This window comes from Pongo pygmaeus, chromosome 14, assembly GCF_028885625.2.
Source record: "Pongo pygmaeus isolate AG05252 chromosome 14, NHGRI_mPonPyg2-v2.0_pri, whole genome shotgun sequence".
In the NCBI taxonomy this organism is placed as follows: Eukaryota; Metazoa; Chordata; class Mammalia; order Primates; family Hominidae; genus Pongo; species Pongo pygmaeus.
In genome coordinates this window covers 116,856,712-118,010,144 of record NC_072387.2, presented here as the reverse complement: position 1 = coordinate 118,010,144, position 1,153,433 = coordinate 116,856,712, and the positions used below count along the sequence as shown (strand labels likewise).

Genomic DNA, 1,153,433 nt, shown 5'->3' with positions numbered 1-1,153,433 from the left:
TCCTTTGTCAGATGGATAATTTGCAAATATTTTCTCCCATTCTGTGTGTGGTCACTTCACTTTGTTGATTGTTTTGCTTGTTGTGCAGAAGCTTTTTAACTTGATATGATCCCATTTGTCAATTTTTGCCTTGGTTGCTTGTGCTTGTGGGGTATTACTCAAAAACTTTTTGCCCAGTCCAGTGTCCTGGAGGGTTTCTCCAACGTCTTCACAGTTTCAGATCTTAGATTTAATTATATGTTCCACTTGGATTTGATTTTTGTATGTGGTGAGAGTCAGGGGTCTAGTTTCATTCTTCTACATATGGATATTTAGCTTTCCCAACACTATTTATTGAAAAGACTTTCCTTTCCCCAGCATATGTTCTTGGCATCTTTGTCAAAAATGAGTTCACTGTAAATGTATGGATATGTGTTTGGGTTCTCTTTGCTGTTACATTGGTCTATGTGTGTTTCTTGTAGGCAACAGGTCATTAGCTTTTGTTTTGATTTGTTATCCATTTGGGCACTTTATGTGTTTTGATAGGACAGTTTAGTCCAGTTAGTCAATGTTATTATTGTTAAGTAAGTGCTTCCTCCCACCGTTCTGTTATTTGGTTACTGGTTGTTTTGTGGTCTTTTCTTCCTTCATTCTTTCTTTCCTGTCTTCCTTTTTGTGAAGGTACTTTTCTCTGGTCCTGAGACAGCCAGGTGGGAGGGGCTTCCCGGAAAAAAACCCCAACTGGCCTGTGCACTGAGGTGGAGCCACAGAGGTTCCTGCCCTTTGCAGCAGGGAGGAACCTTGCCGCTCCTCTTCCTGTGTGGTATCTGGGATTTGAATGGCAGGTGGGAAACATTCTAGCAGGGACTCTGGCCTAGCAAGAGTCCCTGTTTCCCCCTTTTCTTCCTTTTCACCCAATAAAACTCTGTCTCACTCACCATTCAAACTGTCCGAAAGCCTGAATTTTCATGGCAATGGAACAAAGAACTCTGTTTTTAGCTGAACTAGGGAAAAGTCCTGCAACGGTACTATGTTTTAACTCTTTTGCATTTCATTTTTTGTGTATCTGTTGTATGTTTTTTTATTTTAAGTTACCATGAGGGTTGCAAATAACATATTATAACCCATATTTTAAACTGATGACAACTCAACACTGATTGCAAGAAGAAACACAAACTATCAAACAAGCAAAGAGAAAACTAATACAAATTCTACACTTTAATTTCATCTCTCCTGCTTTTTAACTTTTTGTGGTTCTATTTATATCTTATTATGTTGTCTATATCTTGAAAAGTTTTTGTAATTATTTTTGATAGATTTATCTTTTAGTCTTTCTACTCAAGATGTGCATAGTTTGCACACCACAATTACAGTGTTTTAATATTCAGTGCTTGTCTGTGTACTTAGTATTTACCAGTGAGTTTTATACCTTCACATGATTTCCTATTGTTCCTTAATGTCATTTTCTTTTAGATTGATGAATTCCCTTTAGTCCTGACCTTTTGGAGTTTTATTATAAATGTCCTGAAGTAGCCTTACTTCAGGTAAATTTTCTTGGTGTTTTACTAATATAACTTCTTTGTCCTGGAATATCGATATCGTTCTCCACATTTGGAAAGTTCTCCATTATTATCCATTTGAATAAACCTTCTACCACTCTCTCTCTCTACATCCTCTTTATGACCAATAATTCTTAGATTTGTCCTTTTGAGGCTATTTTCTAGATCCTTAGGTATGCTTCATTTTTTAAAATTCTTTTTTCTTTTGTGTCCTCTGGCTGTGTATTTTCAAGCAGCCTATCTTCAAGCCCACTAATTCTTTCTTAGGCTTGATCAGTTCTGCTGTTGAGAGACTGTGATGCATTCTTCAGCATGTCAATTAAGGTTTTCAGCTCCAAAATTTCTGCTTGGTTTTTAAGAATTATTTCAATCTATTTGTTAAATTTATCTGATAGGATTCTGAATTCCTTCTCTGTGTTATCTTGGATTTCACTGAGCTTCCTCAAAACAGGTATTTTGAATTCTCTGTCTGAACTGTCACATACCTTTGTCACTTCAGGATTGGTCATGGGTGCCTTATTTAGTTTGTTTGGTGAGGTCATGTTTTCTTCTATGGTCTTGATGCTTGCAAATGCTCATTGTTGTTTGGGCATTGAAGAGTTAGGTATTTATTGCAGTCTTTGCAGTCTAGGCTTGTTTGTACCTATCCTATTTAGGAAGGCTTTCCAAGTATTCAAAGTAAGTTGAGTGTTGTGATCTAATTATTTGGTCACTGTGGCCTTATCTGCTCCAAGTCCGGTAGCACTGTGACTCTTGCAGACTTGTGAAGGTACTGCCTTGGTAGTTTTGGGTAAGACCTTAGAGAATTACCAGGATTTCCAGGCAGAGACTCTTGTTATCTCCCCTTACTTTACCCCCAAACAAACAGAGTTTCTTTCTTTCTCTCTCTCTGTGCTGAGCTCCCCGAACCTGGGGAATGAGTGACATAAGCAGCTCTGTGGTCACCACCACTGGGACTGTACTGGGTTAAACCAGAAGCCAGCACAGCACTGAGTCCCACCCAAAGCCTAAAACCTGCAGCAACCCACTGCCTGGCCACCATTGAACATCAATCAAGGCACAAGTGCTCTTCAGTCAGCAGGCGGTGAGTCCAGCAGGCTTATGTCCTTCCCTTCAGAGTGATGAGCTCCTACTACAACCCAGGTTAGGTTCAGAAATGCCATCTGGGAGCCAGGACCTGGAGTTAGAGCCTTAGGAATCTATCTGGTACTCTATTCTACTGCAGCTAAGCTGGCACTGACTCACAAAATAAAGTCCTTTCCACTATTTCCTCTTTTCTTAAAGCAGAAAGAGTCTCTCCACATGGCCACTGCCACCCCAGGCACACAGTGAATGCTGCCTTTCTACCAACAATGTTCACTCAAGGCCCAAGGGCTGTTCGATCAGCTTGTGGTAAATGCTACCAGGCCTGAATTTCTTCCTTCAGGGCAGGGACTCTCCTCTGGCCCAGGCTGGGTCCAAAAATGCATTCAAGGAGCCGAAGCCTGGAATTAAAGACCTGAGGAGCCTGGTTGCTGCTCTCCACTACTGTGCCCGAGCACAGACCTAAGCTGCAAAACAAAGTCCCTTTTACTCTTTCCTATCCTTTTCCCAAGTAGAAGGAGTCTCTTCTAGCCACCATAGCTGGGAAGGTGCTGGATTACACCTGAAGCCGGCACAGCACCAGCTCTCACCCAAGGTCGATGTTGTGTACTGTCTGGCTGCTATTGATGTTTATTCAAGGTCCAAGCACTCTCTAGTCAGCAGGTGATAAATCCTGCCACAGCTGGGCCATTCCATTCAAGGTAATAGGTTTCCTTCTGTCCAGGGTGTTTCCAGAAGTATTGTCTGGGAGCTAAGGCCTGGAGGGAAAATGCCCCATTTTCTGAGGCAAGGCTGGTATCCGAGTTGCAAGAAAATCTTTATTCTCCTCTCTCCCTGAGCAGAAGGAAGGAGTCTCTGCAGGAGCTGCAAGCTCTGTTGCCTGGTGTTGGAGGAGGGGTGATGTGAACCCTTGCTTGGCTGCACCAGCTGATATCTCACTGGGTCTCGTGCACCTCAAGTCCACTGGCTCCAAGTCCAGCACAGCACCAGGACATGCCTGGGAATCACAATCCTTGTGGCCTATCCTAGACTGCCTTTTAAGTTTATTTAGGACTCCAGAACACTTTAGCTCACATCGGTGAGCCTTCCCAGAACTCAGGTTCCCACTACTGGAATGGATGAATTCCCTGTGGCTAGGGCTGGTCTAAATGCTTTTCTTGTGGTGAGGGCTGGTCTAAATGCTTTTCATGTGCCGGGGGCTGGTCTAAATGCTCCCTCTGTGGGCGCCGGCTGAATTCTGCCCTGTGTTGCTTCCATTGTGATAGGCAGCACTGAGTTCCAGTGTAAAGTCCTACAATCACTGCACTCTCGGTATCTAAATTTTTTAAGTGTTTCCTAGTGAATTGGTAGGAATGTAATCTGCATTTCTATTATCAAACTTCTATTTAATATGCTTTCAGTTTTATTTTTTTAATTTAAAAATGGTAACACTTTTATTTTGACTGATAAAAAATGTTTTAAATATGAATTCAAAAAAGTAAATATTTTAAATTAATTTAAGAATGTTTAGTCATTTTGTCTAAGTCATCGTTATATTTTCTTTACCTAAAGGTACAACAGCAGTCTTTAATTAAAATCCATGAACATTTCAACAGATATATTTTAATTCTATTAGGGAATATTTTCAGGCTTTGACATGAGTAATTGAAAATTGAAACAAAAATATTTTAAGAAAAAAAGGTGCTGTATTAATATGTACATAACTTATTAAAGATTATGTATTTCTTAATGTAAGTCCAATCATTCATTGGATTAATTCACTCTTTCTCACTGCAATATAGATTTTATGCAGCACATATTTCCTTAATTTGATAGATTCTTTACTCAGATTTTGTTATTTTAGATTATGGAATATTAAAGTGAAAGTAAACAAAAAGAGAGAAACTTAGAAAAATTCTATATCATGAGATCAGCCTTCCGAATATCAATTCAAATGACAGAAGAACGGGGAGGTATATAATGATATGCCCTAGTGATTGGAGATCTTTCTCAGGAAATATGGTGTAGTGAGTGTTATTAAAAATATTTTGACTTGAGAATGATGAAGGGTAAAAAATATAAAGCCAGTAGAATCTCTATTCAAGTATAGTCAAATTTAAATATAAAAAACACAAATTAATTTTTGAAATGTGTTTTTGTTAAAATATTTAACCCAATTCGCTCCTAGAACTTCAATTTCACATTAGGAATAGAGGTTAGTAAACTGAAGAATATTAGTGAGATTTATATATTTTATATTTTATGCATATATAATTTACATACAATAAAAGACAAAGCTTTTAACTGTATAGTTTGGTGAGTTTTGACCAAAATATACACCTATATCATTGTCATTCCAGTTAAGTTCCTTCATGCCCAGTCTTCAATTTGGTTATTTGTCTTTTTATTATTGAGTTGTAAGACTTTAAAAAATACAATCTGGACACCTTGCTTTGTTAGACACATATATTATAAATATTTTCTCTTTGTTTTGGCTTGCCTTTTTATTTCATTAATTGTCTTTCCTGAAGAATTTTCTATTTTGATGAAGTCCAATTTACTTATTAATTTTTTTCCTTTGCTTTATAGTGCTACTTGAATCCTGAGAAATCTTTGCCTATCACGAGGCCACAAAGATGTTCTCTCAGGACTGTTTTTAGATCTGTTTGTATGGATTATCTTTTATTTTTTATTTTCTAGTTTGAGCCCTGATTGACTTCATTCCTTCTTTGTTTCCTTCCTTCTTTCCTCCTTGCCTCCCTTTCTTTCTCCCTTTCTTCCATTTTCTTTTCTTCTCAACTTTTCTTAGAGCACCATTTGTTGAAAAGACTATCCTTTCCTGCATTGAATTTAGAACTTTTGTCAAAAAAAAAAAAAGCAATATATTTTTAGGTATATTTCTAGACTTTCGACTCTTTTCCACTGGCGTCTGTCCTTAGGCTAACACTAAATATCTTACTGTTAAATCCAAGTTCTGGCATCAATAGTTGCACCATTTTTATTTTATTTATTTTATTTTATTTTATTTTATTTTATTTTATTTTATTTTATTTGAGACGTAGTCTTGCTCTGTTGTCCAGGCTGGAGAGCAATGGCGTGATCTCAGCTCAATGCAACCTCCACCTTCCAGGTTCAAGCAATTCTCCTGCCTCATCCTCCCAAGTAGCTGGGATTACAGGCGCCCTCCATCATGCAGGGCTAATTTTTGTATTTTTAGTAGAGACAGAGTTTCACCATGTTGATCAGGCTGGTCTTGAACTCCTGACCTCAGGTGATCCACCCACCTCGGCCTCCCAAAGTGCTGGGATTCCAGGCATCAGCCACCGTGCCTGGCCGGTTGCACCATTATATTGGTTTTCATTACTACATTTCTAGCTATGTCTCTGAAGATATTCGTTTTACATCATTTTAAATATAATAGCTTAATGTAATGGCCCAGTTTAACACCCAGATATAAACTATTCCAAGAAATGTGCTTTTCTATTGCATTATGGCTGAGAGCATTTTGAAAACTGGGAAGCGCTGCAAATATAAAATCTTTCAATGTAACACTTATTTTGGTATAGTAAGGCCAGAATTTATGATTGTATATTTCCATTTCAAAAGAAGTAAGTACAAAAGATGAACTCAAGCTCTGGAAAGAGGGTTCATGTTTAGTTGCCTTGAGGCACTATATAAAATCAATATGCTTTTCACCTAGCACCAGCCCCTAATCCTCCTCAGTTTTTAGAAAATGGAAAAATAAAGTAGAAAAAACTGGCCTGTTATTTTACTCAGCTAAAAACATAGGTTTTTCCCTAAACCCAATTTGGGAAAGACCCAGGAAGATCCACTTTTTTGACTACAATGCAGATAATCTCCTTCATCCTCCTAATCATTAGAAATATGGCAGGTACAGTCACTTCATATGAAGGATCTACAGATTTTCAGGATGACCTACTATTTGTTGTATGTAAAGGAGAGGAAAATAGCCCTTTTTGTTGCTACTCATATTTTATTAGCATGTTTTCATAAGGCAAGCCATTGAAACTGTAAACCCTAACATGCATTCACAAAGCTGGTCATTGATAACACTACATGGGTATAGACAAACATACAGCTGCACAAAAACATTACCCTACTCATAACTAGCAAATTATTAACTCTATTATATTTCTCCCTCTCAAATTGTGATACTCTGGTGAGACAAAAGATGGGCCAAGAAAGCACCAAGAGATCTTAAAAAGCTCATTTCTGGTGAGAAAGTTCAAGGCACTATCATCTCATGTTTTCATTGGACACATTTGCTTTTAGTTATAGACAAGACACTGGGTCTCAGAGTGGAGAACCATTCAGAGTAAAATTCCAGTAGATGAGGTTAAACTCGTCATCTCTTTACATCTCTTTACTCTAAACTACATTATTGGAGAACCAGAAAGCCTAGGGAAAATATAGCATTGCTCTGTGCCTGTATCTCCAAACACATACATATTTGTAAAGACATTGATGTTTGGTTGAGTGCTTCCTAGGTCCTGGGCACTATTTTTCAAACATTGTCTTCTCACAAAAGGTTTTTGGAGTAGATACTGTTATCATGCCTCATGGTAAACAATAAGGCAACTGAGGCAACAGAAGGGTTAATTGTCCAAGGATTTGAACTCACCCTGCGTATCCCAAAGCACACACTTCTAACCACCGTGCTATGCTGCTTTCCTATGTCACAGATGATTAGAATTTATGACATTATGACAGAGAAAAGCAAACTCCTCAAGTTTTTCTATCTTAGGATTGAAAATGTTAAATATTTTCACCAGGCTAGGGGAAAAGGGGGATGTAGAAAAAAGCCAGAATTACTTTTTCTGAAACAGACAATGGTTGGACAGTTATTTGTTAGCTAAAATCCTATTGAAATTATTGTTTAATCAAACTTGTCCTGAACACATAAAATTGCCTGCATAAATTCAAGCCAAAGAACCATCTGTTTTCTTCCTTTTTAATGACATTGCCAGCATGCATTTTTCCAACATTTGTGCAGAATTCCCAAGAGTCTTGTAGAGACATGCTAAACACCCCCAGGGGTTGCATTTGGAGCACAAGGTAATATTTCATGTTCTGATTACTGTGAAGAAAGCAGGATGCTTTTAATTGTGTTAGAAAGAAGAAAGATGAATATAAAAAACAGCACACAGTTTTGGAATCTCATGTAAAATGGAGTCTACTTGACATTACAGTGCTCTAAAATTGGGTGCAAACATGACATCTTGCAATCTTTGGTTTCAACAGAAAAACACAAGGCAAAAAAGACGTGGTATTTCTACAAAGTTTTTTGGGGAAAAAATGTAATATTCTGCCAGGTGAGCTGGTTTCTGTGTTTCCATCTATTTTTGAGCTACTTCTTACAGCATTCACCAAACACTTCTTATTCTTAGAAATGTGCAGGGCTTTGAAAGGTTAACTATTATAAGGAAAAAGGTCTTTGCTATTTGGATTAAATCAATTGAATATTCATAGAACTTTATACCCAGATAGATTTTTAAAAATTATACTTGCAGTCTTGTCTTTACTACCTTCGTATTTCTGTTTTTCCAGATCTACACAGTACTTTGAATCAAATAAATGTGAGAAGAGTCTGGCTTGTTATAAGAAAACACAGAACAACATAATGGGCAGTCGGCAACCTGGGTCTTACTGCCAGAGGAGCATGTCCAGGCCCCCAGCTAGGGCCATGTGCCTTTTTGTTGACCCTATCATTACTTGAGCAAGCCCAACCTTTTCACTGTGTTTGCAGGGATACGTAAGTTTTGGCGCACATAAACACACCTATAGATGTAAACCCAGCCATTTCTATATACAAATGGGTGTGGCTATACTGTGGACATGGTTGGTTTGACTTCTTCAAATCTCCTGTTGAAATTGGATCCCCAGTGTTGGAGGTGGGTTATAATGGGAGGTGTCTGGGTCACGAGGAAGGATCCCTCATGAATAAATTAATCCTCCCTCTGGGAAGCACAAGTGAGCAAGTTCTCGCTATGTTAATTCCCTCCAGAGCTGGTTATTGAGTTGAGTGTGGCAGCTTCCCCATCTCTTTAGCTTCCTCTCTCATCATGTGATCGCTGTGCATGCCAGCCCCTCTTCTCCTTGCACCATAAACAGAAGCAGCCTGGGGCTTCACCACAGGCCTAATCTTCCAAACAGCAGAGTTGTGAGCCAAATAAATGTTTTGCTTTATAATTTACCCAGTCTCAGACATTCCTTCACAACAACACAGGTGGACGTGTGCAATCATTTATATGGTACTCTCTACAATACAATTGGCTAATATGGTTATGAGTAAATATATTTTACTGACACTGAAGAATAGTCTGTTAAGTGACTAAAATAATCTCTAAGTCATTTAATATTTTAGGATGTAAATATGGTGCCACAGCATCAAACAAATGGATTTTTAAAAGTCAGTTTGTATAGACTCAGGTGTAAAAACCATATTATAGAGTTCCCTATGAAACTACTCACGACCATGGTCGTAGCTTATAGGTTGTCATTACCAATAATATTCTCCCTTTTTAATTTGATAAAAGCTACTCTTGAAAGAAAGTGGTGATTGGGTTTATATCACACTTTGTCCTCTTGTTCTTGGGGAGCTGAAAGCTAAGAGTGCAGGTGCTGGAGCTGAGCTACTTACTGGAATCCAATCTAGGCTCTACTTCTTTTAGGGCAAGTTACTAATGCCTCTGTGCTTCAATCACTCCTTGTGCAAGCTGGGGTTAATAAGAGTCACCTACAGACTTCTGTTTTACTCCTTCTTACATGAAGATTCTAACACTTGACTCTTGGGTATTCTATCCTGTATTATTTTTGGTGTTTTCTATACCCATGTATATTATCCCAGTAAAATCCCAGCCTCTTATTCTCTTGACTTCCTCTCAATTTAAATTACTCACTATCATAGTCATAGCTTACATACATACTGTCATTATCAATACTATTTGTCCCTTTTTAATTTCAGTTTTAAGCATCTTACTCTCAAGTCAGCACTGCCAGCTAATTCTAATATCTCAAACACAACAAAGTTTTGTCTCTGTGAGATCTATGATCCATTGTTCACTATTCCTTGTTCCAGCCCCTCATCTTCTTTATGATCTTACTTCCCTCTTTATTGAGCTTGGATGTTCTATGCTTTTGCATGAGCATTTTTCATCACTTTGCCTATGAAAATCTAAAGCCTACTTAAATTTTGCATCTTTATCTACTTCAAATGAGTATTCTCATACCTGAATGTGGAGAGCAAAACACATACTTACATTTAAATTCTTTCAATTTGTGACAATCTTGGGTGGATTCTTAGAACCATCTAGCAATCATATCTCATTTCCCAGGTCTATTTATTCTCCTACTCTACTAGATGACTTTTTGGTGACAGATCATTTTATTCAATGATGGCAGCAACAATATATCCCATCATATTTTCTTCTTGAAATGTGTACTTTATACCCTTCCAATAGAATTGGGGGTGGAATTGAACCTTCCTTTGAACCTAGGTGAAACTTTATGACTGCCTTAATCAATAGATGGTGGACAAATTGATGTCATGCGACATCCCAGACTAAGCCATTAAAGGTGATGTGGGTTTTGCCTGCTCTTCTTGGGATGCTTGCTCTTAGCATCTAGCTGTTATGACTCAGAGAATCCCAAGCAGCTATGGAGAGGCTCATGTGCATCAGAGCTAAGGCCTGGGGCACACATCTTGGCTGGGCACCTGACTCATTGACAGCTCCGATACCCACTTATGCACCATGTGAGCAAGCCACCACGACAGTGGGTCCTCCAGTTTCTAATCTAGCATCCCCAGATGATAGCATATGAAACAGAGACAATGAGCTTGTTAACTAAAGTGGATTTCATCATCTTTTTAAAGCCATTGGATTTTAAGGTGGTTTTTTAGGTGACAACAGATGACTGATGCACTACACACTATTTCATACTTATTCTAATTTTATTCAAATCTCTCATATATCCTTCCCAATCTTCATTCTCAGCTGCTGCAGAAAATAGAAAATATCAGAATAAATTCTCCACTCATTCTCACCACGATGTATACCAATATCTCTGCATGTAGGCAAATACACTACACATTCCAAGGACTGACTTTCAGTGCCTCTCTAAGGACAACCTTTCATTTGTACACCTTAATAACTATAATTAACTCCTCGGTCCATCTACAGCTATAACTTTGTCTTTATGTTCCATCTCGTTAATGATGTTTGTCAAAAGACTTGTCAATATTACATGTCTCCAGTTCCCTCCCAAGTATGCTTTCACTTCCATAGCTTCACCCAAAGAGTTGTTACAGATGTTATGAATAATCTCATTGTGCCAAAGCCAATGATCAATTCTTGGTCTGGTTTTTTGTTTTGTTTTGTATTTGTTTTTGTTTTGTTTTGTTTTTGTTTTTGTTTTTAATTTAAGCCATCATCAGCATATGACCATTAACCACTTCTTGCAAACCTCCCCTCATTGGACTTCCAGATGATCAGTCTCCCTTGGATTTCTTTCACGTTATCTAACATCTTAAAGTTGTAGAGTCTAAGGGCTCAATTTTCAGACTTCTTTTCCCTCGCTAGACTCATATCCTGGCTCATCTCATCCAGTCTTCGAACTTCGAATTCCATCTATATATTAATGATACCTAAATGTATATCTCTGGTCCAGAGCTTTCCTCTAAATTCCAAACATCGTATCCAACTGACTACTCAACATTTCCCCTTGATATTAAATGGACATCTTGAACCTAAACAACTCAAAACTAAAATCCTGGTTTTTCTTCCCAACCTGTCCTTCACATGGCTTTCCTTATCTCAGTAAATGATAACTATGTTCTTTCTGTTGCTCAAGAAAAGTTATTGGACTCATCTCCGACAAATCTCTTTCCCTCACCTCTTCCATATAATGCTATCAGTAAACCACCTTCAATGTACATACAAAATCTGTCTATTTAATTCTACATTCACTGTTACCATCCTAGTCAAGCCATAATCATCTCTCAGTTCTATTATTGCAACAGCCTCTGAACTTTTCAGCAGCAAATTCCATTGCCTGTCTTCAGAGCAGACCTGTTCACACCACACCTCTCCTCAAAACCCTCCTGTGGTTTCAGTTATTAGAGTGAAACCAAAAGACCTTATGGAAAGAGCATAAAGAGGTTCAGAGCTAGAAACTGGGGATTTTTAGGTGCCTTACCATAGATGCTTACATTTTCCTTGATGAGAAAAGTTATCAAATGCTTGTGAGTTGATTTCTAGGGTCACTTTGTTTTTTAATCTATAGCCAGCCATATTCAATGTAGGTTAAGGAAAACAGTAAAATGTTTGTCTTGAATAACATTTGTATATATAAATTATTGGAGAAAACCTTTTCTCAAAATCCCATTTGTCTTCAGGTCAGCATAACTTCTCAGTAGGCAAGAAAACCATAACCACAGCTATATCCACATCCAAACGTTACACTTATTATGATGTAGGCACACAATACATGTTCTATTTTAATTTAAGAAATTAATATTTCTTGTTTTCAGGTCTCCTAATTTATTTCTGAAATTAAAACCTAATTTATTTTTATCTTTCAAACATTTTGCCTATCTTTCAAACTAATAAATTCATTTCAGTTATCTCAAAGAGATTTGCTCTATTCAAGGTTTTTTCAACTTTTCCAGTGCCTACAGTAATCCAGGCATCCTAACCATCCCAAGGACAAAACCGCTGCTGAGTCATCCTGGTCACATTAGAAATCTTATCATAATATCAGGTAAAAAAAAATTGTTATGTCAAGCCATATAGATGTGAGAGGCACACCATTTGGTCTTGCATATTTGGGGATATAAGTGCATACTATATTTTGTTTGTAAAAATAGAATACCTGAGTCATTAGATATGGTGGAAAAGACTCACTCAACAAGATACTTTTAAATGTGAAAATGATGCAGTGATTGAAAGGAATGAATTTGTGATTTTGCAACCACAAGAGAAGAAAGAATTGAGGCACATTTCTGGAGGATTCATGTAGAGAAAAATGCCTGAACTAATGAGGAAATGGTCTGCAAGACAGATAAACAGAAATGTATTGAACTTGGAGATTTCTTAAGATTCTCTTGGGCACGGCTTTTGCTGGTCATTTTTATTTTTCTTGCTGCATGGTCCCAGCAAAGAGATCATTGTAAAAAATAAAAAAACTTATGCATCATCTTGGCTCTGCTGTTCTCTCTACAGCATGCTGCTGTTGTCTGGAAAGATGCTGTGGGAGAAGGACAAGAGAGTCAACCATCAAAATACGTGTCTTTTTGTATTGTTGAGTAAACAGAGAAAAATCTAATTGGCCACAAAAAAAAACAAGAGCATATGCCAAGAACAAAGGAGAAATGCACATTTCTGAAATTGACTTTAATGTAGTTTCTTCATGTTCTCAGTAAGGAAAATTATCTGTGATAAAAGTGTAGGTCATTATAAAGACTGTGAAAGCAAAAAGCAAACTTGAGAACAGCTGGCATGAAAAATGTTTGCAATGGTAAAAAACAAAGCCAAAAAAAAAAAAAAAAGAAAACAAGTGGAAAGCTTTAAAGAACAGGTCTGACATATCAAAAATTGAATTAGTTATCTAAAGAACATATTTGTGAACCAATCACAAAGAGGAGAGAAAAGAATAAGTAGATGAAAATTGTAAGATAGGAGAAAAGATCTTGGATGTATAATTTATCCTTCTATGATATATAAGGAAAAAATGAAACAACTGAAGGAAAAGATGTCATCAATCAAGTATATGGAGGAACCAAAGGATTTTATGATGAGAAAAACATTACCTTCTGAATTTTTAGAAGTAGGGGGCTTATCAAGGTTGAAGACAAAATAAAGAAATTATTTGCACCTGGTTGTAATTGGGTGATCATTTTACTGACATTCATATTTAAAAAAATAGAACCAACAGAGTAGGACAAATTTAAAGTGGCTATAGATTTCTTCATAGTTGTGTAACATACCAGAAAGATAATGTGATATCCACAATTGCGGAGTGGAAAATATTTGACCCCAAATGTCCATGCCCATCACAGATATTTAGGATTCATAAAACTTAGCTTCTAGGGGTAGTTCCTGAAAATAGTACTTGAAGTCTGAGCCATTTGAAAGGTGTCAAAATTACTAATATAATACAAGAAAACAGATCAGTCATGGCTGTGGAAATCATAAATATCAAAGTTTTTCTCGTCAATTATAATGACAAAATAGAATGGCGAAAGGCAACAATCTTAACAAAATCATTCATGTTGTTATCACAATTGTGTAGTTTACAATTCTAGATAAAATCGACAATGTCATTTTAGATATAGGTTTAAAAATGAAGGTAGAGTAAGATAAGCCATTCATTTTCTATGAAAGGAAAATATCCAGATTGACAGCATAAAATTTTTGATTCAATAATTCTTCAGAATGCTGTAATGAAGACATTCAATTAGCAGACTAAATACATTATCTTCAAGAAGAAAATCAATGAACTAAAGAGCAAAAAATATTAAACAGATGGATAAAACCAGAAAATATAAGTTCTTCTTTGTCTTTTTATTGTATTAAAAATATGTCATGATTTTTACTATTCTGTCTGTAATTCATTGGGCTTTTTGAACCTGTGGATTTGTTTATTTCAAGATCTGGAAAACTCTCAATTTTATATATGTATAAAGTTATATAATTAATTATGTATGATTATATATTTATATGTTAATTATATTTATATAATTAAAATATAATTGAGAGTGAGACAGAAACAGAGCGAGAGATAGAAAGAGAGAGCTGAGAGGATGACTTTATTATGGGAATTAGCTCATGCAATTATGGAGGCCAAATCTCATAATATGCTGTCTGCAAGCTGGAGACCTTGGAAAGCTGGTAGCATAATTTAGTTCGAGTTTAAAAGCCTGAGGACCAGAGGAGACAATATCCCAGGGCAGGAGAAGATGATGTCTCAGCTCAAGAAGAGAGAGAAAATTCACCTTTCTTCTCCCTTTTTGTTCTATCTGGGCCCTCAATGGACTGGACAGTCCCACCCACATTCGTGACGGTGTGTAAATCTCTTCCAGAAACACTCTCACAGACACACCCGGAAATCATGTTTTACCAGCAGTCGGACAGCCTTAGCCTAGTCAAGTTGAAACACAAGATTAAACCTCACAGTTGGAATGCGACTTTATTTATGTATTTTTTTTTTGGTAATTTTTGCTTTTTGCAGGGATTCCCTCAATCCCTGTACACAATGAAGTCAGATAGGACAAAAGAATATTTTGTAAGTTTTGTCTTCTGAGAGCAGTTAAAAATTATTGACCATCCAATAATAAATAAAATAATTTAAAATGTAATTGAAAAAGATATAAGATTTTCCATTTAAAAACAGAAATCTTTTTTTAAGATAAAAAGTATCCAAAAATGATGTATTGAATTTCTGACCCTCAGTATCTCACAGTGCAACCTTATTTGGAAATAGGGTCTTTCCAGAGGCCAACACATTAAAATAAGGTCATTAGGTTGGGCCCTAATCCACTATGACTGGCGTCCTATCAAAGACGGAAAATTTAGACACAGAGAGAGACACACACAGGGAAGGCAAAGTAGGACACAGAGGGAAGAGATGGCCATGTGACTAGAGAGCTGCTTCTACAAGCCAAGGTTGATGGCCACCACTGGGAGTTAGGGGAGGTGAGGAAGGATTCTCTTTTAGAGGCTTCAGAGAGAGCATGGCCCTGTTGACACTTTGAATTCAGACACCTGGTCTCCAGAACTATGAGAAAATATAGTTACTGTTTTAAGCCACCTGGTGTTTGATACTCTGCTACAGCAGCCCTGAGGAACTAATGCATTTAGAGATTTAGATTCCCTCACCCCCAGCCCTGTTTGGACATTCTCTATGCAGTGTTCCATTGGGTTGGTTTTATGTGTTATATTACCTTCAGTGAGGCGGGCAGAATTTTCTGTTCAAAGATGACCATGTTTAGATTACTGGAAAGGAAACCCAGAGTGACAGTATTTTATTTTGCTTATATCTTTTTAAATTTTTTTAAATTTTTAACTTTTGTGGATAAAAATCTACCAACGAACAAACCAGACACAAAGACTGCTAAATGCTCTTTGAGGTTAATACAATCACCAGTGGAGAATGACTGGAGTAAAATGTATTACAATTACCTTACACTGGGCAGCATCATTACCCAGTGTAAAGGTTGGCTGTCATGTGTGTGTACCAGTCTGGGAGCTGAGGAACGGGTGATCTATTTTGGGGGAAAGGAAGTGCGTCAGGGAAGGAATACATGTTTGTGTGACACATGGTCAAAAGCAAACTATTTGTATTATAGAAAACATACATATACAATATAAAGCATTCTCATATCCCTTCCTCATTTCAAGCTTAGAGATTCAAATTCCGAATGGCATTTTGGATCTGGAACTATAGGTTGATGTGAAGGAACTAGGCAGGAGTCTACAGATAGAATCCAAGGAAGATAGACAGGCTAAAGGGAGGCTTAGAGAGTGATTATAAAATGTAGCAAAGCGTAGTGAGGTTTGAGATGAGGGTGGCAGTAAGAGCACCTGAAGCAGCTGTCGCCTGTGGGAAGATGGTGAGCTGGGCTGCAAAAGAAGAGAAGATTTAAACGCTTCCAGCAACAGGCACATACCCCTCCCTCCTTGGTAGTCTTATATAGAGAAATTGAATAAAAGACCGAAATGCTTCTAACATCATTGTGATTGATGTGTGTGATTTGTTGTGTGTCAGGGAAAAGCTATACCAAGACTCAGTTTCAAGGATACTTGTTAAGTAAATGATTGCTATTAAGAACATGAATGCCATTTTCATCAAGATCACTTATATTTTTGAAGACGCATCTCTGTACTAGAAAACCTTGTATTAGGGACGTGACATTTTTATATTTTCAGCTTTACTGGCTGTCCATTCAAATGAAAACACATAAGGAAAAATTTTATTTGAGCATTTTCCATACAAACAACACAATATATCTTGTAGGCAGGATAATTATTATTAAGTATTTGAAACCTATGAAAATTACTTTGAAACTGACTTGACCATTTCAGAAAAATGATTATGTTAGATCCAAAATGAAAGCAGATACTAGCACTTTTATTGTATGCTTTATTTCTGTATATCACAAATAAATATTTTACTTATCTGATATAAAATTAAGCATTTAAAATTATGTCATACTTAGTAAGTTAGAAGCAGGCATTCCATTAACATAAAATATTCAGAAATATTGGTTGGCACATGCCCTCATATTTTTATGAATATTAAAATATTTATTTTCTGTTATTGTGTATATTAAGGTTCTGGGCTGTTGTCTCTCACTGTGTGTACTGCTGTGATTGATTTAGTAATGTGCCTGGAAATAGCACTAATAATTCCCTTAGCATAGTATAAGGTGGTTATAGAATGAAGATCAAAATATATTGTATTTACATGGCATTTAGAATGGAAATTTTTTAGCTCAGATCATATTGAAAATTAACCTTTAACTTGCAAACTGGTTGGTATTAAGAAGCCCTATCTCAATTTTGGTTATATTATTAAAACTTAGTTCAAATTGTGTACACTCTAAAATTAAACTTTATTATCCTTCACCTAAATGCACTGACACTTGTTTTTTAGTAAAGCATGGATCATTTCCCAAACACTGGGGCTTAGATGTTATGTTAAAAAGTAAAATGACTTTTGTGTTTGCATATAAATGTATAGTCATCACTCTGTAAGGTTCTAAAGGAGAAGGTGTTTGTCTTTTAATTTGTATAGGACTACTGAGATCTCTCTAGAAGAAAATCACCAGCTTTTCAGAAAGCAACAGCTTCCCCTTGTTAGGCTTGCACTGTGTCAAAGCAGGTCTGTGAAATCACTGGGTAGGAGCGCTCCCACGGAAGAAGGTGCAGCAGGGTGCTTGTGGTCTCGCAACATTGAAATTCCATCTTTTCTCTAAATCTTTATGACAGGTTCTGGCAGGGGTGATGTAGAATGGAGAAAGGTATTTGCTTACAACGGGCGAAAAATGTTTAAGAGAAAAAAAGGAAAACTTTAAACAGTGTCAAGTCCAATAAAAGAGAGAGACGTCGGGGGCCATCCAGCTGCCCACAATCTGCTCACAGGTAGGCAACCAGGGGCAACCTGCGTGCAACGGGAGACACATGTTAGGCCACACAGTCCACGCAGCCAGGATCCAGGTAGCATGCAAGGAAGATGTGAACACAAACAAGCTGCCCTTGTGTCATCCCTAGTCGCCTACTAAAGCAGCCAACACACTTAGGATGACCCAGAGCTTTAGCCGAGACGAACTTATATTGTTATGGTAAGAGGGAAATGCCAAAAAAATTTGCCCTGGAAGAAGTAAAATAAATTAAATGGTCTGGGAATGTGAGAGCAGTTTCAAATCTTGTAAATGTATATATTTTCAACTTGCTTTGATTTTCCCCTTACATAGGTAAATGGCTCCTAATTTTCTACCTTATTGATGTAACCTATCCTATATAATAAAAAGTACCTATCATATATCAAGACACTAATTCAAAACTATTCAAAATTGTACTTTGGGAAATAAAGTTTATTATGTTTTCCGAGGCCTAAACTGCATATGAATTAGCAGGCAAGAGAACATGGCTAGGACAACTCAAGCTTTAGAACTTTTTGTATAGTAAACATATAAGAATATTTTCCCAAGGATTATTTTCACAAAGTCTAAATCTGGTGTCCGATTCTTAAAGTAAATCACTCTAGGATACTAGGATATCTTAGAAAACCAAATTCCTATTGAATGATTTCTGTTATTGACAAGGTCATAAAATCCATTAGTATTTAATCCAACTACCACTATTTTTCAGGTAGAGCATGGAAATTTGTCATTAACAGAAGATAAAAAGAGAGGATGGAAGGAGGAAATTAAAGCACATTCTTAGACAAGAATAAAATCACTAAAATGTTAATAAAAGGTAAGAGAAAACATTGATTAATAGATTATATTGGAACAGCTGATCCAAGAAACCCTCTGATACAAGATTTAGGAACGAAATACCACAAAAACTCAGTATCAGAACCTAACCAGAGTTCTGATACACTTGTATGTATTTATGCTAAAAATAATTAGATTGGCAGAGTCTGGAAATGGGATTAGAGATGTTTCAGCCAGGGAGGAAAATAACTTCATCCAGTGTGAAAGGCAGGTAGTTTATTCCTCTAAGTGGAGTATTTTGTCACCAAAACCTATTTGTACCAATTATTCCAGTTCACATGAGCCAGTCTCTGCTGAGGATGCTACTTCACCACCAATTTACCGCACCTTGCAGTGGGTGTGAGAGGTGTCCCAGCTGCCGCCAGGCCCCTCCCTGGGCTGACAGCTGTTAACAGCTCAGAGCTGCAGTGATAAACAAAACATGAGGGAGCACTGTGGCCTGCTGTTCTGTGTTCCCTTCTCCATATCCACAAGATGCAGTGCGGCTTCAGACAACTGCAAAATCCAAGCAGAAAGTGACATAAATGTTGAGAATGGATTCATTAAGTTGTTGGTTTTAGTTTCACACTGGCTGCAACCCTGTATGACTACATAAGTCTCAGAGAATGTAGAAAGTCTCACCTTAACGCTTGTTGTTGGTGATGGATGTATTGCAATCTTGTAAAATTCTTGTGGATTTCTCATAATTATTTTTGTAATTATAAATTGTTATATGAGTCATGGTTTTAAAACCAAGCCCCTAAAGATGTGATAGAAATCAGTTTTGGGGTTTTCAAGAAGACCAATTGTCTGTTACTATAAACATTATAAAACTTGTTTCAGTTGGCAGAGAGTGGAGATTACTTGGTTAAAATATTATGCATTGTTAGGTAAGACATCTTAAACTCCTCATTTTCTAATCATTTAAATATTAGAAACAAAATTTATTTTTCTTTATAAACTCACTTTATGAAATTTTCTCTGTCATAAATGCTTCAAAATTAAGCAACATTAACTAACAAACTCATGTGTATTAAAACTAAAAAAAGCAATAGTGGCAAATATGATTAATAAAAACAAATGCAAACTCAGACTTTGAAGTCTCATGTGGTTCTCAGAAACACATTTGAAATCCAGATTAACATTTTTAGCGCTCACTCAAGTAATAATTAAAAAAAAAAATCCTAAACCACTGATGTTGAATCACTCCATTTAGAGAAACACTTACCTCAAAGGTGTCACAAGGTTCTCACATCAGAGATTTATTTTTCAATGTTTATATTAGTATAATACATACAATTGAAGAACGTGATGAATGATGGGATTCAACTTTACTGGCTCTTATAACTCTGATAATCTAGAATAGAGAGAACTGATACATTTTTGAGGACTCTTCATACAAAAAATAAAACTTTAAAGACTGCACACACACAATGTAAAGATGTTCTCTGAGGCTAGGGAGGAGACATGAGCGGTATCTCTGTGTGTCGTGTCCTGACAGAGCCATGGAGAGCCAGCCCTGAGAGAAGTGCCCCAGTGGTAGGCCCATGGCACTCTCCGGCTGCCTCATTAGAGACTTTTGTGGCCCAAGAGCACTGCAGGGAGCTTGAGTGGGCCACACCACCAGGCACTACAGACCTCTTCGGTAATCTGTGGACCAACAATTGAGCACATTTTCTAACTGTCATGTTTTGGTGCTAGAGTTTGGATGTTTGTCCCCTGCAAACCTCATGCTGAAATTTGATCCTCATTGTTGAAGGTGGTGCCTTATGGGAGGTGTTTGGGTCCTGGGGTAGATCTCTCATGAATAGATTAATGCCCTCCCAGGGGTGAGGTGAGTTAGTTCTCACTCTATGAGTTCTCAAGAGAGAGCTTCTTGTTATAAAAAGCCTGGTATCTCTGTTGTTCCTCCCCCACTTTTTCTCGCTTGCTCTTTCTCTCTTTCTCTACACACACTAACTCCTTTTTGCTTTTCACCATGAGTGGAAGCAGCCTCAGGCCCTCATGAGATGGCCAGTCTTGAACCTCTCCAGACATCAGAATTGTGAGCCAAATAAACATTTTCTTTATAAGTTGCCCAGCTTCAGGTTGTCTCCTATAGCAACACAAAATGGACTAAGATGCTTGGCATTAACATAAGATATTTGGAATGTGTCACAATCCTATGGGGTAAGAATCAGGAACAACTGAAGGTGGAGTCAGAAATTAAGTTGAATGATAGAAAATAAAGCTCTGTGTGCTGTAGACATAATATTTACCGGGGGAACCCACCCCCAATATTTCAACGTAGGTTCTTTCTATTTTCCATAAGTGTCGGCCAGCTGAGAAATAAAGAGAAAGAGTACAAAGAGAGGAATTTTACAGCTGGGCTGCCGGGGGTGACATCACATATCGGTAGGACCGTGAAGCCTACCTGAGCCTCAAACCAGCAAGTTTTTTATTAAGGGTTTCAAAAGGGGAGCAGGTGTAATAACAGAGAGTGGATACAAAGATCACATGATTCAAAGGGTAAAAAGGAGAACAAAGATCACATGCTTCTGAGGGAACAGGACAAACGGCAAAAGCAGAACTACTGATAAGGGTCCAACAAAGATCATAAGGCAAAGGGCAAAAGCAGAACTACTGATAAGGGTCTATGTTCAGTGGTGCACATAGACCTCCCCCCAGGAATGCATTCCTTTCCTAGGGTATTAATATTAATATTACTTGCTAGGAAAAGAATTTAGCGATATCTTCCCTACTTGCATGTACGTTTATAGGCTCTGTGCAAGAAGAAAAATATGGCTCTTTTTGCCCGACCCTGCAGGCAGTCAGACCTTATGGTTGTCTTCCTTTGTTCCCTAAAAATTGCTGTTATTCTGTTCTTTTTCAAGGTGCACTGATTTCATATTGTTCAAACACACATGTTTTACAATTAATTTGTACAGTTAATTATGACAGTGGTCCTCAGGTAATGTAAATCCTCATCTTACGAAGATAATAGGATTAAGAGATTAAAGTAACAGGCATAAGAAATTATAAAAGCATTATTTGGGAACTGATAAATGTCCATATTAAAATAAAATCTTCACAATTTATGCTCCTCTGCCACAGCTCAAGCCAGTCCCTCTGTTCGGGGTCCCTGACTTCCCACAACAAATATTATCAATACAAAGCTGTCTAAATATTCTCCTCAGAATATAAAGGAACTTGGAGGGATGGGACAACCAGTACAGTAATGTCAATGGAGAAAAATGATAAGACAAGTCTCAATCATTTTAGGAGATTTATTTGACAAAGTTAAGGATGCACCTGGGAGACAGGTCTATACCTTTCTCCAAAGATGATTTTGAGGGCTCCAAATTTAAAGAGGAAAGGATGGGATATTGAAAAGTATACAAGTTTTATGTGGGATGGAGGTAGAGAAAATAGTCACTCATGCCTTTGTCTGGCTCAGTGAATCGGCATTTTTACATAAGATAACATAGACAAAATGGGGCAGGGGAATAATCAGATATGCATTTGTGTCTGGTGGGCCAGGGGTGACTGCACCTGTAAAGATGAGCTACCAGCTTGCATTGCCATGGTGAAATTTTAACAGATCAATAGGCATTTCCTGTGGGCAAAATATGGGGGAGGCATGTAGCTTTTCATCTTGTAGCCATCTTATTTAGGAACTAAAAGTAGGAGGCAGGTTTGCATGACCCAGTTTCCAGCTTGACTTTTCCCTTTGGCTAAATGAGTTTGGGGCCCCCAAATTTAATTTCCTTTCACAGTAACATAGATTCATTTCAACGAGTCACTAACTTAGAGCCTGCTCATTCATTTCCAGGAAACTCAACTTGGTCATCTCATGACCTATTCCTTTAGATCCCTGAGTTCAGCACTCCTAGCTTTCATTATTCTTTAAAGTAATGGTCTAATGAACAGACACTTCTCAAAAGAAGACATTCATGCAGCCAACAAACATGAAAAAAGGCTCAACATCACTGATCATTAGAATAATGCAAATCAAAACCACAATGTTATAACATTTCATGCTAGCCAAAATGGTGGTTATTTAAAAGTCAAGAAATAACAGATCCTGGCAAGGTTGTGGAGAAAAAGAAACACTTTTACACTATTGGTGGGAAAGTAAATTAGTTAAACCATTGTGGAAGACAGTGTGACAATTCCTCAAAGATTTAGAAGCAGAAATACCATTTGACCCAAAAATCCCATTACTGAGTATATATCCCCAAAAATATAAATCTTTCTGTTATAAAGATACATGCACACATGTTCATTGCAGCTCTATCCATAATAGCAAAGACATGGAATCAACTCAAATAACCATCAATGATAGATGGAATAAAGAAAATGTGGTACATATACAACATGGAATACTATGCAGCCATAAAAAGGAATGAGATTCATATCTTTTGCAGGGACATGGATGATGCTGGAAGCCATTATCCTCAGCAAACTAACGCAGGAAAAGAAAACCAAACACCACGTTCTCACTTATAAGTGGGAGCTGAATGATAAGAACACATGGACACATTGGGAGTAGGGGGAACAACACACTGGGGCCTGTCAGGGGTATATGGGGAGGGAAAGCCTCAGGAATAATAGCTAATGGATGGTGGGCTTAACACCTAGGTGATGGGTTGATCTGTGCAGCAAATCACCATGGCACACATTTACTTATGTAACACATCTGCACATCCTGCACATATACCCTGGAACTTAAAATAAAAGTTGATGAAAAAAAAAAGTAAATTCAGATGGTACAGAATTTAGGTAGCATCTCACTGTTTTTTCTTTTTAAAAACTCATATAACATCAAGCTTACATTACTGTTAGAAATCTATTTGGTTCTAAGAAAAAAAGTTAATCACCTATCTGATGTCCACAACCCAAGAAAAAGTTCATCTGCTGACCCATAATTTCTACTAACATAATTGCCCAAGGAATAGGGAATATCATAGGACTCAGTTTAATTTCCAAAGAGAATACTGGAAAAAATTATGATGCATTTTAGTGTCAGGAAGGACAATTCAGTATAACTGAGCTATGTTTCTGATTGAATATTGCTTTCACGAATGAGCTTTCAAACTGGGAGCTTGGAGTCAAAATCAAGTTTCTGTTTCCCACAGCAAGCAAAATAGGGTTTTGTTTGTTTGTTTGTTTGTTTAACCAGAGAGAATTTAATACAGGATATTGGTTAAACAGGTATGAGGGGACCAGAAGACTTAAAGGAACTGGTCAGGCACCACAGAGACATTACTCCAAGAGCTGGAAAAAGAGGGATGAGGTTGGGATTAGAACCTACAGCATTGGCTGAGGAGTCCTATGAACTGAGTCTGAGATGTCCTAGGTGAGATATTGCCTGGCTGGGACTGGAACATTTTGAGCTTGGAGAAGGCTTTGCTGAGCTGGGACCTAGATCTCTGAGGAGAAGTTCTTCTGAACAGCTTTTGGAGCCTCAGCCTCTCAGACAAGGGATCGCAGAATTGGGACCCAGAATTCTGAGGAAAGAGAGGTACCTCTAGGCTGGTGCTGGTATTTCTGAAAATCATGTAGAAGCTAATTAAGATATTAAGGAAGATATCTGGAAATAGAAACAGCTGCTGTTAAAACCCAAAAATCCTTCCAAAGGGAAGGGTCCTTACTGGGGCAAACCTGGTAGGACAAATAAGATCTAGGAAGCAACAAGCCCTCCTATGGCTCCTGCCTTCCACTGTCTCCCTAGCACCCCCTGTCAGCATAAATTGACAGAAAGCTTGCTGGCAACCAAGTATAGTTTGCAGTTTACCCCCAGCATCACAGAGCGGAGAACAGAGAGGTAGTTTGAGGAGGAGGATGTAATTACCCGTCAGGTCCTTCCTGCCTGCTGCACAAAATCAATTCACTGAGACTATGGCATTGTAGTAAAGGAAGAGTTTAACTGATGCATGGCCTGCCACATTACCTGGAATGTGGAGTTAACACTCAAGGCAATCCCACTGAAAATTCAGAGGCTAAGGTTTTTCAGGGATAGTTTGATGGGCAGGAGACTAGGGAAGGAAGAATGCTGATTGGTTGGGGGTGCAATCGTAGGGATGTGAAAAGCAGTCCTTGTGTGCTGAGTGAGCTCCTAAGTAGGAACCACCAGAGGAGTTGCTGGTCCCAGTGGGGCCATCTGGTAGGCAGAAATGCAAAGGCCTGAAAAGACATCTCAAATGGCCAATCTTGGGTTCTACAATAGTGATGTTTTAGACAGGCGTAATTGGGGAAGTTGCAAATCTTGTGACCTCTGGAACAATGGCAGCAGTAGCTTCCCTCTCATCCTCCTATCGTGGTGGCCTGTCATTAGTTTTAAAAGGATGGTTTAGTTTTGGGGAAGGGCTGTTATTATTTAAACTATGGACTAAATTTCTTTCAAAGTTTACTTGGCCCACGCCTAGGAATGACCAAGGAAAGTGTGGAGGTTAGAAGCAAGATGAAGTCAACTATGTCAGGTTTCTCTTGTGATTTTGCAAAGGTGGTTTCAAGGATAATAGCATAATATCCAAATACTCAGTACAATCCACCATTTTGCACACTCAGCATCCATATTTAACTTTCCACATATATTTTCAATTCCACGCAACAATTAAAACAATTGCATTCTTTTGCCTAATAAGATGAAAGTATCTTTTGTACAAATGACCATTTTCTTCCCTCTCAAAAAAAAAAGTTTGGGGAGGAGGTAGAAAAAAAAAAAAAAACAGATTGCTGCTACACAACGTGGGCAAGAAGGACGAATGTGTCTAAGATTCAGGGACTCTCTGGAACACCTCTCAAACTACCATGTCATGCAGGAAAAGTTCATGGAAAGCTACGGCAGGCAAAGCAAGGCAGAGCCTCTGAGGATCCAGACTCTCCAGTCATTGCACTGGTTATAGAAACCCATGATCTGAGGTGCCAGGAGGGGGCAGAGGACACATGGAATGGGTAGAGGAAGAAGGAAGTTATAAGTACTCAGTTACAGAGGCTAGGACTGAAGCACCTACTGTGAATCATTTCTTGCTTGATACAGGCATATTTGTGTGTGTACCAATTTCTTACTTGTTTTCTCTTTATGTATGTGCCTGAGTATATGGGTGCATATCTATCGTTTATCTCTATATCAATCTATCTACCTATTATCTATCTATCTAATCTATCATCTATCTACTTGTCATCTATACACCAAGTTTTTCTACTTCTTTCCCCTTATCAATTTACATAAGGGTTACGGGTAACTTATTATTAGGTAACTTTATAATTTAGTTGTTAAGTTAAAGAGTAACTAAAATTAGCAAATGCTTCAACAGCTAGGGTTTGCAATAGGCTCTAGAGGTAGTTTCTAAGAAACATGATTCATCTAATGAATTTCAGGTGATTTTTTAAAATAATAAAGTGAGTTAAATGGAAGTTGAAATAAATACTATTTTGTCCTTTGAAGCATCCCTAACATGTAACAAGTCTCTGATGCCTGGTGGCCCCCCAATCAGTAGACGGTGAGTAAAGAAATGAACGTGGCACTACTTTAACTAAACACATTTTAGGCTGTATTTACCTGATGCTACATTTTCTCAAATGACAGGCAACTGAATTTTTCTGTTTTTATCAAGGCTCTTAAATTGATGTAAATACTGTTTAAGTGTGTTTCCCTGAAATTTTTGAATTCTGATAATACCAATCTTCATAATCTATTTCTGTATGTAAATGTCTAAAATAAAATGAATTATAAATCTTATACTTTACTAACTGTGTAAATTGACATATAACCACACCACAAGTATGGATAAGGGGTTTGCATTTTTCCAAACCAGAAATCAACAATTAAAATGTTTGATCCCACATTTGAATGTTTTATGGAGGAAAGCAAACAAAATGTTTGAAATAAAGGCTTCTTCTGAAAACCAGGATTCTTATATGTCATCTTTTTTTTTTTTTTTTTTTTAATTGAGACAGGATCTCACTCTGTTACTCAAGCTGGAATGCAGTGGTGCCATCACAGCTCATTACAGCCTCAACCTCCTGGGCCCAAACCATCCTCCCACCTCAGCCAGCTGAGTAGCTGGGACCACAAGTGTGCACTGCCAAGCCTGGCTAATAATTTTATTTTTTGTAGAGATGAGGTCTCCCCGTGTTGCCCAGGCTGGTCCTGAACATCTAGGCTCAAGTCATCCTTCTGTCTTGGCCTTCCAAAGTGCTAGTATTACAGGCATGAACCACTGTGCCCAGCCTATTTGTCATACTCTGAAGTGACTTCTTTTTTGTGTCTGTGTTAATTATCCCTAATGTAAATTTAGTATTTTAGCTGAACTGCTAACACATTCAAGTTAAATAACACTGTATATAACCTTCAGCTTAGACATCCTCAGCTGGCTGAGACAATTTAATACTTAGCAGCTGCAAAATGAGAATGACAAAACAAAGTCCAAAGAATTCATTTAAGTTATTTTGGGACTAAACATTTTTTAAAAGGCAGTCAGGCAAAGGAACTGAAAAAGAGAGAGAGAAAGAAAGAAACAAAGAGATAGAGAGGGGAAATCATAAATATGGACAAGTTAAGTGTTTTGGAAGACTCATTCACCAAATTCCCAGGAACCAAGAGTGCCCCCTCCTTCCCCAACTGTGGAGCTTGACTTCAGATTTTTTTAAAGTTTCTACTCAATAAGTGAATGTGATCTTACACTCTATATATTCAACTGTGTATATCAGATGACCTAATTGCTGTTTTTTTTTCTACCTCAATTATTTAACTCTGAACTTTACAAATTAACTATTCATTTGATAGCCTGATGTTTAAACCATTGTGCTCTCCTGTTCTTCTTAGTTGCTGCCCCTTTTCAAAATGCACACTGTACAGTGTGCTATCCACTAACCACATGTGGTACTGAAGTAAATTAAAATGCAGTAACATTTAAAAATCAGTTTGGTGGCTACACTATTAGGCAGCACAGATATAGAACGTTTTTGTCATTTCAGCAAATTCTACAGGACAAGACTTATTTAATTTCACCAAGAAGTGACTTGGCTAAAGACAGAGTAATGAGAGGTCAGCAATGCAAAAACTGGGGAAAAGTTTCCCTGCAGAAAGAACAGCAGATGTGAATTTTATTTATCCTAACAATCTCTATATGATAGGGATTATCATGTTTATATTGGAAAGAAGTTCATTGAAATTTAGAGAATTAAATAATTTGCCAAGGATTATGAGGTTATTTGGTAGTGAATCTAGGACTTGAGCTTATCTAATTCAGTGCTATCACTGTACTAGGACATGTTTTCCTGGAAGAGAGGGAACACTGATGCTGATAGGAAGATCTAGACTTTTGTGTGTGGGTGTGGAATGGGGAAAGGTATCGGAAGGAGCTGTGGTGATTCGCGGGTTCAGGCATCTTTTGATTGTGCTATTTACATATTTAGAAATTCCATTAGGGTTCCAAAGAAAGTAAATTTTCAACAGCTGCTGAGGTGGTGGTATGAATATGCATAAGTGTTGTCCAAAATGTGGAAATACAGCAAAAAAAAAAAAAAAAAAGTGTGTGGTACATTCGTTTAATGTCACATGAAGCTGAAGGCCAGGGGAATGTGCACAGTTCAATTCACTGTTTTTTATCGATTAAAGGTCTTGCACTAAGTTACATCTCATCTTGCAGAGTTTTGTCTGGTAGAGATAAAATGATTTCTCTCTGGAGATAACCTTGAAGGTCATATATATCGCCTTTCGGGGGCATTAATCAGTTCTGTATCTGACCCAATAATTTTATCCTATCATTGCCTATTTATACCTAGTTTCTCAACTACTTTTTGAACTGGTCATAATATCTTACTAGTGCCCTTAATTAATGAGTTTAATACATTTTTGACATATATTTATCTTTTTTTTTTTTTTGCTCACATGATATTCTATTGGATCATCTTATTTTTGTAAATGTCATTTTTAAAGCATATTTTAAAATTACACATTAATAGTTTTAGAATTTCAACCAAGAAGCCCATGGAACTCATCTGATGGAACTAAGCAAACCACATTTCTTAGGAAGTACTTCTCATGGGCTGTTTAAGTTCATGCACATTTTTTCTTACACTCACTAAAAAGTGACTTTATCTTTGGGTCATATTACTAAACATGGTGTAAACCTGATATCCGTAGGTGTAGAGGGTTGCATAATCAGTGTCAGAAGTTTTGCTAGTCTGTAAAATGATAGCCTTGTTGCCCGATGTCATGCCTATGTGACATAGTTGAATTTCTACCCTGCCTGTCTTTAAGAAACAGGACACCTGTGATAAAAAGTTCCCTTTGTAACCAAACTAGCTGAGACACACTAGAATCAAGATAGCCAACCAAACAACTTCAAGAAGACCTCAGGATTCATGATAATCTCATTTCCTTGCTTAATAGCACCCCCACCGGTGTCATCACAGTTGACAATCACCATGACAATGACTGGAAGAAGCCATAAAAGGGCAAAAAGGAAGGCAGCACTCCAGTTCCCAGAAGTTCTCCACCCATTTCCAGAAAAGACATGAATATGCTTTCTCTTACTTTTAATGTCCAACTCCTTCATTAAAGAAACTCTACATTGTAACCCCCTTACCTCTCACTAGTCGAGACGCTGATTTGTGAGCCATGGCTCCCTTCTCATTTCCATGGCCATCAAATAAAGCCTACACTTCTTGACACTCACTTCTGGTTTTGTGTATTGGCTTTGTGACACCAAACAGGTGTCCCCCAACTTTTTGGGGACCAGCTTTGTTGGTAACAGTATATTACAGAAAGTACTCAATTATCCAAGTACCAATTTTATATTGTAAACTATAAGTGACTTATTTTGGGTAAAAGTTATAATTATTATTGATGGTTGAGACTATATTAGAAGCTGTAGTGACAGAGACATGTAGTTGTGTATGCAATCTATTAAGATGGGTTTTGTTCTTCAAAAGAGAAAAGTGTACTTTTGTCATAAGATTTGGTGTTCCCAGAATAAAGCAGGGTGGTGACAAAGACTGAATGGATAAAGAAGTTGCAGAAGGTACACAGACAGGAAATGTTTATTTGCTTTCATTTATAATAACTTTAAGTAATGAAACTGAAAAGAAGAAATGACATGTGTTAAATGTTGCCAAAGTTGACTCAGTTATTCATAAGAAATAAAATGTTTGTGAAACTTTGTTACCATATTCATAAGAAATAAAATGTTTGTGAAACTTTGTTACCATATTCATAAGAAATAAAATGTTTGTGAAACTTTGTTACCAAATATGTTACTAATGCAAAACTAGAATTTAGGTTTTTTGTTTTGCATTGTTAAAACTGTAAGCTGAGCTCGGAGTTCTTAACAATGAGTAATAAAGGTTATTAATTACCTTTTATGTAATCTTCCTAGGTAGCAGAGATTTCATATCTCACCAGAATATTTCATCTGTTTAGCATTAACTGTATTGTGTCACCAATTATTAAAAGGAAAAAAAAACTAATTCACTTTCTCTCTTTTAAATGAACTAAGGTATCTTACAATCATACCCTCTGTTTCTTTGCTGCTTTCCATTGCTGAATGGTATTCTGTTGTTTGGCTATACCCCAGTTGTTACCCATTCACCAGCTCAAGGACATTTGTTTCCAGTTGTTGGCAATTATGAATGAAGCCACTGTAGACATGCATGTATAGGCTATTTGTGAAAATCATGTTTCATCTTTCTTGGATAAATAAATGTACTTCTGTATATTTGCTGACTCATATGGTGTATTAGTTTTCTGCTGTTGCCATAACACATGAACACAAACTTGGTAGTTTATGTAACACCTATCTATTATCTTACAGTTCTCTAAGTTAGAAGTCCAACATGGATTTCACTGAGCTAAATCAAGGAGTCAGCAGGACTGTGTTTCTTTTTGTAGAATGCAGGGGAGAATATGTTTCCTTGTTTATTGAATTTTGGGCAGAACTCAATTCCTTGCAATTATGTGACTGAGATCCCCAAGTCCTTTCTGGCTGCCAGTTGAGGGTCATTCTCAGCTTCTAGAAGCATTTCTTGGCTTGTGAGGGAAATATTATGCCAGCCACAGTACTATAGCTTTAGATTTTATGTTTGGATCTACGATGAATTTTAGTTAATTTTGTTCCTGGTCTGAAGTATTGATTGAAATTATTGTTTATGTGGATATTGAATTGTTCTAACACCATTCATTGAAAAGACATCAAATAGATGTGCAACACCAAGTGTTGATGGGGGTGTGGAGAAATTGAAATTCTTGTACATATATGGTGGGAATGTAAAATGGTGTAGCCTCTATAGAAAACAATTTGGCAACTCCTAAAAAATTTAAACATAGAATTACCACACAATCCAGCAATTTCACTGTGGGGCATATACCCCCAAAAAATGGAAAGCAGGGACTCAAACAAATATTTGTACACTCATGTTCATAGCAACGTTGTGCACAACAACCAAAAGGTAGAAACAACCCAGGTGTCTACGAACAGATGAATAGATAACCCAAACGTGCTATGTACAAACACTGGAATGATATTCAATCTTAAAAAATGAATGACATTCTGATGCAAGTTACAGTATGTGTGAACCTTGAAGACACTATGCCAAGTAAAATAAGCCAGACACAAAAGGATAAATATTATATGATTACACTTATCTGAGATGCCTATAATAGTCAAATTCACAGAGATAGAAAGTAGAATAGTGATTAACGGGGTAGGGAGATAAGAAGAATGAAGTATTCCTGTTTAACAGATACAGAGTTTCAGTCAGGGAGGCTGAAAAAGTTATGGAGATAAACAGAGGTCACAGTTGCCCAACAATATGTAAATAATGTCACCCCACTGTATACTTAAAAATGATTAAAATGGGATGATGATAAAAATGATGATAAAAATCATTGTCTCTTGTCTCTGTGTTTCATTTTAGTTAATTTCTGTCACTAGCTATTAAGTTCTCTAATCTTTTTGTTTATAGTGTTTAATCTGTCCTTAGTATAATGCAATGCATTTTGTATCCTAGACATTGCAGTTTGTAGAAATATTGCTTTGGCTTTTTTCATATCTTTTCTGTCTGTACTTAACTTCCATAACACATAGAATTCAGTTACAATAACTGTTTTAATGTCTGTTAATTTTCACATCTGTCAAGATTGAGAGATTTCCCTCCATTATGAGCCATATTTTTCTGCTTCTTTACATGTTTAGTGATTTTTTACCGGATCCCAGAAGTTGTGAGTTTTACCTTACTCAGTGCTGGAGGATTTTAAACTATTATTAACCTGTGTTCTGGGACATAAGTTGCTTATTCACAGTTTGATCCTTTCAGATATTGGTTTTAATACCTGTTAGGCAGGAAAAGGACAGTGCTGAGTCTAAAGCCAACTTTTTTCCATTAGTAAGGCAAGACCCTTCTGCAAACTCAATGCAGTGTCCCATGAACCATGGGATTTCCATTCTGACTGGCGTGAACAGGCTCTATTACCCTTCCTAATTCTCTTCCTAGTGGCTTATTTCTCTGGCCACAAGTCCTTTTCCCATATGCATTTATTGATCAGATGAACACCCAATGGAATCCTCTGCAGCTCTCTGGAATTCTCCCCCTCTGGCTCTTTCTTCCTCTGCATTGTTTTCTGTAACACCTGAACACTGTGGTCTCCTTCGTCTCTCAGTTCTCTCTCCTCAACTCAGTGTGTCCGCTGGGCTTCCGCTTCCTACACCACTGCCTGGAAGCTTTCTCAAAACGCAAATCTAAAGGACTCATAAGATTTCTTTAGTTTGTTTCTTTTCTCTCAGAGTTAATGTCCTTTTCACCTGCTGTCCAATGTGTTGAAAACAGTTACTGTATTCTGACCTGAAATGCAGGTCTCCATAAATTCTTTTAAAATTCTTGAATATGTAGCAGAAGAACTACCAAATCTCCACCCACTGTTTCTTAAAGTGTATTAGCTTGTTTCTTTATTTATTCATACTCCTTCTCTTCTCCCCACCTTTCTTCCTTCTTTTCTTTCTTTAGTTAGTATCAGTCAATGTTGGCCAAACCAACTATTTCTAAACAAGTCAAGATCCTGCTGTTACAAAAGTTTCCCTGAAAATAACTGTCTGGAAAACACAAATGCTGTGAAACTACTAATAGAAAATTGCAATGTAAAGCTTTCTGTTTGCCACATCAATTCACCACTGGAGTAAGGTAGATTTTAACATTTCTGGTTAAAACAAAGTGAAATTTCTTAATTATTTTATTCATCAAAAATTATTGGATAAGCAAACAACAATTTTCAGAACAGAAAAAACTACCAGAAACCAGAAAATCTAGTAAAACTAGAGGTTGTGGACAACTATTTTATTTTCAGTTTCTCCTAAAGGACAAAACTCTGAAAAATACATTTTAAAATGTGTAGTTTTCTATTCATTTATTTAATTAGGGAAGGAAGAAAACTCCACAATCAAATGAAGTAAATTAGAGACTTCAAAACAAACGGCATTTTACCAAATTTATAATTCATTTCCCTCCCCAGAACTTGATCCTGTTAAAGTCCCAGAGATAAAGCATGGCAGAATTATTTAGCACAGTTTTTATCTTTTCTGAAAAGAAAAATCAGTCATGTTTAATTCACAGATTTAAAACTCTAGTGATTCTAGCTGACAGGAGAAATAAATGGATGCTTTCTGGGACGATATCACAGAAAAACCAGAAGAGACTTCAAGGGAAGAGTCCCCTGAGTCCAGGGTTGACAGCCGGCATCTGATACTTGACACGTCATTTGGGAGGCTCAGGGTTCACCTGAGGACTATTTCTCTCAACTACTGCTCATATTTAAAAGCCCATATATTATAATGCATGGGAAAAAGAAAAAGGATCGTATAGACTAATATAAACAAAATAGGACAATGGAATTTTTTCCTTTTATATGACAGAAAAGAAATAGAAAAAGATGCCTACTGATATGGTTTGGCTCTGTCCCCACCCAAATCTCATCTTGAATTCCTATGTGTTGTGGGAGGGACTGGGTGGGAAATAATTGAATCATGGGGGTAGGTCTTTCCCGTGCTGTTCTTGTGATAGTGAATAAGTCTCATGAGATCTGACGGTTTTAAAAAGAGGAGTTGCTCTACACAAAGTCTTTTCTCTCTTTGCCTGCTACCATCCATTTAAGACATGACTTGGTCCTCCTTGCTTTCCCCCGTGATTGTGAGGCCTCCCCAGCCCTGTGAACCTGTAAGTCCATTAAACCTCTTTCTTTTGTAAATTTCACTGTCTCGAGTATGTCTTTATCAGCAGTGTGAAAATGGACTAACACACCTACAAACTCTTCAGATGGACCCCTTTTGACCATGTCAACAACTTTAATTGTGACTTGAAATCCAAACTGAAATCTGCATGAAAGCATAACTCCTCTCTGGTGGTGGACTTATTTCTTATCATTGATTCAATTATGGAAAAGTGTTCATTTGGGTACTGTCTGGTACACAATATGTAAACTTTGAATAATGATTCTCAGTTTATGCAAATTCACTTTTTCCTTGAAAATAAAATTTGAAAAAACAAGGATTTTAAAAAAATTTTGGAATAATTTTAGATTTGCAGGAAAGCTGCAAAGATAGTACCATGAGTTTCCATATATTGCACACCCAGTTTCACCTGTTATTGACATCTTTCATTAGCCTGATGCATTTGCCACAAGTAACAAACCAATATTGATACATTATTATAATTAATGATTGGTTATTAGTGATTAGTATTACTACTTTGAGTATTGAGATAGTTACTTTGAAATATATTTTAAATAATACATTAAATATTTATTTAACTCTTTTTAAAATATGGGGTCCTATTTTTCTTGTTTAACAAACTAAACTCCAGAAATATTAGTCATCGCTCTGTGTGACATTCTGAGGGCTAGGATTGCATTAGGTAACATGCTGAAGTCTGGGGGGTCATGCCAAATCTCTCTGTCACAATTCTCCTTGGTATTTCTTTCCACTCCTGTTTCTTTCTACTTCAGGCCAAGGAGTAGAAAGGCCTGAAGTAGAAACGACTGAAAGTAGAAAGGCCTGAAGTACAAATAAGTAGAAAGGCCAACGAGTAGAAAGGACTGAATGGCCTTTTCACCATTTAGTCAGCTGAAGTACTATATTCTTTTTCTGGAGAAAAGTTCGAAATAGGAGAAAAGAAGAAAAGGGAGTCTTTTCATAGGTTTGAGATAATATGTGCACATTTTTTCACCACCCCATCCGCAACCCATTTAATGATTCTCTGGGCTGATGGAAGGGAGAGAATCAGCGGCCAATGGGAATTGTGTAGGACTGGTGGAGTCCTGAAAAACAGCGCCCTGAAGTGGAGGTGGGGAGTAAGGACAGCTGGAATGGACAAAAAGGTTTGTGGGATCTGAGAATGGAGGGTGTTTATGTGTGTAACGCCTTAGATGGAGATCTGGGGAGGTGAACAGTTTAAAGAGGAATGTCACGGGCTTATATTCAGAAAGATGGACCAAAAGCAGGCCTGAAATAGTCTACCTTAACCCAGTAGTGTACAAGAGCAACAAAATAGTTTTCATAGCTTAGAGTTCAATTAAGTAAGAATCAGAAATATGGACAGAATTTCCTGGTTGCAGTGTGGCACGGAATTATGAAATAACACTCTCTCCTCAGAGGCATAAGGAGTCACAGATCCTCAAGAGATCATAAGTCCACTCCGAATGATAAATGGCCAAATCCTAAAAGAAGCCAATGGCTGTCTCAGTAGATGCCAGCTGGGCCCTGTGACATCAAGGACAAGAAACCCTCCCACTTCTACCTCTGCATTGTCCTAGCGTTGGGTTTGGCCCCGCTACCAGCCAAGATTCAGTCCTCGAGGGGAAAAATGGTATTCCCCATAGGACTAAGATTGCATTTAGAAGCTCAGTTGTAGAATTGAAGACTGAGTTTTATTTAACTTCATATGCCTAAGTTAGAACTGTACTGAATATTTTATTTACAAATAAAAATTGAGGATTTTTTTTTGGTGTAGCTGTAATTATCTATATTCAGACCCAAAGTTCTTTTAATTGTTCATTTGTTTAAGTTATCTTTTATCACTTTCAAAAGCATGGGGTATTTAAGGAAGTGTTTAAATTTATCGTGGAACCATTTTTAGATGTTAAAATGTTCTGATTGCTAATGTGATTTCTTTCTGTGTTTAAACAACAGCTGTGCATGACTGTCCCATATTTTCCCTTTGTACTTTAATGATTTGAGCTACATCTTAAGAAAACGTTGGTACTATTCTTGCTGGCATGTGTTATTGATATAAACAATTTTAACATGAAGGTCTGAAATTAAGTTAACTTGCTTTCAATATCTCTATACCTGTAAATATTGAAACTGGCGATTAAATGACCCATGTCATAGTCCCACAGAGAAGCACCCAGGTTTGTGAAAATAAGTGGATAAAAATGACTCTCCAGATCAATGATAGACTCATAGCCATTTTTCTATGAGTCCTCTGAATGCATTCTGAAATGATATAAAGAATGTGGACAACTTTTAGTAATCCTGTCCTTGTTTTCAATTTTCTATCAGTTGTACTGTGACGTAGCACCTGGAAGATGGCTTTTCACTCACAGGAGCTTAAAAGAAGTCAGTTGTAAGAGTAGAAAACCATAATTGAGCACTTAGTGTGTACCACTGTGATAACATCGTCATGTATCAGAATATTTAATCATCACAACCAACTGTTAGGTTTTTAATATTCATCTTTATTGATTCTGTCCTAAATGCACCCACAAAGTTTTTGGACCAGAAATAGATTTTTTTATGACTTACAGCAAAAAACAAGTGTGTGATTCCCCCGTGCTTTCGTTCTTATCCCAGGGCCATGGTGATGAAAGACAGGTCAAGTATCTTAAACACACCAAGTCTATATGGTAATCAAGGAATGGAAAAAAATGAATTGTATCTGCTTATAGTGGGGAGTAAGGCAACTGCCTCTCTTCTCCCTTCTGAGAAAGTCTGTTTTGGAAACATGGTAAGTCCTATGTCTTCAGTTTCACAATTAAGAGATGCCTCCATGGTCCTGGGCCTCAGCACTCCACCCCCTGCCACCTCCCTCAAAATGTCCATGCGTAACTCAGGAGGTAGGTGAGCCTCTCTGGAGTTCTCATTATCTTTAGAGTTGTAGATTAACTTCTAACGCTGGTTTTTAATTCAGATCTCAAGTTTCAGTAAAATCTGCATAGAAAGGCATAGTTGTACCAAAACATAGAAGTATTTTCTCTACAACTTACACACACACACACACACATAAAACACTACGTCATTTTACTGATGTGGCAACTTAATTTAAAGGACTTATCCAGGGTCAAATTTTTAGTTATCAATAAAGCCAGGATTTTGCCCCCCATGTAACTTGAAAGCTCACATTCCTAAAGATTACAATGCCTTAGTTATTTATTGGTTAATAAATGACTGCATGAGTAAAGCAGCCATTCTAGTTGCCACAAATCAACTTTTACTTCACATTATTTTTCAGATTTCTCTCATGATTATGTAAAGCGGTAGTTGTAAACTATGGAGGAGTTTAATATAATTTTTTCATTCCAGAGAATGAACTCAGGGTTAGGAAGGAAATTTTAAAAGACTGAGTGAGGACATGTAATAATCACTAAAAAAAATGAAAACTCAAGTAGACAGTTCAAGGAATCCACATAGGAGCAATAGAGCTAGAAAAATAGTATTTTCTGATCCCTCAAGTGGGGGATGTGATTTAATAGGTCAACTGACAAGCACAGTGTCTAGCATTTGTTTCACATAGCATAGATGTCCACAATTAACACGTGAATGAGAAAATGAATACAAAAGTGAGGCTTGCATATTAAATGCAAATGCTTTACCTGTTTAATTTTTAAATGTCCTCTTCTCAAGGACAATTTTAAGCAAAAAGGAAAAAAGTAGATAAAAAACAAATAATATGTTGAAATGAATTATTGGTTTTATATAATAGAAGATCTCCTATAAAATTTATTTACCCAATTTATGATGCTTTATGCAGCTTGTATCAGAGAAGACTAATATTTTCATGTTTGCAGGATACTTTTGATTGACAGCATTGTTTTCTAAGGCTAAAAAGTAGGGAAAAAACAGATATTTAACTGATACCAGAGGTAGATCCTGGTTTTATGGGGCTGGCAGCTTAATTAATTTATACAACCAACTTTGAGAAAAAAAAATTAACAATAAAAACACAGGTAAAGGGACTTGAAAGGAACCTGAATAAATGTGTGGCCCAGAAGCTTGCACACATTAACCTTTGACTCAGTTTAAAGATTATGTTTTATTCTAACAAAATCTTTTATTTCCAGGCAAATAGCACTTTAACCTACCTTTGTCTGCAATCCATATTGCTCTGAGACACCTAACACTCAGGTTTGAAGAACTGCAATCTCCAATCTGCTGACATGGGTAGAATCTCGTTTGTCACCTGTATACGACAGCACCAATGAAATGGTGATTTGGCATTCTTGGCTTGTCAGTGTATGAAATACCATGTAGCAAAACAAAACTATGTTTCCGAAGGTATGAGTTACAAGACAATTTCTTAAACATTTTTAAATAGTTTATGCTATGTAATTTCTATAAATAAAAAAAGTATCTATTTATTTGATGATAACAGTTGAGGCTTATTTCATTATGTTTTTTTCCACATTTTTTACTCTCTAGCTTTTAATTTTTACTTTTTTTTAACATTTTCTAAATTTTCTACCATAAGCAAGCATTAATTTTATAAGTAGGAAGTTTATTTTGTTATTGAAACAACAGTGAAATGTGAGATAAATGTTAAAATCCATTAACTCAAAATAAATGAAGAACAATTATTTTGGTGAAATGATATAACTAGACTATATGGTCAAATCAACAGTGAATTACAACCTTGAAAGAATGTGATATCATGTCTTCTGCACAAATAAAATCTTGATAGCATATGTGAAAGAATTTATGTATGTGAACCCATTTTCCATTCTTGATATGAAAAAAATTACAACTGCCCTATTTTTATTGCTTCTTCTTTGTAATAAACATGACTTCTTTGCAACTGACTAAATCATGTAAATTCATTGCATGTTAGAAGAGATTAAATCAGAATCTGTTCTGCCTTCATTGCATAAACTTCCAGTTACGTGATGACACAGAAAAGATTTCCAATCAGTTGTATAAATTTGAAAATATATTTTTTACGCCATATAACCTCAACTTAGTACTAGCAATCTGTTACATGAGTTTCTAGTTTATATGGTGGTTTGATTTGTCAAGAAATACAATCACAGGTTTTTGTTTTTCGTTTTTTGTTTTTTGTTTTGAGACAGAGTTTTGTTCTTGTCGCCCAGGCTGGAGTGCAATGGCGCGATCTCGGCTCACTGCAACCTCCTCCTTGTGCATTGAAGCGATTCTCCTGCCTCCTCCTCCAGAGTAGCTGGGATTACAGATGCCTGCCACTACGCCCAGCTAATGTTTGTATTTTTAGTAGAGACGGGGTTTCACCATGTTGGCCAGGCTGATCTCAAACTCCTGACCTCAGATGATCCACCTGCCTGGGCCTCCCAAAGTGCCGGGATTATAGGTGTGAGCGACTGCGCCGGGCCACAAGTTGTTTCTTATATCCTATATATCCTAATAAAGAATATAACTGCCAAGAAGGCATTTGAGGGAGAAAATAAACATTGACTCTTTATATCATAGTTATATTGCTTCATCTAAAATCCTAACAAGTTATTAATGTTTGTATTTTTAGTAAACATAACTAGATGAAAACTACTAAAGTGGGCAAATGAGAAATGTTAGTTTTTAAAGAAAAATAATAAAAATAGAACAGAAGAAGATGTTTGAAAACTATAGCATTTATTAAATAGTAAATATTAAAATACAAAGTTTGAAAATATAGTCTATATGATTAAAGAAAAATCATAAAGCACTATCAAGATATTATCTCTTTTTTCACTCTATTTGTTAAATGTATTATAAAAATGTGAAGTCATATCAAAGTTTATTAATAAAATTTAAAAATGGAATGATATAAAATTTGACAATATCACTTTAACCCCTTTCACAAGTTAAAATACAATAAATATTTTAAAACAAAATGTTTAAAAATGTAGTGATAATATGCCAGTTAGAATGGTGATCATTAAAAAGCCTAGAAACAACAGATGCTGGCAAGGGTGTGGAGAAATAGGAACGCTTTTACACTGCTCGTGGGAGTATAAATTAGTTCAACCATTGTGAAAGACAGTGTGGTGATTCCTTAAGGATCTGAAACCAGAAATATCATTTGACTCAGTAATCCCATTTCTGGGTATATACCCAAAGGATTATAAATCATGCTACTATAAAGACACATGCACACATATGTTTATTGCAGCACTATTCACAATAGGAAAGACTTGGAACCAACCCAAATGCTCATCAGTGATAGACCGGGTAAAGAAAATGTGGCACATATACACCATGGAATACTATGCAGCCATAAAAAAGAATAAGTTCACATCCTTTGCAGGGACATGGATGAAGCTGGAAACCATCATTCTCAGCAAACTAACACAGGAACAGAAAACCAAACACCGCATGTTCTCACTCATAAGTAGGAGTTGAACAATGAGATCACATGGACACAGGGAGGGGAACATCACACTCCAGGGCCTGTCGGTGGAGTGGGAGTAAGGGGAAGGGGAGCATTAGGACAAATGCCTAATGCATGTGGGGCTTAAAACCTAGATGATGGATTGATAGGTGCAGCAAAGCACCATGGCACATGTTTACCTGTGTAACAAACCTGCACGTCTGCACTTGTGTCCCAGAACTTAAAGTAAAATTTTAAAAAGTAGTGATAATAAACTGTTAATTTCTGTAATATCGAAAGTATTCTTTGAGAATGAAAGGAAAAAATTAAAAACAGATTGAAAATCTAAATCTGCACAGTCCACTATGACAAGTGGTGGACGATGTGTAGCCAATTAAAACATTTAAAAAAATTTCTACTTACTTTGAAAATTCTATGAAATATTTCTGCTCTATATTTCCAGTTTACAGAAGAGCAAATACAAATGCTTAATAAGTAAACAAAAAAAAGTCCAATTTCACTAGTAGTTTGAGAAACAGTGATTACAGTAACAGAGTATTACTTTATAATCACTGAATTGGCAAAACTTGAAAACAGTATTATTTTCTTTTCACACACATTTATTCACATACATAGATCAGATTACCGTATCCTCAGCCTTACCACAGAACTACAAATCATCATACTATTTTTAACTACAAAACCACGATCTTTATTTAAAACCATTTTATAATGTGTGTGCATGTATGCATTAGATATAAATCTGTTGACAGTGATATCATTCCTGGAAACATCTCCCATAGGAATAAAAGTCCAATTACAAAATAACATGGATATGGGAGTATTTATGAATGTCTTGGTTGTAACAGCAAAAAATAAAATAAAGATGAAAGAAAAGAAAAAAAGGACACCCCAAAAAACCTCCAGAAACAATGTAATTGCTTATCAATAGAGGAACACTTAAATATATCACCGTTATGTTGTACTCACACCTAGGAATACTCGGCAACCATTAAAAACAATAAATTCAAGTATTTCAAGTTGACTTGGAATGATGTCAACAAGAAAGTACGAGTGGAAAGTGAAAGATTAAGAAAAGTATGCATGATAAAAACCATTTATTGCAAAGCAAAATGGCAAGTGTATATGCACATATATAAACAAATATATGCATACATTATATGAAAATATATGCATATACATATATATAATTAGTTGAGCATGAAAAGATATGATGACTACATATTAGCTTGTCCATTTTGCTAACATGCTGTGAAGATGAAGATAAAGATAGGCTGATGAAGATAAGAACAATGAAGCATAAAAGCACTTAAAAGATAAATAATTTGATTATTCATGCAATTATGTACAATTATATATACATATTTAAAGACAAATATGTATAATGACATTAAAATAATTTAAAAGAAAATTAAATTTAAATTGTTCAGATTTAATTTTCTCTAATCAAAAATTTATTATTTATTTATTTTTAAAACAACAATTTTATTTAGTTCATGGTTCTGTGTGTTGGTTGAGGAGATCTTTTGTATGAACCAGGTTGACTGAGAGCTGCTGTATTTGCTCAGGTGTCTATGGTCAACTGGAAGATTAGCTGGAGTGAAGCCAAGATGTCTTCACTTACAGTGATGGCAGCTAGCAGCCTGTTGGCTGGGGCTAAACTGACTGACTTTAGGTTGGGGTACCTGGGTTCTCTTCCCCATGGCCTCTCACCCTCCAACAGGCTAAGTCGGGTGCAATTAGGGGGTGATGGAAGGTAAGATGAGAAAGAGAGGAAAAGTCCCAGTGCACAAATAACCTTTCAAATCTCATCATTCTGCAAATTGCTGTTGTTTGTTGATTAAAACCAATCACATGGCACTGAGCACCAGCACTGTTGGCATCATCAACCACTTGTCAGAAATAAAGAATCTCAGGCCCCACTCAAGACATACTGTGTTAAATAAGAGTCTACATTTTTACAAGACCCCCAAGTGATTCATAAGCCCAATAAGGTTATAGAAGCACTGTACCTTTCTGTTATTTTTATCAAAAGATTTTTCCGCATCTATTGAGATGACCGCATGCACATGGTTTTTGTTTTTCATTCTGTTTGTGTGGTGAATCATATTTATTGATTTACGTATGTTGAAACAAGCTTGAATCCCAGGAATTTAGCCTACTTCATTGTGGCGAATTAGCTTTTTGATGTGCTGTTGAATTCAGTTTGCTAGTATTTTGTTAAGGATTTTTGTATCTTTGTTCATTACAAATATTGGCCTATAGTTTTCTGTTTTCATTGGGTCTTACCTAGGTTTTGGTATCAAGATGCTGTTGGCTTCATAGAATGAATTAGGGAGGAGTTACTCCTCCTCATTTTTTTTGATACAGTCTCAGTAGCAATGGTACCAGTTCCTCTTTGTACATCTGGTAGCATTTGGCTATAAATCCATCTGGTCCAAGGCTTGTTTTGATTGGTAGACTTTAATTAACGATTCAGTTTTGAACTCAGCATTAGTTGGCTCAGAGTTTCAATTTCTTCCTGACTGAATCTTGGGAAATTGTGTATTAATTTATCCATTTCCTCTAGATTTTCTAATTTGTGTGTGTAGAGATATCATAACAGTCTCTGAAAATCTTTAGTATTTCTGTGGGATCTAATGTAATGTTATTTTTGTCATTTCTGATTGTGTTTATTTGGATTTTATCTTTTTTCTTTACTAATTTAGCTAGTGGTCTATCAATCTTATTTAAGCTTTCAAAGAACAAGCTTTTGGTCTTATTTATTTTTGTGTAAATTTTGGGGTCTAGATTTCATTCAGTTGTTCTCTAATTTTGTTACTTCTTTTTTTCTGGTAGCTTTGGGGTTAGCTTGTTCTTATTTTTCCAGTTCTTCCATATGTGATGTTAGATTGTTAATTTGAGAACTTTCTAACTTTTTGAGGTAGGTGTTTAGCACTATAACCTTTCCTCTTAACATTGCTTTTGCTGAATCCCAGAGATTATGGAATGTTGTATCCCTGTTTTCGTTTCAAATAACTTTTTGATTTCTGCCTTAATTTTATATTTTCCCAAAAGTCATTCAGGAGGAAGTTGTTTAATTTCCATGTAATTGTGTGGTTTTGAGAGATCATGATATTGATTTCTATTTTTATTCCATCATGGTCCAAGAGTATGGTTGATATGATTTTGATTTTTAAAAAAGCTACTGATACTTGCTTTATGTGCAATCAGGTGGTCAATCTTGGAGTGTGTTCTATGTGCAGATGAGAAGAATGTATATTCTGTGGTTGATGGGTGGACTATTTGTACACATATATTAGGTCCAGTCGGTCAAGTGTCAAGTTTAAGTCCAGAATTTGTTAGTTTTATGCCTCAATGATCTGTCTAATGCTGACAGTGGGATATTAACATTTTCCACTATAATTTTGTGGTTATCTAAGTCTTCTGTAGTTCTAGAAGCACTTGTTCTATGAATCTGGGCTCTCCAATGTTGAGTGCGTATGTATTTAAAATAGTTATGTCTTCTTACTGAATTGAACTGTTTGTCATTATGTAGTGCCCTTCTTTGTCCTTTTTTTTTTTCTGTCGTTGGTTTGAAGTCTGTTTTATCTGATACAAGAATAGTGACCCCTGCTCTTTTCTGTTTTCTGTTCGTGTGATAGACCTTTCTACAACTCTTTACTTTGAGCCTATGGGTGCCATTATGTGTGAGACGGGTTTCTTGAAAACAATAGCTGGATGAGTCTTGGAGCAGAAAGGGCCCCCCTGCACCAAGATCCCTGCAATAGAGGTATGGGGAAACTCAGGCTGCTGAACCAGCCAAGCAAGTACTCTGACTCCCTGGAGATCAGCCTGAGTGTGGAGCAGAGCAGGTCTCGTTGCACCATGATTTATGTCCAGGAAGGGTGGGATTGCTCAGGCTGCTGAACCAGGTGAATGGGTCCTCCAAATCCTTTGAGAGCTGCCCGGATGTGGAGCAGAGATAGCCCTGCTGCACAATGATCTATGTGGAGGCTCAGTGATCTAGGGTGGCTCAGGCTGCTGGTCCAGGAAATCAGGTTCACATACGTGGATTTCTGCTTCTATCAGCCAGGCACCATCATGGGGGCTGTTTACCAGTGTTCTCCTCCATAGCATCTGGGTGTACTTCATGATTCCTCTTTATTCCCATTTTTCTTCTTGAATTGAACCTCACAGAGTTGATCTTTATGCATTATCTTGCTATTTCCAAGTGGATAAAGCATGCTAAAAGCCTCTAATCTGCCATCTTGGGGAAAAAATCTAATCAAAGTTTAATTCCATTTCTCTTTTAAAACACCCAACTAAGATTATTCTTTCAGTATTTTGCTTAATTGCTTTATTTAAGTGTCAGTTATGCTTTGTCTTGTTTGCATAAAGGATTATCCAACACATCCCAGCAAAGGCATGATTTTATTTAGGTAACATGGTTAGAAGAATTAATATATTAGAACAGAACTATCTAGTAGAATAATAATGCAAGTTGTAAAGGAGTGCCACAGGTGTAATTTGAAATTTTTTGATAGCTATATTTAAGATAGTAAAGGAAAAACATAAAAGTAATTTTAGTACCATACTTTATTTAGCCCCAAATATCTAAAACATTATTATGCCAAAAAATAGATACTATAAATATTATTGAAATATTCTACATGACGTTTTTATACTAAGCCTTTGAAAACCAGTGTATATTTCACATCTTCAGCACTTCTCAGTTTTACTGGCCACATAATAGTGTTCAATTGCTACTGTATTGGACAGAGTAGCACTAGAAAATTGAAACAAAGTTCAGCTGATTTTAAAAAGTTGCTGTAGTAAAGTGAATTGTTCGTGAAATACAGAGTAATAGAGAACTGTTAAGTCTTGTTTTCTATTCAATGACACACTGCATATATGTGTTAAACCTAAATAATTAACATAAAGGCTCTTGAAAAGAAAATAATGTTTATTCAGTATTGAACATTACAATGAAATATGCTGAATGTATTCAGGGAGGTAAAGCAAGAGGAAGGTTTTTAAGTGAAAGAATTATCCTTGGCTACAAAGATCAATAATAAGGGAGATGTCAGTCAAAGGTTGGATAGACAGTTGCTGGGCAGATGTTTTTACAGAAGTTTTAGAGCTCTTGCTTCCATTTTTTGGTCTGAGAGCATAACAATGCCTAAGTTATACAGAAATTTCTGCTGCATTTTAGTGTTTATCTTATTCTACATTTTTTATTCCATTCTTATTTTCTGTTGTTGAGTATAAACTTTCTTACCAAAAACTGCTCCACAATAGATTTGCAACACATGTTATTCAACAAAGAAAAAAAATTGAGAAGTATTAATGTGTCTTTGTGAAATGTCTTTACTAATGCATCACTTTAAGCCTAGTTGCCCCAGGCAGTTCATTTGCCTGCAGAGAAGATTAGTAATGTTATAGAAGGAATACAAATAAAAAGTTTCTTCTGTGCAAAATGGAATTTGCAGCAAAACAATTAGCTATGCAAGCTCATGTATTGTGTGGATAAAGACTGCCATTTTTCTTTGCCTATTCATCAACTTTGTGAATCAACAACCATGCTGAATGATATATGCCCTTAGAATTCTCCCACAGTGTAGAGAGACAGCATAGAAGTAGCGGGTATAACATGGATAGAATTTTTTAAAAAACTGAGAGGCCATGAAAGTGAATAAGGAAGGGAGGAGATGGAGGAAGTTCAATTTCCTGATGCCCAGAGAGAGGGAAATATGTTGTGCAATTGAGGTTTACATTTTAGACCTTGGGTTAGTGGTTTCTCCAATGGCAATCATATACCAACCTGGGGAACAATCTCTGCAAAGTACATGAGGCCCCGTAACATGGACAAGGAGAGGGAGATTTGGGATATGTCTTTCCATATTGCCCCTAGTTCCTATGTGGAATGTACGGGAGTTACACTTTACTGACTGCAGTAAGGTGACTGTAGTTAGGGATGGGAACTGTGCTGCTTGGACAGGGACAGAATGGGAGTCACAGCCAGAATCCAGAGGAAGGCACAACACCTGTGTGAAGTCAGGTGTGAGCCAGGGTATTGGGGGAACCCACCCCCAATATTTCAACATAGGTTCTTTCTATTTTCCATAAGTGTCGGCCAGCTGAGAAATAAGGAGAGACAGTAAAAAGAGAGGAATTTTACAGCTGGGCCACCAAGGGTGACATCGCATATCAGTAGGACCATGATGCCTGCCTGAGCCTCAAAACCAGCAAGTTTTTATTAAGGGTTTCAAAAGGGGAGGGGGGTGTAAGAAAAGGGAGTAGGTACAAAGATCACATGCTTCAAAGGGCAAAAAGCAGAACTACTTACAAGGGTCCAACAAAGATCACAAGGCAAAGGGCAAAAGCAGAACTATTGATAAGGGTCTATGTTCAGCAGTGCACATATTGTCTTGATAAACATCTTAAATAACAGAAAACAGGTTTCAAGAGCAGAGAACCGGTCTGACCACAAATTTACCAGGGTGGAGTTTTTCCCCATCCTAGTAAGCCTGAGGGAACTGCAGGAGACCAGGGTGTATCTCAGTCCTTATCTCAACCGCATAAGACAGACATTCCGAGAGCTGCCATTTATAGACCTCCCCCCAGGAATGCATTCCTTTCCCAGGGTATTAATATTAATATTCCATGCTAGGAAAAGACTTTAGTGATATCTTCCCTACTTGCACGTCCATTTATAGGCTCTCTGCAAGAAGAAAAATATGGCTGTTTTTGCCGGACCCCACAGGCAGTCAGACCTTATGGTTGTCTTCCCTTGTTCCCTAAAAATCACTGTTATTCTGTTCTTTTTCAAGGTGCACTGATTTCATATTGCTCAAACACACATATTTTACAATCAATCTGTACAGTTAACACAATTATCACAGTGGTCCTGAGGTGAAGTACATCCTCAGCTTACAAAGATAACAGGATTAAGAGATTAAAGTAAAGACAGGCAAAAGAAATTATAAAAGTATTATTTGTGAACTGATAAATGTCCATGAAATCTTCATAATTTATGTTCCTCTGCCGCAGCTCCACCCAGTCCCTCCATTCGGGGTCCCTGACTTCCTGCAACACCAGGGAAGCCAAGGAGCACACCTGGAGCATTCTCCAAATTGAAAGGAGGCAGCTCACGAGTGGCGCCAAACATAGATAACTGTCAAGAATGACTCCTGCACAAGCCACACCCAGGAGGCAGGAGGAGGATTATACTTAGTTAACAACATGTAGGAAAAGAATGCTACCTGGAAATGAGGACGTGTCATAAAATCTGAACCCACCAGTCATATCAGCCACCCACCTCCTTTCTTGCAACCAGCTACCACCTACAGGAAACAATCAGAGTGCAAGAATGTTCATCCACTGGAGACAAACTGCCTAACGATCAGATTAGAACATACTTTAAACCAGGTTTGACCTTTAATTATGTTTTGCCTGCTTAAAAGGAAAGCCAGGTTACTGAAATAAAAATTCAAGGTGGTTCTTCTGCCTATTCCTTTTGTAATGAGAGTTAATTTTGCACTCAAACAAATAGTAAAAGATACGAATGATTTGATGAAACAATAATCACGTAATGTGAAATGTGCTGAAGGAAAGGTATGAGCTGCAAAACAAATGTTTGGCTATTTTTTAAGTGTAAAATGCCCTATTCTGCAAGTTTTAACAAACATACGGAAAAGCACTTATGAAGTATAATTAAATAGCAAGATATAAAGTAAAATATAATTATGGGAAATAAAGTGTGTTAATTCCTATAGGACACTGTTACTAGTCAATGTGCACCAAGGAAATAATGTAATACAGAACCAATTACTGAGGCTTCACTGAGATACACTTCATTCCCGAGCAGCTCAATCTATGTCCAGTAATACAGAGTACCTACTTAGACCAGAACATAATCTACTCAACATTCAGTATATTTGGTAATCTACTCATTTTCAGTATATTTTGTAATCTACTCATTTTCTACTAAGTTTAAGGATAATTATTGCCATAGAAAAATTGATGTCTAGTCATTTTTATAAGTTGCATAAGTGATATTTTCACTAAAATCATATATCTATTTGGTAATGACTTCATCTTGTAGTTCTTCAATAAAGTCTAAGATCAAAAGATTAAAAAGTTAAGGAACAGCCTGGCTCTACTTTTCAGGGCTTAATATTGGATAATTACAATTTTTAATATGTTTTATATTCAAGCTCTTTTCATATTTGTATGTAAAAGTTCATATTTATCAAATGTTTTTAGCTGTTTAGAATGTTTATTTTCATCAATAATCACTAAGCACTCTGCCAGATACTATATTAGATGATGAATAGACTGAAGATGATTCATTCTATTTACTAAATTGAAAAGAAATTCCATTCTGTATATTCCAAAGCGTGGACTCATAGTAGGATTTCAGAAGTGTCATTTATTTGTAACCATTTATTATGGAAATTTTGAATTTATTTCATGAAGGAGAAAGAAAAATGCAACGAATCCCCACGTACCCATCACCCACCTTCGACCATGACCCATTCACTCTGTCCACTCTGGTTTCATCCACATTTCATCCACTTTCTCCACACTCAAAAAATTTTGAGACAAATTTCAGAGGTTATATAATTTCATCCAATAAAAATTTTTGATGTGGGGGAAAGAACTAAATGCAGAGGACTCAGCATCCACAATCACAACTGTTAAATTTTATGATTAGAAGAGAAAGGCTTCAGAAACTACTTCAGAATGTTTCTCATTCTACTTTGGCTTGAAACACATAAACTTGGAGCTATTTCTAGCATCTCAGTAGACTACATTCCATAAAATCTTCTTGTTTAGAATAATAAAACATCAGGGCAAAATATTGAAGAATGTCCTTTTGTAAGCATAGATGTGTCAAGAAAATAAAGAAATATTCTGGGGTCATAAACAACATGAAAGTGAGAATTTAGTAAGAAAAACAGACACTAAAACAGTTGTTTGCTTGTGGTGGCATCTCCCAACCTAATGACCCAGAACTTTTGTCTTCATAGGATTCCATGAAACACGTGTGGTGTAGAACCTAGGGCCAGCATAAAGTGGGCAGCTTGATCAGACATATTCACAGAAAGCTGAGACACATGAGGAAAGACACAGCCAACACTGTTAACAAGAGCAACATGAAAACAACAAAACTACCACAACAAAAACATCCTCTTTGTAGATGGTGGAGACAGCTACCTTTCTCAATCATAGTTCTGAAGGAAAATGTCTTTATCAAAGTTTCTAACTACAGTCCAAGCCCACTTTCGTGAAGGTTTGAAATGTCAATCAAAAAAATCTTTGTGGATTCCCCTCTAGAAAAACCCAAACTAAAATATAAGCTAATGCTAGGTTGATTTGTACTCATAAATATTGAAAAGAAGCAAATATAATTCCTGTGAGGCATAACTAAATTTAAGCCTAGGTTTCAAAACATTGACACAGATAAGGTTCCAAAAATCAGAGGCTTCAAGAAAATAACAAAATAGCAAAATGCTAGAATAAATGCAGAAGCATAAGTGGGACTGTTTTGAAACACAAACTGGATAACCAGATTTTCAGACTACAATGTTAGAATTAACACTGAATTAAATGAAAATTCATTTACTTAGTATGTTTGAAGAACTAAAAAATAAAATTATCAGTAGCACTTCAAAAAGAGAGACAGCGAGGAAGAGACTATGAAAATGACCACGTAGGCCAGCTGTGGTGGCTCATGCCTGTAATCCTAGCACTTTGGGAGGCCAAGGCAGCAGAATTGCTTATGTCTAGGGGTTTGAGACTACCCTAGGCAACATAGCGAAACCACTGTCTCTACAAAAAATACAGAAATTATCCAGGTATGGTGGCTCGTGCCTGTAGTCCCAGCTACTCAGGAAACTGAGGTGGGAGGCTTGCTTAAACCCAGAAGGTCAGGGCTGCAATGAGCTATGCTCCAGTCTGGACAACAGAGTAATTCATTCTCTCTCTCTCTCTCTCTCCACATCTATCTGTCTGTCTGTCTATCTACCTATCTATCTATCTATATGTATTTACCTATTTATCTATATGTATTTACCTATGTAGATATGTATATCTAATCTATCTAGGTATCTATCTATCCACATACACACATATCGTGGATTCTATAGAGAAAAAAAAGATTAGAACTCTAGAAAATGTAAACATACAAAAAATTGAATGAATATTTTAAAGAGCACATTAGATATCTATAAAGAGAACATTAGTAAAAACATATCTGAATAAACTATACAGAACTCAGAACAAAGATACAAAAACATTAAATAACAGATTTTAGCAAATTATAGGACAAAGCTGAAGACATAACATTTATTAAACCAATTTCAAGAATAAAGCATGGAGAGAATCAGGCAGAAAAACTTTGCAGAGAAAATAGTGGAGATTTTCCAGAACTGATGAAGGATACTGTATTAACTTTCTTTGTTTCTGAATGACTATTTCCATTTCCAAATTACCACAAACTTAGAAACTTAACAGGCATTTATTATCTTAGAGTTCTGGAGGTTAGAAGCCAAAAAGGAGCTTCACGGGGTTTCGCGGGGCTTCACGGAGTTTCACGAGGCTTCACGGGGCTTCACGGGATTTCATGGGCTTCACGGGCCTTCAGGGGGGCTTCACGGGGCTTCAGGGGGGTTTCACGGGGGTTTCACGGGGCTTTCACCGGGCTTCACGGGGCTTCACTGGGTTTCACGGGATTTCACAGGATTTCAAGGGACTTCACGGGATTTCACGGGGCTTCACGGGGCTTCACGGGATTTCACGGGGCTTCACGAGGCTTCACGGGGCTTCATGGGGCTGGAACTGAGCTGTCCGCAGGCTGCGTTCTTTCTGAAGGCTCTAGGAAAGAATGTGTCTTTCCTTCTCCCAACTTTCAGAAATTGCCCACGTTCCTTGACTCACTGTTTCCTTTTCCATCTTCAACACCAGCAGCATAGCTCTTTTCAACCCTGACATTGACTCTCTTGCCTTCATCTTTCAAAGATCCTGGCCTTTACCTTGGGCCCACGCAATTAACGCAGGATAACCTTCACATCTCAAGGATTAGCAACCTTAATTCCATCTGCAACTTTAGTTTTCTTTTGTCATGTCATATAACATATTTACAGTTTCTGGAAATTAAGACAGGGGCATCTTTTGGGGACCATTATTCTGCCTACTTAAGATACCAAACTTGTCATTCAGATAGCCTAACAAATCATAAGGAGACTAACAGGCTACAAGTAGACACAGGATTTTCAAAGCAATAACGGAAGCCAGTTCAAAACCAGTAAAATTACAAATCCAATATAAAACAACTGTCATCCTAGAATTTCATACCAAGGAAATTCTATTTCCAGAATATGGAGAACACAGGGAAATAATAAAAAAAAACCTTAATTGCCATAAGTCTGTCGTTAAAGGAATACCAAAAAAATAGTTTCAAAAGGAGGAAAAAGGGCAAGAAGCAAGGTCTGACAGGCAAGAAAGCATAACACAAACCTAGAAAGAAGCAAGCTGTAATTAAGTCTAATAAAATTGGCTGTATAAAACAAAATAGAGGAATGATCAAATCCATCGTTATATTGGTATATTTTAAATTCATTTCTCACAGTAATTGAGACTATAGACAATATAAATCAGTTCACAAAAAATGAGTAAACTTTCTCTTCAGAACACTTATAAAATGAGAATTACAAAAAGTAACAAGTATAAAAAATGACCACATGCTATGGCATAAATTATGTCTTAAACATTTCAAATGATCCACATATCATGTTGTATTAGTGCATTTTCATGCTGCTGAGAAATACATACCTGAGACTGGGTAATTTGTAAAGGAAAAAGGTTTAATGGAGTCATAGTTCCACTTGGCTGGGGAGGCCTCACAATCATGGTGGAAGGCGAAAGGCACATCTTACGTGAGGGCAGGCAAAAAGAGAATGAGAACCAAGTAAAAGGGATTTCCCCTTATAAAATCATCAGATCTCATGAGACTTAATCACTACCACCAGAATAGTATGGAGGAAACCACCCCCATGATTTAATTCTCTCCCACTGGCTCTCTCCCACAACACGTGGGAATTATGGAAGCTACAATTCAAGATGAGATTTGGGTGGGGATACAGCCAAACCATATCACATACATAATTTATTCACCCACCAAAATGAAACGAAGACAGAATTACTACTAAAAATAAAACTGTATAATTCTCATTTAATTGAAAAATTTTTTAAATTCTAACAGTGAAAAAGAGGCCTACATAGATATGTAAAAATACATTGTATAAAACAATCATAAAATCATAAAAATTTATGAAATATAAATACGTCTTAATCTTAAGATAGTGTTTTTTAAGAAAAGAAGAAAATTAATGAAGTATAACCAACATAAAATGTTAGAAAAAGAATCACAAAATAAAGGCAAAGAAAAGAAAGATAGATAAAGAATAGGCCTGCAATCCCAGCACTTTGGGAGCTCCAGGTGGGTGGATCACCTGAGGTCAGGAGTTCAAGACCAGCCTGGCCAACGTGGCGAAACCTTGTCTCTACTAAAAATACAAAAAAATTAGCCAGGCATGGCGGTGGGTGCCTTTAATCCCAGCTACTTGAGAGGCTGAGGCAGGAGAATCTCTTGAACCCAGGAGGCGGAAGTTGCAGTGAGCCAAGATCTTGCCACTGCACTCCAGCCTGGGTGACAAGAGTGAAACGTCATCTCAAGTAATAATAATAATAATAATAAAGATTAATAAAATGGAAACCAAAACAAACAAACAAAAACCAGAGAAACAATAAAACATAAACCAGTGTCTTTGAAAAGACTATTAAAATGAAATATGTTTTATGATTAATCAAGAAAAATGTGAAAGTGGCCGGATGAGGTGGTTCATATAAAATGTTAGAAAAGGAATCACAAAATAAAGACAAAGAAAAGAAAGGTAGATAAACAATAGGCCGGGCATGGTGGCTCATGCCTGTAATCCCAGGACTTTGGGAGGCTGAGGCGGGAGGATCACTTGAGGTCAGGAGTTTGAGACCAGCCAGATCAACATGGTGAAACCCCATCTCTACTAAAAATACAAAAAAATTATCTGGGTATAATTTTTTTACCTGGGCTCATGCCTGTAATCCCAGCTATTTGGGAGGTTTAGACAGGAGAATCACTTGAACCCAGGAGGCAGGAGGTTGCAGTGAGCCAAGATTGCATCACTGCACTCCAGCCTGAGCAACAGAGTGAGACTCTGTCAAAAACAACAACAACAACAAACTCATCACCAACAAAGAAAAAAAAAAATAAAAAGTGAAAGAAAAAGTAAAATAATTAATATTAGTAATATAAAAAGGAACAAAATTATAGATCCTGAGAAATTTAAACAGATAATAAGAAAATATTAGAAGAAATACCTTTATGCCAATATATTTAGAAACAAGAAAAAAATGGAAAAAATTCTAGAAAAATATGTTTCAAAACATTCAAGAATAAATAAAAATGGTACCTTTAACCTTTAGGAAAATTGCATCAGTAGTTTAAAATATTTCTATAAATCAAGAAGCAGTAATACAAAGGTTTTATAGCCAAGTTCTTTCCAAAATGTAAAACAAAAAAGGTAGTTCTTATAGAAAGACTTTCAAAATATATAAAAAGACCACTGAAACTCATTAGCTTAGTATAATATTAACATGAAAGTCTGACAAAAATTATACAAAAAGATAAAATATAGACTAATTGCAAACATGCATATATAAATACTAAACAAAATAACAGCAGGCTGAATTCAGTTGTGGGTACAAATTATATCAGAATTGGATTAATTCCTGAGGTGAAAAATTAGTTCATCATTAAAATACATATAAATGTATTAACTGATGCATGATTATTTCAACAATTATAGTAACAGCATTTGATAAAGCAACGTATCAATTTATAATAATTATTCAGAGCTAAAATAATACTTCGGCTACTTTTTACCTTGAAAAAGATATCTACAAAAATGCCGATAGTTCATAATACACTAAATGGTAAAATTTAAAAATATTTCCTTTAATATTAATAATGAGTCAAGACAACCAGCTCTCACCCTTTCTATTTAACACTGTGCTGTAAATCCTAGCTAGCGAAATAAGACAAGAAACAGAGATGAATATGAGAAGAATTATAAGATAAAAGGGAATTCATCATTATTCAAAGTTGCTATACTTGGTACATATGGAAATAAATACAAAGAAAGATGATAGGACTTCGGGTTTCAGCTTCAACATATAGAGTTTAAAGTCATCACTCTCATTCTAGCAGTGAGAAAAAGCTAAGAAGACTGAAATTCAATGACTTTTCTTCAGTCTTTCAGAATTCAGGTAACCACAAAGTCTAGAGAGACAGATCAGTAAGGGAATTACAGCTAAGATCAGCTTACCGAAAGCGGAAGCGGCTACAGCCACAAACTAGTCAGAATATGTGTATGGTGCCTCTGAGGAATTCTTAGAGAAGAAGTGGGCTAGCCTGAAAGTGAGATACTCTTGGGGACTAAAGTTTTATGGAGGCCCCCACGCTTCATGGGTTTTAGCTCCAGAATGTTCTCCCTCATCTCCCAACCAGGTACTCATTAAAATAAACCAAAAGAAGTTTGCACTAGGAACTATCACAGTTAAACTTCTAAAAACTAAAGACCAAAAGTTTTGAGAGCAGCCTGAGATAAATACCATATTACCTACAGGTAACATTGATTTTAAAAACAGTGGATTTCTCATGTGAATCTGTGGAGAGCAGAAGGAAGTGGCACAACATTTTTCAAACACTGAAAGCAGAGAACTACCAACCATGGATTGTATATCAGCTACAACTATCCAGCAAGAATGAAGTAGAAATAAAGACATTTTCAGACAAAAAGAATGTAAAATAATTTGTCAGTTGCAGATCTATCCTTAAAGAATGGTTACAGAAAATTCTTCAAAAGGAAAGGAAATGGTGAAAGAAGAAGTCTGGAAACATCAGGAAGAAAAAAAAAAAAACAGCAACAGAAGGAGCAGAACTGTGGGTAAATAAATAGATTATCCTCATCATAGGTTTTCTAAATCATATGCAGTGATTAAAACAAAAATTATACCATGATCTAAAATGTATGTGATGATTGAAATAAAAATTTTAACGCAGTCTAAGAAATTATAATTTTCAAGACAAAGCAGGAAGGTAAAATATCCTCAATAGAAACAAGTCCTAAATACTTCACTCAAAGTCATAAAACTTGAATGTGTAGGCTGTGATAAATTATATATTTGTATTGTAATAATATTGTAATACTCAGAATAACTACCAAGAAACCTACACAAAGGGATAAACATTATTTATAAAGTAAAGATGAAATTTTAAAAATATGTTCCAGTAGCACAAAAGGATGAAAGAAAAGAAAACAGAGGAACAAGAAAAAGAGAAAGCAAGCAGAAAACAATTTTTAAAATCTTCAAACTTTTTCTGGAAGAAAATATTGCATTTACATATCCAATAAGGGATTGGTATCTAGAATACGTAAAGAACTCTCAAAATTCTACATTAAAAAATTCAATAGCCCATCCAGAAAACAGGCCAAAGTCCTGGATAGACATTTCAATTAAGAGGATATACACATGTCAAAGGAGCACATGAAATGATGTTCAACATCATGAATGACAGAGAAATACAAATTAAAGCCAAGATGAAGGCCAGGAGCAGTGGTTCACGCCTGTAATCCCAGCACTTCGGGAGGCTGAGGTGGGTGGATCACCTGAGGTCAGAAGTTCAAGACCAGCCTGACCAACATGGTGAAACCCTAAAAACACAAAAATTAGCAAGGCCTGGTGGTGCGTGCCTGTAGTCCCAGCTTCTTGGGAGGCTAAGGCAGGAGAATTTCTTGAATCTAGGAGGCAGAGGTTGCAGTGAGCCGAGATCATGCCATTGCACTCCAGCCTGGGCAACATAGCAAGACTCCTTCTCAAAAAAAAAAAAAAAAAAAAAGATGAACTATCACTGCATAACTGTCAGAATGTTTAAAATCTGAAAAAAAAAAGAAGAAGAAAACACAAAAATCTGAGAAGAAAGTAGAGAAACTAGATAAATAATATATTGCTAGTAGGAATGTAAAATATTATGGCCACAATGAAAACAGTTTGTCACTTTCTTAATAAAAATTAAATAGACCGGGTGCAGTGGCTCATGCCTGTTATCCCAGCACTTTGGGAGGCCGAGTCAGGTGGATCACCTGAGGTCAGGAGTTCAAGACCAGCCTGGCCAACATGGTGAAACCCCGTCTCTACTAAAAATACAAAAATTAGCCGGGTGTGGTGGTGCATGTCTGTAGTCCCAGCTACTCTGGAGGCTAAGGTACAGAATCACTTGAACCCACGAGGTAGAGGTTGCAGTGAGCTGAGGTCGTGCCACTGCACTCCAGCCTGAGGGATGAGCAAAACTCCGTCTCAAAAAAAAAAAAAATTAAATATGCTGCTATCATAAAACCGAGTTATCACATTCTTGGACATTTTTCTTTTATCCCAGAGCAGTAAAAACACAGGTTTTCAGGTTCACACAAAAACCTGTACTCAAATGTTAACAGTAGCTTTATTTATATTAATCAAAAACTAGAAAAAAAAAACCCAGAGGACCTTCAATGGATGAATGGTTAAACAAATAAGATAGATCCATTCGACAGAACACTACTCAATAATAAAACAGAAGGAGCGCCTAATACACACAAAAACTTAATGAGCCTACAGGTAATTATGCTGAGTGACAAAAGCCAATTCAGAAGGCTACATGCAGCACTATCCTCTTCATATAACATTCTTGAAACGACAAAATTATAGGAATTGAGAAAAGACCACTATTTGCCAGGGCTTAAAAAGGGGATGGGGCAAGTGGGAATTGGATGTGGTTACAAAAGAACACGAAGAATCCATGCGTTGATGGAAATGTTCTGTATCTTGACTGTATCAATGTCAATACCTTGGTTATGATATTGTAATATATTTTTGCAAGATGTTACCATAAAGGAGAATTAGGGAAATGGTATGCAAGATCTCTCTGTATTATTTCCCTCAAGTGAAGGTCAATCCACACTGAGTTCAAATTAAAATTTAATTAAGAAAACGAGACAAAACACTACTCATGCCCGAGTAGAAGAGCCTGCTGCATATGGGACTGCAGAAAGTTTAATATCTATGATATAAAGAATTATAATAATCGGCCAGGTGCAGTGGCTCACGCCTCTAAGCCCAGCACTTTGGGAGGCCGAGGCCAGGATCACGAGGTCAGAAGATTGAGATCATCCTAGCTAACACAGTGAAACCCTGTCTCTACTAAAAATACAAAAATTAGCCGATGAGGTGGCACACGCCTGTAGTCCCAGCTACGCGGGAGGAGAATTGCTTGAACCTGGGAGGCGGAGCTTGCAGTGAGCCGAGATCACGCCATTGCACCCCAGCCTGGGCGATAGAGCAAGGCTCCATCTCAAAAAAAAAAAAAAAAAAAAGAATTATGATAATCATTGAGGAAAAAATTAACAACTCAATAGAAAAAATGGGTAAAAATGTAAATAAGCATTTGACTATCTTCAAATGTAAAAGAAAAAAAGAAAGAAAATTATATGAAAAGATTTTTTAAAATATTTAATTCCAATAATATAAAAATGAAAAACAGTGACACATTTTTTTCACACCTACCAAATTAGTCAATTATAAAAAGTCTTTTAAAGCCAAGTGTTTGTGAGGATATGAAATAAATAAAACTATTTTGCTGTTTCTGAGATTGTATACTGCTTCGTCCAAATTTTCAGTTTTGCATTAATGTGTGGCTAAAGTTGTACATATTCTACGACCTTGCAATTCCAATGATATGTATATTCACCAAAGCACCGTTACAGATGTGTACAAGGCGACATCTACTAGAATGTTCTCAGCAGCATGGTTTACAGTAAAAATGGAAAGAAAAAAGTAAACAATCCAAGTGTTCAAGAATGCATAAATTATAGCTTCAGAAAATGGGGTACAATATGACAATGAAAATAGATAAAGCACTTATATCACTTAAAAACAGATCTAGGTGTAGAATATGCAGTTTAAGGATTAAACATTTGATGAAATATAAAATAGGAAAAAATGACTAAAACAAAACTGAAGCTATTTGTCACATTGAGTGAAGAAAGAGTGAATGCAATTTCAACATTCAGGAGTCTTCAAAAACACTGATAATTTTTAATTTCTTAAACCGAGTGGTAGGTACAAATATATCAATTAATATTATTCTTTAAGTATGTGTATATACATGTTATGGATATGTCATACAAATATAACACATGTATGACATTTTGTAAATACATATATACTTTATAACATCAAAAAATATTAACATAAAGATTACAGAATTTGAATTATTACAAACCTGAATTTGAATTGCAACTCTGTTACATTTCAGGTATGTGATCTTGGGGCCTTATTAACCGTTGTGAGTTCCCTTTTCCAAATTTCTTAAGGAAAATTATATTTAATTCAAAACATAAAGAATTACTGAAAAAAAATCTATAGTCCCTAGAGAAATGTTAATTTTTTCCACTTTCATTCATTCTGCCAATAATTCCTGGGAGGAGGTTCAGTGAGTAGGAAATAGCCAACTAAAACACTTTTCTTTTCTAATAATCCTATTTTGTTAAAAATTTTAACATAAAGAAATCAGGCTTGGCAGTACACTGATAAAAAATCCTGAAGGGTTAACTTCCTTCCTAGCGCCTGGGTTTTATGAACAGTACTGAACAGCTGAGGCGGAGGTGGGTGCTGCATGGCAGATATTGGCTCTAGACACCACTTCCAAAATAGTACTCCCAAAGACTTTGTAATCAAACTATTGTTCCCTTTGCAGTAATTTAAGCTTTGTTGTTCTTGTTATTTTGAAAGGAATTTAATTTAGATGGAAATTTAGTCTTTTGAGCAATTTGCCTTACACTGGCCCCTAAATTAAGACCTTAGAAGAAGTCTTTTAACGTCCAAACCACATTTCTTAATATTTCTACCACATATCTACAGCAATTTGTTCTTTAAATGCTTGAAATAAAATTAAATAGATGCACAGGCTTTGCCAAAGCAAAATATAAAAATTAGATTCTGTTCACTTACAGAATGTAAAGATAATATTTCTTAATACATTGTCATATAAGGGGGCAAACACTTTAAACTTTCTGATTTGCTAGATATTAAATAGTTATTCTTATACAATAAAATAATTTTTTTTCCTAATTTCTGTGACTTTTCATTTTTTCTTTTTGTCTTCTACAGTACCTGACTTCAACTATTTCATGATGCAAATATTTGAACTTCTCAAAGCTCTATGTTTTTTGTAAACTAACAGCAGGTGATATTACTTTTCCTTGCCCTTCAGACTAAAAAGCCTACACTAGTGTTTAAATGTGTTCCTGCCCGTTGTGAATAATTACCCAATTTACAAATTTCAGTGCACTTAATAGGCTGTGTCCTCCTTATTTACCTTCAAAATTACAAGTTCTTCTATAATATTGTCCTTTTTACTCAAATGATATAGTAACATGTATTTTGTATGTGTGCTGAGGCGCAGAAACCAGTGAGCAATGATCCTGCCCTTCCATGATATGTAAGCACACTGTAGATTATAGACACAGTTTTATTTATAAAATTCTATTTTGCAGCGACTCCGCTCTATGAAAGCCAACAATTGAGGAAAAAAACCTCTAAGAAAGCAGGAAAAAACTATTTAGCTTAACACCAAAAATATAGTGGCAACTATATGAGATAATTTGAGTATACAGTCAATAACCTACGTTCATATGGTTGCTGATAAATCCTGAATTGGGAATTCCTAGCAGAGAGGGTAGAGCAAGATGGCTGACTAGAAGGCTCCACTGATCGTCCCGCCTGCAGGAACACCAGATTTAAAAACAATCTACACACAAAGAAGCACCTTCGTAAGAACCAAAAGTGAAGTGGGCACTCACTGTACCTTGTTTTAACTTCATGTCACAGAAAGAGGCACTGAAGGGGCAGGAAAGATAGTCTTTGGTTACGGATGCCACTCCTCCCTCAATCCACAGCAGCAGCTGCATGACACACAGAGAAAATCTGTACACTTGGGAGAGGAAGAATGCAGTGATTGTGAGACTTTACATTGAACTCAGGGCTACCCTGTCACAGCGAAAAGCAAAACTAGGCTGAACTCCGCAGACACCTGTCCACAGAGGGAGCATGTAGAGCAGCCCTAACTAAAAGGAAATTGCACATCCCGGCAGTGGGAACTTGAGTTCTGGCAAGCCTTGCCACTGTGTGCTAAAGTGCCCTGGGGCCATAAATAAACCTGAAAGGCAATCTAGGACACAAGGACTGCAACTCCCAGACAAATCCTTGTGCTGAGCTGGGCTCAGAGCCAGTGAACTTGGAGGGCACATGACCTACTGAGACATTAGCCTGCGGGCTAGGGGAGTGCTTGCACACCTTCTTCCACAGCTCCAGGCAGCACAGCTCATGACTCCAAAAGAGACCCCTTGCTTCCACTTGAGGAGAAGAAAGGAAAGATTAAAGAAGACTTTGTCTTACATCTTGGATACTAGCTCATCCACAGTGAAATAAGACACCAGTCAAAGTTGTGAGGCCCCCCTTCCAGGCTCCAGCTCCCAGATAAAATTTCTAGACATACCCTGGGCCAGAAGGGAACCTGCTGCCTTGAAGAGAAGGGTGAAACTCTGACATGCTGGCCTCAGGTGAGACCCAGACCATCGTGAGCTGTGTTGGCTACGGTGAGAGACTTCTGCTTGAGAAAAGTGAAGGGAAAAGTAAAGTTGACTTTGTCTTGCACTTCAGGCACCAGTTTGGCCACGTGGTTTAGAGCACCGAGTGGGTTTCTGGTGTCCCCAGTTCTAGGCTTTGGTTCTTAGATAGGATTTCTGAATCTTCCCTGGGCCAAAAGGGAGCCCCATTGCATTGAAGTGAGTCCCAGACCAGGCAATAGTCTCCACAAGCTAACTGAAGAAAGCTTGGACCCTAATGGAACATCAGTGGTGGCCTTGTAGTACCCCCTGTGAGTCTGTGGTGGCAGTGGCCGTAGGGTGAGGATCCTCTGGCTGTGGAAAGGGGAGGAAAAAGTGGGAAGGACTTTGTCTCATGGTGTGAGTGCCAGCTCAGCCTCAGTACAATGGAACAACAGGCAGATTTCTAAGGCTTATGACTAGTATTTAGCTCCTGGCTGGTATCTCTGAACCAACCCTGCCTGGACCAACTTGTTACCTGAAGGGAAGGACACATGTATGGCTGGCTTTGCCATCTGCAGATTGTAGAGCCCTTTGAGCTTTCAGTGAACATAGGCAGTAGTCAGCCAATAGTCACTGCAGGCTGAGGATGAGAACCAGGACTCTTCTGGTTTTGGTTCTGACCCAGTAAAGTACCACTGGTGGTGGCCACAGGGGTGCTTATGTCACTCTACCCCTAGCTCCAAGTAGTTTAGCACTGACAGATAGACTCTGGGAGAAAGTGGAGGAAGAGAATAAAAGTCTTTGCCTGGTAATCTAGAAAATTCTTTTGTTTCTTAACCAAGACCACTGTATTAGTTCATTTTCACACTGCTGATAAAGAACATACCTGAGACTGGGCAATTTACAAAAGAAAGAGGGTTAATGGACTCACAATTCCACCTGCCTGGGGAGGACTCAAAATTATGGCCAAAGGTGAAAGGCACATGTCACATGGCAGCAGACAAGAGAAGACAACACTTGCAGGGAAACTCCCTTTATAAAACCATCAGATCTTGTGGAACTTATTCACTATCACAAGAATAGCACAGGAAACACCCACCCCCAAGATTCAATTACTTCTTACTAGGTCACTCCCACAACACATGGGAACTGTGGGAGCTACAATTCAAGATGATATTTGGGTGGGGACACAGCCAAACCATATCATTCCACCCCGGCCCCTCCCAAATCTCATGTTCTCATATTTTAAAACCAACCATGCCTTCCCAACAGACCTCCAAAGTCTTAAGTCATTTCAGCATTAACTCAAAAGTCCACAATCCAAAGTCTCATCTGAGACAAGGCAAGTGCCTTCCGCCTATGAGCCTGTAAAATCAAAAGCAGGTTAGTTACTTCCTAGATACAACAAGGGTGCAGGCATTAGATAAATACACCCATTCTAAATGGAAAAAATTGGCCACAATGAAGGGCCTAAAGGCCCCATGCAAGTCTGAAATCCAGTGGGGCAGTCAACTATGAAAGCTCCAAAATGATTTCCTTTGACTCCATGTCTCACCATCCAGGTCACACTGACTCAAGAGGTGGGTTCCCATGGTCTTGGGCAGCTTCACCCTTGTGGCTTTACAGGGTATAGCCTCCCCCCTGGCTGCTTTCACAAACTGGCCTTGAGTGTTTGCGGCTTTTCCGGGCACATGGTACAAGCTGTCGATGGATCTACCATTCTGGGGTCTGGAGGATGGTGGTCCTTTTCTCACAGCTCCACTAGGCAGCAGCCCAGTGGGGACTGTATGTGGAGGTGCCCATCCCACATTTCCCTTCCTCACTTTCCTAGCAGAGGTTCCCCATGAGTGTCCCATCCCTGCAGCAAACTTCTGACTGGATATCCAGGCATTTCCATTCATCCTCTGAAATCTAGGCAGAGGTTCACAAACCTCAATTTTTTTTTTTTTTAAACGAAGTCTCATTCTGTTGTCCAGGCTGGAGTGCAATGGTGCGATCTCAGTTCACTGCAACCTCTACCTCCCATGTTCAAGTGATTCTCCTGCCCTGGCCTCCTGAGTAGCTGGGATTACAGGGTACTGCAACCATGCCCAGTTGATTTTTGCATTTTTAGTAGAGATGGGGTTTCACCATGTTGGCCAGGCTGGTCTGGAAATCCTGACCTCAGTGATCTGCCTGCCACAACCTCCCAAACTATTGGGATTACAGGTGTGAGCCACCATGCCGGGCCCCAAACCTCAATTCTTGACTTCTGTGCACCCGCAGGCTCAACACCACATAGAAGCTACCAAGCCTTGGGGCTTGTACCCTCTGAAGCCATGGCCAGAGCTGTACCTTGGCATCTTTTAGTAATGGCTAGCATGGCTGGGACACAGGGCACCAAGTCTCTAGACTGCATGCAACAGAGGGACCCTGGGCCTGGCCCATGAAACCATTTTTTTTTTTCCTGTAATGGAAAGGGCTGCCACAAAGATCTCTGACATGCCGTGGAGACATTTGCCCTATTTTCTTGGTGATTAACATTTGGCTCCTTGTTTACGTATGCAAGTTTCTGTAGCTGGCTTGAATTTCTCCTCAGAAAATGGTATTTTCTTTTCTATCGCATTGCCAGACTGCAAATTTTCCAAACTTCTATGCTGTTTCTCTTTTAAAACAGAATGCCTTTAACAGCACCCAAATCACCTCTTGAATGCTTTGCTGCTTAGAAATTTCTTCTGCCAGATACCCTAAATCATCTCTCTCAAGTTTAAAGTTCCACAAATCTCTAGGGCAGGGGCAAAATGCTGCCAGTCCCTTTGTTAAAACATAACAAGAGTCATCTTTGCTCAAGTTTCCAACAAGTTCTTCATCTCAATCTGAGACCACCTCAGCCTGGACCTTATTGTTCATGTCACTATCAGCATTTTGATCAATGCCAATCAACATGTCCCTAGGGAGTTCCAAACCTTCCCACATTATCTTGTCTTCTTCTGAGCCCTCCAAACTGTTCCAATTTCTGCATGTTACCCAGTTCCAAAGTTGCTTCCACATTTTTGGATATCTTTTTTTTTTTTTTTTTTGAGACGGAGTCTTGCTCTGTCACCCAGGCTGGAGCGCAGTGGCACGATCTCGGCTCACTGCAAGCTCCACCTCCTGGGTTCACACCATTCTCCTGCCTCAGCCTCCCGAGTAGCTGGAACTACAGGCGCCTGCCTCCACGCCCAGCTAATTTTTTTTTGCATTTTTAGTGAGACAGGGTTTCACCGTGTTAGCCAGGATGGTCTCGAAGTCCTGACCTTGTGATCCACCCGCCTCAGCCTCCCAAAGTGCTGGGATTACAGGCGTGAGCCACTGCGCCTGGCCATTTTTTGATATCTTTATAGCAGCACCCCATTCTACCAGTACCAATTTACTTTATTAGTCCATTTTCACCTTGCTGATAAAGACAAACCCAAGATTGGGGAATTTACAAAAGAAAGAGGTTTAATGGACTCACAGTTCCACATGGCTGGGGAGGCTTCACAATCATGGTGGAAGAGCAAAGAAAGTCTTACAGGGTAACAGACAAGAGAAGAGAAGTTGTGCAGTGAAACTCCCCTTTATAAAATCATCAGATTTTCTGATACTTATTCACTATCACAAGAATAGCACAGGAAAGTCCAGTTCCCATGATTCAATTACCTCCCACCAGGTCCCTCCCACAACATGTGAGAATTGTGGGTGCTACAATTCAAGATGAGGTTTGGGTGGGGATACAGCCAAACCATATCAACCACCAAGGTGGTATCTCTATGGATCTGCAAGAACCACAGTGTTACTGGGCTTGGGATGTCCCCTGATGCAGATATTGCTTAGATCACAACACACAAGTTCTTTGAAATACCTTAGAAGCCATCTGAAGAACGTTAGGTACAAATAAGTCCAGAATACAAAGACTAAAATAAGGTGTGGTGACTCATGCCTGTAATCCCAGCAGTTTGGGAGGCTGAAGTGGGCAGATGGCTTGAGCTCAAGAATTTGAGACCAGGCTGGACAAGATGGCAAACCCTGTCTTTACAAAAAATACAAAAGTTAGCTGGTCATGTTGGTGTATGACTGCAGTGCCAGCTACTCAGGAGGCTGAGGTGAGAGGATTGCTAAAGCCCAGGAGGTCGAGGCTAGAGTGAGCCGTCATCACACCATTGCATTCCAGCCTGGGTGACAAAGCAGAACTTGTCAAAAAATAAAATAAAATAGGATAAAACCCTAACTTCCAATGCCCAGGCACCAACAACATTCACAAGCATCAAGACCATCCAGAAAAGCATGACCTCAAGAAGCAAACTAAATATATCACCAGGGGTCAATCCTTCAGAAACAGAAATGTGTAACCTTTCAGACAGTAAATTCAAAATAACTGTTTTGAGGAAACTCAAAGAATTTCAAGATATCACAGAGAAGAAATTCAGAATTCTATCAGATAAATTGAAGAAAGGAATTGTTAAAAAGCATCAAGCAAAAATTCTGGAGTTGAAACATACAATTGACATACTAAAGAAGGAATCCATCTCTTAATTGCAGAATCGATCAAGCAGAAGAAAGAATTCGTGAGCTTGAAGATAGCTATTTGAAAGTACACAGTCAGAGGAGACAAAAGAAAAAAGAATAAAAAATAATGAAACGCATCTACAAGATCTAGAAAATCGCCTCAAAAGGGCAAATCTGTTATTGGTCTTATAGAGGAGGTAGAGAAGTGTGGGGTAGGAAATTTATTCAAAAAGATAATAACAGAGAACTTTCCATATTAGAGAAATATATCAAATTTCAAGTACAAGAAAGCTATGGAACCCCAAGCAGATTTAACCCAAATAAGACTATCTTAAGACATTTAATAATCCAACCCCAGAAGGTCAAAGACAAAAGATTCTAAAAGCAGCAAGAGAAGATAAACAAATAACAAACAAAGAAACTCCAATATGTCTGGCAGCACACTTCCTAGTGGAAACCTTATAAGCCAGGAGAGAATGGCATGACATATTTAACATGTGGAAGGAAAGTAACTTTTACCTAGAATAGTATAATTAATAAAAATATATTTCAAACATGAGGAAATACTTTCCCAGACAAACAAAAGCTGAGTGATTTTGTCAACACCATACCTGTCCTATAAGAAGTGCTAAAGGGAGTATTTTAATAAGAAAGAAAAGAATGTTAATGAGCAATGAGAAATCATCTGAAGGTACAAAACTCACTGATAATAGTAAGTATGCAGAAAATCACAGGTTGTTATAACTTACCTTACATAGAAAAATTAAAAGACGATCCAATCAAAAATAACAACTACAACAACTGTTCAAGACATATACAGTAAGATATAAATAGAAACAACAAAAGGTTAACAAGAAGGAGAAGAAGTCAAGGTGCATAGTTTTTTATTTCTTTTCTTTTTGCTTGTTTGTATCTTTATACAAACAGTGTTAAGTTGTTATCAGCTTAAGATAATGGGTTATGAGACAGTATTTGCAAGTTTCATGGTAAGGTCAAATCCAGAAACACTTACACACAAAAAATACAGTTAGAAATTAAATCATACCACCAGAGAGCAGCAGCTTCACTTACAGGAAGACAGGAAGGAAGAAAAATGTAAGAGAAGACCACAAAACAACCAGAAAACAAATAACAAAATGACAGAAGTAAGTCCTTACTTAAAAATAACTGAAAGTAAATGAGCTAAATTCCTCAATCAAAAGATGCAGAGTAGCTGAATGATAAAGAGCAAGATCCAATAATCTATTGCCTATAAGAAATACACTTCACCTATAAAGACAAACAGGCTGAAAACAAAGGGATGAAAAAAGATATTCTATTCCAATGAAACCCAAACAGGCCAGGAGTGGGTATACGTATAGCAGACAGAATAGATTTCAAGACAAAATACCATAAGAGATGAATTAGGTCACTATATATTAATGGAATCAATTCAGCAAAATGATATAACAATTATAAATATATATGCACCCAACACTAAAGCTAAAGAGAGAGATAGACCTCAATACAATAATATCTCGTGACTTTAACACCACACTTTTAGCATTGGATAGATCATCCAGATAGAAAATCAACAAAGAAACATCAGACTTAATCTGCACTATAGACCAAATGGATCTAGCAGATGTTTACAGAATATTTCATCCAACTACTGCAGAATACACATTATTTTCCTCAGAACATAGTCATTCTCAAGGATAGACCATATTTTAGGTTGCAAAACAAGTTTTAAAACATTTGAAATATTATCAAGCATTTTCTCTGACCACATGGGATAAAACTTGAAATCAATAAGAAGAGGAAATCTGGCAACTATACAAACAAATGGAAATTAAACAATATGCTCTTGAATGACCAGTGGATCAATGAAAAAATTAAGAAGAAAACTGAAAAATTTCTTGAAACAAATGAAAATGGAAACACAACATAACAAAACCTAAGGCAGGGAAACGGCAAAAGAAGTACTAAAAGGGAAATTTATTATGGTAAGAACCTACATCAAAAAAGAAGAAAAACTTCATATAAACAACCTAATGATGCATCTTAAAGAACTAGAAAAACAAGAACAAACCAAATCTAAAGTTAGTAGAAGAAAAGAAATAATAAAGATCAGGGCAAAAATAAATAAAAGTGAAACAAATAAGTAATACTAAGGATCAACAAAATGAAAAGTTTGTGTTTTGAAAAGTTAAACAATATTGACGGCTTCTAGCTAGAGAAACTATGAAGAAAAGAGATAAGGCCCAAATAAACAAAATCAGAGATGAAAAAGGAGACATCAAAACTGATACCACAGAAATTCAAGGGATTGTTAGTGGCTAATATGAGTAACTATATGCCAATAAGTTAGAAAATCTAGAAGAAATGGATAAATTGCTAGATGCATACAACCTACCACAATGGAACCATGAAGAAATTTAAAACCTAAACAGACCAGTAACAACTAACATGATCAAAGCTGTAATAAAAAGGCTCCCAGTAAAGAAAATCCAAGAACCTGATGGTTTTACTGCTGAATTCTAGCACACATTTGAAGAAGTGCTAATACCAATCCTACTGCAACTATTCTGAAAAATATGAGGAGGGAGTGTTTCCAAACTCATTCTATGAGGCCAGTATTACCCTGATAACAACACCAGACAAAGGCACATCAAAAACAAAAGAAAACTACATGCCAATATCTATAATAAACATTGATGCAAAAATTCTCAACAAAATAATAGCAAACTGAATTCAACAATACATTAGAAAGATCCTTCATCATGACCAAGTGGGATTTATCTCACTTATGCAAGTATGGTGCAAATCAATCGATGTGATACATTATGTCAACAGAATGAAGGGCAAAAACTGAATGATCATTTCAATTGATGCTGAAAAAGCATTTGATAAAATTCAACATCCCTTCATGATAAAATATCCTAAAACAACTGGATATAGAAGAAACACACCTCAACATAATAAAAGCTGTATATGACAGACCCACAGTGAGTATCATACCGAATAGTTAAAATCTGAAAGCCTTTCTAGGATCTAAAACACGACAATGATGCCTGCAGTCACCACTGTTAGTCTACATAGTACTGAAAGTCCCTAGTAGAGCAATAAGACAAGATGCTAGAGCAATAAGACAAGATGCTAGAGCAATAAGACAAGATGCTGGAGCAGTCAGACAAAGGGCATCCAAATTAGATAGGAAGAAGTCAAATTATCCTTGCTTCCAAAGGATATGATTTTATATTTGCATAAATCTAAGGACTCAATGAAAAAACTATAGGAACTGAGAAAAAAATCAGTAAAGTTGCAGGATACCAAATTGACATACAGAAATTAGTAAATTTGTATATGCCAACAGTGAACAATTTGAAAAAGAAATAAAAATAATATTCATTTACAACTGCTATAAATAAAATAAAATATCTATTAATAATCTTAACCTAAGAAGTGAAAGATCTCTACAATGAAAAGAAGTGAAAGATCTCTACTATAAAACCTTGATGCAACAAACTGAAGAGGATACAAAAAAATGGAAAGATATTCTATGTTCATTAATTAGAAGAATTAATATTGTTAAAATGTCCATACTACCCAAAGAAATGTACAGATTTAATGCAATCCCTATAAAAATACCATTGACTTTCTTCAAAGAAATAGAAAAAAAAATCCTAAAATTTATATGGAACCACAAAAGATACAGAATAGCCAAAGCCATCCTGAGCAAAAGGAACAAAATTGAAGAAATTGTATTACTTGACTTCAAATTATACTACAAAGCTATAGTAACCAAAATAGCATGGTGCTACATAAAATCAGACAGACCAGTGGAATAGCACAGAGAACCCAGAAACAAATCTGTACATCTAGAGCGACAAAAGATGTATAGACAGTCTTGGCATTTTAGACAAAAGTGCCAAGAACATGCATTGGGAGGAGGACAGTCTCTTCAATAAATGGTACTAGAAAACCTGGATTTCCATAGGCAGAAGAATGAAACTAGACCCCTATCTCTCACCATATACAAAAGTCAAATTAAAATGGATTAAAGACTAAAATCTAAGACCTGACACTATGAAACTTATAAAAGAAAATGTTGAGAAAACTCTAGCACAATGGAGTGGGCAAAGAGTTCTTGAGTAATATCCCACGAGCACAGGCAACAAAGTAAAAAATGACGAATGAAATCACATCAAGTTAAAAGGCTTCTGCACAGCAGGCTGGGTGTGGTGGCTTACACCTATAATCCCAGCACTTTGGGAGGCCAATGTGGGCAGATCACCTGAGGTCAAGAGTTCGAGACCAGCCTGGCCAACATGTTGAAACCCAGTCTCTACTAAAAACACAAAAATTAGCCCAGGTGGTGGCCGGCACCTGTAATTCCAGCTACTTGGGAGGCTAATGCAGGAGCGTTGCTTGAACCTGAGAGGCAAAGGTTTCAGGGAGCCAAGATTGCGCCATTGCACTCCAGCCTGGGCAAAAAGAGTGAGACCTTGTCTCAAAAACAAAACAAAACAAAACAAACAACAACAACAAAAAAAACTGCACAGCAAAGAAAACAATCAACAAAGTGAAGCGACAACTCACAGAATGGGAGAAAATATTTTCTGACAAGAGATTAGAAATCGAAATATATATGAAGCACAAACACTTCTATAGGAATAAATGTAATAATTCTATTTAAAAATGGGCAAGGGATCTGAATAGACATTTATCAAAAGAAGATATACAAATGACGAACAGGTATATAAAAATTGGTCAACATTATTGATTATGAGAAATGCAAATCAAAATTACATGGGGAAATATTGTCTTAGAGTATAGTCAGAAAAGCATAAAAAGCATAGATATTTCAACAATGGAATGGAATGCACAGTTATTTAGTGAATGGAAATGTAATAGAGGGAAATAATTACATAGATTTTTGGCGATTAAACAAAAAGGAGAGCATGGCACCATATATTAATCTCTTATTAAATCATGTATCACATTTTGTAAGACAGTAATTCAAACTTTTCGGATGTGATTTCTCAACTGGTGGTAAAACAGAGTTCTCAGTGGCCAATCAGGATAGCTCCTCCTAATAATGGGATACAAGGTATGACTGGATAATTTTAGGGTCTTAACTTATTGCCATACTTCTTTGCTATGAAATGTATTCCTTCATCAGAAGCAACAGTTGATGCTATACCAGGGCAATTAATAAGGCCTTTTGTATGTCCACTAGATGTTGGTCTTGGCATAAGCATTAAATATAGGGAAAGTTAACCCATCTCCACAATACAAGTTTATTCCAATGAGGACAAAGTGCTACCTTCTAATTGCTGGAAAGTCCAAAATAATCAACCTGCTAAAAAATGAGTGGCTAGCCCTTCTAGGCATGAGGTTATATTGGGGACCAAGAAAATTTGTCTCTGCTGTTGGCCCATTAACTATTGAACAGAACAGTGGTGAGGGTGAGTCAATGTATGGAGTCTATAAATAGTACCCATTTCTGCCATCATAGACATTGTGTACTTTGGCCCATTGGTTACATACTGGGTGGCTGGGGACAGAAGCTGGGTGAGAGCTCCTGGGTATTTTTTTTTTTTTTTTTACACCTGAGTAGACAAATGCCCTTTGATGAACAGTCTTCCCACTCTGTACTTCATCTGGCAGGTCCATTGACATACACCTTTCCCATATTTCCTCATGACAGTCATGAAATTTCATTCTTCCTAAATTCCTAACTATTCAGCCAATAGCCATTGACCACGAATCAATATGGAGTCATAACTCTTGCTACTTTTCAATCCATAGAAAATGAACAATTAACTATGCAGCTAGAAATTCTGCCCACTGGGAAGATTTGTCCTCACTATTACTTTTCAGGTACATTATTGAGAGGGCTATAATGTGCAGCAGTCTACATCACATTGAAAGTTCACTATTCTGCAGAGGCGCATATTTTTATTCCTCAGTCAGATGCTCATATGGAAATCCACAGAAGGCCACATGTCTAGATTGAAAGCGAGGAGAAATACATTCAAGCCAGAAGTTCATGCACACTTATTTGGACCTCGTAGATCTGCTCAAGCCTGGTCTCCTTAATACTATTTCCACATGATGATGGATTGCTGTTGAATATACCCAGTCTCATGGTATCATCCTCTCATGATAGGCAACAGTTACTTAAAGTCCTATGGGACATGCCTTGAATCTCTAGTAGAACTCAGGAACATGGGTATATGCAAAAAAGGAGATGACTGTTTTGCCAAACATCTAGGGGTCTGTACTGGTATGATCCTATCCTATTGGAGTTCGCTGGAGGCTCTGAAGAGAATCCCATTTGCCATAAGTGCTTCAGTTACCATGGGATATTGTGGGTTTCAAGGCCCAGATATAAAAGAAGCTTTACCAACCTGGGCCTAATGCAGAGCCTTTTCTTGTTCTATGTCTCACTCAAAATTGCAGCCTGAGGAGATAAATGGCAAATTGATTGGATGGGCTTCCAGAACATGTTATATGTTGCCTACAATTTTTTTTTTAAATCTACCTATAATGTGCCACATTATAGGAGATGCAACATGCAGTACCTTATCTTCCACTTTGGAGGGTGCTATGATCTGAATGTTTGTGTCCTCCACCCCCGAAATGCATATGTTGAAATCTTAACCCCCAGTGTGATGTACTGGAAGATAAGTCTTTGGGAATTGATTCGGTCATGAGGGCATAACCTTCATAAATGGAATTAGTGTCCTTATAAAAGAGGCCCAAGGGAGCATGCTGTTGTCTTTTTGCTACATAAAAACACAGCAAGACAATGCCACCTATGAATCAGAAACCAAGCCCTAATCAGGTGCTGATGCTGCCAGTGTCTTTATCTTGGACTTCCCAGCCTCCAGAACTTGGAGAAATAAATTTTTATTGTTCGTAAGCTTCTCAGTTTACAGTATTTTGTTATAGCACCCCAAATGGACTAAGACAGAGGGTTAGATTAAATATACCTCAGATGCCTGGATACTCACATTTCTACAAGCTGCTAGGCTTTTGAATTTTCACAGAGTTTATCCCCACCTCCACACTGGCATTTATATTTTCTACTAAGGCATTTTAAGCCTTCTTTACTTCCTGTTCATCAGGTTGAATTAATGTGACATCACTAATGAAGTAGAGCAGTGAAATGCTCTGTAGTGAAAACTTTTACAGCCTAGCCTAGGGCTGTTTCTGTGGATTCTTATAAATTAGTCAGGGGGAAAATGAATATTTTCCAGATTAAATGCAAGATTAAGGACATATGCTGATTTTCTCCATTAAGATACCACATCTGAAACAACAACTAATATTGGAATAATCTCTGGTTACTTTAATTATATGTGCAGTTAGAATCTCTAAGATCATTATTTACTGCAAAGGAAAGCAGGAAAGTTAAATAGAATTCTGAGATGAATCACCATTCTTGCATTTTTAACCCTCGATTGTGGTCACAATTTCTGTGGTTTGTCCAGAGACACAGTACTGCTCTCTGTGTACAATACTCAGAGCAGAGTCATTTCATGGCGTTGACTTTTCTCTCCCTACTGTGACAGGCTTCACTCCTCGGTTCAGAGAGTCAGGACGGGGGTTCTGTCAGTTACCAAGTACAGCTACTCAAATTATATTTAGGAACTGAGGAAATCACCACTGTGATCCAAACCTCTGCCAAAACTCCACTCAACACCTGACCACCTGGTATGGTTAGGCTTGTGTCCCCACCCAAATCTTATCTTGAACTGTGATCCCCGTAATTCCCAGGGGTCAAGGAAGAGACCAGGTGGAGGCCATTGAATCATGGGAGTGGTTCCCCCATGCTGTTCTCATGATAGTGAGTGAGTGCTCATGAGATCTGATGGTTTATTAGAGGCTCTTCCCCCTTCGCTCGGCACTTCTCCCTGCCACCTTGTGAGCAAGGTGCCTTGCTTCCCCTTCATCTTCTGCTATGATAGTAAGTTTCCTGAGGCCTCCCCAGCAATGCTGAACTGTGAGGCAATGAAGCCTTTTTCCTTTATGAATTACCCAGTCTCAGATAGTTTTTACAGCAGTATGAAAATGGACTAATACACCACCTTTGTGCTCCACTGTGACTGTCATACCACAGGGGTGCCTTTGTTTACCTGGAGCCAGTACACCTACAGCCAGTGTCTCATGTCCCTGGGATGCCCAGATAGTTCCCTTCCCCACAGCACAGTAAGCTAACTAAGTGAATCCACACCTCTTTTGAGCAATGCTTAAAAGAATATTTATAAAGTGTACTTTGGCTGTGTCACATGATTCTTTCACAAGGGATGTGGCCTAGGTTTCAATCAGGAGCTCTGTTTTGAGAATCAATCTGGTAACAATTAGAAGCTATGACTCTACAAAATTGTAACTTACATCAAGATCCAGGTTTTTGGTCTCCAGATTTAAACATTTTGCTGTTATATTTATCAACTTTATTTTAGTAGCATGTTGATTTATTTTTTTTCTTGCTGGAGATACTGTAATCAATTAGCTAATTCTCTTAAATTGAAGTATTCTGATGAGGCTTCCACTTCTGGCAAAAATGGAGTAATGAAAACAAGATTTATCCTCCTAATTGACACAGCTAAAAAGTGGACAAAATATTTGCAATATATTATTTTCACAGCTTAAATCTAGACTGTTCTTGTGATTTTCTTTGGCCAAAATAACATTCACCATAAACTTAACTAAAAGAAAATCACAAACTCTTGTAAAATAGAAGTAGTACTGACATTATTCTTTAGTGTGAAAAAGTAATAATAAAATCAGAAAATAATTCTGTGAGAAAATTTTAAAAAGAAAAAATATTGTGGTATGAGAGTTGTTTAACTTAATAATAAAATTACCATTTTATATGGAGACCTTTGTGAAATAGCACAAGTATTCTTTGAAAAGTTTGTATGAAAATGCCTATATATATTATATATGCACACACAATTATACATATATTTTACATAACATTTTATGTAACACAAATATATGTATCATTAACAAATTATATATTTGACTCAAAATTTTGGAGAATGAGCAATAAAATAAAGGAAAGCAGATCAGAATGCAAGAATAGATATTGATAAAATTTAATGAGTTATCTAGTGAATTATCTCTATTTTCTAATGCAGAATAAATGGGAAGAATAAATAAATCTAAAAGCTGAATTTTTGAAAAATTCATTCACAAAACATAGCATTTCTACCTAATTTAATTTTAAAAAATCAGGTTTAAACTATTAAGTACTGAAGAAAGAAAAAAATAGGATAGCAGGAAATCCCTAGAATAAGTTTAAAAAATCATAGTAGAATAATTTTCTTAATATGTTACTAATATATGTTTATACTGCATGAAATAAATATATAATACATTATTGGAAAAATTTGAGTTTCTAAAATGATCCTAGTAATGATAGAAAATCTAACCAGCTTCATTTTATATGAGAAAATGTCAATGTTTTACCTTAATACAAAGCACCTGGCCAAAACAAGATTTCTATCAACATCTCTTTCAAAGCAAGAAGATTTCAATACAGGATATTAAAAAATAGAAAGAAATCAAATATACAAGCATTTGACCAATTTTCCAACAATTTTTGTTTGAAGAAAAACTCAATGAAATAAGAATCAATGACTACTTTCTTTCAATATGACAAGATACATTAAATTAAATGTTTTGAAATCCATACAATGATTTATTATATAGCAGTAAAACAAACAAGAAAGTTCTTTAGACTCTAGTGGGCAAGTTCCTGGGTTTTTGTTACTAAAAACAATATAGTTTCCGTGAATATCATTTATACAGAGTATTTCCAAATTTTGGGAAAAATACATCAAACTTCTAAAGCTTACTAATTTGAACATCAAAAAAAAACCCGGTATCTCACTATGGTTTCATTTTACATTTCTTATGTAACAAGGAAATTGAAGTTTTCCTATGTTAAAGAATAATGTGTCTCCCTTTTTTAAAAACTCTCTCTAGAGTTTCAGCCCTTATCCATGTTTCTATGGGGATGTTGGTATTTTTATTGATTTATCAGCACTTTTTACATGTTAGGAACATTTACCCTGTTGTATCTGTTCAAAACATTAACATTTTTCTGGTTGGGCGCGGTGGCTCACGTCTGTAATCCCAGCACTTTGGGAGGCCCAGGCGGGTGGATCACGAGGTCAGGAGATCAAGACCATCCTGGCTAACACAGTGAAACCCCGTCTCTACTAAAAATACAAAAAATTAGCCAGATGTGATGACGAGTGCCTGTAGTCCCAGCTACTCCAGAGGCTGAGGCAGGAGAATGGCGTGAACCTGGGAGGCAGAGCTTGCAGTGAGCCGAGATCACACCACTGCACTCCAGCCTGGGCTTCAAAGCAAGACTCCGTCTCAAAAAAATAAAATAAAATAAAATAATAAAAAAAACTTTCTTTATATTTTTAAGTTTTCTTCACTATTTTTAAATTCATTCCTTGGTTTTGTTGTTGTTTGCTATTTTAAGTAGGACCTTAACTTGACTTTTGTCTTCAAAAAGTTTTTTTGGGTTAATGAAGGCTATTAATTTCTGAATATTATTGTTTTCACTCAGCCTATTTACTGATTTCTACTTATCATAATTTGTTTTTCTGCTTTTCAGTAATGCAATTATGTTGTCTTAGAATAATAATAATTCTTTCTACCTCTTTTTTATGACTGTATGCTTCCAAATTTTCCCCTCATCAGACTGCAGTGATAGTGACCAGAACAGTGTTGAATAGTACTCTATACAAGGTTAAATAGTCCATTTAGCCTTTTCCCGATGTATTTAATGTTTAATTTAAATTTGCAACTGTTGCTTTTAATCTTATTGCATATTGTATTAAAAACATATCTACTTCTATTTTATCATCACACATTTTTACAAAGAATATTTTGAACTTTAGAATACTACTTCAGTATGAATGAAGATCATTTAATTTTTACTATAAGGCTATGAATATGATGAATTATATTACTAGATTCCCTGATGTGGTTTGTCTCTGTGTCCCCACCCAAATATCTCCTTGGATTTTAATAATCCCCATGTGTCAAGGGTGGGACCAGGTCAAGATAATTGCATCATGGGTCAGTTTCCTCCATGCTGTTCTTGTGATAGTGAGTTCTCTTAATATCTGATGATTTTATAAAAGGCTTCTTCCTTCGCTCAGCAATCATTCTCTCTCTTGCCACCTTGTGAAAAGATGCCTTTTGCCATGATTATAAGTTTCCTGAGACCTTCTCAGTCATGCAGAATTGTGAGTCTTTTGTTTATGAATTACCCAGTCTCGGGTATTTCCTCATAGTAGTGTGACAATGGACTAATATATTCCCTAATTCCAAAAAATTCTTGCATTATTCAATTCACCTCAATTTTGTCGTGTTTTATTAATGTTTAAAAGTATTGCTGGATTCTATCTGCTAATAGAATTTTGTTTACTATTTATAAAAAATTGGTCTGAAAGGTATTTTTGGATTAATTTTTTATTTTTGTTTTCTTTTATTTTTCTTCATATAAGTTAGATTTCATTCTCTTATATAAACTAGAATAGTGTAACTGCCATTAAAATATTATTGTTTTTATAAGCAAATAATGAGGGAGTTCATTATCACCATACCTGCCTTACAAGAGATCTTGAAAGGAGCACTAAATAGAGAAAGACCACTAGCAGCTAATACAAAAACTTAAATACATAGACCAGTGACACTAAAGCAACCAAACGAATAAGCCATCATAAAAACCAGCTAACAACACAATGGTGTAATCAAATCCACACATGTCAATACTAACCTTGGATGCAAATGGGCTAAATGTTCCACTTAAAAGGTACAGCATGGCAAGCAGGATAAAGAAGCAAGATGCAATGTTGTGCTGTCTTCAAGAGACCCAACTCACATGTAATGACACCCATAGGCTCAAAATAAAGGGATAGAGGAAAATCTACCAAGCAAATGGAAATAATAAAAAAGCAGGAGTTCCAATCTTAATTTCAGACAAAACAGACTTTGTATCAACAAAGATCAAAAGAGACAAAGAAAGGCATTACACAATGGTGAAGGGCTCAATTCAACAAGAAGATCTAACTATCCTAAATATATATACACCCAACACAGGAGCACCAAGATTCATAAAGCAAGTTCTTAGAGACATACAAAGAGATGTAGACTCCCACACAATAATGTTGGGAGACTTCAACACTTCACTGACAGTATGAGACAGATCATCAAGGCAGAAAATTTACAAAGATATTTAGGACCTGAACTCAACATTGAACCAAATGAATCTGATAGACCTCTACAGAACTCCCCACCCCAAACCAATAGAATATACATTCTTCTCATTGCCACATGGCACATACTCTAAAATCAACCAACTGAAATCATAGCAAACACACACTTGGACCATAACACAATAAAAATAGGAGTCAAGATTAAGAAAATCACTCAAACCATGCAATTACATAGAAATTAAGCAAATATTCTGAATGACATTTGAGTAAATAATGAAATTATGGCAGAAATCAAGACGTTCTTTGAAACTAATGAGAACAAAGATACAACATACCAGAATCTCTAGGACATAAGTAAGGCATTGTTAAGAGGAAAATGTATAGCACTAAATGCTGACATCAAAAAGTTAGAAAGATCTCTAATTAGCAACTTAACATCACAACTGAAAGAATTAGAGAAGTAAGAACAAATCAATCCCAAAGCTAGCAGAAGACAAGAAATAAGCAAACTCAGAGCTGAACTGAAGGAAATTGAGACACAAAAAAATCACTTAAAAGATCAATGAATCCAGGAGTTGTTTGTTTGAAAAAGTTAATAAGATAGATAGGTCACTAGCTAGACTAATAAAGAAGAAGAGAGAAAGGAGCCAAATAAACACAATTAGAAATTATGAAGGGGATGCTACCACTGATCCCATAGAAATAAAAATAACCATCAGAAACTACTACGAACACCTCTATGCACACAGACTAGAAAACCTAGAAGAGATGGATAAATTCCTGGACACAAACATTCTTCCAAAACTGAACAAAGAAAACTATTGATTTCCTGAACAGACCAATAATGAACACTGAAATTGAATAAGTAATAAATAGTCTACGAACCAAAAAAAATCCCAGGACCAGAAGGATTCACAACTGAATTCTACCAGATGTACAAAGAAGAGCTGGTACCATTCCTACTAAAATTATGCCAAACAATTGAGGAGGAGGGGAGGACGCTTCCCTAGCTCATCCTATGAGGCCACTATCATTCTGATATCAAAACCTGCCAGAGACACAACAAAACAGAAAACTTCAGGCCAATATTCTTGGTGAACATTCATGGAAAAATCTTCAACAAAATACTGGCAAACTGAATCCAGCAGCATATCAAAAAGCTAATCCACCAAAATCCAGTGGGCTTCAGCCTCAGGATGCAAGGTTGTCTCAACATACACCAATCAATAAATGTGATTCCTCATATAAACAGAACTAGAGACAAAAACCACATGATTATTTCAATAGATGCAGAAAAGGCTTTCAATAAAATTCAACATCCATTCATGTTTAAAACACGCAATAAACTAGATACTGAAGGAAAAATACCTCAAAATAGTAACAGCCATATAAGACAAACCCATAGCCAACATCATACTGAATAGGAAAAAGCTAGAAGCATCCCCTTGAAAACTGGCACAGGACAAGGATGCCCTCTCTTGCCACTCCTATTCAAAATAGTATTGGAAGTTCTTGCCAGGGCAACTAGGCAAGAGAAAGAAATAAAGTGCATTCAAATAGGAAAAGAGGAAGTCAAACTATCCCTCTTTTCAGATGACACGATCCTATATATCTAGAAAACCCCATAGTCTCAGCCCAAAAGTTTCTGAAGCTGATAAACAACTTCAGCAAAGTCTCAGGATAAAAAAATCAATGTGCAAAAATCACTGGCATTCCTATACATTAACAAGAGTCAAGCCAAGAGTCAAATCACAAATGAACTTCCATGTACAATTGTCACAAAAAGAATAAAATACCTAGGAATACAGCTAACCAGAGAGAGTAAAGATCCCTACAATGAGAATTACAAAACACTGCTCAGAGAAATCAGAGAAGACACAAACAAATGGAAAAATATCCTGTGCTCATGGATAGAAAGAATCAACATCATTAAAATTGCCATACTGCCCAAAACAATTTATAGATTAAATGCTATTCCTACCAAACTACCAACAACATTTTTCACAGAACTAGAAAATACTATTTTAAAATTCTTATGGAACCAAAAAAGAGTCTGAGTAACTAAGGCAATCTTAAGCAAAAGGAACAAAGTTTGAGGCATCATACTATCTGACTTCAAACTATACTACAGGGCTTCAGTAACCAAAACAGCATGATACTGGTACAAAAAAAGACACATAGACCAATAGAAAAGAATAGAAAGCCCAAAAATAAGGCCACACACCTACAATCATCCAATCTTTGACAAAGCTGACAAAAACAGGCGATGTGGAAAAGACTCACTATTCAATAAATGGTGCTGGGCTAACTAGCTAGCCATATGCAGAAGACCGAAACTGGATCCTTTCCTTATACCATGTCTATAAATCAACTCAAGATGAATTAAAGACTTAAATATAAAACCCAAGTCTATAAAATCCCTGGAAGACAATGTAGGCAATACCACCCCGGACATAGGAACAGACAAAGATCTCATGACAAAGATGCCAAAAGCAATCACAACAAAAGCAAAAATTGACAAACGGGATCTATTAAACTAAAGAGTTACTTGCACAGTGAAAGAAACTATCACAGAGTTAACAGACAATCTACAGAATGGAGGAAAAGTTTTGCAAACTATGCATGTGACAAAGTTCTAATATCTAGCATCTATAAGAAACTTAAATTTACAAGAGAAAAACAACCTCTTTAAAAAGTGGGGAAAGAACATGAACAGATACTTTTCAAAAGAAGACATACATGCGGCCACCAAGCATAAGAAAAAAAGCTTAATATAACTGATTATTAGAGAAATGCAAATCAAAACCACAATGAGATATCATCTCTCACCAGTCAGAATGGCTATTATTAAAAAGTCAAAAAATAACAGATGTTGGCGAGGTTGTGGAGAAAAGGGAATGCTTATACACTGTTGGTGGGAATGTAAATCTGTTCATCCATTGTGGAAAGCATTATGGAGATTCCTCAAAGAGCTAAAAGCAGAATTACCATTCAATCCAGCAATTCCATTACTGGGTATATACCCAAAGGAATATAAAGCATTCTGCCATAAAGACACATGCATATATATATTCATCACAGCACTATTCACAATGGCAAAGACATGGAATCAACCTAAACGCCCATCAATGACAGATTGGATAAAGAAAATGTGGTACATATACATCATGGAGTACTAGATAGCCATAAAAAAGAATGAGGAACATGGTTGGAGCTGGAGAGTATTACCCTTAGCTAACTAGCACAGGAACAGAAAACCAAATACCATATGTTCTCATTTATAAGTGGGAACTAAATGATAAGAATTCATAATGCAAAGAAGGGAACAACATACACTGAGGACAATTGGAGGGTGGAGGCTGGGAGAAGGGATAGGAGCAGAAAAAATAACTACTGGGTACTAGGCTTAGTACCTGGGTGCTGAAATAATCTGTACAACGAATTCCCATGACACAAGTTTACCTATATAACAAACCTGCACATGTACCTCTGAACCTAAAATAAAAGTTTTAAAAATCAAAATAATAAATAAAATATTTTTAAACAAATTTTATAGACATTACCTTAAAATAATCTAGATCTGATACTCTTGGTAAAGATGCCATTAACAACTCTTCCTATGAAAATTGACCTATTTAAATTTCTAATTAGTCTAGAGTCAATTTTGTTAAATTATATTATCCTAGAAACATTTTATGATTTTTAAATACATTGTTTTTAAGTATGTTACATATTCTCAGGCAATGTAGGCTCTTATGAACCTCTTAGTAACACCTGTCTAGGACTTTAATATGGTGTGAATAAAATGGTGATGGTGGACTTTGCCTTGTTCCTGACTATGCACAGAGGGTGTTAAATATTTCACCATAAACAAGTGTTAATTATAGGATTTTTACAGATAACTTACATTGAAGGCAAGGACCAAACCAAAGTCTATATAGCTTCAAAGTATACTCCTTTTTTTCACACAAGTTCATTCTTCCACTGTCTGAAACATACATGGGAATGTTCTAAAAAATAAGTCTATTTGGATACAACTATTTCTAGAAATTTGCTGTTCTGCTGTAAGACACAGAATGTCTCATTGAAATCAATTAAAAACAGACCATGATTTTCACATTACAAATGTTAAAGGAAGTTCAATATTAAACATCAAGTTTCATGAAGACCCTTTGATTATAACTGGTTCAACCTCATCTAATCTTATATGCAAGAAAAGTTAGTTACTTCTCCAAGTACACAGTCACAGAATTTGTTCTAAAACTTGCAACAAAAATACTATACCCAGGATTGGCTATAAAATTTGTAAGATCCAGTGCAAAATGAAAATATGTGTGTGGGGAGGAGAGTTGTTTGAAAATTATCAGAAATTTTGAAACGACAACACCAGAGTGTTATACTAAGCATGGTGCTCTTCTAAGTGCAGGGCCTTATGTGGTTTCTCAGGTTACACACCTGTGAAGCCATCACTGACCACCCTACACATCTCTTTTATAAAACCACAAGCTGTTACAGCCCAAAGGGGCCTCAGAGATTAATCTTGACTTCATCGCAGTTTGAAATAAATATCTTAGGTTATACTCTCAAAATGTCTTGTTTTGGTACATTAGGTGGGGTGGGAGATGGGGGGTGGGTGACAAGGGCAATTGACAACAGTCCTAAACGTTCTAGACTCACATTATAATCTGGGGTCTGCTGTGTCTAATTTTGTTTTTGCTTCACTCTCAGTTTGCCACACATCCCTGATTGGCTTGCTTGTACATTTGGGGAAGACTGTTCAGCAGTCGCTCTGTTCTTCATGCTGCATGAACTCCGAAGATGCTTATGTTCTCTTCCCCACTTGAGTTGTTTCTACAATCTCTACAATTAAGCTGTTTTCATACCAACGGATCTCAGTTTTGGCACCAGCTATTATTCAAAAAATTACCACATAGATGTTCTTACAAAGTAAGAACAAAGATTTCCAGGCACATAATAGCTTAAATCTAGTAAGTAGAAAAGGGCAGGTGGGTTTTAGGGGCAAGCTTAGTAACGGCACTTAACCCATGAGCTACAGAATGGAAGCTACTACAAAAATGGTAAAATTATATTGTTTGTTTCAGCAAAAATGGCTGGCCTTAATAGGTATTTTACAAGGAGGGTAGTGGTTTACTACTAGTTAGCAAATTTTTGTCAACTAGATTCTTATTTATTATGCAGAACCGTTGCGTAAATATCCACCATGCAGTATCTAAAGACTGCACATCAAGCTTGGTGTCACTGAAAAACACTGACTTTAAATACTTTCATTTAGCCCTCTGAGCCGATTAAGCCTCATTTTTACTTTGAGCGGTGTTAGGACACGTTGTCCTTGATAAATAATTGTCATTTGGATTCTAAAATCATTTAAAATCACTAAACATATGAAACTGCTTATGGAAATAACCAGCAATTACTCTTCTATTGAAAAAGATAGAGAAATCATGGTATAAACCCATTAAATCCTTTCTCTACATTCAAAATCAAGTACCAGTGTTCTGACGTGCCACGTAGGCCTCCTTTCTATCTGCAATAGAAATTATCTACGATATTTTAAAAATTTGCAACAGTTTAGTTTTGAGTTTGCTTTTATAATTACGTTGTCTAAACTTTTTGCATATATTAGGATCATACAATGATAAATACTATGATATAAATATCATACAATGATAAAATACTATGATAAAATTATCTTTATCCATGGTTCCACATTTCAACTCAGACTGAATAATGGAAATGCAGCTATTCTTTTTCAAAACGAAGACACCATTTTCAGCTTAGGTTTGAATGAAATTAGTACAAGCACACATATTTCATATATCTGTCAATTGTTAAACTGGCAGCTTGAAGACATGAAGTCTAACTAGAACTACCTCCTCTTTTTATGATTAGAGAAAGTGAAGCCCCCAAATTGAAGTAACCTACTCAAGGGCATGCAATTGGTACCTGGCAAAGTATTAGGATTTCTGACTTTAAGTAATTGCTGTAATATAGTGCCATCTTGATACCATGCAAAATAATAATAATACATCAAAGTAACTTGTTCAATTTATTCACTGATTTGTTGACAGTTACAATAATGTGATTTAATCATCTGATTGCTTTAGCCAAAACATAGGTAGAGCCCCAACTATCTTAAAACACTAGGTTATAACTGAAAAGTTCAAAAACTATATAAAAGGAAAAGCATGTACAATATTTTAAAAATGGTGTTGAATTCTGGATAATAAAAATGCAGGTGCTTTTCTTTTCTTTTTGGTTCTTTTCTGGACTTTTACATACCTTGCTATCATCTTTCAGAAAATCATAAGGGCTTGGGAAGGCCAGTGTGTTTGGCAGAGCTTCTCCCCACAAGAGGGGTGCTGGGGGAGATGGGCTGCCTCTGTGCGTTGCTCACATTGGGAAGTGTGGGCTCCCCAAGGTGAGGAGACAGCAAAACTGCAGATGTTTTTGTGATCTGTGAGTCAAGCTTTCCCTGAATCTTCCTGAATCTTCATGGAAGTTATTAAATTCATGAAAACATGAGTGTGATTGGGTTTTTAACATAGTAAAATAGTATCAGAGCCCAGATCTGCATATCAATCAGCACGAAGCTAAATTAAATCATTGTACACAGATGCAGAAATGGAGACCCAGACCAAGCACTCAGAGAAAACATTGGGGGAAGATGCTGAAGTCACAAAAGCTGGGAAATTGAGCATTCACCTTTCACTCCAAGGAGTTAGGGCGCCCCAAATTGCATCTGGGTTATATCTGGAGGTCAGAGGAGAGGAAAACTGGAAGGCATATTGAGAAGACTAGAGATGGACTCAGAGGAGGTGGTATTGATCCTTGGAATACTTTTTCTAAATCAGAGGTAAGATGTGAAATATGAGGTTGGCGTCCCAGTTTTTGAGAGGATGTACTGTTCAAGAGCAGTTATTTTAGACAGAAGGCCTGATGTGAACTCACTAGAGTGATGAAACTGAGTTGGAAAGGGAGTAAAGAAAAAGAAGAAAGGATGGAGTTAAGGAAAGAAAAAAGGAACGTGGAAAGAAATGTAACATCACGCCCTTTACAAGTGAAGAAATGAGAATAATTAGAGAGTAAGCAACCTACTCATGCTCTCACAAATAGTGTGTGGTGAACTAGGATTGGAATCTAGAATTTGTGTGCTTAGCCACTAAGCTCTTTAGCCTGCCCAGAAAATATTTGTAGAAAAGATGGCAAAAAATAAAACTGTGGAATTGTTGAGCATCACAGCCTTGGCTGACCTGCATATGTATAGCAAGATGGAACCAGAGAACTACAGTGGATGCAGATATGACTCAACTGCCTGATATGGTAGCTTCCAGTGACTCTTGTATTATAATTGTGTTTCCCACAGTGAATATTTGTTGCTCAAAAATGTACAAAAGAGAAATACAGGGTTTAAAAGAAATTTCTGTTGAAATACAGTCATGTATTGCTTCTTGATGGGGATACATTCTGAGAAATGCATCATTAGTTGATATCGTCATTGTGCGAGTATCACAGAATGTACCTACACAAGCCTAGATGGTATTGCCTACTACACACATAGGCTACACGCCTGGTATAGCCTAGTGCTCGTAGGACACAAACCTGTGCAGCATGCTACTGTATCAAATACTGTAGGCAATTGCAACACAGTGATAAGTATTTGTGTATGTAAACCTATCTGCACGTTGAAAACGCACAATAAAAATACAGTATAAAAGATTTAAAAATGATACACCTGTATCAGGCACTTGCCACAAATGGAGCTTGCAAGACTGGAAATTGCTCTAGTTGAGTCGGTGAGTGACTGATGAGTAAATGTGAAGGTGTGTGACATCACAGTACATTCTTATATGACTGGCAGTGCAGTAGGTTTGTTTACACCAGCATGACCACAAACACAAGAGTAATGCATTGCACTAGGATGTTAGGATGGCCAAGACATCACTAGGAGATAGGAATTTTTCTGCTACATTATAAACTTATGGGACCACTGTTGTATACGCAGTCTATCATTGATCAAAAAGTTATGCAGTGCAAAACTGTACATTAAAAAAGTGATATATGCATACAAGCAATGAACAATCCAAAGAAGAAATTTAGAATAAAATTCCATTCATAATAGTATCAAAACAAATGCTAATAATTAAGTCTGACAGAAAGAAGTGAAGACTTCTACATTAAAAATCACAAAATTCTGCTGAGAGAAATCAAAGAAGATATAAATAAGTGAATACACATTCCATGCTCATGAATTGAAAGATTCAATATTGTTAAGTGGCACTTCTTCCCAAATTAATCTGAAGTTTCAATTCAATCCCTTTCAAAATTCCAACAGGCTTCCCCCACCAGCTATACACAAACAAATCTAAAAATTTATGTGGAGATGAAAAACATATAGAATAGCCAAAGTAATTTGGAAAATGAAAAAGTTGGAGAGCTTTATGTAATAATTTCACAACTTAATATAAATCTCCAATTATCAAGATGGTAAGGATAGACATATCAAAAATGGAAAAGAATTGAGAATCCAGAAATACATATTTATATTTATAGTCAATTTACTTTTGACCAAGTTGCCAAAAATATTTCCTGGAGAAAGCACAGTCTGTTCAACAGATGGTGCAGGGACAATTGGATATCCATATCTAAAACGATGAACTTAGACCTACACCTCACAACACCCACAAATTAACTCCAAATGAATCATGAACCTAAAGGAAGTAGCTAAAACAGTGAAACTTGTAGAAAAAAATAGGAAAAAAACGTTGAGAGCTTGGGTTAGGCAACAATTTCTTAGATATGACACTAAAAACATAGTTCATAAAAGAAAAAAATAACCTCACCAAACTTCAAAGTTCAAATTTTACCTTTTAAAAATGGCCATGAAGAAAATAAGAAGACGAGTAACAGATTGGGGGAAAATGTTTGCAAAACATTTATCCAATAAAGGATCTGCAGTGCGAATTTGCAAAGAACACTTTCAAATCAAGAAGAAACATAAAGAAAAATAAAATGGGAAGAAAATGTGAACTGACATACAGAAGAAGGTATATGAATGTCTAATAAGTATATGAAATGAAGTTCAATATTATTACCCATTAGGAAAATGCAAATCAAAACCACAATGAGATACAATTTCATACCTACAAGAATGGATATTCTGACTTGATCAGTATGCATTCTGTATACATAAATACCTTCTCATGTACCCCATAAATTTGCACAAATAAAAAAATAGAAATCAAAGAAAGAGCGGTTATAATAAGTGAGACAGACTAAAATAAATATTGGCAAGAATGTGGAGAAACAAATGTCCTCATATATATTTTTCTGGGAATGTAAAATGGTGTAGCCACTTTAGAAAACAGTTTAGCAATTTCTCAACAAGTTAAACATAAAGCTACCATATGGCCCAGCAATTCCACTGCTAGGTGTCTACACAAGAGAAATGAAAATGTGTGTCCACATTAAGAACTTGCATGTGAATATTCCTATCACCATTATTTTTAATACCCACAAACTGAAAATAACCGAAATGCTCATCATCTGGGAGTAGATAGACAGATGTGACATATACACATAGTAGAATACTGTTCAACAGTAAAAGAACAACAATTTACTCACATATGCTGCATCATAGATGAACCTCAAAAATGTTGTGCCAAGTTAAAAAAATAGACACAAGAGAACACAAAGTATATGACTCCATTTACATGAAATGTCCAGAATAGATAACTCTATAGAAACAGGAAATAGATGAGAGGTTTTCTGGGCTGAAGGCGGGAATGGAGAATTATTATAAATAGGAATGAGGGGTGTTATTAGGTAAACATTCTAAAACTGACTTTTTTAAAATTAAAGTTCATTTAATTGTACATACTTAAAATGTTTTGATATATAAAACCATATCTCAGTGAAATTATTAAGGAAAATGATATATGCATGGTAGATTAATTAATTTTGATATTAACTGCTGTCTTTTTCTCAATAAAGAAATAGAATCAGAATTTTTTTATGCCACAAATGATCAGTGTTATTAGATCTGCAGAAGCCCAAATCTGCATATTAATGAACACAAAGCTGATATATTTAAACACATTTGGTTTGGAAAATTTTACTTCCTGTGCTCTTAAGATTTTTAATATTTTAATAACTGGGGAGATTATTTCTCTACTTAGCAACGCTGAGCTCAGAATTGTAAATCAATGAAAAAATGGTGTTTAATACAAAGTAACTTTGGAATTATTGTCTAATATACTATTACTAAAGAGTTATCTAACAATAGATATTAATTTTCAAGTAATTTTAAATAAAATTAAATTATTTATTTAATTTTTGGAGACAAGGTCTTGTGATGTCACCCAGGCTAAGTACACTGGCATGTTCTCAGCTCACTGCAACCTGGACCTCCTGGGCTCAAGCGATCCTCTGCCCTTAGCCTCTTTAGTAGCTGGAACTACAGGAGTCAGGAGTGTGCCACCACACCCAGATAATCAAGTAATTTATGATTTTTTTCTAACTCACAGAGTTCTGAATTTTATGCCTAGAAAGAATTTGATGATCTGTCAATTGTAGATAAAATCAAAACTGTATAACATTTATTTTGTCACTTTCAAGTAAGACTGAAAAAATAGAAGGAAAGTTCGTCCATCATAAGATAAAAAAGAGAATAGATAACTGGTAAAGGAAAATGCTACATCTAATTATGATGAAATAAACACGTAACATGGCAGAATCAAACCGTGAAGGCAGTGCTGGCTTTGTGGGCACAGGACTTGTGCAGTCACAGAAGGCCCATACTCAAAAGGGCTCCTACTTGGTTTAATGCTCTGCTCTTGCCATCTTGATATTCTTAATAGCTTTTGAGCAGGAACCCCACATTTTCATGTTTGCACTGGGCCCTGCAAATTAGGTGGCCAGTACCACATGAAGAACATAGGTACCTGAAGTAAGGTGGCCCTTTACCAGGTTAGCTCTGCTTTAATTGTTCTGTATTGAAATGTTTGTCTCTCTGCTTAGAGTTAGATAACTATAGATAAAAATGTGTGCGTTTCTATGGCTGTACTTAAATGGCTGAAAGAATCTGTGCAGCCCTCTAGCTCAGAATTGCCATTATGTTCATTTTACTGAATATTTTGTGGATATTAGAGGATACTAATCAATTTCTTATTAAAACATTCATTATCATGGCAAATGTTTGACCATGGCATTCACCCAGCACTGCATCCTCTTTGCTGAGAGCAGCCAGGAGCAACACAACAGCAGGTGGCTTTGCTGAGTAGGAAAGGGAAGAACAGCCGTCCATAGTTCTCCTGGCTGGAGGCTACTCAGCTCACAGTCAACACTTTGTGACAGAGAAGAAGGAGGAAGAGGTGCCAGACAGGATAAGTGGTACTTATTTTGAAACTAAAATCCATAAATTATACTATATTAAACACACTTGTGAAAGCAAGCTGGCATCATCGGCTAATGATGGTTTAGCTGCTGTAGAATTGCATGAAGGCTATCAAAAGCTCCTTGTACATGAATAAACGGTATTTTGGAGAGTATTTTCTAAAAGGTAAAACATTTATTTTCTCTCAGCTTCATTTGAAACAATGCCCCTTTTCTTTCTCCATCTTTTCACATTCTTGAAATCTTTACCCAGTCCTTCTCTTTTTCCCTTCTGAAGGAATCTACAGTTGCAAGACATGCACATCCCCTTTTTACTGACATAAACATAACACACACACACATACACACACACACACAAATGCAGGCCACCCCTGATTAACTGCATCGGTACTGAGATGAGAACTTTTATTCACTTCTTAGCAGGAAAGCAAGTTGTGATTCATTAGTGATGTCTTCCCATAGATGGAGCATGTTGAGATTGGTGGGATCTAGGGATATACGGAGGCAGTTCAGGGGAGGTATTTCATGCATTTGCTGATCTTAAAGGAGGATCTGTTTCAATGCTTCCAACCAGCCAAACGCCCTCATGTCCACAATTCTTTTTATTTCTTGCAGAAGCTTTCATTTGAGAAAACACTCATTCAAACAACATGTTGATATTTTGTAGCCATTAACAAACGCTTTTGATGTTCCAAAGGTGAAACCTGGAAATAAAACTATAAACCACACTGAAACCCTGGGCAGTGCAGAGCATGATGAGCCAAAAGCCAATTGGAGGAATATTTAGGCCTCCGTATGTTTTTCACATGTTTTCTTCCTCTAGAATACTCTTGTTCATGGAATGATTTCATTCATTCTTAAAGTTTATCTCAGAAATGATCTTAAGTAAGCTATCACTGCCTTTTCCAAATCAGGTCGTTGTACTCTTACCTTTGCTAAATTCACCTCCCATATGCTTTTATTTTTGCTCTTTTTACTGTCAATAAGGATGTGCTTGTTTACTATGGGGAAAATGTGCGATCTGCAATTTAAGATGAGAGGAACCAACTCTAACAATGGAAGCAGGTGTGATAGCTGATAACTTCCTTTACCTGGGTGCATCCTTTGTGCTAGCACATTCATTTCTAAGGAAACAAAATGAAGGACTGACTTCCATTCTCAATGTGAGACTCACTGAGTAAGACCTATAACAGGGTTCAGGAAAATGCATTTATCAAAAAAAAAACTGTTAGAGAAGGGTCTAATTTGACCTCTCAACATGAATTTCAAAGACCTTTGATACTAAGTTATCAATATAACTTTGTTATAGATAACAGGGCATTAATAAGAAATATTAAAACATTTAGTAGTATGTTGGTGAGATTCAGAAAGATACTTCGATTTTCCTGATATTCTCTAGATTAATCTTCTCGAATATATCACACAATGTTTCAATTTGGTAGATGTTTACTAATTATTTATGAATGACTTTGTATTAATTTCCTAGTATTATTATAACAAAGTACCACAAACTGTGTGGCTTAGAATAACAAAAATGTATTATCTCACAGTTCTGTAGGTGGTAAGTGTGAAATTCAGGTATTGTCAAGGGCATGCTCCCTCTGAAACCTACAAGGGAATATACTTTCTTGTCTTTTCCACCTTCTGGTGGTTTGCTGGCACTCTTTAGTATTCCAAGGACGCATCCCTCCAATTGTCCCTCTTCACATAGTGATCTCCCCGTCTCCAAATTGGCACTGTTTTATAAGGACACGGTCATATTAAGTTAGGGACACATCCCACTCTAATAAGACCTCATCTCAAGGTGATTCATATCTGCAAGACCCTATTTCTGAATAAGGTTACAATCTGAAATAGCAGGGTTTAGGACTTCAATATATCTTTTTTGAGAAGATTATTTAATTCATAATTATTTTTTAGTAATTTTATTTATATTCATCTTTATTAATATTTCTAAAATAATTCCTACTTTCAGCAAAGAACATGCCTTAAATTCTAAATGGAGGACTTGTTAATATTAATCAAAACCTCTAACTTGATCATATGAGTTTATTAGAGAAAATTACCTTATTTGATTTTTTTCTGACTTTAAAAACATAGCTGGACTTTACTAAAATTCAACAAATCTATCATGCATGCTTTTAAGTCAGAATAATTTAGTATACATTGTCAATGATTACATATTTTTATAAATTGTTTCTGAATAAAGTCCCTTTAAAAAATAAATCCAGGTTTGCTGATGTTACTACTAGTAACATTAAACATTTGGGCAACATTCATGCATCACATTATTAAGAAAACCGTAAAATATGCCACAGGATATCAATAAAATAAAAATGAATATTTTGAATAGTTTAAAATATACTCATGAATATTATTTTCGATATTGGATATTGCATTGCTTTGCCTTTATTATTTAAGTAATTACCTTGGTTTCTATTTTATATTTTGCATATTTATTACATTTTCTTTAACAAAATTCTAGTAGAGAGCATTACTTTTTTTATTTTTGAAAGACTCTTGAGTATAAGAAATGCTAAAATTCAAAGAACAGTCATCAGCAAAATAGCTGTATCATATTACTTGAATGATTCTGTAGCTAATAGCCATGCTGGCAATCACTGAAGCCTGGATACTCAGACGAAAATCAACAGGAAGGCTGATGATAATGTGCCATTCATTCTGCTACCAAGACAAGAATAAAAAACATAACAGTCACTCTGCCCCATATGGTATAGCCGCTATACCACTATGCTAGCTTAATATGGGGAAAATGTGTGATCTGCAATTTAAGATGAGAGGAACAATCTCTAACAATGGAAGCAGGTGTAACAGCTGATAACTTCCTTTACCTGGGTGCATCCTTTGTGCTAGCACATTCATTTCTAAGGAAAAAAAATGAAAAGAGTAAACAAAACTCCAAATTTAAGCATGGATTTGGAGGACCAAGCTCCAAATTGAAGTGTGAATCTATTTCATAAACAGTGAAAAAAGTTTGCAAAAAGGATGTTTTAATTATTAGTATGTTAGCATGTCTTAGAGTTCTTAGAGATTTAAATTGAAAAAGCCTGTATATAGCAACGTCATCATCACATTGATCATTATGGTGACTAGATGACAGCTAATATTTTGCAGGTGTCAGTGTTAGTAACTTAACACCAGTGTCTGAAAGTTTCATCACTTCCCTTTCAAATGCCCTAGAACATGAGTAAACCTTCTTCCAAAATATTATTATGCTTTGTTTCCTGTGAGTCTGCCATCCTAGTCACAGGGTGTTGGACGAAATGTAATCACCTACCCAATTGCAACAATTACAAGCTAATCAAGGCTCTGTAAGTTGCCCTAGAAAATGTGTGCACAACAAGGCACCCTACACTTGATGAAGACTGGCTGAAACAATCAAAGCCATCCCCAAAAGACAGTTTTAATTGGGAGGAAGTGGAAACATTTGGTAGTGGTCAGAAGAACAGAACCAATAAAAACAAACACAGAGAGTAACAGACCCAACATTATGACAGGACACTAATGTGGGAAGCAGGAGACACCCTCTGTAGAGGCAAAGGACATCGTTCACCCACCATGGCCAGACATCCATTACATTTGGACAAATCCCATTTTTATTGAAGCTTGTCTGGGTCACTATTGAGGTTTCCTGTCCTTTATTTATTCTTCGCGTGGCTTTAAAATAGACCACATCAACTGAAGTCACTTTAGGTCATCTCTGATCTTTAAAATTGATACGTAATTATGTGATTTAGAGTTTCACCATCTCACATAGCTGCTAACATTAGAATGGTATAGCATATTCCTTTTGAGAACAGAGGAAGTGAATTTCAAGAAACCTGCATAAAAATATTTTCCTGATTTTCACGTATCTTTGCAACTACAATATTTGTCTTTCAAAGTTCTGATAGATGTGGCAGTAATAAGTCAAAGTTACTGAAAAACAAGTTAAATTCTGGAAAAAGCACAACCATTTCTAAATAAATATATTTAACTACAAATGTATAATTGAGTAATTATGAGTAAATTAACTTTAGATCTATTTAACAAAGTTTCACTTCCTTTTAAAAACTATACTTTATCAAAATTATATTCGTTTTTCAAAAGCATACATTGTCTTTATATATTAAGAGTCTCTGGTGATATATTTCTTTACAGAATTATCTCAAGTATGCCATCACTAGCATAGAGATTATTTTCTCATAAAGTTTATATTGTAAAAATGACACTTTGATTTACCCAGTTTTTGAGCCCACAGAATTAATGGGTCACTCAATGTTTAGGGCACTTTCTATAGTGGTTGAACATCTATTGAATAGCTCATAAGATCTGGATTTCAATCTTTCTTCTACCAAAATTAGTTGTAGGCTTTTAACTAAATTACTAAACTAAAAAGAACTTGAAGTTACAGAGATGTTAAAAGATTTTGATTGGATTATTTCTCTAATCCCTAATAGTATTTAAAGCCTCTGATTCTATTATGTAAACTGTTCTACTAAATATATAAAAAATAAAGTACTTTCACTTTTATTATTATATTGTTTGATTAGGATTGTCTGCTTCGTTGTGCAAACAAAGCATTATTAATCAATCTATAAAAATGCAAGGCAATGGACTTTAAAATGTAACCACAGCATAAAAGATGGGAGCTCACTGTCATCCTTTGATCCCAGTATGAATTTTTTTGAACCTTGTAAGATTTTAGAGTCTTCTGCTATGATGTATGACATTGATACCAAAGATATATTATGGTAGCCTTTTTCATGTCTACCCATTTAAAATACAATTATATATACAATTCAGTCTCAGCAGAATGTAAGGGCCTGATAGCAGGCATTGTTAAGGAATGTAGAAGCCCAGAACTTCTTGATGTTATCCTAGCATTTAATCTATTTGAAGTGAAAATGGTGACTTGCCCAAATGCAACTCACATCTAGGACGAATCAGTTACACTAACACCACAAGTAACAATGTTCATCTTCTTTATGTATAACTCACCATTATGGTAGATAATTGCTCTCCTCCCAATGCTTGTACTCTTTCTCAAATGAAACATTTTACAAATGATTAATGTAATTACTGCTTATAAGTGATTTGGTGAGGTTACAAAGAAGTAAAAATTGTTTTATTTTTAAATAAATACAGTATTCTTTTTAAATAAACTCACTGAGAATTATAGCCCTTAGCATTCAAATTGAGCAATACTATTTTGTTTTATAGTAATGGTTAATTGAAACTTCATCTTTGCCAACTATAATATCAAGTAAAATTCACTATTATTGTGTTAAAATACTGAAATCCCATTTATCTAATATGATACAATCATCTATTGCCTTGTTTTCTGAACTCATTAACTGTTATTTAATCTCAAGCAAAGCCAACAACATATGGGTCTTACTCAATTTGAGGATTCACATTGGAGTTAGTTCTTTTCAGCAACCTCACTAAATCACTTACAAGCAGTAATTACATTAATTACACATTGTAGTTACAACATGAGAATTATCTATCTATATTTAGGCTGGATCATGCAGAACCTCTTATCTCACATAACAACAGTAAATAAATACACCTACAGAATGCCTTTTGCATCTTTAACATTATTATTAAATCATTTTTAAAACAAGTATTGTGAATAACTTCCTCAGGATTTAAGGATGTGGGAATAATTAGTACTTCCAAGAAAATGTGTTTCCTTATCCTAGAAGTTAGAGATACTCTGCAGTTTCCTGAGGAGGCTTGGGACATCAGAAGATGCTCTGGAGATAGAATGGTAAAGAGGAAAACATTTCTCATGGAACCAGGGGACACAGGATGGAATCCTTTGATGTGCTGGGAGCTTTATAAGACTCCTTCTTTCTTTCCTATAAAAGAAGAACAATGACATCTACTTTGACAATTTCCTACAGCTACTGCTAAAATCTAATGAAATATTAGTTGTCAAATCAGTTTTGAAAATTTGGAAATGAAATGCATGTTTGAAGATCAAAGAAAGACATACCAAAGAAAGAGCCAATCCCAGTATTTCAGAGGTACTTTCAGAATAAAAATTACTTCATTAAGGATGAAATTAAATATTCCAAATTAAAGTGAAATGAATAATTAGAACATTGATTTATATTAATGTATTTGTATTATTAATATTGCTGGTTATTTTTGCCTATGGAGAGCTCATAAGTAAATCAATGATTTTTCAGGAGCTTGTATGAATCAAGACTTTATGGAGTTCTTGTCATGAGGCCACATTGTGACATCATCATCCTCTCAATGACTTACACAGGAGTAGATTCGATGTTGTTGGTGTTTCTGCTTCTTTATGTATCAGTTTTCAACTGTAACAACCCATGTGCATAAAGATTAAATATTAGGTTAGGACCAAGAAGGGAAATTTATTTAATCTTTTACTGTTGAATATTTATAATTTTCCCAATGATGGTAAGGAAATTATCTACACTAAGCCTAACTTTTGGAGAAAAAAAAGGAGTATTGCTGTCAGATCTTCAGTATGACACTGCCTAGCATATATTTTGCATAGAGCGTGAGGCCCACCTGAGATTAGCTCATAAATGCTGATCTCATCAGTGTAGATAAAAAGCATCAGTGTAGATAAAAAGCCTAATTGCATCAGTGTAGATAAAAAGCCTAATTGCAAAGAGCAGTGTATTAGTTCATTTTCACACTGCTGATAAAGACATACCCGAAACTGGGAACAAAAAAGGTTTAAGTGGACTTACAGTTCCACATGGCTGAAGAGGCCTCGGAATCATGGCAGGAGGCAAAAGGCACTTGTTACATGATGGTGGCAAAAGAAAAAGCAGAACCCCTGATAAACCCATCAGATCTCATGACACTTATTCACTATCACGAGAATAGCATGGGAAAGACCTGCCCCCATGATTCAATTACCTCCCACTGGGTCCCTCCCACAACATGTGAGAATTCTGGGAGATACAATTCAAGTTGAGATTTGGTGGAGACACAGCCAAAGCATATCATTCTGTTCCTGGCCCCTCCCTCCAAATCTCATGTCCTCACATTTCAAAACCAGTCATAAGATTTGGTCGGGAAACAGCCAAACCATATCAAGCAGCAAGGGGAATAGTCTGGATTCAGAACCATCAGTAACATTCCAAGTGTCATGGCAGTGCTACAGTTATAGATTATGTAAATTCATCCAGATTGGGGCGGGAAAGTGAAAACAGCATCAACTCTTGGCAACCCTTGGAACCAGCCAAAGAGATTTTTTGGTTGGGATCTTACTAATATTTGGTCCACCTGTATTATGCCTAGACATCTTGACATTTTGTTGTCTTCTGACTTCAATTTTAATATAACTTATGCTTTATAACTGGGCCTTTTCAGAACTGTTTCCTAATAGACTGTACAAAATTCCAAAAAGTGCACACCTCAGAGCTGTTAATTAAAAGAGCCTGCTGGTATAAATAAACACATATGCTGCTGATTAGCCACCCTTTAGGGGTCAACAGTGGGGAACTCCTGCTGGGCTTCTGTTAATTGTTGTCCAAAATTTTAACAGGAACTGTCTAATGATCTCATATGGCTTTGGCCATCTGGCCCTTTGAGTTAACTTGCCAGTAAACAGACAACCTTTAGAGAAAGAGAGAAATATCTCTTATAAGACGAATATCTTTTAAGATGTAACCTGGCTATCTGTGAGTTCTAAGAATTGATTTACCTTGATTTACAGTGCAAACTCTATATACCTAACTTGAATTATCCTTTAGATTTATTCTGTCAACTGCTTTAATATTAGCTACAAAATAGGTATTTTTTCTTCTCTTACATAAATAGTGTTAGATGCAATTAGAACTTGTTAGTAACACATATTACATTGGGGGTCATAAACCATGAAGAATGCTTCTAATAATTAATATCTATGAACCATATCTGAGAATGTTAAGTAGTAGTATGTCTTGTTCTTTCAGTGAGGTACTGTGGATCTGATGACCAGATGCAAAGCCTAGTTTTCACATATTTCAAAGTAGACAGGACTTTTGTTGTCATTAGTCCTCTAAATATTACAATGCTGCACTCACCTTGCTTTTCACTACAACATCAACCCTCCCATTTTTAGCTGAATGTTACACAACGGAAATAACATATTTAAAGGAGCTAAAATAGGAGGGGTTGTCATTCAAAGTAGGATATTATTTTAGAAAAATCTTTGTTTTATTTGCCTCATTTTCTAATGAAGGTGAATGTTTGTATGTAGGGGAAGAGCTCCTTCATCTCAAGGTGCATATGTGAAGTTTATTTCATAGCTAATCATGTGTTGAAGAGAAGACTATACCAGCCACATTTACTTTAATGTTTACCTGCCAATATACTCACTATGAGAAGAGCTCAAACAGCACCCTGAACACTTTACTTGCACAATAAAATGGAAGTTAAAAGGGTAGTGCTATTTCATCTTATTGCCTTCTATTGAATAGATACTTTTCTTTCTAAGTCTTCAAACTATTTATTTTCTTGGATGACGTGTTTTTCCCATAGGGCTTTAACTAATAACTGAACAGTATTTTAAAGAATGTTAAGTACAGACAGAATGCTGTGCTTCTCATTGTTCATGTTGGCACTTGCCTGATTGTGGAATAATCACAAGTGGTTAAATACAGCCATACCTGGACTGTCAGCTGTGTAAGATGAAAATGCTTTTTAGTTAAATGACCTTGATGCTGGAAAAATAAAAGCTACATTCTTTCAGAGGTTTTAGAGTCTTTTGTGCTGCTTTTATTCCACTTCTCTTTCTCCCATGGCACCTGCTACCAGATCTGAGGATTGAATGGGTATAAGAAATCCATGAAATGAACCACCACATGCTTCTAGAACACTTTTCACTCCAAAAATCTCCATCAGGACACCTTAAAATCACAAAATAAATCAAACAGTTGTTTTTAGATACGTTTAAAACTCAAACAAAGAGGAAAATAAAAGAACTCCTGCGTGATTGGAAGCCTCTGAATCCCTCTGAAACCCAGAAACTGCCCTGCCTACTGTGCTAGTTGTTAGGTGCTCCTGACATATTCTGGTTACATTATTGTCAACTCTGTTGGAAAATCAATGAATCTTCTCATGTCGTTTTCCTTCCACACGTTTCTGTGACCCATAGTGATTTTCCAGGGTCTCTCTTTAGCATCCCCTAAATATTCAAAATTCATCGATTAATCTAGATAATATGGAAAGAAAAAATGCAGTTTTTAGGGAGTAAAATTCTTGCCACATATTCTTTGAAAAATATGTCTGCTTAGTAGGTTTCTGTAATAAAAGGTCAACTAAACTCATTTTCAAAAAATATTTACTGTAGATGTTACAGCTTAACAAATGTATTTGCAAAGCCTGAAAACTGAAGTAATTTGTCAATATTAAATTGATACTTCAAGTAGGTGAAAAAGGACAAAGTAATTACACAGTTTAGTACTAATTTATGCTACATTTATGTAAATGTACAAAGGTAAGTTATTGTGGTAAGTGGATAGAAAAAAAGATGTAGATAATATAGGAAGTGACCTCAAATCAGTATTTAATTCAGTAAATAAGAAATCGTTAACATAATTTGTCAGCACTTCTGCCCTGCACTCCCATTGTCTTTTGAACTGTTTCTTTTTAATTGAGGTAAAACTTACATAACATAAAATTCACCACCGAAAACACTTTAAAGTGTACAGCTCCGTGGCTTTTAGTACATGCACAATATTGTGCAACCACCACCACTGCCTAATTTCATACCATTTTTGCCATTTCAAAGAGAAATCTTGTACTCATTGAACAGCGGATCTCCATTCTTTGCCCCACCCTTAATCCCTGGCTACCATTAATCTGCTTTCTCATTTTATGGATTTTCCTATTCTGGGAGTTTCATATAAATGGAATAATAGTCTATATGTCTAACCTTTTTGCTAGGCATATTGTCTTAAAGGTTTATTCATGTTGTAGTGTGTACCAGTACTTCATGTGTTTTATGGCCAAATAATTTCCATTATGTTTATGTACCACTTTTTGTATATCAGTTCATCACATGATAAATATTTCAGTTGATTCCACTTTTTAGCTATTATGAATAATTCTGCTAAGAACATTTGTGTACAAGTTTTTATACTTGCTTTCAATTCTGTTGGGTACGTATCTAAGAGTAAAATTGCTTATCCTGTGGTTATTCTGTTTAACAATTTCAGAAACCACAAAACGGTTTTCCAAAGTGAACTCGCTGTTTTGCATTCCTACCAGCAATGTATGGCAGGGCAGGAGGTGGTTCCAATGTCTTCACATCTTTGCCAACACCAATTTGCCTTTTATTTTTGTTTTAACCATCACCATCCTAGTGAATGTGAAGAGTATCTCACTGTGGTTTTGATTTGTTTTTCCATGGTAAGACTATTAAATGTGCATATTTGACAGGTGTACATCTTTGTTAGAAAAATCTCTGTGTTCAAATATATAAGCATTTTTAAATTGCTTTTTTTGTCTTTTTGTTGTTGAGTTGCACAATTATTTATATAATCTGGGTACTTGGTACTTATCAGATATATTATTTGCAAATATGTTCTCTCATTCTGTGGATGGCTTTTTGACTTTTTAAATAGTGACCTTTGGAGCACAAACATTTTAGTTCTGATGAAGCCCAATGTATCTATTTTTCTTTTGTTGCTTGTGCATTTGGTGTCATATTTAAGAAAGTGTTGCTTAAAAAAAGGTCACAAAGATTTATACCTATATTTTCTTCTAAGTGTTTGATATTTTAGCTCTTACATTTAGATCTTTGATCCATTTTAAGGCAATTTTTGTCTATGGTGTGAGGTAGGGGTCCAAATTTATTCTTTTTCAGTTGGCTATTAAGTTGTCCTAGCACTGTTTGTTCAAATGATTATTCTTTTCCCATTAAGTGGTCTTGGCATTTTAATTTTCATTTATTTTTATTTTTGTATAGTTTATTAAAATGCCCAGCTTCATTTTGATTTTAATAATCGAGTCTTTTCTCTTCCTTCCCAGGTTAGTCTACTTGAAGGTTTGTCAATTTTGTTGATCTTTTAAAGAACCAGCTTTTGATAATGTTGATTTCTGATTATTGATTTTTTATTCTCTATTTTACTTATATCCAGTCTAATTCTTATATTTTCATCCTACTGCTTGCTATGGGTTTAGTTTGCTTTACTTATCTCATTCCTTATGGTAGAAGTTTAGGTAATTGATTTGTGATTTTTTTTTCCCATCTGAATGTAGGTGTTTACAGCTCTAAATTCTTTTCTGAGCACTGCTTTTGATGCATCCCCAAAATTTTACTGTATTTTCATTCTCATTTGTTTCACAACCTTTTCTAATTCCTTTATGATTTCTTATTTGACTCATTGGTGTTTTAAGGACAGATTGTTTAATCTCCAACTATTCTTAAATTTTCTGTTTTCTTATGTTATTAATTTCTAATTTGATTCCATTGTGTTTGGTGAAGATACTTTTGGGGATTTCAATGTTTTTAAATAATTGAAACTTGTTTTGTGGCCAAAGATATGATCTATCCTGGAGAACATTTCATGTGCACTTAAGAAAAATGTGTATTCTGCTGGGTTGAGTGTTCTGTGTATCTCTTTTAAATTTAATTGATTTATAGTGTGATCAAGTCCTCTTGTCCATTGTTGATCTTTTGTCCAGTTGGTTATCCATTAATAAAAATGGGACATTGATGTATCCAACTGTTATTGTTGAACTATTTGTCCCTTTAATTCTATCAATATTTGCTTCATATATTTTAGGACCCTCTCATTTGGTGCACATTTGTTTACAACTGTTATAACTCCCTGTGAAATTGACACTTGTATCAATATGTAATATCTTTCTTTGTCTCTTGTAACAATTTTTGACTTTTTTTTAAAATATTAATATAGCCACATCCCTTATTTTTTGGCTACAATTTGATTTGAATATCTTTTTTTATTATTTTATTTTTAACTGACTTGTGTTTTGAAATGTGAAGTGAGTCTCTTCAGACAGCACATATTTGGATAAATTTATACATCCATTCTGCCTATTTCCACCTTTTAATTGAAAAGATAAATTCATTTATAGTGACTTATTTCCCATTTGTTTTTTATATTTCTCATTTTTTTCTCATTTCCTCCATTACTTTCTTCTTTTGTGCTTAATTGATTGTTTTCGACATACCATTATGATTTCTTTCTCATTTTCTTTATTTTTTTTTGTAATTTTCTCCGCATTTATCCTGAGGATTACAATTAACATTTTAACATCTTAAATTTATAACGAACTAGTTTGAATTAATACCAACTTAGCTATGATAATATACAAAACTCCTGCCCATTTACAGCTCCATCTTTCTCTTTATTGTCGTTATTGCCATAAATTAAATCTTCATACATTACATACTTGTTAATGTAATTTATAATTATTATTGCATGCATTTAAAAAATTCTCTCAGATGAGTTGTGTCTCCACCAAAGATATGTCGAAGTCTTAATCTCAAGTAGTTGTGAACATAGCTTTATTTGAAAATAGATTTTTTTGCAGATATAATCAAGTTACAACAAGGTCATTAAGGTTGGCCCTCATCCAATTTGACTGGCATTCCTATAAGAGGGGGAAAATAGCTACGTAAAGACACGGACACACAGGGAAACTATCATGTGATGTCAGAGACAGAGATTGAAGTGCTGGCAGCTGCAAGCCAAGGAACATCAGGGATTGCTGGCAAACTACCAGAGGCTGGGAAGAGGCAACAAATGATTCCCTTCTATGGGTTTCAGAGGAAAGAGCTCTGCTGACACTTTATTTCAGATTTTAAGCCTCCAGAACTGTGAGGCAATAAATTTATTTATTCAGTTTATATATGTATCTTTACAGGCACTGTAAAGATTTGCATGACATTTCACAGTTCCTGCTCTCAACCTATGTAGCAATTACTATAGCAAAAGGACATTTTTTCCTGGACCCAGATTATGCCTTGTGTGTAGGAGGAGATTAGTAGAAGGATAAACTAAGTTTCTAATGGAGTCGGGGAAATTTTGTCTGTGGATAAACCATTTTAGTTGCGAGTAAAATGTTGAAAAGTGGTGAATTAGACTGAGAAACAATGGAAAAGAGTTGTAGATGAGGGTTCTTGTGCCAAGTCATGAAAGTCCAAAACAACAGAAGTTGTTTTGGAAAATATAAGAATTTTCATATTACAGGATATTATTATTTGAGATGAGAATGAAAGGATGTACTAATAATGACTCTATCAGTTACAGTTGTGAAAACTTGCTTCAACTAGATTTAAGAAGAAACAGAGGAAGACTTGTACACATATAACTTAAAATATTATGGTTTCTGGCATAGCAATATCCAGGGATTCAAATCACACCATCTGGACTCTCTTTTTGTCTCCACCCCTTGCCTCTTCTTTCTTGTGTGTTGGCGTCATTCTCAGTAGAGTTGACAAAGATGGTAGCCAAAGCTGGTGACTCACATCCATCAACTTAGTTACCCTAGAGGATGAGAATTTTTGTTGCTATTGTTATTGTCATTGTTTTTTCCTAACACCGTATGAAAAGTTCTGGATAGGTGATTGATTGGCTCATATTTGGTCATTTTATATTTCCTGGGGCGCTCTGACTTGCTGAGTTTGATTTTACGTGCTTACCTCTAGGCATGGCAGGGGCAGTGCCAAACTCCTTCTCAGCAAATAAAATGAATTATTCAAATTCGGATTATTTTAAAATTACTTAAGAATAACCTTCAAAATGGATTATGAGCAGTAAAAAGGACAGAAACAAAAGAAAATCAGAACCCAAACAATTATTTACACCTGAGGAAATAAAAACATGAGTATGATAAGTGGACAGAACCAGATCCTGATATATAAAAAATGAAATCTGTTTTTTCCTGTAGAAAAGAGACATTGAGCACATTTGGTAAAAACAAACAATGACATAACTATGTTTGCATATTAGAAAGAGGACTCTGAGGATTGTGTGGAAGATATATCGGAGATGGGTGAATCTAAGGCCACTGACAAAAAATGTATCTCAAGTACAAAGCTTTTTCCTTATCTGGATGCATTTTTCTAATATTTTTCATATTCTTCAGAGACCTTGGGACATGACACAAAAATAATGTGCTTTGTTTAAGCCAGTTATGCAAATATGATTCCATTGTAAAATATAAATTTTATATATGTAATATTATATAATACTGGCTTGTACTTTTCAAATACTACATTTTAGAAAAATGCTAACAACTTTCTTCTGAATTAAATATGTCTTTCTCTAGAATATTTTTATTTCCTGTACACATTCATGTGTTTATGCATACATAATGACAACTGTACTATTCTGGTATACATACTCTTTATATAAGTATTATAAATTCTAAAGAAGATATTTTGAATAGTCAAATAATGAAATAATATCATTTAGAAAAGTGTAAAATCGACCAGAATGACAATATTCATTACAATTCAACATATGCTAATATCACGGATCACTTATTAAATTTAAATTCTTGACGATTTCTCCTTCCTTTAGTGTGTATTAAACATTAGCCTGCAGGGCTGGCTAATGCTCTTTTCATAATAAAGGTTACCCATATTCATGTAGGCTTTCATGAATATTTATATTTATTTTAGATAAGTAATCTCATGTGTGCTTTGTGTAAAAACACACTGGAAAAAAAAATACTTCCAAACCAGACATCTTGCAGCAGGGTGTAAACATGAAGATCAGAACTTTGAAATTCCTTTGTAAACAGAAGACTAGTATCACTGAAGCACAAAATATGTCAAGAGATTGTGCTTGCTTATTTACTTTCTGTTACATTGTATTGGCCCTTGTCCTAAGTTTGTATTTGCATAGTGTTAGGCATGCAGAGAAAAGAGTGTGTCTGTTTGCATTTTTAACATTCAATGTCTTTGGCATAAACGAAGGTAGGCAGTTTGCTCTCATATTCCCTCAATACATTTCTTATCATCAAAATATCTCCCTACTGATTTATTAACATGGTGTGCAGAATGAGTCAGAATATTATGGAGGCAAACTTCAAGTATCAGTGAAAAGTTTAGACTCTTGGTTAAATCTGCATCTCAAATGTGATTTTTAAAAATACTGTTACGAGATTTAGTCATGCACTCTTTCCTCAGACATCCCATCAACCACCCCCAACCATTTTATGCATTTGTTGATACAGACTTTGCACTGACTCAAATATCTATTTCTAACATTCAGAAGTGACATCACTTGGAATCTTAGAGTAGGCTAATAATAGGTTGATTCATTTCAACTAATCTTCTAATGTGTAGGACAGTCTTAATGCAAACAGAAGAAACAAACAAACAAATAGCAATGGCACGTTCTGAAAACAGCAGTCAGGTCTAGGGATTCAGATACAATTCATTTGAAGAAAGCACATATCTAAAAGCTTCAGAGAACAGAGGGCTCAAATCCCAGCTTTAATACTTATTCATTGGAGGAATATTGGTCAATTTCTAATGTATTCTTTTATTTTTCAATCACAAATCATTTTTTAAAATTAATACTTAATACAACCTATAGTGTATCAGGAATCTCATCTATCTCAATTTCATGTGATTATACCTATCCCATAGCTTTGTTTTCAACCTTGTAGTTAAAATGACACATGAAGGGCTTAGCATAATACCTCACACATTGTAGAGGAAGCATACTTAATACACATTAGTGGAATGAATACATGGATTGAATAACATCCACCAAACCTCATGCAGATCATCCTAAAATAAAAGAACATCTTTCTAAGTATTCAAGATGGTCTCTTTAGCTATGAACACATTAGATTGCACAGGTCTGCTTCAAAGTTCAAAGAAGAACCAAACAAGTAATAGTATTGTTTCTTTACCACTTACAATATTTTAATTAAGTCTACTTTGGTTTCCAAAGTATTCATATGACTCGCCTTGCAAGTACTGTGGTATTATCACAGTTTGGCAATCTTATACAATAATTTTTTTGTTCATATATACAAAACATCAAAAAAGCATTGCACAAACTGGTCAAACCCATTATAAGTTACAAATGTACACAACGTCTCAGAATAAAATAACAAGGCACCTCCATGAATGACATTTGCTGTTATTAGCAATAATGAAAGTGTTTCTTTAGCATGGAATTTCTTATTTGTGAAAATTTATACTTGCTGACATGCATTAAGCAGAGAAAGTTTATTAATTATATTTAGCATTAAAAGGGCAAAATGCATTAAAATGTGTTTGTAATATGCATATAAAGTTAAAGAATAATAAAATGAACCTCATGAATCAACACCTTGCTAAAGAAAGAAGAAATTAGTACTTTGCAGAGCCTCACGGGACACTCCCTGATCTCATTTCCAACGTTCCCTCACAACAAGTAACACTTTTCTTAATTTGGTGATAACCATTTTTTCCTATTTCTTTGTAGATTTATCACAGTAATAGATGTCCTTAAACATTATGTACATATTTTAGTTTTGCTTTTTTTGTGAGCTTTATAATAATAGGCTGACATTGGGTTGATTCTTCCTTGACCTTCTCTTTATCCCTCAGCATTGATTTCAGATTTAACAGTGAGGATTTGTGTAGTCCTATATCAATCATTTTCATTGCTCACAAGTGGTGACGCTCAAACCTTTTGATTTCAGCATCTTTTTATTGTTTTCTTAATGCATACTAAAATTATTTTTCCTTCAATCTGAGTTTATCATGCCCATGCCATCCCTCCATCCCCCAGCCCCCTGCAAAAATGAGTATGCTTGCCAGTTCTCACATTCAGGTTTCTTCCTCCACCCCCACACATTTCATCCCTCCTTAGCCAATGCAGGGTAACAACATCTAGAACTGCAGATCTAATTTCTTACAGATATGCGTCTGCTGCTTGCTTTGTTTGTTTTGTTATGCTCTCGTTTGTGTGAGAACATTAAATTTACTAAGTTATATGAAACCCTTATTTCCCTTGACTCCTATGATGTGCTCTCTTCTTACTAAACCACTATCCCCAGGAGTGCTTATAAATTGGGTCTTGGTATGGCAAACCATCTCATGCCTTGACAGGCTGAAAAGTTCTTTAACTACTTGATTCACAAATAATGGTGCTCCTTCTCTATATCTAGCCCTCTTTCATTTTGGTCTGTGCTTTCCCCACATTATAAACCCAATCATTTCATATATGTGTGTGTATATATATATTCATTCATATATGTGAAGTATTTATATATATTAGGAGACAGAAGCATATATATGTATATGCATGTATATATACAGAAGCACAGATATATATGCACATGTGTGTGTGTGTGTGTGTGTGTATATATATATTATATATATGCTTCTGTCTCCTAATATATATATTAATAATTCTTACAGGCCTTTTGTTAGTTGCCAAACACATCCATCTCACTCCAACTGTTTGGCATGGGGGTGGGCCTCCTTTTTGTCTCAACAATCTGAGAAATGCTAAGCCCATTGCTTGATAAGTTTGAGATAAGTGGACTTTTTATCTTTTTACATTCTGTTTCTCGATGATCGATGGATGAAGAGGGGAGTTACATTGGCAATACTTGCATGCTCTCTTTTTCAGTACCTATTTTTTATCTTATGACAATAGTAATAAGATACCTACATGCCATTCACTCAGTGCATTACACACTCAAACATTTGAGGTAGATGATCCCATCTCAAGTGGCAAAACAGCACTAGATAAAACCCTCCAGACACAGAGAAATCATTTGGGAACATTCCACAACATTGTGCCATCCAACTGGAGGTTTAAGAGAATGTGGTCAGAAATCCCAGCCACGGGCAAATCATAGGATTACATTTGCTAAAGTAAGGTTTTTATTTCCATAGATAATGAATAAATAATTCCAATGGGAGAGTTAAAGGAAACTTTTGAAGAAGGGGAAGATAACATTAGCTCTCAAATAAATAGTTCAAAATTTGTTTTTTAGCGATTGTAAATGAGGTGTAAAGATAAAATGTAATTAAGAGTGAGAATGGGAACTGATCAAAGAAGTCCTAGGAACTGAGGTAAAACTCTCAGGTGACTCAAAAAATATTGAGTTCGGCTCAAAGTTTGGCTCAGTGGATGTTGCATTTGTTGTGAAACTGTCCCCCCCAAGTAGATTTGCATGTTTTGTTCAGAAGCCCAGCAATAAGGTCAGCACAGTGACGGGAAACTGGGGACTTCCAGGCTTGGACTGATATAAACTCTGAGGTGTCTTTGATGAAAGGTCATGATTGGCATCCATGAAAACTACACTTCTCTCCAGTACTGAGGAGAAGGCTTGCAAGGTAGAAATGTTGATGACATAAATTAAAAGGTAGCATTACTCATTCTTGAAGTATGATAGATAAATTCAGACCAGGCATACACCTGCACACACACACATATGCACATGTACCTACACACAAAACACCATAAGAAAAACATACCAAAAGTAAGAAAATGTGAAAAAATTCTCTAAGTGGGAGTGAATGAAATGATCATTTTCTTCATATTTTCCTATATTTTCTACAATTAGGAGTTGTTATATTTGTTATTGGAAAAATATTTGTAACAGGAAGAATATAAATTGGTCCATAATAGTTCTTTCTATTTTCCTAGAAGCTGCCAGAGAAAGCCGGCCATAACTTCTTCTGAAGTTAATATTCTTTCTCTTATTAAGGCTAATGTTCAAAATAACTTATAGTGATAACGTGGATGTTAATTTACAATAAAGAAGGGCAGAGGAGGGATATACTACAATGAAATGGTCACACAGTAGGAAGAACACGACATCAGACAATCTCTGGTACATGTTCAGCACAGCCCGATTTTGGTCTATTCTTTTGCCAGTGCTCTAATGTGAAGAAACTGGATTTTGACATTCTCTGCATCCAATTTGTTTTCTTCGCTGCAGACATGATTCTACATTTTAAGCACTCACCATTCCGGAAATAATCATCTAACAAAAGTGTCTTGGGGCAATGTACTGTCTGATTTTTTAAAACTGTAAGGAGACAACCACAAAAAAAGAACCCCAGATAATAAAGACTGGGTATACAGGCATATCAATTATTCACACAATCATATAAAAATATTAATTTGGTAATTTATTCAACAGTTGTTAATAATTATTGATAATTTTAGGTGACAAACTTTTCTGGTTAATGGACTGTCAGACAGTGTCCTTGATTTTCACAACCATCACCCTAGTGGTAGAGGAAGATAATAAACAAGTGTGCAAATAGCGATGCAATCATAATTGCATGAATGATGCCTTGAGACATGACTTCTATCACCTAAGAGCATCATGAGAAACACAAGGAAGATAATAAACAAGTGTGCAAATAGCGATGCAATCATAATTGCATGAATGATGCCTTGAGACATGACTTCTATCACCTAAGAGCATCATGAGAAACACAAGGAAGATAATAAACAAGTGTGCAAATAGCGATGCAATCATAATTGCATGAATGATGCCTTGAGACATGACTTCTATCACCTAAGAGCATCATGAGAAACACAAGGAAGATAATAAACAAGTGTGCAAATAGCGATGCAATCATAATTGCATGAATGATGCCTTGAGACATGACTTCTATCATCTAAGAGCATCATGAGAAACACAAGATAATCTCAATAGTCAGCAACCCCAGAATATTATGGAGACCTGGAAATATTATCACTTTAATATAATCAAGCCTCATTTTTTTGTTTTATACTTTTTATTTATTTTAGATTATTTTTTATTTTGTGGGTACATAGTAGGTGTATATTTTGATACAGGCATGCGATATGAAATAAGTACATCATGAGGAATGGGGTATTCATCCCTTCAAGCATGAGGCTTGAAAATCGCTTAGAGTGTAATCAACCTTCATTTTGATTTTATCTTTTTTTCTGCCACGATGGAGCAGAAACCACTTAATCACCAGCCACACATACACACACACATACAGGAGCACACACTAGGGGACTGACATTCTTTTGATTCTGTTCTTCTCCTCCTTTCCACAGAGTTTGGTCCCAAGGGCATATCTTTTTTTTCCCGGCTTTTTTGAGGTATAATAGACAAATAGCATTGTATATATTTAAGGTGGATAAAGTGATGATTACATATATGTATATATTATGAAATGATCACAATCAAGTGAGTTAACACATCCATCATCTCACACAGTTTCCATTTGTGTGTGTGTGTGTGTGTGTGTGTGTGTGTGGTGAGCACATCTGAAATCTATTCTGTTAGCAAATTTCAAGTATATAATACAATACTGTTAGATGTAGTCACCATACCGTACATTAGATTTCCAGAAATTATTGGTCTCATGGGCACATTCTTCCTGCTAAAAAACCTAAGCTGCAACACACAGGGAATTAGGTCATGGATACAGATTATCCCTTTGTAATTATTTGACATTGAATCAAGATGACCAGGCCTTTGCAATCTTGTATCAATTTGTCTTTGCATCTGGGCACCCAAGAAGGGGCGTGGCTTCTGGCAAGATGAATGGCAGCTGTAGCCAATGGGGTGCTCCTTTCTGGGTCCAGCTCACAATCTCAGCCAATCTTGACCAGTGGCTCTTGCTTCTTTCCTCCTCTTTCTTCCTGGGAACTGGTGGGTGTAAGATTGAAACCTGGTGTGTGGGGTTGCTGCAGGAGGGAAATAGGCAAAATGAGTCAAAGGTTTGGTTAAAGAAGAGTCCTGAGTGTCTCTGGAACCATGAAGAAAGCCTCTGGGTTATGTACATGGAGGAGAGGAAGGAAGTACAAGGAAAGTGCCACCCAGCCTCATAATGCCAGCCTGACCCAATCACAGAATGACTTGCAAACATGTTTATTCGTTGACTTTAGGGATGAAGAGACTTGTCTTCATAACAGAATGATTATGTCCACCTCCATGTAGTGAACATTTTCTTCTCTCATTATAAAATTAAAGATTGAAGTAAAATAATTAAAAATGGAATTTCACATATAAGTAAAAATAATTTAAGCACATTTTGTAAATTTAAGTATCAAATTCTCCCCTATTTTGAAATGGGCAGGTCTTCTGAGGATAGCGTTAATCACTAGAAGAAAAAATAGAATTAAAAAAGCACAAAATATTTAAAACATAATTAATTGTGTTTTCATCCTATCTTCATTTTTATGGCAGTGCTTTTTTTTAAGTTGAAATGAGGTTAACAGGCATTGCCTGAATCCACACGTCTAATAAGATACTGTTTAAAAACACAAGGAGAAGAAGATAGGAAGGAGAGAGAATACTTCATGGCTTCAGAGCTGGATGTCTGTAGAATACATTATTATTTAATCTTTAATAGTGTTATTTAAGGGTATCATTGAAGAAAACCATGCATTTTAAATTTTTAATACAAGGTGGGGTATAAATTAACAACACAAAGAGTGCACAAATATATATCATGTAATGTGGAATTAAAGGTTCCATGAGTTTAGTGGGACATGAGAGGTGATCGGATAAGCTACACTGTTGGGACATGTGTGACAACATTTAATGACTGAAATTATCTCAAGAACTGTGGAGAGCAGAATGGCTTACTTGTAAGCGCCAACACATTCAAAAAATATAAGGCACCAGAGCACATGCAGCCTCATTCTATTAAAATATATGTGTATGTTCTTAAAGATTGATAAGTGAGTCTGCAAGTCTAGTTTGAAAGCAAAGCTATTCATGATGGCTTTGAGCCAGGGACTAGTATCTCAGAACTATGCTTTAGAAACATTAATCTAGAATCAAGATTTGGGGTGAATTTAAGTGATTCAAGAGACTCATTGAACTGTGAGGAAAGATAGAATTGATGCAGTGCAGACGAGCCCCAAAGTGGGCTTAGCATGTGAGGGTTCTTGGCTTTGCCCAGCAAGGAATTCAAGGGTGAGCCAGTGGTAGGATAGAAGGAAACAGCTTTATTGAAGGGGCAGTGTTACAACTCCAGGGTGTCACAGCTCCATGACTGCTCCTGTAAGGCAGGGCTACCCCATAGACAGTGTGCTGAGAGTAGCAGCTCAGGGCAGTTTGCAGTCATATTTACACCTACATTTAATTACATATAGATTAGAGGATAGTTTATGCAGAAATTTCTAGGGAATATGTAGTATCTTCTGAGTCATTGGGTCATTGCCATGGTAAGGGGTGGTAATTCCCAAGTGTTGCCATGGCTTAGTGGTGGGCGTGTCTTATGGAAAGCTGCTTCCACCTCACCCCTATTTTAGTTAGTCCTCAATTTGGTCCAGTGTCTGAGCCCTACCTTTGGAGTCAGTTCCCACTTCCCAACCCAGAATGAGCATTGGAATGAGCGTGAAACTGCAAGATGACTCCTAACTTGTAAATTATGTGACCCCAGTCGAATTTCTCAGCTAGTGCAAATCTTAGTTTTCTTATGTCTATAAAAGGGAGTGGAATATCTACTACACAGAGTGTAGTAGATATTAAAGTTTGGAAAATATCTGAATGTACATTCCCAATAGTTCTATTTCTTCCTGTCTATGTATATGTCTATCGGCATCTAGGGTTCTATCAATTATTGTAGTCTAGGAGTAGAACATTAGTTGTGAGGATAAAAAGGAGAATAATAGAACACTTAAGTAGCCTATATCCGTGAGTTTACTCCCAATAGGAAATGATGAGTTAAAACAAATGGTCAATTATGACAAAACATTCTGAAACTTTTATTTTTCACTGAAAATGATTACTAAAATGGAGAAACCATGATAATTTTATAATTGATGGATTAAAATCTTTGATGTGTTATGTATTTTAACTTATTTCCTAATCATGGAAAATTTGTGGTTAAACATTGCAGTATATGGAGTTGGATGATCTGAAGTGATGCCAAACTCAAGCCTCAAAATGAATTTTGAGAAGTATTGGGAAATTTGGTGACTCTGGCAACAAGAAATATTTTGAAGACATTTTGGCCCTGCATCAAATGGATCATTGCCATGGTAAGGGGTGGTAATTCACCCGTTACCCTGGTAATTCATCACCAGGGGAATTTTGTTCTTTCTTTGAAAACAAAATTGGTCTTTGTTTATGAAATATATCAAGTATAAAGAATTGCAAAAGAGGAGACCATTTCTAAGTTGTCTTATTTCATTTGTCAGTGTTTCTCACATAATAAAAAACAAATTATCTCCTCTACTTCTTCCTTGAGCTGTTCCCAAAGGCTTACAAAAAGAGAGAGAAAAGAGCACTAGAAAGAGCAATGCCACTTAGAAACCACATGGCAGGATTATGAAAGAGAATAAAAATAATGTAAATATATATATACATACATATATACACATACACAAACATATAAGAGTGTGTATATGTACATCAAAAATGCTGTTTGAATCTGTACTTAAAACTGAGAATACATCAAAAAGATTCATAGAATTAATGGAGCCAAAAGCACAGAATAATAATAAATAACAACTTCCTAGAATTGGTAGTACTTGGCCCACACAACTTTTTTTCTTAATTTAAAATTAATATTTTAATTAAATAAATTAAAATAAATATTTATTTATTTATTGAGTCAGAATCTTTCTCTGTCGCCTAGGCTGGAATGCAGTGGTGTTATCTTGGCTCACTGGAACTGCCGTCTCCTGGATTCAAGTGATTTTCCTACCTCAGTCACCCAAGTAGCTGGGTCCACAGGCACACGCCACCACACCTGGCTAATTTTTGTATTTTTTGTAGAGACAGAGATTCACCATGTTGGCCAGGCTAGTCTCAAACTCCTGACCTCAAGTGATCTGCTTGCCTCAGCCTCCCAAAGTGCTTGGATTACAGGTGTAAGCCACAGTGCGCAGCCAAATATGTGTTTATTTTTTAACTTTGAAAAAATAAATTGAACTAATAAAATCCCCAATGAACTATTACCCAAAGATGTTCACCGTGCAATATTGTGGTGCATATCTATTTTCCTTGAGTACATATAAAGATTCATATGAAAATAGCATATGATATGTATATGCATATATACACATGCATATACATACACATATATTATACATAATTCTACCTTTATGATTTAACATTGAATCACCAGCATAACCGTATATTCATATCTAGTTTATAAAAAATGTTTCCTAGTAGCTTCAGGACATTCTGTTGATTGACTACATTAGGGATTTTCTAGTACTTAGATGTTAGGATTGCTTTCAAATTTTAACTGTTATAAATAATAACATATAATTACACCGATACAAAAAAAAAACAAACCTTTAATGAATGTGTTAAACTACCAAAAATTCCCTTTTAAAATAATAGAAAAGGAGAAAGATTGTGTTCCTTTGTGCTAGGACTTAGTTTGGAAAGGGAAACAGAGTGTTTGGTTGCTGCTTATTCTCTGAGCAGTCACCACATAAAGGAAACCTATTCATACAGAAGAATGTATTGGTTTAGATTACTGCAAAGTGACTTCTGCAATGACTTCTTAGATAACATTATTACTTTTTTAATTTTTAATTTAGTGGATACATAGTAGGTATATATGTGTATGGGGTACATATTTGGATACAAGCATGCAATATGAAATAAGCAACTTGAAGAATGGGGTATCCATCCCCTCAAGCATTGTTCCATTGAGTTACACACAATCCAACTGCACTCTTTAAGTTATTTTAAAATGTACAGTTAAGTTATTGACTATAGTCACCTGGTTGTGTTATCAAATAATAAGTCTTATTCATTTTTTCTATTTTTTTGTACCCATTAACCGTTCTCACTTCACTCCCCACCCTCCACTACCCTTCCCAGACTCTGGTTACCATCTTCCTATTCTCTATGTCCATATTTTTAGAACTCACAAATAAATGAGAACAAGTATGTTTGTCTTCCTGTGCCTGGCTTATTTCAGCTAACATAATGATCTCCAGTTCCATTAATGTTGGTGCAAATGACTGGAACTCATTCTGTTTATGGCTGAATAGTACTCCATTGTGTGTACGTACCACATTTTCTTTATCCATTTGTCTGTTGACTAACACTTAGGTTGCTTCCAAATCTTAGCTATTGTAAACAGTACTACAACACACATAGTAGTGCAGATAGCTCTTCAATATACTGATTTCCTTTCTTTTAGGTATATATCCAGCAGTGGGATGGCTGGATGATATGGTAGCTCAATTTTTAGTTTTTTGAGGAACCTCCAAACTGTTTTCCATAGTGCTTGCACAAATTTACGTTCCCACCAACAATGTACAAGGATTCCCTTTTCTCCACATCTTTGCCAGGATTTGTTATTGCCCGTCTTTTGGATATAAGCTATTTTCACTTCTGTGAAATGATAACTCATTGTAACTTTGATTTGCATTTCTCTGATCAGTGATGTGGAGCACTTTTTCATATGTCTGTTTGCGATTTGTATGTCTTTTTTTTTTGAGAAATGTCTGTTTAGACTTTTGCCCATTTTTTGATCAGATTATTAGAGTTTTTCCTATAGAGTTGTTTGAGCTCCTTGTATAGTGTGGTTATTAATCCCTTGTCAGATGGGTAGTTTGCCAATGTTTTCTTCCATTACATGGGTTGTCTCTTCTCTTTGTTGATTGTTTTCTTTGGTGTTCAGAAGCTTTTAAACTTGACGTGATCCCGTTTGTCCATTTTTGCTTTGGTTGCCTGTGCTTGTGTGGTGTTACTGAAAAAAATCTTTGCCCAGTCCAATGTCCTGGATATTTTCCCCAATGTTTTCTTGTAGTAGTCTCATAGTTTGAGGTCTTAGATTTAAGTCTTTAATCCATTTTCATATGATATTTGTGAATGGTGAGAGATAGGGGTCTAGTTGTATTCTTCTGCATGTGGATATTCAGTATTCCCAGCACCACTTATTGAAGAGACTTTCCTTCCCCACTGCATGTCCTTGGTGCCTTTGTCAAAGATGAGTTCACTGTAAATATATTTTTGGATTCCCTTTGCTGTTCTGTTGGTCTATGTGTCTTTCTTGAACCACATTTTCTTTATCCATTCATCTGTTGATGGACACTATTGAGAGGTGAAGCCGGCTGGGCTTCTGGGTTGAGTGGGGACTTGGCGAACTTTTCTGTCTAGCCAAAGGATTGTAAACACACCAATCAGCACTCTGTGTCTAGCTAAAGGTTTGTAAATGTGCCAATCAGCCCTCTGTAAAAATGCACCAATCAGTGCTTGTGTCTAGCTAAAGGTTTGTAAGTGCACCAGTCAGCACTCTGTAAAAACGCACCAATCAGCACTCTGTAAAATGGACCAATCAGTGCTCTGTAAAATGGACCAATCAGCAGGACATGGCCGGGGCCAAATAAGGGGTATAAAAGCTGGCCACCCGAGCCAGCAGTGGCAACCCCATTGGGTCCCCTTTCATAGTGTGGAAGCTTTGTTTGTTTGCTCCTCGTAATAAATCCTGTTGCTGCTCACTCTTTGGGTCTGAACTATCTTTATGAGCAGTAACACTCACTGCAAAGGTCTGTGGCTTCACTCCTGAAGTCAGCAAGACCAGGAACCCACTGGAAGGAAGAAACTCCAGACACATCCGAACATCTGAAGGAACAAACTCCAGACACACCATCTTTAAGAACTGTAACACTCACCGCGATGGTCCGTGGCTTCATTCTTGAAGTCCGCGAAACCAAGAACACACCAGAAGGAACCAATTCTGGACACACTACAGTTGCTTCAAAATCTTGGCTCTTGTGAATAGTGTTGCAATAAACATAGGAATGCAGATATCTCTTCGATATACTGATTTCCTTCTAGGTAAATACCTAGCTGTTGGGTAGCTAGATCATAAGGCAGTTTTATTTTTAGTTTTTATGAGGAACCTCCAAACTGTTCACCATAGGGGTTGTGCTAATGTACATTCCCACCAACAGTGTATGAGTGTTCCCTTTTCCCCCCATCCTTGCCAGCATTTGTCATTGCCTGTCTTTTGGATAAAAGCCATTTTAACTGGGTGAAATGATATCTCACTGTACTTTTGATTTCCATTTCTCTGATAATCAGTGATGTGGAGCACTTTTTCCTATGCCTGTTTACCATTTGTATGTCTTCTTTTGAGAAATATCTATTCAGACTTTTTGCCCATTTTAAAATTAGATTATTAGCTTTTTATCCTATTCAGCTGTTTGAGCTCAATATATATTTTGATTTCGACTCTCTTGTCAGATGGGTAGTTTAAAAATATCTTCTCCCATTCTGTGGGCTGTCTCTTCACTTTGTTCATTGTTTCTATAGAAGCTTTTAAACTTGACATGATCCCATTTGTCCATTTTTTCTTTGGTTGCTTGTGCTTTAGGGGTATTATTCAAGAAATCTTTGCCTAGTCCAATGTCCTAGAGAGTTTCTTCAGTGTCTTCTTTTAGTAGTTTTATAGTTTGGGGTCTTAGATTTAAGTCTTTAATCTATTTTGATTAGGTTTTTGTATATGGTGAGAGACAGGGGTCTGGTTTCATTCTTCTGCATACGAATATCCAGTTTTCTCAGCACCATTTATTGAAGAGACTATCATCTCCCCAATGCATGATCTTGTCCACTTTTCCAAAAATAAGTTCATTGTAAATGTATGAATTTGTTTATGGGTTCTTGATTCTGTTCCATTGGTCTATATGTCTGTTTTCATGCCAGTACCATGCAGTCTTAGTTACTATAGCTGTGTAGTATAATCTGAAGTCAGGTAATGCAATTCATCCAGTTTTGTTCTTTTTGCTCAGGGTAGCTTTGGCTATTCTGTGTCTTTTGTGGTTCCATATACATTTTAGGATTGTTTTTTCTACTTCTGTGAAGAATGCTATTGGTATTTTGATAGGGATTGCATGAAATCCATAGATTGCTTTGGATAGTGTACACATTTTAACAATATTGATTCTTCTAATCCATGAACATCGAATATCTTTCCTTTTTTTTGTGTTCTCTTCAACTTGTAGCATCAAATTTTATAGTTTTTATTTTAGAGATCTTTTACTTCTTGGTCAAGTTTATTTTTAGGTATTTTATTTTATTTGTACCTATTGTAAATAGAGATTATTTTCCTGATATCTTCTTTCAGATTGTTCACTGTTGGTGTGTAGAAATGCTACTGATTTTTGTATATTGATTTTATGTCCTGTGACTTTACTGAACCTGTTTATTAATTCTAATGGTTTTTAGGTGGAGTCTTTAGTTTCTCCAAATATAAGATTATATCCTCTGCAAACAAAGATAATTTGATTTCTTCCTTTCCAATTGCATTCTCTTTATTTATTTATTTTTTCTGTTGTCTGATTACTGTAGCTCAGACTTCCAGGACTATATTGAATAACAGTGGTGAATGTGGGCATTTTTGTCATGTTCCAGGTCTTAGAGGAAAGGCTTTCAGTTTTATCCCATTTTATCACAGATACTAGCTGTGAGTATGTCATATATGGTTTTTATTGTGTTGAGGTGTGTTCCTCCTATACCCAGTTGTTCGATGGTTTTTAAATCACAAAGGGATTTTGAACATTACCAATTAATTTTTCAGCATCAATTGAAATGATAATATGGTTTTTGTCCTTCATTCTGTTCATAAGGTATATCACAATGATTATTTTTGTGTGTGTTGAAACTTCCTAAGTAAAATCCCACTTGGTCATAATCAATGATCATTGTAATGTGTTTTCGAATTTGATTTGCTAGTGTTTTGTTGAGAATTTATGCATCAATATTCATTAAAAATATTGGCCTGTAGTTTTTTTTTCTTTTTTCTTTCCTCTTTTTTAATGTCTTTGTCTGGTTTTGGTTTCAGGGTAATACCAGCCTCATAGAAAGAGTTTTCAATTATTCTCTCCTCTGTTTTTTAGAGTAGTTCAAGTAGGATGGTATTTGTTCCTCTTTAAATGCTTGGTAAAATTCAGCAGTGAATCCATCAAGTCCCAGGCTTTTCATTGCTGGAAGACCTTATTATGGCTTTAATCTCATTACTTGTTATTGGTCTGCTCAGGTTTTGGATTTCATCACAGTTCAGTCTTGGTAGGTTGTATATGTCTAGGAATTTATTCATTTCTTTCTAGGTTTTCCATTTTATTGGCATATAGTTTCTCAAAGTAGCTTAAAATTATCATTTTAATTTCTGTGGTATCAGTTGTAATGTATTCTTTTTCATCAATGATTTTATTTATTTGGGTCTTTTATTTTTTGTACTCTAGCTAAAAGTTTGTCATTTGCTTTATCTTTTCAAAAAACTAATTTTTTCTTTCATTGATGTTTTGTACTTTTTGTTTGTTTCAATCTCATTTATTTCTTATCTTTATTTCTTTTATTCTACTAATTTTGGGTTTGGTTTGCTCTTGCTTTCATAGTTATTTAAGATGCATGATTAGGTTATTTGAAGCTTTTCTACTTTTTTGATGTAGGCACTTACAGCTTAAACTTTCCTCTTAGTACTGCTTTTGCTGTATCCCACAGGTTATGGTTTATTGTGTTTCCATATTTTCATGTTTTTTTGTGGTTTTAAGAAATTGTTTAATTTCCTACATAATTTCTTCATTGACCCACTGATCATTCAGGAGCATATTGTTTAATTTCCATGTGTTTATGTAGTTTCCAAAGCTTTTCTTGTTATTTATTTCTGGAGGTATAGCATTGAGGTCAGAGAATATACTTGATATAATTTCAACTTTTTTGAATGTTTTAAGACTTGTTTTTTGGTGTAATAGATATTGCCTATCCTTGAGAATGATCCATGTGCTGAGGAGAAGAATGTGCATTCTGCAGCTGTTGGATGAAATGTTCCATAAATAGCTAATAAATCCATTTGTGAGGATTAAGTCTGATGTTTCCTTATTGACTTTCTCTCTGTGTTATCTGTCCAGTGGAAAAATGGGGTCTTGAAGTCTCCAGCTCATATCATATTGGGGTCTATCTCTCTCTTTGGCTCCAGTAATATTTGATCTGTATATCTAGGTGCTCCAGTGTTGGGTGCATATGTATTTACAATTGTCGTATTCTCTTCCTGAATTGACCCCATTATCTTTATATAATAAACTTCTTTATCTCTTTTTACAGTGCTTGCCTTGAAATTTATTTTATCTGATATAAGTATAGCTACTCCTGTTCTTTTTTGCTTTCCATTTGCATGGACTATCTTTTCCCATTCTTTTATTTTCAGTTTCTATGTATCTTTATAGGTGAAGTGAATTTCAAGATCACTGGGTCTTGTTTTTTAATCCATTCAGCCACTCTATGTCTTTTGAATAGTTTAGTCCATTTACTTTCAATGTTATTACTGATAAGTAAGTACTTACTCCCTCCATATTATTATTCATTTTCTGGTTGATTTGTTGTCGGGTCTTGTCTTCTTTCCTTCTTGCTTTCTTATTAGTGAAAGTGATTTGCTCTGGTGGCATGTTTTAATTCTTGCTTTTATTTTTGTGTATCTGTTGTGCTTTTTATTTGCAGTAACCATGAGGCTTGCAAATAATATCTTATAATCCATTATTTTAAACTGATTATAACTTAACAGTGATTGTGAAACCACACTAACAAACAAGCAAAGAGAAAACTAATAAAAACTACACTTTAACTTCATTCCCCCAATTTTTAACTTTTGGTTGTTTCTATTTATATATTATTACACTCTCTCTGTCTTGAAAAGCTGTTGTAGTTATTACTTTTGGTAGGTTCATTTTTTAGTCTTTCTACTCAAAATATGAATACTTTACACACCACAATTACAGTGTTTTAATAGTCCGTGTTTATCTATGAACTTACTATTCCCAGTGAGTTTTGTACCTTCAAATAATTTCTTATTGCTTAATAAAGTCCTTTCTTTTTAGATTAAAGAATTCCCTTTAGCATTTCTTGTAGGACATGTCTGGTGTTGATGAACTCTCTCAACTTTTGTTTGTCCAGGAAATTATTTAATTCTCCTTCATGTTTGACAGATATTTTCACTGAGTATACTATTTCAGGAAAAAAATATGCTTCCTTCAGCACTTTAAATATGTCATGCCACTCTCTCCTGGCCTGTAAGGTTTCCACTGAGAAGTCTGCCGCCAGACATATTGAAGCTCCTTTGTATGTTACTTGTTTCTTTTCTCTTGCTGCTTTTAGAATCCAGCCATTATTCTTGACCTTTGGGATTTTGATTATTTAATGTGTTAATATTAAATAGGCTTATTTGGGTTGACTTTTTCTAACTTTTTGAAGAATTACACTGATATTTGATAGGGATTGCTTTGAATCTATAAATTGCTTTGGGGCGGTGGCTCACGCCTGTAATCCCAGCACTTTGGGAGGCCAAGGTGGGCAGATCACAGGGTCAGGAGTCTGAGACCAGCCTGCCCAACATGGTGAAACCCCTTCTCTACTAAAAAAAAAAAAAACAAAAATTAGCTGGGCCTGGTGGTGCACGCCTGTAATCCCAGCTACTCAGGAGGCTGAGGCAGAATTGCTTGAACCCGGGAGGCGGAGGTTTCATTGAGCCGAGATCATGCCACTGCACTCCAGCCTGGGCAACAGAGCAAGACTCCGTCTCAAAATAAATAAATAAATAAAATGAATATATATATACATATATATATATATATACATATATATATATATATTGCTTTGGGCAGGGTAATCATTTTAATGATTTTGATTCTTCACATCAATATTATGAAATGAGCTTGGGATGTTTTTCTGTTTGTGTCACTGTTGAGTCATCTATGATTTCTTTTACCAGTGTTTTGTAGTTCTTGTAAAGATATTTCATCCCCTTAGTTAAATGTATTCCTAGTTATTTCATTTCAGCGTTTGTGGCTATTTTAAATGGAATTGAATTCTTGATTTGGTTCTCAGCTTGAATGTTATCAGTGTATAAAAATGCTACTGATGTCCGTACATTGGTTTTGTACTCTGAAGCATTACTGGAGTTGTTTATTGAGTCTAGGAGTCTTTTGGAGATGTCTTTAGGGTTTTCTAGGCATAAGACTGTCTCATCAAGAGAGACAATTTGACTTCCCCTCTTCCAGTTTATACGCTTCTTATTTATTTGTCTTGCCTGATTTCTCTGGCTAGCATTTCCAGTACTTTGTTGAATAGGAATGGTGAGAGAGGACATCCTTGTTTTATTCTTTCTTAGAGGAATGCTTTCAACTTTTTTCCAGTCAGTATGATGTTGACTGTAGCTTTGTCAATATGACTCTTACACTGAGGTATGTTCCTTCAACACCTAGTTTGTTGTAGGTTTTTATCATAAAGGGTTGTTGTGTTTTATCAAATGCTTTTTCTACATCTATTGAAATGATCACATTGTTTTTGTTCTTAATTCTGTTTATTTGGTGAATCACATTTACTGATTTGTGCATGTTGAATCCTCTTTGCATCCCTAGAATAAAACTCACTTGATTGAGATGAATTATCATTTTGATATGCTGTTGGATTTGGTTTTCTAGTATTTCATTGAGGATTTTTGCTTTTATATTCATCAGGGATATTGGACTGTAGTTTTTTGTTTTTATTGTATCCTCACCTGATTTTGGTGTCAAGCTGATGCTAATTTTATAGAATGAGTTAGGAAGAAATACTTTCTCCTTAATTTTTTGAAATAGTTTCAGTAAGATTGGCACCAGCTCTTCTTTGTAAACTTGGTAAGATTCAGCTGTGAATCCATCTGATTTGGGGCTTCTTTGTTTTAATATTTTTATTATTGATTCAAGTTCATTACTCGTTATTGGTCTGTTTTGAATTTCTCTTTTTTCCTATTTCAATCTTGGGATGTTGTATGTTTCTAGAAATTTATCCATTTCCTCTAAGTTTTCTAGTTTGTGCACATAGAGATGAATCTCAAATAATCTTTTGCCTTTTTGTGGTATCAGTTATAATGTCACATTTATTATTTCTGATTGTGCTTATTTGAATGTTCTCTCCCTTTTTCTTGGTTAACCTAGCTAATGGTTTATTGATTTTGTTTATCCTTTCAAAGAAAACATTTTTCATTTTGTTGATTTGTATTTTTTAGTCTCAATCTTAATTTATTCAATCGTCTTTACATTGTTGTTATTTCTTTTATTCCCTAGCTTTCAATTTGGTTTGTTCTTGCATTCCTAGTTCTTTCCGCTGCAACATTGATTGGTTAATTTGAAAGTTTCATCTTTTTGATGTGGACCTTTAATGCTATAAATTTCCTCTTACCATTGCTTTTGCTATATCCCACAGGTTTTAATATGTTTTGTGTCTATTTTCATTTATTTCAAACACTTTTTTGATTTTTGCTGTCATGTTGTTGTTTTCCCAAAAGCCATGCAATAGAAAGTTGTTTAGTTTATATGTCCTTGCATAGTTTTGAGAGTTTCTCTTAGTATTGATTTCTAGTTTTATTTCACTGTGGTCCAGAAAGATACTTGATGTGATTTCAGTTTAGGTTTTAAATTCATTAAGACTTGCTTTATGACCAAGCACATGGTCAGTTTTGGAGAATGTTCCAGGTGTGGGTGAGAAAAATGTATATTCTGCAACTGTCAGGTGGAATGTTCTGTAAATATCTATTGGTCCATTTGGTCTAGAGTCCAGTTTAAGTCCAGAGTTTCTTTGTTGACTTTCTACCTTGACGACCTGTCTAATGTTGTCAGTGTGATTTTGAAGTTCTGCACTCTTATTGTATTGCTTGCAATCTATTTCTTATGTCTAGTAGTATTAATTTTTTAAATCTGGGTGCTCCAGTGTTGAGTACATGTATAATCAGGATAGTTAAATCTTCTTGTTGTATTGAAAACTTTATCATTATATAATGCTTTTTCTGTATCTTTTTTTACTGTTGTGGTTTAAAGTCTGTTTTAGCTGATATAAGAGTAGCTACTTCTGCTCACTATTATCTTCCATTTGCATAATATGTCTTTTTCCACCTCTTTACTTTGAGTGTGTGGATATCTTTAACCACTGGATGAGTCTCTTGTAGGCAGCAAAATAATAGTGTCTTAAAATCCAATTTGCCCTCTATATCTTTAATGTAGAGAATTTAGGCCTTTAAATTTCAAGGTTAGTATTGATATGTGAGGTTTTATTCATGTCATAATTTTATTAGCTAGTTGCCTTGGGGTCTCAATTGTGGAATTACAGGATCTGTGAATTATAGGAATTTATAGGATCTGTGAACTTTCTCCTTATGTGTGTTTTAATTATGGCAAGTATTGTCCTTTTGTTTCCATGTTTAGAACTCCTTTGCACATTTCTTGCAGGGCCAGTCTAGTGTTGACAAATTACTTTAGTATCTGTTTATCTGGCAAAGAATCTATTTCTGCATTTATGAAGCTTAGCTTGGCAGGGTATGCGTTTCTTGGATGGCATTTATTTTTTCTTTAAGAGGGCTAAAAATAGGTCCCCATTCTCTTCTGGCTTGGAAGATTTCTTTTGAGATGTCTGCTGTTACTTTGAAGTTATTTCCTGTATAGGTAATTTTATGCTTCACTCTAGCTGATTTTAAGATTTGTTCTTTCACGTTGAACTTGGATAGTCTGCTGGCTGTATGCTTTACATACTTTACTGGTGTTAGTCTTCTATAATATCTTACATGTATTCTCTGAATTTATTTTATTGTATTAGTTGTCTACATCTCTAGTAAGTCTGAAAAAATTTCCCCTAATTATTCCCTCAAATATATTTCTAAACTTTTTACTTTTTCTTTTTCTCCCTCAGGAATGCCGAAAAGTCTTAAGTTTGGTTGGCTTTACATAATCCTGTATTCCTTGAAGGCTTTGTTCATTTTTTTAAAATCTTTTTTTGTTTTTTTGTTTTTTTTTTTTTGGTCTGGGATAGTTCAAAAGGCTAGTCTTTTAGCTCTGAAATTCCTTCTTCTGCTTGGTCTAGTCTATTCTTGAAGCTTTCAACTCTGTTTCGAAGTTCATTCAGTGAATTCTTTCATTTCTCAAAATTCTGTTTTATATTCGTATAATTGTCTTTCACCTTCTGGATTGTTTTCCTGGTTTCTTTTCGTTGGTTTTCAATTTTCTGTTGGCTCTCATTGAGCTTACTTACAATTCACATTTTGATTTTTTTTATCTGTCCTTTCAAAGTTTTTATTTTGGTTAAGACCCATTGTTAGAGAACAAGTGTGGTCCTTTGGGGTTGTCACAACATTCTATTTCTTCTTGGTGCTGGAGTTCTTGTGCTGGTTCCTTCTCATCTGTAGAAGATGTCACTTCCAATTTTTGGATTTACTTTCATTTGTTTGGGGTTTTTGTCTTCCTCCCTTAAGGGTGCAACTGTTGTGTATGTTGGGTGGGACCCTTTAGGCTTTGTGTCTTTGTGCCTTTAGGAGACCAAGGCTCTGTATGATTTTCCTGGACATAGCCTCCTTGTAGCAGTTTTCTCAATTGCTAGTTGTTTGCAGGTTGTAACACTGCTGTGCTGTGCATGTGTTCAGGCTCACTGTCTCCTATAGAGATAAGGAGGTGGAAGTCTCAGGGGGCTTATCTCATTACCCAGCATTGTGCACTTCTGTCAGCAGGAATTACACTGGGTTGTGCTCAGCCCATCACAACTGCTGACATCATTTTACAGTGCTCAACTGGTTCAGTGGGTGATACTTGTGAGCAAGAAGCTGAGCACTGTAGAAAGATGTCAGCAGCTGTGATGGGCTGGAAAGTTTGACCTCCTGGCCAGTACATGGTCCTTGCAAGTGAGAGACAGTTGCAGTGCTAAGAGTGGAATTCTTACTTGGCCATTCTTGGTGGGAGAAGTACCTAGGTGTCCCCGGCAATGAGCAAGGTATCGGGTTCTCAGGGGTTCTACCCCAGGCTGTGCTGTCAAGGTGGCTGGAGGGGATAAAGCTGGGCATGGCTGGGCCTGGTGAGCAGCAACACTAGGCTCTCTGAGGCAGGTGCAAGCACTGAACTTGTCAGGGTCTAGGAGTAGCTCTCAGCATACTGGGCCACCCTGCAAGGAGGTGCCTCTTCTGTGCCATGGAGCCTGCTCAGGGGAAGAGGGGCAGCCCAGGTTTCCAGGCAAAAAGATGGCTGTGGGTCCCCCCAGCTTTCATACTCCAGACCCTGGGGGGAGAGGGTTTCCCCTGGTATCCTCATGGCAACAAGCCTGACTGGTTAGGTTAGTTCCAAGCCTCCCACACCCAGATTGCTGTGCCATTCTAGACATTCCAGACCTGCTGCAGAAAACAGCCACACTCTTCTGTGATTTAACAGTGGGGGCTCCTCCCCTGCTGGAGATCAGGCCACACATCTCTTCCCCATATTCGTGGGTGGTATGCTGAAGTCCCGGGGAACTGAGACCAGGCCAGCAGATTTGTCCTCTGCCTCCTTGGGGTCAAGTACCAGCAGTGATGGGGTGTTGAACTACTCTCAGGCAGTGAACAAACCACTGAGTCGGGCAATGGAAGCCATGCTTTCTACCCACTCCCTCCATGGTGGGAAAGGCCAAGCAGGCAGTCTTGGGAAGGACCAGTGGACATGGGGGCATGTGATCAGATGCCCCTCAGTCCCATGACAATGTCAGTGAGGCCTGTCTTGGGCATGTGGGCATGCCCTGGCCACACTCTCTCCCAACCTGACAGACAGTAAGAGCTGCAGCTGTTCAGGGCAGGAGACAGAGATTTGGGAGATGGGGCCCAGATTCACGTTTTGCTCCATCTGCCCAGCACACTGATTGATGCCTTTTAGGCTCCATGTAGGTTCAAGCAGTGCTCTGTGTGTTCCCCAGGAAGCTTCCCATGCTAAATGTCTGGAGCAATCATGGGAACTCCTGTAGCTAGGATCTCAGAGGTCCACGATGGGAATGAGGTACACCAGGGCCCTTCACTCACCCCCTTTTTGGGTCTAGTCTGGGCTAGGGGCTGGTCCTGGAGCGGGGTGATGTGAGCAGGAAGCCTTGCTCCCTGCTTCAATTATGGTGTCTTTCATTGCTTCTCTATTAAATTTCAGTGTTTTTTTCTCAAAAGGTAAGTTCAATGTGTGAAGGCTACTTGACATTTGGGTTCCTCCCCACGGAAAAGGTACATTCCAGCTACATCTAGCCAGCCATCCTTGGGAGTGTGTATTAAGTTGCATCCTTCAAATTTTATGTTCTTACTTAAATTTGAATGCACAGAATTTTGCTCCCAGCCATGATGGAGTGACAGGACTGAACTTAACCCACTGTCATTAAAAATTAAAAGAATAGAGAAAATACATGAAACAACTGTTTCAGGTAAAAGATGACAAGCAGCCTGGGACTGTGATTGTGGGGACTGTGGGGAAACACACAAGTGAAGTGAGTCCTGTGATCATAATTCAGATGTTTGCCTGAGAGAGTTTTTGGATCATGAGCATAAGGAGGGAGAGCACAGACTGAGCCCAGCATTCTCACTGGATTGACAAGATGGGGAGAGGAAATTAAAGGGGTTGAGAGGGCTGGACGTTGTGGGACAGAGTTCTGGGGAAGGAGTCTCATGGTGAAAGAGCACTACAGATGAGTACAGAAATACCCTTGAGGTATTGCTGAATACTATCCCATCCTACATAGAGTAGGTAGATTTTTAAAAGGCTGGGCAAGGGATGGTAAGTGGAACACTGCTCAGAGCTCACACAAGGTAAAAGGATGTCCAAACCACCACCAGACCCACTGGAGAATCCTTAATTCTCATTCACTGAGGCTTTAGCAGAACCCCAGAATAGTCACACCTTGTAGAAGAGCACAAGTTTCTCTGGAGTGAAAGCTGCTTCATGCCCACACTATGAAATGTGCAATTAGTCTGCAAAGGGGACACAGAAGATTTTCAATAAAAATTTTTCACTGTAAGATTTTTTTAAAATTTCTCATCCAGTTCTTTATACAATTTTGAGGAAAATAATTAAAATTACTTTCATGAATTAAACACAAGTGCACAAATTTTTGTATAATTTATATATACATATTTATATGCTAAATTTATGCTGAAACATCTTACAGGAAGGAGAGCTGAAAAAGTTTGTAAACCAATTGTTCATAATGCAGTGGAGTAGGATACAGTGTATAGGTCCAAAGATAGTGGGTCATTTAAGGAAATTAGATGTTTCTATTTAATAGATTAGTATTAAGCACTAAATTAGCGATTTAATGACATGGAAAATTATTGTATTTCATAGTAAGGGGGAAAAGCCTATAAAATATATAAATGTGATGTAAATGCTTAATATAGGTTTATTTTTCACCTGAGTAAAAAATGGAGAGCTATATAGTACAATAAACACAACATTAATTCTGTCTGCCTATCTAACCATCTGTCTATCCACTATGCTGTATTTTTTTGCTTTCCTCTTCTATGTCATTTTTCTACATTTTCTGTAAGCACATGGATTCCTTTTGTTATTATAAATTATATGTGTTCAAAAGACTATGTCATATTTATATTGATGACATGTCCCTTAGAATATTGTTGGCATTCAATTTATACTTAAAGAATGAGTAAATGAATAACAATTTAGTGTTCTGAAAAATTATTTCTCAGATAAATACATTCTATTTCTTCTAATTAAGCAACATTATACTAAGTATTCTAAAGTAACAATTTTAAGAGCTTGGTAGTCATCTTTTGTTCTTTGCTTAGATATTTTAAAAATATATATAATTTGTGCTTGCACTCAGCTCTTTCTCCTTGCATTTATATGCACAAAATTTTAAAAGCTTGTGAAACTCTTCTGGTGCTTCATAAGATTAAATGTCTCAGCAGTAATAGTTGTTTGCTTACGAATCAGATTTTGATCCAGAGCATTTTCTGAGTATTTATAATGCTCTGCTTCCTCTTCAGTTACTACAGTTTTCACTACATTCTCTTTATAAAATTGAGTTGGGGTGTGATGAATAACATGACTTAATAAATTAACAGAAAGTCAAGGCGTGGGGAGAGGCAAGAATGAAGGGGAAAACAAGCTACACAAACTCTAGAGTTGTCTTAGAGAATGTGAGGGAGATGAGAGTGGTGAGCTAGGAATGGAGGGGAAATGGTTGTAGGAGAAGGCTTCAGTCAGCAAAAGAAGCAAAGTCAAATTATGCCAACCATACTGTGACTTATTTTCATTCAGACCTACCATGTTTCTTGGCATCAAAATTCAATGAAGCCCCACTCATGACTTCCAGTTCCCTCAGTCTCCTGAGAATTGACTGAAGAAACATACACATGACCACACATTTATGTGGAATACCAGCAAAATTTGTAATGTGAAAGAATTATCTTGTAGGAAGAAGTCTTTATAACTAAAATAACTTAATATCGCTACATAACTACTATTTAGTATCATCATTTATTAATTCTGCATTCATTTTACAAGATATTTCTTGCATTTGTTTTTAACTTTATATAATTAATTGATTTGTTAGAGAAAAGTAAAATTAGAGGACATGTGTAACATAAAAGTTTAGTTATAAATTTGGCCAGGAGAACAAAATTTCAAATCTTCCAAACAATCAGAAGAAACACACACTAACACATGCAAACAATATTGGGAGATATACCTAATGCTAGATGACAAGTTGGTGGGTGCAGCGCACCAGCATGGCACATGTATACATATGTAACTTACCTGCACGTTGCGCACATGTACCATAGAGCCTAAAGTATAATAATAATGATAGTAATAATAATAAAAAATAAAAAATAAAATTAAAAAAAAAAAAGGACAGCAGAAAGATGGGCAATAGTTGGAGAGAGAAAAAATAATAATAATAATTTTAAACAACAATGAAACAGTAATATAATAGCAAAATATGAATTCAAAACCAAGAGCCACCACATTTATTATATCAAGAACCACCGTATTTATTATACCAACACTCCCAGTTGGAATTACAGAATAAAATGCAACTGTATATTATTGTATGTAAGTCAGGAAAGCAAAGTGACTCATAATAGTCAGATGGTAGCATGCCAGGCACAAATTGAGATCAAGAGTCACGATATCAGTCAGCATTAAATTTAGAGTTACTAAACACTACAGGACACAAAGAAGGGCAATTCATATTGATTAAGTATACAATCTGCAACTAAAATCTAATAGTTGTGAATATCCATGCATGTAATAAAATATCATAAACATTTGTAAAACAAAACCACAGACAATATAAAGAGAAATTGAAGCAATGTAGTAGGCAATTTGATTCATATCTTTCTTGCAGCACAGCATGTGAACAAAATAATGATAAATAAGACCTAGGTAATGTGATGAATAAAAATATCTACTCAATACAGTGAATTCTGTGTCCTGAAAACAGAGGATGTGCCTTTTTGTTAAGTAACCATATGCCCAACCACGAGTCCAAGGAGTACTGCAACTGGTCTAAGACATTTTAACCACGACTCTTAAAAGCTGTTTGAAAATTGCCCCCTGTCCTGGTTCTCAGACAATAAAATTAGGAATTGTCTCAGGCCAGATTGTCTAACCCAAGTCTATGAGTGACAGATGAGGACTTCTTCATGTCTGAGGGTGCTATTTTCCTGCAGTGATAAATTGCACAGGATATCTCAGAGATTGATGAACCACACCTGGCCAAGATGAGCTATTCTCTGGCATGGATTCAGATGTGACTACTAGCAGGATTTCTAAGCATCATCTATACCAAACTGGAATCAGAGAGAAATTGTTATACTTTAAGGAGTTCTAGGGCAACCTTTGTTCATTTACATATTGTCATCTGTAGCTTTGCTTTCTGTAGTGAGGAATTTTAGTGCCAAATGTTCACTATGTTTGTGAAAATATTACTGATCATTTTGCTACCTGCCAGTATTGAGTTGCTATATTTGTATCTTTTAGATAATTAAATGATGTTTGAATTATCCTTGTAGAATCTCTGTTATTTTCAATAGTTTTTACTTACTGTTGACTCTTGTCAATGAAATGACCATTCATCCTAAAATAGCTACAAGAATTAACAAAGAAAACTCCAAACCATTTATACAAGAAGAAAATACATTATGACAAAGACATTTTCTTATCAAAATACAATAACAATAAATGAAGAAAAACTAGAAACTAAAATATCCTACTATTTAAACTTTGAACATTCTCTTTAAATGACTTTTGGCTAAGGCTGAGGAGGGAGAGTTAGTGGAAGAAAGGATTGTTGCTCAATATCTCCAAAGTAATTATAATAAAATATTACATTACATTAGATAGAGCCAAACCCACACTCCAGAAATAAATACAGCAATAAATAATTGCATTATCAATTGAGAAGACATAATTACCCAAAAATCCAACTCAAGGAGTTAGAAAAAGAACAAAAAAAACCCTAAAAGACAAAAAATTGAGAGTAAAAGGTAAATTTTAGTAAAGATAAAGTCAAACATTAATAAAATTGTCAAAAGAAATATATCTAAGAGCTTGATTTTTGAAGTAAAAAGATACAATAAAGTACAGAAATTATGAGCTAACTTTTTCAAAGAAAACAAGTGGTGGGAAGCAAAACACAACTACTCAAAACAAGACACGATCAGGACAATCTAACCACAGACATAGAGGGGTTTTGATTCATAAGACTTCTGATTCAACACTAAGCAAATAATTTTGAAAACATGGGTGACATGCATAATTTTTTAGAAATCTAGCAATGCACCAAAACTAATCAAAGAAGATACAGGAATTCTAAACATACATTACTTTAGAAGAATTACTTTTGAAGATTACTTTAGAAGAATTGGGAAAGTTGTCAGTCAGTAGTCACCTGAAATATGTTTTAGTTCCATATGCTTTCACCAGCAGGAAGCTACCAAATCAGCTTAGGTGAAATATCTAAGTTATTAATATTTTCCTTTGTAGGAATGAAAGGAACTTTGATGAACACCTCTTTTTTCCCCTCTAACATCTGATTCTGGTCCTTCTAAATCTTGCATTTAAAGTATTATAAAAAGCACCAATTAAATCAATGAAGAGCTGGAGAGGCAGAGAGCCTCCTGTGAATTTTGGCTGAAAATTCTCTAAAAGAACTGGGTTCCTAGGCTTTGAACAAATGGGTAGCAGCCCAGTAGCTGTTTTTAGTAAATGAGAGTAACACACTTAAATGGAAATGACATTACAGTAGGCATTGGGAAACTTGAGCTATGTACTAGTTTCATTACCCAGTGACCATTTTTGTCCTTGAGCAATGATTTACTCTGTGTGTGTGTGTGTGTGTGTGTATGTGTGTGTGTGTGAATTTCATCTTCTTCAATTGTACGATTGGAAGATAACTGGGGGAGGAAGATTTTCATATATTAATTGGTTTCCACCACTATTTGAATAATGCTTAAATAACTATAAGTTGAAATAATGATAGGGAAAATGTAGTGTCTTGCACACCACAATGGGTGGAATAATATTGGTACGACCCACATGTGAAAATTTGCCATGGATTGCTAAGAATATTTTATAGAAAGTCATGGATTTATCAATACCATACTCAAATGTGCAAAGGATATTTCGCTTCTTTCTCTTTCTTTCCTTCTTTCTGTCTGTCTGTCTTTCTTTCTTTTTCTTTTTCTTTTTATAAGTGATGCTTTTACTTTGTAGCTTCCCTTTCCACTGGGAATTGGAAAAATGTAATTTAAACCTAATGTATTCAACTCAGTCTCAGGGATAATTTAAACAGTCCTTTGAGGAATTGTTCAATGCTGTTAGGGGAAATTGTTCACTGTAATATTACCCTCATCCTCATTTCTCTATCCAAGATGGTGCCTTGTGTCTATGAGGGGCTTGCTCTATCACTTGGCAGTACAAGAGTAGGGGTCTTCCACTCATCACCCTGTTCTGTGCTTTCCAACTGATCTCTGTAGAGTACTTGGTTAAAGTTGCTTTCTGGTCATTCTGCTGGAAATTCTGCTAAAGATTCTGGTTGGTAAGGCAGGTAGCCCATTTCCTTTTAGCTTGATGAAAGCCTGATCATCTTCCAAAGCTGACATTACACACCTGGGTTCATGCTGGTTTCCCTAACCCTCTCTGAGTTGCCTCTAGTCCCTCTTTTCATCTTCTGGTCAGGCCATCAGTGGCACAGCTTTGACTGTGAAGTCACCCTTTCCTTAGACCATTCAGAATTCACAAGAAGACCTGAACCTTACTATTTACCTCATAAGGATATCCAAGAACTTTTGGGCTCTGGCTACACCATACAGAAAAATTGGATGACTTGGGAAAACTAAAATCTAGTGAGAGAAAAAAACAACTACATTGTGGAACCACATTTACTTTATTTTGACAACCTTCTAAGTTGGTGTGGGGTGAAGAAAAGCACATCCTGAATGCTCTAAATCCTCATCTCCTCCTCCTTTTCTGGTGAGAATCTAGCTCAGCATGTTCCAGTTGATTCAATGGAAGAACATCTCCAGAAACTCTTATTTTTAAATAAAGTTATATCTATAGCAGGAAGCACCCATTGTTACCCAATAGACTGCATGGTTTCTGCCCTCCTTTCTCTGTAATATGCAGAGTAATGTGAAGGGTTGGGTCTCTCTAATGGTGTACTTCTTTGGTGTGGTAAGCTCCTGCCAACACAAGCTGCCTCCCTGCAGAATGGCAAAAAAAACAAAACAAAACATGGGAACATCGTGCTTTGCTAGTTCTCTGCCTCCATTTCCCCACTCACCCTTGTTTTACAGTTACAATGCCCAGCACAACTGTGTGTTGCTGTGTGTCTGTGCTAACATTGTACAATAAGGCAAAGACTGCATACCTCCTTACTCAGGCCAGGAGGTGCCATGTTAAATAACATCACATCATACCTCCGACTCACTGTAATCTAAGGCAGAACTACAGAGACAGCATCCTGTGGTGTGCTGGAGCTGTCTCCTCTCCACAGGGGAGAGATGACTGTTAAAGTTTTTAAATGCAACCTTTATTAAAAACTACATTATATAAACTTACAATTGAATTATATTAAAACAAAAAAATACTCAAGACTCATGACTTCCTAATTATTTTGCTACTATCTGTGCTTTTGAGAGTATTTACATCTACTGCCTCTGTATGATGGACCTGCGACATCGTATTGCACTACTGCACATTTCTTCCCAACTCTGCATTCAATGGCATTGTGTTGATATCCTGAATTTGGTCACGGTAGGAGTATTTACACCATGGAAACTGGCAAATACTAAAAGCATGGGCTTTGTTTTTTTTGTCTTGGAAAGTTGATTATTAAGCATTTGATAATACATCACTGATATATCGCCCCCAAAATGGAGACTATTATTTATTGATGACTAGCAGCCAAGAACAGAGTAATATCAACATGGTCATTAGACTCTGAAAATGAAGTTCCTGGGAAAAACTTTCTCTTTCAAAGAAAACATGGCAATCTGCCACTTATCCATTATTTAAGATATGTAATCAGATCTCAGTTATATACAAACAAGGACTTCTCATGATAAAAATGAACAGTCATTTAATATGACTTTGTAATTTTTTATCTATTTGGCAATGCATTTACCTTTCTAAACGTGCTTACTTTAATTCAATTAATCAGGTATTTATTAACTTCCTCCACAAATACCCTTTTACAGAAGGACTCTGCAACCAATCCTGGGAGAAAAAGGAAAATAAACTGGTTAATACATTTTGCCAGAAATAATAAATTCAAGAAAAATCCTACTCTGACCATTCCTTTCATGCCAAAAATTTTAATGTTGTTCCAAGTTAACTGTTTTTTAGTTTCTATATTTTTTGATTATTTGATAAAAATCTTAATTTAGTTGTTTATCCAGCACACACTTAAAAAAAAATAGGAGTTCGAAGATGTATAAAGCATGGTCTTTGCTCTCAAGGAAATAACAATCCAATTGCAGGAAACAGACAGATAAACAACAAAGTGAAGATATCCAACAACAAAGCGCGTGCAATGGTATGGATGAGGAATGATTTTGGGGAGCACGTGTGTGGATAAATGTGCCTTCAAGGATATGAACGTGCTGCGGTCTGCCTCACTTTCCTTCCTTCCTTCCTTCCTCCCTCCCTCCTTTCCTTCCTTCCTTCCTTCCTTCCTTCCTTCCTCCCTCCCTCCTTCCCTCCCTCCTCCCTTCCCTTCCCTTCCCTCCCTCCTTCCTTCCTTCTTTCTTTTTGTACTTCCTCCCTTCCTTTTGTGCCTTCATTCTTTTCCTCTCTTTCTGCTATACCCTCAATGCTCCTTCTGGGTGAATCCATCTTTTGAAATACACGGTGATATCCCTTGTCCCTCAGTTGCTTCATGTGTTACTGTGAAAACAAAACCAATTTTAGCATCAAAGGATATTTTCAAGTATTTTTCTTCACTAGGCAAGCTGTAAGAATCTTCAGCTGTTTTGTTGCCATGGTGAGTGGAGTTCAAGCGATATTTCTAGTCAGAGAGGAAAATCTATAAAATGAATGCTAATATGAAATAAACTTACAGCCGTCATCCTCTCATGCAGTAGTTTAAATGTTGGTGTCGTTGCCTACTTCCACAATGCAGAGACGTATGTGATGGTGCCTAAAGGCTGGGGACAAGGATTGCCCATTTTCTCCTCTTTGCAAATTCAGTTTTGAAAACATCTGAAGTTATAAACTGTACTTTATTTCAAGAATGGGCTTAAATGTGATTACAGTGGAAAGATAATTTTTTTTCTGGGGACAGAGGAACTAGGTTTGAGTCAGGCCTTCAGAAATTATTACCTCCTATGTGATCCAGCATATTTCATGAATTTGCAGGAACTCATTTTTTGTTTTCACCTACTAAAAGGTAAAAAGAAAAGAAAAAAGAGAAAAGAAATAATCTTTGTCCATTTCAGAAAGCCCAAACTGTGCCTTTTTTTACACAGTTTGTGCGATGGAGTGGTTCTTTCATGGGTCTTTATAGCTATAGTTAAAATATTTGTCTACTAGTAAATGAATTGGGATGGAGTGGTACTTCAGATAATGTTGCTGTTGTTCTAGTATGAGATCTAGGAAAAAAAAAGTAATGAGCAAAGAGATATGATAAATAGAATGATGTTTAATCCAGAAAAGTGATGTAATAGGAGGACCATCATCTAGGACCCTCTAGTGAGGAAGGAGCTAGAAGGGGCAGCTATCCAGGACAGAGTTGGATGTAACTATGGGATAAGGTGCAGACTTTTCAAGAGGATGCTCTCGGTAGGCTGGTAGGTAGAGAAAACTCACGTTGCTACCAGCTTCATGTCAGTAAGTAGAAGGATCCCAAAGAAGCAGGGGACAGAACATAGTGCGCAGTGAATTATATAACATCCTTTATCAAAGTCCTGTTATTTCATGTTGTTAGGTAGTTCACATATTATACCCCTCAAACAACATTTACCATCTTCTTCTAACTCAAGCCCACTGATGCCCTGTTTTCAACTGTTGGCTTTTCTTCTCATTTAACAGAGAAAATTGAGTCAAATAAAAGAGAAACTTCTATTCTCTCATTACTAGATCCCCACGTTCACGCCACTATGCACATGTGTTCTACCTTCCCTGCTGTGATCATAAATAGACCTACTAAGCTGAAAGCTAATTATAACCTCTCCATTTGTGCAATAAATCTCATCTATTCTTGCCCACAATGTTTTTGTTTTTCCAGTTGAATCGTATCCCTAATTTCCAGGCTATATATATGTCTTCTGAGGCTGAGTCATAAGAAGCCATTTAGTTTCCTTCTTTGTCTTCTTGAATGCTAGCTCAGGGAAATGCAGCTGGGATGCAAAAAGTCCAATTGTCCTGAGCCTGCCATGCTGCGAGGAAGCCCAATCTGGGTGTATAGAGAGCAGGAGCAGTGACAGCCAGTGTAGACACGTTGGAAAACCCAACTCCAGCAGATGCCATGAGATTGAACCCAGACACAGAGCCAGCCAACCTCCCTAGCCATTGCCCACCATTTGAGCCATGCCAACTAGGCGGGACACACAGAGAGGTGTCAAATGGTCTCTGCTGCGTCCAAACCAAATTTCTGACTCACAGGATCGTAAGCATTAAAAAAGTTGTTTTCTGCCACTAATTTGGAGTGGTTTGTTAGGCAGCAATAGATAGCTGGAATATTAATTTAAATGTATCTCAACAAATCCACTAAACCTACTGTTGCCAAGATTACCAGCAACCTCCATGTGACAAAAATCTGTTTTTCTTGAATTTCCCTTCTTTGGCCATTTCCTGAAACTCCTTGTTTAATTTCTAAGACACTCTTCCAGTTTTCCTCATCACGTATTGGGTTTTCCCAGATCACTGTGCAGGCTATATTCCCTGTCCCTCTCCTGTGCTCTCTGTTGGTGGGTGTGGCTATGTGTTAAATGCCTCAAGACTCAATATTTGTATTTCTTCTTAGCTCTACCCTCACTTATTTGTAAGTGCTCTTATCTGGATTTAGGGTGCTAAACACAGTCCATTCCCATTATTCATAGATTCTACATTTGAAAGTTCAACTAAAATTTATTTGTGACCACAGAATCAATATTCAAGCAGTGTCTTCATGGTCATTGGCAGACATGCACAGAGCAACTAAGAATCTGAGTTGCCACACCACTCCCAGCTGAGACTGAACAAGGTGAGACAACATTCTCCTCTCAGTTGTCATATGGAGACATCCAGCGGATGGAGCAGGCAGAGGCAGTGCAGCGCAGCCTAGCCCAAGAAGCTCTGGCTGTGGGGTTAGATGTATCCAATGTGAATCCCAGCTCTAGCACCTGTGAGTGAGGAGGCTTCAGGCAAGTCACGTAACACTTTTGAGCCTCATTTTCTCTTTTTATGAAATAAAGAAAATAGAGTCTACTAGGATGAGTTGTTTTTAGGATTGAATATTATTATCCATCATGATAGATATATGAACTACTGTCTATATTGAAAATACAGAGGATCCTACCAAAAACTACTAGAATTAAAGTTAGATTAGCAAAATTAAATGATACAAAGTCAATATACAAAAATCGGTCATTTATGTATGCTAACAATAGAACTTTGGAAAATTACATTTTAAATTATTTTATTTCCGACAGCATAGTGCATTTAAAAACTTATGAATAAATCAAACAAATAATGTGCAAAACATTGTTGAGAGAAGTTAAATAAGACCTAAATAATAGAGAAATATAATACGTCCATGGACTAGGAGGCATAATAGTTGTAAGAGTCCACTATTCTCCAGTTAATCTTTAGATCATCAAAATCCCAATCAAAATTCCAATTATTATTTTTCTGGTAGGAATTGACATGTTGGTTCTAAAAAAAATACCAAAAGGCAAAAGAGTAGAATAGTCAAAAATACTTTGAAAAGAAGACTAAATCTGGACAATCTACCCTACCTGACTTCAAACTTATTATAAAGCTATAGTACACAAGACTGTGTGGTAACAGTATAAATGTATACACATAGATAGTTGGTACAAAACAAAGGGTCCACAATTAGACTTAATAGTCAACTGATAGTCAACAATAGTATCAACATAATTCAATGAGAAAAAAACAGTCATTCAAACAAATAGCCTTGCAATGACTAGATATTTGTGTGAGGGGATAATTACCTGTGACTTTTACCTTATATCATACACAAAATTAATTAGATACATATCTCAGATGTAAAGTTTCTAGAAAAAGTAGCAGGAAATATACGCACCCTTGAAGTTGTCAAAGGTATCTTACAAACAAAATTCTACTAATATTGAATAGGGAAAACAATATGAATTGAACTTCATCAAAATTAAAAACTTTTGCTCTTCAAAAGAACTAGTAAGAAAATGAGGCTGGGTGCGTTTGCTCATGCCTGTAGTTCCAGCAGTTCAGGAGGCCAAGGTGGGAGGTTTGCTTGAGTCCAGGAGTTCAAAGCTGTAGTAAGCTAAGGAGGTGCCCCAGAACACCCACATGGGCAACAGAGTGAGACCTCGTCTCTAAAAAATGAAAAGGATTCTAGTCACAGACATCAGAAAAATATTTGTAATATATTCATTTGTTAAAGGACATATCCAGAATATATAGCCATCTCTTGCAACTCTGCAAAAAGACACAGGAATAGCCAATAAGCCAAGAGCAACTGTTGAAATTCATTAGGGATTAGCAAATTGCAAAATGGGGCCATAATGACATAGTGCTATTTCATAACCACTAGAGTGAGTATAATCAAAAGAGTATTGGCCAGAATGTGAAACAACTAAACTCAAATTTTGTTAACAGTAGTGTAAAATGGTACCACAACTTTGATGATTTTATTGTGGTTTATTTAAAGTTAAGCATACATTTACCATAGGACCCGGAAACTTTTTCCAGAAGTTTTTTTCAAAGGAAATAAAAATATACTTCCACAAAAGATTTAAACACACTTGTACTGCTTTTTAAAAATTTATAATAAACTCAAATAAAAATAAGCCAAATATCCTTCCAGAAGTGAATGTATAAATAAATTATATTTGTAAAATAAAATATTCTTCCACAAAAAGTAACGAAATGCTGATTTATGAAACATCACTGAATCTCAAAAACATCACGCTACATGAAAGAAGCTAGACACAAAAGAATACATACCTTATAATTCCATTTATGTGAATTTCCACAACAGGGAAAATAATATATAGTGACGTAAATCAAATAAATTATTTAGGTGAGAGGTACTCTGGGACTGGATTCAAAGAGGTACAAATAACTTTCTGGAGTGATAAAAACATGCTGTATATTGAATGATGTGGTTTTATAGTTGTAAACATCTGACAACATTTATCTGATTATATACTAATTTATCCATTTTATGTAAAACATAATCCATAAATTAACTTTAGCTAATGAAGTGAAATAAAAATATTTTCAGATAAATGAATACTAAGAAAATTTGCTGACAGCTGACTTCATTATAAGAAATGCTAAGGAAATTCTGCAGGCTAAAAAGAAATTAGTTTAAAATACTCTAACAGTACATTGTGGGGTTTATAAGGAATGTAAAGATTTCATATATGTATATATACATGTATATTATATATGATTCATATATATATGGATGACAAAAGTAGCACAAAGAAATGAGGTAAATGAAACTGTACCATTATAGGATTCCTATATTTGTATATAAAGTAGTACAGTATTAATATTAAAACTCAGTTAAAAATATAATCTTTAGCAGAACCACTAAAACATTTGGAAAAGTATTAGCTAAAAGGATAAATGAGAAATTAAAAAGAAATGCTATAATATATATTTATTAACTCAAAATAAATAAGAACAAGCACAAAAGGGAAAAAACAGATGAGACAAATAAAAAGTAAATAGCACAGTAATGTGTTAACGTCCAGCCATATTAATTATTTTAAATATAAATGTTTTTAACATTTTATTTAAAAGGCACAGATTGCCAGTCTAGATAAAAAGTGAGAATTACATCTCTTACTGTCTATAATATATGATATTTTGATTGTAAAAGGTTAAGAAAGCTATAACATGCAAGAAGTAAACTTAAGGATAGAGTAGATGTATTATGTTATTTTTCAATTAATTAGCATTAATTTTAAGTATTTTCTCCAGACTATGGTTTGCCTTTCCATCTTCTTAATGATGTTATTGACAAAGTTTTTAATTTCTTCCCCTACTTCTTTCTCTTAACATTTTATTTTCTTATTTATTAGTGAGATTAAACACAAATTCCCCTTTAAAGGCCACTGATATTTGCCCAAACACTTTGCCATTGCCCCATTTTTAGATTTCCTATTGATGTGGAAGAACTCTTTGAACAATGTAGATATGTAAAAGTATATGCTATCAGCTATTTCTGTGTCTGTATTTCCTAACAGGAAGGAAGCTTCTTGACATAAAGCACAAAAGTATTAATCTTTTCATATCCAGGAAAGTCACAGTGCCTGGCCTAAGGTAGATATTCACATGTTGACTAAATGCATAAAACAGACACAGTAATATGTTCCATAATTAATCCTCTAATAAACTGTGTGTACTCCACATCCTCTGTTGTTTAAATACTCAACTTGGTAAAATAGGTTACAATCTATTCTGCCTTCTATTTCAGGACTTGTGGTCATAAGAATGCTTTTTAATGAACCCACCACCCTTATTACCCTTCTTCGAGTCCTGCCTACCCAGTTATCTGGATCACCTGCAATGGCTATAAAAGCATGACCTATCATTTGATAATGATTCATCTTTTTTTCCATCAATTGTTCTTTCCGACTTAGTAATTGATCTTACTTGTAATATGGATATGACATAAGTAGCCCTTTCAAAACTAAGTTTAACCTAGATGATGGGTTGATAGGTTCAGCAAACCACCATGGCACATGCATACCTATGTAACAAACCGGCACGTTCTGCACATTTATCCCAGAACTTAAAGTAAAGTAAAATAAAATAAAATAAAATAAAAACACCTAAGTTTGATCAAGCAACCTATTTAGTGCCCTGACAAAAAAAAAAAAAAAGTTCAGTTTTATGGAATAAGAAAAACCCTCTTATTACCTATTTGTTATTTACCTATATAACAAACCTGCACATGTACCCCTGAAGCTAAAATAAAAGTTAAAAAAATTGTCCATCAAATAGATTTAGGAAAGGCTAGTTTAAATAAAGTTAAGCACATTTTTCCACAATAGGATATTTCAAAGTTTTGGCACACAAATGGACAATCTGCATTTCTAAGAATGTGGTTTCTTGGACCACAGGGCTTTTCCTCCACTCTCCTATTATTTCTTGAAGGAGGATTGCTTACAAAATACCAAATAGAAATTCTACACTAAGAAGTGAAAACATTTGGTCTATGTGACAATCAGAAACATAAGCACTTCAAATGTTAAATTTTTTAAAACTTATTTGAAAAAAAGAACTTTTAGGCTGGGCACAGCGGCTCATGCCTGTAATCCCAGCACTGTGGGAGGCCAAGGCTGGCAGGTCACCTGAGGTCAAGAGTTTGCAACCAACCTGGCCAACATGGTGAAACCCCATCTCTACTAAAAATACAAAAATAGCCAGGTGTGTTGGTAGGCACCTGTAATCCCAGCTACTGGGAGGTTGAGGCACAAGAATCGCTCAAATCCTGGAGGCAGAGGTTGCAGTGAGCCAAGATCGTGCCACTGCACTCCAGCCTGGGTGACAGAGTGAGACTCTGTCTCAAAATAAATAAATAAATAAATACATAAATAAATAAATAAATAAAAATAAACTTTTAATTATTTTTATCTGTTTCTCTTTTGGTTAAAAGAAGAAAAAGCATCCTTAATAAGAAAGGGCAGATGTACTTTTTAAAAGAGCATGATCTGTCAGACAGGTTTTTTTGTTTGTTTTTTTTTTTAAAGATTATAAGTGATAGTGAATTTAGAGGAGGAAGACAGGAAATATGGCCAGTGAGCACTCAATATTTCAGAGATGTGCTCACAAGACACTCTTAGCAGGATTACTGCCCATGATAGGGTACCAGGGTCCGCTAACGAAATCCTTTTCTCCTCTTTCTTTGCTGAAGCAAAGTAACAGGGAAAGTGGTGGAGCTACTAAAAACCAAAAAACCAAGCAAACAAACAAACAAACCTATGTCATAACCTATGTCATAATAAATCATCATAACCTATGTCATAATAAATCATCGCAACCAGATGGGGTCGGTTGTGTTTGAATTTGCTTTCATTTTGGGAAGAAGTTACTAGATCCTGGGAAAAGTTAATATAGAAGTAGATCAACTTAAAATATGCACTTGATTATTAAAAACCAGTTATTATTCAACAGTTTTGTGAGGTCTGCAGGATGGAGATCATCTTTTGAAAACTGGTAAGGATCATCTGGGTAAGCACCAAACCTACTAGAGCACAAAGAAAATTTTTGTCTAAAGCCTGATGACAGAAGAATATGGGGAGGACCCAGGGATATCTGTCAAGCTCATGTCTAACGGAATACTTATTTTTTACAAGAAGCCATTATGAGATTGTGAGCCCAGAATGAGATTCAGAAGAAGCTAAGTTCATAAACTGCAGCCCATGAAAACTACACAGATTTGGCTGTGACCAGATAATCTAGTTAGTCTCCTTCTGGATTAACAGAAAGTATTGCAAGTTCTTCAGACATAATAACCTTATTTAGATGTTTTTTCCTTCTGTAAAATCCAATTTAGCCATCCCTGCTGGCATATGACTTATCCAGACAAATGTCTACAAATTCAGGTGAAAAAAGAGGAGTAAAATATTTCTTTTAGAAAACCTATTTCTTCACCTTAGGATTAAACCAATTATCTCAGCGAATGTGAAAGGAAAAAAAAAAGTTTCAGCAGGTGTAAAGGAATACCCAATCTCCAGGTACCAGCCATGACACTCCTCTCCATCTACTTCCATTTGAAAAGAAAGAAATGGGAAGGTGAATAGGTACTGTAGCTTCTGACTCTATTTACTTCTAATAGGAGAACGATTGCTCCTCCCACCTCAACTCATACTTCCAAAGTGAGTAGCAACCTCTGGGGTTCTGATTTTCTGCCACAGCCTGATCCAAATATCCAGATTGCTGGAGCCCTGGACTTTATCTCAGATCAAATTTCACAGCCCACTCAAATCAAAGCTCTAAATAACCAGGGGTGAGACGTTAACCCTAAATAACAGCCACACAGGATTGGTCACTGGATTAGTGCTTTCTTGTTGATGTTGTTACTACTATTATTATTATTTTGTCCCTGAGGTTTCATATTACTGCATTGCTAACTGAGTTATGCATTCATAAATATTATTTTCTGCAATGATTGAGGTGATCAAATGTTTTTCTCTTTTATTCTGTTAATGCAAAGATTTGTGTTCATTTCAAATATTGTATCAGCCTTGCATTCCTAAAATAATGCAGGAATTCCTGAAGTCCTGCTAGGTCATGATTATATTTTTTATGTGTTTCATTAATTGTATTTTAAAAATATATATTTAGAAAGTTTTATATCTTCATATATGAGACATATAAACAAGTATTTTTTTCTTGTAGTATTCTTTTTAGGTATTTGTATTAAGATCATGCCAGCTCCATAAAATGAGTTGGAATCCTTTCACTGTTCTTTGGAAATTTTTATGCAAAATGTGGTGGTGTTTACTCCTAAATGCTTGAAAGAACTCACAAATAAAGGCACCTGGATCTGGAATTTTCTTAATGGGAAGGATTTTAATTATAAATTCAACTTTAGTAAATGTTGACTTATGTAGACATTTTTATATCTGTTTGTTTGTTTGTTTTGAGATGGAGTTTTGCTCTTGTTGCCCAGGTTGGAGTACAATGGCATGCTCTCAGCTCACTGCAACCTCTGCCTCCTGGGTTTAAGTGATTCTCCTGCCTCAGCCTCCCAAGTAGCTGGGATAACAGGCGCCCGCCACGACGCTCAGCTAATTTTTGTATTTTTAGTAGAGACAGCGTTTCACCATATTGGGCAGGCTAGTCTCAAACTCCTGACCTCAGTTGATCCGCCCACCTGGGCCTTCCAAAGTGCTGGAATTACAGGCATGATCCACCACACCTGGCCTTTTATTTCTTCTTCTACCAGGTTTGGTAGGTTTTACTTTTTTTTTTTTTTTTGAGACGGAGTCTCGCTCTTTGACCCAGGCCGGAGTGCAGTGGTGCTATCTCAGCTCATTGCAAGCTCTGCCTCCTGGGTTCACGCCATTCTCCTGCCTCAGCCTGCCGAGTAGCTGGGACTACAGGCGCCCGCCATCGCGCCCGGCTAATTTTTTGTATTTTTAGTAGAGATGGGGTTTCACCGTGTTAGCCAGGATGGTCTCAATCTCCTGACCTCGTGATCCGCGCGCCTCGGCCTCCCAAAGTGCTGGGATTACAGGCCTGAGCCACCGCGCCTGGCTGGTAGGTTTTACTTTTAAGGAATTTATCCATTTTCCCAAATTTTCAAATTTACCTACATGAAGCTTTGTATAATATCTTATTTACTTGCTAACATCTGTTGTATTTATGATAATGTCTACTTTTTAATTTCTGTATAGACAATTTCTTTTTCAGTACTAGTATTAATAATTTTTCAAAGTACCAAATTTAGTTTTATTAATTTATTATATTTTTGTATTTCATTGATTTATAAATTTATTTTTAATTAATTCATTTTTTTCTATTTTTCATTCAACTTTTAAAAAATCTAACTACATTGGAAGTTTAAATGATTGATTACTACAAAACTTTCCTTTTTTCAAATATATGCTTTAAGGCTAAAAATTTCCCTTAAGGAAAATTCCATGAGTTGATATGATATTAGTCCATTCTCACACTGCTAATAAAGACATACCCAAGACTGGGTAATTTATAAAGGAAAAACGTTTTATTGACTCACAGTTCTGCATGGCTAGGGAGACCTCAGGAAACTTACAATCATGGTGGGAGACACCTCTTCACAGGGAAGCAGGAGAGAGAATGAGAGTCAGCAGGGGAAATGTGAGATGTATATACAACCATCAGATCTCCTGAGAACTCACTCACTATCACGAAAACAGCTTGGTGGAAACCACCCCCATGATTCAATTACCTCCACCTGGTCCCACCTTTGACACCTTGGGATTATTACAATTCAAGGTGAGATTTGGGTGAGGGCACACAACCAAATCACAACAGATTTTATATATATTTAATCACTCAGCTCAAAATATTTTCAAGTTTTTATTGTTTCCTTTTAAGCTATGGATTTTGTAGAAGTGTGCTATTGAATTTTCAAACTTTAGTAATTTTTTATCAGATTTGAAAAATTCCCCATGCCTCATTCTCTCTCTGCTCTCCTTCTGAGACTCCAGGTTCACATTTTGACCTTTGGGCCATGTTCTACATATTTTTATGCTTTGTTATATTTTTTTTCTCTTCCTCTTTTCCTTAGTTTAGACTTTTTATATTACTTGGCCTTCAGGGTCACTCATCTTTTATTCTGCTGTTTTCAATATGCTGTTAAAACCATCCATGAGCTCTTAATTTTCATTTATTTCACTTTCCCATCCTATGATATCCATCTTTTAATACATCCCATTCTCAGTTGAAATTATCCATCTTTTCATCTATTTTGGCTGTATGTTTTTATCTTTTTTTATATTTTTATCATTATTGTCAAATTTCTGCGTGCTAACTCCCATATCTTAATCATCACTGCATCTGCTTCTATTCATTATCTTCTCTATCAATTAATAATCTTTCTCTTTGCTTTTTTGTACAATTAATAATTTCTAATGGTATGTAACACTATGACACTCCAAATGACATTCTAGATGTAGAATCTATCAATTGTGGTCTCTTCTCAAAAAGGTTTCCATTCATTTGATTATTTATCGGAATTTAATAGCAGCAGTTTACCCTAATAATCTTGGGTCTTGGTTTTTAGCTTTATCGGGGGTGGGAGGGTCTATTTCAGTTTCATCTTATTCATAGTGTATGTATTACTCCTAGACTGTGATTTTTCTGAGCTCGCACTTTCTAGGATTTCTGTGGTTTCCCCTGTCATTGTTTACCTGGATTTTAGACTGGATCGTGTCAAGGCACAAGCCTTTTTAATAAAAGATTTTTGTTACCCTGACATCCCCGCCACGAGAAAACCTATATTGAGTTTGAGTGAAGGGCACCTGCAATCTCCACACCTTTCATGTACGCCCTGTGCCTCTTGCCTTTCACCCAAGCTGAACTGGCATTCAAAAACTTGATTCTTTTGTAATCTGCATTCTGTTGTGTCATCCCCAGGTGTGATGCCTCATGCCTGTAATCCCAGCACAGTGGGAGGTGTAGGTGGGTAGATGGCCTGAGCTCAGGAGTTTGAGACCAGCCTGGGCAACATGGTGAAACCCCATCTCTATAAAAAGCAAAACAAACAAACAAAACAAAACATGATACCTGCTATGGTGCCATCCATTTCCTAAGGCCAACAGCATAGAACAGCCTAATTACTGCTTTAACTGGAAAGGGTCGTAAGACATTTCAGGCACAATTTTTGCTCTCAAGAGACTACAAAATTAGGCAAGAGTAAGGGCAATAAGAAGAGTGAAGGTCACAGACTCTGCAGCCAGAGTTCTTGTTCTTAATCTTTGTATCCCTGAGCAAGTCATACAACCTTTCTGAGATTGTTTTCTTACCTGCAAAATGGGATTGTAGCAGGACGAGCCGCAGACAAAACTCCTCAGACACCGAGTTAAAGAAGGAAGAGATTTATTTGGCTGGGTGCATTGGCAAGACTCCTGTCTCAAGAGCCGAGCTCCATGAGTGAGCAATTCCTGTTCCTTTTAAGGGCTCACAACTCTAAGGGGGTGCGTGTGAGAGGGTCGTGATCGATTGAGCAAGCAGGGGGTACGTGACTGGGGGCTGCATGCACTGGTAATTAGATCGGAACAAAACAGGATAGGGATTTTCACAGTGCTTTTCTATACAATGTCTGTAATCTGTAGGTAACATAACTGATTAGGTCAGGGGTCGATCTTTACCAGGCCCAGGGTGTGGCACCGGGCTGTCTGCTTGTGGATTTCATTTGTGCCCGTTAGTTTTTACTTTTTCTTTCTTTGGAGGCAGAAATTGGACATAAGACAATGTGAGGGGTGGTCTCCTCCCTTAGGATAATAATTGAACTTACTTATGGGGTTTTGTACAGAGTAAATAGGTTTATACATATCAAATACCTGGAAGAGTTTCCAACCTTTGGTAAGGATTGTTTTCCTTGTTTTCTTGGAAATTAACTGCCCAGGCCTGGGAATCAAGGACTCTGTGAACATCAGGCAGCTGTAACTACAGTGAGGTGCAGGAAACAGTCAGATTCTGCACTAAATCATAATGAAATTGCTTTCCAAGCCATCCATTGTTAGTAGCTCAGTTTCAAAATCCCTTGAGAGAGCGCCCAACTGGTTAGGACTAAGTCTTATCCTATATACCTCTTGATTATGCCATGTGTAGAAATGAGGACTAAGCATCTTTGGTTTCTGTAGAGGAAGGCAGTCACTATCTCCCCAAAGTTACCAACATAATAACAAACAGAAATAAGACTGGATGCTGCTCATCCAAATTATGAAAAATGTCTATTACACAAGGCCACAAGAAATGTAACACTTGACATCAATAAATTGATCAAAATTAATTCTACCACAGATGAATAAATTGCAATTTACTCAGCCATGCCTTTTTTTTTTTTTTTTTTTTTTGCTATTTAGACCATGCTTTTTCTTTACTTAGTTACTGTTATTTTAAAATTTTTTCTTCTAGGATTATTTCCTTTACAGTATTTCATGGAAATCACCACTGTTGAATCATGTGTTGCGCTCACTTTACATTTTGACATATATGATCAAACTGGGCTCCAGGAAGCTTCTTTCAATTTATGCTACTGGCTATTGTGTTTGAGAGAGATTGTGCTCACCACTGAGGACACTGCAGTAAGAGAGGGTAATATTCGAAGGTAGTCTAAGAGCATTGAAAATTCCAGAGGAGAAGGTGATTTGTGGCTATGATTATTACTGCTTATTTTTGGGTTCTATGTAGAGTGCTATGTAGGTTCCTCTGCTAAAAAGGATTAGAAGAATAAATACAAAAATTTAATATATAGATCAGGTGCTGTGAGCATTGTGATTGGGAATAAACAGAGTGAATAAAATGGTTAAAATAGTAGAAAAGGCAAAATCAAATTTAATAAGCATAGATCTGTAATAGAACAAACAAATTTGATTGTATGTCTTCCTCTGTGAACTGCAGACAACAACATAAAAATGAATTGCAGGCGGAGGAAGAGGGTGAGATCCCCATTTGATCACTGTGTCCTGAGCTTCTTGACTGAGCTGGGTGGGGAGTGGTGGAGAGAATTTAGAAATCTAGGATAATGGAGAAGGTGCCATTAAAATAACAGGTAAGAGCACTTAAGATTGTCAACAGTGCCATCAGCAATGTAAAATTGGATTGGAGAAATTAGGGGAACATGAAGAAATGAGCACATTTTCCTTACTAGAATAAAAAAATTCCGAAGTGGGGCCAGGCATGGTGGTTCACGCCTGTAATCCCCGGAGTTTGTGAGGCCAAGGAGGGCAAATCACAAGGTCAGGAGTTCGAGACCAGCCTGGCCAACATGGTGAAACCCCATCTCTACTAAAAATACAAAAAGAATTAGCCGGGCATGGTGGCATGCACCTGTAATCCCAGCTACTCGGGAGGCTGAGGCAGGAGAATTGCTTGAACCTGGGAGGCGGAGGTTGTAGTGAGCCGAGATTGCACCACTGCACTCCAGCGTGGGCAACAGAGAGAGATTCTGTCTCAAAAAAATAAATAAATAACAACTACAACAACAAAATTCCTAAGTGCTCACCATGCAAAACTTGTTACAATTTGGTGCTCAACAACTGTCAGGGAACAATAGTTTCTTCAACAAAATTGTAGAAGGATGACCAACAAGGAGAGGCAGCCACTCGAAAGGGAGCAGGGAAACAAGAGATTAGATCACACTCCCATCCTGGGGTTTTGAACACAGAAAGAAGGCAGCTGGAGGCTTTGGAGATGGCTGTGCAGCAGGAGAGGGCCAGGGAGATTTTGGAAGGCTATGCACTGCTCTATTGGACCTTCCTGCAAACTTTCACCTCCTCAGGGATGTACAATAAATATCCAAAGTATGGCTGGGGAAAGGCACAATGATTGAGACCTCCTTAGGCAGAGCAGAAATGCAACCTGGGCATACACATAGAAGCAGAATGCATACAAAAATAAGATTAAAGGGTTCAGAGAAACTGTGGGGGTAGCTTAATTTTCAAAGCTGTGGAAGAGGTGCTTAATGCTAAATGTTTCCAAATCTTGAAGTAGCTGGGAATCTTAAGTGTTGTGTATTTTTTTCACATAGAATTTTCATACTAAAATGCAATACCTAAATATGTGTTAGATTAAACCATGCTTTATAATTGAATTTAAGAATGGCCTCTCACCACACGTTAAATCTTGGGATGTGCCAGGTGCGGTGGCTCACACCTGTAATCCCAGCACTTTGGAAGGCCAAGGAGGGCAAATCACCTGAGGTCAGGAGTTCCAGACCAGCCTGGCCAACATGGTGAAACCACATCTCTACTAAAAATACAATAATTAGCCAGACATGGTGGCACGTACCTGTAATCCCAGGTATTTGGGAGGCTGAGGCAGGAGGATCGCTTGAACCCAGGAGGTGGAAGTTGCAGTGAGCTGATATCACACCACTGCACTCCAGCCTGGGCAACAAGAGCAAGATTCTGTCTCAGATAATAATAATAATAATAATAATATTTGGATGTGAGGTGACTAGAAGTTGAGACAGATCAGGCAGGATCTGTGAAAGTTCTCCACACCCTACCTCCAAGTCAGGGACATGTTGAAAACTTCTCTGAGATCTTAGTTGGAACTTTTGTGAACTGCACGTTTTAAGATGGGTGTGAGAAGTACAGACCCAGGCCCTAAATCACTGTGTGAATTTACTAGGAAAAGGCTAAGAAACCATGGTATATTAAGCCTTTCTTGAATTGCTATAAAGAAATATCCGAGAGTGGGTAATTGATAAAGAAAAGAGGTTTAATTGGCTCATGGTTCTGCAGACTTTACAGAAAGAATGATGCTAGCATCTGCTCTGCTTCTGGGGAGGCCTCAGGGGCTTACACCCGTGGCAGAAGGCGAAGAGGTAGCAGGTGTGTCATATGGCCAGGGCAGGAGCAAGTGAGACTGGGGAGGGAGGTGCCCACACTTTTAAATGACCAGATCTCATGTGAACTCAGAGCAAGAACTCACTTATCAGCAAGGGAATGATCTGCCCCACGATCAAAATACCTCCCACCAGGCCCTTCCTCCGGCATTGGGGATTACATTTCAACATGAGATTTGGGCAGGGAAAATATCTAAATTCTATCACATTGGGTAACTGGGAAAAGTGGAAAATGGGGTACAATCCATCTTTGTGAGTGAAAATTGTACCACGAAATTGGAGCTGTGCAGCCACGGGAAAGGATGTCTGTGGCCGCTGTGAGTGGCACGCTGCAGCCCTTTTCTCTGACTCAGAGAACCTCTCGGCTGGGGAGCTGCAGGTGGGTCGTCTGTCACGCACAGTTCTGAACTCCTGGTGTAACCAGAGCCTAGAAACATATGCAGGAACTATGCTGCCAGAAACAGAAGTGGAGAATTTTGAGTTGGCGTTACAATATGCCTCTGAACTTTCAGAGAAATGACAGGCCTCAGACAGAAATGACAGATATAAATGGAAAGTTTTCAGGGCCTGGCATTAGAAATTATATCTGGTCACATACCCTCAAATTCCCTTCGTTTCTGAACTGCTGCACAGTGTACTTGAACTAGTATAATGTGATAGGAAGAGCTGACAGAAATTTGATGTCAATTTTCTTCCACACAGCAAAGAAAGCAAAAAAATGCTTCAGCCCTCACACAAACTGCTGTAGCGAGGTGTTTGGAAAATCATCCCTGGCTAGAGAAAGCTGCTGTGAACGCAAACTCCATATATTGAATAAAGTCTTACTCAAAAAAAAAAAAAAAAAACAGTCTTCCATGAAAGACTCAAGAATATCCCTAAATTTTTGAAATTATTGAAACTAATTCAGAAGGAATAAGAGTGCAAGGTAGCATCGAATGGAAAAAAAGCAAGAGTTCACAGCATGTCGGCATCAGAAGAAACAACCTGGATCTGGAAGCTGAGGCTGACACAAGCTTGACTCAGCCGCAAGTAGAAATCCTGGAGATAATGGCACTCCCCGATTGCTTGTTCTCCTGCTCAGGACTCTGGCCTTAAACCAATGATTTTTTTCTGATATGGGGAGCTGGTCAAAAAAAGGCAGGATTGACCTCATTGAAATTTACCATCCGATATGGTTTGGCTGATATGGGAGGTAATAGAATCATGGGGGCGGGTCTTTTCTGTGTTATTCTCGTGATTGTGAATAAGTCTCATGAGAGCTGACGGTTTTATAAGTGCTCCCACTGCACAAGCCCTCTTCTCTGCCACCATGTAAGACATTCCTTTTCTTCTCTTTTGCCCTCTGCCGTGATCGTGGGGTCGCTGCAGACATGTGGAACTGTGAGTCCATTAAACCTCTTTCCTTCACAAATTACCCAGTCTCAGGTACGTCTTTATTAGCAGCATGAGAACAGACTAATACACCATCTATCTTTTCAGGCTGCTATAACAAAAATCTCATGGACTGGGTGACTGATAAACAACAGGAATTTATTTCTCACAGTTCTGGAGACTGGAGATCTAAGATCAGAGTGCCAGCCTGGTCAGGTTCTGGTGAGGAACCTTCTCCTGGAGGCAGACTGGTGAATTCTCTCTGTACTCTCACACAGTGGAAAGATAGCGAGAGAGCTCTCCCTTGTCTATAAGCCTAATCCCATTGGTGAGGGCTGCACCCTCATGACAGATCTCCTCCTAAAGGCCCTGCCTCCTAATAGTATCACATCCAATTAGGATTTCAACATTTGAATTTGAGTGGGACACAAACATGCAGGCCATAACACCACCTGGTTCCTACAAGACTTCAGTAACTGTAGGGTAAGTCCTAGAAATAAAAAAAGAACTCTGCAGATGGTCTTATGAAGCATATATTTGTCAAACACCGTGTCTAATTTTTATCTCTTAAATCCTGTGCAACTGCCTAAAGCTCTGCTCAACTGCTTAGCCTCTTAGGTGTTTGTGTACTTGTGACAAAACGAAGTCTCTTAGCTGCAGGTTCTAAATTATCTATATTCTGAAAGAAAAAATCATGCCAAATATCAATCTCACTTTCCTGGATTTTCCTTTGTAAAAATATTTTGAGATATATTTAATGTGAGGACTTTTCTAAAACAATCCACCAAATTTTGCAAGAAGCCAACTGCTGTGTCCCATTATTTTGAGGGTCTATTTCCCTCTTACTATCCTTGAGTATTTGTCTTACTAAATATTTTTTCCCATCTCACTCTTTTTATGTGGATTTTTAAGTATTGTAAAATTTGATGTTTGACATATAGTACATCTATCTTTATTCAAAATATAAAAATCATTTCCGCCATCCTAGGAAGTTTTATTTTCTCCTTTTTAGTAAACTTTACCCATCATAGGAAACCACTGTTCTTATTTCTATCACCATAGACTAGGCTTTTTTCATTGTTTTCCTGAACTTCAATGAAGTGGGATCATTCAGTATGTACTCTCTTGTGTATGGCTCAGTATGTTTCTCAGGTTTATCTGTGTTCATGTATATATCAATAGTTTCATCTTATTGCCAAGAAGTATTGTTCTGTGTGAATATACCACAATTTGCTTATTCATTCATTTCTTTAGCCATTCTCCATTCTGTTGTTTCAGTGCTACTTGTTGAAAGCATTTTCTTTTACGCTTTGAATCCTCTGTTCCATTCCATTCAATGGCTTTATCTTTTCCCTCATGCCATGTCATCCTTGATTATTCTAGCTTTACATGAAGTCTTAACATCCCTCACATTTCTTTTATCATCTAGCTTTGGCTGCTTTAGATCCTTTTTACTTCGTTTTTTATTTTAGAATTAGTCAATTTCTTTTGTAAAGCCTATGGGAATTTTGATTAGGATTGCTTTGAATCTATTGGTACATTTGAAGGTATTTTACATATTAACAGTGTTGAGTTTTCCAATCTATGAACATGTTACATACATCAATTTGTTTAGTTCTTCTTTAATCTCTGTAAATTTTGTATTTTTTTCAGTGTAAAAAAATTGCATGTCTTTTGTTAAATTTATTTTTGCATATATTTGTATGTTATTGTAAATAAAAATTTTAAATTTTATTTTAAAGTTATTTGTTTCTGTTACATGTAAATACAGAATTTCTATATAATATAAATACAGAATATTTCTATATAATATAAATACAGAATATTTCTATATAATATAAATACAGAATATTTCTATATAAGTATTGCTAATATTTATAAATATTGAAACTTACCATCTGATATGGTTTTGCTGATATGGGAGGTAATTGAATCATGGGGGCAGGTCTTCCACCCACACAAATATATATCTGTACTTATATATAACAGTAACAATAATTATCATATTGTTTCTGTTATATATTAACACAAAAATATTCAGTATTTATATATAACAGATAACAATAATTATCATAAAGAAAATATTCTGCATTTATATATAACAGAAATAATATGATAATTCTATATTTCTCTGTATTCTGCAAAACTTGCTAAAGTTCTTTTTTGGTTCTAGAAATGTTTGTATGTATTATGGAGTCTCTGCATAGATAATCATATTTTATGCAAATAAAAATAATTTAATTATTCCTTTCTCCGCCTTTATTTTTGTGCATTATTGCACTAGCTACAACCTTCAGCTAAAATGATGAGTAGCAGTGGGGATTTCAGATAACTTTGCATTATCCAATAATTCTTCATTAAGTATGATGTTAGCTATAGAATTTTCGTAAATGATCAATATTAGTTTTCTATGGCTGCATTAATATATTAACACAAACTGAGTGGCTTAAACAACAGAAATTTGTGATCTCACAATTGGGCTTCCAGAACTCTGACATGAAGGTACGGGCAGGGCCATGGTCCCTCTGGAGACTCCAGGAGGAACCTGGTTTTTGCCTCTTCCCTTTTCTGGTGGTTCCAGACTTGCAGCTGTATCATTCCAATTCATGTCTGCATGATGACAATGCCTCCTCCTCTTCTGGGTGTCGTGTTTCTTTTGTGTGTATCTTAAGATGACACTTCTCATTAGATTTTTGGGCCCAACCAGATATTCTAGAATTATCTCATATTAACTGAATTATATCTGCAAAAAACAATTTTCCAAATAAGATGATAATCACAGGTTTTCAGGATTAACAATTGGAAATATCTTTTATGGGTCTGCCATTCAATCTACCACATACCCTTAGTCAGGTTGATGAAATTTCCTTATGTCCTAATTTGCTGAGAGTCTTTATTACGAATGAGTATTGAATTTTGTCAAATACTTTTTTTCTGAATGTATTGATAGATATCTGTGATTTTTAAATTTTTTTCTATATTGAACTTCATTTATTAATTTTCAGTTGTTAAATGAACTTTGTATTTCAAGGATAAATCTATTTGTTCATCATGGATTATACAGTTAAATTGTTTGATTTGATTTCTTCAGTGTTTTGTTACATTCACGAGAGCTCTTGATCTGCAGCTTTCTTTTATTTTTGTTTGCAATGTCATTGGCAGGTTTTAATAATAGTTATAAAACCCTCAAAAAATGAGTGTAGGCTGGGCTCGGTGGCTCCCACCTGTTATCCCAGCACTTTGGGAGGCTGAGGTGGGCGGATTACTTGAGGTCAGGAGATCGAGACCAGCCTGGCCAGAATGGTGAAACCCTGTCTCTACTAAAAATACAAAAATTAGCCAGGCATGGTGGTGGGCACTTGTAATCCCAGCTACTCAAGAGATTGAGGTAGGAGAATCACTTGAACCCAGGAGGCTGGAGTTGCAGTGAGCCCAGATCACACCACTGTGCTCCAGCCTGGGTGACAGAGCGAGACTCCGTCCCAAAACAAAAACAAAAACAGTGAATCCATATGAGACCAGAATTTTCTTTGGGGAAAAGTTTCTAATTATGAGTTAAAAGTCATTGATAGATACTTTCTATTTCTTATTGTGTTAGTTTGGGTAAGTTGTGTTTTCCAAGGGATTTGTCATTTTTATTTAAGTTGTCAGGCTTATTGTCATAACATTATTTGTAAATTATTGTGTTATTCTTTAATGACTGTAGAACCAGTAGTGATATCTAATCTTTTATTCTTGATACTAATAATAGTATTTAATGTTAATAGTTAGCTTTTTTAATGTGCCAGGCCCTTTCCAAAACATTATTCTTTAATAACAGCAAATAATGACTATGCAATCACTAAGTGTTAAGCACTGTTCTAAGTACTCTTATTATCTCACAGCAATACTGGGAGTTTGCTACCGTTATCATCCAATTTTACAGATCAGAACCCTGAAGCACTAGCCTGCTCAAGGTCTCACTGGTAGTAGTGAAACAGCTACTGTCTGAACACACACTGACTGGCTTCAGAATAGGTACCATTAACCAGTTCAGTATGAACTTCTGCAAGTGTTTTATACAGTCCTTACAATAACTTTATGAACAAATACTACATTAACACCAGGTTCACTGATGAGGACACTGTGTATCAATCACCTTGAGTTCATGAACTTTGATTATTGAACTCGCAGTGAGTCACAAATGTAGTGATCTGTGAAGACAGACTTTAGCTATAACATAGCAAACTTTACTAAGTATGTGAGGCTTGTGTTAATAATGCTTCAAATTAGTAATGTAAGGGAAGGTAATTGTAGTGTGTGATGAGACTAGCATCTGTGGTGAATGTAACCAGTAATGATTGTCAAAGAGGTAGGTGAGACTTACAGGAAAACTTGAGTTCAAGACTCACTTTGCTTCCCTGTATTTCAAGCAGAAATGATTTGGGTCTTATTTGATTCAGTAATTTTGTACCACATACAAGTGTGAGAGGCAGTATCCTGGAGCTGTATATACTAGAAAATGAAATTGTGGGCTGTGACATTTTGATGACTTATGGAATATTAGATCTCTTAGCCTAAGAGACAATCAAAGTTGTGATAAGAAGGTCAACTTACTGACTTAGAAAACATTCAGCGCCTGGGACAGGTTTTATTTTGTCTTTTATGGATTCAAAACTTGAGAAGCTCACATGAGGATACAGTTCCATCTCCTCCATGTCCAAGCTTGCCTTACTTTTCAGGGGTCTGTTGTCAGACTGTCTCTCTTCTTATGACAACACGGCTAGCTCAGGGCTTACATACCGTTCTCTCATCCTAGAAGTTCTAAACATTCTAAGATGGAGCCTCACTAGTTCTTTTTGAACTACACAATCACTCCCAGTAATCAGATGTGCTATTGACTGAGCAAGCCTGGGTCCTGTGTTCACCTCTGGATGATGTGGAAGTTCATGTTGGACTGTGAAGGAGTGATGAGGTCCATTCCCTTTCTTCCCACTGCCAACAACTGCTCTCTAGATTTTTATATTTCCTTATAGTGTTACTGCTTCTATGAATCCTTAAACACTGTGGCATTGGCTGTTTGGGGATTTTATATAAATGGAATTCAATAACACACATTATGTTCTGACTGGCTTCTTCAGCTCGATATTATATTTGTGAGATTTATGCAAAGTATTGATTGTATTTGTGGCTTATTCATTGTTATTGATGATGTATTAAATTCTGTCTTCTGAATAGACCATACTTATCCACTATAGTAAGGATAGACCGTTTTTTTGTTTTGTTTTCACTCTGAAGTTAGTGCAAAAAAAAATGTGGCAATCACATATGTATATCTTCCATGAAAAGCACACATTTCTCTAGGATGTATGCCTAGAACTGAGTTGCTGAGTCACAGGATGTGCATGTTTTTAAATTGGGAAGCTAAGGCCAAACCGTTATTCAAAGTATTTGTAATGAGGTACATTCCTACCAGAAATGTGTGAGAAGTCCTGTTGCTTTACATCTTTACTCCATATACTGTCAGATTTTAAAAATTATTTTGTCAACATGTTTACATATAATTGTTAAAAATGTCTTTTTTCTTGGTATTTCTTGTATTTCTCTGATTTGTAATGAAGTTAAATAGTTTATCTCATGTTTATTGACCATGTGAATATTCTCTTTTCTAAAATACTTCTTTTCTTTTTGCACATTTTCATTGGTTTGCATGTTTATTTTTATCGATTTTTATGTCTTTCTCATGTACATGCTTTCTCTTTTTTCACAGATTTAATAAGTTTTTATGTATTGTAACACTAATCCATTGCTGCCTAAATAACGTAAATTAGGGATGGTATTTTCACTGTGTCTTGCTTAACAATTACTGCCTATTTTGAAGTGAGGAAATTATTTTCCTATGTTCTTGGTTTTATAATTTTCACTTTTACAGTTGCTTTTAATTAACTTGAAATTGGTTTTTGGTAAGGTTAGACTCAAACATCAATTTTATCATATATTATTATAATTACCCCAAAACATTCACTTATTGAAATCAATTGTCAAAACATTTATTGAAGATTTTCTACTGCTCTGCATGGCTGTGTCTTTCATAAGCCAAGTACCCATATAAGAGGGATCTCTTCCTGTTTCCAGACCTTTCATCTTGTACTTGGGTCTTTATGAATCTCACTTATTGAATTCTACATTGTAATAATTATCATCAATTAATAATCAAGGTGACTATATAATTTATTTTCTGAACTAGGATTATTTTGAGAAGGTGCCCAATAAATCAAACTATCTGAGTTTTAGAAATATTCATTTATTCATGAGTAATTTGATTTTATGCTATTGGTGAACCTGAAGAGAATTCTCCTCAAAACTGTTTTTAAAAATGAAACTATGTCCCAAAAAATGAAGTAACATAATACAATGTATACATTGTGTATAGCAAAGCAAATTTTTAATTTTTAAAAATTGACTCTCAGCCTCAAAGATGAAAAATCAGAATAATTCATCTTTGTAACATTCACAAAATTATTTTTTACCTACATCTATTTGATGAGTTTGTCACTGGAATTTCTCAGAAATAAGGTTTTTTTTTCAATTGAATATGATCATGTATAATTTGTTATAAACTTCACTGTAATCTTCAAATTTTTAATTTATAATTAATAACTTCTTTATGTTTGTTGAAAACTTGATTCCATGTTCCCTGAATACACAAGTATTTTTGAGAAGATACTCTTTTCAGGGTTTGAGTTACCCAATAAGCTCAGAGAAAATTCTGCTTCAGGGAGGATTTCCTTGTCATTTTAAACAACGTGAAATGTATAAATATTTTGTCAAAATATTTTTTAGGTACTGCTTTTCAGCCTCTATTCAGATCATCTTTCTTTGAAAAGAATTTTTACATGGAAAATCGGTTGATTCTATTTATGATTCTTTTGGATGTTTTACATTTACATGCTGGAAAATCATAGACCTTCGTTTCATTCTGTTCCACTCAGAACACAAATTTACCCAATTAAAATAGGAAGTTCATCAGAAATTCTTCTCACAATCCAAGATATTCCAAATCACACTCATAGAACTTGAGAATTAAATTCTGTGCACCATCTGAGCTCTCATTCTGCAATTTGTTCAGTTCCTCCCTTGCTTTTGTCAGGGTAATTTTCAATGTCTTTTTGCTTGCAAGGTCTATTTCCAACAATTGCAGTTCACGCAGTTATTCAAAATCTGAAGTTTCTTAGCACTCTATTCACCAAATACTTGGATTAAAGATTTCCAACCAATTTTAAACAAAATGGAGTCAATTTTTAGAGAACATGTTTATAAAATAACTCAGTAAGATTATTATCTGTATGATTTAGCCACATCATCTCTGAACTTTGCGATTTTTGATTGGTTATTTCAGAGCTCTGATTGTTTTCTTAATTTTTCCAGATCATTATAAAATACTGGATTAGAGTTCATTCACTTTGTGACCCTGTATTTCTGGTGTTTTTTCATTATCTGTTAACATGTGAGTAGGGTTACTTTAATTTTTCTCCTCAGAGTAGCTTTTTATGGATTAGAGTATATTTCTTTTTTGTCATCCCATTGCATGAGGTGACAGGAAACAGAAGGGCTAGAGCAGCTTTCTTGGTTTTCTAGTTCATGGGTTCCCTCACCTGTTGTTTTCCTAAAGGATTCACAATATAACCTCACCCTCTCTGAGAGGCCACTCTGGTCTCTCTAAAGGAAGCTTCGACCAGTGTGGCAGTTAATTTTATACATCATATTGGCTGAACTAAGGGATGTTCAGATAGCTGGTGAAAAACACGATTTCTGGGTGTGTCTGCAAGGGTGTTTCCAGAAGAGATTGGTGGTTAAATCAGTGACTGGGTAAAGCAGATCACCTCACCCTCCCCAGTGTGGGTGAGCACCATACAATCCTTTGAAGGCTCCAGTAGAACAAAAAGATGAAGGAAGGGTACATTCTCATTCTCTCCCTCTCTCCTTGAACTGGAAATCCTGCTTCTCCTGCCCTCTGACATAGAGCTCCTTGTTCTAGGGGCTTTCTGACCCTGGGAGTCACCCAATTTCTGCCCCGATTCTCAGGTCTTGGACTCAGACTGAGTTCCATCACCAACTTTCCTGATTTGTCTGCTTGCAGATGACATACTGTGGGACTTCCAGGTCTCCAAGATTGTGTGAGCAAATTTTCATAAGAAATCTCCTCTTACTGATCTCTATGCAGCCTGGTGGTTCTGTTTCTGTGGAGAACCCCAACTGATACGCTCCAGATCATTATTTTCCTTCTGCCCCAGCCCAAGCCCCAGGCCCATGGGCATTGCAGTGTCTGCGGCCTCCCAGGCTGAAGCACCCTATTGCTTCCTTGGACTTCTTGGATCTGCTTCTCCTGATCTGCAGGTTCCCAGCCTCAGGCACCTCATTTCTTCCCCACACTTCTTGGAGCTGCTCCTCCTTTTTGGGCCCCTTGAGCCTTCTCTCACTCTTGCTCTCAGTGCTTTTTGTCTGCTGACTTTGAACTCTGAGTCTCTAGTCTTCCCTTGGGATGAGGCTCTCTTCTGGAGGAGAGGGCCTGCTGGTATTTTTGAGACTCTCAGGGGCTTATTCCAGTCAGGTGTTATTGGAGGGCACCCCCTCCCAGATTTTTGTGCTTGCCAGCAACCTGTAGACTATGAGAATTTTCCGCTTTTGCCTGTGGTTCTTAGTCCTCCTGAGAGGTGAAGCCAGCTAGACTTCCTGGGTCAGGTAGGGACTTGGAGAACTTTTCTGTCTAGCTAAAGATTGTAAATGCACCAATCAGCACTCTGTGTCTAGTTAAAAGTTTGTAAATGCACCAATCAGCACTCTGTAAAAACACTCCAATCAGCACTCTGTGTCTAGCTAAAGGTTTGCAAATGCACCAATCAGCACACTCTGTGTCTAGCTAAAGGTTTGTAAATGCACCAATCAGCACTCTGTAAAATGGACCAATCAGCACTCTGTAAAATGGACCAATCAGCGGACATGGGCAGGGCCAAATAAGGGAAGAAAAGCTGGCCACCTGAGCCAGCAACGGCAACCCACTTGGGTCCCCTTCCATGCTGTGGAAGCTTTGTTCCTTCATTCTTCACAACAAATCTTGCTGCTGCTCACTCTTTGGGTCCACATTACCTTTAAGAGCTGTAACACTCACTGTGAAGGTCTGCAGCTTCACTGCTGAAGTCAGCGAGATCACGAACCTACCAGGAGGAACAAACAACTCTGGACATGCCATCTTTAAGAGCTGTAACACTCACTGTGAAAATCTGCAGCTTCACTCCTGATGTCAAGCAAGACCACAAACCCACCGGAAGGAAGAAACTCTGGACACATCTGAACATCTGAAGAAACAAATTCTGGAGACACCATCTTTAAGAACTGTAACACTCACCACAAGGGTCCATGGCTTCATTTTTGAAGTCAGTGAGACCAAGAAGCCACTGGAAGGAAGGAACCAATTCTGGACACATTTTGGCAACCATGAAGGTACAATCACCAAGTGGTGAGTACCATCGGACCTTTTTCACTTGCTACTCTGTCCTATTTTTCCTTAGAATTTGGGGGCTAAATACCGGGCACTTGTCGGCCAGTTAAAAGCTACTAGCACGGAAGCCGGACTAAAGACACGGGTGTCAGGTTTTCTGGGAAAGGGCTTTCTAACAACCCCCGACTCTTGGAGTTGGGAGCATTGGTTTGCCTAGAACCAGCTTCCGCTTTTCCTGTACTTCTGTGTTGAGCCAAGGATTGACAGAGAGGAAAGCCATTCAGCTCCGGGGTCCTGACAGCAAGTTGGTTGACCCTGCGGCCATGAGCGGAACTCTTAAAGTCATGTCGCCCATCTATCCTATCTATCCTGGAGGCTTGCCCATCTATCCTATCTATCCTGACCCTTGCCTCCTGGGTCCTAATTCCTGTTAGACAAACTTCCTTTTGCCTCTCTTCTCCGAGGCTAGTCCTGCTTCTAAAAACCACTCCCTGTCTCTGATGCTTTTCTAGTTTCTCCTATAAGAATGATTTCTAGTATAAACTCCAGGACTCTGTTACCTTCTTTAGGCATCTGGGCTTACCAAACAGAAAGACATAATTTTTGCCCAAAGCCCCATCGTAGGGGGGACTATCTGGAATTCTAGGATCCCTCTTCAGACAAGCAGGCCTAACAAAAGCTATTCCTGAAGCTAGGATATGGGGAGCCTCAGAAATTGTATCCTTCCTATTTATATAAGTGAGGACAAAAGGCATCACCTTTCTAACTCTAGAGATCCCTTGCCTCCCTCAGGGTATGGCCCTCCAACTTCATTTTCGGGGCATAACATCTTTGTAGGACATGGGTAAAGGCCCAATACTAACAGGAGAATGCTTAGGACTCTAACAGGTTTTCAAGAATGCGTCACTAAGGGCCACTAAATCTGATTTTTCTTGGTCCTCTTTGTGGTCTAGGAAGACAGGCAAGGGTGCAGGTTTTTGAGAATGCATTGGCAAGGGCCACTAAATCCAACATTCCTTGGTCCTCCTTGTGATCTAGGAGGAAAACTAGTGTTTCTGCTGCTGCATTAGTGAGCACAACTATTCCGATCAGAGGGTCCAGGGTTCTTGGGCAAGAGGTGTTTCTTCTGCTGCATCAGTGAGTGCAACTATTCTGATCAGAGGGTCCAGGGACTGTTGTGGGTTTTGGGGCAGGGGGAGAAACAAACAAACCAAAACCATGGGCGGTTTTGTCTTTTAGATGGGAAACACTCAGTCATCAACAGGCTTACCCTTGAAATGCATCCTAAGCCTTTGAGAGCAATTTGACCTGCAAACCCTGAAAAAGAGGTGGCTCATTTTTTTTCTGCACTACATCCTGTCCCCAATATTCTCTCTCTGATGGAGAAAAATGGCCACCTGAGGGAAGTACAAATTACAATACTATCCTGCAGCTTGACCTTTTCTGTAAGAGGGAAGGCAAATGGAGTGAAATACCTTATGTCCAAGCTTTCTTTTCATTGAAGGAGAATACACAACTATGCAAAGCTTGCAATTTACATCCCACAGGAGGACCTTTCAGCTTACCCCCATATCCTAGCTTCCCTATAGCTCCCCTTCCTATTAACGATAAGCCTCCTCTAATCTCCCCTGCCAAGGAGGAAACAAGCAAAGAAATCTCCAAAGGACCACAACAAACCCCAGGCTATCTCTTATGTCCCCTTCAAGCTGTAGGGGGAGGTGAATTTGGCCCAACCCGGGTACATCCCCTTCTTCCTCTCTGATTTAAAGCAGATCAATGAAGACCTGGGAAAGTTTTCAGACAATCCTGATAGGTACATAGATGTCCTACAGGGTCTAGGGCAAACCTTCGACCTCGCTTGGAGAGATGTCATGCTACTGTTAGATCAAACCCTGGCCTTTAATGAAAAGAATGCGGCTTTAGCTGCAGCCCGAGAGTTTGGAGATACCTGGTATCTTAGCCAAGTAAATGACAGAATGACAGCTGAAGAAAGGGACAAATTCCCTATCAGTCAGCAAGCAATCCCCAGTATGGATCCCCACTGGGACCTCGACTCAGATCATGGGGACTGGAGTCATAAACATCTGTTGACCTGTGTTCCAGAAGGACTAAGGAGAATTAGAAAAAAGCCCATGAATTATTCAGTGATGTCCACCATAACTCAGGGAAAGGAAGAAAATCCTTCTGCCTTCCTCAAGCAGCTACAGGAGGCCTTAAGAAAATATACTCCCATCACCCAACTCACTTGAGGGTCAATTGATCCTAAAAGATAAGTTTATTATCCAATCAGCTGTAGATATCAGAAGAAAGCTCCAAAAGCGAGCCCTAGGCCCTGAACAAAATCTGGAGGCATTATTAAACCTGGCAACCTCGGTGTTCTATAACAGGGACCAAGAGGAACAGGCCTGAAAGGAAAAGCGAGATCAGAGAAAAGCTGTAGCCTTAGTCACAGCCCTCAGACAAACAAACCTTGCTGGTTCAGAGAGGACAGAAAATGGAGCAGGCCAGTCACCCCATAGGGCTTGTTATCAGTGTGGTTTATAAGGACACTTTAAAAAAGATTGTCCAACGAGAAACAAGCTGCCCCCTCATCCATGTCTGCTATGCGGAGGCAGTCACTGGAAGGCACACTGCCCCAGAGGACAAAGGTTCTCTGGGCCAGAAGCCTCCAACCAGATGATCCAACAACAGGACTGAGGGTGCCTGGGGCAAGCACCAGCTCATGTCATCACCCTCACTGAGCCCCAGGTATGTTTAACCATTGAGGGCCAGGAAATTGACTTCCTCCTGGATACTGGCGTGGCCTTCTCATTGTTAATCTCCTGTCCCAGACGACTGTCTTCAAGGTCCATTACCATCCAAGGAATCCTGGGACAGCCTGTAACCAGGTATTTCTCCCACCTCCTCAGTTGTAATTGGGAGACTTTGCTCTTTTCACGTGCCTTTCTTGTTATGCCTGAAAGTCCCACACTCTCTATTAGGGAGGGATATATTAGCCAAAGCTGGAGCTATTATCTACATGAATATGGGGAACAAGTTACCCATTTGTTGTCCCCTACTTCAGGATGGAATCAACCCTGAAGTCTGGGCATTGGAAGGACAATTTGGAAAGGCAAAAAATGCCTGCCCAGTCCAAATCAGACTAAAAGATCCCACCACTTTTCCTTATCAAAAGCAATATCCCTTAAGGACTGAAGCTCATAAATGATTACACAATATTTTTAAACATTTAAAAGCTCAAGGCTTAGTAAGGAGACGCAGCAGTCCCCGCAACACCCCAATTCTAGGAGTACAGAAACTGAATGGTCAGTGGAGACTAGTGCAAGATCCTAGACTCATCAATGAGGCAGTAATTCCCCTATATCCAGTTGTACCCAACCACTATACCCTGCTCTCTCAAATACCAGAGGAAGCAGGATGGTTCATTGTTCTTGGACCTCAAGGATGCCTTCTTCTGTATTCTCCTACACTCTGATTCCCAGTTTCTCTTTGCCTTTCAGGATCCCACAGACCACATGTCCCAACTTGTGTGGATGGTCTTGCCCCAAGGGTTTAGGGATAGCCCTCACCTGTTTGATCAGGCACTGGCCCAAGATCTAGGCCACTTCTCAAGTCCAGGCACTCTGGTCCTTCAGTATGTGGATGATTTACTTTGGCTACCAGTTTGGAAACCTCATGGCAGCAGGCTACTCTAGATCTCTTGAACTTTCTAGCTAATCAAGGGTAGAAGGCATCTAGGTTAAAGGCCCAGCTTTGCCTACTGCAGTCAAATATCTTGGCCTAATCTTAGCCAGAGGGACCAGAGCCCTCAGCAAGGAATGAATACAGCCTCTACTGGCTTATCCTCACCCTAAGACATTAAAATAGTTGTGAGGGTTCCTTGGAATCACTGGCTTTTGCCGACTATGGATCCCCAGATACAGCAAAATAGCCAGGCCCCTCTATACTCTAATCAAGGAGACCTAGAGGGCAACTGCTCATCTAGTAGAATGGGAACCAGGGGCAGAAATAGCCTTCAAAACCTTAAAGCAGGCCCTAGTACAAGCTCCAGGTTTTTTTTTTTTTTTTTTTTTTTTTTTTTTTTTTTTTTTTTTGAGACAGAGTCTCGCTCTTTCCCCCAGGCCAGACTGCAGTGGCGCTATCTTGGCTCACTGCAAGCTCTGCCTCCCGGGTTCAGGCCATTCTCCTGCCTCAGCCTCTGGAGTAGCTGAGACTACAGGCGCCCGCTGCCATGCCCGGCTTATTTTTTGTATTTTTAGTAGAGACGGGGTTTCGCCGTGTTAGCCAGGATGGTCTCGATCTCCTGAACTCGTGATCCACCCACCTCAGCCTCCCAAAGTGCTGGGATTACAGGCGTGAGCCACCGCACCTGGCCCAAGCTCCAGTTTTAAGCCTTCCCACAGGATAAAACTTCTCTTTATACATTAGAGAGATAGCAGGGATAGCTCTTGGAGTCCTTACTCAGACTTGTGGGACAACCCCACAACCAATGGCATACCTAAGTAAGGAAATTGATGTAGTAGCAAAAGGCTGGCCTCATTGTTTAAGGGTAGTTGTGGTGGTGGCTGTTTTAGTGTCAGAGGCTATCAAAATAATACAAGGAAAAGATCTCACTGTCTGGACTACTAATGATGTAAATGGCATACTATGTGCCAAAGGAAGTTTATGGCTATCAGACAACTGCCTACTTAGATACCAGGTGCTACTTCTTGAGGGGCCAGTGCTTCAAATGTGTATGTGCATGGCCCTCAACCCTGCCACTTTTCTCCCAGAGGATAGGGAACCAATCAAACATGACTGCCAACAAATTATAGTCCAGACTTATGCAGCCCAAGATGATCTCTTAGAAGTCCCCTTAGCTAATCCTGACATTAACCTATATGCCGATGGAAATTCATTTGTGGAGAATGGGATACAAAGGGCAGGTTATGCCATAGTTAGTGAGGTAACCGTACTTGAAAATAAGCCTCTTCCTCCAGAGACCAGCACCCAGTTAGCAGAACTAGTGGCACTTACCTGAGCCTTAGAATTGGGAAAGGGAAAAAGAATAAATGTGTATACAGATAGCAAGTATGCTTATGTAATCCTACATGCCCATGCTGCAATTTGGAAAGAAAGGGAATTCCTAACCTTTGGGAGAACCCCCATTAAATACCACAAGGAAATAATGGAGTTATTGCATGCAGTGAAAAACCCACTTACACTACCAAAGCCATCAGAAAGGTGAAGGAGAAAAGGCAGAAGGAAACCATCAGGCAGATGCTGAGGCCAAAATTGCTGCCAGGAGGAACCTCCCGTTAGAAATACCTACAGCAACCCCCTTCCAAGAGATTAAGCCGTAGTATTCCTCGACTGAAACAGAATGGGGACTTTCACCAGGGCATAGTTTTCTCCCCTTGGGGTGGTTAATGACAGAAGAAGGAAAGGTACTTATATCTGAAGCCAGCCAGTGGAAAATACTTAAAACCCTCCACCAAACTTTTCATATCGGTATTGAAAACACTCATCAAATGGCCAAATCCCTATTTACGGGGCCACATCTCCTCTGGACCATCTGACAGGCAGTCAAAGCCTGTGAGGTGTTCCAAAGGAATAATCCCTTGGTCTATCATAAGGCCCCATTGGGTAGACAAAGAATAGGTCACTATCCTGGAGAGGACTAGCAGTTAGACTTCACCCTTATGCCTAAGTCAAAGGGATTTCAATACTTGTTGGTCTGTGTTGATACCTTTACAAATTGGATAGAAGCTTTCCCCTGCAAGACAGAGAAGACTTAGGAAGTGATTAAAGTCCTAATTCATGAAATAATTCCTAGATTTGGGCTTCCCCAAAGCTTACAGAGCAACAATGGTCCAGCTTTTAAAACCACAATAACTCAGGGAATTTCCAGGGCTCTAAAGGTTTGTAAACACACCAATCAGCACTATGTAAAAACACACCAATCAGCACTCTGTGTCTAGCTAAAGGTTTGTAAATGCACCAATCAGCACTCTGTAAAAATGCACCAATCAGCGCTCTGTGTCTAGCTAAAGGTTTGTAAACACACCAATCAGCGTGCTCTGTATCTAGCTAAAGGTTTGTAAATGCACCAATCAGCACTCTGTAAAATGGACCAATCAGTACTCTGTAAAATGGACCAATCAGCAGGATGTGGGTGGGGCCAAATAAGGGAATAAAAGCTGCCTACCTGAGCCAGCGGCAGCAACCCACTCGGGTCCCCTTCCATGCTGTGGAAGCTTTGTTCTTTCACTCTTCACAATAAATCTTGCTGCTGCCCACTCTTTGGGTCCACACTACCTTTAAGAGCTAATACTCACTGTGAAGGTCTGCGGCTTCACTCCTGAAGTTACTGAGACCATGAACCCACTGGGAGGAGCAAACACTCTGGACATGCCACCTTTAAGAGCTGTAACACTCACTGTGAAGGTCTGTGGCTTCACTCCTGAAATCAAGCAAGACCACGAACCCACTGGAAGAAAGAAACTCCGGACACATCTGAACATCTGAAGGAACAAACTCTGGACACACCATCTTTAAGAACTCTAACACTCACCACGAGGGTCCGTGACTTCATTCTTGAAGTCAGGGAGACCAAGAACCCACCAGAAGGAACCAATTCCAGACACACTCCCTGGCTTGTTTGCTTAATGTTTGCTCCTCTCTTTTGGAAATGGATATAGGTTAGCAGTATCTTGATTGCTGCAGAGTTGTGAAATTTTGGAATGTCCCTGTTTGTGTCTTGCCATTTTCATCCCAGAGATATAAATTATACTAAGGATTTGGTTTCACCTGAACATTTCCTAGGGTCTTTGGAGATTCTCTGTCACCTCATTTTGTGGAGTTAGCCTCATTGTTTTTCCTTTCAATATGCTGAGTAATTTCTTTTTCTCCCCAAAAAATTATGCTGTCTAAATGATTATATCACTAGGATTATTCATGAATTTTGATTAAATAATAATAAGTAGAAGTTACCACTCTGCCTTTTGATCTCACCTTCCATAGATAACCATTATTAGGATTTTATTGGATTTTTAAATACTTTTTATAAATTTACACAGATATATACTGGTTGCTAGAGACTGAGTTATGTCACCCCCAAATCTGTATGTTGAAGCCCTACCCCCAGGGAGAGGGTATTTGGAGATGGAGCCTGTGGGAGGTAATTAGGTTTAGGTTGGATCAGGAGGGTGGGGCCCTCATGATGGGATTAGTGTCCTTATAAGAAGAGACACCAGAGAACTTGCTTCCTTTTCCTCTCTGCCACATGAGGGCACAGCATAAAAGCAGCCATCTGCAAACCAGGAATAGAGCCTTCATCAGGAAACTGAATCAGTGGGTACCTGCTACCTTAATCTTGGCTAGCCTCCAGAACTATGAGAAATAGCTTCCTGCTGTTCAAGGCACCCAAACTATGGTATTTTGATATGGCAGCCCAAGCTAACTAATACACTAGTGTATTTATGTTATTTGTTTGTGTTCAATCACATCCATGCCCTTTTTTACACACACAAAAAAAACACACATACTTTTAAAATACAGATTTTCAGAGATTAAAATATAGAAGAAATTTTAATTTTAACCACTAATATTAAATTCTTTGATGAACAGTTTTATCACTTGACATTCTCAGTAACAAAGAATTTACTAAAAATCACTTCATTTATTACCTCTAGTATTGAATTTCATTAATCAGAGATTAAAGATGCCAAAGATTTCTGTATTTAGATGCATCCTGAAAGTATTATTTGAACTAGAATGGTAAAGTTGTGTGAAAATACCACTCTCTGTTTTAAACTTTTCTTCAATTTGTGTCAACTGATCAGTTATTATGTTTCTGACTCTCAGCAACTATTTTTAGACCATTGGAATTCTGAGATTTTTTTCTTTGCCCATGCTTTTCCAGAAGCTGCTTTAAAAAATTATTATAACATCATTTTGAACCTACTACTTTTCTAAGGTTTTCTCTATTGATGTCCTCTTATGTTTTAGTCTCAAGGATATCTGATTTTGTGTTCATAGCTTGAGGAGAATCATCAGTGTATTCATCTGTTTTCATGCTGTTGATAAAGGCATACCCGAGACTGGGCAATTAACAAAACAAAAAGAGATTTATTGGACTTACAGTTCCACGTGGCTGGTAAGGCCTCACAATCATGGTGGAAGACTAGGAGGAGCAAGTCACATTTTATGTGAATGGCAGCAGGCAAAGAGAGAGCTTGTGCAAAGAAACTCCCATTTTTAAAACCATCATCTTGCGAAACCCATTCACTATCATGAGAACAGCATGGGAAAGACCTGCCCCCATGATTCAATCATCTCCCACTCATTGGGCCCCTCCCACCACATCTGGGAATTATGGGAGCTACAAGATGAGATTTGGGTGGGGACAGAGAGCCAAACCATAACAATTGGCATCATCTGTGTATCGGAGTCACACCACATGATACAAAATATGACTACTGATGAAGTCCTGGGTATTAACTGGCTCACCATCATCGGACTGATGCTACTTTCATACCCTCAACTTCCATAGAAGGTGGGACAATTAGTTGCAGAAAAAACGGACAAGAAACACTCTAGCAATCTTAACCTGAAGAAATACCAAGCAGTGTAGCTAAACATTATCCTTAAACTGCCTCAAAAATAAAAAATTAAGCCAACATCTGAGGAATACATTTTACTTAGCTTGTGAGGTAAAAAAGTTGGCAGCAAGTGGCAACATATCTTATACCTGTGGGTTATGGATTTAAATGGCCTGGATCTTCTCAGTCCCAACCCTCTTCTGTGTACTTTTCTAGCTTCTGTCATTGTCTCTTAGCCACGACAGTGGGGAGCATGAAGTTGTTAGCGTGTTCTGCTTGTCTACACTTTAGACAGGGGAGATTGAGTGTGGACAGGCTTGATTTTCCACACTTAGTCTTTCTTCAGGTTTACTGCTGAAACTATTCAAGACCTTTTATATTCTTCATTTCATGTTATTAAAATAGTGAAAACTTAGACCAGTGCAAAAGGAAAATTGGTAAAGTGAATTACAAATATGAAATTTAAACTTTCAAATAAAGATGTCTTATTGTTTTAAACGTGTTTTCTCATTATTCATTCACAGACAGCATAAGTTACTGTTACATATAACTTTTTTAAAGCAATTACAAAAAGCCATACATGACACACCCTAAGTGATTAAAAACTCAGGAAAAAAGATAAACAGATAAAGAACAGAAAAGAGGCTGGATGCAGTGGCTCACTTCCATAATCCCAGCACTTTGGGAGGCCGAGGCAGAAGGATCACTTGAACCCAGGAGTTTGAGACCAGCCTGGGCAACATGGCAAAACCTCATCTCTACAAAAAATAATAATTAAAATATTGCCAGGCATAGCATAGTCCCACTTACTCAGAAGGCTGAGGTGGGAGGATTGCTTGAGCCCAGGAGGTGAAGGTTGCAGTAAGCCAAGATTGTGCTATCACACTCCAGCCTGTGTGACAGAGATCCTGTCTCAAAAAAAAAAAGCAGAAGAAATGTAACCCCTATGATTCCTTATATGACATCTCTGGAGTTCTAGGGATGGATGATTATGATGGTTGCATGGCAATGGCAGTATTTTAATACCACTGAAGTGTAACTTTAAAGATAGTTAGGATGGTAAATTTTGTGTTATGTGTATTTTAGCACAATGAAAAACAGGTATTTACTTCATCACATTATTTTTCCTCTCTACTGCCTCATCTCCGTAATCCTACATCTCCGTAATCCTGAGTAGGATTCCCTGTACAGAGCCATGTCCTGGGAATAGTTTGGTGAGTTTCCTCTCTAAACTTTCCAATATACATAGAAGAGATGGACATATAGGGTTTTAAAATTTTAATTTGGATCAATTTATGTTGACAGTTATTGGTTTTTACCCCTTTAAGAATATGTGTTCACAATCTTTCTATGTCAATTTCCATGGCTCTCATTAACTTAATAGCCACACTTCATAGAAAATATCATTAACTATTATTTAATTGTTTTCTCTTAATGGAAAATTAGAGTTTTCCCACTTTTTATATCAATTAAATACGCTGTTATCTTACACATCTTTATACATATCTTTTGGCTCACATGTAAAAGTCTTGCTAAAAGGTATAGTTCTAGAATATGCTGAGATTTACTCCAAACTATGGAGATGGTGGAATTGGAATTTTTGGAGTTGCAAAAATTAGTGCCAAATTAAAATACCACCACATATAGGACAGCCCCTACTACTCCCTTTCTTAACCATTCTGACCTTTCTCTGACCTCCAGATTTTTCTGCCTGTTTCATGTTTTCACCTGTGTGTGCTATGCAGCTTCTATCACTTTGAGATTCTGTTCTTCCTTTTGCTACTTGTGAACTGCATTCCATCACAGCCTTCCCCACGGAGGACTGCCATACTGAGTGTCTTGATAATGCTGCCCACCACACACAGCACACTCTTTATTTGGTAAATAGAGCATCCTATGGGATGTCCCATGGGTTATGCTCAGCTGGAGTTCTGGCCTCAAGTGTCATATTCACTAGCATGCCCACTCCTCAGGGCCTATAAGCTTTCCTCCATCATCTCCCATGGGGGTCTGCATTTTTCTTTCATTGAGACCCAACCACCATTTCTTCCAAGCTTCTAAGAGCCACACTAGTAGCAGCTTAGCACCTTTTCCAGGAGATCATGCCAAGGTGTTACCCTTGTACCCCAAGAAAGTTTTCCCATCTTAACAAATTATCCCTTACACAGCTTTATTTTCTGCCCCTCTTGATTCAGCTCCTGGATCCTGAGGGTTTCACAGAGGTAATACAGCTTTTCTAGTTTTTCTCCCCTTGGAGGCCAGGTGATTTCTCAATTAGAATATGCTTAGATTTGCTCCAAATTCTGGGGCTGGTGGTCAGCAAAAGAGGCAGGTATATATAGATAGACTCTAAGGAAACACTTATAGTCTGCAAAGCAGAGGCTTCTGTGCCATTGTAAAGCAAGGGGAGCACTAGCCTTTAAAGGAGAGACAGGGACACATTCTTCAGTGCAGAGGGTTTGGAAGAATCTACGGAGTCCAGAATTTCTGCATTGACCCAGATGTTCTTATCCAAAGTGTCAGAGTCCATCAGACCTCTAACCTGTGTAGCAGATCTGCTGGAGTTGAAATTTTAATCTTCTCTGGAGAATCTCTAACTTTGTAATTAACACTTGGGCATTGATATGGTTTGAATTTGTGTCTCCATCCAAATTTCATATCAAATTGTAATCCTCAGTGTTGATGTAGATGCCTGGTGGGAGGTGATTGGATCATGGAGGTGGATTTCTCCCTTACTGTTCCCATGATAGTGAGTGAGTTCTTATGAGATTTGGTTGTTTACAAGTGTGCAGCACCTCCCTCTTCTCTCTCTTCCTCCTTTTCCGGCCATGTAAGATGTATCTGCTTTCCCCTTCACCATCTGACATAATTGTAAGTTTCCTGAGGCCTCCCAGAGATGCTTCCTGCACAGCCTGCAGAACTGTGAGTAGATTAAACCTCTTTTTAGAAATTATCCAGTCTCAGGTAGTTCTTTATAGCAATTCGAGAATAGACTAATACACAAAATTGGTATCAGGAATGGGGTACTGCTGTAAAGATACCTGAAAATGAGGAAGTGATTTTGGAACTTGGTAATGGGCAGAAGTTGGAACAGTTTGAAAGGCTCAGAGGAAGACAGGAAGATGAGGGAGCTTGGAACTTCATAGAGACTTGTTCAATTGTTGTGACCAAAATGCTGATAGTGATATGAACAATAAAGTCCAGGAGAAATGAGGAACTTATTGGGAAGTGGAGAAATGTCACTTTTGTTATGCATTAGAAAGAGGGTGGAGGCATTGTGCCCCTGCCCTAGAGATCTGTGGAACTTTAAACTTGAGAGTAATGATTTAGGGTATCTGGTAGAAGAAATTTCTAAGCAGCAAAACATTCAAGATGTGGCCTGGCTGCTTCTAGCACCCTATACTTATATTCATCAGCAAAGAAATGACCTGAAACTGGAACTTATATTCAAAAAGGGAAGCAGACTGTAAAGGTCTGAAAAATGGGTCCGAGTAACGCATTTTCCAGGGAGAAATTCAAGCTGGCTGCAAAAATTTGCATAGCAAAGAGGAGCTGAATGCTAATAGCCAAGACAAAGGGGAAAAATGACTTGAAGGCATTTCAGAGAACTTTGTGGCAGTTCTGGAAGCCCAGGAGAAAAGAATGGTTTCATGGGCTGGGCCCATGGCCCCACTGCCCTGTGCAATCTCAGGACACTGCTTTTTGTGTCCCAGCCACTCCGTCTCCAGCTGTGGCAAAAGGGCCCCAGATACTTCTCAGGTCACTGCTCCAGAAGGTGCAAGCCATAAACCTGGTGGCTTCCATGCGGTGTTAAGCCTGTGAGTGTGCAGAGAGCAAGAGTTAGGCTTGGGAGCCTCTGCCTAGATTTCAGAGGATGTATGGAAACACCTGGATGTCTAGGCAGAAGTCTTCTGCAGGGGCATAGCCCTCATTCAGAACTTCTACTAGGGCAGTGCAGAGGGGAAATGTGGGGTTGGAGCCTCCACACAAAGTCCCCTCTGGGGCACAGCTAGTGGAGCTGTGAGAAGCTCCAGCCCCAACAGTGGTAGATCCTCCAGACCTCACAATAGTAGATCCACTGAGAGCTTGCACCGTGTATTTCGAAAAGCCACAGGAACTCAATGCCAGCCCATGAAAGCAGCTGTACCCTGTGGAGCCATAGGGACAGAGATGCCTAAGGCCTTGGGAGTCCACTCCTTGCATCAGTGTGGATGTGAGACATGGAGTCAAAGGAGATTATTTTGGAGCTTTCAGATTTCATGACTGCCCTGCTATGTTTCAGATTTGCATAGGCCTGTAGCCCCTTTGTTTTGCCTGATTTTTCCCTCTTCAAATAGGTGTATTTACCCAGTTCCTGTACCTCCATTGTATCTTGGAAGTAACTAAATTGCTTTTGATTTTACAGGTTTATAGGTGGAAGGGACTTGCCTTGTTTCAGATGAGACTTTGGACTATGGACTTTTGAAATACTGAAATAAGACTTGGTGGACTGTTGAGAAGGACGCATTATATTTTGTAATGTGAGAAGGACATGAGATTTGGGAGGGGCAGAATGATATGTTTGGATTTGTGTCCCAAATCTCATGTTGAATTGTAAACCCCAGTGTTGGAGGAGGGGCCTGGTGAGAGGTGATTGGATCATGGGAGCAGATTTCCCCCTTGCTGTTCTCATAATAGTGAGTTCCCATGAGATCTGGTTGTTTAAAAGTGTGCAGCACCTCCCCCTTCTCTGTCTTCTTCTTTCTCCAGCCATGTAAGATAGGCCTGCTTAATCTTCACCTTCCACCATGATTGTAAGTTTCCTAAGGCCTCCCGAGTCATGCTTCCTGTACAGCCTATGGAACTGTGAGTCAATTAAGCCTTTTTCTTTATAAATTACCCAGTCAGCAGGGCACAGTGGCTCACACCTGTAATCCCAGCACTTTGGGAGGCCAAGGCAGGCAGATCATGAGGTCAGGAGATCGAGACCATCCTGGCTAACACAGTGAAAACCCATCTCTACTAAAAGTAAAAAAAATCAGCCAGGTGTGGTGGCAGGTGCCTGTAGTCCCAGCTACTCAGGAGGCTGAGGCAAGAGAATGGTGCAAACCCAGGAGGCGGAGCTTGCAGTGAGCTGAGATTGTGCCACTGCACTCCAGCCTGGGCAACAGTGGAAGACTCTGTCTCAAAAAAAAAAAAAAAAAAAAACCCAATCTCAGGTAGTTCTTTATAACAATGCAAGAATGGACTAATAGAGGTGTCATCAGCAGGTCTTTTCACCTTTTGGTTGCAGGGGATAAAGTTTCTCTATGGCTGCCTTGGAGAGCCTCTGACTTCCACACTGTTTCAGAATACCCTTGGTTTTGGCTCCATTGGCCATCCGATTTCATGGTCTTTATAGCTACTGCTTCATTCATACTTCTCAAATGCCTTGGCTATTACATCAGTTAGTGAATTTATTTCCACAGCTTCAGACTTTGCATCAGTAAATGTTTTAAAATTGTACTGCCACAGAGTTTAACACTTACCACCAGTGATGGGGTCCTCATTGCCAGCCATCTTGTTGGAAATCCTAATCCCATTTTGTGTTCTTTTCCTTGGACTACTTTTGGTGCCACTTATCTTACATAGAGTCCCTGGAGATAGACTCAAAGGGAGAAGTTTGTGTGAAGAAGTTTTATTGAAGAATGCACCCTGAAACAAAACCTCCAGGAAATGAGAGAAGCAGGGTTGGGCAGAGGAAGGAGCTGGATTGTGCTGTAGTTAGAAGCCTCGGACAATCCAATGAGGAGCTCTTGACTTTGGCAAGTCCATCAGAATTGCCCTAATTGAGGAAATGGGGCTGATCCTTCATTCCTTTACACTGACTGGTTATTTAATGGGGTATAACCTTGGGCAAGGAAGTTCGCCTTGAGTTATGGCAATTCCTAAGTAGGAATTCAGCTAAATACTGAAAGTATCCAATGCTCCCTGCAGCCTGAAGAATTACTGCCTCAGTCATGAAGAGAGTATATTTTAATAACACACTGAAAGCTAAATTCTGAAATGACATTTCTGTGTGCATAATTCTGAGAGTTTGTGGAGTAGATTTCTAGAATGTCCTCCTACAAATACCCCTGACTGTGATATTATCAAACTAGCCTCTCTCACACTGCTACTAAGATCAAATGTCTAAAATGCAAAATCTGATTGTTATTTCAGAATTTTTCCAATTACTTTAGTGACATTCTCTTGTGTGTAGAGTAAAGTCTAAATATGGTGAAACAGGCATATGCTTGTTTATACAATCTAGGCTTCATTCTCCATTTCTTTGTAGAGAACCACACAACTTTAATTTGTCAGAGCCATGCTCGTTCATTTCTTATGCTTTAGCTATAGCACAATGATTATCACTTGTTGACAGTCCTGGTAAATGAGAAAATTTTACTCTTTCTCCAAATTTTACCCCATTAGAGAAATGGTTTAGAAATGGGCACTTCATCATACCAGAGTCAAGGAAATACAGTGGAACTTTGGCTGAGGCTGAAGTTGAGAGAGTATGAGGCTCAAGCCCCTGTGATCAGGATTCAGTCTGAGAACAGAGCAGTGGAATAGAATGCAGAGCCAAGTGATAAGAGTAAAAAGTGGCCTGAATCCCACAAATCTGAAGCCAGTAATTTTAGTTACATGAGTGAAAGAATCCCAATTGATACTGAATTTTAAATTGAGAATAGGGTGTTGAAGTAAGAGTAGTGATGATGTAAAATATGAGAGTGACTGCCTAAATCGTGAAATTAGTTGGGCTATCTCTCGATGTAGGCAATATCCGAAGACGGAAAGTTGGGAATTCTTGTGATTTGGAGGTACAGTAGACACTCGAGCACAACCTTGTGAATATTGAGTCCCAGGAATATACACCTGGGTGGGTATACACCTGGGAGGGTAAGCATTAAAAACATATTAGAAAAAAGTCTGGATCTTACAGTCAACAGGAAGAAACACGTGCCAAGCTGATGTTGAAACTAGCCATCTGACAACAGTGATGCCTCTGCTTTCAGCCTGTGATGGAAAAGAATCAGATATCTAATAGTTGGGACATTTGCATGGTTAGAAAAAGCAAATCCCCAGTCCTAAGCTAAATGTAGAGAAAATACAGGCTGGAAGGAAAGGCAGAAGAAAAAGGCTAGAAGAATTCTATTTTCTTGAACACACCAATTAAAAAGTATCTGAAATCTTATGCCCAATTTCTGGATCTTCTACAGATTTGTTTTTATTGTTTGATTTTTCTCCAAAAATTCTGTTATGCTATCTTTTGATAGACTTGATCATTTGCTTATTACATTCCAAATGATGATGTGAAACACTATAGAGATAATTTTAAAATTTCTCATGGGAGGTTTTCGTTTGTACCAGGTAGCCAGTTAGGGTAGACACAGAGCACCACAATCTAATCAGGGATCAATCTTCTTCAAATTTAGGCTTCAGACCTTATAAGGGCCAGCCGTTTTCTTGTTCTCTTTCCTTCTACTCTGTAAATGTTTGAGGCTCCGGACTACACGCCTGAGATATTTACTGTGGTCTCCCCTTTTTGGTGGACCTGAGTCACTTCCCTTCCCCTCACTCCCACAGTTTCTTCTTTCAGTTTAGCTAGAAAGCCTCTTCACTGTTGCTCTGAATTGACAAGCTCCTGAAGAGCAGTGTGGAATATGGGACTTACCGTGGTGTGTCACAGCTGCCACAGAGATATATTTTATATTTTATTTGGCTTTCCAAGCTGGAAGAAGCCTGTCTTCCAACAATGGAAGTGGAAGTTTCTCCGCTTTTGATAAATGGCCGTTCGTGTTCCACAATGCTGTGCTGGGTATGTTTGGGAGTAGTCAGTCTTGTTATTTATCTACAGTTGCCAGAGTGTGAGAAGTCGCATCTGTACCCAATGTTATGGCATATCATTCAGAGATCCTGGACATGGAGGCAGACATTGGGACTCCAAGATGAAAAAGTAGGTTATATTATTTTAATAAATACTCTTTTTTTCTTCTCACTATCCCCCTTCTCCTCGTGATTATAGTACCCCATCTTTTTATTCGGGGTCTCCTCAACCCATGTAGTTTCTGCAAAGCTAACTTCACTGCTGGATTTCTGAATAAAACACATTCTCCAGACTAACCTCTTCAACATGTTCCATCCTCTTGGTCATGCTGATTGGTTCAAGGACGGACTCTAGAACCAAGCCAGATTCAGTAGGAGTAAGACACCTCAATTACAGAGACTTATGTTCAACTTTGTATCTCCAGAAGCCAAAACATGGACCTTAAAAACGAAGCCAGCACAGTGCTGAGGGAATTAGAGAGGCTGAGTTGAATATAAATACACACAAAGCCAGCTCGGCTCTGTTCCTGAACATTTTGGTAATAGAACACAAAATAATCATTTTTCTTTTCTGAAATTAGTTTTAAGCAACTTTTCTGTTATTTGCCAATAAATAGACCTACTTTACAGAGGTTGTCTGTATTTGTAGAGGGGAGAGGGCAGCTTATGTAAACCTGTGTCTTTTGAAGGGGTTTAGATGACAAGGAGGATACATGGATGCTTGCCAGTCATTGAGAGCTCTGCATCCATTCCCCCAATGCTGGTGATGGCCTCAGATTTTCACATGCAGGTCAACCACTCTTGCATTCTGCACACTCAGCCAGGGTGTGGATCAATCTCAGCTCCAGGTGTGGATCACATGAGGCAGCCTAAGCCACAGTGATTTGTTCAAGAGTAAGCACTTGGCTTAAGCCTTTCCAACCACAGTGAAACTCGGGACTTCTGTGGGAGCTCCTGGAAGAGAATCTATTTCTAATGGTCTTAAATTGTGAAGCATGTGGGATGGTGGCGGCTGACACAACCCTGCCATGTGAATGAAGCACCCACGTGTAAGCACAGCCAACACATCAGGAGTCAGAACAGAGAGCTGGAAAATAACACTGGCAAAAAAAAAAAAAAAAAGAAAGACATTGTTTAATCCTGCATATCCAGCTATGTCTGAAAGAAAGCTTACCATGGGACTCTTCAGTTACATGAGTCAATACATTGATATTTACTTAAGTCTATTTAGGACTTTTTTTCTATTGCTTTCAACAGAAGAATCCTAACTGATGCTCTATGTGGTTAGTTGTTTCTGGGGGAGATTGAATTATGTAGGCATAAGCAACTTTCATGCAGCAGGTTTTAGAATAAAAGCCATGTGAGATCCTATTGAATTCTGTCTTTCCACATATCCACTTTCATTCAATAAATATTGATATGTGCTGTCACTCTGTTAGCTGCTGTAAATACAAAAAGACACACTGCCCAAGAGGAGCCTATAAGAGGAGAAAAACGAAGAAAAAGGGAAGATGTATAAACAAACACAGGCAATAATTATGGGCACCTGCCAAGATGGAAGGTTCTATTGCATGTATGGTTGACCTGATGTAAATGATCCATGATGGAATTTCAGGAAGTCCATGAACCCTGTAAAATTATGTGCAAAATACTGAGTGTATGAGCCTGTAAACCGATTTCAGAGAGAGTGTGCAGAGCTGTCATGAAAAAAGCAAAGAGATACTTTAAGAAATGGTTAAGAATTACTGAATATATTATTGTAGAAACACCAAATTTTAAAAAGTCAATAGTAAAATTGTAACTACATTGAGAACATGTTAAGGAAATGGTCATATTTCTGTTCCTAGAAAGATACATAGTTGCTATTCAATATACACTGGTGAAATGAATTAATGAAAGACTAACTAGCTGGATCTGGAATAGTCAAGGAAGACATCAGGGAAAAATCAATGTGTAAGTTGAAATTCAATGAATGAATCAGAATTTACAAGGCAAACTGGATTGGTAACGTATTTGTTCTTTCGTGAAGATAAGTTTACATAATATCAAATTTAATTTTTAAGCCTTTAAAAGTATAGAAATATCTGCCCATATTTCTGGACTGTCAGTACCATGTGGTTAAAGTACATATTTACATTGTTCACCCTTGAGTCAAGGAGAACAAGACATCTACTTCATACTTAGTGGTTGTAGAATAAGTAATGTTTCATAATGAACTGATGAATGAATACACATTACACAATATTTTGGAATTCTAATCCTTTATATTTGTAAGTTTGGGGAGGATATGTGTATCAATGTCAGGAAATTAATCTGCCATACTCATAAAATACTTGAACAGGTAAGAGTTTATTTTCCTTTCAGTTTAGCTATATATATATTTTTCTTTTTCAACTTTTATTTTAGGTTCATGGGGTACATGTGCAAAGTTGTTATACGGGTAAATTGTGTGTCACTGGAGTTTGATGCACGAATGATTTCATCACCCAGTTAGTGAGCATAGTACCTGATAGGTAGTTGTTTTTTATCTTTCCTCTCCCCCTACTCTACCCTCATGTAGGCTCTGGTGTCTATTGTTCCTCTCTTTGTGTCCACATGTACTGAATGTTTGGCTCCAACTTGTAAGTGAAAACATGCACTTTTTGATTTTCTGATCCTGTGTTGATTTGCTTAGGATAATGGCCTCCAGCTGCATCCATGTTGTTGCAAGGGACATGATTTTTTTCTTTTTAAATGGCTATGTAGTATTCCATGGTATATATGTACCACATTGTCTTTATCTGGTCCACTATTAATGAGCATCTAGGTTGATTCCATGTCTTTGCTGTTGTGAACAGTGCTGTGATGTGCATACGAGTGCATATGTCTTTTTGGTAAAATGGTTTATATTCTTTTGGGTGTATACTCAGTAATGAGATTACTGTGTGGAATGGTGGTTCTAAGTTCTTTTGGAAATCTCCAAACTTCACTCTTCAGTAGCTGAACTAATTTACTTCCCCACCAGCAGTGTATAAGCATTCCTTTTTCTCCACGACCTCATCGACATCTGTTTCTTTCTGACTTTTTAATAACAGTCACTCTGACTGGTGTGAGATGGTATCTCATTGTAGTTTTGACTTGCATTTCTCTAATGATTCGTGATGTTGAGCATTTTGTATATGCTTGTAGGCTGCATGCATGTATTCTTTTCAGAAGTGTTTGTTTATGTCCTTTGCCCATTTTTCATGTTGTCTGCTTTTTGATTGTTGATTTAAGTTTTTTTAATAGATTATTTGTCAGATGCATAGCTGTCTGCTTTCTCTGTTGATAGTTTCTTTGCTGTGCAGAAGCTCTTTAGTTTAATTAGACTCACTTGTCTATTTTTGCAATTGCTTTTGGAGACTTTATCATGAAACCTTTGCCAGGGCCTATGTCCAGAATGGTACGTACCCGGTTTTCTTCTAAGGTTTTTTTTTTTTTCAGTTTTAGGTGTTACATTTAAGTCTTTAATCCATCCTGAGTTGATTTTCATATATGGTAAAAGGAAGGGGCCCAGTTTCAATCTTCTGCATATGACTAGCCAGTTATCCATGTACCATTTATTGAATAGGGAACCCTTTTCTTATTGTTTGTTATTGTCAACTTTGTTGAAGATCAGATGGCTGTAGGTGTGAGGCTTTATTTCTGGGTTCTCTAATCAGTTCCTTTCATCTAGGTGTCTATTTTTGTACCAGTACCATGCTGTTTTGGTTACTGTAGCCTTGCATACGGTTTGAAGTTGAGTAGTGTGATGCCTCAGGCTGTAATCTTTTTGTTTAGGATTGCTTTGGCTATTTGGGCTTTTTTGGTTCCACATAAATTTTACAATAGTTTTCTCTAATTCTGTGAAAAAAAATGACATTGGTAATTGGATAGGAATAACACTGAATCTGTACATTGCTAATTGCCATTGTAAACAAGCAGTATGACCATTTTAACAACATTGATTCGGTCGGGCACGGTGGCTCACGCCTGTAATCCCAGCACTTTGGGAGGCCGAGGTGGGCGGATCACAAGGTCAGGAGATCGAGACCATCCTGGCTAACATGGTGAAACCCCGTCTCTACTAAAAAATACAAAAAAAAAATTAGCCAGGGGTGGTGGCGGGTGCCTGTAGTCCCAGCTACTCAGGAGGCTGAAGCAGGAAAATGGCTTGAACCCAGGAGGCGGAGCTTGCAGTGAGCCGAGATCCTGCCACTTCACTCCAGCCTGGGCAACACAGCGAGAGAGTGAGAATCTGTCTCAAAAAAAAAACAAAAAAAACATTGATTCTTCCTCTCTATGAGTATGGAATGATTTTTCTTTTGTTTGTTTCCCCTCTGATTTCTTTCAGCAGTGTTTTGGAACTCTTGTTGTACAGATCTTTCACTTCCCTGGTTAGCTGTATTCCTAGGAATTTTATTATTTTGTGGCTATTGTGAATGAGATTGTGTTCTTGATTTGGCTGTCAGCTTGGATGTTTTTTGGTGTATGGAAATGCTACTGATTTTTGTACATTGATTTTGTATCCTGAAACTTTACTGAAGTTGATTATCAGTTCTAAGAGCCCTTGGGCAGAAATTGTGGGGTTTTCTAAGTCTAGAATCATATTGCCTGCAAACAGAGATAGTTTGACTTTCTCTCTTCCTATTTGGAAGCCTTTTTTTTTCTCTCTCTTGCCTGATTGCTCTAGCTAGGACTTCTAGTACTATGTTAAATACATGTGTTGAGAGTGGGAATCCTTGTCTTGTTCTGGTTCTCAGGAGGAGTGCTTCCAACTTTTGCCCATTCAGTATGATGTTGGCTATGCATTTGTCATAGACTGCTTTTATTATTTTGAGGTATGTTCCTTCAACACCTAGTTTGTTGAGGGTTTTTAACATGAAGAGATGTAGAATTTTATTGAAAGCATTGTCTGTGTCTATTGAGATGAGCATGTGGTTTTTGTTTTTAGTCTTGTTAATGTCATGAATCATATTTACTGATTTGCATATATTGAACCAACCTTGCATCCCAGGAATAAAGCTTACTTGATTGTGGTAAATGAGCTTCATGATGTGCTGCTGGATTTCATTTGCTAGTATTTCGTTGAGTACTGTTGCATCTATGTTCATCAGGGATGTTAGCCTGAAGGTTGCTTTTTTATTGTCTCTCTATCAGCTTTTGGTATCTGAATGATGGTAGCCTCATAGAATGAGTTGGGGAGGAGTTCCCCCCTCCTTCAGTTTTAGGAATATTTTCAGTAGGGCTGGTACTAGCTCTTCTTTACATATCTGGTAGAATTTAACTGTAAATTTTTCTGGTCCAGGGCCTTTTCTGGTTGGTAGTTTCTTTCTTTTCTTTTCTTTTTTCATAACTGTTCAATTTTGGAACTGTTATTGATCTGTTCACAATTTCACCTTTTTCATGGTTCAATCTCAGGTTGTATGTTTCAGGAATTTATCCATCTCTTTTAGGTGTTCTAGTTAGTGTGCAGAGGTGTTTGAATGGTCTCTGACTATTTTTGTCTTTCTGTGGGGTCAGTGGTAATGTCACCTTTGCATTTCTGATTGTGTTTATTTGGATCTCTCTCTTTTTAAAAATCTATCTAGCTAGCTATCAAATCTTATTTATTCTTTCAAATAACAAACTTTTGGTTTTGCATTCTTTGATAGGCATGCTTACATCTTAATTTCCTTCAGTTCAGCTCTGATTTTGCTTAATTTATTTTCTGCTAGCTTTAGAGTTGGTTTGCTCTTATTTTTCTAGTTCCTCTAGGTGTGATGTTAGGTTGTTAATTTGAGATCTTTCTAACTTCTTGATTTAGGCATTTAGTGCTATAAACTTTCTTCTTAATGCTGTATCATCTAGTATGTTGTATCTTTATTTTCATTAGTTTCAAATAAGTTTTTGATTTCTGCCCCAATTTTATTCTTTACCCAAAGTCATTCAGGAGCATGTTGTTTAATTTTCATGTAGTTGTATGGTTTTGAGAGATCTTCTTGGTATTGATTTCAATTTTTATAGTGTTGTGGTCTGAGAGTGGGGTTGATATGATTTTGAGTTTTTTAAATTTGTTGAGAATTGCTTTATGGCCAAGCATGTGGTCGTTCTTAGAGTATGTGCCATGTGCAGATGAGAAGAATGCATATTCTGTTGTTGATGAGTGGAATATTCTGTAGATGTCTGGTAGGCCTATTTGTTCAAATGTCAAGTTTATGTCCTGAATATCTGTTACTTTTCTGTCTCTGTGATCTGTCTGACACTCTCAGTGGAGTGTTGAAGTCTCCCACTATTATTCTGTGGTTATTCAAGATTCTTCATATGTTTCTAAGAGCTTGTTTTATGACTCTGGGTGCTCCAGTGTTGGCTGCATGTACATTTAGAAGAGTTAAGTCTTTTGGTTAAATTAAACATTTTATCACTATGTAATGCCTTTGTCCTTTTTTTAAAAAAAAAATCATGGTTAGTTTAAAGCCCGTTTTGTCTGAAATGAGAATAGCAACTCCTGTTCTTTTTTGTTTTCCATTTGCTTGATATATCTTTCTCCCTCCCTTTGCTTTGAGCCTATGGCTGTCATTGCATGTGAGATGATTCTCTTGATGGCAACATATCGTCCAGTCTTGCTTCTTTGTCCAACTTGCCACTCTGTGTCTTTTTTTTTTTCTTTTGAGATGAGGTCTCTGCCATCCAGGCTGGAGTGCAGTGGCACAATCTTGGCTCACTGCAGCCTTGACCTCCCAAGCTCAAATGATCCTCCCCCCTCAGCCTCCCAAATAGCTAGGACTACAAGCATGTGCCACCATGCCCAGCTAATTTTAATTTTTTTTTTTTTTTTTTGTAGAGATGGGGTATTGCTATGTTGCCTAGGCTAGGCTCAGCAATCTTCCTGCCTTGCCCTCCCAAATTGCTGAGATTACAGGTGTAAACCACCATGCACAGCCACCATCTGTGTCTTTTAAATGAGGCATTTCACCCATTTACATTCAAGGTTAATATAGATATGAGAGGATTTGATCCTGTCATCGTATTGTCAGCTAGTTGTTATGTAGTCTTGATTGTACAGTTGCTTTATAGTATCAGTAGGCTATGTACTTAAATGTGTTTTTGTGGGGAAGGTACTGATATTTCCCTTCCATGTTTAGCACTCCCTTGAGGACCTCTTGTAAGGTAGATATGATGGTTATGAATTCCCTCAGCATTTGCTTGTCTGAAGAGGATTTTATTTTTCCTTTGCTTATGAGGCTTAATTTGACTGGATATAAAATTCTTGGGTGGAATTTCTTTTATGTAAGGATGCTGAATATAGGGCTCTGATCTCTTCTGGCTTGTGAAGTTTCTGCTGAAAGGTCTGCTGTTAGCCTAGTGGAGTTCCCTTTGTATATGACCAGCACCTTCTCTCTAGCTGCCTTTAATATTTTTTCTTTCATATTGACTTTGGATAATCTGATGACTATGTGTCTGGGGGATGGTCATCTTGTGTAGTATCTTACATGGGTTCTGTGAGTTTCCTGAATTTGCATGTCAACCTCTCTAGCAAGGTTGGGGAAATTTTTGTGGACAATATCCTCAAATATGTTTTCCAAGTTGCCTGCTCTCTCTCCATCTCTTTCAGGAATGCCAATGAACGGTAGGTTTGTTCTCTTTACATAATCTCATATTTCTTGGAGGTCGCATTCATTTAAAACATTATTTTATCTTTATTTTTATCTGCCTCTATTGATTGAAAGGAGTGGTTTTAGGCTCTGAGATTCTTTCCTCAGCTTGGCCTTTTCTGTTATTAATGATTCCAATTGCATTCTGAAATTCCTGTAGTGAATTTTTTATTTCCAGAAATTCAGTTTGGGTCTTTCTTAAAATGTCTATGACATCTTTCAATTTTTGGATCATTTTATTCTATTCCTTGGATTGGGTTTCAACCTTCTGTATGTAGATGAGCTTCCTTATCATCCAGATTCTGAATTGTCTGTCATTTCAGCCATTTCGGTTTGTTTAAAAACCACTGCTGGCACCTAGTGTGGTCATTTGGAGGTAAGAAGACACTCTGACCTTTAGAGCTGCCAGCGTTCTTGCACGGGTTCTTTCTCATCTATGTGGGCTGATGTTCCTTTAGTCTTTGAAGTTGTTATCTTTTGGATGGGGCTTTTTGCATTCACACTATTTGATGCCCTCGAGGATATGACCATCGTATAAGTTGGATTTAGTGGATTGGCTTCATTTCTGGATGATTTCAGAGGGTCAAACCTCAGCTCAGCACTCGTAGGCTACATGTTCCAACTCTGGGGGGCTGGGACTAGGCCTGTGGCTTTGTTCTCTGGCCCCTCAAGGTTAACCACTTGCTGTGCTAGACTGGCTGAGGTGTGCCCTATCTGCTGGCAACAACACTCTGACAGGGGCTGCTGGCAAAAGCACTCCAGTAAGGCGGCTGTGGGTACCCACACACATGCATACTAGTAGAACAGTGGGGGTCCTTGCACGTGTGTGCTGGCCAGCGGTCCGCACCCACATGTGTGCCGGTGGGGCAGCAGGGGGAGACCATGGGTGTGTGCATGTCCCCTGAGGGGAACGCTGTGGGTGGATGCACACTGTTGGCAGTCTGTCTGCAAAAGTGCTCTGACAGTTAGGTGGGGTCTGCCTGCAAAAGATCTATGGCAGTGGCTACTGGCAAGCTGAGGCTGTGCTGCAAGCAGGTGTGGTGGCCAGGCAGGGACCCTGGGAGAGGCCAGCAGAGAGGGGGTCACTCAGATCAGACTGGCCCTGTCCCATGGGCAAGACAGTTCTACTCTGTCCAAGTCTGGCAGCCAACAACGGGTAGAAACACCTACAGGACTATGGCAAGCCTTGGGGGATGGGTGCCTATGGCATTGCTCCACTGCAGCTGTTCCCATGCCACTCTGGGCTCCACACAGGCTGGAGTTCTGTCTCTATCAACTCTCTGGACAGTTCTCCCTGCCAGCTCAGATGTCGCTGGGGGTTGTGGGGTCTCCCACAGCTGGGATCCCGGAGGTCCACAGCAAGAGTAGGCCACTCCATGCCTAGGTCACTCACCCACCCCTAGGAGCTGCTCAAGGCCAGGAACGAGTCCAGCTACTTAGCAACCCTGTGAAGAGTTCCCAGTTTCCTTCTGTTTCAGCCCAGGGTCTGCATCCTCCCTCTGTCCACTCTCAATGCCTTATTTCTGAAGATCTGTTTGGAGTGTGCCAGTCTACGTGATGGTCTGGTCTCTCTCTATGGGAGAAGCTCTTCCTGGCTGCATCTAGTCAGCCATATTGGCTGTCCCCCAGAGTATAAATTTTTTAACAAACAAAAGATGTATGGATTTATAAATTTTAATTTTATAATTTATTATGTGCTTTTTCCATTTAAAAAAGTCTTATCTATTTTTTCAGTTGATTATTTTAATATTTAATTATTTAACATGCCTAGAAACTATTCAGAAAGTAAATATCTAAGTGAACGTATATCCTAGTATGTAAACTATTGTCCCAGAACCATATATTATGTAATACTTTTCTTTATCCTTTATCATATACTAAATTCTTACATGAACTAGGCCTTTTTTCTGTCATTTCTAGTTTTTACTGCTATTTACCTACTTAAACATTTATTTAATTATTATATTATTAACATATGTTTTAGCACCTGGTAGGGTTATCACCTCATTACTTTTATTTATATACTTTAAAATCCACCTGCATTGAAATGCTCCCCAAATGGGTGGCCTGTCCTCTTGGATGTAGATATCTTAGGTGTGTTTTCCCTCCTCTCTGTTGGCAATTAATTTTCTTCTGACCTCTGCTCTTACCATCCCTGTGGGTTTTGAAGTCTGAGAAGTAGGGAGAGAAATATATCAGAGTCCACTCTTTCATGGATGCATCCGATCTCAAATTATGATCAAATTAGTAGCTAGTGTCACAAAGCTATTCTCTGTGCTGTATTGTGGGAACCAGCGCCAACTATATAGTAATGTCCAGGAAAGGTCTCTGAGATCTGCCTGCTGGCCTCATCCATGCTCTGGCTGGAGATTCTCTTAGAGCTGGAGGGCAGAGGCTGGATCCTGCATCAAATATTAATGGAATGAGGGAGTCACCATTTATCTACCCTGTCTACTCTGCTTTCCCTGTGAGCATACTGAAGTTAGTGCCAGAGCACCAGGAAGGCTGTCTGAAGATGGAGCCAGATGTTTCCCATGACAGCTGCAAGCTGCTGTAGGACCATGGTTACAGAGGCTCCATTCTAGTTTCTATTTATAATTTCAGATAAAATTTATAATTTGTCAGGTTCTATAAAAAATCTTTTAATTGAAATTGTACTGAACAAATCATATTTATGCACACATATAAGGCAAGCCCAAATATAATAGGTCTAAAGCCCATCATACTTTTTGATGAATCAGAAGCTAACTCCAAAAAGGTTTCTATGAGTTTTTTTTTTTTCCTTTCAGAAAGCGTCTCGCTCTGTCACCCAGGCTGGAGTGCAGTGATGCCATCTCTGCTCACTTCAACCTCCGCCTCCCGGGTTCAAGTGATTTTCCTGCTTCAGCCTCCTGAGTAGCTTGGATTACAGGTGCGTACCACCATACCCGGCTAATTTTTGTATTTTTAGTAGAGACAGAGTTTCACTATGTTGGCGAGGCTAGTCTTGAACTCCTTGCCTCATGTGATCCACCCACCTGCCTTGGCTTTCCAAAGTGCTGAGATGACAGGCTTGAGCCACCATGCCCTGTCGGTTTGTACTTCCCAAATTTAAAGATGAAATGAAATTAAATAGCCTAATGTTTACTCATAACATTTTATGTATTTATTTAGATACACACTTATTTAAAATAGTACAGAAAGTAATGTATTAATTTAAAAATGCATTTTTTACACTCTCAAACATTATGAAACTATATCCAAACTTTTCACTTGTGTGTTTGCCACTGGAACCTTTACTATCACTAGAGTCCCTTGTGAGGCCATCTAACCATCATCATCAACTTCACTCCTATCTCTGCTGACAGGCAACACTTGGATCATTCCACAATGACATCAGTGACATCACTGGAAAATTTTGTACCAAATCAGAGAAACTATGCATATAATAATGAGACTGTTCTTTCCCCTTTTTGTATTAAAAAACCCTGAAGATGTGTATTCTTAACAACTGCCACATGAACACTTTTTATATTGTTTTCTACCATGATTTAAAAAAATCCACATTTAAAGAAATGTCTAGTGATAATACTTGCTATTGTAAAATCTTTACCCCAGAAATAGTTACCAAATTTTCCTTTGTTAAAAAATTTATTTTGCTATGTTAACAGCTCCATGAGGTAACCTTTATAAGCATCTAAAAACAAACATTGGTGGCTCTCATTTCAGGAGCCTTTGTGTCTTCCCAAAATGAAGTTTGAAATAAAATAGAGAGAGGCCCCCACATTATGAGAGATTTTGTAAGAACTCAAATATAAAATGGCTCCCTCTTTTCTGGAGGATAGTTTCTTTCAGGAAAAATAATCACATCTTGTTTTCAGGAATATGTAACTTGATTTAGGGAGAATTTTCATCTTTATAATAGCCATCTTTCTATGTAGACACGGGCAGATTTTTCATACTGTTCAAATCTTTTATTTTATTTGTCAGTAACTTCTGTTCATTTCTCCATATGGGCCTCGTTCTGTGTATCTTGAGTGAAGTGTTTTCCCTCTGTCACTTTTGTTGCTTGCAAAACGGTGTGTATGTACACACATTCTTAAAAGAGTTTGTCAAATAGTAATTTCGATGATGACAATGATGACGGAGATTTTTAATGTCATGTGGGGTATACTTTGTTTGCATTCTATGAAAAGTGTTCATGACTTAATTCTATACATGCTAATGCTTAATTACAAATAACATTATTTAACACTATATTCTCCACAGATGAATCTTGATACTTGCTTAGAATTTAGAGCATGCACCCTCATTTGACTCACACCCGCCACTCTATCCAGCAGCGCCAATACTGTAGATAGAAGCATTCTTAGGTTATAAAAAGTTACTAAGGGGATCTTGTTAAAAATAGTTTCCTTGGACCCCAGCCTAGTTCTACTGAGGCAGGTCTCTGGAGAGGGGCCCAAGTTGACTAAGTCTCTACTTGATTCTCTGCCCACCAACATTAGAAAATCACTGAGCTGGAGCATGGTAGAAGTACACAGATAGAGAGAAAATGCTAGTTTGCCAAATCAACCCTATCAAATCAAGGTGGAAATGCAATTACAGAAATCCCCAGGCACATTTCCCATCCTGGTAACTAACTAGAGCCCTCAGGTTGCTAGAATCTGCTTTTATCTCATGATGCTAGAATCTGCTTTTATCTTAAAGAGAGGCTTACATTCACAAATGATAGCGGAATTAAAAGCTTATAGATCAGTCTTATATTTTTCCACAAATAAACTTTGACTATTCTTTATGAGCTCTTTATGTTTAATTTGTTTTTAAAAATGTAGACATTTGCCAGTGTGGTGACTCGTGCCTGTAATCCCAGCACTTTGAGAGACTGAGTCAGGAGGATCAGTTGAGGCCAGGAGTTCTAGGCCAGACTGGGCAATACAGGGAGACCACATCTCTACAAAAAATAAAAATAAAAATAAAAATTAGCTGGACATGGTGACATGCACCTGTGGTTCTAGCTACTCGGTAGGCTGAGGTGGGACAATCTCTTGAGCCCAGGATTTTGAGCTGAAGTGAGCTATGATCGCACCATTGCACTCCAGCCCAGGGGACAGAGCTAGACTCCATCTCAAAACAACAACCACAAAAATAAGTAGAAAATGTAGACATGCTCATCAAGAATTTGCACATTACCTGTGAATTCTAAAAGCACAAAAGTCTTTTGAGATTAATGTGTATATAAGAGCATAATCCATTTTCACTTATATGTGTCACATAAACAGTATATGAGAACAACAAAGGGTGTACCTAATTTTGTGTTTTCAGGATACATTCAGTGTGAAAAAAGAAAATATCTTGGGGTTGTTATTTACTTGATTTATGGAGTAGACATATTTAAGCAATGGCCTTCACTAGATAAGAAGATATTCTGGATTTTCCTGTTTTTCTTTGGTAAAATTATTTGGCAGATGTTAATTTTAAGGGATAAGGATAAATACTTGAGAAGACAACAAATATATCATTTTGTTGTTTTTATAATATAAAGGCAGAATAAGAAACCCGTCTCCCAATGCATAACAACTTTAGCCATTTAAATAGGAATAAAAGCACTAATTCCCATGAAGATAAGCATGATCAAATAACATTAAGAGCTTTGAATTTCTGAAGGTTATAAACATAAATGACCCCCTGAACAGTAACCCGGGAGCTATGATATATATGTAGATTGTTTCTGCAATGTTCTCTTGTTCAGAGTACATCCTGTCAGGAGATCCCTCAATATAATGTATTTGCAACTGTCTACTATTCAGCAGCGTTCTGAAATGTGCTGGTGCTATTAAACTTCTCTATTCCATTAGTCACATTCCTAGGTAAAACCTACGTAGGAGTTTCTAGACTCCACAGCCTGATTTTCCTGATATAAATGCAACCTACATTCCAGCCAAGCTATTTGTTCTTCCTTGCCACTATGCAATATATTAGCTGATAAGCTAACAAGAATCAACATTTACTAATCTAGTTAACACCTTCTCCAAACATATTTGTCGTTTTGATTTTAGTGAAGAGTGATGTTCATGAAAACGAACATTAAAGTCACAATCTAAATTTTCTTAATGAATCCATCTCTTTCAGGAGAAAAGCCAGTTTCCTCTGAGTATTTATACAGTGTCATTCATAACAGAGCCCCAGCCTTTCTCTCCAGCCTCTTCCTTTGCCCCCTTCCAATGTACAGGTCACACACAACACAGCCCCACTTATCTGTCAGTCGTCCAACCAGTGCCCTGGGCTCCTTCAAGCTCCTGAGTCCTTGAACTTTGCTGTTCTTCTGAATTGTCCTTTTCTACTCCCTAGAAGACTTCTTTCTGCTCCCATTAAATGTCCCCAATTCCTATCTATCCCTAGTCCCTCATAAAATCCAACTGGAGTTTACTGCTCTAATCTGAAGTCTCAAAACATGCTAATCTTCACGGATTACCTTGTATTGTAATTGTTGGCCTAGTTAGTATTATCTGCTCCTTGACTAAGCTTCAAGAGGCCATACATGGTCTTTTATCTGTCTTCCAACAGTTCATTCTAGAACCAACGCACAACAAACAAAAATCAAATTGGTTCTCAACAGTTTACTTTCAGTGGGCTTGCGTCCTTAAAATTGTCTTTTATAAAAATATCCTAATTCATGAGAAACATTAGAGGAAGGCAAGGCCCAGCTTACTTAAAAATAAAGAATTAACTATATAGTCTGTTACATAAAGTAAAAATAGATTAAACACTATTATTTTAATGCAGTATATAAGACTTTTACTAAGTATCACTGAACTACCTTCTGAGACATGATTTTTACTAGATCTGAATAGTAATAAGATAAGTCACAGAGCCCTCCTTTGCTTCGGTTCCTTGTTTGATAATTACGAAACTTTAAATTTATATTGTTTACTTATTTTATTTTCCCTAGTTTTCGTTCTCTTTCTGATTTAATCAGACATGCAGAGTAAGACATTGGATGCTAATAATCTGAGCCACCATTAAAATGTTTGTGTCTGATTAAAATTAATGCATTATTGAAGGGAAATATATTATTATCTAATAAGTGTGGACGTGTATTCTATCATACTTCAATCCTTCAAAAATGCTGGACTAGTGAATATCACAAAACAGGAAATTAGTAATACAAAATAAAAATGTTAGGAAGATGCTGTAAAATGAAAATACTGATTATATCTGGGTGTTGATATCATCATGACTTTTTAAATTGCTCTTTTGATTTTTATACTTTTACAATGCACAAACTGTACTTGTATAATAACAGTTATGTCAGCGCGAATGTATGCACTCATATTTCGTTAAGAAATATTGTGGCATGTACCGTACAGTCCTGATTAATAAACAATCTGGTTAATAAACAGTAATTTTGTCTGTATTATGAGGAAAAACTGACATTACTCAGAAATTCAACACATTGAAATCGAAAGTACTAGAATGATCTACTTACACAAATCGTCTTTTAAAACACTACATGACACTTGAGTAAACCAGCCATCAAACTGGACGCAGCTTTTTGATGATCATTACCTATAGCTGGTAAGAACTGAAAATGTTTAGGGGTAAAATTTAGTGTATACAGTACCTTATTACGCAGCAGAAGAGGCTAGTAGGTCGAATCCTGCCCAAGAGGTTTTGCAATTTTCTCTTTAAAAAACACCTACTTCTCCCGCATCCCCAACACCCACAGCGCTCGTTAAAGGAAAATGGATACGGATGCCCCATTCCTTTGGTTTCTCAATGCATTTTACTTAGAACGAGGTCACCTAGTAAGACCCGTGTGGTGAATGTGCACCTGGGCGGGGCATGAGGGTCCTTGGAAAGCACCGTAGGGAGGGCGACACCGCAAACCGCTGTCCCACGCGACCCCCGGGGCGAGCCGGGGCAGCGCTGCACTCGGTGCGCACCGGCAGCGTCTGGCACCCACGCCACCTCCTGCTCCCGCGGGTCTGGCAGGGGCAAGGGGCGGAGTGGGCAGGATCTTCAGATCAAAGGAGACCCGATGCTTGCCCACGGCATCCAGCGTAGGAGCCGGAATCGAGGTGACCCCAGATTTTCCCAGAGTGTCTGTCGCCTTCCCTTCTCAGAACTCCGAGAGCCAACGCTAAGGGGCACCAGAGGCTCAGACTGCGGCGGCGATTCGCAGGCACCCAGCTCGCCCGCGGCTGCGGAGGTCCTCGGAGAAGCCCACTCGGGAGGGGGCTGGACGCAGGCAGCGGGGGCAGAGGGAGGGTCGGAACCGGTCCAGAGGGTCCAGATCCGAGGAAGAGCCCTCGGAGACGCGGATGGTGCACGCGGAGGGCAGGGCTAGGCAGTGACCCCGGGTGGCGCAGGGCTTACTGTTTCTTCCTAAGACTTTATGAGGCCACTTCTAATCGTTTACTTTAGAATAGGAAAGAAAACATAGACGGGTGGCTGTCACCCAGGCAGCTACACGGTCGATGCAGGTGCACAGGCGTGCGCGCCATTCTCCCGTGTCACACAGCAGGACGGAATAACTGCACGCCCTGGGAGCGATGGATCTCGGGGTCCGGGATCCGAGACGCATTCAGAGACCAAATGTCACCTCATCCCTCCTCTAGCCAATTCGAGCTTCCTCCGCGGACCCCCACCTTCCATCCGAAGTGGCTCGGTCCTTAGTTGAGAGGACTCTGCCCAGACCCTCGCCCCAGTAGAGACCTCTGCCCGGGCGCCTGCAACTCGGACGCTTCCCAGAGCCAGAGCGTGCGGGCGGCGCGGCCGCGAGGAGCCTCACCGGCCATGCCGTCCGCAGTCTGACTTTTATTTTTCTCTTCAGTGATTAAAACAAAATATCGTGGACAGGGGGACGGAAAGGAAAGTGCAGGCGCCTGAGCCCGGGGAGCCGGGCGGGGGCCCCTGGGCACCGCGGCCCCGCCGCCGCCCGCCCCCGCGCGCCTTCGCCTCCTCCCGGGCCGAGCCGGCGCCACTGCGCCAGGATGGAGCGAGCTCGGCGCGGGAGGAGATGACGCAAAAGCCAGCGCTCCCCCCAAAAAAGTGTTTCTCCAGGACGAAGATGGCGGCAACTTAGCCCGGGGACTGAAGATGACTGTGGCTCTCGGGAGGCCCAGCCCAGGCGATTCGGCCCGGAGCTCCGCGGGAGGCGGCGTCAGCAGTCGGAGCCCGGGCGGCGGCGCCCGCGGGCGGCCCTGCGGCAGCGGCGGCGGCGGCGGCAGCACTTAGAGCGCGGGGTGGGGGGTGGGGGGGAGGGAGCGCCCCGCCGGAGGCAGCCCAGGCTCCGGACTCTGGGAGAGCCAGCGCGGAGCAGGAGCGGGAGGCGGAGGAGAAGAAGAAGGAGAAGGAAAGGAAGGAGGAGGAAGAGGAGGAGGAGAAGAGGAGGAGGAGGAGGAGGAGGGGAGGCGCTCCGGGCGCCGTCAGTGGGCAGCGGAGGCGCGGCATGCCCCTGGCAGGGGAGAGCGGGCTGGGCTCCGCGGGGCCATGGGGACCCGCGCGCTGACAATGCCTGGGTGACCGGAGCCGCGCCAGCCACCCTGTCACCTCCACCATCGCCCCCTGCACCCAGCCTCGCCACCGGCCACCAGCACCAGCCTCCTCCGTCTCTCTCTCTCTCTCTCTCTCTCTCTCCCCCTCTCTCTCTCTCTCCATTATTGTTTCCCACTCTACAGAGGATGGGGTCGGCTGATGATTAGGTCGGGAGCAAGTCAGACCTTCCTTCAAAGCCTGGTAATATTTATGTAGGCAAGAGACAGAGAGAGATAAGAGAGAGGGAGAGAGAGAGAGAGGAGAGAGGGAGAGGGGGAGAGAGAGAAAGAGAGAGAGAGGAGAGAGAAGAAACGGGAGGAGGGGATAAGGAAATTAAACCCTTTAAGTCAATGCATATTGTGGTGACACCGGCACAGGCGCCCTCACGGTGGAGTCGGCCAGGGCTGTGCGTTCCCAAAATATGACCAGGGGTGCTTGGATGTGTCGGCAGTATGACGACGGCTTAAAAATCTGGTTGGCAGCACCCCGAGAGAACGAGAAACCGTTCATCGATTCCGAGAGGGCTCAGAAATGGCGACTGTCTCTGGCATCTCTCTTGTTTTTCACAGTCCTGCTCTCTGATCACTTGTGGTTCTGCGCCGAGGCCAAGCTGACCCGGGCCCGGGACAAGGAGCACCAGCAGCAGCAGCGGCAGCAGCAGCAGCAGCAGCAGCAGCAGAGGCAGCGGCAGCAGCAGCAGCAGCAGCGGCGGCAGCAGGAGCCCTCCTGGCCCGCGCTCCTGGCGAGCATGGGGGAGTCCTCGCCCGCCGCCCAGGCACACAGACTCCTCTCCGCCTCCTCGTCCCCCACCCTGCCCCCCTCCCCGGGAGACGGCGGCGGCGGCGGCGGCGGCAAGGGCAACCGAGGCAAAGACGACCGGGGCAAGGCTCTTTTTCTAGGAAACTCTGCCAAGCCCGTGTGGCGCCTGGAGACTTGTTACCCCCAGGGCGCGTCCTCGGGCCAGTGCTTCACGGTGGAGAATGCGGACGCGGTGTGCGCCAGGAACTGGAGTCGGGGGGCGGCCGGGGGGGACGGGCAGGAGGTGAGGAGCAAGCATCCCACTCCGCTCTGGAACTTGTCGGATTTTTACCTTTCGTTTTGTAATTCCTACACACTTTGGGAGTTGTTCTCGGGGTTGTCCAGTCCCAACACTTTGAACTGCAGTCTGGATGTGGTGCTCAAGGAAGGCGGCGAGATGACCACTTGCAGGCAGTGCGTCGAGGCTTACCAGGACTATGACCACCATGCTCAGGAGAAATACGAAGAGTTTGAAAGCGTGCTCCACAAATATTTACAGTCGGAGGAGTACTCGGTGAAATCCTGTCCTGAGGACTGTAAGGTAGGAACCCTCGGGGGTTTCCCCCTTTCCTGCACTTTCCTATCTCTGCTTGCTTGGTTGGGGGGTCTTCTCAAGTTTATTATTATTATTTTTTGGCTCTGGTTTTGTTACTTTGTGTTTTCTGAGGATATTAAGAGCTTGGCTTGCTGTTTGAGATGAGAATACCCGGTGGATTGCTGGTGGACTGACTGATGCCTTCTTCTGGGAGTCCTTGGAAGATCAGGGAAGTCCCCGGTTATCTGAGATAATCAAGCTGGCACTTTAACTGTTTCTTACATTCATGCAGTTGGCCCAAACTCTGTTACACCTTTTAAGAAAAGGAAGTTGAAAAAGTCATGTCAGGAAGCTAGCAATGAGACTGCACACTGATGCTCACAGGTGAAGTCAGAAGAGTTCGAGACATGCATGTGTGGTTTGCAATATAGATCTACACACAGGAACGCTTTCATAGTGATATCATTAAGTTGGTTGAGCAAGAGAAAGTGGTTGTAGTTGTTTCGGTAGTTAAAAAAAAATTACCTGTTTTTTCAGGGGTAGTTCTGGTTGTTCAGAAAGTCTGGGGGCCTACCCGAGGATATTTACTTTTTTTAAGTTTCCTGTTTCCTCTTGGACATTTGTATAATTATTGATCTGGGACTTACTATGAATGAACAGTTGTAATTAGGTGTCTAGTGATTGATTAGCAATAGGCTATTTATCAGACACACTGTGTAATTAGCTTGATTTTCAGTATGCTTTCCCGAAGTATTAAATAGCAAAACGTTGATGCTGTAGTTAAAATTTACTGAAATATTTAATAGTCTGTATTATATTTAAGCTCTCCCTGTTCAGTGTAATAAAGAATATAACCCTTGCTGATGGGCAAATGGGAAGCCTGCGCAAGTTTCTTAAGAATTGGTCGATGCAAATGCAACAATAGGCGCAGGTTTTAATAGAAGCGTCTCTGTCCGTGGTGCTGAAATGAGATTTACCCAAGAGCTGTATTGAAGATGAAGATACTGCAGTGACCTTTAGTAGGGAAGATGTAATGACAGTATCTCTATAAGCCTTAATATTTCGTTCCAAGGGTAATTTCTTACACAACACAATAAACTGGTACTGCTTTTCAAGGGAAATAATACACCACATTCTCTCTCTTTCTCTCTTCTACTTTCCCAGTCCCATATACAAACAGAACAACTGTCCCTCTGTCTCACTTGCGTTCTGCTGGGAAAATGAAGTCAAGGGTGGTATAGATCAAATAATTCTGTGATTTTTTTGATAAAAGAACTGGACTAAGGGATGCCTATTTTAAATGAACACAGCTGAAGGGCCGTATTTTACTTTGGGTGGATTAGTTGTGCTTTTGACAATTACATTAAACTCAAACTGACCTTGCCTTATTCTCATTCTTTAAGACCAGAAACACAGCTCTCAGAAAATAGTAAGTCTGAATTTAAAACATTAATTTAGAGTGATACTTCACTAGACAAGTGTACCTTAAACTTTTTTATCTAGTTTTTTAACCATATCACTTTAACTTATGCCTTGGAATAAAACTTTAATGGTAGAAATTAATAATGAATAACTACTGCAATTATTGCTTAGTTATTTATTTTGACAAGATATGTTGCATTGAAATTGTAAAGAAAAGGAAACTCTATGTCTGCTAATTCTACTAATAATAAAAGGGTTGCAGAGGTTTCAGTTTAGTTGTGTTTAAGAGTGGTACCCTGTAATAATTATATTTGCCTCCTTCCCTGCATGTAAACCCTAATTTCTGATAATTTTCATTTGTATAACTCAGTATTTAAGAGACAGTCTGTATTGACAATAGACTGCAGCATATTTTCAAATAAGCATGCCAAATATATCTTAGTTTAAATGTTCAAGTAAATATATTAAAAAGTTTTCTTTCCCCTTAACCTAAATTACCTCTCAAGTGTATATTTACATCATTTACATAATCATAGCGATAAACTATTGTGTAAGTTAACTCATTTATAACGTTATTGCCTACTTCTGGATTATGTTTTTGTGTAAAGTAGAAGTTAACTGTAGGCACAAAAAAGCACATTATAAAAACCTTAATTTCTTTAAAAACTTAGTCTTCACATTGATAAGTAAATGCAGATACTTGATTTCTCATCACTGCAATGGAGAATTAATTGCATGATATGTCTTGCAGACATTTATTGGTTGTGGGGTGTTTTTTTGTTGTGGTTTCTTGTAAACTTGAAATATTTATTCCATAATAGCTGTTGTCAAAAATTACAGTTGCAAATTTAAAGTGTGGTGTTCTTGGTTTAAGACTCACAAATCAATTGATTATATGTAGAAAGGTAGTAGAAGCATAGTTTCTTAGTTTAACATATAATTTCTCTTTGATTCTGAAAAAGCCACAAACACATTCACATATAAACTATGCCGCATTACTTAAAATGTTTTTTGTCCTTGAAAGATGTGCCTGAGTTTCTTTCTGAACACTTTTACTTATTTCAGATGGACTTATGCCTATGAAGTGACTATCATTAGGAGCCTTGTTCAAGATAGAAGTTCTATGCGAAATTTTTCCTTTCTGAAGGCATCTGCAAAGTCATAGGCTACATTAAAAGTAAATGTATTATATTTCTGTAATTGGTAACATTTTCATTAAAAATTAATTATAATTTATAATTTATAAATATATTTATTAAGATTGTAGAGAAAAGAATACATAAAATCATGTTAGCACCACAAATTTTGGGGATACGTATTTTAGAAAAACTATATTAACTTTATTATACTCATTTATAATTAAATGAGTAATGCAGTGATTTCTAAATTTTAGAGTTAGGATGAATGATTACTTTCCAGTTATATATTCTGCCCTCATTCAAAATTGCTACATTTCATATAAAATAAGAATAAATTAAATTTCATTTTGATTTTAATTGTTTAAAAGGCTTTTTGACCAATTATTCAAAAGAAACCGCTTAGAATAGATCTAATAAAATTACAGTGTCTCAAACTTATAGTAATTGCTGGTCAAATATAGATTGGATGTACTTCTGTATTGCAACATATCATACAAAAAATGTGCACTCAATTTAAAAATATTGTGATAAATGTAAATATATGCATTTATCTGGGAAATTATTTATGGATAAATAAAGAACACGAGATGTTGACTATATCATTAATACTATAGCATTTTGCTACATTACATAAATTGAGTAGTAAATACTACAGCAGTAATTTTCCCCTGTAGTTTACAGTATTATTTAAAACAGTGTTTTTGATGCATAATAAAATACTGACAAAGCTACCAAAACTTTTAAGTTGTTTGACAATATTAAAAAATAAAATATTCTAAGTTACAAAAGTACAAATATTTATTATAAACATGTTTGATTTTTCTTAAATACATATTTTCTCTTATACATGCCATTCTTTAGTTCCTGAGAATTCTTGCAAATAAATATAAACGTGAGGAATTTATGGGATATAAACTTTTATTTTACAGACGAACTTCTATAGTTATTGATAGCTTTATTTAGTTACTCTTCCCTCAAACAGTTGGTCAGCGTAAGTGGGTTTGAGATTAGATTGCAAAATAAACCATTGTACCATCTGTACTTTAGTTCTCTCAGTATAAATTGTAATTTTTGTTCTCTCAAGAATGTATGAATGCTCACATTTTTATTTTTACAATCTTATATTAAAGCAGATTATATTGCTTATTTTTATTTAACAGACACTGACCAAAAGGATACCTTGCAAGTATTAGATATGTATAGCAGGGCTCTCTCATTTGCATCACCCACAAACATTACCCATCTAGTTTGAGAACATAGAGTTTGGTTTACATAATGTACAATTTGAAAAGAAAAAAATGCATTTCTTAAATTCTTATGTATTTTAGTGTTACACACTGAAGATTCATAAAGAAATAGTTCTCACTCTGTCGCCCAGGCTGGAGTGCAGTGGCGCAATCTCGGCTCATGCAACTTCCACCTCCCGGGTTCAAGCGATTCTCCTGCTTCAGCCTCCCGTGTAGCTGGGACTACAGGTGCACGCCGCCACGCCTGGCTAATTTTTTGTATTTTTCATAGAGATGGTGTTTCATCGTGTTAGCCAGGATGGTCTCGATCTCCTGACCTGGTGTCCGCCCACCTTGGCCTCCCAAAGTGCTGGGATTACAGGCGTGAGCCACAGCCCCTGGCCAAGAAATAGTTTTTTAAGAAAAAAACAAGTATCTTACAATTTTTTTTTCACTTAAATTTTGAACCAAAAATATTTTGCTCTTGACTAAGTGCTATTGTAATATCATGTCACTGTTCAGAAGTGGGAGTACACATCTATAAATAGAACCTTTTAATATTCTACCGCTTTATTTACAAATAATTTTTGTAGTGGAATTGCTTCTCTACAAGATCAGTCTGACCATGCAGATGACTACTTAAAAATTTTTTTATTGATACATGATAGTTATACGTATTTTTATTTCTTTAACCATTAGTAAAGCTATTTATGAGGTTGAAGAGAATATCATAATCATTTTAGTTTATGGTTTATGTTTTTTATCTTCTTGCTCCATGTACAACTATTGATTTATGATTTGTGTTTTATTTTTATAGAAAGATATCCAACATTATATCTTATCATTAGATATTTGTTTTCTCTCAGACCATGGAATACATATTTTTAGTTTGAACTTGTAACTGGGTCAAACTAGTGGCTACATAGGTATGATCACAAAGTTTAAATAAATGCTGTTATATATTGTTTTTAACCTCTTTTATTAGGTGAAGTTAGTGTCCACATATACACGATGAATTAAAGTATTAACAAAGGAAATCAAGCAATGCTCTCATGCTCCTCCACGTGTAAATCATAATTCATTAACATATATTTTTACCAGATTTAATGTGCGAGAACAAATTTATGGATAACTGTTTCAAACAAAAGACTATTTTGATTTGAATGATGTGAACTATTGCTTTAATTTTTTTTCTCAACTTCTTTTAAAATCTTTATCCACTGTGTTGATCTCACAATGACTAAGCACCAAATATTTTGTTGTTTATATTGATCTACATTGCAAATATATTTTTTTCAGTTAACATATACTCTAGATTAGTGGTCTTTGGGGTCACAGTGGAACATCCTAGAAATCTTTGAGGGCACTAAGGCCAGGGCATCCCAACCCTAAGAGATTCTGATTTTATCGTCCTGCTGGTGTCATGGGTCTGGGCTCTGTCAAAATCTCCCTGGTGATTCTGATGTGCAACCAAGGTTGGGAACCACCATTCTGGTTCACAGTGACAGTTGGTATAGAATGACCTTTCAGCTCCTGTATCTCAGTAGTACATAATCATCCCATTTGCTCAACTGATGAAAGTATAACTCAGATTTTTTAAAAAGTGGTAATGGCAGTAAGACATATCCCAAGGGCAGGGAATGAATTTCTATTGGTGAGACTGAGGAAGTGCATGAGAAGTGAATTAACTGGGTCTCAGTTAGGGAATGTGCTGGAAGGGATCATGGAGAGAAGGAGATGGATGTGTGGAGGGCCAGAGTTTTGACTGTTTAAGGTTGTGTCAGGCAACTATGGATTTTCTGTATTTTAGCCAAGGTTGTAATATCAGTCATCTTTTTTATTTTTTAAGTTTAATTTATGAGATACTATATAAAGTTAAATTTAAATTTTATCTAATAAGAAATCAAGCATCATTGTAATCTACATAGTGGAATTTCTTCAATGTAATGTTCTAATTTACTCTGATTCTTTTTTTTTTTTTTTTTTTTTTTTGAGTTGGAGTTTTGCTCTGTTGTCCAGGCTGGAGTGCAGTGGCACGATCTCAGCTCACTGCAACGTCCTCCTCCTGAGTTCAAGCGATTCTCCTGCCTCAGCCTCCCGAGTAGGTGGGATTACAGTAGCTGCGATTATAGCCTGCCACCATGCCCAGCTAATTTTTGTATTTTTAGTAGAGATGGTGTTTCACCATGTTGGCCAGGCTGGTCTCGAACTCCTGACTTCAAATGATCCACCCGCCTTGGCCTTCTAAATTGCTCGGATTACAGGTGTGAGCCACCACACCCGGCCTACTCTGATTCTTTAATACTGGAAATGAGAGATGGTTAACATGACTTCTTTCTTGTCAACAAATTGTTAATGACTTACAGATGTATTGTACTGGAATGCATGAAAATATTTAATTCTTGGGTAGTTTTTAAAAATTCTTGGGCTTTTAAGGTGTTAAAATATGGTAGTTGATTGTCCCCACTTGAAGTTTTCTTTCTACATTGAGTCATTTACAAACAAAATTTATAGAAGCTATCTCAGATGGTTAAAGATCCTGCAAAAGATAGATGTTTAATACCTGTTTAAATACCGTTATTGATCTTAGCAGTAGAACATGTGTGGTGGGTGAATGCAATAATCATTTCTTTGGAAATACATGGGGATTTTGTATGTCAGCTGCTTCATTTTGCACAAGAAGGAAAATGAGTTCTATCAACATTAAGAAATTGCTGACTTAGCCTCTTCACCTCTCAGTTTTCCTTTCCTCCTTGTCAATGTGCCTTCTTTCCATCGCTGGGTCCTCTCCTGCCATTTGTTAGCTGCATTTCCAGAGCCTGTGTACCATGGGAAACTCGAAGTTCAGAATTCTTTCTTTTCTTCTCTGTACCTTCACCTCCATCAAAAAAGATTGATCTCTTTCTTATGGAGCTGTCACTGACTTTGTTTATTTGAATAGAAAACTGAACTAAGATGTTAAATAGACGATCATTACTAAGTATTAACTCTTACAGAAAATGACTTAAATCACCCAGAAATTTAAGCCCTAGAGCAATCTTTAATAGCAGGCAACAATTTATTAGATGTCAGAAACTATTCTAATTTGTTTAATCATCACATCAACTTTATGAGGGAAGTATTATTACACATTTTACAGATGGGGAATGTGAGGACATAAAGTTAACTATCCCAAGGTCAAACAGATGGGTTATTTATTTATTTATGTATTTTGAGACAGTGTCTCACTCTGTTGCCCAGGCTGGAGTGCATTGGCGCAATCTCAGCTCACTGCAACCTCTGTCTCCCAGTTCAAGTGATTTTTATGCCTCAGCCCACTGGGTAGCTGGGATTACAGGTGTGCCCCACCACAAATGGCTAATTTTTTGTATTTGTAATAGAGATGGGATTTCCAAATGTTGGCCAGGTCTTGAACTCTCCACCTCAGGTGATGCTCCCACCTCGGCTTTCCAAAGTGCTGGGATTACAGGCCTGAGCCACTGCACCCAGCCAAGATGGGTAATTTAAATATTAGGGTCACTTCATCACTGTAAATGTTTTCTTTTTCCTTTTGATTAGAAATATTTACAAACATCCCAAAGAATTAAGACATTATTATAATAAACCCACATATAACTGTCTCATACATTTTACAATTATTACGAATTTTGCCATATTTACTGCTTCTATTTAGTTTTAACTTATCATTAAAAACATTTTTCAGATGATATAGCAAGCAAAGAAGACAGAAATGTGAGAGTCCTGGGCAACTAGGATGGATGGCCAGGTTTATCATGTCAAAGGCTTAGGTAACCTGAATATAAATGAATAATGTGAAGATCAGAAGAACACTTAGGTTTCTGATTTCACATTTAGAGCTAAGTAGAGAAAGGATGTGTGTAAGGTTTTGGTGGGAGGGAAATAAACTTTGGAGATTGGCGATAATTTCTATGAATTCATAATTTCAATATGGCAGAGTCTTTTAGTCTGGTTGGGCTGATGTGACAAAATACCACATACTGGATTGTTTAAACCAACGATATATATTTTCTCACACATCTGGAGGCTTCAGGTTCATGATCAAAGTGCAGACAAATTTGGTGTCTGGGGAGGGCTCTCTCCCTGGCTTTCAGATGGCCACCTCATTACCAAGTCCTCATGCGGCGTTTCCTCTGTGCACGTGTAGTGAGAGAGCAATAGGTTGGGATACGATGAAGTGATGGCACAGACATCAATTCAAAAGTTGCTGCCTTTCTTAGGAGCAATAGGATGGTCTTCTAAATCAGCGCTCTTCAGAAGAGCTTCATGTGATGATGGAAATGCTTTATTTTCTGCCCTGTCCAATATGGTAGCCACTGGCCACATGTGGTTATTGAGCACTTGAGATGTGGCTGGGGTAAATGAGGAGCTAAAATTTTAATTCTATTTAATTGTAATCAGTCCAAGTTTAAATAACTCCATGTGGCTAGTGGCTATGACGTTGGACAGAAAATTCTAAATGACTACAGTGGCCGTGGAAGTGGAGAAGAAAGGCCAGATTCAGGAAGCTTTTCTGAGTTCACATTTACAGTATTTAGTAACCAATTTTATTTAGAGGGAAAATATGAATCAAGCTTTGTAAAGTGTGAACTAGAGATATGTTGGTGCCATTTTTTAAATTAAATTAAATTAAATTAAACTTTAAGTTCTGGGGTGCATGTGCAGGACATACAGGTTTGTTACATTGGTAGACATGTGCCATGCTGGTTTGCTGCGTCCATCAACCCATCACCTAGGTATTAAGCCCCATTTAATGAGATAGGAAATAAAGGAGGAAGAACAAGTTGAGATTGGTGAAAAAATGGATAATAATAGCAGGAGCTGTCCAATAGATGGTATGCCACTTGGGCAGGGAGCTTGAGTGTGAAGTCCATTCTCCACTTGTCGATTTGATCTGGAAGCTGTGGGCAGAGATTAGATGACTTAACCAAAACAGGTGATGTGAAGAGAATGCCAAAGATAAATCCTGAGGAAAAGCAACAGTTAAGAGAAGGGTTTGGCAGAAAAGGGACCAGGGAAAGAGACGGAGAAGGAAAAAGGAATGACAGTGAGAATGAGAACAGGAGATGGGAGTGGGGAGGGTGGGATTGAGAGAGAGAAAAAGAGAGCAGGGAGAAGGAGAAGGATGGAATCATGAGACTGTGATGATCTGAAAGCCTAGGTAAGGATTTCAGGCAAGATACAGAATCAATGTCCAACATTGCAGAGAGGATATGTGGGATGAAGCCTAGAAATAGGTCGCTGAATTTGACAAGTAAGTGTTGGTCACCTTACAAGAGTAGTTTTAATAGAATGGTAGGAAGAGATGTCAAAATGTGATGGATTAAGGAATGAGCTGGAGATAGGAAATAAAGACTAGTCCAAACCACTCTTCACTAAGTTTGGCAGTGAAACGGAAAGAGAACAGAAAAAGTGGGAAGATGGATGTGAGTTTACAGAAATAAATGATTTATGATGGAATAAACTTTAGAATATGTGTAGCCTTTGATCTAAGATCCAGATGGGGGTATGTTATTGGAAGAATATTAAGGAAAAATTAATGGTAGCAACAGATGGAAAATAAGAGGTGATGGGTTCTTTTTTTGCTTTTTTTGCTCTGCCTTGGTGAGGAGGAGAGTTTGTGTCTTGTACGTGCTGCCTTGGTGAGGAGGAGAGTTTATGTCTTGTATGTGCTGCTGTACATCTAAGAACCTTTATTTTCTTGTTTGTATTTTAAACAGGAACAATGATTAATTTTCTGAATTTCTGAAAATAAACACATCATGAACTTGAATATGCTTAAATGAAGTAGAAAGCTCATTTTCAAATGATACAAAATAATTATTGGCTTTAAATATGGAATCAGCAACAATTACATAGTATGTATTACTATAAATTATTTTCTATCAGAATGTGTTGACCTGAGATATAATGGCAAATTTCTGTAACCAACTGAAGTAAATATGGCTAGCTCTTTCTTGGTTTCCTGAGAAATATTAATATGTGTAATAGAAAATTATAAAGATAGAAATTAATTTTAACCCAAATAGGAAAGCATAGTAAAATAGTTTAAAGAATGATTGAGAATAGACTGGTTCAACTCCCAGTTTCACCATTTATTAGTCATATGACATTGCTGAAGTTACTTAAAATAAGGATGTGAATACCTCTCTCATGCCAATGGTTAGGGGGAAGAAATTAAGAGACTCCTGAGCATATGAAAAGACCTTGCCTAGGGCTTGATGATGCCCAGTAAATAGGAGCAATTCATTAAAACCCATGGGAAACATCAATAAAATTAATATATTCCTCACTTGAGATCGCATATAAATTTTCTGTATAGAAGACTGATTTACAAGACTTTTATAAACAGACTTTGCATATTGTATGGGAAAATCCTCTGATTTATTGCACCTACATTTATTGTGCTTCTCTAGAAAGGTGACTAAATTATTGAACAACTCTAGAGTAAAATGGAAACCATAAGTTCAGTTGGAGTAAAATGTTTCATTCCTAAGGCTGGAATTTTTTTCTCTATTTTAATTTAGAGATTAACATGTGCTACATTTTAGATTGACTGGATCCTGATAGGTGCCTAACCAAAGGCCTTGAGCACTTTGGTTCACAGCCATTTTGAGAGGACAAGGGGAGAAACCATTGTAGTGATCCTCCATCTCCTGTAAACCTGTGGGTAGAAATGGTCTTGGGAAACGTTTTGTGTTATGTCGTCTGTCAGGCATTGGAAAGCCATGTGCTTCCAGATTCCACTGTAGAAGGTGTGAACTTTGTCCTGCACCCTAGATTTTCAGCTTTGTATTCTGTTATGGTTGGTTGTCTCTGTTGTTCTCTACTTCACTCGGCATTTATCCAGTCAGCCATAGTTAGTATTTTTATTGACTGAGGAGTGAGATGAAGTGGGTAGCAGATATCCTTGATGTCGAACTAGAGCTACCAGACAAGGCAAACCTGGTAGCCATGACAGAGAAGATGGAGCAGGTTGAAGAAAAGGCTGGAAGCTGTGCTGCATGAATGGAAACAGGATTACCCTGAGATAGAGAAGACACAGGGAGACACAACAAGGTTCTTTAAGTTGATGAAAATCATCCTGTGGAAGGAAGTCTTACTATCCAATGCTTTGTGTTGCTTTAGGAGTGAGAGTGAGGCTCTGTGTGCAGGTCTTTTGGCAAGAAGATCTCTGCTCTACATAAGGAAGAGTGTTCTATTAAAGGACTTGCTCTCCTACAAAAGCAAGGGCTGTCTGAGGAACTCAAGAGCACATTTCCACAGAAAATGTACAAATGGGATGGGAGCTGTCGGCCACCACCCTAGAGAGCATCTTTCCTATGGGTTGCAGGTTGGGCTACATAATTTTAAACATTCCATCCAACATCCTTTGGCATAAGATGAGGCACCTGGAAGTGACTTTGCATGGTGAGATGGTACTTATTGCCAATAAAATTCCATCACATAAAAAAATAACTATTTTTTTTAGCCTAACACCTTGCTCACAGTAGTAGTACTTTGATTTTAAAAAGGAAAGCTTGCCAATTTCAACTTTAAATTATTTCTCTGATTCCTATTCATGTTATCAGTGAGAATAATTTAAAAAATAATGAATAAAGTATGTATACTTACCCTAGAGTTAGACAGCAAGTGAAACTAATTTATAAGTAATTGTTTGCTCTTGCTAATATCAAGAATATATACTGTCTCATCTCTTCTGGTCACAAACACATCAAGCATTATAAACTCTCAAAGAACCCTCTAGAGCAAAGCAGGACTCAACATTATGGTGGTGCTGGGAAGGAGAAGTTTTCATATGACTTTTCTCCATGGGTTTCACAGCACTTCTTTGCACATAGTTATTCATGTCCACATCCAATTCTTTGGGGACATTAGCAAAAGAACTGAAGTCATTGTATACAAATTCTTTCTCTTGCCCAGGTGCAGTGGCTCATGCCTGTAATCCCAGCACTTTGGGAGGGTAAGGCAGGAGGATTGCTTGAGTTCAGGAGTTTGAGATCAGCTTGGGCAAGATAGTGAGACTCTGTCTCTACAATAAATTTTTTAAAAATTAGCCAGGCATGGTGGTGCATACCTGTGGTCCCAGCTACACAGGAGGCTGAGGTGGGAAGTCATTTGAATCCATGAGGTTGAGGCTCCAATGAGCAGTATTCGTGCCACTGTACTCCAGCCTGGATAATAGAGCAACAACCTGTCTGGAAAAAAAAAAAATTCTCGCTCTTAGGGAATTCCACTTATTCAATAAACAAGATCTGTCATGATAATGTTATCATCCGTATGTTATTCATTCCCCACAAAAATTCAACATCATGGGCAAACTCAGTTTTCTTTAACAAAGCGATAATTAAGACTTAGGTTAAGAGTGTGCGAACGTTCTCATAGGTAAGTATGGCACATCCAGAATTCAAACCCGGGAACACCTGGCTCTTAATCTCTTGGGTTTACCTACACTATTACCTTATACTGCTCACTGTGCCACAAGTCTTTGCCCATGTCTGATTGTCCTGTTGTTTCTTTTGTTTTTGTTTTAGAGGGAAGGAGGTGGAGGAGAACAGCAGGAGTGGATAAAGTATACAATTCTTTGGTACATAAAAGATAATGTAACTTGCTTCATCCAGAATGTGTGTTGTTGTGGCAGCTTGGTGTGAAGCAGGGGTGTCCAATCTTTTGGCTTCTGGGGGCCACATTGGAAGAAGAATTGTCCTGGGCCACACACAAAATACACTAACACTAACGATAGCTGATGAGCTAAAAAAAAAAATCGCAAAAGTGTTTTAAGAAAGTTTATGAATTTGTGTTGGGCCGCATTCAAAGCTATCCTGGGCCGCCAGAAGCCCACGGGCCGGGGGTTGGACAATCTTGGTGTAAGGAATGAGCATAAGCGTAAGAGTCAGAGAGGCCTTGATTCCCAGGGTGCTTTCACCAGTTCCTGTAAAATGGGGATTGGTGCATCCAGTTTAAGGCAGCACCCAGAGATGCAATGGAGCCAGTGTGTGGTGAGATGTGACTAGAGCTTCCTTTCTGTCAGCGAAATGCCTCTGCAAAGAGGTGACCACTCCCTGCTACGCCTCACCAGCACTCCACTGTGCCTGCTCTCTAGATGCTGAGGGGGTAGAAAAGATCCACGAGGTTATCTGCCTAGTCTCAGTAATTGGTTTCTTACCAAAAGTTGGCCTTTTCCTAGTCCAAATGAACTGCCTCACGGACGTTTTTAAGTAGGTTTCCATATAGGTCTCTTTTTTTTTTTTTTTTTTTTTTGAGACAGAGTCTTGCTCTGTTGCCAGGCTGAAGTGCAGTGGCGCGATCTTGGCTCACTGCAACCTCCGTCTCCCAGGTTCAAGCAATTCTCCTGCATCAGCCTGCCGAGTAGCTGGGATTACAGGCGCACACCACCGTGCGTGGCTAATTTTTTTTTTGTGCTTTTAGTAGAGACAGTGTTTTGCCATGTTGGCCAGGATAGTATCAATCTCTTGACCTCGTGATCTGCCCGCCTCGGCCTCCCAAAGTGTTGAGATTACAGGCATGAGCTACCGCCCCCGACCCCAAATAGGTCTTTTTAAAAAGGCGTGGGTAATAAATTCAACCTCAGGAATCACAGTGACCCTAGATAGCTGCAGGGTTTGGAGAGAAGCAAATGTTTTTAAAAAGGTCAATGTGAATCTTAAATCACTTAAAATCGGGTATCTCCAGCCGTAGTGAACAGCAGACTGGTGGTTATGGACCACTAGCCAACAAGTTGTCAGGCAGGTATGCCTTCTCAGGCAATGGCCTCATGCCACAGTCCGGATGAAATAGTGAAATAGTGAGAAAAAAGAGAGGCCACAAGCATGAAAATGCAAGTGACCTGCTTTCTGGAGGTTTGGCCAAGTATGGCAGGTTTCAGATATATTTTATGGGTCCTGGAAAGTTTCTAAATATATATATTGAATATTAAAAGTCACTTATGAAAAGATGAATCTTTTTATATCATTTCAGCTTTGGCTTTTTTTACACTGAATGTTCATTTTTATTCAGTGTGCCTGCGAATTCTAGTAAAGAGGAGAGAATTCAGCTCTGAGTGAATAAAATCCTATCTGCATAGTTTTGCTTCATTGACAAGAAAATGGAGTATTTGCTGTCAACTAAACTGGATTTCTCCATTAAATGAATTAGCTCTTTAAGATGATTAAAATAATTGATCCAGTCTTTAAGTATTTTTTAGCATTTTGTTGTCCTTACCACTTAGTGGGTGAAACAATCCAACTATTTCTATGCTATTTCACCTGCGGTGAGTCAAAGGAGCTGTTTTTTGACAAAATCAAACTTTTTAAAGTTTTAAAGTCTTTTTTAAAAGAGTACCCAATCTATTTTTGTGTGTTTTATTTAGTCTTTCGTAAATACATTTCTCACTTCTAAATAACTGCAAAATCTGTGGAACATTAGGAAAGTCTATTGATATTTATGTCTTAAATCCTTAATTGTACATTTAGTATTAAATTTATTAGTTTAAAATTTAATTTCTGGTATTGCAGTATTGTGATACTAAGAACTCAAATTTTTTCATAGTGAAAATTTCAAAGCGTTCTTAAAGCTGTGGGGATAATCTTTGGTGTTCTCAATTGTTTCATAAAAGTAGCAACTTTACAAAAGGCCATAATTGCAGGAGTGGTTACAATGCTTATCAGTTTTTCCTAGTTCCCTTTTTGACTGTGTCCACAAGAAAAGAAAACTAAGACCCATAAATAACTACAACTGAGACAAATACAAATATGCAAAGGTTTAAAACATTGTTTTGTCAACTAATTTTCTGGGGCTAATAATCTTTCTCAGAAATATGGTAAATCACTGATTAGGAAATGAAGCTCAGGTTTTCAATATTACACCCTACTTAGATGGATGTTAAATTTTCTCACAATATCAACTTTAGTCAGATTAAATGCAAAATCTGAGCCGTGCAAATTTGCATTTCTTTTACAACTGGAGAACATTAATAATATTAAAACAATATAGCTGAAGACACTATACAGCACTCAACAATTTCCTTTTTTTCCATGTGATGACTAGAGTAGAAGAATTTTAGGAAAATTAATTTATGATAGAGCTGGTTTTGGGAAAAAATCATATTCACTCAAATATGACTTTTAATTAATTCATCTTAATAGCCTGACATTTGAGATGCATGGGACAAGATGAAGTGGCTGAATGGATGCTGCAAATAAGCCAGGGAAACCACAAAATGATGTTTGAGAGTTCCCGTTTCCTACCTCTGACCGATTATAATAATTTTCTCTTATCAGTGGAATGCTATCTCCATTGTGGGTTATTTTGTATGGCCCTGAACCTATGCTTTTTCTATTGTGTTTTTTGATGCCATGACAACAGATAATGTACTTAATGTGGAAACTTAAGAAAAATAATTTTCCAAGGGGCTTTTCAAACTGATTCTTCTGATTTCTTCAAGTAATGGTGAAGGACCATTTTCTCGGTTGCCCATACATGTGGAATGAGCACATGAATCAGACAGACCAAGATCTGTCAGTTCTGAAGAGACCACATGCATTTCCTCGAAATGATCACAGTGACTTTGTGCAAAGGATATGATCATTGTCCAGCGTCATTAAAGGATGCTGCATAAAGAAACATTTTAATGTCTTAATTTGTGATCATTTTCTCTGGGAATGCATTTTGTCACACAAGTATTGTGTACTACATGGAAAAAGAAACACAGTAGAGCAACAAATGAATATTGCTTCTTAAAAATAGAATTTTAGTGGAAACGGTTCTTAATTTGAGTGCTGTTATTATATGGCAATGGTAATTTAGGCACTGAGATAAAAGGTGTCCCACAGTGCACCTAGTTTAAAAAGGAATAAGTCATCAAGTATTTCATCATGTGTGACTCATATATGGACATGGAAAAATGTAAGCCATTTATATATAAACACGATGCTTATTAAAGGAAAGGAAGAAAAGAATATAATGGAAAACCTAGAAGAATATTTGCTTTTCCTTTTCTAGGTGCACATTAATTAGAACAGGATTAAAGGGCATGGGTCAGGTGAGGTGGCTCACACCTGTAATCCCAGCACTTTGGGAGGCTGAGGCAGGAGGATGGTTTGAGGCCAGGAGTTCAAGTCCATCTTGGGCAACATAGTGACACCCCCCAAATTAAAAAAAAAAAATAGCCGGGCATGATGGCATGCACTGAAGTCCAAGCTGCTTGGGGGGCTGAGGTAGGAGGGTTGCTTGGGCTTAGGAGGTAGAGGCTGCAGTGAGCTATGATTGTCCCGCTGCACTCAAGCCTGCATGACAGAACAAGAATTTGTCTCAAAAAAAAAAAAGAAATAAATAAAATGAAAAGGCCCGTAAAGTCCTTAATCCAAAAGCATCGTGCTCTTAATCTGTTACTTAAAAATGCTAGTTAACACATTTCCCTTTTCAAACCGTCCCACTTCCAACCTGTAACTGAAAATTGGATTTTACTCAGATCTTTGAAATTAAGACAGTGCAGCAATTTCAACCTGACAGTTGCTCCTTCTCTTTGCTTATGAAAGCGTCGTTGTTTCTCTTCTAAAATGTAGTAAGCTCTAAGTCAGATAATTACAAAATACTAATTTTATAAAATATAGTGTTTGATATCTTTGTGACTGAACAACAGAGTCTTTTATATGGGAAATATAAATACAGTATTTTATTTGTACATGCTTCTTTATGGCTAATTATGGGTTTGAAAAGTAATAAACAGTGATGTGATCACTCCATAGCATGCAGTGGGGATGTGTCTCCTTAATCTGGCCACTTAAAGAAAAAAAAAAACAAAACTGTTCATCTGTGGACTTTTCCAGATAGGCAATTTTTAAAGCTAATGTCACTTGTTTTCCAAATTAGAAGCTATTAGCAAAATATGTCACTATTTTGTTCTGCTGCCTAGTTTATGAATTGGAAGACACTGAAAAGGTACTATAAAGTTACCATGTCCGGTAAAAAATTCAGATGACATTGAAAGAGAGAAGATTCCACTTAACAGAAAAAGTGACTATTTGACAACATAATTGAAGGATTAATTCAACTGTGGGAGTAAACTGTCAATATTTTTCTTTACTACACGATCTTATTCAGATAACTTCCCTAGGATGTGCAGAGAAGCAAGATTGTTATAACCTCTGACAAACCACCTAGGCAGGTCATATAGTTCCAGAAATTCAAATCACTCACAGCAATTTTTTTTTTCATTTTCTTTTACTTTTTTTTCGGAGATGGAGTCTCGCTCTGTCATCCAGGCTGGAGTGCAGGAGTGCGATCTCGGCTCACTGCAACCTCTGCCTCCTGGGTTCAAGTGATTCTCTTGCCTCAGCCTCCCAAGTAGCTGGGATTACAGGCACATGCCACCACGTTCGGCTAATTTTTGTACTTTTAGTACAGCCGGAGTTTCACCATGTTGGCCAGGCTGGTATTGAACTCCTGACCTCAGGTAATTCACCCGCGTCGGCCTCCCAAAGTACTGGGATTATAGGTGTGAGCCACCGTGCCTGGCCGGCCAATGTTTTAAATATCGCTTTCCAAACATTGTTCTGCATTATTTCACATTATGACATGAGTTAGAGTATCTCCAGTAAAACCAGGAAGAAGCTGTTACTGGAAGAAACTGAATCCCTAATGGCCATCATTCAGCTTTTCGTGTGTATGTGTGTGTGTAAAGTCTATTACTTATAATAGAAACCAATATTAACAAGTATAATACTATGACTGCTTTTGTCATCTGATTTGAAAACAGTTTAATATCAGTCAACAACTGAAGTACAGGGAAGATATGTGATGTAAAACATTCTTCTGTCTTTTTAAATATAAACGATTTAATCAAATTTTATCTTTTTACTTTAATTTGATAAGTGGAGAGACAGCAAAATTATGCCTAAGCTGGAGGGAAGATTTCTTCCTCTGGTAGGTAGTGGTAGTGAACAATTAGCACTTTGTGATAATGCCAGGTCAATTTATTTCATTCTGTGAAGTAGGCCTGATAATTATTACATTTTGCAGATAAGAAAACTAAGGCCTAGGGCACAGCATTCTTAACTAAGGCTTTTTAACATAATTTTACATTTATTTTTTGTCATATTACTTGGTATAGAAACAATCTTAATTTTCAAAGGTTGCATACAAATTGTTGAAAAGGAAGAAAATAATAAATTACTAAAAGTATTAGCCTGAAGACAATTTCTAGCAACACATGAATAATTTACATGATAAAGCTATAAAATGAATTATATACCAGTGCCTTTGTTTCTCCTATTAGATTTTGAGAGGACTATTAAAGATAGGCGTTGTTTCTTAATTATTTTTGTCTAATCACTTGTGAAGAAGAAACGAAAGAAAAAAGGAAAAGAAGAGAGCTTGCGGGTGGGTGGTTATGAAACACAGTGGCAGGTTCTTTGACACTCCTCCAATTTAGAGTGAGTAGGGCGGAAATAGCGTTCTGGGACTTCCAAGGTAGATGATAAAAGGCCATGCAGTTTTCATGCTGTTTACTGGGACAAGTATTCTTGAAGCTTTGAGCTGTCCTGTAAGATGTTCAATTAGCCCAAGGCCACCACACTGCTAGGAAGTCCAAGCTTCATAGAGAGGCCTTGGGCAGGCTTCCTCATACAGTCTCGGTTGAGTCCAGCTTTCGTGTCTTCCCAGGCCATGCACCAGACATGTGGGTGAAGCTTGCAGATTAACTTACCACCCAGCCATTTAAATCACACTGACCCCTTCAAGTCTTCCCAAAGTCTTACAAACCTTAGAGGAGAGAACTGTCAATATTTTTCTTTACTACACGATCTTATTCAGATAACTTCCCTAGGATGTGCAGAGAAGCAAGGTTGTTATAACCTCTGACAAATCACCTAGGCAGGTCATATAGTTCCAAAAATTCAAATCACTCACAGCAAATGTTTTAAATATCACTTTCCAAACATTGTTCTGTATTTATTTCACATTATGAAATGAGATAGAATATTACCAGTAAAATGAGGAAGAAGCTAAATCCCTAATGGTCATCATTATGCTCTAATTACACAATATCTTAATTCCTGAGCCACCAAAATTGTAGAATGCAATAAAATGGGTGTTGTTGTAAACTACATTTTGGGGTGTTTGTTATGCAGTAATAGATAAGTGAACAGTGTTCCATAATATTTTGATGAATGATTCTCCATTATGTGAGAGGTTCCACTGAGTAAAATTAATGAAAATTGAAATAAAAGAAACCTATGTGGCCTCATGTATTTGACTGAATTCTTTTCCTGTCAGGTCGGTAATGCTGGTAAGTAGATTCTGGAAGCAATTTCAGAAATTTCCCCTGCCTGTTCATTTAAATCATTTAGTATCAAATATGACAGGATAGACATTTTGCACAATTTTTCATTTAAAGAGTTATGAGAAATATTATGTTTCCAAAAGGTAATTGCCTATGGACAGGTTGTAGATACAGTTTGAGGCTGAAAATGAAGTGCCACGGAGAGACACAGAGGATGCTTAGGGAATTTAGGATAGATCGCTTTTTTCGTTTTTCATTGAATTATACTCATATGTGTTACTGTGTGTCCACATGTAGCAAGTAACAAGGAAATTAGCTGTCCAAATAATTAAAGCATCAAAATATAGCTGCTTGCATTTTGAAGGGAAAAGTAATTTTAAGGCTGCATTATTTGGGAAATTTACTTGAAATCGTGTTTGGTTGCTGTTTTCAAATTAATAAACCATAGTAAACTATTCCTCTTGAAATTGAATCATTTACTCTGCATTTATAACATCAAACATTCCATCTTAGAGTTTCTATTGTTCTTTAGGAGAAAGAAGTTACATTTTCATGCATATGTTAAAATCATCCCCTCTTTGATTATGTACCTACCAACCATACTTTTGAACATTGTAAAGAGTATTAGTGCAAATTTGCTCATTTGATTTGTTTGAAATATTTTGGGAACAGCTAAAGGTTAACAATTATAGAAACCACCAAAGAAAACTTCGTTATGTTGTAATCAGCAACAAAAGGCATTATCTAACAGCTGAAAGTGGCAAACAATGAATTGTCCTGAAGGAAAGCATGAATTAGTTTTCTGACTGATTTAGTACACTTTTGATTCAATAGACTGGTTGCCATTTTTCACAGATAATTTCAAAAGTGGAATAATATTATATTTGATTTCTTCTTAAAGTTTAGATCAAAGTGAAGCAGGTTCAGTTTATTTTTCTTGCTTTGCAAAAAAAGTAGAGAATTTCATTTTATTAGTTATCTATTGCTGTGTAACAAATTTTCACACATTTAGAGATTTAAAACAAGTCGTATTTATTATCTCACACTTTCTGTGGGTCAGAAATGTGGACACAGCTTAGCTGTGTCCTCAGCAAGGCTACAGTCAAGGTGTCAGCCAGGGCTGGGGTCTTATCTGAGGCTCTGCTAGGGAAAGATCAGCTTCCAAGCTCACGTGGTTGTTGAATCCTGCTCCCTGCGGGCTGTTGAGCTGAGGATGTCAGCTGTTCGCTGTCTGTGTGCTGTCTCTGACTTCTTTGCCTGTGACCCTCTCCAAAGTAGCTTACAATCTGGCAGCTGGCTTCTTTAAAGCCAGCAAGGGGGAATGTTTCTCAGTAAGACAGATGTTTCAATCTTATGTAATGTCATCACGAGACTGACATTCTTCACCTTTGCTGTATTCTGTTTGTTAGAAGCAACTCACTGGTTCTGACCACGTCCAAGGAGAGGTGATGACACAAGGCCATGAGTTTCAAGAGGAAACATCAGAGGCCCACCTTAAAGACTGTTTGCACATCCATTACATTATTTTTTAGATAATCAGAGATAATTTCACATAATGTAAAATCAGCTCAGGAAAGATACATGTTTATTTTTGTTTGATGTTGTCAATAAATCAAAGAGAAATGTTTGATGAATATTTGTAAACATAGGAGATCATCACCCATTATTAAATGCAAATAGGTAAATTAAATTTTATTAGGCATTATTCTGCATAAGGAAAATTTAGTTTTAATTAATGAAATAAAAAAAGGTCATGTTCAAGTTTTCTTTTTATTCCCCAAAACAATGTGTGAAATCAATTCTAAACTTTGCCTTTAATTTTTTTTAATTTAAGAAATTTGCTGTCATTATGGAATAATAAATATCATATAATTGCTTTAGAAGTCTGTTTCCTAAAAATGTATTTTGGAGCAAATTAATAAATCTTTGGAACCTGTAGTTTCTAAGTGGTGACTTAGAACTCTCATAATTAGGTTGACTTACTTAGGCCATTGCAGTAATCATATATGCCTATTTAGTCATCTGTCTAAATCTCATTTGTCTGGAATGCTGCCCATAAGGCTAAATCCAGATTAAAGGTTTCAGCAATGGGATTTGAAATAAACACAAAGGCACTTTAGGACAACTGCCTTTTATGAATAGAGGTCTGGAAACTCCTCCTCAGCTATTCTGACCCTACTGGCAGATTTATTTCTTTTCACCAACTCTGGAATGCTAGATATTCTTCTAATTCTTCTAGGAGATGCATCTTTTGTCTTTAGTCCTTGATCCTCATTAAAGCACAGATTCTACATGCCTATCCTCATTACACGTTTACTTTAAAGTAAGATTTTCCCACATTTTGTTTGCTGTATGGTTTTGCTAGGGAGAGTGGGGTAGAAATGGCAGTACTGAGGCAGGCTGGAAAGGCAGATAGGTGTATCAATCAGGATAGACGAAGTTTCCCTGACTAATGAACATTCCCCAAGTATTCCGGTTTACAACAATTTCTGCTAAAGGTTTCTTTCTTGCTAACATTCGATGCCTTTTGTGGTTCAGCAGTGCCTCTGTATACATTTTCATTCCAGACTCCTGTCTGACAGGACAATCTCTATCTAGAACATGGTGGGTTTCATGGCCGAAGAAAAGAGAGACAGGGCCATACTCTGGCTTTGAAAAATCTAGCTCAAAAGAGATACAGAACGCTTGCAGCTACCTTTCACTGACTAAAGCAAGTCATGTCACCACTCCTGTGTTCAATGGAGCAGGGAGGGACCTGGAATGCGTGACAAGTAGTGATACATTCTACCAGGGGATACGGGCAAAATGCAGAGAACCTGGGCTCAAAGAAGATAGATTTGTACATTTCAGGGCTTTGCTTATGACTGGTACTATTTTTTTGCTGTGTACTCTAATATATATATTCATATGTATTTGAATTATATTTATGTACACGAATTTGAATTATATTCAACTCTACCATCGTCTTCCAGGTTTCAAGCTGTCCTTTCTCAGGAAAGTGTTACAAATAATTCTTTAGTAGTGGCATTCTTTTGGGTAGTATTATGGTGCTAAAATTGATAGAGCTGATGGATGAGACTTTGTTCACTTGTAATTTTAAAATGTCAGTAGTTTAAAAGAGAGTGGGGAAGTTAGCATGGAGGTATGTGTTTAGCAATATTTTGGAGTCTTCCCCCAAAAAGCATAGGGATTAAAGGATCCCGAGATCTGAGAGATTATTCTCAATTGCATTATCTCCATATGACCATGGTTTCATGAGTTAAAGTTATCCAAATAAGTGGAGAAAAATAGAATGCTTTGTATTGAAAATGGAAGGCACAGTGTGGGGATAATGTTTCAGATTCTGGATTCATACTCATTGAGTGACTGGTATGGATTTTGTGGAGAAGGAGTGAATCGTGTTAGGGCATTGGGCAAGCTGACTAAGGCTAAGGTTCACCATTACCCCACCCACCTCAACATACACCTATTCCTTATCATCAGGTAGCTCCATTCCACAGCACACGCTGGACATTCTGATTGTTTCAGGAAGTGTAAATGGATCACTGCAAATACATCATCACCACCTGGAAAAGGATTTCAAGCTTATGCCGCCTCACAGCATTACATTGATGTTTGATGGAGACAATGGAATTAGCAGTCTTTCATCTGGACTTGGGTCATGCCAAAATGACAAAATAAATGAATGCAGTCAACCAAAATTAAGAATTTAAAAAATCTTTCTGGAATTTTCTTTGCCATAAATGAAATCACCATATTCCCAGATATTTTGAACTATTAAGCTATGTGTATAGTGTTCCTTTTTCCTATGCATAATTGCTGACTCAGAATTAATGTGCTGTTGTAGATTTCCAAAACTCTAAATCTTATTTATTCTTGCATTGTATCTGATACCTAAGTATTCATTAAAGGTTTGTTAAATTGATATATTTGACTTGGAAAAATTTAGTTTTAGTATCATAAACATGAAAAAGGAAAGAACCAACTCTTGGGTATCCAGGCCTGTTTTGACTCTCAGAAACGCCTATCCCTAAGGTCATGCTCTTGAGGAAATTAGGCACAGTTTAGCTATGGTCTTTTTCTGTGTGGTTCTTAAAGTTATGCTGGATCACAGTGTCAAAATCTTGTTTTAACTAGGGAAAAAATAATTTAAACAAATCCATCTCTTAATTTAAAAATGTATTCATTCCATTGTCAAACTATCAGTTGTTGGATTTCTTCAAATCGAAGGATGATTCATATAATTACTATATTATGATTAGCTTTTTTAAGGGACTGAAGTTATTTTAATGGTTTGTGATGAATAAAAAGATTAACTGTGAAGAGCTAGTCTGTAGCAAGAACTACTGAATATTGAATTCAGTTATATTTATTGTGGAATATTCTTTTAATAAAACTGAATCCAAAGGTAAAGCATTTTGTTCCTTAAAACTTCATTGAAGTATATCTGAAGAATAACCTACATAATAATGAATTTTCAAATTCTTATTAGTATCTTGCAAAAATATAAAAGAACCGTGACATAATGACAGCTTTTCAGTTTAAATTTGTGTTTTTTATTATTAGTTTTCTTCTGGTTGTTTCATAAGATTCTCTTGTATAGTTTCTGATTTTTTTAGATTTTCTTAAAGTCTATATTTTATTTGTGGCTACAAACAACTTGCTACTCAACAGACTGTCTTTATTTCTAGTAATAAACATTAGGAAAGGGAATGTTAAGTTATTCTAATTACCCTAATCAACTATTTTTAGAACCCTTCAAAAAAGAGGTTTCTTTAGAGATTGGGTAAGAGAAGAGTGAGTATTAATGCCCATTATTAACTAATTAATAACAGATTTAATTATGCAGAAAGTAAAGACTAAGCATTTTTTGATGCTTCAGTACTGAGTGGAAATAACTCAATGAAACCTACTTTTGCAACACTGTATCTTTTTAGAAGCAATAGCATTTGCTATTGGGGCAACGTCTATTTTACAAAATATTATTTTTTATCATTAGTTAACATTTAGTTTCTCTCCAAACGTCTTTAAAATGCTGTAAAGTTTATCTCAATTTATTTTTTGGACTGATTCCATTCGCAGATGGCTTATGTTTCTACTGGCTCTTCTTTCTTTCACTGATTTTTGGTCAGTCTGGCCTCCATCCCAGGGAAGGCAGTAAAGAGGTCATCCATGTGCATGTCAGAAGTTTTAGGATGTATCTGCTGGAAAACAAAGCTGAAATAAGAAATTGGAGTGATTAGGTTCATCTCCCAGTAAATTTCATTTACTTTTACCAGGGGAACCACTTGGGGATCTTGCGAAAATGCTAAGCCTGATTCTTCAGGTCTGGGGTGGGGCTGCGCATCTGCATTTCAGATGAGTTTCCAGGTCATGATGTGTTACAGGTGATAGCAGGAAGACTTGACCATTGACAAAGGGAGATTTAGGAGGTCCTTTTAGCATTTCTTTTCTAGAGCAGCAGAGAATGTGGATGATTCTCTAAGTGGAGCATGAACTATATGCAGTCAGATTGTCTAGCCTCAAACTTCATCCCTGCGATTTAAAAGCTGTGTGACTTCAAGCTATTTCCTTAACTTTTCTGATACTCAGTTGCTTCATTCTGTTATGAGAATAATAGCATCTACCTCTTGGCATTGTTGTATAGATTAAATAAATTCAGATAAATAAAACACTTAGAATACTATCTGGAGCATTTTAAGTATCATAGAAGTATTTGTTAGATAAATAAAATATGCTTTGCAGGTAAAACACAGCAGCCCACCATGAGTCTTCATTAATGGTCTGCTGGCCATTGTTATCTAAATGTTAAATGTATTTCTACTACCTAGGTAGGTATCAGTGGCCTGGATAATATGCACATGACCCATGGAGCCTGAGTGCTTCTATGGCTTGGGGAACATCTGGATGATCCTCTTACTGAGGAGAACACATCAGTTTCTTGGGGAAGGGGGCCATATCCTAGTGTTACCTAAATAAGAAGCCAGACAGAAATATCACACCGGCAGATGTCTTCTTCCCAGAGATTTGCCAAGATAGATTAAATCACTCTCAAGTTTTTCCAAAGAGTGTGCTGAGGAATGACTAATAACCTAGGAAGTTGAGAGCTGAAAGATAAAGGAATTTTTGCTCGTTTGTCAGAGAATTATTAGCTTTTAAAAAAAGTTAATTACTTTCTTTATGGCAGGTCTACTTTTGTAGACCTGCCATAAAGGCCATTCTTTTGTATATCATGTGCTTTTGAATCTCCAAATTTATTTAAATATGAAACTCTTTTATAAGGCATTGTGAGGGACTTATGTCCACTACAATTTGAGACACTAAAATAAAAAAACTCTAAAGATACTTGACCACAAAAACTGTTACTTGTTGGTTAATGTACAAATTTATACCCTTAAACTTTTTAGGTAATTTACTTTTAATCTTTACATTTGATTTTGAAAGCAATTGTAGTTTTGTATTATAATCATAGCCATTACTGAAGGAGTTCTTAAAGACAATATACTAAATTTCTGTAATAAACACACTATTTCTTTGTTATCTTGCACAAATAATTTGATTTCTCTCAGTTTTGATTGTTTCATCTATAAAATAGATATACTTCATTTTCATACAAATAAATGAAACATTAAAAAAATTTTTTTTCAACTCTGATATCTATGAGTATATGGATTTTCGGCCATGTTTATATCAATGATATATTAGGTATTTTAAAGAAATAAAATAATCAATTGCTTGTTTTACCTTATACACATCGAGGTTAAATTGGCTAAAATATTCTAAATGGAATCACATTTTAAAAATTTATTATGTATAAATGAATATGATATTTCAAGTAGTAAATTTAAAAGAGTTCATAAATAGCAGATATGAGCATATTTTTATTTTTAATATGTGGCTACTCATTAATATTTTATCTACATATTGTCTGTTTCTCAAATAATAGTAATTATGTATAGATGCATATTTCTCCATATGATTTTTAGAAAGCATTCTTTTGCAAGAATATTTGGGATTTCAGTGATACTTCAAGTATGCAGGAAATATTATAAAAAAAGCATACAGTTTGACTTCTTTTTCATAACTTATTTAAACAATATGCTTTCCCTACGGCAGTGTAAAAACAGTCTTTGTGAAATGTGATGTGTTAAAACAAAATAAAACAAAACAAAGTCAAACAAACAATTGAAAACTTTTTATTTTTATTTATTTTTTTAAGGAGATTCCAGCATTTCTTTTGCATTTCTCTTTTGTATGGGCAATAAATGCCCAGAGTAACTATCACCGGGAAGAACCAAGTCCTACTAAACAGGAGTAAACATCCATGACTTATAATATTTATTTACATTATTCCAGTGGTGGGGATTTCCCCTTTTTTCCCCTCAAACATTTTAATATGAATTTTTTCTACTTAAAGGAAAACACCCTTGAAGAGCACTTCTTCATGTCATCAAATGTGCCAAATAATCATCTTTGTCTTTGACTAGCTCTGTCCCTTTTAGGATGGCACCTTGAAGGCACACATAGCGAGGGCTGTCTCTTCATGCAAGCTCTTTAGCCAGTAGTTTGGGCAGTGACAGATGGAAGCCCAGGTGATCCCTGATTGCCTTGACTCCTTACCGGACTGTAAAACCTAGAATGCTGTTAAAATTTTATTTCAAATCTGCTTAAGTGTAACTGCATGATTTAACAAATTTTAAAAAATATCTTGTATATACAAAACATGGGATGGAGGTGGCCATAATAGTTGCTCAGTTCACGTTTGTTGAGTAAATGAGTGAATACACGGATGATGACCCCTGCCCCTCAAGAGCATATAATATAATTAGAGAAATAGAGTTGTTTAAAATGATTTATTTTCCAAGCCAGGATGCTAGGGATCACTAGGAAAGGTCAAGTTCAGCAAGGAAGGATTAGGAAAGATTTCAGTTAGGAAGTAGCTTTTAAATCAAATAATAAAGATGAGTCGGATCTTAACATATGAAGGAAAAAAGGGCAGTCTGCGTAGACAGAATACCGAGAACAAAAACCCAGAGACTAGAAAGACCAGGGTGTGTTGTGGAAGGAGCTTACTGTGTCTGATGGGTTTGATGTACTGAAAACCTTTTCAAGTTGGTTTTGGTCCAGTTCTTTTGTCTCCATGTATGAGAGACTGACAATTGCTTCCCAATAGACATTCTCTCTTCGCTGTCGAGGAATAGAACCCGAGTATCCCAAACTAATTTGCAGCTGCATGTGTCAGTGAGACCAAGTACACTGAATGTCTGTGTGCATTTGGTGTAATCCTTTAGGGGGATCATCTTAAATGGAAGGCACATTCCTTTTCCTTTTATCACTCCATTTTGCCACCTGAAATGCAAGTGTAATGTTCAGGAGCTCCAGCAGACACCTTGAACCTTGACCAGGAAGGTCATGTTCTAAGATTGGTACAATTTCCAGGGGACGTGATGAATATCTGGGTCTCCTAAACCAATATGGACCACCTACTGCCACTTTTAAAATGTAAGAAATAAACTATTTGCTTGCAGCCACCATTTTTGGGATTTTGTCGTTATATGTAGCTAACAATAACCCTGACCTACATACTTTTCAAATAGATCACAATCCTTCTGCAGTTTCCAGTCCCAAAGACTCAATCCTGTTTCTTTCCTATTCGTATAGTTGCATGTATAGAGTTAGGTACACAGCCAACTGCATTTAACTGACTAAAGAATGAGTGATTGAATGCATGAAGAAATGACTGGAACTATATATCGCAGTGGCATTGCTAAAGGGTTTTATCAACTGCATTGACTTCTTTTGGTTTCTTTTATATTTAGATCTTAGGGTATGTATAGGATCAACTTGTAGATCTCCCTTTGTCTACATAAGAGCATTGCAAGTCCATGTTATACATGCATTTGTAGAATATTTGTGTATGTGACTTGTTTTTGTATATTAAAGGGAAGGAGATACAAGTTTAAGTGCAAACTGAATATAGTATACCATGCTATTTCACCAGTTTAAATTACTCACAGAGTACTCTAAGTTCCATACAAGACATAAAAAGTGGTATTTCACTATTTTAATTTACTTTTTCCACTTTATTCCTTGTCTCCCAAATGTTTTATGGGTCATAGATATCTCTTTATTTAAAAATTAAATAATACTTAAAAGTTTTTTTTTCTTATGCAGGACCACATTTTCCCCACTCTAAACCCAGGATTGGGATCATACTCTGCTGCTTTCTAACTGTGTGTCATCGGGCAAGTTTCTTGAACTTTCTCTCTTTTAATTTCCTCACAGGTGGGGAATAATTGAACTTACATCAGACAGTGGATTGCATTAATGTATGGAATGTGTTTGTACAATGCCTGGCAACAGCAAACAATATGAAATAACTAGCATTTCTTATAAAGGAGATCCTCTCATGATAAGCTACAGAGCTTAGACTTTTCTGTATATAAAATAATAAGTGATTTAAATTGGAAGCAGAAGCATACTAGATGACGAAATTGGGATTTTAGGTCGGTGATAAAAGATTGGAGTCTGAAAGATGGACTGGAAGAAGGATAAAGTGAAGATGTTAGGACACTGCTTAAATAACACCTACGATTTTACATGTGTGACCAGAATAAGAGCAGGAAGATGGCTTTGTCTGCATGGCATTAATTAGAATTAAACTAAGCAGTAAACTCAGTAGGCCAACTAAATATCAGCCCCTTACCCCTAGTCTTGTTACATAGCAAATATATTTTTTTCTAGGAAGATAGAAATTGTTAGTTTAATTCAGAGTGGAGGAGGTCACCACGTATCCTCAGTGTCTGAGAGGGCAAGACGCTGACTCAAACATAGGCAGAATTTTGCAACCAAAGAGAGGTCCCTGCAGGTGAGGGGGAAGCACCTGCTGTGCTCTCTCTTACTGCGAGGAAGAACTGTTAATCCTCCACTTGCCAGAACACAATAATTACTCACAAGTGAAATGTGATAGAAGAGGATTTGTTGTCGTATAATGACTTTCATACTCAAAACATCCCCGAACTCTGCAGATGAGTGATTGAAGAGCTCTGCGCCATCCTCCCACCTGCTCAAGGAGTAACTGGAACCTCTAACAGCATGTATTTTTTTTAAACCAAGTGAGATCACTGGAGGGAAAGACTAGGGTGGAGGTGTGTTTGGCATGAATTTAAATGATGGCTTGAATAAAACAGATCTCTAAAGCACTTTTCAACTGTTGCTATCGCCATTGTTTCTGCTAAGATCTCTTTAATCTCTGTATAGCCTGGATGCGTGTTCATACACGCATGCCTCCCACCAGTTACCTGTTATGTACAACACAATTTGAAATGCCTTAAAATGTGATCTCCAGTCTCCTTTAAGTAAGTAAAGCAAACTGCTTTCCAAATGCATGGTGCTTTATATAGTGTAAGCGATTACAGGAAAAAGAATACTGCAACTGAAAAGGAAAAATCAAAACATTCAATTTGATTTTAATTTATTATTAAGGAAAAGGAATGCATAGCGGTGCATCTCAGATGTTATTGTTTTTGAGCATCCCCTTGGGACCCTGCTGAACTATAGATTCTGATTCATAGGATGGAGTTGGGTCTGAGAGTGCTTTTCTGACAATCCCCCAGGTGCCGATGATGCTGGCTTTTTGTTTATTTGTTTGTTTCTGGCTACACTCAGAGGGCCTATGGTAGGTATATTGCCAAAACTTCTTGGTAGATGTGGAAAGGATCCATGGCAGGCTCTTTAGAAGCCCATTCCTTCACAAGTACTTCTTGTGCCGAGTTTACCGTGCTTCCAGCATTTGGAAGTTCAGTCTGAACAGAAGTCATAGTCGCTTTTACTCACATTTCGAGCACCTAATTAAGAAAAATATAAAACCATAGCACATTTCTGAAGCCTTATGGTTCTATGATGAGTTTTTTTAATCGTGTGTTTTTTTTTTTTTAAATCTGTATACTGTATTGATGGAGGCTCCCTTTTTAAGTCAGTTATGATTGCTTTCTCACAGGGAAACCTCCATCAAATGATCTTAGAGTATTTCAGGCTTTTTTGCAGAAAGAACTGGTAAAGTATCATTTTCATTCATCATCCTCGTCAAATGTCTTTTCTCACACCCGGGTGGCTCTGTGAAGTCTGCAGGGGAGGAGAGAAAGCAGATGTCACGCTGACTCCCGGGAGTCTGCGCAGCTGGTGGGGCATCCGGGGTCCCAAAACCCTCCCCAGATGATTTCAGGTTATTTGTGCCACTCAAGCTTTGATATTTCCCTGTGTTCTCAGCATCTCCCCACTCTTTTCAGGACCATTGTGCATTATGTCCTCTGTACTTACAGAACTCACCCCGAATCCATCTAACAGGTAGATGCCTAAGGAAAATTCTAGAAGTTCATCTGATAGTGGGAGGTGGTATGAATGAAAAGGACCACTGATGTCAAGAAATGGAATTGTCTTTTTCACTTTGAGACCCAACGCCATCCCATGAATCAGAATCTACGGTTCAATAGGCTCTGGAGGGGATGCCCAAACATAATAACATCTGAGATGCACCGCTATGCATTCCTTTTCCTTAACAATACATTAAAATGAAATGGAATGTTTTTATTTTTCCTTTTCAACTACAATATTTTCTTTTTCCTGTAATTGGTTACACTGTATAGAGCATCCTGCATTTGGAAATCAGTTTGCTCTTCCTGTTTAAAGGGGGCTAGGGGACACATTTCTAAGACATTTCAAATTGTGTTACATGTAACAGGTAGCTGGTGGAAAGCATGCCCGTATGAACATGCATCCAGACTCTATCATGGATTAAAGAGATCATATCAGAAAAGGACTACATTCTTTTCATTCTAAAGCAAGAAAAGGCCCTTTACTGTGATTAAGAGTTGTCCTTGCCCCGATGTATTTTTCATTCAGTAAATCAGAACTTGAACTGGGGAGAGTTCTTCCCCTTAGTGTCATCCTCTCTGCCTCCCCTTGTTCGTCACGCTACATGCTAAGTTGAGATTGATGAGCTTATAAGACCTGTGTGAATAACATCACCTAATGTTAGTAACATTCATAAGGAGCTTTGCCATTTCCAAATATTTTCACATAATTTATCTCAGCAACAATTTAGAGACACTCACCTGAGGTCACTTGGCTAGTGAATATTTTAAAGGATATTTTGAAATCAGGTGAGGACTTTCATTGCTAGAAAAATACTGTTAAGTACCCTTCAAATACAGAGTAATACTTAGCTCAGAATATTATCGGATTCTGCTTTTCTTCCTTGTGTTATAAAATATTTGTACTATTTTCCTAATTAAATTTTATTTTTTTATAAAATTTAAAAAATCCCATCTCATGAGCAGATGGGCTAATCCATTTTTTTCAGTGAGAAATTCCTCATCTTTAATGATATTGACATATTTAGCAAAATAATACTACAAAATGTTAATGTTCAACGATCTTAATTTCAAGGCTTACTGTTCTCTTCTAAGCCCCTTTTGTATCAAACACAAAAATTATTTAAGACAGCTTTGAAAGCAAAGTGCTCCCTAAAACTTACATAAAATCACCTATGTATTATGTTTAAAGTCAGACTAGGCTAGCCATGGTGGCTTATACCTGTAATCCCAGAACTTTGGGATGCCAAGGGGGGCAGATTGCTTGGGTCCAGGAGTTTGAGATCAGCCTGGGAAACATGATGAAACCCCATCTCTACAAAAATTACAAAAATTAGTCAAGCATGGTGATGTGCACCTGTAGTCTCAGCTACTCAGGAGGCTGAGGTGGGAGGATCTCTTGAGTTAGGAGGCAGAGGTTGCATTGAGGTATGATCGCATCATTGCACTCCAATGTGGGCAACAGAGCAAGACCCTGTCTCAAAAAAAACAAAAACAAAAAAACAAAAAGGCAGACCAGCTCTGTGCTGCTTCTGCTTCCTGGGCTTAAATCCTTGCCCAAGATTTGTTAGTTCTCCTGATGATCTAGACTGTGGGCAATGTGTTAATCTTCTCTCACCCCGATCCTCATCTGTAAGATGGTAACCACAGAGCGCATGTTCTCAGAGGGTTTCTGTGATGAGTAAAATAAGAATGTGAAACCCCCAGCCTGGCACAGAGTAAGCCTCAGCGATGCTAGCTCTTTGAGTTAATATTGTCACTTCACACATTTCCTGTCACTATTGCTTGAATATTATTATTAATATACTTCAGAAATGTTGTTATTAACTAGCTAAGCCCTGAGTCACCGGTGTGTGTGTGGGTCTTGTGCCTGCCCCTAAGCTCACTTGAATACCTAACTGTATAGTTTTGTATTTTCTATTGCCTCATAATAGGTGACAAAAAAGCCTCAAGTGACAAAAGCCCTGACTCCCTCATTCTCAGGACAGGACCAGCTGAGGAAAGGGGCAGTCCCTAAAAGGAGGTTTATTCCTCCTACTTTCAGAGGAGTGGCTGGTAGACTGATGGCTCTTTTATTAGTGAAGGTAAGACATGCTCTCTTGTAAGAGCCTTGGCTGTGAGAGTTAGGAGCCAAGAGGGAGGCAAGTCAATCCTTCCACCATTTGGGGAAGGGGAGATACTGAGGACAGTACATGCATTATAAGGCTTTTTAATCTTCTGGTATCTAAGAAAAGAAGGGAAAAATCTGTTGTTCCATTTTGTGTGTGAACCCATGCTCTTCTAGGCTTCTGGTACCTCTGTTTTTAACCCTTAAGACACTACATCCTTACAACCATCTTGTAAATAAATATTGTGCTACATCAAAAGAAAAATATAACTAACCCTGTATTAGAACATCATAGACAATACGTGATCACATATTTTCTCGAAAGGATGAAACAAGAGAAAGGCAAGTAATAATGCTAGTGTATATGTGACAGCTGCCTTATTCCACAGTCAGTCTTTAGAGGCTATCATTTATGACATGTCTCCCATGAGTGAGCTTTCCCTTCCCTCCTCTGTGCCGTTTGCTGTCATGTTAAACGTGGAATTAGTTTGGTGTTCTTGCCTCGTTTCCTTAGGAACCTTTCTGAGGAATTTGTTACACAGGAAATTATCGTCCCACAGTTAGGAAAGCAATGCTACAGATGAACAATGTTTTGACAGAATATTCAAAATTAAATTGCATACCATACCTTAGCAGAGTTGAAATAGCTTAATGTATATTTTCCGGAGAACGTTCTTTATCATCTAAACAGGGTATATGAAAATGAAAATTGAGTCTATTTTTTCTTATGAAAAAATCAGAGAGTAAACTTTTCTCCAGGCAAATGATCCAGCTGTCTGGGGTAACATTTAGACATGAGATTCAGAATCTTTTTAATTACACTAGTTAATTGTTTACCCTTTATTGCATCATTAATTGCCAACCTTGTTGGACCAGTACTCTGATGACTACTCTCTCACAGCTTGGCTGATAAATAAAGGCATGATTCATTCATTTTTTTCCCCATACTCTTGACATTGATGGTAAGAGCTGTGCGGTTATTAAAAATGTTAAAAATTCAGTCTCTTGCTCTCTGGCTCAAATGTAATGCAGAAGTGGTCTAATTGACCATAGTTGTCCCTTGGTATTTGAGAGGGATTGGGTTCCAGGATCCCCATGGACACCAAAATCTACTGATGCTGACATCCCATATTTAACATGGCATAGTATTTGCATCTAACCTATGCATATTCTCCCATGTACATTAAATCATCTCTAGATTACTCATAATACTGAATACAAAGCAAATGCTGTATAACTAGTAATTAGGCTGTATTTTTAAAATTTGTGTTTCATTTTTATTGTCATATTGTTATTTATTATTATGATTACTATCATTATTATTTTTATATTTTCGATCCTCAGTTGAATCCATGGGTACAGAACCTGTAGACATGGAGGGCCAACCATAAGTTTGAAATTTCTTTCTCAAAGTTTCCATAGTTTTACAAATTTATATATTAGTGAATGGCATTATTAAAAATTAAAAAAACAGCTTTAAGATACATTAATATAATTAAGATAATATGCAAAATACTGGAAATTTAAATACTATTATTATAAAAAAAGTAAAAGGGTGTTATGGAATAATCCCTTTACATGGGAAGCATTATCAGGGCCTTAGGTAACAGGTGGTCAGAAGGCTTGTCCTTTCTTTCAACATTTTAACTAACTGGTTGAGAAGTTTTTGACTCATGACTTAATCTGTTTCCCCATTGCTTTTGTACATCAAGTATCTTGTTTTTAACACCTTTGTAATGGAAAGGATTGAGAAGGGGGATGATGATCATTGAACATGAGTAAAAAATACATTTAAACATGGCACCCAAGAAAGTAAATATATTTGGTACTTCATGATAGGGAGATTTGAATGTAGAAGATCTGTTTTAAGAGACAGAAGCAACAGTGTAAGTCAGCTAGCAGGAATAGTTTTCCAAAAATAATCCTATAGATGGAAAAAGAAAAGAGGAGGTGACTTGCATCCCAAGAATGCACGTTGGACAACAGAGAGCTTATTTTGAACCGAGTATAAAATTATACCAGTAGTATTCATATGTGTATTCAATACATATCAATTAAAGAAAGGTGTAGTATGGGTAAGACACTGTGCAAGTCACCAAGTCTACCCTGGTGAGCAAGTGTAGACCTTGTTCTTGTTCTGGAAGCAGTTCAAATTATTCATCAGACGTGTCTTCATATGTTCAAAGTGGTATGTTAAAGGAGGCGCAGGGACCATCTGAGAGGGCTTCACCTAGCAGGGGCCCTCTGCACAGAAAACTGCAGGGCGGGTACCATTAGCTAGGAGATGGGGCATGTGTGTGGAGCACCAGAGAGGCCAGGGGCCACATGAAGAATGGAAAAAGTGCTGACTAGCTCCGTGTTAGAGTGTGAGGGAGGGGAGACTACAGATGCCAGCAGGCGCTGTGCTGCTGAAGAAGAAGAGATTGGAGTGTATCCAAGGGCAATGGGAAACTACCGAATGCTCTTAAGAAGATGCAGCCTATGATTTGTTGTTTTTAAAAGATCACTCTTCTGCGGCTTGAACTGGGGGTCGGGAGACAGCAGCACAGTAGGAAGGAAGGTCACTTAGGAGATTCTTGTAATTAGTGAGACAGAGCAGAGCAGAAGCCACGCCAGATGGGGCCTGTAAGGGTTGAAGGAAGAGGACAAAGGCTTCTGGCTGCCACAATGGACAGGACTCTATGGATGTTAATGAAAGGAAGAACTAGGAGCTGCGAAGGACCCTGACCCTTCCAATGTAGGCAAGTGAGCAGCAGGTGGTATCATTCCATAAGATGGGAGAGGCAGACAAACAGGTTTTTGAAGGGTGATGGTGTGGAGTTCAGTTTTGTACATATTAGATTTGAGATGCTTGTGGGATCCAAGTGGGGTTAGCAATTCTTCATTATATACCCCAAATATGAATATTTTATTTTTATATTATCTATATATAAATACATTAGAACTAATGTGCATGTATATGTATTTATGCACATTCAGTATATATGCAAAATATTTACATAAGATGAGATAAAGCTGAAGTAAGCAATATTTTAAAATATTTTTGCCTATGAATGATATATAATATCTTTGTTTTTACTTAAATAGAATGGATTAAATATAATAAATATTATATTAATGATAACATGTTAATTATCAGCTTGAAGTTAGAATAATAGGATTGAATATCCATCATTATTTCTAAAATCTTAGTTTAATATTTAGGATAAAGTGCTTGGAAAATTTACTTCTAGGTTCAGTTCATGTCACAGTTTTGGTTTCAGTACCGGATATGATAGTTTAAAAGATAATCACAGAATGTGTAGTTCTAGATGGAAGGACAATATGGACTTTATGAAGTCATTAGACTTTATTTTAATGATGTCCACAAATTATGAAAAATTTTTGTCCTCAAACAATCGAAATGCGATTTTTGAATTCCCATCTTCCTTAAAATTAACTGTCTTTACAAACTAAAAGAATGTTGAATTTTTGCATTATTATCAAATGAATTTAAACCAAAGCTAAACTCTGGAATATTTTGAAATGTGTTAGAAAGTTCTCTGTCTGGGCAGAGATGAGAGGTGGCATACATTGTTTTCAACAACAAAATCCCAGGGGCTGCAAATATGCACAAACATCTTGTTACAAAATGCTCTTTCCAAAGCTTAAATGTTTTCCTTGAAATCAGTTATTGTCATTTCTACCTCATCATTATATAATCACCTTTCTCAGAAGTGCCGTTGAGTATGTTTACATTTCAGGCTTGGTCCCAGATTTTCTACTCTTTTTTCTATTGAATCACAGCACTACTCAGTAACTTTAGAACATGCCTTTTTTTTTTTTTTTTTTTTTAAGAAAAATAATTTATTTGTACTTTGACCTAAGCCAAACCAGCGCAACTCTGCAGGGCCCAAGATGTTGCCATGACTACATTCTATCTCTGCAAATTATTATACAAGGCTGCTATATTTTAATATATTATTTCTTTAAGTTATGAATAATTGCTAATCTTATTAAGTTCCGAGGCTTACTTTTTAGCTGTTTTAATCTTATTGGTTTCTTTAGTTTCTGAAGGCGTAGTATACATGTACGGTAAAGTTTATGGTTAGCAATAGTCAATGTAATCCAGAGGTCAAATCGTCTTCTTGATCATTTGAATTTTTAAACTGTCTGTTGTTCAGGTCTGGATGAACTATCTTGGTTTTTACCTTGAAATGTGGATAATGAAAATTTCTTATTCAGAGTAGGAAAAGTGTCAGCATTGCGATTTCTTCTTGATTTGTGTGTTTCTATTTTGAGGACACTCTTCAGTCCCAGTTTCTTTGCAGGAATCTTTTACAACTCTGGTTATAAGGAGCTCCTTTAATCCACACAGCCAGAGTGAGGTCAGCACTGTCAGCCATGCTCTTTGTGGAACATCCTATTTCCCCCAGGACTCTCATTTTTCATGTAGGACATGGGATTATCTGAGATAAGGATGAGGTGAAGGTACCATTTTAATCCACATATTAAATATGAGTAAGTCTTAATTCCATTCATAGTTTAATACAAAAGACAAAGGAAAACATCTCTGCACACACACATGCGTCAGTGGCACATCGCATTCTTTGACCTCCGTTTGGAGGCCTGTGGTGCAGAAGGAGCTTAAATATATGGGAAGGGGTGAGATCACATGGAAAGAGTGTTTGGAGGGAAAAAGAGGAGGGATGGAAACACTCAACAAGAATCCTCCACCCCGCCACCCCCCGAAATTGATTAAAACATGGCCAAAGGTCTTGAATAGATATTTCTCCAGTGAAGATACACAAATGGCCAAAAGACATGAAAAGATGTGAAACGTTTTTAATCATCAGGGAAATCCAAATCCAAACCACAGTGAGATACCATTTCCCAGCCATTAGGTTCGCTCTCCCAGACTCAAAAAATAGCAAGTGTTGGCAGGGATATGGAGTGATTGGAACCCTTGTGCATTGTTGGGGGAATGTAAAATGTACAGCCACTGTGGAAAACAGTATGATGGTACCTAAAAAAAAAAGCATAAATTTTATACGTAGATAATTACCTTGATATTATTCTTAATATATTCAAATAAACATGACATTTAAAGGAACAAAGGATACAGTGGTGATTGGCCTTTGGAAGACAGATCTTTGGGTCTGCACGGTGTGAAGTCCCCATCTTTCCTACTGGAAGATCATTCATCGAGTTAGATTGCTTGAATGCACCAGAGGTGGCAGAAAGGGAAATGGACCAGAGACAGCTGGGCCTAATTGTTCTCAGTGTAGTTTTCCTACTTATTTGGTGAGGGTTCCGAGGGTAATAATTGCACTCTTGGGTTATAAAAAGGTAATCTTCTGTGAGTTAGGGTTGGCATCTGTTGCCAGACTTTCTTGTTGTTACTTCCTGCTAAGCCCAAATGTGACATCAATAGCCTTTCAACATAGTGATACTACGAATGAATTGGAAGTGATATACATCTTTGGTACAGATGATAGTGCATAAAGAGAAATTTAAAAAATCATATGTACCCTCCTATTACAATACAAAACTTACAGACTGCTGTGAATAAGTAATTGTAAAAAGTATAGAAATGCCAACTTCACTGATGAGGAAAACCATGTAAACCTGTCATCCGTGTTTATGGAGGAGCAGAATTTTCAGACATGAGTAAACTCATGATCTTTTTTTCATAAATTGTTCTGAAGCAACAATAATACTTAGATTTACAGTTAATACAGTTGTCTTAAATTTAGTTATTATTATAATAATATTAAAATGCAAGAAGGAGGTTCTCTTCATAACATGGCCCTTAAATATCAGTGCTTTTGTCTGAAAGAATTTGAAGATCTGATTTTATTTCACCACTGGAAAAAAAATCATGAGATCCAAAAGTTATTTCATTTCTATTGTGAGAATATATTATGTCAACATTTAAATGTCAGGTTCTCCACAGTATTTTCGGTCTAGAAAATTTCTGAAGCATGCACATAGTTATTATGGTGTCTATGGTGTATGCGATCAGAGTTACAGGCTTTGACTGACCAATGCAATTAGAAACTTTATTGGTTACTGCTCAATATTGGTGTTTCCTAGGTATAGTGTAGAACAAATATGGAAGCTGGATGTAGGGGTATACTTATTTCACATCCATGTCATTCTCATATCCTCCAAAGTGCTTTCTTCACATTGCTTTGTGAAAATAATGGGTGATCTCTCTGGTATTTCATTCTGACCTTTGCTTGTCTACTTTTGCTCATTTGGCTAGATATAATATGAAGCGCAGAGAAGAGGGGGCATGTTCATGATCAGGCTATTTTTGGGGCTCTTCTAAGATAGACAACGGATACAGATTTTATTGAACTTTGGGTCAGGAAAAAAAAAAACAGTGCACATAATCTAATAGCTTAAAGAAATGTCCTTGTCCAGGTAATGATTCATGTATAACCAAAATGGTGAAATTGGTACTGTCCCCCCAAGCTGATCTGAAACCAAATTTTTATTTGTATAGATTGAGGTATTAGTTATCAAGTGAAAATACAAATCCACATCTGTTTTTTGTAGGTTTTGAGAAGGTGAACAAATTGTTAAGCCATTATTGTTTTATTTGCTTCTCCAAGCAGAAATATATCTTCTCTGAAAAGAGATATTGGATTGGAATATAGTTAAAATAAAAATCATGTTTGTTGCTGTGGGAGATTTGTGTGTGTGTATATATATAGAGATAGATAGATAGATAGATAGATAGATAGATAGATAGAATTTAATATGACTCTCTACCTATTCTGAATTTCCTCACAGTGTTCTCTTCTTTGAAAGAAAAAAAAAAAGAACAAGTCAGTGGCTCAACTACAAAAAGCACTCTATTTTCTGAGTGATTTGATTTAATCAAATTAAATGAGATGAGTTATAGAAGCACACACTGATGTATGAATGCAGTTGCAGCTGCTGTGCAGGGCCTGACCTGAAGCCTTTTCTGTGCTTCTGTGACGTGGTTTATGCACTTTACCATAGTCACTGCAGATTAGAACCACACACAGTGACGTGGATATGGGCCAGATAACAATAACAACAATTTGGAATGTCAGTGCCACTAAAAGGGGCCTTCACTCAAATTACTCATAAAATTTTTTTTCAAAAAGAAAGATAAGATTGCGTGGCTTAATAAAAGTGTTACCAGCACTTTAAGCTGAAGACTGCCCAAATGAGAAATAATGTGAAATCGAACTCAGAAGTCCCTTTGGTTTACTCTAACTGTGGGATCCCTGTCACCTGTGAGTATACATTGGCACAGCCAGCTTCAGGGTAGAAGTAGGTTCTGACTGAGGGACAAAACGCTTCCTACCGCCGATGGCTGCAGTTTTGTACAAATAAAAATACAAGAGTATAATATTCCCAGAAGAGTTTTTCTTCTCATTTTTGTGCTAGAAGACATGTTTTTAATTGCCCTTTCCAAAATTTACCCAACTTAAATTTTCTTAAAATTGTAACCAGTAATTATAATACTGTTGTTTTTCAATTCAGTACTACATTGACAAACATTTGATGTATCTCATTTTTAGGTGGAAAATAAAGCAGAGTGTTTTAAATAAAATGTTCGTGGAATAAAACTAGATTATTGATTTGTGGGGCAAAAATTATATCTATAGTAACAAACAAATATAAAAACAAACAAAAATGAAAAGTGATTATTTAAAAGCAGACGGAATGAACTGATCTAGAGGTGGCTGGTGCCTGCTGACCTGGGAAGGTGGGTTTGGTTGGCTGGATTCTAACGCTGCCCAATGGCCAGACCCATGTTGGGATGTTTGTGGGAAGCACTGGATTTAGCTCCTAGGAGAGGGTCTGTTTGCAGCAGTCCTGCAACAAGCCCTCTGACTCTGACAGATGCTTTTCCTGCGTACCTGGTTGGAATGACCTGAAGGAAAGACATAATGAATTAACAAGGAATCCTTCAGATCTTTCAGGTCAGATGAACCATAATCTAGTTGAAAAGAAAAAGAGAAAAGAAACACACTAAGTAAATCTGCAAGTTTAGTTGAGAAGGCTACAAGGAGTATCAGCTTAAGAAAAAGCCTTAATGTTTAACAGACACTCCACAAATGTTTATTTTTGCATTTCTAAGATGACTCAAATAATATTGATTTGATTGGTTAAAACAAGTATATTACAATATTTGTAGTTTTAGGAGCCTGTAGTCATAAATCCTAATGCAAGAGATTTTGTTCAGCATACAGCTTGGAAACCTAAACATAGTAGGTGCTACATCTTGTAAGTAAATGAATGTACATGGACCAGTAGTCGAAGGCACGCTGATTTAACTCAACGTGCTAACTTGCTTTCTCTCCTCTCATAATTTTCTACCACTTGTATAAGGACTTGCTTTTCTCATAAACTAAGAGGATGGAGCACCTACCCTGTGTCAGGCAGGGTGCATAATTCACTCCATATCTTTCCCCAGCAGTCCTTTGAGGCCAATGATGCCTCCTGTTCCAATGAGAAAACTGAGGCTAAGAGAGTTCGATTAGTTTCCCCAAGGTCATGTAAACAAGGAAGTGAAGCAGAATATTTAATTGAAATGTTTCTGAATCCAAATCCTGCCTCCTCTTCAGAAGGAAAAGTTCTCTTTGTGAGTTGACTGTGGTCTTCTCCACTGGTCTTGTATATGTTTTAGGCAGACACATTTCACTCTGACATCACCCATTGTAATGCTAAAAGAGTCTGCTAAACTTACTGAAAAGTGTTTATAAGCTGCATCCTCTTTTTCTAAAAAATAACTTTTTATTCTGCTTCCTCATTCAGCCGGGAGCCCCGTTGGTGTCTTCCTGTTCATACTGGACTGTTATACATGATGCCTTTTTCCCGCTCTTTCATGCCCCTCTCTTCTGTTTTAAGCATGCACATGCTATTGGGTGGGCTTGGCAGCTCTTGAACTGTGGGCATTCCTGAGGAACACCCTGTCAGCTTGTGGTGTTGGTTGAGTGACTTTAAACTCTGGTAGGAACTACACACACACACACACACACGTGCACATGCACACACACACACACATACATGCACCTATGTTCTGGCACCTACACAAAAATGGACTAACTCGGAAAGACCGCTTTTCAGGGATCTCAAATGAATGTTCCCTCTCTTTCTCTGCTTTTCCTCAATCTAAGATATTCTTCTCCAGGCTTCAGTAATGTGGCTCCCTTTAAAAGACCATCGGCTGGATAGTTTTACTCTTTAAGAAATAGTACTCATTATAAGGCTGGGAATGGTGGCTCGCGCCTGTAATCCCAGCACTTTGGGAGGCAGAGGTGGGCAGATCACGAGGTCAAGAGATTGAGGCCAGCCTGACCAACATGGTGAAACCCCATCTCTACTAAAAATACAGAAATTAGCTGGGCACAGTGGCGGGAGCCTGTAATCCCAGCTACTTGGGAGGCTGAGGCAGGAGAATCACTTGAACCCGGGAGGTGGAGGTTGCAGTGAGCCAAGATGTTGCCATTGCACTCCAGCCTGGGTGAAAGAGCAAGACTGCGTCACAAAAACAAACAAACAAGAAATAGTACTAGTTATAGTCAAAATATGGATACATTATTGGCCTTTGTGATAACTGCTTATTAAAAGGTTTATGAAGTTTCTCTTCTTTTCACAGATTTTGATAGGTGAAGAACTTTATATTAGTGATATGCGGAGTTGATTATGTTCTACAAGTACAGGAATTTATTTATTTTCCATATCTTCCCCACTTTTATTATGAAATAATATTTCCAGCGGTTATTGAACGAATGCTGTCTGTGAAGTGCTTTTTCTATCATGATGCACAAGGATTGAGGCCTAATTATGGATTGAGACAAGAGATCAGATTAAGGACAAAAGATTCTGATGACAGATTATGCATCCATTCTTTAAAAATGAATGAGCATCAACTTTTTTTCTGATGTCATATGACATTTGATATGAAAAATGTCATTTCACCAATCAAATAGCATTATTCATTTAGGTTAGGCTAGAGAAGAAAATTATATAGAGACACAAGATATTTTAGTTAAAATACCCTTTACTCAGGCATCCAAAGCAGACCAACATTCTCACTTTACAGCTGAGGGAATTTTGGAAGGTAGATTTTAGATCATCTATCACATAAAAAAAAAAAAGCCAAAGCTAGTTAGTAACTATAACCCATTCCAAATTTTGTTTACTTTATGTTGTTTTAAGAACTGATAACTGTGTTTTATTTTTATGAAGCTGGTTTATTATTAGTAGTATTGCCTTTCCTTTCTAAATATCCAAAATACTATTGGAATATAAACTAACAAGTAACTAAACAACAACAGAAGCATTGTAGCTACTAGATTTGTGGTTTGGGATCATGTCCTAGTATTCAGGAAATGTGGAAAGCATTTTAGTACTTTATCTTCTACTTTCACACATCTGACAGTGGCCACTGAAGTGGCAAACTGAAACTCGTAAGAGCAGTGGTGCAAAGCAAATATGATTTATGACTACACAGCGACAGAAGAGCCCAGTCCATACTCACTGAACACCACGTGCACCCACATGCTCATCAGGATTCTCATCAAAAACGAGCTGCACTTGCAGTTCTGGCTTCTTTACCTGGAATTTTGTGATTACCTGTATTCGTATAGACAGAATGGGGGAATCTTCTACCCATGCATAGTGGAGCTGAGAGAAAAATGATTTTCTGTCTGAATCAGTTATTCTAATTCCTCAATCTGGATTAGTACAGGCCAGAATTTCCTGTCTAGAATATCAGACTCATGACTTCTGTTCTTCCCTTGATTTTGTGTTCTCCAATCTGAGGACCATTTCCCCAGGCTTTGTACTGATGAAGAAAGAATTCCATTACAGCCTTAACAATCCAACCACGCATCATCCAAAATGCAGGTAGTTAAGAAAATTAAGAGAGAAAATAGCTTTAGGGAAATTCATCTATTCATACTTTTTTTTTCTCATTAATTTCCTCCTTCCACAAATACTTTTTGCAGGTGCAGTGTTAGGCACTAGAGTCGAAACAAATATATTTAGGGGCCACTTTGATATGGTTCCTATAGTAACAATCAGACAATTTAGTGGAAAGCAGATGGATGGAATTATGTGCTTACCACAGTTATTTTAATATGTGGTCAATATAATATGGAAATATTTATTTGTTTATTCAACAAACATTTATTGAAAGCCATCCATATACCATGAGCTGGTACACAGGATAAAAAAACAGGAACAGCCTTTGCCTTTAAGGAATGATGGGGACCAATAATAATAATAATAATAATAATAATAACAGCAATGGTAATATTGAACATTTTCTAGATGCCAGCACTACAAGAAACACTTTACATATATTAAATCATTGATTTCTCCCAACAGCCTTATGAAGTAAGCATTACTATTATCCCCATTGTGTAGATGAGAGCACTGAAAGCAAGCAGGTTAAATCACTCGCCCAGTATCACACAGCTAGTAAGCAGCATAACCAATACTCAAACTCAGGCTGTCAGGCTCCAAAATCTGTATATACTTGTCACACAAACATATATAAAATTGTGTCAAGAGAGGAGCATGAAAGCTCTCTGGAAGGTCACAGAGGGCCTGTTTGAAGAATTAACCTTTGAAGGATTTGTAGGGCATAAGTTGGAGAAGGGAGAGAGAGTAGAGGCCTTGGGGGATACTGACCAAAGCCAGTGAGAGCAGAGCACAGAGAACCTTGGCAGAGGTGAGCCTGGAGGGGTACGCAGAGGCAAATCCAGGCGTGAGTTCTTGGCCATGGTGAAGAGATGTGCCTTCAACCTAAGAACATTGGGAAATTGTGGAGTTGGCATGATTTTGCATGGAGAACAAATGTCAGCCAGGGGCAGAGGAGCTCCTGGCAGGTAAAATGGGGGATTATTGGACTCACCCAGGTGAGAGTGGATGGTAGTGTGAGCAAGGGTAAGGATGGTGAAGTCAACAGTTCAGTGACCACAATAAGATGGAGCTTTTAATTGAATTAGAATTCTCTGTTGAAGAAGAACTCAGCAGAGAAGTAGCAGCCACACTAGGCCTGAAAGGCAGGGGTTTGCCAGACAAACGAGGAAGGTAACTGACCATTCTAAATAGTGGAAGGAGGTAGATACTGATGAGGAAATTAGGGTAAATTGAACTGTTACAGTAAAACTAAGCAAATGCTCTTGACAACAGCATTTCCCATGGTCAGCCGTGTCCAAGCACATTTACAGAGATTCTCATTCTCAGCAGACCTCAGCAGTACCCGATTATTTGTTATGGCCACTGGCAAACACATTATTAAAACCCAACTGAAGGAAGAGCAGACTTTCTCAGAAAAATGAATTAATATTCACACCCCATAAATTTTCGATTTAACTATAGCAGCTTAACTGACCATTTCAGTCTTTGGGTTCATCTTTTAAGCTAAATTTTTCATTGTTCTTTTTAAATTTAACGATTTTCCTAAATCTTCATATCTTTCCAGAATGCTAATTCAACTTATCCCTTTAACTCTAGTGCCAAAATTTGGAAGATTTTCAATCACATTAGTGCTAGAATAAAAAGAAACATGTGAAGCAGGTTATAAAAAGAAGGATCTCAGCACTTTTACAGTATTCACGATTTATCAACTGCAATGCTGAGATTTTACATGGCTGACTACTTCTATGCTGTACACATTAAACTGCTTATATAATAAAGCAGTAGTTCTCATTTTGGGGTGTGTAATGGAATCCTCTGTAGGCTCATTAGGCCATAGATTCCTGTACCTCACTCTCCAGGATTTCTGATTCAGTAAGTCTTACATTTCCATTTCTAAAAAGTTCTCAGGTGCTGCTGCTGCTGATAGTGTAGAGGCCAGGCTTTGAGAAGCAGTAGTGGAAAAGGTGGTCTTCTCAAGCCTGGGAGACAGGGCCAGACTCTGTCTCAGAAAAAAAAAAATACTTTTGCATGACATCAGGTAACAGCTTGGGTTGGAGGGGTGGTGGAGCTCCACCACACAAGTGCATTTTCTTAAAAAGGAATGGAAGTCAAACTGGGCTTTGTTGTTTTTGCTGCAGAAGGTCAGTATGATGACCTTATTTCCTATCTACTCTGCCACTTTTATAACAAGAGGCTTTTTATTAAGTAAAAGGTGAGCTAGCTTTCTAAGGATGCATGCTTCTCAATGATACACATATACATTTTCTAAGAGAGAGACATAGTTGTGATTAATTTTATGTTCACGGGAGAGCATAGAAGGTATGACAAAACGAAATACATTTATATATCACCATTGTCCACACCTGTTGCAATTTTAAAGTTATTTTGGGGATTATATTGTGCCATGGCCAATTAATTCACTAGTCCTTCTAAAATATGTTTGAATGTAAATATTAATTATTATATAATACAGATAAGTTGTTTAAAGGTTTAAGGAAGAAAAACAATGACAGTATTTTACAAACACGTTCAGTGATTAGCTTAAAATCTTACTTTGTTGTTAACATAATTAATGCTATGACATCATTTGGATTACACTAGTCACCCTATTATGTACTCTTTCTGTCGCTGGATCTCATCCAGAGTACCACATTGCATTTAGTTGTCATATCTCCCCAGTCTCCTCTGGTCTGTGACAGTTTCTCAGTATTTCTTTACTTTTCATGACTTGACGGTTTGAAGAGTGCTCCCTAGCCATCCTGTAAAATGTCTCTGACTCTAGCTTTGTCTGTATTTTTCTCCGTATTAGACTAGGGTCATGGGTTTTTGGAAAGAATTCTGCAGAGAAGAAATGTCCTCCTCATGCATCATCTCAAAGTGTGCATAATCTCGACATGGTGTTACAGCCCTCACGCGTCATCTCAAAGGGTGCGTCATCTCAAAGGGTGCATAATCTCAACATGACATTACAGTAGCATGACTTTCAGATTTCTGCCTGAAAGACGTATAACTGCAGGAATCATTACTGATGCTAAGTCGCTGTACGTGCATAACTGTAAACATTTGAGCAGATTGGTATTTCAGTAGTTGAAAGGTATTGGGGTATATGTCCTCAGCAAATCAGGTAGACAGTTCTCTTTCTTGTAAACATCACTGTAGTAAAGCAAAATATGGTAAACTATGTCAACAAAACTTCAAATAAACAAGTAAAAAATAATACTTTAGCACTGAAATACTTTCAGTCCTTAAGGAAACATTTGTTTTCAGCTCTAGAGACCAATTTTTCCTGAAGGGCATAGGCAGTGATGGATGCACATGCGCATATTATGACTGGAATTCATGCTTGTGTTTCTAGTTGGATAAAATTCTAAGGGAGGGAGTATGCAGAATTAATTGCTATGCATTTTGTCCACATATATGAGAATGCAGGTAGCGCCGGATGATGTTTGCCAATACCTGGAATAAATACATGGCAGGGGCATTTTGCTGCCGGGTTTCTAATATGGATTATGGACTAGATCATGAAATAACATCATATTTTGCCAAATCAGTGTCTCCTGTGGTTATTAAGCCACAGACTAGAACTGGAAAATCGCTGTAAGCAGCAGGCATTGTGACAGAAATATCAATATAGTGAGGACTGGGAAACATGTATTTTTCATTAAAATGTGAAGCATTTAAGCAAAAAGGAAAGATTTATATAGCAGATAGGAGAAAATAGATTAACTCTCCCATTATTCATTTGGAAATTGTCATTTAGGCTTTTGGACTCCCTAAACACCATAAGCTTCTGCCTGGAAGGTTTTGAAAAAATAAGTTTGCATGTCAGTACCTTGACAAGGTAGATTAGGAGCTGTAGGTAGCAAGGCTGAGGCAATTTCAGTCTGCTTGTGTGATGTACAAAAAGAGTTTAGGATAAACCATCCTAAGAAAATGTCAGATCTGTGTATGCATTCAATTTTAAAAATATGAGTGCAATTCAGGCAATTGGAGATAGTCATGCTCATGAAAATATATGGTTAGCAATGAGTCCAGCTGACTATAAAATTTCTTTGGAAGAACAGGAAATTCTTGCATTCACAAAAAACCACAGAATGCATCATCCATAAAACATCTATTTATTGATCTCTTACCTTATGCAGAATACTATCTGTGGCACTGTAGACAAATGATACAGACAATAAGCAGTCAACCGCCAAGGAGCTTATGAATAAGAGCATAGGAGTAGAACTTCTTCCTGCAGAAAGAAGGGTGCTTGGGGTTCTACCTCCTGGGTCACAAGAAATGGGGCTGGGTAATGAAAAAGAAAAGCAGTGTCTGAAGCAAGAAGTCTGTAATCTGTGTCTTCAGGATTTGGCTTCCAGATTCCTTATGGATGAATCCATTGTTGGGGAAGAAACTGATAATATGCCAGACCCAATTTAGACAACTCTATGAGCAAATAACTGCACATCAGAAAGCCTAAAAAATAGATAGTGGCAAGTGCTACTAGAAGGTACAGATTATAAAATTTGAGAGAAGAAAGAGGAGAAAAAGAGGAAGAGAAAGAAGTGTGTGTGCTCTGTGTGTGTGTGAAAGAGAGAGAGAGTTTCTAGAGAGAGAGAGAGAATTTCCAGAGAGAGAGAGAATTTCCAGAGAGAGAGAGAGAATTTCCAGAGAGAGAGAGAGAGAGAGAGAATTTCCAGAGAGAGAGAGAGAGAGAGAGAATTTCCAGAGAGAGAGAGAGAGAGTGAGAGAATTTCCAGCTGGAGACAGCAGATTCGTTTTATGGGAATGTAGTGGCAGAGCACAATTAATATATTCTTTAAGTCATTTAAATCTAGACCTTGCTCAGTGGCCAATGAGAAGCGATTAATATTTGTGAGTAGTAAAGGAACATAAATGGAATTGTACTTGTGGAAGATTCATTTGGCCAAAGTTTATAAAATAGCTTTCAGGTGTGTAGAGCATGGGTAGTCCCACCTAAGAAGTATAAGCAAAAGATGATGATGCCCTAAGTTTGGAAGAAAGATGACACAGTTGCCAGAAATGTTGCTGAGGCAGAATCTGACGAATTAGAACTAGTCGTGTAATCATTAATTTGCTTAAAGGTGTTTATTGAGTGCCTGTTGTTTATGTGGCAGCCATTGTGTTAACATTGGGAATCCAGGGTAAATATTATACCCTGCTTCATATTACTTATGCTCTAATGAAAAAGAGAGGCTTATTCAATGAAGTGATTACAAATCATTTATTTATTCATTTGGTAGATATTTATTCAGAGCCTACTATCTTCAAGACATCAGGTTAATCTGAGGAATTAGAGCTATAAACTATTTACTCATGGTCAACATTACAAAAGTTACAGGTTGTCATGAGAGTATTCATCTGTAAGATCTTGTGCACTTTGTGGGAAACAGAAAGAAAATAATCCAGCATGACTTTCAGTACTCAGGCTCTCATATTTTATAAGCCCTCAGCATTCTCACACCGCGAGAACATAGTTGGATCGTTTCACCCTCACACTGGAAGTTTCATATTTGCTCAACTGGATTTCTAAGACCAATTCTGATTTCATGTGTAAGACACAGGCAACTCCAACTCTACAATCTGCCACTCAACACCAAGTAGTCCATGCTCCCTGGTTAGGAGGTCTTTGGGACTGGGACTCAACCTCCACAAACCCCCTTCCAATAGGAGCAGCTATGTGCAGACCCTACTTCCTCCAATGTCTCCAATCCTGGCCAGGTGCTGTCCCCAGAAACTCCTGTAAACATGTGGCCTTGAGCAAAAGTTTTTTGGCACTCAGAGAGAACTTTGCTCTCTTTTCCCACTTTGATGTTCCCCAATCCCTTAAAAAGGAAGAGCAGCAGGTGGGCAGAGTTATTCTGGATCACAGCCCCTCCATGTGTCTAACTGAACGGGAGCAAGCTTACCTCTCCTCAAGATGTTCCCCTAAGATTAATGCACTTGACCTGGTCAGAAAATGCTTGTTGATGTCCCTCCGATGCCATCATATACCAGAGCAGACAGCATAGAAGAAAATCAGCATTGGTTACTATATGACCTGAAGGGAGAATTCAAGGATAGGGATATATCTTTTATTTCATGTCTGTTTCTACCAACAAATATCCCCTTGAAAGCAAAGAGCTTGCCTTATTCCTTTGCATATTCATAAATCTTAACAGGCACCTGACAATAAATCTTTTTCAGATGGATGGATGGATGGATATAAAAACAAAAGCCTGTGCTACTATGATGCAAATAAAGCAAATGGAAGCCAGATTGCAAGGGATGGTGTGCTGAGGAGGTTTAGGACTCACAAAGAGAGGGCCCTTTGGAGGAGCTTGCAGTGATGTGGGGAAGTGCAGTGTACCATGGAAGCACCCTGGAGTGAAAAGGGTGAAATAAACCATTTAGAATTGAGCATATTTGAGCAGGAGTCCTTTAGCAGATAGATTTGGTGTCCTTTATATTTGGTGATAAATTGAAAACAAATTTTAAAAAGAGGTGAAAAGGCACAGATGGATGGTTTATCCTAAAAAGGAAAACAAGGATTTCTTTAAGAGGAGGGAATTGGGAGAGAAAACAGAAGATATTTACAGGGATTAAAATCTCGGCACTCCCTAGACTGAATGATTTAAAGATAAGAACATTCTGAAGATATCACAGTATGTTTCTTTATATAGCTCTGGCTGTGTGTCCTCACTTGCTTACACTTCTTACATCACATATCTCTGCTTAAGTCTACCAAAAGTTACAGAATCATCATTCTAAGTAGCACAAGGACACCACACCTATATGCATTGTTGTTTTCATACTCAAAATGTGTGATTTTGTGCAAACCACAATTTCAAATATACTGCATTTCACATTTTTATTAATGTGAATGCTTTTTGTCTTTAGCAGTGACATATATTTTAGATAACCTTGTAATGAGGATCACATTATTTACTTATTTGTGTCCTCACCTACTTCTATTGTCATCACATATTTGCCTCTTCATTTATTGATATGGGTATTTATAGTTCATGTAAATCACTCTTGCTCTTTCCCTCACACTCACTTTTGCTCAGTCTCTTTCTCCCAAGTATGGTTAAGTTTTGAAGAGATTAAAAATACAAAAAACCCTACATTTATATTAAATTCTCCAAAATCCATATGTATAAAAAGGAAAAGGTGAAATGATAAAATGAAGTTGGAAGTGCTACTCGTGAATGTATTTGCTTGATTGGCAGACCCACGTTTTGTTTTAAATATCCCTGTGTACTCCTGGACTGGGAAGAGAGAGGGAGGTCTACGAATCAGGTGGACACACTCCGCATGAAAAGAAAATTCAACATAACTCTGTTGTACATTGAATTTAAGGTTTTTTTTTAATGCAATACTCAATAGTTCAGCAAACTTTGTCATATGCTTGTCAATAATCTATGCTTTGTTGTCAATAAAAACTTTTGTATACCATCTTTACTGTTATATAATTCACCTATTGATATGGTTTGGCTCTGTGTCCTCACCCAATTCTTATCTTGAATTATACTTCCATAATTCCCATGTGTTGTGTGAGAGACCCAGTGGGAGATAATTGAATCGTGGGGCTGGTTTCTTCCTTACTGTTCTTGTGGTAGTGAATAAGTCTCACGAGATCTTATGGTTTTATAAGGAGTTTCTGCTTTTGCTTTTTCCTCATTCTCTCTCATTCCTCATACTCCATGTAAGAAGTGGCTTTTGCCTTCCACCATGACTGTGAGGCCTCCCCTGTGAGTCCATTAAACCTATTTTTCTTTGCAGCCTCGTATATGTCTTTATCAGCAGCGTGAAAATGGACTAATGCATCTATCATTCAATTCACTGTTTTAAAAAGTAAGTTCTAAGTTTCCATGGAGAATGGAGAATGTCTCCTGCACTTGAGAAGAATTTTCATTCTGCTGTGTTGGGTGAAGTGTTCTGTAGATCTCTGCTAAGTTTAGTTAGTTTACAGGTTTGTTCAAGTCTCCTGTTTCCCTGTTAATGTTTTGTTCAGTTCTATTCACAGAGTTAGTCAACCATCACCATAAACACTTTTGCAACATTTTTCTCTGTTCATAAGAAAGCCTGATACCTATTAGCAGCCAGCCACTCCCCATTTCCTTTTAATACCCCCAATCCTAGGCACCTACTAATCTACTTTCTGTTTCTAGAGTCTTGCCTATCTTGAACAATTTACATAAATTGGATGATACAGTATGTGTGGTCCTTTGTGACTGACTCCTTTCACTTGGCATAATGTTTTCAAGGTCCATCAATGTTATAGTATATATCAGTGTTACAGTCATTTTTATTGCCAGATAATATTGCATGGTATGACTATGCCACATATTTTTTATCCATTCACCAGTTGATGGACACTGGGGTTGTTCACCTTTTTGGGCTACTATGGATAATGCTTCTGTGAATATCCAAGAATAGGTTTTTGTGTGAATATATGTTTTAATTTCTCTTAGGTGTTTAACTAGGAGTGGAATTGCTGAGTCAAATGGAAACTGTTTGACTATTTCAGGAACTGCAGAACTGTATTGTACACTTCTACTAGCAATGTGCAAGGGTCCCCATCTCTTCACATTCTCCTTGATACTTGTTATTGTCTGTCTTTTTGGTTATAGGCATCCTAATTGGTGTGAAGTGGTATCTTATTTAGGTTTCGATTTTTATCTCAGTGATTGCTGGTGATGTTGAATTGCTCTTCATGAGTTTATTGGCCATTTGTATATCTTCTTTGAAAAAAGTTTCTATTCAGATCATTTGATTAATTTTTGTTGGGTTATTTACCTTGTATTACTGAGTTGTAAGAGTTCTTTTTGGATCCTAGATAAAAATTTTAAAAAAGTCAGTTACATGATTTGCAAATGTTTTCTTCCATTCTTTGGGTTGTCTTTTAGATTTATTGATAGTGCCCTTTGAAGTACAAAAGTTTTTAATTTTGATGAAATCAAATGTATCTTTTTTAAATTTTATAACTTGGACTTTTGGAGTCATAACTGAGAAACCATTGCTTCATCCAAGATTGCAAAAATTTACATCTATGTTTTCTTCTAAGAGCTTTAAATTGTTAGCTTTTATTTTTCAGGTCTGTGATCCATTTGGAGTTAATTTTTGTGTATGATCAGAGAACATACATGTATGACTTCAAACATTTTATATTTATTGGATTCTGTTTTATGCCAGAAGACGTGATGTATCCTGGAGAATTTCCATGTGCACTTGAGAAGAATTTTCATTCTGCTTTGTTGGGTGAAGTGTTCAGTAGATGTCTGCTAAGTCTAGTTGGTCTATAGGTTTGTTCAGGTCCCCCATTTCCCTGTTCATCTTCTGCTTAGTTCTATCAATTATTAAAAATAGAGTATTTCCATGTCTAATTATTGTTTTTGAATTACCTTTTCCGTTTTTCAATTCTTTCCATTTTTGATTCATGTATTTTAATGCTCTGTTAGGCGAGTATGTTTTCCACCTGTTATAGCCTCCTGATCAGATGACCCTTTTATCACTATAAAATAAAATATCCCTCTTTATCTCTGGTAACTTATTCTGTTGTTGTTTTCATGTCTATTTTTTCTGAAATCAGTATAGCAACTCCAGCTTTCTGGTAGTTGCTGTTTGCATAATACACCTTTCTCCAGCCTTTTACTTTTAAACTATTTGTATTTTTCCATCTGAAGTGTCTCCTGCAGATACTGCATTAAAAGTTTGGAAAATCTAAAATGCGTATTAGTACTCCTTCTCTTCCAGGACCTGGATGGCCAGTAAAAGGAAGGGCCTACAGCCTCCATGTGCGACTGGTTTTGCTGGTGGTGTAGACAGATTGAGGATGATGGATAGGGGTATGGTCCAAAAATACCTCTCCTCACCTTTGACTGAGAGTTGGCAATATCATGGCAAGGTGAATTCTATCAGAAAGTCCTGTCTTCTAGTGGCTTTTAATATAAACATCAGAAAATCCATCCCTGTTCCTTAGGTACAACTCTTGTCCAGCCACAAGATATTCCCCTGAAATAGGAATCAGTGGTCTGCTGTGTGAGTTTCCCTTATATGTTTCTTTTCCACAGTTTGCAGAATATAAGATCATACTCCTCTAGTTTCCTTCTTTGTACTCCCCCTATTATCTTCTCATGCCATAAGCTCAAAAACCTATGTATTTTGGATACCTACATTGATTATATCTTTATATCTGAAATCCAACTAGGATAGTTAGACAATGATAGCAACAACAACAACAATAAGAACAGCAATTAATTAAATTAATTAATTAATTAAACTCATGCTCTTGAATCTCAGCAACACATCTCCAATGTCCATTCAGTGTCTATCTTATTCACATATATGGAAGGTCTGATGGATTTATATTGATTTAATACTTTCTTCTTCTTGTTTGAACCCACAAGCCCCATCCCGATGTCAGAATAGAAATTTTTATTTTTTCTGCTGGTCTTCTTTATGCACTTTGCTAGAATTTTCAACAGAAAGTTTCTATTATTAACAGCCAGTTGAATTCAGTAAGTATCTACCCTGCATGAAATATATAACACCTAGTACATATGTAATATAATAATAATTTGTAATAAATAGTACCTGTTATATAGCCAACCTTATGAGAAAATGGGAAAACACACAAATAAACAAAACAAGTTTGAGCTTTCCAAAACTTATTTTTGAGCTTTACAACATGAAATTAATGTTACAGGAGGAATTAAATACTTTGACTTTCCTCAGGCTGGTTCATATGTTCCATGTGTTGTTTCTTTATGTTTTAAGCTTGTGTTTATAAACCAGTCACCTTCAAGACCTATAATGCTATTGTGGAATATAATAGTCATTTTCTATCAACTTAATTATAGCTTTGGTTTCATTGTTCACTGTGATAATTTGCTATGGGGAAATGACACATATAAATAAGCATATTTATTCAAAGCTCAGTAACTCACTATTTATGAAAATTTTACCAAGCCTATTTCATAGTGTATATCTAATAAGAAACTTGCTAATCTTCTTGCAATAAGGGCAAAAGAGAATAAGCTTTACAAAACAGATCATAATAACCTGTTGTCCAGGCGTGGTGCTCACACCTGTAATCCCAGCACTTTGGGAGGCTGAGGCAGGTGGATCTCTCGAATCCAAGAGCTCAAGACTGGCCTGGACAACATGGCAAAACCCTCTCTCTACAAAAAATACAAAAATTAGCCAGGCGTGGTGACGCATGCCTGTAGGAAGGCAAAAGTTGCAGTGAACCAAGATGACACCACTGCACGCCAACCTAGGTGACAGAGCAAGACCCTGTCTCAAACAAACGAACCAACCAACAAACAAAAAAAACGAAAAACAACAACAAAAACCCTCTCATAATAACATGGATAGAAATTGTAGCGTTATTTAGAAATTTTCAGGAAGTAATACTGTTTGAAAACAGACTCCATGGCTTGATAAAAATACAAATAAATACTAACTACTTACAATCATAAGAAGTTTTACATGCTAAATATGAAATTAATTGTATAAAGTTCTGTATATATCTATGGGTTAAAATATACATCAATACAGAGAAGTTTGAAGATTAATATTATGATACAAACTTTGTATCTATTTTTAGAAATATTTTTTCATTGACATGGCTAAAAATCACATTGCTAAGTAGACCTAAGATGAAATATGTCAGTGTTGTATATTCTTTGCACATAAATCAAAAGAACCCATTTCAAGTGGTCTTTTTCACTAGTCTAAGATCAAACTGTTTTAGAATATTATAGTGGTATTATTTTGATTAGTTAACAAATACTATTATAATAAAAACATTTAATTCATTTGAGGCCAGTAGTATTTATAATGGCAACATTTACTTGGTAGTTATAGTTCCTTAATGAAAATGAAACTAATATTTGGATATGACAGCATTTATGCTACCTGTAGACTTTTCATTCATTTAACATACATCTAGTTGAAATGAATGAAGCTTTAGTTTTTCATGGAACTTTACTAAGATTTGATCAGTTTTAAAATGCTGCTATTAATAATTCTGTTTAAGTATTAAACACTGAATACTAACCACCATTAAAATATTTTCTGTTTCTTAGATTCCATTAGTTCTTAGGTCTTATGAAAATACCAAATGAGGAAACATTTTAACTGTTATGATAAATTTCCCTGCACATCAATAAAGACAATGAAAGGTGTTGCTATGGCTTGAATGTGTCCCCTAAAGTTAATGTGCTGGAAACTTAATTCCCATTGTATTAGGAGATGAGGCCTTCAGGAACTTATTAGGCCATGAGGGCTCGGCCCTTATAAAGGGATTAATGTCATTATCATAGGAGTAGGTTAGTTATCGCCTTTCCACCATGAGATGAGGCCCTCCCCAGATGTCTGGGCCATGTTCTTGGACTTAACAGCTTTCAGAACCATGAGCCAAATAAACTTCTCTTTATAAATTACCCAGGCTGTAGCATTCTGCTATAGCAGCAGAAAATGAACTAAAACAGGTATAAATATACAAAAACACAAAAGCATTTAAAGTATCTGTTTGCCAAAGTCAAACACATACTTTAGGGGGCCATAAAGATTAATAATATGCATGTCCTGTCCTCTGTGAGCTCATAATTTAATAAAGAGGATACATATGCCACATACACATAAAATGTCAATCAACGTAAGATATAGAAATGTAACATAGAGATTAAAAGGCACATTAGAGATTAAAAGGCACATAATCAGAGTCAAAGAAACAGTTATTTATTTCAGGAATCAGGGACATTTATAGACAGTGGCATTTAATTTGAGGTTTGATGGTTTGGTAGAATTTCTTAAGTGGACAAAAGAGAAATAACATCTCCCCTGAGGAAACAGCACAAGTGAAAACAAGTATGAAATTGTACACTATGTTTCAGTAGCAATTAATTATCCAGTGTGCCCGCAGCTTAGATAGTGTTCTGTAGGGAGATGGATGCTGCTTAAAGAATAATGCAAAGCTTAAAAGGGACTCTTAACAGAAGCTCTTGAGTTTCATAAGGAGGATTTCGGACTCTATAGATAAATATTTCCGAGTAAAGGTGTAGTGTGTCATGGTACATCACAGGATATAATTGTGCATTATTTATATATTAGATACATAATATACATAATTTATGAATAATATATACATAATTTATGAATAATGTATGTTTGCACATATAAGTGGAGAATTGTACAGAAGTTAATCTGGTTCTAGAGAAGAGGATAGAATAGAGAGGCAGGAGATTAATGGGAAGATTGACCAATATGCGAAAGCAACATCTCTATGGAGAGACTTTGAAGATCTAGTTCACAGAATGATTTTTTTTGCATGCAAAAAAGAAGAACAGGATGGGACAGTCTTTGAACTGCATATTGACAGGAGTTTGTGACTGATGGAATGAAGTAAATGTGAGAGAGAAAGCAATCTTAGAGAAGCATGATGGCTTAGCTTGGGTTATAAAAATAATGATCTGCCAATAACCAAGACAAGAATGGAAGAAGATTTTTTGAAAAATAATGTTTGCTTTATATCTACCCAGTTTAAGATGTTTTCAGGACATTTGTGTATAAATATAAAAGAAGCTATTGGAAACATGGATATCAAATTAATTAAGGAGATCAACAGAAATGTGTAGACTTAGGGCTTATCTGTATAGAGGTGATGACAGGTAGTTATGGGAAAGAACCTAGAGAGCAAGAAGAAAAGAGGAATGGTGCCCGAATCTGGGAGAGATAGACTTCAGGATGGCCAGTCATTGAATGAGGGATGAAGAGACTCTGAGATGAACTGTTAGTGACAGAGAAGGAAAAGTGCTAAGGAATCCTTATAAAAGGGCAGGAAAAAGGCAATTCCATGACTGTTTAAAAGTGTCAAATTTGAGGAGATATTGAGTTGTATGTAGAGTACGGGTTTTCCACTGAGAAGAGGTTGTTGGCCTTGGAGAAAATAATTGCTACAGAGATGGAGAAATGAAAAAGAAACCAATCTGATCATATTTAGGAAAGAGGATTGGTAAGGAAGACGAAGTAGAAAATGTAAATTTCTTTCTAGGAAAAATTTGAGAGAAGAAAGCTAGATGAAATAGTAGTATGATGCGGTCCTAGTATATGCATAAATCAAGGGGGAAAAGTGGTAAAATAAGAGAGAAGAAGAAAGGAGAGAGAGAAAATGGAAATGAAAGACATGATAAGATTAAAACTATGATGGAGTGATTTGCCTTAAAAGGGGTAGAACTATTTCTTCCTTGAGACAGAATGAAGTTGATAAATGAGGACAAAAGAAAAAGGTGAGGTGTGATTGAGAAATCTGGAGGACGTTTCCATGAGTATGGATTCTGTTTTCTTAGACACATGTATGGGTGGACTATAGTGAACGTTCTATCTGGGAAAGACATAATGAGGATATAAAGTAGGCGTGATATTAAGATCTCATACAAGACAGTTAATTATAGCAAAAATAAGTATTCCAAAAATTGAGGGCACGTTTCATGATTCTCCAAGGTGATAAAGGCCATCAGCCAAAAACTACCAAGGGCAATGTTTGCATTTTAAATTTGCTGTGCAGAAAAGGAAGCACACCGTATGTGAACAGTGGGTGCGTCAGTTAGGGGGAGGAGAAAAGGGCTTTTCTAGAGTTTGAAATTTTGCTGAATTATGGTACCTATAGTGTAAGTGAAGTGGCAAATGCCTTCACATTGGATATTGTCATGAGACAGAGTCTTTTCAGTAACTGCTTGTCTCAGTAATTGTTCAAGAGTTGGGAGGCACTAAGAGGGGTAGGAACATCATTGGAAAGAAAGCAACGATTGCACAAGAGGAGGGATGATGTGGCTTGAGAAGACAGTGGTTAAAGCAGCCTTGTCCACGTCTAGGTAAAAACATATTTAGGTCATGGCCTGATTAACCGCATTATGAGGAGTGAACATAGGATTGGGGTTCTGTTTCTTTGCAGACTAGATAATGAAGAGAAATGTGAAATGCTGAATCCCAAAACTCCGTATCTGAAGCTCTGCACCTTATTTTAAAATTGAATCTGCTTCCCTGAGTCAAAGTGACTCAGGTGGCTCAGATTTCTAGAGTGAGTTGTTTCTTCTTTAGTCATGGGTTTTCACTGAAAATTTTGTATAGTTTATGATTTCAGAAAACAAGTTTTGTTAGCCCTATTCTTGAAGTTCATATAAGCAGGTTTGCATATTAGTAACTTATTTCCAGGAGTGACAGTGGGTCCTATATAGGACCATCTAGTGCAAAGGCATTTCGATTTGGATGTGTATTGCAAGGTTTCTTGCTCTCCCTCCCAGTTGTGTGTAATATTATGATCGGAGGCAGGGAGATACATTTTGTGAGATATCGGGAAGTAAACTTCCAAATTGCCTTTTCTTTTACTGCATAGCTTTCCACTTTGTTCTCCTAATCTATCTAAGCAGTCTTTTTTTTTTTTAAATCTGTATAGTGGAAATTTGATCACAACTAAAAGTTGTGCAGATAGGAAAATACAGATAAGAAAGATCACTCCCTCTTTCAGCTACACTTTCTTTTCTCAAGTCATCTGTGTTTCTGTAAAAGCCTCTGTTCATAGTTGATGTTCATAGCAAGAAGAGCTACTGAAGTTAAGATTACCCTGTTGTGAGGGAAGTCAGGAGAAGGAAAGACAGATTTTAATAAGCCAAAAGTAGGACAAATCTTGGAAAAAATGTGCAAAAAAGTAAGTGAAATTTATATTCTCTAGGGGAAAAAGATAGCTATCCCTTTCATATGGAAGAATCTTTTAAAAGTTGTCAGAATTACAATGGAGTCACTTGTGTTTCAAGCCTGACAAATGGAGCTGAGAAAGGTTATGAAGAGAGGATTCTCACTCATGTATGCCTGATAACAAGGCTGCCACAAAAAACTCTGCAAAACCTATAACCCACAAAGGCTACTGCAACCTTACAAAAACATATATATTTCTGTGAGTGCATCAGCCCGGCAACTGCCTGTCCAACCTTGGACTGAAGCCACCCTTGTTATCGATTCTTCTAGCCAAGTATAATTGTCTCACAACAACTTATGTAACCCTCCTCAATTTTCTCTTAAAGATTCTTGCCTCTCTTTACCTCCTGGAACACACTCACATATATTCCCATTGCAATGCCTATTTCCAAATAAATATAATTTTCTTTTATAGTCTTCGTCTTTGTTACTTAGGCTTGGCAATCTAAATAAATATCATAAAGATTTTGTTGTAAACATTGTTTGGTACAGTCATTTATATGGTAGTCCGTGTGAGCTGTTCCCCGTGGGGTATATATCTAGACTGCAAAAACATTTGCGTTCTACAATACCCCTGCAAATTAACAATCATTATGGTCCCCTTTGATAAATAAACTAAATGAAGCCTGAAGAGAAAAAAGTAATTTTCCTAAATCAGACAGCCTGTTAATGAGAGAGACCTAGAACTCACCAGATAACATTTGCTTCTGGCATAAATTATTATTTGTAGAAGGAACCACATTGAAATATTTTGAGTTCATTTATCATTGGTACATTTTCCATTTTATCACAATAGTTAGGTAATGCAGTGTGGAAAGAATAGTATAAAATCTACAAGTGCTTCTTGGCTGGCAGCCATCTACTGGCTCAATGACTTTTCCTGTTGGTGAAAACTAATGCTCATCAGTATTGAAAATTTTCATATATTAGTGTGTCATTTTAGACATTTGCAAGTAGTTCCCCTATTTGAAGTGTTTTTACTGCTTTGATTTTATCAGTTCTTGCAGAATCATCCAGGTGTAGTAATATTATACAAAAATGCATCACAGTATATTTTTATGCATGGTAATAGTTTATATTTAGTTGTGCATATTATATCTTAGATATTGAAAATAATATTTTGCAACAATACAAACTGCTTTATGAAGCTGAATAAACACATTTTCATATCAATATAATCATATTTACATACTGAATATTTTATAGTTGAATTTAAAAAGGGTAAATCATGAAGGAATTAATAATGAAAGAATGTGAATATACTATTATGTTCTTTTAGAAGTCCATGTCAGTATTTGGTATTTTAATAAGTGTCTACTGGGGTGATATTTAGAGTTTCAGACACATCAGAATTCACCAAAATAGAAAATAAGATGAACCAGCCAAAAATTGTTTTAACTTTGAAGAAGAATTATAGAATGTCTACCAGCAAATGTAATTCAATTTATAAGAATGATTTAGAAAGAAAAGAAATGAAGCATGATGCCCATGAATCAGGGGTTTTAAAGTATATGTTATTGATTTATTGAATTGAAACTCTTGGGGTTTAAACAAAAGAGCTATTAAAAAGTCTGTTTTCCATTTCTTGTAGTTGGTTGGAGAAACATTTGGTAAATAAAATGCAGAGATTTCAGTTTCATTGGAAATTATTATAATCCTAGGTCAAGGATTACGGAGTGACTTTTTTAAGAATTATTCTGAAAGTACATTTCAACTTTTCTCATCAACTTAGTGTATTGAATCAACCTTATATGTATAGACATTTTTTGCTTTTCTGACCGGATGTCACATTATGACACCATATTTAAAGATAAATTAACAGTCCCTTGGTGTTCAAAGCTCATCATATTTTCTTATCATTTCTAAGTTATGTGAGATATTAAGAAACGGACAAAATACGTAATCGGCTTTTTTAAAAAAATGGGTATGTCTGAATGTTCATTTTTTTCCTGTGGTTCTTTTCTGATGTAATTTCTTTAATTTGATCTAGAATGTTTTAACATTTCCGTCTTTTAATGTTTTCATAAATACTGCAAGTATTTCATCTTCCTCACAATTGAAAAGGTCAATATTTAAGCCACATCAGCAGTGACTACATTAAATTACCTGAAGGCACAGAGTATTTTAAAACTGTAGGCAACAGAACCCAGGAGCCAGCAGAGTCTTTGGTATTGGAATGTAGGTCAGCCCTCTAAAACGCATGTGCCTTCCCAACCATTGCTTTTTCTCTCTAGGTCACTTTGAGGTTTATATGCTTTGTTCAAATGCTTGCAATCTGAAACTGTTACAAAAGGGATGAGGTTTCTGAATCTTTCTTCGTTTCTTTCTATATAATTCTACAAAATCTTATTTAGAACTATGAATAACAGTAAGAAAATATTTAAGGCGACAATGTTTTCACTTTGTTTTAACCTACAGATGTTGGGATTGACCTTTTAATTTGGTGCATGATGTTTTTTCGGTGATTTTATGATTAGCAGCCCACAGGCTTTAGGGATCTGGGCGGAAGAAGCCACAGGTGAAGGCCAGCACCAATACTAGTGAGAATTGTTACCAGTTCATTAAGAAGACACTTGCAAAATGTATATTCAAGACTTCCAAGATTGTAGAAAATACTTTATTTCTGTGTACATTTGCTCCTGAGATCACTAATTGAAGGTAACTGCACATAGGATTAAATAAAGCATCCCATTTCTCAATTTAATATTTATTTACTCATGTAAGTTAGACATTTTGAAACCATGCTTTTTTTCTGATGGAATAAAGCAAGGGTCCTAAGAAGGCAGATAAACTCTGCAGTGTATTATATTCCCTCCATTTCTATCCCTCTGTAAGAACAAAAGAGCTCCTGGGAGAGTGGGGAATGCATGTGTTTATTTTACAATTATTAAGGAGTAAAATTATCTTGGACATCCTAAAATATCATCTATGCTTCTTCCGTAGGCATAGAAGTGACACAATGCATAGACAAACATGTTTGAAATAACAAGTACTGATAGCATTGATAGGTTTTTGGCTCACTTGAGGGGCAATTATTGATGATATATATGCAAATTTAAGGAGACTGCATATCATCTGTAAGAGTAAGCGCTGAGAAATCTTTAAAAAATAGTGAAGTGACCTATGAAATTTACTTACAGTATAATGTACTTAATGTCATTTTTAATGTTACATAATTAGACTCATAAAACATAAACCTAGGATAATTACACTTCTGTAAACATATTTCAATTACTGTTTTTAGTTGCTTGACTTGAGAGTAATTATTTTATGTCAGGTGTCTAGGTCACCCTCCAAGTCAGTGATATATATTCAATGACCTAAATTGTGCTATATTTATGGTATGTAAATTATGATGCATGTTATTGTCTTCAATTACTTAAGTCCCAGTAAATGTAATTTGAAGCAGAATAATTATGATTAAATATATAAGGCACAATTTATCCGCTTACATTAACAAAGAAGTATTTTGTTTTCTATTTCTTGTTCAAAGCAAAAATTCCTGTATATATATATATATATATATATATACACACACTTTTATAGACAAATGAACAAATTTGAGTTACTCTGGTATTGTTCATTACACCACAATCTTTTAGTGCATATTGAATTCTAAAGATTATAATATCCGCATATTATCTTTCAAAATGGCTGGTATGTCCAGACATTCCGAGTGCCCTCATACTGAGAAGAGTGTGACAGTGCGCCGATGTTCTCCCATGGGGAAAAAGAACACATTCAGTGCAAGTACCTGCTGAGTGCCACCCACTGCATGCTGGGTCTTGGCGAGGTGAGGAGTGCCACAGGATGGAGGGATGCTGTCCCTGTCTTCAGGGAGCTTGGGGACTAGTGCAGGACTTTCCACTGCAGGGAGCTAGAATGAGGGTATGAGGAGGATAGAACACATGTTTATAGTGGCAGAGACCAGAGAAAGTTCTCAGAGAAAAAAAAAATGGCCTCTGAGCTCCAGCCTCAAGGAAAGGGAAGTGGGAAGGAATGAGAACTGGACCGTGTCTGTCTTTTTCTCTCTGTCTCCCCAGCGCTAGGGAAGCACTGGAGTATAACTGATGCTAAAGGTATTTTTAAATGAATGACTAAAGAGCATACCAGACAGAAGATGGGCGTGAACAAGGTCTTGAAGACAAATTGCACCTTTCAGGAAGGGTACCTGCTTGGATCAAGGTGGACACGCGAGAGAAAAGTCCACGGTGTGGGTTAGGCACTTGTAGGTGGGATTTTGGAAAGGACGCTTATGTTCCTGTTTAGGAAAGATAATTCCGGGAAAGTAGAAAAGAGGACACAATTGTGACACTGGGGTGGGGGAGTGGGCCGGATGTGGCAGTTGACTGTGATGCTGGGTATAGGGAAGGAGAAGTCAATGGAACTACATTTTCTGTCTTAGGCAATTCACTGAGATTGGGCCGAAATAATAGAAGCAGCTCCGTGGTGCATGGACTGACTCTGGGGGCCACTATTTAAATCAGGCACTGTCATTTTACCTGTGTGTCCTTGGGCAAGGCACTGCCCCCTCTGAAACCATCGCGTTATTAGAGTTAAATTAATTAATTCAGATGCAATTGCCTGGTTTATAATGGTGCTCATTAACGTTTATTAAATTTGTTGTTTAGGGACTCATTTTATTTGTACTTAGTTTTACAAATCAAAACCATAAATGAAGCAACTCCCCATACTTCTGGGGTAACTTTTCTAAGGGAACTTTCTAGCTCAAAGAGTTCAGCATTTGCCTAGGGAAGGTAATCACTCTGCACTGGAAAACATGATACAATTCTGTACAAAAGGAGAACAGCAAAATAAAAATGTGATATTTTAAAGATGAAAAGTTTTCATCAAATATTTCTTAATGATTTTTACCCTGAATATTATGATGCCATTTTTTTTAAAGGTTCTTAATCCATGTTAGGTCACAAAATAGTAATTGGACCTTATAAAGTTATTACTTTTGAGCAAGATGCCAGTTGGCTCTCACTACTATTTTCTAGAAACCAACTAGAATCCTAAGAGAAAAATTGACCACGTTGTATTTAATATAGAAATATAATGTCATTAATTTTTTGTAATTGCCCTTAGAATTCATATCAATATTACTTACCTATTGGATCCAGTCTCCTCAGGTTTTCTAGGCCATTTGTTCGCCAGTTTCAAATAATAGGCACAGCTCAGCTACCTTCCTTCAGAGAGGGCAGGGCCGTTTCCTTTATGTCTGCGATGGTCATTCCCTAGTAGCACAATGCTAGAATGTAGAAAGTGCTTAGGAAGTATTTTTGGACAACTGAATATATAAATGAATGACACCAAAGTTGAGATTTTTCCGGCAGTTGTGTGTAAGAGATTTTTCCATTTCTACCCAAAGGGTGCCGACCAAGGCTTGACCATCCAGCACCATTGAGTTTACTGGTCATTGAATAACCATTCATGTGAACCCAACTTTCCATTGAGATTTTTTTCTTTAGGGCTATTAAGTAAATGATCATCCTCAATCTTAAAGGCAAGCATTCAAACTAATGAAATTTAGTAATGGGAATGGTATAAAAATGGCTTTTTCTTTTTTATTCTGTCTAGCACATTCAGCAATTTTTATTTATTCGTTCAGTTATCCTTCTACACCCTAACATTTATTTTATATATACTCTCTACTAAGCATTATGCTGGGTATTACACACTGATATCTAAAAAAACATGGCTTTTTTCATCAAGGAACTTGTTCTGTTCATCTGTTTTCCATTCTGGGAACTGTGTGTCTCTGGCAGTTTTGTGCTTCAGTAAATTTTAAATGATTGATAGAAAAATGAAAATTTAAAAAGGGTTACAGAAAAAATAAGCGTAAAATAATTTTTCTAAGATTTATAAAATTGCAAATTACAAGAAGAAATATACATGCACAATGTTTAGAAGGATATAATTTATAAATAATATGATTTTGGTATTTTTAGTGATATTTTTAACAATCTGAAATATACACAAGTAAATTAAAGGCTGTAAGTGGAAAAATAAAACTATTCCAAAGTCATGTTTGGGAAAGACTAGTTTTGTCATTTCTACTTTTGGTAATAAAATATTTTTCTAGGGGTATCTACACAGCAAACTAACTTATAATGTGATAATTGGTGAAAAATATAGGGAGAGTCTTACAAATTGAAATAAAGCAATTACAAAAATTATTACATAAACAAATGATGGTTTACATTTATATTTGACACAAATGTCTTCTCTTTATCAGAGAGGAGACATTTAGCAACTTTTTATTAATAGGATTTTTATAGCAAAGAGACTTTCATCTTGAGGTGTTTGCAAAGAACAGGTTTCACACGTTTCGTTCTTTTTAAAAAATTTCCAAAATGTATTCTTACCTAAAATCATAGGCAAAAAAGATGGTTCCTCAAACTGCTGATACACAGACAGTCATAGAATTTAGACCGTGAAATGTGTGAAAGGCAGAGGGTAATTCGGAATCATTTCATTCAACCGGTGCAGCGCTGGCTGTGCGAAGAGGAAAAGGGAAGGAAGAAGGCGACTCGGAAGGCTGTTTATGCAAATGTTCATGGCCAATTTTAGAGAGCGACTGAGTAGACTTAGTTCATCCTTGTGAAACATTTTTGAAATTGCTCTCTATCAATGTTAATTAGGATATGAAATTAAAATCTGCTCATATCCAACTGAATATTATGTCAGCAATATAGGGCACATATTTAGTTGGCCCCGACAGGATTTTAATTTTCTGCAGTCAGTTTCTAGGAAAACCTTGTAAGGAATGGATGCACTGATTTATATTTTCCATTGACAGCTGCCAAGGCTCTACCAAAACCATCTGTCTTATTATTATTGCCTTTTACTGAATTTCTTTGAAATTTCTCATATATAAGAACACTGCCCGAGCATTGCCTCTGACTGTATTACAATTATGCCAGCTTCCTTTAGTAATTGCTCAACTATTCAAAACCTTTCTTATAAATATTTTAAAACAAATTGACATCATCCTAGTACACCATTTAATCTACTGTCCTAAAATATCTGGGTGATGTCTTATTGCTATGCTTTCTATGCATGGGTACCTCAGAAGGAAAATTAGCTATGAGACAGTGTTCTAATGATATAATTATATTCAATCATCTAGAATGTCTAGAATTCTGTGACAGCAAATGGCACTCTTATAGTTCTCAATACTTCCCTAACAAACATCTTAATGCTACGCTATGTGATGTACCTTTGTGTTTTGTATTGATCTGTAGAAAAATCTGCTGAACTAAGTAAAGCAAATGAAAGCAGGTGTTGTTTAAGGACATTTAAATAGTTTAACTGACAGATTGTGTAGGACTTGTAGTGAGATAAATTATACACACTGATTTCCTTGAAATGCGATTGAGGAAATTGAATTAGTATAAGATAGTTCATTGATAGAAGAAGTTCTGAATGTCATCTGTCAAATAAAAGGCTTTGTCTCAATTATCTATAGCTTATTATTTGAGCAAGAGACATCATACTATAACTTAAACCAAGTAATGCTTGGTTTAGGGGATGTTATTTCATTAACAACTTAGAAATTACCTGTACTGTATTTAAATACAGTGAACTATATTATAAACTGTATTATATATTATATCATATATAATTATAATATCTTATATGTATTATATGATACATAATATAATGTATTTTATTACTAATAAAATACAATATGATGTATTATATATTATATAATATCTTATATGTATTATATAATTATATAGTATGTATATTATATTACATAATTTTATATATATTATATTAAATACAGTAAACTATACTTGTTACTATGAGACTTAAATTAGTTAATTCAGATGCAAATGACTGGTTTATAATGGTACACATTGAAGTTTATTAAATTTATTGTTTAGGGACTCATTTTTATTTCTATTTAAACTTAGTGTAGTTTACTATATTTAAACTCATTTTACTTAATTCCATGAGTGTAAATCATGACAGAGCTCCTGAAAAAGTGATATGATAATAATAACAGTAAAAATACGATCAAATCATTCAGGTTGGTTTTCTACACAGTGTCAAATTTGAAAGTAAATTATCCTCAACAATCTGCTTTGCTCAATCTTTAATTTTCATGTTCATGAAAGCCAGGCAAAGTGCAATTGTAAATGATACCTGAGACAAAACTTCAGACCGCACTCTGCTTCCCTTTTCTTTGTATCTTTCTCTTTTTTCTCTTCTTTAGTTCTATATTTCGACCCACCAACAATTATCACCTGTATGCTCCTTAAGTGCGGAGATTGCAAAAGAAGAATTAGGCATAGTTTTGTTCTTCAGAATAAACATTAGCACCTCCCTCTCCGCCCTTTCTTCCTTTTCTTTCTTTATCCTTGTTTTCTTCCTTTCTCAATATTTTTTCTTTTTCCAGCTTTCTTCAATCCATTTTGCTTCCTTATACATTCCTATTTCTGTACAGTAATTAGTTACAAAATATGTAACTGAAATTCTAGAGATTTTTCACCTGATTTTTTTTCATTGTTATTGCTGTTGTGTTTACCTTCCTCTACAAAGTAAAGGGAATCTGAAAAATATCTGGAACCCCAAGGGTGCTCTTTTGCTTTCATCCACTGACCTAATCTTAATACACTTTTCAAATTATCGGTATTCTTTTTATTGCTCTTTGGCTTTAAACATTTTAACATCTGCAGTTTCTATTCTTAAAGCATCTAATAATCAGCCCATAGATCCTTCTACCCTAAGATTTATTATAAACAAAACACGCCTTTTAAAATGTAAGAATTATTTGTAAAAGTGAATTGTGAGTGCAAACTTCTAGCTTCTAAGTGATGATGGTGGTGTTTGGGGGGATGGGATGTAGAAAAGCTGACTTCATCATTCCCATGTTCAAATATATGAGGAAAAGAAAGATTCAAGAAAACTGGTGTTTACTGAGTGTATACCATGTACGTGGTATTGAGCTCAGTGAGCACTTTCCCACATATCACCTCATTTACAGGCATGTCACATTCATATCCATACCTACAAGGGATCTTCTGCTGAGCCAGCCTCATAAAAGAAGCTGTAAATAGGGCACAATGAGAGGAGTCTGTGGCTAAACCAACATAATATTTTAAGATTTTGTAATGCATGCTTTCATATCCCTACAGAGGTGTTAAAATCACTACAGGAAATGTCTGACGCCACAGTCATTTTTGCAAGGCTTCCCTTGATCTGCTGTGTGTGGATTAGGTACTAAGTAGAAGACAGTGGATATACAGTGTTTAAGGGCAGAGGCTTTGGGGAATGAGCAAGCCGATGTGGACTACTAAGTCTGCAATTTCCAGGTCACAGGACTTGTATTATATAGGGCTCTCTAAGGCTCGGTATTTCTCTAAAATGAGACTAATTATAAGGCACTTGTGAGCCTAAAAGAGAAAACATAATATTCCTGACATATATAGGTGCTCAAAAGTCTACGATGTATGTGTTTACTGTTATTTCTATTTTGAAAAAGTTGCGTTTTGTTCTACAATATTTGGGGGCAGTTTGTTTTTCCCTATTGCCAGGATTTCATGGACTACAGACTGTATTCAAAGTAGGACTTAGCCAGAAAGACTTAGCCTGCAAATGAAGTATTGTCTTATCTCATAGTGGCAAACTGTATTTAGAAATGCTTAAGACAAAACTGTAAATACATTCCAAACTGATAGAATTTTTGGTCTGAATTCCCTGGGGTTTTTTTCTAATAAATTAAATTGTAATATCACCTGTTAATCTGCTTCTTAAATATATTTCAAACTTCAGAAGAAAAGGTGAGGAACACAAACACGAGAACTGAAGTAAAGGAAGGATATATAAGATGATAGGGAAAGAAAGAAGAGATTAATAAAGGAAGGAAAGAAGAGATTGATAATAATTGTGCTACCTCAAAATAATATTATAACATTTTGCAATTCTAGTTTTAGAAAATGCTGTTAATATATTAGAGAATTTTTGTTATTAATTTTATAAATAGTATCTCAATTCTGAGTGGAAAATATATTAACCTCTAGAGAGAAGAAGTTAGCATACTAAACTGGCAACATATATTTAGTGTACATTTTACTAATTGTGCCCTCTGAAAAGTAATTTTGCATGCAAAGGACAAGAAAATACACAAAACTAAAATTGGCTGCAATCAACCATTGATAATCTCTACTTATTGTTGTTGAATGGACAGATGCCATAGCGCCCCATATTCCAAAGAATGAAACCAGAAAGCCTAAATCATGGGGAAAATTATGAATCCTTTATTATACATCATCATGTCTCTGTGGCCAAAAATATTGGTTTTCATAGCATAGCAATATACCTGAATACAATCTGCTTGGTTTTCATAGCAATATACCTCAATACAATCGGCTTGGTTTTCCTAGCAATATACCTGAATACAATCTGCTGATCCCAAGTTGAGGAAAGTGGGATATGCTATTTAAATTGGTGCAAATTGCTTTCAAATTTTAAATGTAGAAAAGAAAAGCCATCTTGGACCATTTATATTAAAATGCATTTCATTAGTTCCATTGAAAGTATTCTTAGGTCAAGAATAGAAAAATAACAAAAAGTATGGTTCACATTTGTCATTCAAATGTAAGATTGATTCTTTGGATTGATAAAGTTTTTTTACTTTTATTGTTTTTATCTTCCCTGAAATTAGATATTTGAAAAGAAATTAAATGAAATTTATCTTCGAATATAAAATCTGAAAATCAACAATATTTTAGCTTGTGAGTTTCATTCATTCTTCAACCAGACTGGAACGTCCATGAAGATGTGTTCTGTTCATTGATAAAGCCCCAGTGCCCAGAACACTGACTCATGTATCGTACATACTTAGTAAGTATTTGTGGATTATTTACTAAGCAAATGTTTATACAGACGGGGGTTGAAAAATGGGAGGTGGGCCGGGCGCGGTGGCTTACGCCTATAATCCCAGCACTTTGGGAGGCCAAAGCAGGCAGATCATGAGGTCAGGAGATCGAGACCATCCTGGCCAACACGGTGAAACCCCCTCTCTACTAAAAATACGAAAAAAAATTAGCCGGGCGTGGTGGCAGGTGCCTGTAGTCCCAGCTACTGGGGAGGCTGAGGCAGGAGAATGGTGTGAACCTGGGAAGCAGAGCTTGCAGTGAGCCAAGATGCGCCACTGCACTCCAGCCTCGGTGATGGAGCGAGACTCCGTCTCAAAAAAAGAAAAGAAAAGGAAAATGGGAGGTGATGAGGAATAGAAATGTAAAAATAAAAAAACAAGACACCATGCTCGCCTGTCAGAGTCAAGGGAGCAGGGGGATCTGGTGGCAGGAAACACGATCACCTCCTGGCTCAGAAAGCTTTTTGGTGGCCATGATCTTTGAAACAAACATGGGGTTCATGAGCAGCTGGAGTACATTTCAGGTTGTGAAGGGCATGCATTTGTGGAAATGGCTGAGGAAGTTTGGTGTTTTGTGGAGAATAAGGGTATGAGTATGACAGAAGTATTGGGCACGTGTAAAATATGGTAAGATAAGGTGATGGAAAAGTATGAGTGTGCCAGAGGTTAGTATTCTCTGTTAAGGAGTTTTTCTTCATTCTGTAATTAGAAGGGTGTCATTTATGTTTTTATTCAGGTAAGCCTGATAATTCAGAATGATATTTTAGAAAAGTACTCTGATAACATCGTGGAGAATAAGTTGGAATGGGGACTGTCAGGAAGATAGCAGGGAGGTATTTTATGATTGGTGAAGGAGGAATGACTGCACTAACAGCATAGAGAAGTAACACCGGCGTGCAGGGAAGGAGAATGACACAAAGGATCAATAAAGCAGCGAGAGTAGTACTTTCAGACTTATTAATAGCTGTTGGAAGAAATACAAATTTCACAGGAATTTTAGATGGAGTTGAAATCACAAAATATAATTAAATCTTGACCAGTGAAAAGTGATATTAAATACATCTCGATCATTTGTTCACATCGAATGAGAGAAAATAAAAATGCTTAGAAAATAATGAAGGCAAAAAGATTATCTTAAAACAAAACATTATAGAGAAGTATTACATCAAGGCCTCCAAAATTCAATTAATGAATGTAGCTGAGCAATCCCAGAAAAATAAAAGATAAATGTTGACAAATTGGATGTTATTTGATGTGAACAAAAACTATTGCGAATTTATTACAGGGCTCAAGAAGTTAGAAGACCCAAACTACATGAAACACATGAAATGAAATTCTATAATTATGGCTTTAAATTTGAAGAGGGAAATGTATTTAAGGGGGATTATTAATCTATACATCACCACACACAAAGATTACCTTATATTAGCATTAAACCTGTTGGATTGTTAAAAAATGCCTTAACCATCAATATTTGATTTCTTACAAAAATCGTGGCTTTAGACTGCAATAAGACACTCACCAATATCAACACTGATATCCCTTAAGCCTAGTAGTATTCAATCTGCTGTTATAGGTGATTTTTCTCCATATTCAAACAGAGAATAAGAAAAGAAAGAGAAAATGTATGTTTAACAAGGCAAGAGATTGGTGTTTGGGGATTATTCCTCACTGCTATTGACATAACACAATGCTACTGAGATGAAACTAGAGAAGAATAATTTCTTTTATGTTCAAGGGACATTATAGTTAGCGAAATAATGGAAATGTATGTTAAACTTCCATTCATAGCTAACTTGTGATAACTTTGCTTGCAAATTGTAAAATTTAAATGCTATATAAACTATAGTATTATTAAGGATAATAACAACAATAATTATTGTCTACAGCATTGTGCTAAGATAAATGGAATACCTGGAGATCCTGCAAGAACAAAGCCTTCTACCTTCTGAATTTTGAGCTGATTTGAAGAGTAGCTTTTTACAGAAAAGCGTAAAGGACTTTTCTTCCAGCAATTTGGACCTAACTTGTTAAAATGGTAGGACTGTGAGGTTCTAGGAGAAAGGACAACTTTAAACTAGAGAGGGATGGACTGATTTGTTTAATGACACTTTCCATTCTCTGTGTTCAGGTGAAAAAAAAATAGCACCTAACTCAGTAAGTTACATGTGAATGATGAGCCTTTGTAAAGTTTTTCCCTTCCCCAGATCAGTGGCTTTCCCCCTCTTTCTTTGCAAGATGTGTATTGATGTTTTTTGTTTGTTTGTTTTTGGTGGTTGTTGCCTGAGAATGAGAAAATGAGATTGACCTAAATTTAGCTTGGCTATATTTTATTTTATCCAGAAACACAGGCATGGTTTGTAGTTACGCTTGCATTCTGAATAGAAACTGCAAATGCATGTGTCTAACATTATCTTAGCTAATTTTTACCCATTTTACTTAATGTGTATTCTTTTTTACAATTACTTGTGTATGCAAAGAAACATCTTATGAAATTAATGTGTATACACATTAATGTGCCTCTTAAATATTTTTTTCTTTTTGTCCTCATTATTATACTCTCAGTAAATAAGGTAATCAGTACATCAAAAGATTTTCTTATCTCTTCAATGTTAGAAGAACTTGTTCAGAAAAATATTTGCCTTTTATTAACATAAACCAATTATTTTGTGTAATTTAAACATAGCTTTAGACATGACTACATTGTACAAACATTCACATTAGAACTCAAAAAGCACAGATAAAAATAATTATTCAGCGCTTCCTATGTGGTAGAAGTTTGCTTTACAGTATCTGAAATTCTTACAATGATCCTGTAATAGAGTTGCCATTGTTCCTAATGTCCTATAGGTAGGGAATGGGGATGGTAGGTTTTTTTTTTTTTTTAACTCAATTATGTGGACTTTAAGAATACTTATAGAAACTGGCATTGCATATCAGGTTTTAATAGGATTCTTTTTTTTTCTTTTTTTGGTGGGTGAAAATGTTTTTTGTTTTTCAATAATATAATATTTCGACATATTGTTAAGCATTATAACTCCTGCAATAAAAAAAAAAAAACACTGCATGCTAGTTAGAGAACAATAGATTTACCCTATCACCGTTAACATTACCATACCTTGTCTCCCTCTTTCCAGTTCAAGGGCTGAGCAATTCTAATAGTACCGGGAAAAAAGGACTCAACAATTGTTCAAGAGGGACAAGTCAAAAGCCTACAGGAAAATAACCCTGGTTTAGATTGGAAAGGACAAGTCAAGTTAGAGACATAACCAGGGGCTTTCATGTTGAATGTAAAAGTGGCAGGCAGCTGTTCTTTTTCTTCATTTCCAAGGGCATAGAACAGGAAATGAGGTGTAAGTTGCAGTCCTGTGGATCCAGGTTAAGTATGAATTGGCTGTAGATTACGTATAAATTGGCTGTGGGAATCATTTACATAAATAAGACATTTAACTCTTTTCCTGAACATATTTTAAAACAGTGAAATTCTCTCTCCTGTTTGGAATGGTTTACGTTTTACCTTGCTGTGAAATAAGAATGAATAGGTCTACAGACTAACTGCCCTGAGGGTGCTTGATCTCATCTGAAATAAGAGTGAATAAGATGAGTTAGTGAAATTCATAGTCACACTCATTTTATTCTTCAGACAATTTCATGCAACTTTCAAAGACTAAAATAAAAAAAAAACTTTTAGTGATTCATTGTCAATTTACAGACTAAAGAAAGTAGTTAAGTTGAAGTGGGTTTATTTGTGTCTGGATACCAGAATTTATAATAGGCTATGTGGGTGGAAGAGACTTTATAACCCAAAATCAGAGTAGAAATTGATTCAGAATAACTAGGTCTGACTCAAACTTATGACATGTTAATGACAGAAAGTTTGAAGCTGAGGTTTAAAAAGAAATACTAATATTAAAAATTTGACATAAACCTATTTCTTAATTGAAGTAGCATTGCTTCTTAATAGAAGCAGGAGATACTTGACGTGTACCTGGCATCAACTGGTGTCTTTGGGAAAATTATAAAAATAGATTAAGTAAAATGTTCACAATAACATTTTGCATGGTATTGGGTGGGTGGAATCGTTATATTTGATAAATACATTAAGATGGCATTGACTAACCCTAAATGCATAGCCTAGCTGTATGTTAGGACAAGTCTTGCATCATAATCAGTTCTAGTGTTGACAATGTGAATTTTTCACTGTTGTTGTAGAGAGTGCTTATCAACACGTAAGATATGCACAGGTAAGTATTTCTTCTAATGGCATTGCGGCATAATATGGAGCGTATGAAAAAATCAACAGCCCTGCTATCCTGTTGAAATAAACTGGATCACCTTGAGTTAAAAGGGCACAGAACAAACTTTCTCATTATTTTTTGTATTCCTTCAACTGTCTCTTGTTAATGTCAAACTATATAAGTTATCACCAAAAACATGATACTTTTGATCTTACCGAATAAAAGAGAGGTTTTATTTGTGGTTGTGTTTACAAGTCTCACTGATGTCCATAAATATTATTTACAAATTAAGGATATTGGAGCTACAGAATTAAAAAGAGGCCAGGCTCAGTGGTTCACGACTGTAATCCTAGTGCTTTGGGAGGCCAAGGCGGGGGATTCCTTGAGGCCAGTATACATGGCTGTAGTGAGCTATGATTTTTGTCACTGCACTCCTGCCTGGGTGACAGAGTGAGACCCTGTGTCTAAACAAACAAACAAACAAAATGATTAAAAAGAATTAAGCTTAAAAACTGTAATTTTGGGTACATTATAAAACATGAAATGATACACCAAAGCCTTTCGTTCGTGTGATTGTTACATAAGTGTTTCACTCTTTATGAACGTTAACTAACATACGTCTGGAAACCTATAAACACATTTTTATTTCATTAAGTCAAACTTGTGTCTAGAAAGATTGTCATGGTGATAGCAGTTTGGCAATTTAATGTCAGAGTATGTGGACACTGCACTTAACAATGTCCCATTTTGGTCCTGAGGAAGTTTGGGTTGAGCCACAGGAAAGCAGATCTCACTAGGCTCAGATACCAAGATGTAAATTTTATAAATTTGTACAAATTTATGTTTTATAAAGATCTGTTTGTGGGGGAGAAGTGGATCTTGTGAGTATTGCTGAGTGACACTTCGACACTTTCACATTTTGTCTTTAGTTCTTCTGAAAAGTGGCATGGACTTGAGGAAAAATCTATTATAATTTTACTAAATGTCATACGTGTGGTATTAAACTAATCCATGTCTAGCATTACGTTTGTAAAGATTTTAAAAATATGCGTCATGATAGGGTACAAAGTTTTAGTATGGATCAAATAGGATTAGTAGTGTACTTGATAAGAAAGACAAAATTCTGAGATAGCTTCTTGGTCTTTGAGCATGGCTCAACCCAAGCCTCCAAAGTGGGACAGCATTGTAAGTGCAGTGTCCACATACTCTGGCATTAAATTGGTAAGCTAGTATCTCAATGACAAACTTTCTAAACACAAGTTTGACTTAATGAAATAAAAATGTGTTTATAGGTTTTCAGATGTACTGCACATTTTAAAATTCCACTTACGTGCCTCGTTTGCATATTGATAAAAAATTAATTTGAAATCGACTTCAGCTCTTTTTGTAACTTAAAACATAGCAAATTTGTAGTCTGTTTGTTGTTGTTGTTGTTGTTGTTGTTGTTTTTTGAGATGGAGTTTAGCTCTTGTTGACCAGGCTGGAGTGCAATGGCGTGATCTCAGCTCACTGCAACCTTTGCCTCCTGGGTTCAAGCAATTCTTCTGCCTCAGCCTCCTGAGTAGCTGGGATTTTAGGCACCCGCCACCACACCTGGCTAATTTTTGTATTTTTAGTAGAGACGGAGGGGGCAGGGTTCACCATGTTGGCCAGGCTGGTCTGGAACTCCTGACCTCAAGTGATCCATCCACCTCACCCTCCCAAAGTGTGAGTCTGTGTTTCATGCACTTCAAATGTAAGGATTCTTGGTAAACTCATTATTATTTTTTCACAACATTATATTTTTGTCAATTCTGAGTACAATGTACTTCTTTTTATGACTTACTGCAAAAGGAATTTTAAAAATAAAATATCCATTAGAAGAACCAAAGGATCATCATATACCCTAAACTAGTATTTTTTGGGGTTCTGCATTAAAAATATATCTAATTATAAAAGTATTACATGCCCTTATGGAAAACTTGACAAAAGTATAAAGTCTAAAACGATAATCACCCATGCCCCAGGAGTAATCGCTATAGAGTGAAGACATAGATGATTGATAGCTAGCTAGCTAGATAGATATGATAGACAGGTACATAGTTTTTGTCTTTTTTAAAAATCAGGATTGTACTGTAGATGATACTTTAAATTTTGCTGTTTCCATTAACAGCATAGCCATTTTAAACTATTACAAATTTTAGGGAATATTTGATAAATATTGCCAAACTTTTGGCAAAAACATTTTTACCATTCTATATTCTCACCAATCTTTCTGTAGTTGCAACAAACCTGAATATTAGTAACTTTACATTTTTTTCTATATTAAATAAGTAAAATAAATAGGAAAAGGTGGATTTTATTTTTCCATTTGCCACCTTTACAACCTTTTTAAAAAGTATATGAGACTAATAACATTTTTAGGTTTGTGGGTAGTTTTCACCATCTCCTTCCAGTATTATCTTAGGATCAGATGCCGTTTTTGCTATACTGTCTTATGATTTTTCCTAATGGTGCTGTGAGCTCTTTAGAGAATAAGAATCCTATATTTTTAATATGATGTAACATTGTTATAAATCTATGTTTATAGATTTTTATTTAGCCCTGTATATTATATAACTAAAAGACCTCTAAAATAAGGCCCTAACCTGCACCCATTTTCTATGCATTTTTTTCCCAAATCCATTTAATACTGTACCCATATATGGCTAAAAATTAACACTCCTTGGTTAACTATGAACATGGTGAAACAGCTGCTTCTTTTATTCACATAAATGTATGCAGAATTGCTATGCTATTTTAATAACTATGCAATAGACACATCTTGCCATGACTCATTTCATGTTGCTGTTAGTGAATTATGTGTATGTGATCTGACATAAAGATTTCAGCCCTGTTTTATTCAATTTATCTTCATCATCATCAGTAAAACTTCATCATATAGGAGATGATCGGTAAATGCTTACTTACAGAACAGATTTAAATTAATTAGATGACGTATAGTTTATTCTATAAATGCTTTCATCTAAGCTTCCAAAATAAAATTAGTCTTTTTAATATTTTAATATCCACTCTTTATGCTTTCTTCAATTTGTTGCCTATTTAAGAGTTAATTTTGGCATATTCTATGTACTGTACTATTCTACTTTTTTCTGTAAATTTTTTTGGTCATAAGTTATGTTTAATACTTTGTATTTTATTTTAGCCAAGTAGTATATGTAAATACACATGAAAGACTTTGAGCAGTGCTTGGTATAAAGTACTTAGTAAACATTGATGGTTGCCATTGCTGTAAATGCTTCAGGAAAATTCTTAAATATTATGTCTGAACCACTCTAGTTTCCTAAATTAGCCTATGGTTTATGAGTCTTGATGGTTTTGCATTGTAAGATAGCAGTAATTTTATGGAGGCAGCACAGTAAACCTGCGCTTTTGAACATTTTCAAATATTGTGTACAGTGTACAAGGGAGTGAATGAGTCCTGAACAGCACAATTTGCCATTTTAATTTTCCTAAACAAAAGTTTAGTTTCTTTTATCCTTCTTTGCCTATATACGTAACTCAAGACATAATAGTTGGTTGACGAGTTTCTGTCCAGATTATTACAATTGACCAGGAATTTAGGTGAATATAACCAACTCCCTGGCCGCATATTGCGGTGCAGAGAGCATGGGCGTTCGGCTGGGATACCTGGGTGCCAGTTCTGATTTTGCCACTTTGTAGCTGTATCACCCTGAAAAAGAATCTGTCTGAGTCTCAGTTTTATTGTCTGTAAAATGGAAAAAGAATGTTTGCTTCTATTTTAGGATGATTTTGATGCTTAAAAAGGAAAAAAACGTGATGGTGTTTGGGGTGTAGCCACTGCTCACTATGTCTCTGTTCTTTTTCACTCTTGCTTTTTCTAGCCTGTACATCTCATGGTCCAGACTGACAAAGAAATGATGAGATAAAGATGAAGTAAGCATAGTTTCCAAACAATAAACGATCTGTGTATAAAGATTTTATCCTGTAAGGTGGAACTTTGTATGATTTTAAGACAGGAATTGCCTGACGACATTCTGAATTAATGAAGTACTTTTTAAAGCAAAAGAGATTTTCAAAAATTGTGAAATCCCTCTGTACTTATTGTTGTAATTAAACTGTGGAGTAGAAATTACAGTCTAATCAAAATTTAATTTTCGTAAATTCAAGCCAAGCCACTAAAATTTTAATTTTAGTGTCATGATCTCCCTTGTCCTTTACTTGTACACACACAATTTCCTTCTGTTATTTCACTGTGTTTCCTAATTCTTATTTCTTCTCTTGGTCCAGTTCAGATAAGCCTGTGAGCTCTGCGTCACCCCCTGACAGTTTCCTCACCACAGTCAGAATGGCACTTGTGACAGACACTGGAGTTTCTCTTCAATCTAATTAAGGTTCCATTAACTTAACTAGTTTAACCATATTTGCTTTCTATTATGGCCAACCTCCAGGCCAGAATTTCAATAATTATCATATGTTGTTGATTTTTTTTCCACGAACACTTTCCGGTTGCCACTGTCCTTCAGCAATTGGGCAAGCCTTCTGTCTATGTGACAAAAATAAAAAAAAAGGATACAATCAAACTGCATTCATTGATTGGCAGATGCATTCTAGCTGTTAAATGAGCTGCTGGGGTCTTCCAGATAAGCCCCTGCATTCTGGAGCTTGCCCTGCAGTGGGTGACGTGGACATGTTCAGCAGAGCTGTGTAATGACTATGGCCATGTGCCGGTAGACGCCAAGTGCTGTGTTATCACACATGAGGAAAAACTGGGCATTCATAGAACCATTACTGGAAGAGGAAAGGGCTAGAGTGAATCCAAAATTTCAACTAGAGATTGGCCATGGGAAGAGAGAGGAAGAAGATATTGCAGGAAGAAAGGTAGTGACTTGAACACATTTGGAAAAGTTCATTTATTCAACAAGATCCACCAGTGCAGGAAGAAGAGAGAGAGAGAGATGATGTCAGACCATGAATGTCCCAAATAGAAAAATTAAAAAGGGAAACTTTGTTATCAGATAGATTGACTTTAAAAAACATAACATTTAGGCCCAATTATGGAGGATAGATCAGTGAGGGCAAGATGAGACACCCAGATAATAACTGGGAGGCTGTTACAATGATCCAGTTGAAAAACAAGGAGGATAAGCTAATTTTGGGATGATGGGATGAAGAAAATAGAAAAAAAAAGGAGTTACAATAGACAGGATTCAATCAAGGAGGATGAAGAAGATTTAAATGCTAAGGATGACATCCAAAGTACAGACTGACCCAAATGTCTGGATGGTGGCTCCGCTGGGCAAGCTAAAGAAATGGTGAAGTCAACTCAGGACACGCTGACTTTGAGAGATTCAAGGGACAATTCATGCAAACCGTGGGTTGGCAGATGCACATCTAACCTGGGGATAAGGATGTAAAATACGATAAAGCTTTCAATTCCTAACAATGAATGAAATTATCAAGGTCTAAAAAAAGAATTATATTACTTAGGAAGATTGGATTTGTAGATGCACTTATTATTTATCAGTAGATGCACTTATTATTCAGGCACATATACTGCAGTGTTCAGGAAAGAGTGGCTTTAAGTATTTTCTATGAGACAGATGTATTAGTTTGCAAGAGGTTTTAGACTGGTAGTAATTTTTTCTAAAAACATAACTTCAGAAATACTTAATTGTACTTATTCATTTACTAGAATAAATGATATACTAGTTTCGGGAATGTAGCAAGAGTCAGGTAGCTCTCAATTCAATTCTCTGAAAGTCAGAAAAAGACATGGAAATATTGGTGTTAGCTAATTATTTGCTTTACCGTGACCCACATAACAATAGGTTTGGTGTCATTGGTTGTAAAACTATAGACACATAAACTGTGAATCATAAAGAGAACAGAAGGCATATTTGGGACTCAACCCATGTGTCTGACTTTGCATTACCTTTGAGCGTCTAATAAAGTTTGTATCTTTAAATAAACCAATTACACAGACATTCTTATCATATAATTGTGATGATAATATTTACAGCTGTACACATATATTATTGGAAAAATTTAAGGCCAGAGTTTTAGATTATTGAAAAAAGTTAGTGATTTCTGATCAACATAAGAATATATTCTGTTATGGGTGTACAAAGAACTGGTTAAAAGTATTTTCTTAAATCTTCAGTAATGAATAGTGATGACAGTTTAATATTATCTTAAAAGAGTAATACTAGATGTACATAAGAGATCTAATATTTTCTTTGTACGTCAGGAGTAGGCGTAGGAGACTAAATGAAATAATAGTGTGAAATTATTATATAAACATTCTCAGGTATATCTACCACTCAGGGTATGACTCTCTCTGAACTTCAGCGCTCTTAGCTCAGAAATGAAGCTATCTCAGGCGTCCATTGTCCCCACTAGATCTACTTTTCAACATTCTTTGCTCTGCTCTCAGCTCCTGGAAGTGGATCTGTAGCATCAGTGAGTTAGATTTCAGTGAGTATCGTAGTCATTTTGGTGAGAAAAGTGATTGCCTTGGAAGGAGATGAGAGGGAGAGAAGAACCTGAGCTCAGGCATATATTCTCTCTCTCTCTCTTTTTTTTTTTTCTGAGATGGAGTTTCTGTCTTGTCGCTCAGGCTGGAGTGCAGTGGCTCGGTCTTGGCTCACTGCAACCTCTGCCTCCCAGGTTCAAGTGATTCTGCTGCCTCAGCCTCCCGAGTAGCTGGGATTACAGGCGCCCGCCACCACGCCCAGCTAATTTTTTGTATTTTTAGTAGAGACGGGGTTTCGCCATGTTGGGCAGGCTGGTTTCAAACTCCTGACTTCAGGTGATCTGCCCACCTCAACCTCCCAAAGTATTGGGATTACGGGAGTGAGCCACCGCACCCGGCTTTTTATTTATTTATTTTTTTTGAGAAAGAGTTTCGCTCTTATTGCCCAGGCTGGAGTGCAATGATGCGATTCCAGCTTACTGCAACCTCTGCCTCCTGGGTTCAAACGATTCTCCTGTCTCAGCCTCCTAAGTAGCTGGGATTACAGGCATGCACTACCACGCTCAGCTAATTTTGTATTTTTAGTAGAGATGGGGTTTCACCATGTTGGTAAGACTGGTCTCAAACTCTTGACCTCAGATGATCCGCCCACATTAGCCTCCCAAAGTGCTGGGATTACAGGTGTGAGCACCGCACCCTGCCCATTTATTCTCTTGAGTTCCTTCCTGTGAGGGTTCTTTGTCCTGGCTAAGTCCTCAACAAAACCTTTGCTCTTCCAAAAGAAACTATCTCTGGGACTCTGTGACTTTCTTTCTGAGCCCTCTCCATGGTCTTGTCTTTTGAGTCTTGGCTGTGGGAACACTCTGCCTGGCTTTTACACCAAACCTCATCATACCCCTACCTCTTGCCCACAATTCTTTCTCTGTAAATAAAACCTCCTCACATTGTCCCAATTTGAGTGTCCTCTGTGGCCTGTCAGATCCTGATTGATAACACGTTCACCAGGATTACAGAAAATTATTCTTTGTTTCTGTAGGTTTGAGAACCACTGTCATCAAAGTACAGCCTTCAAAATGTCTGTAAGGGGGAACAATTATTATAGGTATTTCTTTGCATCTCACTGGAGGAATCTCTTTTTTATCCCACAGGTTATTGGGGTACAAGTGGTATTTAGTTACATGAATAAGTTATTTACTGGTGATTTGTGAAGTTTTGGTACACCCATCCACCCAGGTAGTATACACTGAATGCTATTTGTAATCTTTTATCTGTTACCCCTCTCTCACCCTTCCCTGCAAGTCCCCAAAGTCCATTGTATCATTCTTATGCCTTTGCATCCTCATAGCTTAGCTCCAACCTAGTGAAAACATACGATGTTTGGTTTTCCATACCTGAGTTACTTCACTTAGAATAATAGTCTCCAATCTCATCCAGGTCAAGGCAAATGCTGTTAATTCATTCCTTTTTACGGCTGAATAGTATTCCATCATGTAGACCATCTCTTTATAGCTCTTGGAAGGAGACGTCTTCTCTCAGTCACTCACTGAGGGGAGCGGTTGTGTGGAATCAGCACATAGTAATCCTACTGCCTCCCGGGAGCTCAGCTCTGAGAGTGTACTGGGTAGAAGAGGAAGTGAGTGCATCTCTCACAGTAAATGATTTTTATAAGATTTTCTTATAAAACCATATATATATATATATTATATATATATGTATATACAGACACACACACATACACACACACCACAATTTATCCACTCGTTGATTGATGGGGCATTTGGGCATTTGGGTTGGTTCCAGGATTTTGCAATTGTGAATTGTGCTGCTATAAACATACGTGTGCAAATATCTTTTTCATATAATGATATCTTTTCCTCTGGGTAGATACCCAGTAGTGGGATTGCTGCATCAAATGGTAGTTCTACTTTTAGTTCTTTAAGGAATCTCCATACAGTTTTCAATAGTGGCTGTACTACTTTACATTCCCACCAGCAGTGTAGAAGCATTCCCTGATTACCGCATCCACGCCAACATCTACTTTTTTTTTTATTTTTTGATTATGGCCATTCTTGCAGGAGAAAGGTGGTATCGCATTGTGGTTTTATTTTGCATTTCCCTGATCATTAGTGATGTTGAGCATTTTTTCATATGTTTTTTGGCTATTTGTGTATCTTCTTTTCAGAATCGTCTATTCATGTCCTTAGCCCGCTTTTTGAGGGAATTGTTTGTTTGTTTGTTTGTTTCTTTTTTTTTTTTTTTTTTTGAGACAGAGTCTCACTCTGTCGCCCAGGCTGGAGTGCAGTGGCGGGATCTCTGCTCACTGCAAACTCTGCCTCCCGGGTTGACGCCATTCTCCTGCCTCAGCCTACCCAGTAGCTGGGACTACAGGTGCCTGCCACCATGCCCGGCTAATTTTTTGTATTTTTAGTAGAGACGGGGTTTCACCGTGTTAGCCAGGATGGTCTCGATCTCCTGACCTCGTGATCCGCCTGCCTCGGCCTCCCAAAGTGCTGGGATTACAGGCGTGACCCACCTCGCCCGGCCTATTTGTTTTTTCCTTACTGGAGCAACCTGTTTTTAATTTGACTTTAACTATTGATCAGAGCAGACCTTAAAATGTTTCATCTGTGACACTTTAAGATAATCCGAGGAGCTTTCTATAACATATAAAGAAGAAAATTAGTGAATAATTTACTAGGAAAAATTTTTATGAACTGACAACTAGGAACAGCTATGCTGGTATTTGTGGATGCCTTTGTATGATAGCACAATTGCTTGTTTTAGTAGTTACCTGCAGCATGCGGTTTCCATGCTTTCACCTCCTGTTCAGGTTGTTTAAAAACACAATTTCTACTTGAGACCCATCACTCAAAGTCAGCAGGGCAGTAGTTATTTCGCTACTCTTTGCATGTCTTTGTGGAAATCTACTTTTCTAAAATAAACAAGTATATGTAGATCCTATTGTGTACAAGTTTTCCTGAAATCCCATGCAGCTTGGCATCTAAAATACTATCTACAGCTGGCACCTCTTCATGGCTCTTGGAAGGAGACGTCTTCTCTCAGTCTCTCACTGAGTGGAGCGGTTGTGTGGAATCAGCACATAGTAATCCTGCTGTCTTCCGGGAGCTCAGCTCTGAAAGTGTACTGGGTAGAAGAGGAATTGAGTGCATCTCTCACAGTAAATGGTTTTTATAAGATTTTCTTATAAAATCATTGCACAGAATGTAACTTAGCCTTTCCTTACAATTTTTGTCACCAACTAAGCAATAATGCAAAAAATAAAACAAAACAGTGTTTGGTTCATTGAGTCATTCAACAAACTTTACTGAGCTAGGCAGTGTGGGTTTGATAATAAAACTTGTATTAGTTGTCCACATAATTATTACAGTCAATGCAGGCAACAGCAACATGCAATTAAATAAACAATTAAAATCAAAGAATAGAGTTTTTAGAGGCATATAGCAGTGACATCTAACTCAAAATGAGATTGTGCACCAAATAAAGTGGTGCAAAGAAGAGATCCTGAAGATGGGGTGTACTTCTAATATGATCTAGTAAGCTGGCACATCTTTGATTCTGTCATTTAGTGAGAGTTGCTGATACATTTTTAAGTGATTTGACCAAACATCAAGCTCTCAAAACACAATTCAAATTTGTAATGTTATTAGTAAGGGAAGAATTGATGTGGATAGATTTAAATAGCCCCTGGAGTTAGAAAGGAGACAGAGTACTTATATGTAGGGGTGGGAGCAAACTGAAGTAACATTTTGTATAGATCCAAAATGTGGATCAGATTAAAAAAATCTATAAATTATACTCAGGCTGTTTCTTCAATGGAATGTTGATTTTTAAATCTCTTAAGGTTTATGTAATACAGCCTCTGCTACAAGTAGATACTCTGTCATATAGCACCCTGTTTTGCCTTTAAATGATTAGTATGTTAAAGATTTATTAAATTAAAAATGAACATTCTTTTTTTGCAGAGGCATCTCTGGTTTCAAAAAACATAGAAACAAAATGAAATTTTTCATATAATAATCATATAATAATATTAGCATAGACAATACTAATTAGTTTTCTCCTGGCACAAGAATAAATTTTTAGTGTTATCACCAGTAAAAAGTGATGCAAATCCACTATAAATTTGATAAGTATTTGACATTTCTCCTATGTTCTAGTTTGTGCAACTGATAAAACACTTAGCATATATTGATTATGCTTATTCAATAAATAAGCCTCTAAAATGTCATCAGCAATATACTAAATGCTAAGAATATAAAGATGAATAAAAACTTGGTCTCCATTTTTCAAAGGCTCAGATTTTTATCAGTAAAGGCACTACTAAAAGATTATGAAGTCAGTTGGGGGCCCATGTAAAATGGTTACAGAGTAATAATCATCATTTCCTAGCACTTTACAGAAATTAAAACTCTTGTATTTTTAGTAGAGACAGGGTTTCACCATGTTAGTCAGACTGGTCTCGAACTCCTGACCTCAGATGATCCACCTGCCTCGGCATTCCAAAGTGCTGGGATTACGGGTGTGAGCCACCGCCACTGTTGGTGGGCGCCTTTAATCCCAGCTACTCAGGAGGCTGAGGCAGGAGAACTGCTTGAACCCGGGAGGAGGAGGTTGCAGTGAGCCGAGATCACACCATTGCACTCCAGCCTGGGTGACAGTGAGACTGCGTCTTTTAAAAAAAAAAAAAAGTTAAAACTCTTTTCAAATACGTTAGCTCATTGGATACTTTCAACACCTGTGAGAAATAACCACAATTTTAATCATTCCTGTATTAAACATCAGAAAGTTAAAATTGAGCAAAGACAGGACTTTTTTTCGAAGGCACAGAAAAATTGTGCTCAACGTCAGTGTTGAACGCAAGCAAAAACTGTGAAAAAGTGGAGAACCTGAGTAAAAGGTAAAGTGTTTAGTTGGGTGGGAGCTGAAATACGGAAATTAAGAAGGGAAGGCAAACTACAAATAGTGAAAGGATCACACATGTAAGTGTAAGGGAAGATTGAGATTGGCTAACTGCAAGGAGTTTTTAAATTTAAGGACAGTAAATTGTGTAGAAGATTGCCACGGGCCACAAACAAATGTTTCTGCAATAACAACCACAACAACAAAACCGCAATAGCAATTGTAAAGTACATTCAGAAAAAAAAAAAAAGTATGTCTTGGAGATAGAGAACAAAGTAATAAGAGTACATTTGTATGAAGATAAACTTTCCATACTAACTTTTAAAAATGCAATTTTGTTTTCTAAATGGCTTAAGACCAGGAAGCGTACTTTAACATTTACAGCAGAGACTGTCCAAGTTCAGGGTTCCAAGCATGAAATGAAAAGAGGATATTGAGTTGTTTGTATCTGGTTCAATAAGTAAAAATATGTTTTCTGAGGTTTTAGAAGAAGGTGGAGATAAGAGGGGTAAAAGAAGGGATTCAGTGGGAAACTTCAGAGTATTAATTAACTCATCCAACTGTGTAGAGATCTCAGCTTAATGTATGAAAATTCAATGTCAAACTTAGTTTAAAAGGCAGAGTACTGAACGAGTGCTTGGCAAGCTAGGAATCAACGCACTTTTGTCAGCTAGAATGGTTTGGCTCCAAGAGAGTGAGCAGTGAAGAGCAATAGGAGGTGAATCTCCTTCACCCTACTCATTGTAAGCATTGTAAGGCACATGGAAATACAGGAATGTTTGAAAACCACTGGATCCGATTTGGAAGCAATATCATCATAAGTGTGACTCAGAGATGATAATGTATAGGATCTGAACTGGATACTCCTTAAAGGAAATATGGAAAGAAAATAACTTAAAGATGTGATAATGCCTTTCCACATGTAGTCATGAAGGTGATATCAGAGGTAGCCTTTTCCGGTTCTGAGCAAACTTTGGCAGGATTAAAATGGCCTGAGAGGAAACCACAAACTAGGATATTAGAATCAATTTTATAAGAATGCAGGTGTAAACACATCCATCCCTTATTTAGATCAACATAATGCATAGCAGAACAATGAAGTGTCAGTGAAATTTATGCATGAGAAAAGCATAAAGCTGCAAAAATATTTCATCTCTCTACAGTAATTCAGCCAAAATATTCCAAATATGAAATAATTAGCTTTTTATAAATCTCGACCTATAAAAGAAAGAAGCAGCAGAACTTGACTATTGACTGTAAAGAAGATAAGGTTAAGAAGAGTTAAATAGTAATACTTTTTAAATAAAAATAATTGATCCTGGGAAAAATCTGAGAGTTTATGGTTAATACATATAGGTTTTGGAGGTGATAGTTGGTTAGTGAGAACTGATGTTGAGAGCCACAGGCTGTTTTCAGGGAATCATCAAGTAACAACAGGTGATTGAGGGAGCCCTTACTGACCTGAAGAATGAGTGGGGAGAGAAGAAAGAGGGTTCAGCATGAAAACTGAGTCATGGGGCCTTTGAATAGGGAGAGACCCTAAGGTTTATGGCCTCCATCTCCTGTCCACACTGAAAACTTGTGCTTAGGCCCTTCTAAACATAGGCAGTTTACTCAAACAAAACAAATACAAAAACAAACAAAAAAAACAGAAAAAAAAACCACTCCTTTTTTTAATTTTTTTATTTTTTTATTTTTTTATTATTATTATACTTTAAGTTTTAGGGTACATGTGCACAATGTGCAGGTTAGTTACATATGTATACATGTGCCATGCTGGTGTGCTGCACCCATTAACTCATCATTTAGCATTAGGTATATCTCCTAATGCTATCCCTCCCCGCTCCCCCCACCCCACAACAGTCCCCAGAGTGTGATGTTCCCCTTCCTGTGTCCTTGTGTTCTCATTGTTCAATTCCCACCTATGAGTGAGAACATGCGGTGTTTGGTTTTTTGTCTTTGCGATAGTTTACTGAGAATGATGATTTCCAATTTCATCCATGTCCCCACAAAGGACATGAACTCATCATTTTTTATGGCTGCAACACTCCTGTTTTAATCCTAGCCTGAAATCTGCCTTCAACAAACTGCCAGCCATTGACTTTAGTTCTGCCATCAAGAGTCATATCTTTTCCAATTCCAGTTCAACATACAGGTCTTTAAAATTTGAATTCAGTGATCATACCCCCTTTAAGAATTCAATTCAAGTTCAATATTCCCAGTTGCTTTAACCACTCCTCACACAGTATCACATTAGATGTTCCACTCTTCTGGATTTCCTCCTCTGGGCACATTCTAATTAAGTTCCTTCTTAAAACATGGTGACCAGATTTAAGCATGATGCTCCAAATACATTCCTTTACACCAAGGGATGGAGGAAGACAGATGTTTCCTTTGTTCTGAATCCTGTCATTCCATTCATGCAGCCTCAGTTTGCAGGGGAGTTTTGGCAGCCCAGTCTCTCTGTTCACTCCTGTTAAACAGTCACCCCAGAAGTCCTGGGTGTTTTCACATGTTATTTCATTTACCCAGGTCTCCCTCATCTCAGGATTTGGAGTCAATTATTTAAAAAGTAAAATGTGCAATTTGAATCTATCTTATTAAATTATATTTTTAATTCATCAGCAAATGAATCAGCAGAGAATTTGAACAAGACAGAAAGTAAGAACAATGTCACAAAGGCAAAGGAAGAACATTTCTGGGAATATGTTGTAAAAATATGTTTCCCTTTTGTTAAACATATATAGTCCATAAACATACATAAGGGGGCCTTTTAAAGTTTTTTTTCGCCCTCAAGTTTCAATAACTGCCACTTTCTTCCTTTCCTATAATTTACATAAAATTAAATTTCTGTTCTTAAAGGCATTGATGGATGTATTAGGCCGTTCTTGCATTGCTACAAAGAAATACCTGAGGCTGGGTAAAGAAAAAGGGTTTAATTGGCTTACTGTTCTGCAGGCTGTAGAGGAAGCATAGCTCCGGCATTAGCTTGTGGGGAGGCCTCAGGAAGCTTACAATTATGGCAGAAGCTGGAGCAGGCACTTTACATGACAAATGTAGGAGCAAGATAAAGAGTTGCAGGGAAGGTGCCACACACTTTTAAACAAGCAGATCTTGTGAGAACTCACTCACTATAATAAAGAGAGCAGCAAGCCATGAGAGATCTGCCCCCATGATTCAAACACCTTCCACCAGGCTGGCCCTCCAGCATTGCAGATTACAATTCAACATGAGATTTGGGTGGGGACAAATATCCAAACTATGTCAATGGTGTATCTCCCTTTCTTTATACTTCTTAGCTATCGGCTGATAAAGCTCAAGAGGCAGACTTCTGGCTGTACCACCTCCTAGTTTTCTGTCTGGGGCAAATCTTAAACTTTTTCTAAATATAATTTTCTTACCTATAAAATAGGTACAATAATAAAATCTTCCTCATCAGGATGCTGTGACAGCCTTGCAAGATACTTTATGTGAAGTTTCGGGAAAATTACCAGATATAGAAATATCAGTCAATGTTAGCAGTGTTTTGTTCGTTTGTTTGTTTGAGAGAGGTTCTTGCTCCATCACCCAGGCTGGAGTGCAGTCACAGGATCACAGCTAACTGAAGCTTCAACCTCCTGGGCACAAGCGATCTTCCCACCTCAGTCTCCCAAGCAGCTGGGACTGCAGGCATGAGCCACCATGCCTGGCTAAGTTTTTAGATTTTTTGTACAGATAGGGTCCTCCTACATTGCCCAGGCTGGTCTTAAATTCCTGGCCTCAAGCGATCCTCCTGCCTGGGCCTCCCAAAGTTTTGGGATTGCAGGCATGAGCCAACATGTCCAGCCAATTTTCAGTATTTTTATTAAGCCACCACTAAAACTGGTATTAATTTATATTGCAGCATTTACATCAAAGCACATTTTGTGTGTATTTTAAGTATGCATTTACATTTTTGTACATCCTAAAATCTGTCATGTTCTTAAGGCAATTGTTTCCTACTCAAGTTTGTATTCATAAGATCTATCAAGATTCCTAGCACACAGTAGATATTCAATACATCCTTGTGAGATTAATATAATAGATGAATTAATAAGTGTGGATATGGTGCAGTTTGAGAGTTCACCTGTCAGGCTACACTCTTGTTTAGTGATAGTGTTCATCGCGTTGTCATGCTGGTATAAATTTGTGACCTGTTCTTTATGTGTTAAGAATGATATTATTACTGAAAGCTTCCCATATGCCAGAAACAGTTTGTGTACAATTTTTCCTTGACTTCTCACTGCCACCCTTTGAGATAGGTTCAACGACTAATCCCTTTTCATAGATGAGGAAACCAAGGTACCTAGACATTAAAAAAATTTACCCAAGAAAACTTACCCAGCTGATGAGAGATGGAGCAGGACTAGAACCTAGCTTGTCTGACTCCATAGCTGAGACAATTCATCACCGCCCTCTATTGCCTCTGCCTCTGCCAAATCAATGTGTCTAATGATAGTAATGATTTTAAAAATGCTCCAGATTTAGCTCAGTTTGTACATTTGTTTTGTTCTCTCCCGACTGCTTTCAAAAGCTACAGCTGATGGCCATGCCACATCCTCTTTCCCTCTTGCTGCTGAAGCCAGCAAGTTGTACAGTTGACTTGAGAGAAAAACAAGGTCGACTTTCACTTTAGGGTGATTTTAGGACACTTTAGGACTATGATATCACCATTTGGCTCTTAGGCCAGGTGCATAAAAGTAAACCTGCTCTGACAGCCTAGCTTGGTCATTTCCTAACTAACCTCAGAGATACTATTCAGCTTATCCAAACCTCAGTTGCCTTATCTTCGAGTGGGGAACATAATACTTTTCCATATTGTTGTAAAGAATAAATGAAATAAAATGTGAAAGCATCTAAAATGTTGTTTAGCTTAGAGTATAGCTTTGTGTTTCTGATCTCAGTGAAATTCACAGTTCATTGGGGGACATAGGCATTTATATCTATAACTGTAGTATGATGTGGTCTCTAAGACACATGTGCATAATATAGAGATATCAGGGAAGAAAGAGCCCTCCTGACTCGGAAGAGAGGAAGGAAGAACCATAAGAGCTGAGATTTAGGGCTGTTTTTTAAAGAAGGGTTTCAGCTCCTTCACAGCATGGCTAATTTAATAGTGATCCATTCCCAGAGACTCCATAAGAACAAAAAAGAGCTATTTTCTCCACTTCTCCATCCCCACTACCTAGCACTGAAGCTTTGCATATAATAGGAATTGCATATAATAGGAAGCCTTGCACATAATAGAAATGGCTGCTGGATAAATTATGGAACTATAGGGAATGTAGTAACCAAAGTTATATGCTGGTGTTAGGTAAGAAATGTATTTACCTCTATTTCACTAATAAACAATTTAGTCTCAGAGAGGTTTTAATTTGGCGAACATAGTTAATGTAGCCAGGAAAAGATAAAGGAACATATACTATCTGACTGTAAAATTGCTGAATGTAGTTTCTTAGGATTTTGTCCTAAATTGGAAAGAAATGCCATAACAAAATCATATTCAAATTGATTTTGGAATCCAGTGGTGTTGCCTGTGGACTTCATTTCCCTAGCTGATTTATAAATTCCTTGAATCTGTTTAGAGCTGACACTAATATTTGTAAACCATTGAGAAAAACGTATAGCATGACATGCAGAATTGGAGCTCTGTAACACACCTATGCACATAAATAGAAATACACATATTTAAATTGACACCGGATTACTGCTGCCGTATATCAGTCTTCTTAAATCCATTGGAAATATCGAGAGAAATGATTGAAGTAACTGACTGTTCTTCTCACCTTCATGAAAAAGTAAAATTTCTAGCTCAGTTTCTGGAGCATAGAGACAATGTTTGATGAATAGAAGCATAACAGGTTGACTTAACTAACTAATAGTTTAAAATACTTGAAGTTGACAATTTAAGGGCGAAATCTATCTGCAGCAGGATCAAAAACACAAAATGATTTTTACAATATAGTTGATTGTACACTTAAACAAAATAGTGACACTCATTATTTTATTTTTTTTATTATTATTATACTTTAAGTTTTAGGGTACATGTGCACAATGTGCAGGTTTGTTACATATGTATACATGTGCCATGTTGGTGTGCTGCACCCATTAACTCATCATTTAGCATTAGGTATATCTCCTAATGCTATCCCTCCCCCTACCCCCACCCTACAACAGTCCCCAGAGTGTGATGTTCCTCTTCCTGTGTCCATGTGTTCTCATTGTTCAATTCCGACCTATGAGTGAGAACATGCGGACACTCATTATTTTTAAATGATAAGGAAATCAAAGCCTAAAAACGCATACTGTTGTTAAAAATAAGAGATCTTTGTAGAATAATACTTGGTTTTAGAAAAATTATTCAAAATACAGGAATAGAATTAGGACAAGAATAAGAAATCAATCCTTGAAATTATTTTATCAGAATTTTAGCTTATTTAACCCACGGAAAAGTAATTACAAGATTATCCCATAATAACTTGAGGTCTAGCCATATATTAGCTTTAAACAAAGACATTAGTCTTTTCTGCACTATTTTTGAGCTTGTTTATTCTGAGTATGATTTATAACTCTGAAGTATGATTTATCATGTGTATCAAGATAGTTTCACATTTGCTAATGCTATCTTTGCTTCAGTTCATATTTCTGATGAGAAAATTGAAAGTAATCCATCAAACTGGAATATGATCAAGGTAAAATATGTCAAACTCTGAATGAAAAACACAATACAGTCAACTAGCTTCTAAAAACACATGGCCAATATACTGCTTACCTTAGTAGTACTTTGTTTCATCTTCTTAATGACATTGAGCTTCTTAAAGGACTGTAAATTATTCATGTTACCTTGCTTGTGCATAGCAAGGTACACTGTACTCATTTAATCTTCTTTAAATAAAACAAATATGAAATGTAAAAAAAACCCTCTTTTCAAATGTGATAGATAATAAAGATCTATCCTGAAATTTTATATTGCAAACAATTTAAACATTATTTTTTAATGGGAAATAATGACATATGGTAGAGATTTTATACGGAATTTTAAAATGTAGCATTAAAAAAACTTGTTCCATGGAAAACTGCTTTCAGAGATTTTTAATAACTGTTTCTCTCGCATAGGAACCTAAGCTTCTCAGAGCTTTTAATAGGCTTCTAACAGGCTAATAGTCAAGGCCGTGACCCAAAAAGGGATATAGTTCACAGTGTTTTCCACAAATATTTCACCCCAGAATTTCTTTTCTCGTTGAACAAGTTTTAGAAAAGCCTGCTGTAAATGAAGCTGCAAATCTCATAATGGCTAATTTAGCTTTTACTGATATATTACCTACATTGCTAATTAGGGACTTTTTTTCACGTAGCATTTATATAACTCCTGAAAGAACTCCCTGAATTTATGTTTTACATTGAACTTATCTCAAAAAAATAGAGACATATTGTATTGTTTGTGCCAGGACAGGATTTTGTTTTTTTCACATTAAATATGGAAACTCTCTAATAATGCATAACAGATCAGACAAATGGTCCACTTACCTCAATATTTTAAAAAATTTTCACTACTAATGATATAGGAAAGGGGTCCCTATCCAGACCCCAAGAGAATGTTCTTGGATCTCAGGCAAGAACGAATTCAGGGCAAGTCCGCGGTGCAAAGTAAAAACAAGTTTATTAAGAAAGTAAAGTAGCCAAAATGTAGCTACTCCATAGACAGAGTAGGAGTTCCTGAAAGTAAGAGGAGGAACGGGTCCACCCTAGATACAATACTTGTATATATGGGGAGATGTGCTCTGCTTCAAGGGTTTGTGATAGAAGATTAATTTTCTTAATTACTATATTTTGCAAGAATCAGTATTATTATTTTTAAAGCAAAATTAGAAATGCCTTTGTTCTCATGTCTGTAATCCCAGCAGTTTGGGAGGCCGAGGTGGGCGGATCACGAGGTCAGGAGATCGATACCATCCTGGCCAATATGGTGAAACCCCGTCTCTACTAAAAATACAAAAGTTAGCTGGGCGTGGCGGCATGTGCCTGTAGTCCCAACTACTCCAGAGGCTGAGGCAGGAGAATCACTTGAACCCGGGAGGTGGAGGCTGCAGTGAGCCGAGATCGGGCCACTGCATTCCAGCCTGGCGACAGAGCGAGACACTGTCAAAAAAAAAAAAAAAAAAAAAAGGAATGCTTTTGTTCTCCAGATATCTGGATATCTGGACACTCTCAAGTCTGAGTCTATTTAGTAAACATTATTAATTTGTTCCCTTAACAGTAAACATCTACAGGCTAGGAATGCCTTTCTGGAAATGCAGTCCAGCAACTCCTAGCCTTATTTTCCCAGCCCTGACCCAAAATGGAGTCGCTCTGGTTCGAACGCCTCTGACACTAATATATATTATATATTATACTATATTACATATTATAGATTTTATATATTATATTGTATCATATATGTTTATAATATGCACATATATATACATTTATGCTGTTAAGGAAAACAGAACAAATATTTTATATATGTGTATGCATAAAATGACATGCAATCCCGTTAATAGCCATTAAGTATGTTATGTATTATGATGATAATTATAGGCCTTCTACAATTTATATTTTCAATTGTAAAACATTTTTTTAAATCAGATTTCAAGTAATTATCATATACTGACACACACACACACAACATGTTAAAATAACATCTCAAACCAACATATAAATTTAGGATTTGGAAACATCCAGAAAGTAAAATTTAATAGTTCTGTTAATTTTACATTTTGGTAAGTTTTTTTTTTAAATTTAGTCCTTAACATAATGCAAATTTAATCTGCAAGATGGAATACATAGATAGATAGATCGATATTTGACGTACAATTTCAAATGAAATTGTTTTATGCCCCTTTGAGGAAAGATGTCAGGTGATTTTATTTAAGGAGCTACACCCACGCTCCCTCATTCCTAGGAAGGAAAAAGACAAGAAACTCACAAGGTCTGCTAAAGGCCAAAGACTATTTAGGCCAAAAGGAATAATGCAACCAAAAGATTGCCAGAAGCAAAGAAAACACAGAGAAAAAGGAAATCAGCAAGTTATTTCAAAAGGGAAGAGAAAAATGTAAGTCAGGTCATTAAAGATTTAATTGACTAGTACAAAGTCTTTGAGAACAAAGCCATCAAATGAACATTTACAAGGAGCCCGTTGAGATTTCACCCAGGCTATTCACATGTCTTCCTAATTACAATAGGCAACTCTCAAAAGGCTGTTAGTAAACCCTGTATTTTGGAGAAACATATTTGGACAATGGCTTGAGAGTGATTAAAAGGATCACTGGATAAGAAAGTTCATATTACTTACTTGTGAAACCATGGTACTTGAAGTCTGTTTCAGAAGTGAAAGCCCAGTTGTAGATACTTATGAACTGTATCTTTCCTTAAAACATAGAGCTCTTATTTAATAATAAACTAGTTACATTTCTATATTCTATGAATAATTTGTTATGCATAAATAATATTAAATAATTTTTGACATTTAAAAGTTTTAGGCATGCAAAAGAGTTGACAATTTAGAGTTGACCTTTTACCCCTCATCTACACTTTCAAGGAGAACTAAACAACTACCTCTGAATTTTAGGTAGCTCCAAACCGCATAAGTAATCAAAAGAACGTCTTAGATAACTTTGGCTAATGTTGGAGAATATCGTTATTATAAAAAACAAAAGTGGGCCCGGCGCCGTGGCTCATGCCTGTAATCCCAGCACTTTGGGAGGCCGAGGAGGGTGGATCATAAGGTCAGGAGATCGAGACAATCCTGGGTAACACGGTGAAACCCCGTCTCTACTAAAAAATACAAAAAATTAGCCGAGTGTGGTGGCGGGTGCCTGTAGTCCCAGCTACTTGGGAGGCTGAGGCAGGAGAATGGTGTGAACCTGGGAGGCGGAGCTTGCAGTGAGCCGAGACCACACCACTGCACTCCAGCCTGGGCGAGAGCTAGACTCCGTCTCAAAAAAAACAAAACAAAACAAAAGTGAATTTTGAGGTTTGAGATATTTGGAGGATGTATATTGATGGAATTCTCTAAGTGGTGATGGTAATCCATTATACTTTAGGCTCAGACAGCAAAACTTTTCACAGCTGGTGATTTAATCAGGGACTGGCAGATTATATAAGGGTTAATGGAACCGTTTTTTTAGGATTAAAACCTGTGTTTATTTCTAAACGCCGAAGTAGTTGTTATATCTGCCAGTCAATTGCTGCTGTTCATTAATGTTATTGGTAGTATTACTTCGTATGCCCTTACTTGCAAAAAAGGTTTTAGTCCATTTTCTTCAATTTGCTTATCAGATGTTAAAGATGAAGGGAAAGTTATTCCGAGAATGATTCCAGTTGTTCATCCTGTTCTTTATAAATGCTTTTTGGAAATCTCAATTAGTAGAAAAAAATAAGTCTCAAGATTTAGTTCACATTCCAAATTTTTATAAAAGCTATTGTGGATTATTAACCAATTTATTGTGTCCCATCATATTAGAACATTTTCAAATATTATTTCTAATCCTTAAAATGAGCCTCGCTTCTAGGAAATATGTTTATTTTTATTTTGTGAAAGAAAATTGAAGGATTACAGAATTGAAATAACTTGTCACAATTATACAGTATTTAGCATGTCAGAGCCATAATTTTAGAAACAAATTACTGTCCATTTATTGGGTGCTTATTATGTGCCAGATACTGCTCAAAGCCTTGTGCATGTATTGTCTCATTTCATTCTCAAAATAATCCTATGAGGCATTGGATCAATGGAGTATCATGGATTCCATTTTTAATTAAGGAAGCCGAGGCTCAGATGATTGAAGTAACAGGCCAAAGAACACAAGACTCTTAAGTGAGGGCGCTGAGATTTGCATTCACATCACTCTAACCCCAGCTCTGTTCTCCCGCTTCATCATAAACGGGTTCTGAGGAGGACTCTGTGGATTGACTGCCCGGGGATCGTTCCGGGTAGTCCTTACTTTCTCAACGTGTGTCTACTTTATACATCTCTCCCCACTCTTGTGTCTCTTCTCATATAAAACATGAAAATGAGAAAAACGCTCTTTAAAGTTTTAGCAATGGCCTGAAGTATATACTAGAGCAGGGTATGCTATCATAGATAAATAGAGAAAAATTCTATTATAAAAAGGTCAAGATTAAAAAATAATGGACCGTAAAGTCAAACTGGAGTGTCCTAATAATTTTCCCGGAGTTTCCTAATTGTGATATTTTAATGAAATATATTGGGGAAAAATGACCTTTAGCAGCATACCTGTAACTTTTATACTATCCCATGAAAACACATGATACATTTGGAACCTTTCCCCTAACTTTAAGATACACTTGCAGTTCTAAGATTCTTCTCATAAGGTATACAGTCGTCTTCTAATTTACATGTAGACCTGTGACCTAGAATATTCTGATGTGAGCCAACAGCTGAAATCCTTGTAAGACATTCTAGAGCATTTTAGGACAGTGGGATTGCGTTGAATAACCAGTTACTGCAACAGAACACCAAGGCAGGGGACAGTCGGTCTTTGCTGCCAATTACACTTGGACATACAGCAGCAGGAGGGAATCCTGAGTCCTTGACTTAATTTCATCTGGCCCTGGAGGCAAGTGACAGGAAGTGACAAGCCAATTATACATCCAGTCACAAAGCACAATGTGACTTTAACTTTAGAAAAACTCCTAGAAGGTCACATGTTGTGGATTTCAATGTTGTTAACGATTTACCAGTTTCTACCCATATGAAACATTTATTTTGTTTCTTTGTGAGGGAAACACACCATGAGGTGTGTCCTTGTCTTTTTCTGCATGTAAATCTATCTTTCCTTTTCTATATTTTTTTCCTCTTTTGTTAGGTTTTTCTCTCTGACTCTGTCTTACCCCTGTTTGGTTGTTTTTCCTCCACATGTCTAAGTCTTTCTGTTGTCAGTTGCCTGCCTCCTTTAGCCATAATATAAAATAAAATTATAAACAAATCACTCTGAACAGTTTTTAGGCTTTGTTTTTAACATGAAAATATGAATAAAATTGGTTTTACTTCTGTAGCTTTCTTTTTGTGGGTCAGATGGCATTAAAACAAAGACTGAAGCAGGAGTCCACAGTGTCTGCCTTTCTGTGAACTACTTTAAATCAACTGTGATGATCTAAAAGTTAGAAATTTTCTTGCTTTGAATTTGTTTTAATAAAATTTGTCTTGTATTTTCAATTGAATTTGCTGTCTGAATGTTGCTTTAAGGATTTTTAAAAATGTTTTACATACACAGATATAACTTCTCTCATAGGTTGAAACCCGTTCTAAAATATCCTGTTTGACACTTAGCTCATCTGCTTAAATATGTATTGATCATTAACCCAGCAGACATTTGAGACAATAAATTCACTACAGACTTCAATTAAGTTCTCCCCCATCACCATTATTACGAAGAGTTCTGCATTTCAGTCAATCTTGTAGTAAAATTTCCCTTGAAAGGAAATTAATTTCTAGTGACCTAATCCTGTGTTTTCTTTTTGTCTGATATTCATTTGATTAAAAAAAATGTTTCTCTGAGCACATTGTTATCAGTTATTTATTCTTTTGCAAAGCAGCATTTCTCACGCAGTGCTAAGTCCCTGTTGGCTTTAGATTGCTGTCTAAAATGAATTATATCTATTGTATTTACTTGATCACTAGGGATGGTACAGATTTATCTTACAAGAACTGTCCTCAGAGAGACTTGCTAAGCTTCTCAGCCTAATGGGGCTGTAGCAAGGCCTCATTATTGCTGCACATATATCAGTAATTACATTCACCTCCTAACTCAGTATGAAAGGCAATCATCAAATGTAAACAGTGGTTGCCTTCGATGGAGCTATTATAGATGATTTTCTGTTCTTTATGCTTATTATTTTTACAGTGAACAAAGGAACAGAAACAGCTAAAACATAGCTATTTTTTTTAAAAAAGAGAGCAATGTGACCTAGATAAAGGGGAATTTAAAACAGCTAGTTGATTACACCCTAAAAGATGTGATTTGTCATAGACATATTTCTCAAATATTTATAAAACTTTAATAGTAGGCGTTTTCTAAATACTTTATTCCCTTCAGAATCTTCAAAATCTAGGTAACCTTTATTACTTTAAATATTTATTTACTTAGTAGCTTAAATAAACTAAGGCAATATTTCAGAACTATTCAGTGAGACCAGGTTTCATAAATGATACAAGCAAGTTATCTATTTCCATTTATTATAAATATAAAGGATGGGTGGGCAGGGATCCTATTTACTAAATGGTTTCATTAAAGATGAAAACAATTTCACTTTTAAATCTATCATTAAATAGATAAATGTATACATATACAATTATGTACATCCACACATAAACAGAACGAAATAAGCAAATACTATGTAAGTAGGCTTGCAAGATTATGTGCTGAGCTATATAATATCATGATAATCAAGATAAAATGGCACTTCCATATGCTGTTACTTATATAATGCTATAATATTGTCCCATGCACATTAACCTCTTACTGAGGCTTAGAGTTTTCTTGTTGGATAAATATTTTAAAGAGAAAATTAGAAACCCTGTTGGACTGGATTCATTCAGAACAGATTCTGATGAGACCCAGCTCTTTGAATTGGGTATTTATGGCTTGTTGAACATTTGTGGTGCAATGAAAAATCTGTAAATTGCAATTAACACAACAAAGCTGAAAAATGAAGAAAGTGGTGAGATTTCAGTATCTCTGTGGCTGAGCTGCTGTGTGTGTGGTGGGGGGATTCCTGGGATATTCTAATCCTAGCAACATATTTTCTTTCCATTCAGTTGTAACGATCATTCAGAGAAGTGACAAATATATCTACTAGACGTCTCTTTCCGTGGGTGAGGAGCAGCTCTTGTTTTAGAGAGGACTTAGCAAGGATGCTGTAATTTGCAGTGACTTGAAAAGCAGGGACTGGATGTCCTCCATGCATAAAGTAACCCACGTAGTAAGATAAATTACTTTAAAATCTGAGTTGATTCTTTCAGTTCAATGTCTGGAAACTTATTAATTGAATGCAGCCATCTGCAGAGCTTGACTTGAGATCATATAGTTGACTTAAGCACAAAGAGTATCTTGCTGAAAAAATTGTAAACTCCAGTAAAGTGAATCCCAATCCATCACTGGACATTTGGCACTGTTTGCACCAGTCATACAGATCATGGTCATCTGACGAATAGTTTTATGATAGGAGAGACTTCTCAATATTAACCATGATGCTTTCCACGCTTGACAACGCAGAATGGTCATCTTGATGTAGTCCCAGGAATTTGTATGTGCTGGTTTCACAAAGTCACATATATTCAGTATTCCCTTCATTGATTTGTCTTACCTTAGTGTCACCTGGATAAGACAAAGTCCCTTCGTTAGAATACTTTACCAGATATTGATGTATTCATGCCAAAGTCTTCCTTTCTCTCTCTCTGTCTATGTACATACACACAAACACACACACACAAATGTATACATGTTATATATACACACACATTATATATACACACATATATAATATATACACATAGAACATATGTATTATGTTATAATATTATGCAACATCATGTATACAAACCTATCACCTACTTAATTTTGAAATAAGTAATAAACTTTGGCCTAAACGTGTTACAGTATCTAATGTTATAACATTATGCAACATCATATATACAAACATCACCTACTTAATTTTGAAATAAGTAATAAACTTTGACCTAAATATGTTGCAGTATCTAAATATGTTGCCTTTCTATTTCCTCTTCAAACATGCCCAGTTTCCATAATGTTTTCACCCTAGTTGTAAGAAGTAGAAGAAAATAAAAGAGTGACCAGTGATAAATTTTCTTGGTACTTTGATACCTCTATGCCTGGTCGACTTTCCCAGAGGCCAGCCATTGAGTAGAAAGGCTCTCAGACCAAGCTAAGTAGATCAAATTCTCAAGACTATTAAATCGATTTAGATATATAATGCAAAGTAACAGGAAGAAAACAAGAGGTGATGCACTTAGGATAGGGTGACACAGCATAGGACAGCTTGTAATTAGGTACGGTAGACCCCTAGGCCAATGGTTGGAAATCTCATCCAGATCATTGTATACCTGGTAGTCCTGTCTGTATAACTTTGTATAATATTGATGTATTAATTCAGTGATACAAAACAGTAAACATTTTACTAGTAGATATATCATATGTTTGTATTGTGTATCCCTGTAACCATTGGTACGCAAGTCAATGACAGAAGTCATCAGCTATTTTCAGGTTTACTAGTAATATCTATATGCTGCTTTTTCATTAATGTTGTTTGTATAAGACAAGCAAAAGCAGGCCCCAAAGCTTCAAGAAAAATTTTTGAAGGGCATTTAATGTGGAAATAGTCTTATCTACTATTTTTATCTCCAGTGAACTGGAAAGGCTTGCCTTTTTTTTTTGAATTTTAATATGAAACACAGCAGTATAGATCCCAGATGTTCTGAAAGTACATCATTTGAGAACTAGTGATTTAGTCTGAAGAAAATAATAACAGGACAACTAAATAACTATTTTAAGGCTATAAGTGGACATTATATGGAGAATAGCATCTAGTGATATTTAATTTACTGGAGTCGCTATTTTTACCCATTAAGGTTTGATTGGTGACTAATTCTTGGGGAGGAGGAGGTTGAAGAGCAGTTTAACCGGATATCCTTTACTTGCGGGGATATTGATTTTCTCATTTTTGTGATTTCTAGTGTATTATGTTTACTTTAAAAGATTTTACAAACTATATAAAATGGTTTCAAAAAGTTTGTTTAATGCCAGAAAAATGATGAATTTATTTTTCTTTCTTTCAGCTTAAATTTATGGCCCACTAGAAAAAAAAAAAGGTATCAAACAGATGTGTACATTGCTATTCCTTGCAGCGTCCACAAAAGCTGGTGTCCAGAGGGTGGAAATTCTGTATCTATTTTGGTTGTGTCAGTTCCTTCTCTAAAAAGCTTCTAATTATTTCTCATCACTTGCCAGATAAAATTAACACAATTTATAAGACTCTCTTTCTTTTTTAATATATTAAAAAAAAATTGTAAGGAAGACATAACATAAAAGTGACCATCTAACCATTGTTAAATGTACTGTTCTTAGTGTTCAGTGTATTCACGTTGTTGTGCAACAGATCTCTATAACTTTTTCATCTTGCAAAACTGAGATACTGTACCCATTGAACAACGACTCTCTATTTCCTCCCTCCAGCCCATGCAACCCCCATTCCATTTCCTAAACTTCCTTGATCTGACTCCTCCTCTCCTGTTTGATTTTCTCTAACTCATTTCAAAACCTGCCTTCTGCCTTATCTCCATACACAATGTCTTTCTAGTTCCCATCATAGATTCCAGTTCAGATCTTCACTCACATCCTTCTCATTGCCTGGTATGCTCTCCCATGACCCCTTGTGTGCTTATTTTCTTTCTTTTTTTTAATTTAATTTTTTAAAATTATACTTTAAGTTCTAGGGTACATGTGCACAATGTGCAGGTTTGTTACATATGTATAACTCACCTTTCAGATATAGACTTAAAAGGCGTTCCTGGAGTGGGAGATTTACACCCAATGTGTGCTCTCACATGGCACCTTGTTATTTCCAACCATCACAAAAATTAACTTTTACTTTTTTTTTTCTGATAGAATGTGAGCCTTTGAAACCAAAACCAATAGCTACATATAAAGGACTCCCAGTCTTGCTCATCATTTCATTCCTGGCACCATAGCACACACCAAATAAGTACTAATTGCCTGAATAACTGGGTCAGTGCTCAAAATACCTAGATTTGAATCTTATTTTGTCAGTTACAAGTTGTGTGCCCTTGGGTACACAAAGATCTTAATAATGATGATGGCAATAAAAATATTTCTTACAGCAATAATAGCAGTGCTAGTAGCCGCCATCACTGATATTTACATAGCACTTGTTATGTAGTGGGCATATTTAAATCCTTATATTAATTCATTTAATCCTCATAATAACTCTTTGCAGTAGATACTAAGATTATGTCCATTGTCAGATGTGTTAGGAGGACAGGGATATTAAGTGATTTGTCCAAGATGACACAGTTCATAAGTAACAGAACCATTGTTGGAATCAGGCACTTTGAATACGAAGTCCTGTTATGAAATATTGTTTGATGTGTTGGAACCCCACTTCCTTATTTATAATGAGTGATTTCATTTCAAAGATGGCTGATAAGCATTAAATATTTCAATCTATGGCAAGCTGCTTAGCACAATGCCTAATTGGAATTACCCTAATTCCTAATTGTAATTAAGGCTAGAATTAGCACCTAATCTGACAGGCACTAACAAAACTAGTCAGTCCTCTTGGACTATGTGGAATATCGGTCCGGACCCAGAAAACCAGACTCATGTGCAAGAAATCAGAGACACAAGTGGACCCATTTCTTCTAAGATACAGGAATATCCTTAAAAGACAGGTGCATGTATTTTTCCCAATCCTGCTGTTTGCCACTTTTTTCTTTTTTCTTTTCTTTCTTTCTTTTTTTTTTTTTGAGACAGAGTCCTCCTGCTCTGTCACTCAGGCTGGAGTGCAGTGGCGCGATCTCAGCTCACTGCAAGCTCTGCCTCCCACTTTCATGCCATTCTTCTGCCTCAGCCTCCCAAGTAGCTGGGACTACAGGCGCCTGCCACCATGCCCAGCTAATTTTTTGTATTATTAGTAGAAATGGGGTTTCACCGTGTTAGCCAGAATGGTCTCAATCTCTTGACCTCGTGATCTGCCCGCCTTGGCCTCCCAAAGTACTGGGATTACAAGCGTGATTTCAGCCACCACGCCTGGCCAGTGTTTGCCATTTTTTCTTAACCCATTAACTCTTGGCTAGAAGAGGACAGAAGTCTGTTAGTGAAAACTCTACAAATGACAGCCGTTACTGTCATCATCTGTGCCTACTGTGGTACTTCATGCTTTGAATGAAGTAGATCTTCAGTAACTATTAGCTCCTTTCTTCTCTTTCGGCTCCCTTAATTACAGCAAGTCAGACTCAACTACTACTGCAAAAAATTAGGTCACAGACATGTTGTAATGGCTGCCAAGGAAATGGGGTATAATTGATAGGAGCTATAGAAGAAGGAAGAGCACAAATTTCAGAGGAAAACACATCCTGTTACCAAATGCTAACACCTTGCTAGAATTATGACAACATGTGTGGTATTCAAGTAACACTTAAAACTTTAAAGGCGTGGTCATATCATTGATATAATTTTTGTTTCATAACCGATCTTGAGAGATACCATAGGATATTACAATTCCCATTTTACAAAGAGCCTCAGTGACTTGCTGAAGGGAAGAATGGTTAGGGTCCACTTAAGAACTAGCAATTAGATTTCCAGATTACTTGTTCTGTGAAAATATAATTCATCATCTAACAAAGACCTTTTTGAGAGTGGAAGGGGGAAGTTCAGTTGAGTTAGAATAGCAGACATCCATCGAGACTTTCCAGGGCTCATCAGGAGGGGTAGTGCTTTGCTTCTACTGATGTTCCTCCTTGTGTTGTCTGTCCTTTCTCTTCTCTTTCACAATAAGCCTCATGTTGATTTTAAAATCTTCTCCTTTTTTGATCCATGGAGGATGAATTATTTCTCCTCCTTTGAAAAAAAGGAGAAATCTACCTTGATGCAATAACTCTGTACCTATTTTACAAAATGTTCTGAGCTTGGACAGCAAAGGCTGGCATAACTTGCTAAGGTTTGCTTGAATTTTATGTTGATTGCATTCACTTTATATTCCTACCTTAGCCATGAATGACTGTATATTGGAATGAAAACTAATTTGGTATTTTGGTAGAATTACAGATTATTACTAGATAGATATTTCACACTGTTGAAGGTTGAATGTGGCAAAAAAGTTATCATAACTTGCTCTGGTTTCACGTACCCTGAAGAACATGGTGCTGTCTTGATGGGCTCTTCATTCCCAGCATGACACAGCTGGAGGATGGGGGGAGAATCATTTGGTAAGAATAACAGATTCTCTGGGAAGAGATCAGCAATTTCAATTAACTAAGTCCCAGAAAAAAAAAAAAAAGCAAAGTAAATGCCATTTGAAGATAGCTAATTGAGGCTCCAAACAGAGAGGATGGACAGAGACACTGAACAGGTAAGGGCAGAACACAGAGTGATGGCTGATGGGTTCTGTAAATGTTGAAGACTGGAATTAGCACCAAACCTGACAGGCACTAACAAAACCAGTCTGCCTCTTGGACTAGGTGGAATATGGGTCTGGGCCTGAGAGAACCAGATGCATGTGCAAGAAATCAGAGAAACAAGGCAGGGTGCGGTGGCTCACGCCTGTAATCCCAGCACTGTGGGAAGCCGAGGTGGGTGGATCATGAGATCAGGAGATGGAGACCATCCTGGCTAACATGGTGAAACCCCGCCTCTACTAAAAATACTAAAAATTATCCCAGGGTGGTGGCATGCACCTGTAGTCCTAGCTACTCGGGAGGCTGAGGCAGGAGAATCGCTTGAACTTGGGAGGCGGAGGTTGCAGTGAGCTGAGATTGCGCCGCTGCACTCCAGCCTGGGTGACAGAGCAAGACTATCTCAAAAAACAAAAACAAAAACAAAAGAAATCAGAGACACAAATGAACCCATTTCTACTAAGATACAGGAATATCCTTAAAAGACAGTGGGTGGTATTTCTCCTGACCCTGCTGTTTGCCATTTCTTCTTAACCCATTGACTCTTGGATACATGAGGACAGAAGTCTATTACAAAATCTACAAGCACCTTATACACCACTAACCTGAGATCTTGGTGGTTCCTGGCCAGGCAACTAGAATTCATTGTAGAGTTATCCTCACGCTCTTTCAGCTTAGATCATCTAGCTTGGCTTCAGAGAGTCTTATCATTTGGAGGTAGGGTTTCAGTGGTCTTGTTCTTTAGGTTGGTGCTTTCTCATAAAACCTGCATTGAGATTCTGAATCAAACAATTCTATACCTAAACATTTTATCCATTGTGCATGAGAACTTATTTCAAACTTGTATTTTGTGGAAAAGCCAAAAGTTTGGCAATTATACGTGCTTTTTTTTTTTCTTTTTCTTTTTCTTTTTTTCTTTTTGAGATGGAGTCTCGCTCTGTCACCAGCCTGGAGTGCAGTGGCGCTATCTCGGCTCACTGCCAGCTCCACCTCCCGGGTTCACGCCATTCTCCTGCCTCAGCCTCCCGAGTAGCTGGGACTACAGGTGCCCGCCACCATGCCCAGCTAATTTTTTGTATTTTTAGTAGAGACGGGGTTTCACCGTGTTAGCCAGGATGGTCTTTATCTCCTGACCTCATGATCTGCCCGCCTTGGCCTCCCAAAGTGTTGGGATTACAGGCATAAGCCACTGCACCCAGCCTATACATGCTTTTTATGGACTCAGCAAGTGATCTGTAATACAATAATGCATGTGGTTTTATTAATATATAAAAATTAAAAATGAATTGTTTTATGGCTTTGCTGATTTGAGATTTATGGTAAGCAGGAATACATACATGGATAAACATTTATGCCAGAAATTTTCAGTTTAGTTAGTGTAACACCCACACTTATGTAGAAATAGTCGTGTATGGAGGAATAATAGAGATAAGCAGGTACACTTGAAGTCAAAATGCAATCACAGTTCTTTTGTTTTTTTAATCATTTTCTCCATTGGACATTTTCCTTGCATTGCCTCAGTAACAGAATAGAGGAGATATATTTTGATGTTACTTTTCTCTTGTCATTTTTGAAGGGTGGTGTTGGAGAGATGCCACCATCAGTTGGATATATAAAAGAAATAGCCAAATAAAGAGAGATAATCTGTCTCTCCCATCAGCCCCTGAACAATTGATAGTGGAAAATAATGTAATACAATTTATAATGTTCAAAATAAAAGCTTATTGATAATTTTTTTATCAATAACCATCAAGGATGATGTAATTACAAAACTCAAGATGATTTGACAGAATTTTTCAAATTATTTAAATCTAAATATTCAGACTGAATAAACTTCAAATTAGTTAAGTGGATTCATTTGATAGATGCTTTATTTTACTCATTAGCCAATAAAACTCTAAGAGTTTTCTTAAGGTCTTAGGACAGACAGATTTATGCTTCAGTGACAAAAATCAAGAATTTAATCAGTTACACAAGGAGAAAGTATGTGTGTATGTGTGTGTATACGCATAACCAGATATTCTCCTAAGTTTTTCAAAATAATAGAAATAGATATTTTGGGATTCATGATCTGTACCACTGTTTATATTAACCATGGCTCCTTACTGTCTATCAAACTGTTTACTTTTTCATAGTTGGGGCCTGCATTTGTATAGATTTCTAGCCCCTTATCATTCACATAGACTTTTGATAGTACCTGTTGACTGAAAAAAAAAAAAACATGAGGGCCGGTGTTGTTAACTGGAATGTGAAGCTCTCCATAATGTTACTCTTCATTTCTCCAAAATTGCTGTTTCTCCAAAATCATGTCCATTCTTTCCACAAATCTCCCCCTCTCCATCCCATGCCAGTAACATTTATGTGATGTCTTCCGTCTTCCTTATGTTAATATAGAGTTGCCCTCACTTTGCCAGATATATCATACACTTTTCACACCTCCCTGTGTTTATTTGCTGCACATCAGTACATACTACCTCAATCACTGCCTTGTTCCTTGTTTAAAGGCATGGGCCATTTCTTGCATCTCATCCGAAGCTTGTATGAGGAAGGTTTGTATGTGTTAACACAAGTCTTTAGTCCAGAGTCACATCTGCATATAATTTTTTTTCTTTTTCAAAGTATCCTTGAGCTAATATTTACAATGAGGAAAACTGGGAGTCAGCACACATGTTAATTTGTAGCCTTTAATATGAACTTATAACAATAATGCACCCATGAATCCATGGGTGTATCTAATGTCATTACAACAAAATCATATCCTTAAACTTTTCTATGTGAGCAAACAATTAATTTTTCAATGTAATATGTCTTTTGTCCTTGTTTATTGTGTGAAAGGGAAAGCGTAGGTCCTGGTTCTGAGGGTTAATTGTTGCCTTCACTGAGCACACACCCTCTTTTTTGCGCCTCCGTAGGAGGATGGCCTCCGACCTGTGACGTGCCTAGGAAAGTTGATATTCATGGTTTGGGGGCCATAAGGGATCATTTAAGTGGTGACAAATCCGTGGAGGTATTTAGCATGCATGTTTAATAAAGGATAAAAATTTTAAAATGACAGTTGTAACAATACAAAAGCTGTGTCAGTTCTACCCAGACTAATGTTTATTTTATGTTAAAATGTAAAGTCTCTGCCAAGATACATGTATTTATGTTTTACATGCATTTGTGTATTTATGCTTTATATATATATATATATATAGCCATTAAACTTATTTAATATTTAGTTGTGATTGATTTAAATACTAGTCTCTACCCTACATCCTTGCTCTTCAAGGTGGTGTTTGGGCACCAGCCACATTGGCATCACCAGGGGAGCTTGTTAAAAATCTAGAATTCAGGTGTCAGTCTGAACTACTGAGTCAAGGTCTGAATTTTAAAAAGACACCTTCCCCTGTAGACGTGAATTAGCATTTGGTTTTGAAACATCGCCATTATCTTTGGGATGTAAGAGCCCCGTAGAAATAATAATTTAGTATTTTTCTTAAAAGATTCTCTCTTCTAGCTTCTCTTCCCTGCCAGATGGAGATTGCATGTAGGAGTCACACAAACAAAATATAACAAAGAAACATTAGACACAACGTCTTTAGCAACCTAGGAAGCAAGACCTCATTAGATACTGTGAATATACCAAGCTTAGATATCAGTTGAAGTTGGTTCTTTCTCTTTGGTGACCTCTGTGTTATTAGTTATCACATCTGTATTTCCTGTAGAAATCTAAAGGACTGCCATAAGATTGTATGTAAATAAAATATGAGGGCAAATAAGCTTGCTGAATCTGCTTTTCTTTACTCCTGAAGTAACAGGGCTCCTGGTTCTGGTGTTCAGGATTTTCTGTTATGAGACAAATGATGCCATTTGAAATTCTGGGTCGCCTCCAAGTCTGCGGTAGATTGTAGCTTTTCCTCTGCATGTATGTACATATGTGTGTGAAGCATGTGCAATCAAACATATGTAGAATTAATTCTGAACAGCTCTGATTGTTTTGTCTATCAACATATGTTCATTATAGGAGTTGTGGCAGTTGAGAAGATAAATATATAACAGTTCCTGCCTTCTGGGCCTTTAGAATCTAGTATGTAAAATAAATTGAAGAGAAATAATTTTGGCATGAAAATGGAACCAAAAAGCTTCTGATTACTTAGATGAACTCATGAAAAAGACATTTTGGATAAACTCGTATGTAACTGAACCTTGAAGATACATGGCGCTCCGCCAAGTAGAGACAAGCAAAAGCATTTGAAATGGAAGAAGCTGTGTGAGCAAAGGTAAGAACACCAAAAATTACGAGGCGTGAAGAAGAAATAGAAGAGAAGTGCAGCTAGAGTGAAGTGGTGGGCGAATGGAGATAATTTGAAGATGTGCCTTCTACATGTCAAATGCTAAACTAAAACTTTAAATTTCATTTACAAGATAAAAGGGAGCCGTAGGCAGGGCTGTGTGTGGAGCAACAGGGAATCTAAACTGAGCCCATAGCAAAGTAATCTGGCAACAAGCAAAAAAAAAAAAAACAATTGTTTTTGTACTTTTAAAGGTTTTAATTCCTTATGCCTTCGCAGTTTTTCTCAATGTATCAACAATTTTAGAGCTGAGGTTTGAAATTTTATTACACAGTTACTGAAGGAGACACAGGATTACTACCACATACAATTTACCAGGAGACCTTAACTATAACAACTGAAATTCTTAATAAAATAAATTCGAGGAAAACATGAAAAAAAGTTTTAAACATTGAAGAGTAAAACTGTACTTACCCCATCCACAGGATTTACAGTTTCTTCTCTGCTTTCTAATAGTGTGGGTATGTGAAGGCATTGTTCTTGTCAGTGTTAGTGGATGAAAGTATTTAAGTGAATTTAGAAGACAAATGTGGAAAGACACTTTTTAAACTTGTTAAGCTACAAAATTATGTGATCTTACGGTGAAAACATGGAGAATCATCTTCTCCAACTTTCATATGAAGGACAGAAATGCTCTCTACTTCCTTTTGGGTTTTCATTCAGGTTTTCTTTAAACTCATGTACTGACAGTTTTATTCAACTCTTCAAGACAGATTTTGGAAAGTTATTTTTAAAGAAAAAAAAACCATTTAGTGATCTACATGTTTGCTCAACTTGCCCCACAGCAAAAACACTTTCATTCCTTACATTGAGATTGATTCCCAGATAATTATCATGCTTCTCTTTGGAATTTTTCTAAGCTAAATGTGCTCAGATTGTTCAGAGGTTCCATATATGGTGTGTGTGTGTGTGTGTCTGTGTCTGTGTGTGTGTGTTTACAATGTACAAAAATACAATTCCTAGGTAACCTAGTATTCCCTCTTTGGGTTTTGAATTTAATGGACCACTAAAATCAAATCAAATGAAAGTTTGTCGAGTTGCATTAAAGACATCACTACCATCTAACTAATCTCACCTTTACTGAATAAGTACAAAAATAAATTTTACTTAAAAGTAGGAAGAAAGTAATATCAGAATGAAAGAGTTCCTATCTGACAACTTATTTGTATCACACCTAGCAAACCTAAGCAGAATATAGTCCTTGTTGTTCTCTTTTATTCCCCATGGATTAGAGAAGATCTCTTTATTTTCAGCTGCCCAACATTTGGAAGCATTCTTCTATGTGACCTCTGTTTTGTCAGTACCTCTTTTTAGCACGTGGATAGGAATTGAGCACAGCACCCTCCAATGCAGTCTCTGCCGTTTGTCTGTGTTATCACTCTTTTCTCATCTGCAAGCAAATGGAAGCTCCCAGTCCTGCTGCATCACAGATTTATTTGTACCATTATCTTTTTGAACCTAAAAGCTACAATTTATGTGGATCCTTGTTCAACTTCATCTTTTCAGTTTTGGCCCACTATTGCATTATGTTGAGAACTTTAAAAATAATCACGTATACCTATAAAGTTTACTTTCAATGTCTTCAGCCTTTCAAAAAAAATGAAGAGGAAAATGGCAAAAAATCCTGTGCAGAAAGTATTCTGTGTATCCATTATATTTCATTTCTTTTTGCCTTGACGTGAATAAAAACCAAATGAGTTTTTTGTGCTTTAAGAAAGTTCTCCCAGGTTGAGGTTTTGCAACCATCACTTTGTATTTTGTCATCATCCCTTGAAGATAAAAAAAAAAAAAAAAAAAAAAAAAGACTGCCTTGGTTTTGTTATGACCAAACACACTATTTACATTAGTACAACAACAACAATAACAAAGAAGATTTACTGCCAAGAAATTTCGCAAGTGATTTAGAGTCAGAAAGACCCAGGGAAAAAATTTATTGTAATCTCAGAAAACCTGTGTGGATTGAAGCCTTACTGCAAAATTAATGGAAGAACCTCTCATCATAAACCAGTTAAAAGTGAGAAAATTGGCTATAAAAGCTTAGAAAAGTAATCATTTGAAGAAGTTTGGAATCTTTTAAGATAGTAGGAAAGGCCTGTGGTTGAGTGGACAGATATTTAAAGCAAAGGGCAGATGGCCAAACCCAGGGCTGCAAGGAGCATTACAGAGGAAAGCAGGGATGTGCCTTTAATTGCTCTTTAACCATTCTCCTTTCCTCTGTGTAAGACACTCACAACCCTGGTTTTCAAAGACACAGTGCATACATTTATGTTACTAAACATCCTTGTTGAGAACAAAATAATTCATAACAACAAAGTTCGTAACACAAGTCTAATTGGAATTTTCGCATGGTACTAATGTGGGGGAGAGTGATCAAAAGCATGGTTCCTTTTCTATTCCTTTCTGTTTTTTATATGTATAATTATAGATTCACTATTTGAAAAGCACAAACAGGTTTACGTATGTCCTGGCCTTTGCCAATTATCTGATGTCCAATTATACAATAACTTACTTGAGTTTCCTTCTTGTGCTGAGCATTTATTTAAAAGGTGATGAGTTTACTGTGAACAAATTATTAAGAGTCTGTAGTCTCTTTGGAAGGGATTAGAAATAAACTAGGTTGACCTTCAGAAGAAACTTTTTAAGATTTCATATATAAGTGAAATAATGTAGTATTTGTCTTTCTGTGCCCAACTTATTTCACTTATAATGCCCCGCAGATTCATCTTAAATGACAGCATTTCCTCCCTTTTTAAATTGCTGAATAGTATTCCATTATTCCATTACACACACACCCACACCATATTTTGTTCTATCCATTTATCTGTCAATGAACATCATGGGTGGTGATGAATGTGTTAATTAATTTGATTATGATATTTATTATACAATATATGTGTATCAAATTTTCTTGTTGTATACCTTGTATATATACAATGTTTATTTGTTAATTAAATATTTTAAAATTTTAAAAAGGAATTCTGAGTCTCAATAAAGAATGTTTTTATCTTATTAAACCGTAATACTCATGTGATAGCCAAAATCTAAATGTTGGCTAATACAATGGTGAAAGACAGAAAACTCAATGAATTGGCAATCTATTGTAGAAGAAAGGAAGATACTATTATGTAGTTTTTGTAATGGGTATATCATTCAACAGGTAGGCAAGGCATCTGACATGCCAGTATTTTACTACTTTTAAATTATTTAATATTTTCTGCTTCATGTGTACCAAATAAAAATGATGCAATCATTCCCATGTATATTAATGTTTTTCTAAAATATTAATTTGAATATTAATATGTTTGAAATTTGATAGAATACTAAAAATGAATATGCTTTGCAATGTGTAAAATTTAAATTTTATTAATATAAGCAGAGGTAAAATTCTAAGCACCTTGATGACATGAATTTGTTTTGATATTATTTTAAATTTTGAATATCTATAATATATGTGTGTGTGCACATGTATGTTGCTAGTAGTCAATAGTAAAACATTGGCTAGGCTTGGGTTTCTTGTAAGTCTATTTTAGGGTAAGCAGTCAGTTACGGAATGTAAGCTGTATAAATTTCTGTGTTACATTCCTCATCAGGATTTAGCATTTCAGACATTATTTTACAGGCATTATTTTACAGTAGTATCTTAATAGGGCTTCAATTTGTACATGTTCAGTGTCATTCAGCAGGTAATATAGATTTATATATATGCAGCAGAAAAGTCCATTAACATTAATTAGGTTTTTAGGAATAACTAATTTCTTTAGTTCAGTAAATTGTGCATGTATGCAGTGAGTGGACCTAACTTTTTAATTGATAAAAGTTTTTGAAGAAAAATAGTCAAGCCAGTTAGTTATTTGTGTTTGGTCCGAACACCAGCTGTTTGACATCATGTAGCTATAACTATTTTACCTAAATGATATTCTCTAACACTTTACAAGGCACAAATATTCTTCAAGGTCAGTTTCCCATTATTTTTAACACAGAAAGTTTTCCATAAGTGCAGAAATGCGACTTCTGTTTACTTCTACCGTGGGCAAAGCTATGTGAAATATCATTGGAACACATTTGGATGTTTTGTTGTGAGTGTTACAATAATTTACCCACTCCAAAAAGGGTAAGGCAGGTCACTCAACTGAAATCTCCTATGCCTACAAAATAGATAATTTTCTGGAAAATCAGCTTTTCCTCCTTAGTTTGCACTGGAGGAAATGAAATTGTTGCTTTAATATGCTTAATAGCACATTGCACTCCGTTTTGTAGTTGAAAGAGATTAATCAATTTCTGGCCTGTTTTATCACTCAGTCAAGAGGCTTCCAGATTAAGGTTTCCACCTGTCCAACTTTCATTGTGTACACCAGAATGGAGTCTTTAAGTGAAGCTTTCTATGTTGTGTTTTATTTTGGCCGGGGGCTGTGGGGGCAGGGTTGGAGATGGCAGTTGGAGGTTAGTGTGCTTTACAGAGCACATGAAAAATTCAGTTATTTCAACTTTAACATCTATTAGTTTTATAGTTAAAACATTTCTTTCAAGAAGTTTATTTTCTAATTTTTGGTATTTTATTTTAGAGATTTTAGTGTAAAGACATTTTATAGCATCTGCTACTCTTCACTAGAATTTTGGATTAAGTGACTGTAGTGTACTGTTACCTGTTACTATCACATCGTGACTTGTGGGTTTGTTTCATTTGTTGCTCTTCTTTGTTTTCCTTTATTTTTTTTGTGTTTGTAAAATCCAACATCAATTATAATTTTTCTATTTTTTCTTTTTCTTTCTCACTCTTTTAAAAAACTAAATGCATGCTTTTATATGATTCACTTCTTTGATTCCAAAACACATCCAGATATAAAATTTCAGGAAAATTGTAATATATGTGGATTTAAAAATGGTTATGCAGCTCAGTTGAATATGAGTTAAACATTGATTACATATCTTCCTGTATTTTCTGAGAACTCATTTCCCATGGTTACTGTAGGCAACACCAAGATAGACACTCGCTTTGACAGCTTGAAGACCGTATTCCGTGTTCCAGAGTCAGGGACGATGCCCTGTGTGGAGCTGGCTCTCCAGCGGTGCAGGGGACACACTGAGTCTCTAGGTCTGCATGTCCCAGTGTGGCAGCCACTGGGCAAGTGGCGACCGCGCACTGGGTGTGAGGTTAGTGAGGCCGAGGCAATGCTTTAAATCATTGCATCTAATTTTAATCGATGAAAATTTAAAAACACTATGGGAGGCTGAGGCAGGTGGATCATGAGGTCGGGAGATCAAGACCAGCCTGGCCAAGATGGTGAAACCCTGTCTCTACTAAAAATACAAAAATTAGCCAGGCACTATCGCGTACACCTGTAGTCCCAGCTACTTGGGAGGTTGAGGCAGGAGAATCGCTTGAACCTGGGAGGTGGAGGTTGCAGTGAGCCAAGATCTCACCACTGCATTCCAGCCTGGGAGACAGAGCAAGACTCTGTCTCAAAAAAAAAAAAACAAAACCAAAAAAACCCACCACAACAAAAAAACCAAACTGACACAGTAAAAAATAATTTCATATCAAGTTTACTTTATTGATTTGCTACGACTATATTTACCTTAGACCTTGAAACTTTAGCGTCTGATTAAGAACGTCTGTAAATGTAAAGAACAAGATTTTGAAGATATACTATGAAAAACTACAGTATACTGTAGTATATAAAATAGTATATAGCATATTATATCTACTACATAGTATATTATAGTATGTAAAATATCTCAAGGATAGTTTTTATATTGGTTATGTGCTAGAATGATAGATTTTGGATAGGCTGGTTTAAATAAAATACAGTATTAAAATTAAGTTCACCTTTTCTGTTTTTTGTTTTTTACTTTTCTAACACGGTGCCTGGAATATTTAAACTTGCCTATATGGTTTGCACTGCATTTGCTAGGCGGGGCTGCTGTGGTGATTCACATGGAAGGAGACAGTGACGGTTCTCTTCATAAAAGTGAACTTGGCAGCGGATTTTCACAAAATTTAAATTTTTCTCTAGCTCCTTTGCATTTTACTAAGAGAAAACTGCCTTAAAATGCAGAAATTTCAAAAATATGTGTTTCACAAAGTTAAAGTTAGAAAGGTTTCTCAGCGTTTTAATATGTGACACACAGACACATAGACACACACACACACACACACACACAATTATAGACATTATAGTCTGAGTCATTTCCTAAATTGATTTTAGCTCATCACCCATTTCCCAAGGAACATCTTTCAGGAATAGCATTCTATGGATCATAACTGGGGAAGCATAATGATAGTTATGTGACTCATTATTTTGATCATCTTTTATTCCAACATTACCAGCGTCAGGACCTCTCAGCATTCCTCATGTGTATTGTGTGTGTTCTCAGGCTATCTGGTGCCCATTCCCCACAGCTAAATGGCCTTTTCCAGCTTTAGCTTCCTCCAATTCCTTCTCTCATTCTTTCTCCCGTTTTCAGACTCATCCTTGGTGGGTAAAACCCAAATAATATAATTAATCAAATAATGTGTGTGAAATCCCTATCCCAGTGTAGTACATGCATTTCCATATGCTAAACATATTTAATTTTTATCACTAGCTTCAATTAAATATTCAAGACATTACATTAAATACCAGAGGATGCTCACTGCTACTGATTCAAAATTTATTGTTGACTAATGGGTACTAATTAATTGTCAGGTAAGTTAATAAATATTTATTGAGAGTTTACATTGTTCAAGCAATTGTGCTTTGGACACTGGAGATTCGTCAGTAATAGGCACATATGGAATTTAATAATCTGACCTCATGGAGAATAATCGTGTTCATTAACAAATACCATACATGTAGCAAAACTAGTCAATGCCAGTGTGGTATAAAGACTAGTTCATTTATTATTATTTTGAGACTTTTTTCTCCATATAGTAAACAAGGTGAGTTATGTGGAACCGCAAAGCAACAATTTGCTCATAAGAAACATTAAAGAACAGTGAATTTTCTGTCTTATAAGCTGTAAACTGCAATTGAGTTATTTTTATACAACTCAAATTAATAAAGAATATAAAATTGCCTACTGAGAAAGCAGATTGACTATTACTTGGTAAGAGTTCCTGCTTTTCATTTTCTTATCCTTTTTACTCCTGTTGGAGTGATTTAGCATATACCATCCCATTTGATTCCTGATGAGAAAGAGGGAAACTGAGGATGCTTTTCACTGTGCTGAGGAAGGGCAGCTAGATTATTGTAGTTGTGATTGAATTTTGTCGTTACATTAGAATGAAAAACCTTAGTTACAGAAATAACATGGGCTTTTTCAGTTATAAATAGTTTACTTACGATGTTCCTCATTAGTAATCACAATGGGGAAAATATTTGGTGACACATAAGATTATCCTATATACTCTTGATTACATACAGGAGACAAATCAGAAATAATTAAATTTAGTATGAAATATTTTACCTTAAGTTGTGCGTGTGTGTATGTGCATGTGTGTGTGTGTGTTTACAATTATAGGGAGTCTTATACATTTTAATTGTGAGTCCTTTGATTTAAAAAAAACAAAAAACAAAAAACAAAGCCCAGATCCTTTCTTGAGTAAATACAATTCTGCATCGAAGACTTATTTTCTAGAAAAGAGGATTATTACATGACAGAATTTAGTTATCTATATCTAACAAAAGCGAAAGATGTAACACACATAGACTATTGAGTGTGGCCATATGATTCTCCACTAGTTCCCAAGACTCCCTGTCAAACATTAGATTTACACCAGAGTTTGGCCATTATGCAAAAGTATGACTCGATTCTAAAAATCTTTACTGAGGTAGGTGTTTGAGACAATGGGAGACAGAGGGAGGTAAGACCAACATGCATAGAATTAAGAAAAACTAAAGGATGGATGTACATTTCTTGACTACTGGATGAGAACCCTAGCGGAAGTAAGATCCCATCTGGTGGAAAGGTTGAGCATCCCAAAAGAAGCACCATTTGAAGTTAGTAGTACAAGATGGCAGGCTTTTAAATATAGAGATGGAGAAGAAAACTTGCAAACACGTAGGGATAAGGGAGAAAATGTAAATCACCATCAGGAATAGCAAATAATGTTGTGAAGAAATGCAAGGAAACAGGGCTCAAGATGGAAATTATAGTCATGTTGTAAATTGGCAGTGAAATTAAAATTGCTCAAGAATGCACAATGCCAGGCTGTGTTCAATAACGTACATGCACATGGGCTCTGGCACTGGTATTCTATTCCGTGTCTCATTGTTCGATGCAATCCCATTGTCTATTTATGTTCTCTGAATCTCATGACACTTATTTGGTAAACAATAACATTTAATAATTTGACTTAGGAATATTAATCTGTTAGTAGAATAAAATTTTGAGATATATTGATTTGGTTAGATGCAAGTTTTGCCAGCCTGAATTCAATTTTCAAACCAAAAAGCGTCTGCACAGCAAGGGAAACAATCAACAGGGTGAAGAAACAATCTAGGCAACGGGAGAAAATATTTCAGTTTAGACGGAATGAGTAAGTTCTGGTGATCTATTGTACAGCATGGTGATTGATAATGGTTAATGATAATATAACATATACTTCAAAATTTCTAAGGGAATAGATCATAAATATCCTTACCACAAAAAATTATATGTACTTTAGGTGACATATAAGTTAATTAACTTGTTTTAATCATTTCATAATGTATATATGTCAAAATACCACATTGTACACTGTAAATATGTACAATTTTTATTAGTCCATTATACCTTAATGAAGCTGGAGAGAGAAATGCAGCTTTTTCTGCAAGCATTCTTATATTTTATAATAATCAGCTTGAATGGAGAATTAAATTTTCATTCTTCATGGCTATCCTTGATTTGGGTATACTTCTGAGATAGAAAAAAAATCTATTCTAATAAATGTAGCTAAAGGGCTACTGTGGCTACTACATTTTATCCAAAAGTCTGTGGACATATACCAAGATCCTATCTTAAAGCCACCATGTTTGGCCTTCTCAGAAAATTGGCAGTGAAATTAAAATTGCCCAAGAATGTACAATGCCAGGCTGTGTTCAATAACGTACATGCATGTGGGCTCCATCACTGGTATTCTATTCCAGTATCTCATTGTTTGATGCAATCTCATTTGTCTACTTTTGCTTTTGTTGCCAGTGCTTTTGGGGTTATGTCTAAAAAATCACTGGCCACACCAGTGCCAGGAAGCTTTCTCCCTGTGTCTTTTTCTAAGAGTTTTACAGCTTCAGGTCTTACATTTACGTCTCTATTCCATTTCGAGTGCATTTTTGTATATGAAGTGAGATACAGACCCAATTTCATTCTTCTGCATGTGGATATTCAGTTTTCCCAACACCATCTATTGAAAAGGCTGTCCTTTCTCTGTTATATGTTCTTGGAATAGAAAAGAGGGGCCAGAAATACGTGCACTGATTTATAGTCAGCTGAAGGCCCTTTTAAAAGTGTTATCAAACCAAGTGTTCCCTTCCTGTTAACACCGAAAAGAAGCTTCTACATTTAGTGCATCTCCAGCAAAGATGCAGAAAATAACTGCTTAAGAATACAGATGTTTCTTGATAGTAAAATTCCTATTTAATATGAATGTTACAGATTATATGCTAATATAAAGTTGTGAATGAATTAAAGGACAATTGATCTCAAAAATGCCTATGCTAAAACAGAGTACTAAACAGTGAAAAATCATGTTTGGCAATGGAATGTTTTCCACAATATATTGAAAAGAAACCTGATTCTATTTTTCTCCAACAGAATATGTATATAGGTTCAGTTATCGATATTTATTAAGCACCTTTGGTTAAACCCTGTGTATTAATTTATTCTCATGCTGCTATGAAGAAATACCTGAGACTAGGTAATTTATAAAGAGGTTTAATTGACACACAGTTCTACATGGCTGGGGAGGCCTCAGGAAACTTACAATCGTGGTGGAAGAGGAAGCCAACGTGTCCTTCTTCACAAGGTGACAGAAGATATTTTTATATCTTCACTTTATCCACAAAACAATATATAAATTAACAATAAATTGATTGTTTCATTGATCATTGTTTGCTTTGGCAAATATTTCTCCCAGGGGAAGCTGAATTAGGGTAGAAAATACTTTTTGCTATTTGGAGAAACAACACTCAGAGAAAGTCTCTATAGTTAGTGGAATTCCAGAATCTAATAGGCATCAGAATGAAATGTAAATAATAGGTCTCAGAATTTTATGTCAAATGTGCTCTTGATGAGCCCAGACATATTGTCATAAATGAATTGCCTTAATCCTGATTTTATTTTGTTGTATTATAATTGTTGAGCAAAGGGGAAAAGCCCCTTATAAGACCATCAGATCTCATGAGAACTCACTCACTATTGTGAGAACAGCATGATGAGGTCCCAGAAGGTCCCTTCCACAACATGCAGGGATTATGGGAGCTACAGTTCAAGATGACATTTGGGTGGGGGCACAGCCAAACCATATCACCCTGGATCTATGGTATTGCTCTGCCTTGCTGGCAGCAATAAACAATAAATAAATATTGGTACCATATGCAAGAAGAACTCCTTGATTTGAGTGTTTACAACAGAAAAATAAACATAGGTCACTGTAAATATTTTATTTTTTAGTATTTATCTGTGTAAACCCCATTATGAAATAAAAAGCGTGAGTGATGGGGATCAAATTTGTGTTGGCTAAGGAATAACAGCAGTTTCAGGCAGCATACTAGAACTGCTAAAGACATTTGTAATCATTTAATCCAACAATCTTAAGAACATTTTTTGAAACTCAGCTAGGGGGTGTCTATAATTTGACTAATATCACAAGGCTAGTGCAGGAAACACAAGAGACCAGTCCCCCTTCTTGGTTCTTAACTCTTGATCCGGTGCTTTTCTTCTGTAATAGGGTCAACCTTCATTCTTCTTCTGTGTCACTTTCTACAGGTGCTTCAAAAGTTATTTAAAACAATAAAACTATCTGCTTTATTTTGTTTCTATTTTGTTTAAGTTTTAGTTGCAGTTAAAAATTTGTTTATGTCCCCTCTAGGTATTAGTGCTACAGACCTTCCTCACCGTGGACTGGAATATCTATTCTATCATGTTTGCTAAGGACCTTTTATTCAGGTTGATAATAGTTCTAACTTTTGTGTTGATACTGATGGTGAATATCAGTGGAGTAGAATGAAAAACCTGTGTGGTAGAGTCATACATTCAGGACTGTCAAAGTCCACTGTGTGACAGTCACGGTGAGATGAATGAAATATATAAATAAACAGATATTTCTGGTTAATTCTTTTTAACCTAGAGTTTCTTGTTAAGATTTTCACTCTTAGACACTTGAATTTATCTTACTATTGAGAGTTTAATTATGTTATACCATGTCAAAAAAACCTGTATAAATTTAAAATAAGAATTTTTTATGTTTCAATAAAAATATCGCTTCTATAGAAAGCACATTTCTTAAGCTGGCGTGGCCAGGATCTTGTGTCCTGGTAGACAGACCTTCATGGGAAATCAAATTATATAATTCAAGGTTGTTTTGAGGTCATGTCAAAGAAGAGGAAGGAGCATAAATCACATGATTTCCATAGACTCAGGTGCTGGACTCCAATATAGGGCTGTACCTATCTATCTTTTGTCCTCTTTCTATAATGGTTAATTTCAGGCTGAGAAACCGTATACATCTTCCAATTGGTCAATTCTTTATTTTAATATGTTAATACCTTTGGCTAAGTTTCGGCCTTGGGGATATCATTTTTTTTTAAAACACTTCGCTTACTTATTTGTCCTTTAACAGCAATGACAGTAACGATCATCGATTATTTGTACACTTACAATTCTCGAGGCACTCTGCTGGACTTTAAATGCATTATCTGTTTGAAGCATCACAAGCCTGTGGGCTATGTCTTCTTCCCTTTCTTGCAAATGAAAATTCTTGCATCTCAGAGGGCTTAAACAGCTTGCAAGATCTCACACTGGATTAAGCCCAAGTCTGTCTGACTCAAAGGTCTCTCTGTCTGCTGTACTTTCTGTGCTGGATTTTTATAGTCTCTTTCTTTCCTCACAGTCAGCCAGGCTGAATCTAATATATACCTCTGTCTTTTCTTTTTCATCCAGACTGCTGTACTCTTAAGTCTGTCTGGGTGTCATTATTTGTTACCTGGACTACTGGACTAGTCTTCTACAAGGATTTCACAACCCCCTTTCCCAATTCTAATCTATTTTGCATAATTAAAGGATCATTTTTTTCTAAAGCACTTTCTGATGATGCTGTTTACCTTTAAAGAAATCACTAAGACTCCTGATTGCCTGTGCAAAATAATCACAATTCCTGGTTGGACATACAGCTTACACTGTGTCTAGCTTCACAGTTCCTGTATAACCTATCCTCTTACTAATCCTTTTTGCAAGGCATACGGCATAGGCAAACAGAAGCACTCACTGTGTTCTGTATACAAATCTGCTATACTGTGTACTCTGTGAGGAATATCCTCCTGTTAGGAATTGCTTCATGGCTATCTTCAAATCTTCTCTCTCAACTTAATCCAAGTGAGGTGTAAACTGTAGCAACTGACTTGGGAAGGTGTTGTGTATATAATGCATGTTTCTGTTTTTCTTTAAATATCATCTCTAACGGATTCTTGTAGGTACAGTTCTTCTCTTGAGTTTCCACAGCCCTTGCTTTGTGCTTTCATTCTTATTCCCTTTATTACCTTTAACATTATGCTCTGCTATGGCCCTTATTACCTTTAACATTATGCTGGAGCGATATAAGCATGCTGTTTCTTACTAGAAAGTAAGTTTCTTGTCACAGGCTGATTCATCTGAAAGTTGAGACTGAAACACGGTTTCTGTTTGGGAACTGATCTTACGGATCACTTATACACTTATACAAAACTGCAGGAAAGGAAGGAGACAGGGAAGGAAAGGATGTGTGTTAAGGGGCAAGTTAATGCTCTGAAAACTTGAGACTCAATCTCTTTGGGAATCTCTGTAAGACCTCCTAGCCTCCCAGCTAGGGAAGAAGTTGGGATATCAACATGCTAAATTCCCTCTGGTACTATTTGAAGGGCACTCGCTGTCAAAGTACTCCCAGGCCTCCCAGCCTAGCCAGCACAGACTGAGCATGTCCAGCAGTCACCAAACATGCTCAGGCAGAGAGCCACTTGGTGTGCTTGAGAAATCTGTGTGCTGAGGAAATTGGTGTGGGATATGACTGCCATACTCCTCCAGGCCAAAGACTTGAGGATTTATCTCTACATTCTCCGTAGCATCCACAATTCTTAGCATGGTGTCATTTATTCATTTATTTGTTCATTTGACACTGGTGGCTGTTGGGTGCCAGACCCTCTGCTGGGGGTTGTGAGTATAACCCATGAACAAAATGGACTTGGCATCTGCTCTCATTGAGCTTACCACACTCTAGTGAGAAAAGGTCTGCAATCATTGAAGGAAATAACCAGGGGAATAACCTTATGTTAGTCCATTCTCACACTGCTAATAAAGACATATCTGAGACTGGATAATGTATAAAGTAAAGAGGTTTAATTGACTCACATTTCTGTAGGGATGGGTAAGCCTCAGGAAACTTAAAATCATGGTGGAAGGGGAAGTAAACCCATGCTTCTCATGGCGGCAGGAAGGTAAAGTGCTGAGTAAAGGGGGGAAAGCCCCTTATAAAGCAATCAGATCTCCTGAGAACTCACTCAGGATTACTAGAACCACATTGGAGTAACCACCTCCATGATTCAATTATCCCCTCCTGGGTCCTTCCCAGGACACATGGGGATTATGGGAACTACAATTCAAGATGACATTTGAGTGGGGACACAGCCAAACCACAACAAACTTGAACAGAGAGATGTTCACTGTAGGTAGGTTGGTTGGTCTACAGGAAATGATGTTTTAGGTGAGACCTCTAGAATAAGAAAGAGGCAGCACATGAACAGCCAGGGTGGTAGTGATCCATCAAAGGAAAAGGCGATTGCAGGAGCTGGCCATGTGACCCACACATTTTCTAAAGGCGAAGGCACTGGATCCCGCTGAATGAGGGGAGACTGACTTCCCATTCACTTCTCGTGCTGTTTCCTGAGAACATGGTGCACCATTACTTAAAGAAATCACATTGTAAACATATGTAATGGATATCTATGGTATCAACTTAATTTTTAATGTATGATTGTTATTGTTATTATTAGCCACATAAGACCAAAGTTCTGTAGGGATGAGGTTGAGAACTGTTCCTTACCTCAAGCTGGTGGTCACAGCTATCCACGTCCATGTCTTTCTGGAAACTTGCTCTGTTTTTCCTTGTTCATTGATAAACTAGAGAATAACCCATTTTCAGGTCTTGGGTTACCTTTGGCTTTAACTTCTCTCCTTCAGAGGTACATGAGCCAAATTGTCTCAGCCAGTTTCTCATTCGGTCACTCTTAGTTGTACCATCTGGGTCCTGGAGCTGACTCCTGGACCTGGCTCCTGAGTTGTGTGTTGGTCTTACACCTGTCAATTCCAACTGGACAGTATGCCAGTTCCTAAATGCAGTGTTTCAGAAATGAGCTTAGAAGTGCTAAAAGTTCCCTTGTATTATTGCAAGATATTTCTATTCCTGTTTATAGTACCATCATTTTCTCAGTGATCCGTGCTTAAATACCTGTCATCATTCAAGCTTTCTCACCTGATTGCTCCTACATAAGATAGTAAATGGGTTAAGGTAAGTACTCAGTAGACATTTCTTATTGATAATGAAAGCATTTATCCTTTATATATATCTTCACTTTATCCACAAGATAATATGTAAATTAACAATAAATTGTTGTTTCATTGATCATTGTTTTCTTTGGCAAATATTTATCCTAGGGGAAGCTGAATTAGGGTAGAAAATACTTTTTGCTACATTGCTATTTGTGGAAACAACACTGAGAGAAGGTCTCCATAGTTAGTGGAATTCCAGAATCCAATTAGCACCAGAATGAAATGTAAATAATAGGTCTCAGAATTTTATGTCAAATGTGCTCTTGATGAGCCCAGACTTATTGTCACAAATTAGTTGTCTTAATGCTGATTTTATTTTGTTGTATTATAATTCACAAAATGCTTCTGATACCAAACAAGAGAATCAAAGTGATGCCTAGTATGTAGTAGGATCACAGTGACGTGTATTGAATAAATGAATACATGAATGAATAAACATCATGATCACTGCCCCCTAGCTGTTGAATTTAATGATATTTAAAGTTGTTCTTCACTGCCTTCATTTCTCTCCTTTAACCAACAGAAATAGCTTATCCTTCTCTTGTACATATTCCAAAGCATATATTTTATTCCCGCCAATGGAAATTCCAGCAGGGTTTTCATTTTCTGATCTCTAAAAAAGCTAGCAAGGATTGGCAAAGTAGTCCACCAATTTGGCAAACCGTTCTTGAGCCAGTGAAACATGCAAAATGATGCCCATTTATAAAATGATCATAGAAACAAAGTGAGCACATTCAGTAATATCTAGACGTGTCCTAGCTTACTAATAATTTGATTTATGGAAAAATGGCTGAAATTAATAGGTAAACACTTTTAGTTTTCTATTACATGTGTTTATTTTATTATCCTTTGCCTGTGAGTCTGAAAGATTGTGATGAATAATCTAATAATAGATGCTATGTAATTTCAAGAAATTCAGTGCAAATTATATTCAGTTGATTTTTAAGTATTTCCATACTAAATCCCCCAAAGCAAAAATAATAATTTGCAGTTTTTATCTTCTAATCTCCAAAGATAAAGAGGACAGATATAATATTATCAACAGATGCCTCACAGACTGTATCTCTTCTGATTCTATTACATTTTCTATGGTTTTGTTTCTGTTTGTAATAAGGTGGCCCCATTGTGCATTTGTCATTTCCAATGGGAAAATGCCTAGTTTTCTATATATTCATATAAATATAATTTTACCTGAGATTAATAAAAATATTTCTCAAATATAAATTGTGCAATGTATATATTGAGTTATACTGATTTCAGTGCAGCAATTTCCAACCTTTTGGCACCCGGGACCAGTTTTGTGGACAATTTTTCCACAGACTGGGGGAGGGGGATGGTTTCAGGATGATTCAAGTGCATTACACTTATTGGGCACTTTATTTCTATTATCATTACACCATAATATAGATCTCACCATAATGTAGAATCAGTGCAAGCCCTGAGCTTGTTTTCCTGTAACTAGATGGTCCCATCTTGGGGGCATGGAAGACAGTGATAGATCATCAGGCATTAGATTCTCATAAGTAGCATGCAACCTAGATCCCTCACATGTGCAGTTTACAATAGGGTTTCCGCTTCTATGTGCATCTAATGCCGCCACTGATGCGACAGGATGCAGAGCTCAGGCAGTAATGTGAGCACTGGGAAGCAGCTGGAAATACAGATGAAGTTTCGCTCGCTCACTCACTGCTCACCTCGTGCTGTGTGGCCCTGTTCCTAATGGACCTGGGTGTTGGGGACTCCTCCACTATAGAGTTCAGTTTCTTGAGGTCTTAAGAAATAGCACATTATACTTTGTATGTTCGGGATGGCATTAGTCCGTGTATTTGTCCATGGCATTAGTCATTGTCTATGTATTTGTTACTATATGTTCCTGATGAATCAGTGAGGGTCAATATCAGTAGGTGAGACAATTTGTTCAATGTATAGATCAAAAACTCCGCAGCCAGATTTTATACATACATTATATAATATATAATATTATATATTTTATATGTTATATATGAATTTTATATTTTATATGTTATATTTTATTTTATTTTGTTTTTATTTTATTTTAAATGTTTATATTTTATTTTATATGTTATATTTTATATGTTATATATGAATTATATATTTTATGTTATATATGAATTTATACATATATAATATGTAATATTTTATCTTATTTATTATATATTTATATATTATATATGAATATATGAAAAAATATATATTTTTATTTTGCTTTAAGTTGTGGGATACATGTGCAGGACGTGCAGGTTTGTTACATAGGTATACATGTGCCATGGTGGTTTGCTGCACCTATGGATGTTGTCCATGTGTTTTCATTGTTCAACTCCCACTTATGAGTGGAACATGCGGTGTTTGGTTTTCTGTCCCTGTATTAGTTTGCTGAGAATGATGGCTTCCAGCAAACATGCTCTTTGATTATAAAACTGAATTTCAGTTTTCTCTTTGAAAATTATACTGAACTCGGCTGGGCGCGGTGGCTCATGCCTGTAATCCCAGCACTTTGGGAGGCAGAAGCGGGCTGATCACGAGGTCAGGAGTTCGAGATTAGCCTGGCCAGCATGGTGAAACCCCATCTCTACTAAAAATACAAAAATGAGCTGGTCATGGTGGCAGGCACCTGTAGTCCCACCTACTCGGGAGGCTGAGGCAGAATCACTTGACCCCAGGAGGCAGAGGTTGCAGTGAGCCAAGATCACACCACTGCATTCCAGCCTGGGTGACAGAGCTAGACTCCATTTCAAAAATAAAATAAAGAAAATTTTACTGAACTCTTTTGAGAATGTATTGATTTCATTTCTAACTGTCCTTTTATTGACCGATTCTAAGAATGTAGGGGGAAAGTTTTTAATAATCTACTTGTATTACACAAAGTGATATTGTAGTTATTTCTTTGTTTATTCTCAGGTTATTAATTATTTGATCCAAATAGACTGTTAGAAGAATGAGAAAGTGTCTGGGGACAAGGGAACGGGGAGAAAATGGGTTATTTTGTGAAGTCCAGGCTTAAGATTGGAATCTTATGAGACTAACATAGTTGTTGTTCAGTTGGACCAATGGATTTAAGATCATGAGTCCACAGAATGCATAAATGCCACTTAGAACAGGAAGTGGTGACCTCTCGTCCAGAAGAAACTTCTCATAGGCATGAATCAATATCAGTTGGGGAACATTCTAGAAAGTGTTTTCGGTCACCTCCTTTTCTGGCAAGACATAAATGAACTGGATATCCTATTAATAATTTTAATGGGCATTCCCAAAAATGTCACAGTTATTCTTAGAAATAAACACTTAAATGAGACAGATGGTAAGTGACCAATGGTGACTTATGTTTCATTTCACTGTCCTTCTGCAGTAAAATAGTGCTGACTGCAAAGAGCCATGTTTTTAAATATTTTAGTTTTGTGTCTTAGTATCAAACTGACTGAATTAGACCATCTTTGCTGTTTTTTTATGCTTGTGTTTATGACTCTGAAAAAATATGTATTTTCCAAGTGATTTCAAACCCTTCTGCCTGAATTGTACGTGGATGCATTTTCTATTATTTGGAAAGATGATTCTGACTCTATATTATAAATGGAAGAAGGAAATTGTTTTTATTAGGCATACAGAACCCCAGACAGCAGGGTACTCTGCAATACAATGGGTCATTTTTCAACAGTTTATAGCTAACTGATGTGCTCATACAAAATGCAGAAGTAAATGTACAAATAATTAGGAAATTTGTTTCTATTCTCATCCCTTGAGCTTCTCAGAAAGTTAGTTATGCAAAAGTATGCAATGAAACTACATAAAATTTACATTCTACTTTGACTCCTTTTTCCAGGAACCCCAGCAATTTTTTTTGGATTAAGAAAAAATGATTGTAAAGTAAAAAATATAAATGGCTAATAAACATGGGAAATAATCACCTATGATTTCCAGAGTAACGCAAATTCTACTAATGAGTGATCTTCCAATCTTCCCATCAATTTGTTTTAAAAATCAATTAGTTTTCAAGTGAGAATATCCGATGCCATTTAGGATTCAGTGAATAGGAATTTCACATCTCATTGGAATGTTAATAAAACTATTTAAAATAATTTGGCTTAGTAAGCTTATAAATATTCATCACTTTTGACCTGGGAATTTTGTTTATTGTTAGCTAGACTGTAGAAAGAACCACCACCAACTGCTGTGAAATGGTCTCATGAATTCATTAATAATAATCATAAAAAACTGGAAATTATATAATGGCTACTAAGAAGACACTGGTGTTTCTGTATCCTATACTCATGCAGCTATTAATAATGCCATTTACAAAGACTTAATAATGTTGTTTTAATATTCAGAATCAAAGAAGAACATGGAAAAGTTGATGTGGTTCTCAGCTGTCTTCCAAATTGGTTGAAGAGATAAAACACCCAGTTATAATTCATGGAAATATGTGTAATTAGAAAGGCAGCACTGCTCCAATGGTTGGCAGGCCATTAAGGTTTCCTCGCTGTGTGGGAATCCCCTGCCAAGTTAGTCTAGGAAAAACAATGTCAATATGGTGGAGCTGCATTCATTTTGTTTTAGCTTCAAATGTTGGAGAAGGAGGCTGCTGCTGTCTACTTCAGCACTTCTGTTGTAGCCTTTCTTTTTCTCATCTATCAGTGCCTCTATACACCCCAAATTAGCTATGAGTCTTTGATTCACTCTGGCTTTTTCCGTAACTTGTTAACTAAAAGCACTAGCTTAAATGACTAGAATTTGTTGGCAGCAGGATTGAGCTGAAAAGAAGAGACCATTTAAACCCCCAAACATTTGAATGCTAATATAACACCCAAATTGAACAGTGGGAGTGTAAAATATAATTTGGTGCTGTGCTCTATAGTTTGGAGTTCTTTCGAGAACTAACAGTATGTAGGTTTCATAGAGATTCATAACTAAGTATTTTAAGCACAAAGGAGTGAGTACGTGTGCTGCTTATTTGTGCTGATTTATTCCCACCTACTGAGTTGCAGCATCTTATTTTCAGGGAAACCTACTGACAGCAGCAGCAACAGGGGTGTAATCAACCTGCATGAACAATTCAACAAGCAAACTCCAACAAGAAAGCATTATGCAACCTAAGAAATGCCGCCGCCGCCACTGCACTCTGTTACAGAAGTGCCCACATTTCTAACAAACACAGTGCAGCTGTTTAGATACAGCTTATTAGGCATGTGTGTGTGTGTGTGTGTGTGTGTGTGTGTGTATGCATGCGTATGCATCTTGGTGCAATTGTCAGAGAAGCCTTGAAAATATCATCTTTGTTTTGTTACATTTTATTGGGCTGTAAGTCACATCATGATAACTTTGATCCAGTCAGCACATGTCTATTGTTTCAGCCCTCAAAGTCTTTATCGTCTAGCAAGGAATATAAAATCAACATAAAATAATGTCAGACAAGATAAAATGAGGCAAATGCTATAAGAGAAGCATGTAACTCAGAGCAGAGAAAAGTTACTAAAAAAAGAGTTAGAAGCTCAAGAATGCACAATTCTCATTCTTTGGTAAGACTGCCTGAAGTATCTTATTAGCTGTGATGATGTGATTTGCAGGCCAAGGCTTGCGGCATTTCCCCATTACCCCTACACCAAGAAGAGTTGGTGGGTAAAGGGATGCCAAAATAGAGGCAGCTACCTTTATCTGTTAATAGTGTAAATTCAAATCTGTAAGACTGCAGCTATTTGTACAATATTTACTGTTTTTACTAAAGCGATTGGTTATTTCAGTCCAAAAGCTTCTTTTCTGATCATGGCTCTTTAAGGGGTCTGTTTTGAATTAGTATAGATATCACATTTCTGTTTACTTCTTGCCACTTACACCTCTTCCAACTTAATCTCAGAGAAAAGAGAAATTAAACGTGTGTGCGCAGATGGGGGAATTTACAGGTGAGTTTTTTCTGATGTTATAGTACCTTCCTGGATAAAGAGAGCTAGTCAGCATTCTAATAAAGCCAGCCGAAACAGGCAAGCTGCCAAAACTCAAATCCTGGCTGAAAACGTTTGGCCATTCTCTGCAAATTAATTATTTTACTCATCCAACCATGTTATATTCCTGATCACCTGGAATTTGGAAATACTCGTCATTTAGTCTGTCACAGAGGCTATTGGCTTCAGGATGCCTTTACTACCCAAGTTTAGTTGTCATATATGGAGTACAACTTAACAAAACAGAAATTTATTATCACAGTCCTCTTTCCTAGGACTCTGAAGTGACCGTGTGGTCTGGGTTACTATTTTGCACCACAGGCCCATGCAATTGGATTTAGATCAAGTCTTTAGTGTTTCTGGGCTCTCAGCCCACGAGGCTTCCTGGTGGAATATTGTATTCTTGGTGGGAAGGCAGGCTCTCCAATCTGCAGCTCTATTTTTTCCTCCCAAGAGCAGTAGTCTTTGATCCCATACATTCCTAAGTGGAGTTTATTTCACTGGTTAGCCACCAATTTACTTCCACTTGTAGAAGGGGATTCATAGCAAAGTCTAAACATTGGGCTGGAGTACAGTGGAGAAAGGAGAGCAAAAGAGAACTCATTTGGGGGATCTAATATGATATTACTCATACAAATTCTTAGTATATGGTGCATATATACTGTCAGTGGTAGTTATCATCATCATCCTTATTAATGGGAGCCCATTATGTGTGCTATCTTATTTCAACTTCACAATATTCACATGAAATAAGCATTATCTGTAATTTATGAATAAGAAAACTGAGGCTCAAAGACATAAATGTCTTATTCAAGTCACCCATCTATTATCAGAAAGAACGGGGATTTGAAAATGCATCTTCCTAGAGACAAAACTTGTTTCCATTATGCCACAGATTTTACTATGTACCACGGCTTTAAAAATAATAACTCTTAGGAGGACTTATTTATAAAAGACTCCTGGTGTTGCAGGAGGAAAGTAAATATATTTTCATGACTCTGCATTTAACTCTGGGTTCTTTCCTTAATTCCACTGTGTTTTTTTTTTAAAGGAAAAATACCCATAGATTTTCTCTTGCCTCAGTGCAACATTGCAGATGGTCCCTAGTGATGACCTTTCCCAAAGTTACATTGTAGAATTCATTGGTTAATACCGGCTGATACCACCGCATGAGGTGCGTAATTAAGTGATGTGGTGGCAAGACCAGATTCATTATCATAGACGGTCATGTGCCCCGCCATGACATTTTGGTCAGGGACAGACTGCATATACAATGCTGTGCCCATAAAATTATAATGGAGCTGAGCTAAAAATTCCTATTCTTGGTGACATCATAGCCATCATAACACCATAGTGCAACACATTACTTTTTCTTTGTTTGGATAAGTTTCTATACACAAATACTTACCACTGTTTTACCGTTGCCTACCATATTCAGTACAGTAGCATACTGTACAGGTTTGCAACAGGCTATACCACACCGCCTAGGTATGTAGTAGGCTGTACCATCTAGGTTCGTGTAAATAAATTGTATGATGTTTACACAATGACAAAATATTCCATTTCCCAGTTCATATCCTCCTTCTTAAGCAATGCATGAATATCTCTTCTGTTCTTATGCTTTCCTCTTCCAGGAAATAGAAATAAGTTGTGTCCTAGCAACAATTTTTGCTATCACATAATATCTAAAGATATCTAAATAAATTAAGGTTCACTAATGACCGTCGTGGCTTTTAATGTCATGAGATATTCCTACTAGTTATTTCTGTCATTGGTTTATTTTCATTATGTAGATTAGAAATGAATAAAAATTACTTCCTTATTTTACACTAATACTAATAAATGCCTCTGATTTTTAGAGAACTGTAATAGATATATGATGTATTACTCTCTTTGACCATTTGTATAATTTTGTTTTTTAAAGATACATCTAGATTAAAAACTACTGTTGTAAGCTGTTGAAATCTTCCATATGGCCAAAATTCTGTCACTGCCTGTAGAAATTCAAAAAGAAGAAAAATAACTAAGAGTTAAGCCATTCCGAATACACAGGGGCCCTCACAATTGTTACAGTGTAAACTTACTCTCTTGATAGTGGTGATCCTGGAGTGTCCAGAGAAGACATAGGTGGGGTCTGTTTAGGACAAGAAAAAGAAAGTGCTTTTGCAATGTGCTGCTGTCACTGCTGGAGCCTCTGACTTCTCCCTAGGTTGCTAGGCTCAGACTAGACAGTTTAAGTTGGCATAAGGCATAAACGCTAAAATGCTAATAATGGATTAGTGCTACTGGCACTTTTTTTTATCCTACTAGAATAACTTACTAACCTAAAGAAATGTCCAATATATTTACAGGATTTGAGTGAAGATTCTTTCAATCCAAGTGTCCCTTCTTTTCCATTCCATTAATATAAAGAATGTACATTCTTTATATTAATCCATGAAATTAGCACAATATGTTTACACACAATGGCGCCCTCACCCCAAACCCTTTACCTTTTTCTGAACTTTCTTATAATCATTAACTTAAAAAAGTGAAGTTTCTTTTTACCAGATGGGTGAGCTATAAACAAGTTTGTCTATATGTGTCTTTATGGACGAAGAGTGAAAAATGAAGCGTAGATTCAATGATTAGGACCTGTTGCATATATTATATGTCTGTGTGTACTTTGCAATAGGTTTATGTTACTCTGCGTGCTTATTTATCATAGCAATGAAAGTAGGTAAAATATAAGAGAAACCTACACATCTCACTATGAGATTCACAGATTCACCTGTCTTCTCTAGTCCTGTATAATACCTAAGAGAAGCTGCTTGTACTTTCATGACACATATGCCCTAGATATGTGGGTGAATAACGATGTGGTTATTCCCATACAACTTCTGAGGAAATGAGAAATATTCAACAGCCATTGGAAGACTGCCCTAGGACTTGCATAGAGAGGACACAGATACTGCCACCTCTAAGCCCAGGACAGCATGGCTGTTCTTAGACTAGACAGTGTGGCTTTAAGTAGCTAATGCATTTTTTCATGTTCTCATGTTGCACTTCCAGCAAATGAAAACCCACTGTGTACACCTGCACACCATGTAGACATCAAGTCAAATGGAACTGAAATGAGTGCAAACCATATATGTGTATGTATAGGTAATAGATACCATGGATATATTGTTTTATATATATGTATTTTTATTATAGACTATAGCATATATATGGTATATAGTATACAGAGGATGCATGTAGTATACAGTATATATTATATATAGTATATATAGTAAGTATTAAGATTCAAGTGAATGCAATGTAGAGAAACTTCATGAAAAATAATAAGCAAAGCTGCTGCCCAGGGGGCTGATAGAGAGTCAAAGTTTCCTAGAAATGAGAGTGATAATATGTGAGAAGTTAATAACCTACATGGACTAAGTCAGTTTGGAACAGCAGGGCCCCAACAATTCTTAATTCCACTATTTTTTTGCTTGTTCTTCATCATACAAATTCCTACAGTCCTAAATCTAGGATAGCTCTATGGAGAATTCTGTAGGACAAAGGAAGCAGCAGAGAAAGATTTTTAAGAATTTATAAAATTTACTGTAGCATAAATTAATGCGTGGATTATCCAATAGCAAAGACATGGGATCAACCTAAATGACCATCAATGGCAGGCTGGATAAAGAAAATGTGGTACATATACACCATGGAATACTACAGTCATAAAAAAGAATGAGATCATGTCCTTTGCAGGAACATGGATGAAGCTGGAGGCCATCATCCTTAGCAAACTAATGCAGGAACAGAAAAACAAATACTGCCTGTTCTCACTTATAAGTGGGAGATAAGTGATGAAAACACATGGACACATAGAGGGCAATAACACCCAGTGGGACCTACTTGAGGGTCGGGGGTGCATGGGAGGGAGAGGAACGGAAAATAATAACTATTGGGTACTAGACTTAATACTGGGTGACAAAATAGTCTGTACAACAAACCCCTCTGATACAAGTTTACCTATATAACAAAGCTGCACATGTACTTCTGAAATAAGTTAAAAAATAATTTATTGTGGATTCTCAAGTACATTTTCCTCAGTTATTACCCCAAAGTGTAATGTTTTATTGTAAATGAACATATATATAAAGGCTACTGTTGAGAGTAGAAAATGATATTTTTGCCATGTTAACTTGAAGTGAAATTTCCTTTTAGTACAAAAAGATACCATTTCAATCATCTCTTTGTGAAGATACGAGATGCTTTCCACACTTTTGTGCAAAGATTCCTTCCACATCTTGCTTTCTGGAAAGCTAATCAGCATACTAGCTGCCTAAGAAAGACCACAGCAAAACAACATTGCATAATGCTCTAATGCTCTAACAATCCTCATTCCTGTAATTTATACTGTCTGAACAGCTTTCATGCTCACTCAACATCTTCTGCAGGCAAATCTCTCTCGGAGATCGACATTCCCGTAGCACCCAGATGGAGTGTAATGCTGAGCACTTTATCCCTTGTCTGAGCTGAAAACCTAGGGGTAATTTTCAGCACTTATATGCTATGTTGTCTTTAATGGGATACAGACTCAAGCCAGGGATTTCGGCATATGCTGTCAGACAGAAGTATGTTGCATCGTTCCTGAAGTATCACTAGCACTTATTTGAGACTGTGTTACCCATTTATTCAATTATAATAAAAGGTAATTGGTGGTGATTCATTTGGAGATGGTTGCCTAAGTTCATGCAGTCATAACAGGTACCCCCAAGATGTTAAAGAAGTGTGACTTTTTTATTGAAAAGTACATAGAAAATGACTTCCATGTGATGTAAAAATTGTTTCTGAGCTATCATAGCGGAATACAACGCAATACTGAATGTCTTCTTAGAAAAGCAAGTATTAGGTTGGAACATTAGGAATTATTAGAGACTCATTTCAATTCCAGCCAATAAATTAAATCGATGAACACAGAAGTACGGGAAAGCATTATATTAAATTAAAGTCTCAAGTTTAATTTACATTGTGCTTAGATATTGTTTTTAATTAAGCCACTCATGTCAGTCACCAGAAAAATGGAAACCAATTTGGGAAGCAGAGTCCTGTATAATTTTTGTATTACAGAGGATAAGACTAGGTTGTTAGACAGGAGAGTACTCATTGAGCCTGAATCCCACTGTGATATGCAAAGTGTGGGAAATGCATTCATGTATCTGCAATATTTTCAATAATTCTGGGAAAAGAAATCACTTTATTTAGAGCAAAGTAGCAATAATACAAATAATATAATGATTCTTGACAGTAGTTCTGTATTTAGAAGCCTATTTTGTAGATATGCCCTTTCATTTTTCTTGGTACAGACAGATCTTTGATCTTCCCTGTAGCAAATTTCATAGCAGACTTAGAAAAGAGATATTGTAGAGATAGATTATGTTATTGATAATCAGCAGAAGTGACTTTTAATATATTGGCCAAGAGTTCTATAGATCTAGAATATATAATATTTTTTACTACATTGCATAGAGGAGACACTCAATAAATATTTTTGGTAGACCAAGTCATTTCTTCTAGGCATATATCTATCAAGGTCCATCTAGTAAATGACTAACTGTATGTGGCCACGGTAGCTACACCCTCCGAGTTAAATTCATTCAAGACTATTTTTTAAATTAAAAATGCATCAAAGGGTCGGGCGCAGTGGCTCATGCCTGTAATCCCAACACTTTGGGAGGCTGAGGCAGGTGGATTACCTGAGGTCAGGAGTTCGAGATCAGCCTGACCAACATGGTGAAACCCTGTTTCTACTAAAAATACAAAAAAATTAGGTGGGTGTAGTGGCGGGTGCCTGTAATCTCAGCTACTCAGGAGGCTGAGGCAGGAGAATCACCTGAACCTGGGAGGTAGAGGTTGCAGTGAGCTGAGGTTGTGCCACTGCACTCCAGCCTGGGTGACAGAGCAAGACTCTGTCTCAAAAAAAAAAAAAAAAAAAAAAAAGCATCAATACCTAACATTTTAATAGCAACTTTATACATTACATTTCCACATTTATTATTTTTTTTCAGTGGCACTCTACAGTGTTACAACAAAGAACAGCATCCTATTACAGATTTTAGAGCTAAAGGAGGAAGCAGAAAAGGAGACTTTTAATAGGCCAAATTTTGTATTAGGTCAGTGATTGACACTTTTTCTGTAAATTGTCAGATGGTAAATGTTTTAGATTTTGCAGACGTTGTTTTGCTTGTTTCACATATTCTTCTTTATGTTTGTTTATAAGTATATTTTTATACATTTTTTAAATAAAAAATATTCCTAGATTATTGCTGTACAAAAACAGATGCATTCAGACATGGTGCTGTAGTTTGCCAGCTTGATCAAATTCGGTGTGTGGTTGGTGGTCCATAGAGTGAATGCTTTCTCCTCAAAGGCTATTTGCTGCATCCCCTAAAAAGTTATTTAAATTGCCATTCTCTGCTGTGATGAACAGATACATCAAATATGGGCAACTTCTTAGTCTCAAGAACGTCAAAATGTCTTCCAAGAATTGCACGGCTTTATCTTTCTCTCTCATTGTAGCTTGTTCGGCAGATGTCTTTTTGACCCATTGGCCATGAGCCTTTATCTTGCCCTCGAACTTGACATCTCAGCTCTGCCAGCCTCTGATGAAGACAGCATTTTATCCATTTCAAACCAGGTTGTACAGTTCAAAGAGGAAAGTCTCCTCTGCCATCTCCTCAAGGCTGGATTCTTTTTCTTTTTTATTTATTTATTTATTTTACTTTAAGTTCTGGGATACATGTACAGAACGTGCAGGTTTGTTACATAGGTATACATGTGCCATGGTGGTTTGCTGCACCCATCAACCTGTCATCCAGGTTTTAAGCCCCACATGCATTAGGTATTTTTCCTAATGCTGTCTCTCTCCTTTCCCCCAACCCCCTGACAGACCCCGGTGTGTGGTGTTCCCCTCCCTGTGTCCACATGTTCTCATTGTTCAACTCCCACATATGAGTGAGAAAATGTGGTGTTTGGTTTTCCGTTCCTGTGTTAGTTTGCTGAGAATGATGGTTTCCAGCTTCATCCATGTCCCTGCAAAGGACATAAACTCATTCTTTTTTATGGCTGCATAATATTCCATGGTGTATATGTGCCACATTTTCTTTATCCAGTCTATCATTGATGGGAATTTGGGTTGGTTCCAAGTATTTGCTATTGTAAATCATGCTGCAAAAAGCATACATGGGCATGTGTCTTTATAGAATGATTTATAATCCTTTGGGTATATACCCAGTAATGGGATGGCTGGGTCAAATGGTATTTCTGGTTTCAGATCCTTGAGGAATCGCCACACTGTATTCCACAATGGTTGAACTAATTTACACTCCCACCAACAGTGTAAAAGCGTTTCTGTTTCTCCACATCCTCTCCAGCATCTGTTGTTTCCTGACTTTTTAAGGATCACCATTCTAACTGGCATGAGATGATATCTCATTGTGGTTTTGATTCTTATTTCTCTAATGACCAGTGATAATGAACTTTTTGTCTTTTCATATGTTTGTTGGCCACATAAATGTCTTCTTTTTAGAAGTGTCTGTTCATATCCTTTGCCCATTTTTGGATACAGTTGTTTGTTTTTTTCTTGTAAATTTGTTTAAGTTCCTCATAGATTCTGGATATTAGCCCTTTGTCAGATGGGTAGATTGCAAAAATTTTCTCCTATTCTATAGGTTGCCTGTTCACTCTGATGATAGTTTCTTTTGCTGTGCAGAAGCTCTTTAGTTTTATTAGATTTCATTTGTCAATTTTGGCTTTTGTTGCAATTGCTTTTGGCGTTTTAGTCATGAAGTCTTTGCCCATGCCTATGTCCTGAATGGCGTTGCGTAGGTTTTCTTCAGGTTTAGAAGCTGATGAAATTACAGGAACTGGTGCCAAAAGCAAGGACTGTAGTAGAGACCCACTGCTGGACTCAAGGAAGCCTTTTATCTTTCCCTATTGCCCACAGAGTATGGGGTATGATGCGAGGCAGGTCTTAGAGGGGTGTACAGCAGCTCCCAAGTTCTGAAAATCCTCATCCTGTGGAACTCTCATGAGAAGTGCCACCACACTCAGAATTTCTTCCTGGAGACTTTTTGGGAATAACTCAAATAATGTCACATAGATATAGGGAAATAATGCATCTTACTCATTTTAATGTTTTCAGATGACATTCTTACAAGATTATTTTAGTTTGTTTCTTTATGTGTATTATCACATTTTTTTTCATGGCAAGCTGTGCCTTGGGCTTCTCTTTTAGCAAAAGACACGCTGGTCTCAAGTCTGTGACTTAAATATGCGATATCCTTTACTACCACGGGCAGTCTCTTGTATCATTGAAGGATCACGCCTATAATCCCAGCACTTTGGGAGGCCGAGGAGGGAGGATCATGAGGTCAGGAGTTCGAGACCAGCCTGACCAACATGGGGAAACCCCGTCTCTACTAAAAATACAAAAGAATGAGACTTCATTTCACACACACACACACACACACACACACACACACACACACACACAAAGAATTTGCCGGCCGGGCGTGGTGTCTCAACGCCTATAATCCCAGTACTTTGGGAGGCCAAGGAGGGTGGATCACCAAGAGATCGAGACCATCTTGGCCAACATAGTGAAACCTCGTCTCTACTAAAAATACAAAAATTAGCCGCATGTGGTGGCCTGTGCCCTGTAGTCCTAGCTACTCAATGGGCTGAGGTAGGAGAATCACTTGAACCTGGGAGGTGGAGGTTGCAGTGAACAGAGATAGCGCCACTGCACTCTAGTCTGGGCAACAGAGTGAGACAACGTCTGAAAAAAAAAAAAAAAGAATTTGCCTTTACATAGCATATTCACAAAACTTTAAAATTGTCTGAATATACATGAGGGCAAGAGCCTTTCTTTACATCACATAGCTTCATGTTGAATTTGAACACCTTAGTATCACGTATCTAGTGTGAACTCGGTTTATTCAAATAAAAGGAATTTTTTATTTGGTTTTGTGAGACAGCATGATATAATTTACTTGGCTTCAAGGACATAAATATTCCATCACAGATTAAGAAGAAAAATGAGAAGAGCTGCTGAAATATAAGTCCCGCTTCATCTTGTTTCTGGCTAACTTATTTGGTAAATATGAAAGGACTCATTTCTCTTGTCACTATTGGTAAAATAAAAAACATAAGAGAGTTGCATTTTTGCACATCAAAAAGATAAAGATAAAGAAAAACTAATAGAATGAAATGAAAATTGTCCATTTTTGTGTCTTTGTATTAATTATCACTAAGACTGAATAACTGGCAGTAAGCCCTAGATGACAGAGAAGTAGGTCATAGGGAGAGAGAGAGACAGAGATGCCACCACATGCAAGCACACCCATCCACCCCACTTAGTAGGTGCATGGGTCCACCAGGTGGTCACAGAAAGCGAAAAACGTCTACTCGATTGTCACTGCTCTTTCTTCAACACCAAAGTCTTTATGATCAAAGAAACACCCAGCTGAATGGGTTTTTCCTGGGATACTCAGCAATATGAAAAAAAATTACAAAACCAAAACGGTTGAATTTCCTTGTAATCTGGAACTTTATGGCCACTCATATCAGGTTAAACAAAAAATGTATCCACTGCTTTATTTTTTGTCTACCGAATAAATCATGTTCTAGGGTTGTAATATGTCAGTGAGTTGAATTAAGGCAGTTCAGTTCACTTTTTTTTTTTTTGTTTTTGAGAGAAAGAGTCTTGCTCTGTCACCTAAGCTAGAGTGCAGTGGCATGATCTTGACTCACTGCAACCTCCACTTCCCTGGTTCAAGTGATTCTCCTGCCTCAGCTTCCCAAGTAGCTGGGACTACAGGCGTGCGCCTCTGCACCCAGGTAATTTTTGTGTTTTTTAGTAGAAACGGGGTTTCACTATATGTTGGCCAGGCTGGTCTCGAACTCCTGACTTCAGGTGATCTGCCTGCCTCGGTCTCCCAAAGTGTTGGGATTACAGGCATGAGCCACTGCGCCCAGCCCTACTTCACTTTTTCTACTCTTAGCAATTGTCCATCTTGGCAAGAATAAAAATTACATTTTTTCCCTCATAATTCACAGCACATCATAGATATTCTTATAATTACTGAGCAATTAGAAATTTTAAAAAAAGTTTAATAGGTTAAAATGTAGTCCACAAAACTAATGTGTTTATAAAATTGATCCCAAACAGAAAAATTTCTCTAAAGAGAGAAATACAGAGGAAGCAATTTGAAGGATTTGTCTTAAGTTATGAGTTTTATTTTATACAAAAATAAATCTGATTATCATGAAGCTGAGGAAATGTTTATTTAAAAAATTTTAAAATGTGAAACAACAGTCAATTGTATTTATTCGTATTTTCATCCAGAAGTAAGATGAACACAAAATATTTATCAATAAATTATCTATTAACTTCTATCTCTGGTTAACTTCTTAAGAGTGAGTTCTTGGAAGCTAGAATGAGAGGTATCAGTGAAAAGAACCTCTGAGTTATATTCATTGTTTATAGAGCTAGAAATGGACTTCCTAGAAAATACAGGTTTGGGCAAGGCATGGTGGTTCATGCCTGTAATCCCAGAGCTTTGGGATGCTAAGATGGGTGGATCATTTGGGCTCAGGAGTTTGAGACCAGCCTGGGCAACATGGTGACACTCCGTCTCTACAAAAAAAAAAAAAAAAAAAAAAACCCACAAAAATTTGATGGGCATGGTGGTGCATGTCTGTAGTCCCAGCTATTCAGGAGGCTGAGGTGGGAGGATCACTTGAGCCTGGGAGGTCAAGGCTGTAGTGACCCGAGATCATGCCACTGTACTCAAGCCTGGATTATAGAGTGAGACCCTGTCTCGAAAATGAGCAAAGTAAAAGGAAGGGAGGGAGGGAGGGATGGAATATGAGTGTTGTGTACATTGTTTTTCGTTTCAATCAAAATCTTGAAGCAGACAAACTGAGGAGAAAAATCATTTCATAAATGAATGATTATATTCTGGGTTTTATCAAGATATTTTACAACATTAAAAAGAAATAAGATAAAAATCAGGATTATGTATTTTTCTTCTAGAAGGTGATTTCTTTTTTAATCATTTTTTTGTATTAGGTAAAACTTTAGCAATATATAGTTAACATTGTGAAGCAGGCATGAATTTCAAACTAGGAACAATAAAAGTGAAGAATTAAAAAAGAGCAAAATTTGAAACCTTGACAAAAAAGATCTTAAAAGGGAAAAGCAACTGATGCAGAAGTGTTTGGAAATTGGGGGTAAAAAAATAGTCTTCAGTTTATTCATTAAAAAAATGGAACAAGCTTCCTATTTTCATCTTTAATTTTCTGTGAGTGTGTTCTTTGTAAGCAGTATTATGTCTTTGAAAATTAATTTGCAACCATCTTTCTCCTATGAAAAGATGAATCCCTTATTTTAACTTAAATTATTTAGCTTAAAATTTAACTTGGAACATATCTTTATCAATGTAAAAATCAAATATTTGCATGAAAAAATTAAAGAATATTGTTAAATATAACAATATATAAGAATATTTGGGCTCTTTGTACAGTTTCTCATGTTAAAATTAGATAAACACGATGAAATAATTTATCTAACTGGAAAAAATTAGATAAAAGTTGTAAGCTAGACAACAATTTCACTCCGTGATTTATCCAACCTTCTTAAACCTGAGTTGGACCTTTTATTTTTTTCCTTCTCCACAAGTCTACTTCGTTTGCATGTGAGCTGTAAGAGGTCATTAAAAAAGTTTATCGGGCCCTATTGCCCTCAGTCGTGTGTTGACTCAAACACTTCTTGTTTCAGTATAGAGTATGCACTGGCCTGCAATATTCTCCCCTGATGACTTTTTCTTATTTTTATTGTTTTCCTTTTAGCCGCCAAGTTCAGTATGGTAATCTTTTGTACTTGGTTTAAAACCCTCTTTAAATGTCACATGCTCTCATTCATTCAGCAAATAATTATTGAATAAAAATGTGTGTGTGTATACTGTGTGTGTGTGTATGAATTGGGTGATAAGACTATTAAGTTACATAAAAAAATTATAGGAACACAATTTAGACTGGGTAGTCAATCTTTGAGCTTGCCAGGTCTTAAGTACATAATGCAAGCCAGGTCAAACTTCTAAAAATAGAACTCAGAGTTTTTAGAGTGTAGACCACCCCAACACATTTAGAAATTGGAATCTCAGGGCAAAAGATATCTAGAAAAGTCAGGAACCACAAAAGCAGCAAGGAATTCTGGTACTGGGTGATCATAAACATGTATCCCAGGAATCGCATGCTCAGTTTATCATCTTCTTGGGGCCCAACCCACTGACTGAATGTGATGAATGAAGGCAATAATTAATCAGGATATATCCCAAGGAATTTAAGATTTGGATGTGAATTCTAACTAGATAGCTTTTAAGATATTTTTTCAGTTTTGAAAAATTCTGATAAATACATGGAAAATTCTACATTTTCTAATTTTAAATTGTGTAATAGTCATGATACCTTCTGTTTAGGGCCTGCACCAGGCGTCGTGCTCAGAGCCGCCACGTAGAGCAATGCCTTACACATGGGACCCAGGTGAGAGGGAAGGTGCGCGCTGAAACCCACCCATGTGGTGACAGTCTGACCTGACTGGGCTGAGTGCTTCCTCTGCAGCATCTGTGATTCTTACGGCAACTCTGAAGTCACATTTGATTACTTCCATTTTACAGATGGAAATGAGGGGCGGAGAGGTGCCCTGACCCACCCGAGTGGAGATAGGCCCAGGTTTGATTTAAGGTCTCTCTGGATCCAAAGCCTTTCTCCCACACTGTCCTAGGAGAGATGTAGGCAACCGTTTTCAGAAGGAGCATGGTAGTGTTGCTAGGGGCCTGCTAGGGAGGCACTGGCAGGAGAGGCTGCACTCCTGTGCCACTCCCAGTCAGGGTGGCACTGCTTCCGTTCCTGTGCCCAGAACACCCAAGACAAGGTGGCCAGAGCAGTGAAGGAAGTACCTGAGGCTCCTCATTTTCAGTGACATGAACCATCAGATCATCCAATTTTCTTGGTGATAAAATAATTACAACTTTCATTTCTGGAATAGATATCAAGGATTGCGACTGCTCTGTGTATCACACACCAAATTCTATGAAATGAAGTTAACACACGTGAAAAGGATCTAGGTTCTCAGAGTTTCTCCCTTGAAGAAGGGAGAAACTTAGGTTTCTCCTTGTTTTCTTTAATTTGGATTCTGAATACAGAAAGGATATGAGCGACGCATACTACTTTTTGCTTTATGATAAGACCATGTGTTCTAAGGTAGATTTACTGAACTTTTAACCTGCTCCCCTTTCTCTCCCTCCCTCCTCCTCTCTGGATTTAGGTCATTTTCTGCATAGAATTCTACCAGGATATCTCTATTTCCTAATTTGCTGAATGCTTTGTCTTAAGTTTATAATCGTCTTAAACTCAAAGGCAAGAGCGGGGGAACCCTCAGTGATGTTTCTTATTTATCACTAGCCAGCGTGTGTGAATAAAGAGAGCACGCCAAAAGCCTCGTTCAAAAAAGTTTTAAAATATTCATGAATCTGCGGTAGGGGTGTGTTGTGATGATCAGACATCAGAAACCAGATCTCCTCACCGCGCTGCAGTTCCCTCTCCTCCAGGAGAGAACAGAGAGGATTTTATATATTCTGCTTGACACCGCTAGGCAGTACGATCAATATAATGAGAAGCAGAAATGCAAATGGGGGATCTCCCCAGCGTCCATCCCTCCCTGGGAATTAGGTGTTTGGATTCTGCCAGAAAAACAGCCAGTGTACATTCTGGGCAGGTCCCAGAAGAGGGAAATCCCATCAAAGGGGATTGATGAGGCTGCCTGCAATTTCCTGCAGCGTGGGGCCACGCGGAGAGAGAGAAAGCCAGATTTGCACTACACCGTGGAGAGAGCTGTAGTCTGCATATTGTTTCAGAAACATATAGAACTTGAAATAATTTTACCTGCTCCATTAAAAAATGTAGCTTAGCATTGAAAGTCCATCTGTAGGTATTGACTCTGCCTCCCTGCATAGCTTACATATCAAAATGAGCAACAGTTGTGTTTTGGAAGGACTGTCACAGTGGAGGGGCTGGACTGTGAGGACTGGATATTCCTTGTTGCTGGGTGCTGGCAGAAGATGATGCAGGACCAGCTCACTGTTGTTTTTGTCCCCTAGGAACTGGTATCATTTTTACATGTATTAACTTCATTTCATACAATTTGGTGCATGATACACAGAGCACTCACAGTCCTGTCCTTCATGTCTAGTCCATCAATGAGAGTTATGATTATTTCATTATGTGTGTGTGTGTGTGTGTGTGTGCCTGTATTGAGATCTGATGACAACCAGTTTTAAACTACTGTCTGTTTTGGAGTGAATAACTCAGTTCTTAGGTTCCAATGTACCATTCAAGTGATATCCACGATGCCCACAGAGAGCCTTGACATCCATATGGATACAAATGGATTTAGCAATAATGTTTTTGTTAGCTCAGTCTTCAGATCAGATGCGGCTGTACACAAATAGAATGTGCTGGATCATCCTGCCAGCATGGATAAAAATGCATATATGCAACCTTTGGCATAAACAGATGTGTTTCAACCTGTGTTTATCCAGAAGGAAGGAGTAATCACTACCTTCAGCTCAGCTTGATTGTGCTCTAAAGTCATCGGTCATTAAAAGGACGTGGATTAGAACTACAATGCAGGCAGTTGGGTAATGCTGTGAAAATAACAAATTCTATCTGGTTCCCTAGCTAAGTTCCTTTTATTTATTTGATTTGGCTATTTGGCTGCTCCAATATTTTAGGTGGTCAAATGCAGAACTTAAAAACTTAATTCTGCACATGTTACTGGACTACATACAATACTCATTCTGGGAAATATGCTTTTTTTTTTTTTTTTTTTTGAGATGCAGTCTCACTCTGTTGCCCAGGCTGGAGTGCAGTGGCACAGTCTTGGTTCACTGCAGCCTCTGCCTCTTGGGTTCAAGTGATTCTCTTGCCTCAGCCTCCCAAGTAGCTGGGACTACAGGTGTGCACCACCACGCCTGGCTGATTTTTGTATTTTTTTAGTAGAGACAGTGTTTCACCATATTGGTCAGGCTGGTCTTGAACACCTGACCTCGTGGTCTGCCTGCCTTGGCCTCCCACAGTGCTGGGCTTACAGGCATGAGCCACCGTGCCCGGCCAACTATGCCTATTGTAAAATTGAATAGAGCACTTTATTGTCTTTAAGGAGATTAAGGCAGATAAGTCATGTACACGTTTAATGAGCGGCAAGTTCGTAGGGTGGAGGCCACCAAAACGCTATGGAATAAAGTATTGTCTAGTTGCACATGGGCAGGAGAGGCTCCATGGAGGTGGTGACAAATAAGAGAAGCCAGAAAGATGGGAGTATATTGGGGTGGCGACAAAGTGAGTGGAGATGGGGAGGGCATTCCAAGCAAAGAGAGAAACATGAGCAGAGGGAACGGTGATTATTGAGGAAGAAGAGAGAAATATGATTGACATTGTCTTCAGGAAAATCAGCCATGCAGTCATATTTGCAATGAAGTTCGGCAAGGGGAGCCCAGGGGCCTCCATTAGACTATTGGTATTATTTGGGTTAGAGGCAATGAAGGGTTGAATGAGACAGAAGCATGGGAATCAATGTTGGGGGAAAAAGGAAAAGAGTAGAATATGACTTTGAGAGTAGAATACGGACTCTCAAGCCTGGATCCCAAGGTAGCACACCATTATGAGCAATGGGATATTCAGAGGACAGGCACAGTGATTAATAGTTGGAAGTGAGAGAAGAGCCGTGGTTTCATTGTAGTCGTTTGCTTTGAGTTCTACTTGGACATCTACTATAGATATCCAAGTAGAAGTATGGATTTGGAGCTGAGGATGAAGTCAGGAAAGGATAAATAAATTTTGGGAATTTCTTTACAAAGTGACTATTGAAAGGGGAAGCACGATTGTGTCAGTGGGAAAAAAAAGGACAACTGTAGAAGGAAGAATGGTGAACATTTATGATAGATTAGTAGAAACAGGAGACTTTAGAGAGATTACATGGGGGCAATGATGGAAGCACTGGGCAAACAGGAAAGGCCTTGAGACAGCTAAGAGAATATTTCAAAGAACTGCCAGTGGTCAACAAGATTAAATACTAGAAAATTCAAGAAACCTCGCTAACTAGAAAACAACAAGGTAATTGATAATCTCTGTGATATTCAGCAGATTTTCATTAGTTACAGAGAGAACATCACATGGAAATAAAATGGTTATTGAAGAATCTTTTTGGTGAACAGAATATAAGTAATTATGATAATGATCATTTACTGAGTATCTACTAGGGACCCAGGCACTCTATGTAAATTATCTCATTTAATTCAAATACAAGCAGTTGAAACCATGCTTCTATTTAGATGAAGAATTTAAGATCGAATGCTTACGCAAAACCACCAAAGGTTTAGCACCTAGCATTGTGCAAAAGAATATTCTGAGATGAAGGGAATGTTCTATATCTGCCTGGTCCAGTGCAGTAGCCACTGGACACATGTGGCTATTAAGTGCTTGAAATGTGGCTAAGGTGACCGAGGAAATGAATTTTTAATGTTATTTAATTTCAACTTGTTCAAGCTTGAATAGCTACAAGTAGCTATTGACTACCATATTAGAAAGTGCAGGGCCTGGTTCAGAGTAGGGGTGAAATAAGTATTTGTTGAGTAAGTCCATTGAAACCCAGAGCTGGATCTACATCACACTGGCTTCAAAGACTGTGTTCTTTCAACTACATGGGGCAGCTATTCACCAGTTTCACATAACTCTTTGGTGCTCATTTAAAGCTCTAAATACTCCTCTCAAGAACTGTCTTTTCCTCATCTAGTCCACAAAATCTACCTATTATTTTTTCTTCTTGCTCAAGCCAAGCTGAGCAGATTTTCTCCCCAGGAAAAATATCTGAGGACAGAGTTCGCTAGGATAATCATAGGTGTGGTAGCCACTAGGTAGGTGGGGAGGAAGTGGGATGAGAGTCTTCTTCCTTTAATGAGGCAGGTTCTGTGGGAACTGATTTGGTGCAGTTGCTGACTGTGATGATTTGACGAGGATTCTGACTTTTAGGGACTACTGCCCGTAAGTCCACAACAGTCTTATTCGGAATTGCATAAAGCATTGCAACTGAGCTTCTGAGACAGAGCAATAGGGTCATAACAGAGAGAAAGAACATCGAGGTCAGAAATCTAGAGTGGGAAAGACTCTAGAAGGGGTCAGGCAGGGAGACAGTGCCATCCAGGACACATGTTCACAGCAGCAGAGCTCTCGCCTCAGGATGAGGGATACGCATTCGCTGAAGAGACACCTGGTTTCCAATCTGGTTCCTTGCCAGAATGTAGGAACCAAAAACCAAAGCCAGTTTTATCAGCTGGAACAACAGCAGGTGGAGGGCTGGGTCTAATTGAGAGTGAGTAAGCTTAGCAGCGCTGTGGACCAGCGAGTTGGGGATCTGAAAAAAGAAAGAGCTAAAAATTACTTGGCGAAGAAAAAAGAAAGGTTGAAGCAGATCTAGATACATTATATCCCAATCATCTCTGTGCCCTGATTGTGGCTGCTTCAGTAACTAAGATCAGGAAAGGATAAACGAGGCTAAGATTGGGGATTTGGGATGGGGAGAAAGAGAAGGAAGGCACGGAGGGTGCTGCCTTACTTTCTCTGCTCCTGGCTTTCAGAAGGTAAAAACCTTTTTTTTTTTTCTTTTCTTTTTGAAAATTAGTCTTTTTCTGTGTAGATTAAGACTGATGCATCTTTTTTTTTTTTTTTTTCATCTCTTGATTATAGAACTGCAGTTCCCTGAGCACTGGACATAGCTTTTTACCTAACATCTCCGAGATACCTTAATGAACACATTCTGATTCCGCATCCCGTGGGTTTCTCGACTTCTCCTCTTTTGCTTTTAATGATTTTCCAGCTCACTGGCCTTCAGTGTGCATCAGGATCGTCTGGAAGACGGGTTAAACCAGAGCTTGCTGGGTTCCACCCCCAGAGTTTCTGATTCCGTGGGTATGTGCTGGGACTTGAGAATCTGCAATGCTGATACGTCTATACGTGATACTCATGCTGCCGATTGGGGCACTACACTTGGGGAACTCGTAGATTAAAAACCTATTGGATTGATGCTAGACAGACTGCTTCAAATATTGAAATGTTTGTCAGCTAGAAGAGAGATTTTACTCATGTTTCTTCTCACTGGATAGAAATAGAATTAATGAGGGAAGGGTAAAGGAAAATCTTACTGGCACAACGTAAAGAACCTAGGTCAAAGAGAGGAAGCATTGACATGGGATATGCGGGTGATGTGGGTGAGCTTTGAGGACAGTTGAAATATCTACCTGCTAAGCACACTGTAGCAGGTGTTAGCATGGTATGCAGTTGGAAGAGATGATCTTTAAGTTTACTCCCAACTCTGAGAGTCAGTGATTTTGGTTTTTCCAAGTTCAGCATTTTTATTCAAAGTATCCTGGGCTGTCTTCTCTTTACAGAAACTCCACCATCAAAATAACAACCGAAAAAGGTGTAAAGATGTGTTTCTTTTCATAATTCCACTCCTCTACCACTGCCGTCAGTAACAAGAGTTGGTGTCTGAGCTCTCTTCCTACCAAATTCAATATTTATGACACTCTCCAGGGAGGCATGCAACAGCTGTGTGATAACCTTATCAGGCATTAAAGACACTTCATGTAATGAAAAATCCTGTATTTAAATACAGTCACATCTCCTGTCTCCAGCTAAGCTGGATCCAGCTAAGCATATCCACTTTGGGGAAGGAATGTGTCACCTGCCTACATGGACAGTGAGAGGAAGCAGTGGCCCACCAAATTTGTCTGTAAATATAAGTGCAGAGATTCTCTCCCACATCAAGCTGTGACCCTGGATGAACTGAAAATGAGATTGGGAGGGAAAGCTAATCAGGCGGTCCTCTCTCTTGTATTTGGCATTAAGCACTGATGAAGCCTTTGCAGGGCGGGTTAAAGAGGAATATATGGCACTGGGAAACAAAACATGCTCAGACGTTTTTCCCTGGGTGAATTTTACACCTGTCTGAAATCAGGGAGCACTGCTCTCGAGTGGTTGAAAGTTCTCTTTTCCAAATGCAAAGACTCTGAATTTTGAACCTTTCAGCACTCTCTTATCTTTGGTAATAACTCCAGCTAGAAAGTGCAAATGAGTCTGACGCCTTTGAGAACATCTGAATGGCCTTGATGGAAGCATTGATGGGGGATCTAAGGTATCAATGTTGCCTCGCAAGGTGACATAAATGGGTTTGAATTACTGCCTGAGATGGACACCCTAAGTTTAACACCCTAAGTTCCCTTTTTAGCTTCCCAAAGTTGTTCCATGCATCGAACTCAGCAAACTCAGAAAAAACAGCAAGCATACCATCCTCTTTAACTGCTCCATTTTCTTCCCTCTCTCTGGAGCGATACATGTAACTATAAGGAAAGAATTCTATCCCCCTTTATGAAACCCTGCATCCCAATCTTTTGAACTTTTGTTTTCATTTTAAAAACATTTCAAAAAAGGTCACTTATTGCTAATCCAGCGTAATTATTTATGCTCATATGGGGCTGAACACATTGGCAAGCGTAAAGACGCAAGAGGCCTCTGTGCCAGAGGGGCACACTGTGGTGTTGTGCTTCGCAGCCATCTCTGCTGAAGGGCTCACTTTTCCCCTTGCATTGCAACCTGTCAAGGCCCTACTGTACGTGACTGTACAAAGCTCACACCACAGGCGGCTCATCACATGAATCTGAAACCACTCCAACTCTGCCATAGCCTCTTCACCAAAATCACTCCCTCATCAGGCACAGGAACTCCATAGCCTTACACGCCTATAATCCCAGCACTTTCCCAGCACTTTGGGAGACCGAGGTGGGCAGATCACCTGAGGTCGGGAGTTCGAGACCAGCCTGATCAACATGGAGAAACCCCGTCTCTACTAAAAATACAAAATTAGCCGGGTGTGGTGGTACATGCCTGTAATCCCAGCTACTCAGGAGGCTGAGGCAGGAGAATCTCTTGAACCTGGGAGGCGGAGGTTGCTGTGAGCTGAGATAGTGCCACTGTACTCCAGCCTGGGCAACAAGAGCGAAACTCTGTCTCAAAACAAAACCAGAAAAAAACAAAAAAAAAAAAAAAAGAGAGAGAAAGAAAGAAATTATTATAAAAATATTTTACAATACCTGAAAGAGTAGAACTGGAATGTTTCAAACACAAAGAAATGATAAATGCCAAATGCCGATTATCCTGATGTGATTACTAGACATGATTTGGCTGTATCAAAACATCACATTCATCTCATAAATATATACACCTACTATATAAGCACAAAAATAAAAAAAATTCAAAAATGAGAGAAAATGCAAAAAAAAAAAACCTTCTAAACACTTTCAATTTCGTTTCTTCCCTTGCTACGAATAGTAACTAATTGTTAATATCCACATTTGGAATAGCACTACTGTTTATGGTATAACCAGGTTAATTTTTGAAATAATTAAAAATATGAAACTCTGGCACAGAAAACATAGGTGGAACATGATGTTATGGATACGGCACCTAATTTTTTAGGATTTCTGTGTAGGAAAAACAATGACACAAACACGTCTATATCAAACTCATAGGAAATCAACTCTTAAGTGTCAAAACAGAGCACAAACAAAAGAGGAAATGCTCTGTTCGGATTAAAAAGTTCCCCAATTTTATCTTTCTTTCCTTTGTTTTTTTTTTTTTTTTTTGAGACAGAGCCTCACTCTGTCACCCAGGCTAGAGTGCGGTGGTGCAATCTTGGCTCACTGCAACCTCCCAAGTAGCCGAGACTACAGGCATGCACTACCATACCTGGCTAGTGTTTATATTTTTGTAGAGATAGGGTTTTACCATGTTGCCCAGGCTGGTCTCGAACTTCTGAGCTCAAAGCCATCTGCCCACCTCATCCTCCCAAAATGCTGGGATTATAGGCATGAGCCACTGTGCCTGGCCTGGTTTCCTAAGGTTTTGAGAAAGGGGTGCCTTAGGGGGGATTTCATAGTGTCAAGTCTCACGGCGTGAAGCCAGGAAGCAGAGGCCAACAAGTGATCTGAAGGACAGCAGCGCTGCAGCTTGTGAATTCTAAGCTTTATACAAATGCACTTATGTCTCATATTCAACCATAAATGGAATCTTTGTCATGAAAAAGATTCTTTATATCAACATATGTCATCACAAAAGAGCTTCTTTCTTTGATAACATACAAGTGAAAGTTTTTGAATTTTGATTTTCTATTCATTATATGGTGAAGTCAACTGAAATCAGAGAGTTGAAGTAGCTTGTGGCAGGCCTCACTGGTGGTGAAAGCTAAAAGCAGGACTCACATCCGAGGCTTCTCATGAGCCCCTTTCTTCTACTCTGTTCTTTCTTTTCCTTCATCTGTTTTCATTCTTTTTATTTAATCGTTTAATAACACTTCTCTCCTTCAGTCTATAAAGCATACTGCCTATAATGCATTTTTTAAAATTCAAGGTTTTGTTTCTAATCATGCAGAGCTGTACTTGCACATTAGGAAGGATTAGGATATTGGGTGATGCTGTGAATTGCCCCCTTTTGAAATAAAACAGATACAGAAAAATTACTGATAAATGTATAGCACATATGTATGTGCTGGTTACTTTCAGCTCCATTTTATCATTCTTTTGCCTTCATACTACATGGTTTACTAAGTAAAACAGAGACTGAGTTGCCAAATTGAGGTAAGAGTAGAATAGCACAATGTTAAGGACACCAGTTTGTAAAATCCACTCTTAAATCTATTGATGTGACCTCAGATGATGATGTAATCTCTTTATCCCTCTGTTACCTCATCTATGGAATGTAGATAATGACAGTGTCCACCATACAATGCTATTGTGAGGATTGTAGGAAATCATTCATGTAAGGCACTTGGCACAGCGCCTAGCATGTAGTACACAAGCCATAAATATGAGCCATATCATTACATGTTGATATCATTATATTCAGTAAAAAATATCAGAGCCCTTAAAACAGGATAGAGGGAAAGTGTAATGAATTCAGAATGGAACAATGCCTAAGTATATGATTGTGTTCTGAAAGACTAAAAACCATTTGTCTGTGTTCATTTCCTGCAGAGGATAATCCGTATGTGAAATGTTCTACTTACTGAAGGAAGAGGGGGCTTAGAAGAACATAATTAAACTAAAAGATCCATTTAAGAGAGCTACTTCCAAAGAAAATTTGCTGCTGCTTTGCCGTAGCCCCTGATGTGTGGACGTGGTTCTGACCTGTGGATGTGGGTCAGGAAGGCGTTCTCTGGAGCTGCAGGCAGGGACACCTCAGCTCTGAATGTCCTGTTCTGGAGCCAAGGAGAAGGGCTCGCTCCCCAGTGTCAGGTTAACATGCTGGACACAGTCCACCTCCAGATGGGTGGAAAGGAAACCTGGTGGACCCTCAGACTCAGTGTCTATTTTCCTTGTGGGTTAGCGAAGTCAGCTTCTGTCTTTGATAACACACAAGAGAAAGTCTTTTGAATTTAGGGAATCAAACCACTGCAGCTGTTATGAGGCAACAATTTGAAAAGCTTTTGTAGACTGTCTGCTGAAAGACAGCTCTGTACCTTTCCATACACGCCTTTCACACTGCGTGACATTTCACTGCTTTCTTTTATTTTATCCTTCCAGCACATGCTACAGTAAAATTATGAGTATAGCAGTCCACTGTCTGGCGAGACTGTCATTCTCCCCGAAACGAAGCTGGGGCTGGGCTTTGTGGTTCATGGGTCTGCTTTTCTGCATCTGCGTGACCCCATGCTGTCTCTTCGACTTTTTAATCAAATCTTGAAAGGAGAAGCTTCTATATTAATTTCTGTGGCTTGTAAATCTTCCATGCGCCATCCTGGGCTTTAGTTTAATTCAGTCTCTCAAAATTCAGTTTGTGTTTATTGTTCACTTCTAATGTGTTTTTTCAGGCTGGGGGTTGCCTTGTCCTCTGTTTTATTGCGGTGATTACTGCCTGTTTGTTTTGCATTCATTCCTTCCAGTTTTTTAATCCTTTCTGGGAATGCCTTTGTTTATTAATACCTCTTTTAGGAGAGAGCAGAAAAAGGAAGAATATAGGCATTGAGGTCTCTCCAAATTCAAATGTAAACCTCTGAGTTTAATGGAGTCACTGGTCAATTAGGACAATGTTTTTAGATCCTAATTGCCAAATTGAGGCAACATTTATAATGTGTGTGTGTGTTGTAGGATTAAAATGTAACTACTTAATTAAGGTTAACAATTCAAAGGTTTTTTTTTTTTTTCGGTGTGGAAGGATTTGATATAATCATGGTTTTATTTGTATATTCTTGCTTGGACTTTGTGTGATTTTAGGTAATCCATATAAAAACCTGTTTCTCAGGCTGAGAAAACAATCTAAACTTGCCTGATGTTTATGTAGTTATATTGCGGCAGCAGCCTTCAAGTACAGCATTCATTAGAAATAGTCTGTTGTTATCAATCATGTTTCCTATTAATTGAAGATAAAAAACAAGATCAATAGCTACAGTAAAAACATACATTTTTAGCCTGTCTCCCTTTCTGTTTCTAGAAGTAGTAGTTTTTAGAAGTAGTCTTGAGAATGCTGTTTGAAATTTATGCTGAATACCCTATTGTTGTCATAGATTAATAAGATATTTCCTCTTAGAAAAGCTACCACACAAACCTTATGGAACACGGATATCCCCAATGTGCTAAGGCAGGCAGGTGCTTTTCTTGGGTGCTTTATATAACTGACTGGTTCTTTCTTTGCAAATGCATCTACTTTATACTAGGTTAAAGAGCCTAGTTAAAGAGCCTGGCCAACATGGCGAAACGCTGTCTCTACTGAAAATACAAAAATTAGCCGGGCATGGTGGTGCATGCTTGTAGCCCCAGCTACTCCAGAGGCTGAGACAGGAGAATCGTTTGAGCCTGGGAGGTGGAGGTTGCTGTGAGCTGAGATTGCATCACTGCACTCCCGCCTGGGCAACAGGGCGAGACTTCGTCTCAAAAATAAATAAATAAATAAACAAACAAACAAGGACCATGAATTTGGTTTAGTATCACAATATGATGCATAATTCAATCTCATAAGCATTTCTGGAATCTCTACTGGAAAAAGGGCACTCTTTTGGTGCGTGTGGGTAACACTGTGACATGAAAGATGCACGCTTTTCCCTCAGGTTGCCAACAAGGTAGTGAGGAGACGAGGTAAATAAAGAGTAATTCTAAAATAGATCTGTGAGTGGTCAGTTACTGAGCATTTCAGAAGGAGAAATCGCATTAGTTGGAGAGATAAGGAAACTGTAGGATAAATCGATGTTATTTGAAGTAGTCTTTCATAAAATGATTACTAACACCTAGATTCAGTCATTCCCAAGCAAATAAGACTCATTGATACATAAATACTCGGAATGTATGTGTATATATATATGTTTGTGTGTGTATATATATTAATATATATGTGTGTCTGTGTGTATATATGTGTATATATACATATACACATATCTGTGTATATTTATACGTGTCTGTGTATATATACACATGTGTATATATATAATATGTATGTATATGAAAATTGTAATCCCCACATGTTGAGGGAGGGACCTGGTGGGAGGCGATTGGATTCTGCAGGTGGTTTCCCCTATGCTTTTCTTGTGATAGTGAGTTCTCACGAGATCTGAGGGTTTAAAAGTGTAGCACTTCCTCTCGCTCTCTCTCCTGATGCCACCTGAAGAAGGTGCCTTGCATCCCTTTGCCTTCTGCCATGATTTTCTGAGTTTTCTGAGGCCCCCCCAGCCATGCGTAATTGTGAGTCAATTAAACCTCTTTTCTTCGTAAATTACCCAGTCTCAGGTAGTTCTTTATAGCATTGTGAAAACGAACTAACACAAGCCCTAATCCAGAACATCTGGTCTCCTGGGGATTTTTTAAGGGCTTGTGGAGATGATAATGGAATATGAATTTCTTAGCAAGAATGAGCCAGCCTGGTTTTGGTTTCTTGTTATCTAATGGGCAATTGTTGCCAACTCTTTAAATCAGGGAGTAGATACTGAGAGGTTTGGTATGTCTGCAATATAGATACTGGTGCTTCTTTTTTCTTTTCCTTTTTTCTTTTCTTTCTTTTTTTTCTTGTTTCTTTTTTCTCCTTTCTCTTCTTCTTTTTTTTTTTCCTCTTTGCTTTTCTTGTATTTTCTCTTAAGAAACTGGGTCTCACTCTTTTGCCCAGGCTGGATGCAGTGGCACCATCATAGCTAACTGCAACCTTGAACTTCCAGGCTCAAGCAATTCTCCTACCTCATCCTCCCCAGTAGCTGGGACTAGAGTTGCACACTGCTACTCCTGGCTCGAGTGCATAAACTTATATTGAGCTCTTTCCAATTAAATCTGAGGTTTGGCTAAAACTTTTAGAAATATTCTATATTTGAGACTGAGCTATGGAATAGACCAAAAATGTGGGAAAATGTGCCATGGTATATTGCCAACAACTGTTTGAGATTGTCGTCTTAGCATTGTAGTTATTTGTTGTAATTATATCAAATTGTGTGGGAAAAGGTTTGTTGAATATTTAGTCTGGGCTTCCTAAAAGGTGAGATAAATTGCTTAGAAAAGTTTCTAAAATCCATATGCATGTTTAGACTATTGATGCAACTCTGTTGCTGACTGATGGAAATCAATTACACAAGATACTGATTGATAAACCAGAATTTTAAAAAGTATTTTACTCTAAAGGTGGCATCTTGTCAGCAGCTACATTGATACGGTTGCAATCTAGACTATCTCCTTTCCAGAACTAGTTTCCTTGTGAAGCACATTTGTGGTCAGATAGATGGTGGGTTAGCATGCAATGAGTTGAAAGCTTTTAGATGAGTTTGATCTGGAGGCCTGACAGAGGGTGTCATGAATTATCCATGTTCTCACTGCAGAGCACACCTTGCCTGGTAACCAGAAAGTCAGCTCAGCTCCTCAGAACGTGCTGACACACATGAACAAATGCCCATGCCCCATCTCCTCTTCTGCCATAGAAATTGAACTATACCAACCTAGTTTTTTGTTATAATACACACAAGTATATTTTTTCATGAAATTGAGTTGACCTGTGAATCTAGATATAAGTGACACTGAGCCCTTGGAAGTGACATTTATGGACTCTACACTACTTTATTTTTAACATTTTATAATGCAAATGAGTTCTCTTTCAACACAACTGAAACAAATACTCTAAAGTATGACATCACTTTTTGAATTTTTGTTTTTTTTTTTTTACTTTAGAATACCATTGCTGTGGTTATCATTGTGGTTATTTGGTGTTAGTATGACACTTATTTTGTGTTGTTCCCAAAGCTCTGCTGATTATGTATTTCTGGTAAACATAAATGGAAAAATGAGCTAGTTATTGATAAACACATTTTACTTAGAAATAGAAAACTTTTCTAAAATGAAAAACAAGGGAGAGCATCAGGAAGAATAGCTAATGGATGCTGAGCTTAATACCTAGGTGATGGGTTGATTTGTGCAGCAAACCACCATGGCACACGTTTACGTATGTAACAAACTTGCACATCCTGCACATGTACCCTGGAACTTAAAAGTTGAAGGACAAAAAAAAAAGAAAACAAGAGAAAAGGTATAAAGTAGTTGGTTGGTGTTAAATTGGTTACATCAAATTGGTGGTTGAAATTCTTTCAACAATAGCATATTTGTAAACTCTGTCCAGAGTGATATCCATGATTCCTTCTGTGATTTTCAAAAATGGTGAGAACTTTCTTTAAACCATAGTGAGACTTAACCTATATCTCTCTTAAAATAATTACAACTTGTCTTTTATCAATATTATTTATATACTAGTCCTACCCTAGATATTTAAGATCCTTGAAGGCAAAGACTGTGACCTAGTTGTCTCCTTCCTTTTAGCACCTTATGTGGCACCTGCTATACCTAATGTTTGTGACTGCATTTGTTAGGAATGGAGATCATTCCAGGACATCCAGTAGAGGTAAGACATTGGTAACTGAAGGAGCATCCATAAGTATAATTATGGCTGAGAAAAAGTTGGTGACTTAAAGAGACAGTTGTAGTTTCTAAATAAGGATCATTCTTCTTGCCTTGTAAGAGTTTCCTGATTTCAGACATAATGGAGAAAAAATGTGAGCAATAGAGCAAGGGTTGACTCTTCCCTAGAAGCAAATTTTATCATGATTTTCAAAGGTCCCTGCTTTTACCTTGATATAAAAAATTATATGAGCACTTTGTATATAGAAAATTGACTGTATTTATTATTTCTTTGGTGCTATCCAGAAAACACATACACCTATTCATGCAAACAATTGGGGTGGGGTGGAGGGTAGGGTGGATTATAATTATTTATATGAGAACAGCATGCATTTAAAAAACCAGAGATCACTGTGTGTCTTTTTGGTCTGGAAGTCCCAAAGATGAAAAATTAGAGTAAACAGAAAATATAGAGTATCAGTAAGAGTTATTATTTGCAAGCAAAAGACATTGGCTAATTGTGTGGCTAATTTAAGCAGAAAAGTGAAATGCACTTAAGGCTCTTGGGTAGCTAATAGAAACTCTCAGAAAGCTAGCTAACCCAGCGTGAAGGGTATATAGCTATGAGCAATGAAGTCTACCCCCAAATATCTAGCCAGATAGGATACTACCATCTCCACTTCAGGGACAATGGATATCCTGACATTGCACACAGTGACCACTGGTCTGTTCATTCCTGCCTGTTTGGCTCAATAATTGCTTATTTAAAGTAGGGAGTCGGTGCTTGTGGTTGGCAGAGACTAAGTCACATGCCTGTGCCCTAGCTGTGGGATGGGATGGAAAAGGAAGTATCTAGAATTTCCACTTCAGTTCCGAGGGTTGGAGTCTGCTAGAGGTAGGAGACATCATCAACATGAAAAGGGATTCCAAAGTGGGGCGGCCAAAACAATTTTAAAAGTCCTATTACACCATGGAATACTATGCAGCCATAAAAAATGATGAGTTCGTGTCCTTTGTAGGGACATGGATGAAATTGGAAATCATCATTCTCAGTAAACTATCGCAAGAACAAAAAACCAAACACTGCATATTCTCACTCATAGGTGGGAACTGAACAATGAAAACACATGGACACAGGAAGGGGAACATCAGACTTCAGGGACTGTTGTGGGGTGGGGGGAGGGGGGAGGGATAGCGTTGGGAGATATACCTAATGCTAGATGACGAGTTGGTGGGTGCAGCGCACCAGCATGGCACATGTATACATATGTAACTTACCTGCACGTTGCGCACATGTACCATAGAGCCTAAAGTATAATAATAATAATAGTAATAATAATTTAAAAAAAAAGTGCTATTACAGATAAAATCTACTTAAATCCCTTTACCACTTATATTGGATGCATCATTTTTATGACTCAAGAAAGAAATTAAAGTCTTCCAGATTATTGGATTTATTTCAGCCTACCTGAAGGGTCTAGTGACATAATATCATAAGAATGCCCTTGATCTAAAGACTGGTGGGCATAACCCTCTCCCCATGTGTTTTCAAAAATTAAGCAGTTGTATTCAACTATGAATGAAGTTAGAATTATTAACAGAAAATATTTTCTTACTGGTATTTTAAGTTACAAAGCAGGATGTTTACAGTTGAAGAATTGAATCAGTGTAGCCAATCATTGAGCCAGTCTGTGTATATCCATTCATTCTAGTACAGCCTACTTTGTGTGAGTGGGGATTTGGCTTACATTCTATTTAAAAAATCCAATCTTTTATTTCTCTGAGTGGCAATGCTTTGTTCAAGACTGATCCTGCTTTTAAGTTACCAAATGAAATAGACTGCATTTAATGCCAAATTTAAATTTGCATTGAGAACAGTTCTAGGTGGTGAAGAACAGGCAGATTAGACATGAAGAAATAAATATGATAAGAAAATCTATTTTAGAATAAAACTCATCTTCTTAAAAAGAATGCATGTGAGAAATCTTAATATACTATGATGTCTTATTAGGCTTAGTGAAGTAACTGCTGATAGACTCTGTCTTCCAGAACTGCGTGTCCACATATTCTAAATAATATGTCTTCCTAAGAAACAGAAATAGAAGATAAAAGATGAAATTTATAGTGTCCAGAAGGGAGCAGAGTTCTGCCTGCATTTTTGACTAATAATTGACTTTCCCCTTTATGTGGGGAGTTGCGGAAAAGCATTTTTGACATTTTATTGCCACCAAAGATTGACTCCTATTGTTTCAGAATACTGCAGCCATCCAGCTTTGCCTTTCCCTGCAGTTTAGCAGGCTATAGAACATGTGTACTTAAGCTGAATAATGTGCCTTTTATCCGGATGTCTAAGTTATAGTCATTGGCGATACTAGAGATAAAACTGATTCTTTATTGAGTTAAGCTTTTGACAGGTCCTTCAGTGTTTTAAAGCACTGCACCACTAAGCAGAGAGTCTCCCTCTTTCTCTCTCTCTCTTAAATATCTGCAGTATGTATTAGCTGGAAAAATACTAGTTAACTCCTCTCTTATGCCTATAAATATATGACAAAATATAAGCTGTCAATGAGAAAAAATAATAAAAGCAAAGCCTCCCAAATTTGCACACTTTGTTCACTAAAGCATCTGTTGTTGTTTTTTTTTTTTTCTATGTTGAAAGGCATACTTGTTTTTGTTTTGTCCTCAGCAGAGATTGGTAGCTAATTCACCCTGTTTTTTATGTTATAATCCTGGATTTGGAACAAATCATAGGGATAATTTTATTACTTTCTCACTGTGCTTCTTCCTAAGCCAGTATTTTGTTTGTGTCTAATAATAATCTTGTGATCAATGACAAATCTGTATTGTTTTCTATTTATGCATCACTGTGTAAGCATGGTACAACTTGGACTATTATATAAATATATATATATATATAAAATCTTTAGGTTTAGCATATGAACTTTCTGCAGCTCATTGCATTAGACTATGTAATTTGCCAATATTTCAAAAGCAAGTGCATACATCTGTGTGCACGCTGTCTCACAAGTACTTTGCTGGTACTAACTGCAGTAAATGATTTTAATTTATTTCAATTCAAGTTTCTTTTTAAAACTCTCAGTAATGACTGCATCCTGCACTGGGAGTTCATTGTGGCAAAGCACATCTGTACTACACATTTGTGAGGGAGGCAGGACATGTAGAAGTTAATAGTATCAACTTCTTAGTTGGACAAAGCTGCATTTGGGTTTTGTCCCCACCAGTGTCTTGAGATTACATCTGTGTGTCTTGGGAAGTACCTCTGTACTTAAGAGTACCTCTATTTTCTTGTATATCAAAGGGAGTAATATGTGTACTTTTTAATATGCCTGATATAAAGTTGAAATGAGAGAATGTATTTAAAGTCTGGCACATCGTGTGGACAAGGAGGCCTAGAATTTGGAAGAACATATTTCCATAAGTTATATAGGCCAGGCATGAGACTAATAATAGAAAGACTGATTGAAATTCTGTTTGCATAATAGTTAGACAAACAGGTAATGAAGTAAACAGACAGGGAGCATTCTTTCCCCTTTCCCACAGTCTCTCCCAATGTAACCTGTGAAATAGTGAGCTAGAGAAATTGAGACTCAGGGTATCTCAATTCTAAGGTAAAGTTTAGAAATGAAAACATGATGAATATATCATATTCTACACACTGAAAAGGTGGGGTTCGCTGTCCTCTTATTTTGCCTGAGAATGACTGTAGCCATGCAGATAGTTCCAAAAGCTGGAGATTATGGGATTCTTTTTAGGATAAACCCAATAGTCCCAAACAAAAGATACTGAGACTGGAGTGTTAGAATCCACAATGTATAAAACTGGCTGAAAATAAACACTATTGCATTGTGAGGTACCAATATCAACTGCCAGGGAACTAAAAAATAACTTTGGGAGGTTAAGTACACAATAGCTGAAAAAAATTAGCAGAAAAATGTTAGTCTAAATTTGAGGAAATTTTTCAAAAATATAATGAATTCAAAGAGATAGACATTGGTATAGAAAAGACTGGTGAATGAGAGAAAATAATCAGGAAGTCTTAGATCTAACGATTCAGAATTCAAAAAGAAAGAACAAAAGAAAACAGATGGAATATTATAAAAGAAATAAACAATTCAATAATACATTTCAGTATTAGAACACAAATCTTTGCATGAAAAGGACCATGAAGCAACCAGAACAATGAATAGAGGGTAGTGGGGAATTCGCACAAACGTACACTAAAATAAAATTTTACATGGCAAAACGTAAGATCAAGGACCAAAAATTTCTTTAAAAAGCTGTATGCAAGTTAATCAGATTGGTTTACATGCATTGGGAACAGCACTGGACTCTAGAAGACAGAGAGGAATGCTTTTTTAATTTCCAAAGGTAGGAAAATGGATATGTTTCCTGGCATTCTATAGACAGCCAAACTATTAATGAGTAAGAGGAAAAAAAGAACCAAAACATTTTGGCCATGTAAAATATCAAATAAATGTTTACCTCTATTTCAATATTTGTTATGAAGCTACAGATGCTATGTGATACCAAAACTATGGAGTAAACCATGAAAGAAAATGCAAGAAATGTAGGGAACAGGGGGTTTCACGGACAAGGCAGGAAAGAGAGTTTCCCTATGCTGCAGGTTTAGTAAAGTTCCAGACTGAAGGACTCCGGGGGAAAAAAAAGAAAAGTAAGTTTCCAGATGCCTTTGAAAATAAATGGATTAGACTTGATAGGGCTTTTACTGATTTGGGGTAACTTCACTGTGGAGCTGTTAAAAAATTAAGCAAATGCACTTTGGGATGCCGAGGTGGGCGGATCACAAGTTCAGGAGTTCGAGACCAGTCTGGCCAACATAGTGAAACCCCATATCTACTAAAAATACAATAAATTAGCCAAGTATGGTGATGTGCACCTGTAATCTTGTAACCCCAGCTACTCGGGAGGCTGAGGCACGAGAATCACATGAACCTGGGAGGCGGAAGTCGTGCCATTGCACTCCAGCTGGGTGACAGTACAAGACTCCGTCCAAAAAAAAAAAAAACTAAGCAAATGAAGACATGCAAGACATTTGTCAAATCTAAGGAAAACAAAATTTGTTCAAAGAAGAAACATATTATTTGGATACAGCAGGAAAAAGTATTTAAACAGTTAGAAAATGTATAAGCTAATTATTAATTTAACTAAGATATTGGTATAAAGTATTTATTTGGAGAAAGATAATAAATGGGTAAGTAGGTGAATAAGAAGAGTGACAGGGCTGAATATCTACCCATACACCATAACAGAAAACTAGTAGAACATTTCAGAGGCGGAAATACCATTTGACCCAGCAATCCTATTACTGGGTATATACCCAAAGGAATATAAATCATTCTATTATAAAGATGCATGCACGCATATGTTCATTGCAGCACTATTCACAATAGCAAAGACATGAAACCAACCTAAATGCCCACGAATGGCAGACTGGATAAAGAAAAGGTGGTACATATACACCATGGGCTACTATACAGCCATAAAAAGGAAGGAGATCATGTCCTTTGCAGGGACATGGATGGAGCTGGATGATGTTATCCTCAGCAAACTAACACAGGCACAGAAAATCAAAAACTGCGTGTTCTCACTTATAAGTGGGAGCCGAATGATGAGAACACAGGGACACATGGGGGGAAAAACGCACACGGGGGCCTGTTGGACTGTGAGGATGGGAGGAGGGAGAGCATCAGGAAGAACAGCTAATGGATGCTGGGCTTAATACCTAGGTGATGGGATGGTCTGTGTGGCAAACACCATGGCACAAGTTTACCTATGTAACCTGCACATCCTGACATGTACCCCTGAACTTAAAATAAAAGTTGGAGACCAAAAAACAAAACACTGTAAAACGATAAAACTTCTTAAACAATAAACTAGTAGAAAATTTCTAAAATATATAATTCAAGAATTATATAAGAGCTCTTTTTATATGTAAATATAAATTTAAATACAAGAGAAACATCTAAAACAGGTTGCTTCTGAGAAATGTGACTGGTTATTAAGAAGAGGTATATAGGGGACATTTTCATAAAAAGGTTTGTAATAGAAATTGCTATTTTAAATTTTCCACTGCTTATATTAATTAGAGTAATTGCTACTCATAACTTTTTTTTTTTACAGAGTGAAACCAGAAGTCCTGAAAGTTTAATAAATTTGCTAATGTCACTCAAATAATAAGTGAAAGGACCATAATTTACATCAGATCTGACACCAAAGTTCCATACTCTCAATATTACACAGGGTTGTCAACAATTCCACATATGTATAGCTACATTTACTCTTTCTCTGTTTTAGTATATAGTGTAGCATTATTTGCTTTCAAAGATACATTTGACCATTTAAGTTTGTCAATGCATTTATTATACTTTGTAGCCAGTTGTGATTTTTTAATTTATTTTCTCCAGATGGCTGTGTAATTTCAGAAGCCCTCCTCTTTCCAACCAATATGATAAGCGCATTAAAGTGAGCTCATTTTAAAGCCTGTTTTATTTTTTATTTTCTTAAAGTAAATTTTATTATGTATATTTGAGGCTTACAAAATGATGTTATGTGATAATTATATATAGTTAAATGTTTACTATAGTGAAGAAAATCGATACATCTATCATCTCACATAGTTACTTTTTTGTGAGAAGACAGCTAAAATCTACTTACTTAACAGAAACACCAAATGCAATACAGTTGTATTAACTATAGTCCTCATGTTGTACCTAGATCTCTAGATTTGTTTATTGTACATATCTGCTAGTTTGTGTCTTTTGACCCACACCTATCTCATTTCCTCCTCCCGCCCTCATACCTGGTAACCACAGTTTATTCTCTATTTCTGTATATTTAAACTTTCTTTTAATGATACCAAATTGAAGTGAGATTATGCAATATTTTCTTTGGATATCTGGCTTATTTCACTTAATATCTTCTAGGTCCAGTCATGTGTGGCAAATATCTTCTAGGTCCAGTCATGTGTGGCAAATGACAGGATCTCCTTTTTAAAAGCTGAATAGTATTTCATTGTGTTATATATACCACATTTGCTTTATCTATTTGTCTTTCAGTGGATCCTGAGGTTGTTTCCATATTTTGGCTCTTGAGAATAATGCTGCAATGCACATGAGAGTGAAGGATGTCTTTATGAGGTGGTGATTTCATCTCCTTTGGGTATGCACCCCAAAGAGGGATTGCTGAGTTATATGGTAGTTTTATTTTTCTTTTATTTAGGAAGCTCTATACTGCTTTTCACAATGGCTGTATCAACCTACCTTCCCATTAACAGTGTCCTAGGGTTCTCTTTTCTCTATACACTCACCAACTTTTATTATGACTTGTCTTTTTGATAACAGCCATACAAATGGGCTTGAGGTGATATAGGAGTTTTAATTTGTATTTCCCTTGATTAGTGATGTTGATCACCTTTTCATATATCTGTTGGACATTGTTATGTTTTCTTTGGAGAAATATCTGTTCAGGTCCTTTGCCCATGTTTAAATCGGTTTTTTTGTTTTGTTTTGCTTTTCTGCTGTTGAGTTTTAAGAGTTCTTTATAAATTTTGGATATTAACCCCTTATCAGATATGGGGTTTGCAAACATTTTTCCCAGTTTGTAGGTTGATTTTTCATTTTGTAGATTATTTTGTTTGCTTCACAGGAGCTTTTTAGTTTGCTGTAGTCCTATTCAGGTATTTTTGCTTTCATGGACTGAACTTTTGGTGTAATATCTTAGAAATCATTGCCAAGGCCAATGTCAAGAAGCTTTTTCCCTTATCTGTTCTTGGAATTTTATAGTCATACATTTAGAGCCTTTATTCATTTAGAGTAAATTTTTATGTATGGCAGTCCAATTTCAATTTTTTTTGCATGTGAAAATTCTGTTTTCTCAGCATCATTTACTGAATAAACTATTTTTCCCATATTATGTTCACTTGATGTCCTTCTCAAAATTATATATATGTTTGGGTTTATTTCTGGACTCTCTATTCTGTTCCATTGGTCTTTGTTTCTGTTTTTATGCCAGTACCATACTGTTCTGAGTACTATAACTTTGTAATATAATTTTTAACCAGGAATTGTGATGCCTCCAACTTTGTTTCTCTTCCTCGGTATTTCTTTGGCTATTCAGGTTTTTTTGTAGTTCTGAATAAATTTTGAGGCTTTTTTTTCTATTTCTGTGAAAAATGCCATTGGAATGCTGATAAGGACTGCATTAAATCTATATATTACTTTGTGTAGTATGGACATTTTAACAATATTAATTCTTTTGATCCATGAACATGGGATAGCTTCCTATTTCTTTGTGTCTTTAATTTTTTCAGCAATATTTTATAGTTTTCAGTATGCAAATCTTTTACCTACTTGAGTAAATTTATTCATAATTAATATTTTTGCTTTGATTCTATTATAAATGGAATTGTTTCTTTTTTAGGTAGGTTGTTGTGTGTAGAAATGCTACTGATTTTTTTATGTTGATTTTGTATTCTGAACCTTCACTGAATTCATGTATTAGTTCTAACAGTTTTTTGTGTGTGGAGTATTTGGAGTTTTCTACATATGGAATTATCTCATCTGTAAATACAGATAATTTTACTTGTTCCTTTCTGATTTGGATGCCTTTTATTGCTTTTTCTTGTCTGATTGCTTTTGCTAGTACTTCCAGTACTATGTTGAATAGTAATGAGTGCCAGTTTCAACTGGACATAAAAACAAATGAAGATTTTCCGAATATTTCTTCCCCTTGTTTTTCTGTCCCTCATACCCCTCTTACTGGGACAGCATATTTGCACTGTCTGTGGGGGTTCTTTCTTGACATAAATGTTGCTGGACGGAGAAAGTCCTTTCAGTTGCCTGTTTTAGAACGGATGTCTGAATACATTTTTCAAAGTAATTCAGAATAATTGAGTTTTATATCATGGAACACCCGTTTTCTATTTAAGACTTGGTCCTCTGGAATATTTTTTTCTTTTCTCTACTTCTCTCTATCAAAACAGAGTCCAGTTCTCAGTAATGTATCTTTCCAAGTAGTGTCTCTCTTTTTTATATTGCGTGTAATGACATATTTATTTGAGAAAGATTCAATAAATATTGGGTTAGGAGGACAAAAATTAGTGTTACTCCCAACCAAAAAGTTCACATTAACATTACTTCCATGAAATATTAACCATAATTCTTGACTTTGTAATTTGTAACAATGTATTTTCTCTGCAAATGCTAAGGAAATGATATTTGTTGTGATATAAGCTCAGCTATGAACGGCAAAGACCTACAATGACAGGCTCCTTGAGTAAGATAGGATCATTTATTTTTTCCTCCCACTTGTAAAAATACAAGTGGTTAAGGCAACTGCACTTCATGAAGTCATCAGAATCCCAGACTTCTTGAATCTTATTGCTCTGATATTCCCAATGCTCATGACCCTAGATGTCTGTCACCACTCTATCAGCATTATGTCTGACAGAAAGAAAAAGGAGAGGTGCACTCCCCCTTTGAAGGCAAGACCCAGAAGTGGGTACAGTTTGTCTCATATCTCATTAGTCAGGGCCACACTTAGCTATAAAGTCGTCAGGGAAATGTAGTTCTTATTCTGCATGCTGTTGTGTCCGTCTGAAAATCCCAATCACTGTGAACAAATTGGGAGTCAGTTTGTAGTCTTGATCTCAGAGAATGATATTTTATATTCAAAATGTTTTGGGGAACATTTTAGTCATGAAACAAATAAGTAATCAGTAAAGAGCATATACTGGCAATATATATTCTATATACATGTAAATCTATATATAATGCAATGGATTATATGGGGTATAGGAGTAGGTGGGAGACAGCTATAGTTAAAGGACAAAGCTTCTGTAAACAGAAAAGTGACACTAGTTAGTACTATGGTGAACAGTCTGAAGATTTTCCCTGGCTGAACCAGAAGCACCAGAATAAAGCTTAGATTAGAATTGCTCTTGGATGTGTATATTGGCACAATTACTTTGAGAATAATTAGCAGTACCTCCTGAATTTAGATAGCATATATCCTTTTGACCAACAATTTGGACATACTAGCACATTTGGGAACTACATATGCCCAAAGATATTGACTATATTACTTTTATTTGGTAACAAAAAATGGGAAACAACTTAAATTTCTATCACCAGGTTAAACAAATTAAGATAAATTTATAGAAAGGAGTAGCAAGTAATTGCTATCAGTAAAAAGAATGAGGATGGTCTTTATCAATAGTCATGAAGAGATTTCCAAAAGAAATTTAAAAAAGCAAGAACAAAATGCAGAGCAGTGTGTATGGTGTTGCTACCATTGGTATAAAAATGGGAATGTATGTAATTCAGTTGCATGTGTATTACACATTGGAAACTACAAAAGTAGGTGCAAGGGGATTAGAGGTGAGGACAACTTTCCCCCATATGTAATTTAGTTTGAGATTTTAAATTTTCCGCTACGTTAAAGATAGTTTAGAAAGAAGTTGGCTGTTTGCTAAACGAAGGTTGAGATGGTTTAAGTACAAAGTGTTAGTCAGAGTCAAGAATAAAATGCAAAGGAAAACAGGTTTTTAATTTATGTGCAACTTCAATGTTAATAATTTTGATTCTTTTTACTTTCATATTTGTGTATAGATATTGTGGGAAAAAATGAATTTTTTTCCTTCTTTCTTGATAAACGTTTTGGTAGAGAGCTTACTTGATAAATAAAAGGTATTTCAAACCAATAAAATTTTCAGGACCAAACAAAAGACACAACTTTTAATTAGAAAATTTTATGTAAGACTAAAAAATAAAAATGCTTAATGTAGGAAACTAATTATAGGTGAAAAACACTATTGAATATTGTACAATACAAATCAAGTTTTAGAACATTAAGGTATAAAGTTCAAAATAAAATTATTGTGATAAGATTACAAATTAATGTTTTGGGCTAATTCTAACACTTGGAATTGATTTTTTTTTTTCACTTAAATTAGATACTTGGCAAATTAGAATCTTCATGTGAGGTATTCACAATCCAATGCTATTAAGGAATCTTTTAGCAGAGTCATATAAAACATACAGAACTCTTTTATACATATGTGTCCTGTGGAATAGCCATTCTTTTGAAGTGTTAGATACTTAGAAATGAGGCATTAGGTTGTTTTATTTCCTATTTCAGTTTCCATAGCCTTGATATGTGACCTTAGGCAGTAACTTAACTTCTGTGTAATCATTATTTAGACTTTCTCTAAAACTCCCCAAAATTATCTTAACATACCAAATTCTTTGTTTTTTTTTTATTCCTTGTAATTGATCATTGAACACAATAGCTACTTGACCATATGAATAAAAGAAAATAAAAAAGCAGGTTATAGGGGAGGAACATTCTAAGCAATTATACATATTCTAATTCTAATAATATAACATTCTAATAATTTTAAGGAATGATACATGTAAGAATGTATATGAATGTAAAAGTATGCATGTAGGGTAGGGTACAGGCAAGGACGCAATCTACAAAATAGAAAACCCAGGCCAATTAGAAAAGCAAAAATCATGCAAGATATGCAAATGTTTCCAAATTGAAACACCATCTAAATTAGGAAACTCAAATAATAGCTGCTATTTATTGAGCGTTTTGTATACCAAACGCTACTGGTTCTTTTACATATGCACTACCTAATTTAAGTCCCCAACATTTTTGTAAAACATTATTAATTCTGATATTTTGTGTATATACACACAAATGTATATAAGAGAAATACACACACACACGCTCACTCAACTTGGAGATGTGAAGTACTTCGCTCACATACTCCTAACTAGTAGGCAGTAGAGTTGGTTTTTAAGACTGAGTGTGTCTGACTCCCAAGTCCTCAAAGCTACCCTTGTCTGCCTGTGTTTATAGTTTCTCATTTGTGTAACGTTGTCAGTTATGAAATAGAAATCAGATTTGAATCACCCTTTATCAAATGGATGTCCACTATGATTAACAGTTGCAAGGTGTTGGAAATTTTGAAATGTAAATTACAATAGTATATCTTTTACCAGAGGCAATCTTTAGCTTCTTATTGTTTTAAGTCTCGCAATCTCAAAGATGACTAGCAAATAAAGGCTTTATATTGAGAAGAATTTATAGGCCAGGCGCAATGGCTCATGCCTGTAATCCTAGCACTTTGGGAGGCCAAGAAGGACAGATTAGCTGAGATCAGAGTTCAAGACCAGCCTGGCCAACATTGTGCAAACCCCGTCTCTACTAAAAATACAAAAATTAGCTGGGCGTGGTGGTGCATGCCTGTAATCCCAGCTATTCAGGAGGCTGAGGCAGGAGAATTGCTTGAACCCAGGAGGTAGAGGTTGCAGTGAGCTGAGGTTGTGCAGTTGCACCCCAGCCTGGGCGACAGAGACTGCATCTCAGAAAAAAAAAAAAAAGAATTTAGATGAGCAAACATAACTCATATTCTCCATTATTGAGTTGTACTAATTCATTGGACAAAATTGATTGAACCAGGCAGTGTGCCGAAAACTGCATCTTATTTATGCTTTTGATAAAGGTGTGCTTAATTGTGTAAGCCTTGTTACAAGAATATGTTAGAGGAGCACAGATATCATAAGGAAGGATACATGCTATAATAGAAAGAGTTCTCATCTAGAACCAAGGAGAATGGTATTATCTGCTCATTCTCTCTACCTGTGTTATTTTATTCTCCAAAAGCCCCAAATAAAATTTCTGTGTTTAAGAGCTCATTTTGGGCTTTGAACAAGCACAAAAATTAAATTAGGCAGGTGTCTAAGTAGGAAGGAATAAGCAAAATCATTTGGGTATGAAACCATGAATCTGCCTTTAAAGTGATGTATTAACCTGTTGAGAAAAATACATGACAGGGGAGTCGCTGAATGTTTTCTTGTGTCACAGTGACTATAACCTTACGGTCGACTTATGCTTGTTTGTTTTAATGCATATTGGTTTCTACAAAGCTAAATTTATGTTATAAAAATTATCCTACTTTACACATCTAAAGTAATGATCACTGTCTGTCACCTGTCTGGAGCACTAGTTTTTCTCTGACTTTGAGACATAGGATAGGTGCTTTTCCGATTTTAATTCCTTCTATTTTAAATGTAGTTATAGCTTCTATATCATAGGTGAGAAAACTGAGGCTTAGAGGGTAAGGAACTTCCTCAACGTTCAAGTTAGTTGAGGAGTAGAACCTATAATCAGAACTGACATCAGGCCAGGTGTGGTGGTTCACGCCTGTCATCCCAGCGTGTTGGGAGGCCAAGGTGGATGGATCATTTGAAGCCAGGAGTTTGAGACCAGCCTGGCCAACATGGTGAAACCCCATCTCTGCTAAAAATACTAAAATTAACCAGGCATGTTGGAGCATGCCTGTAGTCTCAGCTACTCAGGAGGCTGAGGCAGGAGAATTGCTTGAACCTGGGAGGCAGAGGTTACAGTGAACCGAGATTGTGCTACTGCATTCTAGCCTGGGCAACACAGCAAGACTCTGTCTCAAAGAAAAAAAAAAAAAAAGAACTGACTTCAAAATAATATCATAGATACAGAGAAGTTGCAAAGGAGGGAAAATAAATCTATTTTCTAAGTGAAGTTTGATATATGCAGTATTAGTATTTTTTGCTTAAGAAATCAGGACTATTTTGATATAATTAAAATTTGACCTGAGGCTTGAGCAACACAATTTCAAAAACTGACAAAATGACTATCTCAAATGTCAATAAGTTATCAGTGATTTAACAGTACCTAAATACTTTGTTGTTGGGTCCCAGTCTCTGTTATATGCAGATCTCCACCTCCCACCCCAAGTAAAACAAAATATATCAGATTTTTCATGAATTCATTCCTATGCAAACCAGTCATTGGCTTGACAATTGATTTTGACTTCAACAATGTAATATATATAAAGAGAGAGAGAGAGCAGAAGCAAATGCAGTCTGCCTTTCCTTAGCTTACTAAATTGTCAAATCAAAACAATGGAGAGAGGCAGAAAAAATATATATAAAGCAGATAGAATAGTATTGAGCTTATGGAGGAGTAGAAAGTGAAAGATAACTTACCAATTGATTTGAAAAGATGAATCGAGGCCGAGAAACTCCAGTAGGATTTGAAACGGCGTCTCCTAATCTTTTCTAGCTTTGACAGCTGTTTGTAAAACCCCTCATCCATGTTTCTAACAAGTACTGCTCCCTGCTACAGGTCGCTACATACAGTCATTCTCCTACCTGCAGCCAACAGTCTTTTTCTGGAGAGTTCTGTCTTTCTGATAGTAAAGTACACAGTCAGGTGTTATGATCAAGGGGTGGCTGGAACCATCCCCAATACTGTGACGTTACATGTACGATTTAATGGTTCCCTCCCTTCAGTTTCCTCCTCTGCAAAATGAAGGTGATAATTTTTACCTAATAAGATCTTGCAAGCAAACCACGAAGTCAGTGTGTGAAACAAGTAGCCCAGCACTTAGAAAGGACCATGGCCTCTGAATCTGAGTCATGTCTTAGCATTTCTGAGACTGTCTTGTGTTCAGTGTGTACATTTATGACATCTTTTTGAGAGGGAAACATATTCCATTTGTATGGTCAATGTTCTGTGGCAATTAGAATGGCGATATAGTAGAAAGTACTAAGTAAGCAACAATAATGAACTAGATGCAATGAATACTTCCCTTACCACCATTATAAAGGTAAAAAAAAAAAAAAAAAAAGAAAAATGACTTTCTAAAATAACCTTGCCTCACCTAATAAGCATGGCAGGGATTCCATGCACCTGTGACTGAAAAGTGTTTCCTACCTCTTGTTTATTCCAGAAGTATACTGTTTTTTTATTTTCATTTTTTATTATACTTTAAGTTCTAGGGTACATATGCACAACATGCAGGTTTGTTACATAGGTATACATGTGCCATGTTGGTTTGCTGCACCCATCAACTCGTCATTTGCATTAGGTATTTCTCCTAATGCTATCCCCCCCACCCCCCGACCCTACGACAGGCCCCGATGTGTGATATTCCCCGCCCTGTGTCCATGTGTTCTCATTGTTCAGTTCCTACCTATGAGTGAGAACATGCGGTGTTTGATTTTCTGTCCTTGTGATAGTTTGCTCAGAATGATGGTTTCCAACTCCATGCATGTCCCTGCAGGAAACAACAGATGCTGGAGAGGATGTGGAGAAACAGAAACGCTTTTACACTGTTGGTGGGAGTGTAAACTAGTTCAACCACTGTGGAAGACAGTGTGGCGATTCCTCAAGGACCTAGAACTAGAAATACCATTTGACCCAGCAATCCCATTACTGAGTATGTACCCAAAGGATTATAAATCATGCTACTATAAAGACACATGCACACGTATGTTTATTGCGACACTATTCACAATAGCAAAGACTTGGAACCAACCCAAGTATACTGTTATGTTTTATCTAAATTCTGAAATTTAATTAAAGTTCATTTAATAACTGCTCCTGCTTTTCTAGTTGTTCAGGCAGACAGTGAATGGGGAGATTTCTAGCCATACAACCATAGTGAGTAGACATTGTTAGTTTGGCATAGCCATAAATATATACCAAATTAAGAAGATTATTTTTAAATATGTCAGCTGCACCATTCTTTTTCAAGGTTTGTGAGAAAATTTTTACTTATAATGCATAGTTTTGGCTTCAGATTCACATTTTTATTTGATTATGATTGAGACCCCAGAAGAAACAATTAAGAATCACATAGTCTGGGTTTCTTTAGCAGCAAGTATAAGACTTTAATCCATAAATAGCCAGAATTAAAGTAATTTCTAGATTGCTTCAAGCTGGGCCAGATTGGCATAATATAAAGTCAATTTAGATTTGATTTCTCAAGAAAATTGAGGTTTTAAATGAAAGAAAAAGTTTGTGTTTGGCTACATTGTGTATCTGTATCAAAATATAATTCCCCATAGATTGCTTTAACAAATTCACTTTTTTCACATAGAACTAATATTTCAAAAACTTACCATTCTATTTTAGATGTACTAAATTCAGATATTCAATGTTGATCAAAGGAAGGTAGGAAAATTGGCATTAATTGCAACCCATTCTCACTAGAGTCTAATTTGAAAAGAGTTGAATTAGGCTTTTAATTTATTTTTGAACTTTTCATATTCAAAATCAACAATTAATGATTTTAAGTAATAAGAATGTTCCGTAAATCTTAATATGCCTCATCTGTTCATCTCTTCTTAATGTAAGTAATTATGGTTGATGTGGTGAGTCGTATGCTCATTTGTCCATAAGATTTTATTTGCTTCATTTGTTCATTCATTCAGAGATTTAAGAAACATTTATTGAACAAGAACAATATACTAATGTCTGTTCTCAGAGATTCAGATAAAAAGAATAGATATATGTCATGTCTTCAGTTGTTCCACAAAATAATGGAGAGTTTAGTGTTGTGGCTTAAACAGTTTTTAAGAAAACATACATCTTCTCCAAATCTTGTTTAAACCCACCTTGCATTTATTTGTTTTACTCACATACCCTTTTTGTTGTTTTTGTGCATTATTCTTTGTCTTTACAGAATGTTTAGACTCTTCTTGACTATTATTTTTATTCATATAACCTTATTATTTTCATATTAGTGTAATATATCACAAAAACCATCAAAGCAAACATTCATATATAATATATGAGATTAAATTGCACAGTATAAATGGATTTTAGATACTTGCTCCTGTCAATATTCAGTTGTTAATTTGTTGCTGTCCTCTTTGACTTTGAACATATGGTGTTAAGAAAAACTGGATTCTGTGCATGTGAGAAGGAAGATGACCTGTTTTTACTTTGATTCTGATCCTCAAAGATTGTAAGGATATGTGGGCCATATCCTTACAATCTGATTCAGTCCGTATCGATCATCAGAAGGAAAGTATGTCCTGGGATACTTTATCAGTTTCCTAGGGCTGCTGTAGTGAAGTGTCACAAACTGAGTAGCTTGAATAACAGAAATGTATTGTCTCATGGCTCTGGAGACTGGGAAGTCCAAAGTCAAGTTGTTGGCAGGGTTGGCTCCTTCAGAGGCGGTGAGGAGAATCTGTGCTACTCCCCTCTCCAGGCTTCTGGCCATTTGCTGGCCATGTTTGGTATTCCTTGGCTTACAGAAGCATCACCTCAATCTCTGCCTTCATCTTCATTTGATATTCTCACTGTGTATGCATCTGAGTCCAAATTTCCCCTTTTATAAGTGATATTGGTTTTATAAGTGATATTGGATAAAGGATTAGAAGACCACCCTGTTCCAGTGTGACCTTATCATACCTTGACTAACTGAATTTACAAAATAAGTTAAAGTTCTGCGATTCTTCAACGTATTAATTTTAGGGGAGGGACAGAATTCAACTCATAACAGATCATGAATTATATTGGCTCAGATTTATGTAAAGCTAAATAGATTTTCCATATCACTGTAAGAATGCGTGGGTGAACTCTATTATTGCCATCATATTTTGAATGCACCTTCTCCATGACTGTTAGAAACTGCACAAGTGTTTATAGCATGAATAATGACATTTCTCTCATTCTTTCTTCATCCTCCCCAATGCACCGTTCGATCCTTTGGTTAAGACATCATTCAGAAACTCATCAATCATTCCTCTCCCATCTCCTTCAAAGTGTTTGTTCTGACCATATTTAGTAAACTAGTCTAAAAGATATTTTTATTTCCATTAACACTCTATCCTACCTTGAGATAGTATCATTACTCTCTAGCTTTCATTTCCTAAATTTTAAGATGAGCATTCTCAGTGTATAGAGTTGATCTGTTCCACTTAAACAAAGTAGCTTTAAATCTGAATGCATTCTGTAGTTCAAATCACTCACTAATTCCCCAGGAGACAGTGCAAAAACCACTTTAACTCTCTGAACAAACGTAAAATCTATCATTCCAGATGTCCTACATTGAATTCTCCCTGGGGAAGTCAAGTCCTGGAAACTTTTAAATGTTACTGAACTTGTTAATTGCACACTAAGAATGTGAGGTTCCCTAATTTGCATCCTTTCTCTGACAACAAAACACTGTAAGTCTTTTTCTTTTCTTTTTGAATTGTAAACATTCTCATTTGAAGCTTCGAGTGCATTAACCCTTAAAGCATAATGTCATGGCCAAGTATGGAGTTAGGAACACAGCAGAACTGGATAAGAGTCTCAATGCAGTTTCTTCTTTATTCTAACTCTCAAACAGTTCTCTAATCTTCTCTTTTTTCATATTCTTCATGTGTAAAAAATATAGGGACAATGAGACTTACTTGCAAGGATTGCTTTAAGTATTAAATCAGCTAAATTTAACAGTGAAAGGCAATTAATATACATTTAGCTCCTTTCTTAAACTTTCTTGCATAATTTGTTCACTTTCACTTACTTAAATGCTAAAGTTAAATGGTAATTACATAAAAAAGGTGCAAGTTAAGCTCTAGTTTTATCTGCAGGGAGCTATATTGTTTGTAACTTAAAGTCTTTATGAGATGTTACTTTTGATTATGTCTTCAATTTGCCAAAGGGAATGAAGACAAATAAATAAAACTAAGTTAAGAAGCAGAGCCTGGAATGTTTTCAAAGTTGCCATAACTCATTCACTTACACATACCAAGAATCTTAAGACTTTTTCTAGAAGAAAAACATATTTTTATTGGCATTACTGTCCCATTCCCAGATTCACATGGAGAATTTGAAAATCTCCCAATTATATTTTTTCCAAAAATATCTGCCATGACTCTGATGTCTGGTTTTTAAAAATTAAGTATTTCAATATTATTATTTTTAGAGTTCAAATTTAGGCTCACACAGCAGTCTCTTGAAACTCCATTTGGCCAAAGTCCATATAACCAAGGTATAATTCTTTACAGTGTCAATTTATTACCAAAACTGTTTTAATTTCATTTCTCAGAAAGCAACTACAAAAATTCAACTCCAGTGTGATTCTTGATTTACTAGGATCCTAAAATGAAAGTAGTCAAAGATTGTGGATTATATCCTATCAATTATTTAAAAACTGTCATCATAAAATGTAGTCAGTAGCATCTGAGTACAGGAAAGGAGAGAAGAGACGAGAAAAAAGAAGAAGGAGACAAGGTAGTTGGAAGAGGGAGAACAGATGAAGGACAGAGTCAGAGAAGGTGAGAAGTACTGGCTGGGTTGAATTGAGAATCTGCCTCCTAGCGCGCAGTTGCTGATTCTTGCACCGCTGTGACTCCGGGAAGGGTGACTTCTCCCTGGTTGTTGTCAAGGGGAGTACAAAAAATATCTCCCCAGGGAAGCCAGCTGTCTGATCAGCCTTCCTGTCCAGTCCATGACAGAGCAGAATCCTAAGCTCCTGGAGCTGGGTCTCTTTGTTCCATGCCATTTGTCCTTCGACTCCATTTAAAATGTGCCCTCCTGCTGCTTCTCATCACCATCATCCTCGCCAGTGACCTCCGTTTCGGGACTCTTGTCTGCAGCACTTTGGTGTCATTTTCATTAGGTAATGCATTTCGGTCACCTGACCCAGGAGCCACATTTCTGCCAACCTCTGCCTCTGACCTCTATGTGTTCAGAGAGGGATTTCGCCCATGCACTGAAATTTCTGATTCAGTTCTCTGGCAATAGGTCCCTGGCCTTCGGAGGTAGGACTGCTTCGACATGAGCCCTGGAATGGCACAGAGATACACTGTCTTTGACACCCACTGTGGGTTTTCCCCTGAAAAATCTTTCTTATATAGAAAAAAAGAAGTCTTGTTTTATTTTATTGGAAAACTGCTTTAGAATTTTCATTCCTCATCCTTTTTTTCTTTTTCCTGTTAAGCTCTAAAAACAATTGAAGGGTGCTTTGCCATGCACATCTAAGGCATTTTATACTGTTCAAAACATAGTTATATATTTTTCTATAGCTGGTATTTCTGTGATTATTTAAAGCTCATCCGATTTAACAGAAATGGCGTATAATTTGAATTTAGTAATGTTAAGCTTGTCAGTACTCAGAGTAAAATCCTACCATATGTCCGTGTAAAAGGTTTTTAAACTTAACAGTAACATCAGGTGGGAAAAATTGTTGGGAACACACTCTGGAGTCTGCTTCCTGGATTTGACACTTGGGGCCACATGTAATATCTCTCTAGCCTTGGGGAAGTTAATGAACTATTCTGAGCCTCCGCCTTCATAGCCATAAAATGCACATGATAACAGTGCCTGTGTCATTAGATTTAAGTGAAAATGATAAGAGGATGTGGTTAAGACATTTAGCACACATTTGCCACATATAAGGCAATGCATAACTTTTAGTCACTATTATAACTAATAATAGTACTAGTGTTTAGAATATTTTTAGTTAATATTGTTATACTTTATTTTTAAAATGTTGAAGTTCTATGCCAGTATTCTGTTGAGGAGTGTTATCGTTTTGAAAATTAAATATATTTTTGCCTAATTTTTGGTTTTGGGATTTCAGGCATTTTTCCCAGTGCCGTTCCAAAGACATCTCTGCACTGATGGAGATGCTCTGTGTCCATGGCAGCCATGTGCCGCATGTGGCTACTGAGCACTTGACATATGGCTAGTGCAATTGACAATCTGAATTTCTAATTTTATTTCTCTTTTTAGTATAAATGTTGTGTGGGTGATACTTATACAAAGTATTTCATCGAGAAACTGAAATAGCTACATGTCACTAGTGCCCACAGTATTGAACAGTGTTGCTCTAGGCAACTCGTTTTGCTAAAATAGGTAAAATTATTATCCCAATTCAATAAGAATATATAAGACATAAGACATATCACTGTAATTAATTTCCCTACACTTCAGTTTGTGACCCATTTTCTTTTCTTTTTTGGCTCCCAGGTGATGTGTGTGTGTGCGCATGCACTGGATCAATTTCTTTTTTTTTTTTCTTTTTAAATTCAGGGGGGTACATATGCAGGTTTGCTACATGGGCATATTGAGTGATTCTGGAGTTTGGGCTTCAGTTGAACTCGTCACCCAAATAGTGAACATAGCACCCAAGAAGTAGATTTTCAGCCCTTCCCCCTCCCTCCTTCCCTCCCTCCATCCAGACTCTTGGAGTCCCCAGTGTCTGTTGTTTCCATCTTTATGTCCATGTGTGCCCACTGTTTAGCTCCCACTTATAGCTGAGAACAGTCAGCATTTGATTTTCTGTTTTTGCATTAATTCACTTGGGAAAATGACCTCTAGCTGCATCCATGTTCCTGCAAAGGACATAATTTCATTTTTTATGGCTACATAGTATTCCATGGTGTATATGCACCATATTTTCTTTATCCAATCATCCATTGATGGACACTTAAGTTGATTCCATGATCTTGTTATTGTGAATAAGGCTGCAATAAACATAGGATTGCAGGTGTGTTTTTGATTAAAACTCTTTCTTTTCTTTTGGATAGATACCCAGTAGTGGAATTGCTGGGTCAAGTGGTAGATCTATTTTTAGTTCTTTGAGAAATCCCCATACTGTTTTCCACTGGGGTTGAACTAATTTACATCCCTTCCAGTAGCATATAAGTGTATCCTTTTCTCCACACCCTCACCAACATCTGTTATTATTTTGACTTTTTATTAATAGCCATTCTGACTGGTATGAGATGATATCTCATTGTGGTTGTAACTTGCATGTCTTTGATGATAGTTATATTGAACATTTTGTCATGATTGTGGGCCGTTGTATGTCTTCTTTGGAGAAGTACCTGTTAATGTTAATAATGTGACCTATTTTCCAAGAGATCAAGACCATCCTGGCCAACATGGTGAAACCCCTCTCTACTGAAAATACAACAATTAGCCAGGTGTGGTGGCATGTGCCTGTAGTCCCAGCTACTCGGGAGGCTGAGGCAGGAGAATTGCTTGAACTCGGAGGTGGAGGTTGCAGTGAGCCAAGATTCCACCACTGCACTCTAGCCTGGCGACAGAGTGAGACTCCATCTCAAAAAAAAAAAACTTAAAGTATAATAATAATAAAATAAAAATAATAATAATAATAAATAAATAAAAATAATGTGACCTATTTTCTAAAACAAAAACGTACAGTTGCTTGATTATACTGTGGGAGGATTCAGAGACTTTCAATCATGTGAAATTGAACTTCCTACCAGGTGGGCGCTTCCCTACCCTCTGCCTTCATCTGAAACCTGTCACCCACTTGCTGTCTCCTTTATACTCCCAGCTTGCTTCTACCATACAACTACAGGAGAAACCATTCTGGAAAGTTCTTCCCCAGACATTTCTCTGGCTTTTCCTGTGGTCCTCATTCAACCCTCAGCATTTCAGAGGCTGGCCCCCAGCCGCTGCCATCCTCCCCTCGAGGCCCAGCTGCTCCACCCTTGCTTGCCCTGCCGCTTCTTCACATCAGCCTATTTTATGTTCTTCGTGGCACCATTGTGAATGATATTTGTAGCTTATCTGTTTGTTATATTCTGCCCTTCTCCTATCTAGAAAGTAAGTCTTGTACTCTAGAAAGTAAGTCTTGTAAGAGAGGAACCTATCGACATACACACACCACGGAACACCAAGGACTCAGAACTGAGTCTGTAGAGACTCCCTGCTCAAAACATGGATCCACAGGGGAATTTAATCATTTGCATTTCTGCACTTTGCATTCATGTATCAATCACCCCTTTTCCTTCCATGTTGCTGCTCTTTATTAGGTATGAGTTTAGCACGTTTAGAGATCCATGGATCCATTCAAGAGCTACTGCTGAAACAAAATTCAACTTTGGTCAAGATAAAATTTTCTCTTTAAAATCAATATATTTCATGTCATAAAAGACTGCTCTTCATTTCAAGTTACTAGCATTCTGTGCTTGAATTCCAACATATGTTTTTCTATATAATCTTTTAATCATTTAAAAAAAGATTTTATCTTTTATTCATTACTATATAATTTTTAATTATTTGAAAAGTATCAATTATTTAACAATAATCGTGTTAAATTAAAACCAATTCAGTAAGGCTCATCATTCCCCTACCCTACCTTTGGTAGTATTGTGGAAACAAAAATGCTAAAGTGGGAGTTTGTATCCTTAAAAAGCCTTCTTGTTTTTGTTTTTTTGTTTATTTGTTTTTTTCCTGAGACGGTGTCTCACCTTGTCACCCAGGCTGGAGTGCAATGGCACAGGTCTCGGCTCACTGCACCCTCGGCTTCCTGGGTTCAAGCAATTTTCCTGCCTCAGCCTCCTGAGTAGCTAGGATTACAGGTGTGCACCACCACGCCTGGCTAATTTTTGTATTTTTAGTAGACATGGGGCTTCACCATGTTAGCCGGGCTGGTCTCGAACTCCTGACCTCCTGATCTGCCTGCCTTGGCCTCCCAAAGTGCTGGGATTACAGGCGTGAGCCACTGCGCCCAGCCTTCTTGTTTTTAACTAGGAAGGAAGATGAGACGGTCACCAGTAACTACGGTAGATGACCTGGTCCCCAGACTCACAGGAGTCCTGGGGAAATGAAGCCCGGATTAGCAATGGAAAGGAAAGGGTGTAACTAGGTGGCAAAGGCATTTGTGGGTGTTAAGGAACATTCAGGATTAATATTGCCAGCTACTCAAAGAGAGGGATAGTTGTTATTTTAATTAGGAACTTTACACCAAATTGAAGATATTTGTCAACATCTGTGTGTGTTGATAAGTACTGAATTTTCCCAAAATTCCTCATTGTTAGCTAAGTAATTCACTAGAGACAACTGAACTGAAATGATAGTTTTTTTTCATGTCTTTCCAATTAAAAGGGTTCCACCAGCCAGAGAGTCTATTGACAGTATTCTATTTTAGAAAAGTGTGTTCCAAAGTTAAATTTGGGGTGAAAGGAACGTTGGGCAGAGAATCCTTTCCTGGCCCACTCTGTCCCCAGAGTCCTCCTGGATACTCTCTGATTCCACTTGGGACTCATCCCTCCTGCAGCAAATCATATTTATCTAGGATTGCTGAGGACGATCATGTTAATATCATAGTAGCTGACTTTAAATGATTGTAGGAAAATGTGAGACTGAGATCCTTTCAGCTTCCTATTTCTGAGTAGCTGCCAAATGCCAAACCAAGTGTGACACTCGTTTCCTCTTCCTCACCTTTCACATTTACACAGGGAGTGGCATCAAGAAACTCTTCTGAGACCCCTTAGCAAGGTCAAGGATAAGAAAGAAGATTCAGAAAGGAGCGAGGTGCTCCCCTGCACCCTTTGTGAAGTGATGAGCTGGGGGTTAATACTTCCTGCAGGTGCTGGAGGTTGGTAAAACAGAGTGCTGTGAGGTGGATTCTGCATTTGGGAGCCACAGATTGCTGGTGGCTCGCCCTTGCCTGGAACGTCAGGAGGGCTGTGGCCTGAGGTGCAAGTGCTCTGAATCCGGAGTGCCCTGGGCAGCGGAGATAGGGAACAAATGGATGAAAGGATGCTTTGGAGGTGCCAGAGTTTGCGGAGCAAGGACATTTGAGTGCTTTTCCTGCAGGAGATCTGGGCCATACGGGCAAAAGTCAGTTTTGGGTTGATGTGAGTCCCCTCAGCAGGTGTCCAGGAGACCTTCACAGGATGTGTTCCACTGGGAGTACAGCGACAGAGGACAAAATCGCAAGTGACCCTTCCAGAATAGAAATGCGTCTGTGCAGGATAAGGGAATCCCAGGAGAGAGGAGCCCAGCAGGAGAGCTCTGAAGAGGCCCTTTATTGAGTTAGAGTCAGCTTCAGTCATGCCACGGCCTCTCTGGGGACCCCAGCATTCAACTTTCCAGCTAAGAAAGGACAAAACCAAGCAGCCACATGGAGCAAAGCATAGGGAGTGAAAGAACTGCATTCTCCGTCCCCACTGCAGGCTTCCTGCCATGAGCTGTGGAAAACAGGAAGACCTAATGCTCGGTTAATTCTGGAGTTTGGAAGCACATCTTTACATGTAGATTCTAATCACAGAATTAAGATTATTTTGCAGTATAAAGTGACCCTAAGTCTGTCTCTTGACAACATATAGGCAGATATGGCATGGGAACTCTCTCAGAAGATTTGTTCAGTGTCTGAGAAAGATTACTAAATCAGATAATTTTTAAAGGTGGTAGGAAAACAAAATAAAATTATGCTTTCTTATGTCTGCAGTTATGTCTATTCAACTTACTGATGGTATTTATGTATTTATATTTGAGACAGGCTCTTACTCTGTCACCCAGGCTGGAGTACAGGGGCACAATCACAGCTCACTGCAGCCTCGACCTCCCCGGCTCAAGCAATCCTCCCACTGCGAGGACCACAGGTGCACTCTACCACACCTGGCTAATTTTTAAATTTTTTTGTAGAGACAGGGTCTCACTTTGCTTCCCAGGCTGGTCTTGAACTCCTGGCTCCGGCAATCCTCCCTCCGCAGCCTCCCAAAGTGCTGGGATTACAGGTGTGAACTACCGTGCCCACTTCCCATTTTAAATATTTGAATAAAGAACAATTTGTTACTAAAATTGGCCCTAAACATAATTTAATTTTGCATTTATAATTAAAACAAACATAGGCTTTTGAAAGAGTTTGGGACCATACTATGGCAGAGGCCATTAGAAAGTCGACTGCACCTGGGCTGAGTTGGCTTTCAGTGTGAATCTCAGACATCCTGATTCATGCCCCGATGCGGCACATCTCGTGGAGGACCCCTGCCTAAGAGGACACCTAGGCAAGGCAAAGGTGGGCTGGCCCTCACAGAACTTGTAGTTCAGAATGAGAGGAAGATAAATAATGAATGCATCTTCACTCAAAAGAGTACCCATTTTAAAAAGTGTTGAGGAAGAAAATGGAAAAAAAAAGTGGAATCACAAGACAGCATGAAAGTGCAGCCTAATTTTGAGTGGGAGGTCCTGGGGGCCTTGTTAGGGATGAAATACTTGAGCTGAATGTGGATGGGGCAGAGGCAGATAGGCAGTGTGTTGGGAACAGCACAATGCTGGCAGCAGGAACAGCCTGTGCTAGGGGCTGAGGAAGGAGGGGAGAGTGTTGCCTGTCTGAAGAACTAGAAGAAGAGCCTCAGGATGAGTGCAAGGAGGGTGGGCCCTGAGTCTGAAGGCGGGCCAGAGAGCAAGCAGGGCAGATCCCTCCTTATACATGACATCGCCATCACAGTTGCTCGCTGTTTTTGGCTTCTTAAAACATATTAGAGTATTTGTCTTTCCTCTTCTTCTCAAAATGAAGGCAATAATGCTTTGTCTATTCACAGAGTTGTTAGAGGGTTAGAGGAATCAATGTGGGCCTGAAGAGACGTTTGCACGACCTAGGAGAAAGCAGGGTCTGGTTAGGACCAGCATATTTCAACCTTGTAACTTGTCCAGCAATTGTGTTTTAATATGTTCCCAGTGCATGGTTTATTCATGTCTGTTAGTGCAATAAAAGACCAGGAAGTCATCTGGGTGCACTGTGGTTGTAGGATTTCCACAGGAGTCCAACGTGCACATGCTTCTGGGACAGACAGTGAGAAGAGCCGACTGGGAAGCTTGTTTAGGGGTAGTGGAGAGGAGGAGGAATAACGAGGCCACTCTGTCATTTCAGCTTGCTCTCTTTTGCTGCTTCTCAGCCTCTGCATCTATAAATAGTTGAGGCTTCTGGAACAAGCACAGTGTCAGGGCTGGTTACAGGAGGAAGGAGGGGGATTTGCCGTCCTTTGGGCTCCCTTGAGAGGATGGCCTCCCCTAGGCACCTGCAGCCGTCGGATGAGAGCAGGATCCAGATGTCGGCATTAAGTGTCACAAGATTGGACCAGCCTTGGGGAAATGGACAGCCCGCTCCGGTCATTTCATCTGACTCGGTCTCCCCAGCTCACCTCATGGACAGTCTGGCCTCCCTGATGTCTTCAGGTTGGTATTTGAGTTTAAAAATGTAGAGGTTAACTGGGCATAGGGATTATGTAAAATAGTGATTTTTTTAAAACTTTTCTCCCTGAAACCATAGAGTTGGCAGATGCACCCCAGGGCAATTAGGGAGCGAGAGGGGGTGAATCAGGCAGCCCGTACTCCAGCCCCAGCTCCACCAGACCAGCGACTCTTTCATCTCATTGACGTGTTGGACTTTGCCCACTTATTTCATTTGAAGTCAGTGTGGCCAATCTTTATTAAAATACACAGACCGACAATCAAATAAATAACTGTTTTGGGCTCCTGATTCTGTCAAATTCTTTATTTTGCTGATAAAGACACATGGCTTCAAAGACACATTTCCGTTGTTAGCGCCACTCATCTCTTGAATGTCATACATGTACAGCCGGGTATTTTGCCCTGTAACATAGGGTCAGGCACCAGTAGGGGGAAAGACCATCAATAGGGAATGGCGTTATTGTCAGTGACTGCTGAAAACAAGCCTTCAAACATTCACTCAGCTTTAGCAAAATGCGAAATGTGCACTTAAAAAAAATAGGCAAAAAACTGAAAAATTAACTGACATGACATATGTACACACACACTCACACACACACACACACTGTTACTCATGCATACTCATACTCTCATACACCCTCTCACACCACTCACCCTCTCTCGTGGACACACACACACCCTTACATTTGCACACTCACATACTCTTACACTCTCATGCACATTCACACTCATACACTCACACCACTCACCCTCTCTCGTGGACACACACACATTCTTACACTTGCATCCTTACACATACACACACACTTTCATATACACACTTTCACACTCTCACAAACATACACCCTCACTCGTGCACACATACATCCTCACACACAGTCACATACCCTCATTCACACACATTCTCACACACCACACACCATCACATACACACACACTCCTCACACACCGTCACTCGTGCATACACATGCGCATCCTCATACACACACTCTCATTCATACGCACTCACACCCTTGAGTTCTCACACTCGCATGTTCACGTTTACACACACACACTCATACACATATGAACATAAGAGCTGGCATGAGAGCAAAAGAAATGAGCTTGGCAACATTGGCTCCTCTTGAAAGCAATGCAGAGCCTGTGTGGGCACAGCTGCTGGGCAGCTGGGCACCTGGGCAGCTGGGTACCTGGGCAGCTGGGTACCTGCAGCTGGGCACCTGGGCACATGGGCACCTGGGCACTCAGGCAGGGACTCTGAAGCAGCCATGCTTGGGAGGTCTCCCACCCCTTCTGATGGCCACCGAGGGGACACACTCAGATGTCCTGGGGATGTCGAGGGAGGGAAGCATGTCTCTTCACTAAAAGAATGGGAGCAAAAGAAGAGCTGTGAACGTGTGTTTTTGCTTCTTAGAAACAGCTGCATGGAGTCAGTGGATTCAAATACACCCAGGTGCAGAGCTTTGAGGCTTTAAGAAACCTAATTCTTCAGTAACTAAATGGAGACACCTGGGAATGGAGTGGCAGTGGGCTGGGTGGAGCTTCCGGGGAAAGATCCATCTTTTCCCCCTAGAGGTTGCTTGGTGTTGTAAAAATGGAGAGACACCAGGGAAGGCCAGGTTGCCCGTGGTGCAGCACCACAGTGGGAGCTGAGGACCTCCTGGATGAGGGACATTCTGGACCGAAAAATGACACCTCCCTGACCCCGTGGGGGGCGCTGAGGAGGTCTTGAGGAAGGTGCATGCCCTCCATCAGGGCGCAGAGCCCATGTCCACTCAAAGGAATCGGAGTTACATTTTATAATGTTTATCATGATTCTAAGCTGCTTTCTCCTGCATAAAAGTCACTTGCACAGTGAGGTCTGGCTCTGTAACTACCCCTCCCTCACCCAGCCCCTGGGATCTAATATTCGCTTCTTTGACAAATATTTATTGAGCAATTATTATATGCTAAGCCCTAGATGTACCTAGCGGGGGTTAATAAGGAGAAAAACACTTTGTATCCTATCATAGGAGCGTTTATAGTTAAGGGTTTTCACATTTTCAAAAAAAACTTAAGAAAATGTTTTTTGAAAGAAAATGCATATTTTCCTGCCATAATTTTTTTTGATGTGAAGATTTACAAGGTTATGAAAAATTATACATTAAATTTTAGATGCATTTAATTATCATATTTTAACATATTTAAACTATAGGAAACTGAGGCTATCCCAGATTATACAAAATATATGGGCCTAGAGAGAAAAGTCAGAACAATGGAAGGTGAGTGAGAAGTACAGCTGATAATCCTTTAAAGGGCCTTAAAGACCTTTTATGGAAAAAGGAACAAATACGTCTCAAACCACCTGTTATTTGCCAAACACTTTATCTATAGCCTCCTGAAGCCCCTGATATGGTTAGGGTTTGTGTCTCTACTTAAATCTCATCTTGAATTGTAATCCCCATTATCCCCATAATCCCCACATGTTACGGGAGAGACCAGCTGGAGGTAACTGAATCATGCGGATGGTTTCCCCTGTGCTGTTCTCGTGATAGTGAGTTCTCACGAGATCTGATGGTTTTATAAGGGGCTCTTCCCCATTCACTCAGCATTTCTCCTTCCATGCCCCCTTATGAGGACGTTGCCTTGTTTTCCTTCACCTTCCACCATGATTGTGAGTTTCCTGAGTTCTCCCCAGCCACACTGAACTGTGAGTCAATGAAACCTCTTTCCTCTATGAGTTACCCAGTCTGGGGCAGTTCTTTATAACAGTATGAAAGTGAACTAATACAAAACCGCAGACAAAAGCAATGTTCAGGGAAGCTGGTGACTTGCTTGAGGTCACAGAGATTTGGATTTGCCCCTAGGACGGTGTAGGACACAGCTCTGTTTCTTTGGACACTCCTGCTCACTTCTCAGGCACCATGTCTGTGGGTAACGATGGCATTTTGCAAAAACAGAAGCCCTGTAAACATTTATGTAGATGAGTAGGTCATTCTAGATTTTTTTGTGTGTGTAACTGAAACCTTGAGATTCCTACCCATCTCCTCTCCCCCTCGTAGCCCTCACCTCCTGCCGGCCATAGGCTGAGCACACAGTTCATCCCTCCCGTTCACAATGTCCTCCTGTCTGTGGAGTTCATTGGAAGGAAAGAGAAAGCTCGTAAAGTGCAAGCTAAAAGTAAATGCTTCAAAGAAGGTCACTGACTTCGCAAATAGTCTAGCCAGGATTATTTTTCATTTTGACACACAAAAGGGATAGACTTTAAGATTTCTGTACTTGTTTATGGCCTGGTTATTAAGAAATCCAAAAATAAATAAATTAACTGAAAAGATTTTGGGCCATGGCTTTGTATAGACGTTTTTCAAAATATACCATGGCAGAAATATGCTATGGACATTTAAAGGTTTCAGAATAAGAAGCTGCCTCTCTAAACCCAAGTGTGTATATTCTAGAAAATTCAACTCAAGCTTCCTTCAACCATCTGAATTACAGGTCTCTACTATTTTGTTTTGTTTGCTTGTTTGTGTTTGCTTCCATTATCTCACAATCTACACTTTAATTATTTACAGTATAATCGCAGACTATAGATACATTGACAGAATAATATGATTGAAAAAACAATAGGTGGATGATAATAAAAAATTTTAAAGCAATATTTTGATCATATTTTGTTTTTTGTCTTTCATTTCTTACTTGACAGTTTATTATATCTCTACATGTTCTCATAAGAAGTGATTTTAATCTCTGTGATATTCCATTATGTGAATTTACCATGACATATTTTATTCTCCTGTTTCTGAACGTTAAATTTAGTTTTGATTTTTAGGTATTATAAATAATAATGTGCTCAGCATAATTGATTATACGTTCTGTGCCCAATTCTAATTATTCCTGTGACAGAATTTTAGGAGGAGAGTTACAAAACTGAGTGTCTAACCTTATTAAGGCTCCTGATAAATATTTCTGCTTTTCTCAATTGTGTTTATACACATTTACACATCTGTGGCTTCAGAAGTACTATTGGCTGGGCATGGTGGCTCACGCCTGTAATCCCAGCACTTTGGGAGGCTGAGGCAGATCACTTGAGGTAAGGAGTTCGGGACCAGCCTGGCCAACATGACAAACCCTGTTTCTACTAAAAATACACAAGTTAGCTGAGCGTGGTGATGTGCGACTATAGTCCCAGCTACTCAGGAGGCTGAAGCATGAGAATCACTTGAACTGGGGAGGCGGAGGTGGCAGTAAGCCAAGATCGCACCACTGCACTCCAGCCTGGGCGAAGGAGCGAGACTCTGTCTCATAAAAACAAAAACAAAAACAAACAAAACAAACAAGGACTATTTATTCCATCTGGTCATATATATAATTCTGACCCCAAAGTGGAGACAGTGTCTCATCAAAGCCGTAAATCTGTAGGGTGTTTTAGCAGGTAGATATTTTGTATCCTGATGAATTTCAGAATTCTTTTGGTATTTTATTATTCTATTCTCCTTCGTTTCTTTGGCTTTATTGTGATGATTTATATGATTTTTAAAGTCAATTTTATAGGCTTACAACAAAAATAAACATAAGTACTATTTTATACCAGTTTTAAAAAAATGTGTATGTGTGCATTCAAATGTCAAATGTGAGGTATATACATGTACAGATATATTTCAAAGATAAATATTTTCCCCTTTCATCTTTTCTGTAAATTGTATCTAGAATTGCATTTCTAAAGTAAAGATACACATAGAAGTCCCCTCATAAAATGCTGTGATAACAACGTTTTGTCAGTATGACAAAGGGCTATGTCTGTAATGGGGCCTGGCAGCCCTCCTAAGCTAGCCCCATTCCTCTAGGCTTGACAGGTAATTTTACATATGCCAAATATGCCACGTGTTTTTATACTATGTCCTATGCCTAAAGGAAGCATGCTGTAGATTTTTCTTCCCGCTATTCCTGCACTTGAATACCTACACTTTGCAAAGATCAAATCTTCACACGAGAATTCCCAGAATGCTGACTGCCCCATTGACATCTTTAGGCACCGGATCTAAGTCTATATGACTCTGTTGGTTGAAGTAGTAGTATTTTTAAGGCAAATATACTGGACAGGTTATAAGGTCTGGAGTGGTCATTTGGTCATAGTGCGCATTTGTTTAATTTGATTATACTCTTTCAAGGGAAGGAAGGAATAAGTAGTATTGACTCCTCGGAGCAGGCTTGAGTGTTTTTCTGGGGCTCTTGTTTTAGCAGGTGAAAGTTCATGACAACCTTTGTACCTTTGGGGAAGGAAGGAGAATTGGCATGGGTGGCAGTTGACCTGTAATTTCACAAGCCTTGGAATTCTGCTTGTGGCTGACTGTTTCCGATGAGACTCTAGAAATCTGGTAGCAAGTGACTCCTCACTCTGAGAAGGGAAGTCTTACCTTCCTCCATACCTTCAATTGGAGCCAAGAAGAAGGTATGGAAGATGCATTTTTTAGATCCCCATGTATGAGTGACATTCCTTGCCTCATCTGGATTGGCTCTATAATAGTGACTTGGTATTCCTTGTCAAAGAAATTCAAAAGTGTACAAGGACAAGAATTGACATGTGCTAATACCAGTATTTAAAATGTTGGTGATAGAACCAGGCAGCAGTAGCTAGGGAGATAGAAACCTCAGGCAAAGGACCTTAGGTACACATTTCTTTTGAGCACAGTAGACACAGCCTATTTAATGCTAACATGATATCAAACAAATCATTTAATGAAACTAAAACACTTATTTGAGCACTTCAATATGATTAAAGATACATTTTCAAATTCTAGCGATTCAAGAAAAAGAAACAAGAGATAAAGAAGTTATAATGCAACATGATAAAGATGGTTTAACATTTTTTACAGATACATAAAGATTTCCTCCCTTCTCCCCCATCCCCAGAAAAGCCTCTAGAACAACTCTAATTGCATTTCTTCAACAAGCATCTTCTGGGCGATGATGCCATCTATGCGCAGGTACAGTGAGAATTTTGGGATCCAGACGTGTGAGCCTGCGGCCCCAGAGCCTATAGCCCAGTGTGGGGCAAGCTCAAACCTGCTGATAACATCCAGGGACAAATACCAGGAATGTAAGAGCAGAAGGATGAGCAAGTTGCCGTGGAAATGGTACACAGAATGTCAGTTTCCTTTGGGAAGTGAAAGTCTAACATGAAAGGTGATATTTGAATTGAGCCTTTAAAAAAGCATAGAAATGTTTCTCCAGCCCCAATTCCTTGGCCTCTTTATCTGCTGAGTACACTACCACAGGGGACCTCTAACCTGCCTCTCTCAAGGTGTCGTCCTCACTTTGTAACAAATCCTATCACCACATCCTCATCTACCTACTTCTTAGCCTCCTCATTGAGACTAAGAATAGTCCACATCATTGAGCTCCAAGCTTCCAACAGGATCTGACCTTTGAGTTGCTCTGGAGGGACTGAGAATGCAAGGAAGAAACATTTCGACAACACACTTTTCCCCAACTTGACCTTCACTTCTGCCACCCCAGACTTTTCCCTGGTCTCTGAATTGAGAAGCCCTTCCTCTTCTATGCTTTTGAAATGGTGCTTTATGGTCTTGCATATATTTAAAGGGAAGTTTTGCATTGTCCCTTCAGGTCTCTGCCTTAGTCTGTGTATGTATTGTAGTTCATATTGTAGATGTGTGATTGTTTCCTTAATGAGCTTCTTCCCAGTCTGGAGTCTCAGCCCCTTGAGGACAGCCACAGGGCCTACCATATTGCATGGCAAGTAGAATGGACTCAGTAAATGCTGTTTAAGAAAAACTAATGAATAAATGCCAATCTCCCAATAGAAGTCAATTGAAAAAAAAGGGCGTAAGGTTCAGAGGAGACAGCATGAACAAAACCTTATAGTCATGAAAGCACAGGTCATATTCAAAGACCCGTGAGTGATCCAGCGAGGGCTAAGTAATAGGATGCACTCAGGATGAAATAGAAAAGAGGCTGGAGTGTTTGGTTTGGTTAAGATGCTTGATAGCATGCTTGTGTTTTGGATAATAGAATTTACTATAATGCAGATTTTGGAAAAGTTATGTGTGCACCCGATTTTGTTTGTGGGTTATATCCGGATTGCAATGCAGGACAGTAGGCCAGCAGAGAACGTGGAGGCAGGGATTTTGTTTAGACTTTTTTTTTTTTTTTTTTAAAACCTTTCCACTGGTCACACTAGGGCTAAGGAGCAGGCAAAACCAGGAAATCAGATTAGATATTAAAATCTATGCTGAAACTTGAAGTGAAAATTAAGTGATGGTTTGGTGTTGCTCTTGTCTTTGGGCCAGTAATAAAGAGAACTGTAAATATGTTTTGGAGGACACTTAATAGCTGCTGCCCAGCTCATGTGGAGCCGGCCGTTGGTGTGGGGAGAACACTTAAGTCATCTGTGCCTTCTGCTTCTTCAAGTGGACCAGATCCAACAAGTACAACTGAATGACGTCTTCTGTGACCCTCACCTCATTTTCTTCTTCATTATTACTATTATTTTTTATTTTTGACATATAGTAATTATAAATATTTATGGAGTACCTAGTGATGTTTTGATACATGCAATGTATAGTGATCACATCAGAGCAATTCACATCTCCATCATCTCACATGTATCATTTCTTCGTGTCAAGAACATTCACTATTCTTCTAGCTGTTTGAAACTAGATATTATTGCTAGCTATAGTCACCCTACAGGGCTATAGAACATAGAACCGATTCCTTGTATCTAGCTGCAATTGTGTATCCTTTAACAAAGCTCTTCCGATCCCTGATTATTTTTATTTATTTATTTTAGTTGGAAAACGCTATGATCTGAGCTCATGGATTCTTTTTCATAGCTTGATCCTGAGAGAATAGGAGTAGCACCATATCGTCAAGTTGGGCATAATCACTAAAATTCTCCTGTGGTAAACACAACAGCCCCTCCACCTTCCAGAAGACAGCAACTGGATTGCTTCCCTGGGACAAGCTCCAATCCCTGGCTATAAGAGAGGTGTGGTGCATCAGGCTATTTTGTGGTTGTTTATTTTCCTCTACTAATTTCATTAAAGCATTTCCCCTGGGAACTAAAGCTCATTAAATGAATCCTTTAACTGCAGAGGAGAAGACAGGAGGAAAGAGAAGGGGAAGGAAAAGGAGGCTTAGTAATAAGCTATTGGAAAGTCTTTAGAACACAAGATCAAAGGCCAAACATGCAGCCGCACACATACAGAAAGGAGAGGAAACAGAAAAGGTGTTTTTGGTGTAGATGCTGTAGGCACCTTTGTTGTTCGATATGGATGTGCATTTGCTGTCGACACTCTTGAGTTAGAAGTGAGCATCTGGATTTGGGGGAATAAATATATCTCCATGTGAAGGAACAAAGGAAGAACCAATGAAGGAAAAGGGAAGTATTGGGCGGGGGGGCGGGGAGAAAAAAGCAAAGATGAGGTAGTAATTGATGCCAAACATTGATGAGCATTGTGTTGGGGACAACAAAGTCCACAGTTCGCAGGTCACTAGTGACCTTGGAAAATTTTTTACCTCAGATAATTTGAAATCACCTTAGGTCACTGGAGCTTAAGTAGGGAGTTTGTGAAGGAGTCAAAATGTTGACAGAATTGCTGTTTACTAGTACTGGTGATGATTATAGTAAAGAGAAGAAATGGTTGAAATAATGAGAAAAAGAATAATGTGAAAGAATCACAGATTTTAAAAAGGCAATCATTGCCTGTTCCACTAAGGGTTATGTTAGCTATAACCAAGTTTCCCAGCTGGGCAGCCTTGACTCTCTTCTTGCCCAGTATCTTCTCTGATATCAGTTTTCTTTCTACACAGTGGTGCTGAGGCCGAGGCAGGCCTGACTATAGTTGCTATTAGGACTGTGTTTTCACCACCATGTCTACAGGGAGCACCTCCCCTATGTGCTATCCTATGCTAGACTCTGGATAAGACCTGAACTGCAGCATTCTAAGACAATACATGTTGCATCAATTTCTCAAAGGTAAACGGCTTGACGAATATGTGTGAGATATTATTAGATTGAAGGTATAATAGCTATAATAGTCAATCTTCTTCTATTATGGCAAGCTATTTGAGAAAGTCTCATGGCACTTTTATGGAAGGATTGGAGAGAAGTGGATTGGATAATAGGCTTAAAGATGCTTCATAGCTGGTTGGTGGACTCAACAGAGTGTTAATTGATGAATACCTCCTCATGCGGACCCCAGAGTGTCCAGGAAAACAGCTCACGTTCTCCGAACATGTATGTTAGGGCTTTCACAGCCTTTTTGTGATTTTCGTTCTTATGAACCAATGAGGTAGATTTTTTTTCAAGGCAATTTTACCCCTGTAATAGAAGTAGGATTTCTTTTGTTTTTATTATGAAAACCATTATGTCTCTTGAAAAATAAAAGCTTAGAAATTACAGTAAAAAACACCTTTCCTGTCAACAGGAAGCTACTCACATTTTGATGTATATTCTTCCAGGCATAGGACAGTCTTCTGAACAAGAAATGTTATATCAACCTAACCTGTCCTGCTTCACTACTGTACTGTGTGTGCACATTTTTCATGTAATTATTTGTCATTAGTTTTATTTTTGTGGGTTTTCTGGTCTTGTGTATTACCATATTTAATTTATTTTCCAAAATAAAGTCTTTTGTTCACCTATATGTGTGGCAAATATTTACTTTTTAACTTTTAAAGTATGTTTTTGTATAAAAGTTTTAAACTTTATATAACATTGGTCAGTCTTTTGTGTAATTGTTTCTACCTTTGATATTAGATTCCAAAGGCCTTTCCCATACAGCTTATATAAAACTGTGTACATTGATTTTCTTCCAATCATTTTTACGTTACTAATTTAATGCAGTGTAAGAGACTATGCTTATGAGCTATAGATCTGACTCTTTTTCATTCTTAAATGATTATCCACTTGTCCCAGCCCCAACTTTGAATAATCAATCTTTCCTTCTGCTTTTAAATATATTTATATTATATGAAAAACTCCCCTGTGTAGTTCTTTCTGTTTTTATCATCTGTATTCTTTATCATGGATCTTTCTGCTCATTTATTTACTGGTGTCAATATTTTAATTATGAGTTCACAAGATATATTATTATCTTAAGAAAGTACTACTTCCATGTTCCTCAAATTTTCTTCACTATTTTAAGTACTTATTATTCATTGTTTTAAATAATTTTATAAAAATTTGAGTGAAAATTATATTTACTTTTGTTCTACTCCATTAAAATTGAGTTGAACATACAACATTTTCAGTTGATAAGGAAGTTGCACATCTGAGAGATTCAATGACTGATTCAAAGTGACAGAATTAAAAATCAGCAGAGCTGGGAAATGATCCTAGGTGTATCGTCCATAAGAGAACTCGAAAGGATAGAGAAGAGGCTAGACAATGGAATCTCAAGACCCAAAAATGTCTTGACTGGCTGTGTGGATGAAAATCTCACTTCCAAATTTTAACTCTACCAGCACTGGGTATTACTCTTAAGCGAGTATAGGAGACCTTGCTTAACAATAATTTTCAGAAAATGTCTTAGGGTTTTTAGGCTGTAATCTCAGTATGAGCAGCACTGTGCCATAAATGCTCCTCAGACCATAGCAAGGAATACCATCAGTGGTTGTGAAGAATATTGAGCAGATCTGGGCCCTGTAATCTAGAAGAGCTGGTAAGAAATTATATGTGGCCCATGGGATATGACAATGATAGTAAAGAGTCTCAAAACAACCAGGCTATATCTGGCCTCTGTGGATGTCACACCTTCCATGTCTCAGAAGAGATGTTGGTCATTTACATACTTTAGTTCATTTACTATTATAGCCTCGAGAAAAGATAGTCTTATCACTGATTTCTATAAGAAAAGGGGACTGAACTCTAGCCCATCTCTCTGAGAGGCCTCACTTAAGTCCCTTGTGTTCCCTTTTCTTGAAAATAAGATCAATGAGATACTACGGCCCTTCCTAAGTTCTTGTATGTGTGTGCCTGTGTGTGTGTGTACTTGTGTGTCATGTTTGTGTGTGCAGTGTATATAAAAGAACAGTTTTGCCGGTAAGACTATTTTACTAGTCAATAAGACCACATTTAAATTCACCTAATTGTTGCCTGTTTTAGTGCATTCTTCTGTATAATGAATTCACCTTTATGCACACCAGCGAATTCTCTGGAGATGATCTTACTAACCTTTTCAGTCACCTTTTAGTGACTCTAAACTAAAAGCATAAACATATCACTGCAATGGTAGATGGTGAAGTCAAAAGGATACATTTTCTGAAGGTGTTTAAGAGTGACTATTTTGCATTTTCTGTGAATCATTAAAAATTATAGAGTGAAGCCAAATAATTCCAAACATCATTTTGATTGAGTCGAGCTTTCATAAGTGAGGATTTGCAGCATCATTATCCATATAATTCTGTGACCCAGAGAGAATAATAAAACATTGCAGTGCTGGAAAGTGGGAGGGTGGATGCTGAAATAGGAGACTCTTCAGTTGCATTTGTTCTGACTTGCAGTATATTCCAAAGCACTTCCACTTAGCTTTTCTTCAAAAAAGAGCCAAGAGACTGCTTTCTTATTTTTTAATTACTACAGTGAGCACATGAACATCATGTGCTCTTATGCTGTTCATCTCAATGAGCACATGAACAGCTCTTATGCTGTTCATCTCTGAAAAATGTGGTTGTGTTGGTAAACCTTTGTGATGAGCTCACACAAGCTCTGCTTGTAAACCTGTTGTAAATAACAGATGTTTGATTGTTCTCGCAGTGGCTCTGTGCTTCTTCAGAGAATCCAATATTTTTAGCAGGTCCCCATGACTCATTTATGTTGTATTGAATTGGTTTGCTCTGTTAATGGCGTGTGCTTACAATCACGTGTTCCTGTTTTTATTTATTTGGATTAAAGATGGGACTTAGCAGTTTTACAGTAGCATTCTGAGTTTCACATTTTCTAGTTTTCAAGCGTGTGCTGCCATTCTGCACAATCATAAGCAATGACTATTAAGAGTAAATTCTGATTACTGGTTATAACTGGATAAAGTGTTTTCATATGCAAAAATTATATCTAAATAAAGCTATTGCTAGCATTTCTCAATTATATTGAGTCTCTCCTGAAAACTAGAACCACATCACTTTCCTTCCTTTCTTCCTTTCTTCTGTATATTAGGCCTAGGGTAATGTTTAACATATAGATTATCAGCAAAATGTTGATTATATAATAAATATAAGTAAAAATATACAAAAAAGCTTAATATCAGTATTATGTAATTAAGTTTTGCTAAAGTGTATATGTATAAGTATTAATAGCAAAGTCTAAAAGCAAGAATTTTTGAGGATGGTTTACTGGTTTCTGATTTTGAAGGTATCTTTTTTTTAAGATGTGTTGAAAACTCAGGAGATCATTCTAATACTTGGTACAGTATTTATGGGCTGTCTGTCTTCTGTGAAGCTCACAGCGTCCCCTAGGTCTGATCTCATTAAATTTCATGCTGTTTCTCTGAGGTAGGTTATGAACCATAACTAAATTATAAATGAAAAGCTGTTAGATTTATAATAGAGTATTTCATGGATGGAGTCTCTTAGAGCAGAGAGGCCTGGACTCTACATGAGCACGTCTCAGATATCATAGGACGGAGTTGCTCCTGAGTTTAGTGTATGCTGTTGTGTAAGTTCTAGGGTATGGAAGAGAGAAGTAGTTGCCATCATTAACTCAGAAACTCCTAAGAAATACAACTATTCATCATGAATATTGCAAATATTGAAACAAACAAAGGAAGATTTACTTATCTAGGTATCAGACAAACAGAAGAACCAACTAGCTTCTGCTTGCTAAATGTTTCTCAGTAGTGGGTTCCCTAGAGAAGTTGAAGCTGAGTGACTCTCAGGATAGGAAGATAAGAGGCACCACCAGCTCTTCGGATCCCTGTGCTCACCCACAAGCAGGACAACAGGAGCAAAACTACCTGAGTTTTGGGCCTCACCAAGATACAGGAAGGAAGAAAGGATCAGGGACTTTCCAAACCTCAGAGGTGAGTTAGTAGTTGAGATGGAAAGTACAGAACAGAGAATTGCATACTATTTTCCCATCTTTAAACCCTGCATGTTTATTCTTTGGATAGGCAAAAATGGAATATTTGTTTTTATTTTATTTGGTGGATTGTTAGGCAATATGTGCCTTACCATAGTCCAGTGACTTTTGAAAGGGCTTATTTCAAAATAGACTGGAAACTACTTGAACTACCAATATATAAGTTTTCAGTGAAGTCTGGGACACATCATTTCTACTTAAAAAATAATTGATATAAATTTCCATATGGACACATATTTTTCCATTGTAAATATGTTAATTAAATTTGGTATGCAGATATATGTAGAGATAAATATATAACAAAAAAGTGGTTCATGCACTTTTTGCCATTTTAAGAAATAAGAAAATATTTTCCATTATATAGAGAGAAGATTTTTCAAAAATTTGAATACTCTTCTATGATTGTATAGTGGTTTGATTAGGTGCCTCTTTTGCTGTGAAACTATTATAGCAGCCCAAATGTTTTGTAGGGATTTAATTTCTGATCTATGTAGAAGTTATAATGGATGGCATTCGTTTTTTTCTAAAAGGAAATTAGAAGAATTGAATTTAAAATGTGACTTTAAACTCTGAAAACATATCTGTTGGACCAAGAATATTAACACTGCACTTTCCTTCATACTACTTCTCTACCTTCAAATATGCTTTAAGAACCTTAGAAATCATTTAGTTTGAATGCTCACATAATTAGTGAGGAAAATGAGGCCTAAACCATTTGGTGACATAAATAAATGAAAATCAAATATTTATCTTTTTAAATTTTAAATAACCAAAAAGAACATTGATATTGGGGTCTCTTTTCCTTTTGACTTGTATTTTAAAATTATATGAAGTAAAACTTTTTAGTGGGGGTGGTGATGATAGGATCTCCTCTTATATGAGGATTTTATGACTTGAAGGATATAAATATTTTCAGGACATATCACCATTTAATTTTTAGTGTGTTTATGGGTATTGGGGTTCTCATAAAATTTATATTGACTCTCAAACTTTAAAATGTTGTTTATGGTAATTACATACAAAGTTAAATACAATTAAATTGTTGGGTATCTGTTTATTAATTGAGGGTGCATTTATTGAGCAATTAAATTAGATGGAAGGAGAATTGGGATCAAGATGAAACTATAAAAATCTAAAAAATGCATGAGTATAATTATTTGAAATAGTGTAATTGCTTCTATGAGGGGTCTTCAAAAATTCATGGAAAATGCATATTATGTAAAAAGCTATGCATGGTTCAAAATTATTTTTCACTAAAAAAACTCATATTAACTTGCTATAACACATCTGAACAGGATCTAGTCTGAGGCACTGAGAATGATAAGACATCAGTTTGAAAAGAGCCACATGAATCTGCTAAAATTGAAGCATGAACTAATATCAAATTTATGGTGAATCTTGGATCAAAACATGAAATTATTGATACTTTACAAAAAAATTATGGGGGCAATGCTTCAAATAAATCAGCAGTTTAACAATGGATGACTCATTTTAAGAAGGAATGAGATGATGTGGAAGATGAGCCTGCAGTGGCAGACCATCCACATCAATTTGTGAAGATAAAATTAATCTTGTTTGTCCTAATTGAAGAGGACCACAATTAACAGTCAAAACAATAGTCAAAGCCATAGCCATCTCAATAGGTTCAGCTTACACAGTTCTGGCTGAAAAATTAAAGCTGAGCAAACTTTCCACCTCATGGGTGCTGAAACTGTGGCACCTATATTGGCTGCAGACAAAAACAGAACTTTGAAGGGAAATTTTAAACAAGTGTAATAAAGATCCCCAAATATTTCTTTGAAGAATTGTCACAGGAGATGAAACATGGCTTTACCAGTATGATCCTGAAGACAATGCACAATCAAAGCAATGGCTACCGAGAGGTGGCAATGTTTCAGTCAAAGTAAAAGTGGACCACCAATAAGAACAAAGATCATGGCAAGAGTTTTTTGGCATGCTAAAGACATTTTGCCAATGACTTTCTAGAGGGCCAAAGAACAATAACATCTGGTTATTATAAGAGTGTTTTGGGAAGGTTAGCCAAAGCTTTAGCAGAAAAATGCCCAGAAAAACTTCACCACAGAATCCTCCTTCACTATGACAATGCTCTTACTCATTCCTCTCATCCAAGAAGGGCAATTTTGCAAGAGTTTTCATGGGAGATTATTAGACATCTACTTTACAGATATAATTTGGCATTTTGTGACTTCTTTCTGTTTCCTAACTAAAAAAAAATCTTTAAAGAACATCAAGTTTTATTCAGTTAATAGTGTGCCAAAGACTGCATTGATATGGGTAAATTCCCGGGACCCTCAGTTCTTTAGATATGGACTAAATGGCTGGTATCATCACTTACAAAAGTGTCTTGACCTTGATGGAGCTTATGTTGAAAAATAAAGTTTATCTTTTTCATTTTTATCTTTTAATTTTATTTTTCATAAACTTTTTGAAGTCCCCTCATATTATTCGGTGTCTCTTTTTATATTTTTCTTTTATTTCCAATATTTTTGAAAGCATTGAAGACAACTTACAAGACACAAACATGACAAGATGAGATAAAATATGGAAAATAATATAAAAGAACAAGATATTTCATAGTAAAGCATCCAATTATAGTTTACTCAGAATTGAGAGCAGAAATGGAGAGGGGGAAATATATTTTCTGTAGAATTACCATGCCACGAAGTACTATGTGTTTATTAGACAGGATTGACAAATTTGTCTTTAAGCTTCATTGTAGCAAAAGCTAATATGGAAACTGGTTAGGTACAATATTTACAGTGCCTGTATTGTAAAAAACAAAAACAAAACTATTGCCTAAGAGTAAGAACTATCGTGATACTAACAATGTAAGTCTTCTAGTTTCTAATGCCTTTAGAGACATTCTCAACACTCCCGAAACAAACACAATGATAAATCTCATTGACTGCTTGTTAAAGCTCCCTTTAAATATTACATGTAGAGTATCAGTGCTAAGTATAAGGAAAAAATAAACCTTGAGTATAGATGTGGCTTCTACAGAATACCAGTGCTAAATATAAGAAAAAAATTAATCTTGAGTACAGACATTTCTTCTACAGTAAGAAAATTAGAATGACCAAACTAGTCAAATGTTTCCCTTACAATGATATTAGGGAGTTCAAAGCTAATTTTTTTATCCTCTTATAGTAACCATTATATGTTTGCTTTTAAGTACCATATTGTCTGTTGGAAATTTGACATTTTTTTTGTTTCACTTTCCCATCATTATTACATGTTGTTCTGAGTGGTTTGTATGATCAACAGTTGAAACCAAAGAGCTGGAGTAGGGTGTCAAGAAGAGGACAAAAACCCCTGGGCAGAGACACACCAAATTCAAGGCACCCTGGGAAAACTGCAGTAATACTTACAGAAAAACGTGCTTGGGTCAAATTAAAAAAGTATGAATGTATAGTATCTCACTGGATTAAAAGAATACAATATAGAAAAAGAAAAACAAGCTATGTGGAAATTAAAACTCCAGGGAATGCATTGAAGAGAAACATTTCCTTGTGTTTGTATTTGTCTAAAAGTATGAAAAACCAGGGAAACTTGGAGATGAGTGGAAAAGGGGAGAAGTAATTTTCTCTGAATGATGGGAGGTTCATAGACTGAAGTTGGGGAGTGGTGGTGAGGAAAGCAGATCAGTTAAGGCCTTAGAGGGCATCACCATAGGTGTTGGCTTTTCCTTTGCATTAAATAGGAAACAATGGAGGGTTATGCTTAGAAGAGGGACATGACCTGACTTGACACTGTGTTTAAAATAGACTGAGGAAATCGTAGCAAGAGTGTCAGTAGAGATCAGTTAGGAGCTAATGTGATGATCCAGATGAGGCTGGAGAGGGGCTTGTACAAGGTGATGGAAGGTGATGAGAAGCCATTGGGTTGTAAGTCTCACTGGAAGGTAGAACCAACACAGTAGATAAGTGGACAGATTGCGTATATGTGAAAGAAAGAAGTATAGAGGCTATTTATTAGGTTTGTCCTGCAAACTAGAAGAATGGAGTCCTCACTAATTGAAATAAAGAAGACTTTGGGAATGGGAGAGTGGGAGGCAGGTTTGGTGGAGAAAATGTCAGGTGGTTTTCTGACATGTCTATTAAATATTAACCAGAGGTGCCAAGCCGAAGGTGAACATATGGGCTTGGACTATGGTGGAGATTTCTGAGCTAGAGGTATACATTTGGGAGTCATCAGCACACAGATGATGTCTGAAGCTATGGTAGTGGGTGCAGTCACAAAGGAGGGAGTGAAGAGAGAGATGAGGTTAGCACTATGGCTACACCAACATTGGAAGTTAAGGAGTTGAGGGGAATAAGTAACAGAGAATGAGCAAAAGTACCCGAAGTGGTGGGAGAAAGGAAAGGACACTGTGGTATCCAGGAGGCCAAATGAAGAAAGTACATGAAATAAGAAGGGATCAATTGTGAAAATCATGCCAATAGCTCTAGTAAGATAAGTGAGAATTAACTACTGAACTTGGTAATGAGGTGATGACATTGTCAAGATCAGTTTGTATGATACTTTGTATTGTTTTCTAAGTTCTGAAACAGATTATGGTATATTTCTTGAGCTGGTGATATGGAGAATTTAGCATGAGTAATTATGGTTTAACTGTAGTGTGAGATATTAAAATGCACACACAAAAAACAACGACAACAAAACAAAACACACGAAAATACGATTATCTTGACAGGCTTCTGCAGGGTTTTCTGCTTTGAAGATCTTTAAAGGTCTTTTTAACTTTTAACCGAAGACTCAAATGCTGAAGAGGTCTTAATTGTGTGTTTTTCCAGCACTGGTGATAAATCCGCTACATACCTTCTGAAGGTCTCTTTTGGCTGTAGGACAAAGCAATTTCTATTTCATTAGTTTTCTATTCAGGTCTATTACCCTTGGACACAAAAAGGAAACATTTTTCCCCTAAGGAACTGATTAATGAATTTTATGTGCTGTTATGAAAAGAGTCACTGGAATTTATCTTCACCTTCAAACGCAGTTGAACATTCTTCTTCAAGAATGAAATATCTTAGTACATTTCATTTGCAAAGTCTTATTACTGTAAGACTATGGTATGATAGTTACATAGTACCAACATAATCAATTTTTCAATGAAAAGAAATTACTCAACCAAATATGTAGTATCACAATAAGTGAGGAGGGGGTTATATATTTTGTTAATTTAGATTAATTAAGTCATTTAAGTTCAGATAGTAGACACATTAAATAATACATAAATATCAAACTTAAAAATCAAGTTAAAATTCTAAATTAATATTTAATGATTTATGTAAGTTAATTTTGTTTCCAAAAATCTCTAAAACATACTTAGCCGAAAAGCATAGTCTTAATTTAGTTGAGGTAATAGTCTTTCAATTGTAAACATGTTCATTGAGGCTCTCTAAAACGAGAGTGTCTTTTTACAACTAATAATGGTATCATTATCTCTTCATTAGAAAATGTAGATAAATACAGTTCCCTTTAAAATTTCTTTACTGTTAATTTGCTAACATTTTTCGTTTTTGAATCTTTAAAATTATAATACATAATAGGTGAATTATGTGACAATAATTCTGTTTTCAAGTTATTTTTAACGGATGTGGTTCTTGAGAACTGCATGAAACACACCAGCAGGGAATATCAAAATGGCTAAAAACAACACAACTCCAATTTTAAAGAAAAAATGATTCCCATGCTTTTCCTAGGTATTTGTGTATCTGCTAGTTATCAGGGTTAATTTTCCCTATTAACAGAAAGCATTAACAGGCAACACTGTTCATGCTTTCAATACTTTTAAAAGTCTGCTAAATAAAATGTGGAAGCTGGTAGATGATATACTTTATTGGCTGCTCTATTCCGTCTTAGCAACATGTCCTGGAAACAATGAGTTCTACCATCACGCAGTTGAATCCAGTGTCCAGGACTCCATGTGGATGCTGTCTGGAGCACCCTGTAACCTCGGGACCTCCAGCACAATCATGGCCACCCAGCCAGGCTGTGATGTCCAGGCCAGGGGACACCAAGGGAAGGAGAAGAGTGGTTGCCAAAATGGGAGAGAACAACATGTATCAGAAAACTTCCATGTCCAAAAATGGCAAGAGAAAGGATTTAATTTTAATGGAAAAATAGAGCTTTTTCTGCTGTCCTCCCCCAACCCTGACTTCTTTTAATCTAGGAAGATTTCATGAATTTAGTCTTTCTTGGAGCAGAAGTCAGCATTAATAACGTCCTCATACAATTTTTTAAAAGGTTTTAGCCATAGAAATAAATTTACAGGAATTATAAAACTATAGATTGGGTTTAAGAGCTGAAAAAAAATAAGAAATTTATGTAGATTTATTATTTATCGTCTTTTTTCTTCTTCTGAGTAAAGCTATAACAGGTGTTAAGTATCAGGCTTAAAATATGTATAAAATTAGTGTTGTAGAATATATTTATTCCTTGACATTTCTTATTAGCTAGGCATAATTGCCTCAATGTGAATTGGGCTGGAGAACCCATGATTTTCCCAGTGATGATGGATGACAGGATGTTATCTCAAACTGTGAGATGGGAAGTAATTCAGTTTTCACAGAACATTACGTAATGCTAATTAAATTAATCCTCAGGTTATGTGGCATGTCTTGGTTAAGGTATTATGCCGAGTGCTTTTATTTGTTAGGAAGCGTCTCTGTTATGCCTTTCATATCTAGTTACCTGTACTACTAGTTCAGTTGGCCACTCGCAAAAGACGTGACTCCAGTTTGGTTGTTGGGCATTCTGTGATAACGTCTTCTCTACTTCCTTGAATATGTCATAAACAGCAAGATATGAAAGTAAAAGCAAGCTATGTAAGTGCTTTCCCAAGCTAACAATAAGGCATATGCTTTATGGATTAAATTGGAAGTATCTGATGCAGCCTAGTTTAATGTATTTGCCAGCACCCATTTCTAGCGATGAAAAGGTTTTCATTTAATGCTAGTAAGATTCAGAGGAAGGCAAGTGTGGGGTGGCTGGAAGTTGGTGAGAAATCCTGAAACCCGTATCCACACAAAGTTGCTCAAGAAATTTCCTCTGATGATGAATGCAAAATTTTTTTGAAAGTTCCTAGAATTTAGAAGCTCACAGCACTGAAAACGTCTTGTTTGAGAGGTGCTCCAATCCCGCTCCTGATAAAATGACTAGAGCTAGTTTTTTATTAACTTTGAGTTCAACTTACGGATTTTTTTCCCAAATAAAATTATGCAATGAAGAAAATAATCCTTTGATATTTGCAACCTTACTTTTTTTTAGACAAATTTTTAGATCAACTCTAGGTTTACAGTGCAGTTCAGCAGAAGGTACAGAGATTTCCTACACACCACATCTCTCACCAAGGCACAGCCTCCCCTAGAGTCAGTATCCCTCATCAGAGTGGTCCATTTCTTACAGTGGATGAACCTACATCAACACATCATCATCGTCCGGGGTTCATAGTTTACATTAGGGCTTACTCTTAGTGGTGTACATTCCATGGGTTTAGACAAAGGTATAATGACATGGATTCACCATTATAGTATATCTCACAGAGTATTTTTCAATGCCCTAAAGATAATCTGTGCCCTAAAAATCATGCTTTTTAACTGTAGATTTGATAATTTTCTCAGATCATGGCCAAGTCTGTGTCTACAAGTAGAAAATAATTAGGAAATTAAACCATTCATATAAACAGTAAGTTTTTTGTTTGTTTGTTTTGTTGTTGTTTTTGTTTTTGTTTTTTTGACACAGTCTTGCCCTGTCACCAGGCTGGAGTGCAGTGGTGCGATCTCAGCTTACTGCAACCTCTGCCCCCCAGGTTCAAGCAATTCTCCTGCGTCAGCCTCCCGAGTAGCTGGGATTACAGGGTCACACCATGCCCAGCTAATTTTTGTATTTTTGGTAGAGACGGGGTTTCACCATCTTGGCCAGGATGGTCTTGATCTCTTGACCTTTTGACCTCGTGATCCTACACCTCGGCCTCCCAAAGTGCTGGGATTATAAGTGTGAGCCACCACACCCAACCTAAGATTTTTATAAATCATGTGAAGAGACTATGGTTTGCATTACCAAAAACATTTTAATTTGAAAGGCAGATATTACTTCAAGCCTTCATTAGACTCAGAATTTCTTCTACTTTACTGAAAATATTTGGCCAGGTGCAGTGGCTCATGACTGTGATCCCAGCACTTTGGGAGGCCAAGGCAGGCAGATCACAAGGTCAGGAGATTGAGACCATCCTGGCTAACATGGTGAAACCCCGTCTCTACTAAAAATATAAAAAATTAGCTGGGTGTGGTGGCTGAGATCATACCACTGCACTCCAGCCTGGGCAACAGAGCGAGACTGCATCTCAAAAAAAAAAAGAAAATGTTTGACAATTTATACTTTTTTAAAAGTGAGGGACCACCTGTAATTGGTTTATAGCCAAATGTTTAGAGAAGAATATATTACTTAGAATTCGGTGGCAGCCAAATCCATGTCATTTATAAATTTAAAAGTATATATTATTGATTTTATATTTTATATTTTAGAAAGCACCACTCTAAGCACCATATAAAAAGAAAAAAAAACACATTCACTGCCATGGAGGTTCTTATTATTTAATACGAGAGATAGGCAATTCTACTATAATACAAGTTAGACTACTTTGTATTTCAAAAAATAGATGCCAAATAAATGCTATAGGGGAAGGAGGGAGAATAGGTCTCTAGAAATAAGTAAATGTGTTAGTTTGAGGGATTAGAAGGATGATCTTTTTAGATCTAAACATTTTTCTTTTAACGACAAAAATGTGGAGGACACGCCACTTGAGACCAAAGACAAAGATAGAAGACACTCCACTGATAAGGCAGCAATCTAGTGGGAAAAAAAGATAAATGCAATAGATTACATGCAAATTATAAGCAAGAAGTATAAATGAATGGTATGGAGCAAAGAAATGGTTCCTGATTCACCCTGGTGGGTGGCTCCCAGGGGAAAGTGACACTTCAGTGGATTCTTAAACAATGAACAGGCTCCATTAGGAAGACAAGTTTGAGTGCGTGTGTGTGTGTGTGTGTGTGTGTGTCAGTGCTGGCTACTTGAGGGGGGTATTCCAAATAAAATACTTAACAAGAAAATGCACAGAGAAGAGGAGAAATAATGGTGCACATGGGTAACTACAAGTAGTTTTGTTTCCACTAACATGGAGCTTTATGGAGGAGGTGGAATAATGATCTGGAGAAGTGGTCACATTTCAGGTCACTACTTTCCTTGACTGGGGACCTACTGAACAAACAATCTGAGTAGGGGAAGGGCATAATCAACTTTTGTTGTAGAAATACCATTTTCGTGGTGTTAAGGTAGAGGAACTTGAATTGGGAAATGATTCAAGGCAGTGGGATTATTTTAATAACACTGGTAAGAAGTGATGAGTGGGTCAAGGGTAAGAAGGCTTCAATGAGGTTAAAGAATAGTGGAGCGGGAGTGAGAGAATCTGAGTTTAGAGCAATACAAAGCTACGAGAATGAATATTTGGGATTTGAGTTTTCAGAAATATAATATTTTAGTGATGACAAGAAATAGAGTTTGAAAATGCCGCTAGACTATTAGGAATCACAGAGATTGAGAAAAAGGGACCAGTCTAAACCATACCAATTCATTTGGCTTAGAAGTAAAGCACAAATTCATTATTCAACCTGAAGTACAGTTTGAGGTACAGAGTGTTGATAATTGATACCAAATGACCTGAGAATTGTAGATATTATTAAGGAAAGTGATAAGAGCCATAAGCATTGAAAAGCAGGGACGGAGATGAAGAATATGAAAAAGAGATCCAGAGGCATGGATATTAGACAGATGAGGCTCTTACATAAGCAAATGAATGTTGCAAGAGAGAGGAGAGATAATTGGCAGAAGGAAAAAATTGAAGATAGATAAGAATTTTGAAGACTAAGTAAGATAAATCCACCAATCTTCCTACTTAGGAGGCTCACCAATCTCAACAAAAGGAAATTAAAAAAGAAATTCACACCCGGAGACATCCTAAAACTGCAAAGCAATAAAGAGTAAAGTCTTACAAGTAGCCGATAAGAAGACCACTGTCAGACCAACAATCAGCATTTTAAAGGGTCCCTGGGAACCAGGAGACAAAGTGCCTCCGAAAATAACTAATGTCTTGAACATGTACACCCAGGAAAATTTTGGTTCAAAAAGGAGGGCAAGATAAAAATCTTTTTAGTTCAACAAAAACAGAGTTTACCACCAAAACTCCTTACTAAAGTAAAGGAATTCTAAAACATGACATTCATGGAGGTCTGAAGTGTCAGATGGAACCGTGCACCAGGAAAATGGTAAATAGGTGAGCAATCTCAACAAAGTAATGCCTGGCGTTGATATTTCAGTTGTTAGCATATGATCAGTTTTAAGCATATACCTCGAAATAACAAAAATCAATAGCCCTTCTTAGGTGGAATTAGGAGTGGGCAGTAGGTTTTTGTGTAAGAGCACATGTCTCCTGAGTATTCAGGGTAGTCACTGTTCAGCCATATCAAGGCAGTATCCCCACAAAGACTGGTAAATACTTTCTACCCACAGCATTAAAGTCATACCCAATACATGTGATCCTCTCCCCAAAACTTCCACTGCAAACTTTCTTTTCTCGTTATGATTATTGATCAGGCTGTTTGTTCCCCAAATCCACACACGTATGAATGCATCTACACACACAGAAAGACACACACCCATGCACACATATGCACAAATACTTAGAATACCAGCAAGAAAATAGTTGAACAGGTTACTTTCTAAATAGCTGCTATTTGATGATGGTATACCTAGTTAGGGGGAAATAAGTAATTAGCTTAGTTTTAAGAAATATTTGTAGTACCTGTATAATTTCACTCTCTCTATATATATACACACACAGAAGTAAACTTGATACATGGGTCTGGGGCTCAGGAAAAAGTTTGAAACTGAAAATGTAACTTAAATTTTTGTTTACATTTTTTTTTAATTTCAGTAGGTTTTTGGCAAACAGGTAGTGTTTGGTTGCATGAATAAGTTCTTTAGTTCTGATTTCTGAGATTTTGGTGCACCCATCACCTGAGCAGTGTACGTTGTACCCAATGTGTAATCTTTTATCCCTCACCACCCTCAAGCCTTCCCCCCACCCCGCAGCCCCCCACAGTCCTCAAAGTCCAATGTATCATTCTTATGCCTTTGTGTTCTCATAGCTTAGCTCCCACATATGAGTGAGAAAATATAATGTTTGGTTTTCCATTCCTGAGTTACTTCACTTAGAATAGTAGTCTCCGATTCCATCTAGGTTGCTACAAATGCCATTATTTTGTTCCTTTTTATGGCTGAGTAGTATACCATGGTGTGTATAACGTTTTCTTTATCCACTCATTGACTGATGGACATTTGGGCTGGTCCTATATTTTTGCAATTGTAAATTGTGCTGCTATAAACATGCTTGTGCAAGTATCTTTTTCGTATAATGACTTCTTTTCCTCTAGGTAGATACCCAGTAGTGGGATTATTGAATCAAAAGGTAGATCTACTTTTAGTTCTTTAAGGAATCTCCCTATTGTTTTCCATAGTGGCTGTACCAGTTTACATTCCCACCAGCATTGCAAAAATGTTCCTTTTTACTGCATCCATGCCAACATCTATTATTTTTTGATTTTTTTGATTATGGCCATTCTTGCAGAAGTGAGGTGGTATCGCATTGTGGTTTCGATTTGCATTTCCCTGATCTTTAGTGATGTTGAGCATTTTTCCATATGTTTGTTGATGATTTGTATATCTTTTTTGGGGAATTGTCTATTCATGTTCTTAGCTCACTTTTTGATGGGATTGTTTGTGGTTTTCTCGCTGATCATTTTAAGTTCTTTGTAGATTCTGGATATTAGTTCTTTGTCAGATGTATAGATTGTGAAGATTTTTTTCTCACTCTGTGGTCCTATTAACTCTGCTGATTATTTCTTTTGCTGTGTAGAAGCTTTTTAGTTTTGTTAAGTCCCATCTATTTATCTTTTTTTTTGTTGCATTTGCTTTTAGATTGTTGGTCATGAAGTCTTTGCCTAAGCCAATGTCTAGAAGGGAGTTTCCAAAGTTACCTTCTAGAATCCTTATGATTTCAGGTCTTAGATTTAAGTCTTTGATCCATCTTGAGTTGATCTTTGTATAAGGTGAGAGATGAGGATCCAGTTTTATTCTTTTACATGTGGCTAGCCAATTATACCAGCACCATTTGTTGAATAGGGTGTCCTTTCCCCACTTTATGTTTTTGTTTGCTTTGTGGAAGATTGGTTGGCTATAAGTATTTGGCTTTATTTCTGGGTTCTCTATTCTGTTCCATTGGTCTATGTGACTATTTTTATAACAGTACCATGCTGTTTTGGTGACTATGGCCTTATAGTATAGTTTGAAATCAGGTGATGTGATGCCTCCAGAATTTTTTTTTTTCTTAGTCTTGCTTTGGCTATGTAGGCTGTTTTTCTGGTTCCATGTGAATTTTAGGATTATTTTTTCTAGTTCTGTGAAGAATCATCATGGTAGTTTGATGGGAATTGCTTTCAATTTGTAGATTTCTTTTGGCAATATGGTCATTTTCACAATATTAATTTCTAGCCATCCATGAGCATGGGATGTGTTTCCATTTGTTTGTGTTGTCTGTGATTTCTTTCAGCAGTGTTTTGTAGTTTTCCTTGTAGAAGTCTTTTACGTCCTTGGTTAGGTATATTCCTAAGTACTTTGTTTTATTTTTTGCAGCTATTTGGAAAGGGGTTGAATTCTTGATTTTGGTTCTCAATTTGGTCACTGTTGGTGATTAACAGTGTTACTGATTTGTATACATTAATTTTGTATCCTGAAACTTTGCTGAATTCATTTACCAGTTCTAGGAGCTTTTTGGATGAGTCTTTAGGGTTTTCTAGGTATACAATGATATTATCAGCAAAGAGCGACAGTTTGACTTCCTCTTTACCGATTTGCATACGCTTTATTTTTATCTCTTGTCTGATTGCTCTGGCTAGGACTTCCAGTACTATGCTGAGTAGAAGTGGTGAAAGTGGGCATTCTTGTCTTGTTCCAGTTCTTAGGGGGAGTGCTTTCAACTTTTCCCCATTCAGTATAATGTTGGCTGTGGGTTTGTCGTAGATGGCTTTTATTACCTTAAGGTATGTCCCTTCTATACCGATTTGGCTGAGGGTTTTAATCATTAAAGGATGCTGGATTTTGTCTAATGCTTTTTCTATGTCTGTTGAGATGATCATGTGACTTTTGTTTTTAATTCAATTTAGGTGGTGTATCACATTTATTGACTTAGGTATGTTAAACCATTCCTGCATCCCTGGTATGAAACCCACTTGATCTTCGTAGATTATCTTTTTGATATGCAGTTGAACTCATTTTGCTAGTATTTTGTTGAGGATTTTTACATCTATGTTTTTCAGGGATATTAGTCTGTAGTTTTCTTTTTTTTTTTGGTATGTCCTTCCCTGGTTTTGGTATTAGGGTGATACTGGCTTCATAGAATGATTTAGGGAAGATTCCCTGTTTCTCTGCCTTTTGGAATAGTATCAATAGGATTAGTACAAACTCTTTGAATGTCTGATAGAACTCAGCTGTGAATCCCCCGGCCCTGGGCTTTGTTTTGTTGACAATTTTTTTTATTACCATTTTGATTTCACTGCTTATTATTCATCTTTTCAGAGTTTCTATATATTCCTGGCTTAATCTAGGAGGGTTGTACATTTCCGGGAATTTATCCGTCTCCTCTAGGTTTTCTACTGTGCAAAAGTAATCGCAGTTTTCGCCATTAAAAGTAATGGCATTGCTAAGCGCCTACTTTTGCTATTAAAAGTAATGCAAAAACTACAGTTACTTTTGCAGTAATCTAATAGCTTATGCACATAAAGGTGTTTACAGTAGCCTTGAATAATCTTGTATTTCTGTGGTATCAGTTATAATATCTCCCATTTCATTTCTAATTTAGCTTATTTGGATCTTCTCTCTTTTTTTCTTGGATAATGTCACTAATGGTCTGTCAATTTTATTTATCTTTCTAAAGAACCAGCTTTTTGTGTCATTTATCTTTTGTATATTTTTTATTTCAATTTCATTTAGTTCTGCTCTGATCTTCATTATTTCCTTCCTTCTGATGGATTTGGGTTTTGATTTATTAGTCACTAATTTTTTGAAACAAAATAACTTGGAAAATCAAATAATTGTGTGAGTTTTTTCTTTAATGCTGTTTTCTGAGTTGCAAATGAAAGAAGATATTTTTGAGGACTTTGTTGTTGTATTTTTCCTTATCTTTGTTGCATAGGAATTTACTTGCTTAAACTTTTTATTTTTATTTACCATTTCTTTCTGTTATTGTGTGTGTGGTGTGGGGTGGGGAGCCCTACGAGAGTCAAGTAATTTTGACCTCGAAAGTAACTCTGGAGTTGTTTCTAATTGGGCAGCTGAGGTGGTCTTTTGGGATCTAGAGTCACGAAGGTCGTCTCTCGTAGATTCCTGTTCTTTTTGTGAACTGTGGTAGAAGTAGAGAGAATATATTCTATTCAGGGATGGCCTGTCTGTATGACGAGGTCAAATGCATTGAAATGAAAAACAAAAAACTACAGCTAGTGACATTGCTGACAGATGCCAACATTTCTCCACACTATTTTATAATAAAAAAAATACCTCTCTGCCAAGAACAGCAAAGGCTTGATTATATTTATTGGTGTTAGATGACTAGGACTAAAATAAATGATGCCTCAGTGTAAAAGTAGGCAGATAATTCTATTACCTAATTTTCTCTTTCAACAGTCAGGAAACTTTCAGTGAATTTGGTCCCTGTAGGGTAATTCCCAATTTCCTTCTCCCCCTACGATAAAATAAACAGAATATGAGAGAATTCGTTTGTTATTGGACTAACATGAAAATACACAACTTAATATACAAATTTAGTGGGTTTAATCTAATTTAATGTGGTAAAATAAAGCATAGATTGTTTTCCCTTCAAATGTCATGTTCTTACAAGTACTTAAAAATGTTCATGGTACTAAAAGCAACACACAAAGATACCAGGAGTGTTTTACCATCTTTTCTGCCATTGTTTATGAATGAAGCGTCCTTCAACCCGTGTGTCTTTGTTGAAACATTGTTGGCAGAAGCTATGAAAAATAAATAATAGCAACTTAGGACATAGAAGGGACTGTGGATAAATTCAGATTGCAGCAATTTGAGGCACCAAATGGCACAATGCTTCTAATCATTGATGTTTCCATATTGTGAAAAGGGATAATCTAAAAGTAATTCCAAGGAGAAAGGCCTTTACTGATAACATAAGGATGATTAGTTTGTTGGCATACGGGCAGGCAGAAAAAAATGGAAGTAAAAACTCACTCCTAGAATGTTGCAGTTGAAACAGCCCATGCCTATATCTGAACCATGCCTAATGAGTTAGATGATGAAATTTGGGAGTTCTGAGCTGATGAGTTTTAGGATTTTGAGTTCATGCTGTAATGGGTTGAGATTTGGGGGATATTAGGATGGGATTGGATTCATTTTACATGTGGGATGGGCGTGATCCTTTGGGGCTAGGGAGGCTGACTTCTGTGTGCAAAATAATGCCACTCAAAGATGTCCAGTCATGAATTTCCAAAAATTGTAAATATGTTGAATTTCATAGGAGAAGAGGCTTTGGCCATGTGTTGTATATATGTTTAAGAAAACTTAAAATTTAAAACAATATTATATTTAGTTATCTTCGACTTTGAAGAACCATAACTATTTCTCTAATAATAACATTTAAATATGTTAAAAGTCATTAAGCACATAATGACTTTTTAAACAATCTTAATAACAAAGGCCAGAATGACAAATAGAGCAGTGTAGTTGCACACAACTCAGAATCACAGAAATTTAAATGGGACAGAGTTAAATCCTTAGGTAATCCAATCTCCCCATTGCATTGATAAAACTGTGGACCAAAAGCTTAAGTGAGTTGTCCAAAGTCCCAGTCCAAGTAACAGATGAGTACTCTGTCTTTTTTTAGTGCTAAATCTAGAAATTGAAGTCAGTTCTGTATCATAAGCATAAGTATTTTTTTCAGCAAAGCATAATAAAGTTATTTATAGAGTTAAACATATTTATATCTGTAAAGATTTTTAAAATCACATTATGTCTTCTAGTTTATGATCTCACATTCATTAAAATGGAAAACTTTCAAGTTTAAAATTAGCTTTGATATATTCGCAAAGAGCAGTCTCTAGAGTCCTGGTTGAATAACTGAACATCAGAGAGTAAGATGCCTCCTTACTTCTTTCCATCCTTCCCTCTATTCTGATGTCTTATTTTAATTAGACTAGATCTCAATACTTGCACTGTAGTAATCCTCAAGTGTATATTATTGCAAACAGTTTTGTGGAATAGTTCCTTAGGAACCTCACATAACAAGCTGAGTTCAGAGACAGCGGGAAGTCCTGGAAGGTGAAGGTGTGGGTGGGACATTAGTTTTATTTGCTGAGAAGAGTTAAGTAAGCTGGAATGTCTGCTCCATTTTAAAACTAATTAATACTCCATCCTGTGGAACAGGCTAGTTTTAAAATATTCATTTAATACATTTATTGGTAGAGGTTTTCATTATTGCAACAGCATTATAATCTTAATACTTTCAAACATAGTTTTGCTTATTTCAGAGAATTCCCAACCCTCACAAAAAGAGACAACTCAAGTCTCTAGGACATCAAAATACTGATGAAAATCTCAGATATTTATTCAAATAAGGTAATAAAAAATTGAGTTTTGTGACCTGACATTTCGACGTTGTATAATTAGAAAAGCACAGAGTTTTAAAGCATCCCTGGCATGACCTATGGTCATTGCTTCCTGACTATTGCTCCGCGCAAGTAAAGAATACAGAACAGAAACAGCCCGGGACTAAATGTCAAAGGCCAGAGGTTATGTACCATGTGGCTCTCAGCAAGGCCTTACTCTCTCTCCACGTATGAAGCAGGCATAGTAACTCATTTTCCTTTCATCTCATACATTAAACAAATCAAATAAAGTAATGAATTTATAATTCTTTATTTTTTTAACCTTTGTTTAAGGTTTGAGGGTACATGTGCAGGTTTGTTACATAGGTAAACACGTGTCACAGGGGTTTGTTGTACAGATTATTTTATCACCCAGGTACTAAGCCCAGTATCTAGTAGTTATCTTTTCTGCTCATCTCCCTCCTCTCGCCCTCCCCCCTCAAGTAGACCCCAGTGTCTCTTATTTCCTTCTCTGTGTTCATAAGCTGTTATCATTTAGCTCCCACTTATAAGTGAGGCATGATGTATTTGGTTTTCTGTTTCTGTGTTAGTTTGCTAAGGATGAAATAGTCTCCAGCTCCATTCATGTTCTGGCAAAAGACATGATCTCTTTCTTTATTTTTTATTTTTATTTTTTCATAAGTTATTGGGGTACAGGTAGCATTTGGTTACACGAGTAAGTTCTTTAGTAGTAATTTGTGAGATTTTGGTGTACCCATCACCCGGGCAGTATACACCACACCATATTTGCCGTTTTTTTCCCTTTGCCCTCTCTTCTCCCCGCCAAGTCACCAAAGCCCATTGTATCATTCTTATGCCTTTGTGTCCTCCTAACTTAGCTCCCACCTGTCAGTGAGAACATACGATGTTTGGTTTTCCCTTCCCGAGTTACTTCACTTAGAATAATAGTCTCCAGTCTCATCCAGGTCACTGCAAATGCTGTTAATTTGTTGCCTTTTTTTTTTTTTTTTTTTTTTAATGGTTGCAGAGATTACCATTCAACTGGCAGCGCTGGCCAAGAACATCTGATTTTGCTAGAGGAGACTCGAAGTCGCAGCCACTAGGTGGCGCAGCCTCATTGCTCGCCCCCTTCAGGCCAGGTCCGGGTGGCCAGGGGTACCCTGGTTCTGTCAGGTGACCTTCCTTGACAGGCACTATTGACTTGGGGGGCATCTGTAATGACTTTACCTTATCAGATAAATCGAAACTATATCATTAATGACAGTGTAGGATATGCCACCAGGGACAAAAACTCCAATCTTTGACTTAACAGGCAACTTTTAAAATATTCATTTTGAAAATGGGAGAATCAGCAGGGCAAATTTAATCTGCTTAAAATCTAGAGTGCCTTTTCAAGTATTTTTTAAAATCTGTAGTTCTTCTCCTTTAACTTCTATAATTTATTGGCCAAAGTAACTTACAAGTATTGATAACAGTCCACGTAGCGTTATCATTTTGGATGGCAAGCTGACGGGTAGGGGCCAGGGCCTAACCTATATTTGAATCACTATGCTTAGTTAGGGTCACCTTTTTTGGTGTAGACTGCAGGACACAGCACACCACAAAATATAGTTTCCTAAAAGACAGAAAGTCTCTTATATTCAAAGTTGAATACCCTGTACTATCTCAGTTATATTGTAGCTTTTGTGGCTTTCCTTTTAATTATCATTCAAGGTGGCCATGACATTTAAAAAATAATTTTCCAGGATACACTGTTTTTATTTTCTGTGACTGTTCAACTTACTACTTACGTGAAAAGCTTTATTTGCACATAAAGAGGATTGAATAAAGGTAAGTAATGTAGCATTCACTAAATATGCCTCTCATGAAAGGTAATTTAAATGAAATAATTAACTCTGCAACCCAGGACTTAAATGTACATGTGTGGCAAAGACAGTATCTGATTCAATCATTTTAAACAAAATAAAATATAACTGGAAAAAACACAACTGCATAGCCAGTACATCTTAGAAAAGATTATATAAATTTTATCACATAGCATTGAAAACCAAATAATATTCTTCAACAGCATTTGCAGTGGAAACGGAATACAGCTCTTGCTGCATTATGTATTCATATGCTTCTCGATGTTTTAATCTACAGATGTATGACTCCAGATATAAAAATCTCTGTATGAGAATCTGAATATCTGCATAAACAGTGAAGATTGACAGTTCCCACATGGTGAGATGAAAAGGGAAGTAACAAAGTTAATAGTATAACTGATGGTATACTATTTATTTAACATTTAAAAACTGTGCTGTTAAGAGAATGAAGAAATAAAACATAGGTTGGGGGAAATATTTACAAAACATATATCTGATAAGGGACTTTTATCCAAAATGTAAAAAGAGCTCTTAAAACTCAACAACAAAAACAAACAGTACAAATTTAAAAATGGGCAAAAGGTCTGAAAAGACTCCTCACCAAAGAAAATATTAAGATGACAAATAAGCAGATGAAAAGATACTGAACATTGCATGTTGTAGGGAAACATAAATTAAAACGATAATGAGTTGCTACCACACACCTATTAGAATGCCTAAGATTGGAAACAATGACAACAGCAAATGCTGGCAAGGATGTGAATAAACAGGAACTCTTATTCACCCCTAGGGAGAATGCAAAATGGTTCAGCTATTTTGGAATATGATTTGAGAGTTTCATACAAAACTAAACATATTTTTACCATACTAACTAGCAGTCTTCTTGGTATTTTCTCAAAGAAATTAAAAATTTATACTCACACAAAAACCTGCATGTGGGTGTTATAGCAGGCTTATTTATATTTGCCAAAACTTGGAAGCAACCAAGATGTCCTACAATAGGTGAATGAATAAACAAACTTTCGTATATCTATACAATGGAATATTATTTAGGGCTCAAAAGAAATGAGTTATCAAGCTGCGAAAAGACACAGATAAACATTAAATGCATATTGCTAAGTGAAAGAAGCCAGTCTGAAATGGCTACGTACTGCATGATTACAACTACCTGACTTTCTGGAAAAGGCAGCAGTACAGAGAGTAAACAAATCAGTGGTTATCGTGGGTTTAGAGGGAGAAGAGGAGGGATTGACAGGTGGAGCACAAAGGACGTTTATGACAGTGAAATTATTCTGTATGATACTGTAATGGTGGACCCATGACATTGGGCATTTGTCAAAACCCATAGAACTGCACAATGCAAAGAGCGAACCCTAATGTGAATGAGGGAATTCAGTTAATCATAATGTGTCAATATTGATTCATCGGTTGTAACAAATGTAGTGAGATGACAACAAGGGAGATGTGTATGGGGGGGTGACATATGGGACTGTCTGTATACTCTGCCCAATTTTTCTGTATACTGAAATCTGTAAGATGTAACTCATTGATTAAAAAACAATGCTACTTGTTTTTATCATTTGTAGCTTTTCGTAATACACATAATTTTGAAACAAATTACTCTTTTCTGTAATCTTCAGGTAAAAATTAGGGTAGCTTTTTAAAATTTGTTAAGCTCAGTTTTAAAAAATAAATGCCTGGGTAGATCAGTTTTGAAATAACATATATTCCCCCATTTCAAATGTGTGAAGAAGCTCAATGGCTTAAAATTTGGAAAATGTAATATTTAACTCGGTTGTTTGCATTATATAATTTACTATACACCCGTAATATAAATATTCCTTAATTATATTTAAAGTAATTCCTTTTTACATTTTTCTTCTCTATTTATTTATGACAAATTGAACTCGGATATTAGTAACTTGTTGAGGCCATACATGTTGTCACCGGTGGACATTACTAATTCTAAAGTACATACTTTTTTAATACAAAAGTTTATTAATTTTAAGCAGTATCTTACGTTATTAAGGCCTTCATGGGATGTGTTATGTTTGCAATTCTGCTTTTGTAGAAGCAATCTATATGTCCATCAGTAGGAGAATGTTTAAGTTTTTTTTTTTTTGATAAAACATAGTACACCATGCAACAATTTAAAAGGAATGAACTGGAGCTGCAAGTATCAACATGATGGGTTCTTTTTTGATTTAGTAGACTATTTTTAGTGAAAATGCAACTTATCTGTATGGTAAAAAAAGGACAAAATTTTAAAAACTAACTCTTTACTGAGGGCATAGGGTGAGGGAAGAGACAGGATTTATTCATGTTCTTGTACTTTTCCAGGGAACATCCTAATCTTATGCTTCCTTTGCATTTAATAACATTTTCGTTTTGTTTTCTTTCCCAACGTTTTGGTGATTGCTCATATTATTATATATAAATTGCCTCAATCTGCACAGTGATTACATATAATATCACGTATTTAACCAGTCTCTTTAGGATATTTCCAAACTTTTGATTTATAAATAAAGCTACAATAAGCATTCTAGTATGTAAGTCTTTATCCAATGAGTGGTAATATCTGTAAATTCATATTAGTAGAATTGCTTGGTCAACAGGTGAGTGCATTTTAATTTTTGATGTGATGTCAAATCTTTACTAAAATATTATGTAAATACAAATCATTGTCCTTTAGAAAATAAAAAAGAATCACCATATGAATTTCTTTCCTAATGAGAACACTCTGATTTAAACTAATGAATTCATATATTCATAAATTAACCTCATAAATTTTACTGACAAGCTCTTAAAGATAGCTGTCAGTGTAAAAAGATTTATATTATACCTATGCCATGATTAAATACAGCTAAATTCAGGAGTCTCATCAAATTGATTGATGTAGAGTGTTACTTATTTTATATTAGAAATCAAACACATTATTATACAGATTACATTAATAGAGAAAAAATTCATGTGAAAATATTTTACTCAGTAATTAAGAATAAGGAAATAATCTAGGTCCTCTAATCAACAATTCATGAGTCACTGGTCGTTTTACCTGTGAGAATATAGGATAAGAGGGAAAAACAATAGAAAAGAAGGGATCAGCATCTCTTCAGGCAGTTTAAGGTAATGGCTTCTCAATTTTAGAAAAGACGAAAATCCCATCGGATGACATTTTATTTCACTACATCATTTGGAAGATACTACTGTTATTATGTTAGAATGTGAATGTGAAAGGTTTTTACCTGTCTACACCATTTTGTTGCTTTTTTTTTTAAGAAGTTGGCAGTTTTCCAGGGAGTGTATGTGAAAGAGTACAGGATAGGAAGTGTTAATATTCTTCATCAGAAAAGTAAAATTACTATTTTAGTTATAAAGGAATAGCTTGTTGACCAGTGTTCCCACTGAGAACATCTAGAAAAGTTAGATGAAATTTTAAAAGATGTGTAAAACTCTCAGTGCTGACTAGTCAATACTAGAAGGGCTGTTACCAAGAGCAGGGAAGCCCGTTTTTGTGAGGCAAGTTTGCTGCATCCTGTTTTCCCCGTAGTGTCATTTGCTGATTGCTGACGCAGGGTAAGAAACCAAGAACTTCCAGAAGTCAGGTTGAGAGTGGCTACCAAGAGTCAGAAAGAGCATCTGAACTTACTGCAACCTCTTGGAGTTTGGGAGCAAAAACCTGGAATTGAATTTTGCTATGATACTCGGGAATGAGAAATTAAAATCCCAGAGAGGAGAAAAGCACAAGGAAATAAAGTCAATACATGGTGCCGGTTTTGCCTTCAGTTATTTGCTGATTAAGCTGCTCAGGGCAGAAGTCTAAGAAACCAGGCACAGAACAGCTGGAGAGTAAAACACGGATTTTTTTTTTTTTTTTTTTTGTCTCCCAGCATTTTCATGGTGGTAGAGACAGAGAAATTTGAGTTCATAACTTGCAGAGGAGAATTTGTAGAAAACTACCCAGGCTCTCTGTTGTCAAAACAGGACAAGAAAAGAGATAAAAATTGTATTAAGTGGATAGGATAAACAGGTTGTAAATACTAATATAGCATACCTAAACCCAAAACAATTGGGTCAGTCAAACTGATTAAAATCAATTAAACATATAAATAGTAACAACATTCCATTTGACAATTAGTACCAAATTGGATAAAATCTTCACAGATTCTAGGGATGAAAAGGTGAACAGCTTTGAAGGTGGGGACATTATTCTGGCTACCAGGGTCATCAAAAACATGCACACTGAAAAACACTTTGATACATCTATATCCTTCAGATTGGTTAAAATGAAAAGGACAATACTAAGTGTTGGTGAGGATGTGGAGCAGCTGTAACTGCTTGTGGTGTTGTCAGCAATCACTTTGAAGAACAGTTTTGTAGTACCTATTAAAGCTAAATATATACATCCTTAAGACTCAGCAACTTGACTCCTAGGTACATTAATGAAAATGCTCACATGTATTTATAGCAGCACTATTTAGAATAGTCTAAAACTGGAAACTCTAAATTCTCATCAATGGTGGCAATGCCAGATAAATTGTAGTACATTTATACAATAAGATAAAGCAATTGGATGACCTCTTAATACACAACAAGAAGATAGACACAGTAGAAAACAAAATATATGATTCTGTGTGTATAAAGATCAAAAGACAACCAAAACACATCTATGGCAGTGATTATTTTTGCTCTACAGCAGTATGAGGCAAGGATCATGACTGATCTGGGTGGTGGTTCCAGAGGTGTGTTCACTTTCCTTTCTGTATGGTTAAAGAGTTACTTTAAAAATTAACACTTAAAAATATGTTTAAGACCATATTTTAGACCTATGAACAGTTTCCTTATACTACTGGAGCATGCTATGATTTGCAACTTAAGTGAAAGCTTATATATATATATATATATGTATATATATATGTATATATGTACACACATACACACACACACTCTAAATGTCTTTTTTAAAGGTATTTTTTTCTGTCCTGTGATGCTAAAATTAACTAGAAGAATGCATTAAGTTGCTAAGTGGAGAGTGGTTGAATAGAAAATGCACATGATTTAAAGTTAATTAGATACGGGTTCAAGTTCAGTCTTTGCCATTTATTGGCTACTTAGCACTGGATAGATTTTTTTTTTTGACCTGAGTTTCTGTGTATGTAAACAGGGGAAATAATATTAAACCTGGTTGCTATTGTGAAAATGGGAAGTAATAGAAGTATGTTTCTGAGTATGCAGTAGTGTTTTCTGTGTCAACAGAAGCTAGCACACAACTGTGTAAACCTATCATTAAAAATTCATCTGAAACTCAGTGGCAGGAGGAGTTTCAGTCTCCTGACTCTAAACTTCTCTCTCTCAATGGAAAATCTAGCTGATGGGCAGGCCAAGCTCTGACCCACCTGGATCTCCCTTGAGGCTGCACAGGAAGTGAATTATCAGAAGGGGATGCACAAAGGGATTTAGTTTGAGTCCAATTTTTTTGGCATTAGGCATAGTACTACTTCTTCTGTGATTCATAAACCTTCTCCACTTTCAAAATTGAAAATGTGTTTTTTCTCATCATAAAAAGTAATAGGTAAAGACTCGAAAATTAAAAATAAAACCATTAAGAAAATAAATTGCATATTTTTCTAATAATCCTCCCCCTTTATTGGTTCCCTTTGCTCCAAATAAAACAATTTCATATTTTAAATTGTCATTTCCTTTCACCCCCCACCAAATACACTGTATATGGAAATTATACTGTATTTACATTTCTATATCCTGAGCTTTTCTTATCTGTCTATTTGAAAGCCCTTCCTATAACTTACACGTCTTTGAAACCATAATTATAAATAACTGTCATATTCCAGTTTTGAATGGGAAGAGTTTATTAAACTAAGGTTGCTAGCCCTCCTTGCTGGCACATTCTTCTTTGGTTATACTAATACCTTAAGTCTATTATTTCTTATCTCTAATTTCATTCAGTTAGCCACCTCATCAATGGAAATAATCATTTTATCAAAAGCATTTGTGTTTGTAACTTAAGTAGAACATCACTGTGTTCTTGAGTACAATCATCACCAGGCCATAAACATCTTCTTGGGAATTAAGTGAAGACCATAACCCATGGCGGGCTCTGTCTGGATGGGTGAATGCATTTCCCAGTGTGCTTTGGCTGGGTGCCCCTAACGGAGAATGAACTGCGAAACCTGATGACATACGCCTGCTCTTCAGCCAACAGTCAGCTGTGTTGGATGCTGTCTTATTCCATGATATGTGCCATCTGCCTGCATGTGCTGTGACCCTCATCCATGTGGAAATTAGGGCAAGGCAGAAACTCCAATGCGATGCTTCTGCATCAGCTCCTTTTCCTGAAACAGCCAATTTAAGAGCAGAGCACAATAGCCAGATCTTTAAGTGAAGTTAAAAGGGGTTCTGGCATGAGCACATACAATATAAGGAGAATGATTAAATAAGGCATTTGTTCACGATAAACAATGTGCTATAGCTATGTTAAGTGTTAGGCACTGACTGTATGCTCAACTATCTTTCCTTTCCCCATTATCATCTAACGTGGGTCTTTGTGATCTTTTTACCTACGTATGTATCCCTCTGTGATGTGCTGGTGTCTGTCCTTCCACAAAAACTACACATTTCTGAAATAGATAAATAGAAATTTGACTAAGATGAATCCTAGTGATATTTTCAGGAGCTATATGTTGACATAGCTAAATTTCAAGAATTGATTGTTCTGAATAAACAAAATAGACCATTTCAGCTCAGCAACATGAAATGTGTGCAATGATCAACATCTTATATGCTGGGCATATGATGTCTATTTTTTTATTCATTGGAAACCAAAATTCTATAATGCCTTATATACTGCCAGATGCATGACATTGACTTAAACGTTTTTTGGATACATGGATAAATGCTGACTTCAATTCAGGTATATTCTTATTGTGTAGGCATAGCCGATATTTTAGCTCAGTTAACTGAATAATAGAGAAATAAATAAGTGAAAATCTGCCTTCACTTTTAGTGAAAATATAATTCCATGAATTATGGTAATTACTTCCTCCTACCTTTCATAGTTGTTGGAAGCAGAGCGTCTCAGCTTTTACTGTGCATAAAAATTGCCTGGGGATTGTATTAAGATATAGATTCTAATCCAGTGGGTCAGGGAGATGCTGCCTTTCCAACATGCTCCCAGGCCAGTTGATGCTGCTGGTCCGAGGACCTTACCTGGTCTCAGCACTGGGTTTGTCATTCTTCACTGCACATTGCAGTCACCTGGAAAGCTATATATAGAAGCTACCGATGCCAAATCTCATCCCCGAGATATCTGGATTTAATGGGTGTGGCATGAGATTTGGGTTTGGGGTTTGCTAAAGTTTTCCAGGGGGTTGTAATATACAGAAACGCTTGAGAAGTACCATGTGGTGTTGAAACCTGGTTCATAAATCCCCCTAGATTCTTGATCTCCCTTGCTCCTGCTGAGTTGGCCCCCAGCCACAGTTCAGGTTGTGAGGCCTGATACAAGATCTGCCATCCAGGAACCTGTCAAATTGAGACTTAGAGACTCCAACTGTTCCCTAACACAGGGTCTGGAAAATCTGGACTGCTGGCTGCTTCCTGACACTGGAGAAACGGAAGCATTGGTTTGTGTAGAGACTGGAATAATGAAACATACTAGAATTGAAAAAAATATGGGGCTCTGGGTTTTGGTTCTTCTCTTCTGAGATCCAGCTACCCCTAACTTCCCTTAGTCTCCATGAAATATTTCTGCACCTTTGAAGGAAACACCTGCTTGGGGGTTAGCTAGAATTTTTTCTAAGCTGCTATCAAATGTTTTTTGATAATAACTGATAATAACTGATCTACTGAAGCATCAGGGTTTGAAAGTCCCACTGATTTATTAAATTATAAATAAATTCATGTGTTTACATTTTTTGATAAAAATACACTACAAAGACCACATCTTTGCTAAAGAAAAATAAAAAGAAATCAGAAGGCATGTAGGTGGAAGGATGCTAAGAAAAGGGACAGTCATATCTTTCCTTAAGACACCAACCTTATTACTCCTGCAGTAAAATATAGGGTTGTTGGAGCCCCAGTTGTTGTTGGAGCCTCACCAGAGGCCACAGGTGTAGGGAAAAGGCATGGGAAGTGCAGGGAGAAATGTATTTAGTCTTCTTAGTTCTCATGCTAGAAGGAGGAACTGCATGGGAAGACTTCCCTAAGAAAGGCTGCTGATGCCAAAGTAACTAGAAATACTTGGAAAATTACAACTGTGATGCGTACATTCAGAATCTGAGATCTATGGAAGGTAGATCAATAAAACTGGTGCTTGAGATTTGGTGGTAGGGACAAATCTTTAAATCATATGCTTTCTATGTTCTCAGCTCTATGGTACATAATTTGCATAGGTAAACATGCTGTACTGATATGGTTGCTATCTTTGAGGAGATTTCAATACAACTTCTTTTAACTTGTGCATCATTGTTTAAATGCTGATGTAATGAATGAGAAGTCAGGAAGTAGAGACTCGTCAGGTTTCAAGTTATAGTTTTGCCACTTTCTGATGCCACTTTCTGATATATGATCTTGGGCAAGTTACTCACATTCTCTGAGCTTCCATCTCTGTATCTGTGAAATGGGAATCATAAAGGGATCCACCTTATGTGGATGTTGAGAGGATTAAATTATTTCAATTCAAGGCCTTGCAATAGTAATATCTTGCCTATGGTGGTAACTAAGCCATCATTTTTACCCATTGTTGCTATTATTGATGTTACTATTATTTTTATCTCCAAATCTCTATTTGTTTTTTCCAACTAAAATTATGACTCATGTTTATTTTTTTAAAAGAATGTATAATAGCGGCACAAGTGATATTTTGATAAATGTATACAATGTGTAATTATTAAATAATGATAGTGGACTTATCCATCACCTCAATTATCTTTTTTTGGGTTGGGAACATTCAAATTCTTAACCTTTAGCTATTTTGAAATAAACAACAAATTATTGCAAACTGTTTTCTCTCTACTGTGCTGTTGAATACTAGAACTTACTGCTTGTATTGAATGGTATTTTCATACCCATTAACGATTTGTCTTCATCCTCCTCCATCTGACCCTTCCTAGCCTCTGGGAGCCACCACTCTATCCTCTTCCTCCATGAGATCTACTTTTTTAGCTTCCACATATGAGTGAGAACATGAGATTTTTATCTTTCTGTTCTTAAAACAGTTCACTTAACATAATCACCTCCAGTTGCATCCATGTTGCTGTAAATAAGATGATTTCATTTATTTATAACCAAGTAGATATTTCATTGTGTATCAATACCATATTTTAGTTATCCATTTATCCATTGATGGACATAGATTGATTGCATATTTTGGCTATAAAGAATAGTGCTGCAATAAACATGGGAGTGCAGACATCTCTGACATACTGATTTCCTTTATTTTGTGTGTATACCAAGCAGTGAGACTGCTGGATGCCGACTTTTTAAAGATAAGTTGTATGCCTTGTAATCTTTTATATCTTGCCATAGGGCCTCATACTGGTTTCAAGATCTAAGAGAAACACAATGAATGTTGCTATCTTTTCTCTTTGGGGTCTTTTATTATTATTGTTCCTAGGTCTCACACAGAGTAATATAACACAAATACCAAATACATTTCTTGGATTATTATTATTCTTAGAAAAATACTCATGTAAATGAAATCTTGAGATAAAAGTAATCTTATAAAATTATTTACACAAATATTGTCCCCTGGCTGATATTTTTCCATGGAGTGATGGATGAAAGTCATCTCTGAAGAACACTTGACCTATAGATTATTTATTTCATATTTATTAATCCCAAATCTTATATAGTAAAACTGATGTGAAATTAAAGGTTATGAGAATGCTGCTGAGAAAGTTGGCTAAAATAGTTTGGATGCCATTTTACTGTATCTTAAAAATGTTATGTTAAAGTAAAATAAAACCAAATAAGCTTATAAATTTAGGAACGTTTTATTTTAAATTCTAAAATTCCCTGCCTTGACTTTATAGTGCTAAAAAATTTGCTCTACAGCATAAACAGACATGTTCTCATCAGTTTAGCTGTACACTCTGTTATATAGGGCAGGTTATAATTTTTATTTTGTTCCTCTGACTAATGCCGTGGTACTTAGTGGTTGAGACATAGAATTTGTTTATAACCTTTAACACTGTGTAAAGTTGTTTTCTTCTTTTTTTTGGCAGAAGTTTCTTTTAATTATAATTTCAAATGATTTCCTTTTCACTCACCAAAGCAATGCTGTAAAAACAAGAAGGCAAGTTAAATAATAAATATTTTAAAACAGTCAATGATTCCAATCCTTTTGAATATAAGATTTGCCCTTATCTTATCAAGCATTTGCCTAGATGATGTTTGATTGTAAAGACGAATTCAAAACAGCTATAATGTAAGATGCGTTAAATAATTCTCAAATATTTGTGTATTCAAGAAATAACAGGCGCCAACTACCTTTCTCAGGTATTAGGAATACCAGCATGAGTAGAGCACAATATCACTCATAATAACACTTTGCAGATTGTTACAGAAATAAGAATAAAAGAATGCAATGAGCACAGCAAGGACCTGAGCTGGGCATGACCCTCTTTACTTGAGGTTTCAGGCATGGCCTCATGCCTGAATTGAGACTTACTCTTTGTCAGTGTTTGTTTAGTGCTAGTGATTCCAGGATTTATACACCCCAAACCTGTGTCCTGAAGAAGCCTGGGATCTGAGAAGGACAGCATACATTCCTAAACACACAATGTTAGGGGCTATGCACAGGCTGCAATCGGCACAGGGTGTGGAGTGGAACAGCTAGTACAGACAGGGTAGTTAGGGAAGTGTTTTAGATAAAAATTCAAAGCACAAGTTTAGCTGACTTTTTTAAAGTGTAAGTTGGAGGTAAAGTGCAAGGACACTCCAGGATGAGTAAATACTATGAGCAAATGCATGCATGACATGGAGTGTCTACAGAACTATCATGTTTTATTTGGCTGGGTCATCAGGGAGAAAGGAAGGTGAGTTTGTTGAGAGATGGGTTTGAAAAAGTTGGCAGGGATCAGATCACTGCAGGGTCTTGTATTTCAGGCTGCAGCTTGCAGGCCATATACTATGAAAGAGCAGAGGGGAATGGCATTAGACTTTACCTTGCAAGTCGGTTGAGCTGCCATGGAGGATGGATTAGAAGGATTCCATTTGGCTTCCAACAAAACAAATGTATTAAGTAAATTATCTCTTCATAGGAACAGCTTTTTTTTTTCATTATTTCTCTCAGGAGAACAATTTGCTTTTATTGAGGATGTACTGTAATCCATCAGCTGTTGTAACAATAAGCAATCAGCAATTCTTTATTGAGCGCCTGTTGATGAAAAGCATTTACATGTTATGTGCGTATAGGGAAGCCAGATGTCAGCCATCAGTGTCTCTGATTCTTTCATCTTTGTGAGATCTGGCCCCACTTACATCTGTGAAGTCACCACTCATCACCTTCCTGTAGCCCACTGTTCTCCAGCCTCACCAGCCTTCTGTAGTGCTTCAGTCAAATTGATCTCGATCCCACCCCACAGCCCTTGCCTAGCCCGGTTCCTCTGCCCAGAGAGCTTTTCTCCAAGATCTTCAAATAGCTGTCTTCTGAATGATTCAGGTACCAGCTCTTCAGAGAGGTCTTCCTGACTCTACTGTAGAAACTTTCTCAGCTACTCTCTTGTCTCATTGCTGTTTGTACTGTTATTAGTTTTTCCTTCAAAGCTTGCATCACTCTCTGAAACTGTCTTATTCAGCAATAAATTCACTTTGTGATTGTCCCTTATCCTCTTCTCCCTCTGTCCTATCCCAAGTTATGAGACTCATTCAAGCAGGGACATCCTCTGCCTCATTCGCTGCTATCCTCCAGCACCTTGAGTGGTGTCCAGCATATAGTCAGCATGCAATAAATACTTGTTGAATGAATGAATGAATGAATGAATGAATGAATCACACTTTCCCTACCTAGGTTACTCAGTGGGAGTTCTCCACTTCCATAAACAAACAGGTCTAGTAATATGTTTTGCTAAACGAAAAAATAATCTACTCCTGGAAATAAATGATACCACTTTCATGGAAGGTAGAAGCAGTCTGCCAATGTTCATCTTAAATAATGTATTTTCTCCCAGTGTTCATCTTAAATTATATATATATATATAAATCTTTATATAGATAGGGATATATACTCCCAGTGCTTTCATATATATAGGTTCATTGCTATGTTTGATTTCCATAAACACTCTAGCAGGAACAGATGATGTCGTTTTTAGATGTCACTTATGAGGAAAGTTGAACTCAAGAAGATGACTTACGGTCATTAAGGCACTGTATGGTACAGAGTTGTTAAAACCAAATCTGTTGAGTTTTAGTCTTTGCATTCACCATGGTGACTTTTTTTAGGCTAATTTGACTCTCTAAGTCAAGAATCACAAGCTGAAATGCCAGTGAACATTAGACAAGTAAGGAAAATGGATGAGGTAGACAGAGAATGGGATGGTCCTTTAAATCCCGTGTAACATGTGTAAGTATATAAAACTTCTAGATCATTACTCTGTTTCTTCTCAAAAACTTGCATTTTAACATCCCACATGCGACTCTTTATTGGATTATTTGTGGCTGGTTCAGCCCTCCCATTTGCATACTTTTGGTTCCAACATGGATTGGAAGATAAAATGATCTGCAGAAAGAGGGGCTTCAGTCGAATGCACAACCTGCACTGGACACACCAGCGTGTGGCAGTCAGGTACGGTACTTTTTGGCAAAAAGGATAATGAATCTGCCACAGCAGTGTTCGTTGACTGAGAGCTTCATTGTTCACTAAAGGAAGAAAATAAGATTGTAAAGCCTGTTTACACAGGGATCATTAGGTAGCAGCATTTTAAAGGGGTTAGAATATAACATAGAGAAGGCTTTTCTTTTTGGAAGGAAGTACCTTGAAATAGTAGTAGATTTATGTTGTGGTTTGGTTTTGATTTGAGTTTTAAGTATAGGAGAAATATAATAAAAATTCCCCAAATAGAATAATTACATCATGAATAAAATTCCCTAACAACTTAAGAAATAAAGTTTTCCTTAATAAATTATATATATATATATACACACACACACACACAACAAGTACAATATACAGTTATGCATTGCTTAACAACAAAGATATGTTCTGAGAAATACATCCTTAGCTGATTTTGTCATGCCGGCATCATAGAGTGTGTTTAAGCAAAATGAGGTGGTATAATCTATGATACACCTAGGCTATATGGTATATAGCCTAATGGTCCTAGGCTGCAAATCTGTATAGCATGTTACTGTGCTGATACCATAGGCAGTTGCAACACAGTGATAATATTTACATTGTGGGATTTTTTCTGCTACATTATAATCTTATGGGACCACTGTTCTTAATGTGACTCATTATTGACTAAAATGTCTTCATGTGGATCATGACTATAATATAATATATATAGTATAGATTAACATAGTCTCATAAGAAGACAACAAAATTAAATCAATGGATCAGGTTTACCTCGTATATTATGTACTTTTAAGTGCGAGAAAAGGTGAAATTTAAATACTGGGCAGTATTAAGAAAAATAGAAAATAACTTTGCCGTACTGGAAAAAAGTATAGAGGCTATCAAGTATATTATAAAATTAAGACTGATCTAAATAATACTATAATTTTTTACCTTAAAGCCTATTTCCCTTTACCGTACAAAATTGTACAAGAAGAGTTAAAAAGTAAAAAGCATCTGTTGCTTCAAAAAGCAATCAGAAAGCTAAACAAATGGACTATGATATAGAAGAAGCTAGAATTAGAAATAGTGAAAAGGGTTTATCTTTTAGCATTTTTTCCTTGAAAATAGATGGTTAAATGTTAGTCTTCTTGATCAGTGTCTAGATGGGGCACCCACCAATCAATCTTTTAAAACCATACAATGAAGAAATGTTTTGTTTCATATTGTGAGTTCTATATAGTCTTGGTACCAGACAATTCCAAACAATTTGTATTTGTTTTAAAGCTTTCAATGAATGGATGCTCGAGCAAACTCAGCTATATTTTATTTCAGTTTATATCTTGTTTGGCAGCTTTGGTTTTGGATCAAGTTATTCTGGGTAATGGATTCAGTAATTCAACCGTGTGACGTAGTGACAGCTTCTGCTTCTTCGCTGTGCAGGAGGGATGTGATTCACCTGCTTCATGCTTCTTTTGGTGCAGATTCCAACTGCACTGATGAGGGCAGGCTGGTGCAAAGGTAATCATGGTTTTTGCCATTACTTCTATTGGCAAAAGCCGCAATTACTTTTGCACCAACCTAATAGGTAGCTTCCCCTATTTATTTTCCTTTCCATAAAATACTTTTCTCACTTCCGTAAAATGCTTTTCTTTACAGCTCACTTATGTGATTTTTCTTACTAAACATCCCCCAATTTTATTGAGGTTTAGGATTTAATAACTGAATAAGCTATAGAAGACCAAATTATACTTGCAAATTTGGGATAGGCTTCTGTTTCCTATTCAAGCCAATCAATTAACTGTGCAACCAGTAGGTTGTGCTTCGATAGGAACTATTGCTAATAACTGCAACTAACATTAAGTAACAGTCATGTGCGGCTTATGGGGCTAAGTGTCGTCCATGCATGGCTATGTTTGATTTTTCAAACAAACCTACAGGTTCATTACAATTATTATCATTCCCATTTTATGGATGGAGGAATTGAAGTTTAGAAAGGCTAAGAGAATTGTCCAGGGATAATCAGCTAGTAAATAGTGGCTTGCATACAGCGAACACATTAGAAACTTATGCTAGCCTTAGAGGGTAAATGATACGGTTTTGCTGTGTCCCCACCAAAATCTCATCCTGAATTGTAGTTCCCATAATTCCCGTGTGTCATGAGAGGGGCCCGGTGGGAGGTAATTGAATGATGGAGGCAGTTACCCCTATGTTGCTGTTCTCGTGATAGTGAGTTTTCAAGATATCTGGTTTTTTTAAAGACGTGTTTCCCCCTTTGCTCGGCACCTCTCTCTCCTGCCATCACGTGAAGAAGAACATGTTTGCTGCCCCTTCTGCCATGACTGTAAGTTTCCTGAGGCCTCCCGAGCCATGAGGAACTGTGAGTAAATTAAACCCCTTTCCTTTATAAATTACCCAGTCTCAGGTATATCTTCATAGCAGTATGAGGATGAACTAATACAATAAATATCAATACCTAAAGGAATTTGAGTTTGCAGGTGTGTGAAAATCAAAAGCCCACCAGTTTATAGAGGGAACATCAATTGTGAAGATATTCACATATTCGTATTTGGCCAAAACATATTAATTATTGCTTGTGTGTACTAATGCTTGTGATGTAGATTAATAGGAAGTAGAAAAGGTAATTTACAATATACTTGTCACCCTTCAGCTTGTTTGTGTAACTATAATCTTATACTCCTACTTGTGGGACTTATTCCTAGCACTTTCCTAAAACAGTTCTACTTAAAGTTGACTGTAATTCCCTCAGTATATCCAATTCCCATTTTAGACCATTTGCTCTCTGTAGAGTGCTATAGCATGTGACATCAACACTGCATTTTTCCCTTTAGGTCTGTCTGTCTTCCTTCTTGATGAGAGAATTGCTGACTTTTCTTGATTCTCCCAACATTTTTCACCACAGCAGTTCTGCCTCTGCTCCTTCTTAAGCCTTCTCTCCCTGAAATGTGGAAAAAACCCACTACCTTTCCATCTGTTTTCATATCATTTCCCATTTGTGTTCCTCCTTTTGTCTGGTTTTCTGAATCCTTTGCACGTTAGCTGAAGTCCCACTTCCTAAGTATTTTATGTTACTCCAAGATCTTTTCCCCTTCTCCTAAGCTTCTGTTGCAAATACTACATTTTGGAAAAAAATTATTTTCTGACATGTTCATATACATTAATTTTTTTAAGAACTCATGCTTACGTTTGCCTTTTATTTTTTAATAAATTGATGGAGTACAAGTGCAATTTTGTTACATACATAGCTTGTGTAGTGGTGAAATATGGGCTTTAGGGTATCCATCACCAGTGTAACATACATTGTACCCATTAAGTAATTTCTCATTACCCCCAAACCTTTTCTAGGTGGAATATAAATATGTAGAAGGGGGAGGAGAGTAAACTAGGCAGTTAGTCACTGCCTCCCCGCCATCTTTGCCTCCCTTTCCAGAGGTCTGTCACTAAATACATTTTTTCTGGTGAATAAATGCTTGTTGATTAATCAGTTGATGTTCTCTACCTGGTATCAGCCTGGTAATTCTACACAATTTCATAAAGGACTAAAGTATTCGTGATACATGTATCTTGATTATTTTAAAATATGAAAATTGAAATAACTGCACATAATAGTATCTAGAGCAAATATATGAGATCAATTTGGTAAAACAGGATGTATGTATGTATATCCATATATACAGAATATATATATCCATATATAAATATATATATTTTCCATATATATGTGTTTCATATATATACACACACACACACACATACACACACACATACACATATATGTGAGCAAATATATGAGACCAATTTGGTAAAACAGGATATGTATGTATATCCATATATATAGAATATATATATATCCATATATAAATATATATATTTTCCATATATATGTGTTTCATATATATATATACACACACACATATATATGAATAATAAAATATTGGACAAATGTATAACAAAGTTAAAAAACTGGATTTGTTTTTACACTGTTATTAATAAAGAGGAAATAAAAGAGAAAATAAGTTTATATGGGTTTAATGTGGTATTTATGAGGACCAGGACGTACGATACCACAAAGACCAGAGTAGGAGGTAAATAACTTGGACAGGAATAAAATAAGTGATAGGCTAATGTTTTAGCATCAAAAACAGAATGGTCATTCACAAAGATCGTCTATAAAATGGTGCATTATGATAGAAAAGTTGAGCTGAAATGACCTCAGAAATGATCGATTCTAGTTATTCCTTGTCTTGGTGAGGTGGCTGTGGAGTGAAGAGATGCGTGATTTTCTCACGGTCAGCAATTACCTATGAGTTCTTGAGTACTCTGACACAATTTTTAAAAATATTTTATGTTATTTTCAGAACATCTTATATTTGTGTTTTATATATGTATTTCATATACATGAAGAGCTTTAAACACTTATTTTAAAAGTCACTAACTCCTAAAATTTTCTTCCTTTATATGAAAATATAAAAGCATATTTATTTCATCTGAATATGCTCTTCAGACATTCTTTCTCTTATAAACAAAGACTGTTGCCAAAAATAAAACATAAAAAAGAGGGACATGAATTTAAGATCACCAGACCAACTATTCTCTCTTTCTAAAAATGCATCATGTCTTACTTTGCATGCTAATCCTCCCTGAAGACACATGCTAATTTTTAAAGGAGCTGCACTAAGTTAAATCCACACACCTCGCCATTCCTTTTTTTTTTTTTTTCATGAGGCTTGTTATAAAAATTTCTGCCTTCATTTCCATCTTTTTCTGGGCTTTTTTTTCCTCTAGAGAACTCAAGATACAATAATCATATTCTATTTATTCCCTCATTCATTTCAAAATGCAATGTTTACTTTCAGATTTTTCTTATATATAACTATGTGTGCTTGCATTATAATCTGGTTAAACATAAGTGATACCAAATTTAGTCTTTAAGCCTAATGAATGAAATGTAGCTAAAATTTGGATTTTTTACTCTCTATTGTTGGGTTTGTTGAGGGAGTAGGAGCAAGTGACATTAGTCTACAGAGATAGTTGGAGACAGGATGAGGAGGCCATTAAAAGGTGGGGCAGAATGAAAGAGAAAGTAAGAGAGGATCAGTAGTTCTGGAGAATGCCTACATGGGGAAAATATAGAGGTTGGGAGTGTTATTAGGGAGGTGGGTTCCTGAGGAAGGGGAGAGAAGGGATGACAGAAGAGAGTAGGAAAAAAATTATAAAGGCCTCTCTACAGGTATCAGCCAAGGACAGGACCTTTATGCCCATACTCTTTTATATTTCCTTCCTCAGAAACCATAATCCAGAAGCATCACACAGGAGTTGAATTACCCAAGGATGTAAAGGCAGAGATGAATCAGTCAAATATATGTGTGTATGGATGGATGGAAGGATAGACAGATAGACAGATATGGAGATAGATACAGAGATAGATATAGTATTTGCCACCAGAGCGTTTAACATGCTGATATCCTATTACAGACACTTATAATACCCTGATGTGGCACATTAAACTCATTTTAAATTAAATAGCGTATGCAAAGATGTTTTGTCAACCAAACATCTTTGATAATATAATAGGTATAATTTACTTTTATTAACATATAAATTTATACTTTGTAGACTATGACATGTGGAGGATGAAAACATGCATCATTGTAATTTCTGAAACCTGTAGGAGTTTTTATCTTTTTTAAGTCTTTGAAGGGGAGATTGAAGAAGACAGAGAGTCAGAGAGAGGCTGTGGCACGAGAGAGAATTATGTGGCTAAACTGATATTTTTCTGGTTGGCTTTGAAAAATAAAAAGGTACTCATGAAATATGTCTAATATTTCTGGCTATATATATAATCTGCATCAAGTGAGATGAATTCTCTCTTGATTTGATTTCAGCAAGGATATGTAGAGGCTTATCATAAAGAAAACCAATTGTCTTGCTGCTTGAGGTCTCGGCAAGCCTATGCATGACTAGTCAATGCAATTGGCCAGCCAAGTGATTTTCGGGAGCGAGTCCTGCTGTGCATCCTGGTTGTTCATGCTTCCCTCTGTAATAAAAAGCTCTCAAGAGGGACTTATTCTCGGAATTCTGGATATTTGGTAAACTCAGTGGCATTGTTTCTGCTATGTTTACCAAATTTTGGAAGTAATTTTCTCATAATTTAACGAACTAAAAATCAAAACTAAGATGATCATTTAGCTGCTGTCATAAAAGATAATTTTCCCCATTTAAAATATATGACTCATTATTATAGTTTTATATTCTCAGAGTCTGGTCCTCATTTGTAAAATAATGGGAGCACCCCTACACAGACGGGAGGCATGCGCATAAGGTCTCCGGTATAGCAAGCAGGTCTTCAACCCAGGTCTCCAGTATAGCAAGCACAATCTTGGCAGGTCTTATTATTACTTATGCATTACAAATATTTGAAGTCTGGGCAACAAAGTGGGACCTCTTCTCTATTAAAAATGAAAAACATTAGCCAGGTGTGGTGACGTGAGCCTGTAGTCCCAGCTACTGGGAGGCTGAGGTGGGAGGATTGCTTGAGCTCATGAGGTAGTGAGCCATGATGGTGCCACTGCACTGCAGCCTGGGCAAAAGAGGGAAACCCTGTCTCTAAATAAATAAAATAATATACGAAATTACAGCAAAAGAATAAGAAAAAATGCTATTTTTCCAACATAAGAGAATATTTCCAAAAGACTACTATATTTACACATTTAGGTCCATAGATTAAAAAGGCTAGAAGATTTGAGTTCAGTTACCTAGGTAGCTGTCCCCAGCTGCCAGTCAAGTGAGCATAAATCCTCAACGTTTCTGCTTAACAACTGATCTTCAATCATCTAAGAGATGAGAGTGTTGAATTATGTCCTAGTATAAATATATATATATTTTACAAACCATATTTCAGAACTCCTTTTTGTCTTCAAACAGCTGCCTTTTTATGCCAGATTTAGATCATACCTGTATATGCAAAACATCTAAACCTCCTATTAGACGATTATAAGAAAAATATATTTTCCCCTATTATTCATTCAAAAGATATTGTTGAGAGCTTACCATATGGCAGGGACATCAGGTAAAAAGATGGTAAAAACAGTATTTCTACTTTTAGGGGCTCTAGTGGTTAAAAATTATATATTTGTACAAAGATGACTTTAGAGTACTATAAGAAACGCCTCTGGTGTAATGCAATTTGCTGGACAGGGGGTGATATTTGAGCGTTTTCCCAGTCAGATGGGGATACTGAAGCATTTCAGGGAGAAAAAATTGCTCAGGAAGGGCCCTAAAGTCACAGACCCCATGGTGTTTTGAGAGAATAATGAGTGAACAAGAATGCTGCCTGGAATTGTGCAGTGGATTCAAAAAGAGTTGGACAGAGGTAAGAGTGGACAGATAGCAAACTTTCAAGTCACTCTTGTGTCATGGTAAGAGAATGCATTTCACCCATTTATGTCAGAGGTTGCAAATTTTTTATGAAAAATCAGACCTTGGCGATGACCTTGAGCAGTAGGATATCAATAACTCTCACAAGTTTAGTGTTCCAATAATGGAACACCTGGCATAAATGGGTTGATCTAACTAGGCGAAGAGAGTCTATCCAAGCCATAGAAGAGAGAGAGATACATGATAGATTAGACAGACAAATAGACAGATGAATGATTGATATTTTAGAAAAGATATCTTGACTGATTACAGTGAGAAGATCTTGAATGCGAAGATACTAGTTCAGAAGCCGTAACACAAATCCAGAAAGTAATAACGTGTTTCATTGAAAACAGAAAGAAAATAAGATGGAAATGAATACATACACATACATAAAATAGTTCATTCATATATATCTCAAGTAATATATTTAAGAGAATATCTTTCATGAAATGTAAAAACTGTAAAACATTTCTATCTATATCTATCTAAAGTAGAATTTATAAGAGTTGGTGATCAACTGAAATACAGTAAAGAAAAAGGAGTTATTGAGAAGGACTCCAAAATTTGTCGCTTTCTGACAAGATAAAAAGTGACATTGTTTATCAAAAATGAGAAGAGACAGCAACTGGGAGGGTGAGGGGAGATACTGAGTTTTAGACGGTTTTCAAAAAAGCAAGTCACTGCCCAATAAGTGATGTTCAGTAGATAATCAGAAAACACAGAACTGTATCTTAAGAGGAATTATCAGACTTGAAGCCTAATACATCAAAAGCATAGTTTACTTGGAATTAGAAAATTGCCAAAAATCTCAGTCTCAGTTTTCAGATATATGATTCCATGCCATAGAGAACAATATCATACATTCTTTATAGGTATTTAAAAGTAGATCTCAAAGATTTTGTTTGGTCATGTCTGCCTGAATAAGTATGTGTACAGTGGGTGAGAACAGAATGATGTATTAGTGATTACTGCTCTTTTAGTATTACTTCTACAAATAGCATCTTGGAGTTAATTGTCAAATAAATGAAGATGTGTTTTGATTATTAGTATAAATATGCACATTTCATAGTGTCAACCTGGCCTTTAATTATATGTCCAGAAATTTTTCTTCTTTAGTGCACATTAGTCTTATGAAATTTAATTCAGCTCCAGGCACAACACTGTGTGGATATGAGTACAAGACATGGATAAGAAAGTAGGAAATACAACTTCTTCTAAGTAAAGTTTTATGTACTGGAGAACAGACTGTAAGTACACTGTTAGTTATAATAACATACAAAAAGGCATTCCCTAAGAGAGATGAAATTTAATTGGGGAGCAGGTAGGTAAGAAAAAGATTCACAAAGAAAGAGCACATTAACATCACTTCTTAATTCCTGGTTAAAGATGTTTGTCACAGAACCACTTTGATGTCTAGATGCCATGATTATTAAAAATTGCCCAGGTTTTTAAAATAAGTTATTTTGAAGTATAAACATGAATAAAATTTGTAAAAAGTTATGCCATTTGGCATTCTATGTGAAAGTTAACCAGGGTTTTGTTTGTTTTATTTTTAGATTTTTTGTTTTTAGTAAGATTTGGGAATTGGCGGTATTGCTTAAGACAATGGTTTCTTTAATGTGAAACATATTTCGTGAAAGGTAAAAACAGTAGAGTATTTCTCAGACTTACCTGTGACACGAAAGGAGAAGTAATGGGTATAGTATCTTGAGTGGAAACCTACTAACTAATAATTTTGCCAGTGGCCTCAGTTTCCAACTGAGCCGCTAACAGCAAGAGATCCATTAGCGTATCACTTGGCATTCTCCTTGAAGGAAATAATGAGATAAAGGGGTACCCTACTGAAAGCAAAAGTGGGAATTGGGATATATAATGTCCATTATGCTAGAAGGCCTTTGTATTTGGCCTTAAATCAGCTGAAATGCACCGTACGGATGCAAAGTGAGGCAGTCGGAAGTGCCATTTAATTTATAACACCGAATGACCAGATCATGCATCTTGACTGTCTTTTTAAAGGAAACATCTTGCTTTGGGATGATGTCAACTGTCCATTACCAGGGCAGCTGGTCTTCGTGGTGGTTCATTAAAAGCAAACATTGCACGTGTGGTAACTGAGCAGTCATACAGGATAGAAAGAACTCCATGTCATCGAAGACAGAGAAGTCTGATCTGTGTGATCACCTGTCCATTTTCAGATTTATGAGTGCATAATTGTGTTCTCATATGATTTATAAATTCCACATAACTTTACCAGTAAATGAAAGTAGAATTACTTTGACTGGTCATTAAATTTTTTATTTATTATTATTTTTTTAGTTTCAAGGCAGAAGCCTTTACAATGCATTCCTACTGTCCAGTGAGTTTGGTTTCAGAGGGACTCAGAGGTGAGAGCAAATTCAGGCAAATTGAACAAATCTACAGAAGTATTTATATTGAATGCAGTCAAATTTTTACTTTCTCTCTGGAAAGCAGACTGCTGATATTTCTAATAATAACGTATGGGATGACAGGGTGGAAAATAGAGCCCACCACTGCAGTTCTCTCTCCATTTGACTTTTTGTTGCGTGTAACCTTTTAAGTGACATTTTTAAAGCCTTATGTGTGGGCTTTAAAATATACGTTTTATAGGAAATTGCACTTCTGGGCTTATAACAAAGAATACGCCCCAGTTGCTGACACCCATGCTGCTTTCATGCAGAGAAAGTACAGGTACAGAAGGGGTTCCTCATTAAGGTTTCACTAGCACCCATTAAGACAGCCTTCTCCTCGCTCATGGTAAATAACACTGAAAAGAATATGACTTCCTATTAAATAATGGACTCCATTATAGGCTTTTCTAATAATAATCGTAAGGAAAACAAAGCCTCAAGAAATCTGTTCTCTTTAATAACACAGGGTCTGATAAATTAGTATGATAGAATCAAGCTGGTGTAGTGCTTAATCTCACAAGGTACTCGTTTTCTTTCATACTTTTTTTTTCAAAATCACACTCTGATTCCCATATATTATTTCCTGTGAGAAATCATAACATATTTTCTATGTAATTAAAACTTTCCTGAGTTCACTGGAACACAGAGTGACATCTAAATCAATTGGGTTAGAAATATTTCCACAAGGGACAAAAATCCCCTTAGTCTACAGGATGTGATTCAATTTTTAGTGTACTATGCCATTTTGAAATTGACTCAGCTTGGAGAATTGCTCCTTGTATAATGTCATAGAGAAGAATGAAGAACAATATGCCACTTTGAAATTGAGTTCAACTTTTCAAATTCATCATTGAAGTATGTGGCAGAGAAGAATAAGATATAAAAATGTTCCTTAATTTAGGTATTTGTTTTTATTGTGGTAGAGTATGCATATATAGTTTACCATCTTTACCTGTATAGTTCAGTGGTAATGAATACATTTATGTCATTTTGGCCCTTCATGTCTCCTCCTCCCACCACTTCCCATCCTCTGGGAACCACCAATCTACTCTCAACCTCCATGAGATCCACTTTTTGAGCTTCCATACATGAGTGGGAACATGTGATATTTGTCTTTCTGTGCCTAGATTATTTCATTTAACATAATGATCTCCAGTTTCATCCAAGGAAATAGAGGTTACTATTGCTGCAGATGATGACATTTTATTCTTTTTAAATTGCTAAGTAATATTCCATTTTATATATTTACACATTCTCATCATCCATTCATCCATTGATGGCCACTTAGGTTGATTCCATATTTTTGCTATTGTGAATAGTGCTCCAAAAAACATAGGAGTGCAGGTATTTCTTTTATCTATTGATTTCCTTTCTTCTTTTGGGCATATACCCAGTAGTGGAATTGATGGATCATATGGTAGTTCTATTTCTAGTTTTTTGAGGAACTTTCATACTGTTCTCTATAGTGGCTGTACTAATTTGTATTTCTACCAACTGTGTATGAGGGTTTCCCTTAGCCAGTATCTCACTGTAGATCTTTCTGCTTGTTTCTACTTTTTCAGTTATAAATAATAATGCAAGGAACAGTTTTGCATATAACTCTTATAGAGTGTACGTGATTATGATAGACTTACAAAGGTGGTAACTCAGTATAGTTTTTGAAGTCTTTGACATAGATATCACCTCATCAGTTATTAATGAAATCTATTAACCATTGCCAATATTTTCCAATCTTGTGTTGTTCATAAGATTAACAAGTTAAAAAGAAGCGACCTTCATAATCTACATCATGAATACTTCTTTTAAAATAAGCATTATTGAGCCCAGCAAATGCCCTCAGTATTCAGTGAGTAACTGTAAAGTTTTTCTGCTTTGAATATGGAACCCCTCTTGTATCATTCATGTGCTAAATTGACTAAGCTTGTGTCTACACTACCAAAACAACCTGTCAGTTCAGAGAAAATAATCAGAACAGTTATTTAGTGTCAGGTAGAAATGAATTTTCACTTTTCAACAGGTTTTGTTGGTGTCGTGTAGCTCCAGTCTAGGAAGCTTATTTATTTTAGAAATATTATCCTTTTGGGGAAACTGTAAAATTCTCCTGGCCTGGAAGATAGATGAATGGCTATATGAGGGAATGGTGAAGAGGAAATGAACATTAGGATCAAATGGATATTGGAGCAAATAAGACCTTATAACTTATTTTTCAAGCATGTAATTCATAAATTTTGATCTGGAAACATTTTGTTTAGACTGTTGGTGCCTCACATAAAATGCAGCACTAACATATATAGACATGAAAGATGGAAAATCAGTTTTGCAATGTCCCTAAGATAATTTTTGACATGCTCTGCTAAATAACACCTTAATAATAACATCTACATTAAGTAGTTTAATCACTTAAGACATAGCTAATAATTTGTAGTAGGTAGCTTATCTCTTTGTGCTGTTTTCTGCTAAGTGCAAGAAAGTCAACATCTTTCTTAATCATTAAGATGCTTTTCATTTAGCCCCTTTTATCAAAAACATTGAACCACATTTCATGATTTTTCAAGTACATTGCCTGCGGGTGGAGATGAATCTAGTGTTGTGCCTACATAAAGCTGCAAGTAGAGATAGGCTAAGATCAAATTATCAGGTGCTAGTGGAAATGTAATCTTTAAAGGCAAGAAAAAGTGGTACTCTGTGTGTGAGTTCTGTGTCTGCCCATAAGGAATGCCAATTCCTCAGCCCAATTAGGGGCCACAGTAGACAGTTGGAATCATATTTATAGAGTTACATGAATGTGTGCTGAAAAAGCCTTGGGTTATGGAGAATAAAACTGTGCATAAGAATAGAGATTTGGAAATGTCTATGGGTTAGAACATTTGAGTGATTTACTTTTTCCTCTGGAAAAATACAACCTAGTGTTTTCCTCCAAGATTTTGAGCATGAGCATCTTTTTCATAATCTCATATCTGTTTCTTCAAACCCCTCCTTTATTAGGAAGATAAGCAGCCATTATTCCTTGCTGAGAAAGCAGTGGAAGAGCTTAATGCAATGAGGAATTGAGCGGTACTGGTAGCTACATGGCAAAGGCCATCGCTATGGATAAATCAAACTACATTTTAGTTATGTTTGTGTTTATAATTTGCTATTCAAAAGTTTCACAGCAAAACTTTGAAAGAACCCAAGCATCCTTCTATAAACATCTATATATTAAAGTGCTCTGCAGCTATTAAAATGATGTTTTACTTTAAAAAATGAAGCTTTATGCTGTCCTTTAAAAATCTGTATTCTCCATCTCAAAACTCATAATAATTTGCCTAAAAAGAATTATACAGGATGACATCCTGTGGTTTTTTCCAGAACTACATATCAAGGAGTTTCTGATTTCTTAAGAATTTTTATGAGAACTTCAATATACCATGGAAGGGAAGCATTATTAAAAATAAATTGAATTTTAAGAGCTCTTTCATTTGTCTCTTATGTTTTTCCCATCCTTGCTCCCCACTATCCACATGTAACATATACTTAACCTTTGTGTAAACCACACAGTGGTGTAGTAGAAGAACATTAGCTACAAAGTCAGAAGAATGGCGAATACTCCCTCTACCATTTTCTTGTGTGTAGGTAGCTTTGGATAATTCATTAACATTTCTGAGCCTCAGTTGTCTTGTTTGTAAAATGAGGGTGATTTTTCCTCTATCATAGTTATTCTCCATCAGGAAGCTAGTGCCATAATATTCCAGGAAATTTTTACCAACGTTAAAGTACTGTGCAAATAGGAGCTGATGAGATTATTATTTCATCAGACAACTGGAATACACTGATGCTTCAGTCAGGTTATATTTTGACATATTATACATATCTCCATATACACTTTCATCCACTGTCTTGCTGCAAAATACTTTTGTGTGTCATTTTCTCTCCGTCTAGAAAATAATTCCTTATCTTTTGGGCCAAAGCAGTTTCCTTTCTTGAGCCCATGACTAAGTATTATCTAGTTCATGGAGGCTTTTCTCATTATTGTTTTCTATTTGTGCCCATTTCATTTGCTTAGTTAATTATTATACATGAACTGACCATTTTAGGTTTCTTGAGAGATGTTGAGGGAGCACAGAAGGCCAATCCCACCTCACTTACCTTAGTTCACAGCAAACAAGCCAAATCTTTGCGTTTCTACATATGATTTGGGCAATGCCCTTCAACTATGCATAACAAAACAATACAGAACAAAACAATAGTGCCTGTGGCACATTGACTTATATTTCATATAAGACTTTGGGATATTTCTGACTTTAAAAGTCTTAGGCATCCTAAACATTTTCAAGAGGAACTTTAAAGATGGCTCAGGGGGAGTAATATTTGTTTTTCTAATTTCTTTACTCTGTTTCCAAGCCTGGAAATGATTTGTTTTTTCTAGGCATGTAACTATCACCTTAAATAACTTAATTTTGCAAGAAAAACAATATTTCCATGAAGAAAATTCGTGTCAGGAAAATTGCTGTTTAATTGTTTCTTTACTCAGAATTCAGGCTATACAGAGAAGTCATGATAGGAGACATTAAAACAGTAGAAGATTTATAAACCCCCCAACAAAATTATATTAATAAGAACTTGAAAATTTTTAACAGGTAATATAGAGTTGACTATGTGTATGTGTCTTATTATTTATGTTTACCATGCAAAATTATGAGGGAGTTATAGATCTAGGTGACTCACACCATTATAATAAAGTTTGGATGAGAACTCATGACATTCTTTTTTTTTTCTTTTATTATTATTATTATTATTATTATTATTATTATACTTTAGGTTTTATGGTACATGTGCGCAATGTGCAGGTAAGTTACATATGTATACATGTGCCATGCTGGTGCGCTGCACCCACCAACTCGTCATCTAGCATTAGGTATATCTCCCAATGCTATCCCTCCCCCCTCCCCCCACCCCACAACAGTCCCCGAAGTGTGATGTTCCCCTTCCTGTGTCCATGTGTTCTCATTGTTCAATTCCCACATTCTTAAGAGCATGTCTTGGGAAACAGTGGTAACCTCTCACACAAGTTCTTGACATACTAGAGTACTGTAGATATTGTTGGTTAAAGCAGGTTTGTTTAATAGCTCCACAATTTTATATGGTGCTGTAAATGTCTGTCCCAGATGGACTTGGTTTCATATAAATGTATTTTTCTCACTTTGATAGAAAACCCCGTAGATGGGATCAAATACCTTATTGCCACTGCTATGCCTAGTTACCATAATAGTTCCTGAGAACTGTTCCTTAGAGGGTGCATTGTCTACAGAAAGCGAAGTAAATAAATAAATAAATACATAAATAAATAAATTAACTTAATCTGAGCTGGATCTGAAATGGAATGGTTTTCATTGGTTAAGAGCAATGTGTTCATTGACAAATTATTAAATTTCCCATCTGAGCAGAATGATTCCGCAAGCCCCTGGGGTGAAATCAATATTGTGGTACTGTACAGTATATTTTTCTCTTTTCAGTAGCTTACCTCTCTGTTAAGCAGGCAAAATTCAGCAGAGGCAGATTATCAATGGAGCAGAGTAATCAATGGAGCAGAGTAATGCTTCTTTTTCTTTTCTTTTCTCTCTGTTTTTGTTTTTGTTTTTTTTTTTTTTGAGACAGAGTTTTTCGCTCTTGTTGCCCAGGCTGGCGTGCAATGGTGCGATCTCGGCTCACCGCACCCTCTGCCTCCCAGATTCAAGCGATTCTCCTCCTGCCTCAGCCTCTTGAGTAGCTGGAATTACAGACATGTGCCACTATGCCTGGCTAATTTTCTAATTTTGTGTTTTTTTTAGTAGAGACGGGGTTTCTCCATGTTGTTCAGGCTGGTCTTGAACTCCTGATCTTAGGTGATCTGCCCGCCTCGACCTCCCAAAGTGCTGGGATTACAGGCGTAAGCCACTGTACCCAGCCATGATTCTTAGAAAAACCGTTTTGTGCTTGGGAGGCTGAGGCAGGAGAATTGCTTGAACTTGGCGGGCAGAGGTTGCAGTGAGCCGAGATAGCGCCACTGCACTCCAGCTTGGTTGACAGAGTGAGACTCAGTTTCAAAGAAAAAAAAAAACAAAAACTGCTTTGTGGGCATATTCCAGATGTCATTCCATGAATCACAAAAATTTCTGTTTAGAGAAGGATCTCATTCCCAGTTATCCATGGTGGAACCAACCTTGGAGCAAAGACAGAGATGGAGCCCTGCCCGACTCAGTTATCTAGACTTAAGCTTGCCTCAGAAACCCAGGGATTGAATTCCAGCATGAGCTGTGATCAGAAGGCCACAGCCTCCTCTAGGTCTTCATCACGGCGTCAGTGGAGCAGAGCGCCTCAATTTTTCTCATGGATTATTGTGTTCAGTATTTAGGTAGAGTGACAGGGCAGAGAGCCAGACATTACAATCAGGCATGATTGGGGGAAATGTGCATTGTCCCTAAGGAACGAGCATACCTAGATGTAGAAAGTAATATCTTAACAACTATAGTAGAGGAAAAAATCACACAGTCATTTGAAAGCTAGAACTTCTTAGCAGTAGCATGTTAAGTTGGGATAGCAGACATATGAAACATGGTTCTCCAGTTGCTAGGACTATTCTTCTGATGACTTAATAGTTCTCTGTAATTTTATGTCCATGCAACCTAGCTAAAGAGTTCGTCAAACAGATTTTTTTTGCCATCTTCTCACAGTTCACAGCTTCTTGATAGATATTAGAAAACTTAACATTGTCATTAATAAAAGGCATGTACACACATGTATCTACAATTATTTCATTCTCAAGTAATATTAATACTAGAAAAAATTAACTTAAAAAGATAATAGTGAAATATTCTTACTGTCCTTGAAATGCGCTAACTAGTTAATAGTGGACTGCAGTGTTAACACTGTAATTTAGGATGGGAAGAATGTGATGGAGTTGCTGGGAGAGTTTAAACAGTCAGAATGTAACTGCTAACTGCAAGTTCATCCGGAACTACTTGTCAGTTACACGCTGTACTTGACTTCCTAATAAGCCAGGTACCGTGAACAATATGAAGATTTGGGTAGCAGGCATCCTTGCCTACTGAAGTTAACACACACACACACACACACACACACACACACACAGAGACAGCAGTAGAAATGATTACTTCTAGTACAAGGTTTAACATTTCTCTTCAAATAAACCAAACACATTTTGTCAAAGTTAGAAAGAGCCAGGGATAGTGATTAACTGGGATAAGGAGAAGCCTTGAGTTAGAATGAGCGGACACCTCCCTCATGGCCTCCCTGCACAGACAATTCGAGACTTCTCTGCCACATAGTCCAGTGGGAATGGAATACCAAAGACAAGTATGGTGGAGGTGGAAACACGCTTAATATTTAGGCCCATATATGTCTGTCATGTGTAGGTTGAGTGTTTTTGTGTACTAAATATGCACAGTGGTTACCATTTCTATCCTAACTGGCCAAAGAGTAGTGGAATAGAGAACACAGATGCCACAGTGCTCACTGCTGGGACCAAGTCATTTTGGTGCAACAGTATCAGAAACCTCCTCCCAATACCAGGGAATCCAGACATGGGGAACACATCCCATGGTGGATAAAGGTGAGAAAGAGTCTAGCTGGTTAGGAATCCTGTTAAAGATTTGTGAACATCTAATTACAGAATTCCAAAGCCTTTTCTGTTCCTCTTAGAATTTTCAAATGGCACACACGATTAAAGATTATCCTGTATCGCTCCAATGATAGCATGCTATTCTCTGCATAGATTATCTCTATTAGTGTTTGATGGGTCTCTTTGTGGCTCAGGTGTTGATGGCTTTAAATACCAGGGGTATTTCTCCTTTGTCCAAATCATTACCATTCTTTTGAAATCTCTTCTCTGGCTCACCATCAAATTGTGGTTCTGAGGTGGACATTTAGACTTCAATGAGAAGCTTCCTGGCTAAGCATTGGCATTATTTTTTCTTCTCCTAGAGGAGAATTTTTTTGGAACAGGTTTCAAACATCACAATTAGGGATTATTCAGTTTAAAAGGCCTGATAAAAGCCAATTGGAAAACATCAGAAAAAATGTTCAATTAATATGTGACAGATTACATAATAATGAACACACAAAAAAGAGGACACCTGTTTCTTTCCACTCCTAATCTATTCATAAGGGAAATTTGACAGAATGACAGGATGCCCACACATTCAAGTTTCTAAAATTTTTATATTGGCCTTTTCTGGAAAAATAAAAAGATTCAGTTTCTGTTGTTTGGCTAAATCTTATCATATAACATGGTTACCTGAGGGTCTAAATTGTAAACACCAAGAATGAAGAGACCTACATTCTTGTCGTAGTTCTGCTATTAGCTACTGTGCAACTTGAGGGAGTCACTCAGCTTCTTTCAAGTCATAGGTTTGATGATTTCTAAGTACCTCCAGTTTGAATAGTCTGTGATTCTGCTCTAAAAATTAAGTTTGTTAAATGATTGATGCTTTTTACAGTGTTTACAAATTTGAGGTTTGTAATAGATTGCACATTTTACCATAATCTAATAAAGAAAAATGCAATGTGTTAAAATTTGTTTTACATTATCAGGCAGCCATGAATTTTCTGACATCAAGCTGTGTTCCTTCCAAAATACCCACTGATTACCAGGGTTCCATGGGGCTGTAGCTATGCTGCAGAGCAATGAGATACTTCATGATGGGATCTCTCTCCAAATCAATAAAAGTTCTTGATTTATTAAAAGGCTGATTCTCACAAACCCAGGTCAGTTCTCTTCCATCCTCTCTGTACACATCTTGACTGTCTCACTGCCTGAGTGCTTTCACTCTAACAGGGTACAGAAAAGAGGAATCATCACATCTTAACCGACCTGAGCACATAAACGTAATGTCCTCATGTCTCTGGAATAGAATCCACTGGTGATATTCTAGACATGTACCTCCCTGGTAAGGTGTTCACCAGACACCAGGGCTATTGCCATTTAAATAAATGAAAGTAAAAAGTTCAATTCCTCCATCACGGTAATCAGTGCAAGTGCTTGGTAGCTACACGTGGCTAGTGGCTGCCTTAGTGAACAGCACAAATGAGAATGTTTCCATCATCACAGTAAGTTCTGTGCAACCGCATTGTTCCTGATATTGGATAATGAGGATCCCCTAAGGTAGCAATACTAGGAATATAGAGGTTTGGGCAGACATAAGAATATAAAGCAATATGTTGTTTAGCTTTTGCTATTGTTGCTACATCTTAGCCCATCTCCAAACTGTCAATCTGGTTTCCTTTCCACCCCTACAGACTAAGCATCAATACTCTCCCTGACCCTCAGTCTATCCCCGATATCCCCCGTATCCCTAAATGACACTGCCACCTAACGAGTGGTCAGTCAGAGTGCTTCACTCCTTCATTTCCTTCACAGTCTTCTCCCTCCTATCCCTGACACACACATGAAGTCTTCCAGCAAATCCTCCAAAATGCATCTCAAATTCAGCCACCTGTCATCTTCGCTCCTGGCTAACATCCCGGTCCGGCAACTGCCATCTCTCTAACCGGAGAGCTGCAAAAGCTTTCAAAGTGGTCTCCTGTCTTTCACTCTTTTTGACTCTAATTCATTTTCCACACAATGGCCGAATCATCTTTTTAAGGTGAAAAGTAGGATAAGTCTTCTACTGAAAACTCGAGGGTCTTTCCTTTACACTTATCATAAAACAAAACCCAAATGCACACAATATTCCAGTCCCATCTCCCTCTGCAACCTCCTCCCTTTGCTCGCAACACTGCAGCCACAGTGACCTTCCACCAGGTCCAGTTTATAACAATTTCTTTCCTGCCTTGAACAGTTCCTATTTGCAATTTCCTTTACTTTCTCTAGGAGTGTTTTGCCCACACTGTGAATAGCTGGTTTCTTCTGGTTTCTATCTCAGCTGAAATCTCTTTTCTTCAACAGGGTTTTTTCCTGACAGTCTTACTTTCGAACTTATTTTATTTTCTATCTCAGCGCCCTGTTTATATGCTCCACAGCGCTTAGCCTGATCTGTCAATAGCTTTAAATGCATTTGTGTTCTTTTTCTAATTATTAGCTACATGAGAGCAGGGAGCATGCTTATTTTATTCATTATGGGATATTTCAATAAATATATGTTGAATAAATAAATGAACAAAATGCATTTGTCAGTTTAGTTATAAAGCAATTCTAAGAATGAGAGAAAGCAAAATTTCAAGGGGAAGTGATCACAAATATCTGGAGTGTGTCAGTTATTCAGAGTGGTGAATTATGGTCGATTGGGTCAGCATGAAAATACTGATAACTTGGGTGCCTGTAGAAATGCTAAAGAGAAACATGGAGGAGAAAAAAATGGAAAAATTGTCAGCACCCCTGAAACAAGTGATTTCTTTTGTTTTTCTCTCCAGCTGCCTTCTTTGCACTTGTCCTGCCTATGCTGCTTTATCTACCAGGCTTTCCCGCCTCAGCCTATTGTTTTCACTCAGTTGGTGGCCTTTGAGTTAGTTGTTGTCTTCTCAACCCACAGTTCTTTCTCATGGGTCCTTCACCATTCACTGCGGTGGTGGTCAGATATTTTTTATTTTTGAGAACAGATTTTTTTTATCTCACATAAAGGTATAGAGGATCAACATCTTCAATAAGCTTCTTTAAGTTGTTAAGTAAATAACGTGCCTAGGAAGGATGTTCTTCTTCTTTATTGATGCAAAAAGAAAAAAGCCAAATATAGAATCCTTTGGTAGATTGACTGTTACGAATGATACTCCGGTAAGACAGTTGAATGAAATCTACAGATCATAAATTAAATGATCCCTTTAATCAGACCTCTCCCTCTCCCTCTTCACAAAACAGGGTCCCATGTCCTAGAGAATACCCAGCTTGCTTCCTAGGATGGATACCAGGTTCATATTTTAAAACATTTTTATGCTTCAGTTCTGAAGGATATGAATATGTTCCAATTTAAAGATGCAAGATTTAAGATGTAAAATACCTTATTTCTTTTATTTGGATGATTAAATTCCAGACAAATTGAAGGTATCTGTTATGAAGTTAGCTTAAATGTGCATCTGTTTATAGTACTGGAAAAACACCATTTTATATAAACCATGGCATTTTTGTATTGAAAATAATTCTTTGTAGTCATTACGTTTCCTGTTATATATGGAAAAATTTGCTCTATAAGAGATTTTTATTTTTCCTTACCTAGCGGTTATTTCCGCATTTCAATCCACAGACAGCATCTGACTGTTTTTAGTTTTATTGTCGTCCAGGAGCAGGTGGATGCAGCAAGGCGTTTTGGAGTTGGTTGTGCTGGCCATGCTCAATGCGCTGTGGAGTGGGGAGTACTGGGCTGCATGGGGACTGACTTGTCCTTTTACTTCTATCAATATTCGGATGACCTCAAAGCACTGTGTGTCTTCCATATGTCAGCTTGTCTGGCATTTGTTCTACAAAGGAGGGATGAAATAGCAGCTACTGACATTTGCTTTGGACTAAAAGAAGGAAGAGTAAGGATCTTGTTATCTGAATTCAATCTTGTAGCCGGTGTGTTTGCAGGAGGCTTTCCTGGTTTCTGTTTCAAAACCAAATCTGTATTTTGTTTTCAATTTCAACACATTTCCATCAAAAATAACACATAAATGGTTTTGAAATAGACATTAAAAATAAATTCTGCTTACAACCCATATGGTAAAAGAAAATCCCAAACACTTAGACTTTATTAAAATTGGCAAATGTCCTTGGATTATTATGCAATGTGATGGGATCTGTGTGTGAGGGGAAAGTTCTCACAAAGAATAGGCTAATCATTAGGAAAGCGTGTTAACAGAAATCAACTAGAGAATGATGCCCACTTTAAACGTAAATGCTGTGTGAGTGTGTTGGAATTTTAGTCTTAACATTTACATTTTCATCTTCTATGATGATAAACTTTTATTTTTAACTTTTAAATAGATGTTTCTTTTCCAGGAAGTTTCCATCTTGTTTATGCAGGTATTAATTTCACATCTTCTTTATATTCAGCAATAGTTTTGAAGTTACTTAAGAGAGGTAGTGTCATTTATTGCACATTTTTTTGTGTGACAGGACCTTCAGATACACTTGCTCATTTAATTCTCAAAACAGTCCTGTGTGGAGGACATCAGTTTATACACTTAGCAGATCTGTAAAATGCCAGACTTTACAGATTGGGCATTATGGATGCCTAACTTACCATAAGGCTTTTAACTAGCAAAGTTAAGATTTACACTCATGCCATGGAGACTTGCTTTAAGAAACACATTTCACCAAGCAGATACCATATTTTTGCTCGATGAAGATATAAGTGATAATATTTATCACTCTTAGGAGGGTTTATAATTTAACCTAGAAGAGTGCCCACCTAGTTTAAAAGAAAATATATTCAAGATGATTTCTAAGCATCAAATGACTAGTATGGACCAGTGCACCCCACCCTTTTTGTATCAGGGCACACAGAGTTAGTTTGTGTGTGCACAATGTTAATGAAGCTGGTTCAGAGGAAGTGGCTGGCCTATGGGATCCACACACTCCAGGTTATGACCTTGCCCTGAAGGCGAAGGGGATCAATATTTTGGCACACCATCATCTTATAGGCCATAGGTGCCACCAGAGTTGAAGGGGAGATAATTATAAGAAACAGAGGTGACCTTGTGAATTCATGCAGGGTTTGTGAAACAATCATGAGACTTTGACAGGGGATAGCCATGGGGAAAATAATTATGCAAAAGGCAGGGTAAGAGCAAGCCATAAGGGAGCAGACCCGCCAACATGGTACCGGGGGCAAAAGAATGGAAAACAGAGGCTAATTGTTATTGAGTACCTACTGTAGACAAAGGACTGTGACATTATAGAGAGGACAGACATCTTCAGAGATGTCACTTTTGTCCCTTCATAGGAAAAATAAAAATAAATGTATAAAGTGTTAGTTGAACTGAAAGAGGACGATGAATAGGTCAAGTTTATGTCAACTTATTTTTGTAATATTCAGATGTCTATGGTCAGAAACAAAGAGATGCAGGATGTGCCAGGCACAGTGGCTCATACCTGTAATCCCAGCACTTTGGGAGGCTGAGGCAGGTGGGTCACCTGAGCTCAGGAGTTCAAGACCAGCCTGGCCAACATGGTGAATTCCCATCTCTACTAAAAATACAAAAATTAGCCAGATGTGGTGGCAGGTGCCTGTAATCCTAGCTACTCAGGAAGCTGAGGCAGGAGAATCACTTGAACCGGTAGGAGGAAGTTGCAGTGAGCAAAGATTGTGTCATTGCAGTCCAGCCTGGGTGACAGAGCGAGACTCTGTCTTCAAAAAAAAAAAAGAAAGAAAAAAAAAAGAAAAAAGAGGTGCAGTATTGAAATTAGGGAAAGGGCAAAGTTTCAAAAAGAGGTGCCTGCATTTCAATATTTCAGAGTAGAAGTAAGAGTGTATGTGATCCAATGACAAACTCCCATCTTTATCCAGAGAATAGTTGGTATATTTGTTTACTTAATGAAAATTTAAACAGCAGTTTTCTATTTTCCCAGCACTTATAATGTTCTAAGGACTTTATAAACATTAGCTCATCAAATCTTCATATCAGCCTTATTCATTGTATTCTATTATTATTCTCATTTTATAGATGTGGAAATGAGGGTGGGGGTTTAGGTAACTTGCCTAAGATCACACAAAGAGTAAGTAAAAGACTTAAGATGCAAACTGTGTCTTCTGTCTTCATAGTAGAATCTCAGGATATAGGGAGACAGATGCAGACAACACCTGGCCTGTTTAACAAGAATACATGTACTTACAAAAAAGCTAGATGTAGAGAAGCATTTCTCCAATCCTTGATGATGTTAGAGAAGGCCGAGTTATTAGGTTGCTTAAAATGATCACTTTAGGTAAGTGAGTGTGTGTTTCAAGATTTTTTGATCTTGCTATGATATGAGAGATTTGGAATTTTCTCTGACAAAAGGTCTCATCCCTATGCCCATGCTCAAAGTCATCTAACATCTGGCATTAAACTCCTCTCAAATCTAATGAGCAAAGTGCACAAACAAGAAATATTACAGATGAACACAGTTGAAAACATCTTCAAAAAGCTGGGTCAGTACTTACCTTTTCTGAGTATCAACTTTCTTATCTTTAAAACAGAAATAACAGTAGTGTCTACTGCTCAGGGTTGCTATGAGAACCAAGTGACATGCCAACAGGAAGGAATAAACATAGCACCTGTGTAGAATAGTCACTCCATGAGTGTAGATTTCTCGTTCTCCGTTTTCTGCCCAATAAGAAATATGATAAAATTTTTATTTCTACATTCTATGTTGTTTCCAAGAAAACCTATTCCAGTTTGACTTGACAACTATTTTTTGAACAGTTACTTTGTGCTAAACACTATACTATGTTAACTGAAATAACTTGATGCATTAACTGTATGAAATCCTTGCAGATAATTACAGGCATACAGATAAAGTAGTGATTTGTTTTTCTGATGTGGCTGGATGGAGTTAGGGCCCAGAAATAAGAAAACCAAGGTAGTTCAAATAAAACATGGACAGAAATCTAGAAGTACATAGTTATTTTGTAAAACTTATACTTTAATTTCAGTCACTCCATTTTGATAGTAAATTGGTTGTCATATTCCATTGACTTTGGAGGAAAAATGATGAGTTTAATATCCCACTGTTGACCAGAGTCTGCAGCACCCTCAAGAAAGGCATTCCCTAGTTGGCCTGGAGAGAGAAAGAATTTAGCCAGTCAGGGTTATCGCGGAGGCCGCCTACCTGCCAATTTTCAGGTTTCTTTTTTGTAATGTCTCCAATAGTAAGAAAAGATGGAATGACATTGGTTGCCTCTTAATATAACAGTCTGCCTCTTCATTCAAGATTAAACATAACAAAATATTTGCAATTTCATCAGGAAAAAGGCTCCAAAGTTAGTATCTTTGAGTAAAACAAGCAGGAAACAAAACATAACTGCAAGTTTGGAATCTTTCCCCGGGAGTTTCACCTTTCCCTGTGATCTGAGTCCTCACCTTTGATGCCCATCCCTGTGGATTGCCCACTTCCTCCAGGGGAGGCGGGACTCATTTCTTTCTTTTCTTTTTTTTTTCATTGTGGAGAAAAAAAAAAAACAAACGTAAAGTTGCCCTCGCCCTCTCTGTTCTTCAGGGTTCTCCAAAGAAATGGAGCCAATAGGCTGTGAATAGAGGTGTACGTCCTATTTGATAGTTAGATAGACAAATAGTTATCCTATGAGAGAAAGGGAGATTTATTTTTAAAATATGTCTCATGTGATTATGGAAGAGAAGTCCCAAAATCTGCAGCAGGCAAGAAAGTCAATGAATATTTCCAGTTGGAGTCTCAAGGCCTAAGAACCAGGAGGGCCAGTGCCAGTCCAAATGCTGGCAGCCTTGAAGTCCATGAAGTGCCAGTGTACCCGCCTGTGTTTAAAAGTCGGGAAGGAGCAATGTCCTACCTCATTCAGGGAGGAGGAGCTCTCTCTGACTCTGCCTTTCTGTTCTATTGAGATCTTCAACTGATCACACAAGGCCCACCCACAGCAGGGAGGGCCACCTGTTCCACTCATTCTCCCAATACCAGTGCTAGTCTCATCCAGAAACACTAGCATAGACACACCTAGAACAATGTGGGACCAAGAGTCTGGGCAATCCATGGTCCAGGCAAGCTGACATATAAAATGAAGAATCACACCCTCAATCACGTTTAAGTGTATATTGCAGTATTGGTAACTATATGCACATAGTTATACAACAGATCTCTAGAACTTTTTTATCTTGCGTGACTGAAGCTTCATACCTACTGAAGAGCAACCCTACTTTTTTCCTCTTCCCATCCCCTGGCAAATTTCTGTTTTCTTTGAGTTTAATAACTTCTGATTCCTCATATAATTGGAATCATGCATTATTTTTTTCCTTCCTTCCTTCCTCTCTCCCTCCCTCCCCCTTCTCTCCCCCTCGCCCTCCCCCTCCCCTCCATGCCTCCCCCTCCCCCTCCATGCCTCCCCCTCCCCCTCCCTTTCCCTCCATCCCTTCCCTCCCTCCCCCTCCCCTCCCTCCCTCCCTCCCTCCCTCAGCCCCTTCCCTCCCTCCCCCTCCTCTCCCTCCCTCCCTCAGTCCCTTCCCTCCCTCCCCCTCCCCTCCCTCCCCCCTCCCCTCCTCCTCCCCTCCCTCCCTCCCACTCCCCTCTCTCCCTCCCCCTCCCCTCTCTCCCTCCTTCTCTGCCTCCTCTTTCTCTCTCTCTTTCCCTGTCTCTCTCTTCTCCTCTCCTCTCCTCTTCTCTTCTTTCTTCTTCCTGCCTTCCTTCCTTTTTTGTCTTTCCTTTCTTTCTTCTGAGACAGAGTCTGGCTGTGTCATCCAGGCTGGAGTGCAGTGGTGCAATCTTAGCTCACTGTAACCCCGAACTCCTAGGCTCAGGCAATCCTCCAAACCCGGCCTCCCAAGTAACTGAGCTTATAGGTGTATGCCACCATTCCCTGCTAATTTTTTGTTCTCTTTTTTTATCTCTCTCGCTTTTTTTTTTTTTTTTTTTTTTTTAACTTTTTGTAGAAATTTGGTCTTGCTTTTTTGCCCAGGCTGGTCTTGAACTCCTGGCCTCAAGCAATCCTCCCACCTCTGCCTCTCCAAGTGGCTAAGATTACAGGCGTGAGCCACTGCACTCAGCCTATTAGTTTTCCTTAGTGACTCGCCTATTTTACTTAATATAAAATTATCAAGGTTCATCTTTTTTGTAGTATATGACAAGATTTCCTTGTTTTTAAATGCTGCATAATATTCCATGCTATTTATGTCCCACATTTGCTTTACCCATTCACCCATCAATGGACACTATAGTTGTTTTTGCCTTTTGGCTATCGTGAATACGAATGTGCACATCTCTCTTCCAGATCCTGTTTTCAGTTTGTTTGGATATAAGTCCAGAAGTGTGATTGCTGGATCATATGATAATTCTATTTTTAATTTTTTGAGGAACTTTAGTACTGTTTTCCACAGCAGCTGCACCATTTTACCATCCTACCGACAGAGGACTCCGTTTCAAGTTCTTACTAAAACGCCTTTCCTTGTTTTCCATTAGCACAGCTGAGACGGACTGACATTTTTTTTAAAGGACTGCTAAATACCAGAAGGGGAACAAAATGAAATAATTTCACAAAGTATCACACAAAAATGGTTACACCTACAGGGCAGTTTCTGCTCTTGCGATATCTAGACTGTAGCACAGAGAGTGCTCCGTTTTCCCTGTCCTCTACTTCTTTCTCTCCTTCCACCTTCCTACTCATCTATACGTGGCCTGCAACATCATTTTCAAAACATACGGTTGGGTTTTCTTGACACCTACCTCCTCCACACAGTGCCAATGTCATTCTCAGCACTAGTGTCAGCTTGCCCAGCCCCTGGTCCCCCATTGATGAAATGGAAACCTCCATGTTGACTCTGTCCATCCTCAAATAATATTCTTAGAATTAAGGATTTTTCACAATGGACATAAGGTTTGTCATTCCCTACACGTAGGCTCGTGAACCCATTTTCTACTTTCCGGAGACCATTCTGTTTCATTTCCACTTAAACAATATTTATTTTCAAGTATTTTCATATAACTTAACTTTAACGATACAAATAATGTTCAAGTTCTCTTAAACCATGATTGAGAATCCAGAGGCTGGTATTATCATGAATTGACATGTATCGTCCTAGTACAATTTTCAAACATCTGCACACATATTGTATTTAGAAACAACATATTTCATGGTTTCATGTCTATTTAAAGTTTATAAATGACAAAATGCTCACTGTATCATACTTTTTTTACCTGAAATTATGTTTTAGAGATCTTTTCATTAATATATAGAATATTTCTTTTAAGTGTTTAAATCATCTATTCATCCACTAAGGTAAGTAGATATTTTGGAATTTCTTTAATAAATTTTGGTGTAATGGGTACTCTTGTTTAACTCTCCAATCTTCTTGTACAATGTGAGTGATTGTCTAGTGTATACTCTTGCAAGGAGAACAGATAGGTCATACGTAATACATACATCTTCAGTTACATTATATACTGCCCAGGTGCTTGTCAAAGTAGCTGTACTAGTTTGCTCTTCCCTAGTAACAGCTGTGAGTTTATTTTTCCCCATATCTTTATCCTCATTTAATTTTTTAGACCATTTACATTTGTGTAAATCTGAGAGCAGACAGGAAGCATTTCATTGTAATTTTCATTTGTATTCATTTCATCACTTCTAAAGTTGATTATCTATCAATCATCATCATTGTTTATATAAATTCTTTTTGCTATTTGGAAGTTCTCTTCTGTTTCCTCCTGTCATTTGTTTTTCTGTTTTCCCCTTTTAAAATTTTGATTTTGAGAAACACACACACACTATGTATATGCCTGTTAATTCATGTAAATATAGATGCATCTTTGGTAATTATTATTTGTCTGTGATGTGTATATATATGCATATATTTTATCCAAGTATATTATTTGTCTTTTAAATCTATGATATTCTTTGATAACAGTTTGCTAAGATTTTTCTTTAAGGAGGGAAATTTTATGGAATTCAACTTTTTTTTGGAGGATTTCATGAGGCTTTAATCATAACCTAATAATGCTGTTAAAAACTACACGTCTGTCACTTGCAGAGACCCACAGGGACACATATTCTCTTCCTCTCACATAGACTGAGGTAGGAGGTACACCGGCTAAGGCATAAAAAATACTCAGTGGCTGTGCAAGGCTCAGACCAGGCTCACAAAGCTCTTGGTTGAAAAGCAGCCCCTTGAGAGCAGGAGGAGAGGCCAGAACAGCTTCACTGAGATCCCAGAGGTTCTGACTGGGGCCACCCAGAGTTGGGCATCCCCGGTTTCTGGCATTTGAGATCTAACCCGGGACTGGTTGGTGCAAGTAGGGGATGAAGCTAGGGTGGTAGCTGGTCTTGTTCCAGGTTGCAAGGACAGAATGATGTTCCTGGCACATAAACTGCTCTCGGCAAAGATTTGTTTCATGAATTGAATGAATGGTGTGGGGGAGGGGAGGAAGAATTCTAGGGGACAGCCCCTGTGGCCTTCTAGCCCAGGATAGGAGAGCTAAGGGGTAGGGCAGCACCTATACCAATCATTTTAGAGGTGGCCAGGGAGGGAGGTAGAAGTTTTGGGGCACCAGCTATACCAATCGCAGGGGGAAAAGAAAAGGTAGTCTTCTTTCCTCCCAAAGTGTCTTGTACATAACTGGGGCTCTTGACCCTGCAGGGCCCAGCCCTTCTCAGCAGGGCCCAGCCCTTCTCATCTTGTTCACTGTGAACTCCTTGAAGGCAGGCCTCTGCCCCACTCAGCACCATCCCTGGTGCCCGGCCCAGTACAGGCGTCCCACTCTTGCTGAGTTCATGGAGGCCACAGCAGCATCCTTAGCTTATCCTCGCCTGCCTTCTGCCAGCAGAGTCACTCTCCATCTCTGCTAGCTGGGTCTGATCCTACTTCAAAGGACACCGTTCACCTCTTCCTTCACTGGCGAAGTAGCCTCATCTTTAGCTTTGGGGATGAATTCTATTTTTTTCGGGGTCAACACAATCATATGTTTTTTCTCTTCAATTTTCAAGTTGCTTAATTATATTTGACATATAGTAAGTGCCCTGCAACCGTTGCTTACACTTCTAGAATTAGCTGTATGTCACCAAGTGTGGCTTCCCCTTACCACCCAATCATGAAGCTACTCATATGTATTTTAGGGTTTTGGACATGACAAAACTCCCCTTTAAGTAACAAAGTCTGTGCTGGTAATATTTTGCTGTGTAACAAGCCACCCCCAGAACCTAACGGCTTAACAACAATATTTATTTTACCCTAAGTCTGCATATTGGGCAGATCTCTGTGGGCTCAGTTCATCTCTGCTCCAACTTGGAATAGGGGGCCTGGAATTATCTGTAGATTCTTTCACTCATGTATTTGATCATTGACACTGGCTGTTGGCTGGAGCTTTAGTGAGGGCTTTTGGCTTAACGTTATCATGTGGCTTCTCCACGTGTCCTGGGTTTCTCACAGTATTATGTCTGGATCCCAAGGGCATGATTCCCACAAGAGAGCTGGGAGAAGCTGTTTTACCTCTAATCTCAGGTGCCAAGTAACGTTACTTCCAACACATTTTGCTCATCAAAAAAAGACATTAAAGTTATTTCATACTTAGAGGGAGAGAAATTACACCTTACCTTTTAATGGGAGAAATGTCAAGAATTAGTAGAAATGTTTTAAAATAATGAGATGGAAATTAAGAAAATGGCAGAGTTCCACATAGAGGTACTTGTAGTCCAGCATTTCAGTGTAGACAGTGAAGTCCATGACGGAACGCTCATCCTTCTGTAGAGGAAGATTAGGGGAATGGATTTATAGACTAATTGTGTTTTCACTGTTACAGGTGTGGTTTTCACTGCTTTACAAATGCTGCCCATCAAATTCTCATGAAGCCCTGTGTGCTGGCTTCCAGTATTTTTCTCATTTTAAAGAAATGATAAGTAAGGCAAGGGTAGTTAAGTAAATTGCCCAGGGTCACACAGCTAGTAAGTGAGAGAACAGGACTCCAACCCAGGGTTCTCAACTCCGAGGCATTACTTTTCCTCTGAGTTGGAGACACCCCGATATCACAGAGCAGGAGGGAGGAGTGAGGGCTTGCTAAGTGGGTGTGTTTAAGCCAAAGAAATAATAACGCTCTGTTTAGTGTATATTTTGGACTTCTCTTTAAAAAAAACAAAAAAAAAAAACTGTATTTTGGCTTGAAGATTTTCTAATTTACTACTAGTTTCGAAGAACCTTCCTCTGATGTTTTGAAAATATCTCTTATTTTGCCTTCTAATTTATTAAATCTATATTCGTTTCATTACTTATTTCTTCCTTCTTTCTCTGCATTATCCATATGTTTATTTTTCAGGCTTGTGAATTAAATGTTGTCTTGCTTATTTATAATCTTTCATTTATTCAGTTTAAGCCTACAATCTTTTAAGACCTGCATACTTAAATTCCTAATGTTTTACTATGCAGTACTCTTATTTTTGTTCAGTTAGAATTACTTTATAAGTTCAATAGGATTTTTTTCTTCGATCTGGATTGGATTTAGGTTTCATACATTTTGGGCCCTTGTAGTATTTTCTAGAAACACAATGACTAATCTATTAGGTTAAGTGCAAAAGGTAATTGAGGTTTTGCCATTAACTGATGACAAAAACCACAAATACTTCTGCACCAATGTGTAAATATAATAAGAATCTGCCTTCAGAATAATAGAAAATGAATTACCTCCAATTATAAGCAGGCTAGAGCAGAGCAAAGTGCAGATGATACCTTTGATAATTTGGCAATGTTAAATTGCTGTGGAATAGAGACAAATGAAGAATAATCAATTATTTCACTTTTCAGGACAGATAGATTTTGTTTTCAAATACTCTAAATCACTGGTGCCTCAGTAATATCATAGCACAGAAAATATGGAGTCAACCAACCAACCAACTCACTATTCAGCTTGAAAGCCAATTTTGCATTAAGTTTGCAGTGTAATTTTTTTTTAAATTTGTCAACAAATATATTTGAAATGTTTCCTCTCAAGAGATGTTAAGGTGCCAGGTGCAGTGGCTCATGCCTGTAATCTTAGCACTTTGGGAGGCCGAGGCAGGTGGATTACCTGAGGTCAGAAGTTCGAAACCAGCCTGGCCAACATGGCGAAACCCTGACTCTACTAAAAGTACAAAAATTAGCTGGGCACAGTGGCTGGCGCCTGTAATCCCAGCTACTTAGGAGGCTAAGGCAGGAGAATCGCTTGAACCCTGGAGGCAGAGGTTGCAGTGAGCAGAGATTGCACCACTGCGCTCCAGTCTCTGTGACAGAGCCAGACTCCATCTCAAAACAAACAAACAAACAAACAAAATACAAAAAATGTATAAATAAATAAGATAGACATATGTGTGTATATACATATATAAACACACACATCTGTATATGTATACACACACACACACACACATATATATGAGATGTTAAGGAACACAAGATTGGTAAGATTGAGCATGTTTCCTTAGGGAGTAGCAGATCCACTTCTACTACTTGATTTGATCCATGTGCTCACTAGTACCATTGTCATAATAATTATTGTAACAAGGATTGTAAAATGCTCATTTTGGGGCTTTTGAATGTACATGTGAATTTAGGCAGTGGAAAACACATTTTGCCTGCACTGTATATATAAATGAAGACTTGTGTGCTGTAGGGTATTTCGGGAAATTTTTTGGAGATCTGGCTATTGAATCCTAAAATTGAAACACTCCCAGGTTTGCATCCCTTGATGGGTAATTATTTCAATGATACAACCTAGCTGGGTCTACATGTGTTTTTGGAATGAATTAGCTGGTGCATAAGGGGCAAGACATTAGCTTCTCAGCGTGGGAACAGGTTGTCTGCTGGAAAATGTTTCAACAAATGTTTTCTTCAACTAATATGTTTCACTGTACAGAGAGGATGTTTCCCAGCAGCAGGGACTTGAGCCCACTTTGTTTAATCTGCAACACCCTTGTCTAGCTCTTTGGAAAAGCACCATATGGAAAGATAAGCCACATTTTTAGGCTATAGAACATTTTAGTGTCATATGTACATAGATGGAAATTTCCAAGAAGGATCAAGTTAGAATTTTTTCCTTCCTAGGAATAAAGTTTTGCTTTCTTTAATCTTTTTTTTTCCTGTGAAACCCATAAATGATACCCATAACAAAAACTAATAGATAATAGAAATAATAAAAACAAAAACATGATAATATACAATTAAGTAAATAGGCCTAATAATGAATTTGTTGTTGTCTCTGTTATAAATCTGCAAAGCCAAGTCCCGAATCAGTTAACCGGAAGGTAGGAGAATGTCTCCACTTCTTTTAGGAACAGTTGGTTATGACTCCCGATGAAGCTGGAAAGAGAGCAGGAGGATGTATTACATATTTAATGCCATGAACAGTAATAGCTTCAACTATTTCACTGGAAAGGAAGCACATCAAGTTCTTAGAATTCTGACTTAAGGAAAACACAGGATATTATTAATGTGATTGTATTAAATGATGTCTTTGTCACAAATGAAAGCCATGCCTTGACAAGCGTTTTGTTTAAATCATCCTTTTGGGTATTGCAGCAGCTGAGAGTTCGTTTCTAGAGCCAATCTGTGAGTCAATTGTTCTGTGACCTGGGACAAATGATGAAATTTCTAATCATCAGTTTTCTTACCTGTAAACTGCAAAAATTCTGTATCAACTTTAGAGTATACTTTCTTGTAATGAGAAGATACATGTAAAGCACATGCTGTGGGGTCTGGCACATAGTAAGCACCCAGAAAAATGAAAGCTCTCACAATTATTACCTGTAGTATTATCACGAACTCATGGCTAACAGGGAGATTGAGAGGGGGACTTGCTGATGTCTGTTCCTACAAGAATTCAGCTGTGGTCTTGAGGCTGCAGCACAGCTTCATGATGTCACCACTGGCCACCACCACCGGGTAACTTGGAAGTAGCACAGAAATTATTCTGAGATAAATTTCATACTGTGAGCTTAAATTTCTAAAATAAAGACGTTATGGAATATTAATGAGGGAACATGCCATATTCTGCCGCTTCTTTCATATCATGTTTAATTCTCCAGCCTTAATTACGGAGAATAACTTTCTTACTTGCCTTTTCAACTGAGTCTTCCGAAAGAATATCAGACATGTTAACTCAAATGCATCCTATACTTTTCTGAAATCAGCAATGTTTTGTTCAGATACGTTTCCCAAGAAATGAAAAATCCACTCATTCAGGTTGGAATTACACTGCTTTGAGTATTTTCATTTTGGTTCTTCTAAAATGCCTAATTATACAAATGAGAAAATAGTTTCTAAATTCCTTAGAAAGAAAGGGGGAAAAAATGACTGAATTCTAAATGTAGATTTAAAAAAAAGACAAAATAATTATTTGGATTAAAAGCCACCAATTTTAAATGTAGCCCCTAAGTCCTCTAAACAGCAAGAAAGCAATTTTAGTATGCTTGCATTTGGGAAACGATTATTGGCAAGAATGCTATTATAAGGAGTACATCATTTCTGATCTAAAGGTCACTGACTTAGAAAATGGGGGAGGAACGGTATTAGTATTTTAACTTTTGTGTGCTCGAATGCTTTTTTTGATGGCTTAGACATATTTTAGCTACATGAATCATTTCTGTCTTTGAATATGATTAGAGAACCAATTATTTCTGGAAGATCCGAAATTGAGAATGACTTTTACCTCAATTAAAAATAAATTCTTTGACTTAAAACACAGCCTCCTGCACGTGACTGGTATGTGTCACCTCTTGCTACGTTCCTCCTACTCCAGGGCAACAAAGTGGAACAATCTCCTCATGCACAGCTTAAGAAATGTATGTCATGAGAGTGTCTAAACGTGCAAAAAGCAAGTCATTTTTAAAATAGATAACTGTATTCACCAGAATCCTGTTGGCATTTGGAGTCACAGATGGAAATATAGAAAATGGAGCAGCAGACACAGATACCATGGTTCACTGGTGCCCCACATGATAGTCCAAGGATTTTGGTTTTAATCTTCACTATCTTCTTCAATCTAGTTTTTACAGTCAGATTTTAAATTGCCTCTCTGTTAATGTGTTCATTACTCATCTGTTATTAAAAGGAGAGGAGTGTACATTTTATATGATTTGGCTAATCCATTTTTATCTTTTCTTTTTGACACACTTTGGTATATTAAAAATAAGCCTGTATCACTAATTTTAGACTGTACTATTTGCATGTTGATGACTTTTATCTCTAAAAACAATAACTCATTATTGCTTCAAATTTATAAAAAGAACCTCTCATATTTAGCCAACTTTTCTAATTAATCTGAGAGTAAGTTCTTACATTTGAGCAATTTTGGCTAGCACATGGCAATCTTTCTTCTTAGGAAATGACTTGTTACCTCTATAGATTTTCAGCTAACAGCAAATGGAGTCATGAGTCCACAAGTCACCTGGAAAATGAGAAGAGAAAATGTGTTTTAACTAGAAATTCTTTTTGCAATAACATTTCAGCAGTGTCTAAATTGTAAAACTAATAATTAAATTGCATATCAGTACAATGAAAAATAAAAATGATTGTTTTTATTAATTTTAGCATTGCTTTATAAAACAATAAGCAGTAAGATTTTCATAAAAAGAAATTTTAATCAGAAACGATTTTCAATTTAATAGAAGTTCATTTTATAGACATGACTGGGACCAGAGAGTCTGTCTATATTAAGAGAGCTGCGAAATTGCCCTGTCCGTTTTTCCACTAACTAGGCCTAATCACCAAGTCATTCATGCAGAAGACAAAGATTTGCCACAAAATTACTCAAGAAGATAAAATTTTAAATATATATATAGATATATTTATAATGACATATAAGCATAGAGAATTCTGTGTCTTTGTTTACGCTTATTGGTCCTGCAAGGCTATCGATGGCGTTGGCAAGGTGGATGGATCCATATGAAAACTGGCAGATATAAGCATGTGGATTCCAGGGTTAGATGCGAAGGAATAATTTAGTGAATTAAACCTTTTATAGAGTCAAACTAAGTGTTAAATTTTTAAGCACTCCTTAATTATTTAAATGCAAACTCAAATGCAGTTGGAAATTTGTTGTGTAACATTTAAGGAAAATAGGAAAATATTAATAAGCCATGCCACCATGATATAAATACCTGCATTATTGATTATCATTGTTTTTTATTTAATCTGCCTGAAGTATTTGAGGCAGAGAAACAACTTTACGTTATCCCTTTAAAATATGGGAAAACTACCTTAGGGAGGTTGAGTGACTGGGCCAAGGACGCCAAAGTAGGGGTGGCGGAGACACTCTGGAGAGATCTCAGATGTTATTTTAGTCGAGTATGCCTTACATTATAACAGGCAATGTTTTCTCTTTAAATAGCTTATTCTCAGCCTCTTTCTAACTACACTGCTTACAAAGCCTTCCCTCTTATACTCTGAGTATATAGATTTTTAGATTCAATTTTCCTGGTTTCATAGATGGTTAGAACTGAATAATCTGTAGATCTTCTTGGCTAAACCTGTCATTTATTACATAAGATCATTAAAGCCCTAGGAGTTTAAAACGTGCTCAAAAACATAGATCTTCTGAGTGAAAAGCTGAAGTTAGAACACAGGTGTATTGGATGCAGTTCAGAGACCTTTCTATACAATTAAATCATGAGCTTTATTTTTAGGAAATTGTCCAAGTCATGTTGAATTTGAAGAAAAAATGTTCAAGGAAACAATGGGAAATTTGTCGCATTAAAACAAAAAAAGATAGGGAAGAAGGAGAGAGAGAAATAGGAGGAAAAGGAAGGAAGGGAGGGAGCCTCAGTAATTTCTCTCTGATTGGGTAAAATTGATATTGGGTTTAAGTCACAGCATTGTTTTTTAGCTAAGAATATGTCTATATGAAGAAACATACTCTAGCTCCACCTTTTTCCAACTGATAGTGATCTTTTTTTATTGTATATGTGTGCGTTTTGTTTTGTATTCATCTCTGAATCCCCAAAACACTGCTTATGAAAAAAGAGAATACCCTAAAACAGTTGTGAATGAGACACTGCCTTAGTTCTTTGAAAAGTGTGATGAAGACGTTGGCTTTATTAGGATATTCCTACACCCTGAGAAATTACAGTCAGGAGGTAATCTAATAATTTAGCTTACAAAATACAAACAAAGCCTCCTGATAAAAACTGTGAATTCTAACTGCATTTAGGTTGGTCTGTAGTGAGTGCCCAGAGGTGAGCTGAATCCATTCTTGCAGAAGAGCACAGGAAAGTAGTGTTTGTAGGAAAGCTGGATACATATTTCAAGAAAAGTCGCTTCATCTCTTGGCCCAATGTCCACAATTCTCTTTTAAAAATAGAGTAAAATAATCTACAAGATTGTTTCAAGTTCCCAAATTTGCATTTAGGTGTTCTAGGGGAATTCTTACATTGGAATCCACCTCGATCCTGGTCAGCACAGTCTCAGCTCAGTTCCCTATCACCTCCAGCCTGAAGTGGGGCTTTAGACTCCTTGTGGGTTTCTTCAATCTGAGGTCGGGGAGCATTGCACAATCTGGCCCACTGCCTAATGGATACTACAGCAATCATTCTACAGGGCAGTCGCACATGCTGGTCCCCAACTGACATTGCTTTCAGGGCTCTGTATTTTTCTTAGGTAAAGAGAGAAATCCTTCACATGATTAGGAAGACCTATGTGACTTACACCTCTCCTTTATATCTGTTTTCCTTTATCAGCTCTCCATCTGTCAGGACTTCGTCCGGGATTGCCCTGACCCACCCAATAGCACAAACTCATTTCTTACTAGGCACTTGCCTAAAATACCTTCTAATCATCCTTCAAGTCCCTGCAGTCATGTAATTTTCTGCATTCATTCAACAGATACTATCGAGGTCAAGTTAAGTGTCAGGAATATTTCAAAGTACTAATGATATACCAATCAATCATAGTGCTCCTTTAAATCTCAAGCTACTTTTATTGTTTTTATCTCTTATTCACCTGTATGTTTCTGAATGAGGGTCTATATAAGTTAATATTATTTACCTCTCTTTCTGGAGCCAGGCTTAGTGCCTATGTAAGCATCCAACAGGCACCGACTCCTATAAGTAACTGATACACAATAAACATGTGACTTAGCCAGTATCTCAGTTTGTGGAGTAAGTTAGCTATTCAAAAAAACATTGAAATATTTTATTTTTATGAATATTGAATTAAAACCTTATTAAAATAACATATTTGTAATTAGAATATCTGGCCTTTTTTTAAAAGACATTAACCTACATAATAGTTTGAGGAGGTCTGTTTTTATTAACTTTCTGTACAATTGGTGTCTTTCCTTGTGGGATGAAAATCTCAAGTCATTCTAACTCTAAAATACTGATAATATAAGGAAGACATTGAAAAGCTAACATTGCCCTGTTTTTGTTTGTTTCTTATTGGGTATCCCTGAGTCTTATAGAGGATCCTATCATATTACCTAGATAAATGTAATGAAATTTTATTGCTGTGTTGCTGTCTTCCAATCGTCACTGTAACACACAGCCTTCAACATTGAATTCTGAATGCCATGGTGATTTTCTTATCTACAATATTTCCTGAAGAGGCTACTTTCTTACAGCTTCTTAACCAGAAATGAGAATTTTATTTAAGTTATAATTAAGCACCAGATGCAAAGCAACTGAGATATTTATCTAGTTTTTTGTGATCTTGTTTCATAAGCTATGATGGTATCATTCAAGTAATAATAATATATTATATCAGAGTTAGGCCATATAGTGGGGAAATGATCAAAATTATTTAAATATGACTCGTTGTACACAACTGGATATATTTTATGACCCATGTAATTAGCCTGGGATTTACCAAATGCCTACAGGAATGCAGGTATAATTACCCTAACATGCTCTATACAACTTATTTAGATAAAGAAACCAAGTCAATTTTTATTGTATTTATGATAATTAATATTTTTAGCTTATCCTATTATACTAGTTAAAAGTCACAGAAGACTGGATAGGCAAAACAGAAACAAGAGCACATAAAATAGTGTTCAACTTCACTAATAATTTGGAAATGAATTTAAAGTAAAAATAAGTTATAAAATGTTAGTTTATACTCATTAGGTTTACAAAAATTTAAAAATCTAGCAATAACAAATATTGGCTGAGATGTAGAAAAGTGGGACATCAGAAACTGCTGGAGTGGGTACAAAATTTTGGAGAGCAATTTGGCTGTATTTTTCAAAGATGAGATTGGATACACCACACCCTGATAATGTTACTTTTTTTTTTTTTTTTTTTTTTTTGAGATGGAGTCTTGCTCTGTCGCCCAGGCTGGAGTGCAGTGGCGCAATCTTGGCTCACTGCAAGCTCTGCCTCCCGGGTTCATGCCATTCTCCTGCCTCAGCCTCCCGAGTAGCTGGGAATACAGGTGCCCGCCACCACGCCTGGCTAATTTTTTGTATTTTTTTGGTAGAGACGAGGTTTCACCATGTTAGCCAGGATGGTCTCCATCTCCTGACCTCATGATCCGCCCACCTCGGCCTAGCAATGTAATGTTACTTTAAGGCATATCCCTAGAGATGGTTTCTTGCATGTGCTCAGAATCATGTCTAAAGATATTCCTTGAAGCATCTTTGTTGTGAAAATTTGGAAACAACACAAATGTTCAGTAAAATAACTTAGGACAAACTCATACTATGGGACATAAGACAAAATGATTTGATTTCTTAATTTGATAAATGTTTATTGAGCATTATGTACTTTTCTAGTCTTGGCGGGAAGAACAGCAAAAAGCAAGAAGACACCACCATAAAGTCCCAGATGTAATTTGGCTTGGAAGAAAATTATGTCAGATCATGATAAGTGAGAAGAAAAATAAGCTACAGTAAGTAAATAATGATAATGGAGGGAGAAGGCCACTGCCTCAGGTAAGGTGGCCCTTTAAGACTTCTCTTATAAAATGATACTGATCAGAGACCTGAGTAAGTAAGAGTGCAAACCATGAAATGACATGAAGAAAGATGATCCTATGCAGAAGAACCAGTTCCAAAGCATGGTGTCAGAGGATTATAGATTGCAATTTTTAGCCAGAGAAATTAGAATAATGGAATTTCTATTCTGCTTATAAACAAGTCTGAGAAAGGCACATTCTGGAGATAGGAAGAATTACAACTTTGGTTTTAGACACATTAAATTTGATATGCAAATTAGGCATCCCGTTAATGATTTTGCCTTAGCAACTGGGTCTATGAGGTTAGTGTTCAAGCAAGAAAACCTAGGACTGGAGGTATGTATTTGGGAAACATCAGTCTATAAGTTGTTTTCAAACTACGGGACTGACAGTGATTACTTAAAAACATGAGCATAGGCATTTCAGTTCTGAATCTTGAGCTACTCGTGTATTAAGAGATTGGAACGTGAGGATTCAGCAAAGAAAAAAAGGGATTGTTACCAAAGATAAAGGTGGAAAACCAAGAGGGATTGGTGCTCAAAATGTGAAGTTAAATAGAAAGGAAATCACACATCTATGACAAATTAGTGGTGTGTGTATGCCTGTGTGTGTATTGTGTGTGCATGTTGTGTGTGTCCATAGAGCAAATTCTGGACAGAGAGCAAAATACTAACCTAGGTTTTACCATCTAGGCGTATCCCTAAGTCTTATAGAGGATACTATCACATTACCTAGAAAAATTTAGTTTAATTTGATTGCCAAGTTATAGTCTTGTAATTGTCACTGTAACATATAATCTTCAACCTTGAATTTCGAATGTCATGGTGGTTTTCTTGTCTATATTTCCTGAAGGGGTTAGTTTCCTACAGCTTCTTAACAGAGATGAAAATTTGGTTTAAGTAGTAATTAAGTACCAGATGAAAAGCAACTGAGATATTTTTCTACATAATATTGTGTATAAATTTTACTTTTTATTTTATTCTTATTGATTGATTTTTAAAATAATTATGTATTCTTACAATTAGCAGCAAAAGTGATTTTCATTTAAAATTTAGATATTCATAGATTTGGTCTCAGTAAGTTTCTACTGTCGTTTACAATTGTATTGTACTACCTAATATTGACTATTTTTTCTTTTGTAAGCTTTTATATTATTTTGCTAGAAGGAAGCCATTTACACAATTCAGTACCCTTTATGTTACCTCTATTATTTATAAGAACAAAAGCCCTGGGAAGATAGAACTTGATGTGTATGAGATTGATAGTCTTGGTTAGACCTTAATGCACACACAAAAATTCATGCATTTTCACTGTCATTATATAAAAGGAGAGGCTTCAAAGTAATTATGTGGGAGATGAAATACTACATAGGAGAACCTACTGTAGACATTCTTTAAATCTTGTACAAAAAGCATAATTTGCATTACGTTTCTTAATTTACCTCCTGTACCTATGCAGGAGGCATGTGTGTACATGTGCGAGTACACGTTTGTATGTGTGTGTGTGTATGTGCATTAGTTGTAGAAGCCATAAAGCATTAAGGTAATACACCTGCTGCTTTATGCTAGTGTCTTTGATAACATAGACTTCTTCAAGGATTGACTGAAAAATCTGTTTATTCACCTTATCTACAAAAGCACTGCTGATATTTTCTGAGGGCATATATGAAACGTAACACCCTCTATTCAAAATATCATTTAAGGTCTATCTCAATTTGAATATATCGAAATGTCTCAAGTAAATAGAAAACTGAAGCAGGGGAAATAGAGCTGCATACCTAGAAGTTCCAATCATCATTGTGTTTTTAAGTGACTTGAAATGACTTCAAAAAGTTCAGTTCCTTAAAATAACAGGCATGATATCTTTCTCTAAATAAGTGTAACATTGAGCATACTGCCAACATGGGAAAAAAATAGAAATGAACACGAATGAAAATTGTCTTTTCTTTTTTTATATATTATACTTTAAGTTCTGGGATACATGTGCAGAATGGGCAGGTTTGTTATATATGTATACATGTTCCATATGGTTTGCTGCACCCATCAACCCGTCATCTACATTAGGTATTTCTCATAATGCTATCCTCCCCCTAGTCCCCCACCCCCGTCAACAGGGCTCCGGTGTGTGATGTTCCTCTCCCTGTATCCATGTGTTCTCGTTGTTCAACTCCCACTTATGAGTGAGAACATGCAGTGTTTGGTTTTCTGTTCCTGTGTTAGTTTGCTGAGAATGATGGTTTCCAACTTCACGTTTCTGCAAAGGACATGAACTCATACATTTTTGTGGCTACATAGCATTCCATGGTGTATATATGCCACATTTTCTTTATCCAATCTATCATTGATAGGCATTTGGGTTGTTTCCAATTCATTGCTATTGTGAATAGTGCTGCAATACACGTACGTGTGCGTGTGTCTTTATAGTGGAATTATTTATAATCCTTTGGGTATATACCCAGTAATGGGATTGCTGGGCCAAATGTTATTTCTGATTCTAGATCCTTGAGGAATCGCCACACTGTCTTTCACAATGGCTAAACTAGAAAATTCCCTTTTCTTATGAGGAGGCACTTGAGTTTCTTTAGAGGCTTTAGCTTCCTGAGATTGACAGAGACCTTAATATTGCAAGATTCCCACTACTTTGTATTTGTTGAGGTGCCTTCTCCCACAGATCATTCCTCCTCCACTGAAGATAATTTTCTCTCTATTGCCCTTGAAGACTGATACCTTCCCCTTCCACATGCACAGCTGGGTTTTGGCAGTTTCCACCCCACAACCTTTAATATTACTCTTTTTTTGTTTTGGTATGTCAGTGACCAGTGGCTAAATATATCAACTGGAGCCCCAGCAATATCCAAAACCTAGGCAGAAAAGTCAGAGGGTACACTATACAAGTAAGGGGCAAATTTCAGAAAATGGTGGCAGACAGATCACATGATCATCTATTGAGCAGGACCCTTGAACTCTTTCTGTTAAAATAGGCTGCATTATTTGAGCCTTGATTTTACAGTTATTTGGAATTGTTCTGAGTTTTCTCTTTTCCATCACTCATGGTCACAGCTGACGCATGTGACAGCTATATTAGGCAGGGCATGTTTATAAAATCTTTGCATTTATCTTCTTAAAAAGCGATTATCTGGAAAATATTGCAATTAGAAAGTATGCATTAGAAATAAGCCCATTCTTGCTTGTATAAAAATGAAATCAGCTATGCAACTGCAATTATTTATTACTATTTTGTCTTGTTATGAAGTGAAGCATGTGTAGATGGTGTGCCATGAAAAGCATAAGCATCCAGGCAATATTAGAAAAATGTTCCTCAGCATTCTATACCACTGCGTTTTTAGTGCCATCAGTAGAACATATGAGATACTCTCTTTTAACAATTTTAATATGCTAAAATTTATGGACAACAGAAGAGATGCCCTGAACCCATTCTTGTTATTTAAATTGTTATGTAAAAGAATTATGTTTCTTATGATTAGAATAATGTTCTCATTATGTGGTAGATTAGATAGACTCCAATTAATTAGAAGATAAACTTTTCCATGATTATGGATGGTCTGACAATTTCCAAATGACTAGGTTGAAAGTGTTGATTTAAAGAGACTGAAAGATTTCTGTTTTCCCTTACTCTGATATTAAACCCCTCAGGGACCCTGGTCGCTGTCTTGTCTGTTCATGTTCCTTGAACGCTTTCTAACTATGTGTGTATCTGTATGCATGCTAAAATAATAACATGCTAAATTAATTATTGGGACATTTAAAATTTGAAATTATGTAATCATAAAAGATAAACTATGGATCTGAAAGTGTACAGGCAATTCAGTGGACACAAATATTTTGCCAAAATTTTCTTATTTCCTTTTCTTTTTTTTAATTTTTAACTTTTGATTCAGAAGTACGTGTACAGATTTGTTACAGGGTACATTGTGAATGCTGGGCTTAACAGAGTTGTCAGTGTGACAGCACTATTTCAACATATCCTTCTAAAAGGAAAAACAATATTAATTTAATTTAGTTTTCCCACTAATAAAGAAAATTGTCACAGTTGATTTGGGGTCACTCAAATACTATTGTAAGAGGTTTTATGCTTTAAACACAAACTTATATGAATATATGAAATTGTTTTGGCCATCACTATTTTTATCGTTTCCTGTTTTCATAAACACTATTGGGTGGAGTATTTTTTTCTTAGGTTTCTTTAAAGGACAGTAAATGTACAATGCCTTGATAATATGCCACACTGATTACTTTAGCAGAAAAAAATACAGGCATGCGAACCTGCACACAGGGACACAGGGGATTGGGGCAGAGAGACAAAAGAGAAGATAAGAGGGAAGGAGACACACAGGGAGAGATTGGTAATATTGATTTTGCAAACTGATTGACTACATAGTTCACTGTTCAAATTGATGTAAAGCATTTATTTATGTATTACTCATAAATTAATTAATCTTTGTTGAGTGCCTAATTTTCACATAATAAGGTAAAGGAGATAGTGTTAATAGGGGAATTGATGTAGTAAAATTTTGCACTGTTGCTGTCATGCTGGAAGCTATGGACGACAACGCAGACTTGGAATTTGGAGATTATGTAGACTACAGCCCACTTTCTGCTCAATTTCCATGAATTGAAGAGTGGACAGAAGGGCTTGTTGGAGTGTCAGTTTTGAGGGATTTGGATTTGAAGAAAAGGAGATGAATGAATGGATCATTATCTAGAAGGTTGACATAATGTCATGCTTTCGATAAAGGAGGTTTTATTTAGCTGTAAATTTGTCATGTTATCTGTGGGCCTAAAGCTCAGTATTCTAGAGTTTCTATTTCCTGCCATGGGCTCCCCTAAATATTGTTAGAAAGATTAAATATATTTGAAAAGACCTTCTATGGCACCTGATCCAAGACAATCTCTAAATAAATACAAGTTTCCGTTTCTGTTTTTTTTTTTTTTCCTGTTGAAAACATTCCAGAAGCAGTCCTGAGTTGGTCATTGTCATAACTGATATTTTTCTAGATATGCAGTGATAGCATTAAACGGTTCTTTTATTATTACTCAAGGCTTCATGGTATCATGATCTGTGTGATGTCAAGCAAATGATGTATGTGCCCCAAACACATCATTTGACTCCTAGGATTTCAGTGTTGGAATTTATTGAATGGTATGAAGGACAAAATTTGGGGAGATAGACTTAGGTCTCTCACAATTTTAAAGTCCTGTGTGTTTATGACTGTTCATTTAGGGGTATAATCTGCTAATTGAATTTATTAAAAACTTGCTTATTTCTTTTGGGAAATTGTAGTGACTAGAGGATAATGACCTACTACCATGTAAAATTTAATTCAGTCAACATCTGTCAATGCATACTCTTTCTCAAGAATTATAATAAAATTCTAGGGTTAAAAAGTAGCCATAAAAATTAAATAATAAAACCATGGACAAATATTTGATTAAAATATTAATATTATTTTCATCAGGTAAATAATTCTAGTCTTAGAAGTTGACTTATATGCATAAAATAAGATGTTTTAGAATAATGTACAGCATTAAATGTTCTTCAGGTTTAAATTCCTAGATTAAATTTATGGTCCTAAGTGTATTGGAAGTGTTTATTTGAAATCTATTGCTTAATTAATTTAAAAATGAACACAATATGTACTTCATCAAGGAGATACAGGACCGCCATAATTCTAAAAATTACCCTGTAATACAGTTAAATATATTAAAAGATGACCTTTGCTAAAGAGATCAACAGCGTTAACTAAAATATATTTTTATATGTCTATAAAAGATTTATACTTGCTTATATTTCTTTAGACAGCTACCCAAATGCTAAAACATTGAAAACTTTTGAATTGAGGAAAAAGAAATAAAGAATATGCATAGATGGCAGAAAGGACAGATGATTTGCATCTAGAGAGGATTTCATTTTTATGTATCTTTATTTTGTAAGAATTTATCGGTAACTACAAATGCTGTTAAAAGTCATGCAAAGAAGGTTTTTCTAAAATGTATGAATGATGTTTGGACCTTGATAATTACTGAAGTTTAGAAGTTGATGATAACAACCAAAAAATGAGTAAATGTTTTCTATAGAGTTTCAATTTCATATACACCAAGATGAGCCTAGGTGAAGCTGAATCAAGGCATTCTGTTATTTTGCCATGAAATAAAGTTGTCTATTTTTTATTCTGCTAGTGGAATTTATTAATTTTTTTATGACATGCCATTTTTATGCCAGTACTTCCCTTCTTCTTAGAACCAAGTAATGTTTTTTCGTAGCAGTGGTGTAAATAATATCAAAGGACAAACCCATACTTTTAATAAAACTCTGTTATATAATAAAAATAGTTGGAATAATATTTTAAAGTATTTTTAAATGAATTCTTCCTCTTGCTAGAATAATCTACAGATCTATGCAATTTTTAATTGATCAGTGAATTAAATTTTCCACAGATTAATGAGATTTTCTAAGTATTTGAAGTTTAGCTAGTTTTGCCAATATTCCGTCTTTTCTTTCCTAGTCATCATAGCAAGTATAACATTTTGAAGTAGATTAAAAGTAATTTAAATTGTTTATTTAAGAGAGTCTAGCAAGTCATTAAGAATATTTTTAGCTACGTACAGATTAAAAGCTTAAAAATACTAACTATACTTTTACTTGGCATTTAAAAAATTATTTACACATGTACACACACATACATTTTCTTTGCCAGATAAAAATGAGATCATAGTATAGCAGATTTCTAAGAAACACTGAGTAAAATCATTAGAAAGTGTCATCTGAGTAAAATTTTTGCATGTGGTTAGGTAAATATTTGAAATTGGAGGTCAAACATTGTCGATTATTTACTTGGTTGTCCCAAGGACCATACGGTCTCCATCCATCTTCAGTATTATTAGAAATAAGAGTCCTTCTTCATCTAAGTTGACTGTTGAGGGAAAATGTTCAGACAATGTTTAATTTTTAGAAATTATTTTACCAAATATTTTAATTCGATCAAATAGATCTTCATATTTGAAAAGCAAATACTGAGAATCAGTCACAAAGTTTTCTTTCATACTGTGTTTCTTTCAGCATGAAGCAATTCTAAAACTCCAAGTGAGTGAAGAAAATGTAAATGGCTTTCTTCTTTTTATGAAAGTAGTGGGAAGAGCTATACAATCAAACAGACCTAAATCTAGTTACACTTCACTCAGTTGGAGGCAAAGTCAACCCCATAATAAAAATTAAAAGAAAATGACTCTGAATTACTCCTTATGTTGCATCTGGCACTTAATTGACATGTATAATAAAGTAAGTAAAAATCTTCTAATCAAATTTTACATTTGCATACTGTCATTTTATCTAAAAGATAGGTTTGGATGTAGTGAAATCTTTCTGTCAGTCTCTGAAGAAGTCTCAATGCTGAATGATCAAAGCCTATTAAGTACAGAATAAGTATTAAACTTGGTCACTCAAATGAAGACTGTTACTCATATGTCACTGCATTTACTAAAGCTGCAGGAGGGAAGAGGTCTCTGGAATATTTCCATCCATACTCGATCTTATACTCATTTCCATTTTATGCTCATTTGACTGTTTCTTTTTATTACTTGGCATCATGAAACTACTGAGTTATCTTAATGGGAATTCTACTGTTACTCTCATCTTTATTACTTCCATTAGGCATTTGGATCACTGGTTGGTCTCTTTTCTCTTTACCGTTTCTCAATTTTACATTTACATGTTATTTCTATCAATAAGTTTTATAACAGTCTTTATAAACTCTATGCTAGAGTTTCTAGTAGAATGCTTACAAACAATCCTACGTATCCTATGACTTCTATGTTTAATCCATCAACTACAGCTAATGTAGGGGGATTTCAGGTGTCTGTAAGATAAAGGCATATCTCGGAAGTGTGGAGGGTGGGGGATGATGATTGAGCAGAAGAGTCATCAAAACCATACATGAGAAAAGTGCTTGGCCTCTTCTCGGTTACTACTGCGATGTGACACACAGAGGCTCAACTTCTTCCTCATAAGGCAATGTAAACTGATACTCACTTACTGCAACAGAAGTCAGCTTAGAGAAATTCACACATGATAGATGCATAAATGGACAAAGAAAGGAGTTAGAAAAGGATGAGGCTTGTTTCTAACCTCTGCGAATAGCTCCATTTTAAATAGCAAACTCTTCTCTGTTCTAAATCTTCCTTGATGTCACCAAATATACAAAACATTATTATACTGTACAGTGTGAACTAGGAAGACTTTTTGGTTTTTCTTACTAATAGAAATGGAGATGGTTTATTTATTATATATTTAACAGTCTAAAATTCAAACTATTTTCTTTCCACCAATGGACAAACTTGTTGAGCACATGATACATAAGGCAATACAATATCTCACAATACAATAATCATCCTGAAGGTCATAAATTGCATTTTCTTCTAAGTGACCCTAAAATGCTTTGAAATTTAGAAGTTAACGAACTCATTTCTGTTTCCTATAAAAACAACTTATAGAAATAAAATTGATATTTTGCAAGTCAGATGTTGAATATTGTAATTTTCATGGATTTCTTACTACTGATTTAAAAGTTTTTATCATTTAATTTATCTTTATATGCTAAATAAAGATTAAACATTTTCTAACTTTATGATGGTGGTACTTTTCACAATAAGGATATTTGTCAAAATAGTATTCATGACTATTATAATTACAGTCTTTCTGTATCTCTAGTGTCTCTCCTGCCAACCAAGAACAAGTACACAAAGAAAATTTAATTCCATTCAAGTGAAAAAGCAACAAATAGTAATCTATTCAGCAATAGAAGCGGTGGAAGTGCCTAGTAGCTACCAGTACCATCTTTCATCTGAGATGTCAGCTGACTAGCTGTGCAATCTGTTTGGTTATCCTGCCTGATATGTTATTAGCAAATATTTAAAGTCCCATCATATCATATAAGCCCTGCCTCAAGGGAAATTCCAAAAATCAGGCAAAGAAAGAAGATTCAAGTTTACTAGATAACTTACCACTTTAATCAATATTCAATTATATATGTATTTTGGAAATATTCTAATTTCATATTTTGTATCACAATTGCCATCTACTCATAATTCAGATAAATTTATGTTAACTTTTATGAAAACTAAACAGGTTTGGTCTAATAAAATTAATATTTAATTGCAAATACCAGCTATTCTTTAATGCATAGGGAAAAAAATATCCTGGATAGATCATTTACCCTCAAGTCACAGATAACTGTTTGAATATATCAAGAATTCCTAAAATGAAGTTTTAAAACTTCCCAAAACTTAATTAAATTTGCTGTTGATTCAATGCACTTGTAAAATCATGGTGTTTCAGCAATTATTTTTATACACAAATTTATCCTAGTAGAAAGATTGCCATTGCCATTTAGTAAAAACCTACCAAAATTTAGACACTTGGAATTTGCTTTTGGCTTCACTTGTGACCCTGAAGAACATCCATAATTTTAATGGTGATGAAGGTAGTATCTTCTTGATTTTTCTAAGCACTCCTAGTAAGCCAGTATTCATAAAAAAGGTTAAAAAGCAGAACAAAATACACAAGATAAACAATAATTTGGATAATTCATAAATTGGTATTTCATTTTTCTTGAGAATTCATTGTATACACTACCCCTCAAAAATAAGGAAAACCATAAACAAAAATTCTGGTCTGAAATATCTTGGCAGTAATGTGTTTGCTCTCCCCTGTCCTGAATATTTTAGGCTAACTTTCAATTAAAATGGATTGCAATTAAATTATTTTGGGCAGAAATGTGTGTTAACCTTTGACGAAGTTGATCATGTCAGCATTTTCAAATGCTTAAACTATTTCTTAAAATGACACAAATTGTGGCATTGCCATTTACCAAGGTTTACATGCTCTTGATGCATAAGGATTTAGCTTTCTTTTTTTCCCCTCATTTATTCACTGAAAACATGATTGATTCAGTTTTGTACCTATGCAGAATGCCACTGATGTGGTGCCAAATATGCCCTATTTAGAAAAAATAAAAATTAAAAGGATATTTTTCTGCACAGTCAAAATTATGCAGATGTGGATTTAAAAGACTACATGTCAAAAAATACACAAGTAAAATTTACTTACTCCGTGTTTCCTTTTACACTCACAGGCAGCAGATTTACAGGCACCAAACAGCCTTCAGCAAAACAATGAAATGGCCAGTGTGGTTTTTTGATGACTTCATTCTGTCTTTCACGTATGCCCAAACCCTCATAATTGCAGGTGCTTTTCCTGTACCCAATTATTTGGGGTCTCTGTGTTATTCCCAGGCATGCTTAGGTCATTCTCGTTTCCCAGGGCTTCCTTTAGGGCCTCTAGATATCCAAGTTGTACCAGTCTGATTTCTCAGCTTAGTCTTTCCAGACTTTCTAACATACCCACATTCAATTCTATGTCACATGGCATCAAGACAGGGACTCAACATTGCCTAAAGCAGTTTGGGTCGCTAACTTATTTGATAAACTAATTTCTGTTAAGGCTCTTTGTTCTTTCATTCTCAGCTGAAACGTGTGTATGGCAATAGGGGCCTCCCATGGGCAGTCCACTTTTGGAAGCTCTTGGATGGTGTCACTGTGAAAGAGTAGAGAAAGATGTTTAGGAATGTGACCACTTCATCTGAGAATTGTGGGAACAGTCCTTGATAGACGGACCATGGTAGCTTAATTAAATAGCACTCTGGGAATAAAGTCTCTTGGTAAAGTAAGCAAGAGAATATTCATAAGCTGGTCAGTCATTCATTCTTCCATGCATACATTTGTTCAGCACATTTTATTGTGCTAGGTTCTGGAGATACAGAAGAGAGGAGTTAGACACACCGTCTCCATGTGTGGTTTACAGTCTAGCAGGGATGCATCCATGTGAGAGAGCTGTGCACCTGTTCAGTTTTGCTCACCTCTAGCCCAATTGAAACAAAATTATGGACAACAATTAATGCTAATAAAAAATAATAAGTTAGTCAAGTGTTGATTCAGATCACGTGCCTCTCATTGTTCATCTCTGGACAAAGTTGTGAAGAATCCTGCATCTCAGACTGCCCGCGTTATTTACTTTTTTAAAATCACTTGTTAATCCCTTTTTCCTCATATCAAATGCAAACACAGCACTTTCTCAGACTCACTTATAAGAGTGCATTTTTATCCTTTCTTACTCTTGCTTTTCCTTTTATTCTCCCTCTGCCCAGCTATAACAAATCGGACTGTGATTTTGTCCACAATTATTATTCCTAAAATAACATTCATATTTGGAATTGTATTTTCTTTACAGAGAAACAGGTTAAAAATCAAATCACAGTTGAAATAGGGAAAGAATACCATGAAAGATATAGTTTAGCAGTAAGTGTATTTGTACACTGATAAATTGATCTTCCAAAGAGACTCTTTATGATTTTGGCAGTGCCTAATTTTTTAGGTCTTTGTCTTTAAGGAATCCACGTGTGGTTGGGAAAAGCACCTCAATCTCTGCAATTCATATGTAGAAACTCTTATAAGCCTTGTGAGATGTCTGTGTTCCCTTCATGACTGTCCTATGCCTACTCTCTTGGTTTTCAAAGAGATTCGTAAGATTTATCTAATCAATCTACTAATGCATGGCTCTATATAAGTTTGCTAGCATAATAGATTAATCATGGTAAATCTATTTCTCATCTATTCCTTATAACTTACTATTTCTCCTTCTACTATGACATCTTCATTTTTTGTCTTTAATGCTCATCCATTTTTTCTTCTCTGTACATGAATGTTAGAGCCCACAGGTAACTGACGCAGAATGTTGAGAATAGTAGAATACAAAAAGTAGTGGCAGTTTGACAATATTCCTTACATTTGTCTATTTGGTTTGCTCTCCTGCATTTTGTAGACTCATTCCTAGCAAAAAAAAACAAACAAAAAATCTCCATAGGGGAGCTTTAAATGTAGGCAAGAGATCGCTGAGTGATTACTTTTTGAAAATATATTCCTAAAATACAAGTTGACTAACCTACTTCCCATAAATAGATAAATACAATGATTTCCTTAAATAGCCATTAAAAATGTGAAATGGACTCATAACAGAATGGTATTCTAAAAGCATGCTGGAGCTATTGAATTTACTGTTTGGAGTCCCAGGGAATCACAGGGCCATCACATGCAAACTGTAGACTCATATGTCTTCAAGCCGCATTGACTGCCAGGATTTTTATTAGTAAAGGGGTATAAGACTGCATTTTACAGTGTTTTCATCTTTTACTAACCATCCTGCAAAGTTGGTAAGATGGTATTGCCCCACTTTGTAAATGAGAAAAGTGGGATTAAGATTCGGTAGTAGTATGTGATGAAGCTGCAGATTCAAACCAGCTCTCCCTATAGATAGCACTTTTCCAAGGGTGCCACAATTCTATCAGGTACCTGGGCCATGAGTTCCCTTTCTTTCCATTTTTTTTTCTTTCACACATAGCCTTCTATATTCAATATATGTAAAATCAATGCCATTGCTTATCTCCATTTTTGTCACCTGCTGAGATGACAGGCATTCTTCCAGATCTTAACTTTTCACATTAGATGGTGCAGAATACTAATTTTGAATCCTGCCTCTATCATAAGCAAATGTTCCAGTGCTAAACATATGGTCAAAAGTAATTAAATACATGCTTTGCTTGATATTTCAGAGAATTGATATTTTTCCTCAATAGAAAGGATTTTGTGAAATGAGTGATTAAATTAATGAAATACCATAGAGTGTGTTTATGAAATTGGTATGTGGTAATGGCAGAAAAAATAAACACAAAGAGTGATGTTTTGTTGTTCTGAGGTATTTATTGTTCTTGACTATTATCCAAGAACAGATGGCAGAGGCTGTCAGCTGGGTTATGAGGCCCCAGCAAGCAGGAAGTAGGTGAAGATAAATGGCTGGTAATTTCCCATAGTGGAGCCGCCATCCAGAAGGTGCTGTTGAAATGAATCAATGCTGGGCTAAAACATCATCTTTGGAATTTTGTCCAATATTTCATATTTTTTCCTTAAGTAAAGAAAAACACAGAAGCTTTCTCCTTTGCCTCTATGAAACCTTCAGAAAACTGACAGTAATTTGTTGGTTCCTTAAAACAAAATTATTGGCCTCGACTAAGGGTGAAACCTCATGTTTCTTCCAAGATACGCTGGATTTTTTTTTTCTATTCTATTTTTTTTTCCTCAGAAAGCACTTGGGTTTACTGAGTATTTTTTGTCTTTACTCAAGTTTGCCATGCTAGCCTTGATTTGGTTTGTTTGGTTGGTTAAAAGTTTGATCTAGTAATTTCTCAAATTTATCTGTATCTATTTTCAGGTAAAAGAAGAAAAGATATTCTTTATTTGATTTATTTAAACAACTGATTATTAGGAGTATATTTTGGAAAAAAATGACTGGGTTGGATTAAAAGATGGATAAAACATCTCTCTTTTGTTCAAAGGAGACTGATGTCTTAATATGGTAGGCAAGTTTCTACTATAAACTCAGAATATGTTAGAATTGCAGTTATATCACATTTTATCTGTGTGTCTACTGCCAATTACTTTATCTTTCTGTGCCTTTTAGAAGGCAGCATTTATAGCAGGTAATAGGCAATTAAGAAGTGGTAGCCTAATAGGAAGAAGTAGTGATGGTAATAGTGATGATGATAATAATAATAATAATAATAATAATAATAATAATAATGGCAATACCAGGCAGTGAAAGAAGCAGGCTGCAAAATAATCTGAAGGACTGTGTTGGGAGGAAAGTGTGAGCAGATATGGCCACCCAGCCTGTGGGCTTCACGTGGAGTGAGGCATGGCACAGGGACCTCCCAAGTGAGTGGCTTTTGAAATGATAGTGAGATCTACTTGCTGTCAGAAGTGAACTGCTCCATATATCACAAGTGAAAAATACGAGTAATAAAAAGTATGGGGGCAGTTTAGTCAACATTACAGTGTATTTTAACATCATTTCATGCAGTAATAAGGGATGAGAATAATCTGATACTTGATATTCCCATAAGAAGCAATCATTTAAAAGCCTCTTCTAACTGTCGTCCATCTTTTACATATTAATCACTGCTTCCTTTAGGTTTAATTTATGATGTTAAACTGCAGGAGTAAATTGATGAATGAATACGGAAAAATAGGGGTTTTTCAAGTCCAAAATTTAGAAGAAAAAAAGCTCATATTCTTAAACAGGCATGCATTAAAATACTTTCAATTATTTCACCCTGTAAGGACCTTACTTATTAGTGGTAGCTTTAGACTATCCAACTTTCCAAATCACAGTTTCTGTTAAACCTCTTAAATAACTGTGATGTATGTCTAATTTTCATGTGTATCAGGTACATATTAATCTTATATTCACAGATGATTATTTGACTAACTAATTTCCTTTTCCCTATGTTCATTCATTTCAGAAAATGCATATTTCACAGGAGAGAGAGACCATTTATTGAGAGTCCCTAGGTCATAGCACATTTTTAAATGATTTTCTATAAATTTACAGTATAGATTCTGTATGTTCAGGTACCAGATATCCTTCAAAATTTCACCTAAAGTCCTGGATGGCAATTATGCCTCATTGTTATATACTCCCTTATGAAAGATAAAGGGTATTTAAGATAATTTTTTTGTCCTTAGAATAGGGGTGTAGAAAACCTCTCTCTTTACCTGGGAGTCAAAGAAGAAAGTTAATGAGGAGAAGAGAGAAACAGGGCCAGGGAAAAAGCTGCATTCTGTAGCAGGGGAAAGAATGGTTACAGGGTATTTTGCTAGACAGTAACTCTTGGAGACACATATTGCTTTGAAAATTTGTACCCCTTTCAAACTTATAAACAGAAACTCTTTGTAATAGTCCTTGGAGGTTAAGTACTTCCAAAAATGTCTATTTACTAATGCCGGGTAAAGAATCCTGGCTCTCTTTAGGTAAGAGAATGCTGATAGTCATATGTGCTCACAGTGTATTTTTAATATCGGTTACACTGAGAGCTCAAACAATTTGTTTATTTCTAAAAGTGCATATCTTGAAACTGGTCTTAAAATCACAATAACCATTGTAATAGTGTTGTTCTGATGGATCACTCCTGCCACATTATATCATTGGCCACACGTCCAAAAGACATAAAAATATTTAAAATATGAAAGCAGAGGTCATGCCTGTTTTACCAAATCATATTTCATAACTTACAAGTGATCTGAACAAAAATATCTTAGAATAAAAATTTAACTTGTTTGACAATGTAAAAATGTTGATAACATTATTTGAGCATTTATTTAGACCCTGAAGCGGAGAAGCATATCATTAAACTCATTCTTGCAAAAATACATATGCATTGTAAATCTTAAAATTTATAAATTATATATTTATATAACATTATGTTTCATAAATAGTATAATGTTATATGTCTTATCTATCAAATTCAGAATCTTTATTTCCTTCTGACTCTCTAAAAGAGACAGAGAAAAGAGGAAGGAAATTGTAATGAAATATTTCAAGAAGTGTTCCTGTAAATGATGAAACTAGTCCTACTCCTATATGCATTACTGAGATATTTCAGCCATAAATGATGAAAGGATGATTCCAAAAGCTTCCAGAGAGGGGGGAAAAGGTGATATACCAGGAATCAGAGGTCAGAATGGCTTTGGATTTCTCAACAGCAGAACCCAGGTGAGAAAGCAGTGTATGGAGCAGTGTGTGGATGTGCATTCGTAGACTCATTTTAGGCTACACATTGATTACACATGAAAGTTTCAAACTGAATTATACAGTATTTTCTTTTTATTTAAGGGAGTCATAATGAAAGTGTTATTCTTAGAATTCTTTGCTCTTAAATATGAACTCCACATTTCAAGTATGCACATTTGCTTAAATGTACAAGAAATATTTCATGTATATATTTTCAAAATTACTTTGAATCTTTCCTTACATTAAAATTTAAGAAAAGAAACAATTTGTAACCATAGGTTGAAGTTGAAACAATCTTCTTTAAATTCGGACCCCATAGCCAGTCATGCCTCCTGCCCCAAATTCAGCTGGCACTGCACCGTGCTTGATTTTTGACATTTCGTGATTTTCTCTTGTTCCTGGATAGTTTGCAAGGGTTATCTTTTGGAACTGGAATGTTCTTAGCCTTTGGGACCAGCTGCAATTGTTATCTGCCTGTGAGTCCCTTCCTGCTTCTCTGCCAATTCAGTGGCACTTCTGTAACACGTGTATTTCTGGCGTCACTGTCATGTTTGTTACCCTCTGTGGTATTTGTGTATTTCTACACACAGTAGTGTTACATTATGGACAAAGCAAGGCCCATGCCTTATCCAGGCTTCTGCCCTATGCCTTTCTTAATGTCTACTTCAGAGTCATTAAGGACTTTGAAAAATGAATCTATTTTAAAGGATTTATGTCATTTATGGTAATTTTAGGCACCATGAGTCAACAAAATTATCTTTCTCATTATTTTTAAAATTTTATATATAATGTAGATAATGTGTTTCATATCCAGAGCTTTTGGCTAAGCAACCTACAGCATTGGAGAGTTCAGCAAGAACATAGAATGAAACACAGAATTCCTAGAAGCAAGCCTATAATTCTGTAGTAAATGAGTGACATGAAAAGTAAATGTCCAAAGGCATCTTTTGTGGGAATGATCACCATAGGCTGAAATTGCGAGGAACTAGAACAATTATTATTATGGATTTGTATAAGATGATAGGTGAGAACAGTCATCAAAATGGGAGACTATTTTAATGAACTGTATGTGAATTGATGAGGGTGTGATTTGGTGTCAGAATAGAAAAATAGATATAATTTGCTTATAAAGAAAAATAGATGCAATTTCCTAGTTGTAATAGATGCCATTTGCTTATGAGCTGTACAGGGCTCAAGGACCTGCTTGCAAGGATATATCCATTATCCAGACATGTATTGGAAATATACACTCATTTTGTTTTATTAAAACTTAGTTCCAACCAGAACTAGATTGATGTTTCCTTCTTTATAATTTGGATCCTTCTCTCTTTACACAATTTTCTTGTAGTACACAAGGTTTTCTGTGTCAGTTTTTAATTAAATTAGCAAGACCATTGATTTTGGAAGTTTATTTGATATGCTGTGATTGCTTCCCTCTAGACAGAACAGGTAAACACTATATTACGCTTTCAAGACATATGTAATAAGACAAATGCTAAGTAGGAAGCTCAAAGGTATGAGATACAGAGTGATAGTGCAGTAAGTTACAGAGCTTTCCTTTGTTGATTCTGTTCCCCGTGTTCTGGCCCTTAATGGTGTTACTTTTTTCTTTACACGAAAACATATCACATGGTCACATTTGCGTAATACCAAGAAAAGACAATAACACAGCAGTTGCCCAGCCTTTGACAAATGCTGTCTTGAAACAGTGGTCAGCTTGCCTTAGCTGAATCAAAATGCGTCCGAGGAACAAACAACGCGAACAAAACAGGAGACGTAACTCTATTTTTAAATTTTTTCTTGAAAAAATCATTTCCTAGTCTTAGTTTTCACAGCCAGAGCCTTTTACATTGCTCTTATCTGGGTTTACCGTATTTTGACTATTTTTCTCTGGTCTCCAACTCATTTAAAGCCTTTCTTGGCTCCTGTTCAGGTTGGCACCGACAAGGGCAGTGTTTCTCCCATTGTTAAGGTGACTCTTTTTGTTCCTCGGCTCTTTCTCTTTGACTCTTGAATCATCACCAAGTCTGTAGTCCTTGCTGGTCAAAACCTGGCTCTCTTTTCCACTGTTGTTAAAATGTTTAGTTATAATTCAGAAAGAGGAAAACAATCTGTGCATTAAACATGATTCTCCAAAGTTTTAAGTTTTTTCCTCAAAACCTGAAAGAATATATGATTAATTTGATCGATTATTCACTGTGCCAGGCCCGAGAAATAAAGCCACAAGCAAGAAAACGTTCTTTCTTTCATAAAACTGAGAGTCTTAAGGAAAGACTCAAAAATTAGATGTACCGAAAATAATATAATTTGAGAGAGTAAAGAGGACTATGAAGAAAATTAAAGGGGGTGATGATATCATGCATGTGGGGTGGGAAGTGCTACTTTTGAACCGTCAGCTGGAGCAGGCCTGTGAGAGAGGTGCCATTGGGCTTGGCACTTGGCACATGAATGATGAAGAGGATAGGGCCACACACACAATTCAGGCAGAGCTTTCCAGGCATGAAAAAGGCAGATGCTAAAGCCCTGGGGTGGGAAATAGGTAAAAGTATTATGGAGCAAAAGGAAGACATTACTGGAGTTTGGTGTTTGAAAAGAGAGGCATCAGACTGTGAGGTGAAAGGAAGGCAGGAAAGAGACACAAGGGGCCACGTGGCCAAGGGGAGAGGGTGGCCTGGATTCTCACAACAAAGACTTTGCTTTTCTCACTGCTCTGTCTCCAGTGACCACATAAGGAGGGGCACAGTGCACTCAGGAAGACCTGAATGGATATTGATTATGAAAATGAATATTGTGGCCAAGTGCAGTGGCTCATGCCTGTAATCCCAGCACTTTGGGAGGCCTAGGCAGGCGGATCACCTGTGGTCAGGAGTTCAAGACCGGTCTTGCCAACATGGTAAAACCCGGTTTCTACTAAAAACACAAAATGAGCTGGGCGTGGTGGCATGCACCTGTAATCCCAGCCACTTCAGAGGCTGAGGCAGGAGAATCACTTGAACACAGGAGGCAGAGGTTGCAGTGAGCTGAGACTGTGCCATTGCACTCCAGCCTGGGCAACAAGGTGAGACTCCATCTCAAAAAAACTGAATATTGAAATAGAGAGGTGATTATGGAGTGTTAGCGTGAAAGAGTGGAGAAAAATTAGGGTTTGTAGTAATTCAGGCAAGGTACAATGAGGGCTTGGAGCAGAGTGACAGTAATTGAGAAGGAATATGGTAGAAATAAATGGACTTGCTGATGGCTTATACATGGAAGATGGGAGACGTGCAAAATCCACGATAAGAATAATCTTTGGCTTGGGGCTCTAAAGGGTACAAACATAGCAGCATATTTAAGAAATGAAATACGAATCAGTTAAGAATCTGTGATTTTCAACACACAGTATAGTTCTACATATTCATACAAGTGGTTCCGTCTTCCAAAATTCAGATGCTACTTAGAAGATCAGCAGTATTTATTATTTTTATATTAAGGATAATTCATTTTAATATGTACTATGGAACACAGGTAAAAATAAATAAGATTCATATCACAATGATACAACAATCTAGTTGATAGGTAATATATAAGATTTTCATTTATGGAAAACATCAAGGCAATATATAATGAGTATGAATTAAATGCCAGAATGACTACCTGGGCTGAGGTTGTTGTGGTAGAGGACATAAAAGAAGTTTTGAGACAGAATTCAAAACATTTGTTCCATTAAAGTAAGTAAAAGAGAGGAAAGCATCCTAGGCCAATGAAAACATCACAAGAAAGGATGAAAAATTACTCTATTAGAATGTTGAGTGAATTGAAATTTGACACACATCAAAAGGACTAGTCCAAAATGAGTAAATTTATTTCAACACGGCAAGACTAATGTCAAACCACTTAGAAAAATTGTCCGTGAGGGAGAACAGGGTACTGTGCTAGGGTAGAAACAACCAGAAAAAATAAAAGTTGATGGATTTAGGACTTATTTGTAAAGAAAAGGTGGAAGAACATGTCAACAAATGGGATGACAACAGCAAATAAGTCGAGACTATCAGAGATTCAAATGTTAAGTTCCAGTGACTGGAGATTGGATACACAATGAGTAAAACAAAGAGGCAAGAATTGGGAAGAGGAGATAGCACCAATCAATTTTAGACCTGTAGAATTTCAGGTCTTGGTGAAACCCCACAGGAGATACTTTTAGATGAATGGAGTCTCAAAGGGTTTTAAGCTGGAAATTTGCATCTAAAGGGAAAGTATTAGAACTGCTACTTGATGATGAAAGGATGGAGGTTACCAATGAAAGGGTAGCCTAAGAAGGTGGGCAAGGATAGGAGCCCACTCAAGCGATGAAGGAAGAGGAAGAACCAGAAAGTACACAGGGAGGTGAAAATGGAACTTGAAGAGATCTGGGATGAAGCAGCATTTAAGAAGCTCATAGGCTTGGGTGGGAGAGTTTCAAGAACGGGGTGGTCTTTACAACATACAGGTCACAGAAAACTTGAGGGAGAAAAAATGTAACAAAAAATAGATCTTCCAAGTCAGCTAATAAGGAGATCTTCCCAGTAGAGGCAAGAACACTTAGGATCATTCTTTAAATCACAGAGCTAATAAATTCAGTGAGGGCTAATATGTAGATCGCTTTGCAAAAGAATTATGAACACACCGTTCCTGGATCACGGATTACCTAGTTTTGGGGTTTTCTGCTGACTTTGATAATTTAGGGTATTGCAGATATCTAGCTTTCTCTCCCAAACCTATGTTCCTTTCTTCCTGGTTTTGCAAGCTGGCCTCCAAGAACATGTATCAGCCCCTCCTTGCTCCTAGGTGTGGCCACATGACCAGTTTCCAATCAACTTTAGAGGAACAGGCAGATCTGTGAGATTTGCATATACCTTGCTTGAAATTGCTTGCATTGTTTTTCACCTTTCCCCAAATCTTAAAGTTGGAGCTCAGACTTGATGGTGAACCACCTTCTAACATGCAGATGAGAATGATGAAATTTTAAAGTCCAAGTTAGTTTTGTCTTCTACCTCTGGAACTGGATGATGTCAATGGTAGAAGATGGAACTAACCTGGACTCCAAAATATCTTTCTGGAGCCAAGCCTTCATGCCAGCCTGGTTTGCCCACTCCCAGTTTATTATATGAAAAAGAAACAAGTTTATGTTACTTAGGTCAGAGAATAGTAGGCCCTTTTTGTTATAAAAATGTGCCTATTCTCTAATTTATTTAAGGGATTTGACCCCGAGTTTACTTAACTCCCTTCCTTGTAATGCTGGCTCCTATTTTCTCACTCCCATGAGAAGGCTTGCTCGCAGAAGATTTTGACAGAGTATGAACAATTGGTAAGTCAATCCTACATTGAGACTATGAAATATTTATTTTCTACACTTTTGTTTTTCCAAACTCCTTGTCACTTGTCATTTTTAATACATGGCATCCCATTTCACACCTGCCTCTATTGTGCCAGTGATCCTTTTCTTCCTAGAATGGCTTTTCCGATTCTTTGTCTGGCTTATTCTACCCAATTTCACAAAGTCCAGATCATGAAGCCTTCCCTGTGCCACCTAGAAAATTAATTATTTCCTTCCTTGACCCATATGTATGTGACCCACGTGCAAGACTCTGTATGTAGTCTTACTATAGCCTATCACAAGTGTGGTAACTATTTTCTCATGTTGGTTTTCTCCTTGTTGAGAAGGAGTCAACAACGGACTCCTTGTTGAGAAGATAGCATGATTTATTTATCTGTGGTTTCCCACCCTCACCCTTTAGAGTTCCTGACATGTAGTAGGGTATAAACTTAGTCCAAGCAAAGACTTCTTAAGAGAATAGAAAACAAATGAACAAACAAAAAAACACTTTCTCTTTTTTTTCAGGTAAAGATCGTTTCACTTAGGAATTTTAAAGCTGGGAGGGAAGGATGTTAGCAAACATGCATAAATTAGCAATTCAATGGTTATTCTCTATAAGAAGAGCCAATCATTATCTGCAATGATAAGACCTGTCAGAGAAATTTTCTTTCATCATTAAATAGTAAAGCTAAAGACGATGGTAGAGTGCATTTCGTGAACTCAAGTAGGGCAGAGAACATAATGAGGTTTGAATCCTGTCACTGTTTTATTTATCCCTCTGCTCTGGATCAGGACTGAGACACAAAATGTGTTACACTTGCACAAAGATACACACACGTACAGACACAGGCGCACACACACACACACACACATACACATACACACATATACATGCACACACACATACATATGTACACACAGACACCCCCAACACACACACATACACATACACACATATGCACACATATAAACACACATACACGCCTACACACACACACCTCTTCCCAAACATACATCTTTGCACTTTGTTTTATACCCAGACTATGTTCTATGGCAATCTCAAACTGAAATCTGGACTCCAAGGCTTATGTTACAGATGAAAAATAAAATCACCTTAGATGCTACAATTTTGTTAATATTGCAAAATCTGATTTTTTCACCCACCCTCTCCCACTACAGACTGATGGCTGAAAGTGACAGCCAGGAGTCCATCTTTAACAAAATGGAAAAATGGGAGAGAAGGGATCCCGAGGAATGCAAAGGGAGTGGGGGAAATGGGCCACATCTGGCGGGGAATGGTATAGCATGGGTGATGAGGGCAAGTTGTTTATATGGAGCCTTCTTGGCTTTCCATTTCCTAGGCAGTGTGCTGCCAGCCTTAGTATTTTGTGGTAATTTTTGCTCTTCAGGATGTATAGAAGAACCAGGTCAGGGACTCTATGCTAAAATTGTAGAAACGGGCTCATGGGATGGTGCTCTGGAGAGACAAGAGCCTTCCTGGAATGGACTCTGGTTCTAGTTCCTCTTTGACCAGACTGACTTTGGGCAACTCACTCCATAGCTTTGCACCTAAATCTTTTTAAATGCAAATTGAGTGGATCCTACCAAATGGACTTGAAGTCCCTTTGTCTAAGATTCTGTTCTTTTTTTTCCCTGAACTCTACCAGTTTTGATAAGGTGAAAAATTCACCAAAGTTCTAAGGCTCTGTTCTATTATCAAATGACCCATTTATCTAAGTCTGTGTTATCATCCTAATTTTCCAGTGCTAGTGGAAAATGGAATTTCACGGTGGGCCTTGTGCACTTAGGTCTTGATTATGCCCTTGCTCCTCGTACAATGAAAATAGTTAGACTCATTTTCTAAGCCTCAAGAAATATATTATGGCATGCATCCGGGAGTTTTGTTGGCTGAGGATAGTAGTCATAATGCGCAAGATATTTCAACTGTAAGAATAATTATTAGTCACTTTACTGTCTCTAAGTTGTGAAAAACTTCTCACGTGCCTACCCGAGATTGTATATACTTTCTTTTCCAGATCTCTGTTTTACATGGAGTCAAGTTTCCATTTGTAATTTAAAGATAACATCTTTTCTAAGGAAAGGCTGTTCATTGATATGCAGATTGAGAAATCAGCCTGTCCTTTAGGGATTTCAAGCTGTGGAATCAACCAAAAGTCTGCAGAATAATAGGACCCTTGAGCCTTTTATGACTGTAAGACTTTGATCTGCTACCAACAAGTCACTCAATTTTATCTGTGAGCCTCACTTAATTTGAAAAAGCAAAGCCTGATCTCCAGTAAGTGCTTTTAATGCAGAAGTAATGGTCTTACCTCCAAATAAGAGTCCTCATTTATATATTCATTGCACAAGATCACTTGTAAAGATTCAATGACCATATTTAACATTTATTGAGTACTTGTGTTTGCAGATGCTAAGAATATACCAGCCATCAAGAAAGAGCTTCTGTTCTCCTGGAACTTGTAGTCTAGCTGGGGTTTGGAGAGAAGAAATAGGCAACAAACAAGTGAAAAATTAATCATAAAGGCATCATTGTCAGGTGATGATGAATGATAGAATAAGAATGGTATAGGATAGGGTAACAGAGAATGGTGGGGCTATGACATTAGCCTACTCAAATCTCTTTGAATAGTTTTTCATTCAAGATTATATTTTGATGCGTAAAACAGAAACTCCAAAACAATACTGGCTGAAGCAGGACAAAAATTTGTTTCTCTTTCATGTCATATATTTGCAGAAATAGGCATGTCATATATTTTACTGTCATATGTTAGTAGAAGTAGACAGAACTCTTACACTGGGGACCTAAATACCATATACCTTTATTGTTTTCTGTCTTTATGTTCTACTATCCTGTGTGCCAGATGATTTTACTGTAGCAAGAAAGAGCGATGGGGTAACGTATTAGTCTGTTCTCACACTGCTAATAAAGACATACCCAAGACTGGGTAATTTACAAAAGAAAGAGGTTTAATTGACTCACAGTTCAACATGGCTGGGGAAGACTCACAATCATGGTGGAAGGTAAGTGAGGAGCAAAGTCACATCTTACATGGCAGCAGGCAAGAGAGCACATGCAGAGGAACTCCCCTTTATAAAAGCATCAGATCTCATGAGACTTACTCACTATCATGATTACAGCATAGGAAAGACCAGATGCCATGATTCAATTACCTCTGACCAGGTCCCCCCCATGACATGTGGGAATTATGGGAGCTACAATTCAAGATGAGTTTTGGGTGGGGGCACAACCAAATCATATCAAGGAAAGAGTAGCTTAACCTTCTCTGAGTAGCATTCCTGGACATCACCTACAAGTTCTGCTATAAATCACTACTCAGAAATTAGCTACATTTCCATATCTGGATGCAACAGTGAGGCAGAAGTGCAGTCTTTTAGCTGAGAACATTGGTAAAAAGAAGAGAGGTATATTTGGTGCAGTAGGAATTTGCCCCAGTCATCAATTATGTGCCATGTACTGTGGGTGTTCTTATTCCCCAGGTCAGTGGTTTTTACTGCTCTATACCTTAGCAAAATAACAATTATAAGGAAAACCAAATTTTAAGAGAGATCTACACCAAAATGTACAAGATAAAAGAATTAGATAAAAGCAGAAGTATGTTAGGAAAGTGTTAAATTGGTGTACTTACTACCATTGGCAGCAATTCTGTTCCAATACTAGTTTTGTGGGCTCTTGGCTGCTGTGGTCAGAGGTCTAGAGCAACAAAGCACAGGAAGATAAACAGGGAGGTCGTTTCAGAGAGAGGAAGCAGACACAAAGGCCCTCAGAAGAAAGTGTGTATTGTGTGTTTGAGGAAGAGCAAGCAAAGAGTCCTGTAGGGTTGCAGGGTGGACACAGGGGAGCAAGGCTCATGACAATTTCAGAGAAGTACCAGGAGATGGGGTCTAGAAGAGCCTTGTAGGCTGTGGGTAGCACTTCAGATTTTACCTTGAGTGGGATGAGGAAGTCACTGGCATGTTTTGAAGAAGGGAGTGACATGATTTGACATATGTTTTAAAAGAAAAGTATCTCTTGTATGAATTATTTTTTAAAAGAGATAAATTAACATAAAAATGAATGATGAATTTGGTTTTCAGACCTAGATATGCCATTTTTTAAATTACCATGTTCTCGGAACTTCGAAAGTGCCATTTGTCTCCCAAAATGAAGAGTTTCTTTGCTAATTAGTTCACTCAGAGTAGGGCTAAGGAAATAATATATCTGTAAAAAACAATGAAAGGCCTAAGATTTTACCCTCCTCGCAATGTGACAAGTTCTCCTGCCAAAGTTTGATGGATGCTGGTAGAAGTCACGAGAATCCTGGATCGGCACAAAGGGAATTTTGTTACTCACAGAATAGCAACAGACAGACTGCCATCATTTTTGTGACAGTTTTTTTGAGCCCCAATTCCCACAGGGGTAACACCAAGAGAGCCAAGTGACCCCTGCCCACCCAGTGCATTGCATTACAGGAGAGGCAGCTTGAAATTAGGAAAACAAATCATTTATAATGGGCATTAAGTATCCCCCTGCCCTTTGTTTGCTCCATGGAGACAAACTTTCTCTGTCTCCCTGGGTCATTCATTACCAGAAGGTCCTTGAAAAAAATAGACCAGAACAAGAGAGTCAGTGCCTCCTCACAAGATATGCAGAAAGGCAAGAGCTTCTGGAGAATTATTTCCCATAAATGCAATTTTAGTAGTATCATTTTAGGATATTAATATGAATGCATTTATGCAAGATATACCAATTATATTATTTATAAATTATCATGTTAATGTGAATTATAGATTTTTGTGTATGGTTTTAAGATATTAATATGAAATGTTATTTATAGTGATAGTTGACGTGCTAAGGTACCTTAGAAGCATTGAGAATACTTTGTAATCTGCTACACACACGTTTCTCAATATGATTTCTACAAATCAATAATTTGGAACACCTTGGATTTTAAAAAGGCAATTAAAGAAAAAACTACTCTTCTACTCATACATAACACTTCTTCTACTCATATAGAAACCAAATGTGTAAGTTCTTTGTGCACCAAGCAATTCTCCAATTCTGTTTACCCACCAACTGGAGTGCCCTGCAATTCAGTTCCATTCTAATAGTAGCTACCTGGAGTTAACACAGATCCCACACACATTAATGGCTCATTTCTATAATACTTTCCCCATTTCAGTCTCAAGTCCGAAGTTGTCACCTGTAACTTCTAACTGAGTAGCATGAACCCCTTCTTCAGTTCAATAAATTGCTATAATGGCCCAAAGAACTCAGGGAAACACTTTACTTACTAGTTTATTACAAAAGACACACCTGAGGAAAAATCACATGAAAGAGGCAAGGAATGGGGAAGGGGCATGGAGCTCCCATCTACCCAGGTGTACCACTCTCCCAGCTCCTCCATGTGTACACCAAGCCGAAAGCTCTCCAAACCCCATTATTTAGGGTTTTTGTGGAGGTTTCATTTCCTAATTATGATTGATTAAATCACTTGGCATTGGTGATCAAGTCAGTCTCCAGCCCCTCTCCTCTCCCCAGAAGTCCAGGGTTGGGACCAAAATGTCCAGCTACTCTAATCATACTTTAGTCTTTCCAGTGATGAGTCCCAAGCATCCAAGGGTCACCTCATTAGCATAAACTCAGGTGTGGTCAAAAAGGAGTTATTGTGAATTAAAAAAAGACACTTCTCTCACCTGGACCATTCAGGAAATTCCAAGGATTTTATGATTTAAGTGTCAGGAACTGGGGGCAGAAACCAAACATATATTTTTTATTATGCTGCAACAGTATTATTTCTTGTCTTATACATGATGTTTGTAACAGTGTTTTCATTTCAAATAATGTTTCCCCATCTATTTCAGCTCTAATTTTAGGGTTGTGTTGCCATAGCAATTCATAAGAACTAAAATATACAAATCTCATTGAAGACTCCTAAGATTCTTTATTTTTTTTTCATTTCTAGCATGCAATGGAAGGAGCCTCTAATTCTCTTTTAAAATTCCTATAAAAATTTAGTGCAAAGGATATAGCTGAAAGGATATAGCTGTTTATATTCATTTTAAATAAATATATATACTAAAACATAAATTCTGATTTTACTGCAAGTGTCTGTTAATATTAAAGCTACATAATATTTCCTCTGTGAAATATATCAGGTAATAATTTTTTAAAATCTCATATACCAATGGTATGCTTTCTTTGCTTTTAAAAATAAATATGGAGCACATAGGATTTATTTCAGGAATGCTAGGCTGGTTCAATGTTTGAAAATCAATCTATGTAATCCATCATATCAAAAAATTAAAGGAAAAAATTATGGGATCATGTCAATTTACACAGAAAAGACATTTGACAAAATTCAATACGTGTTTATGATAAAAATTGTCATTATACTAGGAATAGAGAGAGCTTCCTCAGCTTTATTAAAAGCATCAATATAAAGTCTCTGTATCTAATATCATACTTTATGGTGGAAGAATGAATTATTTACCTCTAAGATCAGAACTAACATGAGGATGTCTGCTTTTCTCACTGCTATTTAATATAGCACTGGCAGTTCTAGTCTCTGCTGTAATGCAAGAAAAAAAAAAGCATATATATTGGAAAGGAAGAAGTAAAACTGTTTCTGTTTGTAGACGACATGATTATCTGCATAGAAAACACCAAGGTGTACAGCAATTAAAACAACTTTTTAAAATTAATAAATGAGTTCAATAGGGTCATAGAACCAAAAGTTACCTAAAAAAGTCAATTGAATTTCTTTATACTATCAAGAAACAAATTGAAACAGAGATTTTTAAAAAAAATACAATGTCTTTGCAGTTTTTCCAAGGAAAATAAAACATGTACAGGATCTATATGATGAAATCAAAGAAGACCTAAACAATTAGATATATCACGTTCATGTATTGGAAGACTAATATACTAATGATGTCAATTCTTAACAAATTGATAAACAGGTTTAAGGCAATTGCTATTAAAATCTCAGCATGTTTCTTTATAAACAGGCAACTTAAAGGTAATTCTAAAATGTACATGAAAAGATAAAGACTCTAGAATATTCAAGACAATTTTGAAAAGGAAGAATAAAATGGGAAGAATCACTCTTCCTGATGTTAGATCTTACTCGATAGCTGCAGTTATCAATACAGTGTACCCCCAACAGAACAATAGACTCATAGATAAATGGAACAGAATAAATAATCCAGAAATAGATCTACAGAAATATGCCAAACTGATTTTTGGTGAAGAACAAAACTATTTCAGTGGATGAGGGGTAGCCCTTTTTTTTTTTTTTTTTTTTTTTTTTTCTTGAGACAGAATCTCGCTGTGTCGCCCAGGCTGGAGTGCAGTGGCACGATCTCGGCTCACTGCAAGCTTTGCCTCCCGGGTTCACACCATTCTCCTGCCTCAGCCTCCCAAGTAGCTGGGACTACAGGCGCCCGCCCCCACGCCTGGCTAATTTTTTGGAGTTTTTTAGTAGAGACGGGGTTTCACCATGTTGGCCAGGATGGTCTCAATCTCCTGACCTCGTGATCCACCCGCCTTGGCCTCCCAAAGTGCTGGGATTACAGGCGTGAGCCACCACGCCTGGCTGTGGGGTAGCACTTTTAGTAAATGGTTCTGGAGCAATTAGATATTCAAAAGAGGAAATATAAACTTTGACCTATATCTCACACTTTATATGAATCCCACGCCTTACTCAAAACAGTTTGTAAATTTAAAACATAAAACTATAAAACTTTTAGAAAGGACATAAGAGAAAATCTTTGCTACCTAAAACTAGTCAAATAGTTCTTAGATTGGACGCCACAAGCATAATCCATAGAGGAAAACTTGATAAACTGTGTTTAATCAATATTTTAAAAAATGTTCTGCAAAAGACTGTTATAAAAAGAAAATCAGAGACTAGAAGAAAATATTTACAAATTGCATATCTGACAATGACCTTGTATTTAGAATATATAAAGAACTTTCAAAATTCAACATTCAAAAAATCCAATTAAAAATACTCAAAAAACATGCACAGACATTTCACTAAATAGGATATACAGTTTGAAAATAAGCACATAAGAAGATCTTCATCATTAACCAGTAGAGAAATGGCTATTAGAACTACAATGAGAAATTAGTACACATCTATTAGAGTGACTAAAATAATAAGTAGGAATAACATTAAATGCTGGTGAAGATATAAAAAATGGATCTGTCATATAGTGCTAGTGGATACGTAAAATGGTATGGCTATTCCAAAAATAGTTTGGTACTGCCTTTCAAAACTAAAAATGGACTTACCATACAACCCAATAATTGCACTCTGAGGCACACATTCCAGATAATAAAGACTGATTTTTATGCAAGAACTTAAACCTGAATGTTCATAGCAGCTGTATTTGTGATAGCCCCTAACAGGAAATGATTCAAAAGTCTTTCAGTGAGAGAACGGTTGAACACCATGTGGTATATCCACAGCATGAAAAACTGTTCAGCAATAAAAAGGGAACAAGGCTGCGTGTGGTGGCTCACACCTATAATCCCAACACTTTGGGAGGCCAAGGTGGGAAGACTGCTTGAGCCCAGGAGCTAGAGACCAGACTGGGCAACATGGTGAGACTCCATCTCTACGAAAAAGTTAAAATAAATTAGCCAGGCATGGTGGTGCATGCGTGATGTGCCAGCTACTCCGGAGGCTGAAGCAGGAGGATTGTTTGAGCCCATGCGGTGAAGGCTGCAGTGAGCCCTGTTCACACCGCTGCACTCCCACCTGGGCCCCAGGAGACAGAGAAAGACACTGTCTCAAAAATAAACAGTAAATAAAAAGAGAACAAAACATTGGTATACAAAAATAACTTGGATCACCATTAAGGAAATTATAGAGTGAAATAGCCCTTCTCAAAAGGATACAAATCGCATAGTTTCATTTATGTAACGTTTCTGAACTAACATAATCACAGAGATGAAGAACAGATTAGGGATTGGCAGGTGTTAGAGATGGGAGACAGGGTGGGTTTGGCTATAAAGGGGTAATGTTAGGGAGATTCCTGTTAATGCTATGATAGAGTATTTTGATTTTGGTGGTGGTTACTCAAAGCTACACATGTAACAACTGCATAGAGCTACAGACACACCCATTCAACCACAAGTACAGAAGTGTGCGTGTGTAATGGTGAGATCTTAACAAGTTCTAGGGGTATTAGACATGTCAGTTTCTTGGTTTTGAATTTTACCTTAGTTGTAGAAAATATGTACAAGATTTCTCTGAGTAGTCATCTGTAACCTGTGAATCTGTATTTATTTCAAAGTGAAAAGTTAACAGAAAACGTGAAGTTGGGTGTCATGTCAAGTAGACAGTCAGGCCAATATATGTGTGTTGCTTAATGTCTAATTAATTCCTGACTTGAGGTCCTAGTAAGTCTTTTATTTTTATTTTTTAAAAAGGCTAAATATAATATTAACATTAGCTGAGATTGTCATAAATTGTCAAAATTTGCTATCAATTAAAATATGTCTAATACATTTTGGTAAGTATGGGGAAGAATCTATATTCAGCATGTATATATACAGATATACATATAGCTCATTTTTATTTTAAAACAAATATATATGACTGAGTTTTTAAAAAATAATTTTAACTACGTTATCACATATAAGGACAAAATTGGAAGAATGTTCATTAAACTGTTGAAGACAGTTATTTCAGGAGTGTAGCATTTTTTCATTTCTTGCATTATGTTTGTCTTTAATATTTGGCATTTTTATGCCTTTGTAATTTTTTCTTTTAATCAGAAAAAAATATGTAGGAAAAATAAAATAAAATGAAGCCTGACATCAACTTATAGACCAAAATACAGCAGTCTTTTGAATACATTGATTCAAAATGTACTAATATATCCGTGTTGGGCAGCTGGCCTGGACAGAAGCCGCTCAGGGCACTGCCTCGGGGTTCTCCAGCCTTAAAAAGTGAATCATGCCTGCAAATGTCAAATCCACTCTGTTCACACAGCTCTCTTTAGGATTACCTAATGGTAATCTATGAAATTGGAAATCGGAAAAAAATATGACAAAATAATTCGTTAGAAAGGATTAAAAGCACCCGTGGATCAATGGTATGCAAATAAAAGACATATTTAAAGCACATTCTGAAGATGTCTGAAATGGAACCACAACGTGAATCTGGTGTTACTGTGCAAACCCCTTTCAGTGAGGTTGGTGAGGCTCTGGTTAGGGTGGACTGCCTAGTGCCCTCTGACCTGCTTCTTGTTGGATCACGTTGTCTGCTTAGTGTTCTGAAAGGGTATCCAGCCTGTGGACCTAGACAGCACTGGGTGCTTCTGGCTGACTTAGCTAATACTCCAGGGCCATCGCACCACTACAGTTGCTCCCAGTACAGTCATTACATTTCAGAGAGATTCTTCTGTGACTACAGAGACTTCCTCACCTCTATTTCTGTTATGGTAGTTATTTATGTTTATATTAGTTATTGCACAAATCTGCAGCATGCAAAAGATGCTGGCAGGTTACCTTATTTCCCAAATAATGTACTTTGCTCAAGCCTCCCATAAAACCCCTCCTTGCCTGTAAAATTGTGAATATCTTTTGTGAAATGCCTCTTATAAAATCCTCCCTATCATTGTGGATGAATATTTTTGTAGCAATTCTTGCCTGCAGGTGAGAAATGCCTTTCAACAAGAAAGAATATCTTGACCTATACTGAGGTAAATTATAACTTATGACGTTTGAGCAATAAATATCGTATTATTTTACCCCATCTGGAAAAATATAATTATCTCTTAACTGAAAATCTACGCTCTAGCCAGTGATATGTTACACTGCTTTGGGGACGGGGAACATTTCATTTCTGTTTTAAACAGAAATTTCGATGATGGAGATGTTTTCCTGCAAGAGGCTGCTAGGAGTTCCAAGTTAAATTATTTTAAATTTCATAGGAAAATTCAGAAATTGGCCTGGACAAAGTATTATAGGTTCATAACATTCAAGAACAATCAGATTAAGGAGAAAGCTCTAACTAATGGTTGTAAGTTACAGAAAAAGAAAACAGGCCATAACCTGAGACTGATACACTCATACACACATGTATGTACACACACATACACATGCACACACACGTGATTTAGACTCATGGGCATGGTCTCATTTTGCAGATGGGGAAATGGAAACCTACTGAGAATCATCACTTGCTCGAATCAGAGAATGAATTTGTGTCAGATCAGGCCTAGAAAAGAGGTTATTCAACTCTTGGGACTGCCTTCTTTTCAAAATATCTTCGTCTTTCTTCTCTGGTTCATGGAAAATAGGGTTTTTGTTTTATTTTGTTTTTATTAGAGCATTGCTTTATTTTGGGCATACTTTATCACCTTCCTAGAGTTCTTATCCATTATAGTCCTTAATCTTTTTTTTTTCCTTTTTTTTTTTGAGATAAGGTCTCGCTCTGCCACCCGGACTGGAGTGCAGTGGTGTGATCACAGCTCACTGGAGCCTTGACTTCCTGGTCTCAAGGGACCCTCTGGCATCAGTCTCCCAAAGTGATGGGATTACAAGTGTGGGCCACTGCTCCTGGCCATGCCCCTTAATTTTAATAATTTCTTATTTGGGGTCATTTTTGTCTTTTCTCTCAGGAACTTTTGAATTCCTATATCTTGTTGTATGACACTGTTATTTTATAATGGTTGTTCATGTCTTTTTTCCTCTTATGCTAGGTTTTTTTTTTTTTTGCAGATATTGCCCCTTGTTTCCTACTTCTTTGTGTTTATACAGCAGCTTTGGTTCCTGCTTTCACCTCCTTCCTGCCCATGTTTCAAGTGGGGAAATTTTTGTGCTGAGTGGCCGCACATGGTCCCAATAGTAGAGGCAACCTTAATTCTTTGCCTTTCAAGCTTTTTGTCAGCCTCACCTGTATGGGGGAGTTTGGGCTCAGGTCCCTAATGGCTCTTAGACTCAAGGGTGAAGAGACTCTATTGCTGCTAGCTGAACTGTAGATTGGAAAAGTGACCCAAAGAGAAGCCCTGTCCTATTGCCACCAACACTCTTCCAGCCTGGGAGAAGAATAAACTTTCAGCTGATTTAGAACCAGTGGGCCTTTCTTGGACAGAGGGAGGAAGGTGTATGGAGGCTTTGACTGTAGCAGTTTGTAGTGTTTAAGTGGCATCCATACTTTATATGTGGAGTGTTTATCTGAGATACTCAGGAGAATATCAGCGTCCAATCTCCAAGAATAAAGCTCCAAGAACTAGGGGCCTGGACTCTAGGTTTGGGGGTCTTTATTACACTGGGGATGAGCAAGAACAACCAGGGTGAACTAGGAAAGGTACACCCACTTAAAACGACCTGCGTGTTGAAAGGCTGTGGTTTGATGTTTGCTTTACTCCAGGACAGGTTGGAAGGCAGGGAGATGTTGGAAGAATGACTGGCAACTGCTGCTCTTTTTTCCAGTTTCCCAATATGAGGGAATAAGATTTTTGGTAAATCAATCTATGTCTCTCACTTTCACGCACACATATACACACAAAAAAATAAAGTTAGAATCATTGGATTATATAGCTACAAAGTCCCTAAAATTGATTAGTTGCATATTTAAATTTGAGGGATGAACTTTTAGATTGCAGAGATAGAGAAAGCCTCATTACCCCAGGCTCTATCAGGGTGGTGCATTATCTCCATTCTTTCAGTTGTTTCTTCTTTCCAAGAGTCTTTCCCAATACATCTCGTATATTCCAAAGTGCTAAGAACCATGAAAGTTTGGAAAATGCTGCTCTCCTGAACAATAAGGGGCCAAATATGGGACTTTCCGTGAATGTTTAGAGATCTTTGTAAGGTACTTTTATAAGGCTATAAATTATTTGTAAACAACATTTAATTCTCTCGTATTCTAAAATGGTTATCTGCCTGACATATTCATAGTGGATTAATTTATGCTTTTTATTTGGCCCCGGATGGATCAACTAAATGGAATTAAAATTATACAAGTAAATGTTATTTCAAACCCACCAGTAGCAGGAAATAGCTTTATAACAAAATTACATAACAGCTGGTGCTGCTGCCGGTGACCAGAATGGTAATGTTTTCTTTTGATTTCCTTATAACTGCACAGGGCTATTTAGCTGCAATGTCTTCAAAGACTTTCAGTAAAGAGAGACAGAAGTAAAGGACACTAGGGCTTTATGGGAATACATAAATGATATTTCTGCAGGATATGTCACAATCTTTTCTACAAAATCAACTTTGCAAATATCTGCCACTATTTGAAGTGTAAATAAAAGAATACAATTGCTGTGTCAGGGCTTCTCAAATACGATTTTGCACTCAAATCACCTGAAAAGCATGTTAAAATGCAGATTCCGATCTCAAGTTCTCAGTTGGGGGCCAAGATGCTGCCTTTCTGAGGAGCTCTCTAAGGATGTTGATGCTGGTGTTTCTTGTATCACACTTTCGGCAGCAGGAATACAGCAGTGATTGTTTGTCACAATGGATCAATGTGCTCTGGCCTGTTTTTAAGGCCACAGTCTGTGAGAGATGATCTTTGACCTGGGGGCTGTGACTATCATCCACAGCTGAGCTTCCCTGTGAAGTTGCCATTTTCCCCAGCAGGCTGGAATCTCTTGTTTTCTCCTTCATTTTTTTTCACTCCTCAAATAGCAAGGAATGTGCTTAAACTTTGTGCTCAGTAAATGGTTTTTTTGTTGTTGTTGTTATTAATCTAATGTGAATAAACAATTGTTAAAACTCATTAAACCTATTATACTTACATTAACTTTTTCATCTGAAGAAGCCTTCCAACCTCTGAGTTCAAAAAGCCTACCCATGTAAGTTTTAAGAAGGACTCAGCTCCAAAATTTCAAGTCACCTTTGGCAGTTAGGAAGTGGAACACAGAGGAAACTCGTCATGGGAACTGGGAAATGCATGGAAGGTAATTTTTTCCGTGAAATGAAAAAGAGAACTCATAGCACTCACTCCTGTTTCATCAGATTATTGCATGGTACTCCTTCACGTTAAGAACCACATTTAATTTATTCTGGTCGCTCTTTTAGCCAGGAGCACAGGGCATAGTCAAAAGATGTCCAAAGAATGAGTTCATATGGTCTTGGAAACAAATGGCATTATGTTTATTTTGAAGTTCACATTTGTCGGCTGACACCTGGAGATTCTACAGAAGCAGATGATGACTTAAAGATCCACATCCATCCACAGCATTTATCAACTGATTTTTTCAGAGCAAAATAAAATGGGAACGTTTGTATTGATATCAGGTATCTTCACAGACCCCTGGGCTGCAACTGCTCTGGGATGCATACAGAGCAGGAGAGGAGGTACAGCAGGGTTGGAGCCAGCAGGAGTCCAGGGACTGCAGAGCTTACAATCTCCTATCTTCCAGAACAGTCCTGTGACCAGACATGAGTGGCAGATAAGGATGCAGTATACAAATTACAAGCACGCCTTTGACTGTCGTTTCTCTTAGAAATAAAACTGCACAGATGCTAGCATAAGACTCATTCAAAATAGCATGTGTTACAGAATGACAATGAAGATCACATCCATGCCAGCGTGCAGGAATTTCATGAGTTGTATACCTTTGAAATGAGATGGGAAAAAGTGTGTCCCTACAGAGCGGTGGATCCTGAAGTAAAATATAATATTTGCATTTCCAGGATGTCAAGGCAAGGTCGAAACAGCAAAATAATACTTAGAAAGAAGTTCAGATAGACTATTAGGTAACCATTGTTATACGTTAGGAATACAGTTTTACTAAATATTCTTAAATTCAAGGGATGACAAAGCAGGCTCCATTTTGCATATTATCTTGTTAATCTAAAATGACAAACCTAGGAAAGTTTCTTTTGATATGATGTAAGTCCATTAATAATAATGCAAATAGTTCTTAACATTGAGCTCATTAACGGCTAGCAATATGTTGTCTCTGCCTTTGAGAAGTTAATATGCGAAGAGACAGTTATGCAAACAGGTTTACCATGAGTCCTATGATAGGGACATGGACAGGCTTCACAGGAAGTGGGGAAGATGAAATAATCATTATCTGTGACTGGTGAAACTTTCATACAGAGGAGATGGTAATCTTAAAAATTAATAGGTAGGAATTTACAAACTAAAAAGATTGGCAGGGAATAGGCAATTTGCATGTTCTCAAAGTTTTTCCCCAAATTCCTTATTAGTTAAAGGGCAAAGTAGCGACTGTAATGGAAATCTCACACGTCACCTTGGCTGAGTAATTCAGAATTACCATTGCTGATGGGAGGAGACAGACACTGAGTCCTTCTGATATGATACTCTGACAAATAATAGTTATTTGTTATTCTGGTAGGGAACATAACACTTGCACTTAATCACAAGGTAACATAAGAAAAACCCAAAGTGAAGGATGTTCTATAAAATAACTTACTTTTGGCCTTCAAAATGTCAATGTCATGAAAAACCAAGTAAAGTTGAGGAGCCATTTCTGACTAAAAGGAGACGATGGTGACATGGCACGTAAGTACAACATGTGAGCCTGGACTCGATTCTCCATCAGAACAGGGGAAATCTTTGGGATATTTGTTAAAATTGCAATATGAAATGTTTCATAGATGAAAATATCATGTGAATGTTACATCTACTGACTTGGATAACTGCATTGTTGTAGGAGAGTATCCTTGTTCTTGGGAAATAAGACCTTAAGTGGGTATTAAGGCATAAATGTTTCAGAGAAACAAATACTGCCAAGGGCATTCAACATTTAACACTTAGAACACGTGTATAATGACACAAAATAATGAACTGACATAGAATAGTTTTAAAAATTGCTTTTTGAAAAACATACGGGGTTAATGGTGGGTGGTATTAGGAAACAAAACTAGAAAAAGGAATGTTGAAAATAATTTCTTAGCATTCTTCACAACCATGGTGAAGAGATTATCCTGTACACACAAAGTTGATAGTAAAGACTTTCAACCAATCTTTTTTAAGAAGGTTGGTTTCTGTGCCTTAACAAATATAAAGATGTTAAAATATAAAAATAAATGGCCTTGGCAGAGCACCAGTAGACCAGTGGGGGAGCATAGATTACAAATACCTCTGTGTGAGTGTGTGTGAGTGTACATGTGTGCTTGTATGTGAATTTACATGATGAAGACATGAGCGGAAAGAACATACTAATAATGACATAGTTTTGGTGAACTGCTCTCCATTTAAAATGACAATGTAGTACATCATACTATATTAAAAATATAGTTCAGAATCTTTAAAAAACTAAATGAAAAATAAAATTTTAAAGTACAGAAAGAAACCATAAAATATATTTACTTTTGGAGTGAGAAAGGCATTTCTAAGTACATAATTTCAGTATCTAGTTTGCTTTTTTATTTGTAGTGTTCTTGGAAGAAATCATCAGACAAGTCCTTGGGTATTTTATTCAATTCAGTGGTTTATCATTTTTATCTCTGGATCCCAAACATTCCCCCCTAGTCCCATCCAGTCTACATTGCAGAAGACCCCTCCTCATTTTCCTCCTTTTCTGGAATCCACTGTTGACTTTAGCTTCTTCAGCAGATTCCTTTGCCAATTCCAAATGCACATTCCTGGAAACCTGTGAATTCGATTATCTCTGTTTGAAAATTCTATGGGCGTTTCAAAGTCAATGTTTCCAAACCAGCTTGTCTTCCCTGACTGTCTTCTTAGCCCTAATCCCAAAAAACTTGGTGATTTCCCTGGTTAAATGGCCCTTCTCTTGCTTAATGATTTCTCCTTCCTTCCTTTCTATGGAGGAAAGCCTTGGGAAGATCTCCGCCTCCTTCCTTGGGCTACCTGCCTTCCTCCGCCAGTGGATCCCCCCTTAGTCCAAGCTGGTTCCATCTCTGCCATGTCTTTCGTTTATATCTCACCAATAGTGATATATTTCACATTGTTATCTTTTTCCTAGAATAAAAATTCTATGTTAATTTTAGTTTTTAATTTGAGTTTACCATTAATGAACATCAAAGAATAATGGACTTTTAAACTCGGACTGGGAATGAGTGTGTGTGAGTGGACATTCAAATAGCAACCCTAAAGCTTTTGCTGTTGTTGCAAAGGTTTGATGCTGATTCTGAATAGATAGTTCATTACATGGCCTTGACAGCCCTTATAAGGATGCAGAGGAGAAATGTCTATCCTGATGAGTAGTTGTTCCTCCCCAGAACACCTAAGGATGCACAGGAACACCATATACAACCTCTGCAGACCGCATGCCTCCTCAGCCTGAGCTGGTTCCCTTCCTTCCTTTGAGTCTAGGAAGCTCAGATAGAAACAAATGACATATTATTGGTTTTTTACTTTTCTCTTGATTTAATCTTATTTCTCTTGCATTTATTCCCTTTCTTATTATTTCTTCCTTTATTCTAACATTGTAGTCTACTCTTTTTATTTTTGCTAGCTGCCTTAACTTGTTTTGTTTTGTTGTTGTTATTGTCATGAGGCAAAATTCATACGCGAGCAATGAAAGATTCACTCCTTATCTGGACTGTTTTCTGTGTCTTTTACACCATGCAAACTTTGGGAGTTACTCCCTGAAGTTTTCTCTACTACCCCTTCTTTAATAACACTGGCTGAGTTTTTAGCATGGCCTCTCCTCTCTGCTGCCGTCTCCTCCACATGGGGTGTGTATTAGAGCTCTACAGAGGAAGAGAGCCAATAGGATACATACATGTACGGAAAGAGATTTGTTATGAAGTGTCAGCTCCTGCCATCATGGAGACGGAGAAGTCCCACGACCTGGTCCCTGCAGGTTGGGGGGCCAGGAAAGCCCACAGTTTCCTTCCAGCCCAGGCCCACTGACCCCACAGCACTGAGCCAAGGGTGTGGTCCCAGTCTGAGTCCAAAAGTCCAAGAACTGGGAGCATAGATATCTGAGGACAGGGAAAGATGGATGTCCCAGCTCAAGAGGAAAGACAGCTTGCTCTTCCTCTGCCTATGTTCAATCCAGGACCTCGACAGACAGGTTGATGCCCATAGGCAGGGGCGAGGCAGGTCGTCTTTACTCAGTCTACAGAGCAAAATGCTAATCTCTCCGGGAAACTCCCTGAAACACCCCAGAAATCATGTTTTACCCGTGATCTGGGCATTAGCCCAGTCAAATGGAAACATAAAATTTACTACCACCAGATGTCTTCCACCACCTCTACCTCTACCTCTACCTCTTCAAACCAAATTCCAGTTCAAGCCATACCTTAAACCAAAGGTGAGAGTAAGGAGTGATTTAATTATATTCTGTGAAAACAAGCATAGGCAACCACAGTTGCTCTTAGTATTTTATCTGTTGTGGGATCATTAGTATTTTCTTTCAAGCAATGTGGAATACCATATTTAGGGATAAATTTTAGCAAATTGGAATACTATACTATACATATAGCTGTCAGACTAGCCCAATTTCAATGATAATTTTTGTGCTATTGAAAAGAACAAAGAATAGCTTACTTTTAAAAAAGATTGATAAAAATGAATAAATAATGTACAATTAGAAGCAATGAAAATATGCCAAATAAAATAATTGGTAACACAAACACTAAAAAAAAAAGAGACTTAAGGAATATTCACAGATTTACCACTAATTTTCTGTGATATTTTGGAGCAATTTCTCCCTTCTGAACTCATCTTCATCAACATTTGAATTTTTTTTTTCTTGGAAGATTCTCAGGGAAAAATCTCAGAATCATTAGGCCAGTGACCTGCGTGTAGACAACAGGGACACAGCTTGGGTTGGTTGGGTTGTGTTTCTGGTGCTCAGTTTCTCTGAATGCAGACACCTTTCCAGCATGAACAATCAGCACAACAGTGACACATCCCACAAGAATACCAACGCACAACGTTAGTGCACAGACACGGTACTGACAGTAGGCATTTTTGATAACATTTGAAATATATTATTTTCAGAATAAAGAAAAATTAGAGTCGCTGTAGAGCCTCTTTTCGGTTCCTCAGCTGCATGGGTGTCCATGCTTGCTTTTTCACTTGTATTTTTAAAACAGTGTGGCATGGAGAATGCATATGGAGATGGGATTTGGGACCCATGGATTTTGTGCCTTAGGTAAACCACTGAAACTTTCTGGGTCTGAGTGTTCCTTTCCATAAAATGTGTTTCCTTCCATCTCAAAAAGGCTGTGCTTCTGAGAAACCAAAATAATCCAAAGAGAAATGACCATTCAGTTTTCCAGAGCAACAGAGACAGAGCCAGGAGCAGTCCAGTGGTCTGGTGCCAGCACAAAAGGGGCTTCCAGTGTCCCTTCTGCTGGTAGCAGTGTTGTTAGTAGGTTTGGCAGTGATTTAGGCCATATTATATCCATTTCCCAAGTCTAGTTCTCCAGGTCTTTGAGGAATTTCAAAATATTTATTCTCTGGTATAATCAGCCAAAATCTATTTCCATTCTTTGAAAAACAGAGCTCTACCTGATACAGTTTATATGGTCAACAATCTACAGAAATTTAAAAGAAAATTTGACCAGGGATGCATTGGGCACTTAATATTTGAAGCTGTGGCACATCCTAGGGTTTGCAGATAATAACACTAGTATTGCTGCCACTCATAAAAATAGCTTTATTGAGTGCTTACTACATGTTAAGATCTGTATTAAGCCTTTATACACATTATTTCCTATAATTCAGATGATATAGGAATTTGAATCTAGTGAAAATGATGTCTTATAAATTAGTGCATGATGATGATGAAGATGATATGATGATCAGCATCATGGTTACCGTGATGTTTGGGGTGAGGAGAATCCTAAAGGCCATATATTATTGAGTTTGAAGGACTCCTATTCCTATTGACTCTATTGGCAATAATCCCAACCACACAGTTAAAGCCCCTTTACTTTTATTAAGAGAGACAGGATTTAAAGTACCCATTGATTATAGGGATAATCTCTAAGTCTCTTGGAATGAATCTCAATTTAGTGGTCTGTCCCTCGGTAAAACCTCCAGTTTTTCAGTTTTATTGATTTTAGTTGTGAGTTGTTAATATCTACCAGCTGGTTCACGTTTAGACCAAAGCAACCGTTTTGAACAAGGACAAGAGCTTGGATTCAGCACGCTAGGATGATCTTTGAGGATTTACCCACTGGGAGGAAAGGCATTCAGGCTCACTTCTGAGTAAAAACAGTAGCTGTCAGACTAGCCCAATTTCAATGATAGTTTTTGTGCTATTGAAAAGAACAAAGAATAGCTTACTTTTAAAAAGATTGATAAAAGTGAATAAATAATGTACAATTAGAAGTAATGAAAATATGTCAAATAAAATAATTGGTAACACAAACACTAACAACCAATATTAAAGGTCACAAGACTAAAGAAAAATAAAATATCCCCAGTCATAAAATGGGAAGGTGTGAACTGGGGGCTTTTTAATTGCACATCCCAGAGAGAAGGTTAAGATGAGGTATAACCAGCAAAGAGCAGGTTCTGCCTTCCCCACGGTATGCAAACCGTCACCCCATCCCCTTTCCAAAGTTTCCATCTTTTCCCCAAATGTGATGGGGGCTATGTAAAATTAGCATTACCCCATCCAAATTGCCTCTACAAGAGTCACATTTAAGAATTCAGCATGGACTGTGCTTGTTTGTTTGCATTGTTTGCTGCTGTAGCTTCTGTGCTTAAAAGGGTTACAATGCATAGTAAGCCCTAAATTTCAGTGAACGAATGTTCTTCAAGCAAACACCTAACAAAACAATTTTTTTTTTTAAGAAGCTAGGCTCTGGCCATCAAAAATGACTAAAGAACAGATATTACCTTTTTGAAATATGTAAAAATCTGATTAAACTGCTCTGCTATTTTGGGGAAGGTGTACTGTTGTACACTAAATCATAACCCAATGCATGATATTTCAGAGGTTGAAAAATCACATTATACAATTTGTGTAGTACTGAATACACTTGCTTCTCTTCCATCTCTTAGGAGATTAATTCTTCTCTTTCTCATCTCCTCTTCCTCCTCCTAATCCCCCTAGTTCTCCTCCCTTTTCTCCTCTTTCTCCTCCTCCTCTTTGTCTTTCTTCTTCATCATATTCCACCAAACACTGACAGATAAGCAGAGCCTATTCTGAAGAAACTATTGAACAGTAAAACAGATAATGATGTAATCCCAGCACTTTGGGAGGCTGAGTCAGGTGGATCCCCTGAGGTCAGGAGTTCGCAACCAGCCTGACTAACATGGTGAAACCCCGTCTCTAATAAATACAAAAAGCTGGGCATAGCAGTGCATACCTGCAATCCGAGCTACTTGGGAGGCTGAGACAGGAAAATCGCTTGTACCTGGGATGCAGGGGTTGCAGTGAGCTGAGATCGCGCCATTGCACTCCAGCCTGGGCAAGAAGAGTGAAACTCCATCTCAAAATAAATAAATAAATAAATAAATAAAAATAAAATAAACAGACAATGAATTCAGTGTGGCTCTGTAAGGCCTCAAGTTCTCAAGTTTTAACGTTAAAGGAAACTAGGAAAAAAGTTCTGATCCAAATATTATTTTCTAAGAATATATATATATATATATATATGTATGTTGAGAGAGCGAGAGAGAGAGAGAGAGAGGAGAGAGGCACATCTTTGAAGATAAGCAAAAGGAACGACTACCAGTCCCACATCTATGCCCAATACCCCATCTTTCCATGTCCGTCTTTCATAAGAGAGCTTATATGTATAAAATTGGTCAAGTTCTCTTCAGTTGAAACAAGTTTAGCTTAAATATAAAACCAAAATAACTTTCAAGTGAATAATATATCTCTGTTTTGAAGAGATAATATATTCATAGACTTAAATAAAATTTATTGATTTAGAATATGAGAATACTCAATAATAATTTGATAGTGAAATATAAACTATTTCTCAAGGAAGTTATTTTACTTAGTTAAGATTAAGGCTCTTAGTTTGATTTCAACAATATTCTCAAAATATAATCTTTTTTGCTAGGTATTGATTTTTATATAAGCATATAAGCTTGCAGGTAGTAGAATTTCTTCTAAAATTTTCCAATAAGCATATTTTGTTTTTTATTTGAAAGAGGCTTTCCCCAATATAGTGACTTTTTTTCATTATACATAGAGATGATGACACCTGATAAATGATGCACTGATTAACAATAAAGCAATTTGAATAAGCAGAAAAAAGTTAATGATTGTTACCCAAAGTGAATTTGGGTTTCTAAAGAGTTTCCCAAATTTGTTTTTTAAATTTGTTACTAAAATCAAACATCTGGCTGGGAGTGGTAGCTCATGCCTATAATCTTATCACTTTGGGAGACCGGGGCAGGCAGATCACCTGAGGTCAGGAGTTCGAGACCAGCCTGGCCAACATGGTGAAACCCCATCTCTACTAAAAATACAAAAAAAAAATTAGCCAGGCTTGGTGGCAGGAACCTGTAATCCCAGCTACTTGGGAGGCTGAGGCAGGAGAATTGTTTGAACCCAGGAGGCGGAGGTTGCAGTGAGATGAGACCGCGCTATTGCAGTCCAGCCTGGGCAGCAAGAATGAAACTTTGTCTCAAAATAAATAAATAATTAATAATAATAATAAAATCAAACATCTTCTCCCCTCACAACATAAGTTTTGAGTGATGATTTGCATGAAGAAATGCGTAATATCCAGTTTGGAGCCCTATTCTCGTGGTTCCGGTGGTGAATATAATATAATTAAGCAGCCTGCTTAATGATCAATTGCATTATTTTGTTTGCTGCCAATTTAAGTAATTAAAGAATTGCAATGATCACTCCAATTAAAGTGATTGCTTTACGGCACAACCTTGCCTTTTTTACCTGTGATATTTAGAAGAGAGAAAAAATGTTATTCAGCAGTGCCTCCCCGGACTGGTTAGGCTCAAAGCTCTTCTGCGCAGTCGTCTGTGCCTGGTACTTGTCATGCTCACTGCAGAGGCTGGAGGTGCTCTGCATTCTCCTGCCTGGACACATTAGTTCCTCCTCTACTTAGACATTCTCTACACTCCTCCTTCCGTACTCTGGAGTTCTACCCTGCAAGCCAGCCTGCTTGTGAATTCTGCAGAGACCAAAACCTTCCCTCCACAGGAGGAAGGGCGATATTTATCATGCTTCAGTGGTGGCTGGAGAGGTCGAGAAACTTGCACAGACACAACATAAAACTGCGGGTAGAAAATGTGAATGGTGAGCCACCCTCAGAAGCAATTACAAAGGGAGATTACATTGGAAACTCTGATATTAAAACCTATGTAAATAATACATCCAATCTGATGGGGGCCAGGGCCTGCTTTGGCAACTCCCTGCCAGTTCTTGGGTCTGGGCTTCCGTTCTCTCTCAGCCTCTCTGGGCCTCTGATAAGGGGAAGGCTCCCTGGGTCCCCGGGTTGCACAGGTTCTTGAGGACTGGTTGCACTGCCTGGCCTGGGTCTTTCCTTGGCCAGTGGCACCCTGTGTTTTGTGCAGAACTGACTAACTCTACATTAATCTTCTTCACCCTCTTTTTGAAGTAGCAGATTCTCCGACTCAGGCCTCACAAACTCTCTCACTAAAGGAGTATTTTCCTTCTAGCTTTTTCCCCCAGACTTCTGGCCTTTGACCATGGAACAGGACAGAAGGAATGACATAGTTCTATACTCTGAATTTCTCTCCAGAAATCTGAAAATGGAGCTTCCTGCAAAGAGAAGCCTGGGGCTCCATCAGCTGCATCTTGTGGCACAGCCTCAAGTTCGGCTCCGGGCTCAGCTCAGAGTGTGTCTGCCATACATTAGGAACCCTACATAGTGTCAGGAGCTTGCTGTCAGGTCACCCACTTACCCATACCACTGCATGAGCTCACAGGATTATCTGCATTTGCAGATGTGGAAACTAAGGCTCTCGGGCCTGGATAGCTCCATGGCATGTAGCCGTGAAGTAACCGGGGACAATGAGAATCTGACTGATGACTCTCTGGCTGTGTCAGTGCATGGATATGCTCTTTTAAAGAAGACGTGGACTTTGCCAGGCACTTACTTAACTAAAGTAGAATTGGTGATAGGATAAGTACTAACTTGAACCCTGAGAGGCAAAGTAGGGATGGAGGAAGTGCAATTGCTCCTCTGGGCTCTGAGATACTCGTGTCTTGGGTTCTTAAAGTTGAAGCAGAGACAGAAGAGCCTTTGTTTGGCATAACTTAAGTGACTTAACTAATTATTTGCTGTAATATATCCATAAGGTATCTATAAATTCATGAAGCTTAATTAACTTATATTAATTTAAATGCCAAATGAATATTTTGATTGGTGAGATTTTATTGATATGACAATTCAACTAGGACATTAAGAGAAGCAAATTACATTAATTTGTAAATACACTTTAGATCATAAAAATCTATAGTAAATCATAATGCTAACTTCAGAAGCAATTGAAAGGGTTTTTTTCAAAGATAAAATTACACATGTAAATACTCTCTTATAATTCCTGGAACATATTATATACAGTATAAACATTCGCCTAAAAATGTAGCTATATTCTTAGCACAGTGCAATTCTAATGAGTCTAATACGGAAAGGGTCAGGTAACATGTATATAAGTCTACTAAATTCTGTCATGGGGTGAATTATTGATGGTTGCTCAAGACATAACAAAAACGTGATTTTTCTGAAATGTGAAGTACATTCATTACAAGGGGATTTCTTGCATGTTATAAACCAGTTTTATAAAAAGATTTAGTAATGCATTTCTAAATTTTATAAGCCAGGAAACACCACTTATCTTTAAACTTTAGGTAGAATTTCCTCTGCAAACCATTTCAGCCTTTTTATCTTGCCTGTGTTGCTTTTCATTTGCTGTATATTGATGATATTGAAGATTCATCTATTTATATTTATGAGAACTGAGCCTGTAAATCTTATAAACTGAAGGAAGGCCTTTCATCTTAAATTTTAGTTATTTAATTTTAACTACTGATTTCGTAGATAACAATTTGGAGTATTTAAGAGAAAATTAAGGGGTTTATACATTTAAGCTGTATTTAATATTGTGCACGATATTTTAATATTATATAAACGAAAGTAAATCACTGGTAAAGCACACATCTTTTACTTCCTAAAAATGTGATGTAATTATGTCAACCATATTCTAAGTACCATAAGATTAAAGAACAATAAAAAACTTGCACCACTCTATAAAGAACTAGAATATAATTATTCATGCTTTTTCCTTTTATAATGAAGGCAGAATCATTATGAATATATGTGTTATAGTGCCTTGAATATCGAACAGTGAAGTGGGGCTGACCCTTAGAAAGACTGAGGTGGGGACTCCGTGGTGCCTGTAAGTGGTGTTCCTGGATCCTCAGCTTATGAGAACGTGATACACATAAATGAGGCCAGTGTGTGTTTGTAGACTGATGGACTCATGATTTTCTTATCTTTTGGAGTAACATTTAAAATCACTAAATTCTCCTCTGTAAAGAAGGAAATTCTATTAAATGAGCTGTGCATTTTCCTAATATTATCTAATTTGCTAATGCATAATTTGCCCAATGCATTAATCTACTTAAATAATGATGTCATATTTTGAAACTAAATAATAATGATGAGGTATATTGATTGACACATGTTGCATTCCTATTTATTTGTTCAGGAAACATTTGTTGACTGTGGCAGGCAATGGCCTGGGTGCTGAGAATATACTAAAAAGAATAGAGTCTCACTTTCCAAAAATTTACATTCTGCATAGAATGTAGTGAGGGAATATGTCTATCTCAGAATTAATTTCTAAATCATATAATGCAGCTTGAAGATATTGGTCTGTTTATCTTAGATTTCCCGTGCATTTTCTTTTAGTACACCTCTGGAGGGGATATATTCTTGTCGAGAAATGTCTGTTTACTTTCATAATTTTTACTTCTGGACACTTTGAAGAAGATGTTTATTAACCTTTAACAGCATAATTAGAGGCTATTTTCTTATATTATAATTAAAACAAAAGCTTAAATAGATTCTGATTGTTTTATTAACTACTTGCTCTTAGGAAAGAAAATTTAATGACTGAAGAATAACTCTAAGAGGTACAGAGTAGACCTGATTAGTGTAATAAATAACCTTGTTAGAAACATATTCGTACTTTAACAGAAATAAGTAGAACAGAAGAAACACTGAAAGGATTATGGAGAGAGGTTTAAGAAAAGAGGTCACTAAGAAATTACTGTTAATTTCAACATCAAGGGCAAGAGTCACATATTTCATGATTTTGAAACTCCAGAAATTATGTGAATCAGTCCTCAGATTATGATTATAAAGATGACAGCTTCCCAACCCCCAATCGTCACAGTTGAGAAAATAATAGTAGGGGCACAAGAAATGATAACTTTACTCGATGTAATATTCTATTTAATAAAATAAAATGAAGTTTTACATATTTATATAATTGCCCTCACATTTATGAATTGCAGATATTGTATCTCATTCATTTCTGTCCCTAGCTCAATGTTAGGGAGCAGTGGAGAGGTAGGGTTTGTTGTGTTGTCGTTATTGCTTTAAAATTACTGTGGATTCACATAATGCTGATAAAGATATGATTATTGACTTCAGAAAGCACACACAGCTGAGATGCTAAAACACAAATAAATGGGAATTTGCATAAATATAAGACATAAATGCAGTGGTATGTAAATATAGGATTTAAATAACTAACAAATAGAGTGTTACTTAAATCTGAGATTCAGGTAACAGATGTCTTCGTTCATAGAAGAGACATCACAAGAAGTGCATAAACTTGATTCTGCACATGTACTTCAGACGCAATATGACTAGAGATAGAGAAGAATACAGTAAGATTCTGGTGATAGTGAAAGTGGAAAGGTGGAAGTGAGAAAGGACACAGCACTGATTTCAGGAAAAAATCAAGTTACACGTACCACATACGGGGCCACAGGTATATGTACTTTATACAGGAAGAACAACATGTAAGGATAAAAAGAGAGACTAAAGGGGAAACAACAGCACAGACAATGACGGGTTTTTTTGTTTTTTTTTTTTTTTTTCTGAATGTCAATAAATAGTGAAATAACCTCAAAGTCAGGAAAAACTTCAATTCCAGATCAGAATATTTGAATTTCATCTCAGGTCACTTGAGCCAGGACCTAAACTAACATTATAGTTCAATGGTCTAGTTACCCTCTTTGGTATGCAAAACTGACCCTTCTTTCCTTTTCAGCTCTTCACATTCTTAATCAAAGAAATGTCTAAGGAAGACTAATGACTTATTTACAAAATTGTCTGAAACAAGAATAACTGAAAATTCAGAAACCCCTTTTAGTATTCAAGAAGTGCTACAATGAAGGGTCTGAACTGAGGTAGTGAATTTTGAATAATGAGGAAAAGATCAATGAGAGAGATGCTGGCGGACAAGGTTGTGACATTCTGGTGACCTAGACTATAATTATGAAAGGGAGACAGGATCAGATGTTATCCCAGTGTGTTAAAGTGTTAACAAAATGATAAATTATTCTATTATTAAAGATGATTAGAAATCTCAAAGCTTCACTCAGTTGTTCATTTATATTTATTTTAACAATAAAGATGGATGAATTCATAATGAATGAAACAATAGGAGTCCCAGTAGCACAGAGAAGTCCTTAGTCCAAGGTATAGATTCAGAGACAGTGAGACATGGGAGGGAGGTGAGCTCTGGAGCTGAATTTAAATGAACTGGAAATTAACCAGGAGGACACAGAAGGAAGAAGATTAAGACAAAGAGAGGAATCATTATCCAAGAATGTTGTAAAAATGTACAGTAAAGTCCCTCAAAAGTAGCAATATCTGCAACGGCTTTGAGGATGTGATGTTTTCAATGCTCCCTAAAGTGGTCATTTTACTTAAATGATTATGGATCATCATTTGTCTGATGAAGAAACATCAGACAAATGCAAAGATAGTTTCTAAAAATTTAATGGTCTATCTTTCTTAAAAAATGCCAAGGTCATGAATAGCAAAGAAAGACTCAGTGAGTGTTCCAGACCAAATGAACAGAATAGTTGACAGGAAATACAATTCTTATTGGAAGCTGAATTGGATCCTGTATCAGAAAAAAAAATGAAAAGTTGCATCAAGAATGTTAGTGGGAAATTGGGGGAAATTCCATAAGCTCCATGGATTAGATAATAAAATTTAACAATATTAATTTCCTGATTTTGATCATTGTCGTATGGTTATGAGAAGATTGTTCTTGTTTAAATAAGCATTTAAGTATGTAGTGGTAAAGAGGCATTATATCTGGAACTTGCTCTCAATTAGTATACAAAAAATATGTATACACAACTGTATATACACACTGAATAATAAAGTAAATGCACTAACATGTTAACATTTGGGGAATCTGGTGGAAAGATGTATTACGTTTCTTTGTACTATTTCTGCAACTTTTCTGGAAGATATATCTCTTCAAAATTAAAGAAAAACTCAAATTTGTATGTAGTTCTTCAGAGCTGAATTTGATACCTTTGTATTGATTAATCTCACCTGATGTGAAACCTAATTTTTAGTTTATGTTCTTAGAGACTCTTAATGGCAACTTCTTAAAAATTTCAGGTTTATTCAATATACAAATATGAATACAGCAAGTAACTGTATTTTTTCCACTTAAAAGTATACAAATCCTTCATATTCTCTTTACTATAATCACTGCCAGTCCCACTGTCACCCTCAATTGATAAATGTAAGGAATGATGTCATAGATTAGTGCAACAGGGATATTAACTTTTACTGATTTTGCTCAAAGGTAATTAAGCTTCTTTGCATTTAGCAATTCCACGTCAATGTTATTGACAAAAGAATATGTTTGTAAGGTAACCTTTATTATCTGAGGTCATCGAATGTAAAAATCATTTTAGATCCTGGATTTTGGAGGTAAAAGCTCATATTACGCATCTATAGTCAATATGTTAATAAATTACTTGGCTGATGGGCAGTTATGGTATTTCTTGACCAAGACGCACTTTTCACATTACATTTCTCACCCAGAAGCTGCACAATACTTATATTTGGATTCCCAAAATATGACCAAAAGCTGTCTTTATAATAAAATTGTTTATTTTATTTATATGTATAATACAAACACACTCATTTGTGTGTGTGTGTACGGCTAGATATTCCTCTACAAGTTCGCAGGCTACAAGTTAGATAGTCAAGAAGGACATCAATGGGTCCAACAGAACACACTTGGTGTTACTTATGGGTTGTTATGGAACTAAGAGGGGAGCAGGTCAGGGCCCAGAACAGTCTGGAAAGCTTAAGGAACCATCTCCAGCAGAGTGTGGCAGTTGATAGACTGTGGAAGGGGAGGAAGGACACTCATACATTGTGGGTGGGACTGTAAATTCATTCAATTATTGTGGAAATCAGTGCGGTGATTCCTCAAAGAGCTAAAAACAGAACTACTATTCAACCCAGCAATCCCATTACTGGGTGTATACCCAGAGGGATATGAATCATTCCAAAGACACATGCATGCAGATGTTTTTTCAGCACTATTCACAGTAACAAAGACATGGAATCAATGTAAATGCCCATCAATGACAGATTGGATAAAGAAAATGTGGTGCATATACACCATGGAATACTGTGCAGCCATAAAAAAGAATGAGATTATGCCTTTTGTGGGAGTGTGGATAGAGCTGGAGGCCATGGTCATTAGCAAACTAACACAGGAAGAAAAAACCAAATACCACTTGTTTCTCACTTATAAGTGGGAGCTAAATGATGAGAACTCATGAACACAAGGGAACAACAGACACTACGGGCTACTCGAGGATGGAGGGTGGGAGGAGGGAGAGAAGCAGAAAAAATAACTATTGGATACTGGGCTTCACACCTGGGTGATGAAATAATCAGTACAATAAACGCCTGTGACACGAGTTCACCTATATAACAAACCTGCACATGCACTCCTGAACCTAAAATTAAAAAATATAATAATAGGGAGGGGCTTTCTAGACAAGCATGGGCCATCTCCTGTTTATTTTTTCCTAATAGAGTGTTCACTATTCCTTAATTACTTGTGCTACTACTGCTGGTCTTGCTGTCGCAACCCTTCTCTTTAAATTTTTTAAACACTGTTTTGTTCTACCAATAATCTCATCAGATTATAGACTATATCAATACATTTCAATTTAAGAGAAGTGTGTAATTACCACTCTGTTAAATGCCGTGTTGTCCTGGGTGAAGTTGCTGTAATGTGGCCCCAAGTGCTTAGGATGATATAGATGCAAGGACAGTGTGTGTGAGTCAGGAGCATGGGCCTGTATTCTAAACTGGCTTCACCATGTGCTGCGTGTATCATAACGGCAAATCGTGCCTTGGTAACCTCATCTGTAAAATGGGGATAATGATAGTTGCCACCTCATAGAACTGTAGTGAGGATTAATTAAACCAATCCATGAAAAATACTTTACAGAGTCCGCAGCCAATGAGAAACATTCAATAATTATTAACCATGTTATTATTCAACAATTGTTTAAAAATTTGGTAACCAACAGATGATATTTATTATAGCCTCTAAGTTCCAAAGTAATTGAAATTTAACATTATTCTAGCAAGTATTGTCAAATTAAATAATCTGGGATTTTATAACAAAATTCAATTTTTCTGGATTTCAGTTTCAATAGAACAGTTTCTTTCAGGAAAACACCGGAACAACTTTTTCACCCTCTGTCACAGAAATATTAGAAATCATGTTATTATACATATGAGGCACTCTTCTGATGCGGTTGAAGTCAAAGAATGAATGTTGTTATTTGTACTTTCTGTTTATATATTGTGATGATTATCAGTGCTCATCATTTATTGGACACTCTCAAAGTGTCAGGCATTGAACAAAGATGTTTACAAATATGTTATTTAATTTTCATAGCAAAACTATGATACAGGTTTTATTATCTCCACTTGCAAATGAGCAGCCTAAGATGGTAAGAGAAGTCAGGTGACTCCATAATTGTCACACAGCTAATACTTGAGTTGGGTTTAGAAAACTAGGCCTGCCAATGTTTATCTGTAAATTATTCTCCCATATTTCCTCCAATACCATAAAATGGCATTTATTATATTAGGCACTCAAGTATACTGAGTGCTGCAGGAAGTGCTACTTAGATGTATAATGCAGTACACACACGCAGCTTGGTAGTCGTATATCACAATATTTGTATTCTTTACTAAAAGGTAATTTTACTGATATACTACATCAGTGGAATTTGTTTACTTTTTAAATTTAGGCATAGATGGAAACCTTGCTGGGAGAGAGACAAAGAGAGAGGGAGGGAGAGAGAGAGAAACCACAAAATAATTAAACTTGCCTTATAGAGAAATATTGATTTGCATTAGCAGTGGTTCAGGTTTTAGCTCAAGCTCTTTTGCCCCCTGGAAGTGCAAATAAAAAGGCCAATGTAGAACTTGAATCTACAAATGAATGCAGTATTTAGGAGAGCTGGTCCTAGTTTAAAATGAAATAACTCAGCCCATTATATTCTGGACACATCACCCATGAGGTCAATTAAGAGGAAACGTGAGAGGATTTCTGGGCAAACCTGTGCTGGGAAAGCCTAGCCTGGAAAACCTTAGCAGGGTGTGTTTGTACTTACTATTGATTCCTCCTGCCTTGAGGACAAACGCAGTAGGTGTGTGTTATTATAAGAGCACTAAGTTCAAGTGGCGGCTTTCCCTCTTTACATGAGGCCTGTCTGCAGAGCAGCAAGGTGGAATAAATCGCAATGGGCTTTGTTGGCACACTGGCCCCAGGGTGCAAGAGGCCAAGTGGGTGTTGGCAGGTTTATCGGGTTGTTGGCTATAACTGCTGGGAAGAATGAAGGCCCAGTGGTTTCAGGTGATCTGCAGAGGACCCTGGGGAAAGCTGAAAAAATGTTCTCCAATGCTTGACCCAGAGCCCTGAACACTCCAATATAAAGAAAGCTCCTGTTTTTATCTAACAAAGACAAGCCTGGAAAAATGCAACATCATTTAAGATGTTTGCTATGAGGAAGAAGTCTGTACAGAGGCAAACTAGTTAGCAGGGATATTAGTTATTAGGGAGATTAGCATTTACTCATGCAACTCCAGGGTATTAGGAGGTACAGGAAGAGAGTCATACATAGAATTCACTCAATGGCTTTCTTTTTCAGTCCATACCATCTCGCACTGCCTATCTTGCCTGTTTCCACCCCACACTGCCCACAGTCTCTGAGCATCATTCACAGCCACCTCTTCCCATTGGGATGCGTCATACGTCTTGCTTCCTCAGTTTTTCAGACCATGCTGGTTCCTGCCTGGAAATGACACTTGACCCTCAGCTCCATATCTGCTCTGACCCTATGCGTCCTTCAGATCTCAGGCTCCAACTGTCCTTCAGGGAGTTCTTGCCTGACCTAGTCCTTCCTTCCTGAGATAAACACAGACATCTCTGGTTTGCTCTGCTGTAGTCTATTGGCTTTCTCGAGCTACCATCACAAAACACCTGAATTCAGGTGGCTGAAAATGTATTCTCTCCTGCTTCTGAAGGCTGGAAGTCTGAAATCATGGTGTTGGAGGGTCTGTGCTCCCTTTGAAGGCTCCAGAGGAGAATTTGTTGCCTGCCCGCCTTTCAGCTTCCAGGTTGCAGGCTATCCTTGGCTTGTGGGTTCATTGCTACAATCCCCGCCTCTGTCATCACACAGCACTCCCCCTGTGTCTCTTCATATTGTCTTCCTCTACATGTATCTGTCTCTATGTTTCTTTGTCTTATATGAATGCTGTTTATATGGGATTAGGCTCCACCCTAGGAACTGCATCTTAACTTGACTGCATCTATAGAGATGTATTTCCAAATATCTTTATAGGTACTAGCGGTTAGGATGTCGGCATATCTTTTGAGGGGGCAACTTAGCCCATAACGCAGAACAAACTGCGTGTGTTCCTTTGGGAATTCAGCACAGTGTGCCACTGTATGTTTATTTTTGTGACTATGTTATCACACAGTCATGAGCCTGTCTTCTTCAGAGGACGGTGATCTCCATTCTGTTCCCTTGTAGTTCCAGCTCCTTACACGGTGATTGACACAGAACTGATGTTCCAAATATTTTATGAATGAATCTCTTTTCTACTTCTCTAGTCATGTGCTGAATGCTCCCCACTTTTTTACTTCTTCGAGGCAGGGATGAAAGTCCTGTCACAAAGCATTGGTTGATGTCAATAATAGGCTTCTCCCTGGATCTGAAAAGAAACTTAAAAAGCTGCTACACTGAGATAATTATAGAACCAAGGGTCCTGTGAATGGTCATGGCTATTGAGTGCCCATGGTGGCATTTTAGCCAGTTAAATCAGGATATGGACTGTGAGGTTCTAAACTTGTCTAAGTTTAGCAGCAAAAATGGTTTAGAAGGAACTAGAATTCTGACTTCAGAAATTGCTCATGCTTCTATTTTGTCTCTGAGATCTAATTTTGTTTATTCTAGTGAAAGATTTGGGCAAAATTGCAGTTTTTCTTTATTTTTAATAGTTAACACATCTATTTTCAATTATGGCTTGACTCATTTGAAATAAAGTAGTCTCTGAACTGGAAATATATGGCATATTAAAATATCACAAATGCCAAGCTTTCCTAACTCAATGATATTGCAAAGTCAAAATGGTATTTTCTTTGGGTATCCCAGAGAGTGTCTGTGTTTGAGGCCACTTAGCTAAAAGCATGTGTCAGCCCACCTCTTCATGTGAGTGAAAGAGATAGCTTATTTAGAATGAATTTCATAATTTAGGTTGCTCTGCATATGGCATGCTATTATCATGTTTGTACACTTCAGTTATCTCATTAATTCTAGCAGAAGGGTGCAGTCTGATATGTTTGAGTATCAAAATACGTTATGGTTTGACTTTTAGATTGTTGTTCTGACTGTGAACATATATATACACATGTATATACAGACATATACACATATATGTATATACACACATATGTACACGTACATGTATACATACACACATATATACACGTACATGTATACATACACGCATATATACACGTACATGTATACATACACGCATATATACACGTACATGTATACATACACGCATATATACACGTACATGTATACATACACGCATATATACACGTACATGTATACATACACGCATATATACACGTACAAGTATACATACACGCATATATACACGTACATGTATACATACACACATATATACACTCTATATATATATATATATGACCAATTTTAGAGTTCTCAAACTAAAGAGCAATTCAGAGGTGCAGAGAAAACTAGAAATGAAATGGTGGAAATATATATATATATATATACATACACACATGCACACATATATACATATATACACACGTATATATGCAGACCGTTCCCAATTTATGGTTCAACTTACACTGTTTCAACTGTGTGATGAGTTTATGAAAGGATTAAATACTTTATTGACAGAATACTTCTTACTTCCAATGAGTTTATTGGGATGCAACTCAGTCAAGGAGCATATGTGTATATATGGCAGATTTTTTTCTAGGAAGATATCTAATAAGTGAATACCTATTATGGCTAAATTATAACTGCCGCTTTATATAAAAAGAATAGGACAGACGTGGATCCTTTTCTCTGTGAGTGAGTCTGAATAGTATCTTAAGTTAATTACAATTGAATTCATGACATGTGGTTTTTTTGTTTTGTTTTATGATTGTAATTTTATATAAAGTGGGCTAAATGAAATCATAACATATTATGTAGCATTAGTTTTAAGTTTCCATGCTGAACATACCCTAATTTATATTTTTTCCTTATACCTTAATTTACATTTAAGTTTAGTTTTAGTGATAGCCCTTTTAAATGTAAATATCTTTTTCAAAAGATAATCATTTGGCTCTTAAGTTAATATTCAGGTAGTCTGTTAAGTAGCTTTTGTTCAGAATGCAAGTAGAGTGATTTCAACTAATATATCCATCTGAATGAATTAAGCCTCTTTAGTAAACAGATATAAGAAACATCACAATAGTGTTTGCAAAGGTGATAGGACAGTGATTATTATAAACTGTGAAGAGAAAAGTTGTGACAAATGGACTAAAGAACATTTATATAATTATCAAGAAATATAAACTATTTTGATGCCATGGTTTCTAATGTTTTGGAAACATGACTTAAAATGATAAATGATAGTGTCTTTTTAGTTGACTAAACTTACCATATGTTAATAGATTTTCTAAGAGAAATTGGAAGCTAAGAATTCAAATGTACTTGCTGAGTAGCCATATGGAATTATCAGCATATATTCCAACAGCAATACATATAGAACTACTAATGTATTGTTTTAATTTTACATTTAATTGACATAGTTTATTGATGGAAACTTATGGGCTCAGACTTTATACTAATCACGTGTCAAATAAATACATTTGATTGAGTGGAGATACTGATATTGATGTCTGGTTCTTTTAAGTGAAAAAGTACATTTGGATCATATCTGATTCAACTAATTTTTTAAAAACAGCATTATTGACTTACAACTGACATACCATATAATTCACACATTTGAAATATACAATTCAGTGGGTTTTGATATATTCACAGATATGTCAAACTATCACCACAGTCAATTTTTGAACATTTTCTCATTACAAAGATAATTCAGTTTCCCGTAGCTACTACCTTTCTACAATGTCATTGCCCCCTTCCCCCACCAGCCTGAAGCAACCACTCACCTACTTCTGTCCCATAGATTTGCCTATTTGGAATATTTCATATAAATGGAATCGTATAATATGTGGTTTATTGTGTCTTGTTTCTTTCACTTAGCATAATGCTTCCCAAGTTCATCCAGGTGGTAGCATGTATCAGTACTTCATTCTTTTTTATGACTGAATAATATTCCATTGTATAGATAAACTACATTTTGGTTTTCCATTCATCCTTTGATAGGCATTTGGGTGGTTTTCACTTCCTACCTTGGGATATCAAACTCAAAGCCTTCAGGGACCATCTAGGCAATAAGAATGAGAGAAGCAAGCTAGGGCTCCACAGAGACCTTGAGGGTGTGGTCAGCTCCACAGTGCTTGTTTTCTGAAACTTCTCTATTCATAGTTATCAAGGAATCCTTTGGACTTCTTGGCAAAGTATATAGAACTCTGGAGGGTGGCCACACTTAGTTCTTGGAGCTATACTTAAAATCTCACTGAAGCAAAGCCATCATCATTGGGGAATAGAGGTTCAATAAATAAGTATAGCAGCGTCTACTGCTCTTCTTTATCCTGAGGAAACAACATTTTTTCTTTTCTATATCTGTTGTTCCATGTTTATATTAGAAGACTGTCTTGTCATTATCAGTAAAGGCACATGCACACACCTGCACACACACACATATATCAACAAAATAAAAATAAAACTGAAGGGCACAGTGCATATATAAAGCTATATACATTTAAAGTCGGTATCAGATCATAAGGTCTTTGGTGTGGTCCACAGGGGAAAATCTTGTGCCCTCTCTGTCTTTCCATCCCTCCCTTTCTTCCTCTCTCCTTCTCTTTCTCTTTTTAAACTCAAAAGAGATTGGTCATTCAAGAGTTCTGAGTTATGAATTCAACTATTCTTCTCTTTTGATTAAATGCCCTTCTTTTTATCTAGCAAATGAAGGAAGAGAAGGGGTACTTCTGCAGATAGAGACATACTGAATTAATGTCCTTAAACAACAACCGTGTTTAGGACAATGTACCATCCAAGCTGGAACAGCCTCTTCAAGAGCAAGACTAGAAGAGCAGCTCCAGTAACCAGCCTCATCTTTGAAATAACAAAAATGCCTTTTTAAACAGATGTGTAACGATCCAAGCTTTTTATTTTTTGACAGTTGAATAATTAATTGCAGTACATTTGTAAGGTTATTAAAAGCTTTGGATTGAGTAGAGAAAAGTAAAGAGCATAAATTTTGCTTTTCAGTTTTTGTTTATTACAAGAGGCTGTCAGAGCTGTTTTTAATTCATTTAATATTCTTGTTAATAACAAGTATAATTAAGAAATCCATTAGAAGTCTGTAAAGTTAATTTAACAGGGGTATGTCCTAATGAAGTGTTATTGGAATTGTCTTTTTAAAAAGGGTGTCATAGTGTTTCATGGATTCTTAAACAGAATCTACTCATTTCTAAATAAGTTTATGTATTCAAGTTTGTGTGTTTTTAAAGTTTCTTGTTTAGGAATATCCAAAAACTTTTTTTGGCCAATGTATACATCACCACATACATATGTATCCCAGACTTTAATGCTTGCTCTGTTGGCAGGAGTTTGGAAATTGGATGACTTTAGTTTGTATAAAATGTTTAGAGTGCAGGAGAAGACTAAATGATTTTTACTCCTAATGAGACCAACATTTTAAAATTCAGGCAGCATGAGTACCAGCAGTCACTGTGGAAATTAACACCAGAGCTTTCAATTAATCCAGCATTTCAAAAGCAAATTGTTTCCTTTTCTAAAAGGTCTGTATTTTCTGCCTCCAGTGAGCATATATACATACATATAAAATATTTACTTTAGGAAATTGAGAATGCAACTTTAGGATATATGATACAACCTTTTGGTCATGATAGAGAAGTTAGAAATTTAAATGTTGTTTATGTAGTATAAGTATATTAAAAAACTGCTGAAGTCAAACCCAGAGGCAGTTTATTCAAGTTTATTAAAATAAAAATATTTTTATATGTTAGATATTTCAGCTTTAGCAGAGGTTGAAGAATCTGGAATTCCATTTCCTCTCAGTAGACTAGAGCTTGACAAACATTCCATGTAAAATCCTATTCCTACTATGCTTAAAGAGAATGCCATTCACAACCATCAAAGGTATAAAGAGCATTCCTTGAATCATAACAAGCAATGACTTAGCTGTGTTATTCTGATGGGAATTGCCTACAGGATCATAATGCTTTACAAATTGTCTAATATGTGTTTGTGTGTGTGTGTGTGTGTGTGTGTGTGTGTGTATACATCAGAAGCTGATGGGGATCTATTGTTGTTTTCCTCTTGTTTTGTTTTTAATGATATTTTAAGAAATTATTAATTAGAGCTATTCATCAACTATTACAGTTATGCTATCTTTAGGAACATTAGAAATAAGACTTTAAGTTTATACGTCTCAGTAATGTATAGCAAAACCAGCACTTCATACTAGTCAAGAATATGTAAATTGGAGTCATAGAACTGAGTTTGAGTCTTAGCTTCACCAATTATGATTTAGACACAAAGTCATAACCATTGCAGATATAAACATATAAGTCATATGATTTAGAACATTTCAAAGAGCCATTGTAAGCCAGTAACTATCCAAATAATGTTAACACAGTCATTTAATTAACTCTTTATAAAATATTTTGTGTATTTTATACTATTTCAGACTATTAATATATTGTTTTTTAATGGTCATCTCATAAAACATCTCTTATTTCTCCGCATTTTATAGATGAAAAATAAGTTTAAGAAAATTCAGTTGAATTGAGCAAACATTCTTTGATTGTCAACCCTATGCTGAAGGTGTTTGAATGTGTTCCCCAAATTCGTGTGTTGGAAATCTAATCTCAAATGCAACAGTGTTGGGAAGCGGGGCTAATAAGAGGTGATTGACTCACAAGGGCAGAGCCCTCTTCAATGGATTCATGTTTCATTATCGTGGGAGTGGGTTTGCTGTTGTGAGAATGGATGGTTGTAAAAGTGAGTATGCTTCTACTTCTTGCTCTGTCTTGCACGCTTGCTTCTCCCTTCCATCCTTCTGTCATGGGATGACCCTCACCAGATACTGATGCCATGATTTTGGACTTCCCAGTCTCCAGAATCATAAGCTGAATAAGCTTATTTTCTTGATAAATTGCCCAGTCTGTGATATTCCATTGTTAGAGCAATGGAAAATGGTCTAAGAAAATAGCCTACCACAGCCTAGTACCCAAATTCCAGTGATGTATTAAAAATAAGAAGTTCATATGTGTGTTGTTTACTAATGTATACCTACCAAGGGTTTAGCAAAATTTCTTGAGTGAGATAAATACTAAATAGATATTTGAGAGCAAAATGAATGAATGGATGGATGAATGGATGATCATAATTATAATAAGAATGGGTACTATTTATTAAGTAATTTCCAAATTATTTTTGTGAAAGCTAAACTATATTGACCATTAACTATATTTAAAGTGCTATGCTGGACCATTTATAAATATTATCTATTATAATTCTTACAACAATCTTGTGGAACAGATAGGATCCCCATGTTAGTGAGAAGTAAACTGTAGCTTAGAGAAATTAAGCAATTTTTCTCAAGTTTTCAGGTAAGAATCAGTGTTTGAACTGAGGTCTGATTCCAATGACAGAATCTTGAGATATATTGTCCAATGAGAAACAGGATCTATGATATCATATGATTAGAACTAAGAATCAGTGTTTGAACTGAGGTCTGAGTCCAATGACAGAATCTTGAGATATATTGTCCAATGAGAAACGGGATTGATGAGATCATATGATGAGAACTCCATGTAGGTCCTTCATTTACTTGGCTTGTTGGAAGGTAATTTAACCTGAGCTCCAATGGTTTCACCTTTAACATAAGAAAAGTAATGTTTTCTATGTTGTAGGATTATGCTGATTAAATCTTTGCATATGGAAATGTTTTATAAAATACACTTAGTGGATACACCTATGGGGATTCAAAGGAAAATGGTTCAAGGATTACTGATCCATGAAAGACTTACAGAAAAGATAGCATGAAGAGTGAAAAGAAGTTTTCCAAATAAAGGATATAGATTGTACAAATAGAAAGAAATGCATTTATTACATGGCTTGATTGGAATATATGACACAAGTTGGTCAGATGTAGAAAATAGAAGAATTGAAAGTCAATTGTGGTTTTCAATCATATTTTATTGGATCTGGAAAATCTTCAATAATCAGACAATTTCACTACATTAATTAAGATTACTGTTGCTCTGGAAAGTTTGAAGAATTTGTTGTTGTTGTTGTGGTTGTTGTTTGAGATGGGGTGTCACTTTACTGCCCAGGCTGGAGTGCGGTGACTCGATCTTGGCTCACTGCAACCTCCACCTGCCAGTTAAAGCAGTTCTCCTGCCTCAGCGTCTGGAGTAGCTGGGATTCAGGTATGCGCCACCATGCCAAGCTAATTTTTGTATTTTTAGTAGAGACAAGATTTTACCATGTTGGCCAGGCTGATCTTGAACTCCTGATCTCAAGTGATCTACCTGCCTCAGCCTCCCAAAGTGCTGGGATTATAGGCATGAGCCACCATGCCCAGCTGAAAGTTTGAAGAATTTGGCCCCACTTACTGTGTGCTGTGCATTGCCACACTCAGTGCCACTGCCTGGAGGCTGGACTATGAAGCTGACCACATCCTTAGGGTCTCTGTGGATTCCTAGTTTGCTTCTCATTCTTATTGCCTGGATGGTCTCTGAAGGCTTTTGAGTTTCACATTCCAATATAAGACGACAACTATATCATTTTTAGCATGAATCTAAAAATATTGTGGGAATGAAAAAGTGAAAAACAATCTTCTGTTACTACAGAAATCAAATGTTCAACAAATCTCAGTTCCATTCAAATCCTTAATTGGCATGATGAAAAATTGATTCCATTCACTAAATAAAAAGTTATATTAGTAAAGCTAAATATTAATCAAATGTTACATCTCAGTTAAAAAACTAGTGGCATGTATAAGAGGAATACATGTTTAAATTAGTTTCCAAATTAGGCTAAGAAAGTGCATATGAAACACTCCCTTTTTTTTTAACTTTTTTAAAATTATACTTTAAGTTCTAGGGTACATGTGCACAATGTGCAAGTTTGTTACATATATATACGTGTGTGATGTTGGTGTGCTCCACCCATTAACTTGTCATTTACATTAGGTATATCTTCTAATGCTATCCCTCCCCACTCCTCCCACCCTACGACTGGCCCTGGTGTGTGATGTTCCCCGCCCTGTGTCCAAGTGTTCTCATTGTTCAATTCCCACCTATGAGTGAGAACATGCAGTGTTTGGTTTTTTGTCCCTGCGATAGTTTGCTGAGAATGATGGTTTCCAGCTTCATCCATGCCCCTACAAAGGACATGAACTCATCCTTTTTTATGGCTGCATAGTATTCCATGGTGTATATGTGCCACATTTTCTTAATCCAGTCTGTCATTGATGGACATTTGGGTCGGTTCCAAGTCTTTGCTATTGTGAATAGTGCTGCAATAAACATACGTGTGCATGTGTCTTTATAGCAGCATGATTTATAATCCTTTGGGTATATACCCAGTAATGGGATGGCTGGGTCAAATAGTATTTCTAGTTCTAGATCCCTGAAGAATCACCACACTGTCTTCCACAATGGTTGAACCAGTTTACAGTCCCACCAACAGTGTAAAAGTGTTCCTATTTCTCCACATCCTCTCCAGCACCTGTTGTTTCCTGACTTTTTAATGATCGCCATTCTAACTGGTGTGAGATGGTATCTCACTGTAGTTTTGATTTGCATTTCTCTGATGGCCAGTGATGATGTGCATTTTTTCATGTGTCTGTTGGCTGCATAAATGTCTTCTTTTGAGAAGTGTCTGTTCGTATCCTTTGCCCACTTTTTGATGGGGTTATTTTTTTCTTGTAAGTTTGTTTGAGTTCTTTGTAGATTCTGGATATAGCCTTTTGTTAGATGAGTAGATTGCAAAAATTTTCTCCTATTCTGTAGGTTGCCTGTTCATTCTGATGGTAGTTTCTTTTGCTGTGCAGAAGCTCTTTAGTTTAATTAGATCCCATTTGCCAATTTTGGCTTTTGTTGCCATTGCTTTTGGTGTTTTAGACATGAAGTCCTTGCCCATGCCTGTGTCCTGAAAGGTATTGCCTAGGTTTTCTTCTAGGGTTTTTATGGTTTTAGGTCTAACATTTAAGTCTTTAATCCATCTTGAATTGATTTTTGCATAAGGCGTAAGGAAGGGATCCAGTTTCAGCTTTCTACATATGACTAGCCAGTTTTCCCAGCACCATTTATTAAATAGGGAATCCTTTCCCCATTTCTTGTTTTTGTCAGGCTTGTCAAAGACCAGATGGTTGTAGATGTGTAGTATTATTTCTGAGGGCTCTGTTCTGTTCCATTGGTCTGTATCTCTGTTTTGGTACCAGTACCATGATGTTTTGGTTACTGTAGCCTTGTAGTATAGTTTGAATTCAGGTAGCATGATGCCTCCAGCTTTGTTTTTTTGGCTTAGGATTGTCTTGGCAATGCGGACTCTTTTTTGGTTACATATAAACTTTAAAGTAGTTTTTTCCAATTCTGTGAAGAAAGTCATTGGTAGCTTGATGGGGATGGCATTAAATCTATAAATTACCTTGGACAGTATGGCCATTTTCACGATATTGATTCTTCCTATCCATGAGCATGGAATGTTCTTCCATTTGTTTGTGTCCTCTTTTATTTCGTTGAGCAGTTATTTGTAGTTCTCCTTGAAGAGGTCCTTCACATCCCTTGTAAGTTGGATTCCTAGGTATTTTATTCTCTTTGAAGCAATTGTGAATGGGAGTTCACTCATGATTTGGCTCTCTGTTTGTCTGTTATTGGTGTATAAGAAGGCCTTTGACAAAATTCAACAGCGCTTCATGCTAAAAACTCCCAAGAAATTAGGTATTGATGGGACGTATCTCAAAATAATAAGAGCTATTTATGACAAACCCACAGCCAATATCATACTGAATGGGCAAAAACTGGAAGCATTCCCTTTGAAAACTGGCACAAGATAGGGATGCCCTCTCTCACCACTCCTATTCAACATAGTGTTGGAAGTTCTGGCCAGGGCAGTCAGGGAGGACAAAGAAATAAAGGGTATTCAATTAGGAAAAGAGGAAGTCAAATTGTCCCTGTTTGCAGATGATATGATTGTATGTTTAGAAAGCCCCATCGTCTCGACCCAAAATCCCCTTAAGCTGATAAGCAACTTCAGCAAAGTCTCAGGATACAAAATCAATGTGCAAAAATCACAAGCATTCTTATACACCAATAACAGAAACATTCCTTTAAAAATGGCTGATCTGGATGCTTAAAAGCTTTGAGGCAAATAATTATACACCAACAACCTGCAGAAATCTTAGTATGTGGATGTGTTTGAGTCAGAAGAAAAAAATGCTTCACACTGAATACTCTGTACTTTACCATACAATCAAAAGAATAATTATCTTTCCATCCAGAGGAGAAGCTTCAGGTCAGTGGTTGTCATGGAGTAGTTCAGGGGTCTCCTGCTTCAGAGTAACTGTTAGTGTTTTGTCTGAAATACAGTCAGCATCAGCACTGTACCTGCTTAACCCAGATCCCTGAGAGAGATGCCTGAGGTCTGCATGTTTTAACAAATTCCTCAGCTAAAATGTGGGAAATACTGGCTTATTTGTATATTATAAAATTAACATTCCAGGCTTAATACTTAACTAATATGTTGATCTGTACAGCAAACCACCATGCCACACATTAACCTATGTAACAAACCTGTACATTCTGCATATGTACACCTGAACTTAATAAAAGATGGAAGAAAACAAAAAAGAACATTAGCATTTCATATTAACTTTTGTCCTTATTGCTCCTCTTTTCCCCAGCTCGCTCTCTCCTTTTGTTCTTTTTTTAACTGAATTACAAATAGCTTTTCTTAGAGGAAAATGTTAATATGCATCAAAATAAATATAAACATATTTTAGCAATTTTAAAATTGTTTTTAATTGGAAGATGAGGCAAAAATTCTGAAGTGAACACGTTTGTGGCTCTAAAAAGATCACAATGACCACATTTTTATATCATTACCCTGAATTTCCCTGTCACGTTCCGTTTCTCTGTGCTCTCTTCAGTCTCCCTCTGCATTTTGCAGATAATTTTCCTCTTTGCAGGACGTTTGGTCCCCTGGTTCTCCCCAAGTCATAATAGATCTTTTTGTCTCTCCCCCTCCCCACTGCCCATTAATGTTAACTATATTTTCAAACAGTTTGTAGAACTGATTTTACCTACGTTCAATGACAAAGACACTCCCTTAGAAGTATTGAGCTTTTCCTGAGACCTTAACTGAAGACATGATCCTGCATGGTGTCATGTTAGGCATCACAGACCCTCAACAGAAGACAGATTTGGGGGTGTTGCTTTGCTGGAGAGTTTGTTTTGATTTGTTTTCTGAAAGATGGCCTTTTGAATACTTCCTCAAGTCCTTTCCTGATAATTATGTGATTCATAGAATCTCTAATTTGGACAGTTATTAAAGAATATCTTCATTTGTTCGTGCTACTGTAGCAAAATACCATACACTGTGTGATTTATAAAGAACAGAAATTTATTTTCTTACCATGCAAAAGGCAGGGAAGTCCAAGATCAAGGTGCAGGCATGTTCAGTTGTTGGATAAGGGCTGCCTCCTCTGTAGAGGAGGAAGGCTGTGTCCTCACATGGCAGAGACCTGAAAGCCCTTTTCAGAAGGGCCTTATCATGATGAAGGAGCCTCATGACCTAATCACCTTCCAGGGGCCCTGTCTTTCAATGCTATCACTGTGGTGATTTGGTTTTAACATGAATTTTGGAGGATCTGACATTCAAACCATAGCAAAGAAGCTACACTCACGTAATTATAGCACTATGCATTTCAAATGTGTAAATTTCTATAAATGTTTCTAACAGTCACTTTACAAACAAAATATGTAAAACAGAGAAAAAAGAAAGGGGCAAAACTGAGCCTCATTAAAAGTTGCGGTTATAACTGTCTCTTTTAGTAGGGATATTAATTTTAGTAGAATGAGTTAAATACAAGTTTAAGTCAAAAAGAGAGGCAACAGCTGTCTCCAGTCAAAGCGTATGGTTTCTAAATGATGTTTTAAATTTTCATCTTAGCATGTATTCTTAATTTTTATACCATTTTTAATATGTTAATGGCTACTGTTTTTAGGTTGTTTTCTTAACAGTTCTGCGACTACCTTTAACATGTTTCTTGAAGTCTAGGTGGCAATATTTTGTCTTCAGTTAATATAATTGCAATATTACATTAGAAACTAGCACAAAATTATATTATATTCCTGAATAATCTCTAAATTGCTAACTTTTCAGGGATTTGGATTTTCTGAAAATTAATGTTCTTGAGAATTTCATTAATGTCCCAGGCAAGTCACATAAATGGACCAAACACATGAGACAGAAAAATTAAAGTTGAAATGAGGTCTATAAGAGATTCTCAAATATTTGAAATACCTCAAGTCAAAAGATATGAATATATAAAAACTTCATGTAATATAATTTGATTAATTTTCCAGTAGTTTATGGAGTATGATTTTGGACTATACCACACTGTAAGCCTTAGGTTTTGTAATAACCTGAACTCTTGATATTTAAGAAGATAAATTTCATGTTTGTTGATGAGGAAGCACACACGACTAGAATGAACACTTATTGCAAAAGCATTGTAACACTGAGAATGATTTTTCTTCGTAGAGAAAGGAAGCAGCAAAACAGTCCATAACGAGAGCTCAGCCAAGGGAAACAAAAATCATTGAAATTTCTTAATAGATTCTTTAATACTGATTATTAGATAGAAGCGTGTTTTACACTGTGGGAATCCATAAGATTTCAAAGAAAAAGATGCTGTTTTACTTTAAAATGTTTACCTTGAAAGGCTGTAGCTTTTTAAACTCTACTTTTGTTCACTTTCTTTCTCTTTCATTTTGTTCTTGGTTGACTACAAGAAACTTGGAGCAGAACCTAGCACATCAAAGGATTTAGTATACAAAAGTGTAGTTTGTAAGTCAGTTAAGAAATAAAGCATTTTCCATTAAATGCTTCTAGGATAACTCACTATTTGAAAGAAAATTTTCAAGTTAGGTCAGTATGCAAATTCAGCTGTGTTATGAACTTGATTGTGAAAAAGACGTGTTAGTCATCTAGAAAACAAATACATAAATATAAGATTGCAAAATGGCAGAGAAGTTTATAATCATAAAATTAATTTTTAAAAATTCTAAAGGAAGTATCAGTAGATAATACTTCACATGAGCAAAACTTTGGCATATCTAATACCATCATAAAATTAAGATGCAAATGAGAAGCTGGAAAAATTACTTGCAACACATATTCCAGTCAAACAACAACGAAAGAAGATGAGCATACTGAGATAAAAGTGGAAAGAAATATAGACAGATAACTCATAAAATGAAAAAAATACAAATGTTTAATGTGAGTTTAACTAAAATTTACTGGTTTTGATGTTGAATTGAATAAACTGGGAAAATTAATAAGGATATTGATGATTAGTGTCACTGATTATATTAGGCCATTCTTGCATTGCTATAAAGGAATACCTGTAATTGCATAATTTATAAAACAAAGAGGTTTAATTGGCTCATGATTCTTCAGGCTTTACAGGACCCATGGTTCTGGCATCTGCTCGGCTTCTGGAGAGTCCTCAGGAGCTTACAATCATGGTGAAAGGTGAAGAAGGAACAGGCTTGTCACATGACTAGAGCCAGAACAAAAGAGAGAGAGTTGGGGGTAAGGTGCCATACACTCAGAAGAAGAGCTCACTCATCAACAAGAGGATGGCCCAAGCCATTCATGAGGGATCTGCCTCCGTGATCCAAATACCTCCCAAATCTTCTGTTGAAATGTAATCACCACCTCCAGCAAACGGGGATTACATTTCAACATGAGATTTGGATAAGGACAAATATCCAAACTCCATCAGTGATCAAGAACTTTTTATTTCTGGAGAGCTATGTTAAAATATATATTAAAAATCCATCCTCTTTAGTTCTGTAATTCCTATTATAGGAATGCATCCTAATAAAATATCTCAGATGTGTATATATATATATGTGTATATATATATATATATATATATATATATATATATATATATGAATGACAGTGTTCAGCAGAGTTCTTTTTTAGGGTATAAAGACTATCCCTTTAACAGTTTTTACATAACTAAAATGTTTCCACTAAAAATCACAATAAAAATTGTCAGTGTTCTTTTCATATTTCAGGCAATCATGCTGGTTTTCATATTATTTTTAAAACTTTATAAGGAGAATGGTGAAAATAGTTCATATATAACTTAGATGCTTGTTCTTCTTTCTATATTGTCAGCTGCTTTTCATAAATGATTAGCCTCAGCTCTGGACAGATTTCAACTTACGTCAATATGATGTGAGTGATATTATGTGTTCTCTATAGCTGTGGTGATTTGCAATATTATTTTTGCCTCCTATTTATCGTGTAGTAGCTGCTGGGCTGCCTCAACAGATAGTATTTGTACAATGACATTTTTGTGTGGAATGAGTCCATCTTCTGCATACATGCACATGTTATGAATATACTAAAATGATCACAGGTCATAAATACAAATCTTGTCATTTTAAAAAAATCTTACAAATATTAAATTTAGAGGAATGTCTTAGATTTTGCTTCACTCTGTATGGATATACTTCATTCATTTAGCAAGTAATTTGCTGAGCACTTACTATGTATGATGTTTTCATGGCTCTGGGAATATAGTAGATGATCAAGTAGCTTAAATGTATCCATGCTAGTGGTGGATACAGGTAGTAAATAGGAAACAAATATAAAAATAATTATGGATTGGGATATATGCTATGAAGTAAACAAAGGCAGACTATCTTGCTAGGATGGAGGTTTTGTCTTTGGACAGAGCTTTTAGGCCTCCTTAAGTAGATGACTGAGCTATAAAGCATAAGACTGAGCCTGCCTCATTAATAGGCAGGAGAGAGTGTCCCAGGGTGGAGAGAGAACAAGGTAAAGGTGCCCAGGTGGGGATTTGAGGGTTGGAGCTAAGGGAGCCCATATTGCTGAATAAGAGTGAGCTGTGGGAAGAAGGCATGAGTTAGCTATAGAACCCTTGCTTCTTATTCTTACTCTTGGGTATTAACAGTCATCTTCCTCTTGAAAGCTGAGAATAGCAGTTTAGGCAAATTGTGAGTTTAGCTTTGGTTCTTTATGGAAAGATACCTTGGAGTCCCATGGCCACTAGATGAAGAGATGTCAAGCATTGTAACTAGCCAACTGCACCCCTACCATGGATAGTTTCCAACATTCTGTTCCTCTTAGAAAGTCCTGAGACATCATCCTTTCCTTCAGGTGATGCCCGTTCCTCTCTCACATGGCAGTCAGAGCTTGATGGAAGATCTAAAAAAGGGAAAAAGATGTAATTAATTCATCACATCTTCCAATCATCACACACACATTGCAATGCGAGCCAAGCTGGCGAATGGTTGGCTACTGTCCTGCAGGGCCATCTTGGAAGAGCTGGAAGTCAGCCTTGCTGGCCTTTTATCTGGAAGTCCACATTAGACCACTGAATCGCACACATCGAGGACATATAGTGTGAATATTGAGGGTTGTGTGAAAAGTCAAAAGCAGAAAGTTTGAGGAACATCTAAGATTACCAAATAATTTGCTGTTTCATGAATGTACTTTGCTCACTTAAATCTCCCTGTTTTCAAATTCCCTTTCTGCCATCTGGGGCATTCTCTTTCCTGGCTGCCTACCCAATTGCTACTCATCTTTTTCATCTGAAGGCCTGGATCGGTGAAGTGATTCTCAAAGTCACACAACTTGTTAATACCAGAACTATGGTCTCGTTTCTCTGCTCTTGAATATTATTCACTATGCAGGTATTCACCCATTCCTTCACTTGCTGAGAGTCTGCCAGCCACATGCTAAGCACTGAGAGAACTAACATGGTTAAGACAAAGTCTCCAACATTAGGCTTCTCTCTCTCTGGTGGGAAGATCTTGTTAAGCAAATGAAATAGAACATAAATGAATGGATAAAGCTCTGGTCAGGGTGCCATGGGAAAACAGAGGTGAGGCTGAGTAACACCGTAGAAAAGGTCATAGAATTCATACTTTTATTGGAAAATAAGCAGGGTTAGCCAGGAAGAGGAACACGTTTCATGGGCAGAGGCCATGTACCTAAAAGTTCATGATAGAAAGAATTGTGTCCTTTTCTGTTTATTAAAAGATTTCATTGTGCTTTTGTTTCTTTGGTTATTTGTTAGCAGTGTTTGGTTTCTTTGGTTCTTTAACTGATTGTGCTGGGTCCTTTACTGTACGTATTAATGAATCATCGCGATGATAAGCAATGTTTTCAATGACTCTTCTACCTACATCAGAGACTCCTGACATCAGCTTGTGTCAGGAGGCTGTCTCATCTGCTGTCCTTCTTTGATGAGGTTAATTCCTCAGGACCTACTATGTTATGTATGTTGACCCAAATTTATTCTCAATTCTGGCCTGCACACCTGGAGAACAGGCCTTTATCCCTTGATGCCTGCCGGATGCTTGACACCTTTGAAACTAGGCAATTCCCCTCGAGGCTTGTTTTAGAGAGAGGGTTTTGGAGCCTGGGATAATTCGAATAATTTCATAATGTAAAAAAGAAACAAAAGTTTATGTGACCCAGTCAGTGAATTCCTCTTTAAAGGGACATGTTTTAATCTAAAAAAGCATATGAATCCATTAAGGGTTACAAGTAACTGATATGTCACACAATTACTTGTTAGAGTATATTTATATAGGCTTTTGTTTTAACCGGAATATATAGTTTTAACTTATTTGTTATAACATAAAGTTTATTATGACAAAGTTTCTATTATTTACATGAACATATTGGCCCCATTGTGAAACTATTTTTTTTCTAATAGGTCTAACATGTTAATTTTAAAAATTGCTGTTACCAGCATGCAAATTATGGTATTACTGTCTAGATTAATTGCAGAGGCCATTTTCAGTTATCTTTACCAAATAATTGACTATTTAAGCATGTTTATGTTTATATATACTTGCACTTTTATAGCAGTGGATGTTCTTTCAGTTATATTCGTAATGACAGTTCATTTTATCAGATATGTTTATATTACTTTGTAGTAAACTAACTTCTTTTGAAATACAAGAATTCTTTTTAAATAAGAAAATTCAGTTAGGCTTTGTATTAGTTTGTTTTCACATTGCTGATAAAGACATACCTGAGACTGGGTAATTTAAAAGGAAAAAGAGGTTTAAGGGACTCACAGTTCCACGTGGCTGGGGAGGCCTCACAATCATGGCAGAAGCAGATAGGTACGTCTTACATGGCAGCAGACAAGAGAGAATGAGACCCAAGCGAAAGAAGTTTCTCCTTATGTAATCATCAGATCTTGTGAGACTTATTCACTCCCAGGAGAGCAGTACGGAGAAACCACCGCCATGATTCAATTATCTCCCACCGGCTGGCTCAGACAACACAGAATTGTGGGAGCTACAATTCAATATGTGCTTTGGATGGGGCACAGCCACACCATATCAGACTTTAAGTGCCCAGAGCATTTTCAATTGAGGCAAATAAATCTGTATTTAATTATCAGCCATGGAAAACATGTGTATGTTTGTGTTTGTGTGTGCATACGTGCATGTGCCCGTGCATATGTGTAATTAAAACATTTTACTGTTTTAATTAACTGTTTGAAAACTAAAGATTTAAACTTCCAAAATCGAACACATCTGTGCCATTCTCAGAGCTTTTTTTCTTCTTCTGGCCTGTCAGAGTTTCTCTGTTCATGTTCCCAAAGATGTCCCCTGAACACTTTGCTGATGTTAATTTATCACAAAGGAGCCAAGGTAAGCCTAGAGAGAGATCAGCAGAAATCCACTCATGCTTCCACACATCAAAGTGATCTAATGACAGCAGGTCAGCAGCTGTAATTCCTCAAGTAAAAACTAGCAGATCATAGTCCTATCTGACATTTATTTTTTTCCTTACCACTTAAGGCAATAGAAAAAACCGTGTTTGAAATTTCACTGGGGTTAATTAGAAAACTCTGAAAGACACATTGCAAACATTGGGGCTTATAAGAATCATGCTTGTCCTAATTTCTTAGTGCCCTTATTCAAGAGTCTTCGTGGTTCTTCAGCCTAAGATCAATTGTGTCAAAACTAGGTTAGACTATACTTGCTCTCAATTTAATTTCATCCTGTCATTTAGTAGACAAACACTTGCCAAGCTGTCTCATGTCTGAAAGTGTTTTTCTGGACTCATTTCTTTACTGAACAGCAGATGCTATTTCTTAATCATAAAGGATCTTCAAAAGTTGGATAGATTTTCACTGATTTTGAGTATCTTAAGTTTAATGCTCTCCAAACACATGCATGAGCTGTATCTCTACCCATGGTTAATTCCTGCCTGTAGTTTCACTTTATCTTCTATTGTTTTGATCTTTAAATCATATCAATTATATTGATAAAACAGCAATTCCTAACACTCTGTTAGGGTCCCCTTGCTAAACAATAATTTACCAGTGTTCATCCTTCTACGGTAATCTTATTTGTCATTAGAATGCAACTCAATCCTCAAAGATTGTCAGGCTTGCTGTATTGCCTTGGAAAATAATGGATAAGATGAATAATACATATTAAATTATCTACACAAATAACTACCCTGTACAAGGACTCCTCAGTTTCTCTGCTAGGGATACATAGATAACATAAAACAATCAATTGAAACAGAATTAAGAGATAAAGGCATCAATACATATATTGCTGCCAGGAAAAGCTTTCAGTAGGTGAATCCTCACAGAAGAGGTGAGTTCAGAGGCACTGTGGTAGGTACATCTTAAAATTCAAGTTATCTTGAGATCATACTCCAGTTTATCTGAACATACAGGTGCTCATGAAAAGAAAATGGAGATGGAGAAGTAGTAGCTCTTACAATAATAAAAAAAATGCATGAAAATTGAGATGGTAAAAAAAGACAGTTAAAAGTAAAGTGACAAACCATGTACTTAGGGGGATGGGGATTATTTGCAAAGTATATATCTGGCAAGTAACTTGTATCCAGAATATATGTGTGTGTATAATATTATAAAATCACTTAAAACTCAATGGTTTAGAAAACAAAAACAACCCAATTAAAAATGAGAAGAAAACATGTACAGACACTTTATGAAATAGAATATATGGATAGTAAATAAGCACAAAATGTAACATCATTAGCCATTATAAAAAGGCAATTTAAAATCACTATAGAATACCACAACCCATTAGAATGATTTAAAATTAAGTGTTTATAATACAGACACTTAAATATAGACAATATCAAGTGCTGGTAAATGTGCAGAGCATTAGATCTCTCGTGCATTGTTGAAGCAAAATAGTAAACAGCACAGAATAGTAGAGCCACGTTGGAAAAACAGATTGTCAATTTCTTATAAAATTAAATATCAATTTATCATCTGACTAAAAAATCCCACACTCAAGTATTTACCCAGACAAACATAAAAATATATGTTTATACCAAAGTTTGTACATAGATGTTTTTAGAAGTTATAATGCCCCCAAACTGGGACCAACCCAAGCATCTTCCATGGGGTAAAAGGATGAACAAACTATGGTACAACTATACTGTGAAATTCTACTCAACAATAAAAAGAAATGAAATATTGATACATGCAGCAACAACATAGATGAATCTCAAAGGCATATCCTGAGTGAAAGAAGTCATTCTGAAAAGGTTACAAACTGCATGACTCCACTTCTATTACATTTGGGAAAAGACAAAACTATGAAGATGAGAACAGATTATTGACCATCAACTTCAGGATTGAGGAGACTGTGTGACAGTAAGTGGATTGTATGAGGGAGTTTTTGGGGGTGACGGGACTCTTCTTAATCCTGATAGTGGTGGTGGTTACAGAAATCTCCATGTGTTAAAATTCATAGAACTATACACATCAAGAAAGTCAAATTTACTGTATGTTAATTTAAAATGCAATAAAAAACAGGGGTTCATATAGTTTCTCGAAATGTTTGAGATTTGCCGGATTTTCTACAGGTTAATCTTGCCAAAACCCCGTGTTGAAAACAAAGACAGAACTGGTGGGCTAAACTTGGAAGCTTGGAAGCTCTCTATGTCTCCTTGGGATTTTTTTTTTTTTTCTCTCTCTCTCTCTCAGAACAAGTTCCTCAGCTGTTATACTGAGATGTTTAAATTCACAGCTTTTAAGCTGCAGCTGCTGAACTATGGCTCTAGAAATCATCTGAAACTGAGGATGCGTAAATATTATATATACAGTAATTTAGCTGAGAGTCAACATTTCCTTTCTTAACCCAAGGTTTTGAGTTCCTGAGATTGCCAAGGTCGAGTAAACTTTTGAGCCATCCATCTTATTCGTTTTCCCTAAGTTTTCCTTTGAATTACTATCTCTGTACTAAGGGTACAAATGATTAGGCTGCAAAGTGCTTTGAGGCTTTGGGAGACAAAATGTTTCAAGCGCTAATTATTATTACGTGGTATTCTAATTCTGCTTTAAAAATCATCCCATCTACCTTGCTTTCTGTTATACTTCCCTTTATCCTCTTCCTGCTACTTGGTTGATCATCCTACTCTAACTTTTTCTGTGGATCCCTTTCGTACCATCCTTTAAATGTTGACATTGTATTCACATAGAAACCTAGAAATGTCATCTTCCTTCACATACTTTATTATTTGAAAAATTACATTAATTGTAATGACTTCTCAAATAATCAAAGAAGTAGCTCTCAAACCTCTACTTCCTGCTGTGGCCTCTTTATTGATCTGCAGACAATCATTTTCAATCAACTGGCTCATTTCCACTTGACTTTTCTGACATCTTCAACTTTTTGCATTTGAAAAATCACATTACTTCTGAATGTTGGAATAGACAATTTCATGCATTATTTGTGGAAATTTAAACTGGAAGAAATTTTTGAGTGCGGGTTGTAAAGAAGTACCCAAAGTTTCTATGGCCTGCCCATTGACCCCATAATAGCACTGTTTAGAATTTTTAAAAATATGTATAGAGAGGTATAATCAAAGCTCATCATTATTTTACAGTCAAAACGTTGAAAACTCTTTCATATTCAGCAATGGGGAATTGTCTACACAAATTAAAGATAACTCCAAGTAATGAAATTTTATATAGCCATTGTAGATTTACATTGTTGATATAAAATGCATCCTTATTGTATTTTAAAATGAAAATAAGAGGTTATAACATAGCATGTAATTACTTCTTTTTTAATATTGGTTTTCTTTGGATTCATCACATATTTTCATAATCAGAAAAGAAATCAATCCTCATTTTAGGGATAAAATTCAAACCGAAATAATTTGTTGTTTTTGTCTTAAATGTACCCATCATTCTGATTTGCCTTGTTCCCATAGATAGGTACTACCAACCTTCCAGACACCAAGACTTGAAAACTAAGAGCAGCCACCCTTAAGAAGGCAATCTCTCCTGCTCCAGCCATTACCTCATTGACTAGACTTGACACCTAGAACTCTGTATCAGTGATTCCCAAGAAAGTCTGGAGTTGGATATGCATATAAAATTGTGGGGTGGGGGTAGGGGGAAAGGATAGCATTAGGAGATATACCTAATGCTAAATTACGAGTTAATGGGTGCAGCACACCAATATGGCACATGTAGACATATGTAACAAACCTGCACGTTGTGCACATGTACCCTAAAACTTAAAGTATAATAATAAAATTAAAAAACATTTTCCTTATTGTGCAGTGGTGTACAAGGGCACTTTTGCTACTGAGATTCTAAAATACCTGTGAACATTAAACTATGCCACCTGGAGAGTGACAGTGCACATTGAAGGCAATGTTTGATGGCAATGTTTTGCTATCTTTGATGACCCAGGGCAATAGCAAATGTGGAGAACAATGGCTCTGAATCCCTCCCTCCTTATGATATCCAGTACTGTTTCCTGGATAATTTTCAGAATGATCTCATTAGTTCTTCTCCTCAATCCTCTGACATCCATCTCCCTTTGCAACTGCCAACTGGTTTATCCACTCTTATATAGTAACAATTACCAAATGGTAGTTTCAGATGAGAAACCAATGATGGATCCAGTTAGACATACTGAGCTTAGGAGTTCACACTCCTAAATTTCTTCAACATGTCATTTTTGCAGAACTTCCTTTTAGAGAATCTGGAGGGGCTGGGCACGGTGGCTCACACCTGTAATCCCAGAACTTTGGGAGACCGAGGCAGGTGGATCACCTGAGGTCAGGAGTTGGAGACCAGCCTGCAACATGGAGAAACCCTGTCTCTACTAAAAATACAAAAAAGAAAAAAAAGAAAAATTAGTCGAGCATGGTGTCACATACCTGTAATCTCAGCTACTCGGGAGGCAAAGGCAGGAGAATCTCTTGAACTCAGGAGGCAGAGGTTGCAGTGAGCCGAGATCACACCACTGCACTACAGCCTGGGCTACAGAACAAGACTCTGTCTCTCAAAAAAAAAAAAAAAAAAAAAATCTGGATATTTCAAAACTCCTAGGGAAATGAAAATTATTTAATATCATTCACCAGAAAAATATGAACTGAAAGAAAGTTTATCTTAAACTAAATCTAGTAGGTGGCCTGTAGAGAAGAAGCCACATATAAACAGATAAATTCTGGAAAAGATAGAAGACAAATATTTATCAGTGAAACTTTAGAGATGGATGAATTTCTTTAAAGGATGCACAAAAAGATTAGACACTTAAAACTATATTGGAGAGAAACACTGTAAGAAGTGGTATAAGATGAGGCGTCTATATGGAGAGATTGAGAAAGGGTCCAAGAAATTAAAGGAAAAATAAGTATTTGTGTTTGTTTCAGTGGCGTAGGGGAGAGGATACAAAATATGAGAAAAATGTCCAATAGAATTAAGAGGGAAAATAAGGCCCAGCTCTGGGAAATGAGGTTTTTCTTTGTGGTCAACAGATAAATCCATTATTTTCTCCTTCAATAGCAAAAGCATTTTTGTTGCAAGCGGAAGAGGATTTATTTCTTTATTACCTATAACAGTATCTGTAATTGTCTCCTTTTTTATTTGCAACCTGGAAAATTGTATCACTTAAGATAGGGATCTAGTAAGATTCATGATATGTGAGAGATATGCTGTGAGTGTATGTTTCTGTGCATGTGTGTGTATGTGTGTGTGCGGTGTGTGTGTAAGTTGAAGAAGAAAGGTGCTTGTGAAAACAGAGATAGAAAAGGAGAACCAGTTCTTCTATCTCCACCAAGATCCTGAACAGACCAATTTCAGGAGAGTACAGAATTAAAAGTGTCTACGACACTCCTAGGTATATATAGTTTATTTTGGCAATGGGCTACTTTAAACTGTGGGACACTGGGCTAGCCACCCACTAACCAGCTGATGAGAGCAACTCCCCTTGAAGCACAGACGATATACCTGTATATACCCCTATTAAAAGACAAAAGCAAAGCATAATTTAATTATTAATAGTGAAGCTACTAAAACCATAACATGTGAGATAGAATAATACATTTGAATTTGTTATTCTAACTCGTGCTTTATAAGTGGGGATATAATAGTCAACTTAATATACCATTTTGTATGAAACTATAATGAAAGAAAACATTTTGTCAGGACTTAGAAAGTTAGTTTTATTTTATGTTACTAAGTTTAAGTAGACATCAGGGCAAAAGCTATATAGGTTTTCTATTATACTAAGAAATAAATTGTAAAATAGTAAATAGTGTTTTTTCTTTGAATATGTATACAGTTACTGGGATTTATTATTTGTTTTAATGTGGTGGGATGAACTATAAGTCAGATTTTCTCTGGATGAATTTTCTGTTGCAAATGAAATTCCAATTGCAGAAATTGTGATTAATTGAAATGGCACATATTTTGTCCTCATGGATGCATTGCTTTATATTAGAGCCAGTATCACATCGCAATTTAAAGATGCAGACATTTTATTATCAAGTGAGTTTGGGGCCTTCCAGTCATGCTGTGCTAATGCAAAATCACTTCTTATAAAGCTTACTTTATATATTCCTATTTTTTTTTTATGTTTAGATGGTATGACCTCACACCTTAGAGAAAGTACATAAATGTATCTTAAAATATACAGTGTAAAGCATAGATCACTGGGTATGTCTTTCTTAGCCTTATGCTGTGGAGATTTGGAGAGGACCCCGGTGCTGCATGGACTCTCAAGGTCAGAGGTCATATTCTTTCAGCTCTCACAGGCAGGGGTCTACCCTGGGCTTGGCATCACCTTACCCCATGTGTTGAAAAATATGTGGGGAGGCATTCTAGAAGACTGCGGCACCCTGCCAGCATTTAGTGCGTGGTGATGCAAACATCCTGTGACGCATGGGCCGTCAGTCGTACACAGGGAAGAGTTCATCCACCAATGACAGAAGCAACCCTGTTGAGAATCACATCATAAGGTTTGGATAAATTAATGATTGGGTGAATAAACTTCATGCGTGAGGAATTGGTTGTAGAAAGCTTATTTGGGTGCCAGGCACTGTGTGACTCTAGTAAGCGTTAGCTACTGTGGGTCACAATTAATCCTACCTTATGAAATGTTTCCCTGCTTTCCAATTTATGTCAAAAGACATCTCATAATCTCTGAGCTCATTTCTTCAGATATAGCTTCAATCCTCTCCTTCCTTTCTGTTGTAATAATCATGGCTCTTTAACATTTTATTTCTAGACATTTACTGTGAAGATACACTGAATGAAGGAATGTAAGTTTCTTAGGGAGACCTGAAATTCATTTGTACTATATCAATCATGAAATACAATACAAACTCTTAGAACAGAAAATCTTCATCTAAGTGAGAACCAATGTGACTGACCCCTTCAGCAACTGATCATTTTTGCTTTCATGTGTATTTTTTCTTATACATATACAAAACAATTATGTTTCTCTGAACCCCCCAAAAACAATGTTAAAAGTATAACTTGAGCTAGTACAAATGAACTTCTGTGTGCTATAATTTTCTCATGTAAAAATTACAATTAATATTTATAATGTTGACAGAAGACACTGAGGATAATCATAAAGCATTAAAAAATAAAGTCTAATCCTTACAGCATTCATTTTACTTCCACAATTCCAATTTTTAAAGCATATTTCATAAAAATTAATGCAGGATATTATTGGCAACTTTAACCAGAGTACTACATTTGTTAAAATTTCTGTTCTCTATGGTTTGAGATAGTTACTATCTCTAGAATTAACTGATAGTTAATTCTAACTGAATAATACCTGAAAACTGTTTCTCAAGCTACTTCTTTTCTCTCTACTTGCTAATCTTGGTAATATCAAGACAGTTGGCTGTAATGGAAGAAAACCATTTCTTTGGCCAGAAAATAGTGTTCATTATTTTAGGTCAGGTAGATTTAATTTCATTTAATGTTTTGATATTATATATTATATGCTGAAACTTCTGTTTGGCTGAGAAGGAGTTAATGGGGTTCCTCAGCAACTCTTCCTTCTCCCAGCCCAAAGCAGCTATTGTTTAACAGCTTCCATTGCCTTCATAATAATGGACAGATGGAAACCCCTGGATAAACCATGCACTGACTGGTGTCCTCCTGAAACAGTGCCCTGGGACAACCTCGGGGCATGAACACCATTCTTATAACACTAGGTTCTTTGGAAACCATTACTTAGCAGTTTTACTGGCTTTAGTAGTTACATCCTTTAACGTGTTTTCTTTGAAAAGTTTTTTTTTCCTCCTCCCAGATCCTCTGATACAGTATCACATAAGAATTCTCTTCTTCATTCAGTATCCTGTGCACAATACAACTTTACTGGTAATAAGCTGCAATCAAATAAATTGGAATTGAGTGACCAGATAATTTTTTTTTCCTCTTTGAGAATTTCGAATACTGTGGTTCTAGTTGGAGACCCCTGTAAATAATATATTTTTTTAATTCTGTAAGTTGTAACTGATTGTAAACACATATCACAAGCCATTACTTAGTGATTTTTATCAGCTATTAGCAGAGCTCTCCTGAAGGCAAACACTAAATTATGCCCTTGTGCAAGTTCCCACCTGAAGGCCGACTCGGACGCACATCCTCTGAGTGTTGGACCATTTCCCTGTGCATTTGCTTTGCTAGTTTACTTCAACCTTATTCCAATTTGCTTTCCCACAGGATCACTGTGGCCTCATGGTTCACTTGGCATTTCAATCCCACTTTCATTTCTCCTGTGAATCACTCTGGCCTTGTTATCTTGTTCAGTTCTACTTCAAATTCACTTTTCCAAATATATGACCATGATGTTCTCAAATTTGTTTAGAATGTTCTGTCTGAAAATCAGCATGCTTCCTGAATGTCCAAATAAGTAAATGGGCAATTTCTGGCTAAGTCTGCTTTTTTTACTTCTTATTCTAAAGCAGTGATCATTCTCTAAGATACTATACATTTACTCATCCATCATGTTCATGTGTATCTACTGTGCCTCACCCTAGAATGGGAGCTCAAGGAGAAAAGGTACCTTTGGTTTGTAGCTTGAAGTATCCCAAGCACTTAGAAAATTGACTGACGCACAACACAACCAATAAATAGCAGTCGAGTAGGTGGACAAATGCACACGTGAAGAAAAAAATTTATCTCCAAGTACCTTGGAGAAGCTCCTTTATTTTTAAGTACATGTATTAGTCAAATTTCATTTCACTCATTTGAAAAAAACTCCTCTCACTCCTCAAACTCCTAGATGCCCCAAAATTCCAACAGCTGAGTCTGTTTAGTAGACTAAATGTGAACAATTAAGAAACCAGAGCCATGTGTAGCTCTCCAAGGAATGATCTTCTTTTTATTTAATTATTTGAATATAACATTTGATCTTATCTATTCTGTCCTCTTTCCTCTTCTTTCTGTGCCAGTACTGAATTCTTTAACTTGAAATCAGACAATGAAAATTAACGTATTTTCACAGGAAAAAGGAATTAAACTACCATCTCCCCATATTTGACTATATCATTTTATCTCTCACTTATTTCAATGCATAGAGTCTTCTCAACTTTGTCTCTTTCATTCTCTATTCTGTGCAGGACTCATGGGTTGTTTTTGTCTAGGTTATGTTCTGCTGTACTCCAAACTACGTTCTTGAGCTTCTGTTAAGTTTTTGTTTGTTTTTGAGATGGTGTCTTGCCCTGTCATCCAGGCTGGAGTGCAACATGGCGCAACCTCGGCTCACTGAAATGTCCACCTCCCGGGTTGAAGAGATTCTCCTGCCTCAGCCCTGAGTAGCTGGGATTACAGTCATGCATCACCAGCCCTGGGTAACTTTTGTATTTTTTGTAGAGATAGGGTTTCGCCACATTGGCCAGGCTGCTGTTGAACACCTGACCTCAGATAATCCACCTGCCTCAGACTCCCAAAGTGCTGGGATTATAGACGTGAGCCGTTGCGCCTGGCCTTAAGTGTTTTTTTGTTTGTTTGTTTGTTTGTTGGTGTTCGAAACAGAGTCTCACTCCGTCACCCAGGCTGGAGTGCAGTGGCGCGATCTTGGCTCACTGCAACCTCTGCCTCCCAGGTTCAAGCGATTCTCCTGCCTCAGCCTCCTGAGTAGCTGGGACTACAGGCGTCCACCACCACGCCTGGCTAATTGTTTGTATTTTTTTGCAGAGACGGGGTTTCACCATGTTAGCCAGGATGGTCTCGATCTCCTGACCTTGTGATCCACCCTCCTCAGCCTCCCAAAGTGCTGGAATTATAGGCATGAGCCACTGTGCCTGGCCTTAAGTTTTAATTTTTAAAAATTCCCAGTAACATGGGGGAGTAAATTAAGCCTGGATGTTGTTTGCCAATATTTTGCTTCATTTTTTTCTTTTCTTTTAGTTTTTCAAGAATATTTTCTCTATTTTATAAAACGTTCTGATATTTTCAACTCTATTTTCAATAGGTTTTGTGCCAAATAGGATAGAATCTTTTGCTAAATATCATAAAATATCAGTCAGAATTGAAGCCCAGATATACACATATACATATACAACTTAAAAATAAGAAAATAAATAATGAGGAAGGAATATACAAATAGTAAGGACCATCTTCCTAGGCCACATAAATGAATGCATTTCCAACTATAGCCTGGCACCATCCTACCTCATCATCCATGGATGTCAGCCTAGTAAATGGATAAACCTGTTTATCCAACGTGAGATTTTCCAACATGTTGATATTTAGAAGCTTTGAAGTCTGGTGTTTATTAAAGAATTCATGTCCACTTTTGCAAATTGACAAACCGCAAACTTTAATGTTTATTTGGGAAAATATCAGTGAATGCCTCCATATTAGTAAATCCCTCACGAGACATTCAGAAATCATGGTGGGCGGGGCTTCAGTGTTTCCCTGTAGTGCTCAATTTAGAAAGCTGGAATGTGATTGCTCTCAGAGTCCCTGCATGCTGTATTCAATTTGTCTGTTTATAGCAGAGACCTTAAAAGAGTAGTCACCACTATGGATTTTTTTTTTCTAAATGTAATTGCTAACTGCTACAAGATTACTTAAATTGTTTTGTTTATTATTTTAATAAAACAATGTGAAGGCTGGCAATGTCGTGAAAGCAGCATACATTAATAAAGCTGAAAAACATTTTAAACTTAGTCATCAAATTAAATGAAATTCCTTTGCTCATTTCATGGTAGGTGCTTATATTTAAAGACAGCTTCGTCACACAGTGGAATGTTGGTTGATTGTTACTATGGTACACTTAATAGGCACAGAACAGCAAGTAAATACCACATGCTTTTTGCCTTCACACAATGCTTTCTGCCACACTGATGAGTTAGTTTATATGGCCTTTATTCTGCGTTCTGCTTTTTCTTTCTCCACGTCTGAGTTCTCAGACCCTGACTCTGCTCATTGTCATCTTTGTGTTCTTTAGAAAGCTGGATAAGAACTCTTTATTGCATGTGGATCAGATGTCAGCCATTTTTTCCTTAAAACCCTGCAGTTCATACCTAAGAGCTTCGACCTTTCCAGTTAATATTGAAACTCTAAATATTCAAACCCCCAATGAACATTTTCCTTTTCTTATCAGAGCCACTGAGTTAGTCCATCCTGGAAATGCGTCACTCTGTTATCACATGCTACTTTCATTCTATATTCTACTTAGCCCAGAACCGTCAACTCATTGTCCTCTTTGTGAGATTTTTTCAGTTCCTTTCATGACGTAGTCAATGCCTGAGATACAACTTTCTTCTAAAACAATGAAGCTACTTACGCTTCCATCCTGCAAGTCCTGAAATTATTCTTTCTTCCTGAAATCTGTGCTAAAACAGTGAGTACAACAGGGTAATTTCTACTCCAACCAATCCACAAATGAGGCTGACAGAGGAGCTGTCTCAGCTCCTAGGGTGTGGGAAACGTGTAATGTACAGGGTTGTGAAGATACTGACAAGGAGAGCGTGGAGAAAATTCCTTAAACTCACAGTTCAGATGGTTGTGTTACAGAATACATGTGTAAGAATACCTGGTTATTATTAGTAATGAGAACAGATAAGAATATGAGCTTTGCAGCTGTATGGAGTTGGTTTCAAACCCAGTGTTTGTTCCTCATGAAACTACGTAACGTAGGGCAGGTCTCTGGTTAGCTAAGTCTGTTTCCTTTCCTGTTATGTATGGATCATAGCCATACAACCTTATAACAGGTTGTTATAAGGAGTAAATGGGTTAAAGAACTTTGCATGGTGTCTAACACATAGTAAGCACTCAGTATACTGATATTTAATACTCAACATACTATCAGCTTGATTTTCCAAAGGTAAAATTCCTGGTGGTCTTAATTGTTTTCCTTTACTCTCAAACCACTTCCCACACCTCACCTTTCCAATCTTACTGTCATCACTGTCATCATTCAAGAACTAGATGCCACGCAGTTTTTTGTGAGGGTAGTACTTTCTCAGTCTGGAGTAGTTTCTATAGTGATTACACTGCACTTTTGCAAAAGGACTGCATTTGACCCTCAAAGCTTCCATTTAGAGGGGTACACCTATTTCTTGTATTTTATAAGTGAATAAAATGTTCCTCACAGAAGTTAAATAACCTGCATATGGCCACACAGCTAGCAGGTCACATAACCAGCTTAATCTTTCTGGACCTCTTTGAGGTTACAGTCTATGTCTCCTCTATGCATAGGCATTGTAGGATAAATACTTGTTAAATAAACAAAGGTCAGATCTGCTCTATTCTCTGTTGCCTACCAACAAACTATACTTTACTAGCTTGACTGCTGTTTTGCCATAATATCCTGTCATCTATGCACTGATTCAGGCTACAGCCAGTAGATAAGTGGGGGAGAGTATAGGCTTTAAATCATACAGACCAGGCTCAATCATTTACTTGCTGTGTGATGTTGAGCACATTTTTTGACATCTCTGAGCAAAGAAGGGCAGGATTCAGTTAATAAAAGTAACATATATTAATTTATTCTATACTTCCATGTGAAACATGTAACTCTTCTTCAAACAATTCAGGTGTGCAAGAAAATTTACCTTACATTTATTTTAATCATGCCAGAGCCATGTATTTTATACTCAGTTTTATTGATGGCTCAGCTGGCCTTCAAACCTGGGCCCATTCAAAGGTTCTTAAGATGAACCAAAAAAAAAATTGATTTATAGATAGGTAGATTAGATAGACAGATAGATAGATAGATAAATATAGGAGAAGCTTCTCAAATCATAGGCCCAATAACCACCCAAACATCCATTTGTTCATTGACATGTGTCCCTTAAGTCTGATGTCTCGAATCTCCCATACTGCCATGGACCTGTAGGAAAGTAATTGTAATTTTTTCCTCAGCTTCCATAAGTTCTTAGTTGGAAGGATCCCTGTAACAAAAGAGAGATTAAGAAGAGGAAAATAAAAGGTTATTAACATGTACATTTCACCTATACATGGGAAACAGCCAGAGAATGAATAGTTTTCAAAAAGGTGTCTTTGAATTCTAGCTTACTTAGCATTTGCAAAAGAGAACAGTAAATTTTTACGGCAATGATAAGACAAAGGAAAAGGACTCTGAGTCTCTAAGAGCAGCTGCTTGTGGGAAGACAGACAATGGCAGATAAAGGCTCCTTAGCAAAGCTTGTCCATGTACCTTCTTCTGGTGCCCTCTCCAGAAAATAAAGGTCTAAAGTTGTATTCAGTGGTTAATCTTTGTTCTCCCTGGTAAGGAGGAGGGATGGATACCTTTTGTCTTTAAAAAACTATGCCCTGCTTTTAGGCAAATAGCGGGCAGAGACCTTTCTTGCATCTATTTCTCCTTAATTGTCTTCAGCTCCAAATTCTTTCTATTTTGGGATGGCACATCCTGTTCTCCTGCAGGTCCAAGCCTCTTTCTGGTTTTGCATCCCTTCATGTGCTTTCAGCCATTCTCCTGGAAGACCTGCCAGCGCTAGTGCTGGGACAATGTGAAAAAGAGAGTCTGTGATCTCTTCTATTCGTGGAACCCCACCATTGATCTAGGCTTGAGGCAATATTTGTGCTTTCTATTATTACGTTTACCTTCATCCTTCAAAGACACTTCCTTCCTCTATTGCAATAGTAATAAACCTTAGTTAGCTCGGATACCAGGGAAAAAAAAAAAAAGACGGGATGCTTCAGTCTTAAACAATGGCTTGTTTCCCACAGTACAAACCTCCTCTGAGGCAAGGAAATACAGAAGACTTGCTGAGTGCTTGGAATGGGAGAGGGAGAAGGATGTGTAGCATAAGAACAACACAAAAATAGATCGCTCAGGCAACTTTTCTGTAGTTTTGAGTCTTTGTCCAAGTGAAAAAGTTGAAAAAATGACTTCAGATTCACAGTTTAATAAATTATTTTGCCAGAAAGCATCATCCAGGACAGTGATAATTGGTAAGCTTGTAGTAATTGATAATTCCCCAAATATAGACCCCAATATCAAAGATAGGTTTATTTTCTGAAAAGAAAACCCCTAAAAAAAAAAGTTGTCTTATTTTTGAATCCTTATGCAGTCCTTCACACTAGGATGTGTTCTTTTGAATACTTATTTTGAAAATATTATTTTGGAAGACATATTGGCTTGAAGTGAATTCAAGTGGTGCTGTTTTGATGTCTATTGTAGTAGGTGGCCAAAAGAATTTTTAAAATCAACACAATATAATAGAGATGCGTTATAATATTTAGTCTTTTGGGGTATTGTGGTAAGAGGCGGAACTCGACTCTGAAGGCAGGGCTTGGACACTGGACCAGATTGAGGACTAGCTAAAAAAGGGAGCGGGTGGAAGCAGCTCTCCGTAAGAAATGCCCACCAGTGTCCCATGTCAGTTTACCATTGCCATGGCAACACTCTGGAGTTAGTTACCACCCCTTTCCATGACAATGACCTGATGAACCAGAAGTACCCTTGATGACTGCCCCTCCCTAGAAATTTCGCCAAAAACTGCCCCTCAATCTGCAGAACTAAATATGAATGCAGAACTGCCCTGAGCTGCCCCTCCCTGCCTGTGGGGTAGCCCTGCTCTGTAGGACAATCATGGAGCTGTGCCACAGCTGCTTCAATACAGCTGTTTTCTTCTGCTCCGCCACTGGCCCTTGAATTATTTCCTGGACAAAGCCAAAAACCCTCATGAGCCGAGTCCCAAAATGGGGCTCACCTGTCCTGCCTCAGTGTGACTTTACAATGTCAAGGTCTAGATATTGAACTAAACCAGGTTTTTCTTTTTTCTTTTTTTAGACAGAGTCTCACTCTGTGGACAGGCTGGAGTGCAGTGGCGTGATCTTGGCTCACTGCAACCTCCGCCTCCCAGGTTCAAGTGATTCTCCTGCCTCAGCCTCCCGAGTAGCTGAGACTATAGGTGTGTGCTACCACGCCTGGCTAATTTTTTGTATTTTTAGTAGAGACGGAGTTTTACCGTGTTAGCCAGGATGGTCTCGATCTCCTGACCTCGTGATCCACCCACCTCGGCCTCCCAAAGTGCTGGGATTACAGGCGTGAGCCACGACGCCCAGCCAAAGTAAACCAGGTTTTTCTAAAGATCACTTTGTTAATGCAATGTGTGCTTCAGATAAACTCTACAGAGAAGTGAAACAACCAACCAAATGTACTAACGTTACACATATTTGGCATCTGACTTTCAGTAAAGCCATCAAAGACAGCCAGAAACATTGCTACTCAGACGATTGGGAAGTGAAGGTGATGTGCTTGGGGTAACTGCTTTCAGGTATTCAAAATGCTTTTCAACAATGAAGGCATTAGACGCAGGTGAAGAGAGGAATAACCTTGTTTTCGTAAAATGTTGAAACAGCAATACTTGTAAAATCACAATATGATTGTAGTTAATTTTAACGTATGAAATGAAACATCAATATTCTGAGTAGATATGCAGTTATTTTTTCTATTATAAAAGATTGGCCCCTGGTGTGGCCATTTAGCAGCTGCATCAGACCTTAACAAAGATAAAGTCTCCCTGCCTCAATTTCTCCATTTGTAATGTGTGAATAGAAATAGTTACCTGACTCATAATGTTGTTATGAGAAAGCATGTTAATTCATGTAAGGCACTTAGGACTGAGCTCACTGTAGCAGACTTGTTAAATATTATCATCTTGTTGGTATTGGCTGGTATTTGGGAATTTATGAAGTATTACAACATTGTGTATTATTATTTTTCTCCTCTGCACATTTGCATATGTTTTCTCCTCCTCTACAGATTTTGCTTGCCAACCCCTTCCACCAAACTTCTGTAATTTCTCTCTCCTCTGAATGCCTATAAGTCTAATATTTGAGTTTCTAGTGACCCCAATCACATGTCATATATTTTAAGGCCATGTAGAATAAGCACTGGGCGACAATACGATCTAGTCACACTGTGTACAGACAACAGAAGAGTCGGATTTGAGACTTGCTTCTGCTCACTAAAATATCTGTCACCTGAAGAAGTCACTTCAAACTTCTTGAGTTTTACTGTGGATGTCCTCCATCCAGTGTCACTGTGAACAGGCTTCTTTCTGCAGCAGCAAAGAGGAACCCAGCGTGGGAAAGCATGGGACATCTCAGGAAGAAGGTATCAGGAGGACTTAGATGGTTCAGGGTAGCTCAGGGGATTTGGGGAGGGCTTAAGGGTGGAGCCTTGCTTTGGGCTAGATGCTGTCAGGAAGCGGAACATAGGATGGGTGTGGGAATTTCTATAATTGGAGGATCTTAATAAATCTTATTTAGAAGGAGGGGGTACTCAAGTGAAACTAAAGCTGTAATTTATAAGGAAGCAACAGTCCATCCCATGAGCCAGGATGGAGAGAATTTTGGCCATTTCTGTGGTGTGAACAAAGTTTGTGTTTTTGTCTGTGCTCAGGTGTGGATGCAGAGCTCGTGGTCCGTCATGGTCGCCGAATGTCCTTGTCTGGTGTTGCTGTTCTGTGACATTGTGTTCAGCCGCAGAGTATCAAGGCCTCACAAGGCAAACTCTACGGTGGCAGAGGCAGCTTTTTACTTTCTCAACTGTTTTGATATCAATACACTGGGCATAAAATATAATGTTGCAGGATTATTGTAAGGACTAAATTAGACAGGTTTTAAAGTATGTAATGTGGTGTCTGAAAAATATTCAGTACTTAATAAAATTTAGTTGTATTTTGGTGCTGCCTTAGAAATCTGTAGAGTACAAAACTCTTTCGACCTCTATGGTGATTCTGGCCTGATTTTCCTTGATTTTTCCATTTAAAAGTAATGAAATCAGACCCTCCGTTGTAGGCTCAAATGAGATAGCATTCCTCTTCTGTTCTGTTTACAGTGTCTTTGGGCAGCAATTCTTCAGAATCATGAAATGAACTGAGCTTAATTGCTGATTTTCCCCAAAGTTATGGAGGGGAAGACAAGGAATTGGGTGTGAAAACATCAGTGAAAATGAATGCTGTCACTCAAATAGCAACATGATCATCACAAACATATCTGAGCTTTAATTAGGTGTTCTACCGGGATATGGATTTTATAAAAGGAAAATGTAAGATTAATTGCAGGCCAAATGCTGTGGCTCACACCTGTAAACCCAGCCCTTTCGGAGGCCCAAGTGGGTGGATCACTTGAGCTCAGGAGTTCAAGACAAACCTGGGCAACATAGCAACCTCTCCATCTCTACGAAGTACATGAAAAATTAGCTGGGCATGGTGGCGCACACCTGTGGTCCTAGCTAATTTGGGGAGCTGATGTGGGAGGATCTTTTGAGCCTGGGAAGTAGAGGATGCAGTGAGCTGAGATTGCACCACTGCACTCAAGCCTGGGTGACCGAGTGAAACCCTAACTCAAAAAAAAAAAAAAAAAAAAAAAAAAGAATTGTAGTTAAACCAATTGAAACCAGTTGTTCTTTCAGGAATTTCAAAGGAGAGTCTATTTGAAAGCCTTATAATCTGACAGTTATAAGGCAGTCTTTTGAAACGGCTAATAATTTGTTGCTGACTTCTGGTTGTATTAATCCCTTCTCCATTTATGGTGGCCAAAGTGAGGAGCTGAATCTGCATATAATAAGATATACTGAAATTTTGAAAAGAAAACTGGAAATAACATTGTAAAAACAACATTGTGTGAAGTACCTACATACAGCTCAAGGACAAACTGACAAGGGTTTGGTCATTGAAGACTGAATACTCAAGGACCCATTTTTCTAACACCTGGATTTCTATTTAAATCTATTTCTTATAAATCTTTTGCTACAAAAATCATTGTTGTGAGGGTTTGGCTTCAGGAAACCTAGACAACAGTTTCGTAGTTGTTAATATGCTTTATAATTAATATTTAAATTTCCTGGAGCTAAAGCCTTAGAATAGTGAGAAATAGAGCAATCAATTCTATTTGATGAATATGGAATAAGATTTCCAAGACTGGTGTGTTTGAGTACATATGTATGCGTTTGTATATGATATTATAAAACAATATGTAATATGTAAATATACCACTAAAAGAGAATATATAAGCTAACAGTAGAATCTCAATAAATCACTTTTGCATAAACAGCAGGCTGAATTTGTATATTTGAGCCAATTTCTGTTTGAAATAGAAAATCATTTTTAAAAAAATCATTTTTTAAACAGACATATACATCTCAAATTTATAATTGAATTTACTAGCTGTTAAAATATATTTTGTTAAAATACAATTCGCAAATAGTCATTTATTTTGATGTTGGGCTTATTTTCACAATGAATAATCACAGTGTTCTCTAACAAAAGGCAAATGAGCTTCCTAAATCCAAGTTTTAAATTTAGCAGGGAAAGCATAGCATTTTCCAGCTTTTGTTGTTTTTTTTTTTTTTTAATGAGTGAAAGATGGGTTTGGCCCTGCTTTCAGGTGATGAGGCTGGTTTGGTTGGTGTTTTCTTTCTGATTTTGCGTCAGTTGTGAGATTGGTTGTGTGTGTGTAGTTGCAAGCCTGTAATCGTGCACAGCCGGACTTGTCTTTCCCTCATCTGTGATGCTGCTTTTTTAGCAAACGGCTCAAGAAAGAACAACTTGAATTTGAAAGGTTATGCTGAAGTCAGAATACTAGAACTGCATTTTATTGTCAATGTGTGAAAGTTAATTTCCTGGATGAAAATGAAAGGTTTAAGAGAGATTAAATGACTTGCTCAAGATTCACACCTGGTTAGTGACTTGGCTTCTACCAGGCAAACAATTCAGCTTATTTTTTATTATTAAACTTCCTTTTATCATTAGTATTATTCATCAGTGGTTACAATGATTATATATTAATGTTATATATAATATATAGTAATACATTATATTAATGTCATTAATATACCACTATATGATATATAATGTGTACATTAATATACATGAGTATATCAAATATTAATAAGTTCCTTAGATTATGCATTAGTTTAGAGCATTTATGACTGATCTCAGATATCCAAATACTGTTCTTATACAAGATAAGATAAAGAGCTGAAACATTGCTTTTAAAGGTTTCATAAAAAAGCATAATATCCTCTAATGTTTACCATCTCAAGTGTCATAAAACAATAATAATACTTAATATATTTCATGCTTCTATTAATGGCCAAATATTCCTATGAATATTTCCAGTTGTCAAAAGTCATGTAGTGTTTCTATACAGGACAGAACAGGATAGCTTATTACTATTTTTTTCTAATTGCTGAGGCTAATTCATTTTTATGCAGAAAGTGGGATTTCAGAGCAGAAAGGGCTAGCAAGAGTGTGTGGCTTGGGAGATGGTGACACAGGGTGGAGCCACACTGCATTGCATTGGAGGAGCATTCAGTTACTTTGAGCAACATTTAGTCTTCTAGTTAATGCAGTTAGACATTTTTAAACTTATTTTTCCACTTGGCTCTTCAATTATCAATTCGACAATCAGGTCTAGTTATTTCCTATGATTTCAATAAATATAGCAGGCTATTGTTTGAAGGAATCTCAATATTAAGAGGCTGAGACAATGTAAGAACCAAAAGGCCTGATTTTGGCACTCTAGAATAAGTGGCTCTGCGATCCTTACTGTCTTGGGTGTGTTTGCCCTTTTCTTTTTTTTTTTTTTTTTTTAACAGAGAATAAACATCTAGGCATCTAGGACATAATGGGAGATGTTTAAAGTAAAAGGCAAAAAAAAAAAAGGATGTGATATGGGCTTTTAAACATACATAAACAGGTTTCTTAACCCTAAGTTTCCTCAATTGCTTGTTTCTCATTTCTTTCCATTAAAAAAAAAAAAGCTACCATATAAAATTCATGAATCTCCTCTGGGCTAATTAGAAACAAATGTCCTCTATTCTAAGTAAATTAAGGAAAGAAAATTTGAAGAAGTCCTATCTTCCTGCTAGATACTGCTGCCATTTTTTATAGTTAAAAACCTTCAGTTACCTACAAACCTATAGTTACCTACAACTGCTAACTAGAAAATCCCTAATAAAATGCCTAACCTAGGTCAGCTTCACATGAAATTCTATTACAGATCCGAATAATTATTTTCTCCCTGGAAAACAACTCAGTATCTCCATTCAATGTTGAATGAAGAGTACTTGTGTTTTTCACATGTTCCATGAAAGACCAACTATTCAATTAAAATTTGGCCATACACAAGAAATTCAGCAGTCTTTTTCTTTCCTATTTTATCAGTAAAAGAAGATAATTTTTCCTGATAATTAAAAATATTTTCTGAATTATATAATAGTTTTTAAAAATAGATGTTTCTTTAAAAAGTTACTATTACTCAACAATTCCACTCCTATGTATATGGTCAGGAGAAATTAAAAAAAAAATGTCAATTCAAAAAAAAATGTCTAAATGAATGTTCATAGCAGTATTATTTACAATTACCAAAAAGTAGAAATGATCCACATGTCCAGCAAGTGATAAGTGGATAAAGATAAATAGATAAATACAAATATGTATATGAATATTATTCAGAGAAAAAATGAATTCTGATACCTGTTACAGTATGGATGAACTTGAAAATATTATGCAAAATGAAAGAGGTCATTCACTGGAGACCCATAATTTGTCATTTTATGCATATGAAGTTTCCAAAATAAATAGAGAGAGAAAAATGCAGAACAGTGTTTGCCTTGAGCGGGGGTGGGTGACTGCTAATAAGTACATGTTTTATTTTAGGGGTAACAAGAATGTTCTAAAATTAGAATGTGGTGATGGTTGTACAGCTCTGTGATTACACTATAAACCTTTGAATTGTATACTTTAAACAGGTGAACTATATTATATGTAAATTATATCTCAATTATGTCATTTATTTTAAAATATACTATACTATTTTGTTTTGAAATCTAGTATATTTTTAAAAATCATATTAGTGAAGGAATAGAAAAAATACATACAGGTAGCTTGACTTCAGGGAAAGATAATTAAATATTACAATATTTTCTTAAATTAATACTACTTAAAGGCCTTTCTGGACTAAATCAAATCTTTAATTTCTCATATAAAGCATCCTCATGTCATAAGTTAACAATGACAACAACAAAAATATTCTTGAAGTTTGATATTTTGAGTGATAAGATATTTTACATCATAATTCTTAATAAATAATGCCAGTGGAACAACATTAAACATGTTTAAAAGTCTTTAAAACTGTTCTTATAACAAAAATTATCAAGTAAATTACCCATAAAGAAAAATTTATTATCAAAAGTTCTATCAGTATTTATTGAGCCTTCATTTTATACTATCTACTTGCATTTATCTGTCACTAGGCAAACCACTCTGCCGATGATGTTCTCTCTCCACTGAGTTTTTAATATGGTGGGAAAACAGAGTTTTCCACATACAATGGAGATAATAAGACTAAAATAATTCTCACGATAATATGGAAATAATCAAAACTGGTAACTTCCAAAGTTATGCTCAGCTCTGGAAATTCAAGACCAGTATCCAGTGACCTACTATGAAGCTCTCTTGACCATCTCTGTTTATTTGTGTAAGAGGCATTTCAAGCTTTGCACATGCCTGATGGGACTCCTAATCTCCACTGCCCGCCACACTTGCTCTTCTCTCCGTGTTACTTGATTCTTCCTCATTCCCGGTTGTCAGGCCACGCATTGTAGTCATCCATGACTTTCTCTTTCTTTCACTCCCCACCTCCAATCTAGTCTACCAGCAGATCCTGCCATCCTTCCTTCCACATAAATCAGCCTCTAGTGGCTCTCACCAGGACCACTGCAGTGTTGTCTCTGAGCTTCCGACACAGCAGCTGGAGGGACCCTTCATAACCACAAAATAGACTATGTGCCATTCTCTGATTCAAACCCTCTGACAGCTTCCCTTCACACTTGGAATAAAGCCCACTCTTCTTTGCCACGCCCTCCAGGCCTGCACCTGCTGCTCCCTCCTCTTGTCCCTGCACTTTACCTATCCCAGGCCTTTAACATTCCTCACCAATGCTGTGCTCTCTGCAATAATTTCCAGCTTTCTGTATTGTCTGCTAGGAACGTCCTTCCACATATTCCCATGGTGCTGCCATCACTCCAGCCAGTTCTCCTCTCTTCCACTGTTACCTGCTCAAAGTCATCCTTGAAGTCCTCAAAGTCATCTCTAATCCCTGCCCCTGGAATGTTTCTCCATAGCCTTTACTGCTTCTTGCAATTACAGCAAATCCATATTGGTCTATCTATGCACTGTCTGTTTCCCCTGCTAGAGCAAAACCTCTCTGAAGTCAAGGCCCTTTGTGTTGTTTGACACTGGATCTCCCAGACCTGAAACCAGGCTTGGTATACAGTAGGCATTCGCTAAACATTTGTTGAGTAGACAGATGTGTCTGGAGAAATTAAGGAGACATGAGGGCTCACAGCAGCTTCAGCCAGGATGATCTTTTTCTCCTAGAATGAACAGAATAAGTTAGAATGGCAGCAGACGCAATGATGGAACTGGAGACAGTATAGGGAGAAAGACCTGAGTGAAAGGATATGTTATATGCAATATAAATAAGAGTTTTGGGGGTGAGGTTAGTACGTAGAATAAAATTGAGAAGTTGAGGTCATATTTAGGGGGGCCTTCAACATCAGTATCAAGAACTTTGAACTTTATGTTACAAACAACATGGAAACAAAGGAATTGAGTTTTTAATAAATTTTATTTTGTACATATGTGGTTTATCATGTGATGTTATGGGATATGTAGATAGTAAAATGGATACTGTAGTGAATCAGACTAACATATCTATCATCTGGCATAGCTACTTTTTGTGACAAGAGCAGCTTAAATCTATTTACTTAACAAAAATCCCTACACAATAAACTTTTATGAACATTAATCCTCACTGTACATCCCACAAATCTGCTGTTTTGCATCCATGGACCACATCTTCCCATTTCTTCCCCTACTCCCTGCCCATGGGTAACAGTGTTTCATTTTTTTTTTTTTTTTGAGATAGGGCCTCACTCTGTAGTCCAGGCTGGAGTGCAATGGTGCAATCTCAGCTCACTGAAACCTCTGCCTCCCAGGCTTAAGGATCCTCCAGCCTTAGCCTCCCAAGTAGCTGGGACTACAGGCACATGCCACCACACCCAGCTAATTTTTGTATTTTTAGTAGAGACAGGATTTCACTATGTTGGCCAGCTGGTTTAAACTCCTGGCCTCAAGTGATCCGCCCGCCTCAGCCTCCCAAAGTGGTGGGATTACAGGCAAGAGCCACCGTGCCCTGCCTTGATTCTTGATCTCTGTGTGTTTGAGCTCTTTAAAAAAAAAAAAAAATTCACATGTAAGTGAGATGATGCAATATTTTTCTTTCTGTGTCTGGCTTTTTTCACTTAGCAAAATGTCCTCTAGGTCTACTACTGTTGTGGCAAATGGCAGGGTCTTTTTTTAAGGCTGAATAATACTTCATTACATACATACATAGACACACACACACACACCAGACACACATTTTCTTTATTCATATGCCCACAGATGGACATTTAGGTTGTTTCCATATCTCGGCTTTTGTAAATAATGCTGCAATGAACATAGGAATACAGGTATCTTTACAAGGTAGTAATTTCATCTCCTTTGGGTATATGCCCAGAAGAGGGATTACAGGGTCATGTGGTAGCCCTAGTTTTATTTCTTTAGGAACCTCCATATTCTTTTTAATAATCACTGTACCAATTGATGTTCCCACCAATAGTGTATTAAGGTTCCCTTTCTGCGACACCTTGCAAACATGTGTTATCTCCTGTATTTTTTATGAGAGCCATTTTTATGGGTGTGAGGTAATATCTCATAGTGGTTTTAATTTGCATTTCCTTGATGATTAGTGATGTTGAGTGCCTTTTCATATACCTGTTGGAATTTAAAGATCATTTGTTACCTTTTGTTTTTTTTTTTTTTTTAATTTACATTATTAAGCAGTACTAATTACTGAAGGGTCCTTTAAAATGTTGGTCTATTTTGTCTTGACATTTCTGTCTTCTGCAAAGGCCACAGTTTCAAATGCCTTAAAGAATGAACTGGGCAGGAAAACTGAATGAATGAGCTGGCCTGGCTGAAGTTCCTATGAATCTAAGCCTGGAGATGGCTTGCCCCACCAAACACCATCACATTCAGTTTTATTTTTTGAGCTTGGTGGTAAACATAACCAGTCTGCTGGTAGAATTGAGCCTGTGGGCTCTGAGCCTGCAAGAGTGCTCTCAAAGCTGAAGTTAACTAACTGGGCTGCCTCTTGGGCTGGATACACTGTGGGATGTGGGGCTTCCTTCTGTGGAACTGTCGCTCTTTGATGACCATTTTCATAAATACAGAAATGGACAATCTGCACTTCCATTTGTATTTTTTTTAAAAGAAAAAATAAATACTCATTACTTAACCGTATCAAAATTAATTCAGCTCTATTTCCTGAAAGCTTTTAGGAGGTTAAATTTTACAGAAAAACACAACTATCGGGGGAAACATCTAGATTTAATCACATGCCTGTTTTCAGTTTTCTCTCATGGTCTGAAAAAATATGTAACACCTAGAATGTGTTGTTTAAATGGTTAGAAGAGGCATAATATCTGATGGAAGTTTTCAAAAGTAGGGATGCATCCAAAGCCCCAAGGGGAAGGGTTCAGGAGTTTAGAATGTTCAAGGTAACCTGTGGTGATGGTAACCACGTGGAACAGGTGGTTTCCATGGAGGCATATTCTCATCAAGGTCGTCATAGCTCTCATTTGTTTTATGATCGTTGTTGAAATCCTTCAATGTAGCTTACCTATCTAAATTAATCACAATTAAGCTAAACAATATGATCTCTTTACATAATAAAAATCTACCAAGGAATTTAACTCAGAGGATTATAGGAGAAAGACTGTTTGCATTTGCTACAGGGTGGGATGCTTGAGGGATGGAGGGGGGCCCGGAAATCTCAAACATCTCTTAAAAGTCCCTTTTGGAATAAAACATAATATGAACTGTATTTTTCTAAATCTTACACTACTAATAGGAAGACTTATCAAAGTGTTTTTTCTCATATTTGTATTTTCATGAAAATTTCCAAAGGATTAATTAAGACAAAGGGTATAATCTCTTTTTTCATTCAGGATAATGCATTCTTTGTATTCTTGACCTTAATGAAACAGGTGCTTAGCAATAAACATAGACTGTTCTGCTTAAAGTTGGGGTCTAAAACCAATCTGCATGTTGTTCTCAGTCAAATATTATCTGCAAATGACAAAAGGTTTATTCAGTCCTTTTAAATGAGAGGATATTTTTTCTGCCTTCACTAAAACAGAGCCCCAGACAAAAATCTTTTTTCATTTGTTTGCCTGAAAAACAATGAAATGAACTTCAGGAGTTCCATCCTTTCAGTTGGGTAAATAAATTGTTAGTTGTTGCTATAATACACTAAAAAGACATATTCATGTTAAAATAAGTGCCTGAAATCATATATTTTGCAGAATAGAAGAATGCAAAAACCCCAGCATTTCTTCTCTCTTATTTTCTAATAAATCACCATTTTATTTAACCTCCTTAAACCATACACATTCAACAGAAAGTAAAATTCTGATCCCATCAGTGACACCTTAAATAATGCACACCCCTATGCTTAAAATTGTATGAGGACATTGACTTGGTAAATGCATGAAATACCGTTTACCTGACATGTTTGACACTGTGAAAGCAGACCTTCTCTTTCAAAACTTCTGTTTATTGAGTCATTGTTCAAAATATTTGCTGCTCCAGCAGCTTAGTTCTTAGCAGACATCTTCATGATGTGACATAATGGAAATTAAAAAAAAATTAAACAAAGTGGAAAGAAATGAGAGTTGCAGCAAAGTAGTGTTAGGCATTGCTATATTCTGAATGCATTTGCCTGGGTTGGAAATATGATCCCCCACGCTGTGGTGTTGGAGGTGGGGACTTTTAGGGGTGTTTGCGTCATGAGGGTGGAGCCTCCGGAATAGATTAATGTCCCAATTAAAGGCACATACTGGAGTGAGTTCTCCTTCTTTTGCTGTTCTGCCATGTGAGGCCATGACCTTTCTCCTCTTCCAGAAGACACAGTGTCCAAGGCACTATCTTAAAAGCAGAGACCAAACTCTAACCTGCCAGCACCTTGAACTTGGCCTTTGTGACCTCCAGAACTATTAAAAAAAATTTCTATTCTTTGTTACCCAGTCTCAAATATTCTTTTATAGCAGCACAAAATGGACTAAGGTATAAAATGATGTGTTAGGACGTTAATTTTTACAACAAAAACAAAATAGTGGAGTATTTTTTGCATCCCTGTCCACTTTAGAATTAATACATGTAAAATTGTCAAGCCTTCCAGTGTGCTTTCAAAGCTGACAAGCCCAGTTGTAAACTTCTAATCTTATACATAATAATTGACTCTGTTGACTTATAAACTGTGTGTGATTGGATGATAATTTTGATGCTACTTCTATATCTGACGTTTTAAATGGAATATTAGAATGAGTTTTAAAGATAATGAGTTTCCTCAGAGAAACAATAGTTGTCTATCAGCATATTATTTTAAAATAACAAATAAAAATTCTACTAGATAATAGGCATAAGGTATTATGCCTATTAATCTGAAGAAAAAGAGACAATACATACTCATAAAAGAAATGTAGAATAATTAGGAATATGTTAAATTAAGAATAACAAGAAAAAAAGCAAGCCGTAAGGAAGTAACTGATTATTTTTTCCCTTGGGTCTTCAAATCTTTGCCTTCTTTACAGTGTCCTTAATTTTCAGAATGATACTGTAAAAATTATTTATTATTGAAATAGTATAATAGTGACTTAAGATCATGTGTGTGGTATATAACCTAGGATTTTGAACCAAAAAGTTGAATTTCTGCTATTCTGAGGCAAAGTGTCTTCAAAAGACTGCAATATGGCCTGGCCCAGTGGCTCACACCTGCAATCCCAGCAGTTTGGGAGGTCAAGCATGACGATCCCCCAGCCCAGGAGTTTGCAGCTGCAGTGAGCTATGATTGTGCAACGGCACTCCAGCCTGGGTGACAGAGTGAGACCCTTTCTCAGAAAAAGAAAAAAAAAACTTTATTGTATATATAACTTTTAAACGGAAGACAGGGATTTAGTTCTAATAGTTTATCAACTCCAGAGGTCTATAATTCTCAAAATGTTTGAGAAGATGAATACTTTCGGTATTTGTGAATTGTCCTTTAGGTCCTATATTAATAAACTTTATAAGGTGATCATAGGTATTTTTTTTAACTTTTGGAGTTAATTCATTTACAAAAATAATTAAAACACTTAAAAATCAGACATCTCAGTTTTGCTTCTGAGTGTGTTGATCGTTTTTTTCATTGGTGAAGTATCATTGTCATTAGGCTGCATTGTGGTTTTGTGTGTGTGTTAGATATGTACTGAACACCCATATAGACAGATGTGAATACACATTTGATGAACCTAATGACATTTAAAATCTTATCACTGCCAATCTACTACTCTTCCTACATATATACATTTTTAATGGTTCTGAATGAAAACTGCACTTCTAGCTGTTCTGTCAGAGATTTTTTTTGGATTAACCTGAAAAAATCCCTTTTCAGCCTGTAACTTGATGGCCACTGTCAGAATTACTGTTTTCGTTTCCCTTGTCAAAGAACATTGAACTCATTGTCAAAACAATAAAAGTAACAAGAATAAAATTCAAACTCTTACTTAATACTTTCATAAGTATAGTCTTTCATTTTCCTTCCCTTGCTGATTGAGATTGTCTCATTTGCCAGGAATTCCTCAGTTCTGAAATTACTTCTTAATTCCACATTGTTCTCCTCCTGTCTTCTTTCCACCATTCTCTCTTTTCGAATTGCATCAACAGATATCTTTCCCTGTGATCATTAATCATCATATTCCCGTATCTCTTTCTGCCCAAAATTTGCTTAACCTCCAAAATCACACGAAAATTCAATTGACTTTTAGGAATCCAAAGCCATTTTTTAACAGTGACAGGAAAGCAGACATCTCCAGGGCTTTCTTATTTTCCCCAACATAAATTGTTCTTCATCTGCCACAGTCCTCTCCCAAGCTCTTCAATTCTTTACCAGTAGTTAGCCTGTCATGGATCCATCAATGAGAAGACTCTATGTTTGAACTTTCTACAGTTGGACATGATATCTGCCTGAATTTTTTTGCCATGTGATTAATATTTTCCTGGTTCCCTCATTTTGATATGAGATACATTCATCACCAGATGTAGCTTTAGGCATTCTTTTTTCTTGTTTACACATAGATTATGTGTACGTGATTTGCTTTCTGTGATAGCTCTTAAATTAGATAATCAATATTTCATCTAGTCTAACATCAAACTAATAAAATAAAATATCACATGTTATTAGCTTCATCTGATTTTTTGGCATGAAAACCAGAACTTATAAGGCACTCAAACAATATTGTTATGTTTCATATTCTAACAAGGGCAAAAATTCTGATCATCTGGAAACAATAAAGCTTACAATTATTGACTTTATCTGCATGCATATGGCAGATTTGCTAATTTGTGATTTAGTTGTTTTGTATTTAATTATCAGATGCAGCAAAAACATATTTGGTTATTAATTAAATGCCTCCATCTACCAGAGGAGCTGTAAGCATATGAAGTTACACAAGGCAGGGCTTCTGACCTTGGACTGTCTGTGATAGATGAGCAAAACCTGTATACACACACATATCTATAATGTCAATCCAATTATAAGATAGCTGTGTCCAAAGTGCTATAGGGACACTGGGGATTATTAATTTTGTTTGCTTTTATTTAAAAAGCCTTTATTGATAGAATAGCATTGGATGTGGATCTGAAATCATTCTGAAAGACGTACTTGAAGAAAGTGTACATCAGAGGAATGGAGTAACTTTCCTGAGCATGGCAGATAAACCTGGTGATCAGCACAACCATATTGGTAGAGATGACCATATAGCCATGTAAGATAAATGAAAACACAGCAATATTATATAGTGAATAATGATATACAGAGGTGTTATGGCTTTAATAAAAATATAAGTTTAGGTCATTATTTGAAATTATGTAGTGTTCTATAAGACTTTTCTGTTGCATAAATTAGATAAAACAGTAAAACTCATATCAGTGTCGATTAATAGTAATTAAGAGTATAACTAAAATTGTATATGTCAAAAATGAGACTATTTTTATATTTATTCGTGTTCTGAGATATAGCAATTTATTTTAACTTCTTGTTAAACCTTTTATTGGATGTTTAAATTTATTAGGCTGTATATATTATCAAATGATGATATTGATAAATCTAAGAATTTTAAAAAGAAAAATTTAGAAATAGGACTGCTTAAGTAGATAGTGCCTGTATTTAAAAAATTATGTATTGCATTCTGTCCATGCTCCAGTAGACTATTTTAAGTCTTTGTTTCCTGATATGGTTTGGCTCTGTGTCCCCACCCAAATCTCATCTTGAATTCTTACATGTTGTGGAAGGGACCTGGTGGGAGGTAATTGAATCCTGGAGGCAGGTTTTTCCTATGCTGTTCTCGTGATAGTGAATAAGTCTCAAAAGATCTAATGACTTTATAACGTGGTGTTTCCCTGCACAAGCTCTTTCTTTTTTGCCTGCTGCCGTCCACGTAAGATGTGACTTGCTTCTCCTTGCCTTCCACCATGATTTTGAGGCTTCCCCAGCCATGTGGAACTGTAAGTCCACTAAACCTCTTTCTTTTGTAATTGCCCAGTCTCGCATATGTCTTTTTCAGCAGCATGAAAACGGACTAATACATTTCCTTTTCCAATAATGCTTCTGGAGACTGCCTGTAGCCTTTAGCACACGGTTTTACATGTTGTGGTAAAACTGAACATGATTAAACAGAAATTCCACCTTACTGGCAGCTCTGCTCCTACCAGACACTCATGGCACTGCTTCCAGGTGTCAGTCCAGTGTGAGGACATCAAGCTAAACACCATCTCGGCAATAGCTTTGGAGCCTGGGATCCTGATGATTTCATTTACTAGCAACAGCAGGTTTTAGACCTGTAGGAATCAGTTGTCTGCTCTCCAAAAATTTCCATTTACTTTGTATCTACAGGCTTGTTTTGGGAGACCAGCTGTTTGTCAGTTAGGTCCTTTGCATCTATAAACTCATCATACTATTTGTGCCTAAAGTGTCTGATATTGTTAACATTTCAAAACACATTGGATGGTATCTCAAATTGCTCTTTCTCAGGGAAAATACTTTTAAAACCCAGAGATAATTTGAACTTGTTAAATCAAAGGTAGTTTACAATTCTAGTAAAGAAATTGAGAAAGAACAATTTAGCTTGTTTGCCCATTTCTGGTAATATATATTACCAGAATTAAAATATACATATATTTCCATTCTAAAGCAGTCATGTTTCAAAAATATATGTAATTTTATGAGTTTTTGTCATAACCTACACATAACATTGAACAAAGAGAGTTCATCCCTCTCAAGTCTCCTCGCCTCTTCAAAGGTCATCAAACACTTTCGGAGAAGCAGCATGTAGGTTTCTGGTTTTTACTCTAGTCATTTTCTTTATTCTTATCCTCAATGAACCTCAGATTAGTGAGAGACACTCTTCTTGTCTCAAACTCTGAAAGTATGATTTTATGGCAGATCAGCATTTTAACACATTTTCTATGGCTGGCAACAATGATAACCATCTTGTCTACAAAGGCTATCTTCTTCCTTCCTATGATTTCAAAAAAGTGATGCTTTATGTTTTGAGGAAACTGAACAGTGACCACAACTTTAATTATGAAAACCTCAGCACCACTGGAAATCAAATCACACCCTGTTTTAGTAGTATTGTCTATAGGGTATACAAGACACTTAGAAGATTTTTCCAGGGAGGGGTTTGGCGTATAGAATTTATAGTCTGTATGGAATTTGTGAACATTCTCATGTGTACTTTCTGCCAAGTATGCAGATAAACTAGCAGAGTCTATTTGGCATTGGACAAGATATCAAAAATCAACAATTTTCATTTTATGCTTTCTGTGGTTTCATTAAAATCTTCATAGAAATCAAGATGATGACTTAAAACTCCATTTCTAAATCAAAGTACCTAAGAGCTAAGAAGAACATTTTTCACATTTTTGTTGACATTGTTGTTGCCGTAATTTGGCGCATCTCTTTATATACCACAAAAAGCATAATTGTTTGTAGTATCTGACAAAATCAGCTCTACACTATATAGGCCAACACATCTGTTGTCAAAATTTTCCCTTTTGTTCAAACTAGAAATATCTTACTTGCAACTTCTGATGCAGGAAATGTGACTTGACTCAGTTTCATTGAGCAATCAAGAGAATGATATGATGGTGTATCCGTTTGTGTGGTGTGCTCAAACAGTAACGCCTCTATGTCCATCTGGGAATTGGTGTCCTTTTGGAAGACAAACCCTTTTGCTTGATTTAGAAGCACTTGCTTGTCTTATGCTCTACTTGTGAGACTTAGTTTCCATATGTGCTTTTACATTCTGTTCTTCACAATGCCCAAACCCAAATTATTTCCATATATTGTGCACTATTCTCTGTTTTGTTTACTTGTTCCCCCGATCCACTTGGTTGTATGTGTTTTTCTATCTGTCATTAAAAATCACATAGTCGTTTAGCCTTTCACAGAGATATCTGGGTCATTCCCATTTGCACTATTTGAACTTTTAGGAAACACTGTCATGCTATTTATAATGTCAGAAATTAAACTAATAACACCTTGATACAAAGCACAGTAGTCAACCCATAGGTAAAGCAAACAGACTGCAAGACTCATGGTTCCAATGCACTTGAATCTCATTGCTCAGTTATGCAGCAATGAATGATCCATCAGTTTGCACCACAAATCATGGTCGTGAACATCAGGGCCTGGGGACAAACAGCCCAGGCAACCATGGAAGGTAGACCATTCTATGCCATATCTACTCAAAATGAAAAGCAGTGTTGATTTCAGCTCTCGTCTTTTCATCTTCCATTTGGGTTTTGCCCTTTTATTCTATTGCTTTTTTCTCTTTATCAACAAAGTCAGCAAGTACCTGGTTCCATCCAAGCCATCTCTATTTGGAGCTATTAATGTAAATAATTACACAACTAACCCTTCTGTCTACCTGCCTTTTGGTGTTAGCTACCCAAATTATTGAATTAATTTGTCCTCTTATGACTATCAAAAAGTGATTCTTTTGGTAATTTTCATCTACCAGTTTAAGGATTGCAAGAAGACAAGCGTTGGTCCTGTATTAATATTTTTATTGTATGTCACAATCATTTGTTTTTATCAGTAGTTCTAACAATTGAGTCTCAAATCATATCAATTTTCAGAACCACATTTATGAAGTAGAAATAAAGTTTAGTGTACTGAAATCAAATCATTAGACCTATGTATAGACAGCCAAATTGTTAAATAATGAAAACAATATGTCTTCTGCACAGACCATAGTTTTCTCTAATGCATATATGTGTGTGCCTGTGTGTGTGCATGTATATGTGTGTGTATATGTATAATTTTGAGAGATGGAGTCCCTCTCTTTCTCCAAGCCTGGAGTCCAGTGGGGCAATTATAGTTCATTACAGCCTCAAACACTTGGGGCTCAAGCCATCCTCTCACCTCGGCCTCCTGAGTAGCTGGAACTACTGGTATGCACCACCACTCATTGCTATTTTTTGTTTGTTTGTTTTTATTTTTTTTACAGACATGGTTTCACCACATTGCCCAGGCTGGTCTTGAACTCCTGGACTCAAGTGATCCTCCTGCCTTAGTCTCCCTGGGATTGCAGTTGTGAGTCACTGCACCTGGCCATAATATTTTTGTTTTATTTTTACTGGCAATTTTTTCCAGCCCCCTCAGAACTGTAAACTTCTTTATTTCTATACATTCCTAACTGCTCATTTTACTGTAGTCAATATTTGTACAGGTAGAATAAACACAGCATTTCCTTCTGTAGACAGAAGGTGATGTAGTTAACCTCATGCACTTTCATCCACTAAGACTCCAAGTCAAATGCCACCACACTGCAGCACATCCAAGAGAGCCTGGTCTACCTGCTTCCAGGAGTTCACACGATGTACAGGAAAAGGCACGAAGTAAATTTAACTTTCCATTATTTTTTTTTCTGGAGTTATTTCTTATTGTACAAAGATTTCCAGACAACTCCTTTTCCATTTCATTCATGGCCATTTCTGCTTTATCCAGCAGCACGGAGCCTCAGCTTTGAGAAATCTCTTGACCAGAGTGATTTTTATTTGCCTCACACATAAAATGGAAATGGAAATATCTTTTTGGGCATATCAGGGCTATCATGAGAAGATAAAGCCATCAAGCTGTAATAATGGTTATGAAAGCACTTCCAACAATTCTAAAGATGATAAAACAGTGGATGATCCACTGTTGCACAAAATTCTAGCAACAAATTCTAATTCAGCCACACTTGTTCTTAATAACAGATTGCTCTGTTTTTCATAATTATTCTACATATTAATATCACTGTGAAGTCATTACAACAGCTGTCTCTTTTTGGTCACAGATGTTTTATTTTCAAAGAAAACAAAATTGTATACTTTTTTTGTTGGAGTTCTGATTGAACAAGTTTTATATCTAAAGAACTACAGAAATATCTATTCTTGCCTATCCATGATGTACAGCCATTATCAAAGTCTTACAAGTTAATCTTTTTTTAATCATAGTTTATTCCTTTTGGTATTTAAAAAAATCCTATTTACAGACAGTGCAAAACTGATAGAAAAGTAGGAAGAGAGAAAATTAAATAGCCAATTAGAAAAATACTGTAGAATTGCAGTTTCAGAGTATGGAGAGGATATCATAGCAAGCTGTTGAGCAAGGCGAGGAAGGCTTCTTTGAGGAGGTGACCCATGAACTGAGAGAGGGTTTATAGAATGAGAAATGTAAGGAATGTAAGGAAGCTGTGGTACAGGGAATAATATGTGCGGCAACAAGAGGACAATACTGTAGGGTTCGTAGACCATCAATCTGGTACCATTTCTGGAGCCATTAATTCTTCATATGATGGTAAGTTTAAGACAGGCTTGTGGCTGGGCACAGTGGCTCATGCCTGTAATCCCAGCACTTTGGAAGGCCAAAGCGGGCAGATCACCTGAGGTCAGGAATTTGAGAACAACCTGGCCAACATGGTGAAACCCATCTCTACTACATATACAAAATTAGCCGGGTGTAGTGGTGGGAGCCTGTAATTCCAGCTACTCGTAAGGCTGAGGCAGGAGAATTGCTTGAACCCAGGAGGTGGAGGTTGCAGTGAGCCGAGATTGTGCCACTGTCCCACTGTCCTCCAGCCTGGGCGACAGAGTGAGACTCTGCCTCAAAAAAAAAAAAAAAAAAAAACCCAAACAGGCTTGTAAAAATGAAACACTTGTACATTTGGAGCCTACCAGAGTGCCTTGAAAGATACAGGTGCCCAGACCTCTTTCAGCAGGATAATAATAATAATAATTTGAATGATATTATCATTAACATTTAAAATTATTGATCCTATTATTCCTTCTCTTTTACTCCTATTGTCTGTCTTCAAATTATTTCTTTTTAATTTTTACAATAACCTTCTAAGAATTAAATGTGCACTATAGTTTATACCATCTTATATTTACTAACAACTTATGGAATGTTGCAAAGAGAGAGTGTTGGTGGAGGGCAAAGGTAGTGAGAATATGGCACAAACAAGACATTAAATATGGGGCAACGTAGAGACAGATGAGTTTTTTTTAACAGTAGTTTCTGATGTGGTTGGTTTGATGACGTTCACATTCCAGTTATTACTTCTGCTTCCATAGTTGTATCATTAATCTTTGTGGGGTAGAATGATAGGGCTGCCCTCACTCACAGGGTACCTCTGGGGAGCTGGATCAGGGATGCTCTTCTAGTAGGCTCAGTCTCTGAATCAGTGGACTTCAGCTCCCTGAGTGGAGCCTGAACTCTTCAAACACCATGCAATTAAAAAGTCAGCATCCTATATGCTTCTGAAAACTGTGTCATCTCCACAGATATCATTCACTTTTTCCTTTTCATTCTCAAACCTGTAGTCAATCACCTGGAGGAATTTCTTGCAATGTCTGTCACATCTTGTAACTGACAAAGTCATTTCTATGTGACCCTAGAGGGGAAAATAGACAAACTCTGTAAGCCTTTGTAAATGTTCTGAACCTGGTCTGCCACCACACCTGAACAACCATCCTTTCAGTTGGTTCCATCTCAACTAGCTGTTCCATTGTTCCAGGAATCAACTCAGGATGTTTTGTCTGCCACAATTTCATGTTTTCTGTCTTCTTGAAACAAACACCTCCAGCTATAATCCACTGGCTTGTTAGACTTATAAGGAGTTCATCAGATACCTTTAAGATAGAGAACTTTGTGGCTTTTTTCAGTTGAGTGTGGAAGATACATGGCTTAATTTTGCTGAGGTAAAACAGCAAGCTGGATTGGGGCACAGGTGTCCTTGTTGCTGGAAGGTTTAGTGTCTTTGTCTTTGCAGGATATGCAAAGATATCTGCAAAGATATCTGCAAAGATATCTTGTCTTTGCAGGATATGCAGGAGTTTAGTGAAATTGATTAAATATTTCTATTAGCCTCTCAAGTACATTATGTTATTATTCATCATTTCTTATATTACATTGTGTTTCTACACAATAAACTTGAAGAGTAAACCCCAAGTGTGTGACGACTATATAGATATTGGCCTTTAAAAAAAAAAAAACTTTTAAGTTCAGGGTTACATGTGCAGGTTTGTTACATATGTAAACGTGTGTCATGGGGGTTTGTTGTACAGATTATTTCATCACCCAGGTATTAAGCCTAGTACCCATTAGTTATTTTTCCTGATCCTCTCCCTTTTCCCACCCATCACCTTATGATAGGCTGCAGTGTGTGTTATTCCCCTCTGTGTGTCCATCTAGTCTCATCATTGAGTTCCCATTTATAAGTGAGTACATGCAGTACTTTGTTTTCTGTTCCTGTATTAGTTTGCTAGGATAATGGCCTCCAGCTCTATCCATATTCCTGCAAAAAACATCATCTTGTTCTTTTTTATGACTGCATAGTATTCCATGGTATATTTTCTTTATCCAGTCTATCACTGATGGGCATTTAGGTTGATTCTGTGTTTTTGCTATTGTGAATAGTGCTGCAATGAACACATGCGAGTGTGTGTCTTTGTAATAGAACGACTTGTATTTCTTTGGGTATATACCCAGTAATGGAATTGCTGGGTTGAATGATAGGTTCTGTCTTTAGGTGAGGAATTACCATACTGTCTTCTACAATGGTTGACCTAATTTACTCTCCCATCAACTGTGTATAAGCGTTCCTTTTTCTCTACAACCTTGCCAGAATCTGTTACTTTTTAATAATAGCCATTCTGACTGGTGTAAGATGGTATCTCACTGTGGTTTTGATTTGCATTTGTCTAATGATCAGTGATGTTGAGATTTCTTTCAGATGATTGTTAGCTGCATGTATGTCTTCTTTTGAGAAATGTTCATGTTCTTTGCCAGCTTCTTTTATGGAGTTTTTTTTTTCTTGTAAATTTATTTAAGCTTCTTATAGATGCTGGATATTAGACCTTTGTCAGATGCATAGTTTGCAAACATTTTCTCCCATTCCATAGGTTGTCTGTTTACTCTGTTGATAGTTTCTTTTGCTATGCAGAAGCTCTTTAGTTTAATTAGATCCCATCTGGCACCTTCATCATTAAATCTTTGCCCATGCCTATCTTCTGAATGGTATTGCCTAGGTTATCTTCCAGGGTTCTTATAGTTTTGTGTTTTACATGTAAGACTTTAATCCATCTGGAGTTAATTTTTGTGCATTGTGTAAAGAAGTGGTCTAGTTTCAATTTTCTGCATGTGACTAGCCAGTTATCCCAGCACCATTTATTGAATATGGAATCCTTTCCCTATTGCTTGTTTTTGTCTGGTTTGTCAAAGACCAGATAGTGTGAAGTCTTATTTATGGTTTCTCTATTCTGTTCCATTGGTCTGTGTGTCTGTTTTTATACCAGTACCATGCTGTTTTGATTACTGTAGCTCTTTAGTGTAGTTTGAAGTTGGGTAACTCGATACCTCCAGCTTTGTTCTTGTTTAGGATTGCCTTGGCTATTCAGGCACTTTTTTGGTTTCATATAAATTTTAAAACAGTTTTCTCTAGTTCTGTGAATAATGTCAATGGTAGTTTAATGGGAATAGCATTGAATCTATAAATTGCTTTAGGCAGTATGACTATTTTAATGATATTGATTCTTCTATCCATGAGCATGGAAAGTTTTTTTTTTCCCATTTGATTGTGTCGTCTCATCTCAGATTACTTTGAGCAGTTGTTTGTAGTTCTCCTTGGAGAGATCTTAAACCTTTCTAGTTAACTGTATTCCTATGTATTTTATTATTTTTGTTGCAACTGTAAATGGGAGTCCATTCATGATCTGACTGTCAGCTTGACTGTTATTTGTGTATAGGAATGCCAGCAATTTTTGCACATTAATTTTGTATCCTGAGACTGCTAAAATTATTTTTTAGCTTAAGAAGCTTTTGGGCTGGGACAATGGGGTTTTCTAGATATAGAATTTTGTCATCTGCAAACAGGGATAATTTGACTTCCTCTCTTCCTATTTGAATGCCCCTTATTTCTTTATCTTGTCTGATTGCCCTGGTCAGAACTTCCAGTAGTATGTTGAATACGAGTGTTGAGAGAGGAAATTCTTCTCTTGTGCCAGTTTTCAAGGGGAATGCTTCCAGTTTTTGCCCATTTAGGACAATATTGTCTGTAGGTTTGTCATATATGGCTCTTATTATTTTAAAGTATGTACCATCAATATGTAGTTTATTGAGAGTTTTTAACATAAAGGGCTGTTGAATATTATTGAAAGACTTTTCTGCATCTCTTGAGATAATCATGTGGTTTTTTGTCTTCAGTTCTGTTTATGGGATGAATCACATTTATTGATTTGTGTATACATCCAGAATCTCTGGAACACAGCTAAGACAGTATTAAGGAGGAAATGTATAGCACTAAATGCCCACATCAAAAAGTTAGGAAGATCTCAAGTTAATAACCTAACATCACAACTAAAAGAACTAGAGAACCAAGAGCAAACAAATCCCAAATCTAGCAGAAGACAAGAAATAACCAAAATCAGAGCTGAACTGAAGGAGATAGAGACAGGAAAAAAACATTCAAAAGATCAACAAATTCAGGAGGTGTTTTTTTTTTTTTGAAAAAAAAAGTTAATAAAATAAATAGACCACTAGCTATACTAATAAGAAAAGAAAGAAGATTCAAATAAATACCATCAGAAATGATAAGGGGGATATTACAGCTGACCTCACAGAAATACAAACAACCATCAGAGAATATTATAAACATCTCTATGCATATAAACTAGAAAATCTATAAGAATTTGATAGATTCTTAGATACATACACTCTCAAGACTGGACCAGAAAGAAATTAAAACCCTGGACAGACCAATAACGAGTTCTGAAATTGAGGCACTAATAGCCTACCACCAAGAAAAGCCCAGGACCAGACAAATTCACAGCTGAATTCTGCCAGATGTACAAAGAGCCAGTACAATTCCTACTGAAACTATTCCAAAAAATGGGAAAAAAGGGAGTCTGCCCTAACCCATTCTATAAGGCCAGCATCATCCTGATACCAAAACCTGGCAGGGGCACAACAAAAAAAGAAAACTTCAGGCCGATATCCTTGATGAAAATTGATGCAAAAATCCTCAAAAAAATACTAGCAAACTGAATCCAGCAGCATATCCAAAAGCTTATGCACCATGATCAAGTAGACTTCATCCGCGGAATCCAAGGTTGGTTCAACATAGGCACTCTTTTTAAAATTTGTTTCTTGTAGGTAAATAACAAAATCTCGCACAGTGTTTATCACCCAGTGGATACACGTGTCCACTCCATAGGTCTTGTGCATGGCATAACTGTGTGGTGCACACCCTAATGTATTTTAAGTAATCAAAGTTTTTAAACTGTTGGTTATAAATCCCCATTTTTTAAAACAAAAGTCTTCTGTTTATTTGTAAGTACCTTATCAACAATATATTCATCATCCAGAAGAATATGATATGCCCTGACACTTGGAAAGTTGTTTGCCAAGTGATATCTGTGTGGGATTGCAAGTGAAAATTACCAGTGCTTTGCCCATTCTTAGTTACTCCAGATAATTTTCAAATATTAATATTGTCCATCTAGAATTCAATGTCCATGTACTTAAAAATAAGACATTTTACGTGTTGTGGCAAACATGTCATGATGTGTGTGGGAGTAGGTGGTAGATGATGCTCCTCACCCATGGGTGGTCTGGAACTCATCAAATGATGGGAGTCATCTGGGGACACACAGACAGAAGCTGCACTGAGGAATTCATGTCTATAACTATATCATGTTTTACTTTATGTATAATGAGGTCTCTCTGTTTACAAGTTGCTAGAGAGGCCTTACTAAAATTAGGTTTCAGAATCTTTATGGACAGATAACTCTTTGTAGACTCTTAGTGAAGTCTTTGTATGGAATATATTAAGAAAATATTCTTAAATACTACTATTTCTCAAAAAAAGTTTACCTCCATGAAACATGTTAAAAAATGGACTCCCTTCAATATCCAAAAGCAGAGAGTTGAAATATTGTATGAAAAGAAGGGAATGAGGAGAAGCAAAGAAAGGCCACACTCATTTTTGTGCTTCTTTCTCAGGAAAAATGAGATTGGAAAGATGTGAGAAATTAAAACTGAAACCTCCTTGTGTCACCTTGTGTGCCTCCATTTTCTGCCACTCTTTTTGGCTGGCTCTTCCCACATCCCATGTGAGAGCAGCAAGGTTCACCTACTGCAGCCCAGGACACATCACTAACGTAAGAGGGCGTCTAGCATCTCTGTTCCCTGATATCCAGACCTGCTGTGTAGCCTCAGAGATGTGGGGATCCGGAAAAGAGGGAGATTTGGGCAACACTTTAATACAAAAGCTGCTTCTTCCTAGGTTTTTCAGATCTTGCTTTCCCTGTTCACCTACCGGCAACTCTTTCCATGATCTTTCCCCTAAGAATTCCTTTCAGCTAAAAAGTGAAGGTCTTTTTTCTTCACCAGTTAGTTATTATGAGATGAGTCTGGTACATATCGACCCAGGTCCTGGAGAAAAAGCCCATACTGTCCAATCAGTTTAGCTCTGTTCCGATCCATGAAGACAGATGAGTATCCTGTGTGTGTGCAATCTTGGCCAAGAGGAAACCGAACCTTGTTAATATTGATAAATATTTTGAGCACTCAACTTTATGCCTGTAACCGAACTAGATTCTAGAGATAAAATGGATTGTAAAAATTTGTAGGCTTGTAGGATTTAGAAGGGTGGGAGGTGGAGGAAGATATACATAAAACAATTTCACAAATGTATGGAAAAATATGATTTTTAAGTGCCACGAGCACATATAACAGAAAAACTTGTCCTCATCTAGAGATCTGTGCAAGTTTTCTCAAGGATGTAATTATCTTAGAATTAACGATAAGAAGTGATGGGGAGGAAGGCCGAGATCATTTGCATGTGCAAAGCCATCCTCTATACCCTGCAGAAGAGTTGAGGGAACTGAGAAAAGCCACCTAAACAAAGACCCTGAGTGTACATAAAAGGTTTTTGCTTTTGGTTAAATTTTAGGTAGCAACATAGTGCAAAATTGCTTAAAGAAGTTGTGTACAGATGCATCTATATTTCTTGTAGAGCAAATGTTCATTTTTGCCTTCAATGAATAGTTATTGAAAATGATCTGCAAACTTCATTCTCTACTGAGTACAAGAAATATAGAAATAAATGAGGCATGACCTCTGCCTGTTCCCAAGCAGTTCAGTTCCCAACCTACTTACAATTATATTGTTGAATATCTGATGGTAAATGAGATGTGGGGAATGGATATAATTAACGTGGTGGAAGGTAGAGTCCTTGTTTAAAATGTGTTGCTATCCATTGAGATGTGTGCCCTGCAAAACTGCTTAGCACCTTACAAAACATGAGGACTGATGTCATTGCATAAGTCTGAAACTTTAGAATGCTGGGAAACAGGAAAGGAACTGATGGGATCCAAGTACTGAGGTTGCTGAGGCTCTAGCAGAAGTGCCAGTAAAGTGACTAATTAGCAATCATTAAAGTGAGTGACACTAAAGAGTCTAATTGGCAATCACGAAGAGAGGCAACTGTGAAAGGCACTGTCTTCATCTCCAAAACGATCACAGACATGCACAGCAGCTCTGGAGCCTTCATCATTGGGAAGATAGGAGTTACAAATGCAGCCCTACTTCATAACACTTAGGTCATAGCTGTACATTTAGGAAGTTTGCTGAAAAATCAGGTCTTTTCAAGCCTTATGTGAGTTACCTAGCATTTATGAGGCTATCATGTCCTGTGAGTTTGTAAACATAAGCAGAATTTGATATCCCATTGTGTTCCACTGGTCAAGTACTTTGAACATTGGAAATACCCTAAAGACAAATACTCTGCAAAAGTGATTTCTCTGAGATGCTTTCCAGCGAAAAATGGATTACCGTGTCTGTGAACTAGAGTTTCTCTGCTGGCTTTCCCTGCTTATACGTTCTTGGAGTTCTGATTCAAACAATAAGTATTGCCTGCTGTGGTCCATAAAAGGAGATGTTCTCAGGAAGTTCATGGTACCCTTATGCTACCGTGTAGAACTCTGTACAAATATCAGAATATCTTCTGGATTTTATTCCTCCTTATCTGTCTCTGCTTTGCATAATGCCAAGTGTACTATATTGCACTCAGAGCTACCAAGGAATGGGGGACATGTATTCATATGGTCATTCGTTCAACAATATGTGTTGGATGGCACTGGGAATCCAAAGATGGGTGGTAAAAAGCCCTGTTGAAGTCTTGATTGTTCTTTACTTAAGCTGGAGGAGGGAGAAGAAAAAAAGAAGAAAGTCCCTCTCACTTCAGAGCATATATTCTTCCCCTGCCAAACCAGTTCTCCTTGTCAAGGCCTTATGGGGATTTCATAATATGAAAGAATAATTGCAGTTTCAGATTTCTAATATGTTCTCATGATTGAAAACATGACCATTCCCCAAAGTAATTTGCCAGAAAGTGTTTATAAAGCAAAAGAGTCAAAAACGGACACAAAACTAGTTCAATTTCATATTGAATACAGAATATGCAGGAAAAATAGATAACTCACTTTTTTTAGAATTACTGCAATATATTGAAATATTGGGCATATTTTCTATTTATTTCAATTACCATCCTATCGTTAACAAGCTATCATGAATGATGACCTTCTCATTCTTTTTTGGCCTGCTGTACTGTGCTATAGTGATCTGGTGGACAAAGAACAAGACTTTACATTTCGAAAATTAACACTTAATGCTGACTTTTCCTTGCTGTTTAACGGTGAATAAAACATTTAATCTTCAAAATTGTGAAAATTATGATAATAATACCAATATTATCTATTACTTAGAATTTTTATATGACTCTTACAAAATTTTATATATTTGCTTTAAAATAGTATTTTTTATCTCTAAAGCTTTTTTTAACTATTATATTTATGTAGCATTTATATTTAATGCTATTAATTTAAAATTTAATATTACATTAATTTATATTTAATGCAGATTGCTGACGTTTTGAATACTAGTTTTAATGCTATAGTATAGTAATGTCACAAGTGTAAGAGATTAAATATCAGATTCCAACTTGAAGCTCTGATTCCTTTCTGTGTAAATCTTATTCACGTCTAATAAGAGTCAGGGGTTCAAAGCTCTTAGAACCAAAATTGTACAGTTTAAGAAATTATTCCTATTCTAAAATAATCTGGAGTCTATTTTGTCTAGTGATCTCTTCCTCAAAAGGCCTACAGTTTTGTATGCAGGTTAAAAAATAAAAAATACTCTATAGATTTCTATAACATATAGAAATCAGATTTATTAAAATCAGATTTATTATAGATGGAAATTTGATTATATGAAAACCAAACATACATTTCATTTTACCAAATCTAATGTGCTATCAATTTTAAAACTACAAAAGAGAAAAACACAATTAAAATGTGACAAGCCATTGACTTTACTATACTTCTAGATTTCAGATATAAGACATGAGGAACAAAGTTGTCTTTGAATCACAGAAATTTGGGACTTTTAATGAGATTTATATGCATTTTACCTAACTTATCTTAAAGCATTCATCTTGCTGGTCGTACAATATTAATTCATCTGTTCATTTAACTTATGGATAGTGATTTCTTCCTATGTGCAGGCATGATGCTAGGTGAATAAAAGCAGACATAATCAGTGCATTGTGTTTACATATGGGAGCTCACAAGGTATTTGAGAGGTAGACATCAATCAGATAATCCCACCAATAAACATAAAACTCCAACACCCCTAAGTACTACCAGGGCTGCATCGTTCTGGGAGGGCATTTAAACAGCTTACATTTGGCATGGAGTTGGGGAAGGCCTCTCTGGGAGAGTTACATGGGGCTGAGGCCAGGAGGATGACAGAGTGTTAATTGAGAAGGGGAAGAAGTAGCTTGTGATTTACATATTAAAATTTATTATTCATAGTGCACGTTGCCAGTATGGCTAGGGAACTGCTTTGGGACTGCGTTTTCTCATGTTCTTCTCCTTGACTGTCAAAGCCTCACAGTTTCCCTTCTGTGTATGACCTCTATCCATTTCTCATACTGACCCAGGCCAAAATATATTTCTGTTTACCCAGGACAACTATTCAAGGCCACTTCCCATGCTATTGCTGAAAATTAATTTCTTGGGCTATTTTTATTATATTGCTGAAAGCTATGTTTATTTCTCATGTGTTCTGCAGAATGTGCCTTTCTACATTTCTTAAAATAGTAGTTATTGCAGTTTCTCCCTTTCTTCCCTTGTTTTTAATTCCATTGCTCACCAAACTATATCTGAGTTTTCTCCTATGCTGTCGATATGGAAGCATATTATAAATTGCTTTTCATTGAGGAGTAACATCCTCAACGAGGCCCCTGAGTGTATTAGTCCAGGTTCTCTGGAGAAGCATAACCAATAGGACGTGTCTGTGTGCATAGACAGAGACAGAAAGATTTGTTGTAAAGAATTGGCTCATACCACTGTGAGGGCGGGCAAATCCTCAATCTGCAGGGGAGGCCGCGGCTGGAGACCCAGGAAAGAGCTGATGCTGCAGCTCAAATCCAAAGGGCATCTGGAGGCAGAACTCCTTCTTCTCGGGAGAGATAAGTCTTTTCTCTTAAGGCTTTTATCTGATTGGATGAGGCCCATTCGTATTATGGAGGGTGATCTGCTATAGCCCCGGCCCATGATTTAAATGTTAATCTCATAAAAAAAATACTTTCACAGTGACGTCTAGATAGGTGGTTGACCAACTCTCTGGGTACCATGGCTTAGCCAAGTTGACACATAAACTTAACCATCACACTAAGATAACCAATGTCATGCAAATGGAAGAATTAAGGATAAAAGAATATTTCCCTCATGAGTTAAGTCAACTTCCTCTACTTCTACTAAAGCTTATGATATTTCTATGCCTTGATTGGGTAAAAACACTTAAAGACTACAGTATATTGGAGCAGAGGACTCCTCTCAAAAACTTCCTGTCCTCTAGGGGCCCTTCAGATATCACCTTTTCCAAGAAGTGTTGCTTATGCTGTTAATTAGATGCACCCAGTTCACCCTTGAAGCCCTCATAACACTTCACACACTCCTCCCCCTTGGATTTTCACTTATCCTGCTTCACCAGGAGATTCTCGGGCAGAAAGCACTGTGTCTTTTCATCCTTTGTCCTCTGAGAGCAGTACCTTTCATCTAGTAGGTGTTTAATAGATAGTTTTTAACTAACTTACAAACTCAACTGTAAAAAGTCAAGTTCAGTACCTGTTTACATGCTTTGGAGAGTAGTAAAAAACTGATTTTAGTTTAATTGCTTTTATAATAACTTATTTTTAATAGCAAAGAAAATAACTTTTTTTCATTTGAGTTTGAAAGGGCTGTAGGAAACAATTTTAGACTATTAAGTCACTCAAGATATATTATTGTGACAAGATATATTGTTAGCAAACTGTTTCAAGATAGTATGTCATTTATTAGGCATTTTAGGGATGGGCAGTTTTCAGTCTCAGATTCTTCATGATACGGAATCTTTCAGTGTCATCATCTTGATCTCAATGACATTATAATAGAACTGCTCTTTAATTGCACTAATTAAGCTCTTAGCAATCAATCCAGTGGTAATATGTTTGTCAAAGCAGTTTAAAAGTAATTAGTAAAAGAGAAAATCTTCATCCTCAAAAAGCCAAGGCTGCCTCAAAACCTCTTCAGATTGTCAAAAGGACTAACATATTCAAATCTTGATCTTGTTCAATAAAGTCCCGGGTTATTTCAGTTATCAAACGATCAAAGTTTTTTTTTTTTCAACCCAGTTTGTTTTATTTTGGAATATTTTTAAAGACTATAGTGGGTTTCATAGAAGTATTAGCCAAACGATATGAGAAAGCCTTTATCAGTAGATTTTGTTTAAAATTAGAGATTTAGTCGAAATACTATTTTTAGCAAATATTATTGCTTCATTCGAGCTTTAGACTTTCCTTATCTCATATATCTCTATGTTCTACAATGTTTCATTTTAGACTATAATAAAAACTAAAACAGTTCTTTAGTATAAACAGATTTAAATGTTCTATGGTAAGCTTGTCCAACCCACAGCCCGTGGGCCGCATGTATCCCAGGACAGATTTGAACGAGGCCCAACACAAATTTGTAAACTTTCTAAAACATTATGAGACTTTTTGCGGGGATTTTGTTTTTAACTCATCAGCTGTCGTTAGTGTTAGTATATTTTATGTGTGGCCCAAGACAATTCTTTTTTTCTTTTTTTTCTTTTATTATTATTATTATTATTATTATTATTATTATTATTATTATACTTTAGGTTTTATGGTACATGTGCGCAATGTGCAGGTAAGTTACATATGTATACATGTGCCATGCTGGTGCGCTGCACCCACCAACTCGTCATCTAGCATTAGGTATATCTCTCAATGCCATCCCTCCCCCCCTCCCCCCACCCCACAACAGTCCCCGAAGTGTGATGTTCCCCTTCCTGTGTCCATGTGTTCTCATTGTTCAATTCCCACCTATGAGTGAGAATATGTTCACTGTGGCCCAGGGAAGCCAAAAGATTGGACACTCCTGTTAGAGACTTGAAACATCCAGGACATGTAGCAATTTGGAATTTTACTGAAGAATCAATTTGAGTCAAAATATTGCAAGGCAGATATGCTAGAATTACTGAGATAATGAATGACTTAATAAATGAAGAAGTTAGTGAGTAAGCTAATGAGTAAGCTTGACCACCTGAAAGGCACTACTTGTTTTACTATTAAAAGGGGTCTCCGAAGTCACTGTGCCAAGTTTCAATATTCAGCTCCTCCACTCACTAGCTGTCTGTTCTTGGTACATTTACTTGAGGCCCTCATTTGGCCTCAACTATAAAATGGGTTTAATACTAGCAGAAATGGTGCTTAAAAATGTTAGATTTTAATAACTAAATTTGGCTTTAAAGTTTTTGTCTCCAAATCATGAGTAAGTGATCCCCCCTACTGATTAGTATTTTAGGTTATTTTTTTGACATTGGATCCTTTGAAACATATTTTTCCCATTCCTATATCAAGCCAGAAATTGCTTAAATGACCCATCTTCCTAGTGCCAATCTCATTCTTGGTATTGCAACCACTTTTCATGAAGGTAAAAACTGCAGAGAGAGAAACTGAATGGAAATAACTGTGTGTGACTTTCAAAAAAAAAGCCATTTCTTTTATATTAATTTCCTCTTGAGTTCTGGAAATATGATCTACTTAAATTTTTAAAAAGTTACAGGCAAGTTTCTAATATGTCTGTCATACATTTCATGGGTCTCAAATATTGTTTTACAATAGGCTAAAACTATAGGAGCATAATATCTTCCTTGAAAGTCTGGATATTAATTAGTGGTGCATGTAATTAGACAAAAGACATTAGCTCCTCCTCCTTACATTTTTTTCCAAGAGCAAATCTCACTTAAAACTTCATCTAGTACTTTAATTGTTTAGAAATTAACTGTTTAACCATTCTAATTCCAAAGGACAAAAGTCACAGTTACGAAGGTGGATACTTATAGGTTATGTGCCAGCAACAAATGAATCTATTAAAAAAGTTGTTGTGGAGGAGTTAGAGCAGAATGAGAATCAGTCTTCTTTGATAGATATGTAACAGAAATAAAAATATTTTAAAATGTAGGAGATGAATATGATTGGCATTTTTAACATGATTGTAAAAGTAAAACAAAGAGATACTATGGAGCAAAATGATCATAAGAGGGTAATAGTTATGATGCCAGGAGTTTCAAAATTCCCAGAAGTCAGACACTGATAGCTCTCTTGAGGGCTTTGCACTGCCAATGCAGATGTTTCCAATATTCAGGAAAAACTTTGAAAAACTAGAGTGTCTGGGCAGGGAGAGAGGACAGCGGGATCAGAACATGCAGCAGCTGCCTCTCATCTGGTTTAATGGACTGACTTTAAGGGCATCTTCTAAGGAAGGTTAGTACTGACAGTGTAAGTCATTCCTTTGGCACTTTGCGTTCATTTGAATTAAAAAGCAACTTTGATGTGAGGAATTTTTAATTCTCCTGGTTTGCCAGGTGCTCTGCATGATGAAACCCTGAAGATACTTTTGAACTGTTACTTTCATGGAAAGTCAGAAATTATTTTATTTTAGGATCTGGAACAAGCACATTTCTTTCTAAACATTCCACATATTTCTCAAATATGTATTTTTAACACAATACAACTCTATAATACATTATATAATAGTGACTTTTTGTGTTGAAGTGGCACAAATCCCAGGTTTTAGTGAAAATCAAAAAAGGCTGTTTCTTTAATTTTCCTAGTTATGCAAAAAAAAATTATAAAAACAAATATAAGCATTTATCCCTAACAGCAAGTAAGTACAGCATAGTGGTTTAAACACAGAATGGAAAACCACACTCTCTTTGTTGAACTCTTTTAGGTGACATTGAGTAAGTTCTATGTCCCCTTTGTTTTTGTTTTGACTTTCAGAAAAATCTGTACTATGAAAATAGTAACTTCACCAACCTCATAGTGTTTTTGTAAATAGTAAATTAATACAAAGAACAGCCTCTGCTATTTAAAAATATTCAACACTGACTTTTTTTCTTGTTTGATATGTTATATTTTATTTGTAAATTTTATTTTTTAGGTATTTTTGTTTTGAATCATTTTAAAATGTTAACTAACCAAATTACATAATTAGATTTTGTTGAATTCTCTAAGAAAAAGATAAGGTCCAACTAGAAATAAAAATTACATTTAGGAATCTCAACATTCATTTCAACAAGTATTTTGAGTTTTGCAAATACTCTGTGCACATCAAAAATGCACATTTCTTATGTGAGAAAATGAGTGTTGACTGCCAACTCCTTGAAGGATCATGACGAAGCAAAAATTGCACCAGAAAAGTTAGACAGCAAGAATGGCTTTATTTAAGGCTACTGCAATAAGAGTTAGAGGGACTAAACCCAACAGGAGCTCAACTCTGCTAAGACAAAGGGCCGGAGAGTTTTAAACGCAGAGAGCAGGGAGCAGGATGGTAGGTTGTCTGAGTATGCTAACCTTCTGCAGAGAAATCATACACTTTCTGTGACAGGAGGCATTTATACTTTGAAGCAAGGCATCTGCTGAAGTTAGGCTTCTACCCTCCTATAAGGACTGGGAGATAGAAGTTCTGTCTTCTTTGACGAATACTTTTCGAAGGAATGGCTTGTAGGTCCTTGAGAAAGACATTCCTGGGTTGAAAACCTGGCAGCAGGTTGGAAGAAGACACATACCTTTAAGGGGCAGGAAAAAAAATTAGTTACAGGTTTTCTAAAGCCTCCTGCCCTACATCAATCCTAAAATAAATGCTCTTAAAAGTTATTTTTAAAAAAAGAAAAGAGTCCTGGAATCAAGAAACTTGTCTGAAGTTTAGTCACATGGAGATATGAAGGTTGTCTTGAGCAACTACCAAGAGTAACCTGTTGATCAAGCAAAGCTCAGTTTATTGCTTCCAGTAAGGAAGATCACAAGAAGTTGATGTTCAGTAATTTTCAGAAAGGAGGGCCTAGGAATGGATATTTGTGGGCTTTTTGAGGTCTGGACTCAAGTTGTTTAAGATAAATCTTTCCCTATAGGGACCTTAGTAGGATTGGCCCAAGGTCCTGATTTTGTGATTTAGGATTAGTGGACTCCTAGAGGTGAGGGTCTTGAAGCAAATATTGCTAAATAAACATTTGTTCTATAAAAGAGCAATTTGCTGAGAGGAGTGCTGTTTGAGCAGTCTGTTGGTTTGGGGAAAGCTCCTGAAGCCAACCATGAAGTTATTTACTGGCTTACAGCTTTATCTTCCTGAGCAAATATTTGTGAAACAGATAGTAAAGTCAGGTTAATGCAGAAGACCCTAATTCTTGGTCCTGGTTATTAAACTATGGGACTCCTTGAGGTCTCAGTTCACAGTAGGTTATTGAAAGTTCAAGTATATATATTTTTATTTTACAGAAATTGAAATAGAAGACAAAGATGACTTTAATTTCACTAGACTTTTTATCGACTCGGTTTCCCTGACTGCAATTGCCATTAGCAAGGGTTTCAAGCATTGCATAAAAATAATTTTTAGGGTCATATTAATATGACTAGTATTCTAAAAAAAATTGTCCATTTTAATTCTCTAGTTACTTTCCTAAATTGTTTATTGACTTACAAATTAATTGATCCCTGAGCTTCTAAATACCTCTTGGCTCATTAGAAGAACACTTGTATTAATTGACCCAGCAGAGGGTCTCTGTGGTTGTCTCTGCTGCCAGAGAATTTCTACTAGGTGAGTCCATTAAGGATTCCCATATAAATCTATAATCACAACCTTATGATATTGAATGCAAAAATTCGCAGCTCCACATGTTGCAAGTGAGGTGTATTTATAAATAGAACTAATACAATTGTCAAAAAGTATCTGAACTTTATTCACTCCTCTGAGAAAGACTATGCTAAATGTTTTGGATGGTTTGATACTGTGCAGGTGTCAAAATAATAGAGTTCTTACTGTTAGAATGAATAACTTGCTTAAAATATATTAAAATAATTTGATTAATTTAATAATACAACTGTTTTTAAAGGCAGGATTATATACATTTGCAGCCAAAATAGCTCTTAATCTAATTTAATTTTCTTTTACATTACACATGAGAAAAAAAATATGCTCAGATGGTTAAGAATATAGTCAGACATTTGGTAAGGGAAATCAGAAATTCTAAACCTTTGTATCATAACTCTTTATAGCACACTGCATGCTAGTCTGTAATATTTTATTTTATAATCACCGCCTTTGATGAGTGGATTTGATAAGAAAGGTTATTTGTGGCCGGGCGCGGTGGCTCACGCCTTTAATCCCAGCACTTTGGGAGGCCGAGATGGGCGGATCACAAGGTCAGGAGATCGAGACCATCCTGGCTAACACGGTGAAACCCCGTCTCTACTAAAAATACAAAAATTAGCCAGGCGTGGTGGCAGGCGCCTGTAGTCCCAGCTACACGGGAGGCTGAGGCAGGAGAATGGCATGAACCTGGGAGGCGGAGCTTGCAGTGAGCCGAGATCGAGCCACTGCACTCCAGCCTGGGCGACAGAGCGAAACTCCGTCTCAAAAAAAAAAAAAAAAAAAAAAAGAAAGGTTATTTGTGTGCATGAGACATCAAATTAGACTTAAGAAGTCGGCTGCCTGCCAGGGCAGGACAATCTTTGTAATCCAGAGGTGCTGTCCTCAAAAGGAATTACATGAATTCCAAAATATTAGACTTTTCAAATATCTGTTTTTTCAAGATCTAAACCTGTCACCCAAGTACTGACACATTTCTCAAAAGAATATAGATGTTTACATACCTTAAATCTCTTCTTCTCGATGAACCTGTCTTCAGAAGCATGATGTCCAGTGATTTATAGGTTTTGGGATTGCTTTTTTTCACATTCTTTTTTACTAGTTATAACTCTCCTGGGTCAATGGGGAAAAAAAAGAGGGAAATTATATTTGAGCAGCACTGGATGAAGGCTTTAGGTATGTGTGTCTCTGTCTTTGGTTTCCTACATAGTATTGGTTGAACAACTCTCAATAAATAGTTTATACGAGGAAATAATCTTTATTGATTTAATTGTGTCCATTTTATTGACTAAAAGAGACAAGAATTCCCTGAGAATTTCTTTAGTAGTTTCTACCATAAAATTAGGCTATAATTATGCCCAGTTTTATTAGTTCATTCCTTGGCTCTTCAAGTATCTTTAAATCATTGATTTGAAATGTGAATTCTTATTAACCCAAGAAATCTCCAACTTGGTCAAGAACTTTATAGTAATTAACATCCTCCCTCATTTAATTCATTTAATACATTTCTCCCTCAAATAATCCAGTACATTTTTGTTTATCATTAGTTCTAGTAAACAGAACAAGTATCAAACTGAGTAATCTCAGACTTGGCAGCAATTTGTGGATAAATGACATCTAAGTTCAGCTGATTTCAAGAGTAGTAGAGCAGACACTGAAAACGAACACAAACCTTCAAAGTACACAGTTTCTAGAAGATAATATAAAATACAGTAACATTCTGTCTTGTGTTTGGACCCTATCAAAAGTGTTTTGTTCAGTACCTGGCTGTATGAATACAAAATGCTATACGCAGAATTGAAGAGTGCTTTCCACATGTGTTCAATGAATGATAGCTGAGTTCAAATATAATGTTCAGATGACAAACCTCCCAATGATGGGGACTGTAGTGTTGTTTCCCTTTCACATTTCAGCTCTTCTGGCCTCTTCTCTCAAACGTGAGTGCTCCTCTTGGTTCTCTAATGAGAACCTCTTGTTCTGTTTTCCTGGGTAGTAGCAAGTTTAGATATTGTGTCCTGCTGGCCACTTGACACTTAGCAGATGATGTGCTCTGATTTGTGTTTCAGGAAAATGTGACAGCCTCACTAAAAAAACCAGAAAGCTTTCAAACTGGTATGAAATTAGGGACCCTGAAAGAAGGAAAGCATATGATCAACATTTGCCTAATAACTTCTTACAGAATATATCTTATACTTGTGAGTGTACAAAAGAACCCAGGCACAGACATTATACACTTCATTTCAAAAACGTCTACCTTCTGTTAACAAAAAAAACTTCCATGGTAGGATCTGTCTCTACCCATATACGTACTTGGATAGTGCCTCCCATTACTGTGAAATTTCTTGTTCTTGACTGCATACTATGAAAAATCTCAAGCCTACAGATACGTTGATTGAATAACACAATAAACACCTACATTTAACGTTCTACTACATTTTCTCTCTCTCTCTCTGTATGTATGTGTATTTTTCTCTAACCCATTTTAAAGTATGTTGAAGACATTATTACATTTCTCTCTCAAATAATCTAGCATATTTTTGCTAAGTATTAGTTCTAGTAAACCATACAAGTATCAATTTGAGAAAGATCAGAACTTGGCAGCAATTTGTGAACAAATGACATAGAAATACGTCTTATTCCAACAACAGTGTGGGGCAGAAGCTAAAAACTAACACAATTCTTAAAAGTACAGTTTCTGGATGATAGTATGAAATATAGTTAACTGTCTATCTTGTGTTTGGACCACATCAAAAGTATTTTGTTTAGTATTTGGCTATAACATTCCAGTTTATACCCTTGAAAAGGGAAATTTAGTCCTTGTTCCATTGACAATGTTAGGGATTTGAGTTACTATAATAACTTATATGCCTATTGTTATCCTGTACTGTCCCTTAATTTCAGAAAAAAATATTTTGTTCAGTTCTGAATGTTCTTATTGAGAAAAGTAGTCAATAGAGTGTGCCCAAAGGAGCAACACTTGAGAGAAGAAGGGAGTAGAAATTGTCTCTCATAAAGGGTAGGGAGGGAGCTGCAAGGGTCCCAATGGACGACTGCGGGCAGACCATGTCCTTATCCCTTATTCCTAACACTGCTTGTTCATATACAGGGAAAAACACATACAAGACACAGGAAGCAGGTGCAGGGACAGTGTAGGGCCCCGCTGTCATCACTGGAGCCAACAGCCAATGAAACCAGATGGTTGGGAGAAGTCGCACTTTTGTTTCCCCTTGCATGTGGGAGAATGAGAAGAACTATTTGGGTAGAATTTGGTATGTAAATCAGTACAAGCCATTGGGGCAGGGAGCAGGCTGGAAGGATGTCTGCTGAATGGCGTGAAAATGAAGACTATGAGAATCTAAATCTGAGATAGTCTGCTTCTGTAATTCTACTACTTTCTTTTGGACTCTCTTTTCCATAAGCAAATTGTTGTTTCAATGGTCCTTCCCTCTACCTTCTCTTAGGCAGTGCCATAGTATTTTATGAGACATATGTCCTGTTTTCTTCAGAGAAACAACCACCATTTGTTGAAATTATATTACAATATAACTGTATCTTGGGTGACTTAGAGAGTAATTAAAATGCTGACCTTGCGTTTTATTTTAATTTTGGTGGAGAACGCAGAGAACACTTGCCATACATGAAATATAATCAGAGTGAGACTTCTAAGGAGCTTACTGGAATTAACGTTCCTGTATTCTAAGTCAACAAAGCAAACGGGTGAATTTGTTATCAAATTCCAGGTGTGTCCAAAACCCCAATGTTAGAGATGATAAGTAAAATGGTTCTTACCTTCCAGGACTCTGGTGCTGAAGAATCTAGACCTATGCTCATGAAAAAGATCAGACAGTGTAAAAACAGAAAAGCCTGTGGTACACGAGGGAAGCAAATAATGAATACTCTGGTATTCCAGAGGGAGAATCTATGTAAGGTGAAAGTAAAAACAAAAGAAAGCTTCGTAGAGGATGCTGTGTTTGAACTGATCCTTGAGGAAAGTATGCTCATTCAAGAGGAGAGAAAGGATGAAGGCATTTCAGGAGAAGTGGGAAAGTGAGCAGTGCTTGGGAATAGAAAAGACAAATTCCAGGTTTAAAAAGAAAAAAGCAGCCACAGAGGAGCATGCTTCTGTTTCTCCCCAGTATTAGTCAGGGTTCTCTAGAGGGACAGGACTAATAAGATAGATGTATATATGAAAGGGAGTTTATTAAGGAGTATTGATCCACGTGATCACAAGGTGAAATCCCACAGTAGGCCATGTGCAAGCTGAGGAGCCAGGAAGCCAGTCTGAGTCCCCAAACCTCAAAAGTCAGGAAGCAGTGTAGCCTTGAGACTGTGGTCAATGGCCCGAGAGCCCCTGGCAAACCACTGGTATAGGTCCAAGAGTCCAATAGCTGAATAACTTGGAGGCCAATGTTCAAGGGCTGGAAGCATCCAGCACAGGAGAAAGATGGAGGCCGGAACACTTAGCCAGTCTAGTCTTTCCATGTTCCTCTGCCTGCTTTTATCCTAGCCACACTGGCAGCTGATTAGATGGCACCCACCCTCAACCCAGGTTGAGGGTGGGTCTGCCTCTCCCAGTCCACTGACACAAATGTTAGTCTCCTTTGGCAACACACTCACAGACACATCCAGGAACAATACTTCACATCCTTCAATCCAATGAGGTTGACACTCAGTATTAACCATCACAGCCCCAGTGTTATCTGAAGTTTGTTTGTTTGTTTGTTTGTTTGTTTGTTTGTTTGTTTTGAGAGGCAGTCTCGCTCTATTGCCCAGGCTGGAGTGCAATGGCACGATCTCGGGTCACTGCAACCTCCACCTCCCAGATTCAACCGATTCTCCTGCCTCAGCCTCCCGAGTACCTGGGATTGCAGGCACCTGCCACTACGCCTGGCTAATTTTTGTATTTTTAGTAGAGACGGGCTTTCACCATGTTAGTCAGGCTGGTCTTGAACTCCTGACCTGTGATCCGCCTGCCTCAGCCTCCCAAAGTGCTGAGATTACAGGTGTGAGCCAATGCGCCCGGCTATATCTGAAGTATTTATGATTACTTTGGAGCCTGTTTTTTAGCACTAGATGAATCACAAAACAAGTACTGTTGGTAAGTTCACAGCGATATACAGAATAGGTTAATACATTTTTTTCTTGACTACTATTTTAATAATTGGAGAGACAAAAACATATTCCTCTTTTTTTCTTCTCTGCCATTTTCAAATAAAATAATACATTGGGATGAGCTGTCATAATGCATAAATGACTTGAATAATTCTAAGTGCCACAGGGATACCCCATTTTTTCAGAAGGGTACTTGTGTTATATTTTCATTTTATCCCCTGCTCCTCTGTGGATGAAGAGATCTAATTCTTCAGATAGCAAAACAGAAACATTTCTTCCCAAATGGCACATTGATTAGCGACCTTATTTTTGAGGTTTCTATAGTGGATGCAAAAAATCAAAATAAGACATCAATGAAGCCAACATATAATACATTATCAATAATTTCTTAGTAATTAAAAGTCATACCGGAAACTTACATAATATCCATGTCATGGCACTTTCTAAATAAGTCCACAATATTAGAATATGTACAGCAGAAACTGTGCTGTAATTGCCTCCTGACCGGCTGCCCCTGCCTGCCCTTCACTTCATTTAACCATCCCCTGACCCGACTGCAAACCCCATCCCTCCCCTGTCTTTTGCACCTGCTTCTGCCCTAGACAGTTCTAAAATTACATGGCCAAAATGCTCTTTCTTATATGTACATGTGTCTTATTTTTTAAAGAAATATGGTAGATAAATTAGCATTTTAGAAGGAATATAATCCACATTTTTAAAAATTGCCAATTTGATGATCACAATGAAACTTGTGTCTCACGTGGTAACTTGGTTACAGCAATAAATAGTGTTATGTGCACACTCATGCCATAAGTTATACAATCTAGAGATGCATGGATTTCTCTTTCAGCCTCTCCAGTAGGATGGCCAGCTTTAACAATGGGTTTGGATAAGAGTGACTTCATATCAAAATATCATAATATACCATGCTGCAAATAGTTCTTGAAGAATATTGTCCAGCTGTGGGGATGATTTTTCTTGCTCAATCATAAACTAGTTTTTTGGCCTTCATTTCAGCAAACTATACTCATTGACAAAACTTGCGCAATATAAAAGCATGTAAAATATGTGAAAGTCACCCATTAAATTATTAACAATAGTAGTTATTAATAATCTTATATTAATTTTGTGTGTATACATAAATATACATGTATATGTGTATTATATTATAATAATATGACTATATAAAATCATTACCTGACTCCAAAACATTTCAACAGTTCAAATAGAATTATGTTAATATTTTTTCATGTCTTCATCATATATCATGGGATGCATGTAAAACAATTCATTTAAACATTGGCCATTAAGGGACACTTCGGTTTTTCCAGCTCCCTCAGTTTTACAAATAATGTTCCAACAAACATTTTTGTACATGTATGTATGTGCATTTGTGTGAATATTTCTGAAGGACAGCTTTCTAGAAGTGAAACGTCGACCTAAGGTAACCTTTGACTTTATTGGTAGTGGATCAAAAGTGAGCAATGCAAAGAAAACCTCATGACTTCCCTGGATTTACAGTATATCCTATGAACAAATGTGTCTGACTGTCTGTAGCCAAGTAGACTTTTGCTCTACTATCTGCCTGCATAGATGAGACTTATGTTCTGCCTGAAAGATAAAAGAACATTCAACCATGAACTTTTGAGGATAGGTGTCCTAAAGCATTGAATGTTTGGAACCTTTCTATGTTACCTAACTAAAGTGTCAAATAAGGAAGTAAATTTAAAATGAATGGTTTAAGAACAACCATATGCAAATAAATAGTTAGGACCATTAGACCTTTCCAGACAATATTTTCTTATTCTAGCATTTTTAAATTATTTTTTGACAATTACTGTGAGATTCAATTATAAATATTAATTTATTACCTAAGAGGTATGTCATAAACTTATTTTGATTAAAAAGATACACAGTTGGCCAGGCACGGTGGCTCACGCCTGTAATCCCAGCATTTTGGGAGGCCGAGGTGGGCGGATCGCGAGGTCAGGAGATTGAGACCATCCTGGCTAACACGGTGAAACCCCGTCTCTACTAAAAATACAAAAAATTAGCCGGGCGTGGTGGCGGGCGCCTGTAGTCCCAGCTACTCGGGAGGCTGAGGCAGGAGAATGGCATGAACCCGGGAGGCGAAGCTTGCAGTGAGCCGAGATCGCACCCCTGCACTGCAGCCTGGGCAACAGAGCGAGACTCTGTCTAAAAAAAAAAAAAAAAAAAAAGATACACAGTTGACTCATGACATTTACGGGTTCTACATCAACAGATTCAACCAACCACGGATAAAAAATATTAAAACATAAAAAAAACTTAAACACATACAGTGTATCAGCTATTTACATAACATTTATATTGTATTTGGTATTATAAGTAATCCAGAGATGATTTAAAGTGTACAGGAGGATGTGCCTAGATTGTGTGCAAATATGACACTATTTGATGTAAGGTAGTTGAGAATCCACAGATGTTGGTACCAAGGGAGGCTCTGGAATCAATCCCCATGGACACGTAGGGCCAAGTGTACTTTACAACCACATGGTGGACACTTCCATTTTTTTCTGCTGTCATAACTGGGCATATAACAGTCACGTTTCTTATCTATAACTGTTAAAATAAGACTTGAGGCATCCTCTATAAGAAGCATCACGTATGAGAAGTATCATCTGTAAATGATAACATCTTTGACTTCTCTCTCAAAGGTCATATTTAAAGACTATATGCAGCTTAGATTGAAAAATCATAAATGTGCTCTAAAACAGAATATCTTGTTGAATAGAGAAATTTATGACACCTTTTTTATGACTGATTTTTAAATATAGAGTAGAATTTTTAAACTGAGTATAAAAATATAGAGTAGAATTCTAAAGCTCATTTTAGAAAACTGAGTGTATCTGTAAAAGTAAAACCTCAGAGACCTTGGAAGTTATTAGGATTCATATTTTATGGCAAAAATTTTATTGAGAAAGTTTTCTCAAAATTCGGCAAGATATACCAACTATAATCATGCTGTTGTATCTTTATTAGATAATCATAAAATATATTCATTTTAATAGGTAATGGTACCTGTGTTACTGTGTGTACTTTGACTCCATACCATGCAAATACACCTATAAAATAATTATCTTCTTTAAATACTAGGATTTCCTCTCTTGTTTGTTGCCAAAGTGTTTTTCTCATACTCCCAATCTTAAAATCACCCATTATTATAACTATTTGTTTGCATATTTGATTCCTCTCTTACTCTTCCAGAAGTTCAGTTATTCATTAAAACATTTGACAGTGTTTGTTACATAATAATTTTAATCAGAAACTGCATATTTTGTATCTGGAGCTTTAAAAATATGTCTGGTCAGCTATACTGTTGAAAATAGAAATTGATTTACTTACGATTTTATTATAGTTTCATACTTTTTATAATGGCTAGTTTTAAAAAGAGGGAACATGCACACAATTGAAGTGGATCAACCCCTCTTAACTAGTTGTGGCTATAAAGATTGACAGCAGTGGGTGGTCAGCCTTCCTTTCATTCTTCCATGTACACAGGTGAGTATTGCTGTCTATTTTCCCTCCAGCTTTCAAGGTTTATGAGAGTGGAAAAGTGGTCATGTATACATACATCTTTGTACCTGTTAATATTTGTTGAATGAAATCAAATTTTTTGGCCTAGTGGCCTCCATTTTACCTTAGGTAATGACAAGTAAATTTTATTGAATTAGGGTTGAATTAAATTAAAGCAATAACCGCTACAGTTTTCTTCTGTGAATTGTAAAATACATCAGAAATTTGTTTGTTATTTGCGATAATCAAGTGCCTTTCCATGGCAGAAAAACGGAGGTACAGAACAGGCCTCTGACTGTTTTTGCCAGACAGTTGCTGATTTTAATACTTTTTTTTTTTTTTTTTTTGAGACGGAGTTTTGCCCTGTCTCCCAGGCTGGAGTGCAGTGGTGGGATCTCGGCTCACTGCAAGCTCTGTTTCCCAGGTTCACGCCATTCTCCTGCCTCAGCCTCCCGAGTAGCTGAGATTACAGGCGCCCGCCACCATGCCCGGCTAATTTTTTTTTTTTTTTTTTGTAGAGACCGGGTTTCACCATGTTAGCCAGGATGGTCTCCATCTCCTGACTTCGTGAGCTGCCCGCCTGCCAAAGTGCTGGGATTACAGGCGTGGGCCACTGTGCCCAGCAAATGCTTCTTGAATATTGATTGCTAAATCATATAAGAATTTTACTGATAGTTTAAAGTATTTGACTTTTCAATCTTCTTATTTGCCTCTCATATGGCTATTTCTCCTACTAAATGCAGTATTAACAAAATACATTTCTTAATTGCTACTTTATTTTTATTAATCATAAAAAATTAGGAGAAGGTAATGAAATTTTTATTATGGATTGCAGTAGCTTAATTTTACAGCAACACTCAAGAAGAGCAAGTAGGATTGAATATGCTGCTATCCCTTTGTGGGTAAATCATGAAAATTTTAATAAATTTCACATAGAAATGGAAGAATGTGGAGTAGTGGTAGTTATTCTGGGGAACTGTTTTTTTAACCATGAAATTAAGGTTAATTCAAATTAAGAAAATTAAGGTGAAATGTTTTTAACCTTAGTCTCTTAGTAATGAAAGTATATATCTATTTTAGGTGCCAAAATCGGACAGATTTTAATTTGATATTTATCATTTCTACTTGTAACAGAAATGTCATCAGGATTCAGTTACTTCTATGTCAACATGAAATTATGTAATCTGCTCTCAAGATTCAAAAGACTACCAACATATAATAAAATAGCTATCAAGAATTCATATATACATTTTAAGAATATATTGAATTAACAGATGAAAAAACTCCTTAGAAAAAGTGGTCAAATATTTCAAGTGAAGTTTTGTGGGGAAGTAAAATCTTTAAGAAATTACTATGCATCATTGTCAGTTAAGTGCAATATAAAATGGACATACATAAATGAAAAAGCCAGAATAAATAAAGTTGATAGAGAAATTTGAAAGAAGCAAGAAGCAGATTTCCACACCCATACCCCGGTTGCACATTGACCACACACCCCAAAATAGGGAGGAAAACCGAGACAACACCCCGAAAGAAAACAAAACCAGAAAGAGCACTTTACAAGAAATTCTCCAGAATCTTATAATACAAAGACATTTTCTACAATTCAGATCTCCTTTCCAGAGTAGCCTAATTTCTTTTTATTTCAAGAAATGTGCTTCTGAATTATCAAATAAACTCTCTCAATCTCTGCTTCTGCCTGAAGTTGAATGGATGAAACAACCAAAAATCTGAAGATTTTATAAGGTTTCCATATGCTCTAGGCCACAAGGATGAGGCAGTTGTTGTCCTACCTGGAGGCAGGCAGTGCCTTGACTCATTTGCTGCAGACCCTGTCTCTGACATGCTTGGCAGACATTCTCCCCAGATTAGTCACTCCTGAGACCTGCATTTGAGTGAATCTTCCATGTCCTGCAACCCTGATTTCCACCTCAACCATTCTTGCCATTATTACCTTATCCATGTCATTATTGAACTTGCTCCCTGCTATAGACTTTGCATGTATGTGGACCTCCAAAATTCCTATCTTGAAATCTAATCACTGATATGCAATAGAATTAAGTGGTGAGGACTTTTGAGAGGTGACTGGGTCATTGGTATGGTTTGGCGGTGTCCCATCCAAATCTCATCTTGAATTGTAACTCCCACAATTTCCACGTCGTGGGAGGGACTGAATTATGGGGGCAGCCCTTTTCCTGCACTGTTTTCATGATAGTGAATGAGTCTCATGAGATCTGATGGTTTTAAAAAGGGGAATTTCCCTGCACAAGTTCTTCTCTTGTCTGCCACCATGTGAGACGTGCCTTTCACCTTCTGCCATGATCGTGAGACTTCCCCAGCCACGTGGAACTATAAGTCCAATAAATCACTTTCTTTTGTAAATTTCCCAGTCTCAGGTATGTCTTTATTAGCAGTGTGAAAACAGACTAATACAGTCATGAAAGTGGAGCCCTTATGACTGGGAATAGTGCCTTATTAAAACAGGCTTGAGGAAACTTGCTCACCCATTTCACCATTTGAGAACACAACTAAAAGGTGCCATCTATGAGGAACAGGCTCTCACCAGATACAAAATCTGCTGGCACCTTAATCTTTGACTTCCCAGATTTCAGAATTGTGAGCAAGACATTTCTGTTGTGTATAAATGACCTAGTGTCAGGTATTTTTTTATGACAGCCCCACCAAACAAATACACTCCCCAGTGCCCCATCTCATCAACAGCCATAGCATCATTGCCAGTGTGTAGTAGGATTCCATTCCAAGTTCTGGTTGGTGAAAATGAAGCTCATTACATAAGGAATGTGTTAGCACATTAGATATACCAGTGAAGACAGCAGTCTGATAGATCTCCTCCAAACTACTTTGCTCATCAGAATCTTGTGTGATAGAGGTTTTCCCAGAGCACAGAGACCCAGGCAGGTGCTAAGATATGTAAAACAAGTGCTTAAATTAGGAGGGTAAAGAAAGAGTAAAAAAAAGTATATAAACTTTAAGATTTATAAAGAATGCTAGGCAAAAAAGTAAACAAAGAGGCATATATATATAATTATACAATTTGATTCATAGTATATATTAAAAACATGACAACATTTAACAAACCAAAAAGTGAGATATTTAATAAACCAAGGGACCATATAACATTTCCTTTTATATTAAAAAAATCTAAATTGAAAACTTCTGTGACCGTACCAAAGTTTCACATAATGTTAATAGAAGCTAGAAATAATTTAAAAATCATGAAGCAGACTTGCTGATTTTTATGCTGTAATTAAACATATAAATGTTAAAAGTAAAGTTTATATACCAAAATGTAAAGTTAATAAAAAATGCAAAGTGTGACCTGTAGGATCAATCAATAGTGAAAAAAATAAATAAATAAAGCCTGTCTTATAATGACTCTAGAATAGAGATCAGATTAGATAATACTTGTGTTATTGTATTTACCTGAAATTTCATCAAGTTGTATACATTAAATATATACTGCTTTTTGTATGTTGAGCAGACCTCAACAAAATGGTCTAAAAATTCGTATTGCCACCGGGTGTGGTGGCTCATGCCTGTAATTCCAGCACTTTAGGAGGCCGAGGCGGGCAGATCACCTGAGATCAGGAGTTCTAGACCAGCCTGACCAACATGGAGAAAACCCGTCTCTACGAAAAATACAAACTTTGCCAGGCGTGGCTGTTCATGCCTGTAATCCCAGCTACTTGGGAGGCTGAGGCAGGAGAATTGCTTGAACTGAGGAGGCAGAGGTTGCAGTGAGTCAAGATCGCGCCATTGCACGCCAGCCTGGGCAACAAGAGTGAAACTCCGTCTCAAAAAAAAATTTAAAAAAAAAATTTGTATTGCATTTATTTAAACAATGGCATGATTTCTGAAAATATAAAAAATCCATATAAAAGTGATACAGTAATTGAGAGCTCACAGTCTAATACATTCTTCCAGCTCCCTAGTTTTGACACTTCAGTGTGACTTTGGTGCTGCCCCCTTCTAAAATCCATAGCATCTATTCCACACTTAAATATTTCTCATTTAAATTTCATTCATCTTCATGTGTGTTAATAGTAACAGCAAACCTTTATTGAGTGTTTGTTGCATATCACTCACTGTACTATGACAGTTTTTTTTTAATGTGAGTTGGTAAATAAAAGCACTTCTGTTTTACATATGAGAAAAATAGACATTCATGAAACTTAGATAAGTTGCCAAAGGTAACATAGCTTGGGAAATGGTAGAGCTGGAAATCTCACCCGCCTGCCTGGTTGTGAGCATGAGTTTTGGGGTCAGGCAGGTGGATTGGAACCTGGAAAGACATTCTTACTATTCTACACCTAACTAGTAGGTTTTCTGTTCCAGTGTGGATAGCCCTTCATTCTTAGCTCTTTTCTTATAAAGATCTGTTACTGAAATGATTTGTTTACACATCAGTTTTTCAAAACTAGATTACGAACTTCCCAAGGGCAAGAAACTGAGCCTTCCTTATCATTATATCAAGCAACAAGCACAGTTTCTGGTTTGATGTAAGGCATTAACAACGGTATCTGCTTTTTTGGAATTCCTTTTCCTCTTGTTTTTCCTTGCTAGTATAAGTATTCTACATCTTCTGTTCTCTACTGAATACTCTTTAATCTATGGAAGTTGTCTGCTCTCCACAAACACCTGTCCTCATTTTTGAACCTCTGTAACAATGCTTTTGTCATATATCATAAGTATCTTATCCTCAAATACTTAATATTATCATACCTGTACATCTGTTTCATCTTTCACTCTCATGCTTCTCAGTTTAGAAGCTTATTGGAGGCAAAAACAAAGCAAAACAACAGCAACAAAACTTCCTCTTACTCAATGTACCTATATCTCCTACATAGTAAATTTCAAAATTTGATATGCATGCTTTTTTTTTGGTCCAGCAACATCCTTTCCTTCCTCTCTATTCTGTACCCTCTCCCAGATATTTGCAATTTACTCAACAGGTTACCTAGAATAATGACCTCTGGGCCCGTAGAATTGTGTAGAAACACAAACCTTGGAGTCTAACAGACATAGCTTGGAACCTTGAATCCATTTCTTTAATCTATGTGTGATTCTTATTAGATTAACCCTAACTGTAAACCTAATTGTTAGTAAAATAGAGATGGATAATAATTCCTATGTCAAAAAACATTTAGGAATATTAAATAAAATAACTTATATAAAATCACAAAGCACTGTATCTGGTATTAGGAGATACGCGGAGATGAAAGTACTGTTCTTTTCCTCTTCAAGATTCAGAGCATATATCTTCTGACATCTTCCCTCAATCCATCAGAACTATCTCTGCTTTTATGTCTCCGCCCATCCTATGCACATCCATGTGTGTCCGGGTTCCCCAAGACCACCCTCAGGCTCCATGATTTCCTAGAAGGACTCATAGGACTTGGAAAAGCTGTATGCTGCTGATGATTATGGTTTACAACAGTTAAAATATGCAGATTAAAATCAGCAAAGGGAAAAGGTGCATAGGGCAAGCCCAGGGGAAATGAGGTGCAAGCTTCCAGTTACCGTCTCCCAGTGAAATTCTATAGACAGCACCTGCTTCTCTCAGCAATGCAGTGAGACAACACCCACAAAGTGTAGCTGCCAAGGAAACTCACCCAAGCCTTCCTGTCTAGGGTTTCACTGGGAACTAGCTGAGTAGGCATAGTGCTGCTCTCATAGGGCAGAGTATTCCAGTGACTGAGAGGGCATGTCCCAGGAGCCAGGCAGGGGCCAGTCCTCATGAAACAGGCCTTGATTTTGAATGTGCAGGGCTTGGGCAGCCTGGGCCTGCTGAGTTGACCCTTCACCACCTGCCATGTGTCATTACATCCATTTCACATACCCATTTCTTTTATTTTCCTCCTATTTATTTCATATTCAATTGATCTTTGTTGAATGATTGTATAAATAAATGCAGTTATGTAACTTCTGATATAATCTAACATTTCTTCAAATATATGTAATATGCATTGTATGTTAGTTGATAATTAGAGTATTTCATTAATTCAGACACAAGTTTATTTTTTTTCTTTCATTTTAGAGAACCAGGCAAAATACGAACTTTGTATTTGCTCAAACTTCACATTTTGTATTTGCATTTCTTTGGAATATCAGAGAGTTTTTTGAAGGTTGCTGGTGATTTATAGTTACTGTAGGACACACAAAAAATTGATCTTTAACTTGGAGTACACAAAATGGCAGAATTCACACATTTATGGGTAAATAGAGAAAACTTTCCTTAGTAGGGTTCAGCCTCCCAGGAAATACTAGGAAGATGAAGGTCAAAGCCAATGTTTGAAAAGCCAAGGAAAATATGTAACGGGTAAATAAGGGACTGCCTCAAAATAAGAGTGTGAATAACCTACTGCCTTTTTAAACTCAGTCTTTGAGACAATTGAGAAGGGCTGGGAGCTGAGACCAGGGCAAAAGCTGGGACAAAAGCCAGTGTCTGTTTTCTCAGTTCAATTTAGAATTCTGTTGGCTCTTTTTGCCTGGAGAAATATGAGTTGAGAGAAAAGGAAAATCACACTAAAAAATCCACAGTGACTTTGTATTATTAATATGCACAATTTAGTGTATATTATACCATATACAATTACAATATCTGTAAACTTCTAGACCTACGGTATATGCCACCTTGCAGAAGACAGCACCATGTGAAAATCTGTGTTGAGATTTGCTAGCATAATTCAAAAAAATGTTTTGAAAACTTGAAAATATTTTTGACCTAATTGAAAACAAAATATGCATGTAATAAAACAGTATGATTTTTCAGTTTACTTCATGGTGGTAGGGAGTGTTTAGAGAATTTATATATAGAGTAGAGTTTTAGAAGTTTGGTATAGAGGAAAAGGAATGTTTCTCATAGCATTTTCTTAACACTAATTTTCTGCAACTGGAAAATGTGTCTAATATTCTTCTCAATTGTTTAGTTCATAAATGACATTAGATGTGAATATTTATGCAAATCATAGCACGATTTCATTCAAGTTTAATTACTTCATGTTAATAAATAGTTTTGATTAATACAAGGACATTTCTAAATTATAATTTAATTCTTTTTTCTACCAAGGAAAAGACTATAGTAAAAAAATGGACAAGATCTCATTTTTAGAAGAAAGGATATAAATTATTTATCCTTTTATAATTTTTAATGATAAATTTGAGACCTTGGGTTTAATCCATGGCTTGAGTCTTTATTTATCCTTCAGGATTTTGTTTTATGGGTTCTTTTAACAAAATAATTTTCTAAATTTTGGTCTTTTAGAAGGACAATTAAAATCAAGGATGAATACTCTGATTTTTACTCTATATTTTAAAGGTGGCTTTAGGTCCCACAATGAAGTATTAAAAGGTGTCTCCTCATGTACAAATGGATTTCCTTTCCAAAAATATGATGATGTTAAAGACAATCTTAATGTCTTTTATTCACCTCTAATACCCTTGATTAGGTTACATTGCCATTAGTCAGAGATGTTCTTACATTTAAAGGCAAAATTTGATATAGTCTGCAAAGAATCCTTAGAAGAAATATATTTTAAGAATAATTTTGTTTTGATAAATATGAATTGAGAGAAAAGCAAAATCATTAAAAAATTGATAGTGACTTTGTATTATCAATATGGACAATTTAGTGTATATCATACTGTATACAATTATAATAGCTGTAAAGTTCTAGACCTATAATATGCACCACCTTGCAGAAGACAGCACTAGGTCAAAATCTGTGTTGAGATTTGCTAAGTACAAAACATATCGATGCTTTGCTTAACCACAGAATCCTGTGTACCTTTTACAAACATTGAATTTGACACCCAGGAACATCTTTTATAGAACAAAACGCTTAGAAAGAAGTCAGCACATTGGGACTGAGCACACCTACTCCTAGCACAGAATAATACCTGGAATGTCAATTGTTAGCTCATAATATTGGAGGAAGGTGCCAAGTCTCAGAATTTTCGAGATATGTGTTAAATTAGAAAAATAATTGGATGTTAAGTAAGGAGTTGATAACCCTCGTTGCCGAGCTCCCATCTACAGGACCTCTGTGTGTAGTCTTGTTTGAGGATCACACAGCTGTGCCACTTGGGGACAAATGTGGAGGTTGTGAATCCGTAGAGGTGTCTGGGCTTCTTGCTTTTTAATTTATCATCTTGTCACCCTCCCACTCTTGCCTCTTTGAGGTTGAGATGAAAGAAGTGAGATATAAAGAAATATTCATTTCACTTTTTAATTAAACATTTGGTTTGGTTCCAAAATACAAGACTTCAGTTCACATGCACAGAAAGAATGTCAGAAATACGGCAAGAAGGGCCAGGAGAAGTGGCTCGTGCCTGTAATTCCAGCACTTCGGAAGGCCGAGGATGGCGGCTCCCTTGAACCCAGGAGTTTGTGACCAGTTTGGGCAACCTAGTGAAACCCCATCTCTACAAAGAATACAAAAATTAGGTGGGTGTGGTGGCACACGCAGGTGGTCCCAGCTACTTGGGAAGCTGAGGTGGGAGAATCACTTGAGCCTGGGAGGTAGAGGCTGCAGTGAGTGGAGACCACACCACTGCACTCCAGCCTGGGAGACACAGCGAGACCCTGATTCAAAAAAATAAAAAATAAAAAATAAGAAACATGACAAGAATGGCTTAGAAAGGATTTTCTTACATACAGGGGATTTTTATTTACTTTTGCTCCAGGAGACATAAGCTCTGCTTCAGGGCCTGTATGGCTTTTTTATCTTGAAGTCTTGGAATGCAAACACTTCTTGAACTCTGTCAGAGAAAATATGTGCAATGTACTATAAAAATACTGTAGGACAATATTATTGTGGTCTCTGATGAAAAAAATGTTTTTTTCTTATGTTTTTATGCAGTAAGACTTATCAGTCTCTGGCTCTATTGTGTCTTCTAAGGCTGAGAAAGGCTTTTTTATTGTATACTAACAAAACAGGCCTTTTATATATATATTTGTGTGTTTTACCTTAAAAGCTTTTATCAATTTACAATTTGCTAGCTCTAGGGTGCGAAGTGAAGACACCTCTTTTAAAAATAACACGCTTAATCTCCTTTTGTATATCTTCTTTGGTGAGGTGTCTGTTCTGATCTTAAAAACCTCTATTTTCATTGGTTTCTTTGTTTTCTTTTGCTGGGTTTTATGAGTTCTTTGTATATTTTGGATCTGGATACCAGCTCTTTATAAGAAAGATAAATTTTCAAATACTTTCTTTTAGTCTGTGGCTTGTCTTCTTATTCTTTTAGTGGTCTTCACAGAGCAGAAGGTTTCAATTTTAATGATGTGCAGCTTACCATTTTTTTTTAATTCCTGAACTGTGTTTTTGGTGTTGTATGTAAAAAGCCATCACCGAACTCAAGGTCATTAATTATAACAAATGTACCGCTCTAAGGCAAGATATTACTCATGGGGATGGGGCATGAAGGTGTGTATAGAAACACTGCACTTTCTGCTCATTTTTCTGAAAACCAAACGCTGATCCAAAAAATAGTGTATTAATAAATTTACTGAGCCAACAAAATATATTAAATAATATCTCTCTTTACATTAAAATACCACTTTTGTCATACACCAAAAATTACTCCCAGGCTTGCTATTGTCTCCATATATATGTTTCTGCATTGTTGGTATACTCTTTAGAAATGTTTAACATTAAGAGTGAGTAAATCAAGGCAGCTCTTCTTTATGATTTTCCCAGTGGTGTTGAAGTCCAAGCGCTTGTTAAATGTTGCACGTCTTCCTCTTTAACTTCATCTTGTGCTTGCCTGCTTCTCTCTCGTTTCCCATCACTCCCTGAGGACCTGCTGCACTTGGCTTTGCCCAGGCGTGCACTTCCTGCACGTGAGGAATACCTGCCTGCTTCTCATGGCCATTACTGGGCATCCCTGTGTTGCCGACGACAGTTGTTGCCATGTCAGGCAGCCCTTGCCTCTGCACATTGGCACACACTGTTCCTCCTGTGTGGGGTCCCTGTTCTCATTGCTATTTTTAGCACTCTTGGTAAGTGGGGACCCATTATCTCTGCCAGAGCTTTCCTGGTCCCCTCTCTGAGGAAAGTGTCCTTTAGGTCTCCTGTCAAAGTGGCTCTAAAATGTTTCTTATGCCAGATATGAGGGCTGGTCACTTAGGTGTCTATTTTTTTCCTTCAATGCTGTTTTTTTCTGACATAGAATATACTGTTTCTTTATTTTCTAATATTGCATGCAGCAGGAATTAGCATGAAGGAGATGTTTTTTGAAAGAGAGAACAAATGAATAAATGAAGAATGTTTTCCTATGTATTGTTTCCTTCTCACCGCTTTGGGTTTTGAGGGCAGTGAGAGAACAAGGGGATAGAGTATGAGAGATTAAGATCAGGCTGTGGAGTGTTTGTCAGTTAATCAATGTGGTCTAAACTACTTTAAAAAAGAATTAACAACATAGAAATTAATACAAAAGGTGGAAGCAACAGCTCTGTTTGCACTGGGAAATGTCTTTTAAGAGCAGCTCTTGTGTAGTTGCACAAGTGGAAAAATAAACGTGAACAGAGATTGCCAAAAATAAGTAAATAAATGGAACAGGGAAGCTTCCTTGGAAAGTGTTTGTTTGTTGGACTTGAGTAACCAAAACAAATGTCTCAACATTTGTTTTCAAGATTATCTGAGATTTTAATTTCCATGTGTTGTCTTCAAGTGGTCATTTAGCCTTCATCAATAAATAGCAGTGGGTTCAGAAAACATACATATGCTTTAATTTATCTTAGCCTGTGAAGATATAGCTACTAGTTTAGCAAATGAAACCTTAAGCGTCACCTGAAAACTCTGAATGATAAGGTTGTATTCTAGTAAATGTTCTAAGTCAGGGAATAGAATCTCTTCCTGCTTCTCCTGTGCTTGCTACACTTTCTTGGGTTTCTGCACTGTGTTTGTAGATACACATTCACTTAACCAATTATCTCATGAATTGGATTGAGGCCAATGTTACCTATGAGGCCAATATTACATTCATAGGTAATCGGAAACCATTGTGGGTTTGGATTTCCCACCAGTAAACTGAGGTAGTTAGATCAAATGCCTCGAAATTCCCTCCCAATACTAATCTCTGAATATATTTAATGTGTCGTTGTCTCCTGACAATGGTATTACCATTTGTGATTTAAAGTAAAAACTTTAAATCATACCGTAAACTGTTCAAAAATAAAGTTCTTTAGTGTTAAGGCAGCATTTATTCATCTTGAATGGAAAAGCTAAGTAAGAAAGTAAGAAACACTCTTTCCAATGATTTTATCTAAACCTTAGAATTTTTTTCTACATGTTACCAGTGTTCTAACTGTGGCCTTATATTCTCACATCAACAGATGCCATATGAATGTCATCATTTAAAGCTCAGGAGCTTTAATAAAAAATTTAATTAAAGCTCATTAGCTAAATAAAAACAAGGTAATTTATACAACTTCTTGAAGGTGATAGATAACTTGTCTAATCCCTCTTTTTTGCAGGAACTATGGGTGAAGATTCACCTTTATCAACTGTCACCTCTTAAGGAAATGCTACCATTTCCTAGAGTTTACGGTAATTTCAAATATGTTTTAAAAAATGGAAATATGAGAATAAACTTACCACGTGCCAGCATGTTTCCTAGCATTGAAGTCTAGGAAGTGTTCTCTGCAATTTATTTTTCTAAAATAAAACTGATAAGAAATTTCAGGCTGTAACGAGAGGTCAGAGCGTTGGCAGCACATTACATATCATCCCTGAAAATAAAACTGCAGTGAAACCACAAAGGGTGGGAAAATTTTCTCCGTTAGTATACTAAGTAGTATTACCTGACACAAAGCCAGTAAACACAGCTTAGAATACCTAAGTATTTCATTAAGCTAACATGGGCCAAATGGAGAGTTTCATTGAGATATGATATGATTTATTTAGCTGATTCCTACTGGTCCCTAGCAATGACTTCTTAAGTTGTCACACAGGTCATGATTCAAATAAATAAATTTTGAAAAATTAATTATAAATGTCATGGGCCACATAAATCTAAGTAGCATTGTGCTCTGAAAGTTTACCATTGCTTTTACTTTCATGCCTTTTAGTTTCACAGAAAAAATAATAAGTTATGTTCCAGCTCTGAATTAAACAGGCACTCTAGTGTCAGGTGAGAGAAAGCCTGAACTTGTCAAATTCCCACTCAGGTTGCTTTCTGCCTTGTGAGATGAACTTTCTATTGAAAAAAATCTCCTCTATCCCACTGTCCTACCCTTCAGTAAGGCTTCAGTCAAAAAGAGAGCAATGAAAAAAGTTTCATACAATCTAGCAGTTGTTCTTCTGGGTATGTACACAAGAAGGGTTGAGAACTTTTGCCCACAAGAAAACCTGTAAACAAATGTTTATAGCAACTTTGTTCATAATTGTCCAAGCCATTAAACAACCAAAATACCTTTCAATGGGTAAACTGTGGCACATCCTAACAATGAACTCTTATTCAGCACTAAAAAAAAAAAAAAAAAAAAAAGAGTTATCAAGCTATGAAAAGACACAGGGGAAGCTCGAATGCATATTATGAAGTGAAAGAAGACAATCTGAAGGCTATGTCTCATTCCAACTATATGATATTCTGGGAAAGGCAAATCTATGAAGACAAAGGGATCAGTGCTTGCCAGAGGTTAGTGGGGAGAGGAGGATAAACAGGTGGAGAACAGGGGATATTCATGGCAGTGAAAACCCATATACTGTACACCATCAAGAGTGAACAATAATGTAAACTATGAACTCTGGGTGATGATGATGTCTCATTGCAGGTTCATCAGCTGTAACAAACAGGTCACTGGTGTGGGATGTTCACAGCAGATAGAGGCAGGGTGGTTGTGCATGGGTGTGGTCACAGGATATATAGGAACTCTATACTTTCCACTCAATTTTGCTGTGAAACTAAACTTGCTCTGAAACTATTTTTTTTTAAAAAGGCAAAAGTTTTTCTTAAACATAGAATTTTTGAGGTGTCTGGTATTAGTTATTATTGTGTTCATCCGTTTTCACACTGCTATAAAGAAAACCACCAGAGACTAGGTAATTTATAAAGAAAACAGGTTTAATTGACTCCCAGTTCTGCATGGCTGGGGAGGCCTCAGAAAACTTACAATCATAGTGGAAGGGGAAGCAGGCACCATCTTACATGGCAGCAGGCAAGAGAGATATGCGAGTAAAGGGTGAAGAGCCTCTTTTCAAACCATCGGGTCTCATAAGAACTCACTCACTATTATGAAAACAGCATGGAGGAAATTGCCCCCATGATCCAATCACCTCACTCTCTTGACACATGGGAATTAATGTTTGAGATGAAATGTGGGTGGGACACAAAGTCAAACCATATCAATTCTTCAGAAACATTTTCATTTTCATACTTAAAGATTTAACTCTTAGCAAACAATAGTAATAGTAACCACAGTAGACTCATGAAAAGAGTCTATAGGGCCCAGTTAAATAGCCTAAATGGCTGACAATCCTAGGAGAGAACTCTAGGCTGAGTCATAGAGACCATGTTCTATCCAGAAGGGGGATATGCAGCTGGTTTCAGGGAGAAACAAAACACAGGCTCAGTATTTCTAGGTTTTCAAAGTTTTCAAGAGAAGCATGAAAACCTCTCAATTTAAAAACTGTGCCTCACCATTAAGAAAAACCCTGCAGGCCAAAACATATACAACTGTGATATGGTTAGACTTTGTGTCTCCTCCCAAATATCATCTTGCATTGTAATCCCTATAATCCCCACATGTCATGGGATAGACCAAGTGGAGATAATTGAATCATGGGGGTGGTTTCCCCCATGCTGTCCTCATGATAGTGAGTGAGTTCAAATGAGATCTGATAGTTTTATAAGGGGCTCTTTCCCACTTTGTTGGGCACATCTCCGTCTGGCCACCTAGTGAAGAAGGTGCCTTGCTTTCCCTTTGTCTTCTGCCATAATTGTAATTTTCCTGAGGCCTCCCCAGACATGCTGAACTCTGAGTCAATTAAACTTCTTTCTTTTATAAATTACCCAGTTTTGGGCAGTTCTTTATAGTAGTATGAAAACAGACTAATATGGTAAACTGGTACCAGCAGTGGGGTGCTACTATAAAGATACCTGAAAATGTGGAAGTGACTTTGGAACTGGGAAACAGGCAGGTGCTGGAATAGTTGGAAAGCTCAGAAGAAAACAGGAAAATGTGGGAAAGTTTGAAACTTCTAGAGACTTGTTGAATGGCTTTAACCAAAAAGCTGATAGTGAAATGGACAATGAATTTCAGGCTGAGGTGGTCTCTGATGGAGGTAAGGAGCTTGTTAGGAACTAGAATAAAGGTGACTCTTGCTATGCTATAGCAAGGAGACTGGTGGCATTTTGCCCTTATTCTAGAGATCTGAGGAAATTTGAACTTGAGAAAGATGATTTAGGGTATCTTGTGAGAGAAATTCCTAAACAGCAAAGCATTCAGAGCTGACTTGGGTGCTCTTAAAAGCATTAAGTTTTATGCATTCACAAAGAGAGGGTTTGGAATTGGAACTTATGTTTAACAGGGGAGCAGAACATAAAAGTTTGGTAAATTTGCAGCCTGATGATGTGGTAGAAAAGAAAAACTTGTTTCCTTAGAAGAAATTCAAGCTGGCTGCAGAAATTTGCATAAGTAACAGAGAGCTAAATGATAAATACCAAGACAATGGGCAAAATATCTCCAGGGCATGTCAGAAGTCTTCATGGTAGCCTGTACCATCACAGGCCTGGAGGCCTAGGAAGAAAAAATGGTTCTGTGGGCCAGGCCTAGGAGCCCCTTGCTATGTGCATCCTTGGGACTTGATGCCCTATGTCCTAGCTGCTCCAGCTGTGGCTAAAAGGGACCAAGATACAACTCAGGCCGTGGCTTCAGAGGTTGTAAACCTCATGCCTTGACGGCTTCCATGTGGTGTTAGTCCTATGGGTGTGCAGAAGACAATAATTGAGGTTTGGGAACCTCTGCCTAGATTTCCAGGGATATAGGGAAATGCTTGGATGTCCAGGCAGAGATGTATTGAAGGGGCGGAGCCCTCATGGAGAACCTCTGCTAGGGAAGTAAAGAAGGGATATGGGGGGTTGTAGTTCCAACAGAGAGTCTCTACTGGGGACCTAGTAGAACTGTGAGAAGAGGGCCACCATGCTTCAGACCCCAGAATGGTAGATTCACTGACAGATTGGACTGTGTGCCTGGAAAAGCCACAGACACTCAATGCCAGCCACGAAAGCAGCAGGAGGGGGGTTGTACCATGCAAAGCCAAAGGGGTGGAACTGTCCAAGGTTGTGGGAGCCCACCTCTTGCATCAGCCTGACCTGGATATGAGACATGGAGTCAAAGGAGATTATTTTGGAGCTTTAAGATTTAATTACTGCCCTATTGGATTTCAGACTTGCATGGGGCCTATAGCTTCTTTGTTTTGGCCAATGTCTCTCATTTGGAATGGGTGTATTTATCTAAGGCCTTTACCCCCTCTGTATCTAGGAAGAAACTAACTTGCTTTTAATTTTACAGGCTCATAGGCAGAAGGCTTATGGTCTCAGAAGAGACTTTAAAGTTGGACTTTTGGATTAATGCTAGAGTGAATTAAGAATTTAGGGGACAGTTGGGAAGGCATGGTTGGTTTTGAAATGTGAAAGGGACATGAGATTTGGGAGGGGCCAGTGGCAGAACTATGTGGTTAGGCTTTGTGTCTGCACCAAGTCTCATCTTGAATTGTAATCCCCATAATCCCCACATGCCAAGGGAGAGACCAACTGGAGGTAATTTAATCATGGAGGTGGTTACCTTCTTGCTGTTCTCATGATGGTGAGTGAGTTCTCATGAGATCTGATGGTTTTATAAGGTGATTTTGCCCATTCACTTGGCCCTTCTCCTTCCTGCCACCTTGTGAAGAAGGTGCCTTGCTTTATTTTCACCTTCCACCATGATTGTAAGTTTCCTGAGGCCTCCCCAGTCATGCTGAATTGTGAGTTAATTAAACCTCTTTCCTTTATAAATTACCTAGTCTTGGGCAGTTCTTTATAGCAGTATGAAAATAGACTAATAACACACATAAGACCATGTGCCTGTGGATCACCAGGGTTTTACATTTTAGAGTAAGATATGGGCAGGAGGAAGAGATTGTTGAGGCATCCTGGGCTAAGCACAAAGAGCTGAGCTAGGAAACACCCACCCATAAAAGTGGAAGGAGGGAGCAGAGGAGGAAGAAGCCTCAGTGAGGTCAAAGAAATACACTATATGGATAGACACATGATAGGAAGGACAGAGAGCTAGATATGGATAGATGGATAAGAGAGGGAGAGAAAAAAAAATCAGTGTGAAACCAGGGACACCAGTAAAACAGAGGTCCTGCAGATGGGGTGAATTACTTTGGGAAACACATACCCTCTTTCTGGGATTTGCCTCTCCACAATAAGAAAGAAGAGAATCCACTAGTTTTGGCCAGTAACGTTATTATTGACCTTTGGTAGTCTGGTCTTAGTAGAGCAGAAGTATCATAGATGTCATTTAGAGAGGAAGGATAGACAAAGAGGGTGCAAAATTGGATAGAGTGATGTGCAATGTATTAAGAAGTTTGAGAGTTAAACTGAGCAGAAATGTGAACAGAAGCATAATGTTTTTCTGGGAAAGGGAAATCTGTTCAAGTACACAGCAGAAGTGAGAGAACCAGTGAAGAGGAAAGAGAATAAAAATGCTGATGGAAGAGAAAGGGGCTGAAATACCTGGAGCATGTATTCAGACATGCCGCTCATCCCAGCTATCTTTAACATCACACAGTGCCCTGTTATTTCATAAGCGTGTATGGCTAACACTCTTTATCCACACACTCACGACTCCATAACTGCTGTTTGTTCTGAGAACTGTAACCCGTAAATGACCAGGACACAATGTTTTATTATAAAGGTTTCAATCCATCTAATTTAGCACATGTGCTTCAAAAGAAGATGAAATAAGTAGGAGGGGGAATCAGGAAAACCTGACTGCTTCACAGCCATGCTAGATCATCCTCTCACCACACTGAAGTCTCCACAGTTATGAATCTTACTGGCGGGTCTTTCTATCTGGCATCTGCCTCCTGGTGTGGGGAGAAGCAAACATTTCCGCTTGTGGCCGCGCTGGCAGATTCTCACCACCCCTGGTTTCCTGCCACAGAGCTCTGACCCGGCTTTTGCTGGACACGTGGGGTCGACTCAGTGGAGCACAGTCATCCTAATTGCCTCCCTTTGGGTTTTTATTTCATCTACAGGGCGGCTGGTTTCAGAAGGTTCACATCCTTTGTATAAGCAAAATAATGTGAAATCCAGTGTTATTTCCTGTGCTGTGACTCACACCCCATCTGGCAAAATCAGGGATGGAAACATCATCTCCAGGGCACAAAGTATTTAAAATTTAACTCGTCATTTGAGGTTTTCACAGCCAATTCAAAGCCTATATTTTCCATTAGTTAAATATTTAGTATTGGCAACATGAATTTGGATTCTTTCGTCTTCTTGCAAATTATCTGTTTATAACTATTAGTGTTGTCTAATGAGGTTGGCAATAACGAGGACTCCTCTCCAATGCCCAGCCCCACTTCATTTCTCCATTTTAAACTAGTTCCGGCCACAGACGCTGGGGATTCACCCATGGCATCCCCAAGAAGCCTTGCACATTGCAGCCTTTCTCGCCCTCTATTCCCCTCTCCCCGCATCAAAAACTCTTCTGTCTCCTAAGCATTCCCACACTTGGAAGTACTCCAGGAAGCAGCCTAAACTTAATGCTTCCCTTTTCACATCTTATTCCTGTGCTTCATCCTCCTGCAGTTGGTTTTCTTGAACCCCATTGCAAAAACAGCTCTATTCACATCTCAGCCTTCACACTCACCAGATCTCCCAAAGGCTTGTGTTGGCTTGTCTTTTCAGCCCTGACCACTCCTTCCCATGCTGGCCACAAAAGCCACCTTCTCCCCAAGGCCCCCAGTCCCCGTGGCTCTGTGATGGGCATTTTCTTGTTTTCCCACATTCTTCGTGGTGGCTCCTTTTCTATCTTTCTCAATTCCTCCCTTTTGTTTTCCCCAGTCCTTCAAATATGGGTGTTCTTGGTCTAGCTTCCGGCCACTCTTCCCCTGTGTTTTCATCTCTCCCTTAGGCCAGCCCTTAGCCCTGTCTTCTGCACAAAGCACTAACTGGAAGGAGTCACTGAGCTTGGCCTCCAGAGGGGACAGATGATAGAAGGCCTGCCATGATTTATGTCATTATTTAATCTCTTGGCCTTATGTATTATCACCCATGTATCTACCCCCACCTCTTCCTGCACAAACACTTTGAAGAAAATTGCTGATGCCAACACTGGCCAGAGTACCCTAGCAAATGAGATTGTGTTCATGGAGACAGCCTCCTCTGCCTACTTACTAGCTGTGGAATTCTAGGCATGGCATCCAACTCTGTGTGACTCTGTTTCCTTAACTGTAAATTTGGAATAATGTTGATAAGATCTACTTCAGGTTATTGCACCAATCAAATTATGTGCTATATTTAAAGGACCGAGAATAGCCTCCAACACATACTAAGTGCCGTGTGAAGATTGGCTATTATTATTAAATGCAACTTTGCTGCCTAGCCTACATTTCTAGACCAATTTCTCTTCTGAACTCCAAGGCCAGATTGATGTCTTAACCTCCAGGTTCCCCAAGATCTTCACAATAGATTCAAAATAAAATTTCTCTTTACTGACTTCTACATATCCGCTTGTGCATTATCTTCCTAGACTTCTTTTTTAAAAGGCATGCTATATTTTACCAGACTTCTTGCTTGAAACTCCTCACTTTTATTCTTTTTAATCTCTTTTGTCGTCCAAATACACCCTTTGCAATTTTACCTCTTCCTTTTTCATCCATTTCTTTCTTTATGTTTCCATTGTCAATAATCTAGGTCAGTCATCCTTCCTACTTTTGATTTTCAGGAAGTCTCTCAACCAGTTCTTCTTGTTCCAGTTTCACACTCCACCCAAGACATCCCCTGGGTCTTGCACACTGCACCCGTGTGATGTTCTTTTTTTTTAATTCTTTTTTTCAGACAGAGTCTCACCCTGTTGCCCGGGCTGGAGTGCAATAGCATGATCTCGGCTCACTGCAACCTCCACCTCCTGGGTTCAAATGATTATCCTGCCTCATCCTCCTGTGTAGCTGGGATTACAGGTGCCCACCACCACGCCCAGCTAATTTTTGTATTTTTAGTTGAGACGTGGTTTCACCATGTTGGCCAGGCTGATCTCGAACTCCTGACCTCATTTGATCCACCTGCCTCGGCCTCCCAAAGTGCTAGGATTACAGGCATGAGCCACTGCACCTGGCAGTCATGTGATGTTCTGACAGCACAGCTCTGCTCTGCAGGAGAGTTGCATGGCACTTGGCAGAGGGAGGACTGCTAGCAAAAGTCCTGTCAGCTCCTCTCACATTAGCTTGAGAAAAGTGGTACCTACATGAACCATAAGGAAAGATATGATAATATTCTGTGCCCTTGGGACTCGAATTTGTATGTCTATTGTGCCACTTTCAGACACTTTCAAAGGCAATTCCAAGGCTACTTCTATATACAAATATGGGTGCGTGATGTAGTACTGAATGCGTTGTCACCTAAAACAGCTCCTTGGAGATAGTAGTTGCTCGTTGTATGTTTCTTGAGTGAATGATCAGTAATGCATAAAAATACATGACGAAAATGCCAGTATATGTGACATGCATATGACCACCAATCTGGACATGACCCCTCCTGGACATTATCGTTCCCAAAACTTCCATGTAAATATTATATAAATATCCTACTTCTCCACTTGCAGAGACAAGACCAACTGTATGCTAAAGTAGAGTGATGTGGTCCAAGGTGCCAGCATGTCAAAAATCATCTCTTGTACTTCCATAACATGAGACGAAAATTCCTAATACTGGGATTTCTCCTTAGGTTAAGGTATTGGAAACAGATGGCCATTGCTAAAAATTCAAATTATTTCTTCAATATATCTGCATGATTTTTTTTTTCTGGTTAAATTAGCTCCAGTCGTCACACAGTGGATGGGCACAGGTGGACAGAAATGTGGCCTGATACAGACCCTCAGCCAGGAATCGAAGGTATGAGCCAGTGATGTGGAAAGTGGGGTCAAGACACATGCTGAATGTAGAACTCAAGAAAGAGCAGAAAGCCTGACTGAGAGGCAGGGGCTCGGGCTAACGAACACATTATATAAGAGAGGAAGGGAGCAGATTTAAGTCTACAGAAACTGTCAGAATGTAGGCACAAGGCAGAGGGGTCAAAGTTGCCCTGTATTTGAAAGAGCAGGCATCAGTTCCCCAGAACCAAGAAGTGGATCAGAAGACTTTTAAGTGTTTCTGACTTCAGCAGGACTCTACAACTACCTCCAAAGATATAGACCAGCCGAAGCCAGATGCAGAGAGCCCACAGTGATTTACCATTGGTAAATCATTGGCAGGTTTTGATGATGCAGGTTCCGTGGCCACTTGGAAGAATGTACTGACTCTGGGCTTTGATTCTGGATGTCTGGCGCCATGCAGGAGAGTAGAATTGACCGCAGCTGCTGCCACAGAATTGAGCCGGACAGAAGACACAGTGTAGATCCTGTTCTTTGGATCAGTGATCCATTGCCACTTCCTTCTACTTTCTGTGCCTGCTTCCTCACTGTGAAATGGGAATAATAATGACAGTCCCCTGAAAGAGCTGTAAAAAGGAATAAAGAAGCGAAAACATAAAGAGCTCAGAATGATGCCTAGCATATTAGTAAAGCTCAGTAGAAGCTAGCTCCCAGGATTCCTATGTGTTATGCAGAAACCTGCAGGTATCCAGCAGATTCTATCACCCAGTAAAAGAAATGAGCATCTTATGGTGACTGGACTCAGAATGATAGGTTTTGTTGAAGAAAGGAGAGATGGAATTAAGAATGTAACAACACCTGTACGTGGTCAGGACTTTCAGGTGAGCTCTGCACGGGAAGGGCCAAGGCAGGACAAAATCAGCCAGATTATCGAGTGATCTTGCTGAGATAAATACAAATAAACAAAAAGAAGGAGAAGGAGAAGAAAGAAGAAGGGAGAAGGGAAAAGAAGGAGAAGGAGAGAAGGAGGACAAGGAGGAGGAGGAGGCGAAGGAGAAAAGGAGGGAGGAAGGAGCTGCTGGCCCCTCCAGCCTTAACCAGCTTAGCAAACTGGGAAGAGGGAATAGAGAGCATTAGTGAGGGCTGAACACACACTTTTTCAAATGCAAATCCCAATACAGTACTTCATTTGTTCATCAGACAAATATTTATTGGACGTCTACAATTTGTCAAGTACTCTGCTAGATGTTAAGCATACAATGGTGAGAGAAAGACCACTGTTTTTACTCTCATGGAGTCAAACATATATCTATCGGCTTAATATTCATGTGATTGTTTCAGACATGCCAGAATTTTTAATGCATTAATGCTTCAGCACAAATGACTTACTCTGCAATTATTTAGCAGTGCTCTATTTTTTTTATTATATAGGACATAAATATAAGATTGCAGAACAATGTGGAAGATGAGAATTTTGACATAGATCCTGTGTATCCTCTCAGAGAGATTTCTTTATATCAAAGTGTGAATGAACGAAAATTAAGAAACAGAAAGTGTTAGGAGTCACCACTATAAATAATATTTAAATTTTGAGAAAACAATACAATTTTCAGAAAATTAACCTTTAAACAAGTAAACAATATCACAAAAATATTCTATACTGCCATGAAATATAATAATGTGGAATAATAATGGTGGATAAAAAGATGATACATAGTATGTTAAATTATAGAAAGTAATGAGCACAGTATCATACAGGGTGTAATTCCAATTTAGTAAAAATACGTGTGTGCCTCTGTGTGTGTGTGTGAATTTAATTATGGCATTGTTACTAGTAGAGGTTTCAGATGCTTTTTTCTTGCTACTTCTCTTCCTTGTTGTGTAAACACAAAAAATGTTTAGGAAATAGAACACAAAAGATGAACAGAATTAGACAAAAGAATTATCAGAACTTTATTTTCACTATAAAAAACAATCTGAGCTGGGCGTGGTGGCTCACACCTGTAATCCCATCACTTTGGGAGCCTGAGGTGGGCAGATCACAAGGTCAAGAGATCGAGACCATCCTGGCCAACATGGTGAAACCTTGTCTCTGCTAAAAATACAAAAATTAGCTGGGTATGGTGGCGTGCACCTGTGGTCCCAACTACTCGGGAGGCTGAGGCAGGAGAATCGCTTGAACCCGGGAAGCGGAGGTTGCAGTGCACTGAGATTGCGCCACTGCACTCCAGCCTGACGACAAAGTGAGATTCCATCTAAAAAAAAAGCAATCTGTCCCAAATATAAATGTGACTAGTATTTTTAAAGCATTATAATAAAAAGTCCAAATAAAGAATAAATCACAGGTGAATTGGTGGCATTATGCCAATTAAAAATTAATTTTTTCTGCTCATCACCTGTAGCCATTTGGGAATGCAAACTGTGGAGAGACAGATAACACTACAGTGATATATCACTATGTACCTATCAAAATGGCTACAATGAAAAAATAACACTAAATGCTAATGAGAATGCAGAGAAATGATCACTCACATATTGCTGGTAGGAATGCAGAATGTCACTGACATTCTGGAAAATACTTTGGCAGTTTCTTTTAAAACTAAACACATACTTACCATATGCACCAGTAATTGCAATCTTGGGCATTTGTCTCAAAGAGATGTATTTGTATTTACACAAATACCTGTACACGCATGGTTTTAATAGCTCTATTTGTAGTAGCCCGAAACCGGAACAACCCAATGAGTGAATGAGTCCTTCAATGAGTGAATGGTTAAACAAACTGCGATGCATCCATACTAGGCAATAGAAAGCAACAAATTATTGATACAAATGGATGGAGGTCAAGAGAATTATACTGAGTGGAAAATAACTAGTCTCAAAAGTTTACATATGACATGATGCCATTTGTGTAAAATTCATTAAACAATAAAATTAGAAAACTGAAGACTAGATTAGGTCAGGGACTTTGGAGAGAGGGCAGAGGGTGGCTGTAAAGAGCTACTGTAAGGGACTACAGAGTCATTCTGTACCTTCATTGTGGGGCTGGCTCCTTGAAGCTACACAAGTGATGGAATTGCATAGAACATACACACACACACACATGCATATACACACACAGGTGCTCGTGGAAATCTGAAAATGCTGTGGATTGCACCAAAGTCAAATTTTTGCTTTGGATACCTTACTATAATTATGCAATATATCACCACATTGCAGGAGGCTGAAAGAACATCTCATGGAATCTCCTTGTATATTTATTTTTTTGAAACTTCCAGTAAATCTATAATTATTTCAAAATATAAAAAAAAATCTGTAACTGTGTTTGTAGGAATAGATGAAGTAAGATTGGGAAAATATTGATATTGTTGAAACTACCTAAAAGTAGCTGCAGGATAATTATACTATTATACATATGTGGAAATCCAAAATAAAACACTAAAAAGGTAAAGTACTAAAAATAAAATTTCTAAAATTATTTATTTTGCACAAGACTTGTATAAATATGGTGTTCTTGTTTTAGAGAATAATTAAGGAAAGAACAACTTCTTGTGAAAAGTGGGAAAAAGCTGTATAAACATACTCTGCAATCAGGACATAGCTCTATTATAGCTCGTCAAAACAAGTAAGGGATTGTTTGATCATGTGGATCCATTCAAGTTTATTCTAGGCCATAAATTATGTTTTATTTTGTTATTAACAGATTTTTTTGCATTATTCCAACTCTGTTATTTATAGAATAAGTATACTAAGATATGAGAAAATTAAGTTTAACTCTGGTTTGCTGAGTTCATAGTTGCCACTCCCCTTCCCTATAGAAAAGCTCATACAATCTCCTAATATTTGTGGGTAACAAAAATTTGCCACATTAAATTATAAGCTCAAACCCATCAATCAATGTAAGTCTGCTACAGGGTGAAGAGACAAAGTCAAAGACTGCTCTACATAGCTTTTTTTCTTTCTAAATAATAAAAATGTTTGTGAAAATTTATGTTCGCATTGCATAAAATAATATTACTAAGTAAAAATGCCCAGTTAAAGTAATGTGCCAAGTATAAATGTCTTTTTTCTTTATCTTAGCATAATAAGCTGAAAGTTTTCATTATATAATTAGTAAAGGTTTTTTGTGGTTATTCTGTCAGTAAAATAATCCTAATTTTATAATCAATTTTTATCTTGGACATATCAAAGTACCCAGGTATATGCAAGAAAAACTGGGAAAAGATAATTACAGGAGAACCAAAACTAAAAAGAAAATCATTTTATGTGATTAATATGAACACTGAAAATGAAATACCTCATGTTGCTAATAAAATTGGAAGCTGCAAATTTAAATATATTATCAGAAGGACTGCTTGAATTATGCTAAGCACATTAAAATAAGCACATTTACAAACAAATTAAATATTATTGTTTAAATATTTCTCTAGGACCCCTTCTCATAAATTTAATAACACCAACCTAGCAAATATTTATTTCAATCATGGTCACTCAGTACCTATTATGTACTGTCATCATTTAATCACAACTAGACGGGGATTACCTTTTCTAAACACACCCATTTGCAAGTAGATGACGCCAAAACTTTTACCAATAGCTAAGCATAATTGCAAATCAATGAAAATTAGTTTAAAGAGAAAGTTTTCTGTATATTTGGACTTATTTTCAAGTGAGAATTTTTCTCACAAACAAACATTAAGATTTAATTATATATTGTAGGCTGGGCGTGGTGGCTCACGCCTGTAATCCCAGCACTATGGGAGGCCGAGGCGGGTGGATCACTTGAGGTCATGGATTCGAGACCAGCCTGGCCAACATGGCAAAAACCTGTCTTTATTAAAAATACAAAAAATTAACTGGGTGTGGTGGCGGGCACCTGTAATCCCTACTACTCGGGAGGCTAAGGCAGGAGAATCACTTGAACCTGGGAGGCAGAGGTTGCAGTGAGCCCAGATTGCACTACTGCACTCCAGCCTGGGTGACAGATCAAGACTCCGTCTCAAACTTACATATCGATAGATAGATAGATAGATAGATAGATAGATAGATAGATAGATAGATAGATAGATAGATAGATGAATAAACAATAAATTTATGTTGTAATGTTTCTGATACTATTGTAATGAATTTTTCTTTCTGAGGTAAATTTGCTGCATGTTCTTTCACACTTTAACCCACCACAAATGCTGCCTTTTTAATATGAATTATTATAATGCATCCAGTAACTTTCATTTTAAAACATCTTTATTTCACTATTTTGTTTATGTTATTTATAGACTACTCCAATAAGCTGTTGTTCTATGCCCTATTTTTAGACACAATTTTAAAATATTCTCTTTTGTTATATGAGTCTACATTCTTCATTTGGTTTTTCAGTTAAAACTTTAACCATTATATCAATGCTGATTTGCCATTTTCTTGTGATTTGTCACATTGATTCACTTTTTTACGCCAGCATTTTAAAAATTGTGACTTAAAACCTTTTTAATATGAACCAAAGTTTTATTTGAAGTGAGAAAAATATTGGTTTTCTTAATATCTCTCCTTAAAAAAGTTTTAAAAAAATTGATAATTCCAAAGGTTTGCATGAGGACAATTGTGGTTAAATACCAAAAGACATCATTATTTTGACCCTGATCACAACCAATGACAGGTATCCTTGTCTTTAAATATTCTTCCATTCCTCTCAAGCATCGACTTCATTAAATGCAGTTACCTGTGCAGTGAACAAAAGCCTGTTTTCATTATGTGAAAAATTGAAAGATATTCCCAGGCCAGCAGACTTGTTAACTAGGGGTACACAGACAACAAGAGAGCCAAGTGAATTGGCAAAGCTGGTCTTTTGCTTTTCTTTTCATAGTTTATTTATGCAAAAAATAATTTATGGAACAACTATGTGTTTAGGTGCTTGTATATAGCAGTGAACAAAATGGACAAAATTACTGTCTGAATTCTAAATTGTTCTTACCCAGACCTAAATCTTGCTAGGATCTCTGGGCCCCCAAGAGAGCAAGGCTCATAGTCTCTTGCTGTCCCTCTCTCTCCCTCTTTCTCCTAACGAGTTTTTCAGGTAACACTTTATTATTCCTGCCTATAGTCTGCCTGCCATGCTCACCTGGCACTTAAAGCTCTATTTCAAATCTCACCCTCCAGAAATATTCCCCAAATAGCACTCTTTGGGGCAATCCATCCTATTTTGGCTCTCTTAAAAATATATGTTGGTCTCTAATACTTTAACCTTGAGTTCTTACTGTATTTGACATTGCTGTTTTCTCATTTTATTTACTGTTTCTGTCTTTCAGCCTCCTCCTAACGTGCTTTTATTCAGTTGAGTATTTCCTATTGCACATTCACTTATATAATCAAACCTACGGATTTTGTGCTCCACCAAAAGGAGCCATTGCATATTGATACCCCTAGAGGGGCAGATTGCCCACTAAGTAGTAACTGGTCTCCTTGCACCTATCTCTACCTCCCAAGGGTGCCAGCTGAAATCACCCCCTTCCGTTGCCCTCTACAGTTCTCTAGTCCTAAATGTGTAACTTCCTGTTAACCATTCCCTCCAGAGTGCCCTGTTGACGTCTCACATTCAATAAATTCTAAATTCATAATATTTCTTCTCCTCCCTTTCCCTGGAATTTCTAGCCTTCCAGTTCTGTATTTAGCAGTATCATGTTCCCATTCACCCACACAGGGAGTGAATCTTTGACTTCTTTGCTTCATTTTCCTTTCATGACTAAGTCCCATTATTCACACTTCTTCGGTATTACTCACAGCAGTCTCTGCCTCTCCATCACCTGATCCAAAAGCCTAGAATAGGCCATTTGCTCATTTTATACTGTAATGATCCTCACGTTGCCTTAATTTACCTCAGGTTAGATTCCTCAATAGATCCAGTCTAGTCATAGAAATGAACAACTTCATAGTTATTGACTTAAATACTTCAGGTGGTCATGTCTGGTCTGACTTGCTCTCATCTTCTGTTGGTTGGACCAACAGTGAAATATATCAATCTTGTCAGGTATCAAATATTGTCACAGTTTTCTGTCTCTGACAGAGATGGTGTTGGGGGCAAGAGATAGAGTCAGTGTGATATTTTTTAATATGCTGAATTTTCTGGGATTTGGCCAATATGGCAAATTATACAAAAGTGGATACTTGAAGGGTATCCTAACAGACCTTGCAACATAATTTTTGAAAACATTGGTTTGGAGGTTGGAGAGAGATCTTTCAGGTACCATCTACCTGTGGTTAGATGACATATTGCAATCTCGTGACCAGCTTGCCTTGGTTAGAGAGAGGGGCAGTCTTGTTTATTTATACCAAAGTTGCCAAAAATTATAACTGAAAAGCTTGCCATAAACTTAGATTAAGGCCATCTCTGAAGGAGCTTCTTGGACAACAACACAGCATAGGAACTGTGAGACAGGTTCAGCCTGATGACAGAAATTGACGAAAACACCTAGATTTTAACTTGGAGAATTCGGTTAGTTCACAAAAATCCAATTTCAAGCAAGATTCTGTATTACCATCCTCACAAATAAGAATAAACCATCAAAAACACGTGCAGAATCAGCAGATGCTCAGTTTTCTAGTATTTAATTACCTCTCCCTCACACATTAGGCTTCAACAATCGACCTACTACTCACTCAGAGAACACTGCATCCTCTTCTCTTTCTCTCAAAATAGTCCAAACATTATGACTGACTTTAAAAAATGTCTTCTGCTGCTTCTCTGACACTTGGAACAGTACACGGAGTGATGCTAAATAACTATTTGTTGAATAAATGAAGGAATGTGGCACATTCTTGCAAGCTGGCTTAGTCGTGCCACCTATATGAAATTTTAACACATCTCAATCAAAGGGAATGTATTGAACTGATATTTCTGTGCATCATTTAATACGTTTCTCTCATCTTCCACAACTACTCCAACCCCCACCATGTTTTCCATAAAATCCTTTCCTCAACTCAGATAAGTACAGTACTCCACTCTTGTCGACAAAGTGTTTAATTGTATTACAAAAATACCTAGAGAAATTAGTCAATATTTCAGAATTTCAAAATATATACCACAAGCCCCTCATTGATAACCTAAGGGTGTTGAACTAGAAAATCCCTTGGATATCTTGTTTCTATTATTCTCTAATTCTACATAAACCGAACTGCAGTTATAATGGACAAAATCAGATATTCCAAAATATTAAGTGAAAGTATTTTTAAGTCCAAATATTAAAACATACATAAAATTAGAGCAGGTAGGCTTTTTTTCTCTTAAATGGTCAATGACCTTGTTCCAACAGTTAAAGAATAATGCAGCCAAGGGTGAGGTATTTTGCTTTCTGCTCTGACCCTCTCTTTCCCCTACTCAGAAACAACTCACAATATTCCAGGTGAATTTATTGACTTTGGCAACAAAAACCTAGTGTCACTGTGAAGGTGGTTTATTGTCAGAAGACAAAGAAGTGCTGAAATCATGACACGTACTCTGAAAGTGGAGTGACTCTGGTTTACCTCCATCTACATGAAAGAAAAGTTACCTAACAAGAAATTTAGAGAGTTTTTGAGATCAATGAGAGATCTATCTAATTAGAGAAAGATAATTCATGAGAGAAAGAATATGGAAAGGGCATGGGACCATATTGCATTTGGAGAGGAGCCCTTCTTCCTGTAGATGAGGCTTTTTTTCTTGAAACCACAACCCAAGGGCACGTAAAGTATTTTTAAGATAGCTGGGAAATGTCATTCTTCACTGTGAAGACCTAGTCCAACATATCAATATCCACAACAGCAGAACCAGAGCAGTGGCAAGAACTGAGTATTGGTGAAAACCAGGTTTAAAGGGGAAGAACAAAGGAAGGTTTATTAGTGCTGGTCCTGTTGGTAGGGAATGTTCTCACCATTTTCCTTCCAGGAAATTCATTTGTATTTTTCATTAGATGTTATAACTCCAGCATCAGCCAGGTGGATGTGATACCGCACTAAGTATGAGGATTGAGGTTCTCAAAGTATGGTAGAAATATTTTCTGTTTTTAGGCTCTGGATACTAAATTAATACATAAGTCGATTACAGTGAGATAACCAATTACCCTAGAACTGTGGTTGCTAAGCATTAAATATGCATAATATAAAAATATCACTATCTGTGAATTCTTTAAAATGTGCATGTGTTTTAGCTAATGGGTTGTGTGAAGTTTCTTTCTCTCAACTTTTATTTCTAATACATGACATCTCTGAATTCAAACAAAAATACCGAAAACATAAAAAATATACCTTAAAATGAATGATTGTGATATATCTAAGATTTTATTGCTGGCATACCTTGTCAAGTAGTCTTTTTTAAAAATCAAACATCGACACCCTTTATCCCTTTATATTATTCTCTCTTTTTTTTTGAGATGGAGTCTCGCTCTGTCACCCAGGCTGGAGTGCAGTGGTATGATCTCAGTTCACTGCTGCAAGCTCCGCCTCCTGGGTTCACACCATTCTCCTGCCTCAGCCTCCTGAGTAGCTGAGACTACAGGTGCCCACCACCAACCACGCCTGGCTGCTTTCATTTTTTTTTTTTTTTTAGTAGAGATGGAGTTTCCCTGTGTTAGCCAGGATGGTCTTGATCTCCTGACCTCGTGATCCTCCCGCCTCGGCCTCCCAAAGTGCTGAGATTACAGGCATGAGCCACTGGGCCCAGCCTATATTATTCTTAAATTCAGCTCTGCAAATTTGAAACAACCCATGTCAGATTGCAACGTAAGAGATACTCTTCTGCCTACTTCTGTTTCTAGGGCAATCTTGCCAAGCATTATAGAAGTTATTTTTCAATAATGTTTCTAATCCCTTTGTCACTTTACAAAACCAGCAATTCTCAACTTTAAGCAGATCAGATAAACTTTTCAATATTCTTGTCCAAAATAAATAGTATACATTTTCCTCTTCAAGCTAGGATATCTAGAACATCTGAAAAAAATATTGGGATTTAGTTCTTTCTCAAAGATGAATTTTCTTTCTTGAGGAACATTTGACTTGTGTTAACCTTGGTGAGTATTTCTAGAATCCTCCGTTTATAATCAAGTCATGCAATATAAGGTACATTTCAAGGTTTATAATTTTTAAAACATATACAGATCACTCAGAATAATTTACAAACATATAGAAAAACTGAAAAATACATTGGATGTCCACATACCCATCACCTATATTATATAATTAACATTTTACTATATTTGTTTTATATACATACATTAATTTGTTCTTTCAATTTTGATGTATTTCAAACTGACATCAGTATACTTCACCAATAAATGCTTCAAAGGTCAATATTTGCTTTTCTTTTGCTCTCTCTCCCTTTTTGTTTTCGAGGTAGAATGTACATTAAATGAAGTGGTGCGCAAATCTTAAGAACACTGTATTTTGACAAATATGTAAACCAGTGTAATACAAACATCAATTTTTAGAATATTACCATTGCTCCCAAGAATGTTCTCATGCCCCTTTTTAGCAATAGCCATTCCTTTTCTCACATGGTCTGCCATTGCGTTCGCTTTGACTGTTCTGACACTTTTTCTAAGTTGGACTGTAGAGGATGCATTCTTCTGTAAAGTCTCTTCCAGTCACATTTTTGAGATATTCCCATGGGGTCGTATGTCCGTAGCTCCTTCTTTTTTATGTCTAGACATATTTTTTATACGTGTACGATGATTTGTTCAGCCAGTGTCCTGTTGCACACCTAGATGATTTCTAGTTTTTGACAATTATGAACCATATGAATAATCTGCAATAAGCATTCTCTTACAAGTTTTTGTGTGGCTCTTTTTTTATTTTAAAGGAAATACTTAAGTATGGAAATACTGAGTCACAGGACATGCATACGTTTCATTTTATAAGAAGTTGCCAGGTCATTTTTTCAAAGCGATTGGACTATTTTACCCCTACCAACAATACAGGATAGTCAGTGTGCCCCTGCATGTGGGGCAGGTTTTGGTGGTATTCGTTTTTGTTTTTTAAATATTGTCCTTTTGTTGAGTGTGTGATGGTGTTTCATTGTGCTTTTAATTGGCATTTCTTTAGTGAGTAATGATGCTGAACATTTTTTCATGTGCTTTCTTGTACATCTCTTCTTTAGTGAGGTATCTGGTTGAATCTTAGGCCTATTTGTTTAATTGGGTTGCTTATGTTTATATGATTGTGTTGTAGAAGTCCTTTGTATGTCCTGGATACCATTTATTTTTCAGATATATGTCTTTAAAATATTTTGACAAGTCGTGTCTTGGCTATTTATATTCTTAATATAGTCTGTTGATGAACAAAAATATATTGTTAGTATATAAAACAAAATGGATTTTTGCTTAGTGGCCTTGTATTCTGCATTAATTCTAATAATTGTTTTATAGATAAATTAGATTTTCTACATAAACAATCATGTCATCTGCAAATACAGTTTTACTTCTTCTTTCTAAACTTTATGCTTTTTTGAAATTTTCTTGCCTTAGAGTACTAGTTAGGAACTCTAGTGCAATGATAAATAAAAGTGATGAAAGTGGACATCCTTATCTCATTCTTAATTGTAGGGTGAAAATGTTCAATATTTCACTGTTGACTATGATGCTAGTTGTTAATTTTTTGGTAGATGCTTATTATAAAATAGAGGAAGTTTCTTTTTACTCATTGTTTGCTGACAGTCATTGTCATGAATGGATATTGAATTTTGTCAAATGCTTTTACCGATTGACTAAAATGATCATAGGTTTAAAAAATTGTTGTTTTGCTTTATTTTCTTGTTTTTGTGCTAATACTGTGAATGACAGATTTGTTTTCAAATATTAAACCGGTCACATTGTCTGGGATGATCCCCACTTAGTCATAATGGTTACCCTTTTAATACATCAATGGATTCTACCTTTAAAAAAAAATCTAGATTCAAGGAGATGTTTTGTAAATTGTTTATTTCCTTTATTTTCTCAGCAAAGTGAATTTTCTCTTTGGAAATTTTTCTGACCTATTAATTGTAACTGCAGATCTTATTTCTAAGGACAGGTTTAGGCAGTTATTTAAAAATGTTTTAAGAAGAAATGACTTACAGAAGAAATATATTAATCCACGCACAAAATTCACTGGCTAATAACTTACTATTGCCGTTGGTCTGTCTTGCCCTCGGAGAAGTTTTGACCTAGTGATTTTAGAAAGATGGCGCCCCTAATGGGGTGAAGTCCTTACCCAGCTTTGTATGTGACAGACAGCTCAGTTTCTCAACAGTGTTGGGCTGCAGCTTTGTAGCTCTGTGGAACTGCTGCCATGGTGTTCATTGCAATGAGAAAACTCAGCCCCAGGTTAAGTAGGTTGCAGAAAGGGCTTCCTAAGAACATGGAGAAGTGGCTTTTGTCAGATGGTTGCTCTGTTTACCCAGTATCTTCCCCCGCGCGCTTTCCTTCCCCCTTAATTCTTTCTCACACTCTTTTGTTATGAAAGATGTAAATACTTATCAAAAGTTCCCACATCTCAGGCATCAAATTGTTACTTATTTCAAGTGCTTCCTTTTCATCTTTAAGGACACTGTACCATCAGCCTGTTTGAATGAAGTAAAAAAGCTCAAGTACTATTGTAATAATTTTCTTAAGGTAGGAATTGGCTGGGTTAATAACTGCATTGAAACTGATAGGTTTGTCAGCAAGTTAAAACAAAATGTAATTATTTCATGAGTGGAAGATAAACTTTTACATCCCTTTATAATCCTGGAGTAGTCATTTAAGAAACAGATTCACCACCGAGAGAAATGAAACAGCCAAAACAGCTGTCTGCGTCTATTAATTTAATGAAGGAAAACACCTCAAGTGGGTCTGCTGACATCATTTGGGGCTAACTAGACTTTTGATTTTTTTTTTTTTTTGTAATCAACCTCTAAGATGCTGTTATTTTAGTATCTTCTCAGCTCCACAGCTGGAAAAGGTCTTTAGAACCTATGGAACATCTCAATGATTTGTTTTAGGGACAGAACTATAGGAACATGCCTATTTTGTTCCTAAACAGATAGGACTCTTTTTGACACTTTGGGCTTTTTGTCCGTATATTTCTTATAGAGGCCAAATTATAAATGGTGCTAAGTTGCTAAGGATACTTACCCCCAAATCTTGCTAAGCCCATCGTAGAACCAAAGCAGGACACTTACAGCAAAAAGCATCTTTTAAACATACCCGTTGCCTCCAGAAATCCACCTGTTATTTGGTGATATGACCATTTTGAGGCCAGTGAAGTTGAGAAGATCGATGTCATAGAAAAAAGAATATAGCCAGGGGATGTCACTGTGCCACCTCAGGGTGTGTGTATCCCACTCTCATGTGAAGATTGATAATGATAACTACGTTTACTGGGCATTACATTTTGGGCCTTCAGCTAAGCTCTTGAAATCTTACAGGGATTCTTTGAGATAAAATATTCTCTACATTTGCAAAATGGGGCAAATATATTATTGAGAGGATATTTTAGTCTTTTCAGGGCCTTGCTAGTAAGTGGCAGAGCTAGAATTTAAAGAAAGATTTGCTAATTTTCAACTCCATGTTTTCTTCCTCTGTGATGCTGCCTCTTCGCATAGCTCTATTCCCATGACTTAGGTCCAATGATGCAAGTTGTACTCTATCTGTGAGCATTTATTGCTGCTTATTTTGGAAAAGCAGAAGTCACTTAGTGATTCAGGAGAGGTAGGCTGGCAAAATAAACTGAGTGTAAAATCTAAACCAGTAACCTCATCCAAATTGTATGGTCTCCTACGATTCTGGTTAACATAAATTTCTGATTAGTGTAAACTACACCTATTCTTCGTCTTTATGGTTAGAGAAAAGATCCCACTTCACTTACTGAGAAATAAGTAAAAGTGAGCATTAACTTCTTATGTTAATGTTCAATGATAATCAGGCTACAGTCAGCTGGTATAAAATTCCTACTTTCACAAATATAGAAATTGAAAAATGAGAGACCACTGACTAAGATTTCTTTGCATTTTAACACAATAATGTTCAACTCAATATAAAATGAGAGAGATTATACACCACTGAAACTAGACCTCTTATTCAGAATATAACAGTTGTAGAATTCTCAAATTGGCTACGCACTTAGTCAATTTACTTCATCTTTTAGTAGAGCAGAAATATGCAGCTTCTCGGTTCTCACTTGAATTTTTTGATCTTCTATTACAGCCTCCTAGTTCAATGGAAAATTGATTTGTTCACATTTTCTAGTAATATAGTCATAAGTGGACAAGCCTTGCTTGTCTGTGAGATCCTGGGTCCTCTTCAAACACAGCAATCTACCAGCTCCTAAGTGTTCATCTCAACATCCACCAGCAAATTTGCTGCTTGTGTGTTTCTTGAGATGGGTCTGTGTTCCAGCAGAGCATCTGGGAGTTCATTTAACCTTGTAAGCTAAGTGAAAAATGATCTCTAGGGAAATCTATTATTTGAGAATTTCTGATAGTATATAATCTGTGATGATGGTGATTCTATCACGACACAAAATTAGAAGTTTTAAACTGAAGAAATGGGAAGTGTTATTTCCAGTTAAAAAATAACTAATTATCTCTTTAATATCCTTTCCATAATCTGTAACTCTAGATTAATTTGATATACAATGGGCAATCACCCTAAAAACCAAATCTGTGAGTAGTTAAGAAGATGCAGCTTAAACAATTTAAAATGATTTATTTTAGAAGACACATTTATTCTAACCATAGACAGTTATCAGTTATTAGTCATTGATGTATGGCAACTAGTCTCTCTTCCAGCATAAAGTTATTATACTGTACAATAAAAATTAATTTAATCAATGTTTACTTCACAGAATTAGCAAAATGGCCATTTGGTCATATTAACTACAGGTTCCAGAATTCTTCCTAGGGTCAGGCTGTTTTTGATAAGATGCCTCCTTAAAGGTAGTCTAATTGTGTCAAATTTCTGGATAAGATCAGACATTAAAGTTTATCTTGAGATGAGAAAGAAAGAAAAGGTCAAGGGGTGAATGAGAGGGTTGAGGAAAAAGAGTCAAAAGGTGTGGATTTAAGGGACTCCCTGGGCTGATGTGGAGGGAGTAGATTAAGAAGACTTCAGGAGATGAATGTCTAATTTACCATAAGTTATTTGCCGCCATGAATATAAGTTTATTTTTTACCTTAACTATTGCCACACAATTATAAATGAAACCAATCATAATCTGAAGTTATGAATGGGCAAATTATTGAAATTCCAAAGAAAAATGAAGATAGCATAGGTAACGGGCTGGGGCCAGACATGAGCCCCCCAGGGAAATTGAAGTATCTTGTTGAGGGCTTTAAATTTACGTTGACATCATAAAATTTTGGAGCCACCCCTCCCCCACATCCAGAGGTTGAAGGCTGGGGTGTAGTGGACACCTGACTTCCTCACAGTCACTCATTCATAGCAGACATTCTACTTCTTGAATGCATATTTCAATCACCTGGGGAAGCAGCTGACACTTTCCAGTGCTTAGGTCCTGCCCTGGAGACTCTGACAGTTTTTTAGATAGAACCTGAACATCATTACTATTTTAAAGCTTCCAGATAATTGTAGCATATAGCCAAGGTTGAGAAGCACTGATCTAGAGCTACTTTGCCAGGAAATTTGTGATGATAGTAATATAGTTTGGATATTTGTTCCCTCCACATCTCAAATATGATCCCCAGGGTTGCAGGTGGGGCCTGGTGGGAGGTGTTTGGATCATGGGGCAGATCCCTCCTGAATGGTTTGGTGTCAGCCCTTTGGAGATGAGTGAGTTCTCCAGAGACCTGGTTGTTTAAAAGACTGTGGCGCCTCCTCATGCTGTTGTTCTGGCTCCTGCCAAGTGAGATGCCTGCTCCCCCTTCACCTTCCGCCATGTTTGAAAGCTTCCTGAGGCCTCCCCAGAAGCAGATGACACTTCCACGTTTCCTGGACAGCCTGCAGAACCGTGAGCCAAATAAACCTCTCTTCTTTGTAAATGGCCCAGTTTCAGGTACTCTTTTATAACAATGCAAAAAAGTGTCTAACATAGACAGAAAATATATTGATGAAAAGATGCAATGAACTGGTCCCTCATGTTCACCGCAGGACAGCAAAACTAATTTTAGCAACTTTTTTTGGTTTCTCCAAGGATTGATATAATTACTGCCATTCTGGATGCACTTTAGAGAAGTTAATTCACTACATACAATGGCCTTTTTAGAGCATTAGGACTTAATTTTCCTCATAGAACCCCTGTTAAGAAAGTCTGGTAGACAGAAGAGGAGCATTACAGAGAGTGAAACAGCAAGTACAGAATGACCGATATTTGAGATACATTACTTAGTCCTGAAATAGTGCAAAGTCCTGGGTGACCAGACCATGATGGGCTAGCATCCCTCACTCTTGTGCCCAGGAAGAACATAGCTAACTGGTGATGGCACTCTTGCGACTTGAGCCAAAGCTCTACCACACAGGCCTACTTAACACTTGTTCCTTTTAGCAGTGAATAGCCATTCAATTCAAGTTATGCTATGCATTGAAATGAAATGGCATCATGGCATTAGGCAAGGAGAACAAATTATTTGTTGTCCAAATTGAGATTGTGTGTGTGTGTGTGCGCACAGTGTGTGTGTGTGTTTAGGAGCAGCCATTAATAGTTACACTGAAACATCAATCATAAAGTGAGACCTCCTCAAGCAAACGGAGAGGCCCACTCATCTTAGTGCTGCACAGGGAGGTGTGTCATTAGGAAGGACACTGTTTTTTAATAACATAATGAATTTATTAGGACAACATGAAGAGCACCAAATTATGAAAAGCAAAGCAGTAGAGTAACTAGAGTATGTGCTCTGGAGTCAGACAGAACTGTGTTTGATAGAAAGCTCAATGGGCAAAGAACATGAACAGACACTTCTCAAAAGAAGACACTTATGCAGCTAAAAAACACGTGAAAAAATGCTCATCATCACTGGCCATCAGAGAAATGCAAATCAAAACCACAATGAGATACCATCTCACACCATTTAGAATGGCGATCATTAAAAAGCCAGGAAAAAACAGGTGCTGGAGAGGATGTGGAGAAATAGGAACACTTTTACACTGTTGGTGGGGCTGTAAACTAGTTCAACCATTGTGCAAGTCGGTGTGGCGATTCCTCAGGGATCTAGAACTAGAAATACCATTTGACCCAGCCATCCCATTACTGGGCATATACCCAAAGGATTATAAATCATGCTGCTATACAGACACATGCACACATATTCACAATAGCAAAGACTTGGAACCAACCCAAATGTCCAACAATGATAGACTGGATTAAGAAAATGTGGCACATATACACCATGGAATACTATGCAGCCATAAAAAATGATGAGTTCATGTCCTTTGTAGGGACATGGATGAAGCTGGAAACCATCATCCTCAGTAAACTATCGCAAGGACGAAAAACCAAACACCACATGTTCTCACTCACAGGTGGGAATTGAACAATGACAACACATGGACACAGGAAGGGGAACATCACACACCGGGGACTGTTATGGGGTGGAGGGAGTGGGGGGAGGGGGAAGGGATAGCATTAGGATATATACCTAATGCTAAATGATGAGATACTGGGTGGAGCACACCAACATGGCACATGTACACATATGTAACAAACCTGCACATTGTGCACATGTACCCTAAAACTTAAAGTATAATAATGAAAAAAAAGTTACAACTATTTAAAAAAAAAAATCTCTTAGCTCTGCAGCTTCATTATGGTCAGTGCTGGTTATCTGAATTTTCTGCCTTATTCACTATTATATTCCAACATCTTGCTATGAAATAGCTTTTCAATAATGTATTCGGATGTTTAGATACATGAATGAATAAATAAGTTCTAGAATCTTTCTTCAGTTGATTTTCCCTGCTGTGAATATATTCTGCAGAAATCGATATCTCTCTTAATATCGGGGCTCAGAACTCAATACCTAAATTCAAGTATGATCTATCAACTCTTGTATAGGAAAGTTAAGCAGTCTCATAGGTTGTGTGTTTATATAACAGCTTTATTGAATTTTGCTCTTAATAAGCTAGGGCATAGAAAAAGTCCAAGTCTTTGTGAAACAATACTGTCTCAAAAACTGTACATGTGTATTTATAGATTGAATTTCAGATCTTTGCATTTATCCTTGTTAAATTAATCTCAGGCACTTTAGTTCTGTGTTTCTTCCACATTTGATTACTTTGGATTTTGATTCTGTCTTTATCATCTTGTTTCTTACTAGTTTCAAAGCACTGTATGTAGTCTTAAGTCATTGATAACACTGTTGAGTAAGAAGGAGTGAAGGCAAGAGTTCAGTGCCCACCACTGTAGTCTCTTGTCTCCTTTAACATTATTTAGTTTATCAAACACTAGTGAGGCTGGTTCTCCAGTGAGTAGCACATCGGCTCAATAGTGCTGTCACCATGCTCCGACTTTATTGCCTTATCTAAACAGTATCTTAGACAGCAGGGATAGGTGTCCTTTCCATTCTCCCTCTATTATTTTAGCGATTGGTGCTTTACCTACAAATAATATTAACTTATATTTGGCAGGTCAGCATAATAAACACATGGAACTATTTTGACTGCTTTCTAATCTTTTTTTTTTTTTTTTTTCAGACTGAGTTTTACTCTTGTTGCCCAGGCTGGAGTGCAGTGACATCATCGTGGCTCACTGCAACCTCCATCTCCCAGGTTCAGGCAATCCTCCTGACTCAGCCTCCTGAGTAGCTGGTATTACAGGCATGCACAACCACGCCCGGCTAATTTTATATTTCAGTAGAGAGGGGTTTCACCATGTTAGCCAGGCTGGTCTCAAACTCCTGACCTCAGGTAATCCACCCACCTCAGCCTCCCAAAGCGCTGGGATTACAGCACTTTGTGCTGTACACCCAAAGTGCTGGGTGAGCCACCGTGCCCAGCCTAATCTCTTTTCTTTTAAAGATGTGAATAATCCAGACTGCAAGCATTTCAAAAATATGGCTATATTATTAGGACACAAAAATAATCTGTTCATATTAAGCACCTAATAACAAGACTGAAGAATTGACCTTTGACTGTCTGATGATTCACTTAAGCCATTATATGGAGGGTTCTTCAAATAGTTTAAAAGGATGAAGGATTGTTATTAGCTGAAATTTTATTAATTTGAAGCAAAACATACATAGTTTGTTAAAAGACCAAGAAGCCACCATAGACAATTAGCAATGGAATATTTATCAGAAAACTTCCTCAAAAGCAATGAAGTTAGAGGAGATAGAGATAAAGGTGTTTTTTGGTTTTGTTTGGTTTTTCAAAATACTTGCTTAGAGATCTGAGAATCCAGAATTTAACAATACACCACTGTCTCTCCATCCTAACATTTCCTATTGTTCTGTTGCTTGGCCCCTTCTCTAGGGCTGTTTCCTGATTCTGGGAGGCCCTGTCCTCAGAATTTTAGGGCTGGAGGAGAACCTACAAATAATACAGTCACAAACACTGCTCAAATTATAGATAGAATTGAAATCCAGAGAACAACTTTTTACAGATATGTTAATGAATCCACATTTCCTGATTTCTCATACAGAAGGCAGCATAGATTGCCTCAAAGCTCCCAAATGCTGGGTCTAGATTGCCAGTCTTCCAGTCCTGGTTAAGTTGTTTACAGCAGCAGTGCAACCTCGGGCATGAGGCTTATCACTTCTAAATCTCAGTTTTATTACCTCTAAAATGGGACAATAATATCCCTGACCTCATAGAGCTGTTGCAGGGCTTAACTTGGGCTAATAGATATGAACGGCTTGAAATAGGGCCCTGCTCATGGGAAACACCACTTGCTAGCCAGAGGCGTCTCTGTTTTATTAAAATTGCTCTACTTCACTCCTTCAAGGATGAGCTCATGCTCCCTCTTTTCAAAGAGATCTTTCAAACCAATTTCAATTGCTTCTTCCCCCAAAATTCTGTCTTGCCAATTACTTCATTCTGCTTTAAATAACTAGGTGTCTTTCTCCCTAAGTAAGGTTCTTTGTGCAACAGGCCCCATAGAATATTTCAAATTAAATACATGCTTGTGAAATTGAATTGCATTATTCTTTAGGATATTGAACTTTAAAGGTAGCTTTTATCTTTTTTTTTATCCTCAATAGTATTTAGATGGGAGCTTCATATTTCTTGAAGGAAGCACTCAGCCAGCTTATGAACAACTCTTGTTAGGCTACTCAAAAGAGGAAGCTTGGTGATTGGGTCTGAAAAGGAAATCCAGTTCTCTGTGCCAAATAGCCATAGCCCTGAACAAACTTGAAGAGAAAGCACAATGCAAGCTTTTTGTTTCAAATTTTAAAAAGCAAATGTATCAACACAAACTTTTGTTCAAATTTTTGTATTTCTTTTCTTTTTGCTACCTTAATTTCTTTTTTTCTTCCCATCAAAAGTTAACTCACTTGAAAAATGATCAAAGAATTTAGACACCTATATTCTAGATTCATAAATATTCTGTTTCTTAAGAAGTTCTTAAGAAATAAAATCAAAGAAAAATAAAATAAAATTCTTCCAAACAGTCAAAATGACTGTAATAGATCATTGCCATATTTTGTTGGACTACTTTTTAAAAAATTGAAGTTCTGTTATTATACTCTAGAGCCAAAAAGTATTTTTGAAGAAATACAGTAAGAGTATAAAAAAGTATACAAAATGCACAGTATTTTAGAGCCAGGATTATTCTAAGAAACAATGGAAAAATAGTGTAATTATGTGTGTGAGATGGAATTTAAAAATTACTTAATGAAAAAGAAAATTTTAACTACTTAATTTCTGTGTACTTATCTACTTGAAATGTCAATATGCTTATTTTTTAAAATTATAAGAACATTAACACATCGTGTTCATATCATCACACAATTTTAGTTTTGTGTATTAATTTCTTCTACATGCAAAGTTAGAATATATAATAATAATTGGGGTAATTGGCTAACATTGTTTCATTGTTTTGGTTATATAATGTTCTATGTACTTGTTTCACTTAATATAAGAAGACCAATATTATTTTAGCTTTTTGCTTTTTACAATTATTCATTTTAATAACTGTATGGTATTTTATTCTGTTATATCAAGAGCCTGAAATTTAAATTATTTTATGACTCAAGATAGCATGATACCATCAATTGAGTTTTTCCAAACAGTATGCTACTACGAATAAAAAAAAAGAAAGATTAGGGAAAAAATATCTAGAAGCAGTCTAATTAAACCCTTTGATTTGTGTATTTTAAAATAGTGCTTATTTTGTTGAAGAAAATTGAGAAATGTTGAAGCTACATTAACACTTCTAGACTAGGACCTAGTTATATACAAGCAATTTATGGAGGCCACATTCTTTAGTTCATCTCAAAAGCACATGTGATTTGACCCTTTGCAAGCTCTTTTCTTTTTTATGGTTGATTGCTTGTGAAAATATGGTAAAAAATAATTAACCCAAACACACTTCTAAATTTCAAAGATTGTGGAGGGGCCTGGGCATTCAGATATGGGGAAAATCTCATGGCCTCTAACAACAGTCATATGAAGGTTCAAATATTTGTCCTGGCCATCAGTTTCCTAAACTTTCTAAAATTTTTTATACCGTATTTATTCATTTGTTCAACAGTGCCTGTTCTCTTGGAGCTGTCAAGCACAGGTAGCAGATATTAATCAAATAAGTACAGGAAGGAACACACAGGGAAAGAAACCTCATTCTACAACCTCACCTAACAAAAACTTGATCTTGATTCAAAAGTCAAAGAAGGCCTTCCTGAGGAAGTAATTTTGAAATCTGAGGAATGAATAAAAGTAAAGTTGGAGGTGAGGGATGGATACAAACTGTCAGGCAGCATTTCTGCAGAGGAGATAGAAAGCACATCGCCCTGGTAGAGGGGAGAGCCTGGAATCTTCCAGGAGCAAGGGGAGGCCACAAAGTGCACAGCAGCGAGTAAGGTCCTGAGTAAAAAGATGTCTAACATAGTTTCACAGAAAGGAGGTATCCAATACTATAGTGCAGAGATATCTAATATCAAAGTACAGAGAGATATCCAATAGCATAGTACAGAGACATTTAATATCATAGTACAGATATTTAATATCATAGTATGTAGACATCCAATATCATAGTACAGAGATATCCAATATCACAGTATAGAGATATCTAATATCTTCGTACATAGATATCCAATATCATAGTACATACTCAACACCATACTACAGAGGGATCCAATATTTTAGTACATAGACATCCAAATAATACCCAGATATTCAACAACATAGTAAATAGGTATTCACTATCATAATATATAGATTTCCAAATCATAGTAGAGAGATATCCAATACCTTAGTACACATATATTCAATATCATAATATACAGATATCCAACATCATAGTATAGAGATATCTGATATCATAGTACATGGATATCTGATATCATAGTACATGAATATTCAACATCATCATTTCTACATAGATATTAAATATCATAGTACCTAGTGAACATCATAGTACATTGATATTTAATATGTTCTTTAAAAAATAATAAATGAAATGAGTCAATATTTTCTGAATACCTTATTTCTAAGTTGGGCTTTTCTTTCCTTCTCCTTTCATACATTTGTGTTAAATATGTGCTCTCTTTATGCTATTTGGGAAAACATATTTATAGTATTTTAGGCTAGATTCACTGGTGAGGCTTTTCTCTTTAGAAATGCACTTAGTTTATGATGAATTACTAACAGGAAGACCGTATCTAAATTTTCACCCACAACTGAATTGTGGTTTTGCATATTGCTTCAACTCATAGCCCCAAACTTCACCTTTGGCGAGGAAGGATTCTTTTCTCAAAGTTTAATAGCAGCTTAGACTTTGTTCAAATCAACTATCATTCATAATGTTGTAAGTAGAAAAATTAGGAGCAAAATACAACTTTCATTTGCTAGAGAAGATGTGGTTTGCCTAACAGAGAGCAACAATCTAAAAGCAAATACTTCTTTCTCACTGAATGAGGAAGAATGAGGGAGCTTTGTGACTAACAAGTGAAAGGATGATATGTTTGATGTGTTCCATTTATATGGAAATACTAAGGAACATAGACAAGTACACCAAGCAAAGTTTTATTTATTTACCTAGAATACCAAAGTTGAATGTAAATGCACTGTTATGTAGGAATCATAAGAGGTTGCAAGGAAGGAGATGGATAGGTGGTTTGAAAGAAGGTAGATAAATAGAACCAACAATGCTACATTTATATGAGTAGTAGACGATAAATATCAAATATCTCTCCCATGCTTTTGGTTTGAAGTTAGCCAGTATTCTCCACCAGTAAATCAGAATGTGTCCATTTTACAAGTGAGTGTCATTGCTCTCCTTCTTCCTTCTGTTTTTCTTCTTCCCTTTCTTGCCTTTTGCTTCATAAATCTTCATATTTTATTCTCAAGTACATTGTTGTCATGATTTGTAGCAGCAAAGGTAGGTATGCGGCTGGCTACTATGTTTCAAAATAGCAATGCTAGTATCCCTATCACCTCCCACATCACCTTTATATTTATTATAAGGAATATTGACACCAGGGGCGGTGGCTCTTGCCTGTTAATCTCAACCCTTTGGTAGGCTGAGTGGGGAGGATTGCTTGTACTCAGGAGTTCACGACTAGCCTGGGCAATGTGGCAAAACTCCATCTCTAGAAAAAAATAGACAAATTAGCTAGGCATGGTGATGTGCACCTATAGTCCCAGCTACTTGGGAGGCTTAGGTGGAAGGAAGGCTTAAGCCTGGGAGGTGGAGATTGCAGTGAACTGAGATCGCACCACTGCACTTCAGCCTGGACAACAGAGCCAGACCCTGTCTCAAATAAATAAATAAATAAATAGCTGTATCTTCCTCATTACAGCAGAATTACAGTTAATAAGTACAGGAGAAATTATTGAAATAGAAAGTCACACTTAGCAAACATCCCGGTAGTAATTGCTTCAGACCATTCCCATCAATGGATGCTAAATCTAGTAGCCTGCAGTAGAGGACTACTGAAACAAATAATCCCAAGCACATAATACAATCTTACTTTGCAACAAAAAACATCTTGCAAGTAAATAATTTGAAGACTAATAATCAGCATGGCAAATTATTCTAAAGCTTTTGGGAGATATACATGATCGTACATATGTCTTATGTTAACTCATAATTTATTGCCTTTCCAGGGCAATTCCAAAGCTCAAAATGCTTTTTGGTCTCCAAGATTGATTTTATTTTTCAAATAAGCTGAAAATATTCAATATGAGAATATTATAGATTCTCATCAGAAGAAACTATAATGAGGTATACCAGTAAAGCTTAAGGCAGGGTTTAGTCACACATCTTCTCTGTCTCCTCATTTTTCTCTTCTATCATTTGAGAAGAAAATAAAGAAAATTTTGTTTTCAGAAACCCGAGTTTTTTTTTCCTCTTTTCGAAATAATATTTGCTGCTTGTAAGGAAGGCTTCTTTTGGGAGCACTGGATTTCCCCACCAGAGAAGATGGAAAATTCTATAAAATACTGCCAGTGACAATAGCCAGGGCTGCAGAACAGGGCAAGACAGACATCTCCACCGACGAAAGCTTTCTTTCCTGTCTCTTGCTCATCATTCTGCTCACTGTGTCTTAGACTTCCTGAATTTAGGACCTTTGCCCCACGTTATCTTTGCTTCTTATTTTTCCCAACATTCTTGACCTCCGCTCCTCAGACTATGCTAATAACTGTCACTAATTTTCAATTGAGTTTCCTTCATTAAGTCAACAGTAAAAAGAAATGCATTAGCACGCTGTAGCCTCCCACCACAGGGATTAATGTTTTCATATCCCAAATGTGAACAAAACTGATGTATTTCAGAGTCAGTACATCATCACTGCATTAGGTTCTCATGGCTGCCATAACAAATGAACACAAATGTAGGGGTGAGAATCACCACAACTTTATTATCTTACAGTTCTAGAGGCCAGAAGGTCACAATAGGTTTCCCTGAACTAAAATGTAGGTGTCGGCAGGATTGCAGTCCTGTTGGAGGCTCTAGGAAAGCATTCATTTCCTTGCCTTCCCAGCTTCTAGAGGCCGCCTTGTTCCTTGGCTTGTGGCCCCAGCCAGGAACAGCATCTGTCTCTCTGACCTCAGCTTACTTAGTGACACCTTCTCCTCCAACACCCTGACTTCTCCTTTTCCCTTATAAGGAACATTGTAACTACATTAAACCCACCAAGATAATACAGGATAATTTCTGTATGTCAAAATCCTAACTTAATCACATCTGCAAAGTCCCATTTGCCATGTAAGATATCTTTTCACGGGTTCTAGAGATAACTGTTTTTTGAATCAAAGATAAGGAAGTAGCTTTTGCGGGGAGCAGTTACCCTGCCTGCTATGCTCAATTTGCCGTCATTATGCAGTAAAGACAACATGAAGCAGGAAGTTGAAGTTGTAAAAATAACCGACCCTACTTGGGCCCATCAATGTCCTGAATGTGGTGGTGATGATGATGATGATGATGATGATGATGATGACTGTTATGATTATTATTATTCATGCAGGAGTTTTTAAACTCTATTTTATGAAACTCTGATGTGTCGTGGAATTTCTCTCTGGCTAGTTTAAAATAAAGTATGGTCAGTGGACAGTTGTTGATTTAAGCTTTTCTTCATCATATCCATGTACTGAGATAAGAGCATGAAGCATGAAAGCAGTTGAGTTTTTAAGGCTTATAAACATTAAAGAGTATATTTCTGTATCAATCTTATCAGCAGTAAATAGTAAACCCCTAACAGGGAGAATAATGCAAGTTTCACTTTTTGCTACGATGCCCAGCACAGTCATGTTTAGAGAGGAATTTGATGAATGCTTTTCATAAGAGTCATTGTTCCCATGATGATGAATGGGAACAGTGGTTCCACCCCAAGGAGTGATCTATAAAGTACCTGGAATACATCTTATGGGTAAGGGTTGAATGGTGACATGAAGAGAACTGTTACTTCACAAGGAATAGAATGCCAAAACAGGATTTTATGCCTTATTCACTGTCACCTTCAGAAAACACAATTCATGTTGCTCTGCTTCTCAATCCCCAGCATTGTCATTTTGCCTGTTCCAAAATTTTGTACTAGGACTTTGTTGAAGATTGGGCTAAAAACCAGCAAAATACTGACCTTTTATGCCATCCTGGAACATGTTTTCAATGACTACAGAAAAAGAAGAAAGGTCGAAAATTGACAAGGCAAGCTTTCTATGACACTTACTGACAAAGTTTCCCAGCCATCACCAAATCTACCAAGGGGACATCATTGACCCCACCTTGCTGCATTTGTGATAGCTGTCAGGGTAAGGAGGCATCATTATAAAATCAGAGCATAACTACCCCCTCGTTTGTCTTTCTGGTTTTCCATGTTTATGTTGTGATAACTGTCAGGGTAAGGAGGCATCATTATAAAAAACAGTATAGCTACCCCGTGGTCTGTCTTTCTGGTTTTCTATGTTTATGTAATGAAATAAATTATACTTGGCATAATTCATCTTATCTCTCATTTATAATTTACTGTTTTTTGAATCAAAGGTATAATGCCCCATTTTAACAAATAGATATTTTGTTTCCATAAATTACACAACTTAGTCTCGGTAAAGAAATATAAAACTATGATTATCTGGCAAGTAACATACTAGAGCAGTTAAAACTCTCTTTGTTAATGAGTATTGAGATATATCTGAGGAGGAAGCACCAGAGAAAGTGCAGAACAAATCTGGGCTTTGGAAGATTATGAATCATCTGAGCTCTAAGAAGACCAATGTTTATTTAAGGTCTCAATGCTGATGGTGAGTGTATGTGAAATTGATGTTTCACTTTTACATTCTTAGAATAGAGGATGCCTTGCACCGAAGTCAGTATTTTTGGATAAAAGTGTTATTTCTTTCCATATTTGAAGTGACTCTAGCATAATATATTGATGAGTTAAAACCAACCAAAACTCCCATTATGAGCTTTAATTTGCATTGTTAATAAAAGTAGATAAGACAGCCCCTCAAATAAAGATAATGAGGATATAACAACAGGTGATATTAGATAGCATGCCTAGAAATATGAGAAACATGAAAAGCAAGAAGTTATGAAATGTCTTCTAGCTAATGACAAAGAAGGCACACAAAAATGAAAGTGAGAAATAAATTAATGGATACAATGTATGTTATTCAGGTGATGGATACCCCAAAAGCTCTGACTTGACCATTACATAATCTATGGATTTAACAAAATTGCACATGTACTCGATGAATTTGTGCTTAAATAAATAAATAGCATATATTTGTATGGGTATATGTATGGTTGCTTCTTCCTAGATTAATGTATTGAATGAATTAAATTAGAAATCCTAAAGAGACACTGTCACTTCTGAAATGAAGGCATATGTGGAGTCATCGTGTTCTAAGTGACTACCACTATGATGTTACTTGTCAGCTGAAATTTCTCTAGGAAAAGTGTCAAAGACATTTGAGTTTTAACAGAATTAATTTTTGCCAGTTAGAGAGAGAGAAAATCTGACTTCATAATAAAAAAAATGCTAAAACATGATGTATTTGTTTTTCCTTTATACAATTAGCATAATTATTATTTTATTAGTTTATTTTCCTCTAGAAAGGAATAAATATATATTTATAATATCACATTAGCAATATATAAGAAGTTTTATACTAGAAGAACCATCTAAATAAGTTTGGCTTTAAAACAATTTGATGATTAACTTCCTCTTTTTTGTTTTGTCTTTCAAAATTGGAAAAATATCTTTATTGCTATTGCTGACTATAAAAACATGTAAGAAATTCAAAGTAGCACCAATTCAAAATGGAATTCTCTCTAGTAGCATTCATCTTTCAATTCTCTCTGGGGAACACTGAAATTGAATTCTGTAGCCATAGTGTCCTAATAAAAATTGAGAATAGAAATAGAAAGTAAGAGGCAAAGTGGCTTCCTGGAGTTTAAACCCAGAGTCACTTCCATTTTTGTTACTTTTCAATTCCATTTTTGAAGTGCCATCGAGCTTGGTCTTCAGAAGAATCAGACATGTAACATATAAGTAAACTGTTGTCTCAACACCGCATGGCAAACTGGCTTCTCGGTTTTCCAGAAGAGATTCAGAATCAACTAATGAGCAATTGCACTTGCAGGTAAAAACAAAAACGATTTTGCACTATCAGAGAAATATTTTATCAATTTGCTTATTCCACTTGTTCATGTGATTAGATTACCTCTACAATATTTTATAATTTTGCCTCTTTTACTATTTCGTACATCATGCTTATTAAAGATTTTGAAAGAATTTAGAAAGGCTAAATAAAAAACTTAAAATCTTAGCACCACTTAATTATCGTATTAGAATTGTAATTTTTACAGAGCGGAGGGACCACAGAGTTCAGCCTCCCAATGGGGCCTTCCACCTGTGCCTCAGCATCCTCACCTGGTGGCTTTCTGATCCAGACTTTCACCTCTTCAGTGATATGAAATCTACTGCCTCTTGCAAGAGTCAATGCTATTTTTATTCAACTTCATCCTTTTCTGGACAAAGCTTATATCTCATTTTCTGTTCATGACAGGATTAGCTTTACAGCGATATTGTGTGAATCATGGCCTATATGCAGAAAACTGCCTGAGTTAAGAGATAGGCACATATGGTACACCCAACAATAAATATTATCTTTATTAGCAAATATAGCTTTAAAATATCTTTAAACTTCTATAATTTGGGGGAAAATCTACCTTTGTTTTAATCTGATCAAATTTTAACTGAGGAATTACTTTTAAATAAATCATACAAATCTCCAAACGAAAATTAGAAAGAACTGTAGATTCCTGTGAAGAAAATAAATCTAGTCAACATATATGCAGCTTAGTGAATCTGCACTTTGTATGTGAGGCCAGTTAACCTCTGAAGCACAAGAAACTTCACTGATGCTGTCATATTATTTATTTATATTTGTTTATATTGGCATTGGGTAGAATTATAATTTTATATACTCAGCTTTCTTTAAAGTGATATTCTTGCCATCTACTTTTCTTCTCTGTCTCAGGTAGTAAAAGATAAAATTCAATGTTAGTCAACAATTTTTTGGAACAAAGTTAAGAATTCTTAAGTGAGATTACTTATTTTAGATTTTGAGTACATATAAGTGATTTGTGTTTCAGGGGTATTACATGTATGTGTGTAAGAAATGAATTGTAATTATCAATGGGAACTTGAGTACACACGGTCACAAAGACGGAAACAATAGACACTGGGGACTGTTAGAGTGGGGAGGGTGAGAGAGGAGTGAGGGTTGAAAAACTTCCTAGCAGGTACTAAGTTCATTACCTGGGCAATGAGATCATTTGTACTGCAAACCTCACTGACATGCAATTTACCCATGTAACATACCTGCACATGTACCCCAGAGCCTAGAATAAAAGTTGGGGGGGGAAAAAGAAATAGATTGTATTATCTACTGTTGTGTACAAATAATCTCAAAACTCAGCAACTGAGAGAAACAAATCTTTATTATCTCATCATTTCTGTGTGTTAGGAATCCAGGAAGACAGCGAGAAAAAGAGTGAACCCAAGCTGCAAGCCACAAGCACAATCTTTTTACAACCTCATATTGGGAGTTGCATCCTGTCACTTCTGCCATAGCCTTTTCATTAGAAATAAGGCAGTAAGTGATCCCTGCTCACACTCGAGGGGAGGGGATTACTCCAGGGCATGGATGCTGGAGACAGGAATTGCTGGGAACCCTTATAGAGACTTCCTGCATAGGGATAGTCTCCAACGAGCACACAACAGTCACATGATGAGAGACAGTAATTTTACCTCTACTGGGCCAAACTCGTAGAGAACAAATAGTACCACTGTGAATAGAAAAATGTCTTCTATTTATTTAAGCCCATGTATTTAATTTATTTATTTATTTATTTTGAGACACAGTCTTGCTCTGTCACCCAACCTGGAATGCAATGGTGTGATCTCAGCCCACTGCAACCTCTGCCTCTGGTTCAAGCGATTCTCCTGCCTTAGCCTCCTGAGTAGCTGGGATTACAGGCACGTGCCACCCTACCCGGCTACATTTTGTGTTTTTAGTAGAGACGGGGTTTCGTCATGTTGGCCAGGCTGTTCTTGAACTTCTGACCTCAGGTAATCTGCTGGCCTCAGCCTCCCAAAGTGCTGGGATTACAGATGTAAGCGACTGTGCCCAGCTAGCCCATGTATTTTTGAATATAATAAAGAAGGAAAAGAGCCAGAGGCCATATTTGAATTCTTAAAAATCCTTCCATTTAATACATTGGTGATATTATGAAACAGGAGGCAGGAAGGAAGACAAGGACTGGAGTGGAGTTGTTACTGCCATACATGGATCCCATTGCTTTATAGAGAAATAAGCACCTTCCACACCCAGCAGATGTTACAGTCTACATCTAGGCCCGGAAGACACAAAGTTCAGCATATTGAGACAATCAATTAAATGTTAAAAATGTATTCCACAAACAAATATCAGAGGAATTTTGATATAATGAAATGTTAAGCTTCACTTGATCATTTTTACACTAGACAAATTTGGGGTTGTTAGATGAAGATAATAGATATCTACTTTTATGAAGGCCTGAGATACCTCTTGGAAAGTCTGATGCGGTTGATATCTGTTGTGCAAACAAAATCAATACCTGATAGAACAAGAACTCACTCTGAGTCAATATTGAAAAGCACAGACAATGGTTAGGGACCCAGGACAAAAATGGTTTGAGTATAAGATAAAACAGGTTGCTCAGAATGTCTTCCAGCCTAGCTTCAGGAAAAAACTTCTGCATCATTAGAAATGATGTTAGGAAGAAAGAAAAATATTTAAAGAGTTAAACAACAATGTGCATTCTGTCCCAGATTCACGTAAGAAACTCAGTGAAGAAGGAGGTGAGAATGGATAATGTCAGGATGGGATGAACATTTTCCCACATTGACTGAATGAAAGTTGGCACAAGCTGCCACTGTGAGCATCAGTGTGATGGGAACCCACCCTCACTGGAGAGGGGCAGTCAATTCAACATCGGGTCTTTATAGACAGGGTGTAAAGACTGGTGTCTTCCTTCATGGTGCTTTGAATAAAGTCGAGTTGAAATACGTCAATGCAAGCAAGAGAAAAAGCAGTCTATGAGTTGATATGTAATGTAAATATGTAAATACTGTTTTGAAGAACATATATTTGGGAGGAGGATACAACAATTCAAGTGACCCCTTGAGCAATGTGAGGGTTGGGGATAGACCCCCTCAGAAATCTGCATATAACTTTTGACCTTCCAAAACTTAGCTACTAATAGCCTACTGTTGACCAAAAGCTGTGCTGATAACATAAATAGTCCATTAACGCATGTTTTGTATGTTGTATGTATTATATGCAGTATCTTGCAACAAGTTAAGCTAGAGAAAAGAAAATGGTTTCAAGAAAGTCGTAAGGAGGAGAAAATATATTTACTATTATTTAAGTGGAGGTGGATAATCGTAGAGATCTTCATCCTCCTAGTCTTCACTTTGAGTAGGATGAGAAGAAGGAGGAAGAGGAGGGGCTGGTTTTGCTGCCTCAGAGGTGGTACAGGCTGAAGGAGGGAGGAGGTAGAAGACGAGACAGGAGAAGCAGGCATACTCTCTATAACTTTCACTGAAAAAAATCTGCATCTAGGCCAGGTGCAGTGGCTCATGCCTGTAATCCCAACACTTTGGGAGGCCAAGGCAGGTGGATCACGACGTCAGGAGATCGAGACCATCCTGGCTAACACGTTGAAACTCTGTCTCTACTAAAAATACAGAAAAAAAAAAAATTAGCCAGGCATGGTGGCGGGTGCCTGTAGTCCCAGCTACTCGGGAGGCTGAGGCAGGAGAATGGTGTGAACCCAGGAGGTGGAGCTTGCAGTGAGCAGAGATTGCACCACTGCACTCCAGCCTGGGTGACAGAGCGAGACATCGTCTCAAAAAAAAAAAAAAAAAAATCTGCATATAAGTGGTCTGTAGTTCAAACCTGTGTTGTTCAAGGGACAAATATTGTTGCAGAAAACACTGGGAAGTAGATCGTCAACATCGAGCAGAAGGTCTTACATGTCAGATATAAACTCAGAGTTGATGTGTCCAAGTAAAATTTCTCACTATTGTAGTTAGAAAATGGAAAACCTATTAAAGTGCCACATCACATTGTATCACCTAATTTGGGTATCTCTTTCCAAGAACGTTACAGATAACTTTAAATGGAGAGTAAAATTCAAAATTGGTTATCCAATTTCTTATTTATTTACAGCTAGAGGACAGATAAACTATGAGGCCCCCTGATGAGATTATACAATTCTCCACATATTCAGAGTGAAGTGACTGTTGTGGCAGCAATAATTATTTTGGGCGAAAAGTCATACATATTTTGTTTTGCTTTTGCTTTAGAAAGTTTTAAGATTTTTTTTCAGGATAATGAAATCTGCTATGTTGTTAGCAAGATTTATATGAAGGAAAACTTGCCAGTTTTCACCCACTACTAATCCTAAATCTGTTTCAGTCTAGGTAGTACAGTATGTACTGTTGCTTTCAAGCAGAAAAGTCTGTTTCACACAGAAAAAGAAAAAAAAAACTCTCTCCTTATGGCCCTCAGTTTGTCCTTAGGATGCTGGGCATTTTGAAGTGGACATAAAATCCAGTATATCTTTCACAAACTGAAAGTGTATATATTCTTTGATTAACTATGTTAGTCTTTTAGTTCTTCAACATCATAATAAAAGAAATTAAGGCAGTTGTTTATAAAGATAGGATGTATGTTAGGCAGAGAATTTCATCGATATGTATTTAAAATATGAGTTTTAAGACTGAGTTTAAAAATTTTTTCAAGTTATACTTAGTAAAATGTCTTGAAGTTTATTTTGACAATGCCAGTGTTGCTAGGCTATTATTTTGCTTATGTTGATTTTAAAGGTAAGCATTATAATTTATCTTTGGATTTTTATCAGGCAATGACAATTTTTATTTTATCTTTATATATGCTGAAGTTTTGAAACACTTGCTTCTAGAACACTGTGCAAGGGTAAACACATTTACAAATACTAATTAAGAATTAGACTATTTTAAAATATTTATTACAGCCTGAATATTTATGACTCACACTTCTAAGAATTGATTAAACACACATACACACACACACACACACTCACTCACTCCACACACAACTGTAATTTTATAGAAACTTCATGATCAAGATTTAGAAGTAAATTTTATGGAAATAATCTATGGTAAAAAATAACAACTTAGATCATGGGAGAAATGCATTTGATGATAGCACTATTCCTTTTAATTAAGAAGATAGAAAATATTATTATTTAGAGATAATGTAATTTTATCCCCAGAAAACTCAAGGTAATTTAATGAAAATCTAATCAGGAAAATAATAGAGTGAGCAATGATGAGGCTGACTATATAATTAACATATTTAATTATAATTAAATTTAATTATATTTAATAGAATTAATAAATTCCCTATGTATATATGGTAATTTGTTACCGAATATAATAGAAAAATACAATAGTCTACAAATTCCATTTGAAAACAATAAGAATTCCTCATAAAACACCTAGATATATATTTGAAAAATGTGCAAAGAGGAGGGAGGGAGGAGGAGAGAGAGTTAGGAAAAGAAAGAAAAGAAGAAAAGAAAGAAAACTAGATTATTACTTCAGATGTTTTACCAAATTAATTCCAGGTGGAATCAATATTTAACTATTAAAAATTGGCATCATAAAAATTCTATATATATAGATATATGTTTTTCAAATTATTTTCAATAAGAGAAGTTTTTTAATGATTATATGCTTATAATAATAAATTATTTTTAATAGCTCATTTTGACTACATGGCATTTTAAAAATAAAATATTGGCCTGGTGCAGTGGCTCATGCCTCTAATCCCAGCACTTTGGGAGGCCAGAGGCCAAGGTGGGCTGAGCACCTGAGGTCAGGAGTTCCAGTCCAGCCTGGTCAACATGGTGAAACCCTGTCTCTACTAAAAATACAAAAATTACCTGGGCGTGGTGGTGCATGCCTGTGATCCTAGCTGCTTGGGAGACTGAGGCAGGAGAATCGCTTGAACCCAGGAGGCAGAGGTTACAGTGAGCTGAGATTGTGCCACTCCACTCCAGCCCGGGCAACAGAGAGAGACTCCATCTCAACAAATAAAATATTAAAAATATTTCTATATAATACTATTCCATTTAATGATGGAAAGTTGAATGAAAGATTGAAAAACATTTTAGCAACCTATACAGTAGTCTTTGTGTTCCTAATGTGTAGTCTCAGTATGTGATCAATGTAGTAGAGAAAAAAAGGCTCAAATGGAAACATTATTAAAATTCATGAAGGGTTAATTCACAAAAGAAGAAAAATAAGTGACCAACAAACAGATAGTCACCCATTACACATCATGTAATTTTACTTAATTAACCAGCATCTACAATTCAATTGTGTCACTTCCATTTCTTAAATATATATGATCTAAAAATTTTTAGATGTTTAAAATTGATGAGTTTTCAGCATTTTGTTTATCACTTGTTTATAATATGCACATAGGTCTTGTTAATAGATGAGGTTTTAATGTAGATTTTTTTTCTCGTACTCCAGGTTTAACTTAAGATGTAGCAGTGAACATTTTTATTATAGCAGATAGCATGCACTTAGAATTGTGTGGTTATCAGTTATTCTGTCCAGGTTATTTATTCATAACCATTTTCTAAAATATTATATTAGTACATAAACATATATTGTGCAATAATTAATACTAACTATTTCATGGAAAAATCGAAGGCAACTTTTCAATTTGGAAGAAGATAGACACTGGATTAGTACTTGATTACATTGTGTTCCCTTCTACCCAGTTCTGGAAAAGATGTTCCTGATTTTGGCAAGAAGACTAATATTAACATATTCAACAATTCTAGGTTACATTTTAAAATTTTTCATGTGATTTTCATAGATCATCCTTAATGTGAAATTCTTCATATCACATTTTCCTAATAAAATATGGTACTTTTGCTATAAAACAAGGCAATACTCTACCTCCACAAAATCATATTTATTTTGCTATTAAAAAGGAAGATTGTGTAAGTTCAAGTAGTCTAAAATTCATTACTTCCCTTTTAAGACAACTTTATTATGCCAAGTGTCTCTCTTGTAATAGGGTTGAAACCGGTGCCCTCACAATATTGGTTAATGTGTGAATGGGCAGATATGCATTTTTTTGATATGATAGTATTGTAAATATTCTTGAGGCAACAACTGACTGAACAATTGTCTTATGCTGTGTTACAGCCATAACATAATATGACAGTGACATGCAAAACATATTAAATGCAATATGAACTCAGCAATTGTGACTTGCTGCAGGGGTACAAATATAGCAAGCAATTTACTACTATCATTCTTCATGAAAACATATGGTACTGGTGAAGATAGTATATAGTATATCCAGCAATCTATGAGTTCAGTGTGAATACTGCAGTGACAGCAACAACAAGTCAGTGATGTGAAATTATCTATGAAATCACTGCCCTGGAGCCCTGAAGGTTTTAGTGGACACCAAAACAGGATGACTACTTGCCATTGTTTTTTAATTTGGGCAATTTTTTAAAAAATATTACTATTATTAAATTTTTTATTCACTAAATGAAAGTAATAATAGTATCTAACTCACAGATTAAATGAGACAATTTTCGTGACATGCTTAGACTAGTGCTTGGTATAAGTAAATTTTCAGTAAGTGTCAGCTATGACTATTGCTTTTTCAGAGAGAACTGAGGTTCATGTGGGAAACTATTGTTTAAGCGTGTGGAAATTTGGACTTACTGGTGTCTCTGTCTCTGTCACTTGAAGTCACAGCTCATTTCGCTGTGAGGTTGTGAGTTTAACATACACTCATAAGCTGAGGATTGTGCGGTTTGTAAAGTGCAAATCAGATCACGTCAGTGGGTTTCATTTTTCCTCATCTAACATAGAAAAAGAGAGGTCAACCTTGTGGCCTCCATGTTAGCCTCCTCACTGCCACACCTTGCTGCCACCTCCCGTCTTCAAACTCCTAGCCAGCCTGGGGTGTGTTCTGCTTTGACATCCATCCAAGCCATCCTCTCTGCCTGGAATGGCCCCTTCTTTTCCACTCCCATTTACCGGGTCCTGGTCTCACCCTTTCAAATGTAACTTCTTCAAGGAAGTCGGTCCGGACTCCACTTATTCCAGTTCAGTAGTGAGGCCATTGCGGGGGAGTGGGTTGGCATAACAGTTCTTTCTTTCGAATGTTCTGCCATTAGTGACACACGTCAGACTTGCAGTTATTTGTCAATATCTGCCTTGCTTGCTGTAGTGAAGCTTGGTGAAGAGTACGCCAGTGACGGCTTCTCAGTGCTCCATCTGCAGTGCCCAGCCCCACACCTGGCTCGGTGAGAGTTGAACAACTGAACAACTGAATGAGGAATAAACCCATGATTTCAAGTCAGTTTAAGATTGCACATTTCAGCTGGGAAGCTCATGCCTGTAATCCCAATACTTTGTGGGGTCGAGGTAGGAGTATCACTTGAGCATAGGAGGTCAAGGGTGCAGTGAGCCGTGATCTCACGACTGCACTCCAGCCTGGGCAACAGAGCAAGATGCAAGACCCTGTCTCTATTAAAAAAAAAAAAAACAAGATTCTACATTTCACCTTCAGCCTGTGGGCAGGATTACAACAAGGCATTCCCAGGAGAAGAAATGTGTTCTGAGCACTGCAACAAAGAAAAATCCACAACCTTTCTTAAACATCCTTACATGTCCTCGAATTTGCATTCCTTTCCGACAGTCCTTGGCTTATAAGACAGCTCAAACCACCCCTAAGGTCTTGAAAGCTGAGATGCGACCTTGCTGCTGAAGGAAACGTATTATTTCCACATCCTAAATATGCAGTCTAAACAAATTGGATGACCAGTTTCAAGCATTTTCATTGCTAGTTTGTTGACTCTGAATTTATTGTGCCATGTCCAATCCCCAATCTTACTATTATTGAAAATCTGAGGACTGTGGAACTCCCGTGAACTGGGCATTTTAAAATTTCTTCCACACCAAAAGTCTTTCACTCTGATTTAGAAATAAAATTCAATCAGAGGTTGTAGCTCTGCATAAATATTTTTCAGAGTATGTGAAACATTAATCATTATTGTCCTTGTCTTTTATGGCCCCCAACGTTGATAATTTTAAACGAGAGATATAGGGTGCAGCTGAGGTAAGTCTTCTGAGACTTGTTGACAAAATCTAGATTGTCTGCACCTAAGTGCCTCACAGAATCTGGTTTACTGTTCTTCCTGATACATTTAAAGTCTTTCTCCCTGGTTTTTCTGGGAAATTTTTCGAGTATTTTAACAGCATTGTCCTGTGTGTGTGTGTGTGTGTGTGTGTGCATGCACTCATGTGTGCATTTTTAATTGCTTGATTCAAGTGTCTGTATAATTGTTCCAAGTCCTAAATAACAATTTGTGCCTACATAAATAACCACATAGGAATGTTGGATATTGCCAGTGTCTTCTCAGTGGAAGGTACGGATTCTTGGTTTGATAAGCCAATCCTTGATAGAACATGGGTGTGTCAATATTCAGAGACATGGGACACACCAACAGGGAAGACGAGGAGACACACAGGAAGCCTGAGGAACAAGAAAAAACCAGCAGGGTGTGGCCTTCTGAAAGCCCAGGGGAAAAGGTGTGGAATGGAGAGAAATCAGCTGCCACAGGGAATTTAAATCAATTAAGCAATGAGCATTCATGGCTGCATCAACCCAACTTAAAAGAAAAAAATCTTTCCTGAGCCCACTTCTATTTTAAATATTTACCACTTCTTGGACGAACACCAAGCATTGTTACTTTCGAATATAGAAAGAGAATATTTTCATAAAATTTCCATAAAACTCCATCCTTGAGAGCTGATGGTTCACCATCCTGCTCTAGCATTTTGGAATTTACAGAAATTAATGGATGCCTTGCATTACTGCATATGCTTAATCAGTAGATAGGAAAAAATGCTTTGCTGGCAATGATTGGATTTGCTCTGAACTGTGCAGCTATAGACTGAGGCACTAAAAGAGGCAGTAGTACTCAAGAGATGAGGGCAAGGGTAAAAATTCGCTAGTCTAGCTGTGTGGTGTCTTTATGTATTTCAGACTAATCGAGATTATCAGATTCAGATCTATAATTTACTTTCTGGCTAGCTGTGGGTAAGTTGCTTACACTTTCTTTAAGTGTTGGTTCCTACATATGCATAATGAAAATCAAATTAACACCAATTTGATTGATTGTTGTGATTGTCAAATGAGACAACACACACAAGCTCTAGTGTAGGTTCAGTTCTCGAATCTGATTTACCACGACTGATGTCCCTTTAGTTCCTTGAATGTACCCACATTGTCTCTCACTCTGAGATCTTGTCCCACGCTGATTTTTGAGCCCCAATATTCCTCACTGATTCACACCCATTCATCTCCCATAGTTTGGCTCAAGCATCAGTCCTCTAAGAATTCTCTCCAACATGCCAGATCCTTTCATTATTCTTTCCCATATTTCCCTCTACCTTTCTTTCACTTCTCACAGTTTGCAATTCTGCATTATTTATTGTGGTGATCTGATTAATTTCTTCCCAATACCACAAACTCAAAGAGGGTTCAGTTCTGTTTGGTTCATCATTGTATCTCCAACATCTAGCATAAAGCCTGGTATTCTTGCATCTCTATTTGTTGAATAAATAAATAAATGATGTTGAATTGATTTTTCATTATTTTACTGCAGTGGTGGTTGGGTGATCCAGCAATCTCACTCTTAGGTATATACACAAAAGAAAGAAAATTAGTATGTTAAGCAGATATCTGCCCTACCATGTTTATTGCAGCACTATTCACAATAGCTAAGATTTGGAAGCAACCTAAGTGTCCATCAGCAGACAAATGGATAAAGAAAATGTGGTACATATACTCAATGGAATACTATTCCTCCATTTAAAAAAGAATGAGATCCTGTCATTTGCAACAACATGCATGGAACTGGATGACATGATGTTAAGTGAAATAAGCCAGACACTAAAAGACAAACTTCACATTTTCTCACTTATTTTGGGGAGCTAAAAATTAAAATAAAATAATTGGATCTTTCTTAAGAACCTGTTAAACTGAGCTGAGAGATCTGATCTCTACCACTTGGGGCCTAGACGGTAGCCATGCCTCCTGTCTGTGAGAACTCCTTTCGACATAAAACTGACAGTCTATTCACGTTGGGCTTTGTATGTTTATCTTTAAAGCTCCTCTTTATAACACTGTTCAAATTTATTTTGCTATCTGTTTCAGGAAAACAGAATTTTCTTGGTTTTCTATAAATAGTTGGTACATTTTAATATGAACAGGATTGAGAAAAACTAGTAAAAAAAAAGATATTTAAGGTTGGTTCTGATTTTTATATTTCACATCATGATTGGCATCCCAGTTGTCTTTTGTATTTTATTTTCATGTGATTAAGCAAAACCTCTCCATAACAATCTCCCCCTATATCATTTATTCACTGTGTAGTATTTTACCATATACCTTTCTCTCTCAGTAGAATAAGGCTTTGTGAATGCACATAGAAGTATCATGGATTGGGAAGCCAGTCTGATCATGACTTTCCATTAAGCTGATGATTGTCATCTGTCACAGAATGGAACCCAGGAGGCATGAAGAATATCACTTGTTCCAATTGTGTTACCCATTGTGTCCATACAGAACTAGCTCTCAGAATTGTTCACTGTTCTGTGTGCCCTGCTTCTCTAGCAGCGATAACAGTCAACTAAAGCCTAACAGTGAAGTTCGTAAATATCTTCTCATGGCAAAACACATGGATAACCCAAGAGCTAAAGGCAGGATAATTTAAATAAAAAATTGTGGGTACATAGTAGGTGTAGGTATTTATGGGTTACATGAGATAATTTGATACAAGCATGCAATGGATAATAATCACATCAGGGTAAATGGGTATATATAACCATAAGCATTTGTCCTTTGGATTACAAATAATCCAATTATATACTTTTAATTATTTTAAAATCTATTTTAAAATCTACAATTAAATTATTTTTCACTATAATCACCCTGTTATGTTAGCAAATACTAGTTCTTATTCATTATTTTTCACTATTTTTTGTACTCATTAACCATTCCTACTTGTCCCCTGTGCACTCCCATGCTATCATTCCCAGCCTCTGGTAACCATCTTTCTACTGTCTGTCTCCATGAGTTCAATTATTTTATTTTAATTTTTAGCTCCCCAAAATAAGTGAGAAAATGTGAAGTTTGTCTTTTAGTGTCTGGCTTGTTTCACTTAACATAATGTCATCTAGTTCCATGCATGTTGTTGCAAATGACAGGATCTCATTCTTTTTTAAATGGAGGAATAGTACTCCATTGAGTATATGTACCACATTTTCTTTATCCATTTGTCTGCTGATGGACACTTAGGTTGCTTCCAAATCTTAGCTATTGTGAATAGTGCTGCAATAAACGTGGGAGGGCAGATATCTGCTCAACATATTAATTTTCTTTCTTTTGTGTATATACCTAGGAGTGGGATTGCTGGATCATATGGTAGCTCTAGTTTTAGTTTTTTAAAGAGCTTCCAAACTATTCGCCAGATAGGTTACATTTACACCAACAGTTTATGAGGGTTCCCTTTTCTCCACATCCTCGCCAGCATCTGTTATTGCCTGTCTTTTGGATATAAGCCATTTTAACTGGGGTAAGATAATAGCTCACGGTAATTTTGATTGGCATTTCTCTGATGATCATTGATGTTGAGCACCTTTTCATATGCCTGTTTGCCATTTGTATGTCTTCTTTTGAGTAATGTCTGTTCAGATCTTTTGCCCATTTTAAAATCAGATTATCAGATTACATTTTTTCCCTATAGAGTTGTCTCAGCTCCTTATATATTCTGGTGATTAATTTCTTGTCAGATGGGTAGTTTGCAAATATTTCCTTCCATTCTGTGGATTGTCTCTTCACCGTGTTGATTATCTCCTTTGCTGTGCAGCTTTTTAACTTGATGTGATCTCATTTGTTCATTTTTGCTTTTGTTGCTTGTGCTTGTGGGGTATGACACAAGATATCTTTGCTCAGTGTCTTGAAGAGTTTCCCCAATGTTCTCTTTTAGAAGTTTCATAGTTTGAGGTCTTAGATTTAAGTCTAATCCATTTTTATATGATTTTTTATATGGTGAGCAATGGGGGTCTGAGTTTCATTCTTCTGTATGTGGCTATCCAGTTTTCCTAGTACCATTTATTGAAAAGACTATCTTTTCCAGACTGTATGTTCTTGACACCTTTGTCAAAAATGAGTTCACTGTTAGGTGTGTGGATTTATCTGTGTTCAGTATTCTATTTCACTGATATATGTGTCTGTTTTCATACCAGTCCCATGCTGTTTTGGTTACTATAGCTCTGTAGTATAGTTTGAAGTCAGGTAATACAATTTCTCACATTCTGTTCTTTTTGCTTATGATAGCTTTGTTTATTCTGGGTCTTTTGTGGTTTCATATACATTTTTGGATTTTTTTCTGTTTCAGTGAGCAATGGCATTCTATTAATCTCTATCAAAATAGAAATGAATAGAGATGGTTCCATATAAATTTTAGGATTGTTTTTTCTATTTCTGTAAAGCATGGCATTCTATTAAACTCTATCAAAATAGAGATAGCGATTGTCTTAAATCTTTAGGTTGCTTTGGGTAGTATAGACATTTTGACAATGTTGATTCTTCTAATCCATGAACATGGAATATCCTTTCATTTTTTTTGTATGTCGTCTTTAATTTACTGCACCAATGTTTCATAGTTTTCATTGTAGAGTTCTTTCACTTCTTTGGTTTATTCCCAGGTATTTAACTTTATGTGTAACTATTTTAAATGGGATTACTTTCTTGATTTTGTTTTCAGATTGCTCACTGTTGGTGTTTCTATATGGCAAATCACTACCATTTCCATATGGCAACAGATCATTGGGTCTTTCTTTATTCATTCATCTACTTGATGTCTTTTGATTGGAAAGTTTAATCTATTTACATTAAATGTTATTATTGTTAAGTAAGAACTTATTCCTAAGGCAATGTAATTTTAAAGATGGCCATAAAGTTTTTTCTAAATAATCAAGTGACTTCACAAAGGAAGTGTGTGATGTTCTTTTCCTAGATGTGTTTGTTTTATCCTAAATGATGTATTAGTTGGCTGGATAGCCTTGTCAGTCAGAAGACAAGAAGCGGTTCTAGGTAGTGGTGGTGATCCTCTGAGAGATAGGCACCATGGAAAAGTTTGCTTTGGAATTAACTCATTCTGTACATCCCCAGAGAGATGTACATATTTTATGTGTGAAATGGGAGAAGTATTGAGGTAATTATATTGGCTGAATTTGCTAACATGAACCACAAGTCTCCTGATTTACTGCGTGATCCCTGGCTTTAATCTACTGGTGTATTCTTTTATCTATTCTAAATAACTCTCTTTGCCAGCACAGAAACCTCCATTGTGTAGTTGGGTTTTTTGTTTGTTTGTTTGTTTGTTTGTTTTTGAGATGGAGTCTCACTCTGTCACCCCAGCTGGAGTGCAGTGGCACGATCTCGGCTCACTGCAAGCTCCGTCTCCTGAGTTCACGCCATTCTCCTGCCTCAGCCTCCCAAGTAGCTGGGACTACAGGCGCCCGCCACCACGCCCAGCTAATTTTTTGTATTTTTTAGTAGAGACAGGGTTTCACCGTGTTAGCCAGGATGGTCTTGATCTCCTGACCTTGTGATCCACCCGCCTCGGCCTCCCAAAGTGCTGAGATTACAGGCGTGAGCCACCGCGCCTGGCCTGCGTAGTTTTTTTTTAACACATAAGACTAGTGCTTTATGATCCTCTCAATGGCATAGTTGAGGTGTTTGTGGACCTCATTCCTCCCTCTCTCATCAATGTGGCCACAGTATGACCTATTAGGAAGAATTTGATTTATAAGACGATCTTTTAAAATACAAATAGCACTTCCCAAGGGTTCTGCAGTTCTAATGTAAATCACAATTTTTAATCAGACACTGAACTCCTGACTGCCCAAGCTTAGCTGCTCAAAAGAAAAGGGAATTTTGGCCAACTTGAAAGGAGGAGAAATGAATAATCTTGAAGTCTGGTGCTGCAGCTACATGTGGATCAATCAACAGAAAGGCCACTTCAAGGCACTAGACTTGGGGTGGCACTAGAGACATGTAGCAAGAGGGCATCCACCAGCCAATAATGGGTATAGCGAGATGGATAGATGTTAGATCATTTTTTTACCTTTTTCATATTCTGCATGGGTTTGCAGAAATCTATACTTCATATTTAACAAAGCTAAGAGGAACTTTCTGAAAGTATTTAATGAATCCTGGATATTTTTGTTTATATTTCTACTTTCATTATAAGATGCTGTGAGAGCTCAGACATGGTGCCTCAATTTTTGGGGAGGGGAAATTGAATGGCTGCCATATAGCAGACCTGATTTTATACTTATTAGCAAAATATAAACAAATGGAATCAATGATGGATGTTAACATATTATAAAGTTCACAGATCCTATATATTTTTCAAGTTTGAAAGGATAATTGCAAAAACTACATAGAATATGCCCATATCCAAAAGAAGTTACCCTGCATACACAGGGTGCTTTATTTTAAAATAGTTATTGCAACTTTACTGTCATAGGCACACATAGATGAAACTTTATTGAGTGACTGTCACGCAGTGGACACTGCGGTCACAAGTTACATTCCTTGCTGCAGTCTACATAATTATACTCTCATAATTATGCTCTCATAATAAAAGACTTTTTTACTAGCCATGTAACTGGACTATTCACCCAATATTGATGAAAAATGAGAAAAGGTCCTGAATATATTTCTGAAAAATGCATAATAAATAAATAATAGGACTCATAAAACTCATTTTGTGCAAACTTATAATTCCTACTGAAGTATACATGATAGATAATAATGAAATATTTGTTGACCTTCTAATATCATCTCTGACATCTCTGTGTATTATTTAGTACCAAATTTGTTCCCTACACTTTTCATGAGCATTAATTGCATGCTTTTAAAATAATTACCTTGTTAGGAACTGAATTTTTATTTTGATATTTTGAATTTTCTTTCCGTAGGTCAATTTTAATTTAAAAATGTTTTCAGTGGTTTGTTTGTGTGACCATTACTATAATTGTTAAGATATATTTATTTTTTTTCAAATATAAACCGTATTCTCTTATGGGACAAATCTTTGAAGCTATCATTAATTCTGAGAATTTATCATGGTGTCACTGAGAGCACTAGAGTGACCATTTACTTTATAATTATCCCCATTCAAAATGGTTAATGCAGGTGTCAGCAGGACTTTTGGCCTCTAAGTTGCAAATGACACAACAATGAAATGATCAAAATAATCTTTAAGAATAAAGTTTTAGTCAAGAAGAAAAGCTACCCTTGGGTAAAGCGACTATTTTGATCCCACATCTCTTTCAAAAGGTGATAATTAGAGTGAAGTCACATTTTAAGTTTACCTTTCTCATGACAATGTTTATACTTTCATATCTGTGCCTTATAGAAAGATCTGTAACTAAATCTTTATTTTTAAGTGTTTACTGGTTACACCCTGATGCATGAAAATACAGGTTAAAAACATCTGTTAATACTGATTAATTATCAGGCTTTGTTTTATGTCATAGAATTCAAGAGACTAAAACATAATAGCAACTCCTCCCTTTTCTTCCTTTCCATGGACAAAAACAATCTTGTGACCACTTTTTCAATACTGTGAGATTATGGTTATGTGAAGAAAGAAGACGTTTCTGTTTGTTCAGATAAAAAACTAAAGCTAAAATGGTGTATAATTTCATTCATAAATATAATGTTTCTAAAAAAGGTGATTTTTTTTTAAACTTTGTGGCAAAAGAAGGCCTTGCATTTCCTTGTGGAAGAACTTTGCCTTCAGTGCTTAGCATTTATTAAAACTAGACCACTTTTTACTGCTGCTTTGCAGAATTGATTTAACAACTTGCATAAGTATCATATTGAACATGTCATGTAAGCTACGAAAAATGCATACTTTTTCATTTTCAGAGCAAATCTGAAATGTTGAATTATGTACTTTAAAGACCAAATAAACAGAGTAATGGAATAGTCTGAAAATCTAATCACTTCAGGCATGCTACTTTTTTCCCAGACATGATCAGTGTGCAGAATAGCTCCACAATTAGTGGGATTCTTACCCACTGAATATTTGCTCTGTCAGAGCAAGCACATTTATTCCACAGGAGAGCTGCATACCAGGCAACCAAAAATTGGCTTAAAAGAGTTTTTAAGAATTAGAAATTGTATTTTGAATCGTTTTCACAATCACTCCTCTCTGCATCCAAACCATAAGGGATTATGAAAATGATTAAAAAAAAAAAAAAAAAAAAAGCCCAAACAAGAGAAACCAAGCAGAGGTGAGTACTAAAGTGTGGGGTCAAGTGTGGACACCAGTCCTTTGTGAGCCAGAAAGCTGCAATCCATCAAGTCAGAGGCTAAATCACCAGGCCTGCAGACATCCAAACCTGGGCACATCTTGATGGTGAGAAAACTCTAACTTCCGGTAGGACAATTCTTACACAGTCCTGGCTGAGGCCTAAAAATCTATTGCTGAGGCAATAGATTGTGTGGAAGAGGTGATGAGTTGGCCTGGTAGAATGACAGAGTGGCTACCAATAAGGAAGAATCCTAAAAGTCATTGATTATCATGTTTTCTTCAGAACATTAATAGTGGTAATTTCAGACACCCTGTTAAGTGAACATATGGTCAGTTCATATATTTGCTACAACCCTGAAGTAATAATAATGTAATCCCATTTCTAGGCAAGTAAACTGAGGCCAAGAGAGGTTAAATTATTTGCATGGGAATATGGATTTTTCTTCTCTGACTTCAAAGCCTGTACTTTTCAGTGGCATCTCTCAATGAAAATGTATTTTAATGATGCAGAATACCTCTAGCTGACATACACATGGGTTAAAACCGTGTGACAACATATACAACGGAAAGAAAACCTGTGAATAATGAAAGACACTGTATTGGTTATCTATTGCTGTGTAATGATTTATCACAAATTCAGTGGCTTAAAACAACATTCATTTACTATCTCACAGTGCTTAAGTCAGCTGTGCTTCGGGTCTCTCCAAGCCAGCATTCAAGTGGTTGGGCAAGGCTGAGGTTTCACCTGAAGGCTTGACTGTGGAAGGATTAATTCCCAAGCTCTGTGGTTGCTAGCAGGATTTTGGTTCTTCTGGCTAGTTGGACTAAGATCTTCAGTTGTTTGCTGCCTGTTAGCTGAAAGCTTCACTCAGATCCTGAATATGTGGACCTCTTCCACATGGCTGATTGATTTATCAAAGCAAGCAAAGGAGAGAGTCTATTAGCAAGACTGAAGTCACTACCTTTTGAAACCTAAGAAGGGAAAGGACATCCCATCAGCTTGGCTAGGCCAGCCCACATTCAGGAGAAAGGGACTCCTCTTAGGCATGCATACCAGGAGGTGAAGCTTATTGAGAGCCATCTTAGAGTCTGCCCTCAACTGATTTGGAGAGTAAAGTGACTTTTTATAAGAAATAATATGAGTGTAATGACTGTTCAGCATGATGCTAAAATAAATAATTAAATAATTAGCAAACAATTAAAAAATCAAATTGTTTGTATAAAAAGTCTTTCTTAACTGCAAACCATCCAACATGGGTTTGATTGTGACTTTGCTGCTATCCTAAATGCATTATGCAATCGCATATCAGCAACCACATGCCATTTCGGCTGACTGGCAATTATTACAGCAGGAAAATAAATTCAACATTGTTTTTTTTTTTCAAAGTAACAACTATTTCTGTTGGGTGAGAATAATTTATAAATGGTTTGTTTATTTTAGAAATGCACAATATTGTTTTTTCTTTGACATGGAAATGAACAACTCCAGAGAAAAGCCTGTCATACAAAAACCATTTGACAAAATAATAATTTGCTTTAATTTATCCCAGTATTTGTTGTGATAAAGATATTTCAGATTTGATTTTTAAAGAGGCAGCATAATTACTAGTGGGCAAGAAAATTAAATCCTTTCAGTATCCCAAGTCTGAGCTTAGTTTCTCCATGTTCTACAAAGACTTCCACGTTGGCCAAATCAGAATATGGTAGTAACCCCTTTTGAGGGGAGGATATACTCCGAGACTCCTAGGGATGCCTGAAACCAGGGATAGTAGCAAACCCTAGATATATTAGTATTTTTCAGTCAGATCACTGAGACAGCTACTAAGTGACTGATGGGCAGGCAGCATGTACAGTGAGAACACATTAGACAAAGGGAGGACTCACCTACCAGGTGAAACTGAGTGGGATGGCACAGGATTTCATCATGCCACTCAGAATGCAATAACATTTAAACTTTTAGAATTGTTTATTTCTAGAATTTTTTATTTAGTATTTTAAGAGCATGGTTGACAGTAGGTCACTGGAACACAAAAAGCCAAACCATGGATAAGGGGTCACTACTGTATCCACATAATTAAGACTGCATTTATGCTTCAAAGTTCTTGGAGCCCATCTCTGTGGCATTGAGTGAATCAGATATCTAAATAATTTCACTGGGGAAAAGTGTGTATGTGGGATCTAACCTAAACTGGCCCAGTGAATTGCTTTTGAGCCCAGTGATATATGAAGGTTTGTTGCATAAACTGTCATTACAGAAGACTTAAGGATATTCTTCAAGATTCACAAGTGAAGTTTTCTGTTTATGCAGGTTAAACATGAGGTAAATTTTAATTTTTCTGCATTTTTTTATTATTATTTTATTTTATTTTATTTTATTTATTTTGAGACAGAGTCTTGCTCTGTCACCCAGGCTGGAGTGGAGTGGCATGATCTCAGCTCACTGCAACCTCTGACTCCCTGGTTCAAGCGATTCTCCTGCCTCAGCCTCCTGAATAGCTGGGATTACAGGCACATGCCACAACTCCCAGCTAATTTTTGTATTTTTAGTAGAGATGGGGTTCACCATGTAAGCCAGGATGGTCTTGATCTCCTGACCTTGTGATCTGCCTGCCTCAGCCTCCAAAAGTGCTGGGATTACAGGTGTGAGCCATCATGCCCGCTCTTACAACATGCTTCTGATGCTTAGGTTTGAGAATTACTGCCAAAAAGCAAGGTTGAGGGCCATCTCCTCCTTGTTGACATTTATTGTCTAATTCAAATTATTCTTAAAATTTGCCTAAGATAAGCATAATTACATAGAAAATACTAACCACCAAGTTAATCACCTACGATTTTTAAAATTAATTACTCTATTTAATAATCCATGCCTATGTGCATAAATTATTGATAATAGACCAAATTCATATATGTTAATATGCCTGATTGCACTCTAAATGCTAAAAATCAGATGATTGGTGAATCCTTTAGTTAACAATTACCTGCATGAGACATATTGTACAGTTCTGAAGTTGAGGTATAAAGTGAACATAGTATTAAGTTAATGTCATGGAAGACAATTAGAAAAATTTTAATTCTATTGTCTTTTTTTATTATACACCATGATCTTGTCAGATTATTTGTAATGAAACATTATGGTCTTTTAAAAAGAGCATTATTATGAAATGACTTTATCTGATAGATAATTTTATGTAAATAATTGATTTTTTCAACAATGTGGTACACAGAATGCTATAATTATGTGTACCTCGTTATTCTTTTCTGCTTTCATTTTAGTTTGGGCTCTTATATCACATGTTTGTAAAGGAAGAACCAGAACTGTTAAACAGATATTTTAACAGAAATCCGTGCTAGGAATTAGAGTATTCTGCTACTCGTTTTCCTCTTGGTAATGCATACCATTACTTTAAATTCTGAGGGTGTTGGTGGGGTGTGAAGAGCTGCACTGTTTAGGAAATGGGGAACCAAGGAATTTGAATCAACAAAGGCTTTGTAGGTAAAAGGATTAGGATGAAAATTTCATGATGGTGACATGGCAGGAGCCACAGAGCTTTGAGGAGGACACGAGCAGAGCCGGCAGCAGGGGGACTTCTCTCTTTCATTAACTGGATTGATTGATTTCTTCCCTCTAGGCTGTGTGTGTGTGTACGTGAATGTGTGGGTACTTTATTTTCAGATATTTATTTTAGGAAAGTACAGTATAGGTTAGATGCATTATGAATGTTGATCATTTTACTGTATTATGAGTATTCTGTTTTTTGTAATAAGCTGTCCACACACAATTATCTATGTTGACATAAAACGTTCAACAACACTTCCTTCCCAGAGCATAATACATTCTATCTTATGTTATATAATTTGTATACAACCCCCTACCTCCATTTGTTTCCCAGTGACCAAAATGTAAGAGAGTGGTTTCTGAAATTTTTATTCTGGTCTCTCATGTCTGCCATCTCACTGAGTCTGCAGCTTCTACAGTAAATATGGTGCGCGCAATCTATAACAGTATTGGTTTTACCAGGATAATTGAGAAAGCTGTGCTTGCTCTAACCTATGACCATGTCACTTCGTGAAGATGGTCATCAGGCCTGAGAATGAACATTTTTAAGCACCAGCATAGCTTTCTGCTCCAAACATGGAAGCTCCTTATAATCTTTTGAATTCAGCCTTCCTTGTATGTAGAAATGCTCCTGGCCATCAGTGAAGAAACTGGTTTCTAATTGGTAAAATATTTGAAGATAATGACTTTGATATTCACATCTCATACAGTTGGATTAATGTATTGCTTATGTTTTCCTAACCATCAATTCATTCTTTCATTCATATGACAAATATCTGTTCAGTACCAGCTATCTACCAGTCATTATGCTGTGTGTTGAGAGACACATCGATGATGGAAGCACGTGAGGTTATAAGAGTAGTTACTCTGAATTAAAGTCAAGTTTGCTTATTATCAGTACTAAATGAACATAATTTGCATTGGGAACAACCACACCTGAAAAAAATCAATTTCCAACCTAGCAAAACCTACTATAATATTTATTTACTCATTCTATCCAAGAATAATAATGATAAGAACCAGCATTTTAACATGCTTTCATTCAGTTTCCAGAAGTATCCATGAGAGAGCACATACATATCCTCGAGCATTAAAGTTCACATTGTTTAGTCTATACTGTTTGAGTTTTTTTTTTTTTTTTTGGATGTTTATTTACAGGAGAATTAGTCACAACTGCCAGCATCTAAAATTCCATATTGCCTTTATTTGGTTAAGGGAAAATCTTTTTTTCTGAATCCATTGTAAAACTCGGAGAAACATGAACTCTACCAATGTTAAGCTTTTGTGGTTGTTGATCCGGATAGCTAAAATAATAAGAAAATACGTAAGCAATGATCGTTTTGCAAGGAGCAAGATTCTAAACTTATTCCTTCGAAATGGGTTTTTAAAGGTGGAGATTGTGCCCTTCATAATGAAATGTGGAGAAAAAAATGCCCAATTCTGTTTTTTGAAAAGGACAATGAGGGTGAAGTATGAATTGCTTATTATTAATCTGCTTCTGGAACCTTGTCAGGCTGGTGGAGGGAGAATGAATAAATATCAGACAAGTTCATCTGTACCATGATTAATTATGTAACAGCATATTAACCACTTTTCACAATGGCCATCATTTATATCATGAGCCTTATATGCCAATCCCTGGATTATTTTTAGGATGTAAGAATTTTCTATATATAGGAAGATAGATTAATATTCAACTTCAAAGTAATTTTTTATTACCCTCCTTTTAATGACCACTAGTTAATGAGGCTAGCACCAGGGCTTAGGTACCTAGGTCATAACGTTGGAAACTATAATAGGTTACTCTACTTGACAAATGTGGAGCAAAGAGATGAACTCAAGGCCATACCTCTTGGAAGACAAAAAAAAAAAAGCAAAATGTAGGAAGCCACATTTTAACACTAAGTAATTTTCAAATACGGGCAGAAACCAGGGCAGACTGTGGAGCACAGTAGACACAATAAGATTAGAATCCTATGTGATTGCCTCTCAGGACAAGATGTGCCCGCGAATCAGTTTTGTTGGTTGATAGTACATGTAATTCATGGGCATGTCAGCTTAACTTAGCAGTACCATGTGGGTGCAGTGAGTCTGAACAGCATTTCAAGATCCTTGTCAAGATTCTTTGGCATTCTGTGCATGCAGTTTTACCTTAACATCAGGAACACACAGAACAAAGGTTGAGTCCTGGAGCATCTCTAAGTAATTATTTTTCCTCCTCTCATCATTTCTCAGACCTGGAGAGAAGGGAAATATAATGGGCAGGAAGAAGGGAATCAGCTCCCGTTGCTGCAGAGGATGAGCAAGAGAAGTAGGCTCTTATGCCTGGACTCTGGAATGGCAACCTCAGGAACAGTCCTTGCAGCCTCCCTGCTGGGATGGCTGGCTCAGTGCTCAGTGCCAGTCAACTGAGGTGCATGCCAGAGTTCCAACCAGACCTTGGATCCCTAGTCCCAGGTGTTAGACCTTCCACCAAGGGTTGTGCTCTATCCTCCAAATGTGCCTCCAGGCTACCTTGCTTCCTTTGGCCTCTGCCATGATCTTGAGTAATTTGGTACATATTTAAATGTATATTATACATGCAAACATATAAACACGTAAACACACACATATAGTCTGATTAATATTAATCAGTCAAGTATTATTGATACTTTTCTACTTTGTAATCTTCATTCAGAAGTCACAAAAAAATCCACAGAGCTCCTGATGTGAGAGTTGAGCAGTATAGACTGCTGAGAACCCCATCTCTACTGCAGGGTGAGAGAGGACTGTGCTTATTCTCCTGATAAGCTATAACTTAACGAGACTAGCACTACAGCCCTACAGTTCTTTCAGTAAGTGCTAATAATGTGCTTTTTCAGAATATTTTCCATGAGTACTTGGCCTTGCCGAAAAGGCTTGTTTCCATGACAAGTTGTAGTCTACTCAGGGGCAGAATGATCATTTGCTGTCATGGCTGTCCTGATGATCAGTCAGTAGCCACTCAGTCCCCCGGAGTGCTTTAAATATCAGAATGGGATGTTGAGATGCTTTCCTGATTGTAAAGAGCTTTCACTGTATATGTTCTTGGTAGCACAGCTGTGCCTATTAGAGCACGAATACAAGGGCGCTTCCCTGAATGTTCTCTCTTGCACTTCTACAGAACTGGATGTGGCGCTGGCGTTAGCAGAGATCTTTTGCGAACACAGAATGCTTCCGTTAAGAGCTGCACTGTGTTCTCCCACATTTTTGTGTTGATGCCCTTACCCCCAGTCTGACTATATTTGGAGATAGAGCCTGTGAGGAGGTTAGATGAGGACACAGGCCACCTAATCTGATTGGATTAGTGCCCCTATAAGAAGAAAAAGACACAAAATGTCTCTTTCTGCCACGGGAGGACACAGTGAGAAAGTGTCTGTCTGCAACCCAAGGAAAGAGCTCATACCAGACATGGACCTTGCTGGCACCTTGAACCTGGACTTCCAGTCTTCAGAACTGTCAGAAAATAAATGTTGGTTGTTTCAGCTACTTAGTCTAAGAGATTTTTTATGGTAGCCTGAGCTAAGACAAAATCCTAAACCTCAGCCCCTCAGGATGTAACTATAGGTGAAGATAGGGTCTCTAAAGAGGTTATTAAGAAAAAAGGAGGTCATTAGGGTGGTCTCTAATCCAATATGATAGGCATCCTTATTTACAAAAAGGAGGTTGGGGCACAGACACGTACAGAGGGAAAATTATGTGAAAACATGGAGAGAAGACGGTCGTCTACAAGTCAACGAGAGAAGCCTGAGAAGAAACCAACTTTGCTGACACTTGATTTCTGATTTCCAGCTGCAAGAACTGTGAGAAAATTAATTTCTGTTTTTGAAGTCACTCAGTCTGTCATCCTTTGTTATGGCAGCCCTAGCAAGCTAATGCAGTTTCAGAGAGAATTGCAAACTTGCTGTCCAACCAAAGCCCTAATGACATAGGAAGATAAACCCCCAGCAGACATGCCTATGAGTCCACGGTGACACTTCTCAGAGACCCAGCTGTGTAGTCCGAGGAATCTTAAAGGTGAATCTAAGAAGGTGCTGATTTGACTGCGTCTTCCTGGGAAGCTCTGAAGAGGTACTAGGAGGCTTGCCATTTGTCTTTTTCCCATATCTATGGCCTTGAATGAGGCTATTACTGCCTTTAGTGTTGGGAAGATCTTGGCTTTTCCTGGAATCATCTCTGGGGCTGACCTAGTGAACCTAATCAATTCAGCAACCACCACAGAAGGTATAAGTGTAATGAATGGAATCAATTCATTTAGTGTGATCAATAAGATGATCTTGTTTTTAAAAAATCAACTGTCAACGGACTGCAGTCATGAAAAGAATGGCAACCAATGTTTACTAATTAGATGAGTTATTATTGTCTGGACTTCTCTGAGAACATTAACATTTTCATTTCTCATGTAGCGCCTCAAAAGACCTTTAATTTCTTTAGCAAGGGGACTATGCCTTATATTGTCATCTCTCTCCTAGCGTCTAGCACATAATGTGAAGTCAAAATGATGTTGTTTGATTTAATGAAGCAGGATATCATTGGATGTCCCCATTGGAGGGCCCCACTGGTCACATCTCCTGCCATTTCTGGTTGCCATAAGCAAAATATTGGTAGAGACTGTTTTGTTCTCCTTCCCTGTTCCTTGCTTTTGTTTTTTCTCCTATTGTTCCTCCCAGGCCATCTTTTGGCTGCTAGCATCCACTCAACATGATCCATATATTTCTTGACAATGCCTGATTGTCCATAATTTTCTCATTGTATTTTTCGCCTATGAAAAGTTTGTCTTAGTGTAGGCATTTTTATGAGAAAAAGTCTAATAATGGAGTTTGCCCCAAATTTCAATAATGTTAAGAATATATTATACCTTGGTACCTTTTTATTTGAAAAACAGATTTTTAAATAAACCTTTCTGTGATGAAATTGGACTATACAGTATCACCAGCCTTACTACCCTGGTAATGAGATATGTCTATACGCAGGCCTGTGATGGCCCCAGTTTACAACTTTGTCTTAGCTTACCTAATAATAGCTCCTTCTTTCACTCTCAAAGGTGTCCCAGTCTGAAGGATAAATTATATGATCACAGCACATATACTCTATACATTTAGAAGAGAGTTTCAACACCAAAAATAACCCTATTATTTGCAGACCTTATTTATTTTAAGCTGTTGAGATTTTCTCAAATACATTAGCTATACACTGCCACAGTTCGTCTGAAAGCTGTGGAAATATTTCCCAGTATCATTTTAATAAGTTACTGAACTAGTGACTTCTAGTGAAATAGAGATTACAGTTTTTAATTAATACCTTCCCTTGAGCATCCACTAAAATAGTAACTTATTAGATTGAATGCTAATAAGGAAAAGGATGATACAATATACTAAAGTGCTGCATATAAATCCAAAAGTGGATTTGGTGTTGACATCATGCGTATATTACATTCTCACAAGATCCCTCCAGTTGATTACTTACTTCCTATCCATTTTAACTCTACTTCCTCAGCTACCAATCTCTACAGGTATTATATAGCAATTTGCTTTTTATTGTTTTAGCTAAATATCTTAGAAAGTACCTCTTCATTTCTTTCTCATTTGTGATACTCAACATACTAAATGCAGAAATATTATGTTGTTTTTTCATTTTTATGAATTTTTATGTAAACTGCCTAAAGTTATATAGAGATAGAGTTTTATTGTGAAAATAAGTCCTCCCAAGTCACCTTGACTGATTCCCATTGTTAATTTCTTTTAGATAACTCTCAAAGAATCATATTCTTTATTGTGGTTAATTTAATCATCAATAATGATTGCTGGCAGACATAAACATTAACATAATCCCTACCCTTTTCTTTTAATTGAGCTATTTCCTTTTAATTGTCTCTGTCTTTTCATTTCTATTGAAGGGAGAAACCTATGGGCCCACTGAGCCATGGAGTGTTTGAAAATTAAATAACATCCCCTTCCCCATGAGGAAATGGACTCCTAGATAGGCTAGACATTTTGCTTCAGGTTAAATAGCAAGTTAATTTGTTCACGTCTCAGAGCAAAGACCTTTATTTCCCCACTGCTTGCACCAAATATTGATAAGTTTGAAAACATTGTATAGAATCTGGATAAATTTCCATGAAGCCAAATGACTGAACTGGATAACCTAGAATAGTGAGAAGTTAGCTTTCTCCTCTTCCTTCTTGACAAAAATACTCTCATTTAGATTTTAGATTTTAAATCTAAAATTTTGGAAAGCTGAATAAGCTATAAATTGAAGTTAAAGGACCTTCTTCTTTCTCCTGTAACTCTTTATAGTAACTAAGAATATCAAAGCAAACCTAAAATCCCGTTAATAGATTATTTGGTTAGCGTGGATAACAGAATTTTACTACGTGCTTATTTTTCCTCACATCCTCCATTTCTTGCTTCCTTTCCTCCTCTGGACTTGATGCTGTGCTACACACTAGTGTTCCTTTAGTTCCTAAAATGACCCATTATTTATCTCCTTAGCATTGTCCATACCCCATGCCCCACCTGAGACCATTGACTCCTCCATGTCCACTGTGGTTAGATCCTTCTTGCAATCTCAGAATAACAGGTTGTTAAAATGGAGCTGTTTCACCAGGAGTTCTGCCAAGAGTCCAGGATGGTAGATGGCACCTTCCAAACCAAGATTGTAGGTCACACTCAGATAATTTGCAAGGGGACAGCACCAAACAGGTTTTGTGATGCTGGTTGACCAGTCATCTCCAGTCTATGTAAGAGGGTGGAAAGACCAATGTATTACTTGAGATTACACACACATGCATGCACGTGCACACACACACACACGCACACTTGGAGAAAGAATCTTTGATATACTTTAAGTCTCACCCTCACCCCTAAAGACCCCTGCCCATCACCGCAAATCTTGGAGACTTCAGCCAGATAACATAAAGACAGAGAGAGACCTTGGTGTCTCCCTTGCCCTTGGAAATGTTTACAGTGAGAACCTGTCTGGCCACTTTTGAAAACAGAACCAAGAAAAATTGCTGCATGAGAGGGCTATCTCTGCTATCAGAATTTGTTGGGAAAAAGGATGCATGAGTGTTTAGCAGATCCTGTGAACTGGAGCAGCTGAAGAGATTGAGGGTGCTGAGTAAAGAGCTGGAGGAGCTTCCTGTTTCCTGGGACTGAGCAAGGACTCAGAACCAAGCATTTGTGCTGGTGATGCACTTTCCAGGGTGAGGGCCCCTTCAAGGGTGAATCTCCAGGGACTGGAAGGGAAAGAATCTCTGAAGATTGCACAAAAGCACCCCATGAAAGAAAGATCCACTCCCAGCTCACTTGTCCTTCTTAAGGGTCCAATGCTAGAGGTCAGCAACAAAGGGAGACAAGCAGAAACAAGGAAAGTCAATTTGAGGATAAGAGGCAGGGAGCAGTCACAATTTCAAATAAAGTTCGACAATTTTTATAATTTTGTGGACTAAAGATTTTAATTCCTAAACTGAAACCATGACTTTGAGCTGCAAAGGATCTACAACAGTGTCAACAGAAAGAGTCAAACTGTAAGATATTTTAAGAGATTTATTCTGAGCCAAATATGAGCGACCGTGGCCTGTGACACAGCCCTCAGGAGGTCTAGAGAACGTGTGCCCAAGGTGGTCAGGGTACAGCTTGGTTTTATATATTTTTAGGGAGGCATGAGACATCAATCAAATATATTTAAGAAATATACTGGTTTGATTCAGAAAGGTGGACCACTCAAAGCGGGGGCGGGGCGGGCGCTTACAGGCTATGGGTAAATTTAAACATTTTCTGGTTGACAATTGGTTGAATTTATCTGAAGACAAGATCAATGAGAAGGAATGTTCAGGTTAAGGTAAAGGATTGTGGACACCAAGTTTTATTGTGGAGAGGAATCTCTCAGATAGTCAACTTCAGAGAGAGAGCAAGTTGTAAGTGTTTCTTATCAGACCTAAAAGGGGTGCCTGGCTCTTAGTTGATTATCTCCTGGATCTGGAAAGAAAGGAAGGAAATCAAAGAGGCAACAGGATTCTTTATAGGATGTGGATTTTTCTCACAAGGGACTTTGCAGGACAATTTCAGGGTATGACAAGGAAATGTATTTGGGGGTTAAATATTTTTTCCTTTTCTTGTAACATTATACCAGAGTCAGACTGAAAAGTCAGTCATGATATATAGGGTCAAATAAAACCCATCTGATGAGAATTTATGGTTTGTAGGGCATTACTCCCTAGACCCCTTAGGTGGGAATTTGGCCAAGATAAAAAATTAGAGCTTAGTCCTCAGCAGTTTTGTATCATCTGAGAAGGAGGAGGTGCTTCTAGGACCCACCTTGGACTTTATCCCTAGAGCTAGGAAAAGCTCCTTACATGGAAGAGATTTAAATAAAGAAGTGAAGAAAAAGGATTGCTTTCCAATGACATCCCCAAATATCCTGTGTCCTGGGTAGTAGTGACATCTGTACTGATGCTCCGTCCTCCACACTTCATTCCCAGAGTTCACTGTGATGCCTGGCACATGGTAGATGCTCGGTAACTTTTAAAAAGAAATGCTAAATGCAGTGATCAGTGTCTGTCTTTTCTTTCATTCTCTAAAACAGCCTCTATTATTAATTATTATTATTATTGACCTTCTGGCTGCAGGTCTTGACTTTTGGTCGTGTAGATGTACAAAAAGGATTGTTTTACAAATACCCTCTTGTATCTGAAGCTTCATGCAACTTCTGGCTGCCCTTTTTATGTGAAGTCTGGCAATTTACTTTATCTCTCTGTGCCATCCGTCTGTTATCTGTAAAATGACAGCATTGTCCAAGGTTGGCCCTGGATAGTAACTAATCATGTCTGTTAATCAACTTTCCCTCAAGTAAATTCTAATACCACTGGTTTTTTTGTTTGTTTGTTTTTGTTTTTGAGATGGAGTCTCGCTCTGTCGCCCAGACAATACCACTGGTTTATACATATCATTGCTTATCTATTACTGTTCTAATGTTTTTGGCTTTTGCATCTTATTTATGTTTTAAGATACTTTATTGATTCAAGAATTCAAAAGATTAAAAGCTTTCTAATGTCAATTTATGTTTCTGGTCAAAAAGGAAAGGTATTTTTAATAACCTTTTAATAATCTTTCCTTTTTTTTTTCTTTTTTGAGACAGAGTCTCACTGTGTCACCCAGGCTGGAGTGCAGTGGCGTGATCTTGGCCCATTATAACCTCCACCTCCCGGGCTCAAGCAATTCTCATGTCTCAGCCTCCTGAGTAGCATGTGCCACTACGCTGGGCTAATTTTTATATTTTTAGTAGAGATGGGGTTTCACCATGGTCTCAAACTCCTGGCTTCAAGCGATCTGCCCCTGTCAGCCTCCCAAAGTGTTGGGATTACAGGTGTGAGCCATGTTGCCCGGCCAATAATCTACTAATGAATATATTTTACTACCAAAGTGGGCCAACTGTTAACTTCACCTAGAAATTGTGAGGTAGATAGAGATATATTGAGAAAGAGAAATCAAACCTAGAAGTTTTATTCTCATGTTTAAACATCTGACAAGCCATGTTTTAGAGGCAATAATTAAGAAATAATTGGGCTACTATATCTAAGTTCTTTGATTTAATTTTTTGCAGTAACTGTCACATCAAATTACATATATATTATAAATTTACTTCCTTGAAACAATTTATTCTTTCAATAAGTGTTAATTGAACAGTGCTAAATGCCAGGCACTGTTCTATGCAGTTAGAGTGGATCTTCAGTGAACAAAACAGACATGATCTTGCCTTCATGAGCTCCCATGCCAGTGTGTATGTGTGTTTGTGTGGGTGGACATACAACAAACCATGAAGTAATAAATAGCTAAATAGATGGCATTTGAGCAAGTTTGCTACAGCTGCCATAGTAAAGTATCACAACCTTGGTAGCTTAATCAACAGAAAATGATTGTCTCAAATTTCTGCAGGCCAGAAATTTGAGATGAAAGTATTGGCAGAATCGATTCCTGAGAGCTTCCCAGCCCCTCTCCTTGGCTTGTGGATGTCTGTTTTCTCCCTGTATCTATGTCATCTTTCTTCTACACATGTGTCCACATTTCCTCTTTTTTATAAGGACGCCAACTATATTGGATTAGGGTCCACTCTGATGCCCTCATCTTAACTTGATTCCCTCGGTAAAGACCCTGTCTCCAAGTGAGGTCACATTGTGAGGTACTGGGGGTTAGGACCCCAACATATCTTTTTGTGGGACACAATTCAACTCATAGCAGTGTGTTACAATGTGATAAGTAGTTTTGACAGGTACCTGGAGTGTGGAAGTGAGCCTTTGGCTACTGCTGAAGAAGCAGCAGTGTAACATAGTAACTTATGTGGCATTCTCACTCCAACTGGCTGCTCTGGCCTGTCTCTGAATGTCAGGTGTCAGGAAAAGCACAGGTACCATCAGAAGGTGGCTGGTGGCTGTCTCAGTGCAGCGACTATTTTATCCCCTGAAGCCTGAGAATTGCATTCTGCTGACACTTCCTTCTATCATGGAAGGTGACATTTTAAAGATATTTACAAGTTATAGCAGGTTTAGAAATAGTTTACATGAATGTGTAATGTATTATCAGTGTATCCTTACATCTGTTTTTGCTCTACAACAATTCTTCAGATTTTTTTTTTAATTGACTGGAAAGATGTTGATATCCCTGCCATGGTGCAGGTTAAAGGACAGTTGTTTCCTGGATTGATGCCCTTTCTAGGCTCCCCCAAATTCTGCATACCATGATGAAGCTGTGGCTATGCAGGCTCAATTCCCTTTAAATACATTTTACTTTTTCTTGATGGAGTGCACTTATTTGCTTAAAGAACATTCATTGGAAAACCTGCAGTGTCTCTATCTAGGGAAATTTATTTTTTCTTTAGGTTGTAAACTCTTGTGTTGAACAATACCTGATGTGTCTTGTATGGCACTGAGGTCTTGTTTCGTATGAAATGTGTACTTTCTCAGATATATGGGGCCATTCTTCCTAATTTTTTAAGCATTCGAAAAGAGGCAGTTTTGGGACAAACATATAAATAAGAATCTAACACAGATTTATGCACCAGCATAGCTCCCCAGGCTACAATAGGTTTACAATTTCCAAAGTAGTTGAGAATGGTGCTTTTAGCATAGGGCTTTCGAAAAAGAGAGATATCTAAGCTTTTATATTTTGGTCCAGTACCCTGGTCAATAGACATAAAGTATTCTCCGTAATGAATACATGATAGCTTTTCTCTTGCATGAGATCAGAGTTGGAAAAAATCTCTTTTGAGTGTATTTCAAATGATGTACATTATAAATGATTAAGTACTATAAGGGAAATTCTGGGAACATTCTGTTATGCCTCTGATCTTTTAATAAGTACACCAGAGATTAGCAACCTGTTTATTGCTAAAAGCCACTTTGCAAGGGGAAAAAGGCAATGGACAGAGGCTGGTGCTACTGACATTCTACAAGCATTCACTCAGGGAGGGTTCAGCTAGACAGGTACAGTGAGGGTGTACAATAGATGGGCAACTGGTACATTTTAATGAATGAGAATGAAGAGAAAAGAAAGAAAAGCAAAAGGAGACCAGCTATGCTAAGAAAGTCATTGAAAATACCATCACTATGAGTTACTCAAGGGTAGCATTTTAATCATACTGAAGAATGACTTAGCTTTTGAAAAAAGTACAAGTACCTATGAATTTCAGCAGTTTTATGCAAAATGAGGGCAGCTGCTGCACCAATTGTTAGCTTTCAGGGCTGCACAGTCAGCACTTTTTTCTTGCATGCAGTCTGACTTTCTAATTCTGCTTAAGCTTTTGGGAAGGCTTGGCCTTTTAGGACGTTTTGGTTATATAACTCTCATCTCAGATCAGAAGTGATCATTGAAATGGTGTCATTTTTGGGAGGTGGGGGTTCATTTTTGTGACAATGAACAGATCCTCTGTACCATCCCAGAAAACTCCTTTTTAATCTAGCAGCATGCTTTCAATTGAACAAGACAGCAGTAGACCGGCAGCCAGAAACCCTAATCAGTGGGGGTTGACAGTAGCCCATTAAACGCATGAAGATAAGTCATGTCTTATTTGGGAGGATTCGGCTTTGTGAAGGAATGAAGGAACCTGCTGCTTGGTGCTGTGTAATGGGGGTTGAACTTGGGACAGAAGCTCTGTGTCAGATGTTATCCCACCTGTGGTCATGGAACTAGAGAAATCAATTCATACAAGGAGTAATATAGATTTGTGAAACATCTCTGAGTTTTCAAAGGTTCACATTTGGATCCCTTCCAAAAAAATTCAGTTTCCATCAGGACTGTTGAAATTTCTAAGACACTTAAAATGGCTGAAATGCCTTTTATCGGGCATTTTCCTTTTCCTACCCAGAGATGCATCTATCCATCATAGTCCTCTTTATTTGAAGCAGCTACTGAAGTTTTTGGTGAAGTTTTTGGTAAAGTTTTGTGGTTTTTTTTGTTGTTGTTGTTGTTGTTGCTTTTCATTTTTTTGTGCATAGCTAATACATGAACTGCAATCTTTCCAGACTCAGAAAATATATAATTCTTTAGTCTGGCATGCCAACTGCTAGATGAGAGCTGCTTGTAGTTTCTTTCCAACATGTCACTTTTACTTAAAAGACAACTTTGTTCTCATCCTTTTCCTGGAATATCCATCATCTTATATAACTTTCCTTTGGCCTCTAAGCTCTCGGCATGGAAACCTAAGAGTTTTTCGAGGTACAGGTGGATGTACTAGAATGAAATGGCTCAGATAACTTAAGGAAATGGCCAGTGAAAGATTTGTGGCCATATTTGTGACAGCATCATGATAACTGCATCAGCATCAGCATATTAAAGCTTTGAGGTCACCAGGCCATCTCCCAGTTTCGGCAGAGACAGGTGATTGTCAAGGATCACACAGTTAGCTACTGCAAAACCAGGGCAAGCACTGGAGTGCTTATCACAAAAGCAAGAATATACCAGGCTTAGGGATTTCGAAGACTCTTCCCAGAGCAGGTGGCAGCTCAGTGGCATTCTAGAGAATGAATAGTTAGGAGAAGAGCTATGGAGGGACTTTCCAAGTCATGGAAACAGTTGTGTAAAACCCCAGTTTCCAGAGACATCAAATTGCATGTTCACTTAAGGAGAAATGTAATTTCCACAATCATTTCTTAGAACTGAAGAAGATACTAAGCAATTTGACTTACAGTCAACCAAGAGGGGGTGGGGTTGCCTTTAGACACTTTATTTTGTGAATAATCTAGAAATTATGTTAGTATAACTTCTAGGAAAAGATATTTTGAATGAAGATATCTATCTTTGCATTGTGATTTTTCTATCAGCCTGAATGCCAAGTTTACTAAACAAGTTCTCACTAAAAAGACAAAACATGGAAAGGAATGATAATCTTGTATTCTATAGCATTCAATAAAAATCTTAAGAAATTTAAAGGTGGAAACTCTATTTTAAAACTAAAATTGGTAAGTATCCGGTTTTTATAGACCTTAAGGTATCCTCCCCCATTTCAAGATTTCTTGTCAAAAACATCACTTTTAATTTTGCAGTTGTGAAATAATGGACTGCTTATCTTCCAAGAGGTATTATTTTTTTCTAATTTGTTGTTTGGATTTAACCAAGCAAGGGACATTCTGTTAAGTTTTAGTATTATTACTGAGTGAGAAAAAATGTTTAAAAATATGCTATGAAATAGCACTTTCTATAAATGGGACAAAAATGTAAATATCGAGTTTGTTCCTTTTAATACTATTTTTACAACCCAAATGTCCAACAATGATAGACTGGATTAAGAAAATGTGGCACATATACACCATGGAATACTATGCAGCCATAAAAAATGATGAGTTCATGTCCTTTGTAGGGACATGGATGAAACTGGAAATCATCATTCTCAGTAAACTATCGCAAGAACAAAAAACCAAACACCGTATATTCTCACTCATAGGTGGGAATTGAACAATGAGAACACATGGACACAGGAAGGGGAACATCACACTTCGGGGACTATTGTGGGGTGGGGGGACGAGGGAGGGATAGCATTGGGAGATATACCTAATGCTAGATGACGAGTTAATGGGTGCAGCGCACCAGCATGGCACATGTATACATATGTAACTTACCTGCACATTGCTCACATGTAACATAAAACCTAAAGTATAATAATAATAATAATAATAATAATAATAATTAAAAAAAAGAATTGGCATATACAGATTGCAAACTACTAAACAAAACAGAATCTTGTTCTTCAAATAGCCTGATACCTTGTTATTTTAAGAAACTTTCAGTGTAATTAATTTCTAAGAACTCAAATTGCCTTTACCTCCTTTCCTTGTCATAGATATGCATTTTTTTTCCTTTTTGTGAGATGGAGTCTCGCTCTGGCACCCAGGCTGGAGTGCAGTGGTGGGATTTTGGTTCACTGCAACCTCCACCTCCTGGGTTCAAGCGATTCTCCTGCTCCAGCCTCCTGAGCATCTGGGATTACAGGTACACGCCACTATACCCAGCTAATTTTTGTACTTTTAGTAGAGACAGAGTTTCGCCATGTTGGCCAGGCTGGTCTCGAACTCCTGATCCCAAGTGATCTGCCCTCCTCAGCCTCCCAAAGTGCTGGGATTGCAGGCGTGAGCCACTGCGCCCTGCCAGATATGCTTTTAAGACAATTGAAGACGTTTTTATTTAGAAAGGAAAGAGAAAAGGAACCAAAGGAGGAGGAAATACTTATTGTTTAACTGAACTTTATAAAATGAGATATTGTTATTGTTAGCTTTAGGATTTTTGAAATCATGATAGGAATAATAGCTAACATTGAGTTACTCCTTAATATGTGACAAAGCCACTGGTCACCACCGTATGTTGATTATATAATTTAGTTTTACAACCACATAAAGTGGGTATGGATATTATCACCCACTTTCTGTAGATGGAGAAACAGATTTACAGGGAATAATGTGCTTGCTTGAAGTCTCAGAGCTAAGCAGTGGATCTGAGCTTTTAACTCTGGCAGCCTGACTCTCAATCTTAGTGGCATAACCAGTGGGAAACACACTCCCTGTTACATCCTGCCTGAGAAAGCAAAGTCTGTAACACATGTTAGTTTTCTTTTTGTATCAGATGGATAAAGACAGATCTTTCTTCAGCTTTTCATTTACCACTGTGGTTCACCTTCTTTTGTTTTAAATACACTTACACTCAAAGTGAGGAAAGTTAATTTAAAAATCAATATAAGACACACAAAGGTTCATATGTTATCTGTGTCTGATTAGAAGAATAAAGATGCCTTGCCTGGTTTTATTTAATTAAATAATAATTTATTCACTTCTAATTTGATAAGAAATATGATTTTATTTTAGTCACGATAAAGGGATATAAATTATATGGATAAAAGCAAAAAAAAATTAAAAAATAAAAACACCAAAAACAAATTTTCACACTCCAGATAAAACTTTGAAGGAGTAATTTGCTTGTTGGAAATAGCACACCAACATGGCACATGTATACATATGTAACAAACCTGCACGTTGTGCACATGTACCCTAAAACTTAAAGTGTAATTAAAAAAAAGAAATTTTGTAGTTATTTAATAGCTTTGGTACTAAACTTGCAGACTGTATGAAAAGCAAAACTAAAGGCCAAATCTAGATTTCTGTGAAGGTACATGGACATTAGAGGTTAGATGTACTTGTTCTAATACAGAGCAGGAAGGGTTTTTTTGTTTGTTTTTGTTTTGTTTTGTTTTGTTTTTGAGACAGGATCTCACTCAGTCGCCCATTCTGGAGTCCAATGGTATAGTCACAGCTCACTGCAACCTCAACCTCCTGGGCTCAAGTGATCCTCCCACGTCAGCCTCCCATGTAGCTGGGACCACAGGCGTCAGCCACCATGCCTGGCTAATTTTTTAAAGAAATTTTTATAGCGATGGGACCTTGCATTGTTATCCAGGCTGGTCTTGAACTCCTGAGCCCAAGTGATGCTCCCACCTCAGCCTCTCAAAGTGCTGGGGTTACAGGTGTGAACCACCAAACCTGGCTTAATGCATGCAATTTTAAATTGCATTTCACTTGAATTTGTAAGGCAAGTAATACATACTTGCATTAAGAATGTGCATTAAAAATGGACTAGCCAATTTATCTTTTAGGTAAATAATCTCTTATTTGAGAGTTGTGTCTTAATTTTCTAAGTTACTAATTTTTCAAAGGCTTTTTCTTCTTAAACTGGGCTATAATTACATGCCATGAATTTGTTCTTGTTTAAGGGAAAAAGTGCATGTTGTCAGGCAAATTGCTCTTCTGGTGCAAGGAATGGGAATATTATTCCCAAAATCTTTTAGTTATTTCCAAAAATATTTTTAAGCATGACAAAGGTATAAACATCAATTACTTCCCAAGAATAAAAGCAGATAACTTCTTTTTTTTTTTTTTTTTTTAAGCATGTAGACCTTGTAAGAATAATGAACTTCAGTGGTTGATAGTTTCAGGAAAAGTAATGTGAAAAGATCAAAAGTGAATTAATCTTGCACCTTAGGTATACAGAGTCCATGTACACAGTGGCTGATAGATGTGTGAATTGAATAATCGTGTTAAATTCTAATCAGGTCAGTAGAACGCCACCAAAATTGTAGCTTGCAAATGAGGTGAATCGCATAATAGATACTACAAATAAGCTAAATTTGACTAGCTCATTTTCAGGTTATAAAAGCAATGACTATATTTTGGAAGAAAACTGTCACAAAATTATCTTGTCTTTTTATTCCTAAAGTTGTGTAGTAGATAACAGTAATCAATCACATAATACCTTCAGCTATTGTTATTACTGAGGTAAATTCACTTTTATGAAGCTGCAGGGATCTTGCAAACATGTGCTAAAAAGAATCCAGAGAGTTTAATAAGGTCATAAAATATTCAAACTGTACCCAACTACTAACTCACAGTATTTAAACCCCTAGGAAATCTGAGAAGGGCTTGTATGTCCCAGGTATCAATCTGGGGTTTGTCTTTCAGTTCTCACTGGTGATTGCAGCTTTGAGCTCCAGAGCTGCTGTCTCTGGATATCTTGCAATCAATTCTTCATGCTGTTGTAGCTTTCTGTTTTCTGTTTCACACCCTTGTTTATTCCCTAAAGCAGAGCTAACACCGGCCACTTAGCCAAAAGGTGATGGATCACACAAGGGCAAAAGAGTTCAGGAGGAAAAAGGATTGAACTCAACATCAGACAACACCACTCATAGTGTCCACTGGTAAAGTGGGGGACATTTTACCAAATGACCAATCAGCACTCTCTAAGTATGGCAAGGTTATGAGGACAAGGAAGGACAGAGGGACTATCCCAGATTGGAGGAAACTAAGGAGGCAGGACAAGGAAAAACATGTGGGATCTCAGATCAGTTCCTGACATCACAGAGGCGTTAAGGGGAAAAGTAAGGATTGCAGTTAACAGCATTATAACAGTATTTATTTCTCTTAGTTCTGATAAACTATGGTTATGTAAAATGTTAACATTAGGAGAAGCTGAGTGAAGGGTTAACATTTTTGCAACTCTTCTGTAAGTTTAAATTTATTTCAATATATAAAGTAGAAAAAATTAAGAAGTAAAACTCATTAAAGATGATAGGGTTGTATCTGTATGATTACAGAATATTAATGACAATATTTAGCCAAACCCCTCTGAGCGTTTTCACTGAGTTGTTTATATAACTATTCAAACACAATTTTTGCTTTTAAGCCATAATTTATATGCCAATATATGCTGTCATACATGTACCATGTATATATCATGTACATATCATTTATATAGCAACTGGGTCATGGTGTTACAATGGATTCATACTTGTGTGCAGCAAATGTTATAAATTTGAAGAAAATAGAAATAATAGAATGAACACAGGAAATGAAATGAGGGGGCACTTTCAGAAGCCCAGCAAGAGATGATAGTGGCGTACCAGTACCATTGTGAAAAGCAGAAAGTTTATATTGATGGATTAGGTGAGAGGCAGAAAAAAAAGAGAACATGCAGATGACTCCTGTTATTTCTGCCTGAGCAATAGGGTGAGTGGCCATACTCTCTCCCCAGAGAAAAATGCTTGGGGAGGAGCAGCCAGTAGTGGCAGATGGAAGTAAAGCTGGGAATGCATCTTAAAGAGAGGCAATAGGAGAGAGAGGAAGAGATCAGGATGGAAAGCTAAGCAGCACTCATCCCAAGAGATAGATGAGTGGTAGCGACACAGTATTGAGAACAGCTACTAAAAAGCACTAAGCACAAGGAAGAGAAGAGTCATCTTTCTCCTGGTGCCCCCAGGCATCATCAGAGCAACTTGACTTGACACCGTCTATGAAACTCCCTTACTCTCAGATATTCCATCAATTATTCAGGAGTCCCCAATGTCTATCATTCCTAGCCCTTTTATTTGGAACTTGGTCTCTTTAGGAAGAGTGGGAGTGGGGCGGGGGGTGGGCGGTGCGTAGGGATGCAGGTGGCAGAAAGGGCTGTAATACCCTTTTTAGAAATCTGTTTTCTACCAGGTGTGGTGGCTCACGTCTATAATTTCCACTTTGGGGGACCAAGGTGAGAGGATCGTTTGAGCCCAGGAGTTCAAGACCAGCCTGGGCAACACAGTGAGACCCCATCTCTACAGAAAAATAAAATAGTTGGGTGTAGTGGTGCATGCCAGTGGTCCCAGCTACTTGGGACGTAGAGGCTGCAGGTTTGCTTCAGCCAAGGAGGATGAAGCTGCAGTGAGCTATGACCATGCCACTGCACTCCAGCCTGGGCAAGACAGCAAGAATTTGTCTCAAAAAAAAAAAATCTATTTTTTTCTTTAAGTCCTCTTCCCCTCTATTCTAACGAACTTTTAAATACATATATATATATGAATATATATTTTATTTCATATATATGAATATATTATGTCATGTATATATGAATATATACTTTTTATTTTACATATATATGAAATGAAAATAAACCAGTTCTACTGAAATGTTTGTATTCTTTTTTTTTTTTTTTTTTTGAGACGGTGTCTGGCTCTGTCACCCAGGCTGGAGTGCAGTGGCGCGATCTCGGCTCACTGCAAGCTCCGCCTCCCGGGTTCACGCCATTCTCCTGCCTCAGCCTCCCTAGTAGCTGGGACTACAGGCGCCCGCCACTACGGCCGGCTAATTTTTTGTATTTTTAGTAGAGACGGGGTTTCACCGTGTTAGCTAGGATGGTCTCAATCTCCTGACCTCGTGATCCACCCGCCTCGGCCTCCCAAAGTGCTGGGATTACAGGCGTGAACCACCGCTCCCGGCCCACTAAAATGTATGTATTCTTAAATCCCCATCTTTTAACAAAGTCTTTTATCTTTTCCTTCAAAATAGAATATTTTTAGTTGTTGTTTATTTCTGGAATATACCTTCTGAAGAAGAAAACCACCCCATGTCCTTTGTACTGAAAAGAGTATGGGGGCCGGGAAGAATTTCAGGGAAGGAGATCACTCTGATGTCTCAGAACTGCCTTGCCTTAGTACTCGGGTGACTCTCTGCTACACAAATATAGACCCATGTTTTATATTTCATTGGTTAAAGCGTTCAAGTCGTACTTCTTTCTCTGTCCTTATATAAGATTTTCTCAAGACAATTTCTATATAAAGCCTTATGATTTCTTGTTCTTGTAATCACTATCACATAAATAATCAGATCTTAAAAAATATGCAATATAACGGAAACGCTATTTCAAGTGTGCAAAAATTAACATTATTTCTGAACTAGGAACGTTAAAAATACTAGTGCTTGTTAAAAATTGTTGTTTTAGTAGATACATTTAGTTAAGGACTCAGAAATGCCACAAATAATGAAGTAACCAATTAGTACTAACGCTAGTTGATACTATAACTATAAAAGATGCTATTACTTTTCCAGTATCATAGAAGAAAAAAGGAGCCATATCAGCCCATTAAAGAAAACTTCTTGGCATGTGTAGAACTTTCTTTTCTTCAAACTCGATAAGAGTTAATAAATTACCAGGTAAGCCTGTGCCTCTGGAAGAGAGCATTTACTCACTGTGTCTCGACATGTCTGGCATCTCCATGTCATAGTGATTTAACAGTGAGACTTTTCAATCTCAGCCTTAAGTGTAAATCCATGTGATCTGCCCACTCTATCATTTCCCTGTGAATGGAAATGTATTCTATGATAAGTTGTCTTGAGATGTGCCATTTGTCTGAAGTTTAATTAGTTCTGAGCAGGTGTGGAATAAGAAGTGATCAGGCTGGAGTAGTTAATCAAACAAGGTTCTTGCATGAGGAGTGAAGCAGAGGAGAAAGAGAATTCTCTAGCTGGCTTACAGCTGAGCAGCAGGACTCCTGGAGTCCTGAGCACAGAGGCTGTGCTGTCATTAGCAACATTCCCTGAGAAGGGGGTGGGTTTCCTGATCAACGTGGTACAGGTATAGAGTTGGACTCCCTCTGCGTTGTATTCCTTTGGCTTTGCCCCAACTTGCGTCTCAGACTTAAATTTCCTATAGCTTGCTGTGAACTCTCAGAAGAATGTAAAGGGTGGGAAACATCCTATTAGTAAATTAGCATTTTGACTTTGTAGAAACATAGAAATTCCCGAGCATTTTGAGAAACTAATGGAGAGTTACTATAGCAATAACAAAATTGTCCCAGGCTTGGTTTGGGACTAGGTCATTTAAAGTCATTGTTACTGGTTTCTGGCTGTTTCCTTGGTGATAACACAAGCTATAATTAATTAACAGCCTGCAACTATGGTTATTTCTGGGTTATCACTCAACAGAACATAAAGTGATTTTTTTGAGCTACATAAGAAATGGAATCTGCCAACCCTATTTAGAAGCATCTGTAACTTGCAAGGTGGTCTATAAAGATAAAATGATTCCTTTTAAAGGGCCTTGTAAGTTACCAGCTATTATTTCTTCAAGGTACAATAAATAGTGTTAGTGATTTATCAGCCCACGGTGGTGATCATTACTTCGTTCAAAATGCTGCAAAGAATAAAAGCGTCCAGATTAATGAGATCTTAATTATATGTTTTATTGAAAATATCAAACCCTGATTGTTCTGTGTTTCAGGATAATCAGTATATTATTTGTTTTTCTGTCCATAAAACCTCATTAAAAACAGTAAATGCCTCTGTGCCTTATTTTTCAACAATAATATTTTAAAATTTGGAAAAAAAATATGCTGTAATACCCACCATTTCTTGCAGTGCTAACTATATATTTTCAATTCCTTTCTAACCTATATTGTTCAACAGAAATACATTTGACAACATTTCACATTCAATATTTCAAAATATTTCAAATGTTCAATATTTCAAATTTGTAGATTTTTAAATACTCAGCTAAATGTTTTGTCACTTGAAACCAGAATTTGTGACAAAATCTCATAGTATTTATGGCTATAAAAAGAGAAACAATCCTAGAAATTGACTTCTATTTCAGAGTACCCAAAAGCTCTTGGTAAAGTATGTACATGTATGTTTAATCTGAACATGTAGTTTTTCATTAAAATTGACTATTACCAATATCATTTATATATATAGACATGCATACATATATATATATGTCTCTCCAAATTATTTACCTACTAAAAATCAATTACATTGTAATAACCACTATTCACTATTTATATATAACTCAAGTATACCAAGCCAGTACTCCTTAGCATTAGTGATATTTCTTGAAGAACTGAACTTCAGGGAAATATACTATTCATATTTGTAAGAACCTCTTGGTTTGTTTTGGTGATAAAATTTCATCATTCCCTCTAGCATCATACAGAATGTAAAATAAAGACTATCGTAACTCTGAGCTTTCAGGCAACTCGGGCTCACAGCAAGCCCAGGATCTATTGCCTGTTACATTTTAAGTTCTAACTTTGTTTAAAATCTGAGGGGGCCACAAAAGAAAAGCACAAAGTAGGATGAGATGGCATTTTAGCAAAGAAATCATATCTGATAAGAGCTCAAAGGGAGAGAACTAGGAGGAAAACAAAGGATGTTTTGAGAAAGGAATATTATAATAACATACATACTTTGTGAACAATGGCTGGTTTCATTTCTCATTCATATTTAAAGTCAGAAATAATTTAGAGCTCATCCAAACCTTTATTATTAAAAAATGTAGTACAAACTGCTAGATCATTTTGAAAATAAATAGATGGCTATCTCTATTCTGTGCATTTCCATGTAAATTTGAAAAACAACTTGAGAATCAGGGCAGGATCCAGGGACATGAATCAGGGAGAAGGCCCTGGCATTCTCCAGTACCTTTGACCTCTTCCTTTCTTATCTCTGTGAACATCTTAGATTCCTTTCATTACTATTATTATTTTTTATTTTTATTTTTTCATAGAGGCAGTACTTCCTTATGTTGCCCAGGCTGGTTTCGAACTCTTGGGCTCAAGTGATCCTCCCAGAGTACTGGGATTACAGGTGTGAGCCACTGTGCCTACCGAGATACTTTATTTCTATGACCTCCTGATAAGGCCCTTGCCAAGGGAAGATGCAAAATGCAAAATGCATTCTTTTAGATTCTCCATGATCCTTCTGCTTTAACGCAGGTCCTTGCTTGAGTGACTAGTGTAGAAACAGCAGGAAACCCATCTGCTGAGCCTCACCCAAGTGCTAGACACAGAGCTGCCTCCAGATCCTTCTTCTCTAGCTCTGCAAGTCCACGCCTTCCTAGTCCCACCTGTTTCCTCAAAAGAAAGAACACACTTTAGAGCAGATGAACACACCAACCCTTGTTTTTGATCAGCACCGGGTCCTAAGGAGAAGGGTGGTGAGTAGACATGGCACCAGACAATGGCTGCCTTTTCACTGGGGGCGGGGTGGGAGCAGAAGATGTGCAGACTTAGCTGCAGGAGGTGTGAGCTGCTTTCTGGTGGTTTTTGTCTTCTCTACACAATAGGAGGCAAGGTAACATAATCTGCTGGGAGGGAAGGGACAGAGAAATCGGTTGGCATTAAATGCAGCCAGAGAATGAAGGCAGTTTTACAGCCATCATTGTGCTGAACGGGAGCGAGTTGACACAAGAATCACAGAACAATTGTTGGACAGTTTCCTGGGCCTGGCTGAGGTCAGTGCACGAATTTGCAGTGTAGTCAGTCTTCTGGGCTGTGCAATTCTCTCCATTTTTGTCTAAAACATATAAAGTAGCTAAATGTTTATCCTTCTTTTCACTAGGATATGTGTGGGTTACAGCCTTATCATTAGTAAATGGACTCTTTTTTAGGTTGTTGAAACACTTGATGAATTTATAGCTCAATTCATTGCAGATCAGACCTAAGGTACTTTGGAAATACTGGACATAATTTGTGGACTCTGTTACATTACAGTCTTCAGCAACTCCCTGGGGAGAGATGGTGGCAGATTACATTTGCAGAGAGTCTTCTGGCCATTTTCCTAGGTGGCCTGTGGCATAATTTTAATTGAAAGCAGTTACTCATTGAGTTTATTCAGCATTTGTTGAGAGCCAATTATGTACCAGAGCTTGCTCCAAGGATTGGAGTCCAGGGGGAAGCAACATAGGCAAGTTTGCTGCCCATGAATACATGCTAATTGCCTAAAAAACAATTGAAGAATGTGAAGGAGGAAAAGTATAAGTTCTTCTTAATCCCACGTACCTATCTATCTATCGCTTCACAACAAATTGCCCCAAAACTTAGTACCTTAAAACAACAGTTTAACTAGGTGATTCTGGTCAGGGGCCTGATTAGGGTAAGATGTTGGACTGCAGTCACTTGAAGGATTGATTGGAGCTGTGGGGTTGGATGGCAGGACAGGGCACGCAAAGTTCTGATGTTGTTGGCAGGAGGCCTTATTTCCTTCCCATCTGGGCCTCTCCAAGGGCTGCTTGATTGTCCAAATGATGAGGTCTGGCTTCCAAATGAGCAATTCAGAGAGAGCAAGAATAAAGCCACAAAATTCTTCATGATCTAGCCTCAGAGTCTCAAAACACCCTCCTGTAGTATCCCATTGGTGGCCCCATTCATCATTCTATGTGTGTGTGTGTGTGTGTGTGTGTGTGTGTGTGTGTATAGCGGGTTGCTTTATAGGAACATGACTATTGGGAGGGGGCATCAGGTCACTTTGGAGGCTGGCTTTCACATTTATTTCCTTGTTTCCCAATACTACTCCCTACCCAAGTTGGGTAAATTCTCTCTGAATCCTCTTTAGAACATTCTTTTCTTTTTACTGTGATAGTTTATCAGGATGAGAGGATAATATCCTGTGTTGATAGTTTCTTCAAACTTAGAGTTACTTTTTTGTTCTATTGGCTCTTTTCTTTATAGCATTCTCATATTATTAGAAATTAAACTGATAATTCAAAATCAAAGCTTAAAACAATTTCCTTATATACCTATTATTCCACTTTTTCAATTGATGATGGAAAATGTACAATGTATCATTACACAGAGCAGCAGTTAATCGTAACTGAAATTGAGCAAAGCACAAAAATGAGACATTTCCTAATTATTTACATGATAGATTTTTTCTGGAATGATTTTGCTTGTTTAATATACATTTTTTATAAAAATATTTCTGTAGAATGTGATCAAGTATTTTCCAGAGTCTCTTGGAGAACATGAAAAAATATTAAAATAACTTTCAATTTGTCTTCTTTAGTGTTCTAATAGAAAATGTCAAATGAAGCTTTCATATGGTTATTGAATATGATTAGGCAGGAAAGAATTGTTGATTTTGAAACTACATACTTGAAAGCTAAACACATAATACATATGCACATACACACATGGTATCACAGCCCAAGACATTTATTTGCTTTTACTTATTTTTATTCTTTGGATAATAGTTGCTAAAATTTTAAATGTGCTATACTTATCCTATTCAAATTAATGCAACTGAATGTATGAAATACTTCTTTTTCTGTAAAACCAGGGAAAATATAATTGAGCAATTTATACAGTTGGAAGCTATATTAAGGTTAATTTTAAACCAGTGGAGGATACTCTCTTAGTCTGTTTTATGCTGCTCTAAGAGAATAGCACAGACTGGGTAATTTATAATGAGCAGAAATTTATTTGACTCACAGCTCTGGAGGCTAGGAAGTCCACGACTGGGAAACCCACATCTGGTGAGAGCCTTTTTGCTGCATCTTAACATGGTGGAAAGCATAACATGGGAGAGACAGTGAGAGAGCTCAAGAGGGGCCCAAACTCACCTTCATAACAAACCCACTTCCATGATAATGACACTAATCCATTCATGAGGGCTCTGCCCTCATGACCTAAACACCTGCCATTACAACCCACCTCCCAACACTGTTGCTCTGGGGATTATAATCATTGTGGTATTGCTAGTGAAACTAGGGCACAGCCTCAGCCTCTGCGTCCAAAAGACAGGAGTAAGTCTTAGCATCTCATTCAGAATTTCTGTGAGCAATACCATGATGATTGTAAAATGTGTCTTTTCAAGGGAAAGCTGCTTAATATCAATAATATGTTATTTTATACAGCTTAGCTTGTAATATAAAATCTGAAACATTAAGAAATAAATTATATTTTAGAATTTGATAGAGGATCTACTTATTGATCTCCTATTGGATGGGAAGCTAACTCAGTAAAAAAGATCCACTGAGGTCATGTGCTGAATGAGAGCAGATAAATTCTTCTCTGAAAATAGTTCCCTGCTCCTGATGGTGAATGTTTTAGACAGAATTTCCTCACATACCTTAGAGGGATGATGTAAGCAAGCTATGGAGGGAAGAATGATGTGTTTGTGGGATGGTGACTGGTCCAGGTTGACTACAGCAGAGAAGTACTTGCACAAGAAAGACAGAGAAAATGACACTGATGGGTGTTACAATATGCATCCTTTATAATTATAAAATAACATGGAAAACATGCTAATGAAGGAATCATTAGAAAATGCAGAAAAGTAAATATTTTAATAAATCAATAATTTTCATTAAAAAGAAAACATCCCAAATGTTTTTATTTTTGCTTTGGCAATAGGAAAAAGTATGTTCCATTTTAAGGGATATTAAGTATGTTGAAACTGTTGATCACCATGTGCAGTCTTTCCTAATTTTTTCAATGAATGTAACGTGCTCTAAAAAAGGTAGATTCTTTTGATGGATAATCTTGACCTTCTTCCATGCTCGGCCAGATTTATTTGGCCTTTATACATTGAAACCATGTGCTTTTTGTGTGGTGAGTCAGACTAAATCTCATGGTCCCAAAAAAACGAAAACAAAAAGGAAAGAAAGAAAAGAAAAAGAAAGAGATGATAGTGTTGCCCTCTTGTGGCTATTTCAGAGACCAGGTTGATGCTTAGAAAGGCGTGAGTGCTGAGTATCCTTTGCAATCAGATGGAGTAGCCCTGGAAATGTGTAGAGCCCTTTTTATTCAGTCTGTTTAGGAATACAGCTGGACCCGTTGGCTGTGGCCCCTTTCGGGCTCCACCTTGCATCTGCTGTAGGAGGGACAGAGCAAGGCAAAGTGATTCCAGGGATTGGGATCAGAATCCCAGCTCTCACTGAAATGTTAAGTCGCTGAGACACTAAAACATTGGAAGCTCAGTCAGTTCATTTACTCTGATCCATTCCATGTTAGGTCTTTCACCTTTCTTGGGTCTACTCTCCTTCTCCAGGTCTCAACCTCTGGTATTCAAAATCTTTGATCTCCGGAGAACTTTGAGCTGGTTATCAAGAGAACTGGGTGCTAGTCTCACATCTACTTTTCATTTGTGATCTTTAAAATATGACGTTCCTGTTAGGTCTATTCTTCCTTAATGAAGAATGAGAGGAAGAGAGAACAGGGACCCAACATTTAGTGAGGTGCTAGTAAGAACCTTGTTCTCTGTTAGATGCTCTGTATACCTTATATGATGCATAATTACTCATGTCATGATTATGTAACTCACATAATTACATGAACTAATCCCAAAGGGATCAGAGCCTGCATTATCATCCCCAGTTTACAGATAGAGAAAGAAAGGTTCAGAGAGATTAAATGACTTCATTAAGTTAACAGATGCTAGCAGTAGAAAATTTAGGGTCCAATTCAGTTGTATTTGCTATCCTAGTAATTGGTATTACTAGGAAAAAGAGAGTTAGATTAATAGTTACATGTATTTGGGAAATGCTGAGCTAAATGAGTGTTTAAAGATTTTCTGAAGAGTTTCTTGGGTCCTTTGATATCTAAACCTTCATGATGATGCATTATTGCAACCTTTCAAGCATATTTAATAACAGATTGGTATTCTGTAGAACACATTTTTAAAGCATTGATCTATCACCAAATGTTGTTTTCTATTATCTTATCTAATTGAAGATCTTCATTGATTTACTCCGTCTCTAAGAGCTATTGTTTGAAATCAAGTTTGTGTGACTTTTATGATACTATACTATTTATTTTGTTGTTGAAATTTCATTAAATATTTATTCTCGGCTATATTTCAAATGCCTAGAGGGCAGAACTTAATTTGAAAATGAGTATAGTGCCTTTCAATGAATAGGCATACTGTGAATAATTGTGGACTATGAGAGTAAAATGATGTGGTTATATGCAAATTATAATTTATATTTCTCTGTGCCTGCAATATTCATGGCTGGCATGTCATTTGTCCCATAGAAGTTTTAATTATTGCAATAGGGGCATGGCATATCTTACCCTGAAGGGTATCTAAAATAGAAATCACAGACATCATAGTATTGTCAGAAGGACTTGATCCAAAAGAGATTTTAGTGTTTTTTGAATTCCATATACATTGTTTAAACATGAATATTGGAAGAAATTGTGTGAGTCTGAAAGATGAAAGAAACAGGGACTTTAGTTCATCTCGTAATAATTTTTTTTTCCTTCAACACCTTTCCTGTTCTGCAGCTGTGCAGGCAATGAGGAGACCTCTCTGCATCTTACTGCGCTCCAAGGCAGGAGTTCACAAAACAATGCCCCATTCAGCTCAAAGAATAAATACACAGAATCATGGCCTCTTTGAGGTGGGAGAGATCTGAGCAGCCTTCTTACTCTCTTATTGTCAATGTGTGCACAATTCTGGGACGGGGAAGTCTGGAAAAGCTTGATTAAATTTTTATTTCAAAAGATATGTCTAGACATTTCTAAAACTGTAATAAAATGTTAACACATCAGTTATGAGTTTTCCCTTGACTGATGCTGCAAGTTTAACTTTTGCCATTTCTACCTGAATAAAGAATAGCTGATTTTGGAAGATTAATTACTAATCTGTTTGATCTCGACTTCTCAAGGTCTGTACAACCACCAGAAAGTAAGTTAGATGCTAAGACCTATGTAAAATAGCAACCCTCAATGATAACTACTAATTGACTAATTTTAAAAAAGACATCTTTGTCGAAAGAGTCTCTTTGTTGTGGTTGGTTGACTTTATCATAACAAAAGGTTTAAGGAGACTCTTATGAAAAAGTTTAGTCTAATGAAGTACCACCTTTGCTGTTTTATATTTGGGGTTTTCACTGTGATGTTATCTTGAAACTATTTATTTATTTATTTATTTTATTTTTATTTTTTAGACAGGGTCTCACTCTCTTACCCAGGCTGAAGTGCAGTGTTGCAGTCATAGTCACTGCAGCCTCCACTTCCTGGGCTCAAGCGATCCTTCTACCTCCGTCTCCTGAGCAGCTGGGACTACAGGCATGCACCATCATGCCTGGCTAATTTTTAAATTTTTTGTAGAGACAGGGTTTCCCTGTGTTGTCCGTATTGGTCTCAAACTCTTGTGTTCAAGCGATTCTCTCTCCTTGGCTTTCCAAAGTGCTGGGATTATAAGCATGAGCCACTGTGCCTGGCCAATATCTCAAAACTCTTTTTTCAGAACTTTCTCCTAGGTTCACAGTTGAAATTCTGGCCCAGATAATAGGACTGAAATGTGTATCTCTGAATTCCAAGTTTACTATTGATATGGTTTGGCTGTGTCCCCGCCCAAATCTCATCTTGAATTGTAGTTCCCATAATCCTCACGTGTTGTGGGAGGGATGCTGTGGAAGGTAATTAAACCATGGGAGCAGTTACCTTTATGATGTCCTCTTGAGAATGAGCAAGTTCTCAGGAGATCTGATCATTTTATAAGGGGCTTCCCCCACCACTTCACTCTGCACTTCTCATTGCTGCTGCCATGTGAAGAAGGACATGTTTGCATCCCCTTTCGCCATGATTATAAGTTTCCTTAGGCCTCCCCGGCCGTGCTGAACTGTGAGTCAGTGAAACCTCTTTTTATAAAATAAATTATCCAGTCTCACGTATGTTTTTATTAGCAGCATGAGAACGGACTAATACAACTGTTTTGCTTTCCAGTATACCCTCTGACTCTTTTGTTTAAAGAAGCAGCTCAGCATGCGGTTTCAAGAGTCAGTGAAACCTCTTTTTATAAAATAAATTATCCAGTCTCACGTATGTTTTTATTAGCAGCATGAGAATGGACTAATACAACTGTTTTGCTTTCCAGTATACCCTCTGACTCTTTTGTTTAAAGAAGCAGCTCAGCATGCGGTGGTAGGAGGATGTAAGTCATTTAATGGATGATAAATTAAAAATTTTAAAACTACTAAGTTACTTTTGGATCTATCTGCAGAAGAGTTTAAGCCTCATTAACTGAAGGCTACGTTGATTTCAATTCACTGTGGCCACCCAGGACAGATTTTGGCTCTGGAGTGGTCCAGGGTCTACTGATTTAGGCTTTGTAGGTTTTGAGATTCCTCAGTTTTAGAACACAGGGTGATAGAACTTTGCAAGAGCCTGTTTGTACTCTCCAAGAGAACTCCAGAAACTTGAGTATCTTTCCAAGTGAAGAAAGCAGCCTGTTTTGGGGCGAGAAGGATGTATGCCTCACAGCTAGTGCTGATTCATCCATTGCATGTGCTGTTCACCGGATAGGAAGCCCTCTGATTCCTTCCAGACAAGTGTTTGCAGGAAAGCTAACTTCCCCCAAACTGCAATTTGGAATGCAGAAAATGAAAGTAGAGGTATTTTTTTCCTCAAACCAAGTTCACAGATTTGCACTTTCTGTGCCTCAGGTTAATAGGCATTTAGCTTTCCCAAAGTAACATTTGCATGATTCGGAAGAATGGCATTCTAGCTACAAGCTTTCCATGAAGAGTTTTTCTCCTGCAGGGCGATCTGTGTTAATTTGAATTCATAAGAAATAAAAATTCATTATAGCTCTTATATTTTCTATTTCTCCTTTGGATTAGGAAATGAACAAATTAGATATTTACAACAAAGCCCCAATTACTATCATCTTACGTTTGCCTCAAGGCCATCTTTGGAAAGACACTGAAGTTAAGAATGTGAAGAAAACTTACCAACTATCATTACATTATATGATTTCAAGAATAAATTATTTTCATAATATCACTGTCCAGAGGGATTCTTCTATTTCTGTTCTTAAAAACTGTATAACATTTGGATAGTAATAAAGCCCTTTTTGATAGAATCTTAGGAATAATTGCTTAGAAATCCAAGCAGAGACCAATATTTATGCCAAAGTAATAACATCGTTTATTCTGTGATCATGTTAGCTCTCTTTAGGTGGTAGGTTTTAAATCTTTAATTTATTATTTCATTAATTTATTAAACTTTTATTAAGTATATACTAGGTTTCAGGAGAACAAAGAATGTACAGATTATTTTGATTTTAGTGACTTTTATATATACACAGATGTATACATAATGAAAAATATATAAATGCTGGAAAGATATACACCAGTTAAACGTGTCCTGTTTTTACCACTTGACATAGGCAATTCTATTTTTTCATTTATGCATATTTAAATCACCTAAATTTCCTTGTAATAAGAAAAGATATTGAGATTTTTTATAGTGCACATACTAAAAACTATTATAATTCATATATTGAAACATAAATATAGAGATGGATCATGAGCTTCTGTGGGAGGGGAACCACAATCAGGTGAGGACATGTGTGATGCCTACTGGAGTTCATCTGATACATACTCTGATAGAGTAGTACCTAAGGGGCTATGGAAATTCAGAAGAAAAGTGCTCTACTTTCTTGGGAGAAAGGGACATGGAGGCAATAATTGGAAACTTTTGACACACAATGAGCAGAAGCTTGCAAGTTAGGCAGGAAGGGAACTGCATTTCATGTAAAGGGAATAGAATGTGCAAATGCACGAAACTGACAACCTGACCCATTTGATAATGGTGAGTTAATAGGTCGAATATGATGCACTGAGGGGGTGGGCGTAGGACGTGAAGTTAAAATGTATACGGAGATCCATACCATAAAGGGAACAGAGGCATGAATAGTGGCCCCCAAAAGACATGTCCACACACCAATTCCAAGAACCTGTTAATGTTGCCTATTTGGAGAAGGGGTCTTTGGAGATGTGATGAAGTTAAGGATTTTGACATGAGTAGATTATTCTGGATGGTCATGGTGGGCCCTAAATGTAATCACAAATGTCCTTATAAGAGACACAGATGGAAGAGAAGACACAGAGAGGAGGGCCTTGTGAAGACAGGCAGAGATTACAGTGAAGTAGCTGCAAGCAGAGGAATGCCAAGAAGTGCCTGCAACCACCGGACACCAGAAGAGACAAAGAGTGGAATTGCCCCCGAAGTCTCTGGTGTGAGCATGGCCCTGATGGTGGTATTTTGAGCTTTTTACCTCCAGAGCTGTAAGAAAATTAGCCAGGCGTGGAGGTGCACATCTGTAATCCCAGCTACTCAGGAGGCTGAGGCAGGAGGTTTTAGTGAGCCGAGATTGGGCCATTGCACTCCAGCCTGGGCAACAGAGTGAGACTCCATCTCAAAAAAAAAAAAAAGTATTTACATTGTTTATCTTTGCAAGTTTGTGCTAATTACACCAGACCAGAAAACTAATACAAAGGGCATTATATGCCACATAGTGGAGAGCTTTCTATGGACTTCAGTTTAGAGTCATGCTACCATATTGGTGTTATAACTTTTAGTATGGGGCAATAACCCTTTGTTTCCTAGATGCAAAGACTCATGAATTTTTCTAAGAATTATAATGAGGTATAAAGAGCCAAATTATCACTGTTTATGAATGCACCTAAACATAAGTACACAGAACCACTTATTTTATATACATAGGATTAAAATGCTCAAATTATATACATGAAAGTATTCCCATCATCCACCTTTTATTATCATAAAGAACCACAATGCTCAGTATGTTTGCACTGAAATCAAAGATAGCATCTTCAGAAAGATGTCCCTTTTACAAGAAGAACGCTTTACCTAAATGCATGTTTCTTTTTAGTACGGTAAACTAGTCTGCCTGAGTTCCCTAGACTCCATCCTGATTTGAGCAACTTTTAGCCTGTCTGAATATTTGCCTAGTAGATGGTCAACGGATAATGATCTTTACCCTCTTTGTCTCTCAAGATAGCCATGATGTCAAATGAAATGTTGTGTTATTTTGCACAAGGGGCATCAGTACGCTCCTGCCCATGTAACCCTTCAAGCAAGTGTCAGGGAAATCTGCTACACAGCCTGCTTAGAGACCCATGAGGCTCCCAGTGAAGCCGCAGGCCTTGTGTGTGTCCTTCTTCCACGTGGAGCGACACTCAGGCCACTTCTGTAATTAATTCCTCTCCAAGTTCTCTCTCAGCTGGGAGAGACGGGAATCAAATGGGAAACTCATGACTGACTCATACATTCAAGCAAGAAATGAGGACAAGACTTTGTCCTCCAGCTCTTCAGCCAGAAACAAGAAATCAGGAGAATGACCACATTCGGGTCAGTCTAACTGAGTCCCCAGAACCTGCACGTACTCAGTAATTGCCCGCTGGTGGTGCCCAGGCCTAGGTTGTATGAGAGTGATCAGTGGCTCTCTCTAAGAGGTTTGCTTTACAACCTCTTGATGTGAAATTTTATCATGATAATTAATGCTTGAATTGTGTTTTATGAAGGAGATGAAGTGTGTGGTAAGAAGAGTTATCCCTCAGTTTTTATTTTTTTGAATTAATTTTCCAAATGTAAGCACATACAGCTTACCTGCAGTGTTTCTTTCCTTGCCTTACTTTTCGCTTTTCTGCGTTTGCCCTTTTGTTTTCATCCTTGAGCAAGGGACTAGTTGTCCCCAATATTCCTTCTTCTCTTTTCCCTCTAAAATAACCCCTGGAGTTTAGCTGTATCCAGAGGCATTCAGAGTGAAGGCTTCATTTCCCACATAAGAAAGTTCTGGCCAATGGCATGTGACTAGAAGGCCTTGCAGGATACCCAGTTCGTATCTTAAAAGTATGTACGTGTTTCTGCCATTCCTTCCCCTTTGTGAGCATGGACATGAACAACTGCCTTGGAAAATGATGTGGAAACTGTATATTGAGGGCAGCAGATCAACAATAAGAGAGAAAGTGGAGGTCCCTGACAATATGGGATGTCAGACCAACACTAAATTGCTTACGACTAAATGAGAACTATTGAAACTTCTATATTGCTTAGCCACTGTTGTTTTGGATTTTCTGTAAACCACAGTTTAATTTATTTTCCAAAGCAAAAATCAGTCGGCAGAGTAGAAAGTGTGGTCCAAATTAGTCATATTGATAAACAGTGTGTCGTGGAAGGAATAAAATAAATGGAAAATGATGGCTATCATAAGAATCTCTTGCCTCCAAAATTGGGCTGAGCCCCTTTTGTTGGTAAATGCATCATGAACTTACTCATCCACATAGGCAGGCCTTTTTTTGATTGCAGTTTTACAGCAGGCTTTGCACTGGGGAATTTCATAGACAGCAGAGGCTAAAAAGCAGAAGCAAAATGTAGAATAAAGCCAAAGTGATTATAATGCCCTCTTCAAGGTTAGATATTTAAAATCATTCTTCATCACAAGGATAGATGAATCTCAATGCATAACCTATTTTTTTGTATGAAGATTATGGCACAGTATGCAGTTTCTGTATATTTAAATCTAGATTTCGCAGAAACCATCAGTCCCAGAGAAACACTCCATGAATAAGGGTGCTACACTCTCTCTCACTGGCATTGAGTCTCTGCATATGCTAAGAATGACTTTATTGTTCCTATCAAAGTAAATCCTGATTTATCATCACCTGTTTGAGTCTTTGTTTGCATTAGGATGATTTCTATGTTAGTGGCATAACTTATTTTGTTGCTTTTAGCATACAGGGAAATTCTAAACAGAGCCCACAAGAGGCTTTGTCATCTCACTGTTGCTTGCTAATTGAACTTCCAATTTCTTCGGATTCTAACCTAAAACAGCAAGGTGCTTGACATGTAGGCAAGCAGTCTGTGGGAGCTAGTAATGCGGCATAGTGAATGGGAGTAGGCAAAATATATTTTAGTGCAGTTTGAGGGTATTTGCTAAGCCGATAATGTTGTAGCTCAGAGGATCTATTTAATTAATGATATTTCTAAAAGAGGATCTCTCTACTTTGATGTAAACAGTACATTCACTGCCTGACTCACCCCAGGGATGGAATGAGATTACAGGGATACTACTTATTAGTCAAAATGTCTCTGTAAGAGGTCAACCATTCCCCAGTAACCATTCCCTGGAACTGTTGAAATGTAAGTTTTGATAAGGACCATCAAAACAACAAAAGACCAGAAATATGACATGCATACATGTGTTGTTCTTTTCTGCTTCTGCACATTTTTCCATGTTTCTTTGCATTGGAAAGTTTAGAGAGAAAGCCCTAAAGTGAAGGAAGGACACTGAACTGAGAGATGTGTATTTGTAGCAAGAAGTTTCTCGGCAGGGCTGTCAGAGGAAAAGTGTACTGGAGAGAGCTCAGGACTGAACTTTGGAGAGAAATTCAGGTTCCTCTCCAAATTAATTAAGCAGGAGACCACCCATTCATGTTTTCCCTACTACCTGATAAATTATTAGTAGGTTGTAAAGCAGTATTTCTGTAGTTGTGGCTTTTTCTGTGCCTTTTCAAATGTTGCCTGACCACCTTCACAATAAAATTATGTTCATCATCATACACATTGGTAAGCATTTTCAAGGGATCTTGCTATTAGTAATTGTTTGAGGCAAAGATGAGGAAGAAGGAGGAGTAGGAGGAGGAAGAGGAGGAAGAGAAGGAATAAAAGGAAGAGGAAGAGGGAGAGGGAGAGAGAGAAGGAGGAGGGGCAGTGGGAGGGGGAGGGGACAGGGGAGAGGGAGAGGAGAAGAAAGAAGGAAGAAAAAGAAGTTGTTCACAGAATCACATATTGGTGAAATGGTGAAATGTGCCTTTTTTTCCCCTTAATGTCAAAATCACCTTATCCTAGGTCAGGTTGTCAGGCTCTTACGAGCTTGGGGTAGATGCTTGTGTCTGACCCCCTTTCTGTATTACAGTGAAGATCCTTTACCTTTAAGGTGAAGTCGTAGGGAAATTTTGACTCCTTTACTTAAAACCACATTTTACTGTTCAATCACTTATTTCTTTGTTGTTCTATAACATATGGTGTATTGGGTCAGTACTCTATGGCAGTCAGTGCGCTGGGTGCTGAGAACACAGCAGCCTGGCTTTTCTGTTCTCAAGGAGTATAAGAGCAAACCCCATTCCTCCGTGTCTGGATGGCCTTGAACACCAAAGTGAAGACGGGGTAGTTGACAGGAAACGTATTTCAGCAATGCTGACAATGTCTCTGCCAGTGTTTTCACCCCTTTAATATGTTACATATGTGGACGGGCTTAGCCTGGATGTACACTCCGTGCCTTGCATTTCACATCACACAGCTATGGCACTGCATCCTCCCTGCTTTTATAATCAGCTAAAAAATTAAGTAATTTTCATCTTGTTGTTCAAAATCAATAACAAATGCTCATATATAAGATGATTAGATCAAAATTAGATTCCTAGATCAAAATTAGATCCCTTTATCAAAATTATTTTGAATGCCTGAATGGACATGCTGTGCAAATGTTTTGAGCATTGTAAGCTCTATAATTGTTTAATAAAAAGAAGATACTTTAAAACAGTACTGAGCAGCTTTCGTTTCTCAGTAAAAAGAAAAACATTCCAAATATGCTCTTACAAATGGTACTAAAAACATCAGTAGTTTTCTAGCTTCTTATTACGTATAGACTCATTAGAATGTTCAGAAAATGCAAGGAGCAAAACCAGGCTATTTCATTTTTATTTATGCCTATTTCTATTCTTACTCAACTACACATTCTCAGTAAAAGAAGCTACCTATCAATCACTCAGAACCCAAAGTTAACCTCTTGCCATTTCTTGAGAAGGTTAGAAAACACAACATGAACTGGATTTTACTGCAACTTCCCTTTGAAACAAAGTAGAATGTTTTATGCTTTTATTTATCAAGACCATTGAGGAAATTCTGATCCAAGAAGTCTTTAGGGCAAATTTTGAAGCCGGTTCTTCAATAGACAAAAATTTTTCTTATTTATTGTGGGTGTTAAACATAAGCAAGCCAAAAATAAAATATTATACTTTTCTTTTAAAAAATTAATTAATATTAAATTAATTTACTGCTTTGATTTAAACAGTCTATTCACTGTTTCATCACCCAGGCTGGACAGCAGTGTTGTGTTCACAGCTCACCTCTGCCTCAACCTCCTGGGTTCAAGCAGGCCTCCCACTTCAGCCTCTGGAGTAGCTGGGACTATAGGCGTGTACCACCACGCCCCAATAATCTTTTTACTTTTATTTTTGTAGAAACGTGGTCTCACTATGTTGTCCGGGCTGATCTCAAACTCCTAGGCTCAAGTGATCCTTCCACCTCAGCCTCCCAAAGCACTTTGATTATAGGAATGAGCCATCACACCCAGCCAAAACCATGTTTTACTGTGAACAAATCAGATAAACCAAGTTTACCAACCTCATCCAGAATCAACACAGTGTTCTGAATAAGGTTATATGCAATTCTTTTTGAACATTTGGAAAATGCTCAGTTTAGTGCCTGTTAGAAATCCTAAGATTTTTAGAGGGTTATCTGACAGTTTCAATAGAAATGAACAAATGAAATAAAAATTCTTGACTTAAAGATTTTGAAACATGCACAGTATTGAACGACTTAATTATTCTAGTAGAATTTCAGGCATTGTTTATGTGTTCTATTGTTTCCTGGTTCAGATCTATTTTTTTTCACTTTATGATCCCAATTATTATATGGTAAGCTTTTGAGTCTTGGGGACATCATAGTTCTATGAAGAGGGATATAAGATAGAGTTTCTACCTTTATCATGAGCCTAAAGGTGTATATAGATAACTCAATCCCTCCACTTACTGCAGACATGCCAAAAGCTCACATTCATCATGGTTGCTCCGTGTGTGTGCCCACTCAGACAGGTACGTGCTCACCTATGGGAAAGTTGTAAAAGGACACACAGTGTTTGCTGGATCACAGGAGCTCCACATCCCTCCAGACATTTGTTTGTGGTAGAATTGTGTCCCCCCAGCAAAATACGTTGAGGTCCTAACTCCCAGAATCTGTTAATGTGACCTTATTTGGAAATAAGGGCTTCACAGATGATCGAGTTAAGATGAGGTCATTAGGGTGGGCTCTAATCCAGTGTGACTGGTGTCTGATATAAGGAGAGGAAAATGCCCCGTGAAGAGGACACACAGGAGAATGCCAAGTGACAACAGTGGTAGAAATTGGAGTCATGCAGCTGCAAATCAAGAGATGCCACTGATTGCCTGATACCTCCAAAGTCAGGAAGAGGCAAGCGAAGATGCTACTCTATAGGTTTCAGAGGAAGCATGGTCCTGACAGCACCTTGATTTCAGACTGTTCGCCTCCAGCACTGTTGGACAATACATTTCTCTTGTTTTCAGCTACTCAGTTGATCATAGTTTGTTACAGCAGACCCTAGAAAATGAGTACAACTCTTCCCTCCTGTTTACAAGAATATCATAATTAAAGCTGTCACCTGACCCCGTTTTTCCCTACCATCAGGTAACCTTGTCATTTGGAGAATCAGTCAATACAGGGCAGACTATTCTCGAGTAACAACCAGCTCCCAAATTTCAGTAGCTTAAGAAAATAAGAGTTGAATTTCCCCATCTCTACCTGTGCAGTGCAGGTTGGCAGTGAGACTTCTGTTTATTAGTTTCTCAGGGACCCAGTTTATGATGGTGCCATCTCAGAACATCTCAAAACAAGGATTCTTCTTTTCCTAGACAGGAGAAAAAGGTTAGAAAATCATACACTGGAATTTCAATGCTTCAAGCCTACTCTTTTACTCACCATCCATTGCCTAAAGTGAATCATCTGGCCTTGCCTAACTTTAAGGAGATAAGAAAGTGCCAAGTGCCAAGACCAGCGAAGAGCTGACCATGTTGGGGATCACCAGCCAAGCTGACTGTATTTGATAATGGCTTAACTAGATTTCTTAGTTATAAATGGAGATCTTAATATGTATTTTGTTACCGTGTGATTTAAATAAAAAGTTGTAGACTCACAACAAATATTAATTCCTTCCCTTTTCACCTTATCTTGCATCTTTGCAAAACCAGCTCTGCTGCACCATCTTCTGATGGGAAACTATTCCTCCTGCACTATTTCTTCTCTAGCTTTTCTGGTTCTTTTACTCCCTTACTTTTTTTCCATGGCTCATTTTTCTTTTCCAGATCCATAAATCGGGGGTCTTTCTAACATCTTCTTTTTTCCCCTACCGTGCTTTTGTCTTGAATGTCTTCACATATTTTACCGCATGTACTGTCTACATATATGTAGATGCTTCTGGTCTTTCACTACCCACCAGCAACAGAGTCAAATTTCCAATTACCTGTTACTTACTATTTCCTGAGCCAGTCAAGTTTCTTGTTCATTCGGTGGACTTCCTGCAGCAGCCTCCACCAACAGGCTTCAATACTTGGAAAAGTCACTTCCTTCCGTAGTCATTCCCTCAGTTCCTCCAGCCCACTTGTATATGATACTTAAGCAGTTAGTAGCTTTTTGTTTATCTGGCTAAGCACGTATTTCTGGTAATAGAGTGCTGGACAATGAATTGAGAAGTGAAGAATGCAAGCTCTGGGTTGCTGATCCATTGTTGTTCTACAAAGTAAAATCTTTATGTGTGTAAGACTTGACTGAGAAAAATGGAACCTGAAACTGATCAAACCTTTACATTTAACTACAAACCTACAGGAAATGTGGGAGAAAGGACGTATTAAACATCACTGATATGCAATCAGTGAATTAAGATTGTAGGAAACTCTACAAGAAAAATAGTAGGCTTTATTAGCCAAAAATATGGCAAGAGAAAAAGATATAGAGAAAAAGAGAATAAGAGAGAGAGGGAGGAGGGAAAGAAAGAAAGAGATAGACAGCTATAGATTAGAAAAGACTTAAAAACCAGTCTATTACAATTGTTGCATTCTAGTTTGAACAAGCTATTTAAAATTGTGGTAAAGACAATTTGATTACATTAAGGTATTTAATTTACATTTGTGACAATGATACTCAGGTGAGAATTATGCTTAAAATATGATTTACAAATGAAGTATATTAATATAATGTCTGTTATTTACTTCAAATTAATCCAGAGTGTGAAAAAGCAGGTAGGAATATAGGTTAAATAGGATTTGGTATGAGTTGAAGTTGAGTGATGATAAGTGAGGGCTCATTTATTATTCTATTTTCTTTTTATATATTTGAAATTTTTCATAATTAAAAAAATATTGGCTGAACTTGGCAAATAACTAAGACTCCACCAATTTTCATGATGTGAAAGGGTGAGATGTTTCATTACTAGTTTATCCTCAAATGGATTTGATGATTCCAATGGGTTTTTGATCTTGAAGTGAAGAGTAATACAATTTGGGGTCTGAATTCTTTGGGGATCTGAGCGTTGTGGTTTAGTGGAAATTGTGCTGCATTTCAAACAAAGTTTAGGCTCTAACTTGCTATTGAGTCAGAAATGACTAGCAACTGTATGCACACTTCCTTTGACTCTGATTCATTTTATTTCCATTGCAATTTATTTACTTGTAAAAGCATACAAGTGCCTACATTTATTTTCTCTTTATTAGTGCCATAGCAGCCATCATCAAAGCAATTATTTCTATTGGCATGTATTTAATTGCAACTTGTCTCTTGCATATTGCCACAAGTCATTTGCAAATTCTCATGGCTATGCAATAGCATAACCTATTTGTTGTCATTAACTTTAGAAATCAATTTCTCCCTTGTGCCCATAGTAAAAATGATTACAGGTTATATAAATGCAAGTTTTATCATGACAGTGGAGTAGAACTGATGTGGCATACTAATTCATTCATTAAGGTGCAAATGAACAAATTATAATTGAAGGTGGTTGCATGGTTTCCTTCTGCCGCTGTTGTCTGGGAACACACACTCTGTTCTGAAGGCAGACTAACAAAGACAGAATCTTTGAAGCCCTTAAGGGCTCTTTGATTTAGACCCCACTTAAAAAGTTATTAAAATGCCACCCCCTAGAGGCAGCAACATTTTTTATTTGGTTCCTAAACTAGAGAGAAATTGCCACTGAGAAAGCAAAAGGAAGGAAGGAAGGAAGAGAGGGAGGGAGGGAGGGAGGAAAAGAAGGAAGGAGGAAAGGGAAACAAAACTTTTAGAGAGCAAAACTTTATAATTTTTGTAACTAATATGACAGAATATTAATATTTCTTTAATATCTATTAAGCTGTCCACTTTTAAAGTCATATTCAGTTTTTGTCTTTTATAGAATGATGTCACAGCAGTTATTAAGTAACACTTCAGTTATAAATATGGCTAGATAATGCATTTTTCTATTTCAGACATTGAGGGAAGGGAAGGCAAAGACCATAGTATCTCAGACCTCAAGAGTCTGGTAAAAAGACATAGCAGACACAAAATAAATCAGTTAACAATACCCAGCAAATCCACGGTACCATATACGAATGTTGACATGAGAGATATTCACTGTAGGTTTGAGTGTTCAAGGAGAAATTGCAGCAAGAGAAACAGAACTGAGAAAAAAGGATGAGAATGATTTGATCTGGGAAAAAGAGAAGAATCAATTATAAGAGTGACAGAGGAATGAACAGAATTTCAGGGAGGGGAAGGTTCAAAGCATGTTTTGAGGAGTTTCTGGACCAGCTGGCCTGGAATGAAGGCTTCCCTGATAGTAGAGAATATAGGATTAAAGGGAGACTTGGCAAAATAGTTCAGGATCTCCAAAAATGTCCAGAATTTTTAGCTGCTTTTAAACCAAAAACTAACAAAAAACAGTGGCATTTTCAGAATACGCTTTTGTGGTTGAAATGTTCATGAAGAGTAGCTGCCAATAGGAACCATTCCTGCATTGCTTGGCACCCAATCCCAAAGAAACCTGTGTGTAAATAGAAAAAATACATGGGACTCATTGAAATCAACATTTCACTCATGCATATTGTGATGGATTTCAAGATTCCACATGGAGAATGTTGATAAGACCCACTTGCAGAATATCTTGTGTTCAGTGATTCAGGGGTCATCCATAGAGTTTACTCTTCTGATGATGGCAGAAGGTATTGCATTTTTAATTTCCAACACTGTGTTTTATTGGATGTCTTAAAAAAATGCTTCCCAGGGATTCTTCTTTAAACCTTCTTACACAATGAGGCCTAGTGTTCCAAACTGTTCTATTTGCTTCACAAATCTCTTCCATATCTCTTATAATATGGTAGACATGACTACATGGCCAATAAATGAGGTTAAAAATATATTTTGATGCGGTCTATTTCTGAGCATTTACTAAGTATCATGCACTGCTAAATGTTTTTCACCTGGATCCCACTGAAGCTCAAGTACTTTTTGTAGCAGTTATCATGTTGCTCTTCTCTTGGCAACTGCAGAGCCTAAGGCTCAGAGAGGTTGGGTAATTTTCTAAAGGTAATACAGCAAGCAAGTGATAAAACCAAGAATCAGTCCAAGTTGTCTTTTCCAGAGTTTGCACTTGTAACAACAGTTTGCTTTATTTTAAACACACACACACACATGTTACGTATATAAAACAGGTATAAACATGCATGTGTAAATGTGTATACATATATGTATCCACAGACACATATGTCTATATGCACACATATATATGTGTATATAAATATGCATATGCACATGTGTGCATATATTCATTACATATAGTCATTTATTTATTGCAAATGCATATTTTTATGCATGGCCCAAATGGGATACTGAAATCATTATCAACCTAAACTTGATACTGTTCATGCAAATAATGAGATGAGCCATGGAGAGCCTTGCAGTGACCCCTGAAGTATCAGTGAGCCCTGCTGAGCTGTTTGTTTGAAAACCCCTCAAGAAATGATTCATTAAACTAATGTCTCTAATTTATGTCCATATGTTATTGCATTGCTTTCTGCAAGGAATTTATGGAAATATTTGCCATTATTATCTCCAGATTATGTTTCAGCTCTTTAGTAGCAACATTTTTTTATGAGTGAATGAAGTGCTGGAAAAAAGAAAAGGGATCCTTCTCTTGACATGCCCTTCCTGTTCATTTATCTGTTCAAATGCTTCAAAGCTACTCCTTTTATAAGGCGTTTCCTGGTCCCTCAACTAGAAGTAATTTCTCTCTCTCTGAAGACCTGCTGTAAGGTCTGGTTTTGTTGTTGTTGTTGTTTTTAACACCACGTATCTCCTAAGGCAGCTATTGCTTTCTACATGATTGATATGGTTTGGCTCTGTGTCCCCACCCAAATCTCATCTTGAATTGTAATCCCTGTAATACCCATGTGTCAGGGGAGGGACCAAGTGGGGATGATCGGATCATGGGGGCGGTTTCCCTCATGCTGTTCTCATGACAGTGAGTGAGTTCTCCCTAAATCTGATGATTTTATAAGGGGCTCTTCCCCTTTGCTCTCTTCTCTCTCTTGCTGCCATATGAGAAGGTCTATGCTTGCTTCCCCTTTGCCTTCTGCCATGATTGTGAGTTTCCTGAGGCCTCCACAGCTATGTGGAACTGTGAGTCAATTAAACCTCTTTCCTTTGTAAATTACCCAGTCTCGGGTGTTTGTTTATAGCAGTGTAAAAATGGACTAATGCAGTTGTATTATATCTCCTATGTTCTCCATTGGATCTCAGGACCCTTTGTGTTTGATTTATCCTCCTTTCCCTCATGATGTGTACTTTGACCAGGCCACTATCTATTCACCAAATGTTTGTTGCAACAGTAGAATGGTAACACTGTAAAGGCCGAGATAAAGCAGAAACAGTACATTTTGTATGGTTGGCATTGGTTTTCCAAATTATTGTTCAAAGGCCAACTACATTTCCCATGGTGAGTTAGGCAATTGTATTGAAATGTGTTGGTCCTGGTTGATTCCACAACAGAACATTTCCATATCCACACCTGTTAACCAGAAAATTATTCTGTTTGAGTTTTAGCTACTTTTGTTTTCTGTTGAATCATAAACTTCAAAAAACTACTAATCCAGTTACTACTTGAAGTCCTTTAATGTCTAAAACTTTGCTCTGGTGAAGGGAACTGCATGATCTGTGTATTTAGTATCATATTTCTTTTTTTTTATTTTTTTTATTTTTTTTATTTTTATAACATTTATTACATTGTATTTATATATACATACATATGTGCAAGTGTGTATGTGTGCATTTCTTTTTTTTTTTCTTTTATTATTATTATTATTATTATTATTATACTTTAGGTTTTATGGTACATGTGCGCAATGTGCAGGTAAGTTACATATGTATACATGTGCCATGCTGGTGCGCTGCACCCACCAACTCGTCATCTAGCATTAGGTATATCTCCCAATGCTATCCCTCCCCCCTCCCCCCACCCCACAACAGTCCCCAGAGTGTGATGTTCCCCTTCCTGTGTCCATGTGTTCTCATTGTTCAATTCCCACCTATGAGTGACAATATGCGGTGTTTGGTTTTTTGTTCTTGCGATAGTTTACTGAGAATGATGATTTCCAATTTCATCCATGTCCCTACAAAGGACGTGAACTCATCATTTTTTATGGCTGCATAGTATTCCATGGTGTATATGTGCCACATTTTCTTAATCCAGTCTATCATTGTTGGACATTTGGGTTGGTTCCAAGTCTTTGCTATTGTGAATAATGCCGCAATAAACATACGTGTGCATGTTTTTCTTGAGAATGAGTTCTAAGTGAGGGATAGGGGATGAATTGAGGAAAACAGCAGACTATGGAACAAATACTAGAAAAATCGTATAGCTAGAATGTCTTAATTTGTAGTTTAGAAAGACTACCCAAACTGTCATTTTGCTTTCTAAGCAATTTAAGTTTTCTTTGGTGTTATATAGTAATCGAAAAGCATCTAAGCTTTAGTAAATCACTTTGTTACTGAGTTCATTAGAGATTTAAGTTTCTCTTTTGTTGTATACACTTCATATATTTAAATATTAGTTTATTGAGCATCCTTGTGTTGTTGTAGATTTACATTTTTGTTAAATCTGACATAGATTCAGACATCCTGAAATATCTAATGAAAATCATCTTTAAGAACTAAATTATAAATGTGAATCGGTGTTGAAATATAGTTACTTTCAGAGCAGTGGTCACATCTATAGAGATTCACAGAAAATCTATGAAGTTTCTGAGGTTTTAAACTCTGCTAACTGTACCTGTATTAGCAGCATGACATCGGCTCCTGTGTTTGTTAAGGAGTGGGTACCCAGGGCCCCAACTCACAGGCTTTAAGAAGGGCAATAACTTGACATAGTAAAGACAGCTTTCAGACAGAAGTTAGACAGCCAACAATCCTAGATTTCTTTTGAATTTTTTAGGGGCCAGAAACTTTATCAATGATTAAATGCACTAACACACCCTGCTTGAGAACAGCTGTCCTACCATATTAAAATCTTTAATTTTTGATGTTTCTCAATTTCCAGTCAACATTTTCTGCACAGGTGTATTAGTCCATTCTCACACTGTTATAAAAAACTATCTGAGACTGGGTAATTTATGAAGAAAAGGTTTAATTTGGTCATCGTTCCACAGAGTGTACAGAAAGCATGGCTGGGGAGGCCTCAGGAAACTTATAATCATGGTAGAAGGGCAAAAAGGAAGCAAGCAAGTCTTCACATGGCAACAAGAGAGAAAGAGAAGAGGGAAGTGCTACATGATTTTAAACAACCAGATCTCGTGAGAACTCACACTCATAAGCCTGATCCACTCACCTCCTACCAGATCCCTCCCAGAACAATAGGAATTACAGTTCTATTTTAATGAGATTCAGGTGGGGACAAGAGCCAAACCTTATCAACAGGCATCTTCTTTGGAAATTTCAAGAATAAATACTTTTTTAGAACCTGTCATCATTTTGCCAAAATTAATGGATTACAAGACCAAGATTTCTCAAACTAGAGTTAGAGACCAAGTCTCATGCATAATGTTCCACAGAACACCTTGTAACTTAATTCGTTGCCCTCCTCCCTTTTTTTCCCTTTTGCTTCAAAAACTCTATTACTGTGTGTGATTACGTTTTGTTCCCTAAGATGACAAATTGTAACGTTGGGGTTTGCAAACCTCGTTGTGCAGAGACTATTTGCTGTGCGACCTGTCACCTTGCTGTAACTTGCTGCCCCCAGATGGATGAGGGCAACCAGCCCAAAGACTGGGCTGCCCACAAGCAAAGATCACTGAGAACAAAGATTGGCAGTGCCCAGATGCCACCTGCAGCCTTCCTGCCAGGAAACCGGCTTGAAGGTCTCAAATCCATGCCCTGCTGAAATCCTTAGTCCTCTCCAAACCTTGAGTGACATCCTGGGGTTGGGGATCTCAGCCGGGGTGGGTGATCATGTTCTCATTCTCATGTCTTCTACTTTCCGGAATTTTCTTTCTCTAGCACAGTTGCTGTTGGACCTCATGCCATTGCAGATGGGAAGCCAAACTTATCAGGGGCTTTTACACAAACAAAACCCTCTCCCACCATAGCTTATAAATATAAAGGACTTTACTGATGAACCAAAGGCCTTAGGAAGGGACTACAGAAACAGAAGTCCAAATTGGGAGCCTCCAAAATTCTTCTGAGCAAAATGATGACAGGCGCTAAAAAAGTATTTATTCTTGAAATTTCCAAAGAAGATGCCTGTTGATAAGGTTTGGCTCTCGTCCCCACCCGAATCTCATTAAAGTAGAATTGTAATTCCTGTTGTTCGGGGATGGACCTGGTGGAAGGTGAATGGATCAGGTTTCCCCCTTGCTGCTCTCATGAGTGTGAGTTCTCATGAGATCTGATTGTTTAAAAGCGTGTAGCACTTCCTCCTTCTCTTTCTCTCTTGCTGCCATCTCCAAGAGTAGACCCCTGTCTGGCTGACCATCACACAGTTCCCCAGGTTTCTGAGTTTTTTCTCCTCTCCCTCCACCATACCTTTTTGATTCTTTACCCTTTCCTCCTGCATGGCCCAGGGTCCCCAGTACCACCTCTCGCATGGGGTGCAGCACAAGTCTACTCTCTCTCTGGTTCTCACCTCCACCCGTGCTAAAGTCCAGCTGGCTCATAATGCCTTTCCTTCAGCACTGCCCTGGCCACAAGTTACAGTGACACATAGCTAGGGAAGTAAGTAAACAAAATAAAATGCTGTTTATGTTATTTTATAATTTGAAGCACTTCTTTTAATTTAAGTTGTAGTTGAAGAATTAGGGCTTTGATGTTGAGGGGACTCAGCTTCTGATTTTTGTGTGAATTAGAGCAGTTATTTATATTTTCAGAACCTTGGCTGTCTCATCTAGTTTGAGGTTGTTATGAGAAGTAAAACTACCAATAAATGTTCGGCATTTAGAATTATTCCTGGCATGTACTAGGTGCTCAGTCAATGCTATTTCCAGTCTTCCTCTTTTTAAGTATAGGAATAAATATCTATGCATTTACTAATGAATTAATGGATTATTCCTATGTTAGACATTAGGCCACCCTGGTTAAATCTAGAAGAGTTGCTGGTGTGTGTACATGAGCACTCAACACTTGGATTAATTCTCTGTTGCTGCCGAAATAAATCATCACAAAGTTTGTGACTTAAAACAACACACATTTATTATCTCACAGTTCTGTCAGCCACAAGTCCTCATTGGCTGAGTCTTATAACAGGCAGATCTTGTTTTTCTTCTGACCATTTCCACATTAGTATGAACTTCTGCATTCTGAATTATGAACTTCTTATGAATTTCCACATTATTATGAAGCACATGTACTTCTAAAAAGAAATTGTTGGTGATTCTTTTCACAAGACAAACAAACAGACAGCTTTTGACTAGAGAACTTTGCCAGGTGGCAATGTGGCTTATCATGATGCATCAAGTCTCAGAAGAAAATTTCCATCTGCAGTGGACTAAAATGCCTGTTTTCCCCCAAATTTATATTTAGAAAACCCATTCCCAATGCAATGGTTTAGGGTTGAAGGAAAACTCCCCTTTGCTCTCTGAAGGTTCACTGAAAAACTGACATAAGGCAGATTCATAGAAGAAAAAGGATACAAATTTATTAATACAATTTTATTAGTGTGCAGGAGGGAAAGTGACAGAGTGACTACCTAGTCATCCAGTGTGTTAGAGAAGCTTATATGCCCTTTTCCGTAGGGAAGTGGGGAGATGAGGACTGCAGACAATTCTTTTGAGAAGTGGTAAATCAGGAGGGAGAGTGAACGGTCAGGAGGCAGAAGGAAGGTGAGGGGAGAAGCTGCATGGGTACAAAGGTTGTCTCATTATGCAGGTAAGTTCCCCAGGAAGTCTCTTGCGGTTGCCCTTAGAAAAAATAGATAAAAAATATCTAAGCATTGTAACCCAGTCTCTTCTTCTCTGGAGATTAATCTTTCCTGGTTATGTGATGAGATTCCTAGGGAAGAAGTCTTAAGACAACTTCATGCCTTTTGGAAAGAAGCTTTCTTGGTCAAATAAGGAAATCTCAAAGAAAAGATCTCTTCTTGTATTTGGGGTGGCTGGGGCAAGACAAAAATTAGAGGAACCTTCATTGTGAGGCAGCTAAGGCCCCTCAGCCTGTCAAAGTGCCAGTCTTAGAGGTATTGCTTTCCGAGCCCCTGTAATGGCATTAGAAGGTGGGGCTTTGAGAGATGATTAGGCCATGAGGGTAAAAGCTCTTGTGAATGGGATTAGTTCCTTACAGTAAGAGACTCGAGAGCTCTCTTGCCATCTTTCCTCCTTGTGAGGGCACAAGGAGAAGTTGGCACCCTGCAACCTGGAAGACAGCCCTCACCAGCCCTCAGCCACATTGGCAACGTGATCTTGGACTTCAGCCTCCAGAACCATGAGAAATAATGTTTGTGATTTAAGCCACTGAGCCTATGATAATTTGTTACAACAGCCCAAACTGACTACGACACTGTTGAGAAATAATAAAATCCTAAGCTTCCCAATTGACTAAATGAACCCCTCCCGGCCACGGGGACCCCAGAGAAACCTGAAAAACTTAGTTCCTGGCCACGATGGAACAGCAGGTCAGACACATCTCATTATACTCCTTCCCTCGCTAACTACCATTAGACTCTCCTTCCCACGAAACACAACTTACCAGCATTCCTGACTGTGGAGTGATTCTGGCCGGTTTACAGAGACTGCACACAGGATTCCTCTGTGTCATCCATTTCACCTTTTGACATATACAGCCGAATTTTTATGCATGTAAATGTAAGGCCTTCACCCTAAGGTGAATATAGGACATATGTAACATGTATGTTTGCTCACTATGAGGTGCAGACCCCCTCCATAAATATTCATAGTTCTTCTTATAACCTGTTGAATACGCGTACTTAGCCAGTCTGTTTAGCATCAATGCCTATCTTACTCTTCCCTCCTTTGAAGTGCCCGCTTCTGGTTTCTGCCAGTGGCTTCCCAGTCTGTCAGGATGGCCAGCCCGCAGGCTGCGACCCTTTCTAAGAAATGAAGCTCTCCTCTCCAAATGTATGAACCTTAGAATTCCTCAGTTGACAATGTCAACTTAAAAAAAGACACTAGAGAAAATTGTCTCTAAATATGTTGAGTTTATTCGGGAATAAGAAATAAGGATTATAATCTGGAATGGATAGAATGGCACACCACCAGTGCATCCGGTGAGGGAAGGATAGAGGGAAGCTTTTATTAGCAAAAAGGGAGAGATTTGCATAAGCTGCTTAGAAACAGAGTTCATTGGTTCCAGAGGCTCAAAGCCAGAGTTGTTGTCGGTTCATTGGTGGAGATGCTGTTACTGGGCAAGTGTTCTTCCGGGAGCATCTTATCTGCATTACTGCAGTTCTAAAGAATGTCTGTGATAAGCCTTATCAAAACAGGAGATGTGTGAAGGATGAGAAAGGGGAGAAAGTCCTGGGAAACAGGTCTCATCTCAGACATGTAAGCATGAACCTCCTCTCCTTCGTGCATTTCTGGCCCTATTTTATTTGGGTTTGAAAAAAGTGATTTCATCTTGGTATCTGCAACTCTCACACCATCACTACAATCTCCTTCACAATTTATTTTTATTGCGATAAGAACACTTAACGTGAGATCTACCCTCTTAACAAGTTTTTAAGTATACAGTACAGTATTGTTAATCAGAGACATGTATTGCATAACAGATCTCTAGAACTTATTTATCTTGCATTTATCACCAGACTTTGTTATGCAAGCTAAATCAGCATATAGGAAGGTTTACCGGCCACTGATATCTGCTTCAGCAACAAAGGAAAGCTTGATAGTTACTGATATTTTAGAGTTCAACGATGTCTCCTTTAGCATGGGCTCACTTAATGGACTACAGATGTGCAGAATTGAGCTGAAGTCAGTAACTCTTTGGTAGTTGTCATACCCCAGTGGTCTCCTAGTGTGATTCTCAAACCACAGAATCAGTGTCACCTGATGTCACTTGTGATCTTGTTAGAAATGCAGTCTCTGGTGTCTCTACCCAAGACCCACACATTCAGCAAATCTGGAGTTGGGGCCAGCAATCTATGCATCATCAAGCCCTCTGAGTGATTCTGATGCATTTTGAGAACCACTGCAATAGCCTAAAAATCCTCAATCAAAATACTACCTCTAGTAAGGAAACACTCAGGAAAAGGGAAAAATAGACACATATTAGAATCATTCTACCTCAATGAAGACATATGTAAGGCAAATCATCTAATATATGCGTTAATGCATAATCAAGTAAACATATTTGTTTTTCTCTATCACACAGTAGGATTAGCATGAGATTTCACAGCTAATGTTACTAGCTGTCCCCTCAGCTTCACTGATGGTTTTAAGTCTCTCTTTTGCAATTCAAAAGAGGACTAGCAATGGGTTTATTGCCATGTGAGGAACTATTTTTTTTAACTCTTAAAAAGAATATTGCTTTTATGTGAAGCACTTAAAATACACCTGCTATAGGTGTTCCCATGAGGCTCAGTAGTTTTCATCTATAAAGCTTTTTAATTTTTTTACGGGAGCTCAGTAAAATATTATTGCACAATTAAGTTTATGAAAATACATTTGAGTCTTAGTAACTGAATTTGTGTTGATTGCACAGAACTGTTTTATCATACAATAGAGCAGGGGTCCTCAACCCTCAGTTCCAAGGACCAGTATCGGTCCGTGGCCTGTTAGGAACTGGGCCGCATAGCAAGAGGTGAGCAGCAGGCTATGGAGCATTACCGCCTGAGCTCTGCCTCCTGTCAGATCAGTGGCTACATTGGATTCTCATAAGAGCATGAACCCTACTGTGAACTGCACATGTGAGGGATCTAGGTTGTAGGGTCCTTATGAGATTCTAATGCCTGATGATCTGAGGTGAGACAGTTTCATTCCAAAACCATCATCCTCTCTGGTCCATGAAAAAGTTGTCTTCCATGAAGTCAGTTCCTGGTGCCAAAATGGTTAGGGACCACTGCAATAGAGAACATAAACAAGGGATACACATAAAACCTAAATCTTGAATAGGTCAGAGGGTCTACCTATGGCTGTCTTGCACGGAGGAGATAAATCTGCTACCTCAGTTTCTTTTTCTTTTTTTTTTTTTTTTTTGAGACGGATTCTCACTCTGTCACCAGGCTGGAATGCAGTGGCCCCATCTCGGCTCACTGAAATCTCTGCCTCCCAGGTTCAAGTGATTCCTCTGCCTCAGCCTTCTGAGTATTTGGGACTACAGGCATGCACCACCACGCCTGGCTAATTTTTTGTATTTTAGTAGAGACAGGGTTTCACCATGTTGGTCAGGATGGTCTCGATCTCCTGACCTCGTGATCCACCTGCCTCGCCCTCCCAAAGTGCCAGGATTACAGGTGTGAGCCACTGCACCCGGCCCTCAGTTTCTTATCTCCTCTCAAGGCACAACTAACTGTGCCTTCCACAGAACTTTTACTCTCCAAGGGGACATACTAGGAACTGAGGACCCTTTGATGTCAACAAGGGGCAGACATCACTTTTATTTAAGAGCCACAGAGATGAGCCACAAGGCCAGGAGCCAGGAGTTGGGCATTCAGAGTCCTTTTGACATACTTGTGATTAGTTTGGCAAAGGACACCAGGTGGGGAAGGAGGGGAATGAAGAAAGAGGCGATTTTTCTCTTTTGAAATATCTGAAAATGCACAGGCTAGAAAATGTAAGATAGAATCAGGCTAATGAGAATGTCCCCAGGAAATCCTATTTCACAATTATGATTCACAGATGTCTCTAAATGCCAAATGCTCTGTATATGACTGGTATCCACCACACACAGTGTGCAGTGCTGGAGTGACTGTGTCATTTATAACACTCAGCTTGATTTCTCATTTGCCAAAGGATAGCAAAAACACTCTCTTGAAGAATGAGTGGGGTCCGGGTATTGGCATCTTTGCATCTTACAAAGGAGGAGCTGGCATCTGAAGTGGAAGAGAGGTTTAACATGAAGGAAAAGGTGAGCAAGGTGTTACGGTTGAATTGTAGCAGCTTTCAATGATTCTTATTCTTATATTTTTAAGTGATATAAAAATATACTACATATTTACAAAAACCATTAAAATATTAAACGCCTGCTTCGTCTGAAAATATATGACTTGTCACTAAATGAGATAAACACTCTGTTAATGGTTAAGATGTTCTGACTCATAAGTGGGAGTTGAACAATGAGAACACGTGGACACAGGGAGGGGAACATCACACACAGGGGACTGCTGGGGGGTGGGAGGTAAGGGGAGGGAGAGCATTTGGACAAAAACCTAATGCATGTGGGGCTTAAAACCTAGATGACAGGTTGATAGGTGCAGCAAACCACCATGGCACATGTATACCTATGTAACAAACCTGCACACTCTGCACGTGTATCCCAGAAGTTAAAGTACAATTTTAAAAAAAAAATTAAGATTTTCATTATATGCATTTTAAATTTTCCACATAATTTGACACAATTATTGCTATTTGTTTAAGTGCTAAATTTACTTCCGAGTGAATGTAACACTTTTAATGCAAATGAAATATTTCTTTAAAAAAATCCAATAGTTCATAATTTCAAGAGCTAAATTAAATTATTTGATCCATAAAGTACACAGTAACTTTATTATTAATTTTCTTCTGAAAATGCCTCTGATTACTCAATCAACCAGAAGCTCTTTTGTATTTTCCACAGAACTGAAATAAAATAACATTTAAAACTAGTTTCAAGCAATCTCAAAACAATTGAGAAATGCTTTTAGATAACTAAGGACAACTAATAAACTAACCAGAATATTCTGAAATAGATGTCTTGGGGAAAATGTCCATGGGGTCTGACCTTAGAATCCAAAGGGATGGTTATGTTTTCCTGCTTTCTGTGGAGAGGTGTGACAAGCGAGACCCAAGTCCAGGCTGGCGTAGAATCGCTGCTGGGTCAGGAGTGTTCTTGTGGCAGCATTTGCATCATAATACCCACGCATCTTAAAAGCTTGGAACATTTCATGGACAACCAATAATTAACTCTTATCATCATCACATGCTCAGTGGACATTGTTAAGTCTGAGTTTACACATTGTTATTAGCACAAGTAAAATATTTGTAGTCCCTTACAGAGGTATGGTTGGTAATTAGAAAGTATTTTTTTCTTTTCATTTGACTTAACACAGACTTTTTCTTTTGCATAATGCATTATTAAACAAGATTGAGGAAATGAGGATAGGATCATCGATTCACAGTTGGGCATTTCATGCTCATTGTTACTTGACATGGCTGGATAGACTGCCTGTGAAAGAGAAGATGATGGAATTTTAAAATAGACTGTACTGTAGTTGAATAAAGAGAGCCTGTCTGAGGCTTGTGATGATTACATGGACTCTTCTGCATACCTTTTTTCGTAACTCAAAGCATGGCTTTGAGTTATGTTTGTTGTGCTAGGAAAGCAGAGAGTTTAGACTTGTCCACTTGAAATTTCAGAATAAGATGCCCAAGAGTGCTTGTTTCAGCAGGGCTGAGGAGGAATACAAAGGCAAGGGTGCTACACAGTTGGCGGTGTCCTAGGCAAGTGAGCAGCACCTGATGTCTAGCACAGAGTGATGACGTGACCCCAAGGCAGGTGGGGCAGAATGCCTCAGAAAGCCATCAACTTGAGGATCTTTGAAAAAGAGTCTGGCAAAAGTAAAGAAATGTGTCCAGTACCAGGGCCTCATTATGGCGCTTGTGGGTACCTTTCTCCATTAAAAAATATGAACACTTTTATGTTATAACTTCATTTATATGAAGATAAATATAATCCACCATTTTTCTAATTTAAAAAAGTGGAGCCCTAATATAAAAAAGAAATAAGAAAATTTAAATTTAAATCAGAATTTACAAACCTAATTCTGAACATAAATATTGCTTTAAAGGCCATTGGTAAAATTGTGAGCCTTCTTCCCAGTTTTCCAGAAGGAAGAAAAAATATGCAGTTGTCTCAGATTACATACTCTAATATTAAAAATCATCTGATTGTGCTTTATAAGATAATTTAGATTGCTCTCATGTGGCTGTGGGTAATAGATCCATCAAATGAGGATTTTTAAAATTGTGGTAAAAAACAAATAACATAGATTTACTGTCTTAGCAGTTTTTAATAGTACAGTACGGTATTATTAATTATATGCATATCATTAAGCAAAATATCTCTAGGAATTTTTCATCTTTCATGACCACATGCTACACCTATTAAAGAGCAACTCCCCATTTTCCCCTCCCCAGACCCTGGCAATCATCACTCTACTTTCTATGAGTTTGATTACTTCGTAACCATCTGTCATGTGTAAGTGGATTCATGCAGTATTTTTCTAATTGGTTTATTTCACTTAGCGTAATCTCCTCAAGGTGTATCCATGTTGTAGAACATGACAGGACTTCCTTTTTTAAAGGCAGAATATGTTGCATTGTGTGCGTGTACACCATATTTTCTTCATTCATCTGTGGATGTACATTTAGGTGGCTTCCACCTCTTGGATATTGCGTATAATGATGTAGCGAACGTGGGGATGCACTTATCTCTTCGAGATCCTGTTTTTAATTCTTTTGGATATATACCCAGAAGTGGGATTGCTAGATCATATGGGAGTTCTATTTTTAATGTTTGAGGGCCTTTCTTGCTGTTTTCCATAATAGCTATGCCACTTTACAATCTGCCCCCCCCCCCCGCCCCCAACAAAGTACGCAATGTTTCCCGTTTCTCCTCATCGGCACCAACGTGTGTTATTTTCTGTTCTGTTTTGTGTTATGCTGCCCATCCTAGTGGGTATGGGGTGATAGCTCATTGTGGTTTTGACTTGCATTTCCATGGTGATTAGTGATGTTGAGCATCTTTTCCTATGCGTGTTGGCCATCTGTTTGTATTCTCTGGAGAAATGTCTATTCAGATTCTTAATTTATATGTTCCTTGGGTTGATTTTCGTTGATACTGTTTGTGTTGCTGAGTTGCAAGATTTTTTTGTAAGTTCTGGATATTAACCCTCCATCCAATAAAGGGTTGGAAATATTTTTTCTCAATCCATAGGTTTAAGTTTTAAGATTGATGTAGTCCTGTTGTCTATTTTTATATTTTGCTGTCTGTGCTTTCAGAGTTACAGTTAATAAATCATTGTCCATTCTAATATCATGAGGCTCTTTTACTATGTTTTCTTCTAAGAGTTTTATAGTTTCAGGTATTACATGTAGGTATTTAATCCATTTTGACTTAGTTTTGTATATGGTGTAAGATAAGGGTTCGTGATCATCCAGTTTTCCCAGTACAATTTTTTGAAGAGACTCTTCTTTCCATATTGTGTAGACTTTGCATGCTTGTCAAAGATCTCTTGGCTGTACATACAAGAGTTTATTTCTGGGCTCTCAGTTGTGTTCTTCTGGTCTATGTCTTTGTCTTTATGCCAATACTATACCCTTTTAATCCTTTTAATTACTCTTAATTTGCAGTGTGTTTCAAAATCAGAAAGTGTGAGGCCTCCGGCTTTTCTCTTCTTTGTCAAGATTGTTTTGGCCATTCGGGGTCCTTTCAGATTCCATATGAATTTTAGAATTTTTTTCTGTTTCTGTAAAAAATGCAGTTGAGATTTTGATAGAAATTGCATTGAATCTATAGATTGCTTTGAGTAATATAAACATTTTAATATATAAGTCTTCCAATGCAAGAACAAAGGATGGTTTTTCATTTACTGATGTATTTAACTTCTTTCAGCAATGTTTTTGAAGTTGTCAGTGTACAAGTCTTGTGTGTGTGTGTGTGTGTGTGTGTGTGTGTGTGTAGATGCTATTATAACTGAGATTGTTCTTTATTTTTAGGTTGTTCATTGTTAGCATATAGAAACACAACTGATTTCTGAGAGTTGATTTTGCATTCTTCAACTTTGCCGAATTTGTTTTTATTAGTTCCAACAATTTTTTGGTAGAATCTTTAGGGATTTTTATGTGTAAGTTTATCTCATCTGTGAAAAGGGATAATTTTACTTCTTCCTTTCCAAGTTGGATGAATTTATTTATATATTTTTCTACTATTTTATCTTGGTAGGCCTTCCAATCCATTTCGAATAAAAGTGGTAAGAGTGGACATTCTTGTCTTGCTCCTGATATTAGAGGAAAAGCTTTTGGTTTTTAACCATTGAGTATAATGATACCTGTGTCCTTTTCATATATGACCTTTATTATGTTACGGTAATTTTCTTCTACACTTAGTTAGTTGAGTGTTTTTATCATGAACGCATGTTGAATTTTGTCAAATGCTTTTTCTGCATCAATAGAGAGGAGCATGTGATTTTTGTGCTTTGTTTGGTTAATGTGGTGTATTACATTGATTGATTTTTGTATGTGAGTCATCATGTATATGAGAAATAAATCCAACTTAGTCACAGTGTCTACTCTTTTTAATGTACTTTTGAAATTGATTTGCTAGTATTTTGTTAAGGATTCTTGCATCAATATGCATCAGTGGTATTGACCTGTAATTTTCTTTTCTGTTAGTATCGTTGTCTGGCTTTTGTATCAGAGTAATGATGGACTCATAAAATGAATTTGGAAGTGTTCCCTCCTCTTCAGTGTTTTGGAAGAGTTTGAGAAGGATTGGCAATTATTCTTTAAATGTTTCATAGAATTCTCCAGTGAAGCCATCTGGTCCTGGGCTTTTATTTATTGGGAGGTTTCTGATTACTGATTCAATTTTCTTAAGAGTTATAGATCTGTTGAGATTTTCTAATTCATAGTTCAGTCTTGGTAGACTTTATATTTCTGGAAACATATCCATTTTTTTAGGCTATTCCATTTGCTGGCAGATAGTTGTTCTGCAGTCTCTTATTATCTCCTTTTTTGGCATCAATTGTGATGTCTCATCTTTCACTTCTGATTTTAGTTACTTGAGTCTTCCCTTGTTTTCTTAGTCTAGATAAGGGTTTGTCAACTTTGTTAATCTTTTCAAAAAAAAAAAAAAAACTCTGTGTTTAATTTTTTTTTCTTGTTGTTTTTCTGTTCTCTACTTTGTTGATTTCTGGTCTAATTTTTATTCCTTTCTTCTGTTAACTACATGTTTACTTTGTTCTTTTTCTGATTTCTTGAGGTATAAATCTTATTCATTTGAGATCTTTCTTTTGACTGTAGGTTTTTACCACTATAAACTTTGCTCTTGGTGCTGCTTTTGGCTGCATCCCATAAGCTTTGTTAGGTTGTCTCAAGATATTTTTTAATTTCTTTATTAGTCCGTTTTCATGCTGCTGAAGAAGACATACCCAAGACTGGGCAATTTACAAAAGATAGAGGTTTAATGGATTTATAGTTCCCCTTGGCTGGAGAAGCCTCACAATCATGGCAGAAGGCAATGAGGAGCAAGTCACGTCTTACATAGATGGCAGCAGGAAAAGAGAGAGAATTTGTGCAGGGGAACTCCTCTTTTTAAAACCATCAGATCTTGTGAGACTTATTTACTATCATGAGAACAGCATGGGAAAGACCTGCCCCCATGATTCAATCACCTCCCACCAGGTCCGTCCCACAACATGTGAAAATTCAAGATGAGATTTGAGTGGGGTCAAAGTCAAACCTTATCAGTTTCCCTTTCAATTTCTTTATTAACTTAGTTGTTCAAGTGTGTGCTGTTTAATTTTAACATTGTTGTGAAATTTCCATTTTTCCACTGCTGTTGATTTCTTATTTCGTTTCATTGTGATCAGAAAAGATAATTGGTATGATTTCAGTCTTCTTAAATTTGTTAAGATTTGTTTTGTAGCCTAATGTGTGATCTATCCTGGAGGACATTCTCTGTGAACTTAAGAAAAATGTGTATTTTGCTTTTGTGGGGTAGAGTGTTTTATACATGTCTGTTAAGTTCAGTTGGTTATAGTGTCGTTACAGTCTCTGTTTCCTTACTTACCATCTGTCTGATTGTTCTATCTCCATTGTTGAAAGTGAGGTGTTAAGATCTCCTCCTGTTATTGTGTTAATGTTGAATTCTCCCTTCACTTCTGTCAATGTATGCGTCATACATTTGGGAGCTTTGATGTTAGATACATGTATTTTCCCCCACTCTTACTGCTTTCCTTTTTGAGTCATTGATTTTTTTTTGTATGGACATGCTCTGATTCCTTTTACATTTCCTTTTATATCTCTTCTATAGGTGTTTTATTTATAGTTACCATGGGACTAACATAAAATATTTTATGGTTATAATAATTGATTTTAAGCCATTATCAACTTAACTTCAATTGTACACAAAAACTCTACTCTTTTGTATCTCTCCACCCTTATTTTATGTTATTGATGTCATAAATGGCTTCTGCATATACTGTGTATTTGTTTCAATAAGGCTGTTCATCATTGTACTCATCCAGGGTTCTGCCGCTTCTTCTCTGCTTTCTGGAGTTCTCATAAAGGTTTTTGGGCTGTATATTGTTGTGGAAATAAGGACTGGGACTTACTTTTCCACCATCTTGTTGATATCCTGAGGCATTTTTCATGTTTTGTAGCATTTTAATGCAAAATTAATTCAATTAAAATATACTTAAGAACATAGTTATTACTATCTAGTCCTTTGTCAATTTGTTTTTGCCAAAAATAGTTTCACTCAACTGTGTAGAATTACTTTTTTAATAAACTATAGTATATTTGAATCGTCTCCATGAGCTCTTGCCATTACCTCTGTTTTAAAAAGCTTATAGAAAATACAAATGATTTGTTTGTTCCGTTAGTCTTCATTCTCTTGGTTTGGATTGCTCATGGCTAATGAATGGCCTACATTGGCAGACATTGGCATGTGGACCAATTGTGACAAAATCTATAGTATTTGATAAGCTAATCGTGTTGCTTGACTGGCTATGGCAATGTCTAGTTGTTTTGGTAATAGAGTTATATCCTTAGCTACATATTGAACCCTTGATATTTCCTAGCTATCAAACACCTAATGAGCATTTACTCTCTGTGAGAAACATTCTAAACTGTATATATGCATGAGAGTGTGTGTGTGTGTGTGTGTAGTTTATATGTGCATATGTAGTTTATCTGTGTGTGTGTGTGTATGTATCTATATGAAATACTACTACCCTGGGTAATGGTGAAGATAAAAAAAGCCTATAAATATATATATATACACACACACATTATAGATGGATAATATATAATGTGTAAGTAATATATACTCTATCCATATATACTATATATAATGTATCTATCATATATACATGTATATCCCATATATACAACAAACCATATATATGTACCCAAGTGTATATATATATGTATAATTATATATGTATATGTATTATATACTGCACAATTTAGATATACATGTAATTTTAATCCTCACCACATCTGTGAGTATTGTTTTCGCCATTTTGCAGATAAGTAAAACAAGGCACAGAGAAGTTAAGTAAGTTGCCCAAGGTCATGTAGCATAGTAGGAATCCAAACTCAGAAAGTCTTACCCTAGAACCTCCCCTCTTAACAGCAATGCAAGGCACTGAAGAGGCTGGCTTGATCATATGTACACACACACACAGAGTGTTTCGGTTACTTTGCATAAGCTAACTGTGCTTATTGTGCCTCTCTATTGCGTCCTATGTTTTCAAACATACCAAAAATGAAAGACCACTCCACCACCTAGACAATCTGCTCACTGTCTTACTTATATCAAAGTAGGCTGATGGGAAGTATTATCTTCATCCAGTCAAAAGATATCTCCTGTGTTTGTCAATTGATAGAGTCTAGGTCTTCTGTCCTTAGCACCAAGTATCTGTTAGAAATCACTGCCATTATCCAGAATGTTGGCCAAACAAAGATATATGCAAGTGTTTGGGGTGGGGGGTGAGGGGGCTGATACTAGGAGATGAAAAAATTGGGCAGTAACAATACTTTTCTTGAATCTTTCTGACTACCTTTGATTCTATAAATCAGCTGGCATTCTGCAGATCCAAACTTCTCACCTAAATTTCTTCTCTGGGCTTCAGGACTGTGATCATATGACTTGTCCAAGCTTTACAGATGTAGTTGTTGAAAGGCTGTCCCATTGCAGTCTGTGATGAAGTAGAGTAGCTTACTTAAGATAACATTGTTTATTAAAATTGGATTCATGAGGAAAATAGATCAGGAATGTAAAGAAAATATTGAAACATTGAAACTGAAAATGGACAAAATGAAGACTTCAGATGGTCACAGTGGAAATGAAAAGGAGACAGTGGAGTTGAATGCAGTCTCATGGCCCTGGACACCCTCAAACATAACTCTATTTGTGTTCCACTGCCAGTGATATACACAATTGTTCCTCTCTTCCCGTAAATCCTTTCTTCCTTTCATGTTTTATTTTCTAGCTTAATATTAAAAAAAAAAAAAAGAAAGAAAGAAAGAAAGAAAGGTCAGGCACCATAGCTCACGTCTGTAATTCCAGCACTTTGGGAGGCTGAGGCGAACGGATCACTTGAGGTCAGGAGTTGGTGACCAGCTGGGCTAATATGGTGAAACCCTGTCTCTACTAAAAATACAAAAATTAGCCGGGTGTGCTGGTGGGCACCTGTAATCTCAGCTACTCGGGAGGCTGAGGCAGGAGAATCGCTTGAACCCGGGAGGCAGAGGTTGCAGTGAGCCGAGATTGCGCCACTGTCTTAAAAAAAAAAAAAAAGGAATGTAAGTGAGGCATTTAAAGGAATGTATGTAACCACATTCCTTTAACAGATTGGGCATGAGGAGGAGTAACAGATTGGGCATGAGACACAGATAAATCCTACATCTTTGAAATGGGCAGGTCAGCACCACCTTTATTTTAGCAGTTTTTACATGGCAAATCTGTTTTCATGTTGTCTAGCCTCAAATGACGATTATTTGAGAATAGGAAATATAATGAGAGAATTGAAAAGGGAATTTTTTAAATAAAATTTATAGTGGAACACAATTAGGAAATACATGTATATTTGTGTATATGTTTGTGATCTATAGAATAACATTTCTATTGCTCACATGACTTGTCAAGGTCAGAAGCACAATATCTTCTGAAAACAGTACAAATCTGTTTAGAGTTAAAGGAGGAAGTAAATGGCTTATTTTTGAAAATTGGTGTTTGCCTTAATGGAGAAATGGCCTGTCATTACTGGGAAGTAAAATGTGGAATTTCATTTTCAGAAAATAAATGATGCAATTATCCAGTGCCGGTAACCCTTCAGTTCTCCAAAAGGTACCTGTGGGACGCTGTGCCAGTGCTCCTAGAAATCACATACTCCTCTGCTCCTTTTGGGGTATGGTTTTTATTTACAACAGCACTGGGGAGTCCTGGACTCCTCTGAGAGTGGTCTATGGACCAGCAGCATCACTATCCTTTGGGCCTTGTTCAAATGCAAATTTGCAGGCCCCTATCTCAGACCATCAAAATCAGAGGTGGTGGGTGGGAGGAGCTATATTTTCACAAACCTACTAGATGACTCACACGTGCATTAAATCATGAGAAGCATTGCCAAAGGGATGAGTAGGGTCTGACCACCTAGCACCTTTGCTTTCTGCCTCAGTGCCTAGGGAAAGTTAACCATATTTAAAAATAAACCCAACACGCAAGTCTCAAAGCTAACAACCAAACAATAAGAAGATAAAGATTTTTTAAATATAAAATAAGTTTCAGGTTATTTCATTGCAGTTACTAGATGCCTTGAGTTCAAGCTGTAACTTTTTTTTTTTCTGAGACAGAGTCTTGCTCTGTCACCCAGGCTGGAGTGCAGTGGCACAATCTCTGCTCACTGCAAGCTCCGCCTCCCAAGTTCACGCCATTCTCCTGCCTCAGCCTCCCAAGTAGCTGGGAATACAGGCACCTGCCACCACGCCTGGCTAATTTTTTTTGTATTTTTAGTAGAGACGGGGTTTCACCGTGTTAGCCAGGATAGACTCGATCTCCTGACCTCGTGATCCGCCTGCCTCAGCCTCCCAAAGTACTGGGATTACAGGCGTGAGCCACAGTGACTGGCCGTCAAGCTGTAACTTTTTTAGAGTTGTTTTGTACCCACATCTTCAGGAAACACGTGAGGCAAACAGGTCCAACATTACATAGCATCAGATACTTTCCAAACAATTCCTCTTACACCTCACAACTGTATTATGTAATAATAACAGAAGTTAATCTCGAATGGCTCTTAATGGGTGACAAGGACTTTCCTAAGAGCTTGCAAATATTAATGTGTCTAATCTTCACAACATACCCATGAGGTTGGTCAATTATTGTCTTTATTTTACAGGTGGGAAAACAATTACTCAGGGGGTTATGTCAATCGATGGCCAAGGTCATCTATGTGGCAATTAAAGCCAGTATTCAAAGGCAAGCAGCCTAGCTCTAGAGGACATGTTTTAGTCACTAAGTCCAGTGACTTTATTGTAAATATATTTACACTATTTTTTTGTTGAGAAAGGTGAAAGGATAAATGCTTTCCTAAAATCACATTGTTGCTAAAAGGCAACCCAGTTATACCTCATTTCCCATACTTGTACTCAGTCCCCTATTCCAGCTCCCTACCCAGGCACCAACCATGTAAAAGGTACTTAGCCTCTTACATAAAGGGGTTCTACCCCATGGGGATTGTAAGAATTAGGTCAAACAATCTATGTAAAATGCTCAGTGCTTAGCATATAGTAAGAGCTCAAATTTAGCAATGATTTTTCATTATTATTTTAAATGAAGTGTACAAGGATTATACTGCATTTCATTCAGTTTAAAAAGATGTCATCACTAAGAAACATCCCAATTTTGGAGATGTTAAAATACGCAAATGCACGCATCATATAGTGGATGAAATATGACACTTTGTATGTAACAGCTTTATAGTCACTGATGAATGCCAGATTTTCCCAGCATAACCACAGACACCACAATTTTTTGTATTACTGTTATTTGCATGACAGGGTGGTAGGGATGTATGTTTCTTTTTACTTTTCTTAGCAATCTGCAAAGATTATCATTATTATTGCATTGCACAGATAAGACAATAGAGGCTTAGAGACGTTAAGCAACAACCAACCTAGGAAGTGGTAGAGTCAAGACTGATGTTCATGTCTGTCTGACCCCAAAATCTTGACATGTGCTATGATACATCCATGATCCCTAATCCCTGGATACTTTTCTTAACACTTTTCTGTGTGCAAGTTGGTCAGCTCCCAGCTCTTGACTTTTTCACAGAGGAAATTATACAATAATGGCCTCAAATAGCTTTCATAGGATTAAGGGCGCGAAGGGACATGAGTGTTGAGTGGTGAGGTATCAGGCATGATGTGAAGGCAAAGTATTCATCTCTTCTTATTTATCAGCATTAATGACACTCAGGAGGCACATTACATTTTGACAAGCCTCAGCAATCAATAAGGAGCCCCAAAATACATCTCAACTCCCTGAAGAATTGCAAAGATACATTTAAAAGAAAGAAGAGAATTTAAACATAAATGTTTAAAAATGTTATATTTGAAAGCAATACAGATATAACACTGGGTTTCAATCTTTAAGAATTTACACAGTAAATTTTATCTTCTTGCAAAGTAATCTAACTTTGTATTTAAAGAAATAACAGAATTATGTATTTTCATATTGCACTTGGGTCTGAGCACTGGAAATCAATATCAGACATTTTAAAAAACCAGTTATAGGCTTTCTGATCCAACAAAGCAAATATCTGACCACCCAGATACTTACATTTTCCAAGGTGGAAGCCATGCCATGATGTGGCCTAAAGAGTCTCTTTTCTTCTGACTTTTTTTTTTTTTTCGATGAATGAAAGAATATATTTTATTTTTAGGAAAACCTATTATTTGGGATAAAAGAAGAACAATGCTGGTTTCTAACAGAGATTTCTGTCATTTTGGGGGGGATTTTCTTTTCATTCAATTGATCATTATTCATGAATGGATTAATACTGATTAGAAACAGCCACTTCAAAAGATGTTCCTCATTTTCTGCCTTGATCCTGCTGTAACTGTATAATAGAGTAAGGGGGAAATAAAATAACTTGGTGACACTTCAAATCAACTCATTTATAAACCTAAATTTATAATTAGACTGTAGATTATTTTCAGGATCGTTTCCTAATAAGAAAAAGAAACTACTGCTGAAAATGGGCTTTACTTACAGTTTTATGTTACATGAAATTAACATTCAGATCTCATTGATACCACAGAGGAAGTGGAGGACGGGGTTGGTTGAGAGTGTGTGAGTTTGCCCAACTTGTCTTCCTGATAATGTTAGAAACAAAGATTGTTCTCTCCTCTGTAGAATGGGAGCATATTCCTTTAGAACTCCAATGGCTATTGCATTGGTAGCAATCAACAAATAAATATAGGTAAGAATTATTTTAAACTGTGTACTGTGAAGCTCCTGAAATGTAATTTTTCTACTTGTGAAGATATTAGATTTTATTATTATTATTATTATTATTATTATGATCATCATCGAGACAGAGTCTTGCTCTATCACCTAGACTGGAGTGAAGTGGCACAATCTCAGCTCACTGCAACCTCCATCTCCCGGGTTCAAGTGATTCTCATGCCTCAGCCTCCGGAGTAGCTGGGATTACAGGCATGCACCACAATGTCTGGCTAAATTTTGTATTTTTGATAGAGGACAGGGTTTCATCATGTTGGTCAGGCTAGTCTTGAATTCCTAGCCTCAAGTGATCTGCCTGCCTCAGCCTCCCAAGGTGCTGTTATTACAGGTGTAAGCCACCATGACTGGCTGATATTAGATTTTAAATACTAGTAAGACATCAATTTTGCAAAAGAGAGGAAAAGTACAAGAAATTCACCATCACTTCACAGTTCCCTGATGTACTAGCTTAATGAATTACTTAAAAGCATTTCCTAAAACTGAAAAAAAAATAGTATTTGGAAAGATGCAATTTATAAAACTAATAAAAGGATCAAGATAAGATTTAGAAGTTATATTGCTGAGTAAAGTAAATGTATCCCAATATCCCACTTATGGTAAAGCATATTCTAGAGTTGATTGGTGGGATAGAATCAATTGAAAAGGTAGGTAGAGGTAAACGAGGCCAAGGCCATCTGCCTTTCCTTTTCCAGCTGCCTGTAGTGATGGTACGCATGAATCAAAACAGTACATTATCATTTACCAGAAAGGTGAAAAATGCCTTGCTTGAGGTTAAAAGAAGTACAATCAATTATATTTCTAAATGGCTACAGATTTTGAGGCAGCCATGAAAAAGTCACAAACATGTCTCACAATTGGGATTTTCAAATTACTTTTAAAGTGGTGGAAAATTAAAAGAAAATGTTCAATTTTAGATGAAGGAATGGAAAAGGTCATTTCTCTGTGGGATTTAATAGGAAGTCTTATACGTGCTTTCTCTGGCACCTGTGAAGACTGGTGAAGATTAGTTATAGCTTCAAAACACTTGATCAGTTTAATTTGCAGTACAGATAATATGAGGGATTCAGGAGTTGCTGTTTTAATGACAGTGCCCATAAGAAGTTGTCAAGTATCACTTAATACAAAGCCCTGAGGAATCTGATGTTCTCACAGAGCTGAAGCCACTAATTTTAACTTCCAGAAGATTTAAGATGAGACCGTGGAAATTGGTGCCTAGTTCCTTCTTATCCGCCCTTCCTTTAGCAGAAGACTTCGTCTAGAGCTTGTATGCAAGCATATTGATGCCGGGTGTGGGGCAGATGAGGAGGGAACGGCATTCTCTCTAAATCCATCCTCCGCACTTCATCCTGACCATGGTATTGAGGAGATCACAAAGACTTCAGAGGTCTTTAGGTGTCCTCATCCTCTCCTCATCTTTGATGGCAACTTTCAAAATCTCAAAGCCAAAACCACAAAAAACACCACCACCAATAACGAGCAGTAACATGAGCCTCTATCCCAAATTCTTCCTGAGCCTGAGAATATCGCTTTTCATTTCACCCAGCAAGACAAATCACCATCAAGTTGATAGGCTCAACAAGAACTTAGAGAGCAATCCTTCACTGTGTTCCTCAATCATGTGTTTAAAGCATCACTACATTTCCCCCAAAAAATAACTGCTTCTAATTAGTGTGAAGAGCCATTTAAAAAGTTTTAAAAAAAAATCTTAGCTTTAAATGTAAATTAGTGTGAAGAGCCATTTAAAAAGTTTTTTAAAAAATCTTAGCTTTAAATGTAAATAGAGACTCCATTTCTACTAAGAAAAAACTTTTCGTAAATTCTAAATACAATCTTTCCCCCCAGCTTTCACTTTTCATTGTTGAAAAAATAACCTTACTACTGGTGAACTCCTAAAGGCACTCTCTCATTAAGAGGGTGAAAGAACATTCTGGAAGAATGTGCAAATCAAAGAAGATGTGAAGGAACCTTCTAGAAAGCCAGAGGTCATTGGCCAGAGTGCTTGGAAAGGAGGGGTTGGAAAAGGCTCAGAATACAAAAGGGAGGGTTGAGCTGAAGAGCTAAGCTGGGCCTGGGCCTTGGTCCTTTGGGCAGGATGTTCTCAACTAAAAGAGCAAATCAGATGATCAGATTCACCAATAAAGCATTTTTGATAATACTCATATTCTGGGGTTTCTGTTTAGGAAGAGCGCCCCAGGTTAAAATGATGTCCTTCTATGCAAATCTTAGACTATTATTACCATACTTAATAAAAGTTTGTCAAAATGTCTGAATTCCTTGAATTTGATCTGCCATCACAGCAATTGAATTATAATGAGAATATTTAATTTATGTTTAGTTTCCTTTAAAATGTGTGTTTCTAAATTTTCTGAGACTTTTTTTTTACTTCTAAACATAACTTCATGAATGAAACAGTGGCATGAATGAACATAATACATTCCCTTTATTTAAGGGAAACTGGAAGGAAAATATACAAAAATAAAGATACATCCTTTTCTCTGAATTATTCATCAGTGAGAAATTCTGAAACTTGCAAATCACAGTCAGTTTGTGAATAGCAAGGAAAATACCACCCATGTCAATGAACAGAAATGATCCCATCTACAAATTGAAAACATTCTCTATCCCCTCAGGTAAAAGGAGAAAGTAACAGCTGATTGCTTTCACTTTGACTTTCACTTGCTTTGGGATTGAAGCCACTATACATTAGTAATGCATTTTATGGATCAACCTCCTTAAAATAGCTCAAGTATATGAGTATTTGGTCTTTTTCCAGATCCAGCCAATTCTCATTATTCGCTGATTTTATAGTTGTGAATTCACCTACTTGCTAAAATTTACTCGTACCAGCCCCCCAGCATCAATACTCACGGAACTTCCACTGTCATTCATGAACATGCCCAGAGCAGTGAAAAATGTGAGTCCCTCCACAGGTCTGTCTCCAACTGAGGTCGCACAGAGCCATGCCCTCCCTGCTGGCTGGGGCCAGCTCTCATATTGTAAGCATGCGTCCTTTTTGAAGCCTATGAGTGCCATATTTTTCTCATTTCTTGTGCTTTTTTGGTGATTTTATAGCCTAAATGACTCCCAAGTGGAGTGCTGAAGCACTGTCTGGTGTTCCCAAGCCCAGGAATTCTTTGACGTGGCTTACAGAATGTATGTTAGAGAAGCTTCATTTAGGCACCGGTTATAGTTCGTTGGCCATGAGTTCAATGTTCATGAATCAACATTATATATTGAATCAGGTGTCTTTAATCAGAAACAGCCATAAAACAAGGATGTAGGCTGGGCACAGTGGCTTACGCCTGTAATCCCAGCACTTTGGGAGGCCAAGGCAGGCAGATCACTTGAGGTCAAGAGTTCGAGACCAGCCTGGCCAACATGGTGAAACCCCGTCTCTACTAAAAATACAAAAATTAGCTGGGTGTGGTGGCGTGCACCTGTAATCCCAGCTACTCTGGGGGCTGAGGCAGGAGAATCGCTTGCACCCATTGGGTGGAGGTTGCGGTGAGCCGAGATCACGCCATTACACTCCAGCCTGGGCCATAGAGCAAGACTCTGTCTCAACAAAAACAAAAAACAAAAACAAACAAACAAAAAAAAGATGTACTGATGGGTTGAGGGAGATGTGAACAAAGGTTCGTGGGACCTTACCCATGTAATTTACTAGGAGCAATGTCTCTGTATCCACTACTAGGTGTTCACAGTGACTTTTTAAAGCATAACTACCATAAGAAAGAGGCAGCTGCATTCTTAAATTTACTTTTTTATTTAAATTGTTTATCAGAAATAGAATCCCATTAATATTGTTTTTAAATCATTTTTGAAAGCAGATTGGAATTCAATTTGAGCAGTTGTTTCTGTAGAAATATGTTGGCCCCACAGCTGCTCCTGAGGGGCCATGAGTAGAGACTAGGTCTGTATTCCACTGACCCAGGGCCGCCTCCAGTATTGGAAAGGGCTTGGCTCCGGCTACTATCACAGTAAATGAAAAGGACACCCTCTAGTTGTATTTTTCTACTCCTGCTGCTCCTTTGCAGATTTTTTTTTCTCACCGTTTAAACAGTGTTGATATAATTCCCTTCCATGCTTAAATTCTCTATTTGTATGCCAGGTGGCACACTGCTGAATGTGTTTCTGCCCCTTCTGCAAGCTGGGTGATTTGAGTGGGGTGAGAAGGGTCATTCCAATGTTGTTATGGAACTCATAAATGAATGTTTTTGAAGTGGGGTCTTTATTGCTACTTTAACAAAATCTATGCATTCAAAAGGTAATTGTTTTATAAACAAAATGGGTTTGTTTGCAAAGACCTAATATCAGAAACTAAATATTAATGTCCATATCCAGGAATTGTTCTTTTTCTGAAATATAATTTAAATTTACTGGCAATTATTTCTAAAGAAAATATTTTATGAATAATTATATTTTCAAAAATAGACAGTATACATAGGATGCTGAGTGAATTTTGCTCTTGGTTTTTCATTGACTATTTTGATGTCCTTTGAAATATGTCCTCTTCAGGATCTAATAATTAATATTTTAGGATATATAAAATTATAATGTCTTATGAAAATGTTTATAAACATTTTGATTTTCTTTTCTAAATGTCTGATCCCTTCTGAGTCTTTACAAATATGCATAATATTTTTCTCTAATTTATTTGAAAGAAAATTATATCTATTATATAAAAATTGCTTCACGTTCTAATGGACAATTATCTAAATCCTATTGTTATTTCATGATAAAGTATAGAGAAAACAGATTAGAATGACTGTCAGGAGAACAAAATTCTAATGCTGGCTCAGCAACTAGTTAACCATGTAAACATCTACAAGGTATTAGATTGGTGTGAAAGTAATTGTGGTTTTGGCCATCACTTTTATGGCAAAAACCACAATTCCTTTTACATCAACCTAATACGTAATTTTTGTGGACCTCTGTTTCTCCAGTTGTGAAACACAGTGGTGAGACTGGGTTTCCTCTATGGTTCATGACCTCTGAGGAAAGTATAGGATCATAAGAACACAGTAAACATTACAGTGCTATGAGAACATTGCCTTTATCTCTTAAAACATTTCTATTATTTATTAACAAATTGATCCTCAGTCTTGACAAGCAATTGAACAATTGCACTACAGTCTTCAAAATATTACATTACTGAGAATGATACCATACCAGAAAAAAAAGTTAAATATGAAATTTCTCTAACTGCTAAAAAATGTTTTATAAAACAGTCATTTTCATTCAATATTATAAAGTTGAAGTTTCCAAATATGTATTTACCGTTGTTCTATAAACAATTTTAGAAAAAGTGAATATTTAGAACTGTTACTAATAGTATTTCTTAATCTTCTTTTACCATCCTAATCTATATTCACTGCAATTATTACCTATTTTATAAATGTTCTGGGCCATCTTGCATTCCTGTAATTCATGAAGCAGGTTATAGTCAACTCTTTTAAAAAGTCATTCATAAGTAGAGAAAAGATAAATGCAGACATAGAAAAAGGCTATGGCACAAGAAGATAAGATAATAGAAACATTTTCATGTATTCGAAAGAATTTTGTTAGCGTAAATCTTCATTTTTATTCTTGTTTGAGCATTCTCTGGTGTTCCTCATGACAGGGTTTGAATTTAGACTGATCACACTTGAAATGGAAATATGCAGTTCAGCTGTTTGTACACAAATATGAAACAATTATTCCTGGAAGCACATTTATTCCAATATCCCTCTGTAACTATGGTGACACAGCCCGGTGGCTTGCAAAAACGCACAGGACTAGAGTCTGTGAAAAAGACCTTATGTGATAATTCTGTATTTGAAACATCAGTTTAGGAAGAGGGTGAAACCCCAAAATATCCAGTGTCCCTTGTGTTGTGTTTACTAATATTGGGTTATAAATATAAACTACTCTAATAGCTACCAAGATGTGCTTTTTACCCAAATTGAGAACCAAATGAGAATTAGTTTGATTCAGAGTGTGATTCCCCACAATTCATAATAAGACCAGGTATATAGATAGAAATTTAAATATTCAGTTATAGTGATATTTACAAATATTGAATATTACATATAATGGAGACCGTGTGTTCATATATTTCTCAACATCTTTTCTCTTCGGACATCAAGTAGACAACGTTTCAAATTCCTCATCATTAGAGCCAAAATAAACACATCAGCTCCTCTCACTTCTGGGAGCAGCCAGCCACCTCAATTTATACCACAAGCATTCCAGTCAGACTGTGGCTTTAACAAAGGCTACAGCCCTGAAGTGCCTCGTGTAGCTATTCAATGCAGCCTTCTCTAGGAGGCCTGAGCCTAGGGTCCATTCTGGGCAGGGAGATCTACATGATTTTCCCTGAACAATCCCTCCTGAGTTCTCCAGAACCAAAGGAGACTCTGAAGCAAAAATCGAGTGTTTCATTCCCAAACCTCACTTCCCCAAATCCTATGACCTGAAATGAAAGCAGGGAGGACAGAAATCGTCTAAAGTTTTAAAAGGTAAAGTTAGGCAATAAAATCTGTAAGGACAATTTCTTTTTCACGAAAAGTAACTATGCAGCCATAAAAAATGATGAGTTCATGTCCTTTGTAGGGACATGGATGAAGCTAGAAACCATCATTCTCAGCAAACTATCACAAGGACAAAAGCCAAACACCACATGTTCTCACTCATAGGTGGGAATTGAACAGTGAGAACACTCAGACACAGGAAGGGGAACATCACACACCAGGGACTGTTGTGGGTGGGGGGTAGGGGGGAGGGATAGCATTAGGAGATATACCTAATGCTAAATGATGAGTTAATGGGTGCAGCACACCAACATGGCACATGTATACATATGTAACAAACCTGCACGTTGTGCACATGTACCCTAAAACTTAAAGTATAATAATAATAAAATTAAAAAAAAGAGTCAAGCCAGGTATGCCCAGGAGCGAAGCTACTGGACAGTGAAAATGAGGCTTGTTGGAAAACACTTATCTGTGTCAGAACATGGTGCTCCCTGGATAGTTGAGCTCAGATTGCCATGACTTAGGTAGAGTGCTCCTTTCACACCATTTGTTATTAAATTGCTATGTGAATTTCTAGAAAATTCTTACATTGAGATTTTAATCTTTTTTATGAAATCAAACTTTACTGCTCGTTATGCCTTCATTCTTTGTGCTCTTCTAAATTCCAGAAGGCATATTTTCAGTTCCTAACAAATTTTATGTTTAAAGCAATGTGTTAAGGAATTATAGTTATTTTATATTTATGCTACACATTTGTTCTTGAACGTTGTACATGTCTTGATCTCATTGAGATGCTCTTCCTCATGATATAATCTAAGATGTTGCAGTGTCACACTGGTGAAACACTGTACCTCATTTTGATAACTCATTGAGATGCTCTTCCTCATGATATAATCTAAGATGTTACAGTGTCACACTGATGAAACACTGTACCTCATTTTGATAACTCATTGAGATGCTTTTCCTCATGATATAATCTAAGATGTTACGGTTTCATACTGGTGAAACACTGTACCTCATTTTGATAACTCATTGAGATGCTCTTCCTCATGATATAATCTAAGATGTTACAGTGTCACACTGATGAAACACTGTACCTCATTTTGATAACTCATTGAGATGCTTTTCCTCATGATATAATCTAAGATGTTACAGTTTCATACTGGTGAAACACTGTACCTCTAATTTAAAGCCTAGTTACAACATTTTTGGTGGACCTATTGGGTTAGTGTTTTTCCTGAAACCCTTTTTGGTTTGCACTGGAGTTGTGATGGCTCAAGATTCTGCAACAGGGGTAAATTTTTGATAGTGTTGGCCACCACTCTGTGGTTGAGCCTGGAAACCCTAAATGCTGTCACCCTGATTTCCTGCTGTGAACCTAGAAGCTTAGACTATGGATTGCAAGGTTATTCTTCTATTTCTTCCTTTAAAAAATGAGATTACAAAATTGTTTTTCCAGGACATGGATAAAAGGATTGATCGAGGCATTGTACTATTCATTTAGAAATTCATTCTGTTTCTTCAAAACACTTCAATAGAAGAGAGAGAGGAGAGCAGAGAAACCAAAGGTTTGTCAAGGCCATTTCTTAAAGTGTCTTTATTTAACAGAAGGAAAATGCTTTATGGGAGGACTTCTCATACTAGTTGCACTTTGGAGTTTAAGTTGTGATAAATTAGAAATTATTTTAAGAAATAATTTGAACAAAGTACAAGAAAAGTTTGTTTTAAGCACCTACAATACACTAAGCACAGAGGATGTGAGTGTGATGAGTCTGGAAAGGAAAATTACAGAATATAATAGTGAGAGCCAAACAAAAGTGTGTGTGTGTGTGTGTGTGTGTGTATGTGTGTGTGTGTGTATTGCAGCAGATGAAAAGTTGGAAGAAGTCAAAGGGTGTTTAGGAAAAAGAAAAGTGGCCAGGCATTGTGGCTCACAGATGTAATCCCAGCACTTTGGGAGGTCAAGGTGGGTAGATCCCTTGAGCTCAGGAGCTCAGGATCAGCCTGGGCACTGGGCAACATAATGAGACCCATCTTTACAAACATTAGTCTGGCATGGTGGCACATGCTTGTAGGCCCAGCTACTTGGGAGGCAGAGGTGGGAGGATCACCTGAGCCTTGGAGGTTGAGGCTGTGGTGAGTCGTGATTGTGCCACTGAACGCCAGCCTGGGTGACACAGTGAGATCCTGTCTTTAAAAAAAAAAAGGAAAAAGGAAAGCACTTTTAAGCTGAGATCTGAGGGATGACTAGGATTTTGGTGGCTGGAGTACCACTCTATAAAGAGGGTTGGCAAGGACAGAGGTTTATAGAGTCACCCATAAACAGTCCCCAGGATACCTTTAATATCTGATGGCTGTTCAGGCTAATTAGCAAGTACAGAAGAGCAAACCATTAGCCATTTGAATGCTGGTATTGCAACCACAAATAGGTAAAGAGAAGAAAAGCGGAAATGATCACTCAGTAAGATGCACTTGAGGTCCAGTAGCTCAAGTCAGTAAAAAGTTTTAAAAGTATTGCTATCATGTTTCATCAAGCTGAAATTATTCACAAGCCAGATAAATTACCATATCTAGGACACTCAGTGACATTTGATTAAGTGATAATTATACCAAAAGCCTGATAATAGAAAAGAATGTATTAAAATAATGTGAATGACAGTCTATTAGAATATTGCCCATTATAGAATGGTTCGGCCACAGGGACCTCATTCATACTGAATTGGTTTTATAAAATGATCTCTCTTGAAATGAATGTAGTTCAACAGAGCTGCAAGGTGGAAGAATGCAGCACCCAACACCTTCCCTCTTACAAGTCAACAGGCCAAGCCCCATCTGAGTGAGGACAAGAGGCCAGGCTAGCTATAGCCAATGGACTAAGCTAGGTGCCAGGCTCCCCTTTCTGTAGGTCTTGGTGGCTGCTGGTATTTAGAGGCAGGTAAAAGCTATAATTCTCCTTGCCTGATAGCAAAGTTACAGGCAAGAAGAACTACAACTTTTTAAAATTAGCAACTAGACATAAAGAAAGTCATAACATCTAAAAATTTAGTGAAAGTCCCAGTTCTCTGTTCTGACCTTTGTTGATGACAGAAAACTTCAATGTGTGATTTTGGGGTTAGGTGTTCTTGTGACAGGATCTGGCTAGCCTGGCTGGATCATGTGAGGGAATCCTCTAATTAAGATCACCCTCAAGGCCCAGTGGAGGCACTATCCCTGGGCACCATGCTGAAGAGCCACATTCTTTGCTTGCTGGTTTCTTATATTCTGTCCCTGCAGGGTCTAAAGCCCACTTAAAGCATTCTGTAGACAATTCACAAACCTTCAACACTCATTTTGAAGCTCAATCCTCTCAGTGTGATCTTCCTTAAGGAAGCTGAGTCCAAATCTGGATTAATCTACTGGCTATGAATAGGCCAGTTCCTTAACCCAGTCTCAGTTTTCATTGCTATAAAATGGGGAAAATGGAGAATTGTTCTAAGAATTAATTAAAATGATGCATATAATTCACTTATTACAATGTCTTGCATGGAGGAAAGGTCAGTCGTTAATAAAGTTGGTAATTTACATGGCATTGCTCTAACACCTGTGACTGGCCAGATTTTCATGCACCAGGAATGCCCGAGAAGCTCTGTTCAGACCAGCTATGCTTCAACATTCTCATTTATCAGAAGGAGAATGAAAGAAAGTGTAAGCAGGTCTCATTTCCATTAAACTTTGCTTCAGGTGCACTAAGATGTGACTGATGCTAATTTTTCCAGATTTTATATTATTTAGGTGGGACTCCAATCCCAGCCTCTTGATTCCTGCCTCCTAGCATTTCTGCCTTCGAAATTGTTTTCACTACCACAGATTTTTTAAAACAATTGTTTGGAAATTTGTATATTTTCCTTTTTGGATGACTCGAGGCTAGTGAAACGATTTGATGAAAAATAGGATTACACACACACACACACATATACATATATGTATATATGTATATGTGTGTTGTATATATGTATGTATGTGTGTTGTATATATGTGTGTGTATATATATATATATATGTTGAGACACGGTTTCTCTCTCATGCCCAGGCTGGAGTGGCACACTCTTGCTTCACTGCGACTTCTGCCTACCAGGTTCAAGCAATCCTCCTACCTCAGCGCCCCCAGTAGCTGGGATTACAGGCGCGTGCCACCATGCCGAGCTCATTTTTGCATTTTTAGTAGAGATAAGGTTTTGCCATATTGGCCAGGCTGGTCTTGAACCCCTGACCTCAAGTGATCTGCCCGCCTCAACCTCCCAACATGCTGGGATTACAGGCGTGAGCCACTGCGCCCAGCCAGATTATATTCTTAAAAAGATAAGTGACTGTATAATAAAATATTGAAAGTCAAGGTAAAAATCAAGTCTTCCATTTGCTTTTCCTCAGCTCTGAAACATACTAATTTTGGGCGAGCCATTATATTCCATGAATTATTTGTCTTTAGTCAAGAAGGGGTTATAAAATGTCTCATAAGATTGTCTTGAGTGTTAATTTTAAAATAGATGTGAAAGAACTTGGAAAAATTAGCTCATCATCATGCATTCTGATTTCAGGCCATTATATGATTTTATATTATTTGTATTATTTTAATTTTATTTTTTATGCATATGATGTTGGATTATGCCATTTTGTCTTATAATATGCACACTATGCTTCTCAAAAATACAGTAAATGGTTTTGTCCTAATAATATTTAGAACATGAAAAATAAATCATATGTTAACTGAGTACTTCCATATTTTTGGAGAAGCCACTGATGATTTCAAGATAGCTCTTGATTGAATAGACTGCCTTTGGCAGGAGGGAGTGGATTGCAATAGTCATCTTTACAATTGATTCAATTTCTTCAGCAAATCAAATTTGTGGCAATAGACATAAATCATTTCAGAAGGCTAAAGTGAACAAATTGACTCATCCAGGTTTTGTTAATATCATAGTGTAGAAATGATCTACATGGCATTGAATAATATACCTTGAGTTATTGGACAGTAGATACTTTGGCATAACTGTCACATATCAATCAATTTAACTTCAGCTCTTTTGTAATGAATTATAATTTCTTTACAAGTAATAAAAACTATTGAAAAGTTAGAAATATTTCTGGAAGGTTTGGCCACTGTTTCATGAGTTTACAAGTATATCTACTATGCACACACACAGGCACACAAACACAACTGATACGCAACATTCTATGAGTCAATGCATGGTGAAGAAATAGAATGTTTTGATTAACCCACAGTTACTCCTCTATGCAATGATATTATCTAGCAGATGGATACTTTCTTGGAATTTAGGGATTTTCTTCTAGAATTTTGCCTGTGAATGTGCACAAGTGCCCTAGATACTGTTTTAAACAGATTTTCTTCCCCCCACTCCCAGAAATGTAGTACTTTAATCTGTTAACCAGAAAGTTAAGTACAAGGTCAAGTATCTTAAAACAGATCTCAGAAATGCAAATTGAGGTTGTCTCTGGTGAGTTTAGGTGAGCGTATTAAATCTAGACGAAAGAAATATTAAAATAAGTTCTAAAAGGATTTCCATGGATATAAAGCAAAATATTTTAAAATGATAGGCCTTTTGAAATACGTCTTTGATTAGAAGTATGAGATACCATGATTCAGAAAAATAATAGGAAGGACTGAAAAATACTGTCAAAGTGTTAGGACAATAATACAAATGAAAACACTCTAACGCCACTTTTTTATTTCCTACTGGTGAAAAAATTTCTAGAGAAAATATTTTTTGTTTTCATTTGTCTGTTGCCTAGGCTGGAGTGCAGTGGCACAATCATAGCCCACTGTAACCTCGAATTCTTGGACTCAAGGGATCCTCCTGCCTCAGCCTCCTGAATAGCTGGGACTACAGGCACACGTCACCATGCTGGCTAATTTTTCAGTTATTCATAGGGATAGGGTCTTGCTATGTTGCCCAGGCTGATCAACTCCTGGGGTCATGCGATCCTTCTGCCTCAGCCTCCCAAAGTCCTGGATTCCTAGAGAAAATAAAGGCAGGTGTATTCAAACAGTCTCTTGGATAAGTTACAATTTAAAACAAAAAGTTGGGCAAAAAAGGAAGGATAAACATAAGACCAGGGACAAGCACAATGGAATGTTTTCATAATTTAGTTGTTGTGCATTCCTTCTGTTTGAGAAATGTTTATTGCAGGTCGATTGTAGTGCAGGTACTAGAGTCTGCTCTGGGCTGTGAAAACAGGCAGGCTTTCATTTCATCCCTCACAATCTGATTGGGGGTAAGTGAGTAATTAGGAGTCACTGGAAGACTTTAAGCAGAAGAAGTTGATCAGATTTGTGTTTTTAAAAAGAGCTATATGAGAAAAAAATAGAGAAAAAAAAATTTGAGGTAGCAACATCAGAAATAAACTCAGAGGCAGATCAAATAATCATTCCCTAAATCTCCAAAAATAAACAACAGTCATATAAGACTGAAATTGAGCGGTGCAGTTGAATTTTCTCAATAATTTTAAAATAGTGATTTGAAGATGAAAGCCTGAAATGAAGCAAGATTGGTGAAGTGTCTTAAAATCTGAGTGGAGCTGTTAGAACTATTCAACAGACACTGAGGAATTATAGCTACAATGTTTTTTAATGGAACTATTTTCACACTAATGGGAAGTTCTATAGCACAGAAACATTTGCAATTTTGTGGAGATAGAGACTTGAATCCTGCTACTGAAAATCTGGAAGGTCACAGTCCAGTAGTGGTCTCTTAACTGGTCCTCGCTTGTCAATACTCCAGTGATCTATTAATAAAGTCAGAAAACTTCGTTCATGAAAAGATAAGCGTTCTGCAAACAAACAGCTAAGCTTCATATGAGTTCGAAAGAGAAAGTGAAGTCTGTGGTGGATCTCAAAAAATAAAAGCTCTGGGTATATCCAAGTGTGGCCTGTGGCGTTCAAAGGTGTGCAGACTTCCAAGGGGACAGGAACACCCTTGACTCTATGGAATCTGGTGGAGCAAATGTTACTGTTGGATCAGAAATGACATCGTATTGGGGATCATTTTGAAAGGAGGTAATTTATGAATGGCAAAGCAACTCAGCCTCCACTTTGCCTGTCTCCTTCCTTACAGAATTGTGGACTTGAAAGAGTGGACAAAGGATGGTTATGAAATTTGAAGCATAAACTGTGTGAGGAGAGAGAAAGAATGTACTGAGCCCATCAAAATCTGAGGTTCCCAGGACCAGAGGAGCACATCCAGGAAGCTGCTGGAAGAACTCCCTTCTTAGGCTGGTCTTCAGTCATCCTTGGTGTTCATTCACAAACCAGGGATTAGGGTGGAGGTGCCAGAAAATCACAAATGGAGTATTTTTTTTTAATTCAAAAGGGAGAACAGAGGAGTTAGAGAACAGGTAGCATAATGATGACTCATAGTTAATTTCTAGCACTGAATGATTGGTTTGTGTTTACTTAATAATAAGTCATCACAAGAATCCAAAATTAGCGTATGCTGTCTCATGCCATGGATTATTTATGTTCTAAGACTTCTTCATGGTTTGTAATGAGGCATCTAATAAGGTATATTAACCAGTCTTTTGAATAAGAGATAGGTATGTATGTAGATTTATCCACGTTACATGTAGGTGAGCATAGAGCTCTTTAAAGTTTATCCTAGAAAATGTTGTTGAAAAGGAAAAATAGCAACTTGAAGGTGATAAGGAATTACAGAGCATATACAAAAAAAGGTTGGATTCGCATGACCAGCCAATGGAAATAACTGTTATCCCTGGAAAAATACAGAGATCTCTCCTGGGTTTAAGTAAAATCTTCGCAAATACAAGACAAGGAGTCCTAGTTTAGCAAACACTCTATATCCATGATAAGCTAATAGGGTGGGTGGTATGGCTATAAAAAACAAACCAGAAACTAAGGGGGTAAGGCTCCATTAATAGAGAAGAGAGGAAAAATCTCACTCTACCTTAATTGCTCTAATGTGACAGAAATGAAATATATACCATTTTTTTAGGTTTTGGAATTCTTATTTTAAACGGGATATGGATAGAACTGTGATCGAAAAAGTGTTAACAGGTACAGCATCTCAAAATGACGCCACATTTGAAATGATTATTTTTGATAAGATGCCATTTAGGATGACCTGGAGCTTTTTAGACACTTGAAAGGATGTGTTATGAAAGACATTACAGGCAGAATCTGTGTGGTTCTAGACACAGGGCCAGGAACAACCCATGGAAATTAGTGGAAACCAAAGTTCAGTTCAAGTTGAGTGCAACTTTTTACCATGTAGAGATCTGAAAATGGGCTGCCTTTTCATAGAAAAAAATGGCAAATATCTTAACCCTCAGAAAGTCATCTCACTAATTATTCCTGAAATCAGTGCTTAAACACCTGGAACAAACTTGCTAAGCTTAGCTTTTTCTTCAACTCACAAAGCAAATTTAATGTTTCCAGTGGAGATCAGGATGTTCTTCTAGCAGAGAAAATTGCACAAACTACAGGGAAATGATTAATACTCAATATCAATCTCTTGCAATGTTCTCATATTTTTTCTCAATATTTGAAAAAATAAAATTGCTTCTGTTCTGTTCCTTTAGCCAGCCTGTTCTCTTCAACTCATTAATTTATCTTAGAAACTCCACTTTTCAAATTTAAAGGCCCATCATTAGGATGTTTAATATTGATGGGAAAAAGTAAAATGACTATTTTACCCACAAAAATAAAAACATTTGTTATCCTTTTTTGATAAAGGTCTTCTAGATTTGCTTCACCCACTTTAACTTTTTCTATGTATGTTAAAATTCAGTGTGCAATAATATTTTCAATTTCTCCACATTTTAGACTTCTTTAGCTTATTTCTATTCACATAAATTCCTTTTTATAAATGTTGATAGGAAATACCATTCTTAATGATACCACCAGTGATGAGTTGAATACTGCCCCAGTCTGATCAATATGCATGGAAGATATTTTCTGAGCTGTGAGTTTGAAAAATACAAATAATTTTTTAAAAGATATAGTAGCTCCTGTTGAGACAATCTTATTAATATAAATTCAGAGATATTCACAGCCAAAAGGAGCATTGGCAATCATAAGATTATTAAGGTCATCTTATGCTTTTGTTATAAGAGGAAATCCTGGTATCCATAACAATGCAGTGAGTGAGTTTGTCCTGTCGTAGACCCATTTCACAGGGCCTGGGATATAGTACTGAGTGAACGTCCATATACCAACATTCTTTACTGAGAGGAGCCCTATTCTTTCAATAGTAATAATGGAGGGATTATAGGAATAATTCCTGATTATCTCAAGATTTGCTTTTTATTACCCATTCTAGTTTCATCATGATTAACTATTTAATGTTATTTCAGTCCCTTGACCTCATTCTCTGCAACTAAGGAGCTGATGCGAGGAAGTAAGAAAATGAGTCAAAGATTTGGAAGAAGTCCATCTGAAGTTGAGGGTTTCACTGATTAACAGTGGAATAGGTCAAAAGAAGATGATTTTGTTGGTTAAGTTTTTTTGTTTGGTTGGTTGGTTGGTTTTGTGTGTGTGTGTGTGTTGGCGTGGGAGAAACTAAGGAAATAATTCCAAAGGACAGGCTTTTTTGATGGGGTGTTTTTCTTCTGAATTGTATAGTTTTCAGATTTATTTTAAAGGATTAAAATGGCCATATTTTCTTACTGCCAGTCAATGTCTGTTTATTTTTTAGGCACATCTTTAAAAGACCTCCTAGAGAAGTGTATATATATCATACAATTAGCAAGTCAAAAGACTGGAGATTACCTTTTCTAGAACATCTCTTCCATGTCTATATCTCAATATACCATGGTTTTACCAAGAGGCTTGAAGTTTATAACTGGAGCCTTGTTCTGTTCTTTAAGTTCCTGCTAAATGCCTCAACTTTAGTGTGTCACAAGTACTTCAAATCTCAGCCCTTTAAATTGGACTTGTGGTCATTCTATTAACTCCAGCTTCTCCTCATTAGATTAGTGGTGGCTCTTTTCACCCATTCACCTAAGTTGGAATCCAAACATCATCTTAGAAGCTCTGAAAGCGATCAGGGGAGTCTGAGGGGAGGTAGAATGTAGTGGCTAAATGTACAGGCAGTGGTGTTCAACTGCCTTGGTTTGTAATTCTGAGCCCACCATTTACTGACTGCATGAACTTGGACAAGTAATTTAAACCTTCAGTACTCCTATTTATTCATCTGTATAAGTTGATAGTATTAGAACCTACCTTATATAGTTGTTATGCACATTTAATGAATTAATAATTATCTGAAATATTTATATGTGTGTCTTTTTATATTTATGAACCTCTAAGAACAAGGCAGAAAATAACATAAGCACTTTCTTCTCATATCTAATTAATCAACAATTTTTAACAAGTATACTCCTTATATTGCGTCTTTATCTGTTCCATCCTGTTTATCCAGTGGTTTTCTTGGCTGTCAGTGCTTGAATTCAGGCTCTTGTCATATCTCCATTAAATACTGCAATTGTCATTTTAATAACCTTCCCGCTTTTGGTCTTTCCCTGAATACATCCTTTATGCTCCTGGCTGAGTGATCTTCCAATATGTTAATATACATCTAATCACAGCATTCTTCTGTCCCACGTTCACCGGTTCAACATTCTTTTGTGACTCATCATTTTATCACTAACGCCCACCGCCCCAACCCTGATGGTTTTGATGGGGTGCTTATGATGGCCAGAGGACCAGTTGGCCCAGCCCTATCTCTTGGCACATTCTCCCTCACATCTTTCAATCAAACAATGCTGAGAGACACCTGTCTCCATCTTTGAGCACTTTTTAAAGATGTTAGGAGTGTGACTTACCAAACTGAACTCCCTGAACTCTGCTGCTTAACCAAAATTTTCTGGACAATCGTAAGTCTGTGTAGAAACATGTATGTAATATGAGTCTTGGAAAAATAAATTCGCTTACTTATAAATGGACATACAAATGGCAGCAATTATACTGTATGCATTGTGCTTGCTTTATGCCATAGGTGGACCATGTCACTGAATCTTTATTGTTGTTTTATGAATTTTACTTAAACCATTCTTTATTAATGAACCTTTAGTTTGCCCCTACATTTTTGCTCTATAATCAATGTCGCCATGAACATTCTTGTGCATAGTCTTGCCTACATGTACAAGAACATTTGTAGGAAAAATTAGTAAAAGTAGAATCGCTGGGGCAAAGGGTGTGAATGTTCAAAATGTTGATGAGTATTTCCAAGTTGTGCTATCAAGAGGCAGCCCCAGTTTCTAGTCCCGCCACAATACATGAAAGTTTCTATTATTCCTCTCCTTCTGCTCAAAGTATATAGGCTTTCTAATTTAATGTGTAGAAATCTAAATTCCCATCTGAAAGTCATACTTTATAAATGCTGCTTCTCTCCTAAGATATTTTTAAGGTTTGAAAAAAGTGGTGCTCATAATATGGCTCACCGTTCTATGCAATTTGCAGGCATTCAATAACTCAGTAACTTAAACAGCCACGCTAGGGCAGTGACATATTCTGTGCAAAAAGATACAAATACAAATTCTAGTTTACCATTTTATTTAAAGCAGGAATTGTGCAGTTGATAACAAACAGTTGAAAAATTTCAAAAAGCTTTGCTTGTGATGTTTTGAATGATATTTATTTGATTTACATATTTTGTCAGAAAACTGTCATTTGTAAATAATTCCTTAGGACTTTTTAAAATAAAATGAAACAAAATTAATAGAAAAAAAGATTATTTGCTTCCTTTGCTTTTTTCTGACAGAGTTCTTATGCTCAGTCGTATCTCCTTACCATATTTCCATGCCTCTTATGGAAAGCAGTGATAGAAAAGTATGAGAATCTTCAGTGATTGTTACCTGTGTCAGTTCTATTAACTGATGCTATTGGATTTTGAATGCTTTCTAAGCATTTTTATTCCAAAAATTTAACATTTTAATGCTCTACTCAACTTGTTTGTTAGTTTTTGCTTCTTTTCTTTAATTACCTTGAAAATTTTCTGACATTTTATTTTTAGAAAATTCTATATCTTATGTTTTAATGCTTCATTTTATCTCAATTTTATCTCATTGTTTTCTCTCAGTTTTTCTAGATAACTACCAGATATCTTGTCTTTGTGGCGTGGACATTATAATTCAATTATTTTTAATAAGTTACTTTGTACATATTATAAACATTCATATGTTGTATGCTGCTATTTCTTATAATAGTCTAGTATATGCTCTTAATATAAGTTAAGAATTAAAGATCTAAATCAAACTAGAAATGTAATCTGTTTTGCATGTTTCTTACTTCTTCCAAACTAAGATTGAACATTGTGTTTTAGTATCAGAACTTGGGGATAGATTGGTTTTAAAATTTGCATCTAAAGATTATTCCCAGGAATTCTACGTGTTTTTAAACCTCTAATTTGTTTAAACCTCCCATATGTAAAATTGTGATGATATTATAGACAAAATGGATAAAAGTCAATACCTCTCTCAATGGATCATAGAATGGTTTTGTTAAAAATCAGTGATTGGCACCCCACTACAGATATGCTTTAATGACAGTTTACTAAACGTGTATTAGAATGTATTCTTAGACACATATGCATGTCTCAATAAATGATTTTATGCATGGGTCGTCTAACTCTTGAAAATAGTTATATTACAACTTTGATTCTGCTTCTAGATAATCTTTCATTTTGGTAAGTTTTGTCACAGATGATAAAAGATTAAGTGTAAAACTAAGTATTATTTGAGTTCTTGCAAAATCAGAATTATAGTCTTGGTTATTAATGTTTCTACAATAATGTTAGGCAAGTTTTATATCTACTAAATAGCAATCAATAGTTTTTCTCATTTCCTAGAAAGGATCTTTCATTTACATTTCTAAAAATCTTTTAAAGTGTTTGATTTTCAGTACTTCCCATGTATTGCTTATTGTGATCATTGCAATGATGACTTAATTGAAGATTTAGGTGTTATTCTTTGACCAGCGTATATGTAAAAGTAGGCAGCCAGTTGCAAGTAAGTCAGCAATAAGCAGAAAAAGTGGATTCTTAAAAAGAGAAAACTACAGCTTTAAGTCCTAAGACTTATCTTAAGAATCTACAAAGAACTCAAAGAAATTTACAAGAAAAAAAACAACCCCATCAACAAGTGGGCAAAGGATATGAACAGACACTTCTCAAAAGAAGACATTTATGCAGCCAAAGGACACATGAAAAAATGCTCATCATCACCAGCCATCAGAGAAATGCAAATCAAAACTGAAATGAGATACCATCTCACACCAGTTAGAATGGCGATCATTAAAAAGTCAGGAAACAACAGGTGCTGGAGAGGATGTGGAGAAATAGGAACACTTTTACACTGTTGTTGGGACTGTAAACTAGTTCAACCATTGTAGAAGTCAGTGTGGCGATTCCTCAGGGATCTAGAACTAGAAATACCATTTGCCCCAGCCATCCCATTACTGGGTATATAACCAAAGGATTATAAATCATGCTGCTATAAAGACACATGCACACATATGTTTATTGCGGCACTATTCACAATAGCAAAGACTTGGAACCAACCCAAATGTTCATCAATGATAGACTGGATTAAGAAAATGTGGCACATATACACCATGGAATACTATGCAGCCATAAAAAATGATGAGTTCATGCCCTTTGTAGGGACATGGATGAAGCTGGAAACCATCATTCTCAGCAAACTATCACAAGGACAAAAAGCCAAACACCACATGTTCTCGCTCATTGGTGAAAATTTAACAGTGAGAACTCATGGACACAGGAAGGGGAACATCACACACCGGGGCCTGTTGTGGGGTGGGGGAAGGGGGGAGGGATAGCATTAGGTGATATACCTAATGTAAATGACGAGTTAATGGGTGCAGCACACCAACATGGCACATGTATACATATGTAACAAACCTGCATGTTGTACACATGTACCCTAGAACTTAAAGTATAATAAAAATATATATATATATAAAAAGATATTTTGGGCTTCAATTCATTTATCATTTTTATTGGAAAGAGATATGCTCGTTTTTACTACCTTGGAAGAAAGAAGCCAAAAACAAAAATAATTTTAAGCAAAGAGAGATGCTAAACACTTAAAAAACCCTGCTAAGTAAAAATAGAGAAGCAAGCTGAGCATAGAAAATAACTGCAAAAATGTTCATGGCTCACTCTTGGTAAGGGTGGAAGACCTGAAAGGATTACGTTTCAATTTCTCATATAGAAAAGACTTACTCTTTCAATTTCTCATATAGAAAACACTTACTCAAAAGAAAATCTAAAAAAAGGAAAACCCAACAAAGTACCTTGGAAATTGCATTTGCTCAGTGCCAATATGAAATTGCCAGTAGTTTTTATGTATTTTACATTTTATGACAAAGTAAATATCCAAGAGAAAGCACTGAAGGTAGATTATAGAAGACTTTCCAAGTCAGTAAGAGAAAGCTACACATGCAACGAGAATATATTATTTTTTAAATACCCACTGAAAAGCAGCGTTGTAACAAAGTGAGTTTGGCTGCATCCATCACGTGGGTATGGGATGAGTATTAGAAGGTAATATTTAGTGCAGAGAGTGGCTCAGAGGGATAAGAGTGAAGCTTGGTACATCTTTATATTTTTATATTTATAAGACATATTTATAAGAAATTTATATTTATAAGAAAACAAAGAATGTATTACTGTATACAAATGAAGAGTAGTAGAATTCTTTAATTCTTTCACTTTTTTATTTTGATACAAAGAAAGGGCATTCAGAAAGGAGCCAATATGAGGGAAAAGGTCATATTTTTAATTTTGTTTAAGTTGAATTTAACTTAAAGTGAGGGCTGAGAATTCTTACAGAGTAGTTAACTGTTGGAGCATATTGTGAGAATCCACAGGGTAACCCCCTTAGGAGTATTTAGGTTGATATTTTCATAGAAAAATGAAGGAGCACAGTGAAAATGCTTTCAGATTCATTACCTCATTCCACCACCACCAGATGACAACTTTATGGCTTTGATTCCACTATTTGAATTGTGTGAGCTTTCATTCATCAGTTCATTTCTCAATTCAGCTAATCTTCTCAAGTGCCTACTAAGTGCGCTGCATTGTGCTATGCCCTGAAGATGCTAGCAGTTAATAAACAGGGTTCCTTCCAGGGCAGACAGTCTAATGGGGAGCATAAATGGGTGAAAGACAATGAAACCCTGTGGGATGAGCTCAGTGGCCAACAAAGTGTCTACCTAACCAAGACTAGGGCAGGAGGAAGTTTTCAAGAGAAAATTATGTTAATGCTGAGATAATTGGAATAGGAATCTTGCAGAGGAAGAGTCAAGAGTACATTCTATTCAAGGGAGGGTCATGTATGAGGGGTACGAGTCAGATCGGGTAAAATTGTTCAGTGTAGGATCTAAAGGGAAATAAATCTTTCTGAAGAATCAAGATAAGCATGGAACTAGGGAGAAGAGAACAGGGAGTATAGACAGTGGTGCAAAATAAAACTAAGAAGGGCTAAGATAGGGCACTCCCAGAGTCTCATTAAGAAATTAGCACATTATCCTAAGGCAAGGAAAAAATGGAAGAACTCGCATTTGTAGGAGATTATTCAGACTGTTAGGTGGAAAGTGGATTCCAGAAGGCCAGCTGGGGGCCTAAAGCCTAATTAGAAAGTGATCCTAGAGTTCTAGGACGGGATGCCGTTGCCCTTTGCAGGGGTAGTGATTGTGGGGCTGGAGAGAAACAGAGTAGACCTGAGAGACGTTCAGAAGATGGTCGGGTGGTAAATCACAGTCAGTGACTTGCTGTTGTACTTTTTTGTTTCCTTGTTCTAATTTTGCTTTAAAGTTATTTTAAGTTGTAGTTATTGTGAACCAAAAGTATCTGAGACAGGTCTCCATCAATTTAGAATGTTATCTTGCCAAGGTTAAGGACGCACCCTTGATACAGCCTCAGGATGTCCTGACAACATGTACCCAAGGTTTTGGGGACATAGCCTGGTTTTATACATTTTAGGGAGATATGAAACATCAATCAATATGTGTAAGATGTACACTGGTTCGGTTTGGAAAGGCGGACAACTTGAAGTGGAGGCCTCCAGGTCATAGATAATAGACAAAAGTTTGCATTCTTTTGAGTCACTGATCAGCCTTTCACTAAGTACACAATTTACATGTGAGAGGAGGATACAGGAATAGTCACTTATGCCTTAGTCAGGCTCAGTGAATCTACGTTTTTACATAAGCAATAGGGTAGAGAAAACAATCAGATATACATTTGTCTCAGGTGAGCAGAGGGATAACTTTGAGTTCTGTCCTTTTTCCCGCACCTGTGAAGACAAGCTACCAGTTTACATTGCCAGGGTGAAATCCAACAGAACTGTTTTAGGGTAAAGATCTTGAGGCCCACAAGGAATTCTCTTGTGGACAAATTGTGAGGGAGGTATGTGGTTATTTTTCTTTGTTGTTGTTTGTTTGTTTTTAATCTTTGTAGCTATCTTATTTAGGAATAATTTGGAGGCAGGTTTGCCTGACATAGTTCCCTGCTTGACATTTCCCTTTGCTGTAGTGATTTTGAGGTCCAGAAATTTATTTTTCTATCACATTGTGATTAGAGTCTTTTCAATCTGAAAACTCATGGCTTGAGTCCTGGAAAATACACTTCTGTTTAAAAAAATTCCTGTTCGTTTTTCCCTGTGTTCTATATTTTTGGGAATTTCATGAGTTGGTTGTCTCCTATTCTTGATCCTGTTTTTGGTTATTTCTTTTACTTTTTTTTTCTTTGTTGCTTTCTAGAGATTTCTCCATTTTATCTTCCAAGTATTCTGTTTTTTAAAAAATTCCAGCAATTACATTTTAAATTTCCAAGAGATCTTCTTCTCTAGTTTATTCACAATACTTAGTGTTTCTGTCATGTTGACAATTTCTCCAAGATTTCCCTTGTTGGTTTGTTTTGCTTTCAGTCTCTTTATGTAGGGAGCTTTCCTCAAATATCTTGTGATACTTATTATTATTTAGTTAAGAGTAGGGCACTAAAATAGCTGATTGGATAATTTTATACTGGTAGATGAGAATTTTCACATCTTTCCATAGTTCTCTGTGCAAATTCACCAGATGACCACTAAATTGAGTTAAGCTTTCTTACTCTGCTAGGTCAGTTACCCCTTCTCCATTTTCTTTTATTTCTTCATGTGTTGTTATTACAGGTTTTACGTATCTCTTAATTTCATAAAAGATGTAGGGTTCTCCTCTGATTTTCCTTGACACTGTTGCTACGATTTCTAAGTGCAGAGAACAGTTTTGGAAATGTCTAATTTTGCAGTCTTTTTTTAATTATTATACTTTAAGTTTTAGGGTACATGTGTACAATGTGCAAGTTTGTTACGTATGTCTACATGTGCCATGTTGGTGTGCTGCACCCATTAACTCGTCATTTACATTAGGTATATCTCCTAATGCTATCCCTCCCCCCTTTCCCCTACCCCACAACAGGCCCTGGTGTGTGATGTTCCCCTTCCTGTGTCCATGTGTTCTCATCTTTCAATTCCCACCTATGAGTGAGAACATGCAGTGTTTGGTTTTTTGTCCTTGCGATAGTTTGCTGAGAATGATGGTTTCCAGCTTCATCCATGTCCCTACAAAGGGCATGAACTCGTCATTTTTTATGGCTGCATAGTATTCCATGGTGTATATGTGCCACATTTTCTTAATCCAGTCTATCATTGTTGAACATTTGGGTTGGTTCCAAGTCTTTGCTATTGTGAATAGTGCTGCAATAAACATATGTGTGCATGTGTCTTTATAGCAGCATGATTTATAATCCTTTGGTTATATACCCAGTAATGGGATGGCTGGGGCAAATGGTATTTCTAGTTCTAGATCCCTGAGGAATCGCCACACTGACTTCTACAATGGTTGAACTAGTTTACAGTCCCAACAACAGTGTAAAAGTGTTCCTATTTCTCCACATCCTCTCCAGCACCTGTTGTTTCCTGACTTTTTAATGATCGCCATTCTAACTGGTGTGAGATGGTATCTCATTTCAGTTTTGATTTGCATTTCTCTGTTGGCCAGTGATGATGAGTATTTTTTCTTGTGTCTTTTGTCTGCATAAATGTCTTCTTTTGAGAAGTGCGTGTTCATATCCTTCACCCACTTGTTGATGGGGTTGTTTGTCTTTTTTCTTGTAAATTTGTTTGAGTTCTTTATAGATTCTGGATATTAGTCCTTTGTCAGATGAGTAGATTGCAAAAATTTTCTCCCATTTTTAGGCTTTTGTTGAATACTTTTTGGGAAACTCTATTGTGATGATTTAGCTCATTAATTATTTTTATTATATTATATCATTTATTAAATATAATATAATTTAATAAACAATTAAATACAGTTTAGTGTTAAGAAAACCCTTTTGTCTAATGGACTACAGTCTTTACATCTAAGCCAGTAAACCTCTGTATGCAAAAATGAATGCTTTATTAATTAGAAAGTTTTAAATTTCTCAGACACTATATGTTTTAAGATCTGACAGTTTTCAAATTAAAGAAGCAATATCAATCCTTTTAATTTTCAGATAGCTCTAGAATTGACATACAGTTTTAATGGTAGTGTAAACTTAATGGTAAATATGTTTATCTTTAAAATTAGCATGCTGGGATGGAACAGGAATTATCTTTCTGTACAAGACATCCTTTACTGTTCCTTTTTTCATGTAGACTGTAAATGAAGTACCTTCAAGCAAAAAAAAAATACAAACAGTACTGATAGTAGAGATGGGAACAGCTGAGGAGCTATCTCATTTCTTGGGGAAAAAAAAATGTGTTATAACGTCATTTAGGATATTTGGCCAGCTCTGAGTTTCTTTTCTTAACAAGTTGATACCTTTCTTCCCTAGCCATATTTTCTAATTTCTCACTAGTCTTTTCACTCATATATGGTCTTAAATAATCCAGATGGCTTGGCACTGTGGCTCCCGCCTGTAACCCCAGTCCTTTGGGAGGCCAAGGCAGGTGGAACATCTGAGGTCAAGAGTTTGAGACCAGCCTGACCAACATGGTGATACCCCATCTCTCAGCCAGGTGTGGTCGCGGGTGCCTGTAGTCCCAGCTACTTCAGAGGCTGAGACAGGAGAATCACTTGAACCTGGGAGGCAGAGGTTGCAGTGAGCCAAGATCACGCTACCGTACTCTAGCCTGGGCGACAGAGTGAGACTCCATCTAAAATAATAATAAATAAGAATAAATAATTTTATTGTGTTTTATGATAAAGTGGTTGATATGTGTCGATAACTCAATATACAAAGAAAACCAGGATTTTGTTGTTCCTCTTCTAGTTATTTTAGCATTACTTTCATGTCAAGAGAATCACCTTTCTACTTTATATTTGATGTAATGAAATTCATGGTAATACTTTGGTGATACTTTGATGTAAAAACATTATTGGTGAAAAGAAAACTACTTATTTTTTCAATGTTTCAGGAGAAATTACTTTTTTTTTTTTTTAAGATGGAGTCTTGCTCTGTCTCCCTGGCTGGAGTGCAGTGGCGTGATCTTGGCTCACTGCAACTTCTGCCTGCTGAGTTCAAGCGATTCTCATGCCTCAGCCTCCCAAGTAGCTAGGATTACAAGTGCCCACCACCATGCCCGGCTAATTTTTGTATTTTTAGTAAAGACAGGGTTTCACCATGTTGGTGAGGCTGGTCTTGAACTCCTGACCTCAAGTGATCCACCTGCCTCGGCCTCCCAAATTGCTGAGATTACAGGCGTGAGCCACCACACCCAGCCCAGAAGTTACATCTTAATACCTCAAGTATCAAGACATTAAAAGCTAAACACACACACACACATAAATAAAACCTAACCCAACATTTGCATACCAACTTATTGGTAGCGCCATGTGGAATTGGCATCTGGGATGTTTGAGCTAATACCTCAGAGTATTCTGCTTTTAAAATGAAGATATAAAATAGCTATAAAGAACTGCTTAAGAGGAATCTTCGCTACTGTAAAACTTTGAGGACAAATATCAGAATTTTAAAATTATTTAAAAGAAAACACTCTGTACTACCATCAACATGAAGTTGAAATTTAAGCTACATACTAACCAAATCCATTAAATAAGCAATGTGCTTTTAAAGAATTTGCCATGTGTTCCAACTATATTATAGTCAATTCTCTGGTAAGCAAAATGTTAATTGAGACTCAGAATTGAGAATAATTACACAAAATGGGGCTGATTCTGTCTTAACCAGCAATCTCCACATTAAGTTTAAGCCACACTGCCTCGTATTTGAATGTGTTCTTTAGCTTGACCTTCCTTGCACCTGTTCCTCCCGTGAACCTTCGTGTAGACCTCTTATAAGGATAATGCTAGTTCATTAAATGTCAGCTCACACTTTCCCAAATCAAATAATAAACTCTGACTTTTCTTGCCTGTGTGTGATTCTTATTTGCCTCAGGACTTTTCTCAGAATTTTAAGAAAAGTAAAATGATAGTGATCACACTCTGGCATTTAGAAGCAGGAATAGTTTTGGTCGTAATTCAAGTGGTCAAAAACTCTGTATGCCAGTGAATGTGAGAGAGAAATCAGAAGAGATGAATGACATCATACTGAAGAACACTTTGTCCAAGTCTTTTTTTTCTCACCTCTTCTGTGTACAGAGAAAGCATCTCACCAAAGACAGGTGTTCCTTTGCTCATTGTTGAATTGTTTATTCATCCATCAACATTTTTTGAGGGCCTACAAGGTTTCAAACAGTCAGAAAAATGAGTAAGATGACGTACTCACCATTAATGAGCTGCCTGCTTCATTAAAAGTAGAGTGAGATAAATAGACAGGTACATTTCTATTGGAATAGCGCCATTGTAGGAGATAGATACACAAGCAGACAAAACATATTTGATCTACAGCTTAAATGCCTTCCATTGAATTAGAAATCAAATAAACTCAACACCTCAAATGTTTTTCAGGAATTAAAATAATGAGCAGATAAGACAGAGTTGAAGCCTGAAGAGCCTGCTAAGGCAGGAAAAAGGAATGTCTGGCTGCCCATTTGCAGTCATTGGCTTGAGAAAAACAACCTATAGGTTATATCTACTGTAGCAAGCCATCCTTTTGCTAATGTAGGTCATGTTGCAGTTCATCTGTGGTTAATAAATAGTTTTCATATTCAGGATTGCTTTTCAGGAGAGACATTGGCTTGATTTCATTGCAGTTGTGGTTGAATATATTTTCAATCACTGTTTGAGCACTTGTATTTCCTTTGTGCCAAATTATTGTTTCACGCCCTTTATCCATTAGTTTTTAGAAACATAGTCTATTTGTAATTCGTGGAAAACTACTGGCAGTTTTTCATATGGTTAGCAATATTTCTCAATTTCTTTTTAAAATTTTGGCTATGATTGCTATGGACATTCAAAAACTAAAGTGTCGAAAAGCATAGATACTCACATCTGTAATCCCAGCACTTTGGGAGGCCAAGGCAGGCAGATCACGAGGTCAGGAGATCGAGACCATCCTGGCTAACATGGTGAAACCCCATCTCTATTAAAAATATGAAAAAATTAGCCAGGCGTGGTGGCAGGTACCTTTAGTCCCAGCTACTCGGGAGGCTGAGGCAGGAGAATGGTGTGAACCCAGGAGGTGGAGCTTGCAGTGAGCCGAGGTCGCGCAACTGTACTCCAGCCTGGGTGACAGAGCGAGACTCGGTCTCAAAAAAAAAAAAAAAAAAAAAAAGGGGGGGGATCATCCAAATGAATCAATCAAATAAATCAGAAAATATGATCCTCCCATTAAGTTAGTTTTTTCTGCCTAATTCAGGGATGCTTTCCTGATGACAGTGCCTGGTAGTCAATTAAACTATAACTTTCCTCTTTCCCTCTGTTCTCTCATCTCTGTCCCAAGTAATAGACATCTTGGTTCTTGTTTAATGGTATGCAGTGTGGACACTGGGATTTCCAACCTCTCTAGGTGAGTCTAATGGCAGTAAAGGTTATGGATAACTGGTCTAAGGTTTTACACTTCATTCACTTGTGGGCACACTTTCAATTAAAATGATTTAGAGCCCTGGAAATAGCATGGCTTTGATTAGAAGAATGGGCACATCTGCCTTAGAAGTAAATGGACTTATAAAATATGAAAACGTGTTATTAAGAAAAGAAACATGTAAAGTCAGGCATTTCAGGTGAGACTTCCCATGGCAAAAACGTGTTTGGGGTTTTTGTTTTGTTTGTTTTTTTGATACAAGCTCTCACTCTGTCACTGCGGCTGAAGGATAGTGGTGTGCTCACTGCACACCCGACCTCCCGGGCTCAAGCCATTCTCCCATCTCAGCCTCCAAAGTAGCTGAGACTACAGGCAGGCACCACTATACCCAGCTAATTTTGTTTATTTTTGTAGAGACAGGGTCACACCACATTGCCCAGGTGGGTCTCAAACTTCTGGGCTCAAGCGATCTGCTCCCCTCAGCCTCCCAAAGCGCTGAGATTACAGGCGTGAGCCATCTCACCTGGCCAACATGGTACTTTGGCAAACGAAAGTTACTCTTATTTCTTATGGTAAAAATATGAGGTAACATTTTTTTCTACCAGTTTTTTAGTGAAAATAAAATATCATTCATTTTTGTTGTGGCCACAGTTGCTGTTGACAGAACGAGACTGGAGCCACTTCCCTTAATCCTCAAAATGGTAAATGACAGTTTATGCAACCCTAAGTGTTTGCAAATCACTGAACTCTCAGATTTCATTATTAACACCAAATCATCACTGATACCAAATAATAACGAAATCATTGCCAGAATTCAGACATAAAAATTACAGTGGAACCCGATGGTGGGCTTTGACTGTTGCTGTACAATCCTCAAGTCTGTCACATCAGCCACAGATGGGAGGCGGGAACATCTTTGTGATTTGATTCCGTTACCGTGGTCCAACAGCGATCATGTCAATGTGAGAAGTCATATCATGTTGTTTTTGTCGTTTTTGTCTGTCTGGTGGCTCCTCTTTGGTTCAAAGAAGAAAGAACTCTTTGAGTTACAATAAGTAATTACCGTGGGATAATTTTAAATTTATAATTCTAGAAATTTTCAAACATGTATAAAGAAGTAAGAATGGAACTAATGTGTTTTTATTCACACATCACCAATCTTCAGTAGTTATCAACATTCTGCCATTCTTAGTTTGTACCTCCACCCACTCCCCTCACTGCTAGTTGATTTCTTATTATTTTACAGTGTTTAAGGTAAAAATTACATCCATCAAAATACATATATCTCAGCAGTGCAGTTTTGACAAATGGATGTTCTGGTGTAACCTACACATTTTCACAACATAAAGCACTTTATCTTCCAAAGCATCTCCCTCTTATTACTTCCCTCTCAGTCCTCAACCTCCAGAGTCAGCCACTGCTCTTATGTTTCTACCTTTGATTATTTTTCCTTTTCTAGAATTTTAGATGGAAAGAAAGATGCAGTATATATATTTTTTGTGTCTGACTTCTTTTGCTCAATGTAAAGTCTGTAAGATTCATTCATGTTGTTTTATGTGTCACCACTTCATTCCTTTTTATGGCTGTATAGTATTCAATGAGACCATGTGGGTTAGTTTGGCAGTGCCGTGACATTGTACAGGACTCAGGCTCTTTTCTGCCATCCTCACTGTGTCAGTTAGAATTTCATGGATTACAAGCATTATCCTCTCATGACAACATCTAATGCATAAGCAGAAGATAAGTTTAAAGAGTTTGAGATTTTTAACTTAATATGAGTAAATACAATTAGCACTTTGATAAGTTTAAAAAAAAAGGTTGTGGATATAATGATGCCATTTGTTTTAGAAATCCCATTATTGCATAAGCAATCAGCATTTTTAACTTCAGCATTTTAACTACCAAAACAACCTTTACTCTGACATTTCTCAAGAAGGAACTGATAAATAGGAGATTTTATGACTTATTATGTGGTTTTCTTTAATGCAATCAGCCTAAAGAGAGTGAAGAAAAAAATATGCTTTTTTTGGGGTCCCTAAAGCAAAGTGCTGGACACATTGTAGAGATGTTGTGAGTGTCTCTAACTCTGCAGTGAGGTATGATTTACTAACTTACAACCAGCTAATTGGGGAGTGTGAGGCTATGACTATAAGGAGTAAGCAGAAGTTTGAATGTAAATGTTGATTTTGTTCAAGCAACTGTTATTCTGAAAACTGTTGGTCACATTCATTTTAGTAGCTTATTATCACCATGCATACTGAAAAACCTCATTTGGTTATTGTCATTTTGTATTCAGAAAAAGACTCCAATAAGACTTCCTAAGACTTTTGCATTTATTTTCCAGGAGTTAGCCTGTGTTCATAATTACTTAATGGTCTTTAGTGTGTTCACAGAATAATAACAACAGTGGTAAATAATACATAACATTTGCATAGAGCTACCAAGGTGGCAAAGCCCCGAACTCTCTCCAGCAATTGACATTCTTATCACTGCCATCTCATTGACACTGCTCCCTTGGCTGACCAAGATCTTGTGGATGTACTTTCTCACTTAACTCTGTCTCCTTTAATTGCATTTTTTTCTGCTGCTCTTAAGTGTAATTGTTATTCACATATTTTAAGAAGCGGTAGTCTAGGAATGAGAAAATACAATTTCTGGTCTTGGAGCCGCATTTTAAACATTTATGGTGGATGTCATTAAACCTCTCAAGCTGTTTCTGCAGTTATACAATGAGCATGTTCATATTTTCTTTGTTAATTCCACAGATTGCTGTCATTATCAGTTGAGATAACACATCCAAGTTCTTTAAAGTAAAATGCAAGCTGGAGACACTGCACTTACTATGCTGTCTGTATAGTTTCAGTGAATTTGTCTACTTTTACAATTCCATCTCTTGTTTATTTGTTGATGACTGCTAAATTCAAAACTAAATCTTTTAAAGCTTTTGGCCCAAATTCCAATTTTTATTTCCAGGACTTACATGTCTATATTCACTAATACCTCAAATTCAATACCAAACAACCAGTTGTGACAGTCAGAGCACATGAAGGTGGTCAGATGGAAATACAAGGTGCCTAATTTAAGAAGAGTGATGCTCCCTGAATGTAGATCTACAATATTAAGTATATTAATATAACCAAATTGGATTTTTAAACTCACAATTATCCACTTGTATCACTCCTGAATCATATAGGCTAAATGATATGGTTCAAATGATATGATCAGAAGAAATTATAAATATGTCTCTAATTATTTGTACATCTTGAATGAGAAACTGAACCCAGAGAAATAGATTACATTTGGATTGATTTTGCAAAAGTACTCTGACATTGAATAATAAATTAAGGAAATAGTTTCAGACATAGTTACTAAAAATACAGTAGTATTTAGACTACTCAACTAGTTGAATATCTCCTAGGAAAAAAAAACTCAGTCTCCTAAAAGATAGTATCTACTGTATTTTTGAGTGGCCTTTTTCTAAATTAGATTGTTCAGGAGGTTAAAAAAAAATTTTCTTGAAGAGAACACTTAATGGTTCATGAATTTTGTCCATTAATGTGGCCATAGGCTACGTAATTGTGTCACAGGAATGGGACTGTGGAAAAAAAATCTACATTGCTTTTGGAGTTTGTAATAACGAAAACAGGGGATGGTGTTGAGTCCACGAGTCTTACAGCTTTTAGGAACTTGAGAAATCTGATTTAAACATTTCAGATTTGTTTTACTCTACAGCTATAATAACAAACATCTCAAACATGAAATGAAGAGGAAATTAAAATAACACTATGTATGGCACAAATATTCTGATGTTTTTATTTATTAACCTATACAATTTAGGCTGAAGTATAATATACCTATAGAAAAGTGAATAAAACATACATCATATATCCCTTGATGTGATTCTTCTCTTGCTCTTCAGTCATTAGATCTTGTAAATTATTTTATTTTATAGTTTTGTGTTGGGGATTTAATATCCACAATATATGGAGAAATCCTACAGCTCAACAACAAAAAGATACCAAAGATGGGCAAAGAACTTACATAGACATTTCTCCAAAACCGATACACAAATGGCCAACAAACACATGAAAAAAAAGCTTAAAACCATCAGGCATTAGGGAAGTTGAATAAAAATGACAGTGAGGCACCACTTCATACCCACCAGGATAGCTATAACAAAATCAAACAACAACAAAAAAAATAAAATAGAAGGTGACAAGTATGGACGAGGACATGGAGCACGTCATGCAAGTTCAACTCAAGGCCTAGGTCACAAGTTGACAAACTACAGCCTGAAAGCCAAATCTGGTGCACAGCTTGTTTTTGCACAGTCTTCAAGCTAAGAATGTTTTTCACATGTTTAAAATGTGTGTGTGTGTGAGAGAGAGAGAGAGAGAAAGAGAGGGAGAGCAATCATATGTGGCAAGAAATCATATGTGGCCTGCAGTGCCTAAAATATATACTATTTGGTACTTAGCTTTGCCCTGGCGGGCACATTAGTTTGGGGAGGATCACCTTGATCCAATTCAGATTCAATTGTTTTGAACATAGGTTTTAGGTTTATTTTATTAATTTTTTTTCATTTGATCTATTTTTGGTTAGCTTTGAGGTCTTCACCAGATCTCATTCTCTTTGCTAGATGCTAAACTGATATTTTCCCCTCCCATTTCCATTGGAGCCCCAATGTTGTAATTTATCACTCTGTTGCATACCAGTTATTGCTCATTTTATCCACCACTACATCACAGCTTATAATTCAGCAAATTCTTCAAGCAAACACGGAAGAGAAAAAAAAAATTTTTGAAATGAAGGGCTCACTGCTAGGCCTTGACTCTTTCTAAGATTTGAGGCCTTCAAATACTCACTTCCTTGGTAGCCCTCTGTCTTAGTCTGTTTTTTGTTGCTCATAACAGAATACTTGAAACTAGGGTAATTTATAAAGAAAATGAATTGATTTCTTACAGTTATGGAGGCTGGGAAGTCCAAGGTTCAGGGACTGCATCTGGTGGGAATCCTCCTCCTGGTGTGGACTCTGCAGAGTCCCCAGGTGGCACAGGGCATCACATGGTGCAGGGGCTGAGCTTGCGAGCTCAAGTCTCTCTTCTTTTAAAGCCACCAGTCCCACTCCCATGAGAATGCATTAATCCATTAACCTATCAATCTGTTAGTTCATGAATGGATTAATCCATTTATGAGAGAAGAGCCCTCATGACCCAATCACCTCTTAAAGGCTTCACCTCTAATACTGCCTCATTAGGGATTGAATTTCAACATGAGTTTTGAAAGGGACAAACATTCAAATCAGAGCACCCTCTAATTGTGTAAATAGGTTGTTTTTTCAGCTTTTCTAGTTGTTCTTGGCTGTAGGGTTGATCTCTTATAGGCTAATCCACCACAGTTGTTAGGATGTGAAGTACCAGGGTTTTTCTTATTGTTTTTGTTTGTTGGCTTATTTTTACTTTCCAAAATATGTGAGAATAACACATATCAAATATAGACCATTATAGTAGTGGCCAAAACATGTTAATTCAAGAAGGAACTATAGAAAAAAATGTTATAAAATAAATTAAAGGAAATAACTACATTCTCATAAATAATTATGTAGAAGTATGTAATCAAATTAGATCAGGACATATAATCCCATAAAATATTCTCATTTTCAGATGAGGAAAAATGCAGATGAGAAGATAATTCCTTTAAAGTTTACATAGTAAGTAATCTCAGAGGTAAATGTAGAACAGAAGGTTTTGCTTTTGTTATTTTTTGGTTTCTGTTTATAGCACTTTTTGTTGTCCATGTTTTGGAGGCTACTACTTTATGTTACTGATTATATTTCAAAAATTTCAACAGCTGCCTATATTTTGTACTACATTGAAAGCCATTGCTTTATAAAGCCATTGCTTTCTCTTTTTCACTTTTTAATTCTTGATATCAGATTGCTGAGTGGTCCTTTGTTTTGGTCTATGAATTAATGAACACACAAATAACTAAATCCATGGATGGATGTTGAACAGGCTATATCTGGAATACAGCGGCACAGTGAGTAACCACAAAAGTAAATTGAGGAATTATGGTGGGGAACTAGACTTCAGTAGCCTTGGTTAAATATTTTAGAGATGATTTGTACAAAAAATGAAAAACATAATTTACGATAAAACATACATAAGAAAAAAGAGGAATATAGAGAAACAAGCAAATATTGCAAGAGTGATTGGGTATTTTGCAAACTCTGAATTCCAGCCTTCCATTTTATACTGTAACCTGATAGATTTAAGAATGCATAAGAAAGATTTGTTATGTAATGTGAAGTTAATGTATTTAACAGCACCTGAATTTTGATTGCTCTAGCTATTTATTCTTCCAGCTTTGAGGGATTTATTGAAATAAATTAACATTTGAACAGTTAATCTGTTCCTCTCGTTTAGCTAATACATTTTAAACCTGCCAGAGGTAGGTAAACCTTCATGAATATTAGACATTTCAACAAGCTATTTATTAAGTCAATTGCACCATTTTTCATTGTCATTTAGATGCAGTACTTTTATATTTCATTCCATGACCCATCAATAAGGAAATGGCAACTGCTAAAATGTTCAAATAGAATGAAATTTTAGCTTACAGTTAAAATTTAAGATGAAAATAATATTTTTCTATTTTTTATTACAACCAACTAAGTGTGGATACTTTGGAAATGGCAATAAATAAACAAGTATACTTGTAAAGTATGCTCATTTTCTGTCATTTAGAAATAATGCAAATATTAATATGAATCATTCTAATTGTCCAAATGAGCTTAATTAAAGCAACACTGTGAATGACAACTCACCTTGTTTAATGAAACAACAAGCACATCTGATAAAATCTTGGGCCTGAGGCTACAAATGCAGGGAATATATTCATATCATGTGTTTTTCCTGGTTTGGAAATTTTCTAGATCAATTTAAAACCTGGCTGTCTCACTGAGTAGAGATGAGAGAACAGGACTGTAGCTGGAATAATGATCAGAACAGGAACTTTGGATATTGTATTTTTAATTTTTCAGCACCATAGCCTTTAATCCTATAATCTCAAGGTCCTGAAACCTTGCCAGACGGTGGTTAAAAATGGATTCAATTGGTATTTATGTCCAAATTTTAGGAACTCATGACCACATACTGTCCCAGTGGGACCTCCAGCCCCCTGCAAATCTTAGGAGAATTCCCAGGGAGTATCTTCTGTGGACTAGGAAACAATACCTTCTTTCTGTAAATACCAGTCTCCAAGAACAGGAACCAGGACACTTTATAGAAATGACTGATGCCCAGGTTGGGGCAAGGAAAATGCAAGATAAGCCCGAAGCTTCTTGTGGCTGCAGAAAATGAGGTGTTCAAACAGGAATGGGTGTGTCCAAAGAAAGCCAGATGAACAGGAGAAATTCCCAGGGACAAAGTAGGACAATTAAGCAATCAAACAATGACAGAATTGGATTATAATTCATGGAACAACAACAAGAACACAAGACAACAACGTTATTCAAATACACAATCGAATAAATAAATAAATAAGGAACAGTTCTTCCTTACAGATGGGTTCAACTAATATGTGTAGAAGAAATAGGTGAAATATAAAATTGCTCTTTGTCAATGTGACAGTAATAATTGCTGCAGGAAAGATCCACTTATGAATTGGAAAATCAGTCAGCGAAAGTTTAAGGAAAAATAAGATGTTAGTGTAGCCTCAAAGTATATCCTTCTTATTTATTTATTTATTTATTATTATTATTTATTTATTTTTTTTTTTTGAGACAAAGTCTCACTCTGTAGCCCAGGCTGGAGTGCGGTGGCAGGATCTCACTCACTGCTACCTCCGCCTCCTGGGTGCCAGTTCAAGCAATTCTCCTGCCTCAGCCTCCCGAATAGCTGGGATTACAGGCATGCGCCACCATGCCCAGCTAATTTTTGTATTTTTAGTAGAGACGTCCATGATCAAAGTTAGTATCACCAGTAATAAAACATCACATCATGACCCTCCAATCGGATGCACTGAGAAGGACAACATGTCACTGCTATGGGAGTCTTACCAAATGTCAGTCAAAGCATGAAAAAATATCAGTCAAAACCCAAATGAGAGCTGTTCTACAAAGTAACTGACCAGTGCTCATCAAAAGTGTCAAGATCATGAAAGATAAAGAAAGAATGAAAATTGTTGCTGATTGAGAATAAGACATACATAAAAACTAAAAGTATAGGATCCTAGGTTGGATCCCAGAGAAGAAAAAGAACATTAGGGGAAAAAAAATGGTAAAATTTGGATAGACTTTCAGATTTTAGAGTGTTACACAAGTGTTAATTACTTGTTTTTGAGAATTGCATTGTAGTTATGTAAGTTGTTATCATTAGGGAAAGCTGGGTGAACAGTATATTTAAAAATTCTGGACTATTTTTATAAATGTCTGTAAATCTAAAATTATTTCAAAAGAAACAGTGAAATAAAGAAACATATGTGTGGCCAGGTGCAGTGGCTCACGTCTGTAATCCCAACACTTTAGGAGGCCGAGGTGGGTGGATCCCGAGGTCAGGAGTTCGAGACCAGCCTGACCACCATGGTGAAACCCCATCTCTACTAAAAATACAAAAACTAACCAGGTGTGGTGGTGCATGCCTGTAATCCCAGCTACTCAGGAGGCTGAGACAGGAGAATCGCTTGAACCCGGGAGGCGGAGGTTACAGTGAGCTGAGATTGCACCAGTGCACTCTAGCCTGGCGACAGAGTGAGACTCTGTCTCAAAACATAAATAAATTAAAAAAAAATAAAGAAAAAAGTAAAATATGTATGTGTGTGTGTGTGTCTTTTTGTCTTTTTTTTTTTTTTTTTTTTTTGAGACGGAGTCTCTCTCTCTGTCGCCCAGGCTGGAGAGCAGTGGCGCCATCTCTGCTCACTGCAAGTTCCGCCTCCTGAGTTCACACCATTCTCCTGCCTCAGCCTCCCTAGTAGCTGGGACTACAGGCGCCCGCCAACACACCCAGCTAATTTTGTGTATTTTTTATTAGAGGCGGGGTTTCACCATGTTAGCCATGATGGTCTCGATCTCCTGACCTCCTGTTCCACCCGCCTTGGCCTCCCAAGTGTGTGTGTATTTCTTGACTCATTACAATAAAAGCCTGATCTATTAAATTTGCCCAAACTTCAATGCAAAAATATTGAAATGGTTTTGAATACAGTATGGGAGATATTTGGGTGGACAACAGATGGCTTTTACTGTAAGATGTGCTCCCTTTGATGGTTCAGGTACTCTTCACAGAATTAGGTAACAGTATTTGACCTGTGTGAATCTATGAAAATATTTATAAATATGTCTTGTTTCTCATTTTACTCCTAAGGTATGTACAGTTAACATCCACGTGGCTATAATCTATTCAACAGTAATTCATTTAGTCTGCTCCATATTGCCTTCTGTTAAATAACTTAAGAAGTCATTATTAAAATATAAAAATAAGCTGATTATTAAGGTAGAAACTTAAGCAGTAAGTGGGTTTACCTTCAGTTTGAATTATATCTATCGGACTGGGCATCCTTTCAAATTTCTGATCACTCTGACAGTCATTGTCTTTCTCCAAAAATTCTGAGAGCCTTTGATTTTGTTTTATTTCTTTGTTTTAATTACATTTTCTGAAGTCTAGCCTTTGGGGAACTGGCTGCCTTCAAGGTTAAAATGAAAGATAAAGTTTGGCCCCCTCCTTTCAATATTCTGAAGTCAGATATCCTTCCCTTTGACTTGTAGAAATAGAAGTAACTTTAGTCTTATAGCTCATTTTAAAGAGCGAAAAATGAGACTCACACATAAATTAATTGTACAAGATCTCAATGATTTTACTGGTAAATTGAGAAAAATACTTTTTCTTTTCTTTATCAAATTAGTCATTAAAGCATTCTAGCAAACATTCATTTTGTGCTTACTACGTCCTCAACACTGGAGGTAAAAAACAATGAAAAAAACACTATCCTTTTCCCACAGAGCCTTACCCTTCAGTGAGAGAATGAGATAATCAAGTTATAATGGAGCTCAGAAGAATATTGTAATAAAAATTGTGGAGGAGAAGCCCATTACATAGACTGAGAGGCTCGGGGTGCTCAAGGTGAATATAAATCATCTGCCTTTTCTACCACAGCTCCAGTAGCATATGAAAAAATAAATAAATAATAAAATAAAAAACTCTAATCTATGTAGGTCTGGGTGGCGACTCATAATGATACATTAATTTTCAAATTTTTTTCTGAATACCTTGTGCCTGAGTGTAACTTAAGATGACAGCTGCTCCCAGTAACTGTGTGGTTGATTCTGCCTTGACATTCACCCCAACCTACCTTTGAATTTAATTTGCAAACACTTTCAATCATACCATCCTGTTTTTATCAGCTCTTGACACTCTGAAAAATATATATATATTTTCTTTTTTAACTGTTAATTTTCTCTCTCCTGCTACAGAGTCCATCACCTTTGTACATTGCAACTAGGAATGTTGCCTGCTGAGTCTTCCCTTAATAAATGTTAAGAGAGTGAAATCTAAGTGTCAGTCGATAACTCATTGCTCATCAATTTAAAGGGAAGTACTTTATCTTAAAATTTTCTTCAGTATAGCTGAAACCAACAATTTGAAATAAGAGCTTGAATAAAATAATTTTTTCTAGGACAATGCTAGTTTTGAAGTTGGCAGCTAAAGCCTCCTGCATCTTTGCTCTCTGCCCGTCACTCCAGTCATCTTTCAGGTAGCATATTACACCTTCCTAGATTTTTTAATTTTACTGAAGAATATTCAGTAGATATTCTTTAAAAAGTTAGTCCCACAAAAATAAGCTGTGAACAAATTTAACTATAACTATTTTAAATACCACTAGGCTACTGTATCTTCTTCTAGTTATTATTCTGATACATTTGAAAAAAAGTTTTAAAAATAAACACTATCACGGATTAAATCTGAAAATGTAGTTGGATGTATTACAAATACTCTTTTGGCAATGTATGTTTGGCAGAGAAAATACAGTTTGGGGAACTGCTATTAATGTGATGATATTGTGTAATTTTTCTATATTTTTCATTAATTTGTGTATTATTAAATTAGATAGGGAAATGTATGTGAAATTGGAAATAGTGCCAAGTTGGCAATGATTTGCTTTTAAAAGTGTTTTCAATGTTGCCCACATCTTGCTGAACAATTTTCACAATGTATTCTGGCAAGCATTTTTCTTCAATTCTTTAAGTTCTTGCATTTTAAAGGAATTCAGTCAAAGCTTGTTTCAGAATTTACACTGACAGTTCACAATACTGACTTGCAAAAGAGCTGAAATAACCAGCAGTTTCTGTGGGTAGCTTTGAGAAACTGTTAAAGTAGTGTTTTTTTTAAATAATCAGATTTTGACAGATGAGCATGAATTTTATGCCCATAGGGTTTTGATTTAAAATAAAATAACATTTGACTTTAAAAATATCATTACTTTAGTTCAAAACCAAAGTAATCCAATGCTTCCATTTTGAAGCCAAGCATTTCTTGTTTGCTTCCTCCTGCTTCTCTCCCACCTCCTCCACCCTCCTCCCACTCCTTCCATTTTAATGTTTGGGGGAAGCCTTAAGCAATAGAGAGCATGAGAGCCATGCCAGCTTTGGGAAGGAACTTGTCATCTCACTGAGTGTGAAGAAGGCAGTGGATGTTATTGGGAGGGAAGACACTGAGCAGGGGGAGGCACCTGAGAGACACTACCAAGAGGTGGAGAATCTGAGATGTCACTGAAAGAAATGCAGTGCATACTATTCACAATAGCAAAGACATGGAATCAACCTGGGTGCCCATCAATGGTGGATTAGATAAAGCAAATGTATTATATATACACCATGGAATACTACACAGCCATAAAAAATAATGAAATCATGCCCTTTGCAACAACATGGATGCAACTGGAGGCCATTATCTTAAGGGAATTAATGCAGGAACAGAAAAGCAAATACCACATGTTATCACTTATTAGCAGGAACTAAACATTGAGTACACCTGGACACAAAGATGGGCACAACAGACACCAGGGACTACAAGAGTGGTGGAGGGGGCAAATGTTGAGAAACTACCTACTGGGTTCTATGCTCATGACCTGGGTGATGGGTTCAATCATACCCCAAACTTCAGCATCACACAATCTACCTTTGTAACACACTTGCACATGCACCCCCTGAATCTAAAACAAAAGTCAAAAGAAGAAAAAAGAAATTCAGTACATAGGTAGCAACAATCAAGATTCCAATCCATCAAAAGCTCAGAGAGAAGTCTCGTTTCCAATATTCTTCCTTCAGTGAAATGTTATTGAACATTGTACGTGGTCTCATTTTCATCCTCGCAATAACCGTGTGAGGTAGGTATTTTACTCATATCCTTAACTTAAGGAAGTTAAGTTTACTGAGATACAGTCTAAAGAAACAATGAGAAGCTTGGGCAGCACAGAGAGATGTTGACAGATAGTCTGAGGTTTGCATTCTCAGCTAGGTCGCTTACCAGCTTTCTGAGCTTAGACAAGTTTTTTGAACTCTCTTTGCCTTAGTTTTCACATTAATATGGGGACGATGTGAGTATGAACCCCATAGCATTGTTAAGCATTATATGAATGAAAATCTGGAAAGTGCTTAGAAGAGAATCTTGCACATGTTAGGGCGCTAAATAAATATTTGTGAAATAAATGACTTTTTCAATATACTTTAGCTCTTGTTTGTAGCAGTGTTGTTATAGTTATCATTAGGTAGCTTCTTCAAAGTTCTACACCTTGTATGTGATAAAGATCTGTATTGGAATTTTGAATCTGAAGTTTAGTAAATATGTGACCATGGATGAGTTATCTAACCTAAGATTCAGTTTGGCTATAATGAATGGGGAGAAAACACTACTAATCCTTATAATCTTTATTTTAAGGATTAAAGAAAATTACGAAGGTTGAAAGCAAAAAAATGGTGCCTGGGATTCAACTCGTTCTGGATATCTGCAGCATCTGAAGCAGTATTCTTCTCCTTTGTCCCTCCTTTCCCTATGTTCCTTGACTGGACTGGTGCCCAATGGGGGTGAGATTGGCAGTAGTTCTTCGAGATAGCTAGACAGCACATACAAGCAGTAGCCATCTGCAGGCAGAGTCCTTCTCCAACGCTAAGTTTATCTCACAGTTAAGGAAAGCAAAACAAGTGCTGTCCGCATCTAGAGACGTAGCTAACATGGTCTAAGACAAGCTTAAATCCTCCCCTGTTTTATCTTCCAATTGTGTGCAACTCTTGCCTTCTATGCCATAAAATACTTGTTCTTATTTTAATATAAAACAATAAGGTTGTTTTCTCCAAGTCTTGAAGTAAAGCCGCCTTTCTTGAAAGATGCCTTATATTTTCTGGTTTGGTTTTGTTTTCCATTTCCCCTGGAGCCTTGTAGCTCAAAACAATGGAAGGTACTTCTTGCAAATGTATGTTGCTGGGCTCCATTCCTGAGGTTCTGAGGGTTGGTTCCAAGAAAATTCCCCATTTTTCACAAGGATGTAAGAGAATACTAATTTTTCAGAGCCACTGCCTAAAGCTTGCCTATGAAATGGCCAGTCCAAGTGACCATTACAATGAGGATGACTCAGTATTAATTATCACCAGACATATAAAGTGGAGTTGTTTCTTCTGGGAAGCCTTTTGTTAGTGTCTGTGATGGAGATCAGGCAAATCTTAGTGAGAAAGGAGTAGGGAAGTGAGGCCTAGAGATTCCCAGGAAAGTTTTCCAGAGCCCTTGGTTTGTGGTATAATAGCATAACATTTTCTATTTCCAGGGAAAGGTCTAAAAAATACCAAAATGAATGCTTACTTTAGGATTCATACAGTCACGCACCGCCTAACAACATTTCAGTCAGCAATGGACCACATGTACAATGGTGGCTCCATAAAACTATAACGGAGCTGGCTGGGTGCGGTGGCTCACACCTATAATCCCAGCACTTTGGGAGGCTGAGGTGGGTGGATCACGAGGTCAGGAGATCAAGAGCATCCTGGCTAACAAGGTAAAACTCCATCTCTACTAAAAATACAAAAAATTAGCCAGGCATGGTGGTGGGCGCCTGTAGTCCCAGCTGCTCGGGAGGCTGAGGCAGGAGAATAGCGTGAACCCAGGAGGCAGAGCTTGCAGTGAGCTGAGATCATGCCACTGCACTCCAGCCTGGGCAACAGAGCTCAAAAAAAAAAAAAAAAAAGAAAAACTATAACGGAGCTGAAAAATGCCTATTGCCTAGTGACATCTTAGCCATTGTAATGTTGTAGCACAAGGCATCACTCTTGTGTTTATGGTGATGCTGGGGTAAACAAACCTACTACACTGTCATATAAAAGTCTAGTGCCTCTAATTATATACAGTATGTAATCTTTGATAATAATTATAATTGTTACTGGTTTAAATATTTGCTATATTTTTTCATCATTTTAGAGTATACTTTTTCTACTTTTTAAAAAACATTTTAACTGTAAACAGCCTCAGGCAGGTTCATCAATAGATATTGTAGAAGAAGCCTTTGGCGTTGTTACAGGAGAGGACAGCTCCAAGCCTGTTATTGCCCCTGAAGATCTTCCAGTGGGACAAGATGTGGAGGTGGAAGAGAGTGATGTTGATGACCTGACCCTGTGTAGGCCTAGGTTAGTGCATATAAATACACACATGTGTTTAGCTTTTAACAAAAAGTTTAAAAATTAAAAATGGAATATAGATAAAAGCTATAAATAAGCATATAAAGACAGAAAACATTTTGTACAGCTGTGTAATGTGTTTGTGTTTTAAGCCAAGTGTTATTACAAAAGAGATAAAAAGTTTAAAAAAATTAGTGTACAGTAATATCCTAGGCTTTTACATTGACTTCTCACTCACTGACTCACACAGAGCAACTTCAGTTCTGCAAGCTCCATTCATGGCACGTGCCCTATACAAGTGTATCAGTTTTTTTCTTTTTTTTATACTGTATTTTTACAGTAGCTTTCTATGTTTAGATACACAAATACTTAACATTGTTTCACATTTGCCTATAGTATTCAGTACAGTAGCATGCTGTACAGGTTTGTAGCCTAGGAGAAATGGGCTGTATACCATATAGCCTGGGAATGTAGTAGGGATCACATACTGTGATGTTTGCACAGTGATGAAATTCCCAACGATACACTTTTCAGGACATATCCCCATTGTTAAGCAATGCATGACTGTGTATCAATAGGAACAGGATATTTTATGTCACTTATACATTTCAGTGTTCTTACTGAATTATGTAAGAAGCTAAATGTTTTATGACTATCTTCTATTTGAAAATTAAATCAGTTTGGAATATGTACTGTTAAAGTAAAATATCTGCAATATTTAGTTGAGATAAAAAAAATTTCATTTTAAAAATGTTTTCCTTTTTATTCAAAGCATAAAAATGTTTTTCTTATTTTTTATTCAAGAAATAGGTAATGTTAAGTCTTTGATTTTGTAGGCAGCTTTATCTTTTATCAATATAAACCATATCAGATAAATCATGTCAGAGGGGAATTTTTATTATTACAGGTTGAATATCCCTTATCCAAAGTATCTGGAACAAGAAGTGCTTACAATTAACTTTTTTTTTCAGATTTTCAAATATTTGCATATACATAATGAGATATAGTTCAGGGATGGGACCCAAGTCTAAACATGAAGTTCATTTTTTTTTTGTATACACCTTACAAATAGCTTCAAAGTAATTTTACTTTCCCCTCGGGGATGCTAAATAAACTGTGTGTCTTGTGCACCATCACGTGAGGTCTGGTGTGGTGTTTTCCACTTGTGTCATGTTGGTGCTCAAAAAGTTTAGGATTTTGGAGCTTTTCAGATTTAAGATTTTTGGATTAGGGATGCTCAACCTATGTTATGCTTACCACCTAAACACATAAACCAGGAAACACTAAATCAGAGCATAATTTGTCAATTGTTTTTCATATCAATATAGTTAATGGGAAAAGAATCAACTTCCAGAATAAAGAAATACATTTGGGAAGAGGATTTTACATATTTGATTGTATATTTGAACCAGTTATTAAGTATAATCAAACTGCAAAATATGGCAAACTAGATAATCTGCCTAAGGAGAAAGAAATGATAGAGGTACAATGTTGTTAATTAAGAGTAGGCTTTAGCCAACTAAAAGCAATCAAAAGCCTTTGTTTTCTGAATTTGCCTCACAGTCTCAAGTGAGGACTTCAGGGTACTCTAAATCTTCAATTAATAACTGTTTTCCAAATCTGTCAGTTAAGGGTGGCACTATTTTTCCTTTTATTCAATGACATGCAAATTGAAGATAAACCCAGAAATCTATTCCAGCCTATAAAAAACTGTAGATAGTATGTACACAAATGTGTGTAAGTAGCACATAAAGGCATACCTCAGTGTCAATTTGTTTACTTAAATTGCAATAAGTTTATTTCAAAATAAAATATTGAAACAAGAAATACATCTGTATTAGTCCGTTTTCACACATTAGTCTGTTTTCATGCTGCGATAAAGACATACCCAGAAGACTGGATAATTTATAAAGAAAAAGGGGTTTAATGATTTAGAGTTCTACAAGGCTGGGGAGGCCTCACGATCGTGGCAGAAGGTGAAAGGCACATCTTACGTGCCTTTCAATAGAGAAATGAGAGCCAAGCGAAAGGGGAAACCCCTTATAAAATCGTCAGATCCTGTGAGACTGCCATGAAAACAGTATGGGGGAAATGGCCCCTATGGTTCAATTATCTACCACCAGGTCCCTCCCACAACACATAGTAATTATGGGAACTACAATTCAAGATGAGATTTGGGTGGATATGCAGCCAAACCATATCAACATCTTTTTCCCCCCCTTTATTCCTGTTTTGGAAGGGAGGAGGGACTTATACAGGTTACTAAAATCACTGTCATGAATTTCATGATATGAAATCATCCAACTCATTGAACATAATTTGTGGCAAAATGTATTTCGGGGTTTTTTTTTGCTGGTTTGTGGGAGACTAGGGGTCATGAGCAGAGGATACTGTGAGGGGGATATTTAGCAAATTCAAAAGCTTAACAAAGGGAATCAAGCAATAAAGTCTACTAAGTCCAAGCACCCATTGGATATAGTATAATTTTGCCATTATCCTATCAGAACCCAAAGTGGAAACATCCTGTTACCTGCCCCCCTTGTTCTCCTGAAAGTTCCTTGATGAGACTCAACGCGTTCTCATAGTTGAACAGGCTCACTACAGGGGTTGCTGCTCTTAGAAAATAGCTTGTCTTTTAATTCCATTTATTCTTCCATATCCATTCATTTATTCTGTGTGACTCAGAGGAATGACCATATTTCTTTAATGTTCTTTTAGTCATTGAAACATCTATATTCCAAGCTATTCTGGTGGAGTGTTGGTGATGAATTCATCCAGGAAATAGCTCGTTTTATCCCCAAATGGCTCTCAGCTGGATGACTGCAGATGGAGACTCGTGGATTTCATGTGTACACTCAGATGCCTACTCCCTGAAAAGATCAGCACATTTGAATCTGATTATCCTCATTCGTTGGTTTCTAAACCATCAGTAAATAGTGAACACTTCCCAATATATGTACTGTATGTATGTGTGTGTAGACATATATAATGTGTATCATACCCTAACGTACATGGTATACCTCTATAATATATTACTTACATTATACAACAAAAAATGCCAAAAAATCCAGAATATTTAGGAGAAGTCATTTATTAACTCTTTCAATGAGTATTTATTGAGCATCTATTTTGTGCCAGGTACTGTTCTAAGTCATGGGGATTAAACAGTGTTCAGGACAAACTTTGATGCTTCAGAGAGCATGTATTTTAGTGGGTAAATAGACAAGGCATGTGTAAATATACGACATAGTGTCAGTGAGATGTATGAGGAAAGGGAAGAATGTGTTCATGTGATGGAACTGAAAGGTTATGATTTTATATAGGGTGTCAGGGATGCTGGAGCAAAGACCTTGCTAAGGGCAGAGAATGGAGAAAACTATCTGAAGCAAAGGAAATAAAAAGTGCAATATCCTGTGACAGTGGTGGATTGGATAAAGATGAAACAAACAATTTATGAACAGCTAATGAAACACTGTTAAGGAGAATGGGTGGCTATCTATATTTCACATAGTTTTTTCATACTTTGACAGTTTTTTGGTGTGTCTGCCTGTCTTATCTGATGGACTTATCATTGTTTTAACTTCAAAATGTAGCAAATAAAGAACATAAAGAACGTGTACCAGGAATAAGAGAGAGTGTTAGCTGCATCATTGCTTGCTTCTATCCACACATAAAATATGTTTTCTGGGCTGGGCATGGTGGCTCACACCTGTAATCCCAGCACTTTGGGAGGCCAAGGCGAGTGGATCACCGTAGTCAGGACTTCAAGACCAGCCTGACCAACATGGCGAAACCCCAACTCTACTAAAACTAGAAAAAATTAGCTGGGCGTGGTGGTGGGCACCTGTAATTCCAGCTACTCGGGAGGCTGAGGCAAGACAATCGCTTGAATCTAGGAGGCGGAGGTTGCAGTGAGCAGATCACACCATTGCACTCCAGCCTGGGCAACAAGAGCGAGAGCGAGACACCATCTCAAAAAAAAAAAAAAAAAAAGTTTTCAGACTGGGCGCAGTGGCTCACGCCTGTAATCCCAGCACTTTGGGAGCTTGAGGCGGGTGAATCACCTGAGGTCAGGAGTGCAAAACCAGCCTGACCAACATGGTGAAACCCCATCTCTACTAAAAATACAAAAATTAGCTGGCTGTGGTGGCGGGTGCCTGTAATCCCAGCTACTTGGGAAGCTGAGGCAGGAGAATCGCTTGAACCTGGGAGTCGGAGGTTGCAGTGAGCCGAGATTGCATCACTGCACTCCAGTCTGGGCGACAGAGTGAGACTCTGTCTCAAAAAAAAAAGTTTTCAGATCATATATATTTCTTAATGAGAGATAAAACTAATCTTCTATTAAATATAATTTATTTAGTCAATTGAGATATGACTTCAAATATTTTAAATAGCCATGAATTTTGATATAGCAGGAAATTTTTAATAACTAAAATAAGGACCTATATGGGAAGAATGAAGTCTTTTGAATTATCTGTATATCACAGTGAAGACACAGAATCAGAAACATGGCCAGGTGCGGTGGCTCACGCCTGTTCCCAGCACTTTGGGAGGCCAAGGTGGGTGGATCACCTTGAGGTCAGGAGTTCAAGACCAGACTGGCCAAGATGATGAAACCCCATCTCTACTAAAAATACAAAAAATTAGCCGGGTGTGGTGGCAGGCGCTTGTAATCCCAGCTACTCGGGAGGCTGAGGCAGGAGAATCATTTGAACCTGGGAGGTGGAGGTTGTGGTGAACTGAGATTGTGCCACTGCACTCCAGCCTAGGCGACAAAGCGAGACTCTGTCTCAAAAAAAAAAAAAAAAAAAAAAAAAAGGAAAGAAAGGAAAAGAAAAAGATACAGGATTTTAAATATACTAGTCATGATCTTGTATAATTTAAACAAATTTCAGAACATCTAGGCATGGTGATACATTTTTTATTAGATAATCAGAATTCCGTATAGGTTAATAAACCTGTCTTCAGAAATGCTGTGAAAATTCTGGGAGAAATTTGAGTCACTTACTTTTTATTTGACGTTTTCAAAGTATTAGAGAAGCCCTGAGAAAATAAAACCACCCAGGCTCCTGAGAGGGTAATGAAGAGACACAGGAGGCCACCAGCTTGTCATGTGCATTTGTGTGTATCACTGCCGAATGGGAAATACCTGAACTAGAAAGTATTTGTAAAGCAAATACTCATAAACAGAGGGGGCCAGATTGATTACTATGTGGCATTGTATATGCATGTGATGTTCCACAGATAATTACAAAGTCCGGATATGTTTGTACCTCATCGGTTTTCCCAACTGTTGATGCTGATGGGTTGGGGAGATGGTGTGAAGGCTCTGGTTACCATTATGTTTTTAGTCACTAACAGCGCTTTCAATTCTGCAGCAAGGAAATTATTGCGCACCTTCCTCAGAATACGGTTTATGCGTGCATGTCAATTTTAAAAATACTTTATTTAGGTGAAACTCACCTACCCTAAAATTAACCACTTTACAGTGAGCAGTTATGTTAATGGCATTGAGAACATCCATACTGCTGTGCAACCACAAGCTCTGTCTAGTCCAAAACATCTCTTTAAAATTACACCGCTTACACATCAATTTGTTTTTCCCTATTCACTCTCCTCCTAACTTTCAGCAATCACCAGTCTGCATTCTCTATCCCTATGGATTTATCTTTCCAGATGTTTTATATAAACAGACTAATTCAACGTGGGATATTTGTATCTGTCTTCTTTTACTTAGAATAATGTTTTCAAGGTTCAATCATGTTTGTCAAAGTTTCATCCATGTATCAATATGTAGTTCCTTTTCCAGGCTGAGTAGTATCCCATTGTATGTATGTATCACAATTTGTATATCCATTCATGGGCATTTGGGCTATTTCCAGCTTTTTTGTTTCTTTTCTTTCTTTCTTTTTTTTTTTTTTGAGACAGGGTCTTACTCTGTCACCCAGGCTCAAACCATCCTCCCACCTCAGACTCCTGAGTAGCTGGGACCACAGGTGCGTGCCACCCATACCTGGGTAATTTTTGTATTTTTTAATAGAGATGGGGATTTGTTACGTTGCCCAGACTGGTCTCAAACTCCCTGGCATAAAGGATCTGCTCCCTCAGCCTCCCAAAGTGCCGGGGCTACAGGCCCGAGTCACTGTACCAGGTCTATGTCCACCTTTTTCTATTGTGAATAATGCTTGTGTGAACATGTGTGTACCTGTATTTGTTTGAGTATCTGTTTCAATTTTGGAGGGGTATATACATAAGAGTGGAATTACAGGGTCATGTGGTAATTCTTTGTTTAACTTTCCAGGAATTGTCAAACTTCTTTACAGCCACCGAACCATTTTATATTCCCACCAACAATGTACAAGATTTTCTCTTTCTCTTTCACGTTCAACAGTTTGACTATAAAGTATCTGCATGGACTTCCTGGTGTTTCTCCTACTTGGATTCATATAGCTTCTTGGATGTGTAGATTTATTTATTTCAACACATTTGGGAAGTTTTTATCCAGTATTTCTTCAAATATTCTTCATGCCCTTTACTCCCTCTCTTCTCCATTTTGGACTCCCAAAATGCAAATATTGGTCCATTTGAATGTATTCCATCCATCCCTTACACTCTGTGCACTTATCTTTACTTTTTTTTCTATTATTCAGGTTGGACACTTTCACATATTATCACCCTCATTTCTAGGAATCTTTGACTCTCTCTCAGACCCCTGGGCAGCAGCTTTGCTTATTCTTTTTCATGAAGTTTCTCTAGATTTCATTCACTTGAATCCTAATACTTACTATATATACTATGTATAATATATACTGTATACTACATGCATCCTCTGTATACTATATACCATATATATGCTATACTCTATAATATGAATATGTATATACAAAACAATATACCCGTGGTATCTATTACCTATACATACACATATATGGTTTGCACTCATTTCAGTTCCATTTGACTTGATGTCTACATGGTGTGCAAGTGTACACAGTGGGTTTTCATTTTCTGGAAGTGCAACATGAGAACATGAAAAAGTGCATTAGCTACTTAAAGACACACTGTCTAGTCTAAGAACAGCCATGCTGTCCTGGACTTAGAGGTGGCAGTATCTGTGTCCTTCTCTCTATGCAAGCCCTAGGGCAGTCTTCCAATGGTTGTTGAATATTTCTCATTTCCTCAGAAGTCGTATGGGAATAACCACATTGTTATTCACCCACATATCTGGGGCATATGTGTCATGAAAATGCAAGCAGCTTCTCTTAGGTATTATACAGGACTAGAGAAGACAGGTGAATCTGTAAATGTCATAGTGAGATTTGTAGGTTTCTCTTCTATTTTACCTACTTGTATTGCTATGATAAATAAGCGTGCAGAGTAACATAAATCTATTTCAAAGTACACATAGACGTACAATATATGCAACAGGTCCTAATCACTGAATCTATGCTTCAATCTTCAAATTTGCTGATTATTTTTTCTCTCTGCTCGAATCTGCTGTTGAAATTTCCTAGTGAATTTTTTAGTTATTACACTTTTCAGCTCCAGAATTTCTATTTGGTTATTGTATTAGTCAAGTCAATCTATCATTTTAAAAAAACAGGATGGGTGGCTCAAACAATAGAAATGAATTTCTTGCATTTCTGGAAGCTAGGAGGTCCAAGATGAAGGCTCCAGCATGGCAGGTTTCATTCTGTGGCCCCTTCTGGCCTGTAGGCAGCTGCCGTCATACTCTGTGCCCACGTGAGGTCTTCTCTGTGTGCACATTGGAGCAGAGAGGAAGTAAGCTCTCTGGTGCCTCTTTATGACACTAATCCCATCATGGAGGCCCACCTTTATGACCGCATCTAAACCTCATTACCTCCCAAGCCCCATCTCCGAATGCCATCACGTTGGAGTTAGGGCTTCAACATATAAATTTGAGGGGGAGGGTGGGACACAGTTCAGTCCATAGCAGTTACGTTGTATGGTTTCCATCTCTTACTGATATTTTAGTTTTGTTCATACATTGTTTCCTGGTTCTTTTTAGTTCTTTGTTCCTGGCTTCCTTTAGCTCTTTGAGCATATTTAAGCCAGTTAATTAAAGTCTTTGGCTGGTAAGTTCCTTTCTTCTTCATGGATGGTTTCTGTCAATTTGTTTTGTTTTGTTTTCCTTTGAATGAGTCATGCTTTCCTGCTTACTCGTATACTTTGTGATATTTTTTTCATTGAAAACTGGACATTTGAGTATTAAATATACTAACTGGAAATCCTGTTCTCCCTCTTCTCGAGGGTCTTTGTAAGCATGTGCCCTTCCCTGGGTATATGTGTAGCTTTCTAAATTCCCCCTGTATATATGAGTGCTTTCAAATGCCTGATTTCCCAAAGAAATGCTTCCCTGCTTCTCTCCCAGACATTAGGCTGTGATCATATGTCAGCCATAATCCTTTCCCCTACGTGGCTATAGGTTTTTCATTTGTCTTATAATGTTTTTGAGCAATGCTCACCACTTTTTCATCTTGAGTGATTTATGTCAGGCACAACAAAGATGAGTGTCTTTCTTCAGTCTTTTAGGGAACTCCTAGACAGGTTAGAACATCAGCACTTTGGGAGGCCGAGGTGGGTGGATCACGAGGTCAGGAGATCGAGACCATCCTGGCTAACACAGTGAAACCCGGTCTCTACTAAAAATACAAAAATTAGCCGGGCATAGTGGCGGGCGCCTGTAGTCCCAGCTACTCGGGAGGCTGAGACAGGAGAATGACGTGAACCCGGGAGGCGGAATTGCAATGAGCCGAGTTTGCGCCACTGCACTCCAGCCTGGGCGACAGAGCTAGACTCTGTCTCAACAACATCAAAAATAATAAATAAATAAATAAATAAATAAATAAAGAAGATCTGCTCTGCTTCATCCAGAACCAGACACCAGAGTTGCAAACTGGGAACACGGGATGCCATCTTCAAAACTGTCCCCAAGCCAGGGAGCAGGTGAGGCAAGAGCAACCTGAAGTGCCATTAATATTTTTTTTAACCTATTTGTGTTGCCAATTTTTTTTTGTTCAGCATTCACTTGGTTGCTGTCAACTTTTGCCCATTTTCGAGAGTTATGGTAAAATTTGCTCTGGCAGTTTCTCCTTGTTTTTGATGTCTCTGAGGAGAGACAGGAGTCTGGAGCTGCCATACTCCACCAATTTGCTGATGTCACTTGTGTATATGTTTATTGGCACATATGTAAGGTGATCTTGTTTATAAATAAATATTTCACCAGTGATTTACAACCCTCTCCCTATTCCCAATGAATACAGCCTAATTATATTAGTTAGTTAATACAACCAGCCAGACAATTCACTTTTAGGCCATGATCATAATCTCAGTGTGGCAAATGTGGTTCTAACAAGTTTCTCCCACCACTGAGGGACTCCTAATCAACTCCTTAGGGCTCCTGTTGGTTCCTCTGTACTGACCGTTTCTGTCTGAAATTGGAAGTATGTTTCCGGTGAATACTCAAGTTTTTCTACAATGTGTAATCTGATAAGTACAACTTTTAATTATTTCCCTTTAATAGAAGAATTTTCTAGCTATTTTACATTTAAAATTACCCCCAAAACTTAGTGGCATAAACAAGAATAAATATTTGTTATCTCACCCAACTTCCATAAGAGGATTTGGGAAGTAGATTAGCTGGCTTCTACAGGCACAGCGTCTCTCATGAGGTTCAGTCACCTCAAGACCTGGCAGGAGCTAACGGATTCACTTCCGAGATCGATCACTTACATGACTGGCAAGTTAGTGCTGGCTGTTAGCAAGAGGCTGCAGGACCTCATCACATGCACCTCCCCAAAAGTTGGCCTGAATGTCCTTACAACATACTTGCTGTAGAGTGAGTGATCCCAAAGAGGACAAGATGACCTGGCCTAAGAAGTCGCACTCTGTCATTACTGCACTACTCCACTGGTTAAACAGTCTAACCCTACTAGTGTGGAAAGGAACCACATAGAGACATGATGAGGCCAGATTCACTAGTGGCCAGCTTGGGGGCTGGCTACCATGCCAATATCCTCTTAGTCAACAGGTTCACCAACTCTCCCTCTCCTATTCATTGCTTCCTCCAGAGTCCATCCTCTTTGTTATGACACTAATTCAGGTATTACTTAAGTAAAATTTCATGTTTTATTTATAGGACTTGCTCTCTGGATAACATTCATAGCAAGCATTCACTTATCGCTGCTATTATTCACTCTATTATTTGTCATATGTGTTAGACCTGACCTCAAAGTCTGGGATGGAGTATTGGTGTACATATGACAACTTGGACTTTGGATGAGGTTGCTCAAATCAGCAGAGTCAGGTACACATTATACCACATAAGTTTACAACTCAGAAAGCATATGTGCTTCGCTGCTTCCTCCCCTTGTTGCTCATGCAGGCACACCAGCTCAGTGGTCAACACCATCAATGCAGAGTGAAAAGCTTTCTGGGTCAAAGATACGGTGTGGCTGGGTCCCCATCCAAAATCTCATCTTGAATTATGATCTCCATATTCCCCATGTTTTAAAGGAGAGACCAGGTGGATGTAATTGAATCATGGGGGTGGTTTCCCCCATGCTGTCCCATGAAATTGAGTGAATTCTCATGAGATCTGATGGTTTTATAAGTGTTTGGTAGTTCCTCCTGCATTCATTGTCCTTCCTGCCAGCTTGTGAACAAGGTGCTTTGCTTCCCCTTCCCCTTCCACCATGATTGTAAGTTTCCTGAGGCTTCCACAGCCATGCTGAACTGTGAGTCAATTAAACCTCTTTCCTTCATAAATTACCCAGTCTCAGGCAGTTCTTTATAGCAGGGTGAAAATGGACTAATACAGTCAGGTTCGAAGAAGTCAGGACAATGGATGCATCGCCTTCATATACTTAGGCCTGGAGAGATAACTCATCCCTTCTCAAGTGTCTAATTACCGTCACTTTCGGCAGCCCTTTCTGTGCCCCTGTGTTCTATTTCTTTCGGCATTATGAGGCCTATAGCAGGACCATCACACTCTGGAATGTCCTCCATGTCTTTTCTTATTTTGTTTGCTCTCCTTGAAATATTTTCCCCTCATGCTCAAATTATGCCAATTGCCAAAGGATCAGCTCAAGTTCCACATTTTCTGTGATAGCTTTTCTGCTCCTTCCTGCTGTGCAAAGTACCTCATTATTTCAAGAATCCCCATGGCATTTCATCAGTAATGCTCATATGGGACTTATCATCGTCAACCATGTACCAGAGTTATTTGTGTGTATTTCTTATATTCCCTAATATATGGTGAGTCCCTTAAGAGCATGGTTTTTGTCTAATTCATTTTTATGTTCCCCAAAGCATTTAGCAGTACCTTGCACGTGTCAAGCACTCAATAGATATTTTTGGAATAAATTTAAAAATTCACCAATGAATATTTATAGGAATACAGTCCCTGAATAGATATAGATCTTTATATTTGCATGTGCTATAGACATATAAAAAGATGGACATGCATCATAGTTTATTTTATAGAAAATACTAAATTAATTAAACAAAGATAAAGCTCCATTATGCCAAACTGTAGTACAAAGGGATACAACTTTCTCTTTTTGAACATGTGCCTTCCTTTAGCCCATTAGAAAAATTAGGGATGCAATTTTGAGTTGTGGGACTTTCAGGTTTGACACAAAAGTGTATAACCTCATAGTGTTCACAGGTAAAGAGTACAAATAAAGGGATACAAACCACTTTTTTTTCGAGACTATTTGCCCTTTAGTTAGAGCTGACTGGTCACAATTTGCCTAAAGGTGGCAATTCAGAATAGAAAGACTCTTAAGTTTCTTGAGTTTTCATGAAAATAAAGGTAAATGAGCTAGTTGGAAAAAATTTTATGCTAAGAATAGTTTGCCATTAAACATAAAGGCATTAAGACTCTAGATTATAGTGTGGTGGGACCTTCTGTGATTATGTTTTGGAAGTTAATCAAAAAATGTTTGCATGTATCATTCAGTCAATCAGGAAATACATAATGGTTAAACATGGGGCACTCTTGAGTGTTTGATGAAAACCTGATTATCACAGTATTGGTGAAAAGATAAAAATGATATATAAAGTTTAACAAACCCCATGTGGTTTAGTATATAACTAAGTGAGACATAACATTTGTGCAAGTAACTAATAGCATAATTTGAGTTTTTAAAAAGAGAGAAACTACAAGCCTTGAAATTTCAGAGTAGTCAGAAATTATTTTCATGGAAAGAAAGCATTTGAGTTGGACACTATGGAGTAAAGAGGGAAGTTTAACAGTTGGAGACTGTCTATGGAAGGATTCTAATGTTCAGACATAAAAAGTACAGTATTGATCATGTGATAGTTCAGTCTATCTGCAGGATGGAGAATATATAGAAGAATAAACTAGATTAGGTGTCCACCCATGATGGCTCACACCTGTAATCCCAGCACTTTGGGAGGCCAAGGCAGAAGGGTCAGTTGAGCTCACGAGTTCAAGACCAGCCTGGACAACATAGCAAGACCTCATCTCTATAATACAAAACAAACTAGCTTAGGTGCTATAGAAAGCAGCAGGAAAAGGATTGAGCAAACGCAATTCTAATTGGTATTTATAAGGTAACTGAAGACATTGGGAAGAATGATTTCTATTAAATTGTGGGAGTAGATTCCAAGATATTATTTAGCAGGTGGAAAGGAAATGAAGGTAGCAAAGGGAGATTATGGGGTCTGATGGTAGAAAAGGAGAAAGAGATAAAACTGTGTGTTGCAAAAAAGCAAGATTGAGGGCAGCATGTGTTTAAGACTAGGAAGCATTTGTAGGCAAAGTTGAGTACCTAGAGATAGAGGGATTGAAGACAGAGAGATAGGACATGATTGATGATGCAAGTATGAAGAGAGGAAGGATCAAGAATATCTCTGGAGAATTTTACTTTAGAAATGGTTGAGGCATCACCGGGTGCAGTGGCTCGTGCCTGTAATCCCAGCACTTTGGGAGGCTGAGGCGAGCGGATCATCTGAGGTCAGGAGTTTGAGACCAGCCTGACCAATATGATGAAACCCCATCTCTACTAAAAATACAAAAATTAGCCAGGCATGGTGGCATGCACCTGTAATTCCAGCTACTCGGGAGGCTGAGTCAGAAGAATTGCTCGAACCCGTGTAGCAGAGGTTGCAGTGAGCTGATATGGTGCCATTGCCCTCCAGACCGGGCAACAAGAATGAAACTCAGTCTCAAAGAAAAACAAAACAAAACAAACAAACAAACAAACAAAAACAGAGAGAAAAATGGTTGAGGCATGAAGCAGCAATTTCTTCCTCCATGTCCAGGGGAAGTACAGAGTAGATGAACGTTTTGAGAAAAGGAGAAGAAAATTAGAGCTCAAATTAAGATGGCCTTAATCTCAGTTTAGTTAGAAACTGATGTGGAAATTCAGAGTTTGAGGTACTGCAGATAATTCGTGAAGAAAAGAAAAAAGAAAAGAAAAGAAAAGACCTGAATAAATGAATAGACGGGTAACCAGTTAAGGATAGATGACATTCATTTTCTTTGAAGCCAATCATCATTACTTCTGACTTTCTTTAGTAACCTCACTGCAATATGGAAAGGATAATTTTGTAGAGCAAAAGGGGAAGTTTGGCAGAATATTTAAAACAGATAACAAATTCCAATGTATTGTGAAAAATATTTAAAATATTTTTAAAAGCTAATGATCTTCTGGCATATTCTTTAAGCTTTTATGCTTCGTAGCTAGTCATTTTACATGTTTGTAGCTTACTAGGATCAGGCAAAAATACTATCATCAGATTTTTAAAAAAACAAACAATACATGTCCCTTAATTAGCTAGTAAGCAGTTTCATTTTATATAAACAAGCTACTTTATTGGGCATCTAAAATAAATATATTCAGGAAAATATGGCATTTGTTTTTGCTCTAGGCTCCTAGATTATGAAAAATATGATAGATTCATTCATTCACTCATTTATTCATCCATCACATGGGTGGTGCTATGAGTGTTAAGGACTATAATACAGTCAGAGAGCAAAAGGAGGAAAAACAAAACCCCATATAATCCTTAATTCCAGGGAGCTTACAGTCTGATGCCTTACATTATCTTCTTTACATATACACTCCATAAACAAATAGCAAATAATATGGACTTGTCAAGAGTGATCCCAATTTTTTAAAAAGTCTAATTTGGCAGATGATAAATGAAAGAGCATGAGATCACACGTTTAGGAATGGCAAAAATTAACATTTGATCAAGACCTATTTTGAGTACGAATGGGGCTAGAAAACTATAAAACAATCCAGCCAATGATAGACTCTACCTTCTGCGAAATATCCTTAAGACCACAAATGTGCCTGAGTGGTGACCTGATCATCAATGCGGTCTATGATTAACAAGGCAACGGATACTTTAGATCCATGTCTGAACATCCCGTAGAAACTACTGCTCTTATTCATAAATCATGGTATAAGATGCAAACACATGGTGGCTTCTGACAAGTTTTTTTTTTCTCTCAATTATTAAAGCAGCAAGGTCAGAGGCACAGAGATGGTCACATGTGGGATGAACATTGACCTAAAAGGATTTGTGGGAGAACGCAGGACAGAACAAGTGAAGCACTTACCCAGTGTCTAGCACATCCGCTCAATTCCTACCAGCTTGCTTATTATTTTAAAGTCCTGTTGATTTGATGCTTATAGGTTAGAATCATTTCCATAAACTCTCTCACTGATACTTTGTAAAATAACAGATGAGTAATTAAAAAGCTAGAAATTGGTTGATGGTAGGTGGGTGGGAACCAGATAGAAGTTGGGAATATGGAGAAGGAGAGAAGCCGAAATAGTTTGCATGGTTCATCTTCTAGTCATTGGCCTTAGAAAACCCTTTCATTAGTAGAATGAGTGACTTCACTTAGCCATTTTCCAAAGCAATGCCAATGAGAAACTGACAGTCAAGATCCAAATTTAGATACTGATAATAGCTCTTCGTGGCCTGTAGATATCCTAAAACAGCTAAATTTTGACCAAGGAAAGGGATAGAAAGCTTTCCTTCTGGGTAGTTGAGTTTTTAGAGGAAATTGCCTAAAGTAGAAATTGAATATGTCATGCTTTCTTTCCTGAGAGAAGAAAATTGAGGCAAAATTGAGAATAATAGCCTATTCTCTAACTCTTAAAGTTGTATACTGTTTGCTAACATTATGGTTGTATTAATAATTAGGATAATTATTTATATAGACAAGGAGACACAAGTAATTAAGATATCTTAAAATATGGTGCTCAAAATAATTCTCAGCTACGAAGGAAAAAAAGTGACTTTGTGATTATTAAGTATTAAATTGGCAGTTTCCGGGCAGATACTCAGTATTCCTTATTTGTGAGTCACAGTTGAAGAAAACAATTATTTCAAATTACCAGAAAGCTCAAATAATTTCCTGGAACCCAGGGAAAAACTAGAACGTGAATACAATGTTCTGTATCTTATGTAATATTTAGGAGAAAGGTAATTTTTGTTAATTTGGAAATGTTTTTGGGAGGATTTGAACAATATTTTTCTCTTGTTTTTGTTTTTAATGAACATAGACTTGTTAGGGTCAACAAATCAGACATCTTCAGTAAAAAAATAACCAATAGTTAAAGTTCTTACATTAGCTAAGTTAAAAATATGGCTTTCCGACTATAGAATGTTTTTAAATTTTAAATATAAATGCATAATTTTTTTACTTTTGTTTTTTATAAATGATGTGTTTATCTCTTGATGCAGTTTGATTATTAATCCCTTGTCAGATGGGAAGTCTGCAACTATTTCCTCTAAAGAGTTTAATTTTTTGTTATATTCTATACAAAGATGAGATGGAATATGTTGAAGTTTTTCTTATAATCATCAAAACAGCAGGCATATAAATATCTTCTTCTTTTGAACTAAGCCTACATGACAGGTATGCTTTAAATTCCTTTTTATTTGACCCAGAATTTATGTGTATGTATTTCAGTGTGAAACCACCTTTTTTTAATTGTTCGATTCTACAAAATACAAATAGCTGAGTATATGCTAGATTCATTGGCATCTACTACGTAGTCTGTTATTTCCTGTTGGGACATGTTCTGTGGAAAGAGAGGAACAACCTCAGGAAGAGATGAAGTTATGTGTTTAATAGCTATTCTGGACATCAGAAAATTTAATTTTCTGATTAAAGAGATGAAGTTATGTGTTTAGTAGCTATTCTGGACATCAGAAAATGTAATTGATTGGGAATATGCCTGTGGTACATTGCCTGGAGATGCTCCCTCACGATTCCTGCCTTGTGGTATTGACCTCCTTATGTAATCTCTTCCCACTGAGTGTGGGCTGGGCTTACTGATTCATTTCTAATGAACAGAATATGGCGGAAGGGGTGGGATACCGCTGGTGAGCTTAGGAGAGTAACAGGTAGTGGCTCCCAGTTGGTCTTTCTCTTGGATCCATCATGCTGGGGAGTTGGGATCAGCCCTATGGAAAGGCCAACGTGGTAAAACAAAGAACTGAGACCCCCTAGTTGAGCAGCTTTCAGGGACCTGAGGACCTCACCTCAACGTCCTATGAGAAACCCACTAACAGCCACAAGCATGAGCTCGAAGCGGCTCCTTCAACCCCAGTCAGGTCTAAACACTGCAGGCTCAGCCAGCATTTTCACACAACATCATAAGTAAGGTGGTCAAGGTTAGTGAATAAAAATGCAGGACACCCTGACAACCTTGAATTTCAGATAAACAAATATAATTTTTAAAAGTTTGAGTATGTCTCATGCAACGTTGGAGACACGCTCAGACCAAGAAATTATTTGTTATGTATCTGACATTCGAATTTAATCTATGTTTTACCTGGAAGACCTGGAGATCAGATACTTTGAGCTGGAGGCAAAGCTAAGTCACACTCAAATTCCGGACCCACAGAAATTGTGAGATAAAGAAAAAAAGAATCACTGTTCAAGCTGTGAAGTTTTGGAGTAATTTGTTATGCAATAATAGACAACTAATATATTACCTAATAATTGGGTGAGGGTCCATACAGGCTCTCAAGGTTGACAAAATTGATTGACTGTGTTTTAATTGGTCTGTCAAGTGCAGAACCAATGATTATACTTTTACTTTGCCTGTCTCACCAGGACAGATGACAGTTTATTACCTTGGAGATGAGATACATAATTTGCATTTAAACCCCCTTAATTGATAACACACATTCATTGCCCCATTAGAGAGACATTTGGTGAAAAAATATATAGATACTTTTGAAATTTTAATTTTTAAAATAATTTACTTTAAAAAAGGAGATCAAAAAAGTTAATAGAATAACACTTAAAGAAGGTCGACACTGGCTATTTTGAAGGCAAAAATAGTAGTTTTGTACAATTTTTGTAACCGTTTGCATGTCTTATACATATCATCTCTTGTTGAAATCAAAGATTTTATACTGCGTGTAGGGCACCTTACACTAATCCATCAGTTATCCAGGTTCAGCAGGAGAGCAACATCTTTCAATCTTCCCTTTTCTCTCCATTCTTATCTAACCAGTCATGAAGTAGTATTGTGCCAATTCTTGGCAACATTTCTCAAATCCCTCCCTCTGTTTCTCTTCTTATTTTTTTGGCTTCCAAGCAGGTAAGACCTCTATAAATTCTGCCTGTTCCATGACCACAGTTTACTTACTGATCTCCCTGTCAGTATTCTCTTACATACCCTGTGTGCCAATATAATACTAAAGGATCCATCTTTCTAAAATACCATAATTATCATACCACTCCCAACTCTAAAAAACTTTTGTTGCTTTCCATAACCCAAAGAAAGGGCAGAAAAATACTTGGGCTGTAAGTAATACCTACTGATCATGTGACTTTAACCTTTTGTTTGTTTTGCTTTGCCATACTGTTTTTTTGAAATTAATTAATTTATTTACTTTAGAGACAAGGTCTTGTCTTGTCACCTAGGCTGGAGCGCAGTGGTACAAACATAGCTCACTGCAGCCTTGAACTCCTGGGCTCAAGCAATCCCCCCGCCTCAACCTCCCATGGAGTTGGCACTACCATGCCCAAGTAATTAAAAAAATGTTTTGTGGTAGAGATGGGGTCTCATTTTGTTTCCCAGGTTGATCTTAAACTCCTAGCCTCAAGTGATCCTCCTGCCTCTGCCTCCCAAAGCAATGAGATTACAGGTGTAAGCCACCATCTTGCTTTGCAAGATTGTTTTATCCTGTTACAGTTGCATTACCAAAGTCATTCACTGGTGCATTTGGTGCTGTAGATGTTCCAAAAAGAAAATGACTTTGTTGTTACCCAAGTGTGTGAAATGTACATATTGTCTCCCATTTGCATATTCACTGGTGGGGTTCTATTTAAAAACTGCAATTTCACCAGTATGTAATTTCATACATACAAAAATTATGTATGAAAGTGAAGTATTGACTATTAAAATTTAGAAAAAAAATTCAAAACAGATCACTAGACCTCAGTGAATGTAGGTTCTCAGATGTCTCTAGGGTGGTGACTAGTAACTTTTTTGATGTTACAGAAGCTCATGAGCATGACGATTCCTCTCCCCAGCAAGCTGCAGGGAACTACCCACCAAAACCTGCAAATGGTTGAGGGTATCCATGCCCACCCTAGGACCCTGGGAGGTTAGAAGATGCCATGCTCAGCACCACTGCTTTAAGAAGTGCCCTCTTCTCTCTCAGAAAGGCCAACCCTGTTCTGTTCTGTGGATGCCAGCGAAAAGAACCTTATTTCACCAGAAATACTCAAACATGATGTGTAGTGTCTAGCACATAATGTGCCTTTCATCATTCTTCTCCTGTTATATGTGCTATAGAAGAGTCTCTTAAAAATGATTATTCAGTCATTAGGAACAAAAACATCATGTTCTGAGCAGCTCTTCTAGGACAGCCTTTTGTGATAGTTTAATTCTTGATGCTGTTTCCAATAATCCTGGGCCATTGTTTAAAAGGAAAGTAAATTTGAGAATGATATTAATAAAATGTCTGTAACATAGATGGAAGATATTTTTCCTCCTTTATACTAGGTTCATGGCTGAGGTACCTGTAACAAATGACAAGAGAAAAAGCATGCAAATCTATTTAATATAAGTTTTATGTGACACTGGAGCCTTCACACAAAAATGAAGGCATCCCCCCAAAAGAACAGGTAAACCTGAGTATTTTTATGTCAGGTTTAATGTTAAGAATACACAGTGTGGAGAAATAGGAGGACAAAACATTACTACCTATTGGTATGGACTTGGGGAAACGTAACAAGGTCTGTTTGTTCAGATTCTTCTTTGATTCCCTGTGTCTTCTGCTCCTTTCTTCTGTGTATTGGGGGAGTGCATAAGAATATTATGACCTGCTTCAGGGGAAGCTCAGAACATTCTTCCTAGGTTTTATAACCAGCCTCAAAGGAGAGAGACAGGGGAAGATGTGAGTGACCTTCCTGCTTCTGCTGTTTTCTCAAATGCCAAGATGTCATATTTTGGGTAGCATGTCCTGAACCCCATCAAAGGCATGCTAATGCCATATACATTCTCATTGATGAAAACTTGCAAATGCCTTTTTTATTCTCATTTTTATATTGTAGTTTATACACGTATATGTGTATATGACTCCAGCTTTCCTTAGTTTTAACAGATATGTTGACATTTTGAAGCAACCCATGATTTACACCATTTGTTTTCTTGCCTGAAAGTTTTCTCAAGGCTTTTGATGATTTTGATAGTCTATGAAATGAATACTACCTTTGGATGGCTGAAAATATATTTTAATACTCATTTATACTTTCTGATGATCCTACAAAGTCATTGCATGAACTGTATCACACAAAACAGGAACTATTGAGCAAACTAACTTCATTACAGTTGTGAAATGAATAGAATTTTATAAGGAAGCATAAATGTAAGTGAAGAGATAGCTCCCAAAAATCTGACAACGAACTTCTCTTTTTAAAAAATTCTAAGGTCTGCTTATTTTGTCAGCAAACATGTTAATTTTATATATGTACCAGTGTGTATACATTTGTGTGCATATGTTATATATATGTATAAAAATGATATTGAGACATTCATGTCTTTGCATGTACTTTATGTTTGTTTTATTAGCCTTCAAATGAAGTACACTTTCTCTCTAAAACCCAAGCACTGGGTTAGGAAGTTGGAGACCTGCCTGAATGTGAGTCCTGAGGTCTCATGATTATTCTTACTTATAACATATAGAGAGTTATGTGCTCATATTAATTCATTTGTCAGAAAGTTCATTGACAAAGCATAGCTTGCCATGAAGCATAGGTTTGAAATTGGAGTGTGAGATATTTGTATATATAAATATATATATATATATAGTCCAGTAGCAAAAGAGAAGGAACTACATTTATTAAGCACACACTTATAAAGACACAGGGCTCTGAGGGTTTACCTTATTTGTATCAGACCATCTTGAAAACTATATATTCATTTTCAACTGCTGACTAACAAATTATCACAAACTTAGCTGCTTAAAATGACCGCACTTGCTATCTTGCAATACCTGAGCACAGCTTGAGCACAGCCTGGCTGGGTTCTCAGCTCACGGTCTCAGCCAGGCTGTGTCCTCCTCTGCAGCCCCAGTCGTCTAGCCTCATTCAGGCTATTGGACCAATTCCATTGTCCCTGGCTGTGTCCCAAGTAATTACTTTTACTTTGCCTGTGGCTGCCAGTGGAGGGCTGCCCTCAGTTTGCAGAGGCCTCCCACATTTCCTGTCTTGTGACTCCTCCATCTTCAAAGGCCAGAACTTCTTACACATCAAATACCACCCCTGCAGGGTTCAACTCTTTCTAACTTCCTCTTCTACTGCCAGCCAGTTGAAACCGGAGTGCGATTAAGTTAGGCCCACCCAGATAATGTCTCTATATTAAGGTCAAATGATTAGTAACTTTAACTACAGCTGCACAGTTCCTTTCTTCATGTAATGTTACATAATCTTGAGAGTAACATCGGTGGTAGAGGTCATGGAGCCATCTTAGAATTCTGTCTACTACAAACTACCAAATGAAGAAGAATATTATTATTTCATACGTAAGAAATCTGAGACGGACGCTTCAGAACGTACCTAAGAACATACCACTTAAATTTGGCACAGCTGATACTGCCTTTAACATTTCTTTAAAAATATAACTATCAACAAAGTTTCCAGTTTTCCTTATTTTTATCCTTGTCTAAAACCTCACAGAAAATTCATGTAATCGAAATAATTTAATTTTATATTTAAAGTTATACTTAAATATGAATTTCTATACTGAAAATCACACCTAACATCTTGAAATACCTTTAACTTAATCATTCATTCACTCTTCTGCTAAATACATAATTTTTATTAACTTCATATTAGCACTTTACTAAGTCCAGATGGTACATTTACCAAAATATATGCAATATTTTATGTGTTAAAATTTATAGTTTTTCCTATTTTGATCCCCACTTAAAAATTAACATAGTATACAGTGCATATATTGCCTTGAGAAATGAAATTGCAGTAAAATTAGTCTTTAGGATTTGTTCTTGGAAACCATTAATAATTCAGTTGAAGGAATGATCAAAAGTTTGACATAGAAATTAAATTTTCAATATTCGGAGAAAAGCTTGATTATTCCTGGAATAGAAACTTTTACATTTTGATGGCCTCATATAGGTGGTCAGTTTCAAATAATCCTGCTTCATTCATAATTGAAAGTGATGTTATAAGAAACGTATTTCTTCGTTATGTAATAAAATAGAATTGCTTGTAACATCACAAGTGTTCTCCATGTCTCCTCCCTCTGTGGAGGTCTCTTTCCTCTTGGAACTGTTGCCTGACATAGACCAGCGATGCTTATGCCTTTATATCTTTGGGTGACTTGCTGTCATTATCTAGTACAATATAGTGGGGATAAAAGGACACTCTTGGATGTTCTGTTCTAAATATGAGTCTACAAACCATGGGTGATTTGCAATACAGAAATTCACATACAGAAATACAAATAAGTTCAAACCTTGATACAGAGACCTATTTAAAAATACTATAAACATATTCACCTCCAAAGCCTTTCCACAATCAATCATACTATTGGATCCCTGGACCCCTGACTTTTTTTCAGGTGTTTCTGGTTATAGTGAATAACATTTACTATCCACTCTGCAAGATATGAATTTATCCAATCAATTACCAGGTCCATGTCTTTTGCTTCTTAAAGACCTGCCAAATCTACCCATTTTCCTCCAGCCACATCACCATCATTTTGCTTAGTTCTTGTGAACCCCCCTGACTATTGCTGTAGCTACTAAAGTACTGTCCTCCCACCCACAATTTCTCAATTCTATTTTTTTAAATTCTTTTTTTTTTAAACATAGGCAGGGTCTCACTGTGTCTCCCAGGCTGGAGTGCAGTGTGTGATCATAGCTTACTGCAATCTGGACCTCTTGGGCTCAAACCATCCTCCCACCTCAGCCTCCCAAGGACATGGGACCACAGGCGTGCACCACCACTCCCAGTTTATTCTAATTTCGAATCCAATTTTCACTCTACACCCAGAGAGATAATAGAAAAACACTCATCTAATCACATTACTATTCTCCTTAAAATAAATTACCCTCAGAGAAAAGCAAACAAAATACTTATTATGGTTTCAATGCCCTAAAAAATCTGGCCCTTCAGTTACTCTTGAGACTACCCTGTTGTTCTCCCTACATTTGGCAAATCAAACTTTTCTTCGTGTCTCCAAACACACTGCTTCTTTTGACTGGAATACCATCCTCCGGACCCTGATTTCTCCTAACCCTCCTAACTTGTAATTCTGGGTCTTAGGTTAAACATGACTTTTTAAAGAATATTGTCTAATTCATCAGGATAAATTATTAGTCCCACTTTAATTGAACTTTTTGTTGAAATAATTGTAGATTTCAATGTAGTTGTAACAATGTACGGAGAGATATTATACATCCTTTACCCAGGTTCCTCCAACGGTATTATCTTGCAGAAATATAGTACAATGATCACAACCAGGATACTGACAATGATGCAATCCAAGAATCACATTTGTGTTTCTACTGATTTATTTGTACTCCTCGTGTATGTGTGTGTGTGTTTAGTTGTATACAATTTTATCACATAGATAGTTTTGGGCACAGTAGTTCCCCCTCATCTGTGGTTTCACTTTCCATGATTTCAGTTACCCTCCATCAACCATGGTCCCAAAATATTGAATCGAAAATTCCAGAAATAGGCTGGGTGCGGTGGCTCACACCTGTAATCCCGGCACTTTGGGAGGCCGAGGCGGCCAGAACATGAGGTCAAGAGATCGAGACCATCCTGGCCAACATGGTGAAACCCAGTCTGTACTAAAAATACAAAAATTAGCTGGGCGTGGTGATGGCTTATGCCTGTGGTCCCAGCTACTTGGGAGGCTGAGGCAGGAGAATCCCTTGAACCTGGCAAGCGGAGGGTGCAGTGAGCCGAGATCGCGCCACTACTCTCCAGCCTGGTGACAGAGCAAGACTCCATCTCAAAAAAAAAAAAAAAAAAAAAAAAAATTCCAGAAATAAACAATTCATATGTTTTAAATTGCTCATCATTCTGAGCAGTGTGATGAAATCTCACACCATCTGGCTCTGTCCTGCCCAGGACGTGAATTCTCCCTTTGTCCGGGCTGTCTATGCTACCAGCCTGTTAGTCGCTTAGTAGCCATTGCAGTTATCAGATGGACTGGTGTGGCGTTGCTGTCTTTGTGTTCAGGTACCACTTATTTTACTTAAGAATGGCCCAAAGCACAAGGTGCAGTGAAGCTGGCATATTTTTATGATTGTTCTACTTTATTATTCATTATCGTTGTTAATCTATTAAACTTCTTTGTAGGTATGTATGTACAAGAAGAAAACAGTGTATATAGGATTCAGTACCATCTGTGGTTTCAGGCATCCACTGGGGATCCTGGAATGTATCCTTCTCCAATGAGTGGGATACATTTTTTTTAAACATAGACAGGGTCTCTACTGTATATGTGTTTTAACATAGACAGGGGACTACTGTATAGACCACCACAGACAACACACAGCGCTCTCGCTATAAAGATTCTTTATGTTTTTTTTTTATGCTCATGCCTACCTCCATCTCCTTCCCTCCACCTCCCTGGCAACCTTTCGTGTTTCCAATTCCCCTTTAGACTCTCCTTTCTCAATTTGTACTTCTTACATCACTTTGCTTGACTGTACCTCGTTGGTCCAATTTTATTTGGTATCTACATTCTCACCTAGGCTGTAAGCTTTACATTAACCACTGTATTTCTAGGTTCTATCATATTGTTAGGTCCAAATACATGATCAGTGAGCATTTATTGACTGCTTGCTGTATTTTGAAGGAAAACAAAATGCACAAAGCATGGTGGAGGGGAGTCTTGGCCAAGAGCCAAGTGCTTATGGGGAAACCTGAATTCTGTGCCTGGCCCTACAGTGGAACACTTGACTTGTGGACCTCAGTTAACCCAGGTGTAAAACGAAACAGATGAGAACATGAAGTAACACTTGCTTGGTAAACATCCTGGTGTAGAAAGTTGGGTGGGTTGAGTTCTAGAGACACTACAAGCCAGGCTCTACTGTACATCCCATATCAGAAATGAAGGCATTGCCAGACAGCCCAGCCCATGCTGCAGTCATGCATATCTCTGGGAAATACTCATGGTGAACCTAATCTGAAAAAAACTTTGCAGTATTATTGAGCAATAGACAGTAGTTGTGTTAATAATTTGCATAGGTGATTTTGTGCATGTTATTATTTCCTGTGGGTTTTTTTGACCCTTAAAAATTGCACTGTGAAGTGCTGAGACTTTGGTCAACCTCTGCGATGTGCTTTTCCCATGACACTGTGTTTCTGTATTCATAGTTTAGATATACAAGTATTTATGTTTTTGTATCCATGTATGTGTATATTTATGTATCTACATACACACACATAGTTATAAGGATCTAATTATTCTACAGAATGAAGTCCAAAAACAAGAGGGTGGGAAACTTAAGAGTAATGGGAAAATAACCTAAATAAGAAGAAATGATGCCAAAAAGAAACTGAATGTTTGTGTGACGGTGTGAAATCTTGTCAACAGTACAGGTAGCCATCTATTTTCCAGAAGGGGTGTACACAGAGCACTCAACCTGTGATGAACAACCTTATATCCTTTTGTAGAATAAAAATGTAATTTCATTAATTTTAAAGGATAGCATAATAGGGATAGGATTTTATGTAAACAAACCCAGAAAACACGTGTATTTCTTACCTGGGGCAAAGTAAACCTGAGACTAGCCAGGTGAGTACACCCGTCGGTGTGATAGAAGGAAGCTCTCTGAATGGAAAGAAGGAGATTCTCACCACATTCTCAGCTCGCTTATGCAATTTGTATGTTACATCGCCCTGGTTGCTGAACCTTGCCTTTTGTTAGATTGCTTTGCGAGAGCATTTAACCTTTATGTCTTCTTTACTGATCTTAGGAATAGAGGTTATAACACTTTATACTATTTTCAGGAAGCTTAAGAGAAGAAACAAGAGAGCATCTGAAATAACTATTTCCCAGCACCTATAGAAAACGAAAATCATATCCTTTTTATAGTTTTAGACTTTGCCACACAGATGCTACGGTACTGATTTCTTTATGAGATACTTTTTATTTAGTCTATGTTTATATAATTTACTTATGGAAAAAAGTGACAAAAAAATTTCAGTATATTAATTACATGGGTAAAATTAGCTCATATTCATAGACCAAAGTATTGTAAAAATGTCTTTAAATATGTTTCCATTAAAAAACAAAAAACAAAAAAAAAAGTAAGCCAGGCATGGTGGCTCATGGCTGTGATCCCAGCACTTTGGGAGGCCAAGGCGGGTGGATCACCTGAGGTCAGGAGTTTGTGACCAGCCTGGCCAACATAGTGAAACCCCATCTCTACTAAAAACACAAAATTAGCCAAGTGTGGTAATGCATGCCTGTGGGGAGGCTGAGACAGGAAAATTGCTTGAACCTGGGAGGCTGAGGTTGCAGTGAGCCAAGATCGAGCCACTGCACTCCAACCTGGGTGACAAAAGTGAAACTCTGTCTAAAAAAATAAATAAATAAAAAATAAAGTCTACAGCATGCCTTAAAATTGTTGTTTAAAGTGAATCTTTACATTTGGCAGTTACAGTAATGTTTTAAAAAAATACAGTGAACAAAGGTAATTAAGTGGTATATTAATATTAATAATAACCAATTATGTAATGTGGCTAGATAAAGAATAATAGAGAAATTTAACAAATCAATGCAGAAAAGACAAGCAACTCAATAGAAAGTTAGAAAACATTATGCATAGGCAATTCATTGAAGAAGAGTAATTGGTGAAAAATATATTAAAAAGTTACCTTATCTCATAATAATCGGATAAATAGCCAGAATCAAAACACTTTTGTAATCAAGTGGTTGGCAAAATATAAAAGGTGGATAACACCTAGCTTTCATAAAGGTATGTTTGACTACATTTTTCGAAAGGTAAAATGCCTTCTCACATGATGGGCAATGTTTAGGAAATCTCTCCTACAGTAATACAAAAACTTTTATGCAAGCCTATTTAGTGCAACAGTGTTTGAAAGAGTGAAAAATTAGGAACTACCTGAATATCCAGTGATCATGGAATGGTTAATTAGATTATGAAGCATGCATGCAGCTATTTAAAATGAGCAATGTCAAAGTCTGAAGTCTAAAACATCATCAAAGTCTAAAACATCATCAATCCAAAGAGAAAATTAAACAATAGAATAACACTAATGTGGTTCAATGCATACGTTAGAAATGATAAATGCAAAAACATGAGTAGCTGCACAGATGCGTATAAACACAAATGCACAGAAAAACACCTGGGAAGATAAACATCAAACTATTGATAGTTGTTCCTTCTAAGGCAAGGGGTAGAAACTGATGTTGGGTTGCGGTGAAGGTTGCTGCAAAGGGCATTTTGTTTCTTTTTTTTCTCACATATACCTCTATATTTCTGACCAAACAATTTTTAGTGAAGATGAAATTATGTTCTCTTTGTGTAATTAACAAATAAAAGAAAGACACATTCCTCCCTTTATGGTAAATTGTATGAAGTTTACATGATAGCACTAGCTATGGAGAGCAAAACAAAACAGCCCATATTCCCTCACCTCATATGCTTTTCCCAATGGCTTTCTGACAGAAGTTAGTTAATTCAATCTTTAAAACAAACGTGATGAGAAACAAATCATTTATATATATAAACCAATGATTATAAACCAGTCTTGTTAATTAATTGCTTACATAAAATGGCCACAATAATTATTAAGTTGGCAATATAATTGATAAAAAATTTAATTTGCCACAGTTGAAAAGATTCTGTTAAGTCATTATGGAAAATAAAGATTATAACACAAAAATAATGGCCTCATTCTCACACTGGGGGATTTGAATATCATGAATAGAGAAAAAGATTTAAAGACACATTCTTCTTTTTAAAATATTTGTAACTGAATCTACCAGATGTACTCTTTGCATTAATCAAATTAAAGCTGGCCAGAATTCCATAAGGCCAGGTGAACCATGTTCCTAACAAAACCAAAAGATTGGCATCAGCTATTGCTGTGAGGTAGCTGTGTGTACCAATTAGGCAGAGGGAAAATTTGAGTTTATCCAACATGTTTTTAATCTAGGAAAAGGGCCTAGGATAATTTTCCTAGGAAAGAGATATAATTGGATGGGTTGTACGGACTATTGTATTAGTCCATTTTCACACTGCTGATGAAGACATACCTGAGACTGGGTAATTTATAAAGGAAAAGAGGTTTAATGGACTCACAGTTCCACATGGCTGGGGAGGCATCACAATCATAGTGGAAGGTAAAAGGCATGTCTTACGTGGTGGCAGGCAAAGAGAGAATGAGAACCAAATGAAAGGGATTTCCCCATATAAAACCATCAGATCTCATGAGACTTATTCACTACCATGAGAAAAGTATGGGGGAACTGCCCCCATGATTCAGTTATCTCCTACTGGGTCTCTTCCACAACATGTGGGAATTATGGGAGCTACAATTCAAGATGAGATTTCAGTGGGGACACAGCCAAACCATATCAACCATTAACAAATAAATTGGTTATAGTGGCCATAAAAAGATGTGGTCACCTGCATGCTCAGAAACTTCAATGAATCAAAATGGTTTCTGTAATAATCAAGCAAAGATTCATTTCATAGACACATCAACTGTGAGTCCACTGAGATATGTGTGTGTGTGTGTGTGTGTGTCTGTTAGCATTTTGTGGGGTGTTGGGAGCCTACACATTTATACGCAAAGAATTGAGCCCTGCTGCTGGGTTAAAAAGGAGTTCCCCTAGGGTGACCAATGATCTTGGTCAGGAACAGACTGAAGGGTTTCAAGGGATGCCGGACTTTTCCAAAGACTCTGGCAAGTCCCTGGCAAGCCAGGACAGGTGGTCACCACAACCCCTCAACCTTTCCTCACCTTTGCTACCCATTAAAGGTCTTGCTCCTACTATTAAACATTTAAAGGTAGAGCCCTGAATCATTTCTATACAACAAACAAGTCTGTGATTCTCTTTGTTAACCAAATACTCACACACTGCGAACCATGTGCATACGTTACAATTACGGCAAACATTGTAAAGTGACTTCTCACCTTGATTTCCATGATCTGTTTTAGTCCCCATGTACAATGAAGTGATCTTGCTCAAGAATGAGAGAGAGAGAGAGAGAGAGAGAGACAGAGAGAGCCTGTGGGCTCTGCAACTTAATATGGTTCCATGGGATGTCTTTCACCCTGATAATATTGGGGAAAAATGGAGCATCTACCCCATCAGGTAGCCTATTTGATGTATTTGTATAAACAGTGCTTATTCTTCTCATAAGTTACATTCCTGCATGTGTGTAAAGAAATCATGTTTTCTGAAGGAAATGATTGTTTTTGTGCCTATAACACATACATTTTGGAAGTGAATTAACTCTTCCAGAGAAACAGATACATGGAGATGACTATTGTTTTGGTTTGATGTATAGTATAAGCATCGTCCAAAAGAAATGCTGCAGCTTCCATATGCTTTTTTTTTTTTTTTTTTTTTTTTTTTTTTTTTTTTTGAGACAGAGTTTTGCTCTGTAACTCAGGCTGGAGTGCAGCGGCATGATCTCAGCTCACTGCAACCTCCACCTCCTGGGTTCAAGTGATCCTCCTGTCTCAGCCTCCTGAGTAGCTGGGACAACAGGCACATGCCACCACACCTGGCTAATTTTTGTATTTTTGGTAAAGGTGGGGTTTCACTATGTTGGCCAGGCTGGTTTAGAACTCTTGACTTCAGGTGATCCACCCACCTCGATGTCCCAAAGTGCTGGGATTACAGGTGTGAGCCACCATGCCTGGACTTCCATATGCTGTTCATGATAGCTTGTTTTACTTGTTATAATATGTAGAAGCGTGCTCAATTTTATTTATTCATTTATTTATTTATTTGGATCTTAAGCCTGTACACAATTTCAGAAATAGCAAATAAATTAATTAATGTGATTTGTTTCCCCTGATATATTTCCATACCTGGATACTCTGTTGAAATGGAGGGTGCGGGAGAGGCAGGGAGAGACAAGTCCTTATGCCTATAAACCTGTGCCTTGAAATTTCCAAATTGAAACTGCAATAGTAAAGATTCCTTTCTAATATATTTATTTTATTAGTTTGATAAAGAAATTAGTGATTTATTTGCTCAAGTAACTGGAAATCTAGAGGCAGGTTCATCTCTAGAGTCAGCTTAATCAGTGGCTACTGCCCCTGTTCTCTGTATCTTCTGCCATTTTCTCAGTGTGACCACAATATGTGTTGGTTTCATTCACAGGCTGCCTACCCCTAGATGGGAAAACACTCACAGCAGGTCCTGCACATCATGCTGTCCATAAAAATAGAGAGAGAAGCCCACTGTTCCAGACTCCCCAGCAGTAGTTCCGAGATTTACCTGATTGTACCATTTTGGTCCTATGAGTACCCTTGAACTTGACTGTCGTCAGGATTTGAGGACAGGGGCAGCTTCTCCCAAAGTACCTGAGTCAGAGTGTAGAGCAAAATTAAAATCATTGCTGATGGGATAGGGGAGGAGAAGAATGGCCACACAGCCAACAACATTCATCAAGGGAACTGAGGTCACATGTGATGTGGCGGGATCCAGGGATGGGACTGGAGATTGGAAGGTGCGTGGGTGTGGAGACGGGGTGGAGGGAAGGTACATGGTGTGGAGTCAGAGCAGAGGGAAGGTAAAATGAGAGAGATTTCTATCTAATTTCACCCTGATGTCACCTGCCTCCTTCCCCTGGGAACCCCAGACAACAGGACTGTAAGTTTAAAACATTTGTATTTATTTACTTTTTAATTTTACCCATCAATTAGCTCAAATAGGTTAACTACTCTAACAAACCAGTCCAAAATTTTAGTGGCTTCACACAATAAACTCTTCCATTCAGTGCAGGGCAGGTGACCTTCTCCTAAGAAGTGATTCAGGAACCCAGGCTCCAATAAGCCCATGGAGATAACCATCTTCGAAATGAGACAGAAAAGAAAAGAAGAGAGGATCGTGCATGGGAAAATTTTACGGCCCAGACTTGGAAGAGAAGCACGTTAACGTCATTTGCATTCCATTGGCTAGAACCCAGGCTTATAGAACTCCTTAACTCCTTAACCCTGGGTAATGTGGTTAAATTAGAACCCTGGAAGAAAGGAGAAAACAGAGCTAGCCACACACTGCTGTCAGCCACAGATAGCTAGCATGTGTAATTTCAGAAGATCATGGTTGTCCGGGTCATCTGACTTCAGAATCAGGATTTTTAAAACGTAAGGACAATGAGGAGAGGAGGAACATTTTCTTAACCTGCTAAGTTATCCTGAAATAAGCCAGTACATCAGTCTGTTTACAAAGCATCACTGCTTATATGTTTATATTAAGGAATGGAAGAAACAGAGCTAGAAAATCAGAGTGGGGGATTTTTATTATAATACAAATTCGTGAGTGCTCTGAAAACCAAAACTCTGCAAGCAAGTTGCACTGAAGCTGAAAAAGTTCATGTTTTAACAGAACATTGCCCATATCAAATAATCTTACCTGACTTTCAAAGTATGACGGTACTGTATTTCCAACATGCAGGATCTGTGTTACAAATGATGGCAGCTCATCAAGAGAAGACAACCGTTTTAAACCTCAGTCTTCTGGAATGCATTTGCAACCATTCATAGCAGACAGTTTCACAAAACTAGTTATTGGCTACATGCAACAATTTTAACGATGACTTCATCCAGGGTACCTTAACTAATTATCCCTACTTTAACTGGAGATTGTGGGATGCTTAGATCTAGGTTTAGTCATAAACATGACAACCCGACTTCATTTTAACTTCTACTCCTATCTTAGCTTATGTATATGATGCAATACAAAGACCCAGATTCAGTTATATATTCTTGATTAAACTTTCCATGTCTCTTCCATGTTTCAGAGCTATGCCTCTTTTCAAATACCACAATTTATTCATGAAGAAAATCTTTATTGAGTTGCTATCAAGTACCAAGTAATGACAGTAAAGCAGAGAGTGAAATAGGCATAGTGCTTGCTCTCATGGAGTTTAGAGCTGTGGATTTCATTGTTAAATATGTGATTTTGTATGTAAATGATACTTTCAAGCATCTTGAAGATAAGGAGTATTGTTAGCTTTCAAATAGCTGCTGTACTGTCTGCATGGACTATCTACTACTCATAGGTGCTAGGTGAGAAACTAGTCAATTGGTTATTAAGTTCAGATAACTATATGTGCCTCCCCTACCATAATAAAAACATTTGAAACCATTTGAAAGCAGGTAACTGCAACTAATTTTACTTCTGGCAGTAACTATTGTGAATTGACTTGTCATTTTTGACTCTTCTACTGATTTGTTCATTCCTTTTTCTATGACAAGTCTAGGCCTAGACTAATGTCAGACAAAAGAAACTCATGCATTCACTCACTCACTCCAGCAATGTCCTCATGCCTCTCAATGTCCTGTGGGCATGATAGCAGGCTCAGGGGACAGACAAATCTGCAAGACCCCAGAGGCTCAGTGACAGATCTTGAGGACATTGTACACAACATTTGCAGTTTTTCCTGATCTCTGACCTACAAAAGCCAGAGGATCCAGAGCAGAAATTCAATGAATTCAGTTCTTCAGTGATAGATCCCTGGGACTCCTGATTACCAGGTAAAGTTATAGAAAATAGTTATTGAAGACCGGTTACTTGCAAGACACTCTGCTTGGCAAAGATGAATAAAGCAAAAGACTTTACATCAAAAAGTTTTTCAGCTCATGGAGGAAAAGGGGAAAAGGCACACGTGGCCAGGAGCAGCTCAGAAGCATAGGGCACACTTTCCCCTGATGCAGAAAGGAAATCCTGGGGTTATAGAAGTTCAGGGGAGATGCAATCAAGGAAATGTAATGAAGGAAAGATTTCCTTAAACGTGACAATCACTGAGTCATATACATGGTATATGAGTCTGTTCTCCCATTGCTATAAAGAAATACCTGGGCAGAGTGCAGTGGCTTATGCCTGTCATATGGAGCAACACATACTGTTTCATCATGAGCATACTTCAAGTATTGAAAGGCAGCTTAGAGTTCTTTCTGTGTCTGTGCCATCTAAACATCCTCAATTCCTTAAGCCTTTCATAAACATGTTTCCTTTTGTAGGCCACTCATCATTCTAGTCTTCTTGCTTTTGGAAGCTTTTCATTTTGTCAGTATAGGATAAGAAAGGAGCTCAATAGTCTTTGTGCAATGTCATTAGCACCAAGATCACTGCAGCATATTGGCTTCTGCATCACCCTGATGGATTATATCAAACTTATCTAGTTAGCTGTGGGTAAATAAATAACATTTCATGTATTTACACAGTTAGGTTGTGGGCTGGGGAAGGGACTTTTTGCTTAGCCTAATTAAATTTTGTGATTGTAGATTTGACCAGTCTTACCAACTAATTATGAACTTTTGACTCAGAGGCCATTACCTCTCTCTAGCTGCAGGAATGAGATATGGCATTGTAAACGTTGTGTTTTATCTTAGATTTCAAATGTGTTGTGGAGGCAATATAAGTTAGATCCTTCATTGTAAAAACAAAATGATGTTCATTTTGCTTGAAATACAGATTTAGCAATCTAAAATTAACAATAAAATATAAAAATAATGCCCACATTTATGTCATTAGAAGTTATTAAAATATGATATTTTAATTTCTATTGATTTTACCTATAATCAGATACATGGAGATGTATGGAGATGACCAATAAGGTCAGAACCAAATTTTCTTTGCTGTCTTTTGCCATTACCAAATGAGAGGGCACATTGTTTCCCAAAAGTGTATTCTATGTGAAGCAAATTATCTTCCCCCAAAGCTACTCCCATTCAGTATGAACTAGAGTGGACTCACTTATATATTTGTTTACTGTTTATATAAAATGTGACCTTTCACTATTTATTAATTGCAACAGAAGCCTATTTCACTATGTAAAGGAGCTCTGCAACTTGCTAAATGCTTCTAGCCAAGCATGAGTTGCTGAGAGCTGAATTCTCCCTCTTATTCTAGTCCCGGTAGGAGAAAGACTTGCAGAGGTCACAGGAAAGCTCTGAAGCACTCCAAAGTTCTGCGTCACCACCCCCCATCCCCTACCTCCCACCACCATCATAGTCCCTACCGTCCTCCAAAGCCAGCCTTTCTGTGGTCACATGACTCACAGGCAGTGGTTTGCTCTGCAGAAACACCTGCACATGCCTGGCCACCTCAGGGCCTCCAGTGATGGGAAATGGGTTGCTGACCTCTTCACAGATAGGAGAGTTCCCTACCACAGTTTCTCAAGATCAAGGAGAGATACCCATTTCAATGATTCTCTGAGGGCCCTTAAAACTATCCCAGAGGTTTCTTCTAGAGCCTAGATGATATCAAATTCAAAGCAGAAAAAAAAAAAAAAGCAGAAGAAACAATTTTGAAGCCTCATTAGTGCTCAGCATAGCTCTTTTACACACTCATATTTTCTCCAAATATTAAGAATATGTTAGATGGATCAAGTATTCTAAATTCCCTGTTATTAGTTAAATGACTTTATGCTCCATGGGAGAAGAGATCACAGCAGTCACAACGGTCTTATTCCTACCAAATCCTGTGGTATGAATACATAAATGGTTAACAACTAATATGGTTCGGCTCTGTGTCCCCACCCAAATCTCATCTCGAATTGTAATCCCCACATGTCAAAGGAGGGAGGTGATTGGCTCTTGGAGGTTGCTCCCCCATGCTGTTCTTGTGATAGGGAGTAAGTTCTTATGAAATCTGGGTTTTATAAGGGGTTCTTCCCCCTTCTATCTCTCTGTCTCTCTTGTGGCCTTGTGAAGAAGGTGGCTGCCTCCCCTTCCGCCGTCATTTTAAGTTTCCTGAGGCCTCCCCAGCCACGTGGAACTGTGAGTCAATTAAACCTCTTTTCTTGATAAATTCCCTAGTCTCAGGGAAGTTCTTTATAACCGTGTGAAAACAGACTAACACAACAACAGACTTAGATGCGTCCCTAAGCTTAGTATACATTTTACTGATGTAAAGGATGTGTAGTATGCACTTTACAAAAATAGAAATATACAATAATCTTTATGGTTAATTCCATATTGTCAATCAATTTTCATGGATGCTTTTGCTGATTCTTGCAAACTCCTATATCTGTAGTCAAACCATAGTTGCAACTGACAAACAAGGTTAGTTGCAACTGACAAACAAGGGTAGTCCCAACTTTAATGGGTTGTTATTTTCAGTTACATTAACAAGTAAGAAGAAAATGAAGCATTGAAGATATATATTAAAACTTTACTCATTTGTCGAGTCAATGATATCAGCAAATTCTTTCCCCAATTAGATGATGGTTTTTGAATACTGGAGGAAGATTTCCTCATTTGTCATGCTACTCAAATTGTAACAGCTACATATATGAAGCAGTTTTTAATTTAATGTGATTTATTAAAATTTTCTCCATCACTTAAAGATTAGACGGTCAACAAAATCGTAAGTCAAGCCCTGATGTATATTTTTTGCCAATTTCTGTGGTGTAAATACTCCCCTTATGGCTGACTTCAAGATCCTTATGTGGCATCACTGAACACAGGGCTAGGGAGAGAGGTACAGCAGCATGCTATTATGTAGTACTTCCACCGTACAGCAACGCCTAGTGGAATAAATCTCAAGAGCACAGATAACAGTACAACAAAGTACAATAATTAGGAAGCAATGTGTTTTACGTATTTATCTTTGTTTTTAATATAATCTAAATTTATATAATTTAACTTTTAATAATGTCTGTTTTCAACAACTAGTTTGAAAAATTCATTAAAAATTTAAAAATGGGCTTTCCGGAGCCAGGATGAGTAGGCTCTGAATATCCCTGTTGTGAGTAAGCATATTTTGGTACTGAACATATATTATCAAATAATGTTCATTATCATTGCCTTTGTTAATATCCAATTTCTCCAAGTTCTTAACATATTAATAATACCTTCCTATGTTAGATAACCAATAAATGTGCTCATCCATTGATGAGATTCTACCTGCCTTTATTAAAAGACAATAAAGAAATGCAATTAAAGGGTTGGCTTCAGAACAGACAAAACTGAGTTCAGATTTTTGGCTCTGTCACTTACTAGACAAACAGAACTTTAAAAAGTGCCCAAGTTGCCTCAGATTATTAAATTGTAATAATAATAACATTAAAGGCTGTTATGAGCATTTGTGAGTATTAGATACTATATATAATGTGTATGCTTGGCATATACATTAGATACTATATGTAAGTATATGCTTGGAATATGTTGAGAACATGATAAATGTTAATTACTGTACATTGTGGATTAGTCCTCTCCATTCATTTATATCAAAATGGACTTTCTTTATCTATAAAATGGATTGATTATCCTTGCTACTTCCAAACCTGGTAAGGATGTCAGCCAAGGACTCAATAAGGTTGTGAATATTACTCTGTAACTTGGAGAGGGCAGGGTGCGGCCATTAATTTGGGACTTATTTTATGCAGCACCCTCAGCAGCCACGGAGACATTAAATACGGACCCACACTGTAATTTAAAAGGGGTTATTTCAGTATTAGAAGATACTAAAACATAAAGAGATGAATAGAAAGAAAAACACAAAGGAATTTTCTTGTGGAAAATGAAGGAAGACAAAAACCTTCTGCCAATAAAGGAGCAAAGAGGTAGCAAAACGGGAAGCAGCCGATTGTTTTCTGCCAGCACACCGCCACTCAGGCCGAGGATATGCACCCTGTGAGAGAGCTGTCTATCTGTCCTGCTTTAAAATGGGAACAGCAGGTCTGTAAGTGAAATGGACTGATGTTTCCCGTGTACCCACTTATGATCCTTTTTTCTACGGGGTAGGAAATTGTAAGGGGTATTTGTAAAGTCCCTGCAAATGAGAAAATTAAGATATTTTGAATACATCCTGAGTTTAACAATCATGTTGTTTAAAAAATAAACATCTTTGAAAGGAAAGATGAAGCAAATATGGCCTTCCATATGTTCAGTGATATTTACTTACCACTACTGTGTGTTTTCCTTGAGTGAGTATAATTAAGCTAGGTGTTTTAGGGCTGTAAGTCAATAGGCTAATAACAATAGCTGTAGTTATAGCATTTGCCTGACTGAACTATACAAGAAAAATATGATTTCCTCAAATTCTAGTTGCACTGGGGATGTTGACATCAGTAGTAATGAAAAAGAGGTTCTGTCATGATGACAAGCGTCTGAGGGAAAAGTCTTGTGTAGATTATGTCATACCACATTCCTTAGGTGGTTCATTTACTCAGGGCAAGGCTTACAAGTGGGCAGATACCAAATATTTGGTGATTCTGAGGACACCTCTCTACAAGCATCAGTGAGCCTGGACAGCTGTGGTAGGGGCTATAGAAATCACCATTCCCCACTCCAATAGTGCTTTGTGGACTATGGTGTCAGAAACATTCACTATCCCTTTGCCACTACTTTCCTTCCTCTATCCCCACTGTGGAACACGGACAAAGTTCCTCCAGCCCTGCAGGTTGTGCCATCTCCATGTAATGTCCAATGCCCAATTTAAGTCTCATTTCTCACATAATGCTGTTCAGTATGGCGTAAGGCTGAACGTGCGTGCTTTCCACCCAACAACCGGAGTTGAAATTCTGACTATTAATTCCTAGCTGTTACCATGGCAAGTTAATGCTGTTGATCTCTGCTCTCTAAAGTGAAGATGACAACAACTTCTTGCTCATAGGACAACTGTGAAGATTCTATGAGTTGGAGTGCATAAAAAGTCCAATGTCTTGCCTGTGTGTAATTGGGCTGCAATGATTGTTAACTCATTTTATTCATGGAAAGCTCCTGTGTGCTTATAAGTGTATATATATATATATATATATATATATATATATATATTTAGTACTTGCTCCCTTAAACATCTGTTATAAAAGGGAACTACTTTGGCACTGGGGGTGTCATGGCGACCAAAGTGTTTGCCATCATAAAGCTCATATTCTAATGGGAGAGACACAACACACAAGTGAGTCCATGATTACATCATACAACAACTGGTAGGGATCTAAGCGATGACGGGTGCAGAGTGACAGTGTGAGGTGTTGAGAGGAAAGGCCCTCTGAAGAGGTGCCATTTGAGCAGAAGTTAATGACATGAAGATCCGGGAGAGGAATAGATGAGGTGAAGGGTTGCATGCACAAAGGTACTGAGTCAGGAACAAGCTTGGGGTATTCACAGAGATGCGAGAAGACCCGTGTGGCTGGAGAAACAAAGACAAGGTAGAGAGGAACGGGAGGTTAAGTTAGATAAATAGGCAGGAGTTGTGCTGAGGAGTTGGTGCTGAATAAGCCCAGCTTGTTACAGGCCTTGCCATAGAATTAATCTTTCAGAAGGATGTGACCTGAATTCCATGATGTAAACAAGTGTTAGAGATGCTGAGGACACGGAGAGGACTTTCCCCAGCTCAATGTGGCACATAGGCACTCACTAGAGGGAGCAAGGTGGCCTTCTCCTGGGGGTGAGGGGTCTCCCCAGGAGACGGGAGCATCTAAAAAGCAGTCCCAGTGTTGCCTGCTGCCAAGTGGACAGGGAATCAATCACTGAGTGTTTCTGAGTTTATGGGCAATGCATTTAGAAAAGACCTCCTGGCCATCTAGCTTGTTGCTTTGTAGACGTGCTTTGGTGCTCCAAAAACAAAGTTATCACTTGATGAATGGAAATAAGAAATAACTCTGAAAGTATATAAGAAGGAACAAGGAAAGAAGGGATTACTGCAAAAAAAAAAAAGAAAGAAGTCCCAGTATTTCAAAGATCTTCACAAATATGAATTGATTCAAATTTGCTTTTCGTAAAATAAAAGGTTGACTATTATTTAAATTTACATTTCAGTCACTAATATTTTACAGAATACTTCTTTTCATAACTTTGTCATTAAACAATAGAAATGTAAAAAGAAAACGTGTTATTTTGGGGTAATCTATTAAGTTTGATAAGGACAACAAAGTATGAAATTGTACATTATAATATTATTTTAAATGATATTAAAATATGTATAATGTTCAAAGATAACATTTTCTACTATACCTTCCCTTATGTTCACTGTCTTTATGCTTTTAACTGCTTATATATATGCCTTTTGGGCTTTAAGAACAGATGTCTGCAGTAAGTTTGAGATATATTTAGAAAATAATGTTGTTTATATTGTTTAAAGTGGGATGAAAATAGTAACAGTAACAACAAATCTAACCATGGTCCCACCTGGCATTGCTGCCCCTGTCTAATCTCCTTCCCCCACCCCGAGTGTGGACTGGCCTTAGTGATTCACTTGCAAGGAATTAGAATACAGTAGAAGTAACGGCATGCACCTGTGGAGGTGAGGCTATGAAAGCAGCTTCCAGAGTGGGCTCACTCTCTCCTTCCTTCTCTGTCTTCTATCTCCTTCTTTCTTTTTCCCCTTCCCTCCTCCTTCCTTCTCCTCTCTCTCTTTCTCTCTCTCCTCTCTGTGTCTGTCCCTATCTTTCTCCCTTCCTCTTTCCTCTCTTTTTTCTACCTTCTCTATCTTTTGCTCCCTCTCTCTCCTCTTTTTCTCTCTCCCTCCTCTTTCCCACCACCTGTACCAGGAGAAGCAACTCTCCACGTTGTGAGCCTCTCCATGAAGAGGCCCGTGTGCTGTGGCCGGGAACCGTGACTCTTTGCCAACAGCTCATAGGAATTGAGGGCTGTTCATCCAGCAAACTGTGACAAACTGACACCTTCCAGCAATAACACCACGTGACTGGGCTTGGAGGTGGGTGTTTCTCCAGGAGTGACACCAAGCCCATCTCCCACTACCTCGCCAGTCCTCCCATGCCCAGTGGGGGTGGTAGAGGCTCCACTTCCACCAGGCCCTCCCAGGGCCTCCTGCCCTCTCCCTCTGCCAGAGTACCCCTCTGCGTGCTGGGCTTTCTCCAGGGCTTTTTGGTTTTAGGAAGGAGGACTTGGGGTCAGGGGACACTCTCTCTGTAGGCACATTCAGACACCTTTCTCTGCTTTTCTCCATAGCATGTGACATTACCACTTTAAATACTAGTTTTGAAAAATCAGACTATAAAATAATAAAGATATTACTAAGAAATAAAAATCTCCACATTCCAAGCACCATTCTTTAATAAGCATATGTAATCTCACTTTTCTTTCAAAATCCAACTGTGTAATACCCACTTAAACATGGCTAGGAAAAGGCCCTCTTGGTAGCAGAATACAAATAAATCCATTTATCCTCCTGACATAGCTTAACTTGCACTGTGTCCATTACTCCATCTTCTTTGACTTTTCCATAATAGAATTCTGCACTCCCCTACCTTCAGCTAAGAGTTCTCTTTGAAGCTACATCAAAGTTTATAACCTCTCCTTGCCACCCGGCTCCGAGGCTTCAGCCTGTGGGATGTAGCTGTAGGCAGGGGCTTCTCTCTTTAATGAGACACTGAGTCATCACTGGTGAAGGCAGCAAGTCCACAGCAGCTTTACAAAAAAGCACAATCTTCTCTTCACCTTTTACTAAATTCGTGTCTTTTAAAACTGAGACAAAAATGGAAATTTTCATCTTGTAAAATTCTGCTAAGTCTGTGGCTTCTTGTCTAATCTGCCAGAAATGCGACTTTTGTGGACTTTCTGAGTTTGTGCTTTCAGAATTCACTCCATCTAATAATGAGGGGTAAATAGAGGCGTCTGGTCTTAACAACTGCTCTTAACTGACTTTGGGAGGAAAATCTTGCCTGTTTTATTTTTTCTGATTAACATAGCTAAATATACAGCAGTTCCTGGTTTGTTTTTGAATGGTCACACTACACAATCTACAAAGTGGTAAGTACGTAGGCATGCCAATATGAGACTGGGTAGTTCATAAAGAAAAGAGGTTTAATTGGCTCACGGTTCTGCAGACTGTATAGTAGGCATAGCTAGGGAGACCTCAGGAAACTTACAATCATGACAGAAGATGAAGGAGAAGCAGGTACATACTACATGGCTGGGAGCAGGAAGAAAAGAGTGAAGGGGGAGGTGCTACACATTTTCAAACAACCAGCGAGAACTTCCTCACTATGCCAAGAATAGCAAGGGGGAAGTCTGACCCCATGATCCAATCACTTCCCACTAGGCCCCTCCTCCAACATTGGGAATTACAAATGGACATGAGATTTGGGCAGGGACAGAAATCCAAACCATATCAGTAGGGTATAGTTAGAGAGAGTTTAATGCCATACTATTTATTAGAGAAGACTCAGCTCTACCAATGCGCCCAAACTGATGAAGAATATATTTTGCATTTTCCTATCCTCTCTGAAAATTACAGCAAAGAAGTTAATGAAAATAAAATATATGCATAATATTTCTATCACATATCTCTACCATCCAGTGTTACTGCAATTCAAACCACCATTAAAGTCCTGTGTGAGAAATAAGATACAATCATCAACTTTCTTTTGGCAGGCTCTTCTCTAATTCCTTTGTTTTTTTAAAAAAAAAATTGAATAATTCATGTTACTATAGCTGAGGGCAATATTTTGAATACTTATTTTCTGAATACAAGCATAGTAAGTAACTTTTTGGTTAATAATATAAAACAGTTTCTAGTTAATTTCAATTATGTAGAAATATTTTTCCTATGGTATTTTTGTTTCAGTGAAAATAGCTCTCAAATAAACAGATAATGTGGTTTCTGATATATAACTAGCATTGCATGTAATTCTAATTTGGAGCCCCAGTAGTGGTGAAGAATTTATGTCGTCTGTACTTCTGAACCCTGGCTGCATATTAATATTAACTAGGGAACTTGGGGAAAAAAAAACACCAGTGGCTCAACCCCTAGAGAATCTGTTTTAATTGCTCTGATTAGGAGACAACACATTATTTTATTTTAAAACTCATCAAGTGATACTAAGGAAGGTTGAGAACCATGGTTGAGAATGAGTGATTTATACTAATTGTATACTAATTGACTGAGTGTCCCTTAAAGCCTGGTGCATGTTCTTACAAAGTGATTAATTGATAGTCAATATAAAAATCAAAACTGTTAGGTTAATTAACAAACACCATTCCAAAAGAAAATCTTATACAACGAAAATGTTTCAACAACACCTCAAAGACATTTTGATTTACTAATGATGTGTTTTATGAATGGGAGATGCTGGAGGGAAGGAAGGAAGGCAGGAAGGAAGGAAGGAAGGAAGGAAGTTAGAGTACAAAATAAAAGTTCAATTATCTATGTCATAGTGAAAAATGATAGTTTTGGCCATCTCTCTACATCTACACTCAAAATTAATAAGAGTTTGCCACCCTTCAGGGTGGCTCTTGATTACCTGAGTTCATTTTAAACAAAGATACCCAACCTACGGTCACTCACTAAATATTTTTGGCTTCATAAAGTTGATATTTTCATTAGAATAAAAACATGAGTTGGTGTAGACAATTTCCTGGCATTTTTTTGTGCAATTTTATTTGTCTGAACTTTGGAGACCATTTGGGATGTAATTTTTTGAGATAATGATGTTTTTGTATTCTTCTAGATCCATTCAACAATGAGAAAATAAGATTTTCAAGAAACTACTTAATGTAGATTTCCTTGCCATAAATCATCACAATAATCTAAGTATAAAACTGTGACTGAATGCAAAATTATCTCCCTATCATATCTTTGTTATTAAAATTATTAAAATCTCAAAGAATAAATTTTGCTTTGATAGTAATCTGAATAATTTTCTGCCATTTTTCCAAATGATTTTAAATGTAGTAGAAATCTTCCTCTGAGTAGGCTGGAGATTAAGGGGAAGAATGCAGATTCTGGAATCAAGAAATGTTCTGACATTTCAACTTGTCCCATGTCATTACTGTTTTTTTAGTACATGTTTTCGAGTCTACACAACATATATATATATATATTTGTTATCTTAAATCAACTCTCCAGAAATTTTTTTGAATTGTCTGTATTGCACTGTTTATTCATATCCATCATTATTCACTTAGAAATTGCCTATTTCTGAACTCTATATTGTGAGAATAAAAGGCCGTACCTTAATCCATATACTCAAAATTCGTATATTATCAAAATGTTCTATTAAATTCTAGAAAATACTATCCATTAGAAGTTTCTGTGGGGATAAAAATGTTCTGTGTCTGTGCTGTCCAATATTAACACAGTGGCTATCAAAAACTTGAAATGTGGCTGGTACAACTGAGGAACTGAATTTTGCATTTTAATTAATCTGAATTTAAATTTAAAAAGCCACATGTGGCTAGTGGCTACCATACTAGATGATACAGTTCCAAGAAAAAAATTGCTATTAACTTAAGCTTTACTGTTAACCTTTCTTTAGGCCACAGGGAATTTTGGAAGTTTTGACTTGCTAAATTTTTGCAAGAATTTAAGTTTATGAATGGATTACTTTCAGGTGTTGTTTACAATACCAACAGTAAGCCATAAGCAGTTGGATAACTAAACCAGCAACACCTCAGCAGGAATGATAGGTTGTAACCTGAATTCTATGCCTGGAATTTTTGCTACAGAGAGCACCTGGATGTAGTACAGTGAAAGCTTTTTGCCTAAAATTTCTTTCCAAATTTCAATGATTACCTGGGCCTTTTCTCCTTTTTTTGCCCTATGACGATCTCCTTTGCTGTTCCCTCTAAAGAACTCACATTCTATTGTCTTCTTGTCCTCTTTTTTCTTTGGCTTTCTAAATAATGTTTCTGCGTCATTCATTGCTGCTACAGCAAAGTGGTGATAACATTGTGATAATGATCATGCACTTGGGGTAGGACACCTTTCTTTCCGAGGTGCATAACTCTCCTGCCAATGTGAGTATCTTCCAAGATGCTTGATCATTGTTGGTGCTCTTGGCTTTGCTTTTCACTTCTTTGCTAAGCCACCATAATGTGCTAAACTTGAGCAAAATGCCCCAGATGTGACCTCTCCAGACACTGCATAATGAAAACTGATTTATATTCAGCTCGTTTCTGTGTTATGGAAGTCAGACAGATTGAGCCAATAGAGGGGTTTTGTTGTTGTTATTTGTTTCTGCTTCTGTGAATTCAAAATCCCAAAGTCATTTTTTAATATCCATGCTTTCCCTTCTACTATCCTAATCTCATTTTATCATCATTACTTTCTGTTTTCTACATTGAATTAATTAAATTTCCTTTCAGTCCAAATAACAGATATCCCCATGTGTTCCTTAAGATGTAGAAAGCTCTTTCAAGTATATGTGATTCAACTGTACATTTAACTTGTAACCTTAGTGTATAATATTTTTCCCTCCTATTTGAGAAAGCTCTTTTTTTCCACTAAACATCTTTTTGCTAAGGATTTTTAAAAGTTGCCTTTATATTAGAATTTCTACAGCATAACTAAATCGTATTGTTCTTTCTCATGTGCTTTGGTCATATATACAAATCAAACCCATTTGGGGTATATCATCTAAAACACTGATTATTCGTATCTGCAAGCACACAGATTTTGTCATCTTTCCAGGAATTTTGTTCTAATAGATGATACTAGATACATTTTTAAAATAAATGGATTTTTACTCTTGACTCTTAAAATTTGCCCTTGTCAATGTTAAGGAAGATAAAGGAATCCATGCTTAGGGTAACATATTTTGCCAATATGTATGTCAACAAATAGATTATTTTTCACTGTTGCATTTCCAACTATTTTCTTCTCCTTTATGTTAATCCAAAGTGATAAAAAGGCCAAGCTAATTAAAGTATAAATTGGGTGAGAAGAATTTTTTCCCTGGCTAGTACATGTTCAGTTGCAACCCTGAGTAAATTTTTACAGATGAGAAATAAATCCTTACAAATAGGTCTTGTAATGGAAACACTAGAATTTCTCAAATAAAAGTACTCTAATGGAAACCATTGTTAACATGTGACCCAACTGTGATAGAGATGCATTTTTAATCCAGAAAATTACCACTTAATTAGTTGTTTATTATAATTTTGAAAAGTATCATTGAAAGATGAAATTCTCCCGTTTCCTCTTTGCTATGTCCAAACATAAGCATGATGTTTGGCAATTTATCATAAAAAACAATCCTCAGTGTGGCATATTTATTTGAGAGCAAATACAAACTATAATTTTCTTTTGTTTAAATAGTCTTGTTCAGTTTTCATATTTTCAGTGGCAAAAAGCTCTGGCAAAATCATTCTGAATAGAAAAATGTTCTTGATCAAATAATCACAATCTTCAGCTAATACTAATCAAAGTATTTAAACAGGATTGAACTGCATCTTTGAGGATATATAATGAGAATGCCGTGTGGCCTCTCACCCTGCTCTGAAAAACAAAAAAATGACTTTTTTTAAAAATCGATCTTCTTAGAAAGAGGGAGTGAAGAAGATGAAATAATAAAATTACTCTACGTTCCTTAACAGGGTTTCAAGCTTTAGCTGTTAATATTCTAGCAGGACTCTAAGTCTATCTGTTTTGTTCTCTTCACGAAAAAAGATTGTTAAATATAATAAAATCACAACTTAATAACTATTGAGATAAAATGTAAAGAAATGGCTGTATGATGTGAACTGCATATAAGAGAGAAAGGAGCTGGGCCTTGAAGGGTGCAGAAAATGATTTTGTTGTTGTTATTGTTGTAAGGAAAACTTACCCCTGAAAATTTGTAAGAAAATATTTTATATCCCCTGATGCTTATCTTATAATTAAATCAAAAGTACACAGATGAAGAATATGCAAAATGCTCTGGGTTTCAGGAACCTCATTGTGCAGAATGAGATAGAGGGTGCGCAGAGAGAGAGGAGGACGGCTTCGGTACCTGGGAAGCCAGCAGAGATGACAAGATGAGTTGGTTTGTGGAGAAAGGTGGTATACTCTTATCATAGAGGTGCTGAGTGTACGTTGGAAGTAGGGGTAGGGTGCTCATTCAGGAGGAACCGTGCACACTCCATTCAGGATGTGGGGCCAGATCTCAGTAGAATCACAGTATTAGAAACAGATGTAGGAATTTGGGAGTCATCTACAGTGAAGTGACAAATCTCTTTCAATGGTGAATGAGTGCTTAATTCGGGCTGAATATAAAAAAAAAGAAATCCCTTATTTTAATATTTTTGAAAGAAAGTTATTTTGGGAAAAAAATATTGAACAGTATGACTTCTTCCTGCCTGGGTGATAGGCTCTTTTAATCGATATGATTTTTTCAGCCTCTTATGGCAAACATTTCTGGGAAGAAAGATACAAAGGAGAAGACCAGCAAAAAGAATATTTAAGCTATCAGTGTATAAAATGATCTTGTTAGGACTTATTTTACAGTAAGGATTTATTATTAGATGAAACTATTTTGAAAATGAATTGACTTGAAAATCAGAGTTATTCCTTGGTGAGACAAGAGGCTGAGCCAGGTAAGTTGGAGGCCTAAATGTAGACAAAAACTATGATCCAGGGAACAGGCATTTCTTGCATGTAATTTATGAAACATAATTAAAAAACGCTTTATTCTGGACTTCACTTTATACTAGAGACATAGTGAAAAGTAAATTTTAAAATTTTGACAATTTTTTGACTTTCCAATGAGCCACATGAAAACCATGCTTTTCATTATATAAAAGTAGTTATCATTATATTATCATTAAATAAAGCAAAAAAGTAGTTATTGTTCACTTAGTCGCTTTGTAAATACATTGCCAATTTTAGAAACAGACTTAATATTACAAAGCCATAATGATTATCCCACATGGGCACTGTGGATGCATCTTTCTGATTCTGGTACCTCAAAACTAAATTGCTATCTCCAGCTATTGTAATAGCTACTCTATAAATTAAAGTTAGTGTTAAATTGAAAATTGACAATATTCTTGCTCAGCCAATACATTATAAAGTATGAATGGCTCTTAGTGAGTTCATTGGGTCTTAAATAAATAATAGGAAACACATATTTATCTCCACTACCTACTGATGATCAATTAGGATCAGAGGTAACTCAGTGTATACGGAAGCTAAAAAAATTAGTAGGCAAATATTGAACATGTCTTTCTTTTAACTTTATAACAACAACTTACCCTTGGAAATAGTTTTACGATGTGTAAAATGGTTTCTCATATACCAACCATAGACTGCCTTTCTGTGATTTCTTTTCAAAAACATGGTGTGAAAGGTAGAGGGATACTATTTTCATCGATGAAGAATTTGTTTGCGTCAGCTACAGAAATAGGACTACTCAGACTAAAGGGAGAGAGGAAATGAGAGATTAGCTTCAAAAGATGTACAAAAAGCAGATCATAGAAGCTCCAAAAAAACTAGCTGTATTTGACCACTGACACAGAGGATTCCTGTCAGAAAAATAGACACATCTACCCTTGCAGAAAACTCATCAGTCATCTTAAGAATAAAGGTCATATTCATCTTGTCTTTCAGACGAAAACAAATGAATCAACTCATAATATGCTTGGTCACTATGATAAAGCTCATATAGCTTTTACATAAGAAGTAAATAGGAGATTCAGCATTAATTCACAACTCTTGAAAGTGACAGCACATACTCTATCAATGGTGTGCCTCTTTGAATTGAATATAAGACCATCAGAAAATGACAAGAAACACCTTTTCCCTGAAAAATCGCTATAGCAATTCCTATTTATTTTATAAAACTCCAAGCTTTGCTCTCTCCCGGTGTTTTGCACTGTATTGCACAGAGTCAGTATGAACAGGGGAATAATTTATTGCAGAATGTGAAGTGACTTCCATTGGAGGGAAAATTATATAGCTAATTTTGATACAAAATAATGGCACAGATTGTTGTGAAGTCCATGATATGCCTTTTAATTGATGAGTTCACTACAAAAGGCAAATTCTGCAGAGTCCAGGAGGCTAACCTGATTTTTGTGACTTCAGAAGCTTTCGGTATTGCTTTGTCCAGCCAATTAATTAGGGTAGGAGGAGGAAGCCCTCCATTTCTTTGGCTAAATTGGGTGAATCACAGAATTCACAGCATGGAATCCAATGGGAATATCACTTCTCTGTGTCCTGCTTGCTGCCGCCTCCTGTAGCCACAGCAGAGGCTATGCTTTTGTTTATGATCCCCATCAGCCCTGCTCATATGTGCAGCATGACCTGCTCATCTAACACGATAGATAAAAGAAATAAAAAATAAAGCTTTAAAACAAATAAGGAGACCAGAAGAGGAGGTAGCATTAAATGTCTCTGGTTCTTTCTCTACATACAGATGCACAACTCATTTATTAATCCATTCATTGCTTCCAAAAATATTTACTGAGTTCCTACCATGTTCCAAGAATTCTGTATCAACAAAGGCAGATACGGTCTTGACTTAGTCCTAGGTCTTTTAGAGATAGGGTTTGGATGGGGACAGGCAGGAATCAAGTACACAAATACATCAACGGCATGCATTGTGATACGTGCCCTGGAAGAACTGGTGGCAGCTGTGCCAGGGAACAATGGGGGTCAGGGCTGGGGACGTACTGAAATCACCTGGGTGGCCCAGGGCAGGGGCTCACTCTGAGGAGATGACATTTAAGTTGAGATCTTAAGAAGGAGAAGGAAGGGGTAGAGGACAAGGGAGGTGGCATTTCAACACATAAAATATGTAAGATGCATAAAGAGCTCAGCCTGTTCAAAGAAAGGAAATAGACGAAGTGGCAGACTTTAGGGGGAGAGATCCTAGAAAATGGTGGAGCCCCAGGCAGCGGTCAGGTCAGGACGAGGCCTGACAGGGGAGACATTTGGGTGCAATTCCAAGTGCGATGAGTGGACAGGAAGGGCTTGAAAGAAGGAACGATGGCATTTGGGTCATCCTGGCTTCCTGCTGTGTGGAGATGAATCGCATTGGGGCCAGAATAAAAGTGGGTGGCTGAGAGGGAGGGTGGCTTGGCCTAAAACTGTCGTGGTGGTAAAGGGAAGAGGCACCTTGGAGACTTCCTAAATGTCCTTTGGAGGGTATGGTTGACAGGGAAGAATATTAGTCTATTTCGTAATAGAGTACAAGTTGGAAGGTAGTTGACAGATCACTTGTCCAACAAATTGAGTTCACTTAGAAAACCCAGAGAACTTGTATAACCTACAAGTTATACAAGGCTATACAGAACTTGTCTCTCACCTAAAGAGAGACGGAGACTGTAAACCGAGCCTTGTTTCCACAATGGCATACTGCAAAATGGATCATTTAAGTAAACAAAAAGGCATAAGTAATGAGCAGACGGCTATCACTTTGAATTATTTATGAATTGTGTTAATTAATGTTAATCAATTAATTTAAAATAAATGTAAATTAATTCAAAACATATCATTCATAACTTATTCAAATATTATGTAAGGGCTGTAATTTACCAGTGGAAAAAACCAACATGCTACTTAATTCCGTAAGATAAGCCAAAGAAAACCCCTTGTCCCAGAGGTGCCTGTTCTTCCACATTTCCCTTTAATTCCTCCTGGAGGTCACAGCCTGACAGCGCCTGCTGGGCACTCACCTGGAGCAGGACATTGAGGAGGAGAAGGGAAGGGCCTTCCCAGCATGAGGCGTCCTCCTCCCAGCCAGCTTCTATGGCCCCACTGTGAGGACACTCGGCTGCTTGCAGGAGAGGGTGGAAACGGGAGAGAAGGAAGAAGGCCAACTCTGTGCTTAGAACCGCAAGATCTTTGATCCAGTATTGTAGAAGACCCTCTCTGAAGATATATTTACAGACTCTTCTGAGCTGGGAATGCTGGATAGGAAACAGGTTATCCAGGCCAATTTAAACCAATTTAAAAAGTAGAGGGCAGTGAATAAATGTTCCAAGGGCTTAAGAATTTGTTTTTATTTTCAATAGCAGAAGCAGTGCCAATAGGAAAATAATGTTTCCCAATATCATCTAGAGTCAGCAGGCCCTCCCAAGTGTCCCAGCCAAGGCACTTTTTTATGAGATGCTTTGCTGCCAGGGCCTGGGGAGCCAATCCGTGGGGTATGTCTTCCAGGAGGAAGGGGACTGCTGTCTCCACCAACACTCTGCTAACTGCTCTGCACAGCACTTCATATTTATGTGTTTCATAAAACCAATTTCAATAAGCCTGGGACACAGGCATTCCCGCTTTGCAGGTAAAGGAACTGAGTGTTAGAATAAGTGACGTTAACAAGATCCTACAGATAGTAAGGAACTGCAAAAATCTGTGCCATGCGTTCTAAGCAACTGTAGTACAGACACCCAGTGTACACTAGACACTGCTGTAAGGGCTTTGCCTGTATCGATCATTAAATCCTCACAGCAACTAAAGTGCTAAGTGTCATGATGAGCCTGTTTTTATACATGGGCAGAAGCTGAGGCACAGTGGGTTTAAGGAACGTGCTCGTGGTTACACAGCTAATGGGCTACTGAGCCAGGAGCTGAAGGGAATGCATGCTCTCATTGAGTAGGTGCCATTAACTTTATTAAAATTGCAGAGAATTATTAGCAGCTTCCTGCTGTTCTTATCGCAGCTTCCTCTATGACCCCACTCCAATCTGTTAGAGATCACATCACTGTGTGGTGCTCGGCGAGGACATTCACGGCCCTTTTCAGTTCAGCTGGTCTTCATATCTGATATGAGAAAGATTGAGGAGATGATAATGAGGCTTTTGGCTATGCTGGAAGTATATATATTATTCTATATATTCTCTATATATATTCTATATGTATATATATTCTATATATGTTCTAAGTGTGTGTGTGTGTATATATATATATATATATATATATATATACACTTAGAAGTCAAATATGTATTTGAGACAGAGTCTTACCCTGTCGCCCAAGCTGGAGTGCAGTGGTGCAATCTCGGCTCACTGCAACCTCTGCCTCCGGGTTCAAGCGATTCTCCTGCCTCAGCCTCCCGAGTAGTTGGGCATTTTTTTGTTTTTTTTTTCTAGTAGAGATGGGGTTTCGCCATGTTGGCCAGGCTGGTCTTAAACTCCTAACCTCAGGTGATCTGCCCACTTCGGCCTCCCAAAGTGAAATATCAGTTCTTTTTAAATTTCCCAGTCTCAGGCATTCTGTTACAGCAGCAAAAAACGAACTAAGACACCATTCTAAGACATAGTTCTTGTACTTCGAATACCTTTACTTGCAACACTCTCCCATTCCACTTGAATTCAGTCTTAAAAAAAAAAGGTGAAATATCTTTAGTTTGACAGTTTCCTCTTTGAATAATAATGTAAACACTTAAAAATTTGAAAACACACTCAAACATACTGACCAAAAAATCTCATTTATATTTTAATGGAATTCCTAAAAATGTATCCTGATACAATATACTACAGAGTTTCACCTTAGATCAGGTTCGTTCTCCATGTGTATTTTCTGAAGCACGTGTTATAGTTAAAAGCCAAGGTGTGGTCTGAATAGAGTGCCCTTATCTTTCTACATCTCAGTTTTCTCAGTTATTATACAAATGATAATAGATAAGCACTTACTAAATACATATTTCAAAGCCATGAACTTCTTTAAATCTAACAAAAGTCCCATTGTTATTGTTATACTCATTTTATAGGTTAGGAAACCGAGATAGAGATGAAGTAAACTGGCTGTTTTAGTATGTTTGGACTACTATAAAAATCTACCAGAAACTGGGTTGCTTATAATCAACAGAAACTTATTTCTCAGAGTTTTGGAGGCTGGGAAGTCCTAATTCAAAGAATGGGTAGATTTGGTGTTTGATGAGGCCTTGGACTGGTCCATAAATAGCCATCTTCTCTGTGTGTCCTCATATGGGAGAATTTTAACTTAACTACCTCTTTAAAAATCCCATCTCCAAACACAGGCACATTCTGAGTTACTGGGGGTTAAGGCTTCAGCATATCAACTTTGTAGGCATGCAATCCGGCCCATAACACAATTATTACATTCACCCTTCGTTTTGACTTCTAAGTGACATTCCTACCAACAGAAATTCACTTTCTTACCAGATTTGCTTTAATGCAGCCTTAAAATTCAGAAATTTAGAAATCTCCAGGTGTCTTTGACCACCGTGATGCCCTTGTGGTGGATTCCTTCCCATGGTCCCTCTCCAGCAGGTGGCTTTCTTCCCGCTTCATAAGTGTTTGTTTCCCAAAGGCTGTGCTACTGTTCTTCCTTCCCTTCATACCTACTGGGAAAATATGTATTTTGGGGTGTGTTGGTGGTGTTTCTATTTTTATCTTAATCCCCAGTCTCTCTTCTGAGCTCTAAACCACTGTGTCTTTTCACCCAATAAGCTATTTTCACCCAATAAGACCACTACATTAATTGGCTTCCTCTTGAAACCATGTTTTAATACTTCCTTACAATAAAATAACACTAACTTATCCAAACTAAAATTTTGATGCTTGTTGGAGGTTGAATTGTCTTCTCCCGAAAAGATAGGTTGAAGTCCTTGTGAATGTGACCGTGTTTGGAAATAGGATCTTTGTAGATGTAATCAAGTTAAAATGATGTCTTTAAGATGGGTCCTAATCCAGTATGACTGGTGTCCTTATAGAAAAGGGAAGTGCCATGTGAGGACACAAACGTATAGGAGAAGGCCATGTGACCAGAGAGGCAGAGACTGGAGTGAAGCAGCTGCAAACCAGGGAACATTGAGGGTGACCAGCAACACCAAAGGCAGGAGAGCAGCACTGAACATTAGCTTCTCGAGGAGCCTTTGAGAGAGCATGGCCTTGTCGGCACCTCAGTTTTGGCCTTCTAGCATCCATAACTGTGAGAGAATAAATTCCTGTTGCTTTAAGTCACTTGGTTGGATTACAGCAGCCCTTGGAAACTGATAACATTATTCAATCTAAAAATTCCTTTTTTTCTTCATCTTTCACATTCAATCAATCACTTTGTCCTGTGTTAATTTGAACTTCTGTAAATTATTCCACCTGTCCTCTCCTTTTCATCTTTAAAGTTTCTGCCCTGGTTTGAGCTTTCATATTTCTCTTTTTGAATATTGCCATGTTATTTCTCTTTCTATAATCTTGCACCATTAAAATTCATCCCCCATACAGCTGTTAAAATGATCTAACAAAAAATATCTCTGAATAACGGTCCCCCTTTTAAAATATCCTGTATTATTCTGTGACTCCTCTTCAAAGTCAAGCTAAGTCCAAGTTTCTTGGAATGACTTAAAAGGCCCTATTTCCATGACCTCACTGTTGGGTTTCATAGAACCTGCTGCCTGCCCTGCAATTTACAAGAACAGTTAGTTATTTGATATTATCAGCCTACCCAAAAGCACATTTTCCTGTGACTTTTCCTTGTTGCTCTTGTACTGTCTGTCTGGAAAGCCCTTCTCTTCTTAATTTCCTAGGCTAACACCTGCTCATCATCCTTGATTCAGCTCAGGAGATGTCCCTTCCATGAGGCATCTTGAACTTGCCCCGTCCTGGCCACATGTGCTCCCACAGATTTTTACCTTCGATTAAATGGTTACTGTGTTTGTCACACTCCCCAGTGGACTGAGAGCTCCTTGATGGCAGGAGCCATCCCCAGTCAGCAGAGGGCCCGGCAGAGCTCCATTTCCCTGACCTGACTCCTTGCCTGACTAATACTCCATTCACCCATCTTAACAAAAAGCCATGCTACTCGTGTCCTTCTCACCTTGCAAACAGCATTTACTGATTGGATGCCATTCAAAGTGTCCTTCCTCTAATTCTGAGATGAAGATGAGGCCTCAGAATTTAAATGATTTGTCTGTGACCACATGGTGGGTGAGCAGTGATTTCACACCCTACACGAGTTGTGCTGCACCGTGCTGGCTCTATGTTATATGGATTTGACCCCTGCAACAAGTCATATCTGCTTAACAGGGAAAGCCCTTCTTGTAGGTAGTTTAGCTCCATCCTAAAAACTGAGCCTTATTTTAAACTGTTAGCTTGCACATTTTATAGACCTCTGGATTCGAGATAACAAATTTGTTCATCATCATGATTTATGTGTCCCTTATGGGAGATTTTACACGCACACAGGTATACACATACACTCTGTCTTCTAGTGTGTATGTTAATGGCTCCAGGATGTGTATATTAAACACCAATCTCTCTGCTGAGATAGAGAATATATCTCTCCTGAGTGAGAGAGATTGGTGTTTAATAAACCAATGTGTCCAATTGACCCACTGGTCTTTTCACCCAATATACATATATGCATATAATATTAATCCTGTGGATTATTATATATTAATGATACAAAGTTGTCCCTCTGCATCCACGGGTTCCACATCGTTGAATTCAACTGTGGATGGAAAATATTGTTGCTGATGTGTACTATGTAGTCAGGCCTACGATGGTTGCATTTGTGCTGAACATGTACAGACATTTTTCTTGTCCTTATTCCCTAAACAATATAGCGTAACATCTATTGACATAGCATTTACATTGTATTAGGTATTATAAATAATCTAGAGATGAGTTAATGTATACAGAAAGATGTACTTAGGTTATATGCAAATGCTCCCCAATTTTATATGGGAAGCTTAAGCATCTGTGGATCTGGGTTTCCTAGGGGTGGCCTGGGACCAATCCCTTGAGGATACCAAGGGACAGCTATATTCGTTTTTGGGTTATAAGTGAGATAAGTACAGCGAAATTAGGAGGCAAGACACTGCATACTTCTCATTTTTTTACTTTTCTTCATACTTAGTTCTTTAATGTTCTACATTATTATATTCTAAATATATGTTTTAGAACTAACTATTGACATAGTTTAACTTTCTTCATACTTTCTCCAGCCTTTCTCATTATATATTTCTGGTTCAGTAATTTCAAAATAATTAAGTTTCTAGTCTAAATTATTTATGATATATAAATTACGTATTTTGTCTGTGTTTATCATAATGCCCTATAATCAAAAACAGAAAAAAAAAAACCACATACGGTTGTCCCTTGGTATCTGTGTGGGATTGATTCAGGACCCCTCAAGGATACCAAAATCCAAAGATGCTCAGTTCCCTGATATAAAATGGTGTGATATTTCCATATAACCTACATACATCCTCCTGTATACTTTAAATCACCTCCAGGTTACTTATAATACTTAATATGATGTAAGTGCTATGTAAAATAGTTATTATGCTGTGTTGTTTAGGGAATAATGACAAGGAAAAAGGTCTACATGGTCAGTACAGACAAAAACATCCTTTTTTTCCAAATATTTTTTATTCAAGGTTGCTTGAATCCGTGGTTGCAGAATTCACAGATATGGAGGGATGACTGTAGATGATGACAGATAGATAGATAGATAGATAGACAGACAGATAGTGCCATAATCAAGCTACCAAACAGGGAGATGAGATTCACAGTTTCTATTCCACGGCTTTGATACTAATTTGATGTCTAGCATTAAGAAACACATCTCTTTACATTTGTTTTCTAGTTTTCAAATTGGAATTATTATGCGCTCTGGGGACTCTTCTAATTTGGGAGTCTAGAGATCTGCTGTCTCTGGACTGTGCCAGGGAAAGAAACCATGCTCCTATTTTTTATCCCAAAAGGAACTTTGCACAGTGTCCGAAGAGAGTGACTTTCCAGCCAAATGCAGCTACTCTGGAACATTTGAAAGTTACTCCTCTATAGAGAAAATTGAGGCTCCCTGCTTTGAAAGCCTGAGAAATTTTGGTACTTTGTTGGTCCTTTATCCCCATCCAGTAAGCATCCTGTGTGTCCTTTTTGCAGACAGCATGTCTGAGACACAATGTTGTGACCTACAAGCTCCAGCACAAGCTAGAGAGAAACCAACAATAGCAGGCCATAGGGACAGCAGTCTGCCTACGCCAGCCTTTCCTACTATCTCAAGCAGGGACAGAAGTCAGAAGTGGGTGCAATCCTGCTGCAGATTGCTCCTAGGCACTATTAGGAGACAGTGAGGGACTGAACCCATCTATGACATTTGTGCTATTCTTTTGGAGGATTTTTTCTTTGTAAGATGACTTCACGTTCTACAATAGTGTTTACAAGCGAAGAAAATGCCTTAACATGTCCCCAAAACATGGGAGATGATAGTAGAAACACAATGCCTTTCATCTAGTAAACCCACACTGAACACTAATGGAACGACTAGAATCATATCAATCACCACCATTTGTGATTTCATGTAATTCTGTCATAATTCTTTAGAAAATGCTTGATGGAGAGTGTTCCTGAAAATGGTGTTTCTTTGAATCACACAGGCAAACAAATTACAGACAGCTCTCTGTATCGATGGGTTCCAAATCTGTGGATTCAATGGACTACAGATTGAAAGTATTTTTAAAAATGGATGACTGCATTCGTACTGAACATGTACAGACTTTTTTCTTGTCATTATTCTTTAAACAACACAGTAAACTATTTGCATAGAACTTACTTTGTTTGTAGTATTATGAGTAATTCAGAGGTGATTTAAAGTATATGGGAGGATGTGCATGGGTTATATGTGAATACTACTCCAATGTCATGGACAGGAATTGAGTATTCATGGATTTTGGTATCCTTACAGTGTCCTGAAACTGATCTCCTGTGTATATCGAGGGATAACTGTACATTGCATTGGATGCAATGGCTTTTTTTTAAAAAAGAAAAGTAAGTGTTGACAAGCTTGGATTATTTTTATGTTGCTGTTTGGGCAGCAAAAATTTTCAACAGAGGCAATTATTAGCACATATATAATAATTAACTATTTCCTTTCGGGGATAACTTGAATCATAGGAAGACAGTGCATTCTGATCATAAATATTACGTGTTTTATGGATTTCTACTAAGATTTCTAATAAGTTATACAATGATGAATGGTATTGTGGTGCATTTGTCAATGAAGTAATTAAAAACAGAATTATACAGAAAAAGAATGTAAAAGCTAAAAAGTGAGCATGATGGATATTTTCAGGCTTTCCTATCCAAAGGAAGGCTAAATGGGGATGAATTTGAGATGAGAATCATTAAGCTGAAGGAAGTGGAGAGGCAGGGGGACATGGGAGCTGTACTGTGGCTCGTTAGCATTCAAGAAAGCAGAACATGAGGATTTTCATGTCATCAAGTCTGCCTGAAATGTAAGGAAGGGATTCTGTGTGTCAATCAGTCAAACTGTCATCACCAAAAATAGAGATGTCATAGGCCAGTTCTTAAGCATAACCATATTGGAAGGCATTTAAAATTCTTAAAGCAAAGGAGAAGAGCTGAAAATGCTCTTGGTTTTTTGTTTTGTTTGTTTTGGTTTTTTTTCTAAGCTTATGCTGGATACAGTAGCAAGGACTTGGGGGACGTCACTTGCCATCCCTGACTTAGCAAAGCCAGATAACCTTTGGTGAGGGAGAGCAGATGATCTCGGAGGTTCTTCTGTTTCTTTTTCACATGACCCAGTAACTGCTGAGCTCAGGGCCGGCTGACAGGCAGTGCCGGGCGGACCCTCGCAGCCCTGCCGGGGCTGGCTGTCCCGCCTGTCTTTGATGTTTATAAAAATGGCATCCTCATTAAAGCAGAGAACACAAAATCCTACCACCTCAAGGACACATATCCCTTCGTGAAAGGATAATCAGGTCACTGTTTGTCACAGAAGCTGCTGTGCAGTTTGTTGTCTTGTGCCTGGGGAAAGCAGGCAAAGTCACCGAGCATCTCCCTGGTGAAAGAGGGGCTCACCTAAGCCCCAGAGAAAGTTGCCCTTTCCACTTGATTCCAACAAGGTGCACATTTGCCTTATTTAAAAATATAGAAAGGAAAGATAGAGAACGTTTGAAAGAGCATGCCAATTCATCACTCTTTAAAAACAGAGCATACGGAAACCTCTATTTAATTGTTCTGGAGTTTAGAATATAACACTGACCCTAATATTTAATTTCTCATGCGAAACTCTGGATATGGAAACCTCAGTTAATATGAACTACTGGAAAATCCAAGGTTTTTCAGCAAGATACTTCTGTAGTTCTATTGCTGTTCTGTTTCTCCTATAAATTGTACAGTAATGTAATAATTCAAATAACAATGTCATAAAAACAATGTAGTAATAGAATAAGCTCGCATGGTGTAATAATCATGTCGTATCATCTATAACTGCTGACTTTATTATTTGATCAGTGATGTAACTAAAAAGCACTCTGTATGTATGTATTTTAAGCTTTTCCTCTCTCTTTCCCTCAAGCTCTCGCCATTGCATTGTGTGGTAAATGTAGTTGTTCGGGCACTGAATTCAGTTTAGCTAGTACAGTATTGATTGTTGCTCTGCTCTTCCTGCCTGGGATCTGCTTATGTAACATGTAGCAGAGCCAGATAGAAATCAGCCTTTGCAACTCTGTAAGCAAAACACTTACATATATTTTTTTCCTTTTTTTCCCCCAAAATCTTGGCTGCAATTGCCTATTGGGGGTGTTTTCCACTTAGATATTTATTTCAATACCCAAAGAGGTCCTTGAACTCAAGATTTTATGAAGATTAAGATGGATAAAGAATTATTGGGTCTTCACTATGGAACGTGATACCTTCATACCTTCTACTAAATGGCTAGTTTATGTTTTCATACACAGTGCAGTACAAACGCTTCTTGTTTTAGCTTGTAATCTTTTCTCACTGGAAAAAGATGATACCATTAGCGATCGACGACTGAGAGAACTCTCTTGCTATGGTCCTTTGGTTGTGTTATCACGTGTCTCACCTTCTCCTGTACCTGTATTTCCAAATTTCTTGCTGGTATATGAAATTTTTCTGATATGAGTGTTCAAATTATGACTTGGGGAGACATCTCTGTGTTTATGTTTGTACTTTTTCAAAATTCATAATTAAAGCAGATCCCTTTTCAACTTAACTGTTTTAGTTGTTTTATGTCAGTTCTTAAATGCATAGAATTAAAAGCTTCCCCTTCAACCTAAAACACTTCCCAGAAAGAGAAGCAGTACAGCTTGTCAGAGAAGAATGTGGGGACTGAAAGTGGTCCGTTTGGATCCAATCTTGCAACTAGCAACTGACACTAACTACCTGTGTAACCATAGGCAAGTGTTTTGACTTCTCTGAGTCTCAGTTCGTCTATCCATAAAGATGGGGAAAGCAACACTGCCTACTGCATGGAATTATTTGGAGTGTGGTAGGAGCACAACATATGAAGCTTCTGGAACAATCACTGAAAAAGAGTGAGTGCTCAAAAAAATTGCAGGCTCTTTTTATCGTTTGCTTTATTAATTTTCCAGGAACTGTGCACAGAATCTCTTAGCACGGAATTTTAGCTCCCTGTCTCTGAGTCTTCTGCATCCAGCCCAAGCAAGTGCCTCATCATTTCAGCCTAGATCACTGATGAAGCAAGAAATATTATTAAAATAATGTGATATCTGAAATTCTAAGTACATATTTAGCAACTTGGGCTTATTGGTAGCTATTGTGAAGAAGAGCTCCTTTGTGACAGTCCTTAAAGGATTGGCTAAGATGATTTGTGTTAGGATAATGTATTTAATTGATTTCTAGGTCAGTTGGTTAAGGAGAATCAACATCGAATCTTAGAGATAGAAGGAATCTGTTAATACTGCATCATCTTTTCTCAGGTCTCTCATAATGGAAATCTCTAGTGTTTTCTATAACCTCCAAGATGATTTCTAGTGATCACGACCCTCTCCATCCTGGAACAGACTCCCCTTTATCAGATAGTCTTACCAATTTGCTCCGTTGTTCCCCTGATTTTGAACTTCCCATTTGTACATCCTCTAATGTAGATGCCAGGCATCCAGGAATAACAGGGCATGCCCTTACCTACCTAATTACCTTGGCTTTGTTTCAAAGTGCTTACGTAATGGTGACTGCAAAGGAGGAAATTGCTGTGATTTGCAGGATTGACGTACATATCGTCTCTCCATTCTTCCCAGACCTGACTTGTTAATGTTTAAATTTAGATCCAAGTGCTTGATCAAGGCTTGCTTATTATAAGTGCCCTAACTTTCATAGTAATTCCATTTATTCGACACTCAGCCATTTTCAACTCTATTTTTAGAAAATAAAAAGAAATAGATTAGAAGTGCTTAAAAATGCTGGACTACTTTCATATGAGATGAAACATCAAAACTTTCCTGCTCCTGGGGAAGCTATCTGCAGTCGTCCGACCAGCAGAAGATTTAAAAGGTTTCTGAAGGGCAACTAGCATTTTCAGTTCTCCTTCCCCTTTAACTTCATGCTGTATTCTGTGGCCCTGCCAGGGTTGCTGATTTCAAATGCACAAATCAGTTTTGATATTCCAAATCACAAAACAGTTAGTAGTTCTCCATCAAGGAAAAAGATAATTTTTTGCGTAGCTCAAAAATAGCTTTTTTGTGTATTACAGTCAGAAGACCTTGAAGAAGAGCTGCTAGTAAAATCAAAATGTAGTTGGTTCATAGAGATGCTGAAATTCAAGAGGTGAAAAATATGGGACGTAGATTTGTTGTGTGGAACTCTTCCATGTAAAGACATTTTTTTCCTAGTCTGAAGGTAATGCAACTTCAAATAGTTACAATTATTCACAGCACGGGTTAGGGGAAATAGATCAATATTATAAACCATGAAGAGAACCACAATCTGAAGGCTCCACTCTCCAATAAATTATACCTATATAATGTTTAAAATCATTAATATTGTAAAAGATATTTGAGATAAAACTGGCAAAAATATGCAAATAACTGAGGAAATATGAAGTTTTTTGTTTAAAAGTTTTTGTCTCACATGAACAGCTTTCTTCTATTCCTATTTCCCATCTTCCCATCTTTACTCCAGTGGGGTAAATATTTTTACAAAACCTATATTTGTCAATTTTTCATTTCAAAGCAAATTCTACTTACTTTCCTTTCGTAAATTGTAAGCGCTTGTGTCTAGAACCACAGCTATAGCTGCCTTTTTGTTTTTTCTTTTCTTCCTTTTTTTTTTTTTTCGACAGGGTCTTGCTCTGTTGCTCAGGCTGGAGTGCAGAGACACAACCATGGGCTCACTGCAACCTCAACCTCCCAGGCTCAAGCAATCCTCCCACCTCAGCCTCCTGAGTAGCTGGGATTATAAGCATACACCCCAATGTCTGGCTAATTTTTGAATTCTCGGTGGAGATGGGGTCTCACTATGTTCCCCAAGCTGGTCTTGAATTCCTGGGCTCAAGTGACCCTCCCACCTTGGCCACCCAACGTGCTGAGATGACAGGCATGAGCCACTAAACCTGGCTCAACACTGCTTTTTTCAATGTTTATCAAAGCGTCCCCAGTCGTTCATATTATCTCTTTCTGGCCCAGCTATCTTCTCTTCTCTCTCTTCCTCTTTCTTTAGTGCTTTCTGTGCTTCTATTTTCTCTTGGCACATCTTCTTTGTATTTCTCACAATACCTACTAGGCAAGTAATAAAAATATTTATTATCTTTATTTATTATCTTGAAGTTTGTAATTTTGCCCCCATAATTCTATTTCTTACATCTTGAAAGGCAAAAAAAAAAAAAAAAAGAATGAGGATGGATGGAGGTAAATACAACAACGTCAATATATTCACAATCAATATAGGCTTTTTCACTTCAGCATGCAACCACAGATAATGCTGACCTTATTCTATACTTCTAGCTCCTATGCATAGATATAGAGTTACTTTTGAAATTTAAGGGAGTATAGAGATGAGGGAGAGAAAAATAAAGGTGCCCTACCTTTTATGAGTAGAATACATTTTTTCTTCCTGTTTAAAATCTAGAATTTCTAGAGTTTACTAGATTAAACCATATGAAATTGCCATTTTTATGGACCAAAAATGGTTGCATATCAGAAATTTCATATGGCTCAACTTAATAAAGTTAATGTACTCATGACATAATATTAATTTTCATTCAAAAGTGTTTCTATCCATAAAGAGAGGAGGCCGAATCTGCATGAGGCATCTCCGGGTGCCTTTCCCATAGTCACCTGGCAGTAACTGACACGTGATTTCACCAAAATACTAATTATCCTTCCCCTCAAGGGAAAAATCATATGCAACAGGACTTCTCTCTACTTGGCCCAATCTTCCATCACAGAATGCAATGGTGTCCCTTCGCTTTACCCTGTTTTTCTTACCTCTTGCACTGGAAGCTTCCTATGGAATCCGGGCAAGAAAAATAGTTCTGCTGAGGCAGCAATGGAAAGAGGAGTGAACCTGGAAAACCCCTACCTGGCAAATGAGCTTTCATGAGCCCAGGGAGACTTTAATTAATGTTAATGGAGAAACCTCCTTCAAAACCCAATTAAGCACTTCAATGTGTTCTTAATGATCTCTGCTCCCGGAGTCAGGGTGGAGAGAGGGGAATGGATTTAACACCAGGGATAAAAATATCAATGTTCATGGGTGTGGGGTGCTGCTTTCTCTCGATAAACCAGCCTTCCTCCAAATTCCTCTCCCACTTTGAATCTCCTGCGGACTCCTTACCCTGCTCTCTTGAACTCAGCTATGAAAAGGTTAGCAGCTGAGCTGAAGGCGTCCCCTGATGCATAATAACAGTTATATAAAGCACTTTTAAAATACAAACAGATTTTGAGTACCTAATTATGCTGCAGGTGTTGCACGTCCCCCAGCATGAGAAATGATCCTGACACTCTCTTTATCACAAGACTGACATAATGAAACTTCCTTATGCTCAGAGAGAGAATGCCTGCCCAAGAGTGCCTTTCTCCAGCCCCACGTAGTCCCATCATCATGATTGGTATTGATTATAGATGAACATGTATTTCTCATAATAGATTTCCTCATTAAAATTTTTTAAATGAAATCCAAAATGAATATGCTCACCTAAATGTATTATTACTTCAAAATATTTGAGTGTGTGTGTCTAAAGTGTGGTTTATATTTTATCTGAGATACCGCTAGTTCAAGTATTATTATGCTGGAAGCTATAAGCACAACAATATTAGTATATACCATAAAACATTCAGACGACATAGTTTCTAAGAAGCTGGTTGGCTTAAACCACAAAGGATAATCGGTTTTAGGAAGAGAACCATAATGAATGAAATGGAGGGTTTTTCATGCAGACAAGCAGAAGCATCATCAATCAAGAGTTACCAGCACCCGGGCGGGCGTGGTGGCTCATGCCTGTAATCCCAGCACTTTAGGAGGCCAAGGCGGGTGGATTACCTGAGATCAGGAGTTCAAGACCAGCCTGGCCAACATGGTGAAATCCCATCTTAACTAAAAGTACAAAAATTAGCTGGGTGTGGTGGTGCATGCCTGTTAATCCCAGCTACTCATGAGGCTGAGGCAGGAGAATCGCTTGAGCCTGGGAGGCGGAGGTTGCAGTGAGCAGAGACTGGGCCATTGTACTCCACTGTAGGCAACAGAGCAAGACTCTCGTCTCCAAAAAAAAAAGAGTTACCGGCACCCTTAGATTTATCTATGGGTTCGATGTTGTTTTGAATAATAATATCATTAATGGAAAGGGACTGAATTATTTCTTGGCATATGTTTGAGATAAATGTGACAATGGAGCATGATGAGTGGTTGATGTCATCGATTCACCGCTCCCCACCCTGCAGGCAGAGGTTTACATTGAACTTCTAGGTGCCTTTTCTCTTTGATAATGGGATTACCTTTTCTTGCCTGTTTTTCCAATTTCACTACTTTCCTGTAACTGAGTTCTTTCCACCCTCTACTTCGATATGCAGGATTGTCTAACATTATTTAAAAAAATATTTGATGGCCTGATTTCACTGAATTAGACTATCAATTTGGCAATAAGATGACTATGTCAGTAGAATGACAGGAACTATGGTCATAATTCCATACTGCTTCATTACCTTTCATTGTATATTTTTCCAAATAGCCTATAAGAGATGGTAGCTGCCATTAACCTTCTTTGAGATTAACCTCCATTGATACAATTGTTGATCTAAATTAACCAATGAATATAAATGATAAATAATGGCACCACTCCTTGCAATATATCTGGTGTATGCTCTTTACATGACATATATTTAATAAGTGTTGGTGGAATGAATAAGTTAATTAAATAGTGATTTCATTAGTTCCTTATATGTTACATACGAAGAGCTCATATTTTGAAATATTGCTCTTTGCCAACTTTATTATTAGCAAAGTCTTGTTAGACTTGATTTTATTTTGCTTTTTCTGATACGTATGCAGTTACTGCATACTTCCTAAAATCCTATGAGATTCAGTTACTAACTGAAGCTCAAATAAGAAAGCTAAATGCAAATACATTCTCTCCTCCAACACATCACAAATAATAAATGCTGAAGGCTTTCTCACTTGAAGGACTCTTACCTCTTCAGGATATGTTCTTTTCCACTTCATTGTCAATCTCACCATGTAAAACTGGCATGAGTGGGGGAGGGATGTTGACTGCTTTAACCACAAGTACCTTCTTGTCTATCAAGGCATAAAAATCACCAGTATTACACGATCTTGACTTGTGCAATGAAGATATTTCCGAAAAGCAGTTTGCTAAACTTTTAACCTTATGCAGTTATCAAGAATACTTGATCAGAAAGTTCAAGTTCATTCTTAATCACTATTTGGATGCTTTAAAAGCCCTTCTATAGACCTGGTGTTTACCACACATTTTTTTAAGAAGGAGTTGTGCACACTTTGTGTGTTAAACATTTGTGGCAGCTTGGAGTAATCAAACTTACTACTAGTGCAGATATAGGCACACTCAATGCTAGACACAGAGGGCCCTCTGGAAGTATCGAGGGTTATTCTAAGGAAGAATCTCATAGGTAAAAAAACTGCCTTAACTTTATCAGTTTCAAAAGAGAAATCAAGGCAGCCAAAATGCAGGTATCATGAAATGGTGCATGATGCACAAACAGAACGGCAGGTTTTGGAGGCTTCGGTAATGCTTGCATTAGGCTAAGGATTGTAGAAGATTTTTCTGTGCTATTCTGATGGTGTGTTGAATTGCTCAGTCTATACTTTTATTCTATTTTCTCAAAAGAAATACCTTGAAATAAGATAGTGCAAGAATGTCTGGATACAATATGCATAGTGACAAATAAAATGCGTACTTTTGTTAATACAAATATCTAGCAGTCATTATAGAAGTCATGAGGCCCAATGTCTGGGCGTATCAGTTCTGGGATATGAACTCTGGCTTCACTTCAGTCAGGGACTTAAACTTTCTGGGCCTCATATTTTCAAACCCGTGGAATAAAGGAAAAATATTACTATCTACCTCAGAGATTTGTGTCAGAATTAAATGAGTTACTACATGTAAGACCTTTATCTAGTTGCTGACATGCAGTGAGTGCTATGCCAGCATCAGTAGTTATCTTTTGCTTTTGCTAAGTATGTTGCATTGGTGAGATTTGAAATCACCATTTCACATTCACCATGATCACTTATATTGCTGTGTGTTGACAGTGGTTATAAAAAGTCAGAAACCCGATGCTAAATATGTTTTACATTATAGTCTATGAAATTCGAGCAACAGGATTTTATGTTTTGTCACGTACTCATTTTATTCCACAGTGAATAAGAATCTGTTTCAAATGAACTTTTACATTTATACCATGTGAAAGAAACAAGATTATTGGATAATTTTTCATTGTAAAAGAAACAATTTCCATCTAAGCATTTACACATTCTAATAAATATATAGTTAACGTTATTTTGTGCTTAAAGCTGAAAAATGTAAAAGATATTTTCTGGCTTGACCTGATTTTAAATAATAGTGAGTATCTTAAATTCTAAGGAATAAAATAAAACTGTATTTTTGCTGGGGTTTTCTGACCGCCTCCTTCCATAACATACAATTGGCTTCCCTTTCTGTCTGCCTTATCCAGGGTCTTCATCCAATGTAGCCTGCTCTCTGGAGGCTTTGCCATTTAGGTAGTGGTGTGTGTTTAAACCCCAGGAACATACCAAGGTCAATAGTTTTCCTTCCAGCTCACTGACTCTTAAGAAAACAACCTTCATGCAGGGGACTAAATTCTGTAGACTATTGAAGCCATAGTTCTAAAAAAAAGTTAGAAATGTCCATGTGTGTGGCAAGTAGAAAGTTTTTGTTTCTTTGTTTTAATGTGTAAGGAATAGCTCAGGTCCAGTTCCAATGTCAGGGAAACAAGCAGAAGGTGTTTCATTCCTTGATAAGCTAACGACATCTGACCTCATGTATAGAAAGTGTGTGTGTGTGTGTGTGCGCATGCGTGTGTGTGTGCGCATGCGTGTGTGTGTGCATGCGTGTGTGTGCATATGGCGAGAGTATGGCAATCAGAATTCAGGGGATGTGATGGTCCTTTGGTTTGTGTGTTCAGTATCTCTATGGAAAGAGCAAGTTGATTGCTAAGTTTACTTTATTATTTGAGCTTTCAGAGTGAGTATTTAAAGATCTATTCCATACACACTGTTGATTGTCTGGGTCCCACCCCATCCCCACCCCCCACCATTTCGTTGGTTGAAATTTAAGTTTAAATGTCACCTGAGGCCAGGTTCTGTGGTTTACACCTGTAATGCCAGTACTTTGGGAGGCCGATGCAGGAGGATTACCTGAGGCCAGGAATTCAAGACCGCCCTGGGCAATACAGTGAGATCCTATCTCTATTAAAAATGTAAAAATTAGCTAGGCGTGGTGGCATTCACCTGTTGTCCCAGTTACTCAGGAGGCTGAGGCAGGAAGATCTTGAGCCAGGGAGGCTGAGGCTACAGTGAGAATAAAAACAATAACAAAAACAAAAAATAAAAAATAAGGCCAGGCGCAGTAGCTCACGCCTGTAATCCCAGCACTTTGGGAGGCCGAGGCGGGTGGATCACCTGAGGTCAGGAGTCCAAGACCAGCCTGACCAACATGGTGAAACCCCATCTCTACTTAAAATACAAAAATTAGCCAGGCGTGATGGTGTGTGCCTGTAATCTCAGCTACTCAGGAGGCTGAGGCAGGAGAATCACTTGAGCCCGGGAGGTGGAGGTTGCAGTGAGCCGAGATTGTGCCACTGCATTCCAGCCTGGGTGACAAGAGCGAGACTCTGTCTCAAAAATAAAATAATAAAATAAAATAAAATAAAATAAAGTAAAATAAAGTAAAATAAAATAAAAATAAATGTTACCTGAATACTCCCATTTAGGTATGAAACTGATGTGCTTGCTTTGTTTTATTTCCATTTGTTCTTTCTATTGTTATTGTTGTTTTTCAGTGAGGAATCATTAAAAATATCAAATTATTAGCTGTGGAGACTCTCATTTACCTAAGAATAATCTAATAACCAATTTCTTTTCTAATTTTTAAACCAAAGTTCAATATGAGATTTGTGTATTAAAAAGTGCAATTTGTATCACAATCAGTACTAAGCCATAAATCTTTATCATTGTTATTGATTTAAAATTATCTTTGAGCCTTTATATATTTGCAGTTGAAAGAAAATAATTTGTTAAGGTGCTTATTTCAGGATCCATGGCAGTCAGCACAGCAAAACACATGCTAGGAAAGTAAATGGTTAGTTTTAAATTGTAAGACATTGCTATGGACATAAAATCTATTAGCTTTTTTAACCAATTAACCCATTTTTTACCTTTTTTACCAATTACCAATTTTGGGCTGAAAATATAAATATATATAATTTGTATTATATTTATATTATATACATAATTCAAAAATGGAGGTATCATTTGTATATACAATGACATATCTTATTGATGAATATAAATATGCACTCTCAAGACAGAAAATTATTAAAATTAAATGTCCAGATTTTATTATATGTTTTGCATAATGATATATGTGCTTTCTTAATTTCATTTTTGCATATTTCAGTATTATTCTACATGTTTGCCAGGCTTTACTCTGAGCATAAAACTGGGTACTGCCATTTAATTCCAAATATATAATGATCAACTGTCTGCTCCAAAGCTGCACCTTCCAATGTTACCACCAATTTTATTATTAAGGATTGTTAATTCCATTGATTATAGTTTTCAATAATAATGAATAATATTATTCATTAATCAATAATCAATTAATAATCAATAATTAATTAATTAGTAATCAATTAATCAATAATGTTATGATTATTCATAACCCATTATTGTATACTAAAAACATATTTCTGATGGTATGTTTAGCTCAGGATAAAGAAGACATGGGCTAAGATAGGCCCTCTGTTTCTGCCGAAGTAGCAGAGAAAAGTCTTCTTTCCTAGAGTTTTGTGCCCTAAGCACATTTGCAGGGATAAGTTCAAAGACTTGTAGAGTGTGTACTTATATTCTTAACTCTATGAATAGGAGGATGCTCATTTTTCTCTAAGATACACACAACACACTTAGAGAACGGAAAATGCGCTATGTTATACTAACTTCACAGGGGTTAGACCGCAGCAGGTCAGTGGAACACAGGGAGCACCCAATGAGAAACTGTCCTTGAAAATGTTTTAGGGAGGAATTCTAAAGTCTTGCCTTTCAACTTAACTGTGTATCTTCATTTGATTTATGGAACCATTGTTCATGAGTGAAATCTATTTTTATGTTCTGAATCTTCCCATTCAAAGACATGTTTTCTCAGCTTTTAAACAATAACGTGATCTAAAAGGTCAAAATAATACATTCTGCTGAATCTCAGTATTTACTGAGGAAATATAGAAACATGGCAAAAGTTAGGAAGAAAAATGTTTCCTTTTTCTGCTGTCCACAAAAGTTGGTGGAACATTTATGACTGCAAAAAAAATGAGTTATTAACACTGTTTGGATTGAATTCAACAGATGCTCTGACTTTCTTATATATGTGTGTGTATGTATACATATATATTTGACAACTATAAATATTTATATGTAACAACACTTTCACAAGATGCCAATAAATTTAGTATGAGCATTTACATATCTAAATCTCTCTTTGGCTCTAGAAACTGATGCTATGCCAACCAGAACAAAGAAATAGTAGCTTTCACTACTGTCACTGCTAATAAAATTCAGCATCATTACAGCTTATACAAAATTGTACTTATTAGCCCAATTTCTATTGCTTGCCTTAAAAAAAATGTATCAGAGAAAATGGATGCCATTAGTTTAGTTTGTAGATTAAACTAATAATAATAATGGCAAAACCTTGATCAAGTAAACAAATCCCACTAAATAGAACAGGAATGTGTTGCTAAGACCAAGGCCATTTGGATTCACCCTGAGCTTGTGTCTAGAGGCATTCTTTCATTCATTCATTCACTCAGGCACTAATGGCTGAGTCATGCCAGAGGCTAGGCCCCTCCTGCGGAGAGTTCACTGCTGCCTAAAGACAGACCAGTTTCTTGCCCTTATGTTAATATTCGGGTTTTGCCTAGTCAGTTATATAAAGTTCATTAAAATTTGCTTACATAATTCAAGCAAGTGCTCAGTTTTAAATGTCTGTGCCACACAATTTGACAATTTACATAATTTATTTCAGTGCTAAAGAAGTTGACAATTGCTGTTTAACTTAAGTCAGGCTTCTCCTAAGTGGGACGAACACACACAGGACATGCACAAGATAATCTGTTAAAGTATGACAAGAAAATAATAAATTCTTCTTGCAGTTATAATTTTATCCTAACCTTTGCAATCACTTGTGCTCTGTGTGTGTTGTATAATGTACACATTATATAACAGTTCATGTGTATATAAATGAATATTTATGTAAGGGAAATATGCTAAAAATCTCAAAGGGGTAGAGTAATTACTAAAAATGTTTAGCAAGTACATTTAAAACATATACAAGTTAGTGTCACTTTTGTATAATTTAATAGTTAAATAGGTGTTTCTATGGGGAATAGTAACCCACAGAAAGAAAGGAGGACTTAAGACCGGGACCAGAAAAATAGGCTTCTTAATTGGAGGCGGCGGTTACTTCTAGTGATAGGCGATTGTTTTTTCCGGATATAATGCTGGCTCCTTCCTAATTAAGATTAGTATTACTCATGTCACCAATTTGCAGGGTTTCAAGCTTGTGTTAAGATCACAAACATTGTGAGCCTTTGCCATCTTTAGAATCTTTCACTCTAAAGCAAAATGCACATAACAGTTGCCGAAGTGCCTTCTTTGAGCTTCTTTGAAAACAGCCGCATTTTCTTTGAGCTATAGAGTGCAGCATAGAACATGTCTGAATCTCCAAAGCTTAACCCCAGAAAATATATTTCTTGCAAGCCACAAACAACTCCACACTTACAGTATCGTGAGTTAATATTTACCTCTGCATGACTGGTATAGAATAAAACACATTTTGATGTGGGGTGGCGGGGTGTAGGGTAAAATGACCTAAAAGCTCACCTTGGCTCTGTTACATTTTGCTATGGGACTTTGTCCACATTGCTTACATTCTCTGAGTCTTGGTTTTCATATTCATAAATTAGAATAGTATCACTCACATCACAGACACCGTGCATTGAAAACACCTGGCAAAATAACCGATAGTAAATAGTTCTTTTTTATTTTTTTACCTTGTATTTTTTGAGACAGAGTCTCACTCTGTCACCCAGGCTGGAGTGCAGTGGTGCAATCTTGGCTCCCTGCAGTCTCTGCCTCCTGAGTTCAAGTGATTCTCCTGCCTCAGCCTCCCGAGTAACTGGGATTACAGGCATGTGCCACCACGCCCAGCTAATTTTTGTAGTTTTTTAGTAGAGACAGAGTTTTGCCAGGTTGGCCAGGCTGGTCTTGAACTCCTGACCTCAGGTGATCCGCCCACCTCGGCCTCCCAAAGTGCTAGGAATACAGGCATGAGCCACCACGCCTGGCCTTGAATTTTTAAAATTTCAATAGCTTTAGTGGTACAAGTGGTTTTTGGTCACATGGATGAGTTGTATAATGGTGAAGTCTGTGATTTTAGTGCACTGGTCACCTGAGTACTGTACATTGTACCTTACAGGTAGTTTTCTATCTCTCACCCCGCTTTGCAAACTGCCCCATTCTGAGTCTCCACTGTCTATTATATCACCTTGTGTACCTTTGCACACCCCATAGCTTAGCTCCCACTTATAAATGAGAATATGCAGTATTTGGTTTTTCATTCCTGAGTTACTTCAATGCAAACTTGCTGCAAAAGAAATGTTCTTTTTTCATGGCTAAGTAGTATTCTATGGTGTTCAAATATTATATAAATTTCATTATCTCCTTCCTTCGTTTGCTGTCTTTCTCCATGCTCTGCCCTTCCTCCCTCTCTTTCTCATATCAGAAGCACACTAACCTCCGCCCCACTCCTCTCTCTGACATGCCCATCTCACTCCCTCAAATGGTGTCCCCTTCTCTTCTCCAGAAACGCTCAGCCCCCATTGACTTCTGCTCCCTCCACACTGAGGTGCACTGACGGGAGCACTCACAGCGGGATTCGTCTTACCCTGGCTCCTCGAATTTTACAGCACTATTTCTGATGCCAGGGAAAATGTCTTATGATGAAACTTTTAACCTGCCTTCTGCCTCTGCTCCCCAAGGCACCTATCTACTGTCAGACTCCAAAGTTGGCTGTCAGTAAAAAATGTAGGATTAACAGACAGATTGGATGGTACCTAGGCAGCCAGTCCTCTGTTTCACGGTAACAGGCTACAAGTCTGTATTTCAATTAGAATACTGAAGTGTTCACTCTGACTTTTTAAATATGTAAATTCTAATAGAATCACTGGCATTTTTCTGACAGTAATGCAGACCAGGTTTAAATAGGCAACATGTTTAAAGAGCCACGTGACACAATCCTACTCCATTCCCAGGGTGCTGGTTGGCTCTTAATTTACAAAAGGGGTTTGCATTCATACCTTTCCCAGCTTCTCACTAGCAGGACACATTAAGATAATGCAGAAAACAACAAAGATAGTGTGGTGTTAGCTGCTGTTTCTTGAGGAGCAAATGTGATGACAAAATCAGAAATGCTGGTATCTGTGGGAAAAACAAAGAATGCAAAGAGCCTGCTCTACTGAGGAACAGCAGATTTTCTTTGAGCAAAAGCAGATTATTCTTGTTTCAATTACTAATTTTTGTGACTCTGACATTGGTAAAGTAGGGTGGCAATCATGCACTCTTGGTACACAAGTGACCTGACAATATGGCCAAGAAGTAAAACTGTTAGATACATACCAAAAGCATTATATATTCTAGTTCTACAATGTGCACAGCTATGTAAAAGTATCAGATTCTTAGGTAACTAACTATAGTTTATTATGTCACATTTTCCACCCTTTACTTTGGATTATATGAGAAAGTTATGCATTAACTTTCTTTAGACTCTTTTTTTTTTTGCCCATTTCTACTAAGTGAGGCTGTTATAGTAAGTTCCTTTCTCTTTGGTTTTATGAAGAAACGAATACATCTGCATTTTATAGTGAATTTACTGATTACTTATTATAGCTCTACTCAGTGCGTTGGTATTATTGGTATTTTCTAATAATAGATTGTAGATTATGGAAGATAACATTCATTTATTAATCATCAGTTGCTCCTTGAATTCTTATATAAGTTCTGGAAAATAGGGAAAGCCTAACACATTCTCTCTTCTCCTATCCTTGGTGAATATATTATCCCTTTATATCCTTAGATTAGTTTCAGATTTCTTATTTAAGACTCAATTCAATTTCCCTTTCTTTAGAAGACTGATTTCCCACTTTTTAAACCCTTTTCAACATTCTCAACTCACTCAAGGTGTGGAGCCCAAAATTGAATTTATATTGAAGTGTTCACTTGCTGCCTTTTTGTAGATATAAATTTTAATAGGATCACTGGCACTTTTGTGACAGTCAATACAGGCCAGGTTAAATAAGTGGTATGTTTAGAGGACCATAGGCATGTAATACTCTGCATTTCTAAGGCGTTGCTTGGCTGAGAGTCCACAAAAGGTGCTTTCATTTACTACCGGCCCATTCTGACTCTAGATAAGGCTATCGAGTTATATCCATCCATGGCCAACACTCAGAAGTAGTCTTATGGAGTGACTTTCTTCTTTTTTGATGCCCACAGCAGAGCTCCCACCATCTTCGTCACTAACATGATAATCCGGTGAAGGCAGTTTGTTAAAAGAGATCTTCCTTCACACCAAAGGAAATGCTTCCTTATTTACTGTGAAGTTAATTCACTGGTTATTATCATCGTTAATATTCATTTCTGGATATATAATAGAACTGTTCTGGAAAGGTATGAATTAGTATAACCTCTCTGCTCAACACTTTTTGCCACAATCCCAGCCAAAGTAGTGTGTCCGTTTAAATAACAGCTATAAAATATACTTTGCCCTATGAAGCTCTGTGGGCCTTCCCGCCATGAGCTCAAAACAATAAACTACAACATTCCCCATCTTTGTGTGACAATCTTTCTCAGCTTGCAACCCAATCCCATGTTGTGCTTTAGGACCTGAACCATGAGGTCTTTTTGGAAGGAGAGTTTCACTTCATGAAGTGGACTTTTAAAAATGTATTTCTTTAGTTTTTGTTTGTTTGTTTGTTTTGTTTGTTTGTTTTTGTTTTTGGCCTTCAGTAAGGCCACGGGGTTGGTCATATGAAAAGGGATTCCTAGGATTTAATATGTTGGGGGCTCATCAAGGTTCCTGGTTTGAGTCTCTGCTCTGGGCAGGATCTCAGGGCCACGTGGACTGGCTCTCACACTAATCAATTGCGGGGCATCATTATGCAAGCCCAAAGGCCACTAATTTCCAGTGGGCATTCCACTGACGGTAAATTTCTGCCAGATACATCCAGGGCGCTGGGGATACAAGAAGGCACAAAGCTTGGCCCTCATTCCAAGAGCATAGGCTCTGGGAAGGAGGCAGACGAGAAGACAGCATCACGTTTACTGAACTGCCGAAGAAGAGCTCATTGCAGGGTCTAGAGGGAATGCAGGGAAGGCTTCCAGGTGAGGTCACATAGGATGGACAGGAATTAATAGGCTGAGGGATTCGTGAGGGAGGCGGAAGGAAGAGCCTGGTGCAGGGCCACCGAGGGCACGCTGCACATTGAGTGACCTGCTTGTCACTCCTGCAGCCAGAGAGCAGAGTGCCGGGTGGGAGTGGGCAGAGATGAGGCTCGAGTGCTCAGCAGGGCAAGGTCGCAGAGCTGTGAATCTGTTAAGAGCTTTGAACATTCTCCTGGGTGTTGCTGTGGGATGGGGTGGGGTGCTGAATTATTAAAAATGAAGTAGTGGAATAATCAAATTAATTTTCTATAGATTGCTCTAACTGCAGCATGAAGCAAGAATTCACAACTGAAGGCACAAGGGTAGGCTCCACGGGGTATATCCAAGGCAGAAATCCAAGTGAGAGATGGCGATGGCGTGAGCAGCACTGGTGTCAGTAGAAATCAGAGATTTGGGCAGACATAGAGCTATTGAGGAAGCAGGCTCACAGGGCGTGGTGATTAAAGAGCTGTGGAGCGTGGAAGAGGCACCCGGATGACCCCCACGTTTCTCACCTGCTTCCCTCCGAAAAGAAGAGGCCGAATTCCACTTTAGAGTTTGTAGTGCTTGAGGTATTGAAACTGAGTGAGAGAGAGAGAGAGAGAGAGATCAGCATTGGTAATGAAGATTTAGGCTTCACTATTTTAAAGACTACAATTGAATCACGAGGATGGATGGTTGCCCAGAAAGAATGTGTAGAAACAAGCTTGGAACAGAAGCCGGAGGGATACTAACATTTTGGGGAATGGCAGGGAAAACAAACAAACAACAGCAACAGCAAACAAATGAAGATGGAGAAGGAGGGGCAGAGGACTAAGAGGGACGCCAGGATAAAACAAGTCCCCAAGTCCCGGTGGCATTTCCGGAAGCTGTTCAATCAACCATGATCAGGGCTGGCAAGAGGTCAAATAAGACAACAACTGATTTTCCAGCTGGATTTGTCAGCAGAGGGGCCAAGGAGCTTGGAAAGAAGAATCTCAGTGGAGTGGTTCGAGCTGAGGACAAATCATAGTGAGATGAAGTGAAAGATAAAACAAGGAGGATATTGAGTGTTTCATGAGACATTTATTAATGAGGAAGAGAGAAAAAGAGAAAACCAAGTTGCCTCTGTATCATAGTTAGGACACGTTTTCCCTTGCATAGCGCTGGAGACATATTTGACAAATGCTTCTTGGTTTCCCTTTTTTCCTAAGCCCTGTGCAGATTATCTCTGGATGGGCACATTCTCTATTTGCGAAAGCACAGCCGAGTTGATCTGCTTTTCACTTTCTGTTCAATCATATGTCTGGGCAGCTCCATGATGCCATACCCTGATTGGCCAACTGGGCTTGCGTTGGCCCCTGTGATTTTCAGACTGATTCCCTCTCCTGTATAAATGGAGTCTGGGATGCTGGCGTGGATGGGCACTGCAGGAGCCTCATTTTGGTGTTGAGACTGGTTTGGGTGGACTGGGAAATGTGGGACAGAGCCAACAAGCTCAGGAAGCCCTGAAATGTAAGGGAATAGAGCAAGTGTGATGACAGGATTCAAAACACGGGTCACCACCAGAAAACAGGAAGACATTTGCATTTTACTTCAGGAAATGGAGCCAAGACAAACCCCTGGAAGGCAAGGGGTGCTGATGTCATAGGACCCCCAACAAGGGATCAAGAAGCTTAGAGTGCTGCTCACCGCCCATCCTTAGCTTACTCCACAGACTCAGCTCAGCCTCAAGCAGTGGGGCCTTTCTTGTTTCCCTTTCAGAATATATCACGATTTCCAATTTCTGGGTGCAATGTGCTTTCACCAGACACTGACACAGACATAGCAGAAAGCAGACATTCAGACATAGGAACGTGAAAATTTATTTTGAGTTTCACCCTCACTTAAAACTGTAGCAACATGCGTGATGCATCAAAGTGCATTAGCCTGAGGCGGTTGCTATCGCAGACCAATGCTTACATAACCAATTATTTCACCCACACATACCCAAAACTCAGGCCGCTAGCGGGGTTAGAGCTGGCAGAAATGGAACTAATAAAATGTATCAACAAATGCTACAAATGTGAAAGGAAAGTTAGTCCTTACTAATAAGTGGGGGAAAAGGGAGAGCAGCTGCTTAGCCTCTTGATTTGAAGCTGACAACCATTTTTAATATCTGACATTTTTCTTTGTGATAAAATATATAGCCAACATGATATTTTTTCAGCAGGCTAACATATATTTACATTATAAATCTTCTACCTTGCTCTAAAATAGAGAGATAGATTTTGGAGATGGGGGTAATATATATTTAAAAAGTAATGAGAAGCTGACCTTCTGCTGGAAAAATATTAATCATAGGGCATTTTTTGAAAGGTTCTGCACAGATTAGCTATCTTCAAATGGAATGCCCAGAACCAAGAGAGGACATGAGGACACCACATAGGCACACCTGCCAGCCGTCTATACGGCACCATTGTTAACCATGGTGATCCTGGTCCCACGTAGGAGTTCTATTCACAAATGCGTGGGCTACTTCAGGATTGTCCTGACTTGCGTGTAAAGCATTTCTTTCTAGAGTTCGTGGCTTCACATCACTCCCCGTAATCAGGAAGCAAAATACTCCCCCTCGGTCTGTCTCGAGGCTGTGCCGTTATAACCAAAGCTTTAAAAAAAAAAAAAATCTTCATTAAGAGTGTGAAAATGAGTTTGCTAGATGAGCTCTCTTGGGTTCTCCTTGGTCTCTTCAGCCTTTGCTGTCCCTGATCACCTCTTCAAACAGGCCTGCGTGACCAAGGGTTTCTCAGCTGAAGCAAACGCAGGGAAGATGTGGACGTAGGTCTGGAAGTAGAGGGTGGGGGCTCATACAGCCCACTCTGCAGAACTGCAAGTGAGTTTCAAGATGAAGTGACTTGCAAAAAGCAAAAAAGAAAAAAAGAAAAAGGATATATGTTCAGAATGAATAATACTCAGGTGATGCCTTCCCAATAACATGGAGTGTAATTTTAACAGCCGCCCAGGAGCCCTGGGCATCTGGCGTCCAGGCCCCACCTAGTTCAACTGTCATCTGCATCTTTCTAGACCCCACTTCCGACATTAACAGAGGCTCAGCTAAGTTGTCTCTAAGGCTTTCCACCCTGGAATGTCTCACCTTAGTGACTCCAGAGACCCCGACGTATCCAACGCTCCCTTCACTTTCTGTCCTCTCAGAAGAGTTCCTGTTACAAGAGTTCCCACTGAAAAAAACTGTGGACTGGGCTGTGGAGAGAGTTGAATTCCACTTATTTGCTGCCTAATTTCCCTGTATACGTTTCCTTATTTGTAAAACATTTCCCAAACAAGTCTCAAGGGTTTTATGAGAAAAGATAGCAAGAGAGAAAGTGCTTCAGGGGAAAAAGAGAAACATCGATTCAAGTATTAAGTAAAAATGATGCTGTCATTTGGACCATTTTTCTAGTGTAGTCTGCTCCTCTTCCAGACGGCACCTTGAGAACACTGTATGGTGGGCAGCTGTCCAGCAAAGATTGTGATAGTCAATAGTCATTTCCAGAGGACACGGTGGAGGAGCGTGGGGGCGGTGGGCCATTTGAAATACTCTTTCAGAGCATAATTTCCTGACAAATCAAGCTACTTCTTGGGTAGAAGGAGGCACTGGCCATCAAAGGGGAGAGTGGGTGGATGTCGGCGGGCCATTACTCTGTCACAAGAGACCTCGCACACATTTTTATTCCTTCCCACAATTATTCTTTCATTTCATATAATTATTTATACTCTGCAGTGACACATAGAAAAGCAATTTACCTAATATTTCTCTCTATAGGAGAAGGCCAAGCCATTATAAAAAAGATTTCTAGCCTTCTTTATACTCCATAGTTCTTATGAAATAAGACAAATATACTCATTTTTCATGATGTGCTTTTGTTTGAAAGTTCGTTATTACTTTTAAGATTTAGTCAATTTGTTCTTCTAGCGTGGTGCCACCACAAAACATCCTTTTCAACAACTTCTAGAAAGTTGCAAAACTTCTAGAAAGACATTGGGAAGTGTCTTGGAGCCATGGCCTTCTCTCACCTTCCTAACATAGGAATCTTCCTCACCAAGTTTTGACAAGAGTTATTGAAAGTCTATTGGAATTTTTCTAGTTCTAGAGAACTTGGCACATTTGAAGATAGCTCATTTTATTTCTGTGCATCTCTTCCGGCAGGAAAGCTCGTCTTTATATCATGCTGATAGCTACCTGTTTGTTTTTCCTGTTGTCTTTGTTTTCTGATTCCACAATTTATTGTTTAAAGCCATCGTCATTGGCACATAGCCGTTTCTCAGACACGAGATAACTGTAAGAACCTCGCCCCTCGTTTGCTCTTAGCCGCAGTATATTCTTAGGTATTCTCTGTTCTTCACATAACACAGTTTTCAGGTGTTTACTAACGTGCTATTTCACTTTTCAAGTAATCATTTTCAAGATTCTAGAAGAATTTTTGTTTATGTCCCATGCAAACTTTTTCCAGTTTATTCTGAAATATTTTTAGCAAATGTGCTGTATGCTTTGCCTCTTTTATTGTAAACACATCTACACAGAGAAGATAAACCCTTCAGTTATGTAACATTTGCTTCTCATCCTTAATCTCTTAAGTAGCAATAAAATATTTCTCCTCCGTCCTTCGGATTTCGATTCAGCTCACATGGTTTCCCCTACTTGTTTTCTGATGTATCTTACCCCTAGAGCTAAAATTTTAGAAAATATTTAATACTCAAATGAGGAATATTCATTGCACACTCAAAGCCCAGGAGGTAGCTCATAACGGATGCCACAGTGGAGCCTGGCCGGAGAGGTCGATATAGCCCAGTGTATAAGGTCTGGGATTCTGCCGGCGGCTTTAAGGTCTGGGATTCTGCCGGCGGCTTTGCAAATGATGCTCGATCACTTTTCTTCATAACTAGTACTACCTGATACTTAAAAAAAAATGCTGTGATCTCTTACTAGTTTCTTTTTCTTTTCTTTTCTTTTTTTTTTTTGAGTTAAAAAAAAATCTGCAAAGGAAATATAGCGGAAATAGAATTTAAGGAACCAGAATAAAAATAGATCTGTTCCCATTGGGCAATGCTGAGGAAAGTGGTTGCAAAGAGGATGGGTAGATCTGAAGAGACTCCAATACTGGACGCCCCACTGTCTGCCAGAGAGGAGACATTGTTTCTTAAGACTTTATGGCTGCAGGATGCGATTCCCTATTCAGAACCCATTTTAACTGGAATAACGGTGGAAAGGCAACGTGTGGGGGAGCGGTGGGAATGGGGACCCCAATTTGGCCAATGAAAACATGAGCCACTTTCTGGAATTACATAGGGCTTTCCTTAAAGAAAAACAGGCAACTCTAGACTTTAGAATCCCAGAAGTGTGCGGAAAGCAAGTTGTCCTCATAATAGAATGCTATTTTTTGAACTGCAGGTATAAGCCTATCCTGCTTCCTCTAGTACCTGAGGAAGGTCATTAAGCCCAGGAATCAGAGGATACATGGCTCATTCTTATAGTACAGCTTAGTTTACTTAATAAATGTCATGTCGTATTACGTATCATGTCATATTACACAAACGTCAATGTCTATGGCATTTTGACAAACGTTTTCAACTTCCCCATGGTTTGGTTAAGAAATCATTTCATTTTTTCTTCTGAAGCTGGTGCTTCCAGCCTCTTGCTGCCGGCACCACCTCCACCTTCACCTGTACCCCTGAGGCAGCCTCTTGCTGTCCCCCTGGGGCGCACAGCCACAGCCCACCTCTGTTTCCTAGTTGGCATAAGAGTTCTTAGAGGTTTCTTCAGCTGTTGGAACATTTTCTTCTAGTGCAGTTTTTCAGTGTACACTGTTACGAGAAGACTCATTCAAAAGACCTGTAAGAATTCTAATTATTTGTATGTTTTACTAACAAGTTACATGGTGACTGTGAGCCATTGATGACTGGCAAAGAAAAATGACTTTTGGCCATTTAAAAGTGTGTCTCACTTTGATATTTATCTCATTTTACCTCTACCCAGTCACCTTGATCACAGAACAAAGCGTCATTTTGATCAACCTAATAAAAAGTTATGAATAAAAAAATACAATCCTCCTTCTACCGTATGGATATTGACCCGGGGCATGGAAGGCCATGCTGATGTTACGTTCATCTGCAAACTCCCTTGTGATTTCATAAGTGCTTTAAAAGTAGTTTTCAGATTAAATGTAGGATAGCTATTAGGAACACAGTCTTTGGAGTCCTACAGAACATGGGTTTGAAGTCTAGATTTTCCATTTCCATTACCTAATATTATTATTAGTTAATATTATTTCTGTGCAAAATGTGACTAATAGTTATGGTCAAAAGTGCATGCTGAGAATTACATGGAAAAAAAAAGTTTACATCTTACTTAGAAAAGAGTATAAAGTTGATAAATACCAGCTATTATTCTTGTTATTATTAAGTATTTATAATCTCTTAGGCTACCTTTAACTGCAGCGCCTCAATTTTTCTAGGTAAAATATAACCGGCAAAATGTTACTTGGATAATATTAACCCTAGAAATAGATAAATAAAAGCCATTAGTGCCAAGGACCTGGAGAATAACTGAATTTCAGTGACCTGTACTGCAAATGGGTACATCTGCCATTGTTGTATTTGAATTTAAGATCAGCTTATTCCTTCGTGTCAGAAAAAGGCAATTTTTTCAATGTTTGTTTTCCCAAATAGCCACCAAAACAAAGAGATGAATGAAGTCCGAGTCCTTTCACGTTTGATGAAATTATATAAATACGTAGCAAACATTGATGTGGCTTGCACATCATCCAGAAGGTTGTAGCTGTGGCTCTGATGAGGCTTCCCTCCTACTCCCAACCACACCACAGCATATGATGTCTGCTCTATCTTGGGTGTTTCCGGACTTTCAGACAGTGAGATTTTTAATGCATTTGGTGTGAGTCATGAATGTAAATGTCCACTTCTGCCTGTTCTGTGCCTCTCAAAGTCCAAGATCTAAACAGCAGTTTCCCAACCCCTGCTGGGCCATCTTTGTAAAGTGCTTCGCGCCATCTAGCGTCCGATGGAGGCATAGACGTGGGACTCCATTTGGAGGGAACTGGCTCACCAGCCACATTGCAGCAAGTAACTACAGCACAGAAGAGCAACAGAGTCAATTATTTATTTTACTTTAGATATCACTGGATTTTGAAAACTTAACTTCCTGCTTAAATCCACTGATTTTCAAATAAGCCACATAAAACTAAAGGCCAAAATACCTTTTGCATTCTATTAGGGATGCAATCAAATACTGTTTTGCTTTTATTGCGGGGACTTTCGTTGCTGTGTTTTTATCACTTGCAGCTGTCGTTGTGTAAATACGCTTTCTCACAATGAGGGCTCTCTTAGGATCCACTTGAAACCACAGCACGCTCACACGCTTCTCACAGTGCCTCTGTCACTGTAACTGTTGTCACGCCTCTATATTTTTCATTCTTCTCTTTTTTTCAGATTGTCTACAAAGCCTGGCTCTGTTCCCAGTATTTTGAAGTCACACAGTTTAACTGCAGAAAGACAATTCCTTGCAAGCAATACTGTTTGGAGGTTCAGACGAGGTGTCCATTTATATTGCCTGACAATGATGAAGTCATCTACGGAGGCCTCTCCAGTTTCATCTGTACAGGTACAGTGCCGGGTGGGAGTCTGTACACCAGTCTCCAGTGGTTTTGCTTTCTTGTATGATGTTTGTTTGCTTTGCTGTTTCCTTTCACTGATATAACCTTGAAGATGCGGCTGGTAGTTTTCCGCACTTTCACTAATAGAAGCACCGAAAGCTCCCCTCAACTGGTCTGGAAATGATTCAGCTTCTGAACCACATGGTCTATCTGTAACTGAGACCACAGTTATTCACTGTGTAAAAGAAGAAATCTGATGGCAAAATATTAGCAATCATTAGATATACTTACATGTGACCTAGTGTAGGTTAGATTCAGCCTGCATTGCCTTTGAATTCCATAAGAACAGGAGACGTGCTAAGGCCAGTGAAATAATGCTTTTCAAATTAGTCAGATGTTTATGTTCTCTTGCCCTATTCTCTTTTTTTATATTTTCTGAGAATTTTTATGTTATTTTATCTGTAAAAAGGATTAAGAGCATTAAAAATATCTGCCTAAATTGTACGTGTGTGTGTGTGTGTGTGTGTGTGTGTGTGTGTGTCTATTAGAGCCACACAACAAGTCTATCCATTAAACAATGTTTACTTCTTTCAGCAAATGAGTCAGACTGGGCAAAACACCAATATCAGCACTCCTTTTCTGGATATTTATAAGCATTACATAATTTAGACAGAATAAGATATAAAGAGCAAGAGTCTTTTTTTTTTAAATAAAAAGATAATTAGATGGTGAGAACAAGACACTTTGCCAGGGTGGTGTGATAATCCGAGTGGTTGCTCTGCCTTTTCTTTTATAACGATAATGCTATATGGCATCCCTGGAATTATGTGGCTCAAGTTGTAGCACATTTCGTTTTCAAGTGTAAGGATAAAACACCGTCATATGTGTAGAGACATATGAAAATGCTCTTCTGACATTAGACTTGCCAAACTCCTCTAAAACAGAGTAGCACATTAAGATGCTCAACATGAGAATTTATCAAATTATTTCCGCATCGCTTATTTACATATGTATTCATTAGCCACAGTGTTCTAAGTGATAAGCTATCAAGAGATAGTCTGCCAAAGCTTGCCCTAAGAACTGGATGAGTATTTCTTTCTTTCTTTTTTTTTTGAGATGGAGTCTCACTCTGTTACCCAGGCTGGAGTGCAGTGGTGTGAACTCAGCTCACTTTAACCTCCACCTCCTGGGTTCAAGCGATTCTCATGCCTCAGCCTCCCAAGTAGCTGAGATAACGGGCATGCACCACCACACCTGGCTAATTTTTGTATTTTTAGTAGAGACGGGGTTTCACTGTGTTGGCCAGGCTGGTCTCCAACTCCTGACCTCAAGTGATCCGCCCACCTTGGCCTCCCAAAAGTGTTGGAATTACAGGCGTGAGCCACTGTGCCCAGCCTGGATTAGTATTTCTTATGCTGCCCAAGCTTGTGGGAAGAACACGTGACTGAAGGTCCGGAGCACTGGCCTTCATCCTGCTTCTATTGTACATTCTCTCAGAGGCACCACCCCTTCACTAGGAAATTAGAAAGTGCAATGGCCAAACCCTCCCCCATGTGGATTTGCTGCAAGGATTACAGATAAGGGAGAAGGGCAAGTTATGTCATTGACCAGCCATAGCCGTTGCACACAAGAAAGTGAAATGCAGAATGATTTCACAGGCCTGTGTGTTATTCTACTGACTTGATGCTCGAGTCATTTTTTATGTAGCTCCTCTCTGCTGGAGGAGGAGGAGCGGGAGGAAGGAGGGAAGAGGGAAAGAAGGGATAAGGGAAGGAGGATATCAATATCTTCTTGCTTTGAGTTTGAGACAAAATTCACCAGACACAGGCTATTAATTCATATTGAATTTTGCATAGAACATTCCACAAATAACCATGAAGATAAGGCCTTCTTTTTTTTTTCTTGTGGGACAATGAGGTACCTGTTTGTGACATTAGGGCTTCAGAGAAGCTATTCGATTTTTATGTACAGGTTGTATTTATGCATTTACACTCACATTGGCTTTTGTCCTAGAGAAGAACAATAGTTTTTGAACCAAGTTCTCAAAGTAGACAAAAAACCCAAATGAAGGGCGAGGTGTTTGCATTTATCTTCTTTTTCCTACATGTATCTGTATTTGTGAATCTGAAATATATGTTTGAATGTTCACCCACTTCCTCCATATGCAGTCAGAATGCTGGGGTAGAGTTAAATCTCTCACTTCACAACATGGGCAGAGAATCCAGTGTGCAGTTTTAATTGTTTTCGAGTTTGGTAAAAACAGCTTCTTCATAGCCATAGCTACATCATTAAGGAAAAGTGGCAGGAAAAGAGAGATTTATCAGATCCAGAGAAAAATGCCATCTCCGTTAGAGGCCCCCTAGGATAATCTCATCACTGAACATTTGGAAACCTAAGAACAGTGGTTCTTATGTCACTTTCAGTTGGGTTAATGTTCATTTTATGTTTAAATTGCTCGAAAATATACAGAATAAATTCTGAAGTCATTTCACCCTGAAGTTCTGTAAAACAATCTGACAGAAAAAGGTGATAATTTTCATATTGACCTTCTTTTCTAAGGTGTTACCTATGCCTCTTTGAAGAATTCTCATCCATGTTGATAACTATCAGCCATCATTTCCCATCATCGGTTACAGGTGTCCCTTAAGAGTGCACTGCTGAGGCCAGATGCAGTAGCTCATGCCTGTAATCCACACAATTTTGGGAGGCTGAGGTAGGAGGATTCCTTGAAGCCAGGAGTTTGAGGCCAATCTGGACAATGTAGCAAGACCCTGCCTCTACAAAATGTTAAAAATAAAAGAAGTAGCCAGACACAGTTATGTGCACCTGTAGTCCCAGCTATTTGGAAGGCAGAGACAGGATTGCTTGAGCTCAGGTGCTGGAGATTGCAGTGAGCTGTGATCCTGCCACTGCACTCCAGCCTGGGCAGCATAGCGAGACCCTGTCTCAATAGAAAAAAAAAATGAAAGAGTGCACTGCTGGACCTGAGCAAGGAGATTTCTACTCCTGTCCATCACAGCTGCCTGCTCATTGCTTATAAGAGTCCCAGACATGGGCCCCAGAATGGTTTTCATCTTGGATGATGTTAGAATAGAGGACAGCGCCCAGAGGACAACTGGCTAAACTGTGGAGTGGCTTGTCATGCTTCTAAGGAAACTAGTAAGACATATGTGCATATAATTTGTTCCCAGATTTTAAGTTGCACATTTTTGGATGTCCATCTTCTACAAATGTACACGGATTTTTAAATAGTTTACATTATAAATAAGTTTGCAAGTAAATGTGAGCCATTTACATTCTGTTTTTTTTCTCTGAAAACAGAATAATAAAAGGACCAGTGTAGTTATAGCATCATTTAATCTCATACAAAATATTTTAATAAATATATCAAAGTTTAAGGGAAAAAAGAAATGGGAAGGGAGATGGTATGCCAAGAATAAAATAAAAAAATGAGAGTAGGTTATGAAACCAAGTAAAATGTAGTAACTTCATCAAAAAGAATTCACCAAGTAAGGTGACCTTCCTCTTGCCTCCAGCAATTTTTCTTTTTGAAAAAAATCATAAAGCATTTGATTTCCACTCTAGATGTTAAAGTGCAATGATTTCTCACTAAAGGAATTAAAGGAATAGGTGGAGTTTCCTTCAAATTCAACAAATTTAATTATAATGGTTTTCCTGCTATTTGAACTGCATCCAATTCACAGCTTCCAGAAGGATGGAGAATTCCCTCTAGGATATCGAGGATTCTTCACTTACTTTTCTTATCGACCTCAAAAAAAAGTATTCTGTAAGCACAGCACGTAACTGCATATGGCTTGAAGACAGATACTGTCCATGTGAGCATCAGTTTTCTTCAAGGTGCTTCTCCTTAGTGACAAACCAGTGGTGTGGTGATTCCTTTTCTTAGAGTCCTTTGTACCCAGAATCTTAGAGATCTCAAGTTCTTGCTGTCATTGTCTAATTGGCTATATACTGATACCTAGGATTCCTATTATTCACAAAAAAGGGAATATCACCCCTTGGAATCAATGAACAATTTCTGTAAATGATCAGGAGTTATTTACCATTTTGGACACACTTACTAAATTCAGTATCTCGTGCATCATTTCTCTATGGTGCTCACATAACCAGGTACCAAATTTGAAAGTTTTAAATATATATATTTCTGATCGTCTGCTACCTATGATCCTTTAGTAAGCCAGGAACTTACTTTAAAAAATGAAATATCTGAGAATACATGTCCATTACTATAGAATGCTTGTGATTGAGGATGTTACAAAAGGTCATGACCAAATGTTCTAACCACGGATTTTGATGACAAGAGCATCCCCGTGCATATGTTTAATTCCAATTCTGTCTTAGGAGATAAAAGGAAAGGCACTTTGCCTGAGATCTCTCTTGAATTTTTTTCTATTAAAGAATAAAACTGACACGTGACTAAAGAAATGTTTTAAAAATTAATTGGAAAGAAATTCTGAGGTGCTGTCAGGGTGAAACATGTCATTTAATGTTAGGCATTATTGAGCTAAAATTTGTCAAGGTGGGTTCTGTTGGGTTTGCAAGCTCAGTTCGCATAATGCACTGCTATTTTAGAAACTCAGTTGCTTCATCTTTAAAGTGAGGGGGTGGAAGTCGTTTTTGGATTCTACGATGTCAGCCCGTCATCGTGGTAATTACGTGGGCTTCCCTCTCCACACTCCCTCGCCTCATTCCAGAGTCCCCTGGAGAAATCCTTGATTGCTTACCTGTAACAGTGAACCAAGCTGAAGAAAACAGAGGCAGCAGAGGAGCACAGGCTGTGGGTGCTATGGTAACAAACATTAAGAAAATTACCATTTGATTGATAGATAGAATAGACCAGCCATGATTTGCTGCTCCCTTACATAGGGAAATTATTGAAGGAATAAAAGTGAAAGTTGGTCTGCTGGGGGTTACTGACAATGCAGATAAAACATATTTTAAGAATTCTATGTAAATTCTGCATTCCATTTTTTTTCTTTTTCTTTCTTTTTGAGCTGTGACAGGAATAAGGTTATGTTTCTGTCTCTGGGGAAAATACTGTGGGCTGCTGTTGTTCCTTACTTGACAGGCGGTTGAGGCTGCAATGGGAGGTGGGCGCCCCCTGGTGGCACCTCTGCGCGCCTGCAGAGAGTCTGAAAGGACGTTCACTGCCTGCAGGCAACGGAAGGGAATAACCCGAGGGGAGGAAATGCATCGATCTGCATATTGATCACATTCGAAGGAATTTTTTTTTAAATGTTTGGCATCTCACGGTTTACTTGTGAGTGGCTTCACAAGTGCAAAAGAAAAAACATTTGCAAAACTCCAGTCCTCACATGACCAGTGAGTTGAGAAAGATTTTTAAAAGACAAAGATGTTCTCATTAGAGGAAAATTTCAGTAGAAAAAAAAAAACTACTTCTGTAGATTCTAATTTGAACATTTATGCCATTTCAATTTATTTATTTTCCCCTGTGTATGCATATGTTCATTTAATTTTTTTAAATCAGGGTTTTTTTTCTCTGAAAACAGAATAATAAAAAGACCAGTGTAGTTATAGCATCATGTAATCTCATACAAAAAATATTTTTATAAATATATCAAAGTTTAAGGGAAAAAAGAAATGGGAAGGGAGATGGTATGCCCAGAATAAAATTAAAAAATGAGAGTACGTTATGAAACCAAGTAAAATGTCGTAACTTCATATGTTCGTGACATCTTCTTCCATTAAAACATTGTACTTTTTGAGGTTTATTTCAGTTAATATCTTTAGGTTTGAGTTCAGATCATTCCTACTTAAGATTGCTTTTTCTGAATTCTATATTCATAAAGATCCCAGCAGGTCAAGTTTGCCTTTGGCAAGGGAATGTATATAGGGAATAGAGGAGGAATTAGGATGTCTGGATTCTGCCAGTAGCTATGAATTTTGGAAAATCGCCCCGACTATAAAGTCTCATTGCCTCACCTCCACAAGTGGCTAACAGTACTGAGCCCAGTGTCAGAACACTCAGTGTCCAGGCCTGCCGAGAGCAGAGGCCTGAGCTAGATGGGACCCTGTGTAGTCCAGCCTGGCGGTGCTTGCAGAGCGGCAGGTGCAGCTGCAGAGGAGAATGAGGTTTTACGCTTGTCTGTGTGGGGAGAGGAAGACACCTGCCTCCAGCTCACCTGGGTGACACTTGTTGGAGAGCAGGGAGAGCTTGTGGGTGCCCCTCTCTGCCTCCAGCTCACCTGGGTGACACTTGTTGGAGAGCAGGGAGAGCTCTGCCTCCCTCTGCCCCCCTCTACCTCCAGACATGCTGACAACTGGGCAGGCCCTGCATGAGCTTGCTCCCCTCGACAGCCTTTGGGGAAATTCTAACACAGTTCAAGTTATCCTTCTGCTTCTCATCACTACACCTTGACTGGTCTAAGAAGATAAATGAAATGCATCAGACCAGGGAGAGTGGAGAAAACCAAGCCAGGAGCACTTGCAGGGACGGGAGTTCAATCAGCCCTGAGAAGTGTCTGTGCTTCAGTGGTGGGTCCTGAGCCAGCTGCCCCACGGAACCACTGAGGGCCCAGCCTGAGCCATGTCAGGGCCCATCACCATGTCAGGGGGCCCCACGGGAGATGGAGCACAGCACCTGATGGCTGTCCTTTTTGATGCCGTTGAGGGAAGACTTAGTGACGTCAGCCCATACTCACTCGCTAACCTTGCACAGAAGTGACACCGTGTCTGGCAAATATTTTCAGGCCCTCTGAACCCTCTGGAAGGAAAGTCACCCTTTGCTCAAGCCAGACCATGCGCACTGCCCTCAGAGAGGCAGTGCCAGCACCTGCACTACTGAGCTGGTGAGTCTGTTCTTAGATGGAAGCTGAATCAAAGCACGTAGTGATCTCCTCTACAGCCAGGAGGTGATAACACACACCCATGACAAAGGTTTCCCTGCACTGGACGTGAGTGAGCGAACTTAGAACTACTGACCACACAGTAGCTGTCAAAGCGGGAAGCCAAATGAAAGATTTGAATTCTGGAATGTCAGTTTAGGAAGAATATGGCCCAGTGAGATTTCCCACAACAGGTGAAATCTTATTCAATGAGAGTATTTACCTATTTTGTCTGCAAGTAAGACATCTTTGTCAAGATGTGAAGAATTTGTGAATTCTTTGTAAGAATTTATGCCCACTTATCCAGTAGCTGTTCTGGATACTGGACTAATTTGAACAATGAAATTATCCTGTGCGATTATAGATTCAGTCAATCTTAGACAAACCAAAATTACTGAAGTCAGCTAGTTTGATGCCTCGAGGATTAACCACTCCCTCAAAACAAGCAATTGCAGAAACAAGAATAGCGCCACATTTCCTGGCTCTTAGTCCAGCATTTGTAGTGGAACAGGAAACGACCAGCCAGCCCATCCTGAAATTCATGTGTAAGCAATTGTTTCCTTGCTATGTACAACTGGAAAAAGTCAGTCAGTAGGTTAACGGAAGGTGATCACGCCCACAGCCTGCTGTCTTTGCATTGCAAATCTCAATGTTCAACAAACATGTCCTGATTTCTCAACATCACACGTCACATTAAAAATGAATGTAACAAGCACTTTGGAACGTAGACATTTTTCTGGTTAAATAAAGAAAAGAAGACTGTCTAGGTCATTGTTCTCAGGAAAATTTTTTGCTTAGATGGCTAATTTTGTCAGATTGGTTAGTGAGATTCTTAGGATGCATACACACACAGACAAATAAATTAGTATAAAGGGTAAGAACAGAGTGCTAAAGTTTCTAAAATGTCTGTGTGAATATTATTATGAATCCAAATCACCTTATCCTTGTGTTATAGATATTTTATAATATATAATAGATTGTATATATAATATATAATATCTATACCATATCAACACATATTTATATAATTTATACATAATTCAAATATCCAATTTGTGTATAGAGATAATCAAAATAGCTAAATTTCCAGATAATGTAAGTAATAAATAAGAAATACCTTAGGTTTAAAAATCGAAGACCAATTTGTAAGCAGAACTTTAAAATTAGTTTTAAAGTTAATTCCAAATAAAAAAAAAGAGAGTGAATTTAATTTAGGCATAGCAGCACTGATGGAATAAAATGTGTAAATTCTCCAAGAAGAAAACTTTAAAATAAACAGTTCAGTTAGGAATAAAACTTCAAGAATGCTATTTTAAGATGATGGGTCTCCGGTTATTGTGTTGTTGTTTGACACTACTGGTTCAGTCCTAAATATGGTATGTTGTACCTTTATTGACCAATTTACGGGGTCAAAAGAGTGACGAACCCAGGCATAGAGAGTCTGAAAATGCCGACCTCGCCACCGAAACACTCCTGCCAGAAAGTAAGGCTCATGGTAACCTTCACTAATAGCTTCTCCTTTATGGAATATGTCATTACCTGAGGGAGTAAGGGAGATGTCTTTTTGGGCTTGTCTTAGGGACATTTGCTGTGTTTTAGTCTTTTTTTGTGTGTAAGTGGGCTGAGAAAGCCCCAGGAAGTCCACCTTCAAATACGCGGGAACAAACATTGCAAGGGAAATGAAAATAATTTCAATCACAAGGGAAATAATTGTCCCAAGATAGGACCTGTTTCTCACTGCATGGTAAATTCTTCTTATAGAGGTCATTTTTTTTTCTTTCTTTCTTTTCTTTTTTTTTTTTTTTTTTTTTGGAGACAGAATCTCACTCCGTTACCCAGGCTGGAGTGCAGTGGCGCAATCTCGGCTCACTGCAAGCTCTGCCTCTCGGGTTCACACCATTCTTCTGCCTCAGCCTCCCGAGTAGCTGGGACTACAGGCACATGCCACCACGTCCGACTGGTTTTTTGTTATTTTTAGTAGAGACGGGGTTTCATCATGTTAGCCAGGCTGGTCTCGATCTCCTGACCTTGTGATCTGCCCACCTGGGCCTCCCTAGAGGGAATTTTAAGATGTAGCATTTCATTGTGAACTGTGAAGAGCCAGAGAAACTTCCTTCTGATCACTTCCAAGGCCTATGATATGTGCCTATACGTTGAGAGATATCTATCAACTTATCAACTTATGGATGGATGGATAGATAGATAGATAGAAAGATAGATAGATAGATGATAGATAGATACATAGATACATAGATAGATAGATAGATAGATAGATATCAATGTATATGCACATATCATAGACCTTGGAAGAGATCACATGGAAAGGCCAATTTTCGAGAAGTGGAGACAAAAGCCAAAATAGTTCTCAATCGCCATCTCTTCATTGCAGTGGCGTGCCTTCCGATGTGGTAAATAGGCAGTTTCACTGGATGAACGTTCATTTTCACTCGGTCCCCCTGGCCCCGCAGCTCCAGGGTCCTTGAGGTTCAACCTCAGAGTTACGTCTGATGCCACCAATGAGTAGGAACAGGTCCTGTGGCCACACTAAAGTCACCGAGACTGCAGCAGTTGATATTACATACTTTTGAAATATTTAAATAAAGTGTGTTTGCGTATGTTTGAATTGATAAGTGGTGCTCATGACACAACATCCAAAAGACACAAAACAGGCAAGATCAAGTCACCTCCCCCAGCCAACTGGCAACTGATGTCATGGGTTACAGACTTATTATCGTTTATTTACTCAGTTCCTGACTAATGGCCATTTGAGTTATTCCTAGCCATCTGTATTAAATGCAGTTCTTCAAGGCATATTTTTGTTGCTGTATCATTTACCACAGCCTGTGAATTTTACTGTAAAATAAATGTCTACCAAGAAGTAGAGACGGATGAAAGAGTCTGCGCATCCATCGTGTGGGAGATGCTTGCCATGTAACCCATTTTTGGCACAGATCATGCCCCTCGCTCGATGTCCTAATTCCCTTAGGAGAGTCTCCAAGCTCCTTAACCTGGCTTGATTTGACCTATTTCCCACCGCCCCCCCAACCTCATTCATCATCAGTTCCTCTTTGGGACCCAACACCCCAGATATAGCCACCCAGCATGTGAAGCCCCACTGCCTGGGATGCCCGTCTGTCAAAGCTTCCTCTGGCTAATCCTGAAGTAACTGTGGCTCCCAGGAAGAGGCCCTCCCTGACCCCCAAGGGGGAGTTTGGAGCAAGTGTGCACAGAGCACCCTGTGCTTCTGCTGCTGTGGTGCTTACTGGGCTGTATTTTAATCCCAGGCCACTTTCCTGTCTCCTTCTCATTTTGGTGAGTTGGGTTAAAGTAAGTACTTATGTCTTCTGGTGTGTCCACAGGACACCAAAAAGTGCCAGACAGATTGTTTGTGTTCAATAAGCAAACATTGGATGAGTTCATTAGTGAGTAGCAACTCCGTCCTTTGAGCAAGAAGAAGCTCTGTGGTGGGAGGTGTCACTCAGGACAAGCAGCGGTCAGCCATGCCCTGCACAGCCTGCAATGCTCCTGCCCACGGGCGTCTGTGGCAATGCTGTGAATGACAAGGGGGCTGATGGTTGGATGCACTTTAACAAAGTGTCCTCCGTTGGGAGTAAGAAAGAAGCACCTCAGTATGTCATATCAAAGCTGTTTTTTGCCCTGGTATCCCACCCTCCTGTCAATGCAGTAGAGAGGCTCCTGCTGAGTGGAGTTCACGCCCGCCGCCACACAACTCCACTACCGGGAATGCTGGAACTTAAAACAAAGGCTGAAAAGTGATGGGGCATCTAAGCTTATGGAATTTACATTCTGAATGGGTACCCCAAACTGAGTGTCATTTGTTCAATTGTATCCCCTGTTCTCCAAATTCAGATGTTGACATCCTAACCCCCAGCACCCCAGAATGTGACCATATATGGAAATAACTTGGTTATGGAGCTCATCAAGTTAAAATGGGTCATTAGGATGAGCTCTAGTCCAATGTGATTAGTGTGTGTGTTAGTCCACTAGGGCTGCCATGACAAAATACCACATGCTACAGGGCTTCAGCAACAAAAATGAATTTTCTCACCCTTCTGAAGACTAGACATCTGAGATCAAGGTTTTGTTTCTTCTGAGGCCTCTCTCCTTGGCCTGTAGACACTGCCTTCTTGCTGTGTCTTCACATCGTCTTGCCTCCATGCCAGCACATCTTGAGAGTCTCTCTGTGTGTCCAAATTTCTTCTCTGTGTCCAATAATGACATCTGTCCTATTGAACTAGGACCCACCCTAAAAGCCTCATGGCACCCCTTTGAAGGCCCTACACAGGTATTGTGAAATACATTCACATGTTAGCGTACTGGGAGTTAGGGCCTCAACAGGTACATTTTTGGAGTATGCAAATCTTCCTATAACAGCGTATAAAAAGGGGAAATTTACATATAGACACATAGAGATAAAACAATGTGAATAGATGTGGGAAGAAGATGATCCTCTGCAAGCCAAGAAGAAAGGCCCATACCAGAGCTTTCCTGAAAACCCCCAGAAGGAGCCAACCCTGCCAACACATTGATTTTGGACATGTAGCCCCAGAAATGAGAGAAGCTGAATTGTGTTGTTTAAGCCCCCTAATACGTGGGATTTTGTGATGACACCGCTAGCAGAGGAATACACTGAGCAATGCCTTGAAGTTTTGGAATAAAACAGACATATTCAATATTATTTGTTCAAGCAAAGAACAAATTCTAACTCTTGTATGAAGGCGAATTCTGCATGCTTCAGAAGTTCTGGAGGATTAGAGGACAGGAAGAAATAAAAAGGAATTATAAAGGCATCGAGGGAGCTCAGCCAGCAGGATTTAGAGGACGATAATTACGCAGAGAGAGTAGTAATGCAGAAAGGGTATTAACATTGCAGATAGTCTTTAATTGTAAAGTAAAATTATTTTTGTAAATTTTATGAATCTCCTTTTGAAGGAATTTAGAAGCACAATCAATTTGCAATGCTGCTGTGTGTGCTATGTCCCATTAATCATGGTTTAATAATTGGAAGACTTTAGACCTAAATCTGAAAACCCATCATCTCAGGAAACTGCAGTTAGGGAATTTCTCCTCTGAAAAATCAAGCCACTCTCTGTAGTTTCTGCTCAATATTGCTGAAAATTTAAAACTGCACTAAAAATTAAACCTATTTAAAAAGAAAAAAAAGAGTAAGAAAATCTCAAAACTAGCCAGACAAACTTTCTATCTCTAGAAAAATTTTCTTCCATTTGAAAGTATATTTTTTCTGTCATTCCCAGCCTGATTTTATGGGTTCATATTTAAGGTTTTGAAAGGAAATATAGACTAATACTTTTATATAACTGTTTTATTTAATTTCTGGACAGCTTTCAAATTCTCAGCCTTAATCCTTACCAGAAAAATTGGTTTCTATCTCCCTTCATTTCCATCATTATTTCCACAAAGGGATGAATAACATTTTAAAGGATAGAAAAATTTCCATGAGGAAACTTCAAATTTATTAAAAAATCACGAGCTCCATCAATTTGCACACACACAAAAGCAAATGTGGACAAATGATTAAAGAAATTCCTCACGTAAAATCACAGAGCTGTAGAGCTGGAAGGGGCCAAGCTGCTGCCCCGCTCCAGCAGGTGAGTGCCATGTTGTTTACTGTGGACTGCTAGCCTCAGCCTGAAGGGAGAATGCAGAAATGAGAGTGGATGCAGTGAACAGCTAGGAACATCAACCACGCGTGAAGAAGCAGGCAGGGACTTTCTTGGTCATATTTGTCTAACATGGTAGCTCAACAATTAAATTTAGCAAATAAATACATTTGAAGAATCGAGAAATTAAGTAGCTTTCCCAAGTTCACAGGAAAGCCCACAGGAAAAGCCAGCACATCTGACTTCCCACTTAGCTGGGTCCATTGCTTTTCTATGATCTTTTTAAAAAATAAATAAATTGCATTTTGCATATTTAGGGTATATTAAGATATACAATATGATGTTATAAGATACATTGTCTTGGTCCATTTTATGTTGCTATGACAGAATACCAAAGACTAGGTAATGTATAAAGAAAAGATATTTATTTCTGACAGTTTTAGAGGCTGGGAAGTCCAAGGTTTAGTGACAGCTCTAGTGAGGGTCTTCCAGCCGTGTTGTAGTGTGGTAGAGGACGTCATTTGGCCAGAGCACAAGAGCATGCCTGCCAGCTCAGGCATCTCTTCCTCTTCTTACAAAGCCACAGGTTCTACCATCGGGCCCCACTCTGATGACCTTATGTGATCCTAAGTCCCTTCCAAAGGCCCCACATCCAATCAACATATAAATTTGAGGATTAAGTTTCCAACACATGAGATTCAGGGGACACATTCAAACCATAGCAAACATATATATAGGAGGATGGTTAATAGTGGAACAAATTTATCATGTCTATCCTCTCACTTGGTTACCTCCCCAACTCCTGTGGCAAGAGCAGCCAAAATTTACTCATTTAACAAAAATCCTGAACACAATACGCTATTATTAGTCCTCATGTTCTACATTGGGTCCTTCAACCTGTTCATCCTCCATATTTGCTACTTTGAATCCTTTGACCTACATCTCCCCATCTCCCCCACCATGGAGACCACTGTTTTATTATCTCTCTATATTTGAACTTTTTTGGTTTTTTAGATGCCACATATAAGTGCCATCATATAATATTTTTCTTTCTGTGTCTGGCTTATTTCACTTAACATAATGTCCCCTAGGTTCATCCACATTGTGGCACGTGGCAGGATCTCTACCTTTTTTAAGGCTGAAAAATATGCTGTATTATATTCTTATATATCAGTTTGTTTTTCCATTTGTCCATTGATGAACACTTTAGTTGTTTCTACATCTTGGCTGTTGAGAATGCTTTTTCTTTTCACCTCAACTTTATTTTGGAATTGGAGTACCTTTCTCATTACTAGCTTGATTCCAGAGACTTATAAATCATTACCCTGATTTTTGTAAACTTTTATTTTAAGTTCAGGGGTACATGCATAGGTTTGTTATATAAGTAAACTCGTGTCATGGGGGTTTCTTGTACAGATTATTTCGTCACCCAGGCATTAAGCCTAGTACCCATTAGTTATTTTTCCTGATCCTCTCCCTTCTTCCACCTTCTCCACTCCAAAAGACACCAATGTGTGTTGTTCCCCTCTGTGTCCATGTGTTCTCATCATTTAGCTCCCACTTATAAGCGTGAACATGCAGTATTTGGTTTTCTTTTCCTGTGTTAGTTTACTAAAGATAATGGCCTCCAGCTCCATCCATGTCTCTGCAAAGGACATAATCTTGTTCTTTTTCATGGCTGCATACTATTCCATAGTGTATATGTACCACATTTTCTTCATCTAGCCTACCATTGATGATTTCCCTGCCATTATTATAAAATACTTTGCTAGACTTGCTGTTCTAGGGAGACATTGTAAGAATAAATGTGGTGAATTTGCGTAAGTTGATATTCTTTCTCTTTTATAATATTTTTCCTACTAAGAAGTATATTCTGCCTTCTTTTCTTCTGAGAATTTTCTCTTGAGATTTACTCATTCAACAAACATTTACTAAGAACCGATTGTATTAGTTTTCTATTCCCGCCTTAACAAATTGCCACAAACTCAGTTGGTTCCTAACCTAAGAAATGCATATTCATCTGCAGAAGTAGGCAAATTAAACAGATGCTAGCCTGCAGGCTTTATACGTAACTATTAAGAAAGTATAGAGGAGGCAGGGAACAACCTTGGAAGTAAGTATGGAGAGTGTGATTATCACAAACTTACAGATGTGAAAAGGCGATACAGAGAAACGAAATTTCCTTGAGTTTAAACAGCTTATTTCTCAAAGGAAGAATGAAATCCATGGTGAAGGTTTAATTCATAGCTTCTGGGCTCCCTTGAGTATGTTACCGCTATTACAAATGTAACTAGCATTATTACTAGCCACCAATTTTTGTCTGTTTGAGAGAAAGCAGAGTCCTGGAAAGACAGTTTTCTAAATTTTAATCTTAATAGTTTTAGGGTGCATGTGGGTTTTGGCTACATGGATAAGTTCTTAAGTGGTGATTTCTGAGATTTTACTGCACCCGTCACTTGAGTTCTACTTTTAGTTCTTTAAGGAACCTCCACACTCTTTTACATAATGGTTGCACTAATTTACATTCCCAACAGTGTGCAAAAGTGTTTGCTGTTCAACACATCTATGCCAACATCTATTGTTTTTTGACTTTTTGAATATGGCCATTCTTGCAGGAGTAAGATGCTAACTCATTGTGGTTTTAATTTTCATTTTCCTGATGATTAGTGATGTTGAGCATGTTTTCTTATCTTTGTTGGCCATTTGCACATCTTCTTTTGACAATTGTCTATTCATGTCCTTGGCCCACTTTGTGATGGGATTTTTTATCTTTTCTTGCTGATGTATTTGAGTTCTTTCTAGATTCTGGATATTAGTCCTTTGTCAGATGTATAGATTGTGAAGATTTTCTCCCACTCTGTGAGTTGTCTGTTAACTCTGCTGATTTCTTTTGCTGTGCAGAAGGCTTTTGCTGTGCAGAAGGCTTTTAGTTTAATTAAGTCCCATCTATTTATCTTTGTTGCATTTGCTTTTTGGGTCTTAGTAATGAATTCTTTGCCTAAGCCAATGTCTAGAAGAGTTTTTCTGATGTTATCTTTTAGAATTTTTGTGGTTTCAGGTTTTAGATTTAAGTCTTTGATCCATCTTGAGTTGATTTTTGTATAAGGTGAGAGATGGGGCTCCAGTTTTATTCATCTATATGTGGCCCATCAGTTTTCTCAACACCAGTTATTGAATAGGATGTCCTTTCCCCAATTTAATTTTTCGTATGCTTTGTCAAAGATCAGTTGGCTGTAAGTATTTGGCTTTATTTCTGGGTTCTCTGTTCTGTTCCCTGATCTACATGCCTATTTCTATGCATACCATGCTGTTTTGGTAACTATGATCTTGTAGTATAATTTGAAGTTGGGTAATGTGATGTCTCTAATTTTGAATGCTTTTTATGTGTAAGACAATCAGCCAAGCGCTCAAGATGAATGATCTCATTACATCTTCACAATGTCTATGTGAGGAAAGTATGCATGTGGGTCAGGACTCTTGCAAGTGGCAAAAATCAAACAAAAACTGTGTTAAACAAAAAGAGACTCCATTGGTTTATATAACTGAAAAATCCGGAGATAAACATCAAGGTATATTACTCATTAAATCGAGATGATAGATTGATAGATAGATAGATAGATAGATAGATAGATAGATAGATAGATAGATAAGATAGGTATGTAAGTTGAGATATATAAAGATGTATTGGTGGTAGATGTACATGGAGAGATTCAATATAAATATGGATTTATAAATACAGCTCGCTCTCTCTCTAGTGCCAGCTCCAACTCTAGCTTTAGCTCTCTTTCTCCCTATCTCTGAGCTCCACTTTTCTGTTCGTTAGATTATTTCAGCAGGGGATACAGGTCTTAACTTCTCTGTTTAGAAATTGCAGCAGGAAGCTATCACCTCATTTCCATTAATTTTCATAGACACGCGGTGCTGGAGTCTCATGTCTTGACTTGAGCTGCATGCCCACACTTGAGCAATCATGTAACCCAGGAACGGAATTCTCTGGTCGGTTGGGTTAGTCAGGGCCCCTCCTGCATGTGGGAGGGGTTAGATTAGCCCCACCTGAACTGCATCCATTGAACTGGAGAGGACTGCTCCCCAAAACCACATCTGGGTGCTTTTCCCAGAAGGGGTAATTAAACAAAAGCTGCCCACTACCCTACATGTGTTGCCATTAATGAGACCAACAACGCCTACATGAATCTCCTTACAGCTCACCTCTGTTAAGTGGCTAAGTAAAGCCCAAACCATCCTTGCTTTGTTGTTGTTGTTGTTATTATTAATAATAATGATGCATTGCAAACCATCCGCATTTTTAACACCCTGCTTACTGTTCATGTGCTGCCTATTCTAGACAGTAAAAAATGGTCTCTGAAAATTCTAACCATTTTGTTCAAATATCCTAAAAAGCCACAGCATTCTTTCTGCAGTCATATTTATTGTATTATTTATATTAAAAAATCTATGCTTAATCATTTAACAGTATTTAGTAAGTGCAGATAAGCAAAAAGAAGATAAGGAAAACCTTCAGCTACCATCAAGAGGAAAATGTCATCTTATACCGTAAATAGTGTTTCAAACCATTAAATATGCTTTCACAGCCTAATTTAATGACTGAGTAATACTACAGCATATGAGCATAATGTAAATTGCACAAATATTTTACTAATTATAGGATTTTTTCTTTTTTCTTTTTTGCTACATAAAAAATGTTACTAAGAACATATATAAACATACTTATTTCCATGTACTTACTATTTATTTCATTAAAACAAACAAATTGGAGTGGAAAGGTCAGAGGGTATGCAAAAGCTTAAGCCTTTTGATATTTATTGCCAAAAATTCAAAAAGTTATAACTGCATGGATTCTCACCAGAAGTATATTATATGGCTCATTTTCTTACTCCTTTGTAGTCATAGGTTATTGTTGGGGTTCAGTCAGGCTGGTGGGAAAAATATTAGTTATGATAGCCACAAACCCTCTTGGAAGGCCTGAGAGTTTGCATAACTTCAGTAATAGATATGGTTGAAGGCAACCTGATCTTTACCTTTAGTTAAATAAATTAGAGTAGTAACAAAGGAATGTGAGGAAGTTAGCTAGCTAGCTTGTTGACTCATGTGATCCTAGGACTAACCTTTGATGTACCGCAGGTGCTTAAGCGCTTTATTCTCCACAATGTCAATTACCCTCTAGTGGTGTTGACTCAAGCCTTTGTCAATTAATCTTTACCAAATTAATGTGAGTCTCACTAGCTGGTCAGGGCCACGGTGGCAACTGTTTACAGTACTCTCCAGGGAGTCTGTAAGCGGCCCAGACACACTCAGCTGGACTGGCAAAGCAGAATATCTGTGTGTCAGTGCATGTTATTCATCTGTCGTTTGGGTCAGGGTCTGTGGGTCGGACCCCCACAGCTGGTGCCCCGTGTGAGGAGTGCTACCACAGGTTGTTATAATTAATATTTCCTTTTTATAAGTAAAATGTTTCACATCATTTTGTCAATTCTTTAAATATTTGTGTTTAAACTTTTTACATGGTCCTTTTTATTTCCCTTTTATGTTGCTTCTTAATGTCTAATTGTTCATTCAATACATAATCCTTTCTCTCTGTCTCTCTCTCTCTCATCGTTGGTCATGCACATTCTCCTTTTCCTGCATCTGTATTTCTTATAAGAACACAGAGTTGGCTGGGTGCAGTGGCTTATGCCTCTAATTCCAGCACTTTGGGAAGCCAAGGTGGGCAGAACACCTGAGGTCAAGAGTTCAAGACCAGCCTGGCCAATATGGTGAAACCCCGTCTCTACTAAAAATACAACAACAACAACAACAAAATAGGCATAGTGGCACAAGCCTGTAATCCCAGCTACTCTGGAGGCTGAGGCAAGAGAATTGCCTGAGCCCAGGAGGCAGAGGTTGCAGTGAGCCAAGAGCACACCACTCACTGCACTCCAGCCTGGGCAACAGAGTGAGACTCCATCTCAAAAAAAAAAAAAAAAATTAAGAATTTTAAGAATGTGTTCTACTCACGTGGCTTAGAGTGACTGATGCAGCCAACACTGTGAAAGTCGTGGAGAAGTTCCTAGGACCCCGGCTTCCAACATATCAGCTTCTTCATCGCCTCTAGGAAACATGTATTTCAAAAACTAATTTTTACTTTTTAAAAAATTTTCTCAGTTTAATAGGTCTTCCAAGACTTTCAGATATATTTTTTGAAATAAAATGTAATCTTCCTCAAGACAGGAAATATCTAAACTATTACAAGAATGACTGCTTTTCTTATTATAAATATTTTCTAGGTCTTTCAAGTAAGAGTTGCAACTGAGTGTTAAATTCTGTTATTTTTCAAAAAAAATCAATAATTGTATGTTATTTTATCTTTATCATTTCAAACTCATTTTTTTTTTTACTCTTTAGTGAGCGTTATCAGAGTCTTTTGCATTATGTCGAAACCTTATAGGTTTTTATGTCTTCAAAAATAGGTGCCAACCAATGACCTCTGAGGTCAGCAATTGGAAATCAAAACAGAGAAATAATCCAAGGAGCCATCCAGATAAAGTAAATCATAATGATGCCGCTCTACCCGGCCCTGTAACTAGGGGAATAAACAATATACTACCTGAGACATTATTCTGTTTGGCAACTGACATGCCAGAATCCGAACTAAATACCTATTTTCTATCAATCAGTGAAAAATATGCATAACTACAGCTTTCTTTTCAATGGAATGCTGCAATTCTAATGAATAGTATCCTCTTCAAATGAAGCTACACCCCATCCCCCAAATTCTACCTTTGTGCTCTCGGAGATGTCCCTGTTTCCAATGTTTTTGTAATTTCTTTTTGAAAATTGCTATAGTACTTTATTTTCATTTGATTTTCTCCTGGAAATATTAAAATTACTTGAAGTCCATTCAATTCAAGTCTGAAAAATAAAGGTAACAGATTATTCTAACTAATATTCCTTTTGCAAATTTTAATATTGGCTTTATAATATTGAGAATGATTTTCTTATCTGTTCTATAACATTTTCTAATACATTTGCTTTAAAATATCATTGTGTTTCTTCAGAGCCAGAGGATTACTAATTTAAGTTTTAGCATTTGTTTTGAGTAAAAACATTTTGATTAAAATCACAACTTATTTTAATATTTAACATTTTAAAAATTGGCAGATCAAATTGGGGAAAATAGTTTTCCCCTAAGTATTGAAAATAAGGCATATTTTGGAAGTCAAGTCTATTTATGAGGTGTTTACATGCCTTGAAGCCATTAGCTTGTTCTGTGTATGCGTGAGTGTACACAGACGTTGGGGTAGTTTTGTATGCATTCTGTCATTACACAGAAAGTCTGGTTTTCTTTTTACAAAGAAAAGCAGGAAATGGTCTTTGTACTCTAAATACATTGATGGATCAAAGCATTAACAATACTGTCTCTTCAATTACAGCCTATGGGTTGAGATACTGCAGCCACAGAATTATTTCTATAGTTTCCTGTTTTCTAGAATATTTCCTTTGCAGAGTTGTAGTTACCAAGGATTTCCAATTTAAAAATGACTGTGGGCAATATACTAAACAGTAACACTGATTTACAAAATGTGGATCCCTCAGTGCCATTTCACAGAGGAAAATAACAAAAATAAATAGAAGGAGAACATAATAGGTCATGTTCTCAACAAGGAACATACAAATCCCCTCATATGGCTTCTTGAGCAATGATGTGAATAAAACCAATGCTGAGCTAGCTAGCACTCAACACGAAGACACACAAACATCTATGAGAGATCCAACTTGTTTACATCCTCCTATAACGTAAATTCACGTGGAACACTTAAATTATTCCAAATTCCTAAATGTGCTTCATGAAACTCCTTAGGCAACCTTCCCATTTATGAGAGTAATCTAACCTGAAAAGTAAAAGCATTTTGCAACACTGGTTGGTTCATAGTGATAAAAGAGAAAGGAGTTGCAATTTTTATTCCTTTCCCAGGTGACTGCCAGTCTCCACTTGGAGTCCCTGGTACTTGGTAACTTATCAGAGTAGGAAGGAAAGACACAAGTCATTCAATCCTGACAATGCCCACTGCTTTGAATCCTGCTTTGCTTGGATGGTTGGTGCAGATGCAAACAACTGAGCTACAGAGCAAGGACCTCTTCTCCAGGAATCCATGTGACTTTCCTGTACCCCATCCTATAAAGTCCAACGATCATTAAGACAACCCTCTAAGGGTTCATTAGAGGGGGAGGAAAATTAAATGATATAGTTGGTGAGTGTACATTTCTTTGTCCATTTTTTTCTTCTCTATTTTCTTAGACTACATTTTTCATAATTAAAAAAATTACTGTGTGACCATTTTGGGGAAAATAACAATGTGAAATGTGATATTTTGCAGTGTGTGTTAGATTTCTGTTTAGACTATATTCTCTCTGGCTGCAGACAGTCTTTGTTCTCCTGGTGAAATACTGGAAAACTTTAGGAATATTGCTTGAGGAAATTGTCTGCTTAGCTTCAAGACATTTCAAATGCCCAATTTATTCCTCAACTTAGCTCATGATCTTAATGAATGAGTAAATTCTCTGTTTAACTTCTTTGCCATTTTAATGTGGGCCTTTGATTTTCATTTCATTTAGTATCGTTTTTCAGTCTTTAGAGCAATCTATATTCCATCTAATGTGCAGTTAGCTTTCAGCTCTGAATGGCTTTTGCATAATCAGGTCAGTATGGCCTTTTCTTAAGAGTTTGTGTCACTTCCCTTCCTGTTATGTGTACTTGCATTACATTTTACTCTTAGGCTACATCTAGGTGCTTTGTGATCTAGTACATTCAATTCATTGCAGCATCCTCTAATAACTCAGTGTATTAGCGCATTCATTATTCCTTGCTTCCTTCTCTCGTTAAACAAATATGTATTGTTCATTTGTAGAGCTTCTTGTCCACATACGGCTGGGTATTGAGAATAGGAGAGAGTGGAGGACTCATCCTTACTCTCACTAATGTCAACTAGAAGAAGAGTAATATAATTCTATTAATATTAGATGTAATGATACTAACCTTTATTCGTCATTACAGATCTGATACATCTGTCCCCATTACTCCCAAAAACTACTTGTTTATAAATGTATTCCTTAATTACTTAAAATTTGCCCTGACTTTAAAAAGATAAAAATTATAAATGTATAGATATCCAAAAGTTTGCAGAATTCTTTCTGCAGATGGTCACTATAATTTGAACTTTTTTTTTCTAGGTTTCTTAGATTGGCCTCTCTTATTGTTTTACCTGCCAAATTATAAAATAACCCTAGAAAATTATCAAATTCTCTAGAGATTATTTTATAATTTTTTACCTTTGAGAAAAATAATAGACAAAATTTGGATCCTGATGATGTTTTTAATTTTTGTAAGTTATTTTTTAAATAAATTATAGATAACATTCATGTGAAATCACTATCATAGCAAATATAAAATGAAGAGATATTAAAGTCAACATACTAATTTCAAAGATCATTTTCTGCAACACTAAATTTGGATTTACATGATGGCAAAAAAATAAATTGTCTTGGTGATGAGTAAATCATTGCATTTAAGTTATGGATGTGGCAGATTCTGGTTCAAGCTGACGATCTGAAGCCAAAATTTTATCTCCCGTCTCTCTGTAAATCTTATTACGATTGAAGGAAAAACCATAAAATGAGATATATTCACAGAATCCTTAAAGCCTGGAAAGTGGAACGCTATTATAACTTTTAATGGCAGAAACCACAATTACTTTTGCACCAACCTAATAGAACTGAATTGATACTTTAAAAAATAAAAATAAAAAAGTATACGAGAGAAAAGACAGAGGCCAGAGTTGAGAATCTTCAGAGTAAGCTCTAAAAAGAGCAGAGGAAATGGGAATCATTCTTCCCATAGGACCCATGGGTGATCAGGATTTGTTTGGGGGAATTACTGAGAGAAAGAGAACAAAAAGGGCCAGGAATTACCTGATAGATTAAAATGATGAGCAGGCATCTGAACTGCCCAGTTGTCTCCATTCCCACATATGCGTGGTGCTGTTCACTCCATATAACCAGGGTTCTTCTTTCAACAAACATTGAATGAGTGTGTGGGATGGAAGTCAGGAGCCTCAGGTTCAGTCTTCATCTTACTTCCTTTGGGTAGTACTGGGAAGGATGCTGCAATGGGTCTCCTTGTTTCCCATTCCCTCATCCTGCAGATAATTCTGCCTCTTGGAGAGATTTGACAATTAAAGGTGATGAGAGAAAAGTATTACGTAGAAGAGCCAGGATCCATCCTATATAAGCATTTTGAAGAAAATAAGACATAATGGAAAAGAACACAAAGGTAGAAGTGGTGGAAGGCCGGAAGTGGTGGAAGGAATTTGACCCCAGTGACCGTCTCTCTGGTTTATGCCTGTAAATATGCTACATTACGTGGCAGAAAGGACATTGCACATGGAACTAAGATTGCTCATCAGATGACTTTAAAATGAAGAGATTACCCAGGATTATTTAGGTGGTCCCAATGTAATCATGAAAGAAGAGGACAGAAGAATCAGTCAAAGAGATGAGACAGAAGAAGAGATCAGCAAGATGGGACGCATGAGAAGGACTCAGCGCACAGTTGCTGGATTTTGAGATGGAGGAAGGAGACATGAGCCAGGAAGTGCAGGTGGCCTCTAGAAGCTGAGAATTTCCAACCAATGGCCGACGAGAAAATGGGGACATCAGTATAGCAACCACATGGAATTAAATCCTGCCGACTTCCTGAATGGGCTTGGAAAATCAAATCTCATACCTTGATTTCAGTCTCACAAAACCCCGAGTAGATAAACCAGTTAAATCATCCCAGACTTCTGACTTACAGAACTATGAGATAACAAAAGGATCATTTAAAGCTACTATGTCTGTAACAATTTTTTATAACAGCAAGGGAAAATGAATACAGATTGTGATGCTAAAAGCAGAGTGCTGATGTAAAAAATGCCTAGAAAATATGCAAGTGGGCCGGGCGTGGAGGCTCACACCTATAATCCCAATACTTTGGGAGGCCGAGGTGGGCAGATCACAAGGTCAGGAGATTGAGACCGTCCTCGCCAACATGGTGAAACCCCATCTCTACTAAAATTACAAAAATTAGCTGGGCGTGGTGGCACGCACCTGTTGTAGTCCCAGCTACTCAGGAGGCTGAGGCAGGAGAATCGCTTGAACCAGGGAGGCAGAGGTTGCCATGAGCCGTGATCATGCCACTGCACTCCAGCCTGGCGACAGAGCGAGACTCTGTCTCAAAAATAAAAATAAAAATAAAAAAATAGAAAATATGCAAGTGGTGTTGAAACCAGACAGTGGTAAAGTTGGAAAAATTTGGTGGAGCATGATAGAAAAAGTTCAGATCACCTTGAACAGGCAGTTCATAGATACAGTAGTCCCCTCTCATCTGTGTGGGATGCATTACAGCATCCCCCGGTGGATACTAAACCCCATCAAATGTTATGTATAGTTAGTACCAAGCCCTATGTATACTCTATTTTTTCAGTCTGACAACCAAAATAGCTACTAAGTGACTAACAGGAGGGTGGTATATACAGTGTGGACATGCTGGACTAATGTATGATTCACTTTCTGGCCAAAATGGAGCAGGATGGCATAAGATCTTTGTTCGCACTACTCAGAACAGCATGTAATTTAGAACTCATGGATTGTTTATTTCTGGAATTTTGCATCTAACATTTTTGGACTGTAGTTGGCCACAGGTAAATGAAACTCCAGAAAGAAGTGGACATTGTAAGTGATAAACTCGGCTACTTAGCTGAGGAGACTGCTCAGCAAAGTGTTGAAGGTATAACCTGATTGATTCTTGCTGCTTATAGTGAAATGCAAAAGGAGATTGTGAATCTGGAATCCTATACCCAGGCAAAATATCTTTTGAATAAGAGAACTAAGTTTTTTAAAAGCTAATTTAAAAAAAATAAATATATACATGGTGGAAAGTTTATGTTTCATATATCCCATCTGAAAAAGTATTTAAAGTTTTATGCTAGTCAAACAAAAGAGTTATTGGAGAAAGAGGACAACATAGGAACTCAATATTGGTGGTATAGTACAAATAAGACCCCATCATCTCTAATATGAAATGTAACACAGACAGAAACTCAGAGGAAGAGAACTAACTGGAGTAGGATAACCCAGAACACTAGATCTCTTACCACTCTGAATAGTATCCACACGGGAAGTGAAGTGTCAAAAACAGAAAGAGAGAGAGAGGCACGCAGGGAGGCGGGGAGGTGGGGGGAATAACACACACTGTTCTGGAGGCAAATAGATAAACATCTCTGTTCTAAGATGAATATGAAGTATATTCGTTTCCCCAGCACCACTGTAACAAAGTACCACAAACTAGATAGATTAACCAAGTAGACATGTATTTTCTTCTAGTTCTGGAGGGCTAGAAGCCTGAGGTCAAGATGTCAGCAGGATAGGTTCCCCTGAGGCTGTGAGGGGCATCTGTTCTGGAGGCCTCTCAGCCTCTGGAGGTGGTTGGCAATCTTTGGCGCTCCTTGGCCTGTAGTTGCGTTGCTCTAATCCTCTGCTATCACACGGCCTTCTCTGTATGTCTGTGACATCATCTTCCCTCTGTGTTTTCCTGTCGTTGTGTCCACATCTTTTCTTTTTATTAGGACATATGTCTTACTGGATTAAGGAACCCCTAATGACCTCATTCTTACTTGGTTATCTCTATAAAGACCCTATTTCCAAATAAGGTCCCATTCTGAGGTATTCGGGGTTGAGACTTTAACATAGCTTTTTTTGGAGACTCAATGTAACCTATAAAACACAGAAAATGAAATATGGGTGCTAATAAAATATACTTGACATAAAAAAGGAAAACAAGAATTGAGAAACAAAATAATAGCATATATTTGAGACAAATTACTACAGGAGTAATTTTAGATAGCATCTGCTCTCAATACAATTTGAGGACAAATAGGCCCTTTAAACCAGGGAAGAAGAGTGAAATGGAATTTAGCTAAGACGCAGGAAAACATGAAAATGAATTTAGATAGAAAAAGAAAATATTGCTATGCAATGGGAAAAAACTGCAAAAGGAAAACATGCAAATATGTTATACACATACAGTTTCAGCCATAGAGACCTAGAAAAGCAACGTGGAGGACACTCTTGAAGAGCTCTCCAGAAAACAGAGACTAAGTCCAAGGCAGAGACTGAGAATATAAAAATGATCAGAGGGAATGTAATAAACTGAAACACACAAAGCAAAACTGAAGGAGGAAACAAAGCAATAGGAACTACCTTTCCATCAGTGCATTAAAATGGTTTTCTCCATTCAGGCAAAATTAAGGAAATTAGATCACCTTCTAACATTCTTGAATTTTGTGAATAAATAAAATATCCTACCAGCTACAACAGGGAGAAATATATTTGAGAAGAAAAACACGGATGTCAGATTTCTCTTTTTTTTTTATTACACTTTTAAGTTCTGGGGTACATGTGCAGAACGTGCAGGTTTGTTACATAGATATACACGTGCCATGGTGGTTTGCTGCACCCATCAACCGGTTATCTACATTAGGTATTTCTCGTAATGCTATCCGTCCCCTAGACCCCTCCCCTCGACAGGCCCTGGTGTGTGATGTTCTCCTCTCTGTGTCTATGTGTTCTCATTGTTCAACTTCCACTTATGAGTGAGAACATGCATTGTTTGGTTTTCTGGTCCTGTGTTAGTCTGCTGTGAATGATGGTTTCCAGCTTCATCCATGTCCCTGCAAAGGACATGAACTCATCCTTTTTTATGGCTGCATAGTATTCCATGGTGTATATGTGCCACATTTTCTTTATCCAGCCTATCACTGATGGTTGGTTCCACGTCTTTGCTATTGTGAACAGTGCCACAATAAACATACATGTGCATGTGTCTTTATAGTAGAATGATTTATGATCCTTTGGGTATATACCCAGTAATGGGATTACTGGGTCAAATGGTATTTCTAGTTCTAGATCCTTAAGGAATAGCCACACTATCTTTCACAATGGTTGAACTAATTTACATTCCCGCCAACAGTATAAAAGTGTTCCTATTTCTCCACATCCTCTCCAGCATCTGTTGTTTCCTAACTTTTTAATGTTCAGATTTCTCTTTCAAAGAAAGTAGACCAACGTGTGCACTGCCAGCTGTGAGAATCCCTCCCTAGCATGGAAGGTTTGACTGGCATGGACAAGAGAAACAAGCCAACTGGACTTGTTCCCCCAGGGGTGTGTCGCTGGGACCCAGCAATTCCAGTCATCCCTGATGTATGGCGCATATGGACGGAAAGCAGCAAGGCCTTGCCTGCCAAGTGGGAGATGGCGAGGGAGGCGCATGGCAGGAAGCAGGGATGAATCACGCCTCTCCACCGAGGTGGAGCACTCCCTTCTCATGGCTATACAATACCTTAATTTTGCTCTTCATGTTGGAGCAAAAATAACTCTGCCCTTGGATTTCATAAAATAGACTTGGATGTTTCTAATATTCCTCCCATCACCCGTTTTTATTTTGTCTGCCTAAATCAGCTCCAGTGAATTTCTGTTCAATACAACCCAATCACCCCCAAATAAGACAGAAATAAAACAAAATGGGATGGAGGGGATATATGAAATGTTAATAATTTGAAAATAAATAGGTTTGAAACATCCAATTGTAGCCAAAAAATGGTGAGGGATTTGTTGAAGAAAGTAAAACTTTGTCAATTTTCTCATTAATGATCTTCATTAAGTAGACAAATATAGGTTCAAGTGTGTGCGACTTTTTAAAGGATAAGTTCTAATAGAGTTAATAGCAGCATGAATTTCACAAATTATGAAAAAATATGCATTTAAATATGGTCACATAGGGCCGAGTGTGGTGACTTACACCTGTAATCCCAGCACTTTGTGAGGCCAAGGTGGGCAGATCACTTGAGCCCGGAAGTTTGAGACCAGCCTGGGCAACATAGACCCCACTACTACAAAAAATACAAAATTAGCCCGGCATGGTGTCATTCACCTGTAGGCCCAGCTATTTGAGAAAGGCTGAGGCAGGAGGATCACTTGAGCCTGGAAGCTAAAGGCTGCAGTGTGAGCCAAGATCATGCCACTGCACTCCAGCCTGAGTGACAGAGCCAGACCCTGTCTCAAAACAAACAAACAAATCAACACACACACACACACGCAGCATAAATAAATAAATAAATAAATAAATATGCTCATATTGCAAATGACAGAAAACAAAGGGAATGGTAAAGAAACATTTTCGGATATTTAAAAATGTTATTAGGCGATGACGAAAGTAGGGACAAGCACTCAGAGCTGACAGTAAGAGCAAGTGAGTTGGGTTCTCCTTTTCAATCATTGCGAAACTCTTAGATAAAGAATGTGATACCGAGAAAAGTATAAAGAAAAATTATGAAAAAAGTAAAAAAAGTAAAATAATGGACAAAGATATATCAGACAAGCATGCTAATATGTATAGAGATTACTAGAAAGCCAAACAAAATACATTCAAAATCACAATAAAACAACAACAAAATCTCAACAAATATAAATCAATAATTGCACTTTATAACGACAAAGAATGTCCTATTTTTCCTAGTTTAGTGATGAATGTCTAGTGAAACGTGTTTATGAACTCTCTGTGCCTACAGACATAATAACAAAATATTTAAAGCAAAATAATTAGAAACATTTGTAAAACATACACGTCTCATTTGATGACTTTTGAATAGGGAAAAATACATTAAAATAGCGATTAAGCATGGTTATCCAATGCTAACATTTGCAAAAGAAAAAAAAAAGTCTATATAGTAAGACACAAGGAAAACAATTAAAAAAAACTTTCTAAAGATCACATTGTTGAACTTAATATAATGAAAAATAAGTTATAAAAGTACTCTATAAAATGTATCAAACAATTAAAACTAAAAGAAAACACAGCAAAAAAGCACTCAAGTAATTTAAGTACAAAAGATAATATAAAATGCAATTACAAAATATGTACATAAGAGAATTGGCTGAAGCTATTATCAAATGGAAATTTAGATCAGTAAGTGTTTTATTTTTAAGAATACATTTAGAGCAGTAAGTGTTTTATTTTTAAGAATATTATACTTTAGGTTTTATGGTACATGTGTGCAATGTGCAGGTAAGTTACATATGTATACATGTGCCATAAAACCTAAAGTATAATAATAATAATAATAATAAAAAGAATATTTTACTCAATTTAACTGAGTAAAGTGGCATTCAATTCAATATTGTTACAAAGAGAATAGTAAAAGAAAATTAAACAAAAGATAAAGAATTCACATAAATAAAGATACCAATTCACTAACAAACAGAATAAGTACTGATATGTTCAAGAGTTGTATCTTTGATAATACAAATAAAACTAAAAAACCTTTCAAGTCTAATCAAGGATGAAAATAAAGATAAAATAGAAATAAAATGTTAACAATGAGGAAGAGAATCTAGACAAATTAAGGGTTTTAAAATGAGACAATATTATGCACAACTCTATAATAATCTAATCCTACAAACAAGCTGTTTTTAGAGAATATGAACTATAAAAATTGATGCAAAGTAACCATGACAGATTAATAAACATGAAAGAAATTGAAAAAGTTTGAAAATTACCTTTAGGAAACATTATCCACAATGCTTTATAAATTTCATGCCATATGAACTATCCTAGATGGTTAAAATACTTAAAAATTGCTCTTTCTAAAACTATAACTATATATATTTTTATATAATCTCACTTGATAATAAACATGCCAGATGTAAAATAAATACTGGAAAGTCAAAGAACAGCAAAGTAGCTACAATTTCACATTAAATATATTTTTATATATGAGATTCACAAATTATATGCATGTAGTGTGTGTATATATATGCATGTTCACATTAATAAAAAAGATTGAGAAAACAAATTGCAGTAGTTTCTTCTTTTTTCAGATGAAAAAGACTATGTTACTGTTTTCTAAGCTTCAGCAATCAGAATTATTTTTTAATTTTAAAATGCATTACTTATTTAAACATTTGAAAAATTTGTCTCATATATTCTTGGACTCTACGTCAAAATGTAAATTACTGAGATAAAGATCGTACTTAAATAATGCGATGTTTTATTCTAAGGATTTCCTTAGAAAATATTTATTCCTTAGATATAAGGAAAATATTTATCCCTTAGATTCCTTAAGATTTCCTTAGAATAAAGGAACTTTATTGACTTTCTTGTGCTTAGATAGTGTTTGTAATGCCTATACTTGAATAATTGTTTTGAGCTGTGAAAAATAAGGACTTTTTGGTAAGTGGCTTTGACTAATTGGAAAACAAACAAAAAAAGATTTAAAATAGATGTTCTTTAAAGCCTCTCCTAATAATAAATTCTTTTCTATATTTTATTTTTAAAGTTTTGTGGATACATAGTAGGTGTATATATTTATGGGGTACATGAGATATTTTGATACAGGCATATAATGCATAATAATCTCATCAGGCTAAATGGGGTATCCTCAAAATATGAGCTTATTTGAAAATAGAGTCTTTGTACATGTAATTCATTAAGTTAAAATGAGGCAATACTAGATTGCGGTGGGCCTGGGATCCAATATGCTGGTGTGTTATAAGAACAGCAAAGACACCGAGACATGCAGGGAAGGCCACGTGGGGACGGAAGCAGCAGCTGGAGTGATGCCCGCCAGCCAAGAAGCTCCAGGAATGGGTGGTAGCCACCAGTGACTGGGAAGGTCCCAGGAAGAATCCTCCCCTTGAGCCCCAGAGGGAGCATAGCCCTGCCCACACCTGGATCTCAAACTTCCAGCCTCCAGAACTCAGAAAATAGTTTTCTACTGTTATTTTTTAAATTTTCAAAACATTTTTAACTTTTGTGGGTACATAATACGTATAACATTATTGAGATATCTTGATACAGGCATACGATGTGTAATAAATACATCAGGGTAAATGGGGTACCCACCCCCTCAAGCATTTATTCTTTCTTTATGTTACAAACAATCCAATTATACTCTTCTAGTTAAACTGTACAATACATCATTGTTGACTGTAGTTACCCTGTTGTATTAACAAATACTAGATCTTATTCATTCTATCTAACTATATTTTTGCACCCATTAGCCATCCCCACTACCAACCCCCCACTACCCTTCCCAGCCTATAGTAACCATTATTCTATTTTCTATCTCCATGAGTTCAATCGTCTTAATTTTTTAGCTCTCACAAATAGGCGAGAACATACAAAGTTTTTCTTTCTGTGCCTGGCTTATTTCACTTAACACAATGACCTCCAGTTCCATCTATGTTGTTGTAAATGACCAGGATCTGATTCTTTTTTATGGCTGAATAGTACTCCATTGTGTATATGTACCACATTTTCTCTACCCATTCATCTGTCAATGGACACTTAAGTTGTTCCAAATCTTGGCTATTGCGAATAGTGCCACAATAAACGTGGGAGTGCAGGTATCTCTTCCATATCCTGATTTCCTTTCTGTGGGCATATAACTAGCATTAGGATTGATGGATCATATGGTAGCTCTATTTTTAGTTTTCTTAGTTTTTTTTTTTTTTTTTGAGATGGAATCTCGCTCTGTCGCCCAGGCTGGAGTGCAGTGGCGCGATCTCGGCTCACTGCAAGCTCCGCCTCCCAGGTTCACGCCATTCTCCTGCCTCAGCCTCCCGAGTAGCTGGGACTACAGGCGCCCGTCACCACTCCCTGCTAATTGTTTTTTTTGTTTGGTTTTTTTTTTTTTTTTTTTGTATTTTTAGTAGAGGCGGGGTTTCACCATGTTAACCAGGATGGTCTCGATCTCCTGACCTTGTGATCCGCCCGCTTCGGCCTGCCAAAGTACTGGGATTACATGCGTGAGCCACCGCGCCCGGCCTATTTTTAGTTTTCTGAGGAACCCTCCATACTTTTCTCCATAGTGACTGTACTACTTTTCATTCCCACTAACAGGGTTCCCTTTTCCCCACAACCTCACCAGCATTTGTTATTGCCTGTCTTCTGGATAAAAACCATTTTAACTGTGGTGAGATGATATTTCATTGTAGCTCTGATTTGCATTTCTCTGATGATCAGTTGTGTTGAGCACTTTTTTATATACCTGTTTGCCATTGGTATGTCTCCTTTTGAGAAATGTCTATTCAGATCTTTTGCCAATTTTTAAATTGAATTATTAGATTTTTTCCTATGGAATTGTTTCAGCCCCTTATATATTCTGCTTATTAAGCCCTTTCCAAATGAGTATTTTTCAAATGTGTTCTTCCATTCTGCGGGCTGTCTCTTCATTTTGTTGATTATTTTCTTTGCTATGCAGAAACGTTTTAACTTGGTGTGATCCCATTTGTCCATTTTTGCTTTGATTGCCTGTGCTTGTAGGGTATTACTCAAGAAATTTTTGCCTAGAGCAACATCCTGGAGACTTTCCCTAGTGTTTTCTTTTAGTAATTTCATAGTTTGAGATATTAGATTTAAGTCTTTAAGTCATCTTTTTTTTTTTTTTTTTTTTGAGATAGTCTTGCTCTGTCGCCCAGGCTGGAGTGCAGTGAGTGGCACAATCTCGACTCACTGCAACCTCTGCCTCCTGGGTTCAAACGATTCTCCTGCCTCAGCCTCCCCATAGCTGGGATTACAGGCTTGCGCCACCATGCACAGCTATTTTTTGCATTTTTAGTAAAGATGAGGTTTCACCAGTGGCCAGGGTGGTCTCATACTCCTGGCCTCAAATGATCCATCTGCCTTGGACTCCCAAAGTGCTAGGGTTACAGGTATGAGCCACAGCACCTGGCCCCTTAAATCTTTAAAACATTTTGATTTGATTTTTTGCACACCAACATGGCACATGTATACATATGTAACAAACCTGCACATTGTGCACATGTACCCTAAAACTTAAAGTATAATTAAAAAAAAAACTTTGATTTGATTTTCTTATATGGCAAGAAATAGGAGTCTAGTTTCATTCTTCTGCATACGGATATCTAGTTTTCCTGGCACCATTTATTGAAGAAACTGTCCTTTCCCCCAGCGTACGTACTTGCCACCTTTGTCGAAAATGACTTCACTGTAGATGTGTGGATTTGTTTCTGAGTTCTCTATTCTGTTCCATTGGTCTATGTGTCTGTTTTTATGTTAATATCACGCTGTTTTGGTTACTGTACCTCTGCAGTACAATTTGAAGTCAGATAATGTTATTCCTCTAGTTCTGTTCTTTTTGCTAAGGATAACTTTGGCTATTCTGGGCCTTTTGTGGTTCCATATAAATTTTAGAATTATTTGTTCTATTTCTGTGAAGAACACTATTGGTATTACTGCAATTACTTTTGCACCAATCTAATATTTTTTATAGGGACTGCATTGAATCTGTAGCTTGCTTTGGGTGGTATGGACATTTTAACAATACTGATTCTTCCAATCCATGAACATGGAATATCTTTCCATTTTTTTGTGTGTCCTCTTTAATTTCTTTCATCAATGTTGCATAGTTTTTACTGTAGAGATCTTTCACTTTTTTGGTTAATTCATAGGTATTTTCTTTTATTTGTAGCTATTGTAAATGGGATTACTTTCTTGATTTCTTTTTCAGATTGTTCACTGTTGACATATAGAAATGTTATTGATTTTTGTATGTTGATTTTGTATCCTGTAACTTTACTGAATTTGTTTATTAGTTCTAACAGTTTTTTGGTGGAGTTTTTAGTTTTCCCCATATATAAAATTATGATGTTTGGGGCTGGATGATAATTAATATAAGAAAAATAAAAATAAGTTTAAAAACAAACAAAATCATATCATCTGCAACAAAGAATAATTTGACTTATTCTTTTCCAATAAGTCAAATTGGATGCCCTTCTTTCTCTTGTCTGATTCCTCTAGGTAGGAATTCCCCTGATAATAAATTCTGATTTTACTATTTATCTCTACTTACAACATGAATAATTAATATTATGTGAGATTTTCTTACCTGCCATGCACTGGTCTAAGCAATTTATGTGTATTACTTAATTCTCAAAAAATAAAAATAAAAAACTCTGTGAGGTTGGTACTGTACTGTCAAACAGCAGGTAATGATTCACTAGAGATTTCAAACAGAACAGCTTGTAAGCAAAATATATCAGAACAACATTTCACTACCCAGAAAATTTGCTTTTGTTTTTTCCTAATGCTAATTTGTGCAATTGTACTTGTTTGTGCAAGGAGGTTCTTGTTTGAGAAATTATTTTTATTTGGAAATATATTTTTATAGTTTCTTCAATGCTGAGAAAAGGTCATTTCTGTAGGTAGGCTTTCCTAGGAAATTTGCCCCAGCAGGTTATCTGTGCAGGTGGTTTTGGGGGAGAACTCTCAGGCATGCTACCTATGAGGGGGTGAAGAAGGAGAAATTTGGTAGAGGGAAAATATCTGAAGCTGGGATGGCCCCTGAGAGATGCCTTGACTTGAGTCAAGTGGGCCCAGCTTTGGGACCCCTACGTCATTTGGAGGCCGCCCAGGACCTGAGAAATAGGTCAAGACTGCCACTTCAACCAAGGGCAGTGTCCAGGAGGCATGCAGGGTGAAACCATCTGTAGGTAGCACTCCCAAGTGGAGAAGTCTGTGCCCCCAGGTCCCAAGGGTGTCATTGATCTGCTTATGTGACCCACTAACTCTATATAAGGCAAAGAAATAATGGCCTTAGAAGGCTGCCTGTCCTTGCTTATTCAGAAATGCATTTGACAGAGAAAAAGGCATCTATCAGAATTCAAGTCAGAGAAAAATGATGTAGAAAAAAGAGCTGGAAAATTTTCCAGGCAGTTCCAACCAAAAAGACATTGTTTTATGGCATAAATCCAAAAGAATCGAAGAATAGATAAGGAGACAATAATCAAAACTTCTTAGAAATTAGAAAGTCGATGCATGGTAACAGATTTGATGAAACTTAGAAAACGTAATATGAAGCAGCAGAGAGGAAACAGAGTCAGTCTGATTTACATCCAGACTCAGGGACTGACAACACAAGATGCAACGGAAGAAAGGGCAAAATAAGGAAGACTGGGTGGAAGTCAGTTTTGAGAGGCAGTCTGGTCCCCAAATCCCATTCCCTCCTCCCATCCCAGAGACTAGGGGCATATTTCTTTCTGGAGGGAACTTTTTCTTTTTAAAATGATATAGAAAAGGTTGTTGGTCTGAGCAACAGTAGGAGGAGTTCAGGGCAGGGGACCTCTCTGACCACCAGGATTCCACCGGAAGCTGAGACTCCCCTAGCCCCATCCTGCTGCTCCCTCCTGCTCCCTGGCCTTCTGCTTCCTGGATGGATATTGGATAGACTTTTCTGTGGAGTCTGATCAACCTAAAGACAGAATTTTAAAAGTTTCTCCACGCTGGCCGAGCACAGTGGCTCACGCCTGTAATCCCAGCACTTTGGGAGACCGAGGCAGGTGGATCACGAGGTCAAGAGATCAAGACCATCCTGGCCAACATGGTGAAACCCTGTCTCGACTAAAAATACAAAAAATTAGCCGGGCGTGTTGGCAGGAGCCTGTAGTCCCAGCTACTCGGGAGGCTGAGGCAGGAGAATCACTTGAACCCACGAGGCAGAAGTTGCAGCGAGCCAAGATTGTGCCACTGCACTCCAGTCTGGCGACAGACTCCATCTCAAAAAAATAAACAAATAAATAGAAGTTTCTCTATCCTAACAGTTCAGGCATGTCATCCCACAGTGCAGCTCACAGGCCACAGCCCTCCTTAGGCGCCCAGACTTCCTGTGCTTTTTATTTTGTTCAGACAACTAAGAATGCATGGTGTTTCCATAAGAAGAACAAGGGACAAACACAAAAGGTGACAACACAGAGAAAATGGAGGGAATTTATTCAGGGAGGGAATGAAACACAACAAGTAAGGGTACCCCAAATATCTCAGAGTGAGAAAAACATAAACATGGTAACCATAAAATAAGAACAATTGCTTCAAAAAGCAACATTCGGATAACACAAAGGAGCTCTTGGAACTTAATCCTAGGGAAAAAAGCAAAATTCAGTGAAATTATGTCACATGAAAACTCACCAAATTCTCCTGAAAGCAGAGGTAAGGAATGAAGTAATATGAAATATTAACAGCAGAAGTAAGAAAATTAAAGGACAAGTTCTGAAGGTCCAACAGCCAAACATAGGACCAGTGCTTGAATAAATCTGAAGAGTGATCATTTCTAAATTAGAATTCCATACCCAGCCAAACAATCAATTAAATATGAGGTAGAATAAACACATTTTAAGGCATATGGCATCTTGGAAATTCACCCTCATGAGCTTTTCCTACTGAAGACACTAGAGGTTGTAAACCCTCCAAAGGAGAAAGAAGGGGATGAGGCACAGGACACAGGGAGCAGGGGATCCAGCACTGCAGTGCTCAGAGCGGTAGAGACTCAGCAGGCATGATGGCAACCAGTCCAGATGGTGGGAGGCTGCAGGAGATATTTCTTCAGAAAACAACTGATAGAACACTTGATGCAGCTGAAAGAACTGGCAATGCATTTGGGATGAATTAGTTAGAAGAGGGAAAATAACAAGACAAGTATTAGCAGTAGAAAAAAAAAGCGAAGTGGTATAGGGATAGAAAATTGGACTTTACTACATGGTTGAACTAAGAAGAATTACATTTTATGTCATCCTAATACTGTAAAGGGAACAGCAGGTATCAAAGTTACTATTTATGGAGGAATGGGTGAGGGTTTGGTGGGAAGCATATTTGCTGGAGGGAAGAGGAGAATAAATGTTTTATCTCCACATTTCCTGAGGGGAATCTACAGATAATGCTAAAAAACGAAAAATCAAGAAGAGCATTAAACATGTTATTCTCAGAAATGCAGCTAAATACAAAGCAGCTGAAAGATATGCAAATATTTGCCTTTGAGAAAGAAGAATTTGAGATGTGGGAGGTGGAGGATTTTTTTGTTAGTTTGTAAAATACTCTGTGGAATTATTTTATCTTAATATAGATGTATGTTATTCATAAATTTGAGTAAAAACTTGTTAAAAAGATGGACAGGAGGGAAAAAAAGACTATTAATTGTGCCAGACAAAAAGAAGCGTTCATTTATTGGCCTGAATGAACTGCTTCTATTTTTTTTTCTGTGATGACTTTAGTTGTAAATCAGCAAACCAGTTTCGGAGAAACTTTGGAAGAGCTTCTTATTTACCTAACATTGTTAAATATATTCTGATTATTAGCATTCTAAAATGTTGATCTCAAGGACTTCTAGATTTCTATTTTTATAATTTTATGGTAAACTCCTTTTGTTATAGAATGTAGTATTGGAAACGTATATTTCAATAAATGATTAGTCTACCAGTGAGATATCTTATATGAAAAAAGAAAATATCATACAATAAAAATGTCAGAGCTGAAGACCTCATTAATTCAGTTTTTTTTTATATTCTACCTAGGCGAAGGTGAAGTTTACCTTTGAATGCCTAAGAAGAAATGAATATTGTAAGCATCATTATAAGGATATCTTGTTCATTTCTTTAAAAGAAACTGAAGATTGAAGTGTATATTATTTGAGATTATTTTTAATTAAATAACTAGGTATACTGAGTTTATTCATGCAATAAATGCTCATTAAGTATTTTGTTCAGGCATTCTGCTACATATTGGGAATGCAAAACAAAGAATGTATAGTTTATGCTTTTAAATTGACAGATAAGTAAGAAAATTGAAATTAAAATGAGCAATTGTGATTAAAAGAAAAATAAGAATAATTGCTATAATTAAGAGTTAAGCAAAATGCTAATAGCCCAGGGGTATGAGTACAAGCTTCATACAGGGAGTTTCACTTGAACCGCATTTGAAGGATAAATGAGAAGTATGTAGAGGAACTGGTGGAGGGCATTTTAGGAAGAAACAGTAGCTTGGCTAGTGATACAAGCTTGGGTGCTCTGGGAAGAACCAATGCTTCAGGATTGCGGGAACATTGAGCAGTGAGCCTGGAGAGAGAGGAGTGACCTTTAGATTTTATTGTTTAGGTTGAAGTAATGAGATACCATTGATAACTATTGTTATTCACAGCAGCCCAAATGTTCATGTTATTTCTACAGGCTAGGCACTGAACCAAGCACGTGACATGAAAAAGCTCATGTAATCCTTACAACAACTCTACTATTATCCCCATTTTGAAGTTTTTCAAGCATGACATTAATATGACAAAATTTGTGTAGAAAGTTCATTCTAACGCCCACGGATAAATGGTTCGGTCAAGTAGAAAAAAAATACACTATGACTTATATAGCTTGCATAAAAATATTCTGTGTAATACAGCAAGGTAAAGGATTGGAAAGATTGTAGATACACAGTTGTTTTATTCTTTTTACCACTTCCAAAGTTTTAAGATATGCATTTGTCAATTTTAAAATAAGAACAATGTGTGTTATCAGAGGAAGAAGAGAAAAAGGGAAGGAAGAGTTTCAGCAAGGAGGAAAAAAGTGAAGAGAGAACAAGAGAAGCAGAGAGAGACAGACAATTCCTTCAAGGTACAATTGGAGGACAGATCAAATGAGAAGATGAACAGCAGAGAGACTCCTTCTGTGATGGTCCAAGCAAAAGATCATGAAGCCTCAATTGAGGCAGACTTCTATAGAAAGCAAATGGAGAAAAATAAGACAAATGTTTAGAAAATAAATCAAAATGACCCGATCACCCATTGGACACATAGATGGTTTTGCCCATTCTCCCAGAGAGGGGGAGAGAAGACTTGATGAGGCTTCTGAGAGGAAACGATGATAACATGGTTCCTAGAGCTATGACATTATGATCTGTTGCTTATTTCACTCAGCATAACTAGCTAATGTCAGTTTATGCAGTGCATTAATTGGTCACATTCCTGTGAAAGAAGAAAGGATAATTGCATGTGCTTGATCTCCAAGTTGATCCAGAACCTCAAGTTCTGATTTTGACTTAATGAAATCCTCTATTCTGTATTCCCAACGACCCAGAACTTTCGTGGTATGACTGGCAGGAATATAAAAGAACAACTTGAGGAATCTAACAATACTGGTTTGAGACCATGGGTGACTCTTTATCCAATTGTATTGACTTGATTTTCCCTTATATAAATGTCTAATTGCCTGTAAGATTTTGTGGGTTAGAATGTTAAAGCAACAGCTTCACTCTACTATGTCGCAAATGTATTTCCTTCCTGCTGACACTCTACTTCCTTCTTCCTACAGGGCTTTATGAAACCTTTCTAACCAATGATGAACCAGAATGCTGTGACGTCAGGAGAGAAGAAAAATCAAATAACCCATCCAAAGGGACCGTAGAGAAAAGCGACTCCTGTCATAGGACATCGCTCACAGTGTCATCAGCAACAAGACTGTGCAACAGCAGACTCAAGCTGTGTGTTCTTGTACTGATTCTCTTACACACAGTGCTCACAGCCTCAGCAGCACAGAATACAGCCGGACTGAGCTTTGGAGGCATCAACACGCTGGAAGAAAACTCAACCAATGAGGAGTAACGGAAGGACGAGTGTCACCACAGCAGCAGCTGGCCCACCGTGAAAAATGGCAACTGCTGTCTCATGTAACAGAAACTGGGTGCTTTTACCCTCGAATTACTTATTGCAAGGCCTTTAGGGTAAAATTTAAACAGATGGGCCTGAATCCAAACAAGGACACAACCACAGCTTTTTATTGACTAAAAGGCTGGAAAGTGACTTTAAATTTCTCACACCATTTTATACACTGTGTTTTAATGTTTGGAGGTTTTATTTGCTTTTGTTTTGGTTTGGGTTTATTTGTTTATTTTTTGCACTTGTTAATACAGGATTTATTTTGGGGGATGGTTTCTCAGAGGTAAACTAAGTCTTTTCACTGTCTCTATCTCTCTATATATTTCTAGTCATTGTGTGTGTTCATCAGATAGTTCTGTCTTTATGTCCTGTCAGTTTCTATTAGAGGAATGATTGCTATGACCTCATGGTATAGCAAAAAACAACAACAAAAAAAGAATAAAAAATAAAAAAGACAAAAAAAAGAAAACAACAAAAAATAAAAATAAAAAAAATCCCTAAGTCTCCCTTCTACCCACAGAACCAACACCTTTCCCGGCCTTTCCTTTCCCTCGCCCTCTTCTCGTCCCCTAAGCAAACAACATCCGCTTGCTTCTGTCTGTGTAACCACAGTGAATGGGTGTGCACACTTGGTGGGCCTCTGAGCCCCTGTTGCACAAACCTGAAACAGAGCAGAGCCAAGGGGGCCTGACAGGAGTTCCTTTTTAGCTGAACAAACAAGTGCTCTCCATAATAGGTGGAATCAGACAGTTAACACATTTTTATGTTGAAAACAAAATAAAAGGAAAAAAAAAAACACTATCATGAACTGTATTGCTCCAGTTCCCATCCCCAAGTGGCCCAGCCCTTTCTTGCTGGTCCAGTTGGACAGGAGCAGCTATCTAGAATCAGGATGCGGGGAGTGAGGAAGATTTTCCTTTGACAATGAAGGTGGGCTTTCATTGTGATTTTTGTTCTGTTGCAGTAATATAGGAGCACATTTTGGCCATTGTAATTACAGGGAACAAAGGGATTGTGGACACATACCTGGACTTCTTTTCCTCCCTTATTGTTGTGGAAGAGACACTAGAAATGCTCAAACACCTGCAATATACAGAATATATACAATTTTATTCCAGTATTTCCCTAACATATGGTTTAAAATTATTCCAGGTATACAGTGTATGCAATTCTGCATTATCACAGAGGAACAACTTCTTTTTTTAAAAATAAATAGGTCAGCCATTTTTATTAATGTGCAAAAACTTTATCACTCTAAAACATGCTCTAGGTAGTTGAGGAAAAGAGGTCTGATCACTGTTTGTATTTTATTTTCTTTGTGGGAACATTTCACCTGCTGAGTGTATATGAATTTGCTTTCTATAAAAGGATTTTATGAGTTTACAGTAGAATCAGTGGAAGGAAGAGTTAATAAGGGCTGTTTTTAAAAAAACAAACAAAACAAATAATTAAAAAAAAATTTTACATTCCTTCCTATTCTCTAACTACATTTGGGAAGTGCACTTCAGATAAGTTTGCAGTGTGACTGAGAGATGAAGGAAATCCATAGAAAAGGTCCTCTTAGTGAACAAAATTTAGTTATTAACTTTATAGCTATGAAATTTCCCCGGGCATTTGTTTTTGTTCAAACAGACTTTAACCTCTGCATCATACTTAACCCTGCGACATGCGTACAGTATGCATATTTTGTTTTGAAAAAAATGTTTCGTTCCAGTCTGTTAAGAATATTCAAAAATAATAAAGGTATTGCTTAATAAAATTGCTAGAATTGTTTAGCAGTACATGCACAATATTTTACTAGATTGTTTTAATAGTGTTTTGTTGAGACTGAAAATCCTAAAATGGTCTGCGCAAATACAAAAAAAAAAAAAAAAAACACCAAAAATGCAAAATTCTCCCGTTTTTGTTCCTTTTTAAAATTTTTTTTTTCTGCAAATGCAAATACATTCACATATGGACAGACACATACACATAGGCATCATATATTAATGTATGGATACATGGTGCTTTTCTGGGGACACAAGCTGAGAAAGTGAATGGCTCGGGGGAGACACATTAATTGCATTGAATTGTTGACTGTGAGACACTTGTAGAAATGAGCACTTTGGTATCCCTAACCAGTGGTGGAATACAGATTTCAATGGCGCTGGGGGGACTTCTCGGAGAAGCAGAGGAATTGAGGCTGCAAGTGATTCCTGAGGGAGAGCTCACAGGGCGATTTTATTCAGATGACCTCTAAGGGAATGGCTAGGAAGGAGTCTGTTCTGACCTTTATCTACCTCTGCTGTGGTAAGGCCACTCCATGTGCCATCTCACCATCTCTTCAGCGTTCCTCATGCTGCTTCTCCCCGTGCCATAGGCATTTCCATTCTTGCAAGAAAATGACAATGCAAGTGCAAATTCCACTCACTTTTATTGCTATGACAATAAGTTATTCTTTCTAAACACCTAGCAAAATGACGAAAAGCAGTATTCCTTAAAATATAGGTTTTCATTTTCTCAATATATTTTGAACTGACTAAAGTTCTTTACAAATACAAGAGGATCAGAAGGTTCCACTTACCCGTGTTTTAGCGTTTGTTTGGAGATAATGCCAACCAAAAGGTGGAAAACTCAAACCACTATTGCTTTACATAAGAGGTACACCCTGCTCCCCCCCCACCCCCTCAAAACACAGCTTTGAAAGTTGGGAGAAACACTGCAGTCTTCATTGTAAATATAAAGTGATAATTTAGGTGAGGAAGGAACGGTAAGGAGAGAAGGGGAATGAGTCCTTTCTCCCCATCAAGTCAGCCAGCACTGGAATAGTCTCTAATTCTGGCGGAATCTTTTTCTTGTTCATCTATTCTTATTACATGAGAATGATTTCAGTGCCTAGTATTTATTATTGTAAGTGTGTAACCACTTTCCCGCAATATTTCCACTGGACATGTTGAAGCAAAGCAGCTTCTTCTGGGGTCAGCCAGAGGATCCAAATAGGCAACGACTCCTTTCCCAAGCTCAGAAACAATCACTGATGATGCAGATTTCACTACATCCATTGATTCTTTGTAGTAGTTTTCCTGGCACACACTTGAGCATGCTTAAGGTTGTGCACATGTTCATTTTGAACAAATAAGTTCAGCCCCTGCTCCTTTGTAATCATCATCTTGTTTAGTTTTTCCTGTAGAAGATGTCTACCGTATACTGGATAATGAACTACAATATTAAAATAATTATTTCTGCAAGCAAGTTGAAAACCAAGAAAACAATATTTGTTTCATAAATGTATGGCATAGATTTCCCTGTGTTTATTATTCTTTTTATCTGCAATAGAGAAATTTCAGTTTCTGGAATATGTTAGTACTGCTAAGCTAAATGGCAAATAACATAAATAGAGTTCAATGTCAATCTTTATTGCATTTACATTTGGTGATGCGTTATATTGAACTTTTCTTGCATTAAAAAGATAGTATTTTTCCCCTCTCTCACAAGACAGTAAGTGAAAGTTGTTTTTTAAATGGCATCATTACAAAAAGTAATTTGGTTTCTTACCAATGAATTGGTACCTTAGGTACTAGAACCTGTAGTCATTAAAACAAAAGAAAATAGGCAGATAGCAGAAACAAAAGAATGACAGGAAAGAAGGAAGGAAAGAGGGGAGTGAGGGAGGGAGGGAAGAAGGGAGGGATAGAGTCAGGGATGAGGGGAAAGGAGGTTTTATATGAATGAATAAGTACATAATTTTTTCCGGGGGAAAAAAAGTAAATGAAATAAGCAATTGGATGCCAGACCCATGTGCCAAATACCTGAACTGGAATATGGCATTTGATATCTGAACAACATCAAAAACGTTAGTCTGAAGCATGATTTACATTCTTTCTCGGTAACAATGAAATTTACAATGTTCTTGCTACTCAAAGCATTAAATCAACACAGAACTGAAAGCTGCATTTTGTTTTATTTAGAACCGCAGTCAGGTACTTAATTTCTGGTTTTTTGTTTGTTTTTTGAGATGGCATCTTGCTCTGTTGCTCAAGCTGGAATGCAGTGGCAAGATCTCTGCTCACTGCAACCTCCGCTTCCTGGGTTCAAGCAATTCTCCTGCCTCAAGCCTCTTGAGTAGCTGGGACTACAGGCTTGTGCCACCACACCTGGCTAATTTGTGTATTTTTGGTAGAGATGGGGTGTCACCATGTTGGCCAGGCTAGTCTTGAACTCCTGACCTCGGGTGATCCGCCATTAGGCCTCCCAAAGTGCTGGGATTACAGGCGTGAGACACCGCACCCAGCCAGGTATTTAATTTCATAAGTATGCATATGCATATATGAGGAGACAGGGTTATATACTATGGTATATATTTAGAGAGATACAAAGATATATATATATACATACATACACACACACACACACACACACACACACATCACTTGCAAATAAAACTTCAACCAAATCATTATGTAGTCCATAACAGCACATGTATACCATAATGATGAATGATCCTACTTGTTTGTCACAGTTAGAGCAGCATGGTCATTTAAAAACCGTACCTACTTTGACCTGGGAAACAGACTCTCAAAATATCTCCATTAATGAAGAAATCACAATTTTGAAACAGGCAGAATCTCCATCTTCCAAGCTTTAACAATGTTTATAAAAAACCTAATGTAGCAGGTAGATATTGGGTGACAATGAATAAAAAGACTTTCAGTGGGGAGAAGGAAAAAAACTAAGTATAGTTTTCAAGCAATGTCTTCATGACATTTATAAGAACTATCAAACTCTGCTACAAATTCTAGAAATCCTCCAAATAATGAGAAAATGTATAGATAATCTTCTTAGCCTTGGAATAAAACTTAAGGCATGAAATAAAATATGAATGATGGTTTTTATTCTTGAGATACTGTACTTCAGGGCTATGTTTACCACAGACAAGACATTCAGATTAAACTCAGAAGAAAATCACCTGGTTATTTTGTCCCGGGCCACACAGATAGATAATGCAAATGATGGAACTCAAGCATCTTCTGATTACAAATTACACAAGCTGGCTCTGAGGCACAGTGGGATCCCTAGGTCTCAGACACACTTGAAGAGTTGAATGGATTTTCTCCATACTCCAAGATATTTGTAAAATCACTCAATCTTAAATGAAAACATCAAAATGATCAGGAAGATCTAGCGAATGTCTCAGAGTTCATTTGTCATGTTACATTTTGTTCCATGACTTTGCTGTGTTATTCAATATTTTGGAGGTAAAGGAGAAGAGGGTCTATGGGAATATTTTAATAAAATATAGATTTTTAATTTTTATTTTTAAAGTGGAGAAAAGGCACAGGATCTTAGGGCTAAGCCATGGTTTCGGTATGAGCTTTGGCTCCAGGTGACACAGGGAGGTCAATGCGAGAAGAATACTTCGTGGCAACATTGGAGGCTTAAAAGAGATAAGTAAGATAAATGTGCCTGGACACAACAGGTGCTCAGTAGTAGTTAGTTATCACGACTATTTATTCACAAAGTGAAACTGGATTGGCTTGCTCATAGGGACTGCTCCTGGAAGTTGTTCAGAATTTCTGAATTTCTTTGGCTTATCTCTTAATTACATATTTTTTTAACAACACCTCACATCCTTAATCTAGCAGACTGACCATCAATAGATTTTCAATACAGTTTGGAAGTGTTAACATATATCACAGAACTAAAGTGAGCTCTGATGACTTTTAAAATAAACAGCGCTGGCTATTTTCGATGTCCTCTCCCAAAAGGCTACTACTGACAAGCAAAAGTTAAAGGCATCTATGCAAATTGAGGTGGTTCTACAAGCAAGTGTAAATTCATCTACAGTGGTAGTAGAAATAATGACGCAACTTCAAAGTGGTTGTTAAGGCACTCATAGATCAAAAAAATATATAAATGTTTGATACCTCTGAATTCCTTAGAAAAACACTATAGTAATTTTAAACTTATGAAAATGTTTAAATTGGAACATTTATTATGAAAAATAATTAAATTGAATTAATATATATTTTAATTAACACTATAATTATTATAGAATGAAATTACAGTGAAAAAAGTTAGAAAAGCTGTTCAGTTTTTGATAAAGTATATGGAAATAGATTAAGCAGGGCTCTTGATTAAATTATTTCATTGATTTCTATCTATTTAAGTAGGTGAGAGGTGCATAGAATCAGTGGAGAGAAGGATCAGTGAAATAAATTTACAACTTCAGTTAAGATCGGGTAATGAGCATTGATCTATGAATACAGACTTTCTTCAGTGACTATTTCCCCTAAAACTCCCAGCTCACCACAGCACTGCTGCTTCAAGATTCCAGTTATTGGCATGCTAGCCAAGTAGAAGGTCATTTTTACCAAAATGCAAATTTCAACTTATGGTCATTTTCTACTGACGATTTCACTGCAAAATGGATAAAACAATAGGAAATAAAAACTACAGCAAAAGTTAAAGCTCTATATGGACGTTAAAAGAAACATCTGAATTTTATTCAGACTCTTGTTTTCTTTTTCTTCCTTTTTTTCCATATGGCATTTATTTTCACATCATGATAAGCATTCTCATGTTTGCACTTAATTTTCCTTATTTCTATTTTTCTTAGATTTGTGGATGATGTGTGGCATATTAAAAGTAGGAAGGAATGTATAAACACATGTATTATTTTTAAATTGTTTTTCTGAATATACTTAAGTACTTTTTTATGTGAATATGAACATGGAATAAAAGTACTAAAACCAGTTAATTAAGAGAGACTAAGAATGTGGAAAGGAACATTCTGGAGCATATTAGTAGCTAAAGAAATGCCTTAGATCTTAATTTCAACTTCTAAAATTATTAAAATACAAATATTAAAAAGATATAGAGGCCACTGCTAAAGTTTGTTTATGCCTTATTTCTTCGGTTGCCTAGATTATTCGTTTTAGGTGAATTTGCTTTTTCTGTCACCATGGTTATGTTAACCCAACTGATTCATCCAAAACAGAATTGGCTAAACTCCTTTATGCACATATTTATATTAGGGCTGATTATTTTGCTCATTGAGTTTCAAAAAATTATCTAGAGGACTGCGAAGTTTTCATTGCTTTACTTAATTTCTTTTTCTCTTGTGTCATTTTTCTTTCTTAATCTTGACTATTTCTCTACGCGGTTTGAAGTAACAGGGCAGAAAGTTAAGCTAATAATTTCTGCTGACTTGATGATTCATCAGTTTGACAAAAAGACCAGTGGGCCACCATTAGAAACTGAAGGCAACTCAGATGACATGGCTTAGTCTTGCTGGAATCTTAGCTTGAAAGTTGAACATCTACTCCACAATGCCACAGGATCAGTTCATGATATCATTTGCTGAAGCACTTGCCAAGAATTTCATTATTTAGAAAAAGCAGAATTAACATTTTTATCTATTATTTTTCTTTTCTTTCTTTAATCTGCAAGGCATTCAGGGGCTGTCAGTAAATAAAATCTATCAGGAACAAAATCATTTTCAAATATTTTAAACATGATTTATTCTTGATGCAAATCTTAGTGTTCTTACAATTCTAAGCAAAAGTCAAGTTGAGCTAAAGCATTTTTATTTAATTTGATTTTCTTTCTTCTGAAATGTGATACAGTAAAATCAGGTTTTGAATATGTACAAACCCATCAGGATGATCATTATACTTACATAAGTAAAATAAATGTAAAATATTCTAATATTTTCACCATATTTAGAGTCTAATATTTGCTAGATTTTTGTGTGTGTGCGTTTTTCCTTTCCCCTTCAGAAAACATAGTTTTTTATTTAATTCATGTAGTTTTTCTATAGCTTTCTGGGTCTCATCAAATTTCACATGAAACTATGCAGAGTCATATTTATGTTAAGGAAGACATGCAATTAAAACCCTACCCATTCGTTTTGTTAGTCCCAACATGTATCGAACAAAAAACTCAGGTTGTTAGATGTAGATTTGATTATCTCCCTTTATTTATTTGGGTCTCTCTCTCTCTCTCTCTCTCCCCCTCTCCCTCTCTCTCACTCTCACTCTCGCTCTCTCACTTTCTCTCTGATCTCTTTTCCTTTCAACTCAGCTTGCAGGAATGGATCTCATTTGAAATGAGCTGCACTGGTGTCAGCATGGTTGTTTAACCATGTAAACTATCTCATGATGCTTAGAATTGAAGAGAAGCTTAAACGATTGTGTCAGAAAAATATCTTAAAATACACGACATACATTAAATATATTATTAGAAAAAGTTTAGTTGTGCAGCAAAGACCTTTAATTTCAACTAAAAACTGATGCAGTAATTTATTACAATGACCCAAAAAGAAATATTCTTTTCAAAATGACTTAGGGAAGCTATCAGAGTTTGTGGGAAAAATGCTAAGGTAATACTTTCCTAAGAATAAATGTAAAGTTGCAAACAATGACTTTAAATTTTTCAAGATTAGCAGTTCAGATTTACATGTATTTTAACAAAATATAGAAAATTTACTTTCAAATCTTGGCTTTAAAAAAATCGTGTTTGAGGCCGGGCGCGGTGGCTCACGCCTGTAATCCCGGCACTTTGGGAGGCTGAGGCGGGCGGATCACAAGGTCAGGAGATCGAGACCATCCTGGCTAACACGGTGAAACCCCGTCTCTACTAAAAATACAAAAAATTAGCCAGGCGTGGTGGCAGGTGCCTGTAGTCCCAGCTACTCGGGAGGCTGAGGCAGGAGAATGGTGTGAACCCGGGAGGCAGAGCTTGCAGCGAGCCAAGATCACACCACTGCACTCCAGCCTGGGCAACAGAGCGAGACTCCATCTCAAAAAAAAAAAAAAAAAAATCGTGTTTCAACTGAAATGGATATTTATTATCTGCAAAAGTCCATTTTGTTGCATATATTGTTTAAAATAATTCTTAAGAAATTGTTACCTTTCTATTTCTATGGAGAACTAATACATTAATACAAGTCTAGCCCCCTTTTCCAAGACACAACATCCCCCACAATGCCACTGTTTGTGTTTACCCGAATACTTTCAAACGACAGTTGATCCTTGAATAACATGGGTTTGAACTGAATGAGTTCTCTTCTATGAAGATTTTCTTTGCCTCTGCCATCCCTGAGACAGCAAAACCAACCCCTCCTCATCTTCCTCCTTCAAAACGTACTCAACATTTGAAGATGATGAAGACGAAGACCTTCATGATGACTTCATAAGACTTTCCCTTAATAAATAGTAAATATACTTTTCCTTCCTTATGATTTTTTCATAACATTTTCTCTTCTCTAGCTTACTTTATTGTGAGAACACAATTCATAAGCATATAAAAGGCAGCATAGCAAGATCCCATCTCTAAAAATAAAAATTTAAAAAAAAATTAGCCTGGCAGAGGGGCAGGCACTTGTGGTCCCAGCTAACAGAGAGGCTGAGGTGGGAAGATTCCTTGAGCCCAGGAGTCTGAGATTGCAGTGATGGCACCACTGCACTCCAGCCTGAGTGGCCGTATGTGTTCATTGATTATTTCTGTTATCAGTAAGGCATCTAGTCAACAGCAGGCTATTAGTGGTTAAGTTTTGGGGGAGTCAAAATTATACATGAATTTTCAACTGTTCAGAGGTCAGAGCCCCTAACTCCCAGATTTTTCAAGGACTATCTGTATATACAATTGTAGCACTGCTGCTATAAATGTGCAGATATATTTTAAATGATCTAAGGCTAACAAAAACATATTAAGCAGTTTTTTTCATTTTAAGAATAATCTATTCAGAATGTGTATCCCTGTGCAATTAACTACAAATAGCTAAAATCTTGCAAAATATTTAGTGTATCAAAGCAGCATGTGATTTCATTTATAGAAATAAAAGACTAGTTTTCTCCTTTCTTTTACCCATGAACTTGGCTAATTAATTTTCTATTTTCCCTCAAACTTTTCTCAAAGGTGGGTATGAAGGGAAAACTTATTTTTGTGACACTAGAGAGAAATTGATGAAGCCTGGGCACAACGTTATTTGTCTCCCTGTCACAAAGTTGCAGGTGAGCTGGCCATTCATCACCTGGTGCACAGCACACCTCATCTTGACCAATAAGCACCCTTCTCCATCACAGAAGCTGTGCTATTGAGAGCACTGGGAACCAGGTCTGAATTGGAACAAGAGGCAGGAAAGCAGAATGATGTTTCTTTCTAAAATCATATAATAAACACCAATAAAATTTCTGGATAGTAATAATGTGTCTTTTGTTATTCAAAGTAGTATTACTTTGAATAGTTTTCCTCTTCATTTTATTGAAAGTTTCAGGAAGGGGGAACATACTAAAGCTTAAAATTAATACCTAATGCTTTTCATCTTGAGACCAGTATGTACATCTCGCACAGCTATGTTTTAGTTTGTATAAAATAGAGATGTAAATTACCTGCATTCATGGATTTCATTCATTTATCTGAATAAATTTACTGAGCAGCCACTATGCTCCTGGGATGGGGCTAGGCATTGGAGAAATAGATACAAAAGACATATTTTTGGACTTGCACGGGTTCTTAGACCACTGTGGAAAAATGGCATACGATTACAATGCATGTTATGTAAAAAATATGGCAAAGTTAGAGTACACTGGAAGCATTTAACTCCTATTGACAGAAGTTAGTTGCACAAAGAGTGGCACTTTAAATTTAATAATCAGATCTAAATTCAGCCAGCAAAAGACACAGAAATTTTGTCATGTGCAAAGATGGGAAACATCAAAATAGAAAGTTGGGGGAAGAGTCACTTTATAAAACAAATGATTACCTTTAGATTGAAAGAAAGTCATGACCCCTATTGAAAACAGAGGGACAAATGTCGGTATAGGATCTGTTGAGGAATGGAGAGAGTAACACTGGGGAATGCCTCAATGCTTTCTATTTTGCCTTTCAGCAGAGATGAGCAGAAGAGATTTGAAAAAGGGTTCATTTTTATAGATGTATGTAGGTATTTGTATACGTGTGTATGTGAGTTCACCCAGACATGTATGTATGTGTATTGATAACCCACTGACCCCAAAGTAAGAGAGAAATAGGATTTACCCAGTATTTACCCAAGAATCCCCGTCATCCTTATCCCAGGATTCTGCTGTCAGCAAACCAGGCTTTTTAATAGTCTCCAATCATGAGGTATTTAGAGATCTCCATGATTTGTTTTGTATTTAATGCTGCAATAACCATTCTCAGATAAACATTTTTTAGGGCTTCTTGAGATATATTTTTCTAAGGAAAGTTTATGGGTTAATAGAGCTTTAATTGTTTTGGGTATGTATTTCCAATTTTCCCTACCAACATTTCTACAAAATGCACAGAGCCATCCAGCTGTACACATGCATGCCTGCTGCATTTTCATAGAAAGTTCTTTCTACCATGAAAACATACCTTTTACTCAGTTCTCTGAACTGTGGATTTCACGTCAGGAGAGTAAAAATGTGGGTAGATATGTTCTTGGTTTTCTTTGGGGGTGGGTTCTTGAAGAAAGAGACAACAAACAAGAATAGGCAACTTCAGGTCTCCAAACCACAGAACTGGCAAATATAGCTAAACCGGAAGGGGACAGTCATTTTCAAGTGTTGTGTTTTTTTAAAATATCAGGTAATTTTTAAAGTCTAAGTTTAATATAACTTTATCAGCAATCAAAAAAAAAAAACTGGTCAACTTAAATGATCTTAGTCGTCTTTTCTATGAGGATCTCTTCTTGATGTAAAATATCCAAAGGCCCTGTTCACACCTTAGGACACCAGTTAGCATTCGTTTCTATTGATCAAGAAATATATATACAGATGCTCTTCGACGTACAATGAGGTGCCATCCTGATAAACCCATAATAAGTTGAAAATATTCCAGGTAAAACGCGCATTTGGTACAAGTACACCTAACCTACTGAACATCATAGTTAGTCCTGCCTACCTTAAACATGCTCGGAACACTTACATTAGCCTACAGTTGAGCAAAATCATCTCACACAAAACCAATTTTTTTTTTTTTTTGAGATGTAGTTTCACTCTTGTTGCCCAGGCTAGAGTACAGTGGCACAATCTCAGCTCACTGCAACCTCTGCCTCCTGAGTTCAAGTGATTCTCCTGCCTCAACCTCCCAAATAGCTGGGATTACAGGCATGTGCCACCACACCCAGCTAATTTTGTATTTTTAGTAGAGATGGGGTTTCACAGTGTTTGTCAGACAAAACCTATTTTATAGTGAAGTGTTGAGTATCTCATTTAATTTATTGATGTTCTATTGAGTGTACATCACTTTTAAACCATCGAAAAGTTTAAAATCATTAAGTCAAACATCATCTGTCAAACCATTATAGTTGAGGACCGTCTCAAATCTGTAATATGAAACATTACATTACATATTTATGTATCATATAATACTTCAATTATATAAAATGAATTTACATATGAATCGAAATAGTATCCACAAATATTTAACAATATATGTACATATATTTCATTTTGCATAGTGTAGACTCCTAGAAATTAGGTCATTGCCTGCCTACTCCAAATATCATCTAAATACCATCCAAAGGTTGAAAACTAGTTCCTCAATTATGTTAACATTTTAGTGGAAACATTAAAATGGTAGTAACCATAAGCTTGCCATTAATCCAGTAATGACATCAGATTTGAAGATTTATGTTCAATTTTAGACTTCATATTTTAAGATATGAGCTATGAGAACATGACAATGATTAAAGCTTTACAAAATAAAATATCTGGGGAGAAATGAATAATATTGGGATATATTACCGAGAAGGAAAAGAAGGTGAAAGAGAGACAACTTATTTTTCAGGCATCTGTCAGAGCCAAGAACTTTGGATAAATTATTTCTGGCTCTCACAACAAACCTGCATAAAAGGTTTTTTAATCCTAAATTTTTGGAGGAGATACAAATCTCTGAGAGAGTATGAAAATGAGTCAAAGTCACTCAAATCGGGAACATCTGTTCTTGGTCTCAAACCCCTATTTTTCTAGTGCCAGGACCATGTTCTTTCAATAAAACACACTTAATACAATCCTGCTCTCCTAATCAGGAAAGAGGCAAGGGTCTATAAAATCATTTAAAATTCAAGATTAGCCTTAATTAGTAAAAAGAAATTGCAAATTTAATTGTCAGAAATGTGGAATAAATGCAATAAAATTGTTTAGGTTTATATTCCTCAAACCTTTGGTCTCAGAATAAAGGGTTAGGTTCAGTATTGGTTAAGGATGATCATGTCACATTTATATAAAATCGCTAACAAAAGCAGTCAATATTAACTGAAAAGGGGTGTTCAGGACAATGGTCAAGATGAATAATAGACACTAACTCCTATTTTGACAAGTTTATAAATTAGTTAAGGCTACAGGCACATGGCTTAAAGACAACTGGCAAACACACTTTTCATTCCATGTTCTCATTCTGTTGTTGGCAAATAACAAATTACCTTTGTGTCCAGTGATTTAGTGATGGGAAATCATTCTCTTAAACTTGATAAAGAAAATTACTGTTCTCCAGAAAAAAAATATTTCAAGAGATAGAGTATCAGTGATGTAATGAGAACTTATAAATGTAAGGAATGCCTCATTATAAACATAGTATTATATCCAGCACAGTGTCAACAATGATAATTTGTGGAGGAGGTTAGCAATTCTCCATGAACTCGACCCAATGTCATAAACACTCATTTCTCAATAAAACGTTTAATTTAAGGAACCCTCAGTCTGTTTCTTAGCAAGATATGTAGTTTGAATAATAATACTCTGGTTTGAACTGTTTTAAACTTAGGCACACTGGGTAGTTGGCCTCGCCATGACCAGCTGGCTTTAGGCATTGTGCTCACTTTCTGTGAGATGGCAGTAAGGAGTAAAACTGCATCCTGCCAGCATACAGAAGATTCTGGATATCATGGGCTATCCTGGCTTCTAGCCTGCTTTCTGGAAATAAGCCAAAAATAAGTATCTTTATAAGTTCTGCTAGGTTTTATGTGCAGAAATTCTAAATGATTTTCATTATGAAATATAGTAAGGACAGGCCGGGCATGGTGGCTCACGCCTGTAATCCCAGAACTTTGGGAGGCCAAGGTGGGCGGATCATGTGAGGTCAGGAGTTCGAGACCAGCCTGGCCAACATGGCAAAACCCCGTCTCTACTGAAAATAAAAAAAAATTAACTGAACACAGTGGCAGGCACCTGTAGTTCCAGCTATCTGGGAGGCTGAGCTGGAGAATTGCTTGAAACTGGGAGTTGGAGGTTGCAGTGAGCTGAGATCACGTCATTGTACTCCAGCCTGGGTGACAGAGTGAGACTCTATCTCAAAAAAGAAAAGAAAAGAAAGAAATAGAGAGAGAGAAAGAAAGAAAGAGAGAGAGAAAGAAGAAAGAAAGAAAGAAAAGAAAGAAAGAAAGAAAGAAAGAAAGAAAGAAAGAAAGAAAGAAAGAAAGAAAGAAAGAAAGAAAGAAGAAAAAGTGTTAAATGAATAAACTTGTATTTAGATTGTCTAGGATTATCTGTATAAGGTCAAATTCAATTTCCAGATTAATATTAATTTATTCCCACTTAATAAAATGTCTCTATTTCTATATACACTTAAGAGACCAGGGATTTTGCTGATGGTAATTTAAATTTATATAGTGAGGTTTACATTTTGAAATTAATAAAAAATTTTTACTAGCATTAGAGACTCAATTATTTAAAGCAATCTTACCTACCTACCACATCAGTAGCTAACTGCTGCCTACCACAGCAGTCACACAACAGCATGAGCACAAAATGTTTGCAGTTACCACGTCCCTGCCCAGAAGGTATCCAAAAATTACATTGGCACTACAGCTAAATAAAACCATGTAAAACGTATACTATAAAAGAATGTAGACATATATTACATTTTTATGGAAAGTAAAACATTGCCTAATTTTAGATAACAAAAGGAAAATTGTTATCTACATAATAAATGAATTAAAATTCTCATTTGTCATAAAACAGAAAGGAGAGAAAATCGGGTCACTCGTTTACTAGTCAAAATTATCAGAATTCACCCAAATATACAGTGTGATACTTCTAAATATAATAATATAGAGAGAAATATGAGCCAGTTATAATCATTTTTATTTAGAGTACTAGTTATTTTAATGAAATTTATTTATTGATAATGGAAAACTTTCTTTATTTTATGTTACTTCAAAATAATTATTAACTTATGGAATAGCTTCAAAAACAGTATAATAGAGTTTTTCCTATTTTCCCAAACCATATTATAATAAATTGTCAACCTGAAGCCTCATCATTCAGAATATCGTAAGTATACATTTCATAAAATAAAAGCATTCTCCTTTATACCTATGATACAATATTAAAAACCAGAAAGTTAATATTGATATTACTACCATCTAGTCCTCAGATCCTATCCAAATTTCACTTATTATCCCAAAAATAACCTTGAGAGCAAAAGAACCCAATTTATCATTACATGTTGCATTGAGTTGCCTTGTCTCTTTTGTCTCCTTCAGTCTGAAACAGTTCTTCAGTGTGTATTTTACTTTAATAACCTTGAAACTTTTGATGGTTACAGGCCAGTTACATTTTAGAAAGCCTCCTGATTTGGCTTTGTCTGATATTTCCATATTATTAGCTTGAGGTTATACATCTTTGCTAAAATATCAGAAAAGTTTACCCTATCATGTAAAACATTATTTTACCCTGTCCCAGTAATGACGACCTTCACTTTAATTGCATGAATGAAGTGGTAGCCTCATGCCTGGGGATAACACACACACACACACACACACACATACACAGAAAAACCAAAATAAATAAAACCAAATGAAGAAAATAGTCTTGAGAGCAGCCAGAGATGACAGCAAAACAACACATTATATACAGAGGGCAATCATGCAAAGAACAGAGAACAGCTTGTTGAAAACTATGGGCACCAAAACAATACCTTCAAAATTCTGACAAAAAAAAAAAAAACCATGCCTTTCAAAAATTCTATAACCAGTAAAAATATATTTCAAGAATTAAAGTGAAACAAAAACATTTTCAGTGGAAGTCTAGAGAATTTACACAATTCAGATCTGTACAACAACAAAAATATGTGAAAGAAGTTTTTTAGACTGAAGAAAAATGGTACCAGAGGGAAATGGAAATCTTCAGAAATTAGTGAGGAGCATTGGAATAGGTAAAAGATATTTTTTTCTTAATTTATTTCAAATAAATATTACTGTTGGAAACAAAAAGTATAACACTGTTTTGGGAGATTTCTAAAACAAATCAATAATGCTGTGTTTAGCAAAACTGACCCTCAAAATAAAGGAGAAATAGAGACTTTCCCGGATAAACAAAAGCTACCCAGGTTAAAGAAAATCTTGAGAGTTCATCACCACTACACCTGTTTTAAAAAAATGTAATGAAAGTCTTGGAAGTTTAAATGAAAGGATGCTCAAGAGTAAAACGAGTGAAAGCATATAAAAATACAAAGAGAGTGAAAGCATATAAAAATACACAGCTCTTAGATAAAGAAAAATCTATTAAAAATTACAGAATCTTGTAATACTGTACTGATGGTTCATAAATCACTTTTAATTTTGGAATGGAATTTAAAAGATAAAACATAAAATATAACTATAAAACTATGTTAATGATTACACAATATAAAACAGCAAGAGTAAGTGCTTCAATATTAATAACTAAATGTAAATTAGTAATTTAATGTAAATGAATTAAGATCCCCAATCAAATGACATAAAATGGCTAAACTGACTTAATAACAACAAAAACATGAAAGTTCTAATTATCTGCTGCCTACAAGAGATTCAGTTTAAATTTAAGGACACACATAGGCTGAATGTGAAAGAAAGTAAAAAGATATTCCATGTAATTGGTTACCAAAAAAGAGAGCAGAAATGGTCAGACTTGTATCAGATGAAATAGACTTTAAGTCAAAAGGTGTCATAAGAGAAATAGAAGAACATTATGTAGTAATAAAAGGATGAATTCACTAAGCAGATATAATAATTATAAATACATATACTCCTAACATCAGAGCACCAAAATATATGAAGCAAATTTTGACAGAATTGAAGGGAGAAATTGGCAGTAATATAAACCATAGTAGGAAACTACAATATGTTGCTCTCAACAAGGAATAGAACAACCAGACAAAGGATCAATAAGGAAACAAACAACTAAAACAACACTATAGACAAATTGAACCTAACAGCCCACCAACAATAGCAGAATACACATTTTTCAGGCACACATGGAACATTCTTCCAGATCACATGTTAGGCCACAAAACAGATCTTATCAAATTTAAGATTGAAACATACCAAGTATCATTTCTGATCACAATGTAATAAAACTAAAAACAGCAGTAGGACAAATGAAAAATTCACAAATATATGGAAACTAAACAATACACTCTTGAACAACCAATGGGTCAAAGAGGAAATTACGAGGGAAACTAGAAAATATTTTGAGGCAAATGAAAATGAACATATAGCATACCAAGACATATGGGATGCAGCAAAAGCAGTACTAAGAAAGAAGTTAAATGCATACATTGAAAAGAAGAAAGATTACAAATCAACAGCCTAACTTTACATTTCAAGGATCTAGAGAAAGAAGAACAAACTAAATCTAAAGTAAGCAGAAGGAAAGGGAAATAGGAAATAATAAAGATTCGAGCAAAAATAAATGAGATAGAAAATAGAAAAATAATTTAAAAATCAATGAAATTGAGAGTTAGTACTTGGAAAAGATCAACAAACGGTCAAATCTTTAGCTAGACTAAGAGAAAAAGAGAGAAGACTCAAATAATTAAAATCAGAAGTTGAAGAAGAGACTTTAGAGATTATGCCACAGAAATAAAAATGATCATAGACAACTACATGCCAACAAATTGGGTAACTTAGAAAAAATGGATTAATTTCTAGAAACATACCACCCATCAATACTGAATCATGAAGGCATTAAAAACTTGAATAGAGCTATAACTAGTAAGATGATTGAATTCGTCATCAAAAAGCTTCTAACAACATAAATCCCAGGACCTGATGGTGTCCCTGAAGAATTTCACCAAAGATTTAAAGAAATAATGCCAATCCTTCTCAAATTCTTCCAAAAAATTGAAGAGAAACATTTTCAAGCTCATTTTATGAGGCCAGCATTACCCTGATAGTAAAATCTGATAAAGACAATATAAGAATAGAAAACATAGATCAATAATCTTGATGAATATCAATGCAAAAATCCTCAACAAAATACTAGCAAAGTAAATTCAACAGCATATTAAAAAGATTAGCCATCAGGACCAGGTGGGATTTATTCCTGGAATGCAAAGATGTTTCAATATATGAAAATAAATCAATGTAATACACCATATTAACAGAATGAAAGACAGAAACCATATTGATCACCTCAATTGATGCAGAGGAAACATTTGACACAATTCAATGTATTTTGATGATAAATACATGTTTTATGATAAAAACCAACTAGAATAGAAAAAAAATATCTTGACATAATAAAGGTCGTATATGAGAATCCCACAGCTAACATCATACTCAATGGTGTAAAACTAAAAGCTTTTCCTCTAAGATCATGAAGACAAGACAAGGATGCCCATTCTCAACATTTCTATTCAACATACTACTGAAAGTGCCAACCAGATAAATTAGGCAAGAAAAAGAAATAAACAGCATCCAAATTGGAAAGAAGGTAAATTATCTCTGCAGATGACATGATCTTATACGTAGAAAACCCTAAACAATACACACACACTAACTGTTAGAACGAATAAATTCATCAAAGTTGCAAGATAATATAATAATCAATGCACAAAAATCAGTCCTGTTTTTATACATTAACAATGAATAATTTAACTAGGAAATTAAGAAGACAATCCCATTTACAATAGCATCAAAAACAATAAAATATGTTAGCGTAAACCTAAGGAGGTAAAAATACATATACTGAAATCTACAAAACACTGTAAAACTAGTCAGAGATATATGAAAAGACATCCATATTTATGGATTGGAAGGTTTAACATTGTTAAAATGTTCATAATTCCCAAAGTGATCCATAAATTTAATGTTATTTCTATCAAAACCTCAATGGCATTCTTTTACAGAAGCAGAAAAAAAAATTAAAATTTATACGTGCTCTCAAAGTTCTCTGAATAGTAAAAACAATTCTGAGAAAGAAAAAGCTTAAGGTTTCATGCATCCTCATTTCAAAACATATTTTAAAGCTATAGTAATCAATACAGTATGGTACTGGCATAAAGAAAGACATATGAATCAATAGAATTGAATAAAGAGCCAGGAAACAAACCCTCAAATAATATTTGATGAGGGTGCCAAGACTACACAATCTTAAAAGGATAGCCTTTTTCACAAATGGTGCTGGGAAAACTGGATATCCACATGCCAAAACAAACCAAAAAAATGAAGTGAGATCCTTTTTTACATGATGTACAAAAATTAACTCAAAGTGGAATAAAACCTAAATGTAAAACCTGAAACTATAAAACTTCTAGGAGAAAATGTTTATGACATTCAAGTGGGAAATGATTTTTTCAATATAACACCAGAAGCACAGGCAAAGAAAGCAAAAATAAACGAATGCAACAATCTTAAACTTAAAAGCTTCTGCACAGCAATGGAAACAACCAACAGAATGAAAAGGCAACCTAAGGAATGAGAGAAAATATTTGCAAACCATGTATCTGATAAGGAGTTAGTATCTAGAATATATAAAGAACGCTTTTAACTCAACAACAACAAAAACAACCCTTAATAACCACTTTAAAAATGGGCAAAGGACTTAAATAGACATTTCTCCAAAGATGATATAAAAATGGCCAACAAGCATATGAAAAGATGCTCTAAAACACTAATCATGAGCTGATATGGTTTGGATCTGTGCCCCTACCAAAATCACATGTTGAATTGTAATCCCCAATGCCGGAGGTGAGGCCTCGTGGGAGGTGACTGAATCATGGGGGCAGTTTTTAATGATTTAACACTGTCCACCTAGTGTTGTTCTTCTGATAGAGTTTTCATGAGATCTGGTTGTTTAAAAGCATGTAGCACCTCTCCCCTCTCTCTCTTCCTCCTGCTCCAGCCATGTGAAGTGCTGGCTCCCCCTTCACCTTCCACCATGAATGTAAGTTTCCTGAGGCCTCCCCAGAAGCTGAGCAGATGGCCGGCATCATGCTTTCCATACAGCCTGTGGAATCATGACATAATTAAACCACTTCTTTTTATAAATTACCCAGTCACAGGTATTTCTTTGTAGCAGTGCAAGAACTAACTAATAGATCAGGGAAATGCAAATTAAAACCACACTGAGATACACTACTTACCCATTTAGAATAGCTAAGATTAAAAAAGAAAAAAAAAAACTGACAATACCAAATGTTGGTGAGAACGTGAAGCAACTGAAATACTCATGAACATCTGGAATAAATGGAAAATGGTGCAATCAATTTTGAAAACAGCTTGTCAGTTTCTTAAAAAGTTAAGCATACACCTACTATACAACCCAGCTACTCCAATCCTATGTTTTCACCCAAGATAAATGAATACCCATAGCACCTTTAATAATTTTTTTGAAATAGCCACAAACTGGTAACAATCAAATATCCATCAACAGGGGAAGAGATAAACAAAATGTGGTTTATCTATGCAATGGAATACTATTCATCAATTAAAAATAAAAATTACTCATACTCAAATCCACAGGAATAAGTCTAAAAATGATTATTCTCAAAGTAAGCCAGATACAAAAGCTCATATACTCTATTGTTCTATTGATATAAAATAAAATTTATAATGACAAAAAAGTGATCAATAGTTGACTAGGGCTAGGAGTGGAGGGTCAAATGTTCCAAAAATGTGAAGTTACAGTGTGTGCCCCAGAGGTATATATAATCTAGTGGAGTACAGAGATTTCTCAAGAGATGTGACAATTGGTGTCCCATCCTGCCTTCCTCTGGACACCTCTGACTCGAGCTCAGTGTGATATCCATGCACACCAAGGGCTTCCTGTTGCCAGTTCCTGCTGTTTCTTGGTATTTCTACCTTGGGGCTTTCATTCAAGCTACTTTACTGCCCCTGTAATGGAATATATAATACGACTAGTCCAGGAAAAGCTTCAAAAGTGTTATAGACTTTCAGTGGCTCCTTGAATTCAGTTTGCATAGGAATGATAAACTAAATAGAATGGCAAAATCTTGCTTTGATTTAAATGAATTAGTAGCAGCCTTGGTTTGTGCTTTGTTATAAAACTAAAGCTTTTAATTCTAACACTGTAGAGGACTGTCTTTTTTTCTTCTAATTTATTTTTTACTCCTTAAAAATATTCCTCTGAAGAATTTGTAATGCATTAATTTTTCTCTGGCTCTGTTATTTAAATTATTTAATCATTTAATAAAGAAAGGTTTTATTTTAAAATTACTTTTCCTCCGTACTCATTGAATACTAATATTCATATTAAATAATACATTCTTTTGAAAAAAAAAACACAGATGGGCTTAAGTTGAGAAAATCTCCCAAAATATAGAAAAAAATGAGACATGAGACACAACTCATAGACAAAAGACAAAAAAACACATTCATAATAATCAAAAGACACAATTCATAAGAATTCAGGAAGTCTAATATTTATTTAAGAAAAATATGTCATTTATTACTGCGTTTAAAAATCCACAAGTCTTAGTAGTTTAGAACAGTATTTGATGATTTCTCACTAGTCTATGAATGAATTGACTCAGGTGGGTGGCTTTTGTGTTTTAAGTGGTATCTGCGGAGGCTGGAGTGCCTGAGACGGCGTCCCCACTTGTACGTCTGCTACCTTGGCTGGAAGGAGGCTGGAATAGAGGGAGGCTGAGTGGGCATTTCTCTCTTTCCTTCGTGTTTTTTCCTTCCCTTCCCCTTTTCTCCTCCTTTCTCTTTCCTTCCCCTCCTTTTCTTCCTCTTACTCCTCTCTCTTTCCCTGCTTTCTCTTTCTCTTCATGTAATCCTCCAACAGAGCAGCTAGACTTCCCTACATGGTGGTCCAGGGCTCTTAAAGTTTGGAAGGTCCTCATGTCTTCCAAGAGGTCAAGCACCAGTAAGTGTTGAGCAAGTCCCTGCTTGCATTGTACTTGCTAAGGTTTCATTGGCCAAAGCAAATCACATGGCCAAAATACCAGGGCATTGTGGGAGAGATGATACAAGAATATACACAGATGTGATTCCTTGGGGGGCATCAAAATATTAATAAAAACTTGCACAAGGAGTTACAGAAAATAAGAACAAGCAAGCATTTGAAGTTTAAGAAACACATGGATCATCAAATAGAAAAGAACTTAATGAAAATGATATATAGCTAAATACTTCTTGATGAGATTTCAGAACAACTGAAATAAAAAGAAGAACCTAAAGAGATACAGACTTTAAAAGTAACTAAAAAAAGGAGAATTACTCTGGCATGAGAATTCATATCAGCATGCAAATATGTTAGAAGACAATTTATCAATGCTTTCAAAATTTTAAGAATGTTTAAAAATCTGACAAAGTATTGATAAAGTGTAAGCATCAAATATTTTAGAAAGTTACATGTTCAAAGCATCAGATGTTCACTGTGCCTTGAGTGTTAATGTTCCAGGTGGAAGAAAATGGTATAAACACTATCTCTAAGAGAGTAGATTCCATGCAATAGCTAGTATGACCATAGATTAGACTAATTAAAGGTTGTGCTATTTTACACACACACACAAAAAGTGACTGAAATCTAAGAAATAGTCCAAATATAAAACCAATTAAAATGTGGCAAATCTCCCCTTTGTAAAGCTCCTTAAAAAAATTATTTCTATGGGGCCGGGCGCAGTGGCTCATGCCTGTAATCCCAGCACTTAGGGAGCCCGAGGCGGGCAGATCACGAGGTTAGAGATCGAGACCATCCTGGCTAACATGGTGAAACTCCGTCTCTACTAAAAATACAAGAAATTAGCAAGGCGTGGTGGTGGGCCCCTGTGGTCCCAGCTACTCGGGAGGCTGAAGCAGGAGAATGGGGCGAACCCGGGAGGCGGAGCTTGCAGTGAGCCGAGATGGCGCCACTGCACTCCAGCCTGGGCGACAGAGCGAGACTCCGTCTCAAAAAAAAAAAAAAAAAAAAAAGAATAAAAAGAATACTTCTATGTTCTCTCCCACCATTTTATTACCCACCTCAAGCCATGAATTTGACTTTACTTCCCCATTTCTTTAAGATATTCTGTCAAAGGTCACCATCTTGCCGCCAGCAGTGTCCTGTTCTCAACCTTCATCTTACTTGAGCTCTGAGCAGCCGTTCTACAGCTGATCAGCCCTTCTTCTAGCACGCAAATTGTTAGCTTATAGGACACTAGATTTCCCTAATTTCCCTCCCATCTTTCTGATAGGTTCTTCTTTCCTGGTTCTTCCTTTTATTCCTGTTTCTAAATGTTAGTGAGGCTAAGTTGCCTTGGGAATCTCTCCTTTTTCCGCACATGATCCCTAGTTGACTTTATCCTGTCCCTAGATTTCAAACATTATCTCTATGCTTACAATTTGCATATTTATACCGGTGATCCTGGCCACTCCTCTAATACCCAACTGTCTGTTATGGAGAGTTAATAGTTGTATTAGTCAGGGCTCTCTAGAGGGACAGAACTAATAGGATAGATGTATACATAAAGGGGAGTTTATTAAGGAGAATTAACTCACACGACCACAAGGTGAGGTCCCACAATAGGCCATCTGCAAGCTGAGGAGCAAGGAAGCCAGTCCAAGTCCCAAAGCTGAAGAACTTGGAGTCTGATGTTCTAGGGTAGGAAGCATCCAGCACAGGAGAAAGATGTAGGCTGGGAAACTAAGCCAGTCTAGTCTTTTCAGATTTTTTCCTGCCTGCTTTTATTCTGGCTGCACTGGCAGCTGATTAGATGGTGCCCACTCAGATTGAGAATGGGTCTTCCTCTCGCAGTCCACTGACACAAATGTTAATCTCCTTTGGCGACACCCTCACAGACACGCCTGGGAGCAATCCTTTGCATCCTTCAATCCAATCAAGTTGACACTCAGTATTAAGCATCACAATAGTTATCTCTATCATAACAAGTCAAAAAATATAAACAAAACAAAATTAATCCCCCACTTCCTGACTCAAATCTTCTCACTTAATTTCTGATTCTGGAGATGGTGCCACCATTCCCTATTTGTTCTACCTGTTATTTTTAACAAATCCCTTCTCTCTCCCCCTACTCAGACCCATCAACAAATTATTTCAGCTCTCTGTGGAAATATGTCCTCAAAATAAACTGTGTCAATTAGGACTGAGTTGGCTGCAATTAAAATATGCTTAATTCTTGTGACTTGAATACACATTTTTTAAAATATATAAATGAAGTACATTGTCCATCCTATGCCAGGTAGGACAGATCTGTGAAGTCCCCGGAAGCTGCAGATCCTCTATCTTTCTGCTCCAGCTCCTGCTCTCCTTTCCCCATTTGTCTCATCTTGGATTTTACAGCTCTAGACATTCTATCCTCATTTCAGTCAACAGAAGGGCAGAAGAGAAGAAGGCCAAAGGGGCGCCATATTTTATGACTGGCAGAGAAATAACACTGTGGGTGAAAGAGATTATGCTTACCCCAAATACAATTTTTAGGAGGGTCTCCCTGTGCCCTGTCAGTTAGAATAGTTGAAACTGTAGTAGCTCAGTATGCAGTTTCTAGATTTTTCCATTTGTAAAGTGGACACCAACAAATTTGAGGGAGTTTAATCTTTTTTATTTGTTTGAATTGATTTTTCATTAAAAGTTGAAGTCCTATTGACACAGGAAATGCATGAGTGTATAATTTGTAAATTTAGTAACATTCCCATAGGATTTTGTGTGTTTGGAATAGCATTAAATGAAATAAAAATTATAAGGCTCTTTTCACTATGCAGTGTTAATGAATACAAAATTCACTCAAAAAGCTGCAAACACACTAAACATAGAGGGCAATCCTTCCAACTTTTTTTATTTAGATGAATAATGGCTGAATAGGACAATATTGTTTAATATTTCCTCATATGGGCATCTCAGAAAAGACCAAATAAATGGAAAAGAATTATTTGGAAGAGTCATTAATATATGTGTATTATATATATGGATATACATACACTTTTTGTGTTCAATAAGTAGATTGGTTAAATGTATATAGAATTAATAAAGACCATTTAAATATTTATATGTATTGCTTTTCATTTTCTGTGCAATTTCATAAGATTATAAGCTATTTAGTTGTAAACACCAATTTATGCTGTTTTGTTAGCATATAGTGCTACTAATTTTAGACCCAATATTTCACACTCTCTCTTTATAAATATATATAATATGTGTATAGAAATTTATTGATCTAGCTACATTTTCTAGAATATGTGCCTAGACATGCAAATTAACGTAGAACTCTGAGTGAAATACTCTTTGAATTAAATATTTTATTGACTGCTGAATAAGAGCGTTGGCATTTTATTTTCATATTTTACTTTTTAAAATGAAATAATAAGCACTAAATTAATTTCTAATTTTTAAATGAGAAGTGTAATTGTTCCTCTCCTTTTTATCTTAGAGTGTGGCATGTCTAAGCCTCCTTTTCTGGTCTTTTAGTTTTTTTGACACACAGACTGCTTCCCAAGAAAGCTAAACAATGCCTTGAACATAGTAGGTGCTTGATAGGTTTTTAAAAATTATTACTGCAAGAAGAAAAGTATTATTTTCAGTAAGTTAGGTAATTGAGACAACTGCCCAGAAGATGGTGCTGTATGATCCCAAAAGAGTGTTCTTAAATCGTACTTCAAGGGAGATTTAATTTCACAATGTTGATTATTCTGATTTTTCAGGAAGAAAAAATCTCCCCACCCCCAATCCCACACAAATAATTTCTCCCATAGGTAAACATGTATTTATTTCCTAGAGCTTCCAAAACAAAGTACCACAAACAGTAGATTTTAAACAGTAGACATTTATTCTCCCAGAGTTCAAGAGGCTAGAATTGCAAAGTCAAGGTGTTGGCCAGACCGTGCTCCCTCTGAGCCTCTTGGGGAGGATCCCTCCTTGCCTCTTCCAGCTCTGGCAGCCACAGGCTTTCTTAGCTTGTGGTAGCATCACTCCAGTCTCGGACTCTGTCTTCATGGGGCCATCTTCCTCTCTCCATGTCTTCACATGGTGTTCTCTTCAGATCTCCCTCCTCTTATTACAGGGACACCAATCCGTGGATGAGGGCGCACTCTAATGACCTCATTTTAACTTGGTGACATCTTCAAAGACCTGATTTTCAAATAAGGTCATATTCACAGTACCAGGAGTTAAGACTTCAACATATTTTTCCAAGGGGACACAACTCAACCCATAAAAATATAGTATTTTGTCTGCAGTATCAAAAACACTGGTCACTGTGAATAAGTATGTCAAACATTTCGTGTGAATTTTCTAATTAAAAAGTTTGGATTTGCACTATTTTTCCTATCGTTTTCCTGTGCAAATTTATGTATTGTCCGGTTTTGAAGAACTAATTTATAGACCTAATCTATAGCTTTGTTGAATTCCAATCCAGACAATACAAAAGTTCCATTTTCTCATATATAGAAACAATATCTACAACTAGCTCTCATTAGCAATGTAATTTAGTACTGATTTGACAAGTTAACTTTTCAAATATTCAATATCAATAAGATTTGTTTCCAAGAAATAATAATAAATGCTTTAGAGACACTTGTTAATTAGACCAAAGTGATGGTAGCAACTACCCAACTGGATTTCACATGACAAGAGGTGACTCTGGAAGCTTAATTCCTTGTTCCGACCATCATGTAAACATTGGCTTTCTGAGAAAGATGATTTGGGCCCCAAATCTTTCCCCCCACCTCAAGTTAACTCTTGAAATAAGATTGTCTTCCTTGATATTCATGCAGACTTTGCCAAATATCTCCTGGAAGGTAAAATCCCCTCTGGTTGAGGGCTACCGCTCTTGACTGGTTTATAATCTTATTCAAGGAAACTCATTGAGCTCTTACCTGCAGAGAAATGTCACAAATGTTGGAAACAATATTACAACTCCTAACGACTTTCTTTTGTTTATTTTTATAAGAAGGATTATATATACATATAGTACATGGATTGGCATTATTTATTGATATTGATAGAATAATATTGATATTGATAGAATTGCATTATTTATTGACAAACATTTTATTTGGAGTCAATTTGAAGGAGTTTTGTTTGGAAGTGTTTTGTGAATAAAATCTGAACTCTTCATTCTCTCACATGTGGAACCAGAGTTAGGAATATAGTCTAAAAAGCCATACTTGTGTTTTAATTTAAATCATTTGTTCAATAGCTACAGGTTAGATAGGTAAGCAAAGGGAGGATGATGATGAACTTTAGGCAGAAAGATGGCTTTTGAAATGTTTTGAAAATTGTTTTGCTTTGCTTTATTTTTATTTGTTTTATTTTCCTTTAGCAGAGGAAAATAATTTGGCAGAAATAAAATAACTGATCTAGTTGTGATGATTCAGTAGTTTATTGTTTTGTTAACAATCTTCAAGATTGGTGTGCTGCACAATGGAATTGCTGTTCATATTTTTGACAAAATAAGATCATCCTGGGCCATGGGGTAACTACTTTACACGTAAATAATCAATCTTATCATCTCAAACCTAATCTTGATATTAGAATCTTACCTAATATCATGGTCCATTTTCAAGGACTGTACTCTGAAATTTATATTTATCTTCATCAACATTCATCTTCAAACATATTTGGTTGCAATTAACTTATAATGCTATACTTAGGTATAGTTCAGACCAAATAGTTAAGTCGCGTAGTAAAGCATTATTTTAAAAATTAAGTTTTTGTTCTAGTAAGCATCAGGAGGCACTGCTAGCAGGAGTTTCAAATAACCAACAGGAAACAATACAAAATGGAAGCACTACCATAGCAATATGCAGCTCAAAAAAGAATTGCAGGGAAATATAATAGAAAAGTAACTGCAAGAATATTATCAAATCATAAAAATTTGTGACTCCGAAGCTAGGCCAAAACAACAACAAAATTATTAGCTGAAAAATGAACAATCTACCCAAGCTATTATGTGCATTGTCCTCATGATATGAGCAATATTTTACCTAACCTAAAAAATCACGAATGCTAGAAACTAATTTTTAGTTTCTTTAATAAAAATTAATATTTTCTAAAGGGTAATTTTAAATAGTAGCAGTATTAAGAATTTTGAAAATGTGCTTTTAAATAATGAATCCACTCTCCATACAAAAGACGATATGATGATTTTTCCCAGTGCACTATGGTAGAAATTGCGCTTGGGATTGTTTTAATAAGGGTAGTCTGCAGGTCCTGTCCCATCAATCTCCATACGAGGACCTTTTAACCAGGGCTATGCTGCTGGCCTGAGGTCAAAGTCCTGCTTTAAAAATAGTACAAGAATAAACAGATTGGTTCTTTTAAAGTTCACTAAAATATATTTTTAAATTTTTAATCCGACATTCAGTTTCATAAGAAGATCAATTTACGTCAGATAAAAATGCATTACATACAAATAATATAAAGGACTCACTAGTGACCTGGATTCCAACAGCACTACTTTTGAGGAAGCATTTTTAAAAAGAAGCTTCCTTTAAATCTCATGAAAATACATTCATATGAGGAAGGTAATTTTCTCCCCTAGGGAGCAAACAAGGAACCTATCCCAGCATGTGTGAGTGGGATAGGGTGAGGAGGTAAAGGGATACATGGATCGTCTTGGACTCCAGTAATCCTTCATCCCCCCAGGGAAAAAAATAGTGGGATATAAACTATGTGAGTATGTCTGCCAACCTGCATCCCCTAAAATGAGGAGAAGCTAACATTTGAGCAAGGAAAGAGCAAGGATAGGTGTGAACAGAGGAAGAATGTTTCTTGAGTCTCAGTGGGAAACTTCATTCCAATTCTGCTGCACCAGAGGCCCAGGGGCAAAAAATGCTATTTCTTTCACATTGAAGAGGCTGCCCTGGAGGATGCTGAGGGAACAGAAACTCTACCACCTCAAGTACAGAAAACAGCTGATCAGAGAGAGAAAAATAAACAAAACAGTTCTCTAATGAATTATAACTGATGAAACTGAACAATGACAATTTTAAATATATATATATATATATATATATATATATGAGCACTCAAGGATATTAAAGCACATAAAAGCCACATTTTTGGAATTTTGTTTTTAAATCTGATTTTTTGAACTAAAAAGTCATATGCTCCATTGACTGTTATGAAGGCATGAATTCGTGGCCTAAAAGATCAAATAGGAGAGTTATTCCAAGTCATATAAAGAGATAGAAATCATGATGGCAAAGCTAGAAGACTTTAAGAATAGATCTATAAGACTTAATGAATAACAAAGTTTATTACTTAATGAAAAATTAGTGAATAGATGATAGACAATTAAGCAAATAATAGAAGAAAAAAATCTCCCAGAGAAAGAAAGATTGAGTTGGAAGATTGAAAGGAATGACTGAGTCTCAAACAAGATTGAGGAGAAAAGACAAACATCTAAGCACTGATTAGGTTCAAAGTCTCCAAACTGTAAAAATAAGCAAAAATTCTTATCAATGTACATATAGTTAGAAAAAAATGAGATTTTGTATTGTCATTTTTATGTTTTGCATAATCCTTTCTACTATTTTAGATACGACAAATAGATTTCACCATTTTAATGAAAATGCCTAACATTTTAATACCAACTAATACAGTGCAGTAAAAGGTTAATATGTCTTTTAATACAATAGTAGAAATATCAAAACATTTGGAGCAGGCAGAAATGACCTTATTAGCCTTGTGGCCTCAAGTAGGGTATTTATTTATCTTATTGAAGCCTGAGCTCTTTCATCTATAAAGTGGGGATACTTACATTTTAGAATTGTATTAAGCATTATGTGCTTGATGTACAAAAACATTTATTCATCCTGTACTATATGGAAAGCATTGTGTTATGCATAGGACATATGTTTGTAACCAAACAAATATAATCCCTGTTCTCAAGGAGCTTGTAGACATAAACAGTAATGCATAACAGATATTATGTGAGTATACTTTTAGCTGATTATTGATTATATTACAATAAACTTTTCTAAAGAAGCACAGGATGCACTGTGAAAGCAGACTGTGGTAGGGGCTAAAGTCAGACGTTGTTTTAGGTTCATGGGAGGCTTCCTTTAAAACATAGCAATAGAGGTAAGTTCTGAAGTTGATAGGGCTGAATATAAATTACTTTGGTAAAAGAGGAGGAAAAGAAAGGGAGAGTAGAAAAATATGGAGCCTACCAGGTAGAAGGAAGGATATGGACATAGGACTGAATATGAAAGAGTTTGGTAGCGTCAAAGAACTGGAAGAAGGCTGACTTAGATCCACAAATGACAGCCCGACAGCCACATTCAGCTGCTGTCTGTTTTTGGACAAGTGGCAAGCTAAGAATAATTTCCACAGTTTTAAATGGTTGTTAAAAAAAGATAAATAATATTTTGTGAAAGATGAAAATTACGTGAAATTCAAATTTCAGTGTGTATAAATAATTTTTTGTTGGAATATAGCCCCATTCATTTGTATATTGTCTATGATTGTTTCTGCTTTGTAATGGCAGCTTTAGGTGGTTGTGGCAGAGACCACATGGCCTGCAAAACCTAAAGGACATACTTCCTGGGACTTTACAGAAAAACCTTGCCAAACCTAGAATAAATGAAACAGAAATTTGGGGCAGAGTAGAACAATAAAAGACTGATGAGGTAGGCAGGAGGCAGATCAGTATTACTGTGCTATAAGTCTAACCACTACTTGGAGCATTGCATCTATGGAAAAATGCATTAAATACTCTAGACAAACAACTTCAATATCAACTTTTGGATTATAAAACTAGTTTTCTTTCTGAAAGTTCAAGAATTCCTTTTTTTCAAAAAAAGGTTTTAGGTTAAGGAAAAGTTTATAAAAAGTAACAAACATCTCTTTCCTTTCCTGGTTCTACCAAGAGAATACTTAGCTGCCCAGTGGTACAGAGAGATAGTGTTATTAGAAAATGTTGGCAGAGCAATTTTTCTACTCTGAATGTGGAGTCAATTGCACTGTTATGTTATGAGGCTGTGAGCCAAAAGAAATACTAGACTGAGCCAAATGGGCCACTTTGTTCCAGGTTACTCAAATCGGAAGGGACACATCTTGGAAAGATAATAAAGCAAATTAGTTAAGAGGATATTTTCAAAGTAGCAACTATTGAATGTTATGAGTTGGATGCTTTTTTACACAGATGCTGCTTTGAAATTTCAATCAACTGTTAATTATCTATTCTAGTGGGAGAGAAAAGAAGTACAGATATTGCAAAAGCATGAATAACCCCAAGCCAGGCACGTTGACTTTGACATGCACTCTTGTGTATTTTTGGCATCTCATTCACCGAAACAATTATATTAGCTTAATAATAAAGATTATATTTTCTGGGCATTAAGAAATGATGGCAGGGCAAAATCACTTAGAAAGAGAACAGCTTGAGAGAAGCTGTCCTTGAATTTAAAGTGTGCTGTCATATGTGACAATGGGCAATGCCTGGAATTACTGGGGGAAAAGTGGAATATTGATAGCTGCTCCTATTGGCCACATGCAGAGGGCACCAGCTAGGCCACATGAGAACACCGTCTGGAGTCGCTGGCGAGTGTCTTCAGCTGAAGGCTGCAGAAATTCCTGCAGCCTAAATTTCCCTGTGGAATCTCCATGTCCCAGTTCCAAACTGATGTCCTGATTCTCATACCTCCCCAGTACTTTTATGCATGTAGGGCAGATGCAGGAACCTTTTTGGCAGTAGATAATAGGTAATAGGACATAGCAAAAAACAAATAAATGAAAAGAAAGAAAATGTAGTGTGTTGACTTGGCCATTATGGAGTAAATTCTAGTTGTACTCTCCTCTGAAGGAACCAGGTAGCAGAAAAGAGACACCTAATAATCCAGCCCGTGTAATACAGAAAAATGTCATCCTTTTCCCAAGTGAGATAATTAATAGGGTGAGACCAGACAGAAAAAAAGGCCATTCACAAAAGGGAAATGTGGCAGACAGACTCTTAAGGTGGCCACCTGTGATCCCTGTCTCCTGGTAGTCACCATTTGGGCTAATCTCCTTCCTGGAATGTGTGTATGCGTGGGGGCAGGAGTTCTGTGCTGTCCTTCTAACTACACAATAAGGAAAAGGGGATGGATAGATGTGCACACCTACATGTGGTTACACTGTTACATCCTATATGATGAGAGTAGACATCTTGTTTGAGCTCCTCACCCCCATGCTGGTTTTGAAAATGCAAGCTGCCTGTTGTGGGTTGCCCGTGTTGGGAGGCCTATAGGCAAAGAACTGAAGGCAGCCTCTAGGAGGGGAGAGTGACCTCTGGCCAACAGTCAGCACCAAAAGAAGCCCTCAATTCTATCAACCCAAGACCTGAATTCTAACAACAAAAGTAGACCTTTTCCCAGTTGACGTTCAGTAGGGCAGCTCCAGCCAACACTTGATTGCAGCCTTGCGAGACTCTAAGCAGTGAGCGCAGCTAAGCCATGCCTGGCTTCTAACACAGAATCGGTGATTATGTGGATGTTTTCTAAGCTGCTAAGTTTGGGGTAATTTGCTACACAGCAGTAGAAAACTAATAGAGAAAGAAATCCTAAACATTTAATTTGGGCACATTGCGAGGGCCTAGATGAGACACTAAGGCTTAAAGTAGCATTTCCTAAATGTGTCCTGAAGAACAGACTTCAGGGAACATGTATGTTCTTCATACACACTGTACTTTTAGTATGTGAACCTTCTGAGAACTTTTGCATTAAAAAATCTGCTTAACATTTAAGTTAATGTCCAAACTGTTTGAAAAATTATTATTTATCCAAAGCACTTTAATGTGTATTCATGTGTTTATTTATAAATTTACTTATTCAAATTTATTTAGTCAGAGCATCCTAGTGTGTATTAACACCCTGAATATACCAAGAGCGGAAGTGCTGATTGAAAGAAAGACACTGAGATACAAAGTAAATACTGCCTCTGACTATCATAGTATGTATGTATTTATAATGGCTATGAGTACTGTGGCTTGGGATTTCTATTACTGATTGCAACGTAGATCTTTAAAAAAAAAAGATAAAGTCAGGGCTTTGCACCCCCAATTTAACTTACAGTCAGAGAATAAAAGTTTTTCAGTGGCTTTAAAAATGTCTTATTACTTATAGCCACTGTTTAGCACGTGACAGATTCCAAGCAAATATTATATTAAGTACATTGAATTCACAGCCTTGTCAAATTATTTAAGTGGGTCTAGAAAAGGGATTAGAAATGAGCAGAACCTTGAGATTTTGGACCAGGATGAAAATGAGAATCTTAAAACCAAACCCTGTTGAGTCTTCTTTTGCCATCATAGTTACCTTTTCTTCTCTTGCCTGAGGAAACTGGTATCCCCTTGCTTAAAAGTCACGTGAGATCTCACCAGAAGCAGTTCTGTTGCATGGAGTCATCGCCAACTATCCTTCCTCCAGAGTTATAAATACAATCATCTTCAGTACACTTCATGTAGAGGGATTACAAAGTTTTTTTTTAGAAGGGACAACTTGTACACCCAAATCATTGCTAAATCAGGCCAATTTATATTGTCAGAAAACTAGAAAACATGTGTGGAAATGAATTCTAAGATTGCTAGATAAGGCAGCCCAATATAATATTGAATCAGACCAAATATATTGTTTTGGGCATACTTTCCTGAGAATCTGAAATTAATGCATTAGTTCAAGCAGTAGAAAGTAGATGAAAAGTTTGTTTGCTTCAGTGGTTGAACCATAGACTCAATGTTGTGTACTGAATTTAATGTGTCTGAAATTCCAGAACTGATATAATGTGGAGAAAGGAACGTAACATTTTAGAGGGATGGTAATGTTGGGGTAGATTATTATAAGTGCATTTTTCACCTATTCCTTTTACTCTGTCACCTGACAGGGTTCAGAAGACACTTGGTCTTCTGAAGTGTCTTGGTTTACTAAGATATTAGAAAGTGCATAGGTGAAAACATCATTAGTATCTTTAGAAAGCTCTTTGGAAACTGTTCTGTAACTGTTTTATAACTGGGGATAATAATGGGAGATACAGTCATTGAAATGGGCTCTAATTTCAGTACAAATGATGAACCCTGAGTGATAGGGGCCATTGGCAATGCTTAAGTGCAAGAGAGAAAACGGTACAATTATGGAAATGCCAGCAGGAGCATAGTGTCAGAGTGTGTTGATCCAAAGGCACCGATAAAGGTGATTCATTGGTCATGTTGCCCCAAGGAATTAAATAGACAGTGGCATATTAAAATGTTAATTGATTTATTTAACCACAAAATCTCTTAAATTATGTCATGAATACCTACAATAATATTTTATGTCCTCCCAACTAGCAGACAGAATTAAGTCTGTTCACAGAGGCAGATCTTCTTGGTTGAAAGCGAGGTTCAACAGCCTAGAGAATGTTTCCTTTGACACAGCCACAATAAATAGTGTATTTTACAAATCTTCATCCTACTCATTTTTTGTCAGACTGGCTGTACACTGGAGAGTGAAAAATGAGAGATGGAGAGATTACTAGACACCAATTCTTAGTTGACTTTAATTCCTGAGAACTCAAAATATTACTGAGGGGTACTGCTGGAAGTGAAGACGCTTATCACCTCTGAGACAGTCTAAGACCATTTGACATTCATTTGAGTGAGTCTACAACCTAATTCTGGGTTATTTCCCCAATTCTTAAATGAGTGACTGGACTAGACAGGACATACTCTGGAAAGAAGATTTCCTCACATTGGTTCTCTGGTCAGGAAGTGATGTTATTAAGGACAGAAGGAAGCAAACAGGAGCCCCTGGAACTGCTTTGTTCAATAAAAAGAATAAATCAAAAGCAATCTCACATCCCTAGAGGAACTACAGAAAATAAGGGCACCAGTGAAAATTTCAAATACACTGAGGCGGGGATTATATACACATCTACTTTTAACTCACTTGATCTGTCCTAAAAAAAGCTGAATGGATCCAGATAATCATGGGGATTACTATAAACTTTTCCAGGTATTGACCCTAATTGTAGTTATTCTTTCAAGCATAACATCCCAAGTTATAATATCCTGTACATGGTTTATGTTTTCTTCTAAACTGACTGGAAAGAACTAGCAGAAGCAATTTACTTTTACCTAGGAAGGACAGTAGTGTACCTTCACAGTCATGCCTCAGAACTATGTCAACTTCACTACTCTGTCATAATATAGTCCAATGGGATCTTGGCCAACTTGTTACTACACAGAACATTCCAATGATCCACTGCGTTAGTGATATCATGCTAATTGAACCTGGAGATCAGGAACTGGCAAGTAACCTAGATGCCATAAGACACATATACACCAGAAGATGGGAGGAGAAATGAAGCTTGAAAACAAAACCCTGCAATAGCATATAAATTTATAGTACTCTAGGGATATGATATGTTTGGCTATCCCTTCTAAAGTGAGAGACAAAGATTGCCTCCTTACAGCCTATCACTAGGAAAAAATCAAAATGTTTTCTGGGACTCTGAATTTTAGAAACAACTTACACCAGGTTTGGGTATGCCCCTATAACCCAGGAACCAAGGAATAATTAAGGCTACTTATTTTGAGTGGAATTCTGAGCAAGAAAAACTTTTTCAGTAGCAAGGCTGCAGTGTGAGATGCTCAGCTACTTAATCCAAAGTTGATCTATCTATAGGAAATCAAACTGCAACATGAGATGCTCTATGGGATCCTATAGAAGAATTACGGGCAAGAACCTTGGTATTTTGGAGCAAAGCAATCTTCTCTTCTGAAAATAGCTATTACAGTTTTGAAAAGGGTTTTGTCTTGTTACTTCAGCCTAGTAAACATAACAAATTGTTTTACCCTGTAACATCAAGTTCCCATTCAACCATGCAAAAGTTGTATGTACGCATGCACTGCACACATACAACTTTTGGGTCAAAATGGTTCTGCTAGCATAAGTTGCACCACAAATGGTTCAGACCCCCATGACACTTATTCTGGCTGTATTGATTCTTTTATTCAATCCCATCTGTGGACTAACGAGGCTTTCCCTATGATAAGTGAACAATGGAGAAAAACATCCTGCCTAGCTTAAATTTTCCTGGTTCCAACTAGATTGAAATTCTGCCCATGATAGTCCTATCACGGTGGCCTTCAAAGAGAATGATAAAAAAAAATCATTAAATTCCATTTTATACCATACCTGGAAGGAGAAAAAGCCAAAGTCAAAAACTTATGCTGATTTATGAGAACGGTCTAAAAATTTGGCTTTCGGGGAATTAATATGAATAAGAATGAAAGACCAGCAGCGAGGGAAGCTGGAGAAGAAGCATTTAGAAGGACTTCTCAATATGCACACAGAGTGTACAGATATTTATGTCTTATGTGGATATTCATCAAGTAGCATCTGCTACAGAGGGAGGATTCCATCAGGTAGACCAGATGACCCATCCTGTGGGTCAGTCTCTTTTCCCAGCCACTCCAGTGTTGTCACAACGGGTCTATACACAAAGCATCTATGGTGGCAGGACAACACTAGAACAACAAAGCTTGAGAGTAGGATAGGGATGGTTTCCAGGCAGAAAATCAGGCTCCTGTTACAGCAAAAGAATGGATGCTGGTCAGCAAAAGTAGCAGGTTTTCATTACTGATGGAGTTGAAGATAGAGTGGATCTACCTGGGAGAGCAATGAAAGAAAACTGCTGATGTTTGGCAGCAGGCTTAGAAAGCAGCCCTCTGTGGACAGGAGACTAGCAGGGAGCTCCAGAAGGGAAGAGTTATTTGGGAAAATGGGACATGATAGAATAATGTTGTAATGGAGACTTTAAAAACTTGAAGCTCTTTTAAAGCTAATTGGTACAAGAAAACAGCAATTAAATGTCAGGAAAAAAATGTATACAAGAAAGGAAAAGCAATCATATTATACTACATGGCATATGATGAATAATATTTTTTTACTCAAAAATATCAAATGCACATTGAGTTTTAATTGAGTTAATTGAGAGAAAACTCGGCTGAGTGCAGTGGCTCATGCCTGTAATCCCAGCACTTTGGGAGGCTGAGGCAGGTGGATCATGAGGTCAGAAGATCGACACCATCCTGGCTAACACAGTGAAACCCGTCTCTACAAAAATACAAAAAATTAGCCGGGTGTGGTGGCACACACCTGTAGTCGCAGCTACTCAGGAGGCTGAGGCAGGAGAATCACTTGAACCTGGGAGGTGGAGATTGCAGTGAGTCAAGATTGTGCCATTGCACTCCAGCCTGGGTGACAGAGTGAGACTCCATCTAAAAAAACAAAAAAAAAAAGGAAAGAAAGAAATAAAAAGAAAGGAAGAAAAGAAAGAAAGAAAGAAAGAAAGAAAACTTCTGGAATACTTAATTATGGTTATAGAATAGTATGTAAATGTCCTCAATGTTCACATTGTGTGGTGAAATGCCCTGTGTGGTGAAGGTGGTAGCACTATGAAGGAGTGGTCAAAGGAAGTGCTAATGTTATCTTACGACACGAAGAACCGAGAGACATTATTTTTATTGGATGGATGTTGAAGTAAAACCATATGTTACTATAAATAACAAAGGTAAGTAATAGAAACTCAAAATTCTGTATGGTTATAATATGAGGTGAGGTAGCATGGCATATTCCTCACCAATTATGACAGCAAGTTAAAAAATAATGACCAGGACAGGTGCAGTGGTTCATGACTGCAATCCCAGCACTTTGGGATGATGAGGCAAAATAATCACTTGAGGCCAGGAATTTGAGACCAGCCTGGGCAACATAGCAAGTCATCTTTTCTACAATAACAACAAATTAGCTGGGCTTGGTGGTGCATGTCTATAGTCCCAACAATTCAGGAGGCTAAGGCAGGAAGATCCCTTAAGCCCAAGAGTTCAAGGCTGCAGTGCACTGTGATCACACCACTGCACTCTAGCCTGGGTTACAGAGCGAGATTCTGACTCTAATAATAATGATAATAACAGTAATGCATCAAATTTATAAATAGAGAAATAGCAGAATAAACAGTATAAAAATGTAATATAAACATCAGAAGAAACTTTTCAGAGTTTATGGTGGTTCTTATGAAGCGGGTAAGGTACAGGACTTTTACCTTTTGGCATACTTACATTTTAAAACTTGAACATACACTCTAACAATATGGAAATTAAAATAAAATTAATATGTCATGTTTTTTACACCCTTGAGATGTATCCTAAGATTATGTTTCACTGTTATAAAGTGAAGCATACTGATGGTAAGCACTATCAGGAGAACATCACATAAAGTGCTCAAGGAATATAGTGAAGAGAGACTCTGGATGGAGGATGACTAGAAAAGTAAAGTTTTGAAGAAAGAATAGGTTCATAAGCAAAGACTAGGAAAATCTGTGCATTTGGAAGGTGCAGGGTGTGTGCCATCACTATGGCAATATCATCAGTTGAAGTAAAGGATTCTAAGATTGGTAGAGTTATTGAGAGAAAAAGATGGATGTGTAGTTTTTGGCCAAATTTTCAGCTCTTTAATTCTTGGAGTAGGGACATAACATTTATGTCAAACAGATTGCAGCTCTTTTGGAGTTTTTGGCAAGATAAGATCAGGTTATAGAGAGATAAATCTAGGAACACAGTGTGGCAAGAGTGTAAGAAAGTTTAAAACGGTAAGAGTTTGGAGACTGGAGGTCTAGGAGTTCTTGCACAATCTCAGGAAAGAGGTGAATGAATATAAGAAAATCATGAATTGCCAACATTTATAGGATCTTCATAAGGACCAAGGATTCCATGAAATCTGTATCTGGACTACCACATTTTATCCAGAACCCTAAACATTCTACTAGCAGACTATCCTTATTTATAGATGATGAAACTGAGGTTTAAGTAAATTAAGTAATTTTCACCAAGGTCAAGTCACTGAAGTGGAGTTAGAATCTGAGCACAGGCAATGAAACTCCAGAGACTGAGTGCTTACCTGGTCACCATAGCCTTCTCACACCTGAAATAATGCAGTGTATTTGGCTATGAAAACCACAGCAACGAGCCTAGATTTTATTCCAAGCATAAGGCAAAGCCATTGGGATAATATGATGAGATTTACAGTGTTGAGAAAAGACTCTAATGTGGCAGGAGTGAAAGTCAGTTGTTAAGGGGTCAATTGTGTCCCCTGCCTCAAATTCATATGTTAAAGTCCTAACTCCCTGTATTTCAGAATGTGACTGTGTTTGGAGTTGGGCCTCCGAAGAGGAAGTTTAAATGAAATCATTACAGTAGGCCTAAAATCAATATGACTGGTGTTCCTATAAGGAGAAGAAATTAAGTTTCACACAGAGGGAAGACCATGAGCAGACATGGGGAGAAGACGGCCCCCTACAAGCCAAGGAGAAAGACTTCAGAGGAATCAACCCTGCTAAAATCTTGATCTTGGACTTCAAGACACCAGAAATGAGAAAATAACTTTCTGTTGTGTAAGCCACCCCAGCTGTGGTACTTTGTTATGGCAGTCCTAGGAAACTATGCACCACAGGCTGTCTCACATCTCTTTTACAAAGGCACTAATCCTATTCATGAGGGTTCTGACCTCATGACTTAATCACCTCCCCAAAGGCCTCACCTCCTAGTAGTATCCCACTAAAGATTAGGTTCCACCATCCAAATTTCCAGGGAGGAGGGGACACCAACATTTGGATGATAGCACAAGTGGTAGACAAAGCTTGGAAACAGTTATATTGGGAAATGACTTTCTTAATGTTTACACTTCGTAATATGCTCTTCTCAGAAACCAAAAATGTGAGTGTCGATGAGGGCTTTGGCTCATGGTCAAGGACAGAAAGAATGAGAAAAAAATGGCTTGAAGATATGTTTCTAAGGTCAAGCCAGCAGACCTGGTTAATTAACAGAATGTGTAGGTGAGAGGAGAAGAAACATGGATGAGTCTAAGCTTAAGCTTTCTGAAGCTGAATAAATGGAGATGGAGATGCCTGGGAAAGGAGCAGGATTTCAAATACCAGAAGACAATGAGATAGAGAGGAGCAAGAAAAGTTAGCCGTGGAAAGACCCAGTGCAATGCATTCCACTCGTGTAGCTGAAAACAGAGAACCCATGAACGATAAGACAATAAACTTGAGCGGAGGGGAGGACAATAATCCTGTTCCCTTGCTTCTCAGAATGTGAGTACATTCTCTGACTGAGGACAGTGGGATGAGTTACAGTTCTGGGGGTTACAGGAAGTTTGACATGTTTAAAATAATCAGACTGGTTTTACTTATAAAGCAAGGGCATAATTAGGCAAAATTCACCATGGTTCATGAGAAAATGTTGTTTAGAGGTTACAAGCACCCTCATCAGAACCACATTACTGAGTTTGAATCCTGAATGCATCGTTTCTTAGTTATGTGCCCCAAGGCAAGTTATAACTAAATCCTTATGTTCCTTGATTTCTTTATCTGCAAAGTAGGTGATATAATACTACCTACTTCATAAGCGCTTCTGACAGTGAAATGGGATTGAAGTATTTATAAAAAGACTTGGTATATTTAAAGGCTCAATCAAAATTAGTTGTTTTTGTTATCATCATCATCATTATCATTAAGGATAAAAAACTGAGGACATAGAAAATCAATTTTACCTATCAAAGATACCTAAATTGGAGCCAGAGTTAATTAAGCCTTCCAAGAGACAATCTCAACAGAATTTACATGGTACTTTGCTAACAAATATTCAAGAAACACTAAAATGAAGTTAATCCACTTATTCCATTAAGTACTATTTTCAGAATAATCTTGACACATAAGTCTTCCTTCTTCAAAGTCACGGCACCACTGTCACAGTAATGATGCCTTCCGTGTTATCAAGGAGAATAGAAATTCATAGAATGGTGCCAGTCATACAGAAAAGTCTCTTTTCTATTCTCAGACCATTGACTTTCCTATCATCCACTTCTTTTCAGCAAATGACCTCACTTCCGTCTTCTCCGAGATGAGGCAAGTCATCACAGGGGACCATCTTTGCTTTCTGTCCCCAGCAATGACTACCCTCTTGTACCGAAGCTCATACACAGTGTCTTCCCCTCGTTGCAAGGAAAGACGTGTCTGTTCCCGCCTGGGATGATCTCCATCTGTGCTCAGGACACTGTCCACTCCTGCTATCTTCAGGGACTTTCCTCTTGAATTAGGTCATCTTTGCATTGCTATAAAGGAATACCTGAGACTGGGTAATTTACAAAGAAATGAGGTTTAATTGGCTCATGGTTCTGCAGGCTTTACAGGAAGTATGGTGACAATGTCTGCTTAGCTTTTGGTGAAGCCTCAGGAAGCTTCCAATCACGACAGAAGGCAAAGAGGGAATAGTCAGGTTACATAGAAGCAGGAGCAAGAGGGAGAAAGAGAGGTGTCACACACTTTTAAACAGCCAGATCTTGCGAGAAGTCACTCACTATCGCGAGGACAAGGAGATGGTGCTAAACCGTTCATGAGAACTCTACCCCCATGATCCAGTCATCTCCCACCAGGCACCACTGCTAATACTGGGGATTACAATTTAATATGCGATTTAAGCGGGACATCTATCCAAACTATATCACCTCTCTTGATAGTTTTTTCTTGTATCTTTTGCTTTTTCTTCTCTACTGGATTTTTCTAAGCACAGCTTAAACATTCTTCACATTCCCACCTTAAAATAAACACTTGACCCTACTAGCTACAGCTCCCTCTCTCTCCACTACCTTAACCAAGCCTTTTCGAAGGATTGTCTGTTCTTGCCTTCTCCACCTCCTCTCCTTCCTGTGGCTGCTCCAGCCCCTGCAATCCACCCTTTGCTTTAATAGAGTGTATCTCATTGAGGTTACTAATGATTTCCTCATTTATATGATTAGGCTTTGTGTCTCCACTCAAATCTCCTCTTGAATTTTAATCCCCAAGTGTTTACAGAGGGACCTGGTGGGAAGTGCTTGAATCACAGGAGTGGTTTCCACCATGCTGTTCTCGTGATAGTAAGTGAATTTTCACGAGATTTGGTGGTTTTATAAATGGTAGTTTTTTTTCTTCAGGGACACACATTCACTCTCTCCTGCTGCCATGTGGGCCTTTGCTTCTCTTTTGCCCTTTGCCATGATTCTAAGTTTCCTGAGGCCTCCCCAACCATGTGGAACTGTGAGTCAATTAAACCTCCCTCCTTTCAAAATTACCCAGTCTTGGGTATTTCCTCAGTGTGAGAATGGACTAACATACTCATCAATAAATACAGTGGACACTTACAGCTCTGTCTTTAGTGACCTCTCAGCTGTTCTTGGTCACTCCCTGATTCTTGAAATGTTTCCCACTCACTGTTCCCATGACTTCATCTCTGCATCCATCCTGCCCTTGCACCCTGGCCCTCCTCTGCCTTCTTCCCTGCCTCTTGCATCTCCTCAGCCCATCTCAGCTCTCTGTCTTCTGCCCTTCCCTCAGCTCCCTGTGCCCTTGCTGATCCCATTTCCTTCTATGGCTTCTACTGCAGCCCAGAAGCTGATAACTTTCCTCCTTACTGAAGTATAGCCCAAATTGCTCTGTGGGGCTTAATATTTACATAACCAAATACCAACTAAACCTCTCCATCTCTATAGCCTTTTGCTTAAAATCAAAATGCCCCAAATAAATACGGAAACATTCTCACCCACGGTTCTCAAACTTCTGTTTCTATCTTGATGACACTTCCAATGTCAGCTGAACTATCCAGAAAGCTGAGAATGTTCCCTGCCTCCTTTTCCTGTCAATCAAACCTAAGTTAGTGCTGCTGATTCTTCCTCTTTAATTGCCCTCCTACACGTTCATAGCTTTTCACTGCCACAGTCAAATTCCTAATATGACACTGGCTTTCCTAGTGAATCCATGGGTCCTTGTGCTCCGGTCTTGCTCATCCTTGATCCCTTATCCACAGAGGCAGTGTGGACTTTTAAACAGATGCAAATTTGATTATCCTATCCACTTTCATAAAATTATTTGTATATTTTTGGTAATACATTGTTCACAATCTAAATCCTAACACGGTTAATAAGAACCTTATCAAATCCTCTAATTCATTGATCTTATCATTTTCTTTCCATCCATCAGCCCCTCTTTTTTAAAATTTATAATCTTATTTAATGGAAACCACAGAGTGAAGCATTAAAGGTAGAAGAATTGTCACACAGGTGTTTTCAGCACAGCCTCTGGATCCTGACTGCCAGGTTTTGATCGCAGGCTCTAACACTTATTGGTTATGACCTTGGACAAGTTATTTAACCTATTTGTGCCTTAGTTTCTTCACCTGTGAAATAGGAATGCCAATAAAATTGTTCCTACCTCACAGTACAATCTTAAGGACCAAATGGGTAAATTTATACAATGAATTTAAAACAGGGGTGGACACATCGTAAGAGCTCAGTAGTGTTGCCCAACATTTTATTACATTAACATCCTTGCAGTTACTTTGACTCTTTTGGTGTTTCTCCTAAGGTCTTCGCTGGGTAAACTTTCAGAAAAAAATAAATATAAAAACAAACATATACGTCTACGGCCTATCCCATACAGCACACAGTAGGCTGGTTGTATGAGCCCCAAGCTTCAGCGGTTCTGTACCACTGTCCAAAACAACTACAGCCTCTCCAGTCAGCTAACAGTTCTGTTCTTTTGCAAAGATTATTTAATAACTTTTCTGAATTCCTAAAGTTTCCATAACCTCCTGCACACACATCCTCATTTTCAGCTGAAGACTTTGCCTCTTATTCAGTTAGAGAGTTTAGAAGACTTCAGACTGAAAGTCTGGGATTTTCTCATCTTCCATCAAAAATCTAGCTGAGTCAGCTTCCACTTCTTCCTCTTGTCCTTTCAGAAAAGGGAGTATCCCTTCTCTTGCACACCAGCCATGGCCGCATCATCACCTACCTTCTCAGCGATGGGATCCCTCCAGTTACCTCCTCGCTGGCCTCCTTTCCCTTCGTGTTCTGCCAGCTGATTTCCAGTAACATTACTGATATTCCTTCACAACACACCTATTTGCATGTCCCTACAGCTACTACACTGTTTCCCTACTCTCTCCAAAGCTTGGCTTCTCAATTCTTTTCTCTACCAGGTCTTTCAGCTTCTTCTTGTTCCACGTTCTCCCCCACTGAACTCTAAACATGTGAAACCTTTTGAATTGCCTTAATCAACTTATTTTATTCACATTTTTCATTTTATGTTCACCTACAGGTGATATATGATTTTTAAAAATTGTATCTAAATATGCATAAAATAAGCTCTTCTAATGAGTATAAGGAAAGATTCTAACTGAAGAAAAGCACCACGTTTCTTTGTTTTCTGAGTGGAATGTATCACATCAAAGTCATCTAGGTGTCTTGTAGTCAGTGCCCATGAGACCTGATGAAACACGGGCTCGCAGACTCACACAGGCTTTCCTGGATGGCCCAATCCAAAGCGGGAACTCCCTGTGATTCTCTCTCATCAGGAATTCTCTTCATTTCTCCCCCAAGGGGCTTCTCTCCATCGTAAATTTGTTTCACAGCTATTTCTTTGAAGGGGGTCTTTGAATGGAAAGCCAATTCTCTTTGGTTCACCCCATTATACACTCTGCCAACGGAGTGATTGGATCACAACAGGCTTGCATTGCATATTCATGGATTTACAGAATCAGTAAATGAAGAACCTCCCCTGGGGAGGTCCCTGTGTTTTAGTAACAGAATGTTGGTAGCTGTAGGGTACAATGAGGTAAATGAAAGTCAACTGATTTTTGCCCTAGACTTTGGTTATTAAGCACAAACTTGCTATATGGTTATTAACCAAATTTGCTGTAAGATGCCTTAACATGAGAAGATTCTAAGGCTTTATAAAAAAAAAGACATATAAAATCCAATCAGTTTTTATTTAGCAGTATGATTAGGACAAGGCTTTAAGAGTTGGTCACTACACCATCCAGGTGATCCTTATTAATGAAATGACCCAAATGTACAGTCAGAAACATCCTTCTGCAAAGATGATTGCAGACCCTACAAAATGTAAAATTTTCAGAGGATAGAATAAAAAATAAACATAAACATAATCCTGGAAATTTTTTGCACAGATTCAAAGCAAATATTCCCCATCTGGATTTCCCTTTGTGCAACCATGGATATAAACCAGAGTAAAAGCAATCATTCTGTAATCCCTCAAGTCCTTAAGCAAAGAATAAATGTAATTTTCTTTTCTAGATACAAAAATATAAAAAAGTAAACTCTGATTTTGAGCAGGTGTCAACGCTTAAGTGGATCATAAATCATAATTAAATACAAACAGTGCCTTATCTCACCTTTTGATCTTGGTTTTTCATTTTACAGACAAGATAAAATGGTAAAAATCCCTGAATGAATTACGTTTCATTGGAAAATGTGTATTCGGTTCTTGATGGAGATTAGAAAAATTGCAGGAGACTTCATCATCTGTTTACATATACTTAGGCACTATCTTATGTTGATATAGTAGAATGAAGAAACATAACTCAGTCACAAAAGCATCCAAATTAAAGGCCTACAACTTGCACTTGAAAAATCAATTATGAGCTGCAACAACAGACCTAAAAAGTTGAACAAATAAAATATAATGATTTACTTCCTCCTGGAGATGATGTGACACTAAATGAAAAAAATTCCATTAAGTACTCTTTGAACATGTCATATAAATGCATGATACTAACAGCCATCATTATTTTCCCAGCATTTTCTGGCTCATTAATTTATATCTGGATTTCAAAAGATTAATGCACCATTTTTAATTTTAAAAAGATGTGAAATAATTATTTTTAAAATTAAATTGATATAAATTTGTAAAGGAAAGTGTTCATTTCTAGTGGGTAAAATGATTTTTTAAATTTGGTTTCAGGTCAAAATTCCTTCTAGGAGGTGTTCTACCAAAATATATCAGGAGAGGGCAGTAATGTTTCATGCTTTAATTCAAACAGAGAGGAAAGGAATAGTCATTTCAATTTTTCATTGCAAATCAAAGCATAATTATAAGCTAATGTCCTATCCTGCCACCAACCTCAAAGGTCATCAGAGTATGTTCTATAAATGAAAAGAAATTGTTAGTTTTAATTACATGTAAAATTAGTATTGTACGCTCTGGTAGTGCCTATTTCTTTTCGGTTTTACTCTTCATCTTTGCATTGAAGAAGATATTGTAGGTGATACCATATGCTTCATGGATTAAATTCTATGGGTTGTATCATAGTTTAACTTGAATGTCTGATTTATTGTTCTCATGATTTAAATCACTTCAAATTAAATTACTGTGTTTTGTACCTTCTGCATATTTCACTGAAGATATTTAAATTTACTTGAATGAAATAAGACTTCAAAATGCAATATTCAGTTTTTTGTAAATCAGGTTTTTTTTTTACAGTTTAAAATGTCTGAAAGAACTAAAAATTGTCCATTTTGCCTCGGTACTCACTCAGCTGAGTGGGTGAATTTGCATGTGTTTGAATCATGCCTCTCTTAGAATGTTAAAAGTGGAGCACACTTAGCTCAAATGTAAGATGTATTTGGGGGAGGAGTGTATTGATGTGGAAGAAATAACACTCTTGTGACTCTGAGGTGCACAGAGCCCAAGACAAAACTCTCAAGTAAGCAATGCATCTGGGGTCCTCTGATCCATTTGTGTACCAACACCCCAATTCAAATCAAATGTAGCGGAACCAGATACAGTGGTTGGAATTATGGCAGATTTCAAATCAGCTCAGACAAGAGCTTTGTAACAATTAGAATAACTGAATGGAATGAAGGTTTCCATGGGAAATGAAGTTGACCTAAGCTTCAGACAGGGCATGGAAAATCAGTGATTAAAGACTGAGGTATCTAATGAAGTGGTCATTAGGTGGTCTTTAACTCATTTTGCAAATCCAGAAAGTTGTAAATTCAACACATACTTGTTGAGCCTCTGCTAGATACAAGGCACTGTCTCTGTGGACCTCTGGTAACTTCATCATGCCCCAGATTCTAGTTTGGTTCCATCCCAGAGCTTATGTTTGAAAAAATAACAACAAGTTTTCCTTTTTCTTCCAAACTGGAATTGACTCATATTTCTGAACACTTCTGGTTTCTGAATTTCATAAATAGGTACAAGTGATAACAAAGAAAATTGTAGAATGAATTAATCCTTATTTCACTTTCTCAGGTGACTCACACTGGGTCCATGGCAGCAGGAGGGGAGTAAAAAACAAATTAGTGTGTGCCCCATCTAAACTCAGAACCTATTTTCAAATATTTGGTGTATTCCTGTATGGTTCTCCTTTCCCCAAAATGTGAAATTTTGCATTCTCATTATCCATAAGCCCCTTTTCTATTGCAACTGCTTCTTTTTGAGGCACAGGTGTTGAGTCTCCCTTCATCTCATTGCTTCTGGTCCTTGCAGAGGGTTTGTTTTCCAAAAGTACTTCCCTTTGTCAGTGCCTATCTCTGGTCTTCCTGCACAGTGCCCCATGGCCAGAGAGGGTCTTCAGTTCTCCTCCAGTCCCTGTGTCCATTGCTTCAGGGTGCAGGCCAGATGTCCTGGAGTCCTTTCCAAATGGCCTGCACTCCAGGACATCCCCAGAGTGAATCTGTAATCGGCTCTACATGCTGAGAACTTGACGTGAACCAGGCATCCAGGTCAGGCCTTAAATAAGTCATTTAATATTCTCCACAAGTCTCAGAAGTTATGCACAAAAATTAATTAGTGATAAATATCAGGAACCCTAACCAATAAAACTGATCTGGGGACTGAGCCTGCTGCATCCCACACCAATTTGGCTGAACTACAAATAAAAAACAAACAGGAATGTGTTTATTAATCAAAATTTTTAGTAGCTGGTAAGTTAGTCTAGGCTTAATTTGTTTAATTTACCAGCACTATTGAAGGAGTCATAAAAAATGATCAGAACTAAAACTGATTCAAATCAGTATTTCGATTAATTTCAGTTCCCCCGATTGATTCAACAAAGCAGACATAATATTACTGTTAGCAATTTGTAGTTATGCAAACACAGCTGAGAAACAAAACTTTTCCCGTAAAGTGGAATAAAAACAATTACTTACCTCAAAGAAATAGTTTACAAAATACATGAGATTATTGTAGCACCCAGCTCCTGGTAAATGTTTAATAAGTGTCAGTTGCCGATAAGATTAGCATTATCACCAGGATGTCATTTCTGAGGACAGGCATTTGTGTCTCTTCATTCACTGTGGTATCTTTTGGCCTACAACAGTGCCTGGCACATAACATATACTCAGGAAATAGCTGTTGGATAGAGCAGTGCTCCTACTGAGTGTGTGGCCTTAGCTAAGTTCCTCATCCTCCTTTTACCATGCTTTCTTCATTTGAAAATGAGGATAATGATAATATTGATCTCAGGGTTATTGTGAGGATTAAGTGAGAAAATGCTTATAAAATACTTAGAAAAGCCCTTGAAATATAGTAAAAGGTAAATAATTATTAGTTACAACTATTATATCATCTCTATAGTGTGGAAAAATAGTAATTTAGGATAAAATAGTCATTCTTTTTAAATACATTCAGCACTACCTTATAATCACTTACTGTGTGAGCTGTTACAAATCAGAAAATCAAGTCTCTGGGATTTATGTGACTTTTCCAAGGTAAACTCACAAAGCTCTCTAAGTAACAACCCCGGGACTCAAAACAATGTTTTTCTGACTCTCCAAATCCCATTCTTCAGCTCTGGGCCATTATACTTGGTCCTCTGTAAGTTTGTTTTAAAATAAAGTGTACAATTCATTTACAAGATTGGTTAATAATTTAAATGGTGGCTGATATGAATTAATCTGAAAAAAATTGTAATGTGCATTTATTTACACTACAGCATTCTCTAACATTATTTTACCTTGGAGGCAGACATTTAGCACCTTGGTGAAATGCAATCCCAAGAACAACCCACTGGTCTGAGCCATCCTTGGACCAACACTACAGCTGAGGCATCCTCAAAATCCAACTGAATATTACCAAGTAGGCAACACAGAAAAGAGAAGACACTAAGCTAGGACACGATTGCATATGTGTTTAACATGAGAAATTGTTTCCAAAGCAGGAGCAAGTTTGAAATCCGGAAAATGAGAAAGAGAAAGATCTCTTAGATTGGTGCAAAAGTAGTTGTGGTCTTTGCCACTGCTTTTAAAGACACAAAACACAGTTACTTTTGCACCAACCTAATAGATCTCCAACTGATACAGCTTGGAAATTCGGTAGCCTCATGAGACATTGGTCTGGCCAGTCTATGGCAAGTGAGATAATTTTTGTCCTTGCAAGCTGATGACAGCTCATGTAGTCCTATTTCTTAGACCAGACCTTCTCTTTCCTGTTATCTTCTCCTCGGCCTAGAGGAAACTATGATCCTTCTCTGCCCAATCCACCCCCATGCGATTTTGGTTTCCAACAGACTAGAAACTGAGTCTTATGACCTAACAATTTTAGATCTGACCAATTTTCCTATATGGCAAATGGTCCTTGGCACCCTTTTCTCATTTTCCTGTGACTTTGTATCCTGGGAGTGTCTTATCCCTTTCAGAGTAAGGGCATAGGAGCACCCTGGGCCCAAGGTATGGATTTTTTTAAGGGAAGAATTTTCTACATAACATTTAAAAAATATCATCTATCTGAGATCTCTTAATAATCTACAATTAATACAATAATTTCTTAACTAACGTTAAGTTTACATTTTCTCTTCACCATCGTGGTCATACTTGGGGGAGACGAGGAAGCAAGCAGGTGTTATCTAAACCTAAACTCCAAAGCATTTCATTAAATTGCACAATTGGCTTGTTCTTACTCTATGTCAGGGCTGTTCACGTACAGATGTGGTAGAGTTGCCTGTGTTAAGACGAAAGTCCACAGTATGGCTCATAACGGCAGATTGTTAAGAAAAATGCCTGGTTAATGTTTAATTTTCTAAAAAGCAAAAAGGAAGAAAGTTTTCTTATTAACTAAACTCAAGCAAATTCAAACACACTTTGAAGTATTAATAATTACTGATACTGAAGTGCATTCATCTGTTGAAAACTGTGCTACGTATTTTTTCTGAGTTTTTGAATGCAAACATAGCCAGCAAAATGGCAAATTAAAACTATGGTTTTCCAGAGAACTTATTAGATGTGTTTTGTCTACCGCTGACTCATTATAAATATTTTGAAAACTGCTCCACCATTCCTGCTCTCATTTCAACATAAAAGATCTCAGATTTGTTGATTCCTAAATGGGAGTTAAATTTTGCAGTATGAGAAAATTATGTCAAATCTTTTCATTAAAAAAATTGGGAGTATGTATGGTTTACTAGGAACATACATGGCCTTGCAAAAAAATTTAAAATGTCATGTGGGGGTATCCCTCTGCACACTTCTAAATTTTCTAATTATTTGTTTATTGTAATTTAATGGAGACCTTTGTGGACAGAATGACTGCACTGAGCCACACTGGTGTTTTTCAGCCTTTTCTGTCTCACATATTCCTTTATCAAATGTTCACCCACCGTATAACAGAGGTAAGACTTATGGGAACTAAGTGTTGTCTATTATTTGCCACTCTGCTAAGCATTTGTGTTTGCTAATTCTTAATCCCATAAAGTGAGGATAATTATTTTCTTCAGTTTTAAGGTTTGAGAATTGAAGTAAAGCTATATTAAACCTTAGCTAGTAAGTGGCAGATTTTAGATATTTAGCTCAGAGTCTGCATCTCTGTACTTTTACTGAAGATTTTGCTAATGCGCTAGAAATGTAAAAATCAACAAATGTTCTGTCATGGAGAAAAAAGTTAGAAGAGAGCATACAGACCCAAAAATAAAACAACCTATAGTATGATTAATTTTGAAATACTGTTATTTACTAATTGTTAAAAGGGGCAAGGGATTCACTTACATTCAGCTCCTATTACTTTCCATCCACTATACTGGGCACTTTGCATTTATTGTCTCATCTAATGACCAACGGGCATGATCTCAATGGGAATAACCTCAATGGGAGTGTTGGAAACAAATGCCTAGCTAGCTCATCTTTGTTTCTTCTCATGCCTCATGGCATTACAACAGCCCAAATAAGCTGAAAGTTCAGTAATTAGTACTTGCCCACTTCTCTAGTCCAGATATTCCTTACTATATATTGTATGGATCATTAGGATATAAGCTATTTAAACGGTGCTGCCTATAAAATACTGATTAGAACTTATTTATTTCTGAAATCAAGATTCCATGAGGAGAGACAAAAATTATTTCTAATAAATATGAGTAAACTTTTTAGGTACACACTGACCACCAGAAAACAAAATACAAATTAATATGTTTGCTTTTGCGCATTCACAAACTTATTCAAATAAAGATGATGGCATTTTTTTTTCCTGATAAGCCTACCATTGTGCATTCCTTTCCTCTCTTACTTTAAGGTGATGGGATGGAGCAGGTTCCATTACGTTCCATCTTGGCTTAATCCCTTGCTGTTACAAGAAGTGGAAAATGCAATTAAATGTACTTCTGAAACCTTCCCCTAGAGTGCTGTTTACAATATTGCCTGCATTAAACAGGCTGAGCACGGTGATGCAGCCTCTTCTCTTTGCATCTGGTGGCTTTATGAAGCTTTGGGAAACCCGTTTGTAAATTAAAGTGTTCCATCAGCAGCTCTAAGAATAAATCCCAGTTTGTTATAAAAAAATAGATAGTTTAAATAAACTCTCTTGTGAGTTTTATTTGGAATGGGGTTTCAGACTGGGAGGGCTAGCAGGAGACTCCACAGGGGCTAAATTTGGGTTCCATTTGGCTAAAAAAAAAAAAAAAAAAAAAAAAAAGTGAAATTTTAATACTAGCAGAGCTTAAAATTACCTTGAAATAGGATTCTAAACCAAGCGGGACTTTTCCTCCTTCACCTTAAATGTTAATCCATTATGAGATAAGCAGAAACCACCATGGAAACTGCCCATTTCTTGAACTGAAGGGCACTGCTTTCTCATCTGACCTTATGTCTCATTTGCTTCTCTCCTAAGGAAGGTTGTTAAGGAAGGAGACAGGGAGACAAAATAAGATGAAACATTCTTGAATCCACCTCGGGCTCATTGGGTGGCTGCCATCAGGGCTTCTAGCCTCTTGGTGATGCCATTTCTTTACCTAAACTGGTGTCATCCATTGAAGAGGTATTAGGCACCTTTTCCACCTACAGTATCCTTGCTTTGTCTTGAACTGGATGTGAATTTGATGGGGCAGACACATTGAGAAACCATTTCTTCAGCATATTTCCTCAAATCCAGAAGACGGATGGCCAGTTTCTATATCAGCATTTCCTTCTGACTATCCTATTTCCCTCTCTAAAGAGCTGTTTTCTCTTTCCCTCCCTCAATGACCACATTCTCAGGCATCCACCACGGGCCAGACCTGTCCTGGGAGATAGGGCCGAGTCACAGCTTCTGACCTTGGGGATCATTCATTCCTCTTCTTGTGGCCTTTCCTTGCTTCGTTTCTTTTATTTTCACTGCTAATCATGCCTGCTGTGTACGGCAGAATAATGGAGGGCTGCATCTCTGCCATGCCCTGCTCACTCTCAAGGAAGCAGCTTTCCAGGTCAACATTTCACCTCCATCTGTGTCTGTGCTCCCTCCCTGCTCTGCGCCTGCCTCCCCTGTCCTCCCAGCCGCCACTCTTCTGTAAGTGTGTTAAGTAAACACAAGATGACTTGCAATCCTCTTCGGTAGCAGCGACAAATGTGTTGAGAGCCTGAGGGGCGTCAAGCGCAGTGATAAGTGCTCTGGGTGGCAGGAGGCATCAGGGAAGGATGTCAGTCTGTGTCTTCCCCAGACCCTCTGATCTGTGGACATCCTCAAAGTCAGCCAGAGGTCCAGCCTGACTGAATGGTGAGCCAACCTGCCCGAGGCCACCTGTGTGTCAGTCTGCTCAGACCCACCAGGTCAGGGCTGGGAGGCTCCCATGAGCCTAAAAACACATTTGCTCACAAAAATCACAGCATTTTCCTCACCCTCGTCACACTCACTGTCTTTATAACTAGACTGCTGGCACTGTTTTTCAGTTCAGCTTTCTTTTTCCTTGTTGGGATGAATGTTTTAACAGGACTCCAACCCTCCCAAGCTGGTGCCCTCCACCCAGACCTATGTCTTACCCACTGCGCCTTCTATGAATGACGTTGAACCCTGTAGTGAGGGGCTAAACACCCTACTGTGTCCCACCTGACACTAAGCATTCAACACAAGCAGCATGTTCAACCAAGTTGGGAACTGTGTGTGTAGAAACACTTAACTGAGGGAAACTTAAGCAGACTCTGGTCAACCTCCGCAGTGACAACCCCTACTGGTTGGGCTCGCTCTTCCCATCCTGTTCCTTTAGGCCCCTCTGCCTTCTGCCCACCCTGCCACTGGCTGTAGCTTTGTAGGTCCCAGACTTCCCCAAAACACATCCCACTGCAGTCAGAACAGCAGAGCTCCTACCCCAGAGAAGGGTAGGCTTATCATATAGCTAGAAAGACTTATATTTGAGAATATGCAAATACAACATGAACCAGTTATGTTAACAGTATTGCTATAAGCCATTAAATCTTATAAAAAGGGAAGCAGAGAACACAGGAAAGTGAAAAAGTAGTAAAAGATTTGTAGAGGAAGAGGTTTTGAGGCAGCCTATAAAGGAACAAAAGGTAGAGAAACAGGATAGTATGCAGAATGAAGACTAAGATTAAAATGCAGAGGTGAGAAGTGGAAATGTTTTGCAGAACTATAGGGTTCATTTAGGTGGTAATAGAAAAATCTTTAGAGATTTGACTGAGGTCAGACAGGGAAAGGGTGTGTATGAAGGGCTAAATAATAAAAAGAGTCCTGTATTGACAGCCTAATTTCAGCTTTGCCATGAGAATTTCAGCTTTGCCATGGCCAGAAATATGATTTTAGACAAATTATGTATCCCTTTTACACGAGTAATTTAGACTGGCCCATTTATATGTTAGCCTGGTGATCATTAAACCTTTTAGAAATTGCACATTATGTAATAAAGTTATATAATAAGATGAGTCTGTTGCTTATTCCAATGAATGACTCCTTAAGACTTTTGAAGACAAGACGATTTTATGGAATTAGGAAAGTTAATAAGGAGTGCACTACACAATAAGTAAGAAGGCAAAAGTATAAAAATAGGGAAATTAGTTGGACTTGTATAATAGTGTGATAAGTATTAGAATACGGAAGAATGGAATGTGACAGGCCTTAAAAAGAAAGAAATTTACAGAATGTTGTTGTGATTAGAAAAATAGAAGAGGTTAAATAAAAAAGACTTGAGATGACTTACATGGTTTCTAACCTGAGTGGTTGCAGGAATGATAGCATATCCTTCAAAATAAAGAACTTTGGAATAGGAGCAAGATTTGGGGTGGCAAATTTTTTCTGTAAAAAGCCATATAGTAAACGTTTTTGTGTCCATATTGTCTCTGTTAGTATTATTTAATTCTGCTGTTATGATACAAATTAGCTGTAGACAATATGCAAACAAACGGTCATGTGTTCCCATAAAGCTTTATTTATAAAAGCAAGAAGCAGAGCAAATTTAGCCAACGAATAGCAGTTTGCTGACCCCTGAGCTAGATGAGTCATTAAGATGTGTTGATATTTGAAAAGGTTGATTTTTGAGAGATCACTAACTTAAATGCCTGCAGTGTCTACCAGGGACACAAATATGTAAATCAATTTAACATAAGTAATAGAGACTGGTGGAGGCCGTGACAAAATGAAGAGTGTGTGATGCACGTAATGAGATTTAACTTCAAAACATTAAGATAAAGTTGTATCAGCTGATCAAAACAAACAGCAGACACAAGAAGAGGACACCCAGGTGGAGGTATCTGGAAGTGAATAGATTACAAATGGACATTATGGAATTATCCATACAAATGTGTGACAATGAATTGTCAAAGAAGAGAGTAAAGTGAAAACGAATGAATTTCGGTGTTGAGTCCTAGAATATGCCCGCTTTAGGAAATAGAATAATGTGGAAGCCACAGTAGGAGTGACCCAAGAAGCAAGAGGCTAGTAAAGGGGGAAATGTTTTCTTAAGAGCTGAAAACCAAGAAGTGTGAAAAAGTGGCAGCGAGATCAATCAGGCATCTTGCTGCTCGGCCAACACAGGAAACAAAGACTATGGTGAGACCAACTGGTTTGGAGTTTGAAGGACATTGATAACCTTGGAGAGGGCTGGTTCAGTGAAAAGATAAGCCACAGTTGCAAGATTTAAGGATAATATCTTGTATTTAAGAAAAGGATACAGGAGAAGAAACCACAGCGCACAATACTGCAGACAGAAAGTGGGGCATGGCAGCAGACAGGGCTGGTTCACCTCTCGACTTCAAACTTCCTAGCTACGTAGGTCATCTTGCTAAAGTTATTTAATATATTCAAGATTCAGTTTTGTCATTTACAAAATGAAGATGTTAATATCCATCATCAGAATTGTGATGAAATGAGAAGCAAAACTGGTTTATGCTCATTGTAACACGCTGGCCGCATGTATTGGCCACTCGCACCCACTGCCCTCTCCCCTGACCTTGCAGGCCTCTTGATTGTAGATTCTAGTGTTAAAAACTATGCTGGTCAACACGTTGTGGTATCTTGTTCTAAACCAACCACGTCCTGGTCCCTGTGAAAAGTCCTAAACATTTCGAATGTGCGAGGCTGAAGTTAAGGGGTCCAGTTGAATCCACGAAGTGGTGTATTTTCTCAAATGAGGAAATGTACCAGCAATAACTGGAGCTTCATTACACAGTAGTCCCCCTTTATTCTCAGAGGATATATTCCAAGACCCCCAGTGGATGCCTGAAGCTGCAGATGGGACGAACCCTACATATATACTGGTTTTCCCTATACATACGTACGGATGATAAAGTTTAATTACTACAGTTTAATTATTATGAAGATGAAGTTTAATTAAATGATAAAGTTTAATTACAATAGAGTTTAATTAGGCACAGTAAGAGACTAACAATAATATCTAATAATAAAATAGAAAAGTTTTAACAATATGCCAGCATTACTACTTTTGTGCTTTAGGGTCATTGTTGGGTAAAATAAGGATTATTTGAACATAAGCACTGTGATACTAGGACAGTCGATTTGATAACCAAGGTGGCTACGTGACTCACAGCAGGGAGAATCTGCTGCATGGATGCGCTGGATAAAGGGAGAATTCACATCTCAGGTTGGACAGCATGAGATTTCATCACACTACTCAGGATGGTGCACAATTTAAAACTTATGAATTGTTTCTTTCTGTAATTTTCTATTTTATATATATATTTATTTATAGCACAAATCCTATAGAGCACAGAAACTCAAGATAGTCACATAGAGAATGAAGGAGTCAGCTGGCCCAAAGGTGAGCAAAGGGACCACAGCAGCCCCTACCAATACCTTGGACACCTAGAGACCTCACCCCTGGGGACTCTTGCTGTCCTCACAGGCACTAGGCTCAGCTGAGGTAGCTGCCTGGAGTCCATGCAGCTGTGCTCCCCTTGCAGAAAGAGCTACACTGCCCTGCCCTCTGTGGCCCATGCAACTACTGTGCTACACCATTTTGGTTGGAACTGGAACTATGTTGGAGCATGTCCTGCTACGGGGGCAAGTGGCCATGGCAACCTTCTGTCCTTGAGGCTTACCTAGCCACTACCAAATCACCTTCGCCTACTCCTTTGAGTCAAACTGCGAGCTGCTATAACACCCTACCCCGTGGAGCTGAGTCACTGAGACCCATGCCACCTACCCTTCCAAGTTGCAGCTACACCCTGCACCCTTGATGCCCGAGCTGACGCTGCCTACTCTCTCCTGGGGAAGGAGTGCCTTGGCAAAGCCACTCCATCGATCCTTCCCAGTCACTGCTGGCCCTGCCCCTAGGGACCCACACAGAAGCAGCACATTCCCTTCCAGAGAAATGATGCCTTGGTGCAGCTGCTCCGTCTACCCTTCCCAGCTGATGCTGCTGCACCCTGCTGCCTGTGTGAGAGCCAAAGCAGTGTCCAGCTTCCTGGGAAAAGAGGAGTCAGCTGCCTGTATCCATTGGTCCTGCATCCATGGATTCAATCAACTCCAAATCAAAAATATATTTTTTAAAAAAATAGTTGCTTCTGTAATAACCATTTACAGATTATTCTTGTCATAGTTTCCTAAACAATACGGTATAACAAGTATTTACATAGCATTTAGATTATATTAGGTATTATGAGTAATCTAGGAATGATTTGGAGTATATAGGAGCATCTGCCTTGGCTGTATGCAAATACTACACCATTTTATATGATACTTGTGCACCTGTGGATTTTGGTATCCATGGGGGTCCTGGAACCAGTCTCCCACAAATGCTATGGAACGACTATACCTTGGGCTCCCAGAGCAGTGAGGCCTCACCAGTGCCTATGTTGATCAGTGCCTGCCTCCCAGGCACTATTTCCTCACACTATACCTAAGCCAAAGGATCACCCTACATCCCAGGAAAGAGGTGCCATGACCAGAACAGTCATGCCCCTTCATGCCAGGCCTGAGCTGCAGTAACACATTGCCTCCTAGGGAACTGGTGCCTTGGCCGAGCCGAGTGGCTAAATAGACAAGAGCCAGTTGATGTTGTACCCCACATCCCAGGGAAACAAAGAAGTGGCTGGGCTGAGAAACCCCTCCCTACAGGCCAAACAACTGTAGTCTCATGCTTCCCTGGACCTGGACTAGCCCCTAGAGTCTGGGTTGCCAAGACACTTCCTCCTCCAGGGAGAGGAATTATTGCTGTGTTGCTTCCAGGTCTAAGCAACAGCTTCAGTCTACCAGCTTTAGGTTCTTGCTGCCACTGCACCTGGCCTCAGAGAGTTTGGGATATTGCTGAATCCCACTGTCCCAGAGTCCAGAGTCACCACTACACATTGCATCATCCCCTAGAAACTGAGTTGTCACTGAGCATTATTGGCTCTTGTTCCCAAATTGCAACTGTATCCTGCTTTCTGGGCCCAATTCTCCAGAACACATTTCTTCCCTAGACTTGGGCCAATGCTGCACTACAGCCCAGCTCCTGGGCCCAGGCTGCTAGGCCTCAGAGTCATAGACCTTGGATTTGTGGGTAATTTATACCCAACACTGGCACAGAGAGTGAACATCCACCCCAGGCCTCAGGTGCCATAATAGGTTCGTGAAACCCTGAGTGTAGCACCCCGTCCCTACAGCCGCTCTGGGCACTTGCACTCTGAAACCCAGTACTACAGTAGCTGCTTGTGGGCCATATTAGACCTGTTGCCAAGAGGGATCCTTTCAGCCAAGTCTTCTCATTGTAGGGAAAACAAGAATAGGAGAATCCCAAAAGCCATTGCTACTGAGGACATTAACAACTCACACTGCCACTGCCACAAATAGCCTAGGCCACTGAGGTATTCACAGTTATTACTGACATTTAATGCCACTGAAGGAGCTGCAAGGAGGGTATGCTACTCCATCTACTCAAAACCAGAGCCACAATGTTCTTTCCAACTGCCACACTAAGTCCCTTCTACAAGTGAAAGTCTTTCCTACAAAAGCCATGCTGTAAGATTTAGAAGAGGTGATTGTTCTACCAAATATGTAGACATAAACACAGGGACACATTGATGAAAAGGCAAGAAAATATGACACTGCCAAAGGAATATAATACCTCTGTAATAAAAGATCCTAAATAAAAAGAGATCTATAAATTGCTGGAAAAGAGATTCAGTGTAATGATCTTCAAGAAACTCCATGAAATACAGGAGAATACAGATGGACAATTCAATATAACCAAGAAAATAATTCATGATATTAAGAAGAAATTTAATGAAGAGTTATCATGAAAAATAACCAAATAGAAATCTTTCATCTGAAGAATTCAACGACTAATATTAAAAAAAATACAACAGAGGCTGGGTGCGGTGGCTCATGCCTGTAATCCCAGTGCTTTGGGAGGCCAAGGGGTGCAGATCACGAGGTCAGGAGATCGAGACTATCCTGGCTAACATGGTGAAACCCAGTCTCTACTAAAAATACAAAAAAAAATTAGCCGGGTGTGGTGGCGGGTGCCTGTAGTCCCAGCTACTCAGTATGCTGAGACAGGAGAATGGCGTGAACCAAGGATGCGGAGCTTGCAATAAGCCGAGATTGCGCCACTACACTCCAGCCTTCGTGACAGAGCTAGTCTCTGTCTCAAAAAAAAAAAAAAAAAAAAAAAAATACAACAGAGAGCTTCAACATCAAACTAGATCAAGCAAAAAGAAGTAATCTTTGAAATGACCCAGTCAGAGGCGATAAAAACAAATAGAATAAAAAGAAGTAAAGATGTCCTATAGGATCTATAGGACACTATTAAACAAATAAACTGTCAAATTATGGAGGTTACAGGAAAACAGACAAAAATAGGGACAGAAAGTTTACTGGGTGAAACAATTACTGAAAACTTCTCAAGTCTTGGAAGAGATATGGACATCCAGATACATGAAACTAAAAGATACCCCAACAGATTCAACCAAAGGAAGTTCTCACTGAGGAATTCTCCAATTAAACTGTCCAAAGACAAAGATAAAACTGTAAAAGTAGCAAGAGAAAAGTGTCAAGTCATATAAGGAAATTCCATTAGACTATCAGTGGAGTTCTCAGCAGAAACCCTGTCAGGAGAGAAGGGAATAATATATTCAATATGCTGAAAGTAAAAAATGTATCAACCATAAATACTATACTCAACAAAGCTGCCCATCACAAATGAGGAAGAAATAGTATCTTTCCCAGTCAAACAAAAGTTGACAGAATTCATGACTTCTAGACCAGCCCTGTAAGAAATGCTTAAGCAGTTCTTCAAGTAGAAACAACAGGTTGCTAAGTAGTAACCTGGAAACATAAAAGTTAAAAGGTAGAGGTAGAGGTAAATATATAACTAAATTCTGAATACCTTAAGACTGTTATGGTACTCTTTAAATGATACGTATCTCTAGTAGGAAGATCAAAAGTCAATACGATAAAAAAAAATGATAGCTACAATAGGTTGTTAAGCAATACATAATATAAAGGGATGTAAATTATGACATCAAAAATATACATTGTGAGAAACAGTATAAAAGTCTAGAGTTTTTGTATGCTAGTGAAGTTAAGTTGTTATCAGTATAAAACAGTCTATGTGTAAGCCACAAAGCAAGAAACTATAGCCAATGCACGAACAGTAAAAAGAAAGAAGTTAAAACTTAGTGTTAAAGAAAACCTCTAAATCAAGATGAAAAACAAGGGAGGGGAAAAATTCAAAATATCTACAAAACAATGAGAAAACAACCAACCAAATGGCAGCGTTAAGGTCTTACCTATAAATAATTACTTTGAATATAAATAGATTAAACTATCCAATTAAAAAAATGAGTAAGAGACTCACTTTAGCCTTAAGGACACCCATAGGCTGAAAGTAATGAGATAGAAGAAGGTAATCCATGCCAATGATAACCAAAAAAGAGTAGAGATGGTTTCACTTATATCAGATAAAGTAGACTTCATGTCAAAAATAGTCACAAGGGACAAAGAGTGACATTATCTAATGATAAAGGGCACAATCCATCAAGAAGACAGAAACATTCTAAATATATGTACATCAACATTGGAGCACCTAAATATAAAGAGCAAATGTTAATAGGCATGAAGGGAGAAATAAATAATACGATAGTAGTAAGGGACTTCAATACTCCACTTTTAACAATGGCCAGATCACCCAGATAGAAAATTAAGAAGGAAATACTGAGACTGAGCTGCACTTTAGACAAAATGCACCTAGCAGATATATAAAGAACTCTACATTCAAAGGCAACAGAATACATGTTCTTCTCCAGTGCACATGGAACAATCTTCAGGATAGAACAGTTGGCAAGCCACAAAACAAGTCTTAACAATTTTTTTAAAATAAAATTATATCAAGTACAAGTACACCTTTTTTTTGTGCTTCCTTTTACTGAGCTTCATACATAGTGCATTTTTTACAAGTCTAAGGTTTATGGCAACCCTGAGTTGAGCAAGTCTATCGAAACCATTTTTCCAACAGCATGTGTTCACTTTGCATCTGCATCACATTTTCGTAACTCTCACAGTATTTTAAGGTTTATTATTATTATACTTGTTATAGGGATCTGTGATCAGTGATCCTTGATATTACTATTGTAACGGTTTGGGGTGCCACACACTGTGCCCATATAAAACAGCAAACTTAATTGATAAATGTTATGTGTGTCCTGATAATTCCACTAACCAGCCTTTATTTCATCTGTCTCCCTCTCCTCAGGCCTCTCTATTCCCTGAGACACAATACTGAAATTAGGCCAATTAATAACCTTACAATGGCCTCAAAGTGTTTAAGTGAAAGGAAGAGTCACATGTCTCTCATTTTGAATCAAAAGCTATAAATGGTTGAATTTAGTGAGGAAGGCATATTGAAATCTAAAACCAGCTGAAAGCTAAGCCTCTTATGCCAGTTATCTAAGTTGTGAAGGCAAATAAAAAGTTCTGGAAGAAATTAAAAGTGCTACTCCAGTGATCACACATCTGATAAAAAAGTAGAAATGCCTTATTGATGATATGGAGAAAGTTTTAGTGATCTGCATAGATCAAACCAACCCCAACATTCCCTGAAGCCAAAGCTTAATAAAAAGCAAAGTTCTCACTCTCTTCAATTCTCTGAAAGTTGAGAGAGGTGAGGAAGCTGCAGAAGAAAAGTTGGATGCTAGCAGAAGTTGGTTCATGAGATTTAAGGAAAAAAGCTGTCTCTACAACATAAAAGTGTAAGGTGAAGCAGTAAGTGCCTATGTAAACCTGTAGCAAGTTATCCAGAAGATCTACCTAAGATAATTAATGAAGGTGACTACACTAAACAACATATATACAGTGTAGATGAAACAGCTTTATTGGAAGAAAATGTCATCTAGGACTTTCATAGCTAGAAAGGAGAAGTCAATGCCTTGCTTCAAAGGGCAGGCTGACTTCCTTGTTAGAGGCTAACACAGCTGGTGACCTTAAGTTGAAGCCAATGTTCATTTACCATGCTGAAAGTCCTAGGACCCTTAAGAATTATGCTAAATCTACTCTATAAATGAAACAACAATGCCTGGATGACAACACATCTATTTACCTTATGGTTTACTGAATATTTTAAGTCCACTGTTGAGACCTACTGCTCAGAAAAAAAAAAAAAGATTCCTTTCAAAATATTACCTGCTCATTGACAATGCACCTAGTAGCACAAAAGCTCTGATGGAGATACAAAAAGAGATTAACGGGTTTCTCATGCTTGCTAACACAGCATCTATTCAGCAAACCAGGGATCAAGGAAGAATTTTGACTTTCAAATCTTATTGTGTAAGAAATACATTTTTAAGGCTATAGCTGCCATAGATAGGTTCTTCTGATGGATTTTTGCATAGTAATTTGAAAACCTTCTGGAAAGGATTCACCATTCTAGATGATACTAAGGACATTCATGATTAATGGGAGGAGTTCAAAATAACAGCATTGACTGCAGTTTGAAAAAAGTTGATTCCAACCCTCATGGATGACATTGCAGATGTGGTGGAAATAGCAAGAGAACTAGAGAACCAGAACTAGAAGTGGAGCCTGACGATGTGATTGAATTATGTAATCTCATTATCAAACTTGAACGGATGAGGAGTTGCTTCCTATGGATGAACAAAGAAAGTGGTTTCTTGAGATAGGGATCCTGGTGAAGATGCTGTGAACATTGTTTACATGACAACAAGGCATTTTTAATATTACATACACTTAGTTGATAAAGCAGTAGCAGAATTTGAAAGGTTTGGCTCTAATTTTGAAAGAAGTTCTACTGTGTATAAAATGTTATCAAACATTATCATATTTTACAGAGAAATCTCTCATGAAAGAGACAAACCATGTGGTGAACTTCACTGATGTCATATTTTAAGAAATTGCCAGCCACCCCAACTTTCAGCAACCACCACCCTGATCAGTCAGTAGCCATAAACATCAAGGCAAGACAATCCACTAGCAAAAAGATTGTGACTTGCTGAGGGCTCAAGTGATTGTTAGCATTCTCAAAAAAAAAAAATATTTTCAGTTAAGGTATGTATATTTTTTAGACATAATGCTATTGCACACTTGATGGGTTACAGTATTGTATAAAAGCAACTTTTATATGTACTGGGAAACTAAAAAAATGTATGTTAGTTACTTTATTGTGATATTCAATTTATTGTGTTGGTCTGGAACCAAAGCTGCAGTATGTCTAAGGTCTGTCTGTATTGTTTCTGATTGCAGTGGTGACACTAGAAATCAATAAAAGAAGGATCAAAATCACAATAAGGTATCATCTCACCCCATTTAGGATGGCAATTATAAAAATAAAGAAATAACACATGATGGTAAGGATGTGGATAAAGGGTACTCTTAGGTGCTGTTGGTGGGAATGTAAACTGGTACAGCCACTATAGAGAACAGTAGAGAGGTTCCTCAAAAAACTACAAATACAACTATCATATGATCTAGCAATCCCACTACCAGGCATTTATCCAAAGAAAAGAAAATCAGTATATCAAAGAGACATCTGCACCCCCACATTTATTACAGCAGTATTCATAATTGTCAAGATATGGAATCACCTAGGTGTCCAACAACAGATAAATGGATAAAGAAAATGTGATATACATTATACATAATGGAATACTATTCAGACATTAAAAAGAATGAAAGCCTGTCATTCACAGTAACATGGATGGAACTGGAGGACACTATATTTTAAGTAAGCCAAGAACAGAAAGTTAAATACCATATGTTCTCATTCTTGTATGGAAGCTAAAAAAAAGTTGATCTCATAGAAATAAAAAGTAGACCAGAGGATATTAGAGACTGGGAAGGTTAGGAGAAAGAGGGGGAGATAGGGAGAGATTCGGTAAAGGATATAACTAGATGGGAGAAATATGTTTTAGAGACAAACGTCTCACTGTGTTACTCAGGCTGGTCTCAAACTCCTGGCCTCAAGTATTCTTCCCTTCTTGGCCACCCAAAGTGCTGGGATTGCAAGCATGTGCCACAGAGCCCAGCCCTGATTCTATTGCTCTGTACCACTGTAGGATAACTCTAATTAACAATAATATATAGTTTCAAATAGCTATAAAAAGGATACTGAATTTTCCCAACACAAAGAAACAATAAATGTTTGAGATGATGAATGGGTTAATTATCCTGATCTGATCACTGTACCTTATATGTATGGAAATCTCACTGTATTCCCGGTAATAAATATGCACAATTATTGTATGTCAATTGAAAATAAATTTTAAAAGTAATAAAAACAAACAACAACAAATAACAAGAGGAATTTTCAGAAATTATACTAATATATGGAAATTAAACAACATGCTCCTGAACAACCAGTGAGACAAAAAGAAATTAAAAGTGAAATCAAAAAATTTCTAGGGACAAATGAAAATGGAAACAAAAGATATACAAACGTATGGGATACAGTAAAAGCAGTATTCAGAGGGAAGTTTATAGCAGTAAACACCTATGCCAAAAAATTAGAAAGATCTCAAATAAACAGCCAAACATTGTACCTTCAGGAAGCAGAAAAACAAGAACAAACTAGGAACAAAATTAGTAGAAAGAAAGCAATAGTAAATATCAGAGCAGAAACAAATGAAATAGAGACTAAAAAATATACAAAATATTCAACAAAATGAAAAGTTGGTTTTTTGAAAAGATAAGCAGAAGCAATAAACCTTTAATTAAACTAAAAAGAGAAGACTCAAATAAATAAAACCAGAGATTCAAAAAGGAGACATTATAACTAATACCATAGAAATACAAAGGATCATATGAGACTATTCTGAATAACTGTTAGAAAACAAATTGGAAAACCTAGAATAAAATAATAAATTTCTGGATTAGTACAACATACCATGATTAAATAATAAAAAATTTTGAAAACTGAACATACCAATAATGAATAATGAAATTGAATCGTATAAAGTCTCCCATCAAAGAAAAATCAAGGACCTGTTGGCTTTATTGCTGAATTCTACCAAACATTGAAAGAAGAATTGATAACAATTCTACTCAAACTATTCCAGAAAATTGAGGAGGAGGGATTTCTTCCAGACTCATTCTACAAAGCTAGCATTACCCTCATACCAAAGGCAGACATTAACACAACTGAAAAAGAAAATTACAGGACAATACCCCTGATGAACATAGATGCAAAAACCCTCAACAAAATACTAGCAAACCCAATTCAGCAGCACCTTAAAAAAAATCATTCACCATGCTCAAATGGATTCATCCCAGGGGTACAAAGATGGTTCAACATACGCACATCAAAAAAAAAAAAAATGTGACTAGTTGCATTAACAAAATAAAGGGAAAAAACACATAATTATTTCAATAGATGCAGAAAAAGCACTTGACAAAATTTAACATCACTTTATGATAAAAAAAAAAAAACCTCTTCACCAATTAGGCATAGAAGGTATGCACCTTGACACTATAAAAGTTGCATTTGGCAAACTCATAACTGACACCATATGAACAGAAAAAAGTTGAGCCATTTTCTCTGAGATGTGGAATAAAACAAAGACTTTCTTTGTTTCTATTCAGTATAATACTTGAAATCCTAATTGGAGCAATTAGACAAGAGAAAGAAATAAAAGATAAACAAATAGAGAAGAAAGAAGTCAAACTGTCTTGTTTGCACATGACAGGATTTTATATATAACAAACACTGAATACTCCATCAAAAAACTGTTAAAACTAATAAATAAATTTAGTAAAGCTACAGAATACAGAAATCAACATACAAAAATCAGTAGCATTTTTATGCTATGCTAATAGCATACTATCCAAAAAAGAAATCAAGAAAACCATCTCATTTATAATAGCTACAAAAAGGTAAAATACCTAGGATAAGTTTTTCCAGGTAGCTGAAAAATCTCTACACTGAAAACTACAAAACACTGATGAAAAAAATTGAAGAGGGCACAAATAAATTAGATTATATCTTGTGTTAATGGATTGAAATAATTAAAATTGTTAAAATGTTTATATTAACCAAAATGATCTATAGATTCAATGTAATCTCTGTCAAAATATTATACTTCACAGAAGTAGAAATAAAATCAAAATTCTATATTTCACAGAAATAGAAATAAAAGTCCTAAAATTTGTATAGAACTACAAAAGACCCTGAGTAGCCAAAGCAATCTTGAGCAAAAAGAACAAAGCTGGAGGCATCACACTACCTAACTTCAAAATGTGCTACAAAGCTATAGTAACTACAGTAGCACAGCACTGACACAAAAACAAACACATAGACCAATGGAACAGAATAGAGAAATCAGAAATAAATCCACATATCTACAGCCAACTGATTTTTTATGAAGTGGCCAAAAACACACATTGGGAAAAGGACAGTCTTTTCAATAAATGGTGCTGAGAAAATTGGATATCCGTATGCTGAAGAATGAAACTAGACTTCTCTCACCACACACAAAAAGCAACTCAAAATTACTTAAATACTTCAATGTAAGACCTGAAGCTATGAAACTACTATAAGAAAACATAGGAAAAATGCTTCATGACATTCTTGTGGGCAAAGATTTTTTTGGATAAGACCTCAAAAGCACAGGCAACAAAAACGAAAGTAGAGAAGTGGGATTACATCAAACTAAGAAGCTTCTGCACAGCAAAGGAAACAATCAACAGTGGGGAAGAGAAAGCATACAGAATGGGAGAAAATATTTGCAAACTCTACATTTGCCAAGTAGCTAATGTTCATAACATATAAGAAACTCAAACAACTCAATAGCAAAAACAAACCCCAAATAATCCAATTTAAAAATGGACAAAATATCTGAAAAGATATTTATCAAAAGAAGACATACAAGTGGCCAACAGGTATGTAATAAAATCCCCAATGTCACTAATTATCAGGGAAATGCAATTCAGAAGTACAATGATATATCACCTCATCCCAGTTAGAATAGCTTTTGCCAGCCAGGCATGGTGGCTCACACCTGTAATCCCAGCACTTTGGGGGATTGATGCAGGAGGATCACTTGAGCTCAGGAGTTTGAGACCAGCCTTGGCAACATAGGGAACCCCATATCTACAAAAAAATTTTAAAAAGAAAATTAGTCAGGGATAGTGGCACATGCCTGTGGTCCCAGCTATTTGGGAGGCTGAGGTGGGAGGATCAATTGGGCCTGGGAGTGAGGAGGTCAAGGTTTCAGTGAACTGTGAATTGTGCAGCTGCACTCTAGCCTGGGTGACAGAATGAGACCCTGTCTCAAATAAATAAATAAAGGAATGGCTATTATCAAAAAGACAAAAGAGAACAGGTGTTGGTGAGAATGCAGAGAAAAGGAAACTTTTTGTACACTTTTAGTACAGCCATTATGGAAAATAGTATAGAGGTTTCCCTCCAGATCAAAAATACAACTACCATATTATCCAGCCAGTAATCCCACTACTGTGTATATATCCAAATGGAATGAAATTAGTATGTGAAAAAGATACCTGCACTTTCATGTTCATTGCAGCATTATTCACAACAGCCAAGATATGCAAACAACCTATGGAATCAATGGAAGAATGGATAAAGAAAATGTAGTATAGATACATCGTTGGATTTGTAGAAGTAGCGAGAATAATGGTTTCTATTAGGGTCTGGAGTGGTGCATCTGCAGCAGAGATGGTCAGGGAGATGTTCGTCAAAGCGTAAAAAAATTCAGTTAGATAGAAGGAATATGTTCAAGGTATCTATTATACAACACGATGAAGACTATAGTTAATAACAATAGTCATGAATCATGTAATGACAAAGATACATCCTGAGAAATGCATTGTTAGGTGATTTCATCATTGTGTGAACATCATAGAGTTTACTTACACAAACCTAGATGGTATAGTCTCCTACACATCTAAGTTATCTGGCACTACCTTTTGATCCTAGGCTACAAACATGTACAACATGTTACTGTATTAGATACTGTAGGCAATTACAACACAATGGTATTTGTATATCTAAATATAATGTAGAAAAGCTACAGTAAAAATTGGTCTAAAATTTTTTAAATGGTACACCTGTAAAGGGTACTCACAGTGAATGCAGCTTGCAGGTCTGGAAGTTGCTCTGGAGGAGTAAGTGAGTGAATGAGTGGAGAATGAATATGAAGACTTAGGGCATTACTATCCACTATAGCAGACTTTAAACACTACACTAAGGCTACACTAAATTTATGAAAATATTTTTCTTTTTTCAATAAAAAATTAACCCTAGCTTATTCTAACTTCTAATTTTATCAGTTTTTTAATATTTTTAACTTTTTGACTCTTTTATAATAATTAGCTTAAAACACAAACACATTGTACAGGTCTATAAAACTGTTTTCTTTCTTGATATCCTTATTCCATATACTTTTTTCTACTTTTAAAATTTTTACATTTTTTTTCACTTTTTAAACTGTTTTGTTAAAAACGAAGACACAAACACACATATTAGCTTAGGCGTGACTGGGCTAATGACTAATATCACTGATTTCCTCTTCCACATCCTGTCCTACTGGAAGGTCTTCAGGGGCAATAGCACACATGGAGCTGTCTTCTCATATGATAACAGTGCCTTGATGCCTTTTGAAGCTCTTCTTGAGGAGGTGTCACTCTTTTCAGAAATATGACATGGTGGTTTGCTTGTTTGTTTGTTTTTTTAAATCAGAGATTTGCTTGTAAGCAGGTAATGCACCATGAACATTTCTCTTTATAATGAAAATCTTTCCGTGTTGGGCTCCATGTTTTCAAACTTTATAAAGAGCTTGAGGTCTGCAAAAACTTCTGCTGAACACTTCACAAAATTTTCTTTGGGAGTTTTCTTCTGCAGTTTCCTTTTCTTTTGAATACTTCTTCAGCTATGCGTTCCTGTTTGATTTCAAGAATTCCTCATTAATCAGTTCCTCAGGAACAACCTCTAGGAGCTCCTCAATGTCAACCTCATTTACACCCAGTTCAAAATTGTTTTCCATCTCAACCACAAATTTGTTGAGTGATGTATTGCACTGCAATGTCACAATGGCTACATGGTCACTAGGTGATAGGAGTATTTCAGCTTCATTAGAACTTCATGGGACCACTGTTGTATATGTGGTCCATCACCGGCCCAAAGGTTGTTATGTGGTGTAGGACTGTATTGTATTCTTGAAAAACACTAAGAGGGTAGATTTTAAGCATTCTCACCACAAAATGATAATGATGTGAGGTAATGCCTATGTTAATTAACTACATTTCGCCATTCCACTATGTGTATGTATATTTCATAACATTATGTTGTATCTGATAAATATATACAATTTTATCTGGCAACTTAAAAAGTAAAGTAAATAAATAAATAGCCAAGTTAAACATATGCTAACAAGGGTTGGCGAGGATGTGGAAGAAATGGAATCTTCAGTATTGCTAGTGGGGATGCAAAATGGTGCAGCTGCTTTGGAAAACAGCCTGGCAGTTCCTCAAAATGTTAAAGATACATCTATTGAAATTTTATTTATAAAAACCTACAGGCACAAAAACTTGCACACAGATGTTTACAGCAGCATTATGCATAATAGCCAAATAGTGAAACAATATACCCGTCAACTGACGAAAGGATTAAAAAAAGCTGTGATAGACTCACAGAATGAAATAGTATTCAGCAATAAAAAAGAATGAAGTACTAATATGTGATACAACATCAAGAAAGCTTGAAAATATTGTGCTAAGGGAAAAAAATGTTAGAAAAGACAACATATTGTATGATTCCACTTACATAGAATGTCCATAATGGGCAAATAAACAGAGACATGCAGTGGGGAAGACAGGAAACAAGCAAGAAACAACAAGAGCACTCCCCCGGTTTACAACTCCAGCTACATTAGCTAGTCCTCAGCAAACAACAAGCACATTTAAGGGAGTTAAAACCCAGCAACAATCCTAACAATTTATTCTAATACTATTGGCTCCTTTCTTTAATATTTTTACAATAATGACAATCCACTTCATTCATACATTCATCAAACATCCTCTCTATAGGAGGCCACAAGAAGGAATACTCAAGGTTTCCAAGCTAGGAAAGGCTTCCAAGAACATGAAATGTTTCATTGAAATGGAGTAAAAATTCATTAAGAAATGATGAATACAAGGAAGCCCTCCCAGGCACAGGAGCAGCAAGGATAAAAGCAAGCATTCTGGAAATAACATGTAATATGGCCACATGGAGGAGGGGAAGAAAGATGGGTATATGACACTCACAGGTAGTCTGGGGTGGGCAGTGAGAGGGTGTGCAGCCTGCCCAGTACTTAAATAGCATGTGTCATTTGATGGGCTCATCTGATTGTCTATGTGTAAAGTCCTGGAAATCCCGCCTCTGTGTATTCTCATATTTATCCTCACATAACTTCAACTGGTGAGGAAATCAGCATGTACATAACCTTAAAAGATAATTATTTATTACCTTATTATAATCTGCATAGAGTGGCTATTAGCAGTCACTCCTCTCAGTCATGAAAGATCATTAATAAGGTGAAAGATCTAGATGTATAGAGAGAGGGATTTGTTCAGGGTTTTATTTCCTGATGAAGAATACAATATAAATCATGTTTCCATGATGATAAAACGTGCAGTAGCAAATCTAAGTGTCATATATCATAAGGAGGATTTTGTCAAACATCATATTTCATTTGGCTGACACAAAGCTATCAAACATCTCAGACATAGTCTCAGCCTGGCTGCATAAATTAGGTGTCATTTTTATTGCCATTTTGTTAATGAAATATAAAAATTAAATGTTTTGCGATGAAACTGTGAAATAAGGAGTAGTCCACATGCCTTGGGCCTCAAAGAAAACTGGGTGGAATTAATGATCATCAGGTACTGAGCCCAATTAAAAAAAAAAAAGAAAGAAAGAAAAGGAGCAAAAGCCCATAAAATAAATCTAATAGATATACCCCACCTTTCCTCACTTCAAATTTAGTTTTCCTTGGAATCTGTGTTGGGATAAGTCATATACTCCTATGAGCCAGGATTGATTGACTGATTTTTTAATTGGGTATAGTAAGCCAAAGCAAATGCATTATAATTGATTGATTCCATGACAACACAGAGGAGAAAAAAAGAAGCTCAAATAGTACAGCCCTGCCCTATGAAATTTAACCAAGTTGCAGGCTAACTGAAACTCCAGAGTAGTAGCAGACAGCCAACAACATTCAACAGGCAAGAGTTTATTTGTCGCCAATCCTGTGCCCAGCTCTGAGCTGGTAAAGAGCCTCCTGGTGAGGTCATTAGATTTGTGCTCAGGCCTTTAGCATCATTTTCACCTTTCCACAGCCGATTCTATCCAATCTAACCCAATCTTTGATTGACTGATATTAGGAAGGTGACCAATATGATAGACCCCAGGAGAAAGAAATATGACCTGGCAGAACCTCAGCGCAGCTGGATTTCTGAGCTCACCAGGAATGTGCACCACATCGGAACGCCAGGATGTCAGTGCAAGCAGTCTCTGCATGGGTAAGTGATCAAAGTGGATGACTCCAGAAGACGTGTCCTTACCCACATGAGCATGGCTCAGATCCTCTGAGTCAGTAAAAACACATAAATGCAGAGGAATGTGAGCAAAAAAGCCAGTGGCAGACATCTGGGCCTGTGACAGGGCTTTAAGCAAACGTTGCAGCCAGGACTTCCTAATGACCAGAAAAATACGTAAGGCTGAAGACGGTGTTTTAAATAAATTGGATTTTGACTTAAAGAATACAGAAATATATGTAAATAGGGGATAAGTGCATTTAATACAGGCTAAGGCTTGATTTTTCTTGAGCTCTTTCTATTCTAGCAATGGAGGAATCAGTTCTAAGCTTATCTAACCGTTGCAGGAGCAGTGAGATCAGCTCATCAGATTCTGGCCTAGAATTCTTCTTTAGAAAAGTGGAGAAAATTATGCCTACTAAGAATTCCATTTCAGTTCAATTTGCTCTCAGCTATATAGAGCATCTGAAGTGAGAACAATATAAAGAAATGAGGAGAGCTTTAAAAATAAGAGAATTGGCTGTGCTTGGGTGGGTGCACTGAAGTTTTTAGCACTAGTAGGATGCTTTTGCCGTATTTAAAAAAAACAACAAACAAACAAATAACAATGTCATATCCTCTTGTATTTCAATGAGTATTACTTATTATCTAACACCTTTCCCCACCACAAATATCATATATAATATATGTTTATTTATTTATTTAAATTTATATATAAGAGTAGGACTCAGAAACAACTCCCCCCACCCCCTCAAATGAAGTATTCTGCACCTGACAGCTTGTGTCATTGAGAGATTTGGTGCCTAGTGATGGGCTGGTCTCTGCCTATACTTTAATCACACAATAGTTAGAAGGAGCCATTAATAATGAAATACGTACAATCTTACTCTGATCATTATATAAACAAAAGAAAGCGTTATAAATGCTTGTTTACATTTTTAATTATTAAGATGATGATAAAAACGAAGAATGGGACGATTTCCCCATGAGTAAGAAAATCACTTTTTATACATCTACACTGCTTTTCCTGCATCAATTTTGTTTGCTGGAGAAACTGGAAAAGCTGAGATGGGTATCAAGTCTCTCAACATCCCTAAAATTTTGCTACTTATTATGTAGGTCTCAATATTTCACAGCCATTCTGCCTGCGACATTAGACTCTACATAAATATTTGTAATCCACTTTCTTTCTTTCTGATGGAAGATCAAACAATACTGTGATTTATGTCACCTTGGAAAATAACCAGTCAAATGTCTACCTGTAAAGGTGAACAACGATAATTTATTCTTATCTTTCTTTTGCTGCATGCTTGGAACAACAGTAGAATCCCAAAAGCTCACAATATTTATCAAGATGAGTTTACTGAGGAGGATGTATTATCAATGAACATTATTCTGTCATTTAGTCATCTTACAATTTATTTTATTTGTCACAAGGACATAGCCAGGAATAAAACACAGGCTGCTTATTCAAAGGCACCAGATCCATATCTTCATCTGAATTCGTATTTTATCTGTAATCAGGATCAAGCAGCTCCTCTTCTTGAGTAATATATGCACTGACTAATTACCATCATGCATCTCCTCTCAAAACCATTCCCTCCAGTTGGAAGTGATTATTTTTCCAAGTTTGTAGTAACACTGGAGTGAATGAGTTCCTTGGTTCTGTTGTGTTTTAAGCTCATTCTAAACTCTGCTTTCCCAGTGTAGCCTGGCATGGTGAACGCGTTCTCTGTGAATGCGCCAGAGCTTTTGTTCTTTTTTATCATCTACACACAGACACCAACGGGTCTCTTTGCTGAAGTAGCCTCCTCAAGGCCGGGGTTTTCGCTGTGATAACCTCACCATTCAAGGCCTTGCCCTATAGATGGGCCCTTCAGACTGTTTAATGAAGCAAAGAGCTGGAAAAGGACTTGGTTCTCTCAACACCTTTTTCACCATTGAAAAATCTCATTGTTTTACAGCGCACTGATGAAGCATTTTTATAAGATCCATCTAAAGTAAGTGCATTTTAGGAAATTCACATCATACTTGGGAGAACACCATAATCAAAGATGCAAGGGAAAATGTTTCGATTATTGAATCTCAAAAGCAGAGCCTGTGATTGGATATTTACAAAGCAACCTTTCGATTTCCAAAAGCACTGGATTTTAATATTCACATGAAAAAACTGCCAAGATAGATTTAACAGAAATATTTGGCTTTCAAATTAAGAATGTGAAGAAGCAAAATGCGGTCTGATAATGAGAAGGGATTCATTTTCAGACACACCAGCTAAAATTCTAGTACAGCAAGGAGGTTCTGAGGGTATCAGAGAGCACGTGGGCAAGTGCTGTGATCCCTGGTGAGGAAAAGCTCTTGATAAGCACAAAGTGTTATTATTATCTTGACAGTTTGAGGTAGTCTTAGCTGCAATCATTTAAAAGAATGTTCTCATAACCAAAATATTACAAAATTAACCTTTTGGAGAACTGCAAGGCAGTTATAAAGTATTTGGAATAGAGAATGATTTGAGAGCTATCAGAAAACTCTACGTTTTAATAAGAATGAAGTTCACGAAGATTATCCGCCTAAGGTAGGAACAGAATATCAATTCCACCATCCTTAAAGTACTCCCCAGAAAGACAAACATTTCAGAGAATGGAGTCTGTTATTTGTCTTCTCCAGGGATGATATGTGCATATCTCAGTGCACACAGGGCGTGCCTTCACAGAAGGGGAAAAAGATAATTTCTTTTAATCTCCTTTTAGGGCAGGTATGACCCTATTTAGGAAGTATAGAATATTTTAGGAGCCAGCTGCCAGTAGTAATTAACATAACTTGTCAAATTATGGCTTCCTAAAAGACATTTCTTCTTCTGCCATCTTCCTTTTAAATCTTCCATTTAAAACGCTCTAAATTATCATAAAAATAGGTTATGAAGTTTAAATAAATAGGTTATAAAGTTTAAATAAATAACCCGTACTAATGCAGATGACAAATTAATCTTACTTAAAGCCTTTATCATATAATTCTTTTTTTAATAATTCCAGGAGATTTCTAGCTACTGATGTAGTTATATCAGTGGTTGTCAACTGGGATGATTTTTGTCCCCCAAGGGAAAGGTGGTATTTTTGGTTTTTACAGCTTGGCTGGGGAGTGCTTCCTGCATTTATTGAGTAGAAGACAGGGATGCTACAAAATATCCTTTAATGTCCAAACAGTCCCTCCCACTGTAAAGAAGTATCCGACTCAAAGTCAATAGTGCCAAGGTTGAAAAATCCTGGCCTACATGACTGATTCCAGAATACTCCATGGCATTCAAAGTTCTTCATTAAATGCTCATCTTCCACTTACCATCAAAGTTCCTCCAAACTTGTCTCTGATTTCCTCATTACACATTATCCCTTGCCAAATTTTAATTCTATGTAGGACTTGAATTAAACATTATAGCAATTTATTAGACATAAAGTCTTTCTTCTCCTAAATAGTTATAAAGACTCAGGTCCAAGCTGTGGCTGAAGGTCTTTATAACTACACCATATCTAAACCGAGACATTGGACTTGCAGATCCAACATAATTCCCTATAAGGAGGAATGTTTTAATCCTCATAGTGAAGAGGATAATGAAAGACCAGTTATCCCCAAGGTTAGAAAATCAGTTATTGTTTTCTCCTCCCAGGATGATTCACTGCGGAGAGGTAAACCAGCATACAGGTAGTTCATTCCTTTAAATCTCAATTTGCCAAATTTTAAAGTGAATGGGCTTGAACAATATAAGGAATGGCCACCATTTAAGAGGTATTTCAAGAAGCCTCTTTTTACACACATGACGAGCATGACTAATCAACAGGGCACTCTTACCAGAGTCTAGACAGAGCTTCAGGTTTTTCTTAATGCAGAGCATCAGCTGGAGTGTTAGTGGGTACTACCGGTCATTTGGAAATGGCCTGGGTGTTGAAACTTGTCATTCCCTACAATAATCTCTGAGGTCCATAGCAGTTCTCATGTCCTAACTCCATAATCTATGAGCAGTGAGGTTACAAAGCTGACATAATCCCTGTCTCACTCAGTGTTAACTCCAAGAGGAATGCCAGGAGCACCTGGCGGGTGGGTGGTAAACAGTGGCTTCCTGCCACTGCTCTTCCTGCCATTGTAGTGGAAGCCACACATTCAGCCACTGACTCTGTGGATCTGCAGGGCCCAGGAAGTTCAGGGCTACCTCTCACTGCAACCTGCATTAGGCAGGAGACAGCAAAGAGCCTTAGGGTTGACTTGTCTAAAGGCTGCACATCACAGAGCAGGTCCATGATAAACTCCATGGAATCACTTTGAAAACCATCTTTCAAAGATAGAGCAGTTCAAAGCTAATCCAAAGAAACAACCATCACCAAGCAATTATCCATTGCCCACTGCATTCAGCCTCCTGCCAAAGGTCTTCAAATCTCAGAGGGAAAAAGAAGAGATGAAGAAGGGGGAGACTGGAAAGGAGGCACATCTAGCTTCATTCATTCTGTTCAAGTTAACAGCTGCTTGAATTAAGCAATTATTTATTATTTCAATATATTGTTTCAACTTCACTAAAACTCTAATGTGTCTCTAAATAAAGTGCCTTTCAGATGAACAAAGACTGTGTAGGCATCCCAGGTGCAACAGGCTAGATCCTTTTGGGGAAGCCAGGTCAAAATGAGACTGAGTGCTCAATACACTCAGATAACCCTCTGCATATAAAGGACACACTTCAGAGAAAACCAGAATTTTACCTACTTGTAAATGGTACAATTATGCTACTGAAGACAACTGAGTGAGTGCTTATAGTTTATCGTAAACCTTTATTTGAAAGGCAACACAAACCAAAAATCTGCAGAATGCAAATGAATTGTGTTAACTGCCCCAATTGGAGAGTTGTGCCTTAGCTGTAACAGTGAAATGAGTTAGTATTAACTAAAGTGTATCCATCCTTTGGTTTGAAAATTTAAAAGTAGCATAGAATGACCTGTTCCAGTTCTGTGACTTTCTGAAAGTCAATGCTGGTGGTGATAATTTTAGATAAATAAAAGCTTCATTGGTCCTAAGAACTTGGACATTATTCTTTCCTAAGAATTATTCACCCACTACAGCTAAAATGTGTGATTTAGTATCTTCTTGTACAGGATCTCATCCCCCTTCTCCTTTTTTTGACGGCATACTATTAAGTTTTATGCTTAAATCCTTCTGTAATTCAATGTGTATAATGAATGTCTTAAAACCTAACCATAATAAATAAAAATGTATTTGTACTCTTCTAATATAAATTGTATCTATGAGAAAAGAAAATGTGTTAAAGATCTTGAAATATTGTTTATAAGTGAAATGAAAAGTGACACATCTGATACTAGACACTTAAAAATTACTTCTTTTGATATTCATTCATGCTCTTGATTATTAGTATAGCTCCCTTTCATGTTGTTTTTTTCTTAGCAAAAAAATAAATATTTAATAAAGTTGATTGACATTGGGGCTGACTGGGATATCATGCCAATAAATTTTGAAAAACCAGCTAACAGCAGAGTCCTGAGAACTGCAATGTCACTTCATCATTGCAGAAATAAAAGTACATTTTCAATTTTCATGACGTTTAACCATCCTTTCCTGAACTCAATGAATCTAAAATATGTGATTTGACAAACGTAATTAAAGTGTGGACATTTTGAGTTATTTTGATATTTGAAATGCTATCTTGTCTACCTTACCACTCCTCATCCATCAAACTTCTTTTTCTAACTTGAAATGACCTTAAAGTTACTCAGACATAGCAACCTTGAAGGCCAATTCTAAAACTTTGATAGGTTGCCCTTCTTTATTTCAGTAAGATTTTCCTAACAGGTAAAGTAAGATCATGGGCTTGCTCATTTTAACTGGAAATTGAAGACATGGAGAGAGATCTGGGCTCTTCACTACAAACAGCCTTTCTGCAAATGCAATGCTTCTGAGGATGGCTTAGATATAACCAAGAATTTTCTCCATTGCAGAATTCTTCATTCCAGAAATGTTTCAAAAAACAGAGCAAAACGCTATGCCATTCTTGAAAAAATATACATGATCTTACCAATTATTCATGGACAACCTTGATTGAAAGTGGTATACCAAGGACCCTGTGTATTATTCTGGGTTCTCCAAAGAAGTGGAACCAATAGGATATGAATATAAAGTCAGCCTTTTTTATCCCTGGGCTCTACACATGGATTACACCAACTGCCGATTGAAAATATTCAGAAAAAAAAGATGGTTTGTTGCGTCTGTACTCAACATGTACAGACATTTTTCCTTGTCATTATTCCCTAAACAATATAGCATAGCAACTATTTACAAAGCATTTATGTCATATTAGGTGTTATAAGTAATCTAGAGATGATTTAAAGTATTTGGGAAGATGTTGTAGGTCCTATGCAGATACTACACCATTTTACATAAGGAACTTGAACTTCCACAGGGTGTTGTATCCATGGGAGGTCCTAGAACCAATCACCTGAGGGTACCAAGGGACGACTGTATGTATATATATAAAATTGACCCACACAATTATGAAGGCTGAGGAGTCCAAGGTCTGCAAGCTGGAGAACCATAGAGGCAATGATGTAAGTTAAACTGCCCCCAACTGATTTATCCGGATTAATCCCATCCAGAAGCATCTTCACAGGTACACCCAGAAATAATGTTTAACCCAATATCTGGGCTTCCCATGATTTTGATATGTAAAATCAACCAGCACAGACTGATAACTTGATAATCTGCACAGACCGATAACTTTATCAGCCACAGACTGATAACTTGAAAGAAAATAAGATGTTCACAGTATATTTATAATATCCTATTTTCTGTCAAGTTATCAGTCTGTGGCAATAATAGTACTCCAGTTATTTGATTACCAAATTATTGACTTAATGCCAAGTTTGTGCAAAATGCAATTCTAAATGGTAGCAAGATGTGGGTCATGCTTACAACTGTGCAAATATAGATTGTAACTTACAAATAAGAGGTAGCTTGTATATTAAACAACTAAATTTACCTTCTGTGGAAGTGGCTCTCAAATTATGGTCTTCCGACCAACGGCATCAGGCATCACCTGGGAACTGTTAGATGGCACATGCTTGGTCTCCACCTCAGACCTGCTGAGGCAGAAACTCTTGTGGCGGATCCAGCAATCTGCATTTTAATGAGTGGGTGATTTTGATGCACACTGAAGTTTGAGAACCACAGCTCTATTGCAGCAGTTCTCAACTTCCGGCTGCAGGCCCCTAGGGATCCCTGAGATCTTTTCACGATGAGGTTCAACTACTTTTATAATGATACTAAGATGTTATTTGCCTTTGATATGGCAAATAGCATGTTCCCTCTGGGTATAAAAGCAAGGGTGAATGGCACTGCTGATGCCTTAACATGGATCAAAGCAGTGGCACCAAACTATATTAGTAGTCAATATGTTTTTTACTAGCACTGGCATGCAATTTTTTTGAAATGCTAGTTTCACTTAAGTAAGTCCTTGATTACTCAGAAAAAAAACTGATTCTGTTGAAACTTGACTTTTGAGTGTGTACTTTCTATTATTCTGTGCGATAAAATGAGAAATATTCATGAAGTGCTATTGTTGCCAACCAAAGTAAGATAATGGTCTGAATGAAAGGTACTGATGATATGTTGGAGCTGCAAGCTGAGCTAGTAGTTTTTTTTCCTATGGGACAATATTTTTACTTGAAAGGACAACTAAGAGACAGTGTATGGTTATCCAGAATTGGGCATTTGGCAGACATTTTCTCAAAATGAGTAAAGCGAGGCTGTCATTGCAAGAAAAACAATTGACAGTATGCATTGCCAAATGTTGAGTTTCAAGCAAAAACTAGAATTGTGGACATATGATATTTGCTGCTGTGAGCCTGATAGTCTTCCAGCACTTAAAGAGTTTCTGAATTACATCAGCGATGATAATGAAAAATGTGGTTTAAAAAAAACCATATATGAATGTGTGTCAACTGCAAAATTTAACAAGTTATGCATAGGTAAAATATCCAAAGTGCCAGCTGGACCAACGGCTTTTAATGTAACAGTAAATGGAAAGTTCCAGGATATGATTTCAGGTTCCACATTTCACTTGACCTTTCAAAAACAGCCACTTTTTGGGTTTTGCTGAAGTATCAGAGAAGAACCTATACAATTATCCGATAAGGCTAGTATATTCCTCTCTTTGTAAACCTAATATCTGTGTGTGGCCAGATTTTTTTTCCTCTCCTTAAGCCAAAACAATGTTTCACAATAAATTGAATGCAAAAGCAGATACGAGAATCCAGCTGTCTTCCATTAAGCCAGACTTTAAGGAGATTTGCAAAATGTAAAACAATGTCATGCTTCTCACTTTTTTGTGTGTGTTGGAAAACTAATTTTTATCCATATATATGGTTTATGTTAATATGTAATGGTGTTATTATTGTTATTTCTAGGAGATATAATAAATATATTCACAGTTTCTCCGTTTTGAAGTCTAATATTACAGATATTCATAGTTATAGCCCACATACACAAGAACTCTCTGGCTTTTCAGTAAATTTTACCTTCTTTCTAAACGTGCTCTCCCATCAGTTATCCCAGTGGCTGTCAGTCACAGGATGGAGGCATTTCCTGCACCCCACCCTCAGCCTCAGTTCCCCACCTGGAAGAGTTCTGCACTATTTTGGAGATCCAGCCACACATTCACCTTCTCTGGGAAGACTCCCTTTTAAATTCCCCAAGTCAAGCTGCTCTGATCCTTCTTGGGACTTCTCTGCATTAGGTTCTTACCTTTTATTAGTAAAGAATGCTGTTATTATTTTTTTAAATGTTACTTTAAGGTCTGTGATACATCTGCAGAATGTGCAGTTTTGTTACATAGGTATACATGTACCACAGTGGTTTGCTGCACCGATCAACCCATCACCTAGGTTTTAAGCCCTACTTGCATTAGGTATTTGCCCTAATACTCTCCCTCCCCTAGCCCCCCAACCCCCAACAGGCCCCAGTGTGTGTTGTTCCCCTCGCTGTGTCCATGTTTTCTCATTGTTCAACTCCCACTTACGAGTGAGAATATGTGGTGTTTGGTTTTCTGTTCCTGTATTACTTTGCTGAGAATGGTGGTTTCTAGCTTCATCCATGTCCCTGCAAAGGACATGAACTCATCCTTTTTTTATGGCTGCATAGTATTCCATGGTGTATATGTGCCACATTTTCTTTATACAGTCTATCATTGATGGGCATATGGGTTGGTTCCAAGTCTTTGCTGTTGTGAATAGTGCTGCAATAAGCATACGTGTGCGTGTGTCTTTATAGTAGAATGATTTGTAATCCTTTGGGTATGTACCCAGTAACGGGATTGCTGAGTCAAATGGTATTTCTGGTTCTAGATCCTTGAGGAATTGCCACACTGTCTTCCACAATGGTTGAACTAATTTACACTCCCACTGACAGTGTAAAAGCGTTCCTATTTCTCCACAGCCTCGCCAGCATCTGTTGTTTCCTGACTTTTTCATAATCGCCATTCTAACTGGTGTGAAATGGTTTCTCATTGTGGTTTTCATTTGCATTTCTCTAATGACCAGTGATGATGAGCTTTATGCAGCCTGCTGTTACTTTCAAGGAGTAGAAAGTTTCATTAATAATGGTCTAAACAAATAGAGGTCGATTTTTCTCCCATAAACAGGGGTACAGAGTCTGGGGTTGGGCAGCTGCAAATAACGTCATCAATGGCCCAGCTCCTTTTCTCTTTGAGTGCCTCAGCTTTCTACATTCAGGATCTCAGGTTGACATTCCAGGGGGAAGGAGGGGAAAGGTATGGACATTCTCCAGTAAGATGTGCCTTCTTACCTGGAAAGGGAATGCTGCTCTGAGAACCTCTGCTTGAATCCTGCTGGCCAGAACTGGGTCATATGACTACTTCAAGCCACGAGGAAAGCCAGAATATTAAGGATTTTTGCTTTCTAGTCTTTACAGTAAGGAAGAGGAAAGGGAAAAGGGTTGAAATGGCTTTTGGAGAGCAAATCCATGGTGCCTGTCACAGGCATCTGTTAGCATCCTCTACTACACTGCTTCCTCACTGCACCGTGACCTCCTGCACAATGAAGAGCTGCCTAGCTTCTCATCCTCATCCCTGCACCCAGGCCAGTGCTTGGCTACACTGTCTTAGTCACTTCCCCCGTGAATACCCTATTTTATTTTTTAACTTTATTTTTCATTTTAATAGGGTTTTGGAGAACAGGTGGTGTTTGTTTACGTGAATAAGTTCTTTAGTGGAATACCCTATTCTAAAGTTATAATATTATTCATTACTTTTACCTCTAGCCATTCCTTTCCCCTGTCTTGCTTATTTTTTAAATAGTAGTTAATATCTAATATACTATAAATATATATCAAATACACACACATATATATACATATGATCCATATGTGTGTGCACGTGTGCATGTGTGTATGTAGAAAGAAATGAAGAGAAAAAAAGACAAAGAAGAGAAGAGAGATTGTGAGAGAGAGTTTATTCCATAAATACACCCACTGGAATACCAGATCAATGATTGTAGGACTTCTCTTTGATTTAGTGCTATATTCCCAGCACCTCATTCAATGTATGACATGCAGCAGGTACTTAATAAATGTTTGTTTAATGAATGAATGGGCAGGTGAACAAATTAATAAAATGAATGTTTATAGAAGGCAAAGAAAGTATGAAAGTAATAAAGATGAGAATTAAACAAGGCAGCCTCATAGAAATGAGTCACTTTTAAAAAAATTTATAGACAATTATTGATGGAAAATAGTTTCATAGGAGATGGGAAGTGTGAATCTACCTTCAACTCATTGCTAACTTTTGAATTACATAAGTATTTCTTTGTACTTCTGTCTTTCAGAATACCACATCCATTCAAAGATTTTACAGCAAAATAAGATTACATATGACTTTGTAGGTAGTCTTCAGAATAAATGTTATAAAAAGTTCAAAATGCTATCATTATAATTGTTTCATTTTGCTTACGTTACTTTGAATCATGCTATGCACACAACTGACACTTTGCAATGGCTCGTGACAAAGTAGGAAACTATCTTTTGAAATCAAAAAGACACGTTTTCTCAAAAATTTATATTTCTGAAAAAACATCCATAATATGAATATTTTATTTCTTTCTTTGGAAGATGCTATTTGAAATTCTGATAACTCACAGAGACCTTTACGTGGGCTTGATTTTCTATTATCTGTAGAAAGAGTTTTCTGAGAATAAGATAGCTGCTCTCAGGATAAAGTAATTGTATTAATACTTCATGTTTACAACACAGAATTGCAGTTTTGTCATCTAGAAGTGCAACACTGCTGCTCTACACAAAGCAATACATTCAATAATCATTTCTAAACTAATATTAATTGTGACCAACCATGCATTGAGAGATGAAACTATTTGAGAAATTCCAAGAAGTAACGTTTGCATTCTACATTCTTTTTAAAAATAAAATATGTAAAAGTGCTTAACTCCTAGATTGAGTCTTATGCAAGAAATTCCAAATGCCAAGAAAGAATTTTTTTTTATTAATCTTTGTAACAGATGGCTGGGCAGACAATGTTATTTCACTGTTCAAGATGAGGAAACAGAAACAAAGGCACCTGCAGAAATGGAGTCCATTCTAGACTAGCAGTGATAGTCACTTGGGATTTACATGTCATACTCTATTTTGAAAATCTGTTACACAATTTCATTAGAATGGCTCTGCCTTTTAAAATCATTATTATTAATATTTGTTTTCACAAACTTCTAAAGTTGTTGTCATTTTCTCATGCCTCTCAAAGATTTTGGCTCAAAGTAGTCCGAAAAGATTTTGGATTAAGTCTCAGAAACATAAGCTGATATGCTTTTAGTTTTATATGATTCTGTGAAAACTTAAAAATAAAATCCTGAATTGATATTTTATTCTATTTTTTATTTTTTAGAGTCAGAGTCTCGCTCTGTGCCCCAGGCAACCCCACACTCCTGGCCTCAAGTGATCCTCCTGCCTCAGTTTGCTGAGTAGCTAGGACTGCAGGTGCACCACCATGCCTGGCTAACTTTTTAAATCTTTTTTGTAGAAACAGAGTCTTGCTGTGTGGCCCAAGCTGGTCTTGAACTCCTGGCCTTGAATGATCCTCCCACCTCCACCTCCCAAAGCACTGTTATTATAGGTAAGAGCCATGGCACCTGGCTTCTGTCTTTACGAAAATCGGCCATTTGATTTGTCATTTCCACATCACCATTAAAGTTTGGTGAAATGTGAGGTTGTAGGTAGGTTCTATTTAAACATCAGGACTTAATTATGCCTGTTGTATCAATCAATGAATAAATGTGAAGCCAGAGGTGACAACATTTGAGTCGGAATTTAAGTTGTTTTAAATAATTTCTAGGGCATTGTGATGCAAATATTTGCATGTAATCCAATACAAATGTCAATAATATTTTTGAGCATAATGATACAGAGGACATTTTACTATAGGAATAAAATCAAGGAAAGAATTTTGACAAAAGAAAGAACTCATTTGAAACAATGCCCAAGCCTCTGCTTCAAGTCAACAGGGGAATTTTGTTACAATTCCCACAACGGCACCTACCTCACAGTAGAAGCCTGCTGCAATCATGTAAAGAAGGTAACCATGGCAAGAAACTGCTTGTTTCCATGCATAATTTATTTAACTTAGAGGCTGGCATGGGCCCTAGAGGAAGCCCTAATGATGCGCTGTTCAAAACCAGAAAGATGTGAGAGAGATGTGCCGGTGCTAAGATTTCCTTCAAGACTCTGAAAGCTGGAAGCCAGACAGAGATCTCCTGCAGAGCATCTCTCCTCACTGACACCTGAAACACGTGCTGGCCCTGATTCCTTTAAACATCAGAAATGGGGTGTCAAGGCTCTGGGTGTCCAAGTAGTGTGAGCAGGTCATGGGATCCTGGAGTCCAGCTAGAACATAGGAAAGAAGTCTGAGTTCCGCAAGAACTCTTGCCAGACCCCGGGTTTATTCTGCTCTGATCCTAATGCACACAGGGGAACCCACAAGGAGAGAGGCCTGCTGCTGTATTTTAATGGATCATTTCAGCTGGCATCTCATTTCCAATACTGGTAAGTACTTAACACATATGAATGACAATGAGGGTATTTGTTATTAAAAGCAGACTTCTTTTAATTAGAATTTTTTATCCTCGAGTCTCCCCGTTTATGAACCCTTGTGATAGATGTAGCTTCTTTTAGATAATTGCTTGGGATGAATGAATACCCCAATATTTATTTAGCAAGGATGTCAATGAATTATGAATGGAAGCAAACAGTTCCATTGGGCGAGCACTCTAATTCATAAAGCCTGCTTTTGATGGCTTTGTGTATGCAAGAGTGGTACCAGGGCTCTGTAGCAATGTAACCAATGCAGGTAATAGATGTTAGAGGTATTCATGGAAATAGAACAAGACACAGGGGAGGAGAGAGCTGACTGGACTCAGGAAAAACCCCCTTTAATTCTCTGAATGTCTTTTCTCCCTTCCTCACCGTAAAATCCTGGACCGTATCAACGTATCTGTATGAAACAGCTTTTTCCCTGTGATCTGGTGGTTTAATCTCCAGCATTCCCTGATGAGGGCTTAATGCATTATTTCTCCTGGGAACACTTTTTAGAAGTAAATATTCTTAAACTACAAACAGGGCAATAGACAGCCAGTGTGCACATGCTACACACCAACTGAAAAAATATCCAAACATCTCCGTACTTCTTGGTACATAGCAGCTGCTTGTAGCCACTAAGTCCCCTACTTAGGATCATGAAACCTCACCACTAACAAGCAACTGGAGTGAGTATCTGGCCCCACAAGTGATCTTTAGGTCCAGGTCCAGATATCAGTCTGGCCTCTCTTTTTATTGGAACTTCCCTGTAGTTTACTACTTGTTAAATATTTGGAATATGACTTCTGGTGCTCCTTTCCATCTTACCTCCTGCCAAATTTTAAATGCCTACATTTAACCTATGATAGTTTCAAATGACAGTTGTTGACTGCAAGTGTTCCATGGCACCTTTTTATTTTTTGTCCACCTGGGCAGTCCTGGGAAGAAGGGTGAAAGGCAAGATGGAATCATGGCCATGAAATATGTTAAATTGTGGTCCAGCAGGAATATGGAGCAAGACTAGGTTTCTTGGTGGGTTGAACAGTGTTCTTTTTAATTAGTTACACTGAGCATGATCATGTTGCTGAGTGCTTTGGTAAATGCACGCTTTATGTCACTTAATCCTCACAACACTCATGTGAGCTAAAGTATTATTATGTCCATTTTACAGATGAGTACAACAGTTTTGCCTTTTTTCAAAGGAACAAGAGATGTTCTTCATATTCTAAGATGGCACCCAAGATTCTTCCCCACTCATATACATTCCTTGTTGAACGTGTTCCCTTTGAGCATGGACAGGTCCTATAAATATGATGAAATATTCTCATTATTAGTGTGTATTATCTGGCAATGGAGAAGGGATTGAAAATGTTATTAAGATTTCTAATTGTCAAATTTAAGCTAATGAAAGGGAGATTAATCTGCAAAAGTATAGAGATCAGAATTTGAAGGTATTAGAGAGACTCAAAGCAGCAGCAAACATTCTCCTATTTTGAAGAAGCAAACGTCTTGGTGTGGAGAGGGCTACATGGTAGGGAATGGCAGGCAGCCTTCAGGAGCTGAGAACTGCAGTCATACAACCACAACAAACTGGATCCTGCCAGCAACCAGGGAGGACTCCAAGCCACTAATGAGAGCACAGGCTAACCCAACACCCTGATTCTCACCCTGATGAGAAGTTGAGAAGGAATCTAACTATTCTGATCCATACTTCAGACCCATGGAAACTGTGAGAAAATAAATTTGTGTTGTTTTGAGTGCTAAGTTTGTGATAATTTCTCATGCAGAAGTAGATATCTATTACATTAGACTTCTGGACATTTCAGAGGCTATATGTGAATATAAAGAGACAGTTCATTGGAAATAGATCAAGTAGTTTTTAACCTGCATAATAGTAGGTGATTTTGCAGATGGAAATCTATATTAGCCCAACGTCCAATCCATACTAGATGTTAATTAGTTAATAGGCTAATTGATGCCAAGATTTTAACCTAAACATTAATCAACAGAAACTCAGGCTTAAATTCAATACAGCAAATGTTTGATGCCCACTGCTTGTCAATCAGTAAACTAAATGATGTTGGAATTTCAGTAGCCAAAAAAGAAATGGAATAGTCATGGGTTCCATGGGGTATTAAAAACAATTTAACTATTTATTATAATTAATTTAGTATAAATTTAGGGAAAATAAATCTTGAGGAGCAATGTAGGCAGGAATATTTTCACCTTCCTTGTCTCATAAGTCAGTGAGTCTACGCTGGGTTACACTGATATTTGTTTTGGGCAACCTGAAAGGAGGCGAAAGATAACTGAGTCTTTCCATTTTGATTCTACATAGCTGTATATCATCTATTTAGGATGGTTTAAATAATTATTTTCTTTTAAACTACCGTAATGAACATAAAGGAGCACCCCAAATATGGGAACAAGAATCATCCAATGTTGATGATTCAACAGATCCATTAAATTGGATCTGGCTTGAATCTTTAACATGTGATATTGGCCACTGTCTGTCACTACAAGGAACCCATAGGTGAAGTTTGAACTTGCTGAATTCAGAAACTTGGAGAAGAACCTCTGACCTCCAAAGCAGCATTGTAAATCCAGCCACTCATAGCTCAAGCATGAGTCTTCTTTCAAGACTTACAGACAAATCCTTTCTCTCCATAGCAAATGTGGATGTGAGATTGTTCACCTTCAGCTCCAATATGTCTTGTTTTGGGGTTCTGTCCACCAGAACCCATGTGGTACCTTGCTATGACCTTACCTAAGACAATTTGATGATGCGCAAGTATCATCTTCTGTCAATGGTTTAGAAATAAATGGGGTGAGACACTTCTTCCCAACCTTGCTACCAAACCAGGTCCTGTTTGAGACTGGAAGTGGAGACCTGTTCATAATTACACCTAGAGAGCAGGAATAAACCATGACTGTGTAGAGCATATTTGATTATATTGTCACCCTAGTTATGACAATAATTGATCTCAGCAAAATTCTGTCATGCTTGCAAAGTTGAGAGCAAATAAATTGCACAAACAACCTGTTATGTGAGCTGTGAAGTCCCAGATCTTCCCTCTTTGGAGATCTGAAAAACCTTGCACTAACATTTCATCTGGGGCAAACATAGTAGTGTTGTCAGGGAAGGCTTCATATGACCAACTATGAGAGTCAGGTGACTGTGAATCCTCTGATTAGAGACAGAGCAGGGGGTGGTTCCAGGTTTACTTCCTGGGATGTCATCCCCAAGGTTAAAGTGTGAAGGGTCTCCTAGATTCTTAGAACCTATTCATGAAAGTCTGGGAGTAACTTGGAAACACTTGAGGCAACCTACAGGGCTTGAGTACAAATTGAACCGTGTCCCCCAGGAAAGAAAGGTTGAAATCCTAACCCCAATACATGAGAATGTGGCCTTATTTGGAGCAGAATTTTTACAGAAGTAACTCAGTCAAAATGAGGTCATTGGGGTGGGCCTTAATCCAATATGACTGGTATTCTTATTTAATAAGGGGAAATTTGGAGACCGAGAAAGACACACAAACACAAGGAGAATGCCACACAAAGACAAAGGTAGAGACTGAGATGGTGCCTCTACAAGCCAAAAAATGCCGGAGATGCTCAGCGAGCCACCAGAGAAGCTAGGGAAAAGGTCTGGAGCAGATTCTTCCTCACTGCCTTCAGAAAAAACCAACCCCGCAGACACCTTAAAATAGTGGCTTCACATAACAGAAAATTATGTTTTCACAGTTCTGGAGACCAGATATCTGAAATCAAGGTGTCTGTAGGGCCATGATGTCTCTGAAATTTCTAGGGAAACCCCTTCCTTGACTCATGCTAACTTCTGATTTTTAGCATGAGATCATTAATTGGATATTGCTTCTTTAGATTTTGGCCTTATCATGACAGCTTTCGGCCTTATCATGACAGCTGCTGCATAGCATGGAAGGAGAGTCTACTCTGTTTACTCTACTCTACTCTACTCTACTCTACTCTACTCTACGCTACTCCACTCTATCTATTTTGGCCTTTTCTTCTTTGTAAAGGATATTATCCATGCACAGGATCTGAATGCCATCTATCTGAATAACAAATCACTTGTCCCAGTTTCTAGATCATTATATCTCACTGACTACAATACATACAGCTACTTACAGTCTTGTAGGACCAGAGTAGAATTAATTTTTTTCATCTTAAATCATGTTCTGCCTTCTATATTCTAGATCTTAACTGATAACCTCACTGTCATTTAACCTTCCAAACTAGAAGATTTGCAACCTTCTATAACAATTACATTTCCTAGATTCTCCAGTGGCTTTTTAAATTGTAGCACTCCATCCCACTTATTCTAACATTGATATGACCCTGTTATTTCTCCCATGAACTACTGAAACAGTCTCCTTCAAGTTTTTCTGACAGTAGCTTTGTCCTGACTTCCAATCATTCACAACTAAACTCTTATTCAATATCATTGTTAAAATAATCTTTAAAAAATAATTAACCAAGTAACTCCTATGCTTATTATATTCTGTTGGCTTTCCAAAATACAAAATGCAAATAATTCTGTGCAACAAAGACCTTTAACTCAGCTCCTATCTACAGTTCCTTCTGGCACCTTTGTCCAACCTAATTTCTACTACATCCCCCGGCGTGTCAGCTTCTCCTACAACTTACGAATGCTCGTAGCAATTCAGATGGCCCTTCTTGCCCTTCCCATACCCTTCCTTGCTGGGGAAATGCCTATGAAGACTCAGTACAAATTTTACCTCCCTCACGGATCCTTCCCTGACCTCAAGGCAGAAGTATTTGGTTACTCTCTGCTTTCAATATCACTGTACATATTTGCCCATATGAAATGACCATGCTATACCCTAAGGTATTTCTCACACATATCTCTCCCATTTAATTTTAAGATCCCCGAGATCATTTCACATTTTCCTCTACACCTCTAACTATTAGCATGACACCTATCACACAGCAAGAACATTGGAAATATTTGATAAATAGTTGGATAACTAAAATAACAAAATATTGCATATATACCTGTAATTTGTATATGACAATATGTATAATGATAAAAATTTAAAAACGTGTTTGTGTAACTAACCTCACTATTTCTATCTGAGTGATACCCGGGTTATATAATTGTATGGACATAGGGTTCAGGAGTAACCATAAACAAGAGGCACATCTCTACTTCTCAAGAGCAGGTAGCAGAGCAAAGCTTTGCAGGAATAAGAGAAGGCTCAGGTTTCATAAGTACTTGAGAAGATTACTTGATATTTGATGCTCATGGCAGGATCTGAGATGCTCAGCAAGGCCTGCAGCCACTTATATTTAAAAATGAGGAAATGCCTAAACAGGATTAATCAATTTGTCATATGTCACAGCTTTCTTATAACTCATTAATGATATTTGAACACACATGCAATTCATGCATGTATTACCTCATTTAAAGTCTAAATTTGAAGGCTTCTTTTACAATGAAACACTGACCAAGTAGATATATGATGAGGCCTCATTTGGGAGGAATGGTTACAGCCCTGGCAATCATTTATTGATTGATGTTTAAGCCCTGTGGAGGATTTTCCAAGGTTAGGTGCTGTTGCAGGTGAAGGGGAACAGCGATACACAAGGCAGACAAGATTTCTGCCCTCATGGAGCTTTCATTCTGGTGTCAGACAGACAACAGGAAAGCAAAACATAAGTGATTTCAGAAAGGGCAAACCTATAAAGAGAGTAAACAGGGTGAGGAACCAGAGAGAACAGAGGTTGGGTGCTGGGCACACTGAACAGGCCGGGCAGTCTCCTTGAAGAGGAGGTACAGGGACAGAACTCTGGATGGCAAGATGGGGCCATCTGTGAAGAGATCTTGGAAAAGGGCATTCCAGGCAGAGAGAGCAGTAGGTCAAAAGTCTAGAAACAGCCCAGCATCCTCCGGACCAGAATGAAGGCCAGTGTGGCTGCAGCAGCCTGAGGGAACAAGGCTGTGCATGAGATGAGATGGGAGAATCAGCCACGTGCCAGACCACAGGGCTTGGAAACACAGCTGGTGGGGCTCTTGGCGCACATGGGAAAGACCAAAACTGCACTCTGCATTCACATGTCGATAGTGTGCCCCGGGAACGTTAGCTCTAGGAAGACAGAAACCCAGTCCAGTATTGAATAGTTGCTCTGCAAATGTTTGTTGAATGACTGAATGAGATTGGAGATGGCAGAAGCTCCAGAGTTCTGCTTAGGTGAGTTAAATCTCGGATGCCTTTTAGGAATTCAGTGGCAACGATAAGCTCTAAAATACACAGTGCTTACTATGGACCAAGCATGTTTTAAATTTATTACATATATTAACTTATTTAATCTTCCTAACATAGCAGAGATAAGCCTTACTATTGTGTCAATTAACAAATGAGGACACTGAGACATAGCGAGTAATTTTGGCACCTCTAACCCCTCTGTTATGCTGACACATTTCAGAAGGCCTTGGAGACAGTTGGGTATATGAGTGTAGAACAGACAGAGGTTGTCAGCACGAAGATGCAAGTCAGCCCAAGGGGTCTAAGGGAAAACCAGGGGTGCAGGTGTAGCTGGAGAAGTGCCTCAGGACCTGGCAGAAAGGGAGCCTCCAGCCCCACCAACTACACTGTGGAAGCATTTCACATGCATCTCATTTAATCTGCAAATAATTTGATGAGGTAGTTACTTTATCCAGGTTTTACAGATGAATAAAACTAACATTCAGGAGATTAAATACTTGACCAAAGCCAGATGGCTAGTGAACAGCAGGAGCTGGAATTCAAGCCCTGGGGAGTCTCACTCCTGGCAGAACTGAACAAAACCAGAATGGTTTATTATTCAGTGAAAATTGGAGACATGAGAAATGCTTTTTAGTTTTTTTTTTTTTTCAAGAATCTTGGACTAGACTAAGAATAGGAGTGTCCCGTGTTTTCCTGGGGTAACAATAACAGGATCCCTGGCTCAGGCTCAAGCTGGAGCATTGAGGGATTTTCTCAAATCCCTGAAGTCCCTCCCAGGTTGGACTGAGATGTGGGTTTACTGTAGGGTTATATGAAGGGCCATCCAGGGCACCATGGCGAGGTTTCACTTCCTCTGAAAACCATGTGGCTCTCTGGCAGCTGTCCCTTTCCTGTACCTGCACCCCAGAAGTAGGTAGGGTCAGCTTTCTGCTGCTGGCATTGACTGCACTGTCCACAGTGCCCCCATTCCTGTTCCCCTACACTGCTGACCCTCATGAGAGGATTAGAGTAGGGGAGATACTATCCTTCAGTTCTGCTTCATTCTGTCCACAGGACACCAGGCATTGCTTTTCCGTGCTATGGAATCTTCGAGAGGTTTTACCTGTGCATCTCTTCTCTCTTTACTCACTCTCTATCAAGCTTTTCTCATCCTAGGAGTCTAGTGTGGCTTCATCAGCCCTGGGCTGAAAATTGACCTGAATGATATTGAGTTTCTCAAAATCACCTCTCTACTTCTTTCTTTCACTCTAACCATGATGCACAGCTGTTGTGTGCAGGGAGTCTCATCAACCCCCTCTCCACTTTGGTGAGTGGTTTTTCATAAGATATGCAAATATATCTGTGTAGGTTCTGGCCCTTCAGACTTACATGGATGTGTCTGAGTCACATGATATACAGAAATTAGACTCCCATGGAAACACCCATATTTCCCAAATTCTTGGTTTCAGCTGACGATGTATTCCTTGAGTATATAATTGCCTATTTGTGTCAAGTTTCCCCTTTCTCGTTTGCTTACTCCTGTATCAAAGTGGTATTTTTGAACTTACAAAGACCCATCTGAACATGTGTTGCTAAGAGCGAGGGCACAAAAGACAAGGAAGAAAAATAAGTTCCCAATTTTGTAGACACTAAAATCTCTCTCACTTTCTTTAGGGAATACTAAAAAGGGGATGTGTATGGAGGGTCAAATTCACCAGTCTGACATTTCCGAATCTCCAAGGAGTGAGTAGTTGGAAAGGCACACTCAATATTATAATTTCTTTGTTTTGCAGCTTTCAATGTGTACATTTCAAAGGACATTAAAGAAGAATTTTCTGTTTACCAGAGTAGTAGTAATGGTATTTTTTTCAAAGTAAAAACAAACATAAAACTGTGTCTGGTGTCTATGTCTAACAGGAACATGACTGCACTTGGAGAATCCACACTAAGATGGCACAGTTTCTACAGGCTAAAGCATACAAAATACCAAGTACTTTTACATCTGAAATAATTCAGATAGATCATCATGGTTACCAAAGGCGTATATTTGCTCGACATTGAGTAAATCTAGGGTGTAATCTGGGATGTACGCCGCTCTGTTCACAAAACCCCTGCGTAAGTCCATCCTCACACTGCTATAAAGATACTACCTGACACTGGGTAATTTACAAAGAAAAGAAGTTTAATTGACTCCCAGTTCCATGTGGCTATGGAGGCCTCAGGAGACTTATAATCATGGCAGAAGGGGAAAGGGGAAAGAAGCACCTTCTTCACAAGGTGGCAGGAGAGAGAGAGAGAGAAGGAGGAATTGCCACAAACTTTAAAACCATCAGATCTTGTGAGAACTCCCTCACTATCATGAGAACAGCCTGGGGGAAACTGCCTCCATGATCCAATCACCTCCTACCAGATCCCTCCCCTGACACATGGGGATCACAGTTGAAAATGAGATTTGGGTGGAGACACAGAGACAAAGCATATCATCCCTTTTCCCCCAGATAAATATTTTTCTTTTCTTCATGTCATCCTTGGAAATGACCACATAAGAATTTCCACTTATAAGGCAATTCTTTCCTGTCAAGGAAAATATCTTTTCCCTCCATTTTCAGAATATGTTACTCCTTATTTTCATTAAGCTGGATACCCTCAAAGACTACAGTACAAAGTGAGACCATCTGATTGCCTGTCTTCCAAAAAACAGCTTGATAAAAATAACAGATTTGGGCACTCCACCCTGTTGCTCTGTCTACATGACACCAAACAACCTTGTTGGTTGATTTATTTGCTGAATCAATTGGTCGTACCTGTTACAAAATGGCAGGGGCATCACAAACTGCCCTGAGGGAGGTGGTGTGGCAAGCCTGGTCTCCAGCTAATGTAACTGGTAAACTAACTGGAATACCTCCTTCAGCCTACAACTCAAAGGAACTATTTTAACACAGCACTAGCTAAAACTAAGAACAACAGGTTCTCCATCCCTGCATTGCCCCCTTCCCCAAATCTACTTCATAATAAAAATCCAAAGTAATTATACCCCCTCCAGAAAATTTCCTCCAAATACGTTTTCATAGATCTCTTCCTTCATGTTTCTTATTTTATTTTAAAAATTGTTCCTAGTACCAATACTTGAATGCTGCCTCATATTATTATATAGCAACTTTATGTACATTATTTCTTCTCAGTATTTTCTTCTGTATAGAAATATTGATTTTAATAGTCACCACAGGCCACTCCCCTACCTCCCTATGATATCTAGCCTCATGACAAAAAATGATCATTATTATTCAATAAATAATTGCATTATGACTGTTTAAATTTATAACTTGCCCTTTGTCCTTGAGCTCTATAATTACCAAAGCTTGTGTATTTTTCAATGAAATGTGCACGTGCTCCATTTTCTAGAATTCCTAAGAGTCTTGGCTAATGAATTATCCTCATCAAGATCCCATCTCTAAAGTGTTTCTGGTATTTCATCAAAGAGTAAACTCAGGAATTTTTGAGGTCCAGTGCACTACATTTATGTTCTTTAACTCTATGCATTGCAACATCATTACATAATTCTGCTTTTCTTGAAATACACACATTCTACATGGATTATATTATTTTGACCTTTGGCTCACCTTTGATGGGAGGGTTGTTTTAGAAACCTCTTTTATATTTTAACCACACATGCATCCCATACTTTGGGTTCTATTGAAATAATAAAATTTACTGAGACTTTTTATTAACACCTTTTAATCTCACTTGTATGTTCTGCATATTTCCCATTAAGGTAATTATCATTAAGAGTCTCACAATTTTTTATTGGTGAAGCTCCATTATGTCAATTTGCAAGAGGTTTCTGTTATTTCAAACGTCTTTGGTCTGGTTAACGGCGTCTTCACTGAGCTCAGTCTCAGCTCCTTGTATAAGTCCTCCTGTATCTTTTTTTGTTCTTAGTATTGATTGGTCTACAATTAGTATTGCTTGACACTGAACTTAACAGCTCCTAGATCACTGGTAAAACAATAGAATTGGTTTATTTATTTATTTATTTTTTTGAGACAGAGTTTCGCTCTGTCACCCAGGCTGAAGTGCAGTGGCACGATCTCGGCTCACTGCAACCTCTGTCTCCTGGGTTCAAGTGATTCTCCTGGCTCAGCCTCCTGAGTAGCTGGGATTACAGGCGCATGCCACCACGCCCTGCTAATTTTTGTGTTTTTTGTACAGAAGGGGTTTCACCATGTTGGTCAAGCTGGTCTCGACCTCCTGACCTTATGATCCACCCACCTCGGCCTCCCAAAGTACTGAGATTATAGACCTGAGCCACCGTGCCTGGCCTAGAATTTGTTTCTTATAGATAAATCATGTGATGGTTAATAATAGGTGTCAACCTGATTGGATTGAAGGATACCTAGATGGCTGGTGAAGTAGTATTTTTGGGTGCGTCTGTGAGGGTGTTGGCAGAGGAGATGGGCATTTGAGTCAGTGGACTAGGAGAGGAAGACCCACCCTCAATATGGTCAGCACCATTCAATTGGCTACTAGTGGGTCCAGAAAGCAGGTGAAGGAAGGTGGGATAAGCTTGCTTACTGGGTCTTCTGGCTTCCTTCTTTTCCTGTGCTAGATGCTTCCTCCCGTTCCTCCTGCTCTTGGACATCAGACTTCAGGTTCTTCGACCTTTGGACTCTGGGACTTTACACCAGTGGTTTGCCAAGGCTCTCAGGCCTTCAGCTGCCCTGAAGGCTGAAGGCTGCACTGTTGGCTTTCCTCCTTTTGAGGGTTTCTGACTGGGACTAAGCCACTACTGGCTTCTTCTTTCCCCAGCTTGCAGATGACCTATCATAAGACTTCACCTTGTGATCATGTGAGTCGATTCTCCTTTAAAAACTCCCTTTCATACATACATCTACCCTATTAGTTCTGTCCCTCTGAAAAACCCTGACTTATAAAAGTCATAAGAGAGGTTCTTGGCCCTGGATTGTTATATCCCTTAGACATTGTAATCAGAATTTTGAGCCTGTGGATATGTTATCTTTCCAGTTGTAGACTGTGTCTTTAACAAATCCTCAAAAAATTTCCTGACCCTGAAAGAAGAATGAAAATTCTAGAAATAGATACTGAACTAAGAAAAGAAGCAAGGAAAGCTCTGAGATTTTTTAAATTTCCACTGATACAATATGGTTTGGATTTGTGTCCCTGTCCAACTCTCACGTCAAATTGTAATCCCCAGTGTTGGAGAAGAGGCCTGGTAGGAGGTGATTGGACTGTGGTTGTGGATGTCCCCCTTGCTGTTCTCATGATAGTGAGTGAGTGCTCATGAGATCTGGCTGTTTAAAAGCATGTAGCACCTCCCCCTTCTCTCTCTTCCTCCTACTCTGGCCATTAAGACATGCCTGTTTTCCCTTCCTTTTTGCCTTCCACCATGACTGAAAGTTTCCTGTGGCCTCCCGAGCCATGCTTCCTGTACAGCCTGTGGAACCTTGAGCCAACTAAACCTCTTTTCTTTGTAAATTAGCCAGTCTCAGGTAGTTCTTTATAGCAATGTGAGAATGAACTATTATATGATATTTTTACATGCTATGTTGACAGATGTGGCCTGCCTTGGTAACAATGTAAAAAACATCTAATTTATAAATTAGCATAAATATATAGTTGTTTCTGAGAGATTACAGAAACAATTGACGCTGATCCCTCCTGGCTTAATCTGACATATTCTAAATTGGGATGAAGAAAAATAGAGAGAAAGAAGATAGGACTTAAATATGAACAGAAGTCAAAACAAGAAATTTGGACCTCTTCCAGTAAATTTACATTATGACATTAGGATGGTTGTAGTGCTATAACTTTGTTCTTTAACATAAAAATGCTGTGACTTTTTGACATCATACATTCGTGTGTAAAGTCCAGAAATAAAGATATAAGTGATTTTCCTTTTATCTGTCTTTCCCACCCCAATAACAAGTGTAATTAGGAGTTCTAAAAGAAGGCATGGTATAGACCAAAATAAACAAAAAATATTGTTAGCCCTTGAGAAAGAAAGCAAAGAAAAACATGAATTATCCTTTCTAAAATCTTTTAACCTCACTGGGACTCAGATTCACATTTTATCACAGACGAGGGAATTAAGCTAGATGTTCTCTACGGTTGCTTTCAACTCTAAAATCCTTGGATTTGTGTGATCTTATGGTTTCATTATTTTTATTTCCAGTTTCAATAAGCAATTTCATCTTCAGCCTGCTGAGAAATTCACAGCCTGTGTTCTCCTGCCACAACCCTGTGGGGCCCGTGTACTGTGCACACCCCAAGGGGTGCCTCCCTCTCCGCTAGCAGAGAACCACCAGCGGGTTGATTTCAGGGATGGGGTTTGCAAACAGACACGCACACATGCACAAGGGAGCCTCCCCGTGACATGTCAAAGTGGCTGCAGGTGTGTTCCTCTCTCCCCGCTCCTCACTAGTTGAAACCCGCGGGAGCAAAGTGTGGGATTTAGTACCGTGATTGAAAATGGAAGTCATCACGTGCCCATCTTGGGAATAACGTGATACTGGAACAACTGAGAGTTGTGGAGCAGCCTGACATGACGAGACAGGCAAGTGCAGTCTGGAGATCCATGCTTACCAATTAAGCAGGCAATTACTGAAGTCGTTTTCTCCTGTCTGAGTATGAAGTGATCACAGGAGACACAGGCAGGGCAAGAGTGGAAAAGTTTGCTCAGAGACACAGGATTTAATTTGGGGACATCAGACAAGTATTTTGGAAAGTATCCGTTTACCCTGTAGTGAAGCACAATAAATGAACAGCCAGCAAATGGCTCCCCTCCCCGATTGCTCAGAACACACAGAATACTTACGCCCATATTTAAAAGATAGTCCAAGCCTTTCTGTGGTTACTAGTGTTGCTGGGGAAACAGCAGTCGAGAAATGGGCTGCCTCAAGAAAAAAAAAAGTAAGCGACTAAGTCCTAGTTACAGTGTTATAAGAGGAAACACACATATTTATGGGAGAAGCACTAGCTAATTTTAAGAAACTAGAGAGTAGTGGATGGGAAAGTGTAAGGGGAGACATAAACTAATTTGCGACGATAAATGGCGATGCATTTTTCTCCCTCTGCCTGAACGAGTCTGCACCTAACCAAATCATTTAACTTCCTTCTGCCTCTGCCTCCTGGCAAGTAAAGTACAAGTAACAGTGTTGACCACTCTGTAACTTCTTTACAGGAGTGTTATGAAAAAAATAGAAATTAATTCAGTAACCACAAGGGTGTTTAAGATTCACAAGTGAATATTCCTTTTGGGTTATTAATAAGAGTGACTGCACTATCCCGTAGAGAATACAAATGAGGAATCACAGTCTACTGCAGTTTTTCCTAGAATCAGACACCGTGAACATTAAGTACAGACTGAATAATCTTGTGCTACTTTTCTCCACCCAGAAAAAGGAGAAACTTCTCCCAGACACAGTCTTCCCTCCTCCAGCCTCAGCTTTCTAGACATGGTTAAAGTAGAATCTTTCTATAAAAATGGAGGCTAAGAAAGGGGTGTGCTTGTAAGATGCAGGTTAAAGAAGCATTTTGGTCTGTTTATAGTTTAGATCTGTGATACTACCAAATGTCTTCAGAGCTGGTCTTCGTAGGTTTACTGTGCCATTTGGCGTGATGAGAATAAATCTTGTTCCCCACGACTGGTTGTTAGTAGCCTCCTGGAATTCAGCGTGGAGTAGGGTTCTGAGTCCGCATGGTGTCTGGCAGGATCCTCCCCTTTGCTGATATAGGCAAATTCTGGGGGCATTTTCACCCGGGTCGACTCAGGGAATCGGTTATAGGAGGTGAAGATCAATGAGAGAAGCAGCCATAGAGAAATATTTCATTGCCCCCATGGATGGTCATGTCAGCTTTCAATCTGATACGTACAATTCGAAAACTCTTACAAACAATATTTTTTAAAAATTCAACATGGCTATTGTTTTAAAGATTCCCCTCAGTGGCATGAATGACTCATCATTCTTTTAGAAAGCCTCGAGCCTACTGGACCCAAATGACATTAACTTCCCATCTGGACTTACATTTAACACATATCTCCGGTTCTCATTAGCATTGACAACCGTGACATAAATTTAAGTCATTTTTTTTCCACACAAGAGTGCATAATTGAAAGGTTTGTTTTGCTACTAAAATCATTATCTACCAATTACTAGTGCAGGATACAGGAGTGGGCTCAAGGAGAAAGGATAAACCAAGAAGGGTGTTCTATTTGTGACCTCCCTCAGCACACGAGCCCCACCAGCAGGAAGCCGTGTACCACATCAGGACGCCCTTGTCCATTTCTCTTCTGTTTCTGACCTCCATCAGCAGACGAGCCCCGCAGCAGGAAGCCGTGTACCACATCAGGACAGCTGTCCATTTCTCACGACCAGATAGCCACACACTCAAAGAACAGACCCTTTAACAAAACAATATAACTTAAAGAAAGTTGTAAAGATTAAAGATGTAGTCTTCAATTATGCCCAGAAGACTCAAAAGTATGCAAGCCATACATATTTTTTCAGCAGGTAATTTTCAAAAAGCAGAACCTGTGGGCAATTTCAATAGATTATTTTTATATGTAAAGTTTTTTATTTCTCTGCCAATGAGCTTTATTCAGAAGTCATTTAAGACACGTAGGTGAGGTCACAGTAGTCTGTCTCTCCACTGCTCTGACTGCAGTAGCTCAGCTATTATCTTTTGTGTAAGACTTACATTGCTTTTTTTTTTGTACAAGTGTTTTTTAAAATTTATTTTAATTGACAAATACTAATTGTGTATATTTATGGGGCACAATATGATGTTTGGATCTATGTATACATGGCAGAGAGATTCAATCAAGCTAATTAACATATTCATCATATCACCAAATTTTCATTTTTTTGTGGCAAAAACATTAAAAATCAATTATCTTAGCAATTTTTAAAACAACTTTATTGAAATATGATTGACGTACAATAAACTCTGCTTATGTAAACTGTACAGGTTGAAGAACTAACATGTATACACCTGTCTAATGATTACAATTAAGAAAATCAGCATATAATAACCACCCAAATTGCGATCATAGCTCACTGCAGCCTCAACTTCCCAAGCTCAAGCGACCCTCCTGCCTCAACCTTCTGAGTAGTTGTGACCACAGGCATGTGTCACCATGCCTGGCTATTTTATTATTATTTTTTTTTGTAGAGATGGTGCCTCACTGTGTTGCCCAGGCAGCTCTCAAACTCCTGGGCTCAAGCGATCTTCCTGCCTCTGCCTCTCAAAGTGCTGGGATTATAGGGGTGAGCCACCGCACCAGGCCAATACCACAGTTTTTAAAAAATCTATTCACCTGTTGGTAAGCATTTAAGTTTTTTCTAGTTTGGGACTATTACAAATAACTTTTCCCTGAATATTTGTGTACAAGTTTTTCTATGGACCCATGCGTTTAATTTCACTTGGGCAAATGCCTGGAAGTGGAATGACTGTGGGGTCATATGGTAGATGTATGTTGCTAATACGGGCTTTTAACTCTGTGTGGTTTTCTATTATATAATAGAGCAGTCAGAAGCTCAATTTATCATTCTCATAAATTCTAGCTGCGAATTATGATTTATTTCATTATTAGAGTTGAACTCAACTTTTTGAATGACTATTTACAAGTGTGTCTTGGAAAGTCCAGGGGAAATAAATCTACACTTTCAAGTTCTGAAAAATAAACTCACTTCTGTTTAAAAAGAGTATTGTTTCATATTCTTTACATTTAACTGCAGTCAATGAAGAATAGAATTGAAATTCATAATCTGGCAAAAATAGAATTTAAAACTTTTTATAGGTGTGAAACATTTTAAATCTATGCCTGTCTAAAAAGTAAACATAGCTGTTTTTTCCCATTACTGAGAAGTCTGTAGTTCAATGTAGGACTTGGTTTAGCAGAGCCAAACCAGTATTTATGGAGAAAAATGCCACATTTTTACCATTGAAATAGAAGTGCGTGGACGGGCAGCAAATTCCCTGGAAACTGACAATTAGGTAACTTGCTCACTAACGGCACTATGCCCAAAGTGTTTGCTGTTCTGTTTCTCTTAGATTCAGATTTGTTTGTCTTTATGTGTAATGAGGAGGTTGGCCACCAAGTGATGTTTTCATCATCAGTAAGCTTATCTTTCAGAATCCTCCTTGTTGGCAAATGTAGTGACTCAGAAGGAAAGCATATTAAGTTCTGGGACTCTAAGAGAAACATTATTTGAAGTGGTATTATCATTGCTCTATAAGTGAATTCCTGGATCATCTCTAGCATCAGAAAGATAATTTTAAAATAAATAAAATAAAACCAATGGCTTATTGAGCCCCAAGGCACCATCAGATAGGAATAGTAATAAATCAAGCTGATAGCCTTAAAACAGCCTCTGATTTTTCTTACTAATCAAATGAGAGCAGAACCCAGCTATCACTGCAGGAGAAAAGCCAAATTTAATTAGCTTATCCAACAGTGTCATTTAGTAAATCAAAAGGCTTTGAAAGGTCAATGAATCTTGCCCTTATCATCTCATTATCTTCTGTCACTAACGAGGTATCATTAACCAGCCCCACAGCAACAGTTATTTTAGTGCCTGGCAATAGCTTGCTATAGTTAGTGACATCCTGTGCTACTTCAAAAATGGTCGTGCTTGAAAAAGTCTATTCTTTTACTTGCAGTTCTGCTTTAAAACTTTAACATTAACCATAAAGTTCATCAATATTGGTGCCAACTCCAAACACAGTAACTTAAGTAAAGCTTCACCACTGATTTATTTATTCACTGTCTATATTTATTAAGCATCTATGATGTGACTAACTCACTCTTTGGTAGTTACTTTGGCAACAGGGATGAGCTGCATTTGAATGAGTGTCTTCTCTGTGTGCTTAGGATTTGCTTATTCTGTAAGACTGTTGGTGAGTAGAACATCAAGTCATACAGGCAAGGCCTTGCCTCCCATATTGCTTACCGTTTTTTTTTTAAGAGGGAAGAGACACAATTGGGGACTTTGGTAGTATCCCCAACAATGTGGGATTACAGTTGACTGGCTAAATAAACTGGCAATGAGATGGGGATTCAGAGGGAGAGCCAGGCTTCTGGAGGCCAGAGACTGTGAGGAAGGAAGACCGTTGGAGGAAGACATGACCCTTAAAGATGGCTGCAAGTGGCTTATGAGAAGAGGAAACTTCAGGGGGAAATTCATGCAGAGCAAAGACGTAGATACAGGGTTATGTTTAGAGGGCAGCAAGTTGAATCAACTTTGTTAGAGGGGCAAATGCCTCAGGGGCAGTAATTCCCAAACAGCTTTCAGCCACACAACCTTTCTGCATAGGATGAGATGATGATGATGATAATAATAACAACAGCAGTAATAGTAGTAATATAAATAGTAACACACACAATTTCAACGTGATATCCAGTGTTTTTACATAAGGGCTTTTCATATATTAATTAATTTAATCATTCTAACAGACCTATGAGGTCGTATGGTCACCATCTCCCTTTAACAGATGACAAAAGTTAAGTGCACATTGTTTAAACAAGACCAGCCCAAGGTCACTCAGCAAGAAATGGGTTAGCTGGCATTTGGGCTCAGACACAATCCTGCCTCTCCAGGTCACTCAGCAAGAAATGGGTTAGCTGGAATTTGGACTCAGACACAATCCTGCCTCTCCAAGCAATGGGGCCTTTTTCCATGAAAACATGCTTTCTGGATTTCCCACACAATTTCAGAGGGTTTATTGACTTCACAGACTCCAATAGCTTCAGGTTACATAGTTTTGATCTGTGGAGTAGTTGGTAAAAATTTTGCATTCACACTGGTACATGACAAAATGAGATGTTTTCTGTAGAAAACGAGGAACAGTGAACATTGCTAAGCAGGAAAATGATGGGTACTTACAAGAACGGAGAGAGAGTAACAATTGCTAATTGAATAACATGTTTCAGGTTCTGTGCCAGGCACTTGCAGTATTATGTCATCTAATCTCCCAGCATCCAAAAAGCATGGTGTTTTACCTGCTCCTCGCTCCTGAGCTTTTTACTTGCAGGTCAGAAGCCTGGTCTTCTGAGAGTGTAATTTCCCCAAGGGTGTGGTAGCAGGCAAGATCTGTGCCTACCACTCCTTCTCCATCTGCAAGGAACATGGAATCTCTGCTTTTTATCAGTTATGTGCATCCATGCATCCAGCCCTCAGCTTCTGTTAACTGCCCGATAATGGCTCACACCAGTCAGCTTCAGATACTGCTCTTGGGCAATGAGTGGGCTGCTCAACTAGTAAAGAGGACTAGAGGGCCTGGGAGTTCAAATCACCCTGAGCACCACCACCGCCAGTGCCAGTACACCCAGTGTGATGCTCTGAAGCTGGACAAGGCTCTAGAGCCCCCCTGCAGAGACCAGCTGATCCTGGGACTCCATCTGCAGTCTCACCTTTGCTAAGCTTTCCCTTCTCTGTCTTGCCTTCCTGACTCCTGAGAACATTAACTAATAAATATCTTGCACTGGAAGCCCTGCCTCAGAAACTGCTGGTGAGAGGGTGCATACTTCTTCCATGCTCATGCCAGCTGGACAACCTAAAGGTCACCAACCTCAGCTCTGATCTGTGTTTCCTGGCCTTCGTCACAGCATAAGAACTAATGGCCACAGATGGGAGGGATAACAGCATCCATGAAGAATCGGTATCTAGAAATTATTTATATTTAGCTTCATTTTTGCTAAGTAATTCTATGAACTCTTACAAGTGAGAACTTGTAAAGTAAAAACATTTGAAGATTAAGTTAAACAGAGCATAAATTATACTATATTATACATTATTCTTCAATATGATCTCTAATGACTTGGTTTTCGATTATGTGGATGGCCAATATGTGGATTACACAAAGCATTACTAAAATGAGCTGCATAAATTCCAAATGGCTTCTAATACTAGCCCAAAGGTGAGAACTCTTGAGTAAATTTAAATATTATGCATGAGGGTGACTCCAAAGGGAACAGGATAAGCAACTGTCCCAATAACATGACACATTGACAGGCCCCACTAGCGTGCTCTGGCTTAGTGTGTTGTGGATGTTTGGAGCTGTATGTTACCTTGTCCTGTCTGTGAATCATGGATTGAGAGATCGTTAGCGTACCCCTTTGCCACACATGGTAACGACTTCCATTCAGTCTGAAGCTCCAACAAGTCAATGATAGATGAAGTGTGGATAGCTGCATACGTGAGCAGTGTGGTCACTAGTGGCAATACCAGGAAGAAGCTGCAGATACACGGTGAAATTCAATTCCAGACATGTGTTTATATTGACTGTGACGTTTTGTGCTTAATTTTTAAGAAAAAAGTACTTTAAGAAGAAAATACTTAGAAAGTTCTGTAACACATAGGATTTGACGAAAGCAAGCACACTGATAATCATAATTTATTATGTAGCTTTTTTCTTCAACAACTCACGGATGTGAATTTATTTTCATTATATATACTTTTTTCTCTAGAACACTCGCTAAGAAAAAGATGCTCAGATTTTTGAAGCGGTCTTTTTCTTTCCTTTAGGAAAACCTCAACATGATTTTTTAAAAGTATTCCTTTCGGGGGAGGAGCCAAGATGGCCGAATAGGAACAGCTCCGGTCTACAGCTCCCACCGCCAGCGACGCAGAAGACGCAGAAGACGGGTGATTTCTGCATTTCCATCTGAGGTACCGTGTTCATCTCACTAGGGAGTGCCAGACAGTGGGCGCAGGTCAGTGGGTGAGTGCACCGTGCGCCAGCCGAAGCAGGGGCGAGGCATTGCCTCACTCGGGAAGCGCAAGGGGTCAGGGAGTTCCCTTTCCAGGGGTGACAGACGGCACCTGGAAAATCGGGCCACTCCCACCCGAATACTGTGCTTTTCCGACGGGCTTAGGAAACGGTGCCCCAGGAGAGTATAGCCCGCACCTGGCTCAGAGGGTCCTACGCCCACGGAGTCTCGCTGATTGCTAGCACAGCAGTCTGAGATCAAACAGCAAGTCAGCAGCGAGGCTGGGGGAGGGGCGCCCGCCATTGCCCAGGCTCGCTTAGGTAAACAAAGCAGCTGGGAAGCTTGAACTGGGTGGAGCCCACCACAGCTCAAGGAGGCCTGCCTGCCTCTGTAGGCTCCACCTCTGGGGGCAGGGCACAGACAAACAAAAAGACAGCAGTAACCTCTGCAGACTTAAATGTCCCTGTCTGACAGCTTTGAGGAGAGCAGTGGTTCTCCCAGCATGCAGCTGGAGATCTGAGAACGGGCTGACTGCCTCCTCAAGTGGGTCCCTGACCCCTGACCCCCGAGCAGCCTAACTGCGAGGCACCCCCCAGCAGGGGCAGACTGACACCTCACACGGCCGGCCAGGTACTCCAACAGACCTGCAGCTGAGGGTCCTGTCTGTTAGAAGGAAAACTAACAGAAAGGACATCCACACCAAAAACCCATCTGTACATCACCATCATCAAAGACCAAAAGTAGATAAAACCACAAAGATGGGGAAAAAACAGAGCAGAAAAACTGGAAACTCTAAAAAGCAGAGTACCTCTCCTCCTCCAAAGGAACGCAGTTCCTCACCAGCAACGGAACAAAGCTGGACGGAGAATGACTTTGATGAGCTGAGAGAAGAAGGCGTCAGACGATCAAATTACTCCGAGCTATGGGAGGATATTCAAACCAAAGGCAAAGAAGTTGAAAACTTTGAAAAAAATTTAGAAGAAAGTATAACTAGAATAACCAATACAGAGAAGTGCTTAAAGGAGCTGATGGAGCTGAAAACCAAGGCTCGAGAACTACGTGAAGAATGCAGAAGCCTCAGGAGCCGATGCAATCAAATGGAAGAAAGGGTATCAGCCCTGGAAGATGAAATGAATGAAACGAAGCGAGAAGGGAAGTTTAGAGAAAAAAGAATAAAAAGAAACGAGCAAAGCCTCCAAGAAATGTGGGACTATGTGAAAAGACCAAATCTACGTCTGATTGGTGTACCTGAAAGTGACAGGGAGAATGGAAACAAGTTAGAAAACACTCTGCAGGATATTATCCAGGAGAACTTCCCCAATCTAGCAAGGCAGGCCAACATTCAGATTCAGGAAATACAGAGAACGCCACAAAGATACTCCTCGAGAAGAGCAACTCCAAGACACATAATTGTCAGATTCACCAAAGTTGAAATGAAGGAAAAAATGTTAAGGGCAGCCAGAGAGAAAGGTCGGGTTACCATCAAAGGGAAGCCCATCAGACTAACAGCAGATCTCTCGGCAGAAACCCTACAAGCCAGAAGAGAGTGGGGGCCAATATTCAACATTGTTAAAGAAAAGAATTTTCAACCCAGAATTTCATATCCTGCCAAACTAAGCTTCATAAGTGAAGGAGAAATAAAATACTTTACAGACAAGCAAATGCTGAGAGATTTTGTCACCACCAGGCCTGCCCTAAAAGAGCTCCTGAAGGAAGCGCTAAACATGGAAAGGCACAACCGGTACCAGCCACTGCAAAATCATACCGAAATGTAAAGACCATCGAGACTAGGAAGAGACTGCATCAACTAATGAGCAAAATAACCAGCTAACATCATAATGACAGGATCAGATTCACACATAACAATATTAACTTTAAGTGTAAATGGACTAAATGCTCCAATTAAAAGACACAGACTGGCAAATTGGATAAAGACTCAAGACCCATCAGTGTGCTGTATTCAGGAAACCCATCTCACGTGCAGAGACACACATAGGCTCAGAATAAAAGGATGGAGGAAGATCTACCAAGCAAATGGAAAACAAAAAAAGGCAGGGGTTGCAATCCTAGTCTCTGATAAAACAGACTTTAAACCAACAAAGATCAAAAGAGACAAAGAAGGCCATTACATAATGGTAAAGGGATAAATTCAACAAGAAGAGCTAACTATCGTAAATATATATGCACCCAATACAGGAGCACCCAGATTCATAAAGCAAGTCCTGAGTGACCTACAAAGAGACTTAGACTCCCACACATTAATAATGGGAGACTTTAACACCCCACTGTCAACATTAGACAGATCAACGAGACAGAAAGTCAACAAGGATACCCAGGAATTGAACTCAGCTCTGCACCAAGCGGACCTAATAGACATCTACAGAACTCTCCACCCCAAATCAACAGAATATACATTTTTTTCAGCACCACACCACACCTATTCCAAAATTGACCATATACTTGGAAGTAAAGCTCTCCTCAATAAGTGTAAAAGAACAGAAATTATAACAAACTATCTCTCAGATCACAGTGCAATCAAGCTAGAACTCAGGATTAAGAATCTCACTCAAAACCGCTCAACTACGTGGAAACTGAACAACCTGCTCCTGAATGACTACTGGGTACATAACGAAATGAAGGCAGAAATAAAGATGTTCTTTGAAACCAACGAGAACCAAGACACAACATACCAGAATCTCTGGGATGCATTCAAAGCAGTGTGTAGAGGGAAATTTATAGCACTAAATGCCCACAAGAGAAAGCAGGAAAGATCCAAAATTGACACCCTAACATCACAATTAAAAGAACTAGAAAAGCAAGAGCAAACACATTCAAAAGCTAGCAGAAGGCAAGAAATAACTAAAATCAGAGCAGAACTGAAGGAAATAGAGACACAAAAAACCCTTCAAAAAATCAATGAATCCAGGAGCTGGTTTTTTGAAAGGATCAACAAAATTGATAGACCGCTAGCAAGATTAATAAAGAAAAAAAGAGAGAAGAATCAAATAGATGCAATAAAAAATGATAAAGGGGATATCACCACCGATCCCACAGAAATACAAACTACCATCAGAGAATATTACAAACACCTCTACGCAAATAAACTAGAAAATCTAGAAGAAATGGATAAATTCGTCAACACATACACCCTCCCAAGACTAAACCAGGAAGAAGTTGAATCTCTGAATAGACCAATAACAGGAGCTGAAATTGTGGCAATAATCAATAGCTTACCAACCACAAAAAGTCCAGGACCAGATGGGTTCACAGCCGAATTCTACCAGAGGTACAAGGAGGAGCTGGTACCATTCCTTCTGAAACTATTCCAATCAATAGAAAAAGAGGGAATCCTCCCTAACTCATTTTATGAGGCCAGCATCATCCTGATACCAAAGCCTGGCAGAGACACAACAAAAAAAAGAGAATTTTAGACCAATATCCTTGATGAACATTGATGCAAAAATCCTCAATAAAATACTGGCAAACAGAATCCAGCAGCACATCAAAAAGCTTATCCACCATGATCAAGTGGGCTTCATCCCTGGGATGCAAGGCTGGTTCAATATATGCAAATCAATAAATGTAATCCAGCATATAAACAGAACCAAAGACAAAAACCACATGATTATCTCAATAGATGCAGAAAAGGCCTTTGACAAAATTCAACAACCCTTCATGCTAAAAACTCTCAATAAATTAGGTATTGATGGGACATATCTCAAAATAATAAGAGCTATTTATGACAAACCCACAGCCAATATCATACTGAATGGGCAAAAACTGGAAGCATTCCCTTTGAAAACTGGCACAAGACAGGGATGCCCTCTCTCACCACTTCTATTCAACATAGTGTTGGAAGTTCTGGCCAGGGCAATTAGGCAAGAGAAGGAAATCAAGGATATTCAATTAGGAAAAGAGGAAGTCAAATTGTCCCTGTTTGCAGATGACATGACAGTATATCTAGAAAACCCCATTGTCTCAGCCCAAAATCTCCTTAAGCTGATAAGCAACTTCAGCAAAGTCTCAGGATACAAAATCAATGTACAAAAATCACAAGCATTCTTATACATCAATAACAGACAAACAGAGAGCCAAATCATGAGTGAACTCCCATTCACAATTGCTTCAAAGAGAATAAAATACCTAGGAATCCAACTTACAAGGGATGTGAAGGACCTCTTCAAGGAGAACTACAAACCACTGCTCAAGGAAATAAAAGAGGATACAAACAAATGGAAGAACATTCCATGCTCATGGGTAGGAAGACTCAATATCATGAAAATGGCCATCCTTCCCAAGGTAATTTACAGATTCAATGCCATCCCCATCAAGTTACCAATGACTTTCTTCACAGAATTGGAAAAAACTACTTTAAAGTTCATATGGAACCAAAAAAGAGCCCGCATCGCCAAGTCAATCCTAAGCCAAAAGAACAAAGCTGGAGGCATCACACTACCTGACTTCAAACTATACTACAAGGCTACAGTAACCAAAACAGCATGGTACTGGTACCAAAACAGAGATATAGATCAATGGAACAGAACAGAGCCGTCAGAAATAATGCCACATATCTACAACTATCTGATCTTTGACAAACCTGAGAAAAACAAGAAATGGGGAAAGGATTCCCTATTTAATAAATGGTGCTGGGAAAACTGGCTAGCCATATGTAGAAAGCTGAAACTCGATCCCTTCCTTACACCTTATACAAAAATCAATTCAAGATGGATTAAAGACTTAAATGTTAGACCTAAAACCATAAAAACCCTAGAAGAAAACCTAGGCATTACCATTCAGGACATAGGCATGGGCAAGGACTTCATGTCTAAAACACCAAAAGCAATGGCAACAAAAGCCAAAATTGACAAATGGGATCTAATTAAACTAAAGAGCTTCTGCACAGCAAAGGAAACTACCATCAGAGTGAACAGGCAACCTACAAAATGGGAGAAAATTTTCGCAACCTGCTCATCTGATAAAGGGCTACTATCCAGAATCTACAATGAACTCCAACAAATTTACAAGAAAAAAACAAACAACCCCATCAAAAAGTGGGTGAAGGACATGAACAGACACTTCTCAAAAGAAGACATTTATGCAGCCAAAAAACACATGAAAAAATGCTCACCATCACTGGCCATCAGAGAAATGCAAATCAAAACCACAATGAGATACCATCTCACACCAGTTAGAATGGCAATCATTAAAAAGTCAGGAAACAACAGGTGCTGGAGAGGATGTGGAGAAATAGGAACACTTTTACACTGTTGGTGGGACTGTAAACTAGTTCAACCCTTGTGGAAGTCAGTGTGGCGATTCCTCAGGGATCTAGAACTAGAAATTCCATTTGACCCAGCCATCCCATTACTGGGTATATACCCAAAGGACTATAAATCATGCTGCTATAAAGACACATGCACACGTATGTTTATTGCAGCATTATTCACAATAGCAAAGACTTGGAACCAACCCAAATGTCCAACAATGATAGACTGGATTAAGAAAATGTGGCACATATACACCATGGAATACTATGCAGCCATAAAAAATGATGAGTTCATGTCCTTTGTAGGGACATGGATGAAATTGGAAATCATCATTCTCAGTAAACTATCGCAAGAACAAAAAACCAAACACCGCATATTCTCACTCATAGGTGGGAATTGAACAATGAGAACACATGGACACAGGAAGGGGAACATCACACTTCGGGGACTGTTGTGGGGTGGGGGGAGGGGAGAGGGATAGCACTGGGAGATATACCTAACGCTAGATGACGAGTTGGTGGGTGCAGCGCACCAGCATGGCACATGTATACATATGTAACTTACCTGCACGTTGCGCACATGTACCATAGAGCCTAAAGTATAATAATAATAATAATAAAAAGAAAAAAAAAGTATTACTGTTTGTGTTGGGGAAAGTTATTTCTTTTACTAAGAGGCAAGAACAAAATAAACATGCCTTTAGTAGCACCTTTCATGTTTTTACATCGAAATATTTTATATCCTTCTAAATTATTCATTGTATTCCTTCACTAGGTACACATAAAGGATTTTAAAAATATTTTTTATATTTGTGAAACAGAGAAATCTGCCACAAGAAAAATGCTGTGAAATGGAAAACAAAAAACAAACAAACAAAAAAACATAAAGTGGAGAATCCCTAGAAGTGAGTGTGGAAGAAGTGTTGAGATGAAGAATGTTCCAAAGAAAGCTGCCTCCTTTCTTTATGAATGAAGTCGCGACTTTCCATTACAGGCCTGTGTTCTGCAATGAGTTTATGGGTCCCAATCTGAAATGTCATGCTTTTGTCCAAACTACATGGGACTTTTTTTTACACAAATAATCAGATGAAGATTCCCCCACTGGGAAAAAGAACAATATTCTTGAAACATAAACATTAGCAGTAATATGAAGAAAGCTGTAAGAAAAATAAACTGCCCTTTAGAATGTCTTTTTGTAAACAGAAGCAATGTCTTCTACTGAAACCACCTCTGCCTTTTACAAAGCTGCTGTCTATAATTCAATTATTTCTCTGCCACTCATTGAACACCGGTAGCTTCATCTTTTGATTTTCTAGGGTTTGTTTGATCAGAATCTCTGAAAATGCACTCATGTGAACTTCTGTCAAGTGCCTGAATGACAGCGAAAGAATGTTTGGAGATGGAAAAAATCAGCGCATATGGGATTGAGTAACAACTTCTTAATGGAAACCTAAAAAGGGAGATTTCTAGCCAAAATGTTTAATTACTGCTTATTTGAGAGAGGCCAAGCCATCTGTTGACTGGGATCTTGTCCCCACCTTTGGGGATTGCCTGGTGATTGGTCGGCCATGTGTAAGAGAGCCATCTTCAACTGACATCTGTCATCAGTCAAACACCCAATTGTAAAGATGAGCAAAGTTGCTATCGGCTGTCAATGGGCCATATGGAGCAATGAGTAAACGAACAGAAAGCAACCACATCACACTGACTCCGGGTGTTTAAACAGGCAAACCAACATGCCACTCACCAGCCCAGCCACCACATCTAGATTGCAGCCCTGGGACACACTCTGCAAAAGAGGGTGTGGGAAGCAGGGTCGTGGCTATGGGTTAGAAGCCTTCTTGTCTTAATCTTTGCTGGAAAGTTGAATGGACTGAATAAGCAAGTAAATAAATCAGTTAATCCATCAATCAAGAAGTGTATGTATGTTAGGGTAGAATAATAAGAAATCTACAAACAGAGATATGCTAATGTCAGAAACATTAGCCCCAGGTGTGCCATCAGTAGGGTAAAGTCTGTCCTTGTTGAGAGCTAAGGCAAGAACACCCATGAACAAGCTTGAACAGTCTCGACTTGTCTTGGAGAGCCTTGTACAGACAAGCCACTGCTAAAGAGGATTATTTTAATGCAAATACAAATAAAGTGTGTTTAAATACTTGACAAATATGGCTGTGATCTTAACATCATGTTCACATGTTCACATGACACTAGACGCTCCCAGTAGCTTTGTACAGGTGTTTTCTATTTGTTTAAGATTTTATCCAAGAGAATGTCTTACAGGGAATTACCTAACTTAAAAAGCTATCATATAGCCTTTAAACTGTGGAAAGCATTCATAGTGTCTAAGTGAAATCAGAACTTGATATTGAGTTACCATTTCTAGAAATGGAGTCAGGAGCATGCGGTTGGTAACACCTTTATGTGACTGAAGAATTAATTTGCAGCCCTAAGATTTTAACTTCATTTAGTTGTAGATATTAATGAATTTACTTCAGGGATCTTCAATCCCGACTGTGCATTAGACTAATTGAATAAAAATCCCAGAGAGTGGGTTCCAGATATAAACATGTTTTTTAAAACTTTATCAATCATTCAAATGTACAGAAAGAGCCATTACTTACAAACTCAGTTCAACAGAATTTTGAGTCAAATTTAATGAAGCCATTATGAAAAGTGGACTTTAGGAGACCCAGCCTGCCCGCAAGCAGACAGAGGTCTAAAACAAACTGGCTTTGTCAAAATACATCCAGTAGCACCCATGCCTTGTGTGAACCCAGGAATCCTGGGGCTTCATCTTTCCCAGCAATTTCTATGCACATCCATTTCATACCAATTATTTTCTGCATGAATATCTGGTCAGCACTTCAGTTCTATTGGGACCCAAGCTCTTCTCTGAACCCCCAACCATCTTTAAATTCCTCTGAGGTCACAATCGTGCCACCTGCCCAGACATGGCCAGCTACCTGAAACTTTTGCCAGGCTGGGTCTCCCTGATCTCCACGGCCACCAGAGGAATAGTGGAAGCACTAGGTCGGTGCAAAAGTAATTGTGGTTTTTGCAAGTAATGGCAAAAACCACAGTTACTTTTGCACCAACCTAATAGCTGCCATGCATGGAGTGCATGCTACATGCAAGCACTATGCCACCTGCTTTGCACAAATCCCTTTTGATCACATAGCAAGTTTGTAAGATAAGAATTTAGGTAAAGATTGTTGTTACTGTTTTGAAAATAAGAAAAAATAATTTGGTTGTATAACTGCAGTGCTAGATTTCATCCCAGGTCTCTTTGACTCCAAAGCCTGCATTTATCTGTTTTGGCCACTAACATTGGTCTACAGTTCCCTTTCCTCAAACTTGGACCTAATGACACTAGATCAGGGCCCAGGTCTGCAGCCCTGCTCCCAGCAAGCTCCACGCAATTCCACTGGCCTCCTCCTTCCCACTGGAGCATGGTTCTGGATCCATCACATCCCAGCTGAGGTCTAACAGGCACAAATCCACAAACCATCTTCTCATTTACCACTGACCAATACAGGTGTCCAGGTTCCTCTGACCCTTCTCCATCCCGGATTTTGCTTCTCCTGATTGTGAGTACGCTTCACTATAGGTTGGTCTATGTTTAAGTGCTTTACGTTTAACCACTAAAATAAAAAGAGCCTAATACATGGATTGACTTCACCATTGTCTTTGGAGCAAAATTTTTTCTTATTGAATCTATTAATAAATGATTTTCATTAAAAATCTTGAGGTTGGCTGGGTGCAGTGGCTCACGCCTGTAATCCCAAAACTTTGGGAAGATGAGGTGGGTGAATCACTTAAAATCTGGATATTGAGACCAGCCTTGCCAAGACAGTGAAACTCTGTCTCTACTAAAAATACAAAAATTAGCCAGGCATGGTGGCATGTGCCTGTAGTCCCAGCTACTCTAGAGGCTGAGGCAAAAGAAACACTTGAAGACAGGAGGTAGAGGTTGCATTGAGTCAAGATCATGAAACTGCCCTCCAGCCTGGGTGACAGAGCAAAACTTCATCTCAAAACAAAAACAAAAAAAAAATTGAGATTTATTCTCCTTAAAATAAAAGGTGGATAATCTTGAATTACATACTCCTAGTAATATTTATTTAATTCACTCAGAAGCAGTGAAATTCTACATGCAATGTAAATAGGGCAATTTGGTTTGTTTTTTAAGGACAGGGTTTCAATATATTGCGCAGGCTTGTCTTAGACTTTTGTTTTTTTCTTTTTTTTTGAGACAGTCTTGCTCTGTTGCCATGGCTGGAATGCCGTGGCATCATCTCGGTTCACTACAACCTCCATCTCCTGGGTTCAAGCAATTCTCATGCCTCAGCCTTCTGAGCAGCTGAGACTGCAGGCATGCACCACCACGCCTGGCTCACTTTGGTATTTTTAGTAGATACGGTGCTTTGTCATGTTGACCAGGCTGGTCTCAAACTCCTGGCCTCAAGCAATATGCCCACGTCAGCCTCCTGAAGTGCTGGGATTATAGGTGTGAGCCACCATGCTGGGCCTGGTCTTGAATTCTTGAGCTCAAGTGATCCTCCTGTCTCAGCCTCCCCAGTAGCTGAGACTAGAGGCTTGAACCACTGCACCCAACCAATTTGTTTTTTTATTTTGAAAGTGCAACAAATAAACATCATAGTGGACTGAAAAACCACATCTCTATCTTAAATTCTAAGGTGTCTCTGGAGTTCAGTTACAATTCCTTAAATGAATGCATTCAGGGTAATTGTTTGGTACTTTCAATACATTTATGATATGGCTTGGCTGTGTCTCCCCCCAAATCTCATCTTGAATTGTAGCTCCCATAATCCCAGGTCATGGGAGGGACCCATTGGGAGGTAATTGAATCACAGGGGCAGGATTTTCCCCTGCTCTTCTCGTGAAAGTGAATAAATCTCATGTGATCTGATGGTTTTATAAAGGGCAGTTCCCCTGCCCATGCTTTCTTGCCTGCTGCCACGTAAGATGTGCCTTTAGTCTTCCATTGCCTTCTGCCATGATTTTGAGGCCTCATCAACCATGCTGAATTGTGTGTCAATTAAACCTCTTTCCTTTATAAATTACCCAGTCTCAGGTATGTCTTTATTAGCAGCATAAGAATGGACTAATACAATTTATTTGCTTAAAATGATATGCTTTTGTTTTAAAAATGATACATACTTGCTGCTATGGTTTGGCTGTGTCTCCACCCAAATCTCATTTTAAACTGTAGTTCCCATAATCCCCACATGTCACGGGAGAGACCCGGTGGGAGGTAATTGAATCATGGGGTGATTTCCCCCATGCTATTCTCATGATAGTAAGTTCTGAGAAGATCTGATGGCTTTATAAAGGGCTTCCCCCTTCACTGGACACTCATTCTTCTCCTTCCTGCTGCCATGTGAAGAAGGATGTGTTTGCTTCCCATTTCAGTGTAATTGTAAGTTTCCTGAGGCCTCCCCAGCCCTGCAGAACTGTGAGTCAATTAAACCTCTTTCCTTTATAGATTATCCAGTCTTGAGCAGTTCTTTATAGCAGTGTAAGAATGGACTAATACACTAAATTGGTACCACGTAGTGGGGCACTGCTGTAAAGGTACCTGAAAATGTGGAAGCAAATTTGGAACTGGGTAACAGGCAGAGGTTGGAACAGTTTAGAGGGCTCAGAAGAAGACAGAAAAATGTGGGAAAGTTTGAAACTTCCTAGAGATCTGTTGAATGTCTTTGACCAAAATGCTCAGAGTGATATGGACAATGAAGTCCATGCTGAGGTGGTCTCAGATGGAGATGGGGAACTTGTTGGGAAATGGAGTAAAGGTCACTCTTGCTATGCAAAGAGACTGGGGACATTTTGCCTCTGCCTTACAGATCCGTGGAAATTTGAACTTGAGAGAGATGATTTAGGGTATCTGGTGGAAGAAATTTCTAAGCAGCAAAACATTCAAGAAGCAGCAGAGCATAAAAGTTTGGAAAATTTGCAGCCTGACAATGTGATAGAAAAGAAAGCCCCATTTTCTGGGGAGAAATTCAAGCAGTTTGCAAATGTTTGCATAAGTAATGAGAAGCCAAATGTTAAGCACCAATAAAATGGGAAAAATATCTCCAGGACATGTCAGAGACCTTCACGGCAGCCCCTCTCATCACAGGCTGGAGGCCTAGAAGGGAAAAATGGTTTCCTGGGCTCCCCTGCTGTGTTCCGCCTTGAGGCTTGGTGGTCTGCATTCCAGCCACTTCAGCTGTGGCCAAAAGGGGCCAATGTACAGCAGCTCAGGCCATTGCTTCAGAGGGTGCAAGCCCCCAGCCTTGGTAGCTTACACGTGGTGTTGAGCCTGTGGGTACACAGAAGTTAAGAGCTGAGGTTTGGGAACCTCCACCTAAATTTCAAAGGATGTATGGAAAAGCTTGGATGTCTAGACAGAAGTTTGCTGCAGGGGCAGAGCTCTCATGGAGAATCTCTGCTAGGCCAATGTGGAAGGGAAATGTGGGGTTGGGGTGCCCACACAGAGTCCCCTCTGGGGCACTGCCTAGTGGAGCTATGAGAAGAGGACCACCGTCCTCCAGACCCCAGAATGGTAGATCCACTGACAGCTTTCACCGTTCACCTGGAAGAGCTGCAGACACTCAACTCCAGCCTGTGAAAGCAGCCAGAAGGGGGACTGTACCCTGCAGAGCCACAGGGATGGAGCTGCTCAAGGCCATGGTAGCCCACCTCTTGCACCAGCATCACCTGGATGTGAGATATGGAGCCAAAGGAGATCTTTTTGGAATATTAAGGTTTAATGACTGCCCTATTGGATTTCAGGCTTTCATGGGACTTTTGTTTTGGCCGATTTCTCCCATTGGAATGGATGTATTTACCCAAAGTACCCCCATTGTATCTAAGAAGTAACTAACGTGCTTTTGATTTTGCAGGCTCATAGGCAGAAGGGATTTGCATTGTCTCAGATAAGACTTTGGACTTGGACTTTTGAGTTAATGCTGGAATTAGTTAAGACCCTGGGGGACTATTGGAAGGGCATGATTGTGTTTTAAAATGTGAGGACATGAGATTTGGAAGGAGCCAGGTGCGGAATGATATGGTTTGGCTGTGTCCCCACCCAAATCTCATCTTGAATTGTAGTTCCCATAATCTCCATGTGTCATGGGAGGCACCAGGTAGGAGGTAATTGAATCATGGGGGTGGTTTCCCTCATGCTATTCTTGTGATAGTGAGTAAGTTCTCATGAGATCTGATGGTTTTATAAGGGGCTTTCCCCTTCACTCGGCTGTCATTCGCTCTCCTGCCACCCTGTGAAGAGGTGCCTTTGACCATGATTGTAAGTATCATGAGGCCTCCCCAGCCATGTGGAACGGTGAGCCAATTAAACCTCTTTCCTTTATAAATTACCTAGTCTCAAGTACGTCTTTATTAGCAGCATGAGAATGAACTAATACACTTGCAATCTAAAATTTGGAAAAAGTAGATAAAAGAATAATTATGAAAAAACAACTGTTAATATTTTAATTAAGTGTTATATTTGATTTTTCCCAAATGTATTGGAAAAAAGAAACTGAAATAAAATAAAGAACTTACTGAACTTAGAATAAAAACATTATCTCAACATATATATATTTTAATTATAATGTTCACAGCCACAGAACTAATTATATTTTATATTATATTTTTTATATATATTCTTAAAAATCCCCATAAAGTTAACATTTTTCAAAAACTTTAGAAGGTGGGTCATTATAGAAAAAGTGATAAATCATTTTCTAGAAAAGAAAATCATGGTAAAGTCATTATATTTTCTGACTATCATAAATCCAAAGTGACTATACTTGAATTGAGAATATCAGTCAGGCTTCCTATGAATTAACTGAATAATCTTTGTTTGACTTTGTTATTTCAAAAGCCACTGCTCTTTAAACTCCATCAATTGCTAACAAATTATGTCAAAATTTTATTTTGAGATCATGATTTATTTTCATGTTCTTCTTAACCTTACTCGATAATTGCCTTACATTTTTCTTGACAGAATAATCACTCATTTTGTATGATGCTATCTATTTTCTTCATGAAGACACTTTCATGTAGCCCTCAGACTTTGTGTTCTAATTTGGAATGATTATTTCTATGCCAGCAGTAAAGGAGTTATTCTGAGATTTATTTTTTCTTCAGTCATAAGTTAGTTCCATCTTCCTTGAAACTGATATCCTCTTTTTTTCTCAGATTTCTTTTTGGCTTTGTTTCTTAGATTTTTGAGAAAATTGTTTATAGTTTTTAAAAAGGTACATGTCCAAATAAACTTTTTGAGCCTCTTTATGTTTGAAAAGCACCTTGACTTTTCCCTTATGCATGATTTTCCTGTTCACCGTTGTTCTTCCATTGTCGTCAACGATTAGATTTTGTTAGTGAGAAGTCTGATGCTTGTTTAATATTTGCTCTTATTTTTAAAAACAAATTTTAGAATTTTTCTTTATCTGCCAACTTCTGAAATGTTCTCCTGTGTGTGTGTGTACGTGTATATAAATATGTATATATATATACACACACAATATATACACAAATATGTGTGTGTGTGTATATATATATATATATGGTTTTTTTCTTGCTTTTTAGGTATTTCTACAAGTTTTGGTTTACTAACAATACCCTTCCTTTTCACTGGCAGTGCCATTTTTGTGATATTTATGAGTAATATAGTCAGTGCTCTGTCTTAAACTAGCATTTCATATTTGCTCTTATATTTGGCACTAACTGCTCTAGGAAATACAAATATTGGTAAGACAACCTTGCTATCCATAAATAAATAAAACCTGCAAATAAATAATTGCAACACAGGGCTTTGGGGGTCCTTATCCTAAGTGTTTTGTATCGCAATTCTTAAGTGGTAGGTCTGAAGAAAAAAAAAAGATCTTTTTCTATTGTAATAATCAAGAAAGGATGCATAAAAGAAGTAGCATTTGAGTACAATGTGTAGGGACTACAGTGGTAGAAAAGAATGCAGTCTGGATGAGTGAGAAGGGAAGCGTCAACCAAGAAGAGATGAAGGGCCAGATTGCAAAGCAGTCAGACAAGGCGTTTATGTGGGTCTTAGGAATTCTAATTTGGGAGACACAGATTCGGCTAGAAGCCAAATTGTGTTCCAAAGAGAGGAAGGAGAGTAGGAACTTTTTAAAGGAAGAGAAGTGTGATTGCACAAGTTGTTTTGAAAGACTGATCATTGGTGGAGGCTGCTGGCAATTTCCTCTGGAGGTGGATTAGGAGTTCTATGAGTTCATAGTTCACTGGGTGTCTCTGTTCAGAAGTTGCACTGCTGGTGAAATTTAGCTATTTTCCTGGATGTTGTGGTTGTGATGGTTGGGCCTAGGTAAAGGCTCAAGGCAAATTTTTGTTTTGCAAGGGTGCAGGCTGTGCAGGTAGTGCTTCTTGGGGTGACTTTCCAACTCCACTTCAGAAGTCTGAATCAGAGCAACACCATTTTGAATATCATATTTCAGAGAAAAAGCAAGAGATTGGTGGGGAAGTGTGTGTAAAGGAGGGACAGTACAATGTCTACTCTTGGGGCAGAGACTAGACTGGTTCGGCTGGAATGGCAATGCTTGTGTAATGAATTGGTGGCGCATAAAAAGAAGGGAGGGGGTTTCATTTACTTACTAAATGCCTGAGCATTGATAATGAAGCAGTCAAGAAGCTGAGAAGCCTGGGTGAGTCAGGGTAGGCATGTTCTCTGAGCACAAAGCCTCTGGGGAGAGATCAGCATGCAAACAAAGAATGGAATTCAGGGAAGTGTAATTTAATAAATGTATGTAAGTTTTCAAGGTGACACATATATATGTGTGTGTGTGTATTTTGTGTGTCTACACATGTATATTATATATAATATAATTCAGAAGCACTAAAGAAGCAATTTTCTCTGGAGGTGGGTTAGGAGTTGGGGGTTGTTTGTGGAGCACCATCCTTGAGTGCAGTAAAGAGGTTGAACCTAAGTCAGTAGAAAACTGGATGCCATTGAACCTAAGTCAGTAGAAAACTGGATGCCATTCGATCATTAAAAAGTCAGGAAACAACAGGTGCTGGAGAGGATGTGGAGAAATAGGAACACTTTTACACTGTTGGTGGGACTGTAAACTAGTTCAACCATTTGACCCAGCCATCCCATTACTGGGTGTATACCCAAAGGAATATAAATCATGCTGCTATAAAGACACATGCACATGTATGTTTATTGCAGCACTACTCACAATAGCAAAGACTTGGAACCAAGCCAAACGTTCAACAATGATAGACTGGATTAAGAAAATGTGGCACATATACACCATGGAATACTATGCAGCCATAAAATTGATGAGTTCATGTCCTTTGTAGGGACATGGATGAAGCTGGAAACCATCATTCTCAGCAAACTATCGCAAGGACAAAAAGCCAAACACTGCATGTTCTCACTCATAGGTGGGAATTGAATAATGAGAACACATGGACACAGGAAGGGGAACATCACACACCAGGGCCTGTTGTGGGGTGGGGGGAGGGGGGAGGGATAGCATTAGGAGATATACCTAATGTAAATGACTAGTTAATGGGTGCAGCACACCAACATGGCACATGTATACATATGTAACAAACCTGCACGTTGTGCACATGTACCCTTGAACTTAAAGTATAATATATATATTATTATATATAATATATATTATTATATATAATATATATAAATATATATAATATATTATATTATATACATAATAGAAATTATATTCTATTTCTATTTGGTAAAGTGAAATATATTTCTAAAATATATTATATTATATTATATTATATATGTAATAGAAAAGAAAACTGGATGCCATTGAAGGCTTTTGACCCTGGGAGAGTTGATTTAAATTGTGTTTTATGAACATAAATCTGAGGGTGGTTTATAACAAACAGGAAACAAAACATAAAAGCCCTCAAGGTAATGAAGATGCTCTTACAAACGTCCACTTGAGAAATTTAAGAGTCAATGAAGAAGGAAAAAAGACAAATCCAAAAGTTAGATAAGCAGAAGAATGGGTGTAAATCAGCACCTGAGAGTGAGGCAGCAACGAGTTCAGTAGGAGGATATAAGAAGGAGTGCAGTCAGTGAGAAAACGTCTAAGGCTTTTACTCTCAGCAACTGGAGGATAGTGGTAGCACTCTAAGAAGTAGAAATCTCAAAATACATCATGGTGAGGTGGAAAGCACAAAAGCTTTGCACTTGGCAGATCTAATATCAAGTTACGTTTCTGTCCCTAATGTTATAGAAACTTCAAGTCTCTACAATTCTTTGGGCCTCCTTTTTTTCATCTATTAAATGGGTTTGCAGTAGAATATATATTTTTTTAATTTTCAGATTAAAATTCTATCATTTTTGCTTGGTTTAGACATTAGTTTTGGGGTCATTTCTTTAGTATCTTTATTCCATACATTCATATAACGCAAAGCATAAATTTGACTTTATACAGGCAATGATGTTAATCTCCTGCCTGTACATTATACCTTAGGAAGGGTTATTTCTTAAACATCCTTTGTTCTCCCCTACAAATTCCAGAGCAGAAGATCAAATAGGAAACTTTTAATGTGGATTTCAGTTTTATACATAAATCATCCTGTCATTTTGGCACTACAGCTGAGTTTCCTTATATTAGCTGGAGAAGATTATGAATAAATTTGCAACATGCTGCACAGGGGAATATGTATACATGAAATCATTCTTATTGGCAATTGCTTTTACAATTCACTGCACAGAAAATTTAACACGAGGGCACTGAATCCCACTTCTCACACTAGGGTGAAAACTGAGAGACACAAACACAGATGTTGAGGGATTGCTGCTATTCTGATTAACCTATCTTCCTTCCAACCCTGTTCTGTTAACCCAGTCCAACACCAAAGGCATCTCTGTTGGCCATGATCTTTAACTGATTTCCCTTAGCTCTCATACAAAATTATAACCTTTCAATCTGGTAATCAAGATCTGCCACGCACTGCCTCTACTTCATTCCAGAGCCGCGTCCTCAATTTAGAATGGTCTTATGCAGGAGTGAGGAACATTGGATGCAAACATTGACCTCTGTCCCATGCCTGTTTCAGGCACTGTCAGTTGATTGTGGCATTATTTCCTTCCAAGTTGTAAAACGTGTTCTCAACTCTTCACAGTGTCATGCTCCAGGTAGCTGTTAGCAAGTGGTCAGAGTGAAGATGCAAGTTACAATGCATCTGCTGTTCTTTGGTGTCTTCTTCCCCCATTACTTTCTCATGGTTAGGATCCTTCTTCAGCTTCTGTCTCTAATCCAGCTCTACTCCAGGCTCTGAGGCCAATCTTCCCAGTAAGGTTAAAAAATGTAGGAAACCTCATATTAGTATTTTGAAAACTCAGAAATAAGCCAGTCTCCTTATTGGTGCCACTCTAATCTCATATTTTAGCTCTTTTTACTGGGCTTTGACATCTTCCTCGAGATTTTTTGCTTATGGTGTCAGATCTGAGGTCATATCTTGGTTACTTGTTAAGGATACATCCTTATTTTGAGATTTAGTTATTGCCTCACTCTTCCGAGTATCTCTGGGTAGCCAGAGTCCTGTCTCTTGAGGCCAACTACATGCATAGCCTACCATCTCCTAGAAATGAGGGCTCTCTACTTCTGCTGAATCACACACTTTTTGTCTACAGTGGACCTGGTCATCACCTGGTACCAGGCTTCCTGACACTTCACCACCCAGTTCAAGTTTCTTACTAAAAATAGAATAACACTTAACACTTGTATACTTGTATAGTGTTTCTCAGTTGGTAAAATCTCTCTTTTCCTCCCATACCTTGTATCACATTGTACCTCACCGAGCCCAGTTTTTATACAATTCTACAAGAACTTTCACTTTACCAAATTGATCTCTGCATATGTTTGATAATTTTTACCCTCCTCTGAAGATTTCCTCAGAACATCCTCACAATCCTGATTCTCCTCCAAAATGCTTATCTCTCTTTTTCAGCCAGAGACACCTTAAACCCTCTCTCTTTTTTGAATTTTCCTTTTTATTTATTTTATTTTTCTCAGAAACAAACACTCAATATGGACTGACTTACAAGCAGAAATCATGTCTTTGTCTCAGGTGGCAGCAAGACAAGACAGTGGATCCTCGTGCCATGACCCGCCAGACCCAGGGCTTATATACCACAGGGAAAGGGCATCTGTGCTTCCAAAGGGATGTGTAGGACAATTGTTTAAGGGCAGGATTTATATGTGCTCTACACAAGGAACAATGGATAAATTGGAAATCTTAGAGACTTTTTGAGAACTGAAGTTAATCAGAAGTCAACATGGTGGATTAGCATCCAAGATGGAGTTGCTTTAGGCCCACACTCCACCCCATAATCTGGCTCTTACAATCTCACATGCTCTCCTCTTCCCCAATGGACCTCGAGCCTTTAGGGATGGTGCTTGATATTGTATAGCATCAGCAGCAGTGCGTTAGCAATGGAAACAATGGGATTCCAACTGAGGGAGATTCACAGGATCTGATGAATCCTCACTAGAGAATACTGTGATTTCAGTTTTTTCAGAAGATGTACATCACATAATGAGATACATAACATTAATAATTTGAATAGTAGAAATATAATGCACACAAGTCCAGAACAACAAAAACAAAAAAGAACCTATTCCATTAGGCAGCCAACTAAAAGCATCATGAAGAAAATTAAAACCTGATTCTTCTTTAGAGACTTAAGAAGTAATTCAGAATTCAGCCCAAATTATAGGCAAATATAAAAACTCAAAAATAATGATCAGGACTAGAATCTAAATTTTTCTTCCTTCAGTTTTCTCATTTCTACCAAGGATAAATCATAGTAACACTAACTTATTTGCAAGTAAATTTTAGTCTCATTATATTCAGCCTGATTATTTGTATAGATTGCAGCAAGAATAGTGATTGGCCATATAGGCTCCTTTTAAGTTGGCTTTGCTGGAAGTTTTAAAAGAATTTTGAATTTGGCTTTTTAAAAGACTTGAGGTCAGAAGCCAGGCCAAGGATTCACCAACAAACAGATTATAATATCTGTACAGTTTTCTTTCTTCTTGAGGATACACAGTATCTTGAGATTCCTGGGCCTGTTAGAAAGTGCCATTCTTTACTTGCCACAAGTCAAGAACCTTATAAGGGAACTATATAGGCAAGATACCAAGCCAGTCTTTCCACAGAACATTTTATCAGCTCCATAAATTCAATCTCAATTCCTCAAAGCAGCCTGGTCATACCCGAAAATTTGCCATTCTATTCAAAGCCTTGGAAAAATAACCAATGTCTCCAAGTATGTCCCATTACAAAAGAAAACAGATTCTTACTGAATCTTATCCAAATAACTATATTGCCATAAAATCAAGGTACTCATGAATACTTTCCAAATTTGGGGAAATCAGGTAAAGAGAAAGGTAAATTTTGCTCATAGAAGTCCACTTTCCCAATTTCTCTAAGCTGTACAGAGCTCAACAGAAAAAAATATATATATATTTTCTTTACTTTTCTTCCATCAGAGTAGCAGCCTCCAAACAGGATGCTGACCACTCACTCCAGAGCTGCTATCCACAAGACAAGCAGCTCTTCTTCAGTCAGTCAGGAGTTTTTTGTTGGGGCCTATAGGATCCAGCTACTTCTCATACAGCTCCAGAGTCAGTCCTAGGGAAAAAGAGGCACCCTGCTCATGAGTATCTCCTTCTAACTCCCCAGGCAGCATGGTCCTATACAAACCAGCTTCACCTTATCATGGAACAATTCTGGGCACTGCCGTCGCCATCATAATGCCTCTGTGACACCACCCCAGACAGCATGGATATCTCAGATGTCATGATCATTCTATGTCCTACAGTCTCGGGGTAGACTCAGTTAATGTCCCATCGCAAGGCAGTAAATGTCCCTCAAGTGGAAATTCTCCAGCCCAGAGACCCAGTAGTCCTCACCAGGAGGTGCCCACAGGTCTTTGGCATAGGCCCCAGTAAATGCTCTATAAAGGACTATCAAGTGGAGAACTTGTCCACACTTCCAGCTTCTCCTGTACACTCTGCGGGCTTGAACAATCCCACTAGTCCCCATTTAACATGTCCAATTAATATTGCAACACGGATGAATTTACATGCCCTCTGCTTTACAGTACTAGATAAGGGAAATAGTCCCCAGTCCTAGTATCCATTTTCATAAAACATTTAGATACAGAAGACACAACTACTTTATAGAAATCCATTTAAACAATCCAACTTTCATAATCCTATCAACATTCACATTTTATGTTCTGGTCCCAGGAATTTCTCCACTCTCAGAACATTTTATCCTCTCTGGTGAAAAAGGATTTGGTTTGCCAGAAAGGGGTTGAGTCAAGGGACCTGGGCCTTTAATGCTGAAAGATCAGCAAGGGCTCCCTTTGGTCTACCCAACCTTCAATCATGTTGTTTTAAGACCTTTGTTTTAATCTCATTAATTTTCATTTTATTCATTCCATGAAACTTACTTTTTAAAGCCAGTGACATAATTAGCTTTAAAGTTTAATAATTATTGGTACTCTGTCTCACAAAATCATAAAGACCCAGGTTTTGGAGGGATACTGAGGGTTAAATATTTCACATATCAACTTGGTATAATATAAAAGCTTTTTCCACAAATTCTTCCCAAGTGTATATCCAGCCCATACATGAACATGACAGTAACAAGGAACTCACTCCTTTTCACCTTTGTAAATATCTAACCATTAAATAATCTCCTTCTCAGTTACCCTGAATTTAATCTCTTGTAGCTCACATTCATCTCCTTAGCTTTACCCGTGGTGGAAACATGTCTATATTGTCTAGTTACTCCACCATGAAATGACAGTTCTTTAAATATAGATAAGTCTTATATGTTCCCAAGTCTCTAGGCTTAATATCTTGAGACTTCAATCATTTCAGGTATTTATTCAAGTTATCTCATCATTCTAGGCCTTCCTCATATTGCTTTTGTTATCTTCAGGCTCATTGGAGTCTATTCTTCTCTGTGTTCCTCCACAGTAATTGTCCTCCTTGCTTGGGAGAAAGAAAATGCATATTGTAGAATTGTTGATTAAAACTGACTTTTTAATGAGGATGACAAAGTCATAAGCTAGTATTAATATATGTGTCTGTTTGTATGTGCAGATTCTATAAGAATGTATTCAAATGAGACTTATTTTGGCTCTACTTGAACATCCTATAAAGGAACTTTGAAAAGTATTTATGCATTTAAATAAAACATGAAGAGAGGCAACTTATCATCGCCCACTTGTTCTACATTGAGAATTGAAAGTTACCAATTTAAATAAATAAATGGCATTATAGTCATGCGGTAAATTTTAAAAGCTTAAATCATAATGTACACATTAGATTAGGTATGGATAAATTCACATTAGATTAGGAATGGGTAAAAAGACAAGAAATGCAAGATGAATTAATTCTCAGTACATATCTAATTGAAGAGCTAGTGTATAGGAAATTCTAAAACTAAATAGGCATTCTGTATTTGAGAAGAATGACTGACAGCAATATTAAATAAAATAGTATGGTTTAAAATAGCAAGTTTATGTATTATTAAGAAATTTTTGAATAAGGGTTATAAGAAAAATAATAATTGAAATATGTTCACTTTGAATTATAAAATGGCCTGAAGCAAGCCTAAAAGTTATCATACATAGAGGGTAAATTATAAAATTTCACACATATTACCTAATTCTGAAATGCAAAGATGCATTTGGTTTCCTTGAAAAAGGTATCAAGGGACAAACTAACATCCTCAATTTATTGACCTTCCAAATTGCAAAAACAAAAACAAACCTTTGTACATTAAGTTTTTGTGTACTATTGGAATTAAGTTGATATTAATTTGCATTGGAATATTTTAAAATAAGAATTGAATTCTAACACTAAGAAAATAGCAAAAAAAAAATGTAAAAGAAATGACAAGGGAATTAAAATTGTGTATTAGAAAATGTGTATCTAACACAAATGAAGTCAGTAATAGAGAAATAGAGGAATAAAAAAGATATAAAGATATAAGGAATATAGACAAAAAATAGCAAGAGGGCAAAGGTGAATTCTGCTTTATCAGTAATTACACTACAAGTAAATGTATTAAGCACTCCAATCCAAAAGCAGAGATTGACATAATGGAAGAATGAGGTGACCCAACCCTATGATATCTAAAAGAGATACATTTGAGATTTAAACAAACAGTAGATTCATGTTAAATGTATTGAAAAATGTATATCATTCAAACTGTAACCAAAATAGGGTTATGATAGCTACTTCAGAAAAAAAATGATTTTAGGACAAAATTTTTTTCCTATAGACAAAGAAGAACATTTTTTAATGATAAAAGTGCCAACCCAACATAAAGACATAACAATTATAAACATATATTAATAGGTGCCTAACAACAGAGATTCAAAGTACATGAAAGAAAAGCTGTCAGAATTGAAGGGAGATATAGGCAATTCAATAATTTTTTTTTTCTCCCTGAAAGTGGGTCTGGGCTCTATCACCCAGGCTGGAGTGCAGTGACACAATCTTGGTTCACTGCAACCTTCACCTCCCGGGCTCAAGTTATCCTTCCACCTGGGCCTCCCAAGTAGCTGGGACCACAGGCATGCGCCAACACACTTAGCTAATTTTTTTGTATTTTTGGCTGAGACAGAGTTTCACCATGCTGCCAAGGCTGGTCTCGAACTCCTGAGCTCAAGCAATCTGCCTACCTCAGCTTTCCAAAGTAGCTGGGATTACAGGCGTGAGCAACCACTCCCAACCACAACAATAATTTTTGAAGACTTCAATACTTAATTTTCAACCACAAATAGAAGAACCAGTTAGAAGTTTCAGAAGGAAATAAAAGACTTGAACAACCCTATAACACCCACGAAATAGAAGAAAATATTTGCAAATCATATTTGCAAATTATGTGATAAGGATCCAGTGTCCAGAATAAATAATGAATTCTTACAATTCCAAAATAGAAACGCAACATAGATTTAAAATGAGCAAAGGATTTGAATAACCTTTTCTCCAAAAAGGGTATACAAATTGTCAATAAGCACATTAAAAGACTCAAAATTATTAGTCATTTGAGAAATGTAAACCAAAATCACAATGAGAAACTACTTCAACACACTAAGATAGTTCTAATAAAAAGATGAGTGGTAGCAAGTGTTGGTGAGAATGTGAAGAATTCACACATTGCTTATATAAACGCTACCATCACTTGAAAAACATTTTGGCAATTCCCAAAATGTTGAAGAGTTACTATATGATCCAAAAATTCTATTCTTATGTAGATACCCAAGAGAATTGAAAATATATGTCTATATAAAAATGTATACATGAATGTTTATATGACCATTATTTGAAATATCTAAAAATTTAAAACAACAAAACTTCCATCAAATGATGAATGGATAAACAAAATTAGGAATATCTACACAATGTAATATTAGTCAGTCATAAAAAGGAGTGAGAGACGGATATGCTACAACATGAATGAGCCTTGAAAATATTATGCTAAGTGAAAGAAGCAAGACACCAAGCAAGACATATAGTTTTATTTATATGAATTGTCTATAATAGGTGCATTTATAGAAACAGAATGTACACTGGTGGTTGTGTAGCGTTTAAGGGATTATGAGGAAATGAAGCAGTGACAGCTAATGGACACAGAGTTTCTTGCAAGAGTGATAAAAATATTCTAAAATTGTTGTAATGTTTGCATAACAATATTTTACAAATTATTTTATTGTACATTTTAAATGCGTGAATTGTGTGGTATATGATTTATACCTCAATAAAGCTGTTACATTAATATCTAAATAGATTGGCTTGGAAGACTGAGCAAAATACATATATACATTTGAAAAATTAGTCCCTGTTATTCATTTATTTGACTGGTAATTATGGGTGCCTCCTCCAAGTCTGGAAATATTCCATGTGTATGGGGATGCACAGGCAACTAAGTTTCCTGCAAGAAACATGGCAAGACAGACATGCAGTCTTTATGGCAGTAGATCATGTGTGCCTGACATGTGTCCTCCAGAGTTCCTGTTAAGGCATGCATATGCACAGAAGTACAAAATAAAGGAGCCGCAGTGTGGTGGAGTGCGGGGGCAAAAACAGGCTGGTCAAGTCACAAGTTCCAGGAAGGGCATTCTGGTGAGCTAGGATGGATTAACAAGCACATTGTGGATAAATAAAACCAATGTTCTGACATTTAAGCAAAAAGGGACAGATAATCTGGATAAACGTTTTGGCTTTTTTATTAATTAAATTTTATAAAGGTGAGTAATATTAATCTTATAACCAGAGAATATTGAGCCCTTATAACTCAGATATAAACCTTAAGTTGATATTTTCACTTGTGAAAATTCTCATGTAAGACTCTGACTACAGTTAATGTTATGGGGTACTTGTTAAACAGGAAGAACCAATACGTTGTATGTGTGATTTTATTTTGTTACAACAATGAAAATACTATAATTATACTACTTACCATTCTAAAACATTTATGCTAACAATTACAAACTTTCAGGTTTCCAATTGAGCCATTAATGAAATAGCTTAATAGAATAATACTCAAAGACACAAAACAAAAGCTGTTTAGAAAGAGAAAGACAAAAATATCTTGCTGTTGCTCTGGATCTTCAAAATAGACTCATCAGAAGACAAATCAGTTCAGAAGATGGTTCTTTTCTGTCTCCAGGTTGTGTGGACAGAGAGTGTTTCTAGTGGTTTGGTGCTGAGATATTTGTTGTTGCCGGTGGAGAATAGTGCTGGGCTAGGGAAGACCCTTAGTGCAGAAGGTTCTTGGGGAGCTTCCTCCTTGCTTTCCAGAATAGGGAAAAACACAGAAGTTGCCTCTTGCGATTCCTCTACTGGGGTCACCTGACTCTTGTGATCAGATTCACCTCAATGTTTGTTTCTGAGACTCAGCTCCACTTGGTCCCTGCTATGGTTTGAATGTTTGTGTTTCCCCAAAATTCATATATTAAAATCTTCATGAATGGGATTCACGTTCTTATAAAAGAATCCAGAGGGAGTTTTTCACCCTTTTTGCCATTTGAAGTGACAGTGAAAAGACTTCTTTCTATAAACCAACCAGGAAGTGAACCCTAACCAGACACCAAATCCACCAGCTCCTTGACTTTGGATTTCTCAGCCTCCAGAATTACGAGAAATAAATTTCTGTTGGTTATAAGTCACCCAATTTATGGTATTCTATTACAGCAGGCTAGACAGACTAAGAGAGTCCCTTGGACAAGAGCTGATGTAGGTTTATTCACCTATTTCCAGTTCATGTCTGGAAGCTTCTACTCTTGGGCCAGTTCCTGTTTTCTCAGATAGCTACCTTTGACAATGTCTTCCTTTCTTTTTAACATTTTCTCTACATGCTTTTCTCTACCCTGAGATTCCTGGTAACTACCTACAGGCCTTTCCCCTATTTACACCCAGTCTACTCTTACCTGCAGGACCTATTGTTCTAAATTGCCTTCCTCTGGAGAGAAGAACTCACCCAAGGGGAAACTTTGAAAACCCGTGGACCTGGTTTTTTGCGGTTTTTTTGTTGTTGTTGTTTGGTTGGTTGGTTGGCTGGTTGGTTTCCTTAGCAAAGAGGAACCTGGAAGGCTATCTTATGCAAAGCATGGAACTGCCCTGCACAATAAATAACAGTCTCAGTTTTCATGGCTTTCTGCATTTTGTAGGATGTCCATGTAAAGAAAAGCTTATTGGTAATCTTTTGCTCCTAAAATTTAGTTGTTTAATTATAAATGCAAACTACTGTTATAAAATTCTAATATAGATTGTTTTTTTCAGGAATGCAGCTATGTCTAAAACGAGAAAAGCTTTTTTTTTTTTTTTGATCATTATGAACTTTCCTGGGGATTATTTACCATTTAAAAAAATATATGGTGTTGTCCATGGTACTTGCATCACCAGCATGAAACATCTGAATCAGTCTGAGTGTTTATCTATTGTATTCATGGAGATTTTACATATAGGAATTTCTTAGCCATTTATGCTGCTATAACAAAATGCTTGAAACTGGGTACTTTTTAAACAACGGAATGTATTGCTCACAACTCTGGAGGCTGGGAAGTCCCAGATCAAGGTGCTGGCAGATTTGGTGTCTGGAGAGGGCCTGTTCCTCATAGATGGACCCTTGTTGCTGAGTTCTCACGTGGCAGAGGGGCAAATGAGCTTCCTTAGGCCTCTTTTAAAAGCTTACTCATCCCATTCACAAGGGCTTCATCCTCATGACCTAGTCATCTCCCAAAGGCCTTACCTCTTAATACCAACACACTGAGGATTAGATCTCAACATATGAATTTTGGAGGGACACAAACATTCAGACCATAACAAAGGATGAGCATCTGATTTCTTCACTTCTTGTAGAGTAGTATGCCTTAATTGAGCCTTTACTTTCTGGAATATATATTACATATAATTATATATAGATTATATGTAATCTATATATATTTAAGATAGCTATATATATATAAACCAGGAGCATCTAATTTCGCCTATGCATTTTATTTCAAGATAATAAGCAAAACACTGCAAAACTATTTATGAATTTAAAAGGAGGGCATTGGGTTTGCAAGCATTGAGAACCACTTCTCGTCACATTTCTGTTTTTGTAGCTGAATTAATTGCACTAGAAATCCAAAAAGCAACAGATTAAACCGATCCAACTGAAGATTCAAATACCTTCGCCTTCTCATGTGTGTTTTATTTTATTAATAATAATCTCTATTCTTGAGCTTCTGCTATGTCTGGGCATTAAACTGCATTGTGTGTGTTGTTTCATTTAATTCCTGACATAAATCCAGTGGCAGGTAGCATCATTTCTATTTCACAGAAGAGTTCTATAATAAGCACATATGTCACATGGTGGAGTTAGGATTGGAACCAAGTTCACTTGATTCAAAGGCCTTGTCTTTCCACCACACAAGCTCTTCCTATTTCAAGGTGTAACATCTCAGTCCAAATAGAGTTCTACTTGAAAAAGATTTGAACGTTGGCTAAAAATTCTTGCAGAAGCACTTGGGAGAAATGTTTGGGGGCAGTATGCATCACAGCACTGCAGCAATCCTCCCACCTCCAGCCGAAAGTAAGAAGTGAATACCCTGAGAAAACCTTCCACCTAGTAATGATGTTGTCATATGTCTACAGGAACCTCAAGTGACATTTCCAGCTACTGCCAACGGCTACATGGTCATGGTTGGGGTGAAGCCGAAGGGATCTCTGTGGCCATCACATGGGAGTTGAGAGGCTCACCTTCTTTATTTAGGAGGGAATTAATTAGTTCAATTATTCTCTCAAAAATAAAAACTGCTCGTTATTTGAAAAAGAAAATTTGATTCAAATTATTATAATTGCTGGTTCACTGAACTCCAAACCTCTCATTAGGATCACGGAAATTTCCCATGCAAAAATTCTGTTTAGTCTTCATTTTTTTCAGAGTAGCAGATGAATTCACAGAGAAAAGCTTTAGCGTATTTTGATGTCATAGTACTAAGAAGTGGACAAATTGGTCCAGAAACATTCAACTCTTCCAAAGACCAATAAAAGAAGACACCAAGAAACAAGACTCACTAAAGAGTACTCTGTGCTTTTGCCGATACAGAGTGTGTGTTTCATTCAGCCAAAAATTCCTGCTCTGCTATGTAAATGAAACGTTTTCTAAAGTTCATGCCAAATTTATCTTGTTTGGCACTTTTTAACATTTTGTCTCCCATTTTTGGCTATCCTTTTAAAATAAGAATGTTTTTGAACATCAGTAATTTAAAATCTATTCATGTACTTGATTCATAACCTTGTTTTGGCATTGCAATTTACTTGGTATTCAGATGACTAACTAGTTTGCGAGACTATTTATATGGGTCTTATATCATTTGTACAAATTTGATTTTAATTCAGCACTGGTTAATGGGCCATAAAAATAAAAAGTGAGCCAACAACAAAAGGAATATGGTTTATTGCCTGAAAGAATGCCTTGAGACTGTGGTTGCTTGATAAGTTAATAATAGCAAAACATTAACTTCCTCCAAGGCCTTTGTCATCTGTGAAAGCTAGATTGTGTGATACCCGTTTATAAAATCCACTTCAGAGCAATAGCAAGATGGCCAAATAGGAACAGCTCCGGTCTGCAGCTCCCAGCGAGATCAATGCAAAAGGCAACTGATTGCTACCTTTCCAAGGAGGTACCCAGCTCATCTCATAGGGACTGGTTAGACGGTGAGTGCAGCCCATGGAGGGCAAGCCAAAGCAGGGTGGGGCGTCACCACACCTGGGAAGCACAAGGAGTCAGGAAACTCCCTCCCCTAGCCAAGGGAAGCTGTGAGAAACTGTGCCATAAGGAATAATGCATTCCAGCCCAGACACTACACTTTTCCTGTGGTTTTCGCAGTCCCCAGACCAGGAGATTCCTTCGGGTGCATATACCACCAGGGCCCTGGGTTTCAAGCGCAAAACTAGGTGGCCATTTGGGCAGACACTGAGCTAGCTGCAAGAGTTTTTTTTCATACCCCAGGGGCCGCTGGAATGCCAGCAAGACAGAACCGTTCACTCCCCTGGAAAGGGGGCTGAAGCCAGGGAGCCAAGTGGTCTAGCTCAGCAGATTCCACCCACTATGGACCCCAGCAAGCTAAGATCCACTGGCTTGAAATTCTCTTTTTTTTTTTGATGGAGTCTCGCTCTGTCGCCCAGGCTGGAGTGCAGTGGCGCTATCTCGTCTCACTGCAATCTCCGCCTCCCTGATTCATGCCATTCTCCTGCCTCAGCCTCCCGAGTAGCTGGGACTACAGGCACCCACCACCATGCCCAGCTAATTTTTGTATTTTTAGTAGAGACGGGGTTTCACCATGTTAGCCAGGATGGTCTCAATCTCCTGACCTCGTGATCCACCTGCTTCAGCCTCCTGAAGTGCTGGGATTACAGGCGTGAGCCACTGCGCCTGGTGGCTTGAGATTCTTGTGCCAGCACAGCAGTCTGCAGTTGATCTGGGACACTCAAGCTTGGAGGGGGAAGGGGCTTTCACCATTACTGAGGCTTCAGTAGGCAGTTTTCCCCTGACAGAGTAAACAAAGATGCTGGGAAGTTCTGACTGGGCAGGGCCCACCACAGCACTACAAAGCCACTGTAGCCAGACTGCCTCTCTAGATTCCTCCTCTCTGGGCAGGGCATCTCTGAAAGAAAGGCAGCAGCCCCAGTCAGGGGCTTATAGATAAAACTCCCGTCTCCCTGGGACAGAGCACCTGAGGCAAGGGGTGGCTGTGGGCGCAGCTTCAGCAGACTTAAATTTTCCTGCCTGCTGGCTCTGAAGAGAGCAGCAGATCTCCCAGCACAGTGCTCCAACTCTGATAAGGGACAGACTGCCTTCTCAAGTGGGTCCTGGACCCCCGTGCCTCCGGACTGGGAGATACCTCCCATCAGGGGTCGACAGACAACTCATACAGGAGAGCTCTGACTGGCATTTGGCAGGTGCCTCTCTGGGATGAAGCTTCCCAGAGGAAGGAACAGGCAACAATCTTTGCTGTTCTGCAACCTCCGCTGGTGATACCCAGTGGAGTATTTTGCAAGCAATGGAAAACAAAACAAAACAAAAAAGCAGGGGATGCAATCCTCATCTCTGATAAAACAGACTTTAAACCAACAAAGATCAAAAAAGACAAAGAAGGACATTACATAATGGTAAAGGGATCAATGCAACAAGAAGAGCTAACTATCCTAAATATATACCCAATTAATATAGGAGCACCCAGATTCATAAAGCAAGTTCTTAGACACCCACAAAGAGACTTAGATTCTCACACAATAATAGTGGGAGACTTTAACACCCCACTGTCAATATTAGATAGATCAAAGAGAAAGAAAATTGACAAGGATATTCAGGACTTGAACTCAGCTCTGGACCAAGTGGACCGAATAGACATCTACAGAACTCTCCACCCCAAATCAACAGAATATACATTCTTCTCAGCACCACATTACAATTATTCTAAAATTGACCATATAAATGAAAGTAAAACACTCCTCAGCAAATGCGAAATAACGGAAATCATAACAAACAGTTTCTCAGAACACAGTGCAATCAAATTGGAACTCAGGATTAAGACACTCACTCAAAACCACACAACTACATGGAAACTGAACAACCTGTTCCTGAATGACTACTCGGTTGATGACAAAATGAAGGCAGAAATAAATAAGTTCTTTGAAACCAATGAGAACAAAGACACAACATACCAGCACCTCTGGGATACAGCTAAAGCAGTGTTTAGAGGGAAATATATAGCAGTATATGCCCACAGGAGAAAGCAGAAAAGATCTAAAATCGACACCCTAACATCACAGGTAAAAGAACTAGAGAAGCAAGAGCAAACAAATTTAAACGCTAGAAGAAGACAAGAAATAACTAAGATCAGAACAGAACTGAAGGAGACAGAGACATGAAAAACCCTTCAAAAAATCAATGAATCCAGGAGCTGGTTTTTTGAAAAGATAAACAAAATAGACAGACAGCTAGCCAGACTAATAAAGAAGAAAAGAGAGAGGAATCAAATAGACACAATAAAAAATGATAAAGGGGAGATCACTACTTATCCCACAGAAATACAAACTACCATCAGAGAACACTGTAAACACCTCTATGCAAATAAACTAGAAAATCTAGAAAAAATAAATAAATGCCTGGACACATACACCTTCCCAAGACTAAACCAGAAAGAAGTCGAATCCCTGAATAGACCAATAAGAGTTCTGAAATTGAGGCAGTAATTAATAGCCTACCAACCAAAGAAAACCCAGGACCAGATGGATTCACAGCCAAATTCTACCAGAGGTACAAAGAGGAGCTGGTACTATTCTTTCTGAAACTATTCCAAACAATAGAAAAAGAGGGACTCCTCCCTAACTCATTTTATGAGGCCAGCATCACCTGACAACAAAATCTGGCAGAGACACCACAACAAAAAATATTCAGGCCAATATCCCTGATGAACATCGATGTGAAAATCCTCAATAAAATACTGACAAACCGAATCCAGTGGCACATTAAAAAGCTTATCCACCACGATCAAGTTGGCTTCATCCCTGGGATGCAAGGCTGGTTCAACATATGCAAATCAATAAACATAATCCATCACATAAACAGAACCAATGACAAAAAACACATGCTTATCTCAATAGATGCAGAAAAGGCCTTTGATAAAATTCAACACCCCTTCATGCTAAAAACTCTCAATAAACTAGGTATTGATGGAATGTATCTCAAAATAATAAGAGCTATTTACGACAAACCCACAGCCAATATCATACTTAACGGGCAAAAGCTGGAAGCATTCCCTTTGAAAACAGGCACAAGACAAGGATCCCCTCTCTCACCACTCCTATTCAATATAGTATTGGAATTTCTGGCCAGGGCAATCAGGCAATAGAAAGAAAGAAAGGCTATTCAAATAGGAAGAGAGGAAGTCAAATTGTCTCTGTTTGCAGATGACATGATTGTATATTTGGACAACCCCATCATCTCAGCCCAAAATCTCCTTAAGCTGATAAGCAACTTCAGCAAAGTCTCAGGATACAAAATCAATGTGCAAAAATCACAAGCATTCCTACACACCAATAATAGACAGAGAGCCAAATCATGAGTGAACTCCCATTCACAATTGCTACAAAGAGAATAAAATACCTAGGAATCCAACTTACAAGGGATGTGAAGGACCTCTTCAAGGAGAACTACAAACCACTGCTCAAGGACATAAGAGAGGACATAAACAAATGGAAAAACATTCCATGCTCATGGATAGGCAGAATCAATATTGTGAAAATGGCGATACTGTCCAAAGTAATTTATAGATTCAATGTTATCCCCATCAAGGTACCATTGACTTTCTTCACAGAATTAGAAAAAAAATTTAAATTTCGTATGGAACCAAAAAAGAACCTGCATTGCCAAGACAATCCTAAGCAAAAAGAACAAAGCTGGGGGCAACACACTACCTGACTTCAAACTATACTGTAAGGCTACAGTAACCAAAACAGCATGGTACTGGCACCCAAACAGATATATAGACCAATGGAACACAACAGAGGCCTCAGAAATAACACCACACATCTACAACCATCTGATCTTTGACAAACCTGTTAAAAACAAGCAATGGGGAAAAGTTTCCCTATTTAGTAAATGATGTTGGGAAAACTATAGCCAAATGCAGAAAACTGAAACTAGACCCCTTCCTTTCACCTTATACAAAAATTAACTCAAGATGGATTAAAGACTTACACATAAGACCTAAAACCATAAAAACCCTAGAAGAAAACATAGGCAATACCATTCAGGACATAGGCATGGGCAAAGACTTCATAACTAAAACACAAAAAGCAATGGCAACAAAAGCCAAAATTGACAAATGGGATCTAATTAAACTAAAGAGCTTCTGCACAGCAAAAGAAGCTATCATCAGACTGAACAGGCAACTTACAGAATGGGAGAAAAGTCTTGCAATCTATCCATCTGACAAAGGGCTAATATCCAGAATCTACAAGGAACTTAAACAAATTTACAAGAAAAAAACAAACAACCCCATCAAAAAGTGGGCGAACGATATGAACAGACACTTCTCAAAAGAAGGCATTTATGTGACCAATAAACATGAAAAAAAGCTCATCATCACTGGTCATTAGAGAAATGCAAATCAAAACCACAATGAGATACCATCTCACACCAATTAGAATGTCAGGAAACAACAAATGCTGGAGAGGATGTGGAGAAATAGGAATGCTTTTACACTGTTGGTGAGAGTGTAAATTAGTTCAAACATTGTGGAAGACAGTGCGGCAATTCCTCAAGGATCTAGAACCAGAACTACCATTTGACCCAGCAATCCTATTAGTGGGTATATACCCAAAGGGCTACAAATCATTCTACTATAAAGACACATGCACACGTATGTTTACTGTAGCACTATTCTCAACAGCAAAGACTTGGAACCAACCCAAATGCCCATCAATGATACCAGCTGGAGATGAACTTCTGATTAGATGTATTGGCCACAAAATAAAGTACATTATAACCACACTTGGAATAAAACCAGTTTAATTTTCTCTTTGAAAAAACAGGCCTTTTCCTCCCAAGGATTATGGTCATAATGAAACATGCTCATGAAACATTGTTAAATTCCAGTTAGAGACCAAAATGGTAAGTGGAGTGAGAACCTCCCTCTTCCTCCTGAACAGGCAACACTGAAAACTGCCCTCTGATTGGGGCTAAACAATTTTCACTGCACATTTTATTCTTAGAAGCAAGAAATTTTAGGATATTGAATGGAGAAACAAAATAAAAAATACCCTCTTTTACATTTTTCTAGCAATGTTGTTTAAGTGGTACTTGACTATGTTAGAAACAAAAAATCCTGTGGTCACAAGCAGAGAATTTGGTTGGAAGAATTTCTGAAGTCCAGAGATTTGAGGATGTATTATTCGATGCAGCATTTAACACAAAGTTAAATACGTGGGTGAGTATAGTGAATGCATGCAATTTGATTATGAATAAAAAATGCTTCAAAAACTGAAAAATAATTTTGTTGACAGTAAAATTGTACTTTAAAAAATCTTTTGAGTGTAAAGTTTACTTTAAAATATTTACATTTCAAAAAAGTTTGATTTTTATACATAAGCCAGCAGAGATTTCCACATGACTAGGTTATCTCCACCACCTGGTAACAGTCTTCCTAAACTGCAAATGGAAAACTACAGAAATTCATATTTTAAAATGCTCAGATGCACATTGAAAGATGTAGAACAAATGGCCTCTACCACCATCATTAAACTGCAGATTTTTGTGATAGATCTTTTTGGTTCCCAGTGATATGGAATTATTTTTGATATGATATCATCTGTTAGAAAGCAAGAGCTCTTGAAGAATTTGCATGCCATGGTCCAATGTACCAAGCCTTTACTGCCCTGAATATTTTATGGTAATATTTAGCTTAACATTTACTTTTTATGTATTCTGAGTTCCCAGAGAATAGAGCAAAAGTCTTATAAAAAGCCAGCAAGGGCCATTAGCATGAGGGGGGCACCCTCTCAATGGGGGTGAAGGTGACAGCCCATTGGGGAGTTGGGAACCAGAGGTGGCAAGAAGGGTGTCTGGACAGAAGGCAGCCCAGCGCAGGGAGCTGGAGCCTGTGTGGAGCCAGGACGGTATTTCCATGAGGACAGAACCCAGCCCAGGGTGAGTGCTGCAGCTCAGGCAAGGTGAGGTGGGTGTCCACGTGGGGGCTGGTGCAGCTGGGGTGTCACGGCCTGTGTGGGGAACAGACAGCAGTAGCAATCGAAGATGGGCTACGAAAAGAGGACTTGATCATACAAGCCAATAATTTCTGGGTTTTACGAGGCACGTAAATATGAAAAGAGAGAAAGCTAGAAAGGAATCCTGTGCAGTTGGATTGGAAATAAGGTATCAGTGTGTACTCATGGTTTTCAATACATACAAATAGATATGGAAATTATTTAGACATAAAAGTGTGTATACATGTATAATTCCCTTCTGCCAGCAGTGAGAAAACTGTCTCATATAACCCTTAATTTAGTTACTTGTCTGATGGAGTCTTGAGCTGTGTCCACTAAGAGGGCCTGAGATTAGCAGCACCACAAAAACAATAAGCACGTCTTGTGCCTGGGACCTTGGCTTTTAATTCTATTCTCCACTACAAGGAACTAGGGCTTCTGGAAGAAATGGTTGAGTCTAAGACTGGAGCAGAGATGTACACAATGAGCTCCAAACATCTTGTGCAAGAAAATGTTAAAAAGCTCTTTAAAAATCATGGGAACATGTCAAAGGGACACAGAAATCATCTTTAAAAGGCTCCCACTGGGCAAATATGGGGCAGCTTGGGCATTAAAATAATGATAATAGCCAATTGTAATAGCACTGAACGTAATAGCACTGAATAAAACAGGAATCTATGAGTGCATACGGATAGTATATGCCCATGCTCATGAATATGTTCACAGTTTGGTGAGGAGTAAGATTTTTGTATAATCTCAAAGTACTCCATATACCTAAATAATTATCAGTTACAAAGGGAGGATAAAAGACTTTTTAAAGTGGAGATGCCAGACAGACTCCACCTTAATCAAATGATCAAAGTTAATTTAATCAATAATGGGACAATTTAAAGTTTTGTTCCATCAGGTAAGATGTGATATGAAGAAGACAGCCAATTATAAACATAACCTGAATTCATTCATGAGGAACCCTGACAAATCCAAATTGAGGGGTATTCTACAAAATGAATGGACTGTAATATTTAAAACCTTCAAAATCATGAAAGTAAAGGATAAATCGGGGAACATTTCCAGATTCAGTGAGCAAAAGGCTCATGACAACTAAATGCAATGTGTGATTCAGAACTGAAACATTTGGCTATAAAGGATATTTTTCTAACAACTGGAAGGAATTTGGATGGGCTCTGAGGGTTGGATGGTAGTTCAGCAAGAATGTGATTTTCCTGATGTTTGCAATGTGGTTGTATATAAGAATGTCTTTGTTTATCGGAAATGTACACTAAAATATGAGTAGTAGTGGGGCATCATGTTAACAACATATTCTTGAACAGTTCAGGGAAGAAAATATTCTTTGTACTGTATTTGTGACTTTTCTATAAGAAAAGATAATTTCAAAATTAAAAAATTAAAAATTGAATAAAAAGTCATAGAAGAGAAACTTGACTGTCTGGTATTGTCTTCCTCAGCTCAGCTTGAAACATGGCAATTAGGAGAATTTTATTTTAAGAAGCAGAAAGGCAACCACTTCGGAGCTTGTGTTTATGTGATTCCTAAAGTAAGATTATATTGCTCTTAAAAATATATTATGCAATCTCCCTTACCTATCTTCAGGAACAAGGTGCTGCTTCTTACAATTCATGTCGGTCAAATCTTAGCATCAGCTGTGAACTATTTTATCTTTCCGGGATTTCCAGTGGGAATTCAGATTACCATATGAATTGAACAATTCAAGAATTTGGTTACCACATTTAGATTTGTTCACATCCCACAGTGCATTATGCAAACTTTGGGACTTTTTCAGCCTGCTCCTACTAGTGTTGTCTGAAAGCGAGCAGTCCTTTTCATGCCTGAAACTCCAGGCACGGAACGTTTGGGGAAACCAAGTATTTTAGGTTAAAATATCCTGTTCCCAGGAGTCCCCCATTTGGTGTGTCCTGTTTACTTTCCATTTACCCCACCACTGCCAAGATCATTACTCACCCCCTTCTCCCCTGCCCTGTGCCTATAGGGTCAGGAGACTGGCCACCAAAACATGAAGAACTGTCTCTAAATTACCCAGACTCCCTCATCCTCTGCTCTCTTGTGAGGTCAACCTAAAATCATGGGTCTTCCATGGTTTTAATTCTCACAGTGGCTGAATTATCATTTCTCTTGAGAGTCCCTTTCCTCAGGGCTCCAATCTTTCTCTAGGTTCCAGAAATATGGTTCCAAACCCTTGCATCTTGGCCTGGGGGTGGAAACAGCTTCCTACCGTTGCCAGCTCGGGGAGACTTCATTCCCTTTCTTGGATTCTCTTAACCCTGCCTCCACCTCACAAAGGGTTTCCTTATTAACCCGCGTCCGGTCGACTCTCTGGGCAGTGTCGTCATCTGTCTCTTTCAGTGATTGAATCGCTATACGCAGTTCATCTTGGAGCATCAGCTAACAAAATGTGATAAAGCAGGCACTGAGGGAATGGATCGTAGAAAATAAAGTGTTTTACAGAAGACAGCGAGGAGCCTGATCCGGAGCCGGGAACACATTCCAGGTGGCAGAGCGGCAGGAGCAAAACAATACAGAGTTCGTATAAATTGTCTCCGTGGGTGGAGGAACCGAGGGTGAGAGAACAAGAAAATACAAAAACTGAAAAGAAAACCCACAGTTTGGTTGTACCAACCACAGAGGTTGGAATGAATATGGAAGAGAAGCCAGTGGTTTTATTTCAGCATCAGCTTTGGCAGTAAACATGCGTCATTAACATATGTATCCACTCACCGTACATTTAAACCAGAGTTGAAAGAATCTTTAAGAATGTGTTTGCTGAAAACTGTTCATATTGTGTTGAAAATGCCCTCCAGGTGGGGAATTTTTTTTTTTTAAGCTAGAGAATAGAACGTAACTTTGACCTCTTTCAAAAGATTTCATAGTCCTCCTCTTGGCTAAAATAAAAGTACTATATATCAGGAGTGGAAAGTCTAAACTGTTTTGCTTTTCAGTTAATTTTTAAATTGTGTCTATAGATGCTGGCCTCTATTTGAACTTTCTTGGGACAGACTTGTTGCTTTAGCTTATACCAAAAAAGCCTATACTGGCTTTTTCTAAAACTGTATTCGAAAAGTGGTTTAAAAAAAAAAGTGAAGGACCTATATCACCTATTGAAGCAATCACTTTCTGAGCTGGAAATTAAGAGGATCTAAGCTTCAAAGAGCAAGGTCATGTCAAAATGCGCTGGAAAGTCAACAAGCTACCAGGGATTTGTCTTAGAAAACTGACCTTAAATTAAATTAAGGTGGGAAAAATGAAGACACATGAGTCAGTACTGATATTTCACATCTTCTATGATGCTGTGATATTTCAGAATTACTGACATTTAGTACTCAAAGTGAAGCCATTTAAATAAACATAATTTGTGATATATAATTACTGGATGACAGCTGTGGGGACGTTAGGCCTCTCAACCTCATCATAGCTTCTGAGTTCTATGGTAGGGCTCCCACAAATAAAGAAGCAGATCCTAAAATTGTAAAGTTTCTACTATGTCCTATATTTGAATATCATGCTTTCTCTCCATTATTTCTGCTAAAGCTTTGCTGTTGTGCATAATAGAGACCCAGGATACAGGACTGGAATAACTAATTTTACATGGCATTTAGTAGAGCTGCGCCTGGAGAAAGAGGTGTTCAATGGTTTGGTGATGCCAGCTGTGGTCACAAGGGCAATAAAGATGGCCTGTCATCAGTAGATCTCAATCTAGTCCATGAATGTCCTAATATAAAGAAAATAATACCCAACCAGTCTTTCAAATGCTTAGAAATTGTATTATTTGTCACCTAGCATGATTAATTGAACATTTTCCCCCAAATATGCCTTTATTGTATCCCAGATAATCTGAACTAAATTATAAACATCAATGTTAAGAATTTATTTTAGATTATCTGAGACATAATAAAAACATTTTGTGGTACAGTATATTAGATATTTCTCAAAAAATTTGTCAACATACAATAGATTTGCTTCTCTTTTATGCCTTCATTTTAGCTATTAATAAACCTCTTGAAAAAGATTGTTCTAAGGATGTTGAATTTCTGAACTTTTCCTGTGGAATCCAGATGTCATAATTCTTTGTGATGTCCCAGTATCTTCTATTCCTTTAGCATTTCAACATTACAGTCACACTGCTATGAAGGTAACTGTCACTGGCATCTTGTACATAAGAAGAATGTGCCTTGAGATTCTAACAAAAAATTTTAAATTGGTCTGGTCAGGCATGAGATATGCTTAGTAAATCTAGAATCACCAGATTGTTTTGTAATTACTCACAACCAATCCCCTGAAAAGAGTTCATTATATTATTTTGGCAAAATTTCTAGAAACTATAGACTGTTGTCTATAGTTTCATAACAGTCTATAGTTTCTAGAAATTCCAGAAGATTTGCAATAGTTGCCATTCTCCAGCCAAAAAATAATAAAATTTAAAAATCCATCATATCATTCATATATATTTATCATTTTCTTTTTAAATTAGTAGATAATAGTTGTGCATATTTTGGGGTATATGTGATATTTTGATGCCCGTATACAAAGTGTAATGATGAAACCAGAGCAATTGGAATATTCATCACCTCATTCATCTTTTGTGTTGAGAACACATTTTTAAAATTGTAAACAATTTTTTTGAGACTACGCAAACTTATTTAACACATTTGGATGTAATCTCATGGACACAGAGTTTTGAACTTATATTAACTGGGTGTCTTTTGATTCAAATATTCTTTGCATCTAACTTGAGTGGTGTTTTTTTCCATTAGATCTTTCCTACCCTTTACAGTTTGGGGCCAAATGGAACTGCAAAGTTTGCCTTTGGCCAACATTACATCATATTTCCCAAAGGCCTGTGCTTGCTTTGCTCTTGTGGCTTCAAATAAACAAATTTTAAAAAAAGACCTGTTATTTTTCATGAACTTCATTTGTCATAGGTTTGAGCCTTTCCTGACATTGTTGGAAGTTTGTTTTACCGTTTCCTCACATTTCATTTCATTTGAAATGTATCACATGCATACATCCCACATATGGAAGATAAACGTGTTTTGTGTGAGTCATGAGAAGTCTAGTCATACATGAGTGAAATTTTAAAAAGTAAACAAACAAGAAGTGCACATTTTTACAAGATTGGCACATCTGAAGACCAGCGTACTCCACTTCCAGAACTCCACTTGCCAGCCTTCTCATTTATTTCTTTGTTGAGGAGTTGCTCTGCAGGAAAGGTTTCTTGGGAAAGCTGCTGGTAGCTGCTCTGCTCACTCTTGGTTGGGAACCCCTTAGGATCCCCTGAATCACCTCCACAATACCACCCTGCTATGTGTTCTAGGAAACGTCCTGTGCTTCCCAGAGGAAGCTATATAATCTGGGCTTTCATTCATACATTCATTCATTGAATGTCTGCTATGTGCCAGGCACTGTCCTAGGTGCTTGGGATCCATCAGTGAACAAACAGCCCTCCTGTAGCTTAACACTGTCCTAGGTGCTTGGGATCCATCAGTGAACAAACAGCCCTCCTGCAGCTTAACATTGTAGACATTCCAGTGGGTCTTGAATGATGAAAAGATGGAGAAAAGAAACTTTAGGCAGAGCTACTGGCATGTGTTAATGCTGAAAGTCAGAGAACAGCATGATAGGTTATTGGCAATTGCTGTGGATTCTTCAAAAATGCTGGAGTGTAATATCTAAGCTAAGGAGCAGCTGGGAGTTTAGGAGAGGTGGAAGGGGTTCCATAAAGATGGCGCTGACTATTCCTGGGTCTGCCAAAATTTCTGGCATGTCATAATCAAATATTTGTTGAAATGGAGTTAAAAAGCTAGGACAAGTAATTCAAAGGTTATTTTGGAAAGTTCTTATACAAACTGTGTGTATTTGGGAATATGGCAGGTTTTGATGATTGAATAAATGAAGGAAGGAAGGAATGATGTAAGAAATCAGAACAGAGGAATGGTAGAGTCACATTTCTGTTTCTGAAAGATAGTTATTGTGTCAGTTTAGCAAGAAGGGGATTTTAAACAAAACAAAACATAAAAGAAGAGACCAGATAGAACAGTGACAAGAGCCCAAGGAAGGAACAGTAAGGACAAGAATCAGGGCTGGGCCCCACACACCCCATGCTCCCCTCACACAGACCCCATGAGAACCATTTGCTAGAACAAAGATGAACACGGCCCCCCGGGGTCAGGCGGTGGGCCAGCCTCAGCATGAACTGTGGCAGCGACCATGGGAATGAACAGTAGATGCCAGATGAAAGATACTTGTGTAAGAGTGATGAATTGAACTTGCTGGCTGATTGGATTTTTTAATTTTATGGTTTATGACAGAAGTAGTGAAGATTACTTATAGTTTTTCCATAAATTTTATTTGGGTGACCACAGTGTTCATTTTTAGGTTAACATTATCAAACCATAGAATATAGATTAACATTTCAAAAAGTTGAAGAGGCATTTTTTAAATCTACTTGTTATTTACTGACAAGCTAATAACCATGAAGTTTGCTGCTGTATCTGTATGTGCCAGTCTAGTCAAATGCACACACTTCATTTCCCTCAGGAAGATTTTTAATTTGTCATGATATCCCCCTGGCTGGTTCCAGTGTCCTCTCTGTCTAGACGTCTGCTATGTTTGGAGACTTTATCATACCACTTAATACTTGATCATATATTGCTTTCTAATTGTTTCTTGCTTGTTACTGTAAAGCACCCAACACTTCTAATATAATCTTCATGAGGGCAGTTCCTCTTCACAAGTTAGAGGTGGGTTAACAGTGGAATAATCCAATAACATAATTAATCTCATCATTCAAGTTCAGTACAGCAGTTAGCAAAACCAAAGCCTTCCTACTAAGTAAAACCATTACTGTTTTAGATTTATATTTTCAGTCAAGTGATTTTTTTGAAACGTCTTCAGATAAAAATTAATGTGTTAGAAAAAATAGTAAATGTCTTCCCGTCTCAGCATTAGAATGATTAAAAGTCACTGATCTGTTTTTTGGGGGCCATTTAATTTTTTCATTTCAAAAGTTTATTGCAAGTTTGTAAGATTTCATGTTTCTCAGTTTCTATTTCCAATGTGTGGATGTTATTTCTATATTTGTTAAAAATGTGTCTGCATTTTGCACATTTCTAAGATGATCTGCAGGTGTGAAGTTTCTGTTCAGATTTTTAAGTAACTTGGTTTTTCAAATCTTATCTTTACATTAGAAACTCTAAGGTGCTGATGGCTGATTTATTTTTTCAGTACACTGGTCTGGTTTTTAATGGCTTATTCATTTTTAAAGTAAATTAAGAATGTGTATAAAAAGCTTTACTAATAAAATGTTGTTGTTCTTCAGGTCATGATTTGAGACCTTCAGCAAGATAAAGGGGCTGTAAAGCAGGTGGCACAATATATTTGGTTAGAAATAAAAGAGAATCTTTTTTCTTTTTCAACCATTAATGAGATTTCCTGGAAGAATAATTTTGGAGCAGGCAAGGGTAGGGGAGCATATTAATCATATTTGCTGTAAATTGACTTTACACTTAAAATCCATGCAGTGTTACTCTCAGATTAGGTTTCTTCTTGGGGTCCCAGACAAAAAGCAAAACCCCTTTCACTGGAGGCACAATAGGTCAAAGTTAGATCACGGATATGAATGACAACTGTCTGAGATGTTGGTCTCATCAACTGTACTAGGGTCGGTATAGTTGATCTCCTCTTAGCAATATCTTCTTCCCCACTAACCACGCCTCAGGTTCTCTGCCTGGAACTAAGCGGACAATGAAATCATAAGGTCTAAAACAGGAGGGTCCCTATTCGACCACTAGGTAGCTTTGCCGCTCCACTAGAAATCTAGGGCAGAGTTATACACAAATGTTGACTGCATGCCCAGAATCATTCATTTCAACCAACTGCACTGGACTCGCAAAACAGAGGCAGAAACTGAGACAGCAGGAAAAGGATGGGGAGGGAGACAACACTTCTCAGTTCACCCTCAATCATACTGACTTATGGTACTGACCTTTCTGATCTCTGCTTCCTTATCCTGAAAAATGGCCAGCAGCTATAGCTCAGGAAAAGGTGAAGACCGAAAACCATTGGCAAATGTCCACAATCTATTTATAAGAGATCAAGAAAGCCACTGCATGAACTTTACCTTTAATACAACTTCTTCGTGCCCATATTGATTACCTTATTTGATAGTGAACTCTTTGAGGACACTTATGTGTCTCCTTTGGTTATAATCATCCACTCCACCAGCATTTTCCTTCATGTGTAGAACAATGAAATCATGGAACCTTGGAAAGACCCCCATCAATTACCAATCAGACAATTACCAATCAGACCAATTGAACCATCAATTACCAATCAGACTTTTGACATTTTACTACATTATGATAATGAATTTTATGTGTCCAATTGACTAGGCCATAGTACAGAATTTTGGGTTAAGCACGAATGCAGATGTTTCTGAAAAGATACGTTTTAGATGAGATTTACACTTAACTATGTAACCTTTGGGTAAAGTAGGTTCCCCTCCATCATGTGAGTGGGCCTCATTCAATCAGTTGAAGGCCTTAAGAGAAAAGACCAACTTCCCTTGAGGAAGGAGGAATTCTGCCTGCAGATGGCAACTTTTCCCTGGGTCTTCAGCCTGCTCTATAGATTCTGTGAGCTAATTTGTTAAACTAATCTCTCTCTAAACACACACACAATATATATATGTATATACACATACACACACATACTATGTATATATATATTATATACACACACTATATATATACACACACACACACACACATATACACGCATCTCATATTCTGCTTCTGAAGAAAACCCTAACTATACAACCGTCTAACCACTTAAATATGGTCATGTGATCAGGAGTGTTTGTGAGGTTGGCCTTTGTATCAGTCCAGTCCTGGGACTAAATCCTACCTCAGCAAGTCACTAGATGTGACAAAGATGTGATTTTGAGTGAGTTACTTATACCTTTCTGACCCTATCTTCCCATATATGAAGCAGGTGTAATACCAAGTGCTTTAATAAAATGTCTTAAAAATTCCAGACGATGTGTACACAACATCCATAACATAGGTGTTTCTTGATAAATGGTTGTCATCATTTTGCCTTGATGAATTAAATGTGACTAAATCCTGCTATTTACTGTATCAGTAGCTAGGGGTATGTCTAGTTTGAACTTCTCAAATGAATTCATCTCTCTTGGTTAGAAATTGACCATGTGCTTTGCATTTTATGATTAACTTCTGTTGCCATGTTGCTATGAAGGCTACAAAGGGAGGCCTCCAGAACTAAGTCAGCTTCACGTTTTCCCTGAGGCAGTAAAGAAAGATTCCCCTCAGAGGATGAGCTTTCCACAGCTGGAAACCAGAGAGTTTTGGTAGCAGAATCACAAGTGATTGAGTTTGGAATTGGGAGATAATGGCTTGAACTGCTGATTAGACCATGGAACTCGACTATCTTTGAAAACAGATAATGTCAACTTCAAATGAGAAACTTTCTAAGGAGAAATTTGCTACCATTGGTCAAATTTCCCAAATGAATCAAATAGAAAAAACAATAGTAATCACTATCCTTAATATGTATAAGCAGTGTGCATCAATTACATGTGAGGACTCACTTTTTCTTTCTAATGACCATAGCTATTCAGGTGATTGTTTTCTAAACTCAGGTAGCAAGAATTTCATGTATCAGCATCATGACTGACATTTTAGCTATGAAGTCGTAATTAACTATGAAAGATAATTTTTAAAAAATTATTATTATACTTTAAGCTCTAGGGTACATGTGCACAACGTGCAGGTTTGTTACATAGGTATACATGTGCCATGTTGGTTTGCTGCACCCATTAACTCGTCATTTACATTAAGTATTTCTCCTAATGGTATCCCTCCCCCTGCCCCCCAACCCATGACAGGCCCCCATGTGTGATGTTCCCCACCCTGTGTCCAAGTGTTCTCATTGTTCAATTCCCACCTATGAGTGAGAACATGCAGTGTTTGGTTTTCTGTCCTTGTGATAGTTTGCTCAGGATGATGGTTTCCAGCTTCATCCATGTCCCTGCAAAGGACATGAACTCATTGTTTTTTATGGCTACATAGTATTCCATGGTGTATATGTGCCAAAAACTTAAGCTTTTGTGAAATTGAATGCTTACATTCCATATTTAATTTGATTTGATGATTGTTTTAGAAAGGTGTTTCAATCAAATGTTACCTCACTAATTTTACATTATAACAACTTTTACAACATTTCTTTCAGTTCTAGGTCCCAAACTACTTTAGAAAGGACACTGAGGGTTTTTATTTATTAGTCAGTATCTAAATTCAATATTTCTAAGAAAAGACTCAAGAACAGCTTTCAAGAAAAATTTTGCCACCTCTTCTTAAAACACATGTCAAATTGATAACATGATATTGCATACAGCATAATGGGACTGTGTGTACAAGAATCAAAATAGACAGACAAGACTTTAAAATGAGAGTCAGGAAGTACAAAACTTCTTATCTTATCTAAGGGTAATTTGGTTACAAACTGGATGCAAAGCTGTAGAGTTATCTATTAAGCTGTATTGAAAATGGTGGCTGAGAACTCATAAGACAACCAGCTCTGTGTGAGGTGTCATTCCTGAAGCAGGGGGGGCAACTTGCCATGGCTTTGGGCCTTAGCCCATAGCAGTCTGAATAATCACACAAGAATAGAAGTCAACAGAAACTCTCAGTCCCAGCCCAGAATGTCAAAAGCATCAACTAGTGACTGGACATTTGGCTGAAATCCAAGGAACAAGCACAACAGGTTCAACCAGCACTTGTCTGGAACGTTCTGGAAGCAATAGATGGCAAAGGGTATTAAGTTGAGGAAATTTAATAGTTTTTCCTTTGGGAACAGAAATAATGCAAATACTGATAAAGTACTATATTTAGCTACTAAGTACATTTTTTGACTCTGTCATTTCTGGGAGAAAATTATGACACACTGCACCAGTCTTTGAAGATAACTAGAAACTTTTTCCGTAAATGACTTTTACACCCAACACGACAGAAATTTCTTCAGCTCCAGCATTTATCATTTTATTGTCTTTCTGTTATTTTTTTCATTTGTGTTACTTCTTCAGATACTTTATTATTATTATTATTATTATTTGTCAACAACATGGGAAAGGCTCTTTTCTTTATGACCCTGTGGGAGAGTTCAGAGGATCAGAGTATGGATATGTGGCCACAAGCATAAAAACCTAGTTCCCCGGGTTGACCTTGAGCAATTAGTGTAATATCATTTGTTTACATGGCCTTAATGATTATTCAGGAACAAAATAATCTTTCCTTTGCTTAAGTTTGTAAGGCATTTTCATAAGTTAGTTTTTGTTTTTTCTGACATTTAAAGTCTGGGTTATCTGCCTTTTCGTGGGAGCTGTCTCAGTGGTTAGCTCTCATTTGGGGGAAAAAAGAAATTTTGCAGTAATATTTCATTTTGTCATCACAGATGACAGATCATAAAAAATTGTAGCTTTATAATGTACTCAAAGTAAATATTTCCTTAGAATGCCCATTCAAAAATAATAGTGAAAAAAAAGGCAAGCTCTCTCAATTCTTTTGAGAATTGTCCTTGCTTCTGTGAGCTTAGAAAAACTATATTTGATCAAATAAATACTTTTTTCTATCAATATTATAGACAGTCTTCCAACTTTATGAAAATTCAAATATATAAGAAGTTAGAGTCATTTTGTTTTTATTTTATTTCTGTAGTCTGTGCTGTTTCATGATGCTGTATCATGTACATTCCTAAATTTGCATTTAACTCCTGGTTCTGGCATTCACTGTGTCAACACGCTGACTTCAAAAGCCCCTCCTCATATTCCTTGTGCTCTAGTTTCTAGTTGACAAAACAGGAAGATAAACAACATATTTACCCATAGGAGTTTGAATAAGATGAACAGAGATCACTTCTGAATGCTTCATAATAAACCAACAAACAAAAAAAGCACAGATATTTGAGACAGCAGTATGGTGCAACATTTAAAAACAAGGATTTTGAAATATAATTAGACCTGTGTTTGTGACTTGATTCTGCTAAATATGAGGTACATGACCTTGAGGAAATAATAAGTTAGTCTCTTTAAGACTAATTAGTTATTAATAAAATTAGGATAACAATCATGCCTACCACACAGGGTTGTCATGGGGATTATATGAGATAGGAGAGAGAAAATGTGCAGCATTATGTTCTCAGGGCTCAGTTGCCACCGATGACCATTATTCCTGGGTGAACAGTGGTAGATGAATCCATTTTCATCTAATTAGAGATGTACACACACACAGACACACATGCGCGTAAACCTATTTCCTTCAAGCTGAAAAGCAAGACTAACTCTAGTCTCAAACATGTTCCTAAAAATAAGGTGGTGTGTCTAGCGAACAGCTGGAAATGCAGCTTGAGCTCTTGGGTCTTAGAGTCACCAGTCATTATGTAGTAATTGAAGCCACACAAATGGGTGAAATCATACAGTCGTCTTTCAGTGTGTGTATGTGTGCACACACAGTGAGAAGACAAATCCACTGGGAACACTTACAGTATCAGGCAAGGAGAGGAAGAAAAAAATGTCTCTTTCCTGAACCAGGAGGATGGTACTAGGGATTGGGTACAAATACAGCAAAAATGTTACTTCAGATTAGGGAAAGGAATTGGCATGTTTAACGATCTCTTGTCTCTTTCATGCATATTTTAGGGTAATTAATAGAAAATAAGGAAAAAGTAGAAGTGTTACGGCTCCGATGGCTGGAGGAACACGAGGGTTCTTGGTCTTGCCTGATAGGATTCACATGAACACATATGGAGGGGTTTTAAGGAGGAACAAGTTTAACAGGCAAGAGAGCAGGAAGAAGAAAACAGTTTCCCTGTATAGAGACAGAGGGAGGAATGACTCAAACAAAGAGAAAACCCTAGTGCGAGAGGAAAGTGACTGCTTATATGAGGAAGCTGGAGGAGGTGGTGTCTGATTTGCATAGGGCTCAGGGGATTGGTTTGACCAGGCATGTCATCCATGTAGCCCGTGGAAAAACCTGGCCCTCCCCTCCCACCCTATCCTTTTAATATGCAAATGCAGGGCGCCATGATGTTCTACACACATGGGGATATGTGGGGGCAGCCATGTTGCCAGGCACGTGTGGGGGCAAGGGCAAGAGGAGGATGAAGGGAGCCATGTTTGGGTGGACCCAGTTTCTAATGGCCTGCATTTGCATATCAAAGCTTTTCAGCCCAGCAACAGCTGGGGCTTTCCTGGTAGACAAGAAATGTTTCTGGAGCTTTCCAGCCCAGCAAGAGCTGGGGCTTTCCTGGTAGACAAGAAATGTTCCTGGAGCTGCTTTAAAAGAAACAAAAACTTCCCAAGGACGCCTTTACCTCTTTATCTGCCTAAAATAATTTCTTAATAACTCCTATAACAGAAGCAGGTTCAGCCAATAGACCAGCTTTGGTGATGCACATAATCCATAGGTTAGATGGGAAGACGAGGGGAGAAAGGGAGATGGGGCATAGTCAAGCAGGATCTCCGCTGGCAGAATAATATTTATCTTCCATAACTGAGGGAAACTATAGATGAGAACAAAGGCTTTGGGGTCTTCAAATCAGTCGTAGAGTGCAGAATACATTGTAGGGGAAGGAACTGCAGTCAAGGAAGCCAGTTAAAAGGCTATTACAATACAGCAGTAAGAGGCCTACTGGTTGGGTATGGTGTACTATAAAGGTGCTGGCCCTTCCCATTCTTCTGGTCTTCCTTCTACTAGTCTACCACTTTGAACCCCAGCCATTATCTCCTTCTTCACAGGACCAGCAATTTTTCATCCTTCAAACCTTAATTCAAGCATCATTTCCTCAGGGTGGCTTACCCTGACTCTGGGAATGATTTTGATATTCCTCCCCCATCTGTTATGAAATCGATTGCACCACACTGTGATGGCTGGTCTGCCTGTCTTTCTCCTCTCCTAGACTGCAAACTTATTGAAGGCAGAAGCCATGTCTCCCTATTCCCTGGTGTCCAGCTCCTAACCTGGGATATGATCAAAAGTCAATGAATGTGAATGAATGAATGAACAAATGCAGGTAAACAGGAGCTGACTAAATACTATTAACATAAGTAACAGAATCATAAGGGAAGCCTGGACATAGTGTATTTAATAGCAAGCTATGTGAAAATGTGTTTTCTAAGAAAATGAAGGGTAATTATTGAGCATTTTTTGCGGTAAAGGTCAACAAATTCTTGTTAGGCCATTCTAGCCATAATTTACATTCAAACAATGAGTGCTCACAATTGCTTCTAAGTTATTCTGTGAAGCACTTAGCAGATGCTCTAAGCCTTTGCCTGTCAGCTGAGAGCCAAACGGGTGAGAAAGTAATGAAAAGCCTTTCTTTTAATGTGTTTTTTAACAGGCTTTTCTGCTGTAGAACAGAATCAGTCTGACCTTCCCCACAGCTAGTGATGTTTTACAGTGTTTAAAAGAAAAAAAAAAGCCACATAAAAGGCGGGGCCTTTTATCTGGTGAGGGTACACCTATATCACACCAAGTCAATGATTTCATGGAACTAGTCGGCTGGTATCTTGTCAGAGCGTAGATATGGCCTGCCAGAAATGATAATGCAGAACGTTCTTGTGCCTTTTATCAAGGCCTAGAAAAAAAATTAAATTTCCTAACTATAAAAGCATAATTTATTTTAGCATTCCTCTACACCAGTGTCTCTTTCTTTTTTTTCTTCTTTCTTCCCTTTCCTTCCTTCTTTCTTTCTTTATTTTCCTTCTTTCTTTTTCTTTCTTTCTCTTTTTCTTTCTTCCTTTCTTTTTTTTTTTTTTTGACGGAGTTTCACTCTTGTTGCCCAGGCTGGAGTGCAGTGGCGCGATCTCGGCTCACTGCAACCTCCACCTCCCGGGTTCAAGCAATTCTCCTGGCTCAGCCTCCTTAGTATCTGGGATTACAGGCACTCGCCACCACGCCCAGCTAATTTTTTGTATTTTTAGTAGAGACGGAGTTTCACCATGTTGGCCAGGCTGGTCTTGAACTCCTGACATCAGGTGATCCGCCCGCCTCGGCCTCCCAAAGTGCTGGGATTACAGGTGTGAGCCACTGTGCCTGGCCCACCAGTGATTTTCAGACCTTCTCACCACACCCATGTGATCATGGCCTAGGCACTTTAACATGTATAAGTGAATAAAAGTTTCATGAATTTTCTCCATTCATCTCTTCACTTCACTTCACTGCTAAACACTACTCCAACCCATGAATTGATTTCTTCAACCACTATGGGACTCAGTCATAGTTTAAGAAACAATACTTTGATAATCACCCTCTGCTACAACTACACGCAAACAGTACAAGGCTAGTTTACAGAGTAAACCACTGTTTCACCATTATATCCATGTTTGCTATTTTGACTAATTTATATTATCAATCTGGGTGATGCCGTCAAATTTCAAACTCTTTTTATCTGTGCTTTAATACATTTTATATTTTAGATTGCTTTTGTGGTTTTTTTTGTGGAGTGAGGGTGATGGTGACAAAAGGACCACAGACCATGTGAGTGTTGTCTTAGGGTGAAAGATGAACTTCAAGAAATGTGGGAGGTAAAAGAGACTTTAATGTCATCTAGCTTCACATTCTTGGGCCTTTATCTTGGTTTTAGAGATCTTAATTGCACATTATTTGTAATTCTAGAATCAGGCAACATCTCATTCTGTAAAATAGAATGAGTGTTCTGGTGAGCTGAGCAGAAGAGGTTGGCTTTATAGGCAGACAAGGGCTGTCTATAGAGGAAAGCAGAAACAGAAAACAAAAAGGGGATTGATAGTTGCAAAGCTACTTTTCTTGTAAAGCTTGAAGTAGAGGGGACTTCCTCGTGCCTGCTGAAACTGGCCTGTTGGGGAATTTGGCTATTGTCTCACCCTCTCCTGATTTCTCAGAAGGTAAGATAACGATCTTAATTTCAGCTTGGTGGTACAGAACTTCGGCATGAGTAATTCCATTTCACTTTGGTCCGTTGGGCCTAATGCAGGAGCTCCATCCAAACCAATGGCCTCCTATAAATTTTATCTAATGACACATTTGTGCATTCATTCAAAAAATATTCTGCGGCACCTACCATCTATCAAGTTCGGTGACAGGCATTTGGGGACTCAAAGAGACAAATATGAATTTCTGCCATAAGTATGTTAATAATCCTGGAAAGAGAGAAATGTAGGGAAAATTCTGAAGTAACTATTTTGAAAAATCAACCTATTATGTAGACCTTGGTTTCCTCATCTTAGTTAAGTTGATATCTCAGTGCAGTGCACTATTACAGGTATGTAGTGCTATTTAATTCCACATGATACAAAAATAATCATCTATACTTAGTAGTTAATTGCACAATCTTTGAGGCAAAGAATTAATTTGAGCTTAATTCCTCTCACTTCTGAATTGGTCAAGGCTTCTGTAAACCACTCTTTCTTGATTTCAGCCTCCACCATTTTGGGTGCTCTTTATCCACAGTAATTAAAGATTCTACCTAGTGATGCTCTGTGCATGTGAGAACCTAATACCTTAATAGGCCCATGCTGCTGTCTTAGCGTATCTACTTCTATACGCTAAATCCTGTCAGACTAGGATTTGTCTCATTATCTCATTGTTAAATAATTGTAATGAATAAAAGACTTAGCCAAGGTGTGGATAACTTTGAGTGTGATTCAGTGCATATTTGTTTTTCTTCTGTGAATTGCTGGAAAAGGAGAGTATATTGTGTCTGATACCATTTGCTAATAATGATATAAAAATGCATGTCTGAAGAAAGAAATCTAAAAGCATGAATAGGCCCTTAATTGTTTTCAAGAAAAAATTACAAATAAGTCTCTTACTGGGAAAAAGATTTACATTTAACCTTATAAGTCATTTTAATGGTTCATGTTTAACTGAAATGTGAGATATCTAAACGAGCAACTAAAAATATGCAGAAAGTCCTTACTGGAACAGGAAAATCAGCAAAGAAAGGAACAAGCAATCAGAGCATGTATAAGAGTGTGGTCTGGTTTTTATTTGGTTTTGAAATCAAAACCAGCCAAAGCAAACTACATTTCAAGCTACTCAGTGATGATTGACTGTTGACTCCTTGTGTTCAGTTTCCAATAATCTATTCCCTGGGCCTCCAGTAGGAAGCTGCTTTGCCCTGAGGACAGAGCGCTGTCCTTGGCCGTACTGTACACAAACTGTGACTCTCAACAAGGTTATTTTTCTCAACCTCAGGTTCCTCCTCAGCTATGTGTGAGGTTTTAATGTTCATCTCAAAGGATCATACTGATGATTACATGACAGAGTATAAATACTGGCATGTAGTATGAACTTAAATGGCAACCGTATTTAAATTCGAATCTGAATTTTCTCTTTCCATTCTCTCTTCCCCAAATATACCATTCAATCTCAAGTCTTCACCTATTGTCTTTGGGCAAAAGATGACCAGATCCTTCCTCTTCAATGCAATTCAATTAATTTCAAATTCATTTTGTTACATTGGCTGCTGAATATCTTCTCTTGGATAGAATACCTTCACTTCCAACTTGCATGTTTAAATCTAACTTCTTATATTTACTCCCAAAACAACTTCATGCCCTATAGCCTCTTTTCCCCTAAGTGATAGAATTATCCTTTTCAGTTGCCTAAGGTCAACATTCTGGAGTTATCATCAATTTCACCCTTTCATTCATTCATCCGACAAATATTTATTTTCTACTCTGTGTCATGCCACGTGTTAGCACTGAGAGCATACACAGTCATAAATAGCCCATACATTCAGATAAGAGGATAGCACTCTGCTTATTCAAACCACATCCAACCACTAGGTCATTTTCATTTTTTAATTCCACTTATCTCTATTGGTTAAACTTTCTGTTCAGCTTCCTCTGTCATCACCATTATTCAAGCCCTCAACTACAGGAACAGTCAAAAATCAACCTTTCCAGAACTTCAGTGCATCTTATATAGTCCTGCCAGGCATAAGCACCTAAGATAATCTTCACACAGGACTTTCTTCCTGTCGCCTTAGCAGTTAGCTTACACTCCCTACCCTCTACAATGCACCAAAATGACTTTTCCATTCTTATCTCCAACACAAATATGTGTAACGCTCCTGTCCCTGGGTCTTATCTAGGGATTTTTTTTTTATTCCGTTGGTTTGACTCAAATCTCTCCCATCTGTCCCCAAAACACAAGGAATGTTGTTTTCTCCATTCTTGAAAACTTTGCCCATTAATAAGACCAGATCTATTATCCTTCTTCCCTAAAGCCTAATACAGCACTCACAGCCAGGGACTGATACACTCACTCATTCTGACCTATGTTTTATATTATGGGAAAAAACAATCTCAGAATTTTCTCACTTATCACTTAGCATGTTTTAAAATTGAAAATGTATTTCTTTTCTTTAGCTTCACTGCAAGTTTCTGAATAGACTGTTCAATGTTCCTCCTTACTGTTCAACCGTCTGTCTATCTAGTTATCATCCTGCTTGTATAAAAAGCACAATATAATTTGTAAGTTTGGATTATATACTATGTTTGTGTGTAAATAATTACTTGTAAAATCTAAGTAAAAAGTATCTGCCTCTATAGACCTCAACAACATACTACCAAAAATAGCTGAGATTTGCAGATAAAGATAGGATGCTAAATAAATGTATAACCCTTGAATGAAGATGGTCTTAGATCCTTTCCGTAGTTGGTTCAATTCTTAAATTCACTGAAGTTTCAACAGAACTAATTTTTTTTCAGAAGCTAGGCTGTGATTGATTTTTTAAAAACACAAACAGCAGTAGATTAGGGAATTAATTAAGGAAAGCCTAAAATGTCTTCTCCTTCATTTCACTTCACTTAAATGCCTGCTGAGCAGATGGAAGCAGCACTGGGAAGGAGGCTATTTCTCTGTACGGTGTGCAGAGTATCACAAATAGTGTGATTAACAAGCCTGAGGGATTTCTATTGAGAAAATGCTCTACTATGACCTAACAACTATAGGCTATTTAAAGAAATCAATGGTAGTTAACCCTTTCCACTGGTAAACAAATATGTGCAAATTGAAAAAAATTAACTAAAATTAAAAAAAGAAAATTACAGTCAAATATAGTCTGAAAACATGATGTCAGAATACTAACATATTTGGAGTTACAAATGTATAATTTCTCATGAAGTAAATTACTCATTAGTACTTTCATATATTTCTTTGAAGTAATTTATTCCTGAAACACTTGCATTGCAAATATTTGGAAATTAAGAAATTTTGGAAATGCACGAAGACACTCCTAGGGGTCCTTTGAGGGATGAGATATGTTAAAGCACATGTCTTTTTTGCCATTTGTATACTACACCTTAAAATATGTGATATGTAAGCTTGTGGTCCCTTGTTTATTGACACTTAGAAACAAATAAAAAACTTTTATTTTAAAGGAATTTTTTAGGATGTAAGTTTTAAAAATCATTCTCGTAAATACATCTTCCCTTTCTCCTCAATCTTTCAATATGCTGACAGTCACTCATCTCTTTTTCCTCTCTAACTTAATTCACGCTGTGATCTCACTTCCTGACTTACTTTTTATGCAAAATAATTTATGGTTTGCTTTATATCTGTTTGTATCACGACGCAGTTATTTTAAGTGTGGGGATCATTTTGCCTGACCTTAAGGTTAGAGTTCATGGCTTATGTTTCCAATCTCAGTCTTGGAAAGAGAGAAAGAGAGAGAGAGAAAAAGAGAGAGGGGGTAGGTAAATGCAAAGAAAAATTTCCCAGCACTTTGGGAGGCTGAGGCGGGCGGATCACGAGGTCAGGAGATCGAGACCACGGTGAAACCCCGTCTCTACTAAAAATACAAAAAATTAGCCGGGCGTGGTGGCGGGCGCCTGTAGTCCCAGCTACTTGGAGAGGCTGAGGCAGGAGAATGGCGTGAACCCGGGAGGCGGAGCTTGCAGTGAGCCGAGATAGCGCCACTGCAGTCCAGCCTGGGTGACAGAGCGAGACTCCCTCTCAAAAAAAAAAAAAAAGAAAAAAGAAAAAAAGAAAAATTATTTGCCTTTCCAATCAAAACATTCAAAAGTTCTTGCCTACAGTGCAACTGGATCATATTATTAGTTGAAATCTAATTAAAAGACCTATTTAGAAAACGGCAAAAGATCAAACTTTTTAAGAGAGTTTTAGTGACACTTTCTGCTTACTTTCCTTGGCTTCCTTTCTCACCACTATTTCTCTAGAAAATTATGCTTCACCCAACCCAGGCAGCTTCTGTCAGTTCTATATGTGAGACATGTTGTTCTCTCTCCATTTTGCTCTTTGTATGTTTTTCTAAGCTTTTCTTTCTTTTTTGTTTGTTTTTGAAACTGGGTCTCACTCTGTCACCCAGGCTGGAGTGCAGTGGTGTGATCACAGTTCACTGCAGCCTCATCCTCCCTGGGCTCAAGCAATCCGCCCACCTCAGCCTCCCAAGTAGCTGGGACTACATGGGTGTGCCATCATGCCCAGGTGTTTTTCGTATTTTTTGTAGAGATGGGGTTTCACCATGTTGCCCACGCTCGTCTCAAACTTCTAGGCTCAAGTAATAAACCTGCCTCAGCCTCCCAAAGTGCTGGGATTACAGGCGTGAGCCACTGTGCCCGGATAGTGCATTTTTAATGCAAAAAAAGCACTGGGTTTTTGGTTTCCAAGACCGTTGGTGATAAACATGTAACTTGCATGAGTCAGTTTTTTTCAGTGTTGATCATCCTCAGAGGGCAGAGGAGCAGGCCCATGGGAAAGCCACCGATCCCCTGAAACCAGAAGAGACACAGTTTCTAAGGACGCATTAGCATCTCCTTCACAAGGTCATCGTCATTTTTGAAACTTGGCCCAAGTATTATTTAACAGCATTAGAAGAGGTCCAGGGACTATCCCTCGGTGAAGGAAGCATGATGTGCCAGATAGATCGTGGCTCTTGTTTAAATTAATTTCACTTATTTTTATATTACAGGTTCTCTTATGGATCTAAAATAAGTGAAGCAATCCCTGTTCACGCATTGGCAGAAGAATTTGTCAGATGTTAAATAGTGCCAGTTTTATATCAGTGTCATCCGATTCTTTGAAGGAAAAATAAGCTAATTCCAATAACGGTTATACCTTTTCATCCAGTTCACAAAATCAAAGTAAGGTTTTGAGAAGTTAATTCTATGATTGCAAATGCTGTTATAAAATCAAATGAAGAGTTAAACATTAAAGATAAGTTAATGTGTATTGTTTTGTTTGTTTGCTTCTATTGATAATACATAATATAAATTTGGGTCAAGTCAACATTATGATAAAACAGTGTTTTTACTAAATTAATAAACCAAAGGACTTGGTTGAAATGTACACATAATTTATAACTGAATCCAAATAATAATTTAATATTGGATCAGTGTAGGCTGATTATAAATATTTTGATATATGCATACCTAGAAATATTCAACTACATGTTTATTGCCCAAAGCTGATGTGTGATATAAAAAATGCTTAGTATGGTAGTTCACTCTCTTTGCTAGTCATCCTGAATCAGGTTTTATCATGTTTGAGCCTTTGAAGAATCCCAATTAAATATCTAGAATGTTATTGAGCATTGGTAACATGATTTTTTACATTTTGGTTTACCATCTTGTTCAAAATCAGTGAAAATCTTTAATAAAATTATTTAATGAATGAAGTGCCAAAAAATGTTAACTTATGAAGCTTCTAGCAAATTGCAATTATTTAAAACAAAACTTTTGAATTGAAAGGTATTGTAACTTGTTCTAAAAAAGCAACGGATGAACCAAACAAATTAATTCATATAGTTCAATGATGCTCAAGATTTAAATTTGATATTCTATAATTGCATTTTAGAATGAATTAACTTGGCATAATGTCGTTTGTTAGAGTCCTATTTTTAATTGACTAACTTTATATTTTGTAACAAATTAAAGTGAACCTGAGAAGGGCTATGGATTTGTACCATCTAAATTTAATTCCCTTAAAAAAATTCAAAACAATCTTGTGAAAATGTTTGTTGAATAAAAATATCCTAAAACATTTAGTCTGAAATATGTAAATATTTTAATATAAAAACAAATCATAAATGAGAATATTATCCATTTAAAATAATTGTTTTGAGCTTGCAAGCTATCTCAGCCCCTATGAAAAATCATATTTGATTATTTAAAAATATTGTGGTCATATATATATAATCCTTTGCTCTGTCAGCAAAGAGGATATGAAAGAAATGACACCTCAGGAGCAGCAAGAACACCTAATGCCCAGAACTTGGTTTCTGGTATAATTCTTTAATAAAAAGAAGCAGGGCTCCTTGGAGAACTGGCTGAATCTCTGACTGGTACAGGAAACATACATGATGAGGCTGTAGCATCTGGTAGTGCCAGAAAATAATAAAGTGCCAAATAAAAACTAAAATAAAATCCTATACTTATGAAGGTATGTCAAAGGGATACACAGGCCCACTAAAGTAGCTCTCAGTGGCCAAAGTTAGAACAACTTAAGCAACAATATAAAGTGGTATTGGAATATAACTCCAAGGGTAAAATGAACATCCAAACATCCATGGGCCTGTACTAGCATTAGTAAGTACATAAAAAGAGACAAATCTCCCATTCAGAAGCATTTCAAATCATTTATGTAGATTACCCTCAAGAGGATAAAACATACTCCTCATTTGATAAGTGTGGGCTGTGAATAGTGACTTCCTATGACAGAATCACTATTCACAGTATGAAAAGTATTATAGTATGAAAAGGGGGAAAAACTAACTTTGAGGTGAAGGTAACTGACAAACACCTCCTAAGCCAGTATGTCAGTCATGGTTCTCCAGAGGGACAGAGATAATAAGATAGATGTATACATGAAAGGGAGTCTATTAAGGAGAATTGACTCACATGATCACAAGGTGAAGTCCCATGACAGGCTGTCTGCAAGTTGAGGAGCAAGGAAGCCAGTAGTGGCTCAGTCTGAGTCCCAAAACCTCAAAAGTAGGGAAACTGACAGTGCAGGCTTCAGTCTGTGGCCGAAGGCCTGAGAGCCCTGGTGTAAGTCCAAGAGTCCAAAAGCTGAAGAATTTGGAGACTGATGTTTGAGGGCAGGAAGCATCTAACATGAGAGAAAGATGAAGGCTGGAAGACTCAGCAAGTCTGCTCTTCCATCTTCTCCTGCCTGCTTTTTTCTAGCCTCACTGGCAGCTGATTAGATGGTGCCCATCCAGATTGAGGGTGGGTCGGCCTCTCCCAGTCCACTGACTCAAATGTTAATCTCATTTAGCAACAGCCTCACACACACACCCAGGAACAATATTTTGCATCCTTCAATCCAATCAAGTTGACACTCAATATTAACCATCACAGCCAGGTCATCAAAGTTAGCATCAGCAGTGACGGTTCATGTTGGTAGTACATACTCTTGATGTGATGTGATAAGAATGACATTTTACCTCTGTGATCTTCCTCCCCAAAACACATAACTGGAGTCTGATTGTGAACAAAATACCACACAAATTCCAATAGAGAGCTACCCCACACGATACCTGATCAGTCATCTTCAAACCTATCAAGTTCATCAAAAACAAGTGTCATAGCAAACAGGAGCCTCAGGGGACATAACCACCAAATGTACTGGGGCATTCTAGATAAGATGCTGAAACAGAAAAAGACATTAGGTAAAAACTAGGGCAATCTGAATAAGCTATGCACTTTTAATAATAAGGTATTACTATTGGTTCATTAATTGTAAAAAGAATAACACACTAATGTCAGATAATGATAGAGAAAACTGGATAGGGAGGTATATGGGAACTTTTTATACTATATTTTTAATTTTTCTGTAATGCTAAAACTTTAAAAAAGTAAAGTCTATTGCTGGGCACAGTGGCTCATGCCTTTGATTCTAGCACTTTGGAAGGCTGAAGTGGGAGGCTCACTTGAGGCAAGGAGTTCAAAACCAGCCTGGAGAACATATTGAGATTCCATGTCTACAAAAAATTTAAAAAATAAAAATAAAATAAATAAGTAAAGTCGATTTAAAAAAATAATAAAAGCATGTATATGAAGGTGTTCATTGTTCCTTTTGTCTTGGGCCCCAGTATGGCTCAGCAAGGCCCTAGCTATTTCTCCAACTGATTCGACTGGAAGGTATCGATATTTTGTATATTCATCTCAAGATGGCAGATGTATTTGTACTTAAGTCCTATCAGGATTTCTCCCCAGAAAAAATTTTGAATCTGTAAAAATACTACGGCATGCTATGATTTTCAGTGGTCAAAACCTCTCAATAAATAGTTTATTTTTAAAACTCATGGTCTGCAGAAAGAGCCAATTTTAAATTTAGTAGCAATAAAATAAAATTTTGAAAAATTGTAGGTAATTTTATTTTAAAAATTAAAAATAATGCTATGTTGAAAAAAATGCCTTCTTCAAAAAATACAGTGTTACACATCCTTGCAGGGTTTTTTTCCCTCTCATGCAAATTACTTCTGTATTCACTCTAGATTTTAATGAAATGTATTCAGTGAGAGGGCAGGGTCTAATATAGACATTTATCTATTTTAATACTGCAGGAAAAAGTATTTTTGTATATTTAAAGTATCTAGTATCTAAAATAATGAATACTCAATATCATCTCATTAATTTTGTTCCTTACTTAATCTTATTTGATGCCTCTTAACTCTTCACTCTCCAAGTGAGGTATTTCCACTTCTGATTTTTTTCACATTGAAATATGTAAATATTTCAGCCCAAGTACTTTTCACAGGCATTGCCTTCTGCCTTCATTCAGAGTAGGTTTCTTTAACAAATACTCTGTCATTGAATGCTGCCATTTCTTCCTTGTAAATATCGTATCGATACACATAACAACCCATTCTTCCAATTGAACTTTTCCTTGCCTCTCACTCAACAACTTCTGGATAATATTCTCTTGATCATCTAAAAAATTATCTTTTCACCTTTCCATAATTTGGTATTGTTCATCTTTGTAATTCAAAAAATGCGTCACCCAATGTAGCCAACTAAAAACTGACTCCAGGAGAAACAACAATTTGAACCAAAACCTCTTGGAGGAGCAGCCGCAACAGTAAAGCTGAGGTTAATAATAGGATCTTACTGCAACATGGATGAATCTCAAAACCACTATGCTAAGTAAAGGAAGTCTCACGCCAAAGGGCACATATTATATGATGTCACTTACATGAAATGTCTATGAGAATGAATATATAGAGAAGAAAGCACGTTAGTATGGGCTGGGGCCAGAGGATGGCAACAGGGATTGGCTGGAAATGAATACAGTAGTTCCTTTTGGATGGATGAAAATGTTCTAAATCTGGATTATGGTGATGTTTGCATAACTGTGAATTTACTACAATTCATTGAATTATACACTTAAAAGAATTTTATGGTATGCAAATTATATCTCAATAAAGCTGTTTTAAAAAATGATGTTTATCAAGATGGCATCATAGGCAGATGAACTCAGCCACTTGGCATCATCAGATAAATGTCTAAACTTGAGAATCAGTATAGTCGCTTTTCCTCTGAGTCTGCTTATCAGAGGCAGAAGGAAAATTGCAAATATGTGTGGGCCCCTAACACATAATAGAAACTGTGCTAAGTATTGTACAATAAAGAAGTTCAATAGAGAACTTCAGAAATTATCCCGGTTCTTCTAATTACTTTCTTTTTTATTCAGTCATTGCCCCTTTGCTCCTACCATTTCTGTTTGACAACTGAAAAAATAAGTAAATTCTTGTATTTCTTCTTTTCATAATTTAATGTCAGCTAGAGGCTTAGATACCCATTTTCATTAACACAAAGCTCTTTTCTTTTTGTTCGTGGGACTACTCAGTTCAGGCAATTAGTTGTAGAAAAAGCTATGAAAATTTTATATTTCCAACTGAACTGAAGCTCCTAGCCTGTGAATAAATAAATGTCACTGATGGACTAAAATTTAATAAAAAACACAAGGAGTGACTTTGTTGCCAGTATGGTTGCTGTTTAGCAACCCTTAATTTCTGGATATTTATGGAACGTATTCATATGGGCATTGTTTCTTTGTACCATTAGGGGAAAGGACCAGAAAGGAGCCAGTTAATAATAATTAAAAAAAAAAAACAAAAAAAACATAAAAATATAAAAAGTCCACTGGTGAGAAATGGGACATATCTACCATGAAATTGTGTTAATTTGATAATTAAAGTGTCTTAGTTCAAATGTAGATCCTGGGCACTTAACAAAATGGTGACAAAATAATTAGGAATGAAGGCATATTATACACATATTAATCGCTGAAACAGATAAAGTGTAAAGCTCCCTTCAAGAAAATGTGTTTTGCACAGCACAGAGCAATTATGCATAGACCTTAGATTAATTCATCATTCACAGTGGACCTGGGAAGAAAGACAAGGAAGGAGCCTTTCTAGTTCGGTTGAGTCCTGAAGGGCACAGTCTGAAAGAGGGGAGGAGGGAGGATGAAAGGAGGAAGAGGAGAGATGGGGAAAATCAACAACAAAGAAAGACAACATGAAACTCTGCCTCCCAGCTCCCTTCTTCTCTTTTAATTTTCTCATTCTCTCCACTTTTACTCTCTCTCTCCTTCACCTTTCTCTTCGCACGTGTCTGTTTTAAGATTTTCTCCAGTCTATTCACATACTTCATTCTCACTCCTTCCCTTCCTTTCTTCTCATAAAAACATTAATTAAGGCAAGAAAACTGTTGAGAAGAATGAAAAGGAATGGTTGAATGTTTGCACTGAATTCTAGAGGTGGAGTTGAGAAAAGGAGACCCATGCGTCATTTCTTTACAGCTCAAATGAGATGGCAATCTTAGGAGAAAATGGCAAACCAGGGGATAGAAACACAGGGCTTTCGTGAAGAAAGGCAATTCATTACAATACCTATTGTGCTGAAGCTGGGTGTGTGAGCTGATATTTGTACAGTTTCAGCTGGTAATTGGGTTCTCTTACTTTGTCTCTTTCCCTTGAGAAGTTTAAATTTTTCTTTTTATGACTATCATACAAAGATGAGTCAGTGGCCCAGTTTTTTAAAAAGTAGATTCTTTTTAACATAGTTTACAATATAGTTAAGCCCCAATTCATGCCAGGGGCTTCTCTGTGCGTAAAGCATCCTGGAAATGCATTTAGCTGCTAATTTTGTATTAATAGCAGAAAAAGGTAAATTCTATGTTATGATATTATATAACACATCAAGGCAACCCTGATCAAGTCATTTTATGTTACCAAAACAATCACTTCACTTGTCACCACCCATTAATCCCTGGTGTAAGGTATGTTTATTATTTCTATTTTTAGTTTCATTATGTGTGTAAGGCAATTAAGAATACATAATTTTTGCTGGGTCATGTGTGGGGTACCTTTTTAGACATAAAAAAAGGCCTTCATCTTGCAAAAGGGGAACGGAGATTCAGAGATATTAAGCCCCTTGCCCGAGTCTACACAACTAATTAGGGGAAGGATTGAAACCAAGGCTCAGACCTGCTAGAGAGGGCTCTGTCCACCAGGCTAAGCCACCTTGTTATTTAGCACAGTGGTGATCCAACCAGCATGGAAATACAAATATTTCACACATATTTGAATTGTATGTAACTAGGTCATGAAGCAGAGAACTCTGGCACACAACCTGTGTTGGACATTGTTGGGTAACACCAGAGATGTCATAAAATTATGAGGGTATGGTAGAGGTGACACCTCAAGGCCAGCCCTAGGTCATATAATGCACCCCCAGTAGTTCAGGACATTGGGAAAATGATTAGGACAGCAACTAGTAACAGATATTTGATAAGAAATATCAGAGTAGGTCACATCACTCCCGTCTTTCTGACAGTGATTGCTGAATGCAATGAGGATTCCCTTCTTTTCCCTTCTTCATTTTACTTTCTTATTCCCTATTAGAATGAAGATTTACTTCAAAGAAGGGTGCCTTGATAATTATCCTTTATATTTTCTGAAAAGATCAGATGACATTCTCCTACCTTGTCTTAACGACCATGACATTGAGGCCGGCCGTGGGCTTTTGTCTCCTTCCTTTGTTATTGTCATGCTTGATTGTGGGTGGAAATCACAACTATGGCCCTCCCTGCAAAAAGAGCAAACCCCAATGATCTTCTCCATAATCCATCTTTATATTCAGAGTTGTTTTAGTTCCATGACACTTCTCAGATAAAGCTCATGAAATGGTGCATCATTAAAGGCTGGTTTTCTAAGAAAACAGTTCTTTATTCCTTGCCTCTGGTAGCTTGAGGCAAGTGATCTCTCTGTGCCTCAGTTACCTCTTCTGTAAAATGAGGCTAACGACAGTGTCTAACTCAAAGGTCTGTTTTGAGGATTACATGAGTTAACATATAAAGCCATTAGAGCAGACTTATAATACCTGTTTACTCTTTTTCCCTAAAAAATGTTTAACTTACAAATTAACCATCATAAGCAGATTATCTTTTAGGATAAAAGGTAGCCATGGATAATGAACAGACAGTAGTGAGCAATCAGTGCTGATGATTAGAAAACAGACTGTCTTTTACACCACCAGGTTTGCTACACTCCTGGAAATTTTCAGTCCTTTGTGCACAGGGCCTTATCACAGAAACGGGGGTATTTAAACTTGGATTTTGCTCCTTCAACCTCAGCACTCAATCTGAGAAGTTAGGGGATTTATGATGCCATTTAAAGGCAGTATTCCTTGGAAATAGTTAACTGTTGAGGAGTTATCTTTATTATGGAAATTAATACTCTCACTGTTTTATTCATTAATATTTTAATATGTTTATGATGAGACTCAACCCAAACCAATTTCCAAATCAAATCTGTCCCTCAGTAATTTGATTTGTTGGAACAGAGAACAAAAGCATTACCAACGGGGTACTTTGAATGAAATTATAATTAATTAGGCATATGAATGCACTAACTAATTTTGGATAAGTAATTAGATGACTAATTAGGTTGAAAACAGAACTGTGTGCTTAATGAGATGACCATGGCCAATTCTACCCTCGGATAATTTTTTTGATTAGTTAAAATTATTATTGTTTTTTGATGATCAAGGGTCACCTGTTGCACAAGCAAGATATGTAGAGGTATGGTTTGAGCCTCTTTGGACTTGCAATTTTTGTTATACATCCACAATCAATGCCTCTTTTCCACAACATATGTTCTAAGACTGTCCTTTGCAGATTCATTGATATTCTATCTTTTTTCTTTCATTTCCCCCTGACACACACCTTCCCACCACCACCCAAATCCTAATTATTTCTGCTTAAGTTTGAGAACTTCACAATGATAAATTAAGCAAGAAGAGAAATAACACATAGGTTGTGCTATAGATAAATCTTAATCCATCTTGGAGAAATATTTGAAGTGGCAGCTCCTCTTTGAAAAGGCACTGCCCAGGATCTGCTCAGATCATAGGCAACCTTGAAGCATTCAGCAGTTCTGCTTTGGGCAGCTGGTTCTAACTAGCACCTATTTCGCAGGAGGCTGCACTTGGGATTTCTGGTTTTAAGTTTAAAACAATATTTCACAGCAATTGTGTTGTCAGAATTCAGGTCAGAAAGATGGCAGATGTTAATTTAAACCAACGAAGCAAAACCAAACTATTCCATTTTTCCTTTTTTATTGTCAAATTGGCAGCTCTACACAAATTCTAAACACGAAATAAACCACAAGTGAGTTAGAAACACCCAGAGTGGATGAGACATTCTTAGGGTATTTTGGTGTCTGGTAGATACTGACTCGATTCTACTCAGACAGCTTAATGTTGGGAAAAGTAATGATCTCAGTATGCCAGAAAATAACCTTTCATTTTGCTTTATCAAAAGAGAAAACTGAAAATCATAATGATCCCAGCTTTTATGAAAATGCTTTCCCTCGTGGTCCACATTATCCAGTGACCATAAGCACAGGCCCCAGGAGAAAATATCCACCCGGGGCTCATCTTTTTTTCCCATACTTCAAACAGAGTCCCCTTTCAGAAAGTGTTACATCTGCAAGAAATGAGTATTCATACCTGGAATCCAGGTAAAGTCAAATCTACCCCACAGTTGAAATTCAAGACTCCCAATCATTTTATGATCAATTCACACTTTAGGAAAGAGCCTATGCACTTACATTAATGTGCCTGTATATAGGCATTTGCATGCATGTAACTGGTTTGACATCCGTCCTTCACTTCCATCTGTTTTCACAGATGCATAAGCCAGGGGGGGCCCTGCCACTGGGCACCTTCCTGGTAAAGATTCTATCTTAAAAGAAAATTATACCTCTAACATAAAATCACCTTAAATTAGCAATTCACCATAAGTGCATTCCCCAGGGTACTGTATACTGAAATTGTATTTTTTTCCACACCAAAGCAACTATTTAAAACATTATCTGTTTTATTCTTCAAATCTGTCACCAATTATTTGGCCAGTGTTTGAAGATTATCAAGTGGAACTACCTACCTGATCAATATTTTGTTTCCATGAGACCAATACCCTCAGGAGCACCCCTGCTTCCTTTTAAGGCTCCTGTGTTGACCAAACATTTCCCGAGATTGACTATCGCTGCCAGGCAGTTCTTAGGTCTGTCATGAGATAGTCTTATCTGGTTTGCTGTTTTATTTTGGCTATTTTTGCTGACCCCTTTCTTGCCCAAGAAGGCTTTTAGGAATGTAGGCTCTCTACCTGAGGATATTGAAACATTATTTGCTTTAGATTAGGTGTCTAGGACAGTCTTGCTTAAGGAGCCATATCATGTGTCTACTTCCTGCCCGGAAAGCACCTTCACTTCAGACACCACGGGCTGCACCTTACTTGCTGCAAACGATGCAACACCAGGGAAAGTTAGTGAACCATTGCCTCTGCCAGTTTCACCCACAGGGAAAAAATAGAAGCCCTCTTCATAGTTTATTCCTCAATGAGAAAAAAAAAAATTTTAAAGCATCAAAGAGAAATATAGGTTCTACAAGAGTCCTTATGTGAAAACATAGACCAAATTTGGAAATATGCACAAGAAAATCCTAAGAAGGGTGTTTTCTTTTGTCCTCCTTTCAGGTTAAGTCTTCTTCAGACTTGACAAAATGATGCACCCTCTTTTAGTTAGGAAAGTTAATGATTTCTCCCTCTTTCAGAAGGCTAGCATTGTTTCCATTCTCAATTGCGGACTTGTTAGAAAATTGATATTGTCAGAGAAGCTGAAAACATAAATAGACAAATGAATTCAAAATAGTCATATGCTTTTGCTTTTTTTAATGGTATGTTAGGAGCCACCAACTAGCATACTTAAAAATTTAGAATGATCTGTCCACTGCACCTGGGTGTATGCAAATGTTGAACGTACTATGAAAGCAGAGTAGGAGAAATTGACATTAAAAAATTTATTTAGTCCTGCCCTCCAACACCAATTTAAGTGACTTTCACAAATCAGGGATTCTGCGCACAGTCCTAAACTCATGCAATTCAATTAAGCTAAAGTTAACAAATATTTATTGAGTGCCCCAAATGTGCTTGGTCCTGTGGAATAAAAAAAATGGGCAATTCAGGAGAAAGAAAAAAATTTATAATTTACTGTTGATCAAGAGTTAATACTATTAGTATGTGAATATGTGTTGGTATGAAAATGTGTTCTATGTGTATATTTGCGTGTGTGTATCTTTATATGTGTGTGTTCTGTGTATGTATGTATACATATGTGTGTATATGTGTTCCATGTTTGCTAAAAGCATATATTCTCTGAGATATGTATAATTCAGGTGCTTTTTCTCAAATCTAAACCCCCAAATATTTTTGAATTTCATGCCTGGTTTTACTCTTTCTATATCTGATTTTATGTGTTGCTAATTATGGAATTCTACTTGGTAACATATTTATGTTGAGAAATCTATTTCCCTAGCTTTTTAGTTTGATACAGTGCACATTTTGCCAAAGTAAATGCATAAACACCTAGAGCAGGCTCTAAGTGAAGCCCTTAAACTAATTAACTGGGACAGCCATATTTGTTTGACCTGTTAATATCTACTTGTTGGTCCTTTGTGGAAACAATATAAATTTATATTGACTATAGAAATGTGTGTTCCAATACAGTTACTTCTGTCCATAGTGTTTCATCATTTAGAATGCAATGTATTTACTGCAATTTATATAGATATTCAATGAGTTCAGTGTTCTAAATACAATGGAAGGTATGAAGCATGTTATATTTCAATATGCATTTATTTTTTAAAAAGTAAGATTCAAAAGAAACTGAAGATAATGGTATCACACTTTGTCTTTTATCAGAGTGTTCAGACATGGTTGGCTAGTGGAGGCTGTTGCTTCTAAAATTATTTAAACTAAGATTAGAAAGACTTTGTTGTGTTTTATTGCTTTATAGTTTGTGAGGATATGATAAAAGACCATAAGACTATAAATGAGTAAATTCTTTCTGATAACTTATCCAGTCCCCAGTGAGGCTAACATAGAATACAAGAGGCTGTGAAGTAGAAAGCAGGTGTTGGATTGCTTCTATCCTGAACAAGATGAAGAATTGTGGGCTCATGTCAGGCACATGTTAAGTAGATGAATGATAGTCAGTAGTGGATGCTACTGAAAACAAGGCTGTCTTGATTTCTCAAAATAATAATAATAATAATAATAATAAGTAAATGGCTATACACTATTACTAATTCATGAATTAAAATGTCTGACGGTCAACTGTCAATGCTGAGCTAAATAGGGTGGATGCTAGCCATGGTTTCTGTTTTCCATTCCTGTTTCTATGCAGGCCTTCACAAGGCGTTCCATTTCTATCCTATCTATGCAGCAGAGGCCGACTGCCAGGATCACCACAGTGTTGCTTCTGCACATTCCATCGTTGTCCATGCGTGAGAGCCATGACACAGGACTTGGTCCGAGGTCAAGTGTAAATCCCAGCTGTGGAGGCTCCTCCAAGAGGTAAAATTGTGATAACTTCAAGGTGGCTTGAGTGCTTCGTTCTCTTGGATTGAGAGCATCTGCAGTTGGGACACAGGTAGAAAAGCACCTGGCTTCTCGCCTTTCTAGACCTGAGCCAGGCAGGCAGTTTGGGAGCTCCCTACCCTTCCTAGTGCGTGAGGAAAACAGGAAGCCTGGAAACAAATTTCAGACGCTGAACTTTTCCCTCCACACCAAAGAGGCTACATAACAAATACCGTTCTGGTGTAGATCTAAAGAACCCATTGATCAACTTAAATTCTTCAGTGCAGTGGTATGTAATGTGACTTCTGAAGGTGAGAAAACTTCCATATATTGTGAATATATTTAAAGACAATAAAGATGTTAATTCATAAAAGTGAACCCTTACCTGTAATTGTGGTCAGTTGAAATGCAAATAATTAAATCATAGATTAAATAACAATTCTAATCATGTCTTTTAAAAACAGGAACAGAAAAAGTATATGAATAAAAGATTTGTTTATTATTCTACGTGCACATAGCCAAGAAATCTGAAAAGATGGGAAGTAACGGGGCTATAGCATGGAGTACACATGAGGCACTTAGATGGCATTCCTTGATTGCTGATCACCTTGGTCATTAAAGGAATTAAGCACATTAATTCCTTAATTAAGTAATTAATAATGAAAGAAAACAATCGAGGAAAAGTTTGAGATCAGTCTATTCCTGGACTGGAAATAGATGACTAGATGTACATTAGAATTTATGATTCCAGGAACACTTAGAATTGTGAAAAATATAGAGTACCTGCCCTCAAAGAAGCAAGCAACTTAGGATGGAAAAAATGAATGTACATAAGTCATATGAAGGAAAGAAGGGAATCAGTAGCCAGGGAACTGTCCTTGGAGCTGAGTCTGATAATAGCTGTGCTACAATTAATTATACAAAAAATAATAATTCAAACTGGAACACTGTCATTGCTGCACTTATGTATTCAAAATGCAGCCATAGTACTGCCATTTACACTCGTGCCCTTCATTGAGTTGGTGTGAAAACTCTACTGCAAATCAACTGTGAGATAGCAGCGCAGCAATTATGTCCCCATTTTACAGATAAAGACGTTGAAGACCATAGAAGAATAGCACCTGTATTAGATAATTCCAGAGAACACCATTCATATTGTAGCCATCAAGTGACTTACTTAAGATAACAACTCTGGGTAATAATAGGGCTGAATCTTGGCAAAGCTTCAGTGCGAGAATATGGGCATTGGAGTCAGATGGGCATTTATAAGCTGAATAAACTTGGTTGTCATGTTTGTCATCATTATCATCATTTATTTTCTTTGTGCCTTAGTTTCCTAATCAGCAAAATGGAATAACAGTAATTGTTTCATACATTTGTTGGGAGGATTAATGAGGTATGTATGCAAAGCACTTAGCACAAAGTACGTATTTAATAAATAGTTCCAGCTACATAAATAATATTATTTAGAACCCATGAATTTGGATTTCTAGATGAGAACTCCTGATACATTATGCTTCTCATGCTTTTAACATCTAATAATTCCATATAGATATATCTGTTAAACAGACATGTGTGAAAATAAGCACACTCTTTCACACACACATACACACACACAAATAGTAAACTTAAATTCACATGTATATTACTTTTATAAAAAAAATTAAGAGAGTTTGCTTAGTTGATATTTGCATAGTAACCATTGTTGAAGATTTAAAGTTTTGCTGTTGCAGTAGCTTAAATATTATTTCAAGTTCTTGGAGTAGCTAATTGTAGGTTATATAAGTTCCTATGATTAAATTGCATCAAAAATAAAATATGTAATGAATGCCTGAATTAGTATGTTGAGAACATTTCTTTTCAGGAATATGTGACAATAGTTGTAGCTTTGATTAGAAAACTTCTTCAAATTTAATGTACCTAAACTAAAGATAGTTAATGATAATAAAATTAATGTTAAAAGTTAACTTCCAATAGGGGAAAAAAAAGAATAATTCTGGGAGCAGGGGGAAAGAGGAAGTTTCATCTTTTAAATGTGGCTCTTAGCTTTGATAATGTAATTTTTCAACGGATGATCTTTTTCAAAGGAAGTTCAATCAGATGAAAAAGCACCAAAGATGTATATGATTAAAAAGTATCAGCAGCCTAATCCATCAAAGTGTGTTTGGGATATTTCTAATACGCCCATAAATAAATTCTTTCCAGATTTTGCACACTCTTCCTATTCACTGAAGGGCAGAACATGTGTCATTCATGATTTTCCTTTATGCACGTCTTCCTTCGGTCAGCCAACATGTATTTATTGAGCAAATACTAATAACAACATGCACCCCTTGCTGAAAAAGCTATGTTCTTGCAGGCCAGGTGCGGTGCTCAGAGCTGTAATACCAGCACTTTGGGAGGCAGATGTGGGAGGAGTTCGAGACCATCCTGGGTAGCACAGTGAGACCCTGTCTCTACAAAAAAAAAAATAAAATTTAAATAAATAAATAAATAAAAGTAAAAAAATTAGCCAGGTGTAGCGTCACTTGATTGTAGTCCCAGCTACTTGGGAAGTTGAGGTGGGAGGATCACTTGTGTTGGGGGGTTGAGGTTGCAGTGAGGTGTGATCACACCACTGCACTCCAGCCTGGGTGACAGGGTGAAATCCTGTCTCAAAAAAAGAGAAATATAGGAAGAAAAAAAAAAGAAAGAAAGCGGAAAAGATACATTAAATTCTTTAGAGGAATTTAATGTACATATAAGTTAGGAGGTATAAATATCCAAGAAGCAGGGACAAGTAGCAAGTGTCAGGAAGTGTCAGGAAGAGGGGGCAGAAGCTGGGCCGGGGCTTGCAAAGGCTGCAGCAGGGCCTTCTGGGCAGTGGGCGAGCTTCGGTAATGTGAAGGCAACCACGCTGTGGGGAATAGAAAATAGGACTGCAGGAGTTTTTGATAACAGAGTTTAGACACATTTGTTATGGATCATTCATTTTGCCAATATGTTTTGGCTCCATGTATGTGCCAGGAACTGCTCCACGCACTGGCAGTACAGCTCTGAGTGAAGCACACTGCTTCACTACATCCCTGCTTCACAGAATTCACTTTCTACAGCGATAAAATAATACACAAAATGTGCCATATGTATACATGGCATGTTATACGAGGGCTGAGCATTTTAAATCAGGTGGTCACGGGAAGGCCTCACTGAAGTGATGTTTGAGTGGGGACCACCCAGAAAGAGGTGCAGATGCCCTGAGCAACGCTGACACAGGAAGGGTGGGCATTCCAGGTGGAGAGAATAGCAAGTGCAAAGGCCCTGGGGTTGGGAGCAGGCTTGGCATGTTGGAAGGGTGGTGAGGGGACCCTGCAGCTGGAAAGGCATCAGCAAGAGCTGGAGGACAAGGGGAAGAGGTTGGAAAGAAAGAGCTGTCAGAACTAGAACTGGGACTGCTACATAATCCATTTTAGAGGCTTCAGCTTTTACTTAGATTGATTTGAGAAGTCTCAGAAGATTGAGAAGAGGGTGACCCGATCTGCTTCAATGATGAACGGGTTGTCAGGTTCATCTATTGAGCTTGTATTCTAGGGACAAGAGGGGGAAGCTAGGGTAGGGCGGGGAGGTTACTGGAATGTCCAGCAAGGGACGATGGAGGCTGAGGCCAGCGTGGCATCCACAGAGGTGGTAAGAAGTCATTGATTTCTGGATACTTTGAAAGCAACATGGACAAGATTTGCTGATGAGGAATGAGAGAAATGGAGGCATCAGAGATGACTCCAGAGTTTTAGACCCAAGCAACTGAAAGGCAGGCATTCCCACTAATTGGAATGAGAAACTTTTAGGGGAAGCAGAAAGCAGGGCAGCTGCTGGAATATGGATATTTCGTTGCTTAGTTGGCTTTATTTAGTCATTCATTCTTTACCTATTATGTTAATTATGTTTTTTATACTGGGATAAAGTCACACAAACCTACAAAATAAGTGTGCTTCATAAACTGTTAAGAGCTTTACTTCTTTAAGTAAACCAATGTTACCAGCTTTAAATATTTTTTGTTGTTGTTGTTGTCTGCTTTTTAGCATCGTGGAGAAGTAATAAAATAGATGAGCAATAGAGATGGCTGTATACAGAAAGACAAGCAATTTTGCAAAACGGGCTAAAGAACTCCATAATGGCAAGGTGATAAGAATTTCCAAAAGTTCCAGTCAGATGTTAAAATAGACAAGTTTTGGGACCGGGTGTGGTGGCTCACGCCTGTAATCCCAGCACTTTGGGATGCCACGACAGGCGGATCACCTGAGGTCAGGGGTTCGAGACCAGACTGACCAACATGGTGAAAACCCTGTCTCTACTAAAAATACAAAAATTAGCTGGGCGTGGTGGCAGGTGCCTGTAATCCCAGCTACTTGGGAGGCTGAGGCAGGAGAATCGCTTGAACCCAGGAGGCAGAGGTTGCAGTGAGCCGAGATCGTGCCACTGCACTCCAGCCTGGGCAACAAGAGCGAAACTCCATCTCAAAAAAAAGACAAGTTTTTATACGTACAAAGCTATTTTAACTGAAGAAAGAGGAAGAGGGAGGGCTTTAGATTAGAAGGGAAGTGTCCTTTGCTCTCCATCTCACAGCCAAGAATATCTCAAGTATGAATTCTGACTTCAATATTTCAAACTGTAGCAACATAAATTATGATGGGTGGCCCTGAGATTGAATAAACTGCCATATTACAATAAAGAGTTGTCCCATCAATATCAATCACTAAGAATAAGTGAAGCCATCTGCCAAACATAGAGAGATCTAAAGAGTGAGATGTCCTCTCCTACTTCCTGTGCTAATGTACACAAAATGATTTTAAAGCCCTTTTTCTGTTTTCATAAATGGTCAAACATCCAATTATTGGCCTGTTATTTGGCCAGTGTCAGACTTACATTAAGACATGGGCATGTGTGTTATCGAGAAGAAATCTTTACAATATATGATGGTAACGTTTTTTAAAGATGCAGCTTAGAGAGTTTCATGATCAGAGCTGTGGTAACTATTATCACCTGTCTCATGTAGCCACAGACTTGGTCTATTAACCATGTGAAACAACACTGAATTATAAGAGTATCTGCCCTTATTTCTAATATGACTTGCTGCACTCTTTTTGTTTCTTAAACTTTTATCATTTTAATGGAAAGTAATTGACTAAATCACATTCACTGTTCTGCACAAAGTGCTGGCTTCTAAATTAAAAATAGAAAATTACTAACAAAGTGTGGTCAGATGAAGGACTGCCTGAAGCCCATTTGCCATTAATGGCTTTGAACTTAGGGAAACGAAAACAAAAACAACTTTTAGACCATTAATTACAAATAGTTGATTATAAATTAATTAGTCCATTAATTACAAATAGTTGATTACAAATTAATTAGGCCATTAATTACAAAAAGCAGCTTAACTTTACAGTTATTTTTTCCAAAAAAAAAAAAAAGAGGAAGAAAGAGAGGGAGGGAGAGAAGGAGGAAGGAAAAACAAAATCAGAGGAGAAGATGGAAATCAAAATCATCGAATTGTCTTTTCAAATCCAAAGGGAGTGAGGCTGTGGGTGACCAGATAGCCCCAAGTTCAGCAGCCCTTCTCCTTTTGCTTTTGTCTTACTCCTCTTTTTGCCTTTCCCACTCCTCTAGGCTGCTGTCTCTGCCCAGCTCCCACATACCTTATCTAAAGCCTACTCCGCTGGGCTCACTGTTTGCAGTGCTGTGTGTACAAAAGTTAACGGGGTTGCATCTTGACCTTGAGGTTTCCAGACCCGGGAACTAGGAGTGATGGATTTTATTCATTCTTGTGTCTACTTGTAGCATGGAGGAATATGCCCAAGTGAGGCATCATAGACAAATCAAGAAGATTAAAAAAAAAAAAAAAGCTTTCATCCAGCACCTTTCCTGCAAATACCAAATGATAGGTTGCTAGTTAACCAATCTTGAGGGTGGCCTCTGGAAATAAACCATAAAATGGACATTCTTCACATGCTGCAGTGTTACTTGGAAGAAGTACCAATTTGTTTCTATCAATCAAAATTTGCCATTCAGTCTCTGGTTGTCACCGTGCATTCTAATCTATAGCCATGTTACTTTAAGGATTAACTTGCAAGGGCACTCAAAAAAATACTTCTCATGTTTACTTTCTAGTGGTTTGCTGCCAATCTGGATGGCTTTAGTTTTGGATGTTTACATTTTAAACTGGTCACAATCCAAACATATTGCATGTATTAGGTTAAATACAGAGCAACAAAAGCAGACCAATCCTCTTGTGAAATGTTGAGTGATTGTCATTACCTTACCTGCATAATCTTGACACAATGACTAGTGATAGTTGGATTTACCTGGTAGTTAATATCTGAAGGATATGCTAGGGGTTTATACTACTTTACACATAACAGAGGTATGCTTAACAGTTTCCTTAAATATAAACAAATATATTCATCAATCTCTTTCCACATAAGTAATGGTAAAGCTGTTGGGCTACTACAGGCTGTGTAGAGCCCAGAGTTTAACAATTTTGCATACTTTCTTTAACAAAACTAATATAAAATGATGCATTCCAAATTTCTGTGGCTTTCCAGGGCCTTGAATGTGGTCTCATGCAAGACAGAACCTGAACCCTGATTATTAGCTACAGTTATGGACACATCTCTAGTATAGACTGTAGTGAAGAAAATGTAGCTGGTGTGGCTGGGATTCATTTTTTCTGGGGTCACTGTTCTGATCCTGCTATCCACCGACACATCTCACATCAACAGAGAGGCTGGTTGACTCCCACCTTTAATACTGCACTCTGACTGCACAGTTACCCAGTCTCTCTTTGCTGTGCTCAAGTTCAGCCTATACATAGCTCACACACTCCTGTGAATTTATTTTTTGATTCCTAATTGTGAATGTGTATAAGCTCTCCTATGGACACGCAGCAGTTTACAGTCTCATTCGTCACTCTGTTGCATATAACACAGTTGATGACTTGCTCCTTGAGACCCTCTGTTCTTTTGTTTCCATTTCCCTGCACCCTTCTGAAATTCCACCAGTCTCTTCTGTCTCCTTTACTGACTTCACTTCCTTAATTTGTATATTTCCAACAGATGTTCTGGTTTAATTCCATGACTTGTCATACAAAGTCCCTGAGCTACATTTCCACTATGACATCTCTCTTGAGCTCTGGGTCCAACTATATAACTGGAACTTCTCACTTATAAGTCATACAGGTGTCTTAAGCTGAATATGTCCATATCTGAACTCCTGCTCTTCCCCTCAATATCCAGTGAACGGCAATTCCGTGAATGCCTTTGCTCAAGTGAGACCTAGAAGACTTTTCTGTCATTCCCTATTCTTGTGGCGCTCCTTTTTATTCAGTCACCAAGTGCTATGGATGCTACCTCCTAAATGTCTCCAAATTTAAAATTTGAAGGAAAGAACATTGCAGTAAAAATGGGTATCACTTAGGAAAAGCAGACTCCACCAAGTTACTTTGCAAATCCATCAGGGCACTTTATTACTACATTGAACAATTAATTAATGTTTCCATAGAAACATACATTTCCTCAGGGGCTTAAGTCTCACTGAAGCTGAGAGAGAAGCCATACATTCTGAAATTTGAGATTGCATTGGCAAATGTATATATATTTTTTAAAGGATGTAAAAGAGCCTTGTACAAAGCTTTGTCTTTCTGGAATTATAATCAGTGTTACCTACTAATAGGGTTACACCTTATGTCAATCTGATAAATATAAATTCTGATACCTATAGCTCGTAGTATAGAAACCAGTACTCATGATTCACAGAAGGGCTCACATGGTTTTCTTCTGCATGTTGCAGTGCAAATCTAACTTAAGGAACTTACGATATCTAATCTCTCAGGAGAAATCACCACAGCTTTTCTTGCTAAATGCGTCCATGTGAAACCATAGAAAACATGCTTGTATTGATTATTGTACTGTTTCTCAGTACATTGTACACTGCGTTGATTAGGAGTGGTTGTTTTAGAAGATAACCATCTTGAGGACAAGAGCTAAATCCAACACTTTATGTCCAGGGGTGCACACAGGAAGGCACTTAATTAATATTATTGATGATAATAAATGATTGACATAAGCATTTTTAACTTTGGCATTATTAACATTTGGGGCTATAGAATTCCTTGTCACAGGGGCTGTCCTGTGCAATGTAGGATGCTTAGCAGTATCCCTGGACAATATCCTCTAGGTGCCGTTAACATCCCCTTCCAGATATGACAACCAAAAATGTCTTCAGATGTTGCCAAATGTCTCCTGTTGGGGAGAATCATCCCTGACGGAGAACCACTGCTCTAGATACATGTAGGCACAGTAGCTGGTCATAAATGTGACCACAGCAGGGAAAGGGCATAGCCCTGTAGCGTATTCCAGCCTGAATGAGCCACATAATCTTTGTGCACTGGGCCTTTGTGGTTGGAACGGTGTGTATGCAGGGCACAGGCAGAGTGTGACATGCTAGAACATACTGAAATGTAAGTGGCAAAGTTGCCCACTGGATTCAAAATTATTAGACAGTCTTCCATGTTCAATACTTCCTCTATAAGGAGGTAATTGACAATTCATGCCTCAGTGGTCGCAGGCATAAAAGAGCCTTCTGGGGTCATAGGTAGATTAAGCTTTTTATAAATTAGCAGTGTAATGGAACTGACTGCCAAACCAAAGCTAATTTATTATTCAGCTGCATTAAGACTTGAATAATTTAGAAAATGATGAATTTAATACTCTGTGCCTTAAAATCATTTCTGGAATGTCCTGAGACTACATTTTAAGAATATCTAGGTACATACTGAGAAACACTCAAGGAATTGTAAGCTATCAGAAAAATCATTTACCTCCGTACAAAATAAACTGCTGTAGGAGGTTTGGGATGCTTGTAATACTGAATAATACTGAAATAAAGCTGAAACTCAAGCACATACCTGCAGACTATTGATAAGGATGTTATTGAGAAATCTTAAGTTTTATGTGAGTAATTAAACTTGAAAACTGATGCTCCTTCCAATCCAGAGAGGATGCGATTTCTTAAAATAATAATTCATTTTTTTCCCACCTGGTTTATTTAAGATCATTACAAGAAAGGTGAGAGAGATGAGCCTTCTGAGCCTTCAGTGGAGAATGAACTATGACTGCACTTTACATTTAGATTTCATGTATTCATGAATAACTCAAAACTTCTTTGCAAAAATCTAGCCAGTCTTCTTATTGTCTTATTCTCTTAAGAATAGGATAAATATCAAACTCCCTGGTTTACCTTGCTTAGCTTCTGCAGGTATGCAGAGTGTGTTTCAGACCAAATAAATTATTGACTATTCTGCTCTAATACCACAGAATTTATCTTTTCTAAATAGCTTTAATCTTTCTTACCTACATCATTATTTGTACAGCTTGGGTTTATCCATGAGAAGGTCACTGCTCAAAATGTGATTGGACAGAATGAATATTTCCCATCAATAATGGTGTCCAAATTCAGCTGACTTGTGAAGACACCTTCAAAGACAAATTTCCAAAATTATCTCCTAGCACTTGCTATTCCTTGGTTCTTGAATCAACCTATTCATCATTAGGGTCTTCTTTTCCACTTATTTCTCAAGTACTAGGTTGATTCACCTGTGATCCCAAAGTCACTCAATGCCACGGGCATTGGTGGGTCCCTACCATGTGGTATACCTCTAGAATATGATATGTCCTTACTTAGAAATAGAATATTTTGTTTTTTATTCAACGTAAAGATGGATAATATGTACTGTTAGTCTGAATATGTCTTACAGAAAACACGAAGCTCATTTATTTTTAAAATAGAGCCTTATATCTCCAATTAGACAACTTTCCAAATCTTTGAAACCCTCTCTTATGTTTAAACATCACTCTCATTCTTTTATGGAATCACAACCTTTAAATTCTAAATCAGGTTAATTCTCTACTAGGTAAAATACCAAGTTTCCTCTCTCTCTAAAGTCAAACACAATTTGATGGCAAAAATATTCTACAAATATCTAATAAAAGTTTGCCACAAAGAGAACGCCAAAAACTTTTGGATTGCTCCATTAATTGGATAACTTTCACTTGTCCTTTATAGCAAGTTCCTTTACTGTGGCTTGTATGAAAGGATTTGTTTGCTTGGTAACATAAGAGTTAAAGGTTAAGAAACTATTTCCCTCATTACCACTGAGTGTGACTACTCTCATTTCTGCATGGATGTTTCTCATCTTTGATGTGAGTTCTCTGGTCCAAGAAAAGACAGGGTTAGCATCAGTACGTGAATATTTAAGAGTTTTCAAAGATACTAGACAAATTATAATACAGCTTTTTAAAATTTTAAGTTCTGGGATATATGTGCAGAACGTGCAGGTTTGTTACATAGGTATACGTGTGCCATGATGGTTTGCTGCACCTATTAACCCGTTAGCAAGTTTCCCTCCCCTCACCCCCTACCACCCAAAGGGCCCTGGTATGTGTTGTTCTCCTATCTGTGTCCATGTATTCTCATTGTTCAGCTCCCACTTATGAGTGAGAACATGTGGTGTTTGGTTTTCTGTTCCTGTGTTAGTTTGCTAAGGATGATGGCTTCCAGCTTCATCCATGTCCCTGCAAAGCACGTGAACTCATCCTTTTTTACGGCTGCATAGTATTCCATGGTGTATATGTGCCACATTTTCTTTATCCAGTCTGTCAGTGATGGGCATTTGGGTGGGTTCTAAGTCTTTGCTATTGTGATAATTGCCGCAATAAACATACATGTGCATCTGTCTTTATAGTAGTATAATTTATTTTCCTTTGGGTGTATACCCAGTAATGGGATTGCTGGGTCAAATGGTATTTCTGGTTCTAGATCCTTGAGGAATTGCCACACTGTCCTCCACAATGGTTGAACTAATTTACATTCCCACAAACTGTGTAAAAGCATTCCTAATTCACAGCCTCACCAGCATCTATTGTTTCTTGAATTTTTAATAATCACCATTCTAACTGGCATGAGATGGTGTCTCACTGTGGTTTTGATTTGTGTTTCTCTACCGATCAGTGATGTTGAGCTTTTTTTCCTATGTTTGTTGGCCGCATAAATGTCTTTTTTTGAGAAGTGTCTGTTTATATCCTTTGCCCACATTTTGATGGGGTTTTTTTTTCTTGTAAATTTGTTTAAGTTCTTTGTGGATTCTAGATATTAGACCTGCGTCAGATGGGTAGATGGCAAAAATTTTCTCCCATTCTGTAGGTTGCCTAATACAGGTTTTTAAAAATTACTTCTACAGCTTAACATGAGGCACCAGAGGTCTGAGGGTTATAAATGTGAACACTAAATAGACACACACCCATGAATATACAAAAACGTGCAAGCATGCCCCTCTTTACTCCTTGAGGCAGCAAGAAAGACAGCTTGTTGATCCACCTACTTCTTCAATGCACGCATATGCAGCCGCAAATTGGCTTTGTAGGTCTGCATTTTCTTATGTTATGACCCCTGAAGAAGTTACCTATCAGCTGGAGTGAAAGAAATCTAGCACTCTATGTGCACATCTGTTAATCAGACATGGTGAGTCTGATTCACAAGACTTCTCATTCATTCCTCAGTCAGTTGTCAAATTGTTCAACAAATACTTTCTGGGGATTAAGTAGATACTATTTTACCCCACAGCCCACCTCAGCCTTTATCTGCAGCTGGGATAGGCAGGTCTTCACTTGCTGATAGCTTTAATCTCAAGCGGTCCTGTGTGACTGTCAGCGTTTTTGTCTCTTGCTGTCTCCAAAGTCTTGGGAGCTCATGCAGTCTGGGTAGCCAGGCAGTGATGGGGATTGTTCCCAGGCCAACCATTATTATAGATGGGTAGAGGGATGGATAGAGAAATGCCCTGGCCTCTCTTTAGGTAGAGGGGAATTCTGAGCTACATGCTATGCAGTTTTCAAGAAGGTTCTCACAGGGAATGCACCTCATTTGTTCACGGAGATAGCAGCTCAACCCACCCCTTACTGAGTTTTTACCATTTTTACATCACTTTCTCATGCCCTCACTTTTGGAATCATCTTCCAAATAAACCATAGGCACTCAAGACTTTATCTCAGGTTCCTTTTATAAATGAACCCAAACTAAGACAATTTCTGAGATCATTTCAGTTCAATAAACTTTCATTGGCTATTAATTCGATGCTAAAAAAATGTACCAGAGACTAAAGACAAGCAATGTAATAACACATTCTCCTGATCTCAAGAGGGAGTAGCTTTTTTTTTGAAGAAAGGAGACAAACAGATACATCAGCACAATAAGATATTATAATTGCTATAATAGCAGCTTCCCCAGAGGCTTATGGGAGCTCAGAGGAAGGAACAACAAATTCTTTGTGGGGCAGGGGCAGGGGAAGCAGGGGACTTACTCTGAAATGATTCCAGAAAGGGGGTTTACCTGATGAGAGATGTATCAAATAACAGCATGTTGCATGAAAAACAAAGAGTAAGAAATAATTTGAACAACGAGTAAGGGCATGGGATATTTCCTTCAATGCAAACTGCAGTGCACTTACTGCAACCCAAGTTTTGTACTAGACATTGGGAACATGTCAATAAAACAGAATTTTGTATGAAATTTTGTCAGGACTCACTATACTAGACTGTACATACTTCTTTGATTTTCTACCTTATTGTAAATATTTTTAACATTGAGGACTACAATTAAAAAAAAATTCATGCAGAATTTGCCAGAACCTTCCATTTCTAAAGTGGCATCTAATTCATGCATCATTATTCAGCAGTCTTATTTCTTGAGTCATTCTTGAGGGTGACTTCATGAGACAGAGATGAAGAAACTACAGTGATATGTTGTCTGAGAAGCTTTAAAATGTTTGGTCTTCTTAGACAAGCATTTCTAAAACAAACTAAAAATGTTTCGGTCCAAAACTTCTCCTCAACTTCTCAACTCATGCTACTCTCCTCTCACCCTTGAAATAAAAGAGAGTGTTAAACATGAGGCTGAATGGGGACTTTACTCGCCATAATCAGTCAGGAAATGTTGGTCTGAAAACCTGACCTAAAGCCATTCAGAAACCTGGCTATGAGACCGTCGTCTGGAAAAGTCTGTCCATGCGATGACATCTAAAGTGGAAACAAAGGTGAAAAGGGGTACAACTGGCTCCCAACTTCATGAAATACACAGCCATCTCTGTCTGTAGGGACAGATTTATTTCTTGCTAAAACATGTATTTCCTGTCTCATAAACACAACTTTAGCACACCTTTCCAAACACCCAAGGAGAGACTAAGGCAGGGGGCAGTGGAGCATGATAAATGGGACTAACTCACACTGGGCTTATTTTTCTCTATGGAAGCTCACGTTTCTCACCCTAAATTTAGTGTCTGCCTACCTCACCCCTAGCCCAGCACCAGGTCTCTATTTTTAAATGATGATCACAGTTTCTTAGTAAACTGCCTTGTTAAAATATTCTTCTCATCTGTTTTTTTTCTTCCTCTGGGGAGCAAAGTATTTCCTGACATCTGTTTTGAATTTGTTTTTCTTTTAATTTCTGTGTATGCCTCTTTTTCCTATCATCTGCATTAAATTGAAAATAGCATGTGAGGTTGAAGAGTTCTTTGCCATTTCTAGATTAATATTGCCTTTCACCCCAGGGGACTCTGAACAGACATTTGTGCTACCTCGACATCGATCTTGTTGCCCAATTCAGCCATCTTAGAGTTCAGAACAGAAACAAAGCTGGGTGTCCATGAAAACCTCCCACCAAGATATTTCATATGCCTGGAAGAGTTACCTAGAAACAAAACCATGGATGGCCTCTGTTACAGACTGTTTGTGCTCCTCTTTCCAACCCAACTCATATGTTGAAGTCCTAACCCCCAAAGTGATGGTATATGAAGCTGGGGGCTCTGAGAGATAATTATCTCATCCTAAGTGTATTGCTACAATGACTTCCAGTAGTTGTTTTTTGTTGTTGTTGTTGTGGTGGTGGGTTTTTTGTTTGCTTGATTGGTTGGTTGTTTTGTTGTTGTTGTGTTGTTTTGAGACAGTGTCTTGCTCTGTCTCCCAGGCTGGAGTGCCATGGTACAAATAAAGCACACTGCCGCCTCAAACTCCTGGGTTCACACGATCCTCCCACCTCAGCCTCCTGAGTAGCTAAGACTACAGGCATGCACTATAACCATGTCTGGCTAATTTTTGTATTTTTTTAGAGACAGGGTCTCACTATATTGCCCCGGCTTGTCTCGAACTGGCCTCAAGCGATCCTCCCTCCTGGGCCCCCCAAAATGTTGGGATTATAGGTGTGAGCCACTGTGCCTAGCCTCAGTAGTTTTTATATGAATATCTATGCTTAAACTGAAACACGTATATGCATGTGTGTGTGTATATATATATGCATGTATTATGTAGTCATTTGTATTAATATGTGTGTATGTGATATATATGTATATGTATATATTACACTTATTATATCTGCATGTGTATCATAAATAGCATACATATTCATATAAGCACACACATATTGCATCTGTGATGTCAGCAAAAGATTTTGCTAGCCTGTTTAAGCCTCTGAATTGTTTGTGATTTAGAATATGGAGAATGACTAAACAGTTGGATAGTGGAGAAAGGGAGCTCTTAAAAAGTGTTACTAAAAATTAGAAAATGACTTCTCTTCAATGTTCTCTGAAAAATGAAATCCCTTTTTATCTACCACTTGGCAGCTGAACTCCTTTTTTGAATTCCACTACATGCAAAGACTATGCCACGTGGCTCCTTGGCTTTTATTTAGGATAATATAGAAATATGTCACCAAATAGTGTTGGCCTGGTCAAGTCCTTTCCCATATGTACCACTTTCCAAATGACATAGTTTCCTGCATTGAGTGTGTCTTTCAAGAAAATATTTTATAAATAGGAATTATTTAAACTGTGAAGTAGTTTGTAATACAAAATACTTGTATTAGTAACAATGGAGGAAACTTAGAAATCAAGGTCAAAGGTAGATACAGAGAAAAAAGTACAATGAAGATATTGTATTCCCATCACCACTACCAGAACGACAATGAGAGCCATGCCAAGTAAAGTCAACAGAACGGCAATGGGTTTTCACAAAAGACTCACCCCAGCTCCAAACATGGACTGGAATCTGCATCAGAGGTCAGCGCTGCCATCTCTGAGTGACCACAGAGTGCCATTCCATCTTCCCATGGCCACTGGAGCCTTGCCATCTATATTTTGAGATGTTCACAAAAGAGTGGGAAAATATTTTCTTCTCATTTCCAGCAGGAAGTAATGTCTGTAAGTGATTGACTATCCTAAACAATCCTCATTCTAGAATTCACATTTACTTAAATGAGTATCTCTTTATAAAATGGAATATCTGGTCAGACCGTTTCACAAGTTCAATTCTCATGATCTTCAATGACCTTGGAAAGGAAAGCATAAGACTAGAGGGTCTTTTTGGGATATGGTGTTCCTTAACTGTGGCTTATTAACTTCTAAAGTTACTAAGATGAAGAAAATCTTGGAGTATTTCCCAAAGGTACTCATTCCGTGCTTTTCAAAGTTCAAAATGTGGCTACATGATGAAATCTAAGACATAACAAATGATTTGCAAACTTCATGAAAGGTTTTTCCAAATTAAATTATTACATGGTTCCTTTTGTAAAAAATAGACGCAGGTGGTAGGTTTCTTTACAAGTTACCTGAGAAATGGTTTCCTGAAGCTGACCAAGCAAACCGCTCCCTTACTATTTTGCACCAATTCTAAATCATGTGGGCGTTCAGACTGGGTGAGGGCGAGAGGAGCAGGAGAATATGAGATCAAAGTCTGTGCATTATAGGAGAAAATGCTTTTTCTCTGTGGCTTTGAAAATCTCTTTTTAAAGGGATCCCCTCCCCACTTACTTTGGGGTTTGGCATATGGTGTGTGCTACAGATGGATGAGCAGTGATGCAGCTGTTTGGGATCTGGCACCCTGGCTCTGGAGCGCTCCTGCCAGCTGGCCGGCGCACCCTGGGCTTGTAGCATGAACTGATTCCTCCCAGCTGTTATGCAAAAGGAAGTGGAGAAATGTTGTTGTTCACCAATTTTCTGTCTAAGCCATCTTAGTTTAAGCTCAAGCCCAACAACAACAAATTCCCCAGAAGGCAACTTTTTATGGTACAGCATGCTTCTTCCAAGTTATGTATAATTGTGAATGCGAGGTTACATTTGGATAAGGTTAAAAGACTGCAGAAGCACTCATTGCTGCAAGCTGTGAATAATGTATGAAAGGAGAAATCTCAGTCCCAGCTATGGGGATGTGTGAGTGTGCCACCAGCACCCAACGTGAGCCCATGAGGGCTGGTAGCCAGGAAGTGCATCACGCTGGCATGCCCTGAAGACAATACGAGAAGATCTACCTTACTCACCAGCTTGTTCCAGATGAAAGATAGCAACAAACAGTATTTATGGTAATATTGAAAAAAAAAAAAAAGAGGGTTGATAGGTGCAGCAAACCACCATGGCACATGTTTACCTATGGAACAAACCTGCACGTTCTGCACATGTATCCCCATCTCAAAAAAAAAAGTCTGAATTTGACCTGAAATCCAGACAGGAGTCTGCACATTTCAAAAGACCAGAGGTGTTGCAAGAACAAATTTTATCTGGAAGGCTAGTGATGCGGGGAACAGGAGATGAGATGGCAGAGGCTTCCAGGAACATCACTAGCTGGTTATCTCAGAAAGTACAAAGGTCATATCACCTTTTAAAAATGTGGAATAACCATCAGAGCATTTTGTATTTTTTGATGAAGATGATTTTTTTTAATGAAGACATTTGGTTTGTATTTTTTTATGTTTTGAACTTCTATTTTTCTTTTCAAGGGCCACTGGCTAGCTAACTTTGAGTGACACTGGAGGAGAAAATGGTCTGCTTTGTGACCCCTGCTAGTTCCATAAAGGAACTTACCAGGCACCCTCACCCACACCAGCCTAAGCTTACCCATTACAGAACATTTGTCCTTTGTGCCTGGTAGATCTATGGGGCAGGGAGAAAAAAAAAGAGAAGGAGAATATTTGACTGAAATATGGGATGTTTGTAAGAATCTCAGACACAGGACTGAGACACTGCCAGGGCATGTGTAGATGAACTGAGATCTTGGCTTCCAGACAGGAGTGAAGAAGCGAGCCCGCAGGACATGTGGAGGTGTGGCTTTGCCACAGAGGCACAGGCCACCAAGCAAACCTCCCGTTAGCTCCCCATTATTGTTGGCTGAGATAGTTGCTAATTGAACTCCCAAATCTAACATCCATGACAAAGCCTAGAAATCACTGGGTCCTCCAACAGGTCCACCAGAGCAAATGGAAGGGAATGCAAAAGAGAACCCTGTGTGTTTCACAGAGGAAAGCATGCTTCCAGCCTGCTGCAGAGCTATTTGTGATTCATTAGCGGGGAATCTCTTGAGATTTGACAGGCCTTTTAATCTTTCCCCAAGCTGCAACAAAAAGCAATCATAAAACTGAGATGCACACTGTCCATGACTGGGGAGAAGGCAGTGTTACCAGTTGCATTATTATCATAGAACGTAAAATGGAAAACAGATGAGAAACCGTTTTATAATTTGCAAACAACAGGAGCTAGTTGTTGAAAGGAGGAAGGAAAATAAATGAATGAATGTTGATTTTCCTCTTAATATCATAATTGTGAAATGCTTTAATTAAACAGTTATAGAGATAATAAATAATATTTTTAAAATGGCATTTTTCTAAACAAATAAGGAAACATTAAAGAACAAAAATTTTCATGTAATACACACTGTATTTTTGCAGTTCATCTAGGACCCTTGGATATAACACTTTCAAACACTCTCTTTATCTCCCTGGCTGCCAATTTTATCACAAGTAGAAGTAGTGCTTTAGGAAATAACAGCACATTGGCTAATAAACACTGTCTGATTCAGTGATTTATTTTCTTCAGAAGTTATAGCTGTGTTCAAAGTGATATCCAGTGAAGTGTCACACATTAATTTAGAAATATATCAACAGGAAAATTTATCCGTGAACTCTGGAATATCACTAGTTACTGTAAAAACACTCTTTTTTCCCCTCTATCGACAGCAACAATAGCAGCAACATACCTCAAAAATGTTACTAAATACTCAATAAAAAGCATATGTTAAGCACCTTCTATGTGCAGAGTACTGTGCAAAGCAATAAGGCAGGGTAGGGGGTGGTGGTGGGAAGAAGGAGAGGAAGAAAAAGAAAAGCCAGCTGTAAGGAGTTGCCCTTCTGTTACCAATAATCTTATTCCATCAATGCTTAACAAACTTGACTGTTGATTGAAGTCAAGGGTTTCTTTGTTGGGGGACAGCAGAGGGTAAACTCATTAAGTTTTTCAGATCTGATTGGTATAGATGAAGAGGAATAAAGATGCTGAAAGCATAGGTGGAAATAAGTTTTGCCTGTTATGGCTCATGGTTAGTAAATGTATGAAAACATTGAAAGAAATAGGCCAAGTATATTATTATTTTAGTTGTAAGGAAAAAAAAAATTCTAAAGAGCTATTCCAAAAAGTGTGCTACCTGGTCTTAAGATTTTGTTTCTCATACAATGGTCAAATGCACACAAGTAATTGGACCATGCATTAGTCCATTCTTACACTGGGTAATTTATAAAGAAAAGAGGTTTAATTGACTCACAGCTCCACATGGGTGGGGAGGCCTCAGGAAACTTACAATCATGGCAGAAGGGGAAGCAGGCATGTCTTACATGGCGGCAGGTGAGAAAGCATGTGTAGGAAGCCAAGGGGGAAGAGCCCCTTATAAAATCATCAGATCTCATGAGAACTCACGTACTATCATGAGAACCGGATGGGGAAAACCACCCCCATCATCCAATCACTTCCCACCAGGTCTTTCCCTCAACATCTGGGGATTACAATTCAACATGAAGACTTGAGTGGGGACACAAAGCCTAACCGTATCAGACCATGTTGTATAATTTTGGTTGCATTGACCACTTTGAAAATTATAACCAAAAAAATCATAGCTCATCAATTAATTTCTTACCTTCAAAGAGATAATGCTCCCTCACCTAGGTTTCTTTTGGCAGTTTCCCTTTCTCTACTGCTGAAACCCAGGAGCAGTTTGCCATGCTCTTATTCAAGAACAATAGTTCTGGAAATCAACATTTTATTGTAAGAGACCCTGAAAATATAAGTAAAATAGAGGCCGAAATAATTCTCAAGGCAGCAGAGGGCTATGAGTTACAGACCGTGCCTGTTACCATGGCAAATCCATTTTCCTCTACAAATGCAATCCCTTTTACTTTGAGAAACAGATTCTCAGGGCTAACTAAAGCTAACCGCTGTTTGCAAAACTCATTGCAAGTATCTCTCCCTTCATACTCTTACCATGACAATTCCCTACAGTGTCCTAGGGTTGTTGTGTGCATTAAATGAGGTTGTTTAGGTGCATTAAATGAGGCTGGGTGCAGTGGCTCACACCTGAAATCTTAGCACTTTGGGAAGCTAAGGCATGCTTGAGCTCAGGGGTTTGAGACCAGCCTGGGCAACACAGAGAGATAATGTCTTTATGGAAAGTAAAAAAATTAGTTGGGTGTGATGGCACTTGCCTGCAGTCCCAGCTACTTGGTGGGGCGGGGCTGAGAGGATCACTTGAGCCTGGGAGGTAGAAGCTGCAGTGAGCTGTGGGTGACAGACCAAGACTCTGTCTCGAAATAAATAAATAAATAAATAATAAGATCACACACATGGCCATGGCCACAAGTCCTGGTACATAGCTAGCTATCAATTAAGATTAGCATTTGGCAATAAATAACTTGTGTCCCAATTCTTGTCCCAATTTTTCCATGTGTCTTCTCTGAACATTCTAAACCATTGTGATCTATTCTTATGAAAAGGAGGCAGACCTTTCAAATCAATCTTATTTAGTTGCCATTCTGTAAAAAAGTGATTGTTTCATTCTTTCCTAAGTGTGGATACCAGAATAGTAGCTATACACCCAGTTCAAGTGCAGCTCTCTGATAATAACGGAAGTACCGTTTTGAGCTGAGCATCATACATGACAAGAAAGTTGAGAATACTGGAACATGTGAAGTGTGTTAAGCAATATACTAAAGGACAAATACATGTCCAGCCACTGATGAAATCCTCAGCCTTAAGAATGTCTTTCCTCTAGCCTTGGTTCTGCTATTAGTTCTCAGTGATCTTGTGACTTGGTCAAATTCCTAATTCAAGGTGGATGTGTTCATTGTAGAGCAGCGGTCCCCAACCATTTTGGCACCAAAGACTGGTTTCATGGGACACAATTTTTCCACAAACGGGGGCTGGGGGGATGGTTTCAGCATGATTCAAGTGCATTACATTTAGTGTGCACTTTATTTCTAATTATTACATTGTAATATATAATGAAATAATTAAACAACTCACTACCACGTAGAATCAATGAGAGCCCTGAGCTTGTTTTCCTGCAACAAGATGATCCCACCTGGGGGTGATGGGAGACAGCGACAGATCATCAGGCCTTAAATTCTTGCAAGGAGCATGCAACTTAGATCCCTTGAAAGCACAGTTCACAATAGGGTTTGCACTCCTATGAAAATCTAATGCTGCCACTGATCTGACAGGAGGCGGAGCTCAGGTGGTAACGCAAGCAACGGGGAGTTGCTGTAAAAACAGATGAAGCTTCATTCACTCACTTGCCTATTGCTCACCTCCTGCTGTCTGGCCCTGTTCTAACAGGCCACAGACCAGTACTGGTCCATGGCCCAGGGGTTGAGGACCCCTGTTTTAGAGGGTCCTCAGTCTGCCTACCCTCTCAGAGTTGTCTCCAAAGTAGACAAATCTCAATCTCACCTCCTGTATTTCCATGGTTTCAGCACTTTTTCTTCCTAATTTCTGTTTCATATATTATTGAAGTTCCAGATAAACTACTTCTCTCTAATATTAGGGCCCTCTGTAAAAATATGTGCTACAAAAAGAGAGAGACAAAATAGTTGGGCACATTTTTACAGAATTTCCTAGTTTGGGCAGAGACAGAATCACTCCCTGGTGGAGTGTTAACTGGAAGTTTCCCTGGTTCCTTAGAAGTCTTTCATTGTGTGAGTGTCATAATTCTTTCCCGCCTCCCTCCGACTTAAGCAATCCCCTCCTCCCACTGCAGAGTCAGAAGCTAAAAGCTATCATTTTGCTACTTGACTGACATTTGTCTATTTCAAGTGCTTTAATCTCACTCAAATTTAGTAAAGTCTATCTACAATGTAGTTTATTATTCATTCATTTGTTTATTCAACAAGCACTAATTCTATAACTACTCTGCATCAGTCAGTGTTCATGGTCTAGGGACACAGTAGTAAACAAAAAAGACAAAAATCTCAGCTTGTAGAAACTCAGTTGACTGAAGAGCAACAGGTAAGAATATAAATAGTAAATGTATAGTGTGTTGGGTAACCCTAAATGCTAAGAAGAAAAAATGGATATGAAATACCTGAGTGGGGTTTGAGATGACATTTTATATACGGTGGCCAGGAAACAAGCAAAGGGAAAGCAGCAGGCAAGGATGGCTCCATGGATTGGCCTGAGCATTTGGCAGAACATAGAGCATATTGCCTGAGAGGAGGTGGGCTGTGAGTGGAGTCAGGACCAAAAGTCAAGTAGGAATGTCAAGAAGCCAGTTGGATATTGGACACAAGGGGAGAAGTCTGGATTAAAGACACAAATCTAGAAAATGTCCTATGGGTTAAAAAAGAAAAGTCGTGAGTCTGGATATGATCACCGAGAGGGTCAACAGGAAAGGAAAGGGCATAAATTGTGAGCCTGGGAGAGGCCCAGGGAGACAGGGAAGGCTGGGAAGGAACAGTGGGAAATTTTGAGGGAGCCGAGGCAATATGGCAGCCTGGAAACCAGGAACAGAATGTGTTTTAAAGCAAATTATCATCTCTATCAAATGCTGCCGAGAGAGAAACCACATGAGCACTAAGAGGTGGCCACCGTGCTTAGCAATATGGAAGTCAGTGAGGACTTTAAGATGGTCTCGGAGGTGAAGGTGGTGGCAGGAAACCAAATTGTAGTGGGCTCAGGGGGAGAGGGGAGAAGAAATTGGCTTCTTAAATGTCAGGAGTTTTCCTTTTCCTTCAAACCCTTCTTTATTGAGTGGCTCAGCAATAAGAGCTTTTCTTTACCAAGAGAAATAAATGGGTTGTTTTTTTGCAAAAATGTTTGAAAGACACAGGGACACTTGTTTAGCTGAGGTGTGACTTGAGCAGCTTGACAAACGCTGTCTCATTTCCAGCAATTCTAGTGGCAAAGTTCCCTCAACAGGGATGTTCCAAAACAGCACTCCAGTTGCTTTGCATCCAAAAAAAGCTGGAGGCAGTTTTTTCTTGTAAATTGTAGGCTAGAGTATGATTACTGAGAAATCTTGGAAAGCTGGCACTTTTTTTTTTTTTTTAAAGAATAGTCTCCTAAAAGCTTTTTCTCGTGTATAAGTACCAAGGTACTGAAGTCACCATCATTTTTCTTTCAGTTTCCATAGCCTCTTACAGAAAGCATTTCCTAACCTGGGGCCACACGAGTTCTCACTCTGAAGAAAAAACATACAACAACCTTCCCAACTATAGAAAAAAAAGTCAGGAGCCTTTTTTTTTTTTTTTTTTTTTTGAGATGGAGTTTCACTCTTGTTGCCCAGGCTGGAGTGCAATGGTGCGGTCTCAGCTCACTGCAACCTCTGCCTCCCCGTTTCAAGTGATTCTCCTGCCTCAGCCTCCCGAGTAGCTGGGATTATAGGTGCCTGCCACCACGCCTGGCTAATTTTTTTGTATTTTTAGTAGAGACGGGGTTTCACCATGTTGGTCTGGCTGGTCTCGAACTCCTGACCTCAGGTGATCCACCGGCCTCAGCCTCCCAAAGTGCTGGGATTACAGGCATGAGCCACCGTGCCCAGCCCAGGAGACATTTTTTAAAATAGTAGATATGGGGCTTAGTTACTAGCATTTGTCCCAAAAATAACATTACAAATTATGGACTCTGTACCCGGAAAGATGGAAATACAAGGGAAATCTCATCTTTGCCGTGTGAGGCAATCAAAGGAATCCTATTATTAGACAATTAAAGGGAATCATATATCATTTAATTATACATTAAATAAATCTAAAATATATATTAACGAAATCTCATTGATGATAGCTGCCATTTGACTTTCTAATAATAACTCATCATCGTTCTGATGAATAAGAAGCACATGGATGGGTGCCAAAGTACTCTGCCATCTCCTAGAAAGTTTCCTTTTGCATGAGAGGGAAGATGAAAACACGAGCTTTGCAGTAGAATTTTGATTCATTTAAGAATTCATAGACCTGATGCTGGTTAACTCCCGAAACTCCAACCAACATTTCTAGGAGTTATATACATCAACACGAAAAAGGGCCAGTCAGTCATCATTTGAAATCCACATGGGCAACACCTCTGTAATACGGATTGTCGCCCATCAGCTCAACTGTGATCAAGGAGCTCCAATTTAACGTTGAGTTTCTGAAGTCTAATATTTACCAAATGTGCAGCCTTGTGCCCGTGCAATCCTCTTTCCGAGTTAGAAAATGGAGGCAATCAGCTCTCTCCAAGTACCACAGTGACTTGTGATCACCAACCATATGCACCTCCAGTTCTCCACAGTGGCTGTTATTTTTCTCATTCCACAAAGCTACATTGTCTTCTAAGCCTCTTTAAACAAAGGTAAATCAGTTGCTGATTGAACACTGTAGCACTCACATTAATTTTGGTGGAATCATTTTTGTAAACATTTAAGGAATCAAATTACACCTTATAATTAAATAAAAGTGACCTTTTCAAACTTGCAGTATAATTATATAAATTTTTAAACTACAACAAATTTGATGTACATGTACAGAAATCTTGGGAACTTTAGCCATAGACTGTACTTATGTGTCTATATATTTTTATTAAAATGACATTTTGCTTCATTAAAGAGATTACACTTCAGGACAAAACAAATAGGGTAGGAATTAACTTTACATGATTTAAATGTACGGTTTCCAAATTTAGCAAGTTTATCCATGTGATACTTATACTGAAAAACTATTTGCTCTTTCTCTGAAAGTCAAATTTAACTGTGTGTCCTGTATCGTATGTGGCAGCCTAGACCGGTGTGAAGAAGTACCCCAATAGCTAAGCAGCATTTATGTGATTCCTCTCTGGGCATTGCAGAAGAATAAACTTCCTTTCAGAGGGCACTACTGTTTTCATAACATTATACAAAAGTGTTTCCAAGTAGATCCCAGGAAAAAAAGATACATAACCCAGGGGTTCTCAAAATGTTCTCCAAGGATCAGCTGCATTGACGTCACCTGAATCTTGTTAGACATGCAGATTCCCATTTCCCAGCCAGACCTACTGAATCAGAAGTTCTGATGGGGGTTTCCAGAAACCTGTGTTTCAACACCAGTCTCTTTGCCCCCCAATCCTGATACATGTGTAAGTTTCACATCCACAGACTAGGGGACTGTTTTATATGCATTGGTGCCTAAATCCAACCAGAGAATGCTTATAAACAAAAGAAAATCAGTTTTGACTGTTGTCAATTTGTTTGTTGTTGTTTATTATAGATGCACAGAACTTGAGTCCACTTTTAGTGAATGAGGGTATGGTTGTGGGGAGGAGGTAGTGGCAGAGAAAAAGTAGAGTGTTGACATCTTAGTTTGTGTAGCTCTTTATCTAAGGACTGGCCTTAGATAGTTTCCTTAGCGCCAAGATTATTTATTGACTAAAACTTAAAGTCATTTAATGAAACCAGCTCCAATGTAAGGTCAGTTTTGCAGACAGCAGGGCCACCTAATCTAAACAATGTTTTATAATGGTTTCTAAGTAATATCAGATAGTGAACATTTGAAGTTACTGGGTGAAATACTGAATATAATGCTTTTGCTTTTTACACAAACATCTGGATCCAAGATATAAACAAAGAGAAGTTATAATGAAGAACTTCTAAAATGTCAAATGATCCATGAAATTACAGTCCTATGCTTGTGTACATCATTTTGGGAAAGTTGGTTGGATACCATACTATTTTAATTAAGTTAATGGGAAATTACGTATTCATGGACTCAACCTTTGTATTTCATGTATTCTAATGATATTAACTTAGAATTTTACCAACTGATAACCAAATATCGTCATGTAGCTGGGATAAATGATTTTTGTGACTTTTTCTTTACTCAAAATTTTGACATCATTTAAGGTTTTTCATCAAATAAGCTTATGTTATTTTTTTAAATAAAGGAATAAATATAAGATAGCTTTGATGCTATTAATCTTTGTCATTTGTTCCTTTTTGAGTTTTCTCTCTTAGTTTCTAAAAGTAAAAAATATAACTACTGTTGACTACAATTGTCACTCTTTCTAACATAAGAGTCTATCTTCTTTCAAAGGGATCTGATTAAATGTTTCAGTAAGTATTTATAATTTTAAGAAGGCATTAGACATATAAAGACATAAATACAGATGTGTACATCTGTATTTACAATACATATGTATAAATATACCTTATATATATGACATCTGTCAACATTAAAACAAGATTACAGCCATCTAAATGATTACAGTCATGTAAATGAGGTCCCTACCCTAAGTATATACAATGGCCATACAAAGTTGTTCAGTAAATGCACTGACTAGCAACTGAGAAAAGCTCCCAAAGACGGATACTGTTCTGTTAGAAAAGATCCTCTATGTGACAATGGTAGCAAACATTCAAAGGGATTATAACTGGAGAATGACTAATTCACATTCCATAAAAACTTTTCATAAAACAGAGGATAACAAACATAACCCCCTGCAATTTGAGTCAATAACCCATTTCCAGAATAAACCATTGAACTAAAACCTGAAAGACATGGCATTCATCCTTGGCAGGTGGGTAAGTGCATGAATTAGAAAATGATGAGTTCTTCCAGGATTTGTTAATTTATCTAGGATAAACTCAATTTTAACCAAAATTCTGCAAATCATATATGGTCTTTAAGAATGTGGATATACAGTAAAATTTTGTTTGTGGAGTTAATGACCCAGAAGAAGACAGTCAATCACAGAGTCCTCAAATAAGCTAACCAGATGCTGACACAGCTGCAACAAGAGATAGGGGTTAATCTTGTTGTAAAATTTGAAAGTTTTAAAAAGGAACAGTTGCTACTATGCATAAACCTGTTGTCTTTGCTCAGAAAAAAAAAAAGGAAACAAAACACTTGACTTTAGTTATATGCCAACTTTTCCTCAATGAGGAAAGTAATAAACTGTATATTTTTCAAAGTACAATTCCTTCCTTTTATCATTCTCTAAGGCAGCAATGGCTATGACAAATGATCATCTTTGTGCTAGTAATACATGAATACCTGTATCTTGTTTTGAAATACAATTCTAGGCAACCTCAGGGAGACGTTTCTAAATTCTCTTGATTATGAATACATTACGCTGCCTTCTAAAGCAGAGGAGGAGGATTTCAAAAGGTTCAAGTCATACATGTTCTAACTCATGTCTTCACATCCAAAGGATTTTACGTGCCCAACAAATCATAAACTCATTATGATTTTTGTCGCCCAACAAGTCAAGACATGTTTTTGTAGGTAACATGAAAGCAAAGGGATCTGTTCTGTTTTATGAAGTAAAAGCTCTAATATCTGCAAAAATATATATATTACACCTAAAAATACTGCTGCTGAACAAACAAAACTACCATAAAACCAGAGAAAGAATCATAAAAATGGGTTCATTCTAGTATTAATTTTAATGTTTGATTCATGTTTAAGAAGTTCTTAAGTTGAAATATTCAGATGGTACGAACTGCTATTTCTTACCCAAGTGAACCGAAACTCACATAATGCATTTCTTTGATAATACAGAGTTTATACAGGTTTTCCTGTAGCCTTATTTTTGCAACCAGTGTTCACAGATCACTGAGATAGTTTTATTAAAAAGGCTTACATGGGAGGCCGAGGTGGGCGGATCATGAGGTCAGGAGATCGAGACCATCATGGAGAACACGGTGAAACCCTGTCTCTACTAAAAATACAAAAAACTTTAGCCAGGCGTGGTGGTCGGCGCCTGTAGTCCCAGCTACTCGGGAGGCTGATGCAGGAGAATGGTGCGAACCCAGGAGGCGGAGCTTGCAGTGAGCCGAGATCGCACCACTGCACTCCAGCCTGGGCGACAGAGTGAGATTCCATCTCAAAAAAAAAAAAAAAAAAAAAAAAGTTTACATGACTAAATTCTCCTATTTTATATGCCTTAATATATTCTGGATGGTGAGTCATTTTTTTTTTTTTCAAGAGAGAATAGTTTGAATATGAAGACCGAACAAAAACTTTGAATGTCAAGTTGTAAAAGGTGGCATGAAATGCTGAAATGAAGATGTGCAATCATCCCATCACTGGCTTTCAAAGAAATAAGTAGAAAAAAAAATCTCAGCTGGGCCAGCTCCTCCCTTGTTAACATGTGTATGCCAGTGTCTGGAGAAGATACCGCAGCACCCCACCTGTGTACAGGAGGGATAGGAATGTTAGGGGTGAAGAGGAGATCTAGGCACTGAAGGCAATGGACCTGAGCATTCCCAGAACCTCAGCTTTCCTGACCTGAGCCTTTGAGCCAAATGTACATTTCTGAGAACCCTGGTTCCATTTAATTCACTAAATCTACTTTTAAGTAATCACTCTGGGTGGGTAAATGTCCCAGGTATAACCAGGTTTACAAAGAGGAGGAAAAAAGCTCTTAGATTTGGCAGCATATTAAGGATCATAAACTTGCACCTATAATACAGGCTGAAAGTACTAGAGGAGAGTTACTAAGAGGCCAGTGGAGTCAAGTAAAAAGGACCCAATATCCAGTGATAGGAAATCAAGACATGGTATAAAGACAGTAGCTGGTGAGATGAGCTCTAAAGACTTTGGGAATGAGAACTTCCATTAAGGCAAAGAGTAGGAAGTTTGAGCAGTGATCTATAGCATGGGATGTGTGTTTAAAAAGGGGAAGAAATTAACTAGAGAATGTCATTTGGGGTCCCAGAGTGCCTGACAATAAAAACCAATCAGAGGAATTTGTGTTCACTTGGTTTGATAGTCACTGACGAGGAAAGTATGTCAATGGAGTGGTAGTTTGAAGACAGCCGAGAAGCTGGAGGAACAAGGATTTGGGAGGCCAGTGGAATGTATTAGTAAAGGAATTATTGATGTCTCATGCATCTGTAAATAACAAGTTCCAACTTTCTCCGATTTTCACTCCTTTTTATAAGGAGCTTACAAAATGACAGCTTGGGCATCTGGTTAAGAGCCAGCTGCCATCCATCTATAAGGAAGTAGATATTTTTACACATGGTATGTACATTCTAAACTAGAAGTTTTTCAGAGAGTAAAGTGGGGGATCAGGTGATTAAGTAAATCTAATTGCAATCCTAATACATTTCCCCGCCCCTCTGTGCTGTCACCTTAGGTACGATTAGTAGCCTCTCCTCTTCAACTCATGCTTCTCAAATGTAAGAATCACCTGGAGATATCATTAAAATGTGCACATCCGAACTGGAGTCTGGTCTGAGATTCTGCATTTCTAACGAGTTTCTGGGTATTGACAATACTGATAGTTCATAGACCACACCTTCAGGCTGAGTCTTAAAATACTTTCTTTTTGCATTATGTATTGCAGAGAACATGGCTGAAAATAGAAATAGGGCAGAAATAGATCTAGTATGCATACAAGGAGAAACGTCATTAAAAATAATAATGAGAATAATAATGCCTTGCACTTATTTAGTGTTAGAGTATGCAAAGTTTTTTTTGGAATATTATCTCATTTGACTCTATTTAAATTATCTATCTACATTCAGCCACTATCATCTAGTACATACACACACACACACAGATACACACACACACACACACACAATGCAGTCATGCATTGCTTAACAACAAGGATACATTCTGAAAAATGTGTTGTTAGGCAAATCTGTCATTGTGAGAACTTCGCAGAGGTACCGTATATGTTTGTACTTACACAGCCTACTACACACCTAGGTTGTATGATATAGCCTATTACTCCTAGGCTACAAACCTGTACAGCATGCTGCCGTACTCAGTAGTGTAGGCAATTGTAGCACAATAGTAAGTATTTGTGTCTCTGAACATAGAAAATATACAGTAAAAACATGGTTTGAAGGCGTAAAAATGGTACACACAGCTGTATAGGGCAGTTACCACGAGCAAAGCTTGCGGGCCTGGAAGTTGCCCTGGGTCCATCAGGGAGTGAGTGGAGAGCGGGTGAGAAGGTCTAGGACATTCCCATACATGACTGTAGAATTTATATGTAAACACTCTACACTTAGGCTACTCTAAAGCCATAAAAAATATTTTTATTTCTTCAATAATAAATTAACCTTAACTTAATGTAATAACAGCTTAAAACACAAACACAGATAGCTGTAAAAAATACTTTTATGTATTTATATATTTATTCTATAAGCTTTTTTCTATTAAAATTATTATTTTTTGCTTTTTAAACTTTCTGTTTGTTAAAAAACTAAGACACAAACACACATATTAGCCTAGGACTACACAGGGCCAAGATCATCAGCATCACTGTCTTCCACCTCCACATCTTGTCCCACTGGAAGGTCTTCAGGGGCAGTAACACACATGGAGCTGTCCTCTTCTATGGTAAGGATGTCTTCTGGAATCCCTCCTGAAGGATCTGCCTGAGGCTGTTTTATGGTTAGCATTTTTTATGAGTAGAAGGGGTACACATCTAAAATAACAGTAAATTCGGAGGCCGTGGCGGGCAGATTGCCTGAGGTCAGGAGTTCAAGACCAGCCTGGCTAACATGGTGAAACTCCGTCTCTACTAAAAATACAAAAATTAACCAGGCGTGGTGGTGCACACCTGTAATCCCAGATACTCAGGAGGCTGACACAGGAGAATTGCTTCAGCCCAGGGGGCGGAGGTTGCAGTGAGCCGAGATCACGCCACTGCACTCTAGCCCGTGGGACAGAATGAGACTCTATCTCAAAAATAGAAATAAAAAAATAAAATAACAATAAAAAGTATATAAATACAGAAACCAGTAACAGCCATTTATTATTGTTATCAAGTATTATGTACTGTACCTAATTGTATATGCTAGACTTCCATATGACTGGTAGCACAGTCAGTTTACATGAACATCACCACTAAGTGATGATAATTTTTCAGCTTCATTATAATATTATGGCACTACTGTAATGTAGTCTATCATTGACCAAAATATCATTATTTGGCACATAGCTGTACATTCATATTACATTAAGATCATTTAAAAATTTATTTGTCTTATAAATTGTCATTCAGGATAACATCTACTAATAACTGAACAATTCAAAGAAATGACTATCTGTAGATGAAAATGTTCGTGACCTTTTGAATTATTCAGATAATTAGGTAGAAGTACACCCTAATTGCCCATGTTACCTTATCAGGACTCCAACCAAAAGATGTGAATTCAAAACCCTTTGACTATGTACATTAGCAAAAGTATATTAATTCTTCCACAGACAAATCTCTCAGAAAAGTCAGTTGCAATAATAGATACTGCCATTTATGCATTTTTCTCTCTGAAAGCATATGAATGTCAGTTTATTTCCAGCCAGATTTTTTCAAGAGTCATGTCAAGATATAAAAGTATTGAAGAAAAGAATTGGAAGTTTGGTTTACAACGGTATTCTAGATTTACCTCCTTCACAGTGAATCAAGAAATATGTAGTAAGATGCCAATTTTCCTAACAGGAAGATTTAGCATGCGTTCTATTCTTTCCTTTAAAAAGTTAAAGTCCACCTGTGGAATGAGGAAGCATAAAGAAGGACCTATGTTTCCAGCCCTTTTTCCTGAACAACAAGTGATAGACTGCTATCTTTCACCACTGTCACTTGTTCCATGAAATTTGGGCAGCATAGGGTGGGGAGAGATGGAGGGTTGCGGGGTACATGCTGTGATCCTGAGCAAGCAGACTTTGCAAGGCCAGGACACTTTTACGGAGCATGAAGCACATGTTTAGAGCAGGCCTGGAATGAATCCTTGGTGATGAGGGTTTCGGGCTATTCTGACTTTCATCTGCTTCCTTTCTTCTCTGACCATGGTAAATATGATTTCAATTCCCAATGCAGAGACACTCATCATTGGTTATTCAAAACATCATAAATTGAAACTTGAACCTCTTTCCTCCCTAACTGGGCCAGCTTTAACTCTACTAAAGATTAAATACAAAGTGGTAGGAATTAACTAAGGTAGTAGTACAAAATTTAGGAGAGCAGATAAATAAAAACCTCTACAAGGAGCACACAGTTTATCAAAAATTATGCTGATATCCATAGGACATAGATAATTCTATTCCAAAAATCTGTTTGTAAATCAAAACACATTTTTCCATAAGACAGTGTTATTCACAATAGAACCCTGAGATGTCTAATTAATTATAAATGTAACTGGATCAGAGAGAGTGGTCTGACTTAGTACCATATTACCTAACTAAGATGAAACAAAAAACACACTCAGATTTTTCAGACTTGGAATTCCAGGAGCAGGAGAGCCTGCAATGTTGGGCCAACTTAGCTTCTTTCAGTTCTGAGCTACTTACAGTGGCCCATAGGCAGAAACTGACTTTAGGGAGTGATCAACATTTGAGGGCAGCAACAGGGAATTCAGAATCAGGGATGAGAATGTTTGCATGTGAGGTAGAGGCAGAGGCATCTCCAGCTGGTAACCATATCTCAGTTTTGCTCTTATGGAGATTCTGTTACTCCTTCCCCACTTCCTTTTCTGCCTTTGCAAATTATCAAATCTATTGCAAGAATTCTGCACTGTCTCCATTTCCTCTCCTTCCTTTTACTCTTCACCTCTCTAACAATCTGACTCGCCTTCCCTGTTTTGCTCAATTTTCATAAAGGGCACCCACACCTACTTTATTGTTGAATTCATTTGCGTCTTAATGACCCTCAATGTTTTGGTCTTCTTTCTGGAAATTCTGCACTGGCCAGCTAAATAATATCGGCTTCATCTCCTCCTATGTCTCTGTCTGCACCTTCCAGTTACTTTTATTCATCCATCTTCCATCTGTGGCCCATTAAATTTTGGTTTTCTTAAGTTCTCTCTCCTCTTTCCTCTTCTTATCCTACACTCTCTCAGTTTCCATCCTTGTGGCTTCAGTTGTGAGATCCATGCTGACTCTCCATGTATTTCTTCAGCCACCAACTCTCTCGACCTCCAAATATCATATTTTTAAGTTGCAATTAGACTTATTTTCAGAGATGTGACACAGACATCTCAAACTCCATGTCAAATGAACTTATTGCCTTTCCCATGAAAATTACTCATATTCCAGAGGCTCGTGGCCAAGTTGCCACAAACCTGGTCACCCAAACTAGAAATCTCAGAGCCATCCTCAATGCTTCTGTCTGCACAGAAACCCAAAAAGGTACATCTAAGTCTTCCAGATGCCGTAGAACTTTAAGTCGGATAATTTGCACCTATTTCCACCTGGCACTGCTTAAGTTCTGGGACCCATATTATTTGTCCTGAGTCAATACAGTAGAAAATTCCTAATTTTATCTTCTTGTCCTCAATTTTTTCTTCCTCTGATCTGCTATTTACCTCTTTTTGATATTAGTGTTATCTCTATAAAATAACAGCCAAGATAAAATTACCCATGTCTACAAAAATGATTTTCCTTATTGCCATCTTACAGGTTAAAACAAAACTCCAAAAATGGCATTCTTTTTACAACTGAGTTCCAAACTTACATTTCTGGCCAATGCTCTAGCAGCACAAGTCAACTGGTCATTAGTAATTTTGCTACAAATGCAAATTCCAATACCTTCTAAGAACTTTTTGACTGTCTGCAGAATACTTATTCATCCTTCACCCCCTCATGAAGCTAAAGTTCATTGTTTCACAGTCCTGGTCTGGCCTCCAAAATCAAAGCTAAGGATGCACCATTTGGAGGGGCAAAAGAGAAGACCCCTGAGAGGTACCTTCCTGAGGGTCTTTCTAGACAATACACATACCCACCATTATCATGAAAAAAAAGGGAAGAGTAGAGGTGTGTGTGTGTGTGTGTGTGTGTATGTGTAGGAAATTTGTAAAAGTCCCAGACAGCGATGGAATCTATAAGCTAGAGAAGGTAAAAAGGATAAAAATTAAAAAGAAAAATTATATGGTTGGTATATGTAATTTAGGGAATCCTTAATCATAAACATGATGCTGACACATGACTAAATTGATACAAGTAAATTTAGTAGGTATCTTAGTACAAGTAAGAGCAAGGTATTTTAAAAATTGATGTAAGAGTCTATAAGTCATTTCACAAATATTTTGAATACTTACAATATTCTAGACGCATGTAGAAAGAGAAATAGGTGATAACTCTAGCCATAGACATGGGTTAGTAGGAGTTCTATCACCTTCCTGCAGTTCTCTTGCCTCTAATCAAGGCAGCAAACCTTTAGAACATATATGTAGGGACATAGTTGCAGAGGTTATTGGTCTGTAAGCACTACAGGAGCTCCCCACCATGGAACATTCAAATGACTTTGTAAAAACAGCAAGTGATGTAAGTCGGTGCTTTTTTTTCTCTGACAGAGTGGCAGATTGTGCCAGCAAAATGGAAAAAAGAGAAGTAAAGAGTCTGTACTTTGACAAGGCTTTGTATTCTGTCCTTTGTAACATGGTCGTGACCAGATTTCTTAGTTGAGAATTTGTGGTATTGTCTCCATGGGCCATGAAAATGTAGTGTGCATTTACCTACGTGTCCACTTCTAAAGATGCCAGTTAGTAGTTCAATGTCAGTTTAGAGTGTACCATAAGGATGCTTTTGCAACCCACGATATTCAGCTTCCATATCAATGATCTACAAGAAGCCATGGAGAATCTGACAATCAAGGGCTAACAAATATTTTGAAGCTAATGCAATATTATGCTGACTATTGTAAAGGGTTATTTCTTATGATTCCTTACATACTACATTAGGCAGAATCTCTAACATTTACTGTATGAAATATAGATATAAAGTAAAAAATTACCATATGAATTTGAAATGTGACTCTGTAAAACCACAAGGAAATAGAATGCAGATAAATGCAATGCTGAATAATAAAGGAAAATAATAAGTACATGTGATTGAAATAGAAAACCAGTTGATCAAGGAAATCAGGAATCCAAGAAAAAGACCCAGTAGCAGTTATAATTGACATTAAGCTAAAGGAGTAACTGGAGAAGTTAGCTAAAAACAAACAAAAATCAGAAGAAACACTTCTGGAAGGGCGGCGTGAAGAGCTCAATAAACACTTTTCCCACTGAAACAACCATAACTGGCAAAAATCACTTTGAAAATAAACCCACAGGCTGGGCGCGGTGGCTCAAGCCTGTAATCCCAGCACTTTGGGAGACTGAGGTGGGCAGATCACAAGGTCAGGAGATTGAGACCATCCTGGCTAACATGGTGAAACCCCATCTCTACTAAAAACACAAAAAATTAGGTGGGCGCGGTGGCAGGCGCCTATAGTCCCAGCTACTCAAGAGGCTGAGGCAGAAGAATGGCGTGAACCCAGGAGGTGGAGATAGCAGTGAGCTGAGATCGCGCCACTGTACTCCAGCCTGGGTGACAGAGCGAGACTCTGTCTCAAAAAAATAAATAAAAATAAATAAATAAATAAACCCACACACATATCACCATTTAAATCAGTCTCTGAAAAGTATTCTAAAGAACTGCAGCAAATGGAGAAACATTTATACAAGACAATACTACTAAATCTCAATACAAATACCTAGAGTTTGTGGTATTTGACCCATTTGCTCCATAATCTCCTGCTTACCATGACGGAAGCTCCACTCCAGTGGGGTGTATAAAAGGGATATCATCCAGCCCTTACGTGTAGGTTAGAAGCTTTACTTAGAATGCAGAAAAGCTTTGACACTGTTCTGGGCAACGGTATTTTTGAAAAAGACACCAAAACACAGGCAACACAAACAAAAATAGACAAACGGATCTATATCAAACTAAAATGCTTCTGCACAGCTGAGGGAAAAATCAACAGCACAAAGAAAAGCCATTCTAAAGAATGGGAGAAAATATTTGCAAATTATATATCAAATAACGGGTTAATATGCAAAATATATGAGACTCATACCACTTAACGATCAATAAAACAAATGATCCAATTTAAAAATGGGCAAATAAACTGAATAGACATGTCTAAAACGAAGACACACCAATGGTCAGCAAGTATGTGAAATGGGGTCAGCTTATACTAATCATCAGAAAAATGCTAGTCAAAATTTTCATGAGATATCACCTCACTGCAGTTAGGAGGACTACAATCAAAAACATTAAATAAATAAGAAGTATTAGCAAAGATGTGGAGAAATTGGACATTGCTGGATTTTAAGATGGTATGGCCGCTATGGAAAACAACATGAAGATTCCTCAAAAAATTATAAATAAAACTACCTTATAATCCAGTAATTCTACTTCTGAGTATATATCCAAAAGTATTGAAAACAGGATCTTCTTGAAGGGATAAGGGCACTCCCATGTTTATTGCAGCACTATTGACAATAGCCAAATATGTGATCAACTTAAATGTCCATCAATAAATAAATAAAGAAAAGGTGATATATATATATACACACACACACACACACACACACACACACAATGGAATATCATGCAGCCTTAAAAAAGAAGGAAATCTTGCCATATACTACCACATGGATTAACCTTGAGGACATTATGGTAAGTAAAAAAAGCCAATCACAAAACACAAAAGGACTAGTACTGTCTCATTCCACTTATATGAAACATTTAAACTAATCAACCTCATACTAATAGAAAGTAGAATGTGCTGGTTTCCTGGAGCTGGGGAAAAAGGGAAATGGGGATTTTCCAATGGATATAAAGTTTCAGTCATGCAAGATAAAAAAGTTCTGGAGATCTATTGTGTAACAATGCACATATAATGAATAATACTGTACTGTACACTTAAAAATTGTTGAGGATAAATTTATACTACATGCTTTTCCAAAATAAAAAACAGTAAAGTATCACAAAAAAATCTCAATTAATAGAAAATATCAATAAAAAGAAGTTGTAATTAAATAACCAAGGCCAATTCTGGAAGTGAAAAACCAATAACCAAAATAAAAAAATGTACTAGAGGATTTAATAGCCAACTTGAGCCAGCAGAAGAATCATCAGAATTGAAGATCTATTGGTAAAGATTAAGTAATCTAAAGAACAGAGAAGAAAAATGAAGAACAGAGCCTCCAAGAAACGTGGACCATGATTAAGCACCATGACATATGTATAATGGAAGAACCAAAGACAGACAGAAAGAAACAGAACTAACAGTCACAGAAATAACGACTTGCGATTTCCCAAATTCAATGAATATTAATCTATACATCGAAAACTTCAGTAAATTCCAATAGGATAAATGCAAGAAGATCCATACCTACAAAAAGTGACTAATAGATTTGAACAGACGTTTCTCCAAGAAGATCTGTAAATGGTCAATAAGCACATAAAACGATGTTCAACATCATAAGCCATTATAGAAATACAATCAAAACCACAATGAAATGCAATCAAAACCACATTATAGAAATGCAATCAAAACCACAATGAAATACCACTTCACATGCATTATGTGACAATTTCACATGCAATATTTGGCTACAACCAAAAAGACAGTCAATGGGGAGGATGCAGATAAATTGGGACCCTCACTGATTCCTTCTGGGAATAAAAATTGGTGAAGCCACTGTGGAAACAATTTGGCAATTCATCAAAATGTTAAACATGGAGTTATCCTGTTAACAAGTACTTCCACTCCTAAGTATATACCCAAGAAAAATAAAAACTTGTGTCCACACAAAAGCTTCTACACATATTCATAGCATCATCATTTGTATTAGCCAACAAGTGGAAACAATGCAAATGTACATTAATTGATGGATGGATAAGTAAGATGAGGTATAGCTTTACAATATCACATTATTAGACAATAGAAAGGAATAAGGTACTGATACACGATACTCCACAGCTGAACTTTGAAAACCTCCAGAATTAGCTTTTGATTGTTTATTATTACAATTTATCTTTATTGATATTTTCTATTAATTGGGACATTTCTATACTTTACTTAGATTTTTCTTAGTGTGGTAAAGTGAAAGAAGCCAGTCACAAAATACCACATATTAGGTGATTAATTCATATGAAACATCCAGAATTGACAAATTTCAGTAGAGCTTAGAAAGAAAAACAGCATAAAAGTGGAGTTTATTCAAGGGAGCCAACATAAACCAGTCTGTGAATATGTAACTGAGTGTTTAAGAAATGGTCTTTGTAAGCAAACTGACCTGGGTTCCAGTCTTCATCATTATTTGCTGGGTGACTATGACGGTTAATCTTATGTACCAACTTGACTAGGCCAAGGGATACCCATATGACTGGTTCAAGATTATTTCTGGGTATGTCTATAAGTGTGTTTCTGGAAGAGATTAGTATTTATAATAAATTGGTGACTTTAGTAAAGTAGATGGCCCTGCCAAATGTGAGTGGCACAATCCAATTCACTGAGAGCCTGAAGAGAACAGAAAGGAGGAGAAAGGTTGAATGAACAAACTCTGCCTGACCACTTGAGCTGGAACACCCATCTTCTCCTCTCCTCAGTACTCCTGGCTCTTAGGCCCTGAGACCTGGGCTAAAATCTACACCCTTGGCTCTCTGGCGTTCAGGCCTTCAAACTACAACACCAGCCTTCCTGGTCTCCAGCTGGTGAATGGCCAGCTGGTGAATGGAAGATAGTAGGACTTCTCAGCCTCCATAACCATGTAAGCCAGTATCTTATAATAAATACCTTCACTTATACATCTCCTGTTGGTTCTCTTTCCCTAGAGAACCTTCACGAATACAGCAACCATACATAAGTAGGCCTCCATATTTGATTATTGATTCATAAGTTGAAATAGTGATGGATACTTCTCAAGATAGTCCTAAAAATGATGTTAGTGACTACAAAATGGGAAGCATTGTACAAAGTACAAAAATTTTTCAAGAAATAGTAGTTTTTATAAACACTTATTTTTAAATTCGTAAATGGTTCTTTCCTCTATTCTGTAATTTTAGGCATCACTCCCATTATTTAAATTTAAAAAATAGAATAAAACATTTTTTCCAAACTGAATCAGTTTAACCTTCCAATGGTCTTAACTTGGAGAAAATGCAGGCATGCTAAATCCAGCTATGTCATCCAGTCATGACAGGTGTCCAGCTGAGTGTTTCTCATATTCTCCCTGACCCCTATGCTAACATTCCAGTAGTTTCACCTAGCAGTTTCTAGTTCCTGTTTCCTTAGTCATCTCAACAGCTCTTTTCCTGCAGTTATAGAGGTAGCTCTGTAAAACTACAATTATTCATATATTCACATACATGTTAGTTGTGTTGAAATTAATTTTATTCTTGTATATTTGCTCTGCCTCTCTCAGGAAAGCACTGGATCTTCAAGGGCAGAGAGGATATTTTCTGACATCATAAATTTTTTTACAGTCATAGTGCAGACCTTTTTTTTTTTGTTTTAGAGATGGAGTCTTGCTCTGCAGCCCAGCCTGGAATGCAGTGGTGCAATCTCAGCTCACTGCAACCTCCACCTCCTGGGTTCAAACAATTCTTGTGCCTCAGCCTCCCAAGCAGCTGAGACTACAGGTGTGTGCCACCATGCCCGGCTAATTTTTTGTATTTTTAGTAGAGATGGGGTTTCACCATGTTGGCCAGGCTGGTCTCAAACTCCTGACCTCAAGGTGCAGACCTTTTTATATGAAGATGTCCTGCTGCTCAACTGGATGTTTTGGCGACCACCAAGCAAGGTCCCCAAACCTACTGGCAGGCTTTGGTCAGGCATAAGTCAACGTACAGCTCCTGCTGAAATAAGAGAAACTGTTGGACTCTGCTCTAGACCAATACAACTTCTTGCTCTAGTCACGTTGATGTGTCCTGGCATTTTTTACTTTTTCCTTACTTCACATCATTATTCACAGAGATAATGCTTTTATTTGTTCACACTTTTCTTGACCCAAGAGCATGTTAACATACAACGATGCATACAATATAAGAAAATAAAGCAAATTAATACATAGATGAAAATAATGTAAAGATAACATGAAAGATTGCAAAGTAAAATTGGATCTAGAGTGGTTCGATTGCAAAGTGTTTACCATCATTCTTAGCATCTTGCTGCAGCTAGGCCACAAAGCGAGACTGAAGTGTTCTAGAAGACAGAGAGATGGGAGGAATTGACCAGTGGTGGAAGTTGAAGTGATCCTAAGTTATGAGCAAAGCAATTGCTAAAAACAATCAACTATTTCTAATACTATAAACAGAAAGAAATCCCTTCTGTGGGTTTGCTGTGATGAACATGATTCTATAGGTAACAATGAATTAAATGACAGCATCCTTTCAAAGCTGGTCCTCATAGACTCCTTTGAGAAATATATTAGCATGTTACAATGAAGGTGATGTTCTGAAGAAAAACAAACTGAAGAAAAAATAGTCTTCTGCTTTTCTGGAATAGAATGATAAGTCATTCACCTCTTTAAAATTGCATATTAAATAAATACTTTATGATATACAAATGGAAAACATTTTAAATGCAAAAACAAATGCAACTGTATGATATTTTCCACATGCTACCATTCTTGCATTCTCATTTTTATTATCTAAAACAGTGGTTTTTAAAGCACTTAAGTTTGGTTTTCCTTAGAAATGTTTTATCCATTAAAAAAATGATTTTAAAATGTCTTCCATTAATAGAAAGATTGCATTGATTTTTCCCCTTAAACATACAAAGATATTTATAATAGATACCACTATGTTGGCCTCATGCTTGCTTTAGTGGATTCATGGCAGTACAATAAGAAAAGAATTCAGGGAGCAGATTCTAAATTAATTGGCAATTTGAACTTTGAATGATCATTGCTTTGTGCCTATTTGGGAAACATGATTGCTGGATTTAGAGATGGATAAAGACAAACTGCTCTACTCTGACAAACCATTCTTCTGAGAAAATTGAACTGTTCTTTTTCCAACGAGGTAATGATACCTAATCCATCGAGATGTAAAAACTCTATAAAAAGGCCTCTTTACAGAGCACTCCGGTCAGCCTGTTAAAGAAAGTGAGCAGTGTTCTTAATGGAAGATAAACGGTTGCCCTATAGGGTTTTATCTGTCATACTAATCTCAAAAAGCATCTCATATAAAACTGGAGTTAAAAAGACTGTCAAGGCAGGCTGCACCACTCTGTAAACTAATACCTGGGGCTTAGCACCCGAGTCCCGAACATGTGAAATGTTTAAAATATTTGGAAGAAAGCTTTTCCCCTCACATTAGTCTAGGCATACTCAGTGAACCCAATGTGAGATAATCCAAAACAATTCAGGTTCAACAAAGGTTGGGAAAATATTGTAGTAGACACAAAGCTTTGATGGAGAGCTTCTTTGATCTAAAGATTATAAAATACACAGTTTCTAATCTGACAAATTTTGAGCTGCAAAGCACAATATCTAAACATTCTTCTTTTGTCATAACAGTTTAATCCCTTAAGAATGTGATTTAAACCACTAGGGAGCAAAGGTTACCATGAGATTTCTATGAAAGAGGAAAACTGCCTCAGACACCTTGATAGAAGTCTGTGAGGGTCATTAAATGATATAACAAAATGTTGCTTACCATTGGCTCTGCCAGGTCAGCTTCAGTTCAAGGCATGTCAAATGCCCAGTTCTTTTCAGTGCGATTGGACAAAAGATGAAACAAGTCTCCCTCTTTTGCTCTCTCCCCCTCCCTACCCCTGTCTCTCCTTTTATCTTTACCCTTCCATTTCTTTTTTTCCTTTAGTTGAAGATCAAATTCCATTGGTGACACAAAACTAAGGTCTGTACATTCTCCAATTGCTACACCTACACTCTTCATAAAAATGCTACGGAGTTTTAATTATATGCTTTCTAAACATATAAGTTTTACAAAATGAATATATAGTATTTTAACCAGCAATGCCCAGAATTCAACACGGGAATGGCCACCAGCCTTGACAGAGTGAATGTATCTGTTTTTCACATGGGCCAAATGAAACTGAAAATGCATGGTATGACCAAATGGACTTCCCATTCCCTCTGATGGAAGGACGTGAACGTATGAAGGCAATGGCATCTAAACCTTCGTTATCTTAATCTCAAAGTACTAAGATAGAGCAGTAGTCCAAGCATGCTAAACACATGGCTGGTCTGTTCATTGATCATTAGGCCCTTGAGTATAATTGATGCATCTCATGTGTCAAATGTTCCTCGTTGGGATTTGAATAAAAATGGATTATCAATGATGCACTCACTTGGGCAGCTGGAGAACTGTAGAAGTGATGTTTCATATTTAATGCTGAAGAGGTTCATGAATTACGCCTCTGGTCTACCTGTCACGTTTTGCTATGAGAAGGGCCGGGTAAATAGGGGAGGAAGGTTGGCTTTAGCAGGGAGACTTAGAGCTTCATTCAGTAAATGCAGTTTTCTCACCCCCACAACTCCAGATGGTTGTGAAAGCCTAGAAAACATGCATTCTATTTCTCCCAGAATCGTAGATTTAGGAAGAATCTTGCAAAATTATCTGCTCCAAGTAGCCAGATTTATGTATGTAAATGTCTATGTGCTTCAGGAAACAGATATTCTTTCCTTAAATATTTTATAAGCAAATTAACCCGTAAACTGAGCTTGCCAGATGACTAGTTCAACATCTATTTTTCAGGAGTAGGTACCAGAAGACACAGATACGTAAAACTGAAACTGAGGCCCCTGTACCTCTGGTTCTTATTGCTGCAGTGGTGGCAAACCACTTTGAAATTAGATGTAAATACACAGGACTTCCTGAAAGTTTAAGACCTTCATTAGGTTGGTCCTGAGAGGTTAATGGAAATCTAAAAAGAGTTCTGCCCTAAATTCCATCCCCATGAGTGAGTGAGGACATAGAGTTGGTTTCCGGGAAGGGCATCAGACAGCATCCTAATCAATGAAAAGAACCTGCACCTCCCAGGGGTTGAAGTCAGGCCACATGGTCACCTGGGCCAAATCTCCAAGCAGAGCTGACCGCCAGAGCTGTGCAGTCATTCACTCAGTGCTTAATCAATGTCCTGGAGTTCTCCCGGAAACACAGTCTCTGCCTTCAGGGAATTCATGGTCCCTTTCCCTAGCATGTAAGCATCAGATTTTGTTCTGATGCACTGAGACAGCTTTTGTCAAGGGCCTGGACTTCTAGAATATGGGCTGTATAGATTTGCAATTGGAGTTGAACTCTTGGTAAGAGTGACAAGTGCTGTTGATATTATACATTCATTGTGGGAGAGGGGCACAAAAATTTACAAACCGCTATTTGAGTATCATGCTCTGTTTTTACAAGGAAAAATATTGCATTGTCATGGACCCTTTCTATGAAAACCTGGTTGGTGATCCTCTCTCAGAAGCAGATAGGCTTCTGTAATTTAATGACTTTCTTTCTTTATCCTCTTCATTATGCTGTTTCCTGCTTCCTTCTACTTTAAAAAGCACTGGAAAAGGGAACATTTGTTCAAATTCAGGGGACTAACAACTGCATACTTCAGAGCACTTTGAGACCTTGTCTGAAATATTCATAAGGCCACCAGAGATTATTTTTAAGAACACATGGAGGACACTGGAGAGACACCAGAGGACTTGAAGAGGGCAAATGTAGTGTCTAGATTCAAAAATTGGATGAACAATGACCCTGGAACTACAGACGTCAGCTTATTTTCCTTACCTGAAAAAACTGGAACAAATCATCCAAAAATCAATTTGCAAGCACTGAGGAGAGTGCATCGTACGAGATAATAACTCACTGACTGTTGGGAAGCAAAAGACTGTCAAAGTTTTATAATTTCTTCCTACGATAGTGATAGCCTGGTAAATTAGAGGGCAGAAATGGCAACATATTTCTTCACTATTAAAGTTTATTGTCTCTTTAACATTCCTATATAATCTGAGTAAATAGGAACTAGGACTAGAGGTCATAATAAAGTTACATGGGCACAGACATAATTGTGGTGCTTTACTCAAATATTAACCAATTTATTATAATTACATTTCAATTTTACAGCTTCATAAAATAAGATTTTCTAAGAGGTCAGTTTGGGATCTGGTACTATTTAATATGTTCAGTTTTACCACATAGGAAATAGACTATTCACTTCTTAAATGAACCGACAATAATCTAAGAGGCACAATTATCCCCTTTAGCAACAGGGTTAGAACTCATACTGTAATGCTGAAATAATAAACAGAATGGAGTTTAGCAGCATAGGGAAAGACACAAAGATATTTTTCTTGTTGAGCAACAAGAAATATATAAAGTAAGGACAATGAGAGAATTCCCAAGGATAAATTTTTAAGAAAATTCCAGGATTGAAACTGGAATACATGTTGAAAATTATTCAGCAATAAATGGTTGTGGGAAATAAAAAAGCATTTGCAAACTATCAAATTCATTATTGCACATTTAAAAATAATAATTTTAGGCTGGGCACAATGGCTCATACCTGTAATCCCAGCACTTTGGGAAGCTGAGACAAATGGATTGTTTGAACCCAAAAGTTCAAGACCAGCCTGGGCAACATGGGGAGAACTCATCTCCACAAAAACAAAAAAAATAGTAATTTAATAAAAGAGGCTTCAAACAAAATTAAGGAGAAGTAGAGTTAGCTGGCACCCAATTCACCAGAAATTTAGCATCAAATTGTGAGCCCTGTTAGGATGAGCTCTTAGAGGGCTTGCTGCTGGAAAGCAGGCTGTTCTTCCCTGACAAGCACTTGGTGGTCACCAGAGGCTGGACTGAAGACTTCTTTGATGGGAGAGCTTGGAACCTGCTTCTCAGTGCTATGACATCGGTCCAAAGCAATTACCTTCCTGCAGTAGACTGGCACTGCAATTGAGAGGGAGCATTCAGAACAGTTTGACAGAGTGATTTTAGGTCTGTCGAATCCAGTAATAAAAAAATTAACACTTGTATTTTGTACACATTTTTAAACTTTCATTTTCCTAGTGCTTCATTTCTTTTGCATGGTTTCGCAATAAATTGGGAATTTAGAAACCTGTCTTCTCGCTAGAGATAGTTTAGTAAAAAATTGATATGGAGCACCTAGAAAATGGGAAAAAATAAATTCTGTCACATTATCATGGACTTTTTTATTTAAGACCATTTCTAGAAAAAATATTTCAAAGCTGAAAAACTATCAAAAAGATTTACAGTCATGAATGTGGTTCAAAGGTAAGAAATAAAACCAATCAGTGTGTTATAAATCTATTGCCATAAAATTATCTCTTTAAGTGTCCTTCTATTTCGTGATGTAATTTTTCTAATTCTTCAGGGTTATTTTAAAGTCCATTCCTTCTTCCCTTCCCAAACACAACAAGCACATCTATTTTAGTGTGGATGGTCACAATAAATGCTTTCCAAGTTCTTTAGTTTAATAGATTATTTATTAAACTATTAAGCAATTCTGGTCCTGGCATTATTTACTTGGAAGATCAGTACAGAGTCAGTTGCTAGGTGCTGTCCATGATCAAAAGCCTTGAGTCCACACAGATTGTCTATGTATTCTCCTTATCTATATTCCTATCACTCTGTCACAGAGCACAATTAAAGTGGTCTGACAGGAGGAACTGGAGTGATCCTTGACGCCTTATTGCTCTGGGCTTAGGTAATTGGCATCCTCTTTTATCTATCAAGGGGGCACTTTTCATCAAAAGCCACATCTTCTACACATCACTTTACAATAATACATAATGGAAAGTTTTCCACATGCTAAAGATAATGAAAATAAAAGAAATCACAGGTTAATAGCCTGGTGGGTAAAAGTTCATCTCATCTTTCCTATCTACCACTTTTATAGCACTCTTAGCCTTTGACATTCTCAGGGGATAGCAAGAGGATGCATTCAAAACCATGAGCTGAAAATGGAAAGTGTACTGGTGTGGCTAATTGAAATATACTGACCTAAATGAACCAAGTGAATGCCTCGGCATGAGATAATAGGACTCTGTTGATTAGGCTCAATCTGTAACACCGAGCCTTACAGACTCTATCAAGGTTGGCCCCTTCTCCATTAGGAGCCATGTTGAGTTTCTCAGTGTCTGCCCACAGAGCCATGATGTAGGGTTCTGCCAGCCAAAGAGCAGAGCAATCTCCTCAGCGAGGTGCCAGGACCTCATGAGTATCTGACTCCTGCCCAGGTTGTTTCAGGGGAGTCATCTGTTTCCTCCTGAGACTCTCAGGACCGAAGACTAGTCCCAACACTGCAACCATCGCTCCTTGCAGTACCGAGATCTAGGGATGTCAGCATCCTCCAGTTATGGGAGCCTTCTTCATAAGGTGTCGATGGCAATCTACATCCCAACTGCCACCAATGTCATGAAGTTCCTGACTGTCCACATGGAGTCTCCCACACGGTCACCTATGATGACCTTCATCTCCTTTTCATTCCTTCCTCATCCCCTACACCAGAGTTTAAAACTCACTACCCAGATTCGCTTCTCTCCATCATATCTGCAACTTGGGGGCCTCAGTGTCTGGCCAACACTCTCCTCGCCTGTCAGCTTTCATTCCTTGTGCCCACTGTGTCTTCCCCAGCACTCCCCAGCTGCTCATTCCCCATTTTCTCCTCCTCCATAGGGCCTCTGGGCTTCAGCCTTCCTCCACTCTGTTCAGTCTCTCTGAGTGATCTCCTAAGCTACCTTCTCTCTTTTACCCACAGCCCTGCAACAAAAATTCCAACCCTAGTTCTCCAAAATCCTGATACAAAGAGCATAAAGCCAAGTGGTCCATGCTTCAAGAAAAAACAGCAAGAAGTAAGAAGTCCTCGCTAATCTGCATCAGACATCCAGCAAGTGTAGGTGAACCCTCTGCTGGTGGAGGACTCTGGGCAGGGCGGGATGCACTCACTGCTCCCTTTAATTCCCCTCTCTGGGCCTATATTTCCTAAGCAATAAAGCAAAGGGATTAAAATCGATGAATCCTTTTTAATCTATTTTTTCTATCATATTCTACTCCACCCGTTTTCTTCAATAAAACTCCTATTTTAAATAAAATTCTATTAAGGAATTTCCAAATATTAAATAAATACAGAAATAAAAGTGGTAGAAAGGGACTTTCAGGTAGTATATATTTAAATTGTTTGGCAAAAATAAATGTTTAACTTTCATTGCCCCAGAAACACCTGTGGAGAGCCCAGGGCTGTACAAAGCTCATTTTGAAAACTGGTGTGCTATACATTTGGACTGCAAGTCTTAGAAAATAAAAAAGATAAATTGTACAAGAATATATTCAGTATAACTCCATTTATACACACACATGTATGTATACACGTGCGTGTATATGTATACATGTGCATGCATATATACATACATGGATATATGCATATATATTCTTAAATAAACAGAATATTTCAGGAAAAATCATTATGAAAATCAACACTGATACTTTCCCAAGAACAAGAAGAGAGTACGAGCAGAGAATTCTATTCTTCCATACAATTGGATTTTTTTTTTTATCATGAGCATGTGTTATTTTTATCATTTTAAATAGAAAAGAAAATCACCAGACTTCAGGTTTTCTGATTTCCCTTCCAGACCTAAGATTCTGTGATTTTGTTTTTTAAAACCTGTGAGTAAATTTTCCTTCTCTTCCAGTAGCTGCAAATATCAAAAATTACTTGTGAAAAATGCTGTTCTAAATATCAACAGCAGTATTTCTAGAAAGAAATTCTTCATCAGAAGATCTTAGGGGTTGAATTGTGTCCCCCCAAAAGGCATGTTTGAAGTGCTAACCCCCTGTACCTCAGAATGTGACCTAATTTGAAAATTGGGTCATTACAGGCATATTTAGCTACAATGTATGAGATGAAGCCATACTGCATAGGAAGGGCCCTGGATCCAATGTGAAGACACAGGGACTCGGAGAGGATGCCAGGGAATGACAGAGGCAGAGACAGCACTGATGCACCTGCAAGCCGAGGAGTGCAAAGGATCCATGGCCATCACCAGAAGCTAGGAAGAGGATTCTTCCCAGAGCCCTTGGAAAAACTGGCTCTGCTGACACTTTATTTGAACTTCGAGCCTGAAGAACTGTAAGAAAATTATTTCTGTTGTTTTAATCCATCGGGTTTATGGTACTTTATTACATCAGCCATGGGAAAGTAATATCTAAGCCGACTCTCTTCGTAAGCTTTCCTATTTCCCATTTGGGTCTTTCCTATTTCCCACTTGGATCTTTCCTATTCCCCACTTGAGTGCCCAGCCTGCCCACATACTGAACAGTTGTCATAGACCCTATGAAGAAGACTTATTAAGTGGTCTTTTGTATTCAGTGCCCCTGGATTCAAATTCATGAAGAAGAGCTAAACTCAAGGATCAAATCATTCTGTATCTGGTTTGAAGCATGTGAGGTAGGATATTATCACAACCACAAATGGAACTATATTCATCACATTGCTTATAGTGTGTTACTGATTAGCTTCACCCTCAATGGTCACTAAAGAAATTGAACCGACCATGAATATTTTACATCAAGAGACCATCAACCTGAAAAGAGCTTCCAAAAGTAAACGCATAACTGAGATCTGGAGTTAGTCTTCCAAGACAAAGTGGCTTGGATTTATTTTAAATTTAAAATGTAGTCCATGTAATTCTTAGGCAGCATTATTTTTCCTCTATAATAAATTTCTAGTATTGAACCATATCCTATTCTAACTCAAAAATAATCTCTGAGAATAAAACACGACACAACATATGAGGAGAATTTCCAGGGTGCAGTAGAGACACCCACGCAACTGACCTAAAACATCTCTCGAGTTGTTACAATAGTTATCTTTGAACTTAGCCAAAAATCTTTAATCTCCAGCTTGGGCTCTGAATCTCTAGTAAGTTTTCAGATTCAACCTTTTTTTTCTTAAAGCTTCTTTTTCTAGGAAAATTTCAGCCTTCTGGTGGAAATCATTATATGTGTGAAATGTTATCTGACCCAAAGGAAGGTGTTCACAATCAACATATTTAAGGAGTTCCTACTGTGTGCAAAGCATTTTAGTCTTCGTGACTCTTGATATAAAGGTGAAATAAATATGATCCCTTATCTTATCAAATTTTACCAAGTAAGAATTCAATGATTATCCAGGTAGAAGAGACAAACATACCAATAAATCCAAAAATACATCAATGTGAGCTTCTGCATCGGCCACAGACCCATCCCTGAGACCTCTTTGAGATGTTCATACTCAGAATTCAACTCTTTCTCTAGAACCATTACAAGATTAGCTACCAGTTGTACATCAACCACTCCTAATACCTAGTGGGGTTTCAATGTGGCCTTGCATCAACGAAGGTGCCAATCACGTCTATGGTGACGTTTAACATCAGCTCCAACTCCCTCATCTCAAACCTCTGCTTCTGCTGGCCACCTCCTCGGCCCCACCACTCCCCTTAACTGAATGGGTTTGGTAAACCTTTGTTTGAGCTAGATTTCTGACAATTATCCCCCACTATTTGTACCTGCATGGTGCCACCAATGTCTGCACAGGAGGGGAGAGATAAAGAAGAAGGAGAAAAAAATGGAGAAGTACAGTAAAATAAATAAATAAATAAATAAAATTATAAAAGCAGCTGACAGCCAGGTTGTAAAAGTCATTAAATGCCAACTGAGAAGGAATGATGTGATTCCATCTTTCTTTTAAAACAAGTACTAATATCCAAGATATTGCTAACGCTGTGATGTGTGTCACTGACTTTGTGATAGAATGTGACAAGTACCAAATTTTCTAAATGCTTTATTTGCCATAAAATTAAAGTACAATCAATATTATTACGATAATAATAGAGTTTCTCAAAGTTCTGTGATAATGAATCCTAAAACAAATCAAAAAAGCAAAGCAAACTTTATATGGATCTCCAATATTGACCAATCATCTTCATTGTAAGTTTTTATGATTGGCTGAAAAATGTACCTCCACCCTCAAGGGTATCCACGTCCTGTTCTCTGGAACCTGTACATGTTACTTTCAATTGCAAAAACGTGGGGAAGGGGTGTTGGGATGTGATTAAGTTGAGAAATTCGAGATGTGAGATTATTCTGGATTTTCCAGAGGAAGGCAAAGGACAAATTGACACACAAAGAGGACAAGGCAAGTGAAGTCGGAGAAGACAAAGATTTGAGGATGTGGTCACAAGCCAAGGAACCCTGGCAGCCACCACAAGCCAGAAGAGGCAAGGAACAGAGTCTATCCGAGTCTCTCAAGGGAGTGTGGCCCTGCTGATGCCTTGATTTCAGCCCAGTGATAGTAATTTGAGACTTCGGGTCTGCACAACTGTGAGATAATACATTTATTTTATTTTAAAACACCAAGGTGGTGGAAATTTGTTTCAGCAGCCATAAGAAACTAATCATTTTTATTATAAATCTGATGTGCAAACTTCAAACAATGGATAAATTCCTTATGCTTACACCTATAAAACATCTCTAAAATCCCACCTCACCTATAAATTAAATAAAAAGGAAGTTTTTTTTAAGCCAATAAAACTCCATAATAACAGAAATATAATGACTGATGATTACAAAAATAGGCCACTCTTTGCAATATGAATATAGCTCTTATAGTCACATTGCAAGTTCTCTTAAGTGTCATCTGCCTAAAACGCAGGGTGCCACGTGCTAACTTCAATCTCCCACCATTTCTCTCTAGTTGAACTAGTAAAAGGATTCATGGAGATTCACTAAGTTAAATATTTAATTTTAGTATATATAGTCTGCCTTTGTCCTTTTCTTGTTAGCCTCTGCCATTCAAATAGAACTACTGCAAGGAAAGAGTAAACATAGAAGCCAACTGAACACTGAAGTAGAGAGTCATCACTGTTTATAGGTGACCATCTAAATCAATGATTCTTTCACCTTAAATCTGCATGCACAGATCACCAAGTGTCCTGTAAAAATGCAAATTCATAGGTCTGGGCAGGACCTGATCTTCTAGAGAGTTACCACCAAGATGATGCCAATGTTGCTGGACCACAGTTTAAAAAGCAGGGTTCTAAGAAACCCATCCAGAGTGCACTTCTTTGTTTGTTTGTTGTTTGTTTGTGTGTTTTTGAGATGGGGTCTCTGCCACCCAGGCTGGAGTGCAGTGGCGCAATCTTGGCTTATTACAACCTCTGCCTCCCGAGTACCTGGGATTACAGGTGCCCACCACCGTGCCCAGCTAATTTCTGTATTTTTAGTAGAGAGGGGGTTTCACCATATTGGCCAAGCTGGTCTTGAACTCCTGACCTCAAGTGATCCGCCTGCCTCAGCCTCCCAAAGTGCTGGGATTACAGGCATGAGCCACTGCGCCTGGCCTGCAGAGTGCACTTCTTTTAATTTTCTTTATTTTCCTTTTTTTTTTTTTCTTTTTTTTTGACAAGGTCTCACTCTGTTGCCCAGGCTAGAGTGCAGTAGCTCAATCTCAGCTCACTGCAGACTTGACCTCCTGGGCTCAAGCCGTCCTCCCACCTCAGTCTTGAGTAGCTGGGACTACAGGTGCACGCCACCACACCCAGCTAATTTATTTTTTGTAGAGATGGGGGTTTCACTATGTTGCCCAGGCTGATCTTGAACTCCTAGACTCAAGCAATCCTCCCAACTCAGCCTTTCAAAGTGCTGAAATTACAGGAGTGAGTCACCATGTCCAGACCGAATTTTCTTTGTGTTACGACAGAAATCTTTTTTAATCTTTTAGTGATTTTACGGAGCTCCCACCCCCACCTCAAGAAATGCATCAATCTGGGTAATACTTGCATTGATTGGTTGGATGGGTATGTTATGCTGTGGAATATCAGTATCAACAATCCCTAGAGTACCAGTGCCTAACAAATAGAAAGTGATTTTTTATATACAAGACCACTGCCTTATGAAACTAAACTGCATTCAACGGTATCCTTGCAATAACAGTTCAGAGATTGGGGCTTTTATATCTCACAATGGTACCATCTGCAACGCACGGTTTAACGTTTGCAGTACTGGAGGAAAACAGCACAGAAGCCTTAGGCACCAGCTCTCAGATGCCTTGACTCAAGAGGGAATATATTTCACCTCCACTTGTGACTCATTCCTTAGAAGTGGTGGCGTGGCCTCACGTAACTGCAGGAGGGTGGGAAGTGTGGGGAAGCTCATGGATATTCCGAAAGCAGTAAATATCTCTGCCAAAATATGTACCTTCCAATCACTTGCATTCAAGTTGTTTTGTGTAAGAGGGGCAAAATTATAAGCAGCCCCCGCTTATGTGATTGTTATTGCCCTCAGATTGCCTATCTGTGATGCAGCACTAGTTAAAAGCCTCCATCACCATTCTACTAGTACTAACATCAATTTATTATAGTCATAAAAACTTCTCATCTTAAACTACAGAGAATTTAGAAAGGCAAAAAAGGATTTAAAATGCCTAATCAACTTTCATTCACTTCTGCATTGCACCTAGGTTAGAATAATTCCAGAGATATTTCATTCAGGTGAACGAAACCAAAGGCCAAGTAATTATTGACGTGAAATTGACATACTGTAATCATATTGAATGTAACATTGAAATGATGTAAGTTCAGTTACTATATATCTTTCAAAATAAAGGTTTGTGTAGTTATTCTTTAATAGCATATAACTGCTTTTTAAAAAGTGATACATGTTATTGAGATCTGAAAAAAGCTCAAAATTATTATTAAAACTTTTTTATTAGAAAATGTAAAACATATATACAGAAAAGCACATAAAGTGTAAGTGGATATTTCAATTTTTTACGTAAGATTATTTTGTTAAAATATACATTTGATCAAAAACCAGGCCCACATATATATGGAAACATATATGATAGATATATCATTACAAATCAGTAAAAGTATAATGGGCTACTCAATAAATATGTTGAGATCATAGACCATACAAATGCTAATGATAAAATTAGGTTTTTATCTGAACCATGTGTGCTGACACGCACACACACACATTTTTATTTGAATTAAAAATGTTAATACAAAATAATTTTAAAAATTTAAGAGAAAATATATGTTATTAGTGTTGAACAGCTTTTCTTATGTAAAGAAATATTAAGTACTAGAGATTGATAAGACTGACTCAATTAAAATTTAAAATAATCTTAACAAACAACTCCTTAAATAATGTAAAAAACAAATTGTAGACTAGAAGAAAATATTTTTAATGTATATATCCCATTTTACTGTAAGAAATTAGAATATAGGCCGGGCGAGGTAGCTTGCACCTGTAATCCCAGGAGGCCAAGGCAGAAGGATCACTTGAGGTTAGAAGTTCGAGAATGGTCTGGCCAACATGGTGAAAATCTGTCCCTACTAAAAATACAACAATTAGCCGGAGTGGTAGCACACTCTTGTAATCCCAGCTACTTGGGAAGCTGAGGCAGGAGAATTGCTTGAACCCAGGGATCGGAGGTTGCAGTGAGGCCAGATTGCACCACTGCACTCCAGCCTGGGTGACAGAGTAAGACTCTGTCTCAAAAAAAAAAAAAAAAAAGAAAAGAAAAAAGAAAACAAAGAGAAAGAAGTTAGAATATAGAATATGTTACAAATTAATGAAAAAAGAAAAAGAAAGACAGCCCAATAGAAGAAAAGTGGTCAAAAATTGTGAATATTCTGCTATTCGTGGAAAAGAAAAAAGAAGATGAGAATAGCTAATAAACATATGAATATATTTCTGAAACATCAGTAGGAATCAGAGAGATGCAAATTAAACCAATGATGACATTCCATTTCAACTCATCAGACTGGAAAACCATCAACTATTCAGTGTGCCTGGCAATGAGGGAAAGATATCTCCTATAATGCCATTGGCTATTTGATACAACCATATGGAAAGCAAGTCTGTAATACCTAGTAAACCTGAAGATGAAATACTCTAAATTTAGAGGTTTACTTCTAGAGGTCTACTCTTCTAGAGGTCTACTCTACAGTGTGAAGAGTCTTTCTTTCTGAAGTAGACTTCCTCTACTCTAGACAAGAAAGTCTCCCATAAGTGAACAAGGATGTTTGTTGCAGCAGTATTTGTTACAGTGAAGTAATGTGAGAACTGAAAGAAAACTACTATACCTCAGTAGGTCAGTGTATAGATAAGCTGGCTTATTTGGCTATTAGAATCTCATAAGACCATGGATTAAATAAACTATGTCAACATGTATCAAAATATGTTGACTACAAAAAGCAAGGTACAAAAGGGAAAATGCAGTGTGATACAATTTAAGAAAAAATGTAAGCAGAATATAAATTGCTTATGAATGTAAACATACAAAAAGTACAAACTTACATATAGCAATTATGTACAAAACTCAAGCCTCCAGGGAGAAAAAGGAGGGGAATGAATGGGAGCCCAGCTTTAGCTGTATTGCTATTTTTTCTTTTAAAACATAAAGGGCAACTTTGAAACCAATATGGAAAAATGTAAACATCTGTTAGTCTGAGTGGTGGGTACAGGCTGTCTGTATATTGTTTTCATTGCTTGCCTCATATTTGAAATATTTCATATAAAAATGTTCAATATCAAAATTGTCATATTTATTTATTTGTTCAGTTAAATGACACTTTTTGATATCTTCAAATGGCTGATTTCATTACATGCATGATTTTAAAAGATTTTAATGAATATTGCACTGAATAAGTGCAATATTTGTTTTATTTATGCATACGATGTGGCAACATCTGGCTATGTTCATGGCAGTATGTTGCTGATGTGAAAGTCATCTATCTTGAGTGTCACAGCACATAAAAGATGGAGAACTTTTGGCATAGAAAGAAAATTCTGATAGCAGTATCCATGACAGAAAGAAAAAGATACTGGAAGCTGGAAGCTCAGTTGCAATAGACACCAGGGGGAAGGCAAAATTGAACATTTTTTCCAATGCTATTTTAACAGCAAATTCAACAAGATTTGACAATCAAGTGAATATAGAGGAAAGTGCAAAAGCATCACTGAGATTTTATGTCTCAAAAAAGGTGACATTGAGACATGGGGAAACATGGTGCTTTTGAATGGAGAAGATAGTAAGCTCTAGTTTGGATGTGCTGGATTGGGTATGGCATCTCCTGTGTGAAGCTGAAGATGGGAGTCCACTAACGAAAAGGAGGTCCAGAATAGCAAGAGAACGTGACTCCCATCTGAGGCTCTTTCACTAAATTTCTATCTCCTTCTACCCTTTTCTTTTCTTTCCCCAGGTTGCTTCCCCTACCATCTACTGAATTACCTAATATGCTTTTTGAATATTGTGTATTTCATAAGAATCTGTATTTCTTAAGTGAATCTAACTATATTCCTTACTTTAAAATGCACTATGAGCAGTATTAAATTACATTTCTGGGGTTTGTTTAGCTTGCTTGGGGGTCTTGGTTTATCTTTTTTCTGGGGTTTATTGCTCACCAAACTTTCCTAAGTGTTTCTAGACCTTTGGAACTAAAGAGTTAATATCTATCATGAGAATGTAGACAACGGTTCTGGAAATATAACAGCCACTGAAAAGAACAAGACATCCTTCTAAGGCCTGTTTTAGTGTGCTATCACAGGCAACTTCACACCCATCATGACAGGCTAGACTTGAGACAAAATGCGCCTCCCATAACATCTAACAATTAGTAAATCAGATATCTATATATTGATCCCTGGAGGTGACTGAAGCTAGCAAGACAATCTAAAAAAATGAGTGAACGAATGAAGTGGCCCTAATCATCTCTAATATTACAACAGCCCAGCTGGGAAGCCATAGAGGCTTATTTTTAGCTCTGATTCTGTGAAATAGTCATGGTGCTTTTACCTTTTTGTTGGTTTATTTGCTTGTTTATTTGTAATTGAGATACACCCATAACTTATATACTATGAAATGATCCTGAAAGCAATACAATCACTAAGCAAGCAGAGTGAAATGGATTCTGAATATAAATAGAAGCACAAGAACATTTACTATAAGGACACCATCAGCAAGGTTGCCTATCCCTGAGGCTGAGGAGAGTGGAGTATGTGGTCATGGGCCTGGTCTAGGATGGAAGTGTCAACATCCCAAAATGCACAACTTCCACTGCCTCATGACATTCTGTTCTTTGTCAGGAATGTCCAGAACATTCACATGAACCTCTTTCATAACACATCACCCACGCTAAAATGACGGAAGTTTTCTATTTCTTTTATCCTCTAGCCTAAAGCTGCCCCTACCCTAATACATGACTCTTTAAATTTGGAGGCCAAGCACGATGGCTTATGCTATTCAGGAGGCTGAGGCAGGAGAATCACTTGAACCCAGGAGGTGGAGGTTTCAGTGAGCCGAGATCATGCCACTGCACTTCAGCTCAGAGACAAAACGAGACTCCGTCTCAAAAAAAGAACATGGAAACATTCTTTTTGCACAGATTTATCTATTCAGCAAATATTTATTAGCTTCAAGCAAAAATCTGGACACTAGTATAAAATCATAAAATATAAAAGATAAAAATGTGTGCCCTTTTAGGGTTTATATTGTTTTAGAGTATAGTATACGGAAAATATAAAAGCAAGATATTGAGCAAATCATTAAACTAAAGCAGGAAAAGTAAATTGATAGTCAAGAGGGTTTACAGTTTTAAAAGGAGCTTGTCAGAAAAGGGCTCACTTAGGAGATATAACTGAGCCAAGATCTGTGAGATATAGGAGTCTTCCTTGCAGCCGGTGGGAGCTGACTGCCACAGGCAGGAGGCACAGCAAGTGCAAAGGCCCTGGAGTGGGGCTGCCTGGAAGTCAGAGGAATAGCACCAAGGCAGAGGGACCTGGAAACAGCCGATGAAGGAGAAGGATCCTGAGCAGGACTTTGTTCCCAGGTAGGGGCAGACCCACGCTGTGAAGTCTTGCCTTTCACTCTGAATGAAACAGGAAGACGCTGAAGCAGTTGATGAGAGTGGTATGACTGATGCTGCTGGGTTAGGAACACGACGCAGGGGCTAAGACAGAAGCAGAGACCCCCTGAAAAGTCTCTGAAACCATATCTGGAAGAGATGGCAGGAAATGAGTCCCTGAAGTTAGCCACGGCGTAGCAGTATTTTGAAGGTAGATTCTGGTTTTGCTGATTGATTGAATGCAGATTGTACATGAAAGAGAAAAGCTAAAGAAGAATCCAAGGTTTTTGTGACCTGAGCAGCCTCGGAGGATAAACTACCTTACGCTGTGATGTGGAAGAATGCAGGAGGTGTTGGTTTGAAAGTAATTAAGAGTTTATGTTTGAGGTTAGACACCCAAGTTCTGAAGGTGTGACTGCATTTATCGGTGTTTATCTGTTTCTGGTGCTCAGTGGATTAATTCCCAAGTGTGAGTTACTCAGTGTGGGATAATGCCACATAGCTCTCCAGCAGGACGACTCAGGGCAGGCTTCAGGCTCTGTCTGGGAAGAATGGCCTCCTCCTTCTTTCCTACTCTTGTTTGGTAACTCTCCTGATCTCCAATGCATCTCTCCTGGACAGAAAGCACATGTATGCGTGCACACACACAAACACACACACATACACACACACACACACACACACACACACACACACACACACACCTGATAGAAACAGTCATTTCTCCTTTTGTTCAGGAGCAGCTATAGCATTTCTGGAGCATTTTAGTGTCTCAGGGGCTCTCTCATGTGCTTTACATGGATTTCATCAGACAATCCTAATGACAACCCTCTGAAGCAGATGCTATTATGCCTTTCTTTTACAGTCGTGTAGACTAAGCCTTAGAGCATTATTACTCAGTTCAGTAACTTGCCATTATTTCATAAGTGATGGAAAAGATATTCAAATCTAGGCAGTCTGACTTCACAGACCCATGCTGTTAAATTCTTCCCTAAATGACCTCCCTCAATAAGTATAAAACATGTTTTTTTACACTTGGAATAATAAATGAATATCTTCTCATTGCATTTTTTCATTGCTATGTAATATTTATTTCTGCAGATGTAATTTGCCAAAGTAATTCTCTATTATTGAAAATTTAAGTTGTTTCTATATTTTCATAGCTATGAAACACATACTACCATCCAATTTGCATTATTTATCCAATTATAATTCTAATTTGCCTCTAACAAAACAGCCTATAAATACTATATCAATTTACACAGCAATGTATTCAATTATTGTTTTCTGAACTTATTGTCAATACTGTACATTCCTCTATTTTATAATGTTTAAAGTGCTTTTTCACCACTGTTTATTTTGTATGTCTTTGATTATTAGTGAAGTTGTACTTATATGCTTTTTTTTTTTTTTTTTTTTTGAGATGGAGTCGCGTTCTCCCAGGCTGGAGTGCAGTGGCAAGATCTCAGCTTGCTGCAACCTCCACCTCCCAGATTCAATCGATTCTCTGGCCTCAGACTCCCAACTAGCTAAGATTAAAGGCACGTGCCACCATACTCAGTTAATTTAGTAGAGATGGAGTTTCACCATGTTGGCCAGGCTAGTCTTGAACTCCTGACCTCAAGCGATCATCCCAGCCTCTGGCTCACTAGTGCATCCTCAGCTCTCTACTATGACAAGCTCAGGAGGCACAGTCCCATCACTTCCTGCATATGTGAGTTGCATAACTGACAAATAAAAATTGCATATATAAATGTATATTCGTGTATTTATTTATATATTATAAATATATATGCATGTATTTATATATTATATATATTTGTATATAATAAAGACTATAAATATTTATATTTATAAAGTATTCTATTTATATTATATTTATTTCATATACTATAAAATATATATTTTTAAAAATATATATATAAATAAATATATCACATGGCAGAGTTATATATATATTTTTAATAAGATACAAAATATATTTTTTTACATATAAATATATACTTAAAATCTACTTTCTGATCAGTTTTCAAGATTGCAATACATTAGTATTAACTATAGTAACTGTGCAGTACAATAGATTTCTGGAACATACTCCTCCTGCCTAACTAAACTTTTGTGTCCTTTGAGTAACATCTCCCCATCTCTTTTCCAAACACAATGTAGTCCAACTTCATTTGTAAGAAAACTAACATTCTTCTAAATACAGGAGGTGGTTACCGCTGTACTAGCCAATTTATATTTTAGAAAAGAGAACACTTAGAGAATGAGTGGAGAGTTTCCCCAATAACTCTGTGTAGGTCTGTGTTTCCTATCTGCAAGATCCCAAAGCTCACAAAGTGCGTCTTCACAGAATAAGGGGAGAGTGCTCATTTACAGGCCCACATTTTTGCACATATTCTTAATGCAGGAAGTGTTTACCGTTACACCAATTAAGAGGAGAGTTTCCCGCCTTAATCCATTTAAAACTTCATTCTACATGAAATACTCTTTATATTGACAATCGTGAAAAACATTTTTCAAAACACAAGGTAATTATTTTATTTAGTATAATAATTTAAAGCCAAGACTAATTGAGCCTCAGAATAAGTGCATGCTGAAAATGCATTTCGATACTGAAGGTAACTATCCGGGAATTCAAATACTGAAGTGGATCTGAAGCTTGTTACTCCAAACTTTGTCCGTAAGAGAGATTTAAAGAGAGTTTTAGACTCAAGATTTCCTGCTTCCTTGAAATTCCTACCAAATTCTTGATGTTGGTCCTGACCAGGGCAGTCCCTGTGTGATGCCTCCTTCTGTCCCTTCTCACTCTGAGGCCCTTTCCTTCTTTTTGAGATAGAATAGATTAGACCCCATGCTTCTTCATTCTGAATGATATTACTCTCCTCTATTTCTAATTCCTTCTAAAAAAGAAGTATAAAAGCTTTCAACTTTCTTCCCAATGGAGATAAGAATAAAGGTTTTCTGCATAACGAGGAACCCTGTTATTTGTGCACATGCTTTTGTTTTCATTTTGTTTGGTATTTCTGCTTAAAAGTCTTCATTTTTCATTCATGTGAGTGGCAGCTATTTGAAAGTTCGAAAAGGACTACTTATTAATACTCACTTATCAAGTTAATCCTATCAGACTGTGCATGTGTTCCTTTCTGACCTTTTAGAGTGCTTACTATGCCAGGCAACTTGGCTCACGCCTGTAATCCCAGCACCTTGGGGGGCCAAGGTGGGTGGATCACTTGAGGTGGGAGTTCCAGACCAGCTTGACCAACACGGAGAAATCCCGTCTCTACTAAAAATACAAAATTATCTGGGCGTGGTTATGCATGCCTGTAATCCCAGCTATTTGGGAGGCTGAGGCAGGAGAATCACTTGAACCCAGGAAGCAGAGGTTGTGGTGAGCCGAGATCACGCCATTGCACTCCAGCCTGGGCAACAAGAGCAAGACTCTGTCTCAAAAAAAAAAAGAGAGAAAAAAAGAGTGCTTACTGGACCGGGCAACATGACTCACACCTGTAATCTCAGCACTTTGGGAGGCTGAGGTGGATGAATCGCTTGAGGCCAAGAGTTTGAGACCTGGGCACCATAGCGAGGCCTCTTCTCTACAAAAAAATACAAAAATTCGCTAGGTGTGGTGGTACGCCTGTAGTCCCAGCTACTTGGTAAGTGGAAGGTCATTTGAGCCAAGGAGTTCAAGACTGCAGTGAGTCATGATCATATCATTGCACTCCATCAAGGGTGACAGAGTGAGACCTTGTCTCTGAAAATAATAATAATTACTAATTGTCAGGTATTGCTGTGTGCAAGGTGTGCAACAACACGTAAGGAATGGGTACCTCCTTGAAAAGGGATTCAGAATCTATTGGTGAAGAGATAGGCATGTACCTAATACACCTTGGTTAAAATATTTTAATAAAAATATGCAATACAGAATTAGAGAAAAATCTAATATTGCTTCCAGAGATCTGGAGCAGCACATGGAATGTGTGAGCTGAGATGACTCAGGTAAGCAGGAGGCTCCGAGGGAAAGGCATTCCAGATAAATGGAAGCGTGGCTGCAAAAGAGAGGAGTGAGCTCACAGGCCCTTCCGGAGGAGTTTCATGGCCTTCCTGTGGCTGAAATAGGATGGATCGCAGAGGATGAAGGAGACAGAGAGTGGTATCTAAATCAGATGGTGGAGAAACCCTGCAGTTTATCCACCTCATAAAAGAGAACCAATGAACAATGTTTAAATAAGCAAGTATTACTCTGGTTGGGTTGCAGTCAATAAGAGAAGGGGGCTATAGGGCAGCCACACTGTGTCTAAAATTCAGGGAAGTTTGCTACTTTTTCCCCAGGCTGTGCACCTCTCAAAGTTGGCCTTGATTTTTAAAAATTTTATTGTCGCCTCATGGTATAGTTTGTGTACAACTGCTTTTTATAAAAAATAAGACAAAATAAAACAGAAATGAGCACATACGCTATCCTATTTAAATATCCTTCGGAAATTAACAATTGGCATATACATGTCTCATGTCTCACAAACATCTCAAGATTTGATTTTAGTGTTAATCAGTGACACGTTTCATTTCTGTGATCAGCTCTAGGTTTTCACTTTTCCTTTTAAGAGCTGTTTTGACCTGACAGAGTCTCACTTCACCAAACCCTGTGGTTAAGTGGGATGCATTTGTGGGTGCAACAGAGGAGTACATTAGTCAGATTTCTCCGGAGAAACATAACTAACAGCATGTATGTGCACGTGTGTGTGTGTGTGTGTGTGTGTGTGTGAGAGAGAGAGAGAAAAAAAAAAAAGAAAAAAAGAGAGATTTGAAGGAACTGGCTCATGCAATTGTGGAGGCTGCCATGTCCAAAATCTGTACTCTGGGCCATGAGGATAGAAACCAAGGGAAGAGCCAATCTTGCAATTCACACCCAAGGGCCATCAGCCTGGAAAGTTCCCTCTTGCATGGGGAAGGTCAGGATTTGTACTACTCAGGTCTTTAACTGATTGGTTCAGGCATGGCCCCATAATGGAGGGCCATCTGCTTGATTCAAAGTCCACTGACTTAAATGTTAGTCTCACTCAAAAACACCCTCATAGAAACATCAAGAACAATGTTTGCCCAAATATCTGGGCACCCTGGCCCGATCGAGTTGTCACAGAGGAATAACCACCCCAAGGAGCAAAGGTGAATGTGAAGCAGGAGAAGTTGTGGGACATGCCTTTGTATGGAAGTTTTGTCCTGTACTTCACCAAGTATGGGCCAGGCCTGGCAGTGCTGAGCACAAAGAAGGATGATCAACTTCCCAAAATAGGTTGTGTCTCAGGAAAGCATAACATTGCTTTAGGTTTTAAGATAGCTTGAAGATTGAGGTAAAAAGCAAACTTTGTCCCTACTTTATTCTCTCTAGATCAGGGGTCCCAACCCCCCAGGTCATGGACTGGTACCGGTCCATGGTCTGTTAGGAAACTGCATAGCAGGAAGTGAGCGGCCGGAAGTGAGCATGACCACCTGAGCTTCCCTCCTGTCAGATCAGCAGCGGCATTAGATTCTCATAAGAGCACAAACTCTACTGTGAATTGCACATGCCAGGGATCCAGTCTGCGTGCTCCTTATGAGAGTCTAAGTAATGCCTGATGATCTGAGGTGGAACAATTTCATCGTAAAACCATCCCCACATCCCCTTCTCCATGGAAAAATTGTCTTCCACGAAACTGGTCTCTGGTGCCGAAAAGGTCAAGGACCTCGGCTCTACATGCCATAGCAATGCACTATTGCTATGTGAACTTTCCACAGCTTCTAGAGAAATACTTTGGTTGTGGCTTTGCAAAACACAAATACTTCCTATGCTTCATCTATGCAAAATAAAATGGCTTTGTTATCTTAACAGGTCATGAGAACGGCCATGTGATGATTGAGCTCTGATATCCACCCAGGCCTTGCTCCAGCACCTTGTCATACGTCGGCCCGGCGCGTATGACTATAAAACCCTCTTTAAACTCTATTTAGAGAGTTTCTCTGGATATAAAAACTGGAGCACACTTTCCTTTATTTTTATGCTCAATTTTCCACTTCATCCCCTCTCACTTACTTTCCACTTCACGCGATACCTCCTCCTGTCAGAAGTTGCCCACTTTTAAGCTTTCCTCCCAGCCCTCCTCCACAGTGCGGGATTTCTCCTGTCTAAAATTCACCTTAAACTCTTCTCCTTTTTTCACATCAGGTCGAGTGACCCATAAGGACCCCAGTTCTTACAGAAGTCCAAGCCTTCATTTTGTTATTTCTGCTCTCTAGTGGCTTCCTGGAATCAAGGGGCGTTACTGAAAGAGGAACCAAGGCCCCTGTTTTCACAGAGCCAAGGGAGCAATTTTGAAAATTTTTCACAAGACAATTGGGAAAGTGACCATTTATGTGGGAAAGTTTCTTCTCCCGAGATTGACACTTTATTAGGATGAGATGTAGCGCATGTGGGAGGTAAAAGAAGCCCTTGGAAACAGGAAGTTCTTTGTGATAAGAAGGTACATGAGGGTACTTTCTGTAGCCCTGGTCATAATGTACTTATCAGCTCGACTAGGATGATATTCAACCTCCTCAAAGATCAACAGGCCAGCATCCTGAACTTGCTTTTTTTTAAAAAAAAAACAGGAATGGATTTCAACGTTCCTTGATGCAAGATAGTCAATTAGCAGGAAAGATGAAAGTGAAATTAAAACTGTGTAAAGAGGTTTTCACAATGGCCTAAGAAAAAAGAGCCTGGGAGAATATAGATAACTCCTCTACAGATGAAGAACGAGACAGATTCAATTACTTAAATAACATCTTTCCTAACTGATGAGAAAGGGCATTCTGCCAATTTCCACTTGAGACTTTAGAAGAAAAAAATCACTTATTCAATATAATCGTTTTCGAGATTCCTTGAGGATGAGAAAAAGTTTTTGAATGATTAAAATAAAAAATAGACACCTTTTAAAAATATGAAAAAGGTGAGTTAATAGCTGAGTCAGTGCTGATCTCTGCCCTCATCGTTTCCTGAAAAGCAGCGCTATAACAGAATGTAAATGAATTTATCTATTGCAAAAAAAATGCCAAGACATTGTCATCAAAACCCTGGAATTTTAATTAAAAGAAAGGATTAGAGGACTTTAAACTATGTATGTTTTCCTATCTTTCATCTCCTCTCATTCTTTAGCTAGACTTCTTTAAGTGGAATTATATGTAAATTACTGACATTAAGAACATTTTTGCTAAATTCACAAAAATTAGATAGAATTATCAAAATTCTTGACACATGACCCCATGGTAATTATGGAACTAATATTACATGTTCCTCAGGTAAAGAAGTTAAAGAAATGAATGAACATGAATGATAACGCATCTTTTGCTAGATTGGTGCCCTTCCCTCCTCCTGTGCTGTGCGTATGCAGAGGACAGAGATGGGGCTGTGTTTGGAAGAATGCCATGGGTTTTTCTCCAACACTTGGTTCAGGCAGCCAAGGCTAGTCATAGTTCCCTTTGCATTTATTCTGTGGCTAATTTCGTGGCTGACATGAATAGCTGCATCATCTTTATCTTCATTTATTTTTAAATTGTTCAACTGAAGGAAATGAATTTCTATCCATTGCATCAAAAGTTACATCCAGTCCTGCTGGCAAAAGGTAATAAGACATGTGGAAGAGATAATTTCTGCAAACTTCAATAGCTCCTTACCCACTAATGATTAGAGCAACAAAACGTATTCATTTTCTTTTCTTCTCTTTCTTCCTCTCTCCCCTACCCCACCTTCCTCATGTTTCTGAGTGAATAGATGGCCCAGTCTTTGACCTGAAGCAAGAAAAGAAATTACTACACAGCTAATAAGTAGCAATCGGGAGCAATTTTGCTTCATAAGAGGAAAAGTTCTCTTAAATTGAGAGCAAAGGGGAAAATATAACCTAGCGGTGCAATTCCCTGACTTCCTCTGATGGTCTCTTTTTGGCATATATCCACATATTACAAATTCTCTTTCTAAATTCATAGCTCGGTTCCCATTTTCTCATTTTATGTAGCTAATATCCTTACAATATTTCAAGGACCCTTCATTACCTCAATCACTTCCTGGAAGAAAATTATGGTAAAAGGAGAGTATTCTTTAAGGAAACTAATCAGATAGTGAAGATATTTAAAAGCAAATTTGAAGACTTAGAAAGTACTGAGGAAGAAATCTTTAAAAATAGGTATTGCATCTGCAATATTTTAAGGTGCTAAAATCAAGTTAAAGGAATGGATTAATCAGAAGAGTGCATGAAACACAACCAACCAACATGACTTCTAGTCTGGGGATAAATTTTATTTTAAGAAAAAGGAGCAAGGCCAATCTTTATTTATTTGAAGAATTTCAAACTAAGGGGAGACAACAGTAAAAATACCTGCAGTCAGCTGGAAGTACATTTCCATCACCACAGGGCAGCTGAGATTCATCCAACCATCTCTTCTAGGACATCAAAAAAAGATGAGCCTAATTGTTTTAGCCTTGGCTGGTTAAATAGTTAAGTGCAGAGCTATTTCTTACAGTGTGCAATGGAAAATCAATGATCTTGTGATGGAACTGAAGAATAGCATCTTGACAAAACCTCCTTTCCAAGCCTTCCTGGGTATACAACATGAAACAAGGCCAACACAGGATTCCAACTTCCACTCTTCAGCTTTATGGCGCAAATAGGAAATACTTTTCGGTCAGACGATTTTGTGAACTGTGCTTAAGAAACTTATTTTTCTATATGAGAAGCCTAAACCTTTTGGAAAAAAGTGAAGCTTCTAGACTGAAGCCAGTGGTATTCTTTTGAATTAAATCAAGTACTGTCTCACGAAGAAAGTACTGCTTATGAGACAAATTGGCCCCATTATAAATGTAAAATTTATTGAACTTACTTCTTTGGCTAGAAAGTAGTCACTATTACCTCATTGGCCTTTGCTATTCTATCTTTCTTCCTTGAGGCTCTCTCAGTTGTAATTATAGCTTTGGTTGTACAGTGCATGCATCCTTTACCATTTATTTCTCTCTGCTTTCTAATATGATGCCTCTCCACAATTCCTCTTCTGATACAATGGCCTATTCTGAACAGGTACCACATGAATACACACCAGGAATTCAGAGGATCACCATTGCAGTTCTATAGAGAGAAAACACGTTATCTGATGTCATTCATTTTCTCAGACTTGTTACCTGTCCCTTCAAAGGTATATTTACATTTTTATAATGCTGTTAAACGCTTCCTTTATAAGATGCAATATCTTATTTACTGTCTGTGATTTGGAACATTCTATGTTATTATTACTATACCATATGAATGCTTTCTTCTTGTTTTTCTTCTGACTGCAGTTATTTATTTCCACTATTCCACCCTACCAATGTTCCTCAAAAAAGGCAGAAAAGAAAGAAAATTTTTATTTATCATTTGTTTATTTTAGACAAATATGCTTCTCTTTATCAAAGACAAAATGGAATGTAAGTACTTAACTAAAATGTTTGGTTACAAAGATAAAGTTCATTGTGAAGAATTCTGAATGAATCCAGATGATAAATCGAAGAAAGATTTTGTTTTTTTCATTCTCCACTAACAGGAGACAAGGCGTTTATGTAAATAACATATCTAAAGCAGAAACCTGGAGCCATGGATATCAGGATCTTTGAAACCACTAAATGGAAGGTAAAATCCTCTATCCATGTAGAATTTTCTACTAAAAGTTGTATCAGATTCTCAATGATCCAGAAAGATTAAAAGCCACTATAAGGAGAAACTGATTCAGTCTATTATTTCAAATAACTACATTTTAACCCTGAGCAGAATCGGAGAGGAGATAATTGCATGAGGATATCCTGTGATCATCGTCTGTGACACCCAGTTGTGCTGTCAGGGCAGGCAATGGCGCTGGGGCACAAAGGCTCCTGATGTGAAACACCCGTTAAAAATCTGCCCAAGTCGTAGGTGCTTGCTGATCCCAATGGCTTTGTGAAAGAAACACAAAGAAACTTTGAAAATGACATATCCTAGAACTGTGGAAGTTTAGAATCCTAGACTCATGGACCAAGAAAAAGTAGGGCAAAGCTATCATAAAATTCTACAGGAGACCAGAGAAGGGTGGACATATGGATTGCCCCCACACAGACAACGAGCTACAGGATCCCTTAGATGGCTAGATCCTGTCCTTGGATATGAATTCTTTACGTGCAACAAACATTGGAGTGGCCAAGTTAACCATTTGATATGCTGATAATATATGCTTTAATATAAAAAATGTTGGAGTAAATCTTTCCTCTCTTGCCAATGATATGTGAGAAGAAGAAGGATGAGGAGGAGGAGAAAGGATAGGGGAAAAAATGTAGTGTACTCCCTTTCTGTGTCTGGAATATCTGAGAGTAAAACAAGTTACACTGAGACCCCAGATGGGAGAGTAAATGCGATATCTCCACAGTAAAATAATTTGCAAGAAATATATACGAACAAAAGCCTGAAAGGACAAGGGCGAATATATACTCGTGGTTTCAGAGCGGGAGACAGTTAAGACTCACGGTCTTCCTATTACGTGTACTGAGACCTGGGCAAACAAAGACGACAGACAGAGGTTGAGAAAGGAATAAACTCGTGGACAAACAGACAGATAGATGAGAGCAAAGACAGATCATCTTAGTAGGTAAAACACACACCTATAGGTATTCATATTTTAATATATTTAAATGTACATAAACAGTTAATACATAAGCCATCACATTTATGACTCGGCCTATTTCAAAGACACATTTGTGGGACATACATTGTGAATGAAGGAACTAGTTGCTGGTAACTGGAGAGGAATGATAGATTTACATCTCTTTTCCATAAAGAAATGTGTCTTGCCTTCATGTGCAAAAATCAGAAGATACCCTAGAGGAAGGCTTTTGAACACACACACACACACACACACACACACACACAGAGGATGTAATCAAGGTAAAAGAAGGAAGAGAAAGAGTGAAAATAAATAAAGCTTGTTATTATCTTCACAGATTTATCTATGCTAATGAAGAATATTATTTTTCTCATCTGTCAAATTCACAAAGTTTTTTTTAACTTTTAGGTTCGGGGGTACATGTGAAGGTTGGTTAAATAGCTAAACTCATGTCACAGAGGTTTGTTGTAGAGATTGTTTCATCATCCAGGTATTAAGCCCAGTAATCCTATAGTTGCCTTTTCTCCTCCTCTCCCTCCTCCCACCCTCCCTGCCTCAAAGTAGGCCCCCGTGTCTGTTGTTCCCTTCTTTGTGTTCCTGAGTTCTCATTATTCAGCTCCCACTTATAAGTGAGAACATGAGACATTTGTTTTTTTGTTTCTGCATTAGTTTGCTAAGGATAATGGCCTCCAGTTCCATCCATGTTCCAACAAAAGACATGATCTTGTTCTTTTTTAAGGTTTCACAGTATTCCATGGTGTATACCTACCACATTTTCTTTATCCAGTCTGTCACTGATGGGCATTTAGGTAGATTCCATGTCTTTGCTATTGTGAACAGTGGTGCAATGAACATTCATGTGCATGTGTCTTTACGATAGAATGGTTTATAGTCCTCTGGGTACATCCCCAGTAATGAGATTGCTGGGTCAAATGATAGTTCTGCTTATAGTTTTTTGAGGAATCACCATACTGCTTTCCACAATGATTGAACTAATTTACACTCCCACCAACAGTGTATAAGTGTTCCCTTTTCTCCACAACCTCGTCAGTATCTGTTATTTTTTGACTGCTTAATCATAGCCATTCTGACTGGTGTAAGATGGTATCTTATTGTGGTAAGAATATTATTATGAGCAGTTGTTTCCACAGGTACCGCAGATCTGTTGACAGACCATTGTAGAGCATCTGTCATGGGATAAATTCAGTTTTATCACAGCCTTGACATTTTCATGTTATAACTATGCAATTAATACTATGACTATTTTCCTAGGCAGAACCAGGTCTTTAGGTAGAACCAGGCCTCAGAGGCACACAGTGATACCACATTTCAAAAGTTAGAGTATTTTCGATTCTGTCTCAAAATCAGTCTCAAATATACTTACGTATATTTGAGAGAGAAAATATTAATACATTGCTGGTAACAGTTTGAGAGATAATCCAGTTAACCAAAAAGACAGGCTAACAAACTCAGATTTTTTTATCCTCATTAAAGTTACCTGTATTTTTTCAAAGAAAATTCCTAAAATAAAATAATAGTAATAGTATTAATAATAATGAAAAAGATTACTTACAGTACCACTATTGATAACAAATAAAAATCATAAGGGTCTATTGATTTAAAATGTTGCACAATTTTCATGGGATCAGAGTTGGACATAGAAAAAAAGCTGTCTAGAAATCTACATTGGACCGGTCTCAGAGAGCTATCTAGCCAGTAGATGATGACAGTTGGCCCAGTGACCACAGGGGAGGCTACCTATGTCTCCAGGTGGAAAAGGAGACAGGAAGATTCTGGGTTCTGATAAAACTGATAAGAACCTTCGCAACAAATTGGGAGAAGTTTGCATCACTCCTGGAAAGAGGATCTTATCACAGCCTGAGATAACTCATTGGCATCACACCCTAACATCAAATACAACATAAGCATTGAGAGTTTCATGTAAATGTCTTTAAAGTTTTAATTTCTTCAAAGTTATACTTTGGTCTACTTATAGTTTCTTATTATTCTCAAGTGAGAGCTATCACATTTCTATGTATTAGTTTAAAGCATAATATGGATGCTTTGTGACCTCACAAACTCTACTTTGTGAAAAATACCACTAAAGGCACAAATATCCTGCTATGCTTGACATCTGAGCAAGCTCAGAAGTTTGAGACCAGCCTGGGCAACATGGCAAAACCCCATCTCTACAAAAAATACAAAAATTAGCCAGGCATGGTGGTACATGCCTGTGATCCAAGTTGCTTGGGAGGCTGAGGTGGGAGGATTGTTTGGTTCTGGGCGGCAGAGGTTGCAGCGAGCTAAGATCTTGCCACTGCACTCCAATCTGGATGACAGAGTAAAACCCCATCTCAAAAAACAAACAAACAACAAAAAATATTGCTATAGAGGCCACATGGAACCAGGACTTTTTGTTAATCTTATTTCTCTTTTATATAGTCATATATCTGATTTGTCTAAGTAATACTTTATGAAACACAGACACATTAACTGTTGAAGGACATTATTTGTATTTTACTAAGTCTAATAAGAAGACAACATTTTTATGAAGTGCTAGAAGTACAAATGTGAACACGGCATGGCCTTTGCTGTTGAAGGTTTTATAATACACTGGAAGAGACAGACATGTCAACAAATAATTTCCACTGATGCCAAAGGGCTTCCAGGGAAATCCGTACACACAAAAACACCCCTGGAAAAGGCAGTAAACCCATGTGGATGAGGCTAATGGCTTGAGGACATTCAGGAGAGATAGAAGAGTTTGCATTTTGACTGAATCCTAAGACAGGAATTTGACCAACTCAAAGAAATGTGGGAGAATAGCCCAAGAGACAAGAGCTAATATAAGAGAACGAATTGAAGACACGTAGTCATAATAATAGCATTGATAATAATGATAGATAAAACTCGAACTATTATTCTGCACTAGACTCTGTTCCAAGGACTTTAAAGTATTGCCGTATTAAATATTCCCAACAATGCAGTGAGGTAGGTGCTGTTTACCTCACTTTACACATAAGAAAACTTGGACAAATGTTAAGTAACCTGCCCAAGTTGACAAGATGCATAGGTGGTGGATGAGAAATGTGACACCAGCTGACACTCTCCAAGGCCCACACAATGTGTTTAATGAGCTACAAGTGTGAAGTTTGGCACGACCACAAATTCAATGTGTATGAAGAAAGGGCACAACCAGATTGACAGACAGACTTGTATGATATACCTCATCTCAACTTCCAAGATAAGGAGGTTGAGACTTATCCAAACATAATTGATGGAGAACCACCAAGCAATTTTAAATCAAGAGAATCAAATGTGATTTAGGAAAACTGGCCCAGCAACACACATAAATCTTTTTTTTTTTTTTTTGAGACAGTCTCACTCTGTCTCCCAGGCTGGAGTGCAGTGGCATGATCTCAGCTCACTGCAACCTCTGCCTCCCAGTTTCAAGTGATTTTCCTGCCTCAGCCTCCCAAGTAGTTGGGACTACAGATGCACACCACCACACCCAGCTAATTTTTGTATTTTTAGTACAGGCGAGGTTTCACCTTGTTGCCCAGGCTGGTCTCAAACTCCTGACCTCAGGATCTACCTGCCTCGGCCTCCCAAAGCGCTGGGATTACAGGTGTGAGCCACCATGCCCAGCCCCAGCAACATACATAAATCTTTAGATCAAAAGGCGGTGAGAAATTAGAAGGCAATTGGTATGGAGAAGTCAAGAAGACACAAGTCTAATGCAATCTACTAGAATTCATCAAAACTAATGTGTTCTCTCTTTGTGTTGTTAATGAGGACTTGGGAGACAGAGTTTTAGGAGGGAACATGCTGGTGGCTGTGAATCAGCCCAGATAAGAAACCCGGGCTGGAGATCCCACAGTCATGGGGGGTTAGTGCTTGTGTTTATTAAGATCACTTAGGAGTGATAAGAAAAAAGACTCATTCTTGCTCTCATTCCCCTGCTCAAATATTTTTATGCTTTTGCTATAGACTGAATATTTGTGTCCTGCCCCCCAAATTCATATGTTGAAATCCTAACATCCATTGTGATGGTATTTGGAGATGGACCCATTGGTAGGCGATTAGGTGGTTAGGAATGGGATTAGTGACTTCAACAGACACTCTGGAGAGCTCTCTTACCCCTCCCACCTACCATCTACAAACTAGGAAGTAGACCTTCACCAGATGCCAAGTCTTCCACTGCCTTGATCTTGGATTTCCCAGCCTCCAGAAATGTGAGAATAGAATAAATTTCTATTGTTTATAAGCCAGTCTATTGTATTTTTGTTACGTGCCTGAACAGACTAAGACAGAAATTCATACTAAGAAGTGGGGGTGCTGCTCTAACAAATACCTAAAAATGTTCCAAATGTCTTTGGAGCTGGGTAATGAGCAGAGGCTGGGAGATTTTTGAGGTGCATGCTAGAAAAAGTTACATTGCCATGAACAAACCGTTAACAGCAATTCTGATAAGGACTCAGAAAGAAAAGAAGAGAGCTGTAGAGAAAGCATCAGTCTTCTTAGAGAATACCTGAAATAATCCTGAACGGAATGTTGGTAGAAATAGGAACGGTGAAGTTCATTCTGATGAGGTCATAGACAGAAATGAGTAACACACTGGACAATGAAGAAAGGTGACCTTTCATATACAGTGGCAAAGAACTCGGTCAAATTCTGTTCATGTTCTAGTGTTTTGTGGAAGGTAGAACTTGAAAGCAGTGAAATGGGACGTTTAGCTCAAGAAATTTCTAAGCAAAGTGCTAAAGGTGCAGCTTAGTTCCGCCTGACTGCTTATAGTAAAACGCAAGAAAAGAGAAATGACGTAAAGACAGAATTGGTGAGGAGAAAAAAAGCAAAACTTAAAGATTTGGAAATTTCTCAGCCTATCCATTCTGTAAAATATGAGAACATTCAATGGAAAATATGAGAACATTCTGTAAAATATGAGAACTAAATCTCCGACAAAGAGATTAGTATGGATCAGCCATTAGGTGCTATTCTCTAAAACAGTGGAAGAATTACTTGCAAAGTGATTCAGAGATCCTCAGATCCTCAGAGCTGTCTTTCTCATCATAGGTCCAGAGTATGGGGCTTGAGGGGCAGGAGAGTGGTTTGGAAAGCAGTTTTAAAAGAAGGAGAGAGCAGTTTCTGGTGCCTACAGGGCCTTGACACCCCACCTGGTGCCTCCTCACATCATGGGCTCTGCTCCCCACACTCCGGTGCTGCAGTTTTTGGCCACCCCAGGTATGGCTCCAGCAGGCCTCAGTTGAGCAAAGGCCACAACAGCCACCCTTCTGGAGGGCCCAAGTTGCAAAAACTTGATAGCACCCACATGGTGCCATCTTCACTGGCTTTCATAGTACATGGGTCCCGGGGATGTGCTGCCTACACCTAGGTGTCAAGCAGTGGAGATTCCCTGAACCACAGGGGCAGGACCCAGGCAGTGAGCTGCCCCAGGGCCATTCCACCATGCCATGGGGTGGCATTGCCACTTCAGTGGACCTGGAGGGCAGAACATTGAGCCAAAGAGGATTATTCTCCAGGCTTAGGATCTCAGGGAGTGTGCCTGTAGCTTAAACTCATGTGGGCCTGTTACCTCCTTCTTCCTAGTTCTCCCTTTTGGAATGGAAATGCCTGTCCTACACCAGTCCCACTGTTATATTTTGGCAGCACATAACATGTGTGGTTTCACAGATTCACAACTGGAGAGAAATTTACCTAAGGATAAACTGTACCTTGAGTCTCAGCCATATTTGGTTGAGAAGATATTTAGATAAGACTTTGGATTTTAGACTTTAGTGTTGGTGCTATAACAAAGTTAAGACTTTGAGGGCTCTTTGTATGTAATGAATATATCTGCATATGAGAAGGATGTTAATTTGTGGTGGAGGGAGGGGTAGAACGGTATAGACTGAATGTTTGTACCCCCCCCCCCACAAATTCATGTATTAAAATTCTAACCCCCAGTGTGATGGTATCTGAAGGTGGGGCCTCTGGTAGGTGATTAGGTCAGAAGATTCCACCTTCATAAAAGGGACTATAAAATCCCTTATAAAATAGGATTATAAAACCCCTTGTGAAAGAAAGCCCAAGAGCCCGAGAACTGCCTCATCCTCTGTGCCAGGTGAGAACACAGGGAGAAGACAGCCGTCTAGGAACCAGAAAGCAGCCCTCATCAGACCTAGAGTCAACCGGCACCTTGATCTTACAGCCTCCAGAACTGTGAGAGATCAATTTCTGTTGCTTATGACCCACCCAGGCTATGACATTTTTGTGACAGCAGCCTGAGCAGACAGAGGCCTCTCCTCTTATTTCTGTCTCGCACACAATTATCCACCGCGTCTAAACAGCCTCAGTTATTTCCTAAAGTAAAACAAAGAAACAAAAATTACTCTGACTCCGTAGCCCTTTCTAGCCTTCACCTTTCTAGCTTTCTTTCCCTTCTCAGCCAAGCTGCTTCCATGTGATAGAAATGATATCTCCATCCCCTTCCTGTCCCTCCTCACCTCCCATGCATTCTTCCTACAGGCTGCCATCTGCTTTCTGCCCCCAGGACTCCCCAGAAAGACTCTGACAAACAGCACCAAATACGTCTTTATCATCAGAGCTTGTAAACACTGCTCAGCCTTTATCTTCCTGGACCCCTCTCATCACTCAGTATTTTAGAACACTGCTTGGCCAAATATCAAGGGACAGTCCCTTCTCCTTTCCAAAGTACGAATGTATTAATTAGCCTGTTTTTTTAAGGCAGTGACAGGTAGATTCTAAAGCTCCAAAGAGAGCCCTCAATCAGAAGAGTTTTGTTTGTTTTTAACAAACAACGGAAATAAACTCATGTATTTCCTGGTCAAGAGAAAACACGATTTTCTCTGTCCTTTGGTAGTGATGTCCCTTTCCTTGAACTATTTCATAATTTAGGCAGAGAAAAAGCTACCTAAGAAAAGGGATTCATCCACCATCAGGCACCATGGCCCTGGCTGATAAATGCTCTTGCCTCATGAGGTGACCGGCCTCCCTCCTTCATTTCTGAGATGACTTATAAGGACAATATGGTGTGATAACCACTTTTATGTTCTCTGGGGCTCTGAGAGATGAGTGTCCTCTATGCTGTGCTTTAGCAAAAATATTATGAAGAAACAATCATGCAAAACATTCTCAAGACCCAGAGCAATAGGTAAGGTAATGAAGATGCCTAAATTTGCAGCTTCTCACTGTGCAATTTATACATATAATCTATTAAAAATGTAACGGATTGAACCTCACAACCCTACAATCCCCTAGCAAAAGTGTGTCAACACTAGATGAAGTTTTCATGTAAAAGAGACTTTGTTACATGACAAACGGCTTCCTGAGTAAAGATTTTACAAGGATTCACTGACACAATTTCTGTGACTGTTCTCTAATGATTCTTTCTCTACATGGTTTGGTTTTTTTGGGTTTTTTTATTTTTATTTTGAGGTGCTCCTCTCCTTACCCTTAAAATGGGTGTTCATTGTGGGTTTTTTCCTTGGCCCCCTGGAATCCTTTTTTACGTTCTGCTGTGGGATCTCAGGTATTCTCGAGGTTCTGATGACATCTACAGACCAGAAATTCATCACCCTTCCCAGTCCCCTGTGCACGGAGCAACTGCCTTCTGGACATAGATATCTGCATGTGCCTCCTGCTCACTATCACAACTCAGCGCCGCATCTCAGCACCACAACTCAACAGCGCAACTCAGCACTGCAGCTCAACACATCCTCAGCTGAACTTGTGACCTACTTAATTCCCCAACCAAAACTGTTGCCTCTTAATATTTTCCCAACCTTAGACATGAGTGCTATCAAGAAGCCAGTCACTCAAGCCAGAGGCTTAAGGGTATTCCTAGATTACTCCTCCAGGTGAACACACAGTTTCACGCATACAATCCTTGCCCCACTCCCCAGTCGCCTACTTTGCTCACAAATTTAAATTCCCCATTCCTCCCCAGATCAACTTTGTTGTCGTTGTTGTTGTTTTGAGACAGAGTCTCGCTCTGCCACTAGGCTGGAGAGTGCAGTGGCACGTTCTTGGCTCACCGCAACCTTCACCTCCCTGGTTCAAGTGATTCTCCTGCCTCAGCCTCTACAGGTGCACGCCACCATGCCCTGCTAATTTTTGTATTTTTAGTAGAGACGGGGTTTCACCATGTTGGCCAGGATGGTCTCGATCTCTTGACCTTGTGATCCACCCTCCTCGGCCTCCCCAAGTGCTGGGATTACAGGAGTGAGCCACCGCACCCGGCCTCAACTTTTGACTCTAAAATCAGAGAGCCAGGAAAGGCACCTAAGATCCCTATCCTATGCACTCTCCCAAGAGAACAAGAACCAAGTTCTCAAAAATATTCAAGACAATGTTTTTGTAGCCTTCCATCTGGAATCACTATGTAAAGAAAGTTGGGAACAAAAATCCCTGGATCCAGTTCATATAATCTGTTGATATTGACCAAGGTTTATAAAAGATTGAAACTATGGCCTAAGAAAAAAGTGAGAAATATGAAACCATGAATATCCATTAGAGAATAAATGTTGAAATTCATAATTAACATAGTAGCATGCCTTCCACATGGCCCACCTGCCTCTATTAATAATTTCATCAAATCTGTAAACTGCAGTACCAGTCACTTCATCAAGTGGGTGACAGGGAATAAACTTCTCCCAGAATGCATCACATTTCCCCATATTCATCCTGAAGCAGAAACTACCTGGGACAAGTACCAGTATCTATTCACGTCAAATTAAATGATCTGCTCATCCATTTTAATTCCTAATACATATTCACTAGAAGATAAGTTCTCCTCCCCACCACACACACACACACACACACACACACACACAAACAAAAAAGGGATAACAGTGGAACTGAAACCTGACTCCCATCCAGGCTGCTTGCTGGGAAGATACAATTGCATATGCAATACCTGCGGCCTTCTGTTTCCAAATTAGTAAAATAGAAATGCATATGTCTGTAACCTCCTCTATCTGACAGCCTTGTTGTGATTTAATTAATTAATTGATTCAATTAATTCTAAACTATGGAAATGATTTAATGAAGCTCAAACTCTAAAAGGACTGCCCACTGCAGATGCAAATGAACAAGATTGGGTTTTTCACTGATCAAAATCATTCATTCACTCAGATCTATAAATTGGTCATCAATTTCCACAGGTGGAAATGATTCATACTGACATGTACAGCTCTGCAGTAGAAATTGAGTTTCGTCTCTGTGGATTCCTCTGTTTTGACATCCGTGGATAAAGTCTCCATAAAATTTACATCATTCTCCGTATGACCTCTGAAATCTTCAGGAAAATTAAAAAAAAAAAAACGAAGAAGAAGAAGAACCCCCCAAAAAAATCTAAAGCGTCTTTTACATATAGATTCCTCCGTGGGGTTGTAGCTGTGGTTGTGGAACTGGCTTCATCTGTCAACTATTTACTGCAGGAGGTTTTCTAATTGATAATGAGCTCCTTGGGGGAACATGATTTCAGAGTGTAAATTAAAAATCATTTTCAAAGGATGGTGCCTGATTTTTAATAATGTTATCCAGTACATTTTGTATTATATTTTGCAATAAACTAGTCCTAGGAAGACAAATTTACAATAACAAAAATATAATTTTGAGTCTGATGGTACATATCTAAACAAATCAATAATTGTAGCGGCCTACTTTTTAAAAATATAAAACGTGCTGTCTCAGTCAGTTTGTTGAGTTCAAATTATTTCAAACTGAGTGTTGGCTATAGGTAGGACAGGTGTCTCTTAAATCCCAGCTCACTGGGGCACATGCTGACGTTTGCCAAAAAGCTTATGGGTGTTCAGCACAACTCAAAATGGTAACATAAACATGGACTACTTTTTAGAAAGAGCCCTTTTATTCTTCTGGTTCATCCCGAATGGGTTCTCAGTTTTTCTTGTAACCTACTTTTAGGGTGCTAGGTAACGCAGTGGTGATAAAGCTTTTATTAATAAATAATTCAGTAGCCAGAGAGTGTAAAAACATCATTTGTATTGTAGCTGAGTGTTTTGTTTTCTAATTATGAAGCGACTGGAAGGCCTGGCGCTCCAGGGCTGTGTGATTTCACCAGTGTTGTTCCGTGGTTCCCCATTGTCGCCCTTGAAAAGAACATTCCCACAGAGCAGGCTCTAAAGACAATAAACATCGTGAGTAAAAAGAAATGACATAACAGTCAGCGCTGATAAGGGGAGCTTTTCCCAGGGGCTGCGTGGGACTGCAGTGGGAGGGCCTGGGGAGACTGCTGTCTGCACTGGGGGCCTGGAAGGAAGCGTCCACACAGGCGGGTTGCTGGGGCCCCTGTGTAGTCTCAGCACAAAGGGTCCAGAAGTGGGCAGGTCCCTCCCTGCCTCTGTGAAAATCAATCTAAGGAAGTCTGATGCCATGGAACGGTTTCCTGTCCGCTGTGTGGGAAATCTAACTGAGCGCAAACGGCCGGCAACAATGGGACAATATATTATAATAAACAGGAAAAATAGCATTGGCCACGGAAATCAATAGCTGGGGTTCATGAGGCATTCATAAGATTGACAAGTGAATAAATTAAAACCCAAAGGTTAGGACGCTGAAAGAGAAGTTAATTTTATGTCTGCCCTGGAGCTCCCCTTTTCAGACTCAAATTAAGACTGTGTATAATAAAATGAACATAAAGTCTTAGATTTACCAAAAAGGCTCCATTAAGACCTACATCGTCAGAAAACCAGAGATTCTTTTATCAACTTCCCCATGCATGGATGGTCGCTGCTCACACTGCATTAACAGCCCCCTCAACAGCGTGACCAAAGACTTATTTAAACGAGTTTCTGGCTTTAAATAAACCTGCTCTTGGCAACCAACTGTTCATCCAGGAAGTGATGTGACACCCCACTACACTGAAGTTTACTCAACCAGAACCCAACGAAGATGTGTGCAACCCAGCTATTTAATTTGAAGAACCCGAGGAAAAGCCACCTCAGGTTCCTCCAAACCCCAAAATAATTATACACAGCAAAACACAACTAACTCTAACAGAGACATCCCTTAAATAAACAATGATCCATCCATTTCCATGCCACAGTTGCCACCCTTTGAAAAAATGTTTTAAAGTTTGAGTTTTTTTAATAATAAAATTAATTAGAATTCACTGCTGAACCTCGGATTTGCAATAAAGTGTTTGACACAACAACTTCTTTCTCCTACTTACTAATAAAGGCAGAGCATTGTTCTGTAGTTGAAGCAGTAGGCTAAGGATTTTGAGACAATTAATTCCAATCCAGGCTTTGCAAGTGACTTTCACTTGAGCACAGTTCCTTTGACGATTACGCATTAATCTACTCTACAATTTAGTGACATTTAAATTATTAGAAAGCATAAAATGATCAGGTGATAGTTGCTTGTGAGCAAATTATGTAACCTAGTAATTTGGACGCTATAACTTGGTAACATTTTGTTTAAACTTTAAAGATATTTCACTGCATTATTTGTTTTGCTCTTGGAGGTGGACTAAGATGGTTTCTTTGCATATCAAGGATTGCTGATAGAGCCTAATATTTTGGAAAGTAGTGTGATTTAGTCTTTAATAAATATGCATTAACCAACGAATTTCTAGTCTCATAAGAATAGTCTCAAAGCACATTAGGGATACCAGAGAGCCAAACTCTGGGATACCAGAGAGCCAAACTCTGATTTTACTCTCACAATAAAATTTTCACTCTTTTAGGAGGCTGTATAAAGGTTAAGAAATAATATCCTTCAGTCTGTATATTATTTTAAGTTTGGTACTCCCCTAGTTTTTTGTTTTTTGTTTTTAAATAAGATTCGCCCGGGAGGGAAAAAAGCCAAATCTACGGCTGTATTTAAATTAATCCGAGTTCACTGAACCACCCGCTCGAGCAGCTGGGAACGCGGCGCAGCGGCCAGTAGGGGGCAGTGCGTCCCAGCGCAACCCTCGCCGCCCGGCCCAGCCTCGGCTCCCCACCGGCTGAGGAAGGAAGTTTCACCGTGAACCGATTCCTCACCAAAGAAACAAAAACTGGTGGCATCGAGACGCACGGGAGGACTTCAAGGCCTCCGGGGACACCCGCAGCGTCTGGGGATGCGCCTGAGGGAGCCCAGGCTGCACCCGCGGGGCTCCATTTTGTCTCCGAGCCAAAAAGCCGCCGACTTCTTCCTCTAGGGTTTTGCCTCGTGTAGGTTCGGTCCCAGCGCGCAGCAGAAACGTCAGGGGCCGCGCTCTCAGAAGCACGCGGGCCGCTCTCGGCGATGTGCGGCGTTGGGTGGCGCCGCTGATTCCCGCACGGAGCCCCGCTCAGGCGCCTCCGGCTACGTCTTCGTCCCCTTCTCTGCGCCCCTGCGCTCTGTGCTCTGCCCTGCGCCCTGTCCCCGTTTCCGTCCCTGTTCGCGTCCCGGTCCTCTGCCCTGCGCCCTGTCCCCGTTCCCGTTCCCTTCCCCGTCCCCGCCTGGAGGCATCTCCCAAAGTCTCCCCGGGATGCGCCCCGAACCTGCCCGGGTGTCCGCGCCCCAGGACCTGCCCCGCGCCCCCGACCCTGGCCCCGGCCCCACGCGTCCTCCTCCGCCCTTCGTCCGCTTCCTTCTACGGGCCTCGGCCACTGCATCTTCCTGTGTGCTGGGATTTCTAGAACATTCTGAGGGATGGGAAACGGGGAGGGTAGGAAAGCCCTGACACCCGCCCCCCCCCAATCCAAGCGTTCCCAGGGAGGGCCCTGGGGCCCTCTTGTCTTTTAATGAATTCACTGGAATTAAAACAGCGGCTCAGGCGACTCCTCCCGCACCCGGGGCCAGGTCTGCGTGGCCCCCATGGCCGCTGCGGCCACTGTCTCCCGGTCTCCTCAAACCCCCTGGATAGGGACTTGAACCCAGCTCCGTGGCATCCACGGCCGCCTCTTTCAGCGCTGCCTCCCGCCCGCTCGCATTCAATCTCATTTCTTATTGTCCACCGGTTTTTTTTAAAAAAACATTTCCTTAAGAAAACAAAGGAAAAGACAAAGGCACAGGCTATTAAGTGATTACAAGAAAAGGGATGGCTGTGCTCCGGGCGCACCCAGCCCGCGGAGGCCTCCTGCGTTTTCCAGAACTCCAGGGGCACCTTCGCTTGGGTCAGACTTGGGTAATTTGAGTCATGAGTGGGCTCACTTTTTAAAATTCATTGTATTGTGGAAAAAAACAAAAAAAAACATTGAGTTTCTCAGCAGCTTCATCTCCCACTGAAAACGACACGAACTGTAAGTGCTTCACTTAAAAGTGTTTCCCTTCCCTCTCAAAAAACACAGCGCTTTTCCCTTTCAATAAGGAATGTGAGTTTGCTGCATGGCATGTTGGTTTGTACTGAAAGACGAACTAGAGTCGGCACTTTCAAATATTTCAAATTAGAAAAGAATTAAATTAAGAATGCACATTTTGAAAAGAAGTGATGGAACTGCTGTGCGGGTTATGCATGTGTAATTTTAAAAGAAAGATTTTTTTTTTAAGTTAAATAAGGATCATACGATTGCTAAGAGTAACACACAAGTAACACGTTTCCCCACGGCCCACCCTCCTCCCATTCCGCTGAACTTGACTCAGCCATTGCAGAAAGATTTCGTCTGGAAAAGGAGATTCCACAGTTTGCCCCCTGAACAACCCTGTCTTTTTTGGGGGCGGGGTGGGGCGGGGTGGGGCGGGGGGCGGGGAATCATCTGTTGACAATGCATTTCCTGTCTTCGTCTTCAAAATGAGGAGCTTAAGTTCCGTCTCAACTGTATCCAACGTGATTCTGAAAACCGTCAGGTCACTCTCAGCATTTTCTATGCCAGTCAAAATCCAGAGGCCTGGTTATTTTATTTGAGTTTTTAAAAATTTCAACACTGAAATTATTTTCATTGATCTCTGAAAACATGCTGGTTCTCAATATTGAAACGGAGACTTTTACGGGCAAAGGCCTTAGGAAGTGTCTGGTACTGGTGCACAAAATTGACCTGAAGCCAGCCTCCCAGAGATTCATAGCAGCAGAATCTCCGGCAAGCCTTCCCCCTTCATTTCTGATACACCCCCTCATTGATGGAGAAGTCACCATCTCCGAAGGAGGTTCATTCTCTTTTTAGGTAGAATACGGGTTATATTAAACCCAACTTTGTCCACAATTTGTTTTCATCGGTTGTAATTCTAACTTCTGGGCACACAATGAAAAAAAAAAATTCAAACATTCTTCCACAATTGTATTTTGAAGAAAGCGCTCATGTCTTCTTGAAAATTCTCTGGGCTAAACAGCGCGGGAGGGCTCTTTCTGTTATTTTGCGTGTCACAGCGTGGCAGATGCCTCACTATCCTGATCTCATCGCTCAGGACCTGTGTTTCTAACAGCACTGGAACCTGAGCCCGACCTACTGGGTGTAGCCTGGCCCCAACAGTGCCCAATGAGACAGCTTCAATTTTTGTTTTCAGCAATTCTCAAAACTTTTACCTGTAGGAGAATTACTTGGGGAAATTGTTTAAAAATGGACATTTCTGAGCCCTCTTCTTAAATATTTACATTTCTAGAGCCCAGAAAGCTGCATTTTACAAAATAGCCCAAGTACTTGAACAAGTATTCCTCAACCCGTATTTTGAGAAACATTTCCTTAGGGGCTCTATTTGTTTTAATGTGGCCTCGGCTCTCACTTACCTTTTTCCCTCCATATTGTAAGACTTATATTGAGACTACAGTCAACCTAAACAAATAAGCCTTGTCACATGAACTCCTAGGCATCCTTTTCTGACTCTACAGTTGCATAATCGAGTTTTAAGGCTGGAATGCAAAAGAATGCATTTACCTCTGTGTAGCATTGACAAAGTGCAGTAAGCCCAGTTACATTTAAATTTCAGACAAACAATTTTTAGTGGGACATATTTATACCAAAACATTAATCATTATCTATCTGAAATTCACATTTAATTAAGTGTTCCTTAATTTTATTTGTTAAATCTGGTCATTCTGTCCCCATGAAATCACTTCGATTAGATTTAATTTTTCCAGTCATAGCTGGTTGTTTGTTTTCCAGACAGGGTCTCACTCTGTCTCCCAGGCTGGAGTGTAGTGATGCAATCATGGTTTGCCAGTACCTTGACTTCCCGAGCTCCAGCTATCCTCCCACCTCAGCCTCCTGAGTAGATGGAACAACAGGTGTGCACTACCACCCCCGGCTTATTCTTTGTGTTTTTGTAGAGACAGGGTTTCTGCCATGTTGCCCAGGCTGGTCTATAACTTCTGGACTCAAGCAATCAGCCCCCCTCACTGGGAGGGCTCCCAAAGTGCTGGAATTACAGGCATGAGCCACTGCACCTGGCCAGTCATGCCTGTTATGACCATTTTAGATCCTAATTCTGTCCTCAGATATTTTTAGGACTCACAAATACTGCTGCTATTTCTGACTGTCAAGTTATTATCCTGTTAATGTAAATTCCCAAGAACAAGCTTATTGTTGATGTTTGTTCGCCCATTGTACAAAAAGATCCAGGTGCTATATCTCACACAGGTGATCATATACACAATTTCTGTCTTCATTATATTCAGCCTTCCTCAAAGTCTATGATAGCTACTTTGTTTTCAGATGTAAAATAAATAAAGCAAACAGCTTAGAATTGGAGGACGTGGGTTCAAATACTGGTTCAGCCATTTATGAGCTCTGCATCCTCAAGCAAATTAATAGACTTCTCCAAACCTCAGTTTCCTCACTTGTGAACTGGGGATACTTAGGGTCATTATGAGAAGTTGATGACATGACACAGATGAAAGTCTCAAGCCTTGTGCTTAGTGATTGATCATTCTATACCAAAAAATTCTTCGTTCATGAATTTGTTAACTAGTTATGAGAGTCTCAAATTTAAATTGGTAGAAATGAGTGCATGGATTGTTTCTCACCTCTCTTAAAGTCCATCGGACTTCTTATACTAATAGTAAACACTTTTATAAAAAGAAATAAATCCATAGCTCTAAAGAAGAGGTCATTGACAGACAGGAGTTTTCGGTGAATTATTGGGAAAGGGAAAGCAAAGGCAAGCCTATAGACTTGTGAAGCACAGACAAGGAACACAGCCCAGAGCACACAGCTCTGGGAAGGGGCTTCAGGAAGGGCGTGGCAGTCCTGTGCATCTCCACGGAGAGGCTGTGGGGCAGCAAAGAAAACCAGCTCCAGGAGAGAATGAGAGAAAACAAGAGGGCCAGCAACAGGGCAAGTCCATGAACATCCATTTCCCCGAAGGTCTTTAGTGCATAGATAACTGGGGATTTATTTCCAGTGGAACAACAAAATAGGAAAAACAATGGGGGTGCTGGCAGTCCAGGGTCAAGGTCTTCTTGTTCTCACCTTTTCTCTTGGATGGTGGGGAAGAGCTTGCAGCTGATAGTAGGCACTCTGCCCATTCACCCTGACCAGAAGCCAGCTAGGAAATAGGCTATGCCCACATTTAAGAGGCTCCATGAGTCTACCCCAGGAAAAAAGAAGCAGGAAAGGATTGTGTGTGGCGAGGGGCAGGCAGCCGGTGGTGCTCTCTCACACTCCAGAGAGATGGTCCCAACCAGCTTCCCCGTCCTTCAGTAAATGAGCCAATTTCAAAGAAGGGCCTTGTTAAGGTAAAAAAGCAAGACCAAGGAAAAAGAAAGAAAAAAAAAATGAGCCTAGAAAGAAACAGGCATTTACAGAATAAAGAGACTTTGAAAAAGAAAACTTCTCATTGATAGAGAGATTTGAGAAAACGCTATATTTATAAAATAGAATGCAATGAAAAAACATAATCACAAAATAAGTGGGGTGTTATATATGATTAGTGAAATTGAAAAAACATACATCAGTGAAAAGGGAAAGAAGTAAAGTCTAGGAAATCTTCAAGGACATGGAATAAAATAACAAAGAAAAAATAGAAAATATGAAGGATAGACAAATGCAGGAGGTCTAATATTCCAATAAGAAGAGCGTCATAAACCAGGAAAAGGAAGAAAAGAGAAGAGATGCCAAAAACACAATAGAAAAATAATTTCCCAAACCTGAAAAATATCACCTGTCCTCAGATCAAAAGAGACTTGCCAAAGTCACAAAGCTGAAGAATAACCAAGCTGGGACTTGCCCCCAGGCAGTATGGCTCTAGAGTCTGTGCTCTTAAGCACTGTGTTCTGTTCCCCTTCTACAGTGAATTCTGCTTTGAGTTTTTTTGAAAGATTTCTGTGGAATGGGAATATATTTAGAAGCTATTCTAAATGATTCTGGAGAAAAAGGAATTAAATGCATTCTAGAGAAAAAGAATAGGATGGCAAAGGTAGAGTCCAGAGAATAAATGGAGGAGTTTCCCTAATTATGTAAGGAGGAAGCACAAAGAGAGTAAACAGTACTGAAAGTAGATTTCTTTGTGTGTTTTTCAGAAGATGACAGAACTCCTATCCAATGCCTACCTCTTTTTTTGTAAAATGGGAAATGAGGACATCAACCAAGTGTCCCTAACTGTGCCCAGAAAAGTGCTCAGAGATTTATGGAAACTGGAAAGTGTTTGAAATCATTCTTGTGCAGAGCAGAGTAATAGTTAACTAAAGAAATCTCTAGTAGGATTGAAGCAGCATTGCTTGTAGTGAATATTATTATTATTATCTTTTTTTTTGAAATGGAGTTTCACTCTGTTGCCCAGGCTGGAGTGCAATGGCACAGTCTCGGCTCACTGCAACCTCCACTTCTTGGGTTCAAGCGATTCTCCTGCCTCAGCCTCCCGAGTAGCTGGGGCCACAGTAGCCTACCACCACAACTGGCTAATTTTTGTATTTTTAATAGAGACGGGGTTTCGCCATGTTGGCCAGGCTGGTCTCAAACTCCTGACCTCGTGATCTGCCCACCTCGGCCTCCCAAAGTGCTGGGATTACAGGCGTGAGCCACTGCGCCCAGCCATTTAGTGATGAATTTAAGGTAGATCCTTTCTCTCCTGATATGTGGCGTCCTCCAGAAGAACTCAGCTAATTAGGGGCAGTCAAAGAACGATAGTTGGGTCCTTCTAAGGTGGATTTTTTTTGTCAGACCAGTTTGGGGGAAAGAAATCACACACAAACCAAGGGGCAAGAGGGCTTTGGGTATTGACAAGATTTGATAAAAAGATGAATCATTAAGTCCAAGCTCCACGAGGAGGGAAGTGAAGAAAGGAGAAGGCTGATAGAGAAAAAAAAATAGATATGGGTGGAAGGCTTGGCAAGACGGAAGAACTGTCATGGTGGAAATAGTTTCACAAGTTAGCAAGAGATAGAGAAAATTCGTGGTCGAAAGTCACTGCTCTAATCATGACTTTGGAAGTGTTTCTAGTTATGACTCATAGGAAGCTTGTCAGCATGACTGTAGGAGTGACAAGCTGAAGCAGAGTAGAAGTCCACAGAGGGAGGGGCAGGGATAGACCTACCCGCAGGGGTTAGAAGTCACCTGCACTGATGAGAGGACCTGGGGAAAAGAAAAAGACTGTTGTGTGCAAAATTCATGATATTTTGATGGTCAGAAGGTAGATGATAGCAATGGAGAGAGAGATGGTTATTAGTGTGAAATGTCTTGAGCATCAGAAGACTAGGGTTTTTGTTGCTCAATTTTCTTTTTACAAAAGAAGTAGAGGTGTTATGTTCTGAAGCAGCAATGAGGATCCAGGAAGAAACCAATGCCATTCTCTGTCCCTGAAGTAGGTGAAGTGCAAGAAAATATACAGCAGCTATTGATGGGCAACTGGAAAAGTTATGGTTCCAGCAGAGAGCCAGGTAACAATGCAAGAAACTGGAGGGAACACTAGGAGAAGAGATTGATGGCACAAGGGCATTTGCAATAGAGAATGCTTTTGATGATGGGTAGAGGTGGAGGGCTGGGGACCACGGAAGTGATGTTGACTAATGAAAGAGGCACAGCCGTGAGTAGATGGCCAGGGCTTCACTGTAGGTACTGAGTGATGAAGACAAGGAAATGATGTGCAGTAGGTTTCACTTTCAAGCTACTCTGACTGGAGTGGATTCTTGAGTTGCGTATGTCTTTTAGTTGCAAAGCAAAGGCATACTTCCATGATATGGTCTGGCTCTGTGTCCCCACCCAAACCTCACCTCAAATTATAATCCCCACATGTCAAGGGAGGGACCTAGTGGGAGGTGATTGGATCATGGAGGCAGTTTCCCTCATGTTGTTCTCATGATAGTGAGGAAGTTCTCACGAGAGCTGATGGTTTAAAAGTGGCAGTTTCCTCTGCGCTCTCTCTCTCTTCTGGTACCATGTAAGATGTGCCTGGTTTCCCCTTTGCCTTCTGCTATGATTAAGTTTCCTGAGGCCTCCCAGCCATGTGGAACTGTTAGCCAATTAAACTTCTTTTGTTCATAAATTACCCAGTGTCAGGTAGTATCTTTATAGCAGTGTGAGAACAAACTAATTCATTCCATCTATAATGCACTGAATTAATACAACTCCCAAATTTGTGGAGTGTCATATAATGAAATTTTATTTTATTCCAAAGTAAATAAAGTAATAATGGTGAGGGGGAGAAAGGACTTGAAAAAGCCTCACATGGAGAAATAGAAAGTCAGTTGAGGAAATCAATGATTTGGATTGTCCAAGTAAAAGGAAAGGAATTAGACCACAACAACCGTGTTCAGGAGAAGTCTGGAACTGTCTATTAAACTGACAAAGAGCAGAAAGTATGTCAGGTATTTTAAATGATGACAGCAAACTAATGGGAAAGTCAAAGGCAATGATCAACATAACAGTCCACCTTTTGATTTAGAGATGTGAGAGATGGTAATGTATGCCCATGGTATTTTTGTTTCATTGGAAGTCTCATCCAATGGAATCATGGAATCAGTGATTTAAATTTAAGACACTGACGTAAAGATAATCGTGAAAATAATGATTTGTTTCAAATATGTCTCACAAGGAAACTCAAAGTCAAAAGTGATTCAAAGATTAGGAAGTCTGAAAAAAAAGGCAGACTCAAGAAACCGTGCAGGATGAAGGAGTCAATAGATATCTCTATGGAGAGGACTTTTCTATAATAGCCCTATTTTATCAGCATTGTGCTTAAGAAAATTAGCCAACATCCAAACATTAGTATCAGAAAAACAATCAGGCGATGCAGCAGAAGGCATTGTGGTATTTACAAGGACCCATAAATATCCCCAAGTGCTATTAGTATGACAGCGTAGGTGATGAGCACAGGTTATTCTGACGAAGAGACGCACATTCCAGACACGCAGAGTTGGTTCCAGAATATATCATCAGGGGATACCAGATGACATTGGAGACATGGGCCTCAAAACAATAGAGAGCAAGTCATAAGGAAGATGAAGTATAATTAAAGTGAATGGCCAAAGGTGCCAGAGTGCACAGAGGGGTTCACCAGGGCTAGGGGAAGAAAGGAATGACAACATTGCTTTAGAGATGTGCGTAGGTCACTGCAGGCAATGCAAGGACGCAGAGAGGAACCAGACAAATTATGATGCATAGTAAATCAATTCCGAGTTATGCAATAATGGAGACAAAGTGCCTGAAACAAGATTTATAATTGTCAGCAATGCTAACAACAAACTGTAGCAATTGTCAGGGCTTTGTCCTAAGGGAAACGAGAATTTACAAATATACATTAAACCAAGTCAGAATAAAAAAAGAGCAACCGCAGTTACATTTACTTCAATAAATTATACCAAATGCCAACTAGGTACCAGGAACTGGGCTGGGAATTAAGGTTACGTAGGAGACCCTGAGAAGCGTGCATGTAGTCAGGGAGAGGGATTGTGAAAATATCTAATTGTTAAACAATTTACAAGCAATTGTGTGCAGTAGGTACAGAGCACAGTCATGTTATCATGGAAGGTTACAGCCAGGGAATTTTTCCATAAATGCCTGATGTATTAAAAGATGTTTACAGAAAGTCAAGGTGAAGCAGCATGCCAAGGGAAGACGAAGCACAGAGGAAGAGGGCTGCGCTGTGTTCAGTGTCCTGGCCTTGTTTGGTTGGTGAAGGAAAAAGTCCTAAGAGGTAGGAGGGAGGTAGGAGACAAGATGTGGGAAACAGATCCCATCAAACTTGGGTGACCTTGTGTATCAAGCAGGAAAGAGGGACTTCATTTTTAGACAATAGACTCATTGAAGGGTTGAAATAGGGAAGCATTTCAGCTCTGAGTTTCAGACGGCTCATGCTGGTGGCAATGCACAGGGGAGGCTGGGAGGAAGCGCATCTCTGAAGTTAGCAAGACACCTCGGGAGCCTTTCTGTCTCCAGATGGAGATGTTCGGGCTCTGAAATAAAAGACATTTCTGGAGTTCCATTCTTGACATTATAATAAGAAGAGCTACAAATTATTAATCCCTTTCTAGATGCCAACTGCTTTACCCAAATCATCTCATTGCTTCCTCATAATGTCAGATGAGTTGGATACCATCATGTCTGTATAACAGATGTGAACTTCTGTCTGCAGCTCAGAAGGTAAACAACTTGCCAGCTCCAGGTGGGTCTTAGTCCTGAGCATGGACTGAAACCTAAGTTTTTGTGTCTCTAAAACTCACCTTCTTTACACACACATGGGCTTGAGAGGATTTTTTCCTGAAAACCTATACAACTGTAAATTAATCTGAAAATCTGTACCTAAATTTACTTTGGTGAGGACAATAGCCCATGTCTCTTCCCATAACTTCCATCTTTGTCTCAGGCCAGACCACAAATCATTTATTTCTAAAATAGTATCTGGAGTTGACCCTTTCTACAGCACTTCTAGTTTAGATTTCTCTCCTAGACTGGAGCTCCCAAAGGGCAGAATGTTCTGTATCTCTTAAACTTCAGTTCTTTGCAAGTGCCTGGCACACGGGACACTCAATTATTGGTTCAGTGAATAAAAGGCTTTGTAACCCTGCAAGAGGACATTTGGAATGGCCACATTACAGCTAAAGTCATGGTTTTAACTCTCAAGAGTTAGCATGTCCTCACCAAAGAACAGGCTTTCCCGGGAGGATCGCAGGTAGACGCTTCATTTGAGTGACGTGAACTACCAAGTTTTAACTGGTTGGTAAGAAATAAATAAACAAGCACAGCTCTTTACTCACTAATCTTTTGCACATAATAAATAGGATATAAATAAAAGAAGCCTCCATAAAAATTCATTTAAAGACTATGATAATTGTTTAAATGCTTTTTGCAGCCTTGGCAATATAACTAGAGTATAACTCTAGCATATAGCTTAATGAAATCATCACCATGTTCCCTATCCTTTCCTAGAAAGCAACTTCCTAACTTGTTGTGAAGTCGGATTTAAAGGTTCCATCCCTTCCAGGGCTCATTGCATCTCAGGACCTTCAGCCATGGGACAGTGGGCCACCTTGTCACCGTAGGCCTTCTAGTGTCTCATATCTGCCAAGGTTTTCTCCTCCATATCAGCCACCCTAGGTCCACTCAGCTATTGAGGCCACTTGCACTAATTAAATGGTAGACCTTGCAGTGTTCCTCTCCTTATCATTCTAGAATGTTTTTTCTCTTCTCTCTTGGCTTCCACTCTCTACCAGGGACCCAAACAGGCAGGAAGCAATTACAGTAAAAAGAAACCAGCCTGTCTTTTATCTCCCAGTCTGAAAGACCCTCCACCCTTGTTGCCTCAAGGCGTTTTCTTCACTTGCTGTTGTTTTTTTTTCTTTCTTTCTTTTTTCTTTTTGAGACGACTCCTTCCAAGTTTCGCTTTCTTTCCTGATCAAATCTTTATTTTACAAACAATGGCTTTTCTTATTAACTCCCTTAATCTTCAGGTTTTTCCATCCTCAGTGACAGGAGCGCTATCATTTTACACAAAACATAAGTTTTAAAACCAAAGCTGAAAAGAATTTAATGCACATATTTTAATGATTTTCTCCCCTAATCATTTGACTTAGCTCTTGCGTAAATAAGATTTCCACCCTCCACCCAATAAGGCAGGTGCATTTAAAACGACTTCAACTGCATTTTGAAATATATTTTCCAACTGACTGGTAGAGGGGAATCAGTATCACCCAAATAAAACTCCTAGAGCCCTCAGTAGGAAGACTGTCCTTTCCAGAAGGCTGCCTGCTCACCTTAGTCCTCCCCAAGAAGCTACATTGTAAACTGAGCAGCAAGAGCACAGCAAGAAGTCACAGCTTTTCACTGTGTCTGTCCCCACACACAAAATAGATGCCAGAGGGAAACAGGTGATGTAAATAATGACTGATGATGACAAAGAGGCCCATTGGAGAAAGAAACCCCAAATCTTGCTGCCCTCATAAGAACATGATTCATCACATCTGGGGCACACTGTTTCCAATTCCCTACACAAAAGCGTAATTGTTGAGCCCTTTACCTGCTACCCAGGCCGCATTTCAAACACTGTGGGATCTGGTGAGTAGGGTTTATGCCGAGGGACTGTAAATTCCCTGCAGCTCGTGATATCATCCATTTAGGAACACTTCTGACTGCAGTATCTGCACTGAGTCAAGAGAAACTGCATCTGCAGGACCTAGAGGAGCACCCGCGCTCTGTGACCTGCCGCCTGCTCCCTGCTGCCACGCTGCTTTCGGAGAATCCCTTCCCTGGATGGCGGTGGACTCCCAGAAATGCCTAGAGAAACCATTTTCCATCTACCTCACAGAGCAGCAAGAATTAATGTCCTTATTAACCACATGCCAGTGATTACTGCGATACCATGTTAAAAGCATGGCACTGGAAATCAGAAAGGCAGTGTTCTCAGTTCTGTTACTCATTCCTGCTTGCATGTTAAAAATCCTTTAGAAAACTCTAAAAAGAAATAGCCCTGGGCCACCTCTAGAGACTGATTCAGTTCATCTAAGGTGAGTCCTGAGCATGGCCATCATTTAAATATGTATACATGAAAGCATTTTGTAAAGTATATATCACTAAATAAGTATTTTATTATTATAATTACTAATTCAAAATACGTATTGAAAAATAATGTGTTGACTTATCAACTCGTTTCTTTCTTTAACCTATTGCCATTTTCCTCTCCACTGCAACAAATTAGTAAGGACGTGTGTCTCCTTGCTCTGTGTGTGTGTGTGTGTGTGTGTGTGTGTGTGCGCGCGCACGCAGGCATGCGCACACACACCCTTGCGCATGGCACGAAACAGAAGTTTCCAGGAATTCAGAAGCCTCTCCCATCCAGGCCACTTGGAAAAGGCTCAACTCATAGGGGAGGAGGAAGATAGAATTATGTTGTGGAGGCTTTGAAGTCAGGTGCCCAGATTCAGGAAGAAGGGAGTTGTGCTTAGAGGGGGCAACGTGGAGAAGCAATTCCTCCCGCGTCTGTCTGGGACTGTCTAGGAGCTGCAGTGCTGGTCTGCTCCTGGTCCGCTGCTGCCCGCCTGTAAGGAAGAGGCCCAGCCTATGGGCTGGAGGCCGCAAGAATCCAAGTCTGAGAATTACAGTCGTGGGTGCTTGCTCAGCTGGTCACTGGGGCAACGGAATGCACTGCCTCAAGGTCATGCCCACTTAATTGTGA

At 37.5% G+C, this 1,153,433-nt stretch overlaps 1 protein-coding gene, 2 long non-coding RNA genes and 1 other non-coding gene across 7 annotated transcripts; 3 read left to right on the top strand and 1 right to left on the bottom strand.

Annotated features, from left to right (window-relative positions):
* The first annotated feature begins 193,367 nt into the window (after positions 1-193,367).
* NALF1 (NALCN channel auxiliary factor 1) lies at positions 193,368-896,832 on the top strand. 2 transcript variants are annotated; one of them, XM_063651135.1, is made up of 4 exons: positions 193,664-195,247; positions 850,715-850,886; positions 887,840-887,885; positions 889,619-889,686. In XM_063651135.1, exons 1-3 carry the CDS (start codon positions 194,330-194,332, stop codon positions 887,860-887,862), a joined length of 1,113 nt encoding a protein of 370 aa, XP_063507205.1. In that variant the 5' UTR covers positions 193,664-194,329; the 3' UTR covers positions 887,863-887,885; positions 889,619-889,686. The 2 variants fall into 2 exon arrangements, with proteins under 2 accessions (XP_054302475.1, XP_063507205.1); XM_054446500.2 differs by lacking the exon at positions 887,840-887,885 and having other exon boundaries at positions 193,368-195,247; positions 889,619-896,832.
* On the bottom strand, positions 224,896-227,554 carry LOC129011475 (uncharacterized). 2 transcript variants are annotated; one of them, XR_008493331.1, is made up of 3 exons: positions 227,317-227,554; positions 226,921-227,013; positions 224,896-225,450 (listed from the first exon to the last, which is right to left on the bottom strand). It is a non-coding gene; the product is annotated as an uncharacterized LOC129011475 (long non-coding RNA). The 2 variants fall into 2 exon arrangements; XR_008493332.1 differs by having other exon boundaries at positions 224,896-225,173.
* On the top strand, positions 227,680-275,037 carry LOC129011476 (uncharacterized). Of its 2 annotated transcripts, XR_010123619.1 has the most exons (4): positions 256,882-257,109; positions 265,130-265,308; positions 273,465-273,516; positions 273,871-274,236. It is a non-coding gene; the product is annotated as an uncharacterized LOC129011476 (long non-coding RNA). The 2 variants fall into 2 exon arrangements; XR_008493333.2 differs by lacking the exons at positions 256,882-257,109; positions 265,130-265,308 and adding an exon at positions 227,680-227,782 and having other exon boundaries at positions 273,871-275,037.
* LOC129011992 (small nucleolar RNA SNORD31) lies at positions 742,198-742,266 on the top strand. Its single transcript, XR_008493501.1, has one exon. It is a non-coding gene; the product is annotated as a small nucleolar RNA SNORD31 (small nucleolar RNA).
* Positions 896,833-1,153,433: the final 256,601 nt, after the last annotated feature.

Bases quoted from the DNA above. Each gene is read 5' to 3' on its own strand.
- NALF1 (XM_054446500.2), top strand. From the start codon at position 194,330: ATGACCAGGGGTGCTTGGATGTGTCGGCAGTATGACGACGGCTTAAAA. The intron at 195,248-850,714 runs GTAGGAACCCTC...TCTTTTTTTCAG, and splicing joins CCTGTCCTGAGGACTGTAAG to ATTGTCTACAAAGCCTGGCT. The intron at 850,887-889,618 runs GTACAGTGCCGG...TTCTTCCTACAG, and splicing joins CTCCAGTTTCATCTGTACAG to GGCTTTATGAAACCTTTCTA.